Source organism: Myiozetetes cayanensis, unplaced genomic scaffold (assembly GCF_022539395.1).
Source record: "Myiozetetes cayanensis isolate MyiCay16 unplaced genomic scaffold, myiCay2020 scf3, whole genome shotgun sequence".
NCBI classification, from domain to species: Eukaryota; Metazoa; Chordata; class Aves; order Passeriformes; family Tyrannidae; genus Myiozetetes; species Myiozetetes cayanensis.
The window spans coordinates 61,481,046-62,483,712 of NW_026087521.1; the positions used below are offsets into that span (position 1 = coordinate 61,481,046).

Genomic DNA, 1,002,667 nt, shown 5'->3' on the forward strand with positions numbered 1-1,002,667 from the left:
CCTCAGAGCTCTTTCCCAGCCCAACTGACTCTGCCCCGGACGGCAGGCGGATAACGCACCGCCTCCATCCCCCTGCCCCGGTGCGCCTGCGCGGCCGCGGCGGCTCCATCTCCCTGCCCTGCCATCCCGTCCCTCCCTCGCAGGCCCGGGCCGGGCTCCCCGCGCGTCCTTCCGGCCCCGGGCGCGCAGCCGCGGCGGCGCCTCCCGCATTGGCGGCGGCGGCCTCGTGCGATGGTGACGCCGTAGGGCCGGGGAGGCGGCGGCCGGGCCGGGCGGGCGGCGGCGGCAGCGGCGGCCGCGGGACGGGGGCGGCGGCAGCAGCTCCGCCGGCCGTGGGCAGGTGAGGGCGAGCGCCGGGGCAGCCGCGGACCTCTCTCCGCGCCTCGGGGGCTGCGCGGGCCCGGCCCGACCGCCCCGGGGAGGAGCCCGGGGGTCGCCGGCGGGGCGAGCACCCGCTCGGGGGCGGCGGGGGAACCCCGCGGTGTGCGGGGAGCGGCGCGGGATCCCGGCCGTGCCCGGCGGGGCGGGGGGGCCGCGGGAGGGCGGCGGCGGCGCTGCCCTGGCCCGGCCGTGCCCGGGCCCTGCGGGCGGGCGTGCGGGGCGGGAGGAGCGGAGCCCGCGGGCGGGGACGGGAGTTCGCTCGGGGCGCGGGGGGGAAAGCTCGGGAATCGCCGTCTGGAGGAGGCTTTGGGCCGGGGGAGCGCTGGTAAGTGGGTCAAGAGCACCGTAAGTGTGTCTTGTTTATAGCCTTCCGTGCACTTGTTGCTCGCCAGGGCAGGGAGGTTTGCTGCCGCTGCTGCTGCTCCTGAAATCTTTCTACAGAGACAATAAAAATAATAACGCCTCTGCTTGTGCAATATGGGAGCCTTATTGTACAAGCAGAGCAGTCTCTGGGTGTTTTCAAGTGAATGTGTGTAAAAACACTGAAACTGCCAACGGTAGATAATGGAAATATTCTGTACCACAATTTGGATATTCTCAAGTTGTTTGGACAACCACAATTTGGATATTTTCAAGTGGCAGCTGCATAAACTTTTAAAAAAGTTGGGTTTTATTTTCTTAATTTTTTTTTCCTGGGAGAATCAGACGTTCATCTCTTGTTTGCTTAGGATGAACAACAAAGACGTTTAAACATATGGTAATCGCCCAGAAGACAAAGAAGATATGACAGCTGTTGTTCTTACTGGGCTTTTGCAGCAGTGTTTCTTTTTGTGTCTGTTTTAGCCTTACAAGTCAATTGATTTCGCGCCTTTAGTAGTTGTGTGGGCATTTGTTTTGAGAAAACCGTTAACATTAAATTATAACTTTTTTTGACGTACAGACTTTGTCACCCTGTGTATGTAAGCTGTCATGCACCTGTTACATAGCAAAAAAGCTTTTAGATATTACTCCTTGTTTAAGGACACTTTCTGTTCTTTGTGCAGCATTGGAGTTTGTCAGGTGGTTGAATTGTCTGGGGTATCACAACTGTGTAGGGTATTTTTTAAAATGGACCAGATTTTACTAAACTGACCAGGCCCTCTGGGCAAACCCTTCTTGGTATAATCTGGTTTTCAAGACTTGAGGTCTTTAAAGTGTAATTTAAACTCCTGCTGTAGTCAGTGCCGGGCAGTATTAAATTTCTGGTTCCATCCTGACTGTGGTCTTCACAGATCTGTTCTGGAAGCCACTGAAGAGCTGTGCAGTGCACAGCCCTCTTTCTCAGCACTGTGGTAAAAATCCTCTGCTTTCAGAGGCCTTTTTGGTAGTACTTCAGTGCTGAGGTGCTTGGTTTCTGCAGAACCCTAGCGAGACTGCTACAAATTCGGTGGCAGGCTGCTGTAACAGAGGAAAATATGTTTGTGATCGACAGAAGTAGGTTGTTGTGTCACGAAATTATGGGTGCAGCATGGTCATAAAAACCAACCTGTTTTCCTTGTTGTCTTTGGCTATGAGCTAATATTATTTATATGAGAAAGGAACTGATTGTGTTTTGAGTTTGTTTTTCCTTTTCCCGTAGGGGTACAAGCCAACTCCAGTTCTGAAGATTTTGTGCTGTGGTTCTTGCATTATTATGTGTAAACTTCATCTGTCCCGTGGCACTTAATCCTGTATGAAGACTATGAGTGTGTGTTAGTAGGCAACGTTAAAGAAGTTCATTGTTGTGTGGGAAGTGCAATATTAGTTGATAAAATACGGAAGCGATTCCTTGCCTGAGCTTACAGATAAATATGGCTGTGAATAAGGTTGTTGGCAGCTTTGCAATGAAAGCCATGGAGAATAGCTGGTAATGTGAAAAACTGAATCAGAGTTAGTGATGGAGGAGTTAAAAGCTGCATCCTAGCTCAGTCCAAGTTTTCCAAATGATGCTTTCTGAGTGTAAATCAGGTATGAAAACGTAATCTGGTGTGAAGGGCAAGAGTGTATTTTTGGCACACTTCTTAAGCAAAAGCTTTCATGGTGAAAACTCCTTCAGCAGATTCTCATGTATTATTATGTATATTCTCAAACATAAATACAAAATGTGATGGGTATATGAGCTTAAATGGTATCAGGTCTTCAAGAGAGCCAGACACAAACAAAGGTATTTCCCTTATCCCCACAACCCCAGTCTTTGCACCGATGGAGTTGTGTCCGTGCTGTTGGACTGGTGACATTACTACTAGTTTGCAGAGGTGGCTAGTGAGAGGTGGTTTTGGCAACGTGGGTGAGATTCAGACTTGGAGCCTGACTGCTGGATACAGGATTAAAGGACTGGGGTTGGAAAAGCCTGTGCTTGCTCTAGGCAAGCGTTTCTGCTGATTTGTCAGGAAGGAAAATTAATGGGAATTGGCAGGGCATGTAATGCCAGTGATTTTAATGCTTGGCTCTCTGCTATCTCATGTCTTCAGTTGCATGTTCAAGGAGCTGTGTCAAGCATTCATGTACGAAAGATACTCAATATTAGGCACTAAAAATTTTGCAAGTTTTACAGGTTTCTGGTTGCATAACCATATTGTCCAAGACACTGTGCAAAGCAACAAGGCCCGCTTTCGTCAGTGGAGATGCTGTTTGTGCATGAGGAAAATCTCGATAAGGAAACTTCGGGAGGTCGTTGATGCCATCAGCAATTCAAATCCTTGAATAGAGGTAGTTCTGAAATGGAAATAGCAGTTTTGAGTATTTATGATTTGAAAGTGTCTGTGTCTGAGTCATTCAGTGAATTTTCTGACAGACGGTGTTGGTAGATTTGAAAAGACGTTGCACAAGATAATGGTAGTGATTATGGAAGAGTATTTGGGACAGTGTTTAGGGGGAAGACTATTAATTTAAACTATTGTTTTCTGATAGAGCTTGTTTTAAGTACTGTTTCCTTTGTATTGATATGTAAGATGTTGTATTTCAGCTGGTTGTGCTCAATGTGGTGACTGCCTGCCTCTGCTATTTAAAGCAATGTGTTTGTCAAGGCAAGTTCAGCAAAGAAGCTGGTTTTCAAAAATTCAGAATATGGAGACAAATAAGATACTAGTTCTGATTCTTCAGAAAACTGATTTCTGAAAACATTTTTTACTGTCATTTGTTTATTTGAATATGCTCCTACTACTGGAACCTTTTTACTTTTGAAGTAGGATGCTGCAGATCAGTATGTAAGCTAGTAAGAAACAGGAGGTGAGTTGTTTTCACTTAGTTCCTGTTGCAGAACTGTGAAGAGAACGACCTCCTGCCTTCTGTGTGGTGGAATGAGAGATTCAGACTTTTATCATGTAACTGTAAAACTGGACAGCAGTTTAACTTGCCCAGTGATTTTCTGGGAAGTTTGTCTCAATGGTTTGACATAAAAATATAATATTTATCTTAGTCCAGTTTGAAGGTGGACCTCAAGGTTTCCTTTTAGGACAGGGTGACATTGTTTCTGTTTACAGAGGACTGCTCACCACCCTGGGATTTGGTAGCTGGTGTGGTGATAAGCAGACAGCCTCTCAGGAAAGGAGGTGCCACAGCTTCTGCTGCTGCTTGATTTGAGAAGTAGCAGAGAGCTTGATGCGAGTTGGCAACACCAAGGTAGAGAGCAAATATTACGTGTTTAATTCCATTTTGCATTCTGACTTAACATGATTTTTAAATTATAACCTCTTTGGAATTTTCAGGACCTCATGGAAATATCTTTGTATTTCATTATTGTTGCACATAGCCATGATTACTCATGTGTTCTGGAGTTGCAGATCTCTGCTGCTCTGTTAATGGAGGAGAGGGTCTCTTTTTCTGACCAGGCAGGATTCTTTGGACTTCTGTGAACTGTATGTGTGACAGTGCATGTTTTGGGACTTCTCAGGGCTGCCTTGTGGTTAAATTGATCGCAGAAAGGTGTCTTCAAATGCATAGGCAGATATAAGGTTCCCAGGATACGTAATTGTCAATGTGGAAAAATCTGCTGCATGGTTCAGATGGATTTCAATAGCTGTGAAAATGCTGGGATGTGCCAGCTGCTGTAGCGCTCTGTGAACAGGACTAATTAAGCCCTTGTGAGAACAGAAAATAGTCAGGCACTATTTACAGGAAGAAAGTGTTGGAACAGGCAGAGCTGTAATCATTGGCTCTGAGGTACCTTTAGACAGCAGTAGGCAAGAAAGTAGACAATTGACTTGCAGAATGGGTTGAAAGTTAAGTCTGAATGCTTACAGTGGGTATTGCAGTGTTCTGCCAGCACATCTAAGCACATTGCACACATCTGTTGAGACCTGCTACAGGAAAGGCTACTTCCCTTTTTTGCCTTGTTTTATTCTCTCTGGCAGTATTTTATCTCAAAGCGATTAACGTTCATGTTTCTCATGTAATGCTGAAAATAGATATAGATGTCATAAATGTTGTCTGCATTTGAATAAGTCCTGTAAAAGTCTAGCTGTCTGCCAAAGTGAATGGTTGTTTTTCCACGTATATTTTAAGCTTTTTCTTATATCATCTGCATATATTCAAAGACGAGGTGCGACTAGGCTGCCTTACCTTAAGTACACCAAAGCCATTTCTCATATCTGTTTATCCAATTTTCCTCCTTCTCAACCAAATTAAATGCTCTTTTCCCCAGTGTGCATGGCTCCATCTGCTTAGAGGATTGCAGAGGCTGCCATTCCTTGTTTGAAGACAAGATCAGTTGTGCCGCTCTTGTTTAGGTCTAGAGGATGACATTTCGTATGCTACGGATTTCCTTAAGAGATCACTGGGAGTGTTAAGCCTTTCTACAGCTTGTAGGTAAGGGTCCTTTTAGTGGTGGGAACCTTTAGTGGGCTTTTCTCTGCTTTAATGACAGCATTCTGGCAAGGTTCCTGCTTTAGCTCCTTACTGATGGACGTGTTTGGCTTGTCAAGTTTGATTTCTCTCAAAATGCTGTCATAAGTGTGTTTTAGTAAACTGGGTGCTTATGGATATTTGAATAAATAGGCTGTTCTGGAGGGAACAAGCCATGGGCCTTCTTGCTGTATGAAACATTTTCTTTAGACTTTGTTGAAGGCACTTCAACATCTGTGCTCCTTTGATTTCTTGTGCAAACTACTTGGTGGGTGATACCAGGTTTTGGGAGCTATAACCATGATAAGGAATTCAAGATCACACTGACTGTACATTGTTTCTGAGTTTTTGTTAAATGCAGAACTTGTGATGAAAATGGAATAATTAAATTGAGGGTAGTAAAACTGCCTTCTGAGAGCAACCCTGGGTTCTTAGATTAAATCTGAATGGTAAAATTCCTTTAGCTGGTGGTAAAATTCCTTAAGTTAATCTTTAACTCCTGCTTGTACTAGACATATATGCATGTCTCCCAGTCTGCAGTGGGAGCTGTTTTAAAAAGCTGTGCAGTGCAAAGATAAGTGTAGCTGAGACTGACTGTGCTCTCGGTCCTGAGAGTACTGGCAAGCTTTAAGCTGCAGGGAAAGGGATTTTAGCATTTGGAAGAAGGAAGAGGATGGCTGGTAGGACTTGGGATGAAGAGCCACTGAACATGCATTTTGGCATCTCTCAGCTGACAGCTTAGGTGTGCTTTTGTTATGAAGAACCCTGCATGGCATTTCCTGGTGGGCTGCTCCTGGGATTTAGTGGTTGCCATTCCCTGGTGTAAACAGAAGGATTTACTTTTTCTGTTTTCTTTCCTAACGTTTTAATTTATATCTTGGTCTCCGTGACTGGTGGAATTTGTGGGCATGTATTACTTAGACAAATACCAGTGCTGTGGGGATAAGTTAGTGGTGATGGGATCTGGTACTTTTTGACGTTATGGGATGACACAACCAATTTGTACATGAAGAGCAGTGTGCTTTGCAAATTGTGTTAGTTTAAGCAATTATTTGTGTGTCTGTGTATTCCCTAGAATAGCATATGGCATTGCAAGGCTGGTAACAGCAATGTTCTGCTCTTCTCAGTATTAATCCTTTAGGCAAATAATTTTTTGTTTTAATGGAACGTGACCGTAGAAAAAAAAGCAAAAGCCTATTCATAATTTTTATTAAAGTATCTATGTGACAAAGTGCCAGCTACTGGCTTTCTGCCTGCTGTACCTTCAACAGGGAACAAAATGGGTTGTTTTCTGAGGTGAGTGTTCTGAGAGTTGAGAACAGCACAACAAAGTCAACAAAAGCTTTGCTTAGTGGTTTTCTGACCTTTACGTATTCCAAGCTAAAAGGAGGATGCTGAAAAAGGCTTGTGTCACGGTTATCTTAATGTCCATGGTTAAGTGCAACTGCTCTTTGACTTCCTGCTCTGTGACATTTTAATAATTGGCAACCATATGAATTCTGCAGCATTACAGAAATAGTTCAGTAATAGATGTGTGATAAAATTCCTGTTCTTTTTGTGAGCTTCGTTAATGCAGCAAAGGAAGTTGCTAGGTAGCTTAGACTTGATTTGTAAGATATTTCTCAAGGGGCAGTTTTCAAATACGTTTTTGGTATGGAAGATGATTACTGAATTTAAATAGAAATACTGTATTATTTAAATATAAATATATATACCTGATAATTATGAATTATTCATTTCACTCCTGTGAAGGATATAAAGAAATAGTTTTTGGTGGTGTGTTTATCTGTTCTCATTTTCGATCATCCCCCAGAAACACAGAATGTAATTTGATAAAGCCTCATTTTCTTTCAGTTAGGATTTTTCATGGGTGATCTGGCATTCTTATACCACCTAGGACTGTAAAGAAAGAAGATCAGTATTAAAGTGTTAAAACTTTCTAGGTTGCAAAAATCCAGTGTTTCATTCAGTAGGAAGGGACCTGTTGCTAAAATAACTGGAGATGTGTATAGGTTTTAGCTACTGTGTCTGTAAAACTCTTTAATTTGGCCTTAAACCCATGCTCTGGAATTCAGAAGTGGGATGTTGCCTCTGTTCTGCCTTGAGGGAAAACTCAGTTCCAAGTTAAGCTAATCCTTGATAGAAGCAAGAGAAGCTTGACCAAGTTTCACTTGCATAAATGTTTCTGTCGAGAACATCAAACTGGCGCGTGATGCTGTTGGAAATGCCAGTTGTGTCAACTGATTTGGAAGGGCTCCAGTAATGGGGTCAGTGTTGGGAAAGGGAGATGGTACCGAAAAATCTCGAAGGCTCGGATGAGGTCAGGGTGGATGTAACAGTACAGCTCTGCATGGCTGTGAGTAACCAGGGGCTGCTTTGGGTTTGGAACAGCAGAGTTTTAAGATGTTGTTGGGAAGGTGGTACAAGATGTTCTCAGATAGACGTTAGATTTTCGTTCCTCGTGTAAGCCCCTTTCCAGCTGACTTTTTCTGTGTCGGTTAACCGGATCAAACAGCCCCTTGTTACACATCACAGTAAAGTCATTGTGAGAAACAAAGCCTCATTACAGAACCCATGACTGTTTTCCTCTGAAAACTCATGTCTTGGCTCTGTTTCAATAGTTCATTATTATGTAAGTGCCTGGGGGCTTATCTGCCTGCAAGACTCACGAGTGTTTTCTGTAGGCTAAGGTCATCCTTGAAAAGGTTCAGTTCCACATTCCTGTTCTTTTAGCAGTAAGCATGATGTGTCCAGTAGTTCTTGGTACCACCACCTGAAATCTTACTACATTTTGAGAGAATTCATCCTGTGTAGACATTAAAAGTCTGTTGAAACTTGGTGCTTCCTTCTTGGAGATCCTGTTTTGAGGTAACAGATAATTTGAATGCTTCCTCATTTCAAGCCGAAGGGACTTGTGAATTGGGCAGTAATCGAAGTAATGTCTTTGTAATAAATGAACAGTTTATAAGCATATTATTTGTTACAACATTCAAAGTCACAGGTAATAGTGGTGGTATTTGGGGTTGACCAAAGCATAGTTGCATAATTCCTGTCATAGAATGACATTTAGTCACACTAATGATGGAGCAGTTGAGAATTACTGGCACTTAAAATTAATTACCAGGCAAACATAAAAAGGAAAGGTGGAGGATGTGCTCATTACTGCTGCTTCCATTGGAGACTGCTGCTTCAGGGGATGTGACAGAGGTAATAGAGCTGTACCAGCATATTCTGCTGATGCTGATCCAGTTGCTAAGCAAAAATGCCGGATGCGTTTGTTAGAACTGCTTCTCTCCAGTGATTGTCCAACTGCCTTTATTCGTCTTTGAACTTTTGATTGGGTTGTACTGAAAATCCTGGATCATCTGGTAAGTTGTCTAGGGAATTGGTTATATTAGGAAGCAAGTGGTCTGTTAGTGAAAACCAGTTCTGCTTTGTGTTGGAAATGTTGAATAAGGAAGCCATACAACTGGAAGATTTTAAACTGTTGGGAATAACACTTAGTGTAGAAGTATTAGCAGCACTTATTGCACGTAATGTAGTATGTGTAGTGTTTGAGCCAGATTTTCTGCCTTGTGTACTACTTGCAGTATGGATTAAGTAGGTTGTATAACGTACAAGCCTTCCCTCCTCCACTGGAGTGCAGTGAATGCCGGTTTGAAGCTGTCATGCTAGTGCTGTGTGCTTTACAACTTCAGTGACACAGGATCCCAAGATAAACTCAGCCTTCATTTAGTGAAATTTTTAGGCTTTAACAGCATGCTGTGAAGTGAGGCAGAGAAAATGGCAATGGATTACAGGAAAAGTCTTCTGCATTCCTTGCTGTTTTCATGCTGTAAAATTTATGTCTTAGAGGATCTGTCCCAAGCTCTGATTTCTAACTCCCATGTGGACCAAAAGCAACATTTTATGTGGCTTGACAAAGGTCCCTTTTCACTAACTTTAAGTGACCTGAGGCAGATTAACATGCAGATTAATGTATTTGACAGTAATAAGTCAGCTTTAACAAGTACTGAGGCAGAGATTTGTTTGGCAGAGGGTTTGGATAAGATACGGTATCTGGAGTTACACTGAACATTTATAGAGGATGATATCTGAGACGGTTGAAAAATTTCCTGCTTTTTGTTAGGTTTTGTACTGATGCATCTTTATGCAATTTAGCTGTAACTGTGTGGAGTTTTATTTAAGTCAAGGGTGTTATCTTGGTGAGCCAGCCTATAAAAATGGAAGGATTCTAGTTTAAATGGAATGCATGCATTTTGTCATCCACTGTAAATGTTTACAAGCTGCTGTATAGGACACATACTCTAAGGAGTTTTGTTCCCTCTCTGCATAAATTTATTATCTAATTTCAAGTTTACTTGGAGGAACAGCTTTCATGTTGATTACACATCTTTCTTTTAGGAATCTTGGCTTGTAACCTTCCTAAGCTTGAATACAAACATCAAGAACCAGTGATAAATTTGAGATGAGAAAATTGCTCTGTGCTTCCTCATAGGTAGCACAGCTGTTTATCAGAGAGCAGTTACAAATTACTGGTAGGAATACTTGGTGGTTTTTTGGGAATATTATTTTGGTGGTTAAGATAACTGCTGTGTGTTACTCCACGGGGAAGGTACAAGATCTGTTTGTTTAATTCTTCTGTTGTGTTTCTCAGGACTGAGGCTTACAAGAAATTTGTACGTTTGTGAAATGACGTGACAGTGTGACCAGCTTGGCTTCCAAGTTGGAGTTCATAGTTCAGGTGAGGGCTGGTTATGTGCAGGAGAATATAAACCAGTCAGAGACAGGGCTTAAGTCATTCTTTTCCCCTTCAGGAGGGAAACTGTAGCAGTGCATCAAGTAGTTGGTAGGATTGGTTTTTTGAAAAATTTTTTATGTGGGTTTTTTTTTCAGGTTTGTGAGTTTGGGTTTTTTTGTGTATGGGGTTTGTTTGTTTGTTTGTTTAGGTTTTCTCCCCATTTTTAAAAAAAAATCTTTACTCTTATTGTTCCAATGTTCATCAGTGAAAATCAGTGACATCAAACTGCTGTATGACAGTTTAAACACCATCCATGAAAGAAGTTAAAAATCACAGTAAATAGTAAACAGATTTTATCTAATCTGTACGTAAGAACAAAATTTTGGGCACAGAGTGTCTTGATTTCCTTGAGTCTCTGGAAAAAGGCAAGTTAATTCCACTGAAACTTGAAATTCCAGAATAGCTATAACATAAACCAGTCAAACTAGAAATCCCTTTGGCTCAGGATTATGCCTTTATTGTGGAGTTGCTGCTTAAGCTTCTGCCCCCCACCCCGAGGCTCTTTGACGACCCTCTTGTGTGTGATGCACTGTGTGATATCTGCCCAGTGTGCCTCCAAGCCCTGCTGCAGAAACAGCTCATGTTCCTGTGCTCCACTTGCTCACTTTTCTTGCCCCTGTGTCTCACCCATGCACAGTGATAAGACCTACCTGAAGCAGAGGGACCAAGAAGCTCTGGGTTGCTTGTGCCCAGGAGATTCTGTGTGTCACTGGTGCTGAGTTGGTGGGTAGTGAGAGTTGTGCTATGGGCCTGTTCGTGGCAGGGTTCACTTGAGGTGTCCCCCTTGCTGCAGGATGAAATCCTGACGTGCATACGCCAAGTGTGCCAGGTTGCAACATCTTTTACCGAGGCTTTGACTCTGCTTTGTCCCTGACCTTTCTATTTATACCCTTTGAGTCTGAAGCCTGTCCAAGTTGCAGGACCACCTACCAGTCTCAGGCAAGCTGACCATTCAGGGGAGAAGGAGGAAACTTGGCAGCCATAGGGTTTTTCTGTCCCCTTGTCCTCTTACATAAATCGCTGGCCGGAGCATCTCAGGGTAGTGCCTACTGGCTTCTGGGACGCCTTTGGGAGTTACTGGTGTTGTTAGGGTGCTTTGCCTGGTGTCCCTGGGATACTTTGGTTCAACCCTCATCCTTGCTTCTGTGCAGTTTTTAGTTTTCTGCCTCGAAATAATTTGACTTCCTTCCTGTTTGGGTTTGTTTTTATTCATTAGGCTCCTCGCTGTCCTTCCTCAGAGAGAACTCTAAGGATTTTAGTAAGGATGTCCATTCCCTAAGGAAGAAAATACTTTCTGAGCATAAATGTGCAAGCAGTATGTGCTAGATGTACATTTATTTAGGGGCTTCTAGAGCTAGAGGTGGCTTCATGTACTTAACATGATTTGATGGATTTATCCTGTGCATTTTTCCACTTTCCCAGTGAATCCTCATCCCGTAGCAAGAAGTTCCAAGGTTTACTTTTTTGCTCTGTCAAAACCAAGCCCTTTTCATGTTTGAGTTTGCCATCTGCTAATTCTGTGACCTTACCTTGGTGGATGGGCAGTGTTGTTGGTATCTTCACTTTCTCTTCTTGTTTTGGGTGGTGCTGCTGTTGTAGATGTTAAGATGAGGAGACCTTGTGCTGTGTTGAAATCTTAACTGCAATTTTGAGTGATTGACTCAGGTTTTATGTAAAACTTTCTTTGCTATCACAAAGGAAACCCTCTCTCAAATAATTTAGTAGATGTGTGAAATGGGATATAAGGCTTCTGAACTCTTACAGATTAACTAGCACATGATAAAAATAGATACCAGATTTTATATTTCATAAATTCAGGGCTTGTTCACTTCTTACTTGTTTCCTTAGCTACAGTTGCTTGCTTATCTACCCAGACCAGGACTTGCCTGGTTATCTGGGCAAGTTGGTTGTCCTTCAAGGTTTTACTTCTGCTTTTTCTTACATACTAAATTCACAACACTGATTATTGATTTTTGTTAGGACTTAAAACCTACCATTGTCTGCTTTTTTTCCCCAAAATCATGTCTGCCACTACTGTGCTTTCAATACTGGAAGAACCTTTCATACTTTTCCTAATAATGTACCTGGGGCTTTTACAAGTGGATAAGGCAGTGCTTATGCTTTGTTTAGATCTGACCCTCTGTCTGGAGTTCTCAGCTGGATTTCCAAGTACCTCTTTGGCATACAAATTAGTGGTTGGCTTCTACATGTAGCACTCTGTCTCTGCTGAGAAGCTTGGCCTGCGTTTTCTGTCTGTGCGCATCAGATGAATCTGAAGAGCTGTGTTCCATCTCGGTCACAGCCAGGTATACAATAGTTTGTGTTTGCATCAAAATTACATTACATAGCTTATTTTTCTTACAGAATGAGAACAAACTTATACTAGAATGAGATCCTTTACTTGCTAATTCCATTGACAGTAAATACTGTGTCAGCAAACTACAAGCAGAAGATCCTTTCCAGAATAGTTTGCCAGAGTAGTTTTACACGTATTAATGCCCCTTACAGATGCAGTTGTGTTACGGTAAGAGTACTTTCAGTGAGTATTTGAGAACTAGGACAAATAACTATTCAGTAGTTTGCTGACCCAGTTCTTGCTTTCTGCTCCTGTTCCTCCTGTCTGGGCCGTTGTCCAGGAAATCAACCGAAATTTCTACCGTTCCTACTCTTAAGATCGTGAACGCTTATCAGCTTGGCCATGTTTCCTTCCTGTTCTCAGGGTTTCTTAAAGAAATCGAGTCTCTTTTGTGATGTCTAGAGCTTCCTTCTGCAAAACAGAACATGCAGACAGTGACTGCTTAGCTCCCTGTTTGTGTTTAGGTGCTGTTATAGGATTGTATAAAGGTGTGTGAAAGGCCCTTTGGTACAAAACAACACTGACCGGGTCACCCCAGCACAGAGTCCTCTCTCAGGGGAAAGAATGTTGCTGGTTCAGGCAGCCCATTTAGTTGCTTTTCTTGGGGCTGTTTCACAGCTTGTTATTATATTGTAATTTTCCTGAAATACTTTAAAGACAATAATGCTCTTCAGAGAACATTATTGCAGAATAGGAGAAGGAACGGAAGGCTCCATCCATGTTGTTACATTTTTGTTTATGGGCAAAGAGGAAGCACCCTTTGTACATGTGTCTGTTTATGAAAGTCATGTGTGAGTAAGTAAAGCCAAGAATTTATTGTTAGTATAATAGAAATCTTGAGTCTGACTCAATTTTTCTTTAATAGTTAAGTCTAGACGAATGATTCTTAAGAGGAGTGTTGCACTGAGAGTACTTACGTACAGGAAAATGCTGCCAAACACAGCTAAAGTTGTAACACACAAACTTTTTGGTTCCTGTGCCTTCTGGTGGGGTAACTTTCACCCTTCCATCACTGCTTTGGGTCTTCAAGTCAGCAGCTTTGGACTGCTGGAGAGGATAACGGGACATAGTCAGCCTTGGGAGTTGTTTGTTTGGAGGAGTGTGATGTTGATTTTGCCCGTTTCTTCTTCCTCCCTCTGGGATCCACTTGAGTTTTCTTTTTATGTTTGCTAATATACTTTTACTCCTCTTACCTGTCTTCATTGGTCTAAAGCTCCAGGTTGTGCCTGTGTTTACTATATATGGTACCCTTATGTATGTTAGTTAATATTTCTTTGTTGCCCCTAAAATCAGATTTGTCCAGCTCCAGGTCCGCATCTTTTTTAACTGTCCATTAGTAAGCTCTTTAGCCGTGGGGTTTCCTGGTGGCAAGGCTGTGCCACCATCTCTTATTCCATGCCTGTATTCCTCTGTACTGTATCTCTGCTTCTCAGGACCTCTGTCATACTAGGCCTGTATTTCTCAACATCACTGTAAATTCTTCTTTCTGTGGAGAATAAGTGCAGGTTACATCACACCAAGGTAAACAAAAGTAAATGGCATCTGGTCAATTAGGAAAGCTGCTGTCACAGCTAAACTAACGAAAAGTCCAGACAGAGCAAGCCTGATAAAGCTCAGTCTTTGGCCTCGTGACTCGATGTGGAGTGTATGGCCTCCTGCTGGTCCTGTAGTGCTGCCTTTACCGGGCTACATGGTTATGGATTTCCCCTTGTTCAGTGTCCCCAAATCCCTGCATATCACTTACAAGTCCCAGAAGGGTGTTGCAGTCTCTTTTATGACTCCAGGTTCCTGAGCAGGAGTAAATGATCCTGGAGACATCCCGTCTTTTCTGTCTTATCTTGCCTTGTGGTGACCTGTGTAGGTCAGTGGGTAGCCAGGAGTACTTTATTGTCTTTTTTATACGTTGTTGTTTGGTGTAAGTGCTTCACATAATACTGTGTTTTCTGTTGTGACTTTTATAATTATAGTAAATGCTGTATTCTGTCCATGATAAAGGCAACCTGGATGTCTAACTCCACCTTTTTATGTGAAATTATGGTTTTATTCCTGTTTTGTAATAAGACATTTTTATAAGTGCAAACACCATGTCTGTTTCCCTTGAGGAATATTTTTTCCTTAATCCACTGTTGTCACTATCTTATGGTGTGAGTTATCTGCTGTAAATAGTTTGACATAAAAAAAAATAATCTTTATTTTCCTTTAACGGTGCTGATTGTCATTAATCCAATGTTACAGTACTTAACTGGCAGTGTAGCTCTCTTATCAAAGGGTGGATTGCAATTACATGCTCAAAAGTAGGGACAGGATTTTTTTTTCACTGAAAGTATATAGAAGTTAAGTGCTCCTCGTTACCACTGCCCAAATAACAGCATTTTGGTTTTTTAAACAATTCAGTGTGTGTTTGGGGAGCTTTTCTGGTTTTGGTGTTGTTTTTTTTTTCTTGTTGTTGGAAGAGACACGGATCACACACATACACACCTCCCCCCCATATGGCTATCTGAATGCATCAGTTAGGGGTAGTAAGTCATGCAAAACATCTAACATGTATATTCACAAAATACTTGCTGATGGCTTGTAAATTAGCATGAACCGAGTTTATGGTTTTAAACTGCTTCAAACCTGTAGGTGTGTTTTGAATTTAAGCTGCATCCCTGGTTAAAGGGCTTGTATGTGTACTGATAATAGTTTTGGTTCTTGAAATGTTAGCATTATTCTCATAAATAGACTGTGAGTCTTTTGCCATCTCCCCTTAGTTATGGGACAGTAGAAAGTAACTTCACATTTCTACTTTTGAACTGCATCAGTGATGTTTTATGATACCGGTGTCTGATGCTAGGTCTTGTTTCAGAATTTGAGATGATTTCAAACAATGTTACCAGGAAACATGCATATATGAGAGTGGCACTACATGGTAAAGGAGACTAAAAGTTCACCTTCTCTTAACTCTCAACAATATTTATCTTTTAAACTCCAAATTATTCTCTGGCTATTGGATTAAGGAAGTTAAGTAATTCATGAGTAGCTTTACCTGGTTTTATTTAGAACTTCAGCCATTTGACTAAATTTACTTCTGACTTACATAAATTAGATGCAATCTAGTTGTGGTGGATCTGCCTCTCTTGCTTGAGTTTTGGTGGGTAAAAAAGAATCTGAAAGATGATGCACCATTTTTTTGATCTTAGACTGATACAATTCTATGGATGTAGCCGTTGGTTATCTCTACAACGTTATCGTGGCATTTTTGCTACAGAAAAATAGCAAATTTTTAGTTGCCTGACTTGTGGCAAAGCAGCGTTGTGGCTTTTGAGGAGAGGAATATATACTGTTTTCAACTGAAGAAATGTCATTGCTGAGGGTAAGTTAAATAATAACTTTGCTTTGTTCTTATTTTTTACAAATATGGGAATGCAAACATTTTGTAGACCAAACCTGTCAGCCACAAAGTAAAACACTGATGAGCAAGCTCACAACCTCACGAATAAAATTCACCAAGATTATCAGTAAAACTAGAGAGCAGGTGTCCGAAAACTGGGAGGAGTGACAGCTTTTTGCAGCCAGGCCTCTGAGATCCTCTCTGCTCTATTAAAACTGGTAATCTTGGTAAGGTGCTTGGTTTGCCGTGCCATGGTGTGTACATATATAACAATTAAAGGCCAGGCCCAACAGATAATTGTCAGTTTTTAGCAGGTTAGGAAAATATTGCCTATAAAATATGCAGAGTTAAAATTTTGGGGGTGGGGTGCTGCCCTTTGTCACGTCCTCCACGTCCACGGCACTTCTCCGATAGCTCATTGGGTTTGCGTGTTTGATAGCATTTGCGTCTTCCGTGGGAAATCATAATCTTATTCTCCTCCCTGGGTTAATGTTTCTCCAGACTGTCACCTGGAGTGGGCTGTGACAAACATCAGAGTGCCTCTGGGTGGAGGGGCAGCCGTGAGAAGTGGGGCTCTTTGCTACCCAAGCAGGGGAGAGTGGGCTGCCCCCTCTTGGCACCAGCCAGCCCTTAAATCCGCACACTGACAGCATCTTAAGTGTCCGAGCAGGCCAGGAAGAAGCGCTGCAGGCAACTGTCTGAATGATTTGCTGCTTGTAGTTTGCAGCCTGAGACGTGTGTATTTGTCTTTTGGTTTTAAAAGCTCAGTGGTAGTGTTTGTTTTTGTAAGGTTGCTCCAGGCCTTGGAGCAATTTCTTGAGTTCGGTTCAGTTTTTACTGGATTTAGATGTGGCCTTCATGGGAGGAGAGTGTTGTACCTGCCAGGGTAGAGGAATGTTTGCTCTTTGGATCGCTCTCTCGGTGCCCTTCACATTCCCATGCAAAGATCTTCTGTGTAGGGGAGCTAAATGAATGTAACCTCAGTTTAGTGGTCTAGCTCTGGATTTCAGTGCCTGCGCCAAATACTTTGGTTTCTTCATCTTCACGCAGCGTTTTGTGAACTGGATGTCCTTGAGGCAGTAACTAAAAGGATGTATTCTAAATTTTCACTTACGAGGAAGGTAATGTTTAGTTTCAGTCTTTCACTTTTAGACAGTCTGCGATCCAGAGTGTTACTAACAAAAAAGAACTGCATCTTTCTGTTGTTGGCAACCGTGAAGTAAGCTGGTGTGAGTAGCATGCCATAGAAATAAAATCATGAAAGGGCAAAAGATGGAATGTTCCTCACTTGAAGAAACTGAGCCATTTAATGAAAAATTTAAGCAAAACCAAGTTTTCCAGGTCTGGTCCGTGGATATCTGTGGAATGTGATGTGAAAAGCATTTGAACTTCTGTTTTTAAGTTTTGTATTGCTTTTGTGACAGTTCTCTTGGTTTTGGTTTATTAAAGACTAAAACTAATAATCTAGAGCGGGTTATGCAGTCTGTAACAACCGGACATTGTGCACTGGGGATGGGCCAACCTCTGACATAACACTTAACGCAGTTACAAAACTGGGGTCCAATTTGCGGTACAAATTGGACAAATGTTGTAACAATGTAATGGGATCCTCTGAAATGGAAGCATTTTGCTAATGTAGGCAGGCTGCCGGCTTGTTCCCTTTCTTTGGACCCAACTGCATCAGAATGTGCTTGATTGTTTGCCTCTGCAGCCTGCTGTGAAATAGCTTAGGCTGAAGCGTCCAGTGACAGTTTACAAGTTACAAAGACAGCTTTTTGGCCACTGACCCTCTGCGGGAGCCTAAGCTTTGTTTTGTAGATGCCTCTTTATCTAGGGAAATTACATCGAGAAAAGAGGTGCTGGATTACTTCCTCATTGTTCCTCATTGTTAAAGATGACCTCCAAAGAATTTTTACAGCCTGATTCATACATTTCCTTCAGCGTGCATTGAGAAAACAAGGTATTCTGTGAGGTTTTCCTCCTCCCCCCTTTCATACATACCCTTGCTTGCTTTGTTTTTGACTGCAGTTTTAGAGAATATTTGGAATGTTAACTGTGGATGTTTAACTCCTTAATTGGAAAACACAGCTCAACTGTTGTAAGACTCTAAGTTAAAAAAAAAGATATCCCTTATTTCAAGTTATACTCTTGAATCTTTCAATATTAATGTTTTGTTAACTTTTTATCTGTGGTCTGCTGATATAGGACAATTCACAAATTACTTAAAATGCGTGGATTTCTTATCTGCTTTGCTTTGCTGTGTGTGTAATGAAAAAAGCAACCAACAAGTATATCCCCTATACAGGTAACAGGTGACCATGGATCAGCCGGGCCACATGTAATGGGTGACACTCAACATCAAATTTAACTCGTGTAACACAGGAGTGTAGGTAACACCCTTCCTCCTTCCCTTAACACACACCCTGTGCACCTGCATTGTGCTGGTGTGCACCTGATTTCCCGTGTATGGATCAGGGGGGTCAAAAAAACCCCATCTCCCCCGAGAAAACCCCACAATACCCAACACCTTGCCAGCAGATCACTGCTGATGAACTCAGCTGAGCATCAGTGCTGGTGGTGGGGACTGAGGGAACCAGATGGGTGATAAGATGATGCCGTTGTCACCTGAGAATAAGTCAAGCTTTTGTGTGATGTTACTGAATGCTTTTGGTGTTACTATACCATTTGTGAGGGACTACTTGTGACAGAACCTGCCTACCAGAAGACAGGAGTAGAAATACAATGTGCCAAGAAAGCTACATTTAATTTAGTATACCTTACTGATCAAGATAACCAGAATCCACTGTTTCATAGGCACAGCATTCCCCATCACCCTATATAAGCTGTGTTCTTATCACAAGTGATTTGCCCCACCCTATATAAGATGTGTTCTTGTCACAAACAATTTGTAGACTGAGAGAATGTCTCTTACAAGATTTTTCAGGCACTCAAGCCCTTCATTAAGCCTTAATGAATGTTGAGAGAAATGTATACCCTGAAATGTTCATGATGGCCCTTTGTTGTTTTGATAACAGATTAGGGAGAATGGGCTAATCTTATGAAGAATCATCCAGTGTTTACATTGCTTATGCTACTTTAATGGATGCTTTGGAAGAGGATTGGCAAGGAAGGAGCATGCAGTGAGTGCCATTGCCTACCTGTTCAGAAAAGTTTCCCTCAGAAAGGCAGTTGAGAGGGGAGTGTAGAGGGATGCAATTTTCATTCTTCCTCCAAATACCAGCTACAGACAGAATGAAATACCTTTCAAGGGGTCATTCTTGTGCTACTTATAGAAAAGAGCACCCTGACAAGAGTTGAATACTGGAGAGATTGCTTTGCTTAGGGGTAGTGGGAGGTGGTCTGACCATCCGGGACTGTGTTTTATCCTAAAAAGGGAGTAACAGATCTTTTAGATGTGATTACACGCTGTTGGTGTGCTTTCTTTGGTTTGCTACCATGTGACATCATTTAGCTTAGACTGTAAAACAGTCCTTGTGCCAGGTGAATCCTGGGAGGTTGGGAGGGCTGTAATGCTTATCCTGGGGAATATCTTGCAAAGAATAATAGCATTATCCGTGGTGCTTAAGTTCATGTAACTACTCTTTCCTTGTCATCTAGAGGAGTGAAGCAGTGTCCTAAATATGCTGCAGTTGTGGATGTTGACTCCTGTGACATTGCACAGTTGCAGTGAACTGCTGAGATAGTTTTGCCTTCTGATTCTGGTTTTGGAAAGGTGGCAGGTATCTGTGTCCAGCCTCAAACTGGCCCTGACTGTCCTCGCTGTGGGGCTGAACTGGGATGGGGGGAGCAGCTGAGGCTGCTGTGGGGGATGTGGTGGCATGGCAGCAGCATATCGAGTCGAATAAGGGAGTGCCTCATTTTGTGTTTGTGGGCTGTGTTTAGAACTCTGGTTGTATTAAACTGGTAAGTCCTTTCTAAAAGCTGACTTAGCATTTAGAAGTTTGCTACATTTAAAAAAAAAAAGCCCCAAACACAACAAACCAAGTTCTGTAGATGCTTCTCTCAGCTTATTTTAAGCACATCAGGAACTCACTGATTCATCTAGATGCTGATATTATGCTTATTACGTATGCAGTCATTAAGTAGATTTTAAATGGTACATGGCAACTTCCTCTTTAAATGGCAACTAATTTTAATGAAACATTTAGTTTGCATGCTACCAAAAAAAGTTAAAAGGACTTCATATATGAGATTTGTAATCTCAGTGAAACACAAAATAGTATTTTCCAAGACCTTAAGTGTTCTGTGGCTTTCCATTTTCTAGTTTTGTTTTCATGAACTACAGTCTTAGAGAGAGCGGGGCAATAAGGCTCTTTACAATGTTTCAGCCGTCAAAGTCTGTCTAGGTGCTACTGACCATACTTTTTAGTTTGCTTACCTTTGCATGCTGTTTTAGGGCAAGCATATGTAGCACTAAGAGGATCCTTCATAAATGAGAACGTGGAAACGTTGTAGTGCATTGAACAATTCCACTGTCATTTCGAGAAACAGCAGCTTCTATTTCTGCAGAGCTCTTAAGTTCATCTCTACTGCTGAATGCAAGTCTGACTCTCTGGAGGTGAAAGGCATCTTTTATTTTTAACCTTAGCGATTGCTTGGCAGCAAGTGCTAGCGAAGTAAATCTTCGAGGCCTGATTTAAAAGTCTCTTGGCATTCTTGTGTCTTCTTGTGTTAGGAGAACCTTTCGCAACCATCATGGCCAAATGCGGTTAAGCCTGCTGTGTGGTTGTTACTGCGTCCCAGGGCATTGCTCCCACAATGTTATAGAGGTGATGTAAGGACAGGCTGTTAGGCAATATAGTTGGTAATGCAGCACGAAGTGGCAACTTTATTGCTTAAAGCTGGTAGAAAGAAGAACTAGTAAAACTTGCCGGTTCAACGTCTAATGCAAATTGCACAATCCGTGAAGCTAACCAGGGCTGTTCCAACTACCTACCTCTGAAATGTCATATGGAATATCAAGGGGTGTGTAACTGTTGTTTATGAGCAGCTGCTCTGCTTGCCTGCATTTTTTTTTTGGTTTTTGCTACAGCTTCAAATTGGTACAGGGGACCTGCTGTGGTCTAACCCCAGCTGACAACTAAGCTCCACACAGCCACTCACTCACTCTGCCCCAGTGGGATGGGGGAGAGAATCAGAGGAGTAAAAGAGAACCTGTGGGTTGATTCAAAGACAGTTTAATAAGTAAAGCAAAAGCTGTGGATACAAGCAAAGCCAACCAAGTAATTTGCTCACCACTTCCCATGGGCAGGCAGGTGTTCAGCCATCCCCAGGAAAGCAGGGCTGCCATCACACATAACGGATATTTGGGAAGAAAATGAGCTCTGCCCCAGCCAAATCAGCACAGTACTATACTGAGGTTAGCCTCCTATAGGTTGCCTTTTAAATTAAAAAGCCCATAAGTATCGTTTCAAACTGTAGTTGTTGTTGCATATTCCTTTCTTTTTTAGATCAGTTTTGCCAAATGGCAGTGTGATTATGTCTTCATGTTTTGTGCATAAAAATAGAATTGTGATTTGGCTGCTTGAAATATGACAAAAACAATCAAGATTTCAGCAGTTCTGTGGCTTTCTAAATATTTCTCCTTGCTCTTAAAATCTCACCCAACTTCTTCATCAAGCTTCCTGTGTAATGCTGCTAAACCTCATCTTAATTCTCCTGTGACTCTTGTGTTTACCAAGTAAACAGCTGTGGCCATTTTAGATGTTCCTTCTCAGATGGAGGTTGCTGACCCTGTAGTGAAGGTGGCAGGAAGGTGGGCACACCATCTGCTCTGCTGTCGTGTTGTCAGCGTACCATCTTGGGTGATTAAAGCTGTGTGCCATACTGAACTCGGACAACTTGAGGTATCATTTAGCTCTGCAGAGTCTGTTACCTGCTCATTAGCAGCTCTGTTCTCTGAGGATTGCCAGGCAGCTGAGGGGATATAATATTGCAAAATGCTGCAGCAAAATTAACTGTAGCCCATTTGTCACAGCGAGAATTATCTTGCAGTGATCGTATGTAAATGAAATTAGTTCCTGTAAGGATGGAATACGCTGTTTATTGGCTCTTTGGAGGTGACATTTTATTATAAGACTGCCAATATCAATTCCCCATCTTATATTTTTAATTTTCTCTCCTACATTGTGACAAATTTCAGCATCTTTATTGGGCACTAAAATTCCAATTTAATTATGCATCCTGGCAAGTTAAAACTTGTTAGATGGATTATCCTAATGTTATGTGTTAGTCACATCTGAGTACTTAGATGCTACAGTAATAAGAATGACACCGAGTGATTAGTGCAAAACGAATAGATTCTCATTCAGGGTGATTCTGAAGCCTCAGCTGAGGCTTCATTCTGATAATTCGCTCTGATTCTTTCTGGCACTCAGATTGCAAAGTTCTCTGGATATTGTGCCTCCCAAGGCTACCAGTGTCCAGCAGGCATCTCTTGGCTGACTACTGAAGAGATATACAGTGATGTACAAGACAAAGGGGTGACCAATAATACCCTTGGATGAGAGCTCAGAATAACTGTTGTCATTAATTTTCTGCAAATACAATCACATCTTGTAACGTTTTGAGATAAATTTACCCTGAATCCTTTTTGAGGTGTTGTAAGCCTGAAATACAATGACTTTTCTGAGTAGAAATCTTGGGTTATGGTTTTCTGGAGGAATTGCCTGGGTCTGATTGCTCTGATGGAATGAACGGCGTTCAAATCTGTCTGCTCTAATTCCTTACACAAGGAGAGGTACAAGCCTATTGCCAGCAGTGATTGTGAGCATGTTAATTTAGGCAAGGGAAGCTTAATTACTCTGTGTACTACTGCCCTCCTTGCTGTCTGTCTAAAATTAGTTGCTGCATGAGCTCTGCTTGCTTGCTATTACCTGAGCAGCTGTACCAGTACTTAACGACCTACTTTTGGTGAATCCTAGCCCAGATGATTGAGCTTGACTATGAGCTTCATACCTGCAAAAAGCTGATAATTACAGAGTACTTGTGATAAGTAGTTTATTTCTAAGTAGTCTTAACGGCCCGGTGTTTGCAGCTTCGTAAAAATAAAAATAATTTCTAAAAAGTACACATTTTTAAAAGAAGTTCTATGAAGCTCAATTTCTGTCATCTTTCAAAGTTGTGTTTAACTTATGTTAGGGTATGAAAGTGGCCTCAAGATGAGAATTCGTTATCCAGTGGTGTAGAAATCTGTGTAATTGGTCCTGTGGGAGCTTTGGCACACAGAAGAGCAGTTGTGGTGGCTGTCTGGGAGCTTTTAAGCATGCTCTTCTTCCGGCCAACTTTTACACCCTTCTTTTTAACTTCAGTTGACTTACATAAACTGTTTGTCTTTCAGAGCCAGCACGTAATCAGCCAAACTGAACCAAGAGGAGGGAGAATATTTGAGAAGGCTCCCAGCATCTCATGAATGAGCTAACGGAACTCGATAATGCTGGTTCTCCAGAGCCAGGTCTACGGCTCAGAAGAGGACACATGTCTGACCCTGCAACAACACAGGCAGCCTTTGAGGAGGACAGCTCTCAGCAGAGGCTTCTTTTAGAGGAGCCACCTCTGTCTTCTGATCAGGAAAATGTAAGTTTTATATGATTACCTGCTAGGTTTGCTGGGAGAAGGGAGCTGTGGCATAAGTGCTTCTTAACTCTCAGAAAGGTGGACCGTGAGCCTACAGCCTTTTAATGCCTGCTAAATAATTGTAATAATACCAGGAAGATTCCAGAAATCCTCAGTTCAATGTATGGGAGCTTGAGTGACGAGACTGGGCATAACTAATTTTACCAGCTTTTAAATTTTTATCCCATCCTCAAAGAAATGGGATTTGTACTGATTTGTTCTCTGCTGAGATGCTGCTAATATGAAAAGATTTTTGTTCTGTAACTTTCAGTTAATTGCAAGTGAAAGGGAAAGATATATTGACTTTGGCTGAATGTAGTCAGAACCTTGACTAATTGCTGTAATTTTGGAGATTAGGATTGAAAAATCTGTTTGCAAGCATTGTTGATGGAAGAATGGCCATACTGGATTAGGCCAAACATCCACAGTGTACAATATCCTGTCTCTGGACAGTAACCAGGAACAGACTCATAAGGAAGAGTACAAGGGTGGGGAAGCATGTCGTGTTACTTCCCTAGGACACTCTCCCACTCTTTAGCAGTTGGTGGCTCACAGATTTTCTGAGCCAGTGTCAGTGTCTTTTAAATTTTTGGTGCAGGAGCCTCTGTAAATTTGAGCAGCCACAGCATCCTGAGGAAAGACGTTCCACAGCTTAATTAGGTGTTACACGAAGGTAGTGTCCAAGCACTGGACTAAAGTACCTTCTGGTTAGAGACTTCCAGAACGGTAATTAATGCTTCCCCCAGGATATGTTCAGATGGATATCAGCACACTTAAGTGGAAGAGGCATTCATCTTAGGCTCCCTATTAAATTTATCATGGATTAATGACTTTACTGTATCAGCTCAGTCACAGCAACTGTGTGGTTTTAGCCAGCAGCAAAAACATGCCGGTGCTACTTAGTGTGTGTTGGGCTGTGGCTGTAATTGCATTTGCCACAAATTCTGGGTATGTGCATGGAGCACTGTCATGGATCAGCTGACATGAGAACTGGTATGAGCTCGTCTTAACTTGATGAGTTTGAGCTCTTACAGAATTTAGTTTCAAGTGTTCTTGTAATGAGAAGTCAGAACAGATATTCATGGCCAGTAAGCCAAGCCACTCTAAGTTGTACACTTCTCTAGGATGTTTTCAGTATATCACGATAGCAGGAAATACCCAGAGTCTTTTTCCATTCTGTGGAAGGTTGTGAATCATTTGTATGAGGTGCAAAGTCCTGGCCAATATTTGAATTCCATAATGTTAAAAAAAGAGGAGTTAAATTGTTCAGTCATTTTCACGTATTTTGAACACATTGTGTTTGGGATCATCCGTTTTGAGGGATGTTTTCATTCTCATCCCTGACTTTCCTGGCTGAGTAATGTGAGTGACCTGCTGCCTGTAGGTGGAATAACCCAAAGTAAAAGCCCATAATTGATTATGGTCTTAAATTCTTTCTGTACATTTGTTTAGCCAAACAGAAATTACCTGAATGAGTTGAAGTGCTTAATTTTAAAATTTTGGAAATAAAATAGTTTGAGAATTTTCATTCTCTCTTTCAGGCATTCTTAGTATATGCTATGTTTGGTTGTTTATTTGTTTGCTTTAAAGTGTATGACAGAAGTATGTGTTTCTTTTGTTTTGGTTCACTACAAGTACTTAGCTTTCTTGTGTTGGGTATCTTTTCTTTTTCCTGGTCTTCTGAAATGCTGTCACAGAAAGTTGTTGCCATTTGGACCTTGCTGTTCTGTCTTAATCTGCATCACTTTCTCTGCCTTGTATGGCTTCCTGCTTTTTTGACTTCTTTTCAGCCTCTCATTCCTGTCCTCTGTGATTTCTTCTTTTTTAATAGTGCGATGTATTTAAATTATTTTTCATCATGAGAGGCTGAATAATTGATGCTTCTGATGGATCATCCCAAAACGCTCTGCTGTCAAAAGTACCAATATTATCTTGCCAAATGGCCTTTATTATGGGATATTCTGCAGTGTTCTAAATAATCTGGAAAAAACATTACACTCTACATCTTCCTCTGTCTTGTGTAAGCCTCAGCACAGCTGTTACTCAAATGTCAGCTGGGATTCACTCTTCTGCTCCACTGTCTGTTCTGGCTGTGTGCAACTGCCTCAGAAGAGATGACTTCTTAGTTCAAAAGCATGATTCTCCTCTGCTTTTGAGGAGGTTCATGTTTAGATAACAGTAATATAAGGTTATTGTTCTTGGCTAGATGGCAGTAGTACTCAGCCACTCAAGCTAAACATAGCCTTATAAAAGGAGTCAAGTGGTGCCCACTGCATTAGTGTTCCAGGGGCTAAATGCGACCACAGAGGCAGCTGATGGTAACAGTCCCAGTGTTGGATAAGGGAAGTGGATGAGAGCTATACAGAGTCTTGATGGAAGAACCACCATCATCATTTAATGTGCTTTTAAGTGCTCCTACTTAGGAAAAGCTAGTATCATAATACAGATGTATTCTAACAGATACAACACTTCCCAAAAATGTACTGGGCTAAGACTTGAGGTATGAGTGTAAAAAATGTGTGTATTTCTATCCTGTGATAATATTGCATTGTTTACTTTTACTGTCACCTCTTATTACTCATATCACTGCAGCTCCTTTATTTATCTAAATAATCTTCCCCAAATTCTCCTATACAAGATTCCTTTGCCTACTTTCTGCTCCACTTGTAGGAGTAAGCAGTCTGAGCTCTTAAGAGGCAGTAGTTGAATTTGATGAATTATTTTAATAGTCTTTTCAAGGGAGGTGGAAGCATGCCATTATGTTCAGAATTATTTTCCATCTTCCTCACAGCTTGCATTGTATACTGTGTATTTCTCATTTTGATGGGCCGGTATTGTTCCTCATTAGTAATAAAGCATTTTTTTGTGCAAGAAAATAGGAATGATATTAAGAAATAAAATTTACTCCTGAAAGGGTTTTTTTTGTTTGTTTTTGAGGCCTTTGACCCTGGCACCAGTAACGTACCTGGGAGGTTGCATAGCTGTGAACTAAAACTTACATTAAGGATCCTACTTTCTGTAAATAGTGGCATTCACTGAATTCATATAGTAAAGATTTACTAGCCATATTGAACATGCTTATTCAAAATAATAATAAAACAGCTACATCCTTCTGCCAGTGCTGTTAATCTGCCAGTTTTACAGTGATTCTTATGAGAAGATAAAATTAATATCCTTTTACTCTCAAACCTCTCAGTCGGTATTTTATCCCGTAATTCTCAACCCTCTCCTAGAGTGCATGTGTGTACATAGATTGTCCCCTCTTCCAAGTACCTGTTCCAAAGAACATCTTACTATTTTGTTTAAACATGCAGCTAAAGTAGTGGCAGGTGAGTGCTGAACCTTCTGTGACTTGGAGAAACGGTGACCATTTATCTGCATGTTAAGCATTTGGTGGTGAGAAAAGGATCAGACAAGCTGCATAATTCTTCTTGTTCTTTCAGCAGCTTGAACTTTTTTCCCCTTTTCTGGTTTGCGTGTGCTGTGTATGTGCTGATGAGGTGTTTTTCAGCAGGTGCTTTCTCATGTAGCATGCTGGATTGCCTTGCCTTTGGGACAGCATCCTTTCTCCTGACCTGGAGTTTCTGTGTTTTAACTGCCTTTGTAATTCCAGCAGTGATAGTTCCTGAAGAAATCTCTCTTTCTGTGGCTTTGTTAAGCTGACACAATCGAATGCATGTGACTTCTCACAATGTGATGAATGGGCTCTTTATGCAGCCCTGAAACCCTGTGCTTGACTCTTTCCTTTTGTACTTTAACTTGTCAGTGACAGGAGGTAAACAAAAGAACCATTTTTTTTTTTGTTACCTTTATTTCAATCGTCGGCTTTTCCTGTGCTTAGATGATGATTCCTTTCATCTTTAATGCAGTTTTGCTTTCATGAGTAGTGCAGTTGTCCTGTGTGGCACCAAAATGTGCCCATAAAGTGGAGGCCTATTGCTTTAAAGTGCTCGAAAACCTACAGCAGGGGTTTGGGAGGAGGTCTGTGCAGTGCTCAAGTCGTCTGAATGGGCAGGAGAAATTTGGGTAAATACTTGCCTGGATTGCTTCTCAGGGAGCATGGGCTATGACTTCGAGTGGAACTTAGCTGACCTCTGACAGATTTCATGATATCTCCGTGTACCTGCAGGAGTCTTTCCAGAGTGTAAATACCAAAGTGACTTGAAGGAGGAAGGCAGAAGGATGTAACAATTTCAGGTACAAACCAGAATTTTTAGAGTAATTGAAGGTGAGCAAATGACTTGAGGCTTTTAGCTTGAATCACAGAACTTAAAGCCTTTTCTGCTACAGAAGTGTGTATGTATTCTCTGAAAAAGCAGACTACAGAAATGCTTTTGGTATTGACAGAAAGGTGCAAGTAAGTAGATGAAATTGTCAGACTCTCTTTATGGTGCATTCCATCTGAGTGAAAGATTGAGGTGTTAAGTCTTGAAGGTCAAAGGCAGAAATTTCAGTCTTTCTGAAGCTGGTATTTTTAAATTCTGATTGCCTGAAGTTTTATCCTTTATAGATCTACTTCCAAGTTTCTTGCTCTGTTTGAAACCATTTAGCTTTATTCTCAGTCTGGCATTTTACTATTGGTACTTTGGAATTATGATTAAAAACTTGGCATCTGCTTCTTTTTTTCCTCCTTCTTGCATGGCATTGCAGGTTTTGTTAATAGAGTCTGTCTTCTGAGAGTGAATGGGAGAGGCCTGGAAAAACAAAGTTTGAGGTCTCAGCAAAACATGTTTGCTTTTGTTTTAAAGCAGATTATGTTCAAAATTTGTAGTTCTGTAGATCTCTTTACCACATCTTCTTTTCCTCCATTTTTTGCAACTCTTGGGAAGGTGTGTTATTTCTTTAAAAGCATGTGAGATGACATTATACTTCAAATCAAAAGATCTTAACACCTGAATTTATCGTTCTCTTGCTGTTCTAAGCACTGGAAGTAATGTGTATTTTACTCAGACTGCCAGTCACTGAAGTAAGTGCTTGAATCTAGTAAATATGCCTTTTTTTTTTTTTTTTTGTACAGCAAAGCATTTTTGGATGCACAGAGCAGAATATCTCCGAGTATTCCCACTCAAACAGTACAAAGACACGTGATAGGGAGATAGTTTCCAGTCTCCAGAGGCTTGAGTTGGTCAGATGCTCATGCATCCTTCACTGACAGTTGATGTGCCTGGGTTATTAACAGACTTTAAGAGCTTGAAAGTCTGCAGAAAAGACAAAAAGTGGTGACCTAATCAACCGTGAGTAGGCAGTGCCCAGAAGGCTGGTAATGTGTGCGAATCGGCCGTGTCTCTCTCTCTCTCTCTCTGCTCTGTCTCCCAGAAAACTCTCATTGAATTAACAAGAAGCTTGTCATAGGTTATGGCTTGTTGAGTTGCAGCTGGGTTCAACTGTCTCCTATTAGTGTGGAGTTTCAGCTCTTTGGGAGGGGAAGTGTTGGTACTCGAGGGTTTGCTGCCTGCCAGCAGGTTTTGTAACCGTGGCCTGCTGTGCTGTGTTTTGAAACTGGGAGAGGGAGGGAGTAGTTTTGTTTATCGTTCACTGGCGCAACTGTTTCCCTGGACAAGGGTTAGATTCCATGGGCTTTGCCTTTGTTCTCGTGGAGATCATATCTGTCTGGTTTGGGCAGCAGTGGAGGAACGTGTTGGCCTTTCACAGTGATATAAGAGGAAACACTGTTGTACTGGTGGGTTAACTTGCATCTTCCTCCAGCTGCTTTGGATTGATCGACTCTGCTCTGATGTTAAGTTCAGCATACTCTTCCAGTCTCTCTCTGTTTATTTTTTTAACAGAGCGTTTATTTTTCCATAAGCCCAGCATGGTTGTTTTGTTTTCCTGCTGTCAGGATTAACAATGGCAGAGGAGCAGCAAAAGGCACATGAGACTCTTCTGCAGTAGAAGCGATTTCTACAGGCTCTCCCCCAAAGGGTGCTGATGAGCACATGTGGGCATTGAGGCCTGTGGCCCTTGTCAAATACTGGGCATTGACAGAAAATCAGTAGTTGCTACTGCTCAGAGATTCAACAGAGCCTTTTCATCTGAAGATATTTAACAAGGGAACGAGTTCTAATAAGGGTGTATTAGCAAGGCTGCTGAAGCCAAAATGTGACTTTGTCCTAGGACTATTTGCTACATGAGTTTTGAATGTTAGTGCTTGTTTTTAATGAGTGCCAGCGAGCAGCCACCCATGACCGGTTGTATAAAGCTGTTTCCAAGTGCTATGTTAAATGGACTGTATCTTTTATAAGAAGGTGACCTACAAAGGAAAAATACTAAACTCCAGGAACCTCCCAGTACTTAACATTTTGACCAGCAGGCTGAAAGGGTTTTTGGCACAATGCTAATGAAAGACTTTTTTTGGTCCAGTGACAGCAAACCCAGCTTTGCACACCCTGCTTAGAGGGTGAATATAGTTAGCCTTTTTGGAAACTGTGGCGTGGCTGTGTTTACAAAAGCCTGTCAGAATGTGAATTCTAAAGGACAATGCTGTTATTTTAGAATGTATGCAGAAAGTTTGGGGAAGTCAGGGAAAGTTCTTTATGGTGATGTTCATTTCCAGTGAAGTTCTTCCAATCCAAAGAACATAAGGTGATGAAATTCTGAGAATTGTGCAACAGGCTTTCGGGAGAAGTGGTGTGGCACGGCAGCACCTATCGCTGCTTTCCCCTTACGAAAGGCTGGTTAATAAAGGTCAGTTGACAGAATGGGCACAGAGGAATTGCTGAAAAAAAAGCAATCCGGGGAGCTGAAAAGGATGATGCAGGACTGTGATTAGAAAAATAACATTTTTATATTATAGCCTTGAATGTATCTTGGCCATTATGCTGAATGCTCTCGAGTTACTGAATCTGGCACGCTGCCCCGAGGAACATTAAATGACTTGAATGTCATGTTAAACACTATTAATCATTCATCTGATGAGATCAAGATAAACAAGAGCAAAAACTCCGAGTCACGTCTAGACTTTGTGACTTCAGTTTAATGTGGGGGATAACAGTGGTATTGTAAATGCAGCAACATATGTTTTCTAACTTGCATTTTAAGAAGAGAATGGTGTATAAGTACCGTGCCGTATAATATCCCATGACTCAGTGTTAGTCAAGACATTTGGATTCTCTAAGCTATCTTGCCTGTGTTACAGTGATGTAACCGTAATGTGTTCCTACCAAGGCAGAGAGTTTTGTCAGGACACATGTAAAGAAGAGAGTGGGGGAGTGATGTCAGCAGCTGAAGGAAGCAGCAAGAATATTAGAACAAATTCAGACTGCATCACTCTTTGGGAAGTCCTCTGATGGTTGGTTTAGGCCACTGGTGACATCTTGATGGTGAATTGGCATCACAAACAATTGAACTTTGAGACATGGGAGTTCATTAACTCCAGAGCTTAATACTACATAGGTATGTGCATGGTCAGTTAGGCTCTTGGTAACTGAGTAATGATTGTCTGAAAAGGAACTCTAAACCAGAAGACTTCTGCCCTTTCTGGGGTTTAGGAGAGTTTCATTACAGTTAGCAGTTGTCCTGGTTTTGACTGGGGTAGAGTTAATTTTCTTCCTGGTAGCTGCTACAGTGCTGTGTTTTGGGTGTAGTATGAGAATAACATTGATAATACACTGATATTTTAGTGGTTGCTAAGTAGTGCTTACCCTAAGTCAAGGACTTTTCAATGTCCCCTGCTCTGCCAGTGAGGAGAGGCACAAGAAGCTGGCAGGGAGCATGGCCAGGACAGCTGACCTGAACTGTCCAAAGGGATATTACATACCACAGAAAGTCATGCCCAGTATATAAACTGGGTGGAGTTGGCTGGGAGCTGCTGATCAGTGCTGGGGGACGGGCTGGGCATCAGTCAGAGGGCAGTGAGCAATTGCATTGTGCAACACTTAACTGTCTTGGGGTTTATTCCTCTCTCTCTCCTTTTTATTGTTATCATTAGAGTAACATTTTTTTCAACTGTTAAACTGCTGTTATCTCAACCCACGGGTTTTACCTTTTTTCTGATTCTTCTTCTGATCGCAGTGTGGAGGCAGGCAGAGTGACCAAGCGTCTCTCTGGTACTTTGTTGCCATCTGAGGTTATACTGTGACACGGTGTTACTGTTTAATGTGTGCACTTCTTCAAATACCGTGCGTGCGACCCAGGAAAACTGTGGAATTTCAGAGAGAGCAGTCCTGAAAGCTGCAAGAAGTTTTGAGAATACAGCAGTCTGTTGAAGTGATCATCAGTTTAACTTTCCTTAATCCATGCCTAGCTGGGTTCTTTGGCTCCCTGGTAACTTATGAATGCTACTAAGAGGAGGGCTGTAGATCGTTTGACATCCAGCTGACGTGTGTTGAAGACAAACTTGGCCTTGCATGTGTTCTGCAGAACATGTTCTGTAGTGGGTCTCAGTAAAATGGGAGCTGATGCTCCCTTTGTTTCTGTTGCACATGCTTGAGCTCCTGAAATCCCCTGGTTATCTGCACCAGCTTCATTATCTAGTAACAGGGTCACCTAGCAAAAAAAGTGGGTAATTTCTGCTGGATTAGTATTGGATCAGCTAATCAACCCAGGGATCAGAGTGGTGCCAGTGTCGGTGTAAAGGAAGATGGGGGTGAGGGAGAAAAGGACCACTTTTGACGGAGTAAACTTCTTAGGTAGCTTCATTCAGATTTGATTTATGTTTGTTTGCACACTCTAATGAACACAGAAAGATGACACTTTCTGAAGTGATGAACCAGAACTTACTTGTCCTGTGTGCAAACAGCATTCATATGCAAACTCTGAAATTTTCTAGAAATCTTTAAACTGACATCAAGAAACTACAGACCTCAAGAAAATAAACTTTTACTGCTTGAAGTTCAGAGAACACAACTTTGGAGAAAGTGAGAAAAGTGTTTCTGGACTCTTATTCTGCAGTTGTGACTTGACTTCTGACAGGCTTTTCCATAGTAAGGACGTTATTAAACAGTGTGTCTGTTAACAGATTTGAGAGTGATAGTATAGAAACTGTTAATCTATGTGAGAAGGATAAGCTGTTGTAGTAGACAAGTATAATGCATTTACTAGAGCAGGTTTTACTGCACTTTTCTCTGTAACAGGATCTTTGGCTATGTGATCTGACATTTTTGGACTGTATTCAGGCAACAAATTCTTGTACTAAATGTAAACTTTTTTTTACCTTCTGTGCCATTACTGTAAAAGAGAGAGATCTTGTTCCTAATCTTATTTAATGATAGGCACTGTGCAGTTGAGCTCTTGGATTTCTTGCTCTTGTTTGCTCTGGGTGCTCTAAGGCTTGGTTTTGGTATCAAACCTTTTTGATCCCTACCAAAATATGCTCTGAAATTCTTGTTTAGATGATGTGTTGCCCAGTTCTCTGTACAAAGTGAACATAATTGTCTGATTTCTCCCTCTTTCTTTTACATCCTTGTCTATCACGGTTATCACAAAAACAGTAAAACTTCACAAAATAAAGTGGATATGGATAAACCAGTAAAGCTGTTTTCTTCTGGCCACTTTCACTTGTCCTTCAGATTTGGTTTATTCTCTGGTACCGTTACTCAACTCAGGCTGTGTTTATATGCCTGTTTTATAATTTGCATCTCATTAGGTATATCTGTACTGGTTTTTAGTAGCTTTAACACTGTGAATTTGCAAAGAGAGTAGGATTAAAACTGGAATGATTGCTTGGCATTTCCATAGAATTAGGAGTCCAGACCCATTGGAGCATAAGTATCCAGAATTATGGATACTGTCCTTGATTTCTGATTTGTGTGAACAACTGATTGTCCGCCTTGCTGCATTTGTGCCGCTGAAAAATGACAGCTGATGATTGCAACAACTTTGCTTGTTAACAAAGAAATGAGGAGTTTTATTTAAAGGTACTCTAAAATGCCTTGAAGACTTCACAGAATTATTTAGTCAAAATTTGAGACACTTTTAAAAGAAAATGAGTAACTTAGATGACATAAAAGAACATCTGAAACATTAGCCAAGTGAAAATCCTTTTGGCCTGTGTTCTAGATACTACAAAGTCAAAAGTTATTCTTGAAAGCACTTAATTCAGGATATACCACTCCTCCTTAAAAATGGAGTATCAGAGTTTTTTCCTGGGCTCTCATTTCTTGCATGGTCTTAAGCAAGTGATATTATTTACCCAGTATGTTTCTCATTTTAAAATGTGATTCTGCAGGCAGGACTTAGGAATAGTTGAAAACAAGTCCTAAAGCACATGCTTGCTTACGTTGTTATGATCTGGAATTATTGCTGAATTTCTGGCATGGTCAGCCAAAGAGGAGAGAATGTGGGAATGCTAAGATATGAAGGAACGTGTCTCAGAAGAAATTTTACAATATGCCTTCTGAACAGAAGAGTGGTGTTCTTTTCTTTCAGTCACCATCTGAAGAACTGAAGGTCAGTAGACTCCTTCAGTTTTCCAGATGAAAGCTGGTGTTGGTGTTGCCCTCCACTGTAGATTCCTGGCTTTCAAGAAGCACAATTCATTGTTCTTTCCAATGAGATGTTACGGGAAGGAGTCGAGAGAGCACGGACGTTCCAGAATGGACCTCGTTTTGTCCCCTTAGTGTGGAAAGGACTAAGAAGCTGAGCTTTAGTTTTTTTCCCCTGAATGCTAATTTTGCAGTTTAATGGCAGGAAGGAGATAGTAAAATCAATTCCATTTTCTGGCAGTCATCTGGACTGTGTATATGATACGAATTCCTTTTATCACTAGAAGAAGCTCAGTAATGATTTGTTTGTAGGCACATTGCCAAAATGCAAAGATTTTGGACTAGTTCATAAATAGCTGTGCTCTTCAAGCTTTACAGTCTGTTCAAATTTAAACCTTCCCATCATTCTAGAAATGGGAGTATGTGCAGAGGGGGAAATGAACATTTTTTGGCTTTGAATCACTGTGCAGACTGCAATGAATACAGGCTTTGATTCCATAAGGGACCTTTTTTCCCTTCGGTCCACCAAGTTTTGTAAATTGAGGATTACTAACTTGTTCACCCCATTTGAGCTGGTTATTGTGTGGTGCTGGGGGAAGGAATTCTAGGGTAGCTAAAAGGCATTGGAACTTAAACTCCAGCCTTACCTTTCCATAAGGCATACTCTTGGAAATGGAAGGTTTCTTCAGTTTCTGAGACTGTGCAGACTATCATGAGCATCTTATGCAGACCTCCATGGCAGGGGACTTGGACTAGTTGATCTTTAAAGCTCCCTTCCAACCCAAACCATTCTGTGTTTCTGTGACCTTGAGTTAATTATTTATAATATTGAAAACTGCGAATCCTAACCAGAGAGCTCCATTAGTAGAAAAAAACCAGTAAAATTAACAGTGTGGTAAATAATGTGAGTGAATATTGTTGAGTCAGAATGAAACTGAATTTGTTTTTTATCCCTATGCCCAACAGAGATTGTGCCTGTTTTAGTAGGATATTAAACCTGTTTGCATCTTGATGTTGCCTGATGCCTTTCTCGATAGAACTAATCTAGGCAGAGTGTATTTAATGCTGTCTTAAACTGCTGTAGAATCTGGTTAGAGCTGATCAATATTTATATCAATCATTACTATGAAATACAAAATACTGCTCAGAGGGGCTGTTCACTGGAAGGATAAATGAAGGTGAATAGGCAGTATGAGGGACATGGTTTGTCCCCAAAGATTTGTTTAGTCAATTAAGTTTTCCTAGTGTGGACAAATGTAAGGTCATATGTAAAATGCAAGGGATGTATATATACTCTGTATTACCAGAAATTGCACTCTGGATAAGCAGAACTGGGTCAAGACCTATTTGATGGTGGGACCTCTTTGAAAGATGGAGCTTTGGTGGCTACTGCAAGCCTTGGGTACAAAAGCAGATATTAGCATGTCATTTCTCTCTCAGAAAAACGAGAAATATTGAAGACTCTACCCAGCTCACTGTAAGCTGGAAGAAGTCTCCTTTTATTTATTAAAAACCTAAAATTTTAAGCAGCTTATTCAGTTAACTTGTTGACGGAAGCAGTTAATAAGGCTTTACTCTAAGGAGAGAGCTGTAAAGTGGGGCAAATGCACAGCCACATCTGAACTCTGAGTCAGAGTTCGGGACATTAACCTGGGCATTCATTACTGCTACTGCTTTGTAGGTAAGGTATGAGGGGTTATACACCACATTCTCAGTCACTTCGGATGGCATTATGGATAGAGAATCTTGAGTTTAAAGTTGTTAACCTTGATAGAAGGGAAAAAGAGTGTTTTGGGAAATATGGAGGAAGCCAGTCTTCGTATGGATTGTGGAGCTTTCTGGGTCATGAGGTGAGTGGCAGCTTTCTGCATTAAGTCTGAAGGGTACAAAAAGCTCATTCTCTTCCAGCTTTCTCAAATTTGTTTACCTTGGAAGCTGAAGTGTTGAATGGAGTCTCTGATGGGCCGTGAGCATTGTAGTAAGCAAACAGGAATGTTGGACTTCTGTGGCCCCCCTGCTTTTTTCCTAAATGGGAAGCTAGAGTGTATCATAATATGTAGATGATGTGATAAGTCACCATAGGGTAGAAAACTACCAAACCTCATTTCTATAAATTTATTAGTGATCTGTACCAGCTTGATGTCCCCTCTCAGCAGATTCTTGTAGCTTTTCTTTTCATAATTTTCTTGGTACACCTTGGGGATATGGGTATTTCTCTTTATCTGAATTTTGTTTAAAACTCTGCTGTCTGTTACCGCTTTTCTTTGTTAACTTGCCTTTGTCTAACTGGCAGAAGTTTCATGCTAGTTTCTGAAATACCTTGAAAATCAAACAAATGAGTGATTGTCTATTACTGGATTATGAGCTGAACAGAAATGTCACTTAAACAGAATAGATCTTCAGATTTGGACTGAAAGTTGAGGTGAAACATTTATAACAAGGTAAATGGATTCCTCTCCTTGACTTACCTTTTATTACCCTAAAATGCCAGATATGTTATAGAGGCATTAACACCGACATAGTGTTATTGAAACATAAAATGGGGAGTAATCCTTCCCTAGAGATGGGTAGGCTGCAAGCCCCAGACTCCATATCTGGGCTTTAATGAAGCGTAACTTGCAGAGGAACACTGCCTGCTTCCAAACCTGGTGAGAACATACGCAGAATGGGTCAGGCATGTGAGTCGTTCTCAGATACCTCAGAATGTAATAATTTTTTTGCTTGTCCTTTTGAATTCCCCTCCTCAGTGCTGTACAAGGAAAGACTTCTTTATTTGCCAAAGACCTCAAATCATAGTTTTGTACGGAAAACAACATCACCTTTCTCTGTTCATCTTTCTACAAAGCATTTTATCTTGTTTTTTTTTTTTTTTCTCCCCCCAGTGTTCTGAGGATTGCAAACACAATGATGAGTCACCTCAAGAAGACGAAGGGTTTATGGGTATGTCACCTCTTCTACAAGCCCACCATGCTATGGAGAGAATGGAAGAATTTGTGTGTAAGGTAAGGGCATGTGGAAACTGCTGAACTAGTTTCCTGTTTTAGGAAGCTCCAGGGGCAGCAGGCTATACTTGCAGCATCTGTGCTGCTGATGTGAGGAAGAGGAGGTTCACACCATCCCTTGAATGAGCATCCCGTGTTCTAACTAGCAATACTACGGTGTCTCAGGATCTCAGTCTGTCATATATGATTAAATTGTAAAGCATGGAACAGCAGGGATTACAAATGAAACTCTAAAGCTGATCATGCAACTCAGGTGTGTCTCTTGAAAAACACCTGTGAGTGCAAAGCAGAATAAAAGCCTTCTAGTTCAAGGCACTTTAATTTGCAAGGTCATTTTGTCCAGGTTTCGACAGACTTGCAAATATTTTGCTTTTCCAGCACCATTTGCATCCATTGTGGAATAAGCTTTGTCCCTGACTTGCAAACAATGCTATATTAAAACCATATCCAAGTAAATCCATTGTAGGTTTTGTAATTGTTGACCTTGGCTCAATTTTTGACACTTTTGAGAGCCATGGGGCTGTATCAGTCTCTGACCCTCCTTCCTTGCTGAAAGGAATGCTGCCTCTTTATACACTGGTTCCTACTGGTTTTATGCACTATTTTTGATGTTTTTACAGAGGAACTGTAGTTACGCAGTGGTTTTTTGTGTGTGGGTTTTGTTGTTTTTTTGTTTGGTTGGTGTTTTTTTCACTGTGCATCTCTTGCTCTTTTAAAATGTTTTGCAGAGTGGATTGTGTAAAATGAATTCCCTCCTTCTGTTTCTACCTCAATTCAAATTTTTGGTTCATGAAGTAAACCAGTTATTTTCTTGTTAATTGTATTTAAGAACCCAGTCTTTAACTGGGTTGGTTATTCTGAATGGCTTTGTTTTGCTTCCATGCATGAGTGTGGAGAATTGATTTAAAAACTCTGGGCTCTTGTTGTTGAAACTGAAATAAGAATGTAGCCTTTTAAACTCAGTGTTTCAGGAATCTTCAGCCCTGCTCCTGTAATTCTAGCCAGCCGGCAAATCCAAGGAACACTGCAGAAACAACCCCGGTACATAAAGCAGTTCCCTGATCCCCCTCTGCTTGGCAGTGCTGCTTCTGACGCCCAACTGAAGACTCCCTGTGTCTTGTGTTACCAAAGCAGTGCTAAGGACATCTGTGCACGCTTATTTCATGTGGAACCAGCTGCAGGATTAGCTGCGTGCACATACACTCCCTCCCCATTTAAAGAAGAAATCTGATGGAATTGAGTCACCAACCTGTTGCCTTAACTGATCCGTTACCATTTCTTTTTTTCCCAGCCTTGAATAAGGGGTTGGACACTTGTTGCTGGGCTCTTGCCCCTTCATGCTTTCTGTCCCCTGTTAGTGCTGATGATGGGTAGCTTTTTTTGCTGGACTGCCCCAAATGCTAGCAGATATGTAGTCAGGTTGGCTTGTGGTGGAGGAACAGGCTTATTTATTTCTCTGAAAGAAGTAGGTGTAGGTCTCTTCAGTTGAATGGAAAAGATGACCTGTAAAACAAGAAAACCTGGAAATTAAATGCTTTCCCTTCATTAGCAGTAAGAAAAGCCCAATAGCCTCCCTGTTCGATGAAATGCTCAAGTATTTCTGTCTCTGGTGGTGCAGCTTAGCTTCATAATGATAGTTTTGAATAGGGAACAGTGACTAAACCACTATATTTCAAGTGTAAACCTTTTCCCCGGTGATGTCCCATCAACTCTTTTCTGTACTCACAGAGTAACACTTTTACTAATACGGGTTTTCTTTGGCCATACATTGATGGCACTCGATTCGCTGCTTTTAACCAAAATCTTTTAACTCCTAGGTATGGGAGGGCCGATGGAGGGTCATTCCCCACGATGTTCTGCCTGACTGGCTGAAGGACAATGACTACCTGTTGCATGGACACAGACCACCCATGCCTTCCTTCCGGGCTTGTTTCAAGAGTATCTTCAGAATACATACAGAGACTGGTAACATCTGGACACATCTTCTAGGTATTGGCACCTTGCTCTAATCTAATGCCAGTTGGTTTCATTGCTCTCAAAGAGGGCAAGATAGAAAGGGGTATGGCATTGATCAGCATTATTGTTCCACTAGTGACCTGTTAAATTAGCAGGCTGGTATCCCTCTCCTAATTTTATCCCACCGGAGTTGGATGGGACTTCCTTAATCGTGGCATATAATACAAACAAATGCATTAAAAATTGCCTAATTTTTGATAAATTACTGGTAGATACTTCTCTTCCAAGTGTGTAGGTGTTAACTGAGATCACATTTCTTACCACGAGAACACGCTTATGTTGCAGCTTCTGTGACCAGTTTCAACTTGTGAGGAGCCTTGAAGGGGAAGGGTTTCTTTGAACTTTGCCCTTCTCCTTCTGCATTTTGCAACAGATATTTTATTGTTGTAGTTGTCAGGCATCTTGCTAAACAACTGAAAATAAAATACAGGGTCTGTCCAAGTCTGAGACAGAGCTGTGGTTGGAATGTGTAACTGAAGTAGGGCAGCACTCAACTCTGCATGTGCTGCTGGCTGTCAGGAGCTCCTGTGTTTAGGAGTCCCACACACTACAATCATGCTTTTAAAGAAAAGCTTTCAGTATGCATGAGCTTGACACCTCTCTGCCTTGCTGTTTTTCAGGATGTGTGTTCTTCCTCTGTCTGGGAATCTTCTACATGTTCCGGCCAAACATGTCCTTTGTAGCACCTGTGCAGGAGAAAGTGGTGGTTGGATTGTTCTTCTTGGGAGCCATACTCTGCCTCTCCTTCTCATGGCTCTTCCACACAGTTTATTGCCACTCAGAAGGTGTTTCCCGGCTCTTCTCCAAGTAAGTGCCTAAAGAGCAGGGTAGGCCAAATAGGAAACAGGTGGGAAAACAGGGCTGGGATTTGTGCCTGGAGCCCCAGTGTGGGAGTTGTTCATTTCATGACTGCATGTACTTTGGAACAGAGTTGAGCAGAGATTTAATGCAGCTTCTTCTAATTATAGTTTGTTTCAGCATGAGTTTTTGTGCTGTCATTTTAGTCTTAAAACTCCATCATTTTCTGCTGTTTGGCAGACATGTGCTTGCATCTTGCTGCTTTAAGTAATATACCTTGAGCTTAGTTGCAGGACTTGGAATTTTTTAATGTGAGTGTCACTTCTTATCATTTCAAGTATTCTGACTAACTTTAAATCTTAAACTTATGTAAGACAGTTCCACAATGCATATCAAGATGTCTTGGTCTTTTGGTTTTACTTCACGTTCTTTTTTGGCTGGCTGCTAAATATCTCATATTTCTTAAGATTACTCAAGCTAGACTCTGTAATCTGCAAGACCACCTTTAAAGTAACCCAGCTATTTAAGTCCCCTACTGGAACATTAACTCCATCAACTTCTGTAGGCGTGTTTTGTCGGGGTGGGGTAAAAAGCAGTGGCTGTGGATTTCCTTTTTCACGCTGGTGTGTAGGAAAACAGAGTGGTTGAAAAATTGCAGCACTTTTCCACTGCGCTCACTTAAGCTGATGCATAACTAACTGATGCTCGTCAGACACTGAAGGGTTTGCACTGGCTGTGCTCTCACAACATACTGTGTGCCCCACATTTAGGGGGCTCTTGTGCTGCTTTTTACCTCATCTGAAAGTCAAATTTGAGTTTTCCTCAAAAAGCTTTGGTCTAAAGGTTGCTGAAGGTATTGCTGGTGACTGGCCAAAAATGGCCTTACTGGCTGTCTGCCAAGGGAGTCCATTACCAGAGGAGGGCACTGGTGGAAGAGTTGCCATCAGGAAGTAAGCTGCAACAGCAAGAGTAATTTAGTTTTGCAGTGAGAAGCAGACAGTTGGTCTACTAAAGGAGGGCGTGTGGGTGAGAGGATTTCCAAAGGTTTGCATTTCTTATGAAACTGGTTTTTGTTTCCTTCTAGGCTGGATTATTCTGGCATTGCACTTCTCATAATGGGCAGCTTTGTACCATGGCTGTACTACTCCTTCTACTGCAACCCTCAGCCTTGTTTCATCTACTTGATTGTGATCTGTGTCCTGGGCATCGCAGCCATAATTGTCTCACAATGGGACATGTTTGCCACCCCTGAATACCGGGGTGTAAGGGCAGGTAAGACCTCAACTTAACTGTTTGGCTACTCGACTGCCTTTCCTCCTTTGTACTTGCCACTTGGAAAAACCATCTTGGGAAGACTTAAGAGAGCTTAATTTTATAGAGACCTAATATTCTTGGATCGGGAGCCTGATGGGTTTGCTCTCAGCATATATTTTATAGCCAGCTGGATGCACAGACAAGGGCTAGTGCAAGTCCTGGAAGTGCATTCCTGAAATGGACAGTAACACATGCAGTAGGAAAGGTAGTGCAAAGCATTTCTAGCTGTATCTAGCAGCTTTGCTCCCAAAAAACGACTGACTGCTTGGTGTGTGTATGTGTACTTCCACTGTTTGTCTTGGTTTGGTAACACAAGGCTCAGACACCAGCAAATCATTGGATGACTGAACTAATCTGAATGATTTGCCTAGATAAAATACATAGTCGAGATAAAACCTATTTTTACTCTTTGTCAGAAGAACAAAACCAGATTTGGTTTCACATTCTGAGGTAGGAAAAAAGAGAAAGCTTAGGGGGCAGCTGTGGAATGTGCACACAGATGGGTTGAATAGTAATATTTCTTGTTTCTTAACTTGCACATGCTGTCTACAGTAAATCTAGATTTCCTGGACAAGTTACTGGTGTACCTTCAGAGAGTTCAGCTTTCCAAACTTAAAATCTCTGTATGGGTCATGAATATCTCCCCCATGCCCACTTTTTTAAAAAAAGTTTTCTGTACTTGCTGCTCAAATCTAAACAAACAAACCATGTTTCTCTTACGTGGCAGATCAGATGAGCGCAGCTGCCCCTTTTCTGTTTCCTAGGACCGCTGGTGCAGTGTATGATAAACAACCTCTTTGTTGTTTCTCCTTGTCTTGCTCTTGAGCGGGGATGGTGAAGTGAGGCACAGTCTGCGTGGTCTCAGTTCCCCCTGCAGGCCAAGAGCAGTAACTGGCCTCACGTACACTGAAGCTGGCAGGAGCAATCAGTAAATGAAGTATTTTGGCTATCTGCTGGAACATATAGCCGAGTACCTTCTGGTATATGAAGGAAGTCTGGGCATTCTTTAGCTTCCTTCCCAATAAATCTCTTCTGGGCACCTCCAGCTTCAAGGGCTGTCACCTTTCTGCTGCTTTGGCAAATACTGAGTTTTCCTTCCATAGGTTTTTGTGTTTTCGTTGTGTCCCTTTACCTCCACTGTGCTCAAACCTGACTCTCCCGCATTTTCTTTACCTCCCAGGAGTATTTCTAGGTCTGGGTCTTAGTGGGGTAATTCCCACTCTGCACTTTGTCATCTCTGAGGGGCTCCTGAAAGCAGCCACAATGGGGCAGATAGGCTGGCTGGCACTCATGGCATGCCTGTACATCACTGGTGCTGCACTATATGCTGCCCGCATCCCGGAGAGATTCTTCCCTGGCAAGTGTGACATCTGGGTGAGTCTACACAATGGCTGGGTGAGGAGACCAATGTGAAAGCTGGTTCCCCTTGAGGCTGAAGGATGTTGTGTCAGTCTTTTCTTATTGCAAGTATCAAACTGCTGCACCAGAAGCACTAGGTCTTCAGCGGCCAAATAACCGCGGGCTCTCCAAGCCTGGCTTTCCTGGTGCCTCTCTTCATGAGTTGTCACAACCTGGCTGATCTGAGGTAACTGCTGGTGTGCAGATTCACTCCAGCACATGTACTAGGCAGCTTTAACAGATGGCCAAGCAACTCTGTGAACTTGTGTGTGTGTGTGTGTGTGTGTGTGTGTTGAGGATCTTACAAACACACATCTTTATCTTGCTTCTGGGCAGAATAGTACATGGTTATTTTGCTGATGTTCAGTGTGTTCTCTGGGATCTTCACACCAGGACTGGCTCCTCATCTTGTGCAGCCAGTGAAAATGCTGGATAGATATGGTGGTCTTTGAAGGGATCTCTGGCCTAGGTGAAGCGAAAGTGGAGTGAGCAAGAGGATGGGTGGGGGAGACTTGGTATGAGGGAAAGAATAATGAAGACTGCAGGAGAAATATGTGGGAAAGATGTTAAGAAAGAAACTGAGTGAAGCAAGAGTAGAGATGAGGGGGAGGTAGACCTTTGGAAGACCACTGTACTTCCACTAGCATAGTTAAGGCCCCAAAGGGCTAGCAGTGAGAATGAGGCTTGAGTTGTTTGAGTGGCTTTTGCACAGCACCAGTTTGCTTGGTGTGTTTAAATGGGCAAAGAAAGCATTGCTGCTCTAGGCTCCAAAAGCACTGGTGTACCACCAGCTCTTTTCCAAGCTTTCCATGAAACCTGCAAACACACATTTGTAGAAATATTTCAAGAGCATAATCCATATTGGTATGGCTTCCCTCAAACAAGGGCGTGCTTTGTCATGTAGCTCCCTCATGGTTTTCATCCTACTGTACTCTAATCAATAACATCCTGGGCATTGATTCAGAACATTTAGTTGTTTCTAGGTTTTAATATAATACCATTTTTTTCTGTCCTGTTTTGCTGTAGTAGAATCAATGAATCAGCAGTGTATCTTGTGAAGGGACTAATTTTAAAAGTGTCCTGCTTAAGCCTTTTGCCTAAGGCTCTGAACTCCTCCTTGTCCCTTCACAAAGACGAGTTGCAGCACTTATGTACTATATTTGTTTATTGACCAGCTGGTTAAGATGACTCTGAAGGGAAGGGGGGGTGTTTGGGGGTTTTGTGTGTGGAGAATTCGATTATTTGGCTAATGACAGGAGAGGGATGGGCTTTAACACACAACCTGGAGAACTCTGCAGCTCGTGGTGTGAGGCCCTGCTCCCTGTCACTGCGTCCTGCAGCGGAACGCGTGGCCTTTCGGGAGGCAGGGGTGGCGCTGGGGCCCGGAGTGCCCCGGCTGAACAGGAGTGTTTTCTTTCCCGCAGTTCCACTCCCATCAGCTGTTCCACGTCTTTGTAGTGGCTGGCGCCTTTGTGCACTTCCACGGAGTCTCGAACCTCCAGGAGTTCCGTTTCACGGTGGGAGGAGGCTGCACAGAGGAGGATGGGATGCAGTAGAACCAGCCTTCAGCCCGAGGCCGTAACCAAAACAGCCGCCGGCGCGGCGAAGCGTACAGGCTAGCAAAAGGAATACCTAAGAAGAATCCACGTTTCAGCTGATGAGGCATGGAGCTTCATGGGGATTCTGACTAACCAAGATAAAATTCTATACCTCAAGCAATGGAATAAATCAATTTGAAGACCAGGAAATTCTGAAACCCTAATTTATTCTTGGGATCTACAGATTGAGCTACAGAGGACCCTTTCCAAATCGGCTTCTGTTCAATGCCATATTTATTTGTAGAATTGGGGAGGGATAGCTTAGCAGTTTCTGTTTTTTTTAAAAAAAAAAGAAAAAAAAAATCAAGGTTAAATTTATATCCTCTTGGAGGGTTCGGGCGTTGATTTTAGATGCTCTTTTGGGAGAAAAACAAATTGTAAATAAGATTTCTAACTTTCTGTTTAAATAAAATTTATATAAATGTTTTAAACAATGGGTGGGGGGAAAAGGGTTTTTGTAAAGAATGCAACATGCAAGTACCACACACTGTTTCAATTTTGCACAAAACAAACGACTGCAGGAGGACCAGGTAAAATTCCCAGGAGTGAAGCACGTTGGCCTGGCAGATTTTCCTGGTGGCCAGCATGCCCTGGGCAATGTGGGGTCCTGGCCAGCACTTGGAGTAGGCTCAGTAGATGTACACAAGGGTTGTGAGGGCTGGATCAGTCACGTTGTCATCCAGGTCACAGTGTGAGCAAAGGCGTTTACTCAAGTAACTTGAAGGTACATCCCAAGTGTGTGGGACAGCTGCCTCCCAAGCCTGTGTGGCGTGTGTAGTTGTGGATTGTGGATGATGGATCTTACCCTTAGTTGTTTTGGTTCTCATCGCGTGAATCGGAGCATGGTGGGATAGCTGCACATGAAATGGCAAACAGTCCAACTCCATCAGTGCCTGCCTATACCCAAAGGCCCCCGTTGAGAAGATGGTTGCCATTTGCTTTGTTTGGTCTGAAGAAAGGATGGTAATAGGCTTGTCAGAAGATAGTTGAGCATGTGAGGGGAAACAGAGGTGAGGTTAAGATGGACTGGAAGGAGGAAGCTGTGTGCTCCAGGACTTGGAGTTAACAGTTACTGCAGACCTCAAGCACATTACCTTCTCGTGTGTCAGGCTCCATATGCCAAGGGAGTTTGCAGATTTTTCTTTTTAAGAGGAGTAAATCCACAACCAGCCCAGTGCAGTTCTTTTTTTTTTTTTGTCCTTAGTAAGGTCTGCTTCCCATCTGTGCTTTAGCAATGGGACTAATGGGACTGCTGGTATTTCTAAACCTAAAACTGAGAGTTCAGCTGGATTGCTGTGGAGCAGACACACCTCCTATATAAGGGGAGGCCTGTACCCTTCTCTTATGTAATTGATGTAGCTTGATCTTTGGAGCCCAGTCAGAAGCCAGACTGAAGGAGAGTCTTTGGAGTCGTAAGATGAAACTTGAACGTTTTGTTTGTTATGGCACAGGTATTGCTTGGAGTCTTTAGCTGGAAATTCAGAGCAATTACCTCTCTCACAGATGAGTTAAACAGCTCATAACATGCTGTATTTCACCAGGAAGGAAGGTAAGGGGTGGTTGGTTGGTGTGGGTTTTCTTTTGTTGTTGGGGTTTGGTTTTGTGGGTTTTTTTTTTTTTTTGACTCCTGCAAGTTTCAGTTTTCATCCTTCAAGAGAAAGATACGGATTGCAAAGCTCTTCCCACACCGTGGATGCCACGGAGTGTGTTTTGGGGAGTTGCTGAGTCAGATGGAAGCAGAATGCCTTCCTAAAGTTGACTGGATATTAAGCTTCTCCCCTTGAACGGAGTAAAGCCTCTGAGAGCAAGGTCAGCTGCAGAAAGAGGTGCTGCAGCAGAGCCTACAAGTTTAGAGGGACATGATCTCAGTAGGATCATGACACTGGATGGCTGTAGGGCTGGAAGTGGTTTGTCACAGGTCTGTGTGGTACTTATATGAAGTAAAGAGCAGTATTAACTTTGGATGTAAGGGCTAAATGGCACTGGCATCCCGGACAAAGATGTGGAGTTGCCTGGAGGAGGTGTGCTGGTGTCTGAGAAAAGCATGGTACATATCAGAATCAGAGCTGTCTGTAAGGTGCTTTGGGATACCTCTGAACAGTACCAGCAGAAGCGACAGTCTCCATCCTGGATCATCCCACGTTCACTCCTTGAAGGGTGATTGTAACCTGGTCCTACACAGCACAGAACTATTACAAAAACACAGTACTCCACCTGCTATTCTTAACCCAGTCAGTCTCTCCGTTCAAGAAGTTTGTGTGTTCCAATAAAAACAACCTAGCTGTGCACTTTTCTGTAGCTTTTGCTGAGAACTCTTCCCAGGTTGGCACCTGAATGCCTTACTCTCAGCAGTCAGAGGCTTGCTTGCTCTGTGTGCAGGTTATTGCCATAGAATAGTTAGGACCTACAGCTTCTTTCCTTCCCCATTAAATAGTGGCCTTGTTCAGTATATTTCTTTTTAAAAATTGCTTACTGTTGGAAGCAATGAAGCACATTCTGGGGTTTTGATGGCTGGGGACTCTGGTGATGGTTCCATATAAGATGGGATCTTACTACTTGCTGTATTCTTAACTTCTGCTAATAAAAGAACCAAATGAATTACTGTCTAGTTTGGGTCTTTCTGTGCTCTGTGTGTGAGGGACGGTGTTAGGTGTGTCTGGTGCTACCACTGCGTGAAGTTGCTTGTCATAAGAATTCCCCTGACGTACATTTATTCCAGACTGGCAGAGAATGATAAGCCTGGGACAGTCTGCTCAGTTTTCACCTCTGCCATATTTTAAAAGTAATGTGAGGAACAAAGTGGGATTGGTGGATTGGTGTTACTGCTAAGTTTGGTCTTTAATTTTGGAGAGCTCTGCTAAACCTGTGCTGTAGAGGGAGGGCATAAAGCAGCAGTGTGGTCTTGGGGCTGGCTATCCTCAGTCAGGACTCTCCAAGCCTTCAAAGCTGGGCTAGCTATAATTAATTTCAAAAATTCCTTTTTTTTTTTTTTTTTTGAGACACAAATTTTTAGTGCCTCAGTTTTCCAGTTCCTGGTCTTGCAGATTTTGCAGCAGACTGTCCCCTTCCTCATTCCAAGGTTTAAAAGGGCTTTCGGTTACCACTGTGGCTTGGGTGCCACACGACAGCAGGCTGGCCAGGTTGGCTGGCCAGAGAATGGGTGAAGTGTGTTCAAAGGAGCAGAAACTGAGATTTATGGGCAGCACTGGAAAGCCAAAGGTGAAGAAGCACTGGGAGATGAGCATTTGCAAGGAGAAAAATGAGCAAGAGGGACCAAGGGTGCAAAGAAGAAGAGCTGGGGGGGGGGAAGAGGATGAGTGCTGGAGACCCTGCTTGTTGTGGGAAAATTTTAGGTGAGTTGAGATTGAGAAGAAACATTCAGGAGGCCTGGATTTAAATTCTTTGTGTAAAGGAAGCCTCCTATCCTGCACCCCTGTAAAGGATTGACTATCTTCCTGGTATGCAGGTTTTAAGGACTGGCAGGAGTGGGAGGGAGTGGGTTTTGGCTGGGAAGGGACTGACCAGAACAGCCCTGTGCCAGACTGCCTTCTGCTCTGTCATCGCTGTTCCTCAGCTGTCAGCAAACATCTGGGAACTGCCTGGGCAAGATACGCCTAATCCTCCTCTTGTGTTGGCTCACACCAAGTCTGGGCATCCACAGCTGAGCTGTGGGCTTTGTGTTTGGCAGTGACGTTGTGAGAGAGACAGCCCTTGTAAATGACCTCGACAGCTTGAAGTCTCAGGATGGAGTATTATTGGTTTATTTATTTTTTTTAATGAAAAACAAATTCAAGGAATGGTGGAGAATGTCGGCATCACATTTCACACAAATGTCACTAGAAGTAGCTTCCACATTAGAATATGAGTTAGGCTTATTCTGTTTTCTGAAAGCAGAGGGATACTTAAAAGTCTTCTGGGCAGGCTAAAATTGTGTGTCCTGCCTCCTCTGTGTAGTTGGGGTCATGCTCTGCCCTCTCCCAAGAATCACTTGCTTCATTCGTTGCCAGGTGTCCTGAGTGTGGATTAAAGCGCTGCAATCAAGGTGAGTGTCTAAGGCCATTGCCTGACTTTTTAAGGAGCTGGAAGTAAATGAAGCATATCATCAGGATGGAGGAGCTGAATTCAGTTTAGTTGAAGCTATTTGAGGCTTCCCTGCAAAATTGAGGGGTTTTTCCCTTTTTTTTCACCCTTGCCTCCTGTGTGGCATCAAAGCAACTTATTTGAACTAAACCCTCCTGCTGCTCAGTGCTTCTATATCTGTGTGGGTTGCCCAAGCTGAAATTCTCCAGCCTGATTTCCAGGGGTGCTGAGCAGTGATGTGGTTTCAGTGAAGTTTCTTAAAAAGATCAGCTCCTTGGAGAGGATGTGTGTTAATTCCTAGGTGTGTATTGCCCTGGAAGAGGAAATACTGGCCTGGAGCTCACAGCAGCATCGAACGTGTCCCACCTGATCATCTTCAACTATTTTAACAATGAGCAAAGTCGGAAAAATGCTGGAGGAAACTGCCAAACGTCATGTGAGCAGTTGGTGCAAGTGGATTGCAGTGTAACCAGTTCCTTGTTCACTGCTGGGAAGGTAAGTTCCTTGGGGAGGGATGGTGGGATGCGAGCCCCGTGTGTGTGCAGGGGGATGGTTTTCCAGCTTGGTCGTATCGTAGAATCACAGAATGGCTTGGAAGGGACCTTAAAGATCATCTGGTTCCAACCCCCCTGCCATAAGCAAGGACACTTTCTACCAGACTGGGCTGCTCAGAGCCCCATCCAGCCTGGGCTTGAACACTTTCAGGGATGGGGCATCCACAGCTTCTTTGGGCAACCTGTGCCAGTGTCTCACCACGCTCATAGTAAAGAAATTTTCTGGTATTTCCAGGAGCTTCACCTTCACCTTTTCTCTAGGAAAATTCTCGTTTAAACAACTGAGGTATTCTGTTTCTGAGCTGGGAGATGCACTGGAGATTCACCATGATTCTGTTCTGTTAGCAGCCTCATCTCTGTAGTGGTACAACAGGGCACGGAGACACTTCACAGTTGGCGTAAAATCTGAACCAGTCTAGTTGTAAATGAGATGGGAAAATCATTGGCCTGGCTGGGTTCCCAGAGCAATGGTTGTGTTTCCCTTTACAGAGGCAAATGACACCCCAGCCACTTCCAGTAGCTGTCCTTGCTTTCACCTCCAACCGTGCCGAACCTGTGCCTGTGGTTTGGGGTTTTTTGGAGTGGCTGGAGCCAAGCTCCCCCGGGCTGCAGGAGCTGTTCCCTGGCTGTGGGGCCAGCAGGCAGCCAGAGCTGCTCACTGTGGCACAGGCAGACTGGGAATGTGGGGTGGCATCTGCTGCTGGGACAGGAAGCCATCCCCCCTGGGAGGGAGCAGCTGCTGCCACCACCTCCTTGCCGGCTCCTGGCCGTGGTGGCCAGCCTGGGGCTCTGCCCTGGCTCTGGCTCAGCTCCCCATCCCGCTGTCTGCAGGGGCAGCCAGGCTGGGATTGCTGCCTTTGCCAGGGAGCCTCCTGCCAGCTTTTAAAGCAATACTGTGTCCCTCAGGGCCGGGCAGGAGGGGGTGACAGCATGCTCTGGCCTTGCTGCCAGGGGCTAAAGAAAGTCACTGCTGGCTGAAACTCAGACGAGCAAGAGCAGCCTGGGGCTTTGGCCGGTGTGTGACTTACACTGTCAGCACACCCACTGTCTCTGGTGTGGGGGCTTCCCCAGCAGCTCCCTGTCCCTTTCCCTGCCGCCTGTGAGAGGCCAATCCTTGGTGCAGCGGTGGCCTCCAGGAAGGCTGGCAGCCCCTCACTGCTATCCCTGCAGTTTGAGGAGGGCTGAGGAAGCACCCGTGCACATCCTTGTGCAATGCAGGCGCTGCTCCTCGTAGTGCTGGTGGGAAGGACAGCAGCAGCTGCCTGGCCCTGGAGGAGCCAAACAGGTCTAAAGACAGGGCTTGGTGCCCAGCCCTTGCTTGCTGCCAGCAGGGGCCTGCCTGGGGAAAGGCAGGATGCCAGAGCTCCCAAAATTTGAGGCAGCAGCAGAAAGCAAAGCAGGAAGGGCTGATGAAATTTCCTGCAGGGCCTGGGAGGTATTTACTGAAGAAACGTGCTTGGTGGCGTTCGAGTGGGGCCATTACCTTTGGCATCACGCGCTGACGAGGAGCCGCGTGGCTGCGGCTGAGGTCACGGGAGGCAACGACAGAGAGGTTTGGCTGAGCCACAGAAGGTGTAAAGGCTCCTGTCAGGGGTAGGCAGAGGTGGTGTAGGGGAACCTGGAGCTGTGGCAGGGGCCTGGGAAACAGGGGAGCTCCCCAGTGCCAAAGGGGGACAGGAGCAGCCACCCCCCTCAGCGAGGGCCCGGCTGGTGATGGAGTCATTCAGCACACGAGAATTTGATGCTTCTTCCTCACTTAGCACAAAAGTGCTGTGTCAGCTGCCCTCAGCCCCCTCCCCTACAAGCAGAGGCCTGGGAGAGCCCAGGGTTTCTGTTCTGATGGTGCCATTGGGCTTTATCAGCTGAAAAAGCATCCTGGAAAATACTCTGTGGGGCCCAAGTTCGAGGTGTGCATAAAACCAAGCGAGGCTGTAGTACTGGTCCTTCACTGTGGCAGAGATGGGCAACCTTAACCCACTTGGAGCATGCAGCTCCTCACTAGGACTGCTGCTGTCCCCATCCTGGGATGTGCCAGGCTCTTGCCAAGTATAAACCAACTCAGGCCAGCCTGCTTTTGTGCCCGATCTCAGCTGCAAACAGCTGCTGTAAATCCAGGGCTGATTTTCCTACTATTTTGTAGGATGAAGTCATCCCTGTCTGGCCACACTTGAAGGTCTAGTCATGAGTCTGCTGTGTCCCAAGGCATGAGTCAAGGGAGGGCACGTGTACTCAACACTGTGCAAGGTGTGTGTCCCTGCCTGCGGCTCGGACGCCCTCATTGCCCACCACAGCGTTTGGGGGAGATCCAGGCTTACCTCAGCCTGCACTGGGGTGTTTCTGAAGCCTGCAAGGAGTGCAAGGAAGAGAATTCAGGCCCCTTCCCAGCTCCCTGTCCCCTGCCTGTGAGGAAATTGGCTGCAGATTTAAGGCTTGTGAAGCCCCCGATTGGTGTGGCAGCCAGATGTGGCCGGGTGGGTCTGATGGACACCCCTGGCTGCAGAGCACCACTTGTGAGCTTTCTCCCCTCGAGTCCTGCCCTGACAGAATAAACCCCGATGCCTGCAGTCTGTGTGCTTACAGGGATGGGCAGGGTCTTGCAGGAGGGACAGCTGTGACTTACAGTGCTGTACCAGGCTGGCAGTATGAGCTGCTCAGCTGGAAGTAAGAGATGGCTCCTCTCACAGCTGCTCAGCTGCTGGTCAGATCCTCCAGCCTCAGCTCGCTGTTTGCTTTTGCTGACCTATTTTCAACTGCTGTGCCCAGCACATGGCTGAAGAAGTTGGGAGCTAGGGCAGCTGCTCTTCCTGGGGATTTTTCTCTCGCTGTAGGGCCATGAGTCACTATCTTTGTCAGAGCATGAAATGGAGTTTGCTTAGCCCCATGTTGGAGACCAGAAATGGGTAGGTTTGCTTATGGTCTGCTTTGCTGCCAAAAAAAAAACAACCCAAAAACAACACAGAAAACAAACCACACACCCACCCACCCCCCACCCCCAAAAAAAAAAGCAAGCTGTTTGCCTTCCAAGGCTCAAACCATACCCAGGTGCAGCTCATCCCACTGTGGATCAGCAGCACTGTGGGAAGGGCTCTGTTTGCCTCCTAATAAACAGCTAAGTTTATTATAAATAAACAGCTTTATTATAATAAACAGCTAAGTCATGTAGAGAAGCAGGAGCCACTTTCCTCTGGAGACATGCCTGACCTTCAGCTGCCATCCCCTTTGACCCTGTGAGGGCTGGAGGAGGCTGCACGGGCAGGTGGGTTGTGATCTGTGGGACGGGGGTCGCACAGGCTGCCAGGCCCATCTGAACTGGCCAGCCATGCCCACAGCCTGGCTCCTGCTGCTTGAGGGTGCCCTGGGAGGCACCAGCAGCTTTGGGAACAGCGCCTTTTCCTTTAGCCACGTGCGCCCCAGCGCTGGCACAGGGGAAGACGTCCGTCCTGCTGCCCACTGCGGTGTGCCATCAGGGTGAGTGACCCCACAGCCTGGTCCCTGGTGTGTGCTTGAGTTGTAAGTCAGGGCAAACCTTTGCTCTTACTTCTCTGTTTAAGAAATAATCCAGTTCTCACCCCTGTCCCATTCCCTCCATTTACAACCTGTGCACAAACTTGCTGAGCCAACTAAACCAGGTGTACTTCCCATCTTCGCTCTCTCGGTGCAGGTATCTTTACAGGACTCATGTTTATTTTGGATTGATGCACCTGAAATCAAGCATGGTTCATATGCAGCAGGGCTGTGTGTGTTTATGCATCCTGTTTAAGCTGAGTGGATATGGGACTGCTAATCCTTTCTGACAGGAAGGTCATCCTTGAGAGTGGTGCCCTGACAGGGCAGGCACGCGGAGCTGGGGGAACTGTGCCAGCCGGCAGGGGATGCCCCGAGCCAGGGGCTCCTCCATCTGTGAACAGCTCCTGGTTCCTCGGCCTTGACAGCAGCCCCTTTTCCCTCCGTGCTGCCTTCATCTTCCTTGGCTGCTTCTGGCTCTGATAAGGTCACTGCATCTGAAGCCTGGAGACCATCTCCATCTCCAGTGTTACTTCCAGTACCGCAGTCGTTCCTCTCTTTGCCGTAACACCGCCTGTAGCAAGGCAAAGCCCCCACAGCAGGACCTCTAAGGTCCTGAAAGGTCCCAGCAGGACCCGGCTGTGACTGATACTGTCTCCTTAGTGTCAGGTGAGATGGGTGGCAAAGAGGGACACAGCATCCATACTGTCCCTAGCGCACCTGGGGTGTATTTGTGGGCTCCTGCTTGTGCAGGGAAGGGAACGGACGCGGTGTGAGGATGAAACCCTTTCCCATAAAACAGCTGCATGAGTCCAGCCCCGGTGGTGGTGGCTGTGGGAGTGGGTAGCGTGGTGGGCTTGGAGAGGAGCCCCACAGCTCCCCATGGCAGGCACATGTGCAGGACAGCGCTGTGGGCAGTGCTGCTCATCAGGCAGCGAGAGAGGAGCGTGTGGGCCCTTGTCCTGAAGGAGGAGGAAGCTTTCTGTGACGAGCCACACGGTGCTCTGGGGACCTGCAGTGGTGCAGGAGGCTCCCAAAGGGGCCCACCTGGCAGAGGAGGCCAGGGCAAAGCTCTGCTCTGCTGGTCTACCAGCCTGCTCCCCTGGGGCCACCACGCTTTACCCATGGGTGCTGGGGTGGCCACAGATGGGGACGGTGCAGAGCTCAAGGAGAGACCCTGTTTTCATCTGTAGCCATAGTCTGTGGCATCCCCACCCCTGGCACATTCTCTGCCAGTGCTGGGACACCCTCCTCACCTCAGAGGTGACAGAGGGCTGTGGGTGCAGCCAGTGGGTTCACACTGTGCTGCATGGCCAGAGGGTCTTATTCCCATAGCTCCAGTAAAAGAAAGCAGCACAGTGACCAGGAGCACTCCTTGGCATCCCTGTGAGTTGCTGGCATGACCCTGATGGCCAGACCACTGCAGCTGAGTCCTTTCACCCACAGCCTGTCCCTGCAGGTTTCTGGGGTGCAGTGTAGGGCTGCAATCACCACCAAACATGCTGAAGCTGTAGTATCTATTTAGAATATGCCACATATTTGTTTTTAATGAGATGATATGGAGCAGTTCATACAAAAAAAAAAAAAAAAGAAACATGGGTGCTCCCCACCCGTTTGTCCATAAAGCTCTGTAAGAAATGGCCCATGCCCAGTAGCCAGGAATGCCAGGCTCAGGGCAGGGAACAACCAAGGGCAGCTGCAATGAGTGCTGCTCCAAGGGGAAAAGTGCCCATTCCGTAGCTGCTTCTGCAGTGAAGATAGCAGGTAGCAGGAATCATACCTTCTCTTTTGGTGGGTCATACAGAACCCCTTCCCAGAGGTAAGTCCACATCTAGACAAGAATCCGGATGCTGTCCTAGCAGTTTTAGGAGGGTTCTCCTTGGCAGAGCTGGCATAGCTGCAGCTAACTAGTCGAGCTGTGCTACCTCCCATTGTCCAGCTGCATGTTAAGTTGGTGCAGTTCAGGTCAGGCGCCGTGTCCCACCCCTGGGAACACAGCTGAGGACCACCCCCAAGACCAGGAGATGCTGCCTCCCTGCTGGGAACCACTAAGGGCCCTGTTCTGGCAGGGCTGTGCCTGGGCTGCTCCAGACCCGCGTGCTCAAAATCCTGGTGGCTCCCACTGAGGGACAGGCAGACGATGTCCGCTGCCCCTCCTGCTCTCCTGAGACCAGATCCAGCCCTTCTGGGCCCTCTGCCCCCTGTACCCCGAGTGGCTCCGTGGGAGTCAGGTGAAATGTCGGCCGTGCTGATGAGCTCGGCCTTCCCGCTGGCTGGGAAGAGCGCTCGGGAGGTGCCGTGCCGGGATCTGATCCCGCTGGTTCTCCCACAGCCCTTTTGCTCGCAGGTTTTCAAGGAGGGAGCAGCTTCCACCGCGGGCACCGTGCTGGACCTTGTGGTGAAGGACAGGCCAGGGAGTCGCAGCGGGTGTCCCAGAGGGGTTGTATCCCCCATCTCCTGCGCTCCCAGCGCTCTGGCCGGCGGCAGCTCCGTCCCCCGGGTCTGTGCCGCGTAGGGCGCGTCGCGGGCAGGGTCACCGCAGGAGCAGCACCAGCGGCAGGAGCAGCAGCGGCGGCGAGACGGAGATCTCGGCAGCGCCGCCGCAGTCCTGGGCGTTTTCCTGCGAGATGGGAGGGAAGGGGTCAGCCCCACTCACTGCCAGGGCGGCTGCTGGTGGAGGGAAAGGATCCCACCCCTTACCTTTGGAAAAGGGAGCAATGCCTGTGGCCAAAAGGAAAAGGGCAAAGGAAGGGACCGGTTTGATGCCTGTTGGTCACAGCAGCCACCTGCGAGCTAGGAAGCCACTTGCCTCCTTGGCTCCTAGTGGTGCCTCCTTGGGAGCTTGCTCCCGACCCTCTGGTATCTGAGCTCAAGCCCTTCCCAGGTGCTATCAATGTGTGAGGGTCCTCCTGCTCGGAAGCCCCTTGGGGATTCCCATGGCTGTGTCTGGGTCCAGCCAGCAGGACGGGCACGCGACACACCCGATGCGAGGGCGCAGGAGGAGACATTTGTGCACGGGTAACAGGCATGCCCACGGTGAAATTCAGCTGTGTGCCCTCCCTCCCCCCCACGCCACCCCAGGGTACCTCAGGGTGGAACGCGTGGCAGCTGTCCGGCCGCCGTCGCAGCTTCTGGGACCGCATCCGCTCACACTTCACTGAAGCGTTATGTGCGAGCCTGTTAAGGACAACAACGGCAGCAGCAGGCAGGGAAAAAGGGGTTGAACACAGCACAGAGACCACAGGGCCCAGATGCAAGTTTGTACAGGTGTAACTGCACGACCTCAGAGACAGAGCAGGGAGGACAAGGGAAGGGCAGGTCACCCTGCATGGGCTGGAGGTTTCTCCGAGCTGTCCCACAGGTCGGATTGTGCCCTCCAACCCCACGGCAACTGCACCAGAAGCACATTTTCCACCCTAGCAAATATGAAGATGAAGGGGCCTGTGGAGCTGTGCATCCCTGCTGGGTGTGGAAGGATATATTTGACCTCTTTCGCGTCCATTGGGACGGGTGGGAAGATGCTGCAATCACAGACAGCATCCGTGACGAGGAGCAGGAGGTTACTGCTGACGATCTGCTGTGCCACAAACATCCTGCAAGAGAAGAGCAGGTGAGAGAAAACACATCCCTCCAGCCAGAACACCAGAGCATCACTGCCTGAACCACAGCAAAGAAAACAGAGATCATCGGAAACAGTATGTCAGTCAGTGGAATGCAGGAGAGACCCAGGGAACAGACGTATGCAGCGGGGAAGTGGCACTCAGAAAACTCTGAACTGGCTCAAATTTACAACTCCATGCTAGGCACAAGAGCCAAAATCAAACCCAAAACCCAACCAACTAACCAAACCCAACACAGGATGGGGCAGCACGTCACAGTGGATGACACTGAGAAAGCCTGGTTTCATCTGGAGGTACGTCAGTGCCCATTTAACATACATTTACGTGTATGCTTATACAGTGCAAGGATGTCTGTACTATGTGGTCCTGCAAGGAGCAGTGCTTTGCTAAATTTCATGTTGCTGGAGAGAGAAACAGAGGATCCCAGCAGCACTGTACACTACATCAGTGCGATTGGACTGACCGACCAGTGTTTGAAAATCGTGCGACTTCGCTTTGCAGCCACAATTTCACCTGCCCCTTCCCCTCCCTGTCGCACAAGCAGACAGTGGCGTGTGGTGACGAGCACAGGCACGTGCCTGTGGTGGTGTCTCTGGATGCACACGCTGGCCCGAGGACGTGCACGTGAGGGCTGACCGGGCAGGCTGTGCAGGGATTGAGCGGGCAGGGCAGGATGAGGGCAGGACTTTCTGCAGGAGTGCTGTGCGTGTGAGGGTGCGTGGGCAGCTCGGATGTGCCTCTGTGCTCACGAGGCCGCTCGTGCCCGTGACTGAGGGTCTGTGCACTGGCACGAGCGCATCAGTCACAGCGGGTGCGTGTCCAAGCACGCGGGTGCCGGTGCCACCGCAAGGCGCTGCACGTCTGGGCACCTCAGCAACCCGCCCGATGGCATTCACCAGCACAGAGGCTGCAGCCACCCAAGGCAAGGCTGAGCTGCCCACGCTTGCCATCCCCCACTGCCCGCTGGCAGGATGAGGTGCTGCCGGGCACCGGTGGCTGTGCAGCCGTGGCAGGGAGCTGGCAAGCTGTCCCAGAGCTGCTGGGCTGGGGATGTCGGGCTCAGTGTGCCTGCACTGGTGGCTCTGTGCGCTCCCAGTCCTGCTGAACACCTCTCAGCAAAGAGGAGGGCTTCGGGATTACAAATACAGGTTTGTGAGGATGCGCTCACTGCACTGTCCAACCCTCTCTCCCTGGTTATTCACCACCTTGCCTTGCTGCCCTCTGGCCTCCAGGGATCTCTGTGTTCCCTTTCAGAGGTATTGAAGGTTGCACGCTGCAGCTGACCATTTCATTAGTGGCTTTTTGACTAATGACTGCTTTGGGAGCTTTGACCAGCAGGCTTTAACAAATTCACTAACCAGGACAGAGGTGTTCCACGCACTAACTTTTTGCCCAGGATGGAGCACCCAGCCCACCCTCACTCCACCAGGAACTACCTGGGCTTGTGGAACGTGATCAGGAAAGCCTGCATGCCTGAGCTAATGCTTCACAGAGCCTGTGACAGGGGGTGTGTGTGTCTCCCCCAAACACAGGAGATTCACCTGGGATCCAGAGACTGCAACTACACCTGTAATTATAAAGGAGCTGAGCAGGATGCAGCACCTGCTGCTATGACGCTGGTGAGGCGCTGCCTCCAGCAAGGAAGGGTCAGTGCCAGGCTGTGTTGGTGCAGAGATCTGTGCAGAAGGAGCTTAACAGGCCAGTTTAGGGCAGAGAGCTCCTCTGGATCTGCCCAGAGCTTAATGCCCCTACACAATACCTTGTTGTCACCAAATCTGCAATCTCTTCTGAAACAATGTTTGGCAAAGCCTGGTTTTCCTACAGTCATGCTGACTAGCACAGGCAGTTTTCCTAACCTTTAAGTCTTTCCTGCAGTTGATCCAAGACTGAAGTCAGACTAGGTAGGCACTTTTTTTTTTTGGATGCCTCATGTTAGGAAAAGCTGTGGAAATTCATCTTTCTGTCACCTTTCCACACGTGATTGCTGATGGCACTATGGAGCCACTGAAAACAACCTTTTTCCACTAAGGTTTTTCTATCTAACTTTGTGCTGTTCATTCCCTTAAAATGAAACTGGAAAATACAAAAGTGGACCCTTGTTTTCGTTTCTTTCAGTTTAACGCTTCTTTTTTTCCCCCCATTCCTGCTTTTTGTTTTTTGTTTCTGTAGGAAAACAGAAAAGGGGTAAAAGGAAAAAAAAAAAGAAAAGGAAAGCCAAAAGCAGTGCAAAAAGGAAAATTTTCTAAGAAAACCTTTGCCAGAAGCATGAGAAAACAGAAAAAGTTCCTTTCTGAAACTTGTGGAATGGAAAGATTTTTTTTTTTTTTAATGCTCTTTTCTTCAGCTACCTCTGCTTATTAACAGATGGTTTTAAATTCTCTTCTCTTTTATCAAGAACCAGTAACTTGGTCTCTTCACCTCCTCCCTGTCCAGCACAGCTGTTTAGCTCTGCTCTGCAGCCAGAGCTGGAGGTTATCGTGGTGGCCGTGCCATGGCCAAACAGCAGGTGACTCTTCTCAGGTTGCTGTCATCACCAACGGGCCCTATGACAAGGCCGGTGTCCCATCCCCGTGGGGGACCCCCCCAGATGAAAGGGAAGCTGCAGTTCTTACTTTTGGCAGTCTCCACACTCAATCAGCCCGTTGGTCTCCTTGATGGCCGGCTCGTACACGAAAACGGGGTACTCCGTGTCACAGGGCTGCAGCGTGTCGTGCTTCTTGTGCTTGTGAGCTGCCAGGGCAAGGAGACAAGGTGAGACGTGAAGGGCAGGGGGTCACGCAGGAGCTGCCTGCACTGAGATGGAAACATTTCAAACTGGTGACACAGCTTGGAGGAGCAGCCCTGCGTGCCTGCTTACCCCCTCAAGAGTGGCCGACCGAGAGCAGGTGCCTACCAGAGAATAATGGGAAGGAGACGCTGCATAAAGCAGCCAGCAAGTGATCCCTGCTCCCACTAGGTGGTGTGGGAAAACCAGCCTATGTGAGAAATGCACACAATATTGCCACTTGGCCTTCCCTTAGCAAGCCCAGACCCTGCTGTGCCCAAGCCACAGCTGTGGGGCTGCAGTGGCCACAGCAGCCCAGGGACCCCTGCCTGGTAGGAAGGGTCATTTGAGCACTGGTCCCCTTCTGTTCAGAGGAGCAGCGGGGTCCGACTAAACCAGCAGCATTAATGAAGTCCCTCCTGCCTAACTCAGCCCTGGTTCACTTTTTTAAACACTGAAACCTGTGACTGGGCTGGTCCTCAGTGCCTGTGCCAAGTGATCTGTCCCTGCAGGAACCCGGCATGTCCACGGTGGGATTCATCAACTCCTGATCCCTCCTGAGCCCTCTGACGCTTCAGAGCGAGCCCACAGCAGGAAATGTGAGGGGTTGAATGTGTCTTTCTAAGAAGAAACCACCGCCAGCAAACAGATCTGGCCTGAGACCACAGGAAAGCAGATGACGGCTCTCAAGGACCAGCAGAGACCCAGCTCACACACAGCAGTGGCTCCTGGAGGGAGCCATCCACCACAGAGGCAGGGAGCAGCTGCTCCATCACTCATCAGTCACACTCTGTGGGACTTCCAAACTAATTTGGGGATGGAGGGGGGGGAGCTGGACCGCCTTATTAAGCCTCCCTCGAGAAGCAAGAGCATTCTTTCTAGGAGTTCAGCAAAATCTGTCTTGCCTGAAACTACCGCCTTGGGGCCTTCTGGCAATTATTTTCTGCAGTTGGAGGTAGCAAAGCCAGCTCCTGCCTCTGTGAGGCACAGGGGAATGCTGCCGATGGAAACGCCGAGCTTTGTTGCTAGGGCAGAGGTGGTTGCAGCTCAGCCAACAGCGAGTTATGAGAAATGGTTTCTACATCAGCTTTGGGTCTGAGCACGAAGCCTCACTTCGCAGCCCCCCCTCCCGCACAGCAGCCACGGGCAGCCCTGCCGGGGGGCCGGGTGGGGACCAGCAGGGAGGAGGGGAGGGCACCCGGTTTCTGATGGGGAGGGCGCCCGGTTTACCCCGTGCAGCAGAAGCGCTGGAGATTTACAGAAAAATGCAGCATCACGGGTTTTAATCAGCAAATGTATGTTAAGAAGGCACCAAGAGGGCACCACGATTCCGACGGGTAATTTGCATCACTGTAGAACCCTCACTGAGAGCAATGGTCTCCTCTCCCCCGCGACGCTGCCCGAGCACGCAGAAAGCAGCAGGCACCACCCGGTGGAGCTTGCCGTCTAAACAATGTGGATTAAATGGGAAGGAGAAAAAATGGATGATTTTCTCTGATTTTTCTTTCAGGAACTCCAGCCCAATTTCCCCTCTAATGCCTTTCCCGGGTGAATATAATGGGTACTCAAACCCTTCCCTGCAGTACTGAGTCCTTGGTAGGGTTTTTTTTTTGTGCTTTTCTTCTGAACTCTCAAAAAACAGCACTCAGGAGGCAGCCCCCTAAAATCCTCCCAGACTGTGGGGCCCACCTGTCGGTATCATGGTTAGGTTAATTTTGCACAGATGCAAAAGCACAAAGAGCATGATTTCAGCATGGTGCCTTGTTTTGTATTCACCTTGGATTTACACTGAATTAATCAACTGAACTCATCATTTCAGGGGCTGCCATCAGCCAGGAGCTGCCTGGCTGTGCTCTGCCACCCATTTGCCATCCCTCTGTGTGAACCCCACACTGCAGAAGCACAGAAAAGCCTCTCCCATTTTTTGTTAATGGAGAATGCCTCTGTCACAAGGACAAACAGCCCTGAGGAGATTTGGGATGAGCAGAAGAAGACCCTGTTTCCGAGGTGAATTTCAAAGGCTTAGACATTTCTGATGGAACATGCAAAATATCCCCGTCTGTGTTGCAAGGAGAGAAGCTGCAAATGCTTTCTAGCTCAGACCACCTCCAGGACTGGTAACTATTCTGGCCAGTAAAGTCCCTAAACTAAGACCAACGGAGTGTGAGGAACAGAGTGGGAAACCTTTCTTTCAGCCCTAATTCACTGTTGTTGAGGCTGGGAAAGCAGCTCAAACCCTGAAACAGGTGGCCAGGCCAGTCTGGACCAGGAACAGACCTTCTCAAGGACATGCCTGTGGCAAGACTACACACACTGGTCTTTCAGCCACGAGTCCTGTTGTGTTACCCCTGGATTTGCATCACCGTCACTGCAGCACAGCTGTTGGCAATGGACTGTGCCATTCTCGCTCAGAAGAGTTGCTGTGATGACCACAAAGGTGACCTGGTGAAGGTGGGGCAAACTGCTTGCAAGAATTTAGCATACTGCTCATGTCAGGAGCGGCAAAGGGTCCTGACATAAAAGGGATTTCACCCAGGACCTCATTTTTCCCCTGTCCCTGGTAAAGAAGAATGACATCCCTCTCTAGCTCCCGCTTCCTGTTATAATATCATCAAAGCAGATGGAGCTACAGTAACATCAAATACAGTGGTGTCAAGGACGGGGTGCAGGGAGGGGGTGAAAGAGACCATTTCCTCTTGGAAAACACAGAATGGAAGTTGATCTCAGGCCTCCCAGCCGCAACCAGCAATGAATGAGGGCTGTCATGCTGGTCTTGGTGAGCTTGGAGAATGGCCTTGGGCCTCAAGGGGGATTAAAGAGACTGCATGTCCATACCTGGACAGCACTGTTTGCTGGCCTGACCTGCACACATGGGCAAGAGCTCTGGACACAGGACTAGAGAGGCAACACTTGGTTGGTAATTCTGGGTCGAACTATGCCATGGTGGTGCTCACAGGAGCAGTGTGTGCACTGGGAAGTGCACCAGGTTTGGTTCCTTCAGGTCCCCTTTTGCCATGGGCATTATGGGCTACGTGAGTCTCAGAAGGGGCATTTCTGGTTGAGTCTTTCATGACCCTCTGCAATTTGAGTTGCTCTGGGTTAACTTCAATGTTACAATACACCAAGCTGTATTTTTAAACTCTGCTAAATATTCACAAGTGCCCGGCACAGATAATTCTTACTCGGATTTTTTCGGCACAAGCTGAACGAAAAGAAACCACTTTAAAATCTCCTAACTTCTGCACAGAGACAAGACCTGTGACAGAGATTATGCTTAAGCCTACTGCCACTTAATTCTCTCGGAAGCAATGCAGTTGCAGCAGTATTGAGAAGTTCAGAGAAGCCCAGTAGCATGTCCATCATCAGCAAAACGCCTGGGCTGAGCCTCTCAGCGCACATGCTGGACATCAAAATGTTATCAGCGCCCTGAGAGCCTGGTGGTCAGGGATTAGTAAACAGCCAGAGGAGCTGATAACATACTGCAAACTTTATAGCAAAGAGTGAGTTAATTCCAGGCTGTCGTTGCTACCATCTGCACTTCCAGAAAGACTTTGTCAGACATTTGGCAACCAATCCTTCTGAGCAGCAAAGGCAGCTGCCATGCCTTGTTATGAACTATGGAGCCCAGATTGTGAACTCTTTCCCACCAGCATAAATCATGCACCCGAGTCAGTGGATTTACCCTGGGACACGAGACAAAATCTGACACTTAGTTACCAATAAAAAACAGAGAATTTGATCAATTATCTTGTAAAATATCCTCTGTGTACATTACCATGCAGTAAAAAAAAGGGAAACTTTTATGATCTACAGAATTCTAGAAATAGTCCTTTCTAGGCTGCATGCCTTGGCTGGAAGTATTTTTGGCCTAATTAAGAGCTTTCAAACCTGGTGATGTTCATAAAAGCAGAAGCTCTTACAAACACAGAAAGAAATTAAGATGCTGAGAGCAGTGAAAAATCTACGGCAGCAAACATGTCTTCTCACCCCCTCTGAAAAGCAGATTTGTATGATGAGTGCAGTCTGAATATATCACACCCATATTCCAACAGCAAGACTCACCTTCACAAGAAACAAGAGAACTTACTTGGGAAGCAGCAATAGGCTCAGTGCTGCAGAACCAGAGGTACAGAGTCAGGCAAAGGTAAGCATTAGATCCCTGATCATTAATTCCCCTGCACATAACCCAGAAAAAATGTGTGCTCAATTTCTCTCTCACAAAATGTCTCCTTCGCTTCATATTTTTTGCATACACCAGCCTTGGCACGCAGTCAAGAAAATGTTAACATCTCTGGCAAAAATCTACAGCCCCTTCTTAACAACATGTGCAATCCATTTCTTCCAGCCCTGATAGTATTCTTCCACCCTGCTACTCCCCCACACACATGGACACTCATTTTTTTATCTGTGGGCACCCTCTCCTTCTCTTCCTCTTTTTCATACAGTGAGATGCATTCCAACTGTCTCTGTTTCTCTATCTCTGTCTCACACATACGTCTTGCTGGGCAGAGAGCAAATCAGCAAATACAAGCTAGATATGGAAGCAGGGAGATACAAACGCAGCCACAGTCTGGACTCCGTCTTGGAGGAATTTCTCACTCGCCTGTAGGAGCAGATTTATGAGCTAGAGCATATACTTATCAGTTGAACTGCTTGAAAGCAGTTTTGCATTATCCTGGAGCTGGGCTGGGATTTATCAGAAGGAGCTAAGCCATGGGGTGTGGAAAAGACGACTTAAGTTGCTTCTTAATAACTGAAGTCTATGAGACTCGTATAGTTTTTCCTGCAAGAAGGCGTGGGTTGGTCTTTCGTTTTGGGATAAAAACTGAAAAGAACAGGCCTGCTGGGAACCAAGGTGAAGGACATGCCATGGTACACAGGCTGTGGGCTCAGCTATGCCATAGCAATGAGTGATGATGTTGTCTGTGACTGTAGTCCCCGAGGAGGCTTGTGTGTTCCTTCTTTTATCAACTTCTCAGTGACAGACCTTCAATCACCAGCTCAGCCAGCTAAACGAGCAGCAGCTTCTCTTGCTTCTTTGCAGAGCAGGGAAGTAGAGCCAGGCACTGCCTCGTCCCTGTCACACCTTTCTGCAAGTTCCCCACTGTCCAAATGGTGGAAAAAAGTCTTTCCTAGCCTGGAATTTCTAGTTAGTTATCTTTTTTTTATGTTGTTGTTAAGTGGTTCTACTTACAATGATGGAAGACAGCCTTGGCTGGAGAAGTCCCGTGACACACAGACACAAAATGATGATGGAGCCACATGACAGTTCCACATGATGGCAGCGCAGTGAAGACATGGATTCACACACAGCAGTCATGGAGATGATGTGGGAAGGAGATGAAGAAAGCACAAAATGAAGTGGTGATGAGCAGGGCAGCAGTGAGAACCCCCTCCCTTTTCCCTCACATCTCCTCAAGCAAAGACTAAATCAAACTGCAGCCGCCGAGCACCCACAGCAGCTCAGTGCAGGAACACCAGGTCAGTCTGTCCTCCAGAAAGAGCAGTCTCTCCTGTCCTGGCATGAGCACTGCACTTGCTCATCTGAGTCCTTCTCACTGATTTCTGCATGGGGCTCCCCCTGTTATCCTGGCAGCAGCAGCCAGGGCCACTTGGAGGATAGCTGCAGCTTCTACTAACATCTCTTTGGAGGAGGTGAGTGGGATCTAAACAGTACCCAGACATAGGCCTTGTTTTCTGAGAAGAAGGGAATTTTGCTTTCTAAAAATGAGTGTTTCCCCATTACACCAGGACAGTTCATTGCAGAAGACTCATCCCCACAGTTAGCATAGAAGGTACCACTCTCTCCACTAAAATAGTGATCAATAATTAGTGAGAATGCAACAACAACCCTTACAGGGCTGCACAGAGCACACCTCACCTTTTCCCTGGAGTCTCCTCAGGGCCATTAACATGCCCCATGCCTGCAGGGCCAGGGATGGGACCATGGAGAGTCCCAGGATGTTTCCAGCAGGCAGCACTACTGCTGCAGGACAGATCACTGGATTTCAAACCAGACATACCCCCCTGCTGCACAGTACCATGTCCCATCGTCTTCTCTCTTCCAGAGTAGCTCCAGTGGGTAAGTGAAGACCCTCAACGTGTTATTGAACTGTAAGGTTTGTGTCTAGCTTCCTGGAACCCCTGCTAGGCTCTGGAGAGCCTCCTGCTCCAGCCCTGCTCTGTCCTGTCCTGTCGGAGACTGGAAGGGAGTCTTTCCAGCTGAAGTGCTTTGCAGTGGATGGCCTCTCTCACCCCATTGCACACAGGGTAGGGGTCCTCAGAGAGAAGCACCTCCCACCTCCTCAGTAAGTCACCCTGAGGAAAGCAAGCTCTGAGCAGCACACACCTCACCCTGACCGCTCTGGTGCCGTGGCAGCCTGAAATGGGGGTGGAAACGGGGGAAGATGTAGTGGTGGTGGGATCTGGAAGCTGGAGGACAGTGTCCGTGGAGGAAGAGGTGTGGGGCACATGGCGGGCTCCTCGCACAAGGCCAGGCTTCCCCATACAGTTTCTTCTGTCACCCGTGGCTGTAACACTCACGTGCTATGGGGTGGCTGGACTCTTGTGTACTCACCATCTGCCAAGTTGTTTGAGTGCCAGAAGCTACTCATGTTAAACTCCAAAAGGAAGCTGTCAAAAGAGCAAGAACAGAGGATGCTTTTTCAGCAGCCTGAAAGGATGCAGGTGTCAGGGAGATGGCCCTGTCGCCCGGCGAGTATCAGTTCTAAAATGTTTACTGCAAATTTGCTGGCAGTGGAAGTCTGATTTTTTTTTAAAGTTTTTTTTTTTTCCTTTCCATATGATAGAGTGTAACTCTGTATTGTGGGATCTCTACTGTGGAATATGGGAATGGGTTTTTTCCTGAAGTATATACAGAGTGAGGGGCTCGCCAGTGAAGGAAGGAATGAGTACAGCAACTCCTGAGGCTGGGAGGGGATTCAGTCACTGTGGGCCCCACCTGAGGAGCAGGCATGGATGGCCATCAGAAGCCCATACTCTGGCTACTTGGAGGTAACTACATGCCACTTTGAATTATTCTGCACCAATAGGCTCAAGCCCTCTGAGCTGGATCTTTTCCCCATCTCCCCTTCTGCACACCCAGCAAGCGGAGCAGTGGCACTTTCATCCTAATTTGAGCTTGAACTCTGATTCACCCCAGGAGTTTGAGGGGAACCCAAATCTAGAGGAGAGCCTCCCCTCTCTTCTCCCTTGCCTGTCACTCAGACCTGACCTCCCTAGTTTGCTTCCTTCAGCCTTCTCCCCCTGAAAGGCAGGTTTGCATTCGCTCATCACGGGCAAAGGAGACAGGCAAGAGGACTCAGCATCAAGGATCTGCACAGGGCCCCAGGAGACCCAAGTCCTATTTCTGACTCAGGCACTTTGTACTGAGTGACTTCAGGTAAATCCCAGACCCACTTTGGGCCTCTGCCTCTCAAAATGGGAATAGTAATAGCTTTCTGTCTCCCAGGAGCAAGGCTGAGCTGAATGTCAGGAGAAGGCTGACAGCAATGCCCTACGCAGGAGCCTCCTCTTGCAGCTTTCTCAGCTCTTGCCCCCGTTGCTCTGAGCCTCCCAAACACCCCCATCTTTTGGTACTCACATGAGGAAATCACTTATCAGCCATTTCACTGCAGCTAGAAAGGCATAAATTGGCTGGAGAACAAAAGAAGAAATGAGAAATACCATAAGGACCTGGTCAGAGAATTTATAATTGTTATGCAGGACCCCACATTTCAGACCAGTTCCCTCCATTGATCAGAGCTCTTGAAGACAGGCTGGAAATTCAAGGTCTGGGCATCACTGGAATTTGTTCAAAATGTTTTGATGTAAAAAGCCAGCAGAGCTGCCTTGCTACCAATAATATCTTCTCACCCCCTCCCCATCAGGGTCAGGGAGTTTATCACAAATGCATGAAGGACTTTGAAGATGTAATTGCTTGATGATTTGTCTCCAGTATGGATGACCTTCAGAGCTCAGAGCAGGAGAGAAACACAGCTAAATGGGACACCACCAGTTTAGGATGCTTTTATGTTCTGATAGCAAGTGGTGTTTCTGGGACAAGCCCAGGATTTAGTATTATCTTCCATTGATTGATTATGCTTAACTGTGCTTTCATCCAGCTTTTCCTCAAGATGGCATGACTTCTATCATCTTCCTGCTTTTCAGCTACAAATTGGAAATCCAGCATTATCCCAGGGACAATTCATCTGCAGAGGATCCTGCTGCTTCTTTTCTTCATGGTAACCATGTCTAATTTTCATCTCTCTCATAATCATGCCCGTGTCCTCAAACCCAAAACAGATGCAGTAGTCATAGGACACAAGACAATGTTCCATTATGCTAACTGACTTATCTTCAGCCAAAATAAGTCAGCAAATAGTAAAATGTAGAGATTATTGGGAATTTGACTGATTCTTATGTGTGTATATGAAAAACACACTTTTCCTGATTTTTTCCTTTTCAAGGGTTTTGCTAAGAGGGGAAGATGAGAGATGAAGGCTGAACGCTCACCTTTATATTCTTTTCCCAGTTCACCTTGTTTTTGACAGCTCATATTTTGTGACAGTAATCAGAACTGGAGGATATGCTCAAGCAAATATTTTCACTACAATCACAATATTTTATCTAGCTTAAGTACAGCCACTCCAAAACAGACTTGTTGTTAAAAATGTAACATGTTGTTAAAAGAGTTAAAATCTCTGCTTAGGGTTGTGTCAACTAGTTTGAAGTGGCCTAAGTGTTGAGTAATTACTTTGTTCTGCCTGTTTGAGGCCAGGTTGGGAAAGTAGAGTGGGATTAGATTCTTGGTTTGTATCAGCCTAAAGAGAGGTTGCATTTGGGCACTGGTAAAACTCCTCCCTCTGTCAGTTTGTTCCCTGGGCTATCACCACTCCCTCTGTTGCTCCAACTCCACTCGTACTTCCCCAAATGACTGTCAGTTTTCTCTCAGATGTTCCCCGACAGAGCAACTCTCCTTTTTGAGCTGCTGAGCAAAACCATGCCCTGTAAAAGGATTCTTGTTCATTTCAGCTGCTAGCTGGTTCCTTGGCTTTAAGGGGAAGCCTGCCATGGTTTAGTTCATGTCCTCTCCCCGATCCTTCCAATTTTCAGTAAGATCCTATATGCCAATAGAAATCCACATTGGAAACCACAGCCAGAGGCCACCACTGCCTCAGAAACCATTCCCACCACTTGAAAGTAAACGTCTTTTGGGGAATGTGCTGCCCCAAGGTGCTGGAGGTGCCCTGGGAGAAAGCCCAGCCCAGGGAGGGCTGCACGCTGACGGATACGTACGCTGAGCAGGGGCCGGGCGCCGCTGTGGTGGTGGTAGGGTACCTTGCACATTGCCTGGTAATCATACATGGTCACCCTGCAATCAAAACAAAACAAGCCAGCAGTCAAAAGCAAGCAATGCAACTGCCTATGGGACAGACACGTCAGCTTTTTCTAAAAAATTTCATGTGTGAAATATTTCCTGTATGAACTAAAGCGGTGACCTGCTTACACGTGTCTTTGCTGTTGGGCCAGGGCTGGATCTTGCAGAGCAAGAAATACAGGCTCTGGATTAATGCAACTGGGTCAGAAGGAAATATGTCCCTAATTTCAGAGGGTGAGTAAAGCAGGCTGTGAAGCAGAGGAATTATGATTGTAACTACCTCAGGGTCCCCTGATTCCTGTTTTCAAGCCACTGAAACTGAACTCTCCTTTGACATCAGCTGGGGGAGCGGACTGAGATGAACAGAGGTATTTTTAAGATAGAGAGAATGTGGTCAGCCAGCTGCAATGCTGCATCTTGGGGGGCTCTCAGACAATCCTTCTGTGGAAAGGCTTTTCCGAGTGGCAGGAGGAACTGAAGCACTTTTGTACCCAAAATGGCAAGAAACGTTTCCCCTAACATCTTGCCCTGGAAAAGACAGAGAGAAGCAGCTACTTCCTGGCCACATGGAGATTGGAAGTTACTGTGTCTCTCTGTGTTTTGCAGCAGGTGGAAGAGCAGGAGATGAGGAGAAACAGTGTGTGTGGTGATGATGGCTGAGCCAGTCGGGGGAGGGGGCAGGTAGCTAAAGGAGCTCTTGTTTCTAAATAAGAGAGTCACATGCATCATCAGCATGTGCATTTTCCCCTGCCCAAGTGCTTCTCGGAGGCACCAGTATGCTCTGACCCACACACCAGCGAAGAACGAGAAGTACAGCGCAGAGATCCCCCACTTACCGCCTGAACATGCCCATGTTTAGCAGCTGGGTCATTACTGAGCCATCCACTGCACCAAAAAATTTTCCAGTCTGCAAGTACAAAAAAGGAAAAAACAGAATAAACTGACAACAGTAAATTTTCCAAGTGCTCAAAGGCTCCAGCCGATCTAGTCTGTCTGGAGGCCTACTATGCACAACGAGTGTTTTATAAGGAGGTAACGCTGAGCTTTGTCCTTTGGCTGCCTGGAAAGCTTGAGGGAGGACTTCCCCCATCGCCAGCTGGGCATCCTGCACCATTCCTACCACGCTTGGAAATGATTTAGCCCACATAAGTCCCTGCAGCTTGTGACAGAAAAAGGCAGACTCACAAGCTGCAGAGACCCAGGCATGTTGAGTCACCGGAGGCCTGGGCTCTCCTGTGGTTTTTTGGGAATCCATGTTCTCTGGATCTGAATGCCTGAGTCTTCCATTTGAGCTGCTCTGCTAGCCCAGACCACCTCTCTGCTAGCCCATGGCTTTGGAAACTTTGCTCTCCTGCTGCCCTGGGTGAACTGCCCCACCACGTATAAGTGCGATGTACAGATTTCTTTAGGGAGCAAACACAATTTTCCAATGCACTGCTGTGCAAGCTCTGAGACTGAAGTAACCCAAACAACCCAACATGAAGCCATCCATCCCTTTAGCTTACACACTATGCACTGGCAAAGCCAAAGCTGTTGCACAGGCTCCACCCTAGTAGAAGTTGCATCTGGCAGGGCAACAACCCACCCATCCCACTTGCATGCCTGGACTAAAAGACAAGCTTATGGTCTTCTGGTCACACCTTGGAGTCAATAACCTCAAATAAAGACCCAATCCCAAATCTGGGAACTGCTGCTTTAAAGGTTTCTTCAAACACACAGCAATACTAGCTTTCCTGATTACTAAACCGTGACAAATCTATTGCAAAAATGCTTCAAATCTGTCGAGTCCACCGCTTTGTTTGCAGGCAAGTAAATAAAATATTCATAAATAATAAAAACGCAGATATGAGCCGTCCTCTGTCTATTTTCCTGGCTCAGGGATCCTGACACAGTAAATAGCTCCCATGTGTTATGGAAGCATTCACGCAGTCTGGGGGGGATGTTTTGCTTTCCCACTGATAGGCTAGCAGTCATTTAGCATGTATTAGCAGATGACAGATGACTTCATTTATTTGAGTGGGACATTTTATTTAAAAAAACCTGAAGCCTTAGGCAGATTTACCTAAGATCACATGGCAATCATCTAAAAGTAGTGTTACATGGTTATGAGCTTCTTCCCAACAGGCTTTAGAAGTCATTTCACTGTATAAATCAATACGTAACATCAACTCCGAGCATTTAGGCTGTAATTGTCTCAGACATAGTAAAAGGTGCCTGAGCAAGCACTAACTTTTTTCACTGTCCCTGCTCTTTCAATCTGATTAGGGTGGTGAAGATGCCAGCTGCTTCCATTTAATACCAGTCCGCAGAACCAGCAGGAGCTGGAGTGGTGGGATTTAACACAGTGCAAGCTGCAGACAGTCAATGGCTCCTGTCCTGTCAAGAGATGCTGATGTCTGACCAAATTTCTCCACCTAGGATGTCATTCCTACAGGTAAAAGAATGAGGAGCTACCAGTGTAAATGAGAGTATAGCCTAGGCAGTGTGTTCAGAAAAGCATCAGCAAACTGGCCTTTAACATGAAACCAGACATTCAAAGCTTGGTATTGTTTTAGGTACCCTGTGCAGGGAGTGACACAGAAAAGCATCACTTGGTAGAAACCAAAGTGGTCCTGTACTGGAGAAACATTTTGCAAAAGCAGCTCTCATTACAACCTGCTTCCTCCAGCGACTGCTGCTCTCCTAGGCATCCCTCTGCTGTGCTTCTCCTAAGTCCCATCCCTGGGCAAGATTCCACAGGCCCTTGCAATGTCAGAGGTTCACAGCACAAAGCTGTGACATCCGGCATGACACACGCTGTATCTCATCCCCCTGCACCCAAGTGACACATGCTGTGTCACATCCTGCTGCAGCTGAGTGTACAAGCACACATGCAGGCTATGCACAGGAAAGAGATGCAACCCCGAGCACACATATGGCTCAAAAGCTACATCACTGCTCACAGGCATACACACACCCCCCCTTTGGCTGGCCTGTTGAGCAATTTACACTTTTTGTACACTCAAAAGCTGCAGACAAACAGGGTCTGCCAAATAAGCCAGGCTTTGGGAAAGCAGGCAGCCTCTCTGTTGCATGGCTCAAATGGCCCTTGCTTCTCCACAAGCTCTGCCCAGCCCTGGTGGGACCTTGGCCTTCTGGCTGCCCCCTGCCCCCTGTCCCTGGAGTCCCACCTGGGCAGAGCTTGCAGACAGACATACCCTGCAAAATGCCTCAGGGAGATGGCAGCAGTCCTAGAAAAGAGGTTTAGTGAGTGAGGGAACATCTGGATGCAGCAGGCGGAGGGAGCTCAAGACCTGTGATCCACAGCTGTGCCTACGACTGGCAAGGGAAGGCAGCTAAAAACTCCGGGGTGGTTGTGGGGCCACGGCTGCAAACACTGGCCGAAACACAGAACAGAGCAGCCCTCCCTGCAGCACAGCCTGAGCCTGCCACCCACCTTCCTTCCCTCCCCTGCTCTAGATCACCTTGCCCTCTCCCTCACTCACTCCCTTCTCCTGACTCTGGGTTTTAACTCTTCGCTTCCTCTGAGCCAGATGGTGAGATATTAGCTCAAATTAAGAGATTAATTACCCACTCTTCTCCAAGTAATCCTGCCAACCCCCCATTCCAATCCCCTGTCCCAAAGGGCAGAGGGGAGTAGGGCCTGAGCCATGCTGTCCTCTCCCCCTTCCTGAGGGAACTCATTCAGATAATCACAGAATATGCTGAGTTGGAAGAGACCCACAAGTGGTCACTCAAGAAGGAGGTGCGGTGGGCAGTGGGCAGCTCTGTGCAGGCAGTGGGCTGAATGCAACATAAAACACCACAGTCCCAAAGGAGCAAGCAGAGAGATGGAACAAAACCTCTCAGAGCCCACAGAAAGGGTCTCCAGCACCAGCTCCTGGCTCGGGGGCTGTAAGGACACAGGCACTTTGGCACCTTTCTGCTATTGTTACCTTCCACTCTGCCCTGGGATGTAGGCATTTGGATATGAAAGCTCCTCAGCTGTCTTCCTGGGGAAAGCAGGGATGTGCCTGGGTCCCTGCTGGTGCTGGAGCTGCCGCAGCCCGCATGGCCCAGCAGGGTAGATGGTTCACCTGTGCACCCTCATTCCTTGGGCATTCCCTGAGCTCACTCTCACCCCATCCAGAGGGGCAGCACAGTGTGCAGGCGGCTGCCCTTCTCCACGCTGCTGGGCTGAAACCCTGACCCAGGCAGCTGAGCCACTTTTGCTGGTGAGACCAGCAGTGAACTAGCTGACTTCTCCAGAATGGCAAAATACCCACAAAAATCCAGGTATGGGATTTTTTTTTTTTTTCACATTATGTTAAAGGATGCACTGAGGAAAGAGTGTAGGATGGGGCAGGGAAGGCCACACTGCAGCAAATGATCCCATGAAGAAAAATCCAGGTCACATAGCTATGAAAACCAGAGTATTGATTTAATGCAGCTGCTGTCTTGAATTCCCTGTAGGACTTAATGGTGTGGACACTCATGGTGCCACCAGGAGATAAAAACAGCAACTGGAACAAGATAAAGAAATCAGAAGAAAAGTAGTGGTGAACCCTCTGAGGTCAGTGGAGGTAACAGCTGGAGGAGGACAGCCCTGGTGCCTGCCAAAATGCCTGATCTTGGAGTCACTTCGATAATGTTTATAATTTACCCAAATCCACTATAATGCTATGTCTCTGCTACTCAGATTTTTCAGAGATGACCTTTGGGAAAACCCATTTTCCATAAGATGTAGGAAAAAATACAGAGACAGAACCCAGGAGGATGGTGTTGAGGACAAACGAGAGACATAGTAGCTAAAGGGTATAGTTGTCTCCACTGATGGACACATCATGAGACTCAGTAAAGCACCTTTGAAAATGCCATGGGAGTCATAAGAGGAACCATCAATTCCTTAAGACTATCAGCCCATCCCAGACATGGAGTAGGGTAGGAAGCCAATACAACATTACAGCACTTCCCTCCCTTATTTTTCTAGTTTTCTTTGCTTTGGTGTGTTTGGTGTTTTTTGTTTGTTTGTTTGTTTTTGTTGTTTTGTTTTGGTTTTTTGTGGCACACCACAGAATCGAAAGGGCCGTTTTACTGGACTATTCAGTGTACTGGGTAGGTCACTTTCCTACAGAAGAGAGATTGGTTGTTCCTTGCAATATGCCCCCTGGATATCTGCCCGTATCACCCCCTGCTGCCACTGCTGCCGATTAGTTTTGCTCTGTGAGTCTCACCAGTTCCCTCCTGGCCTCCCTGAGCTCCCTGTGCCCTGCCTGTGGGATGCACCATCTCACCTTTTCCTTTTGCCAGCCTATTCTGAATATGCTAAACAACACAAGTCTAGATGGGAAACCATGGGACTCAAATAACTGATGTTTTCTGTCTAAATATCCATCTAAAAATTCCCCTTCTTTCTTTTCTGTCCCATCTACTTTGAGATCAATGCTGCTACTTCACGCTTCACTCTTTCACCAGAACTTTTTCAACAGCCTCTTGTAAGGGAGGACTCTCTTCGAGGCTGAACAGAACTGAAATGCAGTAGGTCACTCAGCCTCACTCAGCCTCCCTTATATTTTGATTTTCTCACTTTCAAAAAATATAGGTTGTAAGTGTTCTTCCTTATAGAAGCTGTGGTGCTTGTCCCAGTCACATCTGTTGGGAGTTTTGTTACCTTAGTTTCCATTTCAACCTGTTTGTCACATCCTGAAGAAAATAACTTCTGGGCTTGGATCTACTGCCCCTTGGAAATACCCAAACTGTATTTGTTAACTCCAGTACAATGGCAATTTTAATGAAAATCCACACTTCTGACAGTAACAAACCTGCTTCATTTCCCATTTTTTCTATAAGACCACTCTTACTACAGACTTATTGCTTTGCAGTTTATGAGACTGTTCTAACATATCACTTTCTGACATCCAGAACTATGGGGCTTTATTATTTTGAAGGAAATAGCTGTGTGGTGAATTTATCAGAGAACAGAAAAGTATAACTAAGCCACGTAGTGGCTGGTAGTGTTGACTTTACCCAGGCTGCACAGGATGTCACATCACAAACTGCACCCCTTCAGCTCCCTAGAAATGGTTGTGGAAACACACACCTTATTTTCATTACAATTCTGAGCCTTTTTCCACACTCCTTTCACCTCTGTGAGTCCAGCAAATTTTCCAGTTTTTTAGGTGTGTTCTGGTTTCCAACTTGTCTAAAAGCTTTCATCTTAATTTTTGCCTTTAGCATTTTGCTCCTACCGTTCCCTCAGTTTCCTTCCTGAAGACCACCTGCTTTGACTTCAGAAGCGCTCAAATGCACTGCTCCCTTCCCCTTCCCCTTCCCCCTCCCTTTCCCCTTCCCCTTCCCCTTTCCCTTTCCCCCTCCCCTTCCCTTTTCCCCTTCCCCTTTCCCTTTCCCTTCCCCTGGCATACCTGCCCTCTGGGACTGTCTCAGATCATCTTTCAGTAGCATTTGTGCCAAGGGAAAGGAGTCTAATTTCCTCACTTCTGATAAAGAGGTATTTTGACTAGTTCCTTCCTTATCACTGCTAACTCCTTCCTCACCTAGGATGTGCTGTCACTCTGCTGGGAGGCTTCCCCCTCACTGCACAGTTGAATTTAATTACACCACAGCCACCCTCATTACACAATTGAACTGCACTTGCTTTAACCAGCTCTGGTGGGTTATTCAGGAACAAGCAAACCCCACCCTCCTCCTCCCCTTATGTTCTCTTACCTCTTCAGGTATTTTGGAAACAAGTATGAAGCCATTGTTATCAAGGAGGAAGCAATTCAGAATCTGCAGAGATGAAAGAGAATCAATATTAAAGATGGCTTTTATTGTGTTTGTACGTACGTGCTCAGGATGGGGCGGTGTGGGATTGTGATGATGGCAACAGCCTCGGCATTTCTGTGCCAGCCCCACAGCTCAGCTACCACGGGTTTTACACAATTGACTTTTCCCTCTCTGCCTCCATTTTGAGGTATTTAGTTCATGAGCTGACAGAGAGTGTCTCTTGCCAGAGCTGCATGCAGGCCTAGCAGGCTGTGAGACACACTTAAGACAAGGCATCCTTCAGGAAGAGACAGGATGTTTGGAGAGCTCTTCTCTTTAATAACATGGTATCTAATGCCTTCCATCTTTAGGTTTCAGAATTTTTTAACCACTCATGAAATAACCCTCTCCTCATCACCCAGTATCAGTGCTGATCTTATTTTTATTTTGCAGAGCAGGAAACAGTGGCACAGAGTTTAGATGAAAACCCTTAGGTTTTGCAGAGAAAAACTAGGGTGCAGAGGAAATCCTACATGAACATTCAACAAGAAATCTCTGGTGATCCCACTCTTCAGTACAGGAGCTCCTGTCTCAAATATTCCTCGGAACAAGGTTGAAGAAGTGGCTTAAACACAAAGAGAGGTGTCCAGCACACATCATTAGAGTGGCATGATAATCACTCTTTCCTGTTCATCATCAGGATGTTCATCATCATGCTCAACATCATCTGGGATGCCAGGGAGACAGAGCAGACAGACTTTCCTTAGAGTCACTGGCTGGAACCCCCATGCCCCTGTCTTGGCCCAGCTGGCATCTCACAGCTGATGGGAAGACCCAAACTGCAAACTTTTCTCATTAGCATGAGGTCCTCCCCCAGCTGTGCAATCTCTTGCGAGGAAACAACAGGAAATACCTTCCTTTTGGGGAGACAGAGATCTCCATAGAGCAGGTAAGTCAATCCCACCCATCACAGATACAGAGAAGGAAACTGGGCAACTTACATCATCCTGACAGCTGAGTGGACAGGCACCATCAAAGGCACTGCACTGGAAAGGAAAAGCAGAGCATTAACTGTGGTGTTTAGGAAACTTTTCTGTCTGATCATGCAGGAGCCACTCTGGCATTCATGCTCCTGCTACCAGAGACTTTCACCATTGGGACTGAAGCCCCTTTGCAGCTCCAGTGACCCAGTGGGTTGCCACTTGACTCCCTACACACCCCACTCTCACATGACAAGTTTTCCCTACTGGTTTGACTGCAGGTTTGCCATTGGAGAGTCTCAGACCTCCAGAACCTTAAAACAATTTATTCATGGTGCAGAAACACAGAAACAGCTTGAGATGGTGCCTCTGAGGAGGGACCCTGAATGAATTAAACCCTGGTCTTTTATAGCCTCACAGTCGATTTGTGTGATAGTCTGGAATCGTCCTGGTAGGACAGTGGCTCCTGCTGTGCCTCTGGGTGGCTGGACACCTGGCTGGCCCACAGGACCCTGTGCCCTTTGCTGTGCAAAGGGTCAGTGCCAGTTCAAGGCCCCTTGTCTTGGGCTCCCACCACCCAGAGCTCAACCTGCAGCTGCCCCCCGAGCTACCTGCACTGAATGTATCCCTCAGCACACGGCATGATCTCATCTTACGGCCTCCCCTTTGGGACTGCCAAGATAAAAGGTCTCCATAATGGCATCCCATAAAGCTCTGCAATTCAGCTGGTATTTCCTAGATAAGCTCTACAGCAGGCACAGGCACCATTTCCCAAGTTGGCCACTTGGTAGCTCTTTGTATTCTCCACCTCCCCGAGCAACATCCCCTTTGCTGAGGGCTCTGATCCTGCACCTGCCCCCCTGACATGCTTCCAGCAGTACCTATGCACTCCAAGCAGAGGTGCCACTTGTCAAGAAAGGGTAAAAGTGAAGGTTACCGTGCACCAGTGAGAAACCTGAATGCATTTCAGCATCTGTTAGTATCCAGACTAAGCGTATTTTAGATCAGGATTCTTCTTAGGCAGGGATTTTTTTGTTGTTGTTGCTGTTGGTTTCTTTAATCTCCAGACAGCTAATGATAAAATAGGATGTGAATGGTGCTCATGTAGCCCAAGGCACCATCCATTTGTTTCATTTAGGATTTTTGCGTACTGGACCTGACATGTGTTTCACAACACTGATCCGGGTGGGAACATGAGGGGTTAAGTGGTGAGTAACAAAGCCCTTCAGGTGCTTATTGATTTCATAATTGTTTGGAGTTGGCCGTGGCTGCATGTGTCTGTCTCTTCATATTATTTTTTAATTCCATTCTCTCCAGCAGCAGAGGGAAGAAAGCTGACATGGTGTTGCCATTTCTGTACATGGGGTCCCCTTCCTGCCAGAGGATTTCTGGGGTCAGGGAAGGACACTGGCATAGCACATAGCCTGTTTTCTCTCAGCCAGCTACCCTTTATTTTCTCAAAACCCTTAGACATAAACTCCAACCCCCTTCCTGGATGATTCTCAGTAACAAGAGGAGCATTTGCCATTTCAGACCACAACAAGACCATAACTTTCAGTTAGAATTTGTTTCTCCTCTTGAGCTTTGCAGAACAAACCCAGTAGTTTCAGTTTGCTGTCCTTCTGCTTAACTTCAGAGGAGGCTGGGAGAGGCCTGAGTTTGCCTCAAGCCCCACGGCTTTGCGATTTCACATGTTCACACTCTGAATCCAGCTGGCTTTTTGAGTCTCTAGGGATGCTGGTTTAAGAACGTTCCTTTATCCACAGTTGCAAGCACCATCTCACCCCTGCCTCACCACAAAACAGCGTGTGGTTGTTTTGTTTCCCTGGATGTATTCCTAGAGGTGGCCCTGAACTTCACCCTGGTGGTTTCCTTCCTTTGGTCAGCAGAGAAATGTGGCCACAACAAACCACTATAATGGCCTTGGGGGATAACAAATACAGAGATCAGAGTTCAGAAATCAGAACAGAAACCCAGGTGAACCAGAGTGGTTTCCCACAAGCAGGGCCTGTGTCTCGCAGCATCTTCCTCAGCAGCGTGAGGACCAAGTCTCACTGCCGCTGCTCTGCCAGACCTGGAAAAGTTCCAGCAGTGCCCAGTGCTGGGCTGGCCATACAGCAGCAGCACCACAGTGAGGACCCTGGTCTGAGAGCACTGGCAGCTTGCAGAGTCTCTGAGGTAGGGGCAGAACTGAACCTGTGTTCCCTGGTTGCTCTGAGACCACATCTGCTGCGTCGGGCACAGCTCCCTCCTCAGAGACCAGAGTACCTCACAGCATCCTCCTGCTGCTGGTCAGGTCTCTGTGACCCAGAGCACTTTCAGCTTTGCCAAAGACACTTAATTACTGTGAAGACAAACACAGCCTCTGACAGGTCTGGACCATCTCCAGTGACTACAGACAGGGGACAGTGCCTATAATACGCTGGCACACAAACGACACAATTACGAAGCCAAGCTGCGGCGAGGCCACGCCAGGATGCCTCCCTGTCCCCAGCTTTTGTCTACTTACATCACTGTCATTGGGCTGGGAGACGGGAGGCACAGTGTGGACACCCAGAGAGGCACAGCATGCAGTGAAGCAGGAGAGGGAGAGAGAGAGAAAACAAAATCTCTTAGTCATTCCTCTGTCAAACGGCGGTCACGTCCTGGGAAAGCACACACACGCTCTTTTCATACCAGCACCTACCAGGGCCACAGCCTGCAGGCACGTGGCACACAGGCCTCCTTTAGCTTCTTTAATAAGGCTTCTCAGTTTCACTTAACGACCATGAGGGCTGGTTTCTGTGAGAACTCTCTGGGTATGGCCCTCAGGAGACTTTTTTAAAATGATGCTCTCTGTTGCTGCTTCAGGATGCTCTCATATGCTTTGCAGGAGTCTTTTTAACTCAGGTTAGATTTACGTGATCTGCCCTGCTGTGAGGGTGCTCCTGCCCCCACAGCCAGCTCTGGGATTTTTTGTTCCCCACGTGTTCTCACTCCCAGTGAGCAGCTTCCCGCCCTTCCATCTTCTCTGTCATCCCTATGTGATGACAGTTCCCTCCCCTGACAGCAAAGAGCCGCTTCTCCTCTGTGCTGCTTTAGTCCTGTCAAAATCACCCCTCCAGTAGACCTCCCTGAAAGAAAAGCCTGGGCAGAAAGCCCCTGGGTGGTAAGGGAAAGGTGTTTCACTTTTCCTGCTTCTCAGACTGGGGGGGAGATGTTTTAATCACTCCACTCTCACAGTCCAGCAAGAGTGTCCAAAATTAGGACAGCACCAAAAGCCTATCCTTGAGGCACATAATTTTTATTTTGGCAAGCTGGTATTGTATTGTTATCATTATCAAGATGATAAGAGGAGGCAGTAGACTTTTTTTTCCTGCATGCCCAAAACTGCAGATTTCCATGAGGTTTCTGAAAGGCTGAATGAGCACAAACATATTTCCACAATTAAATGTGTCATATGCAGCAGACCTAATGCCAGGCCAGGATGCTGACACTGTCAACATGGCATTTGCAGAGCAGACTCACGGCTCACAAGGCATTAGTGCCGTCAAAGGATTACAGAAATGTGTGACTTCAAACTAATCTACTTCATAAATCATTTAATATGAATTTTGCAAAAGCCCTCATCAAAATGCCGTCGTATGTGATGTAACATAGTATCGACCTTGCTGACAAAGAGCATTAAATTGTCTCTCTGCACGACTGCTGACGCTCCTACCTGTTGCATGGCCATCCAAAACTTGCGTTGGAGCAACTCCAGCTTAATTTGCACACCCACTGCTGTGGGAAACAAAAAAGAGGGGAGGATGAAGAGAGGAATGTGCAAGAGAGGAGAGACAAGTACAAGCTAGAAAAAGAGGAGTAAACATTTGCCCAAGGTGATGGCATGGAAATCACAATTGCAACCTGCTTCCAAGTGTGAAAGATAAGCATCAGGGTATCAGCACTGAGTCAGACTGCCAAGTGAGAGTCAGAGGTTTAACAAGGGCGAAGAAAAGGGGACGCTGACTGTACTGAGGTACTGAGACCTCCCTCACACTAAGCACTATGAAGCTACAAGCAAATTAACAAAAAATAAAAATTCCTCCCAAGACCCCCAACCAGGATACCATGAACTTTCCTCTTTGCCTTTTTCAGATTTGCCTGGCCAGAATGGATGTTTGTGATCACCCTGGCCCCGAGTCCTGCACCACGCAGCATCAATCAGAAATAAAGTAGGCCAGTGTGAGGAAGCGATTAATTTGAAAACCCACCTGTCTCGAGGGGGAATCACAGAGATTTAGATTGCTCCTAAGCCACTACAAATGCACAGAATTATGAATGCCACTTGACAGAAGGTGTGATTAGGAATAGCGATTTGTTACCCGGTCCCAGCCTAGCGCACGGTGGGCTAAGCAGAACTCCGTGTGTGTGTGTGTGTGTGTGTGTCTCTTAATGAAGTGTGTCCTAATTTCTTGGCTTAATTTCTCTTCTATTCCCAGCATCATGTTCCTGAAGTAAGGCAGGAGAAGGAACGGTGCAGGGTCTCCATAGCAGAGCAACCCAGCTGTCCCCGGATAGGTTGCCTACAAGCACATGTAACAACCAGCGCAGCCGTGCGCAGCCTGGCACGGTGATGGGGAACAACTGGGCTGTGTGTCAGCTAGTTGAATCCTAGAGCTCTGGAGGAATTACAGCCTCGAGCAGGACCTCGAAATAGAATATAAAGTGCAAGTGAGGGAGAAAAAGAAACACGGGGAGGGAGATTCTGAGCCTTTTTTCACAACCGCCAATATCAGGCGCTTGAAGTGATGCCGTTTCTACAGATTTCCTCTGAATTAGAAAGAGCTTCAAAGGGGGGAACAGATCCCTTAAATCTGAATCATGCCGTGTGGGTGCTTTTAAACTAACAGTATGAACTGATGCTCTAATTCAGACGGGTATGAATTAAAGCTGGAGTATGCAATGGTGTATTTTCTTGACGCATGTAGAGAGACCCCGGCACCTGGCATCAGCTCTACCTTTTATACCAGTGTCCTTGTCACATTCCCACTGCTGGTACATCTTACAAAATCCCACGTATCAGAGGCGCACTTCTTAACCTGCCCCTGCCTGCTGCAAACTGAATCTGACTGCCTGTACGTGGGGGAAAGAAATGATTTTGTAGAGCTGCATTGCCCTGAGCCTCACAGAGCACAAACCAGACAAGACAAACAGTGCAAACAAAGGAGGAAGGACAGGTCTGAGTCGAGTCTGGGCGAAGATTCCTCACCTTCAGTGAGGCTACCGCAGGCATGGTTTGGCTTGGTGCCCCTGCTGACAAATCAGCAGTCCATGACAGAAGGGAAACGGTGCTGTTGCTGCTGAGTCCAACGAGGCCCACGCACCCGATTTGGGATGTAGCTTTAAATAAATTCATTGCCATCCTTCCAAACCATCTCAGGAAAGAGCCGTTCCCCTTATCACAGCAGATCACATCAATGGGGCTGAGCACTACCCAGGACACAGAGTTTTTATGAGACCTGAAGAGGAGTGAGTTACCTACATAACTAACCTTGCAATGCAGAGATTTACTCAGCGGCTCGTGTTTTTTGCCAGTGGGAACATTTAGTCTCAAATTGTTCTTCAGAGGGATTTTAGCCCCTGGCTGTGAATCCTTATTTCTGCCCAGGAGGCATGAGTAGCACAAACCAAACCTGGGCAGAGTTGCCTGAAACATGAGGAAGAAGAAGACCTGGGGGTTTGCACGGGTGGCCAGTGGCAGGGACAGCCCTCTTAATTCCTCTTTGCACATTGCAGGGAACCATACTGGGGGGATTGCTTCACATTCCTGCCTGGCAGCACCACTCCTTGCCAGCTGGCACAGATTGACAGCTGCTGGCAAGAACCATGAGAAACTTTCACACATTCAGGTGACCTGAGGAAGACACAGGAACTGAGGAGAAACAGGCCACAACCACCGCCCCTCCCGTGCTAGTAACAAATATTTGCCTGGGCATCTTCACGCTGTTGGTGAAGCCAAGGAGAAAGGAGGAAAGCAGCACTTCAGTCTGAGGTAAGGATGATGCTACAGTTCAGCTGAGAGAGAGAAAACTGAAATAAACCCTTCTGAGCCTGTTCCACAGCATTACTGATTGTTAATGAGCCTTTTTGCTCTGGTGGCAAAAGTAAGCTGCATCAGCGGGAATATCTGAGGTCCATGAAATGATGAGTGGCCGCTGCAGAGTCTTCAGAGAGACCATGGCTAATAGTTTTATTCCTAGTAATGTGCAAGTAACCTGTGCAACTGTAACATCCCAGCAGTGAAATAAAACACAAGGACAAGCACTGCTGAACACCTTGCACAAGCAGACATTGCTTCACTGTGTTGTGCACTACTTCCCACCCTGCCTGCAAACCCATGGCTGCAGTGGGCTCTCTCTGGAGTTGTGCATGGAGACAAGAGAAGAGCCTTCCCCTCCACCTGTTCATCCCTCCATTGAGCATGCCTGCTTCATTAGCTCATCCTCTGCTTGCCTCTCTCTCTATCTGCATTCTCTGGCTTCTCTCTTTGATTTATCCATATGTTGTTCTCATAAGGAGCTTTCCCCAAGATTTAATTCTTGGGCCTGCTGCACAACAAAAAGGCATAACAAAGAGTGGCAAGATTACATCCTGCAGAGTGCTTATCAAGATTTACCTTGCCATTCACAACCTGTTTTCATGGTACACAGTCCAATGGTTAAATAAAACCTGTGATTCAAATAGAAGAAGGTACCAGAGCAGCCATGCCCATACTTGTCTGTTTGCATTTCCCTGTTTCTGAAATATTCCCATTTTCCCTCTCGAGCCAGCAGCTCGAAATCTGACTTTGAGTCCTCTAAAAATTTTACTTAAAAAATAACTTCCAGGCAAATGAAAATGAACAAAAGGCTCAAACCAGCCTGTTTATGACACTGGACATGATAGAAGAGGCAGTTCAGGTAGATCAGCAAAAGAGTCATTTCTGCAAATGTGAGCTACCAAGGTCCTCAGCAAGCTGGAGGGAGGCAAGAGAGGGATCTGATTTTGTAGGAGCCCATGGGAGAGCACAGAGGGAATCCTGATATAGGCAGTGGGCTGGATTCAGCTGTTTACTGCACCCCTGTACCATCAGGCTATGTCAGGGAGGGCAGGGGATGCCTCTGTCACTGCGTGGATATACCCACACCCAACACTTGCACTGGACATACAGCTGAGCACAGTCTCCCTGCTGCACACAAAATTCAGGGGAACGAATAGATGCAAACACTTCCCTCTTTTGCCCATTCCCCTTGTTCCAACTATCCCCTACTAGCACTCCTCAAGTTATCCCTGAATCCCCAAGAAAACAGACACAGGGTTGTGCTGCACCCCAGCAGCTTCTGGGGACACCCGGTGTGGCCGGACAGGATGTGGCCAGCCCACCGTGGGCACCTCTCAGTTAAGTTTCTCTGTTGGACACACTGCCATCCCCCCATCATCTCTGGAGCACTGGTGGAAAGGGGGTGCCCTTCTCCCAGGCCCCCTGGTTTCTCCTCTGCTGTCTCCCCTTCACTGCCGCTGCTCGCCTCACTCCTGTACAAAAGCCAGGGCTCGTCCCTTCTCATCCTCATGCCTTTCTCTCCGGGTTTATTGTCATCAGACATAGCAGGCAGGGGGAGAGACGGAGAGAGAGGGGGAGGTATTCAGCTCGGTGCCTTCTCTTGTAACCTGTGCCTGACCAATCTGCCTCCCGGGGGGCTGTGGGGAGCTCCTCCCGCCCTGGCATCTCCTCACCCCTCCTCGAGCCCCTCGGCTCCTGGCACCCGGAGAGGGATGGCAGCAAGGGCGGGAGGAGGGGGAGAGAGGGACTGACAGCAACTGCCCTTTCTCCAGGATGGGTTGAGAGCAACGAAAACCTCCCGAGCTCCTTCCTCTGGGTGTTTTGGAGCAGATCCTGCCTGCCTGGCGGGGTGACTCCTCTGCACTGTCTGTGCGCGTTCCTGTGCGTGTGCTGCTGCCATCGCAGATGTACCCCCAGCTGTCACTTCACCGCGCACAGTCGCTCCCTCTCCCGCCTCTCTCTCTCTCATTCTCTCTCCCCCTGTTTATTATTTACGGAGGATTACAGTCCCTTTCCCACGCTGTCACCTCGCCGTGCGGCTCCTCTGCCCTCCACGCGGGGTGAGCGACTGGCTAGGGGGGGTTCCTGCCGGCGAGGGTCCACCGAGATCCCGGCTGGCAACAGAGGGACTTTCTGCCGTTTTTGTTTTGGGATTGTACCGGGTTCGCTGGAAGAGCTGCTATTCCTCCCAGGAGGGTCCATTCCAGCCTGAGAGAGGTAAGTAAAGACACCTCTCTTTTGCGTTTTTCCCCCCAACCCCAGCCAAGCGAGATCAGCGGAGCTGCCCCCCAGGAACCCGCTTCCCCGGGGAGCTGAGTGTCAGCAGGGGCAGCGCTGTCTGCCAGACAGCACAGTGCACAAGTCTCGGCTGTGCGAGACTGACGGGCAGCGATCTTCCCGACAAAGCGGAACGGCAAACCTGCTGCAGAGGTGGCTGGGGCTGGTGCCAGTCCAGTTCCCGTGCTGGCTGCGGGGAGCAACTTCTCACGGCTGCGAATGGCACCACCACCTTCTCCTGGACCACGGGCAGCTCAGGTGCAGTTCTGAGGCTACGGGCTTGGTGCTGTGGTCACCAGGTGCCGGGCAGCTCCCAGGGAGCCCCGGCTTTTGTCCCCTCCTCGGGGCTGTGAAAGGGATCAGCATGAGAGGCGGCACTTGCCTGGCCCATGATGACTTTGCTGGCTATCATTTTGGACTCAGCTGTCTAAGTAAGAACAACCTAAAATGGAGAAGTGAGGACCAAAATTGCATAGGTTCAGCACTCAGTACACAGCTTTAGGATGGCAGGATGTGTGTGTGTGTGTGTATGTGTCGGTGTGTGGGTGTGTGTGCTCATGGACATGACCACAGGACATGAAGTGAAGGATGCCAAATCACAAGTAGAGCCAAAAATAAGTCCCAAGTTGCTTTCAGCATCTCTGCAGGCTGAGCCTGCAATTTCTGAACTTTTGGGAGGAAGGCACAGCACTGAGGGGGGTGGGTGAAACACAGCACAGAGAAGCTTCACAGCCTTTTCCAGCCCTGACTGGGAGGAGAGGGCAAGAACGAGGTCCCAAATGAGCTGATGTGAAGCTCGCTATGGATAGAGGTATACATATAAGCATTAGGGGGTGTGTATGGTGTGTGTGTGCACATATACACACGCACAGACACGTGCACACACACAGCCCACACAGGGCATTCTGCCCCCTCCTTCTCCCTCTGCCCGACCAGTTTATTGCTGTCCCTGCACCTCATGCTAATTAAGAGAGACGTGTAGAACTGGAGCTTTCCAGATTTGGGGAGAGAGGAATTTTTAAGCTGTTGCTCCAACCAGGTCATGCCTGAGCTGGGCCCCAGGCCCACCATGTGGACTGCCAGGTAGCCTGAATGTGCCACATCCAGCACACCCCTGATGGGAATGGCAGCGAGCAGGGCACAGCACTGCTCTGCTGCTGGTGCCTGACCTGCCACTCAAGCATGGAGAGAGAAATTAAGATCTCATTTGGGAAAGGACTGGAGAAGCAGCTGTCACAGAGCTTAAAGAAGGAAACCCTTAAAAGACAGGGGAACCCTCAAAGGCACAAAAGCACTTGTCCCAAAGCAGGGGACGTTTCTAGAAGTGAGAGAGCCTTTCCAGATTTGCAGACCATTTTTATTGTGAGCTTTGTCGCTCAGGTCTGTTTGGGGGTGGGAGGGGGTGGATCTTCCTCTAACTGCTGTGGGCAAACAACATTTGCAAGGGAATTATTCCACATGAGCGAAAGGCTTGCGGGAGTTGTCTCCCTGTCAGACATCAGTGCTGCCTCTGTTAGTGCATCTTGCCCACTTGGAGGAATTATGGTAAATCCTGAGCAAAGGGGCTGTTTGCAAAGAGAAAGGGGGGGAAGCCTTCTTACATAATTTTTTTACCAGATCATAGCTTTACCCTTGCCTCCAGCAAAGTGAATGCCACATGCTAGCAAGGTGCACTCCTAGCTTGGATATCTTCATGAGTTACTCCAGCTTCCTGCCCTTCCTCTGGCTTTTTTATAAGCCCGATGCAGAAAGGATTTTCTAGGCTGTTCAGAACTGCAGAAGCATGATGAAGGCATGGAAGAGCTGGGATGGCCAGCAGCAGCACAGGGCCATGAGGATAGCTGTAGAGGAGCATTCAGGGAGCAGCAGAGGCTGGAACAGAATGGGGACAGCCTCAAGCCTGTGGGAGGGCATTTCTGGGCAGTTCTTTGGTGAGTCTTCAGCACTTGCCTGTTGCTGATTCAAAAGACAGACCAGGCAGTCTCCTGCACTTGCCATGTTTGGTTACAAGCAGCTGCTCACACCGCTTGACATCTGTCCCAGTCCTGGGTGGCTCAAGTCATAAATCAATCCATACTGGGATGCTCCTGCCAGTTGGGTAATGTTTCAGTGAGCTGAAACACACTGACACACACTCCAGTTCTCAGTGGAAAAGGAGCTGGAGTGGGAGTTCTGGGATGTTCCTTCCGCAGCGTGGAAATACCTTGTAACACGAACCTTATTCCTGCTGTGGCTTTACCAAAACGCTGCCTCCCAAAAAAGCTTTGTGTGACTGAGGATATAATAACAGCAAGAAGATGTGCATTTTTTTCTATAAACCAGTTCAATTCCAGACTCAAGAGATGTAAGGAAAAGTTGTTTTGCCTTTGAGGGGTGGGATTATGTGAAATATATTATTCACATTGCAAAAAAAAAAGCAGTTGAAAGTTGGAAAATGTCAGCGTTGGGGGCAGCCTGCCATCTGCACTGGGTTGCAGTCCTGACTGGTAGGATGACATGCTGTATTTTCATGAGCTGATCATTCAGGGTACTGGCTACATGGTGTTCAAGGAGCGAAGCAGGGGTCTGTTATTTTTTTCTGGTACCGCAAAGTGTGCGCCTGTTTTATTTGTTTACTGCCTGCCATCCAAGCCCTGGAGGCAATACATCATTATTCATTGTCTTGTGGTGTTCTGAAGATGTTAGCTGCTACAGTTGCCTTGTAGCTGATGATAGAGAATTTATGCTCCTCACGAGGCAAGAGAGAGTGGGTATTTTCCCTGCTTTTGAAGGGAAAAGAGACTTCTGCTTTAGCTACACAGGGAAGAAGCAGCAGGTGCAGGGCCGGAGCTTGGGGCCTCTTAGCTCTCAGTGCCATTGAGTCCTTGAGACCAGTTTCCTGGCTAAGCTGCCAGCATTTTGAAAAACAGCTGTGAGTGTTCAGCAGCTCTGTAAAATGGCCCCTTAGGGTCTTGTGTTGGGCACCCGCAAAATTAGGAATGTACGGACTGCGGCCTCCTGCCAAAACTGTGGTTTAATATTCAATTCCTACCATATAAAAATAGCCTTATTTATTACAGCATCCTCACTGTTAGCTTGAGTATCATGTGTCCTTTGCACTGAGTATGGGATGGGGTACTGTGAAAAAAAAGAAATAGTACTTAGTTGGGTAAGCAAAGGAAGTTCTGTGATGCAAGTGCAAGTGGCTGAATGAAGGCTGGGCAGGTATTATCTCACACTTAAGTGCTTGGCTTTGCAAGCCAAATAGCATATTTTATCACATGACAATTTTTTCCTAAAGTAAAATGTTTTCAATGGGAAAACAAGAGACTTTCTGTTATTTATGCACTGCAATGCCCCAAACCCATCACTGGAAGGACTGAGACTTAAAATTTACAGCAGGGCCATACAAGTCAGAACCTCCTGACTAACTGCAAGCAAAGGCTGTTACTTTGAATTCAGGCCCTGCTACCACAATCCTCCTCACTTCAAGGAGGCTGGGAAGACTCCTTCCCCATGAACCATGCTCTCATACAAGGAATAAAAAAGTAGGACCACATCCTGAGTCTGGAGAAGAGCTGTTAGAGGCGACTTAACTTGGCACTCATCACTTGGGCTCTCTTTCCACTCCTGGTGAGGCTCTCTATTGCCACTGCTGCCCAAAGCAGGGCATGGTGCTGCTGTGATTTTGCTGTGAGGCACCTGTGTTGGGGCAGAGGGGATGAGGGTGGGCCCTGCTCTTTCCACACCACTGGCATCTAGTAATTTTGATGGGATGTGATCTTTGCCATAACCCTATCTCTTCTGTGGCTGCAAACCCTCCAGAAAACTAAAGTCACATCAGATTTGAAGACCTTCCTCAGCCTCAGCAAGCCCTGCAGCATGAGGCTGTGATCTGTGTGCTAACCCAGATGCATCCAAAGATCCTGGCGGGAACTCTGGATTGGAAGAGCTGTCACCACATCTTGCTGAGCTATGGGCAGTGTTCCCAGCTTGTAAAGAGCGTAACTATGTCCCAGAGAACTGCAGGCACCCCTGGAGCTGCAGGCAGCAGCTTAGCTCCCATGCAGTTTGTGTGGACTTTGCAGGGTTGCCCCTCTTGGGCGCTCTGGGAAGGCGATGGGGCAGCAGAAGAGCTGCAGGTTCTTTCGAGCAGGCAGCACCAACAGCCTCATGCCACAGTGGCAACCAAGCGAGACAGATCTATGCAACTCACTAAGGCAGAAAGAGGCCTCCTTCAGAGCCAGCACAAATGCATCGTGTGTGAGCAGTGGGAGTCGGCCTTTCCTCGGCAGGTTTGCCAGGAGCCGTGTGCGTGCCAGGTCACCGATCCCCTCGCGATAAGAGCTGAGAGGATTTTTACTGCTGGCATCCTGTGCTCTGGCCCAGCAACGTGCACACATGGATGGACGATCCCTGGCCCTGTGAACACACACAGGACACAGGCTTGTGACGCGGTGAGGAAGTTCTTCCCTTGTTGGACTGTGTTTTCTGCCTCCTCTCTCTCCTCCTGCCCCAGCTGCCGGAGTGGCAAGACACTGCCCTTGCAGTGACCACCCTGGTGGTCTCATTCTGGGAGCCTGGAAGCCAGGGAAGCACAGCTGAGGTGGTGAGTGATGGAGAGGAGGAGGGACTCCCTCACTCAGCAGCCTGGGTGGCAGCAGTTCTCCACCATGCTGGCATCTCCACAAGAAGGAAGAGTAACAAAAGTCAAGCACTAGGAAGGCCAGAGAGCTGGAAGTTCTGGTGTATTTCAGAATACAGGCTATGGAAAAAGGCAAAGGCAGTTTTTGGGCTAATGCAGACATGAATGATGGCAAACACGCCAGTGTGGGGGCATTTTGGGTGCAAGAGATCACCCAGGCTTGCAGAATCTCACCTCATTTTAGGAATGAGAAGCCACAAGGAGAAAGACTTATGACTGAAGAGCCTTGGTCCCCATAAGATATAACAGGGGTTTCTTGGTGTTGATTTGGAAGCCCCTGGATTTGACAGTCTGGCCATATTGTTCAGGTTAGACTTCTGGCCTAGCACTCCAGGGACAGAACTGTGAACTGAGAGCTTGTATTGATTAAAAACCTTATATTTTCCTATCTTGCTGCTAAATTGATGCACCTGTATCTACTACTCTGTGCATGTAAATGAATCTTTTATCTCAGACAGGCTGGCACCTTCCCTCTTAAAGATCTGCTGCATCCTTTGACTCTAGTAAGAGACCCAGGGAAGGTACTGGGTCGTGTCAAAAGTTCTGAGCCCTCAGAGAATCCTTGATAAATGTGGGCCTATATCTACCTTCCTTCTTGAACACCACCCAAATACAAACAAGAAAGAGAATACTTTGGGATTCAGAGTACCATTCAACTAAGAAGTGCAGAAAATATCTGTGTGTGCAGTGGTAAGGGGATTGAGGACCAAAGAACCAGGATTTTCCCACCAGGCTGTCTTCTCTGCTTGGAACCTTTTCCTGGATTGTACCACCCACCCACACCCCCAGGGTAGGCTTGCCAGGAAGGGGGGAGCAGCATTTCAAATGCCAGTGAGCTGGAGGATGCTCGTGGGGTGTAAAGGAGGAACTGGGAGCAGAGGTGCCTCCCTCAGACCTGCCAGGTCAGGAGCAGCTGCAGCCCTTCTGCCAAGGGACTGAGCGAAAGGATTAAGGGCCTGAGCTACCACTGTCCATGGGATTAACCCCTGCAGGAAATTAAAGTTGCAGAGAAGGCTCTTCACAGCTGAGAGAAAGAGAAAAACTGGGATCTGGATTAGAACTGGCAGGGCTGGTGACAAGCCACCACCCACAGCCAACTGTTCCCGGCTGGATCAGAAAATGTTATCTCAACCTTCATGTAGAACCCCCCTCCACATCTCGGTTACCAATTTTTGCCAACAGTGTGAGAAGAGCAAAAACATCACTCTGTGGAAAGAAAAAGAGGAGGAACCTGGGTAGTCAACTCACGTGTCCCTCCTCTGAGCCCCTCTCCCACTCCCTCACCCGCTTGCCTCCTCAGCTGCCTCTGTTTTGCATGGAGGAAACATGCACGTGGTCTGTCGCGTTCAATAATACTTGGAGAAGATGCTGGCACACACAGGGCTGGATTTCTTCCTGTCAACTGCCCCCTCAGCTCTCCTCCTGCTGCTGCTCTGGGCCTCCTCCATATGCTGCACTCGCACTGTGCTGGGACTTTCCTGTCACTCCTGTGTTGGATATCCCAGTCTCCGCACCTGCTTCCACAGCTTCCCAAGGAATTCCACATCTCCACAGCAATCTGGGTCTTTCCCAGCAGTGCTACCCTCCCTGGCTCCCCTTCAGATGCTCTGTACTTTCTCAGAGGGTTTGCCGAGGCCTTTACGTCCTTGGTATTTCCAGCCCCTCCAGCATCTCCCAGTCTAATTATTGTGCATTGGTCAGGGAGGTTTGGGATACAAATAATGTTAACTGGTATAGGTACAGAAAGAGGAATCAAGAAAACTGTCTTCTCTCCTGCTTTTGCCACAGGCCTGACAGGAAACTCTGGAAAAATCTGGCCAAAACTCCTTTATTCTGTGTAATTTTAGTAAGCCCTACAAGTACTCTCTGCAGGACAGGAGAGTATTTACAAGCCCAAGTGCAAGTGCAGGGAACTAATGTGGGCTCATGATGAAGTATCAAAAGCAAGGCAGCTGAATTTTCACCCAGCCAAACTCAACAGCCATTTTTACTGTATCATAGTTTGCCCCTTCATAATAAGGGGATAAAGTTGATCTTTCTTGGAGAGCCTTGGGGAGGAAATGTTTTTTCCCATTTGCATTTCAGAGGTGCCTATACACTGCCAATCCAAAAATCAGAAGCTTTTTGACCTCTTCACATCACAGAGAAAAGGGTGTGGTTTTTATTCACACCAAGTCAGGAATGTGGCAGAGTCCCTTGCAATACCAAGTGGTCTTTGCACGCTTTCTGCTTCCTTTACAGCTTTCTGTACAAGGTGCTTTGCTTAGCTGTGATTGATCACTGCAAGTCAGAGGGCACCATTTCTTCAGCAGCTGGGTTTTTCGTGCGAATTTAAAATGTGCTTTCCATTGATTGTGACAGCACAACACTAACGAATCCTGAACACATGTGTTAATAAATCAGCAAGTGCTGCAAATGAAGCCCTCAGCTATTTAGCTTAGAAGCTCACTGGGGCAGTGACACACACTGGATGCTTCCACAGTGCTGCTGAGCTTTGCTGCCACCTCTGTGTGCTTTTGCAGTCCCAACAGATGACAAATGAAGAGCTGCCACCGCGATGATGTGACCTCTGGTGATCGATAATTTGCATGACTAACTTAGGTCTCTCGGGGGTCCAAGAATGGGCATCATCTCCATGCCATCTAAACCCACTTGGGGTGTATTAATCAGGCCACACAGCTGACATCTCTTCCTGCTGCCTGTGACTCTTGCCCCCCAAGGGCTGATAAAGGAACAGCCATAGAACATGCTTTAGTCACTGGGTGCTGGGGTGCCACTGTCCCCCTCCATTATGGGGTGATACTAATAAAACATGAATCCTAAAAGCAACAAGGAAAGGGGAAGAGAGGATGATAATCTCCTTAAAGCGTCCTCCATGCCCTCCCTTACTCTGCTGTTTTTCTGATGAAGGCTAAAGCAATTCAGCATCAGAAAGGGGAAAGGGACTTTGCTATCAAGGAGATTGTGGGGGAGGGATGAACGTCTGTGTATACTTTCTGATAATTTATTGCTGGCATCTGTTGCAGCCTCTGCTACCTACCCTTCTGCAATATAGGTCACCCACATGCCCTGCCAATGCTCATAAGCCAGGCTGTTAACGGAGTCTGATCCCTGAGCCATGATCCAAGGGTTAGTGCAAAGGACTAGGAGAGATAATCAGAGACAGAAGTTGCTGGGCTCTGTTTCTCACAATGTCTCATCCTAGTGACACAGTCACCTGTCTCTCTAGCCTCAGTGTTGCTGTCTGGAAAATGGAATACCTTTATCCACCTGCCCAGAGCAGAGGCACTACTGGCTGTTATCTCAGCCTTACTTCTGGGGGTCATTAAATACAAAATAACACCACCTAGAGCTATGGTAAGAGCCATTCATAGAGCAGAGGGAAAGTTTTGGATAGAAGGTGCCACAGAATTAGGAAGTGTTATGAAACCACTATGTGGATGCAGTTTATTGAAACCCTCCCCACTCTCACAGCATGATCCGTTGGGACCCTACCCACAAAAGCTAAGGCTTTGGAGCGATACTGCAAACATTACTGGTGTCTGGGTAGAGAGAAGCAAAGCACAGGGGTAGTGCCTGCTGTAGCTTTTATGCCGTGGCAAGTGCTGCAAAATCATTACAATCTCCTCTGCATCCCACCACCCCCTCCCCCCCCAAGCAGTAAAGTTCCCTGTTCAATCTAATTAGGGGAATCCTCATTAGAGAGTCCTCTAGAGTCTGACAGCAGGCCAAATGTCCAAGTGGCACTTCAACTCAGTGTATTTTTGGCCACTGGAGCCCATGGGCCAGAAACGGATGACTTCATTTTGTTGCTTTGAGCTGAAACTAAAAAAGTTGTCTTTTACTGTCCTATATGAAAAAGTAAGAAGAAAAGGGCATCACCAGCCCCACAGGCTACTCTGTTAATTTCTCCAGAATCTGGAAAAGACATGTAACTCCAAGTACACGGAAGAAAGCTCTGGACACTGTGTCCCAGGGATCACAGGGCATTCAGTTGACATGTTGCTCTAGGGAGAAGGAACCATCTCGTAAGCCCAGGAGAAAGACTAATGCCTGGTTTGTGGAGCCCTTGGGTGATTTGGGTGACTTCAGAGCACTCAGAGCTCCAGCAGTGCTAATCAGCCTTGAGCCCCCAAACCCAAGCAATGCCAGGCGTGTTTGGAACAGCACGGTGCCTCTTGTCTTGAGCTGGGGGCACACAGGGGGCACTCCTGGGTCTGGCAGAGTGCTCACTGCTGCAAAAATCCCTGGCTGTTTGGCTGAAAGCAGCCAGACAGATCTGGTGCTGCTGTGGAGAGGCTTGAGGTGTGGGCAGGTGCTAGTTGCCCCAGGATTGGGCATTCCCAGTGCTGCACTGGCAGTGAGTGCAGTTGGCCTGGTGCTCTGCAGAGCAGAAGGCATCTCCTGGGCCACAGCAAAACAGCTAATAAAGTCAGAACTCAAGATAAGTCAGAGAAAACCTTTTAAAAAGAAACTCTCAAAAATCCTCTCTGCTTTCTTGCTGTCTCCTGACTGTGGAATATTAATCACTAAGGGTATAATGTGCTTATGGGCAGTCAACGCGTGGGAGAAACTGGGTTTTCTTCCGGATCCTTGGAATTAAAATTTCTCCATAAACATTCTACTTCAAGGTACAAATGCAGAAGCTCATTGTCCTCTGCCCTTCAGCAGCCAAGAATCTCCACCTGTTCCAAATCTACTGCTCTGCCACCTGAGCATATGGTGTGCTTGGGGAAGCAGGCAGTTTTGTGGAAGGCATGGAGGTTGATAAATGTGGGTTACAGAAGAGTCCCCGGCACATGTGCAAGCCCAAGTCCGCGCACATGTTTGTAAATGTAAGCTAGACTGGTGACTGTATGTGCATTTGTACATGAAGGCAGTCACTCTGAAGTCTTGGAAACACGTGTATGAGTGCACACAGGGTGGCTGCTATCTACGGGGTGGGAGTGTTGCGTGTATGTGACACGCTTTTAAAATAATCTTGGGTTTATCAAGGCCCCTCCGTCTTTGTGCATGTTGCAGTGCAGGAGACAGCATTAAAGCCTGAACAGGTGTTAATCACTATGCACTGTAATAAATTCTAAACATAGGGAAAGGGCTTATTTATACACGGCTGCTCCTCCCACCCTGCACTCTCTGCTGGAGCCCTGGTGCTGCCTGAGAGAAAGAGGCGCCCGTGAGGTACCAGAAACCGGTGCAAGAGCTGGACTTGCCCTGCCAGAGCAGAAGGATCTAGGGGTAGAAACCCTGACCCTGTCACCATCCCCATGCCTGGGTGTGCCAGTCCTGCCCTCAGCCCCCCACTGTCACCTGGGGATGGTGCAGATGAATTGCACAGAGCAGCGAGAGGTGTGGGAGAGACACCAGCCCACGGCCTGAGAGGGGGCTTGAGCTGAGGGGAGATCACAGAGGGAAACTGAGTCACAAAGCACCCAAGGAAGCTGGTTTTGTTTTGCTTTTTTTTAAAAAAAAAAAAAGCTTAGCCCCCCAATTGGAACTGAGCCAGCTGATACAGATGGGGTGTTACAAAACAGAGCCAAAAAGCAAGAGCACAAGGAACAGAGCTATCTATAACCCTGACAAAAGTTAGATGGAGTGAAGGTGGGGAAGAGGGAAAGACAGAGCGTGGCAGGCGGCTGCCCCTGATGCTGAGAGCAAGGACGTGATCATTTGGCAACAGGATTTGGAGCTGATCGACTCGCGCTATCCAGCAGGCAGATAAGGCTCTGTGGCTGTCAGCTTAACTCTGCCGTTTATTGCAGTGCTGTAGGGAGTTAAATAGAGCACACGGAGAGCCTGCTGCTGGGGAATGAAAGTCAAGGAGGGAAAGGGAAGGAAGAGGCTGTAATTGGGCAGTGTCCGGGGAATCGGGTGGAAGTGGCTGCAGGCAGAAACCCCTCCAGGTAAGTGCTTGTGGCTTTTCATCCTCCTTTTCAACACAGACAGGCGAGGAAAGGAGACTTCAGGGGTGGCATTTAGGATGGAGACATTTATATGGGGGAAGCTGAAAGTCTCCTCGGTCAGGTCGAGTGCAAGCATCAAATGGGGACAGCTATTTGTTGCAGCTTCTCCTTCAGTGGGGGCTGCAGGGAAAGGGCTCCAGCTCAGTTTGGGGAGTGGGGGGCTGCAGCGGGTGAAGGTCGAATCAGTTTCGGTACCGTGAGAGGTATTAATCCATTTGGTGCATTGACATTTAGGTAAGTGATCTAAAGAGCCTTGCAAATGTACTAGTCCAGGCACTCAACCTGCTCATCATTCTCATCAAGATGCTAATTTAAATATTTTTCTGGTGGTTTACATTCCCATATAAAATAAATCAGTCATGGGAGCCTGGGGGAGGGTAGGGAGCTGGCACGTGTGTGGGGAGAGCATCCTGGTGGGAGTGCAGTGCCCAGCTAAAATAACGGCCGTGGATGTTGTCAGAGCCCCTCAGAGGGGATGGAGCAGGGTTTATTTCTGTACTCTGGTTGAAATGCGTCCATCTGACTGCTGCTGCGACTGTGGGTGGCACAGAGTCAGGGAGTACGCAGGGAGACAGAAGGGTTCGTGGTGTTTTCCTTTTTCCTGCCTCCTTATATCCAGAAGGGAAGCAGGAGCGAAGTTGAAACCTGTTGTCAGTCACTTATTGTCAGGGGATAGTTTATGGTCTTTGGGTTTCTAATTAGACTGAGGATTTTTCCTTCTTCTAATTAAGATGCAACTCCCCTCTTCTCAACACTCCCACTCCGTCTCCCCCGCCCCAGGTCCTTCCTTCTCCTCCGAGGCTCCCTTGCTCTTCAGCTCCTGCAGTTGCTGCAGTGGGAAATCCCTGAGCTGAAGCTGTGCTGCTCTAGCCACCACATCCATTTTACCTTAAAACAGACAGGAAGTGCTGGTAGGGAATACGGGGAGGGGGTGGAGAGGGGAGGGGGGGTGAGGTGGGAGGGAGAAAAGCAGCTTGGCAGCCGCTGGTGCCCAGATAGATCTCCGTGAGCCTGAGCCGTGCGTCAGGGAGAGGATGCACAGGTGGTACCAGGCAGCGTGGAGGCGACAGGAATGAGCTGGAGTCTGCTGCCCTGGCAGGGTCACCTTAGCAATTCATCAGGCTAACCTTGAGCATGAGGCTAATGTAGCCACCATGGCAGGCTATTCAAGCACGAACTTCTCTCTCTGGCACTTAGGTGAATCAGGCCTTAGTTCTGCACTGTGAGGTTCAAAATGAATTAACACTGAGCCCTTCAACATGCTGTGCCTCCTGAAACATCCTCCATTTCTCCTCCAAAACAAAGATGATGCCTCAAAGGCAAAACACTAGCTGGGGAGGGGAAAGGACAACACTGAGCCCAGCCCCACGCTCTGCACCCAGGGAACTGAATCTCATCTGCTCTGCTCTGCTTTCTCACTCCAGGACCTGGCAGGCAGGCTACAAGGTCATTCCTTCTCCTTTTGGGGCTGTGTGCCAGGCTGGCTGTTGGATGTGAAGACAAGCTGGAGAAGACAACGATGCTGCCTACAACTGCTGGCCACCGGTGGAGGAGCAGGTTCCTCATGAGGTGGCAAGAGGCTTGTCGTAAGTAATGCCTACTCAGGTACTCAGCACGATATTCCTGTTTGTCAAGGGAGTGGGAAGAAAATAGGTCACATCAGGGTTAAGAATAGGGGAGAGGGACAGCTAAGAATGGAGATGTTTGAACTAATTCCTGATTCTTTTAGAGGCCAGGCTAGCTGGGAGGGAGAGAGATTCTAAAGCTGAATATGGGCTTAAAGTGGGACAGTGAGTGATGATTGCTTCTGAATTCCAGTGGGCCTGGCAGGTGAGAAACAGCATGACAGATACCATCACACAAAGATCCACCCCGAGCGTTTCTCAAATCAGTATCCTGTAAGCTGCAGGATCCTCTATATGGTAGGGCTTTATACATAGGCTGCTGAACAAGGCTCACAGCAGAACTCAAACCAGATTTTAGTAGGGAATGCAGGATGTGAAGGCAGAATTCTCCTACTGGGCACTGCCACATGTAGTGAAAATCAAGGAGTAAGTAAAGAAGATCTCTTTCAAATTAAATTGTAAGCATTCAGCCTGTGCATATTCCCAGTGGACTGGGGCATCTGCTACAGTACCTTTGAGCAGAGAGCAGAGACTGCTAAGGTGATGTGGCCTTCTGGGGATGTACCTGGATCTCAGAGAAGTACCTGAGGACCACAGCAAAGGAAAGGGAACACTTGGAGTGTGTCCATCACTACCGCATGCCCAGGCACCAAGTAGGTCTGTGGTTTTCCTTGTTCCAGTCCTCCTGATCAAATTTGGGGCTGCCTATGTAAGAAGCTGGAGGAATTATTTCCTTCTCCGGAAAACAGGCATCTTTGTAATCCATCCTCACAGACTAGACTGCTTTCTAAATTATTTATAATGAATGCTATTGAGTCTTGACTTAATCTGATATACCTGCATCAGCTTTCTGCCACCTACTAGAGTCACCAAACACCCCACAAAGTAACTTCATATTCCCCTAACACGAAAACACATAATACTCATCCTTCCGTAGGGCTGGAAGACATCTCCAAGTTCTGCCTATGGCTTCCCTGTCTCTCTTTCCCATGGAGCTGCATCCTAACCAGTGTGATCAATTCCTTGGTCTCAGCTCACATCCCAGTGTGATGCACTTCTTGCAAGGAGACGAAAACGACATCAGGCTTTCTCCTCTCTGTATGATTTTAGTAAAATATTTCCAAAAGCATACAGCAATGTATGGGTAACAACAAGACATTTTTGGCATATCCCATACATGGCTGCAGAAACTTGGCATAACTCCATTTCCTGAACATAACCACAGCCAGCTGCCTGAGACTTTGTTCCTACCAGCCGCTGCCAGCACACATACTGGTGGAACCCCACAGCCACCCAGTCGGCGCCGGAGGCGGGCAGGCATTTTGAGAGATAAGCCCTGAGCCGAATGCCACCTGTATAGCATTACACACGGCCTGCTCTTGCCTTTCTTGGTGTACAAAGCAGCTAAGTGTTATCTCATCATCACAGCTGTCAATCTATTATTAATACCGTGCTTTTGTTAAGTATCCAGGAAAAAGACGGGGTCACTTGAGTGACTCATGGCTCTCTCCCTTCCCCATTCTAGCTCCCATTCTTTTAGTTCTCTTCTTACAACAAGGCTGTGATGTGTTCTGAACAGAATTAAATATCAGCCAGCCAGTCAGTCCCTGTGCTGCAAGTCCAGAGGCTACAATCTTCTTTCATGGCAACCTCTGCTGTGGACCCCCAACCTCTGCTGTGGACCTCAACCCAACCCTGGTGCTCAGGGTAAAGGTCTGTCTTGTATTTCACCACAAGGATCCATGATTATCACTAAAAGGTCACACATATTGGCATGGCCTGGGCTGATGTACACCTGAGATCTCAACGGTAGGATAGTAAAAAATTCTTGAAAAGTTGCGAAAGATGGATAAAATAAGAGAGAGCTGGGACACTCTCTCTGAAGGCTTATCCCTTGGTCCTTGATAAGGCCATATAGCTTAGGATCCAAAATGGGTACTTCTCCTTAGGCTACCAGTCCAGAAATCTGCCAGTTCGCACAAGGATCTCTGGGAACACAAAAAACCCCTACGCAGGATGACAGGGTTTGAGTATGAAGGCACCTGGCTGACAGAAGCCAAGTCGATATAAAAACTGGGCTGTGGATCAGACTGAGCTCTAGAGATGGCACAGGGGAAGAGAGGAAGAGCATGGCTGACTTCAGAACTGTTCCAGGGAGACTTACTCCACAGCTTGTGTCTCCACTGGCTCCCTCTCTTGAGGCAGTCCTTTCACAATTTCTTTAGGGTTAAGAAGCAAAAACCTGCATGTTGTTTCTTTGAAAAAAAAGCAGGACAAAGGAAACTGATTTCCAGCTTAGGAAAGATTGGTTAGACAATAAATGTATCCGCTTTAGCCACCATTCACCCCTAAAAGGACTCTATAGACCCCTAAGTGACTGCCTTCTCTTCAGGAAAGTGAGAAAGGGAGAGGACAGGTCATGACATAGAGACAAACCTACTTCAGTTTTAGTCAAATGCTCAAACTTGTCACCTTAAAAACTGCGAGGGAGCTGAATTTGCTTCCCACATTGAAGAATTGTGGAATTCATTGTGCGATCTCAATTCCATGAAAGGAATTAAGTGAACGATGCAAATGTTTTACACTGTCTGCTTAAACATAACTCCCACTCCTCTAATGACAGGAGCACAAAGCTCGCTTTCCCGTTGCTATTTGTCACCGAAATGGGAGTCTTGGAAGCCACTGGCACCCAGGGAGGGTTGTAACAAGTGTCCTGATTCCACTAAGAGGATCTGAACCCATGTTCAGATTCCATGGATCACTATGGAATGGTGATCCAGAGCAGCTCTAATAAAAAAAAAAAAATAAATGCAGATTTCTGGAGTGTCTGACCTTAACTTTGAGACACTGCAGGAGAAAGGGTGCACATGCTAACCCTTTTCCTTACACCCCTTTCTTCAGTTACCAACCTGGAATTTTTTTCCTCATTCCATTGCTGCAGGCAATTTCAGTCAGAGGACAATTGCTGTAGGATTATGAAACTGTTTTGAGAGCAGTGGCAAGTTCCAGGCGCCCAGTCCAGGGACTTCTTCTTAGTTTTGAACAGCTTTCTTGGTCATCCCTTTGTAATGTAATCTAATTCATTAAAAGTGGACACAAGGCCCACACGACACACTATGAATATGGTAAAGCAAATGATACCCTGATGTAGAGGCTAACTTAGGACCTGAGCCTGATCTATCACAAATCTTAGAATTCAAGCTGCAGGAGAGCAAATGAGAGGTAGCTTGTTTTGTTTTCCTTTTTTTTTTAAAGAGCTTTTCAATAACATGTCTATTCCTGAAAAAAAAGAGCTTCTTAAATATAAACTAGTCCCTCCTCTCTCTACCCTGACTGTTTAGAAAGAGTTGTCCTTTATCAGAGGTGACACCTCCCACTGCTCTCTGCTCCATTCTCCTCTGACAGGTACCTGTGCTCCAGTATCTGTCAGCAAAGTCCTCTGGGATGCACTGTTCTAACTTCTTCATGAAACTGGAAGGATATTTACTTGCTCATAAAAAAGAAAGGTTAAGGGGAAAGTCACGCTGTGAGGGTGCAGGCCAGCAGTAAAGGGACATAGCTGTGAGGAAATTCATTACACTGTGGGGCACTGCAGCGAGGGGTCCTGCTGTGAGGGTTGTACTGTGGTCATAGCTGTGCTCAAGGCAGCGATGGGTGAGGGTGGGAAAGCCCTGCTCTAATACATGCACTTTTTTCCCTGCTTTTCACCCACCAGTGCTTGGCTGTTGGCTCTCGCTATGTGCTGCTGAGTCCTTCTTTGCTTGTCCTTCCTCCTGCAAGTGTAACAGTGGCAACCTGGAAGTGGACTGTAGTGGCTTGGGCCTCTCTTCCATTCCCTCAGACATCCCCACAAACACCAGGACCTTCCTCTTTCTCAACAACAAACTCAGCATCCTGCCAGGAGCAGTGTTTTCCAACCTCTCCGCTCTACAGAGGCTGGATCTATCCAACAACTTCTTGGACCAGCTCCCTCAGAACATCTTCAGTGACCTGGGGAACCTCACGGAGCTCCAGCTGAGGAACAACAGCATTCGGGCCTTGGACAAGGACCTGTTACAGCACACGGCCCTGCTGCGTCAGCTGGACCTCTCCATCAACGGCCTGGCCCAGATCCCCTCGGGAATCTTTGACGACCTGCCTGCTCTCCGCTCCCTGTCTCTCAGGTCCAACCGCCTGCAGAGCCTGGACAGGGTGACCTTCGAACCGCTAACCAGCCTGCAGCTACTCCAAGTTGGGGATAACCCCTGGGAATGTGACTGCAACCTCCGAGACTTCAAGCACTGGATGGAGTGGTTCTCCTACCGAGGTAGGTGCTCGCGCCGCGGGAGTGGAAGTGCAGAAGTGCTGCTCTTCCACGGAAGGGCAAACAAAGGCAGGGGAGAAACACGAGCAGATACATCTGTCAGCTCAGGCTGACCTGAATGACACGTCTTAACCAGAGAGCATGAGGACCATACTACAGTTTGGTGCCACTGCACGTTTGTACGACAACACTGCCAGGCTGGGGAGTCCTCTGCAGCCCCAGATCTCCTATTTCCTTGTTTTGTTTCTATTCTGAACAATTACACACACCCCCTTTTTTTTTTCTTTTTTGTTTTAACATTGGGAGAAGAAAGAACTTTCCCCAAGCAACATCAAAATTTTAGGATTATGAGTTCACCTCACCCTCTCTGCCTAAAGAGAAGAAATGCTTTTCACACTTGAAAATAATCATCCCGTTCTCTTTCTTAAGCCAAGGGAACTAGAAGTCAGATTTGGCTGTAAAGCATCAGGTTTTCTGCCAACAAAAGGACCATAGGCAAATGTGCCACTTAGGAAAAACACTCCAACTAATACTGGCAAAGCCAAACTTAAAGCTCAAATTTACAAGCCAGGCCCCAAGTCAGGCTAGCTATAAAATCATCGTTTTAAAGCAAGCAGTTTTTGACAAGTTTGTATTTCCAGCTTTTCCTTGAAACACAGAAGGCTGGAAAGGTACATATCACTTATGGGGAATGCTGATGGGATGACATATTTTTAGGAGCTGCAACTCAAAGAAAGATGGCACATTTTACAGGAATGACGATTGAAGGCCTGACCTTCTGTTACTGGAGCCAGTGAGTAGGAAAGGGTCTCAAATCATGCGGATAGCAACAGTCAGCTGTCACATCCCTGCTGATCACAGCCATGCTGCAAGAAGATTATCTCTGCCTATGGCTACACTGCAGTCTGAAATATGCGTTTGTGTGAGCAGAATCAAACAAGCGCACAAGTGCCACTGTCCTCTTTTTCTCATCTTTGGTTTGTTTTCTTTCTTCACTCCCATATCACACGATATGTCGATGGAAAGCACACAGAGGTAACTTTGCTTTTTTCCTCCCCCTCCAAAGAAATTGCCCAAACTCACTCAGGCATGTGTTTCATCATCTGTCATTATTTTCGCAGAGATGGATTTGTTGTTAGGAAGATGGGACCCTGTATCTGTTGTTATTTTGAGAAGATACAGCCTGGTCCTGTCTTTTTGCTTTTATTTCTCCTTTTATAAAATGGTTCTACTGACACTTACATAACTCACTAAACAATACAGGGCTGACTTAATAAGTGTTTTCAGAGGGCTTTCGCATCTTGGCCTGAAAGATGTCTATGCACACATGAGCACCATGAGCTCTAGTGTGGAACTCAGCCTAGGCAGAATCGTATCAGCCAGCTGACACGGTTGAAACTTCCGCAGGGAAAATACTTAGCAGATGTGAACGGGGGCCCATGAACTCACCCCACCTCAGGATCTATCTCTGCTGTCACTGTCACAGGATGAAGCTGTGATTCACTCCTGTTATCTCTATTGGAACAGGTGGGAAAATTGACCAGCTGGCATGTACCCTGCCCAAGGAGCTGAAAGGGAAGGATATGCGAATGGTACCCATGGAGATGTTTAACTACTGCTCCCAGTTGGATGATGAGAACAGCTCTACAGTGCTGGACAATACTGGCCCACCCTGCACTAAAGGAAGCCCAGCTCCTTCCAAATCTAAATCAGGCCCAGAAACAGAAGTGGAGCCCAGTGTGGGATGCCCTCAGAAACAGCGATACAGGCCCGTGAGCGTGCGCCGGGCCATTGGCACTGTGATCATTGCGGGGGTGGTTTGCGGCATCGTTTGCATCATGATGGTGGTGGCAGCTGCTTATGGCTGCATCTATGCCTCCCTCATGGCCAAGTACCACCGGGAGCTGAAGAAGAGGCAGCCGCTCATGGGTGACACGGAAGGTGAACATGAAGAACAAAAACAAATCTCCTCTGTGGCGTGAAACTCTTCTAGGAAGGAAGGGACAGCGATGAAAAAAAGGTACCTGAGAGCAGTCAAGCATGGGGTCCTCCCAAAATACATCTTCCCAGACAGAGAGACAGACTGTGCTATTGCTCCACTCACCCAAGTAGTGCAACATGCTTTTGGGGGGTCAGGGCACCTGGCTCAATTTCTTTTCCTCTGCCCCAGGCCCATTTTGTGCCCTTTCACCCTTGGGGCCTCCCAGACAAAATAAAGTAGAGTCAGACCTCGAGTGCTTGCTGTGCCTCATGCCCTCGCACAGAGCTTCCCTCACATGCCTGCTGCAAAGGCAGCTGGCACATTCTGGGAACCTGTGTTGTTCTCTCAGCTTCGGTCCTGAGTCGTCCTGTATCCTGTCAAGAATTCTCTGCAAACCGAGGGCAGCTCTGGGAAAGCTTATGTGGGAAGCAGGACACCAGAAGTGTCCATGCCTCACTGTTAGGGTCACTGCTGTTGTGTGACAGTAAGTTGCTGTCTACCTACAAGCCAGTGCTCCTTACATCAGAAGGGAGGGAAGGTCCCCAGGGTAGGACAACAGTCAGTGGGAGAGTTCCCTTCTCATTTTTAAAGGTGGCAAGATAACCTGTATCACTTTAACACACTGCCAGGAGCACAGCGTCCCTCTTTTCGCTCCTGGCCAAGTCCAAATCCGTGAGCTGACACACACGTCATCTCCTACAGGTGCACAGACACGGAGTCACCCTCCTGTACACACACACACTGACTCATTCTGATCCCAGCACGCACACACAGCCAGCCCCACTTCCAGACATCCAGGCACCCTACCTGCAGATGCAGAGCCACACATGCCCATGCTGATCTGCCCTCTGTGTGTGTTGAACACATTCAGCCACTTTACCTTACCATGATCACGGCAGTGCATATCGCCTTCTGCTTCACACAAAATACATGCACACCGCCACTGAGGAGCTAACAGAAACATCCCAGCCCTAGTGCAGAGCCAGTGGAAGCTGGCAGGACACGACAGAGAGAGGCAAAGTTATTGAGATTACAGCATGAGTCTGTGGGAATAAGTACACAGCATGAAAAAAAATAAGGTGTATTCTTCTTATCTGTTTTATGTTTTCTCTGATAAACGGAGAGGGTAAGGATACAAAGCCTCCATTTAGAAATGTTTGGCTGGCAGAGTAGAACTGGGTCATCAGGAAAGACTAGAGGAGGAGGTGGCTTACCAGCCTCAGCAGTGTAAGCCACGCTGAGTAGTGTGAGCCTGGGGAAAAGTGTCAGGGGGAGAAGTCACACAACTGGCGTGGCTGGCAGAGGGGCCAGCACGGTGTGTGGAGCAGGGTGATGCAGCTGAGGTGACTGAAAAGAGTGGGCGCAATTCTGGGGGGTTAGACCACCGCGTGGCAGGCATGAGGAGAGCCCAGGAAGGGTCTGGCATGGAAGGCAGCACAGCCCACAGACACTCCTTTTCACCATCACTGGTGTGTTTGACACCATCCAGAGCTGCACACGAGCGTGCCCACACACACAACTGCGCACACTGCCACTGTCACGTAGGGTGACTTCCCCCAGCCAGACTTTAAAGCCCTCAGACTGCAGTGCCTCCTATTAGTCTTTGCTCATTCTGACCTGACAGGGGGGAAAAAAAAAAAAAAGCGAGAGGGGAAAAAAATGAAAGGAACTCGACATAAGGACTCATTTTGTATCACTGGAAGTGGGATAAAATGCTGTCTCCAGGGGAGAGCGCACATTGCCATGGTAACCTGCTCTAACCCGTCACAGTGGGTATTCCTGGGCGAGGAAGATGACACCGGAGGTCGTGCATCCACAGTGCCTGTGGATGGTGTGATCCCTACCATCAGGAAACAAGCTGGCAGCCAGCCCAGCTTTGCAGGGTGTTTCGCTGGCAACCTGTGTTCAGAGCCCAGCATGCACTGCAGGTGGACCCTGCCAGGGCACATCACCTCTTCCACCTGCTCCATCTGAATCCCGATGCCTTCGGACATCTCACAGCCCTCCTGCTTGCTGTGACCAGATCCCTGTGGAAGCAGCGCACGCTGGCTCCTCACGCCCTTCTGTCCCCAGACAGGTGGTTGTACTGACCCAGGGGCACACAACATCTTTAATCAAAGCCTGGAGTGGCAAAATCCCTCCTGGTCTGCCCAGGGTGACCAGAGGCAAGGAGACAGGATGCTCTGGACTGTTTAAGCACGACTTCCCTTCGACACAGAGATGCATGGGACGGGGGAGGATATTCTTCAGGAAGCAGAAGACAAGGCTGCCACAGAGGAACAACTGGGAGAAGCAGTCCACCCACAAGTGTGCACACACTGCTCCCAGCACACTGCTTGTGAGGAAGAGAAAGAGGAGGAGGGCTGGCAAGACGTGAGAAGGAAGGACTCTCACCCCACACACTGTATAGCCACTCCAACCATCCCATCTGCAACATCTCCCAAGTGTAGCCCGTTCTAAAGGGCAGAACTGGTGCACTGCAGACTCCATATGCGTGTCACTGCTGCTCCACATTCCCAGCAAGCCAGGACTAGACTCTGCCTGCTGGATCCAAACCTCTCCCCAACCTCCCTCTCAGGGGAACTTCTCCCTTTTCCATACTGGACTCCGCAATCATACTTGAAATGGGACTTGAGTCAGAGTGGTATATTTATAGATCTATATTTTACTTGCATCAAATAATGGTGAAATATTGCACAAAACAAATGGGATCTATATATGTGTGTGTGTGTATGTGCGTGTGTGAGTGAGCAAGAGAGTGAGAGATTGTTTTTAAGGGAATAGACTAGAGGTAAAATGAATGGGAGAAAGGCAGGGCACACTGCAGGGGCTGAGGGGGTGAAATCCTCCTTTCCCTGTACCTTCTCTGTGACTTCCTCCAGCCCTGACCAATTTTTCATTGTTGCTAATAATATTTTCTATATCTTGTGTTGTGGGGCCGATGATGACCTTGCCCATCCTTTCCTTTTTCGTTTTAATTTATACAGCAGAAAGTCTGGATTTATCTCAACCCTAGACAAGGGACTGCTATGTTTAGAAACCCACCCAGGAAAGGAGAGAACTGAGTGTTGCTGAGAAATATGAAGGCTGGCTGCTATTGGGAGTCCCACTGGAAAGCAAATACTGTGCTTGGAAGGACAAGGACCTCTCACATGCAGAGCAGAGCAACTGGGTTCACTGGGAAATGCCCTCTTCATGCCACTGTTTGCAAACAGGCTCTCCCTCCCTTCCCTAGCACACCTGGAGAAGAGGCTGCCCCAGTGTGACTGAGCTGCTGCACTGTCCACAGGCACACTAGGGAACGTGGTATCTAGCGTGGTCCAAAACAAAGCTCTCCCGTGGGATGTTGGATACAGAACGAGATCCAGCGCTCCTCATGCGCTCAGCCAATGGGTTCCTTTGGTGTGTGGAGAAAGGGGCTCCTGTTATCCCTGCAGGCATGGCTAGACACAGGGAAACCTCCCGAATGCAGCCTCTGATGCAGGCAGGTGCCTGCACTCAGGAAATGGTTTTCTGGGGCAGGCAGGTCCAACACATGCCAGGGCGATCTAGGGGCCAGCAGGGCCACCAGAAACACCCCTTCTGCTCCCCCCTGACTCCCCTTCCCCACACACCCACCTGTGGCACAGGCACGTTTCTTGCAGGGAACAGATGGCACTTGTAATTCCTTTTTCTTTTTTGTTACCGTTTGAGGGAGAGCGACAAGATTTTCTAAAATGATTGAATGGAGGTTTCTTTGGCACGAGACAGAAAATTTTTAAAGGTATATTATATTTCTGGCTTGTTGTTACAGAATAATAATAAAGAATGTATTTTCCTATGCTCCTCCTTGTTTAAATGAGATCTCTGATAATAAAATTCCCTCTCTCCTTGGCCCCTGCAAAGGCAAACACCAGAGGGGTACAGCCAGCCACACGAGGAAGCCCCTCAATTCCCACCCATGTATGCTGGTTTGTGCACATCGTTGGAACTTGGAATGAACATGCACACACACACACACAGGGTATAGCAGTGTAAGGCAGGGTGAGGCTCTAGGACCAGGCTCACAGTCAAGGTGAGACCCTAAATCTAGAAACACACACACACACACACACACACAGAGCGCTCCGGGGACACAGCCAGACAAGGGTGATTGTGTAACAAGGATAAGATACTGTGGCAATCAGCTCATTACATAAAAGTAGAAAGGGCCAAATTAATCCCTAGTGTAAGAACGCAGAAGCCAATGGAGTTATATTCAGGTCACATTTGATTCCAAAAGCTTTTTTTTTTTTTTTTTTAATTAGAACATAATGTAACAAATAGTGAGCTATGGCTTCCTACATCTCCAGATTCCTGACCCTCTTGAGCAAGGTTATTTTGAAACGGATGGAAATTGCAGTCTAATCCTATTGCACCCCAAGTACACAAGCTGTCACCCCTAGAGCTAAAAGAGTCTCTCCACCAGCTGTTCACTGGCTTGGTCTATCACACACAGCTAAGAAGTTTAAATTCCCCACTTTGCCACTTTCAGTGCTAAGCGTACACAGTTCATCACATTCTCATCCTGCGAGAAAAAGCTCATCCTGACGCAAGTGGAACCACAAAAGATGTTAAGCCCCACCACAAGCAAACCCTTGTGCCACCATACTCACACTGCTATACTCAAGTCACCCTGTCAGTCTCAGGCTGATCTTCAGAGAGAAACTGGGAACAGAATCCAGATACTCTTAATCTGATAGGAGCTGAAGCATCTCTGCTGCTAAAAAGGTATGTGCTGCAGGAGAATCACCATTATTGTTTAATGGTATGGTGTCTATGACACATAGTTTAGTCTAATTTTGCCATGTAGGTAGAGGAGTGCACACAGATACTACTAAGCAGTTCATATGATACCAGAAACACAGAGCAGAAAAAAAGCAAAGCCAACACACTCATCTGATGACTCCAGGCTTTTTCAGTTCATGAACTATCTGGGAGCAGGCTGTAATTTTCTGCAATTTGATTATTATAATTTGATTATTATTTTATATTGGCAAATGTATTTGTCCTGCTTATGTATCTACTCATGCACACATATAACACCATATATAACCATGTAATTAAGTATATATAACATATAAAATTTATAAAATAGAATTCCCCTTCAGTATCTTGTTCATCAGCAGCCTGCTGTGCTGGCTTGAGGAGCGTTTGCCGGCTCTGATTGGAAGCACAGGTCAGAGGGTCAGCTTCTATCCTCTGATCAGGTAAGCGCAAATCCTAGCATGGGATTTCTGAGGACCAAAAAGCCCTCCCTCCAAGAACAGTACAAACAAAAAGAATAAGCATTCCCCAATGAGGACGGTTACAGAACGAAGTGCAAGTAAATAAAGATTTCCCGCATCATTTCGGAGATCTCTTCCCATCTATAGGAGCCCTGCAAATCTGGGGACAAGGCAGCACACCCACAGCTTTTCTCCCTGTAGAGGATGGTGTGGGGGGAAAAGCAACCAACAGGGGCCAGATCTCTCCTTGCCACGGTGATGCTGTGCTGCAGCCAGGCAGAGGCCACGTGCAGGGCACCTGGAGCCAAGGAGAAAGCCAAGCTAAGAATAACTCTGCCTTGCACGGAGTTGCTGGGCCAGGACAACAACGTGCCGCTCTTTGCTCGGGGCTCCAAGCAGAGATTTGCCCCTTCGCATTTGCCTTTTCTGCGTCCTAACTCGGGAATAAACTTGTTTGTTACAACAGCCGTGGAAAATCAAGTCGCAAAGGGTGCCGAAGGAGCGAGGAATGCAGGTATTTCATCTGAGGCAGCACACACAGACCGTACCCTGCAATATTCAACCAGCTCTGCATAAAGCTCAGGGGAAATATGCAGAGAAACAACAATGCTTTGCATTTCTATAGTGCTTGCCTTTGGCAGCTCTCTGGGAGCTTGCAAACATTAATGAATTCACAGAGGCAGAGATTCAGAGAATACAAAGGCCAGAAGGGACTTTAGATCATCCAGTCTGACCTTCTGCGTATTGCACGCTACTTGGAAATTGTGTGGAAAAGAACCACAAACACTATTTGAGGGTGGCAGAAAATGCCTTCCTGTGAAAGGCTTAAAAAGCTCAATCTGTTTAGCTTATGAAACAGAAATTAAAGAAGTTATCCCGTAAAGAGACCAACAGTGAGTGTTTATATGAAGCTAACTTGAATATTCCAGAAAGGCATCTACCTTTGATTTAAAAAACATTCAAGAAAGGGAAAAATCCCGTTTCTCTTCATACTTTACTACAGTAACTATTCATGCTCACTGTTAGCATTCATGCTTACTAACTAATTTGAATTTATTTGGTTTCCCATCACAGTTTTTGTTATGCTTCTCTCCCCTAGATTAAAAAAATAAACCTTCAGTAACCAGCACCTCTCCCCATGAGGGCACTTTGTATTCTAAATCCAATCATCTCTCACTCTTCTTTTAGGTAAAATAAGCAGATTGAGTTCACTGAGTCTTTTGCCTGTAAAGCATTTCCTCACCTCTGGAACAACACTGTAGCCTATTGTCACAGTGTTTCCAGTTTTTCCTCCTCCTTTTAGAAGTATTCTCCTTGTCCATGAATATCTGTGCTCTTTATTGTAGATACTACATGATTTTGCCATAAAATAATAAATATTACCTTTCCCTACTCCTCCCAACCACTATCTGACAGCACACTCACTAGGCTGTGTGAACATTGTTCCTACTTTAAAGATGGAGTCATATGGAAATACTAGGGCAAACCCCTAACTAGTAATTTTGAGGAAGCCAGATTATGGGTAGCTGGTTCTGATCCCACTCATAGCCACCTTTATAATAGTATAAATTCACTGCATTTTATACAAGAGCCTCCAGATTTATGCAAATCTTAGCAAGAAAAAATCTAGCCCTTTATTTAAGAGGATGGTCCCCTTCTAGCATTCTCCACTTTTTTCATCCACTCAGGGCCTCATATGGTTATTTTTCACATCTCTCCCACTGGACATACATGTTTTTGATTCCCCAGTTATTCTTTCTCTCTCCCCCTTGTTTTCATCCTCTTGTGACTGATCATTCCTTTTCAGTGAGTGCCTCTGACCAGCTGCTTTTCAGATTCTCCCTTCTCTGCTCTGCTCAACTGTCACTTCTCAGCTGCCACAAAACACACCAGCCCCCACATCCCCATCTGCTTTTCAAGGGCTTGTTATCATAAGCAGGGGTTTCTCTACTCACAATTCTCTAATATTTGCAATACCTAAACCAGTCAAGAGAAATCACCACACTGCCACAGGCTGAGAGAAGGGTTTAGATCAGCCCTGCGTTCTGGCCTTCCAGGTGCTGTGCTGGGGCTTTCAGCTGCATTAACAAACATATTTTTATTCAGTCATGACTAAAAGCAGGGAGTGTGTGAACTACATAGTAAGAAGGCCCGGCCTTGTGCCCGAAGGGAATGCTGCCCTCAGGGAGTTCCCTGAGTGACCATCCTGCACCTTGTCTGTTGCTGATTATTGTACTGCGGCATGGTGAGACCAGGGACCTCAGCTGTTCCCCGGTGATGGAGAAGGGATGGTAGACTAACAGGGTCTCAGCAATTTCTATGTCAAGGCACCATCTCCTTCTTACAGACTTCTCAAGCTCCAGCTTAAACCCATTTGTCTTTTTACCTCATATTCTGGGTAAAGATGCATTACCCTAACAGGTAGAAACCCTCTTCTAATTTTCCACCCTAAAGATTTCCATTGTCAATCTGTACTACACTATCATCATACAACCATGTGCTTTAGTTTTAATGTTTCCTCCAAGATGCATTTATTACAGCAGTCCTATCCACTGTGGTTTGGTTGCATGTGGTTAAACAAGCTGGGTGCTCCCAGATTCTTCTCACAAAGTCAGACTTCCCTTTCCTCTCATCATCTTTTCATCCTGTCTGTTGCTGTGTTAGCCTGTATTCCTTTGACCAAAGCTGTAATGCAAACTAGAGGAGAGGTCTCACACAGTTTTGGGTAGGAGTGCCAATGCATTCACCCACGGAGAGAACCTCCCTAACTATTTTCTAGAACAGCATTTGCTTTGTCCACAACTGCATCACACTTCTCACTCTCCATCACGCCACCACACCATCCCAGGATTTTTTTCCTGAGTTTTCTCAGGATATGTTTACCTAATGAGTCTACCCAGCTGCCTTTCAGCAGGAAATCTCAGGACACATCTTGGCAGATGACGAAAAGGTTCCCTGAATTTTATGTGGACAGCAGGGAGCAATACAGCTTAGACGGAGAATCCTCACTGAGTCTTGGCAAAATTGGCCTAACAGTTCCCAGAAGACACGAACTGCCTCTAGTCCTGCTTGCTGTGCTCTCTGCCAGATCTCACAGAGTTCCCAGCTTACAGAAGATTTCTATTATTAGTTGACAAGCATATGACCTTGTCTGTCGCACTACTGAAATTCATTCTCTTTCTGGTACTCCTGCCAAGGTCAAATAAGGCTTTCTCTATGATATCCTGGTCCTTCCCTGCACTAGCAATGCCTTCTCGTGCTGAATTATCAGGGTACTTCCTCACTATCTATAGCTATAGGGTCTCAGGTTAATATTAGCAAAGGCTAATCCCATGGGCGAGCACAAGGGAGTGTAACAAGTAACCTTTTGCTAGACTTTGATAGGTGATCTTGCTGCTGCTGTCTTCCCAGATTAATTTCTCCCTCCCTGCCCCTCACAACTCCTCTGCCTTTCTTATCTTCTCCAGTTCAACTAATTGTTTCTTACGTGGCACTGTATCAAGTGCTTTACTAAAATACAGAGATGAGGCCTTTGAAATGTCTTTTGCCTTCCACGAAAACAATCATCTGAAAGAAAGCTATTGGGTTAGTCTGGTGTGATCCAGCACTGATAACCTCATATTGCCTGACTCCCTTTTCTCCTAACTGCTTGGTAATAATTATAATTTCCTTCAAGATCTCCTCTAGAAGTGCTACAAACATTACAGAGGTCCCACTTAAAGGCCTGACAAACTTATTTCTCGTCCTTCCTTAATCCTAACTGCTGAATGTTCACTTTTCCAGGCTGCATGGAGTCACCACTGTGGGCAGAGTTGAAAAAAGCCCTCTGCTATAAGCCTGTGTTTCCACGTGCCAGCGCTCCCAGGGCCAGAGAGCACCCAGGCCCAGCACTGTGAGTGCACTAAGCAGCTTGAGTTGCTTATCCATGGCAGTCAGCTTGTTACTTTACCCAAGGACGACACTTCTGTCTTTATCAATAACTTGGGCACAGAGTTCTCTTTGGTTTTGGCTCAATTTATAGACTCCTTGATCTCAACTGCACTCTTATTGCCCAGATGTGGCCCTACTTCTTCTTATTTTTTTTTCTTTTCAAATAGCTGAGGGATCTCCAGCTTTTTGTTTTAACCTGCCCTGCAAGGTCTAACTTAGTTTGATTTGTGAGCAATCCTCGCTTTATCCCTACATTTCCTGACCCCTAAAAGGTAAGGCAAGGCAAGACAATCTTCTTTGCTGTCTGTTCTTTTTCCATTCCACACAGGCTCTCTGCAGAGCCAGCTTAAGCAGCCTAAGCAGTTGCCTGTGGTGGCAGACAGATGGAGGGCAAGAGAATTGGGCTCTTTACAGAAATGGGGGCTTCACACTGTACCCAAAAGCTCAACTGCTCCCTCCCCACACTCCAGACTTAGCACTGCTGCCTGTGAAAGCAGTGCTGAGTTGCCAGCAGCAGAACACCCTCCACACACTCTGGGCAGCAGTGTAGTCCACACCTTGCCTATCTCCCGCACACAGAACTTCTCTTCCCTGCCTCCACACTGCCTTGGGAAAGCCTGGAACTCCCCAAGGCTTCCAGGCAAGGGTTCTCCCATATGTAGAAGCAGGATGCCTCCCTTCCACTCCTCTCACATCCTCTGCACCTCAGCATCCAACACTGGGCCCATGCACACTGCAAACCACCTTCTCTTCAGCCCCTCCACAGCTCCCAGTGGGCAGTGGAGAGTTACTGATAGTCCTCACACAGCATGAGGACAGGGAGAAAGGGAATGGCTGTCAGTACAGCCTCGGCATGGTACAGCCAGGGAGAGCACAGGGCAAGAGCACTAGGGAGGAACACGAAATATTTCTGGGACTCTTCATGTGATAAAGCTCTAAGCAAATGGTTTGGGCTTCACAGCTGACCCTGCTTTGAGCAGGAAGTTGGCTAGAGACCTTCAGAAGTCTGACCAGAATTATCCTGTGATCCTACAAGTGGGGTTTCTGCATCCCAGTGAGGGAAAGGAGGAGAAGAAAAAGGTCTTGTGAGGGGAAAGAGATGGCAGTTAGAGTCCTGTTCTATGGGCTTATGATGGGGAGATGTGTGCCTGAGGCGATAGGTAGGGCAGAAGAAGAAGAATTCAGGTTGAGTTTGGTGGTGAAAAGAATGTATCTTAGGAGTAGACTGGAGCTGTACTCAGGTCTGCTAAGTTTCTGTGGTTCTCACCCTGCAAAACTTGTCTGCTTGTGCCTTGGCTGAACTTCAGCTAAACCATCTTACCAGACATTTCCTATAACCTCCTCTGCTGTGATATTTGCCACCTTCATCCTTATATCTACAGACAGCTTATGTTCATATTTATGATCACATATGCTTGTGTGATCCTTTCCAGCATCTTCTCACGTGACTTTGCTCCTCTGCTGAACTGCAGGTCCTAATGCAGCTCATGACACCGATTATAGCTCCGCTAAGGCTGCAGTCCTTGCACGGACAACTCTGCCTTACTCCATGGACTTCAGATGCACAGACATGGGGTGTTGGGGATGGGAGCAAGGTAATGTACTGTCCTTGAATTCACACAGGGATTTAGGTTTGGACCCTGCTTGGTCAGAGGTGTCAGTGCCACTTGCTCGACATTGGGATCTCCACACAGCTCCAAATGGAAGGTCCTGGACCGTTTGTGCCCCTCGCACTTTGTCAGTCCCCCTAAATACTCAGTTTATGCTGACAGACCCTGCACAGTGGGTAAAATTCCACGTCCACAGGGATTAATCATGTCCATACCCATGTGCACACGCAGAAAACACGTGGGAGCACATAGCCCCACCACAGACAGGAATAAGTGCAAATCTCTCCATGGGTATAAATATCTGTGCACATCCCTAATCAGACATTCAGACAGGTATCCCAGCCACACACCGCAGAGAAACTGTTTATGTATATAAATATACACAAATCCCCTCACACATTGTGCATCTACACTTACTCCACTTGCAATGGGCTCCCCTGGGGCCACGAGGCCCTGGGCAGAGATACAGGTCCCTGCTGATGCTGGTTATGTAGGAGTTAACGGGAGAGAGGCTGAGAAGGAAATTAAAAGCAAAAAAAGTTGAAAGCCCAGCACATGATTCTTCTCCTATCACATCTGTGAATCCTGGAGCGCAAGAGTAATTGTCTGCAATGAGTCAGACCAAAAGGCACAAGGAAATGGTTGCTATGGCAACCCATGCACTGCTCTAATTCGGCTCAGAATTAAAATGATATCAAATAATTTGCAAGCAAAGGGAACATGGCAAAGGCACCGGGTGCCAATCCAAAAAATCCAGCTATATGCAAGTCTCTCCTGAGCCGGTGTCAAGGGCTCTTTTCCCTTCAAGAGTGACAACCATGGCAATCAGAGGAGCTGTAGAGGCAGTGGTGATGGATAACCTTAGGCTAGAAGATTCCTGCTACACACAGGCAAGAACAGGGTCCTGGGCTGGAGCTCCAGCCAGGAACAGGCTGCAGGACTGAGGATGTTCTGGAGAGAGGCCTCACCAGATCCCACAAGAGAAATCCCCCAATCTGTTTTGGTGTCCCACTGAGAAAATTCTCAGAAAGGGCTGGTGAGGGCAGGGCCTGGACATGGGCACCCACCCACAGTGAGGGCATTTGCTCTGTGCTGGGTGAAGCATGGGCTGAGGAACGGGGGGATCAGTCACTTAGTGCTCTTTTCCCAGGAAGTGGTACACAAAGTGTGCAAACTCTGGCACTCCAGTAGAGACTAGAAGGAAATATTTATTCTACAGAATTGGCTATTGTCTTCACTTGTTCCCCAGACAAGGACTCCTCCCAAGGCAATAGGCAATGTCTGCACACACAGGGAGGAGGCATCATTCCTGTACTAAAGATCTTACAGCCTGTGCAGACAGCAGATACACCATGGAAGAAATGGAAACTGCTAAGGTCCAGCCAGGGTGAACAGAACACTATGGAAGATGTCTCACATGCCTACTTTTAGCATTCTTTTGAGGATAAAATCAACTTATTTTCCCCTCTTGTTGCCAGCTACTGTCTACGCATGGAGACATCTATTTGGAGTTCTGTAGGCAGATGCTTGCTCTTTCTGCCTGTTTATTGTCGTGGCTGGAGGATAATCAGCTCTGAACAGGGAACCATGTGGCTCCAGCACCTACACCAAACCTTGGTGAAAGGCAAAGTTCGTAAAATAATGCAACCACCTCCCTTTTGTCTGGCTCATAGATCAGCTTGTGTCTGCCCCAGAAACACCCCAAGAAGCAGCCTGTATGCTTACAGGCCTCTCCCCCAGGGCTCAGTACAGAAGCAGAACTCAGTGGACAGTAGGCAGATGGGTAGATGAAGGGTGTAATGAACACTGGGTTTGGCACTCCAGTGCCACCATGTAATGTGGATACCATGGCCCATGAACTACCTGCTCTACCCTCCAAATGTGCCCCAGACAGGTGTCCTGAGAGGTGGAGAAGGCAGGGCTGCTGTTAGCACTAAAATCATCGGCACTTCTGCCTTGCAGTGCCCCAATGCTTCCTATGACTCAGTGCCAGGGCACGGCCCGTTCAGATGTCTCTCATTCTGTCAGATCAAATGGATGAGGGAGAAACTGCTTGTGCTTCGGGGATTGCCAGAAGGGGCTGACATCAGACGGAAACCAAACATAGCAGGTGATAGGGCTGAAAACGAGTGGAGTCTTCCTTCTTTTTATCCATCCTACCACTGGATTCTGGGGGGACCGTGATTTCCATAAAGGCACCTGGTGATGCATCAAGAGCTGACAGAGGTCTCTGCCCAGGGACAACTTTGGCACAACCTTCAGCATCAAAAGAGGGACAGCATTCCTTCCGAATACTGCAGCACACACTCAAGAGATCGGCCGCCCTCAAGTTTTGTATGGGTAACTTTCTGCTTGTTTCTGAACCAGACTGGGGAAATAACATTAATTCTCTAGCTTAGATGCAGCTATTCCAATGTAAAATATGCTTATGCTATTATAGCTCATTTCCATGCCTTTTAGCAGCTTCTATGGAAGCAACTACCACTTTCCAGAGAGAAGGTTGAAATGTTTTATCCATCCAGGCAACAAAACTGTAGGAATATAGAATTGTGTGTAGATGAGTTTGAAAAGATGCCACAGCAACAGAACTGCTGAAAAAGCCACCTGCAGCTCCTGTCCCTGCTTGCTGGTAACAGACAGCAGGTAGCCAAAACTGGAGACCAAGGAAGAGACATCACGCTGGCCAGGAATCACTTTTCAAATGAAGAGCTTCCGTCAGAATGATAGAGGCTGAATTTTAACCACTGGTAAAATGGCAAAATAACTTCCCATTATCTACTTTTCAGACTGATTGTTTTCAAATACCTCTGAAAAAAAAACCCTAAGTTTTTCTTTTTTTTTTTTTTTTTTTTAATCTGTTCCTGCTGTGAGTACAGAGCTCTTCCAAAAATACTGGTCTTAATAACTCAGTGTCCCAAAACTCTCTCTTTAGAATAGAGACAATATTTCTCCTCTCTGGCCCTTGTCTGAGCCTGCCTAGAGCTCTCTCCAAATACATCTGTATATACTGCTGGTGTCAGGGGATAACGATTTCACCATGCTCCAATCACTGCTGGTAAGAAAATTAACCTTCAATATAAACAGAGGAGCTGAGTGTGGTATAAAACAAACCTGCATCTCCCAAGTGCCCATTTGGATTGTTTTTATTGGGCACCACGGAGCCTTTGCATGCCCCACCATCCGTTTCCCACCCCTGAAACATGACAACCATGGCCAGGAACCTAATGGAAAGAAACCCCTACCTGCCCCTGCCGGGACTGGCAGCCAGCTGACAGCCATGGAAGTTGAACAGCAAGAAGGTCAGGCAATGAAAGAGACGTCAGACACAGCCCAGAGTGACAGCTGAACTCCTGTGCAGATTCCAGCAGTTTCACTGGGGCTTTAAATCACTAAAAGCTTCTGTCAGCAACTCCATGTGATTTCTGCCTTGCACCCCGAGGACTAGAAAGCCCCAGGCTACTGACTCACGGGAGGGAGCAGATGACAGTGCTATCTGGGGCAGGACATGGCTTGGGGAGGGTGCCATCACCATGCCTTATTTCTCATTTCCAACAAAGTTAGTGTGCGTGAAAGGTTCTGGACTGACATCCCAGTAGAATAGCTGCCTTCTCGTTAATTATAGTTAATCATCCAGGAATTACTTAATGTTTGCATAATGCTTTGAAGTGGCAAAGCACAACATAGCAGGTAGATATTATTAGTTCCAAGAAACAGGTATAGTAAAGCTGGGGGGGTTTCACTGTGTGGTTTCCCACCCAAGAGGTCACACCAGCTCAGCTCACACAAGTGGACTCTGCCTTGGCTCCATACTTTGGACCCTCTGTGCACCCACCTTGTGCCCCAGGATTGGCCCACGGGGGAAGGAGAGGGATGAGTGAAAAGGGGAGAGGCAGGGTAAGGAAGGGCAGAGGACACTGCTTTTCTCTTATGAATTTGGCCACCTCCCCACCTGTCCATGTGTGGAGCAGCATCTGTAATGGCAAGAGGAGCAGCTTGGACTCCCTTCAAACACATTCTGGGATCTCCCACTGAGCTAAACCAGACTGAAATGGGAGGAAGGAGGCCCTTGTATTCCCCTCTCCATCCCTTCTCTCAGCCCTCTAGACCGGCTACTCTCTAATCCCATCTGACTGCTCCCTCACTCCCTGACAGCACCCAGGCCTGTGTCATCTTCCTGGAGATATGATTTTACCAGTTTGCCTTACTCTGCCTTGGCTAGGGACTGACATTCATCTGCCAGAAGAAAAGGGGCCCAACACTCCATCACTGATGTTCTCCCCACGGGGACACTGAGGGTGCTCCCTCCCCATGGGCATGGCTGTAAATCCTGGAGCTTAATTTTTCACTGCATGCATAGTGAACATTTCAAAGCGCTTACAAATCCCCTCAAGCACCGTCAAGTCAAACAAGTGACAGTAATGATCACTGGCAGAATGACAGGCCAGTTCATACCACTTGTTCTTTTATAGGGGCACTTAAAAAGTCTCTGTTGTTCCCCTTCTATAGAACTGTGACTGCATTTATTCAGAAACCACAAGTCTACCCAGATATTTGGCTTTCTCTGAACCAGTTCTGGGTACCAAACTTCTGCTAGTATCATAACCCTAAATGAATACAGCATCAATCCCATATTCTGAGGGCTGATGCCATCAGAATAACAATAATAATAACAACAATCTGCATTCCATTCTGTTCTGATTGCCTCTTGTTGTGTCTCCCCTTCCTTTACCTCTCTGCTGTACTCAGGATGGTATTGTAGCACAGCCCAGCATCATTTGAACTGGAGACTCTGCTGTGGGATGAAGTCCCCAGAATCAGGATCTAGGCACTCAGAATATTAATGTGAGGGGAGATGAAGTGAGACCTACATCCTTACTCTCAAAGCTGACATTCTCAAGAAAAAATAGTATTTCAATAAGTAGTGTGACACAATTATTGTCCTTTTTTTTTTTTAATGACTACTAGCATGAAAGGTTCAGATGATGAGCCTAGTCACTTTGCTGGAAACAAAGCAAAGGATACAGCACCTTTTTGCTCTCTGAACCCCCCAAACATGGTGTAAAATGACAGATGGCCATACCTCAGCAAACACTGGCACTCCTGCTGAAGTCAATAGGGGGATGAAGGACTTTGGACCTTTTGGGAGAAAGTAATTGTCTGGATGCTGCCATTGAGCCCACACCGTGGATGAAAGATGGGTAGTTTTCATCAAAGCATAAGAAACCAGGAATGAAGAACATCCACCATGTGTGAGAACAGAAGATGCTTGTGGTCAGGTCACCTAACGGGCCCACTAGTGACAGGGACCATGGTACCTTTAAGGGATGAAAACAACTGAAAATTCATTTGTGTGTCTCAACTTCTGTGTTTGCCAGTGAGAACACTGGTTTGTTCTGTATCGTTTCCACAAATGACAGATTTTTTACCTTATTGTTGTTGTTCTAACAGTATCTGTTTCCCTATCCTCTGCTGGTTTTTCCACCCTCTGCGAAGGATCCTGCCCCTTCACAGCATGTCCACACAGACAGTCAATTCAGTATTCCGCATAACTGAGTGGGTGGAAATCTCCACAGGGGTTGTGAAAAGCGCTGCTGACAGAAGAGAAATGGTTCTGTCAGGGGCAGATCCTCCTGCCACTTGTTCTTGCTCCAGCGCTTCCACCACGAAGTTTCCTTCCCTGTATCTATATCTATGCTGGGTGCCAGATGAACTGCCTTTGTGCCTCTGCTCTAACTCGCAGGTCAGGAAAGGGAAGGAAAAAGACCATGAAAAACACATGTTTGTTTTTTTTTTAAATATTTTTTGTCCTCCTTAATTACTGTTTAGAAAAATGCTCCAGTGCTGCACAAGGACCCTTGGTACAGTTTCAGTGCTCTTTCTTTCTCTGCTGGGTACAACTAGTATCATGTTTGGGAGCAGTTTCTATGATCCAAGCACCTATTAACGGGAACTTTGCTGAAACCATCTCTATTTTACAGGAGTCTCTGGACAGACTTCATAACAATTTTCTGGGTTTGGGCTTAACATGCTGGTTTATTAGTGAAAAGTGCTATTTCATAACACCCCTCCTTCACCTTATAAGTACTTTCTTAATGCCCAGGTAATATTTAAAGAGTACCACTCTCAGCTAGAACTTACTGGAAGCCTGGAAATTAGGGAAAACTTCATCAGATGACAATAAATTCCCACAGTTTTACTGACTAGTAGTATGGAAGATCATTCCCTGCATACTACCCAGCCTAGGCAAAAGCAGTATCAGCCCCTGTGATCCAAAGGTACCTGCAGTAAGGCCTTCTCTCTACTGGATGCTTCTACAGCAAAGTTGTTGTTTGGTATCCATTCTGTCTGTCATTCCTTCCACCATGCAAGGCTCCACTAACACTAACCATTCTTTCACAAGAAGCTTTGCACTACAATGTATTTCTTATGATAATTACTCCGTTACCTGTTCCATCAACCTCTTCCCTTGGTCAACACATCCAGGTTCTAAAAAAATTTGGGATAAGAGCTACATCTTCTCTTACCCCAATACTCCTATGCCGAGCGTTTAAGTTGGGTATGACATCAGTGTTACTGATTTATGTTGATTTTTTTTGTTAAATGGGTGCTCTATTTCACTTCTGAGTTTACTGTACTTCCATAAAGGCTGAAGCAACTAATACAGAAAATGGTAAATCTTCAAAAGCTTTGGGGTTCTGCTGGAAATAACATGCTGTACAGAATTTTCCAAAAGTAGATGCAGAGTCCAGTGAAGGTCTGCCAAGTGGAGTTTAAGGCTCAGATACAACAATAAGTTTGGCAATCTGTAGGTCTGGAGATCTAGCAACACACCTGTTCCACCAGCAAAACTTTGTTTTTCAGTTGAGATAACAGTGGAGATGCATGAACATAATGCTTTTCCAAAACCAAAATGTCTCCTGCAAAGAGTTTTATGGACTTCTCAACCTCCTCATGCTCCAGAGAAGGAGTCTCAATCCACAAATTCCAGCAATGGAAATGACAACAGGAAGCTTCCCTTCAATCAGCCAGTTCCCCCTTCAGAAGCCTGTCAGCCATTCAGTACCTGCTCTATTATTCTCTCTGTTGAGCCTAGTTTTCAACATCACAATCTATTGTGGCTCCCATCACTTCCCTTGAATGACAAGCTAACAGCTCTCAGCTCCCACACTCCATATAAAAAAGCAGCCGTTTCATTCAAGATAAAAAGAGGCACCAGAATGTCCTACCTGCAGCAATCCCCATCTTCCCATCCACAGACACAGACACAGCCGTGCTCACGGTCACCACTTTCGGTAGGTCACCTCCCTCTGTCAAGACACAAATACAGCAGGCTTGGTTAGCTCACCACCAGAGAGGAGTGAAATGCAGCAGGAGCAGCTGGCTCACACATTTTCTCATCCAGGACAGTTTGTACCCAAGCCTCAACTCTAAAACATCCCAGAGTTTCGAGGACTGCATCTTTCAAGACACATAATCTAACGTAATGGGCTATGAGTAGATTTTTTTTTTTTTATTTTGGTCTTATAGGTGATGCCTCATGATAAAAGTAGCATCCTCAGCATAAAAGAAGTGTACAACGCCAGGCTGGACGGGGCTTTGAGCAACCTGGTCTAGTGGAAGGTGTCCCTGCAGGGGACAAACCACCTGGCAGGGTGGGTGGAACTAGATGATCTTCAAGGTCCCGTTCAGCCTCAAACGTTCCATGATTCTAAGATAAAATGTAAAGGACTGGTCTCCTTGATTTTGGACATGTAGAGCCTCTCTTAGGCCAGAAAGATGTTCTGCTTAATGCACCAATCTAAACTCTGTAGACAGAGGAGCAGCAGGACAGGTAATTCTGACAACACTTACACAGTAAAGGCTGGGCTCATGTCTGGCTCAGTTACCCAAGCCAGGCCAGCACTGCAAACTGCAGAGCAGACAAAGCACTCCCAGGTACTTCCAGGGTGCATTCCATTTTGGAAACCAGGTCCTCTGGGACTTTAAACTCTGTTATGCCCCAGGGTCTCCCGATTATCTCTGAGCTGCTGTTTTAAGCATCCTGTAAGTCCTGTGTCACATCTGCCAGCCCTGTGCAGATCTCTCAGCTCCCACAGGGCATTTAAAATAACATGGCTGGATAGGCTTAAGCAACTGAACCCCACCTCCTCTCCCTGTGTTAGTGCAGTTGTTTCAGTCTGCAATTGTCCATGTGGTAGATTCCACTTCTGTATTTTTTTAAAAAATTGTTAGATTAGCTTCAGCTGGGGCACCTCTCCTGTAACTGCCAGAGGACAGTTTAAAGGTCAGGATGATCGATCTAGTCTGTAACTGAGTCCCTCCTTGCAGGCTGCATGGAAATCTCCTGCTCAGACAGATGCATCAGGGATTCTTTCTTTGCCAACAGCTCCAGCATTTGTTACTGATTTCCATTTCTGCTTTCATCATTCTAGGTGGTACCCAGTGTGTCCAGAGCACAATTCAGTGTCTACCACAGTTTAGCCTGGAGGCTCTCACTGTTTTTCGATTTTTGGACTAAAGCCACATTAACCTGCTCAAGGGTGTCAGAAATAGTAAAACCCTTGTGAAACACTACCCAGCCAACTTATGCTCACATGCCTTGGGCATGATCCTGCCTTTATGGTGAATCTCAAATGTCTTGTTCTTCCTCAGATGGGACAAAGAAGCAAAATACATCTAGTGTCTCCAGAAAAAAAATCTCATCCAACACATGAGAGAACTGGGCTGCAAGAACAGTTCTACTTGACATGCAGAGGGTTCCCTGATGTCTTTTTGTCTCTGGGACTTTTGCACACTAGAAGGAGGTGCCCTAGATAAAGCATTCTGATGACCTGCAGTCATTCCCTGCTGGTTTCCTTCCCAGCAGGGAGCTCTTGGGGCTTTTCCTTCTTATATGATTAGAAGTCCATCTGCCATGAAAACCCCTTGTCACTGGGCAGTGAATCGTGGAAAACATGAAAAGAGGACTTCAGCATCTAATAGAATTTAATAAGAAACTGGGTGGCCTATTTTGGCTAAAAGGTGGAGCAGCCCTGCTTCATTAGATGTCAAGGAAGGGCCTGGACTTTGCTTTCCAGTGAACTCCTGTGGCTCAGAAGCACTGAGTATTATTTCCTGGCTCTTTCCAGGCATATTGTGTGACCTCATGGATCACAGTCCCTCTAAACACAGCTGCTCATCCCTAAAGAGACTACTAATCTCCCTTACAGTTTAGGGCACAAGGTCTTCAGGGTCATGTACTACTTCTTACAGTGTGCCTGCAGGGTTTCCAGGTGAATGGGGTTCTGGACTTGACTGAAGCTTCTGACCAACAGCCATGTAAACCAAAATCCAGTGGCAGCTACATGTCTTCTGTCTTTATACATAACTACCCGTGACTTCTAAGAAAGCCTCAGCAAACCACAAGCCCAGTGTTAAGCCAGGAGTGGCTGCTGTGGGTAATGGCTGCCCTAGGAAGTCCCATGGGGTGTCACTGCCTGGTTTTCTAACCCATATTCCAAAGAGCAAACGCTGTGGCATGCAGGGGAGTAAAAGGTCCCTCCTGCCTTTCCTCTCCCTCTCTTCACACTTGACTTTTAAGTGATATTTAAGTGTGCTGGGTAGAAGAGAGAGGTTTTTGTGAGAGGTTTCAAGTATTTTTTCATTCCACCTCTCTCGCTTTACATCCTGGTTCATCTCTTGCCTTCAAGCCTGGTTTTCTTCACTTTGCTACTTGCTTTCCCACCCACCAGCCTCCCACCACTGCGCCACAAAAAGCTTTAACAGCTAAAGTGCCAAGCTCCATGACAGAGATGGAGAGCTAGGGGCCAGGGAGGAGCACAGAGGGGATTTCTGCCTTCTGTGTAGGAGTCTCACATGAATATTTTGTTTTGTTTGTTTGTTTTTAGGCTCTTCTGCTCTCTTCCAGCCTTTCAGGAGGTCCTGGCTGGCCCTGCATACTCACAGGAACCAACACCCTAAGCAACAGACACTGAAAAGCTACTCCTTGCTTTCCTCTAGTGTTTGAACTTCTTTACTGAGCAAGAGATGCCATATTCTAGTAGGAAGGATGCAGGGCACCAACGCTATGGAAAAGCCTTCCCCCTCACCCCTTTCCTCTGCCATCTTCCATAACAAACCCATCCATTCCTGTCACGAAAAATGGTGATGTTAAAAATGACACCCTCTAAACTTAGACTTCCTGACTGAGTGCTGATGGTCCCTCATCTGTGCCAGCTGCTACTGTCATCCCGCATGACTGATGTTCCCTTCCCAGCCTGGCCACACCTATGTGTCTCATTCCTTCTGCAGTACCTCTCCTGTTCCCTTCTCATGTTTCACGTGTTCTCCAGCCCCACACGTACCTTGTGTTTTCCCAGCTCCCACCTCGCTAAATCTTTCCATCTCCCCCAAGCCCTGCGTTTCCACGCATCCTTCACCTCCTCTGTAACCCTGCATTACACAGCCCTGGCTGCCTTCCCCACAACTCGTAGCTTTGTCCTTCTGCTCTGACCATTATCTCGGCCACGACCTCTGTGCCTCTACACTGGGGTGATGGTAACACTCAGAGATGGGGTCTCAGCAATTCCCACCGGGAGGGAAGCAGCAACAAAGGCATAGGGATGGGCGTGGTTCGGGATGCGAGACGTGAAAAGGTTTCTCTTTCTCTCTCTGCTCCGCTCTGCGTTCAGGCTGGGGTTACCTGAATCGTCTTCCGAGACAATGCTGTAGATGAAGCTCCCGGGGGGGTGCTCGGCCGCCCGGCGGTACCACAGAGGGAAGTGGTCCATAGTGAAGATACTCTCCTTGTCCTTCTGTGTCAGGAATTTCCTGCCGGGAGAGAACCCAGGGCAGCCGCTGTTCACGGGGGTGCAGGGAGCGGGACCCCTGGGGCCGGGGCAGGGCCGGGCCCTCCCTGGCCGTGAGGGGCCGCTCCCGGCCCGGGGCCGCCGCCAGGTGCCGCTGTTGGCCCGGTCGAGCCCCGGGCGGGCGGTGCCGCCGCGGATTCCCGGGACCTGCGGCTGGGAGCCCGGGAAGGAAGGGCGGGGTGGGGAGGCGTCCCCCTGCCCCACCGGGGCGGGTTATCCCAGGGGGAGCGGGGGCAGGGCCGGGAGTGCCGCAGGTGGAGCGCGGCAGGTGGGAGCGGGCGGGAAAAGGGAGCCCAGGCGGCGCTGGAGCGTGGCCATTAGTTACTGCAGGGGAACGGGGAGCAGCTGAGGAAAGGGGGATTAGGCAGTCTCCTAACAAAAACCACCCCAAGCGTAAGGTCGTGCCACTGTAGCCAAATCCCGATCTCCTCAGGAGCCCCTCTCCCAGAGCGGAGACCTCATAACAACCTTCCGGCGTCTGAAGGGGACCACAGATTCTCCCTCATTAGGAGCTGCACTGATAGGACAAGGAGTAATGGGTACAAGTTAAACGACGGGAAATTTAGGTTGGGCATTAGGAAGAAATTTTTCACTGCGAAGGTGGTGAGACACTGGAACAAGTTGCCCAGGGAGGTTGTGGATATCCTGATTTAGGTGGTGTTCAAAGCCAGGCTGGATGGAGCTCTGAGCAGCCTGGTCTAGTGGGAGGTGTCCCTGCCCATGGCAGGGAGGATGGGACTAGTTGGTCTTTAAGGTCCATTCCAACCCCTAACGTTCTATGATTCCAAGTGATGCAGGGACTGAAGTGCTTGAGCAAAGGAGTGCTCCTAAAGGCAGCAGGATGTATCCTGGGGGTATGACGAGACAAACAGTGAGTGCTCAGGAGAGACCTCGTGAAAATCAGGTCATTGGTTTCCCTGGAGGTCCCTAAAGCTTGGCTGGCAAATCCCTTTGTTTTCAGGCTCTTGTTTTGCTGTATATTTTGACGTCATGATAATTACTCATTTATATGGTTCCTTCCTTTCAGGGGATTCCAGAAGCGCCTCCTGTGTGATGTGCAGGGCTTTGTCTCAGCAGTGTGGTGACTGTGGCTGTTTGAAAGCATTGAAAGCTGCTCCTGATGAGCAGTGGGGGATAGGGAATCATCCTATTAGCCTCCTGCAGCACACGGCATTTTCTCCCTTGTTGCCAGTGACTGATTACTCTGAATTGTTCAGACTGCCTCAAAAACATGAGAAGTGTCACCTTTCAGGCACAGCAGAGCTTGAATGTAGGACTTATGTTTGGGGAACTTGGGGACAGTGAAACAGCTGCCAAGAAGTTAATGACCACAATGAACATGGTCCCCTTCTGTTCCATCTGCTGGTGTGCCTCTGTGACCTGTCCTTTCTTACAGCAGCATGCACCAGCCTGCATATTCAAAATGCAACAGAACACAAACTATACCCTTTCCATGTCAAAACCCTCCACTGAACACATGCTTTTGCCTTGAGGGAGAGGACAAGGGAACGAATTGTACGTGACAGATGTCAGTCACATCACTTAATGCCTCACTGGAAGGCACTGGGATGCTGCTGGGATGTGGGCAATGTAGGAGGCAGGACAGAATAAATCTGGAAGAGGAACTGAGATAGAAAGATCAAATATAGCCAAGCTGGAATGTCGCCGGGGCACTGGAGTGCAGAGAGCCTTTGCACTGCAGAATGGTCCTGAGGATATGTAGTAACTGTGGACATTTTCTGCACTGGCTGACTGAAGTCAGGGAACGATTGACGGTTTCCATTTAAATGACTGCACTTCGGGACACTGTTTTAAGAAAAACTCAGAAGGACCAGAGGAAGACAAAGGCCCCCTATCCTGACTCTCTGAAATCATCACCAATTCCGTCAAGGTGTTGCTTCTTTCCATTCTGTTTCTGTTTCCCTAAATACATTTCTAAGGCTGGTGGTGATTTCATGCTGCCCCTTCAGAGACACTGAGAGAAACCCCTTGATCAATTTAGGGATTTACCTGTTGGAAATTTTCTCAGAGCCCACATAGAGGGCACTCCTCATGAGTCCAGCCCGAGTGCCCAGAAATGCCATCTCAACACCTGCCTCAGTGTCCCTGTGGAACAGAAACACACAAGCAGAAGCAAACAGCTCTCAAAAGAACAGCCATGTCCTTTCCTCGGGGTGGGAGCCTTTCAAACTAGGAGCCACACCTGAAGACAGGGTTAATTTGTAATATAACCCATTTACAACAGGAGTGACAGTGGTTCCTCCCTGCTAATGGCAACAGGTTGTTGCTGGCTAACAATTGGCAGGCTTAAGACTTGTACTTAGATTCCCAGCTTTGAAGTTTGCTCATTTCATTCTCTTTTAAGTAGATCACAAGCTCCTCTCCCCGTGCTAACCCTGCTCCAGGCTACCCTCGTAAGGCTGAAGTGAAGGAGAGGAACTGCAGAGGGAGAATGGCTGGATCAGGGATGCAGAGGATGGGCAGCAGAGCAGAATGTCTCTGAAGAGAGTGTTTTGGTGTAGCTGTTTAAGGGTGTGCTAATAATTGGGTGGGTATCCTAACCCTAATCCTAATGATTGTCACTGGCTCCACCTCTGTTAGTGGTAGGGATATCAGTAACTGACACAGGAGCTCTGTGACCATATATCTGTGTAGGTAACATATTGTCTGCTGAAAGAAGATCTGTGTGACATGATACAAGATACTACAAGCAACAGGTGCGTCACTGGAAATAACAAAGTAGAAAGTTGTTTAGTGAAGCCAGCCTGTCCACTACCTTCCTGAGGCTCAGTCTGAAGGCATCACCCATAGAGACAAGACCAAACTACCTTTTCTTCACTAAAAAAAAATCCCTCACAAAAATAAAGGCTGTCCCAAGGAGGTCCAGCCTACTGGAGTTCACTCCTGAGACACACTTTCTGGGTTATTTCTAAAGCTGCTGAGCTATTTCTATCAGCTTTTTGAGCTATTTCTGAAGTATTTTGTATGCTGTGCAAGGCTCTGTGACTGTTTCAGGAACTGCCTAAGCCCATATACTCTGAAAATGCCTCTTCAGTGCTGTTTTATCCATATTTATTCCCATACACTTACAGGGACATATTGAGGGCTAATGTAGTCCAGTAGGCCTCCATGGGTGCAGTGACCACTGCATCAAACAGCACTTCCTGGACCAACTCCTCATCACCTGAGAAGGAAGGAGAACAAAAATCAGAAGAAAAAGACATGTTCCCATCAGGGTGTTTTAGAGAATCCCTTGGTAAGGAACATCTATCTGGCCAGGACAATGGAGCAATGTGGCACAAAAGGAGACCTCCCATCACAGGGCAGAGAAGAGGACCTACCTCCCTGGATGGTGGAGAGCACAGGAAGAGATGTTACTGCCAAAATCACAGAATCAATTAGGTTGGAAAAGACCTCTGAGGCCATCGAGTCCTACCTGTGACAGATCACCACTTTGTCACATGGCACCGAGTGCCATGTCCAGTCTTTCCTAAACACCTCCAAGGATGGTGACTCTACCACATCCCTGGGCAGCCTATTCCAGTTTCTAATCATCATTTCTGTGAAGAATTTCTTCCTAATGTCCAAAGTCATCAGACCAGTTCCCCTGCAAACTTGGTAGAAGGGTGGTGCCCAAAGAAGTGTAGGCAAGTGAGAGGCTTTCAAATGAGTTATTCATTAGACCTTCACTCAACCATCTCCTTTAATGAACAGGCCACTGCCTCAAATCACTACTTTGACTTTTCTTCTGGGTATCCCATAGAGAGGATACCAGCCACCACATTCCACTTAAGAAGCTTCCTGCAAAATCACTAGTGACTTCTTTATGGCCTCTACTCTGTCCCTGTGCTCACTGGCTTCTCTGTTAGCTCTGCTTCCTTCCTGTAAGCCTCACAAAACTCTGTCCTGTCCTGATTTCCACTAGATGCTCAAGCCAGTCCAGGCCACCAGTCTAATCCACTTTGGAACTAAGAAGTGATTAGCAAAGTTCAAAGTATCATCACGTGCTAAATGACTTATTCCCAAACCCCATTTCCTTGACCTGCTTCATTATTGTATTGCCCTGCTTGCATCAATCTCCTGTGAGAATATGATGACCATCATATTGCAGAAATGCCCCTTTCAGTGCTGTCCTAGATGGAAACAGCCCCACCATTTCAGTGTTTCTGGGTTGATGTTCCAGTCTCCCTTAATGTTTTATCTCAAGTTCACCTGACTTTCTTTGTCACAGCTCTCAGGATCCTTCTCTCCATCCTTGCTGTAATTCAGACCTCAAAATCAGAGCTCACCACGAGATCTTTCTCTCTCCAGGCCCCATATGTCTAAGATGTCTTCAAACCTTATCTGTTTTTCTTGCACAGCACTTCCAAGTCTGCATGTTTCTCACAGTCAGCTCTCCTGAAACTTTCCTCCTCCCTGGCCTCTTCAGCTGATACATCTCCTCTTTCCAGCCTGCTCTGAGGAGAGCCAGGTGGAGGTCTGCTCACATAGTGCAAAGAGAGGCAAAATTACTGGATTACATTCGATTTTAGTTTTAGGAGATTCCCATTCTTGTGCCAGAGGTTTGTGCCTCTCAGGTGCAGCACTACATGCAAAAGCTTGTACTTTGCACAACTGAGGGGGCTGAAGGACATCCTAAAGCTAAATTGCTGTAAGGAGTTCCCATGCACAGCTGCCCACCTCTGCCCCCTGACAGAGATCTCACTGTGGTGGTGCTGTACCAGCTGCCCATGTGGCTTCGTGTTGCCTGGAGAACCTGTTGCCTGGTGCAATGGATGAGCAGCAGGGGGAGCAGCAAAGATAATCACTCTGTGACAGTTTTTTACTCCTAGATCAGTTACCTATTGTGTTTGGAAAGCAAAGTTGGTAATCCCTGTTCTGAATCTCCCTAGATGGCACTGTGAACCCTTGGAGGATGACGACTGGGACCATGGGAAGCTGAGTAGTCTCTAGTTTTCCTGGCTCCTCCTGCCATCGCCCCGTCTAGCCCAACTGGTCAATCTGGGTTTGCAGCCCCTACCAAGCTCCTTTCAAGCCTTTCACCCTTCAGTATTTCCTATGCTGAGACCTCCAATAAGGCTGAGTTACATCTCAGCTTTGAAATGGAAAAAAAAGTCCTCTGATGGAATCAAGGGAGTGGATCCTCAGTTTGTTTCCACTTGTGAATTATTCTGGGCTTGAGTTCAGTCCTGCCTGTGTGAACAGGTGCCAAAAGAGCTCAGTCTGACACCAATCAGTTTGTCATAGCCCCCTCTCCCCTGTGATGGGTACAGGAAAACCCCAGCAGGGCCCTTTCAGTGCCTGGGACTCACATTCCAGGTCAGCGTCCTCTCCAGTGAGGAAACGGATCACAGCCTCCAGCTGGCTGAGCTTTCGGTGGTCTGGATCGATGTCGGTGATGCAGTAAATCCTGGTGGGAAGGGAGGAAGAAGCAAGAGCAAAGAGAAACCACAGTTAACCAAATGCTCCTGGAAGATAATAACTGCAAAAACAATTCAGCAAGAAACCTGACATCTGCAAAGATTTGCTGCATGGTGTGCCCACTCAAAATCTAACAGTGTGGCTGTAAGTCAAACCCTACCAGTAAACCAAACACCAATTAACCTGACTGCTGAGCTTGGTAGGGCTGCTGTGATGCTCTTCAGCATAAGCTCACAATGCAACCCAGCTGCCCCAAATCCTTCCAGCAGTTATCTGTATTACATGTTGTGTAAGATGTGTACATGTGTCTTTGTAGACCGTAACAATGTGATGGAGAGACCCGAGAAGCAGAGGGTCTTGTGTAACGTGAGTAAGACCAGACTAGGAGCAGAAAAAATGAGAGACAGAGAAACAAAATGTGAGATGAGGAATGATCTTGCAGTATGATGTGGTGACAAGAAAATCTGTCCCATGGGGACACCACTGCAGGAGCCTCTGGGCACGGTTTGGGGAGAAGCAGAAGAATGTGTTACAAATGCTCTGCATTATAAAAGAAACCAGTCTTCTAATCCTGCTTCCAATTTTGACCGCTCCGTTGTCAGGAGAGGAAGGGGTTATAAGAGAGAATTACAACTCACAAAGGGGCTGAAAGGAGTGATTTATGAGAGAAGTCTAAGAGAAATTAATATGTAAAGTGTGTAAGCTGACACCCCAAGTCAGGAGTAGAAGAAGGAGAAGTCACTGCTTGTGTCTCAAATGCGCTGCCTGTGAAACTTAGCAGTGTAATGAGAGGTGAGAAGAGGTGCAGGGCTTCTTGAATATAGTTATTTTGGCTTTGATACAGGCTGGGTTCATGTGACTGAGTGTAACTGAATGTTGGGTTCATGAAAACCCCAAACCTCACAGCAATAAATGGAAAGTGCCATGCTTCACCCTGTTTCATATCCAAACCAAGCAAAACTGTAAATTCTGCTTGCTATTGAAACAGGGGTCATAAATCACCTTCATGTTCACTAGAAATTAGGTCTAGGCTCAGTTCAGAAGAATGCCAACCAAAAATAAGCTAGGATTTAAAAAAGCATTTCAATCACTCACCAAGCTTGCAACAAAATTTCCTGACGGGTCTGACATACTGTAGGTTTTGTAAGACAATTCTGAGCAACACGAGGGGAAAAAAATAAGTCTGAGCACAGAAGACTGAGGATAAATCTCAGATGTTTGTTGGCACAGTGATGTGCCAGGTCTTGGTGGGATCTCCCAAAGGAAGAGATGGAAATGCATTTCCTGGAGACCATCATGTCTTTTCAGGTACAGCCCCTGAAGAGCACTGCTTTTTCTCTAGGCCACAGAGGGTGGTGAATGCAAGCCACGTTGCTGGGAAGTTTGCCCAAATATCATGACAAAGTCCTGTGTCACTGACAGGATCTCCTCCACTTACCATTCATTCGCTAAAGACAAGTCTGGCTGGAGCAGATCATGCAAACCTGAAAGCAGATAACACGTGTATTCAGTTAGGTACCAGACAGATACAGGCTGTGGAGGAGAAAAGTGGGGAAGTTCAGAGTAGCTGCCTTGTCCCTTGGGACAGCATGGCCCCTTCAGATTAACCTACCTTCTTCCACTGAAGTGTTCCCCAGCAGAATGTACTCCCCGTGGCCCCTGGACAGCACAACACCCAGGCTGGAGGCAGAAGGGAAAACAGAGGACTTGTCAGCAAGGAAAGGTGTCATTCCTAAACATGACGCTGCACTCCCTGCAGTAACAACCCTTAAAGACATTAACTCCCTCCACAGCTATTAAAGAAAAGAACATCATCAAAAGAGGATTAAGTGAGATCCGATTTCAGCACAAGAGGCAAAAGAACCTGTCTGTAGAGCTATGAGGCATTTCTGGTGATAATTTTTTAGCCAACATTGCAGATTCAGGTCAATGATAACACTACTCAAATCTGTGCCAGTTTCAAACCATTTCAGCTGGGGAAAGAAAAACCAACCCACAAGCAATCACACACACAGGCTTTGCTTGATTGGTTATTTGATGTTTTATAATTTTCAGTTTATAATAATGTTGGGTTTTTTTAAAGCCATACACCAGAACATAAACCATATTCAGTGGAATGGAAAACTGAAGATGTCTTATTTCTCTGAAACGAAATATGATTCACCCAAGGCATAGCTTTTGTATTCTGAACTTCAGATAAATCATAATATTCCTTTTGAGTTGACCCCAAACAATATTTTAATGGCTATAGGAAGAAAGAAGTCAGTTATTCACACTGCTCTGCTCATGAGTTGTAGCCAGTTTGGTGAAGAAAAGGGACCAATCTGCTGTCCATGATCATACTTCTGATACACTGTGTTGGTGTCACATAGTCCTTGCTCACCTGAAGGGTGTGCCACTGATGTCCGTGAAGAAATAATCATTGGTGAGGAAAAGAACTCGTTTCTGGAATAAGAGCAGGAATAAGAAAAGTGAGAGACCATCTGACAGACCAAGAGCATGGTGGTGGTGGGGACCAAGGATATGTGTCCCCAAGGCTAAGCAGAAGCAGTCGATCATTACCAACACTTCACACCCTGCTAGGGCTGGCTGGAAGCAGGGATGAATGTGCAGTATTCAGCATATCCAGCTCTTTCAGGATCCAGGCAGCCACTCTGTCTTTCCAACTAGGGCTTCAGTTAAACCTTTCTTTGCTCTGGAGCTCCTGCACCGGTTGCAGGAAGGGGTGGGGGGAAGCTGCCCTCCCTCTCACACCCTCCAAGCCAACATGCTGGGGCCCTACTGCTCTTTTGCCATACACAGCAACCTTGACAGCTTTGCACATCATCATCATCATCATCTCCAGCAGGAGGGGGGCTCAGTGGGGCACGTAGAAAGATGGCAAACATACCCACTGTGTGTGTGGGCAGCTGGGGCCAAGTCTCCCCACTCCTGTGGGAAATACTAATATTCCTGACCTTTGCTTTCATGCCAAACTGGGACAAGACATTAGCATATTCCAATTTTGTTAAAAAACATCAGTAAAAAAAAAATTTACGTTTTAAATTTGGAAAAAAAAATGCTGATTCAAATCCAAGCCGTTTTGATTCACATGCAAATATTTTTTTCAGACTGACATTTCAGATTATTGAAAGCTGCTTCAGAACTTCATCTGTTTGCCAGACTGGCCTTTTCCTGTAGGAAAGTGTTGATTTCAGTGGAACTCTTTTCCAAAGGAGAAAAGTTTTTGGAAAGTTTCTATCCAAGCCTTATGCCAGTATATGAACCCTAATATGTTTAAAATCCTAGACCCAGTCTGAAAACGAGGTGAGAGGATGTGTGTGGGAGACAGGGGAGTGAACACAGAAAACTCAGTGTTCCCCAGGGAGAGTTGTGCCTGCTCTAAGCTGCTGAAGCCGTGCAGCAGTGGAAGTGGAGCGAGGCACAAAGGATAAGCCAGCTCCAGCTCCACAGCGAGCACCGACTTTGTGCTTATTGGGCTGATGGAGATGGGGGATATTTTTAGGTGAAGAGGTGGCAGGTGGCTCAACCCCTTCCCTCCTCTCTCTCTCTCTCTCATCATGTATGACAGCTCTATACTGCTGAGCAATGGGGTCTTTGTGTCAAGATCACACGGAATCATTTAGGTTGGAAAAGATCTCTAAGATGACCGAATCAAACCTTTGACCAATCACTACCTTGTCAACTAGCCCAGAGTACTAAGTGCCATATCCAGTTGTTTGTTGAACCTCTCCAGGGATGGTTGGTCACTCCAGCACCTCCCTGGGCAGTTCATTTCAATGTTTAATAACTCTTTCAGTGAAGTGATTCCTCCTGATGTGCAAGATCTTCCAAAGTGCTGTGATACCCCTGAAGAACATGACATGGTGATGTTTTGAGGTAGAAGAGGTATTAATCCTCCCTTTTCTTGCCTGTCTGATCTGATGGTGGAGGCAGGGAGGCATGGAGAAGAAGATCTGGCCACTATTCTGATACCCTTTCCTTTAGCCAGGCTTGTCCTGCTCATCCTTTGTTCCCCTGACCTGCCCCTCTTCTGCACATGCAGCCACTCAGCACTTGCAGCTTGAGGGAGGGAGGGCAAACCTCTTTTTGGGCAAGAGGAGAGAGGAGGTGGCCAGCCTGCTCCAAGACAGCTGGAGGTATCACCACTTATCCATGGAATGGAAGAGAAGCAGAGGCACCCTTGAGCCAGGCAGGGCTGAGGATGGTCAGACAGGACTTTGCTACAGAGTGGGGATCAAGGGAGAAGAGAAGAGCATGGGCATGTTGGCACCATGCCAGGATAGCTGACTACCATCCCCTGCAGTCTGGGAACATGTGTGTTTCCAGTTTTGGTGTTGTCACTGTATTAGGTATCCAGTCCTGGCTATTGCCACTGCCAGTGGTTTGCCACAGCTCCTACCCATGTCCCCGCTCTTTAGCTTTCACAGTCACAAGTCTTTTGTACTCCAGCTGCAAGCAAAGGCATTTTTGCCACTTGATCTCTCTAAAAACTGCCTCTTGTATTTGTTCCTTATTTTCCCCTCTCTGTCTCACTCTGCTCTCAATACCTTCCTGAGATCAACCTGGGAAATCGATGTTTACGTGGTTGACAGAATAAACTCTATCCCTTCATTCAGGCCTTCTCTCTGCAGTCTGACTGCCTCCTTCTCTTTGTTTCAAGGCTCTGTCATCACTTTCTTTGTTTCAATGCTGATCTGCTTCATCAGCTAGCAGGGGAAAAGTGGGAGTTGCTAAATTTCATTTCTGGTTCTCACTGTGTGTATTCTGATAATAATAAAACTGTCACATACTTCAGTTTCCTGTTGTGCTTCATAAGGCTTCCAGTGTTGCAGAATGAAACAGGTAATTCCTCTCTACCAAGGCTACTTTTTGTTATCTTTTTTTCTTTTTTTTTCCTCTGGGTAGAGGAGCAGAAAGATGTCTCTAAAATATTGAACTAAAAAGATATCACTGGATGACTCAGAAGTGTTGTTGATGCTGCACAGAGACAAAGAGGTTAAGCTAGCAAAATAAGCAATCTTGGCTTACAAATAATAGATTTTGCTTGAAAACCTTGATTGCTTTTCTGACAGAATAACTAAGGTAGAGGAATGAAGGAAATAAAGGACATGCAATGTATGTGGGTCTATATAAAGCACTTGAAACAGCTTCTCATGAAATTTTATTCTAAGGAATCTGTTAAAGTGGGCTTAAAAAAGATACGAAGTGAGAACCAGCTGCAGCATTGTAAACAAAAAGAAACAGTAAACAACAGGCTATCAAGGGAAAAAGATCTAATGAGAGGAACAGACAGACTCTGCCTTAGCAGCCCTTATGTACAGGGATCTGCAAGACAAAATAAAACAACATTTCTCTGCATACTGAATAAAAGTCTCAACAGACCTTAAAATTAGAAAGGCTGGATGAAGAGGAGGAGTGGGTTTCTTGTGGAAAAATGGCAACTGGAAAAAAATAGCTAAGAAACACAGAAGTGAAGGCGGCAATTCCAGCGGAGCTGTGGGAGGGAGGAAAAATTGAAGGGACAGGAGAAAGGAGATTTGGGGCTCCCTGTTCAGAAATATTTCATTGCAGAGAATATATGCTCTCTAAAGAGCAACAGGGAAACAGAACTCTAATTCAGCAAAGCCCTGGTACTTGTGCACCAGAAATTATAAAAGACACGAAGAGAGCAAACACAATGGCTGAATTGCTTGGACTGAAAAGTGTGCAAATATTTCAAATGTAGATGTTGGTAATGCCTGGGAGAAGAAAGGCCAAGCCATTGACACGAACCTGAGAGTTGCAAACTCCAAGAATAGAGAAAATGTAGTGACCAGATCTTGCAGTACAACCATTGAAAGGAAACAGAGGGGTGTCTTCATTAGGAAGTGGCACTATTTTCAGCAGTGGCTGCGAGCAGTTTGTTGGAATTGGTGCTGACTGTGGCTTAGCATGAGAGCAGTTCAGCCAGCCACTGAAAAAAATACTCTCTGTAAAGGATGGAAAATTTTCCTGAAATATGGAAGACTTCTGGGCAGTGTAACTTGCAGGACTCTGGAATACTTCCTAACAGGAAATGATGAAAGCCAAAATCTTTAAGAGAGTTAAATAAACCTGAATGAAAAAGTACCAGTGAACATAAATGTACAAGATAATCTTGCACTGATTCCAAGGGAAGATGTATAACCCTACCCTAGAACTGGTAGGGAATGTTCAGAAGTCTACATTTCGCTAGGATTTTTCATAAAACATCTGCAAATATTTGCATAGAAATTTAATCCTGGCCCTGGATAAAGGAAATCACATTCTGACAAAGTGAGGGACAAAGTTTTCATGAGTGGTTTTGGGTAGGGAAAGGGAGTGGCAAAATAGTCTCCAAACTTCTTTCTGTCTAGCTCAGATCAGCATCATCTTCCCCATTCTAAACTCTTGATACTCTCCTCTCACAGCCCCATAAACAGTGAACAACATGCTTTTTGGCTTTGCCTGGAAAAAGTAGGGAGCTGAGAGGTGTTTCCAATACTTTTCTAAGAGCAGAATATTGGTAGGTGTAAGGAGCACTTCTAATGATGCTTTTCTAGATGTCTTTAGCACACGAGTTATGTATGTGGTGAAACAATAAAATCTTCACACTCAGAAATACTGAGCATTAGCACCACATCCTTTGTGGTTCTTCAGCATCCACTTCCCATCTGCTCTCTCGTGTGACCTGAACAGAAGGATAATTTCTTACCCCTTTGTCCACAGGGACCTTCACATCCATAGAGAGGTAGCCTGTTTCCCCATTGATCATGGCAGTTCTCAGCTGCAGAAGTGAACAAGTTTGGTATTAGTGTCTCCAGGCAGGGCAGGAATTAATAGACTCACTTGTCATTAACATACAGTGGCTGGCAGAAAGAGTGACTGTAGCTTCCCTCTCCTTCCCAGCTCTTTCTTGCTTCCTTTAAACTGAAAACCTGTTCTCGGTGGTCAGAATCCTTGTTCAGTCAGGCTGATAAGTGACAAAGGGTAGTAATGGTTTATGCTGAAAGCCTGTTGATATGTCTTTTTAGCACAAAGAAAGGGTCTGGAATCTATGAAATTGCCAGTCTGAGTTTCAGACTTCCCCGTTTGGCAGCCAGAAAGTCATTAGCACAGTGCTTTGAGAGCCTGGAAGAGGAGACAACTGAGAAACTCACTAACTCCCCCGGACTGAATCCAAAGCTCTTTGACATTTTTAAAACTGATTTATAAATTATAGGCTGTATTCAGCACCACTTCTGAGGTGCAGCAAAGCAGCTGTTTAGCGCAGCAAGGCAAGACTGTATGTCAGCAGGGTAGGCAGTGAGAAGACCACTTTATTCAATCCAGGTTCCAAAATTTAATTTTCACGGTGACTCCCAGCCTCTTGCAAGAAAGAGCCAGGAAATTTTTCCACAAGTGCAGAGGCTTTGACTTCAGGCCCAGCCTGCCAGAGCATATCAGTCTATTGCTTCAGCCTGGATAGAAAAAATAGGTGGGAAGTAACTTATTCATTCACACAAATTGTTTCCTTACTTCCAGAGACAGGCCTCCATTCAGGTGCTAGCCAGTCTCGACTGCATTTGCTTTACAAGGCCACGGCTTTGTTTACTATGTCTGTTTGATGTGGGTTATTTACAGACCTAGAATATAAAGCTCATGTTTCCCAAGGCCCCCATCTTGGAAATGAAAACACTGACTGGTACTATTACTCCTTTTTGGCTAAGAGTTGTTTGACCTCCTGCCAGAGCCACGGCATACTCTCTGTTCTGGTCTGACAGCCTGCAGCATTTGCTGTGGGTTCTGGATTTAGAATCATTGAATATCCTAGGTTGGAAGGGACCCACGAGGATCATCAAGTCCAACTCCTAGCCATGCACAACACAGCCCCAGTAATCACATTTTGTGTCCTAGAGTGTTGTCCAAAAACTTCTTGAACTCTGTCAGGCTTGGTGCTGTGACACTTCCCTGTTCCAGTGCCCAACAACCCTGTGGGTAAGGAACCTTTTCCCAATATCCAACCTAAACCTCCCCTGACTCAGCTTCATGCTGTTCCCTCTCACTGTCACTGCTCACCAGAGAGAAGAGATCAGTGCCTGTCCCTCTGCCTTCCCTCATGAGGAAGCTGTGGACTGCTGTGAAGTCTCCCCTCAGTCTCCTCATCTCCAGGCTGAACAAACCAAGTCACCTCAACCATCCCTTATATGTCTTCTGCTCTAGACTCTCGACCCTTTCCCTTTTCCCCCTCACACTGTGAATATCCCTGTGTTGCTTCACAAGCAAGCCCAAACCCTTGCTGCTGCCTGGCTGCAGATAGTACCATTGTGCATCACTTGGTATTTTCCAGACAATCCATCTTCCCTCCACTGGATTTCCTTTTAGCAGCTGGCTGTATTACACATCATTAGCACTTGGGCATATTTTTCCAGTCTGAATTTGCTGCTTATCAGTGTTGCTGAGATTGTACTGCAACTGATGTTGAGTCTGTCATTGATCTAATACCATAGCTGCAAATCTGAGTGTTGAAATGTTGGCAGCTTTCTGCTGCAGTGGGTGTATCTTGAGAGTCTCTAGACTTGCTGAAGTCACACTGCAGATATAGTTCACGTCATTGAATGTCTCTGTACCCTCAGTGACTGCAACCTTTCTTTCTTCTGGAAGGTGCAGCAGAGAAACACAAAGTGGCTTTATTATTCATGCCTGTTTCATGACTTTTTCCCCTCCGTGGTTAGTTTTATTCTGATTGCCTATGGACAAAAGCCTTACACTTTGCATCGTAGTTGCATTCAGGTATCAGTGTTATTTGGTCAGACAGGAACCTGCTAGCCAAATAAATAGGAGAGCAAAGCAAAGCTCTCTCATTTCCCGGATTATTATTTCTTTTTTTAATAGCAAACTAGGTAAAGAGCAACAGCTCTAAAAGTGGTTCCAGTGAGAGAAAAACTACAGTGGGAGCAGAGCTCCTATAAGTTATCAGTGGACCTACACAAAGCCATTGGCAACCAGCATCTTGGTGGTGCCACTACATGTAAAGCCTCTTATTTTGTCTTGCTTTCCATGTTTCACACCCACTTCTGCTGTGTTTTCTTTCTGAATTTTCCACTCTTCCCCTTCCCAAGTTCCTTTGGTGTACCCATTGCCCTAGTGGCAGTGGCTACTTTGATCCTGTTGCTGGTCAGTTTGTTTGTCCTACCTGTTTAAGTGGATATCTATAGCATCAGATCCGTTTATCTCAGCAGTTTCCCCTGTAATCCAGAAGCATCTGTCTCACAGCTAATTCTGTCTTACTCCAAATTCAGTTCTTATCTTAGTAACTTAAGTATCTCTTTTCTCCTACTTCTTCTGAGTAAAATAAAACCAGCCACGGAGGAACCTCACTACCTTCTCATTTTATCTAGGTTCCTAGTTATACAAAGCAGCACTATGCAGCTATTAAGATGCATGCTCTTTCTTGTCTATCATTTTTTAATAATTTTTGTCAAAAGACAGTAGAAAAGGTATTTTCTAATCTTTTCCCTCTGGTCAGCTATTATTTTCTGTGCCTCTACACCTGTGAAATAATGTGATTTCTGAAAATTTGTTTTTCCTAAGTGCCTAAGTCCCTTATCCTCTTTGTCTGGTATTGATAGTAACTCCAAGCTCTAGACTCTTTTTGAGTGAACTTTCTTCCTTGCTGCAGATCTCATTAGTTGAGTGGTTTCAGCTGTATCTCACATCCTGCATGTATGGGTAACATCACAGGACAATGCCAGACTCCTAAAGCTACCTTGGGTTTGTATTAAGGCAGCATTTGGGCCATGTATGCTCAGACTGGCTCCATGGAGCACCCTCCAAAGCACTTCCTTCCTTGTGCCAGCACTTTCCCTCTTTGTTGCTGGTGAAGGTAAACTCCTACTGGGATGGAAGCCAAGCACTTTGCAGAGTAGTTTCATCTCTTGTCCTCTTTTAGAACACCAGCCTCTCTTACTCAGAGCCAGTTCAGGCACAGAAAAACACAGGAATGCCCACTGCTCCCCCACACCTTCCATACAGGCAAACAAAGTAAAAGAAAGAAGGAACTACAAACAAGGCTAAATTCACTTTCTGATACTCACTATTTCCTCCCGGTCTTCCCATTCCACTTCTGAGAGATCTACGCTGTTGTAGTTTGGCTTAGGCTTCAGTTTCTTTCCTTCTTTGTACTGGTGTTTATTGGAGGGGAAAAAAAAGAAAAAGAAAGAAAAAGAAAGGAAAATAGCCAATAAGTGGCTAGATAACTTTCTAAACTAACCCTTTAAGAATTGGTTGAAGAACAAGGGTGTCTCATTTATTCTCTGACTAGGAAGGCAGCCTTTGTGCAAGTGCCTTCTTGGTCCTATGTCATGTATTTCTTTACACAGGCAGTGAGGGGCTAGGAGAATTCAAATGGGAGAGGTTGATCCTGGAAGAAGGGAGAAACACAGGTAAACTTGCAGGTAAAGGCTATGGCCTCCTTCTTCTAAACAGATCAGTACAACACACTTGCCTCCAGAAAACCATTTTTTTCCCTGCAGCTCAGAGTATAAACCCATTAACATTATAATACCAGCAGGAGATCTTTCCTGACAGGAGTTAGGTTTTGACCCCACTGAGGGTAGACTTTTCACCTAGAGCTAACTGATGAAAGAGAGCTATTTCATTGTCATCTTCCAAGTGAGGGAAAAGGCGTGAAGCAGACTGAGAGAGGCCAAGTTAAGGTGGAAGGATAAAGCATTGCCCCTGCCTAGCTTTGCCTTGGCCTGTCCCTGGAAACACAGTGCACCCCTTCTCTTCCCTGTGCCAGTGGTCTCCCTGTGCAGAGCTGCCTTTTTGCAGACAGCTGCTGTGTGGCCCTTTCTCTTGCCGGTGACCACGCTACCCCTCAGAGCTGTGTGCAGGTGGATTTGTGCCAACCGGCACGTGTAGGAAATGTAAAATCACTGCGTGCCTGGCTCTCTGACTAACGAGGCCAGCTGTGTGTCTGCAAACAGATGGGTGGCCTGGAGCTCCCCATGGCACCATGAGGGAATAGCGCTGTCCTTATGTCCACTCCCTCGAGTCCCAGAAGGTGTTTGCAATCCACTGGTCTCTGACTTACCGTGTTACTAATATTGGTGGTACACACCCTGCTAGGCTCAGAATCCTAAAATGTCCAAATCCTCTGGGTAGTTATTACTGGGGTGCTACTCATGCTGAATCTCCCCGTAGGAGATATGCCTGAGCAAGGGGACCTGTTTCTGCAGCCTAGCAGTGAAACCTTGCATGGGCACAGATACATGTGCACCCACAGTGCAGCAAGGGCACACAAATACAGCCCTCACATGCAGTCCTACAGAGAACAGGGAGGCAGGGTACCCTGTGCTTCATACCCATGTGTATACAGATATATGTCTATATATATGTCTATTTATTTTCTCTGGCCCTCTTGCTCCTGGGTGCCTTTATATCAGAGCCTGGTAGCCTTCACAGCTCAAAAAAAACCACCCCAAATTGGAAGGACCCCTGAAAGTCACTGTTTTCAAGTCAGCAAAGGTTCTCAGATTCGCAGCTATACGTACCAAAGGACGGAGGTCTGGGTGGGAAAGGATGTAGCCGTTGTTGGTGTTCAGAAAGGCGTATCCATGGACACCCAGCTGAAGAAAGAGGCATTAGAATGATTAGTGCTTTAGCTAGAAACAGTGCTGTGTAATGGGTCCCACTAATACTCTGGCACCACTGATAGTCAGAAATATTTTCCTTTTATAGGTACTGACCAGCAGAAAAAAGGGTCCATCCCAAACCATTTATCTCCAGATCTCTGACTGCTCTGTCCAGGCAGACTCACTGTGCTTGGATGCACAAAAGGATGGACAGGTAGTTGGTTTTGTGTACACATCCAGAGAGAGATGCCCTCCTACAGTCTGACTGTCCTTGTGGACAATCACCACCCAGAGGCAGACTGAGCTCTCCACAGCAGGCACAGCAGAGCCACTCATAAAAAGGGCAGCGATGGGGAATGTTGTAAATGTTGTAAACCGCACAGAAACTGCAGTGACAGGTCTGTGTGCCCATCACTACGTGTGCAGAGCAGTGAATGAACAAGTGAGTATGAAGCTCACGGACGGCTTCCCTGGAAACCCGGTCGGCCTTGAGAGGAGCTCTGCATTATGTTTCAGTGTTGGCAGGACCAGACCTAGCCTAGGCCAATTGTACAAGCCTGTAGTCTTAAAATGCTTTTTAAGGAATAGCATAATCTAACAAGAGCAGGCACTGTCTGACCTGATCTGCAAGAGATTTCCGAGAGAGCAATTACTCAGCTCAAGCCCATATATAATACAAATTCCAGCTAAAAGTCTGCAGATAGCCTGTGCTTGCCAAAACAAGAGGTGTCTCAAGGAAAACAAGAACGGCTAAGGTTTCTATCTTCAAAAAAATGTTGCAACTTTATTTTCCTAGAGAGACAATCCTGGAGGGATAACAGTAGGAAAGTGAGGAGGTAAGTCATTTACAATCCGTCTGTGCATTCAGGGAATGAATTCTGTATTTCACACATCCCAGATCAAAACTTTGGACTGTCTCTGTGTGAAGCAGTTTTTTGTAAAGCACACTTGGCTCAGCTCAGCGTGGCAAGAATGAAACCAAGACACTGGATCAGCAAACTTCTTTTTTGCCTGTTAAAGCTGAAACTTCCCAGCCAAGTAAGCATGATCATTAATACACAAGCTCTTGAGGGCTGGAACTCTGGAACTGGTCCTTTTGCAACCCATATTCCAGGGAATTCAAGTTGAGAGTCCTAGGTTTCTAAACTGCCTTGGAGTTGGAAGAGCTTCTGGGAAGATGTGTCCTGCCTTTGATGTAAAGAAATCCAAATAATTTTCCCTCCTTCCCTGGCACTGCTTGGAGGAAAGAACTGTGTCCCTTCTTGGGCCAGAAGAAAGATTATTGTGACACCTGGCCTTTGAGTGACATGGAGAGAGGAAGATGAAAAAGTATCAATCTTACACGAAAAATAAATGTATAAAAATTGAAACTCCTAGACAAGGTTCCCCCAGGCCCAAATCATCCAGCTTTTGCATGCTGAATGCACGCACCCTGACACTCCTAGTTCCAGGATTGCCTGAAGGATCATTTCCTGCAGCTTCATGTTAATAGTCTGCTGTGTATCCATGTCTGGGAGCGCCACAGAAATTCATAGCTTCTGACAGCACTTTCAGTCCTGTGAGCCTTCAGCAATCAGGTTTTGGGCAACTGCCTAACTGGTAGTAGCTGTCTGATAGTTATTTAAGAGAAACTGAAAACTTGAAATGATGGCTCAAATTTCCTCGTTTCGTGGTGGTCCTTGGATGGGTTTGTTGTCTCCTGGTGTGCAGCCTGACTGAGCAAAGGGTCACTGCACGGAATTGACAGCAGAAACCAAACTAAACAGTGCATCTCTGGAGGGATTTTCTGTGGATGAACATGAGGGGTTTTTTAGATGCACTGAATATAGAGCTAATGGAAAGCTTTTTGACAAACAAGTCTGGGAAGCATATACTCTACCTAGGTGCAGCAAAAGTCAGTGAGAGCCAACTTTCTGTGCACTGTCCTGCCAAAAAATCTTCATGCTGATCTGGAGAAAGAAACCTCTTTAGGCATGACAGAAGAGTTGGCTCTCCACAATCCATTCAGCCCTCACTTTTTCTCCAAAGAATATTGACAGTGAAACCAATACATTTTTTGCCAGCTGGCAATGGCAACTCTTGTCCACTGGGAACTGGATATAAAACTTTAATTCCTCTAAGATAGGCTGTCATTTCCAAGGGCTCTAGGTTGGTGACCATCAAAACGCAAAACTTCCAAAACATTTTGCCAGTCTACTGGATCATCCAGTTCTTGTGTTCCTGATGCAGCCCAAGAGCTTCTAGTAGTGAATTTCACTGGTGCTATACAGAAACCACACATCACCACATCCAGAATCTCTTCCCTTATGCTCATAGTTTTCCTTACAGGCACAGAAATGATTTTTCAGTCATGCCCATGAGAGAATGATTAACAACTTTTCTGTGCAAAAGAACAAATTGCATTGTCTGAGTCTTACCTTATACCGTGGAGCAAGTTTTAACAACTCCCTCAGTGGTACATCAGAGCCCACCACACCCAGAAGAATGCCATGAGATCGCTGTAAACCAAAGGAGAATCCATTTTCAGAAGCAAGACCTGGGTAGTTTTCTACCTGAAAGCACATTGTCTTCCTACTAGTCTCTCACGTAGCCTCTCTATGCTTGTGTGAGTGTCTTTATTTAAAACCAATTAACATACTTCAAAAAGTCTAAAGAAGTTGTTCCAGGGTTTATGGAGAGGAGTATTTCTACACAATACTAGTCAGTACTATTTACTAGGGTTCAGAAGCATCATAAAATCACTGAAAACAAGTTTTGAGGGCAAACCCCTGCATTCAGTATGTATAAATAGCAATAAGGTCAAGACAGTCACGCAACAGAACATAGATTGGTTGATAACTTGGGTCAACTAAACCAAATACCGAATATAAAATAGGAAAAAGAAATTCCCCCTCCACGATATGGGAAACTGGTTGTTTAATTAGCATTATTAATGGAGCATGATGGAAGAATGACACACAGACTCCCACTGCACCACCGTGCCAATACAGTCTAAGGCCAGCCTCAGGTGGAGAAGGCAGACAGTTGTTTGTAAGACCTGCATGAAGAGTTTATCCCTCATACAGCAAAGGAAAGATACTGTCCACCATTTTAAAAGGATGCTGAGAAACAAGAAATTGTACAGAAAAGAGTGTCCAATGGGTTTTGAATCCCGGAGGAAATGCCCTTATCATAGACATTTAAATAATTCAGCCTTTTTATCTTATCAAGATAGGCAGGTTTGACTTTATGGCAGTGTAGGAAATGCTTCCCAGGAGAACATGCCAAAGGGTACAGGCTTTTTGATCTAGCAGAGGAAGCCATTATGACAGGAAAGTGAGACCAGACAAATTGAAAGCAGAATTTAGACACCGGTTTTTAGTGGAGAGTGAGAAACCACAATGGAGAGCTTGCTACTGGATGCTTTTCTTCAACGCCGTTTTTGCCAAAACCGGGTTATTAGGCTCGTCAAGGACTGTCTGTGTGAAATGTAAAGGTCTGCAGTAAAAGAGTCAGACTAGACAAGGTAATGATTTTTTCCAGCCTGAAATTTTAGGGTCAATGAACTAGGCACATTTTGAAAATGGAAGGGATAAAACAAAGATAAATGTCATATTTAAGAGGTATTTTGAAGAAATAGCATTCAGAGGACGTGATAGGCTATCATTTTGGCAGATAAATTATCAGCCATCCATCCTGCCAGAGGTCTGTCGCACTTTCCAGTGGCTGGAATGTTCTTTCAGAGCCCTATTGGCTTTAATACCCTGCAAAGGTCCACTGCATCCTGTCACCTCTGCTGGCTGGGAGGACGGCAAAGCCCACCTTGCACTCACCGTCTCATTCTTCTTGCTGAAGACTGGCATAGCCACCGTCGTCATGAGCAACAGACTTTGAGCCTGAGATGCAAAGAGCTGCCACAGAATAACGGAATGTGTGTTAGCAAGTGCAGTAACATTCCCAAATGGAAGGCACTGGAATTCCCGAGGACCCCAGATGCTGATTACAATTAGCCACCTCCTTGCCTCCCACACTCCTCGACAAGCCAGATGGCAGCACTTTTAAATACTCTGTATCCAAGAGGATGGTGGGGTGGATGCTTGCTCGTGTGAGGTGATGAGGATGGGATTAAAGCCAGTGAAATATGTTGAAGCAGGAGAAATTGAGGAGTTGTTTTAATGAAGAGACAGGAACCTGTAGAAGTGGTGGCACAGTTTATACCCACCACGTGTTAGGAGTGCAGACATGAGCACTTATGCAACAAGTGTAAAAACCACCAACACAAGGAGCACAGAATGGAGCAAAGCAGCACAAATGTGAGCAAAACCACAAACAAGGTATTGTCTATATTGCAAACATATGAATACCACAGATGAAAAACACCACAGGCAAATATTTAACAGGCACAAGTACACACAAAGCCTACTTATATATACTTGTTACTCAACCATCTAAGTGTAGGAAAAACAGAGACAAAATCATGATCCAAACAGATACAAAGGAGCGAGCTATCTCTATGAGGGATACAGGACACGCACATGTAACGGGGTAAGAGATGCTCCCAGTGCTCTAAAAACACACATGAAAGGAGGTAAACAGGTAAGACACATGCAAATGAGTCTCCCAAACATGCCAAGCTTTCAAAAGAATCGAAGTCATTGTTGGCAGTAGCACCCCCCCCCCCTTTTCTCTCTCATTTGGTCAAATAAGTAGCAAGGCAAGAAACGACCTCCTGTTCTTCATTACAATACATGCTGGGGGCCATAAAGGAGCCAGTCAATAATCTGTACAGTCACTTGATGGGGATTTGTGCCTGATATCTTGAGGTACTATTCCAGATGATTTTTTGTGGAAACTTCCCATTCACAGCAACACTCGCACTAACACATGGCAAGTAAACTTCCCTGGCACTTACTGGACATATGGAAAAAGGTGAACTAAGCTACTGCACAACACAGACACCCCTACCTACTCTGAGCCAGCAGCACAGCACAGCTCCCCAGTACATCCAGCATTTCCTCTCCTCTTCTTGCCAGTGCAAGAGGACTCTTTCAGTGCTGTGGCCACCACCCTCCCCAAGATGTACAGGCCAGCTGTGGCTGTGAACGCCGGCACTGACACACCAACTGGCACAAGGGAAACAGCACGCTCACAAAACACGGGGGTGCAGTTACCTCCTCAGACTGTGGCAGCTAGTGAGAGACATGGATGAACACATAAATGAATGCATGAATGGAGGAATGAATCAAAGATGGGAGAGGCTGGGACAGAGGAAGGGAACAGCAAGCCAAGACACAAGGCAAGAAAAGAGATGCAGCAACAAATGTGCAGCAAACAAATCCCTGTGGCTGCCCTGGGAAGTGTGACCCCATACACCAGTGCCAGAGGTGACAAGCCCACTGATAACATAAACTTTCTGGGTAATTAGTAGCATTTCTGGAGGTTTTGCCTAGTACATTCAACTACCATGTCCCAGCTCTCACTTGGCAGCAAAGACATCTCCATTTCACTCTCCCAGAGCTGGTGTGCCATGGCTGCAGCCTCAGTGGTCAGACACAGAACAAAAGTGGGGAGTGGTCCCTTCCTACAAGAGTCTCCCAATTACAACATTTATACACCATGATGGCACAAGCCTGGCAACCGTGGAGATATTTCTTGGGGTTCCTGTGGTCTTGACTCTGAGCACAGCATTGAGCACCACCATGTGTGACTTGGATTCCTGCTACAAACCCAAATACACAACCCTAGTTTTATTCAAGCTCAAAGAGCTCATGTTTCTCACCGTAGATCTTAAACCTGAAAACTGTGTGTGTTCCCCAGGGCTGCTGGGGAACGCCCTAAAGCTGCTGTTGTCCAGACTGGAGCCTGCAACTACAGTCCCACATCGGGGTTGTGTACAGAAACATTCTCAATGTTTCATAGAATCATAGAATAGATTGGGTTGGAAAAGACCTCCAAGATCATCAAGTCCAACCCCTGATCCAACTCTAATTACTATATCATGGCACTAAGGGCCATGTCCAATCTCTTTTTAAAAACTTCCAGGGATGGTGAATCCACCACCTCTCTGGGCAGGACGTTCCAATGCCTGATCACCCTCTCTGTAAAGAATTTCTTCCTAACATCTAACCTAAACTTCCCCTGGCAGAGCTTGAGCCCATGTCCCCTTGTCCTGTTGTTGGTTGCCTGGGAGAAGAGACCAACCCCCACCTGGCTATAACTTCCCTTCAGGTAGTTGAAGAGAGTGATGAGGTCACCTCTAAGCCTTCTCTTCTCTAGACTAAACAATCCCAGCTCCCTCAGCCTCTCCTCATAGGACTTGTGCTCAAGTCCCTTCACCAGCCTGGTTGCTCTTCTCTGGACCCGCTCCAGCACCTCAATATCCTTCCTGAATATTCTAGAATATTCTTCTCATCCTCAGACAGAATAAACAGTCCTGAAACCTCAGGTTTGTTTCTGGAAGAGGGAAAGCTGACTTCTGGTCATCTCTAGCTGTCCAGAAGGCAGGCACTTCTCTGGGGTGAAGAATCCAATACAGGGAAAAAAACTATCTCCCACATAGAGGGCACAGAGAGCCACAGAAGAAAAACTGTGGCTTTCCCTTTCAGCAGTGTAAAAAGGGGTGGAGATGGAGACTGAGGAACATCTGTTTGGTGATGTGCAAGGGAAGGTGGAAGGTTCCTTCATCTACTCCTTTGTCCTTCCCTTCACTCCTCTGAATTTCAAAGCTGCCTTAGGAACACCATGTGATGACAGCACCTGCTCGTGGTGCAAGACAGGGCAGGCCTAAGGCAAAGCAAGGGGCGTTGGGAGTGCTGGTTGTCTGGTCCTTTGAGATGTGTCCTTGGCTCTCAGGGCTGGGCACAGGACCATGGTGGTGACAGGTCTTGCTAGTGCAAGGAACAAAAGAGAAAACCTGCTTCCCCAGAGGAAATCTATATCCTTGAGAGGCAGGCAGTGTGCAGTTTAGCTCCTGGTCTGGAGGAAATCAGTCTCTGTGACCCATACCCTGAGCCATGGCTAATCTTTCCTGTGAATAATTCTTTAGAAGGTAACCTGCTTTCACAGAAGCACTACTTAGGTGACGTTGTGCCTGTGTGATTAGTCCTGGGCACTTGGGTCACTGCAGACTCAGATCTGAGTCTGCATAGACACCTCAGCTCCAGCAGCGAGTAGAAAAGAAATATTGCCTGTATCAGCAGAGCCAGGGACCAGTAATTTCTATCCACCAGCCAGCTCCCGGTATTACATAAATTTCAGGGCTTTATTTAGATTCTGATACACATAAGATATTTAGATGGGAAGCAGGGGTAAGTTATATGGCTAACATACTAGCCGTGTGCCTAAGACCTGTGCCAGCTTGGCCCACAGGCCCTGCTGTTTGCTGAGCAAAGGCTCGTGCTGCGGGTCCTTACCGCGCTGTCCATGTAGGCCTCGGTCCAAATGATGTCGTGGTCGTGGTTGATGACCATGGGGCGGCTGAGCACGTGCAGGTACTCCATCACGTTCTCCTGGACGTCTGCCAGCGTGGAGATCTGAGTGTAGTAGCCTTTGTGGAGAAACAGAGGCTTGAGTCACTCTGCTAACGCATCTTCTGTATTTTTACAGAAGTGTGGGTGCAAAAAGAACTAGAAAACTAGATGATGTCAAACACTCCATCTACCTTTTTACAAAAGCCTTGGCATGCCTTGTATTCATAAGCTTCTGTGGGCACACGTTTCTGCCGAAATCTAGTTTTGAAGCATGGACTCTGTTCTCTCAGAATACTGAAGCAATGCTCAAGACTTGAGTCTTGACATAACCAGATTTATGCAAAGCAAATAAACAACATTGCTTTGGGTCCTGGGCAAAACCTTCCACTACTGAGGCTGCCTTTGGTTCTGAAGGCCAAACATATGCAAACAAAGTGTTTCACCAGCCTACCTGCTTACCCTACACTATTTTATATTAAGATCAAACTCCCACCTTCCCTTCCAGATTTTTTTCCAGCACTCTTCAGTCTGCCTAGCTTTACATCCAAGGATGGTGACTACTTCCATCTACCCCTTGGAAGCAAAAGATAAAAGTGCAAGTAACCAATTTCCAAGGCTTTGTCCCCACAGATGGACCTATAACAGTCGAATGCTACAACAAGGAGTATAGGGGAAGAATGTTTGCAAGTTTTCAGAAGGTCCTCAACACCAGCTGCTTAACTGGTTGGAGGTGCTAACACAGTGTAATGTCATGAGGCCTCTTGTCCTGCTTCTCACCACATGGATTGGTCATACTTGGTATAGGATGGAATACATCAGATAGATGGAAAACTTTCCTATCACTAGGAAAACACTGTCACATGAAAGGGCTCGTGTTCTGATAAGCTTTGTGATGTGGAAACAGGCTTAGTGTGCTTGAAAACAAGGACCATAAGAGCTATACAATGTGTTGAAACAGAAGAACCAAAATCACAGAGCCCTCTGCAGAGCTCAAGTGTGGTAAGTAAGAATCCAAGTGCAAAGAGCATATTTTTGTTATCTGGTTATTCAGAAGAACCCCTTCTGACATTTTAGGATGAACCAACAAGCACCACAAATTCCCTGTCACTAATCTCATCGCTGGAAATACAATCTGAAATCCAGGGTTTTGTTTCATTTAACAAAACCTAAAAATGCTACGCATAATTCAAAGTGCTAATAGATGAACGTTTGAGCCTTGAAAATCCCCAGCTCACAGACACTCTGCAGGTCAGCAACTCATCTGTCAATGATTTTCAGTAGAAATGCCTCCATGTATTTCATAGACTGCTCAGACTGAAACACAGCTGATGTACCCAGCCCCCAACTTCAGTCTTCCCTTCCTTTTCCTGTTTAAGCAGGACACTGATGTAACAAGCACCGCTGTCTCCAGGCACACTGAGGCCATGTCAAGCCCAAACATGGAAAACTTGTCCCCCCTCTTTCCTCCTTTAGCTTTGCAAACTCTGATAGAGCTAATTTGACTTTTTAACTGGCCTCAAGTGCATAGAGGTGACTCACCTACTCTGAATGGATTTTCCTATTCATGTCATTTAATGCCAGTTAGAGAGAATATTGGCTTTGGGGTGGGATTAATAAAGCTATTCTCGTGCCTCATGAAAACCACTGACACACAAAGAATTTGGCCAGGATGTAGGGGTTAACCCACAGACCTTGTGAAAAATGCTGTAAAATCTTTAAAGAGGTGATGTTTGTTTTACATCTCAGCCAAAAGATGTCGGGCTCTCTGACAGAGCTGTAGACAGATTGTCCAAAAAAAGCCAGCAACTGGGGCACAATAAGCACAGGGACTTAGGTGGACTACAGCCAGCACAAATCTCGGTCAGAGTGTCCCTTGGCACCGTGACAGGAAAGTGCTGTGGCTCAGCATGGAGGGCTGCTGTTAGCTGGACACAGGCACACTTCGTGTGGACTGGCAGGGTCTGCTTTTTCCTTAGGTTGTCTTCCAGGCAAGGGCTCGTGGGCCCCAGCTGCAGTGGGTGAGCCTTAGCGGGGTGCAGGGCCCCGTGGCTGCACAGCCCACGTGTGATGTGCGTGATGGGGATTGGGAAACCATTCCCGTGCAGCACCTTTGTTGTTGCAGGCGATCCATTTCACCTGGGGCGCAAAAGTGACCTCCCTTCCGATGAGGTAAGTGAAAACCCGGACCTGGGAACAGGAACACAAAGACAGAAGATTTAGGCTGCAATGTGCTACCAAATCCAAATGGCTGAGGTTTGGCATCCTGTTGCACGCTGGTGTGAGTGCCTGTCTGTGGTGCAAAGCAATAGCTCTGCTTTCACACAGAGACAGGAGCCTCTTGCACCATTTGTTTTGCATTTTGTGGGCTGGAACTCAATTTCCGATTACAACAAGCCCAGAAAGCCAAGTAGCACCCAGCATCATCTGAATAACAAGGCAGAAGTGCAAATTCTGTTTGATTTTATGATAGCAGCTCTGCCAGGCACTCAGCAACCACATGCAGAGAGGTTTATAGCTCAGAGGAATCCTTTACCCAAGGGAACAGCTGGCTGCATGAATCATTTAGAGAAAGCTTTACCATTTCTCTTATGTTTGACCACCAACAAAAGAGCCAATCCTGAAATAAACTGCTTTAACAGCCCCTTGCTCTGGTCTCTCAGTAGGCTTCTCTCTCCCTTTGTGCACTGCTGCTAGCTGGGATGATGTAAACAAATAAATCAGGAGGGTTTAGGATAAGACATGGTCTATTCCCTTTCACAGTCAGATCTGCTAGTACAAGCCTGTAGTCACAGACCTCAGAGTAAACAGGGCTGGAGGGCACCTGGAGAGCTTTTCTGGGCCATTCCCTGCCCAACATTAGAACTGGTAATAGCCAAACCTTTCCCAAACAGGACCAGTTATAAACAGTCCTACACGGGATTAAAACTATTTTCAAAAAGGTGTTTGGTTTTGGTTGTTTTTTTTTTTTTTTTTTTTTTTAAATTTTGAAGTATTCAGCTCAGTCTTTATAATGTTATCAGGAGAACATTTTAATTGTCCACACCTTTAGAAAATGAAGTGTACGAGAAAAAAACCCTTAACTGACCGACAGACATGCATTTGTAATCCTACCACCTTGAAGATCTCCACCCAGCTGGCTGCTTTGCTTTGTGTTTACAGCCAGGTGCTCACAGGTATACAGCTATTGGAGGATCTGAAAGATCAGCTCTGCCTGATATCCTGGCTCGTGGTCTTCTATTCCCACCATAGCAGGATAGCACCTTTCCTCTCCCTTTGTGCTTATCACTTCCCAGACAAACCTTCCGATCCGGCCAGTTGTATTTTTCGAACACGGATTCGTAATCCTCCACTGCTCCGTCGGTGATCAGCATGATGGCTTGGTTACACAAGCCTCCTTGACCAGCATCTCTGAACTGCAAACAGAGAGGAAGAGCATTAGTTATCTCACCACGGGCTTTGTCTGTGTAATTGCACTCTATTTATTCACGGTGGGCCAGATCCTGACTTTCTCTTGCAAACCTCACACTCAGACACTGCTTAAACGAGGGCTGTGTTGCACGCTGCATGTAATTTTTTGATTTATACAGCCCTGCCTAGCACGTGTAGACATGGGAGGCTTTACAGAAGTAAAATAATGAGGAGAAAATAAGTGTTGTGGAGGAAGGGTGCGATTCCCTGCTGCTTCACATCTTGCAGAGTCACATTCGTTTATGCAAAACAACTATAGATTGACCATAAACACTGCAATTCTGATTTGACAGCAGTAACTGTCACTTTTTACATCAGAAAATGTGAGAGGAGCAGGAAATCAAACTCCTTATTTCAGAGTAAATACATCAATCTGCCAAAGAACAGCAGAGAAAGGCAGGAGCACACGAAAAAAAGGAGGCTACTGCCACCAGAGCTGAGAAAGGTTATGGATGGGCCAGACAGAGAGTCCACACACTGCAGTGACAGATGACCTGTTATCTGTGCATAAGTGATATTTAAGGCAGAGCAGAAGGGGGGACTCTGGTGCAAACGCTGATGTGCTCCCAGGGGCACCTGGAGAGGTGTTGAGCAGATGTGCTCTAGCAGGCAAGCCCTTCCTCCTTTTCAGCCAAGAAAAAGCAGCCATGGATCACTGCTTATCTCCTGCTTCTGCATGCAGAGCCCTTTGCCTCTCATGCCCTCATGTACCCAGCTCTAGAGAGCCCAGTGCCTTATGCAGCACCAACACAGTTATTAACAGCCACCAGTGGAGGTAGTGGAGGGCATCCAAGGTATAAAAGCAAGCAGCCACTTTTCTGAGGCTCCCAGCTCGGTGTCAGTATGTGCTTCTCCTTGTTCTGCATCTCACCACTTCTATGCTCTGAGCAAGGAAGAGTCTAATCAACAGAGGAAGATACAGAAACTGATGCAGAGTAAAAAAAATATGGAAAGAGGGAGAGATGACAACTCTGCACAAGAGATTAATGAGAGGCAATGGCACGAGATGGAGAGTGTACAGGAGACTAACTGAAGGGTGAGTAAGGTTATATCAAGCAGCAGCAATTTGAAATTGGAGAGGATAGTTATATCTTATAAATGAGGAAAAAGGTATCCAAGTGGCAAGATTAATAGCGTAAAATGAAAGCAAGCACTGGATGGGAAAACAAGAACACAGAGTGCACACTGGGACTTCTTAGATGTTCTAGGGTTCAATTCACAACTCTCCTCTGTTTTGGTAATGCTGTGTTATAACAGACGAATGTTTTTATGGACACAAATGGTTCCACTGCAGATCAACATCATGTCCTTCAAGCCAACTCAGAGCTCACGTGCATCCTGCTCAACAGGGAGACTCGGGGCAAGGGCTGAGGGTGGGCAACAGGGACAAGCACAGGATGCTCTGAGGTGAAAACTAAAGGAGAAGAGGAGGTGACAGCTACATGGGATTCTGCTGCAGACCATAAGGTACAAAAAAGACAAAGAGTCTCAAGTGAGCTATTTCTAGGACAGAGATCAACTGCATGCAGATTAGCAGAGAGAACAGACAGTTGTGAGTGTCCACTAGGGAGGCATGGGGCTTCGATGGTGCAGGAGATGGTGCCAGAAGGAGGCTCAGATCACAGATATACAAACCTTATAGTTACAAAAGCAGCTTATTCCAAAATGTTGCAATCTGCAACATGTTTGTTTAGATTATTATTAAATTAACGCTTAATTAAGGTCACCCACCATTTCATCAAACTACTTAAGACATCTCTTCATGAAGCTTACTTCAGATTTCATAATACTGAGATACTGAGAAATTAGATGCTGCATCAGAACCAGCAATCTCCTAATTACAGGAGTAGATGATATTTTCAACAGGGAAAATGAGATCATCAGTGTCATAGAAATAGAGATTAAAAAGACAGATTTAGAAAACAAATGAACAAGGAGGTAATCCTTGGGTTTTATGTCCTTTTGTGACTGGTTGCAGCTGTAGCAAATGATCTGACAGCATTCACATCAAGCTCTCAGCATAATTCCCTGCTCTGACTGAAGTTTCAGGAGCATGAAAGAAGAGGAGATGAGGAATAATATGTCCACAGAATAGATGTCTAAAGAAATGTGGGCTAGAGCTGGGTCAGTGAACAAGGCACAGAGCTACATGTTCTCCTACAGAACTTTGGTCACGTTGCCAGGGCTAACAGGCATGATCTAATTAATTCAGGGTCACAGTCTCTTGTACTCCCTTGTTTGCTCATTGCCATTTACTTTGCAGCAAAAACCTGGCACAGAGTTACTACTGAAGCAATAGAAACCATCACCATTGCTCAGAGATGTGCAGGCACACGTGCTGATTGTGTACACATCTGGCCAGAGGACTGAGCAGCCCCTCCTCATCTCCTCCTGCCCTATTCTTATGCAGGCCTGCCTCCAGAACTACTGAAAATTCAAACGTGGTGGAAAGTGTCTCATGGGTAGAAAAGTAGCAGTAGAGAAGGAAGCAGCCAGTGCAGAAGAAATAAGAAATGATAAGAACTGGTAAATAGGAAATCCTGAGCTTTGCTTGTCTTGAAAAATGCGCTGTAAAATCCAGGCCCAAAAATGCGACTGGAATCAAGAAAAGATTTATAAATGCTCAGAGAAGAAGCAAAAGAGGGAGCAGAAAGAATATGTTGCCAGCTGTTAAAAAACAGAGGGAAATGGTTGGACAGAGATGCTTTATAGCCTCCATACTTGATCATCAAAAGGACAATATTGTAATGGCTGGGCACCCACTGAAGTGATAAGAAACAAGGGAAAGAATGAAAGAATTACAGGCAAGGTCACAAAGTGGTAGAGTTAGAGAGAAGGCTAATTGAAAGCATTTGAATAATCTGTGCTTAGCATGAAGGGAAGGAATTTCAGAGGGTGTAGCTGAACTACTTGCCTCATGAGCTGAGACCTGACTGGGACTGTATGAGATCCCAAAGGACTAAGAGAGAATCAACAGAAAATGTATTGCAAGAAGGGAGGAAACTAGGTGGGTAAGTTGTCCTTAAGCATTTAGCACATTGCTAAAAAAGTTAACGACACAGTTGTGAGTGCACAAATGAGATGCTTCCTCACACAAGTGGAGCATAAGAGGCCACAAACCTTTGATAGCTCACATCAGCAGATAGGCTCGTTCTTTTTATAGGACCAGTTTACTCAAGTTACTCAGAATTTTATGCCTCACTGAAATCCAGTTTGTTACCAGTTTCATAGTGTTTTTTCACCTATAGCCATTCTGGAAGACCTACTCAGTTAACTTCAATATTTATGTGATTTCTGTGGTCGACAGTGAGTAAAGGCATGATTGAAACAGCTTGGTGTAAAGAGAAGACAACATTCTAAGGTGACCTTGGAAAGCTGAACTTGGCATTTCTTGTCCTCCATAGAATGGGTAAAGCGTTAGCTTTCAAAATACTTACTTATTCTGAGTGGATTCTGAGAAAGGAGGACACATAAATGTCACAGATTTTCATAGAATCATTAGAATACCAGGGTTGGAAGGGGTCCCTCAAGGGTCATCTGGCCTATCTAATCTTACAAGATTAATCATATAACAAATATATGAATATATTGATATGTCTCTCTTAGGATTGGAGGGGGGGTGTTTGCATATGTGTATGTGTACACACATATGTACCTTGGAAAGGGCAGTCAGGGGCTCAAATACCAAACAAGAGGGTGGATACTGCCTGGAGAGGGATAATGCAGAGACAGATCAGCTGGATGGGAGTTAACAATGTGACAGCGTCTGAAAAAAAACGTAGCTGTTGCCTTACGTTGTGTTAAGAGGACTACGGTGTGTAAAACAGGGAAGGCAATTATTCTGCTCTGCTTAGCACTTGATAGCTCTCAGCTGCAGCACTCACACATTGTTGGGAGCGTGGCGTTTCAGGGAAGACAGCCTGGAAGCAGCCACGAGCAGAGCAGCAGCCAGAACAAAGGGGTACAGATCCTGCAGGAAAAGGGTGAGAGAACAAGACGTGCCAAGCTTGTTGAAGCAGAGGAGAAGATAACAGGGAGATAGATTATTGATAAATAAGAAAAGAGCTCAAAAGATAGCACTTGACTCCTGAGAATTTCTGAAGCACTTCATAAACGTGTGCTTAAGACCATCATTTCCCTGGGATGCATATTTTGTTGAAACCACTTGGCGTGTGGCTAAATTGAAATAGAAAGTATAAGTGGTTTATTGAGCGTGGCAGAGAGGGGCAGGGGAGGCTCTGGATAACTGTTCTCCTGAAACCATTCTGCAAATTGCGTCATGGATTAAAATATGCCCTGTCTACCCCAGAACATAATGGAAGAAAACAAAGATGTGAGAGACTCGTGCTCTTCTTCAACCCCTCTCTGCTACTCATACCTCATCGAGTAGGTCTCTGCTGGGCTATTAATTCTATGAGCAATTGGGCTGAGGAAAATTACCAGGGAAATTTTGCAGTCACTTTCATTACAGATATTATTACTGGTTGTCTATTGTAATCAGCAAAGCCTGTTTCATCAGTGTGATGTAGCAATTTTCATTTTCATTCTCTTGCGTATGCTCCTGTGAACAATAACAGGACAGTCTGTGAGGAACAGCTACAATTACAAGCTGAGAATGTCAATTTTGCCTGATGAGGAGGGGGTGGTCAATTCCACCAAAGTTCCCTTTTCTCCTGCCTGCATGACCGCAGCACCACAGACTTCTTTCAAGACACACTGATGAGAAACCTTTCCCTCTGCTATTACCGATACGGATTTAAGAACCTCTAAGAGAAGATTTCAGAGAGCCCTTAAGCCACATGAGCACTTGGCAGGTGGGACCCTTTTGCCTTAAGCTGTGGTACTTGCAGACCCTGGGGTCCTCCAGCTGGTGATATCAAGGCACTCTCTAGATGAGCCCTCACCAGGGAAGCTGCAGTGAGGGGAAGGCTGCGGCAGGACCACGGGCAGGTTTCTATGCTTGCATGCCTGTGACATGCAGCCTCTGGTGCTGCTGTGTGTGCAGAGACACCATGTCTGCCTCTTCTGAAGAAGAGCAGGCAGAAATCCTGGGCTGAAGATACAGGAGGTCCTGCAGGACTCCTGCTGCACGTCCAGCTGCCCCACAGCTGGCTGGGAACAAGGCTGATGGCTTCACTGACCGTGGGCTGAGGTCCCATTGCACCGAGGAGCACAGTCATGGTCCATGCTACAGTGAAAGACACACCGCAAGAAAAAGCTGCACTCAGTGTTACTGAGGAAGGAGAGATGGGTGGAAGAGAGGTTTAGCCCTGTTTCACACCTTCCTTTGGCAGCAAAGATACTGTTTCTGAACTACTGTTTTATGGACCACTGGGTGCTGCACTGTCCAAGAGCCACCTCAGAGCTGTTTTAAGTTCATTAGACAAGGGAGAATCAACAAGGATCAAGATGCGTGATGCCTGCTTAAACTGTTGACTGCATTTTTAATGCTAAATAGAAACAAAATAGTTTCTTATCTATTACTGCAGTGAAGTCACGTTAGTCCCCTGGGCTGCATGGACATCACTCTGGAGGTAGTTTTGGTCCAGCTATGTCAGCAGAGGGCATTTTTTTCTCTCTCAGCTGTTTCACCACATACCTTCCATTTCCCATGGGCATGCCTGTCTTAAACTATGCAGTGCTTTATAAAGGTTCTGCCTCCTGTAGGCTTGAGGATTGCCTAGTCCAGTGGATGAGCCATGCCTGCCAGAAAGGAGGTGTGAGCTCTCCTCGTTAGTTATTAGTGAACCAGAACAGTTTTGGTGTCTGTGCCTGGAATGACCTGCTGCTGCCTCATCTGGGGCAAGCAGGCTTTCTTTAGCACTGTGCTTTGTGATTCTCCACTGAGACCTTCGTAGCTGTGCTGCTTGAGAATGCCTGCAATTGTACTGCACTGGGCGTCTTTAACCTGTTGTCACTGTACGTACCAGTGCTACGTTAGACTTAAGAAAATCATTTTTCCTCTGGTACAGAAATTGTGTAAGGATTCTGATTTACACAGTGCAGCCCAGTATAGGCTCTGGATCTTTGGTTTTAAATATTAATTTTAAAATAATTTTAAAAGTCTGTGGGGTTTTGTTTGTAACTTGCAAGAATACACGTAGGCAATCTAGCAGGCATCTGGACCACGTAATTGTTCTAGTTTCACATCATTACTGCTTCCCTGGTCATCTCAGTAATTATCTTGCTCCAAAGATGTTGAACTCCTCAAAGTGCTGCCAGTCTATTACTGCCATGCCAAGTCTACATCACGCTCTTCTCAGGCTGTCATTAAAACCACTGTGCTTCTAATACCAGTGACAAGTCAGGTCAGCTCCCACCCTCCCTGGATTCAATTCTGATCATGCTGGCACTGGCATAAATTAGGAATAGCATTACCATGGCCAAACAAACCTACACTTTCAGCTTTTAAAATAAGTGAGAGTGGAGAATCTTTCCCAGGGTGTCAGTACCTCTGGCCCACCTTTAACACATACATCATCATTATGGCCACTAACATTGTATGTATATGTATTTTTGTCAGCACCAAAGGCATTGGTTTCTTTAGGCCAACCCCACTATAGACAGTGCCATGAGGAGAGGGGGGGATTCAGCTGGTTCTTGGTCCCTTTTTTTTGTAACCATTCCTTAAGATACAGAGTTAAGTTGCGTGTTTATCTCTAGGCTACTGAAGTCCCTATTGTTCACATAAGGCAATGAATCATTTATGATCCTTATCACAGGGTATAATCAGAGTGATTAATTCTCCTGGACCTGTGGTTTCTTCCCCAAGCACTGATACTCAGCAAAGTGACATTGAAATAAATCTGAAGCCTGAGAATAGTCTTTCATGTCTTCACCATCATCTACTTCTCACTAATAACCTTACTTACAACCAGAATTGTTGCCCTCAGTCGATCAGTTATATTTTACTGCCACCATCTGTAAAGGTTCTTGGTCAAAGCACAGTTGTGGAGCTCATTAAGAAAAGACTCACAGAGCCACGGCCTGGCTGGCTCCTCATCCCTCCTGGGCAGGGACTGGTGGCCACAGACATCACGAACAAACCAATCCCCCACCAGAGCTGGGTCACCCCCCACACTGCTTGTCACAAATTTGGGGTCCATGAGATCAGCTCACACCACATCCCCCTGCAGCACAGTGCAGTGAGGGACGTGCTGAGTCACCAGTTGTAGAGGGGAACGTGGCAATGGGCAGGGACTCTTGTGCCCAACACAAGCATTAACAGTGACTCTTACCTCCCTCAGAATTTTGAAGGACTCTGTCAAAGCCTTGCTCACAGTCCCCACTCCTTTTGCCTGCAGTTCTTCCACCAGTTGCTTGAAATGCTGGCAAGAAGAGAGTAAAAAAGCCAGGAATGAGTTGTAGACAGGGTGTGCCCTTTGACCAGGGGAGGAAAAGGGTAACCTAGACAAGTCTGTGCCATTGGGCTCCTGCTCCTTCACTACTGCTGGCAGGGCAGGGCAGGGCAGGGCAGGGCAGCACTGGGACTGAGGGAGGTGGGAAAGCCAAATGGCCACCCCATTGGTGGCACAATCAGGTTGCACCTCTGCCCATGCAGCTACAGCAGGACTGCATTTCTCAGTCCCTGCGCTGTGAACCACTGACAGCCCATGATGGATCATGCCAGGGACAAACCCACTGGAAATCTGACTTTCTCTTGTCCATTCCTTCAGGTAAAGAACATCCTGTGCATGCAAAACAACGTGATGGGGGAGGGGGGGAGAAAGAAACCATTTGAATGCTTGTCTACTACTTAAGAGGCATTGTTGTAAATTAAAACTGCAGAGTGCTCTCTGCAGGATAGTGTTTGTTCAAAAAGCTTGGGGATCCTTTAGGAAACACTGTAGGAGACATCACCCTCTATAGTCATGTTCTGTGACCCAGGACTATGCCAGGAAAGAAATCTGGAGAGAAATCTAGTGGCTGAAAACATGGAGGGATGTGCTACTTCTCTGGTATTAATACAGAGAGAAAAAAAAAATTAAAAAAGCCAGTATGAAGAGATGAAGAGCTAAAAGTACCAGTCAGCCTAGAGGGTGGTGGAGCAGCTGGATGCAGGCTGATCACCTTAGGGGTGCAGAGGCTTCCTGGATCAGAGCAGCAAAATCCCTCACCAGGGAAAGCTTGCTGGCAAGCATCCATCCTGATGAAGGATCAGACCAGGCTGAGAACACATTCACCAGGAAAGGGCTGGTTGTTCTCCCTTCTGGAGGCTGAAGATGTGGGGTTTCAAAGTTGGTTTGCCCTCTGCACACTGTTTTTCCATGGCATCCTGGACCAGGTCTGCTTGTGGTCTGACAGTGGTGACCCAGGAAAGCTGGTTACTGCTCTTTAGTTATCCAGCTGACCCTGTGTTAGTTACTTCATGTAAGCAAAGATGAACCACAGAGCCAGCACACACCACTGCTTGTTCTGAAATGCAACCCACATGCTGCTGTGAGATGCAGGTTGTTCCCTGTCCCTGGAGTTTCATATCTCAGCATCTTGACCCCATGTAATTCTTACATTAAGAGAGCTGCCTGAATTACACTGATGGGAGCCTGGTACTCACCTCTCTGTTATCTCTGTCTGCTTGGACCAGGATACCCTTAAAACAGGGTTCAATAAAATGAACGTAATCGTTGTACTGCAAAGAGAAAATGGAAAGAAAGGGATTGTAATGGGAGAAAATTCACAGAATGGGTTCATGTCCTCAGTGGATGTTCAGAGAGCAGTATGGAACGTTATGCTATTTTATACCTATTTCCCTTAAAATTTGTTTCCAGTGATAATGACAGATTATAATTTTGATAAATCTTCTATTTGTTTAAATAATGCATTAATTATGGTGTTTTGCTGAGTTCTATCTGAGCATATCTACATAGCTTTTTCCCCGCTCACACTGTAGAGTTTTTATCCACACTCTGTTAGCTCGTGCCCCTGGCCTTGCTTCTAGCACTGTCTGCACATAGTTCTGACTTCTGCAGGCTTTGTGAGTCCCCAGTCGCCAGCTGAACTTTGCGAGTGGTTTCGTAACCTGAAGTTTGATGCCTCTGGGTACACAGCTGAGCAATAACATACCCAGTAACCACACCTCCACAAAACTGGGATAATTAGTGGGGTGTATGCTTCGAGCCTGGCATGCTTTACCTCAGATGTGTCAACCTTTTCCTACAAGGTTCAGAAGAGCATAATTCATGAGAGGCTCAGCTGATCAGCAGGAGCTCAGGTCAGGCTATAATGTGTCTGAGCCAGTAGGTTCTTGGTGTGAGTGCAGTAAAGGAATACATATATATATATTACATGGTCTTTCTGGGATTGTTTTTAAAGAACAGATGATATTTCAAACTCCTTAATGATTCCCCTCCACTTTTCTGCCAACACTGTTCACTCTTCCATCTGTCCAGCCATATAAAGACAGAGCTGTTGCCATTGGAGTTTCTAATTATCTAACATAAGAAGCTATCAACAAAAAGTAGACTTTATATCTCAGTTTCTGTGCCCTGGCAAGCTTTCATAGAAAGGAGCCTGGGGAAGGAGATGATGCTTGAATTAGCTTGAAAAATTGGAAGGTGAGCAGCCTTTAACCTGGCACCAGTCTTGGCACATGTCATGGAAAAGTTTTGCTCTGTGGTCAGTGGTGCCGGTTCTCTGTGGGTAACCAGCCCATCCTTATCCTGGTCAGGCCTTAAAAAGGAAGAAAATAACATTGAGGCAACCTGACCAAACTCCATGCAGGCCCGTGCAGATTGACTCTGATGAATTGTACTGGCAGCCTCGCAGGGTGCTGGTGCACAAAAAGGCATATGGTGGTAATTTTCTATCCCAGAAACATTATCCTGAGGATTATACTGCTACTGGACCCAAACACAGCATTATGCTAAACTAGGTGAATGTATTAGCTCGGGTTCCTGCTAGCTTAGGTTTCTCTCCACAGCCCCTTGTTATCTGTTACAGTCACACCCTCAAATAAGCAAAAAGATGCAGCTGACATCCTCTGCAGAGGAGAGGTGAAACGACTTGGCAGCCACCCTGCTGACCACACAAAGCTGACTCCCCAAGGGTAATTTGTGTTAATCTCCCATCCAGCATATCTCCTGTAGCTACATCACCGGAATGCCTGCAGTTTGCTAAGGGGAAGGAGGAGTTGGCACGAGGCACAAGGAAGGCAGCTCGGTACTGGGATTGAGACAGACATACTGCGATGATGTTGACAAAGTCATTTTCTCCCAGAGTATCTAAAATGGTGACGATGGCGTGTTTGGCAATGGTCAGCTTCAGGCCCTTCATGCTCCCACTGACGTCCACAATGATGACAATGTCCTTGGGAGAGGTGGCCGCTTGGATGTACCTGTATAAAACGAAGAATACAAGGAAGCAGGGTGAGCACCCAGGAAGGAGGAATGCTGGACACAGTGCTGTCACACAGTGCTACCCACAGCATAACATGCACCACGAGCACAGATATCCAGCAGGATCAGGCTGATCAGAACAGAGCTCCCTTCCTCTTCCGCTGGCCCCAGCGCCTCACTTCCTGCATTGGGAAGTGCTGGGCCTGCTCCAGACACATGTCCAAGAGTGACAATTGCTAAAGCCTTCTTTACCCACGCTGAGTAGACCAGAGTTAATATGCCACATTTCCGGAGTCTAAGTGTCCCTGCCTCCAAGTTGCAAAATTATAAGGAGAATGGGACAGAGGAAGGATACCCCGGTGATTTCCTTGTAGATGCCATATGGAAAGCTGTTGCTGGCAGGTGGTAGGGCTTCCCAACCTTTATGTACCCCTATCTCTCACAAAAGCAGGACAGGACAGTAACTGTTTCTCAGCAGCTCACCAAGGTGTCACCTTGGAAAAGAGAGAGAAAGGGAGGCTGAAAGGTGCTTCGGCCAAGTCTCTCCAAAACTTACCAGCCACGGTTTCTGCAGTCAAAGGAGATGACTCCATTCTCGTCTGGTAACCACTTTATCCCTGAAGAGAGCAGCAAAAGGGGCAATCAACACACACAGACAGGCATCTGCTCCCTGCTCCCCAGGCACCCACACTGCTGCTCTTCACTGCCGAGACCCGGCAGCCCCATGGGGGCACACAAGCCTGGCCAGCAACAGCAGCACCCGTTCTGCAGAAATCCAAGCAGAGCTGCATGGTCTTTGGCAGTTCTCAGCATACTGTTTATTAAGTTTCTGTTAAAAAATGTACCTAGGCTCAGTCTGTTCAAATTTGGGGAGCAATTGAACTTTTTGCCAATTTGATGTAGTTCTCAACAACATATTTTTCTTCCCATGGGGGGTTGAGAGCATAAAAAGGCAGCAGCGGTGACAAGGACGTGTCCCAGATTCCCCGCTGAAGGCTCTGTTCCCAGTCATCCCTGCTTTCCCCTTCCCCAGCACGTGACAGGTCACAGAACAAGGGCACGCAGCCATCTGATGAAGCAGCCACCAGGCCAAGCTACAGCTGCAGAGTTATCTCATGGGTTCCTCTGAGCATGGGACCTCCCTCTCGTGCCATGACCTTATGTGCCACTCACAGCTGGTGAGTGGATAACAAGTCAGGCTGGCCAGCTGCATCTGCCACGTGTGTCCTCAGAGGCAGAGAGAGGCTCTGGACACCACTAAAAACCACAGAGGGCATGAAGCAGGGAGCCCTGCCATGGTGGCAGGGGGGAGGGGGAGAGGGTGTCTGCCATGGTGTTTTGGGAGTTTTTTGGAGGACAGCCTGCCCGAGGCACACCCCTGCCATCAGACTCCTCTGGGGTTGCAAGGGCAACATCCCTGAGGGGCTGGTTCACATGGGAAAAAGGGGTTTATGCCTGCTGGACACTGTTCCTTCGGCCTGAGCAGCCCGTGCCCGTTGCTCACTGCACCCTGCCCTTGGTGAACCTGTGATGCTCCCAGCCTTGCCAGGTTGGACTCTTCCATAGCACGGACCCCTCCTGCAAAACTGTTGTGTTGCACTGAAAGACAAAAGCCAGTCTGCTCTTTTACCTGGGTAGAGCCTGAAGAACCCAGTGGAGCTGCCGAAGTACTGCCAGGTCAGCGTGGGATCCCTTTCAAAGTTGTCCACAAAAATAGGATTCAGGGCTTCTGACATGTAAACTCCATTAAGGATGGCAGGGTCTGTGGGGAGGGAAGAATAAAAATGGGGAAAAAAAGCATGTAAAAGAAGGGAGGACACGGACCACCCCGATGGAGGAGAAGGATGGGAACAGAGGCAGCTCCAGGAGGAATGCAGCCTTATCCAAAGCTTTCACATTGGGCAGGGCATTGGATCCATCATTCAAAATAAATCCTGGAGGTCAGGTCACCACTGGCCCCTGCAGGTGATCTCAGCATGGTCGTACTCTGTTGATCCCATTTCTCTTTCCAGCCTTGTCTGCCCTCAAGCACTACATCTGGTTGGAAGAGAGCTCTGAGAGACCCAGGAAAACCATCACTGTGCCAAGCACAGCTGGCACACCATGCAGCTGATACCTGAGAGGGGATCTGTGGCTGTTGAAAAGCAACTGCCTGATGCACCACTAACAGCCCTTCTGCAAGCTGTGTTGAAATTTATGCTAGGTGTAACTGCCTTAGACAGAGGAGTCCTAGGATTTACCCAGTTTGTCTCTTTTGTCTTTTCTTCTTTGCCTGCCCTTTCTCTCACAAAGCCTGGGCTGTCCTACCTCACCCCCCATTTCATCAGAATCGATAGGATGTTGCAGATTCCAAGAACTCCTAAGAGGCCATGTATATTTGGTGTTTGTGCTGACTCATTGTCTGGGGAGAACAAAGAGCAGCAGCAGCAGAAACAGGGAATCCTGAGAAACTGCTCACTCTATTAATGTTGAAAGGGGTGGGGATTTGACTTGACTTTACTGATCACTTTACTGAAGGCAGTTTGGGTCAAAATAAGGGAAAAAATGAACTGTGACTCCCCAGTGATGAGGTCAAAGTAAGTCCCACAGGACTGGAGAGCCAGAAGAGCTGTGGAGAGCCAGCCTTGCTGCTGTTTGCAAAAGAGGGAGTGAGTACTTCTGGACACTGCTCCTTGGAGGATTCCCAGACATGGAAGCAGCCCTCCACCTCCTGCTCATCCCCCAGCCATAGCCAGAGGAGCTGGTCAAGCTGTGCAGGCAGGAAATCAGCCAGCTGGGCAATGCCTCTCTGCTGTCTCTGCCAGTGGCCATTTGACCACCTCTCTCTGTCCTCTGCTGTGGACAGCAGCCTACACGGAGCAGCTCTGCTGCATCTACCCACAGCCAGCTCCCCTGGTGGCTCTATTGTGAGCAAGATTTTAGTGTCTGGGGCTGTTGGACCAGATGGAACTAATTTAACATCCTGGGAAAAATAGAACTCCCTCTATTGTCTCTCTAAATAACACAGCAGTTGTGAGCAGTCACCAGCGCCTGCCCCGTCTGGCCCTGAAGACTTTAAATGAGCTCCATCAGTGAGAGAAGCAATGGCGCCTTTTTTTTTTTTTTCCTGTCAAAAACATACACAAGGGGAAGAGCTGACAGGGAGGCAAGGAAGGAGCCAGTAGAGGCAGCTTTGAATGTTGGCCAAAATGAGCAGTAAACTTAAGGCAGTTGCAAGTGGTATCTCAGCCTGCAGCCGTGGCTGCGTGCTGACCAGCCTGGAGGTGAACTTGTTTCTGGGGTGCAGCTGGAGTGGTGCCTCCCTGGGCTCCTGCAGCTGCCAAGGTGCCAAAGGATTGCTGAGAACACAAAATAGCCCAGAAGAGTCATGTAAGGGTAGCAGTTGTGAATTACCCCCATGGATATGCTCACTGAGAATTAAGAGTGTCCTTGTCAAGTGTTAATGCCTCCTGATGCAAAGGTACTTGGAGTCTCAGTTCTCAGCTGAAATCAATGAGATCCTTGATGTCTAAAAGACCTTGATAGATCCAACCCTTCCTACAGAGCACCAACTGCCAATGAAGTCACATCACAGCATCTTTTTTTGAGTAGATGAACTGTAGGAGAATATACTGCCTGCCTAAGATGGAGGACTGTCCATCATAAGAGGTCTTCCAAGAGCAGATTATACCTGTCACAGTGACAGAGTACAGCACAGACATGACTGTGCCTTGGGACAGTACTTTTCCAGCCCTGGTTTCTTTTCTGTAGTTGTTTTTTTTCTATTCCCATCCTTGTTTCCAGTATTATTACTGACAATTTCCACAGCAACCTACTATAGTGGTGAGGAAGTAGAGGCCATTACCTTTGTTGTAGACATTGGTGGGGAGCTGGATATCACTGTATGTTGTGTTCACCAGCAGGTTATTGAAATGCTCATTTGGCTCCAAAATGAATTCATCTCCAAGCTCCACGTAATTGTCATTTTCATCCTTCTCATTAATCAGGAGAGAGTTGTAGTAATCAAACTGTTGATGAAGACAGTGGAAAAGAGAAAGGTGAAGAGAGAATAAGACAGGCTATTCCCAGTATGGCTGAAGAAAAAACACTCTTTAAAACATAAAGAAGGGACATATGGGGAACTGGGGCTTCAAACAGGATCAAGATGAGCAACAAACAAGCTACTACCAAGTGAAAATTGCACAGCTGCCAAATCGATGACTGCTGGCCAATTTCTTATTGTCAATAAGAAATGACTGAAAGCACGGCCATAGCCCAGAGCAGAAGGGCTACTGAAGAGCAGAGGGACACAGTGGCAGACTCTTGTGGTCCCTCAGAGGTGATTTAAGTGATTAGCTGGAGAGGTGGAGTGTCTCACTGGGCCTGGCCCCCAGGTTTAATACAAGGCATGTCAGTGCCGACCTTACTTGCCCTGTCCCTACAGCTGTCATTTACTAGCGTTAACTCCTGGTGTACATCCAGCCAGGATTATCCCCTCGTTCTGTCACTCCAAGTGGCAGGAACTCATCAAGAGCAAAGGATCAAGCAGAAGGTGCTCAAAGACAACGCAGTTTCCCCCCTGTGAAGGTCACTGGGGATTTATTACCTACAGTCACTTCAGTATATTTAGGACATTCTTCGTCCTTGGATAACCTGTTCTTAAGATGTTTTTGGTGATTTTATCTGAGCCAGAGGTTATTTAAGGATTTATGTTCAAGTGCTATCAGTATTCAGAGGGTGCAAATACCAAATCCTATACCTCAACTCACCCGTGACCCTTACTGGGAATGCAGGTGACCCAACTACCATTACTAGTGTGATTCTTAAAAAAAAAAAAAAGGTAAGAGAGATAAAATTAGTACCTAGCTTGATCCTAGCTTGATTTCAACAAGTGTTTTCATTCTCAGCTTTTCCCAGCACTGAGATATCTGCTTGCAGGGGTAGCCTGCACTTCTGCTAGTATGTCCGTGCTTATGCTATGGACAGAGGACTTCCTTGAACAGAATTTTCACTCCAGTTCCCCTCACCAGCAGTAATCCCATAGCTTGGCCACAACTAACAGTTATTAACAGAAAGCCAATTATCCAAATTGCTTGGACAGCACCAAACTTTCACCCAACGGAAGTCCTGACAAGTGGGTGTCTGTCTGGTGGAGAAAAGGTGGTGGGAGCTGTTGAGAAAGATGGTGAGAAGCTCAGTTCATTTGGATTAACAGTTTGCTGTGGGTATTTGTAACAGCATCCTCCTCATTGCTCATTCACACTCAATTTTTAGCTCATTTTCCAGTCAAGTAACCCCCCAAGTGCCAGCTAATCTGCACTAGCACACCACATAACGACAGTGTTGGTCTGCAGTAGAAGTTATGCCAATAATATCACACAACCTAGAGTCTTCCCAAATCCTTCCCCTCCCAAAGTCAAAGGACCAACCTGCTTGGTGTTACTGGATTTGGGATATGCCAGGGGAGTCTCTTACAGTAGTCTCTACACAAGCTGAGTGTCCTGAAGTCAAGGAGATTCCCAACCTGTCCAGGAACCTGAGGTGGCTGGGTTCCTGGCTAGGCCTGTCTTTTGGCTGGTCTCTCTGAGGGTGTGTGTCACTTTTTGTCACTGACCGGGATGAACTTACCTCCAGGGAGGAGTTGTACTCATGGTTCAGATCTGCATCTTCTGCTGCTTCCACCAACCTCTAAAGCAAGCACACAGAAAGAAAGATGAGTGGGTGCTCTGGCAAGCCCCCCAGAAGCTCTTCCAGCTGTATCAGCCATTCACACAGTTAATGAAAAGACATGACTGCCTCCTTCACCACACAGGATCACGGAGCTATAAACTTCCCTCTTTCCCTCCTTTTCTGCTGACCTATCGTTCTGTGGTGCAACTTTACAGCTTGGAAAGTATATTTGCAGCTATTTATTGCCAGGTATATTGACACCTATTTACTGCAGAGTCCCTGCTAAGCAATTTTAGATATCACAGGACATATACAAACAGAAACAGGTCAATTTGGAGAAACAATAGACAGAAATTTCATTCCATTTTCCGTGAGCCCTTCCAAAAAGCCATGGGAAAGGCTTTTCGGGCCCAGCTTGATGTCAGTATCTCATCAAAGGAAAAGGCCTTGTGGGAGTCTCAGTCTGGTATTGTTACTGAGACAAAGACCACGACTTGATTTCATAAAGGGCTCAGTGATGCTGTGGCCATTTATAAGCTCTTACCATTTATGGAAGGCAGTAAAATCAGCCAGTGTTCTCCAGTATGATGCTTCAGGGCACTAATTCTCAATTGGTACAGACTGGGAAGGAATCCAACTAAACATGTACATGTTTTCAGGGTTGCACAATCAGCAACAGTCTCAGCGAAACTACGTTTTGCTCCTTCACAAAGGATAAGGCAATCCAAACGCTGGAAAAGTCTGGCTAAGAATTTCACATTATGGGCCAAAGCTCTGGGTTTAAATATGCCCACATTTCACTTTGAGACTCAAATGATGTGTTTCTGGATGACTTTTCCACATTAGACGCCTTTAACAGTCAAGGCTCTGTGACTCCAGAAATATGCTTTTCATAGAAGGTAAATACACAGGAATATGATAAATCCTTAGATGCAGGAAGTAAGAGGGGCCATAACGATTACCTGCTCTGATCTCCCACACAGCAACAGCTCAAGACCTCTTGCCACCTCCTCCACACTTCCCCATGTACACAGCTAGAAATCCAAGCACCTTCCTTGCAGCTCATGTTCAGGGGGTGAAGAAATTTCCCTTGAGCCACACGCACAGCTGAAACAAGCTACCAGTCTTCAGTGGCCAGAATGCATTATGCAAGGATGAACTTTATTTTCACTTGTGAGAGGATTTTTTTCCCCCCCTCTTGTCTCCTTAAAGGGTGTTCATTCCCTCATATTTATTCTTAGACTTTTTTTAATCTTATTTCCTACTTTGGGCTGAGGGAGAAGCCAGCATTCCCTTGTCTGAACGCCCACATCCTCCCACCAGTGTCTGCTTAAAGCTCAGAGTGAGCAGCCAGCCGCACCAGCAGGAATTTGGTTGGGCAAAGTCCTCACACAACCTCTGCGCCCACACACTCCTGGGACAGGCAGGAGAGCTGTGCCTGCTGCTCTGGGGCTGACAGGAGAGGACTCCCTTCCTGGAGCCCCAGAGGTCCTACCTCGACAGCTTCGACCTTCCTGCGGAGCATGCTTTCCATCTGCTCCGAGAACTTCTTCACCAGCTCCAAGCCATCCACCTCCTTGATCTTCAGAGTTGGCTCCACATCTTTGTACTTCTACCCAAGGGAAAAAAGGAAATCCTGTTGAGTAGGAGGCTCGTAAGGAGCGAGGTGAATCTTTTATTGCTGGCTGGGTATTGTCTCTGATGAAGAAAGAGGTATTGAAGGAACCGCTCTGATTTATCGCCTTCTCCCGTCTTTGCCTTTCCTCCTTTTTCACCCCATAATTTGGGTGTGAAGCATTTTGACGAAGTAAAAGCAACTGAACCAATTGTGAGCTTGTGGCTGTTGAAAACAGCAGTGTACCCGAAGTTACTCGTGCCTACAAACTGGAGAGAGAGAAGCAGAAGGACAACTTTTTAAAAAAACCTAAACCACTCATTGTGATTACACCCGTAACAGCATTAGACAAGTCACATGCCTGAAGTTTACTTAAGACAGAGGGAAGGGCAAGGGAATAGAGCTATAAACTGTCATTAGCATCTCCTCCTATGGCACATGTGCTCTGGGACAGTAGTGGGAGGGATGTCATGCTAGTAGTTCATGTGCTGTCCTCCCACAGTGTCATCATATCTGTAAGGTAACTTGCCAGGTCTCCAACAAGAAGGGCCTGCTCAGTGCTTAGGTGGGAGACTGCCAAGGAGAGCTAATATAGACAGTTATGATGCTAATTATCAGGCACCCAGGAGCATGCTTTAGGCCAAGAGCACCACAGAGGCATTTCTCAGAAACTAGGAATTAGAAGCATGGCTACTTAGTGCTGTCTCCACTGGGAGAGATGCTGTAATGAAGAGGATCTGGATCTGACAGCTTTAGAGATAACTAATTTCTTCTGACCAGGTTTCATATAATCTAGGCATTAAGAAACCCGAGAGCACTCCCAAATTGTGTAACTAATCTGCCTCCTTAAATCTGCCCTTTCAGCACTGGATACAATGGCCTTTATTTCTGCGTTTCAAAAAATCCCACTGCTAACAGAGATAGCCAGAGAGAAAGAGTAAAAAACACCTGCCAAAGGACACGGTATGATTAACCTATTCAGAAGAGACAGAGCCTTATCTCCTCAGCAATATGGAAACACGAAGGCAATCCCCTGGTCTCTCATCATCATTTTTTTCTGCACTGTACTCAAAGCCCCTTCGTGTTGTGCTAGCACCATAGCAGCAACCTCAGCCAGGGCTGGACTTCTCCTGCTGGGGAAAAAAAAACCAAAAAGAGGTGGTGAAAAGAGTAAGGAGATGGCAGGGGCTTTGGTAACACTTCTGAATTAGAAGAAAGTGGCAGAGAAAGGACTTTGCATGTCTTTAGGGCGAGCGAACCTTTTGTTCAAGCAGCTCCTTGAGGGTCCTGTCCGGGAGGGCAGCTGAGCACAGGCAGAGTAAGGAACGCCCCGAGGATGGGGCAGGCTGAGGAGGTCAGACAGAAATAGCAGCAGCATCCAGCCCGCAGCAGGCATGGCAGGGAGGCAGCTCGCTCTGCCTGGCGTGATTAACGGCAAGGGTTTTACTGGATTAAAAACGCCAGGCCTCGCATCCCCTCCGCTACGGCTGCGTAGCTGGGACAGGCAGGCAGGCAATGGGGGGGAGGAGGAGGTGGGGTTGAGCAGCAAGGTTAGTGTAACCGTGCTGCAGCAAGAGGGATGTGCAGCGACAACCCCCCGGCTGAGGTCCCTGGCTGCTGAGGAGACCCGAGCACAGCCCAGCTGGTGTCTGTCCCATTTAGCTCCATGTCATGGTTTCGTCGGGAGAGAAGTGATCTCTGCCAGGCCAGGCTTTAATCAGGCCCTCCTCGGGGGGAGGAGGGTAATCTCTCCTGGGAAAGCTAACAAAGAGGGGGAGGGAAACAACATCAGCACGGGCAGGCACGCGCTTCACAAAGTGACCCGCCACCGGTTGCCTCGGGTCACATCTTCACTTAAAAACCAGGTCTTTTCACCTCTCAATTATTTTTTGATGTGCTTTTCACACATTGACAAGCAGATGTTCATAGGGTAAAAGTAATAACGGGAATCACGAGCAGCCTGCTAACGCCGTACATGCCTCAGGCCCAAGATCTAGCCAAAGCTGGGAAAAAAAAAAAACAACAAAAAAAACACAAAAAAAACCAACCAACCAAACAAACAAAAAAAAAACCCAACCAAAAACTAAACCAAACTGCCCAAAAAAACTTTCTTCAAGTTTTAGTTCACTGAAAGAATACATAAGGTTTGAGCTCAGATCCTCTTTGAGCTTTTTTCCTACAAACGAACCAGCAAACCACTTTGTGCCTGTATTTCTGCCACTGAAATCTCCTGCTGTTAATGGCTATCGACTCCAAGAGTTTCTAATGGTGGGCAACGGAGTAGTACTTGTGATTTCAATACTGTTACCAGACACCATGGTTGAAAGAGTCAAAGCAGGTGCTTGTAGCTGGCCAAGATGTTCCTGTACAACCTGCATTGAGAGTTCAGTTAATCAGATCATTATAATTTACAGAAGGGGTATCAGGCTTGGAAGAACCGGCTGGAAGGATCTGATGTTGAAAAGAGGCCAAAAAGTTAGCTCAGATCTAGCAGAAAATCTTTTCTTATTCAGCTAGTACTTAGCACTCCTTTAAAACAGCAGGAGCAATTCATTAAGATTCGCCTTCTGCAGTGGTGGGGGTGGTAATTTAAAAGTGGAATATCCAGAATTCAGTATCCTAAGTTTTATCTGTGAACAGAGATATGTCACCAAATATATTTTCTTGCTCCCACCTCCACGAAATTTAGCCTATTGAAGTACACAGTGCTGCATTACTCACTGCTAGTGGAACTATATTAAGAGTGTGAAAGACATTCCTTTCATCTTCACCCAGGAAAACGTCTTGACTGAACTTCTTGGAGTTTGTCTGTTCTTTGCCACGCAGTTTTTTGTTGAACTTTCTAGTAATTGCAGGGCTGGAGTCAACCCCTGCTGTCCTTTCTCAACTCTTTCTGCTGGGCAAGGCAATCAGCACCTTGGCTACAGAAGGAAGCAGGAGATAATTCTCAGAAACACCTGTAGTGCATTGTTAACACAGTAGAAGAAAATTTAAGTTTGGGGTCTGCTGAAGCTGATGGTGTTTCTGACCCTCAAAGACAAGCCCTGAGTCACCTCCTGGCGTGGCTGCCATTGGTGGTCCTGGGCCTGTGGTCACTGCTTGGCCAACTGCAGCAGCAAGGCTGTGGCAAACACCTAATAAGCCACAGGTTCAAATTTTCTGTTCCTCTGCTCTGGGAGATGCTGCTGCCCTCCCCCTCCTCACCATTTCACATTGATTCTTTATTCCAGCTGTGTTGCCCTCAGCTGTCCCAGGCCACAGCCAACACTAACACAATCCAGTCTCTCTGAGCCAGGTTTAAGTGTGCACAATGGGCAAGAGAATACGAGACAATGAATGCTTCAGCCAACAAGCCAAAGCCACTCTGGCTTTTGCTGCCTCTGTGAGATTTAATTTGATATCCTGCCTGCTTGGGACTGCCATCCATCCAAGGGCTTTCTTAAAGATCTCTGATCCAGGGTAAAAGCCTGTCCCTGTGGATTCAAGGGATGTCTACTGGTTCACTAAGTCTCTGGGAATGATAAATCCTGGTGAGAAGGCAACCATTTGGGTTTGCAACATGATATTAAGGTTGTTCTGGAGGAAGCAAACAAAAAACCCAAAGAAAACCAAGCTAACTCAAAGCCAAGAAAGAAAGTTTATGCTCAATGTTAAAGACAAAGTTTACATGCAAACATTCAGTAACTGAGAAATTATGGCTCTCAAAGCAACAATAAGCTAGTTATGTCAAGGCTGTTAGGCACAAGGGAGACATGAAGCAAAACACAAAATGTGCTGTTATCTCTCAGTTTGTGTCTCCTCAAAGGCAAAATGCCCACTGACTCAGACAAACACTGAGAAAAGAATTGCCTGGACCTCTGCACTGCACTCCCCACCCTTCTGCTGGTCTTTACAAAGAGAAGTATTTCAAGTGGAAAAGAGCCCAAAGAAGGGAAAAGTGCCTGGGTAGCAGGCAAATCCACGTGTTTGATCTTCAGACTTGGGTGTATTTGGCTCCCCAGGCCTAACTCATCCTCAGTCTGTGCCAATGTGATGTTATTTAGGGTCTGCCACTGTGCATGAAAATGTTGCCTAACAGTAAAAGACACATCTACATCCACTTGAAGGTTTTGGAAGTGCAGAGGGAGCCCTCCAGAATGGTCCCTTCTTTAAGATGAGGATTTGGGAGAAGGTGCCTGATTTACTGCTTACTAGAGAAATGGAGGCTTAGAGAAGGACTGAAGAAGTGGGTGCAGGTTCTCCTCTATTTCCTTACCACAGGGAAATAAGAGAGCTCAAGAAGTGGGGCTTGAGAGTTGAAAGGTAGATCTGAGCTGTTTAAACTGCTTAAGTTAAGTTAGGGCAGGAAAGGACACAACATGCATTTAGGAGATGATTTTGTTGGAGTGTTTACAGAACAAGGCTGGATCCAGCTTATCTGTACCCCCTGCTGGAAGTGACATTTTCCCTCTCAGTCACAGATAACACTGTCCTGCACAAAGCACAAGCAGTCTGTGCTGTACCCAGGCCCTGACACATCAAAAGCAAACTGAACACCTTCCCCTCTCCAAGATGAAAACTGTGTGTACGGAGCAGGCAAGTGCTATTATTTTTTATAAGGCTGTCAGACCATCAGGAAAATATATCTCTGCCTTAATTCCTCTTGACATGAGTATTAGATTGGATTTGGGTACATTCAGGCTTCTTTTTTTCATCAGAAATTAGTTTTCTTTGCTTCTGGTGAATTACGTCAAGAGCTGATAAGAGTTGTGAATTCTTGTTCAAGATGAGTCTAATTTTTAGTGGTACTATACTAGCATCTACAGGTCTCATATCACCCCTATCCCAAAGGGATCAAGATCCCAAGAGATAAAACTGACAGCGTGGACAGGGGTAGATAAAGCAATCGGGTGCAATATATCCAGAGTGCCAGCACAGCACAGCTGCCTTGACACTCACCTCAGTGCCACATCTGCCATCCTTGTCATCCACTGCTATCTTTCACAAAGCTGTATTTTCAAGTTAACTCTGGTTCTTCTCAGTCCCAGTGATTTTTGGACATCAAGGAACATGAACTCCCTTAATGTGTCAGTATAAACAGCCACAGAAGCAGTGCAAGTTGCCTGTGTTGATCTGTACAGCATCAGCCAGATACCTGACTATCAAATAACCCCAACCTGTATCTCCTTCCCACTGAAGCTCCAGTACCCACCAGAGATGCCTCAGCATGTCACTATTCCCTGGGGACCCCATGGATCAATAGGCAATGTGGAAGCATCATCAAAGCTGCTAAAAGGCAAACTTTTGGCTGCATCAGTGCCCCGCTGCAGCTGCCTCGTGGTTAGTGCGTGAAGTGCACCTATATCAGTGCTGATAGTTTTTAATTGCATTGTGACCCTTTCCTCCCAAGAAGAACTGATGATCACCACAGAGCTTTGTGATGAATGCTGAAGGCTTTCTTGGTCAAAGCCCAGCAAAGGTGATGCTGCAGGACATGCTCCCTTGCTCAAGACAAAAAGCAGCACTCAGGGGACAGGGAAACAGGGCTCAGCAGCAAGGCAAGGAAAATGATATCCACATCCCCTCTTTTACATTGGGATATAGGTGTTATTACTAATATGGGAACAGAAATCAGACACCTAGAAGGCCCAAGAGGCAACTCATTACTTGTCTTGAAGAATCATAGAAAGAGTAAAGAAAAAGAACTGAAGTAGAGAAGTGACTGTATTCCTGAGGCCCCCTCCATTCACTTGGGAGGTGCTCATTCACACAGAGATCACCGAGCCTGAAAGAGTTCACCAATGACTTAACAAAACTTCTCTACAGCTGCAACTGAGACTATTTGCTTAAAGCCCATGGAGCTACACCCTTTAATGCTGGTAGAGAGTTTAGTGCAACAGAGCCTGTTTGGTGATGAAGCCAAGCAGAGCTCTGTAACTCTGGAAGATCACGGCTTCCCAGGGCTCCTGCCTCAAGGACCCTGTCCAAAGCGGAGTTTCAAGGGCAAAAATTCAAAGGATTGATGAACAACTGGATGAATAGTGATGAGGAAGCAGCAAGAAAGAAGTGCCAGCTGAAGATCTGCAGGAGGGGATGATGGGTTGACAAGAAGAAGGTGAGTGATGAGTAGCAGAGGGGCTGATTTAGACTTGGGAAAGGAGAAGTGAAGGCACGGTATGTGAGGGCATGAAATGATCATCAGAGGGGAAACACGGGGAGAAAGAAACTGTTAGAAATTTAGAAGGTATTAATAAAAAATGGGACAACTTAGGTGTGGTTTGGCAATGGCTGATGAAACAGGAAAGGCATTAAACAGATCCCCCTCTCCAGTACACGGAGAATGGGCACAGAGCATCACTCTGTGCTTATGGATAGATTTGAAAGATAGCTGGAGGTGTCTTTTTCTTTCTTCCACACCAGGGGGAAACCCTGGAGGGCTACACAGGGAGATGATGTGAAACAAAGGGAACCCTCGCACATTTTGCCTACCTTCTGCAACAGGAGAGAGCCTGAATACTTAGTCACGATGGAGTACAGCTCCCCACCAAAGGCATCTGCCCAGGACTTCACCCTACAAAGACAAAAAGGAAAGGAGAATCAATGTTAATAAATCAAAGTCCGCACAATTGCTCGCTTCTTCAGACAGAGAAAACTCCATCTTCCCACATATAAGCCCTGCTGTATTTCTCTAAGCTACTATAACAACAATGACAGTGTTTTTTCCCCAGACTGCTAGCCAGACAAGCAGTGAGGCAGGAGACAAGCACTGCTCTTGGACATTCTGTCCAGGACATTGGTCAGCAAAGGGAAACATTGAGTTCTGCTGGTCTTGGTCACTATGTTTGGAGTTGAAATTTTCTCACCTAACTTTAGAGGTACAATTTTCACCTTAGGTATCTTCTGATTTCCTTCTATCGCTAGCAAAGTGAAATAAATAGCTTTCTGCAGACACCTATTTGTCTTCACTGACAGGGCCTGGGGAGATGGGCTAGACACCTAATGTCAGGACTGCTCAAGAGAAATAAGTGTCAGACCTGGAAGAAGTTGTCAAGATTCACCCCTTGGATTAAGTTCCTGCAGCGATGCAGGCCAGAGACTAATAAGGTAGATGAATTCACTGCTCTCAGTGCAGATACTACTGCTTGATAATGCCACAGTAGGTTATGCACCTCATCATTGTAAAGCACTACTCACATTCGTGCCATCCTATAAATAATTGACGATAGCAATAGCACATGGAGAACATACGGATGCTGAAGAGCAGCCTGAACACCGAGCCATCCAAATCAAAATAGATGGCTCTCATAATTGACAGAGCACTTCATCAGAAATCTGTTACCCGATCCACATTAGGCAGTTCCACCTACGTGCAGTTCCTTCAACAAGGATTCACTTCAGAGAGATGTCTCTAATGTAGTAAGTGGCCTTCTCCACTTCCCCGAACACACTGCTTGTGTATGGTGTGCAGAGTCTCACCTATGGCTTCCAGCAGATTTCTTTGAGTCCCAAGCAGGCTTTAACCTCAGGGCCTGATCTCCCAGTGCATTGCAGCACCTCTGCAGTGAGGCCAGTGGTAGAATAATCACAACAGCCAACTTTAGATTAGAATAGCCTGTTTAAACCCCCCTCTTACGAATAGGGACGAGGCAGCTACAAGCAATGATTGGGAACAGACACAGGGCTTCAGCTCTGATCTGCACCTCTCTCCACTGCCTATAAAAAAAGCATGAGGGAGTGGGTGCCTTTTTAAATCACTCCTTAATTGGCAATGAGGCATTCATGTTTAACCACTGAGTGTGAACTAGCACCAGCTGAAGTAATTTTGGGTTTTTTTGCATTGTGCTCTGCATCTTATTTTGAGAGCCAGAGCTTTTATCTCATCATGTCATCCTCAGACAAAAAAGAATACAAGTATTTTCTGGGAGACCAGGATTTATTGGGCCATATCAGAGTTATTTTAGCAAGCCTAGAATAAAAGAGGAAACCAGAAAGAGGGATCCCATGGGATGCTTTCTTGTTTGTTGTAGTAGTGACTAACACATTCCCTTAGATATGAGGATCTCTGGATCAAGCTAACTTGATGCCCGTCTGCTGCTGCTGGCTGTATAACTTTTATGTATGAGATGTTTTATGCTGATAGTAACTAATATTCTCCAGTCTCCTCACCTTTTACTGCAGAGAGAACATAAACATGGAGCTTGGGGTAGTAATTTTAGCAGGGATGTTTATTTTTACCCCACCTGCCTTACAAAAAAAGGTGCACTTGATCCTGGTCTTTCTTTTTAGTGTCACATCTGTGGCCATGTGTGTGCCCCTACTCTCCTTCCAACCCTCATCATTTTTCAACCCAGCAGGGTGGAAGAGTCTGTGATGGTAATTTCTGATTAGTGGGTGCAGTTGAGCATCTTGAAAGTTCTTGAAGCTTCCAGTAACAGTAGAACTCAAATAAAAAGGTTGAGGTTTGTATAATTTTGGGATTTCTGCGTGTGTGTTCTGTGTGTTGAGTGGACCCTTACCCTGGGAGGGCTCTCCCACCCCTTCTGAGCCACTCCAGCTCAGGGGCTGATATTTCTGCTGGTCTTGAAGCAGAAATAGGAGGTGCAAAGGCAGGGGGACCAAAGAGAGGGCCACAGACTGGCAGCACTGGAGGGTTCATTAGAAAGTTAGGGGGCACAGAGGAATTAGAGGCACAAAGGTCCAGAATCCCTGTGTTACAGGTCTGAAGACTGGGTAATTAAAAATATCTGGTGGCATTTCATGGAAGTTGAAAAGGAGGGAAGTGGAGAGGCAGAAATACACTGGCATTTACATATTTAAAAGACAATTATTTGCCAGGGAAGTGAGCAACCTTAGAGTACTGGGAAATTAAAGGCAGCCTGCTGAACTTAAATATGTTTCCTTAATTTTTTCATAAACAACTGAGAGAAAAGGTCAGTCTAAAATTCATCAAGTTGCACAGAGATTTCATCTGAGGCTGCTGGCTCCATCAGATGTATAAAGGCAATAGGGGCAGCTTAAAGAGGCCATAGCAGGTTGGTCTTTACCTCTCCCACCAGCATTCCCGAATGTTTCCAGCAGCTCAAGAAGAAGCCAGCCCCAAATGCTCACAGCTGCAAGCACTCCTGCCCCTGCTGTGGCCGCCTGACAAGCAGAGCTGTGTCCAGGAGGACAGAGGAGGTGGTTTCTGTGCTGAACTTGCAATGCACCCCAGAAGCACTGCTAGCAGCTGAGCAGATTTTTGCACTGCTGGAGTTAAAGCTGAGCGAGCTTTGCAAAGATGGGAACGAGTCGGCGGCGAGCCAAGCGCGATGCAGCAAAGCCAGACACGACTTGGGGAGCAGCACAGGCCGACTCAGCCCTGTGTCACTTAACTGTGATGGAACCCAGCTGGTCTTTAAAAGACTCTGGTTTTCTGTCCCCAAAATGTCCCTGTGTAACCTATGGAACAGGTCCATTTTCTGCTGATTTACTCCCTTTGGAGCTCTGGCCAACGTGTTTCTCTACTGAAATTTCATTTGAAAAGGGTGACTTCTGTGTTTTAGTTAAATTCATGAGTGGATTTGAAACACCAGGGATTAATTCAGCTGTTGGTCTGGTTTTAGTACCAGGGGAGAAAAGCTCTTTTTCTATTGTTTGTTCTTCATTCTTGTACATGAATTAAGTTCCAAATTGTGCAAAGTGACGTAAATCTTTTTCTCAGTAGTAAAGGGCTATCACATTATAACTAAACACATCAGAAAAGGATTTGGTCAGAGATTGCCTGCATGTAATCCCTGCACTTGTATTCAGTGGCAAAAACAGCAGAACAGACAGGCTGGCTTCTTAATGCCACAGGTTTCAGTGCCAAAAGGTATTTCCAAGCAGTATTTATCCTGGGCATGGAAGGTCAATTTGCATGGTTTGCAGTTATCAGAAGTTGGATTTTATTCTGTGTAGCCACTGTGTCCTTTTTGTGAAACCCAAATCAGAAGCACTTTGCTGAGGAAGGGCTTGATAGTGCAGCCAAGTATAAAATTGGTAGCAAAGTATCCTGAGACCCTCTTGGGCATCAGCGCAGCTCTTGGTAATTCCATGGGCTGTATTGGTGGGCACATCTGTAAGGGCTTTATTGGCAATTTTTGAATACAAAACATTTTCCTAAAATCAGGAAAGGGCTTGAGCTGACTTGCTGATTTATTGGACATATCTCCTTCTGAAACTGGATGGCAGACCAGCCCACTGTCCTGCACCGATGGAGCTACTGCAACACCCAAGAAGCTGCCCCACAACAACTTTTACCCATCGCAGTGCTGACATTTTCAATCCTTAAAGGATTTAGCTTGTCTAAATCAGCTTAACAAGGTGAAGTTTTTATAAACGGGGGTTGCTGAGAGCTGTTAGGCTCCTGGGGGGCTGCCAGCATTGCTGGCAGGGAGAGACCATGCCGGAGGAGCCGCTTGTCACACCAACACATGCGCAGGCGTGGGTGCCCTGCAAACCCACATCCAAAAAGGTGCATCAAAGTTCCCTGCATGTGCACCAGCACCTGGACCCAAATGCAGTTCATGCATAAAACACAGCTGTGTATGCTTTGTATTGCAGCTCAGCTTTTCATTCCTTTGCTCCAGAGCTCTGGGGAGGGCTGCTACGCCCTTTGTAGTGAGGAGGAGCAGGAACAAGTAAGAAGTGTCACAGCCTCATTCCTCTATTCAGCCTCCTCTCACTAACATCCCCTGACATCCACACACATGAGTAAATATGTGTGCACGAGGGCCCTTTTAAGCCATCATTGTTCTAGATCAGTGCAAGGGATCAGAGCTTTGGAACTGCAAACCTTGCCCTGCACGATCTGGATCTCATGCGTAAGGAAGAGACGTGTCTTTGCTCAAACACCCTGTGTGTATCCTCCCACAGCCAGATCCTGGCCAGTGCTGTCCATCCCTGGGGTGTTCCTGCCATGCTGAAAACCAGCAGTGTCTACTGAAACCGCTCTGCTCAACTGGGGAGCTGCTGAATTGGGGCCATTTGCACCCTCCTCCAGGGTTGGATCTCCACAAGTTGCAGCAGCAACAGCAGTGGGGTTTTACAAACGCATCTTTAAACTGGTTTTGCCTTCTGCCGCCTAGTGCATTAAGCAGAGCCTTAATAGATGTCAAAGTGCTTAACTAAAGCAGTTGAATATCACTGCTATGCGTGATGAGTGTAGAAAAGAGGCATTGCGTCCTGCGCTAGACCTGGGGAACTGAATTTGTGGCTCCCGTGACTGCGTCCTCGGCCATGAGCCATCCCTACCCTCGTAAGGAAACGCCGCCCCTTGGAACAGCGTGCCCCTCCAGAGGAACCCGCACCCACAGAGCCTGCCGCTGCCAGCGAGACACTGCCACCCGCCTGCCATGCCCACGGCATTGCCCGCTCCACGCCAGGGACACCCCACGCCAGAGAGAGAGGAGCACTTACGTCTCCAGCGGGATCTTCGTCTGGGCCCTGGCAGGGGGCAGGAAGCAGAAGAGGCAGAGCATCATCCACGGGACGGCCCAGGGCCCCATCCTCCGCGCACCGACCATCAGCAGGGGGACCGGCCGGCGGGGTGCGGGGGCTCCCCGCCCTTGCTGCTGCCCTGGGGGGGCTCCCGGGCGGCCCCCGCCATCCTGCCGGGCTGGGGGCCCTGCTGCTGCGGGGCCGAGCCCCGGGGAGACCCCGGCTGCCTCTGCCCCGGGAACGTCGCTCCTGCTGCCGGGCGCCGTCGGGGGTCTCCAGCGCAGGGCAGGCAACCAAAAACCCGCCGGCACCTCTGGTGGCTGGGCAGCCACAGGTGCGGGGCGGCTCCGTGCCCCGAGGTGCAGCCGCGCCAGGAGGGAGCTCTGCGCCGGGAGCCGCAGTGGCTGCGTAATCCCCTGCCAGCCCCTTAATCCCCTCGCCAAGCAGCAGCAGCCACAGATTTAGGGAAGTGGAGTGGGATAAAATCACCCGGGATTACTCTGATTCCTGAAGACGGGTCTTGGCTTCTCCAGCCGGAGGTCAGGCCGTGCCTGCTTTAAAGGGGTCTCATGCACATCCCAAACACCTCTGCCTGAGCTTTGATCTCTGTCTGACACTGCAGGATGCTGACAGGTCCCTCCGGCAGGTTGCCCCAGCACTGCCTCCTCCCCAGTGGGTGCCTGGAATTGGCACTGAGAGTGTGGGGGCGATGGTGGGGTCCTGCAGCTACCAGCAGGTTCATGCCAGCCACTGCTTGGTGCTGAGGTTTGCACAGGATGGGTGAGGCCAGGCAGAGCTGGTGCTTTGGCAGCATCCACTGCAGGTCCAAGGCAATTGCCAAGGAAATCGCTCTCCAAGCTGGGAGTGGGAATCTCACACTGGCGAGGGGAGAGGAGGGAAAGTGAGCAGTGGGAAGCAAAAGCGGCGTAAAAGAAAGGACTCTGCCAGTTTTGACTGATCACCTCCTAATGTGAATGATTATTTATTAATAGTCAGACCTTTCCGTTTGGGCAACACTCAATTGAGATTGCCATCCCCTCGTCTGTATCTGGAGACCAATGAATCAAAGGAGCCCAGTGGCTGAATTTGATGAATAGCAGGAAGTAGCAAACTGCATGCTCGGATGAGGGACACACTATCAAAGCTCATTATCATCACGAGAAGTATGAATTATAAATAACTACAGACATGGCAGCAGAAAGATTATAAATTACTGCAGCAACCTGTTGAGCTGCTTTACTCTATTGCTGCGAATTAAGCCATTTATTAAGAGTATCTTCCAATCATCATTTGCACCTTTACAAATGGCTTATTTAATATAAAATGCAAAGCCATGCTATATAGTTAGGTTTCTCATGAGGATGTGGAGGGAGAAGCTGACCAACAAAGCACTGAAATCAAATTAAGGCACGTACTGTAGATGTGCCATCGAGTGCAGCACTGGGGCCTCTTCTGATTTAACCCCAGCTGGCAACTAAGCCTCACACAGCTGCTTGTTCACACCACCCCTGTGGGATGGGGGAGAGAATCAGAAGAGTGAGAGAGAAAACTCGAGGGTTGAGATAAAGACAGTTTGGTAGGTAAAGCAAAACCTGCACACACAAGCAAAGCAGAAAAAATGGGCGGTCATTGGGCAGGCAGGGTTCAGCCACCTCCAGCACAGCAGGCCTCCACCATGTGTAACATCGGTTTGGGAAGACAAATGCCATCACTCTGAATGTCTTCCCCTTCCTGCTTCTTCCTCCAGCTCAGTATCCTCAGCAGGGTGCCACACAGTGTGGAACGTCCCTCTGGTCAGCTGGGGTCTGTGATCCCGGCTGTGTCCCATCCCCACCAGCATCTTGTGCACCCCCAGCCCACTCGCTGGTGGGGTGCTGTGAGAGGCAGAAAAGGCCTTGACTCAGCAGTAACCAAAACATCCTTATGTTATCAACACTATTTCCAGCACAAATCCAAAACTCAGCCCCATAACAGCTATTATAAGGAAAATTAACTCTATCCCAGCTAAAACCAGCACAGATGCACTTTAAATGGGATAGTAGAAGTGACAAAGGAAATACAGTGAAGGGAATAAAACCACAAGACATGAAATAGAGGTTAAATTGTATGACAAAGAGCTGAAAGCCTGTGGTGAGCACTTAAGTAGTTACAGGAATAACCCATCTCAGGTTAGGATGGTTTCATCATTTATTACAATCTTTACCCCAGACTGAGCGTCTTGAAAGCTACAATCTTCTTCAGGCAGAAGCTGTGGGCCTGAAGGGCAGAAATTTCCAGATGATGTTCTTAAGTCTGTGCAAAAGGTTACGTGGGAAGGTTGAAATGGTTGTTTCAGACCTTAAAATTTACCAAAAAAATCGATTTCTACACACATGAACACTCTGGAGACGGTGTCTTCAGCATACCATATGAGTGCATGGCAATTGCCACAGTCAGCCTACGAAGACCAGATCTGGGTCTTAGTAATGAATTTCTCAAATTGCCAAAATTTTCTATGAGGGCTCTTGCCCCAAAAAGGAGTACATGCAGACCTGCACAGTCTCAGGGGGAATCTGTAGGTGAGGGCAGTGCAGGGAAATGTATTTCCTCTCAGAAATTGCAGATAATGTGCCCCCATGGGAACAGAGAGAGCTGATTACCCTTACCCTGAGTCCAGCCTCACGCTGGGGGCCATAGGCTGGGCTTGTTCTTCCTCTGCAGCCTGAAGAGAGGAGAAGATTGCTCTTAGAGGCGCTAGGAATGCTGACAATCAAGGTTCCATTCGTCTGTGTTTACCAGGATTAAAAATGAGGGGTAGCATCCAGGCTGGCAGGCTTCCCTGTCTGGATACTTCAGGGAAGAGATGATAGAAATTCATGTTCTGGGGGGGGGGGAAAAAAAAAAAAAAAAAAAAAAGAAAAAAATCTAAAATGAGATCTGAAAGCAGGAGCATCAACATTTTAGATTGCATTTTCTTTCCACTTTTCAGGGAGCTGTATAAATATAAATATAAATAGTTATTGTGAGTGATTTTTGCAGGATCTGTTCACTAACCCTCCCAGCCACTGTGTGCTATTTGCAGCTGGGACCCAGTTTAATCCAGATGGGTTCTGGCAAGAGCCCTTGTCTGAGTGTGTTTGGGAACCCCTGGAACATTGGTAGAAAGGGCAGTGAGACACAGGAACAAGCTGAACTGGGAGAACTAAATCCCTTTATTTGGATTTATCTCATTTACTGGATATATCTCACTTAACCCCTTAATGATCTAAAATTGCAAGGAAGTAAGATTTGAAGATTAAATGAAAATAGCACTGAAAACTGAAAACCCCAGGTGCCTGGAGGGCCCTTAATGGGATTACTGTGCATCCAGTTACTTCTGCAGAGCTCAGCCACCACAGTGTGTAAGCACAGTTGGAGCACGGGAAGGAGATAAACAACGGCAGGATCTGACTGGGGAAAAAGAGAATTAATCCTGTGAGAAAGAATGAAAGCAAATACATAACAAGGAGTGGGAATTTAAGGCTGCAAGAGATATGAGGTGAGCAAGCACAGCAATTTAGAGCTACATTTGCAAAACCACGAGGCAATAAAAAGAAATGCCATTGTGATTTTGTGCTGTATTCACAGACAGAATGAAAATTTACCAGCTCTATTTATTTCTGGTTTGACTAGAACCCGAGTTCAGTTTGGATTATCATGTTATGAGAAGATACTGGCAAATGTTAAGACTAGCAAAAGAACAAATAACATCAAAACACTGGTTAAGAAGCGCAGTCTTACAGTGGGATAAATACAAGGAGAACAGGGCAAAAAGAAGAAAGGGGAATCTACTCTGAGTGTCTTGGAATCACAGAGCAGAATCATAGAATAATTAAGGTTGGAAAAGACCTTCAAGATCATCAGTCCATCCATTAACCTACACTGCCAGGTCAACCACTAAACCACATCCCTAAGCACCACACCGACATGTCTTTTAAATACCTCTGAGAAAGCTGATTAGAAAGATGCCAGGCACGGCACAACCTCTCGAGGCAACCTCTCTCCATGCACTACTGGTCAATAAGCCACATTTTGTAGCAGCCAAGTGTCTCTTTGTTAGAAAGACCTCTGGAACAGGGGATATGGCAACAACCTTGAACACAGCGAAGAGAAGATCACGCAGCTTCATGGAGGTGAAGAGCAGATGGGGCAGTGTCTCAGCTCCTCAGGCACCAAGCCCAACTTTCGTTGCCAGGAGGTTTATTGGACTGATACTGGTCAACAGAGATTCTTCTTCCCTGTGGCATCCATAGTACTACTCTCGCAGATGGCCCATGCAGTGAGGCAGGGCTGTTCCCTCCTATTTTCTGGGTAATCCCAGGCAGTGTCTCACGGCTCACACAGAGCAAACATCAGGGTCCTTATGGCACCATAGATATCAGGAAGGAGGATAAGTTGGGGGAAGATGGGGAAGGTTGGGGGAAGATGGGGAAGAGGTTGCAAGAGGTTGCAAGAGATCAGCAGTGATTTGTTTTTCCTCATGGAGACACTGCGCTCTTGCTGTGTGCCTGCCACCACTGCACACCTCGAGGCAAGCCTTTGCTCCATTGTGATCCTGAACTTAAAACATCTGGGACATAATCACTTAAGAAGAATAATTTGCTTTGATTCTGAATAACTTAAAGCAAGGCATGATGGGAATAAACCATGCGGTCTTGTTCTCAGCAGATGCATTTATCTGAGATCATAATCTTGTGCCTCTTGTTATCTCTTGACAGAACTCCTTAGATGAGTATCTGGGTGCAAAAGCTCCTTTCTGTCCTGGTGAAACATTCTGCATAGGAAACTGCTCTGTCACCAGTGTTTGAGCTTGTGTCCTGTTGAGGAGATATGAGGACAATGTCTCTGGCTTGTCTGAGTAGGTTTAACTGTTCCCCTGTGTGGTTTGGAAAGCACATGTGTGGTGTTTTGCCAATACCAGAGAATCCAAAGCTCCCCATCTCAGCAGCTGCCAGGAGGAGGGGGCCCTTGCCAGAAGCAGTGATGGAAAAGCACTTTTAGTCATGGCTTTACTGGCTGGGCATGCAAACCTCTTCTGATCAGGTTTCAGAGCCGTGGAGAGTCAGCACTCACAAACTGAGTTTGCAGAGGTGTGGATTCAATAGCTGAGTGGGGATGGGGAAGGAGGTGCTTCTGTACCAGTGCTGGCACTGCAGGCAGGACCCAGGCTGGGGGCTGGGGAGGTGTCCCTGCAACTGAGCACCGTCCTCCCACCCTGTTTGGTCACATCAGGGCCTGAACAACCCCAGGTGGCCTCTGAGAAGCTGCAATGAGGCAGGGATGTGCTGTCTGGTCGAGGACTCTGCTGGCAGCGTGACTGGCAGCACCTGAGATCTGGGACATTTGGAATGGTGAGACCTGATAGACCTTCATCACTGGGTGGTGCTGGGTGAGCACAGCCTCTCTGAGTGCCCCTTCCTCACTGCTGCCCAGGTGGGAAAATACCTCCCTCACTCACAGGTGTGTCTGGGGTTAAATTAGCTGCTCTTAACACCTTCCAGGTGCAGGGGAAATGTTTGGTACAGTTGCAGCTGTGCATGGGAGGGTTCTTCTGCCATTGGAGGCGGGGCTGATGAGTGCCGGTGGTCACAAGGAGACCCCGATATGACTGCACAAAGAAGGCACACAAAAGCCTATTTACCGTGGGAGTGCACCAAATACCTGCACACCTGCTAACTCACTAGAATTTCTGTAGGGCAGTACAGTCACCCTTAGTGTAACACAGGGGTGTTAAACAGGGGAATATACAGGTACCCTGAGTGGCAAGTAGGCAAGTATTACACCACTGACTCACTTCAGGCTGCCTCGGAGGCAGTAAATAATGCATGAATGTCTGGCCTGCAGAGCATCACGAGGCATCAGCAGGATGACTGGGACCACAGGCATCCTCCTAGACCCCACATTCCACCCGTGTGCTCAGTAAATATCTGCCTGCAGACCCATTCATCTGTGAGCCACGTGCTCTCCCTGTAGTTTACAGAAGCAGCCACATAGGTGTCATGTTAATTAATGCCTTCGGCTGGTTACTTTGCCTTCTTTCCTTTTTATTTTTTTTTCCACAGCTTCGCTCTAAATTTAGACTTGTTTAAATACTCCAAGATGAAATTAGTCTTTTTTTTTTTTTTTTTCAATTTGTTTTTGCTAGCAGCATTTTAAACCCTCGTCAGACACAGTGTTCTGAGCAGCAGGAAATTGAGGGCACAGAGGGAGACACCAAGGGAGAGCAGAATGCACTGGAAACAAAGAGCACTGAAGCACCTTTCCACTGCCTCTGAATCCAAAGCAAGAAAAAGAAGAATCTATTGAAAATAAAAAAAAGGAAAAGCAAAAGTAGGTAAAAGCAGATGCTCTGTTTGTGGAGAACTGTAAGCAAAATGCAGCTTTCCTGGGTGATGCCACAAAAGCACCCAGAGTGAAAATCATCCTTTATCTCTCCACTACCAAAGGGTTAAACTTTTTTTTTTTTCATTTCAAGTTCACCTGAAGGAACTCGGTTGAGAGGAAGGGAAACCCCACTTTGAAAGAGATTAAAGCCTTTTGTGATAAACTGGCTACACTAAAACAGCTTTTTCGCAGGAGGAGGGCTTGCTTTGGGGGGAGTCCCAGGAACTGTGGTGCATCAAGTGACTAAATAAGTTATACCACTTATTCTGTTAGTCTCTAGGCTGCAAAGACCCTTGACTCAGTGCACATCTAGCAACACCATCTATGTTGCCAAATCCTTCGTATTAAAAGTGTGACGCAATGATCCCATTCAGGGAACACCCTACAGATACCTCCTTCTCTCTGCTCACCGTGTAAGGATTCAGGGGTTTGCAGGGTTATCAGGACACAAATATTTGGGCCAAATTAGCGTTTCTCCAGCCTAGCTGGGCTGGAAGGAAGGAGGGTCCCTCCTCCCGTGTGTTCTCCTGTCAGGGTCAGCAGGTGTGGGGACGCAGAGATGATTTACCTGCCGTTGTGGTTTGATGTTACTGCCTCACCCATTTGCTGATAAGGATTTATTAGGTAATGGCTGTAGGGTATTTTGGAAATACAGGGTGTTGTCTAATTCTCTGAGCTCTTACAGAAGGAGACAGCACAACCTCCCAAGACAAATGACCCTCTTCTCACTTGGCAAGTGATCTACGGGGGGGGGAAAAAACAACAAACCCATCCACTTCCCTCCCTTCCCCTGATTTATTTGTCAATTTGCATGGGGTTGGACTGAGCCCACAGGGTGGTTTTATCTGTTCCTTGGCAATAGGGGTGGATCAGGGAGCCAGTGGAGCTGGGCTGCAGCATTCTGCAGACCTCTCTGTAGTGATCCAGGCGTTAAACATCTGCCTGTCAGGAGAAATGGCATCAATACAGATGAGCTGACTTTCCCCAGCGAAGTGTCTGTGGGCCACGGGCTCTGCGTCTGTGGGTTTGCGTGGCACGTACAGCAGTTGTGCCTGATCCCTGGGGAGGCTGCTGCACGCTACCAGAGCATAAATAAAGGGCAATGTCTAGGCAGAAAGGCTTTTTTTTTTTTTTTTTTTTTTTTTTTTTTTTTTTTTTTAACCTTTCAAAGGTGTCCTGGCAATTTTAATTGTTCTGTTGCTGATACTGAGTGTTCAGGCAAGAGCTATTGTAGAAATGCATATTGGAATTTCTGGAATATTCAGAACTCAATTAAAAATCTTAAAAGTCTTTTTTTCCCTTTCCTTTTGATTTCACAGAAGGGAGCAGCTTGGCCAAAATACTAGGTCAGAAATTATAGCGTTTCATGCTTTTCTCCTTCGAAAACAGGACTACTTTTTTTCCCCACAAAAATCAGAGGCGATCAGTTTCAGTGTGATTAAAGATAAAAGCTGGGCTTTGGATACATTTTACAACATATTGATGTAGGTGTAGATAAAAACAGTCCATTCTTTCATGAATATTAATGAAAACATGTTTTGTGACTTTAGGCAACCATCAATTGTTATTAAAAAAACCTGACAGTTTTGAAGAAGAGGTGGGGGAAGGCTCCGCAAGGCTTTCCACGTCCAATTAACACCATTTTGCAGCAGCTTGTGTTTTGCTCAAAAATTACTCTGTACCGAGTGTGAAAGGTGCTTCCCTGACCTCCAGCGGCTCCGCGGGCTGGCGGGGGATGGCGTTCACCCGTCCAGGCACAGCGGCACAGGCACTGTCTCCTTTTGAACTCTTTTAACCTCTGGTTACAATTCAAGTCACTTCCCGTCACCCTAAATTGCCTCCGAGTCCGTAATTAGCTCCGTCACCTGCCAACTTCCATAACACACACTCATTCTTCCTCCCTTCAACATCTGACAGCATCTCGCTCGGCGAGCAGCTTTCAAACAGATTTCCCCTCCACCCCAGGGGTTTTTGCGCTGTGAGCCTGCCCTGGGAGGATGAAGATACAAATCATGTCGGGCCCAGGAGGATCATTAAATGCCTTCTTTGATTTCCTTCAAGGAGCACAAATGAGCTGAGGAAGCAAACCAGTGCTTAATTTCTTGCCGGCATTTTTTGTTTATGTTTTTTAACCCCCATCGGCACGGGATGATAGAGCCAGTGGACTCCCCGTGGTGGGTGAGGTCTCTCCAGGTTACAGCCATCTCCTCCCAACAGGGGTGCTGGCTAAGGAGAACATCAATCCCCACCCCAGGAGTCTCTCGAGGGTTTAACTTGGTCTGGGCACATATGTTTTGAGAGCAAATCATCTCTCTCTTACCGCTGGAAAGTGTAACATTGTGCAAAGCATGTGTCTGAAAAAATCAGTTTCTAGCAGTGCCGCTTCTTCTGCTTCCTCCTGCCGTTGTCAGCATCTGGGCAGCACGTGGGACAGGCAGTGGAGAGACAGGGAGAGCTCGGCAAACCTTTTGGTTGGGATGGGGACAGAGCAGCCTGCAGCACGCTTGAGATAAAACTAAGAACTGCGTTCACCGTTCGTGACAAAGAGTGGAATTCAGGGTTACCAGAGGTATAGATAAATAAATCTTTAATAAATATAAAATTTTCATAAAATAAATAAATATTTATAAACTTTTGATTGTAAGCAAGAAAATTTATATTCCAAGTTGTGATGTCTGCCTAAAATCGTCAGCCATTTGCTAAAGCAGCGCTCCAGCTCCTGCCTTCTGATTAGTGCAGCGCCAAGGCTGAAGTTAACATCTTTCTGAGCCAGAGGCTCCTGAAGTTTCAGGCAGAAGCCAAACAGTTGTGCCCTGAGGGATTCCTTCACAGGAAATCTGATGTGCATAAAGTAGGCAGAGCGGCGCTGAAAGCTCATTAGTGATGGCTGCTTGCTGCAGCTCTGACCTTAGCTTAATTCGTTCAAGTGATGCTGGAGTTAATTGGCACTCTCGGTTTGGAGTGATTCCCTTCTACAACTGCAGTGTAAACCTGGACCTACTCTGCTCCCCAGGCCTAGAATTCCCCGAGAAAGAAAAAGCATTACCTGGCTCTTCCCGTGCTCTACTGTACAGTGTCACGCTTCGATAGCCACTGAGCTATTTTCTGGCTGTGTGGGGGCCAAAGTGCCACAGCAGGCAGCAGTGAGGTGGGTGTTGCAGCTTGCATGTTTGGAATCCTGGTGGAGTGCTCCTGAACGTTTACAACAGCCATTGTCTCAAGACACTCAATGCCTTCTTCCATTTTCCGTGCATGTTGCAAGAATTGAAGGTCACACCCGAGAGACCATGAGATGGGTGGAGTCAGCAAAGCTGCTCCAGCGATGCCAACCTTGGAGCTGGTTGGAAAGGGCAGTGTCCCTGTGGTTGCTCTTGCAGGGCACGTGAGAGCTGCACCCAGCTGGGAGGGAGAGGGACAGCAGCCTCTGCCAGCATGGGGAATCCACCGTGCTGGTGGTGGTGTGACTCAGGAGAGCCCTGGGCAGATGTAGGTGACATTTCCATTGCAGGCCAGGTCAGGGCTCCCAGCTGAGCAGCCACTCGGTGGCTGTGGCTTGGCAGCAGTGGCTCACTGTGATGGGACCTGCCCTTTAGGCATTGGTGGTGTACACAGTCTAGATTTAGTCAGACAGGTCACACTCAGGCTTCCCCCTGCACTTTCCAGCTATGTAAGACTCTACCAGCCTCTGAGTGTCACCCACCCGCATGGAGCCCAGCGCTGGAGGGAAACCATGACCAAACACAGCAGCTGGGTTTTACAGCATGTTGTTATGCAGCCCTAAAGTTATCCCTTCTCTGTTGCCCAGGCACAGGGTCAGCCTCCTCTCCCAGGATACTCCACCTGCTCCCCTTACTCAGTGTGTACCTCCACTTTGCAAGCTCCAGCTCATTTAGGAGGTGAATTCCTGAGACTGGCTGTGGTTCTCTGGGGTTGCTCGGGAAGTACACAAGGCCAGAGACACAGCATTCCTCACCCCACCTGATGTAGACTAACCGTGCCTGGGATTTCGTTAAGTCCTTTGCTGGGGCACCTTCAGACCGTGCTGTGGCTGTTCTTACAGCCCTCAGTTACTGGTCAGCCTTGTCCCATCTTTTAAAGTGCCATAAGCTTCTACTTGTCTTCTGCAGGTTTTCCAGAGCTCTATTGATATTTTTTCCTAATATCTGCTTCCGCATCCACCAAGAGCTGTTCTTTCCTCACCTACCCAGGCAGAACCAGCAACTGGAAAGGTTACATAACTTCCAAAGCCTTCCCTCCAAGGATGGTCTCTAGCAGCAAAGGGCAGGCTGGTGTTCTTTCTCATCTCACTGACCTGAACATCTGCTGAGGGTGATTGGGAAAGAGGGGAGCTCACTGCTTTCACAGTCCTCCAAAAATGCAGGGGAGGCTCCAGCAGGCTTTCAAATTCTACACACTGCTGCTCATACTTGGGCTAAAAGATTAAAAAGAAATAAGCTAACACAGCTAGTATGGAATAAGATGGAAGCAGAGTGTAACTTGAACTCTTAGCACTGATTGCTTAGGAAGGCAAAGAAATCTGACAGGCTAGAATAGCCACGGAGCCCTTTTCCTGCATTTTGGCAGAGAGGACACAGATTAGCTGGATTTAGTACGCTGCTGCACATGTTAACCAAGTAGAAAATTGTTATTAGCTCTAGAAAATTGCAAGTTGGGCATATGGCAGTTCAGGGCCAAGAAGGTGTAGAAACAAATGCAGATAATACGCTTGAGAGCACACAGCGAGCTCAGTCCCTGAACAGGGGCTTTGTGCAGACAAGTGAGGAGATCCTGTGTTCAGGAGTCAGGAGGATGTTTTTGGCATTGCTGGGCAATGCTGTGCTGGGCCCCGAGATTTCTCTGGTGCATGAAGACTGGGGTGGCAAAGGGCAAGGACAGAAACAGATCTCAATTGCTCAACAGTCCACCCTATTCTGGCAAACTCATGTTTGTAGGGGAGTAGCTAATGCATGGGAAGTTTTTCCTTCTCCTCTCCCACTGAAAATGGATCTTTTGTTAATTCCAATCTTTTCTGAAATGACAGTAGCAATTGCTCACCTCTGGACAGGCCATCAAAAAATCTTTAAGACTGCCTTTAGGCTGCTGCAGTCATCTGGCAAGAGAAAGACGTTTCTGAGGAGGAAGCACAACAGCATCTCTGTCAGCAGCACATCTCAATTCACATCAGAGACTCTGAGCTGAGGGAAGAGCAGAGCTTAATGGGAGAGGAAGGATAATGGGAAACTTGCACCAACTGGCCTCTTTAGTGTCAGCTTTATTGCACAGCTGGAGAGAGTACACTTTGTAGCAACAGTAATTTATTTTTTGATCAATACAGGAATTGCATATGAAAGTACTCTCGCTCTTCTGATCATTCCTGCTGGCTTTGTTCATTTGCCTGGCCTGCAACAGGCACGGGGCACACCAGGCTGCCAAGTGCCAGCCACTGGGATGCTGCAGAGGACAGGAGAGGGGAAGAAACTCCTGCTGGGGGATGTAGCACCTGCAAAGGTAAAAAATTCCGCATTTGCCAGGACTAGTTTTTGGTTGCTAGGCTGCTGCTGTTGCCTCTATCTGCTCCTTGCTTTTTCCAGTTTTCACTGCCTACACAACATGCTGATTTCTGATGAAGTGCTACCTCTGGGTAACAGAGCAGTTTGGGGCTGGACTGAGGGATCTCTCAGTCGGCTGCAAACAAAAATGAAGCAATGGGGAAAGGAGCGAAGCCCCAGTGAGGCGCGACTGAGCATCGGTCTCTGCCTGTGCCTCTTGACTTCTTCTGTGACCTCTATAAATCCATTATCAAACCATTCTTCATGTCCATTTTAAATGGAGATAGTATTTCCTTCTCTCTCCTTTGCATGGGTAAGGTGTATAAAAGGCACTTGTAGATACTTTGTATCTAACTAGCTGTTTGTGTAAATGCACTTTTAGAGCAATGTTGAAGACACAGAAAATATATATACAAAATAGAAATCCTTTAAAATCATGTATGAGTTCTCATCCAAAAATGTTTTAGTGGATTATGAAATCACTTCTTCCAAAAACAGAGCATATCACTTTGGGTTAAATACCGGCCAGAGTGTTCATATCCCTCTGTTCTGCACCTGAACCATCCCATGTTCCCCACCCCACCATCTGCCTGCTCAGACCCGCCCCCACAGCACCAGTGTAATTAAGCAGATTGTTACGGTGTGAGAAGACGAATCCCTGACGTTTTCTGTCACCCCCAAAGCTGATATTTTATTTCTGAGATCTTCCCGTTCCATAAGGTGGTTTCTTCAAGGTGTGCACAGCAGCACTTGCAGAGTGCTCTGCTTTGCACAGCCAGGGCTGTTTCGCCGGCCTGCCCATGTCTGAGACACGAGTGCTTGTTGTCTTCATCTCTGGGCATCCGACTGTTCAATGCACTTGACACTGGATTTAGCAGCCCCCTGCAGTGAGGGATTAGCTTAGTGTTCTGAATTTTAATGCTCTCTAAATTTCTGCTTTTATACGAGGAAGTGAAAGTTTCCTGAACAATATAATGTTTCATTTGTGCTTTTCAATCTTCCCCGCTTCCTCTTCCAATTTTCACGCCTTCGCTTCTGCCCCTTAAAATGAAAATTCCCAGCTTTTGCTTCTCTTTTGAATTACTCACTATCCTCTCAAAGACCTTACTGGATTTTCTTGAGAGCATAGCCATCATTTCCTCACACCTCTCAGTCAAAGGAGTTAGCTGGAGACTCTTCAACTTCTTCATGCTTCTACCCATTCCTTCTACCCGTCCTTTGATGAAGCTCTTGTGGTCCTGCTTACACTGTTAAGACATTCCTAAGTCGTGGCACACTTTTGTTGGGATGTGATCCACCAGAAAGTATCCTCTGGTGATGGCTTGTGCTTGCTCTTGGGGGAGACAAATGTTACATCTCCTCGCTGCTGCTTTGCAGGAGCTGGAGGTGGTGATTATAGGAATTAGGGTGGGGGTAAGAAGGGAGGACACAGACTGCTTGGAAGCACTAGATTTTGGCCTTTAGGGACACAAACAGGAGAAGGGAAAAGTGTATCACAAGACGGTGGGACGGCAGAGACAAGCAGTTGATCCTGCTTGCAAACATATCTCCAAAAAAAGATGGGAATTACACCTCTGCTGCCAAACTTCAAGCATTAAGCGTGCAACTCTTGAACAGTGTTATGATACTACAGCTTGATGGCTCCTCTAATTCAAACTCTTGGCCTTAGCTGACTGCATCCACGGGAGAAGCCAGGAGAGGAGAGGCAGGACTTCCGTGATAAGAATCCAAGAGGGGAGCCTCAGGCATTAAAAATCCTCTCCTTAGATGAATGTGAAAGGCAGGCACTTTTACTAAGTGGTAGGTCTGGGGCTACTGCTCTAAGCAGAAAGAAGGCAGCTGTTAGTGAGCCAGACTGCTAAGCAGCAGTAAAAATGAAGGAAAACAGAGCTTTTGTTCCCAGCCTGAGTAGCCCTGCTCTGGGAGGGCTGCCAAGAGCCTGCACGCTCCTTTCCTCTCTCCCCCTCAACGCTGTATTTACAGGCAAGTGCTGAAGCAAAACCCACAGGTGTGTCGGTTTCTGAAGTGACATATTAATAATATCTCTCTCCATTTCGGTGTGTTTCAGAGGCAGATTTCAAGTACTGGGGAAGAGATCCGGCACGGGTGGCTGTACCTGCAGACACAGGGTGTAACAGATGTGCTGCAGCACCTCAAGGCAGCACAGCACCCAGCCCATGGAGCAGGGTGGCAGCGCTGGGGCAAGAAATGCGTTAATATTTATGAAGGACCTAAGGATGGGATTAGCATCCCTCTGTGGTAGCAGCTGTAGGGCTGCCATCATCTCCCAGAGTTCCCTCACGGCGTGAAAGCAGGATATTCTCTTGCTGATAGTAAGATGTCATCCTTTCTATTTCCTGACTTTTGTTTAGTCACCACACGCCAGAGGGATTTTCCTTCTGCCTTTAGTGGCTGGTGGTGTTTGTGCAGACACATTGTTCTGAACTCAGAGCTTACTTTGCTTTTTGTGGAATTTGGATACAAATATAATAAGAAGGGCTTTTAATTAATTTATGCTCCAAATGGTTTAATTTTTTTTTTTTTAATTACATGTATGACTGAAGCTGCTGCTCTCAAAAAATGTGCAGTGAGTTCCTGTTGTGTACACCAGATGTTTATTCTAAATTCATTCTTTGGAAGTTTTTATGTTGTTGCTCACCTATTAAAAGGGAGAAGCATGGAGATTGCTTGCAACTCAGATTCTTTCCGTAACAGCTATAACCTAAAGGCATTTCTATATTGAACACACTTTCTCCAAAAGCTGTTCTTTAAAATGACCTAAAAATCTCGTTTTTTCCTCTCCCCTTTATTTGCCCAGTGCTTACTTCCTGCTTGTTTCAGTAGTTTTTTCAGCTATCCATACAAAAGCATTCTGGTTCCTGCATTTCACATTCACTTCCATGCTGGGCAGATTTATATTTGAACAGCCTGTCCTGGTTTGATGGTATAACCTCCATTAAATTAAAACAAATAAATAAATAAAAAAAGAAGGGAATATTCATCCCAACATCTGCTGTATTCCAGGGAAAGGTAGGGTCTGGCTGTCATGCCAGTACTGGTCAGTAGAAGATGGTGGTGGGGGGGAAGGCTAACTTTAGCCCAGACACTGTAATCTCCCAGGCTAAATTAGGTTTGCACTGAGACTTGCCCTCAAAAGGATCCCGTCTTTCTGCTGGGTCTGGGGTGACATCAGGCTCATGATCCGCAGTTACCCTTTGTGAGGGTACCCGCAAACATTCCCAAGGATTTCCACAGCCAGCCAAGGCAGGGGACACAACAAAGTCATCTGTGGTAAAAAGCTCATCTGTGTTAAAACCAACCTTGGCAGGGAGGAAGTCTTCACCTGGACTGATTCTGCTGCAACATGGAGTCATCTTAAAATAAAAAGGGAGAGAAAAATTAACGAAAAAGGCAGGAAAGACTAGTGTGGGAGCAGGGATGAGCAGCCAGGAGTGGGTGGCTGGGATGGGCCACAAACTTTGCTTCTTCAGTGTCTTGACGGAGCCCCGTTTTCCACTTGCTGCTTCTATATATGCCAAGCTCCCTCCTCCTGTATTCCCAACTCAGCTGTGCACAGATTTATATCTAAAGGCCAGAAGATGCTTGTTAGAGAAGTTCACAGCAGTTTGGAAAAGGCAAGGACTTGGAAGAGTCTGTTAAAAGTTATCAGAATTAGCAGTAAAGTTTACTCTAGGTTGACTGAGGATTAATTTTTTAGTACATTATTCATCTCCAGGCCTGAAATTTTGCCTTTTTCTAGGTGTCAGGGATCCCCCTGGGTAAAGCTGCCTTCGTAACATTTTTGAACATTAGAACCTCAAATACTTACTGAAAAATATATTTTAATTTTGCCTTTTCCTCAGCAAAGATCTCCAAGTTTGCTAAAATATTGAACTATGATTTTAATGTGTCCTAAAGGGACTAAGATATCTCCAATACCCTCCACTTTTACGACTGAAATTCAAAGCTCAACATGTTCTAAATAGGCTGTCAGAGGAGATGAAGCATCCTGCCTGTTCAGCTGCATCCTGCTCCTGGAAAATTTTATTTTGCTGTACCATTTTAATTATTCCCATTGCAGCTACAAGAAGGAGTAAACAGAGGAGCAACAGAGAGCTAATGAATAAAAATCATATTGAGGATTTGAATTTTCTGTGAGAAAATACTTGGATTCCTTCAGTGAATGTTATGGATTTCCATGATAAACACTGACAGAAATTATGGTTCAGTATTTTCACCGAATTTCTACTCCTTGATTTCTCACTCTAGTTTAATAGGTGTGGAATTTTCTGAGGAAGTGGACAGTGGTTAAGTGGAACAACACTGGAAAGTAATATCAATTCAAGGCTGAATCAGGGATTAATGCAGAAAAGCTCTGCTGCAACTTCTGGAATTCTTGCTAAGCCACAATTTACAAGTTACTTAATTCTATTGGAAATAAATTAAAAAACAACCAACCCAAAGCAAGCAGTATATTAAGAAATACACAGACACTAAAAATATTGCATATGCATTCTGTGGAATCATTTAAAGCAGTTAATGTGCTCCTTATACATTTTCCGATTTTCTGCTTGTTACCTTTTTTTTCCTCATTCAGGTAAAAAACCAGGCCCAAAGTAAGGCAGTCTTAACTGCTGCAGCCTTTTCTTCTCAAAAGGCCTTGGTATCTTGAGAGCTCCAACAGTGTCTTAAAAAAATAAAATAAATAAAAACAAAAATAAAATAAATACTGAAGAGACAGTACCAGCTGATACAAACCTGCTAAAAACCCACAATACCAAAATGCATAGATTAAGTTTTTAGTATTAATTAAGAATCCTCCAGGTTTCCACAGTACTGGAAGGCTCTGACTATATTTCTGGAAAAAGCCTTTTCCTGAGACAGATACTTCAGTTTGTAGTAGAAAGAAGAGAGAAAGGGGCACAGCTCAGTTTTACACTCCAAGCTCAGTCTCCAGTTCCCAAATGGACCTGAAGAAGCAGATCCTGCCATCTGAGATGGAAGCCTAAACATGAAGTTTGTCTTTATTTCTCAACAGAATTCTCTCACTACTGTTCCTCTTCTGTCCCTTGTCATAAGATTCTGAGTTTCTCTCTGAGTTTGTTCTATTCTCTTACTGCTGTTGTTCTTGGTAAGCAAGACAGTGAGCTAAAACTGCACTTCCTTTCTTTAGCAACTACTTTCTGTCCTTCATTCCACAAAAGGCAAGTTTATGCTTCCTGAACAATCCCAGAAATCCCTTACAGCATAATAACAGTGAGAGCAATCCAACTCTGCCAGGGTGTGGATGTAACCAGAAGAGAGGGCAGTGAAAAGAAACCCTCAATTAGCTCAATCCTTGTCTGCTTTAAGATAAGCTTCAGCTTGTCAAGTGTAATGCCAATACTACCTTTGTCATAAGCATCAAGAGTTAACAGATGGTTTAAAAAACAGGCCTTTAATTTTTGTAAATTGCTCTGAAAAGCATCAAATAAAGAGGTTTCTTAAATTTCTACTTGCCTTTTTGTAAATAAAAATGTTTCCCCCATGACTAGAAAACCTATCACAAACACAGCTTGAGATGCTTAAGGATTATTTTTACCCACCCATTACAGAAGTTCTGTATGTCAAATGAGGTATCAACTATGTGCCCTCATCATCTTTAAACTGCACTCTCAGATAATCCAACATCACAGACATCAATTACGCAACTGTTTGAATCATGACAACTGCACTAATTGAAACCTGCAGCCAAATTTACACGAGGAACTTTCACAGATGAGGCTACTGAGTTGTGCCTACCTCAATGCCCACAGTAAAGAGGATTGTGGAATCATTCATGGCTTGCAGTTTGGGTTCTCTGCGCCCACAAATGAAATGCCTCCTCAGCAACAACTGCGTGTTCCTAAAGTGTAGTAAACTGGCAGCAGATGCTAGTGAAAATATACAGAAAAATTCTTTCAATCATTTATTCTAACTGATTTAAGACCTCATGCGTCTTCTGACAAGGGTAAAAACCTTTTAAAGTCGTACAAACAAGTGACCCAACAATCCAAAATACATAGCCCATGGTACAATAAAATGAAATCAGCACACAGTAGGGATTATCCATTTTATTTTCTTAAGAAATGGATCAATGAAATCACTGTGCTCCAGGAACACACTAAAAAAAATTTTAATAGGACTTTTACGCCAGGTAGCCTTCACCTTAACAAATTTTCACATTGCTTATAATAATGCAGATTGGACCTGGAATAACAGAAACATGAATCCAGTGCAACCCCAGAGCTATGTGATAGCAAGTACATTCACAAAACAACCGCCCCCCCCCCCCCGTAATTCTTCAAAACAACTGCAGAATCCCATTTCTACGTCTAGCTAAAAATATTCTTGTCAAAATAGAAAAAGATTTTTCTACAAAAATGTTGGGGGAAGTCATGACACTTCATCTAAATTGCTTTGCAGACAACTAAGTACGATGATCAATCTTCCCGAGACTTTCCGTTCCATGATTTCACCCGGAATTTCACCCGTTCCTAAAAATAGTCCAACATTGCCACCATGTGGTCAGGGATGGGCACGTTCACCGGGACGGCTGCACAGGACGGCTCAGGGAAAATTTATCCACGACAAACACCCAGTCAACAAATGACCACACTGCAAGTAAAAAACAAAGGGAAACTGGATCCCGAGAACTGAGTCCTTACGCAGGGAAACCAGTTCTAAGTGTGGACCAAGATAAGAAAAATAATTTAAGATACTCTGTGATTAAGTCTTCAGTATCGTGACGCTCCCCTCGCTAAAGGCACAATCCGTTTCCGCTCGCTTTTTTCCCCTCAGTACAGCATGTCTTTGCCAACAAGCAAAATCCATGTGTAAGCAACATGCCTCAGACCATCCGTTTCTTCAAACACAAACATTACTTGAAAATTTCGAAATCTTTCTTCCTGGAGTTCAGGAAGCAATGGAAATTGAATTAAAAATAAAAAAACCCCATCTTTCACATAGGCTTTTTCATCGCCGCCTTTCTCACACTGAAGAGATATGCTTCATAAATAATATTTAAGAAGTTGTCATCATTCTGAAAAAAAACCAAAACAGGGAGTTGTTAGCGGGATAGGCACTTGGAGTAAAGAGATTAGAAGGTTATTTATTCCATTTTATGGACCAGATACTTTTCAGCCTTACTCTGTTTTAAAAAGCCAGCAATAGGAAGGCCATTTCCTTTATGTAAAAATATGTATTATTTTCAAGCAGCCTTACAATAAGTGGGCGTGACTGTACCTCAGCAAGTAGTAACGAGTACACAGAAAGCAGGTTTTCCAGACTCATGATGGATTTATTCTTGCACGATAACCCAGTGACACTGCAACCCTGTAATTCCCTCTCTTTATCACCACTGACCTAGGGATGTCCTTAAACTGTGTCCTCCCTCACGTCAGTCATAATTCCACGCACGTCTAAAGGAACAGTGAAACCCCCTAGGTCTTGATCCTCTACTAAATCCTACCTGGGCAAATCCCTGCATCTTGTTTAGCTCTTTTGGGCTTAACACTCCTAACAGATGCTGCTCCTTTTGCTCTGAGGCTTAACTTTTTCCTTCTGAAGAACAATTTGCAAGAATGAGTCAGCCCACATTAAGAAAGAATGTTTTAAGTAGCTCACATAAACATATGAAGATAATTACAATCAAGATAATATTTATGGAAAATCAGGAGCATCCAAGACTGTAGTTTTATATAATGGAAAATGACAGGTAACAAATTGGCAGTAAATAATTTCCAGGTAACTCAGTTATCCTAACTATCTCCAAGGAAAGCAGGGTTAAATACATATTTTACAAGTACAGAGTTACAGAGGGTAAAACCCAATTTTCCTTTACTAGTTTCCTTTTTAACTTTATATATACTACCCAGATATTCAAAGTATGTAAAGACAGAATAATGAGTTGTTGGGTTTTTTTTTTAATCCCCAAATAAAAATACAAGGAAAAATGAGAAAAGCCCTTAATTTGTTAAAGATACTATTTTCTTCCTGGATTTATAATATAAATAGCATTTTAAGTAACTTCAACATCCCAATAAGGACTTTTAATTTTGTTCCAAAGCCAGACAGGCACATAGTTTTGGACTACTAAGTGGACTCTTAAACTTGTGCCTCTGTGTCTTGTGTTTTACAGCCAGGTCTTTACTTATGTAATCTCTCCTCAACTTCTACTCTTGAGATATTCATCACATGGCAAGTTAAGGAAAAACATATTCATAATTATGCATCATCCCAGAGCAGTAAGCAAGCATCCCATAATGCTGTTAATGCTTTGTCACAATTAAACCTGAAAAACTGCAGCAAGAGGAATTTTATTCAGTGTAATTCTCTAGTTCAAATGCTGAGCTGAACTAGTATATATTCATGTTATCTAACCCACAGTTTAAAGTCGCTCACACTCATCCCGCAATTTTAATTTCCCGTCTGAATTCCTCTTACTGCTTGCATGCATCTCTGAAATATTTGGCAGCTGGGATAATCACCCATTATTTATCCTTAGCTAAAAATATAATAGATTTCTCTCTGGCTCATAGGCTGACCTTACAAAGCTTTCAGTCATTTTGTTCTTTTCCATCAAAATTATTATCTCTCCTGAACCCCAAATCAGACGCATTAATCAAAATGCAGTTGAAGCACCACAGTGCAAGAAGAAGCTCTCACACCCCCAGCCTATGTCACGGTGCCCTGTTAGGATGCCAGGCATCCACAGGGAGCACAGCTTCCAACATATATGTTCATTATTCATTCAGCCTCTAGACAGACACGAGTGGTTACGGGGTGCTTATACCAAAACGGGATTTTAAGCGAAGGGGGAGAATCTGCGGCGCTTTACCTGGATCAGGTGTAGAAGGGTTTCCTGCAGCTGCATCTTCGTCATGGAGGTGCTGTTGGCCACGGCTGGCTCCGGGGTTTGCAGGGGCAGGAGAAGGTTGGCTGAGCCGGCAGCAGGGTCTTGGCTGGCCGCTGCCAACCGCCCACTGTCACTGGCTTTTGGTGCAGCAGGTGTGGACTGAGTGAACACCATCGGGGACATCAGCAGGGTAGGAGTCACAGTGGCAGGAATGCGTTGAGGTGAGATTACCTGTCCATGGAGAAATAAAGGCATCAATTGAACCTATCCACTTAACTGTATGGGAATGGAGACGACGAAAACTGCGGAGAGGTTGGCAACAGGCACAGAGACTGCTGGACATCGACACAGTGATGCAAAACTCCAGCTCGGGACCACCTATATGGTCTATTTCCAGATGAAAAGGCCTTCCATCCAACTGGAGATTGCAGCAGTGGATTCAAGTGTGATTAAATCTATCTGATAGGCATATGATCTTAGGACAAGAGCATTTTATACAGAAATCAGAGCACTAGTAAATATCAGTACTTAGAGAATGAAGCTGTAAACTTCTACACAGGGACAGTAAGTCAGTAAGTTTAATCTTTGATAATATACTTACATGCAAATATTACTACTAAAGACTCATCTTTGTACCTAATACTAGAAAGTATTTTCCAATTAAAATTTGCATGTTACTTTATAAATCTATATATGCATCTATTTTATCTTCTCATTTTACTTAAGGAGAATGGAAAAACCCCAGAGATTAAGTGATTTATCTAAGTGTTGTAGTGAGCTGGTGGCACTGTCAGAAACAGAAGTCCTAACCAACACAGAATTGACAAAATCAAAATGACCCTCAAAGAGAACGAAAGCCTTGATGCTGCAGCAGTTCTGCAAGTTCACTCAGTATCCTAACCATTGCAACTTGCAAAGATATGTGTCAAATAATTTTTAATTTCAAATTTTGCAATGCATCTTGGAACTGTACAACAGTTATAGCAAATACTATCAGATATAACACATAACAGAAAGTTAATTCCCTCACTTTGCAGATATTAGACCTCTCTCCAGGTAATTCTAGTAATAAATCTTAATCCTAAATAGTCATCTTCTTGATATTCATGTATCCAACCTTCTGTTCGAAGAACAAAAAATATAAACTAATTGATAGGAGCTCACCAAAGCTCCTTCTTTTTGGACTGGAGCATGAATTATTGCTATTATATAAAGTTGAAAAGCTACTGAATCACTTCACTCTGTGTCCTAGGTTACATTTCAGTTTTGAAGAAAAATTAAAATTAAGAAAATAAAACTGAGGCTGCTCCCCTAGGTATGCAAGCCCACATAATTTAATATTAAAGAACATTTCTATTTTTGTTGCTGGTCTTACTCCTAGCTATGATCATTCTACCCAAGACATTCCTGAACTATGTTAGTGAGACCAAAACACAAAAAGAAATGGAAAGAAATGAGGAGGACAGTTCTCATGCTGTTTTACAGAAAATTTAAGGAAGCAGACAAGACCAGGGGTTAGGAAAGCCTCATGGATATCAGAGAGCATGCAGTATGCACCTAATGTAAAAACCTCTCCTGCTTTTTCAATATTTACCCAGGTAGGTAAATATTGTTTCTGGTTTTTAAATAGAGAGTACTACTTCAAAACTCTTGACCTGCAGCTTTTTTCCAACCCCATGTCATGTAATCATAACAGTCATCATCAGCCCTGAGTTACAATGTCGCTGTAGGTTTGCTCCAAACAGTCAGGTGGTGCTTATGTTTGCTCACCTCTGCTTGAAAATCAACACTGAATTTAGAAGAAAACCAGTGCGAGTCCAAAGTGACATCTCCCTGTGGAGTGAGATCTTTGGACCGGCCACAGATGTTCTCCTCTAAGTGAGAGGATTCTTCTCCTGCCTCTGGAAGACCGACTGTCCCCAGACACTTATCATAATTTCTGCTCTACTCATCCATGCTGCTGAAGTAACTTCTCTTTAATTTACCTCCAGCAAAATTGGCAGGGTTTGCTTAAACAGGATGACTCTTCCTAATGTGATTTAAAGAATGGATATACAAACCGCTCTGCAAGGGCAGAAACCTCCTGCAAAGGGAAGGTTGGGAGCAGCTGGAGGAGATAAACTGTCCCACTGGCATGGTTGAATCTACCACAGACTATGCCAGACCCAGATACGCATCCCTCAGAATCAAAAGACGTTTTTCTCTGGAGTCCAAGGCAAATAAACAAAACCTGAGACAAACTGCGCTCTTAGTCACATGCAGTTTCTCCTGTCAAACACGTACACGTGTTGTGGTTCAAAAGACATGTGGAGAATTATGTCTTCTCAGCACAGAAACGCCTTTGGTAGGACTTGCCAAGCATATGGAAACTATATGGAATGAGCAATATTGCCATCTACTGGTGACACAGCCAACATCTACAGGTTAGTGCAGCACTTCAAACATTTGGGTCAGAAGAATAGAAAATAAACATCTCTTTTTTTCGGTGCATGGCATTTGTGTCTGTACACAATACTGAAAAGTATTTTTTGCTAAGAGTTCATGCCCAAAACTTCCCTCATATAACAAACTTTTACATAAACCACATGGGTTGTTATTTGGCTTTTGTTTTTTGATAGAAAGGCAAATTTTCATTTCAGATTCAGTTCAGATCACCTTGAGTCACTGGGACAAATGACACCCACCAGAAAACGGGATGCTGATCTTGGCATTAATAGTGCAATTCCTATAACACCATAGTTTTGTAGAAAGCACTGAAAATGCTCTGTAGGGACATTAACAGCCTTTGGACCAATCCTACAGCTTTGAGTCACAAGTCCTAACAGCCCTTCCAAAATTCTGTTGATCAACTTCTTTCCCACAGAACCTAACCTGAGTTGCTTGTTCACCCAGCCTCTACTAAATTATCTCCAGCTTTATCAGGTCAACACTTCAATCTCTGAGTCACTAATAACAGAGTAGGAGTCTACTGTCAGCTGTGCAGCAGTGAAGAAAGAACAATGAGAAGGGTGCACAACAATTGTTGCAGTATATAGGAATCCTCCTCCGAAGCCCAAGTGCTCCCTGAGATCTCAGTCTGATATTCTGCGTGGCTGCTGGCAGAGAGATGACATGGTAGCTGGCAAATTCACACACCACCACGAGCTCTGGAATGCACTGGATCTCCTGGAATGCAAACTGGCACCTCTGTTGCTCCTGCATGAGCAGAATCCCACGAGCACCAAGTGCTCCTCTGGAACATCGGAACATCAGCACCCAATGGGTGCTGTGAGCATCAAACAGCTTTTAGTGGCACTACTTAAAACTGAGAATATCCAATGTAAGAATGGCTCAAGAACTTTAAACGCAGTGAATTAAAATAAAGCTGGTTACAATGCCAACATGGCTTGGTCTTTCAAGTTTAATTTAGAATATTTTAATTGATGTTTAGCAACAGCATCTTAAATTAATTTTTGAAACAAGCTGTTTGCATTCCTCCTGTGCATTTTCAGTCTCTTGCTGGAACTGCAGTCAGGAGAACGGAGAGGCAATGGTGTGATGCTCACATCAAGGATACAAAATACCATGCACATACTCAGAAGATGTAACACTATGTACAAAATACACTCTTGACTGAAAAATGCTCCAGGAAATGAGAAAAATGAGCTGCAAGAGAAGTGGCCTTCTGCAGAAAAGATAAATTTGTGTCTGGGTTCTTGTAAGCACTTTTAAAACCATAATTCTGATTAACATAAACACTTAAGCACGCATGTATCTATAATCAGGATAACACATGCCTAACACTAAACATATCCTTAAAAGCCCACTGCAGATTAATGCTTTTTTATTGTATCTTAAGCACACGTTACTCACTGTCTGCATAAGGAATACTTCACAGAATAGGGTTGGCTCCAGACCAGACTGAATGCTTCCAAGTATTATTCTTCAGCTTTTGCTTTTTCCTTCTTCTTTTTTTTTTTTTTTTCTTCTTTTATTTTTTTTGGTAACTGGCCTCTTCCTTTCCATGTGGGAGATCACAGTTCTTATACCATATGGAGATGCAGCAGAAGCCAATTTAAACTTGGACTTGTAATGTGTCAATTGTGGAAAAGACTATTGCTTTCATTTTCTTAGTGCTGCTGATGGATTTAGGGTGTTCCTTTAATACGATTTTTCCAACAACAGACACTGTCCAGATACCTCTCTATTACAATTTGCTCTTTCTGTATGCTGAAGTGTAGTAGAAGAGGCAATACCAAAAGGCAAATAATTAGAGAGAACAAACCTTTTGCAGCATTTGTTGTCAGAATCTGCTTTGATCAATTTTGCATGAGCATGTGCAGATGTATTTGTGCCAATTCAATTTCACTCCCGTGTCTACTCTGCAGGCATGGCAGCACTTAAAGCCTCTGGTCTACTGCAAGGATGATATTATAAAAAAGATTAACGTTGGTTTTAGAAGTTGTTTTTTGTTTCCAGGTTTTTTTTTCAAAAGGAGGCATATTTCATGTGGCTAATTCATGGCTTCCAGAGGAACACAGGCTCACTCACTCCTTCATTTTTAGCCTCCCTGCTTTTGCTTTTTTTGGCAATCGGCTTCATGTGAAAGAGGCCATTCCTTCCAGACTGCAGAGCTTTAGGTGTCCTAAACAACAATTAGTCATGCTTTCATTATCATTTTAGTCTATGCATTAAATCTCAAAAGCAGTACTAAATGTGTAGGAAGAGCTGCATCCAATAGTGTTTCGATAGCAGCTGGGGCTGTGTCAGCCTGTGAAGCCACTCCTAGACAGTCTCAATCTCCTTGGTCTGCTCACAGCCATGAAAAAGGAGATTGAGAGCCTCACTTGCTTCCTTTTTTTTAAGGTAAACTTGCAGCAATAATCACAGTGGATGAGACTTGGTCCAGAGAAGATTCTTCTTTTCTCACAAGCTCGTGTTCCATCCAAACTCAAGCAGTAAAATTGTTGTAATTGCATTATGTCAGACCTCAGTAATTGCCTTTCCATACTGCAACTAATGCTGGCATCGTTTTTTTTCATATATCCACAAATAAAGTCATTACCCGTAGCAGCCTCTATAGGGATTTTTAATTTGAAAAAATATATCAGCATATTTCCTTTTTTCTTATTTATGCATACTGACTCATCATGTATAGCCTGGTAGCTGCCTCATTTCACTTTTCCCTTCAAAGCAGGAATGTCTTAGGTCCTTATGCTATCAGTACATGTACCAGTGAATCAGGCACTTTCTTACATTCAAAGCATGCAAGTTCAGTTCCCTGTGAAAACTGGTAAATTTTTGTGACTCTGGATCCTCTTTTTATTCTTTAGCTCTCCACTGGAAAGTCAGAGTTACCATCTGTAAGCAACTGATTCTAAATAATTTTAATGACTAATCCCCAAAAAACTCTTTCACACAAATTCAAAACCATGCTGCATTAATTAAGAGAACAAAAATAATGATGCTTATTTGCTGTATCAAATTCATCTTCCTCTGACCACCCTTATGGAATTAGAAAACTTGACCTGTCACAGACTTAATGACAGATGTGGCCCTTGTATTGTTAAATGATTGTTTCAGCCTCTTCACATACAGAACAACTTTCTAGCACAGGGTGGATTCTTGGAGCATTCTGTAGTCTTTCATTCAGGTTTTGATAGAAATAGAAAAACAGAATAAAATAGAAATAGAACAATGGAATAAGTTGCAATAGAAAAGCAGTTTCTGAACTTTACACTGAAAAGGGGGACGCTTTTTCAGTTGGGTAAGTAACTTCCAGACTCAAAGACAAGTCATACTCCGGTACAACACAAGTCTAGTGGAAAGTCAGCCCACAATAAAGGAAGCTGAAAAGGGCTTAGCTGCATCCCTAAACAGGACAGGTAAAGACATTCTAGTGTAGAAGATCCTTTAGAAAATGCAGTTGTTAAAGACGGTAGTTGTCCAGGATGGGTCATTTTGTAATTGTGCGTGCTGCTCTTCTGAAGACCAGAAAAAAGTACTCTTGAGAGAGATGCAGTCTCTTGACATCTCCTGAATTTTTTTAAGAAACCAATCTGACTTTTAGGATCAAAATCACCAGAATTAAGAGGATTTGCTTTTTTCATGGCATTCAGGTACAAGGCCTTTTTTCAAAATAAAAAATAGCAAATAAAATATAGCTAATGAATAGCTAGAAGTAACAGGTGTGGTACAAGATAACTAATTCACCAGTATACAAACACTTCAGAAAGCTTCTGTTAGAAAACAAAGGACCTTTTAAGCATCCTTAGCAACTGGAATACAGAAGAATGCATATCTACACAGAGAAAGCTATAACTAATTTTGTAGAAAAAAATTATCAAACCCAAAATATTACACTCATTAACCAGCAATGACACAACAACCTGAGACTAAATATGGGAACTGAAAAGTAGGTGACTTTTCAAAGGGCCTCTGGAAAAACCCAACACTGCAGTATTTTTTGGTCATCACTGATGTGCAAGAGACGTGGCCCTCAGTATTTACAATACCACATCTTGGTAAATCACAACTTATCTGATGTTGTTAAAGTACCACCTGCAAAATGAATGATGTGCGACATGTAATAAGACAGTAACAAGAATATGCTGGCCAAAAGGAGGCAAAGACTAACATAATAAATCATCAAGCTTAAAAGATTACTAGAATTTTGTTTATTTATTTATAATTTTTAAAGTTCCACATTTACCTGAAAGAGCGCACTCTGTTTTTCTGTACCCGGTGCCTTTTCTATCCAGGAATCCAGGGGTTTCAGGGTGTTTGTACTCTGAGTAACAACAGGAAACTTAGCTGCCAACGTTGGTCTGCTAGATACGTGCAACTGTTGCTCTTGTTGCACTATCTGGAGTTTTTTCAGCAACTCTTGAGGTGAAATCACCCCGGAATTGGCTGCTTGATTGCCAGAGAGAGAAAGTGGCTGTCTGGGAAGTTTGGATTGTTCTTTACCAAGTGTCTGAGCCTCCAAAGTCTGGCCCGGTAAGGACCCGTTGAAATACACCAAAGGTGGCTGGCTCATGTTATTCACTGCTGCTGCTGGTGCTCCCACAGCAGCAGGAGTCCTGCTGAACACGGAAGCCGTCGAGTTCACAGGTCCTGTCGCACTGGGGTCCATTTTCGTCACTGACCCTGACTGACTCTGCAACTTCTGCAGCAAGCTCTGAGTGCCAGCAGCGTCCTGAACCACGTGAGATGTCGCAATGCCGTGAGAAGTCACAGGCTGGAAGAGTCCTGTGAAGGTCTCACCCACGGGGTGGATATTGCCGTTTTCACAGAGCCGGTTCTCAGGGAACTCGGCGAGGGGGTGAAGGTCTGTCCCACGCACCATCAGCTTCTGGATGGCGGGGCAGAGCTGCTTCTCCGCAGAGGGCGACTGCCTGCTGGGCTCCTCGTAGGACAGCGAACGGACCACACCCTGCCTAACAGGAAGGTTCTCTTGGTGCTGCTTGTTAAGTGGTTCTGAGACATCTTGCTTTCCAAACAGTGCTGTCAAAGACAAGTGCTGTGGTTCGGGGTCCGCATTCTGTGAGGGGACAAAGGAAAAGGGTAAATGTAGTTCCCTCACATGTAAGTTGCATTAAGTGGTGACAATATTTTAGCCAGCAGTATTCAAGGAAAAGCTGAGAAAACTCCTATGCTCTTTTTTCCCCAAGAGGATTTTTAATAGTTTTGTCACATAGAGAGGGCAAGAAGACTGTTGCCAAGCTGCTAATGTGGGAGAAAAATCACTGAATCTGAGATATAGCAGTGGCTTTGCTTTAAATATCATGAGAGAGCATCTTCTCTTTCAGCCATCAGTGCAACATTAGTAAGAGACAGAAATCTGCCCGTGTATGAAGTAGGGCTGCTTCTTGTGCATCTGCTGGTCACAGCTGAATTCAGTTTTTAGGATTTTGCAGCGTGATTTGGCTTGAAGATACATTAAGAGAGACTTTTCTTTATTTAGATTAAATTATTTCACCTAAAGAAAAAAAAATAAACACAAAAGCTGCGATCCAGCAAGTGACTAGATAAGCTTGTGATCAAAGCATCTAAAATTTGAAAGACTAGTATTTCTTGGTTGCATCAGGACAGTATGTCTGTGATTCACATGCTTCCACATTGTGTGGTGGGGGTTCAGGAGCTTTTATAACACAGATAAGTTGTGCATTAAAATCACTCCTTATAGTGGTTCCATCTCAGATTCCTGCACTGACCTTCCCACCCAAATAAATATTCCTACAGGGTCACTTGATTACAGCAGCACTAGTCAGAAAACACCCAGCACATTTTACCTTGCTCTGCTGAGACAGTCGCTGCTGCTGATTTTCACTGGGCTTCACTGGAATCGGTTTGATTAGGTTGGGGTTGTTATAGATTGCAGAGGAACTGGTTATTTGTTTTGGCTCCGAGCAGGTCTTACACTGCAATAGAAGACAAGTATCTTTTAGCAGGTGTGACAATATCTTTTCCCCATAGTTCACAACTGTAGCAAAATACAGACATAAACAGGTATTCAAGAACCAAAAATACTAATTGCAGCACTGATTATGAAGTATAATGCTGCTGGAAGAACTATAACAACTGCAACCTCATTTTCTAAAACCATGAGGCATATGAAAAATGAACACTTGATTCCAAGATTTCCCCAGTATGAGACTTCCCCCTAATTTAAATCTCAGTACTTTTTTTGATCTTCTGCTTTTCCCGCACTTAACAGAACATAAAATGATTTTTAAAAGCACTTTAGGAACCAGGCAACAGACATGCTTTTCCTGCATCAATAGGCAGCTAGAAGTAGTTTAGATACATAAAGGATAAATGTGCCCATAAAGAACATTTAAAATGCTTTTTTTCAAAAAGCAGAATTCTAGCTCAAACTTTTTTACATAAATCTTCAGTTTGTGGGAACTTGGAGGATGCATTCACTGGCACAGAAAATTAAAGATTTAATCAATTTGTAGAATCAGGATGTTTTCTTTTTAAATATGGCAATATCAATAACAAGATTTATAAAAAGATGGGCAGAGACAAATAGCTGAAAGTGATCAGGGACATGGAGTGACTGTCATATGAAGAGAAAAAGGCATGATTTAATTCAGAAAAAAACCCACAGAAAATGTTGCATGAAAGAGATAGAAAAGGAAAAGGTGAATAAGATGCTCCTATTTACATTGTAAAATATAAGAATATAGTCAATGAAACTAAAAAAATCGTTTATACAAGGAATGCTACTGTCAGTAGAAAAGAAAACAGTATATTGGAAGTCATTGTCACTTGATACAATTGAAACCAAAAAACTGGAAAGATTTTGAAAATAATTATCTAACAAAAAGTTAGTTCTATCCAACAATAATATTCATAGTTAATGATCTGAGTTTGATGGGCTCTAAATTTTACACTGCAGGACAAATGGCTGGGTGAGGAATGATCAATTGTGGTTTCTCATTCTTTCCTCCAAAAAGCCCAGTCTTGTGTGTTACTGGGACCAGAATTCTGGCCTGGGCAGACTGTGTGGACTCACAGTAGAGTCACTGCTGTGTGACTATGAAAATGGCCAGTGTCCTTTCCAGAACTTTCCGAGACAAACTCCTTAGGCTAGGTGAGAAAATAACCCCCACTCTCAAATATACAAAACGGATCATTTAGTTGATTTCTGACACCTACTGAAGCAATAAACAAAGACATGCTGGTGCCAGGGCTGCTCAGTAAAGCAGAACCTGAGTTCTCCTGGGGACTTGAGTGGCTCTTGGAGGTCCTGAATGCTTTCTCTGCAACATTTGTCCTCAGGAATCCCGGGGCCCTGAGGCTGGTGAGAAAATCTGGAGTGACAAAGCCTCACTTGGTGGAGGAGGATCAGGATAGGCAGCAGGAAGCCCCCATTTGATCTATACTAAAACAAGTGAAGATGATTTTGTTTTTCAGATTGGACAGATCCTATATGATTCTACATAGACCAAAACTGCACCTCAGCAAGATTAAATAGCTTTTTTCTTCCAAACTGTTCTCTTTCTAATGGAGCTGCTTTTTTCTTCAACATACCTCCTTCTTACTGCTATTTTTCAGCATAACCCATATAAGCTTTTTCTTTAACACAGTGGATAACATACTCTTGAATATTTCACAATGAGTTCTGCAGAACTTAAATAATGTCCTTATTTCCTCAGGGTATTTTAATAGGCTGAATTCTTCAGAAACCATAAGTACCTTGGATTCCACTGTCATACTCTGCATGATCACAGAACTAAGCATATAAAAATGAGGCGAGAAGCAGCAGAGTTTAACAGAGTTATCACTACATGAGCATTTTTCAGACCAAAATCCTCAGCAAAATGAACATCAGGATACACAAAGGCCTGTAGGGAATGACACTGACCTGACTTGGTATCATTGCTGTGATTTAATAACATGACTACTAGGCTGGTATCAAACAGAGAGTAGCACATTGAAGAGAAAAAAAAAGCCTGTGATGATTTCAAAAGGATCTGTGACTATTGGAGCTCAGAATATAAGGCCATTTTGGCCGATGGGGAGCACAGCCTTGCTGATGAGTAAGTTAGGAGCACCAGCATGACATTTTAAGCAACTGTCAGGTAGACAGGTAAAGAAGATACCAGATGTCATCAACAACAAACAGAAAAAAAAGCAGCATGAAAGAAATGTCACCATGCTCTTTAGTGATAGAACCAGAAGAGCTACAACATTTGCCTTTGTCTTGTTCAGAACTATGCTCCTACAAAAGATGCATAAGAAATCAAAAGATTCCAAGATCAAGTCAAAGAAAGGCTCGGCAACATTGGAACAAAACACATGGTGAATGTGAATCAAACCGAGCAAGAACATCACTGAGGATCTTTTGGTGAGTTTGGTATAGGCAGAGACATTTGAGAAAAACAACTGCTCAGTGCTGTGAGATTTCATAGTCTACCTGCATAATGTGAAGCTCAAGCTGAACAGGACACTGCCAAAGGAAACAGATGATGGATAAGCACAGAACCTCAGTGCTGCAGTTCTCCTGGAGCAAACACCATGTCACATCCCCATCTTATGCTCTGTAGTGAAAACCTGCCTTTGAAACACGAGCTACAAAGAACTGTCAAGAACAAGGAGGAGATGCTAGAAGTACTGATACAAGGAAAGAACATCAGCCACAGCCTGATGGAACTTAGAAGAGCTTTGCAGATTGACGTCTGTGCTGAAAGAAATGAGGTGGGCTTTGAAGTCAGAGCTTGAGGCCATGGAAAGGCCATGGAAAGTGAGGATTTCTACCTACCTGATGTAGTGCAGCCACAAAATGACATGAACAAAACAGTAACATGAAGGTGTACAAGGTGCTCAGCAGAAGAGAGTAAAAGAGGATAAGAACTGTCTCACAGAAGAACAGTAGCAGCAAGGTTTTCCAGTCAAAGCCCTGCTTAAGTGAGACATATGGAACCACTTTAGACTGTTTAAGCACAGTAATGTCAACTTTGCATCATCCAGGCTGCCTATGGCAGTGCTCTCAGGAAAGCTAGACCTTCTGGATCCTACCATCAAGTCTCTCACCCAGTCAACAAACCAAAAGCTAAGACACCTGAAAACTTTGAAACTACACTTCTGTTTGATCAGAGCAGAACCAGTGGAACATTTTGCTTAAAAACAGTGAAGGTGCAGGCAAAGAACAGAAACACAAGTCCAGAGGTCATGCTTACACACTGCCAGAAATTATGTTCTCATCAAACGGTTGTGTGTCTTTAGCAATGAAGAAAGAAGGTTCAGTTCTATCGGACACATCAAGCAGAAAAAAGACGCCCACCTAATCTGACCTTTACTGGATCAAAGGCGGTGTGGTAAGTGGGTAGATGCTGGAGAAGATCTGTGCAGCACAGAGCTAACACCTGAGCTTGTCCTGCACTACAAGGCACAATGGTTTAAGGAGAAACACATTTCCTCTTGCTTCGTTCTGTACCCTCAGAGCTCTTCAAGTGTTTATCTCCCTGGCTATCATTATGAGGCCAGCCAACAGCACTTTTTCTTACCAGAGGTCAAGAGAAGGCAAGTGCATAAGAAACACATTTTCCAAAAAATAATTCACTGGTTTAGCATCTTAAAGCTCCATTAAAGAAGAAAGAAAAAAAGAAGGGGCGCTATGTATTTTATTTTGCACGGAACCTCTAAACGTGTAACTTAATTTGGGAACAAGACACACCCTTCAAAATCAGTTACACCACTAAAAATTGAGCAAATCTCATTAAAAGTTTTGAAAATTGGTGGTTTTATTCTACAGCTTCCAATACTTTAAAACACTCTCTTCACTGAAACAACACAGAATTCAAAAAGGAGCACAACGTATTTCATAACTGGTTTTATCACATCAGCATTTTAATTCATAATACATACACTGGCAAGAAAGCAGATGTCATAAAGCAGCCAAAAAGCACAACTACTCCAAAACATATTGACATTAAATACAAAAATGGTTGTCATTGCTTTTACCTATCACACTCTTTTGAAATTTATATTGCTAACAATACAAGAAATCCCACATATCCTGCTCTTAAGAGGTAAGACCCTCCTAGTACTCATGCTCCAGATGAAGTTATCATGTTATTTTTTATTTCCTTGGCAATCCCTTAAAAGCAGACAAATTAAAAGATGAAGTAAGAAGCAAGTTTTCAAAAGATCTTATCTGCAAAGGGAAAAGTCCTAAAAGCTATTATTTAAACAACAGAATTTCCTCTTCTTTGTCTTGATTTTCTGTGTGCTAATGTAGAAATGGAAGGTAACTTCTTTTAGATTTATTACCTCTTTTTCATAGAATCTGAAGACAGTTTAAAATTTTTCCAGTTTTCCATTTACAGTACTTTAAGATTATTTAATAGAAACCTCTTCAACATTTGGTAACATCTCAGATCCCATTCTCTAATGCCAAGACTAGATACTGACTCAGTATTAAAACACTGAAAATATACCCGGTTTTGGAAGTGTTTGTCCACCATAATACTTCAAAAAAAAAGAAAATACAAAGGTCTCAAGCTTCAAAAGAAACTATACCACAACAAAAAGGGCTACATTTCACCATAACTCAAACAGTTAGCTATTATCTTTCTGAGGATGTTATTAGTAGCTACATTTCAGAAAAAAATAAACACAAGGAATTTAAAGAGAGAAAAAGAGAGAGAGATATATTTCTAGACTCAGAACACTTATGAGCTTTATTACTGCATGACAGCACATAAGCAGTACAGGAAATAGCAGCAGGAACCTGCAGGCTCTGTAACAATTTGCAGCTTATATATGAATAGTTAAAATTATTAGATTTTTATTCCCCAAAGTAAAACGTTTTTGATTGCTCAATAATAGAGAACATTATTAGTCCATTAGTTACTTCTTTATTTAGAAGCCTCAGAAGACCAAAGAAGCACATGGGCTGAAACCATACTACATTTCAACCTTTTCATTTCCTTCCATTAGAGCTTGAAAGTAGCTAACAACCACAATTAAAAGCAGTAACTTCACTGTCAAAGGCCTCCTCTGAGCGAAGTCATTTGTACAGACCACAGAAACTATCACCAGGTGAACACTTCACCCAGCAAAAGGGCACAAGGTGCTACTCAATAAGCACAGGAGCTCTGAGGATAAAAATGAAAGGCATTTTATGCTTGTTCTTACCCTCTACCGTTCAACAAATAATCAATCATATACATGTTCTCCTTCCAGAAGTTTTTATTGACGGCATTTATTTCTTTTTAAACCTCCAGAAAATTCTGTCAGAACTTTTCTACCAGCCGCTCCACAGAGTGAAGAGAGCCCGCTGTCCAAAAGCAGTTTCACTTTTGAGCAAAACTATTCATTATCGTAAAGCAGGAGCAGGTTGGCATCACAGCACTGCCACAAAGAAATGTCCTCTTTTTGCAACCAGCGAGTCTCACCTTGGTATACTCATCTTTGGCCTTGGTAAGCATCCGTAAGATATCCACTTCTTTGTTATTAGCAGAGTTCACGAGCATTGGGGACACTCCCGTTCCCATGCCCTGCTGTGCTTTGAATTGTTCCTGCTGAGTTAGGCTGGAAGTTGGAGGGGAGAGGAGAATACACAAGACAAAAACACAGATAAAATACAAAAAGTTTAACCACAACTACTGTACAATGCTTAATTGAAACTCAAATATTTTTGGTTTCCCCCCATCTACATTAAAGCGTGTATTAAAAAGATCTCTATTAACAGATCTATATAAACCCATAATTTGACATGAGATTAATTTGCTCCAATCTTGAATACACTAGACCATAGAATAAAATTTCTGTAACTGAGTCACAATTTCTATATCCAGAAGGAGCAGGGAATTTATAGTGTTATTCAGTTCTGGTGGTGGTGGGGGATGGCAAACACACACAAATCAGGCATTAACTACTAGCAAATGACCAATTTCCTGCCCCAGCTGTTTTATTATTATTGTAGAATGCTGAGAATTAAAACACACAGCCAATTGGCTGAGCAACAGGGTATTTTCTATCTATATGAAATACTGCTATTATAAACCACTACACGTGGTTTACATTTGCATGAATCCTCTGAAAACTGGGTTTTATTGTAGTAAATTACCAGTTTGAGAGCACCTAATCACCACCAACTGAAACTTGAGCTAGTTAACTAAAATGAGCTGTCAAAAACCTGGGTTTCCTAGGGTTCATTGCTTATTTCTGTAAATTCATCCCCATCAATTATTTCTTGGGTCACAACTGACTCATTTTAGAGCTGCAGGATATACAGCAAAACCAACAAACCCCACTAAACAAACCCTCACCACTGTCACAGTCTGTGTTTCACAATGTTTTGCCACTGCAAAATGAAAAGCAGCAGGTAGTACTTTAAAAAAGGATATGTAGAGGAAACATGACTACCTTCCCATCCAGTATTTTATCACAGATCCTATCAGGAACACAGTGGTAGAAGAGTTAGAGCACTTTTCTATGAATTGAGACTGTGAGGATGAGCCTTGTGGGGGCTTGTACTGCAGGGCACATTAATGGGCTTTTGGGCACTCAGCAACTGTTAAGGCTGAGACAGATGAGCTGAAAAGGAGAGTTCCACAGGTCTTTGCATCGTGCTTTGTTAGCACCTAACGCTGTCAGCTTGACTGTACCCACTTCCTACGGCTTTTCCTGGGATGATAAAGACGTGGCTCTACCTCATCCCTCCTCCTGCCCCTTGCAAGATTTGTGATGCAGTGATATGTCCAGGCCTATATACCATGGACAACTGGAATATCCCATCACTGCCTGTTCCTACCTGGCCCCTTTACTACATCCTCCACATTATAGCTCTGAAAAATTTAGACTTCATAAGCTGATAAAATCTGTGAGACTTCAGCTCCTTCCTCCTCCAAGCAAACATGTAATCCTGCAGAACTTAGTCATAAGAAAAGGGTCATTGCAAACAAACCCATAATGAGGCCACCCTGAGGGTAGAGCAGAAGAATGAGCCCTGTCCATCCTGGACACATGAAGAAAGAATTGGGAGTGGAAAAAACTATCCATGACATTCTTATATTAAAATCCATCTGAGAATACAGTTCTGTGTGATCTCCAACTTGACTGCAAAATTAAAGCTTGTGTGATATGTATAAAATAATAACATCTCTATGTACATGAAAGTAAGAAATTCAAAGATAATTGAAGTCTTGCTTTATATTCCAAAAACAAACATACATATCACTAAGAAATGAAGAAGCAGGAATTCAGTCAGGATGTACAAACAGGACAAAACCCACAGAAGTTGCATTAATATAATAATGCCTTCATGATAGCCTGCTCTTACCTTGATTGAAGAGAAAAGGTAACAGTAACATTGAAAAACAAAATCTCCCCAAACTGAAAAATATATTAAAACCCCAAAGAATACAATTCTTCAAAACAGATCTCTGAGTCATCAGGAAATAAATCATATCAACTGTTACATCAGATGTAGCTGGAAAGCTGCACTACAAATTAGGAAAAACTTATTTCTGATTATACAAAATGCAGGCTTGACAATTGCAACAAAGTTTATAAATACAGGTTTAAAGCAGAAAGCCATGATCATCCTAGAAATATAATGTGCATGTATGTACAGAAATACATACATAAAAAAGCACATAAAAAAGTCTTGTTTACCCATCACTTACTTTTTCATGAGCTCTGCAATTCTTTGGCATTCTTCCTTATCATAAAACCAAATCCCATATATGGACACTGTAAATGCACATCAAACACAAACTATGAGAATCTCCTCAGACAGCAATTCTACCTGGTAGATATTTAAAAGTGACCTGTAAAGGAATTTTAAAATTTATTTCTGTCTTAAGTTTTCCCCATCTATAAACACAAAAAGACACCTGAGATCCTACAAAAAAATCAGAAAAGATCAAAGACACATCTCTAAGCATGTAAATTACAAGCTCTTAAATATTCAATAGAGGCAAGGGTATTTGATCCTTTTCTTCAGAACACTAAACCAGTGGGTTTTTTTTCCTTAAAATCTTTTCTCTGTCATTTTTTTCAGTTGCCATATCACATCCATTAGACTCCAGTGACTGGCATACTGCAGGGAATGTTGCATGCATACATAAGTAGGAAAATCTGTTTAACTTTCAACAGTGTTCAGGTCTATCTTATATAGCATCAAAGTGGTTGAAGTAGTAGGAACATACCTCTGCCTCCCTGTAGATTTCCTATAATGCTGCCCATTATTTTCACCACAAAAGAAGTAATTATCTGCAGCCAACCCCAAGATTCGAATTCTATGCATAAGTTTAGATCTTCTGCAGCAACAACAGATTTGAATTTACTAGCAGTTCAAGATTTTCAAACACACACACTGCTAATGAAACCATCATGATGATAAGAACCATAATGGGACTGTAGTTAGTGCAGGTTCCATAACATCCTGAACAGGGGGCTTGTTTCCACTCACAGCCATGTGATAGAGCTCTAGTAAGATAGCCTGGGAATAAATCTACAACACTGTCTCAAAACAATCTGTCCACATTCATCAGGGTAACTGTCCTGGTTTTAACCTCAGGCATCTGCTGTGAGAAGAGGAAGGCAGAGGCACAAAGGCTTAACACAGATCTTCCCATCTCTATCACCACAACCTTGTGCACCACCCATGTTCATGGTATCAAACAGGTAGGTGCTGTGTTTCCTCTCCCTCCTACCCTACTGCAGGCAAGAGTTTTCCCTTAACCTTACTAAGAAATGGCAGTTCTTAACATGTCTTCAAACATAGTAGGGGCTAGATTTGATTTGAAAATGAGTTTCATTGGAAATGGATTGAGTACCTGCTTAAAAACAATTGCAACATGACCCTGATGATGTAATATTTCCTTAGATGAGCAGAATCCAAAAGCAATAACTCCTTCAATTCCACAGAGCCAAACCTATGGCATATGAAGTGCACGTTGGCTTTGTTAGTGTTTGGAAAGAAAACAAATGCACAGCTGCTTGTAAGACCCAAGTGTAACACTTTTCTCCATCCCCCCTCAAATTTTCAGCTGGGTATTGTCTTCTATAGAACTAAAAACGGTTCAAACTGTTTGATGCAGCACATTGGTGAGAAGTCTAAACTATCCCTCAAACCAGCAGACACCCTGTAGACAGACAAAAATTGACTTTTAAAAAAAGTTGTAGTATCCTTTTTATGATCATTGAAAAGTGTGATGATTTCTGTTATTCAAGTAACATAATACGTGCCAGTAGTTCTAACAATGTGCAACATAAGAGCTGAACTGCACAAATAATCTCAGGTTTTTTAACATAAATATTAAAATATGCATGAAAATATACATTAATATTCTAGCACATTCCAGTAGGCATCCAATAATAAATTGTGAATCTGTAGAAGAGTGTGTGAACTCACCAGGTTCCAAAACACCAACCACTTATGCAAAACTACACACATTCTTCTGATGAAACACATTTGAAAACTTGTTGTCCAAATCACAAGCATCCCTATATTCTTCAGTGCAACAACACAGCAGGCAGACTGAGAGCCCCAGACAAATCAAATTTGTTTCAATCAAGATTGCTCTTATAAAAATAATCTCCTGTGCCAAAGAGTAATGATGAAATTTTGGCCATCTGCTCCATCTTCCCAAATTCTTTTATGTCTGCCACAGCTGGTGGCACCATCAATATGAAACACAGGTTGAGCAGCTTCACCTTTCAGCCAACTGATCAAACATGTCATAGACTATTTATGAATATCTAATAAATCTGAATGCTGACAGTCCCTTGGAAATGCTGCAGTGCTTCTGGCCATTAAAAGTTGAAAGACTGGAATCAACAGCTAGTTGATTCCAGCCTAGTTTACTAGTTTACCTCAACTCAGTGACAAACACAAGTAAACTGTCTGATACCCAGTAAACAGATCATTTCAGATTTTACAGAACTACAACCAATATTTTGAAATAGAATTCCAACAGACACAAACCCATTTCGGATCACAGAATAAGGACACTGAGTCTGTCCCACTAAACCAAACCACCACCCTTAACTCCAGCTTTAAGTCAGGATACTGCAGAATCAGAGACCTTCAGCCTAGATGTGAGCTGAGCTTCATACCCACTCACAGTTACTTTCTCACCTCAGTTAAATGGTACTTTCAACTCAGATTAGGAAGTGCGGCTGAAAGTGAGCTAAGAGCAAAGCCCAGCAACCTCTGAGCTTACAGCTCACCCAGTTGGGAGTCACATCTTTCAGAAATGGACAGATCTGCTCTTCCTCCTTCCACACGTCTCCCATCTGCCCAGAACAGATGAACGCTTCGGAAATACCCTGGGAAATAATCACTCAGCTGCTCCATTTGTGGCACCACAACATACTCGGAGCTCTTTCATGCGTGCAAGAATGAGGCACCGGTGAGAAGGCAGTAACTTGTGGGAATCTGGGATACCTGGAGTAAGCCTGGTGTAAAATTCCCACTACAGTACTATACTCTGCTATAGTCTGCATTTAAGGGAGAAAAAAGTGTAAATAGTAGTAGCAAAAATGCGCATTAATGGCCTCCATCTTGATTAATGATGAACACAAAATGGCAAAAAAGAGTTCTTATGTGCGTCACAACACAGAAAACCCCACGACCAGAAAAAGAACCCAAGATGATTATAAACTGCAACTGTCAACCTGGCACACTTGTACACACACAGTAACAATTTCACTGCAAGCTTTCTACCATCCTGAAAACACTGCATGTCTTATCAGGATTACATCTAAACAGATTACTTTTATCGGCCTTCCCTCTCTATCAGACTGCTTGACAAAACTGAATTCCTGATCTAAGTCTCATCTGTAGAGTGGTAATTGCAATAAAATGTTCCCACTAAAAATAAATCATGAAACAGCAGAGGAAAAAGCAAATTTTTCTACTGCTACATAGAAGAGGAAATATTAAGTCACTTTTAGGCCCAGCTTCAACTAGAAAGTTACCCAAGAAGAGATTACTGTAAAAAACAGGACAAAAAAAAATGAAAGTCAATTGATGACATTAAAGGACAAAGAAAGCACCAAAATTACGATGTTCTTAACAAGATTACACAAAACTAGAAGGATATAATTCAGCTATCAAACCAAGAAGATCCAATTAATATTGAATGGGAAGCTAAATAAATGACTGAAATAATCTCATTGAAATTATTAAATATTAAGGGATATCAGCCTTTAGAATTTTCAGAATTTGAAAAAGGTAGGCCACTCATCAATCAAAACTGAAGAATTTTAACAAAATCTGTGACGCTCCTTTAATAGCTCAGAGGTTGAATTTCAGGAAGTACACTATTTAAGTTTTAAATCACGACTTCAGAGCCAATTCTACAGCTTCCGCCTTACAATTTCCATTTTTTGGCTACGGATTTCTCCTGTCCTCACAAACACTACAGCACTTGATACTATTTATAAGCAGAAGCTGACAGCTGCTATCTACCAGAATTATAGATAACAATTTCTAACCTCTCAATATTTGAAACATTTATTTAGTTATTATGATAACGCAGAATTTCCTATCAACTTCAATCATTAAGTATTAACTTTAAGTATTCCATTAAAAAGGACGGTATTCCCTAGGATTATCTGTTTTACTCTTTATTTTTCCAGCTATTAGTTTTTTGTCTTCTGTTGGTTAGACATTTCCATTACCAAAGATTTTCCTTTCGACGTACCTGGAACACAGGATTTTTAAGTTATTGCTGCACAAACAGCATAAAGTATTTAAAATTGGTAAAAATTAATACAGAAATAACTACTGTCTAGAGACTCCCCTATACCTTGTTGATATTAAAAATAAATAATTAAAGTTACTTTTAAACTTTCCTATTTTATATCATGCTTCTTAAGGTACTTTATTCCCTATGCATGGTCTAGACTCTTGCACCTGAATATGTAAATCCTCACCTGGCTATATTAAAAATGAGTTTCTGTACACACATCTTACATGGTAGCCAGACACCATCATGTTGGTCGTCTTTTCTCTTTGCTGTCCACCATTCCTGTAATATTTGACTCTTCAGCAAACTATCAATGCTTGCTTATCTTCTCCTAGTACTTTTTAATATACTGCAGTCCCCAACTTGCAGTACCTACTGAAAAAGGAACCCAAGTGAGTTTTATCCACAACAACAATTTTTAATCTACAAGTTCTTCACTTAAAACATGAACTAAAGCATGCCACGTTAATTTTGTGCTCCTCTACTCCCATGTAAGTGTGTTCCTTCTGTCCATGATGTTTACAGTCCCAATACAAGCATACAATGTTCCATCTCCTTTGCTCAGGCTCAAGGGGTGCAGGAGACTTGCCTGTTGAAGCTCTACCTCCTGCTCTGCAGCACAGTGCAAGAGAGGACTGCAAAAAGGGAAAGAAAATACAAAAAACCTGCAGCTGAGGCAGCTGCACATTGTCCTGGAAAGCTGAATTCTATCTCTGACGCTGCCCCAGAGATGTTGTGCAATGACACACAAGCTGTGAAACGTCGTCGTAAGTGGCTGCACTGACCGTGTGTGCCTCATTTCCCAGCGTTTGATTTGAGACCCTAGACCTCTGGGTAAGACTGGAGGGCATGACCTGCAAAAACACCAGCCACTTACAAGCACAGTCAAATCCAAGGCTGTAAGAAGTGGTTTTGACTGTATGAATAATAAATATACTGGGAAAATTTGGGTTGAATAATGGAAGTTGGGCACCCATTATTTAATTGGTCTCTGTAATTTTAACTCCTCTGCCCTTGGGTCCCAATTTGTAAAATGGGGAGAAAAATATTTCTAACCTGAACAAGGTAAAACAGTTCAGTTTGTTCACAAGTTATCAGCTGTTATAGTGATTATTCTTGCAGAAAACAACAAGAAAAAAGCAATTAATAATTCTGTCCCTAGCGCAGAACTTCAGTGGCATGTAACAAAGCAGGAGACCCACATATCAATTACGAGAAAAAAGCCAGAACACTGAGTAGCCACTCTTCATGTGAACACCATTCCGACTGTTTGATAACTGAAACCAAGTCCTTATTGCAAACGAAAATGATCACGTGACATAAAACTCCATAAACAGAGAGATTGCACAAGCAACCTTCATTTTGGTATTTCCTAGTTTAAGAGTCAGCGTTCTTCTAGCTCTTAAGAGCTTTTAAGTTCTTTCAAACACAACAATTTGTTTAGGTATTTAAAACCAAAACACTTGGAAAAAAATTAAGTTTTATCCTATTATACCACATTGATAGTAATGTGGCTCATCAACAGGACCAGAATTTTTAGATGTCTTGCTTCTCTACATCATGCAAAGCTGCACAATACAACATATATACTAAAAATGTATTTGCTTCTAAATAATGGAAATTCAGCCTAGATATATCCTGTTATTTCAGGAAGTTTTTAAAGGGGAACCAAAATTTTATGACTTCTCAGGCACAAAAATGTCAATAAACTTGAGCAAGGGAAGAGTTTTTCAAGTAACAAAAATGTGTACTTTGATATGAGCTTAACCTAAATTCCTAAAAAGCTCTGAAAAGACCCAATCTGTTAAAACATCAGTCACTTGTTCTTTCATTTAAAGGTTGATAAAACTCCTAATCCACTCACTTGAGGAACTGCTAATAAAGAGAGGGAAAAGGATCACTTGGGATTTCCATTATTTCAAATGTTTAAAATATTAAATTCAAATGAGCAAGGGAAAAAAACCCCACACCAAAACAACCAAATCAGTTAAAGGAAAAAGAATCCTACTGAGATACACGTCAATGCAAAGCAATGATCAGACATGGAGAGCGAAAATATGCAACAACAAAACGCCCAAGAAAATGAGAAAGCCCCTCAAAACCCCTTCCCCCAAAAGCAAATGGTTTGAGAGTGGGCAATGATTGGCAACACTACTGAAGTCAAGAATAAGTTCCTCACCACCATCTGTTTAATTGTGCCTGGAACTATGCCTTAAAAATCAACATAAGAAACAATTTGTGTCAATAGAATGGACCCTGAAATGTCTTGCCATCTTCCACAAGTCACAAAAAGTTGGGTGACTAATCTGCAGACTTCCAGAGAGAGACAGTAAATATTTCTGATTTCACGAGGCAAAAAAAGAGACAACACAGAGATGGTGAATTGTTTACTAAATAATGTCTGTGGCTCTACTGTGACAGCTTGACTTAAGGCAGATTTTTAATCAAAATTTATCAGAAAGTCTTTATGGTAAAAAAAAAATCAAGTCTGTAGCAGAGAAACAAAATTAGCTCACTGGAACGCCCCCTAAAATAGCCTCAAAGCAAAAGTTCTGTTAGTACTGTAGGAAAATTTTAAGTCCGTTGATCCATATATTTCCATAAAGCTCAGCAGATGTAAGAGTCCATCAGCAGGTTCTTTAGTTTTTTTGGAAAAGAGCCCAAATGCAAACTGTATTTGCAAGATTTCCTGTAAAAATGCATTCTGTTGATGCTACGAGAAATTTTTAGTCATGACACAGGAACAGCATCTATGTTATGATCCATCTGGCCTAGTGCATTTATTTTTTTCCCCACACCACTGGTTTTCCAGTCACCCCTCCTGCCATTGCATCATCAGTTCCAAATAATTTTTAAATCACGATGGTGCGTGACACTGAAATTAAGGCAGGAAGTCCGTAGATGCCAGGCTATCAACTTCTTAAACAATAAGTTGTTCTTAATAAATCTTTTATTGTTCTTATTTATAAGCTGCTCTTAAGTAACAAGTGGTTCTCATTATTATTTCACAATAGACTTCCGAAATGTCCCCATCAAACCGGAGCTGCAGCTCCTCTGCCTTTTGTAATGGAAGAGACTAAAGAGTCCCACTCAAGGAGTGTAAAAGCTAAGTGAAGAGGCATTAAGATAAACAAATGGTGGGTGAAAGTCCTGTTCTAGTTTTGATATAGAAAAATGAGACACAGACCTTGACTTCAGAAAGGCAAGTAAGTCTGCAGGAAAGCTAAAAGCTGCATCCAAATATTCCGAGACAACAAAAGCAACCTTCCTGTGACATAAAAACCATCAGAGAGAGGCTTAGTGGAAAGAAATCCACAGCTCCTCAACATCTGAAACTAGTACCTTTATTAGCTCCATTTTCTCTGCTAACTTTCTAAAGCAAACAACAAAACATCTTCAATACACTGAAATGAAGCCAGGTCCTGGTCTACAGGAATCATCTCAGCAAAAAATGCCTCGCACAAATCTAGGCTAAATATAGGTCCATATTTTGTACCAGTAGAAAAGCTTACACTAACATCAGACTATCACAAGTAGAAGTGTTTAAGCTAGAAACACACTCTTTTCTTGATTCTGTGCGTCTCACATCGTACCTAGAAGCGAAAAGCAACGAGAACCTTCCCGGAGACAAAAAAAGATTGCTTTCATTTGGAAGAATGGGAAGGAGAGCTGCCTTCGGCATCTCAATTTCCAGCCTCCTTATTTCCATCCTGCCTTCCCCTGTGTTAAGAAAAGCAGCAGCTTGCATATGTTTCTTGTGGAGTATCTGGACTTCCAGACCCGCGGGGATAAAGCCTCGTCTACTGTGTGTGCCACACACAGTTGGTAGAGGACTCCTCAGGATCTGAACATCACGGTTTTCATGTATAACTCAGTCCAATCTAAGGATACGTTCCCAATTATTTTTAAAGTGCATCTCTGAGGTACCTGCCAAAGGTCAAAGTACACCTCTAATTCCAGAGCTATAGCCGAGTTCAAGGTCAAGGTATCTTCCAAGCTCTGACAATGCCATTTTTCCAGTATATAGAAGAGAGGGGAAAAGAAGACTATTTTAACCTCAAATAGGTGTTCAATAGCATGTAATTTTTTCCTGAAACCTGAGTTTTTACTGTAATCAGTCTGATGAGCTGTCACTCCGAATGGTTTAACTCCCACAAAATAATGAACAACTTCAAAAAGAGCTTCATGAGGAAAATAAGCAACTTCAGCTATAGATGTTTCTAATTTTGACTGTTGTGATCTCATCTCTTATTTCTTCACTGCATACCTTCAGATCCTAAGTAATGGAAATACACTTGCAGATCCGGACTAAGTTCTTAGCCTGTAACAATAGGAGTCTAAGTTACTTGTATATACTTGTTATAACAAGAAACACCTAAGAAACACCTTAAGATTAAGGGAATTTTAAAACCCCCACTTCTGTATTTTTCTATTTGCATACTCTGTACACATCATTTCGGAGGCAGGCAATTTGTTCACTTTTTCCTACACCATCTCTATTCTGAAACGGTTACAAAAAGAATAAAAAAAAAAAAAATCCACACAGAAATAGGCAAAAGTAAAGTCAACTACTCCTCCTGAGATTTTAAACGTTTACTTCCTATTTACAGCATATCTTACATATTTCGTTTTACTGCTTTGCCACAGCCTGTTAACATGTTCTATTCAACACATTAAAGAGTTCTCCACTACTCTGTAGCCATCCCTTCTCTTGCAGGCAGCTGTTACACTGCCTTCAGCAACATCTGCTTGTCTGTAGAGCTGCAGTTGGAAATTTTTAAGCACGTACAGTTTTGAGTGATAACACAATTTCACAGGCCCAGAAAGACTTTCCCTCGTTCTCACATAATGACAGGCAAACAGTAACAGGTTTGCTCCACTTGTGGGTAGGTTCACACTGTGTTCAGAAGATAAATTTCAGTAGATGACTGCACCTCTGAACCCTTTATCATTCATATGTGGCCACTGCATTTTTACACGCTTGAAAGCTGAATGATCGTTAAAGTATGAATAGAAATGTTTCATCTCTATTTTTCTTATGGAATTGCAATTTAGTAATTTCTTTCACAAAGATACAAATACCACCTCCTTGAACTACCTTGTTGCTTTCTTCTTCTGATTACTGTAGTTATTTTATAATGTACCTGTATATCTTTTAAAATTGTATTTTAACTATTGAAGTTAGTGTTCATTTTACTGATTTTTCTGCATTCTGGCACCCAAGACATTCTATGTGGGCATATGTACAAAGGGAGAAAGAGACTGTACCCCTGAGATCAAGTTTACCACCGAGAAAAGGAAATGTTTACTGCTGAAATTGCATTATTTTAGACCTCTCAACCAACAGGAACCTCCCCCAAATTTATCAAATTAATTTTACATTAGCAGCTAGACATTTCACAATAGTAGCACTGGGAGGTATCCTGCAACTTTGAATCCATGAACATACACTAGACATATAGTTGAATTTAGACAAAAAATTGGAATTTTGCCCTGGATTATTTTTACTACAGCAATTGTATTATTTTCATACAGGAAGTAAAAATGCATATTTCATTTTTCTTCAGAAGTCAGCAGTATTTTATTAGCTCATGTATAATCCTTTAGGAATAAAATATATCTTCTGCTTCCTCAGTCTTTCCCCTCCTTCAGCTTTTAACTCTCAGTGCAAATTTGAACATCTACTTTGTTTTCTGATAAAGAGTGTTAGAGAAATATTCATGTGAGATAAACCAGAATAAAAAAAAAGAGATAACAATAAAAAGAAAGCAGTAAAGCCCTGCAGGAAGGCATATGATACCTTACATAAAAATCCAATGTTATTTCTCTCCTTTTTCTAATTATTATGAAATGTCATGAACTTCATAATTGAGAGATGCTACACATTCCCATGTAGAGAATGTAACACTGCATGTTATTAAGCAAATAATACTAAAATTTTACAGAAATGCAGTTTATTTGGCAGAGATAAAAGAATTGGTGGAGTTCATCAAACTGAAAGTCCATATCCTGCCTAAGACAAGGACCAACACCAGATGATTCAGAGGAAGAATCTTCCTTGTCCCTTTATTGTTGACTTCTGACCTGAAGCACGTGTCTTACATCTCTTACCTTTTTTTTTTTCTCCTGGCTACAGAATCTCTGGTTGGTTTTATTCACATAAATAATATCTCTGCTATGCAAAAGGATTACTGAAACAGGCCCCAAAAGACCTCGGCGTACGTACATCCAAAACAATGAATCTAGCAGGTAAACCCCACTGGGGCATTCAATGATTGATTTTAAGCAACGCTTTATGACATGAAAATTTTATATTTTATTAAAGCAAGCTCTGTGCAGCAAAACCAACAACTGGGCTGCAGCCACAACCATGAAAGCAGAGCAGGCAGCAGGCATCAAGCCCAACGCTGTTACTAGTTTGTAAGGCAGTTAAGTCAAAAAAGCAACACTGCATTTGCAGCCTGAGTGGAATTCCACTGGAGCACTTGCACCGTGTTTCTGTATATAACACATTCCTTGTCCTTTAAAGGGTATGCTATCTTACACTTGGGAAGGCTTTCTTTCCTTTTTCCTCCTGTAATTGAAAAGTATTGTTTACTGCCGATTTAAGGCTTGTTTTGACGAAGGGAGCGCTGATGAGGCACTCAAGAGCTCGTATTAAATCAATGTTAGACAGAAGTGAGCAGCTTGTATATGCGCTGTGGGATACACTCGCTCTCATATTTATCTCCCATGTTTTGAGAGAAGGTTACAAATATTTTTATATATATACACACACATTTAAAAGAGCGCGAGGGAGCAAGCTCGCATTCCAAGAGAAGTTTTCTGGCTATGTCAGGAGTGGAGTCCACCCTCTGCTAGACAAACCTATTTTTTTCAAGCACAAGAGGATACTATCAGAGAAGCCCGTGCTGATATACAGAAACCAGAGATCGTCATGGCTCGGTGAGGTGATGAGCTGACGGGTGGATGGCGCCCATTATCTCTACTTCTCAATCCAAGTTTTCCTGAAGAACGACAGGGGGAGGAGAAGACTCCAACAAAGCATAAGGCACAGAGGACAAGGAAAGGATTAGGAGTGAAGAGCAAGAAAAGGAAGGATAAGGCAAGAGATACTGTGGAGGTTTCAAAGAGCTAGAAGATAGTTTCTAGATTAAAAGATCCAGTTGTGAGTAAATTAAAGCAGCATTCAAGTCTTAACTTCTGTACAAGGCTGTTACGTAAAATAATTCTGAAGCAAGAAAAAGTTGACCAAAAGGAATGTGCCTCTTCTATCTATAGAAAAATACACTTAAGTTCAGCTGTTTCAGCACTCCTTGGAATTTTAAAATGTTTCAAGCCTTGGTTCGGCAAGCGTATCACCCGCTACCCAGCCACCAGCCCGGGGAGCCTGACACGAAGTACAAGGGGAAGCTGGTGCATGAAACTCAGCTCAACTGCTTCTACATCAAACCTGGAGGTAAGACAACACTATCCAGTTGTGTGCACAGGAATTGTACTGTTTTCTACCTGCTGTGACGAGTATTGCCTTCCTATTTGAACAGAGCAATCTGTATAATGCAGGAAGTTACACTAATAACTTGAGAGTAATATTTGGTGATAAGGTACTGTCGAGTCCTGAATGTGCGTTCATGCTACCACAGGATTTAGATAATTCTGGTAATTCTCGAACCTGTGGAGTTAAGTAGGTGAATGGCTTCTCTTAGTCATATATTGCATTTTGAGCATCTAACGAACATTGCTTTCCAACTCCCACTGTGACATGATGAAAAAAAACAAAGGAATGCAAGTAAAAGGAAAAAGAAGGAAAAAGGGTTTTGCTTTTTTTCTTGGGCAAAGAGGTTAAGAAGTTTAAAAGATACAAAAGCTGGAAATACTAAATACGTGTGTGCGCATGTGAAGGGATTAAGCCGAAAGGGCAGGTTACGCAAGAGATTTCTGAAAAGCAACTTGCTCTGTAATATTCTCATTTGCAGAAGAAATATGGAGGCAGTCGGGTACATGTTTCCCCTGATCTTCAAACACCCACCATTTCATGCTATACAAGGAGGTGTGTGTGAAGTCGAGGGTATACAGGTAGTCACATGAAAATAACCCCTCTGAAAAAAAATAATTATCTGTTCCAACTTGAACCCTCGAGCATATGCCTATCTTATCTTGCAAAGATGTCCGGAATTCCCAGCACTGGCAGTGCACTCTCAACAGTGAACCTCCAGACAAGCCAATATCTTGCTTATATGCTGACATCCATAAATGGGAAACAAAGGCTGTGTCTAGCAGATACCCACAGTATTACTCTCCTTCCATTCTATACAGGAACTCATCCACAACAGCAGGGTGCTTGACACTTGCTTTTAATTCTATTCCATGTAACTTCTCCTACCAATTTGTATGCCCAGGTAGATATATAGTTCCACCCTACACAAAATAATTACCAGTCACTAAAAAAAAAAAAAAACTACATAGCTTTGTTATCTTAGCTCCTTAGCCTGTTTCTTCTCACTTGGCATATAGTTATTCTGACTTTCACACTGGACTCCAGCGTCACACAGGACTGAATTTTAGGATTTACTTTAGGATTACTGCTCTTCTTTTCCTTACACTGAGTTTTGACCACCTTCAAGGCACAACAGAAACTCATCATTAGAGCAAAAAGATGGCTGCAGTCATCACAGTTACAGCTGCAAAAAGGCACTTCCCCAAATCAAACCACCCTAAATTGCTTGCTTAGCTCAGCCAAAGGCTTTCACACCACGTAACAAATGCTCAGGGCAGGAAGGGTGAGGAAGAAACAACTAAAACATCCTTTTAAGAAGGTCTGAATAGAAATATCTGTGCTGATTTGGGTGGAGTGACGAGGGACATGAGTGTTACACATCCAAACTTATGTCTTAAACTTAAAAGTGGCCTTCAAAACTGCTATCTACAAATCCCCCTGAAAAACATAAATATGATTTAGTTTGAAGGAAAACAAATAAGGCAGCACTGGTAAAACTAAATGTAGAAATACTTACTAGTACAAACAATTTTTCTTCAAAAAAAACAAACGAAAAGGGATACTGTAGTTCTCCCTCTTCTTTTTTTTTTTTTCATTGGAACCCTAAAAACCTAAATCACAGAACATTTACTCTCCACAATAATCGGGAAAAAACCCCAACACCCTGAAGTAGAATTAACCAATACCTGCTAATCCTAGAATCACAATAATAATTTAGTTTGATTGGGACCCCTGCAGGTCAATTTATTCCAGGGCTGGCTTCAGTAAGAGAGAGATTTAGGAAAAGAAAAAATTATGATCAGCTACAAGTTTCCACTGAAAATGATATCCCATGGCACTTTTTCAGTCAATTTATTTTTAATTAATTTGCATTTATGCATACTTCTTTAAAAGAAATTTTCCTGTCCCTCTCACTACATTAAAAATCCACTTCTTCCACAGATTTGAGCTGAGTTTGGTTACAAAACCAGGTGTCTCAGTTTTTGTACTCTGGAACAGGCAAGCCAAATAACCACTAGATATCAAAATCACAATTCCTGATCTTAAAACTCACCTGCCTTGAGCCAGAACTGCTGCACATCCATCCATACCCGACTGCAAAATACTATTAAGTAACAGCATCAAGCTGCAATAATACTTTTATATCTCAGCAGGCAGGCATTCAAGATTTTCAAGGATCCTTGAAAATTAAAATGAGGCAGAAAGCACAAGGATCTAATATATAAATGTACATATTTTATGATTTTAGTTATAAAAATGTAAATTGGTATCTATACCACTTCCAAGGGGCAGTTTTTTATTTTTCTTGACATTCTGAAGCAATTTTTACCATTTTCTAAGCACATTAAAATCACCAGTTAGTTGAAATACAGACCACAAAGGGAGGAACTATATGGAAAACAAAGTAGGAAATTAGTAATGCCTTTAAATATGCTTTTGTGAACTAGCCTATGAACACATAATTTCTGAGTGTAGGTAGAAGGAAGTCAATTAACTGAGTACTAGAGAGCATCCCACATGAAAAAACATAAATCATCACTATGCACTTGATAAGTTGAGGCAGGAAGAAACCTGCTTGCTTCTCTCAAGAAAATTTGCACTTGACAAACTATACAGCAGTTAAGTTGCACACAAACTGTAAAACATGTTTCAGGAAAAAAAAAGCAGCAAATAACATGACAAAAGCTCATGCTGCAACTTTCACTTTCTGGGGTTAAATTAACTCGTACTAAAACATGATTTTCAGTATGTATATTTTCTTTAGAAACTTAAAGGGAAGTGATACCTATGCTTGTTGGGTATGTGTTAGCATTCCAACACTCTCAGCAAAAGTGAGATTTCACTTTAAGGTCAGGAACACTCAGGGAAGATAATCGTGACCTCTGCTGTTGTTCTGTCTTGCTGGATACATGATGAATTTTTATAATGCTGATCAAAGGAGAGAAATTGGAATGGAGAGAAGGAGGAGAGGTTTGTTTATATCTCTGAGACAAAAAATGTCTCCATGGACAGAACCTCAGGTAAACCACAAGCATTTGTATTCTGAACAAATGGCAGTAGTCAATGCAGGCGGACTTCTTAAAAAAAACCTTTCCCCAAATCTGTTCAGCAAAAAAACAGGCTGAGAAGAACACACCCCTAAAGAGGGCCAGGCCCTTCTGCCAAAATTACTTTGAATTTCTATAGTTTTAGCTTGCACTTTTGTTCCAAATTGACAAACGTTTTTCATAGAGTTTTAAACTACAGAAATATTCTCAACAAAATATGCAGGTTGTAGTGGGCCAGAATAATGATTCTGCAATCAAACCTAACCTCAAAAAAATTGTTTTAAGTTATTCAGCTGTGACAAAAACACTGCATTTTGCTTAATGATGCAGCAACAGAAAGCCATGTCATATTTCTGAATTAGCAGACCGCTGAATTTAGAGAAAAATAATACAAATTGAATGAAGTTAAAAACACTTAAAGGTATTTGTTTCAAAATTCTGAAAAACAAATGAGCATTTGGGGAATAATCAACTGAGTACACGTTGCAATTTACTGCTTTCATCAGGTTGGGTTTTTTGTTATTGGACCAGATACCGTATGTTGGCAGGCAGGAGGCTGATAAATAAGGCTCTCCATTCTAAACTGAACCAAAACCCAAACAAACTCCACTACATCATAAAAACAAAGCCTGGAATATCTATTTTGCCAGTCTCAATGGAAACAATTGAGCATATAGTAGTAGTTTACTGGTCAATATGCAGAAGGCTGAATCTAAATACATACACAAATAAATTTCACCACCAGGTGCTGGTTTCATTCTCTATTTAAAACACATATCAGAAGAAACAAGAGATCTGAAACACCATGTTACAGAATATATAACATAATGTAGACTAGAAACATATTTCAGGGTAAACAAGACACTGTAATACCCAAAAGATTGTTTTTCATGATGTATTAATTTTTACATATCACTCAGATTCTCTTACTGTTGTCTCCTACTTTTCCTTCAGAAGTAAACTTCTAACAGCCTTCAAACTAAGAAATGCTACTTGCAGGGTCACTGGGTTGTCAGAAATGCCTACAGAGGCAGGACATTTGTTATCCATTTAGTACTTTTTACCAGGATGTATCTACTTAGAAGGGTGAACTGAAATGAGCCCAAATCAGTCTCAGAAGAAGATGAGTTGTTCTATTTAAGAGGGCTCTTGGATGCTGCAATTTAGAATTTAAGAATGAAATATAATCATTTGAGAAGAATATGCACCATTATCTTTTCCTAAACATTTTACAATCACTTGCCCCCAGGCATGTATTTGGAAAAATTTTCATACAAAATAATTATAATCTACATGGGAAGGGAAAAAAAACCAAAAACACACAAACCCAAAACCAAACCACAAACAAAAAACCCACAAAACTTCTTTGGACAGCTGGCAAACTTCCCTCTCCCTTCCATTCCATCTACTAGACATCTTTGCAGTCTAGAAATCTGGGCAAATAAGACAAAATTTTCAGGGTTCTGACAGACATATGGTGGCAGGTTAAACTGGACAACTGACACAAGTATGAGCTTATGTATAACTCACCTGTGCCCAGGCAGGTTTGACAAAAACAGGCATGTCTGGTCTGCTTTTGCACCACTTACTGAACCTCTGCTAAGGCTCAAATTCAGTAGACACATCTGACTAGAAAGGTTTCATTCTGCTTCAAGCCCAGGAGATGAGCTGATCTAAGGCCTTGCTACAAATGGCCTTGGAAATGAAAAGTAACTGCTATGCCAATAGGTACAGAAACTTGTTGGAAAGTATTTGTCAGTCTGCCACACAATTTCTCTCTCCGCTCCTCGTAGCAGAAAAGCACCCAATTAACCTGTATCAGATCATTGTCACAATTAGCGCACTATTTTAAGGTAGGATCTTGTGTTCTTCTCTGGCAGCTGAAATGCTCAAGGTGAAGCTAAGTCAGATATACAGCTTAATATTGATCAAATTCTCTGTGTCCTGTAAGCATGAGAAACTATTCAGCCATGAAAAGACAAATCAGTCAATTGAGGAAATAATTCACTGACCCAGCACAAAGGCATAAGCACCTGGTACAGTACACAGTGAAGAACAGCTGTAATTATGATACAGCTGATCACTGCTAAAGAGAGAAAATTAAGTTCATTTACTCTGTAATTTACCACTATGTATTTCTTCTGAACTATCTCATATTATTTGGCACCAAGGCTTAAGCAACAGGCTCTAAACATTGGTTTTCACAATAAATATCACCAAAACCCAGTGAAAAAGGTAGTAATTATGTAGTTAAGATTATTCAAATATAGAACCCAGGAAATTTTTTTAAATCCCTTAGAATTGTTAGATGATCTAAACAAAAACAGAACTCCTGTCTTGTTCTCATAAAGAAAGCATCTAAAATTGCAGTTAACTACATAAGTTTAAAGCTCACATTGAAAATTCCCTATTTGATACATAAACCTTCTGTTCCTTGGTGGACAAAGATTTCTGCTGACATTAAAAACTGTAATTTGATCTTCTCTCCTGGCTTTGAAATTAGTAACACCAGCTCCAGCCTAACAGATTTCCCAAACTAAACTTTCCTGTAAAATAGTGGAGCAGTGCAAACATTAACTGGTATGGATCCCAAATCCAGCCTGAAAAGTCCTGGGATTAGACTGTGTCTCCAACACAGTGTTTAGACAGTATTTCAATTTAAGATGACCAGGACCACATGGAACAACAGAAGAAATATGAAAAAAACAATAAAGTAAGATGAAATATTCCTTTTCTTAATTTAAGTATTCCTAAAACTTATCTTTACTGTGTATAATTTTGGAAAAAAAAAAAAAAAATCTTTCTGTTGCAATCATATATCGGGTGGAAAGCCAGCTTGACAAAATGACAGCTATTACAAATGTTGGCTCACTTGTCCAGCACACAAGTACCACCTTTTGCTGCCAAGAGGTTTTATTTTAGGCTGTGTGGTACAACCAGCCATAGATATTCAGCTGCACTAAAATGAAGTTGGTTTCAACAAATACTCGGAATACTGGGAGAAGCAAAACACTGGGCAGGACTTCTTTGTATCTGCAAATGCTTGCTTTTGTATTTTCCTGATATTTATGTTATATAAAAGTCCTGTTATATAGGAAAGCCACGGTACCACTTAGAAAAACAAGGGAAACTGTTGGTTTTGTCAGATCTAAAAGAAGACATGTATGAAAAATAGCATAAGAAGTCACCAAGTCAAACAAAAGGTTAGAAAAAGATAACTTGTTTCCAGATACTGTTAAGTATTTCTGCCAAACTGTCCACTGTCTTGCCAAGTAAACAGCTATTACTGAGTACTCCTTGTTAGTATGTGGAAGCAGGAGATAAAAATAATATTACAACATCAGGGCTTAAAACCCACAGGTTTTAGGGGCTGGGGCTCTCCTAATTTCTTTTTTCATGATAGCACTCCAGGGACCGATGCAGTACAGAGTGCTATGAAGTCAAAAAACTGTCGGATCTCACGGCTCAGAGGTTCTAAACTCAAAGAAAGGTGGTTTTACTTTCATGTTGCCACTGGTACATTGTCAGTGTAGCTGCTGGGGGTCCACCTCAGCCAGCAGCTCATCCCTATGCAGCTGCCTGCCCCCTCCCCTCAGTGGGATGGGGCAGACAATGAGAAGGGCAAAAGTAAGAAAACAGGTTAGTACTTAAAATATTTGAGATCTTGCAAATCGAAAAGACAATCTCTCAGGAAAAACAGCTTATACTCTCCAAACCCCACAGTTTTCCTCCTAATAAAAAAATTAACAAATCACAGTTTATAGGTAGTAATCAGACTTACTTCGTGTCAGCATGGAGTTACGAAAACTTCCAATTATTCTTTATACCAATTGTCTCAACAAAAATGAAAATTAATAGACCAGGTTTCAAAGTGTAGGTACTAGTACATACACACATAAACTCCTAATGGAATTTCAAAATGAGATTAAAGAAGATTACACTTACATAAGAAAGACCCTTCAAAACCAGATGGAATAAATAGGTCTCATGGTACTTAAAATCCTAATGTCCTAGGTTAGCCTGGATATGTCTGCATTTCTTTTCAGTTTCTTTGTGAATTCCAATATTTTGTCAACCTAGAAAATACTCTCAAATGTAGCAGTTTCATTTAGGCTATTTAAAATGTTATTTCTCTGTTGTTTCTACCACATAGTGCATGTGAACAACAGGATTCCCTCCTGATATACTTTCCAACTCTAAATTAGTTTATGAAGTGAAAAGGTCAAGCAGACGATCAAATTGGGCTGCTTTTGCCTTTACTTCATCCAAAGAGAACACTTGTGCATCACAGTTCACAATAAAACATTTTTGCAATCTGCTTTTATGCATCAAGGACAAAGCACAGAGGATACCACAGCTCCACTTCCAAGCACAGACACGAACTGTTTATTTACAACTGCTCATTCTCATGTAATTGCACATTGTAACACTCTGCATGCATATCTGCATGCACAAGTAAGCTTTCTCATGTCTTCCACTTATTTCTGACTTTGCCTGACACTTGCTAATTCTAGTATAAAGATAATCATGCGAGATAAACACGGAGCCCAAAGTAATAACTTTGTCTTACATCAGGGTTTAAATTAGACTCAACATGATGCTGTCAAGAGTTAACGCCTAACAGTTGAGAGGCAAACTGCCTTCCAACTTGCTCCAAGGACAGCACTTTGGAGCTGGAGCAGAAAACAGGGTTTGAATTGGCTGCATTTGCCTATTTTTATGCAGAGAGCCAAGACTACAAATATCACTCCAAAACTTCCCAACACTGGCTAAGGGTACATTCAGAAAACACACTCTCTGCCTCTCTCAGCCCATCACATACAAACCACAATAAACATTTACTCTTTGCCAGTCAAATGAAGAGATTGCTATTAAGCACATGCTAATAATTTCTTTAGTAAAGCGGCATTTTAGGAAGCACTGAGCAATTCTTCTCTTTCAGCACACCAAAAAAGGAAAATACATTCCTTTAATTTCACCTGTTAACCAGCTAATTTCAGCCCCTGAGAGCTGCAGTCTAAGCACTTGGACTGCCTTAACCAAGAACAGACTCTGAAGAGAAGCTGACTCCAGTATTCAACCCCACACATACTTACATCTGGCATTTCTGTACAGTAGAAAGGGGTCCTGGAGCTGGAAATCGAGGTCTTTAGTAATAGGCTCTGTTCGATTTTCCATGCTCAGTCTGTTCATAATTGTGAAGCCATGCCTTGGAGAAGCCGACCTGAAAGTTAACAAACAGAAATCCCATCAAGTGGAGGAAAAAAAGAAATCACTAGAATTTCTTTGCTGTGTAGTTCTCCAAATTTATTAATCTTTTATTATTATTTCTAAGAGGTACCATAAAAACCTGATTTTGTTGCCAAGGAAATAGCAATTGGTTCTGGCAGTATTTTTGTGTAATCCTTTTAATTATGGCAAAAGTCTACATTATGTATGAGAAATAAACAGACTATGACCAACACTTTATCCAACACCACCATCTACCCTATAGTTTCTTCCTGGAGTAGAAAGCAGCAATTAAAACAAGTCAATCATGGGCCAGTGCAAGCATACTTCTCAATCCTCAGGTTAACAATTGCAGACAGTAACAGTCATCCCAAAGAGGATTTTCTATACCATCGAAAGCATAAGAACAAAAGAGAGGGTGCTGGGAAACTGGGACAGGTTGCCCAGAGCGGTTGTGGATGCCCCATTGCTGGAAGTGTTCAAGGCCAGGCTGGACAGGGCTTTGAGGAACCTGATGTAGTGGAAGGTGTCCCTGCCCATGGCTGCAGGGGTTAGACCAGATCATCTTTAAAGGTTCCTTCCAACCTAAACCATTCCATGATTCTATAATTCTAAATCATTATGCACATTCATGGGCGTTACACTTCAAGTCATTTAGATAAATGTGAGCTGTTAAATCCATCATGATCCTGACAGGAGATACTACTTCCAAACTAAGTATGACAGTAAAGGAAAGGTTATGGATAAACATTTGGGAAAAGTGCCATCTCTGGTAGTTGCTGGTGTGTGGATTTCTCTATGAAATCCAAAGCACAGGAAGCTGCATTATAGCATCAGAGTCAACAGAAAAATAAACAAAAGTGGAATCCTTGACAAGAATCCTTAATTTGCAGCAGTCAGGGCTTCACTTCAAACAAACAAACAGTTCACTTCCACTGGTGTTAACCCAGCTGGAAGTCTGACTTTTTGACTGTTCCTCAGAATTCACCAAGATGGGATGGGTAGTAAATAAGTCATCTCAAGTGAAACGGTCACATCACTTTACATTGTGACTAAAGAGAAACAACCAAGGCAACACCACCAGTGGTCTCCAGCCTATGATCTACTGGCAATGTCTTTTCCACAGAACTTTATAACTCTGTTCAAAGCAACAGCAAATCAAAGCTAAAACTGATCATGTATGATGTTACCCAGGGTTCACAACCTGTTCCATTCTGTTGCCTGTAGGGAAGCCAGGCATCAACCTGTGCTCTAAATGGAAGTTTCCTCAGGCAACAAAAAGAACAGAGAAAGATCACAGATGTGAGGAGTACCAGGTTACATGTTGTCAGTTCTTGAGCTTTAAAATCAACCTACCAGGAAATACTGCTGCTGTTTTGCAGCACACAACTAGCCACATCCACCTACTGCTTGCACAACAAAGAGCTGGTTCTTTCCTCTCACGGTGGTAATTAGAACAGCACCTTATCTCCACTCACCTGAAAGCAGCTTAGAAAAATTACCATTGCCCATTTCCACGGCTGGTACAAAAGATCTCTACAGACTGAAACCAGCATTCCCACTTCACGAAAAGCTCACAGGCTCCTGGGCCACTCTGTCACTTCACACACACCTCTCGCCTTCTCAAAACAATCTCTTGCTTTCTCAGCTCTCCTACCAGTTCCCCTTCGACATAAAAGCTGAAGAAGAAACTTTCTGCTTTGGTGTTAAACCCCAGCTGCTACTGCAAGGTCTGCTGACTGTGTTATTTTCCAACTTTAACAACAGTCACAGGGAAATGCTGGAGCACTAACATGGAGACTCCAACTCTGAAAAGCCACAATCAGAGGTGCTGCTAAAAGCAAGCATTAAAACCAGCCAAAATGCTGGATGAAATATGCATAAAAAATGAACAATCAGACACAAGTAGTATGAAAGTACCCTAAGTAGGAAAACAATACTTCCTAAGTTGTACCATTCCCTTACTTTAAAGAATATCGTTATTTATTTCACTATTAGCTTTTTGTTCAGACACTTTTTAGACTGCTGCATCCCAATTAAACCAACACAAAAGATTTCTGCAGTTTACCCATACTGAGATTTAAATCACATTTGGAAGTCTTAGCAAAAGAAAGGTGATTCCTCCTTCCCAGTGTTTTCTTCCCTGCATTTGCTTCTACCAGTTTCGGTTTCTTTTCACCCTTGAACAAGGGGGAACATTTACTTCATTAATTTAATAATTTACTTAATTCACACCCCATCCCAGCTAGCTTTTCCGTATCCACAGGTTATGGGAACATCCTGCAGACGTTAAAAGGCAGTGTCCTCACCTTGTGTAAACAAACAGCGTTCCCTCCACATCAGTCTTCTCCTGAAGAAAAGGAAAATTCAGGAAGTTGAAATCAGGGCAGTGTTTTGCTCACTGTCAGCAAACCCCCCTTTATCTCTGCTTACCAGGACCATCAGTTTCACTTCTCTCATCCAAGCCACGAACAAATAAACCCAACTTCATCAGCTGGTGGTGAGAGGCTGGAGCCAGCACAGGTCACCACGCAGCTGACCCAAGTTTTATGATAAGATATGGAAAGGCTAAATGCACGACACCACGAGGCTAAACGGGATTAACTCTTCACTACACCCCAGGGCAGTGCACAGCACAGTCAGGGAAAGGATTTTCCAAAGGGCACCTGCCCTCAGGGACAACATTTGGGACAGGTGCAGGAAAAATAACACAAAAGGGAGATTGTGCAGATTCTTCAAACACAGGCTCTAAGCCCCACCACTGCAGCAAAGCAAGAACCAGCTGGAAAGAGCTTGAATGTTAGATTACCAAATGTTTACCAGAGTTAATTAAGGTTTTAAATCTTACAACATTCTTTTTAGCACGGTTAACTCCTACACTCACTCTTTTGTACTTGTTTGGGTTCCATTATAGGTGTTTGAAGGGCACAGGAGCACCTGAGGCAGGTGTGTTCCAGGGTTAAACCACAGTCTCCCACGGCTATAGATTAAACTCTGCCAGGCTTGGTGCTGTGACCACTGCCCTGGGGAGCCTGTTCCAGCGCCCAGACACCCTCTGGGTGTCTTTTTTCATCCAACCTAAACCTCCCCTGACACAGCTTCAGGCCATTCTCTTGAGTCCCATCACTGGTCACCCCAGAGAAGAGATCAGTGCCTGCCCCTCCTCTTCCCCTCACAAGGAAGTTGTAGACCACAGTGAGGTCTCCCCTCAGTCTCCTCTTCTCCAGGCTGAGCACACCAAGTTCCCACAGCCACTCCTCATATGGCTTCCCCTTGAGGCCCTCCACCATCTGCGTTGTTCTCCTTTGGGCACTGGTTAAACCCCAGTCTCCCGCAGCAGCCCTGGGTTAAATTCTGGTCTTCCATGGCCCTGCATTAAAGCCCCGCCTTCCATGAACCTGGTTAACACCCAATCTCCCACGGCCACAGGTTAAACACCAGCCCTGGGTTCAACCCCAGCCTCCACAGCCCCGTGTTAATCCACAGTCCTCCATGGCCTTGGTTAAACACCCAGTCTCCCGTGTCCCTGGGTTCAACCCCCTCCTCCACTGCCCTGCCCCAGGGGACACAGCTCCCACAGCGCTGCAGCCTCCCGAAGCCCGCTCCCGGGGCAGCACGGTGCTAACTCCCGGCCGTGTGAGGCGCACCCCTCCCTCCCTCGCTCCCACCCTCACACCTCGCCGGTGCGGGGCGGGGCCCTGGGGGCGGGGCTCTGGCGGCGGGGGCGTGTCGCGGCCGTCCCCCGCCCCGGTGCCCGGTGCGGCGGGGCCGTGTGCCTCGCCGGGCGCACGTACCCACTGGCTGGCGCGGTGTCCGAAGGTGTAGAGCGCCACCTGGCTGGCCACGTCCACGATGCCGCTGATGTAGGGGTCGTGCTGCCGCAGCGCCGCCAGGCTGATGTCCAGCCCCCGGCCCAGCGCCGCCGCCATCTTGCGCCCCGCGCACAGGCGCGAGCAATCCACCGCCGAGCGGCCGCACCGCCGGCGCCGCCACCGCCACCACCAGCGGGGTGACGGCCCCGCCGCGGAGTGCAAGGCGCCGCAATCGAGCGCCGAGCGCCGCCGGCTCGGGATTGCGGCCGGTGTGTGGGGGTGGGGGCACACGGGCTGTGCCGGTGGGAAGGCAGCGGATCACGGGATCACGGGATCGCGGTCACGGCATAGTCAGGGGTGCGAGAGGCCTTGGAGATCGCCCAAGTCCAACCCGCCTGCGGAGGCGGGGTCACCAAGAGCAGGTGGCGCGGGGGCGCGCCCGCCTGGGTTTGGAGCGTCTCCAGACCCCGCGCCCTGTGCCAGGCTCTGCCGCCCGCCGCCAAAGGGAGCTCTTCCACACGCTGAGCTCGAAATGTCCCGATTTAGTTTGCGGCTTTGCTCCTCGTCCTGCCGCTGGGCACCCCAGAAAAGGGCCTGGCACCGTCCCCTGGGCGCCCGCCCCACCTGGGAGAGATTTGTGTGCGTTTATGAGGTCCCCTCTCAGCCTTCCCTTCTCGGGACTGAACAGGCCCAGCTCCCGCAGCCCCTTCTCAGAAGAGAGAGGAGTCCCACGAGCCTGCCCAGCTGGAGCAGGGGCAGGGAACGCCCCAGCGGGCGGGCTCAGGAGGGCAGGGAGCGGCACGCCCGGATGGAGCTGGAGCCGGGCGGGCTCAGCCGGGCACATGCACGGGAGTGTGGCTGTCCCTGTGTGTCTGCCTGTGCTGCTGCATCCAGGTCGGGGCTCATCAGCACAGGAGAGACAAGGAGCTGCTGGAGAGGGTCCAACAGAGGCCACGGAGATGATGAGGGGTCTGGGGCATCTCTCTAATGAGAAGGGACTGCTCATGAGAGCTGGGCATGTTTAGTGCAGAGAAAGGATGACAGAAGGGATCTCATCAATGCGTATAAAGGTCTCAAACGTGGGTGCCAAGGGGATGGTGCCGGACCCCTTTCAGTGGTGCCCGGTGACAGGATGGGGCATAATGGACATAAACACAAGAAGTTTCACCTGAGCAGGAGGAAGAACTTCACACTGAGGTTGCCAGAGCCCTGGCACAGGTTGCCTGGGGAGGGCGTGGAGTCTCCCTGTCTGGAACCATTCCAAATCCACGTGGATGCGTTCCTGTGTCACCTGCTTTCAGTGGCTCTGCCTTGGCAGGGGGTTGGACTGGATGACTTCCGAGGTCCCTTCAACACTAATAATTCTGTGATTCTTTATGGACACTCTGTGTGCCTGCGGAGAGAGGGACGTGTGGGACTGAGCAAAGCCAGCAGGTGTGTCTGTAACCACAGGAATCTGTCAGGATGTGTGTGCTTCCCATGGGCTCAGTGCACCAGCACAGTGCAGGCTCAGCACTCGGGACAAGGAGAGAAGTCGGTTCGTATCACTGAGCTCACGCAGTCTGTGTTTGCTGGCACACACAGGCTCCTACATCGAACTGAAGGGAACAGAATCGTAAACTAAATCATATACAGCCCTCCTGTAGATATATATATATATGTGTGTGTATGTATATACACTCATACATGTGACAAGCAGCTGAAACCTAAACAAGCATACTACGATATGGAGAGATACAAACCACAAGCAACAGATGGACAAGACCCAGCATTCAGTTACCACATTTTCCTGTCAGACACACATATTTATTATTAATCTATTGATACCAACAGTTTACAGCAAATACTCAAGCTTTATGAGGCGTGCAAATAAACTCAGCACATACTTATACTGAAAAGATTTGCTTAACCATCCAGCCTGAATCCCCAACGAGAGCAAATTATTTTTACTTCATCACCTCAGACTGACGTAGCAGTTTTGGAAGGAGTCACCGCCTTCTTTATCCAGAAGCAGTAGGGCGATATATTTACTCCCAAGGAATGGGATACCCTGGAATAACTCAAGGCAAAGGTAATGGATGCTGTCTTAATAGTTTACAATGTTCCTGCCACGACATTTTTAGAAGGGGAGTGTCTGGACAGAGGGGATCAGGACTGCCATTTTGTTTTCTTCCCTCCTTTTCACTCTAGGCCAGATGGAGCCTGTGGGGCAGAGCGAGCAGTAGCATCTGTTCTGAGAGCAAATGGGCAAGCCCAGCTGAAAAGGCTTCCATAGTGTAAAGTGGGGATAGGAGCACACTGAGAGACAGCAAGCTGGGAATTCGTGGTATTAAATGTAGGGACAGTGAGTCTCTTGAGGGGAGCCAGAAGTGGGCATGTTGTCAAAAAGGACAGAAATAAAGATGGGGTTTGGGACTTAGGAGAGAATGTGTAGGTTTTATTTTATCACAGGCAGCCACTAAAAATTGCATCACTGAGAATAAGGACCTGCAACTTGCTCTGCAAGCATATAGTGAAAGAGGAAATGTCTGAACACACTCTTAATTATAATCCATCTCATTCTTGATTCCTCCTTTTCTAAGGATGTTTCAGTTGGGGCTGTGATGAAACATCACTTTAGAGTTTAGAATTTTGTAAGTGGTTTTTGTTATATTCTTGGTAGGAAAAGGCTCTAAGTGGTCCCCCTGAAAGGCTCTGGCTGACTTATAGACCCTGTAATATCAAAGAAGATATATGGACTCATAGTGGACCAGGAGAACTACTGTCCTTGGTCTGGAAATGACCAGAGTAGAAAGGCAAAAAAGTAATGTGTAGGAAAGATAAGTCATGTTACTCAAATAGCTAACAGATGCACAATAATTTCTTTTTGCTGATTAGATAGTTCTCAATTCACAGTTTCCAGGCACCCCTAATCACATTCCTCCTCATGTGCTGGGGTTTCTCATTACCACCAACTTCAGTTCTTTGGCAATTCTCCTGCTTACACAAAATCCCAACTTGTCACCAAGGCTTAGAAGTGTGAAACTCTTGAAGTCTCACTCCTGGAGTTCCCCTTTCCAGATGCTTTTGCTTCCTCCATAAATTATACAAAAAAAGGTGTCCTTCCTTTTCCTTTTTCTTTTCTTTTTCTGTTTCCTTTTCTGTTTCCTTTTCCTTTCTTTTTCTTCTTCTTTTTCCTTACCTTTTTCTTTTTCCATTCTCTTTTTTTTTTTTTCCTCTTTCAGTGATGGTGTGGTGCATATTGCAAAAAGTCCCATAATGAAGAGTGTGCTATAGAAATTACATTTCAAAGGCTATTTATTTGAATTAAGAAAGTTACTCACAACCGTTATCGGGTAGGAGAAAGCAGTATTTAGAGGATATATTGCAGCCCTGTTCCATCTGAAAAAAAAAAAATGTTTAAAGCAGAAATAAGGCGCCTTTCAGTTGTCACAACTTACTTTGTTTCTGTTGTTGCTTCTTTTTTCAGACCAAGCAGTAAGCAATAATTAAAGCCTCGCACATTTGATGTGTTAGAGGGACTGACTGGCTCAGGGTTATCTCCTGTGCCCTTCTCTTGCCATAGGAAGGCTGTAGAGTGTCCTGTTTCCTTGAGGTCCGTGGAGGAAAATTCAGCTGTGAGGTTAAATGTCTTGAAGTAGGCACGTCAAAAATGTTGCCTCTCTGTTTTCAGTGCCCTGTTTGCAGATGCATTTTTAGCACTACTTTCGTCCCAGACCGCTGTGCTCCTTCCTAGCACAGCTGGACAGACAGTTCCTTCACCCTGTCTTTTGAGTCAGCAAACCTGTCAAGGCCTTTTTTATATTTTCTGCTGCACTGTGAGGTGGTTTCAGCTGGTTCCAGCTGTTTTCCTGTATAAAGTGGGACGTAATTGCTCCTTCCATTTAGCCTGAAGTAAATATACTTAATAAAGCCATTAGTTCTGCCCTGCTTTATGGGATCACTTGATAGGAGACTAAAACTTTTCCAATGAAACAAGATGCTATTAAGAAGAGAAACGTTGTGAATTCTCACTGCATCTGAAAACCTGGGGATTTTTAGCAAAAATGTCACATCTTAAAAAGATTGATTCTTTAAACTGTGGTTATTTGCTTATAGTCAGTAATCCAGTAGTCCCTAATAACTATAAATTGACTTTGAATGGTTTTGCTGTAATTCTGTTTGTGAAACAAAGTAATTTTATGGCTTTCAAAATGTCATAATTTCATGAAGTATATTATTAGAATGTCACTTTTTTGTCTTCTACCTACCTGGATACTATTATGTTAAAAAAAACACAAAACCCAAACAAACCAAAAAACAAACCTATGCTTTTGACATGGTATGAAATGCGTTTTGTCTAGGTAATATTCAGAGTGATTTAAGGCAAAATCCTCACAGCAAGACATTCTGAAGGTCTCCTTTAATAACACAGGTTGGGATGGTTAGGCCAAACCTTTTCAGGGTTTGAACAACAAGGGTCGGTCAAGCAGTTATTTAACCTTCAGATTCAAGCATCTGTGTTGCTTGTACAGATTGAGCAAATTGCTGGCACTGAGGGTGTGATTTTACAGGGGTGTATTTGGTGGCACTGCTGGGGACGTGCAGCCTGTGTCCCAGGCATTCAGTGCTGCCACTCTGCCACCTCGGCACTGCACTGGCACAGCTGTGTACGTGGCCTCAGTGTGAACCAGGCAGATGGGGGAAATGAACTGTGGGGGAAACAAGTGTTGGTGCTACCCATGAGATCACAGCCTCCCCTGGCTGCCTGCCTGCCTGTTCCCATTCACTCCCTTCTCTGGGCAGCACTTCTTTTAATGAACAGCAGGAATCACTTGAGCCGGGGGAGTGCTGAACACCTCATTTGCTTCACTTTGTCTTCCCCAGCCCATTTGGAGCTGTTATTGCATGGTAGGTGCCTTTTCCTTTTTATTTCTTCCCAAAGGCTGCCATAATTTTAGTCTCACTCTGACTGGCTGCCCCTGCTAGGGGAGCAGCATTAATAAGGTCCTCTTACTCCATCCAGGGCCACTTCAATACCTTTGTGTGAGGCTTTCCAGCATGGGGGCTTCCTGGGAACAACAAGTGGCTCTTGTGGAGCCAGGATGATCTCACAAGGCTTGATTAGCCATGCTGTACATATTTCAGCTCTGCAGCGTGGTAGCTCTCACCATTTGGGAACCAGTGCCCTGTGGTTGGTGCTGCACCCCTTCCCAGGCACATTTGAAATACGTGGTGTTTTCAGCCCATGGTTGTTGGAGGCTCTCATTAGTTAGCACTGCAGCACTTTCCTCATGCTCAAAAGTCAAAATTCTGTTGCACTCTTGGGCTACTTCTTAGATCCAGTCCTAATGGTTAGGAAAATGATAGTCTTTTTTTTTAGTAATTTATTACTTGCTAAAGGTGCCTTAATGAATATTGGGTCAGACTATTATAGTTTCATCTGCTGCTGTTACTGAAATACTCTCTCTCTGCAGTTTGATTCCAGTTCAAAACAACCTTCCCCCTGCCCCCAAATAAACCCCAGTGAATTAAGTTGTTAGCAGGCACATGTGTGTCTGTAATGTTGCTCCCTGGGGAAGTTTATGAGATTGTTTTGAGATTTTCTGCAAATATTAGTCCACACAGGAGCAGGATTGTGTTCTTTGGCATTGTTGGGTTCGAAATTCTGGTATTATAGGTACTGTTTACAAAATAATTAGCTGTAATTTACCATGATTTTCAGTTGCATTTTTCCTGTGTGCAAGAGGCTGGGCTTTTACCAAAGGACTTCTTTTTTCTCTTGACTTAAATTTTCCTAAGTCATTCTGATAATAAGTAACTCTATATGTTTTATTTTGCTGTACATTTATTTGCAAGGTATTGAGCTTCACCTTTTTTATAGGCCCAGCTTCTGCCAGCTTGAGGAGAGCAAAAGGCAAGTTCTCTGCTATCATTAGTAGAGCTACGGTTTTTTCTTTCTAACTTCCTGTATAGATATTATTCTTGTGGAGCGATGAATTCTTTGTGATTTAACTTCAGTCACTTTTCTGAGGGCATAATCTGAGATGAAAAAATAAACTTAACACCAGTAAAAGACTTATTGCAGGAGGAGGAAGGGAGAAGCTGTACCAATATAATTGCAGTATTATTCAGGGAAAAAAAAATCTTCTTTGTGTACCTTTAATCAATATTAGATTTTCAAAGTTTTAAGTGACTATATGGTTTCAGTGTCTTACCTTTCAGTAGAGCAGAAATGAGAAAATGATAAACCTGAAAAAAATCTTTGTGGAATACCTGTGGAATATTTTTCCCAGGTATTTAATGTAGCAGAATCCACTGACTTCAGTAACATTTATCATAAGGTTTACCTGTGCAATTTCCTTTGCATCCACCCCCATACTACTTTAGTAACAGTTTAAAAATTAACACTGGATTTAATTATGAGAAGGCAACTATTTTGGGCCAGGATTTGATTTTTTTTTTTCAGTAATTTTTTTACCACAATTGTAGGTGCTTAAGTTCAATAAAATATTATTTATAGCCCTTACCTTCTTGCTATCCTGATAAACTGGCAGAAAGTGTTTTGATCCATCAGTTTCGTTCTTTGTACAGTTGATTGGCTAGAAAAGCCACTAAAATACTGAAGAGGATTAGGCATTCCTGCTATTTCCCATAGGTTAATAAGGTATAATAACAATCATATCTTACCTAAGATAAATCCTTTCCAACCACGTCTTTCTGATAATCACCATTTAATCTGGCAGAATCAAACACCTGTAGCTCTACAAGAGCTATTTTCCTACTAGTTACAGGGAAGATGGCCCCATTTAATGAATTCCTAATATGGAAAGTTTCATTAGATAATTACATTAAATCAGGAGCTCGTTTTTACACCTCACTTGGCATAGCAGCTCTTGCCATGTGAAGGAAATGGAGTCAGCACAAGAGATCTGACCCCGTTGCTGCTGCAAAAGGAGCTGATGCTGCTGGGGGAGTGTTTGGGCTGAGCCCCGTCAGGAGGCTGGGATGGGGTGGAATGGGATGCACCGGGAGCTGTGCCTGTGGTACCAAAGTATCCTTTTATAAAAATGAGTTCTGAATGTTCAAATCAGCTTTTGGTTAAGTGAAGTAAGGGAAAGGTCTGAATAGCTGTTATACCTGCTACAGCGTTAATGTATGAAGAGTATTTGAATTATTGCCTTCTCAGCTGACAGAAGTATCATCTTGGTGGTTGTTGTCTTGTTTGTTTGGTCTTTTGTTTGTTTGTTTTAAATGAAGAATGTCGGTGCTTGTTAAAGACCAATACAGCATTTCACAGCCTTAGGCTTAAGTGAATGAATTTGGAGTGTTGTAACAATGCTGGATTCTAGAGAGCAGATAAATGCTGATATAAGGAAGGATCCTTAAAGTTAAAACAATCAAGCAATTAAAGTGGGGTCTCTGTCTCAAATATTTCCCCGATCCTTTTGTATTTTTAAAGGCTGCCCATGAATATTGCCCTGGGGAAATCCTTGTGATGCTAATGGCTATTTCAGATCTGCTCCTGCAGGTGGGCAAAACGTCCAAAGGTTCTCACAAATGTATTATAATTTATTATAGTTAAAGTTAGGCTTCAAAGCTACTGTGTCTTTTAATGTGAGATCACCTAACTTATTATAGCATGATCTTGACATTTTGTTATAACGTGTTGGGTGACCATTTTTATTGGTTACAGGCTTTATTTGATTAGCAAATAATACTGAGAGAGTGTTTTAAAGTAAACTTCCTTTCAAACTGAAAATTGACTTTTTTCTTTATTATCTCTATGCTTTAGATGCAATTACTTGCTTCTTCCCGGAGCTTAGAACTGTTTCATTTTGATTTTTTTCTTTATTTTGGTCATTATTTTTGTTGCTGTAAGGTTTGTGGGGATGGGAAGAAAGCCCTGGGTAGAAAAAGGAGCTCAGATTTGTGTAACTGTATCAGAAGATGGAACTTGATAACAGTTGAAGTGTTGCCCTTGGAAACAATGAATGCAGTCTATCCCTGGTTTTCAGGAGGGATGGATTTGGGCAAAGGCACCTTCCAGCAGGCAACCAACAGAAGATATGAGCACTTTGAATGAGATTTTGAAGTGGAAACTAAAGGTATTAGCACCACAAACCTCCAGTGAATATGTGAGTCTGGGTTTATTACACTTGTGTGAATTTGTTTCCCTGGGTGAGTTCTGAGAGCTGTGAAGGCATTTGGCTGGCCCTCTCTTACAATCTGATTTTGTCATTTTCTGGTGAAGCTGTGCTGTGTCTTCTGTCAGATTACATTTACAGGCATATTACCTCGCCTGACTGAAACGGGAACCACATGGATTTTTCAAAGAAAAGCTTCCATAAGCAGTAAGAGGACAAGGTTCCCCCTCCCCATTATTTTTCCTCCTGGTTTGCCCAAATCTGTTAATTTTATTATCATCCTAAATTACTCTTAGAATCATCAGATGAACTTGCCTTGTGATCTGCAGTGAAATTGCTGTGTCACTGGAGCACCAGTAAACCTAACAAGACTGTGTAAATCTAAACCAGGTTCAGGGCATTTTTCTTAGGTGCTTCTGTTATTTACTTTTGAATTACTACTCAAATTTTACATGGCTTCTGAGGGAGTTCTGTTATTAAAATATCAGGTAATACAGTATTTCACAGTGCCTTCAGAATCACAGCAGGGTTCAGATTCTGGGGGTTGTGTTTTCCAACATGGTTATAAAGGAGAGGCAAGGATTGGAAGAGAATCAGTGAGAGTTTTGTGTTTTTGTTGGTACCATACATAAGCATACAGACTGGGGAAGCAGGATGCACAAATCACAGCTGATGTGATAAGAGGACAGAAGAACCCGGAAAGATGGGAGGGAGGACAGGAGGCAGAGCTGAGGTGGAGCAAAGCTTGCTGTGGTGGAGTGGAGGGCAGGGTTAGCACGGGGGCAAAACTGAAGGAGGTTTGCAGACAGAATGAAACACCTACCTGCTAGGAGTAAATGCAATGAAAAGGCCAGAATTGTTTAGATCTCAGGGCTGGAAAATTTGGGTAGATTTTATAACTTGGGGTTTTGGTGGGAAGGATATGCTGAGCACAAGGATGGGTAAACAGTGTGCTGTCGTGGCTGGAAACTGCCCTTCTGCCATGCCCATTTTTTAGGTCACTTTAATTGCTGGCTGGGACATGACCTAGTTGGAAGTGGTTGCTGTTATGGCAGGGAACGTATGGAGAGTCCTCACGCAGCACTGAGCAATTAGGAACCAGATACAGCATCACATACATTTTCTGTCCCTTTGTCTCAGAGTGGTTTCTGAGGGATTCAAAACAACAGGCATTTTCTCTCGAGGAAGAAAGGGACATAAACTTAACAGCCGTGGGACAAGTTGATTGACCATCAAAAGAAATATTGTAATGATTGAGGAAGAATTTATGAAACAATAAAGCCTGCTACAAGCACCTCTGTTTTCCCTACTACTTGGCAACAGTTGCCACAAGATCCAGAAGCCCTCTGTGCAGTTCCAAGAAAGATGATACAGTCTAGCATTTTCAAATGTCTAGATATCATTAACTCCAGCTGATAAGTGGCAGTTGCATTTTATCCTAAAAGTCACGCTTTTCCTAAAAGTATGTCAATAGAGACTGCAGTTTGAAATGTGGTTTAAGAAATAGAGGGAGGAAAAGGCGTGAGGTGCTATTTTTAACATTCTGTCTTGGATATTGCTGTTTGCAAAAATTATATAAACCAAGCTGTTTTGTCTGAGCTTTAGGTCCTGCCTGTATGTGTGTTTGTATACAAAAAAGCCACAGGCCCAAAAGGGGGGAGCGGCTCATTTTACTTACCACTAAAGATTTCAAGCAATGAAATCATGTAAAGCTTTCCTGAAGTTTGATTTCCTCTAGCATTTGGTTATCTGCATTAACCCCATCAGCAATGAGTCCATTTTCATTCAGTGTAGGTCACTAGGATGGCTTGACTTATGGGTTTTTCCTTTCAGATGGCAAATCCATCTTGCTGTACCTAGGAGAGAATGAAAACCACACGAGTTTTGTAGTTTTATTGATTTTTGAGGTGTCCTACAGTACTGTGGAAAATGATCATTGTTCTGTGAATGAGAATACTGTACTTAAACTGCTACACTAACAGGAAAAAAAAAAGTGTCCCAAATTTGCCTTTTCTGTAGATGTGCCTCTGAACAGATTTTTGATTTAAACTATAGTGGTAGCAATAGGAATGGAGATTCCACAGCATTTTTGGGCAACCTGTTCCAGTGTTTTGTCCTCCTCATAATGAAAATTATTTTCCTTGTGTCTAATTGAAATTTCCTCCTTTAGTACTTGTCTGCTGCCTTATCCTTTCACTCTGTGCCTCTGATAAGAGGCAGACACCAACTGCAAGAGGGCATGGTCTCAAGCTCTGCAAGGGGAGGTTTAGGTTGAATATGAGGAAGAAATTCTTTACACAGAGGGTGATCAGGCATTGGAATGGGCTGCCCAGGGAGGTGGTGGATTCTCCATCCCTGGAGGTATTGAAGGAGAGACTGGATGTGGCACTGAGTACCATGGTCCAGTGTTGTGGTGTCTTGTACTGAGTAGCCCAAAATTAGATGAGGCATTCCAGATGTGGTCCCACAGAACGCATTCCCTGTAACCTGCTGACAACATGGTTGCTAATTAGATCTGGGATGTGATTGGCCTTCCTCAGTCAGGACGTGCTGCTTGCTCATGTTCAGCTTTTTGTCTGCCAGGACACCTGATTCTTTTCTGCAGAGCCACTTCCCAGCCTCTACTGATGCGTGGGATTATTCCGCTCCAGGTGCAGGATTTTGCATTTGTGATCTGTGCTAGTCCAGGGAAATTTTAATCCTTGTGGATCTAGTCTATATCTCTGAAATTTGACTGCAAAACAGCATAGGAGACTGTCAAAGGCCTTGCTAAAGTCAAGTGACACCCACTACTCTCCCCTTGTCCACAGAGCCAATCATCTCACCACAGGAAGTAGTCAGGTTGGTGTGGCATTGTTTGCCTTTGGTAATTCTGATCTGGCTATTCCTTTTTATCCTTTGTGTGCTTGAATATGGTGTCTGAAATTACTTACTCCATGATCTTTCCAGAAGCTGAAGTTAGATTGACTGCCCTACAGTTCCCTGGATCCTCCTCTTTGCAGATGGATGTGATGTTTGTCTTACCAATCATCAAAAATTTCCCCAGTAGTCATGACCTTTTAAAAATAGGAGAGTGACCTTGTAGTGACACTGCCCACCTCTCTCTACACCTTCAGATACAGATCATGTAATTCCAGGAATCTGTATCCAACTTGTTTAAGTGCTCCAATCCCACACACTCATGCTGGGCTTGGAGACTTCAAAAGCCTAAAGACAAACCTTACTAGGAACTAAAAAACAAAATAAAACCAACCCCCTCCACCCCTCCCCACAAAAAACCTCAACAAAACCAACAAGCAAAGAAAGATGTAACATAAAATGATCATTAAGTATCTCAGCCTTATCCATGTCTTTTGTCACTGCTTTCCTTGCCAGACTGAGCTGTGGGTCCACTTTCTTCTCAGCCTTCCCTCTGCTGCCAGTGTGCTTAAAGAAGCCCTTCTTTTCTTTTATCTCTGACTTTTTTCAACTACCTCTGAGTTTTGGCTTTCCATCTCTGTGGTCTTGGGCCAGGTCTGTGTATTTTTCCTGGGTACCCTGCTGCTCCTTCCATCCTCTGTGTACTTCCTTTTTCCCCCTTGAGCTGAGATGGGAGTTCCCTGTTCATCCATGTTTTCTGCCGTGCTTGCTTCACTCCTGCCTCTCAGAGCGACCTGTTCCTGTGCACTGTAAAGGGGATACACAAGGACCAATCACATGTACTGGGTCACTTTGCCCTTCTGAAGGGCAGTCTTCTGTGGGACCCCCCACAGCATATTCCTAAACAAACTGAAATATAGTCTGAATTCCAAAGCTGTAATTCCAGTATTTCTCTTGCTCACTTCTTCAAGGATGTTGAACTGCAGAATGTTGTGTTTGCTGCATTCTAGGCTGCCCTCAACCTTCACATTGCCCAGCTCTTCCTCCTTTTCTGTGAACACCAGGTTGAATGCCTCTCCTAGTGATCTTGTTGATAATCTGCACCAAGAAATTGTCATCAACATCTTTACATGATTATTCATGAGAAGGATTTGAGTTCATGAAATGTCTGTTTCAAAGTTACAGACTAAAGAAGTTTGAGTAAGTTTCCCAAACTACTGGGTAATTATCCAAACAGAACCATTTCAAGTCCTTCCGCTCCTTGTGTTAATAGGAGCCACAGTATTCCCATGCTGACTATGAGAGGAAAAATCAATATCAGCAAATGTGCATTCATATTGATTTATCTTCCCTTTTGGTTTTCTAATTTAGTAAAGGTTACTAATGCAACATTACATAAAGATTCTCAGGAGACTAAAAAGGCTCATAAGAGCAGGTATTGCTGTTTGTTCTGGGCAAGTGAAGTGACTTCACAGTTCATAGTCACCTGTTGAGTTGCCCAGCAGAGGAAGGCCAGTGTGGACTTTTGAGCCATGTGTCAGAGGGTGTTATTCCAGGGAAAGGGACTAAAAGTAGCCATTAAGGTGGCTTTATGGAATGCAGGCCCAGCATGCTGTTACAGTGTACATATTAGAGAGGAGAGATCTGAGGAACCAAATAGTAAGAATTTTGTTTTCCCCATCGTATTGCAAGAAATGTTGTACGTGCATTTGACTGTTTTGCTGTGGGTGTCTGTTCAGAGCAGTCAGTAATCCTGGTCAGACTAGGTTAGAAAAGGGTTTTTCAGGTCATGTGCAAGTCCTTGTGTAAACATTTGGTTTTTAATATATTATTTCGTGTGTTGTATGAGGAAAAAGGAATGCATTATGAAAATTATCAGTCTTGTTTCAGTTACTTATTCTAAACAAAGTGAAGAGAAGCAAATGAGGGGAGGAAATACTTCTTATTATTTGAAAAATGAAGGTTATGGCTGTCCAGAACACCAGAAAGTTGTCTTATAGGAAAATGAGTCATCTATACACAGACATGTGGAATCCTTAGAGATGAAATTAGGATATGATATAGTGCAAGGTATTGAGTGTTTGAACTGATAGAAACCTTCAGAAACAAGACTTTTTAATTTCTTCCATAGTGTACACTTAGCAGAGCTGTATCCATCTTGTAACACTATCTCAAGATATTCACCTTGTAATAAAAAAATATATATACTCCTTGTTATGTTACGAACGTGGAAGTGCAACAGGTTATAAAATGGGACCAGCGTTATCTGTGCTCTTACTGTACATCATCTATTGACACAGATTCACGATTGGAAGTATTCCACATAGTTGGGGTTTTTATGCCTCCCCTTTTCGAGGATAGGACATTCATGAGGACACTGTCAAAAAGTAGGACATTTCCTTATCCTACTGAAGGACAAGGAAAACAGCAGATTACTGAAAAATAAGACTGAATAATTAGGTCATTGAAGGTCCAGGCTCATGGAGGCTTTTAGTGTCCCAGAAGAACAGTCGACAATCTGCAGCTGAAAAATCACATTTTGAGGATGATTGTAAAAGTTGAGTTCTCTCTTCCAAGGCCCAAATTCCTAATTTTTTTCAAATTCTATTGAATTTGCCCATCAAGGCATTCTAGTAGAGCAGTAAATGTAAGAACAGCCTTTGTCCCTTTCTAATTAGTGGAAGATTAATTTTCATGAGACACCTTCACTGGACCATCCACAAGCTCTTGCTTATGAAGGAGAATTACATCTTGATTAGGAGTATCAGATGATAAGGTGGCTATCTCCAAATAGCCATGACATCATAGTTTGGAAACAACTGTGTTCACTGCTCTTTCCCAGTTGTTCATCAGCAAAGACTGAAAATCCTGATGGGGAGTTAGTTACAGTAATAGTTGTTTGGTACACTACAAAGAGGTGCTTTTTTCCTAGAGGAAAAGGTTCTGTTGTAAATACAACCTTTTTACTCAGTCCTTTGATTCCAAGGGTAGAGAGGATAAATCAATAGCACAGAAGTAAGGTATTCCAGTGGTTCTGTCAGAAAGTACTACTTGAACATGATGTCAATATTATAACTCCATGGAAACAGAGTTATGAGGTTACTCAGGGCTTAAATCTTATATCGTCTGCACAGTGTTTTGGAAACAATTTTCTTGCTCTGTATCTGCTGAAATACACTTGTTACTGCACAATTTATTCAAGCAGCTGAAACATTTCTATTCAGAGACCTTATTTTACCATTTGAAAAACAGGGTAACATATACCCCGTGTAGGTGCTTGTCTTCTCATGGCATGAGCCCTGGGGAGAAAACAGGGGCTACACCTGCAGAAGGTGTGGAAGCTCCTTTGTCTGAGCAGGAGAGTGTAGAGATCCAGTAGAGATCCAGGTGTTACATTCTAGTATAGCTTCTGAGGTCAGTGGCTTTTGTGTTCTGGGGTGTTTTTCCCCCTATAGCTTGTTCTTTTTCCATCCTGAACATATGGAAGCCACAATTCTTTGATGGAACTTTAACTTGACAAGATTCAAGTCATGTACATGACAGAAGGCCTTGAAATCTGGGCAGTGTTGCTTGTCAGCTTGCGAGTCCTGGCTCTGAAGCATTTATTCCCCATTTTCATGGGGAATTTCTACTGTGTGAACTTTTGCATGTTGTAAGATGAAGCAATTCTTACCCTTGTCTTAAAAATTACTTGTTTTTTTTTCTTCTTGAAACCTGCAGAAGAAATTCAACCTGCATCCTGAGACATTTCAATCTGAATAGTTAAAACTTTGCTATCACGAATGGAAAAGAATGTCTTGTAGTAGTGTTGCCTTATACTTGCATTGTGTAAAGGAGGGTTATTTTTAAATGAAAATCAAATTGCAGGATACTATGTAGTAACACTATAGTTCATGTGAACTAATATGGATTTTCAGTTTTTTCATTACAAGACCTCAAAAAATTTCACAAATATTATCTCAGTAAGATTCAGAAATACTATATTCATCTTGTTTTTAAACAAAAATATGGTGGGAAAGGCTTCAGTTGGTCAGTATGAGTGAAGAGGCAAGATGCATTTGAGGTTAGAAATGAAATAATTATCAGGTCCTTCCTGTTAAACTTTGAAACTGCAAATTTAGGGAAAATTTAGTAGTTCCATTTTTGTTTAGGATGGCTGCATTATTCACTGAAGTGACTCTTTAACTTCAGTAAGTTTTGAATTAGATCTCTTATTGTTGCTTGCATATACAAGTCATAAAATCTTGCTTAGTGGCAAGAATTTATATATATAAAAATATAATTATATATTTTATATATATTTTTTTTTACCCTTCATGTTCCTTTGTAGGTAATGCCTGGGCATGTCCTGCCCAGCTCCCTGGTCAGCGAATCAACAAGTTTTTCACATCTTCACCCCATCATTTTGGCCTGCCTAGTGCAAGCCCACAATCACCTGTGGTATCTTGTTTTCTAGAAAAAATGCTTGTCAGGACAAAGACTACCTTGGAAACAATTCCAGATAGTTTCTAACAGAGGACTCTCTCCGTGCCCTTCCTTGAAATAGAGTCTATTGACTACAAGTTAAAGGGACACTGTCAAGCAAAAATTTGCGTGGGGAAAATTTTTAATGCATTTTAACCTTAGGCCTGCATATTTTAGAAATATTTTTAAAAAATCAATAGTTATTGTTTATATTTTGCTTAGGCTTCTTATTACAGTGATCAGTGTCATTCTTCATTTGCAATCATTGTCATCTTCTGATGCACTGGTCAGTAGTTCATCTCGTGTAGCTTGGTGAAGTTATTAACCTCCTTACTCTCAAGGATTTGCCCATATCAATGAAATACCTCTGAAGATATCTAATATATCATCTGTCTGGACAGTTTTCTGCTGGTGAAAAAAATAATGAGGTTTTGTTTCAAAAAATATTTCCAGTATTTAGAAAGTTTGCCAGTAGAAATATTGACAGTATTGTTTGTCAGTGATGCAGTTTCCCTCATTGAGATGTCAGAGAATTATTAGGGTCTGCAGTAACACTATTTTTCCCCAGTAATCCTCAGGCTTCTTCAGAGGATTTTAGGATGTATGTTACTTTCCTGAAAAATGTATTTTCTGATCCCTAGTTTTCCAATCTGAGGAATGGAGGTTTACCTGCATCTAGCTTTCCTCTATCACTGTTTATCCAAATATCTGGGTGATCCTAGTGAAAATATATGAAACAGATAAGTCAAAGCTCAGTCTGAGAGAGAGATGAAGTGATGGATGGAAAAAGTAATACAAGGAAATCACGATACACACTGCATCCCATCCTGAGGAAATCTACCTGAAGAGTAAGTGTTTGCAGCCTTGTGTTCTCCCAACTTGTTCCAAAAATCCATAAAATTGACTGCAAACCAAATCTTCCTGAGGTTAGATGTCTTCATATGACTCTTGGGCTTTGTCATAGTGCATGCCATGACCAGATTCCATTCTTTTGTCTTGCTGGCACTGTCTGTCCCTGGGAAATGTGGTGACCAGAACCTTTAGGGAGAGGAACACAGAGGAGAGAGAAAGGACTATTTGCTTCATGGTGTTACAAGAGGCTGAAACTGCTGGGGCGAGGAGGGGGATACCTAGCCAGTGATACAACTAGAAATCAGCAAGGAGATCTCAAGTGTTTCTTTCCTTTTCTGCAAGTCTCAATAATAAATTACTCAGCACTTAGAGATCTACTCCTCCCACCCTCCACCGGGAGCACACAAGCTTCCACAGTGCCTCACAGATGGAGGGGGGGAAATGGGAAGATGTCAGTGCAAACATCCTTACTGCTGTGTAGTGGCTGGGAAGTAAAGGGTGGAGGACATGACAGTTTGGGCTAAGGCAAGATATGTCTTGAAACCAGCGTGGAAGAAGAAATTGTCTTTCTGGAACTCTAAATCTGATCAGAAACTAGAAAGCTAAGTAGGGATAAGAATGAAAAACTACAAAGTATGCCGAAGATACAATACCTTAAATAGTGACAGATAGTGAAGAAGCAAAATATGTTGGGTTGTGGGGTTTTTTTTGTGTTTGTTTTTTGTTTGTTTGGTTGGTTTTTGTTGTTTTTGTTGGGTTTTTGTTTGTTGTTGTTTTGTTTTTGTTTTTGCTTTTCTTCTTTTAGTTGGTTTTGGGGGGGCTGAGAAGGGACAACTGGTACATCTTTTATTCAGAGGTAGTACAGTCTAAGATATACTCTAGCTTATCCTTTGGAACTGAGTAAGAGAAAGTATCTGTAACAAAAAGGGTCTTGAGTGTTTCAGAAGTCATTGATCTTTCTCTGAGTATTCAATAGTCATTGTCACTTGGCTATTAAGGATGACAACACTCTTTTCCTCAATGTTTTGGTAGTATGAGAGTAAATTCAGGAGCACCTTCTTTATGCACCACTTGTAGTAAATTCCACACACTGGCCTCTCCCAGGCTGACATTTTACTCCCTGAGTTCATGATTGCAGAGCAGGTTTCCCCCCACCTTACAACACGTGGGTCAGGTCACTGGGTGAGTGTGTTTTCTGTTCAGAGCTGAAGGTGGTTGATGTAGAGAGGGGAGTGCTGTGTGCTGTGTCAGGTGTTCTGGGATACAGCTGCAGGTAAGGGGTACCCTCAGTTCCCTCCTGGGATCATTTCCTACATTCAGAAGAAACAGAGTGGTGGAAAACATCTTCATTCCCACCCTGCTGCGTGTGTGTTTTCTGGAAGGAGAGGATAATTCAATTGGTGATGTGCATTGTAGTTTTTTGGGTCCAGTTCTGCCAAATGTGTAGACCATAAGAGGCCAAATGCAGCGTTTTACTTTTGTCTACAAAGAGCTTAATTTGGCTCTGGCATTAGTTCTAATTGCTTAAAGTCACAAAGCAACTTTTTGGTTTTTTTTCTTTCCTTTAACCCTATACAAAAGAGGACGCTGCTAGTGTTGCAAAATAATTGAGTCAGAGCCTCTTGCAATCAAAAGATGATTAGCTTCTTGTGTTGGTGTGTGTGCTCTGATGTGAACCAATCTATTATGTCTGTTTTGTGTTCCTAGGGATGCACTGGTTTTTATGTGGAACTTGCAAAAGCAGACGCAGTTCACTGATGTTTATTGGTGACCTTGTCTTGCCCTCTGAATTATGGACAGTCTGCTTTGAACATGGGGAAATGCTACTAGCAGTCATTATGTGGATGTTAGGGGTTTTTTTTTGTGTACTTGTTTAACCACTCCAAGGCCCTGCTGCAGTTTTAGATGTAAAAAAAAAAGGAGAAACTGAATTATGGGTGTTTAAAGCTGAAATATTTATAGAAGCAGTTTTTTATTTAAAAATAGCATTTGTGCCTGAGAAGATCAGATGTACCACTTCAGTATGAAAAACAAAACCAGATTTTAGTTGATATTATTAATAGAAAATGCATGAAATTTGATAATGTAATTTAACTGAAAATATTTTCTTCTAGTCTAGGTTTTGTAGTGGCTTTTGTGTTACTAAATATTATAAAGAAAACAATTCTTTAAAATTCTGATTTTTTTTATATAGAATACAGAGGCAGATAGTTGACTTACCATTTATTAAAGAAGAGAATATACCAAGTGTCAGAAGATGTGCCTTAGAAATGAGACCTTGCAAATTAAAACAGAGGCAAAGGACATTATAAAAGTAATTTTGCTTACTATGGGAAGATGGAATCCCCATCTATCACCAACAGAGTGCAATAAACTATGATGAAAATATGTTCTAGAAATAAATTAAAATTAAGAACCTGGATTATTTAGGATCAAAAGTTACCTTAATTGCCTGTGAGGGAAGCTTATGTGGACTTTCAAAATCCATCCTCATTAAAAATGAAAAGCAACAGTATGTGAAATCATGAAGTCATTATTGATTTGCAGTCACTATTTAGGTTGATTAACATTTTACCTGAATGAATTTTAGGTATTTCAGGATGTGGCCCCATTGATTTTAAGGTGGTGGCTCCAGTACCAAAAGTGTATCCAAATTTGGGTCATTCGCAAATGCTTCCTTATTTGAGAAACACTACATTGATGGGATTGAAAGAGTAAAAAAGTATCCTGATTTTGTTTTCCAAAGCTCAGGCAAAGGATGTAATATACTGGTTTTCAGCTCAAGGAAAGGAATTCTTGCACATTCTTTATAAAATATTCAATTGTGATAGGGAGTAGAAGAAGTTACCGTTGTGAGCTACTGCTTTGACTCTTCCAATACTATCTTAGAGCACACTTTGGGGGAAAGAGAAGTGCCCTCAGAGCAATGATCCATGGCTCTAAATAAAAATTTGAATGCATTTTGAAGAGGGTTATTCCCAATATTGTGATAACTCCCTTAAATAAAAACCCGAAGAAAAAAGTCCGCCTCAAACTTTGGGTACCAACCAGAGAAACCGAAGCCTGTCCGAATGAAGAGAAATTCCTGCTTCCCGTTTCCTCAGAATGACAATTCTCCTTGGCTTTGCAGCCTTCCCCCCAAACCAGCGTGAAGCAGCCGCTCTTGATTAGTCAAGAGAAGGCAGCGTGCAACCATTAATATTAACTCCATCACATCACACCATCTGGCTCCACCAGCTTGGAAATTATGGCCTGTATTCCTTAGTCACGGCTGACGGGAAATGGAAAATTAATTGGGAGCACAGCTGTGATTTACCTTTTACCCCTTACTCTTGACCCCCGTAGCCCACCATCCATTTCACTGTTGAAAGGCCCAATAATTCTAACTGTGTTGGTTGGTCTATTAAAAAGAGAATATTTGATATATACTAGAGAGCTAAGTGTATAAAGGAGGACAAAAAGTAGATGGAAGCTGGTATAGAGCTCAAGTTGTCTTTTTAAAAAAACACAAACTCTTTTTAAACTACAGAGCTTAAAGGGAAGTTTGAAGGAATATACTCTTCTGTGAGGGGTCATTTAACATTTATTCTCAGAGATATTTATGGACAGAGAGGGAAATGTTGGCCTGTAAGAATACAGTTGGGCAGCCACCTACTCACCTTTTTATTTCCTAACACAGAATTGACCAAATACCCTTGATTTATTGGAAAATACATTTGATCTTACCTCCACAAGTAGCCTTTGCTACAAACAAAATTTCCAAGAAATCTGCAGTTCAGTCAGGTTGAATCCAGGCACGAAGACCAAGATCTTATTTGTTGTCTTCATAGATATTCTAAAAATTGGTTGGTCCCTGCTTTGCAATGCTTTGAAGAGTTATAAATGCTGTGTAAGCATGATGATTTGGTTCTTAACTCCAGTGTAGCCCAGCTTTTGATTGTCCTACTTACCATATTACCAGGATTTGAGCTCCTGCAAAATCAGTCGTAGTTACTAATTGAATGAGACTTCAAGAAGAATTCAGGGTGACACCAGATGCAGTAAAGCTAGTGAGCAGATTGCATTCTTCTCCTGGAATAAGTCTTGAGCTAACAAAGCTGTGTGTTTTCTGTTTCAATGTGTTGCCTCATGTGCGACCTTTCTGAAATGTAACATGGGGCAACAATTTATGGTCACTACATGTATCACTGAAACTTTTCACAAAGTTTAGAGGACCAAGTGAATTTCCCCTTTTTTTTTTTTTTTTTTTTTTTTTTGGTGATGATATTCTGACCAAGCTCTTACAATAGCTAAATCATTTCACATGGCATTTTTCAGTTCCAGTTCCAAGGTGCGGTGTGGTGTTAATTCAAAACGAAGCTTTAACTCAAATGTCACTTCTATCTTTGTGACTAGTAAAATTATTTTTGCACAGTTTTTGTGTGCTCTGAGGTTTTTGGGATGCAAGGCACTCTGAATATCATCAGTGACTATATTTGATGCCGCTGCAGACTATGGGAGCTTCATCTCCAGGGCTGAGAAACTTAAAACATGGAGAGTCACGAGGATGTTCTTAACTAGTGCCAGAGCATCAGCTCGAGCTGATTGCTCCTTTGTGTCACTCTTAGGGCAAAAGTGTGATTCATCACTTCCATTTTGCTGAATACTGAAGTGCAGATGCATCTTCATGGGTTAGATTTTATTTCCATTGAAGATTAAATGGCATCCTGATCTCGTTTGTAATAATGTAAATTGGGAGTAATTTGGTAAAACTGATAGACATGCATCAGTATCATTCTTGTGTGAGATCTCAGATGCGACAGCTTCTCTGGAAAGAGGATTGGCCTCAGGAAATACACATATTTAGTTCCCTTGGGAATTATGTGGATTTCCCTTGAACTGGAGAGCATCTGTGGATTCTGGTTGTTATTCACTGGTAGAATATTTGTAAAATAAATTAAGACATTTAGGCCCTGTGTTCTTCCTGTGTGAAAGTTCAGGCATGATGTAGCTTTCGATGAATGATTGGACGTGACCACCGGCTCACTTCCATTTTGACAATAATACCATCTGCCATTCTCTCATAGTGTGCTTGTTCCTCTATCTTTGTAACCCTCTGGATGACTACATTGTTTTGATATGCTAGGCCAGTTGAGCTGCAGAAATCTAGTTTAAAAATAGCTGTATGATTTTTAAATGATTTTTAAAACCTGGAGGAGCACAGAGGAAAAAATTGTTTATATATGGTTATAGATCTATTTCTGCAGTTCTATTTCTGGTAAACAAGCTATCTGATACACTAGAGTAGCACAGAAAGGAGGACTTATGTAAGTATAGATATGGAGTCATTTTGGGCTGTGGTCAGGATGATCTTACAGGCATCTCTTTGGGTCACTAGGCCAAGCAGGGTTTGTTTTGGTTCTTTTGGGGTTTGTTGTTCTTTTCTTCCTTCATTTTTATTCTCTTCTTTTTTTTTTTTTCCTTCCTTTTTTATTTCCCTCTCTAACCCTTCTTCTGTCAACATATTTTATTTTGAGAACAGAATTTCCTCTCTAGTTTCTTCCTTCTTCAATTAATTGATGTCTTTCACTGCTAGACATCCTTTGGGCTGCGAAACAGCAGTGCAGTAATGTACAGCTAAATACAGATATTCAAAGTGTGAAATCTGTCAGTCCATCCCCTGGGCACCAGTCTATGCCTGTTCATGTTAGAACAACAGTCACATGCCTTATTAAATCAGGTACTCTTTGTGCAGCCCATGTACTGTGGATTTTCTCTGCTCTGTAGTGCATAAGCATCACTGTTGTGCCTGTGCTGATAAGAATTCCTTCCCCAGGCTGCAGTGGAAAGCAGCAGCCCCTGTTGTGCGTGGCAGCAACTGCCCTAAACACTACAGATTTGAATGGAAGAGGAATGGAATCAGGGGGATGTAATAGTATTATTTAAATACTCATTTTTTTTGCATTCTCAAACTCCACCAACCTGGAACTTTCAGACTACATTTTTCCTTTGGGAGTGACAGGCGGCACTGACCAGCAGAAAGCTCAGAAAGTTGATACCTCCATTTTCCTGTCTTCCTCCAAAGTTCAAGCTGTGTTTCTTCAGGAGATGGCAGCAGATGACACAGTAATTGTAAAAGTCAGAGACTGTCCTATGAGACTGAAGAGGGAAAACTGCCCAACAGTTACTCAGTTAAATAACAGAACGATCAATCCTTTTGCATTACGATGATACAGATGGAACTGAGTAAGATTTTTGAGCCTTTTGTGCTCCTTTGACAGAAGAGAAGTACCCTTGAGACTAAAGGGAGATGCTCCAGTGCCGGACAGCTCGCAGGGTGAAAAGAAGTTTTCTTGACATCAGATTGGATCATCCTGTGTTTTAGTTTATGACCAAGGCCACTTGTGCTCCTTGTAAATAGCCTGGCTTTGTTTTGCTCTGAAAGTCTAAAAGAAGAAACTAAGGAACTAAGAGACTCCTTTGGGGATTTAGTTGCTAATGAGACTAGTCTGAAATGTTCCTCTTGTTTCACCTAACCTTCTCCTGCAGTCAGAAAACTCAAACAGTCTTGTGGAAACATGGGAAATGAGATATAGTGAACACCTGAAAAGGCAGTCAGAGAATAAAGTGGGAAGTGTGGCCATCTTCTGTTTTCTTTGCAGTTTATAACTTGTGCAACATTGGGTCAGACATTTATTCTGGTTTTTGCAACTTGGAAGATTACTTGTTATTATGTTTTATCAGCTTATTGGTTTAATGTCGAAATTCTATATCAGGATCAGGGCCTGAGTTCTTTACAACTTGTGTTCTTTTTCTGATTTAAGAAAACAATGCAAAAAGGTGATGAGGACAGGAAAGAAGGATAATGGCAAGGAGTGAAAGGATGCAATTGCATGTGCTTGCTATAGGTGTAATTGGCAGGAGCTTTCCATTCTCCTCTGATTTCTTTTTTTCTTAGTAAAAGTGATTAGTTTTTCTTCCCATAGTGGAAAAGGAGAAGTCAAATAAAGACTGAAAAATTCAATGGTGCTCTAAAAGAGGGTGAGTTCTGAAGAACAGCTCAAGCAGACTTAGCCAGTGATGTAACCTATTCTGAAACCTATCTATTTTCCCCTCAGTGTAAAATTACTACTATTTTAAGTTCAAGCAGAAGGTGGTCCTTCTCTATTTCTCTCTTACTGTCACCCTGAATCAAAGAGGATGTTAAACCTGATCTGGACATCTTATTTCCTGTGATGCATTTCTTTCAGATAAAGCTGTCTTTTTTTTCTTCTTTCCTTCTTTCTAGTTTTTTCCCCTTCTGGTGTGTGTTAGGAGCTTAGCTTGGTCATTCGTGATCTCATGGAGTTCTGGAGAGGCAACTCTTATAAACTACTGTACACATCAATGGCATTATAAAATAATGAACTCTTAACCACTTATTTTAAAGAAATATAAATAATTCATTCAGAACATGTGGAACTAGTGAGTAAAGATTTTAAAGTTGTTTACTTGTTTCATTTTGCTTATGTGCATGTTTAAGCAAAGACGGAGGAATTGAAAGTGGAGACATAAATAAACTGTTCTAATTGCATGCTGGAGGGGTAGTTTAAATAACAGCATAACATTTTTCTCAGCTTCTAAAGCTTCAGATTTTTTTGAGAAACTGCAAACATGATGAACATTTCTTACACTATGTTGAATCAAAACCTACCTTACTGTGTTATCTCCTAAATCAAACAGTGGTCTCAGCTTTGCTGCCTGTCACTTCACCTATTTTACTGCTTCTGTTCCACCAAGGTTTCACTGCAGCTAAGGAAGCTTTGGAGGGCACATGTTCAGGAAACCACCCATTACATATTGCCACAAGTGTTTGGAATATTCTGCAGCAGCCTTGGAATTCCCAGTGACAGCCACACAAGCATTTTTAGATTAAAGCTATCTGAATAACTGTTGTGTGCAGGCCCAAATCCATGCAACTGGAGCAGATTTCATCTATACAGTGTTCAGGAACCTTTCCACCATGCCTTTAATATCTCTCCAGCAAAACACACTTCCAAACACTTTGTTTCACACTTCCAGAACTTCTGTAACACTTTATTGAAGTTCTGCTAAAGGAGCTTTTGGGTGTCCTCAGAGAAGGATTAGTCAAGATGGAACCATGATGAAAAATACAGTTTTAAAGTTGATGATATAACCAATTCAGTTAGGGTTTGTGTAGCATTTGCTTGTGGTGTTTTGATGATGGTTTTTTTTTGGAAATAAAGAGAGCTATTTTGAGCATTCTGTTGGAAGTAATTTTGTTTTAGAGGGCAGTTTGCAAGGAATTGAACACAATGGTTAGGTGGTACTGAGGTAACTGGTCTGACTATGGTATCTAACCACACAGTTCTGGAAACTGGGGTTGAAATCAAACATTGCTACATGTGGAAATTGTTTCTAACTTAGTGCCCGTTTGAACTGACCACAAAATCATTGTTCAGCTAAACACAATTAACCAGTCATTTTAACAGGAGGTAGTGGGAGAACTTCAAGTTCTAGAACAGACTTTGAGATTACACAAAATGAAGTTGCTAGAGTTGAAATCAGCAGGCTGAAATCAGAGGCTGATTGCTGGATGAGTTGTGTTTTTCTTCATTTTGGAGAGAAATAATGGTGAAAAAAGCCAGAGGAACACCACAAATATTGCATTATAACCAGATACTCTTACTAAGCAGTTTAGTCCTTCAGTACAGAAAGAGCCATAGTTGAAAATGAAGTGTTGACGTTGTATGTCAGGCCAATATCACGGGACCTGACTATTCTAACGAGTTATTCTAATCATCTTCCTCACGGCTGATACGTAAGATGATGTATTTTTAGACCATTTTATCTCATTAGTGATTATTGTAAATCCTCCAAAATCTGTCAGAACTCCAAGTCGCTGGCTTCCGTGAGTTTGTCAATAATTTTCTATGTTGACAAAGCAGATTTAAGAGTTCTGAGATTTTAAATTCCAAAAGACAAGGAGGGACCTCGGCCTTACAGCCCACTCCAGCATCAATTTGTTTTTCTTTTTTGAACTCGGTTTATGAATTTTATACTTTGAATTGGTTGTACTAGCTAAACATGTTTTTCTGCATTGCCTTCTTATTTTGACTTTGTGTAGTTTTCATTGTTTGGTAATTGGATCCAAAGTGAGGTTTCCAAATGTCAACATTATGTAATTCTTCTAGTCACTGTAAAGTCTTCCTCAACAACTTGCAAAAATTTACTCCTTGAAGAATCCATCCCTTCCAAAAAAGTCTTTGTGCTTGCCCTAAACATGTGGTTCTTAGTTATGAACAACATACATATTATGTATTCCTGAGTGTTTTGTAGAACTACGTTAGAAGATTAGAATGGTAATAAGTTCTTAATTTTTGTTGTGTAAGCAGTGGCAAGTATCTAAGATACCCTTAACAATTTGCATGATGATTTTCACCAAAGGGCTGGCTGGTTGGATTAAAATTTCATTTTTCATTGTACATCTCCTTGTAGACATTATTAGGTCATATCTTTTGTTTAATTGATGATTTTAGTCTATTATTTACAGTAACAATATTGCTTTTTTTGTCTCTATTTTTTTTCCTTAAGTTGGCAGTAGCTGTTGACAAAGGCTGAATCTGAATCTCTTTGGATCAGTATATAACCAGTCTAGATAGGCTCAATTATTTCTTCTCTAAAATAGAAACAGTGCAACATTTCTTGTTAAGTTCTGGTCTTTCCCTTAAACTTTTATGGCAGAGTCACCAACTGACCTTTTTCCTGCTTGAGGAGCAGAGAATACTCCTGTATTGAAATTCTGCAAAGGTGTTGAACCTTCCTTCCTCAGTGCTCTAATTGGCACCGTGGCGAGGTGTCCACGATGGTGATGGCACAGTGAAAACTGCCAGCAGTTCTCTTCAAGTCTGAGAAGCATAAGCAAGTCTGTGTTTTTATGTTTTACTTGGGACAAATGTGTCTTCTGTTGTTTCTGTGTGTTCAAGCGTTTGTTTCCTGCCATATTTCAAAATTGTGCACAGGTTCATGCGTAGTGACCAAACACCAGTCACCTATTTACAAGGATAAGTGGTGGAAAATCAAAACCTACTTAAAGGCTATCAATTTAGTCTACTTCCTTCTCTTCTGTTTCTAATGACCATTTATTCTACTTGCTAGCTACTTTCTTACTGACACCTTAAATGTTATTAGTTATGTCATTCTTTCCTTCCCCCCCTTAGATTTAATATTTTCTGTGGTTTACCAATACTAGACCTTCCTATGCTTCAGTGAGCCATACAACTATCTTGATAAATCTTATAATTTTCCTTCTGACTTTTTGTAGTTGCTTCTCAACCTTTAAATGTAAATATAAAAGCTAATGGTGGAAATTTCAAAGCCAAGTAACCACTCCTATTAATTTGAATGTGAAAGATACGACTAAGTTTTCTATGTCAACTCTGAAAATCAATCTTTTTCACGGTATAAAATTTCCAAAGTTCCTGTGCTTATGTCACTATTCAAGATTTTGAGAAAAGAAATCAACTTTCCTTTTCCCTTCCATCCCAGATTTTATTTATCTTGAGAAAGTCTTCTGTGTTCTGGTTAGTTGATAGTTTTGAAGGGTCTGCAGTTTCCTGACCACACTTTGAATACCTTTACATAGGACTATCAATTGCTTTCATTTCAATTAAAATTAAGCAACAAAGACAAGTCAAATAAAGAATATTTTTATAAATCCATACTCCTAGATGTGAACAGGTATTTTTCCCATTAACAATTAGGAATTTCAATTGTAGAGGATAACACTCATGGTATTAGATGATATGTAGAATCAAAAACTGTAAACAGAGAAGTCCTGAAATATGAGAAAAAAATTGCTATCTTCAATATTTCAGTTTAACAAGTAACACTGCAGCCATGCAACACCAGCAAATTTTTCTATTTCTATTATATTGTGTATGGACCAAATTCACAGTCTTGTCAGAAATGACAGAAGTTGTTAAAGAGTATTATGTTATTCATGCACAGTGACTCTTTTAGTGTACCCAGGACTGATCAGGCCATTGCTTTAGGCTGGAATGCTCTGAAGAAAACAGACACTAGACAGAAGCCAGAATTACTGACGTGTTAGCCTTTTAAAAAAAAGGAGGGTCAGACTTTGTGTAAAGATTGCACTGTGTTTAGATCCCATTTATTTAAATCAATGGAAAAAAAAGGATTCCATAGTTTTCAGTGTAAGAAAATGTTGATTCTTATGGGAAGCCTTCTCTGTTTCTTGGTGGAAGTGCAAAATCTGAAATACATGGGGAATAAAGGTACCTTTCAGCAAAGTAATAAAGATCTCTGGCATGGTTTCTCTGAGCTGGCCCTGGAAGGAATTGCTTTTGTATTGTGAGCATTAGTACTATTTCTGGGATAAAATACATTTTTTTCCCCTGCTTTTGAATAATTTACCTTTTTATTTTATAGTGAAAAGCATTACTGCCAAAATAGTGTGAACATAATCTACTGCAATTAGATAGATAGATAACCTATGCAGTAGGCCCAGTGAAAACCCTGCATCATTTAAAAAGTACTAAGAGTGCTTAAAAGAGCCTTACAAATAATTTCATAAGTTATAAAAATAGTTCAGTGCGGGGTTATTGCGCGCTCCTGTCTGTTTCCATTCCATTGCTTTCCAGCCCCATCGTTAAATACAGCATGACAGTAACTCTTGGAATCAAGGAGACATTCTCCTGCACAGCCTATTTCTGTTCTGAAGATGGATGCAGGCTCTGATACTGGATTTTGAAGAAGCTGTTGTGCCCAGTATACTCTACATAAGGCTGGGTAAGAGGGAAGGACCACTGTATTGTACAGGGAACAAAACATTCTTGACACGCAGAATGGGCTGTTGCGTGTTCACATCACGCACTCTACAAATCATCTTGGACGCTTTATAACTTTAAATAGCTGTTTTTCAGAAATCTCTGACTTGGTGCTTCATATGGCCCTTACTACTATTGTTCTCAGAGCAACTGGAGAACAATTTTTTTTCCTCATAGCATTATGTGGGAGAGAAAACCGGGATCTCCACCTTAGAGCTGGCCTAAGGCTGAGTGTACACTGGATCATGTGTCTCATCTATAGTTATCTGCTTAGAGGAAGGCTACAAGCACAGATTCAGCCCTTGTGTCTGATCCACCTTACCTCTAAATCTGCTGGGTGCTCTATCAGGCAGCGACTAAGAACTTTCTAGATTGGTTTTGTACTGAAATAATAATTCTTTCACAAGGTTTTTTAAAGATCTTCTCCCACTTGTAGATTCCTCTTTGGGATGCGTGTGTGGGGATTGAACTCTGAGGAAGGCTAAGTGTGTCCCCCCTTCAGAAGGCCTTAAAGCTTTTCAGAGCTTCAGTCCTTCAAAAAATTAGAAAGCCTTCTCATTGGTTTAGGCTGTACAGTTTGCCTTTAGAGTCCTGGCCCAGAATGTATCCCATCGGAGAGCTCAGGATTCAGAGGCCATACAGGGGAGGGCTCTTGTCCTCTCTGAAGTCTCCAAGCTATGGCTCTGAAATCTCAAAGAAAATCCCTTCTGTACTATTATGAAAAATGGAAAGAAAGTGTAGAAACAAACTTTAGGCCATTTTATTTTCCTAGTTTCTGTGAAGGGTAACAACTCAAGTTGTTTTCTGATGGAAATAATACTAAATGTGCACTTCAGTAATCACATTTTCAATGAAAAAAATCTTACAAGCACTTTTACTTCAAATGCCCTCTCTTTGCCCAAACTGTTTTCATGGATTACATCTTCTTTGTGTACTTGGGCAGTACAAATGCTTTAGGGGAAGGTGTGATGCTCACTCTTATGTCACCAGATTCTCTTTAATTGGCAGGATCTTTCCATCTTAATCCTACAATCAGTTTCTATCCACTTCTCTGTACAGAAAATTATTTGCATCAGAATCGCTGAGTAAGGAAACCTCAAGTTATAGTAGAATTTTATTTATGCTGAAGAAATTAATGCCAGCTAATATTCTTGTTTCTTGTTCTATTTTTCTTCTGTATTTGATTTTTGGTAATTGGCCCAACTTGTGTCCTACTGTGGGAGCTTGGCAGAGGGAGAGGGATAAGGAACGGAGAAAAAGATTTGTAGGTGGCAGGGACAGCTTGTGTATGTGGCTGCATGCATATGTGAGCTGGCAGAAAGCAAGGCTATGTGGATTTTAACTGTTTAACTAATACTGTACGTAAATCTTTAGCTAGCTGGGAATGTGACCCAAGAAAGGCAAAAGAAATATTTACAGGTGCTCCGCCGGTATTTGATTTCTGTACAGGAGTGATCAGCATGCACTTAATTACTTCCCCAGAGACCATGTCCATGCAAGGGTGAATCATGCAACTCTCAGTTGACTCATGGGTTGAAAAAAATGGAGTTAGCACAATCCAAAATGGCAAGGATTTGTGGTCGCAAGGAGAAAAATAATATATACATTTACACAGCAAATGTAGGCAGTGAAGGATTTTCTGTTCAGTACTTCTTATCATGGTGGAGTGAAGACTTGGTTTTTTTTAAGAAAAAGGCAACTTGAGTAGAAAATGAAAGCCAATATATTGCCATTCCACCTCTAGCTCTGATCTTGCTTGATCTGGTAAGTTAAATGGGGTAAGTGCATGTGACATTATTAGAGGAAAAACTAGGCAATAGAGGACAGTATTTTAATTGCTCAGAGGAACTCTTCCTCCTGAGTCAGAAATAAAGCTGCGCCTCTACATGCTGTCAATGGCAATATGGTGTTGGTTAATTACCCTTTGAATAGCGTCTAATGCAGAAGTTGTGATGATCAGTCGTTATTAGAAACCAAAATGACCTTTATTTAGGACAAGTGCTTTGGCTGCATCCAGTTTTCGGTAAGTGCTTTACATCTATTCCAGGTTTTTTTGTCTGTAGTTCCAAGTGGATGTGTTGTTTTCTTGTTTCTTTGCCTCAATCTGTTAGGTAGTGGTGTTTTCTATTATATTTTGGGTTCCAGCTGAGAGACAGCTCATTTAAAGTGGTGGGGAGGAAGCCTCGAAAAGAGATGGATATTTGATACATGCCACTGAAATCCATTTGTAGAGAAGGCACTAAGTTTGTTCGAAAGTAATTCCTTTATAGGGGTATTACCAATTCTAAATACTCTTTTTTTCTAGTTGAAATGGAAAACCACTTGAAAGGAAAGAACCACTGTGTTTTAAGTTCCACAAATAGTATTGCATGCATGTGATGTTAAATGGATACTTGGTTATCATGAGAATCTACAGCCAAGGCTTTGCGTGTAGGACTCGGTATTCCGGACATTCACCTCCGTGTACGTCAGAGTGGATTAGTTCTTCAGGTTGTGGCAGCTTCTGCAGTGGTTCCTGAGGGGTGTTTCAGAACTCTGCATCTCTTGTTTAACATGGCAGCTCGGAGAGTCCAGATAGGTTTAACATGTACTGCATTCAGCTTGCATTTTGTTTTAAAGGAGTCATTTTTGCTCTCAGCGGAGGCTTCAATTGTAGAGGGCCAAATGATGGGCATAATTAAGGCAAGTGGTGGGATACCAGCGGAGCACTTTGGTGTTTCCACCAAGGATTTTGCAAATCCTGGCTTGATTAATCTGTTTAAACATCTGTGCATCCTCTCGCCTGTGCAACTTATCCCCGGGTATCTCTGCCCCTTCTGCTGCCTGCCTACCGTGCCTGTGTGTCTGCCTGCTCGTAGCGGATCAAACACAGCCGCAGCCCGCTCTGCCGCCTCGCTCGGCGCTCGCACACGATGCGAACGGTTCTGTCCTCCTTGAAATGCAGCTCACACTCGCATTCCGTAGTGGAACCGCAGGGCAGAGCCCACAGTATTGAGAAACCGGATCGAAGCGGGGCGGGCGGACGGCGGCGCCGGGAGCCGCGGGCGGGCGGCGGGCGCTGCGCCGGGGCCGTGCCGCTGTCCGGCCGTGCCGCCCCTGCCCCCGGGCCGCCGCCCCCGGCCCGGCCCCGCTCCCCTCGCCTGTCCCCCCACTTCTCCGCTCCAGGCAGCCGGCTCCAGCTCGCCTCCTTGACGTCATGTCTGTAGCGAGGCTTCAGCAGGCGCAGTGGAGGCAGGCAGCGTGTTAAACTTTCAGATCAAGTCCGGCGGCTCCCAACGCCGTGCGCGGGGGGCTGCGTGCAGCCGCCGCAGCTGGAACATCTGGAAGCGTTCAGTGTGTCTGTCTGTCGGCGAGAGGGAGAGAGCGGGGAGCGAGCGCGCTGAGGGAGGGGAGGGAGTAAGGGGCTGGGACTGTGCTCTCTTCCTCTGCAGAAACAGCTCCCTGCCAACACAACGCGCTCAGAATGGCTTTGAAGAGGAGGAGCAGCAGCGTTTGAACATCTCTCGTTTTTTCTTTTTTTTTTTTTTTTTTTGCCTTCCTCCTTTTCTTACTCTTGTAGTTGGTGGATTTTAAAAAGACATTTAGCCCTCAGAGGTTTGTCCTGGATGCTTTTGCTTTTTTTCCTTTCCCCCCCCTCTCTCTTGTTTCCCCCCTTCCTGTTCTTTTTTATGGTTTAACAGCCAGAGGTGCTGTGCTAAATTCTTGGAAGGGGCCCGGATGTACTGAGGATGCATTGCAATTTCACTAAAGGAGGCAGTAGTGGAAAGGATCAGTTTTTGGTGTTTGATGCAATAATGGGAATCAGGTAATAATAAAAGGGGAAATTCTGCAGCTCCATTCTTCCTTGAATTTTACCAAGCCGATTTTCGGAGGGATTAATCTGGACTCGTTTTAAATGGTCAATGAAAACAAGAGGATGTACATTCCAGAAGAAAACCATCAAGGTAAGCCTGAGATTTACCTCCGAGGACCTAGCAACCATTGCCTACCCTGCCCTTTGTCCGTTATCTCTCGGCTCGGTTCAGCCGCCGCTGCCACAGCCAGCGGCAGGCGGAGGGGCCGGGGCACAGGACAGCCTTTGACACCGGGTTCCATTCGGAGCACACAGCTCCACTCGGCCGGGCATGCTGCCGAGAGACCACCCCAGCCCCTCGGGGAACGGGTGTTAGGAAGCCCCGGGAAAAGAAAAGTTGCTTTAAGTCGCCGTCGTCGCCTTCTTAGGCGGAGGGGCGAGGAGGGGCGCCCGGCGAAGGGGCTGCGCGCTGGGGCCGGGGGCTGAGGGGAGCCGCGGAGCAACCCACTCCTCCGTCTCAGAGGAAGATTAACTCGCAGTGGGGCCAGAATTAAGGGATCTTTCCCAATTAACGTCGTCCCGGTCCTCCAAACCCCCGTCTGGGTACGGCTTCGTAAGACACCGGGAGAGGAGCCCTTCCCTTCTCTTACGCTATTTCTAATCTCTCACACGAAAGGGGAGGGGAAGGGAGAATTATCTGTTTACACACATATACACCATACACGCACCCATACTGAGAGAACGAGGGGCACCGGGGGTACCTGTATTAAAATTAAAGTTGGTTTTTACTTGGGGCACTGATTTCTCGCGGAGCTCCTCTCAGGATCGCCCGCATCATGGATACCAACCCGTGCTGCTGCTCCTCGGCATTAGCAAACGTCCCCCGCTATTCCCTGTAGTAAAACTTTGTTTGTCCAAACTCCAGAAGCCTTCCCCCGCCCCCTCTCCCCACCCGCCCAACCCCGATCTGCCTTTCCTGAAGTTATTTTTATCCTATTACCTGCATGGTGTCACCCCCTCCTCTCCCTTCCCTCCAGCCCTGGCTGCACACACACGTCGGTGTTGCAGAGCAGACAGAGCCATTTCCTCCCCTCGGCGAGAGAGGAGCAGCGCTCCGCCGGGAGCGGGTGCCGGGCTGCTTCTCCCTCCCCAGCAGAACCCCCCAGGGCGGCCAACTTCTTCCTCATCTCCCCCTTTGCCCCCGGCCCTGCCCTCAGGGCAGCCCCTCCCTCGGCCGGCGACAACTCGCCTGGCTGCGAACGAGCCCCCGCCCGCTGCGATCGAACACCTGCTCGGGGTGCGGGGGTGCCCCGGTGAGCCCCCCAGTCGGCCCTACCCCCGAATCCCTCGCAGGGGCGGCCGAGGGTGCAGCTGGGGAGGGGCGTCAGCGCTATGGCAGCCCTCAGTGGTGGAGGGGCAGTGGGTTTCGGAGATAACACCACCCTCCTTCCGATTAAATACAGATTAAAAAGAATAAAACCACCCAGCACCCCCACCCCTAGCCACTCTATCGAAATGAGATGGGAGGGGAAAGGAAGCAGCCCCTGATCCAGAGTGCTCCTTCTAAGTGGGAGCGAGTCCGCAGCACATGCATTCAGCAGGCGTAATTGGGCTGTTCTTCCTGGTCCAGAGCTGATAAAGTGGATGAAGAGCTCAGCCTCCATAGCAATATGCCAACGCTATGGCAACCTAAATCCAGCTCCCTCCTTATCAGCTGCAGTGATTATATAATTGGAGGAACAGTTTTGCATCTGTCTCTTGATGCGGATTGTCATTACTCCCAGGTGAAAGAACAACTTCTAAAGCAAACAGAAAATCAGCCAGGTGGAAGAGAGTTCTGTTCCCTGGTAGTGCTCAGGCTGCCATTTATTTACAATCTATTTTTATTTTGTGCAAACAGCACCTGAAAGGTTAAATTGATCAGTAGTCAAGAAAACCTGGTGGTGAGGAGACAGGAGCAAACCAATCACAACGTGGAATGGAGCCACTAAAGCAACCACAGATTCCCAGTTGCAAGGTAGTGGTAGAAAGGGAGTGGAAGATGAAGCTAGGTCTGTGATCCTTGTCTACTCCTTGCTTCTAAGAGAGAAGACTGATTTGAATAAGTCGTGCATCTTTCTCAGTTGCTAGCAGCGAGGTAAATGTTCTGGGTACTAGTGATGCAAGACCAATTTTGATGTCTGTTCCTGAAATGTGAGTGACATGATTAGGCCTCTGCCAGCAGTTGCTCTCTGCACAGGTCTGATCTCGGTCAGCCCTTTGTCAGCCTGCCTGAACAGCCCTTACACTCAGGTATCTGGGCAGTAGGGGAGCTGGTGTAATAGGGCTCACTTAAAATAAATAAATAAATAAAGCAGAGAGAGGTCATTAGTTACACTGTGAGGGCTGTGGGGAAGAGAAATTGCATTTTAAAGTGCTTTGTTGACTTCTTAACTGCTAATTTGGGTAGGTCTGTCATACGCTTGTCTTATGCTTTTGAACGTGACTTTGTACCCTGAAAATCTTTGACCCCAAACTAAGAATTTCCTAATTTTTTTTGATGTTAAAACATAAGCCTACTGTGTTTTCATTGCAGTCTCCTACTGCACAAAGGGGGAGTAAGTAGTATTATTTGTTGATGCTGAGACACTTTCCAATCTTCATTTTTTGCCACACAATGGAGTGTATTTTTTATAACTATTAATTATTCATTAATACCATAGAGCACGTGTCTGTCTAGAAAATGATGAAAACCCACCTGATAAGCACCAGCAAAAGCTTTCAAAAGTAGCTACATCACATCTAATGCACACGTGGGACCGGATGGAATCCTAGATGGGGCAGCTTTAATGAGCTTGCCTCACAATACTTTGAAAACTTGCTCTCTTAACATAAAATGGAAAATCAGTTGGCAAACCCACGTGTTGCAGCTCTCCCCGGGGAGGGACCGCAACGAGCCGTCCTGGCCCCTAGGTGCCCGCTCTGGATCTCCAGCGTGGCTCAAACACCTCGTGAGGTTTCGCTGCTGGCCCTGCTGGCGTCCGGTGGGATCTGTCCTGGGCAGATTTGGTGATCAGGCAGGAAATGAAAGCAAGGCAGCAGTTTTTGCTGTGTTTTCCAGCTCCGGGGATTAGGTGGGGAGGGGAAGCGGGGGGTCCCGGGCTGCCTCTCCCGGAAGGTGGCACTGCAGGGCCGCGGAGCCCCGGCGGCGCTCGCAGGGGCTCGGCAGGAGACACTTCCCGGGATGCTCATCCAGGCCCTGCTCTTCAGGAGGAAAGGCCAGATGTAGCACTGAGAGATAAGCGTCTATCCCGGAATAAAATTCATTAGGATTGAAGAGCCCCTGTTAGGTCATTTATTCCGTGTAGTAATGATTCTCTGAGTGAAAAGCCATTTCTGACACCATGTCTGAACTACCCTTCCTTCAATTTCAGATAATGCCTTTGGGCTTTGTCCTTCTTGCATATTTTGAACAGATTTCTACCTGCTGCTTGTAGAAAAGAACCCCCTCAGGTATTTGTCAACCATAATTAGGTCTTCTTGCAACCTCCTTTCCAAACCTGCACATACCCTGTTCTTGAAATCTTCCCCTGTAAGACACTCCTTTCATAGTCCTTGTATCTTCTGTATCTGTTAAATTAAGAACTAATTAGTATACCCTTTATTTCTCAGAAGCCTATTGATAGCGAGAGGGTCAAGTCACAAGCGTAGTCCCTAATGCATTTTCTGACCTGAAGTGAGGGTCAAACCCACAAATATTCCCCTAACTTTGCAGGTATTAATAGAGATGATTGTGTACACTTCACAGCTGATTTCAGTGGAAGGATTGAAATCTGTCTCATGCTGTGCTACAAGACAAAACCATTGGCTATAAGCACTAGAATTTATTGGATGTTTGCTTTAATTTTCTGCTCTATTTTCAGAATGCCAATTTTATTTCCTGTTATTTTTTGGGGAAATGCTTTTATGTGTAGGAGAAACCATGCTCTTTCTGTGGCGACAAAGTGATCAGATTAGCAAACCGAGTTGTCATGTTTGGCTATTTGTTCTTGTTCTCTTGTTTTGCTGTCAGAGTAGGCATTAGGGCATAAAGAATACCTCTAAATGGTCTGAAACAGCTTATCTTCAAGATTTTTGTAGAAAAAAGTCTGAATCACCGTTTAAAAACGCAGCACTTTAATTCCATCCCCCCACTCTATTTAACAACAAACACTTGTATTTATGAAATATTATCTTCTGCCTCAAAGTACTTGGAACTTTCAGTAGCTGTAAAGTGTTTAATGCAATATAATATGAAATAGCAGTGTAATATAAAAATATTTAAATAATGTGAAGTAACAGTACTTAAACATTCTGCATAATACAGTGCACTGCATTTACTTGTGAAAGGTGACAGCAGAGTCTTCAGAAAAGCATTTAAGTGCTTTCAAGCATTTCCTATCCTTAAAAGGAGTATTTAAGGATCCTGGAATTTAAAGCACATGCTTCTGAAAGATTGTCTTTGAAATTATCTTCAGTCACAGAAACCAGTCTTGGTTAGGTCATCATCAGAGTTCCTGTTGATTGGTTCTACCTGACGTTTGCTCTGCTGCCACACACACTTACCTGGTGTGCTCTCTGCAACCAAGGCACCTTTACCAACCCACTCTCACTTGCAGCTCTGCTCTGCAATCCAGTCTGTTTTGGGGGTCACATCCGAGTAATTCACTGCAGCAGATGTGACACGCTGTTGCCATGTGGAACTAATTTATCCTACCAAGATATTTGCTTTGAATTATTTGTCCTCATCTTTTTGTTTCCTCAAAACACTTCAGGGAACATGTTGTATAACTGCGGTGTTACTGGGTATGCTTAGTTTTGGCTTACTTTCTTTCAGTTTTTTGGAAAATGATTCCATATCCATGCTTAAATAGGATTTATCTGACTGGCAATCACTCTTAAATGTACTTTTTGGGTGTGTGCATGCGTGAATTGACATTTGTGGCAATTTGACTCGCTTTGAAGTGTCTTGTTTAACCCTTTCTGGGAAATGATTAAAGGAACGGAGTAATTCAAATTCAGGAACAGCAAATACAAGATCTCTTCTGAGCAAGTGTGTTCTCTAAATTTATTGACTATCAACCAACATAACAGATGTGACTGCTTGCAGTAAAAGTCTCTCTTAAATTATTGAACACAACAAATCAGATCAACACCAAACAAAGCTTTTTCCAGTGGCAGATATATGCTCTACAAAACATAATGTTATTAAATAGTTCAATTGCCTATCTTTTTTTTTTTTTTTTAAGACTGGAGACAAACCCAATATATTTTTGTTAATCGTTTATCTGAAACACTGATTTTATTTAGATAGTGGGGATGATATGAATTTGAGAGCAAGTGTATTCATCAAAATGTTTATTGCTGAATTTCAGCATCATCAATTTTAAGAAGAGAAAACAATATTAAGGGTTCAGACATTGGTTGCCACTGAATGCTTTTCTTTTTGGTAGTTAAATTAGCATTTCTTCTTGTAATTTTACCAGTGGAAGTTAAATTCTCTAAAATGGCAATTTTTGTTTGTTTTATTGGAGTAAAAGCATCACTGTGCATTTAAGCTACTTGAAGACTTCTTTTTTTTCCTCAGCCGCCTTTTTTTTTTTTAAATGAGATTGGAAGTCACAGTCAGACTTCTGGGCAGAGAGCAGAGTGATGGGCTTGTGGTGCTTCTGCCAGAGAGCAGGTGTGGGTTTAGGTGGCAGAGTTGCCCTGCTGGGAGCTCTGATAACCAGTGGTGAGGTTCTGTGATCACAAATGGACCTGTTGCTCTTGCAAGGTTGTTGTTGAATACAGCAGGCTCTACTTGCTAGTGCACATAAATCTTTTTCTGAAAGAGCCCTTCAAAGTTTCTCTCAGCTTCTATGGGTGGGACATAACCATAAAAGTGGTATAAGCTTCTTTGAGAGCTTGAGATGGTTGCAGGGTAGGTCTCTTCCAGCTGGAAGTGTCACAGGTATCTCTGTACTGTGAATAGAGATTTCCAGAACAAAAGGCCTTGCTGAGTTTCTCCCAGAAACCTAAACAGAACATTAGAGATTTGTTTGGATAGGTGGATTTGACAGTCCATGAAGGGAGTGTGTGTGGGGAGGAAGGGGAAAAGATTAAAACATATGTTTTAGAAGGTGACAGAAGATTTGATGGAGCCACATTTTGTCTTTATTTGGTCGGATTGGCAGTTGTCCAGATATCAGGGCTGAGTTATTGTGATCCACAGCTGAGAGATTATTAGCACAGTTCATCCTCAAGAGATTAAATTGAGGAGAACCCACTGATGATGGCTTTGAAGGTGGTCTGCTCTGTATGTCACCTTCCAAGGCATCTTTCCCAAAAAGTGGTAGAAATCTGCGAGAGGTTCACTTTAACGTTCCAATCCACGTTAACATGTCAGGTTGATAGATGAATCCTGCTGTAATTTATAACCATTTAGCTGAATCTAGTTTCTTTCTGTTGGGATGTGTATATACCCACACACGAAATCACTGTGGAAGTGATAATTATAGGGCTTGAATCCTAACAGGATTGGGATCCCAACTTTGATTTAGGTTCCTTTTTTCTTTCAGCCTAAAAAATATCGAAATAACTGTTAATGGATATTCCCTGGGATGTTAAAAACTTATCTAGGAATGCTAAGACTATGTATCTGTAGAGGACTTCTGTGATTTTCCTGGTTCTTTGGTATGTGCCTGTGTCTTTTTCGGTCCCAGATATGAAATTCTAAATCTCAATGGCTGTCCCAGCAGTCAAAATATTCAGAATCTGTGAAAAAACACCAGCAAGTTGAATGTCCTTCAACAGCTGGGAGGAGTTAGCTGAGTACCAGTTAAAGCCCTGTCTGTGGAGATTAAAAAAAAGGATTATTTAACCTGGCAGCTGTAAAGAAATAAAAGAAATCCACAAGATTCATCAACTGTGCACCAACAAACTTAGCACATTTAGGAGGGAGGGAAAATTTGCTTCTCTGATAAAAGACAAAATGTGAAAATAAATTAATTTTTAAGGGTGACTAAAAATTTAATGGTTTTCAAACCAGAGCCAGTAAAAATCTGGCTAATTCCACAGGAACTCTGCGTTTTGCACATAAATCTTGAGTTAATTGTTTTAAGGAAAACATTGTTTGAGATCCATCTAACCTTAAAGGACATTGTTATATGTTTAAAATATGCTTCTCTAAATGGTATTGTTATTTATCTAAAATTTTTCAGGTCTTCAGCCCACTGTGTGTATGGTTGCCTTTGGGTATTTTGGAAAAAACAATTAAATATGACTGAACATGACATTATAATTACAAAGTAAATATGCTTTAATTGAGTAATTAACTCAACATTTCTTCCTAAAGGCATTGTAGGAACGAATTCATGTTACTGATCAGATTTCAGATTCTTTATTCCAAAGGAGAAAATAAAAGGCTTCCATTCTCCAGTATGGATGGTTAGATGTAAGACTTCTTAAGAGTCATTAGTTTTTAAATGTAATATTTATTATTTAAAATTTAATATGTATTATTGATACATCAGATATTTTTCCAATATGAAGTAGTCTCCTTACCTATACAAAAAGAGTACTCGTGTCTCTTTGTCTGCAGGTCAGTTCAGCTCTGTTAGGCACCAGCTATACCCTGCTTCATGGATTATTGGCAAAAAGAATAATTCTGAAATCGAGGCCTGTCTGATATAGCTGTTCGTAGTAGAGCTCCTGGGTTTTAGCTACAGAAACACTACAATGAACTGTGTGAGAAGCAAATGTAATCCAGGTGAATTCAGGAATTAAAGCTGATGTTTGTTGAAGAAAAAGGGAGAACGAATTGTTGCACTCAAGTACACTTAGTGGTGGGTTCATGTTGGACCTTAAGTCTGACGCAGATTGACAAATACCAGGAAGTTGAAGGTGAAGACTGATCTGTAATGCCAAACTTTGCTGGTTTTTTCTATCTTGTAGCTTCCGTATAGTTCCCAAAAGGATGTTTTCCATGCAGGTCCTATATGTAAATATTAGGAATTTGGATTTAGTTAACTACAAAGGGGTCTGATTTCTTTGGGATGAATTTAACATATTGACAGGAAAGTCAATTGACGGCAGAGTCAGCAAATGAAGTCAGATAAGCCCAAGGGCCATTAAGAAAACAGAGGAAATCCATAGTATTCATTACTCTCTGGAGTAGTGAACAAATAGACTTCTGTGTAAGGAGGAAAGCTTCACCTGTGCACTGAAATTCCCATATGATGCTTAAATTGCCTATTACTGCTATTATAAATTGTATATTGCCTGTTATTATTGCCTATTATAAATTGTATAGATGCATAGAGTGTTTGCAAGTGTAATTTAAATTCGAATTGGTGTCTTTAGAGAGAAGTAAAATGCATTTATGGGGTGAAAATTGAAAGTGATCAGGTTTAATTGTGGGTTTAATGGAACTTCAGTATGACTGTATTCAGGAGCAGCATCTAGGTGCGGTTTACATGCAATTTTTGCATCATTTTCACCTGTGTGAAAATTTTAAAGGAAAAATCTGAGATTTGCAGGCACTGGGTTTGGTGCAGGCAGTGTCAGAGTTGAATTCCTAAATCAGTGAATGGCTTGAGTGCTAGAACTCCAATATCTTGTCTGACAGATTCTCGCTGGCTTTGGCTCAACTGCACAAATTCTGGGAGCGTGAAGTGTTTGTTAGCTGGTGTTTGGGATGGGGTGGTCCTGCACGGAGCAGGACGTGCTGCTGAGTTCTCGAAAACATTTCTCTGCAGTTCTGTTTGAGAGTTGTTTGCTATTTCTTTAATGTGACGGAGCTTATTGCTTAAATCAAAAACAGGGGAACTCATGAGGGAATATGTTGAAAAAACAAATTCTTAATTTTGCTTTTGGCCTTGCATTATGACCGAGAGAGTTAATAGTTTAATTTCAGTTTTGGATTTGAAAACAAATGCAATTGCACAGCGGTGACTGGAATGGAGTATCCCTTGTCATTTCAGTCATTATGGCTAAAGTCAGAAATAAAAGCAGAGAATGAAAGATTAGGATGAACTTGGCTTCAAGGCTTTTATCTGCTTTAAGGCAAAGGGTGTCAAGAAAGATCATAAGAGATGAAAAATTGTGTCCCGATTCACACGCAGTGATAAAAGCTGTTATGCATGCCAGGAAATCAGTCAAAAATAACTAGAGGGACTTGCTCCTGGCAGTTCTTAAAAACAACTGAAGTGTTTTAAAATAAAATTTTTGAAAAAACCCAACCAGCTATCAAACTTAAGAAAAATTGAGCATGGTGCTTTACAGGTGCCTGGCAGCATCTCCTGGAGAGTGTTGTAGCACGTGGTCAGATGTGAGGTGCTTAAAAAAGGATCACATCTTAAGATATGAATAATTCAACAAAACACTGCAGGAAGTTTTTAATGCTGATAATGCAACTTCTGTTACTTTCTATGAAACATTATGCTTAGACGTCTTCTTAAGTGCTTTTAATTTGCAATGCGATTTACGGGGCTTTTAGAGTGTTTCTGTCAATAGATACGCATTTGACTGGAACAGACATCCTGCCGTTTGAAAGCAAAGCTTGCATTTAAATAAGTACATATGGGTCAGCAGTTCTTTATCTCTTTTTCCAGCACTTAGCATTCTTATTGAGAACGTTGCTGTTATCTTGCTTTGCCTTGATTTTGCTCTTATTTCACCAGAACACTTTTTTTTTTTGCTTTTCTTTTGGGGCATGCATTTTTGAGATCTTGTCTGCTGTGCTTTAAGGTGGTCTCTCATGAAGAAGGTTAGTGCACAGAATACAGAGCTAGGTCTGACTGGATGTTGCTAAGGATGTTGGCATGCATGCTGTAGGGCCAGAGGATTCATTATGTATGAGAAATATGGATGGGGAAGTCCTGCGTGGAGCCAAATCTACAAATATCAGAGGGAAGGAAATTTATTCTTGTAGCACATATCAGTGGTGTTTGATACTTCAAAAGGAATTTGATGTAAGCTCATCCAGATGGCTTAATATATTGGTGAATTTTATTACTCGTTTCCCTGTCAGTGTTGAAATATTATTTTAAAACACTATTTAAAGATAGAATTACTGCAGAAGATGGAAAGCCCCACTTGTCATCTTAGGATTTAAACCTCCAGTTCATGTAGATAGTTGTTCTAATAACAGCAATAGAAAACCTGATTCTGCAGCTACTGAACAGAGATCTGACAGATTGTCAAGGGTTGTTTGGAAGATTAATGTAAAGACTGGAGTATGGACATTTAGAGGATCAGACTGTATTTTAATTTATTTTTGTGTTAGGATGTAGACTTCCAGAAAATCTGTCATACCTCCATAAAGGCTAAATTTCTTCCCTTTAGGAAGATTGGGAAAAAATTAAATTGTTTTCTCTGTAGTTATTTGCTTTTCTTCTTATATATTTACGTGGTCATGATCCCTGTAGTACAAATATCTTCTAGTGTTAAAAACTCTATTGCTCTTCACAACGTGCCAGGTCAATAGTCTTGGAAAATTAATTTGCTCTTTCTTCATCAACTGTGTTGTGTGTGCCTATGTGAAGATATTACTCTAGGAGGTACAGGCAAAGAATTTAATATAGCATTTAATTTTAGTAAGACCCATGTTATGAAATGGTGTGTAGTTACTGGTCTCATCAAGCCTGTAGCAGACACAGCAATACCAGGAGGTTCAATCCGTGTGCCTGAGTGCAGATCAAGGGGAGCAACCCCTGCCCTGGTCCTCCTGAGTGCACAAGTCCTTCCTGACGTCACAAGCAGGTTTGAACCTTGTGCTACAATCAGAACAACAGGTTTTTGTTTGTCCTGGTCCAGCTGTGGTGATTGAGGGCAGGGCTCCCAGCGGGTACCCCATATAATAATGTCCCATGATTTGCATTATCCCTTTTCAGTTCCTCTGGCTCCCCTTTTGTCTGCCTTTGGGCCTCCCTTCTCTCTCAGTCTTCTCCAGAACAGACAACCCTCCCCTAGTTACTTTTTCCCTGTTGTCCCAGCTCTTCTACATCCATATCCAAATCTGGTGTTTCTGATATTGGTCCTCAGCAACCCTGGCCTTATTTGGCACTACTGACAGAGCTACCTGGGCGTTATTTGCCTTCTGATACTGCCCAACAGTGCTGCAGTGCTTCTTTCAACTAACTATGAAGTTCATTCTTCTCTGACTCAGCTCCCTCATAAGGGTGTGGGGATCTGGCCATTCCTCCCAGTGCCACCTGTAACTCTTGTCAGCCTCTCTCCTTGTTATCACATCTGGTAATTTCCCATGTCGTATCCAGTAGTTTTCCATGTCCTGTTCAGTTACCCAGGCCAGGGCTGAGTCATCTGCCTGCAGCCCTAATGCCAATTGTTCTTAGTAGTCTTAACTTCGGTAATGAGTGCTGTATATTAATAAGTAAAGAGGATTCTCTTCTTTGTAAGGGCAGTCTTTCCCTGGTGGTCATCAGTTTTAGAGCTGGGGGATGTAATGGTCATGGAAGGAGGCCAGTATCTTGGGTAACTGGAAACAAGTGATCAGACAGGATTATGGGCAGTCAATGCAGAGGTTTTGGTATGAATTTTGAACCAGATAGGTTATGATCAGGATGCGTGTGGTTTCACTCCTGGATGTGAATTGCAGAGATAACTCTTCACTTGAATGTAGACATTGCCATGATCAAATGGGAAATGGATAGAAAAGGGAACTCTTGCCTGGACTCTATCTGGGGACTGCGTGTGGTGGTACGTGGTGTGCACGCAGTGTACTTGGTGCTAATGGATAAGAGGAGTTAGACCTCTCTCTTCCTCCCAGCTCTACACATACCTATCAGTAGGCACCCTCAGGGCTCGAAGAGCAACCTAGAAACACAGACATGGCTGTTTTTTATCTGCCACCTTCCCAGTGCCTGTACCATGAGGCATTTTTATTTTTGTTTTCAAATAGCTGGAAAAAATTGTCTTACTCTCAGGAACCATTAGAATGCCTCAGAGATGTCTGCAGTTGCACTGTGCCTACACAGTTGTGAATATATATAGGCAGAAGTATAATTTGCTTAGTGGACCGGAATGAATAAGTGACTGTGATTGGAAGGATCTGGCTGTGTTATGAAAGATTTGGAAAGAAACAGAGTAGTATGAAATAAGAGAGAAGTGGTCTATGTTTTCAGATTGTCATTCTTCATATAGTAAAACTAATCATTTGGCATAGATTTCATTTTACCTCACTGTAGGTGTTTAAATTATCTAGTTGGAGCTAATTATTTAGAGTTGGTGTGTAGTCAGTGGAGAGGAAGGCAGCTGTGGCCACAGAACATTACAGATATCTAAAAGTAGTGGTGCAGGCTGCTTATTTTGGAGCTACTTAACTCTGCCTTGACTATATGGCTAAAGCTTTGATGAATAACTTAGACTAAATGTCAGATTTGGGATTGCTAGAACTAATGGAATGAATTCCACCTTATGCCTTGTGTGTTGATTTCTAATTTTGGTTGGCAACAACAGAAGCATAGGGTCAAGAAAGCAGTTATATGCCTTATATTAGGTTTTAGTGAGTCACCTGTCTCTCAGGTGACCTGTGTGAATGCAAATGCATTAAAGATGTGCCTCCTGCCTGAATGCATGCTGTTAAATAAAAGAAATGGGCAAAGAAAAGCATGATAAGAAAAACAGTAACTTGGGAAATGGAAATGCATGGAATCTGTTTGTTGAGGAATATCCCCGTCTCTGTCTTGGGTCAGAATAATTAATTTTTCCAAAGACTATGTTTAGGAGTGGGAAATTTTGTGAATGCAAAACAGGTAGCTTTAGGATGGAGATGGGATTTTCCAGGCAGTGTCAGAGAGGGATGACAAGTGTGCCAGAAGACACAGCATCAGAGGAACTGTGCTGTCATCAGTTCAGCCTTCTCGTCCTAGCTAGCGAGTGTGGGTAGCTGAGCTGACTGGAAAGCTTAATAGTTAGGTAATAGGAATGTAGAGAGGATTCTCTGCAGTAATTCTTTGGTTTATGTGTGTTGTTCTTTTGGGTGAACAAATCATAGAATCAGCCGAGTTGGAAAGGATCTCTGAGATCATCAAGTCCAACCCTTGATCCACTACCACCACAGTTACCAGACCATGGCACTCAGTGCCACATCCAGTGTCTTCTTGAATACCTCCACAGACAGAGAATCTACCACCTCCCTGGGCAGCCCATTCCAATGCCTGATTACCCTCTCTGTAAAGAATTTCTTCCTAATATCCAACCTAAACCTCCCCTGACAGAGCTTAAGACCATGCCCTCTCATCTTCCTGACAGCTGCCTGGGAGAAGAGACCAACCCCCACCTGGATACAACCACCATGCCTGATTTTGATCATGTCATTTTTGAGTCATTGCAAACTTATACACTAGCAGAATCTCAAAGAGAAGATGGTGCCTGAGGTGCAAAATTAATGTGGTCCTGTTAGCTTGGCAACTTTGTTCAACTTTGGACATGTTGGCAGATGGATGAGCTTCTGCCTGCCAGAGCCTGGAGTAGCAGGCAGAGTGTGCTGGGTCTGTGATTTCAACCAGAGGGAGAGCCCTTGTCCCTCCAGGGTGCAGGCAGAGGAGGAATACAGTGGTACTCTATTCTAGTGACATCAGAAGAAAAGGTTAGCTTGTCTTGGCAGGGCAAGTTTTTATCACCATAAATAAAGGGGGACACACACATACACTTTCTTTATATCCTTATAGTACTGTATTATCTCAAAGAACACGTACCTTTTCAAAATTTCTTCCTCCCACTGCCACAAGCAGGGATACAAAGTCTTTATGTATCATCCCGATATCTCTTCAGAACCTCTATTCCCAGAATTTGCAGCCTTGACTCTCTCACGCTGCCCTTTGCATGAGCTCCACAGTGACCAAACACCTGCTGTGCCCTGGGAGAAAGGCTGGGCTGTGACAGCTGGGGCATGGGAAGCACCTATTACAGCTTCCTGAAGAGCACCAGCGAGTGATTTTGCTCACAGAAATTGCCATCTGCGGTGGGGCAGATCAGCTCAAAGCAACGCCTGCCCTACTCATGAGGCGCTGGTGAAATAATTGAACTTTGTGGGCTCAATTTTGAAAGCTGAATTTCGAAAATAGGAAGTGAGGGGATTTTTGGAAAATGAAATAACAACCTTTGAATGTAGTGTTTCCCATTGGTGGCTTGCAGTTTAATCTCTCTGTAGAAATCAAACATATGCTTTGCCTCTGTGGAAAGCTATTCTGTGATTTTTGCATAGGGTTGTCTGTGATGTTTTCTGTCATCGTTTCACCATTTGCTTTTGAATGCTCATTTACTGCCTGTGCCTGGTAATGATACAATGACTCAAAACTTGAGACAAGAGAATGTTTCAGGAAATGTATAGATTTAAGTGGGAGTAGTTTACTTAAAAAATGTAACTGTTTTTGTAATGCCACTCGTCTGATCAAGCCATTGTGCTACAAGTAACTTGAAATACGGATAATAATGGGGACCCCTGGTCAACATGTGAAAATGTTCCATTTATTCCACTGCAAGCTTCAAAAATATGTTGCAAAAAATACCTTTTTACAGGGACGTTTCTGACTGATGTGTTTTAAATATCATCCTGATAGCTTTGTGTTACCTACTGTCCTTGGGCTGTCCGTGGATAACAGATTTTTGAGGACATCTGCCGAGCTGAAGAATCTCTCACAGCAGTTTCTGAATCCTCCTGTTTGATCACCAGAAGGGACATTAGAAAATTACACAGGCCTGACCTGGGGAGACAAAGTGGAAGTGGCCCCTGACACTTCACAGTGAGGTTTCTCTGGTTAGGCCTCCTCAAAGTCACCAGTGTATACTTATTAGATATCTGAGTTTGCTGAGTTACAGCTACCAAATATTGAGTATAATAAGGGTTATTCCAGTAAGTTAAAAGGGTCATGGGGTGTCAAAAACCTTTCATGTGCTCATGCTGATGAATTCCCATTAATTTTTTTAAAATTCTCTTTACAGAAGACTAAATGATTCAGATATTTTTTAGTCTTTCTCTGAAGATATTATCCTACTCTACATTTTCTTATGCCTCATTTTCTCAGTTCTTTAAACCATTTCATTATTCTTTTCGAGATGTGGATTCTAGAACTGGGGCCTGTGGTGATGTGTTCCATAATAATGCTCTGTACAGCCCCGTTCCCTGGACTCTGAGTTTCCAGCTGGGTGTCAGCCTAGTCAGGGCCACGTTATCTCTCTGTTGGTTCACTCTAACCATTAGAGGCAACAAGTGGCTGTCAGGACAAAGCAGCTCAGTCATGAAAGAGGAGTTAAACCTATGTGCAAGCTCTGCCTCCAAACAGGGAGGGCACAGAACTGATGGCAAACTCCAGCAGTAATGAGAGATGCTTAATCCTTGTTAATAGGCTGCATGTTTTAGGGTTTTCTGTGATGCTTTTGTTGGTTGGTTGGTTGGTTTGGGGTGTTGTTTGGGTGTTTTTGTTGTGTGTGTGTTTTTGTTTGTTTGTTTATTGCTGTTGTTTTCTAATGAACAGTAGAAACTTAATATCTCTTGGCCAGTATTCCTGTGCTGTCAGAGTAAATGGATTATAGAAAATGCCTCACTTCTTTTGTGATGCTGATCCTGCAAAGTGCACAGCACTTCCCAAGAAAGCAACAAGAAAGCCTCGGCTGTCACCATCTTTGGTGTGATGTGAAAACTCTGAAGGCAGAGCTGGAGCAGCAGCTGGAGCACTAACTCAGTGGCAGTTCTAAAATAGTGTCTGTTGAGTTCTAAGCAAGCGCTCTACAAACCTGGCATGGATCTGCTCATGCCACCTTTGCTCTGCCATGTGTAAATTCGGTAATGATCAATGAATCTGCTTTTACATAAGCAGGAGTCTTTATTTTTAGAAAGAATCTATAAAGACTGTCTCAAACATTTGTCTGCATCTGCTGTAGAAAAGGTCACAGAGAAGCTGCTTAACAATGTTTGTATAGTCAACCAGTGACATAAGAACTATTTTGGGGTTACATGTTATAGTGTTCAGCCTGGGATGTAAACTAGACCCTGATTTTCCTCATAGAGGTGCTTACAAAGATGCTCTTGCAAATTTTCCCCCCTTTTATTAGCTTCTCCCCCCGCCCCCTTTTTCTGCAGTTGCAATCTTCTGATTTAGTGCCTTATTTAGCTTGGAAATGCTCTTAACTGGCAGAGCAAGCCAAGAGTGCTTGTCTTTGCATCTGCATATTACACGTGCTTAATATTTAGACATGGAACATCCAGCAAGAAGATACCAGTAAATAAATACATGTTAGAGAAAAGTCTGCATGTTGGAGATAGAATGTATTATCTTAGGCACCAAAAAACACACTAAAATTATTTTTCTCTATGCAAAGTGCTATAAAAATCTGACTGCACATCTGTTAGTGCTTTGATACCTCTAGATCACAAAGGTCTAGTTTGAGTAAATCAGTGGGGTTTTTTGTATTTTTTTTTCTTTTAATTGTCTTTTAATATCACCCTGAAATTGACCCAAGCTGCTGTTTTCCTTTGTTGTACAGCATGGTTTACATTCATGTGGTTAGTCATTTTCTGTGGTTTTGTTTAAAGGGGGGCTTCACAAGGGCTTCCTTTTCCTTGCTTTGCAGAGCATTTTGTATATGGAGCATTTCTGTGAGATTTTGTGGATGAAAGGAAATAGAATGGAAGAAGCTTTTATTCTTCCCTCAAATTTTGCCATTGTTTTGCATGATCTCTTTCTAGCACCTTAATGATGCCGAGTTACAAAGAACCCTCCTGTTTGAATACTTTGATTTTGTATAAAATTATTCAAAAATAAGAATATTAATTAGATGATTGAAACTGGGAGAAACACCAAACTTTTCTATTTGCACTTACTTAATTCTTAGTATTTGATATAACTCTTTGTATAGTTCATTCCAAAAGTTTCCTCTTCATTTGCTTTTTCTGATGTTTTGTTGGTCTTACTCTAAGCAGCAGGGGAAGAAAAAAAAACATATTTTAAAAATAGAAAACCATGTTTTTTAGAACACTAAGATTAATAGCTGAAATCAAAGTCAGTTTTGACACTTGAAACATCTTATAATACCTTCTCCTTTGAAACTGCTTGCATTTCAAGAAGGGGCTGCATCTTTAATTTATTAGGGTATTGCAGGCATAATCTAAAATTAGATAAATGCAGTTTAAAATAAATTTCTGCCTTTATGAAAAGCAACAAATAGGTCTTTAGGCGACCGTTTTGCGTGGGTGCTAATGACACAATTTACAGATGTCTGGTTTTCACCGAGTATAATGCATCTCTGAAAATTAGAGAGATTGTATATTTATAGATAGATATATTGATAGATAGATAGATATATTCTTCTAATTTGTATGCCCAGTACCTGAATGAATCTTTGGTTTGGGTGCCCGTTGTGGTCAGTTGTTACACATGGACTCAGAGCCAGCACTAATGGTGCAAAGGATGACACTGAATAGCCAAAGAGCTTGATGAAATGTGACCCCTTTGAATGAGAGGCTAAAAAGGAGGAGGATGTGGACCAGATGGCCTTCAGAGATCCCTTTTAACCCAAGTTATTGTGTCATAACGCGGATTAATGGCTTCCTGACGTGGGTATCATCACTGGCAGGGAAGGCTGGCAGGGAGTACTTAGGGCTTGTATGGGAAGTTTGGAAATACACCCTCCTTTTGCACGCTCACTAAGCTCTTTCCAGCAAACTCTGCCTGCTGTCTGTGTCTGTGCAGCTGAACACTGACTCCATAAACAGAGAGAGGAAGCAAAAAGCGTCAACCTGTTAGAATTTGCAGTGCCTATTATTTATCAGGCCTGATCTCCACAGATCTGGATGCTAAAGTTTGATTTCTTTCTTTTGTGTGTGTGTCTGTCTATTGGAATTTTCATTGTCTATAACTCAGATACAGACCTATATAGAGATCCCTTTGTGCTTTTTAGTCATCATCTGATGTAACCGAGAACAGATTGCTATTTTTGGATTGAGAATACTATGAGTTGTGGAAGAATTGTGATTGATTTTTCTAGGATGAGGAATATTGAAATTGTAGGCTTTGAATTATTTACCTATCATACGCTTGTACACATTTTCCAAACTGTCACATGTTTTGGGCCAAAAGCAGCTACAGAACTGGGCTAAAAGCAGGTGCAGAGTTACTTTCCACCTTGTGCACAAACATGTGTGCGTGCCTGTGCTCCTCACAAATAAATGGGAGTCATCTCATTTAATCCACTTAAACTTCTTGTGCAATTAAACTTATGTTTTAGATTACTTCTGTACAGTGTGAAGAGAGATTGGCACTTTGAGCAGCTGGTTTCACTCATATTTCAGACATCTGCCTTAAGGATGGAAGAAACCATCCTCTGCACTGACTGTAGAGAGGGTTTAGGCAAGATCCCCTTTTTTTAAGTGTTTCAGGTAGGGTGAGGCAAATCACATGAAGAGGTTTCTGTCTTCATTTTTATCCCACTCTGAATTCTCAGGCAAGGAATCTGGAGACCATCTAATACAGTGAAGATTATTTTTAAAGCGTAAGAGCTTAATTTCTGCAAAGAAGTTATATTTAGATTACTCACTATGTGAAAAGTAATCATTCACCAATAAGAAAATGGTGAGCAGTCAAGATGACCAGTCTGTCAGAAGGATCCAACTTATTGAGTTGCAGTTTATCTCCAGAGGAATTTTACCGAAGTCAAGGAAATTTTACCAAAGTTGAGCTTGATCCCAGGATCTGTAATGGTGGTAACAGTAACTTAGACAAAGGATGGAAAAAAATATGTTTAAACAAGAAAGCTGTCTCTTGGTGTTTCCATTTGAGGGTCAATGCCTGGAGTTTGCCCAAGAAATGTGATGCTCCTTCAAGAAACTTGCCCAAGACATATTTGCATGTTGCTGCAAAGGTTTTGTGCTGACAGGTACCCTAAATATTAGATACCCTACTTTTAAAAGGTGCATTGATGCACTATATGAGATGTGCATCTATAACTACCTCAAGTGAGGAACTTTGCTTTTTAGTTTCTATGCCATTTGTGCTTTGTGCTCTGCTGGAGATTGCATTATCCCAGCAGAACTATGGTGTTATGTAAAAACCCTTGCTAGCCATTCCTTCAAACACATGGCTAATTGGGTTCTCTCATGCTTATTTGAGACAAATACTAATACTCTTATTGGTAAAAATGGTCTTTATGTCCCTAGTCCTGTGTTGCTATTTTTGAGTTGTATGAATGTTTCAGTGAGCTGTGGTTGAAGGCAAGTGTTCCCTGGCCTGACTTCTGAGAGCTTAATCTAAGTGCCACCAGAAAACCAAAAAAGGATTCTGTGTGAGTTTTCATGTTTTCTTGTAGCTTGAAAGCCACAAAAGAAAAAAAAATCCAAATGTTTTGAAGGAAATCGCCCTCCAAGCACCTCTTCACCCGGAGAAATTTATCTCGTAATAGAATTTGTAATTCAGCTGAGTTGTAATACAGACTTCTCTGGCTCCAACTTTTCACATTATACACTTGCCTCAGGGCTTATAATTTAGCAGGCTTCATGCTTTTGCACTTCTTCCTCCTCTCTCTAAAAAAAAAAAATAAAGGAGACCTCACTTCCCAGTCTAGTTCTCTTGAATCCATAGTTACAGAAGAGAAAAATCCGAAAGTAGATTTTTGTGACTGCTGAGACTTTTCAAACTTTGGGCTTTCTAGATTCTTCTGGGTAAGGTGTGACAAGATGGCTCTGGTGAAGGAGGCAGAACAGACTTTACTTATATTGTTTCAAACTGGAAAGTGAAAACTTTAAAAGAAGAAACACTCAAGTGATGAAATCTTAGATGAGAACTTCTAATCACCTGCTAATTAGAATGGGGAGAGGCAGGGATTCTATCTTTTTCTGTTAATGTACACTGAACTGTAAAAACCCAAATTCATCAGTAAATAGGAATAGAATTTGCTTTTACTACAAGTACAGGGTTGTGTCATTTACTAAAAAAATTAAAACCAATGCAGCACAAACAGTGCCCCCTCTCCCAGCACTCCCCCAACAAAAAAAGGAAAAGCCCCAAAGCAAAAAAACACACCCCACCTCAAACACGACCGGTTTTCATTGAAAACCACAGCATTTGTAAATAGAAAAGTAAGGGAAATCTTGAAAATTTCTTATCATGGTGCACATAGAGGAATATCTTGTTAGGAAGCAGTGAGTTTGCAACATACTCTGAAATAAAGTATATTTGCCTGGAGAGAATTATGTACGTGGTGATGTTAAGGGAAGAGTTGTCCCATGGTTTATTCCAGTGTTGATAGTGATTTATTACTGCTTGTATTCTTGCTGGGCCTTATTCATGAGCCATCCCTTGTGCTAGATGTTCTACCAGTGTAGAATCTCTTTCTGAGAAAATTCAAAATCTAAATAGCGTTGGCAAAGTTACAATAATTTACCATGCAGTGTCATTAGTTAATTTTCAAGCGTAAATATTTAACTTGGAGGCATTCAATACTGGAAGTGAGAGGAGCTTGTGCACTTGGGTTCTTCATTGAAATGGACTTTTTTTCCCTATATTGCTAGAAGTTCATTGTTTCTTCTGTTAATAGCATGAAGGAAAAAAACCACCCCACCTCTGTTCTGGTTGCAAAGCGTGCAAAGCATAGTTCTTCAATAATCTTTTTGGGGTTTTTTGTTTAGATTTTTAAAACTGTTTAGTCTCAACTACGGCAAACAAACCATCTGAAATCATGTATCTTCTCCGTGCGTGTGTGTGTGTTCTGAAACCCCAAAACAATTTACAGGAAAAATTCTTTAACTCTCTTATCTGGGCTAACAACTACACACTGAATTTCAGTCTGATGTGATGTTTAAAAGTGTATGTCTCTATTATAAATTTTGTTATGGAAAAAGGCATAGTTCAGGTTTCAATCCAGCTTTCATTATAATTCTTATCTCTAATTACAAATTGCCTTCAGAAAAACACTTGTTTTGGGGAAAAAAAACCCCTAGTGTTACTGTAGCAGTTAGCTGTCAGAAATAACATCTTGTCAACTTTTTTACAAAGGGCTAATAAAGAAAAAATATCCAAATCATGTTTTAAAGCTTGAGGGATTTACATGTGTGCAGCCTTGCATTCACTAGGGGAAACTTCCAGGCATGTCAACTGAAAATTTAATGAAGGTTTCTGGAAAAAAAACCCTACTGTCTGATACAACTAAATGTGTTTGTTTCGTGTCAAGATTTTAAACTCTGTGTATGGCTCGTTGCTGTTGTCTTGAAATGCTGAAAGGCTCTTAAACTTTTAATATTTGCAGAGTGATGTTTTAAAAGCAAAGAAAGAGAGCTCCAAGCTGATTTTAGCTGAAGGTCCTCACCTCCTCCCCACCGTGGAGAGAGGAGCATGCACATAAAGTCTTATGAGGTGCTGATGTTGCTGTGATAATGTAAAGGTTTGAGTGAAGCAGGGTTTACTAAGATAGGTCTCTTTTGATACATCAACTGATGAATAAACATATAATCTTTCTGTACAAAGGCCTTTCTTCATGCCAAACTTGCTCTAAACCAGCAAAAGAAACTACTACTCGCTATAAATCTTGCCTCGAGTGTGTGATTCCAGATAAATGTTTTTCTGGCCTGGTCTAAAAGACTTAAGAGTGTGGGAGGTACATCCTGAATTTTTCTTGCTGCCAGAAAACACTGCTTCTGCTTATTCCCTGTGAGCATGGTGATAGATATTCCCTTTCTGTTTTTTGAAATAAAATATAAATACATATATATCTAGAAATAGATATTAAACCCAGATATATAATATGTGTGTATATAAAATACGTATGTATGCACACTTGAGGGCTGTTACCATACTTTCCTCCCCCTCACATCCTCAGGAACAGCGCTCTGAGTTCTGTCACTCCCATTTCTGTGGCTTTGCCTCATGGTTCGTGTTTTCTAGGCCTTTGTCTGGTCTCCTTGCTCGCTTTGGGCAGCCTCAACTGAGCTGTGTCTGTGTCAGAGTGTGGAACCCAAAACTGCCCCCTGTATTTCAGCTGAAGCCCTGCCCATGCTGAGCTGAAGAGAAGGATTCCTTGTCATGTTGGATGGATTTTATCCCTGTTTATGTACTACACTGTGGTGGCTACATTTTGATGGGAAGAAGGCAGTGTGACAATATCAACCTCTGCTCTGTTGCAGATCCATAATAAAGCTCCAAGGCTTTTCTGGAAATAATTTGGGCAGATGATTCATTTTGCTTAAATACTTTGCATTTGTCCCTGCTGAACTTCACTCTATTTTAAAGACTTTTGCTTCAATTGATGAAGTTCATTTTAAATTCAAATCCCGTCCTTCAGTGTATTTGCTTTACCTCCCAGCTTCACAGTTACCTGCTTGTTTAGTAACACTGTTCACTGTTTAATCATCCAGATCATTAATTGAACAGAATCAAAACACTGAACAGAATCAGATCCAGGGCAGGCACTTGGGTACCTCTGTGTGACACATCCTCCAGTTTAGGCTGTGTACCAGTGCTAACTGCTCTCAGGCATCCACTGCTTTTGTACTCACATTACAGCAATTTATTCTTGCTCATGCATCCCTCACACCTAGCATTCTATGGAGTTATCACACAAGACCTCATAAAACTATGAGTAAAGTCAGGAGACATGGACCCTACTGCTTCCATCTCTTGCCTGTGAATTCTGTTACTCGTTCTGGAAGAAAACAGTTTTCTTTGACACAATGTATTCATGAAGGATGATTTATGTTGCTTGCTCTTTTTCTACCTGTCCTCCAGGTGTTTGGAGACACTTGTTTATTTTACTTATTGCAGATTTCCTTTTCTTTTGAAGCTGAAGTTAAGCTGGATTTAATGACTCCCTTCCACTTTTTAAACTCCATTCACCCTTTCTCAGTCCTCTGAGATCTCTCCTGTCTTCATTCCAATCTTACAGTTGGAAATGATACCTGTTTTGGTTTGGGGATTATTTGTGTTAGTCTCCAGCTCTTGATGGATTTTCTTTTGTAAAATTGATGCAAAAAGGTCATGTAACACTTAATCCTTCTTGCAATCATCTGTCAAATGCTCTCCTTTTTCCATTGGTTAATGGATCAATGTTTTCCACATTCTTCCTCTTATTAACAGATGATCTCATACACTGACTCTTTTTTTTTTTTTTTTTTTTTTTTTGTGTTATTCTTCATGCTTCTCCTTTGGACACCTCTCACTTCAATATTTTATAACTGTTTTCCTGAGTGCTGGAATAGGTCTCACACATGATCTTAGTAGTGGGACCAGTTTCCTGCTTTCTGTTTGCTTTCTTTCCGAATTCAATCAAGACATTGTGATTTAATCAGTCTTATATTCTACTGTACCCATCTTTCCTCTGCTTTGGGGAAAAATACAGCTGTGCAGCACAGTTTCAAGGTTTGCATTTTTAGGATTCTGATGTTTTTAAAAGTGAAGGAAAAAAAGAATGGTGACACCCCACATTAGGATAGGTCTATTTTCATGTAAGGAATTAACTGAACACAAATTCCTGTACAATAAACATGTGGCTAACCAGATGAAGTCAAAAAAGCTCATAAGTTGTGATTCCAACTTGCCACATTTTGTATCAAATGGTCACTGCTTAGCTGGGGTTTTCTAATGATGCTTTTGACATAGTTAATAGGTCACTTGACAGAGATGCAAATGCCACCTATAAAGTTATTAATGGTCATCACTGTATATTTTAATAGTGATTTTGGTGATTTAGTTGTAATCTTACAATGTCAGATGCTTTGAGCAGCGTGGTTCATTTCCTGCTGTATAGCAACCTTACCTGTTACTTCTGTGACTTAACTCTGATTTTTGACACCTGTGCTTCTGTTGTTTCTGCATCTGTTTTAGTTCTGCAAATTCTCATTTTTGCAAAAATGAAAGTCTCTCCCAAAGACTCCGTAATCAAATTTGTTCACTTATACGGCCCTTTCTGTTTGATTATTCTTCAAATGCCTAAACTCTTGATCCATAGCACAAAAGTACTTGGGAGAGAAGAATTCTGTGCACCAGCTGGACAGAATCAACAGTACAAATTCTTACTAAAGGGTGGTGGGGATTAGCAGGGTGATGATGCTGTGGATCACAGTGCTTAGTGAGTTATTGCATTTGGGTGGGGGCTGAATCTCCATTTCCTTGTTCTGGTCAACTTCTAACTTAATAACAACGTAAACAAATATGATTCAAGTGATTAAGGTAGCGTGAAACTCTATTTGTAGTGGGGAAATTTAGTGAAGTACTTTAACTGCTACACTGCAAAAAGAAAACAGAAAATCCAGTAATTGCAGCTCTCAGGTTACAGCCAGGTTTTGTGGTGGGGGAGAAATGAATGCCATAGGTGAAATTTCAGTGTGGTGCCTCACGAGTTCAATATGTACTGTTCTCCTTACTTCCTAAGAAGTAAGCACCCAGCATTTAGATTGTAGGGTAGAATTTCATTCTCTCTGAAATTCTGGCTATGCTATCCTTGAAAATATTTTGCTCAATTCTTGAATATACTTGCCATGAAGCTGTGTGAGCTTCACTCTTGAATTCAAGCTATTTCCATAAACTGCCTCTGAAAAAGCCATTTGTCACTGCCATTAGTCATTTGGTACAGATATTGTCTGCAGCCTCTGAGCTTCATAAAACGGACAGATCCTTATCAGTAATCAATATTTGTAATATTTGTTAATATAAATCTGTCATTACTGACTCATCGTTTGAAATGAATTTGAGACGAAGCACTTTATTATGGGACTGGTGATTGTGGTAGAAGCAAAACCTATAAAACTACCAAAAGTGTGGGATCCTTAACTTTGCTGGCACATCAAAATCAAAATGCATGGACTTGAATCCTCATGTGGAACATAACTAAAAAGCAATAATAATGAAGACTCTTGACACATTCCCAAATTGCATAAAGGTCTTCATTAAGATGCAGCAGCTGTTTATTTTCAGGGCCACATGGTCTAGTCAGCATGATAAGAACACAGTGGAGAGGGATCAGCAAGATTGCCTTTAGTGGAAAACACACACATCTTTCTTATCCACTCTAATGGGTCAGTAAAGAAGAGTTGGAGAATAATTAGAGTAATTTTCCATTTATTTTTTTTCATTTCCAGCATACCTTAGGCTAGGGAGGTCAAATAGATGCTAAAGAGAAAAACTGCATCTGGAACTAGTCTGAAAATAAATATGTATCCCATGAGTAGTGCTGTGTGCAATTTGCTTAGCCTTAAAAACTAAGTTTGTCTGCCAGTTGATTGCCTGCTTCATCGAGGAAATCTGCTTAGCCTGTATGATTCTGAAAGCTCCTTTTCTTCAGTTTCAAAATCTGAGGGATGTGAATTAACTATTTCCCATTCCTTGTTTCTTTCAGCTTTCCCTTTCACATATCGGAGTCATATTACTCACCAGCTTCCTTCTGGCTGGTTTGCAACTAGGAGATTTTTCAGTGAGCAGAGACAAGCTCTGGATTTTCCTGCTATGTAATGAAACTCTAACAGCCTTGAAATCTTATTGGCAATGCCTGACATAAAATAACACCTGACTCTATCATGTCCTTCCTTGCAATTCAATGAGATGAATTTAAAAATCTTATATGCTTTCTAGGTAGAGGTATATCCTGTTGCACTCCGTGTGTCAATGGAATTGTATTTATTCTACCTGCTTTAATTCATTAGTAGTGCAGTCAGTGCTCTGATACCTTGGCACTGCACATCCAGCTATGAAATCTTGGGCAATTATTTCTGTTCAAGACCAGCTTGCCAATTCCCTGGTTTTGAACGTCTTTCAGCTGATATTGTAAATGAAACACCGTGTCAAGTGGTCTTCTGTTTGCTTTGTCTGTAGCCTGTAAGGAGCCCGGCTGACCTATTTAGTGACACCGTATTTCTACATTAATCTAAAGTGGAACATGGTCAGTAGTAGACTTTGAGCTTGCTTTGAAATAGAATCATAGAATCATAGAATCATAGAATAGATTGGGTTGGAAAAGACCTCCAAGATCATCAAGTCCAACCCCTGATCCAACTCTAATTACTATATGTGGCACTAAGGGCCATGTCAATCTCTTTTAAGAAAACTGGGATGGTGTTGAATCCACCACCTCTGGGCAGGCAGTTCAATGCCTGATCACCCTCTCTGTAAAGAATTTCTTCCTAACATCTAACCTAAACTTCCCCTGGCAGAGCTTGAGCCCATGTCCCCTTGTCCTGTTGTTGGTTGCCTGGGAGAAGAGACCAACCCCCACCTGGCTGTGCTTCCCTTCAGGTAGTTGAAGAGAGTGATGAGGTCACCTCTAAGCCTTCTCTTCTCTAGACTAAACAATCCCAGCTCCCTCAGCCTCTCCTCATAGGACTTGTGCTCAAGTCCCTTCACCATCCTGGTTGCTCTTCTCTGGACCCGCTCCTTTTGCAATATCCTTCCTGAACTGAGGGCCCAAAGAGCCAGACACAATACTCCAAGGTGTGGCCTCCTAAGCATGGAGTACAGGGGAAGGATCACTTCCCTGCTCCTGCTGGCCACACTGTTCCTGATCCAGGCCAGGATCCATTGGCCTTCTTGGCCACCTGGGCACACTGCTGGCTCATGTTCAGCTTCCTGTCAATCAGCACCCCCAGGTCCCTTTCCACCTGGCTGCTCTGGCTCTGTCCCAGCCTGTAGCGCTGCAGAGAGGGTGTTGTGGCCAAAGTGCAGGACCCGGCACTTGGCCTTGTTGAACTTCATCCCATTGGAGTCAGCCCATCTCTCCAGTCTATCCAGGTGATCTGACTCCTTTATGGGTTTCTCCTGTCTGCCTCTTACACAAGCACTTTTTGTGAAGCAGAGCCTGCTGCTCAGATATAGGGCCAAACACAGTCCGTGGAGGGTGCAGTGTTTTGAAACCGAGCTCTGGGTTTGTAGCCTGGTGAAGAACACAATCTGTCGACTCCTTGGGCTCCCTTTAACCTGTATCTCAACATATGGGCCACAGCCAAATGTTCACAACAAATAAAAGGAGGCTCTTCAGTATTATATAGGGCATACCTAAACATGGTGGTGTTCTTAATCACAGTTTGCTGCTGAGACTTTGTGTAGATTCTATGTTGCTATTTCATAACATGTAACTTTACATCTTCTGTAAAATGTCCGTAGTAAAAGTCCTTTAATCCTTCTCAGGTTCTTACAGAACTCAACTCAAGCTCCAAGGAGTAAGGGAATCTATTTTGAAGTTTCAAAATTCGCTGTGTTTGAAGTGACTGAATTCTTAATTTGAGTCACTGAAAAAGCCTCCTTGAAGAGGCACAGGTGACTTAATTGTCTTTACTGAAACAATGGAACAATTACACCAGCCTGAAAGGGTGACTTTCATTTTTTGTACTGCTGAGACCTTCTAAATATCAGGCACATGTCACCTGATGAGTATGTTCTATAATTATGATTGGACAAAAGAGTATACTGCCTCACTCTTAATTAAAAGATCAGCAACAGTTGGGACTGCTAGGTCTTAGCATTCCTGTTAACATATTTTTAAGCAAGTGTTACTCTATTGATTCAGTATTTTGTCTGTCTTAAAATCAGTTTATCAGGATAAGGATAAATAAATGTTGGTTGGCCTAAACTATCTGCAAGACTTGCCTTTGTGTTCCAGTTTCTGCTTCAGTGCACCTTCTGGTCAGGCTGTACTTGGGCTTATACGCTGTGCATTTTGCAGAGGGAATCAAGCTTATTGTTAAAATTTCACTTTATCTTGAGATAATCTTGAAAGCATAAGGATTTTTATGGTAGGAGTTGAGAGTCTCATTTGGGTGCTTTGTCATGCACTAAATAGCATAGTAGTGCCTGTCTGTGTGTTAAGGTGACAAGACCTGTCCTCACCAAGTGGGAGCTTTCAAACAGTCCTACTTGTAAAATGTGTGGCTACAAAAGCGAATGGATAGTTTGTTTTCTGTGAATCCTGGAGGTTGTGTTCATTGGAGGCACTTCTAACAGCTCAGTATCCATTGGTCTTGGAGAGAGTCTCTTGCAAGATGAAGGATTGCATAGTATGATTACTTTAAAATGAAGGGTTTGAAATGAAGGAACAAGCTGATAGTAAGTGGATATCCTACATTAATCTTATCCCTTGATTTTACTGATACTGAAGGTTTTTAACAACACCAATTATGTCTCCTGCCGTTTAGAAAACGCCTTCACAAATTTCTGTCTGTTTTATTTGATTTTCACTTCTTTCCCCCCCCCCAGGTTCCAACTATGGGAGTCCCCGCCCGGCTCATGCCAACATGAACGCCAATGCAGCTGCAGGGCTTGCCCCAGAGCACATCCCAACTCCGGGGGCAGCTCTGTCCTGGCAAGCTGCGATCGATGCCGCCAGGCAAGCCAAGCTGATGGGTAGCGCTGGCAACGCGACGATATCCACCGCCAGCTCCACGCAGAGGAAACGGCAGCAGTACGGGAAGCAGAAAAAACAGGGTACCACCACAGCCACGCGTCCTCCCCGCGCACTGCTGTGTTTGACACTGAAAAATCCCATCCGGAGGGCCTGTATCAGCATCGTCGAATGGAAATATCCTTTCTGCTGTTCTCGCTCAGAAAACTGCAAATCGTTTGGTGCCCGTCAGGTGCCGTTCGGAAGCGTGGGGAAATCAATACCTTAAGCTGAAAGGCACTGCTGGGAGCTCAAAGTACATGAATAGTTTTTGATGTCTTAACTGAGATCATTTATGCTGGGGGAGGGGGAAGGCGGGGAGATTAGAGCTGAAGCCTTAACTACACCTGCGTGTTAGAAACCACTAGAAGTTTAAATGATGAAAGGTTAGGGGTTCAATTCTGCTCTTTTAAAAACACGCGGCCCAGACTGAAATGGATGGGAGATATTCAAAGTATCTGAGGCCAGAATTGAAAACTGAGTCTATGGGATTGACAGCAGCTCCTGGCTTTCCTTTCTGGGACTTTGGTGGTTTTTTGGGGTTTGTTTTTGTTTGGGTTTTTGTTTGTTTGGTTGGTTGGTTTTTTGTTTGTTTGTTTTTTAATTTTTCTTGGTTGGTTTGGTCTGGTTTTTTTGGTGTTTTTTTGGGGGCTTGTGGCTTTGTTTTGTTTGTTTGTGCTTTTTTTTGTGGGGAGGTTGAGGTGGGTTTCTTTGGTTTTGTATGTTTTTTGTGGGGTTTTGTTTGTTTTTGTTTCATGTTTTTTGGTTGGTTGGTTGGTGGTTTTTTTGGTTTGGTTTTTTTTTTTTTTTTTGGTGGTTGCTTTCTCACAGGTGCCACCAGTCAACAACTCTGATACTTTGAATTTCATACTTTTTTTGATGGTCATGTGACATCACACTCTACAGTATGGAGAAAAGAATGGGGCAAAAGGAGGAGGTAAAAGCCCCCCAAAATTTATGCAGTGAGATCCTGAAACAGGGCGAAGGACTGTTAATTTTATTGGAATTCCACTTAAACGAGTAAGGCTCAGTAATGTATGGAAAGGGATAATGCTTATCTAGAAGAAGGGAAAAAGAAACACGTAACAGTAATCCTGCAGCATGTACAAATGCAGTGCAGAGCCATATCTAGTTGTCTGAACATGAGACAGACAGTGTCACAGACAACAGACAACCACTGACACAGAACTGCAGAACTTAAGGATCAGTGCTGCTCCCCTGGAAAGCCACTGACAGTTTGGCCAAAGCTCGAAGTGCAAGGAGCGAAGCCTTTTTAGTCACCCAAGGCTGATCAGTGCAAGCTGGAATTTGAGTATTTGGTGGGAAAAGCAATCCAAAATAAAATGTATCTCCCTTTCATCCCCGAAGAGAAAACAATACTAACCCTAATCACAAGCTAATGGGGTGCTTCAGTAAATACAAAAGAAAATGCATGTTTTTAGGGATAGATAAGCAAGTCAAGGGAAGGTAGTACAGAACTTGGCAGTAGTTAGTATGATAAAAAATGAATTAAGGCATTTTAAGACAATATGATAATATTATTCCTTTGGGTGTCTGGTGGGATGTTAGAAAGGTAAAAACAGAAAATGGGTATATTAAATATTGCTGACATAGACATATTTTTCAGATTAAGAACTTGTTAAAAATGCCCTGTCAATTCTTAAATGTCCTTAAACTACCTGCCTACCTACTCCTTTCTTCTTCAGGTGCTAATTTTTAATCCCCTGATTAAGTTTGCTGCTTTTTATTGCTTCTGACATAGCTCTGATACTTTAAGCATAAGATGATTGTTGGTGACTAACAGGATGAAGCTGAGTATTGGTTTCCTTGCCAGCACCCCGTAACCACAGGTCTTTAGACAGAGCACAGAGTGACATTCGATAGAGGAACAAGATCAGCAATGAGTGATGGGAATGAGATGTTGTAAACCAGGATACAGCACTGCTGAGATCAAGAGAGGACCAAACAATGCAATTCAATCGGTCCAAAGATGCTGAAGCTTGCATTTTTTGGTTTTGTTTGGTTTTGGCTGAGTTGATGGAAGTATTTTTTTCCCCCCACCAGAACCTCTCATTGCACGTCTAGTGTTTATAAACATGAAACACTTCAATGACAAGTAGCAATATCAAAGGATTGTGATAAGGTTTAATTTTATTCTGTATTCTGACTTTTCCTAATTGCTGAAAACTACTGAGGAAAGCTTAGCTTAATTTGCTGAACCACTGAAGTTTAAGCGTAATAGATATTAAACAAATATCAAATGGTACTTCAGCGGTGTTTCTTACCCAAATGTTATAGTGTTAAGAGCCTGAAGGTGCAATTGCATTTATGAAAAAGTAAAACGAATTAATTGCCTTATTTTGCAAAGGTTTAGCTGTGTATTTAATTTTCTGCTTTGTCTGCACTGTATTTGTAGGTGATATATAATTTTATTTTTACAGTGCAATAAAAAGAAGTAAAAGAAAATATGCGTGAATAGTGGTAAGTTAATAGACAATAATCCAACTAAAACAAACAACAAAAAAAATCTAGGAAATAAAACAATTAAGACCACCAATATTATATAAACAGCCTGAGGTATATCCCTGAGAAATCTCACTGATTTCACATGTAATCTACCTACCCCGTTCTGCTCTTGTTCCTCCACATTATCATATATCTCCTACTATTAACAGGCTTAAGCACAGGAGCCTGGTGAGATTGGAGTTGAGTCTTCCTTTTGTGAAATGTAGGATATATTTGAGTATAAACAGCAGTCAGGTGCCTGGAATTTGTGTTTATCTTGCAGTTCAGCTGCACATTAAAAGATCTCCATTTTTTTTCCTACTGAAACCTGCTGAGAACAGAACTCTGCTGACCAAAATCACCCATGCTGTGCTGACATTTGGCAGCACTGCAGAGCCAGTCCCATGGGAGATAAATTCATGCTCAAACGCTGTCTGTGGCACAGGTTATGCTTGGCATTCTCCCTGTCCTATCCTGCTCTTCATTCTCCTCCAGAGTACTGGTGAGTTATCCCAGAGCAAAATTCCAGGATATTCTTGCAGGCAACTAAATGTAGACAGACTGTAAATCTGGTCTATGGCCTGAGCTGGGGGGACACTTCACAGCAACTGAGATCAGGGAGTCCACTGAAGCAGATGAAGTACAGTGCCAGCAAACAAGGCAGTAGAAAAATACCCTTGGATTCCAATGGACAGGCAAAGAACATTGAGGTCACACAGGATTTCTTTGTTGAACATTCCAAATGTTTGGATCCCTCTCCCCCACCCCCAACAAAGTTGGTGCAAGGTTGAAATGCCCACGAATTGTTGCCAGTTTCTCTGTCATAAGGAACTCTTGGCTTCCTGGTGCCCCTAATACACTGTGCAGGCACATTTGTGTTCCCTGTGATGTCAAATGAAATGCGAATAAGAGAAAAAGAAACAATCCCTCAAATAATTTTTAGGCGAAACAAGTGTACCTGGCAGTGCAAGCACATTTTGGGCAAAGCCATTTTCTTGCCTTACCAAAATTTTTCATCTTTTAAGCATCTAGCAATGTATGCACGTATTCCTTGGGCCCTTACATTTAACTTTGAGGTGTGAGAGAGAAACCGAGAACGGGGGAAAAGAAATACAGCAACAAAACGAAATCAAAACAAAACCAAAAAAACCACTTCAAACCAAAATGTTTGCTAAAATTATTTGAGTATTTGTAAATGCAGGTGGAAAAAGACCAAGAGGAACTAATCCCAAGAGAAACAAAGGCAGTCCTTCTAGAGCAGGTTTCTGTTAATAAAAATAGTATAGCCACACTAGAAGGAAAATCAGGAAAATGCAATCTAAATAAATTAAAGAAGAAAAAAAACCTTTAAGAAATCTGTGTTTACTCTGGCACGCGACTGGCCTGCACTGCTTTTGACATATTAGGAAGATTCTTGGCTGGAAGTTCCTAAAAGCACTTAAAAAGGCATATGCTTCTTTTCAGAATATAAGGGGCTTGGAATGCTTTCTTTAAACAGAATTCTTATAAATTTTGTTTTTATTTTATTTGTGTGTGTACATTTTGGAACAATTTCCTTAACTCCATTCCTCAGACCATTTGAAATAATTATTTTACTGACTATTTTTGCCAATTGTGTGGCCTTAGCTATCTATATCCCCTTTCCAGAAGATGATTCCAATGCCACCAATTCCAATCTGGTAAGTCCTCGATGGTGTTTGGTCTTGCTGTTTTGAAAGTCCTTTTGAAAAGTGATCTTAGAGACTGTTGAAGCTGGGGAACATAAATATATCCACCAACTATGAGAACATAATACAAATTGGGTTGAACTGCTGTGTCTTGTTTGGTCACATCAGCACCTGTTACAGTCGAGCTTGGATTTAGAAAAAAATGTTCCAAAACCTGTGCAGATTCTGCATGTGGTGTTTAGGTTAACAAATCTCTGCGTGCTGCAGAAGTGCTTGGTAACTTTTAAACTGCAGGTGTTTGTGGAAGAGATCCTTTAATCAGGGATTATATGGTGGGTTTTGTCTTAAATTGTGCTGTTGTGAAATCAATACTGTCCTCCTTTAGGTGATACCCAGGAGCACAGCTTGATGACTGATTTCTGGGAAGTGCAGGAATGCTTGCATTTATTTGGTTGAACAGGGCTTGTGCTTTTTTGGGTTTTTTTAATTCTTCTCTCCTATTGGGGCAATATAGCTTTTCTTCTGTCACCACTGATGCCAGTGGTGGTACTTAGGGATAGAACTATCCATATAAAAAGGCAAGAGTGTTTACTTTTGGCTTAGCATGAAGCCATAGCCAAGAATTTTGTCCAGTAAGAGCACAACACAAAACAGCTCTGGAACGCTGTTCACTGAATTAGCAGAAAACATTATTTTTCCTCTCAAGTATGTGAACAAATCTGCTATTTGTCTGGTTGAATCAGGATGAGAACTTACTCCCAGAGTTCTGGGAGCTGGGATGCTATTTCCTGATTAAAATTTATTGAGGCTTAAGAAATTTTGGAGCAATAGTGGAGGAAAACAAAAGCCATACTTCTAAAGTAGCGACAACTGGGATGGCTGACAGACGTTGTAATTCAGAAGATTCATGCTGTTCTTGGAAGTCAGTAATTTCATTAAATATCTCTTGAAGTTTAATAAAACACATTACAAACCTCATGAATTGCTGAAACAGTACTTCTTTGTTAAAGAAAAAGGAGGGGGGAGTAAAAAGTTTGCAGTGGAGTGCATTTGCACTGTAACTCCTTGAAGAAGTGTAAAAATAGGAGCAGGAGGTGATAAATGATTGTTAACTAATCTCTATATTCACATTATATGCGAGTTGGTATTTTTTTTCTTTGGCTGCTCCTTGTTAGCATGACTTAGTGTTTAACAATAGCAAATTGTGGTGTGTATGTTTAAAAAACTTCAGTATGGCTCCTCTCAAAAATTACTATCTTTTATTTAATAAAAAGCAGATCCAAACGATCCTTTGGTGAGAAAGGCAGTATGTTCATTGCATGTTCTGACTTTCGGGGCTAAAAGAGGAAAATGAAGCAGATTTGAAGGTCAGAGGACTCACAATTTGTCTTGAGCTTTGTTGGGTGTGGGTATTTGCCTTAATTGAGTGAGGAGACTGCTGGCTAATACTAGACTGGAAGTATGTTGATAGCTGAATGAGATATATTGAAACTGTTCTACTATCAAGAAATATGTGCCCCTTGCTATTCTGCATCTGTTTTCCAAGGCATCTCTTGAATCATTTGGTCATTCTATCAAAACACTCATGTTGTTTGTGAGTAGGATTTAAAAAAAACTCAGCCAAGCAAGAAGTATCGTCTCAGGAAAGTTTGGAAATGTTGTAGCCTTGAGGATGAGGAGGCGTTGTTAATTTATCTAAATAGCTGTTTCACAGAATAAGGGGAGAACAAAGTTAAATGAGGAGTCTGCTTGAGTCCACTTTTTGTTCTTTGTGTTTTAATGGAAAAAAAAAAAATTAAAAATGCAAAATGAGATGCTAATGTATCCCATGAGGGGCTTGTACTGGTGCAGCCAAGACTCTCTTCTACACTAGAGATCAAACCCTTGAGCTCTGACTGCTCAGTAGGCTTTGGTCCTGTCATCTTTTGTTAGTCTGTGTTTGTGGTCGTTGGGTTTTGTGTGCTTTGTGGGTTTGTTGTAGTTGTTTTCTCAGTGATGTACATGTCTCTTGGCATGCACATACTGCTGTAGAGAAAGTCACGTGCTGCACTTCGTGGGTAAAGTCCTGAGCAATAGGGAGGGAGAGCGGAGGCAAAAGGGTGAGATAAGGGTGGACAAACTGTTAGCTGTGTTTTGGAATGGGGTGAAAGAACAGATGAAACTTGGAGTTAAAGGGAAGCTATTCCATAAGGCAGGAACTGTACAAGAGTGGGCCTTACTGTCAGAGAGCCAAACTGTACATGGGAGAGACAAGAAAGAAGCTGGGCTTAATAATATGTTCGTGTAAAAGTCCATGTACTCGCTCCATCTTTTCAATCTTTTTCTACCTGTGAGCATGTATTTCACTATCAAATTTATTTTGTACCTATGAAGTCCTAGAGCTCCAAAGGCCTTAATCTGATACAGGCAATGAGTCTGTGTGCAATGTGTGCACAGAGGTGTGTACTGAGCAGAAGTGTGATTGGATGTGTGCAGAATCCTTGTAGCTGCCCAGAAGAAATCTTCCCTGTGTAAGAACTCTTGATTCACTTCCATTTTGTAATTTAGTCTTGTTTAGGGTTAAAGCTACCACAGAAACTCCCTCATCCCTGGTTTCCTGAGCCATCCGTAACTTCTTGATTCACAAGAAACTTTCTACAGAAAACATGTTGGGCAGTAGCTGTTTTACAAGGTCTGAAAGTGAGAGAACAACAGTTCTCCAATAAGCTGCCACATTTCCCTTAGGGACTGAATATTCCTTCCCTAAGGTTTCCTTATAACTTTTCAAACGAGGTTTTCCTTGGTGACTGAAGTAATTCAGTCAGTTGTTTTTAACAAGCTAATGGAGTAGAGGGTGGTGAGGGAAGAGAAAGGAATTCTAGATTGTGTGAGTGGCTTCTTTCGTTCTCTCTCTAAAAGTAAAAATGAGACCTACACAATGTTTTGATGAATAATTTCTCTGTATGAATTTCCTACCTGTGACCAGCCATTGGTCAAAGAGGGCACACATAATGTTGTCTGCCTTCCATGGAAGTCTTGGAGGCTCATTTACCTGTACAAAACCATGTCTCCATTTTAATAAGCCTTATCTTTATCTGCAAGATGTATTTGATGTGATGCCACAGTGATGAGCATTGGAACTAATGCTCACTAGTCCAGTTTTTCACTAGTCCAGTAAAGAATTCCTTCCCTTTTGCAGGAATTGTGAATAGCTGTTATGTATTACGTAGTATTACGAGTTTAGGCCAAATACCAGATCGATGTTCTGACAGTTTCTCTGCAATCCATTTTCCTATAATAATAATTCCTGTGAATCCTCAAGCCATTTTTATCAAGTCTAGAGATGGTAACTTGGACTGTGAAGCACTTTCATTTTCTAAATGCCCATTTATGCTAAACCCCAAATTTCACATTTTTATGCTCCCTGCAGTGTCTTTGTCACTGGCTTTAAGAAAAATGCCAGAACAATATGATATACTCAGTAATAAATGCTTGAAATAGGCTTCAGCAGTTTTTATATGTTACTTCTGCAGTGTGTTCCTGGAAAAGCATTAAACTTGCACAAATGGAGGGGAGTCATATTAGTTGCAAATTTTTTTGGTGTTAATGAAATTGCTGAGACTTCATTTAAATTTACTTGTGAAGTCAAATTCTGTGCAAAGAGCCATTGTGTATTAATGCAGTCAGGAAGACTGGAGCTAATTTGAGAGGAGTTGAAGTTACCCTGCACCAGAGGCTGCAACTGATATGGAGGCTTTCTGCCTTTGTCCATGCAATTATGTATTGGAACAGAGATAACAGAACAAAACTATAGACTGCCTAAGATAGGAAGCTGAGAGGAAAATGCTTCTGTCACTTTATTGGCAACTGCAAATGGCACAAGCCTGGCCAGTGTCACAGCGTGGTGATAACATAATGAGGTTAAGACCAAGGCTTGCCACACGTTCCAGGGAAGGCAGCTCAGCTGGTTGTTTGTGCTTTGAATAAAGAGCAGGAGGATATTCCTAGTGTTGTTTTGATAGCTCTGCTTTCCCTTTCTTGTCCTTTTTACAGGAAGGAAATCCTGTTGTACACTAGTTAAATTAAAAAAAAAAAGGTCTCTTGTGTTTATATGCGAGCTTATAATGGGATGTCACCTTCAGACTAATTTGTTAAACCTGAAATAGGACCCTGTGAAAGGAAAGATGGGATTTCTGCTTGCTTGTTAGTGCTCTTGCCAGGTTGTGTCTGCCTATGCAAAGGGGCCTTGCCTTTCAGGAAGGTATGGCTGCTTTATTAACTGGTGATTATGGTACCATCCACTTGAGCTGGTGATTCATGTGTTCAAAAAGAAGGAAGTGCTTTTAGGTTTTTTTTTTTCCTTTTTCATTTTCAGCAGGCTGACACAGTACATGTGGATGTGACTATCTATTACTTTTCCAGATTTTGGCATAAGAAAATTAAACATTTTTTGTGTCCAGAATTCTGGAGTCACCAGATTGAACAGTCTCTCAATTTTTCTTGTGCAAAGTCAGAAACTGTTAGAGAGCAAAGTGTGGGTGAGAGGGTCAGGAAAAGAAAGGGTGGCTTTTCTGCGTAAGGATGAGGAAGAATACTGCACAAAGGCTTTTGGTTCTGTGGTGTCATTGCCATCGTGCTCCTGTGTGACAGTAAGTGAATAATGAGAGATGCTAACACCAGGGGTGAGGTGCGGGGGGGGATAGAGTGCATACCAAGCTAATAAGCTCTGATAGGTTTATTACCTTGGGCCTCGTGCCAGCACTGCTACAGCTTGGGGGAGGTTACAGAACTTGAAAAGTGAGGAATAAGTGACAGAAGCTGGAAGAGAGATGCTGAGGAGTTTGGAAAGGGACGGGAGTCAGGATGAGGAGAAGAAAGGAGATTTTGCCAAAAAATCCTTCAGGACTTCTTCCAGAAAGATTGTGAATCACTGTGTGATTGTAAGGAAGACAAATATGATGGAATTTAGGCTCAGCATTTCCTGAAGTTCTCAGAAGTCCTGCCTCTTGCAGGGAGAGGCTGATACTCAACATCTCTAGATGTAGTGAAACACAGGGTGGACAAATAAGCTTTGGGTTTGAGAGCAAGACATTCAAGCTGGTCTGCTGGTCCTGGTGTTGGTAAACTGTGTGGCCTTGGATAAATTGCTGTCTCAAGCTTCCCATCACACAGACCATTAGAAGAAATGTTTGTAGAAAGACTGTCAAGGAAAGAATAAAATCTGTGACAATCAATTCCAAAACAGTGATGACTAACTGGAGAAATAAAGGTAAAAAGTAGCATTTTTTTTTTCCTAATATAGTGATATAATTTCCTAGGCTTTAAGAAGATGCAACTGGTAAAGTGAAGATTGACATCATTATTACTAGCAGGACCAAAACTACTGGGTTCCCTGAGTCCTGATCAAATCCCAGCCTTCTGCTTCTCTTTATACCAGTGGCCCCAGTGTCTTCAACCAGTCTGTGCTTCTTTTTGTTTGCTACTTCTACGTCTGCTCTGAGATCTTTCATGTCTGTGTCCCTGTTTTTTGTTGCCTTTTAGATTCATTATCTTTGCGTTGCCAAGTAATTTTCCTCCTTCCAGTACAGCTTCTACCAGACCTGTCCCTTTTGCTTTTTCTTTTTCCTTCTAATTTCAGTCTTCCTTCCACAGTGGTTTCATGTTTCCCACCTGTTTCCTCATTTGATCTCAGTGCTGTGTTCACTTAGCTACAGCTTCCTGACCACTTCTCTTGTTAATTCTACTCTTAAATTCTTTTCTGATCCTGAACCTGGTCTCTGTAATCAAGTAATTAATCCCACTGAACATTCTAGGCTTTGTCTTTCTTATTTCCTTGCTCCATTCTCAACACATTGATTTCTTAGTCTGAGCCTGTCCCTGGTTTGGCCTTAACCCTTTTGCTTTTGAGGTCAGTGTCCTTCCCAACGATGTCTGGATGCCAGCAGTAGAAATAACAAGAGGGCAGCCTCAGCTCAAAGCTCAGTTGCTTTATTCCAGCTTGATTCAGAGCAGATGAGAACAGTTATTGCCTAGGTCCTTGAATGCCTCTGTAGCCCTTGCTCATCTCCGTGGATGTGAGTCACATTCTGGTCTGCAGAAGGTGTAAGATCATAGAATCAGAGAATGGTTTGGGCTGGAATGGATCTTAAAGATCGTCTCGTTCCAACCCCTCTGCCATGGGCAGGGACAACTTCCACTAGACCAGGTTGCTCAAAGCCCCATCCAACCTAGCCTTGAGCAATTCCAGGGATGGGGCAGCCAGCACTTCTCTAGGCAACCTGGTCCAGTGTCTCACCACCCTCATAGTAAGGAATTTCTTCCTAATATCTAATCTAAACCCATTCTCTGTCAGTTGGAAGCCATTCCCCCTTGTCCTATCACTACAATTCCTGATGAAGAATCCCTCTCTGGGTGTCTATGAAGTCTCCTTTCAACCTTCTCTTCTTTAGGCTGAACAGCCCCAATTTTCTCAGCCTGTATTCATAGGGAAGTGCTTGATTAGTATTTGTAGTGGCAGTTTGGGCTTTAAGTCTCAGCAGGTCTCTGAGGAGCCTGTGCAGGTGGAGGTTTTCAAAAGCTGGTTTGGCCACACTTAAGTGGATGGGCAAGGCAAAATTGCAGCCCCAAACACAAAAGCCTTTATTGTGGTGGTCCACATCAACTTGTTGCAAAGAATATGTTCACTACAGAAAATAGTTGTCGAGATCTTTTTATTAAACTGGGATAAATCAATGGATATTATTAAACTGTTTTTTTCACACCATGCACAAATATTCAAAGAAAGCAGAATGGAAAACTCATATGAGCTGGTAAAATCACAATTAAAACCAACTGAAAACAGTGTCTTAATAATTGAAGTGTTGGGTAGCTTTAACAGAAGTAGTACTAGAGATTCACCTCCATTAATATCTTCCATATTAAAACGTAGCATGGTGCTTCAGTGAATGAGTGAGATATTGAAAAGTGGCATAATAGGCTTTCAAAATTAAATAATGAATTATATCTAATGCTGTAATGAAATCCAGTACATTTACATTAGGCAGTATATAACATAATAAAGAAAGAGGATTAGGAGACCGAGGGGGAAAAGTAGGTTTCAGATATGATTTAAAAGAGAAATATGTGCTTTTGAGGCAAAATTCAACTATTCAAGAAGGGCTGAGCTGGTTTAGAGGAGGTACAGAGGAAAGACCTTTGTATAAACAGCTCTAAGATTGGTAAAAAAAGTGGATACTTGTATTCCTTACAGTAGGACCTTAAGTGTAAGTTTTGTGTAAGTAGGACTTTAGAAATAGTGACTTGAAATTTGCAGGTTGTATGCTTCTGTGTAAATGATTTTGAAATTTTAATTATATATTCTGGTTCTGATTGATGGCAAGTTTATTGGTTTAATCCAAACATTAAGCCATTTATCCCATTTCTTTAGACAGCTCTGATTACCATTTTCCCTTTCATTATGTACAGGCTTTCTAAATCTTTGACTTAACAAGTGTGTTAGATTTTTTTTTTTTATTAGGTGGCAATTATTCTTGTTTATCAATCCTCAAGTTCACTGTAGGATTTGTGTGCGTGTGTGTTTTGTTTGGATTTTTGTTACTACTTGTTTCACCTGTTCAGGAAGGAGAAAAAAATGTGGGAGTATTTAAGTACCATTGTTTTCACTGTAGTCTAATTCCTGCCACTACAAAAGTTAGAGAGTCTTTCAAAAGCAGTGGATATTTCCAAAATGGCAGGTACTTCTTGTATTCTCCTTTTGAAAGGAGTATCCTTATCGTTCTGTTAATCTGTGGGATGTCAGACTTCTGTTCATGAGTTCTTCAGAATCCTTTTAATGACATGAGAAAATAAGCATCTAGAAAATCTAGAAATACAATGGAACACATGTGACCTTTAGATTCCTTTCTGTACAGTTTGTATTATACTACATTCTTGGGCTTTTAGTCAGGCAAACTTCCCATTGACTCCACTGGAGTTTACTTGACTGTTACCCAAATCCAACCACTAATTTAGTGCATGCCATTGAAAAACAATTGTTGGGACACTGGGCTTTGCTGACATCTACAAAATCATTGACTCTAAAGGCAATGCTCCATGTACTTGTGCAAACTAGAAAAAAAAACCCCAACAACTTTTCACAGTTCCCTTAGAAATAGAAGAATGGATGTGCTGCTTGCCAAGGGACAGAATTGCCGAAAGGGAAGAATATGTTTTGTGTGTTCGTCAGAGTTTTGACGGGCTATTCCTCTCGAGGACAATTCCTATTTTCCCCCATGTTTTCTGACTCCTAAAGCAGGAGGGTCTGTGTGTCGTAGCAGCTCTTCAGTCCTCCTGGCTGAATGACAGTCTGTACTTCCAAGCAAGCTAAGACCATGCATGAATCTGACCCTTGGAATTTTGATTGAGTTTGTCTTTTCTCTTTTCTTCTTGTGTGATAACCATGAAGAGCCTTTACTTAGCAAAGATATTTCTTAGTTAAGAATATGATGTTGGAAGCTGACCAGTTAGGGAAAGACTTCCAGTAAGCAGCAGGAAATTAATGTCTCTTCAGTATGTTGCATTTCTGGTAGATGCTGGGAAGTTGGCATAGTAGATTATCTCCTTAAGACATCCTCAGCTAGTTCTGTTTCAGCTAGGCCTAGGCAAGGGAGCTGGATCATTTTTGGACAACAGAGTTTTTCTAACTTTCTGCTGTAACCTTAATAACTTGTGATGATCTGTGGGACACTAGGGAATGCATATTTCGCTCCACTGAGACATTTTAATGGTGTACAGCTTTAGAGTTTTATACATGTGTGATGTAAATTAATGTCACAGTGAGCTTATCCACGGAGACTGCTTTAGGCTTGGATGCTGAACAGCTGGCCAAAGGAGCACACCTGCTCTTTGAAAGCTGTTACCCTCCTGGGATTGCTGCTGTACAGTTCCTTTAGAGTCTCTCTAGCAGTGGTGTCAACACTTTAGCCCCATGCACTAAATTTGGCAATGGCACGAGCAAGATGCCCAGCTCCCACAGCATGAGCTTTCCAGAATGGAAATGGCATGTATGGATGTGTTGGCAAGCATGCAACTGTTTTTCAGGCTGTCCTGATAAATTTGCACTGATGGAGAGTTTGGGGTTTTGGAATTCATCCTCTTCTGCTGGTTTGCCATTGTCTGTTGCTTGTAAAATTTATATTTAGGTAGCTTATATTAGAAACTGAAGTGAACATCCTTTGCATATGATTATCTTCATCTGGTATGTTGAAATGTTTTTCTAGTTAACAATAAATGTGCTTAATCTTTTACTATTACTCTTTGATCTGAAGCATAATGAATGCTTTTCATGTGGACATTTTTAAATGTTTTAGTTCTATTACATCCCCTCAAATATAAAACCTCACGCAGAAGCGGAACTTGCATGTAATTTTATTATTATTATTTTTATCCATTGAAAACCACGTACAGTTCTCTTATCCTTGTGTGGCCTTATTGTCTGAGTCACTTTAACACAAGAATCCCTGTTTAGATGAGATTATGCAGCCAAACATGTGGTCACAAAAGATTTTTAAAGATCTAGTTGCATAATTGTTTCACAATCTAAACTTGTATTTAAAAACAAACAAACAGAAAGCTTCTCCTCATTATGGTCGCCAAGATAATGTCTGAATCTGAACAAAAGGCACATCAATGCCCTTCAGGAGTAGTTGGCTGAGATGAAAGACTGCGAGTTGAAATAACATGGAAGAGAATGCACAGCTCCTATAGCTGCAAACGCTAAATTGTAACAACGAGCAAAGGAAGATCTGGAACACACGTGAGATCGGTATCGCTGTGGTGACAGGTACTGGGGCATTGAACTGTTAAGGGTTGTTCTTCTGTGCAAGGAAATCTGCTGCTTCTACTCCTTAAAATCACTGCCATCCTTGCAACAAAGGGAAGGAAATAGATTTCCACTTCTTATTAAATGCCTCAGGTGCCTCCTGAGTCCAAGAAGCTCACTGAGCATTTGCTTGTGTAAATACTGGATAATCATGTGCAACTATAGGAACTGGAGCGGTGCTGTATTTTCATCTGGAGTTTTCTATAAAATCCAGTGCTGTATGTCAAAGTAGGGAGTTAAAAGTTGGCATCTGCAGGTAGATGTCTGGGCTCAATGTGCAACAGTGGCATACATCTTGTATTGCATTGATTTCTACCAGCAAGAATCAGATAAATCTACTTTTAACAAACAACTTGTATCCTAAATTTATAAGTCAATAACCATGCTATATTCTTCCCTTACTCAATCTCAACCGAGTCTTAGCTGTGAATCAAGTCACTGGCTATTTTACAGCTCCTATCTTTATTTAACATTTTCATTGTGTCCCACCTCTCATTTGACGATTATACAATTTTTATCCATCTCAGGGGTGTGTGTGATGTTTTCCTCCTGACACAAATAAATTCTTGTTTATAGCAGTTAATACTCCAGCATTACCCATTACTTACTCAAATTAAATGTTTAATACATTTTACAACACGCTTAAAAATTACATTTCAGTTTTCTCTTCTTGGGTTTGTTTTTTTCCCCAGTATTGCCTATAAATATTAATGTCTAGATCTACTTTGTGTCCACTTTTCATTGTTCCTATGATAAAACCAGCACTGCTGCTGCTTTGTTTTCCTTTTGACACATCAGGCTGCTGGATGCAAGTCTTTGACAGCTCATAGGGGAAAAAGGAAGAAGCAGATGAAGCGAAGTTGAATGTTTTAGCCTTTCAGAGGCCATGAATATGAGAATGTGCTTGACTATTTCTGATCTGTTCTGTACTCATATCTTATGGAGTGAAAGAAAAAGAGAAGGAAAATATATATGCTGAAGTGTATTTGTAACTTTCAGAAGGTCGAATTCTGCTAAGTTTTGAACCTGTACTTAGCAGTCGTTGTACAGAGGATTTGACTGTATGAGGGACATGGCATTTTAAAGGTGTAAAGAGCAGGAGCTAATCTAGGGAAAATGCAATGTGGTATTTGAGAGGAGTGACTGCTGATACAACCTTGGAAGTACTTCTGATAAATAGCAGTTGAAATAAATTCAGTCCTGGCTGACAGTTCCTTTTGGAAATGTTTACCTTTGCTTTCACATTTCAGTATGTATTGAAAAAGGAGACCACAGAGATGTTGATCCCCCTTCCAGAGGAAGAGAGATCACAGCTTGTATTCAAGCTGCTGCTTGTGTGTTTCTCTGCTCTGTTCACCTTGGCTACTTCAAGTCATTTTCCACAGTAGACAGGTAACATTGTTGGGCTCTGGTGTGAATCTGAAGGAATATGTTTAAAACAGTCAGAGTTTTCTGTGGTTCATTCCCTCCTTTCACCATGCAGACCTGAACTGACATGGCTCCCAGCTTGTGTGGCCACTGTGCTTATTAATAAAACACAAAGAAATGTTTCATTGAAGATGATAACTTATTAAAAGAGACTTTTTTCCTTTTCTGAATAGAATAATAATTTCCCATGCAGGATTTTTGAATCAGTGGTTCTTCTTTTTTTTTAATGCCTCTATTGAACTAATACATTGAAGCAGAGCTTCTGAAGAGCGTGACTCCACCTTTGCTAGGATCCCCTTCTGAGATCTTTATGTGGGCCAGGGTTATGGATCTTTCTGGGCAGTGCTCTTGGAATAGTGGCAGAGCAGGTGAGGCCTTTCACTGTCCTCCCATGGGTGACTGTTTGAGCTTTGATCAGGAGAGTGTTAAAAATTGCCTCTAATCAATGCGTGTGCATACATGGACAGAGGGCTGAGCGCAGCTGAACACAGCGATAACCACAGTGCTCTGTGTGCCTCTGGCTACAGAAACTGATGTGCCTTCACTGTTCCAGCCCAGAAGGCAAAACTGGGCTCTGCAGAGCCTTTGACCTTTTGAAAGCATGAAAATCCATAGGGAGCTGAAAATTATTCCTTTTTCATTGAACTGCTTAAAATAAAGTGGCCTATGACCTCTTGAAAGTATGTCTGACCCTGTGGGACTAGGGAGAGACCAAGCGAACTAGACCATAACAGGACCCAGAGGTGAACACAGACTTGAAGTTTTAGGCAAATTCCATGGATCAGACTATATTGTGAAGTGGGAGGTGATGATTTCAAGCACCTGGTCTTGCCTTCCACTGGTCATATAAATTAATGCAATAACTTCTCTATCAAGAAAAGGGAAGATGTGTATAGCATATTTGTAAGGACAAGCTCACTTCTAATTTAAAGCTACTTAAGAATAATGTCATCTGAAAGGACCATAATTTTTTCTGTTTTGACTATTTCCTGCCTGATACTCTTTTTTTTTTTTTTCTTTTTCTTTTTAAAGGATGGCCATTGGAGCTAGATGAAGTTTTCAATATTGCCCTCTCTAGCACAGCATCAAAGTTAATAGCTCACTGGGCATCCTTTGCAATCTTATTAACCATGTTATCCAAAGATTTGCCCTGATGCTTGTGTTCAGCTGACCTTGGATGTGACCTGAAAACCACCCTGAATAACTGTTATTCTCCAGTATGTTCTGACAGTCTGATAAGTTTGACATGCGTTCCCTGATCCCAGACATGCACCTTTGTTTCTGACTATGCTGAAACACATTGTTCGATAGTTTCCAATTCTCTGATAAATACCCTTAAGCCTGCACTGCTTTAGCAAAATTGGAAACATGCAGGTTGATCTCAGTCGGTAAGTGAGTCTTACTTGAGCAGCTTGCAAACAGCATGTTATGTTTCTTCTGCTGTTTGGCTACTCCTGTCATGTCTCTCCATCTTCTCTCCATTGTACCTGCTAGAGCCCTGTGTTATATACAAGTAATTATGTAGTTACTCTGTTCTGCTATCAGTAAATACATTTTAATTGGACCGGAGAGCAAGAGAGACTGATTGTGAGCTTTGACTCTGTTGTATTTACTTGCCATGTTAAAACCTGATGTTTTAGACACCCTGGTCTAAATCAGAAAAGCAAGAACTGAAAGCTCGCAAGCAAATCCAGATCTTGCTTCCTAAGACACAGATAAGAACATACACTCCCTCATCATACACAAGTGAATAAAGGGGTGATGATTGTGAAGCAAACACTGAGGGGAAAGTGGCTCATAGAATAATGCACAGAAAAAACACTGAATCAGTTTTAAAAGCCCTCGTTATGCCTGGCCAGCAAGGATTGTACAACAATTTGTTCAGACGTTTAATGCCAGAAAAAGAAAATGTTCCTGCTTCAGGATATTTGCCATTTTCTTTACAATAGCAAAATACTGTATACAGCCCTAAATGTTTTGGAATCTAATCTCATCATATCCATCAAATGACCATGCTTGAGGTATTTATTGATGAGACTGGATAAATCCTAGCTGAAGAGAACACCACTTGTCATGGAGTGAGTAAAATCCTGGGCATGATGCCAGACTCTCAGGGACAGTTTTGCCTTGATGGCATATAGGGATTTTTAGTTGCCTTTGTTTCCATCACTGAATGCCAGAACAGGGAGAAAAAAGGCAGGAGGAAAGCAAAAGTATTCCATGTATTCTAACATGGATGTTACTTAAAAATTAAAATCTACTCATTACATCATTGTTTTCTGTTAAAAAAAAAAATAGACTCCTACCTTCATTTTAGATGATAGTCTATGCTAAACATGAATCAGATACGATACTCCCTCTCAACCTAAATTAATTTTCTTTATGCTGAAATACTCATAATCCTGTGACAGCAGAAGGTAGTTTACAATAAATAATCTTACACTGGACTGCTGATAAATAGGCTGAGTTCTCGGTAGATTTCTTGCTGCTAGGTGATGTTTTGTTTCAGTGGGCAAAAATTCATTTTCCAGTGAATCATAGAGAAGACTATACACTTTAAAGATGGAAAATGACCAACACATAAGCAGCCTTTTATGACTTTCAGTAAAACCTTTTGTTTTGATAGCTTATTAAAATGAATTTTTCCACTTGGGAGCTGATTGACTGGCTTGTGCAAGGAGCAATGCTTTCCACCTATTCCCTATAGCCTCACAGGAAAATATCATTCCCGGACAAAAGTTGAGTCAGGAGACAGAAATGACTCATTCTTTGTACCATTCCCCTCTGACATTACTTCATGAACAATCAAGAGGTTTAGTCTGAAGTATTACTGTTGTATAAGAATGCAGAGAGTTTACATTAACTCGGGAGGAGAATGGAACAAGGATTTGGAAGTAAGGTCCCTTGAGGGTTGATAATTGACAAAGTGCATCATGCTGAGGAAATCCCCTAAGCTGAAAATAATTGAAGACTGGGAGAGGTACAAGCCTGTCCTGTCATTGGTCTTTCTTTGGCACAGTACTGAGTTGGATGAACTCCTTTTTTTGGAGGGGTGGAGGAACCGGAAGACCAGAACTTTGGGATTCAAAACCCAGGAAGATTCCAAGACTTTGCTCTGTGGTTTTGTGGCCAACCTTCTGCTGGCCACACAGGGGAAGGAAAGAAAAGGAAACAACGTACTTTGAATATATGTCTTCAAAAGTCAGTAGTGTTTGACTTCTTGTAGGGCCGTAGAATGGGTTGGGTTGGAAGGGACCTTAAAAATCATCCACTTTCAACTTCCCTGCCATGAACTGGAGCATCTCCTACTAGACCAGGTTGCTCACAGCCGTATCCAGCTTGGCCTTTTAGTAAATTTGGTTTTACAAACATAATTGTAGCATAAGAACATAATTGTAAGTGAAGCTGAAGATTTGTGGTTTGTTATTATAATCAAATCTGAGGAAAGAGGAAGGTTCCAGGTTGTCAGCTGAGATGCTCATCCTCAAACAGTAATGCAGGACCCACAAAACTCAGGTAGACATCTGCAAATGCACTTTTGTCCCAAATTGCTGATTTTGTTGGTAATAATGTTTGGCTTCATATGTATTGTGGACTTAGATCTGAATTAATTTGGGAAACGAAATCTGAGTGTGACTGATAAAACTATTCACAGGGAATTTTCTACTTTCACTTTCTTTCACGTGGGAGAATTCTTCTCAAGAACATCACTTTAATTCCCTCTTACTGTTTTTTATTTAGGCTGGTCTTCAAAGTCTGGTAAACCAAAACCACCAGTGATTCCTGCCACATGGTAATGCTGTTCATACATATATTAACTTGGCATTTCTAACAGCAAAACTAAATTCTGTGCTTTCCTGAATCTTTCAGGATGCTGTCATGCATTGACCAAAGTACTGAAGGTAAAAATGGTCTTCCTTATAAATAAAGAAGTATTTATTTGGAGAATTCAGTAATTGTGAAAGAGTATTCAGCAAAAATTCGTCACCTCAGGGTTGTACGGAGAATTAGAAGAGAGAAATTAAGCTGAGATGGTAATCTCAGATGAAAATTAAGGGGGAGGGAGGCAGATAATTTCATGGTGTTGGTTTGTTCATTTATGATTTATCCCTCTATTCAAAACATGAGGTTTTAAATCTAATTTTGTTTTCACATTGCAGTTAAGCAAGAGAAGTTGGAAATCTGTGAAGTGACACTACAAATAGCGCATTAGAGTCTTGGCAGTGTAGGGTTACAGAGAAGCTGACAATTCAGCATCAGACTTGTGACAGTTTTTGCTATATTCATGGTGTCCTTCAGTAGCTTTTATTTCAAGGAGGTTTCAGTGGAGAGTCACATACAAGGACTATGAAGGAGATGGCAGGACCCAAGACATTTCAGCCTCTCTCCGAGGAAAACAGACCTAGCAGCATGGTCTAGATACTGTCCCTATTTTCATCAATTCCCTAGCCACTTTGAGTCCAGATATAAGTGTCCTAGATATCTGAAAAAATGGATCTCTCTGAGGCCTCAGAAACCTTGCTGGAACAGAATCCTATTAGTCTTTCCAATAAAGTTCCTGACCGGGGAACTTTCTTAGAAGACAGCTTACAGGAGGAGGCTGTGCTTACTCCTCACACACAGTATCAACAAGTGTCAGCTCCAATCACAAGGGGTATTCTACCCTATTTTAGCAGGGTATCTACTTCTCTTTTAGTCTTCTCCCTTTCTATGTATGGGAAGCACAGCAGCAGTTTGATATTTTTCCAAGGTGGTTTAGGCAGTTTACCAGCTGTGGAAAGACCATACTGGACCGCATTCAAGCCTGGATGTGTGAGAATTTTGAGGTGACTGCATTCACTCTGTGTATTAGTAATGAAAGGGAATTTCCCTGGGCTCAGGAACTAGCCTGGGATGAGCTCTGTGGCATCTAGGTCAGTCTCTAGTGTTGTCTGAATTGAAGGTCTGGATGCTGACTCTTTATGTTGGAAAATATCCTGCTGGTTTTGCATTAGTTTTTGGCATTTCTCAGATTCTCTAGGAAGACAGTTCAGCAAAATTATTCTGAAAGCCAATAAAAATAAGCTGAAAATGGTTTGGTTTTTATTTTTTTTTTTAGAACACTAATATATCACCAGGATGCCATTAGAATCCAGACACTGATGCATTTGCAAATCAGGATACTTTTCTTTGTACACAGGCTTCTGTAAAATTTTGCTGTTAAATTTATCTTTTGTTGATAAGGTTTCTTTTATGGACTGCTAGTGGTTGCTACTGATTTCCTGAAGATGTTAAAATAATCTAGTGCAACTTGGAATTGCAGTTCTGAATTTCTAAGGACAGGCAAGCAAAACTGCTGTGTTACATAATCTGTGGGTGGATGGATCTACTTGACTTGTAATTGGCCCTTGTGCTCTCTGTATCAGCAGATGTGATTAGCACAGGCCACTCTCTGGATCGCTGAACTTCTCGGAATCTCAGATTTTTTCCTTTTTTTTTTTTTTTTTTTAAATGGTCTAGAAGAAGCCTGACCAGAACCTTTCTTGTTATATCATTCCTCTTTTCACAGCTTTTCTAAGAATAGAACTGCCATGGAAAAGTAATCATCCAGTCACAACTAATAAGGAAAGTAGTGATATGCCAGTTGTTTCAGTGCATTTGCTGTCACTTCCTGCATTTACATTAGGTGCCTGCATTTAGGACAGGCATCAGTTCCCATTTGACACTTACTCCTTAAACTGAACAATTTTAACAATGTCATGAGAAGGTCACAGAGCCCGCATAAGTATCATCTGTGAGGGGTTATAGTATTTCGCACTTGTAAATTATAAGTGTACGTATCATGACAATGCCTTTGTCATTTTAGTAATAGTTAATATAGTGTTTCTATGAAAAGCAGTTCAGTTCTATTAGGAAACTAATTATACACTTTTGAAAAGGCTCTGATGGTACATAGGACAAAGGAGTTATAAAATGGTTATAAAAATCCTTGAGTTGAAACTTTCCGGTAAGTGACTCAAGCTTATAGTCCTAATTCAACCAACACAAATAAATCCAGTAAAAATATGCATGACCTAAATTATGGGAATAACACTGTAGGCTCTGAGAAGACTCTCTGTGTATTATCACTGATAGTCACTTTTTAAAAGATTAATTTAAAACTGGAAAAGAAAATGTTTTTGTTCCTCTCCACATTGAATTGTCTTTAGAAAAAAAATAGTCATTAGCAATAAAATTAGTGCTTGTTTCTTGAAATAATTTGGTTGGGAAAAGAAGGAAGCTGTGTTTAGTAATATTGTTCTGAATTTTTTTAAAGCAGCATCGAACTATATCAAATAACATGAGCAAGGTAATATGTAAATATGGATTTTTGAATTGTTAGCAATTGTGAGTTGGTTTATTGTTTTTACATTATGTTGGTGCTCTCAGAGGTGCTGCGTTCCTTCATCACTGACACAAAGGTTTGTGGTGCAGTTGGCCAAATGTTAGTTCTGCCCATAGATTAGTGCTCGGTGTGTTTGGGAGGGTGGAGGGGAGTTTGTGGCCGTCAGTGCTCAGGTGACAGCAGTGCAGGTAGCAATCTGCTTCTGACAGGGGGGTCAGGATTCAAGGAGTAGGTTGAATTTCAATGGGCTGGAGCTGATTCTAGAAGCAATTTGTGTATCCTGCTGAAAATGTCTTCCATACAGATTTAGGTGAAGCTTGTCATCTTGGGTTTGCTATCCTGAGTGAGCGCAGCCACACAGCGAAGCAACACTTGAGCAGCACAGAACATTTGCATTTCGCAGCGTGGAGCAGTGCAGAGATTGATCTGTGCCATCTCTGCCATTAGACTGCAGCAGAATTCTTTAAAGAATCAGAGCTGCTAGGAGCCTTAGAGGTAGGCCAGACCCCATTGTGCTAAGCATTATAGAGATTAAAAGATGATTCCTGCCCCAAATCTTTCAGCACAGTGCTTGGAAGAAGCAATCCTGTGTAACTCAAAGAGTTTTCTCCAGGTGCTTGGTTATTTTTCACAAATGTGAACAGAGAATACGTCTATCAATACAACCTGTTATCTGAGTGAGTTTATCTGAATATCAAGAGCTGTCTTGAAGCCAGAGACATGTATAATAGCAAGTGGCATCTATCATAGGGAATTACTGCTTTACATGTCTATTTTTAAGAATGTCTGAGTTTACAGAGCATTTTCAATTTCTTAAGCTGTGCAAATTTACCAAAACAGAAGGAGGGGGTTTAGGATTACTCTATCATATCACTATATTTGACAGAGTAAAATTTAAATTTTTATTTTTAAGGTATGTTTTCTGACATGGTACAATTGGAAGAAGAAGTATCTGTTGTCTCTTGCATGTCTAGAAGTACAATAAAGTACCACTGCCTCAAAATATATGGGAATATAAGGATGTCACTGAAATTTTTTTGTGCTTTATAAAATTAGCTCTGAATTATGATAGCTATGTTTTCACCTGTATCTAATGAATGTAAGATAAAAAATGAATTAGAGTAGTACAAAGCAAGTTTAAAGCAACATAAACCAAACAAAAATTAAAAACCTATATACTGGGATTTTGCCTTGGCTTCATGGACTCTTTCACTGGAATAAATGTCATGAGTCTACTGTGTTACATTGCTGGCAAATGTTCATAACCTGTGTGTCTAGACCCATACTGGCTCACTGAAGGGAAGAATATTGCCACTATAATTACCCAGTCCACTTTCTGTACAATTTTGGGCTTAGATTTTTTTATTCAGGTTCTCCTTGTGCCCAAACCTCCTTAGTTTTTGTGATTTAATGTTTGAGAACTGTCACAGCTTAAAGTGATCAAGCACCAGGAATCATGGGTATAGCCACAGTATTTTGAAATTAACTTTTGAGTGACTGGTTTGAGACTGTGGCCAAGCGGTTACGTTTTTCAATTTGCCAAAAGTTTCCAATCTTATGGTGTGGGAATTAAAAGTAAACCAGGAAGGTGGATTAGGTTGAGAGAAGGAACAATAGGCATTAGGACTCTATTCTCTCATTACCTTCAGATACTTTACAGCTGGATAACAATTCCAGATTGAATGAAGCTCAGTTTTTTAAGAACTGTGGGTTATGATGATCAAATCAAATAATGTAATAATTCAACTTCAGTCATTGTAATGAGTCACTGTCCCAAAGACTTTTTGTTCTGACACAGCAGTGGATTAAGACAGACTCTTCCACAAGTGATTTGGAAGAGCTGTGCAGCTGGCAGAGAAGAGGTGTGAGCATGTCTATCTCCTTGACAGGCCTGACACTCTTCCAGCTACATTAGGTAAAATTAACTGATTGACTGGGGGCAGCTTCTGGTTTGTGCCAGGATAAGGAAGAAGACCTTGAACACGATTTACCTTCACTTTTCTTTTTCATAAACTTTTAGTGTGTAATTGCACTGAGGACAAGCATACTTGCCAGCAACACAAGTGTTTTTGTTTTCTTCACATGTAACTGTGTGGAGAAATTTGTGAAATGCTTATGAAGATGCTAAACTGTAGGACTTCGGATAAAACACTGTGGTAGCTGGTCTTCAATGCAGGGAAGTGATGGTTATCATAGTGTCATCATGCCACATACTTTAACAGCAGAGGTTTGCCTGTGGGAATCAGTGAAGTTCCTTGCATCTCTATGCTTTCCACATGTTCACAAATTTCTAATCTCATTCAAGAGTATGATGGAGTCTTTCTGCTTTCCTATGAAATTTGAGAACCTGGCCACTACCCGAAACAGGTTATCAGACTAGATCAATTAATTGGCTGTACTGGATATTAAATCAGTTCTTAGGATAAGTTCATTATTCTCTTCTCTGATTTCTTATGAATCGGGGTGGTGAAACTTTGATCCTGTGATTGTGTTTGAAATTCAGTAGGCTGAATGTTGTTACCGTTGGTCTGGAATGTCAAAATTTGTATTCTTGATAAACTCTTGGCTGTACATTGGTATTAGGAAGGAAGAACATAGCTTATATGTCAGTATAGGAGCTACAGAATAGAATTCTATAGTAGCAATAGAAATAAGAAGAATATAGCTATTATTGCACCATGTGAGGTGCAATCTAAGAGGGATTTTGAACTTTGGGATGGGAACAAGGAGACTTTAAAAATGAGTGTGCAGTAGTGCTGTAGCGAGCTCTAGAGTGCTTCAGGAGTCCATTGCCAGACTGCACAAGAGGTTGGCTTCCTTCTGCCCTGTCCTTCCTTGGGCAGGGGACTGTAGTGGTGCCTGAACAGATGAGCAGAAGAGGAAAAGTCATTATAAAGCACAACCTCATCTGAGAGGGAAATGTCTAAAAGACATTTTCTTCTTTTGTGTTTCTTTTAAAATCTTACTGTTACTCTGAGCGATGTCATTTCTTGCGGCAATGAATTCCAGTATCGATATAAAAGCTTTTATTTACCTAGTCAGGCTTTTCTGCCTCACCTATCAAATTTGCTAGCTGTACCATGGAAAAGAAAAGAAAATACGTCAAAGCAACTTTGAAAAACATGCTTTCTTAAAAAAAAAAACAAACCCAAAACCAAACAAACCAAACCAGTGGAATTTAGTAGTCTTTATTCTTCATTCTGGTAGAAGCAGCATGGTCAGCACTTCTGAAAATTAAACCACTGCTTTAGATGCTGAAGTAGAGGTGCAGAATGGTGACTTCATGGAGTTGCTTTGCAAACTCTTGCCTTTGGTTGCAAATATAAGGAATACAAGTAATGATAGCAGAAACAGGGGCACATCGTGCCAGACTCTAAATAATGCAAAGTTCTGTGTGACAATAGATTAAAATCAATTTAAATATAATTTAAAATGTATTATTTTCCATAAGTATGTGATTTCTATAAGTATGTGATTTTGGAGCACATAAAGGAAGAGGGGCAACTTAAAATTTTGTTATAGGGGCCAATGGAGGCAAATAGGCACAATTTAGGAATATGGAATCCAAGGAATGCTTCCTGTGTGCTAAAACTGCTACTGTTAGGATCATTACATACTCAAAAAAACTGGTTGAAGAGTTGGAGACAGTAGATTGATAAGTATTTCTTATAATGATGGTATTTTTTACCATTTTCTAATGGCAGAAATTCACAGACCAGCTCTCCCTGCAGCACACCAGGAGTTTTAAGCTTAATACCCAGCTATTAAGCGTGGGAACTCTGATTTATTAGCAGAGGTATTGAAAGTTAGCTGGAAAAACAAGAGAGAACTTAAACTGTAAAATTCTCCCAGAGAAGGCCGTTTACATGTGTATTGCTACAGGAGTAAATTGAATAACAAAATAAAAGTACAAAGTTTGACACAATAAATCATAGAAGAGAACTAATTCATTAGAGCCTAAAAAACTTTTAAAAAATGGAAATTCTGTCCAAACACCATTAGTAGATTGGAGCACAAGTTATGACACAACCTCAAGATAATATTTATTAACAGATGGTAAGATAAATACAAATAATAAAATGCTCTAAAGATGTGATGTAGGATAACTGATTATTTAAACATGACACTTCTGCTTCTAGTAGCAGATGACCTAGAGAATTTTTTATTGCAGAAATTATTGTGGAAATTGCTCATTAAAAACATTTTTTAATAGGGAAATTTAGTACAGCCTCAAATAAAGATAAAACTTTTGAAACAGTTATATTTCTTCCACATATTTGTAGTTTGATGTAGTTTGATCTTCTCCTTGACTGGCTCAGGGTTATTAGGAGTTTTTTGGATTGGGGTGGTAGCAGTTTGCTGAGTTTTAAATACTCCTCTTTAAGTACCTATAGTAATAATCAGAATATAGAGGGAAAATGAAAGCACCAGGATCAAACTATTCTCACAGAAGCAATTTGAACATATGGACAAACACTGAGAAGTTTGTATCTATGTTTGAAAATCTGGGATGATTTAAGAAATTATTTCCAGTCTCTAGATCTAAAGCATGAAGAGAAATCACAGAGAAGGGTGAGGAAACATAATGTATCCCAAAAAATAATCCCCAAACTGTGCAGACTCTGAAATTGAATCTAATTAATGACAGAATTGTTTAAAGACCTGAAGTCTGCTTTGAGCCCAGGGGCTGTCTTTGAGTGGGAGGTTAGATCAGATTACCTCCTAGATTATTCCATCCTAGATTATTCTACAATTCTTTTGACCCTCTCTGGTCTGTTTTACAGTAAGGACAGAGGTACATTTTACCCTGGACTTGTGCCAGATGTACTCAAAAGGATTGCAGCTCCCCTGGAGATGCCTCTCTGTGTGGTACACCTTGCCACACAGAAGGGTCCCTTTCAGGGAACACGCTGCCTGGCAGGTATGACTGGCAAGGATGAGGTTAGAGTTTGGATTCTCATCCTGATTTATGTTCAGGAGCAGTCTTGAATGCTATTTAATCTTCCTTTATTTGGAAATTGAGTACAATGAGTTGTGTTTGTAACTGTCACTGTGTTCCTTTACCTGGGTATTGTATCTGATTTTGAAGAGCTAGCCAAGATGAAATTATTTTCCTTTTTCAGTCATCTGGGCAAGATTATTTAAACCAGGCCTTGGTTTTTAATGACACTCTATGTTCATTAAGACAATATCTAAATCTGCTTGAAACTTGGCCAGTAGTAGTCCTCTCTGCATTGCTTGGTGCCTAGCAACCATCATCAGGGCCAGTATTTTCATCCACTTTCCCTTTGAAGTGTTTTCTAGTTTCTTCTAGCTGGGGTATGAAATAAAAACAGCCTGAGAGACACTTACCTCTGCATGTAATGGCAATAGCTGATTTTATGTACTTCAGGGCAAGCTTCCTGTGGTAGGAAGCCCTCCAAATCATTCTTTATTATTCTAATATTATGATTTGGAATCCTTGAATTTAATCTCTTGGAAACCTTTCCTGTGCATGTGGTGGGAAGATGCAAGAATTTGTGTGCTCTGTATCACTTAGAAAAAATCTCAGGTCATCTGTGGGGAGGAAAAGAAATTAAAAACAGTACAAAAGGATCATTTTCCCAAAGTTGTTCTTCATATGTGTTATCAAGAAGAAATAGTCTTGAATGCTTTCTAAATAAGCAGACAGCCTGCAGATGCAAACAGTTTTTCATCTCTGTGCTGCTCAGACCATAATCCTATTTTCTCAATATTAATAACTGCAGCGGCTTTAGGGGAAAATCTGCTCTTGCAGCAGATGTTAAACCAAAACTGCAGAGCCTGGGCCTTCTGTGCAAACTGCTTCCTTTCTTTGCCAGGTTGCAATTGGAAGGTGTGTTGTTCCTGTATCACTCCTTTTTTTTTTCCTCTCTAAGGAGGGCTGTTGTGCCTGCATTGCTTGAACGGTATCAGGAGACTCGTAAATGTATTTGCAAGTGCCATTTGCCTGTTGCATAAGGCTGCTTTTCCCCATCCTGGCTTAGCATGATTACTTCTCTTGGCAGTAAAGTAGAGGAAGGAAATAACGATGTTGCTTTCTTTTAAATCAGAAGGCTTTAAAATGGACCGTATAGATTTCGAGCAGTAGCGTTTGGTTTCTTTGGGTGTAACAGCTCAGCTGGAGCTTGCAGTTCATGCTGGTTCTGCAGAGGCAGCTCAGGCCATGATGCAGAACTCGCAATTGACTTGGACAATAGCAGTGCTTGCTCTAATGAAAACACAATTAAAACCAGGCAGGAGCCTCAGGACTCCTACTATAAGTTATTTAATTACAGCTCATGGAGGGCCAGTGAGATGAGATCATTTCTGCCCATATGAGACTCTTATGGTGATGAGTTATTTTGTGAAGATGAAACTGTTTACAATAAAAAATCTCAAACAATCACCAGTTTTTGGAGCTAGAACCTCAGGCTGTGTAAACTGGTGTAACCACACAGATTTCAATGAGACTAGGTTATGACTATTTAAAAACAGGACTTTCATGTCAAAACCAAACTTAACTGTGGTGAGGGTGGGGACCAACCAACAGCTATAAGCTCCTCTTCCCTGGGCATTTCCTTATTTTACTACTTACCTGCTTTCTTTCCACCTATATAGTCTTGTTTCTTCTTTAACAGTCATACCAAGGAAAGAAATCTATTTGTGCAGTTACAGTACATTTTGGGAGACTGCCCTCAGGCACTGGTTGATGTAGCACAAATATAAACTAAGGACGTATTACTTTAGTCACATGAGTATCCTGTTTAAGTGAGAAAAGATCTTTCGCAAGTATTCTTACAGATGGTGACTGAATTTTGCCTAATGGAGGTTTGAGGTTTCTTATTTGGTTACCTCACTTGGCTGAAACACTGTACTCCAAATTGGGGTCCAGGATTTATTTTGAGCAAAAGTAATGCTTACGGCTGTGAAATTAAATGTTATGAGTTAAAGTCGGGCTGTCTGACCCAATGAGATATACATGTGTGTTACCTCTTACTGAGCCAATGGTTGTTCTGTTTCTAGGCATAGATACTGCAATGCCAGTGTGTATTGGTAATTCATTTGGGACTTACCTGGAATATGTCTGAGCAGCAGTAAAATGTTACGATATTAAGCTTATGCATATGGCAGTAAAAGGTCATGTGGGACATCTGCTGGGTTTTTTTTCCTTTGGAGTACCAGTCCTGTTTCAGAAGCATCTTCATAGATTAAAAAATGTTGCTATGTATTGCAAATTATAAAACATAGGTAGTGATGTTCCTTAACTTGCTTGCAAACCTTAGTTTTGGGGTGGCCTACTGTCCTGGATTTGGCTGTAGGAGAGAAAGAATTAAATAATAGAGGCATTGATTATTCCTTTTTTTCTAGTTCCGTAGTCTGTGGGATCCTCAGTGCATGAGGATAAAGGAGATCAGGAATATGATCATCAGAGTGTTCTTGTTAAAAAGTGGGCAAGGAAGGTGCCCAAGATGGTGTTATCATATTTACCATTATATTGCTCAGGTGTGTGTGAGGAGATTTACACTTGGGTCAGCCAGATTCCTGTGGCATCCCATTTACACAGATATGGAGGAAATGAGGCAGCGGGTGAAATTCTTTTGACAGAAACCTCATTTTTAAGACAGAAAAACCAGCAATTATGTCCTTTACTTCAGATCCAGGCTGGATCCGACATATTGGCTGCACGAACGTCAAACTGGAACAAGTGCATGTGTCATAATAGTCACTTTTTATAACAATGAGCATTACCAGTTTCTGCAAGAGAAACTTTTTAGTTTCAGGGTGGAATTAATAGTTAAGTCAGAAAACACACAACCTGAAACAGCCACTGACAGCAGCAGTGTCCGGGGCCCTTGCTTGATGGAGTGATTCAGATTCAGGGCTTCAAACAGCTCAGTAAGGTAAAGAGGTGGCTTCTCTACCAAGCAAATGCCCCAACCATCAGGTTACAGAATCATTCCTGGCTCTCTTCCTGTCAGAGATATTCTTGGTAAGCGTAATTTGATACAGTGTGGGACAGCTGAGGGGGACTGAATCCATGTGCACAGTTAGGGCAATCACTGGCGATGTACAAAAGAGGTTCAGGCATGGTCTGAAATGGCTCAATTGTTTTTACATGATGAGGTATCTCCAACAGGAAACTTTGAGAGGCAATAATCCTGTAATCTATTTGCTAAGACATTATTTTAAAAGGAATTAAGATTCACCTTCTTAAATAAGCAGAGTAAAGATCTGCGTTGGGATTTCCCAGACCTGAGACAAATGCTGTTGTTAATGCCAATTATGCAGTGGGTGAGGGCTCCATTTTTATTTCTAGACTCCAGAATATCCTTATCTGTAAGAAAAATTAGTTGCCAGCTCTTGCACTAGGAAACCAGGGACTTGTTTCATGCTTAGGTGCAGGTTTCTGGGTCTAGATGGGCTATAACACGGTGCCTCAGTGTTAAAGTTAATGGGTGGTTCCACCTATTTTATCCACCTGTGTTTTATCTGTATATTCTTCTGCTGCTGTTTCATTATGATCCTCTGTGGACAAAGGATGCCCACCTTTGCACCAAAGTACTTGTAGATTACTTCTCTTTGCAGTTCCCCTTATAAATGATCAGAAAGAATGATGAAAGCCAGTAATAAAGCAATACCATTTGTGTTATTAAACTGCCTTTGTTGTTTCGCGATGCCTCAAGAGCAACAGGAAAGAATTTGGAAAAAGGCCCGTATATGTTTCACCGGGATGTTTCAATTACTTTAACCCTTATTCAATGAACTTTACTAACCTAAGTGCTTAAAAGCCTTATAAATTGTCACAGGAATTGTGAGCAGCCTTTTTGAACCCAAAGCAGGCTAATAAGAACCACTGATTTAAAGGAACCCAATAACTTTGGCTCAAATTAGTAATGAGACAAGAGAACATTTTACTTGCTTCAATAGCTTGTGTGAAATGAATTGGTGGCCCCAGTCCAGCTTCTAGTAAATGTTTCACTGCTACAGTAATAGTCTCTCTATAAATCATCAGCAGTGCCCACATCAGAAAAGTCACCACTAGTATTTGACCATAATTGGCTGAGTGAACATGTTCATGCAGGATCGTCCTCAATGCCTTTCAAAGGAGTTCTGCTTTGCTAAATGTTAAAAAGCGGTGGCAAGGAATATGGAGGGGGGAGAGAGTGTTTGATGTTGCTGCAGATGTTCTTTGGGTAAAACACCTGGATTTCTAATTCTGTGAAAGTTTCCTTTTCGTCCAAACTAAAATTCAATAAAAATGAAGTGGAGGAATGTAAAGCAAGTATTGAACTACCCACTCCTGTCTTTCTTTTGTTCTAACGACTGATGTTTCAATTATTCTTATGCTGCTGCTTTTTCAGTGGCGTGGACAATAGTGTCAGTAGTAATTCTATTTTTAGGTGTTCACAGAAAATGTGTTCTGCAATTCTTTGCTTTGTTCTAACACTCACTGGTGTTTTCTTTACCTTTAATACAGTAAACCTGTTGTCTACTCTGAGATTTGTTCTGAGTTGGCTGCTATTTTAAGTTTTCCTTATGAGACGTGCTGTCTTGCCTGCTGTCCTGTTGTTTGCCCTGGGGAATCTCCACAATATGTGTCCCTTAATGGCAACTAGTAAGATATGCTTGGCCAAGCTGCCAGTTTGTCAGCTAAAAAGCCTTCTTCAGGGTCTGAAAAATCTGAAACCTGTGCAACAACGTGGGTATAATATCCACAGGACCGTGTTATTAGAGCACATAGGACACCCATTACAAATAGGTGAATCAGTTTGGATAAAATTAGAACTGGCTCTGTTCTCTACCAAGTCCTTGAACTAAACCTAGATCAGATTACTCTTGAAGTAACTGTCAAGTCTCTCACATATTTTTAATTGGAATCACTCATTCAGGACTCTGATATTTCCATTTTATTAGAGTTAATCCACTTTTGTTCACTTTCATGAACTTTGCACTTCCTTGTTCTAGTGCAAGGCCCACATCGTGGAAGGGCAGCTATTCCAGCCAGATCAGGCTTGGGAGAAACCAGAAATTTCCCCATGGAAAAATAATATTGAACCAACCAAATACAGCAAAGCAAGAAACACAAATTCCCACATCTGATCTTGCCAGACTTCCTTCTATGTCAGAAGACTGAAGAGGTTTGGGAAAGGTTTGGGAAGTCAGCTGTTTAGTGTGCTTAACAGAACCTCAGGTCTCCAATGGTTTGACTGTCACTGCTCAGAATTAAAAAGGTTTTCCTTGATGGAGAGTACGATGCATATCTAGCAGCCAGTCACTTTTATAGTGTGCTCCAGACACAGCAGTATGCCATTAGCATTGGCAGACTGTTCTCTTAAAGGTCAGATGAAGTCAGAGAGGCGTATTCCTCGGTGATAATAAAACAAAGCCAGAGCTGACGCTTCAATAGCGCCAAGGAAAACGCGGTCTCCTTTTGTGTGCACGCATGCACATGCACCTGAATCGGAAAGCAACTCTCTGCATTCTTTTACAACACCACAATGACTTCATAAACAGTAGGTTCCACAGAGAAACATAATATTGGCTCTTGAAATGGGAATTTTGTTTAGTTTTCTTGAAACACTAATTAATAAGCATTGATGAGTTACATGCTGTGGCTAGGGAACTGTGGCCCATGCTGATTGCATTTGTATGATATTTTTGGCTTATGGCAAATTAACATTAAAAAAATCATTGGAGATATCTGAAGGTTAATTCATTAGGAAGGATAAAATCATGGTATTTTTTGTTTTGCCACATGCTATTTTATTTCCATATGCTATTCAAGGTAATTAATGAGTAAGGCTTTGGAGCGGCGTGACAGACAATGCTGAGAATGTTACTTTGATTAGGTTGTTTCGGTATTTACTCTACAAACATATTTAGTTTAATTGGGGCAGTCAGGTAAAAATCAGAACAAGCAGAAATAAAAGAATGGCCCAAAGGCACTGCCTTCACAGCAAATACTTTGTTGGATTTTGAATGGATGTTTTCTTTTACTCAGCACTACTGATGATGAAGTCCTAACTGGAGTAAACCATAGCAATCCAACTCAGTCACATCTGCTGGGTTGTACTACCTAGCATACAGACTCACAGTTTGGTTATGAGTTAAAAACAGTGGGAACCTCCTGCAACGTAAAAAAAATGAAGCCTAGGAGGGGCACAGAACCGGACATGAATTGCACACCCACTGTACAGTGGAGCAGATGTAATCACTTGGTGCTTCTCACACTGGAGGTAGGTCAGCAGTTGTGTGCCCAATGACTAAACCAAGGAAAAAAAGAAAAACAATCAAGTCCAGAGTAAAGTTAATAGTTAATATTACCTGCATTATTATGATTGTAGGATCATAGGATTTTTTAGATTGCAAAAGACCTTTAAGATCATAGAGTCCAACTGGGAAGAAATTTTTCCTAATACTCAGTGTAAACCTCCCCTGCTGCAACTTGAGCTTATTTCCTCTTGTCCTGTTGCTTGTCACCTGGGAGAAGAGGCCAAACCCCCACCTGGCTACAACCTCCTTTCAGGGAGTTGTAGAGAGTGATAAGGTCCCCTTGAGCCTCCTTTTCTCCAGGCTAAACAACCCCAACTCCCTCAGCTGCTCTTCACAGGACTTGTACTTCAGACCCTTCACCAGCTTCATTGCCCTTCTCTGGGCTTTCTCCAGAACCTTGGGGGCCCAAAACTGAGCACAAGATTTGAGGTGTGACCTCACCAGTGCCCAGTACAGGAGGACTATGAGGACCTCGGTCCTGCTGGCCACACTACTGCTGACACAAGCCAGGATGCCATTGGCCTTCTTGGTCACCTGGGCACACGCTGGCTTGTGTTCAGCTGCTGGTGGCCAGCACTCCCAGATCCTTTTCTGCCAAGGAGCTGCCCAGCCACTCTGCCCCAAGTCCGTAGCACTGCGTGGGGTTGTTATGACCAAAGTGCAGGATCCAAAACTTGGCCTTGTTGGAGAGCTGTTCTTCCTTCCCATCTCCATCTAACATACTGACAGATAATTCGCTTCAGAAAGCTGCTTCCTAATGAGGCTAATCTTGGGAAACTAATGGAGTTTCTAGAACATCAATGATGAAATATATAATCTGTAGGAAAAAACAATCACGTCATGTTCATTGGTCATTTTCAAAATCAAAAATAAACCATCTTATTACATATAACAAGACCTTCAACACTAAAAAGAAAATAAAAATTCTAGCAAAGCTGAAGAGAGCATAAATCCTATGAATATGTATCATTCTTACCTCTTGTTGCAGGTGTCTCTTATCTCACATTCTTGCTTGTGAATTTCTCAGCTAGTTTCACACTCATGATCCTCTGACTTCTGCACCTACATATGTCCCATTTGAACCACAACGTGGAGATGACTGTTCTGCTCCCAGATCTGGTACAGATGCTGTTGGCTCAATGAGAGACAGAACATAGAAGCTCCTCTTTGGGCAAAATTCCATCAGGGTCCTTCCCCCTTCAGAACTCTGACCTGTGGGAGAGGATGGATGCTCACAGAAAATGTTAGAGGGGGCTGGAAATATGTGCAGGCCTGGATGATGACTGGCCAGGGGGAGGTGGTCACACAATGTAAGATGCGCTTCAAAAACGGACTGGGCAAAAGAACAGCAGGTGGAACTCAGTGAAGAATCATCACAGAAGTGTGATAACTTCAGCCTGTACTCATGAGAGTTGTAAGATGCTTCTGTCCTTAATCTGAAAAGGCTGACCTTGAAGATAGAGTCACAGGATAAATTGGGTTACTGGGGACTTCTCAGGGTCATCTGGTCTGAGCCACCACTCAAACAGAGTAACCTCTTTGATGATAGATTGAACTTATTGCTCAGTGCCACGTCCAAGTGAGCTTTGATCATCTTTAAGGATGGAGATTCCACAGCCTGTCCGTTTGACCACAGTTGTGATGAAGTGTTTTTATTAATATCCTATGGAAATGCTGTGGTAGGGTTTTCTATATATATATAAACTCTGGTTTGAGTTACATCCTGTGATCACAGAAAGCAGATATATTTATGTAGTTGGAAACTGTTTGCAATTTATTTTAATAATTCGGAATACTTCAATACTAATTTCTTTTCATTCCATTCTATTTTTTTTTTTTTTTATGGCAAACTATATTTACAAAAGTAGAGGAAATACTTCCATTCTAAATAATTTTGAGGCATGTAACATTAGGGGAAAAAACAAATGAGGTGTCTGAACTCTTAGGAACTAGACAGCTTTTTCTTTCATACTTAGTCTTCAGTGTTTGTGTGTTTCTTTGGAGTACCGAAATGGAAGGTATTATTTCTTAAAGAAAAGATTGATTCTTTTTCATTAGCATGAGTTTTTTATGAACATATAAGGTCATGTGATTCTAAAATTGCGCTAAAAAGCTGAACAAAATCCAAAACACTTAGATGTATTATTTTTATGCTAATATATACCTGTGAAAATCACACTGTTCTCTGCAGCCGCAAAGCCTATATAGAGAGGAAATTATTATCTAAATATCTTTTCAATGTGCCAGCAATGAAGTATCTGTATGTTTAACTCTGTTACGTAGGCAGTGAAGGACTAGGAATCAAATTTCAGTTTTTATTTTAGATTATACCTGTTTAATAGGTTTTATACCACGTTTTAGAGGAATATGTCATTTTCAGTTGCAAACGTATAGAGGTAAAAAAACTGCTAGAAACATTTCTCTTTTTCTGGGGGCTTTGGTTGTCCAATATTTCATGGTGTCTGCTGTTTTCTCTGGTGTAAATACCCTTACATATATACAGATATTTCTTCTGTGGTTTTGCTTTCTTCAGTGAGACTCTTCTAACCAAACAGCTGCCTTTCCACCTCTTGCACCAGCTCCTTGATTTGCCCTTTGCTCACCTGTACTACTGCTTAAGCTGACTTAATTTTCCTAAAATGTGCCCGCACACTCTGCCCTTCCTTTAGGGAACTCAACATTTACCTCTTTGTTACTTTATTTCAGTTCAGAGCCACCGTTGTCCTTGGCTGGTGTCCGTGCCCAGAACATGCTGGACTCCTCCCTTCCATAACCCTTCCCAGTAACAGCACTTTTCCTTTTATCAAAATGGAACTGATGTGAGCTGCTTGTTGTCTGAGTAATCCCAAAAGGGAGAATGTTATGATGCTGAGTACCATTGCTTTAGGGATGAAGATGGAACAAAGAGTGTGAAATGGAATATCTGAGATGATGGCATTTTAGTCGTGTGAGGAAAAGCTATTTCATAGTTAGGAACCGGCTCATAATCTTCAGCATAAATACATTCACAGCTTGAATATTCCTGGATCTTCCATCATTTCTGTCAGTTTCTTAAATCTCATTAGAGGCGGGTAAAGATGTGTCCTGGAAATTCAGGGAGCATGTATGTCTCATCTAGATCTGATGAAATAGCAAGCATAATTAGAATGCTTTAACATGTTTGTAGTTGCCAGTAGATCATTAATCAAAGATTTGGCAGGAGTCTGTAGTAGATTTGGATGTGTGAAAGAGACCCAGCAAAGTCTTTTTTAGTGTTTTTGTCTTTTGTGAATTCTTTTTTTTTTTTTATCTTTCTTAGGGGTCTGACATTTAGTTAGGGAGCAGTCCTATTTCCATGGTAAAACACACACAAAATGTGGTGTATCAAAACATTTCCAAGATGGATGTATCAATTAATCCTTTCTTCCTGTCAAATTTGAATATAATTGATAGGTTAGAGCTCTACAGGCCTTGGAGATCTGTTTCACCTGCAAGTTGCTCATTATATGCACAACTCTTTTTATGTGATGTGTTTTTCAAATCAGGTGGGTTTTTTTCATGAAATACCTCTTGCCTTTAAGTGGAATTGGTAGGTCTGTTATGAGTTGTGACTTAAGCATACTTTTGTAGCAGGAATTCTGTTTCCTTTGCACTTGATAGTGCATAAAATACCTTGGCTTGCATATAATGGTCAACCACATGTGGGGCAGGAGTTGGTGACTGGCTGCAGGACTGTGCTTTGGTGATATGGAAACTAAAAGTGAGCTGCTGCTACTCTAAGGGGTAAAGCAACAAGCTTTTCCTTTCGGGAGGATTATGATCAGCAAATGTTCCTTGCTAAGATGTACATACAGATATTCATATCAATAGAGGTACACAGAGCTGGTCAGAACACTAGATTTCTACAGCTAATTTTGATTAAATGATATACAAAATTCATGATTTGACTTTGTTCTTCAAATTAGCATGCGACCAGATGAGAGTTTTGTGTGTTTTGTTGGTTTTTTTTCTTCTTTTTTTTTTTCCCCATGATGGACATTCACTAAAAACCAGCATGTTTTATTAAATATATACTTTATCATTATTTTATTTGGAAAAATATACTAATAATGTGCTTATGAAATTTGATGGTCATCTAAGTTATGTGTAATTATTATTACCGAAGATCTGATACATGAGAACAACCTGATGATTAGACTGAAGTAGCAAAAATCACAAGAAGTAGTAAAAATCAACTTCTTGAAGAGGAGGTGTTGCCCTCAAATTTTCAAGAAACAAGTATTACAGAGAAAAATACTGTGTTTAAAGGATAATTTAGTGATTTTTAACATTACTGGGGAAACAGTTTATCATACTGCTAAGCCTCATTTTAAATTTGGACTTGATTTTATACAGAAAAAAGTAGACTTCCTTCTTCCATTCCTTACTACAACCCCAACCAACCACTGCATATTTTGAAGCAGAGTAGGTAAAAACTCACGGGCGTGAACAGCAATGTCTTCTATCCAGAACTGTGGGATTTGCAGTGCCTGTAAATACTAGAGAGCCTCAGCTGTAAAATGGTGCCTGTGTGAGCAAAGCACAGCACCCTCCTGGAGTTTATCAGATCGGTCATTCAGTCCCTGATTGATCAATACCGGCTTCTGTAAGAAAAAGCCCTGTGCTGAATCATGGATGAATTCTGCTGTGTGTTTCCCACCATCTCTCTGAAATAACCAGTGTAGCTCCAGACAGACTCAGGGGCAGAATTTTCCTGAGATGTTCACGCTCTGCTGTTGTGCAAGGTCCTGGCTAAAAGTTTTGGTACCAAGGGGATGGTGGAGGTTGAGCATCTTGGTGAAGTAAAAGGAGCTCAGGTGTGTGAGTACTTAGGAATGTTCTGCTCTTATGTACCAATAGTGACCAATTTACACTATTTTAACTGTCCTAGTTAAACTGATGTCCACTTTTCCCTTTAGAGCAGCAGAAAGACTAATAGTGCAACATCACACACTTGGAGTGTCCCATCTCAAATATTGTAGACAGCACAGCTGCTTTGGTTTTATACCCTAATAGAGTCCAAAATCCATTGCATCTGTGACTTGATCTAGGGTTTGCTGGTTTCCTAGGGGTTGGAATAAATTGAATATTGGTCACAACTGAAGTAAACTCATCACCTAATAGATGCTGTAGATTTACACATTTCCACAAAACTGACTTGAATCTGTTCTCCGGTATCTCCTTCCTTGCGAGCAGTGAAAGCATCCCTGAGGTCCTAATACCTGAAGGTCACTTTGAAATTTTATTAGGCTTTCTTGGTCCTCCTCATTTTGGGAACAAGTATGGCCAGCATTAAAGGAGCACCGAAGGAAATGTAAACTTAGCAAAGTGCTGATAAATGCTTGCTTTTTGGACTCTGTTTTTTCACAAGGGTCTGCAAATCCCTTAAAAGCAATTGCATAACAACTGTGAATAGGGCTCCTTTTTCATCTAAATGTTTCCATCTGAAAATGAGTTCACCGAAAAGAAAGGTTTTGTAGGAATCCAGTGCTTTTGATGAAACTTAATTCAGAAGGGGTTCTGAAATCTTGGATGGGATTCCTGGCTAGAAGCCCTTCTAGCATGGCCAGTGTTCTGGTGGATGAAATGCTGATTTGGGACACAGGAAACAGGGGTTTGGATTCTCTTCTGTTTCCTACTGGCAGTCTGGGACTAGGCTTCAGTTGGAATGGTTCAACTGCTGGAAAAGTATGCCTTTGTTCATTGCAGTGAGCAGGTAAACTTAGTTATCCTCGTCCCACAGGAGACTCTTAAATGCTGAGGACTACGTTTTTCTGTCCCTGTTATTACTTATTCATAAAAAATAGGACTATTACATCAGGAGGCAATGGAAAGGAACAGCTGTGGCTTAGTCTTCAGCTGAGTTTAGACTATCTAGGATTAAAAGCTTTGTTGTCCTGGGTAAGGGTTTTAATGACCACATCATATGTGGTCATCGTAGACCTCATCTTGGTGTTACAGCTGGAGAATGCGACAAGGTTGGAGAGCAGAACTTGCCAGAAAACAGTTATGTACCTGAAATAACAGAAATTAAAACATGGAATGCTGTGACAGCTGCTGTTAAAATAACACATTTTTCAGAAACCACATAGCTGTTTAAAATCAGGTATTTACCACAAAAAATAAATCTCTGATATGATAAAATTTGGAGAGTATTTTCATCAGCTGCAGTTCATCTCTTTTGTGCTTGATGTACGTTCAACAGAAATTTAAGAATGAGGTTGTTGATTGTTTTGCAAGGAAGGGCATGAAATATTATGACCTTCTTGTGTGGTTTCCTTCAAGACTGAGGGGCACAGTATTCAATCAAAGGGGTCAGTACTGCGTGTTCAGTCTGTTGAAATTGGAGGCAGTTATTTGGGAGAGGGAGCATTGGATTTAATTTTAACACACTGCAGAAAGTTTTGGTAGAAAACTAGCAGCATTCTTGAGTGTGTTTTTATTAATTTTATACTGAATTATTTATCAAAGTGTTTACAGGCAACAACGAATAGTAACAAATTACATCATTACATTCAGGATGGAAAAATTCCATCAAAGCACTTGCAGCACCATTTCAGTCGTTTTAAAAGCTTCCTCTCCACCACTCCTTTATGAACTTCCTTAATAACTAGAATAAAGTATCTTTCAGGCAAGTTTGTCCTACATGTTCTTTGTTAGCTTTGTTCTATAAAGAAGGTAAAATTCACACCCTATTATGAAGGACGAGTGAAGGGCCACACCTTGTGTTTTCCAGTGTTGAAAAGAAGCAAATAGAAGATTTTTGGTATAGAATAGAAAGAGGAGAAAAGAGGAGAGAGAGACTGAATAGGGCAATAGAAACCAGAATCATAGAATCATGAAATAGTTTAGGTTGGAAAAGACCTGTAAGATAAATGAGTCCAACCATTAACCCATCACGGACAAGCACACCACTAAACCATGTCCCCAAGTGTCACATCTACATGTCTTTTAAATACCTCCAGGGGTGAGGACTCAAACGCTGTCGAGGGCAGCCTGTTCCAGTGCTTGGCAACCCTTTGGGGGAAGAAATTTTTCCTAATATCCAATCTAAACCTCTTGTGGCACAACTTGAGGCCATTTACTCTCATCCTGTGACTTTTTACTTGGGTGAAGAAACCAACTCCCAGCCTCAACTACAACCTCCTTTCAGATCATTCCAGAGAGCAGGAAGGTCTCCCCTCAGCCTCCTTTTCTCCAGGCTTAACAACCTGGAGTGTGAATGACAACACCCATTTGTGTGTGTGACACAGTGTGTGACCTTGTGCAAAACAACTTCCAATTTTTCCTAACTCAGCCCTAGCTGATTTGGTCAAGGAAAAAAATGTAATATAACAAGACAAGTTATACTGAGGTTGTATTAGTTATACTAATCTGAGTTTTGTGACAAAAGAAAGAATAACACCACGAGTGACGCCTCTTTGAACTGTACTTTTTGCATGGGTTCTTCAAGAAAAAAGTGTAAGTGATAGCACTGCCTGTCAGTCTTCTGCTAATAAGTTGTGAGTTTGTTGGCAAATTTTAATCAAAATTAGCATGTAGACAGACATCTCAGAGGTGTTAAGTTCCTAAAACAATTATTAAAAAGTGTGGTTAATTAAAGGAGAGAAACCCTGCTAATGGCCCTACTGAGAGAATGGCAGGGAAAACTCAACCATTATCCACTGAGTTTGGCAAGAGCCTGTCAGGCAAACAGCACAAGTGTACAAGTCAAGGGACCAGCCCGTGAGCAGACACATCCCATCAGCAAAGAGCGTGAGAAAATTATGCTTTGCCTTGCCCAAATGAGGAAAGTCAATGAGGTTTGGAGACAAAGCGGAATTTTGCTGCCAGGAGATGGGGTAGAGGAACACTGAGAACCGTGTGGAGTACAAATGCAAATATGGGGAGGAGCAGAAGGTCTTTCCCAGGTGGCTGTTACTTCTGGTGTCTGGGGAAACCTGGAGGGTTAAATGGAAGCACAACGGGAAACACCAGGTGGGTTGAGCTTCTTGCCATGGAAGTAGAGAAGGCAGAAGACACCTGATGTAATAATAATGGCCAGTCTTCGCGAGCGAAGATCCGGGGAAGGTCTTTACACCTTCCAGCCTGCGCATTGGATTTTTTTTTTTAGGTGAGACACAGTGTGCGCGGAACTGAGCCCACCCTTTAATCCTAAGGTTCATCTGCCGGGGCCAAGCGAGCTTGGACGGTACACCTGATGTAAATCTGTTGGAACCCTGATTTTATTAGTTCTCCAACCAAAGGAGCCATTTGTTCCCTTTTATTTGGGGTGAGTGTGTGTTCACTGTTCTTCCTTTAGGTAGAGCTGAATCCAGTAGAGGTTTACTGCTTGCATCTCTGCATAAGGTTTCTCACCCCAAAGATACATTTGGATTGTAAAAGTTTAATTTTAAATACTGTACGTATTTGAAGACTCCATTATTGAGAAAGAAGATAATTGTTAGGTTTAATTTGACTCTGTCTTGCTTGTCACATTCAAATTTTCTTTGAAAATTGTAAATTAGAGATTTGTGCTATGTCAGAGACCTTTCAAAAGAATCAGAAATATCCATATTCAAGAACCTCATGTTCTTTGGATGCTGATCAACATCTCTGTTTTTCCTTTGTGTCTCTTATTAGTTGAAGTAAAAGGATGTGGCATGCTACCTTTCTTTTTTTTTAGCCATTGGGGCTGTGTTTGGAAGTCAATGCTTAATTTATCATTTCATCTTTGTTTATTCCTTGCTTAAAGTCATAACTAAACCTAATTAAATCTTTCCTCTTCTCCACAAGAAGCAAGGTGTTTCAGTTTTGATGGCAATTACACAAAATCTTGGATAGAATTTCAGCAAAACAGGTATGAATTTGTGCATACACGAGGCATGGGACGTAAGTGATCGAGCCCTTCATCTCATCAAAAAACAAAAGAGATCAAAGCTTCAAATGATTTCAGTACATACATTTGTTATTTTCCTGCCAGCCTTACCCATATTCCATATGCATAAGCTTGTTGTTTGAGTTGGTTTCAATGAAGTGGTCTAGAAAATTTTAAACTAATATACTGCAGAAAACATAGAGCACTTCGTGATCTTAGCCTTTCAAAATGGTTTTTGAAATGCCTTCTTTGCTACCTGAATTGCTTTGAGGAAAAAAAAAAACCAACAACATTGGACTATTGTCGGTGTTGGGAAGAAATTAGGCTGAAGCCACAGGGTGGAGAGGCAGGAATGAGACTGACTGGAGGCTTGTGGGTCTCCTGGCCTCTCTTATGTAGTAATTCTCAGGTAAGCTGTGCAAAACTACTGCAGTGGATCACAGGATGATTTCTAGATCTTTCTAGATCTGCTTTTGAGAGCTTCCTGGGAGATGGGAGGTGGTGATCAGTTCTCCTGTGTATCTCTGAGGGAAAGGCACCCTTCCAGGTGGCATGTGAAATGATTGACACAAATCCAAAGGTACCTGCTGGAGCTCTGCATGTTCATTATGCCCACTTTTCTGCTTTCATAACTGACTCAGACCTCAAAACTTGAAAGACTCCTGAAATTGCAGTTCTTCTCAAATTGTGACTTTGTTTAAAAAGAAAAAAGATGTGATAGGTTGTCATGTTTCTTTCTGTATAACTTCAGATCAAATATATTTAGATTACAGATATTTTTGCTGTCAGCCTTGCAGACTTAGCAAAGAAAGACAAGCCTGATTCTTTCCTACTTTGTGCATCATCACCAGTAATATTCTGCAGCATAGATTTGACTCTCAATTAAACTTATACAAGCCCATGGTTTTACAGGTGCCATAAACTCCCAGATCTGGCTCTTCAATGGAAACCTATAAATTGATATATACACCAAAAATGAGCCTGACTGACTTTGATCAACACATTTCTTCCTCACTGGATAGAAAGAAGAAAAGACATTTAAAGCAGTACCAAAGACAATTAGTTGTAAAGAAGTTGTGTAGCTAGTGTTCACGTTGATAGAAGTGTTTTTATGGGTTGCTTTGTAGAGGAGAAACCATAAAGAGGTTTGTGATTCTTTCAAATTTATATGAGTCAGTTATAAGGTTTTAGTGGAAATAGGATGCAACTCAATGATTTTAGGGAGAATTTTACTCAAAGCTTTAGGTTTAATTAGAGTTAAACTGGCAAAAAAAAAAATGTTTGCATTAAAATGTGTCCTTGATCATTTTAGATGTGTACTTTTGAGTCAGAAATTAGCTTCAACTGAGCAAAGCCATGGAAGAGTCTAGTGAAGGAAAAGGATAAATACGTCCTCATGCAAAAATATTCCAGAATACTGTTTTTTTCCCTGCTATATTCTATATCATTTCCTGCTGTATTCTAAATCAATTCTGTGCATACATTTTAAAGAGATCTGGCCTTCTAGTAAGTGCATGCTCCTTCCCCTCTAACTGAGAGTGTAAGTGCTGACCACATTACTTAGTTATGCAAAACAGAGAAAACAATGCAGAAGGCAATTCCAACACATTTAGAAGAAAAAAAATACTTCCCCAGAAGATACCTCTTTTACTTTACTTTATAACACACTGTTACAGTGATATATACTTTTACCTTTGCATTTTAAGTGAAGTTTTCTCCAACTGAACAGTAGTCCAGCAGAATTAGAGAGATGAGATCAGTGCATGTGTGTTCTTGCTACACAAGAATGAGATCTATGTTCTTTTTGACTACAGGTCTCATCAGCAGTTTTTCCACGCCCCGTGTTCAATCTCTAAATTTTGGATTAATAGAGAGGTTTGTTGTGTCTCGAGTGCTTCCTGGTGTGAGACTCCAACCAGATGAATTTCCCAGCTCCTCTTGTTTGTTATCTGAAAGCAAAGCTTTTCTTTCTGTGTCGCAGGGAAATGGGTAAATCTTATGGGAGCTTTTTCATTGTGTTTTGTCAGGTAGCTGTTGTTCTAACTGTAAAATATCATGTAGATATGAAAGAAAAAAAAAGAGAATAAGTCTAAAATGCTTCTGGAGGCTATAATGAGAGATATACACAGAATTGTTTGAATTTAAATGGCATATTAATGCCAATATTCCAGAGGTAAATTAATAATCACTTTTTCTTGAGTGTATTCAATTTAGCTCACGCTCCTGGGCTGCAGCTCTATTCCCCAGAAGACTCATGTGAATGTGTGACAATTATTTGTGTATAAAAGACCAGATTTTCTCCTCCGTGGGAAATTTCAAAATTCAAGCAGAGAATAATTTTTGAATTAAGATTCAAGATACAGCAATCACCTTAATGATATAGAAACATTTTGATTAATTTCATTTCCACTTTTGTATTGTACTGTCTCACCAAGTATAATATATATATTATTTTTACATGTACAATTACAAATAATAGTTTGGTATGAGAAAGACTACATTAATTGCTGTGTTCAATTTCTGGTGAGGAAAGCTTTGACAATGCTCTGTCAAAAATTTAGTTGATGTCAACATGCTGCAAAAAACCTGCAGTTTTGTTAGTCATTTTTATACAAGAGAGAACTTCTGTGCCATTGTGAGTTGGTTTTTTTTTGGTTTGGTTTTTCGGTGGTTTTTTTTTTTTTTAAGATTTTAGAAGATACCAAAAGAAAAACTTACTATGGGTAAGAGAAACGCAGCAAGAATGAAAGAAGGGTGACAGGAGACCACTTGATGATGGCTGTCCCCTTATTTGCCCTTAGAACTGTGCATGGCAAAACCAGAAATAAGAGCTCAGCTCTTCCTGCTGGCTCCCAAGCCCCTCCCAGCTGCCTCTGTGATGCCTCGAGTGAGGGAATTGTGCTCCAGCATTGGGGCTTTGCTCTGTGTGCCTAAGGCAGCGCTCAGGACTCCATGTGGGGGCTGCTGTGGGATTTGCCATGGAAGCCTCACCTGGGAAGCACTTTTTTTTTCCTGATTAGTTAAGCTCTCTGGAGACAAAGGGAGTCTCGTGCATGGCACAGAGAGCAGAATGTCTTTATAAAGTCATGCCACCCTGTTCTCTCCTGCAGGGGAGCTGCTGACAGGCACCTCCATATATGCAAGAACTTGGCTTAAGCTAAGGAGTCTCTAATTATACTTTAGAAACAAAGCTAGAGAAACTCAGAGAGTTCAAAATAACTCCTTTGAACTTGAGAGAACATTGGATCTCTGGAAACCATCCCTGGGGTGGCTGTTTGTGTTTCCCAAGGGGATGGAACAAGAGGGAAAAATCAAGTCCGGTTTCTTCAGTATTCGAGTTTGTGGCTTCCTTAAAGGTTATCACCATATTTGCAATTCCTTTGTGTTTTTATGGTTGCTGAGCCCACCCCAGACAAAAATCTGATTCTAGGCTGAAATCAGGAGAGTTAAGACACAGTTATATTAAGTGTTCTGTGTGCCTGGCTGTGTTTGTATAAATTGATCTTATCTGACACTCAGCAAGTCAAAATGTATAAAATTCAGTGATGGATGCCAGAACAAAGGGAAGAGGATAAGAATGATTCTTCTAACTTGAAGAGGCATTTTAAGTCCTTTCTTAAAACAAACAGTCACTAGTAAGAAATCCAGCTCTCATTGTTTTAGCTTCCTTTGTATTGTTCATGTTCATCTTTGGAAGTAATTTTCCACTCAAATTTGGCCTTTTATTTGGTGCCTTTGTAGGATGTCTAAAAATATATTTTTAGAATATTCTCAGTAAAATCCACTGCCTCTTTATGTCACTGTTTCAAAGGCCCTTGTGCACAGGGATGTTATTCCACTGCCTCAAATCCACTAGGCTACTATTAAGTGTTTAATTTGACAATTTTTGCTTGCCATTGATTCCTAATATACATGGGAGAATATATATTATTTAATTGAAAAAATGGGGAAATGAGATAATCATGATGCTCATAGTGCAATTGTGTGTGTGTGTGTCTTTCTAAACTCAGGGTCACATACAGCATAGAATTCAGGAGGGAAATGTTGTCTAGGCTGGGTGCTTGAGATAGAAGAGGACTGAATATTTTGATCAGATTTTACTGCTACTGAAACATACAGATTTTGCAACATCCAAGAGGCTTTTTTGTTGCCAAGTTACTCATTTCAAGCAATAATGTTCAAAAACTACCAAATGTTTCATTTTAACATCTTAAGCATTGAAAGTTTATCCTATTTTAATATGAAGTTACTTTCCATTTCATAATTCCTTTTTGGTTGACGTCATTACATTTTGTTTTCAATTTATAGAAAGAGAAGAGGAAGAGAACAATGTTTCCTAATAGAAAGAAATAATGGTTTGGGGTTTGTGATATTTTTCAGATTTTCCTTACTTGAAATAAAGCAAAAACAAAGTAAAATTCCTTGTTTAGTTAACCCAAAGAAATTGTTTATTTTGTACATTGAAATAGATTCAGACTCACTATTTCATTCATTGTCTAAATTTTCCTGTCAAAGGAGTCAGCTGGACAAGCAGTTTGGCCCAACCCTCCTGTATTTCTGCCATGGGCTTATCCCTTGAAACCTCCAAGGAGTGATTGTGAGGAATCCAGTAGCACAATCCCATGCAGATCTTGGAGTCAATAACTGTAAAACATGAGTGGTAACAGTCAGACTTGATTTTTGATATTTTAATTTACGGGGACTCTTACAACTTTCTCCCTTCTAAAATACTTGCTCCTAGGAAGAAAGGAGTTGCAGATCTATCTTTCCATTTGTCCTGGTGTGACCTGTGGTTAGATATGGGGTTTTTTCTTGGCCAAGTATCCACGTAGTGACCAGGAAGAAGCAGAGAAGGCCACCTTTTGTCTTCTTAGTAACTTCTGTTGAAAAATTGTTCACTGCAACAGCCTTTCCTTGTTTGTTTGGTGATGAGCCTTTGCAACATTTGCTTTCATTAACCCTGTTGCAGTGAGATGTGCCATGTCTTGTATTCCCATCATGTCTTCAGTCTGAGAATACCAAAGCCCTTCATGTTGCATAATATTGTAAGTTGCATTTGCTCTTATTTTATAGGGTCCATAGGCAAACAGAATATTTAGGGATGGAAATGAAATCCATTTTTTCCCCATCCCTTAGCCACAGGACAATTCCTACACTGATGATGTAAACCAGCAGAGCAGGCATGCTTTGTGACTCTGCTGATGCAGAGATTTAGAAAGGATTTAGTCTTTTATCTGTCAGTTTCTTTGAATATTCAGAACAGTTTATCTCCTTCCGTGCTTTTTAGTTGCATGTTTTCACTGATTTGGGAATATCTTCCCACCGTCATGTTTCGGTTGGTTTTGTTGCTTAGAAAAATGTGCTAATTTTAAAAGGTGATCAAAGCCTGCGGAATGGAAACACCCCGTAAGTGCCGAGATCTTGAGGGAGTTTTATTTATTTATTATTTTGCCTGTTACATATGAACATCTAGGGGGAAAAAAAAAAAAAAAGAAAGAAAGAAAGAAAGAAAAAACCCCAACCAAAACCCGACACCTTTATTTTTAGGCCTTGCTAATTCTCAGTCTTCTCTTAGTTGCGGGCTACCTGGCAACAGCCGATTGCCATGACAACGGAGCTGCCGAGCCGGGCTCAGCCTGGCGCTGCTGTCTGGGTCGGTCTGAGAGATCCAGACCTCTTACGGCCACTGAAGGGCACGGACCCGCGGGCTGCCGGCTCAATTGACACACTGCCGTGTCGCCAGGGGCCTCCTGCGTGCTCTAGAGCTGGAAAGAGAGAGAAGGAAGGGACTTGTTGCCTGGGGTTCAGGTTTTTGTTGGGAAATAGAGAGCTAGCCCTGTCAAATTCATGTCTTTTGGGTCACTATCCAGACTCCTGATGCTGTCGTTATCTCTGTTCAGTTCACAGCTGCAGTTGCATTGATACCTGTTTGTGTTCCTTACTCTGCTTACTGACAAAGCTCTTCCTTTAACCCTTTAATGAATTTTTCTCTCAGCCAGGGCCACCCAGCCCATGATGCCAGAACAGCTCCTGCTTACATTCAAATGGTTCATGCCTGGCATTGCATGCTCTGTAAAGTGGTAGTTTGGTCACTGATGCTGCAGTTTTACCTGGGATTTTAGTTTTGAGGTTGTAGGTCAGTGTAGAATTTTGAGGAGAAACTAGCACAGGAGGAGAAAGCTATTTGTCCTTTTGTAAATTAATGCAATTCATAATCTTAGTTCAGGTGTTAAATATTTTTTTATTATTGTTTGTGTTTATTCCACTGATCACTCAAAACATAAAATTTAGCATTTTCTGTTTTCTGGGACCTTGTCATGAAAGTTTGGTAGAGAAAGTTGTTGGATGTCTCTCCCCTGGATGTCAGGACACATTGCTGACTTTGCTAACAGCTTTGGACTGCTGTAATTTCCTTGTCTTGGTTTTAACTCAGTGGAATATGACTCAGGCCTGACTGCTCTTATTCAAAGGGTGGATGCAAACTAGAAGTGATTGACACTTTTGCATTAGAAAATGTTTTTATTGAAATTGTTCTCCTGCAGGTGAGCAACTGGTGGCACAGCTGACTTTCACCGCTAAGTTTTTACTTTTATAACAAGTCCATGTGACTTGATTGGGATGCACTCACTGCATCCCAAGGGAGCCAGGGGAGCTGCCTCTGTCATTGTGAGACCACTTTTGATTTATTTTTTAATTAGTTTTAACAGAAAACATCGGTGTGTTATCAACATTATTCTCATACAGAATCCAAAACAGAACACTATACCAGCTACTAAGAGAAAATGAACCTTATCCCAGCCAAAATGAGAACAAAGGTGGGGCAGTAGGGGGTTTCCTGCAGACTGGAACATGCTGTAATTTTTTCCTCTGTAGTGTGAAAATGAAGTGATGTACTAATCATATCAATAGAAGAAAAAGTAAATTCAAGGATACCCTCAAACTGGTAATCAGAAGCTGAATTTCTCTTGGTTTCCAAAAAATCTGAACTTTTCAAACGTGGTGTGCCAAAACTAAATCAATATTATCTACAGAAAAGCAGACTTTCTTTTTTCCTGGAATGTGTCATCATTACCGCATTTCATTTTTCTCACAGAAGTTTCTGTGTGGACCAAAAGGCTACTCTAAGCCATCCTCATTTGAACATGCTACCTGCTGGTTTGCCATTCTTTTTGGGTTGATGTCAGTGCAACCAAATTGATCGATAACCAGCATGTCACGAAGGTCTTTGCTGTTGTCACTGCCCTTTTGAATGTGTGAGGCAGCTGTGAACAAGATTCCTGAGTGCAAAGGAAGCAGCCTGTGCCGTGTGTGCTGCTGGTCAAACACAGCAGGTACCGAGGGGCACAGTGCAGAGCCAGCACTAGTGCAGATCTGGGACATCAGGCACCCTCCAAAAACATTTTCAAGGACAAATTCCTCCCTGGGCCTGCTTTCAGAACTCAGTGTCTGAGTCTGAGGGAGTCAGGATCAAAGGGAATCTTCGCCTTGTACTTACAAAGGGATTGGTACCAGCGTCTCTTGGGTCCTGCTGAGTTTCCACCAGCATATTCAAATATTCCCCATCTTACCTAGGGAAGAAGCATGTCATTTGATATACTCTACTGGGCAGGCACATCACTGATGCTTGCCTTGGAATTTCTCATTTGTAATCTGGATTTGTAGGTTTGGGATTTTTATATATTTATTTATTTATTTATTGTTTGCATTTTAATGTCTAAGATTTTCTAAATGTTACTATATATATTAAGGTTTTTTGATTATTTGAGGGGTTTGATAATGAGGAAGTGAAATGTTTTCTTTCTTACCCAGCAATACTCAAATATACACCATTAAGCCCCAGATATGCTTCCTGTCATGTCATTTTGAGGGCCTGCAGTTGCCCATAAAGGCACTTATTGATATGCTCATTTCCCTTATCTGTCAGAGGAATAGAATACTCTGTGACTGGTCTGGTATTTTAGTAGCTGTCATCTCATATCTCTGTTAGCAGTAGTAAAATACCAAGTGCTAATGCTTTCAGTTTCTGACTGAAATTCCTGTGTTAGAGAAGTAATGAATCTGTAGGATATGTGTCTTGATTTAGATGATGTTCAGGGGAATTAGAATGTGCATGTATATCTATTACAAGGAATGATGAGATCTAATATTTGTACCATTTAGTTTGCCTTCTACACCATTCATCATTCATGGGTAAAGTGCTGTATCGTGTTGCATGTAAAATATGTTGATTACATGCATCTTCAAAGCAGCTGCACTTGGTAATTTGGATTGAGTTTTAAAAAAATTGCTGTAAAGCTACAGACAAAATTCTGATTGCTACTTGCTGATTGAGGGTATTATGTTTATCATCAGCGGGAATTATACCAGTTTCTTGGTCTTGGTGGACTCTGCATTGTTGAACCCTGTGGATTAAATGCTTTTCTTAATCAAGATAGTGACCTACTTAAGGGAGATTGTTTTTTAAATAAAATTTGTGAAAGCACAGAGTTATTGTAAATTCCTCAGCTATGTGAGAGAACAATCACTATAATCTCATTCCATCAGTAACTGATCTTTACTCTGAGTCTGGATTTCACCCGTAGATTGCCGAGGTTCTCATGTAAAGATTGGTGGAAGTCATGATAAATAGGAATTTTAAAAGAATTTAATTAGTACAAAAGACTTAAAAGGGTTCAATGAAATATTTATAAAGAGATTCTTCTTCCTTTTGATCCAAAATTTACATTACAATTTGGAGCTTCTGGGTGGCATTTGAAACCTCTGGTAATATTTTGCGGTTTGTCAATCTTGTTCAGGCCTCTGGAAATGTTAAGTGTACCTTGTGTTAAAGAATTATTTTATTCAAGACCTCCAAGATTCTCATTTTAACACTTTAAAGCCGAGGTTACGATTTTTGGTTCCTCTACTTCAGTTTCAGGGCTTCAGAAGTCAGCCTAGGCTCTCAACACAAGGCTTGGGAACCTTGTGAGTCTTTTTGTTGTCTGTAGAAGTTGTGACTGGAAGCCTTAGACAAACTTTATAGTGAAAAAGAAAAGTCTCTTTTATTATTAAGAGTGAGGGAGCTTTTGGAAAGAATACATAAACAAAAGAGAAACCCCTAATCACTCAAATGCTCTTCCAGGATAAGGAGCTGGCAGTGCTGGGCTGCACTGTGTTCATAGGGATAAGATAGAAGATGACTGACACCTTTGGAAGATAGGGAGGAAAGGATAAGTTACTGTAAGCTTTGCAAGGGAAAATTCCTGTAAAATGGAGATTATTCATACAGCCATCATTATTTTAGACCATAACTCTGTTTTGTGGAGAGACTTTACGAGTGTTCATGTGTTGGTTTCCCCACCACCACCCCAGATATAATTACCCTGCTAACACAGTAAACACTTCTTTCTCTCAGTAATATAATCTGTCCAACAGTAGCTGTCCAGCAGTATGGAAGATACTTTAGAATACATCCAAGCTATGACTCCTTTTGCAATTGTTGCAGGTGGTTGCTTGTAGTTCACCATTCCTTTGGAATAAAAGCCTTAAAAATTTGTTTAAAAAATACAACTGTTACAAATAGGACTACTGTTGAGGGGAAGGACTGTGTTGTCCTGGGAGGCTTCTAGAAATGTATTCAGAATTGTAATTGCAGCCAAGCCCCAGTTTGTTCTCTCTTGGCACCTCAGTTCTTCAAACTGGATGCTCAAAAGTAGGAAATGCTGCTTCTCTCTCCTTTCTGTGGGTCTGGCAGCACATTTCTGTTAGGAGTTCCCCCTGCAAGTCACAGGCAGCTTCCTACCAGTTCTTTCTGAACTCTACTTTGCCCTGTTCTGCCTCCCCTTACCCTGAAGCCTCTTGCCATAGCTGGGGTATAAATACACCTTGCAAATATACAGCTCTTCAGCCCTGTGGGGAGCACTCAGGAGAGGACAAGGGTATGGGGAAGTTTGGGCAGAAACAGAACCCGAGGTGCATTCCAGCAGCAGCTTTGAGGAGTGTACTGATAGTTTTCTTTAATTTTCCATCAATTGCCTTTAAGCAACAAAAGCAGAAAACAAGGATATATTGGGATTGATCTTTTTTTGTTCCTAATCCATTAAAGTCGCTGTGTGTGTAACTTGCCTGAAGAGAGAGCCAGTGGGATGATTCACAGTGCTAAAAAGAGGAATAAATACTGAAATTCTTTAGGAGAATACATCTCTGCAACTCTTCATTGTAAATTACAATTACGGAGGAGAGCCTGAATCCTTTTATTTTTAACCGTGAAGGGTTGACAGTGTGTTATGTAACTTCAAAATATTGCCCTCACACTTTCCCTGAACATCTTGCTTAAAATCCAGGAACAAAAGCATTTAAAAAAAGAAGTGCTTTGTGTTGTGTGCTCTGTAAGCATCATCAGCCTGGGCTGAATATGCAGTGCTGTATGCTGTTGCTATCACAGATGCATCTCTGCAATCAAAAATTTCCCCTTTCACAAGATGAAAAGATATTTTCTTAATGTTCATTACAGTGTATTAAGACATTAGTGCTCAGATCCTTTCAGTGCATTAGAGAGAGCATTGTCATTCTATTTTCTCATCAGATGAAATAATCGTTTATCTGAAATTGCATTACCTTCAGAGAAAACAGGGAAGAATATGGGCTCAAGCTTTGACAATCAAGGCTTACTTTAGATAATGGAGTTAACCACTTGAAGGAGCAGAGTGAGACGTCTGAGCCATCGCCACACAGCAAACCAGCAGGAGATGGGCGGTGCTTGGAGTAGTTCTGCAACACTGCACGTCTATTTTAAGACAAAACCTAAAGCAAAGGTCAGCCTACTTGTGATAAACTTTCAAGCTGGCTTTGCATTAATAGGTGAGGGAGACGAGAAGCTGTTAAGGAAAAATAAGAACGTTGTATTTTCATGACTGTTTTTATGTTTTGGAGCCACAGATTTTTGTGGCACTCTACAGCCAAATAAAGCCACAGGTCCTGGCACTGAGGAATTAAGACTACAGTGAAATGTTACACAAAGGGATGACAGTATTCACAGGGAGATTAGAAGAAAATGTTTTCACAGGTGGGAAATGTCTTGAAATGTGTTTATTACACACATTTCGATGTCTATCTAGTAAAATGTCAAAGCAAAGCTATGCTTAGTACTTAGTAAGATCTTACTAAGATCTTAGCTGGTATCCCAGAATGAGGTTTGAGCTGAAGGTCACTGAGGGAAAGATACTTGAAAAATTTAGAGCCATCAGATGTCTGAAGGTGGAAAGATGAAAGACAGGAAGAAAACTGCAAGCAATGGGAAGGCATGGTGGGAAAAAAACCAAAAAAATGACAAACGATTATTCTGCTAATCACCAGCAAGTAAAACTCAGACTAATTGTGGTTGCCATCCCAACCTAAGGAAGTAGATCTGTCTCTTGATGCCTAGAGCAAGGATAATCAAAGACCCCCTTCGCTCCCAACCCCTGTAAAAAAGTGTCTATTTTCTCTCCTGCTTGCCTGTGATCCAAGGAACAGTCCATCCCCAGGTAGTGGAAGTGACTGAGCAGTCGGTGGAGGGAAGTAAAGAGAGGGAGGCAGCGATGACCTGGGTTCAAGCAATCAACTGAGGGGGCATTTAGACCATTTAGGCTCTGTGCAAATGAGCCAATTAGGCAAGGTGGGAGATTTTTGCAGGAACAGCCTGCTCTGCTAATCAAACCACACAAATTTTAGAGCACACTGGATTAGGGAAAGTCTCTATTTCAGACAACTTGTAATGGGGCTCTTCTGTGTGTTCTGTGGAGGTAGATGTGCAGAATTTGGTTGGAGATTTTCAGCTGAGCCTTATGTGACCTTTAGGACTAAAATGATCTTGCCACTTTTCCCTGGGAAACAGAAGGACAGAGAATATTTTCCAAGAAATTTTTACCTGTTGTGCAGAAACTGAAATAAACTCTGTTCATAGAAAAGAAAATCTTTCTGCAGAGGTCTGCTCTGTCATGGAAAGACTGTTTCCTGTTTGATAACTGAGGTGTTGAATGTCTTAAAAAGAGACTTCATGATGATGTGTAGTTTGCTTTTTTTCAAAATTTTTTTAAATCCAAATGCATGAAGATCTAAAATTGAATTCAAGGCATTTCCGAATGACTTCTAGAGTACTTGAACTGGATAAGAAATAGTGTGGGATTATCAATTGGCAGAATTTTATGTACCACTGAATTGTTAATGTTTGTCATCTGTGTAGCAGTACCTCCATATTGAAGTGGAGATGGGGAATGGAGTAATGATTGGATATTGCAAATAAAACTCTGAATTTAAGTGGACTATGAAAGGCTTTGGGGACTGGCTGTCAGATGTAGTTTAGTCAAAATAAAGACATTCATCAGCTTTAAGGGGCTCTCGTGAAGATATGTGATTTTTCAGACAGGAGTGCTGAACTGAAAATAAAAACATTGTTATGGATGTGCTTTTTCCAAATGCATTTTGATCTGAGGAATCTGTTAATCTTGATTTTTTTGTTTTGTTTTGTTTTAATCAACCTGTCTAGAAATGGTCCTGAAGATCTCAGGAATCTTAGAAAAAATCACATCCTTTGCTCCTCTGATAAGTTTAATTTTTTAGTAAATAATTTTAGCCATTTTAAAACCTATCTAAATAAGTGTAACATGAAAAATTACGGCTGGAATGCATATCATGTGCTGCTGAGGGGTGTATTTCTTAACTAAGAATAATTACAGTCTACCAAATCTTTTTTATTGCATTATAACAAAGATCATATCCAAGGACAGTCAATCGCTTCCTCCTCCACACGCATAGGAAAATGCTCCTTTCCTGGCTCCATCCCGAATTCCTTAATCAGTTTTCACTTGGTCATTATTTAAACAGACACTTTACTAACTCCACATTGACTGAAGGAAAAATGAATGAAAATGTGGGAACTCGTCCCTCGAGGCTTTTTCATGGTAATTTAATACAATGAAAGTATATTTTGGGATTAGGAGAGAATTCCATTGGAAGAGATGATGTGTTTTTGAAGTGAAGAAAATACAGTTAGCTGCCACTGAGTCATTCTCAATGACAATTTGCATAATAATAAATAGTTTACACTTCTATAGGTCCACTGAGCCAATAATCATGAGATGCTTTATGAAAAAGGCCACATATTATTATCCTGACTCTGCAGATAAGAAATTGATTTAAATACTATTTGAAGTGCAGGTGGAAGGTCTCAAATGAAGCAGGCATATCCAAGTTCACAAATAAACTTACTTTTTATACAGTGAGACCATCCTGCCAATTCTTGTGACACTTCTTTTTAGCACACAAACTTCAGCAGATTGCAGTGAGATTTTTCTAAACTGACAACCATTTGGGCTTTATGGGTGGCTGGCCTTAATTAAGCAAATTTGCAATCCTTGCACAAACTGGGATTTAGGTCTAGTTGGTAATTATATCTTTTCATTGATGACAGGGCAGTCATCGATGCTTTTGGATGACTGAACTGATTCACACTTGCCTCTTTGCTTGACCTCTGTATGTGAGCTGGTTTTTTTTTTTTTTCCCTGTCCTTTATTATCCTGAGAACTTTTAGGTTTACTTAGGAATTTTTCAATGCATCTTTTACGAGTTTCATATCTTCACGCACAATTTAATTTAGTTAAATATTTCAGTCACTAATTTCCACACAAGAAAAATCACACAAATCATGCTTAAGAATAGCTGAATCTGTCAGCAAAGATAAATTCTTGCTGTACACTTCTAGTACCCTTCTAACTAATTGGACAGAACTGGATTTGAATTGACATTTTCAGATTCAAGTTCATGGTTCAGTATTAAAGGCAGGTCCTCTAACTACCCGAGCCAGCAAAAATAAGGAGTCAAAATTTAAGTATAAACTCCACAATATTCCTTATTTGCAATCCATGGGAATGCACGAGAGCCAATTAGCCTTCCCACTATTAGCATCCTTCAGCTCCACTGTTGTTTCAGCTGAAAACACATTATAAATCTTGGGTTTACATTCTCCATTCTCGTTCTGTTGGTAGTTACTTACTGTAGCTGTTTTATTGCCCTCAGTTCTCTCACATTTGTCTTCCTTGTCCATTTAACATCATAATGTCTCTGAGACAGGCACTGCCCCAGCTGATGTTGAAACAGAATCTTTGAAGGGAAATGTGATCTTTGAAGTGATGGGAATTGAACGTCCATAAACACTCTCAGTAGTAAAAAGATAAAGCTTCAGGGAATATAATAATTCCTGCATCTTAGCTGATACGGAAAAACATTATGCAGACTAAAATTTTTGCAAAACCTACTCAGGAAAGTACTTAAGCATTTGTTTCATTCTCTTTGTAGGACTGCTGCACAGGTCTAAAGTTAATAATTTTCTTAAGCACTCCTCAGTATCCAGAGCTGGAATTATATTCTGTTGCTGCGTGATTATTTTTTCAAACAAAACCTGCATTAAAATGCAAGTTTTCATTACTATTATTCGTTGTTATTTGGCAAACTGCATGGAAGAGTCACTGGAGAAATAAAAGCCAAAAGGACAGGTAAAATGGCATAATCGGCAAACACCGAGAGAGCCCCACTGAGACTAAATCTCATTAACGTTGTTGCAGACCTGGACTGGGTAATCTCTTTCCTGATTTCCATTTGCACAGAGAGACAGTTGTCACGTGCATTAGTAGCAGAGAAGAATCCCAACCATGCAGTTTAAGGATTTTCTTTATTAACCTTTGTGAAGGTCTATTTATGCTCCCTATTGTTCACTTGTACCCAGCAAAGTCACAACGAGGAAATCCCTTCTTAAAAAACAACAAACTTCGAGCAAGAATCCCTCTACAGCACTGTGGAGGCTTTTGAAGCTGTGCACAAACTTTGTTCTGAAGCCAAACTGAGCTGCGTTTGACCAACACACCAGTAATGGCTCTTCACTATTATCTGCATTGTGAAAATTAATTGTATTTCCTGTAGACAGGCTGCAGGATCCAACACCTTGATGGGACCAGGGCTGGCTAATCTGGGTTAGCTGATCTGATGGATGGCATAATTTACAATGATGTCATAGTGATTGGTTAGAAGATTTACCATCCATCTGAATTGTGCCTTGTAAACAAGGAGCTGGTGGTTTGAAACGTTAAAATAGATCGGCATGTAAAATATAAATGACACATCTGGATATCAACTGGATATCCAGTTTATCACACAGATTTAAATTCTGTATATGCATGAATGTAAAATATAAAGTATGTATGAGAGAACCTCCTAGACTTGTAAATACAAATCACTTTGTCATTAGAAAAGCATTGGAAGTCTGCATTCAATTCAGAGAGCAACCTGATCTCACATCAGATTAGGTTATTCTTAGTGAATTGGTAGCATCTGGGATTAGGCATTCTTTTTCATTTGTGGAAAACTAAAAAGGAACACTCGTTCATCATCAGAGAGGATGGCTTCTGTGGAGCTGTATTATTATATAAACCTACCAGAAATTAATTCACAAAGGATGCCTGCAGAATACTGCCACAGGAAACGAGGACCAAGGAGACTTTCTGCATGGTTCTGTCGAGTTAGGGGTGCCAGGAATCAAAACAACACGCATATCTGCTTGTTTTCGTGGGTACCAACAGAGAAGCCACTGAACAGACCCTTAGATTTTAACATGATCTCTCCCAGCTTTTATTTATCTGTTGTTCTCCAGTCCACAGGTACTGTGTTGAATTCGCTGCTATGGTAACTTCGGATCCAAAGGCAGCAGAAATGTTTCTGTTTTCAAGATTTCCTTTTGTCATTACCATTCTCTCCATACTTTCACCAAAGTCATGTTCTAGAATTACATTTACAAACGAGTAAAAATAAACTAATATTGTGGGGGGGTTTTGGGTGAGAATCAACGAGGCCAAGAAACAGCTGGATAAATGAGTCCAGACTGAGGAAGGTGAGTTACAGAAATGCTCATTGTGTATCTCCAGTGATCTGACATTGTGACATTAGTGGACAACAGTTCGAGCAGGATCCTTTCAAAGGTTTCCAGTGAAAAGATGACACCCACAATCATGTTTGCAGATCACAAGGATGTCAGTAGGGCACAAGTATGGCACAAGTACCAAATGGCAGCTTACGGGATTGTTTGGGACCGACCTTTATTAACACACTAAGTTCAAAAGCAACTATGTTAGCATCTGCTTGCTTGGCTCCCTTTCCTAGGACAATAAGTAAGCACAGTTCACAGATTCCTTTGCACAATAATTTCAATTTCAATAAAAAAACCCAACCAACTTCTTTAGGAGGAGAAGTAAATTCCATCTCTCTGCTCTATTCATCCACAAGTAAACTCATTAAATATATATATATATATATATATAAAATGACTCCCTGAAAGCTGATAAAAATGAGGCATGAAATAAAACAAAATTATAAAAAAACACTTTCCCTAAACAATTGTATTTTAGGGGAGAACTGATCAAGAGGAATAAACCTCGCAATGTATTTATTACTTGATAATTTAAAAATAGAGACTGATAAATTTAAACCTGCAATTTCCAGTCCTGTATGCTCAAATTAGCATGAAATTGAATTGTCTTTTTCCTGCCTCTATTTAGTCTGTGTTCTCTACAACAAAATTCTCTCAGTCAGAACTAACCCCTGTCTCATAATGTTTTCCTTGCTGTTGTACAAGTCCCACCCCACTTCACTGAGGTGGAATTTGCTCTAGTTCTCATCTGGTACCAGAATGATTGTTGGAGGAAATAAGCCATTTTTATTTTGGCTTTTTTTTTTTTAATAAACTTTCTATGACGTATCTGTAAGTTTCAGATCAAGACAACTTCATTTATCTTTCTACAAATCTTTATGGATATTATTTGATCTACACTTCAGAAGCAATTAGTAGGAATAGGCAGAAAGACTGTCTCCTGTCCTATGAGATGTTTTAGCATTTAAAATATTGACTCATTCTGCAGATGGACAACTCTTTCAAAGAAGAGAAAGATGCTCCTGCTAGAGCAGTAGGACAGGCACTCATTTTCCATGTTAAGGTCTTAACAAAGTTTTAAACCTCCCTCTCCAGTTAGAATCTAGTGAGTTATTTTTTGCTCATCTAGATTTCTCTTACTACCAAAGCGAGCTTGGTTGAGACATTCTCTTTTTTTTCTGTACCCATCTTTGCTGATACAGACATAGATGTTCATTTGGAGTTTTCACTTCAATTTGTCAACATCTCTCTGGAAAAAAACAATAAATACTTCATGGAAGTATCTTTAGCTGTCTTTTAGAGATACTGTGGCTGAAACATCTCTCTAGTGATTGGCTTTGGACTTTTGACAGGACTCTTTGTCTCTCAGAAGCTGCAGTTTTCTCTGTGTCATGGAGACCATAACGCCTCCCTCATACAGAAATTGTGAGGGTGAAGGAATTTATCTTCATGACTTGCTAAAGCTAAATGCTGCCTAAGAATGAGAGTCCTGACCTTGAAATCGGATGTAGTACTGTATAAGCAAAACTTTTCATGGAGCAAATGTGCCAACCCTCTATTTATCACTTACCCAGCTGTTTCGCTAAATTGCAGCTCCTTTAAAATTACTCTCTAATTCATCAATAATTCAGCACTGAATTCTTATGCAGAAAACACTAGATGCCATTTTGAAATAGCTCCACTAGCAAATGATAAGCTGTTCAGAGGGGAGAGTGGGAATCCCGCTGGGGTGCCGTGCCTCTGTTACTGCGGGAAATTCAGTTAACACCAGGGAAAGCTCCGACACAACAGGGCCCAGGAGATTGTTTCACAACAGACCTTTGGTAGACACACAACAGAATGACGGGAAGGGAGGGGGAAGCCTGTGGGGTAAATATATCGATGTGATCTTCTTGCAGCTTTGCAGGCTCATCTGGGTATTTAAAGCCCCCACAAGAAAAGCAGATCAATGCGTAAAGCGGCGTATTGCGCATGAGCGCGGGGCTGGCATCCCGCCACGCTCCGCCAACGCTGCAATTAGTCAGTGTGTGCTAAACAGATGTGTGTGTGGCATCCCTGTGGATGGAGGCGAGGATTAACCCTTTGGGGATGGCTGGCACAGCACAGGGCCCGAGCACTGTCTGCTGAGCGCACCTGCTCACCCTGCCAAGTGCCGTGCAGGGGTGGTTGCAGCAGGATGTTTAGTTTTTCATAGTTTTGCTACCCCAGAGTCATTTCAGCGGGACTTGGAAGACTTGTCCTCTCTCCTGCTCACTTTTTCTGTGAGTGTTTCACTGTGTGACAGAGCATTTGCCATGGTGTACCTAGACAGAGGCATGGATGTGCTAGATGGGTGCGTTAATGCTGTAATAGCAATGGGTGAGACCTTGCATGTTAAATCACGGCCAGATGAAATGGGTTATATCATTGCAAATGAATTCACCTGTACGGTAACTCATCTGCCTTCTTTTTTGGTTTGCACTGAAGTTCTGATGGGCTTTTAAGCTTAAATATACTTTTGAAAAACCTCCCAATGTTTTTTGCTCTAATGGAAAGATATTTGTGAGATTATGAGAGGACTTTGGTCAAAGCAAACGGACTTTGCTGTCCGTTTGTAGCTCCAGCCTTTTGTATGACAGAAGATGAAGGAACCTTCTCACAAAACAATTTTTGTGCGAAATACCTGAACCTTGGAACCCAATCACTTGCCTGCCACACTGCAAAATCAGCCCCAAGGTGGAAGCTGCACCACCTGTGGCTTGTACAGGTCTGGGTGCTCACATACAAAATTTGTGGTCTGTCGGAAGACAAAGTTGTCTTTTTTCCAGTTGTGGTTGTGCTCACTTTTCTACTCAGTCCTGGCGACACTGGTGTTCTGTCAGGCATGTCTTTCCCCAAGCCCTCCTCTCAAGTCACAGAATTTTTAAAATTTGTCTACCTCCTTTCGTTTTAGATTTCCCAGGGGATTTGCTTATTGTTCCCCTCCTTGAAGAGAACAGCCCTTAGAGTCCCTGGATTGGGTAACAGTTGCACTTCCTTTTGAGGGACCACCTCCTAGCTCTGAAATGAGCTGCTCTGTGCAGGTGCTATTTAGCTCTTGATGGGAAAAACTCACCTTTGCCTCAGTCTTGGGACCATACCAATGTTAACTGTGGTTATTTAGATAAGGTAATGCCTAAGAACAACAGCACCATCCTGCTTAGACTACCATTTTGATGCCAGCAGAATCAGAATAGTGCTCTTATATAAAAAGTACTCTCCATTTCTTATTTTATTCTGTTTGTTTAAACAAGGAATCACTCATTTAGACATTAAAATTCAGTAATCCTAAATAAATAATGTAGTATTAAAATGCAAACAGATTAAAAACAAAGGCAGCATCCTACTATGCCTCTCTCTCCTACACATTCACATGCTCAGAAGGGAGGCTGGGAAAGACTCTGCATTAATAAACATAAGACCAGAAGTAATCATTAAATAAATATCATTTAAAAAAATCCCTTTGGTATTTAAAAAATGCTGAAGGCTTTTGTTTAATAAAAAATGGCTAGGAATATAAAATGAAATGGGCGCTTTAGAGTAGTGAGTTCCACTATCAAGAAATAATTCATGATAAAGTACAAAGACCCACTACTTCAACAGGCAGCAGTAGAATCCCTGGAAAAGGAATGGTAACAAGTCAATAAAGAGGTTTCTATGTCATAAAGGGTCTTTCCAGTTGGGGTTTTAAAACTTCCCAAGATCACCTTCAAGGCAAACCACCACTGTGAGCAGCCCGAGAAAAGCAGTCAGGGCAGACTAAATCTTTGTGGAACAGAAAAGCAGATGGACTAATCCACCCTGAGCAAGCTGCGAGCCTGGGAGCTGCTCTGCACACACAGACTCGCAGCACCTGCAGCCACGGAGCGACCAAGGCACGTGGCGCTGACGTGACGTTGTCACGCAATAAGTGAAGGCACCACCTAGGCAAACTATGCAGCAGGAAATCACTTTCAATCATTTATTCACAGCTCTTTCCGGGGACGATCAAAATTGATGTCGGGATTCAGCTCACTTGCTTTCAGCTTCTGTGAAGTGTTGGACCACAAAAGAGGGAGGCAGGGTGGGAAGTTGTGAATTTAGTTCCAAACTGATGTGCTGGCCTGGTATGTTCAAATCATCAGTGGCTTTAAAGAAAATAATACCTGTTTTTACATGTACTGAAGATTGCAGAGTGGGAAGTATTTTCCAAATGCACACAACATGAAGACTCCTGGGAGTTATAAGACTCAGACTCTTATTTAATCTAAATAGCCGACGGATCAATCTGAGCAATGACGTATATAACAGCAGCTTGTGCAAAAGAAGTAGAGCTAGCTTTAAATCTTTTATGGCAAAAGCTCTTTAATCACAGCAGCATGGAGTTCAGCACAAGCTACCTGCCTGAGTGTTTCCTGAGTTTCTCATGGAGTCTCTACAGCTGGTTTGGCATCTTGGGATTCCCCAGCAGAATGGGATCTCCCCTATTCCCAATTGTTCTCTACAGCAAAACCAAAGTATCAAAGTTTGTATCATTCGTTTCTCCTCCTTTGCCAGATCAGTTAGAATATTTCTCAGTGACTGTGAGCTCATTTGTAGTGGAAATTCAAAGTTCTTCCAAATGAATGTGTTGGTGGTATTCCTGGCATCATATAGGCAATAATACTTGATAATGAAGAGCATTTTTGCTCATAGATGGTTTGAATCCAGAACAGTCATTTTTTTTATAGACCTTTTACATTTAATTGACTTTTATCCTACCTACGAAATGGAAATGCATTAAAGAGCATCTCCATTTCACTTATAAGACTAATAGCCTATTTTCTATTCTATGTCTTTTGAGAATTCTTAATTGTCTTGCCTGATTAGATATTGGGAGTGTAAACAGTTATATAAGATTATAGAGCTCTTTTTTAATACAAGTTATACTGTAAACAACTGGACACTAGGTTGCTGCAGCACTGTTTCCTATTTTTCCTTTCTTTCCCAGTTTTTACTTTTGTAATTCCTGTTTCTTGCTCAGTTCTGCATAATTTCTTAAAAGTTAATATATTAAAACATCTAACAGTTTCTAACACTTGCAAATTATGTGGTTCCCAGAGTTTTTAATGCATCTGTAGAATATCAAGACACTCTAAAGGGGTATCACAGTTTTTAATGGAGAAAACTTAGTGTTTTGTAGCCTCTGGAAGCATCACAATCCATAGTTTTCCTGGTTTTTGTCTTTTGGCTTCCTCAAAAAATTCCCCTAGCAAGTTCATCCTGCTATACTTTGCAAAAGATCTGACTGACCTGAACTGTTCTGCAAGTGGAGGAACATCTGTTTTGTCCTCCAGAGCAGAACCAGGTAAAAGCAGAACTATCCCAAGGTAGTGTTTATTGAAATGCAGATTTCATAGTATTTGATCTGTTTGGATGTGTGTGTAACATTTGGCAAACACAGGGCTTTCTTTGCCTTAAGTATGACAGTGGCTCTCATTTCTATCTGATCCTCATTATGTAACTGGTTGGAATCATCATATTACATCAAACCTCACACATATTCCTTATCAAATGGAAGGCTCATATTTACAGTCTTAACCTCTGCTCATTTAGAGGGACTACTCAGTCCCTCCTGTTTATCCCAGTGCATAGATCATCCAAGCTTTGGAGCTGTAGAAACGTTCCTCAAGTAGAAGATCAGATAACATTTGGACAGCCACATGATACCACTTTTCTCCCAAGGACATGCTCAGCTGTAGGAAGGAACAAATTAGCTCAAATAAGCCTTAAATTGGACTTGATGGGCCATAGAGAGAGAACTTTGTCCCAGGGTACTTCAGGGTTGTTGCTGCTGCTTTATAACATATGCTGAAGCGTGCACTTTGGTCAGAGTTCCCCTTCTCTCGTGCTCCTCTTCCCTCCTGTGCATGGCAGCTGATTTCCACAGCAGTTGTTAGGGCGTGAGCAGGGGACACTCCGTGCCCCGTGACGGAGGGGCCGGTGCAGTGTGCAAAGCACGTGCTGGGTATCACACTGTGTATCACACTCCTTCCCTTCCACCCTCTCCCTGAAGCTGTAAGAGTTGGACCATATTTCCACACAGTTAATGACACGCTCTAAATACAGCAGGCCCTGCTTGTAGCAGGGATAAGATCTCCTTCTGATTTCTCTTTTTGGCTGAAGGAGCAGTTTTAATGTTAGCAAGTGGCTGCTCCTGTGATGTTTTCAGTCTGTTGCTAATTTGAAGTACCTGCTCCTGTCAGTGGCCGAGGGCCTGTTGTGTCACGGGTAGCGTGCTTGGCTTCCACTGATTTCAGGAGAAGCTGAGGATAATCAGTACCCTGCAGGACAGGCTGTGAGTGAATGCTCCAGGCAACGGGAGCACAGAATCCCAGTGCTAATGAAAGCAGTAGGTGACTGTCTGTGAAATACAGTTTTTCCTATTGAGTTTGTCTTAAGAGATTAAGAAAGGTTTTGCTTGAATTAGGTGTTTATAACAAAAAAAAAAAAAAGGAAGAAAAAAGAGAAGAAACAGGAGAGAAGATTATCCATATTCCAGGTTTCTGTTCTTAATCTGCAATACTTGGGGCTCCTCAAAGGAAATGTCTCTGGAGGTCTTAGACAAGACACAGTGGAAAGAATATTTTTCTGTTGGCTAATAGCACAATTATTTTGACTGAATTAATAAAAAAAAAATTCCCCCCAAACTCAGCTTGAGGCAGGATGAGAAACTTCTGGCAAGACAGTTACATGTCAGTAATAAGCAGTGGAAAATAATACATTTTAAAAATATGAAATATTTAACAGCCTTAAACGAGACGTTGCTGACAAGGTTGTTTTGCCACCTCTGGTGGCTTGTTCGTCCAGTAGTAGAGAGCAAGTGGGGACACAGCAGAATGATGCAAATCTAACACTGAAGAGAACATTTTTTAGGAAGGATCTAGAGGGTTAAATAGAGCTAATGACAGGAAATTATAACAGGGTAATTTTAGACCTGAGGGGAATAGATTATGGAACACAGAAATGGTGGGAACCCTATTGTTGACACATTTAAATATAGACTGGACAAAATGTTAATAAATGTACAATAGGGAACAATTTGACATTGTGCTCAAGGAGATGGAAAGGATGCAGTACTGACTCTTTTAAAAAGGATTACCGGGTTGTGAACTTTATTTCACTTTAAACATGTTTATATTTAACATAAATACAACAGAATTTCTTTTATTTATTAAGGGAAGTTTTACTCTGTTTTTTCCCCTATTTAAATGGCTCACTTCTGTATTCAACTCCCTGTTCTGGTTGTCTTGTAGGGGCTTAGGGCTCTCTGCTGACTTGCCCTTAGTGAGTGCATAGATAGTAGTGTTTTTCTTTTTGAACCTCAAAGGCACTAACTAGTCTTAGAAAATCACTCCACAAGTAGCTCCAGAGAAGGGGTCTGTGTTCAAATATGATCCTCTGAATCTGAAAACCCACTGAAACCATGGAAGGGAGGAATATTTATGTGGAGCAGCCATCAGGAGCTGTTAGATATTGGTCTTGGTATTTTCTGTGCCTCCTGTCAGGACCCCACAGTCATGAATCACCAAGACTAAACTGCTGAAAACAATCAGCACTATCAAAAAGGTCAGTTCTAATTTACAGGCAAGACACAGTACAGGAGTGGTGGAGTTGTCAGCTAAGGAAAAGATACAGTCAAATGAATCCCTTCTTTATGTGATTGAGTTGTGCTAATTTAGTTTATCTTTTCAAACCCAAGCAAATTTTCAGAAAATGGTGTTTGCTTTAGTATAACATGTTGAAAGGTAATTAATGGTCCTTGATGTAGAAGCTGTAGGTCAAGTGTAAGGACTGAGTGTAGATTAGTGAACATTAAAGCAACGAGGATACCTTATAATGCTGTGAACCTCTCACTTTTGGATTTCACCTGTGATCTGTATTGTTACTCACTCAACAAGGGCTGCATCCTTCGGAGTATCCTTGTCATTTTAAAGTTCACCAGAATTCTGCTGCCTTTCTGGAAATATATGGCTTGGCTTTGGAGCTGGACGAGTTTATGAGAGAACTGGTAAATTGTGGATGATACTTGAGAACTTTATGGCAAATCCAAGAAGAATTACCTTTCTGTGATATTGTATGTTTTGAGATTCACAGTCACAGTGCTTGGGAGGAAAATGTGTGCTCCTGTTCATATATATTGTTCAGTATCTCTAAATTATATATAGCAAAACCTTATTTTATGCATCTCCTCTCTTTTTTAAATGGTAGAAAACCTCCTTGAAATTCTTATCAGGGGTTTGATAGTGTGATATTAACCCAAGAAGCAAAATAAAGATAATACAATGCTGAACTTATTTTGAAGAGATCAAGCACTGACATAGTTCAGTATTATAGTTTCACTAATGGACAATCCCCTGGAAGCAGATATGTGGAAGCGTTCCTTCCATTTCTCATGATCATACTTTTTCATGAGAGGATATTAGATGAGATCCTGTGATTAAGAAATAATGGTATTGAAGAGTTTTTCCTTCTTTTAAACTGACTTGAGCGTTAAGTTGCTCATCCTAAAAGAAAAGCAGTGAATATTTAGCTTTTCTCCCTTCTTGGGAAGTGAGCATCCCATGCCTCAGTTCTGAAGCGGAAGGAACATTTCTTGTGTTGGAGGGACTTTGGATCTAGAAACATTTAATCCGTGGCCTCTGAAAGAGTAAAGTTCTCTGTTATGTCTGTTTGAGGCAGTGGCTCTTCCAGGTGTGTTTTCCTCCTGGGACACTTCAGCACTGAGAGCTGAAAGAGGCTCTGCCTCACCAATATCTTAACGTCATGCCAACATGGTGTGGTTGATGCATTGAAGGGATTGATGCAGCTATCAAAGCTTTATTTATTATTTTTTGGGGGGAGGGAGCGTTTATGGGGATTTCTGCCTTGGCAAATGTGGATGGAGAGGGTATAGGGCAGGCAGTTTAACCTGCTCTTCAGCAAGTCTGAGGGAGCTGAAGGTGAACCTGTGAGCCTGTACTGCAGTGGTTTAGGTTCTTTGTACATTTGTGATGGGTGAGTGCTGGTAGTTAGGAAGGTCAGGAAAGTGGGGACATCCTGAGTTCACAGGACATTGTAGCAAACTGGGCAAGACTGAATAGAAGGCTGTTTGTTGCTAAACAGTGATTTCTGTAGCAGGAACAGAAGCAAGTTGAGGAAAGAGTAGGCAAGAATAAATGGGTTTTGTATTCTTTACAATAATTCTAAAAACATGTGAGAGCAACTATGCGGCAGCCAGTTCTTTGTGTCACCTCCAGTTCACCTGCCCTAGAAATGTTTTTATTAAATGACCTAGATATATTAATAATGTCAATTAAAAGTAAAGAAGGGGGAGCATAACTTTATGTGTGAATTCCTTAGCTGGCAGGGCAAGAGGGACAAACAAACCTACAGCCGATAGTCACTTTTGGTTTCCCTTTTGATAGCATAATTGCCATTTGTACAATCTTGTTTGAAAGAACTTCTGCTGCTCTTGAGAGCCTGGTGATAACAGGCTTTTTGTGGCACAGCTGTTTGTTGCATTCATGTTTGCATGCTGGTTGACGCGCAGTTGAAGGAGGCAACCTGAGTCTGTCAGAGCAAAACCACCGTATCTCCCTCTCGTTTGCGTTCCACATGCCATGTTTCAATTTTCCATCGTTAAATAATAACTTGTAGCTATGTAGAGCCTTTTTTTGTTAGGGATCTCAGAGAGCTTCATGAATATTGCATGAATGAATGGAGCCTCGCAACATCACGCCTGTGAAGTACAACTAGGTAGGAGTCATTATCTCTGTTTTATGCAGGAGCAGGATAGGACACTAAAGCATAGGCAGATTAGGCTCTGAATTTCATCCCCAGGTTGTGAAAGCGTTGTCTCATGGCAAAGCAGTCAACTGTTGAATGTGTATGTTTGCAAAAGGCTGACATATGTATATGCAGGCAACTTGAGTGCAGCTTCAAACTAAAACCTTTTATCTTCAAGGTCACGTAAGGAGTTTAATCAGAGCGAGGAAGAGAACCGATGCCTTTAGTCTCCCTGTTCTGTGTTTTAAACCTAAAGCTATTCATTCTCCTTGAAAGACTTACATTAACAGGGAAGTTGGTATACCCCAGTGAGGACTAATCCTCCTCAAAACTTCATGTGGGCTTCTCTGATTTGTTATCTGTGTTTGCTAAATGGTTTTTTCCCCCTCATGTTGTCTTTTTAGTTGGATTGTTCCCCACTGAGTTGAAAATAAATGTCAAACAATATGACTTAAAGAAAAAAAATCCTTGTGTTCCTGAACTGTCTGCTTTCCCCAGGAAATACTAGCCAATTAATAAAGCAGAATGAGGGACTTTGCCTAGGGAGCCATCATGAAATAAGGAGTGTGTATAAATACATGCACAAAGAGACACATACAAACCCATTAAAAGAACATTTCATTTGGACAGGATCTACTTATCAGCGTGGAAATTTATGAGGCTCTGTAGAGCATGGGCAAACATAAATCATGTGGAGGATGCTATTTTGAAAGGCTAATAAAATTTTCCTTGTATATATATTTTTGCTACTACAGAAGGAATCATCATGAAGACCATGAAGCTGTTACTGGTTAAGTCTCTGCTGCAGAAATTCTGAAACAGATGTTTTCCCCCCAAACACTTAGGAGGATGTTATGATTCATTTTTATACTACCATTTCTATACTAGAAGAAATTTCCCTTTGTCATACAGCTTGAGTATCTCCCTCAGACCACCTTCAGTAACAGCTGTAACTTTGTCTGTGGAGATCTGCTCTAATTTCCAATTACACTTATTATTAAGATACTTCCTTATAGCTAATGAGATTTCTGGCTGAGATTCAAACCCAAATTTTATGCCTTGACTTTTGCACGAGCTGCCTGTGTTGTTTCTAAGTGATCTGTGCACATCACATGCAATGTACGTTCATCTTCAGGTTACCAATCCTTGTCTCAATCTTCTCCACCCAAAGGCTAGTCAGAACTCTAAGATGGAGTTATCACAGCCATGCCAGGTGGGAAAAAAGTCTTCTCAGTAGTAAGACTCACTATTACAAATGCCAGACTGTTAAAAGGAATATCTCACTTTCTGAAATCTTGGGGATTACTCGTGGCAGAAGCAATAAAAATCTTCTTTAAAGTGATTTGTGAATTATTAAATAAATTTCTTTCAAACTGCTTTATTACTCATAGGAATTGTATCAATCAACAGTGAGAGCTAAATTACTAGATCAGTCAGAAAATATTGTTGCAGCTGAAGAATCAATGCTAATTGAATCATTAAGGCATTATTACATGAAACACAAATACCTCAGGATGAGAACTCTTTGCTCTGCTTGATCTATAGTCTACCAAAAAGACATAATGCCGACAATTGTAATGCTTGATTGTTCTCCTAAGCATCATATTTTCTCAATACAGTACTTTTCTCTATTGGTGTCCTTTTGCTTATAAGTCTCCTACTAATAAATTAGAAAAAACAAAACAAAACAAAACACAAAAAAGCTGAGCTTGGTTTAATGCAATGCAAATACATTTTCTCTGCAGTTCAAAGGCCAGACTTGCTTCAGCCAGACTCCCACCGACTGCCATATAAAATTCAGAGCCGGGAGCATTTTTAGCCTGACCTATTTTTGCGTTTTTGAAGAGCCTTGTCATTACTATGGTGGTTGAAGCAAGGTTGGATCTGCTGGAAACTGTTTACAATCTCTAGTAAGGCTGATATCGATTAAGGGAACTCAGTGCCTTGGCTCTCCTCTCCTTGCGTGTTTTGCACTGCTTCACTTTTCCCTGACGGCCAGAAAGGTCGGCTTTCAATGCAGGCCATGAAGGCTGGGGGTGCTGTCATTACCCTTGGATTTATCAGGCTCTGGTTACACAGGATGAACAAGGATGATGTGTGAGCCCTCTAACACGTAAACAACGACAGTCAGTTTGCTGGACTTTGCTGCTGTGAGATCGAACGAACGTTTCTCCGTCTTCTGGCTCCTGGAATGTCACTTTCTCAGGGCTGAGCTGTAGTGACAGACCAACAGCCCGTGGATTGCTTACGTATACGGGGGTGAGAAAGTGAGTTTATGGGAGTGTTGGTGCGTGTGTGTTGCAGTGGTGATGAGGATAGAGTTTAGGTGGGTAGATGGAGCCCTGCTGGGGTAGATGGGAATAAGAGCATCTATGTGAGAAAGTGTGTGAATATGTAGGTTAGAGTAGGTTTTTGTTTTGATCTTCCTACTCCCTCTTTTTCTTTTTTTTCCCCATGAAACAAACAACTTTGGGTTTAACATAGGTGCTTGCACTCCTAGCAGGATTTTGATATATGGGGTAGGCTTTTTTCCTGTCTTCTTCCAATAGTCAAACCTGCATATTGCCTGTCAGAGAAACACAGCCTCTTGATTTCTCATTCTTGTAGATCAGGAACATCATTTTGGTGTATAAGTTAATTTCTTTTGCAAATTGACACCTTCCACTCCCATCAAAGAGTTTTTCAGTAGTGCTTTTATATGTAAGTATAGTCATCACCTATGTCTTTATATGTAGTGGTTTTGCATGTTTTTATATAGTGATCAGCTAAAGAGCTGAATGGAGCTGGAAAATAATAAGCCAAGGAACCACAGAACCCACAATATATTCTTATATTCTAAAGTTCGTTGGCTACATTAAGAAGATTAATGAATAAAAGAGCTTGGTGCCAGCAAAGGCCTGGAGTGCACCTTTTGAATTGCTGTTAATGTAATTTAATGGGTAGAACAATACAGCTGTATCACTTCTTTTCTGGTTGTTGGGGTTTTTTTCCTATTAAAGTAAACACTTTGTTTTGTACTCATGCCAATGGCTCTGCCACAACCTTTCCAGGCAGTTTGCCTGCCAATCCAGTGGATCAGCTGGGAAGTTTATGAAGCACTTTTTTCTTTCTCAGTCCTTTCCACATTTCTCCTCCTCATCAGTGCCCCAAGCAAGTGGTCGCCAAGTTCTGTAATCACAGGACTGCAGATGCTCCTCATCCCAGGCTGGTGTGCAGTATGGAGCAAGGTGCAGTGGAGAGGCAGCAAAACATCATGCAACCCTTTTCACTCACATCAAAATATATCCAAAGATTTTTTAATCTTCTCTCCCCTCCACCCCCTTCCTTCACTCAGTTCCCAGGCCTGGAGAATCCAAGGCAGTGCAGTGTGATAGACACACATCCACATCTCACCCAAGGAATTTCTTGTCCTGACCCAACTGTTTGCAGAAGTTGGGTTCTTCTGTTTGGCAAACAAACAAATCCATGTGAAGTTCCCTCTGTAGCGAAGTAGAGCAATTGTTTTAAAGTACCCACAGTTACAGAATAATTTTAGAGGAGATATTTCTGGCATATCAGACAGTCAAGAAATAATTCCCTAGGCAGAAATTTAGCTGGGATATGAGGCTAAAAAATGCGCTCTGAATATACGGGGCTTTTTAAGAGAGACAGAGATCTGATACAAAGATTCTGCTACTGAAAAGCGGTCCCTAATTACAACCACAAAATGTTTCAAATGTAGCCGGATTGTAGAACTAATTCACTAACAATCCTTGCAGTACTTCTTTTATTTTTATTTTGGATGGTGTCCATTTGGAAATGGCCTATTCCCACCTCCTTGAGCCTGGGGTACTACTAAATAGAACAGTGAAAAGAATATGATTCAATCAAAAGATTCACAGCCATTTGGTGGATTTAACAGTGATTTATTAGCTCATCTGTCTTGTGCATTTCTTTTTTTGTCTTTGCAGTAAAGACCTGCCAACATTTTCTTCAGACCCCCAAAGTTTACTTCATGGGCCCTGTGGCTAATCCTACTGGCGTTATTGAGATTTATTCCATATTTTCAGTAGGAACAGGATTTGATCTATAAAGAGTGGACAAAATGTTTAAAAGGAAAAGGAAGAATTCTAAGATCTCTTTCAAGTTAGTTACAGGTGAAAAGCTCTAACATACATAAAAGTGAGGCCAAGGATAAAGTAGAAAGAAGGTTTTGCTGCTGAATACTGAAGAGTCTAAAAATACCAAGAACAATATCTAAAGATAAGGATGAAGAAATCAACACCATCTTTTCCATCATCTGTAGTTGTGACAAATCTCAGATCCCAAATTCCTTTTACAAGTATCATTCAAGACCTTCCTGGCTCTAAAGCTTATTAATTTCCCTTAACAAAATAAGTTTATTTCCCAGTTGATTTTAAGAGGTTTTATTCCCTCCTGCAGTGCTCCATGTTTGAGTATCAGGTCTCAGAAATATTTCCCCTGTTTGTACATGAAAAAGGGAAAGAAGAGTGAGATGTGCTTACTAAGAAAAATGAAGTTAAGTCCTGTTTTCGAGCTGCACCTTCAGAATGTCACTCCATGCTCATATTTCAAATGTGACACTTGGGCCACATTGTTAACATCATTCTTGTGGGGGCTGCTGGGGAGATTCAGTCCTCACACTCAGGTAAAGTTAGAGATGGTCTTGCCTCCTAATGAAGTCTAGCTCTGTGAACTTAATGCTCTTCCCTTCTCTTTGCTGCCAAGCTTCTGTTCACAAGATGCATCCTCTGCTCGTTCCTGCCTTTATAGGTGTACAGTCCACGAGAATTGGGTTTGACATGGATCTGGATGGTAGCCAACAGAAGATATATGAATCTAAGGAATGTTCAGGACAGAAACATGTATTTCTCTATTTCTCTTTTTATCCTGCTTTCCTGATTTTTCATTCCTTCCCTTGGTTCTCCTCCAAAAATAAATCTGGACACTTCCTCAGTTTCTGAAGTGCTTTGATATTAAAGGCTTCTTCCAGCAAGTAAAGTTAGCTCCCTATAGTAAATCCTAAAGAAATGCTCAAAGAAAACAGATGATTAATTTTTTCAGTGTTGGAGTCTCAGAACCTCTTAGACTGCAAACAGATCATCTAGGCCATGCAAATCAAATCTCCCATGAATTCAAACCTAGTTTCTAGGTAGTCTGAAAATAGTTGTCGAATTTGCTCATCATTTTCATTTGGCTGGGCAGCTTCTGGTCAGCAATTCCATAAGACCTTGGATATTGTCCTTCCCTGCAGAATTTTCCCCTGGTGTTAAAAAAGCTGTTGACTGGGATCAGTGGCAGCAACAGACTTTCTGCTCAGTCTGGTGCCAGTAATTGGCTGTGCTGGGATCTTGTACGATGAAGTTGTACAGAGTGAGATCTGTCTGGAAAGTGCCCTTTGGACCAGCAGTGTGGCATTTATTGAGGATGGTTTGAGAGGAATTTTTTAAACGGATTGTGAATGAAAAATAACTTTACTGAACTAGGCCTGATGTGAAATATTCAGATCAACTTCACCACTATGGAGAGGCAGTAGGAAGCATTGACTCTCCATTTGTTTTCCATGACTGTCCCGTTCTGTGTCCTGTAACCTGTGAGTTATCTGTGCAGCTTTTGTGCCTTCCTAGATGCAGCTGTATTATGGCAGTGGAAGATCACAGTCCAGTTCCTCTGTGTTCTGCACTCTATTTCCCAGGCTTTGGAAGTCAAAGGGAAAAAAGCATCACCTACATCTTCCTAGGAGCAGTGGTGCTCCTGACAATATGCAGTCCTTCTCCTCCAGAGATGCCTGGAGCAGCTCAGGATAAGGAAAAAAGGAGAACAGGCTGATGGCAGATAATGTGACATAAGAAAAGCAGTTCAGGTTAATTTATTCAGACCAATGGTTGCAAAAGCAACCTGTGTGTGAACTGTGTGCTGGGTGCCCTCCCTCCTGCTGCTTCTGGCCCTTGCCTAAGGGCTCAAGTTAGTCAGAACCTCCTCTGCTCTCCATCCTTCAGGCCCAGCCCTCTGTGTGTGTGTTTGTGGGCTTTCTCTCTCCACTCCTGCTTCTTCCATCCTTCTCCCCAGCTGGATGATGCTGTGCTGTACTCTCGATGTGCCTGACTCTTGGTGGCAATCTTGGTGGGGAGGGCAGCAGCTCCCTGGCTGCTCTGGCTTGACCCTGTTAGCTGTGATTTGCCAGGGCTCACACGCTATGTGACGTGTGTGACATGCAGCAGGCTGCAATTATTTTCTTCCCTTCTGCTTGCTGCAGCACAGACCCCTGGCTGGCTGGATGCTGGCCAGGGCAGTTCTCTGCCTGCTGGTGGCTTCCTTGTTTAAATACTGTTCTCAGTAGAAGAGCAGTTTGGTGACAGAGAATCTGTCCCAAAGCATTTACTGTGAGTTTTCCAAATCAGTTCTCTTAATACTCTCTGTGAATTGATTAGCTTTTGCTTTTTTTACAGGATGGTGTGACAGTGCATCATATTGATGTTGGGACATTGAGATGCTTCATTATGCAGAGCTGCATTTGCTGTCTCTGTTGCTGAGTGAATATGTGGCTGGATGTCGGTCACAGTCCTCAAATCCTCCAATAGTTTTTGCTTTGCTTGAGCACGGATCCTGTGACAGCATTAATTAAAACTTAGAGGTTCCAATAATTTAGGTACAGATTCTGCCGTCAGCTATCTGTGTACTTTTCACAAACAAGTAAGAGCTCTGTATTTATTTTAGTTTCATCTATCCTCGTCTTCCTTTGATTTTTCAGAAAGGCAATTGCTATTGAAATTCAGTGCAAAAATAAGGAACAGAAAAATATAGAAACCTTCTTTAAAATTCAGCTCTGGAGAAGGCCCTGAGTTTTCCCCTTCTCAGATTTTACTGGGGTATCCCTTACTCACAGAGGCTCAGCTCCCACAATCCTGTCTCAAGAAAAATTCAGATTTAGACTTCATCACTCCTGAGCTATTTTGAAATCCAAAAGCACCTAAAATGGCTTAGGCAGAGTCTCCATTTTGGGATAATCATCCACGCATTTTGCATTCCTCCTCAGATTGTTTATGCTGAACATTCTCCTAATCTCACTGCTGTAGTGCTATTTTCTTTGTAAGAAACAATAAATCAAGCTCGTGGTGGTTTCTCCTCTGCCACCCACCTTTAGTCCAAGGCCTGTGCAGAGGGAGCAGACCCAGCCTCAGTGATGGTGCAGGAATGCCTGGAATCTCTCTGATGTGTTTCCAGGGAACATTTCCCCATGGCACAGCCGATGAGCAAGAAAACTTTCTGTTACCTCGTAGCAAAGCCCTTCCTGCACTCAGGCCCCTCAGTGCATTCAGCTTCCAGCTGCAAGTGCGGGGTTGTGTCCTTGGTACCACGGGCTCTGACAGGTGACAGATGCTGCCAGTTGGCATCCTGCACGGGGAATAGATCATTATGGAAAGGTGGTGGCACTACCTGATGAATGAGAGTTCTTTTCTTCTCCTGGCACTGGTTCTGTTACCTGCATGGAGGTTTTACTCTGTCCAGGGAGAGTTACCAGTGATGCTCGGGCTGTGCCTTTGATCTCGGAACGTTCCTGAGAGCGGAGTGTGAGGTGAAGAGGAAGGGCAGATGACACTTCTGGAAGTCAGAAAGCAGTGCTGTGTTACACCCAGAGAGGGAGAAAGCACTAACTGATGCTGGAATGTTTGCTTGGAGGTACTTCTGTGCAAAGTCAAATATTTGAGACACTCAGATGATGGAAAATTCAAATGATATAATTAGAAGAAAATCTAGGACCAGGCCTTAAGTAAAGTTTAAAAGTGTGGTGAAAATTAGGCTTCTACATCTTCTATCATCCCAGGTGGGGAGCTACTGAGATCAGTGCTTTTTAAAACCACACTGCCTTTCTAAATATTTAAATATGAGTCAGAAGCTTATTTTCGGAAACCTGGTTATGGAAACACATAGCAGAGTAATACAAATATTTTTTTCTTAGTCCTCCTTTTAATGAAGATGGCACTGCTTTGCACTTCTTCAAATTATCTATGGTGTCTAACAGTTGGACTTCAAAACAGACTTCCTCAACTACTTCACTGTCTTTAATACTAAGAGCTGTATCACATCCTTATTAAGCAAAATAATATTATTCCTTCTGTTTTAAGAGTAAGGAGCAGAATGATTAAATTAATTGGTCAAATCTACTGAGAAAGTTGGTGGTAATGCTTCATACAGAAGGAATCTTAGCTATCAATTTTATTTTTTTCAAGTTTTTGGCCATTTCTGCCTTTAGAATATTTTAAATGGTAGGTTGTGTTTGGTTTGGTTTTTGTTTGTTTGTTTTGCGTGGTTTTTTTTGACAGACTATAATTTGTTTTATTTTGAAACACTACAAGTGAAATTGTTTTATTCCTTTGGTTCAAATTGAAATTCTAATTGCATACAAGTATAAAAACCAGGACTATTTAGGGGTTTTCTCCTTTTCCTTGTTGGCTACCAAACACTCTTTTTGACTAAGAAACAGAGAAAATGAAAGGAAGTAGAAAATTAAGGTTAAGGATTTTGTGGAAGGGATGCTCTGTTACATACTCCCCAGACTTGGATATTGAGAAAAATCTAGGGGAAAATTTTAAAGCTGCAAAAATTAATTACTTTCTCTTATCCACTTTGCATTCTTCTGATGATGAAAGAAAGTTTGAAACTTCCTTCTGGGTTTTCCTTCTTCTCTTATATTAAAGTTTCTGTTCCTTACAGAGAAGTTAACTGATAAAAGATAATGAAAAGACATTTCAATTTCTTCTTTCCAAAAGTGAGAAATATAATTATAATTATAAAGAAAATGTTTTCTAAAAACAATCACACTGACTAAAATCAAAGTTTCAACTAATATCCAAATAATGTATTTTTTAAAAAATCAATTTTTTTTTCTTTTAGCTGAAGTCTGAGGCTTCTGTCTAAATCAAGCCAGGAAATTTCATTTTGAAGTTATAATTTTTGTTTCAGAGAAATAAAATTTTCCTAAGCATTGCCCTTCTGTCAATCTTTTGGACAATATTAAGTGGATATATTGTCGTGCCTCAGCTTTGGTGGATAAATGTTCACTCAGTGAAAGGGTGATGTACAAAAATCTTTCATTTGAAATCTTTAATTTAGCTCCATAAATTCAGGAGAGTGGTGTCATATCCATGGATTTTTGTAATGGATCTTTGAAATCACACAGTTTTCAAGGGAGTGAGGGACCAGAGAGTTCTGCAGAGGGAATTAATCAGGAGTCTTTACACTATGTTCACAAACAGGTCTCTGCTGAACTTGTGAGCTGTAGTAGGGGGTTTTCCAAATCTAAGCTCACCAGAGGAAAGAGTAAATGACATAAATTATTGAAATATGGGCCAATAGCAACCCAAAACAGTCTACATTAAAACTACTGGAAAATATACTTGTCTTCATGCTGAGTTTGGTAAACATTTTCAATTTTATGAAATTCAAAATAATTGAAGTCTAGATATTTAATTCTCCTCGAAACAGACTGTATTTATTTAGATACATAAAATGATAGGAAAGATGTCACCCAACTTGAAATAAGCTTCCAGCTTTTAATTTTGCTGGGGGGGAAAAGGAAGAAGTTGTTCCACATCAAGCTAAAAAAAAACATTTTCAGCTATACCTAAGCCAAAAAAGCATTTCTTTCTTAAGCAAGCATTTCTTTAGCTCTGAGGAGAAGTTTGCTTTCTATCTACCAGAAAAATATCTGAATTAGGATACAAGATCCAGAGAGTAACCTCACTGCCTCCTGATATCTCCCTTTTCCGATCTTGCTGTGAGTTCCTCCCTTGTGTTACTTACCTGTGCTTTCTGCTTTCCTATGGAACCCTGCACAGTTATGGGTATAACCAGAGGGCAGCTGCTGGCAGGGGACCTGAGGGCATTAAACAAAGTTTTTCACCACATCACTCCCCCAGCTTCATTCTGTGTTTCCCCTTGTGGTCAGTCAGAACTTGGTGGTGAAGGCTGAGGACGTCTCGCAGCAAAAGCAGCTGCTGCTCCAGCAGCACAAAGTGTGTGAGTTAAATGAGACGCTGCCTCATGTCAATGGGACTGAAAGGGCCATTGCACACCCGTAAAAAATCTGGGTTCTGTTCAATAGAAAGCGATGGTGTAACACAGGCATTAAGAGCCAGTTAAAAGATAATGTCATTATAAGCAATATTCTTGTTGGATGCTTAACACAGCTCTGTGACTCTGTCTTTTCCTCTTATGTTATGTCAAAAAACTGATCATTCTGCTGCCAAAGGATGAAGGGCTCTGGAATTTAGTCCATTTTATCTTATATCCCAAGTGCCAGCTCCTGGCTGCCACCTCTTCTGTGATATTTGGCGTTCTGCATCTATGGACTGTTTCAGAACCAAAAACATGCCCCTCTCAGGAAGTGATAAAATAGTTCCTTGGGCTGGGTAGTCTTTGTGCTTTCCCAGCTTTGAGGGTTTGATTTTACACACATGTAACAACAAGGTTCAGTAAGAATTTATTCAAATGCTTCCACTGAAGCAGTGGAATACACAGCTTTATACCTGGCCATGCCTTTATACAGATATCTGAGCAGGAACTCATCTCCTCCCAGTTGCTAAAAACAAAACTTGATGGGAGGATATAACATATGTTTCCTTGTTGTAAATTTTGTTTCAATTTTGGCCGTCTTAATTTACATCTTCATTGGAAAAGGTTTCTGGAGGCTTGCATGGAGCTTCCAGATGGGAGAAAGGGGAATCCATGTATTGGGGTTCCATCTCTGCCTTATGATATTAGAAAAGTTCACTTATATTTAAACATGAGGTAGAAATGATGTGGAGAGAGCATGAACAATGCCTTGTGTAAACATCACAGACTCTATAGCTGGTTTTGTTTTTCCAAACCATGAAAGTTTCTAAGAAATTTCAAGCACATTTTTAGTTCAGTAAGGACATCCCACTATTTCTCTTAGGAGAAAGGCAAATGTTTGATCAAGAAACAGAAAGATAGGAAGGGATATGGAGCCCTTTCCAGAGTCCAGAAATAAACGTTCCTGTTCACTCTGCTCTCAAAAGGTATGTGCTCACACAAACTAACAAGCACTCCTTTGGGAGAGTTAGAACATGAGGCCATTTTTGTGGCAAGCTGATATTTGTTGGCCCAGCTTCTGCTTTGGCACCTGTTTGACCTGGCAATTTAAGCTCCTTTCTGAAAAACAGGGTTTGTCTGTCAACTGTGTTGAAAATTGGAATCTCAGTGGGGATTTGTGATCCCAGCAACTTGTAAACAGCCTTTGTCCTTCCACATACGTTCCTCCTAACCCCTGCAGAAGTTAAAATGTACAGGAGCCTCCTAAGCTGTGACTTGTGCCATTTCACTGACTTTTCTTCTACCACCACAAGTGATGACAGGAGCAGTGAAATGAAAGCTGTAACAAGCTGCTGCTTTGGCATAATGGCCTGGATGTACTTTATCCATAGTTAGTATGCACCTGCTGCACTCCCAGACAAACACCCCAAGCAGGGACTAGAATAAAAAATATGCCCAATACATGTCTGAAACCAACACAGATTATCTTTGACATTTATAGGATGCTTACTACACTTTATGTGTGTTCCCCACATCTGGAATGTGCAGTCTGTTGGTCGTACTGCTTTGCATCTCATCTTTCTTTGATATTAAAATAGAAAAAGTCTCCCTGAAGTGCTGGGAAAGGGAAAGAAGAGGAGGCTTAATGGTTATTAGATGAACAAGTAATGAATTAATTCAATGCCAGGGATCTGTTTCTCTTACCTCCTTTACATTTAATTTTCAGTTACTTGGTAAGAATTAGGAGCAAGAACTCTGGGAGGGTATGGTTGGATTTGCCACCTTGAATCAAGCTGTTGGTTCCTCAAACCTAATACCTTTACCTGGGAATGATGATCATTTGCAGAGTCAGAGGATCATAAAAAAACAAAAACCAAGAAAGCCACCAACATCCAAGGCATGCAGTGATATTTCTAGGGTGAGGAATGAGACTCCCATTCCCACAGAAGGATATTTGGGACACCAATGCACTTTCACTGTATCAAATGTTGTTGATAAAATTGTCCAACTCAGATTGTCCTTTGGCCTCCCCGTGTGATGAAGTTTTTAAGTTTAGTATAGAAAGAGTAAGAGAAAGTACAGGTAATTTCAGAAATTCAGTTTCTTTTAAATTTACTGAATTTTAGTTTTAAAATGGTGTTAGGAGTTGTATAGTTCTTTCTAATTTTTCTCATGTCTGCAGTAAGTAATACCTGTCTTTGCATCCGCTGCTCCAAAATACAGTAAATTGTATTATAGATCTGGATCAGTTTGGATCAAAACTGTGGATTTGGATTAGTAAGTTTTCTTCCTTGTAATCTTGCATACTTTGTTCCATGCTGCTCTTTTCAGGGCCCTTTCTGACTGCACTTCTGAATGGATTTGCCTGCCTTAAATTCTTTTTAAATCTCTGTATTTCACTTCATGAGTATAATTTAGGCAGGTAGATTTTTTTAACTTCTAGAGCATCTTAAGCTCTTGGTGCATTTGATGTAGACCAGACAACTCAGAATAAGAGAACCTCATCCGGAACCAAAGCATAACATATTCTTTTACACTTTGGTACTCCCCTATTTCACCTCTCTTTCCTCCTCCTTGGAAGGTCCTGTTACAGTGTTTAGTGTAAATTTCCATGTAGTGTTTCTGTAATAAAGGCTTTCAAGCTGTTATATTTCCCATGTTGTCCTTTGCTTAGTGATTTGGTTGTGCCCCATAAAGAGAAGGACTCAGATGTGTTACATTGAGCGTAGACTTGATTATGGCAAAACTGCCAACCTGAGAAGAAGTTAAGCCCTTTCTGAACACATTTTTTTGCCAGGCTTTTGCAGGTTATTTGATGAGTCAAACAGAAGTGGAATTGTGACTTATAGAGTCTCCTCAGCCAATGTTCACAGCCAACCTAGGGCCTGTGCATCACACCTGCCCCACTTAAAACACTCCTGTTGGAGCTAAAGAAGTGCAAAGGCTCAAGCTTTATGCTGGGCTTTCACACACAGAATTCATGTCCTCACCCCACTCAAGAAGAAACTTGCATTAACACCTCCAGTAGCCTCTTTAATGACATTACTACGTGTGAGTTAATTTTAAACGATTTTTTAAATGGTCTAATTTTCTGTGGAAGTGTTTGAGTCTATGAAGGGATGTGTTAAGCACTGTATCAACTGAATTACATTTTCCCCATCCTGCAGAATCACTGCCAATCTTTGGAGAGTATAAAAATACCATTTACATAAGCTTTTGTCCATTCATAAAATCTGATAGCAGGAGTCTTGACTAGCATACAAATAAATATAAAAATAAGTTAATATACAAATAAAGAGCCAACTTGACCTCATTTTTTTAACAAGTGCAAGTTCACCTTGTCACTGCAGTTACTTCATATAAGAAATAATGGAATATCTCTGAGGGTAAAAAGGCTTTTTCAAACAAGAATATTTTTGATAGATATTTTTTTTGTAGAGACATTTCTTTTAAAATATTTTGGCAGCTAGTAATTCCCATGACCACAAATCACTTCCAAGACTAAGCCAAATAATTTAGCTCTTACATACCACAGTGTCCTTAGCCCATTAGGGTTGAATGCCCTTAGCAAATATTATGGCTTTGTTGGGCTGGAAAAGAACAAGTTGGAAAACCAGCAGGACTGAAAACTGCTGGATCTCAGACTGGGAAAATAATATTCCCATTATCATATTCAGGGGATTATAGCAGTTGGATAGACTTTCAGGTCACAGAAGTATCTCTTTGCTGATCATAAAATGATTCAGGACATATATTTGTAAAATTTTGTGTGCATCTGCTCAGATAGTACTTTTTCAGATGAAAAAATACCACCAAAAAAAAGCTTGAGTTCACTGTCTACACTGTGACAGACAAACTAAGTGAGCCAGACTTTAAAATTAAGTGATGGGCCCCAGGTTTTCCATGTGATGTGAATAAATCCATGCAGTCCTCCCATTGCTCAGGCCTAGTCCCTCTCTCCATAGTTCTATGCCTTTCTCTGTTCCTTAACCAATCTGAAGTTATTCCCATTATTTAAGTATTTATTTATTACAGGGCTGTTTATTTATTTGTAATTATCTCATTACAGCCAAAAAGAAAGGTGGCTTCACCTTAGCATTTTGGTACTGAGAAGTAGCGTGGTTTTGAAATGAATCCTCTGACTGTCCCCACTTGCCACCTCTTGGTCCATTTCTCTTGTGTGGTTCTGGTTCACATTAAGTAAATTCTTCTCAGAACAACTGCAACCAAAAGCTCTGGTCTGCCTTCGTATCCAGAGGATTTGAAGTCCTAAAGGGAGCACAGGGGTCTGAACCAAGGATCAATCTGCTGGAGCACTTTACATCACATGCACATAGTGGGGATGTTCTGATCCAGGAAAACAGGTTAAATTTCATCTGAAGTAACAGCAGAACTTCATATGGGAGAGATGTAGGGGCCTGAGCATCAGCTGCTCTGATCTACTGATTCTCTTCCGTTGTGTTAGAAGATTTCTTGTGTAGACATAGTCAAAGAAACCAGTTTTGGAACCAGTGGCTTTCCAGTGTTGTCATAAAACTATCACCATCTTTCTGCTTTCTGCCTCAAACTGATGGGACATTGTGTTGTGTTCTAGAGCTGCACTTGAAAACAAGGAAAGTGCCAGGGAATCAAAAAGGGAAATATTGTCACAGGACAATAGACTGCCACGCTTCCAGCTCTGCAGGTAAAGAACAGATCTGAGCTGCCACTGTGAAACAGAACTGAATCACACATAAAACACTAACATGCCTTCCTAGTGGGAGTGCTTGTAGTGCTAACAGGTAATTGCTGGCACTCCTGCTCTGGAAGGTCATTCAGGATTGAAACACAGATGCTCCCATCTTGTCCTTGGTTGTAAGTACAGTTACAGCATGAAGAAAAGGCAGCCTGGTTTACTGGGAGCCTGCTGCTCCTGAGCCTGCAAAAGGAAATTCGGGATGATATGTTTCTGAGCGTTCTGCTACTATGAAAAGAAGATTAAAGGATAAGTGGCTTATACTGTTACATTGACTTGAGCCTACAAAACAAAATGGCAGACTTTTTTTTTTCCGTGGCACTTTTGATGTGCCTTGTGTATCAGTAGTGTATCAGTAGTGTATCAGTAGTGTATATCTTCCACCTGAGCACTAGAGTCTTAAAGGAATAGGCAGGAAAATGTATTTTGCTCTGTAGGGAGGAATGCAGTCCAGTGCAAGAAGAGTGAGAAACACAGAAATTGGTATTCTAATTAACTTGCTCCGTGACTTCAGGTAAGTCATACTTTCCAGAGTTTTCAAACGAAAGTGCCCGAAATTAGGTCATTTCAATATTGAAGCTTGGCTGGCCAAATGAAAGAAATGAAGAAGGGTCAGGGCCCTGAACACAGATGGAACGTTTTTCTGGTTGGCAGCTTCAGTCACGGGGAATCCACTCTAGTGGGGAGAATTTGCTGCTTTCAGAAAAATCAGTGGTTGTTTGCTGTTGTCTGCTAAGGGAGGCCTTTTGAATCAGCTGCTTGAAAATCCTATTACAAATGTGCAGCCAGCTTCCTATGCAAGAGAAATGTGAAGAAAATACTAACTTTGTAAAGCATGTTGGGAACACTTCTAGTTCAGTTTTGTCACCTAAAATGAGTAGGGTTCTCATTGGCCAGAGAGGGGAGGCACATGTAATTGCCCCAAATCACTGCTGATTTACAACACAGGTAAGGGGCAGCCGTGCACAAACAACCTGGAAATGACATTGCTAAAAAGCACTTTTTTGATGTGCAACATCAGCTTCCTCTTGCTGGGATACAGGCATGTAATTTCTCTTTATGCCTGCCCAGTTCTGCTCTGCTGGAATCCACTTATAAATCCCTTGCTGTTTCACTTGCAGAGCTAAGGTAGATTCTGTCTGCTAAACTGCATACGTGGACTCTTGAGGTCTCATTCTTTGAAATCCAAGCATGCTTTTATTCCCCTCCCAAAGAACTGACTATACCTTTCCTGTCTTCACTTCTCTCACGAGGAACATAAACATGGATTTAGTCTTAAAAAGCACACAAATTCTATTCTTTCCCCCATTGTTACTGACAAACTCAATGCTGAGTGAGTTTGGTGAGACTTGACCTAAAGCTTCCAGCAAAATTCTTATGGAAGCTACAGCTTTGTGTGTCTGTGGCCAAGAATGCTGCAACAAAGTGGAAAGTGGCCCTTCCAGACCGTGTTCATGTAATACAGTGAACTGCAACATTCTTTCTTCGTGGGCCTTGTGACCCTTTTTTTCTTGCTGTCGTGATGAGTCCTTGGCCAAAGTGCTGCAGGCTAGTGAGAAGTTGAATCTCTAGGGTAAGGTCAGCACAGAATTTAATGCTCATGCACTGTCAAAATACTGGCAGTTACAAAATGCTCCAGCCAGTAACTTGTTGGAGAGCAAGCAGTGAGCAAAATTACTTCAATATGTGGAAGAAATTTAGATGCCCTGAGGGAATACTAATTCAGAGAGATAGTAATAGGGATTACTACTTGATTTATAATGTGTCTTGAAAGAAATCAACAAGACCAGACCTGCTGCCTGCATGTGCACTTAGCCAGTCACAATTCAGAAAGGAGGACAATAATTGTCCATCCTGCCTTCATGCTACCTTTTCCTCCTCCTCCTCTTACCTCCTCTGCTCAAAGTACAGGTGGATTCTTTTCTGTCTCTTAGTAAACAACTTGTCTGTGATTTCATCTGCCCCTCCTGTTTCCACCCTGTACCTTTCTTTGCTTTACCTGAAAACTGAGTTAATAATTTGCAGCTGCTGCCCCAGGTGCCGCCTCCTCCCATCCGATAACGCCTATAACTCACTTCTGTCTACCTTCTTCTTTCCCTGTTCTGTAGTAACTGCCTTCATTAAGGTCTAGGAAAGTTTCTCTGTAGACAAACAAATCTTCTGTCCTCTTTGCTACCCTGAACCCTTTTGCTTGGGTGTATCATTCACAAATGAGTTTTCCTCTGCTCTCTTTTGCATTTCCTTCTTTGCATCTTCCAGTTACTGTGGAGTTTCTTCTGGCCCACTTAACCTCCAATTTGGAAAAGGAAATTGCACTTTGGCATGTCAGCCTGGAAATACTGCTGACCCCTCATTTAACTTCAGCTGTCTGACATGCTGTGTGCTCTTCTGCTTTGCAATGTTTCTTCTGCCACATTTTATGGAAAAGAGTCAAAAGATGGAAGGATAATCTGTGAGTCACTTGTGCAGTGATGACTTGCAGATTTTCTTCCTTCCATCCTAATTTTTTTCTATCCTGCCAATCCAATTTCTTCTTTAAAATGGTGAGAATTCATTTGAAAAGAACACTGAATGCCTCAGCTCTTATTGCAAAGTATTTTTAAAATATTATCAATACTTAGAGAAAAATTTCTCCACTTTCATCTGCAGAGTGTATCTAAAGGATTTTTTTCTTTTTGTCAGAAGACATAATCTTATCACAGAGATTTTTAGAGCCCTATTCATGACAGCTCAGACAGGGAGATTATATACCCTTTGAGCTCTGGTTCTCCTATTAGAAGCCAACTTTTTGCTTATGTGCTTCTGGTTTTTGTGTCCCACCCTGCACCTCCTTCCCTCTGGGTTGTTTAAACTAGGTTGGACCATGGAGATGCCGTAATCTGATGATTTAGGGCACTGAAAAATATTAGTTATTTGGGACCTGGGATGTCCTGTTGTGTGAGTGGGTGGTTGAGTGGGGAGGTATAATTTAGTACTGCCCTGGACACTTTTGTTTTGAAATGACTAAGTATTCTGGAAGTCATCTGAAGTTTCTGACTGGGGTGTACAGTTGCCTTGTTGTGTGTATGTAACTATCAGTGACTGCTTAAGTGGAGAAGAGGAACTCAAAAGAGAAATGAGAGAGAATATTATATAGTTTTATTTTAATGTATTTGCTGATAGCATTTCTTTGAATCTATCCTTTGTTTTGATTTATTTTTATCTGCCCATGAATTAGTTATTGCCATGTGCTCTATAAGTAGAATTTGTGTCACTCTTCAACACTCATCATTGGACTATGAGACTTAACAGCATTTTCAGTCTTTCCTCTTTGACATTTTCAGGATAAATATGTTTTTGCAATGGTTTGGGTTATTATGTAGTCAAAGCTGCTGTCAGAGAGAGCTACCCAGACAGCTTATCCATGGTTTGTGACATGTCATCACTGCAGGCCTGTGACCTTCACCCAGCTCTCTGACTGTGTCTCACATTCTGATTCCAGCTTCCATTCCTCAGTCCCGTGGTTCCAGATACGTGTGCTGCCTCTTCCAGATGTGAACTGCAAAAGCCTTTTCTGTTCCTTTTCCAGTTTCTCCCATAGCCTGCCCAATGTGTGTCACTTCTGACCTCTGCAATAGCCTTGCCATTTGAATCACGTTGTCACTCCTGTCGAGTCCTGCCAAACCTGATAACAGTCTGCAGTCATCAAGAGTGCATTCCAAACCACACTTCCCTTGCAGAGCAAGGGAACCTGGATTCGGGGGCATCTCTAAAACATGGAGTTTGTAAAATTAATAAATGCAGACTAAGACGATTCCATCCCAGTCCCTTTCTCTTGCAGATGTTCTGCATGCAGGGTCTCAGTAAAAAAAAACTCACTCTTTTGGTCTCATGACGTTTAAGCAGAACAACAAATACAACTCCTTTTAATCCTAGCAAATGTTTTCAAACATTGAGAGAAAGCTGCATGCTTATTCTAGTTTCATGGCATGGTATAATGGTTTCATGCTACACAGCTTCTGGGTTTTCTTAAAGAATGCAGGAACAGTTCTATGAACCTACAAATAATTGAAAACCAAGATTTAAAATATGGTTAAGGTCAAACAATTAATGCAGTTAATGAAATAAAGTGGATTATTTGCAGATAATCTCAGAATTTAACATGTAAAGGATCCTCTTTTTAAGAAGGTTAAAAAAAATGGGAAATATCTTAGAAATATGGTTTCAGAGTTTAAAATTGTTAGATGACTGATTAATTGACATTTTATCATTCTACCAGAAAGTACTGGAGCTTTCACAGCTCATAGAGCATAAATCTGAAAGGCTGCATAAGGCTTCAACATTTCTTTAAGAAAGCAAGCTATGAATAATAAAGGACACTTTCAGCCTCCTATTTTGATTTATTTCTGAAATGTAATACATTTCATGAAATTCCACAATACATATTGCAGTTGGAGTGAGTTACTTTTTTATTTTATTTTATTTTTATAGGCTAGGAGTATTAGTCACTATCATAAAAATGAAATGTGTAACTTCTAACTAAAGAAGCTTAGCATGTTTATGTGGCTAGCAACATGTGTTTTCATGGAAAAAGTTGCTGAAAGCTGACCCCATAGTGGGAAAATCGCTAATCTCCAAACAGAATCCTAAACAACTTAATACAAACATTTCACTCCGTGTGTTTTTAAGGTCATCTCGCACGTTCTGAGACAGTATTTCATTGCACATGGGAAATGTGAATGGGTTTGTGCCTTCAAAACGTTGTTGTTTTGTTTCACAAGAAATCTTTTCATCCCTGCACTGATCTAATTATTGTAAAAGTCTCTTCCAGCCTTACAACACTGAGTGAAATTCTAGCTTTGGTTTGAATTGGTGACACAGCTACTGAGTTCAGCACAGCCATGGCTTCTTCACCTGAATCCATTATCTTTATGTACCTTAACGATTCTAAAACCAATAATGATCTCTTATGTTTCAAAGATGTGATGGCTCAATTTATCATCTTTAAATATCTGAACAGTCTCAGATCAAGTAGATGTGATGTATTATTCTTACTACTTAAGTGCACATCTTACAAATATATCTCCTCTTCTTTTGTATAAACCTAAATGAGTGTGATGATAAATTCTCCTCGCAGCCATGGTGAGCCTTCACTTATCCCATCTTCCCAGAACATTCTCCTTGAGAAACTGGCTGTTCATGTCTTACACAGGAGGCTCTTTACTGGGTAAAAACCTGGCTGCATGGCTTTGCCTATGGTGGTGAATGGAGTTAAATCCCCCTGGTGTCCTGTCACACGTGGTGTTTGTTCCCCAGGGCTCAGTTTTGGGTCTAGTCCTGTTTAGTATCTTTTTGATGATCTGGATGAGAGGATCGAGTGCACCCTCACCAGGTTGGGTGGGGGTGTTGATCTGATGGGTCTAGGAAGGCTCTGCAGAGAGATCTGGACAGGCTGGATCAACGAGATGAGGCCAATTGTGTGAGGTACAACAAGGTGAAGTGCCAGGTGGTGCCCTCGGGTCACAACAACCCGAGGGAGTGCTACAGGCTGGAGGCTGGAAAGCTGCCCAGCAGAGAAGGAGCTGGGGGTGCTGGTCAACACTGGCTGAACATGAGCCATCAGTGTGCCCAGCTGGCCAATGGCATTCTGGCTTTTATCAGAAACATGTGGCCAGCAGGATCAGGGCATGGATTGTCCCCCTGTACTCAGCACTGGTGAGGCCACACCTCGAATCCTGTGTTCAGGTTTGGGTCCCTCACAACAAGAAAGGCATTGAAGTGTGAAGCTTTGTCCAGAGAAGGACAACAGAGCTGGTGAAGGGTCTGGAGCACAGGTCTGATGAGCAGTGGCTGAGGGAGCTGGGGTTGTTTAGCCTGGAGTAAAGGAGGCTCAGGGGAGACCTTAATTGATCTCTACAACTCCCTGAAAGGAGATTATAGCCTAGGCTGGGCTTGCCTGTTTTCCCAAGTTATAAGCGAGAGGACAAGTGGGTAGGACAAGTGGAAATGGGCTTTGGTAGCAGCAAGGAAGGTTTAGTTTGGATATTAGGAAAGAAATTCTTCACCAAAAGGGTTATCAAGCCCTGGAACAGGCTGTCCAGGAGAGTGGTTGAGTCACTGTGTCTGGAGATATTTAAAAGACCTGTAGATGTGGCTTTTAGGGACATGGTTTAGTGGTGGGCTTGGCAGTGCTGGGGTAGCAGTTGGACTTGATGATCTTAAAGATCTTTTCTTACCTAAACAATTTATGATTCTCTTTCATTTCTGTGAGCTGATTCTTTATAAAGAAACTTATTCAGTGATGTTATGAAGTGCCTTGCTTTGTGAATCTGAATTCAGGTGACAACTCTGGATGTTACTGTACTGGTACTGTGCTGTACTGTACTGGTAATAAAAATTAACAATACTACATTTTACCAAATGTTTATTTAGTTCTGTACTAACAATATTTAACACTCAGGTTATATCACTGACATGTTTCTATGAAATAAGCAGAAAAACATTAAAAATATTATAAGTTCTACAGCATAAATAGAGAAATTGAGTCAGAGAAATAAAAATATGTGGCTAGCAAGGGAATGGGACTTGATGATGGAGCTACATTCTCAAATCCTCTTCCTGCTTCCAGGCTTATGCTGATTTCCCTGGGCAGGCTGCGCTAGGAACTGCACCACTGGGCTCTTCCTTTGAAATGAAAGCACTCAGTTTATAAAGTAATACAGAACTGGTTTGATGGTCTGCATCTGGACATTAAGCTAATCAGATTTATCAGCATTCAGGTTACAGTGAGTCTGGAGTGTGCTTTTGGCTTATCACCTCTCTCGGTAGTTGAGGCTTTAGGTTTCTCACACTTTATTGTATTCGAAAAGAGCTGTTTATGTGAAGCCCCAAATGGACTTATTTTCCAGTGCTTCTCCTTTGTCTCATATTAACATTTAATTAGCAAAGAGATCCTATTACCTCAGCACTAAAAGTGAGAATAGCTAAGGCACCTGCTCAAAATAAAATTAGATGCACAGTCAACCTTTAATCTGGTCATAATGCTGTTACCTAAATATTGTTCTAACTCCTATCATAAACCATGATTTGATTGATTTTGAAATGTTTATACCCAGAGTGTCTGGCACAACTTGTTTTTGTGAGTACACTGAAGTCAGAATGTCTGAACTAAAGAGACAACTACTCCCAACAAGCTTTATTTGGGGTTTTCTTCGGTTCAAGTGGTTGGGCTGTAATGTCCTTTCTTCAGAATGGGAACTGAGCTGGAATCCAAGTTGAACTTAAACCAAGAAAAACAATTCTCTGAGCATACTTTAATCACCCATAAATGTTCTCATGGCTCTGACGACCATCTTTCAGAGAAATCTGTTTCTGAAGGAATAGCAGGCTTTTCCCCTATGACACTAGAAATTGTGGGTGCATAACTAAAAGGCAGATTTAACCCAGAAATACATAGGAGAGTGTATTTTTTGTTCAGTTTTTGTTTTGGGGCGAGAGGCTTGAAGCCAAATATTAGATGGAAGTTTTCACAGTGGGATACGTAAGGAATGGCAAATCAAAGGGCTCCTGGGATGTCTGTCCTTCTGCAGCTTTAAGGAGAGCTCGGCTATTTATTACAACTCTTACCACAGCAGTTAAAAAGGCTTTTGGTAACATGCCCTCTGCAAAATCTCTCGACTGTTTTTTCCACTTAGTTTTTGTTGCTAAGTTCTGTTTCTATACGTGACATCTTCCTGGTTTGTTTTGTACTATGATGATGTCTCAGCAGCAATATTTCATCACAGACAGTTGTTTTAATACTCGTGGATTAATATAGCAATGGGCATCTCACACATCCCCTGTATTTTAAATTTGGTTCTCAAATCATAGTTTGAGAACGTGTATTCAGGTTGCTGGGATGTTATGTGATAAGGCATACCTCTGAAACTTTCTGACAGCATATACAATATGCTTGATCCAGCTTGGAAAATTGAGATATATAACTAAAATTTTGATTCTGCTTGCCCTTACAGCTTCCAATTCAGAATCTCTATTTGTTAGAGAGAATCACACAAGTGATTTGTTTTTGTAGTTTAGGAGCAGGATATCTCTTGAGAGGATTAGGTTTTGCAACAGTTTCAAGCAGTTTGCAAATGAAAGAGGATTTCTTTGGTTTCCGTTATTATTATTTACAACATTTTCTAGAAACAAGACTCAAACAAAAAACTTGTCTTTTGAAAAACTTACATTTTCCTTCAAAAATAAAAATGTTACCAGTGTTTTCTTTTTATTGGAAAATAAAGCAAGCAAAGTATTTGATTTTGACTCTGCTTAATCCGAAACAAAGTTTTTCATGGTGTTGGACTGAATAGGAACATATTCTTTTTGCTGTTAATTTTCTGAGCAGATTTAATGCCTCACAAGAGAAGCAGTTGAGGTACCTGCTTCCCCTCTCCTCCTGCAGGGATTAGCCTTGGTCTGCAACAGACTCACAGCCTGTTTTCTGGTTGCACACTGAGCATCCATCACAGGAGATGTAATCCCTAGAGCATGGCACATGTGACTTGACATGAAACAGCAGAAACACATCTAAGAAGCGATATCACAGGCTGCAAGAGTTCACAGTAATATTAAACCAAACTTAAAGAGTTTTCTTTCCAGTGGGTGGTGTCAAATGGTTCAAAAATTCCAAATAATTTTTGACATCTTCAAACAATTGCTGGAAATATTCAGTTATTAAAGCCTTAACCTCCAGCATGTTTTATGTGCTGCAGTGCCTGAGAGGTGGTTCTTGTTTGTCATTCTGAGTGGACAGGTATGAAAAAATAAATGCAAGAGGAACCACGTTTACTGGTATGAATTCTTGCAACACAGACTACAGCACCTATTAGAAGACTGTAAATATAATTCAAATTCCTTTGACCACTGTGCCTTGGCAGGTAGGTGCAATTTCTGAAGCACACAGTTGCTGTTATTTTATTGATTTTTGTGGGTAGTTCAATGAGTAGCTACTCTTGGGGCTTTTTTCTTCCCTCAGATGTTTGCCAATATTATTTGTATTGTATATCAAGGGTTTATATTATTGTATATTAAGGGTTGGACTTGGTGATCTCGGAGGTCTTTTCCAACCCGGTTGATTCTATGGTTCCATGATTAAATAAGTTGTTCCATTTATACAACTCTTCAGCTCTGTTTCTGGGATACACCTAAAGCTTTTCCACTAAAAAACAAAAGCTGATGGGAAGTGCTAATTCACTCCCTACAACTACCTGAAAGTGTAGTGAAGTGGGGCTTGGACTCCTCTCCCAGCAACTGGCATTAGGACAAGAAGACATGGCCTCAAGCTGTGCCAGGGGAGGTTCAGGCTGGACATCAGGAGGAATTTCTTCATTGAAAGGGTTGTGAATCATTGGAATGGACTGCCTAGGGAGGTGGTGGAGTCACCATCCCTGGAGGTGTTCAAGAAAGGACTGGACATTGTCCTTAGTGCCAGGGTCTAGTTGACGAGGCAGTGATCAGTCAAAGGTTGGACTTGATGATCTCAGAGGTCTTTTCCAACCTAATTAATTCTGTCATTCTGTAACTCCTGAGAATACATTTTCCTCTGAGTTTTAAAAGTTGCTTATTAGTTTTGGCCCAAAATTAAAAGTGCTGACCAACACCAGAAATGCATTCAAGATTTGCTTTAGGGGTGAACCCACTTGATATCCAGGGGGAAAACATTGAGCACGGCTTGCCATGCACTTGCCTGCCATGTGCATTAGCAGTTCTGGAAAGCTCACTGTTCATGTCTCAAGTAACTCCACATTTTCCAACTATTGTTGTCCTGCCATAGCACCACTGGTGTTACTCATAAAATATGTCCTGTGGTCCTCTCTAAAAAAGCCAAATTTGCCTGCTGCATGGACAGATGGGATTACTAGGCAGCCTTCTTTGGACACAAGGAGACAGATTTAAGGAGAATATGCGACAGCTTCCAGCTGATCCCCACACCAGCCAGCTCAGGTGCAGATATGAACAACCTTCATGTGAAAACATCAATGGGTGCAAATAGAATGGATCCCTCTCTAAAGCATATAAACCATTTAAAATTATTATTGCATCCCACACTATTCCTGGTTATATATTTGTCAGATTCCCCTATATTTCTTTTGTTTTGTATGGATTTCACTACTGCTTTAAATTTGTCCTGTTTGGTTTGCTGTCCTGATTCCTGCTAGCACAAAGTATGTTCTGTACATTTGTTTTTTACTGCTTTAGTGCAATGTGGGCAGTGATTCTGTGCATATAATTCTAATTTTCCAGTTCTCTTGGATGAGCTGTTGTTGAACAGTTTTCACCATCATAGTGACCTAATTCCACCCTCAGTGAACTAGACTATTTGCAAAACTAGAATTTGGGAACCAGGGCTGTATTCTTTTCCAAATAGGTTATCTAGAAAACAAGAACTTTCTCTGCCTCCCTAAATACTTAAGAAAAGTGGGACCAACTGAGAACCTCTTCAATGCACAGACAAGAAACTCTTTTGGTGCTTGTATATGTTATGTGAAGATCAGATTTAATTTAGGTATTTGGAATGACAACATCATCCTTCAGGATAGTTTAGAAACAGTGTCCTCTTTGGTATCGCAGCTTTCCAAATGTTCAAGTTGAGCAGGAACACCTGAGAGTGGATGCCAGCTTTTCAGTCACTTTGTGCAAACAAAGTTATTAGCTCTCTTGTTGAGTGAGACAATTGAAATGCCCGCTAAAGCAAACAAAGCAGACAGCAAGGTGGAGATTTTTCAAGTTATCTGAAACATTTGGAGTCCCAGAACAGGTGGCTTTGAAAAACCCATCTTGAAAGTTGTCAGGAAAAAAAGAAAAAAAAAAAAGGAGGGGGGAAGAAAAGGAAAAATAATTAAAATAATTGTGTGATAATCTGAGTAGATCTAGTCCTTCAGGCTTCAATTGTGTGTCCCTGAACATCTTTTCCGTTCAGATCAGTGCTGCAGCAGGACATTTGGCACTGGAGGTGAGGTAGGATCTGGGGAGTCTCCTTCTGTCCCCTCCTGCTGTGAGGCCTCTTCTGGCTCATCCTCTCCCTCCTGGTTGTGTTTCCCAGCTCAGACCTGAGCTGTTGCCTTGCAGGAGCTCCCTCGCTGTTCTATTACTAATTTGTGTGCGGAGCCCTAATTACAATTTACCCAAATGTTTTTCCATTTTCTATCTATCATGTTCTGAGTCTATAAAAGAGTGGGTGAGAAGACTTGTCAGTAAGTCACACCTCTTCCATTTTCTGAGCTGTATTTTTAGTTGACTGACTCAGATGGACGTTTGCTGTCAGAATATCAAAAAAGCCTTACCCAGCATGTGTATCTCCATCCGTGATCAGTCATTTTGAATTCAGGACTTGAGTTCATGAGGGGATGTATTTGTATCTTCAGCTTACCGATTTATTTCATCTTACATGTTGTTTCAGTGTCCTGAAGGTTGAGGGTAGATTTCATGAAGGTGTGAATGTGACAGGTTGCAATCCTACCAGTTGCTTTTTCCAGTAGTTCCAGTAGTGAGCATTTGCAGTCTGTGGCCCGATGGCTTTTGATACATAATCTGAAATTTAGCTCTAATTATATTGCATGTACTGATGAGTCTGTCATCCCTCCAATGACAGTGAACTTTTTCATTGACTGGGTGGTTTATCTAGAAGGGTAAAAGAACTTGGAGATGCAACAGGATATGGAAGAGATTCGTTGCTGCTCTTATTTAATTACTCTCATCATTCCTCCATGTCTAGCACTTTTTATACTGCTACTTGGTTTCCATTTGTAGTATTGTGTTGTGTTCTTTGTCAGTGATCTATGTTATTGACAAACATCTGTAAATTGTTTTCTGAAGTAATAATATTTTTCTCTTCATCTTTTGCTTGCCTGCTTACATGTACCCACAGTCACCATGCATTCATACACACACCTGCATACAGCAGACACACCTTCGTGAGCATACACAAGATTCCTTTTGTGGAAGATGAAACTGCTAGAAAGTCTTCCTTATCCTTTATATGTCAATCATTCTACATAAGGGGCTACCATCTTTTCCCAAGATGTATTCCAAAGAGCTGCTTCAGGTAGAAAGCCCAGCTCTGAACACCCTGGAGCTGCAAAAACTCTGTTTCTGATCTGAAAACTCGCAGCTCACGTGGTCTTCAGCACAGAGGCTCAGGGTAAGGCTCTGGTGTGAGGAATTGCTGCTTCCCAAAGTGTATGTCAGTCTTAATTTAAGTCACTTCCATTATGGTCAGAGTGCTTTAAATGTAAACATCCCCAACAGGAAACAATTAATTCCTCATTGATCTTTTCTGGCAGCTTTCTTCCTCCCTCCTGTGGAGTGGAGTAATGCACCTTTGGGTTTGCCTGCCATATAGCTGGCTACTTAAAAACCAGTATTGACATTACCGAGGCTTTATGGAGCCTGTCCACCATGGAGAGTTACGGCCTGAGTGTTTTATGTCTCCCCAGTGGTTGTCACAAAGAGGAACAAAACACTGATTGAGAGATTGCAGGGACAGACCTGACCTCAGCTGTCCCAGAGAAGGTAACAGGAACTGTGTAATATCACTGTACTGGCTTTATTTAATCTAGTCTTTTCATGACCTCTTATGGGAGCCTGTGAAATTCTCCTTTTTTTTTTCCCGTCTTTGCTACCGAAGCTGTGGTAAATTTTTGCCCAACTCCGTGCTCTCTCCTCCATGTATACTTTTTCTGGTGTTCCTATGTGTAAAGAAATGCCTGTTAGTAAAGCCTTTGAGGTTATATTTGTTTCACAAGGTTTCTACAAGCACATCATCACTAGCTTTGATGTCCAGTAAAGTACAAAAGTGCAAGTCCACTTGCTGTTCTCCACGGCACAATATGGAAAGTAGCAAAAGAACTGAAAATCAGAGGGAAGAAACTTCTGTCTTCATTTCTCTCCTCCTAGAAATCACGGAAGATCACTGGGGTGACCTTCAGAGGGGTGTGTTCCCTGCTGAACCTTAGCGGTTGCTAATTTGCAAAGAACACAGGCGTTTGTGCTAATTTGGCCAGCACAGGTTGCTCTCCTTAAGCAAATCACCTCTGAGAGGGTGCTCCTCTGAGAGGCTCCCGCGAGGCTGGGGCGGGGGAACCCAGACTATTGTGCTGAGAATCAGAGGGCTGCCCAGGTGCTCTTCATTCCCATTAGAGGTGTGAAAGGGCCCGTCCTCCCTGGGGCAGTGTGGGGCTTAAGGGCTGGGTTCCATTTCTTCACCAGGCTGAGCTTTCTCCTCTTCAGACAGACAGCAGATGTGTTGAGCAGCAGCTCCCAGCTCTCCCTCTCTCCTGTGCCTGAGCACCCATGTGAGTACAGTGTCTGACTGGTAACCCCTGAGCTGGGGTGTTTTCTTCTACTTTTATTTCTGCTATTGGGATTGCTGATGCTCTGCCTGTGAGGAGCCTTTGGTTGTTCTCTCATGTACGTGCTTCTGGTGTATATATAGTTTATGGAAAGCCTATATTTTTTCCTGTGTTATGTTCCATTTACAAGTGTTCCTTTGCATAGGCTGCAGAGTGAATGCTGACAGCACAGCTGCTTGTATGCAATGAATGGGTGGGGGAGAGGATCCTGTACATACTAATGAACACAAGGCTTGATTTGCTGCTATCTAGTGGCTCTCCCAGCCTTTAAATATCGAGAGATATTTAGTATAGTTGGTTGGAAGAATGTTGACTGTCAAAAGGAAGTACTAATAGCTATATCTGACCTTAAAATTATACTATAAACTGGAGGGCAGTGTATGTAGTATAGCCAATTTTAATTAAACTCTGTTCAAAAGCCATGTAGCTCGTTAAAATGATGGGATGCCAAATTGTCGACTTGCCAGTCAAGCTAAAAGGGTTTCTGTCTACCAAAGCGGGCCCATCTGAAAAATAGGGTTTATTGAAATTCGGCACCTTTGAATAATTATATACCAAATGTGGCTGCCCTGTGAAGAAACATCACAATGATGGAGCTGTGCCTGGCAGACAGAAGCTTCCTGAGTAATAAAAAGGCTGTGAGACAAGTACAGCCAGTGCATGCCGAGGCCAAGGGGGTGATACATGGTAGGCTGGCTGCAGAAACATCACTTTGTGGATCTTTGCTGATAAAAAGAAATCTTGTCAGCCTGTAAACTTTGTGACTGGGCCATTTGAGACCGTGGCTACCTAGTGTGTCTCAGTAAGTCACTTGCATGACTGTATGTGTGCTCTAGATTTAAGGTAATGCCATGTGAGTGTCTCTAGTAGATGCATTTTAATTGTGGTATGAAAGTGCAGGTTAAATTCATTACCAGTTACTGTGAGTTTCCTGATTGGGCTCTATGCAAAATACTATTAAAATTGTTTTACAGAGAAGTCTAAGGAATTCAGAATTCTTAATTCCTGAGTTTAATTAACCCATAAGTAACTGAAAACATTCTTTTTGTCTTGCCCTTCCAAGTTCAAGGTTATTCATAAGGTCCTTGTTAACAGAGGTATCCAGAATTCTAAATATTTTTACATTTTTTATCTTTACCACACAACCCTGAAGAAGAATAATACTGTCTACCCTAACAATCTCAAGAAGAATGGGCTAGGGAATAGTGTTGTTACCAGTAACTCGGAAGTAAAGTGCAAGAGCAAAATGCCCACTTTACTTTGGTGACAACTTTTGCTGTTGATGTTTTGTGTGAAGGACATTCTCAGCCTTGGATGATGCTACTGTTTTACAGACAGCAGAGAAAGCAAATGAGCAGAGGTGCACAGGAAGGCTCTGGTGTAGTAGACAGATGTGTACGTTGTCCCTGATTCCTGACTAGCACTACAACTGCTGGATCTCTTTTACGAGCCTGTTTTCAGGGCTCTGGTTTGATAGGTGCTGCTGGGACAGTTGCAGACTATGAAGAACCACAGCCCACTCAGCATAAGTGAGGTAGAGCCATCACAGCTGTGCAAAGAATGTATGGAACAAACTGGGAGCAGCATATGCTGAGCTTACCTTGGCAGGTGTCAGGTCCGTTGTCCTACTACTTGAGACAAGTAGTGGTGGAAAATTTTTTCTATTAAAAAAAAAATTTAATGTGCCCTTATCTTTCCAGTTCCAAAGAACATTATTTGGAACATTTAAGGAAACTGCTTTAGTTTGGTAACTTTGCAGCATTTTCACCAGCACACAACTGGATCGCATAATGTTGTGGGGTCACACTTCCTGTATTTACAGGCTAAGTCAGATTCTTGTATGAGCAATGATCCTCCTGTGAACTATTCATGGCTATAAGGAAAGCAGTTCCTTTGCTTCCCAAGGTGCTGGAGTATTGTTACCATTTCCCAGAAGGACCCAGAAGTTAACATGTAGGTACATAAGAGCTGGAGTGAGTGTAGCAGAGATCAAGACTGTTTTTCTAGAATAGTGTATTTGAGATCACAGTGTGCTGCAAACTTGAAGAAATGCTGAACAAAAATAATGTTTATGATGTTGGGGCCATGGAGAGGTTGAGTATTGCAGGGCTTTTGTTTTCTTTGAAGATAATGGACAAATAAAAGCAAAACTCTGGTTCAGTGATCATTTGTGAACTCCACCCAAGAGATACTCTTGTGCTTTTCTTGCCTTTGGTTATATATTTCTGCCACACCTCTTGTGCTGCTCTGTGGTGACTCAGATCAGGGTGAAGGCTAAACCTGCAGGAGAGCCATGACTGGTTTTTAGCAGAGCTGGTCCCTGATGAAGTGAGTGGGAAAAGTCAAGGTTGAGGGGCTGAGTGAGCAGGATATCAGCATTAAGCCTCATGAATAATAGCTTAAAAGCTACAGCATTCTACCTGTTTATGGTCATGAACTGGGCTGCTTTTGTAAGGTTGGGGGTGTCAACCACTCCATCTTCAGGAAATGCATTTCTCTCTACTAAATCGTTCTTTTGGCTGGATCCGATAAGGTTCACACATTGTCTTCAAGTGTTGTTACATGTACTCTTTCTCCCTGAATTCCTGTGGGGAGGGCTTCAGCAATGGGTCAAATACTGATTTTTGTCTTTTTTTTTTTTTTTTTCTTAATCTCTTCCCTGTTTCTCAGTATGTGTTGTGAGGCTCAGGTTGATTCAAGGATACTCAGAAGCAGTTGAATCTAAAACACTGTAGGAAGCCAGAGTGCTCTTAAAAAATGCAAGAAACCTTAGTAATACAACTTTTCCTAATTTGCCCCCAGAAAAATTATGGTTTCTTTCCCTTTTTAAGCAAAAATTTAATAGCAGATTGCTGCAATGAGGTTTTTTTAAAAGCAAAGAAGTCTTAAGTAATAAAAATATGCCTAAGGACACTTACTATTACCGTAAGAAATATTACCATAAGTAACTAACACTATAAATGACATTTGTAGAATAAATTATCAAAGTACTTTGTGTGATGCATTGTGCTTGCTTTTGTGTTATTCATTTACTTAGTACCTAAAAAAATTCAGGAATGCTCTACGTTTTATAATGAAAATCTGGGAAATTACAATTTAGCGTATAAATTTAGAGATTGAAGGCTGTATTTTAGTCACACAGAGAAGAGAAACAGCTTCGCTGACTTCTGTTAAGTTGTACTTGGTGTCAAACTGATGTTGAAAAAAGTGATGAAAACAAGCAAAAATTTGAAGAATTCTGCTTTATGTATGGTTAATAATGACTAGGTGAAAAAGAAAAAATACACTTTTATGGATAGGTGAAAAAAAAACCTCACTTTTTTTACTTCCTCTAAATTGTGGTGTTTTGTTTTTTTTTTTTAATTCTAGAATATTGCATATGCATTGTAGGCTGCATTTTTTTTAGATTAAATGCATTCTTGAAATTTAATGACAAGCTGAAATCTTCTATTCTGAACACTAATATTATGACATCATCAATTTTTTTTTCATATTATTATTCTTTCAACCCTCAAGGTGTTGTGGTTTGGGGTTGATTGATTGTTTAAATCCAACCATTCGCAGAGTATTTTCCCACAAACTAGTTCTTCCTCTGTCCTCTGTTACCTCTAATTGTTTTACTCCTCTTATTTCATGCAAACCAGAGTCAGTTTTTCCACTTATGGCACACAGTTGATGGGAGGATGTACCTTAGTCTTGGCCTGTTACCTGAATAAATGTGTACCTTTCATTTCTTGGAGGAAAGATGGATATAATGCGAAGACATCTAAAAATAAGTGATTTGGATACCAGCTTTTGTGTTTGATGCATTCCTCGAGGAGCCAGCTCTTGTTTCGACCACTTGCCACAATTGGAAGATTAGGAAAAAAAATCCAGTGCTTTGAAAGAGAAAATACGATACCAGTTTAGCATGCTAGAGATGAAATTTTATAAGAGTATCGAGTTCCCTTTTGCTTTAAGGAACAATGGGCTAATAAAATAGCAGCAGAAACTCATAGTCAGTCAGTGCTATGCAGCCACACACAAGCTGGTGTTGTCAGATGCATTTTTGGTGAAAACCTTGGAGAAGTTTTTGAATCAAAGGAGCGCGACCATTTCAAGGGAAAGCAACAATTCTAAACCACTAAAATATAAGTGTAGTTTAGAAGCCTGCTATTGATGGTATATCAGGCCTGGTTCTGCTTAGTGGGTTTTATTTTGATTTCTTTTTCTTCTTTCTTTTTTTTTTTTTTAAAAGAAATATTTACATCAGCTATTTAGATAACTGGAGAACTTGCTAGCACCACCTATCGGATGAGAAGGTCTCTTTAAATAGTAGTTCCTGTTAATTTTGGTACAAAAAAAAATCAGTGTATTCATTTGAAGCTGAAAGATCTCCAAACAGTCAGCTTTCAACAGAGCATTTTGTTTCGACTGTCTTTCAATAAATACAGTAATTTAATAATTAGTTGTGAGCGCTGAGAAATGTAAGGGTTTCATTGCTGCAGCATGAGGGCTTTCCTATGCTGGGAGTATATGTAAAGCTGCTGATTGTTGGGAAAATCCTCACTCTGAGCACGCTAATACTAGAGCTGTCACTCTGAGGAGGGGAGGAAGTACTTGGAGCTTGAGGCATCCATTATTTTTGCCGAAAATTGCTTTTTGTTAAACCATTAGTACCTGTCTACTCATGAATAAAAGGTATTTGGGGTGAAAAAAAAAAACCAAACAAACCCAACAAAACAAAACCCTCCTGCCTGAGCTGATTTCTTTGACAAACCCTTACGCTGAGTTAAAGCTTGAGCTCTGCAGTAACTATATTTAAATTAGAGCTATGCTTTTCACTTCTTTTTTAAAATAGATTATTTATCCTTCCATATACATGAACACAAGTGACTCGACAGGCATAAAGAATAGTTATTTATTTCCACTCCTACTCTCTTGTTTCTTCCCTATTAACATCATCTCCTTGGTAACACATCCCATGAATTGTGTCTGATGTGCCAGCTACTGCAGTTTGTTTAGTGTCTTTCTACTTACATGTACTTAAATTTTATCTGTGAGGTCCCACCCTAAATGGTAGATTTCTTTTTTCTTTTTTTTATTTTTCCCCTCTCCTCTTTTTTTCCTGAGTGTTTTGGAGTTTTTTTGTCTTCATTGATCCCAGTTGTAACATGACCCCAGCCTCTGAAATTAATGACACTGAATTTAATTGAGCCAGAATTCCTCAATTTTTCTCTTTCAATCCTATCTTAATATCTGCAGATGCATCTTTTTAGTGTATTAAATAATACCTCACCCAAGCATATGTTTATACACAAACTTCACAGAAAAGACTGACTTCTTTTCTTCTTTGCATTACTTTTCTGCAAGACCCTAAGGACTTTTGTTTAAAATATTTGATAAAGTGTAACCAGAACCCATCTGAGATCAAAACATCATCACTTTTAATACCAATTATAGCTGATAAGTTTTCTCCTCTGGAAGGGGCTGAGCAGACATATTATTTATATATAGTTTTTGGAATACTGTGGAGGTCTGTTATGTGTCTATAATGTGTACATTCTGTATAGGGGTCCTCATACCTGCTGAAAAACTGGTGAGCCGTTTGGGATGGGATATTAATCTGTGTGAAATTCTACATTGACTTTAATACAGGTTGCTTGAACTTGTTAGTGTCGGTGGCAAAGAGGGAACCCCCTTAACTTCCATGGCCGAATCAAATTAAATTGCATCCTGGAGATCTTTTGCTTTCATCTATTACAATGTTATTTAATGGCTTCCCAAAGAAATACAGGGACCTGGAAATTACATCCAGGTCCTGAAAAACTGTCCATTTGAAACTGGCTCTCTTCCCTGTGAAAAATGTCAGCTTCATTGATTCATAATTTTGTAGCAATAAGAAACAGTACATTGGCTAGTTAAAAAGTGACTTAGCTCTGCTAAAAATCCCTTCCTTTATAGTAATGAACGTAGGCAGAGAATTATTCCCAGTTCTGTGAAGCAGGAGCTCTGGCTCCTGTGGCAGATTCCTCCTTTAGTGCACCCTGTCCAGGGCTGTAAAGCAGAGATCTTGGAAACAGCTTTGGATGGCCCTGCAACACAGCCCAGCTGAGCTCTCAAAATTACTGGTTGCTAGCAGGAGTGTTATCTTTAATTTATGTTTTATAACAGAAAATTGTGATAGTAATGGAAGTAATCTTTTGTAAAAGACATAAATATGAATAGTCACGAAATGAAACTCTACCCAGCGCAGGCTTAAGAAACACAAAGTGTCAAAAGCCCTCAGCGGTGAGCAGGAGATGTTGCAGAGGGCAATTTCTGCAATTTAACGCGGAGATAATCCCGGTGAGATAACAGAGTATTGGCTGGGTTAGGGGAAAGAAAGCTTGGCGTGAATAACCTGCTAATGGGACTTGTGTGTCCCAGGTGCTAAAGGCAGCTTAACAACCTGCAGCTGTGCTTGTGTGGCTGTGGCTCTGTGCGGGCACATCCACAGACCTGCGTGTCCTGGTGACAGCGAAGGCATCGCAAATACAAAGGAATAGTCAAAACCATTTGTTTTGTTTTGGTCAGGAAGAGTAGATTGTGTTGAGCTACTCCATTTGTCTCACCTGATTTATTCATTGGTGATAAAACTGACACTTCTTCTGGATGCTTCCCATACAGACAACTGCAGTAGTTTCTTGGCAAATAGATGAAGAAATGGCTCTAATGTTAAGAGGTTGGGAGTACTGATGTCAGTCTCAGGTGCTCCATATGTAGAAGTAAAGATGTGCTTAAAGGCATGCTTTTGACAAATTGAAGACCTATACATTGATTTGCTTTGTCATTGTCAACACTTTCTATGCCAGGTGGTGATAAGACCCTTTATTCCAGTAACTTGTGTACCTGTGGACACTTTTCACCAAGTAATCCTTATGTCCCTAATGAAATAGCCACTTGCTTTTGAGTTAGTAGAAATGTTTCCTCAAAGTGTGGATTCTCCAGTATGGAAATATAATATTCAATTATCTTCATCCTTCTTGATTGATGTGGTGGTCTATGTGCGTGGGAACTAAAGAAAGTGGAAAGAGCATGAGGCACAAAGAGAAGAAACAATTTCTAAGGGTTTTAGTCGTTGTTTGGCCACAAAGCTTAAAGAATATTAATAAACTATTCTGAGGACAGGTATTTAAGAAAGCTAGAAAGACACAAAACTGCACCCCTAAGTAGCCAGGGAGCCCAGTATGTTTGATGCAGCAAAGCTGGGAATGGAATTGTCAGGTTCTTTTGCTTTTGGAAGATTTTTGAGATGTATAAACCAGGTCCATGCAACTTGGCCACTTTGAACTTTGAGAAAAGAGCCCAAGTATTTAATATTTTGAGTAGGATGCCCAAAAGTATGTGCCAATGCTTCCCAGGATTGACTTGTGAATGACAGTGATCTCACAACTAGGAAAGAAATGAGAATGAGACGTGTTACTTGCTGGGAGAAAAAAATGTTGATAATGTAATGTAGCCAACTTGAAATTTGATTGTATTTCCGAATTCTCTGAACTTGCTTGTTTCCCCTTGGTTGACATGTCTAAGTTCTTAATGTCAGTTAAACACAAAGGAGGAGGAATGCAAGAAGGGGAAATTACCCCCAGTGCTGTCAGCGCTGAGAACTGCGCTATTGACAGGGAGCATTTACGAGCCCTGTTTAAAGGTTGTTTGCTTTATCAGCCACCTCGGCTGTGTTATAAAAGAGATACAGTAATCTTTCACACGAGCTAAACCTGACAAATATAAAGCCTTCGACGGAAACAGGCACTGTGATTAGGTTACACATTCGTAGCAGGATTTTGTTATTATGATATCACCTATTTCAAGAGCATAAAGACTGCCCAGACGGCAGACTCAGATTCCAGGCTTTGCTGCCTCTCCCCTGCCAGGGCAGGAAGGGGGTGTGCAGAGCAAACCCTGAGGAGCTGGGGTTTGGCTAAGGAGGAGCACTGATGTAATGTGCTACTTCAGTACACCTTCTGGGTACGAGAGAAATCTGACCTCACAGCTCTGTAGGAGCCCTTATCGTGGGTTTTTTCCTCTTTCTTTTTTTTTTTTTTTTTTGTTTTGTTTGTTTGTTTTTATATTTTTTTTTCCTCCTAAGAATAACTTGCCCTCAAATTTCAGGAGACCCTTTGTGTGCAACATACGGTTTTGGCTTTTATGATAACTTGCAAGCAAAGGTATGAATTTGGCCTTCTGACTTCAAGTGGGCAAAAAACTTACTGAGCTGTGACTTGAGAATTTTGCTTTATGCCAGGCTTAATCTACACCTGAGTACAACCATCCCAGCTGAGCTGTTGGATGTTATCACTGAGACCATAAGTTTGACCTGTCATGATTTTGTCCATGTCCAGTAGAAAATGTCCTATGGATTTGGGTGTCATGACTCAGACAAACAGAGTTATGTCTCTACCTGAAGGATTTAACCTGCAAGCACATCTAAATTTGGCAAGCTGTGTGTTATCCATGTGGATTTTGCCTATGTTTTTATATATCCTTGGACAGTGAAAAAGCCTGAGAGAGCTTACAGGGATACCATAAGAGTATAGTTTGCATGAGTGGCAAGTGAAAGGGCTCATCCAGGTGTCAAGGAGGATTTGAAGAACATTAATGGGAATGAAGAAATTGGGTCAGACAATCTGCAGCCCAGGCAACAAGGACAAGACATTTTGCTGCCTTCCAGCTTCAGGACCTATTCTGAAGGCAGTGCTTTTAGAAACAGGGATTTAATCCAGGCAATGTAGTTACTGTTCTTCCTCAGGAGTCCCATCAGCGTGAATGTACAAACCTGTTTCCCTGACAGAAATTGCACTCATACTGTGCAAGAAAACACTGAACAAAGGGTGACAATGGAAGCTACATAGGAACCTGTTTACAAGACTACTTAAGGGACAATTTGGGTCAAGGCCAAAATTGCATTTGAAAAAAGTATATAAAATAAATAATAGTGTAAAGCTGGTGTAATCCAAAATATTTACATTTTTCATTTTTGATTTTAAGATCTTTCTGGCCATGTATAGTAAAGCATTCCTAACTCCTGTTCTGCTCCATTCTCTGTTTAAGGGAATTCCCCTGTTACATGGCTATGGTTGAATGGAATAAATTGTCCAAGCTGACATCCTTAGTGGACTAAAATAATTGCTTTTTGTAAATATTTTAAATACAAGCAGAAAGGGTCCTTTGTTTTACAAATTGTCCCCAGATTAACATCAGCACACGTCAAATCAATGCCCAAAACATTTAGAAATTGTCATGAGTGCTTAAGGTATGTCATGAAGGCAGGCAAAGCAGAGCCATGGGGGGATACTGCATTGTGAGAAATGAAGGCAAAAATCAGTCCTCTTCAGCTGAATAAGAAAATGCATAAGAACTTGATTCCAAATTTTTCACTTGGGGTAACAAAATAAAATATTACACTGTTCACCTCTCAGTGCGTTGACTGCAGTTGCCTTAGTGACTTAGAGCTTTCTTAGGTTCAAGTCAGTGCTCTTCCCTTTGGACCTCCTGAGCTGCTGCAGATCTGAATGAATCTCCAGCCATCAGCGATGCCTCCGAGCTGTTCGCAGGGACAGGAGCTGTGTGCACACATGTACATGCCAATCACATTCTAACTCAGGAAAGAAATTTCTCTGTTTGATTTTGAGTAGTTACAGCTGTGTGATGTGTTCACTTCTGGCCGTAAAGTGCTTAGCAGCACTTGTTCCTCGTGGTGGTTTTGTGTGTCAGGACCTCTCTTCTGAGTGCACACCTTTGCTGAGAAGGTTCCTGTGCCTGGACCTCTTTTAGCAGGGAACCTCACGGTTCCCCTCTGCCCAGACTGAGCACAGAACAGCTGTTGTTGCTCCATTTCCCAGGTTTACCACCCTTCTATTCCCAGTGTTCATAATATGATTCTAAATCGCAGACATTTATGAAGAAAATTGAAGTATAATGTAAGAGGAAGATGTTTTTAATAAATTAAGGTATTCCTACACCTTGAACTTTCTTAACCTTCTTAAAACCTCTTTACCCATAGGAAGGGCACATGTTCCAAGGATTCTCATGAAATGTCTGTGGACACTGGCCTGGAAATTGCTTTCTGCCAGATTGTTTTGTTTCTTCTTCCTGTTCCTTTTGGTAGCTGAACAGTAGATGGGTTAGCTCCTCACAGGGTTAACCCATGGCCACCAGGCTTTGTGGTGTCTCTGGTATTTTTGGAGATGATGTTAATGAGATTGTTGACTTCCTACCTACTGATGTGCAGCTCAGTCTGTCTTGAACCTCTTGTACCTACAGGTGAACCTCCTTTACTTTAGTTTGGGTGACATATTTCAAGGAACAAGGCTGTGATTTCTGGAAGCATGTCTTACTATTATTTTATTATTTTAAAACTTTTGAAGCAAAAGCTGGTGTTTACTCTGCTGTAAGTGCTGCAAGAAATTAGAAAATTTTCTTTCTCCTCTTTCAAAAACTGGTAACTCTTCTGTCTAGGCATTACATCACACCAATTTGTAACCAATACAATTACTGTTTTCTAGGGGCACATAAATCCCTCATATTATGTTTTTTTCACTTTTGGGTACACTGCAGATCAATTCTGTATGAACAGTACTTATCTGAAAGTATAAAAGATCTTCTGAGAATATCTATAAATCCTCCTCTTCCCAGCATTGCTGGTGGGGCTAGAAATAGAAACTGAGATGATGGGGAGTGTGGTCTACTAATGTATTTGTCACTTTGAGAGTAGTCTGCTTTTATGAGCTCTAGGTGAGCTGATTCTTAAAGCTGTTTGGAGATTGCAGTAATTTTTTTGCTTTCTTAGGTCTGTTACTCTTTCTTAATTTTCTCAAGAAATACAATAATAAGAGAATAAGTAGAAGATTATATATAATCTCTTCCTCCAAGTGCAAAATGCCTCCTTGGGGAGCTTATTTAGCTTAATTGTGGTATATTTTGGTAGGACTTTCTGATTTGTGGTGGTGGGTTTTGTTTGGTGGTTGTTTTTTTTAAAGTAAATGGAAATAATTCCATTGGATTTGAGTGACACTACCTTACGGTTCTGCCTAAATCCTTAGAGACTGGTGTTTTCTGGACTGTTAAGAAGAAAAAAACAAAAGCTACAAGAAGTAGCTTTCACAAGAAATATTGTGAATTTGCTCACTTAAGTTTTTTAGACCTATTTTTGGTTGTTTGAACATGTTGTCTCTTACATAAGGTTCATTCAGAATATATAAACTATTCGGTAAATATTCCCAAATGTGAAAAATCACATCTTCACCCATTTTGTTTCTGTCTTTCACATTCAGAAGCAGGCCATGGGAGCAGTTCAGAGATATCTCTGTAATTGCTGCATGAAGTTCTAGCACGGATGCACAAGCACACAATGTATATTAATAATATTGCAGGGAAGTTAGGACTGGGACAAGAAGAGACCAATACTATTTGATATATGTGTGTGTATTTAAATAAGCTCTGTGTCTCGACAAATACATGTGATATTTATCTTTTTTTGGTCGTGTCTGCTACACTGCAGGGCTGTGGCTGTGAGGATGTGATTTGCAACACAGCAATTTGATCACAGTTACTCCAGAGTGCATTTAACCAAGGATATGCATCTGATTTGCTTTTGGTGGCTGTGCTGGAGTTCAAACTTGGCTGCACAGAGCAAAGCTGACTTTTAGCCAACTGCCCAGAGAGGCAGAGGTTGCACTTGAGCCCAACCTTATGTTCCTGAGTTTCTCTGCCAGTAGAGGGAAAAACAGAATCTGATTCAAACCTGTTGAGGAACTCTGGTCTCAAGTGCAAGGCTGAGCTCTCTGGTACCATAAGATAACCGCGTTGTCTTCCTATTGTTACAAGGTGTTGAGGCTGCACTTGACTCTGTACAAGTGTAGCTCAGGCCCCCTATGTGGGCCAAGTTATGGCTTCCAAAAAACAGCCTGTCAGGGGAGGTGATTGTCCCTCTCTCTGCTGCGCTGGTGTGACCTCACTTTGAATATTCTGTGAACTTTTTTCCCCTGACCACTGAAAACTACTGAACACTTGAGAAGAGATATTGGGTTTTATTCAGTTTGCTACTACTTAGCTCCTACTAATTTTGGTATAACTGCAGTGTGATTATGCATCACGTTGAAAGCCAAGACTCCAAGAGGACCAGGGGAGCTAATCTGAAGAGGTATGGTGTTGGGACAACAGGTTTCACTCTGTCCTTTAGTGGCATTTTATGTCTGAACCCTGCAGTGTGTAGTAGGATTAGCCTGGTCTACTTAGGTTAAAGAAATATCTTCTCCTATACTTTATTCTCTTTAAACTCCTACATAGAAATAATAATATATTGATATATCTGCCTCCTGTTTATGGAGAAAATTCTCAGCAACTCTTTGGTGACAACCCCAAGGAAGGATAAAATGGATGCTCTGACACCCATTCCTGCAGTTTGATCACTAAATTCCACTGATCTAGGCCACTACATAACAGTTGCTGCTGTCTCCAGTAAGGAAAAGGAGAGGAGATCTCAGATTCTGTACTACTTGTCTCATGTCCTGCTTCTTCCATGCAAAATTAAGAGCCAGGCTGACATAAGTGTTTCCAAGCACACACAGAATAAATAATAGGGAAGTGGAGGTGTTGGAGAGGTTTAAAACAAAGCAATGAAGTCTTTTCAGCCTTGCCAAGTTAAATAATTTTAAATACTTTTCCTTTCAAGAAACAGAGTTCAAGACCAGCATTGCAAATAAGCAAACATCTTCTGAATATTAATCCCTGTTCCCATTCCTCTGCACCTATGACAGGGAGGGCTGCTGCTGCACTCTGAAAGTGGTTGCAACTCAGGCATAAATCCTGTTCTTTACATCTGTGTATTTTCCTGACCTGATTCTGCAGGTATTGCAGAGTGTGGAAGAACCCAAAACTTAATTCCTCTTTCCTAAGGGAAGTAGCTTTACCAAACAGCAAATGACCTTGGATAGGTCCACAGTATCTCCCAGATGTTACCAGTGGTGGCCAGTGGGACTGTATTGCTCCCAAGCATTCCCACACCCTAACTGTTCTTGGGGCTGGATATACCCAACTTGAAGGTGATTTCCAATGTGATCACTATGGGAAACATGCAGGATTTAATTAGTGTCTCCCCCCTCCCCTTCCCCCTGCCTGTAAGCCTGCAATTAATTGTTGACATTAATACTAAGCGAGGTCAATCAGCTGTTACAAGAGCAAACACAGCTGAGTGACTTTGTTCCTTTACCTGCAAGGGGGAGGGAAATCACTGATCTGCTGTTGCAGGTCTTAAAAAGAACCTTATTCTTTCCTTGTTGCCACAGTAATTTTGGCTGTTACACACTGGGGATGGAGCGCTGCATGAGGGAAGCTGAGCTGCCAAGGTGCTTCATTTCTATTATGAAATCAACACATGTTCAGTCTGTGGGCTGATATGATCTGAGATTACTTAATGGGATCACAACCAGCAAAAAGCACTAAAGCTAATTCTACTTTATCAGAGAGAGGGCTCACATTAGAGATGAATGAACCTGGCTATGGACCTGCACAGTCCCAACAAGCAGCGTGTTGCACACAGGAGGTAAAATACAGGTTTTCCACAGGAAAGAAGCAGTGCAAATCTTCCAGAGGGAAAAAAAAATTATTACAAATCTTAAGGTGCAGGATAAAATAGCATCTAGTGAAAACAAATGTTGACAAAAACCAAGGCTTAGTGCTAATTACCAAACATCAGCCTGCTTCTGAAAGTCTGCATGAGGAAGCATAGGCTGCTGTGTGACTCATAATATGCATCAGATGAAGCAAATTCCAAACCCATTTTGCTGGTTCCTGGAGATGGATGACAACTGTGGCAACAGCAGTTTGAGAGCCACACCCTGGGTGAAGGAGGTGCTCCAGACAGCAGCCACTTCCCGGGGAAGGTGCTGTGCCTGGAGCTGGCAGCAGCTGTGGTTTGGGATAAGGCTGCAGAGGATGCTGCCTCTCCTCTGTGGGGTGAGCTGTTGGGCGACTCCTCGAGCAGGGAAGGAGGAAGCAACAATTTCTTTTTGGAATTCAAAATGGCATTTCACTTCATAGGTACGAGCTACCCAACCAAAAAATTTCAGGTGAATTTGATGTTAACCTTTGTTCACCTGAATTGCTGCGAATTCCTTCCGAGTGTTCCTATTCAGATGGTGCATGTCCCTGTTCTCTTCCTGGCTTCCTGGAAGCTTCTCTTCCATTTCTTGGGGCTTTTTCTGTTGTGATACCCTTTTTTATTCCAAGTACAACTTTGAGTTTCAACTTGACATTAATGACTAAACAAAAAATATTGGCATTTTAAATTCTCTGGTACTTCGTGTTCTACAAAATATGCATGATGTTTTGGCTTTTTGACTGAGTTTTGGCACACTACTTTGATAAAAAATAACCAGTGCTGAAATATCAAGTGACGTACTGAACTTGCCATTTCTGACTAGTTCTAGGCCTTGTTTACACTATTCCAGCCTTAGTGTACTCAGTCTGTTCTGCAGCATCACAAACCCATATTTCATACCAATCAGGACTTCAGGATGTCAATAATAATTTATATATATATTCCTACCTATCCTACCAAAACAGAAGGGGACATGAATTGCCCAACCAGTAGTAAGCAGATAGTAGCACATAGCTAGTGCTGATAGTAATGCTGTGACAGCACCCTCAGGACAGTATCAGTGGTGTGCCCACGTGAGTGACTTATACCCCGTGATCTCTTTAATCAGAAAAGAACATTTCATAATTGCATCTGTTCAATCAGCTCTATCTACGTCATCTCTCACAGCTCTCAAACCAAACTGCTGTTGCTTTATTTTTCCTTTTGGTCCCCTCCCTCCCTCCCCCACCCCCGACAGCAATTGCATCACATTTTCTCCTAATCTCTGTGACTGTCACTTTATGTGACTTTATGTTACTTCCATGCTGGAGTCATACGTTTTCCTGAATATATTTTATTGAATATATTGTCAAATATTTCAGCTAAGGTCACCACCCTCTGCTCTAATGGTCACCACTTTTTTTTTTTTTTTTTTTTTGAGGAATAAGAGTTCTGCCCAGATGGTGTGGGATTTTTTTTACTAGTACAGTGTCTACCCTCCTAATTTTAGCAGCAAAATACCATTGAGACACAGCTGCACATGCAGTAAAATGAGAAATACACATTGCATTCTCAGTTTCTAATACATTTCTTTATATGCTGTCAGTTTGACTGCAGCATGGTTGGAAAATTGAGATCCTCTCCTGTGGTCTTCGTGCCATTTTATGAGCTTTAATTAAAATGTAACTTTTCCTGAAAATCCAAACTGCCTTTCGATGCCAGTTCACAACTCAGTTGACCTAACTCTAATGTAACAAGAGACCAGTTTAAAACAAACAGGTAATTAAACAAGGTAATACCTTTGAAAGGTTTTATTCCTGGTATTCTAGAAAATTAGTCTTGAACAGAATAGTCATCCAGTAAGCTAAGAGGGGAAAATTCAACTGTTCCACTGATCCACTTCAGGTTTTATGGAATGATTTGTGAAATCTCCATCTTTTAGCAACATTATCTAAACAGAGAGCAGAGTCAAGCCGTGATGCCTCTCTGATCCAGTGTATCCATTTGTATTTCCTTGGTCAACTCTTTTTGTGTAGGATTCATCAGTCTGTGTCTAAAATGAGATTCATCTGCTTCAAGAGAGATGTCTCAGAGTTGGTTGAATCTTAGCTTAGAACTGTTTCTTATTTAAAACCAACTTAAAAAAAAAAATAAAAGAAAAATCTCTGTGACTAGTTCAGATACAGACCTGTAATACAGATGAATCCTCTCTCTTCTCTACCAAAATGCTGGGAGTCTTGTGATGCATTTCACATAATCTCTTGTGACAAAAATGGAAGAATAGTTTCTCCTGGAATAAAATAGCTATGATCATCTATGCTAGCAGGTCTGATTGCTGGTTGAAAACACTTCCATCCAACTTATTAAATTTTACTTGAAGGAGACAGGGAATAGCCATTTGAGCAGAATGTTATCTGAGCACTTCAACACCTCTCTGCCTGCCTGAGTGTGCTGCTGCTGTTGCCATGTCTGCTGCAGCTTGCAGGGAGGGCAGATTCCACGAGGGGAAATGGCATCTCCCAGGGTCAGCCAGCATTCCTCGTGTCCCCAGCACTGGCAGAAGCAGCAGAGCTCTGCAGTGTTGTGGGAAGGGATATGTTTGGCAATTCCTTGTGCTTGACACAGGTGGGAAAAGGCCTGGGAAGGGTGGATTAGATGCCATGGGGAGAAATTGTGGATGGAGCAGGGGTGACTAGGAGTCAAGGAAGGGTCCTTAGACCTGCCCTTCTGTGGCTGGAAGACCCTACACTGCATTGCAAGTGACAGGCACGTGGTGGTCACTGCCTCCTCTATGTAAAAGAAACACACTCGTGTGAACTGCTTGTGTAGAAAAGGCGTGGTTGGACAATTGCAACAAAGTCAGGCATGAGTTTATATTTCCACTAAGTGAAACACCATGAGTATTGACAGATTCCTACAGGTTTCTTCTGCCCATTTCTGAGCTGAGTCAGGCTCGTGTTTGGAAAAGCAGGGCTGCTTCCATGCAAATGACCTTTGTTTAGTGACTCAGTTCACAACTGTATGAATTGCTCCAACAATTGGACCACTTGAGGAAATTATCCTCTTCAGCTGCTGCTCCAAGGACAAAAGCTTTCTTCCTCATTTAAACATTGTTTTCCTTAAGCTGATCATAGATTCATTTAGTAGTTTATATACTGTAGTTTCTTAAAACACACTTTTGGTTTGGCTTTTTTAGTTATTCAGGGGTTTTAGAAATAGTTAAGGGGTATTATTTTGCTATGGGAAGATATGAAGCTATAAAGTGTTTTTTTTTCTGGGGGATGAAACAACAAAAATGAAATTGTGAGGAACGTAGCCATGAACAGTATTTCAGTTATGTGCCAAGACTAAAATCCAGCCAACACAGCAAAGAATAACAGAAGAATTCTCAAGAAAATAAGACCTTTTTCTTGCACTGCATTTATTGCAGCTACTTGCATAGATTTTTCTCTTGTTACAGGATGGAGATTATAGATCTGACTTAAACATTATTTTACCTCCAACTCTCTTTATCTTTTTGTAAGACCTCTATTTTATAACAAAGCAGAGAACTTGCTGAAGTACAGGCAGAATCATAGCAAAACAAGACCATACAGACCCGGTCATGAATGATAATAGTCTCTCGAAAGAAAATGATGACTTTCAGGTCTTGAATGTTAGCAACCTAGTTCCACTTTGAGTGAAGTCAGTTTGTGGGGTTCTTCCCCCTGAATTCTGTGCAAGAGGAACCAGGTTCCAGGTCAGTGACAGTCTGAAGATTGAGATAAAAGAGGGAGGGCTTTTCCTTGGTGTGACTTCCTGAGGGTTTTCTTTGCTTATCTCACAGTATTGTGGGGGCTTGGGCAAAACTCAGCACTGTGTGCTGCCCAGCATAGTGTCACACGTATTTTTAAAATATGCATCACAGAATTGTCCTATGTCACCTGATGGTAATGTGACAGCATAAGCCATTATTGTGGTTTGGGTTTGGTGGTGTTATTTTCCCAAGTGCAAGTTAATTTTTCTAAAATAATAGTACACAAGCTAATAGACATTCTAATAGCATAGCTTGAAATTAATTTTTGACTAAAAGTGATGGCTCTTTCAGGAGATTGGGAACAAATCTAAGTTTTTAACTTAGGAAATTCATGGCTTTTTCTAATGGTTAGAAGATTAAGTCTTTAAAGTTGAATTAGTTTTAATTAGTTACAATATAAAGTTGTTTCTTTCCTAAGTAGCTTTGTTATCCATATAATTAGCATATACTGTATCATGTACAGGTAATATCTGTAACATCACTGTCATGCTGATTACAAGCAGTAAAACTACTAATCCTTTCAGTAACTTCTCTTTGCCTCCTGCAAGTGAGCAACGGAGGTTGTGCGTGGGTATAATCAAAAAGTTTGGGAATCAAAACGTGTCTTGGACTAGCGAGCTGAAAAGGCGTTATTTCAGTTTAAAAATAGCATTATTTAAAAGCATATTCGCCCTTGTTCTTTGAAGTCAGTAAATACTGAAACTTGTAACCCTATCCTTTCTAAGAAATAGGATATGAGGAAGATGCTTGCATGCCATTTCAATGCAGCCAGCTGTCTGGGGTGTGGATGGATATGAACACTCCACAACAGCACAAAGCCACGTTACCCAAGAGTTTGGGATGGGAACTAAGGCTGGAACTGCAGCAAGGATTTCAAAAGGCACCTTATAATCAACTGAGTGTGGCTGTGCTGCCACATACAGAAAATATTGTCACATCCTACGTTGCCAATGCTAACTATGTTCTTTGAAGGGCTTCCATTAAGCAGCTGACCTAATACGACTTTTTTTTCAGCTCCTAAGACCTGATGGCACAGCAGTGCCAGGTGGGAAGGCTGTAGGCTGTCAGTGGTATGCTGAGATAATGAAGTCCCTGTGTGTCAGCTTTGCAATGAAAATCTTTTGCAGTAGGACGATGCAGGAGATGTGACAGTTGCCAGGGCCTGTGCACACATCAGAGGGGGCAGCAGATAAGGAGCCCTTGGTCAGTAAACAGTGCCCTTGTTCCCACTGAGACTGTTCTGCTTGTAGCCTTCGTAATTTGGTATTGTTATTTTTGCAATTCGTACCCACACAATCAAAAGTAGTCTCTTTTAATGCTGTAGAACATAATTATAGGCCTGACAGGCTCTGACAAGTTGGTTGAGACATTTATTCTTGCAGCCAGCAGATGCTTAAATGATTTTGTATTGGAAAATGCTGTCTGTGAAATGTTCTGTCTTAGTCTCTGTTACTAAACCCAGATTCATAATGAAGTCTAGCATCAAATATTTATGTAAAATGACTTTAATCTGTAAATAGTTATATCTATAAGAGATAAAAACAGCTGAGAAAATTAGTCAGGGGAGTTTCAGAAGTTTGTGTTGCGAATTAGTGATGCGTTTCTTTTCTGGTCTCTTAAAGTTGCTACCCAGCTGGCACTTAACAGAGAAAGAAGTCCACAGTATCCATTGCTACATGAATGATGTTCATGTTCTAATGTATTAATAGCACTGTAACCTATCCCTCTCGGGGTCGCTATTATTAAAATCCTCTCACAAGAGCCATTTGGAAGAGCAGAAGGCTTTATATAATAACCATGGATCAGTCATAAATAAAACGCTTTCCCACAGAGTCGTTCCAAAATCAGATGGGTTCTCACCAAGAAAAGCCAAAATTGTATAGACTGACTTCTACCTCTACAGTCCTCTCTCCCTCCTAGTTTAAGTGTGTTTAAGGAAGCAAGCCCTCATTTGCCATGAACCAGCTTCAAGCACTTGGAAAGCCACAAGGAAGAGAGGGATGTCTTCAGCTATTTGAGCTCTTACTCAGACGTTTTGACAGTGACTGAGTTTCTTTTAATGAGTTGAGTCATTATTTGGAAGCCTCAGTAGCTGGTGGTTCATCTGCAGTCTGAAAGTGACTGTAGCCTGATCCTATGGAATTGCACATTCCCTGAGTATTTTAAGAACAACAAATCTCCTTGGGTCCACTCCTTCTAGCTTACACACTGATGAAGGGCACTATGGAGGCTCTGCTTATCCCTGCCATGAGGGAGGCATAAATCTCAACCCACTGACTCTGCGTACAACTTTGTTTTTTGTAAGGTTTCTAAAAGTAATCCCTTTCTAGCCACTAATCTGACCTAGTTACTATAAACTGATTTCACTAGGATGAAAGGGCCTATCTTTCCTCTGGGTCTACTGCAGTGGGACTCACACATACTACTTAATGGTTTTTATACTCTCATCTGTGACTATGTAATTTGGAGACCAGCCATTGAAGTGTTTGTATAGTCTATGTAACTGTCATATCTGTATATATATCAAAAATATTTAAAAACTAATGGTCTTGGTCAGTTTCTCTCCAGTTGGGAGAAAGGAGCTGCCTGTTTCAGTCACGGGGTTTTGTTGTTATTTGCTCGTTTGTTTTTGCTTGTGGGTGGGTAGAAAAGCTCAACAGAAAAAGAAGTACCAAATTTTGTTCTGAAACTAATGAAGGTACAGTCAGTTATTTCTCTTGTAAGTGCAATCTTACAAGATAGGCTTTGCTGCTCTGAAAGATGTGATATCATTAGCTGGTGTTTAGCTGTGTTGGTGAGAAGTAGGTGTTGTAGGACGGCTTGGAAAAGGGAAAAGGGTTGTTCTACATTGTCAAAAATAATCCCAAGAAAACTGTTTTTTCTGAACAGGGACCTTCCCCTCTGTATCTAGCAGACTATTGCAAAGGAAGGTGAGTAGTGCAGGGAAGTGCTTGTCTCATTTGTGTTTCCAACTGCATAAATCTCCAAGGTAAGCACGGCACTGTCTACAGATACTTAGGTGACATTCTCCTCTCCTGCCTTGTTTCTTCATAGACGTGCACACAATTGTGCTTTCTTGATACAGTGGCTATTTGGGTGATGTCTTAAGGAACGCAGATGAGACCAAATAAACCACAGAAAATCTAAGGACAAATGTCTCTGAGAGGAGAGAGAAAAAAGCTGCTTCTTACCGCTGTTACTCAGCCTTGTGTAGGTTGTTCGGCTGTAGGTAGATACTGTGCCTCCACATGCTGTTTTCATAGAAGCGCTGAGAAAGCTGAGGGATGGTGCTGTTTACATGTGATGGAAAGGAGACTTGGAGCTGTGGGTTGGCTCACAGACTGCCAGCACGACGGTGTTTGTTATCTTGCTGGCTCTCCCAGCAGCTTCGTACAGACAGCGGGTAATGTGGAGGAAAGGTCTGACTCTTGAGGACTCTGGAAGCAAAAGAGCAGCTTCCCAGACTGCTCCTGTTCCAGTGAAGCAAAACTATTGTTATTGATCATTGCTCATTCTCTCCAGCAAAGGTCATGGAGTAAGTGTGACATGTAGTGCTTTGATTTCTTTATTGAAGCCTTGGAAGGATTAAAGCTGCCAGGCTCTCCTCAGCTGATGACTGCAATAGAAGGAAGCCCAAACCTTTCCTCCAGAACAAAAACTGTTTTGATTTTTGGGTCCTCCATTTTGCACTTGTTATTCATAGCTTTATTGCTATGTCTGTTGGATATCTTGGGGTTCTTACATCTCTATAGGCACCTATGAATTAGCTCATAAAGAATATATTTGGGGGGGCAGGCATCTACCTTTAGCATCTATGAAGTTCACTGGCAAGAACAGTACTAGACAATTCAAGAAGGAATTTTAAAATTATGGTCATGTTTGCCTATAAAATGGATTCCCACCATTAATTCCAATATGCAGGTGCTCTTCACCCTCATGCACAGTACACCGACCTCCCAGGAGAATGTTTACTTACCATGCAGCTCCTTATTTCAGAAACTAAAAGATAATGATGTGGTCATTTCAGAATGTGTGTGCTGTATGAAAATTATTCTAGAGTCTGACAGCAGTTATCCTGAACTCTTGCTCAGGGCTATTGCTATGTTTCCATCTCTGATGGGAGCTGCAGCTAAACCTTTTAATGTGATAAGAGACATTAGGAATATGAAAAGGCTCCAGGGGTATTTAAAGTATTGGAAGGTCTGATTCTATAGGTCTGTAATTACATATTTAGTCTGCTTCATTACTCTAAATTGAAGGTGTGGTAAGCAAACCAACAGCCACTTTACATAGAAGTCAGGAGAAGGCTTGCCCTCTTAGCTGAGCAAGTGGCTACGTTGTACAGAACAACAAGCTGGAAAAATACTATTTTTTCCACCTTCTGGGAAAAAAAAAATAGAAGGAATTGAGGAGAGAGAAAAAGAGGGGCAGGGAGCAAGAATGGGAAAAGGAGGAGAAGAATATATACATCTTGCCAAAGTTCATGTTAAGATTCCGTAATGGAATTCAGCAAGTGAGGAAATGTAGAAATTTCCAATTATAACAACAAACTCCCTGCACAGCACAGACTATGTATGAACTTGCATCTCCCACTAGCTTACCAGTTATCCAAAACAAGACATGAAGGTCAAATTACCTTAACATGGTTAATGTCAGTATTTCCTAGAAAAAGAATGTTTAATTTTGAAACGATTTTTGTGTTTAATTTCACAAAGGCAAATGCAGGAGAGCTAAAGGCAGAAAATAATTTAAAAGATTTGCAGTGGTAGTCCTGGGAAGTCGCACAATCATTATTTTGGCAACTCTGTAGCTTGTATGTGTGTGCCTACTGTAGATACAAGAACACGACCAACCCAGAGCTGTGTGAGTTACCATTTAATTTGCCTTGCAGTGAGAGAAATGTATTGGAGGTTGTCGTGGTTTAAGCCCAGCCATCAGCTAAGCACCACGCAGCCAATTGCTCATTTCCCCCCTCCCCAGCCAGTGGGATGGGGAAGAAAATCTGAAAAAAGGTAAAAACCGTGGGCTAAGAACAGTTTAATAATTGAAATAAAGTAAAATATTATTATAATAATAGGGGGAGAGAGAGAGAGAGAGAAGTGATGCAAAATGCAATTCCTCACCACCCACTGACCGATGCCCAGCCTGTTCCCCAGCAGTGATTGGTGGCTCCTGACCAACTCCCCCCAGTTTATATATGGAGCATGATCTGTGGTATGGAATATCCCTTTGGCCAGTTCAGGTCAGCTGCCCTGGCCATGCTCACTCCCAGCCTCCTGTGCCTTTCCTCACTGACAGAGCAGGGGATGCTGAAAAGTCCTTGATTTAGGGTGAGCACTACTAATCAACAACTGAAACATCAGCGTGTTGTCAACATTATTCTCAACCTAAATCCGAAACGCAGCTACTAAGAAGAAAATGAGCTCTATCCTGGCTGAAACCAGGATAGGGGTTAATGCACCTAGAAACCTGTTTGGTTTTTGCTGCCTTTTCAGGATTAGGTCATCCTAGGCTGTGCTTGCTCAGTGCTCCTGGAGGACGTAGCTGCATTGTGGTGTAGGTTGGGAACTGCTCTGGTTCCCAGTGTAAGCTCACAGCATGAGTAAATTATATCCCTGACGGCTGGGGCCCCAAATGGACGTTCTGGCACCCAGGAATCATTAGGCAAAGGCAAGATGCATCTTTGACAAAAAAAAAAAAAGGTAAGAAAGATGATATCAGGAAATCAGCACAGAGCTATATAGCCCATTATGCTATTTTCAAGAGAGTCGATGCAATCTTTGGATGTCCAAGCAGGAGAACAGGCAGCAGAAGAAAGGCAGACCCCTTCAATCTTACTGAGCATTGGTGAGACCTCAGATGAACCACTGGGGCTAGTCCTGGGTAGTACATGTTAAGAGAGGTGTGTATGGGCTGCAGAGACTGCAGAGGAAGAACGATCAAAGAATGTTTAGTCTAGAGACAGCAAGACCAGACTAGATATTTGGAAAGAAATTTTAACAATAAGGATGGCTAAGCTTTGAAATACGTTGCCAAGGAAGGCTGTGGAGTCTTATTCATTGGAAGTTTTCCAAAAGACTAAGCAAACATCTGTTAAAAATGATGTAAGTATATTTGATTCTCCCTTGGAACATGGAGAAGGAGTAAATTATGCTTAAAGGAATGAAGTAAACTGATGATTTTCAAACTCTGGGTCATGCTACTCTTGAAATCAAAGAGTCTTAAAGTGTTAGCAGTGGCTATATCTAATAGCATTTGACCTTGAAGTTTCTGGCCCCCATTCATATAATTGTTGCAAGAAGATATATAACCCAAAAGGGAGTTGTGCTTTTCAGAAGATGAAAATAATTGTAATAAATAGCTTCTGAGGGTTCTTCCTGGCCTTCTGGCTCTGATCCCACAATACTACTGCTAGAGCAATGCAAAGCAAAGTGGGCAGATCTGAAATTCAGATTTCAATTTGGGTTAATCTCTTCTAGGACTTATTTTAATGGATCAAAATATAATGGCCATCGCTGTCAAAATGTAAGCTAAATGGCCACTGGTGTTTAAAGCTGTAGTAATTTTTTTTTATAGCTGCTCAAAATGTTTCTGCAGACAGGCATACAAAAATACTCTATTTTTCTCCTGTAATTTAGAAAATGACCATAAATACTAGCTCTGTCCTGTGCACAAAGAATAATTATAAAATGTTCTACCCTACAGACATTTTGTTAAAGAGAGCATTAGTGTAAGACACAGCATGGCAAAACACAGGAAGTTTTGAAAGTTTACCATGAACAAATCTCCCTTTTACTAATAAAGGAAGGCTGCTAATTCTGAAACTCAGACACAAATGAAAACATCTGTAGAAGTTCATGAGTGAACCATGAGCTGGTTAGTTTATTTAGAGGGACAATGCCTGAGTGAGAATCACTGCCCATACCTTAGGAAATGACCATGTATATATATAGTTTACACTTGGGTTTTAGTGTAATGGATCATCTCTATTACTGGCTTTTGATAGATGTACAACAAAAGAGATATACCTTTCTGTGTAAAAAAACCAAACCAACCAAAAACCCCAAAACAACAACAACAAGCCCCAAACAAAAACAAACCAAAAAAATCCAGCAAAAAAATCCCAACAAAAACCAAACCAAGCAAAAAAACTCCAAAAAGCACACCCATAGAAATAAAAAGGAAAATTAAGAAATTATACAGTATAATAAAAGCATAGAATAATTTAAATTGGAGGGTTCCTCTGTAGGTCATCCTGCCCAACTGTGTGTTCAAAGCAGTGTTGCCTTCAACATTAGATCAGCTTGTGCAGAGGCCTCTTTAATTTGGACTTTAATTCTATCCAAGGATGGAGATTCCACAGCCTCTCTAAGTGCCTTTTCTTGCCATAACTTGTGTTTGTTGCCTCTTGCCCTTTTGCTGTGCAGTTTTGAGCAGAGTCTGGTCCACTATCCATCCTGCTGTTAGGTAGCTGCAGTTGAAGGCAGTAACTCGATCTCCCCCACACCATCCCCCCCACTTCAACTTTCTCCAGGCTGAGCAAAAAGTTCTCTCTGCCTCACCTCGTAGATCTTCTGCTCCAGCCCCTTATCTTGGTATGGCAGTATCTTATTCTATCTTGGTTGGGGAGCTGATGTAGCCTCACATGTGCTGAATAGGGGGAAATAAGCACTTTCTTCTAATAGTGGGCATCATTCCTGTTTGGTGGATCACTTTGGTGTTAGTGAGGTGATTAATACTGCTAGTTAAACATCTGCTGTGCTTTGTTGTGTGTGACAAGGTTTCTAATTCTGTCAAGTTTCCAAGATAACTGAGCAGCAGTTGTGGTTCCTCGTAAAGAGTTGTTTGGTTTTAGCACCAACCATCATTTTACCACAGCGAAAACGTCGATGTTGAGAATCTACCTGTGCTCTGGTCTCATGTACAACTCGTGTTTTACATAGGGTGCATGGCTGCAGCTTCTGGTGTAGCCAGAGATTTGGAGTTTCAGAGGATGTACTGATAAGCACCTTAAAAAATAAAAAATGACCCCTCCAACAGTGCAGGAGTTGTTTTCTCAATTTGAGTTCATAGAGACATTCTTGAATATAGGTCTTGCTATCCTTCTTTTGGCTATTAAGATCAAAAAACTGTATCTAGTTTAATGCACAAATAACAGATTTGTGGTTTTTTCAGCACTTGAGGTGTTTGGCTCCACCACTGTTATTTAGGCCTGTATATTATGTTTTCAAATGAGATTTAAAGTTATGTTTTGCCTTTCCCACCCTCCACTGCTTTCTTTTCTCTGTTTAAGAAGTCTCTTGATTTGAACTTTTTTTTTTTTCTTCTCCTAATCCTATCCTTGGATTGCTGTGGTCTCATCTTAAGTGCATTAGTTGAACATTGCTATAGTCAATATAATGAATCATTGTTTTCTTTATATGTATATACATAATGTACATATGTATACATATATATATGCATAAATAATACATATGTATTATATACACAAAATATCACCAGGAAACCAGGAGAGGTTTTGTATAGAGGTATGGATGAAATTTTCCTCTCTAGAGGAAAAAAACCCTCTCTAAAAAAAGCTGATGTGGATAAAATGCTTTAATATTTTGGATTTTTTCCCTTTCTCTGCCTACCTATCCTAAGGTATTTTTGCTTAGCATCTAATCAAAATATTTAAATAAACTCAGACTTTAGCAATTCCTATTTTGGACTCATCCTAGGCAGGGAAAGAAAAACATTTAGTTCTAGTTGAATGAAAATTTAAGAACAAGTTCTCTGTTTTATTGCAGTTTTTGCCACTCTTCTGTTACATCCATGACTGGGAAACAGAACAGAACATTGCTTTGCAGTCTGGCTGGGCTTGCTCTCTTTGTGCATTGGGATGTGCACAGGGAAATCCAATAATTAATTGCAGCTGGGACTTTGCCCAAGATAATTATGGGTCAAAGTTTCATGATAGATGTGCTGACAAGGAGTTGGAGCAGGTGTAGAAGCTACGCAGGGCTTGTCCCCAGTGGAGGTACTCGTTGAAGTGTGACACGCTGCTGCTGCTGCTTGGATCAGTGCTGTCTTAAATGCAAGATCCACGTGGGTTTTTTTCTCTGATGCAGAAAAGAGCTAATGAAGTGAAATGGCAAAAAAAATGACTATCACTGCAATGCTATAAAACTGTGGTTCCAGTGAAGAGAGCAGGAGATGTTTTGAGGGTCTTGGGACACAGGAAAGTCTTAACCATTGAATGTGGGAGTTCTGGTGTACGACTAGGAGGTGGTTGCATTTTATATAAAGCCTACTTACAGCTAACCAAACAGGAACCTCTCTAGCTGCATTTGATTCTTTTCAAGAAGATATTCATAATTTCATAGATACATATTTGAATCTTTATTGCTAGGAGTGTGCTTGGCATAATTGTGTCTGGTTTGATTCTGTTGCAAAGAGGTTCTCTGGAAAATCTGCTCAACGGTCTGATTCTGTCATTACTTGGATTTGTTCTCTAATGCAGTGATAAATACAGTGAAGACTTCAGAATGAAGTGACTTTCTTAAAGTTGCCTGAAAGATTAAAATATACATGAAAAGTCTATGCTGAAGTATGCTTAGTACTACTGCTCTACATGAGTGTTTCCCACTGAAGGTATGCTTTTGAGAGGATGAAGTGTGCAATAATGCAAACTGTCTCGGCATAAATCACAAAGAAATTGTCATTATTGGCCTAATAAGTCTGTCACTTGCTAAGATTGCCAGGAAGGATTGTTACATCAATAACGGTGTGGTGAGAACTGAAGTGAGACCCAGAATTCAGCTTGTTTGTTTATAGTAACACCTCTTTAGACAAATCCTTCCTAACGGGTTAAATCTCTTTGATACGTGATCCAGATGTAGATGATGATAGGAAGTAGCTCAAGTTTCTTCTTCCAAACCCAGTCGCAGTCATGTTGGCAGAATGATGTTTCCATGTTTCCCACGATCATTGCTGCTTCCAGAATTCAGTTTGTTTTCTGTGAATGACCAAACAAGAATTTTCTGTGGATCTCTGCACTCATTTCTTTCATCTCATACTATTTGACCAACGTGAAATTGATAAATTTGACACTACATAGTAATTTCTACAAGTGCCTCTTCTTGTTTTCTTGGTTGTAACTTCAGAGTCTTCGCAGAAGACAAAAACTGGAGGGAAAGGAGGGGAAGGGGGGGGGAAATAAATAAATAAATACTTCAAGGTCATTTGGATACGGTGCCCCCTGGAAGTTTCAAAACCTGAGAGTGTGCTCTCAAGTGTTAACAAGGACTGTGCCAGAATAAGCAAGCTTTAATTCCTGCATTTAATTCCTTGAGTGTCTGAAAAAAAAATTGTGGGTTAATTCAGAAGGGTTATAATTTCAACCTAAATTCCCTCTAAAGATGATGGAAAGCTGATGTTCTAATCAACCACGAATGCTCTTTATAAATGTGACATTCTTGCCTAGGGTAGACCAACCCTTTAAGAACAAGCACCTCGTTTTTGTTACTGGTGGCATAAACACAATGGCTTCTGCCATTGCCAGAGGTTCCATGTCCACATAGCTGTCTACTTACATCTCTTAAGAGCCAGTTCAATGGTGCATTGAATAGAGGCAATTTCAGTCTGTTAGTCAATCTGATAATGTTTGGCAGCCACACAGAGTTTGCGGCACTCTTTTACAAAGCACTGTTACCTAGACTTGACAGGAGTTAAGTAGTCAAAGACTGGACTACTTGAGTTGTAGAACTGTTTTCTGGCATTGAATCACCTTAATCCCTGCCAATCTCATTTCATTTTTCAGAATTCTATGGATTTTTTTTCTACCTTGTCTTCAATATTTCTTTTCCAGCCTGCTGGCTCTGCGTGACTGTGTTGTTTATCTCTCTAGTCTAGCCTCTTTTTAAAATATTACTCCAGGGTACCAAAATAAATGGGTTGCCAGATAAAGCATTATTTCTAATTACAGCCAAAAAGTACTCCTTGAAAAAATGTGGAAGAACTATTTTAAAAAGAAGGTTGCCCAGTCGAGGCAGTTGGGAGCTCAAGTTCAAGTACTTAGGTAGGGTAAGAAAAAGTTTAAAAATGTTTCAAGAATGTTTTTGTTTCAGGTTTTTTTTGTTGTTGTGTTTGGGTTGTTGCTGGTTTTCATTTGTTTGTTTTAGAGGTTGCATCTTAAAATGCAGAACTTGATTAAAGCACCACTGTCTGTTGAATTCTGACAATTTATAAAATCTCTTTTTCAAGCCTAAAATTTTGTTTTCTAAGACTGGCTGTTTGACAGGATCTTTGGGAAGTTCTTATACTCAGTGGTTGGGGAGGTTAGAGAATTACTAACTTCAAAGAAAAATGAGGTTGAACGCTCAGGTACTGCTTGGCATTGATAATTGTAGTTTCTGAGTAACCCATGTGGGCCATTTTACAAGACAGGATCATGGACCCAGCGTCAACGATATTGAAGTTGCTGTGCAAGAAAATGTGCTGATGCAGGAGATCAAAAGTTTTTAAGCTTTAGGAGTTCCTGCTGATCACATTCCCCAGTTCTCTGTTTGATCAGAATCCTTTCATCGCATCCGTTCAGAAGGCATTTGCAGTTTCAGTCCTCTGAAATTCTACCATTCAGGTAGACCACATATTTACTTGATTTAAATGAATGTAATTGAAGCACTTATAAAAATTCATCATGCTGATGGACAAGTTAACTGTTAGCCTCAGCATCAATGCCAGGTTCAGAATAAAAGGCAATATGAATAGTCTCTGTGCCTTTCATGATGGGTTTTCCTGGAAATTTTGTAGGACTGCATTACAGATTATGGTGTTTAGTTCTCTCTTACACTTTATATCACAACAATCACACTGCTTTGAAAAGTTAGAAGCAAGATTGGCAAAATTTTTTAGACACATCATATATTTTTCAGTGTATCTTTATGAAACGTGTCCTGGTTAATTCAGGAACGGGTGACTTGCTAACACAAAAGAAAATCAAGGGAAAACAAAAGCAACCAAAAGCTGCTTCCAATATGTTTGAGCTCTGGAATGTGCATTCTGGGAGCTGTAAAAAGTGCTGAGGTTTAGGTACCGTGGTGAGCTGTGACTCCATTATTGTGATGTTTGGGAATTCCCTCTTACACATTATCCTGTTACTTCCAGGTATGCAAGTCAGTAAGATACTTTTTCTTGAGGTCTCTTCTGATGATGTTTGGAAACAACTGTAGAGGTAGTTCCAGGCCTGGTTTTCCGACAAAATTAATGCCATACAAGTGAAGAAATGCAATGCAAACACTTTGGTTCGTGTTTCCCTGATTGCATGTATTCAGAGGAAATGTGTTTATTTCTGCCTGTGTTCAATTCCAGGGTCTACAGCTCCTATTTTTAGCAGCCATGCACTATTGTTAATCTGAGATTTTTGACTATCCTGTGAGTCAGAAGGTCTGACTGCCCAGAGATACGTGAGTCAGACAGGCAGGAATAGCCTGTTCTTCCTCAAGACACCAGGAGACATGGATTTAAAAAGGAGGTTTCATACTTAGTGAACAATACAAATGGAGACCTTATATATTAATAGAAATCCTTTTACCCTTCACATTGGATCCGTTTTCCCAGGATCTCTTGTCCCAAAATTAGTTACTTGTCCCAAAATGTAGTTACCTACTACACAATCTATTTGTACGTGAAAAGGAATAGCTTGTCACCCTTTATATTCTGTTCATATCCCCTGTCTATTGGTTAGTTAATGTATTTCTAGGACAGGCAATCTCCTCACTGTGACATAGCTATTCCCACAGTAGCAGGCAGAATATGTAAAAAGCTTAGAGTAGGGGTGTGGGTCAGGGAGTAGAATTTCATAATCATTTAAATTTATCTTCTGAAATTGTCTCTCTGTGAAGGGCAAATTTCATTGAAACAGCAAAGGCACGTATGTGGTCCTGAAGTTTCTTTCTGCAGTGTATTTTTGTTTTTATTTCTGAATGCTGATACCTTTCTGACTCTGTTCATGACAGTGGAAAACTGTTGGTAGCCATAGGGCTACACGCAACATGTAATCGAGGTTTGTAACAGTGGATTGTAAAAGGATGAATGTTACAAATTGATGTTCAGCCCCAATCTCTGCAGAATTTCCCTGAGGAAGGCACAAATGTCCAGCTAGCTATAAAATTTCATAGATTCTGAACTGGGGATCAAGTAAATGCAAGATAGAAATCCACGCTGGAATGTGTCGTAATGGAATCACAGCGCTCTGGCAGCTCAGGAGTTCAGGAATGAAACAGGGATATTTTTACTCAAAGGTCATCGGTGTAAAAGCTAAATTATGGAACACTAAAATGCCTGGTGGTAGTCAGAGGGACAGACATTGGTGATCTGGGGTTTAATAAGAATAGATGGGTGCACAAACAGCACCAGCTGGCTGCCTTTTGGTCAATTTTAGCAGAAGGCCATAAAATGAAGATTAAAGTTACCCACTCTTTAGGTGAAGAAAACATATGAATCTCCAGGAATCCAGAAATCATTTTTCAGAATGAGTTAGTAAGTGATGCAAATAAAATGCTTTTTTAAAAGTGTATATTTAGAAAGAAGTTCTAAAGACTTCCATGGGCTTGTAAGTTGAGTGAGGTCTTAGTATGCTGAGAGCGCCCTTCAGGTTTGCTCAAGGCAAAGGAGTCTCATGAACTGATTTGGACAGGTAACTGATGGAGCTTTTCAGAGATAGAAGCCTGTAAATGAAGCAGAACTGAATTAAATATACAGTGAAATAATTTCAGTTATTTTTAAAAAAGAAAAGCAATTGGTTTTTTATTTAGCCTTTAGTTTGATGTCTGTAATATTTGCATTATCTGTTAAGCTCTCCTAAGACTTGAAGTGGTGCGTGGTTTTGAACCAAATGTCTTCCACCTGACCAGGAGATTGGAGTAGAATAGAATAGCTCAGTTGGAAGGGACCTACAATAATTATCTAATCCAACTGTCTGACCATGAGGTAAAGCCTATCACTAACAAGAAAACCTGCCTGAACCACCTGCATTCCTGGAGCTGTCTGTTCTTAATGTGTCTTCATGAGCCACTTCTCTTTCTACCACGTGGTCACTTGGGTGTTATTTCCAACAGCATTGTCAACTCTACACTTGACAATGCAGAAACATCCAGACTGAAAGGCTGCCTGAATAAGGACATTGTCTTGTAAACAGTAAGGAGTACATAATTTTTTTTTTTTTTCATTGCTGGAGGCATCAAGATGTATGACAAAATTCATCCAAGTTCAGTATTTTCCCACACAACAATAGGGAACACGCATCCAAACGTCACTGGATATGGCTCATCTGAATTTCAATTGTCTCTTCTCCCTCAACAAAAGTTCTAGAAAGCATTGCCTTTGTCAAGGAGACTAATCAGAGCCAGCATTTTCACCAAGATGTTGCTGAGCGTTGATTCAAACAGGAGAATCTGAACAGTGGTTACTGGTGGATGTCTGTCTTCTTCCCAAAACCAGGACTTTCTTGCATTGTCACACGTGCATGTTTTGGCACGTACTTGTTTCATGAAAAGTGCCTTTAAAAACGATAGTTGCTTGAGTCTTTGAGCCAAAGGATGCCAATTTTTGGCGACTGATCAACATGTGATATGTAGAGATTAACGATAGGAAATTAACTTTGCATAATTGCTCATTTCTTCAAGTGAGCGGTCAACTAATCTGTCATCTCACCACCAATGTGCCATCTGATTCTACGTGGCAGTGAAATGAAACTGATAAATGTTAAATGTTCCCCATGGCTTTTACACTAAGGCCAGTCCATGTTTTACTTGACTTTTAATTATCTGGACAATGGCAAAATTATTGCATTCATGTGACTTCCCGGCTGAGGTTCTCCTTTTGGTCTGTCATCCAGTCTCAAGCCAAAGCTTACTCAAATCACAGCAATGCCCATGTCAAAGCCAGGCTTAAGCAAAACCAATCAGTAGGAAAATTTTCAGTGGCAGGAAAAGTATAAGAAATACCATTTGAAAGCTCTTTTGTGGAATCTAGATTTAATTCTCAGTAGCTCGTTTCTACCCCTAAACTCTATCCATCCATAAGTTCATTAAATAAAACTGATAACTTTCTTAGTTGAGAAATTTCATTCATGAAAACATTAAAACCCCCTAATTTTGGATATAGAGCTAAAATTAATTTCAAATGTGATAATTTCAGGTGAAAGCAGAAATAATAGATTAATCTACTGTGATCTGGGAAAGGAAACAAGTTAGTTGATATTAGGTGGCAGTATCATTTTGAATAGAATTATCATGCAGATCAGCAAAAAGAACCCAGCAATCCATAGATTTGAAGTATACAATATTTACACTTTCTTTGATGGTTAAGTAATCTGTGTGGGGCACAATTCACATTCCATTTGTGAAGTAAATTGTCTGCAATAATTCTGTGCAGCACCACAGAGCTGCAAAATCAGTCAGATTGGTATCACTGTGTTTTTCAATAAATGGCTGATTCCAAGCTATGATGCTTTATATTTAGGGGTAAAAATTACTTTGTTAACAGTTAAATAAATAAATGTTTTGCACCTTTTCAAAAGCATAGGATGCTCCTGTCAGCAGTGAAGTAGCAACAGTGGGTTCAGAACTGTGGGACTTTGGAAGAACTGTAAGAAAACTGGGGATTGGAGGTGCAAGGGTGCTGGTTTATATCCCTGCACAGATTTTAATAAGCATGATATGGCAAAGCAAAACATGTTAGAGGGACACCATCTAAAAGGCCAGAATATCTTGCAGGTTGTGATTAGACTGTTCAGAGAGAAAAGTTTATGGAAATGAGAAATCACTAGCCTGCACTGCACATGGGTTTAAGGCAATGACACGGTGCCTTTGTTTTCACAGGGAGAATACAATCCCCCAGGATGCACCCACACACATCCCAACACATACACACAGCAGGAAAAAAGACCAAACAAACAAAAAAGGACATAGAGGAGAGGTGAAAAAGAGAATGAACATGTTCAGGCTATGCCTGGAAAAATGAAAAATAAAGGCACAGACTCCAACTCAAGAAATGGAGGGGCGACCCCTGGTTAGGGCTCACTCCTCTTCCCCTGAGACCCCATTAGTTGGATCCCTTGGAGCGTCAGGCCTCGTGCACAGGCACTGCCTGCTGTTTCAGTAGGAGGCAGCCTCAATTCATTCCACCTGGACAAAACTATTGTACGTCCAAAAGGAGAAATTTGAACAGTGATAATAACAGGAACCAACATATCTGCTAAAGAAAAGATGACCTAATAGAATATTTTCAAATACTAGACAAGCAGAGGATTCCTTGCTATTAAATATTATCGCTTACATCGCTTCTCTCTGTCCATCAAGTGTTACTTTGTGACAATCTGTAGCTCAGAGATAATTGTTAAGTTTTATTCAAATTACATTACTAACCCTGTAACTCATACTATGCATAATCTTAGCTATCTAAAATGAGTCTGTGGGAGGGATGGTTTTCAATTTAAGCCGACATTTTTAGCGTTTTTTCCCCCCTCTGTTGTGTAACAATTAGCAGTAAGTCCTAACACACGTATCAGTGAATTGTGATAATAAAAATTATTGCTAAAGAATTTTGTACTTCTTGAATATGCTGTGCTACTCTTCTTTAGAGATCGTTAAGTAATCTGATTTGGCAAAAGCATCTTCTGGAAGTTTCATTGTCGCTTGACTGATGTCAATTTAGTCTTTAACTACAAAAGTGTCTCCTTTCCATAGTTTTATTATGCTGTGTAATTCCTTTTCAATTCTAAAAGAAATGAAAGATTTTTAGAATTTACAATTTTGACCATTAATACTGTTTTCTTTACTGGAGCTGCAGTCTGTTACATGAGAAAAGAAACTCTTGCTAAATTTCTCTCACTATCTGCTTGCCAAAGTTATAGTCCCCAGCTGGAGTTGCTCCAGATTTTCACTAATATAGTTAGAATTAGAGCAAATTGCAAATGTTGCAAGATGGAAAAAAGATCTTCAAACTTTAAACCTGGAATATAATTTTTTAATTTTTGTTTACAACGGTGAAGATTACAAACACCCCTAACAAAACCAGCAGACTCAGCACTAGTGAAAAGTCAATGCAAATGAAACTAGGATCAGGTGGAATGGACAATGATCTTTTCCTGTCAGATTCAAAATCTTGATTCAGGCTTAATTTATAAGTGGGCGAAGAGCCAAAAAGATCTTCTTCATGAATATGCAGGCATTGGTTGTGGGTTGAGGAAAGTAGAGGCTTTGTTGTCAACTGGCAGCAGCACCTTGACCATGGATGGCAGTTGTCAATCTATTTTATGGATTTTCCCAAACGGGACAATTTATATTGCGAAGGACAATGGGTATCAATCAGTACAATTATTATTCAGTTGGTAATCTAGACAGAATGAAAGGGAAGTAAGAAGAGAGATGAAAAAAAAGGCACATTCTCCATTCATATTCAGCCCTCACAGAGGGGGAGTAAACAACCAACAAATATATCAGTAGTATGTCTGATGAAAGAAGCAGGATGAAAGCTTTGGACTGACTCTTGTTACTGAGGTTGGCTCTACCACTGATGTTGTGAAAATCAGAGCTGGGATTGTCCCCTGTTTTCTTCCATTTCCATTGTACAAAGGTAAATTATAATAACACCGTTTTAAAAGTGAAATTTTATTGTAAACCTTCATAAATCTCAGCATGAAACAGTGTCCGGAGCATAAAAGTAATTTCACAGCAAACCCTCTTGGGTAATTTGATAAGGTGCTCTGATTCAAAAAGAGTAAGATCCCTCTGCATTGATTCCTAGCTGAGCTTGAACAAAAATTTCAGCAAAAGAGGAAGCCTGGGAAAGAACTCATATGGGATCTACTTATCTACCATTCTTTTTTTTTTTCTTTTTAGAATCCACTTGAGTGGTCTGACTTGCACACATTGTTCATAAATCCTGATAGCCACATGGTCTACATTTATAGAAGGATTGGTACCATATGGAGAAGATATAAAATGTGTGTTAAATGCATAGTCTCATATGATATTTTGTAATAAAAAATGTAAAGCTTTTCCAGGTATGGAAGGAGAAGTACTACCCAAAATTCTCAAAATATCACGTCTTATGCTCCCATTAGCAACTGGATGCCACTTTGATTGCAGTCTTTTATTTGGATGTTTTCAGACAAACTCATTTTGAAGCAAAAATTAGTAAGAATTCTAAGATTCCACATAGTTTTCCTTCCTTTTTTCCTTACCAATAAAAATAATTTTATCTAATGTCTGATTTTGATTCATATTTTTGGCTTGGCTGCCATATCTGAAATTTGTGAGGTGTTTATTGTAGGCCTTTGAAATTAATTTGGTGTCCCAAAAAGTTTCTGATTGTAGTGAGGATAAGCATGATTAAAAGAGCTCCTAAAGAGGCAAATAATATTTTTTTTCAACAGATAAGCTACATACAGATCTCTTGAAGTCAACACTGTTAGTTGTCTAAAAATTTGATTTAAAGATGTAAATTTAAAATTGTGTTACAACTGGGAAAGCCTAGTTGCCAGTTATATAATTAATCCACTAGATCATGCTGCCACTTAGCTCTGCTATTAAGAAATGTGTGTCTATGTAGCCTCTCTGAAATGGGGCCTCCTGATGAGATAATGTATTAGGGAACAATGATGGGTTGTTATGTAATGAAACCAAACTCCCTATAATCTAGGGCTGTGCTGGTTAAACATGAAAAAAAAAACGCTGTTCAGTCTATTCTTTTGAGAGGTATTATTCTGTGCTTAGTCCCTCCTTTAAAAAACACTTATAAAAGAGCGTTCCAGGATCCCTTTTCCGAGGTCAAAAGCCTTACAGCATCTTGTTGTGAAAAACTAGGTGTAAGGAAGAGCAGGCAAAAAGAAGATAAAAGATTGAATTGCAGAGAAAACAGAGACCAGAGTTTGCAAACAAGCAGGTTATCTGCAGATGCAGATTCGTGTGCCTAATGAGATTGTCTGAAGTGCAGAAGCAGGTTAGGGCCTGGGAGGTGGATGCCTGAGTGGGTTAGTTGTGTCTGAAAAATCTCACTTGGCTCTATTAGCCCTTTCAGTATTCTCAATAGCTTTGAAAATTTGGCTAAGGGAGCTGCAAATCTGTTTTCTCTGTTCTAGAAACCTGGCAAGTCCTTCGTGCCCTGGGTGTTGGGGAAGTTCCAGTGATTTCCAAGGGGCAGATTTAGTTCCCTGTCCTCTCGGTTTATAGGCAGTGTGTTCCAGACAGCGTGGGCTGTTACAATAGCCAAGAATTCCTCTTTCTCTTGCGTGGTTTTATAGTATCTGCTCAATGTGGTAAACTTCTTTGTGAGGTATTTATGCTGCCATATGAACCAATCTGCAAGCCCAACAAAATAAGGTGTGTTCTTTGTTCGGGAATGCTCAGCAAGTGTGATACATATTTGTGTTTGCTTTCACTTGATCTGCGCCTCAGCAGTTCACAGGGGGTCTAAAACCTGGACCTTCCCAAGCTGTTCTTGCCTTGGCTCCCACTCAATCTGGGCAGCAAAGGCAATCTAATTCCTTTGTTTGGCTTCTCTGGTTCTGAGGTTGCTACCTGACATAAATTAGTTCTTCTTCCTGTTTTTGTGTATTATGGATTAAGTTCTGTCTTCCATTCTTAGCAGAGATTTCTGGTTGTCTGTATGTTCTTATAACTGAATGAGACCATCTGATTTTTACTTTTTTGTCTTTATTCTGCTTGTTAATAAGGCTAAGGCACTGCAGGCTCCTGGTCTGGGATATTCCTTTATAAAAGGGAATTACATGGACGACACGAGCGCTTAATCATTCAAAATAAAAACCACTAAATAGCGAATGAAAACTGGAAGATAACACAAAATCACTTTTTCTTGGCCTTTCCATGAGTTTGCAAGCCAGCAAAATGAATGTAGTAACTGCAGAAGGCCCAGTGATAAGCGAGGCTTCAAACCTCCCTTGCTGTTCCATCGTGTCCGTTTCTCTAATGCCGAGTCTGCGCTTCCCAATCAAATGTAGCTGATCAAAGGAGACAGAAAGTAATCCATAGCTCACCCTGCTTTATACAGGATTTTCTAGCTGATTGGATTCACAGTAAAAAGGACTAGAGAAAGAAAAAGAACCCGTTTAGCAATTCTTTTAAAAAACATTTTTATGGTAGGGTGGAGATTATCGAGGCAGTAACTCTATAGAGTTCAAATGGAAAACAAAACAAAACAAAAAAACCACCAAACACAGACCAAGGCACTTGATTCGTGAGGGCTGAATGTAATTATAAAAATTCTGATCAATTCTAGTCCTGAGATGGTAATTGCATTACCATAGATACAGAGGCCTGAAGCAAGAAGGTAACAAGAAGAATATATCTGTTCTTTTAGCCTATTTTTTTAAAGCAAAACATGTGGCTTAAATAGGTCTTTGGTTGTTTATAATTAAATTTTCCTGAACAATGCAGGAGTTGGCCATTTCTTAGTTGTCTGGGGCATCTGTTTTCACGTACTTCAAATACAATAAAGATTTTTGTTGTGCGTTGACTTGTTGTTGGATTTTTTTTTTTTTTCCTTTTTGGATTTCCTGTACAACAAAAGTAGGAATGGATGTGAACTTATAATTGGTTATGCCTTTTGGGTACAGACAGCTGGAATAAAAACTGTTTGAACTCAGTTTTGCCCTTAGTTATTCTTAGATAATCTTATGGAGCTTAAATTCTACAAATGTAGAGACAAAACTGTTCTTAATCGTTCTGTGTGGAGCAGCTGTGTCCTCCAAGGAAACACTACTTTAGCAATCCTTAGTCAAAATAACCTGGGTTCAGTATTTTCTTTCAATCTGTCTTGCAGTAAAGCTTTGTCTCTGCTGGTTTTTTTACAGAGTTAGCGTCAAAATATTTGATTTGCATGTTTTTCCACCCCTCTTATGGAACTTGAATTTTTATGAACACTACAGTAAATTGTGAGTTGCTTTGGTAACTTGAAAAACACTCGAAGTCAGGCCACTGGACCATTAACCATTCAAGGAGCTAAAAGCTCTTAAACTTCTGTTACACATGAACTCATTCTGGCTTGGTGTCACAGGCTCTTTGGGTTTTTTCCCCTGCTGTTTTTCATAAAATTCTGGTGCTTTGAAACAAAGACTGGTCATTCTTCTCCCAGTAAAAAAATTTGATATCAAGATGTTTATCTTTGTTTCGCCAGTGAAATAGAGCTTTTGTCTATGACAACAAAATTTGTTGTCATTTTTACAATTAACTTTGAGCTTCTGATGTTAAATCTCTGTGGGGATTAAACCATACCATTTTATTTAAAGCATTTCAGCAGTATTGCAGCCTGCTTTTTATCCTTCTGTAAAAGGTTGTAGTGTGTGTAATCTTTTTACTTATCTTTTGATTCACAAAGTATATGTTCTGAATGAATCAGATTTGTGAGCATTTGAGAAAAATGTCCAGTAGGAGCAGGATGCCACCACAGAGGTTTGGGGGTTTGTTTGGTTTTCTAAAAATGGTACTATTTAGTACAATAACAGTGAATAATGTCTTCAAAAGTACTCTCAAGTTTTAAATTACTCTACCTTGAGAGTTTTTTTTTTTAAATTTATCTCCTTTCAAACTTGTGCCATTATCTGGTCTGTTGCTTCAAAAGGTAAATTTTAGACTCTCAAGAAAGAATTCTTTACTTTGTTCACAATAGTGACAAACTGCAAAGATTTGGGGTGTACCTGCAACACTTCACTCTACACAGCCTGACTAACCTGTAGAACTGTGCAGATTACATTATCTGTGTTTCATATATTTCTTCTTCACACTTCTGACTTTTCCATGTAAAATGTTGTTATTTTTGGACAAAGAATCCTGTAAAGTGTTTTAGGGGAATTATGTTTTGGGTTTTTATTAAAGCTGTACACCACTTTTCAAAGAGAGGTTACATTCAGATAAACTCGGCAGCAGTTTCAGAAGAAATAAATGAAGAGTGCAGAGACCAAACTAGATGAGCAAGTATATTTAATAGTGGGCTAGTTAATGCAAGGAATTAAATATTGCTTATATAAAATCTTTGAGGCCTTACGTGCAGTAAGTTCCTCTTTCACTGTGAGTTCATAAAAGGATTGTCTTTAGAAAGACAGTAATGGAGTAATTGCTTGTTTCCAGCAGAACTAGAACAAAAAATTGATCTAGAAGGTTTTTATGTCAGAAACTTTCTTAGGAGAAGGTGATTGGGCCTGGCATGGTAGGTCTTCTCTCTTTTCTTTGCTTCTGTCCCTGTTCCTTTTATTCCCCTGTTCATTGCACCAGCTTTCATTTGAAATTTCTCTTCATAATACACAATTCCCCCAGGAACACAGACATCAATACTTCTGTCTAAGAGACTGATCTATCAGGGTTAGAGACTTTTCCCCATCACTCAAGTATTTTTCTGAACTGATAGTTGTCCCCTCATATTTTGCATAATGTTTTAGTTGATCTTGAAGATCCATGAGCACTGCTACAGTTTTGATAAGCCATGGGAAAATATGGCCATGTTTTATGTTTCTTTGAATCCTATTTTGCTTGTGTGATGTTTCAATTATAGTCCAGTGAGTGAAGTTTAGTCTGTGAGTGGTGTAATGAGTTTGGTTACCGTTATATTCGCTTTTGTGTCTGGGTGTACTGAGCTGTAGAGGTATTTTTCTGGCTAGTTCTCTTTTTTCTCATAATCAGATATTGTAGTGCATTGCATGCAGCAGTGATTCTTTCTCTTGATTCACTGCTAAAAGACATTATTTCACTACACTAATGATTGATTGTGACAATTTTCCCCATCTTTTCCCCAAATCAGTGAAATCTCTGCTGGCACACAGAAAATGATGCAATTTTGCTTTGTTTTGCTGTATTAAAAAAATAGCACTTCAGAGTTTTGAGATATCAGGTCAGAATATGACTAAGGTGGTGTGTGCAGCTTAAAGGATTAGAAGAGTCCCGCCACGAAAGGTGTGTAGGATATATAAGCTGGGTTAGGTAAAATAGCAGCCAACTGCAGTTAGTCCTCCCACAAACCTCAGCTGGAGCTCTTTTTGTAATTCAGAAGTGTTCAGCCACTTTTTTGCCTTAATTTTTCATATTTTTCATATCTCTGTGCTTTGTGCAGAAGCATCAAGAAACTGCAATAAAGACTCTTCTGCAGACTCAAGGGATTATGACAAGTATCAGATATTGCAAATGCCTATCTGAACCTTCAAGATATTTGTGGTTTACCCATGACTAATTTCTGCCTGGCTCTGGAGAGAGCAGCTCAGGATGACAATTTTGCCACGGTAATGTACCTGAAGGTACATTTTTTTTCACCAGTGAGGCCTTTGAGAAAGTTCTTTTTCCAGGATCTCAGTTTGCAAAGCATTCCTTTGATTTTTCTACCACAATATACAGGCAGGGGAAAAAAAACCTCTAACCCACAACCTCTGTCATTTCTTTTCTTTTAGCTGATGCTGCTCATCTGCTTGCTCAAAGTGATGTTAGGGATTGCTAATGCATAACACAGGGTCTGCCAGTTGCCCTTTTGCTGTTGATACAGGCCTTTAAATGCATTTAGTGTAAACAGATAAAATGTCAGGGTTACTGAAAAGAAAAGAGCAGTGAAGTCAGTTCATTTGATGAAACACTACAAGTGAAATTCTGTCCTTAGCTCCTTAGCCACACCTGACTGAGCTCCAAGTCTGTCCAGTAGGATTTTGGGTGTAAATGGTGGCAGATCTTACCTGGATGTACTGTATTGAAAAGCCAATGGTAGTAGCATTAGAGAGACCATAATTATAGCCTTCTGCAAGTGGCTGTGTGCTCAGAATCTCCAGGGAGCACACTTCCCAGTAACAACTTGGGAAATCACCTCTTTCCAAGGAGGCAGGAGTGTTTTGACAGTAGCATTTTTTCATGGTATTTTGAGGATTAGTATGGACATGTAGAAACTTGCAAGTAGCATAAATGTGGGGTTCCTGGCTGACCAAAAACTAGCTGGGAAAGTTTTGAGATTTGCTTCAGATGAGAACAAAAGTGCACATCACTTCTTTTGGTTCTGACCTATGCCAAAATGATAACTCTTGAAATTTAAAGTTTTGTCCTCAAAGTGAGCACTGTTCTCATCCAGCTTCCTTACAGACTGCATTGCATTTAGTCAGGAGAGGAGGAAATGGAGCTGTGAATTTTTTTAATTGTTATTAATCTTGTTTGTAATTTCTCTTACATCTGGGAAGCTTCCACTTGTAGAATATTCATAGTAGACAAAGACCTCGTTGGCAATTCCCCACATGGTCACAGCAATTTAGGATGCAGGATATTTTCAGAAGAGTATGTTTGACTTTACAGTATGATAAAGAGGAATGGGTAGCTATTTTCAGGGACAGGCATGTTTCATCTATCTTCGTCCGTTATTTAATTCTGAATCTCGAGAAATATAATCTGTGGTACAAAGTAAGACTTGGTTTTTGTAGGTTCATTAGTGAAGCACAGATCCGTCCTCCCAGCCAATATTTCAATCTCTACTTCAGCCTGACATGCGCTTAAATCTCTTATTAATCATCTGGTTTAAGACAAACTTTATCTGGCACCCCAGGCAGATAAAAGCAAAGCCACCCAGAATGAGAATTTACTTTCCTTATAGAACTGAGGATGTAGTTATGCATAACAGAGGATAACCACTCAAAGTTGTCCCTGGAGTAGCAGTGTACAAATCGTTGAGATAAGACGACGTTTAAGCGTATTTAGGCACTGTGGTTAAATCCTATGTTTAGACCACTTGTCTCTGCAATGTGGAACCTCTTTGAAAAATCTGTTCAAGCACCAAATGCCTATTCTGTGGTTTTACTTTCAGTGAAGTGTTTAGAAAAGCTTTTCCAAATAAATTGTGCCACAAATATAAGGCAGAACAAAATATGTGCTGGAGATGTCAGCTTTTTCTGCTGATTCTCCTTTATAAGTCACCTCTGTAACATGCTGGGATTTTTCCTCTTTTGTTCTTGCTTCTCCTCAACTAGCTGGCTGGTTTGGCATCTTATACTTGTGAATATTTTTAGCATCTCTTGAAAAACTCAAAGATGGATTCCTGCTGCTGATCAGCCAGTGCTGTGTTCTCTAGTACTTGCCATCAAAATATGTTCTGCTTTCTCAACACTCTTTACTCACCTATTTTTTTTTATTCAATGTCCATAATATTTATCTCTTAGCAAGTATTCCCTCTTTGGAGAAGGAGATGTATGGATTCTGGCTGGTACTCCGCGTTTCTTTTGCCCAGACTCTTTTGAGTTGCAGAGTAAATACCTGTCAAAAACTCTGAGGAGTGTATTTCCATGGTGATTGCAACGTGTTTACTGTAGTTTCTGCCTTCTATTCTGTGTAAGTTGTCCCTTTTTCTCTTTGCCTGGCTTTTTGTGATACTGCAGGAAGGTGCCATGTGCCTTACAGGAATCCTGTCAAAATAACATTTCTTTGTATTTAATGCAATGGGATTTTTAAAAATTATTATTATTGCAGAATAACTAAAACCAGGAGAGGAATTGTCTTCTGAACAAAGACTGTACAGTTGGTTTTTTTGGTTTTTTTTTTAGACCTAACCAGTACCTCTCCTGATGGAGTAGCTGCCTTATATAGAAAGCTGAGTTTGCTCACTTTGAACTCAGAGAAAATGTTCTTAGTTATTACCGGCTGTTTATTAACAATGGCAGGTTTCATATCAAAACTTTCAGAATCATTATCCTTCTGCCTGACCTCTCTCAGGACACTTGCTGGGAGCTTGGAGTGCTGGGCAACACTTACTGCTGTGCTCCAGGGACGTTTCTTGCTGAAGCTTTTGCTAAGGTGAAAATGAGTTTGAAGCAAAGGCAAACAAGAAAAAGGCAAACCTCAAAGTGAGGCAAGACTGGCTTCACTTCTCCCTACCTGGAGTGCTGTGAGACTGCTCCTGCACCCACCCAGTTCTCAGTCCACAGCACTAATGACCAGGTATCCATTTACAACTGGGTCAAACGAGGACAGCCCTTTACACAATTTCAGTAGGAGAGCTCTGCCACCTACATCCCAGAGATGAAAAACGCGTTCTTTATTTCTTTATAACTCTTCTCACTTTCAAGGGCCAGATTTCCGACCCCCAAAATACACGAATTGGGTTTGAACCAAATTTCTGAATTGGCAGACTTTTCTGGGAAGCACTCTGGGAAGCACCATGGGAACGTGGCTGTTGATGTGAGCTCTCTGCTCCTCAGCTTGTGGAGATGATGCCACATACAAAGCAAGGAGCTCGGGCAGGTATTCCCCAGGTGTTACTCAGCCTTTTCAGCATTAATGTGGAGAGTGTATTATTTTAGATTTATTACTTTTCCTGTGCCTCTCCACTTTTACTGTTTCCTAGTCATGTGGGAAAGACTAAACCCTGTTATATTCCTTGCTTGCTAACCTGATGCAACAGCACCTCCACACTGCACGTTTGTCATCAGAGGATGGAGCAGTACCTTGGAAACTCGTGGTTTATCAGTGGCATTCTCGTGTGCAGAGTGCTCTGGGTACCAAGTTTCACAGTAAGGAGCGTGTTTGTGGTGCATGTGCTCAAAATAGAGAAAAAGAAGAAAAAGAAAGGAAGAATTGAAATGCCTACTGATGATACCTGGGAACTTTCAGTCCACTGATATCCCAGGATACTGTGAAGGGGGAGAATCATGGCTCACTGAAGTAGGGAAATGGAGGCACAGAGAAGTCACACTGTGACTTTAGTCTCAGGGTTGGCTAAGAACTTTCACTGACCTGGCTCTGCATGTGGCTGGTGCTTGCTTGTACCATGTCCAGCTGCCATCACAGCTTTATGATGTTTATCTCAAATGTTTTAATGAAACTTTATTTATTCTCCTCTAGAAGCCTGTTTCTTGTCCATTCAAAACTTCCAGTGATGTCAGAGACTCAGACATGCAAGGAGTACAGCATGGAAGGGAAGTTGGTTTAGAGCTACTTAACCCTTTCCTCCTAATTCAGTATAAATATATAAAAATGGAATTTCTTATGTGAAAAGATAAAGCTCTTTTGATTTTCAGAAACAATCAGAGCTCAGTAATATCCCTAAGGCTTTGTTTTCTTCTATTTGACTAAGAAACAGGATACTAACTAATATATCTTCCATTTTGAGAGTACCTTTCTTTAAACAGCAACTGATTTAACTGAACTCTCAGTTAATTGGTTTAAAAATATGAAACCGCTCAACTAGGGTGTGCAGTCAGCTTTTCATAGCACATCCTGGAGTCAGTTACCATGGCACTAGGAAAGATTTTTGGTCTCCATGGCAACCTCAGGTCGGCTTGTCGCACCTTTTATCTTATGCAGACTGAAAGCAGCAGCGTGTGGTATCTGGAGTTAATATGTTGAGGAGTAGGCAGATATATTACCAGAGAGGTGTTGGGTTTTTTGGGTTGAGGGTTTTTCCCCCACACACCCCTGCTTTAAACTCAGTAGTTTCTTAATTATTGTTAATTAGGCTAATGGCAGGAACTGGCAGTAAGGGGCGAGTGGAAGCGGCACTACCTGATGGGTACGGGGATAGGCAGGGTACTCCTGGGGGCTTTGCAGCAGGTGAAATCTCCCCCTTTCCCTCCTGCAGACCTGGAAAGCTGTGGCTCTGTGTACTTTTTGAGACACCTTTGTAACTGATTGTCCTGGGTGATCCTTGCCCAACCCTGCAATGGGATGGGTTTGTGCCTTTGGTCCCCTGCATGCAGCGTGTTTAGTCAGGTGGCTTTCACAGAACAGTTTGGGTTGGAAGGGACCTGCCATGTGCAGGGACACCTTCAACTTGTCCAGGTTGCCCAAAGCCCCATCAAACCTGGCCTTGAACACTTCCAAGAGTGGGAGTTTGGCTAAATGCTGGCTCTGGCCAGGGTTAATGCATGGCCTGGGCCCTGCTGTAGGCCCCCCTGGTGACGAGCTGTGTCTCCAGACTGTCAGTCCCTCCTCTCACTGGTGGCATCAGCTCTTGCTGTGTCTGTCGTACGGTGCCCTCAGGGTGCACACAGCAAGAGGAGCAGGCCAGCCCAGCTCAGGAAAGGTTGGGGTGGCTTTCAAGAATGAAGCAGGACAGAGAGTAGCCACCAACTGGGGCACTGGGAAATGATTCTTCAAGTACACAGTTTCAGAAATCACTCATCATGTAAATGTTGGACAGCTTGGCGAGGTTCTGGTCTGTCTGTGCAGGGTGTGGTGGATACTCAAGTGTTTTGGTTATTTTTGCTCATATTTGGTTATCCCTATGCAGGCTATATCTGTAGATGGAATTATGCCATTAGAACTGCCCCTCTGCAGCTGTGACATCTGGAGCTGGAGGGAGAAGCTACCTCCTTGCTCTTCTAATGCTGAAGGACTGCGTGGCAAAGCAGAGTGCAGGAACATGCAGTGTCAGCAAAACAGACCTCCCTCACTCTCCCTGCCTTCACCCACACTTTGCAAGCACTGCTGTGTCTCTCTGCTAGCTTGCCACGTTCAGGGGGCTGCAGTTACAGGAGATAGGGTCAGGTTGGAGGCCCCACTAAAGATCACCTCTGCTTGTGCACTGGTCTTATGAAAGTGCAGTGGTGGTGTTCAGGCCCTGTTGCTGGAAATCACCGAGGAGTTCCTGGAGCTGCCAAAAAAAAAAAAAAAAAAAAGGGACGTGTAGCTCTGGCAACCTGGTGCTCAGAGCTGCTTGAAATAGTCTTTCATATTCACTACTTGTTTACCTTGAAATTGTAATGGCTGAGAGAGCAGGCTGGTGAGGAAGACCGCAATGGAAGCAGGAATTAAGGCACGATTGCACTATTTTCTAACCCCAGAACAGATTGAAAACCTTTTATGTTGGTATTTTCAGGGATTTTGTGTGTTCTCAGGGCCAAGTGGCACACAAAGGTAGTTGTTTAGCAGTGGGTGTGTATCGTGTGAGGTGAAGCCTCTCTAGTTACGCTGTTGGCTAAAAATAACCAATGCACAAGCCATGTTAATAGTGCTTTCTGAATGTTTTGTCTACCAGGAGCCTCCTTCTTAATATTCCAATGCAGATCTTTCCAAATGCCTCTTTTGAAAGCTGAAAATACTATAAACAGCAGAAGCAAATAAGTTTTGCTTTCAGTGGTGAGCAGACTGTCCTCACATGGAATTGGGAACCCTGAAAATCTTCAGTAGCTGATAGACAAATGAGCATTACAGTACATTTAAAATGCCCCTGTATTTTTCACACATGTTATCTGGCATTCACTCTGATGCCTGTATTGGATTTGCATGGCAAGGTTGTGGTAGCACAGGGGATACAGGGGTATCTGCCAAAAGCTTCCCTGAGTCTGACAGAGCCAATACCAGTCCAGTTCCAAGACTAACCCACTGCTGGCCAAAGCTGAACCTGTCAGCAACAATGGTAGCACCTCTGGGATGAGAGATTTAAGAAGGGGGAAAGAAGTTTCTGGGTAACAGCAATTGTAGCTGGAGAAAGGAGTGAGCATGTGTGAGAGGAACGATTCTGCAGACAGCAAGGTCAGGGAAGAAGGAGGGGGAGGAGGTGGTCCAGGTGCTAGGGCAGAAGTCCCCCTGCAGCCCATAGTGAGGCAGCTGTGCCCCTGCAGCCCATGGAGGTCCACGGTGGAGCAGAGATCCACCCACAGCCCATCAGGGACCCCACACCAAAGCAGGTGGATGCCCAGAGGAGGCTGTGACCCAGCAGAAAGCTCCCATGCCAGAGCAGGCTTCTTGCAGAGCCTGTGATGCTGTGAAGGGAGGAGCCCGTGCTGGAGCAGGTTTGCTGTCAGGACTTGTGACCCTACCAGGGACCCACTGGAGCAGCCTGTTCCTGAAGGATGGGACCCATGTTGGAGTAGTTTGTGAAGACCTGCAGTCCTTGGGAAGGGCTCACATTGGAGAGAAGTTCATGGAGCACTGTTCTCCATGGGAGGGACTCCATGCTGGAGCAGAGGAAGAGAGTGAGAAATCTTACCCCTGAGGAGGAAGGAACAGTAGAAACCACTGACTTCAACTCCCATTCCCCATCCCCCTGCATTGCTGGTGGAGAGGAGGTAGAGAAAATCAGGAGTGATGCTAAGCCTGGAAAAAGGGAGGGGGACAGGGGGCAAGGTGTTTTTAAGATCTGGTTTTATTTCTCATTATCCTATTCTAATTTGATTGCTAGTAAATTAAACTAATTTCCCCAAGTCGAGTCTGTTTTGCCCGTGACGGTAATTGAATGATCTCTCCCTGTCCTTATCTCGACCCATGAGCCTTTTGTTATATTTTCTCTCCCCTGTCTAAGCAGGTGATGGAAAAACCCTCAGGAGGCCCATAGATTTATTCAGGAGGATTTTGTTAAACCTCATTTGGGTTATAGAGTTTTCTGCTTCCTTAATGTGGAAAGGAAAAACTTCCCCCCCGCCCCCCCCCCCAAAAATCAAATCTTTTCTCAATTTTGTTTCTAGTTCACGATGAACAGAATGAAAATCAGGGCATATCTAATATTTTCAGGCCTCAGAATAGATTTATATTTCATGTGGATACAGGCTGTGGTTGAGTCTTATCATCTGTTCTTAACCTAATGATGAGGCCAAGGAGCAAAGTTTGCATCCAGTTTTAGAGGAGGAAAGTATGTGTTGCAATGAAGACTATATTTGTGATGGTGTTAGGCTTTCTGGCTAAATTTAGGAAGTCTGTTTTAAGATTCTGAAATGAAATTTTTGTATAAAGAATTGATAGATGAATCCGTATGCTTTTAAATATATGGATTTCATTCGGAAAATTGACAGCCAGAATTGAAAGCACTTAGCTGTGACACAAAATTACTCTGCTAAATATCAGGGAGAGAAGAGAGAAGAATTAGCAAAGACAGGAACCAGATGTAAGAGCATATTTTAGATTGATCCCAGCATTAGAAGGGAGTGCTTCCTTTCTCACCTGTGCACTGGGCATTCTGCACTGCAGTCAAGCAGCTTTCCTGCAGCTCTCCCAGCAGGCAGCTGCCCTGACAGCATCACAGTCCTGCTGCCTTGAGAAGGCAGAGCTGGCAGGATAAAGTTCTTGTTTACATTTCAAATGTTGCTCTGCCCTATACTCTGAAAGGCACAAATAGATGCATGTTGAATTTGTAAAAATCCAACAGCTTCTCCAGTTGGTCCCGGCATTGGAAGCTTCTTTGTTTATTTTCCCGTGGAGCTTGTGTTTGAGAGAAACCTGTGACTGCTGTAAGGGGCAATTACTTGCTTTTCCTGTGGTGGTTTTCAGTGCTTAAAACAAAGCTTAACAAGTGCATAACATCCCTGTACAGTGTTTTCAGGAATCGCTCTGTAGCGACAGAGGGAAGGAACGAGCAAAGGCAGAGCATGCTCTGCCTTCTGCCTGACTTGAGATAAATGACAGTAATCACATAGACAGTAATCTGGCCTTTTCTGCTCTGCCCACCTGCTGCTGCTGTTGTCATGCTCTGCACTCTGCTGCCATCCTCCGTGACAGCGGCGCCTCCAGCTTGGCACTGCTGGGAATAATTAGGGGTGGCACAGCCCTGCAGCTGCTGTGGTGGCAACGGGGGTGAAGGCAGAGAGGGGGCAAAGAGCTGGGCTGGAGCAAACATAGCAGCGAAACAGCTGAGCTGTCAGTCCTGTGAGCAGGGAGTGTTTTAGCTCTAGCATGAGCTAAGGGCAGGAAAGGGAAATTTTTCATCTGTGGAATGAGTGCCTGGAGAGCAGCCCCCCAGAAAGAGAACTGGGGGTCCTGGTCAGTGGCACACGGAATTTGAGCCAGAAGTTTGCCCTGGCTGCCAAGAGGGCCAACTGTGTCCTGGGGGGCATCAGGCAAAGCATCTCCAGCTGCTGAGGGAGGGGATTGCCCCACTCTGCTCTGCACTGGTGTGGCCTCCCCTTGAGTCCTGTGTGCAGTTTTGGGAGCCACAATATAAGAAAGACATGAACGTAGTAGAAAGTGTCCAAAGGAGAGCAATGAAGGTGGTCCCAGGTCTAGAGAGGAAGCCTTATGAGGAGCAGCTGAGGTCACTTGGTCTGTCAGTCTGGAGAAGAGGAGACTGAGGGGAGCTGCTCTGCAGCTTCCTCACAAAGGACAGTGGCAGGGCAGGCACTGATCTCTTCTCCCTGGTGATCAGTGATAGGCTGGATATTAGGACAAGGGTCTTAACCCAGAGGGTGGTTGGGCACTGGAATAGACTCAGCACCAAGCCCCAGGGAAGGATTTGGACAATACTCTTGGACATCTGATGTGATTCTTGGGGCTGAGCTGTGCAGGGACAGGAACTGGACTTGATGATCCTTGTGGGTCTCTCCCATATCAGGACATTCAATGATTTTGTCAAGCCTGACTGTTACAGGGGAGAGGAGGGGGCGTCATGAGGAGTCCAGCCATAGTCTAAAGTGTAGATTGCCAGAATATAGCTCAGAGGGCAGGCCTTGGCACCTTAAATACACTCATGATCCTAGCCCTTCATAGGGCAGCTCAGGGCTTCAGTGGAACTGTCCAGGGCAGAAATCCTCCAGTGGACAAGAGGCTGTTTGAAAGGGCAGGCACTGCCTGGCTTTCAACACAGAAAGAGCACCTCTCAAACACTTGAGCACATCCCAGCTGTAACTAACAAAGAGTCGAAAGTTTGTGTGTAGCATTTTTTTCTAAATAACTGTTAATGGTGAAATTAAGAATACAAACCCTAATTGATGTAGCTAATTGAAAAGGTGATGTGGATATGGAAAATAGGTAGGTGATGAACAAGCTGGTGAAGAGATCAGGGTAAAGAGTAGCAAGTTGTAGCACATGGAGGTCATCTCAATCTCTGAGTTCCCAGATTGAATATTGTTGTGGTGTTGGGGCTAAACAGTGATCTTTAACCATACAGGGATCAGGGGATGAGGCAGAACCTGTGTCTAGAGATTTTAGGTGTTCCTATTAATGGAAGGTACCAGCACTCATGCCAGGCTGCAGCATGTGAGGTCCTTATTTTATCATTATTTTAGGTGGACTTTCTATAGTTCAACATAAATACAGTTTTAAGAAATACAAATATATAGGCTTGTTCTGAGGACATACTAACCTACGTTGGTTTTGTGTGTATATATTTGCATATATTTATATGTATTTTTATATATATACACAAGGACACATATTTAGCATAGAATTTTATCCTGCCATGACAGTGTCTAATCATTTTGGGCTGATTGACTGAAGCACACATAACACAAAAGATTAATTTTCCACTGTAGATAAGCTGGAATTGATACTGAAATGAAATGCGAAAAAATAGGGATAGTTACACTTTTCTGTATCTTTATTTAAAGTTGTTGTTTGGAGACTTCTGACATAGAAGATGCTCAGAATCTCTCACCAGTGCCAGTGCCTTTGGTAGGGCTCTGTGGATGGTGTTTCTGAGTCCCCTTCCTTTGGACTTTCTTTAATCAGTCCTTACATGGTATCTAGAAATGAGCACCCAGAGCTGAAGCCTTTCAGTTGTTCAACAGAACGAAAAGAAAATTTGTCATGTTGACTTTTCTTATACATATCAGTATTTCAATATCAGCTGCAATTATTGTGTGTATATTGTGAAGTAATATCTAAAATAGTGTTTCTACCAGTTGGTACCTTTTTTCATCTAAGTCTAGTTTTCTACGTTTATGGCACACATTTAGGAGCACGTTGCATACACTACTGAAGTTGAGTTGTGCAACATCTATTGTCTTTGTTCCCTCTCCTGTTACCGGGTCCTAAAAAGAAATTAGATGGGTGAGAGATGATTTTTTTTCACAACCAATTCTTGCTGGATGTTAGTAATTACCTTCCATAGAGTTACAAACATCTGATCATTTGTTCCAGAAATTGAAGTTAAACTGACTGTTTCTAGTTCACTTAATGCTCTTTTCGTGTCTTTTAAGAAATAAAAAACTAGAGAAAGGTAAATGTGATGTCTGATGTCCCAGTCTGGATGAGTTATCAAAATAACTGCTAAAAGCTGTAGATTTCATCAGCCAAAGCCTTAGGTTTAGTCTGGAATGGCGCTCATTAGGTCTGGGCAATTTGAAAACAATTGAATTTAACTAATACTTGTTAATGGGGGAGTTTTTTCCTATTCAAAGACTTAGCTGTTGCTCTTCTGTGACTGGAATTAGATATGATATCCATCTGATGAAAGCTTGTCTTTTGTGATGATGAACACACACAAAAAGCAGTAACAACTTGACCTTTTCGACCTTTTACATCAACGACTTTCACTCTTGAGCCTCCCTTTATTGCTAATGTCTTTACTGAATGATTTCTTGATGTTTCTTGCTGGTTACATCCTACTTTGTACCCTGGACACTCTTAGCGGGTAACACTCTGTAATTTAATCTAATTTTGTTGAGCTTTTGTACTTTTGTGTGGTAATCTGGCCTGGTTTTCACTGCTGCTTTGCTTCGTTTTCATGCTTCAGGTCAGTGAACAGCTCACAGTCTAGTCAAGGTTACCGTGTCACTTATCTTTTCTCCACAGCAAAACAGCTGGCACATAAGGCTGTGAGAATTATTTCATTAAAGAGCTTTCATCTCTCTTTAATGCCTTTTTTCCTTAGACCATTCTCTGGGGGTCTTTACTGACAATCCTCTGGGATTACGGAAGTGTACTCCCTTGAGATCTATTCATTTGACTTTCCTGTTGTGCTGCCTTTCCTCCTCAGTGGCTAAGACTGGAAAAAGGAAGAACTCTGAATATTTTATCTTTCCCCTGTAAGTAATGCCACCAGATTTTTTCCCTGTTGTCCCAGATCTTACACACATGAGGGTGTTCGTTCACATCACCTGCCTTTTTCAGATGCTAAATCCAGAGGTTATTCTCTGGGCTCTTGGAATAGCTGATGGAAAGTCATGGGATGTGCATGTGTGTTGATGGGTTAGCAGAGCACGATTCACAGGCCACCTCAGCTCTTGCTTGAGTAACAGTTTAGCGGGGCCTTTCTCTTTTCCAGGGGATGTAAAGGGAGACTGAACACCTAATTTAGGCTTTTCAGTTTGGTGCTCAGAATTAGGTACTTTTTCAGGTGACGCCTTTCTTCGTGTTCCCTCCCCAAACCTATTTCAGCCTTACTGCAGTGTCTCTTTAAGACAGAAATGGAGGACCTGAAGTGAAGAAATGTGACCCGAGAAGTCACTGTGCGCTGTACAATTTTCTGCATTCTGACTGATAAATTATTGTGTCTTCAGTGTGCTTTGGCATGCAGTGCAATTTGTCCATGGAGCAGTGATGATAGGTTGTCCTGAGCTAATAATTAGGACCCCTTTGTTTAGATTCCTCAGCCTTTTAGGGAAGTCTTAAAAAAGAGTTCTTATCTCTTTGTCAGTTTTTGTTCACATTTTATCATAAATGGAGCAAGATTTTAGCCTTGGGAGTTTTACTGTGATCATGTTAAGAGGCAATTTAAGAAAAATAATCAGCACGTTTGCAGTGACAGATTGTCTCTGTGCATCACCAGAGAACATGGTTAATTGAATGTTGCAAAATCCTTTGGAAAGGAAGGCTGCCTTTCTTGTCAGATGTCTGAGACCTTTGTGCCACTCTGACTTTGGCCTTGAGTTCTTTCAGCCTTTTATCAATAAGCTTACGATTTCACACTGTGTTTGTCCCCTATACCTACTCGTCTTCCTTCCACCTTGCAGTCAGGGTGCCACCCAGAACAGGATTCCACCACAGCTTGTTACCCTGTCTCCCACTCTCCACCTTCTACAACAGTTCCTCGCTGTACGAGCTGAAAGCTTTCTTTCAAATTAAAAATTGACTGTCAGGGTCACAGGGGCAGTGCAATTAACTTGCAGAAAAATACTGAAGAGAATTAACTTAGCTCTGCAGCCTTAAAAACTGCATTATTAGCTACTTAAGTTTGATTATTGGCACCTTAAACTTTCAATGGGTAGTTTCTGGTTCTTGAGGGACCAAGGCTGCTTTCTCATGACAGAGGGACTACTGATAGAGCAGGAATTGTTCCATGCCTGTCCAATGGCAAAATTAGAGGTTGAAGGTGTGTTGTCTCCTCTTGAATGCTTGCAATAATGGAAAGCTTTCCCTTTCTCGGTATGATCTGCACCTCAGCTGTACCATCTTTCACTGCAAAATGTGAGGCTCCCTTATTGGTGTTATAATTCAACCTAAGAGCGCTCATATTTTGTTTTCTTGACTCCGTTTAATGGTAGAGATGTTTTAACTTCACAATTCCTTTATTCTTGCTTTGTGGGTTTGCTTTGTTACGTTAGTCCAACTTCATGACTGTATTTCAAGATCAGTTTTAAGCAATCAAATTAATATAGAGGCAACCCAATGTCTCACCTGCCTAGTACCTCTAAAGAGGTTTTGCAGCTGATTTCAATGAAAGTACCCTCTCAGTTTATTGGGAGAGGCCAATTAACAACATCTTTCTTTTTCCCAAATATCTTTTTTTGTTTTCCCTTTGTCAACAAGGTATAGCCCGCTGAGACTGATGACTCCAGCTCTGTGACACACTTACAGCATGTACTGTTCTACGAGCAATGCTACGGAGCTAGTCATTAATATTTCCATGAAAATGATATTTTTAAGAGCAAGTGGATTCATCAAAACTGAACCAGTTCACGTCACAAGTTAGTTTTGATTAATTTTTAGGATGAAAATTTTTGGGGAAGTGGAAATTTTCCAAATTCGAAATACATCTGTTTTGACCTTTTTTAGATTTAAAAATAGTGCTTTTTCATTTCAAGATGACCTTTCCTTTAGAAAGCTAAGCTAATTATCATTAAAAACTTTTCAAAAATAAGAAGTTTAGTACTTAATCTTTTAAGGAACCTGAATGAATTTTTTTCCTTAGTGCCTCTGGGACAGAAAATTACATTTCTGCACAGCCACAGATGTTGCCTACCACTCACCAGAATGGAAGCTAGAGGTCTGAATTGAAGCAGAATACATGTTTTAGTGGGTTTTCATAGGAAGAAGCATCCAGTCTTTTTCTATTCAATTACATCATCTGGAAAAAAAGAACAAGTCACTACACAACAGGGTAACTACTGTAGCCTTTTTATAGTTGTAGATCAGCCACCTGTTAACACAGGTAGCAACTTCTTCAGAAACAATCCTAACCCTTGAATCAGGAATTCTGCTTGCCATAACTGCAGCACACACATTCAAGAACCTTTTTACTCTTTGCCCCCTCTTTCTCATGAGCCTTTCATGTGTGTTTTGTGAGTGCTTACCAGGCTCTGGAAGGATGTGCTGTTGTATTAACATTTTGAAAAATTCCTAGGGGAGATCCAAAAGAAGGTCTTATATTTTGCAAAGTTAGTAAGTATCAGAAAGATGTGCAAGTGTTTATTGCAGAGAGAGCTTTTCTAAATGAACTCAGCTATCTTACAGCAAATACCACAGCTATTTTTGTTACCCTCTCCAAAGTCATATACTCCTCAAGTAACATCTGCCAGAGTGAAGTCTGACTTGAGCTTCCCAAAGCACTGTGTCTAGAAGATATGAAACTTCTTCAGTCAATCAAACCACAGTTATTCAAGTCTTGTCCTACCAGGGTATTTGATACCTACATTTTGTTTAAGGTCTCACATTAACCCTTGGTACGGTGTCCTCATCTGAAGGCTTAGCAGGCTGCTGTGTTTTGATCCCACCACCCAGAGCCTCCTTTTCCTGATGCAGAGCTGACTCTGTAAGTCCCACAATACTTAGCAGGTAGAAGTTCACTGTGTGTACTTGTCCTCATTGTAATGTGCAATTCATTTGCCTCCTCTCTTCAGAATCAGAGCTGACGATTTATCCCCTACCTTCAGCCCAGGTATTTTATGCCTCATGCTTATTTATGCCCTTTCCTGTAGATCTACTTTTGATACATGTGGTAATTCGTAAGGGGCTTTTTGAGTGGCACATAACAACAGAAGTGCAGGGGTTCTCTTAATATGTGTGGATTCTTCACTGTACTCATCTGGTCTCTTTCTGCCCTAACTATCCAGACTCCCCCTTTCTCAGCAGGTTTCTTGGCTCCATGAGACCTCTGAGCAATGACATCAGTTCCACGTCTGCTCAGGAGCCTTTGAGTCTTTTTGTTTCTTGCATAACTCTCAATCTCCATGGCATTTAAGATAAAGGCCCAGTTTCTGACCTCTTTATCTCCTTGTGTGTATGTTCACCACTATTCACGTTCCAGCATTCTGCACCCACTTTGGGGGAAGCTTCTTTTGGCCACCCCATCAAGAATTGCATCAAGGTTTAATGAGTGCCCATTTTCCTTGGCCCAGGATGTACACAACAGTATAGAATGGTCCTGTGTGCTGAAGCATTCCATAGTTCACAAATTAGAGTTTTAATAAACTATACATGGATAGATTCCTTAAATGTCTACTAGGTTTTAAGCCTGAAGCCAAGATTGCTAATTAACAGGTAAAGCTCCAAATCTGCATTTTGGAGGACCTTGGGAGTAGGATGGAGAGATGGGGGTGCAGAGGAGTGACCATAAAGGTTGAGAACTGGCAAAAAAAAAAAAAAAAGGATGGGCAAGGGAAGGAAGGGGAGAAAGCAACTGCTGTGAAGTTTCCTTTTAATAGCATAATTAGAACTCATGGCTATAGCTTTCAGCTTCGTGTTCCCTCACCTATGCCAGGTAAGTCTGATACATGGAGTTTAGTCTACATTTTCCTGTCAGCTGTCATACATTTGCACTGATCTCATGAAATTAAGACAAAATCACAGTATCAATGTCAGGTAACAATGGGACACGCCAGGCTCCTAAGTCACTGTTTACTCTATTGCACTTTTTCCATGTGGATGATATGGAGGTTCATACTGTCCCACCACCCACTCTTCATTTTACAGCACAGTGCCCTCGCTGACAACCTTGACATACTTGTTATATAAGAAAGCTGAAGTCACTGAGGTACACTGTCTTTTTCCTGTCTAATCCCTGCCAGTTGCTCCATTTAGATCTCCCTGCAACTTCATATGAGATGCTACGTACGCTGAGGATCTTTGTGATGGGGCAGGCACAACAGCGGATAAGGCTCCGTGAGTTTATAATGTTGAAGGAACTATGGAAGTGGTTGTGGCACTGAATAGGTGAAGACAGAGTAAGAGGAAGGCCAAGGGGAAATACGTTTAAAGAAGGGGCATGAAATAATCCAGTAGAAGTAAACTCCATTTTATTGGGGAAGATACTCGTTCTGAAGTCATGTGGCAGATGACTTAGGAAAATAGGTAGAGGAGAACCTGCTACAGTTATACACCTAAGTCACAACAGCATGTCCATCAACAGTGCTACCAGTGGCAGATTCCTGCATTACTGAGGGGAATCACACCATTTAGCACGTCCAAAAATCATGTCATCACAACGTTCTTGTTTCCAAGAGACATAAGGTTATTTCAGTGGCAAGATTCTGGTACTGAAAAAATCAAGTCCTAGGTTTGCAGTTAGTTAGCTTTGTCTTCGAGGCTAAGACATCTAGCTTCCCTTAGCCTATGTTTAACCATCCAAAAATGAGAATAATTCTTGCTCATCTTCCAGGCTGCTGAAATGTTTAATTAATTAGTCTTTCAAAACTGTTTTGGGCGATGCAGATATGAGGCACAGTAAAGTGCTGCTATTATTTCTTAACACTACATACACCTTCCTTCTATTTTATTAGTAACTGTAAAAAACCCACTTTTGCTGCAAGCTACTGAAGCCACAAGGTGTTTTACTCTGTCATCCTATACTAACCTTCCAACCAGAAAAAAGAACTGAGCCAGACACTGAAACGTTTACAGACACTTTTTGGTAATTGCCGCAGTTAATAGAAACTCCAGTTGCTTTAAGAGAACTTTCAGTTTATGGCTGTGTTTGAATTTAACGTGCCATGAAACCATTCTGACGTGCACAGAGCCTGAAGCTTTTGCTGCTCAAACCTTTCTCCATGAAGCTGAGAATCTTAATGAGAAAAGAAGGCCCCAAGCTAAGGATCTCACAACAGGCTGTTGCTGTAAACAGAGCAGAAAATGCCCCCCAAGGTGAGAAATCCTCTTTAAAAGATTACTCTGCTGTGGAGGTGGAGGAATGCCAGACCTTCCTCTAGTGACCAGATCATTTGGAGCCAGGCAGGTGTTTTGGCAGCCACTATGTGATGAAGAAGGAAAACTCCACAGCACTTGGGAATATTTCTGCAGCAGTGCTCTGGCTGCTACAAGAGTGCCAAAGTAAAACTCCTTCACTGTTGGAGCTTCCCTTTCTGGACAATTTGTTTGATGTCCCCCACCCACCAAGCCCTTTTTCCCTCCAAAGTAAACGCTGACCCAAAGGTTATTGGATGAACTACTTAACAACATTTTGCAGAAGCGAGCCAGACCAGAATTAACTATGGCATAGTTCTGATCTCAGGGAACATTAAGGTCCAGACTCCATTTCAGCAGGCATGTCATGAGAGCCAACTCAAACAGGGCAACGTGGGCAGCAGCACAGCGCTGTCCCTCCTCTGTCTGCTGGGCAGGCAGGTGAATCCTGCCACTTGCATCAAATTCAGAGCAACGGAGTTGCACTCAGTCAAAGTCTATTTCTGGTATTTGGGTTATTTACAAAGAGAGATTCAGTGCAATGCAGCAAATTTAGCCTGAATTCTTGGTTTGTTGAGCTCTTTCACAAAGCTGGCTCTGGTCTGTGTAGGCCATTTTTAGAGGGATGGCTGCCTCCAACCAGGTATGTTGATGTCACAAGCTACCTGTCTCAGCAATGCCCACTCCACTTTTTCCAGAGGGATTAATGTGAGCTTTTCAGACAGAGTGAGGAGGAAGAGGGTTAGATGCAAAAGGGTAGTTTACAGTAACCTCTATTGCTCTGCACAATGTTATCTTGAGATAGATCTATACAATAATTTTGTGGAATTAAAAATTCATATATAGTTAGAACGTGTTGTTTCTCAAGGCAGGAGCAAAAAACATGGACTGTGTGCAGATCTGGTTAGTGCTAATTGAATGAGGGTGCAGAACTGCTAACTTCCCCCAGGTGCTTGCTGCTTTACATCAGAAACATTGCAGATGATTCTGGTTTTGCTAAATGAAAAGGTTTAACAAAATATACACAAACTTTATATATGAAGATATATATGCAATTATGCAGAGAAATATATAATTTAAAATGTACTAAATGCATATGAAAGATCTGGAGAGAGATAATTATTTCATATTTGTGTTGATGTTGTTGCCAAAAGTGAACGAACGCAGTAAATTAAACAATGCTCTCTGATCATTGTTGTAATCAAATTGAGTGTAAATATTTTGGCAGAGGTTCTGATTTCTGTCAACAATTATTAGTCAAAAATATATTTGCTCTTTGACTGAAAAGCAATTTTCATGTATGTCACCAAATTTAGCTACTTTAGGGCATGTTGTCAGTGTTAGGTGTGTTTATGCATTACATCAGCTGCAGAACTCCCAGTTTTCTTAAATAATTAAATGTCAATTATTTAACAGTTGCTTGAATCTTTGTACCTACCCTACCTGGTTGTTCAACATGGAAATGGCCTTCTTGTTCTGTAATCTTTTTCATTTTATGCCATGTGGTGGTAGATTTGGGAGAAGAGAGAGGCATATGTAATTGTGTCTGTCTGGAAAAGGGTTTTCAGTCTATTCTGATCTCTTATTTTGGTGTTTATTTGTCCCATATACTCATGTGTTGTTTGCTTTGAATACAGATGGAGCAACTAACAGAAAAACTGTGAACTGACATTTTGGCAGATAAAAAATAAAATTATTAATGGTAACCTGCAGCCAGAAATTGGCCATTTAGCTGGGGCCTTGGTCTCCCATTTGACCATGCTGCCTGCTCCAGAGCTGAGAACTTTCTCAGATAGGCCTTGTCTTTTTTTCAGTATTTACATTATTTAATTCTGCTGACCCACAATTTCCAATCTCCTCTTCCCTCCTCCTTCCCTGGGTCTCTCAGTTGCTTGGCAGAACAGAAAAGCTCATCAAAGACATTTGAATTCTCTTTGTGGCTTACTGCAAATGGAAAACAATGTCCTCTCAAAATAAAGAGTTTTCAGATATTTTTGACAAATGTGTTGTAAAAATAATTTCAAATCCCTTTACTTATGCAGCTTTTTTCTTGTCCACAAGGAAAGTTTTTAGAGTTACACAGTCAGTATTACCAGAGGCTGTGGAGTCATTAGTAACATCTTGGTCTTTCTGAGGAGGGACGAATAAATTCACTAAATGACATTTTCCATTAGTTGGGTGGAAGATTAGTTTTAGAAATTGTTTTTTTCAGCCTTTTTCTCATAAAGGGATAAGGGGGTTTGGGAGATGGTAGCTTTGAATACCTAAGAAGAGAGTCATGAATCACCTTGTCATTGCTCCTGAGCAGGGCAGTTTGGGAGGTTCAGGCACATTATTTGCCTATCGGAAATGATCTTTTCTTGTCAAGACTGTTCAGGTAGCAGGGCTTTCTCCTGGATTTAGTGACAGTGAGTGACAAAATTTGCCATAAATTCCATGTAATCTAGAGGGTCCTTTTAGCTTCATGATGAGGTCTGATAGAAGTAGGAATTCCGTTGGAGGATCTTTGAGTTCATATGCACTACAGTTTCAGAGACTAGACTGGGGAGTGGTCTGTCAAGAAACCTTAAATTGAGCAACATGACAACCAAAACAGAATGAAAATGCCCTTTTTTTGTTCAACAATATAAGTTTCTTAACAGATGTAGCAGAGAAGTACCAGAATTGAAACTGTAAAGTCACAGCGGTCTTTACAGGCAGAGCATTTCTATTTTGCCAGGTTTTGTAACATGAACAAAATGTGAGCGTAGGATATCTCAAAGAGAAAATAAACCAAACACTTTGACTATCCATCACTTATCAGTGGAACTGGAAGGTTGTTGCTGGTTTGGAATACCGTATGGAGAAATCACTGAGCTCTAAAAACCCACTGCCTTTGTTAGCAAAAAACACGTAGCAGATGCCATGTTGTTTGTTATTGGTGACACCTTTCGAAAGCAGAGAATAGCAAACAGATTTTCTCTGTACTAGCGGCATTCACAATCAGTCTCTTGCAAGGCTTATGACAGCAAAGTGCGTATTTCACACATGTGAGAAGAGAAGGGAGTGTTCTTTCTGTGCCGTCACCGCTGCCTCACTGAGAAGTGCAGGCAAGCGCAGGGTGGAGTCTGCAGCGTAAGTGGAAATGGAGGAGAGCACGTGAGCCTGGGCTGTGTGAAGGAGGTAGTCAAATAACTGTAAGACACCTGCAGGAAAGGGGACATCTGGTTCAAAGCTGTGACAGAATGAAGCGGAAGAGGATAAACAGCTGGGGGGATAAGGTGCTGGGCTGAAAAGTACACAGGGGAAAATAGAAATGTTGAGGCATCCTCAGTTATTTCTGTGACTTTCTGTGAGCTTCACTACTTGTGTGAGACTTATTTTCCAGTGTATCCTGAAAGGGCTGAGCAGTGAGGGTTTGGTTTGACTGAGCTTAGCCTGTTCTCTGGGCCCTGAAACACAGCTAGCTCCCTGTGACATGTGGCATCACACGGCAGCATCATCACTGCCAACCTGAATTAAAAAATACATGGTGTGATGTCAGGCTTGAGTTTGATGTCCTGACTTAGTTGAAAGGAAGTAAATTTAATATGCCAAAGCAAGATACTTTCTGTGCAACGTGCAATTCAACCTGTCTTGCAGTGGCAAATAGGTTAGTAAGAGAAGAATTGGACTTGGTTTTGGATAAAAGTAGTGATTAATGTGGTTTGGATAAGATTATAAGTCTCAGCTCCTTGTGCTTTAAGGAACTTTCAGTTCTTATCAGAAAGAAATTGTGTGTGCATGCAGCTGGTTTACTTAACCAAGATCTTCAAGACTTTGTGGAGGTCAAGTATTTAGATTTAAGTTTTCTATAGCTCTTTTATTGCTTTTGCATATGGAGTAGCTGACCTTGTTGCTGGAGGGTTTCTGTCTGTATCCATTTAACTGGTATTCTTGGGAAAGAAAAACTGAAAGCAAAATTTGGGAATGATCACTGAAGCCAAGTCTCCTGATCCTGCAGTCAAACCACAGAATAATCCCTTTTATAGACTAATCAAACCCCACCTTTTTAGTGCTCTCTTATTTGAGAGGCTGTTTTGGAACCTCAATTCTTTTCTGGTTAGAAATCTTTTTCTAATTCCTGTTTGAAACACAGGCATGCACTGGTTTTTGAAGTGCCGTGTCCTTTTGGTTAAATAGGTCTTCTTCCTCCATGACTTGTGTATAAACAGCAATTACGTCCCCCATGGTATAATGCTATTACTGGCTAGCCTCAAGGGAAGAGATTACACACCAAACCCACCCTGGCATTAGTGGGAATGCACTCCCTTACAAGAGAAAATAATGGTTTTTGGAACTGCGCGTTAAAGAATTTGAAGCGGTAGAACTTTGAGTTGTTGATAAAGCCCATGTTTATTCCGTTCCTCTAATCAGAAGTGATGAGTCACTCTGCTGTGCAAACCCGGGCCTGGGGCCTGTCAGCAGCTTCAAGGAGAGAATCGTTTCTCCAGAAATAACAACACCTCTGTAGCGCTGCTCGTCTTGGCGAATCCAAAAGCCGTTCGTGAAAGGATCTTTAAACTAGAGAGGAAGATTGCGTGTCTGCTCCTGGAGTGAAGGCCTTGTCGCCCTGGTGTGATGCAGCAGTTTCTTAACACCACAGTTTTATTACCAGCGTGAGAACAGATGAAGTGAGGATCAAATTCAGTTAAGTCTGCAGAGCAGCTTTGGATGTGTTGGGTACTGGGACAGCTGGGGGTCCCTGCTCCGGCACTGAGGCCTGGAAGGTTTTTTTCCTTCCTTCTATGCCATCATTTTAGTCTGTTATAACTTCACTGCTCCCTCAGCCTTGTCTATCATGTCTGTCGTTCCTGGTGGAGTGGGAAAAAGCCCATGGTGGTGCTGGTCTGCTTTCCTTTCCTTTTGATTAATTTAGGCTTTTTGATTAAATGGCAGCTTTCATCACATTCAGCAGTCACTTTCTGACAAGGCAATTTATAGATGCATTGGCATTATATGATTAGGATGAGTGCAGTAAATAACAAATGAGAGTGATTTATTTTGTTATTTAAACAGATCCTCCTCCAGATTCAAAGTTCATGCTGTTTTCTTATACAGAAATATATTTTATTTGTTTGCTGAGTAATCTAATACTTGGTGTACCTTTCAAGGATAACTGCTGCTATGCAACACTGAACACAAAAGACAAGACATGCAATATCACTGTGAAATTTAGCCTGTACTTCTGCAAAACTTGAGCTAACCGGATATAAAGAAGGAAAAGTTAGAGTTCAAACAGCCCTTTTGGTGTTTCCATCTCATGCCAAATCAGCTGATAATTAGATGTCATGTTCTGGTTAATCAACAGCAGTTAATCTCCAGATACCAGTGTAACTATCTCAAACTCGACAGTTTACAGCCTCTCACAGGGTGTCTGAACCCAACTGTGCAGAGACAGACAAGTGCTAGTGACTGACACAGCTGCTGGAATTGGTTAAATGTTTCCTGGAAGTATTTCACTTCTCAAAAAGTAATTTCAAAGCAAACTTGAAATGCTTAAAAGATGTTTGTTAAATTAGACAAAACAAATAAAACACAGGAAGAACAGAGGCAGAACGTTCTACCATTTTCTTTCCAGATTTTTGGAGCAGAATATTTTGATTCTTCCTTACGAAATGTTTATTTTGCTTCCAACAGCTATATTGATGTTATAAAACAAAAGGACAGAATTGGAATGAAAGCTTTTAATTGCTGTGAAGGGGAAAAAAATTTTGTTTCATTTTTGTGGGGGTAGATTCAAGGGTTATGGAGTTCCTTGCTTCTCTTGAGGATGTGGTTAACTGTTACAGACTAGTATGTCTGTGGGAGTCACAGGTCACACCAGCACGAGCTGCAGTGTAGTCATGTACAGTCCCATGGGAACAAGCTGGGGGACGACTGAGTGAGGAAATTTCTGGGGTCACATGACTCTAGAGTCACAAAATCATATTTGGATACCTCCTCTGGAGGGGCAGTAACACGAAGCACACAGACTCTGGAGTGGTACATTTTGGTAAATATATTTTCAATCAAACCCTGAGAAGGCAGGACAAAAGAGTCACTTTGGTAGTAGGTGTTGTAGCTGCAGTAACAGTGTGATCAGTGAATTATCACGTCCTGGTGCCTGATAACAGGCTGGTTGCAGCTCTTGATACTTTCTAGAAGCTTCTACTGCACTCTCCAACTAACAGCCCAGAACAAATAATAGGATTTAGAAGCTTATGAAGTTGTCAAGATTGAAGGCAAAACAATCTCACCAAGTTTGCTGCCTTCTCTTGGAATATTTTGAGCAGACCCTGCCCCTGTCCTCCTTGAAACAACTCCCTCAACTCTGTGATTTCTTTGCACTCTGGTACTAGTTTTGCTTTTCCACAGGTGAATGTTGGAGCAGTGTGTAGTTCTCACCTGCTAGTTGCTTGTAAAAAACAAATCTTGGGTCTTCTCTTGCCTCATGAGAGACACTGGAGGAGTGTAATTTCTGCTCTCATTTTGGTTTCACATGTCATACTAATTGCCTATGTTTTGAAAAAGGCTGTTTGGTCTATTTGTTGGTTTATTTGTCTCAGGCCTTTAAGCCTGAGATAAACAAGCAGGTTTCCCTATTTAATTTGATAAATGGCTGTAAATTTGAACAGGGGTTCAAACAAAAATAAAAGATTAATGGAAGACTACTACCAATAAAAAATAAAAAACAAATAATAAAAAAAAGGAAGGTTTTTTGAGTTTGACTTTTTTAAGGCTATGGTAATAGAACACTGAAATATCATGAAAGGATTGGCTAAGACATCCCATTCAGATGACTGTACACGTTTGTCTGCAGATGTCTGCGAAGGTCATCCAAGCTGTCATGCATAGGTCCAGGGTTCTGCAATTCCAGTGTATTTACACTGATTCATGAATTAGGTTAATTTCTCTGTGAAATTCCTTGAGATCCCTGCTAATGATCAATTCTTTCTTAAAAGCATTCTTTTCCTCCTAGGTAGTCTTGTATCAGCTGGGCCTCTCACAGGCTGAGTAACGTGATGTTTTAGCCCTTGTTTTTTTATACTTCTGCTGTTCAGTCTTGTTAATAATCTGTTCTCAATTTACAGCTATAGAACTGGGCAGCAGAATTTATCTTCCTGTTACAGGGAAGTGCACGGTGCAGCCTGGAATTAGTTAAATGGATATGTGTGACTTCTGTTGATTGAGAAACAGAACTTTGTGTGCAGTGGGGTGGGAAGTCATGGCATGGAAGGTTACAGTTCAGTGTGGGACTTAGCTTTGATTCATTGAAGGTGAAGGCAGGGACAAAAATCTGCAAAGTTAAAAAGTCTTCTGTTAAAGAAGAAGTGGAACTGATGGATTAATAACCTAATCTACAGATTTCAAGATTTAGTAATGCTGTTAAAGATGAAATACCATAGATGTTAGTAGATGGCTTTCCCAGAGTTTAAATACAGAGGATGGTGCTGAAACTTGTCCCTTTTTTTTGGTACCCGATATTTTGTATGCAGACCTTTTAATCATAAACCATAAATTCCTGCCCAAAGCTTCCTGAAAGACTTGGTGATTTCTAGGGAAAGATCCATGTAGATGCTTCCCCATGGTGCACAGGGAAGGGACAAGCCTGCCTGCTGCCAGGAGCCAGCGATGCCCTGCAGTGTTCTCGCAGCTTCTCACTCAGCAGCTCGGCCAGATAATCCTCCCTCCCCACTGAGCTGAAGCTGTACCAGGGCCAGAGCTCTGGCTGTGGCTGGAGCTCAGCATGGCTGGGTGTCTCCAGGAGTGCTTTTTCCCCTAGCACACCCTTCACTAAAGAACTCTGTGTGCTCCGAGGTGCTTTGCAGACCTGATACACTGACCCACAGCACAGCCACGGTGGCCAAAAGCCATGGGAGCCCTCTGGTTTTTCCTGGTGGGCTGCAGACCTCTCTAAGAGCTGGCATAGCCCCTCCTGCTTGGAAATGCTTACCCCTGTAGGTTAAGCATATGTTTATTCAAATTCCCAGGAAGCTGTGAGTTGAAGGATGCATTTTTGTCCTGGTTTCTGTCTGCCTGTCTTCAGGTTTTTGCTTCTAATGCTGCTGCTGCTCTTGCTGTGTGGTGGTTAGAGACTCTCAGCTGCTGGGACATCCGTGCCTGAGAGGAGAGTGTGGGTGTATTGATGGAAGTACCAGGAGGTATTATACATGCTAAATCTCAAGAGGCTGGAATTAAAACATTTTTGTTGCCACATGAGAGCAAATGAGTTGAAATGGGTGTGCTGCTTACAGAGCCCACGTAAGGATTTCTTATTAACCTTTTTCATATTACTTGTTCCAGTATGCCTTTTTCCTTTGTGAAGAGAAAAAATTAGATACAGCTGTAAATATTAGGTTTACAGGGGGCACAAATCAAAATCAAATTTGCAGGTTTAAAGGTGTGAACTTGTGCAGTTTTGGATCCACTGTGAACTGTCTTTTCCCCTTAAAATATAACCGCTCCCCAGATTTAGATGAGGCAGGACATAAAATAAGGACATATGTAAATCTGGACCTTTCGATCCAAGTTCATTTCTGCTTTTGGCAATGACTTGTTATAAGTCAGAGTTTCGGGTAGTTGCCAAAACTGTGCAAAATGTCAGTGGATGAACAGGCTTGCAGAGCAATGCACGAGTGCATTCAAGTGTATATTTGCACGTGAAGAGGCTGTACCTGTCTCTCCAGATACTGGGTAGGTGCAAATAAGTGACAATTTCTGCACACATGAACTGAGAGCATTCACAGATAGTGCAAAAGCTGGATTTTCTGGGGGCTGGTAGGAAATGTGATCTTTGGATACCTCGTTAAGGCAGCATCATAAGTTGAGTTTACATCTTCTATCTCTCTGAGACCTTAGTAAAAATTTACTTACTCCACTTTTCTGGATCTTTTTGCTTCTGCTTTGGATGTTGTGTTGAAAATCTTTTTCTCTGTTATCCTCTGTATTAATTATCTTTGAGTGTCCGCCACAATTAAGTGGCCTCTACACCTTCCCAGCTCCAGAGGAGAAGTGAGTCCCAGAGCAGGAGTGTGCAGGCAAAAACAGAGCAAAGTTTACCTTGGCTGCTCGATGAGAGGGCTGATCCAAGAGCAGAATCCAGTTCTAACTCTTGGTTTCAGCCCCTTCATCAGTGATAAATAATCCCATGCACCTCATTTTCCCTACCACTGACCAGTTTTAAAATACACTGTTACTTAAGAAGAGGGCCTGGGTTCTTGGGGCGCTGCTCTCCATCTGTAGCCCTGTTGCAAACTTCCCAGGGTAGGTTGCAACTGCGATCCTAATGGAGAAACTGAAGGGATTCAAGTTATGTTGTGACTTTACCATTGCTACCTTCTCTTGGCACAGTTTTAATGCACATCAAGTTTCTTAGATGTAAGAATTGACTGGTCCCCAGTACATGCCAGCAGCAGTTTCTCCAAACTCATTAGGAATAACTGGTCCCTGTTCCGTTGGTGCTTTGTACTGTGTTTTGAAGAGGAACAGCGCTGGGCAGTATTTACGTCTAAAAGGAAAAGGATTAAAAGTCGTGTTGTGTGGGTTCTACACCGTCCCTACAGAAGATAGGATCTTTTGATTTGTAAGTGGAGAAACGTGTGGTTTTTCTGCCATAACAGCCAGTTCTGAAAATGTGATCTCAGAGCCGAGCTGGGTTGCTCCTGGTTGAAGTTGAATGTATTGTTCTGAGGAACAATGAGATTTTGATTAACAGTTTTATTGATACTGCTTAAGATACGGAGGAATGTAGTTCCTTTTCAGGATGCAATCAAATGTCCTTCTCTCTTGTATTTTAACTAAACTTAGACCCATCTGTTGGGGTTTTTTCTATTATTATTACTACTATTATTATTATTTTTACTGCATTTCACTTGTAGGCAGCTGTTTTTCACAGTACTTTGCTAGTCCAGCTAGTCTGAGGTATGGAGTGAGCCTCTCTGCAACCAAACTGCTGTTACTGAAGACCTGATCACCTACAGCTTTGTTAAAGTCGAATGAGATTGTTAAATGCTTAGGGACCTTGTAATTGGGTCAGGAATTTTTCTACTTTCTACCTGAGGTGGTAGGTAGAGTTGAACAAGTTTCTCTGTTGTGGTCCTTAATTAGGCAGGTTTCCTACAGTGGCTAGAAGTAGTCTATGCACCAAAGCCTCAGGACCTGGGGCTCGGTTTTAGGACAGAGCTGCAGGTTGCAGATTCCTGCCCTATACAAGGAGCTGCTTGCCTTCCCCCTGTCATAGGAACAGCACGTTTCCACAAGAGAAAATGCTTTTCTCTGTTGTGGGACCTGCTCTGCAGCCATCACCTGGCCTTTTATATTGGTGCAAAAGGAGGTAATCTGTAATTTGGGTAGCCAGCAGCATTCAATCACAGCTGAACTGTGTTTTTGAGAGTTATGCTGCATAAGCTGCTGTGCAATTTCATAGGAAACTGAGTGGAAAATATGCCGGGGGGAGGTTGTATTTTTTTTTTCTTTTTTTTTTATACTTCTAGGTCAGTTTGGCTCTGTGCCTTGGCACTCTTAAACGCAGCACCTAGCAGTTTATCACCCATCAGGAAATGAGCAGGTGCCACTTTAGTTGATACACATATCCAGGGAGAGCTCTGACATGGTTTCCTACCGAAATAACGTTCAAGGCTGATGTCAGTTGGGCTGGTGTGATATGTAGGAATAAACGTTGTCCAAGAGCTGTGCAAGAACACTGGCTTAGAATGGGGAGAACCGTTCCGTTCTTACTCTCCTTGTGACCGTAGGGTGGAGTCTGAACCCATGTCATGTGTGGTAGATTAATTTTTTCTTCTTGTCAGAGCTATTTCAAATGAGGGGTACTTTGAGTGAGTAGCTGTAAGTCCAGAGGGAATATGTAGGTCCCTAGATACCTTATTTCTTGTACCTTCCACAGATATGTTGGGGTTTTCATACTGGTTTGTACAAGGTCAGCAGTTTTACAGAAAGCCAATAAGCCATGTCTTGCCACAGACATATTTCTTGGCTTCTGTGCAGTCAAAATTTAAACTTTATGCCCACATGGATTTTTAAACTGTTACATGCATATGTAGTGATTTAAAAAGGTCTCCCACAGAGTGTTTGATGTTTGTATTATTGTTTTGTTTATATTACTAGTAGTAGCTGACTAAAGATATATCAGTGTCTTCCAGGGAGGCTTGTCCTTTCTGCACATATGTGTTTGTGCATGCATAACAATATACTTTTGTCTTATTTTATATAAGTCCTTATGTTTCTGAATCTTCACACCCAACCTTGGTTTAAAAGCATTGAAAATGAACTTCTACTATAATTTTTCAAACTTTGAATATAGGCATGAAAAAATACTCCTGATGGAGTATTTTAAAGTGCTTTAAAAATTGTGGATTTTTTTTCCTGGTAGTGCAAAAACCCCAATCAACTTTGCTAATCCCAAGAAAATCCAGATTCAGTCACTAAATCAGTGACTGTAACTTCAGCTCCAATATGCTGCATGCAATTTGTTTCAGCAAGAGGTTGTTTTGCAGATGGAAATGATTAGCAATAAAATGTATTGCAATAATGGAGCGTGTTAAGGTTACATAAGTTCAAAAATACACAGTAAAAACAGACTGTCATTTGCCTTCTCATAGAGCTGACCCAATTAAAAATGCTCACTGTGCTGCATCACATGAGCAGCCCTTCTCTCATTTCTCTCCACTTGTCTCCTTTTCTTCATTTCTGCATTCTTTTTCCTCTCCTTGCTTGATCTGTCCGTTCTTCCCAATTAATGTTTGCATGTCCCATCTTATCCCCTGCTCTTCTGTCTCCACAGGAAATTCTGTGTTCCTTCTCTGTGGGTTCTCTGAGAAGGGATGTTGCAGAAAAGACAAATGCCTGGTATGATTCACCCCAAAGTGCAGCCCATGCTGACTAAGGGAGCGGTGTTGCTGTACAGAGCTGTGAATGTATGTGGTGACAGGCATGAAGGCTGCCCTTTGTGTTTCCTCTAGGAACGTCCAGGCACCAAATGAATCAGTGCAGAGGGCAGGCTCATTTAGTGATAAATCATCCCCCCCAAGACACAGGAAAAGAACCTTTCTCCCACAGCAGGAAAGAGGCAGGTGGGAATGCTAGAACTAAGGGCAATCTCCTTTGCCTGGCAGTGCTAGTAGCAGCTGTTCCCTTATCCTTCTGTTTAGGATGGCTGCCGGGGACAAGAGTGTACATGTGCCACAGACAGTTTGTTGCATTACAGTGAGCCTGAAAAAGCCATTTTGAATTGGCTTGCATTAGTGAAGGGCATAAAAGTCTGCGTGAAGCTGCTCAATGAAGTTTGCTGTTAACAGGGAGGATCAGTCCACTGAGGAGGGGGAAGTTGTAAGAAATTGCATTTAGATTGCCTTCCCCCGGCTTGCTTCATCAAGTGTGATTTTCTGAGTACCCTCTGTCTTGTTAACGATGTGCGGTAACAACTGCACAGAAGAAAAATAAAAGCTCATTCAGGGAAGCACAAGTAGGGTAAACACCAGAGCTTCTGCATGGAATGGAAAGAGGTGTCCACCATCTTTTCCTGTGAATTCTGGAAGGCAAAGGATTAGATGAAGCTACCAAGTGATGGGGCAGGTTATGAGAACGTGGCTCCTAACGAGTCCTAGGATTCATCTGTGGGGCTCCTTTGTGCAGGGTGCTGTGGGTATCAAGGAGTTCACAGAGGTTCAAGAAGAGGCCTGGCTTATTCTCAGAACAGAAAGCCACCCAAGTGTTTAGGTACAAAGATACTACTTGTGGCTTCAAACATCTCTCAGTTAAGACTGTAGTGCTCCATGAAGTGCTCTGCAGAAGTGCCACTGGGAAACTCGCCTTTGTCCTGGACTCTCAGCTGGGAAGCTGCTGTTGGCCCCCATGAGAGCCAAGATAAGGGGCTAGGCAGATCACTCATGATTGCTGTATTTCTATGCTGTGTTTTCTTTCCTAAGCTGTCCTTATTGCTCTCAAGTATTAGTGGTATTATAAACAATATGAACCTATATTTAAATGTGGTGGTTGCTCTTGATTCGAGCTGATGTTTTTATAGTATACCCAATCTCTTCTGGCAGGTGATTGATTCAAGTAAGTCTCTCTTCTTGTTTTCAGTAACTCATCAGTCTGACCCACCCTTTGATGGGTTGTCCACCTTTTTACAGTAGTGGCTACAAATTTTCACACAGTTCAGGTTTTTTTGCCTAACAAGATTGTTGGGGAATGAAAAGATTTGACTCTGCCACTGCTCTACATGATCCTGGTTCTCTCCTTTGCTCACTGGGTGTCTGACTGTCCTCCACATTCAGCTGCCTAAGCTTGGGCATGTGCCATTTTAGGTATGCAGAGTATCCTGCCTGGCCTCCAGGAGAGCTTGGCTCTCCATTACGGTCCATGTCAGATCTGCCAGCCCAACAGAGCTGCCTCAGAAAATTTTCCAAACTTTTTTCAAGATGTCTAAATTCAGAAAACTGGTTTCAGTTCTATCCTTAAAGCACCTGTTTTCTTTAGCAATTTTTAGTACACCTGCATTGACTGTATGCTTTGAATTCTTTATTTCCTTCCTTCCTTAATGTCCTTCACTGTCCTTTTATACTTTTCTATCTCTTCCTTGTTTTTTCCTTCATTCTCCTCTTTTTATGAATTCATCTTCTCACTTTCTATCAATGTCTCCTCCTCTTCAAGCCGTCCCACTTCTCCAACTCTGTTAATGTGGTTGCTCTTCATTTTCCATCAAAAAGGTATTTTGGAGTATGGGAGGCACCTTCAATTTGCATGTGGATTGTATAGCGAGCTCTGTGTGCATGTGTGTGGCTAGAAACTGTTGACTGACACCTCCCAAAGAGCTAAATTATAGAACAAAAGAAAATCACTTCAATTTTAACCAATGACTTGGCCTTCCCACATGCCCACTAGCTAAGCTGCAATTGGGATAATTCATTAATGAAATCATCCTCCAATAATAGCTGTTTCTATTGAATCAGCTGCATCTCTGTACCTCTTCCTTCTGTCTGCCTTTTGTTTAGCGTGTGACTCAAATGCTTGAGTGCTGGGGCTCCTCTGGGTGCTTCGATAGCCAGGCGTGTAGGCTCTGTTATGTGTTTGGTGGCTGTGTCAAATCTCAGCTCTACCACAGGTGAGGTCAGGGCAGCCTGGTCTTTGAGCAGGCAGGAGCCCAACACTTCCCAAGAGGCATCCCCAGTAGCCACCCCTTCCTTTCTCCCCTGCCTCCTCCGGCCGGGAACCACAACAGCGAAGCGATTCCAACTCCACATCACCAAGGAACGGGTTAAAATGCTGTTGAACTGAGAGAGTGAGCGTGTGTGTAATGCCTCCCCAGCCACCCACGGCCTGAGCCCCAAAGGGAAAGTCTTAGATCTCCTTATATGGGGATCTTCTTTTCAGAAGAAAGTGGTCAGAATTTGGACGGTGTCTGTGTTCAGTCTCAGCGTGTGCTCAGCGCTGTCGCCTCCTGTGTTACGGTGCCACGGAGCTCAGTGCAGACCTTCTCCAAGGTGGGAGGGAAGCCGTGGGGGTCAGGACAGCTCAAACACTGCTGCTTTTAGTAGTACAGTGCAGTTACAAAGAAACCTGGCAGGTATATTCTTTAATTTTGCAGATTTTTTTACAGATTTTTTTTTTGATTTTAGACCGGTAGATGACTTCCCTGTTTGAATATTGTGGTATTATAGATTTACTGCTCCAGCACTCCTGTCCAAAATTATGCTTATATTCTTCTCTGATTTTTTTTTTTCCCCTCTTACTACTTTCCAGGAATGGGCACATGTGTGCATAAGAATGCCCACATGTACATTCAGCCCAGTAAAGCTGGCCCGCACATGAGCTCAAGTATCTCAATGTGCAGGGGCTTGGGATGATTATTTACATTTCCTTTTATGGGGATCTTTGCAAGTGTAGTTTTATGGTGATTCATTTTTTGGCCAAGGCTTGGCCTTGAGTCTTTTTCAGATTTTTCATTAAAAAGCCTGTTGCCTTTAGTGATACTTTGCATTTCTCCCCTCGTGCCTGCCTTGAGCTGTGCAGTGCTGCGTGTTGTTGGTGGGGAGGAGAGAAGGAAAAGCAAGCTGGGACATGGGGGTGGCTGGTGAGTGCAATTAGGACTGTGGGTTAAAGACCTGCCTGGTCATTTCCCAGGGTCTCTCCACAGAGTGACAGAGACAGCAGCTTCCATCTTCCCTGCCTGTCAGTCACGGCCCCCAGCTTCTTGTTTAGTTTCAGTGCTCAGACCACAGCCACCCCCACCTACTTCTTATGAGCATGCCTGGGGTGGCCCTGGGGTGATCCTGGCAGGCAGCCGCAAGCTGAACTGGAATTTGGCTGTCCCGGTCAGGTCTGCACTGAAGGGACGTTCCTGGGGCTGCCTCTTTGCAGCATGTTCCTCTGGCTGTGGGTTTTCAGCAGGCTCACCTCAGAGTAGCTGCATGGAATAAAAGCAGTGATGTCTCTCCTGCACACTCAGCGTGGCAGCTGCCTGGCCCCGTGGCACTGTAAAGAATATATAGGATTGCCCGTGCTATGGAGGGGAAACTGAGGATGAGCTCAAGATAAGAAAGAATCAAAAAGGAGTTGGCAAGGTGTGTGGCACAACCAGCCCTGGGCTCTGGTGTGTTAGTGACTCCAGCAGCTCAGATGCTTCTTTTTCTGTTTGTTTGATGCAACAGATGTAAACAGTGCTGCTCCCTCTGCTCCCCATCCTTTCAGCTTCCCTGTAAGTGCTAAACTGAAGGAAATTACAGGTTTTGCAGAGACCAGAAAACCTTCAAGCTCAAGTCTAGAGCTGCTTTCCCTGGGAGACCTCACTTCTCAAAGCACAAGAGAGCACTGTGAGGGTGGGCTCTGCGCAAAGTTCAGCTAGCAGCTGGTTCATCCACACGTTCCCCTGTAATCTTAGTCTCAGGACAGCCAGGGAGCTGTGTCTGCCCATGAGATGGCAGAGTGTTCCCATCCCTCAGGTGTGAAGGAGAGGCACTGCCCCCACGCTGGTGTTTTGACTGGAGAAGCCATCATGGAAAGCCTCATCCCATGGCAGTGCACACACCACACTGAGAGCCTGCTGTCAAGTGGTCGCTGTGCCAGGTATCCTGTACAAGCAGAGCACCATTTTGCTGTCAGACATGCAGTCACTACATTTTATTTCCTAGGTGAGACTACAATTGGATCCTGTCTACCCTTACCTATGTTTCTTTAGGATCCTGCAGTAATTTCCTGCTACCTTAAGCTGCCATAGCTTCAGTGGTACTGGCACAGCATCACATTTACCTTGAGACTTAAACACTGCATGGGAGCTGCAGGCAGCTACGAAGTGATCCAGTGGGGTCCAGCTGCTGCCCTTCAGTTCCAGCAGTGAGCAGTGACTTCCAGCTGATGCTTTCCATTTCCATTGGTGATGCAATTGCTTCATCCCTTTAGAAGTACTTGAATTAATTTCTGAGGGATTGGACTCTTCTCATCAACCTGTCTGTGACCCCTGACAGTACTAATACTGCAAAACCAGACTTGATTAATCATTAGGCTTTTAAAGGAGATTTTGAAGCCTAGCTGCCTGGATTATCTGCAGCCATTGCCAACACTGACAGGACAACCTGTGGTAGAAAGGGGCATGGTTGGTGCTCAGCTATACAAGCAAGCATGTTATTTCTCCTCTATGAGACTAAAGTTCGGGAAGTGCTTTTTAGCTGCACTGAGTCTGGTTTTAGTAGTACAAAGCAGCAATTATCTCATTTAAGGTAAGAAAGATCTCTCTTCAGTTCTCCAACAGGTATAAAAATCACCCAAATATTTTCAATACCTGAATGAGAACATGATTTGGAGATTGAAACTTAGTCATGTGTAACAGGTGCAATTCTTTTACTTTTGACTATTCATTTCAGGCTATTCATTTGAAAGATCCTTGTGGGTCTCTTCCAACTCAGAATATTCTGTGATTCTGTGAAAGCTGCTGTTAGTAGTTTTAATATAAAAATGTTTTCTTTTCAGTTGTCACATTCCATTAATACAGCTAAATGTGCCCATTCCACCATGTGACTGGTTTGAGCTGAACATCTCTTTCATTTTCTATGGTTGCTGATGGTTTTTTTGGCGCCTCTTAGGTTAGCTTAGGTTGACCTACAGTATGTTTTTTTTAGAGGGAATGAGCTTTTAGTCATGATATAAGCAGGTACATGTCCCATTGGTTTAAGAAGGGAATCCTGAGTGCCCATCTTAAGATACCCCTGGAATCAGTTCTTGGCTTCACCATTGTCTGGTTCTGGGCTCTGAAAACTATAATTTCTTGAGTGTGTTTTTGTACCTGATTCCTTGCCATTTATATCCTTCAGATATGAAACAGATATAACTGCTGAGTTCTCCTTCTTCTTTGTCTCTTTGCCAAGATCTGCGTATTTAGCTTTTTCTTAGTCTTTCCTTTTAAATCGCTTACACTGAGTTTAGATGCAGTGATGTCAAGCATTATTCAATAAGTAATGTATAATACTTTTGTAATTTGTAGGACCTCTTGAGCAAGAGAAGACAAATTAGCTTTCACCGTCTTTGTGAGCTAGAAATTCTCATTCCAGTGTTTTGTTTCAAAATAGATATTCAGAGAAGTCACAGTAAGGAAAAAACTTACTAAATCATGAAACTTCTCTGGCTCCCAGTATGGAATATTCTCCATACAGGCCACTTTCAATTATTTGTCCAAAATCCTTCTAAATACCCAAAGCAATGGATCTTCTAAACTTTCTGTTGGAAGACTGCTTGATACCACACAAGAACTACTTGTAAAGACAAATTGATGTTTCAATGCAAGTTTTTCTTCTCCTAATTTAATGTTGTTACTCATAGGTTTACTACTTCTTGCACAACTCAAAATTCCTCTCCTTTCTTAGTGTTTAAACCCTTCAAGTATTTGTCATTTCTTCTTGTATCCTTTTTTTTCATTGTCTCGGAGCCAAGGTCTGCTTATTTCATTTTCTTAGTGTCTCCTTTTAAATCAGCCCCCGGATGTTCTTGTTTCTCCTCTGCTACTGCTTTAGCTCCATTTTTGTTTAAGCTAATGAGCTGTCTCAAAATGAATGAAGTATCCCTGAGTGTTCTAGAAAGAAGGACGGAATCTCCCTATTCTCTGATGTGCTGGCCCCAAATGCAAAACCATTTTAATGCATGGGATTGTGAGAAGGTCAAAAGATCCCTGAACCGATGTGGGAATTCCCAAATACCCTATTTATTACAGGATTTCCCACATAAATAAAATACCTTGTGTAATATGGGACTGGACATAACTTTTTCTCGGTTTCTGGGGAAGCAAACACCTGCAGCTTGCAAAGGCTCCTAATGTACCTGTGCAAATAAATTGTGCACGTAGAGCAAATCTGGTGGGTTGAATGTAGTGTGGAGGCTCAAGTGGACTCTGTCACATGCTGTGTGAACATAGTCAGACTTGCTGTCGTCATGTTCCTGTCTGGAGCTGTAGAGGTGTTTAATCACAGTTCTGCCATAGGCCACCAAAATCCTTAAGACAGCCCTACCTTATCCTCAGCTGTGCTGGGGTTGCTCTGCACATCTTGAGCCCTGAAGCTATTTTTCAAGGTTGTTAGAGGGACAGTGACATTCTTGCAAGGTGTGTGGAAAACCTGGCAGTGACATTTTTGCTTTACTGTTGTAATCCCCAGATACGATCCCTGCACCCAATGTGTGCCAGTGGGCAAAACCTCTGTACGGAGCTCATTTCAGTCTCATGGCTTTCCAGTTGTCATTGCAGCCTTTGAAGCTACCTTTTTTCTAGCTTTATGATTTCTGATCAAACATGTTTAACCATTTTTTAAAGTTTATAAACATGTTATTATTTGTTAATGGTCCCTTATTTTTTCCCGGAGCAATGAAGACGTTAGGCAAAAAGTGGACTAACGTACGTCCAGAGAATATTCCAGTAAGCTAAGTGTGCAAACTTGATGGAGTGCCAAAAAAAGAGATTTTGTTTACTGTCGTTGTCTACTTTGGCTTTGGTTGATTTTGTTCCCATCAAGATCCAAATGAATTAATTCTGTGAGTAATATTTCCCGAGATGCTCTGTCAAGCACTTGTACTTCATATATATCATGTATACTATGTTCCCCACAGCCACTAATTTTACAATTTGTAAAAGAGAAGGTTTTTCTGGCAGCCCTTATTCTTTAGAAACTAGTGCAACCGTAAAATTTGTTCTATTATTCTGTAGATTAGAGCTGACTGACTATGGTCTGCAAACCCTAGTTTTGTGTTTCATGCGGTCTGCAAAGAATTGTGTGGGCACAAAGTGCAGTCTTTCCCTTGGACACTAAATCTCATTACAGGCACTTAGAGTACATTAAACACATTTCTTAATACTAGTCATGTGTATAAGCTACTCTTCCATTTGCTACAGGACTGTGGTTGCAAATAAAAGGGAAAATATATATATAATAGCATGAAGAAAGGTTGTTGTGTCTTAATTAGTTTGCATTAAACTGTTGACCTCCCTCCAGAACAGAATATGTGCTCTGGTAAGAAAACTCAGCATCTCTTTGGCCTTTGAAGATGTACACAGGGAGCTATGAAGGACTTTTCCACACCTTTTATACCCACTTCTTTTCGCTGGGAATCATTACAGTTCCAGTCCTCTTTATGCACAGAGAAACTTCTCCATCTGTGTGTTGCCAGCCTTACATATTCTTTCTTGGGTACTAGAGAGTAGAGAACGCTGTAGCATAGACCACTCTACTGGCCTCCTGCTGGCTGGTCTGGAGATACCTCCCTCCCTGAACTCTCCTTGCAGCATTTCTCCTGGTGTTCCCTGGTGAGATGCCGTCCTTGTCCTTTTGATTGTTGCTTCCTCTTTTATTTGGGACTTCCTGTTTAGACCTGTTCCAGTTTGTTGCCAAACAGAACAAACCAGAGTGGTAATTAGTGCAGCTGCACAGCTTGTGCTTTATAGGTGTGCAGGTGCATTGCAGACTCAAAGGGTTTCTTGCATTTGTGTGTTTTCCTGCCCTGTTGAACAACCTGTGTCTTGTCTCATGCATATCTTGACAGTTCTGTGATGTTTTTCCCTTCTTGCCATGGGAATCTTCCTGCACCCTTTCTTCCTAAGTCTGGAGTTTTGCACCCCTGGTTTCCCTCAGAGGCCAGGTTGTTATATCTCTGTGCCAGAGCTCCGGGGATTCCTCCCTTCCATGAGGGGCCCACAGCTCATTTTTTACCTGTCTCATTTCCTCCTTTCTTCAGCATGGAGAGGATCTTTTATCCTTCCAAATATTTACTTGTCCCGTACCATCTTCCTCTTTCCTTTTTTATCATAGTGACGAGAGTGAAGGTTTGCAGAGAGTCAGTGTTATGACCCCTAGCTTTCTGCATTTCTACGTTTTGAATATGTTCAAACCTTTGTCATGTTGACCAAAAAAGAAGTTGCTTTTTGAATTCACACATAGCAGAACACAAATATACTTTATTTTCTTTCCTCCTCCAGTATTCATATTTACAGCAAATATTTTATTCCATCTTACCCAAGTGGAAGAGGGGGTTCTTTGCAAGGTCTCTCTCCTGCAAATGAATAAAATAAGATTTGTTTTACTTTATAATCCCTCATTTTCTTCATTAAATATTGTCACAAGAACTGTCAGTGAAACTCCCTGTTAAACTTAGTTCTTTAAATCTCTGTTTAGGACAAATATCAGTAAATTATCAACCTAGGAAAACTATTGTAAAATAAATTAGATAAGCAAAAAAAAATCTTACACAATGATGATAAATTTTGGAACAAAGATAAAAATATTTCTTACCATATACTTCTCTTCTACTACTACCAGTACTGAACAAATTCTTTCACAAGTGAAGGCAGATAAGATAGCCACATAAAGATATTCTTTATGTGGCTCTGACCCAGTTAGCTGTCCTCAACCGAGGAACCAGAATGCCTTTGTCTTATTTTTTGCCAGCCTGTGTTTTCCTGAGTAAATTTTTCACCTGCTGGTATCGCTAATTTTATATTATTGCTTCTATTACTGCAATCCTAAGAGATTTATCTAGTGCACATTAGTGTCCTCTCCTGTTGAACTTTTAACCCCTGCTGAATTCCCACTGATGGAAGGAGCCCATGCTTTCCTGGGTTGCATTTGACTAGCAGCTGCCCTGTTCCATGATAGAAATTGTCCTTGTCTGCTGTTTCTGTACTGGCAACCGAGTTTTTCTAGTTATTTGATTATACACCATTTTCCCACTCTTCCCAAGTTTCGCTGTTTCATGCACGTATTTCACTGAGCTGTGACTTGCAAGGAGTCAATAAAGTAGGAAGATATTGAATAGCTCTTCCAGCTGCCTAAAGCCACAGAGAAGGATATTATAAGATTGGGGTGTGATATTGTGGGGAGGACAGAAAGAGGGAGCAAAAAAGAAGCAGACCAATAGGGTGTCTCAAAGCTGTAGTTGAAAAGGACCTTGATTTTGCTTATGTGCTACCTCATAATGTATTTGTGCCCCTGTTACTATCATGTCAGTCAGGATTTGGGGAAGAGCAGATAACTGATGCTTTCCAAAGTGCACCTAACTCTGATCAAGCAGCTGCCTGGTCTCTGCTATCTAAAGGCCAATCTGGAACCTTCCAGTGTCAGGCACGGACGAGTTGTCTCAGATGAATCACGAAGGAGAAGGTCACACACTGTCTTTGGATAAGGCAAATGGGAGTTAAACAACTTGGCTCGTGAGATGTCCTAGATTTGTTTGAACAGTCCTGAGAAAATTCCCTCTGTTAACAAGATTGGCTGCATTCACCCAGCCACCTTGGGACAGCGAAAGGAGAACAGCGTGCCAGCGTGTTCTGCCAGTGCAGCTGTTGGGGTCTGGTATCTCTTGTTGTGAGTCCTGGCTTGGAGCTTTCCCAGGATTAAATTGCTGGCACTCGCTGCATTAGCAATGAGCCAGAGGAAGGTCCAGGTTGTCTCTGCCTTGTGCTGCTTTGTTTAGATCACCTGAGCTCCCCCACTTCAGGCTGTACCTTTTTGGTCTAAAGTTAGAGATTTTGCATTTTGCTGTCCTTGCACTCGGGTTGTTTTGTCCTTCCTCCTGCTGACGTAGGTGAAGGTCACAGATGAGCATGCCATTCTCCACGTGGGTCACTTTATGTCATCAGGAACTGTGATGATAAGACAGGTTATTAGGAATAATCTTCCTGTCTGTCAGCTGCCTATTAAGAAAATGTTAGTGTGAGTGTTTGTGATTTTAGAGAGAACAGACATGTACTTGTAACCAGGCCACCTGGGGAACTGAGCTTATCATCTCTAACTGCACCAGAGAGTCAGTCCAGAGACTCCAGATCCTCCAACATGGTTTTTGCCAGTGAGTGCCACCAAAGCACCTCCTGAAGTTGCTGAGGCAGTTAATGTGGATGCCTACTTGCACAGAAGGCATTTGAGAAAATGCAGCCACAGAGCAGGAGCCCATCAGTTTCCAGCCTCCCTGGCAGTCCTTAGGTTAAGAAAGACTTCACATGTGGGACTCCACAGAGTCTCTTCTTTTAAGCTTGAAAAACCACAAGCAGTGTTTCAGCTGAAAACAAAGTAAGCCTTAACCCCAAGGCAAAACCAATTTTTCAGAGTTGTGTGCAAGATGCCTCAGCTGATTATGGGAAACTGCACCCCTTTGACAAATGCACCAAGTTCTGTGTCACTGCAAGTAGTCCCCCTTTAGTGTGCAAATGGCACATAATGATCTTCTCTGGTTCATTTTTACCCCTCATCTGGAAGCCATAATGACTTTAAATCCAGCTTCTTACTTGCTTTGATGACTGAGTGTGCAGAACTTGGAGAGGCTAAAGACAAACCAAATAACTGAGCTCTGCCCCTTTTTAATCTCCTTCCAATCCAGCAGCAGCAGCCTCCAAATCACAATGGTTAGCTGGATGACTTTCTCCAATCTCAGAATGTTAAGATTCAAAACTAAATGGATTTAATATAAATTTATGACTGACAGCTGCACCTTTTATGGTCTGACTATCTTTTGTCCTTTTCGAACAAGCTGTGAGGTGCATGTACCTGAGATAGATTAAAATGTTGAAATGTTTCTATTGCCCACATCAGAAAATGTAATTTGTCTTCTCCAGACCCTGCAGTCTTTGAAGAGCAGGCTTCAGAAAGAACAGGTCAATGCACTTATCTATAAACTACAGTTTTCATCTGTAGATAAAAAAACGTGTGCATTAACAGAAACTTGTACGTATAACAGGCTTCATCTGCAGCTTCAGGTATTTTCCACTTAGAACAACCCAAAATAACAAGTTCTTAGCATGCATTAGTAAAGAGAATCGCTTTCTAGGGTAACCACCATTCCGGACTGCACAAGAAACCTTGATCCCAAGAACTTTTGGGAATGAGAGGTGCACTGGGCAGAATCCCAGTCCTCAGGGCATTGCTTAATGCACATCTGTTCTTGTGTTCACTCCAGTTATAAACAAACAGTGAAGTCCAAGTGTGCTTTGCAGTCTTTGGGTCTAAATGTATCTCCTGGCTGCTTCTGAACACTATACCTGAAGGCAGGCTGTCTTTCCCTGGGATGGAAATCCAGGCTCAGGAGCAAGAGGGGACAGAAGGCTGAGGCATGCTGCACAGTGCATCACAATTCTGTTATAGCCCAGTGCTGAAGCCTTCTGTGTTGGATCCAGGCTGCTCTTCCATCCTGCCTTGATTGCAGCCCTGTGGCTGGAGGGTGCTCAGCTTTCTCCAGCTGCAGCAACAAAACCACTTGTGTTTGTTTGGGTCTTGCTTATCCTGTTGCTGATTTCATCCTGACACCAGCTGATGAACCTTGAGCCAAGAAGCAATCCTGCAGCGCTGCTGCTCGGGCAGACCAGAGATCCCTGGAGTGCCGTGCTCTCCCTGTGGAGAGCTGGGCTGTGGCTCCGAGCAGCCCGGGGTCAGCTGCACCGTTTGCTGGAACCTGCCGGGCTGGTGGGTCGTGGGCTGGCCCACGTGGTTTGTGGTGCTCTGTGGGTTGCAGCTGGCCTGTCTGGACACTAGTTTGGGGATTTTAGTACCTCCAACATAATGTCCATTTCTGCTCTAGGTTTATTCTGTGGGAAAGCATGCTGTGTTAGTAAGGGAATGGTGACTTCTCATGAGACATCACAGAACCATATCTCTAATGCTATTGCAGCGTGTGATTGTGTAATTTGAATCAAGGTGACTTTATTTGAGCCTAATTCACTTCTCTGCCTCATTTTTATTTTGCATACTCTGGGGATGTTTCTGTCCTCCCTTTCCCGCCCTGGTTTAAAACATCTCTGATCCTATTTTGGTAGACTTCTCTTTGCTCTTAAGCCCTGAATAAAAAAAGTGTTGATTTCTTAGTGCAGGAAAAAGCAACACTTCTGAAGCATATTCCCAAAAGACTAAAAAGATAACTCCTGGGGTTTGGAAGCTCATTTGGAGAAAGGAGATGGAGTCAAAACTAGCAGTATTTGACAAATAAAATGATGACCGAAGTATAAGGAAACATTCTAACTGTGAGGTTGCCTGGCTTGTAGAAGAGGCTTGGAAATCAAAGTGGAAGCTCTGTCTGTATAATATAAGCATAAAAAAAGTAGACTGGACATTGTAGGGGAGAATGTGCTATAGAGCTCAGCCCTGTTTCTTCATCTGCAACTGTTAAAATTTTTCTGACTTTCCTGTCTCCGCTATTAGTGGCTTTGCTTCTGCCAAGATAGGAAGTGCATGACTCTTTGTGGTATTAACCATCAAATGAGAAAAATGGGATTCCTTCAAGGCTAGAGGTGAAAAAATGAGAAAATCTCTTTTTTTTCTCTGTTCATCTCTGATGACATTCCACTTCCCCTTGCTCCCTCATTCTTCCCTACTCTTTGTCAACAATGGGAACAGAAATCTAAGTTTTATATATAGAATTTGTGGGGCCTCTGTGCTTGACAACACATTCTCCTGTGGTTTTGAGGCTGGAAAACAATGGTTATGGGGCATTGTGGATTTTATATTTTTTTTGTCCTTGGCTGCTAGTTAATATCTGCAAGAAATCAAATTTAAGTGAAATCTACAAATTTTGGTCATAATGAGTGTAAAACCTGGGCTGAACCATGAGGGACACTGTGACTGTATTGATTAGACACAATAAGGAATTTTCCTAATGAAGGTGGGGCTTTTAAAATTTTATGTCTTGAAACATAAGATTCTCTTGGCTCTCAATCTATACATCTATTGCTGAGAGACAACTTACAACACTTGGTCCGAAGTGAGTTTGTTTTTTTTTTTAAACACACAGGCGGTATTATTGACTTGAACTGCAACGAGCCTGCAAACCTAAAAGGCTCTGCAGAGGTGTCATTTTTTCGATTCCAAGGAATCTGAAATTTTGGAGGGTTTTGCCCCAGCTGTACTCTTGCAGCAGTCCTTTGTGGCTGGGCAGTCTGACCGACCCCTCAGTGAACAGAACTCCAGATTATTTGACTTAGCGTGTGTGTTTCGTGCACTTTAGCAGCTGTCCCAGCGCCGTAGATCTTGATGATATATGACCTCAAGATGTTTGATAAAGTATTAGCCTTCAGTAATAATTAGTCAGCTCAGATGTTCGTACAGCTGAGGGAAGGCCAGTTATTGATAATTAGATTATGAAAATTTATATAAACTGCATTTTAAAAGTGTTTAGGCAATAAAATGTTCATATAACCGAGACATTAATTAACCATGAGATGCTGAAATGGACTCTGCTCTCAATTTGTAACTCCACTCAGGTTTTTAAAAAAAAAAATCATCCTTGTGAGAAAGTGGTGTGAGGACATGGAATCTTGAGCCTCATACACCTAAGTTCACTGCACATATGTCATTAATAAACTGTGAAGCTGTGAATGGCAGTGATATGAATACCTGAAAGCAGCTTTCTTGTCTCGTGATGCCAAGGCACTTGAAATTCACTGGAATGCTCTGCTAATAGCCTCAAGGTTAAGGCAGGAGGAAGCTGATGGCCAGTTATATTTAGCCCAGGTCCTTGACTCCAGGGCTCACTCCTCTGCTGGTGCAGCTGGACCCATCTGTAATGACCTTCAGTTCACATTGCAAGATGGATTTAATTTTGGGGATCTTTGGAAAGGGGAACTGGATATGGATGAATTCTGGGGGTCTATGATGGATGTTGCTTACAGGCTTAGTCTAATCTGCATATCCTGCTAAATCCCACAATTTTTACCTTGAGTTTCAGGGTAGTTGATGATTTTGTGGTAGCCCAGTCTTCTGCAGTTACCTTTCTTTCAGCTTTGCTTTGGAAGATATTATAATTCTAGCCAGTATAGTTTTTGTAGTAAAGTTTCAAAATGTATAGTAAAGCCTCAGAAACTATAAATCAAAGAAAGAAATCTATAAGCTCAGTTTTGCTGTTCTTAATAGGACCTTTTAAGGCAAAATCAGGATTTGTGTATTTATGAGCTGTTAGTTATAGTATGTACTAGTTTGAAATAGATTCAGAGTTCTTAGAAAAAATACATTTGAAAAGAGCAGTATACAAGAAAGTGCAAAATGGAGCGTGGAAGAGCTGATTTATGATCTCCCCTAAAATTACTTGAAAAGGAACAAAATCCGGGACGTGATACAAGATGGGTTTGTTTGTTTATCTTGAAAGAATTTATCTTTCTTATCCATTAACGAAGCTGGAAGCAGTGCTGCTGAAAACTGTAGGAGCTGCGCCGTTTTCTCACCCTTGGGAATAGAAGTTGGCCTTTGGGAGGGAACTGAACTGTAGATATCCTACAGGCATCTCTCCTTTCTAGGCGCTGTTGCATAAAATAGTCTGGCAGGAACGTGTTGTTTCTTTCACCCTGAGTCAATGCACTCCATGTTTTGCTCCTTGTTTTGCACTATCAAAGACTAAATACTTCTGTCTTCTCTGCTGACCATGCAACTGGCAAGTGGAGGTCTTAAAACCACGCTCAGTTAAGCCAGAATGTCTGAGTAATGTATGTTTCTTGAATTGAGAAAAGGGGTAAAATGAGGAGGACGAAGTCTTCATACTGCATTGTTTCTGCATCGTTCATCTCATTCCATGCTAGCTCCCATTGGAAGGGAAGGATGAGTGCCACAAGTAGGACCTGATCCTGGGAAACTTCGAGCAGCATTTGAAGGTACCTCGTGACCAGGCTCATGTTTTTCTTTAGACCCGCTTCTTAGCCTGCGCATTCTAAAAAATATCTTACTGGGATTACATAAATCTCATGGGTTGCCGTCCATGGCAGAGCAGAACTGCAGCAGATGCACTCCAGCCTCCTTCTCTCCTGAACATGCTGAAGGGAGAGAGACTCCGAGCCTGTGTCTTCACTGCTCCTGCTCATTCCTTCCACTCAGACCTGCTGCTGTTTTCTGGCAACCTGTCTTGTTTGTTGGTGTCAAGAGAATCAAGCAGAGCTTTCCTGAGCACAGAGCTTCTCTTGGCCTCACAAGATGGATGCAGACTTTCAAACACAGCTGCTGAATACAGATCACAGGGACCAGCAGCAAGCCAGTTAGATGCTTCCCTTTGCCTACACCCTTGAAGGGGAAGGAGGGAGTTGGAAGCTGTTTGTGTTGGCTTTGATGGCAGGCAGGTGACTCGAGTGTTGTGCAAAGCCCTCAAAATGCAGCGAGTCTTTCTGTCTGTAACTAGTGTCCCTTTCTCAACTGCTCTTTCTGTGTCCTAATAAGCACGTCCAGATCAGTTCTACTGATAATCCACCAGAAGCCCAAAGCCTACAGTCATGGAAATTTACTTCCCCTTTCAGTGTACCAAGATATAAGCAAATAATTATGTTTTTAATATTTGGTACTACCAGCCAGAAAAATAATACTCATAAATTTCCCAGTACCAAAATCAAATGCAACCCACTTAATTACTAGCAAGTAAACAATGGTTCTTCCTCCTTAAAATACCCAAACACGTTCATAATTAGCTAATTAAACTACCATATAAATGATTATTCAATATAAAAGAGCGATCGAGAGGCGGGCAGAGGGGGAAAAGCAGTGAAATCATTACCCGCAGACACATTTCTTTCTCCAAGGAAGCTACTGAATCGTTACAGGAGAGATGATGAGTGGAAAATAATAAGAACAGCAGCAATAATTAACTTGACAGCAATAATTAACTTGACAATATCTGCAGTTTGAAGCCAACCAGCGTGTTTGTTTTGCTGAGAGAAGGCCACGTGTGAGAAGATGTTCACCCCTTCCTCAGCACTTCCGCAGTGCGTGTTGAAGGCGGTGTTGGTGGAACAGGGACTGGTGGGAGTTTCTGAGTTGTGCCCCCAAAAGCATCACCTCACTGCTTATGATGTGGGTAAATCACACAGATCTGAGTTTTCATTGTTGAATGCCCAGTTTTAAGCAACAAATTCCACGTCTGTGCAGAGCTTTTGAGTGGGCCTGAGGAATGGCAGAAGAGCTGCTCCCAAAACTAACCTTTCAGTGCTGTTTTCTGCTGTAGACACAGTAGTTGTCGTAATTCAGTGCTGCTGTGGGCTGAGTGGCCCATGTAAACCATTGCTGTGCCTGATGAGCCTTCACTCATCGGTAGCCTGGGCCAGAATTTCATATTCAATTTCATAGAGACAAAATTGTTTGTTCAGGTACTCTTTACACACCTAAAGAACAAGTGTTTTGATTTAAGGAGCTCCACTGGCTTCAAATTGTTATAGAATCATAGAATGGTTTGGGTTGGAGGGGCCTTAGAGATCACCTAGTTCCAACCCCCTGCCATGGGCAGGGACCCCTTCCACTAGATCAGCTTTATTTAGAGCCCCATCCAGCTTGGTCTTGAACACTTCCAGGGGTGGGGCACCCACAGCTTCTCTAGACAGCCTGGTCCAATGACTCACCACCCTCACAACAAAGAATTTCTTCAGATATCTAATCTAAACCTACCTTGTTTCAGTTTAAAGCCATTCCCTCTTGTCCTACCACTACAGGCCTGTGTCAAAAGTTCCTCTCCAGCTGTTTTAGACCCATGTTATGTAGGCTGAACTTATCTTTGATATGGCTTTGGAAATATAAGAGACATTCCTTAATTTCTGCATCTTTTCCAGTGTTTCCACCACCCTTGTACCTGAACATTGTCTTTCAGCTTCAAGGCAGTAGAGTTTCTCACCTCTTTCCCTGCAGGGATTAATTTGAGGGGATTTCAGTGCCTTGCCTCCATAACCCACCCCATGTGGCAAATGAACTACATAGATATTCTGGTTATTGAATTTTGGGGGGGTTTGTTTGTTTGTGGTTTTAGGTTGTTTGGGTATTTTGGTGTTGAATAACAGTCAGAAAGCAATAGGACTAAAAAGACCATTTGTTAACCAGGGATAGAAAGAAAAAGTTGGAAATACCGTTCAACAGGATGAAAAATGAAGTTGCCTACTGAGTTATGGAGACAAATATCCTTTAGTAATTGTATGAGTCAGATTAATTCTTTTCCAATGTTGTAAATCAGTATGCTTAGATCTTTTTCCTTTAGTGTATTGGCAGAGGGCATAGATCTGCTTGTTGCCTTTCCTCCCTTAAATCTAAACAATTTTATAAGGCTCTTTTGTGTTTTTGTATTGGAGATGCTGCTGGTTTTATGACCACTTGTGACCTACTGAAATGGTAACGTTTCTGAGCAAGCATTGCAGAGATGAGGTACGAGTTTTGTGCCCTTCAGATTCTGTTTTCTGAGAGAACTGTGTGAAGTGTTTGGGCCCTGATAACTCGAATTGTGCAGTAAATTGAAGTGATATCTTAATCGCTCTGTGTTTTAGCTGTTTTTGCCATGTTAGTGAGGTGTTTGTAGTGTTTGAAGGGGAACTGTGCATTTTGGTTTAGAGACCACTCAACAAGAAAAATGCTTGGTGGCAAAGGGTAGAAAAAGAGAAAAAAACCAAGAAATAAAGCCTAGGGTTAGGGATTAGACATGAGGGATCCCTGCAGAATTGATCAGTCTTGCCCAGAGCACCCACCAAGAAGCAGCTTCTGGGCAGACAGGTGAACAACTGGGTTGAAGACTAAGTGGACCAATTTTGGACTGCTACTGGAAATTAGGCATGAAGGGGAATTGAAAAGAATAAGATGCATATCTGCCACAAACACAGTTAATTGTAAAAATTGGTGTACAAAGCTCTTTGCTTACTTAGAAAACGCAACTCTCTCTTTTTCCCTGAAAGACAGTGAGAGCTGCTGAATAGCTCAGAAGATGTTGGTTAAGTGCTTTGATACAGAGAGAGAAGATAGAACTTGGATGGGTGGCTTTTGAAATACTGGCTCTTGCTCACTCTTGGGCCCTTTGCAGGACTAGTAGTAGCATGGGGAAATGTGACTGCAGGATTTTGGAGTTTTCTGGGAATTGCTAGGGAGTCATTTTGTCCATAACACAGATTAGAAGTTTGGCAGCTCTTGCCTCAAAAGGTGTGGACCAACAGCTGGGAACAGTGTGCTGTCAATATACCCTCTGTTCAAAAGCCCTGATGAACCACAGTGTAACGGCATCCCACCATTTCTCTCTACGTCAGGAGAAGGGAACTAGAAATGAGTCATGAGGCACCAAGGGTCCCTGCATGCTCTTAAGGAAGAGACTCAGGCCACTTTTTTTCCCCCAAGCTGGATCTGGCTTTGTACCTTATGCTTTCCTGGTGCTGTCTTGTTTGGACAGTGTGCTTCGTTGCCAGCTTCTGATGACTCCCAAGGAACATCTTTTTTCTTGTAATTTCCCATTAAACATCATTACTATAGGGTGCTTGCAGTGTTTCAACAGGAACCTGGGAACTCTTGACAGAGTGTGATAGAAGTAAAAAAAAAAAAAAGAAAACCTAGTATCTAAATACAGGTGATAAAGTGGGATGAAAATGGCAGAAGTCACAGGTAGGAGGACAAGACACAAAAGCCATCAAGTGTGAGGAAGAAAAACAAAGAAGGATCGAAGTAACAAGCAATTATTTTGTAAAGTGGTTTCCAAGTTAGGCTCTGTTTCTGTGACTGCTCTTGCTGCAGTCTTCCATCTTGTCTTGTATCCACATCAGGGGGCTCTGGAGGTGGCAAACCATCTCCTTAAAATAGGCATCTGTCCTCTGTGCACTGCAGAATGCCATCGTCCTCTCTCATGCAAAGCTGCCTGGACTCAGCCCCTGCCTTCAGGCCTTTCAAAACCACGTTCAGCTGTCAAGTGCTTCCAGGAGAAGTTAGCCAAACAGCTTTTTTCTTTTTCTTTTGCATAGTCCTAACTTTCCTTAAGTATTCTGTGTTCAAATGTCCCTGCTTATATTGAGGAAATCTTATTTCTGTTCTCCCATCTTGTCTATGTAGCTTTGTCATTCGTGGATAAGTTTCACAGCTAGGTAATCTTTTTTAGATATTGTTTTTATCCATGAAAAAGGTACTCACTCTTTAGAGTGGAACCCTCAGGCTAAAATTGTGTTTTCATCAACATTCATGCCCCACCACTGAGCACAGATCATCTGCTTCACCTTGAGACAGCTTGGCTTGTTTCTGTTTGCTCTTTTGAAAGCTGTCTGATGTGCTGACTGAGAGATAAATGCTGTAATGAAGAGGGGGAAAGGAGAAAAAAATTATTTTTTGGATGTAGGATGTCCTTTTCCTTTTCTTAAGTGACTGGAGGCAGATGTCAACACTTCAAAATAGGCAGCAAAAGTCATTATTTGGTGCACAGATGGCTTTCATCATATCCTAGAGGAGTTTTAGGGGCATTTTACAGAGCTAGGTATTTTTGAGGAAAATTTGAGATGAGGTAAGTTTGGCTGCTTTTAGGGTAAAACTAGACATGCACCACAATAAAAGGAGATTACCCTGATCTTAACTTGGTATAACTGAGAGAAGACCTACAATTGCCCCAACAGAAAAAATGGAATAGGAATTCTTTCTTCCTATGCCCTGGGAGTGTGTTTCTCATTGTGCTTTGGTTTATATTTTCTTTCTTCCTCTTTGTTTGCCTGTATCATTTTTTGTTTATCATTCTCTGTCCATTCTAGCTTTAACATCCCAAATTAACATAGCACAACGTAAATATCATGCACAACTCTTACCTAGTAAACAAGTGTACATGTTAAATATTAGAACATGATTAAGCAACTCTGAACACATCCTGTGTCCTAGATCCTGCATGACTCATATGTCATGGCAGTTAACAACCAATCAGCTATAATTGAGTAAAGCAGGAAAAAAGGATAATACCAAGAAAGAGGGGGCTTGGGTTTTCTTTGTTCGTTTGTTTTGGTTTCGTTTGGTTTTCTTTTTAAAATAGTACAGGGACTCTTTTCCACCAATAAGAGAAAGTAGATTTTTGTGTTGCCTTCATTTAAAGATCTGGGAATGCTCTGTGTTCCTTGCAGGCAACTTGGGAGTATACAGAGGGATTAAGCAACTCTCCACAGGAATGCAGGCATGCTGAGCAGAGATACAGCTTTTAAATGAGGCGAAGTCACTAAAGAGCTCAGGGTACAGAGTAAAGAAAGGCTCACCAGTAAAAAAAGGTGCAGAACACGGGAATTTCTCTAATCGAGGTAGGTTGTATTTGTCTAGCAGAAATTAGACCAAACAGAGAGAGTGACACTTCTAATTCACAGGGGAAAAAATGTTGTGATGTTAATATCACATCATATTAAATTGTTCTGAAAGGAAAGTTTCCGAAGGAGACTTGGGATTTTGGCTTACAAAGCAATATAGATGACGTGGTACATTTTCAGGTCTTGCTCGGGGGTGGCAAAACTCAGAGGCTGGATATAAGAGAAAAATGTATCCATTAAAATACTTCAGTGCTCATAGGCTTGTGTATATGGCAGCACTTTCTTTTTTTCCCTTCCTACAAAAGCTGAATTTCAAAGAGTGACAACCAGAAACAGATCGTACCTGTTACTCTTGGGATCTTTTTTTCCTAAACACCAACCAGCCTACTCTTAAACAGTTGAGAATAACTGCTAAAACTGCAGTATTCCTTTCAGAAACTACTGCCTGGTAAAACACAGACCCATAAATATTATTTTAGAAGGCTGTAAGGCTGCCCTTAGGAGAGTGCAAAGTAGGAGCCCTGGTGAAGGGAGGGACACTGTGGGCCCAGCTGGGGCTGGAACAACACCACATCCCTATTCCTGGGCCACCCCCAGTCTTTCTGGTGCATCTACCACTGGTTTTTAGAGGCCCTGATCTCCCTCCTTTTGAAGGTCTTCCTTGCTCACACTGCAATGCTCTGGAGCACCAGCCTTACCAAAAGCACACCAGTGAACATTTGTAAGGCGATTTTGTTAGGGAAGAACGCTTACTGTCAACAGAAAGCCAATATTATCTCCTTTTATTTATTACCTGCTCAGAATTTGATCTCAAATCTGCATTTTCAACAATCTACCCACAGCATGAATTCTTCTGATTGCCTTGAAGGAGGATTGTCATGACAGTGAGCTCTAAGGTGCCTATTTAACAAGGGGGACCTTGTTGTGCATTCAGTAGGTCCATATCTTTTTATATAATTGGTTTTTGTTCTGCTTTTTTAAGAGCAGAGGCCTGCTGCATTCCTTTGTCACAGTCCTGAAGAGTGCATCCTCTTGGACACCTTTTTAGTTGAACTGAATCACAGTTTTACAAGGGATGTTTTGGTTCTGCAGAGAAAGAAAAGAAAAAATCACAGCAACAGGTAGGAGGAGGAGCAGGTTAATGCACATTAGTTTATGGAAGTGAACCAAAAAGTATCCTTCTTGGATAATGAAGTTCCTTTGGCATCTCACAAACTTTGTGTGGTATGGACACCATATCTATGGTGTGGAATGGCAAAGTATCCCCCCAAGATTTGCGCCATCCCACTCCTGATTTTGTCATAAGGTGGTAACCAGGTAGGTCCGATTTCCAAGCTTGTCTCTCAGTTTTGAACGGCTTGTGTTTTGGAGATGGAGATCCTGACACCTGCGCTTCCAGCTGAGCCCCTGGAGAAGAAAAGTGGAGTGCAAACTAAAGCAACAAATAAACAGACAAAAGGTTAGAAAGATGGCAGAAACATGAGGCAGGAGGTGGAGCGTAAGCAACAAAGAGGGACAGAGAGAGCAACATCTCAGTTTTCATCCACCAGGAATTAATCAAAGATTTCTAAACATTTAGACAAGGTCTTTTCATGCTTGTCAGAGGTTTGCCTGCCGTAAATTGCTATTAGCCTGTTAGCTGGTTAAATCAGTCAAGTCACTGTGCCAAGCTCCTATCCCTAGAGGCATCATCACTCCAATTAGTCAACAAACCACTTGGTGTCTCTGAAAAAAAACCAACACACAGGCTGTCATTGTCCTAAAATGGGTACTTAAAATCTGGAAGACCTCAAACCTTCAAATACCTTTATCCTATGTATTTCTCAATTTTCCCAGTTGTGAAATGGAAGCAGTTTCTCTTTTGCCCCTGGGGCATGATTTATATTATAATTCATTCATTACTGGCTGTGAAGTCTATTGCAATCTTTGGATGAAGGAGACTGTATTTATTCAAGCTAGTAGTGCTGCTTTGAAGACTTCTCTGATCTATGGAAATCAGTAGGTTCAGTGGCCTAAGCCAAATTCGCAGCAAATGCTGACTCTTTCTCTGTTGCCTGTAACAAGGAAACTCCAGCGTTGCTCCAGAGACATAAGGAGTTCAGCAAACCACTAATCCCCACATTTCTCTAAGTCCAGGATTAATTACAAATATGTTCAGCCAAGCTCATAGATTTCTGCTGCAGGGGCTCTGCGGACCTAAAGCAAAAGAGATCAAAAGAAGACTAAACATTCACAAGGTCGTGTTCCCAAATGCCCTTCAGCAGAAGATCCACCGAGGAAGAGAAACTTCTGCTCTAAATATCACCAGCCTAGATGAGAATCTGTCAGAATGACAGTGCTTGAGACTCTTCTCAGAGAGGGGAAAATCCCTCCTCTTAACTTGGACTCTACAACATAAGCTTAGAAAAGACTGAAACTGCACTGCAAGAACAGAAAAACTTACTCCATTCCAGTGTGATTGCAGTGACATTTCTAAACAGAGCAGCCCTGGGGAAAAGCCTGAATTCTGTTTCCCCCAAGAGAGCTATTGAGCTCCTTTTTCAAATGATGACATATGGAGGCATTCCTTGAAATCCCAAATGACTAGTAGATTTCTTGCCTAGATCTGCCTTAGCTGCATGGATGTCAAAAACATTTTGAAAGGCTATTCACTCATGAATAGAAAAGGACTTGTCTCCTGGTGGCTTTCTGTTCCAAACCAATAGACAGCTGCCTCCCTGATGAGACAAATCTGGCTGGATTTTGAGGCCACGGGCATCTATTAGAGCCTCAGGAATACAAAAGCTATGGCTAGAAGATACCCTAGTAGGCCGTTTAGTCCTTCTAATCCACAGGAGGATTTAACCTCTAGTGATTTAAGGACTGTAACTTCCCTTCCAGTGCGCTCTGTCTCAGCTCTTTCACCAATGCTGGCATTCCAAGGAAAGGTTTCCTTAATGTCCATCCTGAACCTTCTTTGTGCCAGTATAAAGCCATTGCTTGCTGCCATATCCAAAGTGAACACAGGCAGGCAGGTTATTCACAGCCTCTCTGCAGCAGTCTAGAGCCTTGTCATTTTTCTGCACTTCAGAAGATCCTCGTTGCTCTCTCTTGATCCATCTCCGTTCTGCCCATGTATTCCTTCATTCACAGAATTTCAGCAAAACTTTCACCCCCGCTGCGTTCAGCAGAAGGAATTTTTCTTGCGTCTTGTGGTTCGTACGTTTGTTTACACATCCCAGCATGTTGTTTGCCTTTTTGTGTTTTGCAATAGCATGACATTGAGTCATATTCAGTCTGTGATTGACTCTAACCCCTGCAGCCTTTTCTGAAGATCTAAAGCACTGAGATGATGAGACAAACTTATCCCTGGCAATCTCATCCTTTCAGTCAGCTCCAGAAGCCTTGTGGGATCATTCAGCCCTACTAGATTCACATCTGGCAAGCTATACAAGAGATTTCACTGTCATTTTCTTTTTCTGTGTAACAGCCCAGCTAAACATGATATAGTACAGTGAATCTAACAGCCCTGCTTCTTGGTAATTGAACTTTTCATGAAGGGAACAATTGCAGAAAGGAAGCTAATTAAAATTAAAGAATTTCTCCTGATTATTTTATGGCATTTGCCATAGGCCAGTGGTTTCATAGTCCTCCTTGCTAATTTTTTTCATCTCCCTGTGAAAACAAATTGTGTTTGAAATCAAGCAGAGTGCGACAGCATAGGAGAGTGAGGCAGAGGACATGCAAGTGTCAAACAAGGTTGGAATGTAAGATTTGGAGAGTAGCTTGTGGAGTCACACTTGGGAGCTTGAGACAAGTCCTTATGATGTGCTATACCATGAATATTTTTCTACATTTTTATGAATCCTGATGGATCCTACAAGGAAGGAATTGTTATGTGAGGAAAAAAATACTTTGGAAAATTTTGGTTTAGACTGATTGGCTAATATGGGAAGCCTACAACAAAACACAAAAGTGTCTGCAAAAATTTAATCATCATCTCCTTTCCCATTCATAAAATATTCTGTGAGCAAATTTTAGGTTGCTGTGTTTGTTTTTGCAGTCTGTCAAAGGATCAGGATAAACTATGGACTGAGCAATGCTTATTACCTGCAAAACTTGTTCTCCTTCCATCTGTGTGTTACTAAAGGCACCAAAGACAGTCAAAACAGAATGAAGGAGCAACATCAAAATTAATTTTTACTGTTTCTGTATTTGTTCTTTTAACACCCTTTTTGCTGTTCCATAAATAATAACAGCTTATTTCACTTAATGATGGTTTTTAATCATTTCCACCATTGAACTCAAACATTAGCACAGCACTGCCGTAGCACAGTTTGTAGACAAGTAAAAGAAAACACTAAAATCCCCCAACTCTGTGCAATTTGATTTAGCGTAACTATAGAATATTTTTGGTATGACTAGGCCAAAGCTTACTGTACTTGATTTTTAGTCAGTTCTTGCTCACACAGTCCTTCTAGGAGTTGGTGAAAATTATGTCCAAATAAGGACTTCATTTCAGATCTATTCCATGAGAAATTTCATAATGTTTTGTGAAATTTTTATTCTTAACCTTTTTTCTTTTCGAGTCTAAGCTTATTATACTATGTTTTTTAAAAGCTTTGCCTGCAATTCCATTCATTTAAGGTATTACTATATGCAGTATTAAACATGTATTTCGATTTGGTGGCTTTGAATTTAATGTGGCATTCTTCAGTTAGACACGGTAATCACTGCATGTTTGACTGGGAGATAATATGATACAAGAATAATTGTCCTGAAATGGCATCCAGGAGTTCATCCAGCTCCTGCCACTTCTGCACTGGCAGCAAAGAGCCCAACTTTACTATGCGTGACCTAAAATGCACAGAAAGCAGAGTAGGGGAATGGAGGGGTAAAAAGCCAGATAATGTCACACAGTGATGCTGTGAAGCTTGTGAGGCCATGAGGAATATGCACTGAGCACAAGAAAACACTTGCACCCCATCAAAGTTCAAGTACAGGCATCGGGTGTCTTTCATTTCTGTGGTGTGAGCTGGGTCCTGGCCAGCAGCAAGGCCAAAGCAATGGGGTTTAGTGTGTTACAGATCAGTCAGAACAACTAGCCAGGATGGGAATCTTGGAAGACATCCATTACAGGAGCCTATAACATTAATAGCATTAAAAATAATTTTCAGACAGATCAATACGAATCCTGTCTGCTCCGAGCCTGAGGGTGATTGAAGAGAAAGGGAGCCTTGGGAACAGAGCGAGCGAAAACACGGTGTGTAACATCTTATTTTCATCAAGTGAACACAAAATCTTTGAAATCCAAGTCCGTTTGGCAGAATGCTTGGCAGCCCTGAGCAGTGGTGTGTGTGGCATAGAGGGAATCTGGCGGAGTTCTTAGAGATTGTTTCACCAGGGGTGACCCCCCCAAGTGTTGGGCGTCATAAGGACTTGACTGTAACTGATGAAAGGGAATTCTGGTTGTGGGTGGGATTTAGATCTCTGGTTTTATTTTTTTTTTTTTCAGACAGGCCAGCTGAAATCTGATTTTCCCTTTAGAAATTTCCCTCTGATTTTCCCTTTAGAGATCCCGCGGCCTTTTAATATTTGCAGGAGATAGAGCCATCCCTGAAGCCAGGGAATACGGGGAGACTATGGCCTTTTTGTAAACTGGCCAGAAGATAATCAAGCTGAGTTTAATTAAAGGGCATTATAGGATACTAATAACATTCCTGACCTCTCACTGTCCACACTTTAATATTGTTCTAAGTTTTTATTTTAAGTTTATCTACATGAGAATAAATACTGTCTTAAGGGTTTCTCATAGTAAAAGAAAACGCAGGTACATTGTATCCTCTCCTCTCCTCTGGCATGAAAATTAGTAGCTCACTATAGTTCTTTATAGACTTTTCAATTGCAAAAAGTGTCATGGGTGCAATCTTCATTTCTTATTAACGTCTGAACTTAATTAGAAATCCTTCCTGCTTGTTTTTAATGAAGTAAATGCATTAGCCTGTATTAACCCATTTTGGAGCTGTTTCTCTTTTTTTCGATTTTCCTTCCTGCTGGTTTGCCACTCAGGCTGGCGGAAGTCTGGGGATTGTCTGTGAAACTCCAGTATTTCAAAACTTGCTTTTATTTAATATTACAATGAAATGGTTGTAGTATTCTATACAGGATAGCCTCCCTTTATAGCGTCTGTAAAGGGAAATTCTCAGAAAGCTTCAGTGCAGAAATAACAGAGCCTTATGTCTAAACATTTTTATTGAACAAAAATGTTTTTAACATTCCCACATCCATGTGTCTGGCTTGCTTGAAGCAAATCCAAATATTTTGTTATGCTGTGACCTTGCATTAGTCTGCACCCACCCAAGCACTTCGCTGCACCCTGTGGGGTTGATCCTGTGTCCCGCATGCTGAGGTTACACCAACTTGACACTTGGACCCAGCCTAAGTGGATGGAAGCTGGTGGCATCTAGGAAGTTTATTAGTCTGCCCCTTTACCCCCACAAGACACACACGTAAGGAGGTGAAGTGCACGCCTGTCTTACAAGAAATGGAAATGCCTGCTCTGGTTTGACTGGGGGAGGCCAGGCACGATTCCAAACTGCACTTTCCAGCTCCTTGTCCCTGAGTCTGTTTCCACATCAGCAGCTGCTATAGTGAGGGTCAGTAGAGCGGCTCTTGGGCGTCAACCAAGGGACAGAAGAACTGGCAAAGATTTGGGGGCTTTTTTGGTTTGCCTAAATTAGCAAAACCTGCTAAAAACTGAAGCGCTTCTTTCAGTTCTACTTGCCCAGAAAAAGTCTTTCTACGCTGCAGAGCTGCAGCCCTGGGAGCTTTATCTGTTTAAAATGAAGTCAGTTTCTATTCTCTGGGTACTGCACAGGTCACAGTCATGTTTTTAATTACCAATTAGCCTTCCATTAAGGAAATAAAATGAGTTTTATGTGCTGGTTGTCAAAGGTCCTTATAGCTGCCTCATTTCACGTGTCCTGTCTGCTCAAGCAGCAAGCAAATGAACAGAAACTTACTCAGGGGTAGTAAACAAAACCTGAAAACCTTTGTCCCGCAAAAGGAAAGATGGAGCCTGAGATGGAGAAGCTGCAAGGACTTTTCATTTTTCATTCCCTTCAGTTGTGTTTTTCCTGTCTGCCATGAGCACTGTGAACAGAATGTTAAATATGCCCTTAAGCTACTCACAGAAAGAAAAGGTCATACACACATGCACACTCCATCTCTTTCTCCCTTTCTGTCTCTCTTTCATACCTGTGTCTTGTATGTTTGTATGAATGTGTACAGAGAGACCCCACCCCTAGAACACTGAACTGTGGGACCAATTTTTTTGCTAAGAAATTTCAAGAGGGAGAGGTTATAAATAGTCATAAATTCAATTTATTTATAAAGCATTCCCTGTCAGGCGTCACTGCACAAACAATTATAAAAGAATTGTAGTAGATTAAAAACATAAATTAGAGCATCATAAAATGCACAAGAGTGATCGGATTCAAATGCATTTGACAGAGATGTTTTAAGAGTGGGATTTGATGAGCTCTTCTGGGTGGTCAGTCAGAGAAAAGCCTCTCTGCCCAGTGCTCTCTTAAAACAGAGATTCGTGGCCAGATTTCTGCAGGGCCTCGCTTGCTGCTCTCTAGTTCTTAGCTCCGAAGTCGGGAGTGATTCACAGAGGGCCTAAACAGTGCTGGATGTGGCCACAGTTTCTTGAGGAGCCCATGTTTGCTGCCATCCTGATCCCAGGCGAGCTGCCCGAATACTCTCTTTGGCTGCTTTTCTCATCTTTCCCCTGGTGGCCCTTCTCTCTTCTGAACACGTGCTCCATGTCAAGGGCGATGCTGTTCACTCTGTCAGCTCAATACACGGTCATGCCACCTTCAAAATCGGGTTCCCCTTGAAAGGCGGTTTAGGGTAAGTGTCTAGTTCTGTGATCTTATCTGAGAAGTTGTAAAGAAGAACAAATAGACAAATAAAAGTAGTAGCAAAATTCTCCCTGATTAAGACATTGTTTTATTTTAACCTGGTAAGCGCTATAATTACTCGAAACCTTGTAGGACCAGATGATTTCTAAAAAGTAAAAGAGAAACCAAAACCAACCCCCAAATTTCTGACAGAAAAGGTGCTTCATTAAATTAAGGGTATAGAATACAACTCTTCTGCACCCCGCTAATCCATGAGGGGATCGTAAAAAAGTCTTGGCACACAGAAAGTCTTGTTATGGGTGTATTTCTGAAGGAACTCACTATGCACATATTGAGGTCGGTTGGAAATTCAGTCCTTCATTTTGGGGCCCAATTTTTGATCATGTCTTAGAAAAGATGACCAAATACAACAATCAGTGTGTCTCAGTGTGCATGTCCATGTGACGATAGTCTGAGCTTACAAGGCAGACAAACTACAGTTGCCATAATGTTGACTCCAAGCAGTTAAAAATTTATCAGCTCCTGAAATTCTGTAATTGATTTGAAATTAATAAATCTCATGGGGGCAGGGTTACTTCTCTTTAGCAGTCAGATGCTTGAGATTCACCTTTGTTAAGCTTCATGCTACCACTAAGAATTTTAGAGACTAGTAGAAAAATAATGTGCTGAAAACATTGATTGTGCAATGATGGTCAGAATAAAGTGATATCATGATAAGAGCTCCAGACCTAAGACTTCAGAAACCAGCCCATAGATGGTGCAAACCAATAAAATCATCAGAACCCTTCTTGCTGAGGTCATGTAGATTGTTTCCAAAAGTAAATGTGCTCGGTATCCTGCTTGGATGACGCATTATCTACGATAAGACCTTTTAGAAACTGTCCTAATGAATCGGTACTTAATTAGCTATTTCTCTAGAATCTCTCCTAAAGTGGGATATATATTTACTGTTCTGTCTGCCAACAAAATACTCAATATTTAATACTAGCATGTTTTTAATATTAGTAATAATAATAACAAATAAGTAAAATGGAGCACTGAAATGTCATATGGCTGATAGACTTGTATATCTCATTGCATACATGATTGAGGTCAGACACCTGAACGTGGTCGAGTAGCCAATTTCTAACTTGTTTGAGTCATTTTGGGAGGTGAATGAGACATGATATGCCTTGTGATGATCTATTAGGTACAGCTGTCATACTGGGGCTGCTCTGATTTAAATGGATGCTTCTGGTATCCTGTCCTTAATCAGTGTTTGGTAGATGGACAATTGGTTGTGGTGTTTCTAATGGCTTTGTTAACCTTGGGAGAAGACGCTGGGCTGCCTCACTGCCTCTGAAACTGCATAAAGGGAACTAGTAAAAGCTTTCTTCTAGGGGGTGAATTTAATTCCTAAGCATGGTAACAACACAACACCTTGCCAGCTTTTAATTTCTATCCAGAGATCCTAAATGAGGCTCTCTCAGTCATAAACCGTATGCTGCCTTCTCTAATTTTACTTCCTCCTAGAATGGTAATCTCTTATTGGTCTGATCAGAATATAAAGTGACAGTTCATTTCAATTTAATCAGAGTAGGGGACAAACAAAAAAAAAAAACCAAACACCTAGACTACAATGTTTTTTGCCTCTTCAGAGCTGTTCGGGTTGGAATATTTTTACATGGCATGTTTGGATGGCCTCAGTTCTTGGTCAAGATAAACTGAGCCCAAAAGGAACACATTCTCTGAATTTAACTCATATATAGGCGGGATCCTATTGTTCTATTTCAATTAAAAAAAAAAAAAGAAGAGAAAAAAAAAGAAGAAAGAAAAAATCTTGAGCAACAACACTCAAGAGATTTCTGGTATTGCCAGCCAAAGACCATAAAGAAAATCTTATATGTGTTATGAGTTGTTAAAATTTGAACTCCAGTGCCAATTAGTTTGAGTGGATGCATAATCTTTTATAAGTATCCAGAAAGGCACATGCTTGACCATCTCTATTGTGGAGAATGAGGCATCCCACTGGGAAGCACTGATGTGCAATGGAAAGATCAAATCTGTTTGTTTATTCTGAGGACTAGAGGTGCATTTAGGCTGAGAAAATACGTGTATAGAGTCTCAGAAAAAATATAGGTTGTACAGGGACTTTTGTAGGTTGTCTAGTCTGAATTCCAACTCACAGCAGTGCTGTCTTCAAAATTAAATCAAACTCTACAGAAGTTTGTTCAGTATAAAGGCTTCAAAATAATATTCCTCATGTATTATCATCCAAATGTTATTGGCATCCTTTCTGAAATGTAGGATTCCCAATAATTACATTATTCTGTGTAGCTGGAGCTTGTTTCCCCACCTAATGTTAGCAAAAAATGTAGGTGAAATTGATGATAAATCAGAACAGCAGTGGCATTCATCATCTGTATTTTGGTTTGAGTGAATATGAACATCTGGCTCCCCGAAAAGCAAAGTGTTAGCACAAGGTAACCAGCACAGGGGATTGACCCCCATGGACCTCGGCTTTGCATTACAATTGGACTCTGAGACAGAACATTGTTCCACTAAACGCATAAATAAATTCAACTTGATCCTTGCCAAAGTGCTCTAAGGAAAATAAGGACTTCAGTCTGGATTCTGCAAGACAGCTCTGCATGAAGTATTCCTTGATCTGTCAAGAAACCCTTGAATACAGGGTGCCTGTATCAGGGCTGTAATCGTTCAAAACTATTTATGTCCTCTCTTCTATTCATTTCAGGGGAAGTTCTTTGAATACATCGTGGGCATGTCATGAATTATTATAAAGTACCAAAGGCTGGCTTGCACTATATTCCTGTTTTATAATTGCTTATTTCAGACTAGTGAGAATTCTGTCTTCGATTTATGCTTCTAGCGTTGGACCCCTTTAAAGCAGCTACGTGTGAGTGTATCTCCCATTCACCAGGTGTTAGTTCAAAGGTGGTGTTTCTGCAGTGCTTGGTGTGAGTTTAACTGTGCTCATTGGAAAGCCCAACACTGCCTTTGGCTGGAGTGCAGAGAAGGCAGTGCTGATCATATTTTGAAATCTAACCTTTCAGAAGCTCTTCTGACTTGTGTTTACCAACACGATGGGTTAATGTTTAGTCAGATGCTTGTCATCCACTTTCTTCTTTGGGCTTGTTTAATCCTTGTCAGGTAAAATCAGGTAGTGTTCTTTTGCTCAGTTTTTGGGATTATTCTTTTTGGGGAATATGTAGAAGAAGACATGCTGTGTTTTAGGACAAGGAGTGGCAGCAAATGGAGTTATGTTCATCAGTATGCCATATTATCCCTTTATCAAATAAATGGATATGTCCACTTGTTTCTGCAATGGCAGTAATTTTAAGGAGAAATAAAACCTAAAAAAATCCAAATGTTTTCTCTCCTTTAAGTTTTATTCCCTCATGTGCTTGTGTTTTTTTTCATGCATACTTAGCTGAAAATGTCTCCCGAGTAACTGAGCACATTCAGAAGTAACTCATTGTCAACAAATCTTCTTTACTGAATTGATCCTTCAAGTGCACACATGTGGGCCCTCCTCACTGAAGGTCAAAGCTATTAATGCTAACAGTAGTCTCCAGGTGAGCATATTCACACAGTGAGGATGTCCTTATCTCAGATGTGATCATGACCTGTAATTCAAAAAGCACAGAAGCTTTTTTGCATTAAGTCTCTCGGCCATCTTTCCCGGCACAGCAGTTCAGTCTCTTTACTGCCCATCAGAAAAGATTGTTTTCCCTACTAGGGAAAAGTCTGAGTGCTTCCCCTCTGATTTGTATCTTTCAGAGTGTGTTTATGTAAGTCATGCCAAAGCATCCTATATGACAGAGGCCCTTAAAATACTGCTGTTTTACTTGGACATCTGAGTATTTGCATTACTGAAGAAATGTATTTTCTTGTGTTTAAGGAAGCACTAGGGAATAATAATGCAGACTCTGATGTCTAAGGTCAAACAAGCAGCTTCATAAAGGTTCTAGTTGTGCAGGGCTTGGGGCTCATTATTTCAAACATATAAGCTGCAGTTTTTGAAACATGGTTTGTAACAAGCTGAGCAGAATGCAAGTACAGAGACAGTGAAATCTAAGAAAACCTCTAGTGACTGAATTTTGGATTGTAGACTCTTTAGACTGGTGTGTATGAGATGCGAGAACTTGACTGGGATTTGATTCTTGAGTAACTATTGCAAAGAAAAAATGTTATGACCTATCAGTGCTACTGGGTGGATGGAGTTTGGAGAGCTGGGATCAAGATACAGTGAATCACTCTGATGACCATTTCTCAGAAACAGCACTGGCCTACTCACTCTCTGACAGGAGAAAAGCCTTATGGCACCCTACGGTAATTTCCTTGGATTTCCTGTTTTCAGGCTCCTTTTATGAACCCGGGATGACATTAGCTACAGTTTAAAAATTATAAACAAAAGCAAACCTATGACTTCTTCGGAAGGCACAGGGGATTAGAGGGGTTTCATACTTAATGCAGTAATCCTCTCTTGGAAATGTATCTTAGAGCCTTAACGGTAAGTTGATGTTTGTTTCTTTGTTGAAAGTAAGATGATGTACAGCTTGTTTCTTGGCAGTGTTAGTGCTGGCTAATCTATCAACTAGGGTAGCTGATGCTTATTTCCTATATCTACAAAAAAACCCCCCAAACCAAAATCAAATAAACAGTGGTAGAGCCAGTTTCAGAACATGTGTGCTCCAGGGACTGGCTGGTTTTCTAAAACTTTTATCCTTCCTCTCCTTCCACTCATATTTTGCTTGTGTTTTTGTTTTTGTTTTTTTTCCTTTGGTTTTCAAAACATTTGCGTTACTATTGCCCAAGCAGGAAGCTCCTGCTTTGTAATCCTACAACCTGCAGTATGCTTCGTGTGCCTCGGCCACGTGAGCGTGGTTCCCATTTCTAAGACCCGAATAAAAAAATACTGTTCCTTCTTTCCTACAACCCCAAAGTAAGTTCCCTCTCTTTCAATGCTGTGGTTTGGATTTGTGTTTCAAGGGGCAATGCTGTTGCCATCTCCTCTCATAATGGTGGTGGGCAGCTCCCTCCCTGCCTGTCAGTAGGGAGCTCTCTCAAACAGAAACATCAATACTTCTCTAGTTTGGTTTCTTTCAAAATTGTACCAAATTGGCTTCTTGGAAGAGTTGGAATTATGGGTGCTTTGCAGTGGTATGTCCCTTGGGAGATGGAAACACTGAGTCCTGGTCTACCTAACCTGTGAGAGCAAAGCTTCAGATGAGCAGCCTGAAGTGCAGATGCCCATTTGGCAGAGGCAAATTTAATATTCTGTGCCTGCTGAGGGCAAGAGGTGGTCCTGTCATTTCCAAGCTGAGGCAGGGGATGGCTGAGTCATATCTGTGGGCTCACTGGGCAAGGTGGCATCAGAACTGGGACTGAAACCCACATTCCAGGGAACGCAATTATGCCATGTCGTTACCGAGTTATGCTCTGTTCATAAAGGCTCTTCAGTTTTATAGCATGAGGACAAAAGGGAACACAAATTAATTAGTAGGCTTTTCAAATTCTTCTTGAGTCTGAGCAGGAGTAGCTTTCTGAAATGATCTTGGAGCAGCTGCACTGTTTAATCTCAGCAGTATTTTTCCTTCAATTTTAGACTCTGAAATCATTAATTTAAGTGCAAAGGATCATAAAATCTCTCCTCTGCTCAACATTCTGTATCTTATGTTCATTTCAGAGGCTTTTATAGAATTTTATTTTTTATGGATCTTTCTACCTTAACCAAAGCATTGTAAGCAATTTATTCAAATAGCTTATAGTTATATATGTATATATTTATATATCTATGTCTAGATGTGTATATATGCATGTGTGTGTAATATTTTGGTATATTAGTACCTCAATAACATGGTTCAACAAGCAGCATTATTACAATAACAAAAGAGGTGCCAGTAGTCCCACAGGCATCTTTAGAGACAAAAAGGTATAAGGCTCCCAAACCCAGCCAAGTGGAACCTGTGATTTGTTGAAATACTGTCTGCTCTGTGCAGTATTAAATATTTTAAAAGTAGTAATTAAAAAGAAGAAGAAGAAAAAAAGTTGTTCCAGAATTTTCTCAAGTATTTGCTTTCATGGCTCTTTTGATTGCACTAGTTACAGGTATTTCAGGGAAATTCATGGAGTGGAAAGGCTCTCCTGGCCAGGCAGGCCTGCACAGAGCTGTGGCCATGGGAGCAGCACAAAGCCAGACAGAGCTGGCAGTAGCTTTTGTCCCTGGGCGCCCAGAGGTCAAGGACAGTGTTTGCTGTTAAATTGCTGGGCACGGGATCAGCTTTGGGCCTTCCTCTTCAACTGTTCTGCCCACCAGCTTCAAACTGGACCTGGAGTTGTTAAATGGGAGGGGTGGGCTCCTCGACATCCCGCTGTACTCGTCTCAGCTGTGGCCACTGAGAGGTTTTACAGGAAGGCTGTTTTTTAGGGCCTACGGCACTCCTGCATGAGCCTGTGTTTCTGTTTGCACAGTGGGATCCTGGAGGAACTTGAGTGCACAGGGCCACCTCATGCAACTGAAGAGTGGTTTTGCCCTTTTTGTGAGAGGGAAAGAGAGCTTGCCCCCACAACTTTGGAAAGCCCTTGGCTGAAACAGGGAGTGAGTGAGACTAATTAGTGCGTTGGGTTGCCTTAAGAGAAATCCTAAAAAATGTTCATTAGTCCCTAGTGAGGCCATGTCCATCCCAGGCACAGCGCTCCATACACCCATACCGAGTTCAGGGAAAGTTCTTCCCCCTCAGAGCCCATTTCCATCTTTTTCCAACCTCTACACAGGTTTTATTTTGTCCTGTCAGGGGTAGGGAATCACCCCTCAGGCAGAGCTACCGTGAGCTGTCTGTGGGGTTGTGTCAGGCCTTGAGCTGTGTCCATAGAGGCAGCACAAAGGTGCAGGGCAGTCAGAAACACCACACAGACGTACCCTCGTGCAGTCATTTTATAAATTTTACTTCTAGGGTTTAAGAGATTTCATGGGAGCAAGTCCTTCTTTATAAACGTGTGCGTAGAGATGGGTCACTGGGGTCTGTTTGGTTATGGTTTGTAGGTACTTGTAGGTACAAGTCAGGAGGTACTTGCTCGGTTATTAGCAGGAGTGGAAGGTGAAGGGCTGCCCTGTTAGTCCCTTCTAGGAGTGTGCAAGCCTATTAAGGAGCTTTTTCCTGAGGTCAAACCCATGGTGAGATTGCTGGTTGTTAGCACTTATGTGCCTATTCCCGGGCTAAATAAAATAGTACCTTCACTATTTGTAGAGGGAACATAGTAGATGCTAGTATTGTATGCTGTTGTTTCCATCTCTGAGTTCAAGGGAAGGGAAATCCTCAGTGTACAGCTGTGTCTCCATCTGGGACAACAATGGACAAATTCTGTGCTGTGGGCGTGTTCAGAAGCTTTACTACTAGATCAGATAACTGCAGAATGATACTTTTTCTTTTTTTGTGTGTTCCTTGTACTAAGCACCGGGGGATACTGCAGGCATTGTGAAAGCACCATCTGAGGGAAACCAGCAATATTGTAAAGCACAAACATAAGCCTGCTACTGTCAGATGGAATTTCTCAGTCATGTAAAATATCACATTAATGTAAACGTACAGATGAACTGGCAGTTGCTTTTTTTGATCTTCAGGTTTCTAGTGAGTTGTTAATTATCTGCAGCTGAGTGCAAAATATTCAAACGGGCAGCTGTCAAAAGGTGGAATGATTTTTTTTGTAATCCTGCACATTTTTTATTGCTGTATAATACGATAGTGTCATACACGTGTTCAGCTGGACAGAGGAACAGGGTAGATAAAATTTGGAGCTGAAAAGAAAAACAGTGACCTGTCTGACTGTCTTACTGGGTGTTTTTCAAGAAATGACAGGAATTCCTGGGATGTTTTAATTTGTATTTATCTCAGATTTTGTTTTTTCAGTGTGAACTTTTAATAACTTTGTAGTTTAACCTCGCAGGGACCTAGTCTCCTTTTGCTGTTATCTGGTTTTCATGTACTTATCTCCCACGCAGCACTTCTGTAGTGATTACCTAATGCTGCAGTTTCCCTCCCACTTGTGTGGAGGTCCCTTCCATTTCTGCAACACTGCTACCCTTATTCCACACCGGGGATAAAAGCCCCAGGGATGAGAGATGGTGAGCCTCTGTACTGCTCCAAAAGCCTGATTGCTTGTCCTGAATCAGGCTGTACTGCAACTGGAAGTGACTTTGTTTGGATATGCTTAATTGCAGCCTGCCTTTCACAGGGACATGTACATTTCTAACAGTATGACTAAACGCCTCTAGTATTAGTCAGCCTGATCTGTAAATCACTTACCACCAATATTCAGCCTACTTATTCCCCAGCAACAGAAAAGGGAATCCCAAAGAAGGCTCAGTCTGACACATGCATTAGTCTCAGGTGGGCTCCTCTTATTTTTTCCCCCACCTCTCTCCCCAGTACTGCATCCAGGAATGTTTCCTCTCCAGAGGCAGAAAAGGACTGGATGCAGTTCATTCTGCTGGCTGGCAATCTTTGGCTGTGTATGCTGTAGAGAGCTGAGTGCTTGGACACTGCCCTCCTGCTTTGCCCAAGCCTGTACAGGGGTCAGTCCCTGCCAAGGCAAGGGCAGCAAGTTTCAGAGTCTAACCAAAATTTACTGCCCCTGTCCTGTCAGACTGACTGCAGACTATGCAAGAGTGAGGAGCAAAGCTCTCTGGCAAGCCAGCCACGTGTGATAGGTGCACCCCAGTGGCGAGTCAATGAGTGGGGTGGGCTACAACAAAAGAAAACATCCTTATCCGTGGTTTGTCACTCACACTAACCATTATCTCTCTTGTTCTCTTATCTTCCCCAGGAACGAGTGGAATATCTCTTTCTCATAATTTTTACAGTGGAAGCATTTTTAAAAGTAATAGCATACGGACTTCTCTTTCACCCCAACGCTTACCTCCGCAATGGCTGGAATTTACTAGATTTTATAATTGTGGTAGTAGGGTGAGTACCAACAGTTTGTTTTTGAAGGCACTGTACACGTGGGGATGCTGGCAATCTTTGGGAGCTTAAGGATGGGGGAATCTCAGTACATTATGTATGAGTGATGTTAGAGGTTGCTGTCCATCATGTTCCTCCTACAACCACCATTTAAATGACATAGAAATTAAACTGCTCTTTGGGAACAGGGATAAAAAGAGGAAGCAGTGCAAGCTGTTGGACAAAGTCAAATGCCTGAGTATGCTTAAGTGCAAGAAAATCCCTTTGTTTTTAAATCTGTGTGAATATTAAAAATAATATCTAGGTAATCCTTTAATTAAGATTAGGAGATGGGTGACAGATAAATTCTGCCATCTTGTGAACTTTTACTGGTGTTTCTCATTCTGAAAGATGGATGAAAAATTTAAACCCCAGGTTTTCCTTCAAATTAAAACAAGTTCCTCAGCTCAATTGCCCTGTTCAGCTGGTGATTTCAACACTTTTTTGACCCTTTTAACATTTTAACCTTTTTAAAGAATAATTTTACTGTTGTAGATCAAATTGCTACTTTGAGCTTCAACCTTTCTAATCCTGTTATTCCTCTCCGTGTTTTTCAAGCCTTGAATAAAAGCAAGGTAATACACCTTCTGCTTTCTCTACCTAAGGGTAAGAGATAAGCAGGGGATTTCAATTGTGGTTGTTGGAGGGATGAGGTGAAGGATAAACTACCTCTGAAGACAAAGAGAACAAGTATTTCTTTGCCTGAGTAATTTGTCCCATCCTCCCACCACTCCATTGTTAAAGAGTTTCATCGCCCACAAAACCTTGTAGTCTTTTCACCTCCTTTCCAGAGAAACTCTGCATCAAATCCTAGGGAAAATGTCAAAAAAGGGACACTCCTAGTCATCAAAACCCCCTCATAATTTCTTCCCCAAATCATCTACCTTCCTGACCATTTTTGTGGTGGCCCAAAAATATTTCATCAGCAAACTGCTGTGTGCTACCCAAACCCTCCCACTTTCTATCATCACGGGGAAAAGTGGGTGGAAGGAGAATTCCCAGTGAGGGGGAGGGAGAACAGGCTGAAACCTATTCTTAGTCCCAAGACCTCTCTGCCTCCACGTGGACATAATGCTTCTCCTTATGGCAATGTCCATTGTCTTTCTCCTTTGTTCCTGCTCGCAGACAGAGGATCTGATAACATATTAGTAATTGAAAACTGGAAAATCCTCAACCCCTCCCCTGGTATTGATGTCCAGTTCCATAGTTGGTTCTGCCTTTGAATGCCCTCAGATATCCCACCTGCTTGGAAATTGCTGCTTCAGTTGAAGAAAGATTGGAGAAAAAAAAAGAGTCCTGTGAATGTCATTATTCCATTTTCATTTTTATGAGAAAGAGACATTTTAAAGAAAGGACACATTAGCTCCTCTTCTTCCACTGGAATGTGAGAGAGCAGGGCTCCAGAAATCACAGAGCAGCATTATATCTAGTTTAAGTACAGTCCTTTTCAATTTTCCTACTAGGGCAGTTAATCAGCAAGACGATATTCAGGCTGAAATTAATTCTGTTGCCGGTGACAGAAGCTGCAGCTCTCAGCTCTTCTATCTGCTTCTGCCTCCAGCAGCTCTCAGTTCCCCACTAGATGGGGAACAAAAAAATGTAACTGGGGAGGGATTACACGAGTATAATAAACATGGCCAAGACCCCAAGGTCTCTGTTAAATAGTAAGAATCTCAAGTGACAGATTCCACTTCAAGGCCAGATGGGTTCCTTTGATGTTTATCTGTTTAAACTCACTCGTACAGTACCACAGCCTAGGCTGGTGAGCTGCTTTTCCTCTCCACAACCCCTCTGCAAAATCTACGTGCTGATACCATCTGTTCCTGCTCTGCCCTCTCTTCTTTTCCTAGGGGCTGTCTGAAGTCCCTCAATGACATTATGTTTAAACTTCAGTGTATTTGAATATTTTGCCAGGGAGGAAGCCCCACGGAAAATGTTTAAAATAAATTTTAACGAGAGAGGAGGAAGAGGGCAAGTGCTGATAACAGCATTTCTTTGTGGTGCTTTTTTTTCTGCCTATTGATGGAGCTATTGGAGAAAGCTGAGTGGTTTGTACACAGCTGCAGCACTGGGCAGAGGGATTTATTTGGTATGTGGGGCAAAGAATGGTGGGGGACCAATACTGGAAGCATCAAGTCCCAGAACTGTAGTAATTGCCATTTGTGCTTGCTCTGCCTTAGGAATCATCTCGTTTTTCAAGGATGACTGTCCCTGCTACAAAACGTAGAAAGGCTAGGTGGGAAGTACTTCTTCAAGTACTGTTGGAAATTAAAGGAGAAAAAAAAAGGCAGGTTTTAGATCTTATAAATCCCCCTATGCACTGTTTACCACACGTAACTTAAAGAGATAATACTGCACAACAAGCTTCCTTTACCTTAAACAAATCAGTAAAATAAGAGGAAAATGGACACGTGCAGGACCAGGTAAAATTTTAGAGGGGAGTCACAGTTCCTGTAAAAAAGGTTATAACAATGTGCCTGTATACTGTCCCCTGCCTTCTGAAGATAAGTCCTTTGGTATCCAGAGGGATTGTAGAGTCAGTGGTTCTTACAAGGCCACAGGAATACACAACGGCAGCAGAGGGGAGCACTGAACACAACTGCTACATTTTTTGGTGAAAGGATGCACTTTAGACCTGCAGGCTTGTAACTGCTTATCATTCTTGAAGTGTGGGAGATCTGCATATTCATCAATTATGTCTTTTAAGGCTTGATTCTAGCTTATCTTTAAATAGCCTATGACCTTGCTATAGCAGCACTGTTAAATGCTGCTTTGAAGAAAAACGTCTGTGTGAGGATATCAATCAAGGCTCTACTGACATTATTAGCTAAGAGTAGAGACCACCCCCCTAAGCTGCCTAATGAGGCACAACCCCCACAAACACTAATGGTTAGTCAAATTGTCTCCTGCTTCCTTTATTTTTGCTGTTCCTCCTTTGGAAAACATTAAAACTTTCAGATTTCACAGTGATGTCCTTTAATATTAGGCAGTTGGAGGAAATTTCTCTTGAGGGAAGACCAACTTGACAACGCTGCGATAGAAAAATATCTGTCTTTCCTGGCAGTGCTGTGGTTTGTCTGCCAGGCACAGTCATTCTCCAGGGACCTGTAGCTTCTGCCAGAAAAAGAGGTGGTGTAATTTGAAAGACAATCTTACTTGGGAAGGGAAGCAGTGAAGGTGTATTTGGGGAGGATCTGAAATCAGAGCAGACTGGAAAATGGTCTTTCTGAAGACCTGTGTGAAGTTTCTAAAGGGCAGATCCAAACCCCTTCACACTCACAAATCACAGGTGAACTGTAAAACACTGTGGGAAAAAAAAATTCTTTGTATTTTACTATTTTTTTGCACCTGAGAGGATTCTTTCAGCTTTGTTTTTCTGCTGATTTTTGGCCTTAGAAATACCAAGCCCTCTGTTTCCTTTTTATATTCTGGAGGCCCTTGACAAGCTCTTTTTTTTTTTTTTTTTTTTAATGCTGTAAAACTCATGGTGCACTCCCCACAGAGGAAGAGATGAAGAGCAGGTTACAGCCTTATCATGCTGCTGTTGGGGTCATCTAGCAAAGTGAAGACCTTTTTGATATTTCAAATGTCAAAATAGAAACAGCAAAATATAAGAAAGAAAAACAGTGAAGCTGGTTTCATACTTCACAAGTAAATGGAAAAAAAAAAGTGTTGATAGAAATTTGTTTTTCTGTGTTACAGTTCATGTCTGTCAGATGAATTTAGTTAAGGTGCAGTTATGTCACAAGTGAAATTCAGAAATCAAGGTACTGTCAATTGTGCTTCATCAGTAGAAAGTACCATATCCAAATGAAAATGGGGCATGAATTTAGGCTGGCAGAAAGTAGTTAGGTGGAAGGAAATAAGGCTGATTTCTTTATTCTTTTTTTTAATTATTATTACTATTATCTACTTTTCATGGTGAGATTTTCCGTGGCCACAAGAGATTAACCCTGTTGCATTTTTGTGCCATCCACACTTTGATTTTTCTGTCAGCAAAGTGTTTCCCCACACTTATGCTTGGAACATACATTTGAGCTAACTAACCTCCTGAGAACAGAAGGAAAGAAGTGCACCTTGCTCCACACACCTACTGGAAGCTTTTCCCAAAGGTTTCCATCAAAGAGCAGAATTTCCCATGTAAATATAGGATAGAAGGGCTCTGGCCTCCTAATTTGTATCAGTAGCCTGACATCCACCCAGCTGTTTTAGTGTCAGAAAACAATTAGCTGAAAACCTGAGAGCATTAGGTAGTTGTAGCCTCTGAACTGTAGATGTCGGCTAGTGCCCCGAGTGAAGGAGGTGGCGAGGACAATGGAGCAGAACTTGAAGAGTGGGGTAGACATCCAGTAGGCCACACTGAACACTTGACCCCAATACAAAAGCCAAAGAGAGTGAAATAAATGAGAGAAATAAAAAGTTGCAGTGCACTGGTAAAAAGCAGGGGAGATATTAATTATGGAGTAAACGCGTTTAAGCAGGATTAGAAATTCAAGTTTAAATGCAGGGTTTTTAATGAGGAGCAGCAGGAATTACTGCAAGTTATTCCTGAAGCATAGTAGGCAGATGACTGTGGGTATCTCAAAACGTCATGCTTAGCACATCAAAACAAATAGGGAGCTCTGCACTTTGGGAAGGCAGGTTCTAGCTCTGGAGGAGTGAGCTGTCCTACTGGTTGTGTTTCTGCTCTTCCTGAACTAATTTAGGACATGTACAGCTTGCTCAGGGTGCAGAATTCTGGAGCAGTCTGTGGTTTGCTCACTGCATGGGTGGTAGTAGAAACAGCCTCAGTGCCCGATGCCAAGAACTGCTCTTTGGTAAAACAGGGAGCCAGTGAAAATGGGGACCAGGAGAATGGGACCTCAGTTTTGCACAATTCCTGACTCAGAGTTCCTTGAGATTTCTAGTCTTGGAGCTGAAAAACAGCATAAGAAGCCTTTTTGCAGTAAATTCTTTTTCCTCCAGAGGATCCCAGGAGACTGGGACTGTTGTATAGATATGTCACTCATCATCTAGTATGGGAATTCTGTTGACTAGGAAGATAGAAAGGTTTGAATATGAAACGGAGCACATTGCTAGAGCTTAATCACTAGCTTACTGAAAATACATTAGGCCAAATTTGACCTACAGCGTTTCTATTATGGAGACCAGCAGAAAATTGCAGCTGTGTAATTTGTGTACACAGCTCAAGAAATACATACATTCCGATAATACACGTTCTTTGCATCAGCCCTTGTTTATCTCTCTCTGTGATATCTGTAGTCAATGCAGTATTTCTCATAGGCTCTGTTTTTGTCTTCTCTGCATCCTGCTTCTCAGTCTGCAACACCTACAAACTCAGCATCCAACCTCCCCACACACAGTTTTTCCCACGCTTGTTACCTAGTTGATAAATCTTTCTGCGGTGCTTGAAGTTGAGGCTTTGAATAGATCCAGTTAGGAGTTCCTCAGTCACCGTTGACAAGTTTTATAAGACTCTTAAGATGAAATTTAAAAAAAAAAAAACAACCAGAACCCTGCTTAAGAAACGAATTTCGCGTTTGCACTGCTCTAATCCACTTGTTTTTTGTTGGATTTAGAGCTGGGGAAATGTTGACTTAGATGCTTCAGTAAATGAATCCTCCTTTTCCTATGCAGGCCAAGCTCCTTATGTTTGTGGCCCTATCTGTAAGATTTAACACAGGCTGCAGGTGTTGGAGCTCCTTGTTAAGCAATTGTCCAGCTCAGTCTCTGCTTGATGAGGTTTGGGAGCTCTCTGTGGAATATGCCAGTCGGGTCCTAGGGATGAGATCCTGACAGAGGCACTGCAGGCTGAAGTCTAAGGAGAAACTAGCCAGTGCTGAATCCAGGCCACTCGAAACAGGCTGTTCCTGGCATCCCAGGCAGTTTCTGTAGGGTTGTCTGTGGAACCTCCATGGCAACTTAGGGGCCAAGGGTGCTCTGCCACTCCCAGGCAAGCATTTTCTGCAGAGTGCCAAGCATCCATTTATACTGGAACAGCTTTTAACCTCTTCTGAATTTGGCTGGGTCCAAGCTGGTGGTTTCAAGGCTGAAAGCAATATCATTAGCAAATTCATGAGGAGTCTGTCCTCCCCCAAAGGTACTAATGTTTTACCAGAAAAATGGCAGCTGCTTCCTGAAAGCTAATTTCTTAAATCAAGTTCTTATTAACAGATAGATTGAGCCTTCAGCTTTTTCACAGAACAACATTGTCTTTTCTGCCTTGCTTGCTAGCATAATAAAACATTCCAATAATAACTCCTACAGTTTTGCACTTTGCCTAGCAAGTACATCAGGGGATTTGCAAATGGATACTCAAGCACACAAGGTGAAGACACTCCCTTACCTAAAAATTTGCACCTTGAAGGATCCCTGAGTTTCACACCAAGTTCTACCTGCAGTGACCTCAGTGAATCTTAATTCCTTGTAAAATGGGTGACAGATAATTAATAATTGGATTGATTATGGGTGATGATTTTTCTTCCCCAGGGTGGATTGTTTGTTAACAAAGATAGCAAAGTATTGGTAGCCTATAGCCGGCTGCAAGGAGCCATTAGGCTGAAGGAGGAGCATGTCATGTTTATGTCTGCTCCAGAAACAAGTGTTTTGGAAATGGTATAGACATCACCAATAGGCTGTTGCATATGGGAAGAGTCTGTCTCTCCTCTACCATATGTGAATGTCGACTGAGATGTGTGACACTCTTCGCAGGTCTGTGAGATAGTTTGGGTGATATGATGATGATGATCTCTGTTCCTGTTTAGCCCAAGCCTTGCTGTCTGCCTACAGATTGTTTCCTCTTTCTTTTTGCAGGCTTTTTAGTGCAATTTTAGAACAAGCAACCAAAGCAGATGGGGGGAATTCAATAGGAGGAAAAGGTGCCGGATTCGATGTTAAAGCACTGCGGGCTTTCCGAGTATTACGTCCATTACGGCTAGTGTCTGGAGTTCCCAGTAAGTAACAACATTGTTTTTCTTTTGTCTGTGGTGTGGCATGGGCAGGAGTCATTTGTGTGACAATTTTGGAGACGGTGAGTGAAGCAGATTATTTTTGATGTGTGTGGGAAGCCTTTTTTCTAAATTAATGCATTTGTGATAAACGTGGTATTAATCAAAGGATGACCAAACCAGAGCTGAAGGGGGATGGAAGTCTCATGGTATGTCAATCTGATTGTGCAGTCTCTGTAAACAGAGAAAGGAGAAGATCCAAGATTCTGTGTGATTTCAAGCAAAAGATCCTTTAAATAATTGTGAAGTCATAGTGCACTGTTGGTATTATAAATTCTTGACCTTGATGGAAATGCTGTATGGTCATGTGTGTTGATTTTGGAGGGAGAGGAACATTTTCATTGAAACTGCATTTTCTTCTTTGCATGTGGTGTTCAAATCAAGAGCAGTGGGAACAGTTTGGAAGCAACAGGACTTAGGGCAGTGACACAGTCATGTTTTCTGTTAGTCTTATTTGCTTAAATTATTTGTAATGCCTCTGAGGAAGTCCTCAAGTAGCCTTTGGTAGTCTGTCATCCATTTTCAACAAATTACATCATCCAATTACGACAAAGGTATGAGTAAGTAAGTCTGGTAATTCTATTGTGGAGGTGGAATATGGACATGTCAACGTGGGAGGATTATATCCTTTGGCTTGAGAGTTTGGTATAGGTGGGACCTGTTTGCCTTCTGGAGAAAGGGTTAGTTCAAAACTGCCACTGTTTCCTTTTTATAGTAAAGAGAGATGTGGTTAGTAGCAAAGGAGTTAATCTTCAGAATAGCTGTAAGAGAGCCCATTGTTTATTTTTATTTGAGGAACTCACTAGTTTGATAAGTTAAAGTACTTCTAACCTTAGTCATTCAAAAAACTTGAGCCGAGTTACCATAAATTGTGAGATCAGCTTGAAAGTCATGATTTATTTGCTAGGAGCAGAAGTGCGAGGTTCTTGTTCTTTGACTCATTTTCTGACCCACTAGGTTATATTAGAATCATGGTTGCAGGCTTTTCCCCACAGCCATAAAGGGTAGAAACTTTTTTAATGAAAGCTGATAGTCTCTGTGGGAGGAGCTGAAGCCCTGATAAAAGCAGAAAATACTGAGGCAATTGACAGCGCTGCTGTTTGGTCTCAGGAAAAGCTGTGCTTGCTAGTCTGTCTGTAAGGCCTCAGCTTGTCCTCAGCTTGGGGTTACTTTGGGCATCAGTGGGTGAGTAGAAAACCAGAAAAGTAAATGTTGTCTGTTAGGCAACTGAGAACCTTCCCCTCTCACACAGAGCTAACATCCATTCGTGACACCTCTGTTAGGCATTATTGCAGTGCTTGTTTCATTCAGGCAGTCGTGTACCATGCACTACCTGCAGTCCATGCAGAACACAGCTCTGCTTTGGGCCACATTTGTCTCATGAAGCCTGTTCTGTCTGCGGTCTTCAGTCTGTACTGGAACCCCCCTAACCCCTGGCTGTAAATTAAGGTTTTGTTCTTTCCTAGTCCTTCTCTGATTTAAGCCTTTTAGTGTTTTCTAGTTGTGTGCCCACTGTCTGGTAAGGGAAAGGTACTCAAATTTAAACATCCATGAAGAGGATTGTTTTGGGTGAGATGCTATTGATGCTGAGACAGGTTCTGAGAGTTGTCCTGACATAGGCTGAGCTTAACTGTGCTTGTAGTTCTTGCTTTTTGGAGAACAACGTGTGTTCCTCAAGACACAGGGAAGTTTCATTACTCCTGCTCAAATCTCTTGGCTAGGGCTCTTGGAGAACTAGAGGAAGCTGAGCGAATTAAATCTGACACATATTCATATCCATATACGATCTTGATGCCAGTGTAGATTATGTAATAATTCATTTGTGGATTTTTTATTAAGACAAGTATTTAATTTGTACCAGAACAGAGCCAGGGAACCTCATGCAGGCTAACAAATATTTGATCTAGACAACAAAATGCTAGTGCAGTGTGAAGCAGGTGAGCCACCAACCTGACCTGACAGACATCCTCTATTAGTCCTTATGGTCCTGACTAGGGACATATTAATTGGAAATGGCTTGTTTGGGGCTGGTGTGGCTTTAAAAAACCTACTGAGGTCTGTAGGTAATACAGCCTCAATCTTCACTGGGCATTTTTTAATTGTACAAATGCCTGTTGATTAGCCTAGAATAGATGTTATCGCATCCATATGTATTAGAGCGTAACTTTTCTCATGGGGCCTTTTAGATAAGATTGCCTAAGTTAACCATAAATAGCACATTACCGGATTATGCTCTTACATAAGTTTAGTGCAGAGGTTTAGAAGTCAAATCTCTGGGTCTTGTCCAAGTTTTGCCCCTGAGGCATCTTAAATACCGGTGGGGTGAGTTACCAATATTGCACTTGCAGTGTTTTGTCATCCATAAAGAAATACTTTTTGCTTCCTTCCCCTTCCAAAACGCAGTACACTTTTCCCCTGTGAAGAAACAACCTGCACTGCAATTTCTTCTCACTTAGCAGACTCTCTAAGTGTATGGAAGCAGCATCTCATTAGTAAGAGGGGATCCTCTGGGTCATTGGCAGCTGCCTTCTCCATGGAAATTCCAACATCTGCTGCTTGGCTTGAGGTCCAGCTCTAACTACCACTGCTCGGAAAAAAAGTCTGTAAAGCCCAACGATTCTTATAAACCAGATTTGTGAAACACATGGTGAATTTTTGCATGCAAATCTTAAATTCTTCAGGATTGGTGTTGGGAAATAGGTCGTCTGAAGTGGAGTGACTGGCTTGTAGCATGGAATAATTTTTTCTGAGTCACAAGGAGTTTGTGTAGATTTTTTTCCTCTCTGGCTCAGTCCACAGGAGCTAATGTAATTTAAGAGGGACATCTTTTGTATTCAGGTTCGTTTGTTTAAAAACCTGTCCCAGAATATGGAGAGTTTCCACATAAGTATGATTTGAAGGGGAAAAACATATTAATTGCCCTCTGAAGTAAATCACTGATGCCTGCATTTTGCAGATCAAAAGACTGAAGCAAAAGTTCAAGGTTTAACACTTCCAGAAGTGGCTTGTAATTCTTTGTGTCTCATCTACCAGTGCTGGACACCCAGGTCAACACAACTGTCTGAAAGCTTCAGAGCTCAGAATCCCTTTTTGTTCAAGTCCCATGCATTTTTATTTCCTGGGACTCGACTGTCTCTTGCCAGTAAATGTTTCAACCAAGGAATCAGGGACTGTCCAGTGCAGTAAGTGGTTCATCTGCAAGCAAAGCTGGTTCACCCACGAGCAGACAAGCAAAGGTACCTTTGACAATCTTTGTTAGGCTTGGATGGTCTGAGGCCCCAGATTATTTCAGTCCCTCCTAAAATCAAAAGGGGTTTGGGGTTATGAATTCAACAAAGCCTGAAGACTACATCTGGATAACTGCTGTGGGCACATCAATATTTCATAATCTCTAAGAGAACAGATGATGCTTTTATGCTTTGTGGTTATATGGATGTTCACAAGACCACTTTGTCATAAGGAAGAAGATGGACATTTTGTTTAAAAGATTAGACAGACATTTTTTTACCCATGTCACAAAAAGCAATTGTAGCATCATGGGATAAGCCTTCAAAGGCACTGAATTGAATGTATTTGGGTACAACTTCAAAAAACAGTGTAAAGTATTTACACGTTTCCAAGCAGTGCCATAGGGGTTGATCAGGTTTGGTTTTGGGGTTTTGTGTGGGTTTGATTTATTTTTTTAAGTAGTTTGAGTTCTTTTCAGGGAAACTTTATTTTTTTTTGAGTGAGAAGTACAGGTTTTTTTGTGACTATGTGAAGTGCATGGCAGAGCAGTAGATTAGATACTTTCCACAGCTCTCACCCCATGCTAGCAGTTGCTTTGGGAAAAAAAAAAAAAATTTTAAGAGCTAATTAAGCAAACTACTTTTCTCCCTCCCCCCCCCCCAACTATTTTTAAAGTTATACTGCTTCTGGAAAAGTGGTCCACACTCAGTCTGTTTAGCCTGGCATTAACGTGTCAACTAATGGTGATTATTTTCAAAAGCACATGGATGATTTAGGTTTCACAGTGGTGGGGTACTTTTGAAAATTAGACACAAGCACTTTATGTCACAGATAGATTTCACTGTTCAGCTATTCTGTCACTGTCATACTAGCACAGGTCTTGTAGTGCATTCTTTACTTCAGTTGCTGAAATCACTTTACTGCTGGTGTACCAAAGCAGTCTCCTCATAAGAAAAACTTCCCACGTGCATTAGAACACATATCTTAATATGTGTCATTAAGATCAATGTATTGGTTTAACAAAGGCGAGAGAAGGAAAAAAATTCCCTTGATGGGCAAAAGTAGACAAGTGCAAAATCAGCATGTCTACCAAAACTTAATCACTTTAGTGTCTTGGAAACTGTCACCCCATATCTCCTTTGGCAGGAGCGTAGAGCATTATAAAGCTGTCTAGGGACAGAATCAAGTCAACACTTTTGTGCTGAAAGTTTTCTGATGATTACTTCTTTCTCTCAATTTTATGTTATTGCATATTCTAAAACTTGTTTTAAACATTTTGTGCTTGAGGAGAGCAAAAAAGAAGCATCCAATTCGGCAATGAAGAAGCATGATCCAATTAAAAATGAAAATCGCTCCTGAATATTGGAAAGGGCAATCAGTTACTCCTACGCATGCTAACTCACGCCCTTTTAACTTATTTAATTCCATTTCTATCACCTTTATTCATGCTGCTCAATTATACCACCTCACACATTCTGTTCAACCTCTTTATGTTGTACTTTGTCTTAATGTAACTACATCGTTGCCACTGGTTATTGTCTGTCTGATATTTGCCAGAAATAATTGCTTCTAGACAATTTGGAAGCCATATAATTTGAGTGGATGTTGTGCTCCATATTTGTATTTTCAATGAGCTCCTCTGCTGACAACACAGATTTATGTGGGCAGAAGACCATGTTATGCTTACCAAAGCTAGAGAGGAAACTTGACCGTTCCACTAGAACAAAATCTTGCCATCGTTTTCCTTTCATTTTTTGAAGCAAAAAAAGAGCTAAGCCTGTGATGTGTTCAAGCTTCACTGGAGTCTTGTAGCAGGAGAGTTACTCAAAGGCAGTGTAGCACCAGTACTTACATGGTCTACAGGAGATGCAACAATTCCGTGACTGGGAAAGAAAGGGTATAAGCAAAAGAACCTCACCCAAACCCTCCTCCCTGCAATGAAATGTCTTTCTGTTAGTGAAACAACAGCTTGTGTCTGGCTGAGTACATTTTTTTTTTAGTTAAAATTAAATAAGACCAGAATTTTCCTGTGTGAATGCCTAAAGCTGACTGCCTTTACATGTATTTAAATAATTAATTAGAGTGACTAATTTTTCGGAATGGTGCTTCTGTTGAAGTTCATGATTACTCTGAGTTCATGAGAAAATTGGGCACCTTCAGACAAGGTGAATGAAAAATTTAGACATTTTTAGACTTTCGTCTGTCTCATTACAATTAGTTCTCATTTGCCCTGAAATGCTCTTATCTATTAAAATTTATAATTCTTTTCTCAGTCCCATCAGAGTTCTTTACCCCATATTCTTTGCAGTGTTCTCTCGTTACCACAGTCGTCTTCCATCCTTACCCCAAACTCTCTGGCATTAATCAGATTGTTTCTTTGAACTTTGCAATAGGGAGTGAAGTATCCTGCCTTAACTGCAATGCCCTGATAGATCTGAACCATTCAGGACCACACATATGATACCACATTCACCACTTACAGCAATGAAGATGAGAGGAAAAAAAAAACCCTGAAGGCTCTATGGGCAGAGTAATGCATGAGGAAGGTGTTGCCCCTTTGAGAGATGCTGGATTGGCAAAGTCATCCAGTTGTGTTTGGTGTTAATTTGCCATATTATTTCGTGTAGATGAAGCAAGGAAATCCCAGGGGTGATAGGACTGGATTTATTTCTGTCTAGTTTTATTCTGTGTGGGACACTGCCTAAGTACATTTTGCATATTGAATTGAGGTCAGGTTTTTTATGGAAAAGTAAGAGCAAAAGGCTTTAAAAAGCTTACAAGATGTTTAGGCTGCAGTCTGCATTTTCCGATGATGACTGTTCTTAACACTAAGACTGGCAATATTTTTTCCTCCCCTTTTTTAAGGAATGTGATCTAATCTAATAATTTGAAATCATAGGGGAATTCTGTCTGTATGGTTTCATAATTCAGAGATACCATTCACTGAAAGAAAAATTCTGAGGGACTTCTACAGCAAAATACAGAGTAACTTACAGAGTTTAGGACAGTAGGGACATGTCAGACTCACCATGGTAATCCTCCTAATGTAAAACTAAGCAACTCCTCTATATCATCCTTGATTCCAGGACTCTGACTCTCCTCTTGAATGATTTATGAAAATGGGGGGTTGATGCTCACTGCCCATCAGAAGACCTCTTGGTGCTGTGAGCTAGAAACTGGTACTATACCAAAGACTTAATCTTTCACCAGAGCTGATTTGGAGGTAGAGTCCTTAACCAGGGGGGAACAGATATAACATTTTCTCTCCTGTGTAATCCTTCTAAACCTGAATTATTTCAGAAACCAAATTGAACTCGGGTGTGATTGAAACATCCTCAGAACCTCTCCACCTGGTGTGTGCAGAAGGCTAGGCCAGTAAAGAAGGATCAAGCACATGCAGAGGGCCAACAAGTTCCTGCTGCAGGCACTCTGCCCCTGGAGCCTTACGTTCTGCCTGTACTGTGTAAAGAAGGGAGATTGAAATGGTGATTTTTAACTACCCTCAAGTGTTCTTTCCCAGAGAACTTGGGTGTGCCAAACCACCTTACTGGAGCGTGAGGATGGGACCCAGAGCAACTCTAGATGTTGTGGGCTTTCTCTGTGTCTCAGTATGCAGTGGTGGCATTTGCCTTATTCTGTCCCCAACACTTGACTGTCTGGCCTGTGGTTGCCCTTCTGCTTGGCTTTCTCAGCCACTGTGACAGCGCAGCTCAGCCTATTGCAATGATTCCATTTTGCAGCTGGTGAAATAAAATGATTCCAATGCAATTACCTGGTTTGCATTTGGGATATTTGGATGTTTGGGTTTTTTTGTTTCCCAGTCAAACTTTTCAACTGTAATTTCTCATTGTTTTCTGCATTGTGCAAGAAAATAACAACACCTCATATAGCTAAGGAAATAATGTAATTGAGGTAATAAACACAGAGAATTCAACAAATCCAAAATGACATCTCCTTTGAGAACCGTGTCTTTTTGGAATATGGCAAAGAAATGTGAGCCACCGACTGTTTTTATATGTTGTATAGCACATGCTGAGTCTTAAGTTTTAAGGAAATGATAACTGGCAGTCAAGAAGTCAATTTTCTTTTGCAATGTGTATGTTTCTAGCACAGTAGGATTGACAGTCATGTGTTTTGCACAGGGTTTGCATTTATTCACTGTCACTGGTGGAGCAAGGGGCTAAAATTTCCCCTCATGATGGATGTGAGGTTATGGTGGTCACTGCACACCAGGGGAAAATCCTGGCTTGCCTTTAAAGTGAGGAGATGGGAGAAGTGGCCTTCCCAAGTGTGGAAGGTTTGTGTGTAGGAACAGGAGAACACAGTAAGCTGGAGGAGACAATATAGTTGGCAGTTTGCTGCCACCAGACCTATGAGGATAAAGGTACTTGACAATAGGGGGAATTGTTGCAAATACCTTTAGGCAAAATTTGGTTTCCAGATTTCGGTTCTGCCTTAAACTCCATTGTTGTTACGTTCAATAATGTTGGGTTTTACCAAGTCCAGTTGCTTTCTTTTCTCTTGAGCTCTAGAAGCTGTAGGAAACGTGCTCTCAGGCAGATTTCTGATGCTCTCCTTCATTCTTGAACAAGACTTCTTAACCGTCTGCACCATCTCTCCAGCACATACAGCATGTGAGGACAAGTTGCACCACCTTTCCCATGTCCTTGCTTAGCTGTTCTTAATCTCAAGTGGCCAATTTGTTTTGCTTTCATTACAAATGGGAAGGGAGTGGATTAAAAAAGATAGAACAGCCTGAACCAAATGTCCTCATTAAGTTTGTTTCTTCATAGTTGACTTAAAACTCTACACATGCTTGCAAGTCCTTTATTTGCTTGGGTCACCATTACTCAAGGGAGTAACTTGATTCCAGCATAGCATCTCCCGTAGGTACAGATCATTCCTGTGAGTAGGGATTACAGAATCAGGACCTAAAACCCTGCTCCTTGAGAGGTGCAACCTACAGAATGATGTCATTTATGGCAGAAGAAGTTAACTTGATGCAGCCAAAAGAGGTTTATCTTAGTAAAGAAGATTACTCACAGAGGCACATTGGTGCCGTAATAAAAATTTCGCTCATATTTAAGGAACGCCAATGAAAACAGGGAAATATTTATTTGATCTTGTCTATGTAGCTCTTTTAAAAATAACACTAGCTACAAATGCATCCAATAACAGCGTCAGCCTTTATCCTATCAATTACTGTGCATGCTGGCATGATTATTCAGCATGTCTTCACAACCAAAAAATCATATAAAATAATATAATATAAAATACCATAATGTGGGACCACATCAGGGCATAGACAGTCCCTTCCAAATAAAGAGAACAAAGCCCATCCTGACATCAAAGAGCAGACATGGAGATAATAAAAAAAATTATAGCTTGGCTTAGTAAGAGATTTTTCAGAGATGGTCTGGATGGATCTGACTTTCTTTCTAGCTCCCTTTTTCATTCTTCAAGTAATGCCCAGAGTTCTCATTCAGAGAACTGGGTGTAGGACATGGCTCTGAGGGAGAGAGGCCCTGCCATCAACATCGCTTGTCCTAAAGCATCTGAAAATCAAGGAATGCCATCCGCTGTCTCCTAAGAATAATTTGTGTTGTTGTGTAGATATGCTTTTGTCTGGACCATAAAGGAGCAGAAGCATCCATGCAGATTGTAGCTAACTGGTATCAGCAGGAGTGTGTTGGGTTCCCTGTTGCTCACTTACAATTGCTGGCTGTTGCTGTCACCATGATTGGCAAGGGGAGATATTGCTGTTCTAGATCAAAATAGTAAGAGTGTGATCTACTTTGGGTTTTTTTCTTACATTCTCTCCCAGATGACATCTCTACTGCGTCTGATGTCATCCCAAGCTTGCACCAAATGCGTTCTTTGACTCCAACAGGCTGAACTTTGTATTGCTTGTTAATTTAAGATCTTGTAAGCAACGACTTCAGGTCCTTTGTTCATTTTCTCCAAAGTGCCCGTATTAATGTGTTGCTGACCTGCTGGGACTTTCTAACCTTCTCCTTCCATCCTCTCTCAAAGATGTGGCTAACACACACTGGGTAGCAGTTGTCTCAGAAGTGGGACACAAGAGAGTTCACAGGTTTTGCTCAGGACATCAGGTGATACATGGATGTTCCATGACTCTGGCATTATTTGAATTACTTCCATTTGTCCTGCCCATCCAAAAGCATTATTAGATACCTGTGGTCATTTTTTGTGATTTTCACAAAGAATTGTGAAAGCACAGAGCAGTGAACCAGTCAGATAGTTCTTTCAACCAGTGAATGCCTTTTAAGTCTAGAAATAAATTATTTTGTTTCAGTGATTGGCTGAATTTGTAATAATATGGCATCTTGTATAAGCACTATAGTAAGAAAAAAACCCAAAAGAACACTGAATTGAGAGGAAGCAAATATGAGGAAATAATATTTTAAAATTTCAGTGGCTACATAAATCTATTGGAGACCTTCCCTTTTCTCTTTAACGTAGAATTCTCCAAAATCAGCTACTGCCTTCTGAGTTACATCTGCTTGGTATTACTGTGCTAGTTGAGAACATGGGGAGATTGGCTGCTATGAAAAACCAATAAACTTTTCTCTTCTTAAGATGTTCACTGGTGGAACAAATAATTTGCTACTCTGATCATGGAGAAGTACGGACCAAAGACAGATGATGGCCCACGTAACCTGCCCAGTTAAAATTTTATCCAAGTTTTCTTTCTGCCAGGGAAAAGGAAGGGAGATCAGACATCTTTCATAATCTCCCTTTTTTTCCAGAAGCAAATCCAATTCCTGTTTAACACATGTAACAGTAACCTATCCCACATGTGCTTTGCCCTCTGTTTCAACTATTTTTTTCTGAGTTGTCTGAGTAGCTATGCCTCTTATTTTTTCAGTTTTAGATTATCATCTGCTGGCTTGCCCTACCACATCAATCACAATTCAGAAAACATCTGCTAACCCTCTGCAAAGAATCTTTTTTCAATTTCAGTAATGCTAAAGCTGCTCAACAGTTTTATATCAAAAACGTTTTTGACAGAATGGAGTTCACGGGATAAAAGAAATAGAAGAAATTATAAAAATTCTATTTTTGTCACTTTTTTCAATAGGATATACTAAATTTTGTTTTCTTAGGAGTGGGAAGAGCTATGGAAATTCAGTTCCTTTACTGGATTACAAAACCTCCTTTCTTCTCTAAACTTTCTTTAAGCATCTCATCTTTCAAGCAGATACCGTTCTTGCAGAGGACTCCCCTTTTTGAAGGCAGTAGTACATGCCTGGTGTGAGAACTGGGACATAGCAAATGCTGTATATCTTAGGAGTTGGGGGTATTTATTTTCTGTTACTGTTAACACACTAAACCAGCAGCCTGGCTGAGATTTCTGTCTAGTTTTGCATTGGCTGTTGGGTTTGGTGATTTTGTTTTTCTGCAATAAGTGTTTTTTTTATTGCTGTTCACACATTTCTGCAACTGGCGTTTTCTCACAGGCTGTTGCTGTACATTGGTTTTTATATGTATGGGAAGTTACCAAAAGATGAGGTGCCTTTTAATCAGGGTTGATGTCTTGGTCAGAGACCCAACCAGTGTGTCCATGCATCCATATGCACAAGCTTTCCAAAGCCTGGTTTCAAACCTAACAGTTCTGTTGTTTATCCTAAGCACTGCCAAATGAAAGACTTTACAGTTCAGTCTCACCCATGCCCTTGCAAGATCAGTGAAAATTTAAACTCTAGCTGTAACTCACCTTTTGCTTTTCACATTCCAGGCTGAGATCATGATTTCATTTTCCTTTTACTTGGAGAGGGCCAAGTTCCTCTCAGATTTATATTTGTAGATTTCTGTTATCTGTTAAGAACTTAATTTAGCTCTTCAGATTGCAGCAGGGAGGCCTTATGATTCCCTCTAGACAGCTTATTATATGTAAAAGGAAATTAAAAATAAATACATGTTTAGTTTCAGTGCATTCTAGCAATACATACACCATCTGTAGAGAAATCTTTGAATTGTTCAAGTTGTAAAGAAAGTTACGAAGAAAGTAAATATCAATAAAGCACCATTCTTTCTTCTGACAAATACATATTTGTGAGAACTGCAAGCATTAATTTTTCTGTCCAAATGTACTGGAGCTACCTAGTGAGCTGAAGGAGGTTTTACTTATTATGTCAGAAAGCATTTTTTCCTCTAAAGCATTTTACTATCTGATGCGTGCAGGGTTTAAAAAGATCAAAACCAACAGTCTTACTGGTATGGAAAAGAAAGCAAGCTGGAGTTTTAAGCATTCTGAGATGGAACTGACTAACCACTGACTTGATAAGTGCCTAAATCCATTCTCTGTTCTTAAAACTAAGAGTCAGAGTTGTTCAGATTTGTCTGGCCATGTCTTTTCAAGGATTTTGACATCATACCATGCATTTTTTATTAACAGCATTTTCAGTAGTTTACAAAGAGAAAGCAAAAAAACCCCGAAGCATACATCAAGACAGTAACACAACACTGATCACACACTATGTGTGTGATCAGTGTTGTGTTACTGTCTTGATGTATGCTTGCATAAGTTCTTTTGGTACCTGATTGGGTTGCTTTCTATTTTTAGGTTCTCAAAATACTCCAAAAAATGTCGTGCTGTGTCTCTCCGGAGCTCAGTCCCATCTCTGCCCATTAAGCATTGTCCCAAGTCAAGAGGTAGAATGAGTTTTCTCCTCCAGAGCTTTATTGCCTGTGTTTGTCATGTACAATGCTGCTCCTCTACACAGGTAGCCCTAGCTAAGGAGAAAGTTTTAGGATTTATCCAGTTCTATCCAATTATGCTGTTATTCTTCTACCACGAGAAGTTAAAACTCAGTGTAGCTCACAGTATGCCAATTATTATACGTTGGAGCATTTAACCTGCGAGAAGATCGATTTCTGCAGTCAATATATTTTTCTCCATGTCTAGAAGACTATAATATCATCATCCTGGGATGCACTTTTATATCTGCAGCATCCCTCTGAACATTTTTCACCTTTTAAGCTTTCATCTTTTCTAAACCTGTTCACAGGTGGTGAGTTTGAAAGAGCATCTGGAGAAGGACCTCAAACAATTAAAATACTCTATTATTTATAATGCAGAAAGGAGAGTAACGTCCTTGTACCTCAGGAATTATGACAATAAGCAGTAAAAAATTTTGAAAACTTTACAAAGGCACTTGCAACCCAACAGTTATTAGTCCTCCACTCAAACAATTGAGACCCAAGTGCTTTGAGCCCATTTCTCTTACTGTGATGCCTTAGCACTTACAGGTGTCCATGGTTCCTTGTTTTGAAAATTATATCCTTAGGACATAGTAATGTATGTAGTCATTTCTCAGAGCTGCGTACAAACAGCATTTGGCATCCTGAAACAAAGCTTATCTCAATTCAGAGGTTATTTAACTATCAGTTTTAGGGCGTTTTTTATGTTTACTTGACCAGACAAAAGACAGTACTTCATGTTTACACATTCCTATGCAAGTTCTCTGATTGAATCCAGGGGCACAGGACTAGACCAAAATTTTCTCCCGTACTGGAGCTTGAAAACTTCAAAAAGCTGTTGAAAAACATGCTTGAGCATGAAGAAATTAAAAAAGTGGTAATATGATGGGTCATTTCACTGAGAACTGGTGCAGTCTTCAGGCCAAATTGTCTTTAGGTTCGCATAGCTCTGTAGGAAGAAGGGTGAAGAAAAGTTCTTCCTATTTCTGATCCTTCACAGTGATTAAGCATAGATAAAACCTTTACAATCGGCCCAAGAACAGTTTTCTCAGTTCATGACCATCCTGTCAGCAGAAAAGCAAAGCTGTTTCCTGGGGAAGGGTGACAGCTGGTCCTTCCTGGCCTAGAATCTGCCAGGGCTCCTGCACACCTTTACCTGCCTTACCTTCAACCAATCTTTAGAAGTCCCTCTCTGGCAGTAAGTACTTGACATCATCCTCCCTGCTCTCTGCATTAGACCATTTTACAACATAATGTGGTCTTTGTTCAAAACAGCCTCAAAGTTAAATTACCTTTGTGGTTTTGCTCAAAATAGCCTCATGCTCCTTCTTTATAGCTGCATGGGAGAGACACTTTTCCTTTCTTTTTACATTGAATGCCTAAAGATCTTGTCTGGACCTCACCTTCAGCTGAACTGAGCTAAGATCAACCAACTGGTTAGAAGATAAAGTTGAGCTTTTAGGAGCTATCTAATGTGTTGGATCTGAAAAGATGAGTGAGGTCATTTAATCATTATGCAAATTCATAAGAAAGTGAACGCTTATGTACTTTGAACAAAAAGCTGTTAAAAAAAGGAGGAGAGAGAGATGCTTGTATGAGTGGGAGGAGAGGCCTGTTCCAGCAGAGAGTCAAAATGCTTAAACCAGTGTGTACATTTATCCAACCACCTTCCTCAGGCAGCCGAGAGCTGGGGCTGTGTGGCCACCGCGCTCAGGGCAAGGTATTGTTTGACTGTCTAAGTTAGGTCACTCTGACAAGCAGAGGACACTTAAGATGAATTGCTTCCCAAGTGAAAAGGATCCAGAAGGAAGAGCTGGGTTTTGTTGTGGCTTTTGTTTTTGTTCTGCTGTTCCTTTCTCGCCTCAAAGGATGAGGCAAGGGTGGTATTGCAAGACTTGGCAAACACAGAGCAATTGTGTTCACATGCACATCCCCATTTGTATGAGTCTCCTTTGGTGTGTGTATTTCGGTTTGGGAAGTCAATGAAGACATGGTTTGAAAATGCAGGAGTGAGAACATCGTGAGCAGATGCCAAAACTTTCCTTTTTCTATTCATTCCAGCACATGGGTTTGAATTGAATGTTTGTGTATTTTTATGTGGCATTACCTGCTCCAAAATAGTTACCATTCAGCTTAAAAAGATGTCTTTCCTCTTTCTTTTCACTTTAACTAGTTTTCTGTCCTGTGTCGTGCCTTTCCTTCCTATTCCAAGAGCTTCCCTATTATTCTTGAAATAGAAATGACATCTGCAGCCCCAAGAATGCTGCACTACACCCACAGAATTTGCTTTATCTAGCAATCTGCTACTAATATTTTGAGACTCCAGCAAGACAGAAAGAGACTACCTTCCTAAATTGTTATTGTACAGCTGTCCTTAGCTGAACTGTGTCATATGAGTTCCTTTTGTAACACTGGGGAAGAAAGTCCTCCATATTTTCCCTCACAAATCATTGCAGATGTATTTATCTAAGATACCTTGCCATGACTGTGGACCTTTTTGTGCTAAAACCGCCTGACGTTTTCCAGGTTTGCTTTAAAATTGGTATAAAACCTTTCGTATTTATGAATATTTAATACTCTTCAATTTTCTTAGCTGATGTCTACATTTATTAAATTATAAACATCCACTTTGGGGAATATTACTGGTTATATTGCTTGTGCTTTGGAAATAGAGATAACTGTAGTGGCAGTCTCTCAGTGCATCGTCAGAAATAACTGTGATTTGTGGGTAAGCCTCGCTCCTGGCTGGGAATGGTGCATAAACTCTGTCACTGAAGAGTGGTTCCCAGAAGTGATCTGACTCAGGCACTGTGCTGAGTCACAAATCCTCCCCTGCTTCCTCCCTGCTTGCAGAAAGTAGTAGTTTTCTTCTGAACTATATTAGCAGAAAAATAATTACCTCCCACACCCCTGGCACTGGCTTAAGTATGAAAATGTGTCTTTGTGTGTGTATCAGGAGGCAGAGGAGGGATGGATGGGCTTGAAGGTCCTCTCTTTTCCCTTTTATTCCCGCTCATTTTCAAGGGGTCATTTGTATGAGACTGTCCTTGCTCACTCTTCTGATTCAGGCACCCTCACAGGGTAGTCAAAATACAGCCCATGGAAAAGTAGACTTGGGATACACTTTCTCTAGAGACCTGGACTACTAAGATGATGAGAACAGGAAGCTGCCCTGTCTAGCATACCAAATCAGATCCAAAACTAAAGACACATAAAAATGTGAGTTAGAGCTGTGCTTGGAAAGGCCCAAATGTGAGTTCTGAGGCCAGCCTACCATTAGTTTCCTTGGTTATGTTCCACAATGCAACAATGCCAAGTGCATTTTAGCAGCTGGGTCTGGTGCACTTTATTTTTTTTCTCTCGTGCCATCTTGCCGAGCGTTGGTTGAAATCCAAAATCGCTTGTAAGTACACAACGGGGTGTGCAGGTAATCCCATTGCTTTAGGTGCAAACACTTACATGCTTAGAGATAAAGCACATTCTTCAATAACTGCCTGAATCGATGAGACAGCAACCAGCCCCTCTCATCACTGTCTTCCTGAGAGAAAAGTACAGCATCATATAATAGCTCTAAAACACCTGCAGCATCCCAACAGTGTATTTCCCATAGCTCTGAGAGAGATCGGTGTTACTTGGTATAAGCTTTTTTCCTTCTTTCTTCCTTAGTCTCCCTGCACCGCAGTTGTATCCTAAACCTTTGGGTTGACGCAGTCCTCTAGAGGCTAAAAAGGGCTTGAGCTGGTATAAAAAGCAATGTTTTTCCCATGTAATAAATATTTAAAATGTTTTATCAGTGTAAATAAATGCTAAATTCTGTAAGCCCAGGGAACGGCATTAGCGTGTTTTGCTTGCTGAAACATTTATGGAATCAGTGTCAGCCAACAGAATTCAGCCAAGAGGGTTTTTTTAAAGGTAAACTGCAGTGCTTTTAAAATAAATACTACAAGTTGTTTAAGATCTTCAATTATTAACAAAAGAAAAGCGTGGGCTTAAAAACTGCAAACAATCCCTTTCCTAGCACTTTCCCTAACCCCTGTGCAGTTATCTCTGTGTCCAGCCTGGAGTGAGCTCCTCAAGGCAGATGCTGGACCTTCACAGATGTCTGGAAAGTGTCTAGCACACGGAGAGAGCTTCCACAAATGAGTAACTACATTTAGAATCCCAAATATTCGAAAACCAAATATTTTTATATTTACTTGTCAGGACTTAATGTCAAGACCCCATGTTGATGGTCGGCCTAGGATGGCATTGCCAGCCCCTGTAAAGCAACACTGTAAAAATTTGGCTCTGCTGTGAGTAGGCAGCTACTGGCATCATCACCTCCTTGGAATCCAGAGACCAGCTTTGCAGTCTGATCAGGTCACCACTCTGATTTAATCATGATTATAAGTTGCACAGCCCATTTCTAGGAGTGCAAGCCTTACCTCCACAAGTGAGAAAAAAATGCCAAAGATGTGCAATGGTGTGAACACCCGTGTTGGGTGCTGCCTACGTGTTGCACTGTGCAAAGATTAAGGGCATGCATGAGTTGGGTCAGAGAAATCATTCTTTTATAAGCTGAACTGTCTTTTCTTTCTCTGCACAGGGAAAGAGCGGGTAAAAGTGTCCAGAATTCTCACAGTTCTTTAGAAAATAATTTTATAACTGCCTCTAAGGGGATGATTTGCCTCCATTTACTCTGATCAGAAATGCATCTGATCATCCCCAGACACTGATCTGCACCTCTCAGGTTTCAGGACATACATTTGATATGTTTTGAGGCATGTGAATTTTTTTTAATAAAAAAGTTTCTCTGTTCCACCTACCCATGGCTCTTCCCCAGTCCTTTAATCCTTTTCTGACTGGGCATTCTGACTTCTCTTGGCAGGGTTCCTCATACCATTCCTTGCAACAGCTATTCATGGTGCAAGTGGCTGCCTAAGTGAGAATAAAGCAATTTTACAGGCAGTAGCTGTATTGCAGCAGTAAGCTTGACAACAGTGCAGGGAGCCTGGTGATGTGCATGTATCTCTTACCCTTCCACAAGTAGCATCCATTACATCTTCTGAGGACATTTCCCAAGTTGCTGCATAGTTAGTATTTTTTTTTTTTTTAACTTTTCTCTCTGAATACTTTATTGGTAATGTATTTAAGCTTGCTAATTACTGGAATCATCAAGATTTAAAAACAGGCTGGCTGCCCTAATGGGGCACTGCACAGCACACACATCAATTCATGCTAGCAGTATTCAGAACCTCATCTCCTCTTCAAAGCTAGTTTATTATCCTCAAGAAGATTTTCTCTAATTAAGCTGGCTGAAGGTCCTGTACATCTTCTGGTGGTACATGTTCCCCTTGACTGCCTAAACACCTTGTCACCTCATGTTTATGGTGCAAGCCTTTGATTTCACAAGTACTGCTTTGTTAACACAAAGGGCATTGATTTGTGCAGATATTATCTTCTCTGGACAGCTGTAGTAGCAGAAGCACTTTTATGAAGTGAGTGATAATGAAGCTGTATTTAAAATGAGAGAGCTTTTTTGTTCCTCTTTTTGTCTGTTCTGGGTACCCTCTCAAGAGTACTGGGTATGTCCTATGATGCATAATAAATCAATTAATAATAATAATAATAATTAAGGATAAATTACATAAGACCTGGTATTAGAACTCTTAACCTCGTAATCTTGGCTACATAGTGGATTAACAAGGCTCCACTAAAATCACTAAAAAGGGAGGCCTTTATTGGCTTTTGTGGAGATGTATTTGAAGCTACAAACATTTCAACCTGCAAAGTTTTGGCGTGGGTTTTTTTGGGGGTTTGTAGCCATCTGTAGTCTTTTAACTTTCTTGTATTGTTGACATTTTTTGGAAGTAGGTGGGACATTGTTTTAATTTTCTGGTGAAGGTGACACTCCTGACTGATGTAAAGAATCAGAGTGATGTTGATGCCGACTGCAATTCATTTTCTGTATGTATTTAGAATTAGTAGACTGAACAATGTGAACATCTAGAGGAAAAGCTTGACTGCCTCACGTAAGCACAACAGTTTCTTTTTTCTCCAGAGGCACTGGTTACCCAGAAGAGTAGCCAGAGGCAACTGAGCAAGCAGAGTGGCCCACTCTTATACAGGATGCTTTGATCCTGTCAGTAATGTACTTCACGTAAGGATTTCTTTGTGAAAGCCGGAATGTTTCATGCTGAACATCTCTCCCTTTGGATAGCAGCATGAACCATTAACATATATCTGAACCAGCTGGAGAAACCTGAAAACATGTTCTGACTAGAGGGATGTTAGCACCCAGCTTTTGTTTTCCAGCAGGCAGTGAGTTGATCTTGCCTGCTGGGCAGCTGAAACCACCTTTGATTGTTTCTGCAATGTTCCTTCAAGGCTGTGGAGCAAACACGGTCTCAGCCATAGCTGTGAATTGACAAGTGGGTTGCCTACAAGTGAAAGTGCTTGTCAAGAGATGTGTCATCCTTATAAGAAAGTATTTAAATTAGCTGGTTTTTTTTTAATAAGTAAAAAAAAAAAAAAAGAATTGAAAATCTCAGATGATAGATTTTCAAAGTTAATAGTTACCACAAACTCTCTTGGCAGATGTATAACAGACATTTACGGCTCATGAATCACATTTTTCAAAAATCACAGCTAATATCAACTTCTCTGAGGAGATGACAGCATTTGCAGGAGACATTAATGACTTCTGGCTCTCAGTCATTGCAAAATCATGAGCTTGTAATTGTTCTGGTGTGGCTATTTGTAGACTATAGAGTTCTAGAGGTCTCTCAGTACTTCCAGCATCAATAACTTGCCAGTGACAGCAGTTGCCATCATTGCTACCAGTGATAACAACTTTAAGACATTTGTAAATGCAAATCCTTACTAAAGGCTTATGAGGCTGGCTTTATTATTCTGGTTTTACAAAAATAAGGAGAAGGAGACAGAGAGAGGCCCATGAATCTGCAGCTTGAGTCAAGTGCATCTGAAGGTACAGCTGCTTAGTGGTTTAGAAATCTTGGCAACAAGTCACCTTCCCATTCTGGAAATGTTTGACTTCCTCATGATTAGGACTTTCAACAGTTTCATGCCTCAACAACAGTCATGTAATAATATTTTATTCATACCTCTTTCTGGACAACCTCTGTTATAAAGTGATCCCGAAATCTTGGAGCAAACCCAACACTGCTGGTTCTGACTCTCCCTCTCTTGAGAGCGAAGTAAGGTGAGGGGGATGTGAAGCAGGGGGAGATCCTAAGAAGTCTGGGAGCTCTCACTAAGTGTGGGTTTGGTGGTCCTTCAGCATCTCAGGCTCTGCCTGGCACTTTCTTTACCTCTGCAAGAACCCAGAATAAAAGTAGGGATGTGACTTCAGTTTGCCATCTCTCCCAATGCTCTGGAGTGCAATTCTGTGGCACCCCAGCATTTGCTGTGTGTCTCATGGTTCTTGCCCCACTTCAGTTCTGGTTGTTCTTTGTTTTCCCTGGGCTTTAACTCTCCCCAGTACTGTGTGTGGAACACCTTAAGCATGTTTTTCATGAATAGGCAAAACAGCTAATATATTCCCTCCCCAGGGAGGGGGTATTTTGGTAACAGGTAAGTTAATAGATGTTTTACTTTAGTCTGTGATCTAGGCTAAAATGGTAAATTTGTGAAATGTGGGGGAACTTCTGGAGGGAGTTGATTTGTGAATGCACATCTTTACATCATCAAGGTAATGAGTTCAGATGAGGGGGGATGAAATAAAACTGACATACTACTGTGCAATTTATAGCCTCTCTAAATTTTGTTCTCTTGCTGATAAGTGCTTCCTTCTGTTCTCTCTGCAGGTCTCCAGGTGGTTTTAAATTCCATTATCAAGGCCATGGTCCCTTTGTTGCATATTGCCCTGCTAGTGCTGTTTGTCATTATTATCTATGCCATCATTGGACTGGAGTTATTCATGGGGAAGATGCATAAGACCTGCTACCACGTGCAAGGGGGACTGATAGGTAAGGGGAACATCTACACACATACAAAGATTTTCGGAGGGAGGCACAGGAGATGGGTGGCAATTGCTCACTGCCTGTGTACATGTTTGGGGTTTCACAGGGGTGGCTCCTCTGTTCTGCTTCTCAGATATGAACGACCTGAGGTGCAGAGAGACTGCAATGGTGACAGTTTAGCTTGCTCATCTTGAACACTCAGCCTTTGGCCTGTCTGTAAAGGCTCTGTGCAAAGCTATTGATTCCTGCTAAACAGTCATGGAGTTTTTAATGTGGACCTTTGGCACAACAAGCCCACCTGAGTCCTTTAACAAATCTCCCAGAGGCTCAAATAACACTAAAATAGTGATAATTTCATCGTTAGCAGACAGAGCTGTACACGACACGGCATCATGGAAATTAACAACTCATGTATTTTATTGTAAATCTCATACACAAATGCATCTTTGTTTTAAACCAGTATCATTGGAAAGAAATACATGATTTAGGGCTGTACCTTTTTTTTTTTTTAATCACAGACTGTGGCTGTGGTTAAAAATGCAGCTAGAAAGAAAACAAAACTATATTAATGGGAAGAAACTTTTTGCATCAAATCCATCATGAAAGAACTTTCAAATTATTTACAGAAAGAAATATTCCCATTTCAAAGTATTTCAATTGCATTGTCACTCACTCATCTAACCATCTGCTCTTTTTCATTTGATTTATTGAACTTGAACAGCATTGATTTCTCATGTGGTGGTGGGTGCTAATGCCTAGGACCTAGAGCAGCTCATAACTAAGAAAATATTTTACAGCAGGAACTTGTTTCAGAAGTTCTGTATTTTCTGCTTTTATAATGTTGGCAGATTTTCTGGAAATGATGCTAGAACTATAATGAATTGTCACTGTGGTTTACATCTTTAAAGTGTGCATATCTTTCTCCATTTTGTCTGGAAATATTTACATTAAGGCATCTAATTCTAAAATTACTGTTTCTGGCATTCTTTAATGATCAAAATATGATCATAACTTTTCGAAAATGAATTGTTTCCCATATAAGATGTGAAAAAAACAGAATTACCTGCTCCCCAACACATTCTTACCTGCATCTGTTAAAATTGTATCCCTAAGATCTGAAATCCATATATTTTTAAAAGAATATTGCAGAAGTTTTTGTGCTTATAGAAATGTTTTCCATGGTATTTTCACATACCAAAGCATTTAGTTTGGCTTGTTGTATGGGTTCCCAGATCTCTGAAAACACCAGAATAAGAGATCAATAATCAAGTAACTGTCTTATAGAGTTTGTGAGTGCCACTGGGCTACTGATGAAATGCCACACAGCTTCTAAACTCCAGAAGAGCAGAGCTCCAGATGATCTCTGCTCTAATTCTGCAGTGGCCCAGTGCCACATCACCTTGTCTCCAGAGTACTGAAGCCTGTGTGATGCAGGGGCTCAGCCTCCTTCAACAGAATGGCCCTCAGTGCTGCACTTCCCTTCCAAGGTTAACCCAGATGAACACGCTGCCATTATTGGTCGTAACAGCAGCCTAATGAAACATAATTGACTTGGTCTAATGTTCCCTCTCATGTTGAAAGGTGTGACTTCTTCCTTATAGGAGGGTATACTTTGAAAGAAAAGTCCATCCCTGCTTTGACTACAAAATTTGACAGCTTGTTTTCTTGTTGTTTTGTTTTGTTTTGTTTTTTTTACAAAAAGAAAGTGAAGCACAACAGTGACCTTGTGTATTCCTGAGAAATCTGTCAAACTCACTGCAAAATGTAGTTGTTAAAATCAGATATCCTTCATGGTGTGTCAAACAGCAATTAGTTCTCTTCATCTCCTTTTCTCCCCCCCCTTTCTCCCCTTTAAGATACGCCCGCAGAGGACGACCCATCTCCCTGTGCCCCCCAGTCGGCGCACGGGCGGCAGTGTCAGAACGGCACGGAGTGCAAGGCAGGCTGGGAGGGACCTAAACATGGCATCACCAACTTTGACAACTTTGCTTTTGCCATGCTGACAGTGTTTCAGTGCATCACGATGGAGGGCTGGACAGATGTGCTCTACTGGGTACGTATCCGAAAATGATAAGCTGCAAGTCCTGCTCGTGTGCTTACGGCTATGTGGAAACTTGGGGGCTTTGGCTTTCTTGCTTGCTCTGTACAGTGAAGGCATGGTTGCTAGCATGGAGCTTTAATTAACTCAGCGTATTATTAGGTAAAATGGGAGGGCTTATCTGGTGCAATTAAATCAAATTTAAATGCTGACTTTCCATTGATATTCTAATTTTGAAAGAGGTAAATGGCTTATTGATTTGAAGATCTGCAGTGTACCCTTGTTGAGCAGAAAGTCACGTAAAGACCCTCTCTGCAGGAGTGAAATATCTCATACATCTCCAGATTACTGATGTAGAAGTATCTGTGACAGATAACCATGTGCTCTACCTGTGGCATTTATGTTACAAGGCACTACACTGATCAGCTTGTAGGTTTTATAAGAAAGGCCTCAGAAATTCCAGCACTACTTATGATTATGATTTTTACCACAGAAGAATTTATTCTACTGCTAGTAACTCTGATACTGGAATCAATCATGGTTGCATGTTTAGCCAAAACATGATATTATCTTTAGTCTAAATGAAGTCTCATCTTGTCCTGTACCTTAATTCTGGGCATCTCAGTAGCTTTAGTTTGTACCTTTTAATTCCTAATATACTGGGAAATTCATTACAGTACAATTATACTATAGGAGTTAAAATCATATTTAGCCTTCACTAGTAAACCATATATAAACATGTTTCTGGAATCAGATCTTGCCATCAGCTTTTGCAGCAACAATTTATGGTCCAGGAATGTAATTCTCACACAGCACAGCCCCATCTGTAAAAGGTTAATCCAGGCTTTCACTAACTTGGAAGACTAGGACATCATGAGATGTGGTTCTCCAGGATGTGCTACAATGCATGATGCAATTTAACTCAAGAAGACCCAAAGCACACAAAAGTGTATTCTGGACTGGGGCAGCTTGCACTGTTAATCAGCATCAGCTTCGCTCTTAAACATGACCCTGAAGCTGTCTTCTACCCAGCAGTGATTTAGAGTTTACAAGATTTCCCTTTGAAGATTTAGCTTATCTGCAGTAGATGGTCTCTGTGTGGAACAGCTAGAAGTTGTCTCTTTGTCCTCAAGAGTTTAGATTAGAACTGTGACCCTAGCTTCCTTCTAATGCCTGAGATAAAGGCCAGAGATCAAACCACAAGGGGAGTCTGGGTCTCAGAGCACAAATATTGCCTTTACTTGAAAAGAGGGTATGTAATAATAAAATGGTGAAGAAGAGCAGAAGTCAGAAAAGGAACAGAGTGAAACTGCTGCACAGCTCAGCTATGGCTATATATAATATACCTGTCTTTTTATCACACCTAACTCACATTTCTCCAGCCCTTGTGTGATTGAGAGGATCTATAGGTAGTATAAGGAAAATTGGAGAGAGCCAAAGATATCAGAAATAAACATAAAAGTAGTTTTGGCTGTGTATACCATTTAGAATTGTGAAACCTGTCCACAAGCTATCATCAGTTTCCCCAAAGACACGTGCTGTGAAAGACCCTTCCAATTCCCACCCTTGTGGGCCCATTTGTCATTTTCATGGCTGGATATGAATCATGCAGAACTCAGTTATCAGTTATCTAATAACAGGAGCCAAAAGCATTCACTTCACTGCCAAATGATTTTCTACTATGACTATGCTGACACTCTGACTTTTAGGGTGTCCCTGCAGCAACCTGGGTTTTAGATGTTGCCTTTTGTTTGGTATTCAGGCAGCTTTTTTAACTGATTTCCTGAGCTGTTCTTTTTTTATTTAGAGACACTATGGTGAAATTAGACCTGAACTTAATACAGATTGATGTTCATTATTTTTAGGGGCATCCATATAGTCAGCCTCTTAGATTATGGCTTTGGTAGAATGCTTACTTTGGAAACAAAAGAAATATTTGTTATCATCAGTTTCCAGCTATTCCTGGCGAGGACTACAAAAGATAAGAGTTAGCACTGCAGAAAGAAATTTCAGTAATTGAAGAGGAGGAAATTTAGGTTACAAAATAAAAAAAAAAATTACCTACCTTTAAGGACTTGAAATACAAAGTTTGAGTAAACACCTGAGCTGGCAGACATACTCAGTTACGGTGCTGTAAGCAATCCTAAGAGCACTGTTGGCCCACAGGACTTTTTCCTCTTTGTGCTGTGTTGAAGAAGCAGATAGAAGTCAACTCTGATCAGTGTTTGCCATCTGCTAAAGGAGGTATCTGAGATGGGATGTGTATTTCCTTCTGCAGAGGGGTCTGTGCTGCTCTGGGGACAGGTATTTGGGCACTTACTACAGGGCACACCTACGAGAAGGACTGTCCCTTTAATATTTATGTGTAGAAACTGTCTCTAGACATTCACACTGTGATTTCATGTAATTTCAAACCACATCTATTGTGATTTGAAACCTCTGTAGTCCATGACTTCTGGATAGCAAAGCATAGAGAAGATGAGACATTTCACTTCCTGAAAGTGTCAGAAGAATTTTAGTGAGGTAGGATATAAATATCTGTCTTAAACTTAGTGTGAGCCACTGTTTCCTCAGTGCAGTCTGACTCATACATAACTCTCCTCCCTGGCCTTTGCTTTTTTAGCCAAGGAAGAGTGGACTTGTCACAGATAACCCATTGGGGGCTGCATCTCCACAGGAATGCAGAGATAGGAGGCTCTTCTCAGGTAGATAACTCTGAAAGATCTGGATCCACAGTGAGGTCATGGAAATTAAAATTTGCTTTATAAGACAATAAATCTGCACAGTTAATTAAATTAGAAATCCAGACTTAAAGGTCCTTTCTCTCCAAATAGATCCTGACATATGTTGTCCATTTCACACTGAAAGTACAGATTAAAGAACAGTATAAGAAAATTTTGTCTGCAAGTCAGTTTTGCAGATTTTCAGAGGTCATTCATTAAACTTAATGATGTAAGCTAATGGATTAATATTTAAAAGTGCTGAGCATTCAAAGTTCAAGCAGACTTTCAAGTTCTTAGATCCTCTGCAATTCAGGGTAGATAACTAGGTTTGAATCTGGGGTCCTGCTGGGTTCAATGGCAAAATTCTTGTGAGTTTCAAAAGGTCAGGATCTCACTTTTTTTTTTTGGCAAAATCTTGATCGTGCTGTGGAGGTTTTCCACACACAGTTATAATACAACATGAGGACTCACAGATGCCTACTCAGGGCCTTGGTATCTGTTGAGATAGTCTTTCAAAGACATATGTGTGGATCTAGGGAGTTTTCTTTGCTCCCTTCTTAAATCTGAAAATATGTGCCTGACCTAAAATTCAGCAGAACGACAGATAAAGCCCTGGGCTGAATCACTTGGCTGGAAGTGTTTCAGCAATGGAGCAATACCCTTGCTTTGAACTTTTCTATAAGTGCTTTTTAATTATAACAACTTCTTTCCTGAAAAGTAATTTTTGAAGGATACCTAGGTGTCTGCATTCCTCTCAGTGGGAATGGAGGGAGCTTAGAACAGTTTAGCACGTTGCCCTGAATAATACAGTGGTCATTTCATGAAACCTATGTCTGTAGTGTGCCACACTTTGCAAGGTTAAACCTGCATGTTTGAAAGTTAGAAAGCTGTATGACCTCCCACAAGCCCTGGACTCCTAATCCACTTAATAACTCTTCAAATTTTTATCTTCAGTCTCCTGCTCCTTTGTTCATGCTTCCCTGTGTAGGCTTTTCACCTGTACAGTGCAGCCTGTCTCCTCTTCCATGGAGTAGTACTGTTTCTCAGCTTGTCATCCACATCTTCACAAAAAGACTATCAGAGATAGGAAAGCAATAAGCTTTTATTCCCTGGAAGGACTTGACATCACTTTCCAATCTCCTCCCTGACTTAGCAGATAAGACTTGTGAGCAGATTGTTTTCTTTTGAAATGTGAAAGAAAAATGCTAGGGAAAACAGTTTGACACTGCTATCATGGAAGGTAGGATAATAAAGTAAAAGGAGCCAAATTTTTAATGTGAAATAACTATATTGGACAGGATGAAAATCCGTGCTAAACAATTTTGTTGACTCTTCACTGAAGAACTGATCTTTGTTGAAGGGAGTGTTAAGTGTTTGTAGAAACACATCTCCTATACTGCCTCAGTCTTACCAGGTTTACTTATGTCCCAGTAAAAATGCCAGGTGGCTTTGTCTCGTGTGCAGACAGTTCATAGAATCGTTGCAGTAGACAGGCACCTCTTATGATATGCCACGTTATAATTTTTCATATGCATTGTTGAAGGATTGAGGTTATTACTCTCAAAACTCTCCTTAATGTATGATCAGCCAGCATTAGCAGCTTACTTGGTGCAGGCACCAAGGCCCATTTCTGAAGACCCCTCAGTCTTGAAACTTCCTGCAGCAGATGCAAATCCAAATGTTACAAATTAAGTCATTTAGTATTTTGTGATCAGTCTCTGCTGCAGTCCCTTATTTCGCATTCCCTTGTTGACTAAGGAGGAAAATTAATCCCTGTGCAGTTTATAACTTCCTGTTTAGATGTTTTTAGGCATTTGTTGTCTTCCCTTAATCTTTTTCTAATCTGAGCAGATTCAGTTCTTTCAACCTTCCCTAATGGGGCTTCTTTTAAATTATTTTTAATCAGTTTGTTACTGTCCTTCAGGGGAAGTTTCACTTCTGAATTAAACACAATTTGGACAGTGCCCTGCCTTAGAAAGTTTTCATCTTTGTGTGAAATGTGCTCTCTGCAACTGGAGCCAGGGCATGACACTGCATGCAAACCTGCCCACTGCAGCCTGAGTTTTACATGCCTGGTCTCTCCACTCCCCTGCATCTAAGCAGCCGTACCTGTAAATGAAAACAGAGCACAGAGAAATTGCAAAACGCAACCGTATGTTGTTGCACTGGGCAGTTCCTACTGCTGGGTAGTGGAGAACCTGGTCCCGAGTTTTTCTGCTTGCCCATTACATCTTGATCTCTAGGATTGAGTAATTTGACTTGATCTGCTTGAAGATTTTTAATAATGAGCAGCCTTGAGCCTGCCATAATTTTAAAATATTGGCTTTGACCCATTTCATTTGGACAACATTTCAGAATACTTGGTCGTGTCTCTGAAAATAACATGCAGTGCCTCCAGGAACAGTTTACCTCAAGGCTCTAACTGTAAACTAAAGACTGTGGTATTATTATAGGTGGACTAAGGCCAGGTCTGGATGAGATCCAGGGCACTAACCTGTCCCTGGAACAGATGCCCAGACTGGTGCATAATAAGTTGACTCACTCAAATTTAACTGAAAAAAAATCCTTGTTAGGTTTCTCCAGACCCTAGGGAAGAAAATATGTGTTAGTAGTCTAAAGCAGTGCAGTGGAGTCATTGCACTGTAGTGACAGACTCAGTGGACAGCACAGAGCAGCATATATAGATGCAGTGGGTTAAACAGGCTGTCCCAGAAGATCCCTCCATCTCTGAATCTGTGAAATCGTACTTTCAAGAGTCACTAAATCAGCTTGAAACAGGGGCTTACAGTCACCCTTACAATTCCCATCATGAAATCGAAATGGAACAAATTGAACAACAGATGTAATTTACTTTGCTGACAGCACTGACAGATCTTGTGAGCTTTTCTCACCCCTCCTCCCCCAGCCCGCTGCAGCCAATGAGGAAGATGTGAGAAATACAGAGATATTGCCACAAAGTGGAAGACATTAAAGGCAGAGCTGCAACCCCCAATTTTCGCCAGCTGTGTTTTTCCTTCTAACCCTTTATTCTTGCAGCACTTAGGCTTGAATTAGTAAGGCTTTCCACAAAAGAGAATGATCTGATTCTAAGAATATATCTGTCTACATGTTTCCATGGTGTTTATTCCCCACCCACCCCCGCCCCTCCAAGAAAATGCTGGGCTTTTATTGTGGGGGTTGAGGTTTTTTAATCATCTTTTTGGCAGGGGTTTGCATGGATGTGAAAAATTTGCAAAGAATAAGCACGCAAGTCTGAGCAGCCCATCACTGTGACTGCAGAGGTTATTTCATCTCCATCGGCTGTGACAGTGGTGGGCAGGGGGAGAGGGCCCATAGTTCAGAGCTCTGAAGGGGCCACAGCATTAATGCACTGAAAAAAAAAGCAGTTTCCACACATAGTTTGCATAAATGCTGACCTAAATCTGTTTTCCTTTCCCTCATGGACAACTGCACATGCAACTGCCATGGTTGCCTGTCCCCACTGCCTTGGAAGTGAGTGAGAGCAGTGACTTCCTCATTGGCACCTGCCACAAAAAAACTGCTGTTGAACATTTGTTCAATGCACCTATTGTGTGAAATGAAGGTTTCAAGAGCCCTTCAGAACTCTACTTTGGACTTCTCTACCCCCTTCCTCTGTATGGGAAGAAACTCTCCGTTAAAAATAAGGTTTTTAAGGCATTTGTTATGGGGAGATATTAACAGAGACCCTGTGCCCAGTGCTCCTGCGTGGGAAGGACCTCTTTAATAGCCCTGTCTTTCTGTTGCCCTTTCTCTATTCCTTCTTCTTTTGTTCTTCTTTAGACTGTTTCCTAATTGCTGCTGTCTAATTACCACAGAGACCATTTCATCTTTAATCTTTTATCCCAGAGCTATAAAATTAGGAGTTAAGCTACTGGGACACTTCTATATGACTTGGGATTTTGAGTGCCTCTGTTTGTGGATGCACTGCTTGGGTCCTACTACCAGTTTTGTCAAGAAGTGTTGATTGTTTCCTTCTGAAAAAATAGTCCTCAGAGTTGTTAGATTTGGACCCATATTCACCAGACTAATTCACAAATAATGGAGTTTTGTTCATTATCTAGATCCTGGGAAAGAAAAAGACAATGGAATGTGTACAAAGTCAGGACAGAAGTTGTGTCTCTAGACTTAACTATTTATAAAATTCTTGTTTGTTTTGAGTTTAACTTGTTTCAATGTCTTGTTTGCAAGGCAAAGGGCAACGCAACTGAACCATCATCAATCTTGCTATGAATAATAAGTCTTTCCTGCTTGCAAAGAGAATTGTCCATTAATATTGGCTTTATTCATTCATTTCAGTGGGATTTCTGCCTGAGCAGTATTTGAGGGTTCAGTATGATGAGTGGTCATACCATCATAAGTGCAGATTTTGTCTGCACCCCAGGCCTCCTCTAGAACTGTCTCCTTCTAACTGCAATCCTCTGAACTGCACCCAGGGTGGAGACCTGAAAACAATACTGGGCTCATCTCCCTAAAGATACAAAATAACCAGAAGTAGAAAATGAAGGCTTTAGGACTCAAGCAGAGGAAATCAGAGGAACCAGTCTTTCTACTGAGAAGAACCTGTGGGTTCTGGTGGATGAGAGGCTGGCCAGGACTTGGCAACGTGCTGCTTGCAGCCCAGAAAGCTGCACCCAAAGCAGTGGGGGCAGCAGGCCAAGGGAGGGGATTCTGCCCCTCTGTTTTGCTCTCATGAGACCCCCACCTGCAGTTCTGCCTCCAGCTCTGGGCTCCTGAGCACAGGAAGGACATGGACCTGTTGGAGTGAGTTCAGAGGAAGGGCCATGAAGATGATGAGAGGGCTCTCATCATCATCTCACCTCTCCCATGAGGAAAGGCCAAGAGAGTTGGGGTTGTTCAGCCTGGAGAAAAAAAGGCTCCAGGGAGATCTTGCAGCACCTTCCAGTATGTACCTAAAGGGAGCCTGCAAGAAAGCTGGAGAGGGACTTTTTACAAGGGCATGTAGGGACAGGACAAAGGGTAATGGATTAAAACTGGAAGAGGGCAGATTAGATATAGAATTAGATTAGATAAAAGGAAGAAGATTTTTACAAGGAGGGTAATTAAACAATGAAACAGTTTGCCCAGAGAGGTGGTAGATGCTCCATCCCTGGAAACATTCAAGATCGGGTTGGATGGGGCTCTGAGCAACCTGATGTGGTTGAAGATTTCACTTCTTAGCTCAGGGGGGTTGGACTAGATGGCCTTTAAAGGTCCCTTCAAACCCAAACTATTCTATTAGCATTTATTAGAAAACATCCACTCAGTGGATTTTTAAATCATGTCTGGGAGAAATCTGTCAGGACACTGTGCTGATCTTGCTTACCTGGTGTTACTAGTAAGACTGATAGGAAAAAGAGAAGGGGCAGTCTTGTCTGTCAGTAATGCAGTTGCATCCCATTCAGGCTCTTTGATAGTAATTCCTCCAGCAAACCGTTAGTGATTGTACAATATCTGTGAGTGGCGAGTATGCCTATCGGGTAAAGGTTTATTAGCTGTGTGCTATGAGGTCTAGATATTGCACTTCTTCTTTTGAGAATTTTGGGTGTGATTTCACAACTGGAAGATGGATTCATCATCTGAAATGCAGAAAGGAGTTCTAGGAATGTCGTAGATTGGGAACTGGCTACAAAGTAATCTGGGATATACTGATCAAGTTCAAAAAAAGAATTGACTGTCATGCCTCCACTTACTAAAGAAGGTAGTGATTATCTACAGCTTACAGTACTGTTTTTCATTATCTTTATTTTTAAGGACTTAATTTACTATGTAAATCGATGAACAGTATGTGCTTGTGTATTTCTGTGCATGCAGCAATCAGCACTGTTCGGGTATACTTGTGGTAGAATTTGCTATCAGTCTACCCTTAGATAAATAGAAGCAGTTATAAAACAGCAACACAGTAAAACAGGCAGAAAACCCTTTCTGGATAATCAGCCATGCAAATGTAAATACAAAATAAGCAGAGACAGGAAGGGGTAGCCCAGACTTCTAAGATTAAAAGAAACTTTTAGATTTGGAAACCCACCATTGTAGGGGCTATTTTTATGCTTGAAATGAGCATTCCATTCTTTTGGAGTGAATTTCCAAAGACTTTAAAGGATGAAAATTTTTTTAAAATAATTGAGTAGCAGTAAGAGATGGAATTGCTGCAGTAGCTATAGTGAAAGAATTATCAGCCCTGTGGCTAAATAGCCTTTGGGTTCTTGGATGACTTTTTCAAAGCCCAACCTTTTCCTTTTAAAGGGAAAAAAAAAAAAGCTGTGCACACTTAAGTGGGAATGCAGCAACTCATGTAAAGCTCTGTGACTTTTGCCTCTGGAGGCCTGAATTTAAATCCTGATGAAGTCACACAAGTCCAAACAATTTATGGAGGTCACTACATGGCATTTCTGGAAATTGCAAATTCACTTAACAAGCTAACCCAATCATGTAATCAATCACATGAGAGAATGGAGGGCCTTAATGGCTCCTCTTACCTGTACAGAGACCTGCAGATGGATCTGCGACACGAACCTCCTCTGAGTAGATCTATTGCTCAGGAACTAAGAAGAGTAGTGTAATAAGAAGGCAGAGCTAATATCACTATTGATGTTGGCCGTTGAGTATGGAAGAGGTAGGGAAAATGGTCTGTCAGACATGCATATCAACAAGCAAAATGGATCAAGAGTGAGGTCTTGGCTTACCAGATTCCAGGAGGTGTTTGTGAGAAGTCCTGAAGACCTGCTCAGTCTCATTCTTGTCTTTAAGAGCTCAACCTGGGTCAGGGTATGGCATCCTCTTTTCCTGGTGGTCCATCTGACCCAGTCAGCCTCAGTGCAGACAGAGCCACCACTGGCATAAGCACAGCTAACTTGTGAGGGAACAGTTTAGAGGGAGTTGTTTCTGGCAGTTTCAGCACACTCTAGTACGTGAGTTGCTTTATCATTTCAGTATTTCACTTTTGGCTAACACGTTCCGTGCTAAACTGAATTGAGGTAAATGTAATTTTTTTCTCTTTCACGTATTAAGCCTGGAGAAAGAGGGTGAGGTGGAAAAGCGGGAGTCTTATTGGAGCTCAGAATTTGTCTTTGATGTAAGGAATTCTTGCTGTGTAACTAATGTTTTCAGTGGGAGTTCAGAATCCCTGTGTTGCCAAACATGCTGCAGAGGTACGTAGTCCCCTCCAGTTTTCACAGAAAAACAGAAAAGTCCCACAAGAAAGCCCAAAGAGCACAGGTGGGATTGGAAGGGGTGTAAATGGTAGCTTCCTGATTATTTTTGGTTTTCCTCCCCTAGTATGGTTGACTACAGGAATTTCCCAGTGGTAGTTGTACTAATAAAATTTAATATGCTGAGATTTTGTCAGCAGAACCCGCTTTTCGGACAGCTGATTTGCCATGGTAATCCATGTCCCTTTGGAACACTACCAGTGCTAATAAATGTTGTAACTCTGTGAAAACAAAAGCCAGTAACACTGCTGGGTTTTTTTTAAGGCAAGAGAGAACCTAACTTTATTTTATTTCTGTTTTGAAAAGTATGAAGTTAAATGCCAGTGGCCTTTGCCATCTATCCAAATTGTTCAGTAAACTTGTGAGAAGGCCCCTTGAAATTACAGATTTAGTTAGAACACTAGTAAACATCCCCACTATTTCCCCTCTAGTGGAAAACATGGTGGTGCTAAGTTGACAGTTGGACTTGATGATCTTTAGAGGTCTTTTTCGACCTTTAGGATTCTATGATTCTCTACCTCTCCAGCAAGCACAAACTACTGTGGGATCAGTAAGCATTTTCAACAGAAATAGATTGCAGGGGAAGAGTTCAGCTCAATCACTGTGTGCCACAGACATTTTGACCTGCTGGTATTTGAATGCAAGTTTTAATTCTCTTTCCACTCTCAGACAGAGACCTTATATTTCCTCAGTCTGATAAAGAACAGCTGACTGTAAAAAAAAACACCTATGTGCATCCAAACTGAAAACAGCTGAAATATGAGTATGGAACTTTACAAATGAATGAAATAATGTTGTGGAACCCAGTGATTATATACTGGGTGCTAAAAACACAGTGGGAAGATTCAGTGACAGCATACAGTATCTGGGGCTAGAGAGCTGAAAGTTGGATCTTTTTCTATGTGTCTCAGACTTTACACGGTCTCTCCCAGCCAGTAAAGTGGAGTCTCCTTGAAAAGATGGGGCCACTATTTAATGAGTGACAAAAATGTGACTCTGTGCTGCTAAAAAGAAATAAGCTTGGTAAATTCTGTGGGTGGCAATGCCCTGCCTGCAAACTGTGTGCAACAAAAAGCAAATAGAGTTTGCTTCATGTAACAGCAAAATGGCATTCCTGTATCATTTAAAGGCGCTCACATGAGCTGTTTTACGTGTTTTCTCTTTGCCATCAAGCAGCTGACAGGGTTTAAAAGGCAGTGCTTCTACATCTCTGCTCTAGCCTTGCTCTTGCACAGGTTGCAGCAGCCTGTTAGGGCTCTCCTGCCTTTACACAGTCTCCCCAGGAAACTCAAGCCAGTCAAAGGGCATCTTTTGTAGGAATGTTTTCTCTCACGGCTCTTGAGATTGAACCCAGCGCTGCTTTCACTTGTCTTCTCTGTGGTGTGGTGTGGGGAGCTTGGTCAGTTCTGGAGGCTTCACCCTCTTGCCAGGGAGATCCGGCAGCATAACTATGATCTATAGCTATACCAAAAGCTTTTAATTAATAAACCAGGAATTACAGTTCACCTGGATCAGAGCAGGTGTATTGGGGTGAGGGCATCTACAGCAGATTCAACATAATCTTTATTAGCAGGGGTGAAGAGGCAACCTCTGAAGACTCCCATCTTCTCAGATCTGTCTGCCCCCTTCCCCTTCTCTCCTGTGGAGTCATCTTCCATTGCTGCAATTTGTTTGATTCTTTCTCAAGGGTTCTCTGTTGCAGATTAATCTTGATGTTTCTGTTGTCCTCACTGAGGCAGTCCTTTCTCGGTTAATGGCTCCATTTGGCTCCTGCAGAGAGTTCTGTACAAATTGCCGATATTGCTGCCTCAGTGTGGAATTTTAATTTGCTCTTTCCATCACTACAGAGCATACAGAACAACTGGGGAACCAAGCTACACATAGGAGTTCTGTTATTCTTCCTACTGCCCCCGTATGATGAATCTTGCCTACATTATTTGTTTTTATCCTACAGTGACTGTATAGCACAATAAACTTGTCTGGAGCAGTCTCTGACCTGGTTCATGATCCCGGTGCTCTTGGCTTCACCCATCTCTATCTTGCCTTTCTTAAGAAGACACTGAAAAGAAGGTTATAGATTTCTCTGTGTACCTAGAGAATGCACATACAAAATTGGTAAAATTCCATAATTGAGGTAACACAATTAGAGTAGAAACTTAAAAATAAGAGCTTGGAAAAAAACCACTGAGCTTAAAATTTCCTTTTTCCTTCAGTACTTCAAAATAAAAGAAATCTGATTGTCAAAACAAATCATTTTTAACAGGAGTAACTGATGAAGTGCTGCTCGTTCCTTTGACTGTCAGTTCAGACTGCAGTTGGGTTGAACTCTCTGGTCTCTCCTTTGCATCCATCTGATAGTGCCACCTACAAAATGTGGACAATTTTGGAACAGTCATAAAGAATGACTTTGGCTTAGAATCCCTGTAAGACTATTAGGGTGTTGATGCTTATAAAGAAGTTCTACCCAGAGTAAGAGCAAAGGCATCTGGAGTCCTTTTCTTCTATTTTAAGCCATTCAGAACCAATTTTTAAGTCCATAGAAATAAGTCTAGCTTATTTTAGGTTTTGTAGCTTTGCTTATTAGAAATTTTGGAGGTTTTGTATTTTTATTTCTCCCATCTCTTTCCTCAGCTTTGAGTCAGCTCTGAGACCTTAAATTCCCACTCCTTATCACCTGTCTTAATGACTCAGGAGGTCTGAAAGAATATTGCAGGTCAACAAGAGGATAATACTTTTTACTGTGCACTAGAATTCATAGAAAGAAAAGTTTTAATGTTTTCTTCAATTTTTTAGTCGCTATGTACATTAAATTTATACTTTTTTGCAGGGAATTTCAGAAAATGAGTTCCTTATGCATTTCTTCCAGTCCTGTGCCCCAGCTTATTCAAGCAAAGCACTTATGCATATCAGTTCATTTCCACTGGTAACAATAATATTGACCATTGGCTTCAGAGGAATTATTCATATGCCTTAAATTATGCTTATACATGAGTGCTGGATTAAAAACCAACCAGGCAAAGACAACTAATTAGATTTTAAATAATGAAGGATCTGCAAGTTGGAATCTGCATCCTTAGTGTAATAATACACTGTCTAAATCCAGCTTTAAGGATATGTGCTGAGTAATAGGAAATATGATCTTTTTCTTGCTCCCTTTGTGAATGCTGAATTCAAGTTCTATGTGTATACTTACTTGAGGTGTATGTGGAGAGCAACCAGGAATTTATCAAGTAAAAGAATGGTTTTCTTCATGTCTTTATTGACATGATATGCAGCAACCTCATACCATTCAGGCTCTAAACAAATCAGCAGATTCAGGGTATTCAGGATTTTAATGCTAAAGAAACAATCCCATGGTTTGCCCCATAGGTTGGATAAAGTGCTTATCAAGCCTAACATACACAGGAAATCAGTTTTAGTACTGTGTCCCTCCTTACTGTACCTTTAGTTCCATGTAAGCTCATTGAAATCTTCCTGGGGCTTCTTTTGAGAATTTGTAGTTTTGTGAAAAAGATAGAAATTGTGAATAATAATTCCCTTGTTAAAAACGATGTTGGATGTAGAGGAGTTTCCAATAAATTTAAAAATGCCTAGTTAATATATTTAGCACAAGTATTACATGGGAGAAAAAAAGTATTATGACGTAAGCAGGTGTACTGTTTAGAGATCAGAGAAAAACACAATGTGCAGGAATCATTACCAGAGCTAAAAAACTAAATTTTTGCATATTTAGGGGTTGGTGTCACAGTTGTATTACCTACCTATAAGTTGTTTAAGAGCATGACTGCTAAAGAGTTGTCAGATGTCTTAGATCTCTAGGGACAAGCTGAGGGAAAGACTGGAGTCACATCTTCTCATTACAAGTCCTCTGCCTGCTATGACTCCTACCAAGAGCTTTCCAAGCAAAGACTCAAAGTACTACAGAACCAAGGGCTCTTAAGCTCAAAGAATCTTTGCATTGAGAAGTTAATCAGAAAAGAATGTCTCATTGAACAAAATAGTTTCCTTGTTGTTTGCAGAGCAGCCTCAAAAAACTGCTGTTCCCAGTTACAGTTGTTAGTTGGGTGTTCTTAGGAACTGCCAGCAACATCCTTTATCTCACATGGGATGAATACTTTGCTCCTCAGCGATTTCTGCTGATGTGTCGTGCCTAGCATGGAGAGAGGGAGATCTTTCAAAGTTTTGCTTCTTCACTGGACAAATGTATACAGATACAAGCTTAGTTACTTCTGAAGTAATAATGGATAATTAATACATGGGTTTATGAGATCTTTTTTTTGTTCCCTGACTGTATGAATGCAAAGCATTTGAGTCAGTGAAGTTTCAGAAACAAAGCAAAGCTTTAACTGTCATGAAGGCAGTGAGAAGATACAATGGAAGCCAAAGAAACTGTGTGAGAGTAGAAATACTGTAGGCCACAAAACCCTTGCCTGAGATGTAGGATCTACCTACATCTATAAAGTAGACATTTTTTTCTTTAATATTGTCAACTCAGCCATAGCTGTGAAGGGTAAAGTTCAGTCCTCTGTTGGTTTTTGGTTGGTTTTCTGCTCAAGTTCTGATTAAAAGGTGTAGGAGAAAACAATTTTCCTTTGCAGTGCACAAAAGTACATAATCCTATAAAAAGTGTTTCTAGCGTTGCTCTAGCAGACTTTAAAGTTGTAGCTCTACGAGCATATGTGTGAATGAAGTGCATTCACCCAAATATTCATGGGAGGAGAAGAAAAGAGAGGGTGAAAAAGGAAAATTTATGTTTTAATGCAAACCTTTTTACTTTGTAATTGATCAGTGATAAATATCTAAATCTCACACTGGTATCTGCATGACCCTTTATGGATCATGTGAGCTTTGCCTGCCAGTAGCCTACCACATGATCTTTGATCTAAGGTGAGGAAATCACTTCTGTGCATCCTTAAAATGCTTAAGTACTGTTCCTGAAAAAGGTGCTTTTTGAACTAAAGACTTCAAGCAGGAGAATACATTCAGTGACAATTGTTACCTCTTTTCTCAGCTGTCTCCTGCTCCTAATTTCTTAAATTTTAGATAGTTAGCCATCCTTTGTTTCAACCAGAGATCTTGCTACTGGCCAAGATCATTACTTTTGGCTAGATCATTTCCTGAGGCAGTGAATTCCACAGGTAGGCTACATAAAACAGCACTTCTACACAAAATTTCCAAAGTTACTGCCCTTTAATTTTGTGGAATACTCTGGTTCTCTTGATGAATGTTACTCTGTGAAAGGTTATACACTTCATTGCAGAACACTACCCTTCATTATAAAATACTTGTAGCACTTGTGTTTGAAAAAGGTTATCATAACACCCTACAGTCGTTAGAAATCAATTAGCAATTTATTCAAGAAAAAGAAGCCTGACCCAGGTATCTTAACAAACTCACTTTCTGTTAAGCTGCAGCTCTCCAGTGCTGTGCACTGAACAAGACATGGAATTTTTTCTTCAGCTTGCTATTTTCTGGTGACAGCTGCCCTTCTATGATGGATTGCACTTTTCCTGTAACTCCACCTTATTTTTAAAAGACATTTGCCACAAAGTGTCAGGGTGTGAGTGTGTGTCTTGTAAAGTCAACAGAATGGAATGAATTGTGTCTGCCCCTCCCATTAAGTGACTGAAAGCCCTCCACTGTGTGCTTGGTCATGCTCAGCCACTATGTTAATAGGTAATATGCCTGTAGCATTGTCTTTGAACTATGATGCCTGTGTACGGAATGAGATACTTGCAAAATGTGCCAGACTATTATCCCTGGGAAAGAAAAAAAAATCACTAAACAAGTAATGCATGCACATCTCTTGTGGCCTTACCAGTGTGTCTTCACCCATGTCTTCTGAAGAACCAGAAGACATAGGCACAAAGGTCTATTTATAGAGATAAATAGATTTTTATTCCTTGGCCCCTCCTGAAACTACTGGTAGTCATTGTGATCAGCAAACTACAGAATTAAAAATCCTCCTGTTATTTCTAAGCGATTGCCTGTACCACTGGGAGAAAAACCTTTGTTGAAATGCCATAGGCACGATAGCAATTAAGGATGCCTGGTGAAAGAAGAGCTCTTCTGCAGTACACAAGGTCCAACAGACCTCAAATATGCTCAAATATCCCGTATTTTCATCATGATGCTGAGTGGTTTCTTTGACAGTGCCCAGTGAAGCAAGGTAGTATTCCACTTTGCAGATTGGAAATCTGAAGCATAGTGAGCCAAATGATGCCCCCACAGCGCTGGAGAGGGTATGCAGCAAGTCATGAGAAGGAATCTTTATCTCTTTATCCCTGAGATCTCTGAGAGATGATGCACTAATGTGCTCTGAAATGTGCCAACTTCCTCACTGTTGAGAGTAGTGACATGTGAGTGTTGAGATGTGAGCTATGAAAGGTCAGGCAGTTTGACTCAGAAAGCAGAATTATTTCTATAAATGACAATCTGCAGATTCTCACTGATCCTGTGCTTCCAGCTGACGTAAAAATTGTTCAATACATGCTTAAGTTGGCATCAGGTTGCAATCACATTGACTACTGGAGCTGGAATATTATCATTCAGACCTATACTGGCTGGTAGTCTACGTTCAGAACTGTGAATTTAGAAGATGATCCACCTTTTCTGTTGAGATTCATAGGGTTGGTAGTAAATACTCAGGGAGAAGTGGTGCACTCAGTGACCAGAAAACTGAACTGTGTATCAGTAGTTGTCCATCCTGGAGAGGTAACCTATAACTGAACCATTTCCTCTTCACTGTAGGCAGCAGTGCAAAATCTGTTTTGCACACCTCATTTTCTGCCCTCAGTAGTGTGCAAATGGTAACACTCCTGGTCTTGCTGTGACCCTTTGCATCTTCTCCACTTTAACAGCGTAATGAGGAGAAATTGGCTCTGCCACCTAAGTTAGGCCTGCAGTGAAAGGCTACAGCTGTGACCAGCAGGACATATGTGTATGCAAACATGCATGATGAATAGCTGCAGATCTGCAGAATGATTGTAAGCTTCCAGGAAACAGCTTTACTGGAACACAAGTGCAAGGCTCTTCCTGAACAATGCTCCCATGCAGTTATCACTGAGGACTGTCCATCGTGGACTTCTAGGATACTTCCATTTTGGAGGAAGCATTTTCAGATATTTGGAAGAATAAAATCTTAGCCAGGAATTTAAATATTGATACTTAGCTGTTGCTGTTTTAAGTAAGTCTATTTATTACTTTTCTTTCTGTCCCCCCAACTTTCACTTTTGCCAAACAACCTATTTCTCTGCATTTCTCCTGCAGATGTTTTTCAGGAGCAAGTAGCAAGTTCACAGTGTACTGTTTCCTTATTACAGGGAGGTTTTAACACAATTTACCAAACACCTAATGTTATATCAATATATAACATATATTCCTGTCACCTGCAGGTCAGTCCCACGATGTATGGAATAGTCTTGCTTGCTACTAAAGAAAATGAGAGGTGAAAGCACCAAACATAAGCAAGTCCAGCAACAGAGAGATGAACTCAGCTGTTTGCCAAATACTGATGGTTTCTCTATGCTTGAGAAGCTATTGCTGTCTCTGCCCCTCAGCTTCTCTGTTACGTTATATCACTGTGCAGTAAAAAGGAGATGAAAAGCTGACTTCCGAAATTTTCAGTCTGAGAAGTCCCAAATGCTCTGCTGTACCAGAATGCAGGTCTGTTTTTCAGGGCTAATTTGTGCTGATGCAGGTTGGTACCATCGTTATGCAATGGTGCGGGCATTGGGAATAGCCAGAGTACACTATATTCCAGTTATAGACTTTACCAGGCCATGGTGGAAGCTTCTTGCCATCTGGAAATCTCTTCATTCCAGGGAAGCTTTGTACTTCTCTGAGTACCCTGACATGCACCTGAACTCTATACGTGGCACCCTGGCCTTTGCTGCTTAGGATTCACTTGTACCACAGCTTTGAGAAGTTCTGCTTTTCCAGCTGACTTTCCCAGATGACAAAAAAAAAGCCCCCAAAGTGTTGATAGATAAATACCATACAGCTCAGGCTTTTTTTATCGCCATCTATCATAATTAGAGGGATGTCAAGTCATCAGTGTGCCCACGGTGGTAAATTCTTATGGCAGTTTTTGAAAGTCATCCATACTCATTGTTTGTGCGGATCGTTTTATATAGATAGTGACGTTCTTTGTAGAAGAGAGAGGCTGTTAAGTCTCATTCCTTTACTTAATTCCAGCTTGGGCAGTTACATTTTGCCTGCCTGATTTCCCCACTGGGATCTCAGGTGAATGTTTCCTTCCATCTTTATACAGCACGATGTTTTGTTCTCGTTAAAGCACTGATGTGTAGTATACACCAGAGGTGTCTGCTTTTTGGTCATGTGGGATGAAATGTGGCTCGCAAACATAACGAATAATTGGTATGATTTATAAACTAACTGAAAAATTCTACAAAACTACAAAAGACAAGCTGTTTAATACAGTTAGGGGATGTTAGAGGTTCAGGTACTCTCTTCTGACCACCAAATGTATTCATCCTGTGAGGAAGGAGCTGGTGAACTGTTTTCACAGAGGGAGATTTTGAGCTTATTTTTTAATGAGTCTACTTCAGTTCAGTCACAGCTGAAGGAGCCTTGAGATGGAGTTCTGGATCGGCCCATTGACTGTGGACTATTGCCAGACAAGGACTTTAGTGACTCTGCTTTGGAAGAAAAATGGATAATGGACTTCCATCCACAAAGAACTGATTATATTAGTGTTCTCTCTCCTGCCTTGCCTTAGTGAAGGTTTGAAATTCATTTTCTGAGTTGTTACAAATCTTGAGTCAGATCCCCTCTCCTGAAGTGTGTCTCAGTGCCCATGTATGGAAGAATATTTTTTTTGTGATCCCAGCAAACGTTTAGGTTGCAAAGGAAAAAGCATTTTCCTGGAAAGAAAAAGACAACATACAAAAAAATTTTCAAAAGAGTGGAAAACAAAGGAACGTAGGTTGCTTTACGCCTTTAGGTACTTTCAAGTTTGCAATTTATGTTCATAAATCAATTTAGTGCTCCTGAAAATGTTAACCACCATCTGTTTCTTTAATGATGCTACGTCTGGCTCCAAAGATAAGTGTTTATGAACAGTAAAGAAGAGACTCTGGTTTTTTTGATACCATCATGAAAGTGAGATTCTATTAAGGTATCCAGCAACTTTCCAAAATTTTCAACTTGGAAGGAGACTTCAAGATAGAATAGTGTTTATGTATTATATGCTTTAAGAATATATGCAAGATCTTATTATGTGCTGGGGTTAAACCACACATAATACCGGTTCTGGTGCTAAAACAATAGTCTGCCTGCTTTGTTTGCAGATGCCTGTAGTAGTGTGAGATCATTTAGTTTACAGTCTCAAATTCTCTTGCTATTCAGTTGCGTAGGAATCGCATTTTCATAAGTGATTCATCCTTCAAGCAGAGAAAGGAAGTTCGTGAGGAAACTTTAGAAAACACTTGACCACACTGGGCCTTGAAACAACTTTCCTCGAATGTACAAAGCCACTGCCCTCACTGTGGTAAACTGGGAAAATTACCCGAGCATTGCCAGGGACAGGTCAGTATTTGGCCACAGTTCCCACGTGCTCCTCTCTGAGGTACCTGTACTTGTGCTACACGTGGGGAGTGAGCGTGATCTGGCAACACACTGTGGCAACGCTTAGCAAAAAGGAGCAACATTTTCACTGGCAGCAGAGGGTCGTGTGTGTGTGTAGGGAGTAGAAGTCTAGAGGTCATGAGGTGGACCTGTCGTGGTACTGTAAGTAAACTCTAAAAAGTAACAGTCCACAACTTTGAGCATCTAAAGAAGTGCCAGTAGGCACGTGGTTATATCTTAGCCTGTATTAATCAATGACTGTAAGAAAACAGATCAAAAGAACAGTCAAAGGAGCGGTCACATAAGAAAGAACAGACAGAAACACTTGCTATGATTATGTGTAAACCAACCACAGGCTCTGTTTACAAACCTTTCCATCTGTTCCTTTGCCTAATCATTTCTGCTTTCCCTCTCTGTCTTCTAACTTTCCTTCGTCTTTCCAGATGCAGGACGCTATGGGCTATGAGTTACCATGGGTGTATTTTGTCAGTCTGGTCATCTTTGGATCCTTTTTCGTTCTAAATCTGGTTCTTGGTGTGTTGAGCGGGTAAGCTGACAGTTTTGGTGTCCTTTTTCCAATGCTACAGGGCAAGACTCCATAATAAGGGTTCTTCCCTGTCACCAGGATACTTTCAGAGGGATTAAAAATCTGAATTCAAGGAAGCTTCACATCAGCTCTGAAATACTTTGACAAAATGTTCAAGTATTGTAAATAACAATACAGGTAACAAAAGCGGTGTTATTCTCTGACAAAGAAATTCAACCTCAGGGCATTCAAAATCACTATTGTCAACCTGTCCTAAATTTTCAGAAAACTGGCTATTGAAAAATATTACTGCTGGTGACTTGGGATCTCTTTGGCTGGAGCCTTGCAGTGCTCAGAATCTGAGCTTGTCTCACTAATTATCATTCCACTCTTCCAGGTCAATGATGCCATAGGAAGGGACTGGCCCTGGATCTATTTTGTTACACTAATCATCATAGGGTCATTTTTTGTACTTAACTTGGTTCTCGGTGTACTTAGCGGGTAAGCAGTACCAGGAAAATGTTTTATTATTGTTTATTTTTTAAAATTTGTATTTCTATTCCTACTCTCTGGTTTCCAAAACAACAGTCAGTGGCGGGTTGATCTCAAGAACCTTAAGAGAAGGCCTATGCTATTGCTGTGCCAATAGCAAAATATGGCATTCCTAATATCATAGAGCGAGTCTTTTGAGTAAATCCAAGGCATATAAGACAATTCTTTGCCTGTAACAAGTTCCTCTGCCTGTACTCTGTGGGAAGAGGACAGCACTATGTTCTCCTGTGGGCAAAGCAATCCATTGGCCATAGAAGAAGGGGATTGTAGTAAAATTTCTGGAAGAGTCAATAGGATTGAAGGAAGAATGAGAGCACGAGACAAATCCCTCCACATGTGTAGGATGAGACTCCTGCCAAATTATGTCTTCTCACAGGAGAAATTTTCACATTGCTGAATGTAAGTAACACACAGCCTAACAGGAGACTATTTTCCCTGGAGAGAGTCTTGGGCACGTTTCCTCTTCAGTAAGCCCATCTTCTCTATTGTGCAGATTACGAGCCTGGCATGGTGCAGAGAGAAAAGATCATTTCCCTCTGACCTTTCCTAAAGATGAACAGAGAAGCAAGAGAGGTCCTTCTAGTGTTTAAGCATTCTTAAGACGTGCAGACATTTTTCTGTATTTCAGTTCTGCAGTATAACCCTCACTGCAAAACATCATTTTAGGAGCTCTGATTAAAAACAATGGGTATTGTCCCCAGTAGTGAAAAACTTTACTGTCCTGGGGAGCCACATAATTAGAGGAATCAAGCCAGCAAACATTCCTGGCAAGATTCTAAAAAAAAAAAGATCTCCTAGGATTAGGCTTCTGATTCCATATTTGGGCATGACTGGGTGATTACAGCCATTCTTTGTATGTGGATAAATATGGCATGAGGACTCCAATGCATCCTCTTTTGCTTTGTTTCTAACTTATTACCTCCTTTGATGAGCTCTAAATGAATCTGCTCAGGGCCTGTACCTGTTGCCTGAGTGGGCAGCCCTGAAGTCTTGTGGTCATAAGAGAGGGAAAATTATCTCTGAGCAGGAGAGAGGACTTGATGCCTCACAGAAATACTGTCCTCAGTACTTGGGCCAACAACATAGAAAGGCCAGTAGAGGGACCAGAGAAAAAGATCCACCACTGGCCATCTGGCAAAGAGACCGGTAACAGAAGTTCAGCAGGAGGTATTATTACAATCTTCATTACTCCACTGGAGGAGATGTGCTGCTAAGACAGCTGCTGCAAAAAGAAGGGTTTCCAAGCAGTAATGGGAGTGGGGGGAAAAATCCCCAGTAATGAAGTGTCAGGCAATAGTCTGTGTTTGGATATCTGGAGAGTGATACTCGGGGTACAATTCTAAACCATATGCTCCTCCTTTCTCCAGGTGGGTACTCTGACCAGCAGGTAAGGATATCAGCAGTAGTGGAGGATGATGACCAGCTGACAGAGGGGAAGTGATCTGGTCTATAAGAGGTGCCCTCAAGGACCATATAGGACAGTTGTTAAAGATTATATGGTCTCTGACTGGATAAACAGTGCCGGTGAGCCCAGCCATGAGGAGTGCATACTGTTGAAGCACTGCTGATTCAATTTACCTATACTTGGATTTTTATCTCTATATAATTAAAAATTGAATTTCCTCTCCCTTTCATTGTCAACTCAAGAAAGTGTTTTGGGGCCTAAATCTTCTGCCTCCTGACATAACACAGGTAGAACACCACAGCTTAGTGGAAAGAGATGGAAACAGTCTGTAGAGGGAACTGAAATCGAAGATGAAGTTCACCTTGTTTAAGCTGTGAGTCACTCTTTCTGGCTGTCTTCACAGTGTTATGACAGCTGCACTGTTTCTGCAGAAATTTCCCCAACTGGAGAAAAGTAAAAAGAAACTTAAGAATTTGCAACCATGAAAAAACACAGAAATTATGGAAGAAATGTTCCAAATTTTCTTTGGGCTAAATAAGCAGTTCTAAATTCTGCTGAGTTACAAAGTGTCTTCACTTTGCAAATTCAGCTTTTTTTTTTTTTTTTACCTAGAGTGTTGCTATTAGCCTGATCTATGTAGATGATCCACCTGTCTGTCCTATGTAGATACAAAGCAGCATTCCTGGTTATCTTTGAATATCCATTCTGGGCATCTCTGATTTCTTCCCATTTATCTATTTCAGGAGCTTGAGCAAGCATGTTGTGTAGGTAGACTTTGTCAATGACAGATTAGCTTAGGGGTTTTTTTAATCACTTCTGAATACATAAGTGTAATTAATTGTACTCACAAAGACATCTTGATTGCACCTGCAAAATCAAATGCTGAGTTCTGCTCTGCCTAAAGAGCTCATCTGTAATTTGTTTTTCCTCAGGTACGTCAACCATTCATGGTCCTTCTGGTGAATTTACTAGTCTCATGCTAAGCTGAATAGCGTGTCAGAGTATTTATAGAGAGAGTTGTAATCTCTTCCTGTCTTGACTGAGCACAATATAAAATTCATGTATTCCAAAGGAAATATCCCATCAGCAGATCACACAGAAGACTTCCTCAAGCCCAGGCAAAACAATTCCACATCACTGCTGTGAGCAGTGATTAGAATTTGCTTGAGATCAGGGATGTTCACATCTGTGTTACCTGTTTCAGTTAATTAGTGAGGAAAAAAAATTGGCAGTGTGGGGTCAACCTTCAGACATGCATGCTGAGGCACCTAGATTCACATTCCCTTTATATTTTACCTAACAGTGAACCAAATCCCAGGACACAGGCCAAACAAGCAGTTGCCTAAAGCAAATGGAGGGCAAGGAGAAACAGCCATTTTTTCCACTTTGAGAGGATCCTGCAAAACCCAGTTGGCTGCTTGTGGTGATTTTACTGCCAAGAAAGAGATTGGAGTGAATGGGAGGCTGGTTATGGTTGTAACTCCTCCCTGAGAAGTTTTTGTCACCTTTCAGGATTTTTTTTTTCTAGTCTTCTGTCCCCTCTTCCAACTCTTCCCATTCCTTGGTGTACTTCTTAGGGTGGATGAGATTTGAAGGCTTGTGCTCCACTTTTAGTAGTAAGCAAGAGCTTTGAAGTGCTAGCATTCTGCTGTTTTTTCTTACTGTCCATTTCCTCTACATGTGAGAAGTCATCTTGAGATCAGATATAGGCAAGAATTACCTATATTCCATCACCAGGGTGGGAAAGAAAAGTTTTCTTCTGATACAGCACAGGATGCAGAGCTGGGTGTTTATATTTATGGATTTTGATCCACTGTAACCTCACAGACAGAAAACATCTCTCCAGAATACTCTGCTATTTTGTATTCCCATTGGCAGACAAAACTTATAATTTTCTGGAAAAAGGAAAGTGAAGGAAACGGAATTCTTGTGAAAACAACCAGAGCTCACCAACTCTTATACTGATGTTCTGGGGCTCACTGAAAATGGACAGATTGCTTGACAGTTCTGCAAACCTTTGTTAACCTTACCCTGACACGATAGTGCAGTCTTTTTTTGACAAGACCACCTCCAGACTCAAGATGGCATTTCCGTCAGAAAGCTTATTTGGTCCTTGGCCTCCCTGCTGAAAATGCAAACAATGACCCTTTTTTGTGAGCTGTGATGGTGTCAGAAGAAATGTGCCCACCTGCCTGCAACAGGCACCGGACTGAGTTCACAGGCTCATTTCCCATGGGATGGTAAATGATCATTCACAGCAATTCTTGATGGTGAACTACATCTGCCCAAGTACAGGCTCACGTTCCACGTGGGAGGTGGTTTGAATTGCAGTTGCAATTTCCTGAACCACCTGTTCCCAGTGGTCTAATGTTAGTGGAGCATAGAAATGAAGACAATTTAAATAGGTTGTCTTCTTTGGAGAGTCGTCTGAGATGTGGAGTACCATACACTGCACAAAGGAAGGAGACAGGCAATTGCAGATTGTTTAGACCAGGCAATCGCTGTGTTTCCCACTGTGCTGTAAAACTCTAGTTAAAATTCACTCCTCTGCTGATGGTTACCGTAAAGACATCCTGTTAAAATTTCGCACTGCTTTAGTCTCCCCACAGCCCCATTGAGGGGGACAGTAAGTGTGGACTGAAAGGACCCGAGCAGACATGCAGCTTAGAGACACTGGACATAAATTATCCACTTCAGTGCACAGTAGGAATTTCACTTCTGAAACCTGGGCTGTTTAGTAATTTTTGCCACTTTGGTTTCTAAAGCAGCCCCTTTCAGTTTATATCCATACAAATATAAATAGTTCTCACCTGGAGTTCAGGGCTCAGTCTGTTTAAAAATTGGACCCATTTGTTTTAGATTCTAAAATAACAGTTTTGGAGCTAACAATTGAAATTTGTTTTATCAAACAGGCTTAATAATACATAGATTTATTAAGTGATTTTTTTTTTCATATTTAATTCATTAATTTGGATGAGGCACTTATCAGACCCAGTGGAAAGGTGTTACTGAAGCAGAAAATATAAATACTATTGATTGATTTTTTGAAAATTCTTTGTACAGTTTTTATTATTATTATTGGGGATTATTTGTTTTACATTGTAAATAGCAAAATATCACTCCCAGTATGACAAAATTTCCGTTTTTTCATTTTTTCCATGCCTTGAGGCTGACTTTGGAGCCAGGGTTGACTGTGATCTCCCTTCAGCGTTTCCCTTACTCTTTTCCACCTTCATCATCACAGCCCCAGGGGAGAGGCTAAATCCTCAGCAGTGTGACAGAGGCACATGCTTTGTCAGATACTTTGGCTTGAAATTAAGGGACCATCCTACTTTGATTCTGCTGCAGTGCTGGTTTTTGCGCAGCTCATATGATTGAAAGCCTGATCCAAAACCTGTTGAAGTCCACAGAAATCTTTGAGTGAGTTTTGGACCAGACAGGAGGAAAGTACTTCACCACCACTGTTAGAAACCAACCTCCATCTCAGCTACCTAAGGAGCAGTCACATGGCATTCACTCACATTTAGGGTAGGATTTTCATAATCCTAATATTATACCATCAAAATTAGTGTTAGGTTTCCTATTTATTTTTGCAGGAGCAAAAATAAAGCAGATCCCAGGTGGAGTAGGATTTTTTTTTTTTAAATCCACTCCTTGTTGACATTCATCAGCAACAGTAATGGAGAATGAATTGGAGAGAATGGCTTTACTGTTACAGAGTGGACTGTATTATCTGCTGTGTGTGTGTTATGTAGCAATCTGCTACATTAATGCTTAGGTACTCTTGGTCCAGCAATTTTCACAATCATTAAGCTTACTTTTTGAAATACAAGTGCTAAAACCTGGTTTAGAACCACATGAGAGTCTGTAAATAGAGATAGGTCAGCGTTTCCCGAAAAAAAATATTGCTGTATAGGTGTCTCTGAAAGAGGGGAAGACAGAACCACAGCCAAAAAGAAGGCAAAGCGCTCAGAATCATAACTAAGCAACATGAAATTCTTGTTCCTAAGCCCTCTGTTTTCAGTCTATATTCCCAATAGGGTTCTTTCATAAAACTGTCATCAAATGTCTACTCTTTTCACTTTCTGGCAGAATCCATTAGATTTTTTCTACCCATAATTTATTGTGTTTGTTCACACAACTTGTATTTGAAAAATATATTTTGTGTCAGATAACAGGCTTGAATACTGAAAGTCTGCAGTAAAACATTGAGGTCCGAGTTTTTAAATATATTTTCCTGCACTGTGGGTGAAATTGACCATAATTAAATGTGTACAAAATTGTGAGTACCATTAATTACACTTAACCCAATTTAGTTGTGATTACACATGTAATTTTAAAGACAGATTGAAACCTGGCTAAAAATTAAAGCCACCATCTCACTCTCCAGATGTCAGATTATTGTCAAACAGTTCATCATTAACCATTATTCATATAGATATTTATGGATAACTGTTAGAGAATATCAAGTGGTAAAGAATGTTAGAAAGTGTATGGCACTGTACAGAAAATTGCACAGAAATGTTACCTATGTGTTTTATTTGAATAGTCAGTCAAACGTTGAGAATTAAAGGATTAAAACCAGGTATTAATCTTTTCCTAAGTATGTGGACACTCCAGCTGTTTTACATGTGTATCTAGAAGGGATGGTCCATTCATGTGTCTGTCTTGAAAGAGTAGAGAAAGCTGGGTGTGCTACACAGGCTGAGGAGACTTTCTAGTGGAAATCAATCTAACCCATTGTTTTTCCATGTCTTCCTTCCCTCCACCCATGTCCCCTCCCTCCCTCCCTCTTGCTAGGGAGTTTTCCAAAGAAAGAGAGAAGGCTAAGGCTCGAGGTGATTTCCAGAAGTTACGGGAAAAACAACAGCTAGAGGAGGATCTGAAGGGATACTTGGACTGGATAACTCAAGCGGAAGATATTGATCCAGAAAATGAAGATGAAGGCATGGATGAGGAGAAGCCTCGAAACAGTAAGCAACTTTCTTCTCTCTCTTTCTCTCCTCTCTCTCTCTGTGCTTTTAGCAAGAGAGCCTGTGCCCACCTGCTGTAGTGCTGAGATGGCTTAAAAGGAAGAACAAGTTCTTCCTGAGACATGCACTGTGCTTATACATGATTCCAGTTTAATGCCCGTAGGAAACTGTGGGAAGCAGAAATATGTGTGCAATAACTGAGATTCTGCAGATCCTTGGTGTTTTGCCTGTGATATTGACATAAGGTCCTGACGTTAAACAGAAAAATGGGTCAATGCTTGCTCTTAAATTTCGCTACTGAGAAATGTTTTAAAATATACTTGTGTTTCCCATTCCTGTATTTAATTGCAGTTCAATGCTACAGGCTGTTTACAAATGGTTGGTACTTAGAAAGCAAAGGTTTCTGAGGCAAAATAGTGCTACAGTGTGGGAGAAGGGCCTAATCAACCCTGTTGTACATTAAGTGGGCCATCTGTATCTCTACTGAAATCAGTGGATTTGTGTTTGCTTTTTCCAGGCTGGATTTAAGCTCTCAGACATTTCTTGTTAGGGTGTTATCCTTCTGTTCTGGAGTTGACAAGATGTTTGTATGAGGTGAAAATTCACCAACAATCTCTTCTTATTAGAAATCCTGAAGAAGGGAGGGCTTGAAGAAAGCAGTGCTTTCTTCATTGAATTACCTTTATTGAATCTTCTCCTTCCACCTTCTCTTTTACCAGTACAGGCTCCATAACACTTCAGAAACAATTAGCAGTTATCATCGCTGGTTGTGCACTTGGGAAATGTCAGGCTTGGAACCTTTACACAGTGAATGGACTCTGGCTCTGCTCTTAGCTTTCATTGCAGGAATGTGCATTTTCTTAGTTTGATTTTGGTAGGGAAGACATGAAACACTTCCCTGGAGATCATCCTTCCTACCAAACTACCAAAATCCATAGGATGATCCAATCAAAAACATATATTCTAGTAATAGGAAGATTGGACATGGGAAAGCTGTGCCTTTCTTGCTTTAACAAGATTTAATCAGACGTTAATGATCTTTTGGGGAATGAGCGCTATTGTTGCCAGAATACTTAAATTCTTTCAGGGGGGGGAAAAAAAAAAGTGAGGTCATTAATATCAGGTTATACCCATGATACTTAGGTATCTGGACTTGAAGGAGTCACTGTGATAACTTGCTCAGACTGTCCCCAAATCAGGCTATTTTGATTGTTATGCTGCTGTCTTCATAGGTCATACAGCTTACTTTCACAATTTAAACTCAGCAATCATTCAGAAATGAATTTATTATTCATAGCCAAAAATTTGCTGCTCTGTGGCATACAATACATGGATATGTCAGATGTAGATTCATTGCACGTGCTGTTGAGTGCAGTCAATCCATATTTGAGCTTACAAGCTCCTTTTATGGGTGGTGATATTAAGAACTGGAAAATAGTGCATCTCCAGCTTGCTTTCAGTTCTTCCTGTTCAGTTTAATAAGGTGAGGCTTGTAAGGCATGATTTATAAAAATTAGTCCCCTTTCATCTTACAAGCTGTCTAGAATCTTTCATGGTTGGCTATTAATTATTGAATTACCTATTATTAGCAAACTAACTTGTTACCCATTTCTTTTCCAAACTACTACTGAGTGCAAAGTCTACAATGCCGTTGGTTCCAAGTGTCAGGTCTAAGGGCAGTGGTTGTTGACAAGACCCTTGTACACAGCACATTCTCTGTGACATTGTGGCTTTTGGTTACATTATCCAGTTTTGTTACATGCAGACCAGGCTTGGAAAAAAACACCTGCAGTCTGCAGCGCCTAGCACTAAGCAGTAGAATTACACCTTTGTACAGGAGAAGGCTGTGGACTGATTTTGGCCATGTTCTGGGGACAGTGGTCATGCTAACAAAAGTTTCAGCAGGAGAGAATGGCAGAGACCAAGCAAACAGGTCACTGTGAAATTTATTTGCCTATTCCTCTGATATATGTTTAGAGCAGGCACTGTTCTTAGTGCCTGTGGCCTGCATCTTTGAACACCAAATCAATCCTCCTTCTAGCCTTGGTGTACTATCCAGTGCTGTAACTTGGCCTCCCCACCACAGGCTCTTCTGACTGTGTAACTACTGTGTGTCTCTGAACCATCTCAACCCACTCAGGTTCTGCAGACCAGTTTACTAACCAGCTCTGACAAGGCCTGTCTGCTGTCCTGAAGCTGAGTCACATTGCAGCTGTACTGCTCTTGGGGCTTGATAGATCTGCTAGAAATTGGGTTGAAAGAACACTGAGTCAGAAAAACTGAGAAATAGAGACTCTTTCCCTAATGGCTTCAGCTTAAGATAATACCACAGAAAAGGTACTGTGAGTAAGTGACAGGGTGTTTTGTTTGGGGTGGGTTTTCCTGGTGTGTTAGCTACTGTGTTGAATGTTTTGGCATTCATGCCAGCAGTCAATCACCAGTAGGGTTAATCTGAGGGAGAAACATGGTATTAATTCTCTTCCAAAAACCATCTACAAAATGAGCTCCAACTGTAAGGGACAGATGGCACAGTTGTAAATTCCCTCAGGAATCCCTTTGGCTTGAGTGCTCCCAAGACATTTGAATCCCACCTACTAGCAGTCCAAGATTGCATCACCAAGATTCCAATCTCTTCCTTGTCTTTTTGTGTTTATCTCAGTTGCCTCATATGCACCTTCAGTGTGCTTTTCGTTCAAGTGCTCTCCAAAGCTCACTGCTTTCCATCTCTCCTACAACGTCCTGAACTCCACAGATGAGTGTTTCTGCCCCTTCCAGCACACTTCATTCAGTGATTAATTAATGTTGGCTTTAAAGGTATCAGCCCTGAGACTTTTCAGATAAGAATTCACTGAAATGCACAGGGCAGTTCAGGCCTCCTTAAGCTGCTGTCTTAGCTCAGTAAACTTCAGAGGTGGCCTTTGCATCAGTTCTATTGTTCTGATGCTCAGGAGATGTGCTCCTGCCTGAACTCTGACAGTGACTCACACGGTTACTTTGAAGAAGTCACATCAGTTTCTGCTTCTTTGGTTTTCCCCTGGAGGTTGTTTGGAGGCTTGTGGGGAGTTAATGAAGAATGTCAGAATAGCTCCGAAGTTTAATTAAAATATACTTATTAAACCAGCGTCTCAGCTAACCTAAGCTCTGAGATTCAGCAGTTTACACCATCTGGGCCCTGACCCAGGTAGTCTACCTAAACTGAAGCTTTCCAAACACAGAGAACATATGTTTCCAGTCTCTTCTCTGTCCTTGGCAGCTGCAGAGGCAGGTTTTGCTGTCTTCTTACTTCGTAGAGAGTGCTGCCTGCTTGTCAGCATGGGAACTGCCTCCTGTAAAACAGAGAACACAAGGTGGAAGGGAAGAGAAATTTGCTTGCCTCCCTTTTAGGTTTGACTGCCTATGACAGTCCTTAGGGCATCACTGACTTATCTTTTTTATATTCTGCTGCTTTCCTGAACCTGTCAAACCTTACCCTAAGTCTCATTCAGTGTTTACACTCCTAATGAAATGATCAAGTCCAAGGACTACAACAGTGAGAACCTTAGTGAGAAAAAGGGTAAGAAAGGAAAACAACTGCAGCCAGAGTTGGACAATCTGTGCATCCTTTAGCAGTTGCTCTCCATAGCAGAGGTCTTGGCATTCTGCTAAGGTAGTTTTTTTACCAGTCATCACTCACACGGATTGAGAGACATTCACAGAACAGGCTGCATTAATTCTCTGTGTTTTGGGGAAGTACCATGTGTAAGGCAGTTTTTTCATGTTGTTTGCAAACATGATTTTGCCATTATGACAGATGTGAGGTGGGAAATGTGAAAAGGCTTCTGGGGGCTGTTTGTGTTGATGATTTTCATCTGTGCTCTTTCCCTGACGGGCCTTCTACATGGGAAGAAAACATTAATTTGACAGAGGGGAGAAACACATGTCATGGCACAAAGCAGCTACTGAATTTCAAAATTACATGATACCAAAGAGAACCATCTCTCCTGTTGCCACAGTTACTGTGAATTTGGCCTGGTTTTTTTTCCCCCTTCCTAAGAGTGGTCTGGAATGCATCTGTCTTGCTGTGGGCAGAATCAGGAAACCTCAATCCAACCCAGATTCTCCTCCTATTGAAATTAATTGGCAAAGCTCCCACTGACTCCAGTGGGGTCACGAGAAAGCTGTGAATGGGCAGGGAGAAGTAATTTGATGTTTCTGACTGCTCAGATTTTATCCTCCCTCTGTTACCTTCTATTTCAGTTTTATTTGGTGCTACTATCTGTGTGAGTATGACCTAATTAATGTCCCTAAAAGTCTAGTGCCCTGTAAAAGTAACAGAGCCCACTGCTTGGCCTGGCATCTGACAACAAAGGCGTCCTGTGATTCAAAACAATTCATTCTTCTACTTAGTCATATCCAAGGTAGAAAGTGTATATTCAAGAGCTCATTTGCAAGTAGCTTACCCTACTAAAATTTAAAGTCCAATCATATTCCAAGGCCCTATGGTAGTGGAACTGACTTCTGTAGATAATCAGGTTTTCAGGTAACACGGTAGAAAAAAAACCAGTACAAATCAGAGCATTGCCTATCAAATCATATAACAATACTTCAGGTAGTATGTTAAAAAATTAAAGGTATGGGAAGGAAGTTGACTGCACATATATGTAGTTTTATGCCTCAGTTAAAGTCAGAATAGTGCAAAATTGAAGAAAAAAAGTACAGAAATGCAGGTTCTAAAATGTATTTTTGAAAAACAACCTGTTTAAAAAGAAAGTCTTCAGTCTTCACCTCCTGAGCATTTTTTGTAGTACCTTAATGACCTTTGGAAATGTTTGTTAACATCTGAGTTCACTGCCTCTAAGAAATCAACAGCAGCTGAATTTTTTGGTGGACCACAGATTTTGTCTCACTCCTACAACCAGTGTTACTTGTGAACATCATCATAACTAGGCAGTAGAGTGCATTTAATCACAGGTTTTTGAGAGTATTCCCCAGAAGAAAATGATTTTGAGAAAGGGAAGAAGTTTTCAGCAGCAAAAGCAATATTTTAGAAGAAATTGGTACCTCTTGGACAATTAGAACTTTTGGAAAATGTATGTCTTTCATAGAAGCACTTAGTGCTTCTGCACATGGGGCCATAAATGAGAACAGAAGACCTGGTGGTTCAAACAGGAAAAGGGAAGAATTTTAGAACTCTAGAAATAGAAACCTCAGCAATTTTAACCCAAACAGGGTTTTATTCCCAGGGGATCCAACAGTAGTTTGACTCTATTACATAACAGGGATAAAAGCATGACCACCTTTCTCTACAAGTCCAGGCATTTTCGGATTTATCTATCCAATTTCTTTTGACTTGACTTCCTTTTGCAATGTCAACTTGCACACCACAAGGACACCCCGTTGATTTCAGGGAGGTTTTACACCAAACACATACCACTGACTAATGAAATCTGTCACTAAATCCTGTGCAACCCTTTGGAAAAGTTAGAGAGTTGAAGCTGTTGGATAGAGAGAGCTTTGTGTACAGATCTAATGATGATACCAAATATAAAAGAACACCAACTTTTCCATTTGTACATTTAATAATTTCAGCTTACTCAGTGGCCTCCAAATCATGTGCTTAGTGTACTGAGAAGGAAGTAGCTTATTACTTTCAGCCTGGAAAAAAAAAATATCATGGTGCTGTGGGATAATGTCTAAGGTAGGAAGTACATAACAGGATTTTCCAGGACTTGGTTACAGGCTAAAATTTCAGAGTGGCCTAAAAAACTCTTGGTACATTTTCTGTGATGAAATTTAATAGGGAAGTTCACAGCTAGGGAATTAACATGGAAGATGTAAGGGGAGAAATCAGAGAGTGTATATTTACAAGATATCTATTTTGAATCCATTCTTGACCATCACTACCTTAAAATTCATGTCTTCTTGCTATACAAGCAAAAAGATGGTGTTCTGAGCTGATTTCTGTTTAACAGAACACATTTGAACTTGTCTATTGACAGCAAGTTAGTTCACCCTGTATTATTCTAGTTTCATCCACAGAATCTGTCCCAATGTATTTCACATACACATGGAAGGAGATGGGCAGCCACCTCTTGACAGGCAGGTACAGCTGCATTTTAGAGGATTTCTGCCTATTGTCATAAGAACAATTTAAAAAAAATCCCACAGGGTGCTTGCATGGGATTTAAGATCATCTAAGCAAAAGCTCTAAGAGGCATGGGCTGGAAAATCAAACCTTTATCAGTTTAGTTCCTCCACTACCAGCTGGTAGTTTGAGAATGGCATCACACAACCTGTTTGCATTTTGCTTTCCATGGGTAAATACAGGGAAATCAATGCCAGCATTGTAAAATTATTTATTATCTGCCAGCACCTCATCTAAAGAGGAAGAAAGCACAATCTCTTCTACTTTTATCATTGTCCACTGACGTGGAAAATAATCATCTGGTAACCAAGAAGAGACTAGCTACAGTGCCAACAATTTGAAGGCATTTCACAAGGGCACTTAGTAGGTATTTCATAAGGAGTTTAGCAGCTGGGATAGATTTATTCTCTTTCACCTGGAAACAGAGGGACAAAAGAAGTGCTTTTTGGTGTTCACTGCACCACTCAGTTCCTTCTAGGAAAAAAAAAACCTCCATGTGCTCAGCTGCAGAAGTTCCAAAACATGGCTTTGTTGGACAGGAGTGAAAATAACTCCCGTGTGTGCTCTGTAGAAAACAGTCCCAGTGGCATTTTTCTACTTTGTCATCTTTTGAAGTAGCTCATATGCTGCTCTTAATATAAATACTACAGTTTGTGGACACTTATTAAAGGTCCTTTGTAAATTATAAGTCAACTTTGTTTTTGTTGTGTGATTCTTCGTAGAGAAGCTCAGGTTGCAAAATGCAGCATGGGTTTGTGCTACAGATGTCGAGCTCGAGTCTATAATTAGCATGCTGCCTAGAAAAAGCTTCTGGGACATCAGTTCTCACATTAGGCTGAATCACTCCTGCAGTCCTTAGGCAAAAATCATACTGGAATTCCTGGGGATTTTGCCTGGGTAAGGACTTGGGCCCCAATCTGTTTTGTCCGAGGTCAGTAACAAAACATGCAAATGTCAGCACTTGAAAATGTTGCCCAGTGTGAGGTCTTGATGCGCCAGAGGCTTCTCAGTGCTCACACATGACTTCAGTATTGTGTAACTGTCAACCACCAAAGGCAAAGGGTGAGATATCTGGGATCTGAAATTGCTTGCAGGACCGAGTAGTCCAGTACTGTTTGCCCAGTGCGTAATTCCACTGGCTAAAGTGCAGTTGTATCTGGCATGACTTTGACCCACTGTCATTGCAAGCATGTTGCTCCCACAACTGTACTGAAGGAAATGTGGGATCAGACCCAGATGAACTTTTATATCCTAAAAAGAAGAAGAAACGTGTATCAGAAAAGAATAAGAAAGCATTTGTGAGGCGCTATTGTGACCCTGCAGATAGCTTTGGTTAGCAGAGCACAGAGGGCAATGATCTTCAGTAATGTAGGTGAGAGGCAGTGAAGCTGCCATTTCCAAGAGTCATTTTCATTATGTAACTTTCTGTGCAGCTGAAGTAACAAAAGGAAGATCATTTAGTGTGATTCTGCTTCTACCTTTGCCCCATGTTGCGTCAATGTCAACAAAACTATGATGCCAACATTTGACTTTTTCCTACTGGGATAAAACCAGAATTTAAAGTAGACTTCCCTCCTGACTCTCTTCACTTGATGCTTCCTTTTTTTTGTTGTGAGTGAAAAATCAAGGAAGCAGTATGGCTTTATCCCTGAATGTTTTGTCTTTCTTCCTGTTTCCAAGAGGAAATACTTAGGAGAAAAAAATTAGTCTTCTCAACAAAGTGAAATTTAAAACTTTGGGGTTTAAATTACGATTTAAAATGCTTCAGCTGCAGCACTGATTCTTGAAATATGTATGTGGGTTAATATTTGGAGAGGAGTGAAATCTTGTTCTGAACTCTTTTGTCTAATTAAAAAAAAAAAAGGCACAGGAAGGCTAAACAATGTTGTCAGGGTGACTGCCCTTGTCAGTGCCAGTGACACAGTCTCTCACACCATTCTTTGCCCTCTAGACCAGAATTTTAACCTTGGAGTGTATCAGACAAGGCATTTACAGGTTTTCAACTATTTTCCTTCTCTGGGAATTCACCATAATCATGTTAATCATTTTAATAAATACAGTTTTCTTGTTCCCCTGAATGCATGGATGGTTCACTCCATGTAAGTTAATCAACAGGTCTGGTTTTTATTAGTAATATAATTTAATAACCCAGCTTTTATCAAATAGCAGCTTTTAGGTTCATTGTTCTGTAGATTTCACAACTTCCCAGCTTTTCTTTCTCTCCTTCTGGCTGAGAGGAATCTCTGATCATGAAACAAAAAGCAAGCAACCCTTTGAAAACCTTCTTTCCCTTCCTTCTCTGCTGAGGGTGGGTAAATCCCATCTAACCAGACAAGATGTAGAAGCAGTTTAGTTCAAGCCTGAATTTTCTGTTCAAGCACAGTATGGAGAAAACAATGTTTCCTTTGTTTGAACAGAGAGCAAAAGAAGATGCTGGTAATTCAGGAAGCCTCGGGACAAAAGCTGTGGCCAATGTTAGAAGCTATAATTCAGCAGTAATTTGTTCCAGTATAGCATCAGAAGGCCTGATATCATTTGGTGGAGGAGGAAAAGCATTTCTAAGAATTAGAGGAGAGTAACTCTTGTGCTTCAGTAAGGTGAGCTAAATTCAGGCATGTGGCTGGCTCCAGCAGCCAGCTTCTTGAGTGAGTGCTGGTGAATAGTGACAGCTCTGAGATAATTAACTGACCTTAAGGGGGTCACTGTAATGAGCACCAAATCTCTGTGCCACTTTTGCACGGAAGAAGGGATGCCAGTGTGTTGAGACCAGACTCCAAAATTGTGCTGATTTCTGCCCAGAGGCTCAGTTTTATTTCTTGCTGCCTTGCAGGCATCAAAAGTTACAGGATTTAGATAAGCTTCTAGGCTGCTGTAGTTCACAGCTGGGGAAAAAAAAATCTCTGCCTATAAGATCCTCTCTGACTGAAAAAAAAAGTTTTGTGGTGATCTAAACGGGCTCTTGATCTCTTGCAGCTGAGGCTCTGGCTTGTGTTGTTCAACTTTCAGGTTTTTCCATCTTCATCCTTCCCCAGTTCTTGTACTCTGGAGCACAAACAATATTACACTGAGAATTGCTGGAGCAGTGATGTGTGACCAGCCACAGCACATAGAGGCTGACATTAATGTGGAGAGGGCATTAAGTTTATCTACTATAAAAGCTATTTCTCTAGCAAAGACTGTCTGATGAGATAACACCTCTGTTTTGCCTACTGGAAGTGAGACTTAGGTTGATGTAGAAATCCTCTTGTAATACTAATATGGTACATAGAAATATCGTTGAAAGTAAGGCTTTAGGGGGAATCTGTTGTTTATATAGCTGGGGAAGGCTAACTTTGTGCAAATAAATTAATCTCTGTCTTCCCTTTTGGCAAGTACTTCTTGAAGCTGTCAAGATTAATCCACTGACGTTGTGATTACACTTCTCAAGAGAGGACACTAGTCTGTGAGAAGATTGCCTTTACCATACCTTCTGATGAATTGTTTTATTTCCCATGGTTAGAGAGGCATAGAAAGCATTCAGTACCAGGATCTCCACAGAAAATTTTTGGAAGAAATGCCACAACCCCCTAAGCTAAGTATTCACAGAGCAAGATCATTTTTTATTTTATTTTTTAAGGAGATGGCTATAGTGTTCTCTTAAATCTTTATAAGGAGAGTTGTAAAGTGGTTTTAAAAACTATGGAGTATTGAAAAGTTCCTGCTGAAGCCAGTGAGAATGATCTGTGATCAATATTTGAGAATTAGTTCTCATTGCAGATGTAGCCTCCAGAGTGTCTTGGCTGAGAAGAAAGGATTGGTGAGCAGGAATGACAGCAGCTGAAACCCTGAGCGTTTTTTGATGCGGTACAAAGAACTGCCAGGAGAGAGGCTGTGGTGTTCAGGAACAGTAGCTGAGGGACATAAAGCATGTGTTCAGAGTTAGAAACAACTGCTGGGGATGAGAACTAGTTGTATTACAGTAAGACCGGCCAAGATCAAAGCCACAGTGTGTCTGGCACTGTATATACAGAAATTAAAAGTATGTCTATGTACTTCCTGTTTACAGAAAACCAAAGCTAGTAAATATGGAGTTCAGCTGCCTAAAGATATTAATCTAATGCCAATATAGACATTTCATGGTATCCAAGACCTTCATTGTGAACTGACAAATGAAGTATAGCAGCTGAGGCTTGTACTCTTGCAGTGTGACAGTTGGAAGGGAAATATCCCAGGTGGAATGTCAAAAACGCCATCCAGTGCCTCAGAAGAGGCAACTGAGTGTGGTTAGTCCAAATGCACGTAGGAAAAGTTTTGTACAAATAGAACCTTCAATACAGATCCCATAAGCTGAATGTCTTAAAAGTGCTCTTGGCAGGTAGAGGAATGTGATGGAACAGACTGTAACAGAAATTGTTCTGTTACAAACATTTTTTTCCCCTTTGGTCTAAGTGTGTATTCATCATGACCTATCTCTCTCTTTGTCTTTCCTTATGTATTTTAAATTATAACTTGAAGATTCATGTGCAGGAAGGTAAATACGAGGGCCCAGACCTTGCATTCCTCAGCCCAGGCTGAGTTCTGTTAGGAAAGGACTCAAAGCAGAAGTCTCTAAGAGGCCAGAAAAGGCTAAGGGAGTCAGAAGGTGCATTAGCAGAGCTCTCCCTGGGAAACACTCACATCCTCCACCTTGCCTGCCCCTGGCTGCAAGGTAGCTTGACTATCTTAATTCATAAGCAAGCACATAAGAAGGCAAAGGTAACAGTATTTTGTTTTAAATGCAGGGACCCTGCTGCTGTGAAGGCAGCACAGCGGAGCAGCGCAGTGAGCTGGAGCTGGCAGGAGGCTGGAGGTTCTGTGATGTTCCTGTGGCAAATGTCCCTGGAGACAGGGAGTGTGGGCAACATTACACTGCTGATAGTATATAGGTAACCAAACTGGTTGGTAGCGCTGGTGCAGCTGAGGAGAAAGGACAGCATGTGGATGGCATCCAGCGTTTTGGGAAGCCTGGGCAGTTTGCAGGAGGGACCCTGGTGCAGGCACGGCTCTGAGGGAGCAGCAGTCACACCCTCACTCTGCTCCTGCTCACTTCTACTTATTGGATGAGAAACTTCTCATCCACTCGGATAGTCTGCTAATAGGATAAAAACTCCGGTTGTATTCGCTCCTGGGAAGAAAAGCAGGTCTCTGCATCCCAGTTATCTCATAAACAACAGCCTGGAGAGGTGGCGGGGGAAGGAAAACGTTTCCAACTGGGGAACTGAACTGAAAATAGCTGCGGCACTGAGTCTGCCTGCTGGTTACAGCAGCTCTTCAGTTAGCAGGATTGTAGAGATAAGTCAGCAGATTAGAGAACTGGCCTTTCAGCCCTTGAGGACTAAATTCAAATTCAGCTTTAGGGCCCACTGGTGTTCACAGGACTTGTCACACCCTCATTTCCGCTTACGAAGTTCACAAACCACAGCAGGATGCATCTCCTTTCTCACTTGAGGAAGGGCTGCAGTCAGACAAGTCCCTCTAAGTGCAAACTATAAAGGTCCTGTAGTGGACCCGAGGACAGGTAACACAGGGGTACCTTCAGATCAGGGTGAGGATTTTACCAACTACGTTAAAATCCGTAGGCTGAAGTAGCAGAAGGGTTAAGCATCAGAACAAGGATGCTGTGGCAGAGCTGTGTGGATCTTCACAGATGTGCAGATCAAAACATAAGTGTATTATGTAGCTGTTTGAAGAACCACGAGCAGAATAACACGGCTATGCCAGGTCACGAATGACTTGTTTTAACACAGCTGTGTGAGGGAAGCTTGCATAACACCTGCCCACACTAAGCTTAGCTCAAGCTGTTGTTATCAGTCCCTCACTCTCCTGCATGCTAGAAGTATTTGCAAACTAGGAATCTATTCTTTCAAGGCCACTATAAAATGCCTGAGTCTTTGGCTCGAGGTGATTGACCCATTCTCAGTGCCCTACTCAAGAGGTATAAAAGCTTTAATTACAGGTTTGACAAGCTGATTTTAAGGGCAAGACTCTTTAGCTTCAATTCTTTGCTTTTCTGCTGGCTGCACAGTAGCACACAGCCTGCCCAGCTAGCATGTCTCATGCTTCTGACTCATATGATATTGTGATAATAGTGTCTAGTATCAGACTAGTCATTATGTTAGCAAAAGTGTCTGGAAGAACACCACATGCAGGAGCAGCACACAAAATCCCAAGCATTTTATTTACTAGGCACAGAAGAAATGTAGCAGACTAGGGTTTCAAAACAGAGTTTTATGCACATTTTGGAAGAGGAGAGGTGAGTCGCATTTCAGATCATGAAGTTGAATAGAATCTGTTCAGTGTGATCCACAAGCACAACTACGGGGGTCCAGTGCTTTCACAGAGTCCATTCATCAGTGAACTGAGTTGCTTGATTGTTTGCCATCAAGGAAGGCATCATCCAGAAGCCTTCACACACCTCACATGAATACTGCTGTTAGAAAACGTCTGCACCTGCTGAGAATTCACCTTGGTCAGGCACTGCCTGTGCAATGGGACTGTTCCTACGGACAGGGCCCCACTGCTGTCTTTTCTTCATAATATTAATGCTTAAATATTTTAAGCACTACTTCTAAATTAAGTCTTCCCAGATGCAGGAAGCATACACTACTCTTCCAGCTTGCAGAGTGGTATTTCTGATGAAAATTCTCAGTGACTTGTTCTTTCCTACAGTCCCTTCACCTATGGCTGAGCCTGTACCCTGCCTATCCTTTGGAATAATACAGCCCAGTTTCTCCCTCTTTTTTTGGGTTTTTTTTTTTTTTTTTTGGTTTTTTTTTTTTTTGTGCTACCAACAAGGGCCAGCCTTGAGGAGCATTGTTTCCTTCTTCTATACCACATATAGTCCTCAGAGATATGTACCTTCTCATTGGCACAATTCCTGCCAAAGTTCCCTGGTTGCAGGATTGTACAAGCTCCTTCTGGGAAAAATGTCCATTGTGAGCCACCAGGACATGACTCCCCACCCACTGCACCATCCAAACAGCTCCTACTGTCCTGACCTATCCTCTTACGTTCTCTAGCTCGCAAATTGTAGGCCACTCACAGAGTTTTCAGGCATCACCCACCTTGAAATGGCTTTGGGCAGGCAGGAATGTCATAAAACAGCCAGGGCTGCACCTCAGTCTCTTTGAAGCTTAGCAGTCTAGGTGTAAAGCAGAGACCTAGACTCCCTGGAGAGTTTCTGATGACCTAAGCAGATCAAGTTGGGAAGGAGCTTCTGCAATTTTTTTTTTCTTCTCCTGGGCTCTGCAGGGAAGGTGGATTCACAGGGCTGTGAACTGAAAGAACAAAGATGCTGTTGCTGAAGTAGAGATTCTCATCAAAGCTGCTGCCTCATCACCCAGGTGTAAATTTGTCTGGGTGGGCAGATACAGAAGTTCCCCCATGCACAGGAATTGCAGAGAGCACAGGGGCTGCTTCAAAACCACATTTGTCTTTAAAACCTATGTCCTGGCTATTTTCATTAATAACAATGCCAGTGGGAAATATTAATAACCTCATGATTGTCAGAGACCAAAAAAAATCAACCAAAGTAGGGTGATTTTTTCTTTTAGTTGTTGATTTTGCTGTCTTGAGGGTGCTTTGTTTGTGGTTAGTTATTTTGTTCAGGATCAATGTTTGTATCACTTCCCAGCACATTATCTGCAGTGTTTGCAGCTCTCATACCCCCATTTCTGAGGCTCCTGCCAGACCAGCCTGCAGTAATGGAATCCTTCTGGTTTTTAAGTGAGTCGCTCCTGCTTTTTGTGCCCATATATCATTTTGTGGGGTAGTTTCAGGCACATTTGATGGCACTGCTGCTTGTCCTGAGTTCCTCTGATAAAAATCATAAAGAATGAGGGTGAAAACTTGTAGAACCATTAAGACTGTGCTGTTGTGATTTGTTTGCTATCACAAAGCACTGTTGGAAGAGTCAGAGATCCTCAGTTGTTTTGCCTTTCTTTCATTAAGTTCGTCCATCCTTGAATTGCTTCAGAATTCCGTGAGGAACCATAGGGTTTGCTAAAAAATATTATGCTGACACCAGAAATTTACACTATAAACCACGTCCCAGCAAGTAAATGCCTTGCACTTTGGCACCTCAGTTGTTGCTCCTCGCAAGGCAAACAATGCAAGTCATTTATCACCCATGAAAACCAGTTTAGGATGTCGTAGGAGGCTCCAGATTCAGGAGAGAGACATCTTTCAAGACCTGTTCTGGTAGCACCTCTGTTGCTCTGCGACCCAGCCCATCTGTCCTTCTTCAGCCACAGGGATTATGAGAGTTGCTTCCATTGCACTTGCAGGAGATACTCTGTGGTGAATGAACTCCTGTCACAGACTAAGATGTTTGCTCAGCAGTACAAGCAGCTACCCAGGGAGGCTGCTCCTCTTGCCCTTTTCAGCAGAGTTAAACTCCCTTCTGTGAAGTCTTCTTTTGGGTGAGTCCCACATCCTGTGCTCACGAGATATTTTGAGATACCACAGGTTATGTTTGTCCTTCAGGCAGGGAAATGCAAGGAGGATTTTAAGTCCTTCCTTTCGAATACAGAACAGAACACGTGTGAGGCTGGCAAAGGCTGTCTCTTGGCAGGGCCAGGAACCTGACTGTGCCCATTACGTGGTCCTCTGTGCAATGTGCATTCCACTCTCTGGCTGAAAGGAACAAATATTTGTGGAACACAGCATATTACTGTCAATATCGCTATAAAAAGAAGGGAAATGGCAGCTGTTCAAAGTAGCTGACGAGTTTGTTACACTAAAATAAGTCCCAGGAAGATTAATTAGTAGCAAGGTATATGCATTCATAGGTGTGCAGTAGTCTGCATGTGGTAATGACAGATCTATTAATCACAGGGCCTGCACAATTAATACATTTTACTCTCTCTCCTATTCCTCTTTGTGTATGGTATAAATCTACATAGCCCACATCCCCTCAACATCATATGACATCTATGGATATATGTTGACACTTTGGACGAAGAGAAGGACAAGTAAACCCAAGTCTTTTTATATAAAAGACATACTTTGCAATTTCTGTTGTAAAGTATATAATTTATCTATGAACGAAGTTTGAAGATGGGATACTCCCTCTCAGTGTTGGCAATGTTCCTACTTTGTACTTCTCCATTCAGCAAGGCCATGCTGCACTGCATCAGTCCCTTGTGGTGCAAGTCCAGTGCCCAGCCTGGTTTTAGTGTGATAGCAGGTCTGGTTACTACATGAGTAGTAAGCTGCAGTGCCTCTGCTGCTCGTTCACTGGTGAAAAGATCTTTTTTACCAAAAGCCTTTTCCTGTTTGACTGAAGTGGATACAGCTGGCAATCACTTCATGGCTCTTTATTACTGTCCTGGGTTCTCTGGCTGACCTTGAGTGAAAGTGTGAATCACGCTCACACATCTCTTACAATCACAGTCATTTGTATGTAATCAAAGATTAGGTTATGCAAAGTGTATATATCACATGCATTTAATGTAATATTATAGATATATTGTATATAGTGTATAATACTGTCTGTTGTGAGTATCGGCCTCTGAGCCCTTGGCAAGTATTTTCCAACTATTTTCACAATTTTTCTGGATTTTTTTTTTTTTTATTGTGCTAGGTTTATTGATGCATTCCATCTAACTTTGGGAGATATGTAATTTCCAAGATCCTACATATAGTTCAAGTTTCCTTTCCTCTTCTCCTGTAAAAGCTTTTCTTTCAGAGAACTCCTTTTCAAAGAAGAAAACACAAAAGAATACCCCAGTCATACCTAGTAAATTTTCCTGACAAAATCAGGACATCTAGAGAAAACTAATCTCTTACCTCTGCAGTTTCCCTTTTGCATGCTGCTTGCATTAAGAGCATACTCACTGATTGTTCCCAAGGCACTGTATGCATGTAGCAGAATGAAAGCTGTATCTTATTTAAATTAACAAGATGAATGAGTCCAGCATTTCCAAAACAGGCAGTGACAAGAGGAAAGCTAGGCAATATTCATGTATTAATTAAAATGAGATCTCTCCACCAAAAAAAAAAAATATGAGTCAATTGGTATTCTGACAGCTGCCCATAGACTCATTCATGAAATGATGGGCATGAAAAGCACCACGGGAAGCAGGGTTTCTACCAGAGACAAAGTCATTCACTCTATGCACATTCTGTTAAAGGAAGCAGCCTGGATATTGCAATTTATTCTTGTTGTGCTTGATGGGAAAAGAAATCTTAAATCCCAGCTGGAGAATTTACAGGACTACTTTGCACTTTAGATTTGCTTTATAGTTCTGCAGAGTCCCGCTTGGGAGACATTAACATCAGTAATAACTATAGTACTTAGCACTTATTGTGATGTGTTTCATCTGCAGATCTCGGAGAGATTTGCAAGGTGAGTGCAGAATTACAATCCCCCTGTTAGAGAAACTGAACAGATATGTAGAAAGGCTTGGTCATGTGGCCAAGGTGACACAATAAGGTGAAATGGTGGTGAAGTGACTTCAGGTCCTTCTGATCTCAAATGCCAGTGTGGGCAAAAGGAGTTATTTGCACTCATATTATGCAAAGTAATTCAATACCAGTAGAAATTAGATGTGAAGTCACGCAAGGTGAAGAGCCTCTGATATATCCAGTTCTAAAATTAATGCCCTGCAAAGACGTGTAGTAAGACGTCCCATTGCAAGCTGTGAAAAGTTTATGTTTTGTCTGTGTTTCTGGAACTGGGCACCCTTTGCCCAGGCGTGATCTTCTCTGGCTCATAAATTATTAAAGCGAGGTAAAGCAGTAAGTGCGGCGGCATTATATAATCCACGGAAATAAATCTGAATATTAGAATTACTTCCACTGCCAAGATGACAAACATTTCATAAATGCAAGATGCAACAGTGGTAATGATGTTTCTGAACCGGGAAGCAAATATTATTCTCCCAGTGTGCAAGAGAAAAATTGTCTCAGGACTGCACAGAGGGTTGTTTGGTTGGGCCAGCTTTCTGTTTCAGCGGTTGGCTGTCTTTTGGCAACCGGCCATCTAATAATTCATTGCATGCCCATGGGGCATTTCATTGGAGGAGGGACATATGTTAGTGCAAGGGTAGAGCTGGTATCAATGCTTGATGCCAGTGACATGGAACAGAGGCTCTCAAGGGCTCTTGCACATCTGTCTGCCTAGTCAGTCACAGATTGCAGGCTCTGCCCTTGTTTCTGTCTGTCTGTTGGGTTTCAGAGCTAGAAGCAACATAACATGAAGCATTTTTCAGATTTATTTCTAGGGAAGCTGCTACATAGCTTTTGTTGTTGCTTTAACTGCTGCAGGAATGCTGTGTAAGTAATGTGAGACTGGAGGTTAGGTAGTCCAGGAGAAAAAGTCTACCTTCAGTCATGAGCCACACTGTGGCAAGATGTAAGAAGTGCAAAGGCTTCAGAAGGCACTGTAGAGAGAATATTAAGCCTACTGGTCCTTATGGTTTGCACTGTTCAAACCATGCAATACTTGTATGCCTTTAAGAAGCTGTTTCAATTCCATTGAAAAAAATTGCTATGCTATGCTACCTAGAGAATATGTAGCTAATGGGAGATTTCACCAGCCAGAGTGGGTTATGGATGTGATGATAAATCTAAAAAAAAAAAAAAAAGAGATTTCCTGGTAAGCAAAGCTACCATGATTTGCCTGAGGAACAGGTACACTAGCTGCTCAGAGAAGTTATGGATACACCATCACTGGAAGTGTTCAAGGTCAGGTTGGGTGGGGCTTTGAACAACCTGATCTAGTGACATTTGTTCCTTCCCATGGCATGAGGAGTGGACTAAATGATTATTGGAGGTTCCTTCCAACCCAAACCATTCATGATTCTGTGAAAAATATGTAATACAATCTATGGGACCTGTCCCTATGTTGTTAGTGGTTCACTGTGCTGGTTTGGTTGAAGTGAGCTGCCCACTCTGTGCCCATTGCCCTGTTAGCTGGACTGCTGCTCCTGGTGCAGTCAGGCAGAGGCAGGCTGTCTGATGGAAATGCCTTCTCACCCCTTCAGCAACCTGCTGTCACTTAGGATGGATAGATGTGGGGACAGAGTTCTCTACTGTCAGCAAGTCCCCTGTATAAAATATTGGTACTTAGTAGATTGACCAAATACCTTAGGGGATTAGGGGGGCAGTTGAATGCCTTGTCCATGCTGCATTTTGGATACTGAAGCACCTTCAGTGCAAATTATACAGTAGATGGAAGATTAATTGGTTTGCTTGAAGGCTGGGAAGTGGGGAGGTGTGGTCCCTCTACAGCTGGCAGAGCCAAGACCCCTGGGGATCTCTGATTTTGTTACAAGCAGTGGATATTTTGAAGTTGACGGGGAACTACGCCTGTGAGACTGCATAGGTCATTGAACACACATGCCATAGGATGCAAGGAACCTGGATTTCCATTGCTAAGTCACTTTGTGTCCACCTGGGAGGAAATCTGCCTTGGTCTCTTTTTTGCCTTTGTCTCAGCTCCCAAAATTACAGGGAGGAAGTGGCCATTGAGATGGCATAGTCTGTATACCATGGTCTAAATACAACTCTGGTTTGGATTTGAGCCCACCATTTGGAAACAACATCTCTTCTTGATTAAAACATTCCTGTGGTGGATTTACCACCAGCATTCTTGGTACATGGTTCCAGTAATTAATTACCCGTACTGCAAAAAATTTCTGTCTTGTTTCTAGACTGGAGCCAGGGTGTATGCACAAAGTCTGGATTCTCTGAGAACTGAGTCAGATAAGAAAGCCATCTGGGCAGTATTTGGTCTACTTCCTCTCATATTCAGCCCCAGTTTATACACAACTCTTCTCCAGCATCTTCCGTTTTCAGGTTTAGTTAACTGGCCTGAATGAACCTCACAGCACCTGCACACCTGATTATCCCCTGCTGTTGAAGGTGTTTTGAGGTGCCAGGTGAAACAAGTGATTGTGCTGCTGAGAGCATTCTGCATTGAGGAAGGTAGTCCTAATCTCCTGTCTGTTCTGACCTTTATCTTCCTCTAATACTTCATACCCTCTTAATACTTCTTATTGTCCTTAACATTTTCCAACAGTCCAGTGTATTGAATGCTTGTGAGCTGGTGCCTGCACACAGATCCATGGGATCTCTTCAGCCCATGTACCACTGCACCTGCATCTCTCACTGTAATTGAGAGATTTTTTTGAGTCTGACTTTCCATAGCAGTAACATCAAGGAAGTGTGAACTACAATCTAAGATGTCTCTCTGTGTGCACCTTTGATCTGTGTGGGCTGAGGCCCTCTGTGCATCAACATTAAGTAGTGCCATGAAAAGCCAAGCAACAGGATGACATCAGGGGGCAAATGCCATATGTAAACTCAAATGGAACTCATGAGTTGTAGTCCAGGGGTATCCTGGTTTTGGTAAGGCAGTGTGTATCTGAGTGCTCAATGAATGTTGCTGTCTCTGGAGATGAGGAGAAACGTGCTCACCCCTCCAACTTGCCTTTAGCAGTGCTGACAGTTTTGGAAGAGTCTCTAGATATTGGAGCAGTTTAGGAAGGAAGCCAATGAGCCTCATTCAAATATAAGTTATTTCAGACTATGACCCAAAGGGTCAGAGGATAACCTGGGGACACTGCCATTGCCTTAGTCTCACCAATTTCAATAGGTCAGACAGTCAAACAAAGAGAGTTTGCCATTGACATCACTGAAAAAATAATCTGACCCATAACCTTATATTCATCAACTTCATTTTCTAAGAAGCCAGACATAAAAAAGAGAATAGATCGAGTAAGAGTTATCCTCTGAGGATCTGTTAGTGATATTTCATACCTCTGTATACCTTTGTTTTACATTTTGTACTTTTAATTCACATGATGAAGTTTTCAGACAGAAGTGGATATCATGTGTAAGCTGAGTTCCTTGTCTTTTTCTTTTGCCTGTCACTGGCTGCATGTTCTCTATTGATGTCTTGTTCCTGGTACTTGACACTGACCATCTTGTCTGTGAAAGGAAGCACTCCAGCTGGTTTGCCTGATGAGAAGAAAGGAAAGTTTGCTTGGTTTAGTCACTCTACAGAAACCCATGGTAATGTTGCACTGCACTCTGTGTCCACCCTGTGTATATCTGTGTGTATGTGTGTCTGTATAGCTCAGTGCAGACTGGCATGTAATACAGCTTTGTCTTCTTCTGCATGTGTGTGCCTTGTTTTTTCTGTTGTTTATGCAATGTCCTCTTCATGCACTCAAGATAACAAGCTGCTCTGCAAATCAGTCTCTTGCTAATGTCTTCAAAATTGTTTTCCATTTGCAAATAAGCTCAAATATGTCTTGAAAGCGCTTTACCTCATCTTCAAAAATGACTTGCAAAATATCAGTGTTTGGGTTTTTTTTTTCCTGCAGGGCTTAGTCTGGACAAAAATTTTAATTATGAATGTTGTTTTTCTTCTTATAGCTTACTTGACTGTTTCATGTACATCAGAATATTAATTCAGTTTATCCTTAATTTATCTTTCCAAATAAACAAGATTATTAAAACATCTGTCTTCATAAAGGAACAGGCACCATTAGAGTACAATATTTCATAATTCTATCAAGTGTGCTAGAGGGTCAATTGTTTCATATTGTCCTAAGAACACAACATAAGAACTTTAGATTTCCCAGACTTGTGTTTTAGGTATGTGAATTTCTGTGATGGGATGAAGGAAAGATAGTTCATTTTGAGGGATATTTCTCCCATAATGCTTTCAAAGCGAGAACCCAAGAATACTTTTGGAAGAACCTGCTGATATCTTTCTAGCCCCTGAAGGATGACCTACCTGGTCCCATGGCCCTCTGAGCACCTGCCCGATTGAAAGACAGAACCCATTTCTTTTACGTTGCCTACTTTTGTACCGACAGCCCACAGGCAGATGTATTCTTAGTATTGAGTTACATATTCTCACAGGCTATTAGAAGTGTCTCCACCAGGTAGTACTGCATGCTCTCAAGTCTCATCTGATGTATATACCCAATTGCTAATACAGGTCATGTTCTGAAGTTCTACCAGGTTTCTGGGAGATCTGTTTAACACCACCATCACTCGGTCTCAAGTATAATTTTTTCAGTTGTTTTGTGTATTTGAAAAGAGGGGAGGAGGGAAGAGAACACATATTAAATCCTATCCATTTTCCTAACTTATGTTGAATTATTATATATTAAGGAGTTAGTAGAGCTCATATAGGAGCCATGAACATCTGGTGAAATGAAAACGGTGTGGGTTTTCTTTTCTTCTTCTTTTTTTTTCTTTTTTTTTTTTTTTTAATGATCTGTAGAAACAAATCAAACGTTGAGATTTGATAACAGATAGAAAATGTGACAGGTTCTTGAATCCAGATGAGATAGGTTCCCACCTAAGGTTGCTTTCAGTTGATGTTTGTTCCATGATACCTCTGTAAAAGCCTAGGAAATTCTGTCCAGTTCTTCGATGGCGACTGCCAATGTAAAATCTCCACCAATGTCTATATTCATTGGCTCCTTTGTTGGTAATATCTGAGTGGGTCAGACAGTCTGAATTTCTCTTTTATACCTATAGATCCAGTTTCTAATTGTAAGGTTGAAACACATGTATGTGACAGATACACAGTATACACAATACATCAGTATTTGTGGTATTTGCTATCAGGCTAACAGAAGCTGTTTATCTGCACACATGCCAATCCTGGTACCTTTTATTTGTATTCAGTCATTGCACAAAAGATTAGGAAGGGCAGTGAGGTGGTTGGGCTGCTGCAGGTAAAGAGGCTCCTTTTTAAAGTGTTCTGTTGAATCAAACAGAAGCTTCTTCTTGGGTTCATCTGCTTTTCAATCGTTCTCAATCATAAAATTTCCAGGAACTGACTCTGAAACAAAGAGAGCAGCTGCTTCTTCCCTTTCCTTTAGCATCTGAGCAACCTGTGTACATTCCTGAAGTCTGCCTGCCCAGCCTGGTCTGTACAGGGAGGCACAAGACTTGCTCAGCAAATTGCTTAATCCTCAAGAGCTGCAGCTGAGGGTCTTTTCATTAAGCCAGTTCCTTCGCTCATGTGGCTCACTAAGAGATGTGCCAGGTTCTAATGGCCAACCCTCTCTTTTTCTTCCCTTTGACTCTTACAGTGAGCATGCCCACCAGTGAGACCGAGTCCGTGAACACAGACAACGTCCCTGGAGCGGACATGGAAGGCGAGAACTGCGGCGCGAGGCTGGCGTGAGTACACACACAGACATCTGCATCAGGGCTGGGGCTGGGCTCAGGGGATAAAGCCAGGGCAAATGTCAGCCTCTTTAAGAGGAAGAAACCCCCACTGTGGGTGAAAGGAGAGGCTGCAGAAGGTCTATTGATCAGGTTCTTATCTTAATTGCAGTGTAAACTCTCTCTGGACATTAGTGAGGAGACGCTGAGTTTACATGGATTTAAATAAAGCACAGAATGCCCAGGATAAGCAGATCTGGTTTTGCATAATAGCTAAAAGAGAAACTGATGGATAACAGTGTTCTTATTTTAAAATTCCTCTTAGGTGGTAGATAGTCAAAACCAGTGTGTGTAGACCAAAGAGTGGAAATGACTGGTCCATTTCCATTTTCTAACAATCCTTGTATGCTTTGCGTTGTCTTGTAATAGAAATACATTGATGAGAACTCCCATCTGACAGACTGCATTACACCCTTCAGATGCTGCACAGAACACTGTAGTGACAAAGAAATATATCAGTTAGGAGGGATTAATGCCTCCTCCTTGAAATTGCACTACTGTAGTTAAAGAAGGTGCTCAAGAATGAGTGAGATGGAGGTTATGAAATACCATATTAAGTGGTGTATTTTTTAACATCACAGAGAGGAAGAGTAGTTAAGAGGAGTCCTTTATTCCCTTTTGTATGACTGAACAAGAATGGACTTTATGCTTTGAGGGCAATATGTTAGTCCCTCCAAATTTCCTAGAAAAAGGAGTTAAGCATACCTCTGCTATAGCTTGGACCATGCTGGAGTACTTTGAGGCTCTGTCCTGTCCTTGGGCCTACCTTGAGCTCTTTGGTGATGCTCAAATGCTCATCATAAGTGAATAAGAAATGCTCTATTGTGTCATACCTGTTGACCAGTTGACCCAGTGTTCAGGTTCTGACAGGAGGGCAAGCACTTGAGCCTGGGTATTTCCTGCTTTCCAGTCTCCTTTTGCTGCTCCCAAACTCATGCTTATTGAATTAGAGATATTAGCAGGCACACTGCTTTTTGCCTCTATGGACCTGTCCATGGATTTACCTAAGGCTCACTGCCTTCACAATCTTCTGTGGCAACACATTTCAGATTTTCACCACCTGCTGTGTAGACAAGAACTTTCTTCTATCTGTTTTAAGATGATCTATTACTGCTTTCAGTCAATGTCCTCTCCCTGTAATATTGTGATATTTGGTGATCAACTGTTCCACATTCAGCTTATCTGTCACTTCCATAACCTTGTAAACCTTGATTGTATCTCCCACACATACCCTTGGCCCTCTCCTCTACAAACTGAAGAGGAGATCTTATCGACATTAAAAGATGTGATACATGGAATGTGTTGTAAATTCAATCTGCTTTCCTTGAAGAGTCAGCCAGAAACTTACAAACCCCAGGAGAAATTATTTGTGATAGCTTTCCTTCACCTGTCTGCTGTTGTGAACCTGCTGAGTCTTTTAGTTTAGATTATGAACACTTTTCTGAAGGAGCCTGCCTAGATCTACTCACAGCACTAAGGCAGTTTTAGCTCTTTCTTTGGCAACCCAGCAAGTTTCTTGTGCTCTTGGTGCATTACAGGAAGAATCAGGTGGATGTGTGATCACTTCTTCCAGCTGGATTCAGTTTGAAGAACCATCTCTATTCTGCAGCTGTGGTTCACAGAATCACGGAATGGATCAGGCTGGAAGGGACCACAGTGGGTCATCTGGTCCAGCCTCCTGCTCAAGCAGGGCCATCCTGGAACACATGGCACAGGATTGTGTCCAGACAGCTCCTGAATATCTTGAAGATCTTGAAAAATGATTGTTAGCAGCCTCGCTATGTCCATCATGGGTGCATTCCATCAGGGCCCATGGACTTTTTGGATGTCAGGTTTGCCTAGCTGTTCTCTGACCCAATCCTTCTTGGCCAAGGAAAATTCTTCCTTCCAACATTTCTTTACCTTGGTCTCCTGGGTCAGAGATTCCTGAGGGCTGACTTTGTCAGTAAAAACCAGTGAAAAGAAGGCTGTCAGTAATTCTGCCTTCTTTGTACCATCAGACCCCCTCTCCATTTAGTAAGAGGCCCACATTATCCTTAGTTTTCCTTCTGTTATTGATGTATTTGAAGAAGCCTTTCTTCTTGTCCTTGACATTCTTTGCCAGATTTAATTTTAGGTGGTCCTTGGCCTTCCTGGTCTCATTTCTGCTTACTCTGACAACCTCTCTATATTCATTCCAAGTGGCCTGACCCTGCTTCCATCTCCTGTTTGTTTCCTGCTTCAGTAATGACAAGAGTTCCTTGTTCATTCACAGAGGTCTCATGCCCCCTTTGCCTGATTTCTTGCTCATCAGGATGCATTGTTCTTGAGCCTGGAGGAAATCATCCTTGAATATCAACCCACTCTTCTAACACCTCCCTCCCTGGAGGAACTCTTACCACGGGATTCTTCTTAGAAGATCCCTAAAGAGGCCAAAATCAGCTCTCCTGAACTCCATGGTTACACTTTTGCTTGCTGCCCTGCTTCCTCCTTGCCCAAAACTGAACTCAGCAAGCTCTTGGTCACTGCAGCCAAGGCTGCCCCCAACCTTCACAGTTCCAACAAGGCCTTCCCTGTTTGGTAGTGTTAGGTCAGGCAGCACACCATTCCTTGTGGGATCCTCCACTACCTGTGTCAGACAAGTTGTCATCAGTGCTTTCCAGGAACCTCCTGGACTGTTTGTGCTTTGCTGCGTTGCTTTTCCAGCATCTGTCAAGGTAGTCAAAGTCCTTCGTGGTGAGGGGACTCAGTGCCAGAAACAATGGCAACAGTTTTTATAAGGTTTCATATATTTTTAATATTACAGCTTACATTCATTTGTTCTTGCATTCAATGTTCTTAATCCCAGCAGACTCTAAAGCACTTTATGAGCTTTAAATGCAGAGATTGTTTTCACAGCGTTAGAGTTCAGCCACCTTCAGGGTAAAATGTGACAGGTGTTTAAAAAAACCAGGCACAAGTGTATGAGGAGATGTTTGGGGGATAGCTTGTTCTGCACTGAAACTGCATGGCGAATTTTGGCAAGCAGAACATAATTATCCTAGCTGGAATGTGGCCAGGAGAGCCAAAGTTAAACCCAACTCTAAATGTAATCATGACTTAGAATGGAGTTTACTTAAAATAGCCCAGCGTGCTCACAGGAGAATGGCAGTCCTCAGATTTGGCATTAGGAGCAGGGATGGCTAAGTCCAACAGGTTTTAGGGAAGAAGGCACAGGAAAATTACAGGAAAACTGAGCTTAATTTCTTCTTCTTGTGTTGCAAATGTCAAAGCAGGACCTTAAGTTTCACCAGACCAGGACAAGTAATATTCAGAGAGATAAACAGTTTCCTTGTCACTCTTCACTTCGTTTGAAAATGGATGATGTATAGTAGGAGAGTTGAAGTCTGTTATTGAGAAGGATTTTTTTACTCCTTACCCAAGGACAGTTGGGATCCTCAAGGCCTCGCTCAGATTGCTTTTCATCTCTAGGAGATGGATAGGCTCCTTCATGCATGAAAATGAAGGGCTGTATCATTGTATATGAAATTCCAGGGTGAGATACAAATTTTGCCAATACTTCCTGCTTTTGTAAAATGTTTGTTTCAAGCTTTGTGAAGCTGCAAATTCCTTAGTTCTGGGTAAATTCAGATCTGCCTTTGATGCTGAGGTTTGGCATCCTTTCTGGTTTCTTTTGTTACTGCGTCTCACACTTAGGCAGAGAGAAACCAGCTTTCCTGGCTTTTTCCTGGTATTAAGTACTCTTCTCACTGACCTCTCTTTTAAACACCTCATAGGCCAATATTCCTGCTGTAATATATAGAATTTAAGCAAGAATTTATCTGAATGAGTGTTTTCTTTATTGGAACCTGACTAAGAATCAGAATTTGGCCCAGTGTTCAAGAATAGTGAAAATTCGTGTGGGAAGTCAGTTCAACTTTTCAAAAAAGTTCCTCACCAAGTACTAGAGATGTTGAATAAGCATTAATAATTATACCCATGCCATCCTGATTTACTCTAGTTGAAGATTAGGCCAGCACTTTTGAGCAGTCATCAGCCCTCTGTTTTTACAGTTGAAATGTAACCAAGTTTTTTGTTTGATTGTTGAGTTTCATGTATTGCACGTGAGTCTTGGTTTTTACCAGCTTTCTAAAATCACCCAGTGGCCATAAGTCCCGATTGCTTTGCTAATAAAACACATTTTCCCAGAGGGCAGAGGCTGCACTGGGCAAACTGCAGCCAGACACGACTGAAACAAGGTGGGGATTTCAAGTCAAAGGCAATATATTTATTTATTTAGTGACATCAAGCTGCCTAGGGCGTTTGACCACCCCAGCACCACCACCACAGTTACAGGTTGAGCTTGCCATCCAAGTGCACTCACGATAAAAGGAAAAACAAATGCTCAGGAGACTGAAGGAAAAACTTTTTCATTGAAGATAACTTAGAATTACTGGCTGTTCTTTCTGTTCTTTTAAAAATCTGTAGAGCTTTGAAAAACTGTGCCTGTGAATGACAGAAAGATCTGCTTGAGAAGCCAGGCTCAAACGTGCCTTTTGGAAAAGGAGATCTTCCCTGACAGCCTTTCTCAGCTCCACAGAGACATATGCTATGTGAGATCAGGAGAGTACCTCTCAAACACAAGCTATCTCCTGCTGATGAATTGTCTCAAAGAAGCTTTTATTTCTCTAGTATCCATACTATAGAAATTGCCTCCATCAGCTGTGCTGTCTGGAGCAGTGCCAGTATTCAAACCAGCAGAAGGAGTTTCAGGAGGAATCTAACATCTAATCTCTCTTTGCTTGTTGTGTAAATCCAATTTTTCAGAACTTAAACAAAACAAACAAACAACAAAAAAACAACTTCATTCATATTCATTCCTGGTGTAATTCTGCTGGCAACAGCAGTGCTGTGACACAGAGCAGTTCCCTTCCTAAGGGTATAGTATAAACTTCATCAGGCGTTGGAATCTGAAAATGGTTTTGTAGGGTTCCACAGGACACTAAAAAGCATCCCACAACTTTCACAGTATATTATCCCTGTCATGGTATTGCCTTGTATTGCTCTGACATTTGCCCTGAGGTAGGAACACAACAGCTTTTATCCTCAAGGACAACACTTGGAAGTGGAACTTATTCCTGACGTGTCACAGCTTTAATAACCTGTTGCCTCGGGGTACAAAGAAACACGTTTCCTCTGCAGCAGGCATCAGTGGGATAAACCCAGAGCTAGGAGCACTGGGTTTCTGTTTACAGGATATCCTTCTAGCCAGGGCTTCCCAATAGCCAGTAATTTCCCTGAGCCTCTGTGGTTACTGCTGTGCAGGACTTTTAGATTCCTGAGGACAGGCTATTGCTCATAATCAGGAGTAATCTGTTCTGTGCAGGGTGTCAGCACATATAATCTTCCAATACAAGCAGGATGTTAATTTTCTAATACAGCCATACAGATCTGGAGTGCCACAATAGAGCTTGCTTTTATACATATGTATTAGATTAAAAAAAAAGACCTTTGTGAAAACTAATGTTCCATAGAGCTTCAATAGAAAAGTGAAGCACTTGAGCTCAAAGGGAAAGAGGGCTTAAAATTATCTGCTTTCACTGAAACAATAAGCCACTTGGCACTTTCACCTTGGCCAGGATTTCCATACATTTGGGGGACAGTTCAATTGCTTTTCCACCAAATGTAGTTCAAACAATGTAAAAGGATAAACCAAAATGAGCAACCTACACTGGCTTTCCAACTGAAAACAGTGTGTCCTGAAAATATTTTGAGCAATGGAAGCTTTCCCTGGCAGCTGAATGGTCAGGGATTTTTCCCTTTGTGCATTTCTGGCTGGGAAAATAATTCCTGTGCAGTTCTTGCCATCGTCTGCATAGGGGCCAGTGGTAAAGGCAGAAGAATCTGTTTGCTTGCAGGTTTACTGTAGTTGCTGCTTGTTTTCTCTCAATGAGAAGATAGACTCCTTGTGATGTGATGGGGACTTTGGTCCCATCACATCCGGAGCAGTGGTAAGAAAAGTCTGCCAAAAACTCTGGAACCACTACTGGCTTCAGCGGGAATACACACAGGATCAGCCCTTATGTGTCAGTCTCAGCTACTGCTCTCCAATTCATTATGAGCAAGGTGCTTTTAATATTCACAGTGAGCTCTAGGTCTGTATCTAAAGGACAGTAGCATGCCCTTGTGGAAGAGGAGTTATCTTCCTCCTTCGGACTCTGTGTCAGGACTTGCCTGTGACTTGCCCCAGGGAGAGCAACATTATTTAAGGAACACTGAAGTGCTAGCCTATTTTCCCAGCCTGTAAGAAAGCCTGTTGAATAGCAAACCAGCTCAGTTTTAAGCTAGACAGATCCAATTTTCTTAAGGATGTTCTGTAGATTCTTACTTCTGCTGGCCAGTGACCACCTCTTCAAACCAGCAGGCCAACAACTGCCTCTTTAAACCATCAGGGCTCCCATCAGGTCAGCATTCTTCATCCAGTGCTTCTGCAAGGAGGGCCAGAGTGTTTAAAAAAAAAAAAAAAAGACATCTCTGTGAGTTCTCTGCTGAAGTCTAGTGATTGCCTCAGCAGCAGGAGCTCAGCCCACATCAGAATGCAAGTTCTTCAGGGTCGGTCATCTGTTCTGTTTTGCTGGAAGCTTTTAATCAATGGTCAGAAATGAGAAATGGTCATTGCAAGTTCCTGTACAGCTCCCCAGTGTTAATTGTACAGGGGCAGGATGGAGGCCCATTGCTTTTTTTGTGAATTGCAGAAACTCAGCTGAGGGCAGAACTCAACCCTAACATTTTATTAGGCTGCAGACTGCATGCATGCACCTTACATTCCTGATTATGTTGTATCACTGTATGCTTTTACCCCAGTAATATATGAAAAAAGGACCTTAGGGTGGACATCTTCTCTTCAGAGATGCCAGCATCCTGTCTAGAAGCGAAGAAATGTCATCAGCAGGAATAGAGAGAGGGAAACATTGTGCTGGTTGACCAGTAACTGCATGAATGCACCATATTGCACCAAAACAAAACCAGTGTCACACCAGGACTGTGTTCTTACAGTTCTAAAATCTGTAAGATTTGCACAGTGAAGCTCTTTGAATGTTCCCCAAAGTTGAGTATAGCCCAGAGGCACAGTAAAGTCCATTTCTGTGTTACTGCTTTTCTGTGAGCTTTTGCTAGTGAATCCTCATGAAGGTAGTTGCCTTTAAGTGGAATGATATGATGTAAAAGTAGCTGTGACCAGCATGTCAGATAATTTTATGGTCATGTTTAGTAACGCCCACACCCAGAAAAAAAGGTGTAACGTGGCCCTTTTGTCATGCTTGGTGACCTACGAGATTTTTCAAGAATTGTTTGTTGTGTGTACAATTACACAGTCCTCAATCCCTGTTATACCAAAGTGTCACATCCTTCACAAGTGCCTGCTCTGGTGTCCACACAGTAGAGATCTGATCTCTGTGTTTGTCTTTCTAAAAGACAATCTGAGTTATGTGACTCCACACTCAGTAGTGATTTGAAGTGATTTTCATATAGGCTACTATACCATGATTTTAAACAATAGTTTCTCAAGACATTCCATAGCTTGGCACAATGGAGACACTCTCTTTCTCCCAATGACATAAAGCTCACAGAATACCAGGAATGCAAGAGATCCGTGTTTAAACTCAGCAGAAAATCTGGTCCACCCTAAACTCCTGCCAAGTGCCAGTTTGGAGTGTCACAAAGAAGCTGTGGCAAGGCCCCATATTGAGGCTATTTGACAGCCCCTAGTGATGACATAAAAGCTTTTTTTTATAGGACATTGGTATCCATGGTTCTGATAAACAATCTTGATCATAACAGTCATTTGAAAGACGTGTTTCAGATTCGTGCATAATGTTTTCGGGATCAGTTATTATACAGTTTGTTTCCAAAATTCCACTTCTCTCTCGGATTCTACCTCTAAATATAAATCTAATCCTCCTTCCTTGTCCTATTCTATATATACAGCACACCCACATGTGATAAAGCCTTCTGCCATAGCAGCAAAGAAAGGTGGAGGGGGGGGAACGAAGGCTGTAGCTAACCTGTGGGAGCACTGAATGCACTTGGCTGCTGCTCATAATGCTCCAAAGATATAATTATCACATGCATGATGAGTACTACACCTGCTGCATCTCTTTTGCTTAAGTAAATGATTCCTTAAAACACCACAGAGCTGCCTCACTTGGAAACTATTAACCAGAGAGGTCACCAGAGGACTTCACACTCCCTTGTCCTTCCCCTTCCACCAGGCAGGTTTACTAATGCATCTCTCTCTTTCTCTCTCTCTCTTCCCACCCACTCCAAACTTTTCCTATCAAAATCCTCACCACCTCCTTTCTGGTGCCCACCTTTCTCCTTCATTGTGATTTTTTTTCATCTTTTCATTTCCCCTATCTTTGTCTGAGCCTTCTTTCCTGTTGCCTGTAAATCTGATCCATTACAGTTTGTAGGTAGTGCTCATCAAGCCAGAGTTCTCAGTGAGAAGTGGGATAGCTTTAAGGATGTGCTTTGTAGGTGCTTCACTTGGCATCTGTCATAAAGCTTGCTTTGTCTGTGCAGCATAATTTAGCATTCTGTTCCACCAGTGCGTTATTTCTTCTCTATCAAGAGCCCTGTGTGTGTCTGTAACCACACTGCTGCCTAGTATGTGGCCTAGACAGGCTGCCTGTGACACAGCAGGAATGATGTATTCGGTGCAAAGGCTTCTTGTTTGTTGTTTGTGTCTTGGACCATCTGCTGGTGAAATTTTCCTGTCACTGAAACCTCTTCCACATAAGGAACCTGACCCATCGCTGATTACTTGTCAGTAACTGATGTCCTCAAGCAGGGACTGACCATTTTTAAGTCAGCTGCAGGAAGTTAGATGCTTCGAGAATCACATTGTCCCATTGTCTACTAACAGTGAATCCAATTTTAAGGCACTACAGTAAGACCTTTGCTGACTGTTGTCAACAATGAATCACTTTCCCATCATAGATGGAACCTTAAGAAATGCTTCAACGCAGCAGAAATGTCTTGTTCGTAGTCGCTCCCCATATTCTCATTTCTTCTGATATGGGTAGTGGATCTTGCAGCTTCCTAAATCACCTCTGACTCATGTCTTTGTATTCACTCACATTTATTTCTTTCTGTGCATCATTGTGGACGTACCAAAAGACAACCAAAGAGTTCAAAGGCCTTGCAGGACATGTGTCAAGCAGAGCAAGGTTGTGGTTAGAGTATTGGGGTCTATTTCTAGCTTTGCCTGTGACTTCTCATAAAAGGTTAATGAGATTATTTAGATGAATAAACCTAAATGCATGAAATTATATATTTGAACAGATGGAAACGTGGCCAAATTTTCAGGAGTGCTTAATTCTGAAAATTTAATTGTTAGCAACAGAATCTTTTTTACAGACCTGTTTGAATGCAAAGCAATTTACATGGATAACAAAGACAAATAAGAGTTGATATCTAAGTCTGAAAATATCCATCAAGCACTGTTTTTCCTTCAACTGCTGAAAAAAAAAAAGGCATTATTTTCTCTGTTATTATGGTTTCATAATGTGCTTATATATCCTGAAGTGATAGGTGATGTGTGAAAGCTGTCTGTATCAAGTCATACATATTTTAATATATTAAAAAAATAGTGACTAAAAAAAGAAGGAAAAAAAAAAAGGGTGATACTTGAGAAATAATTTGTTAGCAGCAGTAGAGTGCCCCTAGCATTAGGCCAGCCTTTTATTCAAGAGAAAAGCTAGTTCACTGATATCTATAGATGGTAGAATCCCATCATGGCACAACTCTTGCTTCGTGACTCCTACCACAAAAATCAAAATTTCTGGATCAGGGAATTCTCCATATCCAGTGCCTACACTGACTTACAGCAGACTCAAGAGGAAAACAGCATAGATTAAAAAATTAATTCAGCTTAACTTTGTTTCTTTCCGTTGCTATTTTCACAAAAGCCTGGGAGGTATGAGACAGCTTCAGAGACTTTAATGGCAATTCTTGTCTTTCAGGCACCGGATCTCCAAATCAAAATTTAGGTAAGTAAAAGTGATTTTTGCTTTTCCTCCTTTCTGCTGGATTTGTTCCTTACTTTGTGAAGTGGTTTACTCCAGCATCTCTAGAGTGCAGTATTGATTCTAGGAGATACTGCCAAACATGTTAGATTTAGTCAAAAATCAAGATTGTTTTTCTTAGTTTTATACTGAAATAAGGCACAGGGACTACTGACATTATTCCTCTCAGAAGTGCCTATCTGATTGCTACCTACATATCTCGAACCATAAAACATAATATCAGAAGTAAAGTTCAACCACATAATTATTCTGCATCCATCAACTTCAACCCTGTCAGCTCAAGGCTCTCTTTCTTACACTTTGTTGCACTACTCTGCTTTGCTTGATTGTAAATATTTCAACTGATGAGGTTTGCATTTTATTTGTGAAGTTCTCCCTTTCACCCTGGGACATGGGGAGTTTTTCTGGTTGTGTTTGTTTTTCTGTTGACTTTACAGCTTTTGAAAAATCGAAGCAGTCCCAAGGGGTTTGCATTGGAAAGGCTGACTGAACTCATGGAACTTGGTTGCTAAAGTCCATTTCTACCTTTTTGGTTGGAGGTTAGCTGCCTCCATAAATTCAAAGTCAGTTTTATAAAAAGCTAAAATAAACTTAAAAAACCCCTAAAACAAAATTAATTTTTAATATAACTGTAATGAGTAACTGTGTCCTTCAGCTACCTAAATAACAAACAGTAATAAAAATTTAGGGATGCACATATGTGGACATCCTGCCTTTATGCATCCCTGTGTAAAGAGTGTAGGTGTGAGCACAGGAAACCACCGTACATCTTCATGCATGCACATCTGTGCACAAGTACGCACCAAAGTGTGTGGGATTCCTAAGGGTTTAATGACATCATTGATGTCTAAGTGTTGTGCCTATTTTGGAAGGTGGGAAGATCTTTTCTATTCCCAAGTCTACTGCAAAACACACAACCCTTTCTGAATGTTTGTGATAGCTAGTCTGGGTGCCTTTATAAATTGCACAGGTAAAACACTCCAAATTTGATTACCTGTTAAAATGCTGTTGCAACATTCTCATTGACATAGTGTTCATGGTGCCTGGCTTTAGTTCATTAGAGATGCTGAATCCTGACCTCAAGCAGGGCCATAGTTTATTGCTGAAAATAATACACAAGAGAAGAACAGACAAGAAAAGTTCTTTCTCTCTGTAATGTTGTGTATGTGTATGTCCCTTCAGAGACACACTCACACATATGTATATATTATCTATATAAAACTATTAGATTTATTATACAGTGGCAAGTGTTGCCTGGAAACTGGTTGCTATGCAAGTTAAATTCTGAGGAGTAGGAGGTGTGTAATTAGCTTTAAATATCTTCTGTGGTTAGTAATTACCCTCAGAAATCAGTGACACAAGGGGATGTGTTCATGGAAGGCAAACCTTAAAAAGTCTGTTGATTAGCAAATGGTACCCTTAATTCCAGGCATCAAGGTGAGATGCTGAGGTCCCCTAAGTTTTGGGGTTTTGTTGTGAATTAGGCCTTGTTCTGGGTTTACTCCTGAATATTGCTGAATGTTGGAAATGCTACATGGATTTTATTTGACCTCACCTCTCCAAAGACTTAATCCAAAGATTCATGTGGCATAGTGGGTATCTTTTCATTGATTATCCTGAGGCTGGGCAAGCTCCCATCGCAGGCTACAAGCATCAAATACAAGGAGAATAATTATTTTTGTGGGAACTACTCAGTTCACCACAAAAACCCCTCCGGATATCTGCAGTGGTTGTCTTAATCAGATTAAGGTATTGCTTGAAGATGTTGCAGATTGGTTTAGGACTAATTTTATTCCTGTAGATAAAGGAAGGATGATCGCAACTGTCGACTCAGATGAGAATGAGAGAATGTTTCTCAGGGTGAACTTTAAAGTTATTCTCTACTGCTCTTGAACGATAAATCAAGACTAGAGTCTCTCTTGGCAGAGAGTTGCAATAACCTATGGATCCCTATCTGAAAAGAACTTTTCCTTTTTCAATCTTTCAAGTCGCTACTGGCGCCGATGGAATCGATTCTGCAGAAGGAAGTGCCGTGCCGCTGTCAAGTCCAATGTTTTCTATTGGTTGGTGATCTTCCTTGTGTTCCTCAACACCCTCACCATTGCCTCTGAACACTACAACCAGCCAGACTGGCTCACGGAGGTCCAAGGTGAGGAGAAGCTGATGGATCTGTTTATTATGATCAGTGTCAAAAAAAGGGAGCTGGGAGAGGAGCTGGTGCATGAAAGCACATGATGTAAAAGGAGCACATGCAGGTCTGAACAGTCCTCTGACTGTGGAGAATCTTAAATAGCACAATAAACATCCCTGCCTACAATGGGAGAAGTCTTAGGGAAAATGTAAGTGCCTTGTTTCCAGCCAAAGCGGTGTTTCCTTGAGTGTAAGTGAAACCAGGAACTGATGCTAAATATATATTTGCAACTGGATTTCCAATTAATGGATAGCTACCGAGAGCCACGCGTTCTCCAAGGTTTTCCCTGAAATGGCATTTATGATAATTTCTAATTATTAGGGAGGTGATGAAGAGTGATTTGTAAAGTTCTCCTGTCTGCAGAACGGTTGAATTCTCTCTGGAGGTGAGAGCAGCTGAAAGGCTTAATTAAGCAACAGTAGGTAGCACAGCAGCTCTTCTGTTCCCACTCTCCCCTGCAGATGACAAATGTGATGGGAGGTTGTGCACAGGAGGGCACGTCCCTGCCGCTGGAGGTTGTGTGGTTGTGTAATACAATGCAGCTGGATGTGCAATACATAAGAATTGCTGTAACCATCCTGGTGAAGCACTTCTGTGAATGAGATGCCCACGCTTTTGAAGTTCATTCTTTGAACCAAGCTTATATGAAGTTAACTTTTAAGGCTGATCCCCAAAGAGGTTTCTTAAGAAGCAAGGGCTGATGCTTAATCGTGGTGATCTTTTGACTAAGTTTCCTTAATCTGTTCCTTTTTGTTTTTCATGAGACACTGCCAATAAGGTGCTGCTAGCTCTTTTCACGGCAGAGATGCTGCTGAAGATGTACAGCCTTGGTCTCCAGGCCTATTTTGTGTCCCTCTTCAACCGCTTTGACTGTTTCATTGTGTGCGGAGGAATCCTGGAAACGATCCTGGTTGAGACAAAGATCATGTCACCGCTGGGCATTTCGGTTTTGAGATGTGTCCGACTCCTAAGAATATTTAAAATCACAAGGTACTCTATTGCTTCTTTGGGACTGGAGGAGGGCTACTGCTCAGTGCACAACATAGATAGGTACAAGTCACTCACGTCCCTGGTGTTTTTCACTTTTTCTACCACTAATTGTGTAGTGAGAGTGTAGGTTGACAGTCCTCATCTTCTGCTTTCCTGTAACGGGATGGGGAGGACTGTATAGACTGGATATCCCTGATGTGAGTGATTAGGATTGGTGAGGAGTCTGGCATAGGGAGCTGGAGACACTTGCTACCGTGCAAATTATTAAACTGAAACCTGGAATGGCAATGCGAGCTGAGATTGGGCTCTTATGGTTCCCTGCAAAAGACAAAGCAAAACTAAACCAGCAGATAGCCTTGTGACCTTCTCTGATGCTTTCTGGAGACACAGAGGAGCCTGAAAGACTGCCTTGAGCTAAAACAACATTAGACTGAGGAGCCCATGCCAACTTCAGTAGACTCAACAGTGGCCTGAGTGGGAGATTGTGTCAACACCAGCAGCTATAGGCGAAGGATGTTGCCAGCTATTCCCCTTCAAAGGAGTCCATCATGAAGCAGCAGCTTTATGAACAAACCAGACTTTTCCCAGATTCCAGTATCCCCTCTTGTTCCTTTTCACTCTTTCTCCTCTCCCTCTGCATAAAGGTGCATTTAATACATGTATATTAAACAGGCTCTGCTTCCTTGAGTTCAGGTGCCTCCAAAAACACCAGGTTGGTTTGGCAGGGCTTTTTCAGCTTGAGAAGAGGTTGTAGGAGAGATCAGCTCTAAACTTAACCAGATGGGAGCTCTTGGAACAAATTTTACCCAAATGCTTACCCCCAGTGGCACAAGGTCTGCCTTTTCCCATGTGGGCACCAGTCAGCACCTTATAAAAAGCTTGTCTGAGGTGGTGAAAGAGTGTGTTTTCTGCATGCTCAGCTATGAAAATGTCCCTAAAATTGCTGTAACACACCCCTTCAAAGGAAACTTCTGACAAATATGAGATAAAAACACACAGCACGTGAGGAAAACAAAGCCCAAACTGGAAGACAGTCAAGATGTCAGAGCTGAGAGGCAGAAAAAAACACCCGACTTGGACTTGTTCACCATAAAAGATTTGCCCTTAAAGTTTCTGAGCCTCAGCTCTCTGGCAGGATGGATGGTTTTCAGGGTCAGATGGTGGAGACAGAAAATCAGTTTAACAGTCTCAGAGAGAGAGGCCAAAGCAAGCCTACAACTATTAGAATAGGGGGAAAAAAAGTGGTCTGTTTAGACTCGTGATTATAGAAGAGGGGAAAACGTTCCAGCTAACAAGAGTTTCCAGCCAGAAAGGCATCTTTGCTCTTTCAGAAATAGTGGGGATCTCTGGTCTGCTGACTGTTTTTCCTGGATCTTTGGGTCTGAAAGCTATCATCACCAAGTCCCAGGCCTGGTTTCTGAGGAAACCAGGAGTTGTTTCAGGCATTGGGTAATCAGGTACACCCGGGGCAACATACCAATAGCTATAAAAGCATAAGCTTCAACATAGCATCCTGGAGAGGTCATTGTTTTTTCAAGACATTTCTCCACTCCTACACAAAATATATAAGCTAGCTAAGAGAATTCTCTAATAGAAAGGCAAACACTGAGAGAATAGCAATAATACTTTGAAAAGCTTGAGCTGTTGAAGTACTCAAATATTCCTAAAGCTTCTGGAAGAGATATAATGATGGAAGCAACCAGCAGTGGGACTACTTATATTTGCCTTCATTCTGCAGCACAATTAGAATACAATTTTTCATGGAAACAAATGTTACCTGGAATATGTCTCCTGCAATTTGTGCATGGGTCTATGTGGAAAACACAGAGATGAGGAACAACTCATACTGCATAATGTATTAATCAGATTTTGCCCTCTTTCCTGTTCCTGAAATGTTGGCAAGTAGGTTGCAGTAGTTTCAAATTTATCTGTTTTGTAATTATTCATAATTTTTTTCATGATTTCTTCCCTCCGTGGGTGAAGTCCACCCTCATGTGGAAATCCCTAACACAAGCCTCCAAAGCAGTATTTTAGGCCCACTCATGTCTTAATGAAGAAGAGAATATTCTGGCCCTAAAGCAAAACTTCTACCTTAATGTTCTCCGGTAAATGACCAATTTTTCCATCATTCACTCAGCTCTAAATACAACGATTTATTGATGACATTATCAATACTGGTGCAATACACCACCTGAGTGCAAAGATAATACAGAAAGATACAATATTAGAAAACTGGGAGGGTAGGAGGGGTGATAGTGTAGTGTTTTATGTCAAATATATATTCACCAGCAGTGACAGGGGGACATACAGTTAATCAAAGGCATTAAAAAAGCACAAAACAGGAAAATTACTCTGGTAAGAATATATCGATAGGTTGCCTATTCTTTATATATTTGGAGGGATTTTCCATGATAAACACTGAGCACAAACAAATTCTGCATGGATCAAGATGATACAATTCTAGGAGAAACACAAATATAGCTCCCTAATACAATAGAAACAAATAAAGACACCATCAGATGAACAATGTATCATTTTAGAAACCACATTTAGTATTTTGAGAACAAACATTTCTTCCAAAATTATAAATACATTAGACAAGCAGACAATATAATCTGTTTGGTTTATTCTCCCTAATTTTTAAAGGGCTGTGCAGAACATCTCCCTCTTTGCTATGAGAAGACAAATTATTTTCTTATTATAAATAGTCCTTTACTGCGTTATAAATCCCTACATATAGTCCTTTATATTAAAAAAATAAATCATATAACTTGCAACAGCATACAGAAAGTTGATGGTTTATACCTAATCCTGCCACCAGATATACACTGTTAACTGTAGGGAGGAGAGACAGGGTGCCTTTTTTTTGTACCTGCTTTCAAAGTAGTTTTATATTGCATGAACAGTGTGGGAAACTTTCCTACTATGAGACTGCCAGCTGTTGCTGCTGCTTTAAGCTCTGCATCTGTGATTGCCAGTATCATTAGGACATTGTGGAAGGCAATGGAGAGAGAGGAGAGGGAAGAGAATAGAAAACCACGTTAAGTTCTAATCCATTTCTGCGATTGATTTTTGTGTGAGGTGTTGAGCAAGCCATTTAATTCCTCTGCATCCTTCCCCCACTTTGAAACAGAGATCATAATCACATCCTGCTCACTGGTGTTTTGCCCCATTCACTGGCATCCTCAAGGGTCTGAGCTCTGCAAGTGGGGGCTGTTAAAAACCACGTTCATTTCCCTGAAAGTTTGAGGCAGCAGCAGTGCTCTCTGTCATATTTCCCATTATACACTGCCTGGTCCAAAACTTCCCATTCTGTTCAGCAGTGCTGCGTTTTTCCTTTGCAGTGAGTTATTAACCAGGGAGAATTAAGTATTGAGAGACTTTTCTTTGTCTGGGCTTCAGCCATTGCTGACTTAAAAACCTTGTGTTTCATTGAGTAATCCCAGATCTCATTTTGAGAGAGTGTTCATGTTAATTCTGCAACCACCTAATGTCAGCTAATGTCACAGATGGTAACCTCAGGTCAGACTCCTAGGTCAGGGTTCTAGGACCCTGAGATAAGGCAATTGTTATTTTCACATCTTAGTCAAGTCAAGCCTTCCTTATCCTCTCCTTTTTCTTTTTTCTTTTTCTTTTTTCTTTCTCTCTTCCCCCCCCCCCCCCCCAGCTGGTTTATTTACTTTTCTAATGGTGCTGTATTTCTAGCTAGCACTCAGTACACAGACAAAACAGCACTAATCTTATCACCAGGCCATCTCAGTTAATTACTTTAAGTTTGATAGTCACATAAGAATCTGAATCTCAGGTATTGAGCAATTTTTAAGAAATGGAGAGCTGATAGAAGTCTGCACAGTTGTTTGCTGAGATTACAAGGCATTTAAGCTTAAAGTGAGTCACTGGGACTGATCAGATGTGTAACAGCTTTCCTGCATGCTCCTTAGGGGCACTGCTAGAAGGGCCTAGAAAATGTCTGTCCTGGCTGACATTGGAGGGCTTGGAGAAATATTCTGGAGCCCATCAACTTCTGCTTTAAGGATGCTGAATTCATTCGACTTCCATCAGAAATGAATTTTTCCCTTTTCCCATGTCACTTTCCCTTCTTTCTAAAGTGTGATAGTATGTGAGCTGTAAGCATAAATGCAAACACAGGGAGCTGTTACACTGCACATTGCGTGCAGATATTTGGTGGCACTGAGCCCAAGAGCTTCCATGCCCTTACCTTTGCTCTGTAGTTTTTCATTGCTCATCTCTTTAATTGCAGTTAAACTTTAAAGCACTCTAGTTTTCTCTGAAGTGCTGAAGCTGGGCTGGAGGGAAAACATCACAGTTCTCTTTGAAGCTCAGTCCTTGGAGATGAACCAGTTGCTAAATTTCAGAGGACACGGCAGTGTCCCTCTGCAGATCAGATTGCTAACCTTCAGAAAGTGATTGCGCTGCTCAGGCAGTCCTGTCTTCCATGGGGCAAGAAAAGTACTCTTTTTACACTGTCACTTTAAAAATATTAATTTAACTGGGATTTTAAGAACTCTTGTCTCTAATAGGCATATTACCTTCAGAAAAAAATTGCGTGTTGAAGGATCAGGCTTCCTCAAAAGAGCCAGAGCACTGGACATGTCTGCCATCCTTCTTACATGGAACTCTTTCTTCAAGGTCAATATGGTTAGAAATGCAGAGTCTTCTCAGTAAAGAAATGTTCAGTGTTATGGGAGAAGGGACTGGAGGACACTGGCCATGGTGGAATCTCAAAAGCATGGTGGTAGGCGAGGTAGAAGGAAGACACAGAGATCACAGGCAAGCATTGCTGGCTTGCTGACCTGTGAAAGCTGTTGAAGCTTGCTAGTAATGTGCAGTGAAATGAGGCGATTTGAACATGACAGCTAATCTTCAGCCCAGTCTGAAAGCTCTGCCAGACTAAAAACATAAAAGAGAAGAGGCCATGACCAGCTAAGCAGTAGAATAGGAGTGGTTGAGCAGATGCAAGTCCGAAGTGGAAATCGCGTCATGGGCAAAAAATTTAGAAATTTTTTCTAAAGCCTCTGTCCAACCCATGACTCCCTTGCAGGCTGGCAAAGAATGCAAGCAAACTTACATGCTGCAGCAATCATGCTGCTGGCATCTCTTTGAACCCTGAAGTGGAACCAGAAGGGCAAGAAGATCCTTTCTCTGCATCATACATGGCTCTGAACTGAGCACAAGCCTGATACACTGGGGAGAACAGTTCTTAGCCATCCTGTCTCTTGAATGAAGTGCTTTCAAAATGTTCTGCAGCCTATTTGAGGAAGGATAGTAGGTTTGATACCCAAAGAAAAGCAGTGAGTGGTGTGCCCTTCCAAAGGGATGTAGATCTGGAGTCTCTTTTAGGGTCCACGTAAAATTAATGTCTTTCTCATTCCTCTCAGTCCCAGAAAGCTCAGCAACTTCTCTCCGTGAGTGAGCCCAAGCATATACTCACACACACCAGATTTTGGGCAAATTTGTATTTGCATCCAAAGAGTTGCTTCCCCATCTGTTCTTGTTGGTTATTGCAGGCCGTTCTCTGGAGTGAGGTATTCTGGCTGCCATAACATCTGCGAGTGTTGTAATGAGGTTGGTTAGAATGTAACTCACTGAAGCAGCAAGAACTAATCACTGTGTATTGATATAAGATGTGCAGAGCCTGAGATGGAGAGTGCTGTAATAATCTTCTGGGTGTGTATGTGGAGTGGGGGGTGGAGGGAATTGGGTACGTACACGTGTGGTAGTAAAATTACTCATTAGCTGCAGTAGGTCTCATTATCTTAGGGAAGCACATCAATGATTCACTGCTTAACAGGGTGTTTGGAAATGCCTGCTTATATGCAGAAGGCAGCCTGAACCAATATCCTGTACAGTCCATGAGCACCTGTCTCAGATTGAGGGAATTTTAACCGCTTCTATTTTCTCTCCCAGATATTGGAACTCCCTGAGTAACCTTGTGGCTTCCCTCCTGAACTCAGTTCGCTCCATTGCCTCTCTCTTGCTGCTTCTCTTCCTCTTCATTATCATCTTCTCACTCCTGGGGATGCAGCTCTTTGGGGGCAAGTTTAACTTTGATGAGATGCAGACCAGGAGGAGTACATTTGACAACTTCCCGCAGTCCCTCCTCACAGTGTTTCAGGTAAGGGCACGAGTGGTCCCAGTGGGGCCAACGCTCTGTGTTTATGTGGGGTGAGACCCTTCCCCTGCAGCCTGACAGTCCCCAAGACTGGACAGCACACCAACAGCTCCAGGAGCAAGGTGCCAAACTGTGCTGCCAGCACAGGGTATCCCCTCCCAAAGTGGGGAAGCAAAGATAAAACCTCTGTGTGTTCCAAGGCCACCACGTCTTCTTAACAGGGTAGGACAAGAGAAGAGCCACTGTCATGTCCCAGGGCAGCAAGCCAAAGCCCAACCCTGCCACTGTCCTGCCCCCTCCACCATACTGGGGAACAAAAATCTGCTCACAGCACCACAGAAGTAGTGAAATGGCCCTTAAACCAACTGCAGTTTTGGGGGTGATCCACCAAGAGCATCGGGATTGTGATTTCATTCACATGCAAAATGAAGGGAAGTGGCAAGGGAATGCTGTGCTGAGGGCAGCGCTACAGGTTGTGCAGCCTGTCTGAAACAACAGACACGTGGGAGGGAAATGCCTGGAAAAAGTGGGAAGACTTGGACAGAGTTGTGTGGGAGAGCTGTTTGCCTTCAGCATCATCTTCAAGGGGACATCTGTTTGGGTTTTTTCACACTTTGAGCACAGGCCTTCTTTGCATTTTCCTTGTTTTGTGGTTTGTTGTTTGTTTTTTTTCATTAATTTTCTAGATGGACACAGCCAGAATCTCCAACCATCCTGGGGGAGGGGGTGCTCTTTAGGACAATAGATATCTTTGTGTTAATGGGGTTTTCAAATTCTCTGTGTGGTCTAACACTGTATCCCTTATTGGTGGGAATGTGTCATTTAGATCCTGACTGGGGAGGACTGGAATTCGGTGATGTATGATGGGATCATGGCTTATGGCGGCCCCTCTTTTCCAGGAATGTTGGTCTGTATTTACTTCATCATCCTCTTCATCTGTGGAAACTGTATCCTTTGATGCTACTCCTTTCTGCAGGAGGGGGTGAATTTAAAGCCACCATTTACTTTGTCATGTCAGAAAATAACCAGTTTCATATCTCACATTTTTACCTTTTCTCTAGGTCTGAATTTTGGCTTTACACTGCCTAAAGCTAAACAAGTTTGTTTAATTTTAGCCAGTGCTAAGGCATAGAGGCAGTTGTAAGAGCCAGCTACATGCCAGCTCCACATGCTAGCTTTTATTTCATATTTTCACGTTTAGTGTTTTTATTTTTCATTCCCCTTAATTCTCTCATAGGTTTTCTTTCCTAACTTCTCCAGAAACTAATCTATGCCTGTTCCTACTGTACTTACTGCATATTTTTTGCTTTAGTTGCTTTTTTAGCAATATATTCCATGTGCTTTCATCCAAGCCTTATGTGGAATAAAAATATGTATAACCTACAGTATGCTATATACAAATGCTGTAATAGGAGTAACATATGTTTGACATAATTGATTTAGGTGAGATCATACATTAATTTATGTATAAACTAACAGGACCCATATTCCATTTCAGTTGCTGCAATCTGTGTGTTCTTCAAGCAGAAAATCCTGTGCTCTGTTATCTTCCAGCCTCTGCTGGTCTTAAGTAACTTTAGTTCTCTCTGGCTTCAAGGTGAGCTGAGGGCACTGTGCATATCCCAGGAGGTACAAAGCACATTGCATGATTAGGCTCTGAGTGTCTTTTCACAGCAATTTGCATATAACATGGAGCTGTGGTTCTGTTCCATATCTCAGTTTGCTCCAAATTTGTCCATGTTTAGTTTCTGCTTCCCTAATAAATGGCCCTCCTGTGTCAGAGGTGACATTTCCTTTTATACTGATGCTTCTATAAAGCCACCTTGTGGACTCAGCCCAACTCTTCTGGCCTTTGCTCATAATTCAGATCTCTCAAACCCTGTTATTTGACATTTCAGTTGACCTGCATGCCCTCACTTCAAAGTGAGATGGTGCAATTCCACTTATCTGAAGGTCAAGGTAGGCAATCTGCCTGACAGCTTAAAAAAAAAAAAAAAAGCTACAGTTTGGATCTCCTTGTGAAAATGTGAGCCAAGTCTACATGCTGGCTGACTTTGGAGCCGTTAGACCTTGGAGCCCAGGGAGGAGGGTGTCTGTGTTTCCAAGCTGAGCCTTGAACCGGGGTTTGCTTAAAAGTTATCATGGTGTAATAAGACCTAAGCTCAAGAAATTTATAGAACAGGCTTATGTTCAGATTTGTAACACAAGACCTGAACGCTGACTGGTAACACAAGAAAACAGTTGTAATTCCTTGCCCTTGAGCTACATGGGCACGACTAGACCATGCATGGACTCTCTGCTAGGAGATGGCAGAGTTATCAGCTCAACTCTTCACTGTCCAGACTAAACTAACCTCAGAAATGCTCATCAGAGTGTTATGATTGCTGTCCATAAAATCCACTCATGTGACCTAAACTGTCAAAGATGCAAAGCATTTAGTACTCCCCTTCTCTTCTGTGGGATTTGTTGCACAAAGTGATACTCTTTTGGGAAGTTGGAAACTAAAATATAAGCCTGGACTTAGATGCTTTATATCAGTCATTCTGTTGTGAAATTTTGGAAACCCACAGTGTGTTCACTATGTGGATGGAAGGTGTAGGTTTGTGCATGCTGGATATGCACATCCTGAGCAGTTGTGTGAAATGGAAGTTTGGAAAATCCAAGGCACATGATGACAGGTTGCTAAAAACTTTCAATTAAGAAACCCTTGGTATAATCTTTTCTTGCAGTTTTCAAAGCCAGTTTTCTTTAAGTAGCACACAAACAGATATCCTGCTGAATGTATTTTTGGCCATTGCTGTGGACAACCTTGCTGATGCTGAGAGTTTAACATCTGCACAGAAAGAGGAGGAAGAGGAAAAAGAAAGGAAAAAGCTAGCAAGGTAAATCCATTTGCATGCAGCTATCTGCACTCATATGCCTGTACTCCTGTGAGTGTAATTACACATGATACATATGCATAGGTATATGATGCATATATACATACATGTGAGTATAAGTAATATGTATGTTTATCTTGTCTGTGTGTAGGTAGGTTATATATATGTGGTTAATGTAATTATATATGGAATTATGGATACATAAATTTTTATGCAAAGGAATTCAAACTGTGAGACAAGGACAGTGCCATGAGCTGGGAGTCCCCACAGCTGCAGTGATGTGAGCTGGGGAAGGGAAGTCTGGGTGACTGATGAGCTTTCAGAGCATCAGCAGAGAATGAGTGTGAAATGGTGTCAATGTTACAATCCCATTTGAATTTCCCTATTATCTTCCAATTGCTTTGGGCCACAAAGCGTATTTTCAGGCTGTCATTCCCACAAAAAGATTCAACAGCTTCCTTTTCTTTTGATGCCACATGCTGCTCTTCTCTTGCCAGTTCTTTTAGTGTTTCCACAGACACTTAAGAGGCACAAGCTGGATGTAGAGCTTCTCTGTCATTCCCAGCTGCCAGCAGCAAGGAAGCCTCTCCTTACTGGTTATTTCCATTCACTGTCTTCCAGGCTGCTTGGAGGGGATCTCTTGTGCAGACCTTTCTGCTTCATCCTGCATGCTACTCAGCAGATTTCCCTCCCTCTGGGAGTGCAGTGAGGGGCAAGACCTTTGTAGGCAACCGAGGGGAAGATATGGGATGAAAATGGTCCATGCCCTTGTCACTGGGGGAACAAAGAGATCTCTGCTGACAGACCTGGAATATGCACGTGCACAAACACACGGCACGTACTTCCCTCGCATGCACACACACACACAAACACACACACACAGAAACACAAACATGTGCTGTTGAGAAAGCTACAAAATAAAGGACACTATTCAGAATTAGAGCAGAGTCTCTGCCTTGGCCTGCAGATGAGGACAAGGGGGAGCCACCGGTAAGCTGGGCTCGGAATGGAGATGCCAGCTGATTGTTCTCATGGTGTGTGCTGTATTACATGAAGTCCCTAAAAGGGAAAGCTTTTCACCTTTGTAACTCTTTGCTTTTTATCTTGTGAAATTGTTAGAACTGCTAGTCCTGAAAAGAAACAGGAGATGGAAAAAACAGCTGTGGAGGAAGAGACAAAGGAGGAGAAAATTGAGCTGAAATCGATCACTGCTGATGGAGAATCCCCACCTGCTACCAAGGTAAGGTCTGCTGCCAGCCAGGCACTCTCTGTGCAGTGATGGCATGAGCAGCTTGGGTTTCTGAGGGAATGAAAACTGTCTGCCTTGTCTGATAAAGGCTTTGATGCTTCTCCTTTCTATTTCTGTCAGATCAATGTGGATGACTATCAGCCCAATGAAAACGAAGAAAAGAGCCCATATCCTACAACAGAAGCACCAGGTATCCGTCTTCTTCCTCTTATCCCTGATTTGACAAAGAGAAGCTCCAGTTGCCAATGCACATAAAGCCAAATTGTGGTAGCAGGCGTGCTGAACATGTAATGCTTTCATTACAGAGTGATGTGCTTGCCTGTGTTTGCACAGGTGTGGACTTGGTCCTTTGCAGAACCTGTGCTGATTGGTCATCTTTCATTTGGTTCTCTGTAAAGCTCTTTATTGGGAAAGGTGGAGCTTTGCAGAGAACCAAATCAAATCATGTAAAAATCTTTGCATTTGAAAATGTACATATGACTTTGTTTTGAGGGTGTTTTTCAGTACTCAATGGTCAGGGAGACTCACAACAGATAGTCATAAAAGGGACAACGTTGAATGCCTTTTTGTGCTGTTTTCTAGTCAAAAAGGACAGTGTGACTTATTTTAATAACTCTAAAGGCATAAGATCTCAGCATAGAATGGGAGGAATCAAACTATAGCATTAGTTAGGCTGATTTTCAAGTCAGTTGGGCCTAATTAACATCATTCTCACATACCTGAAAGATTGGTTGAAGAAATCTCAGAACTTTGAGCAGTTTTTCATCAAGAGATCCTGAATGAGGGGTGGGGTTGGAGCTAGTCAGTTCATCTTCCGTTCTTGGAAAAGTGCTTGAAAAAATGATTAAGCAAACTATACGACTGCAAGATAAGGAGATGACAGATTTGCCAAGAGCAAACCACATTAAACCACCCTGATTTTCTTCTAGAAGGGGCTGAAAATACTTGTGCTCAGGAGAAAAGAAGTAGGTGTCATGTTCTTTTACTTTGCTAAGGCTTCTGGCCAAGTCTTACAGCGTTCTCATAAGCTGGCTAGAAAATTATGGTCTAGATGATTGTGAGAGAAATTGATCCCACCCTTTATGTATAGGGTATTGACAGCCCAAGTGAGTTTCTACAACCCAAAAGCCTGTCTAGAGTTCAGTTCAGTTCATTGTTAATGACCTGAATGATGGAAGAGGCAATATGCTTATTACATTTGTAGATGACATGAAGCTAGGAAGGACACGAAGCATGCTGGAGGGCAGCATTAGAATTCAAAGAGCTCCTGAGGTCCTGGATAAATGGTCTAAATAAAATTGAAAGTGCCAGGCTCTACACGTAGACAGGAATAAACAATTCACAAATAAAGGATCTGAGGTCACAGCTAGTTAGGTAACAGTCCTTGAGAAGAGAATCTGAATCTCATGATCACAAGCTCAACAGGTGCCAGCAACAGTTTGCTGTCTTTCAAAAGGCATGCAAGTAGTGAGATTTATAAACAGAGGAAACAAGACCTGTCTATGCAGTTATGGGCTTCTTTTAAGTGGTCAGGAAAAGCTAACCAGAGCAAAGCAATTGTTCTATTGTGTTCTCTGCTGGAATATCATATCTCATTTTGGATGCTCGGCTTGGGAGAAGTGGGGCTGAATTGGAAAAATTATAGAAGAGTGATGAAAACAATGCTAGTAGGAGGCAAGAACTAAGACTGAATGAACTGCGATAACCTGAGTTAGGAAAGGCAGGAGAAACACCTTCAAATGTATAAAAAACCTGCTACAGGTAGGAGGGGAATTATCTCCATTATCAAATAATACATTCAAGATCCACACCAGAGAGAATTTTCTAATGGTGAGGCTAGAAAAGATCACAGAGCTGGTTGTGAAATTCCAGCATCGCTGAATGCTGTTAGAAGCAGGTCAGAAAAATGTCTTCCAGAAAAAGCTTAGATATAATAATTAATTGATCCTGGCCTGGCAGAGGCATGAACCAGAAGGCCTTTTGTGGTCCTTTCCTGCTCTGCTCTTACGTGTTTCTATGATTATGTAACAGGCTATAATAGGTTATGAAACACATTCTCTTCTATTCCATGATTCCTAATAAATAAATGTCTGATAATAGGTTGATGTGATAGGGTAAAAAATAACACAATAGTTCATTTTAAGTAGATGGACAAGGGTTTCAGACAAGCAAAATGGAAAACTGTTCATTGCATTTTACTCTCAATACAAAAAGTCCCCACGTTTGCTATGCTTGTATTCTTCCATATTTATAGCCAATTTATCAGGAATAGAATGTGGTTCCAACGCTGTGCAACACTGTTTTAACATTGCCTGGGCCAGATGCCTCTGGCTTTAATCTTCCCATCGCCTCTGTAGGCACAGGCACTTACTGGACACACATCCCCAGTTGCTAAGGGGGTTGTAGGAATCTTTAGTTGGGAGGACAAATTAAAACAGCTTGATACAGTTCTGTTTCAGTTTCTCAGCTGGGTTGGATTTGCAGGCCATTACATTTTTCTCAAGTGAAGCAACAGCCATTTGTATCGATTTTAAGTCTACTGATAATAGAATTGGAGTTTAGTTGCCTTCTGTGGATAGCTTAGAAATAGTCTAGCATATGAAACATATGATAAAAACTGCATCTACATTTTTTGTCATTCAGCCATGCATAGAATTACAGTGTGGAAAAATAAGTGAAAACACTTTTAACTCCTGCCTTGGGGTGCCAATCCCTGGTTTAATATACTTTTGAACACAACCTAAAATTTGGATGGATGATCAGGTTTTCTCCTGTTTCCTGTCAGAAATGCAAAGGGACACTGTCTTGGTTATTTGCCACTGTATGATGCCATTTCTAAATAGGCCTGTTCCCTGAATTGTTTGTCAATTCTTTGTGAAGAGTGAAACTATTCTTTAACAGCTCACAAAATTACCTGACCACTTCTTTCAGACTTCATGGAAGGCAACCATAAGGCTCAGATGGCAGTAAACTTTTTAAATCCCTCTTTAGGTTGGATTTACCATAGTCATCTGTTCCAGTCTGCTGTATAAAGCTCAGAAACACCAGGATACTCTCAGAGCTGATATGACACATCACCTCTGCCTAGTGTAGTTGCTTCTGCAGAAGAAGGCTTCAAGGCTTTCCCCGGCACTAGCAAGCAAGAATTTCCCAATCCCCACATGTATTCTTGTCCGGTTCCCTTGTGGCCATTCGACCAGTCCAGAATCCTTCTGCTGATTGCTGATCAGTCCAGCTGTGGTACAGGAGATGCTGTGCAGCCATATACAGCCCATCTGGGAACACACCTTTTCCTGCCCACTTGCACATGGATCCATTTTCAGCTGTGCTTTAAGTGAAACATCCTGTTGTTTTCTTAGAGGCAGTCAGCTGGTTCTACCTATTTTCTGTTGATGATTTAAACTGTTAGTGCCTGTGACCCTTTCATGGCTGTGCACCATTCCATCCTCTGAAAACATCCTTCGCCCTAATCCAGTGTTCAGAAACAATTTGAAATGGTCACCTCATTTTATTTTTTTTTTCTTTATTCTTTCAACCTACCTTGTTTGGGCTCTAATTTGTTTCCGCTTCTCAAGCAGCTTTCTCAATAACCTCCTCTGTCTCTATTTGCTACACAGTGTTGCTCACAGGCCCCAGAGTACCCTGTGTGCTTGCAGCTCCTCAGATCACCTAGCCCCTTTTCTTGGAAGGACAGACTAGTTCTTCCAGAGATTTGTGTACACTAGAAGAATTATTATGATGATATGTTTATTATGGGAAGACAGGGAGCTAGTCTTGCAGTCTAGTACAGAAATAGACAAAGAATTCGGGATGTCAAATGAAGGTAAAAGCTTGGGGATGATTCATGGGAGCTTGAAGCAAAGCAGTGTCCTTATACGAGAGTTCTGGTCTTTGTATATAGTAAAAAAAAAAATATCCCCGTTGTCAAATTTCTCACTAATGCTGCATTGTAGCCTGTTTGTGCTTGTCTTCACAGCCAAAGAACATTTGCTTCTACAAATGTGAGCAGCTGTGCTGGTTCTATATGCAGGTAGATACGTTAGAACTGACCTGAGGTTGTTCTCATGTTCTTCTTTGCGAACTGGGGCCTCGCTGTTTCCTTTCTTTGGTGCCCTAGACTCTACTCAAAGTGAAAGATATTCAGAACATTATTCTTTATCTATGGCTGAGGAATTGAATGTGTTTTTCAGTCTGAAGGGATGTGGTTGCCAGAATCATTAATATATTCCTTGCTGTATGGCAGAAAGGAGAAACAGAGAGGAGCAATGTTCTTTCTGGTCTTCGTGGGGCTGATCCATTTGCTGAGGGTCCATTTTCCTGAGGCGTTGTTCCATACCCATTTAAAAGTGTATTTTAAGCATTCCTCTGAGTAAAAGAAGTAGAATGATCTAATAGTGAAGGTGCAGAAGAGGGACTCAGAATACTAGTCTCTTTAAGCAAGAATCTCAAATATCCCACATGGGCAGTGGTTTTCTGGCCTGTTGAAGAAGAAAAAGAATTTTCTTACATCACTCATTGTCAGTCTGCTCTGAAATCTGTAGGTAAAAGGTACAAGTGCAAAGTATGGAATATTATGTAAATATAAGCATTAACATTAACACCTGTTTTAAAAGTACTATGTAAAAAAGTACTTGTAAAAGAATGTTTCTTTAACTAATAAAGCCTGTATAAAGAGTATTACAAAGTACATTACACATTAATTGAGCTGTTAAAAAATAGACTAACTGAAAAAGTACAAACTCTGTGTACCAGCTCAAACATTTATGCAAAGATCTATCAAGTGAATTTGAGCTGAACTCTTGGTACTGTAAGTGTAAAGAAAGAATCCTATTTGCATGTAATAATGGCATGCATTCAAAAAGGGCACTTTTCTCCTGTCTCTGTTATCTAGATTAGGATCTGTGCTGATTCATCTGTTCTTTCTGATGTGTCCTGTAACCAGATCAAGTACCTCACCCTGAAGGAACAGTCTCTTCCTGGAATTTATCTCCCTTTATGAACTCGGGCTGAACCTTTTAACTAGAGTTTCCTCCTTTGCATTGCCTGGCAGATGAACCAGTTTCATCTAACCTGTCGGACTCCTTTCTTAAAGTATTTTTTTCTGTCTGGCTGATTAAGCAAGAGGATTGGGATCTTTTCAAATAGCAAAATCCCATCATGTTGTTTACAAAACAACATCTGACTTCAGCAGGTAGAAGGAATCCTCAAAGGTGGAAGCTTCTCTTTCACATAACCCTTAGACCACCTCTCTGCATTTTTTATCCTGAGGTTGCTCATTTTTCAGCATGGGGCCTGGAGATCTGCTCCATAGGCATCAGGTTCGAGACTCTCAGCAGTCTCAGCCTCTTTTCCACCTTTTTAATCTTCCCCCCACTAAATTATGAAAGAGGACAATTTTAAGACCTTGTGATCGGTGTCAGTCAGTGTGCCCATGCTCAGTGTTTGCTCTGGGATGCAGTCATCCAGACACGATCCCAGATGTGGCAGTGGCTCCATGGAGATCCTCACAAATAGGAGAAAAACAGATCTTGATAAACTGGAGGAACGACCTGAAGAAAAAAAGATGCAGTTCAATAAGGATGAGATCCAAGTGCCACTCTTGGGAATAGTCAGCGGCAGAAATGCAGAGGGGGAGTGACAGGCTAGACAGTTGTTCTGTGATAAATAATCTGTACTTTGTGCATATCAGAAACTGATGGCAAATTAATGCCAGAGTGTAATGAAAAGTGCCCATGAAGGACATTTAAGCAGGAAGATAATATAAGACATATTAAGTAATACAACTCTCCTGCACCACTAAAACTTCAGCTGCAGGTTAATCCTTCACATAATCTGGAAGACAGTAGCAGGAGTGATCAGAAACCTGGGGAACACAGCACCTCAGGAAAGACTGTTGCTGTTTTGCTCTAGGAATAAGATATTCTCACAGAGGCATGTTAACTGTCCTTGAGTATGTAAAAGCCTTCTGCAAGAGGAAGGCAATTTGCAATTTTCTGTGTCGGTGGAAAATAAAATAGCAGATACTGGATTTAGACCATAGCAAGAAAGGTACAAGTGAGTCACTAGAAGCTTTTTTTTTTTTTTTTTCAGAAGGGACAGTGAAGTATCTAAGGAGAGTGTGAGAATATTGTGGGTTTACCAGCATTAATGGTTTTACAGAGAGACTGACTGTCAAGAGACTAGATCAATGTTTGCCAGGGCAAGCACTGGGCAACAAATGCTGCCTTGGGGGAAGGAAGTGGACAAGGAACCTCACGTTTTAGCATCCTATTTCAATGGTTCTTAGCTTTTAGCTCTAGTTATGACAGAGACAGATGCCCCAGCACTGCAGAATGGGTTATATTTTGCATTAAAAACCAAAAATGCTTCTTGCAGCAGAGGAAGATGAGGAAGAACCTGAGATGCCTGTCGGCCCTCGGCCTCGCCCAATGTCTGAGCTGCACCTCAAGGAAAAGGCTGTGCCCATGCCTGATGCCAGTGCTTTTTTCATCTTCAGTCCTAGCAACAGGTATTTAAGAGACTGCTTAGTTGGAAAAAGTAGGAAAAGAGCAAGGTACCCCTTTCATGTTGGGCCCAAAATGTTATGAGGTGCAGAGCTCCCATCCAGCAGTTCATACCAGAGACCTCCTTTGACTCCTCTCTCATTTAAAGACCCTGGCATGAAATCCTCATGAAAGTACAACTGTAGGGATCCCCCTGACAATATTCAATTGGAGCTCATGGCACCTGCAAAGCTGACTGAAGACACAAATCGTGAAAGCTTCAGAAATAAGGGACTTGGAGGCAAGTCAGTAATTGGAATTCCCCTTCATATTCAGGTCCAAATTGCAAGAGGGCCATTATGCAATCAATCAAGTGTGAGGTAGGAGCTTCCTGTCCTAAGGGCTGCTCAAAATCCACTCCCAGTACACAGTTCATGTGTCTCTGCTCATTGCTGCACATCAAGAATGAGCATAAAACTAAAAATGGGAGGAGAAGGAGGAGGAGGAGAGTCCATAGCTCTCCTGAGAGAGAGGAGTCTGCAGAGAACAATTCTTCTCTCACACTTCTCCCATGGGCTCCTGCAATGCAGCTTCACGTTGTGCCACCTGTCTTTCCAAAATAGGTGTGCAAGCCTAGTACTGTGAATGGAGGGTTGTTATGACACAGGGGAATTTGTCTTTCCAAGGGTATGGAAATGAGCTCACTGCCCACTGGGCTGTGCAGTATTGTGTATCCCCATATCTCTCTTGAGGGCTCGGCCTCCAAACACAGCCCCAGAGCAAGGCAGGGCTGTGAAAGCACTGTTGAATTCAGAGCCAGTTTTTCCACAACAGAGCTTGTGCCACTCCTCCCTGGGTATGTGTAACAGGGAGGGACTGAGGATGATTGGGACTCGTGGACTCTAATGCCAGCTTTGCCACCCACCCACTGTCATTTGTAGAAGAAGTAAATTAACCTCTGCAATCATCTGTAAAATTACTATAATAGGGACTGGGAGACTTAACAGCCAAGAGTAGAACTAAATAGATTAATGAAGTGCCTCTAGAATTATGCACAGGGCTGTTATGAGGTTTAACTCCTCATGTCCTGATACCAACGTATGGAAAGTGCTGTAATGGTCTCCAATAAGCAAACTGCCATTTGATGGGAGACTGCTCCTTCTTTACCTGCTAGTTTCCCACTAAGAGCACCAGGTCTGCATGGCATGATGTCCTCTCAGAAGCCATTTGTAAGTGCCAGCCTGCCCTATATCCATTTGGCCAGGCCTGTACGCTGTTAGCAAGGTAGATCCCCCATAGCTCCTGTTAGGTGACACTCCAGCCCCAGCTCAGAAAGACACTGGCACCCCCGAGCCTGTTTCTGCTGCTTTCCTCCCAGCTGAATGAGGAATGGTTCTGTGAATGAAAGCGAGGGGTGTAATTTTGGGTTGGCAGGTTTCAGACCACATGGAAATCACAAAAGGCTCTGTCAGGAGGGAGTGACTGTTCTCCATTCAAACGCACCGAGCGTGAGTCCTGCATGATGTGGAGAGCCAAGGCTGCCCAGCACCCAGCACAGCTGCCTGGGCCCATCATTCTCCCTGCTGCTGGGGCAGAGGGAAGGTGCTCTGCAGAGCAGTCCTCTAGGGCCAGTCCTGCTGGCAAAAGAGGAGGGGGGGGAAATGTTTCCCAAGTCTTGCAATTCTTTGAGAGATAAAGTTGTGCCTCTCCTCTCTCTTGCAGGTTTCGTGTCCACTGCCATCGAATCGTTAACGATAACATTTTCACCAACCTGATCCTATTTTTCATCTTGCTCAGCAGCATCTCCCTGGCAGCTGAGGACCCTGTCCGACACCTCTCCTTTAGGAACCAAGTATGCTTCATGTCCTCCTTCCCTCGCTGGGTATTAAAAGTGTGGTGTAAGCAGATCATGAGTTGAAGCTTGAAGCATGAAGGAAAGTCAGAAAAGACTGCATCAGAGGCTTTGGGAGTGCCTGTCTGCTGTGATTTGTGCCTGTTGTAGGCTGTGTGTGAAATCATTGGGCTTTGCAGGGAACATGAGTCAGTGCAGAATTTGGCCTCTAGTTCATTTCAAAGCCGTGTGTAGGGGAAGGAAGAAGAGGAGGCTGAAGCAAAATTATTGTTCCCTGGGATTAAGGCGTTATAAATGAGCTGTAAAAACATTGATTGAGATACAGATAATTCTAATTTGGGGGATTTTCAGATTCCCTTTGGAACATTTACTCTGCTGCCACATGCTGTCTTTTGAACTAAAAAGCCTAATTTTCACTTTATTCACACTGGTTTAAATCAGGAGTGACATTCTTTAGTTTGATACAGTCACTCTGGGGGAAATTGATGTCATCAAGGTTAGAATTAGAGTATTTGAACACAAGCTGCAAAGCTGTTCTTAAAGTTGAGATAATCCTCAAAAATTATGCTGCGCTCCTCTCCTTACCAGTCTGGGGGGAGAAGAGGGAGGCATTCACCACAGAGGTACATTCTCACCTTCCTTCCTGACCATCCTTATTAGCCTTTTGAAATGTTCAGTGCTCCTTTAACTTTGCCAGTGGTTGTTTCCATTAATCTGGGGTCGTGGCAGAAATCAGAAGAGTCAGCAGACATATGAGAGACTTCAGATCCCTTCTGTCTGCAGTGGCATTTTGGTGAAGAGTTCACCAGGTTTGAAGAGTTTGCTAGGCTTAAAGAGTGGGACGATTTTTTGTGGTTTAGTAATAAAACCTTAATTTAAAACTCCCCAAAATATCCTGGCCTGAGCATGCATTTAAGCACATATGTGCATGCAGAGAAGGTGTTAATGGGCGTTTATTCCCAAGCTTATCTCAGAGTAGCTTTGCATTTTGTCCTGAAGGATGGGGCTAAATAATACAGCCAAACCTGTGCCACCAAGGACCCACTTGTGCACAGATGAGTGTGCCCACCATGTAGGGATAACTGGATGTCAGTATGAATTAGTGCTGCAGCATCTCAGCTGGCAGATGGGCTTCTGACATGCCACAGAAACTGTTGCAGAATCTGTAGCAGAGAGATTTAAATGAGAAGGAAAAAAAAATAAAAAAAAGTCAAAGCTTGTTGTCCTGGATTAAAGAGCAGAAGGTTTGGGGCGAAGAGTTGTTTTGTGTATTTGAAGCTACTGATGTTGCATGAAAATCTGTGTTTAATTTTTGCAGGTACAGATGTTTAAAGTGTATCATACAAGGGGACACTGACAAGATGTTTGGGTTGCAAACGTGCTCTGCCTTTACACTTTGACAGTAGAACAGTAAGACTGTGTGCTGCTCTGTGCCCACACAGAGGACTGGGAGGAAAAAAAAAGAAAGCAAGCTGAAAAACAAGGCACCTGCCTCTGCCTTTGCTCTGAGACTTGTGCAAACAAGGGCTGCTGTTAGCACAAACTGTCCCAGAGCAAGGAGACAGGAACAGAGAGCTCAGCAAAGGCTAGTGAAGAGGCTTGGACACTGCTTCTGTCCCGGGGCAGGCTAGTGGCTGTGTCCTTCTGGTGTCACACAGGGCTCAAGCAGCAAGTTTTTGGAAGTGCCCCCCCAATCTGATCAAACAGCCTTTAAAGCCCAAGCAAGTCCTAAGGTTGTGTGCTCCCAATACTCTCCTGTTTGCACCTTGGCAAAGTGCTTATTCATTTTAATGTATTCTAGAGTAAATTCCTATTTAAATAATAATAAATATGCCAGCTGATAAATGGTACTGCCTGCATAGGTGGAGCAGTGATCATTTTCATTAGGCATGACTTCATCTATCAGGGACATCTTTACCAGCTGCAGCTTTGGGGCCAGGCTCACCACTGTGTTCTAGCTCCTTTCCAGTGCTCTGGTGATGTAAAGCAGCAGCAGGTACAGCTTAATCATCCACTTCAATCAAGTTTACAGCTGCTTTATATTGGTGGAGCCATGCAAGGCAGCCTGTGAATACCCATGAACCTGGCCCATTGATTATGAAATTATTCCATTGATATAATAACCAAATGTCAGGACCTACAGAGCAGCAATGCAAGAGGATATTACCAGTGATAATGTATGTAAATTAATACAGGGCGCAGTTAAGATCTATCCCCCTTGAAGTGGCCCTTTTTTAATTCTCTAAGTTGCAAAAATTTATAGAGCCCATGATGGCCTTGAGAAGAATTTGGGATTAAAAATTGCACAGTGACCTAAAGAATTTTAAGTTACACCATAGCAGTAACAGATACATCCTGCATTTGACATGCAGCGTCTGCAGATCAACCCAGATTTGGATTATGCTTAAGTACTGCAATGTGAAATAACCCTGTAGTTTGCAGTAGCTGCCCCACTGCCCAGGCCATACCAAGCTGTAAAATCTGAGCGAGGGTGTGGGCTCTGAGATACAATAAACACCTGTGGGATGGGAGAAGGCAGTTTCCTGTTTTATGTTTATTAGTGTATTAGCAGTAAAGGTTTACATTTCACAAATTACAAGTTTTCTACAGCTTCCATATATTGGCCTTCTGATTTATAAGTTGATTATGGTAAAAGAGCACTAATACCATGGGCACACAAAGCTTTGATATTCAGCATCTGTAGTGTAGATAGCACTAAAGTGGCTTGGAATATTGAAATACGTTGGAAACAAAGAGAGTTCAATTCTGGTCCCATTAGTCAGTGAGAAAGTACCCATTTGCTGCTTTGGGTTGTCAATTGATTGGCAGTGAAAGACATTTCTGTCCCTGATGCTGCTACTTTGAAAGCCCCTTTACGCTTCCAAACTTGCTGTGGCCTTCTGTGACACTCTAGGGCCACTCTCTGTGGTCTGTAATACGTGCCATGGGTATCTCCATCACCAGGTCTAGGTTCCTGGGAATGAAGAGTGTTTCAGCTTGCTTGCTATGCAGGATGCCAAGGGAAAGATGCAAGATCTAAGCTGGGCACCTTTAGCACATGACCAAATTATGGTTGCAGTGCAAGTGCTGGGATTCTGTTCAACTGGCAGAGTCATTGTGGTTCATCCTAATCCAGGGAAATTCAGGATAGAGAAAAAAATAGCTAGATTATGAATTTGTGGTTTGCTTTTCTTCCTTTGAGAGACCACAGGACAAGCCTGCATGGAAGTTAATAAGAAGAAATCTCATATTTTCTACTGAGAGGCCAGGCTCTCTTTGTATTCTCAGTTTGGGAGCCTATTTGGGAAAACCCTTCAAAGTCATTTATTAGATTTAAAAAAAAAAAAAAAAAAATCCTACAACAACCAAAAAGCTATTTTGCCTCAATAGCGTTCATGGGATTGTAACTCAGAATAAGATTTAATGTAATGTGTAATGTGCTTCTTGTCCTCTGTGCCAGGACCTTCACTGCATTCACCAGGACATCATTACAAAGCCATTCCCTACAGAGTCCTCCTCATTCCCTTGTGCACAGACGTGTGTATTTGATTTTGAACTGTGATTTCCCATGCAAGTGATTAGTCACTGATCTACCCTCCCCGCTCCTATCCCCTTTTGTTTTTACAGATTCTCTTTTATTTTGATATAGTTTTTACTGTCATTTTCACCATTGAAATTGCTCTAAAGGTAAAGTGCCCATCTTCTCTACCATTACTTGTTCACAAGCTTACTAGTTTTCTGCCACTATCTGTTGCTAACACACACGCCTGTTTGTTCCTGGGTCACGCTCAGTACCACTAACCCAATTGTGCTTATTTTTCAGATCCTAGGCAATGCAGACTATGTCTTCACTAGTATCTTTACATTAGAAATTATTCTTAAGGTAACCAATCTGAGCAATACACTTGTTTTCTTCTTTCCTCCCTGCTTTGCTTTTCTTTCTTTCCTTCTTTTTCTTTTTTTCTTTCCTTCCTTCCTTTTCTTTCTTTCTTTCTCTTTCTTTCTTTCTTTTTCTTTCTTTTTCTTTCTTTCTTTCTTTTCTCTCTTTCTTTCTTTCTTTTCTCTATTTCTTTCTTTCTTTTCTTTCTCTCTTTCTTTCTCTATTTCTTTTTCTCTTTTTTTTTCTTTCTTTCTTGCTTGCTTTTTTCTCTCTTTCTCTCTTTCCTTCTCTTTCACTCTTTCTTTCACTCATTGTTTTGGCCTTTTTTTTACCCCCATTATTATCTCTACACAAAGGGTTGTTTTTTCTTTTGATTTTAACATTTTGGTAGTTGCTTAAAAGGTTTTCTCTGAAATTTTGATATTCAAGCTCATAATTTAGGGCCTATACCAAAAGAGTGCTTTGTAAGGGAATCGCAATGAAAGGATGCAATGTTGGGAAAAGTCAGAAAGTACCAAAAAAAAGGCCATCCCCTCATAAATTTCTCGCTCTACCTTGGCCAGTCTTTGCAAACAGGATTTGTCTGCTCTGCAAGAAATTCTGAGTACATTCACCTCCTCTTACACACGCTACAAAGAGAAGGTCTCTGTTCTGCACAAGTCATGAGGCTGGGCCAGGGGGTGGCTGATGACTTCTGTAACCTTACAGTTTGCACAGCCAAGCAGGAGACAGGGAGCACAATGCAAAAACTCACTTGTTAGGTGTAGAGAGAAAACTGAGAGTTCAAACCACTGAAATACCAAGGACAACTGCAAATAAAAATTGCTGCATTGAAACCTGGCTTCCCATTTCCCAGGAACGTGCTCTGTACCGAGGGGAGTGTGCAGGAGAATGGTTTAGCTTGGAAGAAAATAAAAATAGGCTGCCTTGTTCTTAACTCTAATTTTCCCAAATTGGTAGACTAATAATTTAAATAACAGTAATTGAGCAAAGTTCTGGCTTTCTAAATGCTACGTTCACTTGGCAGCCGGGTTTTTTTCTCAGCAAGCTAGTTCTGAGTGCTGGCAGGCAGTACCTTAGAGTTGCTCAAATTTTGCAGCTCAAGACCCTAATAACAGTATCTATATTGAAGGCTGGCAAGCAGGGTGGCCCCTGCATATTTTTGTAGAGAAACGTGCTTTCTGATATGACTTCAAATTGCCAAAGCCATCATGTCCTCCAAAGAAATGTGCATATTATGCCTGTGTGCAGTTTGCATCTGTGTTTACGCAATAAATCTGAGCGTGCGCTCATCACATGGCTGATCAAAAAAGGCCTGTCAAAAAAGGAAAATACCTCAACAGCAACATTTAAAAACAAAACCATAATTCAAGGCACCTATTTGAACTCAGAATTACTGATTCTGCTCAGACTGAAGGAAACGGTAACACTCCTAATGACTTCAGTGGAAGCAGAACCTAACCCAACCCACTGCCCTATTGCTCTGTTTCCATGAGAGGAGTGTACTGCATAGTACCCAAGCCTTTCCCCTGCCCTCCTGTTAACTTCAGTGGATTTTTGACACCACCACTGGATATGCTCTGGGTTCAAGTGGAAGAGGAATGCGAGGCCTATAAGTTCAAGTCACAAATTCTCAGTGTGTATTTCTCTGTTGCCCTGGGCACAGTGTTTTGCACAGCAGCAAAGTTAGTGTGAATGGTTAGAAACAAAAGAGTAAATGGCCATAGGATGTTCAAGGCAGTAGAGAAACAAGTTTCATCTGCCCTCATGTTGCTGATGACACCTGCAAGCCTCATGCTGCCGTGGTGGAGTCTGGTGAATCTTAGCAAGGTGACTGTCAAGCTTTTTTAGCTGGCATCCTAAAAGGTTGTAGCTTGTTTCATGCCCCAGATGGGGGGCAAATATAGATTATACGCTCTCTGAGAGTTTCTTCTGAGATAACAAGATCTCTCAACGGGCTTGAGAGAACCACAGTTTATAAAGAACTTAAACTCAGCAGAACTTCCCTCCTGATTTCAATGGTGTCTTTCTTTCAAGATTGCCATACAAAATCTAATCAGTAAAGGGCATCTTTACCACCTTTGTTATGGCAAAAACCCCTTCTCCCTTCCCCAGTTGAATGTGTTTATAAGTATAAATTCTAAGCCAAGACCAGAGTTTATACTTCCTCCCCTTCTAAGTTCTGTCTGACTGATAAGTCAGTTCCCTGATGTCATGGATGTTTGGTGAAAAAAATAATCTGACATACCATGTGCCCTTCCACCCTGCTCTGAATAAAGTTTTCACAGGTAGTCACCAGCCAGTATTCCATCCTGAGCTACTAGTGGGAGCCAAAAACTCCAGTTTGAATTTCTAGTTCGCACTTCTCAGCTGGGAGTCTGGCTAGAGCTCATCACTGAGGAACAGTCTCATGGTGTCTGCTTCGGGTTACTTTAGTCACCTAACTTAGGTGAGATTCAGAGGACCAGACTAGGACACCTGTGTTCTTAACTGAGGTGATGGAGGGACACTAGCAGCTGTGGGGATGGGTTTTCCTCAAAGCAGCTCCATTAAATCACTCACTGAGTCTAAGGTAGGTGAACAAATCCCCCCATCCCCTCACCTTCTTTGACTGTGCCAGACTCATTTAGTCACTTTCTGTAACAGAGCTCAGTCAAAAGTTTTCTGTTTACGCTGTCACTCAAGCCAGTTCTGGAGCTGTGATATCCTCCTCAAATCCAGCAGGTATTCAATATCCCTTCCTACCTGGACGAGGCAGAGTGTCCTTTGCAAAATATATAAAAATTTTCCCTTCCTCTGCTGGGTGATGTTCATAATTATTACCTCCACAAAGAAACCACTCTGTCTGAAGGAATATTGCCCTGGGCTTTGTGAGGAAAACTAAGGGGAAAATGCAACAGCATTTAGAATAAAAGTGGATGAAGATGGACAGGAAAAGGGATATGGGACTGAGCTGAACAGAAGGAGCAAACTGAAGAGAGCAGTGATTCCTTCCTCCTGTTGCTTTAGTTCAGTCTAAAGCATCAAATCACTGAGGGATTCTGGTTTTCCTTTATGGAGGGAAGGGAGATCAACTGTCCCCTGCAGCTGGTCTAAGCATTAAAAAACATTATAAAAGAGCCCATTTTATTTTATATTTTTTATTCAGTTTAGCTAAAGAGGCCTTCATGTAATACAAGCATCATACTCACAAGTGTCCTCTGTCATCAAAGGGAAAAGCCTATGATTGCAAAGAGTAGTTTTTGAAAAGAGTCATTCTGCTGCTTTGCTGATTCTAAATTTCATGTAGTCAGTGCACTCAAAGTGCATATTTTCATTGCTAAGCTTTCTCTGGCTGGATCTTTCATAGTTATCTTACTGTCTTCTTCACTCTCTTTTCTTTCAATGGGGACTCAACTTCTGCTTTGGGGCCTGGGGGTAAATTGTCTGCTATGTTAGAAATACTGCACCCACCTCCCACCCCTCCCCAGCTATATACTCTGAGCACAGCCAGGCGGGTTTGGTTTCTGAGCAGATGCTAATGGCCAAGTGTGTTTGTGTCTCCGTGTGCCTTCCTGCAGATGACTGCGTACGGGGCTTTCCTCCATAAGGGCTCCTTCTGCAGAAACTATTTCAACATCCTAGACCTGCTGGTGGTCAGCGTTTCTCTCATCTCCTTTGGGATCCAGTGAGTGAGCTATTTCCAACTGACTATTTCTGTGAGGGTTGTAGGGTTGGGTTGGGAGGGACAGCTCAGGCTCGTTGTCGTATCTGGGCAAGATTTTTCTCATGAGCCTGTTGAGGTATTCATAAGGGTTTTTTCTCAGATGATTCAAGAGCATTAAAATTCATCCTTAAAAGGGGAGGTAAAAATTGGGAAATGTTACACTGGTGACCTGGAGGGGGAGGATCTTCCAGAAAGAGCAAATGAGAACAAAAAACTTGGTGTATTGGGAATCATGACATTTAGCTTTGTTCCAAGATCTCTGATTCACTGTATTGGTGACAGGACAGTTTAGTGACTTGCTGTTCCCTCCTAGACCTCTCATAACCTCTTTGGAAAATGGGGTGATACTGTTTTGCTACTTTCTGAGCTGTTGTGAGTCTTGGTCAGTGGAAGACCATCAAGTACTTGAAGTACTTGAAATCTTCAAGTACTTGAAGATTTTTGTGAGAATCTTCAGAGTGGTGGTGGTGGCTGTTCTGTCACTCTGTTTTCTTTTGTTCATCTGTTAATTTGCCTCCTAAGTTGACAGATTTATTTGACTGTGTGGAATAGGGAGTTTGCTAATTAGTTTCACATCTGATAAGAAACAAGCTCCCAGTTTTTACCATCACAGGTTAGCAGCTCAGACATGTTCCAGTGCCAAGTCAGGCAGAAGAATTTGTAAGGTCCATTGGGCTTTCAGTCAAGGCCTTAAGAATGGCATAGTGCTCATTTTGACCTGCTGTTTCTTTCTTGCAGACCTAACTAGACTCTTACTATTTTAAAATAAAAACTGTTCTCTAAATCAGTAGGAGGACTTGATGTCATACAGCAAGAAGATTCTCAGTCAGGGTTTTAGTCTTGGAAGGTGCAGAGAGCTCTGATGCAGTAGATAGTTGTGTTCAGTACTTAAAATTAAGCACATAAGTCACCCTAATCAATTCAGTGGGAGGGGTGCAGAGGCCAAACACATTGCAGGATCAAACCTCCACTGGACAGTGTACCTTTACTGCCGGAATCTCCTGGGTTTTTCACTCTTATGTGAAAACTTCAGTAGAGTGCTTCTTTGAGCCTTATCTGAAAATACCTTGTAATGACTACATCTTGGCACAATTTCTATATCATAGATATCTAGAGAGTCATTTTGCCCTGCTTAAAAATATGCCCTGCCCATGTTCCATTTCCCCCTCATTAATACAGCAGAGATGGTGGAAATGAGGAGAATACATATTGCTGAGTCTGCCCATGTACAAGAAGCAAGGCCTATGAAGATGATAACATCAGAAACTGGTTTCCTTTCCCCTAAAGTGCCATAGCAAAGAGTTGACTAAATATCCTAAGCAGTCTGAGGCTATGCAGGATTTCAAAGATCTGCCCTCACAGCACACACACCCCCACACACACCTCATATTGATGTATCCCTCAAACCTTCCAATGCTTTCTTCCAGATCCAGTGCCATTAATGTGGTGAAGATCCTGCGTGTTCTGCGAGTCCTTAGGCCACTGAGGGCCATCAACAGAGCCAAAGGACTTAAGGTTAGATGAGTCCCAGTGCATTCTATAAACTATATATTCGGGTTATTTCAAGCTACAAGGACTTTTGCAATGGTTCAAGTAGTGTTTCAGCAGAATCACAGTATGGCTGAGGTTGGAAGGGATCTCTGGAGGTTGTCTTGTCCAAAACCACTTCTCAAGCAGGGCCACTGAGAGCAGATTGTGCAGGACCATTCCTAGATGGCTTTTGAGTTATCTCCAAGGAGAGGGACACCACAGCCTCTCTGGGCAACCTGTTCTGATGCTCAGTCCCCCTCACAGTAAAAGGGTTTCTCAATGTTCAGATAAACCTTCCCTGTTTCAGTTTGTGCCCATTGTCTTTTCAGTGGGCATGACTAAAAAGAGCCTGGCTCTGCCTTCTCTGCATCCTGCCTTCAGGTATTTGTGTGCAGTGAACAGATTCCCCTGAGCCTTCTCTAAGCTGAACAGTCCCAGCTATCTCAGCCTTTTCTCCCAGGAGAGATGTTCCAATCCCTTAGTCATCTTTGTGGCCCTTTGCTGGACTTTCTCCAGTATGTCCATGGCTCTCTTGTACTGAGGAGCCCAGAACTGGACCCTGCACAACAGGTGTCGTCTCACCAGTGCTGAGTAAAGGGGAGGAATCAACTTCAACTTGCTAAAAGTTCTTTGCCTAATGAAGCCCAGGGTACCATTTGTCATCTTTGCCGTGAGGGCTCATGATCACCTTTACATTCACCAGGATCATCAGGTCCTTTTCTGATGAGCTGCTTTCCAGCTGGGTTCCCCCATCACCACTGAGCTTAAATGATGTAATTTTCTAACGTTACAGATGGGCTTACAGCCCTAAACATAATCTTGCTGTATTATATAACCTCCTTCCTCTGGACTGGTGGGTGCCCAACTGTGTAAGTTGGTGCAGCAGGAAGTTTCAGAGAGCTGAGCTCTGGTTTTCCTATCCCTTTCTGCCTCCTTCTAAAAGTACAGCAAGGAATGTAACAAGTTGGTCCCCTTTCCTGAGACATTACTTAATGGGTATTGATTAAATAAATACATTTTTATTTGTATTTTTAGTCTTGGGTTTCTCCCTTAGCCAGAACAGTTCAGAACAGTCCTGCAAAGTTACTTTTGTTCCTATCTTCCACTTGCAGCACGTGGTCCAGTGTGTGTTTGTCGCCATCCGAACCATCGGAAACATCGTGATTGTCACCACCTTGCTGCAGTTCATGTTTGCCTGCATTGGAGTTCAGTTGTTCAAGGTAAAACCATTGGACCCATTCATTCATCCATTACATTGAACTGCATTAAGGGGGAGGAGGTGGGGGGAGGAAAGTAACATGAAGAAGCCTGAGGAAGGGCAAATGGTGTCTTCTGTGTGAAAGGCAAAACGTTTAGGGTACTGTCAGTCCTACCTGGGCTTCTGCTAGCAGCAGTTCTCCAAAACTGAACCAGGTATATGCAAAACTCTTTCCTGTCATCTTTTCATAAGAAATCATCAGTAACCTTCTCCTTCCCTAAGCAGCTTGTGGCATGGCATGGTGCCTGGGAGGCGAAGGGGGCTGTTCTAAAGGATTGGTACTCACTGGCTCTCTGCCTCCCACCTTGCAGAGGAGGAGGCACGCCAGATCATCATGGGAGGTTATTCATTCCCTTCTTTATGTCTGCTTGTATTTCTTTGCCCTTCACCACCCTCCTGACGGCAAGTGTTCTGCAGCACTCAGTGACCACGCTCCTCAGGACATAAAAGTACTGTGCAAGCAGATGAAAGGCTGTGCTCTGAACTACCCAGATGCAGGAAACTCTCAATGCAGTTTTCCTCAAATCCACCTGCAAATGAGCATGTAAACATATTCGCAGTTGGTTAACCAAGTAGTAAATGTCAATGCCTTGCTACGTGATCTGCCCTAACCCTTGCACTGTCAGGAAAGGAAGCTTCAATCCTCTTTCTTCCTTTTCAAGGGCAAGCTGTACAGCTGCACTGATAGCTCCAAGCAGACAGAAGCAGAATGCAGGTGGGTCTGACCTTCTCCAATTAGTCCCCTTCACTGGCCACCCGCTCTCAGTGCCTCGTGCTGGAGGTGCAGTTCTGCCCTGTTGTCTCTCTGCTCTCCACCCACAGAGGGTACTACATCACCTACAAGGATGGGGAGGTCAGCCAGCCCATGATACAGCCCCGGAGCTGGGAGAACAGCAAGTTTGACTTCGACAACGTCTTGACTGCCATGATGGCCCTCTTCACTGTCTCAACCTTTGAGGGCTGGCCAGAGTGAGTGCTTCTTGGACCAGTGCAACACTAGCAATGTCCTCATTCATTTCAGAAGGAGTAAATTCAAATGCAGAGCGTAGTCTTTCCCATTCTGAGTGTTAAAATAAGTCTAAAGCATTAAATGTAGAAATAATAGCAGCAGTCATTGTAGTCATTATGTACTTGGTAAATTCCTCAGGGGCTGCAGGAATTTCTGTGCTTATAAACATCACAGAGCACTGTCTCTAGCTCTTAAAAGATGATTGCCAGTTGTAGCAGTGATACGAGCATTTGTTACAATTATTATGTATACAAATGGATATAAAATGCCTGTCAGGCACTTACCAGTGTTGCAGGTTTCCCGCTGGATGTCAGCAGGGCAACGTGAAATACAGCAGTCTGCAGTATTGGCAGACATGGGGTGTCTTACAGGCTGTGCTGTCTGTGCCACAGGAGCTGAGGACTCCCACAGAGTCACCTGGTCAGGGTGATGTGGGCATGCAAGTGCATCAGGGAGCTGACCCTGACCTGTGTCGCCAGGTGATGCCAAGAGCAGTGTTAACAAATGTTAACTCCTGAAATCCCCTTTTCTCAAAAAGCTTAGTTCCCTTCAACTCAGACTCTCCTGTCTTTTGTTAGCTGAAGGGCATGATTTTGTTCTAAATTGTAATTGTTCAGCTGTGAAAACATTTCACCCCTGAAGATGTCCAAATGTGTAAAGTTAATAAGAGCCACGTCTTCTCTTTTGCAAGTGTTTGCACACAGATCAGTGCCAGTCTGCACATCTGTGAGTGAATTGATACAAGCAGAAGAAAATCACAAAGTTAAACTTTATGACCTATAAGGCCTCAAGGCAGTTGCAGATTTTCTCTGCATTTGGCTCTGTTTGCTTTCAGGTTGCTGTATAGGTCCATTGATTCCCACATGGAAGATGTGGGACCCATCTATAATCACAGGGTTGAGATCTCCATCTTCTTTATTATCTACATCATCATCATTGCTTTCTTCATGATGAACATCTTCGTTGGTTTCGTCATCGTCACATTTCAGGAACAAGGAGAACAAGAGTACAAGAACTGTGAGCTGGACAAAAACCAGGTAATTTACAACACCTTGCTGTCACTAAAGTTAGAATAGGCACTGAGAATAAGTGTTTAATAGATAAATACCTACAGACAGGAACATGTGAAGCTTGCCAACAAGATAAAACAATAAGTTGGCTTTGCTGACACCTTTCAGGAGTCAGGTAGAAAAAAATCTTGCTCTAAGATTAGTTCAAAGGACAGCAGCTACTTTAAAATATTTGCTGTACCATTTGTTTCACTGAGATTAGATGAGCATGACACCATTGTCTGGCCAAAGTAAATGACCAAAGTAATTGCATATGGAACTCTTTGACAGGTAGAATATGCACATTCAATTATGACCTAAAAGTACCAAGCATTTTCATTTCTTTAAAAAACTTGAAACTTACTGTATCCTTATTATATTTGGAGGTAGTTGACCACTCTGATATTTTGGTTTTGAGTTTTAAATTTACCCTGCCTCTTTCACAGCGCCAGTGTGTAGAATATGCCCTGAAAGCCCGGCCCCTGCGGAGATACATCCCTAAAAACCAGTACCAGTACAAAGTCTGGTATGTGGTCAACTCCACCTATTTTGAATACCTGATGTTCGTTCTGATCCTGCTGAACACCATCTGCCTGGCCATGCAAGTAAGTAAGCAAGCAGAAAACCTTAAGGTGATCAATTAGGAGACTTTGTTGGGGAAAACATAAAAATGGCTAAGGTTGAGACCTACTTCCACCCTCATGCCATGTGTTGAGGGAGAGGAACAAGGACATGACAAAAAAATGTGATACTCTGTTCATTCCGATGATGTTTCACTAAAATGAGGGATCTACCTCTCATCCTCCCTGCTGCTAATATGTGACACTCTCAACAACTCTGTTTTACCTTTTTAAAAAGAAATGAGAGAAAACAAAAACAAAACCAAAAAAACAACAGTTACATCACAGACCATATCAGTGGCCACTGTAATAATAAATGACTTCTCAGTTCTGATTTGTGTTATATGAAATACAACAACAAGCCCAGAACTGCCACTCCCTGAGACCTGAATTTTAAATTTGGGCCTTTTCTGTGTTAAAAAGTAGAGAGCAAACATTTTGGCAAACAAGGCAATCAAGGAAACTGGAGAGAGAGGATAGGAAGGGCCTAGTATCTCCTTTATTCTCAGTTAAGGACCATAGAAACTGCCTAGAAAGAACCTGAAGAGGCCACATTGTCTATCCCACCACTTAAAGGCAGAATCTGCTCCACCTGAAGCCTTTCTTGATAGGTGCTTGCCTAACTTGCTTCACTACTGATGCTGGACTGCCTTAGTTCCAAGCTGCTATGCTTGTATTCATTTTCCTTACTGTGCAGAGGTCTTCTGAACATTGAATGTGAATCCACCAAAGAAACATTTGCAGCTGGATCTACAAGAACAGCACATAGAGGCATATGTAGGTGGAACAGCAGTAGAGGAAGGAGTCAAACCCTTTACTAAGTAGCCAGCTTATAAAAAAGAAGTCTTACATTCCTTTCAGTCAGGAAATGGACCCTTATACACACAAACTGTTTTGTACATTTCCCCAAGTTTGTACTTTGCTGGCTTGTTCCTTCCAGTCTGTGTCTGCCCAAGGCCTCGCTTACATCCCTTTCATTTTCAGTCTCAGACTGCACCTTTTAAGCCTTTCTCTACACTCTCAGTTTGCTGGGCCACTCGAGACGTGGTCTCTTCTACACTCCTTCTGCTTAAGAGCTGGTCTGTGTGTCACTCTCCTCCCTAAAACCCATCCTTCCTCCTCACCCAGTCAGGCTTTGAACTCTCTTCCTTGGTCCTTGGCCCAAACAGTCCAGATCATCACTCTTCAACCAGTCCTTCTCTCCCCCTCCCTTCACAGGCTCACAGCTGAGTTACTCCTGCCATGAATCATCTTTCCATTCTCTCTCTTCCCCTTCCATCTCATTCTCTGCTACACTTTTTTTTACTTCACTAGTTGTCCTTTCCTGTGAGTTCAATCCCCAGTGCATTCCTACACCAACTTTCCTTTTGACTGCGTTTTCCACTGGCTCAATCCCAATCTGCCCACCCTCAAAACCAGTCTCCCCTCAAAACCAGCGTGTTTCCTATCTCTCATTAACAGCCAAAATCTATATTCACAGGCAATTTTCACTGTATTATTTCCTCTCACTGTCTCCTACCCAATCTCACCAGACTTTCCTGCTTTTTCCTCATCTGGTCTGGCTCTTTTCCATGCCCATTGAAAAGTTCTTCTCTGTTCTTTTGCCTAAGGTCCAAAAAAAGGAGTGAGGCAACAAGAGCACAAGAAAGTGCTCTGCTCTCAGCTGAAGTCTCCCCCGCCCTGTTCACTCTGAAGTTGTGAAACACTCTCAGTTTCTGTGACAGTGGTGCAGGCTCAGGGCAGGTAGAGTTAGAAGATGAGAGATGTTTGCCAGCTCACAGGCAGGACACCATCCCTGGAGATTCTAGGAGTTCTGTATCCATCTTGAGAAAAGTACAGTTTCTCAAAGGTTTATACTGGGGCAAAATTTGAGTTAAACATCATAACAGACAGCAAACAAAAGGCACATGCCAATAAAATTCCTAATTTCTAAACAGAGTCCTGCAAGTACTAGAGTCCTTCAAGAAAAATGACACAAGAAATTCTGAAAATACCTCAACATTATATTTTCCCCTGGCCTTGCTTTCAGCTGCAGTTGAATTGTTTTAAACTGAAAATGCTTTGACTAAATTACCTTGAGCCAATACAGAATATGAAAATCCGTCCCATCTGGTTAATGTCTAATTAAAGTTAAGCAACTACAAGTGGGGTCTTGTAACATGAATTAGAAGATGACCTTAGAATAAGGCAGTGCAACCAGTCTCAAGTCTAGTGATCTGGAAATAGGGATTTCAAGAGTGAGGTGGCAACATTTGCAGAAGACGCTACGTGAATTAATCAATAGAAGATAGAGAGTAACTTCATAAGATCATAATAAAGTTAAGTGAACGGGCAGCATGATTGCAAATTTAATTCAGAGTTGACAAATGCAAGATAATGCATATTGGAAAGATATGATTTGAGCTGCTCATGTACTTTGCAGAATCCTGAATTAAGTGTAATTACTTGGGGAATGACTCGGTATCATTATGAACAGCTCAGTGAAACCCCTGTTTGCTGTGCAGTCGCAATCAGACAGAAAAGGGATCTTAATGTTACGGAAGGTTGAGATAACAAACACAATTCAAGATTGTCTTGTACCATTATGCAAATTTATAGTGAACCCTCAAGGGGAATGATAAGTGTGATTGTGGTAGCCACCACTCAAAAAGGTGTTTTTAAGAAAGAGGAGATCCAGAGCCAGGTGGCAAAAATGGCTAGAGGCATGGAAATGCTTATGTGTGAAAGGAGATGGGGATTCTTAATTGAAAAGCTTTGATGTGCTGGGGTCCTCTTTAGAGAACCTTGGCATAAAGGGAGATCAGGAGGGGTCCTGTGTGTTCCTACCCAGCTGGTATGTCTGATCCTCACGCTGCTGCTGGGGTGCTATTTTTCAGCACTACGGTCAGAGCTGCATGTTCAAGGAAGCCATGAACATCCTCAACATGCTCTTCACTGGCCTCTTCACTGTTGAGATGGTCCTGAAATTAATCGCCTTCAAACCCAAGGTAGGTGCTCTGGGCGTAGGTTTTCCTGGCCTCTGTGTGTGTGTGCATGTGTGCGGGGCAGCTCTGAGGAGAAGGAGGAGGTGAAACTTTCTGATCTATTACCCCACCAATAACTGAGCTGGACAGTTGCTCTCTGGATTGGAGTCTCACTTATATTTAATAACTTTTTCACTGGAGAGTAGACACACGTTTTAAAAAAAAAAAAAAAAATTAAAAAAGGCCACACCTGCAAATAGAGAAGGTTCCTAGTTCTCTGTTTTCATTGAGTTATAGTAGTAATGCTGTGTTAAGGCTATAATATGTTTTCCATTCTGAATGTTATTCTAATGCTCTCTCTCTGACTCTCCTTAAATAATTTATAAATAGCATCTCATGATTAGTCTTCTGACCCAAGTGAAGTTAATCAAGCATGACTCATTTTGAGTTTTGAGCTTTGGAAAAAAATGTTTCTTCTGGGAGGGCTACATCTCACTGATGGTTTGGATTGCTTCAGTTTTGCATTCAAGACTTCATTGATCATATTCAGTACCCCAGCAGGTCCTGTCTGAAGGTATTGCCCTGTGCATTGGGCCATGATATTATGCTAGCGTAGCTGCACCATGGGGTGTGATTATAACCTACAAGCTCTTCCAACTAAGTTCTCACAGCTGCTGCAGGACAAGGACAAAGATCCTGACCTCACATAATCGCACAAGACTTTCTTTTTTGGGGTTTAAACTCAGTGGTGTGTCACAAGGAGGCGAATCCAGATACCTAAGTACAGCTCCCTCGTGCCATTTCATATGTTCAATGATTCTTTGACATGTGGAGTTGTGTCTTGAGGGAGACCTTGATACATTGTGTGGGTAGTAAATGGTGTCTGAAACATCAGTTATGACATTGGTAAAGATGAGAACATTTATGTCTGGCAGTTGTGCTTGTCCTTCATGTTAAATATTTAGGGGATCACTGAAGTTGGCTCCTCCCAGATCTAATCTAACATCTTCCTCATCCTCAGCTCAGAAACTTTACTCTCCATTTCTACTGAATTTGGTCTTATTTTTCATTTTTAACTCTGCATTGACTTTACTCTCACCCAGCCTCTTTCTCTTTCTTCCACACTTTCTAGGACTTCTTCTTGGAATAGTCAAAATTTTATTTTTTATCTGAGCCCAATACCACTCTCCTGTCTCAGCTGTAGTTCTCTTGAAAATTAGGAGCATCTTGTGCAGTCCTATTGAAGACTGATTTTGTTTTGTGAGATCTCAAACACTGTCTTAGGAATTTTAGAAGTATCATTATCTGTTTCAGCAGGAATTGTAGTTTTCAGGAGGGTTCTACCTTTCAATCTTGAGGTTTCACCATGTCTATTAGCAAGAAATTCTCTGGCACTGTAGGAAAATTTTATCTGCACACCATATACCCAGAAGTGTGTCTCACAGGCTTTGTAATGTTCTTCTGATTTCATGGTTCTACTTTAGAGGAGATTCTTAACTTTCAGAAAGATGAGATTCTCAGGAGAATTTTGGGTTTAAACATTTAGGGGGAAAGTTCAACCAAGTCAAACATTGAGCTCTCTACATATAAAAGGATGGCTACCTGACGTGATTGCCTCTAACACTAAGGAGTTGGCATTGATGATATTGGAGGTCCTTTCAACTTCCTGTGCCTCACCTTCCTGTGTTCAATCTCCTTTTCAAGTTTTTCTGCACAGTAAAGTATAAAAAAAATCACCCTGAGGGTAAACATGTAACCTCTGGATGGCAAAACTGTCTAAGGGATTTCCTAAATAGGGATTCCTAGATTGTGGAATCTCTATAATTTGAGATTTTAAAATGAAGTTAGGGAGGAACCTTTCATTCAAAACTGTTTAGGAATGTATGATCTGCCTTGAGAGAGGCAACTGGAACAGAACATCTGACAAGGTCCCTCTCAGACCAATTTTCCATTATTCTGTAATTTCCAAACTAAATCCTCAGCCTACTGCAATATTGAGAATATAGAAGAAGTTTTCCTTGTGACCAGAATAGCAGAGTCTTCATGAAGTCCTCTCAGCTACGACCCAGAAACTAATCTAGAGTTCAGTCCCTCCCATCCTGAAGGAATAGCCAGAGAAAAGAAACAAATGTTTCAAGTCCTGGTCTGGCCTGTATGCCAAAGATAGTGCTAACTCTTATACCACTATTGTAATTAAATACCTTAATATAAATTAGCAGAAGTTTAAAAATGGAACCAAAGGATTTACAGGAAAGAAAAATAGGAATGAACTTGTGAAAGCAACTAATGCGGCAAAAAGACTTGCCTCCAGCAGTATATTCACACTGGATGATATTGAGTACCAGTTCAGTGACTCAGGTTTGGAAACTCCAGATTCCTTGTTCAACTTGCCATTGTCTGTTCAGTACAAGGATTTGGCCTGCAGCCTTCATTCCCTGCTCCATATTGACTCAACTTGCTCTCCACAGAAGGCAACCCCCTCTCCCAGATGACCACTTGGACTGATGTGCACCAACACTGGGGCAACAATCTGCTTTTCTTCAGGCTGCACATTGGGATTGAAGCTGGAGTTGTCTAGAGTATGTTCTGAACTAGGAGCCCCCTAGCATGGAGAAAGTAGCTACCTCAATCTTCTGCTTGGCCAGACCTCGTTGTCACCCAAGGTACAAAAAACAACCTGCATTTGCAGATGGAGGCTGTCCCTAGGAACAGCAACTGGAAAAGTCCAAAAGGATTTTCATTGTCACTGGGTGAACATCAGTAAAGCACAGCCATCACCCTCTCTCCTCTAACCAACCAAGTCCCCTCAACAAAGAAGTGAGATGCTGAGTGATATTAGTGTTTCCCAGATGGGAAGTGGCAAGATTAAATGCTCATCAGATCCCTGCTGGAGACAGATTCGTCTGTCATTTCCTGAGCAACAAAACACAAACCAGCCTTTGTTTAAGCTGCTTTGTCTCATTTTGAATATGTGCCCAAACATCACTCTTTTCTATCTGAAGACTACCCTAAAATAAAAGAGCTGTGAGATTTATGACTGACAGCAAGAAAGCAAGAAACTTGGTTAACTGAAGGTGTTGTGTTCTAGTGACAAGCCCCAGGAGAATGTGGCAGAACAGAACTGAGCACAGGACTGAAGCTGGCAACATTCAGTCTGTTATCTGCATTTTTTTTTGGGTGCTTATCCCCGCAGTGGGTGCTGCAGCCAACCTTCAACCACAGCAAGCAAAGTGGGATCTGACTTGTGGCTCTGAAGCAGCCGCCACAGAGCTCTCCATTGCACAGTCACTTCCTAAAGGCACCTTGGAAGGAACGGTCTGCAGCAGCAACAGAGAATAAGGTTTTCTCCACCTGCACAAGGTGGAACAAGCTGCTGTTTATTCATACCTTTACCAGGGAGAACTGGAAAGGAAACTAGGACAGATCCCTGAGGTACTCAGCTCTGCTATCACACCACCTTCTTACCGTCACCGCAGGGATGTGCCCATGCAGAACAGCTTTGGGGGAAGCCTAATAAGCAGAGTTCCTGCTGCAACCCATGGTGTGGCCTTCACTATTGTAGACTCATAGATTTATTTGGGTTGGAAACGACCTTCAAGATCGTCGAGTCCAACTGTTAACCTGCCGCTGCCAAGTTCCACTAAATACAATGCACTCCAGTGCTACCTCTGTATTACATGCATAGCCACAGAAAAGATGGCACGTCGTCTCTGACTGAATGGATTTTTTTTTTACTGTATTTTTTATTTCTTCACTGTTTCTGTGAGGAGAGATGTCCTTATTTGCTACTCTTGATAGTAAAGGTGAGAAAAAAAAGCAAACGCAGTCATCTGCACAGATAATAAGCAGGATCACATACGTGCCTGCAGGGATAATCCAGCCCTACAACTAGTTCTTGTGGTAAGAGCAAGGCTTTACTTATTGAAAGGCCAGCTGTAGGAATAAGGAGCCAAGTCCAAGTCAGGGCTTGTCTCCTAACACTTACAGAAAATATGTGAAGGGGTAGAAAGACAAGGGCTTTCCTAACTAAACATGCTGTTACTGTTGAGAGCAGTTGCTCTAGTCAGCAAGTCACTTTTATAGTTGCCCTTTTCACTGGCCATGCTCTGTGAGCAGTGTTTTGGTTTGCTCAGTTTCCAGAGAGGCTGTAGAGAAGAGAGGTGCTGCAGCAGCTGCTGCTGGGGTATAGATAGTGCATGCCAGGCAGACACAAGGCCAGCTTCTTGAAAGCCCCTGTGTTTCTGTGTGACACTTCTTCTGGCGGTGAGGATCAGTTACCCCATTTTTTTTTGTGGGATTAAGAGCTGTGTAAGACAGCTCATCCATGTCTGGGTGCAGTGTTGTCAGGAGGGTGTGCTAACAGTGAGCAAGAAAGATTTGGGATGATTAGGGCTGCTAATAAAGAAAACATCCACTACATGCCCTGCATCTCCTTACAGAGTATTAATATGCTGCTTGAAGCAAAACTCCCAAATGGACCTCAGTGTTTGTCTTGGCTGATGCTCATAAACTGATTCAAGACTACTTACTTCAAAGAGACAGACAAGCTAAAAGTAACGCTGTTGAGCCAAGGCCTTTTGCTGCTTTGTTTTTCTAATTTTATGTATTCTCCAGCCAGTCTGGTGAGCTATTTTCCAATTCCTGCATGGAGAAATCTGCTGCTGCTGCTTCGTGCTTTTTCCAGAGAAAACTACTAAAGGGAATGAGGTGCTGTGCTGCCTGGGGTGCTCACATCTACCACTGTCCTGCCTTCTTAAAGAAGAAATCCCCACAAGCACCAGTCCATGAAGGGCCAGCTGCTCTACAAAACCTGCCTGGGGTTTATCTTTTCAAGTCAAAGACAGCAACTTAAAATTCCTATTCATATGAAGCTGTGCCATCTGTCAATGTACATGCAAATGTGAGGATGGATATTCCTCCAGGAATTTCAGATCTTTCCAGCTCCCTGGAATGGGCTGTTTTACTGATGAACCACATACACTTCTTCTTTCAGGAAACATTTCTTCTGCCCCCTTATTAGCTAGGGCAGGACCACTAATCCAAGAGCTATGAATTTTCTACTGCTGTCCCTGTCATCTCGAACTGGGGAAGACATGTCTGTGGAACTACTGCCATGCTTAAAGTAACCCACACGTTCATATATTTTGTCAAATCCGTGTCTGCGTGTGGAAAGGGAATCTTGGGGATTTCCTCCGTGGAATTATGACTATCAGAAAGACTACAGATCACAAGTCTATTCCATTTAGCAGACACTGTCAGCACCTTTCTTCCCTGGGTGTTTATGGATGTTACTTGTAAAGCAGCCTGTAACAACGCCATCTGTCCTGCCTCAGATAGTTAGCTCATTCCCTCATTTATCACTGCTACTTTACTCTGAATTCTTGCCATTCTTAAATGTCATTTTTGTGTAGCAGAGTTCAGACTTAGTGCACTGTTTAAAACAAGTTTTGCATTCAGCCCAAGGCGTATAATCCCATGTGATCCGAGGAAGAGCTATGACCCTCTGAGTAGTGGAAGTCATAAGTGCCACCCATGGTTATTTCTTAGTCTCCATTTACTGATGGATCTACGTGTCCTCAGTGTCTCTTTCTCCCCTGCTGCATTTGCCCTTCTTTATTCCTCTTTAAGCTCCTCTCAGTCAGCATTTATCATGCATTTGATGTACAGATATCTCTTCTCAAACCTGCAAAATGACTCATCTGTTTTTGTTCTCTTTTTACCACTACATTTCTTGTACATTTATGCCTATAAACAGATCTTTGAGCAGTCTCTCCTCAAGTCACACTGACTGCTTCATACCACTTGCATTCTTCCTTCTCACCAAAACAATAATCTGTTATTACTTGATGGGGATAGAGGCTTCAGCATTTTCACAAACTGAAATTCAAATCCATGCTATCCCCTTGCACCACAGAAACATCATTGGTTCATTTTGGAAATCTAATATTTTTCGTATTTCTTCATTCTAGTACCTTTAGAAATACCAGTATAGCTTAGGATGCTGCTCTGGCATCGCTCATCTCAGTGTTTTATTCCTCCAGTTTATGCAGAGAAAGCAAAGACATTCTGCAGTGATAATAAATGTCAGGAAAGCTGGTTACGACTGAGTGGTCTTTTGCTCAGTGCCAAAACCCACTTCAGCTGCATCCAACAGAACATAGGAATCATATTTAGTTCAAAATCACATGCTCTGGGCTGAAGTGTGGTGGTATAAATTAATAGTTTAGGTTGTGTAAGTGTATACGTGAGCCCACGGTGCAGGCAGCTGCCTCCCTCTCATGGAGTTTGGCCACACAATGCTGTGTGGACAAATATGATGGTTGTCAAGTGGCTCTTACTTTGCAGATTTTTCTTCGCTGGTTTTGGCAGGTTCTTTAGCCTGGTAGTCACCTAATTGTTTCCTCTCCTCAGCTTTTTTGTTTTGGAGGGGCTGCATCTGAATGGGCAGTGTTTGATGACTGAGTCATCTACCCAGTTGCAATAGGAAGGAGAGTCTCCAACCACCATGCTGGCTTGGGGTGGAAAAAGTCTTTTAAAAGGCAAAAGAAGCAGTGAGAAAACTGATATATTTCAAGATCTTTGGGTGGGTAATAATATACATCCTTCAACAATGAAGAAGCTTGAGTTCTGCTTGACTTGGGTAAAAAGTAGTGAGCACGGAGAGAAGTAGTAATGGGTCAGGTAAGAGAGTATGTGAACTGAAGAAAGTGAAAGAAGTAAACAGGAAGGAACAGGTATGGGAGAAAAAGAGAGAAAAAACAAACCTGTGGAGGAGGAAAAGCCATACAAAGACAATGGAGAGTGGGAATGAATAGAATATCCTTAAAGGCAGAAAGGAAAAAAAAAAACAAATTAAGACCTTGAAAGAGGAAAGTATTAATAAAATGGAGGAAGAAATGATTGGACAAAAAATGATGCAAGGAAAAGAAAAACAGAAACAGGGCTGAAAGGGAAAGTAAACATGGGAAAGGATTTTTAGAAAATTAAAAACTGAATTAAAACCCATAGCTTTTAAGCTAATGAACATCTTCTTGTGCTTCTGCATTTTATAGAAGTTCCCTGGCAGACATCCCAGGTCTCCATGTTCAAACACATTAGTACCTCAGCCACAAAGCCTCCCTGTGTACTGTCTCATCAGAATAATTTGCAATAAAAGTTAAGTACAATATGTTTCTCTACTTCTGTGGGTTAATCTCAGCTCCCTTGCAAAATGCATCAGCATCTTACCCCAGAAAGGCTTTCCTTTCTCACCCCAAATTTTGTTCTGGATGAAGTCTGGATATCTTCTGTGTTTCTCTGGATCTTCTATACAACCAGTATCCCAGCTGGAATTAATCTCAGCTGCTCCAGCAAGCCCAGCAGCAGCCATAGGACCAGAAATCCCTGAGATCTTTGTAGTGCCCAATCAGACACTGCATTGCATGAGTGCAGTCAGTCTAAGGCTCTCAAGAAATTGCTGAATCAGCCTCGGGGGTTTAGGAAATAAAGTGAAAAAAAAGAGGGGAAAAAAAATCTTAACCCTTCATTAATCACTCCTCTGCTTTTTGTTTACTGTGATTACCTGTCTGTGAGGAGTTTCATGCGTTTTGTGTAGCATACATATCATGTGGAGACTTGACCATGTTGGTCTTTCATGTCCACAGGTCTGGGAGGAAGAATGAGCCTCTCTTCAAACCCTTTCTGAAAAATTAAATACTAAAAGTACTGTATGTCAGAGCAGCACGTTGGGGTGATTTTGGTGTGAAGAAATACTTGGAATAATTATTTTGGACCTGGATGACCAGGTCATCCCTGTCCTTTATACACACCAGTGGGTTGGCACAGATGGGTCGCCACAGTCAGCAGGTAGACTTGCTCCTGGATGCTGCTTGCCTGACAGAATTCCCATCTGCCCATACACCCAGGAAAAGGAAGGAAAAGAGAGGCTAAGAAAGCAACTGAGCCTCTTGTAGCACAGTCTGTGTCACAGCACTCTCAGAGCAGCTCAGCTTTGAGGCTTTCTCACAGAATATGGAGGGACACCCCACTAGCCAAGGGTCAAACAGCTGGTTTTGTTATTCCAGGCATTAAATAGAAACTACTCAGGAATCTGTGCTGCCAACACGTTTCAAGGTAGTGGCATTTAAAGAAAGAGGAACCGCATCCCGGTGTTTCAGAGTGCTGGCCCATCAAGTAGAGCTTCTAACAACAAATCTTTCAGTTAATACAGAAAAAGAAAATTTGCAATAGGATGCTCAGGGTTGGGGTTGATTAAGCAACAGTTACCACAAATAAGGAGCTACCAAGCAGATAATTACCTTCTCTATCATGTGAAAGCACTGGGAATCCTCTTTCATGGCTTCTAGATTTCACTGAGCTCCTCACCAGTTCCTGAGTGTGCGTGGGAGGGGAAATCTGGTCATTCCAAACACTTTAAAGGAGAAGAAAGTAGTGCCAGACTAAAGTTTTTCTATTGTGCATATGCTTATATTCTGAGATGGCATAGGCGTGACTCCACCTAAGCAAGTCACACAGTGTGAAAAACACTTAGTAGGTGAATGTGACACAAGAAACAAGGCGGATGATGAGAAATGAAACTTTCACCGTAAATCCTAGCTCATACCTCTACTTGAATCTGGGTCAGGAAGCATCAAAGTCTTCCTTGTCAGCACTGCTTGGCATCCTGCATGAAGTATACTAGTCTCTTTCCCATTTTGTTGTGGAAAATGTATCTGGCAGAGAGGCATGAGCAGAGTGGATCTCGTTTGGTTTCTTTGTCGGTGCCCCCAAGAAAGAGGCCAAGAATGAAATGAGTATACAGAACAAACTTCCTTCTTCATGCAAAAAACCTTGTCATTTCATGTGGAAGCAGAAACAATTGGTGAGGGGACAGAAAGGCTTTTTGATCTGCTGCTTCCCATGCTACCTTTGTGGTTTAAATGCAGGATCTTCTCTTTCTTGGAGGACGAGGCCAGCAATTTTCTGCAGACAAACAGATCCTCGAATTACTATAGAGAATGTGTGAAATATCTAACACTGATCAGCCAGAGCTGTGCAATCCTCCAGCTTTCTGGAGGATCAATGGAGAATTCAGTAGGCAGAAAAGATTGTTAGAGGAGCTGTGTAAGAGCTTCAATGATAGAGGACCTTTTCCTTCACAGCAAACGTACCCAGAGAATTTGCATATTACTGCAACATTATGACAGATGAATTTTCAGTCTGGCACTTGGGGGTTTAATGTCATTATAAATGATCCAAAATAATTATATGACTGCACAATGCAACAGTGTGGGAAGCACTGTATTAGCTGTTACACTTAATTATTTAATACGGAAAATTATTCGCACAGTCTTGAAAGCCCAGTGGGATGGTGAACCGGGGTCTCATTCACAACAGCATCGGCAGCGTCAGCAACAGCATGTAAAAGGGAACAGTTCCAGGGAAAAGTGACTTGCTCTCACTCTCAGACAAAAAAAAAAATCCCAACCCTCTATCACTTTGTGTGAGGTTGTTTCGAAGGGTCAAAAGTTCTCACAGATGTGAATCTTCTCCTCAGAGTGGAATGGTACCAGAATACGGACTGTGAGACAGTGCCTATTAAGAACTGTTCATCATGTTAGAACGTGACATTTCCGTGACAAATGGTCACCTGACTGAGGTCTTAGAGAGTTGATTTCTCTTCTCTATCATGCCTTGGAGACTTTATGTTTTTGTAGACCTTGGAGATGTTAGTTTTCTAGATTTCTGCTTCCGCAAGAGTAAAATGAGAGTAACCATCCTCATTTGGAAAGTTATGATTGATGGGTAAAATAAAAAAATAATAAGCATTATTTTATTAACCACTGCAATCCATATAAAATTAAGCCTTTTATGAAAATGGAGATAGCTTACCAAAAAAAAAAAAAAAAAAAAAGAAAATGCAAAAACATATTGCTCATGCCTACTACCCTATTTTTTGAACATTCTGTCCTTCTGCCAGTCAGTATCCACTGTACCTGCAGCAAACCTTGTCAGAGCAGACCACAGCCTTTTCCCATGCTGAATATGGACACAGGGAAGCTATTCCAACTCCTGTCCCATATTCGGAATGCTTCTTCACCCATTGCTTGCCACTGTCTCATCTTGCCACAACATTAAGTGACTGTTCCCTCTGAAAATGTCTCACTTCTGTTCTTATAGGTTGAGTTTTACTTCTTTTGAATCATTCTTGCCTAGGCTGGGATGTCAGTCCAAATTTAGAAGACAGAGTATCTTAAGCAGCCAAGCCCATCCTTTAGCTCTTTTCACAGGACCGTTTCACATTGCTGTTTTGGTTTATTGCCTTCAAGAGTTATTTGTTGGCTCTCATCAAGACATGCTTTTTCTAGACCTTCCAAAGTCTTTGGAAAAGAAAGCATTTGCAGCTTCTTCAAAATGGAATTTGACAGCAAAATTCTCCTGGAATGCATTCTGCGATAAACGATCTGTTCAGACACAGCAAGCCATCACATTCACTTCAGTCTTTCTGGTAAAACTGGTGCTGCTTTTGTTTCTCTTTGCTGAGAACATGTCTGGTTTCTGACTGAAGGGCAGTAGTTGTTAAATGATAGCAATGTGCTTACTGTCCGTGAGGAAAAGGGACCAGTCCCTCAAAGGGTATTGCTGAGCCACAGTACACCTGTAGGAAGGTCGAGAATGCTTATCTTATCTTCTAAGTAGACAGCAAAATTTATAAGAGAGCTTCCTGTTATTCTGCCTCCATTTTCATGCATTTATATCAGAGAGGCCTTAGGCATTATTGTTCTGAGGCATTACTCACCCTTCCTTCAAATGCAGCTAAAAGCAATCCAGGCCAAAAAATTACATCAGGATCAACTAGTTGAATCATCCAGCTTCAGCATGTTTTACTGTTATAATTTCCTCAGGCTTTCTCAGCATGTTGCCTTGGGCCATAACGCCTCACTTGAAGCCTTCCCCCATGGCTGAGAGCTTGTGTACCACCAGCCACTGCACAGTAAATGAAATACAGAGAGATGTAAGATAACTGTGCCACCAACTGCCACCACCTTCGGTACCTAAAGGGGGCCTACAAGGAGACTGGAGAGGGTATTTTTACAAGTTCATGTAGAATTAGGACGAGGGGGAATGGCTTTAGAGTGAAAGAGGGTAGGGTTAGATGAGGTATTAGGAAGAAATTCTTTATAATGGGGGTGGTGAGTCACTAGCACAGGTTGCCCAGAGAAGTTGTGGATGCCCCAACTCTGGAAGTGATCAGGGTCAGGCAGGATGAGGCTTTGAGCAGCCTGATCTTGTGGGAGGTATCCCTGCCCATGGCAGGGGGATTGGAACTAGGTGATCTCTGAGGTCCCTTCCAATCCAAACCATTCTATGAGTCTATGTAGATGAGCATGGAGGGACTCATGGGACCATCTAGAAAATACAATTCTGGTGAAATGAACTGGGTTGCAAGGTCTGGAAATGAAAATCTCAATTCACAGATCAGAATTGATATGGTCTTTTCTTGGCATGACCCCTCCCCGCCCCCCAGCATTGTCAATTATCAGCAGGTGTGGAGACCATAGAAAAGGGTCTGTTGTGACACAAGAGATTCTATAGTTCCAGCCTCCATAAATGTTTAAGTTTGTCAAATGGTGGCTTGGGGACCTTGGTTCAAGCAGAGGGGTTTTCTCCTGTGATGGAGATATTTGTTCACCAGAAGCAGAGGTGAGACCCACAGTTTTCTTTAGGACCTACAGGATCTCAAACAATAATCAAAACGTGTCCACTTCAAGGTGGTCAGTAACAAGATAGCTCAGTTTTCTCCCAGTGACCTAGAAATAACCATTTGAGATCTTTTTCCAGATTACAGAGCCATTCAGGTCCTCCAACTCCATTCTTTCTGTATTCAGGATATCCAAGCAGGCCCTCAGACCTCCAGGGATACCTGTTTGCTTTCACCAATGTCCTCAGTGTGAGAGAGAGCATAAAACACAATGAGGGAGGATAAAGGAAAATATCAGTGTTTTTGAGCATCTACTTTGGTCTACAAGTTGGTTTTGTTTTCTTCTGGAATAAGCAGAGAGCTACAAAGTTTCTTCAGAACTGACCAGAATTTTGGAATAGTCTGGAGAAATGAAAATCTCTTCTTCTCTTTTCCTACCTACAGAAAGATTTGACAGAGTACAGGGGGGCCTTGTTTAATTCCCTGCAGCAGTGACTCATTACAGTGACTGGTAGGTGAATAGCAGGGACTCTGTGCCTCAGAATTAATCCATCAGTGGATGAGAGCTGATAGATAGTATGCAAATAGATGCTGTTTTCCTGCAGCCTGTCAGGAGCTCCAAGCAGCTGCATCCTCCACTTTATTCCTTCTCTATTAGATTCTGCTAATCTCCCTGATTGCTGTTATGGCTAAATGGTATTTTAGCATAACAGAATTTGCATCTGACACACATCTCTGTTAGGTGTCAGGAGCTATTGAAGCTTTGTAAGATTGTTTTGCATGTTAGGATACATGCAAATCCCTCAAATCTGCTGTGAGAAGTTGTGCCAAGAGTCATGGTAGTGTGTAAATGTCACTTGATTCTGTACTGTTTTGCGATGAAACTGCCTCTTTTGCAAAAATACTTTCAAGGAAAGCCTGTTTAAGTGAAGTCTGAGAACTGACTCTCACAGCTTCAAATAGCCTGCAGCATTTTCAGATACAAATTCAAGTACTAACCAACCATCAACGCAAACTAGCTGTTCATCTCATTTTACAAATCGCCGGCAAAGTCCGCTTTGGTGCCCTTTGCAATCAGCAGGAAAACTTTGCTATGAAATCACACTGAATACTGGGGTATCAGCCCCTTCCTCTCCTTCCTATAAACCTTTTCCATCTGATTAAGACTGATGCTTCTTTTTGTTGTTTCAGTGTGCAGGATTATTTCAGATAAGTGGTAGCAAGGTTCTCCTGTAGGTTGCTTTCCTTTTAGGCTGCACAGTTTTCTTTATGTCTTCGTTTCTCCTCCTCAGTGCTTCACTTCTGTATCACAAATACATGCATGCATGCATGTCTCTCCCTTTTTTCCTATAGCATTGCAACATCACCTTCCTACATTCAGATCCCACCCAGTGAACAGCCTTGACCTTGCTGTGCCCTTCATCTTTAGAGACTTTTCTCTCAGAGGGTTTTGTTAAATTTTGGCAGCCACCTCATAAGAGACAGAAACGAAAACCTGGGACTGAGCAGATAAATAACTACACATCAATTAACACACAAGTGACCCTGCAGATCCCACAGGCTGGATGCTCAAAACCAACTGATCCCATGACTCAACAGCATGCACAGCACTTCTGCTACCACATTCTCCAATTATTGGCCCCAGGTGACTCTGAGCTTCAGATAGACTCCAGTGGGCAATTTTCCCTGCTATTGTTGAAGCTTCTTAGATACCACATTTAGGATCTCATATTCACAAAAAATAACAGAAGTGGGGTCCAGAGATTTCAATGCCTCCGTAAGTACCAAAATAAACCCTAGCTTCTTTTGATAGCTAACCTTAGCAACTAGGAGACCTAAAAATGATTGGCATACTCATTCTGAAATGTTACGATGTCTGCTCCTCTTGCACAAATGAGATTCCATTCCAGTCAGCTACTGCATATTTGTGCTCAGTCTTTCATTAATTTATTGATCATATGGTGATACACTATCATTTGCTACCTTTGGGGGGAAAAAAATGGGGAAAAAATGTGCTCTTCTGGTGGGGCTATTTCATGCTTTCTGAATATTCAGTCCAATCCTCCTGGTCTCTCTCTGTCCTCTTTTCTCCCCAAAAGCTTCATGGATCTCCAAAGACATCCCACAAGAGAGGGTGACTACCACTCACCAGTAAACCCCTGAGGATGCCATTATGTGGCATGCAATTATACAGCTAAATCAGGGTCAAGCATCTCCCTTTAAGGGTAAAATATGGTATTACACTCTAAATTCCTGTACTGCAAAAACAAACAGTGCCATCAATTCATTTCCAGTCAGACCTCCACCCTCTTGGGAAAAGTACACAGAACTTTCTGGTGGGAAAAATATTTTGGAAATACAACCTCTTTATTAGAGTGAAAGCTCTTCCTTCATTCAGCTTGTCTTTCATTAGCCACCCTGGTACACTCCAGTGAGGAATGTGGCTTGAAGAGGTCCTTTAAGGTCACAGGAGGCAAGTCCCAAAGGGGTGTAGTTCCCTCCCCATAGGTACAGATAACTCCTGACAAGATTATGAGGTCTGATCCAAAGCTGAGTAACCACACAACCATTCATAGGTAATTGTCTCTGAGGAGGGTGGGTGGATTTTCAAGGAAGGATCCCATTACCTTTCCACACAAATGAAGCATCTGTGTTCTCTGTTTCTTTGAGCTCTCTTACTGTAAATAATATCTTCCTGTTTTTCACCCTTCTGTTTGAAACACAGAGGGAGCAGGTGAGGAGGAAAGGAAGGTTTTAAAATTCATGTGTTTCCTTAATTCAGCACTGGTATATTGGATGTGGGGTTGAGTAAAACTGCATTCATATCTATGGTTCCTCTCTGGAAGGCTCCTACAGGAGGAAAAGCTCTCTGAGTTCACCTTACAGCCATGATAATGCTCTTTCTGGGATTCCAGAGCAGCCCAGCCCGTGTCTTTCAAGCAAGGAACTGGCTGATGAGACTCAGCAGAGCATCCCAGGAGAAAGAGCTTCCTATGTAAATCTGGAGCAACACTACTGAAGTTAGCAGAGTGACTCCAGATACACGGTGGTGTCACAGAGGTCCAAAGCAGCTATTTTTTGATGACAATGAAAAAGGGACCTTTTCTTTCCGGGCCTGAATCTCTCCTGAGATGTGCCAGCTCTGTCAGTGCAGTGCAATTGCATCCAGTGAGGTTGTATTACTACAACTGGGAGCAATATTTAATTTACTGGCTTTGGTGGTCATCTGAGGACAGGATTTGATGCTGCTTGTCACCTGGGTTTTGTATCAACAGCAAATGCTGTTTTTACCAGCAGCAATGACTATTGGGCTCTACGAAAGAAGCTGCTCAGTAAAAAGAAATTGTGAATTTGGTTACATCAAAAACATTCTTTGCAGTATGATGCCAATCATAGCAAAAATAACCACAGACTTAAAAATCATTAAAAGTTATCATTTTCATGGGCAAAACCTAAACAACATATTTTGGATTTTAATATTTGCAGCTGCCCAAAACCAAACTCTGGGGGTTTTTTTGAGTTGTTTAGACTACTGTTGAAATCCTTAATAATTCCTAAACTATGCATTTGAGAGGAAATAAAAGAGAACCATGCTATTGAACGCATGTGAGCAGTGCCATTGCCTTCAGCAGGACCATGCACATGGACAGGGGCAGAAGGATTGGGTCTGTTGTCTTCTACTCTGTTCTTTGATCCTGCAAGTTTGCTGTTTGCCAAGGTCACATCAGGCTGCAAAGGCACTTTTTGTAACTCTGTACGATCTGTGTCTGTCCTCTATTTATTCCAAATGCGTTTGCCTCTACAATTTAATCTGCTGTTCTCTCCCTCCCCTTCCTCTTGGTGAAGTCTAATTACAGTTTTATTCCAGGTCCTTCTGGTTGCTAATGGTGCTGGACATCACCGCTGAATTCATCCTAATATTTGTTGTGTATTTTCTAGGCTGGACACTGAATAATAATATTCTCTGAATTTGCTTTTGCTCCTGTTTCCTTCCTCCCTGTTGTAGCTAATTGTGTAGTAATGTGTAGCCCTAGGATGATTGCTCTTCCCAGTGTAGATCTGCTAAGAGTTGCCTGTTTCAGGCTGCAGAATGAAGGAGTTTTATTCTGGTTTTGAGGAGAAGTTTTCCAAGTCCACTCTACCAGCTCCCTTCACTGGTGTGGAACCAGCCAGGCAGTGGCTTTTTTTTTTTCCTTGCCCCAGGTGTAATGCTGTTCATAACTTTGAGTCTCAAAGGGTCCTGGAGACAGTGTTTCAGCACTTAGAAAGACATTTTTTGCCAGTGCCTGCTCCATGTAGATGGTTGAACCCACAGTAATTTGAGGTTCCCAAGCCTGACTTTGTACAGTGACAGTGATGAGATAATTTTTTTTTTCTTTCTTTTTTAATTTTTTTTTTCTTTTCTCCCTTTTGCTTTCTGCAACACTGCCTGGGAACACAGACTCACACTTTACCCATGACCTGACTCTTTGACTAAGAATAGCAGTCACAGTGCAGCTCGGGTTCAGTCTCACTGGAGACATGCTGCAGCTGGGAAACAGGGAGGTCACATCAGCCCATGCTCACAAAACCAAACACAAATCCAAAGGAGTATGGAGGATTTTGTGTGTTTGCCTCCTTTAAAGACTGCAGAACAAGGGGAAGAGACTGGCACAGGTGTTCAGTGAGCGAAGATAAATTTTCTTTGCTCATGACACTGACTTGTACGGGAAGTTTACATACAGAAGTTCAACTTCTGGGCTGAACAGAACCTTTTTCAAAAGAGTCCTGTATCCTTACAGCCTATTCAGCCAAAAATTATGCAGGATGAGGATAGTAAGCAGTGCTGATTAGCATCTCCTGAGCTCTGCTTAGGACAGTGGGATGTTTGAGATAGCCCCTGGAGTGATCTGCTGTGGCTTGTCCTGGGCAGCCAATGTGACAGTGCTGCTGGAGCTCTATCTTTAACATGAGGGACCAACAGGTCTCGCTCTGAGCACATGCTAAAGCCAGCTTTGCTCCCATTCTTAGCCCTTCCTGCTGGGATGTGCCAGGCTACATTCACACCTTCAGTCTGTGGTGTAGATGTGCTTTCAGAGTAACAGAAATACCAGTCCTGCTCTGTATTCTTAAGACAAGAGCTAAAGCATTAGTAATAGAAAATGTTAGGCCAATGATTGTCATAATACTCATTGTGGTGAGATTTAAATAGCACATTCCCAGCTCAGCCGTGCCCTCTCCTCTGCCGTGACGCAGCAGCCAGCTGTTCCCTGCGGGCAGAGCATTGCATCTGGAACGTGCACTGGTGGATTGATACTCACACTGGCATAAGGAGATCCATTTTTTGAGAGAACCGTATGACACCATTCCTGTGCTCTCCCCCAACTGAATCTAAGTCAAGCGGGGAAGGGTGCTGTGTTGCTAGGAACTGAGGTGTCTGGAGGAGCTGGTCCTGCCAGCCCGGCTCCTGGGAGCAGCCCTGCTCAAAATGACCTCTGTGACTTCCCTTCAGCCCCTGTCTCAGAGTCAGAGGGGAGGGGTGACTGCCCTGGCATCACGTTAGCTGGATGGGGGCTGCTCACTCAAATCAGGGAACCCAGGCCTGGGCTACAGCTTGAGACACCACGAGTAGACTTGAGAGGAAAACCCCTCGAGGTCTCAGGGCAGTAATTCTAATGGTAATTTTGAACTGTTTTTGTCTGTCTAACATTCCTTTTTAATCCCCATCCTGCCTGCCCCTTCCTTATGTAGGGTTACTTTAGTGATCCTTGGAATGTTTTTGACTTCCTCATCGTAATTGGCAGCATTATAGACGTCATTCTCAGTGAAACTAATGTGAGTATTACTCTACCCTCCCCAGGATACCACCACCTCCTCCTCCTCTGCCGTTCCTTCTCTCTTTCTCTCTTTTTTTCTCTCTCTTTTTGTTTTCTGTTTTTTTTTCCCTCTAGTCATGCTTTTATTGAACTTGCCGTCGTCCTTCTCCTTCTCCCAGGGAAAAAAAAAGGAGGGGGGGAAATGCCTCCTTCTTTTTCACTTGTCATAGCTCACCCCAAGGCTGTGACTGGTGAAAGCGCACAGAGTTTGGGGTGTGTGTGCTTTTTTTCCCTCCAAAAGGTAGACATGTTTGAGTGTAACTTTCTGACTAACCAGGCTTTTGTTGATACCCTCCATCATGTGAAATGTTACAGAGGTTTGAGCAACCAATACTGTAGAGTGGTAAGAGACTATTTAATATGCCCACGTAACCTCTTTCTTTTCTTATTTTTTTCCTCTTCTCTCCCTCTTTCATGCTTTTGTTTTGTTTCATTTTGTTTTTTATTTTTTTATTTTATTTTATTTTACTTTTTACTTTTTTTCCCCTCTTTTCTCCCTTTCCCTCTTTCTCTCCCTCCTCTCTCTCTCTCTCTCTCTCATTCTTTCTTCTTCCTTCCTTCCTTCCTTTCTTTCTCTCTCTCTCTCTTTCTCTCCTTGGCTTCTCTGCCACATGCAGCACTATTTCTGTGATGCATGGAATACATTTGACGCCTTGATTGTTGTGGGTAGCATTGTTGATATAGCAATCACCGAGGTGAACGTAAGTAGCTGGCGTCTGTCCATGATCGTGCCTGCTCTAACATTCATTTGCCTTTCCCGGGTTCTTTTTATTTTGTTCTGTTTTTTTTTCCCCCTCCCCCTTTCTCCTTTCTTTTGAGTTTATTTTCAGAACTTTTCGTTTAGTTTTGAAGCTCTTTTTTTTTTTTTTTTTAATTATTTATTTTGTTTTCTTTTTATTTGGTTTGGTTCTGTTTTAATTTTTGGAACGACTTAAAGGACTTTTTTGACTGTTGCATCATTTTCTTCCCTTCATAATCCGCCTGGCATGAATTAAACTGTATAGCAGGAAAAGTGATGGGGAATGTGGAGTGTAAGTGCAAAAGCTATTTGTGCCATGGGAAGCTGCTAGAATAGTCCCAGGCCAGCACTTTGGTCTACCCAGTGTTATGCTTTGCTTCCCATGGCAGCTCAGTACTCTCCACCCCACAAAGAGATAAAGGTCATTTCTTTCGAGGTGGAACTGCGGGAACCAAACCAGGAATACTCCCTGTGCCTCCTCACTCGGGCTTCCACCAAAAGAAATAAAGGCCCAATCGCCTCTGTTTAGAGGAACCTGCTCCTGATGTTCAGCTTCTAATTTGATTTAAAAAAAAAAAAAAAAAAAAAGGTAGATAAAATAAAACCAAAGCAGAAATACCAGAGAAAAACAAAGCGCCAGAGTTCCAACCCATTTTTTTGGGAGTTTGCAACCTGATTTGCTCCATCTCTCAAATTCCACCGGCACAATTGACACTGATTGGCCCCGCTGGTGCCCATCTCAGCAGACAGGTGAAGGATTGAGTGAGCCGTGGAGACTGAAATAAGCATCTGGTGTTCAAGACATAGATCACATCGGCCAAATTTTTTCCTCTGTCTATTTTCTTGGAGGTGGATGGATACGGAATTATAGGATAAATAGACAAAGGACAGGCAGGAAACGTAGAGATTCCCAAAAGAAAGACTATGATGGGTTTATGAGCACGGACAAAAATTACACTCAAAAATCGAGCTTATAAATGCCAGGCAGATAGAAATATTGAAAGAAAATTGCTGCAAAAATGCTAGAGGAGAGCAAATTAGTCATGAATTTTCAAAATTATGTGGCTGTTGAATAAATATTCCAGCTCGGAATTGTTGTGTACTGTAGAGGTAATCCATTGCAAGCAGAAAACTGACAGCATAGTTTTCACTCAGTGCTGTGTTTAGAGAAAATATGTAGGCAACACTTTGAAAAAATAAAAATGCACTACTTGGAACTTTCCAAATAAAATATTTTCATATCTTGGTTCTAGTTTAATTTTTTTTCAAATTCTTTTTTTTTTCTTCTTTTGTTTTTCTTTAATTCTGAAGCAGGGACACTTATTCAAGCTATAACACTTTGATTTAAGATAAATGAAATTTTTTTTTTGAAACTAGTTTATTTTCCTTGTTTTTTGAGAGAATGGAAAATAGTTTCTAACTGAAAAGGAACTTTTATTTCATATCTCTTAAATGTCCTGCTTTCTGGACACAAAAAGTTGCTTGCAACATTTCCCACAGAATGTTGTAAACTCTTTTGGTTACCCTTTTACTAGATAGATGTTAGGATTAGGCTGACTTTGTAGAGAAAAGTTACAATGACTGGCTGGTTGAAGTTGTTAATTTTTAAGAAATTAAAGCCTTCAGATTGTGGAAAAGTTCAGTTCTCATCCATAGAGACAGAACTGCACATGGTAATGGAGGAAATAAGTACAGTTAACTGGAGATGAATCCTACTAAACATCAACAAGACTTCCCTGACTGATATATTTGAATCCATACAAAAGTCTTACAAGCAGAAAGAAAGGAAAGCCTTGTGTTTTGATAAATAAATGGAGGTCTACAGAGCAGAAATCCAGGGAAAATCCATTTATCCTTTTGAAATTATTCACAATAATTCCTTATAAATTAAAGGACTTTTTACTTCATGGGCTAGGACACTCTGATATGCCTCTCATTAAACTTCCGTGGTGTGAGAGAAGGACAGTCACCAGGCCTCCTCTTGTGGGTGGAGAGACACAACCCTCCTCAGACCCACTGATACCTTCCCTTACATGTCTGTGACAGGGGAAATTGATTGCTCTTTGGAGGTGCCCATCCAGTGGCTGGTGAGTGTCTAGATTTGTTAGGTTTGTCTAGACACCCAGCTCTCAGACACTGAATTTGAGCAGTATAAATCACATTCATTCCCAGCATCTTGTCGAGACGGTCGTGCTGCTCCTGATCTGATTTTCAGTCTCCAGGGCTGTCCATCCTGGTGTGCTTAATTACCACTGACAAGGCTCCCTCCCTTTTCCATTCCCTGTCTAAATTCAAGTTTATCTCGGCCAAGGCCTAGAATCCAGTTTTTGGTTAGGGAAGTCAATGAAAAATGAGGACGTGCATCTGTCCGACCAACCATCTCCTGTCTTAGTTGAGGAGGCAGCAGGGGTGGCCCTGACTCTTTTACTAAGGGCTATGAAGAGCATTGTGTGATGGTTCCCTCTGTTTCCTCTAAAGAATCCTTTCCTTCTATACAGTTTTACAGATCTCTGCACACGTCTTTTTGTTACCTGGCATGTTTAAATCTTCTCTTTTTATCTAGGCAAGTCCTTTGCTACTAGTTTCTAATGTTTGTTACTAAAAACTTGCACAATCTTTTGATGCACTGATAAATAAGCAGCAGCTATGGATGGAGTTTGTTCTGAAATGTTCTGAAATCCCTTTGCACTTATAACCCTTATTGAATAAGAGAATGTTTTGTATGTTGGTTTGTCCTGTCAGATTCCCTTCCTGCTAGCAGCACTTGGTATGTTACATCTGTAGAAAATGGGCTCTGGAAGTAGCAGCCCATCTTGGACGGACGGGTGTCATCTTCCCAAGCAGTGTGAGGCAGTTTATCAGACACACTTCTCCCATCTCCTCAGGAGCTTGTTGCTTTCTTGCTGTTTGTGGGTTTGAGCAAACCCTGCCGTGTGTTTCCGTACACTGTCTTGTCTTGTTCCAAGAGACCTGGAGTCCGAAAAGGAAAGAAAGGATAAACCCTAAAATGCCAATCAGCTCCACTAATAGGAGATGTTTAGACTGGTCAGATGCGGGTAAAATGATTCTGCCCAGCTCCTTAGGAGCTGAAGAGTCTTTGTGGTAGGGTTTTGGGAGGTGCTGCTCTTGGAGAGAAGGGATAGTTTCTGTTGTGGTCAGTTAGGGAAGATGGAGACTCCTGGTACGGGTCACAGACACATAAACCTGAACTCTCTATGAAGTTCATCTGACATTTGCGTTCAGGGGAAGCAAACCCAGCAGGTGTTGAGCTGCCACAGCTGTAGTTTTGGTGGGTGGGAGGGAAACACTGATTGTCAGCCTCCACAGTGTGTGTGTAGGTATCAGCTTGCTTTTATTTGTGCAGTTCCCCATGATCTGTTTTTGGTGGTTTGTTTTTCTGTTGTGTTTTGTTTTTTTTTTCATTTTGACCTTTATTTTTGTTTCTTGAAAAGCAGTTTCCCAGACCAAAACCTTCGTTAAGATACGTGTGAGTGTGCATGGGTGGGTCTTTGTCTGTGCACCCCATTGGCTGTACTGTGTTCCTGAGTGGGTTTGGATGCCTGTGTATGGGCTGTAGATCCATGGGTGAGTGTACAGGCACAAATCCATGTGTGGGGGAAAGAGAGCGTGTATGTAAGCATACGTATTTCATATGTATTTGTGTTGGGAAGGGTTGCGGATGGAGACACGTGCGTTGTTGTGTGTGTAACTGAGAAATAAGAACATGTTTTCTGAGCTGATGTGACCGTCTTCCTGTGCGAGTTTGACCTCCTTACAGATGGGTGTTTGTACCTGAGAGTTTTCTGAATGCAGGCAGGCTCATCTGCGTGCCTGTGGGTGAATGAACACTTGCACGTGAAGCTCAGCATATTTTCGTTAGCATGGCTGTGCGTTCAGAAGCAGTGAGAAGGCCTTGTGAGGTGGCCCACAGTGCTTGTGAGGTAGGCTCCCAGGTTGCCTCAGCATTTCTGAGTTTAGCAAGTTTTCACTTAAAACACCTTCATGGTCTGGAGATATGTCAAGTGATAAGTCAGACTGCATCATGTTGGGCACACTTGCTCACTGCCACTTAGGAACCCCAGCCAGCGCCCCAGACACATGGAGAGGCATCTCGTACAGCTGAGTAAATGCCAAGGGCACAGAGCAGCTTAAAATCTGGTGGGTTTAAAAACTTCAAAGGGGCACAATTTCTGCCAAATTCACTTTTGAATTGCCTGACTCTGAAGCCGCATTTTCAGAGCTTTGCTCTCAGTGACTGTTGAACAATTAACTTCTTAGCCACAAAATAAGAATTTTTTTTTTTTTCAAAATGTTCTGGAAATATTCAACATTTCTATTTTGGGGCACTCTTAAGCCATTTCTTAAGTGAGTAAAGAGGGAGAGGAGGCGACTTTTTAATCTTTTTCTAAAAAAAAGAACTTCCAAGGCAGAGACCACATCTGCCATGTGTCAACTCTCTTTAAAACCAAGAATTTATTTTGGGGAGTAAGATGAAAGATGATGTAATATATGGGGCCTGGGATGTAGGGCCTGTGGGTTGTATTCCTTGGACTTTGATTACATCCCTGTACCTCAGTCTTCCCATCAGTGAATTGCAGATTGTTATTGCTGCTTATGTTAAGAAAGTATAGTCATTAGAGTTTAAAAAACACTTTAAGCTCCTTTGAAGAAAACGTTAAGGTGGTCAAAATTATAGCTATCTATTATAATAGGAAATAAATGCTATAGGAGTTGAATAAAAGCCAGCAAATTTGGAATATATCATCCCAGAAGCAGCCCTGGGCACTGGCTTGCATTTCCTTGCTTTCCACATCAGCAGGCACAGCCTGGAGATGAGCACTGTAAAGCTGACTGACAGCCTGCTGTCCCCTCCTCCAGGCAAAGAAAGGGGCTCATTACTGTTTGTTGTTCTGTATCAAAGGAGAAAAGCAAGTTTGATTTGTACTCTGTGCTACAGGGCCCACTGAAGTGACAAAAGCAAAACAGTCAGGCCCTGAGCCACCGGGAAAGCTGTAAATGGAACCTCCTCCCTCTTGGCCAGAGAGAAAAGCTGACACTTTTTTGGTGCACAGGGTTCTTCTTCCTTCGTCCTTTCTTCTGCCACTGTCAGACCAAAGATCTGTGTGGCTGAGTCTTCGTTTGCCATCAAAGTGATGCCCACAGCAGTGCCCACTGTGCTGGATGAGTCCCTGTGTCCCTGTGGCCAGCAGAGGGGTTGCCCACGGAGCTGCAGCTCATGGCCCGCAGATGTGTGAGAGAGAGTTACAGAGGCATGTTCAGGTGGGAGCATGTGTGTCTCCAGGGCATCAGCAGAGGCACCAGTGACAGTGGGGATGTGGTGGTGTGTTTGATTCTGTCTGTCTGTCTCAAAAGGATGTCGAGGAGGAGGAGGGTTTTTGCCTGCCTGTGAACCTGCCTCTGAGGATTTCTGCTGGTGCCCCGAGCGTGTGTGCGTGTGTGGGTACCTCTGTGTCCATCAGCTGTGTCTGGGAGTGCATGAGGATGACTGAGCAAACCACCTGGACTGCTGTCCATCCTACCTTTTCCACTCAGTGGCCATACTTGCATGTCTGAGTGTGCCTGTGAACACTGCAGGAGGTACAGAGGAGGAGGAGTTACCTGTGACAGGTACACAATGCAATACAGCAGATGTGATGAGCCAGGGGTTGTGAATGGTTATGAGATAAGAGCTTTTAGGAACAGGGTGACCTGTGGGCTGTTGTGAAATAATGGACTGTTTCCCTACCTAAGACTCCTTCCTGTTGCAGCAGCACACATTTTGCTAAGAGTGAACATTGTGAGTGGTTTGAGGGTTGATGGAAATGGTGGGGTTTTTAATGGGAGAGGTGACAGGAGGAGAGTGCAATGCTGTGTGTGGTCTGATCCGTGGTAGCATCTGGGAGACAGGACCTGGGTACTTCAGGAAGTAGCACCCCTATGAAGAAGGTTAGAAAAACCCAAACCACACCTTGCTGTATTAATTCCCCTAAAAAACGTCTGTCAGATCTGTTGTGCCCAAGCCTGCTAAGTAGTGGTTTGGCATTTGTCTGTCAGGTGAGCTGAGTACTTTATATCTTGTGCTTCTGAAAAGGTTTCCAAGTTCTGGTAGGAAGTCAGCAGAGGGTTGCAGCTTGATTGATTCCTGAGTATGGATACAGTAAGGCCAGTTAGATACCAAAGCATTCAGCTCTCAAGACTAAGAGACCTGTGCAGTGATTTCATATTTAGTCTGTTTTATTTCTGAACTAAACCAGCTCAGGCTTAAACCAGGCGCATAGGGCCTTTTTTTACAGTCATCTTGCTTTTGGTGTCTAGAGGCTTCATATGATTTGCCATGGGCTCCTGCTCCCATTCTTTGGAATATCTGACAGCCTATACTTAAGCCTCCCTCTCACCTTCTCCTGCACTTCTCCCTTTTAACCCACACCCTGCCTTTCTTCCTTTTCTCCCTTGCTTTCCTCTCCCTCGTCTCCAGCCACACTAAACCTCACGAGTTCGTTTTCACCCTCAATCAATGTGTCTGAAGGCAGAGAACCAGTGGCTGAAGTCCTGCAGTCCTTATTCAGGCAGAGCTGCCCGCCCTGGGCGTTCCGCCTGCGCAAGGACTGGAGCGGCCGGGCCCTGCGACGCGGCCCTGTACACACACACCCCCCCGCAATGGGAGCAAGGATCGGTGGAAGGACGACATACATCCAGCCTGCACCTCAGTTGGGACTGGCATTCATATCTGTCGCTGTGTCTGTCTGTCTTTCTCTGCCTGTCTGGTTCTCTCCGCTTCCACGCCCTTTGCTGCTCAGATTTTGGCCACCAGCTGCCACTGGACACAAATCTTTGCAATTCCTAGAACTTGCAAGTTCGTTTGCCCAAACCTTCCGGAAGAGGCAGAAAACATCTCCCTCCCTCTCCTCTCTCTCTTTCTCAAATGCCACCTGGGTAGCAGGGGCCTCCAAATTACGTAGCAAAGGGCTGGAGAAGCACAGTGGCTTCTTTTGACATCTTGTGTTGTCATACCCTTACTGCTGCCACCCCAGAAGTTGTACGTAGTCCTGAGCTATCCCTGTGTGCGTGTATTTGTATGTATATATGACCTGTTTTCTTTTTGGAACAACTACTGATAAAATTGATGGGGAGGGGAGGGAGGATTTAGTTTGCTTTTTTTCTTCTTTTTTTTTCTTCTTTTTTTCCAATATCTGGTGGTGTTTTTATCACTAGAATAATTCAGGTAATGAACCACGGTGGCCCCAGCTTCTGTGTGTAGGAAGCCACGTTGAAGCATGGTTGTGAGCTGTAGCAGGGGCAAATCCTAGTGCTTTGTTCTGCCTTTGATGAACATCAGAAGAGCTGCCCTAAACAACTCCTAATCCAGATTATGCTTAGATTGATTTGAATTTGATCACCTCCCATGCTTATTCAACAACTCCAGTGCACATTTTTCACCCTGTGTTGGTGAGAAAGAAGTATGGCATGACTATCTGACCACAACCATGTTTGAACAGGGTTATTTTGGTTTTATTTATGTATGTATTTGTCATGAAGATGGGGCCTCTTTTCCTTTTTTTTTTTTTTTTCTCTTTTGTCTCTAAAATGTTGGTACTCTCAGTGCATTTCCAGAGTTCACAATGTGATTTGCCCATTCAAAGAGGTGATTTTTGGTAACTGCACAACTTTTTCTGTAAGAAAATCTGTATGAAATATGGACAATCAGAAAAAAAGTATGTATTTTTTTCCAGAAAAGGAGATAGTAAATGCAAATGACACCTTCCTAGGTTTACCTGAGTATTTGAGCTGTTACTAGCAATATTAACACCCTAAGAAGGAGGCAGGTAGTTCCCACTTTAAAAGACTCTTCATACTACCCAGTTTTGAGGAAATACCTCAGTACTGTGATTTCCACAAAACTACTTGTTAGACTTGGCTCCTGACATTGTTCCAGGTGCACGGAATAATCAGAACGTATTTTAATGCAGGGGAGACTTAAGAGTAGCATAAAAATAAATTTGCCTTGCTGGGAAAATTTAACCATTCACATTTTAATTAATTAAAATACAAGAAACAGAAGATAAAGAATCAAGGAGAACAAATTCTTAAAAGCTAAGTGTGAAAGCAGCAAAAAGAAGGTTAGGTAGTCCTACAGCTGTAAGACTTGATGCACAAACCTGTCTGGAGTCCTTCTGAATGAAAATGTTTAGAGTTCTCTCTAAAAGGGGGGGCCGCAGTGCCTTTGACTGCACTGCGGAGTGAATTGTGCTTTTAATTACTGCAGACTTTCATGTACCCAAAACCTTGGTGGGTTTCAAGGCCTTTAGAGAAGTCCTGTTTTCTTATTTGACCCAAAATTATTGTTACAATAACAATAATAGCTAGTAGTAGAAACACAAAGAACTACAGACCTTGTCCTGAGTTGGTTCAACAGTGAAATAAGTGTGTGAAGTGTACATTTCAGTAGAAACAGCTCTCTAAAAAGCCTACATCCAGATTTTCTCGCCAGTATTTAATTTTACTTGTCATTTTTTCTATCACATCTAGCACACTTCGAAGAAAAAAAACACTACAATATTCTGGCATCAACATTTGTGATATATTACAGCTATATTTCAGCTATATTTCATTTTCCTTTTAATTCCAACGTGTTTTTCCACAAAGCTAGTTAAAACACTCGAATTAAAAAACATTAGAGCTACCCCCAGCTAGTTATATTTTTCCATTGGCTTGCTAGCCAGGATAAATCATTCCTTTTGCCTAGCAAAAGTTTCTTTTAACTTTCCCTGAACTCTAATGGAGATTGTATCTCTATATGAACCACAGAAAAATCTCTGACTCTGATTCTTTAGATGGTCTCTGAATGTATTAATGTTAATTAATGATTGCTCCCTAAGCACCCTAAGTTAGGTGGTCAGAAAGGTGCTCGGTTGAGTTCAAAATTCATCTAGTTCTATCATCTCAGGCAATTCTTCAAAGCGGTGAAAGATGACTTTCGGCATTTAATTCTCCTTTTTCTAAGACCTACCTTGCCGAGAATGCCCAAGGAATTTTCCAGCATTGCTGTTCTCCAAATGCAGATTACAATCATAGAGAGAGCACAATCCCCTATATTTTGCTCATTCAGTTTTGCTGCAAAAGCTTCTGTTCTTCATGCAATGTTGGTTCTACAAGACCTCATTGCAGGCACCATCTTGTGCTCTTATTACACATATTCAGAGAAATGTGGTTCCCGACCGCACTGCCAGTTGCAATGGAAAAAGCAATGAAGTGATGGAATAAGGGAAGACACACAGAAGTATTTTACTTGTTTTCCTCTCCAGCTTGCTCTTCTCCCCCATCTTCTTCTCTCCAGTGACTTTCTCCAAATTTTGCTGAACTCTTGGGCAGCAGAGGTCATGTTTCCCATTCCCAGGAGCACTAGGGGTAGTTTTCAGCGAGACAGTAATAAGTTCCCATCTACCTAGTGTATCAGTGATGTTTTTTCTGTCTGTCTTCAGCCAAGACACCATCAGTCCAGGGGAAGGGCTGTTCCCCCTCGAGAGGCCTTTTGTGCCAGGCACTTGGCAGCAGGTCAGCATGGTGATGGGCACTAGCCTGCAAACCCAAATGCACAGGCTTCATGTTAAATACAGACCTGATTGTGGGGGTTTTGCTGGGAGGCAAGAGAATGTGGCCATCCAGGCAGATTTGTAATCAAAGGTAAACCCATATAAACTAATTTTACCCTTTCTAATATAGTCAATACAGCACCCTCATTAGGTCCTGTTCTGCTCCCCCTACACTTGTAGGCACCAGCCAGGCAAACATAAGAGCGTTGGTGGTTTTTTTATTTCTTGCCAGACATCTGTTTTTAAAATGACTGTGCTCTTACCTTTCCTCAATGGTCTGTTCTTACTGGAGACTGTCTGGCACAACATGCCAACAAAATGACTTTTGCTTCATATATCTTCCTAGACATCTGCTAAATGGGGCCCATTCCCTGCTGCATCCAGATGACCGAGCTGTAGGGACTGGATTGCTGCTTATGGTCAGCTGATTGATGGCCAAAAAATGTGACTGGCTCTAATTGCTGTTGCAGAGTAATGGGACATCCCAGCTGGTCACATCCCAGTTGTTCTCTCAAAATTCACTTTTAAGCTCAGAGAACACAGTCAGCAGTGGTGCCTGCTGAGCCTCGTCTGAGTGACTGGGAGAAAATCTCCTTCACCCAAAGCCAGATTAAGTGACATCTTTTCATAAGCTGAACAGACATGAAGGCAAAGATGCCTCAGCTGTAAAGAAATACTAGTTAATAGAAAGACATTAAAATAAATTGGTATTTAGAGATAGGGAATTTGAGGCTCAACTGTTTGACCAGACTTGAGCATAGTAAATCACACAGTTGAGCCTTACATATCATCTAAACTATCCCTACATTTTTTTTAACCAAAAAATTCATCAAATCAATGATAATTTATTCTTGGAAAGAACAAGCAGAACAAAAAAATGTTGCTCAGTAGCTTTGTAAGATCTATCCACATTCTCCGTTTGACCACCTCTAATGTTTTCCTGATAGCGCCTGTGATTGGCATTTCAAATCCCTGAATGGCTCATAGGCTTTATTGTATCCCATATTAACATCCAGAAATCCAATACAAGTCTGTAGGGTGTTTTGTTTTTTTTTTTTTCTAGGAAATGTTCTGCATCAATATTAAATAACTTTCTAATTCAAAAGGCAATGAAAAGACACAGTCTGGGAATTAAATACTAACTGCTACAAATGTCAAATGGCCCATAACAAATTCTCTCTTTGGGCTGCTGGTATCTCTGTATATCCTCCTCCGAGCAAAGACTGATTGTACAGAATTGACAGGGGCTGCTAGTTCACCTCTCTCTCCAGTGTCTTGCAACCCACAGTCCTGGTGCTTCTGAACGAAGGCAGATTGGGCTTTCACCTGTTTTTAACATCATGTGCAGTCTCTTTAAGCACCCTCATCAAAGCACAAGATGGCTCTTCCATCTTCACATTGTCCTAGAGCCTCTGGGCTTGCCAAAGGATGGGCCCTGGCAACGCTGCCCGCAGAATCTTTGAGCTGGTAGGTTACCGGCTTTTCTTCCTGGAAAAAATGCTCCTGGTCCAGTCTCCATCTGGCTCCACTGGTCCCCAGAAGAGTTACACTGAGGAGTGGGTATTTTGCTGCAGACCACAGGCCTCCTTCTGACCTTAACATCACCATTAAAATTCCCCATCAGCTACATAGGAGTTGCAAAGATGCTACTGAAGTTTCCTTCTGGATCAGTGCACTCCTGACAACCACGTCACAGTAAACCCCCCTCATACTGAGCCTCCAGGAGACCTCTTCACAGATGGAGCCCTAAAAATCCAAAGGTTTCCAGCCTCCTTTAAGGCTGCCCAGAAAAGCCCCAGTAACATCAACATGCAGAGAGCACCAAGTTTCGCTCTGTTCATCTTTTTTTCCTTCTTCCTTATGCTTTTCCCATACCATGGAATCCTGTAAGTTAAATCAGAAGTAATTAACAAGTGGCTGTAGAGGTACTCAAATGTTCAGTGCACTGAAGACAAGCACAGCCAGGGCAGAAGAAGGAGATGCCTCTGTGAGTTTGTTTAATTTCTCAAATCGCCAGTGTTCAGAGAAGATGAAGCCAGTAGATCATCCTCTCAGTACCAATGGAGTATTGCAAGGTGTTGGAGGCAAAGAAAGCTCCTGCCTATCTGTGGCTCAGGATGTTCATCTTAGAGAAGATCTCTGCTGCCATTATCATTTCCAAGGCAGGCTGTGGGATGTTACAAGAAATGGAAAAATCAATGCCTTATACAGTGCACAACATCGTGTCTTAAAAGTAATTAAGACTGGTATGAATGCTTTGAACAGCCTTTTTCTTCTTTTTTATTTCAAGATCAAAATCAGTGGCGTCGTCTGAGCACACAGGATCCTTAGCAGGCCAAGTATGTCAGAGAACACCTCTCTGTTTGCAGCCTTCCAGAGCATCTGTGCTTTCACAGCACTACTACAGATAAGAAGTTAAGATGATGTATTTTTTCAGTGTTTGGAGTGGGAGAACCTGGATATGAAAATAACTGCTATTTAGAGTGAGTCAAAACCAGATAAAGGCTGTGCTCCTTTGGGAAAACCAGTCCCACAGATTTCCCTCCCAGACAATGAGGAAAAAAAAAAAGAGAATAATGATCAATATAATATGGAACAAAAATCCTTCTAAAGAGGTAGAGGAAAAGAAGACTGCCCTTTTCAGCAGAGTGATAAATACACTGCTGGGTTTGATGCTTAAAAGCCATGTTAACTTTGCCACAGGAAAGGCAGTGAGGCACACTGGACTGCTTAGGGACAGCAATGAGGACACCGTTGGCATGGATGGTAATAAATCTGAAGAAGGCTGGGGAGATGTGAGAACTCTAAATCCTCGCACTTGCACTCTCTCCATCTTGCTCAGTGGTGTGTTCTGTTCCCAGGGTTGTCCTCCTCAGTCTGCTCTGAGCTGGGACAACCTGATCATCTCCTCTGGCAGCCACTGCCCTGTGAATCAAGAATTGGTCAAGTGAAAAGGCAAGTTTAAAGGAAAAAAGTCCACTCTGTCACACATGGCTTCTGGCAGAGGTGTTCAGATCAGCAAAACGTCTCCTCAGCTGTTACTCAAATGGAAAATCCTCAAAGTCACTCTACCTGTAAAGCAAAAGTAAGAGGTCCTGCACGCAAGTAGCCTTTCAACATTTATTTTTGTGGTTCAATTTCTCTTCAGTGTCTTCCCATCCAGATGTTCTAGGGCTTTTTTTGGCTACCTGTCCCACAAAACACGAATAATGAAATGCAGGTAAGATGCACATGCCTCTCTGAGTCAGATCAGTGCTTGTACCTGAAGATGAGCGCTGCATCTCTCACAGTGTTTAGTATCTACTTCTTTCTCAGGAGTCCCCCAGGCTTGATAACCATAAGACTTGATTACCCAGGGCTAATGAGAAGGATTATTAAAACATCCTGAAAATTAAGAATAATTTGCATAGATATACTTTACCAATTGTTCTGCTTTTCTGCAAGTCATGGGAAAAAATAGAGCTTTCAGCTGTGTGAAAAAGTGGCTCTTTCATTACTTGTCCAGTAATTGTCAATCTAGGGTAATCTGCATAACCAAATTAAAGCAATTGACTTCCCTTGTATTTACCTTAAGCACTTGGAACCATAAAGATTACCGTCTGACAATTTCATGGATATATATATATATATGAAATTAATTAATAAGCTATTCAAATTGATAGGATTTGCATATTTGAAGCTAATTAGAAAAGCAAGCTCCAGAATTTCAAAATCTTAGAATACATAGGAAATGAAGAGAAAAAAACTGATAGCTGCAGGACTCATTTGCCTAAAAAGTTACCTTGACCTTATTAACTGTATTCCAAATAGGCTTTTGTTGCATATGGATATGCAAATATTTCCCCTGAGGTCTCAGATCATGTGGAATCAGTGAAGTATAAATGCATATATATTGCATTTGTATGAGCTGACACGTGATGTCTGTTGGCCCACATGAGTTCGTGGAGGCAGAAATGTAATGGCAAACTTCATTGCAGATGTCACATTTCTCCTGATTCCCCTTATTGCATCAAATAAAATTTTAATTCCCTGCTGCAAGAGATTTTAGCCTCCTCTGCAGAGCTGGGTATCACATGTTACGTTGCTCTGGGACAAAGCTCAGGGCTTTTGCCAGGGAAATCAACAAGGTGTTCACCACTTGCCCCAGTAAAGGCAGCATCAGACAGCTCAAATCCCTATTTTCCTGTAAGATTGTGCCCTTTTCTAATAGGCATTAAATGATCCAAAAAGCCTCTAGTGCTTCACCCAGATTAGAGCTATAGGTAGGCTTGATTTTTTCATTTCTGAAAGTCCCTTGTAACATTTTTTTTCTGTTTGAAAATAAAAATTTAAAGTTGAAACACTTCCAGTAAAAGATCATTTCCACAGAAATAATTGAGGAGAATCAAAACATATCCTTACGGAAATTAAAAGCAGTTTAATATATAACTAAGATTTTTTTCTTAGTTATATATGATTTCTACAGGAAATTAAAACAAACTAAAATGTGTGAGAACAAAATGTGAGATTTCAATCTTACATTTCTGAAATGCCTTTTTCAAAATTGACATGTTTTTACAGAACATTTCACTTTCATCAGCAGCATTCTTCTAACAGAAAATATTTTGTAGGGAAAAAAAAATCAAAAGAATTCTGGCTAGTTTTATTCACAATATTCCTAGAACTTCTCAAAGAGCTGCCCACTTAATGGAAGAATGCACAATTTGAGAAGCTTTTCTGGCTTTTTTTTTTTTTTTCCTGTTAATAATTTGGTTTCACTGTAAGGTTGTGGGAATTGAGAATTATGCCATCTGCAATCCAGTAGTATTCCCTGTCAGAGAAATACCAGATACATTTCTGCCTGGTTTTATAATAACTTCACAGACTGTGGTGGCTGGTGGGTTATCTCTGGGGTTCTTGTGATTAAAACCACAGACAGCAGCAGCAGACAGATGGCTCTGGAAGGGGCTGTGGTAACTCCCCAGTGCGAGGGCAGGCTAATACCTGCCAGCAGCCAGGTTGATTTGAAACCCTGACTTTCTCCAGCTCTCCACAAAGACTTGTGTTACTCAGCCTCCTGAGGTCACTTCAGATTTTTGACACTACAAACACAAGAGGAAATCTTGTGTCTTCTTTTATCGTGTCTCCATGGCAATGATAAATTATAAATCTGTTTTTCTGCCATACTCTGGTAAATTCTTGCTCTTCTTGAAACTCAGGTGCTGGCAATCCCATCTCAGTGTGAACTACATGTGAAAGAAAAAAAACTCCGGAACAGTAGCATTGTTTGCTTGCCATTGCCCTATTTGTGCTTTTAATTCCCCTCCAAATCTTATCTGTGTTTGTATGATGAGTTCATTTCCCCAGAATGTCCCTTTCCACCCTTCGTTTTGGGTCCAAGCAGGTCACAGAGGCAGTGTGGCTAAAGTAGGCAGGGCTCTTGGAGAAGACCTCGACATACAAAGAATGTGAGCTGGAAAAGACTGATATCCTATAACTGCAAGAGAACTGCACAGCCCTGCAGTCTGCTCAGGTGAACTCTACAGTGTGGATTCTCAAGGGCATCCCTCCTGCAGTGAGTAGAAAAAGGCAAGAAGTGAACATCTATCACCCCCTCTTTCTCATGGGACAGACCAATGGACAGTCTTCAGGTGTAACTTTTCATTCTCCAAACATCAACAGCAATCATGGAAACATCTTAGCAGGCATCCATCGTCAGCCAACTGCTGTGAGTGGTCTCCTAAGACCTGCATCCCCAAGCCATATTTTCCTCAGTGGAGAAATACCATTATAGATTGTTTATCACAAAAGGCAGCATGAGCATCTGACCATTTGTTTCATTGAAAAATATGAATTTACTCTGTCATATCCTGGTGCCAACATCTCAAACACAGATTTCCTCTCATCTCTTCTAACCTTGGGCTATCAGACAAGACTAGAAGGCTGCAGTTGTGTCACTGAGACAACTCATTCACTGAGACAACTCTGACTAGCAAAGCAATAATAACACTTTGCATTCAGCTACAGAAATGCTCCCCACATCGAGCCAGGCTGAAGTTTTCCATGACATAAATGAGATTCCTCCCTGTGAATGAAATTAAACGAAGTTTTACTCTTCAAACAGGGAAAATCAATTTGAACTTCCTAGCAAAGACTGGATCCTCCAAGGGAGCTGAACTCATCCTCAGTCTTCAGTGCGTTCTGTGGTGTAAAAAAATTACTACCATCAGCAGTGGTGGAAATGGGAATGCTGCCTGCCTCTCCTGTCATCTTGGTGGCAATCAAGCTTCTACAGCTACTGAAACTTACCCAGCAGTCAAGGAGCCTCCCTGGATATATTGATTAAACGTATGCTGCACAGACCTGATGAACCTCCCCTTCAGGCATTTCTGGGTGCTGCTTCTCTGCACAGCCATTACAGCTGTCAGCAAAGCAGCCAAAACCCCCAGGGAACTCAAACCTCTCAACATGGTCCTCCATCTCCAGTGTTCCACAGGGATGAGGTAGGATTAACATATCTCTTCTCAAGAATTTTCTACTTAAACTTTCATTTGAATCTGTTTGTTAACACATCTTACTGTTTTCTTCCAAATCTTTATCCAGGAGGTTTTCTAAGCCATGGGTATTTCACAGGGCTTTGATACTATCAGGACTATACAAAGTGTTCAGTCTTTTTGTTTCCATCTTTACAGCTCTGAAAAGCCACATCATCCCTTCTCTGAACTTCAGCACGGATTGCATAACAGCACAAATATCATACAATATTGACTGTTACATATTGCCCTTGAAAGACAGAGACTGGTTCTCCTGGAGTGCAAATTTTATCCTCTCCTGGCTTCCAAAGCACAACCTGTTACAAAACTAATTCCTTGACTTGATGGCAGTATCAGACACCAAGTTTAACATGTGGGACAGTATGGAAGTCCAACAGGACTTGGGAGGGTTATGATCTTCGTAAATAGCCACCAGTAAACCTTACTCCCACCTACCCAGGCAGAGCATGATGAATAGGAACACAAGTTACCTTCTGCTGTGCTCTCTTGAGATTTTAAGTATCTCTCCATTGAATAAACCTGTCTTCTTTCCCAGACACTTCCTTCCCTGGGATCCTGACTTCATACTGGGCATAAGCTGTGCCTTTCTCGTGTGTGCCTGTAGGGGCTTTAAGGAAGCTCACAGGTTTGCAGCAGGTCAAGCAGTGTATCTGTTTAAAATTCCCTGTTCTGGTACACACCGAGCATAGTTAAAATGAGATACATGCAGGAAGCAGCATCCTGAGGAGCTTTTCAGACACCCTTCAGAGATCACTCAGTCTTTATCCTACTGAATCTTTACTTGGACTTCTAGAACATGCTCTTCTCTTTCTTGACCTCTTCTGCTCCTTAGCATCTCTATTACCTTTTTAAACATAGTGACATCAAAAGGAATAAAAAAATATTACCCAAACAGTTTCAGTGCAGTCATCCTCTTGAGAGTCTTTACACCGACATATCCTGCCTCAGATATTTCTCTCCCCACTCTTGGGCTGCAGGTTCCCTTCTACATCACTATAAATACAGCCCTGGACTTGTTTGTGATTTATACTTCAGATCCCTTTTCCATATGATGGAAGCTGCACAGAACATCATCTCTGGCTGATGTTCTGACTGTTTTGGACCTTTCTCATTCTGTATGTGCATCCTACTTGTGTCCCAAATGACAAGAGCAGGGGTAGAAGGCTGGAAGTTCCTTTGCAGGTTAGGCCACACGTAGGAGAAGAGACTGCACGTCTCTTCTTTAATTAAGCACTACAGCCAAGGGTGCTTTCTCTTAGGTGGTTCTTCTCCAAAAGCTCTTTGAATGACATTAAACGGAAGAGGATTTGTTCTTCTACGTTATTCTGAGATTTGTAGAAATGAAATCCTGTCCACTTCACGTGGGCAAGAGACACTGGCTTTAATTCCAAGTACCTGTCACCATGCCTCCATCCCTGGGAACTTATGTGACTACTGCATTCTCAGGTGTCAGTTGCCTGTCCTTGTCCTAAAATTGGCATACCCACATCACTTGCAAGGTTGAAGATTTCTCAGGAAATCTGGCAGTAGCTCTTTTGGCTTTTTAGTTAGGAACGGCCACACTTGAAAGTTCCACTAATGGGTTCTCACATATCTGTGCTTGAGTCCATGTAGTGAGTTTTTGGCAAAGGTGGAAAATGGTAGGACTTAGTTCCTTTCTGATACCTTTGTGGATATCAGAAAATGTATTCATGTATCAGAAAATGTATTCAGCCCTTGGCTGTTGGTTGATTTCCCCCTCATAAGCTCACGCACTATGCACAAGCATTTCAGGAACCTCAGCCCACAGTGCCACAGTTCGTACAAATACCACCAGCCAGCATTAGCAGAAACTTCCCCATGCTGCTTTTGAGCCTCTACCACAGGCAGTGATATAATTTGCTCTGTATTTGACCCAACTCAAAACGCAGGCCAGGGAGTAAGAGAGGAATAAGTCAACTTCTGCTTCCCTTTCTTAGCAGTGCCAAAGTTACTCAGAAACTTCGGGTTTACCACATGATGCCAGTGCCTCCAAATTGAGCAACCCATATCAACCTTATAAAGTCATATCCTCTTATACATATTTTTTTTACTCACTATTGCTATTGTCTGCACTTTGTGATGCAATACTCACAAATATCAAAGTGACAATTAAGGCGTGATATTCTACAGTAACTCAAAAGGCTTGTTCAGCCTGTCAGTCACAGATGCACCAACACTGCCAGCCAGGAAGGATGGAGAATCCTGAAAGGTGCTGGAAATTTTTAGGCTTCCTTCCGTTATTTTGAAGGGCCTTTGTGCCTTCTAAGAGGAATGTAGGAACTAGCAGATTAAGGTTCCTTCCACTATTAGAAAAGATGACTTGCAAAACTAGAAAGAGGAAGGGGGATGGGACAGAGAAAGTCTTTGCTGGAAAGATGTTTGCCTAGCAACACAAAATCAAAATCTATGCCTGACCTGTAAGAAATGTCTCTATGGGCACTGCTCCTTTCTTTGGTATTCAAGCCAACTTTTGCTTGTATGTGATTTCAAAACACAAGAGCTAACAGGTGAAAGAGGAGAATAAAAGCAATGAAAGCTGTCATTACCAAACCAATGAGTTAACCCAAAAGGCTATTACATGATTAGGTGTGCCTTGGGTTTTTAATTGTTCCTTTTTGCCTATATCACCAAATAGACTGTGCAGCTAAACCACAATGTTATTTAGGTAAAACAGTGCCAGTTGGTTACTGCAGCATCCTTGGAGAGCAGGAGCATGCTGCAGGAGTCCTGCATGGCACTGGAGGGGAATTCTGCCATTGGCAGAAGAAGAAATACATCAGTTTCCACTTTGCTAATGTAGTCATGGAAAGCGATGACAGACAGGTTTGGCATATGGGGCATATGGTAGAGTTAGGCCTGAAGGATTATGTTACTACTGAACTGAAGGATTCCTGATAAAGATGGGTTTATTTAATTTTCAATTTGCTTCTTACTCCTAAGGATATTTGCAGGCTTGGGTGTATTTTAGAATTGCTCTCAGTATTGGAAATGGCCCCAGAGGTTAATCAAGGAATGTCAGGCAGAGTGTTTGCAACAACTAGACTCTTCCAGGCATGACTGGGGCTCAGCTCAGCTCAGCCTGGCCTCCAAGAACACAGCTTTGCTGTGAGGTGAATGAAGGTACAGCAAGCTAATTAGCTATACCAACCCACTTTCCACAGCTGGTGGTGGGTGTTTCAGGGTTGCCAAGAGCCAGTTAGACTCTCCCAACCCATTGTCTCACCCAGAACTACGTGCAAGGGAAGGGGGATATATAAATAGGAAAGTGTTGCTTTAGCACTGGGATGTTATGGGTTTACAAATCAGATGGATGCACTAGAAGCTGGCTGGTCCCTGCACAGACGTGGCCTGGATCTGAGTTGGAGAGCTAAATCAGCCCCTGTATTGAACTTGATAGCAGTGATTAAAGAAACATTTTAACAATATCGGTACCTCCACTGCCTGGATGCCAGGATATCCAGCACTCAGGAGATCCTGGGTGTGATTCACATGTGGTGGTAGTGGATAGAGCTCACATCAAATTTGATGGCAGTTGTACCTACCTCTGCCATGGCCAGCGTTGATCCTGGGCATCCTAGGGAATAAGCCCAGCCTCTTGTGCATTTCTTTCAAATTCCCTTTTGCCCTCTTCTGCCATTTTGTTGCTCCTGTGTTAGCCAAGACCTAGTTTACTAGGGCTCTTGATTGGAGACTTATTACAGCTTATTTCTGTCTGCCTTTCTTTAAAGCCAGCTGAACATACCCAATGCTCTTCCTCTATGGTAAGACCGAAAATACAGACCACCCTCCCAGCTTCTGTGACACTCTTTCTAACACACTCCTTTTTTCTCTTCTTCGTGATCACAAGTTCTCTCTCCAAGCCCAGCCTAGTTATTTGTGCATGAAGCTGCCATGTCGTGTATTGCTGTGAGTCTGGTGTTCACATGAGCTGTGAATATGCTGCACATGTGTATTTCTTGTGCATCCTGAGCTTCCCTTTGGTCAAGTTAACTGTCGTTCTGCCTTCTAATGAACCACCAAGAGAGAACCAGACCTGGTAAGATTTCTTGTTAGCCACAAAGTGTGCCTCTACCCACGTGACACTGAAGGAGTTTGCAGTGTGACTTCATGTCCAGCCCTCTGGACAAGAAGGGAATTGGGACTCTGAAGGTCCTCTTCAGTGAGGTGATTCACTTTAACACTTGAGTTTGTACTTTGCACAAAAAAGAGTAAGTCATGCACACAAAACTCCTCTGCCTTGGTGTGCAAGGCAGTTCCCACACCACCCCAACAGAGTTGCAGTAAATCCAGTCTCTTGATTGCCACTTTGCAGAACCTCACCCCTCTGGCAAGGATGTGCCTTCAAAAAGATGGATGAAAGCTAGGAGAAAGCAAGCAAGGCTACTCATGCACCAGCTAATCTGTAGCCATCTAGTCTTAAAATTACTGTAATCTTCTGAGGCATCACTGAGCTTTTGGCTAAGTGGTTTGATGCCAGTAAGTTGCAGATTTGCATTGGGGAGGAATTTGTTCTGTTTTATCTGCTGCTTAGATTTTGCCTGCTCCAGAGTCCTAGGGACAGGAATCATTTTCTGGCTACAGCAGCTGTCTCCACTCAGCAGGGAAAGACATAACAATGCTAAAACCTCAGTCCACACCCATGTCCCAACTTGCTACCACCCAAAGGGCCAAGATGACAAGAGGAGTAGCAGGTAGAATAAGAAAACACTTTTTGGTCACAGCCACAGCAGTATTGCTGGCCACACAACTTTCAAATTTGGACTTCAGCTCTCTTTTAAGTAGTATTGGAGTTTGGCTCCTCAGAGGAAGTGAAAGGGAGGCCATAGGACTTCTGTAGGGTTGGGACAGGTGTGTGACATTAGAGTTAGCCCTCAGGAACCATAGTGCTGAGAGTATGGGATGCCATGAGTTTTGATTTCTTGGAGGCCACATTCCTTCCTTCACCTCAGAGCAAGTCCCTCTGAATCACTGACGCTCACAGTTTGTTGTCCAAGTAATAAAATGAGAACGATGTGAGATGTAGGGGTCACTCAGGCTTATCCTTGACACAGCCTGTTCCCTTAATCTTCTTCACCTGCTTACTCCATAGGCAGTGAGCTTCAGCCTTTGCTACAGACTGGAGGAAGCTATCCAAACTGTCCACTGGTGATAGATAGACCACAGACAGACAGACAAACTGCAGCTGGGGTGCAATCCTGAACTGTTGTACGTGGTGCTGAGCTCTTTGTACAAGCAGGATTCACACATCCAGCACACAGCTCCGGCCCCTGCGTGCCCCCGTGGCTGCTCCGCAGGAGCTGGGACGTGAACAGAGCTGAGCACCAATCTGCTCATCCCGGGTAGAAACAGGAGCACACAGAGCACACAGGTACACATCTGCATCGGGACAGTCCCAGAAACATCCATCTGGGCTGTTCCTGGGACTTGGGTTTTATCAGGAGCAGACAGGCAAGCAGCTGCTGTTTTCACTGCCCAGTGACAGGAAATCCAAAGGGTCTGTTCTCTCTTGGTTTACACAGTGGTGAGTAGTTAACAGCAGGGGTGATCTGCACTGTTTCTTCCTCCTAAATGTTGCTCTTTTGGTAGCGTTTAGACTCAAACTGCAGTCTTTGTGGCCTGGGTGGGGACAGAGACGGGGGTTTCCATGCACTTTGCTCCACAGCAGGTCAAGTGGCAGGGTGACAGTGTTATCTCCCCCCTGTGACGGGAGGTCACATTCCCACAGTGCTGCTACCGGAAACCACCAGTTCCACAGGCTTCACACAGGATTTTAGAGGGTTAAGAAACTGGGAAACATGGCATTTGCTGTGCCCTTGAGCTAGACAGCAGGTCCTCTGCCAAGGCCAGGTGAGCCTGCTGCTGCAGCAGCCCTCAGATGGATGTTGCCTTCACACATGTGAAGGCTGAGGGACGTCAGAGATGGTTACAGCCCCAGGGGAAAACGCTTAGGGACAAAGCAGATGCTGTGAGAAAAAAAAAAAAAACAGGCCAGAAGAAGGACTATTTTAAAATACTGCACGCTTGAACAGTAGCGGTGAAGCCAAAATTAAATGTTTTTAGAAAAGCAAAAGTCAGTGCGCAGACTGTGGGAAATACAAAGGGGTCATGAGAAATGCAGAAGGCCCGAGCACAGAGCAGTGGGAGCGAGAGATCCCGGCCCAGCCCCCAGAAGCATGGCCAGAGCAGTGTAGGGGCAGCCAGGCTGACAGTGGTGCCAGTGACTCCAGCAGCTGGGCAGGGGTCAGCACACACTGTGCCCCTGTGGGGTTTTGTGCCCCAGACCTGCTACTGTTTCCCAGCAGAGCAAGCAGCACATGGCTGGTGCCCTATACCAGATTCACCAGAACTGCTGGCTGAGGCACTCACTGGGGTAAAACACCCGAGACAGGTCAAAAGAGAAGGTGTCCTTCTCCTCCAGTGCAATGTCAAAGGGGATTTGCATCTTCCCAGTGTAAGGAGGAGATGCAGCAGAGGGGTTTACAGCATAATGTATCCCTAAACCCCAAAAGCCCAGGCAACCTGAAGGGAGAGGCTCATGGCCTTGAGAGTCCCTGTAGAGTAGCTTCACCACCATGGGAGACAGGGCAGGCTTGACCACTTCAGCCCATCCCTGGGGTGCTGGGACACTGGAAGCCCAGGGAGCAGTACCAGGACAAGGAACAGTGCAGTGAACTCTCGACGTAGCATCCTCTGTGGCCCAGGGCCCCCCGTTCCTCTCGTGCTGTTGTAACTCCTGCCTCTGTGCCAATGGCTTCCAGAACGCAGAGGAAAACTCTCGCATCTCAATCACCTTCTTCCGACTCTTCCGCGTGATGCGTCTCGTGAAGCTCCTGAGCCGAGGGGAGGGCATCCGGACTCTGCTTTGGACCTTCATCAAATCCTTCCAGGTACTCCTCCACTTATCTCTAAGTAAGACCTAACTCCTTTTTATTTCCCCTTGGTGGCCTCTCGTGGAGGGGTTTCACCCAGATGCCTGAGCTCAAAGGCAGAGCTGGGCACACCAGGGACACGTGGCACAAATGAGAGTCGAGCAAATGTGACTCACAGGGAGTGACTGCCTGTGTACAGGTTTCATCTTTAAAGCCTGAGTAATTGCTTGAGACCTTCCTGAACAGCCCTGATAGTTCAGTTCAACTCAATTGCTGCCTGTCTGTAACCCTTCAATCTCCTCTTTTTTTTTTTTTTTTCCCTATTTCAGCTGTATTTTATATGTGTTGCTTTAACTGAAATACACAGCTATGGGGAAGGCCTGGGTCTCCATTAAGTTTCCTTTAAGCCTTGTTTTGAGAATTTCCAGTGAGTATTAGAGGTGTGAGGCCTCCATACTTTCATCCAGGAAAAGTTCACCTTTTTGGCCCCACACGTTGCCAACTTATTAAATTGCTGCTGCTTTTGCCTCTAGAGACAGGTTGCATTTCAGTGGTAGATAAAGTACCAGAGTAGAAAGGGGAAGGTGAAGAAGACCAGATCGGATAAGAATCATCACCTTTGGGGAAAAATAAACACCCCAGCTATTTGCTAGAAAAACCTAGCCACATATAGTAAAATGATAGAGATAAGTATAGCATATTCCTGCATTTTAAAAGTACTTGACCTGGTTTTATTGGACAAGCACAACCTGGATGTTAGCTGGGGCATAACCAAAGGAAGTGTCAGGGAATGACAGCACAGGAATACAAATGGTGGTCTAAACATGAGAAAAGATGCAGAACACACCACTGGACAAAAGCATGAAAGAGTAACTTGCACAACACACAAGTCTTGAAACAGCAACTACATGTCCTTCACACGGAGCCTTTAAATGGCTGATAGCTTTTGTGTTGGCTCTAATGGAAAAGGAGCAGATCCACACTTTTAAAACTTAAACCTCACCAGCAGCAACACAAGCTGGGACCAAAGCCTGCAGTGCTGTGGATCATTGCAACTTCTGTCAGCAGAATTAGCACATGTGTACACTGGGGATCAGCCTGGTCTTTTTCCAGTGCAGCTCTCCATGGTCTCGGTAGCCAGATCACCAGGCTTACGCAAAGGGCTCTCATTTTGCACACTCCTTGACTGCCAGAGGATCTAATATTGCACAGCATTCTTCTGGCACATCCGTACCACAAGTGACTTTTTCCATTGCTTACATGGTTGCTAACTTCCAGGTTGTTATTTGAGCAGCTCCAGTGGGAACCATTTTGTCTGCGTGCTTAGGAATGAAATTCCCTTGGCACAGCTCAGCTATCCTTGATGCAGGGGACAGAGTCACACTTTCCAGTTCCTGCTTCTCCTCCCCTTGCCCCTGTGCTCCTCCAGCCTCTTTAGCAATGGCTCAATCTTACCCTGAGCTCAGCTTGCCATGGCTTTTGGCTGAAGAGGATGAGATAGATGGGAAAAGGAGTGCCTGGTACTTCTCTCCAGTGACCTTCAGACCTCTTAGATTCTAAGAGTCACTTTTGGGCAGGGCTGTAGGGTGGTGGGAGAAAGTACGAAGGGAGGGATCTTCCACAGCAGGGGAGATAAAAAAGAAAAAAAAAGATCACTTCAAGCATCTTTTCCCTTGAAAGCCTTTAGCCATTTATAACATGGTATTCCAAGCTCTTTCTCTTGCAACTACTGGGAGGCTCCTTTGGTAGCTAAGAATAACCTCTGTGCCGCTCTGAATTCAGCCCCTCCCACTGTCAGAGTGTGGGATCCCTGCAGACTTTGGCACAAGCTCCTCTCTGTGTCCCCACATGCTTCCAGGAAGTGTCTCTGCTCACACAGGGCAGACTAATAAGCAAGGAACTTGTGCTGGAGTTAGATCCCATCGTAACTACCACGTGCCCTGGGCATGGCACAAAGCGCTGACGTACAAGCTGGGGCACTGGCGAGAGGAGTGTGTGGTGGGAAAATGCTCAGCGGGCTTTCCGTCTGCAGAGACAGCAGCAGAGATCAGGCTGGTGAGTGGGAGGAGGAGGAAGTGAGAGGGGTGCTGAGGGCACGGCAAGGCCATGGGAATCACAAGGACAAAGTGGTAAAGCCAGGGAAGGACAGAGTAAGAGAGAGCCCGAGGAGTAGAATATGGGAGATGGGGAGCTGAAGGAGCCGTGGGGAATAAGGGGCAGAGATAAGTAGGAAGGTGCATTAGTGGCAAGGAGTGGGCTGAGCAGAAGAACATGAAAAGGAAGGGGAGGGCCAGACAACCAGGACAGAAGATATTTTCCCACCCCCATTTAGAAGACAGAAGAACTGTTATGGTTTTGCACCTCAGACCCTGTCTGGACACTGTCTCAGGAGCTCTTAGGTTTTGAGGATATAAAGTCCCAAGTAGATCATCACAAAAGGTTAAAAGCCCAGTTCTGAGCTGGTGTCTCTCCAGTGACATTGTGAGGTAACCATACAGATTTGTCTGACCCCAAAAAACACAGAGGAATCTGCCCCAAACCTCAAGATGACGATTACAGGCATTGTCTAAAGGTTTTATTTTTTTTCTGTTTTAATGTTCAGATCTCTTTGAGATGATTTATGCTGACCGTAGTCAAATCTCCATGGTGGGCAGTGAAAACTTTTCTGAGACTCTTCTTATGGGATTTAGCTGTGTTGAATTTAGGATCACAGAAGGATTCGGGTTGGAAGGGACCTTAAAGGTCATCTAGTTCCAACGCCCCTGCCATGGACAGGGGCACCTTCCACTAGACCAGGTTGCTCAAAGTCCCATCCAGTCTGGCCTTGATCACAATCACAAAGTGTGTATCCACAGCTTCTCTGGGCAACCTGTTCATGTCTTGCCACCCACACAATATAGAATTTCTTCCTAAATTTTAATCTAAACTTCTTTTAGTTTAAAATCATCATCCCTTGTCCCTATGCCCTTGAAAAAATTCCTCTATTGCTTTATGTAGGCCCCCTTTAGGTACTGGAAGGTGCTCTAAGGACCCTTCTCTTCTCCAGGCTGAACAAACCCAACTCTCTCAGCCTTTCTCCGTAGGAGAGGTGCTCCAGCCCTCTGGTAATGTTGTAGTCTTGTTATATTCCATGAAATTGAGTGGTCAAAGTCCAGATCAGGGACTGTGCTCACATATTCAGGATGAACATGTTCACCCATTGCCTCTGAAGGAAAGTCTGGAAATCCCTGGTCTGAGCACTCTATATTTCAAAAGCAGCAGAGTAGAAAATTCTTCCTCAAACGCCTGAGCTTGTGAGGTCCCGAGCTGTGCCCTTGATTCATGTTAGTGGAGGAGGAAACCGGTAGCACTCAGCACTTTGCTGATTGTACTGGTGTCTTCCTTAGGCAGTAGCTCTGCATATCAGGGCTCTGCATTTCCTCTTCAGCAGCTGATCACAGACACTTAGTGCGTTGCAGACACCGTCAGGGACACCTAGCTCGGAACAGGGAAGACGTTGATGCTGCCTTAGGTACTTAGGATGGTACCAGCCATTGTAGCAAAAGGTACATTTTGGATTTCAGCAGCTGTTGCGTTTTTTTATTTCACCAGACTGGATCCAGGAAAAAAAAAAAAAAATCACATTGCTGTTAGTGCCAGAATAATGCTGGTAATGAGAGCTCTCTCCTCCTGGTAAGCAGCTGTAGACACCGGTTTTGCCCTCGCTTTCCTCGCTCCGTCAAGGTCAGGGCTGACGCGCAGGCAGCGCAGCTCCACCACCACGAGTGGGAGCAGAGCGGAGCCTGCCTGAGCTGGGTGGTGGCGGGGAGGGCAACAAAGTGTGGGCTTGCAGAGGCATCTAGTGGCCGCCTGCCCAAATTACAGACTCCAGGTTTGGGGCCAGCCTCCTCCCGGTTTCCCAAAGCCAGGAACATGAACTGGGCTCGAGGGAGACACAGTGCTCTCTTTCTTTCTTTCTTTCTTTCATTTCTAGGCTCTCCCCTACGTGGCTCTTTTAATAGTGATGTTGTTCTTCATCTACGCTGTGATTGGGATGCAGGTAAGATGCTTGAAAGAGTTCAGCTGTGTCTGTCTTCTCCTGTTAGACCTTGGGTGCTGACTTATAGAGTAACTAGATCAATGTGTGGTTGTAAGGGCTTACAAGAATGTTTTCACCCAGTGAAGTAAAATGGCAGCTAGCCTTGGCTAGAAAACATCATCTGCCTATGCTCTTCCAATGGGAGCACAGAACACTCCAGGAAAAAAAAAAAACAACAACAAAACAACCAAACAAAAATATTGACCCATTTAATGGCAGAACACAATATGCAAACAGTAAAAGGACTGGGCCTGCTTTTCCACACTCTCAAAGGAATACTCATAAATGAGATTTACTGCCTTGCTTGTTGGTTCAAAATAGTTTTTTCAGTGGGTTTATGGCCATGCTGCACTGAAAAAAAAAACCAGGTTTTCTCTCCCATCACTTTCACACTGGTGTAACTTCCACTGAGTTGTAAAAAACAGCTTTTGATCTACATCCTTGAAGGTAAATATGGGATCAGACCCAACGTACCAACATTGTGCCAGTTCTTCAGGAAGCTGCATCAATACAACATCCTATTCAATCTGCAAAATGAACCTGGAACCATCCTGAGCATTCACCTGTGCAAGGAATGATGTTGCATATAGACCACTGAAGAAAGCACGTGATATAGGTACAGTCTGTGACAGTCCCAGCCTCATCTGTTGTGCTGCTTTTCAAGCTAAACTTTGTTTTCCACTTCAGTGTTAATCAAAGTTCTCAGACAAGTCAGCCATCTGGGACCAGAGACCACAGTATAGAAAGGCATGGCATAATTGCTTCCAGAGGTCTTCAAACATGACAGGCTTTTTGGTTTCACAATGCCAGCAGAATTTGTAATGAAATTCATCTGACCTCTGTGACCTTTTTTGAATTCGTTTCCTGTTATTATAATCACATGTTTTCAGGAACTCCATCTACCCTGCCCCACTTTGAAAAATAAAACTAATTTTTTCTTGAATTATCACAGGTTATCTCAATGGCCCCAGGAATTAGAGCTGCCATTTAGTCTACTAGGCTCATACTGCCACTTTTGCCTTTAATACCTAACTGGCTGAAATGATCAAGATCTTACAGAATTACCTGTGCTATACAGAAAATCACTTCAGAGTATTAAGCTAGTGTTACATTGCTATACAAAGCATTAAAAGTGGCTTCAAGCACCCACACAGACAGGGTTTGCAATGATCAGGGCACTGCCAGGGCTAAATACTTTATTCTGTAATTCTATTGCTTTTTCTGTCAGCTAGTTCTAAGTTATCCATTTAAGCCTTGGCTTGAATTCAAGCCTCTGTTTAAATCATCTCAGCAGCCTGAAGATCATGCATCTGTCTTTCACATTGATCTGGTTTACTAGATCCCTTCCTGCCCTCCTGCCTTCCAATGAGAAAACCAGCTTTTCTCATTTTCCGTCTTTGCTTAGAGCCCACAGACCTGTTATCATCACTTTTTGTCCAAGTGGCATCTCAGACATTCTGTGTGCTGCTCTCTTGAACCTGCTGACACGTGGAGTTCCCTCACACACAGGAACACACAGGAAAGAAAATCATTCCTCACTCCATTAAGCAGCTACCATGCAAGACTAGACGTACAAGATCTGATGAAAATATCAGAATTTGCCATATAAAGGAGACCTACCACTTTATCTGAGCTGCTGCCATGACTTGGAGCGTAACAACATTCAAGCCTCACTACCTAATGTGCTCAAGTGGAAAATCCAAGTTGATGCTGATGGATGAAGCCACTCATATGATGTCCCAAGAGGCACAGATTGGAAGGGCTGTAAGAGAGGGACCACTACCTATAGCTCCTCCTCAGTACCTAATGCAAAGCACTCATAGCAGCTGCCACCAGTACCTCATGTGGGAGGGAAGCTGCAGGTTTGAAAGGAAGATCAGATTTCCAGCATGGGAAGCTCCCTTGCCTATGTTTGCCTGAAATGAAAAATATGGGTTGTCTCGGCTCAAACTGCCTCTGGGCATTAACCTGTCCTCCTGCTCCCCTTCAGTGCAGCTGGGGGCAGTTAGGGCTGGGAAAGGCCCACGCATCCATGAGGAACCCCTGAGGGAACCTGCCATGTGCAGACCCTCCCTGCCCTTGTCCCCGCACTTCTCTCCGCATCATTGTTTCTCTCGGGGTGCTAATTATCGGTGACATTTCCTTGAAAAGAAGCTCCATGTTCTCCCAGAGCTGCTCTGTTCCTGCTGCTTGTTTTGGCTGTGAGATTACAGCTCTCAGTCCTTGACATCTCTGCCACGTTGCTATCGATGGGGAATAAATAGTCCCGACTATGCTGTGCAGAGACCTTTCTGCCAGGCGAGGTTTGTTAAGCTCTCGGTCCCACTGCCCAAAAACTTAGACAAAGCTGTCTAAGATTTTTTTTTCAAAGAAACCTGAAAACTCTCCCGCACTGAGGACTTCACATCTGAGGACAGGCCACTAAAAAGGTTTGCTGATGGTTGCAGACTCCGTGCCGTGACTGGATGAACTAGTTGGTGCGGCAAAAGTTGGTTGGGCATGGGGGGAAGCTGAAAGTCATCCTTGTCTGGGTAAATCTAGTCACCATCTTCATGCTGCTGCACTCTGGGAGGTCCCCTGAAACACCTGCTGGTGACAAGCATGACTGTCAGAAGGGCAGGCATTCGAGCAGTCTCCAGATCGAAGGCAATGTACTTTACATTGTTTTGGGAAGATCCAAGGCACCCCACAGAGTTGGAAGCTCAAGGCTTTGCAGCTGCTGGTCTTTTGCTATCGTTTCCTCCCGGTGAAGACAGATAAGCAATGAAGGAAGCAGCCTTTCTTCTGTGTTATTGATTTCTTTCAGCTGGGACTCCCCATATGAATGCCTGTTAAAATAAGGTCCTATATTGTGTATTCACAGTGTATGAGTAAGGAAGGATGTCTTGTTTTAACATAAGATGCCTCTTGTTACAAAATTAGTGCTTTTCTGGTAATAAAGCACAAGCCAGGGAAGCAACAACAAATATGAAAGGCACATGGAAACATTCTTTTAATAGAAGAGCAGATTCCATTAAATATCAGAATAAGAGTGAGGCCAAGAGCTACAGGTGAAAAGAGCTGTGGGGGTTTTGCAGGGCTAATCTGAAAAGGCTTCTGCTTTCTGCCAGGTGTTTGGTAAAATTGCGCTGAATGATACCACAGAAATCAACCGCAACAACAACTTCCAGACCTTCCCCCAGGCAGTGCTGCTGCTTTTCAGGTGGGTGTATGACAGCTCTGGATTGTGTCAGTCTGGGAGCACGATTCCCCTGCTCTCAGGCACAGCTTATCTCCTTCTACTGTGTCATGCTCACGAGGGGCATAGAATCATGTTGTCCTTTAGCAGGGAAACCCGGGGGTTATGTCAGATGGAATGGCCAGTCTCAAGCCTTGTAGCCCACCAGCTGACACTGGCCAACACTTAGTGCTGGAGAGGGAGGCAGGTGCTCCTACTTGGAAGGAAAATAGCCAGTTTTCAGTGCTCTCAAATGTTGATATGCATCTAAAACTCCTTTCATTCAAATCTAGACAGTGTGACTTGTAGCAGGGAGAGGGACATGATGGACTCATGCTTAGGCATTGCCATGCCCAGCTCAGCTTAGCACATCATCCTACTCCAGCTGAGGCCAGCTGGACTGTGGCCAGGTGTTGAAGGGGTGGGAAGTTCAACACACTTAATTTTGAAGGACTTCTTGCATGCAATCTATAGGAGATGCAATCCATATTGAGATGTGTCACACACATCTCAGTGACTGTCTGGTTGGAACATGAGAGCCCTATACCCACATTAGGCCAAAGCCAGTCAGGAATGAAGACTGATCATGGCAACAAATCCAAACAGAGGAGCAGGGTATGCCAGTGAGCCAAAGCCCAGCCATCAGCCTAACTTCCTCCTAATTGACCTCAGTGGCAAAATTCCCATTAATGTTCATAGGAGCAGGAGCAGGTTGCTAATTTGCCAGTCCCTCTCACATCAAAGGTCAGTGATGTCTTCTCTTGCCCTTTGCCATGCCCAGGTGTGCAACTGGTGAGGCCTGGCAGGAAATCATGCTGGCGTGTCTCCCGGACAAGAAGTGCGACCCGGAGTCGGAGCCGGCCAACTCCACCGAAGCCGATCACTCCTGTGGCAGCAGCTTCGCCGTCTTCTATTTCATCAGCTTCTACATGCTCTGTGCCTTCCTGGTGAGTCCACCCCAGCAAACAAAACCTTCCCTCTGACAGGCTGAGCCTCTGCTTTCCCAGACATCAGCACTGCGCAGGAGAAGAATGATCTCAAATAGAGGAAATCTCCCCATGAGGTCTTTCCCAGCAGCACCCTTTCGGTGACAACACCCCTTCCTGCCTCCCACCAGCTCTGGGAGATGCTCTGCTCCCATCCCAATCCTTTGTGCACAGCAAAGGAGTGTTCTTCCCCCCCTCCCCCTCAATGAGAAAACCAAATTAGCGTGTTGTGGGCTGTGCTGAGGCTAGCAACGCCTCAGCCACACTTCCCACCTTCCCTCCTACCTTCCTTCTGGATGCTGAGCAGCTCTTCTCCTCCCCTGCCAGCAGCAATGACTGTGAGAATACACATATCCCACTTGCATCTGCTCCGTGTTGGCAGTGCAGCGTTGCTCAGAGCGACAGCACATGCTCTGCAGCTGGCACCAGTGCCCAAAACTCTCCCAGTGAACAGCAGCAACATTTGGAAAGTTTTGGTCTTGGGCCAGAAGAAGGGACTTTCATCTCAGCCCCACTGCCTATGAAAGATAAGTCCCAGCTTCTCCCACCCCATTATGCCAGGCTAATAAGAGCCAGGTTAATAAAAAGCCACCACAGCACGTGAAAGCATTTGGCAAACTTGTGCCTCATCCATTTAGTAGGGAAGGGAAAAGCATAACCATCTGAGAATATTCCACCTCTGGGCTCTTCCCATTTAAACTGGGGGCCTGGCATGGGGGAACAGAGAACCTACCCCCCATAGCTCCTAGTTTTATGAGTCCAAATCAAGACCTTAAATGGAGAACTCAGTAAAATCTACTGTTACTTGCCTCTTCCATCGCGTCATCTCTGTCCTTGTTTGCAGATCATCAATCTTTTTGTAGCTGTTATAATGGATAACTTCGATTACCTGACACGGGACTGGTCCATTTTAGGACCACACCACCTGGATGAGTTTAAAAGGATCTGGGCAGAGTATGACCCTGAAGCTAAGTAAGTAACCCAGCCTGGATATCAGAGCTCCTCGGGAGAGCAGGCCCATTATTTTCTGTTCTCTAAACCCAGTGCAGTAAGTGCCATGTTCCTCCTGCAGGAACACTTTTTTTTTTTTTCTTTTTTTTTGCAAAACTCCTAAAATAGGCATCTCCACAAGGTACTGCTGGTTAATCTGTAAGCCTGAAGTACAAGGATACTCACAAAAATCTCAGCATTTAGGCTGCACTGTTACTTGGCGGGACATTGCTTCACTTTCAGCTGTGGGGAGATACAGACTTCTTAGGGAGGGACAACAGGAGACTCAGAAAAGGAGATTAGAGTGTTGGTTTATTGTTGCATGTGTTTTGGGATATTGACTCTTCTGCTTGACTTTGTACTCACAGCAGAGCTGCTGTGCTGAGATCTCCATGTGTCGTATAGGCCCATCACAACCTGCACATTCACATGGCTGCATTACATTGTCTGCAGGGTTACTCACATCAGCAGACTTGCAGGGATTTTAAAGTTACACTGGAACAACTCACATGAGGGCTTAACTGACATTCAGTATTATATGCTCTGTTTGGCACATGCTTAGGCTTAAAGTGTATTTAGATCCCTGTGGCATTACAGTACAGTTGACAATTTTAATTGCAAAACCCCCTTCATAATGCAGAAACTGTGGAAAGAGATTTTGGTGTAAACTAAAAGCAGATCTCTTTAGGAGACATAGTGTCAAGTTTAATTTGGGCTCAGGTTCTGCCATGTGTGAGGCTGTGTTACATTATGAGAGTGATATGTGAATTTAAATACTTCTTCCCATCCACGGTGACTTCCCAGGGGGACTTTTAATATGGATGGGGAATAAGCCCAGAATTCTAATAAATACACTGTTTGTTAACAAAACAGGTGCTACTATTTGTGCTTGCTTGGAGGCAAAACTGCAGTGGCTGAAGCCATACAATAGATAGCCACTTAGTTCAGATGACGTTCTGTTCATCCCTATCTATAAATGGGAAGCTCTTTTATTCCTCTTCTCCATCAGTATCCCATGCCCCACTGCTGGCTCTGGTAGCTTTCCTCCCTCCATGAGAGAATTCTTCTTTTGAGATGCCATTTACAGAACTTAAGAGAAACCCAACTGCTACTGTGAAGGAAGTTCAGCACTTTGTTTTGTGCTGGCTCCAGAGACAGCCTAAAGCATAAACAAGTATCAAAAGGCCTGGGGCTATTTATGTGGGTCAAAAGTGGGTAAAGCAAAAGGAAGAAAAAAGACTCTTTGCACCACTGTGCCTCCTATAGCCCTAAGTAAGTAAATAAGCAGATACTTATTTTTAGCAGGTCAGTGGTGGTGGGACAACCCCAAATTGTCAGTTCATGCACTAAGAAACTACAACAGTCAAACACTGAGATCAATGCTTGCAAGTACTGGCTTGTGTACGACTGACAGACGAGTTTTCTGTACTAGTAGAAGTTATATGAGTGCTGGGCAAATCCTGAGGAATGAAACAAATGCAAGAGGCCTGGAATAATGCTTTAATCTCTGCCTGGGCTACAGGGAGCAGCAGCGTGGGGCTGGAGAGATCTCAGTGACACCTCCAGCTGCATCTGCACTCTGCAGGTGGATCAGCAGCTCACCCCGTGGTCGGGATGCAATGCTCACTGTGCCTTCTTCTTTAGGGGACGGATCAAACACCTGGATGTGGTGACGCTGCTCCGGCGGATTCAGCCCCCCCTGGGCTTCGGGAAGCTCTGCCCTCACCGGGTCGCTTGCAAAGTAAGGCACCCTGCGGTTCACGGCGGCTAAATCATAGATTAATCACACCATCACAGAACGGTTTGGGTTGAAAGGCACCTGAAAGATCATCGAATTCCAACCTGCGTGCTGTGGGCAGGGACACCTTCCACCAGGCCAGGTTGCTCTACACTAACTAGCCTGCTGTGGCATTTTCCAGCTGGCCCTGCCACACCGACCGGACACCTTCCAGCTCACTGCCTGCCAGGCACAGCTGCAACAGCACGTCTGAACCACCCCCTGGCTGTCCTGCACCACTCAGCAGCTCCTCTGGGCTGCAGTCACCCAGGGCTGGAGGGTCACTGGCAGGCAGGTTGTCCACTAGCCAGGGGCATCAGTGCACTGCCAGCCCTCTCTGGAGAGTGCATCCATGCCAACTACAGCTCTCATGTACCAAGAGCCACACACCTGCTTAAACACACGTCCTGAGACAGATTGGGACACAGAGAAATAACACGGAAAGTAAAAAATATCTCTAAAAGGTTTTCTTTGGACTAAGCAGTGCACCATAAACCTGGTGTTTTCTCTCATTCATTCCTGCTCAAATAACTGACAAATAATAAACAGCAAGGTGAGCATGGAGTTAAAATACACAAAGGGCAAGGACAAATTTTCTGTGAAAATCTCTCACTCATTTCTTTGGTTGTGAGACTTTGGCTATAAAAAAGGACTCTCTCTCGTGAATAATTACGTGTTTATAACCTCTGTGCTTTCTTCACTTGAAGTTCTTTGTTCATCTCCTTGCAAGTCCCAGAGTTTGTATGTGACACTTGTAGTTGTCTTTTTATATAAGTCTCAGAGAAAAATACAAACCCTGAGGCCTGTACAAAGAAATATGTGACTCCTGTGGCCTACTGCTGATCCCTTTCAGTCTGCCAGCTAGCTATTCCTTGCTGCCTCAGTCGGGTTCAGACCCCAAAGGCTACGATTGCGGTGGTAGTGAAGGGGGATGACACTCTTTCTTTCAGTTTGGTTCTGAACCAGACCTGTTGCATGAAAGTTGCAGAAGGCAGAGCTCAAAGAAAATCAGGTCCTGAAAGCATAAGAGTTCAAGCCAAGTCTCTGGTATCTCTTACCTCTTGGGACAGAAGATCTGGTGACTCTGTGACATCTGTCTCAGACACATGTTGTTGGTCTTACTGAAGTTCACCCTGCAGCAGCAAAGTACTCATTACTCACTTCTCTGTCCTATATGACTTTACAGAATTACTGCAGGCAGACACAGCCTTGTTTTACAAGGGAGATGGGGAATAGTTGGATAAAGCAGACCAGCTTTTAGATTCAGCTAATCCCCTTTCTTCAAGCCTGTCACCTAAATGAAAGATTCTGTCTCTTTGTGTATATGCATTTGACCAGGTACAGCTTTAATGAAGGTGAGTTTGCAAGTGCCTCATAAGGTGTGAAGAAAGCGGTTCACTCCTGATAGGAAAAAAAGTCAAAAGTTTTGAAAAAAATCACTGTCCACGTAAGACATTGTCAGCAAGTCCCCACTCACCACTGGGAAAAACAAAGATGAGAAGGTGATAGCCAAAACTGAAGAAAACCGAGTAGTAATGAAAAAGAGACCCCAGGGCAAACACACCATGATTGGGGCCATCAGTGGAATCATAGAATGTTTGAATATCCTGAGTTGGAAGGGAGCCACAAGGATCATCAAAGTCTGACTCTTGTCCCTGCATAGGACAACCCCAAGAACCTCACCACGTGCCTGGAGAGCATTGTCCAAATGCTTCTTGAACTCTGTCAGGCCTGGTGCTATGGCCACCTCCCTGGTGGAATCCAGTGCCCAACCACCCTCTGGGGGAAGAACCTTTTTCTTATATCCAACCTAAGCCTACCCTGACACAACTTCAGGCCATTCCCTGGGGTCCTGTCACTGGTCACCACAGAGAGGAGGTGAGGGCCTGCCCCTCCACTTCGCCTGGTGAGGAAGCTGTAGACTGCAATGAGGTCTCTCCTCTCAGTCTCCTCCAGTCTGAACAGACCAAGTGCCTTCAGCCACTCCTCACACGGCTTTCCCTCTAGACCCTTCACCATCTTCATTGCTCTCCTTTGGACCCTCTTTAATGGCTTTATACCTTTCCTATATTGTGGTGCCCAAAACTGCACACAGTTGGTGGATATGAAAAGTACTTTTATCATTGTCTAACTAAATCCATAGGAGTGGCAGGTCTGGAGGGTGTCATGAGGACATAAGTAAGAGTGTACTTCAGTTCATGTGCTGGCAGTATGATTGTTTTCTTTCTTCTCTTTATTCCACAGCGCCTTGTCTCCATGAACATGCCACTGAACAGTGATGGGACTGTCATGTTCAATGCCACTCTCTTTGCTTTGGTCAGAACAGCACTGAGGATCAAGACAGAAGGTAAGAAGCCTGCTGACTGCAAGGGTACTGAGGGGTGTTCCCACCAAAGTGTGCTGAGCTGGAATAAACCAGTAAGGATACCTTGTGCAAAACGGTCCAAATTACTCACGTGCAGCACATGGGACAAAAAGCAACGTAAAGAGGTTTGGAGGAGTAGTATCTTCTAGGAAAGCACAGTGTTTCCCGTTACCTAGGAAGCTGGTGCTTCCCATGGTATCATCTCATATTATTGCTCTCATTCTTCACAACGGTCTGAAGGTTCAAAGTTTTAGATCAGTGTCTGCTCAAACAGCCACCAGGGGAAGGAAGAAGGGCAAAGCAGGCCTCCTCCTTTGTACACTGTCTGCAGAGCCGGGCTGCTTTTCAACTGTTGCCACCACTGATCTTCCAGCCTAAGGGAGGCAAAAGAGCTTGGACTCAGGGGTCTCATCTCACTAAAACTCCTCCTGTGCTTCCATTAGTTAACATTAAATTGTAGGAACAGTGGTGTTGTAAAGACAGATGAGAAGCAAAGGGACTGTGAATAGCTTTGCATATACAGCAGGTATAGTTGAGGAAAGCAGACAAGATTTTGAGCTCAGCTTGTTGTCTTTGTTGCACTCGGGACCAGCATCTTTCATTACAGCAGGTACAGAGTCAATACTTGGTTTCAAGTATTAATGAGATGCTTTAGAAGAGTGTGTAGGTCTGTGATTCACACCTCTGCCTCAGTAATGGCTGCATTACATCTCAGGTATGGGAAAGCAGAGACCAGCAGAACCCTAGCTTACTGTGCCAGGATTATACACAGCTGAGACAAAAAAACAGTGATAAAATTAAAAAACTGTATTAAGGCTTTGAATACTGTGCTAAACAGAATTTGACTGTAGCAAAAGAGGCTCTCCTGAAGAAAAGCCACCTGCAACCCCTGTAAGATATCTCAGGTCTAACAAAACAGACACCCAAAAAGGGCTTGGTTTTCTTGCCTGAGCCTCAGACTCTTGGAGTCGTTGCCAGTGAACTCCTGGTAAACCCCCTAAAGCCTCATCTGCTTTCTTTCTTGCCTTGGCAGGATCTTTTGAGTGGTTAGGGCAGGAGTTTGGAATTTGCCCTCCTAACTCAGATTTCTGCCTTTGATACTGTCCCTCTGTTGCATCCTCTGCAAGCTACTCGGTGTCCCTCTCTTCACTGCATCCTGTTAAGAGAGCTACTGCCCCATGCAGCACACTGAGGAGCCTTAATGCTGGGGAGCAATAAGAAAAACTGCAGGAGCAGCACCTTTAGGAGGACAAGATACTAGCTTTGTACACCTAGAGAGGGAACAGACCTTCAATTATAAGGCATTTGAATGTACATGAATCAAGAAATAAAATTAAAGGTGACTCATTTGGAAGAAAACAGATATATAGAAGGAAAGGATATAAACCAAATCTACTTCACTCACTCTCATGGGAGTAATGTGGCTTAATTAACGTCTCATTTAACTCAGAGCCCCCTGGAGGAACACGTAAAGTCTAAGTTCAGACAGTGTCATACAAGGCTTGTTATAACCTCTGCTGTTCTTCAGAGAATGAACATCCTGGGGCAATCCTCTGAGTCAAACTGCAAGCCTTGAACTTGCCTCCAGAGCACTGTGCACACCCTCCAAGGCACACTCTTGGTATGATGTGCAGGAGCTTGGTATCTGCTGGGAGGCAGGAATTGCAGTAGGTAGTTCTTGAGAAGTGCTGCAAGCAGCCACAGGTCTTCAGATTGCCAGCTGCATCTTTACCACCAGTTATTTGTGTTCCCCAAGCTGTAGTTTCCCATTAATTGACCTCTATTCTCATTATATTTGACCTTCACTGGATCTCAATTAAAAAAGTGTTAGATGCAATTGTTGCTTTTTTGGGATGAGGTAGCACCATGGATCTGTTGTTTCTGGCTGTTGCCCACTATCAGTCAGTAACTGTCACCTTCCTACCCAGGGATGACTATGCATGTTTAGGAAGAAGAGCTCTTGCTGTGAGGGGGCTGCAGCAACAGTCAGAGCATCTCTTGGCCCAAAACTTTCCACTACTGAAAAAGCCCTGATATTTTCCTCCTGAGATTCCTCCATGCCAGACATGAAATTGCTCCTCTGCAGGGTCTGCTTAGTTCCTGTCTCTGATGATTTTCACCCTGCAGGTAACCTGGAGCAAGCCAACGAAGAGCTGAGAGCAATAATTAAGAAAATCTGGAAGCGCACCAGCATGAAGCTGCTGGACCAGGTGGTGCCTCCCGCAGGTGGTGAGTGCAGGATCTCGTCCCAGTCTCTGAATCTCTCTGCCTTTTTCTCCCACTTGTCATGTCCTACTGCACCTGGTGATCATCAGGTGGAATATGGGGGGACAGGCTTTCTTCTACAAGCTGTCAACTGTATTTCATCAGGCTAAAATCTTTTCTGCCTATGCTACCATGAATATCACGTTCTTATTGCTGAGAAATCAGGGAAAGAAGAAAATGTGCATCAATAGGAGTTAGTGCATGGGCATCTAGTGAGGCCTTTACTGACCTTCCAGGTGGTTCCATGGGCTATAGCACAAAACAGCACTCGGCAGTCAGTCAACAGAAGCAGCCAGGTCCTGAACCTTGCTCGGCCTGCCCTGAAGTCAGTGGACCGTGTTTTATAAAATTCCCAGTGGGTTTGGAGAAGGGAGGAGAGTTACCTGGAGAAAAACATTTTGGCTGACTGATAGTTTTTATTGAGTGAGAATACAGCAATGGCTGCATTTCAGGGTAGATAGAGGTGATAGTTTCTGTTCGCTCACACCCGTGTGCAGCACAAGCAGACAGAATTTCAGTGCAGAGAAGGGCCGGGTCAGGTTGAGGATGAACGATCAGTCAGCTGCTGTTGGTGACCCCAGACTCTGAGCATGTATTACCCCATGCTGTCACAAGACAGCAGCATGCTTTGACCTAGAGTGGGAGGCTGCTGCTATAACGAGATCCTTTGTGGTTAGCCAATACCAGAGACTGCAGAGGTTGGATGAACTTCCCTGTAAAAAACGTACATCCAGACGTGCGTAGCTATAGGGGTTCTCTGCCAGCAGAGACGCAAATGCCACATGCACCTCTCCTGCTGACTACTCAGAGCAAGCTCTGGTTGTGGAGCAGTCCCTTCCTTCAGCTCTGTATCCTGGTGCCATAGAAAGCAGACACACGCTGTGGTGCCCAGTGTTCCTGCTGTGGATCCCGAGGCTCACGGTAGCACACGCACCGTTAAAATCAGTCTCTCGTTTGATTCACTTTTTAACTCACCTTTGCAGACGACGAGGTGACCGTCGGGAAGTTCTACGCCACTTTCCTGATTCAGGAGTATTTCCGGAAGTTCAAGAAACGTAAAGAGCAGGGGCTGGTGGGAAAGCCCTCCCAGCGCAACGCACTCTCCTTACAGGTGACAAGCGGGCACAGAACGGACAGGGGTGGTACACTAGAGGCAGGTGACCCCATTTCCCTCTTGACCATTCTGGGGGCTGCATTGGGCTGTCCCTACTGGAAAGGAGTTTGTAGACCCCTTGAATTATCACGCCACTCCTTTTGGGTAAATATGTATGTGCCATGGGCCCACATCCCTTAGCTCTGGAAATGGGAGGCACATGTGAGCTATAACCACAGGTTATCAGTCTGCTGGGAATACTGGAAATTTGGGATCCTTTCAGAGAACTGATATGAAGTGTCCTACAGACGTTTGCTTTTTCCCATGTATGTTCTACCCTTTCTGAGGGTAGCCACTGTAACAGAGTCAGGGAGAGCATGTTGCCAGGAGGCAAAATCAGTTAAAAAGCAAAAAGCACACCTGGATGCCAAGGCCATCTCATGGATAGGGCATCAGGCTCAAAGAACTGGGATCTGTTCACTTCTCTGCTCCATGTTAACTAGATGGACTGCCAGGCTGTGTGAAAGAACGAGAAAGCCCCACTGACTGTACCAGCAGCACCATTTATGTCTCTTGAGGGTAAAGTGAGCAAGAAGGGTGACTCTGGAGTTTCAGCAAGTTAAAAAGTGCTGTGATGTGGGGACAAAGACAGAATGAATATACCCACAGATTACTGCCCTGGATGGACTCCTTGGAACAGATTCCAGTCAGTGAGGAGTTTGAGGACTGTCCAGGTCCAGATGCCAGAAGTTTAGCTACTAAATCCATATTTAAGCTGCTAATTAAAAAGAAGAGATTTTCAGAGGTGCCATAGTACATGATTCAGCTGGAACTGTGACTGCTCAAGGGCTTCTAGTTGTGGAGTTGAAAGCACACAGACCTGCTTAGTCAAGCCTGTGGATTTATGCCTGTGCCCTGTTGTGATGAAGCCAGGGGACTAGCAACAAACATTCCTGGCTCATATTGCTAAGAGTTTCTCCCTCTCTAAGCTGGAGATGAAAGAACAGAATTTGTTGGTGTTTTTCTAGGAGCTGGGGATGTTGTGTTAAGTAAAAGGGCTTCACAGAGCGTAGGAAGAAATGGCAATGCAGTTATTTCTCCCATATCCACTCGGAGATATGAAGCTCTATAGTTTGCTGTTTTGCAGGCTGGTCTGCGCACACTCCACGACATCGGGCCAGAGATCCGGCGAGCAATTTCTGGAGACCTGACAGCTGAAGAAGAGTTAGATAAGGCCATGAAAGAAGCTGTCTCTGCTGCCTCTGAAGATGATATCTTCCGGGTAGGTGCTGAACAAGTTTGTGAGTTGAGACTATACCAGTAGCTGAGCTCAGAGTGCTACGTTCTCTTTTACGCGTTCTGCATTTCAGCTGGATCCTCCTCCTTGTTTTGTAGGTCCTACTAGAAAACAGCATAGTGAACCTAGGAGGCCAGGTCCTGAGATGTTTGCACAGTTTTACCCCAATTTCTTCTCTCTTTGTCTCAAAGGAAACTCCTCAGTGGAAGTTCCCCTCACAAAATCTAAATTAAAGAACAGCTCCATTAAACCATCTCAGTCTGCAGAGCAGCAGCCAGGCACACCTAAGTGTTTTGTCCACTCTTTTCTGTGGCACAAGTAGCATCCTTCCAAAAAGTACACCAGAACCCAACAGAGCTCCTATAGAAGGAGAAAATTTTCTGATCAAGTTACCTAGATCTTTTCTTTCTTATTTCATTCCTATTTCTTGTAATTGTCTCCTCTGGTAATTTTTCCTCTCTTTTGGTGTTTTCCTCCTTTCCTTACAAAAGATGCTGCCAGTTCTTTACTCGCCATCTAAACATACATAACTGGCTCCCTAAATATTTCATCATTTCTTCCTCCGTGTGATTAATAGTTTCTGGTGCTCTTCTCAAATTCCCTCTCATGTCTAAATGTTCCTTTGCAACTGCACTAGGAAAACTAGACAGCAGTTACATGGTTCTTGCATCCTTACCCAGTCCTGCGCTTCCAGGACTGGTGGGAGGTGTAGAGACACCTTTGCCTCACCTATACACTTGGCCAGTCCTCTGAAATATCATAGAAAGCTAAAATATTCACAGCCTGTGGGTACCTAATCTCTGTGACAGAGAAATCCACACACTACCTTCTGGAAGAGAGAACACCAGTGCCATGAACACTTCGGTTCTCGCTTTTTTTTTTCTCTAGAACAGGCTAAGCAGGAAACACCAGGGCCCTCGCACAACTTCTCACTCACAAAGGGAAAATCATTTCTGTTTTTCTGACAGAGAGCTGGAGGCTTGTTTGGAAACCATGTCAGCTATTACCAAAGTGATGGCAGGAGCGCATTTCCCCAGACATTTACCACTCAGCGACCTCTACACATCAATAAGTCTGGCAACAACCACGGAGATACCGAGTCTCCATCTCACGAGAAGCTGGTGGACTCCACCTTCACTCCCAGCAGCTACTCATCTTCAGGCTCCAATGCCAACATCAACAATGCCAACAACACTGCCCTGTGCCGCTTCCCCAGCCCACCCACCTACCCCAGCACTGTCAGCACAGTGGAAGGCCATGGGACCCCCTTGTCACCCACGATATGTGTGCAGGAGGCTCCTTGGAAACTACCATCCAAAAGGTAAGTTTCACATCAGAGTAAGTCAAGGGACTTGGCTTCATAGGAATGTACATGAGAACACCAGAGCACTGCTGCCTAGCTGAAGTCACTCCCAGACATTGCCCAGCCTGCAGCCTGGATTGAGCCTTCTGGTTCTCCACTTGTGCCAAAGCCCACGGTGCAACAGATGTGCATCAGTCGAGCACTGCAAGGCAGCAGCACTCTTACTGGTCAACTCACTTGATTTCTTTGGGCTTTATCATGAAGAAACCTCTCTAAGAACCCAAAGGAGCCTTATTTATCCCTCCTTCACCACAGGGAGGGATTTTGTCAACTGATAACTGAAGGAGACTGCAGTTCATTTCTTAATCACCCAGTAGGAAGCTCTGTGGAAGTCAGTGGTTTTTCATTCAGTGGGTCACATCCCTGCAGAATCACCAAAGCATTCTGGGGGGAGGGAGGCAAGGTTTTCAGAAATGCAGTACTGTGCAACACGAAGAAAACCCCCTTCTCTGGACAGTTCTCAGGCTCTCTACACACAGATGACTAGTACTAAAGAAGTATAATTTTTATCAGTGGGGGATTTCAGAAACAGCAGGAATTTTTTTTTCAGTTCAGAGAGTGGGCAGTGTGAAAAGGTGGACAATGCTGCCCCTGGAAAGGATGGAATAGAACAATAAAAGACAGAGGAAATTCAGTGCATGCAGAATTGCCCAAGTAAAGAGTCCCAGGGTTTTTCTATTTCGTGCCTTCCCGAGGGAGGCCACAGGAGCTGCACAACACGTGTTACCATGTGCCCTCCTCCTTTGCTGACTTGTGCTGATGTGACACTGCTAACGTGGTGTTCTTTTCTCTCCTTGCTTCCTTGGGCACCCTCCCTGAATTAGGACACATTACTACGAAACACTGGGACGGTATGTGCTCTCCATAACATCTAACGCTGTCCGGGTGTTAGACTCATTGCTCATCCTATGCCAAAGTCCAAATTCCCATTAATGCTGAATACAGGCTCTTCTTTTTGGTGTCAGTAGGGCTGAAAGAGAGGCAACGGTAGGCATGACAGCTCCAGAAAATGCTCCTAACGCAGGGCAGGTAGTGATTCATGGGCAGTTTCTAGCTGTTTTCTGGATTTGGAGTTTTTTTTAGAGTTTCAAGCTGGGCTCACACATCTATGCACTCTCTGATCACAGCATAGTGAAGTGCACTCTGGCATGTTCATACAAAAAATTCTGTATGGTTTTGGCTAAACACAGACTGTTGAGCAGGAGGAGATGCCATGTACTGATTTTTTCCCTTCTGCACCTTAGCAGTTTTACTTGTCTCCCATTTAAGGAGGAAGGTCACTCCAGCACAGTCCCACAGACTCTCTAAGCCTACAGGCTCCCTTATACCATGCATGCACACGTTTTTTCCAATACTTTTTGCTAAAACCAGATGACAAAATAATGTTTCCTCTCTGGACCCTGAAAGATGAAAAAAAAAACCTACCACACTGCTCTTTTCTGCAATTGCTAGAAATAAACTGAGATTGTTTCCAATACCCCCATGTTTGGTACCTCAAAAATTCGAGCTACCTTCAGAGTTGAGTTTACTCCTCAGAAAACACAAAGTCCAAATGAAGTGAAATGTGAGTGCCCAAATGTGAAGCAGAGGGACAGAGAGGAGGCAAGCAGGGAATTAAGGGCTGTTACACCTGAAGTTCTGAACAGATCCTACTGAATTTAGTAGAAGCACTCTGCAGTTAGTGATGAGAAAAAAGGCACCAAAGGTGGAAAAGACAGCGGGGAACGAGAGTGTGAACAGGAGGCAGAGGGCAGAGATGGTGCAGAGTAAGGGATTTGGGAGGCAGAGACCAGACATCACAGAGCTGAGAGGGTTACTGTGAGTGTCTAGGAGGCTTCTCTGAAATCCATAATCACGGCTTTTGTAACAAGAGCCCACCTCAGATTTTGCTTTGAATTCAGTGAGGTGTATCTTTGTAAATGTGGTCAGTGTGATGTGCACACTAATAGAGTTCGTGTAGTCACAGATTACAATAATACTTTTACAGTATTGTTCAGCATTGATTTAAGAAACTCATCCTCTGACAGAGGACACTGACAAAGGTTGCTGCTTTGTATTTGTGAACTCTGTGGCTCTGTTCAGTCATTGATTTTTCTATGATGGCTCTTCAGCATTATAATAAACTGAGACAGATGGAGCCTGTCATTCTCGTCTTTGTAACAGGTTGTCTTTACCATCTCCATATCTTGACTTGTCTTTTTTGCTCATTAGCTCCAGTTCCAGAGACAGCCAGCTGGCAATTGTTTGCCAAGAGGAAGTGTCTCAGGATGAGACTTATGATGAAAATTTGAATGAAGACATTGAGTACTGTAGCGAACCAAGTCTGCTCTCTACCGAAATGTGAGCTTTGCAGCTTTAGTCAAGGTGTTTGGGTGGTTCTTTGATTAAGGGGGAGAGGTGGGAAGAGGTGACCTTTTTCAATTTATGGGATAAGGTCAGAACTGGCAGTTCAGCCCTAGAAGTAACATTGAAAATAGTATCTTTCACCTAGGATTTTCTTTCTCTGAATGAGACATCTGGATCTGCAGGGCCTTCCTCCACATTCCATTCTACCACCTGATGTTCCCAAATCTCATTTTTAGAGGGGTTCTCTGTCTCATGGTTGTTACTGCTCCTGGACCAGTTATAGCTTGAAGCTAGCTCACTATTGCATCCTTCTGCTAGCATGATCTTCCTGGCTTCCTTGCTGGAAGAGGGGTTATTCTGTCCAATATCAGCTGCTTCTCTAAGTCCCTCTGTTCTCCTTTCCAGGCTTGCATACCAAGATGATGAAAACAGACAACTCACTCCACCAGAAAACAGCAAAGGAGAGGACACACGGCACTCTCCGAAGAAAGGGTTTCTGTGCTCCTCAGCACTAGGTAACCTCCCAGCAGGACACGGGGGCTGTGCTCTCCTCTGCCTTGGTGGAGTTCTCACATCTCGCTGGGGGAATCCCAGCCTGTGTGGGCACAGGGGTTGCTGTTTGCTGCCTTTGGCTTGTTAGAGCAGGAATCCCCCGGCGAGCAGATGATCCCGATCACGCACGTGACTCTGCTGACTTTATGCTCTCCGTCAGTAGATGAACCTGTGGCTGTTTGGACAGTCCATGTGATCTGTTTGACAAAGCCTGCCTGTGAATTAGAGGGGTTTATGTGAGTACTGTGGGCTCTCCAAACAGTCACCAGGGAGTCACTGAATGGGTTAGCCTTGAATATACAGAGTTCTGGTCTGTGTGTATTCAGCAAGGTGAGGTTGTCTCTGTTGTTTGCTACCAGGAACACAGTGAATTTCAGATTAATCTAACAAAACACAAATTTATTACCTGCTCTGATTGTACCTGGAGATTTTCAAGGGCTTGAGCCTGTAGACTACACAGTCAGGTGAAATCCATGAACCACAAGATTTTCTGAAAGTATTAAGACAAATGTAAGAGTCTGTGAGAAAATATTTTTCAGCCTTTTTCCTGAAGAACAAGAACATTGCTGGGAGAAACCAAAAAGAATCATGTATATAAAATATATTCCATAAAATAACAGTGACAGACTAGGCAGTGTAATGGTTAAAGTGAGGCTACTGAGTCTTCACTCAAACCCTTCAAGATGCTTGTACAATTGAGTGTTCTAAAAGCATTTATTTTATTTCAAATCTTAAAATATTAGGCAACAACAGTTCCTGTCTGTAAGGCAGTCAGTCCTTGATACAGTGCTTCATTAATGACATCCTAGTGAATATTTACACAGTAATGTCAAACTGATTTTACTTCTTTTTTTTTTTTTTTTTGTAGAAAGAGAAAATGCTTTTAACCTGCATTGTAACATTCATTCTCTGGGTTATAATGCAGCCCCTCCCAACCAATGTCCTCTCCAACCTCTGAGAGGACTTTTTCTCAACAAATCAAAATTATAGATACATACTAATTTCAGAATTCTAATTTTCTTTCATTCTTTAGAAAAATGTCAACAGGACCAAGAAGCCCCCAAAATATTTCAATGTGCCATGCAGTGTGTCATGCATTAAATCTTTAATATTGGATTTATTTGCTGTTTTCCAGAAATAAAGCCCTTGCGCTTTTTCATAAACATACTTTGCAGTACTTTTAAATTCTTAATAGGGAGAAGAATTTCTCTTATTTAGAGAAATAAAGTTTAATTTTATGGCAAGTAAATAATGCAACTGTTTCCACAGTTTCTCCTAAAATCTTTTTTCTCTTCCCCTCTTTCCAAACTTTGAAAATGCTTTATGTCTAAGTCACCTTCCATTCACCAGTAAATTCATCATTGATTAATTCACTTCCACTTGACCTTGCTATAGACACAGTCTCATAAACCGTGGTGTGTCTGGCAGCTAAGGGACACGGATCACATGCAAGCAGGAGGCCAATGTCACCTGAGCAGCCTGACATCCCCTTCTGCATGTTGTGGACAGCCAGGCATAGCTGGGCCTCAGCTGCCACCATCAGTCCTGACAGGGGCTTTGTCTGAACCAGAGAGGTCTGAGAACTCTTCCACTGTTCAAGAGGGAAGTGTTTTTTGAAAGAGGAAAAATAAAAATCATTGTTTCAAATTTTATCTTAAGGTAGTGTTGGTTGGTTCACGATACCTCGCTGATTTTTGCAAATACATGTGCTCTGGAAAGGTGTCGAGGGAAAATGGACAGAGCTGAAAATGAGGGTGCCTTTGCTGTATCTCCAATGGGACTGCACTAAGGGAAATGGAAAACAGATTACCTGTAGTGTGTTATGAGTGATGGACACAGTTGTGTGTGATTGCTCTTTCAGGTCGAAGGGCATCTTTTCACTTAGAGTGTTTGAAAAGACAGAAGAACCAGGGCGTGGACGTCTCGCAGAAGACAGTTCTGCCTTTGCATCTGGTACATCATCAGGTAAACTGAAACCCTACTCTCTGCAGTGCCTCCCCAGTGCCTCCCAAACAACTTTTTAAAAGCCAGCTGGGGTAGTTTCTAGACACACATCAAGGGTCCAATTTTTAGAAATCAGATTTGCCATCATGCTCATTCCTGCTTTCAGGATTTTTATCGTTCCCAGAAGAATGCTACAGGAATATGTCCTTTGCAGTCAGCAGAGTTATCATTTTCTGATGTCAGTAAAAGAATAAAATAAAATACCAGCTAAAAGATAAAAATAACTACCCAAATTGCATGCTGCAGTGCAATTACACTGGCTTTGATGGTAGTGTGCATATGAACAGAATGCACGGAGTCTACTTTCATATTAATTAAAGGTAACCAGTAAATGTAATTATTCATTTTAAACCATAATCTGATTACATGTCATTAATCAGCTTCTCAAGCCCTTTGTAACTGTGTTCAGCAGCCTATCAAATGTATGCTTAGGCACGTACCTAGATGATTAGCCAGCTGTCATACTCCAAAGCAGATTTGTGTCTTTTATTTTGATGATGCCACTTTTTGTCACCGTAGAAGGAACAGGTGCAGATGGTAGTGCCAGCCTTGCAAGGGTGGGGTCCTGCTCCATGCATTTCCCCGGGGCAGGGCAGAATGGCCTTGTCACCTCCTCTGCTGCCACAGGGGTACAAAATGCTACACAGCAGGGCTGGGAGAAGCGACAAGTCAGAGCAGAGGAGCGAGAGGGGAGCATGTTTGAGGCTCCCTGGCTTTTCTCACCTCCACTCCCAGAGAGTTATCCTTCAGTACTCAAGTTCCAGAAAGCCGTAGTCTGCAGAGACTTACAGCTGTGGCAGGGACAACCAGAACATGGCTTGGAGCAGGGAGGAGTGGGCAGGAAACAGCTTCTCACACTCAACACAGCAGTAACAGCCCTCCTGAGAATTCCTGCCCGCCCATGGCAGGCCAGGCAGAGGGAACACGTGCCTCCCACCCTCTCAGCCCGCCCAGCTGGCAGAATCAGCTCCCTCCAACCCATACAGATAGGATGGAGCTATTTCATCCCTCCTCGTCCCGCCACAAAAACCTAGAGGGAAGAGGCTCTGTCCACCCAAGTGTCACTTAGCCAGACTGAAGGGCTACCCTGCAGTGGGCATCTGGCCTTCAGCTGACAACACTGAAGACCTGGCAGTTTAAGGGATGTGCTGAGGCCATCACAGCCTGCAGGGCATGACTTATACTGAGGGATTTTTAAGGGCTTTCTTCTTCATTGAAATCTGATAGAAGCCTGACATCTAATTCCTGGGAAAATCTTGGTGAACTCTGTAGGTGACTTATAATTAATTCTTTTGTTCATCTGTCACTGAAGTCATCAGCACAGCATAGTTATCAGTTCCCAAGGATTTCAGTGGCAGATGGGCTGAGCTTCACTTAACATTAGATAGCTTAAAGTTAGCTCTCTAGTTTAAATTGGTCATTTCAGGCCCACTGTAGTCAACAGCAGGAAGGAGCATCTCCAAAGGGCGGGTTTAAGTCTTGTTTAAGTCATAGAGAGCATTTTCAGAGAGAGCATTTTCAGGCAGGGATTGAAAAGACAGGAGGCTTGCCAGTGTCTCTCTACACAGTTAGCTTAGACTACACATGGAGCCTTCAGATAGCTGAAGCTGGGTGAGACTAACCCCAGCCTGAACAAAGGGATTTTCTGCAACACAATCCACATACTCTTGTATTTTCTGTCCGTTTATTCTATTGCTCATACTGGGCTGCAGTGAGCTCTGTGAGATGATCTTACAGCTCTGACAGTATTGCTTATAGAACAAGGAGGCAGTCACCATGAATAAGGCATCAGATCAGCCCTGTGCAACATGGGGCTTCTTGAGAAATTTGTTATAAAAGGAGGCTGGATGACTCAGAGGTGGTGTAAATGATTACAGGAAGGACTTGGATGGCTGACAGTATAATCATCAGATATTGATCCTCCCACCAACAGCAGATGCCTTAAAATCCAGTGGTGGATTTAAAGTTATTGCCAACTGCAGACATATGTAAAATTCACATCTGGTATCTGTTCAGGTTCCTCAGTAGACACTTAGAGAAAACACAGCAACTGGCAATAGAAGCTCACGGTATATGTGGGGGCAGTGGTGGGAAAATGAATTGCTGTATCACCCCCTGGAGAAGAGGTGGTTTTTGGCAAGGCTGTGGGGAGCAGGGCTGCATCCCTCCTGTCAATGCCATGGCTCCAAGGCCACAGAACTGCAGCTGTGAAAGTTTTCAGTCTGGTGCTTGGCACTAATACAGGGCACACCATTTAAAGGAAAACGAGTTTGCAGCAAACATCCAAACCCATCAAGGAGCTGGTGGCTGTTTTCACAAGCCTCGAGACTCTCTCCAGGCCTTTCTCGGGGGTTTCTCCAGAACCAACTCCTTCCAGCCCTGCTGCCAAGTGCAAGCTCTCACTCATCTTGCTCCTCCTCTGTCCGCAGGCATTAGCGGTGGCCGGCCTGAGTCCCCTGCTCCAGCGAAGCCATTCCCCCACCACGTTCTCCCGGCTGTGTGCTACGCCCCCCGCCACCCCCTGCAACCGTGGCTGGCCGCAGCAGACCATCCCGACCCTGCGCCTCGACGGGGCGGAGTCCACTGAGAAGCTCAACAGCAGCTTCCCGTCGGTGCACTGCGGCTCCCGGTTCCCCGACAGCACCGGCTGCAGCAGCCCCAGGAGAGCCAGGCCGGTGTCCCTCACCGTCCCCAGCCCGAGCGCCGGGAGCAGCAGGCAGTTCCACGGCAGCGCCAGCAGCCTGGTGGAAGCGGTAAGACCGCAGAGTCACACAGGGCACTGTTGTCAAGGCCGACTAGAAACAGGGCCCGTGGAAGGGCAGGGCAACACATACGTTGCTGCCCGCGATGCCAAGAGTAGGAGAGCCCATCTCCAAGCGGCCTAAATGGGAGATGGACCTCTGGGGAAAACACAGCAGCGAAGAGGGTTGTGTTAGAGGCGTGACAGGGTTGACGGCGCAGAGTACTAACGTGTGTCTTTGTTTCTGGTTCCCTGCCTGCTTTTGAAGGTCTTGATCTCGGAAGGACTGATGCAGTTTGCTCAAGATCCAAAGTTCATTGAGGTCACAACCCAGGAGCTCGCAGACGCCTGCGACATGACGATAGAAGAGATGGAAAATGCAGCAGACAACATTCTCAATGGTAACAGCAAGCAGAGCCCCAATGGCAACCTCTTGCCTTTTGCTAACTGCAGGGACCCAGGGCAGGACAGTGCAGGAGAGGAAGAGGAAGAGGTGCAGAACCCGGATTGTAGAATAAGTCAGGAGGAGCTCAAGGACAGCAGGATTTATATCAGCAGCCTGTAGTTGCCAGGGCTGGAAGCGATGCTGGTTTTTTATTTGTTTCAATGTTCCTAATGGGTTTGTTTCAGAAGTGCCTCACTGTTCTCGTGACCTGGAGTAACCGGAACAGCGTTCTTCATTCATTTCTGTTGGGACGAGTCGCAGAGTTGGGTGGTGTAAGAAAGCTTTTCAGGAGCGGATATAACCCCAGCACGTGTCCATGAAGGAAGAGTGAGGAGGAGGAGGAAGAAGAGGAGGAGAGCCAGCTCCCTCTTTTTTTCAGTCCCTGCACAAGGAACGACAACTGCCTCCGGAGCACGAAGGGGAACCTCAGCTTCCTGTGGATGGCCCTAGCCAAAAGGACCCTGCGCCAAACGGGTGTCTTTCGACTTTGCTTGTAAAAATCATTTTGCACATATTCTGTATGAGCCTCACCGTCTCCATAAAGCCAAGGCCCTTTGATTCGGAAGGAGAGGAAGACTTCTGCTGTGGATTCCCACGCCACGAGGGGGAGGAGGAAGCAGGAGAAGCGCAGGGGTGCCCGAGGGGCAAGCAGCGGAGCTGCCCAGCCCCGCCGAGACTCCCAGGCAGCGGTCCCTGCCAACCAATCCGAGTGCAGGCAGCCACTCCTGCCGACCAATCAGAGCTCGGGCAGTCACCTGCCAGCCAATCCGAGCTCAGGCAGCCTCCTGCCGGCCAATCAGAGCTCAGACAGCCAGCTATGCCAGCCAATGGGAGCACTGGCTCTGCGGTGGGGCAGAGCCAACCCGCCCCGCCCGTGTTGAGGTGGTGGTGGGCTCGTGTAGATCTCTTCTTGTTTTGCAGTTTGATATTTCCTTGAAAGCATGTTGCAGTTTTTATTTTGACTTTTTTTTTTTTTTTTTTTTTTTTCCTTTTTTTTTTTTTTTTTGAGGGAGGAGGGAGTGTTTACAGCGTTTTGTAATCACCTACCTTTTTTGGTTTGGTTTATTTTCACCTTTGCAAATGTTAAATTGGTTTGATCATGTTGTATTATTTAAACTGGGGGGGGGGGCGATTTCTCCATTGAAATTTGGTAGAAGTATAACGATAATAGACGAGTTTTACCAACCATTATGTACACCAAGAATTTGTAATTTTATTTACTAGTAACTGAAACCATTTTTTGTTGTTGTTTTATAATTTAAAGATAGTAGGCAATGCACTTGATATAGTCTTGCACATTTGAGTGATTGATTTGGGTTCTTTTTAGTGCTAAGTATATCTGTGAGTGTGGGAGCAATACGGGGTGAGTGTGCGTGCGCGCGCGCGTGTGTGTGTAAGTGCATGCAGCTCTCCACATCCTGGTTTGAGCTGCAGGAGTTCTGTATCTGGGGCCATTTGAATGCAAAAGCGAACCACTGTCTCTGCTTTGGAAAAGGGAATCAGTAACTTTGCATTTTCTGTTCCACAAGATATGCAAAAACAATGCAATAATATTAATTTTGAAAATAAAATTGTAAGTTGTGTTGGCATTAAAACTGTATAGAAAAAAAAAATTGCGGGGGTGGGGGGAAACTAAAAAGAAAAAAACCCCAGAAGGCGTTACGCTTCGATATATTCCGTGTGATGTTTTATTGCATTGACAATGTTTCTGTTGAAGAAACCGTTATACTTGAATTCAGGTCAGTTTCAGTATTTTTCAAATATTTTTTTAAAATGAATTGCAATTGTGCCAAGCAAAGATAATGAATCGAATTAAGTTTGTTTAAAAAAAAAAAGAAAAAAAAGAATCACTTCTTGTATATTTTGCTGCATGTCAAGTGAATCATTTCGTATTTGGAATGTGCCAAGCTTTACCTTTGAACTTTTAAGTGCTTTTCTACGTGTGGTTGGGGAAAGGGGTACTGTTTTTTTTTTTTTTCCTTTTTTAATTTGTACAATGAACAAAGTGTACCTGGTGTAAGTAACTATTCTGCAATCCACTGACAGGTTGAACGTTACTGATTTTGCATATCTTGTGTTCATTTTCCTTCTTCCTCACTCCCTTTTAACATGCACGATGACTTTATTGGTAGAGAATCTTTCTTCCCTAGACTGGGACATTTTATTCAGGCTTCATTTTCTTTTGGTTTTGCACAGTTTCTCTAAAGGTCTCGTCCCACTCAAGGGTGGCAAGACCCCCAAGCTCATTTGGCAGATCCATCCTACACATTCAGCTGGCACCAGCAATTCAAGGAGCGAGGGAAAAAAATCTGCTTTCAAAATTATTTAATTAGATAGCTGACCCTGCTCAGTTATAGCAGTGTGCTGGGATAAGAAATGCAAGAATCAGAATAATTAGCAAAGTACAGTTATCTAACTCTGGCCTGGACTGAAAGCAGAGGGTAAGTAAGTGAGGGAGGGAGCTCTGTTGCAGTTTGGTCAAGATGCAGATGCTGAGTGACTTTTGGGTGTTCCTATGCATAGCATAGTCTCAGTCCTTTTCCCAGACTTTAGTGGATGGGTCAGATTCTAAGCCACAAAACATCTGACAGCATAGCTTGTCCCAGCCAGATTTCCTGACTAGTGCATATGAAACTGTCTTTTGTCACATTGATACTCAGCCCTAACCCATGAGAGAGGCTGAAAAAAACAGGCATGTATTGTTAGATTTTATGCAACTGATTTTTGTCCAGGCTATTGCTGTTTTTCCTCCCTTCTCAAGATGGTTCACAAATTTGCAGATCAGTGCTGAGTTGGGTGGTGTGATCTGACTCAGATCTAAACTTCCATTCAAATCTTGAGCTTCTGCAGATGTCCCAGAACACCACTTATTGCATACTTTGATTGCATTGTTTTTGTAATGCTCTTGTTTTTCTTCTTGATTCTCTGGGGCATAAAGGAGAAATAGCAAAGGGTGGTTTTGACAGTACATTTTTTGAACCAGCCAGTATCAGCTCAAGATACCTTCACAAAAACCCCAAGTACGTTTAAACTAGAGAAATACAAATCCATTTGTACAACCGTCTGTCATCAAAGTCATAATTCAAGACTTCTCTGGAGAAAGTATCCAGCTGATGTCAGTCAGTCTCACCCTTTCCATCCCTTGTGCCTGTATCAAGATGGGCACACAAGTGTGTCTCCCTTTGAGGTTGCTGCTGCTAGTGCTGATATGCTCCAAAGGTACTTGAAAGGAAAGAATGCTGTGCCTGGCAATGTAAGGGCTCCCTGTCTCATTTTCTTCCACTAGAAAGTCCATCTGACTCTCCCAGGGGGAGACAGAAGGTCTTCTCCAGTCCTGACAAAAAGAACACTTAATCTAAATTAGTGGTGACAAAGGGCATTTTGGATGTTTGGCAATCCGTGTCATCCCTGAGGACTTCTTGATGGGAAGGAAAATGGCAGAAATTATTATGCCCCACACACATTCCTGGTGAAAGCTGCGACTTCCTCGGGGGTCAGAGCCTACAATGTCCTGGGGAAACTCTGCTCTGTCCTAGGTCCTGCAGAGTGGAAAATGTATGGCTAGCAGAGAATGCACATGACTTTTGCAGTTTCAGGGGCAGATACTCAATTTAGCAATTGCTGGTGCCAGCTGTGCAAATTTCTCTTTCTGGGGAGGGCGGCATTTTTATTTATTTGTTTTTCATTTGAGGTACTTCCAATGTGCACATTGTGACAGGCCTGAGCAGAGAGCTACTGCCTCCTTCAAGTGAGGCAGAGTCTGGGGGACAGTGGGAAGGAGGAGGCAGGTTTAGTTCCTGGAGTGTTTCCCTGTGTATGGGAGTGGATGGTGGGTATGTACAATCACTGTGCTGTGGATGGAAGCTTTGAGGGAACTGATGGCTGAGGAGTGGCATGGAAGGAAAGGAAAGAACGGGGAAAAGAAAACAATCTGCTGTTTGCCTGAGCCTCTCTGACTTGCAAGAGTACACTGCAGACTAAAGACATTTCTTCTAAAACAACAAACCTCTTCCCTGTATCACTCCTGCTCATTAGTCCAGACACTACTGGGCCAGCCACACCGGGTGCATTTCTTTTTTTTTCTTCCTTATTTCTGTGTGGCTGACTTGATGGGAAAGAAAGCGGAACTCATGATCCAGAGCTGGAGTTTCGATATCCACAAACCTTTTGTGCATCATCTGCCTCTTCAGCTGGACATGTGGACGATGATGGTGTAGATGCTGCTGCTACTGCAGGGGTCCCGCCTGGTTTATTACCCTGCCCACCACACCCCAGCACGGAGGGACAGCCAGAGAGGCGCCATGTACAGAATCGCATCTATTTCTGCTTTGTTTTCTGACTCAGAACCCTGCCCCGATGACTACGACAACAACGACAACAACAACAACAACAAAGAAAGGGCAAATGCATTTTTTACATTTCTTGATAATTTCCAAAGCAATGTATCATTGCTTTCTTTAGACTGACGCCAATATAACAGTTGTATGGGTCTCAGCCAGGCTCCTGTGTCTTTTCTGCCTGATAGTTTCAGATTGCTGTATGGAATGTATGCGCGTTTGCACACAGACACGATCACACGGGGTGGCGGCACCACGGGCCCGTGGGGTTGCTCACCTGTGTCACAGATGAAGTTGGAGGCCTTGCTTCGTACGTGTAGATGAGAAACCCCGACCCACTGGTCCAGTGAGCTGAAGTGAAGCAGCCCTGCTGGAACAGAACTGAGTATCCTAAGATATATGCATGGTCCTGTTGTGACTGTCCCCATGGCAGGGGCAGGGTGGGGGAGAGGAACACTGAATGGGGAATTTGGAGCACAACAAAGTGGATATAAATGAAGTAGAATCCAGTTGGGGGTTTCTGGTAGCGGTGAGATTTTATCAGTTCTCATAATGAAAACTGTAGTGCATATAAAGAAAACATTCCAGGCCATCAGAAGCCCCAGTTCCCATCTTGCTAACATGAGGCTGGAGAGCACTAGAGGCCACAGAGGTTGTATTGATGCAAAGAATGTGGAAAACAGAACTGGGCCCTGAAAAATTTAATTATATTTTCCCCCCATTTATTTTCTTCTTGAAAGAAGTCTAAGAAATATAATTCTCAGTAGCTGCACAGGGTTTCTTTTTTTCTTCTTCTAAATGCTGCAAAGTTTTTAAAGTTTTATTTTGGGTGAGCAAGCCCAGGGATCCAGAAGGTTTCCAGAGGGATCTCATGTCTGTGGAGCTTTTAATCCCTCTTCCTGCTTTGTTTCTGGACAGCTGAAACCACTATGGCCTTGCTGCTAGAGCACCCTGAGGTGGGGTGGGTGAGGGCAGAAGCACAACAAGAGACTCGCCCTGGACTGAAAACAGATTGGGCTCCAATTGCTCTCAGAGAAGTCAGTAGCATCACACTGGAATGGAAATAAAAACAAACAAACAAACAAACAAAACCAAAAAATAACAAACAAAAAAACCCCCACAAACCTCTTCTGATACAAACTTTAGTGTTCTAGTTAAATCCTCCATTCTTCCTCTGCCCCTTATGGGGAGCTTAGCTGTAAGCACTTGAGCATAAAAACCAGGCCTTCTTTAGGGGCATAGGGCTTGACTCAGTTGTCTAAATGTGGGAGTCTCCTGTCACCTGAGATACCCTACAGTACCCTGCTGGGTCTGCAGCAGCTCATTCAGAAAGGCACAACTCTGCCCCAGGCAGGGCTGGTGTCACAGCCATCAGCCCCAGTAGATTGCAGAGACCTCAGGTGGCCAGAGACAATTAGGCAACTTAATCAAGTCCCTTTCTAAAGGGCTAACTGAGAGGAGCAGCACCTGTGACTGACGTAATGAGGGAATCTTCATTAGCATTACCAAGGGCTTAGTTAGGCAGGATCAGGAGCTTGTCTGCACACTCCCATGCTGTTGTTTTTCTACCCCAAGTCAGGCACACAGCCTCCACTCTGCTGAAGTTAGGCCAGGTTTAGCAGCCCAGTAGAGCAGGGGCAAGCCCAGGCGAGAGCAGGCATCACCTCCACCCAACAACGACTTTTCCTGCCAGCGTTCAAGCAGCCCCTTTCCAAAGCTTTATCCTATTCAAGACAGACCCACAGACACCATTTGCTAGCCTCTTAATTTGGATGAAGAAATACCTGTGTTTTTCTGTTAGCTCTTTCCCAAACAGGCTTTTAGTATTTTAAGCATCCTGAGTCAGTCTGCTCCCATCTCAAGCACCTAGGTAGACTGGCAGCCAATACTATCTAAATATCATCAACTTTATGATTGCTCATAGAAATGATTGTTTCAAGCTTATTTAGTCTTGACAGTTTGAATGTGGGAAGATTTTGGAGGAGGAGGAGTGAGGTTGTAAATATCTCTTTGACAAACATTGCTGCATCACACACAAAAAAATAAAAGGGGGAGATACTTATAAAACTGCCTTAAAAATCAATTCTGAATGATGGCATCTCCCTCCAAACAATTGCCACTTGACAGAGCAAGGGATGAGTCACTTTGGGTGAATTCTGGCAAGAAGCAGTTGGAATCTAGTCCAGTTTCAGGAGTGAAAGTGTAATTTAGGAGCTGATCTCTCACTCAGTCTGAATTCACATCAGCACCGATGACTGAGCACTGCAGGATCAAACCAGTTTAAGGTCTGGGGATGCTGTATCTGGCCTGCACCTTCGTGGTTTGGGTGTGGCCCAGCAAGGTACCGGTGTTTCCCAGTGACTTCAGGGAAGATGGGGTTCCTCAGCACCTCTTAAGTTCAGGCCCTGGAGCACCATTTCCTGCTCTGATCATCAGCTATAAATGTTGATAAATATAAGTGTTTTGCCTTCATTTGAATTGCCCAGAGCTGTAAAATGACCTCTCTCAAGTATAAATCAGCCCAGATATAAACCTCCTCTCCTGCTCTTCCCTACACTCCTTGCCCACCTTCCCAGCCCTCCCTTGCACCTCCACCCAAGCCCTTCCCTGTCTCAATTCTTTACCTCCTTCCACAATTTTATATCTAGTTTTCATGAACCCACAGAAATGCTTTTGTAAATAATGCTGTACAGTTTGTAATCGTCATGTAAGCCTGTCATCAGTGCCAGAGTCCGTCTTGCCCTCTCGCACGTTTTAAAATCAACAGAGGAAAGTTAGAGTGAGTGGCCCACCAGTGAGCTATAGGGTCATCTCTGTGTGGGACAAATGTATATTCCTGTAAGATTGCATTTTTATCTAAGGAATGATGTTATTTTAAAATTGCTAATAAATTTCTAAACAATGTCCAGATTTGTTTAATATCGTAAATGTTATCAAAACTCCTTTTGACGTTGCTCCCTTCTCCCAGCAGTGGCTGAAAAATAAGACAGGTTCCTGCAGCCCTTTGTTTCCCATCGGCAGCCCTGCTGCCAATCACGGGCTCCCACCTGTATTTAAGGGGCTGCAGAACAGTCTTGACAGTCACAGCCTGCCTTGATAAACAGTAACTTAGGAAATCCAACCCCTCTCTCTGCTGTTGTCACCACAGAAATCCTGCTGTGTCATGATGTCCAACGTGTGACTCATGCGTAATCACACACTTAACGTTTTCTCCACTGGGTTCCTTTTTTACCAAGCACATGCAACTAAAAAAACGAATGCCCGCAGCTTAAATACGGTGTAATCAGTATATACATAAGCCATGAAGCTAATGGGATGATAACAAGTAACATACCACGCATTTACTTTTCGATTGAACAAACGTGTTCTACCACGGTTATCAAGCAATTACGCCGCAGTGCCAGCTGAGCACTGCCTTTCTGTCACAGCACTGTAAATCACAGTGTACTCAGCCCAAGTACAGCATTTTAAGATTGAGTAAAATAATGCCTAAAGAAAAAAATAATGGGTTTTTTTTGTTGTTTTTTTCAGTTATGTGTATATATATATTATTTTTCCCCCGACTCACACACAACTGTAAGAACTGCAGGCTTTGCTGCTACTATTAATTAGTGGTGGCACAAAATGCTAAAACTCAGGAGTCGATGAAAACCTGTGGATGTCATCAGTGCTGGGTGTTGGAATGGCAGAACGATCACCAACAGAAATCTCGTTATCTGCAGGCTCAGACTGGCCATCAGTCAGACATTTGCCAACGCAAAACCATACGAAAGTGCTGCGGCTGGTGGTCAAAGCCCAGCATACGGTTCAGCTTTGCTAAGAAACACCCTGAGCTGGAAACTCGGCGGAGCTCCCTGGGGCTGGGCTACGGCTCTGTGTGACACCATGAGGTGAAAACCGTGGCAAAGCGGCTCGTGGGCGTGTTGCAGTGTGAAGAACAGCGCGAAACCTCGAGTGAAACCTGTAAGGCAGCTGAAAAGGGGGGAGAATCAGGAACGAGTAGCAGGTTTCACAGCCCCGTGCGAAGTGGTCGCATTTAGAACAGCCCCTCAACAGGAAAAGCAAAGCACACACCTATACTGCGTTTTATTCAGCAGCTGCACACTGCTGCTGGTGTCAGCTTTCAATGCTCACGGCATCTACCTGAAGCCAGAGGCGCGCACCGGGAGTTTCACCTCAGAGTGAGGAAGAACTTCTTGAGGGGGCAGCGCCCTGGCACAGGCTGCCCTGGCACAGGCTGCCCTGGCAGGGTGCGGAGTCTCCCTGTCCGGAGACATTCCCAACCCTCCCGGACGCGGTCCTGTGTCACCTGCTCCGGGTGACCCTGCCTTGGCAGGGGGGGGTTGGACTGGGTGATCTCCGGCCCTGACGAGTCTGCGACGATCCCGCAGACCTCGGGACCCCTCGCGAACGCGAAGCCAAACCTCCCGGGCAGAACCAGGTTTGGCTGCCTTGGGGGAAGCGATGTGCCTGGAGGGGCGGAGCCGCTCGGGACTCGCCCAGCCCGGCCCGGCCCATCCCGAACACCCGGCCCCACATGGCGGGCGGGGCTGGGGCCCCGCGGTCCCGCCTCAGCACCGCCCCGGCCCCTCCTCAGGTGCGGCCGGCGCCGCCCCGCGCAGGTCGGGGCCCGGAAGGCCCGGGGCAGCGGCGGCGGCGGGAGGCGATGGCGGGCGCGGGGTCGCGGCGGCTCCCGCTGGGGCCGCTGCTCCTGCTGCTGCCGCCCCTCCTGGTGCTGCCCCCCGGCGCGGCCCTGCGGCTGCTGCTGGACGCCGCGCCGCCCTTCACCTGCTCCCAGCCGGTAAGCGCGGGCAGCGCCCGGGAGCGCCGCGGCCCGGGCGGGGGCGACGAGCCGGGAAGTTGGGATGGGGGAAGCGGCGGCCGGCGCGGTGCCGCTGTGCCCGGGAGCGCCGGAGCGGAGCGGAGCCTGGGAGCGGGGCAGCATTCCAAGCCCCGCAGGATCCGCCTGGCCCTGCGATGGCCGCCGGGAAGCGCCGGTCACTGACATCTCCGGGGGGGCCGGGACGGGCTAAAGGCGCCCGGAGTCACTTGGGCAGGATGTGAGTCTTTGCTAATCGCTGGCGTTGCTTCACGTCCTAAAACGTTTTAAAGCTGTTCCTTGCAGCTGAGGGTTGGTTTTTTTGTTGTTTTTTTTTTTTTTTTCTTTTAGGAGAAAGCAGGGAATCTCTTGTGGAAGCAGTAAGGAAACAAACATTACATGTGCTTGAGAGTTTTGAACGGGCAGGTTTTGGTTGCGTTTTTTTTCTCGCTGTTGAACCCAGGCAGAGAGGAGATGCAGATTTGGGGTCCGTATTAAAAGTGAACTAACCAACTTGAGCTAACTTGGGCACCCCAGAGTATGAACTCTGAGCTGGTCGCTCTCTCTCCTGGTTTTGGGGGTTGATTTGGATTTGTTTTGTCAGTGGTCATTGTTGGGTTTTTTCTGCCTAAGATACATGTAAAGAGTGGGTAGAATGAGGGAGGGAGCTGCTTTTGCTTTTTATTTCTGACAACGATAGCGGTTCGTGCATAAGCAGGAAAAAGGGCAGTTCTCTTCTAACCTAGACGGGTTTATATGTCATGGTGCACTTTCAGCAGTCTAGCGAAGGCAGCTGGTCAGGTGCAGCTATAAACATATGTAAAACAAAATCTGTCCTTTTGGGAGGAGAGCCTCTGTAATCTTTTCCTGTACATGTTTCCTGTTTTTTTGTCTAGTCTAACTTTCTGACTCCTTTCCTAATGTTTGACTCTATCCGTTCCTCTCTTTTACGTGACCTCCAGTCTGCTGCCTTCACTCCTATGTAAAAAGACCCCAAGAAAACAGACCTCTTCTGCAATTTTACTTTAGGCTGGGCATTGTGGAGTTATGAAATCCTAAATCTTGGAAAAGTGGAAAGAGGACATTACAATATTGCTTAGGCATCCTGCATAACCACGATATCCCAAACGTTAGTCACGTGGAGATTGAGAGAAATTATTAGAGAGTTTCTGTGAGTCCTTGAATGCTTGGGCTTTGCCTGACTGTGTCTTGCTGTCTTGTACCTCCTTTCTTAAGGAAATGCAAACCACAGTAACTTGTTGAGGGCTTCACCAATGCATCCCCAGCTTTCACTGAGGAGCTGTTTTGCCCCACGCTCTGGATGTGCTCACAGATCACTGAATGTGCAAGGCTGCTACTTTGGCCTTTTCTATCAAAAAGCAAGTTTCTGAAATGCAGATGCACTTATGAAAAAGGCATTGCCTTAAACCTACGAGGAGCCTCTTTAGAAGCAGTTATGAAGCTGCTGGCACAAACAGGAAAAACTACCATCAGCTGAAGTTTTGACAGTTGAAAACAGTTTCCCCTTCCCTTTCTGCTGGTTTCACTGTGCGGAGCGTGATTCAGTAACCCTCCCAACGTGTGACTGTGGTGTGGTTCAAAAGAGAAGCTGTTGCTGAGCACAGTGGGGGAAACACACTTCCTTTTTCTAATCCACCCACTGCCATTGCTGAGTTTTGCAGCAGGTCAGGGTGAGCAACAGCAGCTTTTTCAGCGGAACTCTCATGCGGCAGAGGCCGCTTGGGAGATGAAGTGGCGGAGGGAAAGTGTCACTTCAGTGTCGGTGGGCACCTGTAAATTGTGAAAGTAGAACTAAATGCTTGTTAACAGCTCATCTCACTAAAATGCCAACAAATGCATTTAATGGGCGTTATTCACCACCGCTCCATCAAACCTGCTCAGCTGTAGGGCCGAATAGCATAGCTGGAAATCCAGTTCCTTCCTATTATTTGAATATGTCATCTGCAGAGGTTTCTTTTCCTGTGTGCAGGGGAAGAACATCCCACAGCTTAAATACCCATCTGGTTGTTCATCAAGTGTTAAGTCACTGTGTTCAGTCATTGGGCTGTAGCTGTTTCGAGACATGGCATGCCTTGGTGTCCTGGAGGAATGCAGTGTTTGTAACCCTGCCATCTTTGAGGGGCTGCATGGTTGGGTCTCTGAAATCTGTCTTACCAGCTTGGTGGATATTCACTAAAAGTCTCTGGAGAAGAACTGACGTAACATCTATCATGAAGACGAGCAATAGTGGTTCGTGTGAAGAAGGCTCTACAAATGTGTTCGTTTTGCCTTTGCTATTGACTGGCTTCTCTCATTCCCCTCTGTGGCATCTTTTTGCTGTGTAGAATGTTGACATAAACTGTGGTCCACTTTGTGCTGCTTTCGAATTTGGATTTGATTTTGCTGAGAATTTATGTGAGGATGAGAGGAAAACGTAGAAACTATAGAGAAAAAATGCTTTAAAAAATCAAAACAATTTTGTAAAAGATGGTTGTTTCCTACCAGCCTTAAGCAAATTGCCCTTCAGCAGTTATATTCCTATAGTGTGATCATGTCCAATTGGTCTTTATTTCTTTTTACTGAGGAATAAGGAAAGAGAAACTGCAATAAACTTCAAATCATCCAAGCCTCAGTAGATACATAGAATGGCTCATTGGCAAGAGGAGGATTTCAGAAAGCTGGAGACCTTCCCATTCAGCAGCTACTCTTTAAAGGAAAACTGGACACTTGCCCAGCTCAACAGTGGTTTCTTGATAGTTACCACAGCATCCTGCTGGGAAATCTTGGCCTCGTGTTACTTTAATTGAATTGCTGTGGGATGATGCTGTTAATCAGTTTCTCTCTCTTTTTTTTTTTTTCCCAAATTCTTCTGATTCTCTGGGGCATATGGTCTGTTTGGTTTTGGTTGTTTTTTTTTTTTAATGTCAAGAGCAAAACAAAAATCATTTTAAAAAGAGTGAAGGAAACAGTTGCTTATCTTTCTGTGAAAATATGGCAAGTAAACGTGAAGACTTGACTGTGCCTGGCTTCTTCTGCTGATCGTAGTTTCAGCATCACCTCACAATCATCTGCTTCTCATATTGATGACCTCCCCTGTGTGTAGCCTTGCTTTTGGGGTCTGAAAGGCAATAGGAAGCTGATGAGAACATTTCAGTTAGAGCCCCTTCTGTACTAATGTGCAGAGCACGTTGCCTGGCTGTGAGCTCCATCTTCAGCTTTTCTGCAGAGCTCTGAAGTTTTGTTCCTTCCCCTCCTGTTTGTCTGCTTGTCTGTTGAACGCAGACTGACACATCTCTGTTCTGTCAATGCTTCTTACATGCTTCTAGCTCTGTGTGGGCAACCAGGAACAATCACTGCTGTAATTTTATTTCTACTGTATCATCTAAATATGTGCTTTTTCAGTGTAGTGGTTTAAGCCCAGCTGGCAATTAAGCACCATGCAGCTACTCGCTCACTCCCCCAGCAGGATGGGGGAGAGAACTGGAAGGGTAAAAGTGAGACAAAAAGTGTGTGTTTGGGATAAAAACAGCTAAGTCTTTATTATTAAGTCTTATTAAAAGTAAAGCAAAAGCTGTGCACACAAGCAGAGAAAAACAAGGAATTCGTTCACCACTTCCAATGGGTGGGCAGGTGTTCAGTCACCTCCAGGACAGCAGGGCTGCATCATGCTTAATAATGACTTTGGAAGACAAATACCAGCACTCCAAACATTCCTCCCCCCTTTCTCCTTCCCCCAGCTTTATACTCTAAGCATGTTGCCAGATGGTGTGGAATATCCCTTTGGCCAGTTGGGGTCATCTGTTCCAGCTGTGTCATTCCCTTAGTTTATGGGCCAGCCCTGCAAAGTCTCCACAAAATGTCCATTGAGTTCATTTAGTCCGTGACGTTGGGCTCCATCTGTGATGGTGGTCACTCAGGACAAGAGAGGTGGTGTGTTGGAGGACTAACCGGGCACCAGCTCCAGCCAGTCAGGTCACTGCTGCATTTGCACTGTTTCCTGTAAGGCTTGTCCTCCTGAGGTTCAGGTGGTTCCTTTTACAGTAATTCCTATAATATGTGATTCTAATAACGAGTTGGAACACTTTAAAGGTATTTCCATTACAGTCTCCACTTCTGGTGCTTTTGGGCCATCTTATATGGTTTAACACTGCGATGAACTCCTCCCCTTGTTCCCAGCCTGGCTGCAGTACGGGATTCCTGCTATAGCTCTACCAGGGGCTACCAGGGGCTGCCAGGGGGCTACCAGGGGCTGCCTGCTTCACCATGGTCTTCACCACAGGATGCCAGAGGGATCTTGTACTCTCCCTGCTCCAGCGTGGGATCCCACCCATGGGAGACAGTTCTCTGTGAAGTTCTCTGACATGAGTCCTTCACAAACTGCTCCAGCATGCATCCCTTCCACAGGGTGCAGTCCTTCAGGAACTGGCTGCTCCAGCGTGGGTGCCCCACAGGGTCACAAGTCCTGCCAGTAAACCTGTTCCAGCATGGGCTCGTCTCTCCATGGTCCACAGGTCCTGCCAGGAGCCTGCTCTAGCACGGGGTCCCTCCATGGGCTGCAGGTGGATCTCTGCTCCACCATGGACTCATCCACAAGTCACAGTCCTTTTGACTCTGGTTCACACTGGAGTTCTGGCCTGTCCAGCACAGCAGTGATGCCCTGACTGTTTGCCAGTGCAGACACTTTGCCACTGCTGTTATCAGAGTGTTCTCAGGCACAGCAGAGTGAGGGATGATGAGCAGCACTGCAAAGCAGGGAGAGCAAAAATTGGCCACTAATGAGCCTTAGGCTTCTATTTACAGTCAGGAGAGCGAGCCCCATGGCAGGCACAGAAGCCTGCCAGTTAACAGCTGAACAGCAATAACAGCTATAAATTTGTTCTAGCACATTCCAGTCGAATCTGTTATCTCAAACCCTCTGAGCCGCCTGTTGGGTGCCAAAAAGGACTGTTGTGGTTTAACTGCAGCCAGTAACTAAGCACCCCACATCTGCTTACTCACTTCCCTACCAGCGGGATGGGGGAGAGAATAGGAAGGGTAAAAGTGAGAAAAATTGTGGTTAGAGACGGTTTAATAAGTGAAGCAAAAGCCATGCGCACAAGCAAAGGCTTATTTTGCTGCAAAACCAACTTTTTTCTTTCATTGCTTCCTGGCTTTTGGATGTCATTCTCTGGAGTTACACTTTTTGGTAAAAAAGTGCACCCTCAGCTTCAGCCCAGTCTGGTTTACCTGGGTAGGATACAAGAAGGACATGAGGATTTTCATTGTCATTCTTTTCCAGGTATCCTTTGGAATCATTATACCTCTGCCTGCATTGTGGCTTTATCTTCACTTATCTTTCTTACTTATGCCTATTTTGAGGACTTCCTGATTGGATGAATTGTTCTTCTGGATATTTTCAGCTGTTGTGTCATCCCTGTAGTGCTTTGGGGACTGGGAAGGGAGTGGACCATCAAGTGAGTTGGTGCAGGCTGCCGTGTGGTGGGAGAATCCTTCCCCTCTTCTTGTGTTAAACCTGATAAACTCTTGACTAAGTGATGGCACCTTAAAACACTTCAATATAGTCAGCTACAGGTAAAACAAGTTACTGGCACAGCAGGTAAACAGTCTAGTGTAGGGTAGGGAAAACACATGTAGGTGGACCTTGAAAATCCTGAGTGGGTTTGGGGAATGGTGACACACCAGGAAAACCACTGTTGTTTTTATCCCATAGAAACCCAGTGTTATAAGGGTAAGAGAGGTCTTCGTTGTCAAGTTTCAGTTCTGAATCCTCATCAGCAGACTGATGGCTCCTCATTAAGCTCTTGGTTTTTTAATGAATGTCAGAAAGGGCACAGCCTCATCAACACTGGGAATATCATTGTGAACACTTCACCTGGGACGATAGACCTGGAGGAAGAGAGAATCCAATTATGTGCTGTGCTGATTCAATATTCATATTGATCATAAAAAAAGAGGAAATGCATAATTTTCTCGTTTAACCATGTCTTATCTACCAAGAAGTAGAAACACCAGCACTGCTGCTGTTCAGATTAATAATGCCTTAGAATTTATATAAGGGCTTTATCATGATGCAGTTGACAATAATTACGGATAATTGCAATAGAAAAAGGACAAAATGGCTGAATATTAAGTGATAGGTGTTAACAGAAGTCATTAAATTACAAAAAAAAAAAACAAACAAAAAAAAACAAACCTTGGTTAGTAGCCAGTTCTTATTGTTACCTGTTGGGGGTTCATCCCAGCTCAGCCCCACACAGCCTCTCACTCTTTCTCCTCAGTGGAAAGAACCATACTAGCTGCTCTGAAGAAAATCAATTCTGTCTCAGGTAAGAACCCCTGCCCCTTTTTACACAAAGGGCATTGTCAGGCTAAATAGTTTGCCTAAAAAAGTTCAGTAAAGTGTTTGAAGTGTTAAGAGTAATTTTTTTTTTTTTTTTCATAATTTTATCGACGTTTTCATACTGGCACTTATAATTTTTATTTCTCTCTTTTTTAAATGATTGTAGGTTAGCTATTTTTGGTTCGGTTTAATCAGCATTCACTTCCTTGCTATCTAGGTTTTTCCCCTTATCAAAGGATATAGGTTGCAGGTGCTATGCAGGAATGTCCTTCAGTGGCGTGGGGGGAGGGAAACCTGATCTGGGAGGTACAAAGTTTCAATAATATTTCTGTTATCTATAGTTGTACCCAGTTTTTCTTAAGTCCAACAGGATCTAAATAGTCAGTGAAGGATTTATCCATACATTTGTCTGCAATAATTGGATGCAGTATAATTGGAAAAGTACAGTTCAGACTAAATTGGTATTTATATTGACATTAAGTTCAGATTTGTTTTGTTCTCAGTTATGTTAGAGCAACTCTGCCCCAACAGGGCATGGCTGCACAGCTTTTGGGGCTGCTTATACCAGGATCCCATCTAGCATCCTATGGGACTGTCCATCTTCAGGGGTTTCCAGAGTTAGTGCCACAACCTGGCAGTGAGGCTGGGAACCCAACACTGAGTTGAAAACTTCAAGAAGATCCAGAGCTAAGATAAGGGGGAAGGCAGACAGTTTCTGCAGGTAAGCTGCAAACACCTGAGGGCATGGGAAGAAAGGAAGGGAACAGAGTGGGAGGAGAGCAAGGAAAAGTTAAGTGTGTCACTGTTTATCCCCCTTCCCTCATTTATAAAAGAAACTTTGATTAAGAGTGAAGAGCAGTCAGAAATTTGTTCTGACTGTGGGATGTTGCCTTAGTCCTAACTTAGTGCACCAAAGATGATTTCATTTTGAAAAGTAGCCCGTAGCTAGCTGGCTGGTAGGAAAACAATTCTTCACCAAAGTTCAGTTCTCAGGCAAAGCGTTATATAGATTTGTGTATGCTTAAAAGTTCAGGGTGGCCCATAAGGCAGATTCCATCCTTTGGACTGAATTGAGATGTTTCTCTAAACAATGATAGAGTTGGTTAATATTACACAATTTGGGTGTTGCACTGAACCTCTTTCAATATACCTGTCTCTTTGAGTGCATTTGTGGTACAGCTCACTGGAGTGTGGGTGTGTTTCTTGTGCAGGGTACCTGAAGGCTGCATTTGTACCTCTGTGTTGTTTTGACTTGTGTAACAAAAGCCTGGAAGAGATTTTCAGGTTTTATTTTTTATATAAGCATGATGAGCTTAATGCCAAATTGTCCTGCTTTTGCTCGAGGTTTGCATGCACACAGATATATTGGCTGAAATGTGAGCATTAATCTTGAAGTGTTTTTCCACAGTCAGTAGAACTCTGCTCAGCATTGAAATCAGTTGCTCAGCACAGCTTGTGTGGTGCTTGATTTCATCAACAGCTTATACTTTTTGTTTCCTTCAAAAAATAGATAGCTTTTTCATTGGCTTGATGTTTTGCCTTCACTAGGACCACTTTAAAGGCAGGATGTGTTTCTCTCCTGTTCCAAGCAGACAAAAGCCAGCACAGCTATGAAAAAGCAGCACCCACCTTCCTCCTCAGAGCTGGCTGTTTGTTCCCAGCCTCTCCTGTAACAGCAGGAGCAGAAGGGCAGAAGTCTGGTTTGCAGATTCTGGGCCTTCCTTCCCTTGAGTGGCTTCCAGGCTGTAGCCAGGTGCCTGCGTGGTGCCAGCTCTGGGCAGGCTGCAGTGCTGGCAGGTGAGTGAAGGCAGGTTTAGGGCTGTGCCTCTGGCAGTGATGCTGTCAAATGCCAGCTTGGTGTCTGAAGCTTTAGCTTTTTGTGCCACCCTGGCAGGCATGTTCACTGCTGAAAAGGCACACTTGGCTTTTTCAGGCAGCCACCCCTGAAGTTTAAGTACAACCTTGGAAGCTAAGCCTCAAATGCATTTGGAGTTAACAAGTTTCAGAGAGGTTAAAAACCTGACTGCCCTGCCTCCTCCACAGGAGTGATTTATATGATGGCAACAGTGGGACAGTAATTTCCACCTTTATATGTCAAGGCATAGGAAATGAGTGGGGAGGAAACGTTGTTCTCATCTTGATTTACTGTGTCAGTGAAAGCTTCGGGCTTCCTTATCTCTAGGATTTTGCACCCTGGTGACCATGGGGTCTTCCAGGATAAACAAAACATAACTGGGGGAAACCAGGTAGAGCCCACATAACTTCGGTTGCTTCTTTATGATCAGGACATCTTTATTCTCAATAAGAAAGAGTCTAATTCTGATTTTTTGGTTTTTCCCCTTGATGGGTTGTTTTTTCAATTATATTGCTAGAAAATAAAATAACCATAAGTGTCAAGCCTAGATGCAGAGAGCTCCTGCTTCCAGGCGGATTGGCTTAGACCTTGCAAGTGTTAGGAGCAGGATCTCACTTATGGGTAGCAGTAACTTAAAGCAATGGCATTTACAAAACCCACCCACCTACTTCCAGCAGCCTTTCACATCACATTAGCTTCTGTTTTCACAGGCCTGGATTTTTTCTGATGAACCACTTTGTGCAGTGTTTCCATGATGGTTAATTCTTCCAGTTCGTGTGCGTCACTGAACTCACTGAATTGGTCTTTTCCTGCCCTTCTCCTGCCACCAAGCAAGAGGCAAATTACTGTCAATCCGGTTTCTATTCTGAGAGTAACATTCTTGTTTCTTTCTCCCCACAGGATTTAAACTGTCTCGTAAGAAATAGTAAGTATTTTTTTTTTCTTCATTGCTGTTTTCTCATCGGATCATGCTTTTCTGTTTTCTTTTTTTATTATTTTCTTTGTTTAACTGGGTTCATACAGCCTGTGTTTCCTGCTGGAATCACAGAGTTATAAAGTGAAGCACTGCTGTCATGCCTTGCTTCCAGTTTGATCCATTATAAGCTCTGCCTAGAAGAGGAATGGAAAGTTATGTCTTTTTTGGGATAGAGTTTGTGGAGGTGGGCAGTGGCATGGGTGGAACACAACCTAACTTATGTAGTTTCTATCTAAAGCTGGGATCATCGGGTTTTAAAGGAATGGGAATTTTAATACAAGTTTGCCAGTAAATGTTCATTACAAGTCATTCTGTCTATGATAGTACTTGATCAAAAATTAATATATGAACTAGAATTAAAAAAGAGGCATAGAGGTGTGCAGCTGAGAGCAATTAATGTAAATTATTGGGTGTAAGGAGTCAAGTCTTAGCAATGGCATGCATCTGAAGCACTTTGATGTAATTATGGGTAATATTATTAAAAAAGGGAGAATGTTCTGTAGTTGTCCACTTGGTACACAGAGGCAGCTGGACAGTGGTGCAGAACTCCTTGGCCTTTCCTTGCAGTCCTTGTTCTAAGCAGGTTCATTCCTGCCTCAGTGCCCAACCCTGTATTGGACTGGCACAAGTATTTTTGTAGCCAGTAGTACTTCTTGTAGTATTATTGCTTGGCTTGCCAGGTCAGTAGAGATGACTGTGCTGAAAATACCCAGGTTTTAAACTTTTTTTTGGCAGGAGAGGGATTGGGTGGGATCAAATTGGATCATATTTCTCACTGGCAGACAGCCATTGGAATACAGCTTGGCAACAGGGCTAAGCCAAACTGCAGCTCCACCATTAAAATGCTGCCTTATTTGAATATTTGGTTTAAATTCTGCCTTATGGCTCTTGTTATGTTTTTCTGCTCTAAGGGAAATATTTTTTTTTTAGTACCTAGCACACTCTTTTCTGAAAGGTACTTTATTCTTGTCAGGCTTTTTATAGATATTTTTTGGTAGAATGAGCATGTGAGGATTGTCTAATTACTTCCTAAGTATAAAACCATGCTGTTACATGAAGGGATGGTGCTCACTGTTCCCATCACTAACCCAGCAAAATAGACTGAAAGTGTACTTTGGGGGCCCTGATTGTGCTATTTTTAACATGCTCTCATAAGTCAAATGTCTTACAAAAGTCTGAGTAGATCATGTCCGTCTAATGCCTGTCATACCTGATTTCACTTTCTGAGGAGATGACAGCACCAGTTTTCCCTAACACTGTGTTGACTAGTGCAGTTTACTTTTCTGTCCAGAGAGCTCATTAATTTAGGTAAGGCATAACATTGTTGGAAGCTCAATTCAGATGTATATTCAAATTTGAGGTAAAGCAGGTTTTAGACACAAAGTAATTAACTGTTGGAAGAATCTCCCTGTGTATCTGACAGATTTCTGATGATTGGAAGGCTGGTAATTAGGACTAACGTGGGTTCATTTCAGCAGCAAGGAGATACTGAGCAAACTTCCTTGACCTGTTTAGCCTGAACACATTGATTGAGGTAATTACTAATGGATTTTCAGGAAAAGAGGAAGTATAAGCTCCTAGAACGAGTTCAGAATATTACAGGCAACTTATAAAGTAATTAATTCTATGCCAAAACCTGCCTTCTTGAACTGGGGAGCAGTCTGTCACCCAGTTTTCCTTCAGAATAACCCTGACTCAAAGGCAGAGCATAAGTGCAATTAAGCAGAGCTTCCTCAGGCCCCCTCTAAAAGGTGATTTTCATTTGCTGGACAGGTACCTGCATGGAGTCAAGCTGGCTGAAGATTCCGGATTGGACTCCTTCTGCTCCAAGCAGTCTTCATGTCTCTTCTCATGTTTTCCATCAGGTGGATGGAAAACTGCTCCCTGTGCTTCACATAGAATGGAAAGTGGCCACTGATGGTAAGTGGTGGTTGTTTAGTTTGAGCATGAAGCAGAGGAAATAGGTGTGGTCTAGTAAGGAGAATTAAGACTTCAAGTCTTTCACTGTCATGAAAGCAGACCTTTGAAATTTGGGAGTTTGGCTGCTTAATTTTGTTGGTTTGGAGGTTATAATCTCATCCTTGTAACTTAGGTTTCCTATATGAGCGTGTGTCTTCATAAAGGAATTATTGTCCCATTGCTGGAGCATAAGTTAGTACTAGTAAGTCGAGTTTTCTCACTCTCCCAAGTGTCTTTGTTTGTTTGTAAATGATACTTCCCTTGCATGCTCTTGTCCGAAGTTTTGCACTGATTTAAGATGGAATGAAATACATTAATTTCTTCCTTCTGCAGGGCCTGTGTCTGAGGGATATATAGAGTTGTGGTCTGTAGCTCTAGTAGTGTAGAAGCAGGTGGGACTCAGGTAACCCAAACCATTCTGTTCAGCTGTGGTTATAAACTTTCTCATTGGGACTGTGTGTACCAAAACAAAAGCATATTTGCTTTGGTGCCCAAACTGCACGAAGCAACTTTGAGGGGCATAGCTAAACACCACACTGAATCTATGGAACTGCCAGGGAGTGTGGAAGAATGCAGTTGCCTTCTCCTTTGCTCCTTCATCTGCCAAGATGTAGCTCTTGCCACGCAGGACAACCTTTCAGCTCAGAGTGCTGTCAGTCAACCCTGCACACTCACTTTTTGTGGCCAGTTATCTTTGTGTTGGGATCCCCAGCGCTTCAAGGGAGTAAGACTGTGACAAGTCTAGGCACAGTGGTGATCTCTGGGGGGGTTACCACCTCTGCACGTGCAGATGGCAGGAAAAGACAGGCATGTCTCTGTGTCCCTGTGCCTGCAGCCAGCATCCGCTATCTGGAAGGGGCAGAGCTCGCCGTGCTGCAGGTGAGCAACAACCAACAGATCTGTGCCCAGTTCGACTTCCAGAACAGTTTACCTCTTCAAGTCCGTCCGGATGGAGGCCGGGTGAGTGCAAAGGGCTTTAAACTACTTCTTCTAGTCCATGGCTTTGTTTTTGCTTTCACTGTCTTACAGCAAGGTTATTGATGAAAAAGGGCAGCCTGGTCAGAAGAGCTGGTGAAACAGTCAAGATATTGGACTTGAGATCTGGTTTCCATCCCTCGGGTTTTAAAATTATTGCTCTTGGTTGGTGCCTACCACAACCAAGTTCTGGATGTTGCTTAGTTGTAGAAGTTTTTGGATTTTGCTCAAGAGCCATGACATTTTATAGCTTTTTTACCTCAACCCTTCCTTTTATTTCCACTTCTTTCCTGTACTCTCTTGCTGTGGAGGAAAGTGCCAACCTTGGGGGTAGTCCTTCAGGTTACACTCCATCTGGGAAACTCATCAGAAAAATGCTGAGCATCCACAGCTCCCTTTATAAACAATAAGGAATCTGGAGTTTGTTCCTTACCAAACAGATTTTGGCCGTAGTTAGGTTATCATCTGGAGCTGGTGCCTCTTCCAGAATTTGCACAGCATTGCTGATGTGGAGAACAGTATAGACTTAGGATAATATGTATGGAATGGCCAGGTACAGAACTGCATATGTGTAAGTGCAATTCTAAATGCTTAGCAGTTGCACAGCACTGCAAGATTCATACTAGACTAAAATTTTAGTCCTGAAACTGTGTATTTTAACCTAATCTCATTTCAGTTTACAATGTAATTTAGTGGAAACCACACAGTTTTTTGGCATAAAACTGTTGCATCAGTTCAAAGATATAAACTCATTCCAAACAGAAGAATTGGGATAGACCAAGGGACTGGTACATTTAATACACTTAAGTTTCTTTATTTTACAGTGAAGCTGGAGTAAATGGGTTATATGGGATGAGGAACACAGTGGAACAGGGCCAAGTCACCTGTTAATTTCAGGGCTTTTAAAGAACATAATTCTCTTTTTAAGTCTGTGTGGATGTGTTTTGTTTTCAGTGGAATTTCACTTTTGACCGTTTTGAAGTGGAACCTGGCCAGACTTACCAAGTGACTGTCTACCACCTGCCCAAACTGGGTGTAAATGGAGACTACAACTGCAAGTCCACGTCTCTGACAGTGCCTGGTAAGAGATGCTCTAGTTCAATTAGGCCTTGAGCTTAGGACTGTGGAGGTTTGCAGACCCTGTGGGTTGGGTGTTTTTCCAGTCCAGTTCCAGTGAACCTTGAGTAAGTTTGGCAACAGTTTTAAAAAAACCTGTTGTCCTTTTTGAACATAGCTGTTCAGAAAATCCCTGGTGCTGGCCTTATCCCCAGTACCCTTGTGGTAAATATCCAAAATGTTTGTACCGTTTGTGCTACAAATCACCATCCTTATTTCTGGGATCCTGTGTCCAGAAGTTTGTCAAGTCTCTGCTTGGAATAAGGTGTGTGTGGAGAGACTATTCCATGAAGGACAGACCCTTTGATTCCAGTTGACTGTGGTTTCTGCATGGAAGACACTGCTATAAAAATTGTTACATGCTTTCTGGAAAGCTGGACAAAGCCTTTGACTTGGGCTGCTGATTTCTGAGAAAATACATTTGTAGCTTGTCCAGAATTCTGCTACAACTGTGGCTAAAGAGAAATTCATAGTTAAACCTGAAAAGGAATATAGGTGCCCCTCTGAGGGGCTAATTGAATGTAAGTTACACCTCCTAAATTTTGTTGCGGAAGTGTTCATCAGTTGAGCAAGCACAAAGAGATTTCACCTGCATAAATGGAGGGCTGTGGAGGAATCTTTCCTGCTCTCTGCAGAATATTGCTGCTACTTTAATTTAAAAGCTTTCAAAGTTTGCCCCTCTGCTAGTGGAAACTGGAAGTACAGGCCAGAATGTCAAAATTGGAAGGAGTAAACTTTGGCTTCTAGTATTAAATCTTAGACATGTGAAGTTCCATTTCAAAGGCAGAGTTAGGCATAATTTACCAAGAAACTTGGTAGTGCTGAGTGCCTGACCCTTTCTTGTGCATATGAAAATTTTCCTGTTGTTAAATGAATTTTTGTGGTTTTCCTTAGGGATGCTGAGCATCTGCAGTGCCCTCTGGCTGCACTGGCTAGTTTTTAAGTATTTGGCAACTGATTCCCTAATTTTTTTCCTTAACTTCTTATAATTGTCGACCTGACTTTGTAGTTATAAAATGGCAAAGTATGGAGAGTGTCAGTCAATGTGAGCTGGAAAAGGAGAGGGAGCACTTGATTCTCAGCCCTCTTATCCTTTGTTATACCTGGTTGCACTAAGAACTTCCTGGCTTTTATCCTCCGCTCTTCTTCAGAAACCTAGTGCATTCTTACACATGAATTACAGGAGCACTGTAAATCTTCCATCTTTGAAAGTTGGACATGTAGGATATGCAATGTTTTATTTCAACTGTCTAAGCAGGGAATTGTTCCTTGTCCTTTGTCCAAACCCTGGAGGAGAGGCATAGTTTAGGCCGAGACTTGTAAATCCCACAATGTAAAGTTGAATGTGTAATTCTGGATTTAACCCTGAAGATATTCCCAAAGAGCATGGACAATCTGCTAAATGAAGCAAATTGTGAATGTGGAAGAGTGCTTTGGAATCAAGAAAAATTCCAGCCTCCTATTTTTCCTGGGTCAGAATGCTTAAGGAGGAATGTATTGCTGTGGTGAAATCACAAGGTGTGGAGATCAGTATGAAGTTTTAATTCCACTATTATGACCCTTTCTGCACAAGTCTTATATTAGCAAGTGTTCTCAGATATTACTGTACTAACAAGTATGGTATGTTTTCAGTCATTTCTTATTCATTATCTCTGTTCTGAAAAGAAAAAGAAAAACCACACCATTACATCAGTGCGGGAGGCTATGTTTTATATACTGGAAACCAATACTATTCTTCTACAGAATTTTACTGCTGCTTTGCAACAAAGGTGTCCCCTCATTAAGGAGAGCTTGATTAGGTATCTGGCTTCTGATAAGAAAATGTGATTTTTTGCTAAATGGAAGTACAATGTTTCTGACTGCTCGCTTATGGTCTTTCTTGCAGACTGCAGCGACTCTCTGATGAAAAAAACCATCCCATGTATAAAGACAGGTAAAAATTTGAGTCTTGTAGGCATGGATGCTATGCTAAAATATTTCTGCCAGTTGAGAAAAGCAGGAGTATCTTCCCTACTTCCAGGCAGCTCGTGGGAACCCAGGATCCAGGGTAAAAGTCTCGATGATACAACTCTGCTTGTGAGCTTCAACCCATGGATGGAGCCAGCCCGATACCAAATTCATGTGGCCAGTTACCTGCATGAGAAGAAGTGCAAAATGATCACACATGATTTCACTGAGGTAATTCCCATCCCAAATTATACCTTCTGTGGTGATCTAGACAAGTGGTTGCTAAACCAGGACTGGGAGCTGTGATGGTAGGAGATGTAGCAACGTTCGAACAACAGTTTTCAAGGAATTGTTTACACAAATTTTTAGTTGCCTTTGGAAAGAGGAATTTTATGTCAGCAATTTGGTGGATAAAAGATCAAAAAAAAGAGGTTCTACAATTCATGGAGCAGTTTATAAACATCTGCAAAGTCAAATTTAATATTTGACTGGGGTTTACCTTTTGCAAGCCAATACCTGGGGAGACTAAATAAATCAACCAAAACTGAGGTGTGAAGTTTCAATAAATCATTGAAGTACTTTATCAAATATGATCACGGGAGGGCGTTAGTTAATTTTTTTAGATAAAGAACGAGTTTTTTAGTAACAGATGTTTCATTCAAGCTGAGAATCAATTTCCGTAGGTCTCACAGTCTGTGTTGCTGAGAAGCTCGAAGTGTCCAGAGTGTCTTCTGACACGAGAAATGTTTCCCTTCAGGCATCTGAGGGAGAAGAAATGCTGCATATTTGGTACCAGTCCCCACCCCCTCCCTGGGTGGAGGGCAGATATGATGGCATTCAGTTTGTTTAATCTTTCCATTCCTTAACACTTAAAACCCTTTGTACTGCATGCACTGGTGTGCATTAAGTTATTCCTGACAGGGGTTGTACACCTGTACGTGGATTTCCCTGGTAGAGGGGAATGTTCCTCATTCCGGAGTATTTGCTAATCACTGTAAAGAATATATTTAGATTGTCATGACATTGACTGTGTACAGCAGGTAACAAGGGCAACTTAATTTGTCTGTTCTAGTGTCAGAAGCAGCAGTGTTGACAGCTGCTTTTAATTAAACAAGGAAGCTTGTTAATGTTTGCACATTACATAACTGAAGACGTTTGATTGTTTAGAAACCATAAGTTTAACTCATTTGAAGATATACAATGTACATCCCTAGTTGTTTCCTGTTACCTGTGCAATCTTAACCTGCTGTCTTAATTGTGTTACCATGTCTGTCTCACAGGGCACCCACAGTGATGGTGGCCAGATCCCTTACTCGTTTTGTTCTCTGTGGACTTCTTGTTGCAAAGAAGGAAAATAGGAGCTTTTTGCTTCTTTGGACCATTCCATGTTCTCACATCAGCTTCTTTTCTTTTTTCCTACTTTCATTCAATTTTTTTCCTTCCCTTACAACTGATTTCTGCAGGGTGGTCTACAAGAACAAGTGAATGTCACAATCAAAATAGAGAAGAACATAAAAGCTTGCTGCAGCTACAAAATACAGGTAGGATATCGTGCCTGTGTCCTTTCTTCACAAACAAGGCAATGAACAACCTTAAGAATGTTACAGGGGTTTTGTATAGTATTTTGTTCTGAGATTGACTAATCTCTACCTCTATTAAGGAAGTAGTGATTATGGCTGAAAGAACAGGTTTTTTTATATAGATGGTCTCTGTAGTCTGTGGCTTTTCCTTAGTATAGGGCTGCCAAGTCAGAGACTGTGGAGTGGGAATGGCAAGTGTGCAGCCTCAGGAGCTCCCAGCCTTCTTAATGCCTAGTGTCAGAATTCTTGAGCAGTCTTGTTTGCTGAAGGGACATGGGAGTTATGAAATACAGGAAATGTTGAGGCAGGGGGAAAGTAAAGCAGGGAACAAAATTGCTTTTAAGAATAACTTCTGTTTTCTGAATTTATTTCAACTGCAGATTCAGCCATTCTTTGTGAACTGTGGCACAGACTGTCTGAGGCACTCTGCTTTCATCCCATGCCCACCAGCTCCAAGTGAGAACCACTTTTCTGTAATCTAGACTCACACTGGTTTACAGATGAGAGCTGAATTTTTAATGTAATTCTTGTCTTTTGCAGGTACAGGCCCATCAGGTAAGAAGTTCTTCCAATACCCTGAATTTTTTTTTGCTGCTCTTGATCCTCCCTGGGGATGGCCCAGTGAAATGTCCCTGTTGAAAATTTTATATTGTTTGAAGGTAGGTAAGTGCTTGTTTGACATAAGCAACCAGAATTACTGGGCTGCAAGTTGAACTTTTTCAGAATTATGTGGCTGTGTTGTGTAAGTGATCATAGTTGTGACAGATCATAGCGAAACCTGGAGCTAACAATGTGAGTGTTAGTTATAGTTAGAGTAGACAAAGCTGTGGCTTAAATATTACTTAAAAAATAATAGTTAGAGTAGACAGGTCATGGTATGTGAAATGTAGCAAAAATATTGTATCATGGACTATAGAACCCACCCAAGCCCCCACTGAAACCAACCTCAGAGGACGTGAAGATGAGCACGTGGCAACCACTTGGTAACAAAACACCAAACCAGTGAAGGCCGAGGAGACCCCAGACCCTAATCGTGCTGTTGGTCCAGACTGTTGTGTGAGGGATGGGGACTTTAGGTCATCAGGTATAATTGCCCAGGGATTTCTTTGTTGGGTGTCCCTCTTTTGAGGCACTGAGCTCAAACTACCAGATACCATAACTGAGCTGTGCCAGTAGATCTGTCTGATGGAGATGAGAACCTAGTGTCAAAAATTTCTCTAACAGTCCTCATGTAACACCAAGTTCAGAATTAATTGTGCTAAGAATTACTTCACCATGATTTAATGAGGCAAGTATTTGTATGCAGTGTGAACCTTAAAGAGCAATTTTTTTTAGATACACTTCACTTGCATAGAATTCTTTGAGAAGCAGTTTTGACAAGAAGAGTCTTAATATAAAATACTTTCTGTCACTTTGCTCAGTGTTAAAAAATTTGCATAATATAAAGCAGCTTTTGGAGAGAATAGCTTGCATATATTCATTTTTATGAATGTCAAGATAACTCGTGCATAATGATTTGACATCTTTTTTTTTTTTGGCTGCAACACCTGTAAGGAACCGGTTTGCCCGAGATTGTAAAAGAAAAAAAACACCTGTAGACTGAAAAAATACATGACCCAAAATGGTGAATTTTTTTTTTTTTTTTTTAAGATAGATTACATGAACAGGCAGGACATGGGCGGCATGCCTGTCAAAGCTGGGTAAACACTGCTATTTAGAGGAAGGTTGCTGATCTGTGTTCTCAGTGTGCTGCACATATGGTTCTTTGTGTGGAGCAAGTTGGTGGTGAAGAGCAGCATCATGAAAGCAGGAATTCATTTTGAGAAGTGACTGTACATTGTAAGAGGGAAGTGCTGGCATCTGCCCATGGTTTTGGGCACAACCAGGGTCCTCCTCCCCTGGCCCCCTCTGCTCAAGAAACTTCTGCTCTTTGGTGAAGCTCTGTTTGCGTAAGGCAATGTCTGAGGAGTGTTTTTGTACTGCAGGTGATATGTTTATATGGCTCTACTGGTGTGTCACTGGGATCTGTGTGTTACTGGTGGGATCAGTCATAGCAGGTGTGGTGTGTATGACTAAAAAACGAGCAGGTAAGACTCATACCAGCTAGGAGGAAAAAAATTCAATGCTAAAGCTCTATTTTTCCTACTTCTGTTGCTGTTTTGTTCCTTGCTGTTCTGATGGCTTACTGCTGAGATAATGCCTGTGTAAACCCCTTCTTCTATTTTGCATCATAGCACTTGTAACGTCCTAATACCCTCCACTAGATAAGTAAAGTCTTCCAAGGGTTATGCTGTCTGGTACTCCATGTTCTTCATGCACAAGTTCATAGCACTTCAGAGCTCACGAAGGGAAAAGGAACTTTGTAGTTCAGGCCCCATGCTTCAGAAATCTTTTCCATTTGTTTCTCTCCTGCGTTGCATCAGCATTTTCCAGAGCAGAAGCTTCCTGTCTGTCCACACTGTAGCCTTTCCCCTGATTCTGAAAGTCTCTACAAAATTCATTTCTGTACTATTTTGACCTTAAATTATGTTTTTCAATTGAAGTGGAAGGGAAAAAAACAGGACACAGAGGTTGCCATGAAGCAAGCTGGAAAATTTGGTACTTAAGGGCTAATTCCTAGGTTTTTTGTGAGGAAGTTACCACAGAGGAGCTGTGTAACTCACAGCTTAAATTTTTCATCTGAGAGGAATAATTGGTAATCTTTTGGAAAATTTCAAAACACATCAGACTTACAGTTAAGATGTAGCTGGGGACATTTTGGTCACCTCTTCAGAGAAGCCTCTTAAGGAAAAGCCATGTCTAAAAATGTCCCTTTTCCTTAAAGAGTGGTGGCAGAACAACAATTGGGTGTTCTGTACTTCTTGAGACTGAATGGATCTGGGGGGAGATAAAGTTCATTTTGAGTGCATTCTGTCTTCTCTCAAAGGAAAAATATAGCAAGGTACATAGCAAAGTATTTGTTCAGTATATTTTTTTCTCTATTAGGCTTTTTCCTCCCTATGGTTTTATCTCCCTGCACAGTTCAGGATTATTTATTTAACTTAATCTATGGAAGGTGTTGTGATTTTAAGCACTTAATCTTATTTCATGTGTTCAGAACTGACTGTGACTTTCTCTCTCTTCCAGGACGCCGACGAGGGAAATCCAACCACAACGATTTGCAAACTGGTAAGATGTCCCTCCTGTTTTATCAAGCTAGTGCTGTGTATTCTGGAAGTCTCACACAATTCTCACACAGAAGGGGTTTTCAAAGGGTCTGCTATTCTATAGGTGTTTCTGAAAACCAACAGGTAGTCTTAGGATCTTTGCTGATCTAGGCCATGGCAATAGGAAATTGGTTTGGGCTGGGTGCACTCAGCTTTCCACCAGAGAATGTAGCTACATCTGCAAACCTCTTGAAGCTGGTGTATTATTTTTGTGTGGTGAAATTCAGTGACTCATCTGGGCATTATTATAAGTCACAGCTCTCCTGTCTGTACTTTTGTATTAAATTTATGCAATGAGATGTTGTTCACATGCATTACCAAAATAGCATTAAAGCTGGTAGTCACTAGAACCTTTTGTTAATGTCTATGCTGATTACTGCTGACTTGCCCCATTACAAATTTGGGAATGTGGCTGGAATTAATATTTTTCTGTCTTTCATCAGCACCATATACCGACCTCTCCCTGCCGCCCTTGAAGCCCCGGAAGGTCTGGGTTGTGTACTCTGCTGACCACCTGCTGTACGTGGACGTGGTGCTGAAGTTTGCTGAGTTTCTGATGACGGTCTGTGGCACTGCCGTAGCCTTAGACCTGCTAGAAGATCATCAGATCTCGGAGTTAGGGCCGCTGCCCTGGCTTACTCGGCAGAAGAAAGAAATGGAAGACCTGTCTTCAAAGATCATCATCTTGTGTTCTCGGGGCACCCAGGCCAAATGGCAGGCCATGCTTGGGAGTGAGCCTGTGTGTCTCAAGCAAGATCAGCAGAAGCCGATGGGAGACCTGTTCACCCCAGCCTTGAATTTGATCCTGCCAGATTTCAAGAAGCCAGCCTGCTTTGGGATGTACATAGTCTGCTACTTTGAGGGAATAAGTAGTGAGAAAGATATACCTGATCTGTTCAATGTCACATCCAGGTACCAGCTGATGGACAAGTTTGAGGATATTTATTTTCGGATTCAGGATTTGGAGAAGTTTGAACCTGGGAGGATCCATCGAATCCAGGAAATCACGGCTGAAAATTATGTTGATACCCCCAGTGGGAGGAAGTTGAAAGAGGCCATACAGAAGTTCAAGAACTGGCAGACTGAGCACCCAGACTGGTTTGAGAGGGAAACCATCTGCTTGGATAATGATGAAGAGTTGCATTCCCTAAACAGAGAGAGCCAGGTAGATTCACTGCTGAGTGAATCAAGCGGGATTGTGAAACACCAGCTGCACCTACGTGAGCCTGACCCCAACTGCTGTTATGTCATCAACCTCCACATGCATGAAGGTGAAAACACAGGCTGTAAACTGCAGCCTCAGCTTAATCCCTGTGGGGATCCAGCTTCTCAGACTATGGTCCTTCCTGTGGATGAGGCTCCTCTAGTTCAGGTAGTGGAGCCAGTCTCTCCTGTGGAAGATAGAAATATACTTAGTCATCATGTGCTGAGTAATGAGGACTGTATGGAAGGAGTTCCTCTTCTGGAGACAAGCTTTCCAATGAGGAATAACATCATCCTCCATGATGACAGTGACGTTTCAGCAGTCGCTGACCACAGTCCTGCAAACCTCTCAGGTGAACTGAGGGACCAGCTGAATGGATTTATGTACCCTCTTTACCAACAGAGTGTCATTCCTTCAGAGCCGTATCTCTGCCAGGAGGAGGCTGACGGGCAGCACCAGTTGGTCTTCGATGACCAGTGCAAGGACCAAAGGCAGTCAGTGCAGTCGGACCAGGGCTACATCTCTAGATGTTCTCCTCTGCCTCCTGATGACCTTGTAGAGGAGGAGGAGGAGGAGGAGGAAGAGGAGGAGGAGGATCAGGAAAAACAGGTGGTCTTCCATGAACTCTCTCCAGAGGTCTTGGACAGTCTAAGGAGCCTCCAGAAGCAGCTGTTTTTCCAGGACATTCAGAGGAGCTCTAACTGGAGCTATCCAGCTGAGGTGGTGGACACTGGCCAGTCTCTGGAGGACTGTTAGGTTCTGTCTGGGACCTGCTCCATTTGAAATACGGGGATGGAAGGTGGTCCCGTGCAGAATACTGAAACTGCATTTCCAACACCATCCTTGTCCTTGCGTTGTAAATGACTTAGCAGTGGGATCTGCCTGCCTGCTGCTGGGATGCTGGGTTGCCCAGCAGTCTGGTGATGTTGCTTCCAGTCTCTGTGGAGAGAAGCAAAGAATATTGGCCACCTCTGTGAAAGAGCAGGCAGTAGCTCTGTTCCTTGGGGAAAGGCATTACGTTGAATCCTCACTGATGGATGGCAGAAAAATTACTGTGGCTCATCCACTCCTGCCTTCAAAATGCCCTCCAGCTGTACTGATTCTATTGCACTGGATAAAAGTCATGGCCAGGGTTTGGAAAATAGATTTAGGTAGCATGGGAAAATGTACATTGCCATTTCCATGCACATTTTAAATGTTTTGTTGTAAATACTGTGTTCAAGATGTGTGCCTTACATCTCAGCTGGGTTAGTGCTGTCTCTACCTGGTTGATACATGTGCCTGAAGACTTTCATTTTCCTACTTATCCATTAATCTGCAGCTGCATTTCCATGGTCATTCAGAAATCAAGTGGAGTAACTGAGCAGTAAGTGGGATAAACTTTTGAATTGTGAGTCTTCATAACTCTCCCTGCCTTCCTCCTGGGAGGTATGGGCTTGAAAACTAGCAATAGTAGGAAGGGGGAAAAGGGAGATAATGGACCAAAAAATGGAATTTGGAGTTGTTGCACAATTTTAAGAAAAATCTGGGTCTAAATAGAGAATCACTGAATCAGGAATCTGATGTATCCTCCAACACAGTGCTGCAGTGCTGTTTGCTTTTGGGTATCTTGACACCAGGGAGATGTGAACAGAAGATGTAGAGAGTGACACACAATTAAAGAAATGACTGTTCTGGAGGAGAAAAAAGTGCAGCTTCAGCAGATGCTGTTTTAGAGCAGAGGTTATATCTGAGTTAGGGGAGGTTGAGTGAAAATGACTGTAACATGTACTTGTGTGGGTATAAACTCAAACACAGTAGTTCAGGTTAATCCTAGTGAAATACTGAATAGACCAAGGGGTTCATCCTCCAGGAGCTGGGATGGTAACTGTCAATTCCAGTGGTTTTTAAAAATTAGGCTGGATGCACTAGAAAAATTATTCCCTGTGAGTGATGGCCTGTTGGCCCTTGTAGCACTGGCTGGGTAGCAGACTAGCTGAGGTTGGCATTTGCCCTGTTTCTTATCACTGTTTCTGCAGCCCGCTGGATAACAGCCTGTGAGATGTAAATACAGCCAGGTCTTTCTCCTGTGCCTTCAGACGAGCTTGTCGTCTTCCTGTCCTTCAAAGTTTACTCGTCAAAAAATCTTAGGACAATTTTATTTCAGCTTTTTAAAAGTCTGATGTATCAGAGAATAATCTGGGTTTTTTGACTTGCAATGAATATTTTATGATGTATGTTTTATAATTTTGTAAATTGTGGGAGTTTTTCTTAAATTAAAAACCAATAATACCTTTGGAATATATTTACTTAAAGAGTTTTGTGTCCTCCATTCTGCCTAACTCCTTATGTTAGTATGTGTTATAGAAATCTGAGGCAAAGCTGAGCCAGAACTGAACTGGCTCCCAAATGGCAAAATGTTCCTGCAAAGCATGGCAGCTGTACTGAGTCGAGCTGGATACAACTGAGGGCCCTCACCTGTGGGAAGGGCACATCCCTTCAAGAGGAGTGTTAAAGGAACTGTTAGTAATTCCTGGGCAGGACTGCTCCATGAGGCAGGACTGCTACGACAGCTGCTTTCTCTGCAGCCAGATAACAAAGGGACAGTCCCTGCAGAGATCCAGACTTGAGACTGGGAGCCTTCCTGTGTGTGCAGGATCTAACCCAGCAGGAGCTCAGCAAGAGGCAGCTGTGATCTCAATGCTTCTCCAGTGAGAACCCATTTCCCAGATTATGTGAGTAATTGCCATCTTGATGATCCCACTTCTACAAGTTTCTTTTATCTTACAGCAATTAACATGTAAATCTGATTTTTTTTTTCCCATGAGTCTTTTTCAAGTGGTATGAATTCCTATAAATCACTTAAATAGGAAGCTCAGAAGTGTCATCTGGATTTTCTTGCCTTAGTCATTCCCTTCTCAAATAACTCCCTTGGTGTTACAGCTTTTAGAATATGCTTTCACTTACAAAAAGTTTGTTTCAAGGGAAAATCCAGATGCTATTTTAGCAATCCAATACAAGGAAAACAAGTAACTTTAATATATCTGCTTGTCCCTGAATACAAAATTGAATGGCCCAGCAAGATTCAAAGGAGAGGAAAAAAAAAAAAAATCAAAATCAGTCACAAGTTTCTAACTTTATTTTAACAATCTTGCTTTTTAAAAAATACAAGTTCTAATTAATGCCAGGGGGATGCCAAGTGTCCATCGGCCACAGGCCTTATCTCTCACTTCAGTTTCCCCTCCTGGGAGCAGTCAACTCCTTTGTCAGGATAGCAGACAAAGAGCAATAAAATTCTAAATAACTGAGTAGTGTTACAAGGCTTGTGACAGAATCCCAAGGGACCTGTGTCTCAGTATGGCACAATTTTGTTTAGCAAAGTGTTACTGACCTGGACCAGTAATTCAGTGTTGGGAGAATGTGCAGGAGGTGTGCAAGGTGCATCAAGAGAGGTATTGCTTGCACTTGAATAGTACCACTGTCTCTCTCTTCTGCAAACGGAACAGTTATGTGGCAGAAGGGTTTAAATGGAAGAGTAAGCTCAATTACCAGAGAGAAAGAAATTCAAAAGGTGGAGCAGGCTTATAAAGAAGACACTGAAGAGCTTTGAATGGTTTTCTGTAGGAAGTAATTGCAGTAGCAGCAGAGGTGCCCTTTTAGTTGTGAGGAGGCTTCTGTGTAGCCAACTACTACAAGAGCTTTATACTCTCCAAACAGCACATCTAATACCAGACTAGAAACCATGGCACCACAAAGAACAACCTTTTCTACCAAGGAATTCTATACAACAGAAACATCATTTATAGGGTCGTCTGTCCCAGGCAACCTTTTCATCCATGGACAAATTTGAACTGCGATTTCACTGCCAATGGTTTAAGTATGCCATGGCTGGATAAATTTCAAATATGCCATTTTTCTCCATAATGTCCTAACTGGAAAAAGGCACTCACTGTTGAAACAGCAACTTCATGTGCTATGAAGGGGTACTGAAGTCAGACTTGTTAATAATTCTGCTGTGATTCTTCTATTGTCTCAACTATGTTCACACTTCAGTGTATTAGGGGTTAGCACTTCGGTGCTATCGTGAAGTTGGCCATAGGAGCAGCAAAACATAGTTGGTGAATAGCTTTTTTCCTTCACCTTGTGTTTGGCAATGTTGGTTGTTTTGGGATTTATTTTTTATTTCTTTAGCTGTTCGACTGAAACATGGAGTAGTCCTAGGTTCAGGTATCACCTCAGTCTCTCTTGAGTAATTATTTCTGAGATTTTACTGTCTACTTAATGCTGAAAAAGGAAGGTGCAAGGAAACAAATATCTGTACAAGCGTAATACACCTGCAATCACACCTCCTTTGGCCAGGAACTTTGCATCCCCTCGACACATTTCACATCACACAGGAAAAGTTCACAGTACCAAGTTTTACAATCACAGTCACTCACAGCACCAAGATTGTCCAGACAAGAAGAAGTTACCGAAGAGAAAGGCCACTGGCCAAAATTCACACAATTGCCCATGTAAGGGCTCAGGTAATAAAGCACTGGTGGGAAAATTAAGCCTAGCTTTTGCCAGCTCTCCATTGGGCGTGAGGAGAGCAGCAAGTCCCCCATCCAAGCTGCACTTCTGAACAGAACAGCACTATTGACCCATCTTTTCCAGGGGCTTTTCTAGCCCCTCAAAACCCACCAGCCACTGAGAGCTGGGCAAGAAGAGCCCCAGGGCATCCCTGCTTCTGCCTCTGGGAGCTGGAAGTTCTCAGACTGTAAACATTTTGTTGTAGCAGTCCACTGGAGCAGGCAGTTGATCCCACTCTGTGAAAAGGAAGGTGGGACAGAGGCTCAGTCCCACTGAAGCCCAAGCCCTGAAGGAGAGAATGAATGTGTGTGCGGAAGAAGTCTGGGCTGTGCCTGCAGTCCTGCTCTGGGTAGCAGTTGGTTGTGCTTTATTTCTCCTTCCCATCAGGACAGCTTGAAAAAAAAAATTTGGGACAGGAAACTGTCGTTTTTCATAATTATTGCAGCCTTGCCCAGATAACAAAACATAAGCCTGGGAGGGGCAAAGTCCTTCCTCGGAACGTGGCCTCTGTGCTCCTGCTCCCATGGGGCTGGTTTCAGGAGCAGCTGCAGCCAGGCAGAAGAGCAGGCCTTAACCCCACCCAACATTCATGGAGCTTAAAACCAAAGAAAACTGTGTTTCTATGAGAGGTTACTAACATTTAGCCTTTTCCCCTGCCTACCCTAAACCACATGCACAAGGAGGACAGGATGCCGATACGTGGGCTTCCACCAAAGCTCGAGGAACCCCTCTGCCTCGAGGGCTCCTGCAGCACTTTGCTTTCTGTGCTGAAAAGTGAGGTTCTCTGAGCATGGGGCCCACGCAGAGCAGCGCCAACATCCTCTGCTTTGCTGTTTGAGAGGGAGCAGCTTGCAGGCTTAACCCTGTCTCTGCTCTCTCAAGCAGGCAGGGAGGGGGGCCAGAGGAAATCTTTCCAGCCTTTCTGGCTGTGTAAAGGAAGACCCTATGCTTTGTGTAAAAAGAAAACCAATGCTGATCCCATAAACATGCATATTAACAGAGAAATGAGAGCCCCAGCACCTGGGGATGCAAGCAGTAGGCTGCTGTAAACCCTGTTCTCACCAGAAATAAATGTCTCGGTGGTTATGAAATGGGGCCTAAGCCCCGCTTCATGTCCATGCTGGATTCGTGTTTCTTCAGCATGTAAAGTCAATGTAAGATGCAAAAGGTTGAAGCACAGAGGTAGACATTTTTGGCTAGGAGAAGGTGGCTCATGGGCTTGAAGCGACCAGTTGGCCAGCGTGCTTCCAGAGGTTCCCCAGCTGGGATGCAAAGGCCTAGGAAATGGAGGCAGCAGCTTTGCAAGACCTAGGGAAACCAAAGCGTGCTTCCTTCTGTCCTTCCTCCATCCCAGAGAAACGTCTCTGCTGGTCAGGCCCCTCTTGCATCTCATTGTGGGCAGCAGGAGTTCTCAAAAGAGAGGACAAAATGCACTGGTCCCTGTTGTTTAGGAGGAAAAGGAAAAACTGTACTTTTATGGTCACAATGCAACACAATGTCCTGGCAGGGAACGGGAGGGGAAGAGTGGGACCCTCCAGACAGGGGAGAGACAGAAGCACTCGAAGAAGTCCTGTCGTGAAGGGCAGGTGTGTTTTCCGGGGACAAGTGTCATCTGTAGGCTCCTGCAGGTAGTCGGGTTTGTGCGGAGCTTCCGCTGCTGGATTCGTCCATGACAAAGGGAGGAGGGGAGTGGGAGTCTGGCAGGGAAGCCCACGTCCCCTTCCCCTGCTCGGCCACGGAGGTGGGAACCTGAGCAGAAAGGCAGAGAGACTCTGCCGGGAGCGGACCCAGAGGCGGCGGGAGCCCCTCTGGGGGCGGCGGCCAGGAGGGCTCAGCCCTGGGCGGTGACCGCCAAGGCGTTCACGTACCCGTGGGGTCCCACGTCCACGTCGGAGAGCCCGTGGGCCAGCGGGGCTGCGGCGGGGGCGGCGGCGGCGGGGCCGTACTTGGCGGGCGGCGGGGCGGCGGCGGGGCGGAGGAGGCAGCAGGTCTCCAGCGCCTCCAGCCCGCGGCAGGTCAGGAAGAAGAGGTTCTTCAGCATGAAGAGGGAGAGCGGCTGCTGGTAGCGCAGGAGCAGGAGGCAGCGGAGCGCCAGGAGCGGCGCGTCCAGCAGCCCGGCGGGCAGCAGGAGGTGCAGGGCGAGGCGGGCGGCCCCGGGCGGGCGGGCGGCGCTGAGCTCGTAGAGCCACAGCACGGGCGAGGCCAGGCAGAGGAAGTAGACGGCGATGAGCAGGTAGCGCAGCGGGGCGGGCAGCGGCGCCGGCCGCCCGGGCTGCAGCACCAGCTCCAGCAGGGAGAAGCTGTCGAGCAGGTCGAGGCAGGTGGCGAGGAAGGCGGCGGCGGCGCGGTGCTGCGGCGGCGGCTGCGGCGGCAGGAGCAGCTGCCCGGCGCCCTCGGTGCCGATGGCCCGCAGCAGGCAGTACAGCAGCGGCGCGGACAGCGCCAGGGTGATGCGGAAGCCGGTGGTGCCCAGCGGCAGGCGCAGCTCGATCAGCTCCAGGATAGAGGTGCCCAGGATCAGCGCCGCCTTGGGCGTGAAGGCGATGGAGTAGATGAGCCAGGCGAGGTGCGCGTAGGCGAAGTCGCCGCCGCGGGGGGGGACCCCGGCCCCTCGGCCCCCGGCCCCGCGGCCGCCGGGGGGTCCGTGCAGCAGCAGCGGGTGCGGCGGCGGCGGCCCGGGGGGCGGCGGGGGCCGCTCCCGGCGGCGCGCCCGGCTGTTGCGGCAGAAGAAGATGCCCCAGCCGGCCGCCAGCACCAGGTCGGTGGCGATCCAGCTGCACCAGTACAGGTCGGTGACGGCGATCAGGTAGAGGTCCAGCAGCGCGCCCTGCCCCAGCAGCAGCACCAGGGACAGCGCCTGGAAGCCCCAGCGCCGCCCGCCCCCTGCCCCGCCGGGCCCCAGCAGTGACCCCGCCGCCGCCCCGCCGCCCCCGCCCCGCCGCCCGCCGCCGCCGCCCCGTACAGCTCCGCCGCCGTCATGCTGCGGCCCGGGCTCCCGCCGCCGCCGCCGCCGCCGCCGCTGCTGCTGCTGCTGCTGGGGAGCGGCGAGGCGGCGGCGGGCAGCGGGTGGCGGGCGGCGGCACCAGGGGCTTGCTGATGCTGATGCTGTCCTCCTCCTCCTCCTCCTCTTCCTCCTCCTCTTCCTCGGTGCTGCTGCGGGGGCTGCGGGGGCGGGGGGCCCGCGCCGAGCCCGAGCTGGACCCCGAGCCCCGCCGGCTGCCGCCGCTGCTGGAGCCCCGGGAAGAGGGGCTGCCGATCGGCGGCGTGCGGCGGCAGCGGCGGCGGTGGCGGCGGCGGCGGCGGCTGGAAGGAGCCCGAGGAGGAGGAGACCGAGCGCTGGTTGGAGGCAGCGCGGTGCATGGTCCTCCCCGGCCCCCGAGCCGGCGCGCCGGGCCCGACGGCCGCGCCGCGGCCCCGGCCCGCCCCGGCCCGCCCCCGCGCCCCGCGCCGCCGCACCGGGCCCGGCAGCGGCAGCGGCAGCGGTGCCGAGAGCCCGAGCGGCGGCAGCCGGGGGAGCCTGGGGCGGCGCCGCGCTGCAGCAGCAGCAGCTGCCGGAGCCGGGGCGGGCGGAGGGGGTGGGCTGGGGATGGGGATGGGGATGGGGCCGGGGAGCGGCTGCGCGGCCGGGGAGGGGAGGAGGGGGGCGAGCAGGGGAGGGGGAGGAAGGCGCCCCTGCCCTTGTCCCCGGGGCTGCCATAGAGCCACATCTCGGGGAGCGTGGCCCCGCTGCCTCCTGCCCCGCAGAACCCCCGTGGATGGAGCTGGCCGGGCTTGGGCGAGTCGCCCATGGACATGCCACAGCATCCAGGCAGCCACTCCATAAATGCTCCTCTTCCATAAAATCGGGATTATTTCCTCTCTCCTGGTCTTTCTAGGCTGACCAAGACAAAGGCCAGTTGGCCTGGTACAGAGCCTACAGTGAAGCACTTGCAGCTCCTCATCTGTGCTGCTGGACACTCATCTGCCCCTGCCTTCAGTCTGTTGTAAGTATTTGTTCATCAGAGGAAGCATCTTTGACCTCACCAGTTTCCTGGGTTGAGCCAATCCACATGCTGAGGTCCCTGCCCATCTTGCCATGACGGCTTTAAGTTGATGTGAATAGCCCTAAAGTTCCTACTTCTGCTGATAGCACCAATTGGGACCTTTATTGACTCACAAATAATGGCCTTGAATTGAGCTTGGCTGGCTGGATCTCCCCACCACCAGCGCCAATGACTTGGTACATCATGTTTCAAAGTGGCTTGACACTCAGCATGACTAGTCCCTCATTCCTACCTGTGCCTGCCAGTGATGAGCCAGGTGTTACCTGTCAATGATGTGATGCCCATCAAATAAACTGTACCCCCAACTGTTTGTATTAGCTACACTTTGTGATAAAGATCCAGAATAACTTGATTTTTGAACATGTTGCTAAATCAACACATGGAGCTGAGCAAAACACAGATGCTTAGTACTGGGAAAGGGCATCCAGGACAGCAGTGACAATCATCTAAGACATGTTGGTGCAGGCTCCCTGAGGAGCTCTACTCCAGTCACCGTCCCTGGATTTCTGCTCTTGACAACAAGGAGAAATCAGTCTGGGGTACTAGGAGAATTCATGCTTAAATTTGAAACAAAGAAATAATTGAGAAAGGGAGGGAGAGAACTTGAGCTGTGTTGACACAAAGATTTCTTTAGACACACAGCAATGGTCAGGAGGAAAAGCAGAGTAAGAAGAAGAGTCACAGCAAAAGCATTGCTGCCAATGGAGCTTTGAGCAAGGGGGCACAGACAAATCAGTTTTATAAAAGCATGGTCAAAACAGAGAGAAAAGGAGAAGGTAACTGGAGGCTGTGCAAGCTTTAACATAGTTACTTGGGCAGCACAGTACTGAAACAGTACCACCTCTAAACTGAGGTAGCAACACCCAGGTGTTCCCACAGTCTCCCACACTGTTTGCTATCCTGCTTCTTTGTCCAGGCTGCTGCATCCCTGCTGCCGTAACCTGCATGGCTGGGTTGCAGTCAGGATGGGGGACATCTATTTTCTGCTACACTCACATTATGTTTTCTATGCTTGGATACACTTGCCAAGGATCAGCCTTGCATCAGCGCTACTCCTGTCATTGCCTTCCTCTAACTCACCTTGTCATCGTGCCTCACATCAGAGGACACTGAACATGCATGTGCTCTCTTCCTAAGGGCTTTCTCACTAACTCCACGTTTCCATTAGCAAATAAAAGTAGTTCATTCTAAGGTCAGTAATTACAGCATATCATAAAGACCATGAGCATCCAAAAGAACAGTCTAGCCTGGAGGGTGGTGAATGGGCTGGTGCATCCAAGCCTGGTGCCAGGATTCACCCCAGGGCAGAACAGGCAGGACACCTACACAGATGCTCATGGAAGGGCCCAGGATGCAGCAGGCAGTACCAGGAGCTCTGTAACTCCGAGAAGCACCACTGGCATTTGCAAGTTTAAGATCAAGTGAGTCCAAGGAGTGCTGTTGCCCTTTATTTTCCCAGCAGGTGACTGAGTGGCAGCCTGAGGCCAAGGACCTCTCACAGCAGGCTCCCAACAGCACTGTATTTAGTCCGGGCACCTTGTGGGTCTCTGCCAAGGTCCTCGGCCCAGGCATCACACCTCTGGTACTCCCTTTGCCACACAGAGCCACAGGGCTGCCCTTCCCCAGGGGCTGCTCCCCATGATTCACATCCCACGTCAGATGCCTGGGAGGCGCTGCCATGTTGCTGCCTCCACGGTGACACAGGTGACACTAGTCCCTCTGCATTGTGGCGGCCCACAGCAACCCATCGCGGGAAAATGGCAAGATTTTGTGTGATGGAAGCAAGACAGCACCGCCCTCAGCCGAGCAGCTTAGTCTGAGCTCATTCCAGATGCAAAAAGACAGTGAACAGTGAGCTCCCCCCACTTCTTTTCCAGACACGCTCACGTTGTACTGGCTTTGCTCTCCAGCCTCTCAGGGTGTGTGGACTGTGTCAGGATGAAAGCACTGCACCTGGGCTCTGCTGCCGAGCACTGTGTGTTTTGCTGGCAAGGCTTTGTCTCTTTGACAGACTTCGCTGCCAAAGACAAATCCCTGACCAAACAATTGCTTGGACTGCAATTCTTGTACAACCCCGCTAACACTTCCCTTAGGGCTCCACGGATGGTCTCTGTTTTCTGGGCAGCAGGAGGCTCGAGGCCAGGCCAAGGAGGATGATTGCTGCCTGTGTCACTCTTTCATGTTTGAGCAGGGCCCAGTGCTCCTTGACAGATGTCCGGAGTTGCCCAGTTCAGGATGGTTCAGAGTGGCAGGGGCGTTGTGAACAACACCAACTGTGCCTCCCGATTTGGTTTCCACCAAAAGGCTGTGTTAGATGGCAGTGAAAGTGTGTCTGGTCCAGGTTAGAGGGCATAACCACTTTCTTATGTTCTGGATCCTGGCCTTTATCTAAAGTGGGTGCATTCACCTGACACTTCTCAGGGTATGCCAGTACTTGTGCCACTGGCACGATTCATGTGTGGTCAGTCCTGAGAATTAACTAGACTGGTATTGCTCCTACCACGTTTACCTGTTCCACTGGAAGAAGAGTTTTCCATTGCTATGAGAGGACGTGGAGTGAAAACCAAGCATCCCTCTGGGCTGCTCAGTGCAACAGCCCTCACGCTGGGAGGGCTGGTCCTGCCCTACCTGGGCAGCAGACGGTGACAGCTCTGCCTCGTTGGCTCTCATCCGCTGGGTTTCCTGGGCAATGCTATTCCCTGTGTGCCACAGGCTGGGCGTGCTCAACTTAGCCTGGCCCTGGCAGCCTGCCAAAGACACTCACATCTCCTCTGCTTTCGGTGGAGAAGCTTTGTTTCACAAAGGCTGTCTGGTGTCTGTCCCACCTGCCTGGCTAAGTGCAATTGGGTGGCGATCCCTGGGCTTTGGGAGGGATGGGCTCTTACCCACAGCTGGGCTGCTGATCTGGGGAAATGGGCTCTGACCTGGCAAGCAGGTGGTGTGGTGAGCCCAGCCCAGGGGAGCCGGGGTGGAGCTCTGTGCTAAGTGAAAGGGCACCTCCTGCACTCCAGGATCACAGTCCTGCTGGGCTGAGGCTGAGCAGGACAAGAGGAGGCTTTTGGAAACAGCTCTCCAGAGCCCAAAGGAGACCTGTTGGGGCTGTGAAGGTCCCTGTGTCCAAGGTGGGCAGGTGGGAACAGGGACCTGCAGCTATGGGCAGCTCTGAGCAGGGATGAGGGAGCACCAGGATGCAGGGTGGGAGCTCAAGGGCTTCCTTGGGCTGACCACAGGCTCCAGCACTGCAAAACCAACCCAAACAAACAGGTGAGAATAAGAAAAGAGCTTGTATGTGGGAAAGGAAGCAGAAACTGAGCCTGTGCCTTAAAATGGGAGTGAGGGGAGAAATTTCTTCTACTCGAGAAGGCACTGAAGAGCTTTTTGTAGCACACTGTAGGATGAGATGTGACAAGTTGATGCTTCCCATGTGATCTGGTTATTTAATGCAATGTGCAGTCCTTGGAAGTGTTAGTGCTTAACTATTACTGTTAAAACATTAAAAAGCTAAGCTATAAATAGCTTCTTCTCTTCAGCAGCTCCCAAGCTATGTTTCTGGGTTCTTTATGTATTGATGTGTATGCACAGTGATGTGTGTTTATACATATATTTAAAGGTAAGCAGCAGACAACAGAGTTTTATGAAATAGTCATACTGAAATGCTACCATTTCTAGTTTACACTACTAGTGGAAACAAGTAGTGTGCCCTCATATATACTCCTGCTGGGGAAAGGCAAAACTTTCTTGAGGACCGAACTTGGGAGGAAACAAAATAATGACTCAAGTTCTTGGGGGAACGGAAAGAAAAAAAGAAAAAAAAAAAAAAAAAAAAAAAAAAAAAAAAAAAGAGGCAGATATATGCCTGAAAGAAAGACCAGAAACTAAATACCTAATTATACCCTGCAGTAAGCTGTCAGAAACTGGCAGCAGTGGGAGGGAAGGAGGCAAAGCTGATCTCAGTGAGTTTGAGCATAATCTGCTCTTACCATACTTAAAATGCCTTTTGTGTGGGAATGGAAGGTTCTGGGATTCTCTGACACATGCTTTGTCCTGCACTTATCTAATCCATTCAAACGGTCAGGGCTGAAGTTACAGACAAGTGTAAAAGAGTCTCACCTGGCCAGCACCAAAATTCAGCAATTGCCTCAGCTTCTGAATGCAGTCTTTGTAACTAAACTGCTGATCCAGTATTACAGTTCAGGGAACACAGATACTCTTCAAAAGGATATACAAGTGTAACAGGCTATTGCTTGTAATTACATTTTGGTTCAAAGAGTTTTCGATGCCAGCATAAAACATCAAGACATTTCTTCCCATGCTTGTAGCAGGGTAGGGGTTTGGAGAGTGGATCTGGGGTTTGATCCTGTTATTTTGTACCTCCTCAGTCTTAGCATACAGTGTGTATTGAACTGACCCTGAGGAGAAAGTTCTTAGCAGTTGAACTGAGTGAGAGGGAAAAGTGGGTTTGTTATGGTGAGCTAAGAGACAAGTGTTTTCTTGCTGGAAGTTTGGTTCCTGGAGAACGTGTAGCTGCCTTGCTGATGTGGGGTTTTAAACTGTTGCAGACTGCATCTGTAAAGGTCCTGAAGTGCATACTTTTCATCAAATTGACTGTGACAGTAAAAAACATATAAAGACTTGTGCTTTTACAATTGGGGTTAGGAATATTCAGTAATGGAAGGGTTTGGGCAGGCCCCCAAAGGCAACACAGTTACCAGGGCGAGCAGGTAACTGGGTAGCTTGTGTTCAAGCCCCACCAGTACCCAGACACTAAGCAGTTTCCAGAGGCTGCCCTGTTAGGCACTTCTCCCAGCATTCAGCTGGGAACAAACTCCAATTTAAATAGAGATCTCAATCCTTTTGCTCAAGTTGGTTTCTTCTTCAGTGTTTCACAGTGCTGGTGTTTAACTGTGCACCTTAAATTGGTTAAGGATTTCTGTGGGACTCTACCTTCCAGCTACAGCCGCCTCCAAGGGGCACCTTAACCCCAAGGCTGCCCTTTTGCTTGGACAACAGTGGAATCAGTAGTGATTAAAAGCATTCATCTGAGAGGATCTGCTTAACTAAATCTTGATATGACCTATCTTGGGTGTGTGCTCCATCTACCAGAGTACTTCGTAAAAGGAGGATGCTGGTCAACACTTTTTATTATTACAGGTCAGGGCCAGAGGTCACTTCTCCAGGATGTAGAATATAATTCTATTCCTCTCCCTGATAAGAACGGGAATCCTTGCCCAGTCCGTCCAAAACCGCTTTACTCATCATTGCTTTCAACACCAAGATCTCAGGACTCTGCATCACGCTTGCTTTGCTGTCCAACGTGCCTCCTGTGAGCTGTGAACTCTGTAGATGGAAAACTTTCTGATGGAATATGCTGTAAGAACAATGCAAGTGAATTGGCTATTTATAGATCATTAAAAATTACTGTTTCAACCTGGAATCTTTAATTTTCCATTTGCTGAAGTCTTTTGGCTTTAATCTGAAAGTTTGCCAGTTAATACACGTCTCCCTAATTCCTCACCTCTTTTAAAAGGTGCCAAAGCACGGCTCCTGTCAAACAAGTTGGGTTTCTTTTAAGATCACAAAGGATTTAACATTGAGTCAAGTAAGCTTCCAGTGATAAGGATGGCTTTCCCTAAATCCTTAGGCTTGTTGTTCATCTGCAATAGCAGATTAGGTTGGTGGCATCAAGCTTGTGGCTTCCCCACACAGTAGACTTAATCATTACAAACAACTGCTTAGGTCAGGTCACAACTAAATGCCTACCCTGAAAGTATCTCACATATAGGTGGCATCCCAAAATTCATCTTGACTGTGAACAGTCAGAACATAGCTTGTGATGTGTCCTTTCCCCACCTCTACAAAGTAAGTTGCACTCATCTCACCTGACTGTGGCAGATGTAGAGTTCACAGGAAATTATGGTTTGGCTCAGTCAAAAGAATTGCTGGAGAGGTGTCTTTCAGGGTAGTCCCCTCAAGAAAATCTGGTAACAGCTTGATGAACAGACAAAAAAACCCCAGCATTTGCCCCAATAATCTTCTGGGGCAAAGATGTGAAAGAGACCAGGATAATAATCATTAAATGTACACACAGCAAGTTAAAATGTATTTCAAAGAAAACATCTTTTATTATTTTATATATGTGCTAGATCAAAGTAGCAACTCTGGAACTGCATTGAAATTAACAGGAAATCTAAAATAATCACAGCTTCTGATTTCTCTGAATGATATGTAATCACTCTGCTACAGTGCACAGGACACAATCTGAAACATTAGCCATTTATTAAAGGGACAAAGACATGGCAGGATTAAGAGTGGAAGAAAGGGGACAGTAGTGTTACATGACTCCCTGAATGCCATGTTAGTAGTTGCACGTCTCCTGTGGAATAAAGGAATTGACTTCTCTGGCCACAGTGTTATTGCATGACATATAAGCTCTCTATTTCAGATCCAAAACAAGGTCTGTCCCTTGGTTCCCTCCTGCTGTTCTCAGATGTATACTCCCTTTAGGCTTGACTTATAGCTGTTCATCTTTGGAAGATGGAGTTATGATCAGGCCTTCACCCTGTCTGTTGCATAGGGCAGTGCACCACATAAATATTAAGGTATTGGATCAGAAGTGAAGTCCCCTCTCCAGCCTGGTCCCATAATCTGCACAGAAGTGCAGATTGATCGCTCCAAATAGAGAAATACGGCCTCAGAAATACCACTTATGAGCAACACATGAGACAAAGGAAGAGTTTTGTTCCTGCCACACTCAAAGCTGATTCCAGGAAGCTGCAGTTCCAAGGAAGAAAGGATTTCACTGAATTCTAGCAGTAACAGATGTCCATAAATGAACTGCAGGTAAGCTGAATGCCTGCGCAGCACTCTAGCACAAAACTCGTGGAACAGAAGAGACCTGGCCAACACTTTCATTAATAGAGACCTTCCAGAATCAAGTCGGTGTCTAACAGCAGCTGGAGAAGCCAGATTTCTTACTCCATCCACTGGGTCCATGCAATTCCTAGGCAGGGACTTGGACAAAGTGCACTGTTTCAAGGAGCTGAGAAAAGGAAGGGGGGAAAGGTCTTCGTGTTGCTCAGACCAAGGGTTTGGCTAATTAGTGCACAGAGCAACAAGCAAAGTCTTTTATGAAACCTTACTTGGTAAAAACTGGGGAAAGGGTACGAGATTCTTCTAGATTCCCTCTCCTCCCTTCTGTCCAATTTCAACTCGCAAGCAAAGCATTTCTTAAATTCCTTATCACTGAAGTTCCTCCTACGCGTTTTTAAGGCTCCCAGAAGACTGTTTCAACACTAACATGGTGAAAAAAAAACAAATCCAGAGCTAAAAGCAGATTTGGAATCTGAAGCAGATTCACATCAGTCAGCTCACCTCCACTGCTGTTCCAAAGATGGAGATGCCTGGCTCACTCTCTGTGCAAATGCAAACCCCTTCCTATCTTGAAAGAGGTGCTACCTCCCTCCTCTTGCTACCTACCTCACTTCTGGCTGGGGTGTGCCATGCATGCTGATAGGAAATTACTGCTTGGGATTTCTCACCCCTGAGGGAAGGCTGGTTCAGCAGCACCTGGTCTTTGAGTAACCAGCACCACAGTTTTTACAAGTAACGAGACAGAGCTCTGCCAAAGGCTGCTGCGCACACAGGTGGACAGACCTCAGTATTTCTGCAGGTAAGTTCCTGCCACGCCCCAGGTGTGGCTCACATTTACTGCCAGCAACCAGCCCAATGAGGTCTATGAAATCATGGCCTAGAGGACCATTCCCAACTAATCCTATGAAAGTGACCACCCAAGTCAGCTAATACTGCAAGCAAAGGGAGCATTCCTGTTTCTGCACTGGATGGCACCTCTGAAAAGCAAGGCTGAGGGACACTGCAGCTAGTTTATGAATAAATGTGTTTTGGACCTCCAGTTCCAGGCCTTGCACTCCAGGCCTACAGCACAACTGTGGCTGTGGAGATGCAATGAAAGAAAAGGACCTTCCCTATGCTGTATGTGAAGCCCTTCCCTGTGCTTACTCTGGATACTGGAGACAAGCCCTTGTCTTGTGCAACTGGATGAAATGGTAATTTTTCTCTCCAGTGAAAGGGAAAGGATTCTAATCTGTGTTTTTCACATTACAGCTGCTTTTAGAAGTAGTCAAGTGATTCTTGTCCTGGTGAGACAAAGGAGGACAACCCCAAGCAGTGCTAAGAGAGGAAGAAACTTCCCACTATGGATTTCACATGAGGAAAATTCATGCAAAGAGAGATTTTTCTGCTCCTATTCATAAAGTAAGGGATAGAGAAAGAAGCCACAGAGAAGGACTTCTTCTCCTGGGTCACTGACAGAGCATCCAGTCCCCTTCGGGATGCAGAGTCTGGCACAACAAAAGAACAGAGCCTGCACTGCAGTGACCTTCTTGGAATATACATAACTATTGAGAGGACAGAGAGCTGCTGAAGCAGAACTTCAGTGCACATGGATGCTGAGACTTGAATTAAGAACTCAAACTTCTGTGCAGAACATTTTGTTTGTACCCTGTGTATGGAGCTGCCTGGTAAAGCAGGAGGGAGGGAAGAAGAGGCAGAGCACATCTATTTCTGATCTTTCAGTGTTGGGTGAGATGAGTAGAACTAGGAACACCAACTCAGTTGTGTTGGCTCCAAGGCTTTTCACCATATGCACAGACTGATACGTGCTTCTAAAATCACAATGCTCCTCTAGAATTAAGGACTGGGCCAATCTTTCACATGAGTTTCTCATGCAATCCTTGCTCATCTTCTTTGTAATGTCTACAGAGACGCAAGTCTTCATCTTTCTCTGGACAGCCTGAGCTAGGAGAACAGAGACAATAGAAGATGGATGTTGTTAGAGACATGGACATGTTCCTGGGCACGCAAGTCCCAGCTGCTAATTCATGTTAGGGGGACTCTACCTGCATGTTAAAGAGGAGGGAACAGAGGTCAGAGTGTATGGGGTATCCCTGAGCTGCGAATCACATGAGAGGAAGAAAAGAAGGGAAATACAGAGAGACATTTGTATTCTTAAAGATGAAGGCTGGGGATTTGGGACTCTGGTACCAGCCTGGCTTGATCTTCTCTTTAAATCCTTGCATGTAAGGAAGCAGCAAAGGTGGACTGTGACTCTTTCTGTTTAACCTTTGTTCCAAATAAGGGCTCCTCATAGAAGCTGTGCCAGCTGGAGCAGGTGGATGTTCATTGCAACAGTTGGGATCAGCGTGGGTGCCAAAAGAGCCTCTTGCTGCAACACTGCGTCCTGGGCAAAGACAACTTTGGAAATTCAGACTCTGTGGTAGTTCCCTCTGCTCCTGAGAGCAGGCTGCCGGCTCCCTAGTGGGATGTGAAAAGGTAGGAGTGTTCACAGAATGCTAAATAGGCAGAAGGGAACAATACAACTTTCACCTCAGCCCTGCAGCAAGTTGCTCTGGCTACTGCAGCTTCCTTTGAGGGGCCTTGCCTCTCCGTAGCTGCCAGAGGACTGCAAAACAGGACTTTGTTTCAGACTGACAGTGATGCAGTGGCAAATCCCCGAGCAAACAGAATTTGTTAAAGTCCATAGGCACTTATTCTTTACAAGGAGAGTGTTAAGACTTAAAGCCTTCTCTTGGCACGGTGCCACCACAGCACAGCTTCTGGTGTGCTCGTGTCACAGGCTGGGCAAACAGCACATTGTAGGAATGGTACACCGGCTGACAGTGGCTCCTTGTGTGGGAAGAGCTTCATCCTCAAACACATCGAGAGGAGGAGGGTGGGCTTGCCTGATCTCCGCACACAAAGGGTGAAAAAGAAAGAACTCTGATAGCTGAACAAAACTGGGGTTGCTGGGACAAGCCTTCTCCCTATACCCTGTTTCCATTACGGCTCAATTATCGATGGCAGCAATGTACCATCACGGTCGAAAGCCTGTGGGCAGCTGTCAGGATTGCAGATGAGTTATCAATAAAAGTAAGGGGCTTTTAAGTGCTTTAGTTTTCTTTCATGTTGTCTAGATTAGATCACTCCAGGTCTCTCCCCATTCTTCCCCCCTTCCCTTTCCAGTACATGAAATCCCTTACAGCAGGTCTTTAGGCACACCTGTCTCAGCCCCTAGCTCCAGTTCTCTTTCTTGAAAGCAAGTTGCACAGCATCATTCACATCCTGCACTATGTAAGACGCCTCCACCAGGCTGGGATCAAAGCAGAAGTCCCGATGTCCATGGAACACCTCCTTGGTCGTGCACTGCTCTGTTTTACTGGGAACACCGTTGTCGTGGCGGTACACCCCAGTGCAGACCAGGATCGAATCGCAGCTCTCCACTGAACTGTTGCAGTCCTTCCTCAGCTCAAGGTAATCCTCCGTTTGGGGACCGGCTGCCTGGGGGTTCCTCTTCACCCCAGCCTGGACCTGGTTCTGCTGAGCTGACTTGAGGTAGTTGTTGTAGAGGTTTGCCCCATAGACGTCAGACATAGGGTTATCCCTGGATAAGATCACAGTGTGAAACAGGAATGAGAAACCAGCCCGTGCATCTGGTTCTGGCAGACTGGGATTAAGAAAGCACTGAAGGAGGAAGGGGTGTGAGATAGTCACTAACAACAAGAGGAGCACCCAGACTGGGCTAGTGAATCCGCCTCCCAGTGTGTCCTGTTCAGGCCACATGCTTTACAAACATCTTCCAAACATCTCAAAAGCACCCACATCAGTTTCAGCCACTACTGTGTTGTATTCCTTACGTTCCCGAAATGTTTGGCCTAACCAGGCCAATGGTGCTACATCTGAGTCTCTTGTCTTCAATCACCACTCTATACACAGTCTGCATCCTACAGCAAACAGCTTTCCTAGGCTGACAGGGCCCTTCCTAATATTGAAAGTGTAGGATGCAAAAAGCTAGCAATCCTCTGTTCCAGGACGTGAGGCTCCAGAGACACCACGGGGATTTTGGCATTAATTATAGAAATATCCAGTTAAAACAAACAAACAAACAAACAAACAAACAAAAAACCACAAACCCCAAGACACTAAAGAGAAGTCAGTGTGCAACTCCCTAAGGGAAGCAGCAGGAAAAAGAGTCTCTTACCCAACTGCATAGAGGCGTCGGATGGGAGCCTTCCAGCCCTGTTTCTCTGCCTGCTGTTTGATCAAGTACTCGGCGTAGCGGTAGGTGACTGTGCTGGGTTTGCCAATCAGTGCCTCGTACTTCAGTTCCCTGCCTGTCACCTTCTTGTAGATGTTCTCCAAGCAGAGGAGGAAAGTGCCATGGCCAAACCTGCTCCAGAAAGGAGGTCATCAGTGTCCCCAGTCACGTCCCTGAAGTAGCAAGCACTCCTTGGTGAGGAGAACCATCGGCTGTAGCCAGGTTAGTGCCTCGTTTGGATGTGGTGTCTACCCACACACACACACCTCCACAGGCAGTGGTCTGGCTTTTGCTTCTTGAAAGCTTGAGACTTTGTTTCTCATGCAGCTTTCATGCCTCTGCTGCTAATTACACCATACAATCAAACACTAAAATACGCAGTAGGAAAAGATCACCTGCAGGAGAGTTATATGAAATTGGTTAAAACAAGTAACACACATGTTTTTTACCTGGGCATCTTGGCTTCAGCCATCCACAGGAGATCCATGTTGCAGGCAAGGACAGGCAGATGGGGGTATGGTGCGTCCTGTGGCTCTGCCCCAGGGTTCCCGTTGCTCAAGAGTACATCAGTAATAAGTTGCAGGCTTGTCTCCCACCTCACTGGCTCACCAAACAGAATCACCCCTGGAAGATTTCAAAGAGATGTTCAGAAACTCACAGCATCCAAGTATAGGACCCACTACCAAAAGCCACCCACTAACAAAAACACTCCTCTGCTGGGATGCCCTGGTGAGTACAGCCACCGCTGGCACACGGCTGGTGCCAGGGCTCCAGTCTGTGTATCACTGCATCGTGTGCACCACTAGTCCCAGATACTGGAGCATGGCACAGAGAAAAACTGGCTTGGCTTTTACCCAGATTGTACTTCACACTGCATGAGAGCAGCGAGGCTGCCTCCTGACTGTATCCTCTGAGTATGCTGCCCCTGGATACCAACGAGCCAACAGCACGTCATCAGCTCCCCTCCCAGCTGGCCTGCCTTGCTGTTAGTTCTGCTGGCTGCTCACATCTAAACAGAGGCCGCTGCTTACCTTCTATAGTGGGGAAGCCAGTGGTTGGAGGAGGCTGCCAGAAGAAAACAGAAGGCTGGGTTAGTAATGCAGAACCCAGTGCCATCTCCAAAACAAAACTAAAAATGCTTCCTTTGAACCTGCCAAAGTAGTTCTGTAAAAAGGCAGGGCAAGGCCACCTGGAATCCTGAAGAAAGATTTCCCTCACCTCCTCCTCCCCCCATCCCAGACAGGATTTCTGGGATGCAGACCTTGCACTCCTGTCTCAGAGCTGGAGATGTCAACCAAACCACCTTACCGCTCAGTGCAAGGAACAGCAATGGAAGACGGGCACGACAGGAGAAACGCGAGGGGAAAGTCATTGCCCTTCCTGCAGGAGCCAAGGCTGTAAAGAGCAGAGAGATGCTGGCTGCTCAGCACCAGTCCCAGGCTCTCACTATGGGGAGTCACTGGCAGACAGCTGCTCTGTGCCTTTGCAGCCTCTCTGCCCCGTCCATACAGCCCCACTACACCAGACCACCCCTTCCACTGACGCTTCAGGAAATTACCAGTTCTTTTGGCCTCCGGCTCTTATCCACCATGTCCAACAGGGGATATGCCTTCCTCAGGGCCTCTATGGTGACCACGTGCTTGAACCCCAGGCTATTTCAGACCATCAAGGAATGTTGTGGAGACTATTGGGTTTTTTTTTTTTTAAGTTACTTGCAAAAGCATCTGTAGGATTAAGGAATACGAGTCCTAGTAACAGATCATAACCTCATGGCTTTCAGTCACACTGTGCTTCAACCTACTGATAGCCCTAAAGGTTACAACTAAGAAAAACAGACTGGGGTGATTCATCAGCAGTCCCTGGAACTGGGCAAAGAGCAGAGGTCCCCACTCCAAAACAGAATAGATGTGCTTTGGGAGACCTTTATGCCAGGGTTCTGATATTGGTGCAGCACTGGGGGAAGGGGAGGCTTCTTGGCTAGAAGCAGAATCCCTGAAGCCTTGGTCAGCTCAGCTGGTGCACGGAAAATGGTCTGCACTGATAAAACTACATAAAGGATGAGTTGCATTTACTTGCAGAACACCCTGCCCTTGGCTCATCTATGGGCCTCAGGGAAACACAGAAAAGGGCTGTGCTTTTGTAACAAATGAAGTTAAATGTTGAGCACAGTGTGCCCCTGTGAGTAGAGGCTGAGATGCTGTCCACACTGCAGGCAGTTCTTACCTCTTTGCAGACATGTCTGCCCTGCTGTCCCCACACCTCAGCCAGGCAATATGCATGTGGGATTGTCATTTAGACCACTTCCCTGTACTGGGATGCTCTAACTCTAATGATATTTCATCGAATCATAGAATGGTTTGGGTTGGAAAGGACTTTAAAGATCAACTAGTTCCAATGCCCCTGCCATGGGCAGGGACACCTTCCACTAGACCAGGCTGCCCAAAGCCCCATCATATTTGAGTTCCTTTAATTGCTGTCAGTTGGGGGTGAGCTCTAATGGGCTTTGCCATGAAAGAACGGGAGGAGCACAATTTTATCTCAAAAGTGAGATGGGCCCTAAGCTGACGGAGTCCTCACGGTGACATCCCACCAACAGGAACAGCAACCACAGGAGAGGTAATCAGAGTGAGTTAATCAGCATGACAACCTAAACACTGAATAAGGGCAGCCAGGAGGTGACCAAGGTGGAGTTATTGCTTCCCCCTGAGCTGCTCCACGAGGATGCTTCCCCATAAGGCCAATGACCTTTCTGTCTCCTCGTAGTTCTCCAAGCTGAGCGAGTGCCAGGGGCAGCGGCAGGGCAGGAGCAGCAGCCTTTAGCTGGGAAGCTGCAGCAGGATGCGCAGACCACCATGAGGCACACGGAGCAAAGGATACTTGTGGGCAATCTCCTCCACGGGCCCCTGCCCGGCCACCAGCATGCACTTCTGGTGGAACCGGCTGAAGAGCTGCAGGGGGCTGTGGGACAGGATCACCTGCTCCGGAGACACCTGCGGGAGGGCGGAGAGGATGGCTGGGAACCGCAGGTAAGATTTCGGCCCCCTCCTCCCTGCGGTCGGGTCGCATCTCTGCCTCCCCGAGGCGAAGCCAGGCACTCGGGGCGATTCCCTCCCGGGGCAGCCGCGCGGGACGCGCTCCCTCCTCCCGGCGCTCCGCTCCAAGGCCGGGAGCGCTCCCCCAGCCCCGTCACCTTTACCTGCATCCCCAGCGCCCGGGACAGCTCTCGGGCCTTCTCCGAGCGCAGGCAGTTCCCGGCGTTCGTCAGGAAGACGACGGGCACCCGGAGCCTCCCGCTGCCGTCCGCCAGCCTCTGGAAGGCGCGCCGGGCGGCGGGCACGGGCTGGCTGCCCCGCACCAGCACCCCGTCCACGTCGAACAGGAACCCGAAGGCCGGCGGCTGCAAGGCGAGCGGAGCGGACGGTCACACCGGGGAGCCCCCCCCTTGCGCCGTCCCCCTTCCCGGCCCCTCGCCCCCGGCGCCGCTCACGCACCCGGGCGGCGGCGCAGACCTCGCGGGCGGGCGGCCCTGCGGCGCGGAGCAGCGCCCGGCCGGCCCGCAGGAACCCGCGCAGCGCCATCCCGGCCGCTGCCGCCGCGGGCACCTCCCGCACTACAGCTCCCAGAGAGACGCGCGGCCCGAGGGGAGGGACCGGGGCGGGGGCAGGAAGGGCGGGCACCGCGGGCCGGGGGCTGGTGAGGGCAGCACCGGTGCTGGAGGGGCGCGACCCTGCAGAGGTGTAGGGTTCGAGTGGGGTACAGGCAGCCCAGCCACGGGAGAGGCGTGCAAAATCACCAGCGGAGAGGGATTTGGGCGGGAGGGAGCAAAAGGCTTAGATCCCTACAGAGCAATGACACCGGTTTTATCTCAGCCCTTCACAAAAGCAAAGAACAGGAGTCTCTCGGTCTGTGAGCGAAATCGCTCCGGGGCTGTACAGCCCGGTGCCCGTGGTTGCACAGACATCTCCCCAGGCATAGTCTGGTTTCAGTCTAAGGTGGCTACAGCTTGTCCTGCCCGCAATGTGCGTGCCAAAGGGCTGCACTGCGACCTGTTGTCTCTTCCAGCTGACCAGGGGAGTGATTGTCCACCTGTACTCAGCACTGGTGAGGCCACACTTTGAGTGCTGTGTCCAGTTCTGGGCCCATCAAAATCAGGAAAGACACTGATGTGCTGGAGCGTGTCCAGAGAAGGGCAATGAAGCTGCTGAAGGGTCCAGAGGGTGAGTCCTATGAGGAGCAGCTGAGGGAGCTGAGGGAAGTTGACCCGAAGAGGAGGCTCAGGGGAGACTTTAGTGCTCTCTACAACTACCTGAAAGGTTGTAGCAAGGTAGGGTCGGCCTCTTCTCCCAGGCAACTGGCAATAGGATAAGAGGACATGGCCTCAAGCTGTGCCAGGGAAAAATAGGTTGGATATCGGGGAGAATTTCTTCACTGAAAGGGTGGTCAGGCATTGGAATGGACTGCTCAGGGAGGTAGTGGAATCACCCTCCCTGGAGGTGTTCAAGACGTGACTGGACGTGGCACTTAGTGCTGTGGTCTAGTTGACAAGGTCAGAGGTTGGACTTTGTCTTGGAGGTGTGATTCTGTGAGTTGGTGCCCTGCCTTTGCTCAGTCTTTTTAAACCCAAGCCTTGTGGTCCTTTTCCTACAGATCATAAAGTTTTCTAAAACACTGGTCACCGTTTATGCTCTCCAATGGACTGCCTCCCTCTTTCCTGTGCCAGGGGAAAGAAACCTTGACGCTGACTTCAGCTGAAGCCCTTCCAAACCTGGGGAAAGTGAAAGGTTCACTTCACATCCATGGAGATGAAACAATGTTTGTTTGCTTTCTGGCTGGGCTTAAGATCTCCTGACTCCCTCGATAGGGCAGGTTTAACGTGTATGACTTTAGGCATCAATTACGCAAACAATGTAATTGTTTGTCTTTACGCTTCCATTGCCGTGAACACCAACCTTAATTTGTTTTTGACCCATTTTAACACCCAGAGACCTTTCTGCAGAGCTATTAAAGCACTGGCAACTCAGCATTATACATTTATATGGATGGTTATTCCTCCTTAAGTGCCTTTGCCTTAACTGAATTACCTATCATTTATTTTATGTAATTTCCTCAACTTGCCAGGATGACTTTTATTTCTCACAAGTGTTTGCAGCTTCTCCTGCTCTGGCAAAATTCATGCTGGCCTTGGAGTATGCCTTCTCACCTATGTAGAAACCAGAGACCCACATCCTGCACCTCCCTTGGCTGCCAATGAAAAATAAAGTCAGAGAGAGGGGCAAAGACTTTCTGAAATTAATGACAAACACAAGAGCCTTGTCTCGAGTGTTTCTCAGCTATCCACCAAGGCAGCCTCTCCTGGCAGAGTGAAAATGTGATCGATTTGCTGTGATTTCTGCTTAGGGTATTGGCTAATGTGAGTTTATGGCCTTTTAACGATACAACCACTTGCAAGTTAGATGGGTTGTTTCGATTCCTGGTCTCAGTGCCTCTGAGACCGAAGGGCATTGCAGGGGTCTGTCGGTCCCTGCTTTGTAAGTGTAAGGATACTTTTGTCCTTTTTTCCCCTGATCCCGAGACTTGCGAAACAGCCGCGAGAGACATCCAGCCAGTTCCCTACGCAGAGAGGATGTCATTGCAAAAAAACCAAAACAAAATAAAACCAAAAAACCAAACCAAACAAACCAAAACAAACCCCCCCCCCCCCCTCCACACAAAAACAACCGGTCTAGTCTATTTACAGATCCTGGAGTCCGGGGTTTTTTGGGCGGTGGTTTTATCGTCCCCACTCCGTGCGGGTTTTTATCCCGCTGTGCCGGCTCTTCCCGCGGATCCCTGCGGGAGGCGCTCCTGCTCCACGGCGCGGGCGGGCCCGCAGCGCTCACCTGCGGGAACCCCCCGCACCCCGCCAAGGCTCGGGGGGCTCCTGGCAGGGTAAGGGGTGCGGCTGCGGGATGTGGGGTCAGGCTGGGGGGCCGAGAGTGTTGTTCCGATCCCAAGCGGACCGTGGGGGTACCCGCCGTCGAGGAGGTGCCCCCGAGGTGTGCGTGTGTGTGCCCCGGCGGGCTGGCAGAGCTGCCCGTGTTTATTTTTCCAAGGAAGGCCGCCCAGCAGGCTGAAGTGCTTATTTTTAAACCAACGCGGAGGGAGTCTGCCAGCGGCCGGGCACAGGCTGAGCCTGGCAGGGACCGACAGCGGCACTGCTGCCAAGCCCCGCGCTCTGCTTGGGCTGCTGAGCCCCTCCCGGCACCGCGGGCAGACTTGAGCCCCATCATCCCTGTGCTAAATGCCCGGTTGTGTAATTTGCCTTTCCAGAGCTGAGACTTTTCTCTGTGCCTCTACTAGGAGCTCCCCATTCTGCGTGCTCTACATGGATGGACCTCGTGATTTCTTCTGCGGGCACATCTGGCAACAGCCATATCCCCAAATGCCCCTAGGGATCGCCTGTCTGCCCTTCTCACACCGGCCCACAGGAGACTCCCTCTTCTTCCCCTCTCTACACGGTGCTTAGATGTTTCCCCCGCCCCTTTCGTAGCTGACTATAAAGACAAGCAAAACAGGCAGTTGCCCACAGCCTTCTCCCGTGGGTCCCTGTGTAAACTTTGCAGCTCTGTTTTCTCTGGACTCACAGCCCTGTCATCACCCCCCTCCCTCCTCCTGACCTTCTAACATCCCCCTCGAAAGTAGATGCACCTTCCATCTCTCTTTTTACCGCAGAGGCTCTAATGGCCTGAACCGACCCTCCCCCCACGGTTTATCTCTTCTCTCTCCCTGCTGCAGCCTGCTCACGAAATGATGGACAAGCTAAAGGTTGAGAAAATACAGTAAAATGCCTTTCTTATCCTGTAATGACCAAGGGGGGAGGACACAGCCTGATAAAAATGACAAGCCAGAAGAATTGAGAGCCAGACCCTTCACCTGCCTGTCCCTCAGTGCACAGAAAACACTTGATAGTCCTGCTGTGATTGCAACTGCTGCAGGCCCAGGAAGAAAGGAATTAAGTACTGAGCCAATTAGACCTATAAGTTTCTGTCCAAAGAAATGTCTTTCTGCTACCTGTGAAGAGGCTAATTCAGAGACTAATACAGGAAGAAAACCTGAAGCAGGCTGAGCATTTTGGAGCTGGTGGAAAAAGCCTATGTTTTTATGGCCAGAGGGCTTTGCTTAGCATGTGGAATCTGTGTAGTCCCACTGCGGTGATGGGGGCTCACAAGACATAGAGATCCAGCTGCTCACTTGGGCCTATCTCTACTTCCAACCACATACTTTATTCCTCTGTTTTTATTGGCATGATTTTTGACAGCAACTACTAGTGCTGGATCAGCCATTTCCTGGCAGTGATTGACCAGGAGGCGAACATTTCATTCTCTGAATTGCCCCAAAGGCAGTCTAAGATGCTCTGCTAGGCCCTGTGTGCTGCAAACAAAGCTCCATCCACCTCCCATTTAAACAAATTGAACCTGAAGAGGCCACAGGGAGAGACAGATGGGGGAGATAACAGGCATAAGGCTTGATGTATTCCTGTGGCTGCTTGAAGTAACCCTCACAGAAACTCCCATGGATTTTCTACTCTCCTTCCTTGCTCCTGAGTCTGGATGGAGATAGAAGGGGAGCTCTTTTCGCCTCTTTATGTCTGCCCTACTCAGCCTCCCATCACCTTGTGTCTTTCTCCACGTCTTTCATCCCAGGTATTCAAGTTCTCTGGCTACTCCTTTCTTCCCATGCCCACCACCAGCACCTGGGGCAAAGAGCCTCGGGTTGTTGTACCATGTAGTTACCTGGTGCTCCACAGAGGCACTTGCCAGGTTCAAAAAGAATAGGGTGATCACACAGCATTTACTCTTTTCCTTGTTTTCTGCCATGAAAATCCCACTAAAAGGAGGGTAAATGGCCTTCAGCAGCTCCTCTACTTCCCTGTGCTGTAACCACCATAGAGATGGTACTAAACTGTAATGGGAGGAGAGGTAGCACAAGGAAATGGTGTCTGTCAGATGGTGTCCGTATGAAGACATGGCCCTGAGCTGGATGCAGCTGCGAAGACATTTCAGACTCCCTGATAACTCTACACCAGGCTGAGTGATGTGAAAAATCCCCCTCCACTGCACATTCCAGATTAAAACCTCACATCAAATCCAGGCATCCCCTGTTCTTTTTAATGGAGGGGGCGGGGGTGGGAGTGAAGGAAGGAAAAATAACCCTCACATTTAAAAATTGGTTTAAAAATTTAATTATAGACTGTGTTCTGAAAGAAACAGGCAAAAAAAGCATTGTATATGATGTATTTGCCAACAAATGTGAGCAGGGAGCCAAGGCACTGAGGGTAAGGGAATAGACTGGCAGCAAAACCCTTGAAAGAGGGCCCTGCAGCCAAATTTACCCAAAGCTTTGAGGCCAAATAGATGGATCTTTCATAACTGCTGTGGCCCAGCCTAAATCCCTCCTTTTTTTTGGCACGCCTGGAGTTAGTGAGATGAGGATGCAATTTGGGTTTCTCGGTTTGTACCTTTCTCAGAACTAAGGCCACTCCAAGGAAGTGTTGATCCCCAGCAGTAAAGCAGGCTGGCCCTCCTTCTCTCACACTTGCTTAGGCCCTGTCTAAGCAAGCCTGTCTACTGCCAGAGGACTCTTGGGAAGCCCCAGGCACCACACATGGCAATGCCCTGTTCAAGGAGGGATCCAAGGAAGGCCACACCACTGGAGTCAGGCCCCTCTGTGTGGTTCAGGTGCACATTTAAACATACATACATGACCAGGACAGAAAAGCTTCTTCTCTCTGCCCAAAGCTGAGATGGATCCCTTCAGCAGAAGTGGAGTCACTAGGCTAGTCACAAATGCAGACATAGTCCTGTAGAGTTGTTTCACCTTTCTGAGGGCTTCATCTGAAAGTCATCTCAGACCTGTACTGTCCTATGATTTCTGTGGAAACCTGATTCTGCTGTAATCCTGAACAGCATCACTTACTGCTGGCTCCAGACACTTGACCTCATCATGTCATGGCTGCAAAGTAGGTAAATGGCCAAACACACAACAGGCTTCTCTTAGGAAGGCAAAAACAAACTGGACACTACAGGTAAACTGATTCCAGCAGGCATTCAGCAAATTAGGATCTATCCCTGCAACTATTGCAGGTAATGAGGAGGGAGGAGGACTAGAGGTAACCAGAGAGCAGTTTGAGCCCTCAAGAGATCACATGCAGGAAGAGCTGAAAGCTTTCTCCTGTAATAGAAAAGGAAGGGATGCCTGTCAACCTGTCTTGAGGAACTCACCTCCTCACACAATGGCTCTGTAATGACAAGCTTCACCTTGGCAGCAAAGAGGCTTATTTAAGGGAGAATCAACTCGTGGCAAATAAGGATCTTTGTCCATCCACATATAGCAACGCTGAAAGATCAGGTTGCTCAGAGGCTTTGGGTCATTGGTTAGCAGCCAGTGCACTTGCTTGCAGCAGTTCTCCTCAGCAGCATTACAAATAAGGTGTTTCCCAAGTCAGCATTTATAACCTGGCCATGACCAAAGCCTACCTTGGGGACTTTGAGCTCTGCATGCAACACCCATGGAGGAGGAGGGAAAGGGGCTCTGCCCTGGCTCCTCCTCCTCCAGTATAAAGCTCCTCCCAGGACCAAATCTGCATCAAGGCCCAGGAAAGGTCCGCCTGCCAGAAAGCATCTGCTGGTGCTCTGAGGAAGGTTGTGGGGGAATGTGGGCAGAGAAAGCTGGAGTAGAGGCAGCTGTGGCTGAAAAGGGCTGGTGATGTGAGGCACTTAATTTCCCCCACACACACACCTCCCAGTTATCAAGGGCTGTGACTGGGTTGTCACTTTCTGCTTCCTTTGGTTTGTGTTGCTGGCTTCTGCAATGCACCACACCTGTGGTTTGTTGTGGTTTTATTTTTTTCTGTGATGGGGCTTGTAGTGTGTTTGTTGTTTGGTTTTTTAACTCTGATATAACTAGAGATGAAGTTGCAGCCTGTGAAATATGAGCAATTTAACACGGCGTGCAGGGGCTGTGCAGCTTGATCCACTTCTGTAGTAAGTGTATTTGCCTCCTGCTAAGGTGTTTCAACCAAGGTCAGTGGAAATAAGCACTATAGCCAGGCAGCTTGAGACAATTAGCAGAAAGCCTAAAGAGAGCCAATTTGCCCAAGCTGGTCAGATCAGGAAACAACAGTCCTTGCAAGACTGTGGCTCAGAGGAGGGACATGTCTTTCAACAGGAATTTTTGTCAATTCTCCCTTGGCTGATGCAAACCAGCATAACTGTACTGAAGTCAGAGAGAGATGCTGTTTGATCCTGGCTGCGTGTTTAGGGTACTTGTGTTGAACGATTTTGCTACATTTATCTAGCATCTTGATTAAGATTTTTTTTTTTTAAGTCTCTTTGCAACTAGTTCTCCTCCTGATACTTTTGGTAATGCTAAGAAAGGGAATTCCCTTGTCCAAAGACTATTTATTGTGTAGGTTTTTTTGGCCAGAGAGATGGAAATAACAGAGGTCCAAATGAGCACTGTGGATATCCACGGTGTGAGAGCAGTTCTCCACCAAGGTGAAAATCTGCCTGACAGGCTGGTTAAGGACACATTTGCACTCTGAGTTAGGCAACAAAGGCTAGTAGTGGAACCCCCTAAAGTCACAAGGTGTTTCCTATAAATGCAGAGGCCTGTGTTAACGTGGCCTTGTATGGAGGGACAGTTTTAATTAAGCTGGATCTGGGAAGCCAGGATGTTTTTTCCTCAGATGAAACGTGTTTTGCCTTCCTTTTGACCAGGAGACAGGAAAAGATTTTGCAGTAAAAAAAGCTATTGGCAACTCAGACACTTCTTTTTGGCTTTATGATCACTGTGCAACCAGGCTTAAATGTTCTGGGAGCAAGTTCCATCAGCTTGTTTCCAAGCCATGGTAGAGCCTGAAATAGCAGACATCAGACCTATGACTGGTTCTTCGACCTAGCAGTGCTATTTTGGCAGCAGGCCCAGGGTTAAACATAACAAGAGTCATTTTCAGTCTTTGCTCTCCTGAAGGTCAGTGGCCCAAATGGTTGGATGTTTGTCTTAGCTGTTTCCGGACAAGGTCTGCATTTTGTAATGATAAGGTGAAATTCAGAGATCCTCATGTTGGCAATCTCCTGCTGACCCTAATTGGAAAGCATATTTTTCCTGAATAAGGATGTCAGGATTTGGTCATTGGCAATTTTTGACTGTTTTGACTATTCTGAGTGGGGTGGTCTTCTGTGGTTGCTGTAAGGGCTCACTGCTCCCTTTTACCTCCAGTCCATGACTTTCCCAGAACAGCTCAGCTCGTTCTCAGTTTTAAGCCTGTTAAGCCTGGCTTACCAGACTCACCCATTGCCAGGTAAGACTTGGAGGTTCACTCATCTGCTCAGGTCACATGGAAGAAGCAGTCTCCCTCTTAGCAATCACTCTGGCTTGCCAAATGCCTTCTGAGATGAGTCTTGTCCTTTCTAAAGCTCCCTTAAAAAGCTGTCAGAGAGGTCAGCCACAAATTGGTCCCATTTTTTCTGCCAGACCTCTTTGGCCTTGGCTTTCTCAGCCGATGCCATGGCACTGTATCTGTGAGGAGGAGGAAAGTGAGTATCAGACAGGAGACAAGCGGGCAGCTGTTTCAAGATCAGCACCAAAATGAAAAGGCAGGAAATAGCAACAGATTAACCCTTGCAGGACATGCCTGCACTGCTCAGAGTGACACGGTGTAAAGAGCCTGGATCTCCTGCCAGCTGGGCTCACGCTGGGACGAGACACAGCCACATCAGCAGCCACCGAGTCCTGCACCATGGGGACAAACAGCTCAGTCTGCATGAGCTGGAGACTCACTGGGCAGCAACCAGTGACTAGTACAGAAGAGACAGCACTGCTGCTGCTTTCAGATGTGCCCTGGGCTTGGTCCAAATTGGTAGGAAATCAGAGTATTTGTTTCTCCCTGGCCATGCAGGGACTTGGGATTGCCTTGAGGACTGGCACAGGGTTTGCCAAACAGGCAAGAGCTGAGGAATGTGCACAAAGACCCTGGGCAACATATCCAAACTATTCTGGGACGTTCAGAGCTGCCCAGATAAATAGAAAAAGTTGTTAAACACCCTCAAACTAAATGCTGGTAGATTATTTTCCCATGTTTCCCAGGTGAGCCACGGCAAATGCTGCATCAAATTTTGGCAGAAATAGACAAGTGATATAAAGACATAAGATTTCTCCCATACCCAGAACCAGGTGCTGGAGGCAAGTTCACAAAGGATGGAAAAGGAAGAATAAACTGAAACACAGAGTTACAGAAAGGAAGGACACAGGCAGAGGAGCCTCTGGGGTCCCTGTGTCCTGCCTTTGGAGAAGACACATAGCAGAGATTTTGGATTAATGGAAGCCCAGTTCATGTGGCAGAGGAGACTCTGGGGTGAAAGCCTAAATACAGTGGGTTTCTGGGGAGCAAGCTGATAGTATCCTTATGATTACTATGGCTAGATGAGAGAGGTGAGTAACTTACTTTATGGAGTTGAGTGCAAGTTGTTTTAAGGTCCTCAGGTCGGCATTCATCCCTCCGATGGCCATGAACACCTCGTAGAAGTCATAGGAGACTCCCTTTGCTCCAAAGACAGGGGGATCATCGGGGCTGATCACAATGGGGTGCCCTTCAGCCATGAGGTCAGCTGCGGGGTGACTCCGCAGGTCAGCTACCAGCAGCAGGACCTCGGTGGGAAGGGTGGAGACAACACTGGTTATTGTTGTAGCCGAGTTTGGATACCTGCCACAGCTGCCTGTGTCAGCAGGGAGTCACCAGGGAGGGACAGCCTCCAGAGGGCTGTTCAGAGTGTGTTCAGCTCCGAACGGCTGCGGGAGGAACCAGGTGCTGGGTTTCCTAAATGAATGGCCTAAGTCAAGGCCAGTGGGGTGAATAACTTCTGCTTGTGTATAATGATTTGACTGTGAGCATTTCATGAACAGTCCTTTGGTTACGTGCTCGCCATGGTGCTTAGCTCAGGGCATCTGGAGCTGGTATGAGGGTTCTCTCCCTTAAGGCTCACACCAGTACGTCTCTACCGCAGAGCATCTTTTCTGCTGCACCCAGGGGACAATGGGCACCACGTTAATGTGCTACAGAAAAGCTCCCACTGCTTATGAATTCTACCAAACCAAGAGACTTCCAGTTACAATCCCTGCTTCTCAGCCTCTGGTCCTCCTGGCTTTGAAGTATTTTCCATTACTCTCTTTAGATACCTCCCTGGCTCTCTGGGCCTCATCTCCACTAGGGAGGACTGCCTGCCCAAGTTCCTCTGGGTAGGAATGTAAATGATTCCTTTTACTGACTGGTATTACAAGCCTTATATAAATTCACAGTGTGTGTCTATGTAGCAGTGCAATGTGGTGCAAAAGAAACAGCCAGACTGTGTGCACCAAAACTCGTAGCTGCCCCCCAACTCCCTGCTGTTCCTCACTGCTTTGGTGAACCCCATTCCAGTGCCCCATCCCTAAGAGCTAAGCTTTTAACAACATACCTGGTTGGAGATGGGACAGACTTCTACAGGAATATCCCTCTTCAGAGACAAACTTTTGGCTACTGGGTGTTTAATGAGAGCGAGTCCGTGGCCAATCCTGCTGGTGTTCAGGAGCAGTGCATCCAGCACATTATTGTCTACAGAGGTGCCCTGCCAGTCTGAGCAGAGACAGGTAAGGGTGAGTCACTGCAGTGCTGTGAGGAAGTATGTCTTCTCAAACTGCTAGGTGATTTTGTAAATAGATGCCCCAGTTGCAAGGTAAGAGGGTTTCCACTTGCATTTTCAGTGAAACAGGGATTTAATTCTGCCCAGGATATTGCTCAGCACAGAGATATCCACTCAGTTCACCTGGCTTTAGGTGTCCACAGTGTTTCTCTTACAGCTAAGCTAATCACGCTGGTCTCCATTCATTGTCAATGGAGAGAAGTAATAACTTGTGGGGAGTGGCCTGTACAGTAGGGTGAGATGTTCTATGTACTGTGCCTTAGAAGAGCTTGTTGCTGCCAGTGGCTACAAAATCAGCCCAGGGTAACTAGTTCAGAAGCAGACACCTTCTCTGGAGATGTCAACAAGCAATACACATAATGCACAAGTTAGACACAAATGCCATGCACGTTTAGGATAAATCCCACCCATACTGACTGAATAATATAAGGCCAGTAGTAGTACATTGGCCCAGCAATGAAGGGTACATGGGTTACTTTGATGAGCGTATTCAGTTAAGACTCAAGCCTGGCTCAGATATTCCTTCACCTTAGAATGTAAAACAATGGCTCAGGAATTCTGCTGCCACTGTGAATGGGAGGTGAGTGCCACTCCAAGAAGGAAATGGCTACCAGCAATAACTCTTACAGCATGACTCCATGTCAAAGACACTAAGCAACATGACACCTGCAGTCAAAAGCAGGGAGTAGGTAAGGGAGTGGTCCTGTAGGAATGCTACAGGAACAGGCTGATATGGGGAGAAACATGAGGAAAACCAGTTATGTACACATGTATACACACACATCACCTTGATACATCCAGGCTTGCTGTTTCTGTGCTTTGCAAGACTTCAGTCTTGCCTCTGCAAGCAATAACAGGCCTTGAGTACTCTTGCTTACCAGTCTCGCCAGCATGGAAAAAGTACGGCAAGCTGACCCCCATGGAATACGGGATAGTCAGGGCATCCTTCAGGTCCCATAAAGAATGACCTTCATCCTCATCACCAACCTAGAGGAAAAACAGAAAGGTATTTTTGAACACACTTGGGAAGATGGTGGGAATAACAGCTATATATCGCTGATGTGCCAGCTGTACTGAAATCGCAGTGCTGTGGGGTTGGGAGCTGATTCTTTCAGGGGATTTTGTCAATTACCCTGAACAAAACCCTTAGCTGGAGGATTTGCAATCCATTAACACTGATTTCAGTACAGCAGCAGAGGTTCTGCCTCTGGTGTGCAACGTATGTCATATTATACATGTAGTTATATCACAGGGGGTTAATGTGAAGCCACAGAAGAAACACGGTTACCAGGTCGAAGCCTGCCAGGGTGTCTGGGAATTGGGCTCTGAGCGCCATGGCAGTGACGATGGCTTCTTTAATCTGGGAAACATTCAGCATCCTAAAGAGCAAGAGAGAGAAAGCAGTGCAGAGGCTCACTCCCATGGGCCTGCCTTCTTTGGGTTTGACTTGCGAAATGGGGCCCCCAGGGGTATTTCCAAAATGCAAGTTGCTCCCGAATCTGACAACTAGCTTCAGGTCTCCAGAGTAACAGCAGCAGAAAATTGATATTATGAAAGGAAGCCCCTGAATGACCAGGAAATGCCTGGCTAGACCCTGCTGTCACTTGAGTTGAGGCATGCCTGTCTGACTCACTGGCTTTCACATCCACCAAGCAGGGAACACAACAGCGTGGAGAGAAAATGTTTAATTTTCTTTTCCTCTCAACTGTTTTGCTGGGAAGTGAGACACTAACTGCATTTCAAGAGAGTTTTAAATTTGGGTTTGTTCCAGCCCTATCAGACTTCAACATCTCAGCTCATTTCGCAGACACGCTGTGTCCATACCCACGCTGTTCAAAGACAAGCCGGCTCTGAGCTGGAAACGGCACCGTGCCGAACCGGAGCGAGTCAATGCTGCTGAGAGGTCTGCTCTGTTTGCTCAGGATCACCTCACATGACTTCATGGCATCTGGCTGACTTGGAGAGCAGCCTCGTGCCCGCCCGCGAGCAGCAGCACGAACATACCGTACAAAGGCTGCCGGGAGAGCAGCGCTTGCGGGGTCCCACGGGGGCCTTCGCAACACCAGGTGCCCATACTCGGGCACTGCTGTCACTGCTCCGGTTCCTGCAGAGACCGGGAGTGCGTCCAGGCTCGGGAAAAGCCTTGGACACGCACACAGGCAGCCCTTCCCTTGCTCATTCCCGCACCCAGGGCTCACAGACTCCCGTCCTCTGGCGCGCACCACGAGCTAACCCCGCTCGCTTCGCACGTACACAGACTTATATAGACGATTTCTCACCCTCAGCCTTTCACACATGCCAGGGAATGCCTGGGGAGTCAACACCCCAGGTCTGACAACGCACGTGGACATTGCTAACCAACTGTGGCACTTCAGCACTGCTTCTCCTGGCCTGGCCCCCTCTCTCCCAGCACAGCCAGCCACGCAGGGCCGCTCTTAGCCCTGCACAGCCTCTACCTACCTGTGTGCTGTAAATATAACCTTGGCTCCAACAAAGTCAGGGTGCTCCTTCACAAACTGCCTGGTCACTTCCCGATAGGTTGCCACAGACCATGATTTATTGTGCTGGGTGCCATCCAGTTCGTACACCTGCGGGATGAAAAGCACATCACAAGCAGTAGTTAGAAGAGGTGTTTTACTGGAAGGTGGGAGTAATGAACTGAAGAAAACCTTGGAAGAAACAACGTGTTACGGTCCTGGGAGCAGGGCAGGAAAAAAAAAACCACAGTTAAATCTGTGCAGAATATTATCTTCTTGAAGCCTTTACCAGCTGGCAAAAACCAAGGAATGGTTTTCCTCCCTCCTATGTGATACAAGAAACAAGTTTCTCTGTGTTCAGACACGGCAAGCGAGTGCCCTTGAGTACCCAGAGGAGACCATGACCTCTTACTCCCGTCTGTATCAAATGCTGGAGTGTTTTGTCCAGCCGTCTGGCGGCTCACACACTCTGTGCCCTGCGGTGGCAGTCTGTCAGCCAAGGCAGCCCCCAAGGCACGCGAGGGCCGAGTTCCATAAGCTACCAGCTGGGCTGGGCTTCTGCTCCCCTTTGCCAGAGGTTCACTCCATGACCTTGAGAGGGTCGTTTAGTCTTCCCATGCTTTCTCTGGCTGTGAATTGGGAAGAATAATCCTTTTGGCATGCTCTGTTTCATCAAATTACTCTGGGGATTCCTCGCTGCCAAGGCTGCACTCAGGGCTTTTGCCCTGATTTCATCAGGGGTGTAGACCCTGAATGCCCCCAGTGATACTAACCCACAAAAGTCCTGCCTGGAGTTGCTCATTCGACAGTGGCTGAATCCATCTGCTTTCTTCTCATCTTTCTCACCATTTTTTTTCTCCTTCACCCTTCTGCTCCACCCCTAAACTGCTTCCCTCCACCTTCTCACTTCTGCCCGGTGCTGCCCCTTGCAGTGATGAGCCTCACTAAGCCCCCGTGCTGTGCTGACCCCCTTGCAGGCACCAGCAGCCGTGGGGCAGCTGCAGATGCTCCGAGGGGACTCTTCCCCAGCTGCAGCCCATGGGAATGTGAGACTTTACACAGCTGAATCTGCAAACACAGCTGGGCTTGGGGGGCTTTTCCACAATGTTTGCTGTTTCGCACTTAATCCCAGCGTTCATTTACTTTACTTCAGGGGCCACTTCTGGCAGGCTGTGCTGCAAGGAGAGGTTTTGCAGTGTCAGTGCTGCTGTCCAAGCCTTGTAGAGGATCTCCAGACACAGGAGCTTCTTGTTATTCCTGTCACACCCTGCTCACCTTGACTTAAACGGCAAAGTGTTTCCCTTCCCTCTCATCCCACCTTCAGCCTGGTTGTCCCTTCCCTGCCGGTGCTGCCCTCCAGCCCAGGGTGGTTGCAGCTCCTGGCATCGCTCACTGTGGTACCTGGGCTGCAGGCAGCCTGCCTGTACCTCACAGCACACCGAGCTGCTGAGTGTGAGCAAGCCCTGGGGCTCTGGAGGCTCCCACATCGGCAGCCAGCATTAGGAGCTGGATGGGAAGCAAATCTTCCCTGCCAAGCCTCCCTTCAAAAGACTTTACAACCATGTCTAAGGGCTGATGGTAAAGGCAGGGTATTTTCCAGTCAGGCCCACGCAGATTCTCTTGGCCCAGAAACATGTGTGACCTGGGGGGATGCCAGTGCTCGCGCTGTCTCACAGCACAGGAATTTTGACATTGCTGTTATTTTCTCTTTTGAGGTACCCCGAAGACAGATGGTGACTGAGTTCAGAGCAACTGCCTTATGACAACCCTCAGCAAAGTAAGATGCATGTAAACTTTGTGGTGTTCTCCCCCTCCTTTTTTTTTTTCAATTTTTTTTTTGCCTTTTCAAAACACCCTTCTCACCTCAGACACGATCAAGTGGCAGCCTGAAGCCCTGACACCGAGCTCTGTCTTGCTACAGGGCCAGCCCAAGCCTCAACAGGCAGGGTCAGCAGCCCCCGTCCCCAGCTGTTGGAACAAAGCCAGATCAGCCTCCGAATTTGTCACAGCACCTGCCTGTCTGCTGGTGGGGGTGGCTGAGGAGGCCTGCCCAGCAGCAGAGGTGGTTGCCAGGGCACAGACATTCATCTGCAGCTGGCTGGAGCCCCCTGGGCACTGCATGCAAGGGCAGGGATTTAAGGAAGATGCTGGCAGGCATATTCAGGAGTTGAGCCACCAGAAGGACATCAGCATGGCTATTGAATCCACTGGATGCCGTGGCACCAGCAGCAAGCTGATGCCTGCATTCCCATGCACAACCCACCGCCACCTCCTGGTCCTTCAGATGCTGCTGGATGAACCTTGTGCAGCAGCTTCATTCCTGTTGTAATGGACTGTTGAGAACATGGAGGTAGGTGGTGTAGTGAGGAGCAGCAGCCCTGATTTGTTTGCTTTGGTAAGGCATTTTTCCCTCTGACAGAACTCCCAACCCCATGCTACCCCTCTTGGAGCTGGAGTGTCGAAACTTTCACTGGGAAAGTTGGAAGTGTTACACAGCCAAGGAATAGTGGTGTGGTCTGCTGGTGTTTGGGAAGGCATTAAGGCAGAGTGGGTGTGTAGGACAATCTGACCAGCCCTGTGTGACACACAGGGAGAAAGGCCTAAGCCATTACCAGCAGATTTTAGCGTTGGGGCATTGAAAGGAGCAGTTCGTGCTTCAAATACATAGCCAGAATTTTAGGTTGTCTGCAAACTCTACAAGACAGTGCTTTGCCAATTGACTGAGCCTATTCAGAGAAATCATTCTGACATAAGCTGAGGATTTAAAATAACATAACTATCCCAGAATGAGTCTCTATGCAAGACAGGAAATTTTTCCAGAATAGGTGCCATAGAACAGGTGATTCTGGTGCAGACAAAGCTGAGATACATCTTCCCAATGAGCAAGATTTTGATACAGCTCCCAGTCAGATTGTACAATGCAGTTTTGTGCTGATGCCACAGTAGGTATCTCCCTCAGCCATTAAGAACAAAGCATCTCTCACTTTCAAGCCCTTGCCTATGCAAATCTCCAACAAAGACCTTTGAATATGATCAAGGTTTTCCAGCATCCTTAGAAGGGCAGGTGTGCAAACATCCAAAAACTAAATTCAAGATAGGGCTTGAAAAAAGTTATGGAGAACTAAGGATTTAAAAGAATACTAGAGAAGCCAAAAAATACGTACTGCAGGCAGGATAGCTCTTATCTCGACATACTGCACGTTATCTTCATAGAGCTCCAGCAGCCCCTGGTAGAAATAGGCCTTGAACACAGGTGCATAGCAGATAAGTCCAGAGGCAATGAGAAAGATTTCTTCAAATCTTTGCCAAATGAAAGCCTGAGAAGGGTAGGCCAGCTCAGGGGCATCTGTCACCAGGGTCAGGTTTCTCAGCAAGCTGTAGAGAAGGGAAAAGAGAAAGCGATGAGGAGAACACACAGGACAACTGGCTTTCAGCATGCAAAAAGCCACCAGCTGGCAGCTGAGTGTTGGGTACAGGAGGAAATAGACTCCTCCAGGATCAATAGGTGTGACTTTTGTTGTCAGAGACCAAGCTTTGTGCACATGACACTCTCCCACTCTCATGCTCTGGGGAGCAGCAGGGCAGCGGCTGTGCTGAAGGAGGCACTGTGTTCCTTGGGCAGGACCAAGAGAAGGTGCAAAGCCCTTCCTGTCACAATAGGGGCCCAAAATCTAACTCAGAGCCTGTTGGCACTGCAGTACGACAGGTGTAACAGAAGTCATACCAGAGATGTTGAGCTATCAGCAGGGTAAGTCTGGGTGTTCAAAACCTGCCCCTCCCTTTTTCAAGGGCAAAATCTTGAGAAGTAATAGAGTTACAAAAGCAAGTATGGTGCTTTTATATCACAAGAATTGCACCCTGCTTCCCAGGGATATCCTTAATCCAAAAGTAGGCAAGTACATTACTCCTGCAGACAATATATTCCCCCAAGCACCTTCAGCACATGTAAAATGGTATGACACTTGGTCCTCTGTTCAGCACCTAAAGGCAGACTGAGTCTCCAGGAGATGCCACGTATTGTGCCACCACCAACATGCTTATTGAGCCCATAAGTTGTCCTGGTACCTTCATATTATCAAAATAGGCCATCTAAAAAAATCAGGGGGAAAACGACTGTGCATCACAAATCATTTTCCCCCACCAGTGGACCAACCCTGACACCTTGCCTGCCTGCCTTGCTGATACCTTCTTCAGGGAAACAGCTGATAAGAAGGTCCTGGTTTTTCCTTAGTGGGATGGAAACTCCCACTGTTTCCTCCATAAACTCAGCTGGCATATAAGCTTCTTTCAGAAATCCAGAGAGACGGTGGGCAGTGTTATCAAGCAGGGTTTAAGGGAGCCAGTAATTGCAAGATTATCTAATTGTGGGTGACAGCTTGCATTTAGGACAGAGGGAGCATCTGTGCCACAGCACCATCCTCTGACGAGCTGATAGCCTTCATCCCACCTGAGGCCTTGCCCCTGGCAACAGCTGATGCTCACCTGAAGAGGAGTTCATAATAAATTTCTCAGGCCAGTGGGCAAAATCTAAATGGCAGTATAGGGGTGATTAGCTTCATTCCTGGGTGGAAAAATGGAAGCCATTGCAGCAAACTGTAGAGCTGTTTGCTTGCAGGCAGGATGGGCTCACCAGTCAGGCCAGGTCTGGAGCTCATCTCGTGTCAGGGGCTAAGCAGGTTCAGACAGAAATACCTTCAGCCATGCTTCAGCTTTCATCCCAGTATATTGTTTCACCTCAATAATAGCTACTGATCTTTAATAATGTTCTGTGTTTGATGTCTTGGCCTCTGTCCTCGTGCGGTGTTCTGCTCTGTCATATGGGAAGTGTGGGTTTGATTTGTGGTCTTATTATCTTCATCCAGGATGCTTCTGTATTAGCGCCACCCCCCACTACAGATGTAAAATGTGATCTGGTCCAAACTCATAAACTAAGACATCCTGGACAGAGATATGCCTTTGCAGTTCCTCCATCCTGCCCATAAAACAGAGCCCATTCCCCTAGGATTTGCCTGCTGTTTCACTCTCTGAGGATGCTCTTCCAGGGGCTGCAGTTTCATTTCTTCCTCACTCTGTTAATTTCTTTGCCAGGAACAATTTTAGAAGCAAAACTGTTCATAAAGAGACAGCTTGTACTCTGTTAAGGATGAGATTTTAAACGCCCAACAGTCAGGAAAATTCAGAGTTAAGGTTTCCACAGCAACTTCAGCTCTGCCTTCCCATGCATTACAATAGGGGCTTTGGTGCCATTATCACGGGACACTGGGCAACCCCAGCTACTGTTCAGTAATCCATGCAAGCAGAGGAGACCGAGCTGGACCATGGAAGGGGCGGGCAGCGGGGAGCACGCAGCAGTGTCACCCTAGAAACCAGGAATGCAGGAGCCAGGAGCATCTTGGAGGCGCTGATCCAGCTGCTGGAGCTCCTCGGTGGAGGCCAATCACTGGCAGAAAGGGTGTGCTGCCACTCATCAGGGAGGGGAGAGGAGGTTTCGTGTGGGAAGAGTTGGGGAAAAGAGACTTTTCCACTTCCCTCCTGGCTGAAGGGCAGCTCCCCTCCAGCTCCGCACGCCAGCGGAGAGCACCTGCCCGGAGCCGAGAGCCGAGTGGGGCTGTTCCCACCAGCCCTGCAAGCACTGAGGGAAAAACCTCCCCGTGGATCAAAAGGCCGTGCAAGCCCGTTCTCGCCACTCCGTGCAGCTCCTGACAGAAATACCTTAGACAGATAAGGATGGGTGGTTAGTCGGGCTCCCACCACTTTCTCCCCTTGTCCTGTGAGAACTCGGCTCCTCCAGCAATGAGAGGGCTCAGGGCTCCGCTCCCTGCCTTTAAATCTAGCTGTACAAACTTGTGGTTGTTTACTTAGCCTGTGCTCTTGGGCTAGAAACAGCAATAAATCCCCACACCACCCTGCTCCTAAAGGCACATAAATCAGATTCTACTTTTCTTTATAATCCCCTTCCCTTTGAGACTGATTATTGATCCCTACAACTGTTGAAGATTTATTGCATAATAGTGATCCATCCCTGATAACTAGATAATCTCCTAAGGGTTCAGGGGCTTTTGCCAACAGTAGCTCATGCAGATGAAGCAAAGCTTCATAAATACATCTTTTCCTGCTTTTCTGGAATGGGCCTTTGCCCGTGATCAGGTGCAGACTACAAATAGCCTTCCATGTCATGTCATATGTGCACCGAACAATGCTATTGCAATGCATATGCCCAAAGGGGTACAGCTAAAATGACCAGCTATGGATTATTTTTTTTTCAGCTGTGGGTTTGCTTTCTCTTTTCCTGTTTTTTCCACCCAGTTTTCCTTTCTTGTGCTATATAATGCAAGAATCGAACGGTTTTGTTGCCTGGTTTTTGAAGGGATCTTTTTTCCTTCTTCTTTTTCTGTTCTCGATGGGTAATTATGCCCCTCTCCTCACTGTAGTATCTAAATGTCTTCCAGTGGTGCATTAAATAGTGTGACTAACATCTGTCACATGTGGTTCGTTCGCTTTCTCTTGCTCTCTCATCCCCTCTTCTCCTCCCCAAGGGGAGACTTGTAGAGGGAGTGGAGCGCTTTGTTTCTGTAGTGGATTTTTATTCTCTCTTCCCCCCCCACCCCCCCATAATGCACACACTGCCCTATTTTTCTGTGAGATAAGGCAGTCAGAGGACATGGAGGGGAAGGTGATGGTGGTCTGGGCAGCCGCTGGCGCCCAGGGGAGTTGTCCCCGCAGCCTCAGCCGCGGTGTCGGCTCCCTCACAGATGACTTCATCCTGGTGATGGAGAGCTCCGCTGGGCCGGCGGAGCTGCGCTGCCGGGCACGGCCTTAATCCTCGGGCTGCCGGCGGGGGGTGTGCGGTGGTATTTTACAGATAGCTGGAATGTCAGTGCTGTTTCCCTAAATATCTAGGGGCATGCTCTTTCTTTAGAGATGGTAGCCATTATGCTGCATCTTGAGGGGAAAAAAAAAAAAAGGCATTCTCCTGTATCGCAAATGACCGAGGAGAAAATAAGTGAGGATTGTTTTTTTTTCTTTTGAGTCTCAAAGCAAAATTCCCTCCCTTTCACTGTCTCCTGGCCCATGGTCTCCTGACTCTCCTAATAGCATCCTTTTGGAAGCTTACCAGTAACACAATGCTCCAGGGTCTTGGCCCATGAGACGTGTGTTTTGAATAGGAATGATTAGAGCTTCTTTTGAGGGAAACAAGCAAAAACACTTCCTTCCAAAACACACACACACACGTATATGTCCCTAAAAACACAAACAGCAAGAATGTAATGCAGATACCTCTTTCTCCCACTCCTTCCAGGTCAGGACTGCTGTAAGGTGAAAGAGGTGCAGCTACTCAAAAACATTTCCATTGTTCCCTTCACATTTACTGATCCACTCTGTCTTGCACGAGAGCCCTTCCCTGCTGCCATATTCCCTTGACACTTCCTTGAAACCACCCAACTATCCATCCGTTCTTTCCTCTGACATCTGCTTTCTCTCAGCTTGTCAGTGCTCAAGGGCAAAGAGGAGTGCAGGAAAGAGGTAGCCTGGGATGCACATGTTCAAGAGACTGGGAGAGTTTCCAGAAACTGAGAAGCAGAACAGATTGGGGCCTATTCCTGGCTAGAGACCTATTTCCAGACGGCCAAAAACATTCCTAACCCCTAGACTAGTACCCAGGGATTAGATGAAAATAGGAGGGGAAGAGCCTCAATGTGGCTGTTGTCCGTGTGTTTGCACATTATGCGCAATGACTCCTCTGTGATTTTGTGGTGATGAGCACGGAAGGGCAAGAAATGAAGGACAACCTGCTCAAATGAATTAGCAAGCACCCAGGATGCAAGAGATCCAAATTTGTACTTCCTCTGGCACGCGTTTGCTGAGGAAAATCACTTCATTGGTCTCTGCCTCAGTTTCTCCTCCACATTTGGGGAGACCCTTTCAGCAGGATCTGTCTCGTGTCCCTGTGCAGTGCCTGACACACTGAAGTCCTGCTCTGACTTGTGACTGCTAGACAGATAACTAAAACAAAAGAAGAGCAATGTGGTAATACTGCCTCTGAAAACAAGCCATGTTTCCAAACAGGACCAGAGGTAACCAAATAATGCACAGCTCCGGTCTCCTAGGTGTATAGGATGCCTTGGCCTCAAGCCTCAACCAGACAGGGACGTCACACTGTGGAAATACAGCTGAAAACAAATACAACCAAGGGTTGCTCCTGAGACAGTTCTAAATACCCAGTGCAATTGCTTGGGCTTTAAGGAAGTGAAGCTGTTTCAAAATCCAATCTCTTGCACATTATTTATGGGTCTCCTGGTGGGGTTGAAGAGAGCTGGTGCTGTCATCTTTCCCTCCTCATCATTCCCTGTAGAAATGGAAGGGAGCTAATGGGGAACCAGTTTTCTCTTTGGAAGACATAGGTAAGTGACTTCTCACTAGATCTTATTTTGTCCATCAGGGCAGTTGAGCCTCAGGATATAAAAGGTCAAGAGTCTGAGGTCTGGCATTACTTTGTCCTTCCCTTCTGTACCTCTGTAAGAGAGTGAGGGTGGGTGACAGTCTGGAGAGTCAGATCCCTCTGCCCTGCCCCTTGCTGTTGTTGGGAAGGGAAGGCAATATCATGCCAGAGGTCTGGCAGCTCCTCAGTTTCCCAACCTGACCTCCTTTCCAGATCTGTAGGACACAAAGTCCGGACAACTTCCATGCGGAGGGGATACCAGCTCCCTAAGAGTTAAAATGTCTCTGTATAAGAGCACAAAACCTCCCTAAAGAGGGAGGCACTACAGTCAACCATACCAAGTTTCACTTAGGAAATGCTGTAATTAGGGTCATCTGTGTCACCTTAACCCATCCTCTCCTTGTGTGTTGGCATGGCGATACTCTTTTATCACATGACATCCCATACTATTTTTTCCTAGAGGACCCCAGCCCCGGGAGTGCCATGGACAGCAGTGTCCTCTGAATGGATGTCTACTCAATATTTTCCTTTGTCCTCATCGCTCAGTGTCTGACTTCATGCATTATTTAGTGTGCTCTCTCCAGCCCCCACCCCACTCCACGCAGAAGTGCATGCTTCCTCCTGGCCTTTTAGGCAGGGCTTTGTCCAGGGATCAATGGCCCCTGGATGGGCAGATATGATTCAGCCAGAGGGGGAGCCAGGCTATTCCCAGCCACCTGTAAGTGATTAGATGGTAGGTGGCTGCTGAGCAGCCAACTAATGCCTGGTGTACTGATAATAGGCTGCCAGCAGTTAACATAGGAGATGCCTGCAGGGGGGGAAGCTTTTACAAGAGGGTGAGTGATGCTCTGGGGAACCATCTGAGGTGTGAGCTCCTGGACAGCTACAGGAGGCCTTGCCTGTAAGGGGAGAAGCTCTGTTAGCAGGAGGACATTGAGGAGGGAAGAGTGCTACCAGGCAGAGCTCCTGAGTGGGGTTTGTTGGCTCAGGCAGTGCCCAGGCTGAGACAGACCCCTTGTCTGAGGGCGGGATGGTGAGTCACAGCTCCTGCTGCCTGAGTGAGGGTCCTACTGGGAATGAGTGCCTCGTGCTTCAGGGTGGTAGGTGCCACTGGTATTTCAAAGACAGCCCTCAGAAAACAAGGTTGGTGTGTGGAGGGGGAGGTTGGGTTGGGTTGCTAGAGCAGTAATTAACATAAGTCATTTGCCCAACTTCTTTCTCCAAATCAAGGCAGCGACTTTACCAATGCCTTTTCTGCCGCTGGGGAGAGCCTGTTCATCAGCTACCTGGCTTTCCTCATCCAGTAGTTGGGTACCTCACCGGATGAGGCACCATGCAGCCCTGTCCCATGCTGGGAGCATATCCAGCCTGGGTGCTGAGGAGGGGTGGGGGCAGGTCACACAAATCTACTTAAACCACTGTCCTCAGCGTGTCTCTGCAAATGACCAGAGTGAGTGTGCACAGAAAACTTCAGTTTTTATGGTATCTAACCGTGGTGCGCTTAGTGCTGTAGCCTTCAAGCTCTTAAATCACTATTAGCATTTTCTATGTGAATAGTCCTAAATGGAGTTCCCCACTTCCAGAGCAGCAAGCAAACAGCACAGCTGGACCAAAATAATCCTGCTGGCTACGCAATGCTGTCGTGGAGTACCAGCAGGTTTGCAACCCCTCTCCACTCACCTGCTGTCAAACTCTGTCATGTTGTGCAGCTCTTTCCGGTAAGTCTCCAACAAAACCCACTGGGAGCACTGGGCTGGCAGTGGGTGAGGAGGATGCGGCTTGGAAAAGCGAAATCGGACGGTGCCCGTGCGGGTGAAGCAGATGTAGCAGTCGGGGAGGTAGGAGGCATTGTACACCAGCCAGTCCACACTCAGCATGGTGTAGTCGTGCAGGTGTAAGACAGCACCTGGTGGGAGGACAAGTACATCCTAATAATGAGTCAAGGCAGCTGAGAAGAAGGAGCTGAGGTTTAATGTGATGATAGTTTGAGTTTGCCCATCCAGGGGCATCTGGAAAAGCTTCTAGATGGCTGTGAGTGACCTCTCCCAGCAAAGACTGCGCGGCTGCTCTGCCTCCCCCGGGCTAGGGGATGTGGCCCCCTCCACATCAAACACTGGGCAGGCAGAGCGTGACAGCTCCCTGGGAGCACAGGGAGGGGGGAAATCAATAGGGAGCTCTGCTTCTCCACTGGGATGGAAAATGCTCTGAGTTATTAAAGGTCTTTCAGACAGACTTTGCTGTGAGCTGGCTCAGGCCCCACTGATTTAAAGAGGAACTCACACAGTAGGCAGCAGTTTACAAGGCATGCTAGCTGTCTGGAACACCTGAAGCAAAGCTCTGTATCGAAGCTGTTTGAATCCCAGCTTCAATTTTTGCAGCCAGTCTGTGGCTCTTCTTTCAGCTCTCTGAAACTCTGGCATACACCAAAATCCCAGACCATGATACACTGGGGAATTGCACTCAGATGTAGAAGCATAATCTACTTCTATGCCTCACCAAAAACATACTCACTTATATTGTACATCTGCTGCTGGCCAACACAAAGGGCCTCTGGGGTGCTCTGTTATTGTGCAGTATGTTGGCAACTGCCAGTCTTCCTGGCACAGGAAGCATTCTCTGTATGCTCACCTTCCTCATCGCTTCATTGGGCTAAAATCTCTCCTTCTACAGAGACTCCTTATGCCACTGGTGCTTGAACTAAACTTCACCTTTGTAAAGGGAAGATACTGTGAGAGCTGAAGTCTTAGATATGCATTTTATTAGTCTAGGGGAGACCTCATGGTCAGAATAGCTTTGATGGCCTTAGGGGTAAAGAGAGAAAACATGAATAGCAAGAACAAGACAGAAGACTGGTATGTATTTGACATTAGACAAAGTTCAAGACTAAAATTTATAGTGGACTAATCTGACACAGACTTTAATGTGTATAACCTCCCAGTGCAGGCAGAGGGACTGCCTGTTAAGATGCTGAGGAACTGTGGTTGCTGCTCTCAGCAGAGCCAGTGTGACAGGCTGGCCATGCTGCAAGCTGTCTAGATCTGACCCTCCTCACGCTGGCAGTGTCACCTTCTTTCCTATGTGAGCAGCAGCAGAATTGACAATAGTGCTTGAAACAACAGGAACTCCCAGGGGCTCTTATCAAGACTAGATCCTACTCAAGCAGCTACAAGGATGTGATCTCGGCCCTAAAACCTGACAGCTCTTGCAAAGATTCCAAGAAGCCATTTTAACATCTCCTGGGCTGAAAAGTGTTAACTATTTGTTTTGATTCCAACCTGGTATCAATCTTCACCACTGAGTGAAGAGGTGAGGGTACTTTTAAATTCTTTAGTGTTTACATTTCCGACATAGTAATCATTTATGGTAATAAATTAGGATGCTGCAAGACAGGGATCTGCATCCCACAGCAGAAACTGTGAGGGAGAAGTAGGGAAGGTTGCTTAAGGCCCCATCCAACCTGGCCTTGAACGCTTCTGGGGATGGGGCATTCACAACTCTCTAGGCGAGCTGTTCCAGTGCCTCACTACGCTCTGAGGGAAAGACTTTTTTTCTAACATCTAATTTAAATCTCTCCTCTTTTAGTTTAATACTGTTCCCCCTTGTCCTCTCACTATCTGCCCATGTAAAAAGTTGCTCTCTCTCTTTTATAAGCCTACTTTAAGTGCTGGAAATACTCAGGCTTTGACTTGCATCCAACAAGCAAAGAAACTTGCAGTGCTGGAGGTAGCCCCTTCGTCCTCTAGTGCCCCTGACTTTCCAGTAGATGTCCAGGTCTGTTACAGAACCGCCCTCAGAAAGTCTTTTTGGGAGATACAGCACTTTTGGCTAAGCTGTGGAATAAGTGGAGGTTGGTAGCACGTCTGTGAACTGTGTTTGTGGGAAAAAGAAAGGCCCTGGCTGGAACATGCTGAGCAAATGTGGCTGTTATGTCTTGTTGTCTGTGCTTTCCCTGCCCTTTCTCCACTCTTGAAAGGCTGAAGGATCCATATTGTAAGCTAACCCAAATGCCACAATTGCTGGAAATGTGTATTCATCCAATCCATCCCCCTCTTCCTCTTTCCCCCTGCCCCATCCCCAAGCTCAGAGGTCAGGCTTTTCCTGGAACCCAGGGAGCACGACTTAACAGCTCTCCTAAGATTCCCTCACACACCTCGTGCTTTGCCCCAGCTCAGCCACAGAAAGCACAAGGTGAGACAAGGATGGGTAAGGTGAGCAGTCCTTAGGCCAAGCCTACCTTTAGGCATGCGCTTTAAGATGCTGAACACCGTGCTCTGATCAATGAGGCTTTTGGCCCGGAAGAAGTGCATGCTTGGAGGAAACTGTCCCGTGGTTATGGCTGTTGCAACTTCCTTCTTCTTGAGGTTTACGAGCTTCGTACTGAGCTGCTCTTCCTGCCTACTCAGCACCAAATTGCCCCCTGTCTGTCGGGCTCTCTCCTCCTGCATTAGGGAGTCCCGGTCCTTCCAGAGCGGGGTGGTAAGGCAGAGAGGAGCCAAACTGAGGAGGAGGTATGCCAGCCTTATGCCTTGTCCAGCTGAGGGCTTCATCTTAGAGCTGCACCTAGGCAGTGGGGGGGGGGGAGAGATTGAAGCGTTAGCAGAGGTGAGAAGTGACATCTGAGCAATGAGCCCTTGGGATACGAAGTTGTTACACAACTTCTGCAGGATGGGCCAACTGGATGCTCAGTGCTGAGGAAAGCACCTGGTACCACTGTCCCCTGTATTTAGGACTGTGAATTAGCACACTGTCCATGATGCTGATTGCACACGGCAAGACTGTGGGGAGGGGGAAGAGCAGACATTGAACCTTGGATCAGACTGGCAGCACATCACACAGACCTGCAATATGGCAAAGGTCTATCCCTGGAATGGGGGATTCATGGGGTCAGGACTCTGCTTGCAAGCTGGGATAGAGCCCTGTCTGAATAAGGGGTGCTGGTGACAAGGTCCTGGCTGTGCTGATCCCAGTATGGGAAGCAGGGACCATAGGATTTGAGGTGCTTTTGGCTTTGGCTTGAGCTAATCAAATCCTGCTTCCCTAGTCAAGAAAAGACCTTGTTGCACCCTTTCAGTATAATGTAACTCTCAGAGGGGTTAATTTATAGGCAGAAACCCCCATAGCTTCCTCTGCAGTGATAGAGGTGTGTCTCTTCTTTGCAATCCCAGAAGAAAGAGGATGGAAGTTAGACCATGGGAGTACTAAGAGATCACAGGAGACAGGCACATGTGAAGTCTGAGAGCTCTGCCCTTCCCCAAAAAAGCACAACTGCAACATAATCCTTCAACACCAGGCTTTAGTGGCCTTCCACACCAGCCTCTCCAGAGCAACACAGGCTGGAGAAGGGCTCAGCATTTTGAAATGGTCCCCTGTGGATTACACAGAAAGTCCCTGCTTGTGCACGTGTTTTCTGCTTCCAGCCTCTCCTCCACCTGTGGGCCCACAAGGATGCCTTTGGCCCCCGTAGTGGATCCCACGAGATGAAGGCGTGCTGGGGGAGCAATCAGCTGGGAACAGAGCCGGGGCGCGGCCGGGGGAGGCGGATGCATCCTCGCATCAGGCCTGGCTCTGAACTTAGAAAGAGAAACATCCTAAAAAAAGGTGTTATTGTATCCCTAGTGAGACTGACTCACTTACTGTTAACTCGCCTCCTCCTCGCCTCCGGCGCTCATCCAGCTGCCGCCCGAGAGAGCAGGGAGCAGTTCTCTCTCCAGCGAGCCGGCACTGTCCCGGCAAAGTTAAGGAGGCAGGATCGGTGCCGGCGCTCACAGTTCCTCTTCCTGTGCTGCCGCCCCGGCTCGCTCGGCTTTTATTTATCCCCGGCCTTGCTGCCTCATGAATATATAAAGAGGAGGAGGAGGAGGAGGCAGGGGAGGCGATGAGAAAGAGGGACGCGGGTGCCCGGGCCGCCGGCTGAAGGGAGCCCTGCTCAGACCGTCCCAGGAATACACATAACTTCGGCTATCTAATCCGATACAGAGCACAGTGCGTTTAATGCCAGCAAAAACACTGCAAATTCTGCTTACTAATGTTTTTTTTTTTTATGCGAAAAAGCAGCAATATGCACAATTAGTTTTAAACGATTTTGCCCGGTCTTTGCCAGCTGTGCGGATCAGGCAGATGTCCATCCAGCCGGCTGCCCCGGGACTGCATCGGGCACGCAGGACTAAGCTTGAGCCTGGAGAGTAAGTCAGGTGGAGAGAGGACAGTCTGATTTAAAGAAAAAAAAAAAAAAGTCACAGCATATATAGTAATTTCAGCGTTTTATTTTGAGCAGTTAAATGGACTGAGTTTTAAACTTATTTAAAGCAGATGTTACATAAACAGCTTCCAGTGGAGAACAAAGTCCATTTGGTTTAATTTAATCAAAATTTTAACGATTTTAAATTTTAATAAAAAAATAGAGAAAGATCTTGTAAGCCAAAAGCTATTGAAAACAACCCACAGCAGCCGCAAAGATCGTTTTTGAGGCAGAGAAAGTGGAATCTGGTCAATAATATGTTACATTTTGTTATCTAGCAATGCTGCAACAGACTGAAAGCAGAGTGGAGAGCCCACTCTGAATAACCCAGCTGGACACCTGCCAGCTTTTCATCCTCTCCTGAGTGCCTTTACTCTTTGCTGTCATCAGGATGGATCCCAGGATCCATGCAGGGGTAAACCAAGGATCTGCAATCCTCTCCAAGCCCTGGCCAGGGCAGCATGGCCAGAGAGTGCCCTCTTGCCTGCTCCTCAGCAGGATGAGGTATTTCTCGGGTCTGTAGATGATCCTGCTCCTAAAGGGAGATCAGAGATGTGGAAAAATGACCCAGATATGCTCAGCAACAACTATTAGTTGAGGAAAGCAACCCAAGGATGGGAGGTATGAGGAGGGAAGTGCGTGGAGTGAAAAGGGATGGTTCAGCAAGGACAGGCATTCTGCCTGCAAATAACTTCAAGGGAGCAATTTCAGTGAAGAAAGGGAATTGCTCTAATTATCTCGTAGTAGTAAAGCCTGGCATTAGTTCCACAAAACCAAATTCAGGCTAAGCAGTTAGAAAACTCTCTCTGCAGTGTGCAGTCAGGCACTAGAGACAGGTTCCCGGTGTGGAGCATTGAGGGGGGTTAAAATGCTGTGTGAAGGATCTCAAACAGCTTACAGCCTGGCAGGGGTCTTGGAAATGCCTGGCAGAGGGCCTCTGAGATCTGCAGCAACTGGTTCATCCTGTCAAATCGAGTTTGAAAAACAAAACCGAAGTCCAATGCTAAAACACTTTTTAAATGGGACTTTTTCACGTAAGCAGTCGCAGGCATTGCCAGGAGAGTGCTGTACAGATGTTGTGAGGGTTGTGCTAGGAAATAAGAAGGTGTTTGAGATGCTTTACTCCCTATTAAAACGTAGTACATGCTCTGAAAATAGAATTCATGGTGAAATAAGACCGCAGCTGCTTTTAGGCAGGATCCGCTTGGACATGAAAGGTGGAAGGAGGGAGAACAGGACAACCCAAGCCAGGGTATGGATGCCACCAGCCAGGAGCCTGTGGGAGGACCTGGGTTCCTCTGGTGCCTGCAGGCACTCACAGCCCTGGTTTCAGACCTCTCTGGGAATGGAGTCATGGTACAGGAAGACTTGCCCTGTATAAAGGCCTAACAAGGAATGTTATTGGTGAATTCTTGCTGAGAAGCGGGTAGCCCGTCTGGAGGTTGTGCAATAGTCCTGTGTGTCTCTCCACAAGACTGTGATTGCAGTTCCTGTCCAGTCTTAGCTGGTTCCTGAAATAATCTGGAACTCCCTGGCTCTGGTCCCACTTGCTGTTTAGCCAGGGCTGATAGGGGCACCAATCATGCTCTCTCTTTCATCAAGTAGCCCAGCTATTCCCTGGTTTTCTGGGTGGTTTCTAGCCTATGCTGACCTCCCAGCTGCTGCAGCTGTACCTGGCCGTGTTCCAAAGCCCAGCTTAAAGCTGCCATGGGTGTGTCTGTGCAAACTGCAGGCATACCCGTTCTTTAGGCCCAGCTGCAGGTCAGATGCATGGGAAGCTTGAAATAGCTGGTGGCCAGCACTTAGTGCTCTTAGTGAATTCCCCTTGGTTCAGTTTCAGTTCTGCATGCAGACCAGTTTCTTTCAAACCTTTCAAGCTTCTAGGAGCTGACAGATACAGTCAACTCCAGCATGTTTTCCCACCTCTCCTTCCTGCATCTTTCCTGCTGCAGCCCCAGCTGGGTGCCTGCTCCCACCGTTCAGTCCCTTGCAGCAGTGGTGCAAAGGGAAGTATGAGCAGCTGTGGGGAACTGCAGGAAGGGGGAAGGACCACAGAGGCAGCAGCAGCATTGGGCTTGTGGATTTGTGTTTTTCACTTCATCTTTCAGCTCAGCATCTCTCACAGTGCTTTACAGCATCCTGCAAAGTCCACCTTTCTTCTGCAGCCTCTGCCTGGAGGGTCACCTTGCTGCGTGCTGCTGCAGATCCCAGCCCCAGATTAAAGCCTGGCAGTGTGTGTAGGTGATAGCAAAAGATGCAGCGATAACAAATCCAGCAGAGGCTGGACCTGGGGGTGATGCAGACCTGGCTGTGCTTCCTGTGTGGGCAGCCCATCTTGCGTAAGCCAAATCCAAACCAAGGAGCATTTCTGAGAGTACAGAGAGGGGCAGGATATCTTTTAGCTTCCTCGCCTCTCTGGACATGCTGAAGTCTAAGATGTGCCTAGGAAATATCACTGAGAGGCTGGGAAGAGAAGGCTGGAGCTGGGAAACACGTTCCCAGCTCACCAGTTAGTTATTCTATCCGTGCCAGCTGCCTCATTTGTGAAATGGGACCAATTCCCTGCCCAGCTTCAGTGGTTATTTGCTGCATCTGCCAGCGAAATAGCTGTGGTCCCATGGACAGTGGCTGGATGGCTGCTGTTTGAAAGCAAGTCTGCAAAAGGGACATAGTCTAGTTTGGAGAGGAAAACCATGAGGTAGGACAAGGGGCTGGAATACAGCCATAGGGGAGCAGGTGCACAGGTGAATGAGGGCCAGCTGTGGAGAGTCTCTACCTCTCTGCTGGGCCTGGGCGAGACCACAGTGTCAGTCCCAGCTCTGAAGCAGTCCCATTCCCTGGTTTAATGCCTGCAAAATGCTTAGAACACGTAAAAGTGCTAACTGCTATAAATTATTATTGTTAAGAATAGCCTGTCCTGGGATGCTTGGGACGATTAAAACCTCCCCACTGGACTGCTAAATAACCCCTGCTTTTGTCTAACTGGGCACAGGTTGGTGTTTTTATTTCTTTCCGCCCCACTTTGTGCCCAGCCAGGCAAAAATATGGGCCACTTCCCAGCCCAGCAGGGACATCAGTGGGAGCCCTGCAGCAGAGAGAATGCTGGTCTGCCCTGGGTCTTGCTGGCAGCATTGCTCCTCAGTCTACAGCCAAGCTCTGCTCACCCTCAAGGTGCTCCATCTCCCTTCCTAAACCCTCCCTCCCCTTAGCTGCACAACCATGTCTCTGTGCATCTGTGCTTCCACTCCTCAGCTACAGCCATAGCTATCCAGTGATTTAAAATGAGTAAGACACTTGAGATGCTACAAGAACAGGAGCTGCTGATGGAGAGAGCCAGGGAAAGAGCTAAACACCACAGTTAATGATGAATCATTCCGGGAGCGGAGTCATTGATTTGTAATCATTGCCTGACTCCCAAATATAATAGCCATGAATTCCTCTGACCAGCAACCGAGACGAGGTGATTGGACTATTCCCAGCACACCTGCAGAAATTCAAATCTTGCTCACAAGAACGGACTCAGAGCTTTGGGAGCCAAGCAACTCCAAGCTCCAACAAGAGGAGGACTGCAGCCAGCACACACCCCAAGCTGTTGCTGCTCTGCTGAGCTTAGCATGCAAATAAATAAGTGAAACTGCACCATTTCCTCCAAAATCCTCCACCCGTGTGCATCCCAATTCCCTGCTGCTGTTATCACACACTGGAGGTCTGGGAAGGGGAAGTACAAAACAAAGTGAGCTTGTGTGTATGAGCACCCTGTTGCTCTGGGAGCAAACAGCAGGCTGCCAAGGGCTCCCAGGGCAGGAGCTGAGAGCCTTGGGTATTTGGGAAAGAGGCTCAGCACCACCCAGGACAGGTCCCAAGCTGTCACCAAGGTTTCTATGCAAAGTTTCCCAGAGACTATTAGCGGAGCCTCAAGTTTATTATCTGTATTCTTGTACTCTCCCTCTCCTACCTACAGAAGCAAATATGAGAGCAAACTAGGCAACTGAAATATCCTGAATTATTAGCAAGAGTACTTGACTCACTCTCCCTAGGGGATGACTTTGGGGAAGAAAGAAGCCCAGTGCCACTGCGGGAAGTGTTTTCTTGCTTTTTGCATTACTCACATCAGGTTTCCTGCCTCACCCATGGTGCCTATCCATCAGCAGGCTGTGGTGACTCCCAGGGTTCGGTGCGGTTTGAGGGGGGTGTTAGCCTTAGTATAAAAAGATGGGCAAAATTCCTTTTCCTAAAAGCTATATTCCACCCAAACATCCTTTCCACTCTCAGCCTCCTATTCCACCCACATGACTTTCCTAACCAGAACCTAAAACCAACCACATCTCTGCCTTGATCCTCCCACCTCTGACCCCAGAGTCTGTCACACGTTGACACAGAGGATCTGAGTTCATCCATGGTCACTCTGCAGCTGTGAGATTCCCTGTGACCTCTGCCAGCACATCCTGTGTCTCCATGTCAACCACCTCCTCATCTCACTGGCTCTCCATTTCTCACGTTGCTCCACCATCACAAAGACTTCAAGCCCAATCAGCAAGAAGTACAAGGCCCTGCAGCTGCAAAGCACCGCGTTTCTCTCTCTCACCCTGGGCTCTCATGGAAGTTCCACCAGAAGACACGTATGCTGCACTGCATCCCAGAGCTGTGGCTCCATCTTATACTCTGAGTCTCCAGAAGTGCTTTGGAAGAGAGCATAGCAAAGGCTGGGACCACATTGGCAGCTACACCCAACCTTCAGCTGCTCAAAAGTCACCCCACTCTGTACGGTTTCTTCTCCATTTGTATGCGAGGCAAGCAAGTCAGTATTTGGAACGGGTTTATAATACAAAGTTAACGGTAGTGAGGAGCATTTGAGTTAAAACCTGACTGCCCAAAAGTGCCTGTCTTGTAGCCAAGCTTCATCCTGCCTAGGCAAACCTCCACACTTTATTAAAAGCCTTGAGATGTCAAAACAACGCTTCTACATCATTCCCTTTACAGGTACCTCCGTACACCATGCCACAAATGCAGCCGCTGGCTTCAAGCCAGTCAGCACTGGTAGCACTGGCAGCAAAACATCATTCCCCCAAGCACTACCCAGCTCCTTAGGCAAGGCTGGGCTCTGCTGGGATTTATATTGCTATCAGCTGTAGCAACACCTGAGCAGCAGAGCTCACAGCAAGGTGAAGAGTGCTCATCACAACACCAGCCTCCTGCCCAGGGCACACACTCAGCAGCAGAGCTCAGCCACTTGGGATCGTTACAGACAAACCTCAGGGCATTTCTGGCATGCCTAGACTTGTTCATCCTGTTCTTGAGAGGCATTTCAGCCCAGCCCATAACACTGTGCCTCTTGTCCCCTGGCACCTCCCAGCCTTATCCTGCAGGTACAGTCTCACCTTCAGCTGAATCACTGATTGCCCCAAGAGGTGCTCTTTCACCAAAGCACTGCAGCACTCCCTGCATCACCACAGCAAGCAGCAATGCCCTCAGTGCACCCACCCCAACCTGGCTGACCAGAAAGGCATGAAACACGTAGTTCAGTGCCACTTTTGCAAGACCTTCAGCAAAAAGCTGCAGTGTGATCACTGAACTCACAAAATGAGGCACAGACAGAGGCTTCAAGGAGGCTTGTAAGGTTTTCGAGCCCAACAGCCCATGTCTGTTGGTATTCACAAGAATGCAACCAGTTCTCAGCCCAGCTTGGGAACAGATAGCTCAAGACCACCTTCTTTCAACCACTTGGTGAGAAAGCCTTGGCTCTTGAACCTCACTGAGAATGGCCCTGGGTGTGCTGTCATGGGCTTCACTGTACAGCCATCAGCTGTGGGTGGAAGCACAGCTGCTGGAACCATCCCTTCCAGCTCACCCCTGGGATCCCAATCCACACCTAGCAAAGCCCTGTCCAGAGTGACATGTCAGGAGCCCTGGGGTGCCGTTATCACCATCTGCCTAAAACTCACCTTTCCCATGGCCCTCCGCAGTTTGAGAAACAGCCCTCACGGCTGCAGCACACAGGAAGATCTTGGCATGTGGCACATACGTGCAGGAATGCTGCTGCCCATCCCTGCTTTGCATCATAATATGTGAGAGCTTCTTCCTTTATGCTCTGCCCGATCGATATGTCCTCTGCAGGCAGTTTCCCGCTGTGGTTTCTCTCTGCTGGTGACAGCCAAGGCAAAATCCCAAGGCACATCAGGGATACAGGCATCAGTCAGCATGTCAGCCGGGAGGAAGCCTTGAGGGCTGGCTGCTCCATGGAGGAAGGTGAGCAGAGGGTGACAGAAGGCAGGCATGGGGCAGTGACGACATTGGCAGAGGCACAGCCCCACGGTACCTAACCAAGAGGAACAGTGCAGGTCTGGTGATGGGAATCGGGTTCAGCCGACAGTCCAGTGATTGCCAGGCAAGTCCATGGTGACGAGACAGATCCAAGGTCAACTCAGGGACTGAAGTCCACGGGCCAAGGTCCACATAAACAGGGTACATGGCACAAGCATGGCTGCAACACAGCTGCAAGGTAGCCCAGCTGGGGAGCAAGAGCCTCAGCTAGTGAACAGCAGGACAGGCCCTCACCGGGGCCTTTTAGCAGAGCTTTTTTGAAGAGCTCTCTTCAACATCAGACACTTGTGTGATTATCTCAGTCAGCCCTGAGCCCAGGGAGCCAAACCCCCAGGGGATGTACTCAGTGTCCTGACACTAGACACCATGCTGTGCGAGCCTTCTGAAGGCAGGTGTAGACGCAAGAGATGACTTTAATCTGCTGCCAATCTCCAGGCTGAAGCACCACAGCTCCTCAAATGCCTATGGTAACTGCAGTGGGCATTTTAAAGTAAAAGTTCCTTACCAGACACCCCTATGCTTTCTGCAGCAGTGAATTTCTCTACTCTTATAATTGATCTTGATCACATGGAAAGCAATGTGGGAAGTTGTTGTTAGAAAAGGGGGTGGATAGGGAAATGGTAAATTGCATAAAAATAGCCTTTTTAGCAAAATTTTGAAACAGTGCTGGGGACAGAAATCAGTGCAGTGCATAGGAGGGAATCCTGCCTCGGGGGTAATATGTGCATGCACAGACCTTCTTAAGCTAAAACAATATTCGTGTTTTCACTCTGGAGAGGGAGAACTATCAGCCAAACTGAACTTCTGACTCCAGAAATTCTGATAGTTTCTGTTTATTCATCCTGTTTTGAGTTGGACCTGAACCAGATAGTGTCTGCATCTCTCTTGAGTGTTCAGAACCCACCTCTGGGCGATGACAGGAAAGATCAGGAGAAGAGTGGGCTAGCATCCACCAGCATCCTTTCTGGACCGAGACTACAGTGTGTCAAGGTACAACAGTGTGCTGGGTTCACACATTTTAGTTTAAACTCTGCTTCCAGCTTCTCTCCAGTAGGGCCCTCCTGCAGTACAAGAAATCAGGCTTTATAGAAGACACAGAGGGCTGTGCCACAGGCACTGAGACACAGCCAGGCCGCAGCTTGTTGGAAGGGAAGACCTCCATCAGCATGAAGAAAGAAGATCCAACAACTGCACATTAGTCTGTGGGCATCTTAATGTCTCTGAAACTGCTGGCCCACCTCCTCCTGCCACTGTCTCAGTCCAGCATGCCTCACCCATCACCACACTGATGTAAAGCTGTAATTGCCAGCGTGGGGATGGGGGCCTGGGGGAATTCTCTGAGGCAGTCAGGCTCTCCAGCAGCCTGTCAGCTCCCAGGTCCACAATGGAAATTAATCACTGAAGCTCAAAGAAGCGCACCTTAAAAAAAAAAACAACAAACCCCACTGACTATGCTGAGGAGGCAGGGCATGTCCAGCCTGTTGAAATGACATGGTAATTAAAACTTAATGAAAAGTGTCATTTATCGATGAGTTGTATTAACCTTGTCTGAAACCATTTGGACAAATTAAAACTCCTCTTGGTCTTTTCCTGCCGTGTTAAAAGCAGCAAGTCACGAAACAAATCAATGACGCCAGCCACATTGGCTCTTTGTTTGGGGCAGAAGAAAGCTTTGCTTTTGGAAAGCTTCAGCTGGCATGGCTTCAGCCAGCAAGACGCTGCCTCCTGGCCTCTGCCAGGGCCCCTGCTGGCGAGCCCCAAAAGAGATTGCCAGGGTACTTACATGGGCACATAAAGAATGCTCCCAAAAGCGCTGCCGGGGACCAGCTGTCCCACTCCGGGGGACACTTCCAGGTTATTTGCATGAGCAGATATAAATGTATGCCCCAGAGAGCGCTGCCAAGGCCCCTGCTGGCACGCAGCAGCGGCTGCTGCTGGGGTACTGGCCCCAGCACAAAGCAGCACGGGCCTTGGGGTGAGGCTGTCACAGACCCCCGTGCGTGCACATCTCACCCCTGCGAGGGTGTTTCACAGCACAGCCCCTCGCGGGTTCATGAGGGCCCTGCATCCCAGCTGGATCACTCTCTGCTGCCTCTGTGCCGGCCACAGACCTGTAAAGCAGAAAGACTGCCAGACCTTGAGCTCTTTCCTTCCCTCGCCCAGCTGCGTCCGTCTCTCTGCAGCCCCACGACAGCTGAGCAGCTCAGCACTGTGCCACCTGCTCCCCACCTCCAACACATAGCCTTCCAAATCCCATGCACAACCACCCCAGGGACACTCAGTGCTTTGCCTCTTTGGCTGCACCCTCCTTCCTCGGGGCTCCGGAGCCCACAGAGGCCATGGGCCAGTCAAGGGGAGTGCAGTGGCCACGAAACAAGTGGACACCTTGGGAAGAAATTAAACATACCTGGCTTAGGAAGGGAGGACAAGCCAGCCCTGTGCGTGCCTCCTCCCCACACATCCAGGTAAGGTGAGCAGCAGTGGGCAGGAGAAAGCACAGGGGACAAACGTGGTGTCTCAGTCTTCCATTGGGGGTTCTCACACTTAGGCACACTCTGCTCACTACGGCTTCTGCTAAGAGCTACCCCTAAACACACACTCACACGTGCTGTCAGGTTTGCTTAGGCTGTGACCCTGATGCTTCCCCCTGTGGCCCTGGCAGTGGTCAGGGGGCTGCTCTTCTCCCCCTTCGCTCATCTGCTGTGCTCGGCAGCCACTGACTTGCCACAGGCCATGGCATGTGTGAACAGCACTCAGCGTGTGGATATGGTGGTTGAGCTCCAGTTGTTCTCATACAATCAGGCAGACACACCAGGCTGGTCCCTTTTTGAGTGCTGTTAAATCCTTGGTCTCCACTACTGCAGCCAGTGACACAGGGAATTGTGTCCCTGGGCCAGCAGCCCTTAAGCGACTGCAGTTGGTACATCCACATTGCTGCAACTTGCAGGGATGTTTAAACAGGTAAAACACTTTTAGAGAGAAAAGATTTAGGAACTTTCCCTTTGGAAATGCAAATACTGCAGCACCGCCAGTGAAATCAACCTCCAGGAGAAATAAATCTAATAAGAAGAAAGTTTGCTTGTTTGCTTCCCCACCTGAGCAGGTATTTCAGCTGTGGCACTCGCTCCTCCAAGACATTTGTATAAGGCAAAGGATCTTTTGCACTTTTTCATAAGTGCCTAACACAAACCCTTCCTAGAGTGAGGACTCTGTGGACACCTCTAACCTTGCATTTCCCTCAGGACTGGTCAGCATTACAGTGGGCATATTCAGTGCTCGGCAGTTTAAGTAGAAGTAAGAAAACTGGTTTTGTGTTTGATCAAACTAACTCTTCCTCTCTTCTAACTCTTTGTTTTTGCCAGAGATCAGCATCATGGGCATGGAACACAAAAACCTCCAGTAGGCAGGAGCAGGAGAACATCCCTACTGATGAAACATTTCCCAAACTCCACAGGCAAAGGCTGAATTTAGCTTTGGTAAGTAGGACTTACATCACTAGAAGTTCTTGTTACTTTTATTATAGCTTTTTAAATTGCCTTTAATAATGTTTGAGACCAGCTAAACTCTTTTCTGAATCCTGCTAAGACCCCTGGGCTCCATCACACATGGCAGAAGCAAGTTCCACAGGTAAGATGTGAAGAGTGTGAAAAGATACTGCCTTCAATTGTCCTGATACGATTTCTAATGTAATAGAATATCTCTGGTTTTCACACAATGAAACACAGAGATGAGTTCCCAGTGAATCTTTTTGAGCTGCTCATTCTATTATGGAGTTTTATCAAGCTGCAAACACAAAGAAGGGAAAAAAAGACTTTGACTCAACTCTGTCTGGGGAGGAAAATGCCTTTGTTTTTCCTGTGGGGTTCTGCTTCCCATTTGCATTCAGAATTACAAGTACTCTGTCTAGTGTCAAAAGTAATTTCTTAGTACTCTTCCCTTTCCTGCAGCTTGGGTTTATCCAGTCTTATTGCAATAGCAAAGCCAGTGTAGGAGATTTAATATAAAGTGCTTGCAAGCAAAATCTGCCGTGTTGATAAGGGTATACGAAGAGGGAAACTCCACTAAAGCCTCAGGCCTCCTCTTTAGTTTTCAGGGTTGCAAAACATGAACAAAAAAAAATCCCTTTTTATTAAATTGGGCAAACATGATCCAGAGCAACTGAGAGACAGATGTGGAACCCCATGATGCCAGGGCTACAGACTCGCTTTTCAAGCTAAAACAATACTTTAAAATGAACAATTCATTACTCAGATCTGTGAAAACCAAATGAAGCTCAGCCTTTCCTAACCTTGACATTTTCCAGACTCTTGGCCAAATCCACGGGTAGGACACTTCATGTAGAATAGAGGAAATAAGGCAAGAACTGTTTATTCTGCTGGAAGTCATGTTTTAAAATATAATAGGATAAAAGCTTTATTTTATTTGAAGTACTGGAAAGACCAAAGGAAACAAATTCACATCTTCATTTTATACTGAACTTACTCTGTAGAAAGGCATTGTCTTTGAAGGTAGTTGAACTTCCTGCTTTCTCCCATATTTGAGATGGGTTTTTTTCAAACAGTAGTTTCAAGGAATTTTGTTTCACTTATTCACTTACTATTTCATAAATGTTAAAGCCTTTCATTTATCTCTGAAATTCTTTGACAAAGTTGTCTGGCTGTAAAGAGCATCAGAGTTTGCTTCTGAAAAAGGTGTGTGGTTGTCTTGTCTGTGTCACTGCAGTAAACGAGCCAAAGAATTGAACTGTGGCCTCGGTCAGTGCTGTGTCTTCTCTTGAGTGCAAGGCTTCTCCATTAAAGATCTTGTTTTATTCTTCTAACATGATTTGTTAGCTTTCTGAAAGGAGACCTCAGGATGTCACTCGACCTTGCATGAGGAAGGAAACCTGAAGTGCAGGCTGTTCTCGCATTCTAAACTTACAGCAAACCTTTGCAGAGGGTTCAGTATTGCTGCTAAATAAATGTAGAACCACTGTACCATGCATGGAAAATAGGGAAAGCATAGCTATGTGTGAGTGTTCCTGGCTTCATGAAAAAGACATTCACTTAATGATATCTTGCACATACGTAGAACAAAACAACAACCTACATAATTTAAATAATTTCAATTCAAAGGAGTATAAAATCCCATTCTTCCCTCCCCACCTTTCTTAGAATGTGGGGACAAAATGCCATCTGCCCTTTTTGGTATGGGGTGGGAGTTTAAGATGGTAGATTCAGGTTTGTCGGTGTGCAAACAAGTCAGGTATGGTTAGCAGATGATACTACATTTTTATAGATATTTGAAAGAGTTTGTCACTTATAGGTCTGAATATAACTATTCCTATAATCTGTTGATACAAAATGAATTTGTACTCAGTCAAAAATTTAGAAGTCAAAGCAGCTATCATCAGTATTAAACTTCTTGGTTTACAGTAGACTTTGGTGTCTAAAAATAGTGTGCTGGAGAGGGAATAGAAAATGCAGCAGCCAAACATTTTTGTTTTGATCTGCTGCACTGGTTGATAAATCCACAATTTTGAGTCGTAGGGTAAGGGAAGAAGGGGAGACCTTCAGGAAAGCAGAGATGTGAGGGGAACAGGAGGCAGAAGATGGACTTCGTTAAAGGTGCTGCCTTGTTCTCTTGATAGCAGGTTAAAGATCTGTTGAGGGGACTGCGGTGCTGGGAACGCCTGAGGTGCCATAACTTCTGGGGCTGCAGGGTGTGCCAGCCCTGCTGGAAGTGCCCAAGCTGCAGGGAAGGGCTACTCCTGCCTGGGCATCTGACACAAGTTCACTGGGCCTGAAAAGAGAGACAGGAGCTATTGCCAGGGGTCACCTTCATTCTTGCCCCCAGGAGCATCCCAGTCTGTGGGGTCAGGGTTGGTCCCTGCCTTTGATGCAGGAGGGTTCAGGATGGACAAAGGACAGAAGCAGCCAGAGCATCAGGAAAGACTGAGAGTGATGCAGTGGGAGCTGCAGTTTTGGCTGTGCCATGTTCCTTATGGCAGATGGTTGCTAAGGACTCTGGGGGTGCTGGTGCTGACTTAGGTCTCCTGGGATGGAATGTAGAGGATCCTGGTGTCCCACTCTGCCCCCAGCAGCCTGCCTGATGCCTCATGGGATGGAAAAGGGTTCAGAGGGCTAGGGTGTCCCTTGCCCCTCCAGGTGGCTGTTGGGTGCTGTGGTTGGCAATGCCTTGGGCTGGAAGCTTTGGTCAGTTCCCAGAGCAGGGCTGTTGCTGGCAGTGAGACTTGCTGGAATGAGTCCCACACCCTGAGGGCTGTGCAAGATGATTAGAGGGACAGAACACCTCTCCTATGAGGAATTGGGATCATTCAGCCTAGAGAAGAGAAAGTCTCTGGGGAGACTTCATCGTGGCCTTTTAGTACTTAAAGGGGAGTTATAAGAAAGATGGGACATATTTTTTAGTAGGGCCAGTTGTGATAGGGCAAGTGATACTGGTTTTAAACTAAGAGAGGCTAGATTTGGACTAGATATAAGGAAGAAATCTTTTATGATGAGGGTGATGTAACGCTGGAATAGGCTGTGCACAGAAGATTGCCATGGATGCCCCATCCCTGGAAACATTTAAGGTCAGGTTGGATGGGGCTCATGGCAGTCTGATGTAGTTGAAGACATATCTCCCTTCTCATTGCAGGGCAGTTGGAACTAGATGACCTTTAAAGGTCCCTTCCAATCCAAACCATTCTGTGATTCTGTGACACAGCCATGCACATCCGCACGCCCCCTTCAGAGGGCTAGCTGGTCTGACAGAGAACGCCTTTCAGATGTGACTTACCTTCTCTGAATGACAGCACAGAGTCCCAGAGTATGAGGCACTGTTCCTCTTTATTTCTAGTGACTAAAACTGGCAATGGTAAAGGCTTTATGGCTCTGAGTATTCTGGTGTAGTCCCCAAAAACACAAAACCAGAGAAGGAGCGAGTGAAAGCAAAGCGCAACAATTAGTAAGTTCATTCACCAGAAGGCCATTTGCATGTGCTATTGCCAGTTGCTGCTCCACTTAGCCATTACAAGCTATTTTGGCAAGCAGGGTGTGCTCACTGGTGTGGCCTAACTCTGCCCTCCTTGCTGTGTGTTTTGTCCCCATCCTCCCCCAGTTCTGTGTATTACGTGACAGCCTGCCAAACAGCGTTACTGCATTAGCCACTTCTCAAACGATTGCTTCCCCACTGGGCAGGGTCTCTTCAGAGCGAGAGGACAGAGACCGCCAGCCTCTCAGCTCCAAAGAGATTTTTCCCCTCTCCAGTCAGTGGTATTCCCTGAGCCCTGCTGATGAAAGACACAGATGTGTCTGCAGAGGAGCAGCTCTCAGTGTCTGCCTCATTCCCCAGAGCCCTCTTCAGCCAGTTTGATGTCTAAGTGGAAGGGAAGAAAATAAGCTGACAGTGGGGTTACCACCCAGATGATTTTCTGAATTGATTAGCTGCTTTTTCATAGGTCTCGCAGCCATACAAACAGCCACCTCGTTGGATCTCACAAGCTAAGTAATGACCTCGGCTAGGAGAGCTCCAGAGAAAGACCAGCCATAATGATGTGCTGCTTCCCTATGAAAGAAACAAAGGAAAAGCCAGGGGAAAACAACATGAAGGGAACTAAATAACAGCTAGATAGAGGCAAGGAAAATGCAGCTTGCAAGAGTGAGACGAAAAATAAGCACCTTTCAGCAGCAGCTGCAATTTGTGTGTAAAGGGCTGGGCAGGCAAGGAAAAGAGAGCTCAAACCACAACTTTTCGAGGTCAAGCCTGTGAGCACAGGGCAGGCTCATCAGCAGCTGACGGCCTTCTTTGGGTGTGTTATGTTAGAGGTGATGCAATAAAATCCAGACCCCTTCAAGCTGTCATGTGCTGGCCAGCTCGCTGCCACATGTGGGATGGCAAGGAGCAGCCTTAGCGGCTCTGGCCATGACCTCCCTGACAAGCATTGCCCCTTAACCTGGGCTTCTGCACCCCAAATCTTCCCAAACAGGCAGCTTTCAGCTCAAGTGGACATTGTCCATGCCACAGACCTCCCCACCAGTGACTGCCCCCTGCTCCTAGCCTCTCCCCTGCTGCCCTAGTGTGGGAGTGGCAGGCAGCAGCACTGGCTGTCAGTGCACACTGTCTGTCTGTCTGCCTGGGGTCTTGCACCCCGGTGGCAAAACTTCTGGAATGTGTAAACAGGAAGGGCCAGGACAGGACTGCTGAGCCCAGCAGCCATATTAAGGCTTGCTCAGTTTTTCCCACCGTTTCTGAAAGGGAAAGCTCTCCATCAGCAACCTTGGGCAGCCACACTCATGGGGAAACGGCATCACAGGCAGGGAGGGTGGGTGAAGCCCTCTCTGACTGCACTGCTGAGCACTTTGGAGTCCACAAGTGTCCCACACAAAGCCTGAGCTTCACATGCCTCTGAGCAGTGAGTGCCACTGGGGCACGCTCTGCTGGACTCCACAGAGATAGTGGGCAACTTGAGATGGGTGAGTTGTGGAAGTGGGGAGGCCTAGGCTGGGCTTCGAAGGACTATGCTCATTTAGATCAGATACTGAAAATCTATCTTTGAAGGGAAACAAATGGTCCAGCCTTCCTTATCTGTTGCTCCCGCCTCCTCCTACCCCAGAATAATGCAGATTAGAAGAGGGCGGGTGAGAAGGGTGTTGTGGAGCCTCATCTCCTTGCTCTTTTCCATCTGTGCTGTGCTATCCTGCCAGAGGTTTTTATTTAAAAAAAAAAAAAAAAAAGCTGGAAATAAAATCTACACACTGTATATTCCCTCTGTAAGTGCCCCAGCCCAGAACTGCAGCCTGCTGCTCTCAGTGCCTCTAATTAGCTAAGCAAGGCAAGCACTCATCAGCCCCACCTGGGTCACTCTGCAATTGGGAAAGGGAGCATTAACCCCCACATGGCTCCAAAATAAATAGGTGAGAGGCAGATTTGTTCCCTATGGCTGCCTGTCCTGGCAGCAGGGCTCTGGAACAGAGTGCCTTCGAGTGGTGGTGCTGGGAGGGATGTCAGTGCAAGGAGGTTGGATGTACTGACAGTGCTCCTCTGCAGAGGCCAATCTCTCCCAGGGAGGTGCAGATTTGGAGGGGAACTTTGGGAGGGCCAAATGTTTGTTAAAGCACCACAAAGCACAGCACTGCAATTTTAGCTGCTCTTGTGCTGTGAGTGTTTTGCAGGTAGTGTCTCCCAGGGATAGAGGGGATATCTCTGCGTGTGGGATAGAAGGAGACGCTGGTATTATGGGTATGACTGCAATGACAGAGTTTGTTTTGACACTGATCTGCTTTTTAATAGCCATAACTTCAAAGACCTAAGCAAAGCCAGCTGCCACCTTAATTAAAAAAATTAGATGTGTTTTTTGCTAAAATTACAACATAAGGGAAAAGTGAACACCAAAACTATTCCCTTGTGCTATCATACAACTATTTCTCTCCTTCTAAGTCAAGGATTTTCTGCAGATCCTGTATTTTTTTTTCAGCTGTGGTTGTGCATCTGGCCCTAGTCTAGAGCTCAGGGTGACAAGTACAACACATACACATGGGATGAATCAATCACTGTCTGAGGCTGGCTGTAGCCTTTAAGTAAAGACACTTACAAGCTGGATTCACCCAAAGTGGGCAGGTGGAGTAAGTGTTAGAATAGAAATAAGTGTGTGGCTCCTTGTTCAGTGAAGTTCATTATTATTTTTAGGAAATTGGTGCTAAACTGTAGAAGGCATCGCTCTGGGAAAGGACAAGAGAGGAATAGGAGCATCTGTTCTGCCTGCAGACAGGAGATGTTGAAGATCTCTGAGTGGCGGTAAGTGCTGAAAAGAAAATATGCCTCTGTCCTTCTCTCTCTGTTACAAAGAAACAGCATGGGGCACAGCAGCTGCAGCAGGAAAGGAATGGGGAGTGCTTAAAATACTTCTTGACTCCGACTGAATCTTGGGGCTGCAGGAAAGTCCTGCCTTCCTGTGTGTACCCCACCCCACAGGTTGAATGAAATTTTGGGGCAGGGAAGACCAGCGGTTGAGCCCAGCATGAAAGACCTCTTTTGGGATTGGGAATTATATTAAGTACACCAAAAATATGCTATTCTGCCTCTTCTTCATCCTTTGCAATCAGGGCAGCAGTTAGGGAAACCCCCTGAGTTTCCCAAGGCAGGCCACACAAATGATAGTACAGCAAGGGAGCAGTGACCACAAGTCACTGCCTGGCCACTGCTCACAGGCTTTTTTTTTCTGAGAATCATTTCTCAAGAGGCGTTGATCACAAGTATGGAGATATCAGGAATAGACGTAAGAGGCTGACAGCCATCAGCCTAAGGTACCTAGTGGCCTTCTGGGTATAGCCAGCAGGAAAACCATTCCTCCCCAAGCCCTGCCCTCTCTCATGCCACTTCAGGTGAAGGGCCAAACAGCTGGCCCAAGATGCTGGAAAGCTCCTCACTCAGCAGCTTTGAGATTTCCATGCAGTTCCCTAAGCAGCAAGGTTTAAAAAGGATTAAACTACACGGGCTTTGTGCGTGCATAGCCAGGTACGTGCTCATGCACACGCAGGCCTCCTCACGTTATTAACACCGTAGGAATGTCTTGCCCACCCTGACCACACAGGCTGTCAAGGTAGCAATAAAGCCTAAGCATGGCTGTGAGTGATATGGAGTCTGTAACTCACAGTCAAGCAGATCTTGTAGTGAACAGTGACATATTTGGCACTTCGTTACAGCACTTGCTGCCTCCCTCCATGGTCTTCCACCTATAGCTTTAAGGGCATTTAACAGACTGCATAAAATTGCATACAGCTACAACTATATATTAACATCTTCATTTCACAGACAAGGATCTTGAGGCGTAGTGATCACTACTAGCAACAGTGAAGAAAAAAAATAAAGGGTTACTATTTATGCTAGCTCTTTCCCTCCTGTATCTTTTTCTCAGCTGGATCAAAGGAATTAGTTTGGCTGGTTTCTCTTTTATTTCAAGTTTTCTTTCTGTTTCTTAATCTTCCTCAGCATGGTCTTCAAAGTTGGGGTTGGAAAGACTGCAGGGGAATTTTGGTTGTCAGTTTGGTTTATATTTAATATCGCTGTTGTAATGGTATCCGAATGTTTTGCTAAAGGAATATTTGCTTGGTTTTGCTTTCAACTTGATTCCTGTGATGCTACTTCAGACAAATGGTAACCATCTCTTATTGAAAAGAAAAATCAGTTGAGAAAAGCCATGCCTTGGTAAGATGAAGGTAGAGTTGTGATGGGTATTTAGAGTCTCTAATTTACGTTAGAAAGAGAGGAGAGGAGAAGAAAAGCAAAAGTACTGAAGCCTCTCTAAGCAAAAAGATGCTCCAGGAAATGGTGGCCTTGTGGGGCCCCCTTTGGAGAGGACAGAACCAGAACCAATAATCATTTAGGACTCATCCTAGAGGTCCTGGGCCACCTGGTACTTGTGGCCCAAGGGCTGGCAGTAGAGCACAAGCCACAGTCAGATGTTATCTGCCAGTGGACCAGCTGATGGACCTGGTGAGGTGGTGAGCTGGGAAGAAGGCTCACTCCTGCAGCATGCAGTGGCTGCTTAGAAGCTTAGATAAGAGAACACCCAAAAACTCATATATCATTTTCCCAAACCAAAAAAGCTTGTTGCATAGGTCCCACAAGAAAATCTCAAGTGTTTGCAATGAGCAGTGCTTTATCCTCCACTGTTTTTGTTCCTGTTTCCAACAGAGGCAGCAAAGCAGACTGTTGTTTTTGCTTGTGCCCTTGGGCCATCAAAGATGGTGACCAGGACCCAGGCAGATCAGAGTCACTCTGGCAAGGACAGACACACCCACACCAGCTTGCCAGCTAAGTGCTAACAGGAGTGTAGATACTTGTTGCTGATAAACCAAATTCATACTCGAGTGGGCTGGTCCAGCTTGTGCTGCTGCCTCTTCTCTGCTGCTCTACATATGCTGGTTTGGAGACATGCTGCCTGTCCCACTTCACTCTGAATACACACAAATGTTTGGCAGGAGGTGCCTGAGTGGGGTATGGCTCAATATGTGCATTCAAAAAATTCCTGCCCAGCTCCTGCCTCTTCACAACCCCCAGATCAAAGAGCAGGACATGAAGTATGGCTGGCAGCTAGGCAGTGCTTCTTGACAGATGATACCCTGCAAAAAGAAAGGTAGCTTTTGCTTCTCTGCTTTTCATAGGGTCTCACCCAGAGAAGCAGCAGGATGGCCCTGGTCTTGTGGTGTGTGAATTTTATGTCATAAACCTCTCATACAAGGTAGGTGGGAGAGCACTTCTCTACCACATCTCCCTCATGCTGGTGAGATTTTCTCAAGTGCCCAAGCAGTGTGTTTGCGAAAGAGCAGGTGTTGGAAGCCAAGTGGGCCAGGACAAGGTGATCCACCTCATCTATTCATGTCAGGACACCAGAGCTGCGTGCTGCCACTTTTCCTGTGAGGGCTTGTAGCATCCATCTTGTCTCTGGAGACTTTCCCCTATCCTCTCTGACCACTGATCAAAAGTACAAAACATGTTCCATCTAGAACCATCTCTGCAGTATGTACTAACAAGCCATTTTTCCTCCTCCCAGCAGTCCAGCTGCCTTTAGCATAGACTGTCCACAGCAGGGCACATTTCACCAGGGAGAGGGAAGATTAATTTTTCTTCTGGAAGGAGCTGTCTGGAATTGCTTTAAGAGCAGCAAAATGCAACTGCTCAGCTTACAGTGCACCCAGAGCACGTGTGCCCAAACACTACCAGGGGATTTTTAACCACCAGGACTGGCTAGAACCTATATGCAATATTACATCTTAAAACATAGTATTTCTCGAAACTCCATCTCTTTCCCTCTCCAAACACACACCTGTCCCCCCCTTTCCCCCCCACCAACACTGTGCTGCGCTTGGTTCAGCAGTGACCCAGAGGGAATTTTACTGGCACTGGATGTGCTTGCTATGCTCTCCTGGGTCTCCCATGGAGGCCTCCCATCCCTTACAGAGTCTGTCGACCTTACAAGAGCTTGCACAAACTATTCCTCCCCCCCATGGAGTCCATGTAAGGTAGCACACTTCATGTCCCCAGTGGGAACAGCCCTCGCTGGGTGTTCCTGGTGACAGGAGGTGGTAGGAGGATTTGCTATTTGCCTGATGTGCTGGCTCTCTGATTTAAGTTCCTTAACCCCCTCAGGCTCAGCTGTGACTCACTACTGGTATTTGATCATATTTTCAGAGCAGGATTAATTATGCTTTATTGCTTGTTCACATAATGGACCAGTATCATTTAGGCTGGAAAAGGCCTTTAAGATCATCAGTTGCCATTACCCAGCACTGCCAAGCCCACTACTGAATCATGTCCCTAGTGCCACATCTACATGTCTTTTAAATACCTCCACTGTTGCTGGCACAATCACTTCCCTGAGCAGTCTTTTCCAGTGCTTGACAACCCTTTGGGTGAAGAAATCTTTCCTAATATCCAATTTAAACCTCTCATGGCACAACTTGAGGCCATTTCCTCTTGTCCTATGACTTGTTACCTGGAAAAAGAGACCAACACTTGCTTTCAGGTAGTTTTTGAGAGTGATTAGGTCCCCAGTGAGTGTCCTTATCTCCAGGCTAAGCAACCCGAGCTCCCTCAGCCACTCCTCCTAAGGCCCATTCTTTGGAGGAGGAGGAAGGAGATGTGCCCCATAATTTAGTGACCATTCATTCTAAATGAGAAGGTTAATAGCTTGACCACTTCATATTTTAACCCCAAGCCTTTTCCCTCTCTAATTGTAAAGCATAATGGGTTTTATTTCCATACAGCAGTTCCCTGTGGGTCTTTGTCTAGATGTATAAATCAAAGCTTTCCTGCCACGTTTTGGGGCCTGGGGACAGATTCTGCTTTCACCCAGAGCATAAAGTGGGGTCATCCCCACAGCTGCCAGCAAAGTTACCCCCTTTTGTCTGCATATTGCTGGGAGTGGTCCCTGGGAATGGCAAGGCAAAGATGGCCACTCAGATAACTGGCAGGATGGTTGGGTGCCGAGTGCTTTTGCAAATGATACTGTTGATCTGGGTGATTAACTTCAAGTGGTTGGACTTTTTGATGCCACGATGTAGCAGGGCAGAGAGCATCTCGGGGGCTGGGGCAGACAGGCTGAGCTGCTGGCATACCTCCCTTGCTTCTCAGCAGGAAAATGAGGCTTAGATGTGGGGATGAACCAGGAAGGCTGGTTATGGGAATCCCAAAACTCAAAAGCTATTAAGTGCAGAAGAAAGAATAAATCAGCTGGCCCTCCTCCCTGCCAATGCAGGCCTTTCTCCATTACATACCTTCTTGTATTTTCATCAGGTTACACATTTAAAACAACTCAGGTGCCTCCACAGGAGCAACCATTCTACCACAGACAGGTGATTTGCAGCAGGATCTCATCTTCAGCTCAGGGGAAAGCAGAGGTACATTGGCAAGAGCTGTTTGGGAAGCTGGGAACAGAAGCCTAGAGGTTCTTCTGGGCAAGACTGTGATCCATTTATCAAATCTCTGCTCAGGAGCCTACGGCATCCCTCCTGCCTAACTTTAAGGAGTGCTAGCAGGTTTTATTGACATCCTATCAGCATGGGAACACCTGAAGCTGAGCCTCAAGTGTTTACTGAAAAGTGGTAAAAGAGAACCAGCTGAAAGAGTCAGTGGATGACAGTGCCACTAACGGCACAAGCAGATCTTTTCTTTTTACTTCTACACTGCTGGTTTCAGCTGGCCTAGTGACCAAGAGAGGTGATGAGCTGCTGTCATTGCGTGGCCTGTTTTAAATACATCACGTGGCCTAAGTCCACACCTCTGAAAACCTCTGAACAGTGGGGTTGCCATGGAGGACATAAGGGCTCTATCTGCCAGGCAGGGTTCCTTTCCAGCAGACAGTTTTTTCAGGAGTAAGGAGACCACTGCCATGCAAATCGTGTCCAGCAAGCAATCTTTTGGACAGCTTTAGAACACTGGTTTTCATGGTGGTTGGAGATAACACCTTGCACAAGCACCTGCAAAACCATACCAGCATCCCAAGCCCCCTGGTCCTGCTACCAGGTCTGTTGTAATAGCCACCAAGGTCAAGGCTGTGCTCCTGTGGAGCTTTCCCTTAATTGGTGTCAGGAAAGACTGAGTATCTGAAAACTCCCTAGTTACAAGCAGGACTGTTCTAGGAAAGGTTTGGAGATGACTAACCAGAGTAGTCACTAGCCCTTTTTCTTTGAGGCTGGGCACCTAAAATCCCTTCACACTATGAATCTGACAGCCATTCCCTATTTTGATCTGCCTACAATCATTTTTCTCTGAGTGACTTCACAGGTTTTGAAAGTCTTCCATGGACCTTGTTCTCACTGATACCTGCCTGGATTATTTATGCCAGAGGAAGAGATCCTAGCTGTTTTTCTTGCACTGAAACAAACCTTGTGTCTGAACAGTTTAAATTGTATTTGTCCTGAGTGAATTTAATTATACATACTAAATAAGGTAAACCAATAAAAATTCAGTTTAACTGTTTCAAGAACAGCTACATTAGGAATCTGGAAATAAATCAGTTTTGTTACATGTCAGGGGGACTTTTCTACAAGTAGGGCAGACCTCGTACCAAAGCCAATACCAGGAATGTCAACTCTCCTGCCTTTGGTATTTACAGAGAAACTGGATTAAGTCGCTCCACCTCATCTATAATAATAATAATGTTTAGCATGTAAGTAGCATTTTACAATTTCAAAGCAATAAACATGGAGATACCATGGTAATGAGAACTGACAAGGCACTAGCATTAACTAATTAAGCCTCACAACTTCCCTGAGGTATCTAAATACGACCGCTCTCATTTTATAGATGAGGAAAAAATACATGAATTGATTTGCTCAAAGGCACAAAGCAATTCAGTGAAAGAGCTGGAACCACGACCCAGTCCGGCTAATGTTTGGATGGCTGCTCAGCCCTCCATGAGGCTCTGCCTAATTTCTAGAGCCCTGCATCAGTGTAACCTCGTATCTCATTTCTTAGCAAGATTTAGAAATAAATTACTTTTAATTTCTGCTGACTGCTATGGAAGGAGTGGGATTTGAATATCTCCCTAGCCAAATGTAGCAGCAATAAGTGGAGGTATCGGTGAGGTTGGAAATGGATGCTGGTGAGGTCACAACAAGTTAGCGCTGGGGAGTTGGACTCACCGCAGAAGTAGCACAGCAGGAAAAGCAACTAACAGGTGGGTGTCAAATGAAGTGCTGGGAAGGTCTGCCTTAGCCTAAACCACCACAGGTTTTGCCTTTCCAACCCCCCCACAGCTGAGGGAATTGGTATGCACACAGCCATCCCATTTTTTAATTTGGATGGGCTTAGTGGTTTACATCAACCCTGAATCTGGCCCAGAAACCTCTGTTGGGAGCACAGCTTTGGCACCAGTGCTGAACAGGAACCGTCTTGCTCGGTGCAATAGGTACTCAGCACTTCTCGGAGTGTGTGAGATCAGTGGCTTTAGATGAGAAATCAAGCTTTCCCTTATGTCTTTAGGTCCAGCCTACAGAAGGCTGGTTACAACAAAGAAAATTTCAGCTGCACTGCCAGCTCTGCTTTGATACCCCTAATCCCCATCTAAGAAAGTGTTGAACAGAGAAGTGAATCACTATGGCTTGTAAGCAAAATGGTCTTTTAATTCCCCTGAAGGAATATAGTTTTTCTCTCCTGGAGTGAGTGATGAGGAGCTCCTCTCTGCATGGAGCACTGCCCTGCTGTGGAGCATCCTCTGCATTTCATTCTGGGGCTGCTCTCTTTGCCTGTGAGTGCCTTGCCTCCCCAGCACGCTGCACCTGAGCCGAATAAGCTTAGGCTGGGTTGGTGAATCCCAATGGGTCTCTCCCTGGGTGTTTGGAGGCAGCCTACAGGAACCAGTACCAGAGCACATGGTACAAGTATCAGCACCATTGCTAACCACTGGTCTGGAAACAATTAAAGTATCTCTTTGTTTATGCCATAGCACTGCTGCTTATGGAATAGCTGTGGGCAGCAGAAGTAGAGACAACAGACCTGGAGAGACATAAAAGCGCCGGTGTTTGTGTGTCTCTCTGCTCTTCTTCCCACCAAGGTTTCTAGGGCAGATCACCAGTTCCCCATCTTGTTTTGTGGCCGTTCAAGCCAGTTCCTGTCTGACTTGTCTCTCTGCCAGATGTACAGACCAGTGCTCAACAGCAGCTGTGAGCATGGCTGGCCACAAACAAACTCAAACGCGGTGGGCCCCTCTCAGTGCTACTCTTTGGGGAAGACATGGAAAGATCCAGATTCCCTGGCTTCAAATCCATTGCCACAAATTACTGTTCGCCTGTTGATTGCTCTCTAGGGGACAAAACATCAAGTTACAACCTGTGGTTTTCAGCCCCGATGGATTAGGGGCAGAAAATCTGTTGAGACCTAAGGCTTAGATCTGTTGGTTTGATATGTAGTTCAGTAAAGCACACAGGAGAGGAGATATGATGGAAGGTGCTTTGCCACATCAGTGCCAGCCAAATTCCCAGTAGGTAGATGCTTTCTGACTAAGACAGTGAACGCAAGCTAGAAAGGCACGATGTTGCTGATTTTCTGCCTAAACCAATGGTGATGTGTGTAACTGCTTTTATGCTTCACAGAAAGTATAATGTGAAAATGCTTCTGCTTTCCAATGATTTGCTCAGCTGCAAATAGAGTTGTGAAGTAAATATCTGGGTTGTTACAAAGAGCATCAATCAGTTTTTCAGATGCCAGGCCAGGTTCTTGGGAGTGACTGCTTTCACTTTATCTTGTACATTGAGCAAATTAAATGTGTACATCCAGGAGACAAAACAAATACTGCGTGGCACTTTTGCAATTGCACATTCCAAGGCATAGCAGCTGGGTCTGCACATGAAGAGTTGGAGAATTATGACCAAGCAACAGGCTCTTCAGCAGATGAGCCTCAAGCAGGCTGCAGAAATCACGGAAAGCCTTCTGCTAACTCAAAGCTAAAGAGAAGTGTTTGTGTCTTAGCTAAATCTGAAACCCTGCTTGTGTGAGCTGAAATTTAAATGTAGCTGGACCGATATCATATATCCAACTTCAGCAACAGACCTGTGCAAGCTGGTTCACTGCATCACAGTGGCAAAAAAAAAAAAAAAAAGTGGGAACTCCAGTTTTCTCTTGTTCTCCTTTTTCCAATTCCTGATTCCTGCGCTTTCTCGCACTGCTCAGGAAGACTATGGGCTCTCTCGTGGCCCCACTGAGCAGCTGCCTGTGCCCTCCATTCGCTTTCTGCCTTAACAGTTGACTCTCCTTTTCATTGACTCCCTCATCTTTCCTCTTGATAACTTAAATTTTCACCTTATTAGGCTGCTTAGATCCCATATTTTCTACCTTCCTCATCTCATCTTCTTATTGACCTCATCATCCCACTTGCCAGCAGAGCCTCCTGTTTGACCTTGCCTTCACTGGGCATTTCTTCATCTTTCTGCATTCAGCTTCTTCCTTCATGACTTTACTATCCCTCTCAGCTGCTCACAGCTCTTTCTCTCTATTCCTCACAGCATTCCCGCTCCTTCTACTCCGCAAGTGTTTGTGACTAGAAACTTTTCATTACTCCCTGCTAATTAGAAAGGAGATGTATTTACTTCCCACCTCTCACAGTATTTACCAGTTTCTCTCATCTCCTGCTTCCCTTGTGTCTCTCTTATCCTACACAGTCTCTTGACTACACCAATGTCCTCCATTTCAGATCTATTTTGTTGTCCTTCAACCACTCCTGTTGGCTTTCATGCCTCTTATTTCAGCCTCTTGTGTGCCACTGCTTTCCCTACCTGTAAAATCATAACTAGTGGCTCAAAATAAAGAACTATCAAAATGCAACATGACTGTCTTCTCTCAACTCTCCTGTTTTAGTTACAGCAAAGTTTCTCACCTGCTGCCACACCTCTTCTGGCTGCCTCCATGACACCAGTCCCACCGCTACCCAGAAAAATCTGTGCCCCCATTTTCACTGTATGTGCCTCAGTTTCCTTGATTTGTTGTCTGATTCGGAAAAGCAGATCAAGGGATTAAAGCCAGACCTCCAACGCTAAGTACTCAACTCCAATCTTTGCTCTGCTCAGGAAGGCTTTTCAACTGTGATGTGTAAACCACAAAATCTCTCTGCTCAGGAGGCCTTGAACAGGGAACAAGGAACTTGAGGATGGATCAAAATATGAAGAATCCTAGAAGGTAGAAGGGGGCTGGCATGAAAGTAGGAGGCTAAATCACACCTGTCTTCTGTTTCATAACTCAGAGAGCAAAAAGAAGCAAAGGCAGTGAAATTTGCTGGTGCTAGATTATTGAGGGAAGTCAACACAAAAAGGGGAGCAATGAAATTCAGACATGCTACAACAGGGAGATGAAGCAATTCACACAGAGAAATGCAAAGGTTCTGGTTTGGGGAAATGTTGGGTTTAATCTATTCTTAAATCATTTCCCCTGAATTAGGAAAACTTAAACCTCCCAAAGCCCTGTCCTTCTGAGAATGTGCTGCCAGTGAGAACAGAATCCAAGGTTTATTCAAGAGCACTTCTGCAAGTGCTTTTGAGTCCTCACAAGGGAAGATTGTGGGTCTCCTGTACCTAGTTTATAGAAACCTAGTCAGTCAGGCTTTAGTTTAAAGCCATGATGTGGAAATACAAGGAAGTTAAGAAATTTTTTAAAAAAGATCCTTATTAATGATAATATCAATTCAGCTGGTGAGGAACTGAGGAACTGACCTGTATCTGTCAGTAATCCATCCTCTTTCTGACATGGCCTACAAGAATCTAATATTACATTTAAGCTTTAAATCAGGCACAGGTGGCAGGTCTCTCTGGAGAAAGTGGAAAGCATTCCTCTTTTCCTTCTTTTCCTAGGTGAAATGATTTGTCATACAGGAATGGAGACATGTAGTCCCTGCATCTCTACAACCATTTTATTTGCATTTGGCATTTTGAATTTGGCTTCTTTTTTTCTCAAGAAAATGAGCTCAGAAATCTGGCTCTACATGGTAGAAGGACTCAATCCTCAGCCAGTTTGGGAAGAAAGGAAGAGAAAAAGCCCAAAAAGTAAGGGAGGAGTGTAAGTATGGAGGGCAATGAGCAGCCAGGTTTGGTAATTGAACTGACAAATCAGTGGTAGGGGAAGTATTACCAGCAGCCTAGAAAAAAAGATGATCCAAATGAAGAATATAGCACACTGGGAAAGGACACTGGTCAGAGCAGGCTTTGGTTTTGTTAATTGTAAGCAGGAAATTCATAACCAAAGGTGGATTGGAAGGAAAGAAGCAGATGGATCAAAGAAGAGGAAATGCCATATTGTAGCCACCAAGTCTTTGCCTACTGTTGAACAGCAGTGGGAGAGCACAGATTTTTGTGCTTGAGCAATAAATCTACAGAAGTGATTTCAGACCAGTGTAAGAATCTAAAGCAAAGTGAAGCAACCTTACGTGATTGTGAGCAGCCTCAGCATCCTTGCATAAAAAGAACAATATAAAACACACTCCAACAGAAATAATGGGGACGATAGAGGGAGCCAAATTAATTCAAAAAAACGTTAGGTAAAATTGGTACCCTAGCTCCTCCGACAAAAAGAGAGATTAGGAGTCTTCACTAAAGTCCACAAAATTCTTAGTGGGATAGAGAGTGGAACTACTACAAAGCTATTTGACCTGGTGTCAAGAACAAGCAAAGATGCGTCAGTTAAGATAAGCCACAGCTGGACGTTACAGGAATTCAGGGAGGAATGTCAGCATAGAGCAAGACAGAAATGCAACATAAACTCCTCTTACATGGCCAGAGGACAAAAAGTTTGCTCCATGGAAGAAGCGGGCATTAGGTAATATTGTAGAGTTCTGTAACTGCCCCAAAGGAAACTGTCTGAGGATTTGTCACCCTGAGATTTCTCAGGCAGAACTGTTGGTATTTTATAGTGATCCTGTATGTTGACAGAGTGCTGTGAGTTAGCTTGCCCTCTCCCCTCAGCAGTCACCCTGCTGGAGCTGGTTCAATCCAGTGCCAGAAGACACAATACACAAGAGATCAGATACTGCCTTGCTCAAGATCAAGTCTTGCAGTCACTGTGCCTTGAAACACAGTCAGGGTTTTAGCATAACATATTGGTCTTCTGCAAGCAGTAAATTAACTAAGTCAAAAGGTTTCGGGGAAAACAGAAGCAAAGACTGTGCTTAGAAAGTTAACTAATAAATTACTTTAAAAATAGTGAACATTTTGGCAAAAACCTTGGTGGGGAAGGTCTAGGAAATCTGTGCTCTGTGTGCGAAATTTACAGCAAAGGAAAGCAAGGTCTGTGTCTGAAGAATGATACAGGGGGCCTGGTGCTACCTCTTATATCTTATCCTTTTTGCCACTGCATTTCTCAAGCGACCCTCACAGCCCTCTGTAGAGCACAGCAGTTGCCATACCAGATCAGCTCAGTAGCCATCCTAATCCAGCCTTCTCACTTCAACAGTTGCTACTCTCTGGTACTTCAAAGAAAGGTGCAAGAAACCCCGTAGTGGACAATTATAGAATAACCTGCCCACAAGGGAAGTTTCTCTCTAATCCCCCGCCATCAGTTAGTGGTTATGTTGTGCCTTGAAGCCTGACAGTTTATATCCCTTCTAAAATTTATTTATATCCTGCCTAATGTGACCATGAATGTTCTTGGGATCCATATAAATGTCTAATCCTTTTCTGAATCCTGCTAATCTCCTGGCCTCAATGAATCCTCGTGGTAACAAATGCCATGTGTTAATTACACATGGCACAAATATTTCCTTGCACCATTTTAAATTTGCTTCCTTCCAATTTCACCGGGTATCCCTTGATCCCGCAAAATTAAAAAGGGCAATGAAATTAGAGCTTGCTCATTCTTGCCGAGCCACACTGCTGTCTCTTGATTTGTTTCTTCTCCAAACTAGCTGTTCCCACCCTCAGCAAGTTTTCCCTGGTCGGGTTGTTAGGCTGTGGCCTATGGCACAGCAAAACCCTACGGCTGCACATTCACACAAGTGGCAACCCTGCACCCTTGGCTGGTTGGAGATGGCACTGGAAACGGTGTGGAAGTGTGACGTGTGAAGGGGAGAGGCTAAAAATGAGAGTGTTAACTGAATGAAGGAAAGGAAGCGCTAAAGAAGTGGGAACGGTATAAAAATGATGAGGGAGGGAGGTCAGTCCTAAACTGTGTCTAAACACCAGTTTTACAGTGCTTTCACTGGAGGTAGGACCCTAAGCTGAGGCGGCTGTGAACAGTGATCCTTTGTATCTGTTTCGAAGCTGGGCTGTGGCAGCAAACTGAGGGGTTGTGAGGTGACGCAGCGACAGCCTGCAAGGTCAGCGCTGCTTGGTGTTTTCGCTCAAGCGCCACGAGGGACGTACCACACCAAGGTAATTAAAACCTATCTGCTGCTGAATACGTCTCCATAGCACAGTCCCAAAGAGGGCAGCGCAGCTCCCCTCGTTTCGGTCCCAGGACAAACGGCGGCCGGGGCGTGGGGGCTGAGGCACCACCGGAGCGCCTCAGGGCGGAGGCGCGTGCCCGGCTCCGCGTGGCGGCCGCGTGCGGGGCGCGAGAAGCGCCGCCTGGGCGGCAGAACAAGGCGAGAGGAGAAACCCTGCTTCGCTGCAGCGGGACCCGGCCCCGGCAGCTCCGCGGCACTCCCGGTGACCAGCCGAGGGACCGGGATAGGGACAGGGAACGGCGGAGGCGCCGCGTGCGAGCCCACATCGACCGCCCCTCCGGAGCTGGCCCCGCCCTCGGTGGGCGTGGCCGGGCGGGAGCCGGGGGCCTGTTGTTGTGGTGGACGCGGGGCCCCGCCCCCTCCTCGTGCAGGGCCGCGCGCCGCCCCGCGCGCCCCGCCCACGAGCCTTTCGTCCCCTCCCCGCGCCCCGCCCCGCCGAGCCGGCCGCGCCCCGCCCACCGGCCCGGCCCGCCTCCCCATTGGCTCTCCGCCAACAGCCCCGCCCACCCCGCGCTCGGGACCCCGCCCCTCCCCTCGCGCCCCCGGCCCTCCCCCTCCCCCTCCTCGCGCCCATCTGTTCCCGGCCGCTCCTCCGCGGGGCGCGGGGGGCAGGAGGAGACGATGGTGATGATGATGGTGACGGGCCCGCGCGGCGGTGGCGGCCGCCCGCGGTAGGGGGACAGCGGCGGCGGCAGAGGCGGCGGCAGCAGCAGCGCCCCCGCCGGCCCTGAGCCGCCCCGTGCGCGGGCGGCAGCGAGGGGGCAGCGCGGGGCCGCCGGGGGGCGGCCGCTGAGCGGCGTGTGGCGCCGGGGGGCGGGCGGAGCCGCAGCGCCGAGCGGCGGCGGCGGCACCACCACACGCAGCCGCCCGCGGAGTGAGGGGAGGCAGCGACCGAGCGGGCTGGACGGCGGCCGCGGGAGATGTGCCCGGAGGAGGACGGCGGCTGCGGCGGCGGCGGCGGCGGCAACGTAGCCGGCACCGGCGGCCCCGAGGCGGCGGCGGTGGCTCTGGACGAGCTCCGCTCCTGGTGGGAAGTCCCGGCCATCGCGCACTTTTGCTCGCTCTTCCGCACCGCCTTCCGCCTGCCCGACTTCGAGATCGAGGTGAGAGCCCCCCGTAGGCGCCGCTCCCCGTCCCGCCGTGTCCGCGCCCCCGTCCCCGCCCGGCGGGTCCCGCACGCCGCTCCGCGGTCCCGGCCGTGCGGCGGGGGGCGCTCCCGTGGCCCCGGCGAGCCGCTGGGTCCCGGCGCGGTGCAGCGCGGGGGGCTCCGCTCCGCTCACGGCGGACCCGGCAACTTCCCCGTCGCTCCCGGGCGCGCCCGCAAACTTTCGGCGCGGCCGTCCCGGGGCAGGAGCCCCCCGGGTGCGGGGCCCTCGGGGCGCACGGCGCGGGCGGCCGCGGGCGGAGCGGGGCCGGGCCGCATTGTTCGGCCGGGCCGGTGTCCGCACACAAAGGTGGCGAGGGGATGGAGCCGACCACGGTTCCCCCGTGCCCAAAATGGTGGCGGCGAGGGGCGGGCTCGGTCCGGTGACCCCCCACCTCCCCCGGGGGTACCAGCGGCTGTTGTTGGGGGGATTCTCCAGCCCCGCTCCGCCCGTGCCCGAGTCGGCCCCTTTTGTTGGGGGGGGGATTGGTCCCCACCTGGTCGGTGCCGGCGCGGGGTGGGAGGCTCGGAGGGTCGCCCTGAGCCTTTCTCCCGCATCCCGGCGAGGCCGGAGGGCTCCGCGGGGCTCCGCTCATTGTGCGGCTCCGCGGAGCCTCCGGGGGAAGCGGCGGTGCCTTCACCACCGCCCCTGTCCCCCACGAAGGGAACGCGCTCGGCTTTCGTACCCTTCTTACCCGTTTTCCTCCGTAACTTTCCTGTGTGGGTCGGGGTTGTTTTATTATTCATTTTATTTTAATTCTTATTTTCGTATGCGCGCTGTTAGCGTCCCGTAAATATTTTGTGCGCTGGCTACAAATGTTACAAGCAAAGTGTGTCCTGGTAGGAAATCTTTTGTGCTTGCTGTGAAAAGCTATTCTTGCCAGCGCGTTGGCAATAAACCGGGTGAATAACGTGGTGGCGTGTGTTTTTTAAAGACAGTAATTGCCCAGTGAATGCGAATTCCAAAGATGCTTAAAAGTTCCACGGGATGCGCGAAGCCCTAAAGAGCAAAACTCCTCGAGCAGGATGTGAATTTCTGAAGAGGGGGAATCCCTTATGCTGTACGAAATCTTGAAAGGGGATAAGGTCTCTCAATGATGCAACTTCTTGCGAAAGGGAACTCCCCTCCCCCTCCTATTGATGCCAAACCATTAAAGGGGGAGGCTCTCCGGGCCCAGCAGCGCAAAGTCTTGAAGGAACCTGAATTTACAATGATAAAAGGGCCAAGGCACTAGCCTTTCACCTTTGGAGGCAATTAGCATCTGGCTTGCTTCACAAATGAAGTAAATGTGGGCTCCCCTTTGGTTCCCGGAGCACGCTTAGGCTGGGTGAGTTAACATCATCACTCGGAACAAATTAACTTGCTTTTTTTGGGGGGATGCCCGGGAGGAGGAGGAGGAGGAGTGCGGGCGGGTTGGTGCCGGGGGTGTTGCAGAGCAGAAGCAGCACACAGAAAACGTCGCCAAAAAAACTCCGTGCGCGTGGATGGCCTGCAGCGCTTGGCAGAAACGGGTTTTAAAGAATGGCGTTTGTCCGAGGGACGGTGGAAATTGCGGTTAAGATCGGGATGCTGCGAGAGGACGGATGCGGCTGTCAGAACTCCGCGTCTTCAGGCACGTGGAGTATAAATCTTCTTCCCCGGCACGGTGTGAGCAGCTCAGAACAAGCAGTTTCAAAAGTTGCTGTTCCTTGAAGCTCACCATCTTGTTACGTCTTGCCTGGTGCAGTTGTTCCAGTCTCATCACTGGTTTCAGGGATATCTGGGAATGGATTTGCACAAAGAGCTTGCTCAGACCGTTCACGGTATGAAACCAATGGCCAGCGATGGGACTTATGCTTTTTTTCTAAGAGTACTTCTCTGTGTGATCTTTTTTTTTTTTTTTTTTTTGGCTGCATAAAGAAGGCTTCTCCCACGGCTTTGGACCTAATAATGCCAGTGCCCCTTCTGGCTGTCTCACTGCTGCATCTGAGATGTGCTTTGAGTTTCAGGAGTGTCTGAATAAAATGGAGGTGGTTGTTTTTCTAGGGGCTTGGGGAGACTCGAGGCACATATTTTGGGGAAATAAAACACTAGCCAGCCATAAAAAATTGAAACTGTGCTCATCTGCAAATGATATTTTCTTGATATAGCTTTGGTTATTGTAGGGAGGTGTGCTTGTGGCTGAACACCAGCAGTTTGAGAAGTGAGTGCGTCTTACCTCAAAAGTTACTGCCCCTCATGGGTAACCCAGGGGTGACTTCCCCAGTTCATTTGGATGCAGAGTAAAACAGGTGCTTTAAGTGAATCTGTGTATGTAGAAGGAGAAATTGAGATCTTGGGCTCAGTGTTTCAGCTGGAGGATGGTTATGCTCAAACTCCTCGAGCTTCACAGCTGAAGTTTGTCCAACTCTGCCCAGTATCTCTGAGGAATGGCCTCACTGTGGATGCAGCTGGCTCTTCTTGGAGGATATTCTCTTCTTCCTAGGAGGTCTGAGCTCCTCTGAACTTAAATCCTGGTTGGTGGCTTTTTTTTCCATTTTTCTGATACTAGTGCATCTCCAGTGGGGAGTTTGATGCTAAACTCTTACAACATCATTATAAAAAGCAAAAGTTTTAAATAAATCTTAATTCTGATTGAAAAAAATATACCCTGGTCTCACCCTCCCTTTGATGTCAGCAGGCAGGTGAGGTTAAGGTTACACTGCTACAGTCTCTCTAGTCCCCAAACCAGACAAAACCTGGTCTTCCCATATGTTTGTGTTCTAATATAGTGTACTGTTGTTTTGATTGTTTGTTTGTTTGTTTGTTTAAACGTGTAGCTATTTTTTTTCTCCTTTCCCCACATCCCCCGTACTTTTTCTTTTCTTCTGGTAGGTCTGTCCATAGCTAGCTGGAAGGCTCTGCAATGATAGGCCATCTGGACCCGTCCCTGCCATGCTGAGCAGATTTGCTGATGGTATTTGAGAAGTTTGGAGTCTTTAGTAGTACAGGGAGGCATTATGGAGCGCTTTTTTTTTTTTTTTCCTCCCTCCCTCCCTTTCCAAATGCAAACCCTTCACCCTCTACTTATGGGCACAGAAGAAAGTGAAGCTTCCAGATGCCGGGCTGCTGTCCACAGCTGGATGGCAGAAACCTGGGAAGCAGATGTTTTGTTTTTCTTTTCTCTGGATGGACCAGTGTGTAGCCAGAGACTACGGGGAAGGGGTGTCCAAAAAGAAAGCAGCACATCCATCAGGCCGGACCCTGGGCATTGTTCGGGAGGGGGTGGGCACAGCTGGCTCTGGCAGATGCAGGCGCTCAGGGCTCCTCTTTTCAGATTTCTGCTGCAGCATCACCCGGCGATGGGCTCAGGAGGGGTTCAGCTACCGCCAGCAGGTCAAAAGTTCAGTGGGACAGGAGCGGGTGCTTCGGGAAGTGTTCAGCTTCATGCCGTGTTTTTACATGGGTCTTAGGATGGCAGAGAGCACTTCTGCCTTCTGGGGTGGAATTTTTTTTTTTTCCTCCTCCCCCTTTAAATGGCTGCCTTGTCAGCCATCTGCTGTACAGAACTTTCATGCCACTTCAGAAGTGGGGTTTTAGTTGTGTTGGCTTGGTTGCTGCGGTGCATTTCTTGGTGGCTTGTAAAATCACATAATCACAGAATGGGTAAGGTTGCAAGGGACCACGGCAAGGTCATCTGATCCAACCTCCCTGGGTCAAAAAAATTCTGTATCAAATGCATTTGTTCTTATCTATACTCTAAGAGCACTCCAGGTGGAGAAGGTGAGGCTGTGTGGGGCATGTAATTTTTTTTGGTAGTCATTGCCTTGATGGACAGAAAGGATGCTTTCCACAGTCAGGTTAGTGCGGGTGATGATAGGGAATGATTTGTTTCACTTTTCAAGACCGGACTGTAATGCGGGACACCTCTCATGACAAAGTGTCTCCTGGCCACGTGCCCTCCCCTCTGCAACTGAAATATCCTCCTGACAGCTGTAGGGATTGTTTGTATCAAAAATATTAGGAGAATATTTAACGTTTTCAACTGTATTTCAGCACAACTTAAAAACACTGGACAGGAGCCAGTGTGGCGTGGCCACCCAGCTCTTTGGCATGTGCTCTCAGGAGCTGTGAACTCAAACATTTAGGAACTTCTGTCTGGGTAGGTCGAGGGGAGGTGACTTTCCAGAACGTGCTTGAAAATAGTCAAAACATTGTTGTTAACTTAGTTTATTTGGAAAAGGGGGAAAAGCCACATTACACAGGGAAAACATAAATCTTTTCCTGTGGTTTTTAAAAGCGCCTTTGGGCAAATTGCCTCTGCTGTTAACTTCACTATGGCTTTAAGATGCTTTTCTTTTCCTCTTGCCCCTTCCTAGCACTTCGGGCTCTGGCTCTGCCTTTAGGTACATTCCTCCCACCCACAGGCAGGGCACTGCTGCTCTTGCCCACCTTTTTCCTCCTGTAGTGCGGTATCTGCCATGTCGGTTCTTGAACAGGCTCTTTCTGTCAGGAGTATTATGTGGCTGCTCCCTCGGGTCTCCCAGGAGGAGGAAGAGTGGGGAGAGGGAGAGGTGGAGAAGGAGAGAGCAAAGAACAGGGCTGCTTCTATCTCTTGAAACCAGATACAGCTTTAAAAGAAAAAAATAATGTGTTAAACAGAGCGTTAGAATTTTAATACTTTGAAAAAATGTTTCCTAGTGAGGACAGGATAGCCAAATATGCTTTGACCTCCACTGTACTGTCATTTTAGGTCCTGGTGAAAATTGTCTGTGGATCCCCTTGCTCTGCCCTTTGGGTGTGTCCTATGTGATCCTTAACACCAAAATGGCACAACCTTCCTGTTCTGTCAGTGGTTTCTGTGGGGTTAATTGCACAGACAGTGTGGTACAGTACCCAAGTGCCAAGCCTTCACCCCCTATAGCTATTTGGGTCTGGTGCTGCATTATTATTTGCATTACAGTAGCATATATAATGTCTATTGGTGCCTCATCGTGTTCTGTGATAGTTGAGATGGCCAGGTAGTTTCTGATCAGAGGAATTTAGAATCTAATTAAGATCAATGCGACAAGTAGGTGGTGCAAGCTGATGAAAATGTTAGTGAATTCGTGTAGGTCAGCTCTGCTCCTTGAAGGTAATTCTGAGTTGTTTAAATGCTTTTTCAGTAGAATAGTTTAAGCGTTGGGATGTCCAACCCTCTTGCCATTTGCCTGTTCATGGTAGTCAACATTAAAATGGAAGGGTGTGGGCAGTGATTGTCTGAAACAACAGTGAACAATAGATCTGCTCAAAACTTCACTCTCATGTGATGCACCTTGCTTTAGGAAAAACAAATTGTCTGAGGAAACAGTAATTGGCAGCGCAGGAAGAGGTGCTGTGCACAGAGTAGACAGGGTTGGAAAAAATTAATGAAATTCAAACATACTGAAAATAAAGTGTTGGTCCTGTTGTGTGGAGAGACCTGTTTATGGACCACACTGTGAATTTAAGTTATATGCCACAGTCGCTCTGTAATGGCTCTGCTTCCCCTGGGCAGCATCAGCTTCATCAGAGTAGAGGCTGTGAGCTGGGTGTTTGTTGTTTGAAAATCAAGTTTTAAAAAGAATGAAATCAGGGGTTAACACTGTTTTTATTGTTCTTTCTACCTGTCCCATCGACTGTTTGGTTTAGTTGCTTTAATGCCCCATCCCTCTCTCCATATTCCAGCTGCAGTTCTTACTTTCCTGGTCTTCACTTTTCCTGCCTTAGTTATTCTGTTCATAATAGAATCATTAACACTCTACATGTCAGCGTTGGGCTCTAGAGTGCATTGAGATTAATGGAGGGGTGAGGCAGAGAGATACTTCTCAGAGCTGTTGTTTCAAGTGGTCTGCAAATTGGGAAGCATTGTATCAGTTTCCATTTCAAATGCAATTCACATCTTTCCCAACTGTAGATCTTAAACTTTTGAACAAGTGTTTACATTTTATATAATGATACTCTAGTGTAATTGGATAGAAAGGGAGGGGGGGAGGAAAAGGTAGTTCAGGAGGCTGATATGTGAGTTAAAATGTTATCTTAAGCCTATGAAAAGAAACAAGAAGTGACTGCACGAAGCCGGGGGGTGTCTGAACAATGGATAAAGAAGGTTATTTTGACAGCAACATTTTGAATGGATCTGAGTTAGGTGACAGGGGAGTTGGGGAAAGACTGTAGCGGCCCAAGGCAGAAGAGATAGAGGAACACGATAAGAATTTTCAGGGATTTGGATGGAGCACATGGGGGTTGATGTTACAGATTTTGTGATGTTAGTATAGGCAGTTCTTCTGCTAGCACAGCTGACACTGAAATTCATGCCTGGTGTTAGCTGAAGGGTTTGTACGCCCATAAGTTTAACCGTTTAAGCTGAATGTATTTAGAAACCGATTTAAGATAATCATGTGCAAGTCTTTCCCCACTAGAAAAGAAAATGTTTTGTGTAGGAGCTTAAATATGACTTCACAGTTTGCTTTGTTTAAGAAGACCCGAGTACCACAAACCTGTGCCAATTCCGTCAGACGATTTAAACTTCTGCATAGCGCATCTTAATTAGGACTCAGAAGTTTGTTACTTTTGGAATTTGCTGTAACCAAACTAGCTAGAAGTAACACCTTTAAAGTGTTGCAGCTTTATGTGTAGACCTGCTTAACTGCGGGTCTTTCTCTCCCGCGCATAATGCCGGCAGAGCTGTGCCATTCTGCCCCTGGCATCTGTTAAGTGCCTGCATGAAGGGTGAAGAATTAACTTTTGTAATGGCAATCGATGCTTTCATGGACTTCTTTCAGGCAAAAATCTCCTCAAGAAAAGGGCTATGGGTAGAAATGACAACAGCCAAGGAGTTAAAATTCCCGAATTAAAAGTTTATCGTGTAAACCTTATCATAGATAGGTATGATTTTTTTTTTTTTAATTTTTTCCCCCCTCCTCGTTACCAGAAGCAACAGCATCTGCTGTGGTGGTGGGAACAATGCAGCCTAGTGATTCCTCCTTCCTTACAGTAGAGAATCCTGTTAAACACACAAGGCTGTGCCTCAGAGTGTATCCTTTCAGCAGGCTTGTTCCTTTTAATGGGTGCCCATTCCTGGGGTCTCCATTGTTTCACCAACAATAGCACTAGGGGCAGCTGATTTGGTTGACAGAAAATGCGTTAATTTAACAGATCTATTCCCTTTAGCCGGTCTCCTTCCTATTGTGCCCCAGTTCTCCCCCAGTTCCTGGGGAGGAGGGCCTCGAGAGCAGGGTCTGTTAGGTGGAAGGCTCCTGCAATTAGGAGGGGTTTGCAGCCTTTTGTGCGAGGAACAGAAAACAGCTGATGGGGAAAAGTGGTACTAGTGCAGTTTGCTTACTGCCAGAGCACTCGTTTTTCTGCTTTTTGGGGGGGGCTTTATAGACTGCCTTTACAAGAGGTGGGGGAATAACTCGACACTATGTGCTGATGGCAGTCAAGGTCTTTGCTCAGAGGTGGTCTTGCGGCCCAATGTGGCAACTCCTTTCAGAGCTGGCTCAACTTCTTGCCGAACTCTTTATATCCTGTAAATGCTTAGCTAAAGCACAAGCTTTCCACTAAAAAAGTAAAGCTGCTGGTCTTATCCAGGGTAGGACTGCTGAGGGCTGGCTGGAGAAGGCAGTATGTAAAGTTAATACTAAATTATTTGAAACATGAGGGGCATAATGGTCCTCAGGGACCCCTGCTCCTGGCCAGTCCACCAGTTTTGGGACTGGTGTGATTTAAACGGCGCAAACTCTTCACCCTAGATGCAATTACACTGGTTCAGGTCCTCCCTATATTAACATACTTTCATTCAGCAGTGGAGGGGGGGGTCTTGGTTTTTATATCAGTGTGGTCAAGCTGGCATGTTGAGCCTGGTGGGAAGGAGGGCACATGCGCTGCTGAGGGGGCAGTGAAACCCAAAGCTTTACTTTTGGGGGCTGCCAGCTGCCAGAAGCATCTTGGCTGCCAGAAAGAACATCTCGCTCCCTTTCAAGCCCTCGCCTCAGCCAGGCTTCTGACTCTGTGGTTTGCCCCTTCCCTGGCACCATCCCAGCTGCTCGCTGGGTCCTGGCAGGGCTTTTGCGGGGATTGTAGTTCCGTGGTGGGAGCGGGACCTCCTGCTCTGGGTGGCTGCAAAGCTGCCGGGTCAGTCCGCTGGGGCTCTTGAAACTCTAGCCTTAGTTTAGTTCTGGTTGCTGGGGCTGGTGATGTAAAAGGAGCTCTGGAGGGTCTTTTTCCTCCTCATTGGTAAAGCCATTAAATCTCTGGCTCTTTCTCCCCAGCTAAGCCTGCTGTAAAGGGGCTGGAGCTTTGTATGGCTGAAGGGTTGGAAGGCAGAGCTAGTATTCTGCTTTCTGGTGAGCCCTGTATGTAGGGAGTTGTGTGGCAGCAAAAATACTTATATATCCCTAACACAAGGCAAAGAGGGTTGTGGTTGGAGGCTTTTTTTTTTTTTTGCCTGGCTTGGTCTTTTTTATTTGTTTTAGGAGGTAAAGGGTGAGAGTTCACTTAAAGATCTTGACTCTTAATAGAGCTTGTCATTGTTGCTAATATAAAAAAAATGATGAGCATGGGAGAGAAGTCAAAGGCTCCCTCTTCTGGTGTGCTAGGAAGGTTTAAATGCTGAAAAATAAGCAAGGAAAAAGACCCCTTCCATGCTTTCCTGAGTTATTTTGAGACCTCACTTAGGCCTAACCCTTACTGGCCCACTACACAAGTTTCGTCATGTCCCCTGAATGAGTAGCAATAAGGGGTCTCTGTGAAAATGAAATGCATTTTCAAATGCAAACTGCGTTGTACTTGCAAGTAGAAGTGGTTTCAGAAGGGTTCCCAATCTGAACTTGGAAGATGGCAGCCTTGCCCATCCTCACATCTGGCATTTCTCAGTGCTTCTCTTTGCTTCTCCTCTTTTCTGCATCCTCCTCTCGCAAAGATCGTGTGGTGTCCATGCAGCTCCCAGGGCCACATGTGTGCACCGGCATGTAAACATGTTTGGGATGATTGCAGGGGCCAAGTATGCTGAGCACACTCTCTAAGAAAGCGTGTCCAAGGCTCCAGCTCTCCTGTTGCTTTAGGTTGAGTCACTCCAGAATTCAAAACTTATTAGTGGCTGGTTGATGGAGAAATGCACACAAGGAGTTTGTTGTTGGGATTTTTAGATGGATTTTCTAAAAATCATTTTATAAAGTGCAGTACCTCTGAAATTAATAGGATTTCATGGCATTAGAGAAGGGTTTTTTTTTTTCTTTCATATTTTCTTACTTTTCACTGGAGAGTTTGACATCACGTGGCCGTTTTCCCTGTGTTGTTAGTGTGGGCTCATGAGCAGTGTCTGTTGGAAACCGAGGACATCAATTCTCAAGCCTCCTTCCCATGGCAGCTCCTGCCACCGTCACGGATGGCAGTAAAACTGCTCACCCGGATTAAAAACCGCAACACTTCTTTTCCTTTAAAGTGAGCTATGTCTAACCAGAAGCAGTTCCCCCAAGCCTGCTCCCTCCACAGCCCCACAGAAGGGTTGTGCCGGCATGACTGAAGCAGTGGCACAGGAATGGAAACAGGCAGCGGGGAGGGGAAGGGCTTTTTATAGCTGACACTTCTGGTGAAAGAAGCGCTTATCGCAGCGCAGCCCTGGGTAGCAGGTGGAGTGAGCCTGCACAGGTAACAAGAGGTCATGTAGCCATGAGGGCACCTGGGCAAGAACCTCTCTAAAATGGTTTTGGGCTATATCAAGCCTTGCTATATTTATTTTCTCTTTTGTTTTGGTTTGGTTTTTTTTAAGTTAACATTCTGGTTAGAAAAAGTTTAAACTGAAATTGGGTGGTGAGCCTGTAAATTGTTCCTTTCAAAGTCCGTCTTGAACACGTAGTTGTAATCATTTAAACTTCACTGTAGCTGAAAGTCTTGCACAGAAGCAAAATAGCACAAAACTCTTTTCTTAGAAATTCAGGCTTTTCTTTAAGAGCAAAACAAACCAAAGAGCGTCTTCTCCAGAAGGGTTTCTCTGAGGCTCTGGTCACTCAGCAGTGCAGATATCTATCCATCAGGATTTGTTTGCCTGTGCTGAAGAGGCTGGAGCAGCTTGCCTTGTCGGACAGGGCAGCCATGTAGAATAAACAGGGAATAGCAGTCTCGGTTTCCTTTCTTTCAGCCCGATACAAGGTGCCGAGGCACTGAAGACTATTTTGCCCTTAAGATAATTGTGTGTTGGAGAGGATCAAAGGGCTTGAGGGGGTTTTTTGGTTGAAAAGGGATTTTCTCCATGGACAGCTGCAGTAGTGCATTAGTAGTGCAATGGATTATCTTTCCATGATCTGTAGGATCTCAACCAGCTATCGAGGGGCCCCACCGAAGGCTGCTGCTTGGGGGAGGCAGAGTGAAAGTCTCCTGTAACAGGGAGACCTGTAGTGCCTGGGAGCTCGGAGCACTCGACTCCCCCTGCCCCAGCAGGGAGGGTGGTGCTGGATATTCTTAGACTGCAGATAGTGCTGGGAGCATGGGGAAAGGGAGCCCAGCTCTCGGTTATGACTAACTGCAGCTGATGCCCTGCATCCACCCTGCTCTCCGATGGAAGTGCTTATTAAGGAATGTGAGAAGCGAGCTGATTCCAGCTGCTGTGGCATCCCATAAAGGGCAGTGTGTAATTTGGGAGGGTGTTGGAGTCCCTCGGTGGAACAAACTGCTCCCTGTAGTAAACATCTGACCTGCCCAATGCCCGGACTTTCTCATTTTGGGAAGTTTTGGATGATGGGTGATCTGCAAATAGCTGTGGCATTGAGAGGATGTCCCTTCAGATGCCTGGATATGTATCTGTATCCTTGCTCTGTGCTTCTCGGTGGGGAGGAGGTGATGCATCTGGCCTGACTGTAGCAAGGGTGGCAAGAGGGGATGGGACAGGGCTTGGTGCTATCTAAGGTGGAGATCAGGTCATGCTGTGCCTCCCTGACACGGTTTCAGGGCCGGAGGATGAGGGGGCTGGAATGTGCAGGGCGGCAGAGCTGTCAAGGAATGCAGGTCCCCAGGTGGCCACTTCAGTCGCTTGTGCTTAAGTTGGGCTCAAATTGCATCTGCGTGCTGGTTAATGAGTGTTGGGGCAGCTCTGCCCTGGCAGGTTCTCCTGTGTGCAGGTCCTCAGGTAGCAGGATGCCAGAAAGAGGGGCTACAGTAGTATCTCAGGAGGCAATAAACTCAGCTCCTCAGCGTTTTTAGAATTTTCTGCTAACATTAATCATGGAAGTTTTATCGCTTTTGGGCTGGTTTTATTTTTGTGACTAGTGAAGCACAAGCTGGGATGAACCCAGCTTTGGATTTCAGGGCTGAGTTTTTTTCAGGACAGGCAGTTGGAAAGACTTGGAGTTTTTTTGTAAGCAGGACTGGTTTCAGAATTAAAGGATGAACATAGACTGCCATATGATGTTTTGTTGTTTTTCCTTGGAGTAGCAACTCCAGTTTATAATCATTGCCTAGTCCATAGCCAGTTGGCAGGAAGGCTGCTGTGAAGGGATTGATTATTAGTGGATGCTTCATTGTGCTGTCCAAGCCCGACTTTCTTGATCTAACCAGCTTCCTTGATTTGGAATGGCTGTAGTCAGCAGAGAGAAGAGAGGGAGATGTGTCTTCCCTCTCAGCAGTGCTGTTTTGTGTTCGTGGGATACAATCAGGAAAAAAAGGGTCAACAGAAAGTGTCAGTACTTGAGTGTTCTCATAGAAAGCCAGCTGGCTGGCTGGGCACTGCTCGCAATTTTTCTGTTTCCTCTTGTGATTCTCTCAGTATTTGTTTTCAGAGTGGTGACTTAAACAAGACTTGTGCTGTTTGGTGTTGAGCATCCTGGAGGCTCTGCTCTTTTTCTGCGAAATGCACCAGTAGAGTGGAAACATCATCAGGAAGGAGATCTAGCACTCAGAAATGTGAAGACACACTGGCAGCGGTGGCAATTGGAGCTGAGTTAGCATTTAAACTGGAAGTGAGGGCACACAGAAGTACAGATGCAGCAGCACAGGCTGGAGCTTGGACAGCAACATCAGCCAGGCACCTCGGATAGATACTGGGATGGTTTGGTTGTGCTGAACCACATCCTGCTGCAGCTCCTCTGATAAACCCAGGCTGGCTAATTAAAAGTTACTATGTGTGCAGCTGTGCAAAAAGCAGCCGTGGTGTAGAGGAGTAGCTGGTGCTGCTGTTGGAGAAAGGGAGTTTGAGCTGGGTCTGAGCAGGAGCAGTTGTGCAAGTAAGGGGCCAGTGTGGGAGGTGGTGTGTCAGTTTTAGGCTGGGCTGCACATCCTGGCTTCTCTGCCTTGCTGGGCTGACGCTGAACAGTAGCAGTTGGAAGGGGACAGCTGAGGTTAATACTTAAAAGGCAGAGGGGTGGGAGACTCCATGCCAGGTCTTGGAAGTATGATCTTAACCCTCTGCTTGTCCCCTCCTTTCCTCCCCCACTCCCAAAGCCCCTCTTGGGCCGTGTGGAAGTGTCCCAGTTCTTGCAGCTGTGTTAATTGTAATGGGTCATTTAGTCCTGAAATCCCTGTTTAAAAGGGGCAAGTCCTTGCCTCGTGTGACAGCTGCTGCCTTGCACTTTTCCCCAGGCTGGAAATAACTGCATATGACACAGGAGCAGAGCGTGGCATGGGGGAGGGAGGAGGGTTTCTGGCTTCCTCTTAGTGCTATAATGGCTTTGCTGTGTGACTCTTCTCCCATGTGGACCATAGCAGAGCCATGCCCCACATATTTAGCAGATCTCTCAGTTGGCAGTGCCCAGGCAATGCGCTAATGGCCTGGTGCTCTCCAGACTCTGGTCGATTTGAGTCTTGCTGTGCATCTGGGAGGGACCAGAGAAGGGACACGAGGTGGTGGTGACACAGGACGCTTACCTGGAGCATCAGGGAGCCTCTCTGGAACCAATGTGCCTGCCCATCTGGAAGGGGGAGCCTCACTGTTCTGTGCAGAGGCAGAGACGAGGAGAGGGAAGGTGGGAAGATTTCTGCTCCCTGCTCCCATCCCCTCTTCAAAATCCAAAGCTTTGAGCCCATGGAAACCTGGCCAGCTTTTCCTTCTAGCTGAAGGGCTGTCTCCTGATTGGAATGACAGCTTTGAACTGGAAGACATTATTTCATTAGCGTGCTAATCAGATACAGAGATTACCTGATTGGCTACTTAATAATTAAATGAAGTTGCCTGTAATTCTTTGAGCACACACAGAACTAATTAAATTAACCCTTCACTGCCCTGCATGCCTGGGATGCACTTGTGTGAAATGGAGAGGGCAACTTCCCCAATGTGGGGACTGTGAGCAGAAGGGTGTGGTGGTCATGAAGTAGCCAGTGCTGGACTGCCAGAGTGGTCTGATCAAGAGCCTTATCTCGAGAGGAGATGACACACTATTGTACCCTTTCAGTTTAGTTGGCATTTGGCACACCTGGTGTGTGTTCAGTGTGTCTGGCAATGCTCTATCAACAAATCTTATCTCCAAAAGGCTTAGAGAATGCACTTGGCTTATGGAAGTTGCTACCAAGGCACGTGCTGTTAACCAGCCTGTGGTTTAGTATCACCTGGTGGAACGCTGAGTTTTAGTGAAGAAAGGTGTGCTTGACACTTCCTGAGGAGAAACAGTCAAGTGGAGACCAGAAGATGTTCTCCTGTCTTTTTGAAGCGTTATTCTTCCCCGTCCCCGCTGGCACACAGCCCCAGACAAGCCAGGTTATTTCCATGCATTTGGCAGGATTCCCCTACTTAAAACTTCTTGTTGACCGCCTATTTCTCTCTGCTGCTGCAGTGTCTGCTCCAGGAGTTGCATTTTGCACATGCTCACTGGGGTGTATTTCCTATAGTTTGAGGAGGACACAAAAGTCATATCAGTGTCATAACTTCTATTATAGATTGGAAAAAATGTAAAGAGTCATAAGCATGAAAGTTTCCTTGCATTTTCCAGCCACAGTGTTCTGTCCAAGCTTTCAGCTTCTGTAATGCTAGAGGTGTGGAAGTTTGAAATTTATAGCGAAAGGCTGATTTTTATACTGTGTGAGAATATTGTTACCATGTTGAAGACACTCCGTTTGATCATTTCATTGCTAGGGTGAAGAGTCAGCATCTGTAATTTTTCTGTATCCATTTTTAGTACTAAGCACTGGGTTGAGGCAACAGGAAAGCTACCTTATAATAATCCAACTCTCTTCCCTTGCTGCTGCCACCATCTCCTTCTAGACTTTGCCCATACATGTTAAAATGAAACTGTCAAATTAAGCACATTTCACTGTCATCCAAAGCTAAACTTGGCAGAGAAGAGCCCTTGGACCTTCTGGCCCAAGTTAACCACGGTTGGCTTCAGCTACCCCAGTAAGGAATTGCTGTGTTGTGCAGAACAGCTTTCCCCTTACCCCTGGCCCGCGTTTCTGAATCTGTCCTCTTTTCCCCTGAAGATTGGTTGTAGCAGCAGTGCCCTTGGAGTCAGCAGAGGGATAAATATCTTGAGCCACTTCTTTGTCTTTAAAATCTGGCTTCCACATGACAGGCAGCCCGAAATGCCTTCAAAAACAGGTCAGGAGACTGAAGAAAACAGGGAGGATGGGAAACAAAAGGGCAGCTTTCAGGGTAATTAGATGGTTTCAGTGCTCCCTCTGGCAGGGAGCATTCGCTGGTGAGACATGACCCCCTGTGCTGACTCTCTACGGATGTGGCTATGCTGACAGGGTTTGAAGGAAGAAGAGCAGAGACAAGAGTCAGTGAGCCTTGGATCGCGTGTCCCTATTGGTCTCTCCAAGATTTAGCATCTCCACTTCCAAGGGAAGCCATCAGACCTGCTCTCCCACAAGCTGACCTTTGTTGTCCTTCCTACACACCCCCAAGCCGTCCTGCGGCAGACCCAGTGGGAGGTCTCTTGCTCCTGTTTTGTGAAGGTGCTTGCTCCTATTTTGTGAGCCAGTGGGCAGGCACAGGTCTTAAAAGTGTGGGTTTGGGGAAGGCAGGGGAAGTGTGTACAGCACACGCGAGGTCAAGCTGGAGCCCAGCTGCAGAGGCCAGTTAGGTTTTAGTATTATTAATATTTGATGGTGTCCTGTTGTAAAAGGACAATAAGTAAAGCCAGCAGGTCTGTGTCAGGACTCTTGCTGCAGTAAAAATTCGGAGATTTCTGAAACAAAGGATATTCCAGTGTGTGGTGGAAGTGGCCATTTAAATGCATCTGACCGTAAAGATGCTGCCTGCCAGCAATTTTGATATCGGAGCTTGTGGGACTCACTCCTGTGGGTAAAATCAGGCTCTGTCAGACAGAACCTGAATGCTGGACATTGGGTTTGGAGATGGAGTTCAGGGAGGCTTTTTACCTCTTGTGTCTTCCTCTTTGTTTTTGTTTATGGGTTTACAAAGTCAGATTAGCATTTGAATGTTGGAGGTGAAAGCCCTTGGGCTGTGGCGGAAGGTGGCCTGGTTTAGCCGGTTTGGGATTACTGCTCCTTTCCCAGCAGCCATCCTTCCTTCCCTTCCCAGCTCTGGCTGCAGCTATCCCTCCAGCGAGTCTGAAGGTAGATGGGCAGTGTCACAGGGAAGGGTAATTAGCCTTCTTTTCAAGCAAGGATAATTTTTTTATTGTTTTCAATGGTAGCACAAGTTCTGGGGCAATAAAAAAAACCAACCCCAAACACCTCTCAGTCCAGAAGCTGTCCACTTTTCCTGGTTGTAGCTGCTGATCTATGGGTGTCACCTGTCAACAGGCTTGGCTTTTCTTTAGTCGTGGGAATCTCACATCTGCAGTTCTATTACTTTTAATAAAACAGTGTATCAAAGAAAAGAGAAGCCCACGCCCCTTTCCTCTCCCTGTCAGGCATAACTCTGTATTCAGTGACAGCACTGTAAATATAGGGCAAGTTCAGTGGGTTCAAGTCAATATACTCCAGACTTAGGTTGCAACTGCACAAAGCAGTGTCTCATCTGAAACCAGAGTTTTCTCTTTGGGCTGTTCTGTGTTTGTTCACTGGACCTGCCTGCTGCTCCGTGAAGTAACCAATCCATATTCTGAACATGGAGTGCTATAGGAACAGGCTTACGTGCTCCTACAATGCAAGACTCTTGTATGCAGTTGAGCTTGCAAACTCACCTTCACACAAGAAGCTTAAAGAGGAGGTAACTTAAACATAAGAACTTATTTGTGTTTATTGCGTCTTTATTCTGAAGAAAAGGTGATGATTTACTTTTATATATTCCCTCAGTTTGTTTAAATCGCTAAAAAATGTTTTTTCACCCCCTGTTCAAAGAGGGCACTGTATTCTTTGTTGGAAGACTAAAAAAATCTTTTCAGCTTGTAACTATTAACAAAAACTGTTTTGAGTTTGAGTAAAAAATATTTCTATAGATTAGTTTTATCTTCTCGGCTGTCTCAAGTCAAGTTCTGATTTTTTTGTTATTCTAATATAATATTTTATAACTGCTAGTACTTTGTGCTGCTGCTCTCATGCTAGGACACTGTGCACACCTTCATTCCTCCCTCCCCTCCACATTACTGTTTGTCTGCTGTCTGGGAGAGGAGTCGTTCAGGGTGCCAATATGTTAAGCTGTTGAGAGAATGGGGAGAGATGAGATGAAGGTATTGTTATGCTGGAAGGTGTTAATTGGTGCTATCAACCACTTGTTTGATTTCTAGACAATTACAACAGTCCTTGAAGTTGTGTCTGAGCCAAACAAATGGCAGGGGCTCTGCAAGTTCCCCATCTTCTCTTTTTTTGAGTGCTTATTTCCCCACTGCCACTCACAAAAATTAGCAGGGCTATCTATACACACTTGAGCCGGGAGGATGTGCCTGGATCTTGAGGAGTTAGCTGGGTGTACTGCCAAACAAAAGTTATCACATTGCATGGGAGCCCTGGCCTAGCCTGGTTTGGCAGGGCCAGGGTGTGGGGAGGAGATGCTGAACTGTGTGGGGATATTTCTGGGTTATAGTAGAGGAACTAATGTACTTGGGTGACCCTTTTCTTCTGTGATGTTTCCTGTTTAAGAGGCAGATGCTTGATATTATCTAGGGCAGAGTCTTCTTGTAGGACCAATACCCTGATGCCAAATAGAACTTCTTATTTGTAGTCTGGGATTGCTGCCCAGAGAAAGGGCAAGTGAAAGTCTCCATTCCTACCCCTGTAGGAGGGACAAGTCTCTGATCTGTGGCACCAAAAGAGTGGGTTACTCCTCTGCAACCAAAGAGAAGGAATCCTCTCCCCTGCTGCCCTTTCTCCTATAGCTGGGAAGTAAGGAACCACCCTCATTTCCCTGATTTATTTTTCTACTTTTTCTTTCTGGATGCAATAAGAATTGGGGTGGGGAGTAGCACCTGCTGCAGCTTGGAGACAGGGTACATTAATACCTCTTCCTTCCATCAAAAGGTCCAAGGAACGTTGAACATTACTCAGCCATACCTTTGTGTGGACCTCTTAGTATTCATATAGACATACGAATCCAGCCCCAAATGCTTGTTCATCACATTCCTTGGGTTCATGCTGGGCAGAGTATTGCCACACTGCTGTCCTACCCCGTGTCATGGGTTTGCCTGCTGCTTTTCCTGAATGTCCATGCTGTGCACCTGGTTTTGTGCTATGGCTTTCGAGGAAACCAGAGTGAGAGAAGGCACCTGAACAGAGAGAAGTGTTGCCAAATGGAGACTGAGACCTTGAAGGTGTAAATGACATGTGGAGACCATTATGAGAGGAAAGTCAGTCAAGACTTGATTTCAGAAAAGAGTGATAAGGAAACCCCAATACAGAATTACAAAAAATATGTAGTTAGAATGAACCTCTGTTAAGTCTCTAGTCCAACCTCTTGCTTGAATTCAGGCTGTTACCAACAGTAGGTCAGGTTAGTCATGGTCTGAAAAATGCATAATAGTTTTTCTCTGTTCTTTTCCCTTTTCACATCCCCCCACAAAATGGAGCAGAATTGTCAGAAGAGTTGTTTTAGGAAAATATTTAACAATGCATGGTCTAGAACTGTTTGCTGAAGTGAAGCTTGGGCTGGAAACTGTCAGATCTTTTTTTCATTCTGTAAGGGAATAGCTTGAGGGATGATGGTTGCTTGTGCACTCATACCTTCCTTCAGGAGTCCTTATGCAGGCACTCCAAATGGGACCTGTGTGTAAGCACCACACAAAATAGCAGCTGTTGCCTTGACAGAAATGCCTTAGGCCAGGCAGGAAGATTATTATTTGTTTTATTATTGAGAACAGATTGCCAAGAGTTCTGACCTTTAGTCTTTTAATACAGTGCTTGTTTGATCCACTCCCACATGCCCAAAATCTGTGTGACTCTCTGGTCCCTGCATCCCTATAAACATATTCTCAGGTGTATCAGTGCATCTCTTTGTGGGGCTAAACTGAAGCAGGTCAGACAGCTGATATGGACAGTGGATTTAAAAAAATACAAAACACCTCAACTCCCATTCCCTCCAGTTATTTTTTGCCTGGATTAGTTTTATGGGCTGGCTCACAGGGTGGCCTGGCAAATAGTTGTGCCAACCATACTGTGGTATTGAGTTGGAATAAGTGGTGAGGATGAGCAAAGGGGCAAGAATAATCTAGTGTTCAAAGTGGACTTTCATGTCAGACTGATCATGCAGGGGTTTATCGCTGCCAGTGGAAAGAAATTGAACTTTGAGAGATGAGAGGAGTCTATTTTAGAATGACATGAATTACTCTGAAGGTGTTTCCCTCTCTTCTCCATGAATGATGAAGAGGAACTGAGTGCACCAGCTCAGACATGATATCAGACTTAAACCTCACTTTGTGACTCTTATGTTTTAATAATGAAAAAATTTGGCATGCCTGATTATTGTTCACAGTGCTTCACCTTCAGTGCTGTTATAAGTATAGAAAATGTGACAAACTAGAAACAGAATCCCAAACTTCCTAACAGGGCAGTTGTGAGCAATAGCAATACCATGAAAATCCAGCCTCTCACCATCGTGTGCCTGGTTGAAGAGATAACTATTAGCTGTGGGGAAAAAGCACTTTTAACTGCTGCCCATTACCTTACCTTTGGGTAAGGCTACCCACGAAATGGGGATGGTCCTGCACACTTTTCAGAGTTTCTGCCTGCAGTGATGGCTTCAAAGATCAATATTGTCTGCTTGCCTGCTAATGGAATTTGTACTTGAGCTCAGGTGGTAGCAGTGGTAGAGAAGGTGGCTGCTTCAAACCACTGCTGTGTCACAACAGTGAGGGGTTTATGGTACATTACTGTTGGGGGGGGTGTTGAAACTGATGCTAAATGATTAAAAATTCGATGACTTGACAGGAAACTGTAGACTTAGAGTCATCCCTGCAGCCTTTAATTCAGCACCTTGTACCTGTAGATTGGTTTTAATTACAGGGTCATATGCTTTTCCCATGGGATTGCTCTGTAGAACAGATGGTGCTGAGGGTATAAACCAAGGCTGTGCACTGAATGAAGCTGTTGGCTGTGTGGTTTTCACCTTGTATGCTAAAAAAGTTTGAAGGTGGGCAGGATATGAGAGGTGAAGACTATATTGGGAAAAGAAAGGATGTCTGTTGGTTATGTGAGGGTGTAGTACCATATCTATCTAGCCAGTGGCAAAGGCAGATGTGAGGTCCATGGCTCTCCCCTCTTCTGCCCTAAGAGATCACAGCTCCTTTTCATCCACCAGTTCAACTTTGTGGGGCTGTGCTTATGAAGGGAAGAGGTGGAATGATCCAGGTTTCAGAAGCTAAGTTTTAGAGGGTTTGTGTTGTTTCTTGTTGGTTGGGTTTTTTTTTTAGCTAAAATTGTTTTGGCTGTCTGGCTTACAATAGAACCCTGAGATGAGTGGAAGAGGAGTAGGAATAGAGAAATAACAATGGGTTTTGCCAACAGGAACATACTGATGTCAAGTTGCATGTTCAGTCTCAGCACTCATCTTTGTTGCAGAGACTTACAGCTTCCGGGTGAGTTGCTTAGGCCTCATTTATCACAAGTAACCTTCATTTACCTGGCTGGGTGGCAGCGCTCTCTTCCAAAGCAGCTCAGGACATGTGCCTCTCCTCAGCTGTGGCAACACAATCATTCAAAGCTATTGGGAGCTGGGAAAGAGCATGCTGAAGCCAAGGGAGACTGGCATGAGGTCATAGATGACATCACAGACAGGCCCCACAAATTACTGCGTTGGCCAAAGCACAGAAAGCAAAGACTCCTTCACCCATCATTTGTGCTCCAGAGCTCTGGCTTGGGCCCTGGATCTTTCCATGTGTCTTCATTCCCAGCAGCTGGACATCCAGATGATCTAGATAAGGGTGTGTTTTTCATTTGCTATATTAGGCAGCTGAGGAACAGCCGTGGGTGCCGGCCAGTACAGAGCCAAAACAGGGAGGTGTGTTAAAAATGGCAAGGTTGAGTTTATGCTCAGTGCTGCTTTGTGGCATTTCTGGTTCAGCCTGAAGCTATCTTGACTGTGTTGCTGAACTTCAGTCTTAGAAAGTGCTGAAATGGAAGTTGGTAATGGTGCTGCAGGGAAGAGCCAGCCTCTGCCACAAGTGCCCTCGGTGGCTTTGGTCAAGGCACCTTGCTCTCTGTTGCTTTCCCTGCCTCTGGGGTGTGTTGCTACCTACCCACCTTCTCGCAGCCCTGGGAAAAATAACAGTTAACTCTCTGTTGTGTTTTAAATGCTGCCATAAAAATGCCAAGGACGAGGCTTGTGGGGTTGTTTTTGGGGATGGGGGGAACAATCTCAAATCGAGGCGCAGCCACCAGACGCTTAAATGGAGTGGTGAGTTTTGCTAGTGTTGGTCAATTTTTTCCCCACCAATTTCTCATTTGTCAAGTCAGATTAAAAATCATTAAGTTGTAAATAGGTTGAGAAAAGAGTTAATGCTTATTGGATTGAGATGCTACGTGGAGGCCACCACAGAAAAAAGTCTGTGAAGCGATTAATAGCTTATTTGGTGGCCAGGCTTGGAAGCGCTGTAGCAAATTAGACATAGGGATTCATAAAAAATAAGAAGGAGAAAAATCAATATTGAACAGCTGTCTTTACTTCCTAGTCTCACACTCTCTTGTACTGAATGAAGTGTAATGGAGATGTATGTGATTACTCATTTTATAACCGTTATAAAGGGTTTGAATAATGGGACAGATCTCGGGTTGGTTTTACAGTCCTAAATGTGGCATTTCTCCTTCGCGTGCTGTCACCTGCACCGTTGTGGAAAGTCAGCCATCTGCACGGATTATATGAAAGAAATAGCTACATGTGAGGCTGTGCAGTGTTGTAAAATCCAAAATACACCAGTTAACAATGACTGAAGAGTGAAGTAAGGGTTTGGGTGTCCTCCTTTGGGTGAGGACAGGAGGGAACAGAGGGAAAAATGAGCTTTAAGGCTACTGGAATTGAAGGAAATGAGAATGGAGGGAATTGCTTGGATCAGCAATATGCAGAGTGCCATACTGGTTGTTGGTTTGAAGTGTTCTGGTATCAGATGGCTTTCTGACTGTGTGATTACTAGGAGACTCAAAACTGTAGGATGTGCAGCTCTGACTCAGAAGAGAGATGATCTGATAGACATCTGTAAGACCTAACTTTTTCATTTTTAATAATGTAACTATTGTAGTCCCAACAGATCCGTGGTTGCAAAAATGCAAATTTCTGTATGTCTGATGAGGTTGCCTGTATGGAGTGGATGTTGTCAACAAGCTGGCTGGTGCTGCTGCTGCTCCAGTCTCTTCGGGGATAATAGAATCTGGGAACAATTAAGAGGCAGAGTAATCAGTTCCTGGGGGCAGGAGCGTACCCTCTTGCTTTTCAGCATTCCCTTGGCTGACTCATGAACTCTGTTGATTGACTTGGGAAGCAAATGAATCCAGCTCTCCTCCACAAGGAAGAGTTATGGAGGCAAGGTGGTGAGAGGAATACATCAGATCTCAGGCAGCTCCTGCCCTCTGTACTGTGAAATGTGTGGAATTTACAATGGCTACTTAGCTGCTAAGCAAGTAGGATTTTTTTTTTCCCTTAAGCTCTGTCCATCCTTTAAACTAAGAAATACAACCAGCTATAGCTGGGAAATGCTCACGCATAAGCACAGAGGACAGTCTTGGCAGCTTGTTGGAAAACAAACTGTAACTAACCGTAGTTGTCTAAAAATGTATCCAGCCTTGCAAGCACTTTGTATGGGCTTTGGTGAATGAAGGAAGTGGTGTGTTTGGACTCACATGTCGTTGGGCTGTCCCCTGTTATTCAGCTGCTCCCAAGAAGGTAGCTAAGAACTTTGCTTTGGGGTGCAGATAGACATCCCTACTTTAATGCACTTTGTATTTCCACGTTTCCTTCCACCCAGGAATCCTAAGGGTGCTAGTGGCTGGTTAATGAGTGCAGGCAGGCAGGATCCCCAGAGCCAGGCAGCGTCCTGGTCTCACAGGTGAGGCACAGTGTGCTGCAGAGGGGTGAGGTGACGTGCCACAAGCTTGCTGCACGAGTGTGGGCAGTCTGAAATACAGACCAGATCATCTGTCCTCCAGTCCTACATGTGGGAAACACAAGGGCCCTTAAAGCATGAGAGTGTTCAAGACATTTCTTTTTTCTTTAGTGTTACTTAGTTCTTTTGCCAAACAGCCTCTTCTTTTTTTCCTTTTATTTTAAATACTCCGTTTTGATGGCAGTATGCTCTAGGTAGTTACTCATCTTCCAGGCACATGGAGCAGGGATAAAAGCTTGCAATACACCAAAGTGCTTCCAAGGAAGAGATGGGCTGCATGAGCAGGACTTACTCCTAACCAAATTTGGTTTATAGTATCTTACATTCAAGGATTAGAAAAAGGCCAGTGGTAAAAAACAAACCAAAACCAACAAACAAACCAACTCCCAGAGGCTGAGTGTGCTGGTGACAGGAGAAACTGCTGAGGGAGGGAGAAGAGACCAGCACATGGAAAATAAGCTCCTGCTCCCTCAAAAACATGCATGCAGAATGATAGCAGGGTGGGTGTGGGGGCGTGTAAGCAAGTAACATCCCAGAAGCTGGAAGAATAAAATGAAAAGGCAGCAGGATCAGCCCGCAGATGAAAGGCAGCCCCTTTAACATTTGCTCCCGGACTCCGGCAACTCTCAGCAGTTGGCTGGAGACTAAGCTGGACGGTCCTGTGGAGCTCCAACAAAGGGACGAAACAAACCCCCGTCCCCCGGGGCCCCCCTCCCCGACAACGCGTGAAACAACTTGATAAATGATTGCTCTGTCAGGGGACGAGGGGATGGAGACGTCTGGGAGCACAGGGGGAATGTATCTAATTCAGGCATGAGGGGAGCTCGGGGTGGGAGAGGGGAGAAGGCCGAGGGGCGGTGGGATGGGGCTATGAGGGTCCCCTGCCTTGGCAGAAAAATTAATAAGTGTGGGGAAGTGGGAAGGGGTGAGTGGCTCTCTGGAGAGGTTTCTGGGGAGCAGGCTGTCAGGACTTGGGGGGCTTGGGTGAGCCCCCCCCCCCCAGCTGTGCTCTGCCTCCAGCCCCCATGATCATATTACCTCATTTACAGGGGGTGGCAGGAAATACAAACCTCCCCCCGCCACTCCCAGCCCAGTCCAGTCCGGGCTGCTGATAGCATTGAATGCTGCAGAAACAGGAGCCCATGCCCTGGCTCTATTCAAGGGAACATTAATTACCCTAAAACAAAAACAAGAGGAGTTCACAGCTGGGGCCCAACACTTCAAATTCCCCCTCCCTTCATCCCTCCCTCCCTCCTTCCCTGCTGCTCCTCCAGCGTATGTGCACGCCAGCTATTTATACAGTCTCCCCTCCTAAATGGCTGATACTGGGCCCAGAGCACCCTTGGTACCCAGCGCTCTGCCAGTGGGGTTTGCAGGGACGGTGCAGGCATCTTGCAGGCAGAGATGATCCAAGGGCTGGATCCGTGCTGTGAGGGAAGCAGCATGCCACCACCAACAACCAAAAAAAGGCTGTGGAGTTCGTGAAAAGCCCTGGCAGCTGGAATAACGAGTGGTCCTGCACAGTCTGGAGGGCTGCTGACAGAAACCCGGACTTGGGCAGCTTATCTTGGCGAAGATGGGAGGGAGCACTGGGGAAACTTGAGCGAGTCCTGCTGGAAGAAAATAGGAATTTGGTGGTGGTGTATTTTTCTTCCTCCCCCTGTGGGAAAGGAGCAGAGAACTTAATTTAGAGCCCTCTCGAGCTGCTGGTTAATAGACGCTTGATCCAGGAGGCAGCTGCTGCCACTACTTACAAGGTGACCCAGAGCCCTGTTCCAGCGTGTCCCAGGCCACTATGTCATGAGCACCAGTTGCCAGGAATAGAGAGTGCAGCAACGTGTATAAATAAATAAAATGGGTTTGAGTGCACTTCTGTGTTTGGCTGATGAAGAGGAAGGACCTGGCTCCAGGAGAACCAAATGCTGAGTTTTGTTGTTGTATTGGTTGCTGTCACCTGTCGAAAAAAAAGTTGGCCCCAAGCCTCATTCTTGGGGCGCATCAGCGATAAATACTAACAAAAATAGGTAAAACGGGAGGAGGAGTGCTCTGAAACATGTGGAGGGCAGCGCTTGCCAGCTGTCAGCTTCAAGAATGTCTTCACAGGAGAATTTGATCTCCCCTGGATATTGCCCTTCCCCTTCTCCTCTGTGCCCCTACCCCAAGGTCTGTGATGAGCTTAGCAAGTGCTTTGGCATGGGGTAAGGTGGCTTGCCTGTGGTAGAATCGTTGCATTCCTTTTGGGTGCTAACCCTCTGACTGTGCACTAAACAGTAGAACATCTGAGTGCTCAAAGCCTTCTAGGACCTCCCTGAATTCATCTTGTGTCTCCAGAAAATTAACAAATCACCCCACAGTTTTGTCAGAAAGGAATTTTGGAACAGCTACAGTTATGGTGAGAGCTATGAGAGGTGCCTTCCAGGCAGTGCTGGTGTGAGCAGTCTCTGCAAGACCACTTGCACTCATTTTGGGTTAAGTGAAACGATGTTCAGCTCCGTTAAGCAGACCTATTTATAATGTAGAGTGGCCTGGTTCAAGCACTGCTGGAGATTAGGAGGACAGGAGATAGGGAATTAGTCAACCCTGTTAATGCTTTACCTAGCAGTGAGGAGGAACTGTGGATGGCTGTGCCTGCTCTTCTCTTGGTCATGCAAAGGCCCGCAATGTTTTGGTTTGTTACAGGTATAGCTGTCAGCCCTGGTAACTCCCTTGGACTTCAGTTTTGGAAAGCAGCAGGCACAGTTTGCTAAAGTTGCCCTCTGGTATTAAAAACCAACACAGAGAAAGAGTCTTTGGGCTATTCGGTTTGGATTATCAAGAAAGGAGTTGAGACTAGAAAGAGGTTTCATAGAATATTACCTCTATACTCTTTCTGTATTTCAGTCTACTCCCTGTGGACCTGAAACAGTGGGAATAAATAGCCACTAAACCCACAAAAAATAATAGTACAAAAAAGGCAAAGAATGATGCTCTTTGTGATTATTTGCACAGGGTCGCAGCACTTAAAGTTACTAAAGTGTAACACAGGATGCTCTTTAGAATGCAAGACTCTTTCTCAAAGTCTAGCAGGGAACAAATCCTGTCTTGTAACAGTGTGTTTTTGCAAATGCATACAACAGTCAGGAATGTAGACAACCCATTTGTTTTCAACTTACTGCAAGTTCCCAAATCATTTAGGACCATCATCCACCATCATCATGTAGCACTCCACCTTTTTCACCAGCAGCCTTGTCTAGTAGTCTGGGCAGTAACTTACGCAGAAGACCAGGGAGGGCAAATAAATTCAGTGGTTTCTTTTAAAGCCCCTGCAAAACATTACCAGAGCTGGTAGTTTTACATAGTGATGGTTGGTGGTTTTGGGGGAGTTTTTTTGGTGTTTTCATTTTTTTAAGGAAGTAATTTCCTTCACAAAAGGGAAGTATTTTTTCATGCAAGACATAATTAAACTGGAATTCATTGCCACAGGATGTTGTGGATGCCAAAAGTCGAGATAGGTTCAAAAAGCAATTAAACAAATTCATGGAAGCGAAGTTCATCCAGGGCAATTAAGCACAAAGATACAATCTCTGGCACAGGAAGTCTTAAGCCACAGCTTGCTGGAAGCTGGTGGGGGGGAACCTTACGCTGTGCTTGCGCCATTCTTACGCACCCGCCAAGGATTTGCTGCTATTCGCTGTCTGGGGCAGGATATTGGGCTCCATGGGCCTTGGGCCCAGCCCGGTCTGGTGGATATATTCATCTGCAGTGCTTTAGCCAAGATGTGAGGAATCCCAGTTTTGCTAAGGAAATGCTAACAGCATGTAGAGATGTGTGTGATCCTTTGGAGTCCCTTTTCTGTGTCTCTCTTTTTTTTTTTTTTTTTTTTTCCAAGCAGAAAGCAAAATCAAGACCAGGTCTTCTGGTGGCACAGAGAGCTGGGCTCGCAAGGGAGGGAGGGGGGCAGTGGGCAAGGAAATGAAACCAGGCTGCTCAACCACTGTCCTGCTGGCACATGACGTGGTCCGCAGAGCTCACGGTGTGGTGTTCATGGATGAGCTCCAGACACTTCATGTGCTTCCAGAAAATTTGTCTGTGAGTTCTGTCTTCCAGTAACCTGCCCTCATCAGCCAACTGCTTTCTCTAGTATGCCCAAAACACAGTGTCTTTGAAAATGGACTCAAAATGTGACTGCATGCTGATTAATAGCATGTAAATACACAGAGAAATTCTTCAGATGGAAGATAACTTGACTTTTAGCCTTTTCTTTAGTTTTATGCTTCCTGAAGTTCCCTTTCAAATATTTAAGTGAAGCATATTCAGATATTTAAGTGAAGCACTGTTAATATGTTGTATTAAGTGCTGTCATTCAAGGGTGGTAACACATGATTATAACTTAGTTATTAGAAAACACCTGATTTATCTCAATTGTGCCTCTTAATTTATGCTGGGAACTGTAAAAGCAATAATCAAAACTGCTCAGGTCCTCCCTCCCTACCCTGGGCAAGCTTGTAGCTAAAGTGCTCTGTAAGAGGATATATATCAGGGTACCACAGGAAGCAGAAATAGTTTCTGTCTCAAATTCACTGACAGTTCAGAGAAAGAAATAGGCAGTGTATGAATTCATTGATTTAAAAATACTAACGAAGTACTACTCAAAAGTACAAGAGCCTAGAGAGTGATTAAAAGTATGAATAAAGAAATTCACACTATCACATCTGGACATAAATAATCTAACCCAGAGCTAGTTGGTGGGAACACACTGAATGTGAGAACAAGTGTGTCTTGTGACTTTTAGCCAAAGTCATTATTTCATATTTTACTTGAACCTTCAGTTCTTGAAGATATTTTGAGAACATGATCCAAGTATATTCCTAGTTAGGAGAACCAAATTGCACCAAATTTATTATCCTTTTAAAAAAACTATGAATCTAATGGGTTATGTTTGTTGGGGGCTGGACACCATGTTTTGTTGTTTTAGAGAATAAAGCAGACCACTAGATCAAGAAAGGTTGCAAGAGTGTGATGTTTTCTTCTTAAATGTTGCCCCTGCCCTTTTGTTTCTGAATGGCTTAATAGGAGAAAGATTTTAAAAATTGCGGGGAAGTTACAGAGTATCAATCAGAATAACAGTGTGAGAACAATCCTGCTGTAAAGAAAGATTGAAAGCTCCAAATATACTGGATGCTTACCTGTATCTATAGGACAGAGACCTGTATCTATAGCACGAGAGCAAGGAAATTGGATGATTGAAATAATAGGAGAAAGGAGAAGAGAAATGATTCTAAGGAAGGGTTACTAGGCAGGAATAGGAAGCTCTGCTTTTGAAACACTTGCACTAGACAAATACATTGTGTCTGGCAGGGAATATCCTCCAATTGGTCCGGGTTTGGGAATAGAATTTCATATGCCTTTTTGTGTCTCTGAATTTTATCCTCCATAAAGTGGATTGAAAAGCAGGGGATGATTAGTATCATGAATCAGTCATGGGTTCATCTCAGTAACCAATATTGGGATTATGTGACAAATTAGGAGAGTGGGGACACTTCAGGTGTCTACTCTGGCACGTTTGGGCTAAGTATTGAATAAGTGACTCAGGATTTACTGGAAAGTATAAAAAGTAATTAGATGGCAAATATACAGTGATTTTGCTGTGCAAATCAGTGGCTCTGGAGATTAGCCAGCTGAGGTCCTTGGGCAGCTTTTGATGGAGATGTTTTCCCTCACCAATAGGGAGAAAAGGTTGACATCTCATTAAATGCTGTTGTTTTTCTCCAGTGGTGGATGGCCATCAGGTTGGTAATCTCTCTCACACCCTTCTCTTTGCCTACAGTGTCATGATGTGGGCCATGTTATGTGACCTCCAGGGCAGATGTGCAGCCCTTCTCCCCTGTAGCATTGCAACAATGCCCACTCCAAGTTTTGTCTGTGAACGTTGCAGTTCAGCTATTCTACTCTTAAATTCTCACTCTAATCTGAACAGATAGGAAGGTCTTGGGAAGACTTGCAAATAAAAGTCTAATTAGTTTAGATGGAAGAGCTGGTGATAGTAACTGTAGAGTAGATATTGCCTCCTGCTACTTTTCAGAGAAAACAGAATGTTATAAAGTTGAAAAGCTCTGTTTCTCAGCAGTTTTTTTTTTCTGCTATTCCTGTGGTGACTTAAAGCATCTTTTCCTTGAATGCAACTCACACAATGAGGTTAAAATCGTGTCTTCCTTGTTTCCTTCCTCTTTCATTTTGAGCTACTTTAACGTACAAACCAGACGCCTTTTCACACTTAACCCTCTGAACAGGTTCTGGATGAGGCCACTGGCCCAGCTTCTTCTCGTTTCTTGTCTCAAGTCATGCCTAATATTAGATGCCTTGAAAGAAAGAGTAAAATCCTGCAAAGACAAGCGGGAAGACTGCAGAATTCTCTTGACTCCAATTGCTGACACTGTTGATGTTTTGTGGTTTTTAATCTTATTAGGATTATTACTTAATAAATACCTTACAGAGAAGAGTTCTGTGGGTTGGTTTTGTCAGTATGGGTGCAGCAGTATTTTCTTTCATCACTTCTAAATCTATTGTCTTTTATTTAGTTGGACAACTCTTTGCTCCTGTCTTATTCTGAGAAAAAGAGGGTGGGAATGGAGAATAAGTGCATCCAGATGGCTTTCTCTGCCTGTTTTATGTTATGATATGCTTGGATTGTTTCACCTCTTACTTACTGCCCCTTGAACATAGCCCAGAAATTTGAAAATCATTAGAGTTCCTATTCAGCAGGCTTTTTAATGGACTGTAGGCCTTTCAAAGTCATGCTAACAAGGGTTCAATGAGTCTGAGTTTTGTAATGTGTGTATTTTGTAACTGAGTTCTTAGATGAGCATCTTTCTGGAGCTGTAAATTTATGTTAGTTCTTTCTGGACTTTTAAGTTTCTGATGATTTGTTTTGTTACAAAGGCAAACGGGTTGAACACAATGTTCGAGACAGAAATTGTATTTTTCATGTTATTCTTTATCTCCCTCTAATACAAAGCTCCACATCTGGTTTGTGGTTTTGACTATGACTGGAAACTAAGCAGATGTTTTCTGTGCGCTGTCCAGGAGGGCACTTAGATCTTTCTCTGAGTGGTTACAATTAATATGGAACCCATCCATGTCTACAGTTAGTTCAAACTCTCCTCGCCAATTTACATATCCTTGCACTTGTGTGCACTCACGTTTACTTGCTGTAACTTGAGTGGGTCCTTCAAATTTGGTTCTTGCTGGCTTTAACTAACCTATAGAGCAATATCATCAACAATTTTTTTCCCCTGTTTCACATTGTATATACCCCTTTCCAGATCATTTAATATATTAAATGTTGATCATAGTATCCACCCCTGGGACTTCCCCCATTAACCTTCCTGAAAACTGGCCATTTATCCATGCTGTTCGTTTTCTCTAAATTAGCTTTAATCTATTGACAGATGTTTACCTCTCACCCCATGACTAGTTTCCCTAATAGGCTGTGGTGATTAATATTACCAAAGGCTGTTTGAAAATTCAAATTAATTACAACCACCAATTTTTCTTTAACCACTGTCTTGACGCTCCTTATCGAAAATACGGAGCTGCCCGTTTTTCTTATGGAAATACCATGCTAATCTGGGCCTGCTGCATGGCATTAATCTAACTTTCATAACTACCCAGTTGAGCCATTTTACCAGGCACTAAACTAAGGTTTACAAGTGTCTGTAATCCCCAAGTTCACCGTTGCTTTTTATACACGAACCTGCCATATCACCTGCCCTGCAGCTTTGCCACTTCCTATTTAATTTTAATGATCAAGCTGCCAGCAAAACGCGGAATACGCTGCTCAGCTCTTAGTGCTGTTTGAAACTCGGGCGGGTGCTACCTGGGCCAGTTTGTTTCCAATTTAAATTAATTTTATGTGACTCCAGGCATCAGTGGCAGGCTGCCCTGGGTTTTTACAGCGCCTGCTCTTGAACTGCTCGTTACCGGCACCCGTCAAGGGCCCCTGCAGGGTTCTGCTCTCTGCAGCTCCGATGCCCTCCTATGCTCCTGTTTGGCGTAGCCAGCACAGCCTCTCCTTCTGGAGACAGGCTTTGAGAAGGTCCTCCAGCTGTCTTGACAGCACCTTACCCTCAGACTTCTGGGTAGCTTAACCAGGTTTGTTAAAATTGGAATTTTTAGCTTTTCAATTCAAACAAGCAATAGAACATCATTTAAATATGGTTTTAATACTTTATGCCTTTTATGTTAGTTTAAGTTGGATTATCTCTGGATCTTGCTACGATCTGGAGGTTTACAGCCAAATTCAGTCTTTACATTCAAGTCAGTCTTTTTCTTCTGTACATGTTTGAGCAATTTATGGCTTTAACGTACATCTGCATGAATTTGTTTTAATGTTCTAAGTTACAAAATCATAATTGTTTCTTCCTGTTTACAGACTAAACGATTTGCTTAGGACCTGTGTTAAAATGCTTTTGGTTTAAAAATTGATTAAAAAACTGCACTAAAACTTTTTTAATTGTTTTGATGATGAAGTTTAGTATTGAATTGTGTTAAATGAGGTGCTTTGCACCTAAAACTGCAGTTAACCGATTGTCCCAGTTGGTTTCTGATCTCTGGGTTCTCTCTGGCTCTATGAAGCCAACATCTCAGCATCTCATATACAGGCTTTTATTCAAAAATTGACACAAGAAAGTAAGTTTTTGGCTGGCAGCTCAGTGCTCCCTGAGCACTAGTGTTTGTGCTCAAGTTGTAGGTAGGTGCTTGGCAGCGGATGTGTCCTCCTGTGTGCTGCATCGCCACGAGGGACTGCGAGATGGACAGAGAAAGGCTGATCCACCTGCAAAATAACCAGGCAAAGGAAACACAGCTGGATGGTCAGTTTTAGGATTAAAACACCTAAAACCTCCTCGTAGCCCAGTCATTGGTCATGCCCAGGGTTGTAAGCGAGCGGAAAGGGGGATACGGGTGGGTGAGATGGGCACCATCCTGGCAGTGTTGCTATAAAGTTACCCATGAAATTTCATCCAGAATGAAGGGAGTAAACAGAAACGAAGCGCGTACTCTTCGTCGCTCGCAGATGGGCTCCACACATGTCAAGGCTCAATTTATCCTATCAGGAAGGTCTATTCTGGGCTCTTCTGTGTTTTCTGCCAGTTCAGTCTGGGAGTCGTTTTACACCTCTTGGCAAATATTTGGTTTGGGTGTTTTTAAGTATAATTTAAGTGATTGATTAAAAGTCAGAGGAAGTTTCAGTGCTCTTACTGGTTAGAGTCATTTCAAATTTACCATTAGATAAGTTTTAAAGGTATTTCTGTATCTTAAGTATTAAGTATTAAGAATAACAATAACAATTAAGTATTAAGAATATAGCTTCAGTGGATCCAAACAGCCTGTACTGCTGTTCATCTAGACGTTGTGCTGGTATTCCAAGTCAGAGCCTGTGTGTATCTCCTGTAGTGATACAGTTAATATTCAAATGATTTAAGGTTTCTGTTCCTGATAGCAGAGAGGGAAAAAAATCAGGAGAAAGCATTAAAAATGTTAGGCTAAGCATTGTTTCTTTATTTCTGAGTACTCAAGTGCATCCTGGATGTAGACTCAGATATTGCAGTACTTGGTGCATTGTAGCAAATTATCTTGTTCATCTCCCTGCCCTGTAGTGTCATGCTGATTCCTTCCTATAGTTTGCAGCATTGTTCTTCAGAGGCACTGCAAACTTTTCAGCTCCTTAAGGCGCACTTCCTGCACCTTAATATTTTGACTGGCTTTGAAACCTCTTCCCTTCACACCTTGCTGGGTTTAATTTCCCTGAGCTGACTTCCTGCGATGGAATTCCTTCCCCTGTCCCTGCCGCTGTGGTTACATCCCACGCTGCGTCTGGTCCCAGCAGCCCGTGAAACGTGGTCCTTGGCATGCGAGCGCTCGGCGTTTGCTATCCTAACCGTGCTTCTTCAGACACCACAGTGCATCTCAGATGGTTAAGGAATTCAGCCTCACAGCTTTCCTGCGCATTAAGAAAATATTTTCTCAGTGTTATGGAGCAACAAAGTGAAATGCCCAACATCGTGAAGGAAGTCTGTGGTGCAGCTGGGAAATGAACTCTGATCTCCCCATGTCTGTCCAGTACCTTAATTACGTGATCATCTCCACTGCCTCATCTCAAATTCATCTCTTGAAGTTGAACCGAGCGTGTCAAACTGCGTTTTTCATCTCTTTTCTCTTGACTCTGTTTATAGCTTGAGGCATTGGAGGAGAGCAGAGTTTTTACAAGTTGGGAGTTTTCTTCAATACTGTTCTTTTATCCCCTTCTTTTTGCCTCCCTTCTTACATCCCAAGTCGTGTGAAATCAAGTCTCTATTCCCTTCTACATCTGAAGTGCAGTTTTCTGTATTCATGCACATACTTGCCATCAAAACTTTCATCTCTCTCCTCCGTTTAAATGCTGTGACAAGATTTTATTTTTTTTTTTTAGGACCCTCTCACACTTTCGCTCCTCTATGACATTCAGCTCTTGGCTACCAGTGTTTTCTGCATTTGCCATCTAAATAACGTTCTTCCCTGTTTGAATTTTACTATTCCATGCCTGATTCAGCATGCAATACAAAACCCTTTTCTGCCTTGTACACAGAAATGGACATACAGGGTTAGATCAAAGGTCCACTTAGCCCAGCATCCTGTCTCTTGTTGTAGAGCGGATACCCAGGGAAGAGCGTCAGTTTGGGGCAGTCAAGCAATGATACTTCCCTAGACTGTGCTACCAGCCTCTGGCTCATTTGCAGCTCAGAAACTTCGTTTTGTATTTTACAGCTGTTGACAATTTTTTTTTTCTTCCCACTTCTGTTAATTTGCCTTTCTTCTGTGAACCCATGTCATCTTGTGACATCCATAATATTCCAAGAGATATGGCCAAGAGACAGGCAGAATTATTTTGTTCAACAAGGAAGTGTGTCCTTTCTGTTTGTTTTGGTGGTTTTTTTATCTATTCTGATAATTTCATTTGATTTCTGTTCATTCTTTTTTTCAGAAAGGATCACAAGCACTTCTTCATTTTCCATGCCTTTTCTGGTTTCGTAGTCTTTTATTGCTTTGCATAATTGTTTTCTCTGCAGAAGCTGTTTCATGCATTTTATCACTGTTGTCCTACTCCAGCTTTTCAGCTCTTCTGTGTCTTCTTTTTCCCCAGATGTGAGGTCCAGAACAGCATGTAGTGTTCAAGGTGTAGGTTCACCCTACATTCATGTGAAGTATAATGATGTTTTATGTTCAGGGTTCTGCACGCTGCTGCCCAAGCTGCATCTCTGCTGAACATTTCCCTTGCACTTTTGCTTATGATCTGGACCCTGACAGTTACTCTTGCTTCACCCAAATTTTCTTTTTCCTCTTTCTTCTGCCTTTTTATGCTTCTGCTGTATCTGAAAAGGCTTTCCTCCACCAGTGCTCCTACCCACCTTGATCTCTAAATTTCTGCTGAAGAGTCGTACTACAAAGCCCTTCAAAAGCATCTGCTCTTTTTTCCCCCTTATCTAGTGTACCAGCACTGTCAGGCAACTTTCTATTATGCTGGAAATAAAAAATGCCTCAAAGATGTGTGCCAAGCTCACAGAATGTAAATCCACATATGTATATCCAATCCACTCTTCTTTTTTTCTTCTTTTTTCTTCTTTCCTCTTCACCATCTGTCTTCTAATCTGGTTTCTGTGGGCATTAAGGTATAATTTTACACCAGTCTGGTTAATTCCAAGTTTAGTTCTAGTTTGTACTGTTCAAAAGTGTCTCATGCTAATAGAGTTTAATCTGCTTGCACCGTGCACACCATCGCAAGGAAAGCAGCTCTGATTTTAAGAAGCAGTCCAGGAACGTCTGGGGCCTCCTCTGTTCCTGTCTGGGAGCTTTTGGATAGAAATCACTCAGATTATCTGTGTAACTTCTGCCTAATAAGCCTGATGTTCCTTCTCTGTGTTGGACCACTGATGTGCAGATGTGCAGCCTGTTTGTCTTCCAGACATGTTGGATTGTACACAGACGGGCTCTGTGATCAGGGAGCACGCACGTGTGAGGTTGGAGGCACACCAAGAGCATCATGTTTGTTGCTTATGCTGTACACTGGGTCAGCACGTAAGCATTTGTCCAGAGTTGTCCTGGGTTGGTGGTCCTGGCTGAATCTGTAAGAGAGGGATCTGCCATCAGGTGCCTTCCTGTGCAATTCCTGGTACTGCCACGAGCTTTAACTGCTACCAAGGTATTATGGGGGTGCTTTGTTTTTACAGCAGTATAACCTGGTTTTGGTATATCACCACTACAGATTAATTACCCTGATTCCCTCTCTCTCCCCTTTCAGTTTAGAACCTCTTGGAGAAAAGGGTTGTTATGAGCTCTGAGCAGTTGAAAAGTTGGGCATTGTGTTCAGTTGCTCCCATATGGGCTTTGGACTCGTGATCTGAGATGGGATATACTTCATTCTGCGGATGCAGTGATGAAGGATCAGTGTCCTCCTTCACCCAGTCCTCCACAACCACAGAGTTTACTGCAGAGCGGTGTGGAAGGTCAACAGCATTTCAGATCCCCCAGCTGTGGAGGTGCTGAGGATGACTCTGTCCTTAAGGTTGCAGCATTACATTTACATGTAGAGATGTGATTCAGAGAAAAGCCCAAATCTCTCTTTCTCTAATGTGTTGCTCCACACCTCGTAACAGTAGGTTGGCATAAATCTGTTAGCTGAGCATTAACTTCAATTAAACTAAATTAGAAATGGATTAATGCTGCAATGGTCAGAGGTCTAGCCTGAGAGTTGTTGTGCTCAATGTTAGTGCTCTGCACTTGGCATCCTGTGTGATCTTGGACAGTCACTTAGCTTATCTGTGAGAAGCCCACATACATGGCTGTTGTGAGGTTAAATGCCATAAACATGCATCAAGTCCTCTTCTGTGTATGTTACTGGGCTTATACTGGGTTTGAAGATAAAATTAGCAAAGCGAGTCCCTCTTTGTCCACCCTTTCTGTGTCCCAAACGATCCCCATGGTGGAAAAAGCCCGCACTTAGAAGTTACAAATTTTACAAATATACTCGCGCAGGCTGTGCCTGAATAAATGTTGTCACACTTAAGTGATTAGCTGCTGAGTCTAATGTTGATGATGATATTGGCAGTGTGATCTGCTTCTGTAGTGAGTGTGGCTCAGAGCCATTCTGATGTTAAGAAAGGCACAGAAACAATCAGTAACCCCCGCTGCCAGGCAAAGGAAGGATGAGGGCTGGGGCAGACAAAAGCTTAATCTTTCTCTTTCTCTCTGTTTTTCTAAGAGTTTGAGCTAATCGCTGATAACCAACACTAAAACATCTGAATCATAAATCTGTTCAGCTGCTGTGTGACTCACAACAAACAGAGTATGAACTGTTTGTGCCTTAGTTATTCCCTTCCCTGCTGAGCTGTGCCTTGAGTTATCTCACATGTAACCCCTTTGCAGGTTTAAAGCAAAATTCCCGTAACACATTTTACATTTAAGTCATTGGAGCACTCTTTCCGTGGTAGATCTCTTTCAGGATAACTTTAAGCAGAATATGAAACCACGGCAAGCGAGGAAGTCAAAGACCAAGGATGCAGCCTGTGCACTCATCCTTCTCCCTTCTCCCCCACTCACCACCCCAGGAGCCAGGACTCCTGCTTCCCACTATTGTGAGAATTAATCCTCTAGTGCTCCTTGCTGCTTTACCTTCCACATAGCCAATAAGCACAGAGAGACTGAAAGATTGGATCTGTGTCCAAAGGAATGAATAGCAGTGGATCAAACTGCTGTAGCTCTTTTGCGAGTGCCATTAGGAAAATATAATCATTTGCTTTTAATTTGAAAAATAGTTAAGATATCTCAGTTTATACAAAAGTGGGTCTGAGCCCTTTTAGATTTTTTTTTTTCCTTCTCAGATCAATGGACAGCTAGGGAGGAGAGGGGAAGGAAATTCCCAGCTTTGGACCCCAGCTGGAAATCAATACAGAGGTGGTCCTGAATGCTGTTCCCTGATTGCTGGCTGTGGATGTGCTCCTGTGTTGACTGAGGCTGCCCACAATAAAGGCATAGGTGGACTTTCTCAACACTAGAATTTATTTTGGAGGAAAAGGAAGTTACATGACTTTGTTGTGGTTGGATAACTGTCTTCTGTGCAAGAAAACCTGGAATGACCAAATTTTGTAGGCTGCACAGAGAAGGATGTTATTTTTTTTTGTTTGTTTGCTTTTTCTTCTTCTGTTTTGACTGGGTAGAAATGGTGTGGAGGTTATTGAGTTCAGACGACTTCCTGAGATTTCTGCTTGCTGGAAAGGGAAGTTTGGGAAACAGCCTTTGGAGTTCCTCTTGCTGAAGCTTTATTAGCAAGGCTGAGTTGCAGGAAATGTACCAGCCAGCACCACAGTGGGACTGAGTTCTCTGGGAATGACCAGGTCAGAGTCATCCCTGCTCATGGGCAAGTGGGCTTTTTGAACAGTAGCAGCATGTGGATGCATCTATTAATATGCAGGGGTGTGCAGATAACAGCTGTGCTCAGCCTTGAAAGATGTGAGCCTTTGAAATGTTGCAGTGCATAGCACTAGTAAGGCTCTCCATGCTCTCTTTTAAGGAGGTTTGGAAATCACGGGGTTGTTCTATACTCAAACGTTTGGTACTCATTTTATTTAAAAATTTGAAGGACACTACTATATGGAAACAAACATATGGAGGGTATGTAGCTGTGACAGTTTGGGAGGAATGGTAGGTACCTTTTGAGAGGAGACTGTATGCCAGTATTGGTTTTCACAGTGGAGATGCTTGGGATGAATTTGTCCTTGGAAGGAAAGTAGTGATCCTCATACCCAGTGCTGAATTTTTTTCTGTCATCTCACACTTTTGGTGCTTTTCTGTATTTTACCTTTGAAATACTTGATTTTTCTTTTAATTGTTGTTATCTTATTTTTAACCTTCATGCAATGAAATCAGATCCTGCAGAGGAAAGCTGTTCATTGAGAGGTGCCTAGCTAGCAGCATGGCTTTTCCTAAACCTGGATTTTTCTTTATTCCTCAGTTTTGCTCCTTTTGGGCTCCTCCTTTGGACAGAAATGCCAGACAGGATGAGTGAGACATTTCCTTCACTGCTGAAAAAAATATATTCAGTAACGTTGTAATTCAGGATTCTTGCCTGTATGAGGTGCCCGGTGCAGGTGTCCTTGCCTGGTATCTGTGGGACCTTCTGTTTGGAGAGGCTTGAGCGAGCCTGCATACGGAATGGCCAGCCATCACCTTCTGCTTGGAGGGGTCTGTGAAGAGTTAAGCTGCTTCTTGGTGTCTTAGAAATATTAAGCCTCATGGGAGATTTAGGTATTTGTCTCTATGTTGTGCATATTGAGAAAGAACAGAGAATAGTCAAGTGGGTTGCCTGAAGTCACCCAGCCTGTCAGAGCTGGGAATAGGTTTCCTGGCTCCCAGTACTGTACTTTAAACCACAAGATTAGTCTTTTTTGAAAAGGATAATCTCTATGTTCAAAGAAGGCTTTATAAAGCTCCCATTAACCCCGGTGCCGTACCTAGTGAGGAATCTAATTTATGTTCTGGCAAATGAAAGCAGTTTCGAAGACCTTAGTGCTGCAGGTCACTGTCAGACCTTCAAGGTTCGTTGCCACCAGTTTAATTTTTCTCCTGCTTGGATTTGACTCTGTTGTTTCTGAGAAAGGAGGAGCAAAACTGTGCTCCAGATGAAAGATTTCCAGAGACATCCAGTTGTGGAGAACAAGGTCCATGCAAGGGTTTGTTTTCTTTTTGCTATGCTTAGTTAATGTACAGAATGTCTAATGTTCCCATTTCTTCCTTGAAAGAAAGAGACCTTCTGGCAAAGCTCTTTTTTTTTTTTTTTTTTTCTTTTGCATTTTATCACTTAGTCAAGATCTGAAGATCTGAATTCCAGTAGCCAGTAACTGGAAATGTCCTTTCAAACTAAAATGTTGAACTTTAGAGTTTACCCCTGAGTCCTCGAGCTACCTTATCTGAATGGCAAAGGAAATTTTTTTCCAGTTTTCTTCTGTTATCAAAGTAAAACACAGCATCTGAAAGTTAGAGAAGCAGCAGTACATTAACCTCAGCCTTGCTTTTACTCAAAGATTGCAAGTGTTTTACAGGGTTGGCTAAAAATTATCTAACTTTTGAGTGGGGGAGGAGGGAGAGACGGACAGAGATTTAGCTCTCATCACTGAATGCATGAAGTGAGAATAAAAGCCAGGGCTTTCCTGATCCCATGCTCTGCTAATAACACTTTTACAAGCTGGTTATATAATTATCTGTTACCATGAGCTTTTCCCCCCCACTTCAGGCAGATCAGCTATTTCATCCAACCAAAGCATTTTGTGCGGATCTTTGGATAATCCAGTGTCATCAGTTCTGCACTGAATTGCAGAAACAAAACTGACTATTATGGTTTACAAGATGTAACAGACTTTGTTTTGTTGTTGTTGTTGTTTTTAAAATATAATGAAACAAGTCTGTGTTTTTTTTTTTTTTTTTTTTCTTTTTTTTTTTTATTCTGAATAGCAGGAAAGAATTTAGGAGAAAAAGGTACTCCAACTATGTCTGTGGAATAAGTGTTACAGCAGTAGACCTGGTTTCCTCTATGTCTGGGCAATAGTTTACTGCCCTTCTCTCAAATTACGATGCTCTTTATAATATGTGTTTTAAGAGTGCAGTTATCATTAACATTTATAAACATCATAATGATAATTTGCCATTTCTGGCAGATATAACTGTTATTGTGTAAACAGTCCAGTGTTTGTAGCAATCTGCAAATTTATTGACTATAAAGACAACATTAAATTAAGCTAGAAAAGAATTCCTGTATGGGCACGTGTTTTGAAGACGATTTTAATCCTGTGCTCTGGAAGGAGAGCCACAAGCACTCCCGTCACCTTTTTTATGGAGCAGCCTTGCCAGATGTGGAGTAAAACGTGGAGCGTCTGTCTCCTAAGCACGCAAAGGGCTCCGTGTGGTTTCCCTTGGCAAACACACATGCGAGCCAAGCTCCTTCCAGATGGGAGTGGAGGTGGTAGTTCATGGCCACCTTGGGCTGAGGGGTGAATGCTGAATTATTTGTAGTGTGTCATGCAAGGCAGCTCCTGAGATTTTACGCTTTACTCAGCCTCAGAACCCCTGGGACTGCCAGCTTTTGGCTTTGTTATTTTGAGCAGATCCATCTCCCCTCTGCCTTTCACCAGCTGCGGGGAAGGGACTGGGAATTCCCATGGGGCTCCAGGCTTCTCCCAGCCTCAAGAGCAGTTGCCTGGGTCACCAGGCAACCCTGTTGGTTCCTGTTTGGGTTTTCACTAGGGCAGGTCCGCGTGTTCCACAGGACATCCAAACAAGTGCCAGAGGGGAAGGTGGGCTTGGCAGCAGTCGCTGGAGTAGAGGCTCTGAGCCCTGACCAGGCTTTGCAAGCTGGGGTGGCGGGGGCAGGAGGGCGCTTTCCCACTTCCAGTGAAGTACAGATTTTTTTCAACAGGGCTGAAGATAGAGTGCGAGTAGCAAGAGATAACTTCTTGTATTTATTTTGACATAGGATCCCGCAGTGACATGCATTAGGAAGCCAGGTCTGTGTAAGGAGCTCTGACTCGCATTACAACATTGGATTGGCTTTAAACACCATTTCCTATTTCAAGCCTATCCCTTAGTGCATATATATCTCATTAACGTGGTAGCATCTGTGTTCCTTGTAATAATAAAAAAATTGTATAAAAGCCATTAATTTTTCTGTCAAAGTATGTCTGGACTGTATAAGCTTGGAATAAGTTCAGAAAGTCTGATAAACAAGGGGATGATTTTGGCTATCCAGAGTAGTGTAGACACTTATCTAGAAGTACAAAAAAGACCTTTTAGCTGTAGTTCTACAAACTCTTACATTGTGGAAGAGATACGTGTTTTTTAGACTTATTCTTAGGTTTGAGACCAAGCCTGTTGCAAACAGGCAGCTCACGCATCCAAGTGGCTGACTGACTGCTTCATCAGGGTTGATACCAGTAGGCAGCTGTTTCATACTTTTTCATATCTTTCTTTGCTAAATTAGTAGAAAAAAGGTGCTGGAACGTGGATTTCACCGTGACCCTGCAGTGGAATTCACCCACCGTCCGTATTGGCCATGCACAGTAGTAGAAACACGAGGGGTACCTGTGTGTGGCTGCAGGCTCCCTTGGTGGCTTTCCTTTTGTCTGACCCGGAGTGAAGAGGAAGAGTTTTCAGTGCTGACAGCACTTTAAGGCCGATCTCCCTGCTGAGCCGCCAGCCAGGGCTTGTTTGTGGTGGGTACGCTGTGGGCTGCACTCCACACCCTGTGCAGCATCCGAGGGGAGGCAGAAGAATAGCTAGCTGTGCAGATCAGATTAAAGGGAAAAAGCAAGGCTTTGCAACCTTTTTCTATCTTGATGTATTTTACCGTTTCATCCTGCTTTTTCAGGTAGGGGCGAGCAGGGACCTTTCTTCCTCCATTCAGAAGCCAGGTCATTTATTTTTTTGTTTGAGGGGCAGAAGGGATGTGAGGGAATCACCTGACTCCTTAAGAAATGATCTAGACTTTCTGTTTATTTTGAGGTTCATGAAAATAAGTTATTTCATGGCTTGCTTATCAACTGGCAGCTAATAATATCCTGGAGCAATGGGGAGGGGGCGATGTAAATGCCAGAGGAGCACCACTCATTTCTGTTACAGAAGTTTTGTGGGGAGAGTGCAAACCAGCTGCACAGCTTGATGGCATGGTGCCTCAGGAGTGCATGATGGCAGGGAGTAAATCCTCCATGAGTTTTGGCCAATGCATGAACTAGAAAAGTGGAGGTTGGCTCAGCTAGACCTGTCGGCTGTATCAAAAGCAGTAAAAAAATCCCTTTAAAAAATTATTTCCCCAGTAAGTTCTGAAATGTTTGCAGAAACTTTAGCCAAGCAATCCATTCCAGATTTTGGCACTCATCCTTTCCCTTCCCTGTGCTCATGCTGAGCAGATGAGCGTAATGGCCAGACCTAAAATGAAGAGCATCTACAGTCTGATCTCATCCTCCCTCGCTGCCTTTGGCTGGAGAGGAGGAGGAGCTTTGAAATCGGATTATTACTTCGAGCCTCTTGGCTTTGGAGCTACAGACTGTTCCCCACGTTGCCAATGGGCTTAAAAGCTTAGCAGAACTCCCACTAGGTACCCAGGAAGCCTCTTACTGCAGGAGATGGTGACACGGCAGGATCAGCTGTTCTTTATTTATCGTGCAGCTGAATTGTCTGGGGAGGGACCATCGCGAACCCGCTGGTGTTGTTTCCAGAAACAACATCAAAAACAGGTAGAGCTGAGCTGATGCTGTTTCCCAACCAACATGAATGTGTTCACCCAAGATGTTATGTAAAACAACTGAAAAAAAAAAACCTGCTGGTAGTACTTAGCCATAAACAGGAATGCTAAATCCAGCATATGTGGAGAGAGAGAGAGAGTTTGGGGTTGCTTTGGTTTGGTTTTACTGGCAAGGTACTGCTGGAGTGGGACTGTGACAGCTTAATCATATGTCATCTATACCATACTGTGGGTTACATTCAGAATGGTGCCGACCTCTAGCTGTCTGTTCACCCCTTTCCTTACCCCGTCTTCCCAGAAAAAAAAAACACAAAAGAAACCTAAAACAGCACAATCTACAAGTACTTTGACGATCTGAATCCATCTAATACTCCATACAAGCGCAGCTACTGGCAGAGGTCCTTTTTAGGAGATAATAAATGATACCTTTCTGAGGGTGAGGCAAACAGGATGCAATTCAAACAGACTGTGTTTCCTCTCACACGGTTGTGTTTGGAGGTTATTTTCAGCTAGAGGAGTTGAACTTGTGGCTTGGGCAGTAGTGGTCAGCCACTTGGTGTGATGGGGGGTGGGATTGGTTGGGGTTTTTTTTAAGGGCACGACCCCAGTACTTTTTCAGTAAAGGCACAGACCACTGATTAGAAATTTAAGCACATTGGTGTTAGGCTTGCTTTTCTTAATTGCCCTTCACAGGCCTCTTGGAAGTCTTCCACGGGGTCTGGAAGAGGTCTGCAAACCACTGGCTGGAGACCATCGGTTCTGCTGAGCCTGAAATTTCATGTAAAGCCGTGTCAGTGCCCAGTGCGACACTTGCCCCTCCGCCAGCGTAACTGGCTTACGGTAAATGGTGTAGATTATCTGCTCTGAAGGAAGAGGGGATTATATTGAAAGGGAGAAATGATCCTTTGGAGGGAAATAGCACGATCTCCAAATGCTTTGGCTGCTAATAAAACTGCTGAAAAAGAAAGATGATTGCAGTGGCATCAAGTGTCAAGCCTTATGGCTGCTCTCTCAGCCTCACCACTGAGTGAAGCATGCCCCTGGTGAGGATGCTGTGTTAGTTTCTCCATTTGTAAAATTGCTCTGCATGTGGGTGTGTGCCTCCCCTTCCTTCACAGGTGCTACAGGGCTATACTGAAATGTTCTTTAAATGCTTTGATGCTCTGGGATGAAAGCTGCTCTAGAGGCATAAAGAACTAATATCTAACTCTTAAACAGAAATTAATCAATTATTACTTCAGAGCTTCAGACACACCTCGTCCATCTGACCCTGTCCCCCGTATTTTGCCAGGGGAAGAAGTGGAATGAGTAGCAGTTTTACATCTTTAAAATGCTGACAATGCATAAAAATCATAACGTAGTTCCTGTCACAAGTCACTTGCACTGCAGGCAAGGTGAGCTGGGAGGAGAGGAAAGCATTATTAGCACTGGTACATGGCTATGGGGCATGAGGGAACTGGATTGATCAGTCTGAAATCTCTTTTCAGTACAGTTTAACCGCCCAGCGTGAGCTCCTCGTATTTGTTTGTATTACACAGCAGTGAAAAATTCCAGTTGGAGAGCAAGCAGCTGCATGCTGTGCAAATAGGAGAGGGTCCCTATCCCGGGGGAGAGATCAGGCAGCAGGTTGATGTGGGTAGAAAACAAGAAGCTGTTCTGGAGAGTAGATAGAGAGCACAGTGGTCTCAGAGTTTTAAGCATCCCGATAGAGGCTGAAGGAGGACAAAATCTGAGTATGCCTGTAAACCAAGCCTGGAAAATTCTATCCTGACCAAAATGCCCATCGGCATTGCAAAGAGTTTGCATTTTCAAGCCTACTTAGACTGAACCAATGTTTGCTGCATCCCCTTTGGAAGCTGAAGGGAGCTGCTGGAGGAGAGGATGGCTGATGTTACCCATTGCGCTGCTGGCACCAGCAGGGAGCACGTGGGATTTGTTCTTTGCAAACAGCCGTAATGTGGAGGCAATACGACAAATTCTCCCTGGCTTTCTCTTTATAACCAATCTGCCTCATACAAAGCTGCCATCTCACACCTCTGCTCAGCCCTGGGGTAACATTATGCTCCTGTTTACAACGTGCTTGAAGTAGCCTTCAAAGTCTGCTCTCAGAAAGTTTGGGGAGGTAGAGATCTCAGAAGGCACTGACACTCATTAAGGGGGAACCTGAAGAAATACAAAAAGGCAGTACCTTTGCTGCTCCTGTTTTGTCCCCCTCCCCAAATGATAATCCCCTTCTGACAGGATAGCTTTTCTCCCTCCTCATGTGTTTGCTCTTCATCCCTTGCCCTCACACACACCAGACTGGAGGCTCAGAGAACAGCTGGGACTGCTGCAGTGACGAGTGCCACTGAACCTCTTCGCCTCACACCCCAAACCTATTGTAGAAGGCCAGCCTGGCTCCCCCTGAGCTCTTGGTCCCCAGAGAATGAGGTGAAGATGATGATGTTTCTTTAAAGACAGCTGCTGACTCGCTCCCCACTGCTACGTTCAGCAACCACTTTCCTTGCAGTGGAAAGGCAGAGTGAAGAAGTTGGAAGTCCTTTTAGCTCAGGAAACCATAAAGCCTTGGAGCATCATAGAGAAAGAGGGCAGTGTGCAGGCTCCTGCAGGACTGTGGGGAAGATGAGAGAGGTCCATCCAGCTGCCGACTTGGATAACAGGTAGTGTTTCCATCTAGCTGCTTAAAATTAAGGTAACATGGCTGGAAGACTCCATCAGGACCAGGAGTCATAACTTCTTTCTGACTTTATGGCAGCCAGCTAAACCCACTGCTGTTTGTGCTCATAGGGTACTCTAGCCCCAGGAACAGCCCTAATGCCCTTCTGGCTTATCATGCAGAGCACAGCACTCTCAGTAGGTTTCGTATTTTGAAAACTATTTGCGTATGATGGCAGGAATCCCAAGCAGGAAGAACGTGGCACTGGGCTGCAGGCAGCGTGCTGGCTGCTGGGTGGGGGCTTGCTTTTGTCAGGCTTGCTGAGTAGATCCTAGGGGCTGAGCACATTGACAGACCAACAAACTGAGCTGTGGGGACTGGCAGAGGAACTGGCTTGTGGTGTGGCTGGATCCCATCCCCTCAGCTCCAGGTCCATGTCCAGCGGGACATTGCTGTTCATTGCAACGGCCTTGGGATGCTGCTCTGGGTGAACTGGTGGCTGGGTGTGTTCTGTGGCCAAAAGGAGGTTGCTACACTTTCCTCTTTGGTATGTTGTGGGAGGAGCAGTGGTCCCTTCCCAAGTCTCTGCATCCCCCTGGGACAGCTGGCTCCTTGGTGGGGAGGGCAGCAGGAGCTCCTAGCCAGGGACATGGAGCACGCACATCGCCTTCACACTGACAGGGATAAATGGCGCTTTTCAGAAGCATTTCAGATCTGCAATTGACTTCTTGTCTTCCTGCCCAGTCCCAGTGCTCTTTGGCATGGGTTTGCCAAACTTTTGCCCAGGTACTTGTTGTCACTAATTATCTGTGAGGGGAAAAGAACATTCCGACTGGACTCAGCGACTGTGCTGAAATTTCAGCACGCGGGCTGGGGTTGGCTCGGCACATCCCGCTGGTTGCTCTCCGTGATCTCCTAAAGCCTCTGCAAAAGCCCGTTGAGTCACTTGGGAGCATTGCAATGGAAAGCTGATAACAGCAGCGGTATGGAAATAGAGCTGAAGGGATTGGGGTTTTTAAACTGATGGCTAACTTGGACAAGGCTTAGCTGTGCTTAGACTGGTTATGTCCATCAGATTCGGTTATGGATGATTCAGCTCCAGCACAGAGGAAGCCTTTTAATTGCAGTCCTGTACCTCAGCACACAGACTGCTCACACTGAGGAGGAGCTTGTCTTCTGAAATGAAGGCCCCAAACTTTGTGAGGCTGTCCCCTGAGCAGACAGCTTGCCAGGAGCTGGAAGCTGTACGGCTGCTTTCCATAGTTCAAAAAGCCAGTGTGTGCAGCAGCCCTCCACCCCCAGTCACCTCTGCACTGGACTGGTGATAGTGGTGTCACTATTCTGGACTCATTTGTGGACTTTTATCCAGAAAGTTGACTGTCCTTCCTCTCAAAAATCTGGGCAGATACAAAAAAGGCATATACTTCGTAGGGTGTGGGGATTGGGTCACCACAAGTCCCAAAGCCACAGCACTTGTGTGCTGTCAAGGGCACGACTGAAGTAGCGATTGCCACAAAATGCAGGTGATGTTGGAGTTGAGTCCATGCTCACAGCAGCTCTGGGGGAGCAGCATTTGTTTCAGACCCCCAGCTGGTGGGGTTAACCATACCTGCAGGGTGCCTGGTGTGGGGCAGGCAGCAGGCACAGGGCAACAGGCCCTTCTGTTCCAGCCCACCCCTGCCAGCTATTTTCCCAGGGAGTGGGGAGGGATGGGTTGGTGCCCTCTCACCCCTCCTGGCTAACCCTGCACTGGGCCAGTGCTCCTCCTGGGAGAGGTGGTCACCCTTGCTCCCACCCTTGCTCTGGTGGCTGCCTCTTCCCCACAGTCCTTGCCTGACTCAGGGGGGATTTAGTACCGGGCTGGGGGGAGGGAAAGACGTTAAACAGGCTTTTCCCTAATGAGGTGTGACGCCAGCTGGAGAGGGGGAGAATCCTGCTTTTCTCCTGTCTGTTGCTCTCTCCAGCTAAAGGAGGAGGAGATGTGTGTCCCCCCCCTTCCTCTGCTGATTTGCTGCCTCTTCTGTTTCCTTTCTGTGCTGTCCCCAAAGCGTTTTGGCAAGGTTCAGATTTCTGTGCTCACAGCTCAGTGCTCAAAGAGAAAAGGAGAAAAACAAAAGGATTGGAGGCGTGGGGAGGATGGTGGTGGGGAGGAAGCCCAGCCGTTCGCCCTGGCCAGGCTGGAGGAGTGTGGGGATGGGTGACTGGGGCAGGGTTTGCCCTTAGGACCGGGAGTGGGGGATTGGTGACTGCTTTCTCCTGAGAGTACCTGGCATCACTTTGGCCTGCTCAGATGTGCCACTCAAGGACCCATCTGGTTTGCTTGCTGTCCCTTCTTGGAGAGGAGGGCTGGAAGAACAAAGTTTATTCCTCCCTTTGCAAAATGTGGGCTGAAGAGTTAGTTGGAAACCTAAGGGGATCTTAACTCTTCGTTTGTTGCATCACATCTTCCTGGTGTCCCTGTCATTCCCACAGCATCCTAGGTGTGTGTGGGAAGTCCAGGATTAGGTGTTGGGGACAGTGGGATAGAAAATTGTGACATTCAGTTAAACAGCAGCAAATGGACCCAGCCTTGGGAAATTAAAGTTCCTCTCACTGCTTTTACCCTGTCTCAGGCAGTGATAGAAAAAATGTAGGCAGGAACACTACAGGACAATGTCAGTATCTTTTTTTCCAAGGCCAATAATCATGGTTATACTTAGACTCTACCTTTACCATAAGCTGCTGGCACTGGCTGTTCCTGTTGGTAGGGACCAGAGGACCACCCATGGCACTGAGGAGCGCAGTGCAAGTGTCTTTCCACAGAGGTGCTGACCACCCTCACACCTGCTAAGAATGGACCCTCATTACCTGCCATGCTGTGTGTGTGCTGATTAATCCTGGCTTGTGCCAGAGCTCTGTAACCCAGCATGGCACCAGGACTGCACCCAGCCCCTGTTGGTCTGTGTGCCCAGTGCCCCTGTCAGCCAGCAGCTGTGAGATCTGTCAGCAGCTATGTTGGGTCCCCAAATTGGTGCTGTACCTGCCATGAACACAAGGACAAAGAGCACCCATCTGGGAGAAAGTAGGCAGCAAGAGAGGGGGGAAACTACCCAGCCAGGTGTTTTACTCCCTGCCCAGGAGACTGCACCTTGCCCAGTGCCCCAGGAATGTTCCCTGGCTCCTGGGATGACCCGCCAACTCCAAAAATGTAAAGGTCACTCCCGGGCCTGGAAAACAATGGCTACAGATAGGGGCTATCTGAGCTAGCTGTGGCCACTGCTTAAGGAGTGTTACTCAAACAGCAGGCTGAAAAGGTTCATGGGAAGCAGTTTAAATATTCCTTCATACAAAAGGCTGTCACATCCTAGCAGAGGCAGACTGCTGACTGACAGCTTTAATGCACAAGTGTAATGTGGATGAGGGAGAGGCTGAACCGGGCAGGGAGCACATCCTGGATGCTTAATTTCCCCTGCCCTTTATTCTCGGTTCTAATGTGTCATTTTTCCCAAGCTGCAAGTTTACTGTGGTACCGTGGTAACACACCTGGGATGTTTTAGCATATCACATACTTTAAGTCCTCCATCCTCCCCCCTCCCCCGGATATATTTATAGAAGGCAGGTGTCCACTAAAGTATTTTACAAATACAATAAGTCAACACCTCTAAAATACTAACCACTTACCAAGTGGTAAGTAGGGCCAAGAGCTGGACTCGATTCTTGTGTATCCCTTCCAGCTTGGGATATTCTATGATTCTAAGTGAATTCACTCAGTAATTACTATTTATATAGTGTGATTACTATTTATGCAACAGTAATATCACTCCCTCCAAGGGATGGCAAGCAGCAACTGCATTTTTTGTATTAACTTGTCATTAAGCATCTAGGGGCCAGAACAGACATTCCTGGGACTTTCCTGTCCCTGTGGCAGGGATGCTGTGTCAGGCTTTGGCTGCCCACTGCACTTTCCTTGTCTCGGGTTTCCACATATAATAGCTGTGTTTAGTCCATTCTTCCCAGGGCAGGTGTCAGGCTTCCACTCGTGAAGCACTTCGGGTCTTGCACAAGAGGTAAATAAGGGCAGTGTTGATAATGAAAATATGCCATTAATACATTGTCAATAAAAAACTACAAGCGGCGTTTAATCTGCAATCTGTTATCAATAATTTTATTACCGCAGTTACTGCAGTCTAATAAAAAAGCACTTTCTCTTCTTTATTGGGTAAGTGCCAAAACGTTTATCCTTTATTCTCTGGCCATTAACCTTTATTCCGTAGCCATTAGCTTAGCCATTTGTGTAACAGTCTGTTGAGTAACATTCAAGTAGAAATTTGTATTCAATCTATTATTTACTCTGAAACCCAAAGAGAATAGCTTCTTATGCCTATGTTGTTTATCCATATTAAATCTTGTTAAGTGCTGTATGCTACTGATGATAAGTCTTACAGAAAGTGGATTTTACTTACTGTGAATGATTTTCTGGCATACAAGTAAAACTGTAATTAATCCAGTAATATTTTGAAAACAAAGCTTGAAATTGCTAGATGGAAAAGAAGAAGATATTTCTTACAACATGTGTAAAATTCATAATAACTAAATTGCAGAACTTTATCCTTTTTGTGAATCAGTTTCTGCATTGCATCAGATGTGAACTCCATCGTTCTGAAATAAGCCATGATACTCTTCATCAAGAACTGAGGTTTTGGGTCATGGGGTCTGACATCCCTCCATCCTTTCTTTCTCTCTTACTATGAAAAAAAGCAACCCAAAGAGAAATTTGCTAAAGAATCCAAATGCTTGCTTTTATTTGAGCGATTTGCTTGCTCGTTTTCAGCCATTTCTGGCAATCCATCTGTAACTGCTGCTTCTCTGTGTAAGTGGCTTTTAGGGCCATGCTTTCTGAGCACACCTTTTAAATGAACTCACCAGTATCACTGAGTGGAAGCAAACCAGGAGAATGAAACTGTTGATTCCTGCCCATCAGCTGAACATGGGAGAAATCATGGCTTTCTTATTAGGCTGTAGTATCTCAGACTCACTGAACCCTGTTTTTCTGCATCCAGACAAAAGCATTAGTCTTCTGGCTGGAGAGTGACATTCAGTAAAAGCGTTTCAAGGTCTTCCCATAAACTCTTGCAATGAAGAGGTAGTAGAAGCAGTATTTTTAATGATGGGGCAGGTTGGCTTACTTAGTGTGTACTCTGCTGCTGTACACGTATGTGGGGCTGCTCGGGTCTTTCTGGTCCTGAGGAGCTCGCAGTAAATTTTAAGGAATTAGTTTGATGTTTGGTTTGTTTTTTTTTTTCCTCTCTACTCTCTGCTCTATAGGAACTGGAAGCTGCTCTTCACAGGGATGACGTGGAGTTTATCAGCGACCTGATCGCCTGCCTTCTTCAAGGTTGTTACCAGCGCAGAGACATCACGTGAGTAACCCCCTCTATGGCTTAAGCACTTTGCAAGGGGAGCTAATTAACACAGTCTCGGGGATGTTTCACGGCTTTAGAGTGATGACATGGCAGTGATCAGCAGCCACCAGCAATCAGGCCAGATGCTTCACCGAGTGGAAGGGAATTCCAGCTCTCTTGGGTTGAGTTGTAGGCTTTTAATTGTACAGACCCGTTAAGCAAACTTCTTTGTTCCGATGCCATGCAACTGTGTTTGATGCTCTGTGGTAGCATCAGTGCCTACAGTGAACACCCACATCTGCTGTTGTTACACTCTGCACTGTGCTTGGTCAAATTAGTGATATCACACTGAATCTTTAAATCACCACATATATTTTCGACATTTATACGTACTGCATAGCATAAAACTCCTGCTCTGCAGCCACCTCACTTGCATGGAAGATCCCATTGCTTTACATAGGGACAGTTATGATTATTTTCTTAGAAATAAGAGGCTCATTGGAATTGCTTCAGTTGCAGGATGTTGGAAAGTGATTTGACACATTCTCTTGTAGTTTTGACATCCGGAGACACTTTGTTAGCGTCCACTAAAGTAGCCTCCCAAACTGAGGCATCTGTAGAACATCATTCTTTAGGGAATCACCACTCACACAGCAAAATGTGCTCCCAGTGATAGCAAAGGCTTGTTGCAGTGTGTTTTGTTTGTTCTTCTGTGAATCATGTAGTAACAAGGCATAATTGTGGAGATGAAGACAGTTTGGCAACACACGCACTTGCTTGGAAGCAATCCTGCTCCCTAAGATCCCGCTGTTGTGGGGAGGTTTAGGGTGGTGCATAGGCACAACCATAGATGCTTGCATTGAAAACTCTCTATTTCTAATTAGCTTATAATGTTCAACAAAAATAATATAGTTAAGTGGCAAGTGTATATATATATAAACAAAATTCTCTTGCGTTGCTGTGTTCACATTCAGCATCAGTGAATACGAGGACCTGAACCAGGTGTCTGTATTGCATTTATTGTCTCTGAATTAGACTGGTATGAAGATTGATTGTAAAGGGACTGCAGTCATTTATACATTCATCAAAATAGCCATAGAGTGATATAATCCAGCCTAAAAACTGTCAGAAAGTAGTGCCTTAAGTGTTTCTGCCCACCTTAACCACCTCACCCTTGTGAGCAGCGGAAGATTTGTCCTTTATGAAATTCATAAATTCCACATTGTGAGATTCTCTAAAAATCTCCAGGTTTAAGAGTGTCCACTTAGCAATCGCACTGTGTAATTACCTCCCCTTTCACAACTGTTTTAACTCACAGAATTCAGGGATGAATCATGGGTGACTTGCTGTGCATTGGCGAGTTGTCTGTCTGTCTGTCTGTCTGTCTGGGGAAGGTTACACATGTACATGGCGGCTCAACAATGTTTGCTCAGCATTTCCCAGGTTGTGCCTGTGTAAATGCAGCTTTGGTTTACTCTGAGATGCAAAATCTGCAAGGAGACAATGCCTTCTCAGAAGGAAGAGCTATGGCTTTGTGCAGCCTGGTCAGGGTGCACAAGCAGCATGGGCAGGTACCTGTGTTGGTGTTGTTGTGTGTCTGTCCCTGTACCAGAGGTGCCCAAGGAAACGGAGGAGTGTGAAGCCACATAGTGAAGTTGTGAGAACTCACACCTCACCCAAACAGTTGTGCTAAGGAAAGCGTGAGGTGCCCGAAGGAGAAACCAGCTGCAGCCTTTCTGCAGCACCTCCTGCAGGAGGGAACTACCTCGTGGGCAGGGGCATAAAGAGAAAAGAGCACGACTGGAGTAGTGTGGTGAAAATCACTGAAGGAGGATATCAGGAAAACTGCCTGGAGCCACTGGGATGTTACAGAGGTGAACTCTGAAGCACCGCAGAGGAAGCCAGTGGGGGACGCTACCTGGAAACAGAGGGAAAGGTGCTGTATGCAGAGGCAAGTCATGAAGGAAGAAGCATTAAGATGTGGTGTAAATATTCAAATCTGTAGATAAATGAGAATAAAAATGATGGCTTGGATATGCTTCTCAGAAACAAACCTGACACACTGTTTCACATCTACAAACCAAATGCAGGATATTTATCCAAAAGCCTGAAATTCTCCTTGTTCCTTTTCACTTTTATTTCCAACACCTTTAACCCCAGCTCAAGAGACACAGGCCTTGTCTGAGGCACGGCTTCCCTACTGCACCCTGTTTGTCCCCAGTTAGTGGTGAGGAGTTTAGCCTCTAATTGATTTTTGAGTGCTCAGTGGACAAGATAGCAGAATTTGTGTGGAGTTTAGAGTTGACTTGTCACGGTGGGCCAGGGCTCCATACTTTTCTGTTGCAGACAGGAGGTATCTGGCTTGTGTGGGAAAAATCAGCAGTTTCACAGATCATCACGGTGGCATTACTGCAGCATCCCTCCAGTCATTTGTGCCCCCCATCCTCCTGCCGAGGCTGTGAGCTGTTAATATCCAGGCTGTAAAATTCACTCCCTGTTGCACCTCAGAGAGAAAGGCAGGAGCTTGTTCTCATCCTTGTTCTTGGGCTGGAGCACTGGGGCTCAAGCACAGGATGCTTCATACGACCTCACATAAAACACGCTTTACCTACCTCTCCAAGGAGTTTTGAGGTTTAATTAGTTTTGTATCGTGTCTTATATCTTTGATGGCCAAAATGTTATCTGCCTATGCTTTCTCACAGTCTGTCTGGGAGCAGCTTGTAGTTCTTGTCACATCTGTTTTGATGGCGTGCAGAACTTGTGGCAGAGCTGGGCTGCCTGGCTTTAATCATGCATCATAGAGGGGTATAAAACTGTCACATACCTTTGCTAATTATAATGTGCTCTCAAGTGATTTTGGAAGTGACTGAGAGCCCTTCTAATGCACAGTTTAACATGCTGTAGTTTGATTTGCTTTTCATTCTTTGAAAAAAAAAGAGATTAATACTTTTGTAGGGTTCTATGTTCCTTGCTTTTGAAGTAGAGCAGCTTTGCCTTGGTTTTGATATTCTTTATGATGGCCTTTTAAAAAAAAAAAAATCACATACATGAGTGATTTTTACACACTACTTTTTACCTTGTTTGATGCTAAGGAGTGTTGAATGTCTGGTAACGTAAGACTTTCTTTGAGTTATGGATATCCGTGTTTAACTACTGAGACTACTTAATGGGATGCTATGTGATCTTCTCCAAACTCTTATTTATCATAACCTATCATAGCTGTTAGGAACACTCCATTGACCTGGTTCTTGCTGTGTTAAGTACTGTAGAAACACAGAAAAAAAAACCCAGTTACCTGCATTTCTGGCTTCTGGCATCTTTAACAGTGACCCTGTAGCTGTCCTTGCCTGGCACTGGGTGCTTGGAGCACCTGGCCAGGACAGTTTCCCCATTGCTCAACTCTTTTCACTCTGAGCCAAAATACTTCTGTGTCATGATCTGCACCTTTTGTTGTTTTATAAATGCCCTTCATAGTTTCCACATACCATCTGTACCATCTAACTACTCACGATGCAATAGGCATCCTTCTGTGCTGTAGGCATGGTTTGGTTTGATGCCTCTGAGATTGCCCCTACCTTTCTCCTGCTTCTAGCTTTTTCACACGGGTCTTAAAATCTCTGTGTTTTCTTTTAGTTGTATCAAAATGCAAATACCTGGAAAGAAGAGAGGGAGAAAACTCTGATTAGATTTTGGGAGTTATAAAACAATAAATAGAAATTAAGCAGTTTGAAAAAGTTCTGGTGCTTGCTTCAGGTTCTCTCTGATATAAATTGGGTAGCTGCGTACTCCCTAGGGGCTGCTGCTTTAATTCCAGCAGGAAATGCGATTTGATGACTTGTATGAAGACAGGAAGATCAGAGCTTCAGCTAACGGCAGCAGCCGCAGCAGGAGCCTTCTGCAGCTGTTTTTAAGTAAGAAGTGATGGTGTGACATGGATGTGTACACTCAACTAAAATATTCTAGAAAAGCTCCCGCTGTTCAGCATTTCTTTGGGTTAAGCTCATTCTTTACTGCTCTGTTATTGCGCTTTTGCCATTTTTCTAATATGGTGGCATAAAAAGTTTCAAAGATTTTTATCAAATTTCTCATTGGGATGTATTTTGTAGGTTGCTATTGTACCTCAAAAAACATCTTAGTTGCTTTTTCTAATAACATTTTTTATTTTTTCAGCATGGACAAAGGTCAGAAAGTGAGGAGGAATCAAAACAATATCTCTGGAATTTTTTTTTTATGTCCCTTGAGATTCTTTTATTTTTTTTACAGCTCAGGAGGTTGGCCATCACAGCAGCTGAAAACTCTGTAATTGACTTCTGTGGTAGAACAGACAGCATTTGCTTCCTTAGGAACTTCAGTTATTGCTTTTCTTGTTATTTGTTTCCTAATGCATTGGAATTTTTTTCTTCCCAAGTGGATCATCAGTTTTACACCCCACTTTAAGCTCTTTTGGGATCTGTAAACTAGCCCTGGAGTCTTTGGCTTGTAGTTTGCACCTGGTTTATTCTGATATTGATAATAAGATGATATTCTTTAACTCCCCTTCCCTACAATTGTCTTAATTATTTCTTTCATATCCTTAGTGGTGGCATTGAGAAATACTCCCAGTATGGCTTCTAAAGAGCTGTATTTCCTACTTGTTGAATTGCCAATCAAGAGTACTACCTCTACTCTGCTTATTTTCCAATGCTTGTTCTGTAATCACTTATTTGAGCTTTCATCAGAAAGAAATAGAAATTATCTGAAGTCATCTAACCCACTGAGGCACATGCCCTTTTCTGAGGTCTGTGTTTAATAGCTCTGGGTATTTTGCTTCTTCCTTCTGCTTTGTCACTTTTTCTGTTCCTTGTCCTTTATTCTGAGTGGACTTTGCCTTTACAGGGTACTCTGGAGGTTACCCCAGCTCTCATGTTTCGGTAAAAGGGACCTCAATAAAACACTTAACATGTTGAAATCACCCTCTGCATGTGACTACATGAGCTGTGTCCTTCAAGAACTGCTATATGTCGGTCTGGTGTAGGGGATGAAGTGGCAGGTCAACAGGAATAGCCAGCAAACCAGTGCCAGGTTTTCAGGCTCATGGGTACTGTGGTGAACTGAGCTGTGGGACTAGCTAAGCCAATTCACTAAGACAATCTGAATGAATTCAGCACTTCAGTCCATGCCATAAGATGTGGGGCAGGCACTGAACTCAGTCACAGCAGACCTGGTGCCCCTCGCATTTGGAAGAAGTTTTAACAGCCGTGTCTTGCAGTTGTGCCACTGACCTTGATTATAACAACTGCTCCAATGGCCCAGCCACAAAGCACCTCACTAACTCAGAATCATATTCATGAATGCCAAGTTGAATATCAACAAGATCACCATTATTTACAGTCTGACTTTTAACAGGTGCTGCCTTGCATACATCACGGATATTGGTGGATGGCCTCTGGAATCAACTCAGTATCATCAGCACAGGAGACACCATTAGGGGGCAAGGGAGATGAAGTGGCTACATTGCTCATCTTAAATCTAATTTTAATATTTATTATAATAATAGCCAAGCCATGCAAGGTGAGCCTTTTAAAGGGTAAAAAGTGAAAATGAGGCAGCTGGCAGGTGTTGCGAAAGGAAGGATGAGATTACAGCAGTAAAATAACACGGTCATTCAGAGATTAATGAGAAGCACAGTGGAATAAAATTACAGAGTTCAAGTATAACTAAAGCTAAGTAAATGTCTTTGATTCTCAGATGGATAAAATGAATCCTTAAAGAAGAGTTTGAAGAAAAGTTGGTAGCATGTTCTGGAAGTGCTATTCCATAGATGCGGTGGAGAATAAGGACTGAAAATGGTGGAAGAAAAATAGGAAAAGCTGTTATTGTCAGGGCAGATGGATGAGAGACAAACAGATTGGATTGCTGGGGAGAGGGAGTTATGCAAAACATTGACAAGGAGGAATAGGTGGCTAAACTTCAAAGAACAGTCAGCGAAGGGTCTTGGAGAGACTGCAGTGATGTCATCGTGCCAATGTCAGAGCGTGAAATATGAAAGGGACAGCTGTATTTATGAGTTCTTGATGTTGCAAAGCAAGTACTCTGGAGAGAAAGAAGAAAGCAATCATGAAAGAAGAAACTGAGAATGCAAGTGAAAATATCTTCTTCTTTCAAGGGAGAAGACAAAGGATTATGGAGAGAGGGGAATGGGATGTGGAAATTCTCCAGATGTGAAACCTTTGCCCTCACTCTTGAGACTTGCATTTCAAGACAGTGATGCTCCAAAACACTGCAGGATTTTTGCTCCAGCACAGTTGGTTTTGCACACCACTTCCCTGCACCCCAGCCAAGTTCAGAAACCAGTCTTTAGTCCAAGGGTTAATCTTGGAGAAGTTCTGAAGTTTGTTTTTTTGGAACCTTTTAGCCTCAGTGAGCTCAGTGAACAGCTGGGATGGCTGCTGACCAGCTGCTAGGCCACTACAATAATTTGGTGTGTCATGTCAACCTCTGTTCTAAGTCACCTGTGCTTTTACTTTTTCTCCCATTTCACCATCCATCCTTCCTCAGTTTCTTTCTGGCTCAAACAGTGTAGTGGTTTAAACTTTAGAGAAAAGAAGATGAAAGACTTGTTCTGAAACAAATCCCAAAAGGGACTTCTTTAGGACCGATTTATCTATAAAAACTTGGTTTCATCCAAGGTCTCCAGAAACTTGTAATATGTGGGGCTGGTTCTAAGTAATGAATTTGCTAAGCTTATTTGCTTCAAGGCAACCCCACACTGGGTATTTTGTGCCTCACAAGGGGCTCTTTCCTCTGACATTAAGTGTATTTTTCTATGAGCAGCAAGGCACATAAGGGCTTGTTTCATATGGATTTGTGCTATAATACACCATGTGTCCTATTTCCCCATCATCATCAAGACAATAACTCCAGCTTCTTCCCCACAGTGCTCATCATCGCTGTAATACCCTAAGGTCCTCTCTACAGCCCCTAAACAATCAGAAGTGCTTATGCCACAGCAATACTGTTGTCTTTCCTTGTGGCTATGAATTGGGAGCATGCTTTCTGTTGATGGGCACTAGGAATGAACAATGCAGCATTAAGCTGGCTTCACTTGTTCTTCAAGGATCCAGGAATGAATAGTAAGTAATGATCCTCTTCCAGTCTGAATGCTGAGCACTGGTAAGCCCCATTCCTATTTGCTCTTTCAGAATATGGGAGATGTATTTGGGTCTTTTGTAAGTTAATCAGCTCCAACTCCCAAGGGTTGATCTGCTTCTCTTCAGGAGAGTCACCCTCAAATAACAGCAGTAGAAAAGAAAGAAGCATGTGGATTAAAACAGGCAAGCTACAAATCAAAGCCTGTTTAGATGCAGGTGAAGGTAATTGATGGATGAAATGAAATGACATGAAATACCATCACAGAGAAACCAAAGCCCTTGCTGTTCAATCACAAGGTGAAAGCTGGGCTCTAGATGCATTCCTTTATTCATCCAGAAGACTTGTGTTCATCCCTCCTGTGCAGTAGAGACTGCTATGGCTTGATCTTCATTTCATCACATCCAGAGTAGCTTCTTGCTGGGCATACACTGTGTGGTTGGTTGTCAAGGTCACACAGAATAGGACACTAAACTATTAAGAGTCAAAGTGGGCACGTGAAGCAGTGTGTGGCAAGAGTAGGGAGTGCAATTCTCACATTTCATTTGTCTGTGCCATCATCATCCCTCCCTGCACGTCTTTTCCAGGTCAGATCAGTAACCCAACATGCACGAACCAAAGACTCCCTTAGCAGAACCCTTCAGAGCAACACCCAGCTGTCTGCATCTTGCCAGGCTTTTCACCCCTCACCAGTGTCACCCAAATCCCTCCCCTTGGGAAGGACAGAGTTGGCTTCCCCCAAGGTACTTGTTCTCTCCTGAGCACTCGGATCTTTCTCCCTCCCTTTTTATTGTATCAAACAACCTGTAACTCGTTTTCGGGTTAGTTAATAAATAGTTCTAACACTGTTTCTTTTTTGTTTTCCTTTTTGATCCTTCAAGAGATTGCCTTTTGTTATTCAAAGCCGAAGGTACTTGACACAGAAGCAATGCAGAAGCCCCCGGGCTTCAAACGCTGTCCTGGCTGTGGGATCGTTATGCCTATAAGCGATTCCCATCCTCAGTGTGATAAGCCTCCGGGAAGAAATTGGCAGGGAAGAATGCAGCACTCTGAATTCCTGAGGGGTGCTGGGAGGCATCCATCCATGTGGGGACTGGAGGAGATTCACTTACTGATCAGGGATCAGCATTTCATGCGCCAAGGGACCCTCCTGCCTTTGTCTGTCTGACTTTCTTTACAAGGCTGACAAAAATCTGGCCTCCTGTCTTATCTGTTGGGGAGAAAGGTACCTTCCTTTGTTAAGTTGTGCTCAGAAGTATCCAGTCAGAAGGTTTTATTTTCAGGCCCAGGAATTGCTTCTTGAGCTCTAAAACTGACCCTCAGAACTGGTGTGCCTTGGATTTACTGCTCTGAGGAGAACCTAGATTCTTTGCTTTTCTGTTGCATCCAAAACATGACATAATTTACTGACACCATTAAATCTGTCGATATCATCAAGCTTGATGACGTGCCTGTGAAATCTCCAGTTTGGCATCCGTATTGCTTAATCTTCTCTTGGTGATTTTATGCTTCACCAGAGGACCAGCTGTGCCCCACAGGTCAGTGCATGCTTCCCACAGCTGGCTGTCCTGCTCTGCACCAGTACCAGCAGATTCAGTACCGATCATCAGGACATCTCATCACCATTATCTCCCCATCCTTTAGTACAAGTGTATCTCCAGTGCCTTCAGTACTCAACCCGGTGTTGGCTCTGAGACTCAGGACCTCTCTTCTGCCTCCTACCAGTCTGCCTTTGTCACTGGTCTCTTGTTACTCATTTTCTGATTTTGAACAGGACAGAATATTCTGCACTTCAGGATCTCAGGGGATTCTTGCCTCTTGATGTGAACATACTCTCAGGGAAAAATTCATGTTCCCAGTATAGCTGCAGGGATAGATCTCCTTGGATGGGGAAGTGTTGGGCTCCAGCTCTCCTCAGCTCTCTGACTCTATTCACTGGCATGCCAGGGAATTCATTGCTTAATGAAAGCCATTTTCCCTGGCCCTTCCCCAGACAAGATCAATGTCATCACATGGCGAGATATGACCTACACTTAGATATCTCCCTTTTATCTTCTTGCAGAATCACATGCCAGCTTGACAGCAACATTTTTTAGGTGTGATGGCAGGCATTTTCATTTTTATTATTAATTTATCATAGGTGATGGGGTGAGAACGTCTTTCCCTGGTGCTTTCCACCTCAGACTTAATATGTGATGGCATCAGCACTGGTACCATTTGCTGTGCCTCCATTTCTGGGTAAAGCTTCAGTAACTGATATTGCCTCTCTCTTGGGCTCCCTTGGCTCAACAGATTGATTCCTCAAGGCAGGAAAAGAGTGGCTGTCCCTTTTGGGAACATGCAGCTTGTCCCTTCTATGACTGATGGATTACTCAGTGCAACCCCCAATAAACAAGCAGAAACCTCTTAGTGCTTGAGGGACACTCAGGTCTTCTTCCCATTCAGACAGGCAGGATATCTGACAGACTCTTACCAGGAGTTTTCTGGAGGTTCCTGTGTATTTCCAGATGCTCAGTATTCTACAGTTTCAGCCATATCTCACTGAACCGAGGTCTCTATTTTTAAGTAAGAAGAGAAGAAGTAGCTGCAGTATCATGTGCTTCCCTCTGTGCTGGAGCTGTGGTGCAAGTTTCAATGAGATGGAAGGTAGGAAAATGCATGTTAGTGGCTGATTATAGAGTCGGTTTCCTCTTGGAGTCTCAACCTGCTCTTGCTGATCTTACGGTCTGTGCATCACACTGAATGCAGCTGCTTTGTTCTTGCACCCTTTGACTGATGGCTTCAAGGTAATATCTTAAAGGTAAAATTGAACCAACTGAAGTACAGAGTATCTGATGGGGTAGCACCTTTGGCATGAACATGGTCACCCTGAGTCAAAATCAACAATGCCCGTAGAAAATAGCACAATCACTCTCTAACTTAGTGTATTGATGTAGATGTAAATAAGGGGAAAGATAATTTTTAAAACTCTCAGATTATCTCTTATTTGTATTCCTTCAAGGTGAATAATCCTTTCTGTTCATCTATGCCTATATTAATTCATGTTTTCACAAATATACATAACAATACTGTTGGCTCAATGTAGTGATGTTTCAGAATCTTTCAGCAGAATGATTTTCCCCCCTTTTTAATCCAGTTATCCAACTCATTGATTTGTCATTACCAGTTTTCACTCAAATTGCAGCATCAGTAGTGGGGGAGGGAGTTCCTGCTTCTCCGTCCATACCACTGCCCTAACCCCCTTGCACGCATTGAGAGCACAAGTCTTCCCTTCATGGAGATTGTGCAGAGACTCACTGAGTCTGAAGGAAGGGTTGAGCCAGCATTGAAAGACAAATAGGCAGTCATTATGTTTTAAGTTTTATTTTAATCCCATTAATATTCTCTGAATCTCTCTGGGCAGTGTGTGCACTCTCCTGCTTATCCCCTTTGCCCCCAGGACTTTCTCTTCCTTTGGTACCATATGCCTTCAGCTGTTGTTTGGGATATTTCTGACTGCTCTGGTTTCATAGCTGCTCATATTCATATTTCTTCCCATAATCAAACGAAAAAAAACCACACAAGCAGCCCTTGCTCCTACCTACGAATCAAATGCAGGCCCCTGCACCCAGCATGCATCTAGTTAACCATATGTGTCTTCCTCATCCTCCCAGAACTGCATAATCCACCAGGCTTGGCAAATCCAAACCCTCTTTTCTCCAACGCTTTACATCTTCACACCAATTGCTTTCTTTCTCTGGCTCACTTGGCCAAATAGGCTGCCGGTCTCTTGGGATGGGGAGATGGATGCCGGGCATCTGCTCACTTCTTCCTGCTATTGTGGTGGGGAGTGTGAGGGGGAGCAACGGTGAGGCAGATAAGGGCAGTGAGGAGCAGTTGGGCATAGGTAAAAGAAGGGCCATCAGTGCCTTCAGGCTGTGTTTCCTTCACCCAAAATTAATTTCACCTTCTCACACGGAAGAAGAAGCAACAACGTGCCTCTTCGTTGCCTCCCCGTACTTTGAGGTTTCAGAGGCAGGACCAGAACAGTTGTGGCCACTCCTGCTGATTCGGGGATGATGATGATGAAAATAGAGCAGCCCTGGCTCACAGAAGGGTGCTTGGAGCCTCCTACAAGCAGGAATATGACAGGACAGTTCAAAGTAACAGGTATGTGTGATTTCTCCTGCCGGTGCTGCCTTTCTCTCACACAGCCCAATTAACAGGGGTCACAGAGCACTGATTAGTTGCCTTGGCATTTTGTGAACATAAAGCAGTGAAAAATCCAGGGTAAATGGGGGAAAGGAGATCAAATAGACACTTATCTCAGCTCTCCTGCCTGTCACCGGCATTTGCCAGCCCAAGGAAAGCGCCTTTCTAGAAGAGACCAAGGCGGGACAATGCTGTATCTGTGCCGGTATCTCTGCTGCTTTTCTGCCTTTTCTCAGCAAAATAACAAACAAATCACCCCCAGCAGCTGTGTCATTCGTAGGGTTGTTGCTAGATAAGAGCCAAACCACTGGAGATGTGTGGACCAAAGGCAGCTGGGGAAGATCAGAGTGTGCCCTTTTGCCACGCTGGTGTCTGAGATGAGTTCAGTTCCTACGGCTGGCGTCTCCCCTAGGAGGGGTGGACTTGCTGCCTCCTGTCCTTTGTGTGAGGGAAAAGGGGTGAAAGGCAGCACATATCAGCTGAGGAGAGATTAAAGGACATCTCCAACTAGTTCAAGAGTTGCTGAGTGTGGCCTAGTAGTGCTGAGCCCAAACTGAAAAGTTCCTTGGTTGCTCAGTTTTATGGGTGTGGCTGGGGTGAGAAGTCTGAACAAGCAGACCTGGAACCTTCCTGAAGTGCAGGCAGCTGCAGTGACCTTATGCCTTCCTCTTCTTCCTTTTCTTCCTTCATACTCCCCTTTTTTTGGGGTAACAAAGCAATGCTCCTACATCAGCTGTCATACCCAGGTTAAGTGACTGCACTTGCTTCTGTCAAGCCAGCACATGCTCCTGTGGTGTGATCCCTTATTAGACTAGACAACCCACATCAGCTCTCCATTCTCTCTGCCTCCCCAGAGACACTGCCTTGCTCCATAGCTGTTCCTATTCTGCTTCTCTGTGGGATACAGCATATCTGCCAGCTCCCCTTCCAGCTTCCCCAGTTTTTATTGTGTGGGAGATCACTCAAGGTAAGATGGAGGAAGACAAGGAGTAGGAATGTTCTTAGCCATGGGGTTTCTTAGCTGATTTTTTTCTCTCTCCTAAACACAAACACGTAAGGAGTTCAGCTGGGAAGGCAGTGGATTCTACAGCATCCAACCATGCAAATTAGATTTCCTTAGCAAGGTTGAGCAGCCCTATTGCTGGAGAACTTCCTGTCCTAACTTTATGTTATCATATTGGAGGAAACATCCAGAACCCTGTTGTCTTCTCTAAATATTTCTTCAGCATATTCTTGGGGTGGTCTGGACTCAGGGCCACATTTGAGTTCTAGAAGCAAGTTATGGGATGGACTAGAGAGAGGCAGGCAAGAGGAATTGCTGGGGTGCTGAAATTACTCTACTGGCCTTTACTTTTGTGGAAACCTTTGGGTGCCTCTTTCATGACTGTGGAAACCTCTGATCGCTCATGTTTCAGACTGCCAAATCCAGGAGTTAGACTGGACTATTTTAGGGAAGAGCTACCTCTGCTTAATGTTCGCTAACCAGCTAATATTTTGTCCTTATGTTTTGAAATAAAACCATGGTTCTAATGTAGAAAGACTGTCTTTCTGTGTTCAGCAGTGGTGAAGACAAATGTCCTTGTGTGTAGGGCTCAGTGCAGTCGACCCGCTCAATTCTTCGGGTGTCTTTCTCTTTCCCTTCACTGCCAGTGCTCCTGATGGCCCCACAGGTAAGCCACAGAATTACTGAGGCTTCAGCAAGGTCAAGAAACTAGTTCAGGCTTGCAGTGGAAGCCAAAAGGCAAGCCTGTACATGTCTTGTGACGGCCTTGTACTCCAGCAGTCTCTGCTGTCTTCACGACTCTGGGAGGAGAAACTTCACTCTGGAGCTTTGACCAATGTAATTGGAATTTTATTTCCACCACCACCACTTTGTGGTCTCATTCGGGGTCCAGTAATGTCAGCTGTCCTGCTTTTGTTCACAACCACTAGTAGGCCAGCAGGTTTTCTCTAGGCATGTTTCAAAAAAGGCATTGGAAGGCAGGATGTGCCCAGGTGTTTGTTTCCTCCATCACAGGGACTCTGCCAGGGTTGGACCTTGCTGAGGTCTGTCACAAGCGTGGTGCACCCAGGAGTTACTGCCTCCCTCTAGGCTGTTTCTGGCTGGAATTTTTGAAGTCTGTCCACCTCAGCAGTACTAGTGGCACTGCTCGTTTAATTGGACACGGAATGCAGCTGTTAAAGTTTAAGGTCACGGTTCCTGGATCTCCAGGTTCTCTGTCATTTTGCTCTGCCACAGTAAAGTGTTTTGTGCAGAGACCCTTCAGGGTGCTTGCTGCCAGTTTGGCCACCCTGATGACAAGTTGGCCCATGGTCTGAGGAGGACATAGTCTCTTCTGGCTTGCACGCCTTCTGAGCAGGCTGCATACGGAGGGCTTGGAAGGATACCTACCCAACCCTTTTCCTCCCCAAGAATGATGGGGTAGCATTTTTTTCCCCTGCATCATACTTGACTTAGTTTCTCAGTATGGTAAATTGCTTGAAGGTGAAGTACCAGCTGGTCCATAAAGCCTCCTCCCCCACCTCAGATAAGAAAGCTCATTAATACAGTAAAAAAAAGAAAGTCTCCATTGTTACATGAGAGCTCAAGGTCAGGCTGGTAGTAGTAACTCATATTGCTTCTAAGGTCAGCCTAAGCTTTCTCTTTCTGACAAGCCACGATAGATTGATCATGAGGGTCCTTACATTATTTTTTTTCTTCTGAAATAGGCTTTGCTTCTCCTGACCCTGTTAATGATGTTTGACTGAGGTCATCCCAGCAAACCCTGAATCCTTCCCATTACCTTCCAGAGGGCTTGCCTTTGTGCCAAGGCATTGTATGCTTGTTAAGAATTAAGCTTTCCTGATCTCTGCTGTAGCAAAGAAGCTGTCTTCATTGGAGAGGCGAGAAATATCTTGAATGCCATCTGTCAGTTAATGCTCTCATTAACACCTGAGTGACTCTCAACACCAAGCTGATGTCTTTTTGCCAATTCAGAACTTAAAAGGTGCCAGCCCATAAGGTGAAATATCTTCAGTCCATAAAATTAATTCCATGATAAAACGTCTGTTCTGATAAGACCTTGATTTTTGAGGTTGTTTTTTCTTTTAACTAGAGAGATCACAGAAGCAAAGCCAGTTCTCTTGTGTGCTGTGAATTAGATGCCCAAGAAGTCCTTTCTCATTTAGTACTAAGAACTCCTAAAAGCAATGCTTGTGCTGCGTGGCTGGGGGCATCTGAGTCTTTTTCAGCTTTTTAAAGCGTTTACCAGACACAAGTATCACCGCTATTATTTTTCTTCCTGGCTAACAGTCTAATAAGAACTGCAAGAGTAGTTATATTCCTGTTCAAATGGTCCTTCAGGGAAAGGCTGAGCTCTCCCAGTCTTGTTTTCCATGTTCCTCCGACATACAGCTCTTGGGTAGGAGGTGGAAGAGGTCTATTGTTGTTCCTGCTCTCCGTCATCCCTTGGTTTTGTCAGGGTTCTTGGTTTTAATCTGAAGAACAATATACTGTCTGGGATTAGATGCAGGTCAGGCTTGCCATTTTCCCAGCAGTTTCAGCTCAAGAGTGTTCCAGTATTTACTCTTCCGTTGCATTTTGTAAATTAAATGAAACAAGAGACCTAAAACACTGTCAACATGATAGATATTCTAGCTAGTGGTCCAGGCAATTATTTGGCATCTGAACTTTCAGGAGGCTTATTTTTGTGTGCCAGCAGTAGCTGAGCATCACTGTGAGATTTTTGTCTCCAATATTTCCAACTCCTTACCCTAATGTTTCTCTTAATCTAATATTTGCTCCCACAAGTTTGGGGGTTTGGGGGTGGGGGCTTGTGTTTAGGGTGTTTTTTAAGGGATGTGTGTAGGGGGAGGGCTTGTAACAAAATTGGCAGCAATAGACCAGATAGGGCAGTGTGCTGTAGCAGTAATTCCACTCTCAGGCTATGGCATCCTGCCTGCAGGAAGTGCAAATTGACGCAGGGACTCTCTTACTGAATCAGTGTTTGGTTTTGCTTTTGTTTGTTTGGCTTGATTTTGTTTACAGTTTTCCAGCCAAGACTTGATTTACTTTGGAGTCTTTAAAACTAAGAGCGCAAGTGGCTCTGCTTCCTTTGGGCATGAGGATAAAAAAAATAAGCACGTGTGTGCGTGTGTGTACACATAATTCCAGCCCTGAGGGTGCTGGGTTTGCTCAGAAGGAATTTCACGTTGGGTTTGCCCTACAGGGTGCCTGGGGGGGCTGGGGTCTCTGGGTGCAGCTGTTGCCTCCCAAGCGTGCGCATCAGAAGCTCCGACCAAATTTTTCCGTACCTCCCATCAACTCTGAAATTTTCACCCTCTCTTCCTGAGGTCTCCAAAGGAGCCCCTCCGGGAAGCCGGGCACGCTGGCCAAGCTTGTTTTTGTGACAGCAGAGCATGACCCCACGCGTTAAAAGCCCAGGAGGTGGGAAGGGTGCCTCTCCAGCGAGCAGGGGAAGCCACTGGGATCGCCAGGCGGGGGGAGGAGTCCTCAGCTCCCCTCTCCTGGAGCACAGAGAAACCTCCCTCTTTGGGAGGCAGCCGGGCAGCAGATGGCCGGGCTGCGGCGCTGAGCTGTCAGGGGGTGGTGTATCATTTCTCTGGCTGTTCTGGACGCTGATACCCATGTTGGAGAGCAGCCCCTCCTTCAACTTGCTCCATCTTCTTTATGCCCTGATTTTTTTGCAGCTGCTGCTAAAGATCACAGGCAACTTGAGCTGCAGCCTTGCTGGTGCTCTTGTGGATTGTCTGACTCTGTTCCTCCCCTTTGACATGGATGTGCTCGGTCATGTCCTTCCCTGTGCCCCAGATTTCGTTTTGTGTATGCAGAGATCTGCAACATGCAATTAAAACTTTCAACCACAGTTGCAGTTCAGCTTTGACCTCCTTTCTAATCTTTGCAAAGAAAGGTGGGGACCTCTAGCAGCAACCCTTTGGTTTTTAGAACACAGCCAGGGATGAGATTAAGAATTGCATTGGGCTCAGGAAAAATCATCTGCATCTGTGTGGGATGTATCACACAGATATGCAGCTACTGTTCCAGCACTGCCCCACTACAGCTATCCAAACTGATTTGCACATCAGGGGGCAACTGCATAGTAAGAGATGTTTTGACAAGTGAGGGAAATTTTGTCTCAGTTTTCTGGAACACTAATAGATGCTAGTGAAGTTGAGATGGAAGAAAAGGGTTGGGAGGATGAAGTTTTACAATTGCAGAGTACTCTGAGGTACCTCTTCTGATCTCTTACAGTTGATTTCTGTAATACTTTTCCTTGGCTTAATGAGCTGTATGGAAGATGGTTATGCTGTATGTGAGGAAGTGGTTGACATGTGGTGACAGTCATGCCTGTGGTTTCACACTTCTTTGTAAATTGTTTCTAGAACTCCCAGTTTACTTTCAGAAGAGAGTTGGTTTTCATTTGGATATGTGCCCTGATATAGAATGTGTTCATGTACCAGTTCAGCCTCCTTGGGAATGCTTCAATTTATAGAGGAAGGACATTGCTGACCTAACACTGCCTCCATTGGTTGAGCATTTCTGCAAGTCTCAGTGATGCTGAGAACCTCTGGAGAAGAGAAACATCTGTCTCAATTATCTCCTTCCAGCCCTTTTCCCACCTACAAAAGGGTTTTCAGAGGTTCTCAGTTGCAGCAGTGACTCTGTAGGACTTGGCATACCTGCAAGTGTATCACTGTCCTATTAGTGAACTTGAAAAAAGGGTATTTAACAGACTGTATCCCGGTCATTCCATTCCTGGACACCTCTCTGGTTCCTGGTTTTGAATTTTAATTCTGAACAGTTGGCCCTGAGCATTTCTGCTCAGAAAACCCAAGGGCAGAGTTCTCACAGATTGCTGTGCTCCCTGCAGGTTTTCTTCTCCAAACTGAAGGGGCTGTTTGAGAAACTTTTTCAAAGGGAAATACATCAGAGACAGGCTGAGTGAAACTAACTGAAGGTGTGGCAGACAGGCTGAAGACGAGCACCCTGCATTTGTCTGGAGGAAAGAGGTCGATTCCCATTAAGGGGGAAAATATAAATTGGGCAAGATTGAGAGTGATTGGGAATGCCTTGAGACATCTGTTTCCCATCTCTGGTTCTCATTTCTATCCTTATTCAAAGCGACAAATGCACAGTAGCTGTCTTTGAAAATTGATGGGGGTAGGAACTCAAAAGTGCTCTTAAGAACAGAGCTTGTAATGCATTGAACACTGGGTGGATGGCGGAAATTTCTAGTGTTAGCCACTTATGTGAAAGTCAAACTCAAACTAAATTGGTTAAGTCAACAGAGCCAGTCCCCAGGGGGAAAGAGAGCTACATAGGCAAAGATTTCAGATGATCCTCTGGAATTGAGGGGCTTCCTGGATCAGCTTCCTTTGAGGGCAGCCAAAATGATAGAGCAAGATGAGTGAACTCATGCAAGCAGCAAAAGCATCTGTCTGATCACCTTTTTGCCATGCCTTTCCCCCTTTTTTCTAGGGAGGAAAAAAAATTAACCAGAAAAAAATTGGAGCAGATAAGACCCTGTTATTTTGTGGCTTCTTCCTGTCCAGTCTTTGTCACTCACTAGTCATTCAGGATCCTAGGGAAACTGTTTTGCAGACAATTTTGTTGGAAATAGCCAGAACCTCTGTATCAGACTTGATGAAATAATCTTCTGCCTTGACCTCTGACAGAGTGGAAGAACTAAACTTGGGGGGCTGAAAATGGAATTTTCTCTGAGAGCTTACAGTCATTTCCCTTCTGCAACTGACTAAGCATCCAAATAGAGTTGTTGCCTTCCTGCTTCCAGGAAAAGATATTCTCATCACTCTATTCTGAAAGCTTGTCAAAGCTGTCTTTTTTCCCTTTTTTTTGGGTTTTTTTTTTAATCTAATGGCTTTGGTAAATATCTAACATTCAAGATGTGTGATCAAATAGCACTCTTAAAGAAGTCTATAAAGGGAATCTGTTATTGCACTCTTTGCCAAGCTGAAGTGCTTGCTGGAAATTGGGTCTTGAGTTAAATGAGGAAGACACTGGGGATGCACAGCTACTCCTGGTAGGTGTATTCTGCATCAAATACTTCACTTTAAAAAAGGATATTTGCTGTCTTTTTTACCCTAAAATTATTACTTGAGGCAGCACATACATCATTTCATAAAATGTCAGATGTCAGTTCTCCCTTTTTGACTGAACTTTGTCAACACAGGGGGCTGTTTCAAGCTGCATTTTTTTGACTGCTGATATTAGTGGGAGTGAAACAAAGGTACTTGGAAATACTGATGCTTTACTTGTGTCATGCAGAAAAGAGCAAACTCCAGGTTGCAGAAGGCACTAGATCCGTGTACATTCAATCTGCTGTTAAATACAACCAGAGGGCTGGTGACAGTCATCGGGTGAGAGGACGTATCCCGGGAAGGTCAGCTTGCTTTTGACGTCAGAAGGAAGCAGGCTGGCGAGGAGTGATCTGCAGGGTGGTAGCACCGACTTCTCTCTACTCAAGGAGGAAGGGAAATGCTGCCAGGTGGACATGGCTTGAGGCATCTGTTCCTTCGTTCCTGCAGTCACTGTCCAGTCATGGTCCTTGCAAAGAAGTCCAGTTTTTACCAAATGTGTGAAGACCTCTGTCTAATAGCTGACTTCTTGTTGACTTTTAACCATCTTTCTTCAGTTGGATCACACTCTTCTATCTCTTTGTTTAAAAATAATGGCTTTTGTAGAAGTTAGCGGTTTCTCGGGGAAATGCAATTCTGTGGCGCTGGCGCGGTTCCATTAATCATATAGAGGAATCTGCTTGTGCCAAAAACCTATCAAGTTGAGCTGCCTTTTTGAGAGCTGGTGGGAATGTGTACCCAGTGGTGTTCTTGCTGGCATATGGACTTCCCGTGTGTGCAAGAATGGCTGGGGCATGGGGGGGTCCCCCTTTGCTGTGCTCAGGGTGCACAGCTCGAGCAGGCTGAGCGAGCCTGGCAAGTCTCAGGACTCAAAGTGATACGGACAGATCTTCAGAAAGTTTAATATTTAGGGACACATGGCCTCACCTTGTTCCCTGCCCTGAAATTTTCAGCATTCAGATTAAAGGCTTACGTCTCATTAAAATATGGACAGGAGTTCTTTTAGCCGTAAGCTCCATCAACAGTCAGATGGGGACATTTACCCTCAATGACAGACAAGGGTAAGAAATGTCTGCTTCCTTGAGTTATATGGTGAACTGCTGGGAGTGAAAGTGGGACTTCATGTGGCCCAGCTGGAAGATGACAAAGATCAATTTAGTAGTAATGTTTATGAAGAGCTTGAATGTTCGGCTTGATCATCTGGGAGACTACAGAGGGTACAGCCCTCTGGGCTGAGCCCTGTTTGGGAGGTATACTCATGCTGGGGATGATCCTCATCGTGTGTCAGGGTCCAAGCCGTGTGTGTTAATTGGGCTGTGCTCCACAGGCACTGATGGAGGCAGGAACAGGTAGAAAGTGGCAGCACCTTTGGGGATGAAGGGAGAGATGAGTAGGGGATACAACAGGAGTATGGGAAGCATAAATCAGCAAAGTGGGGAGGAGGTGATGAGCTCTGGAAAGTTTCAGGGCACTGAATCAGGGTGTGGGAAACTACTTTAGAGGCAGAGAGGGGTGGAGCAGGGCTTGGCAGTGACAGATGTGAGGGGCAAATGAAAAACTGAATAAGAGGGTTTAGGCATCAAATGGGGAGAGGTGGAAGGGGATCAGACCAATAAGCTTTGTTGCATCCTGTTTTAGCAAAGGGTGGATGTTGGTGCTAGCACAAGGCACTGCCCATTGGGGTAGAAAGGGCATGAGGCCTAACTGCCATGATATTTAGGTGTCATTCTTTCAGTTTAGAAGGAAACAACAGAAATGCAGAGTCCTGTAAGCTGTCTGTGTACAATGTGAAATCCCATGGTGTCGCTGTGAGGTTGCTGTGTTTTGGGAATATGGGTTACAGAGCTGCACCAAGCCATAGCTGTTGTGAGGCATCGTTTTCCTACAGGTGCTGTCTCTGTGTTGGGTTTGAGTTGCTTGGTGCACCAGGTGTTTCTGGCATGCCAAACTACAGTAAGTGTTTACAGTAAGCGGGACTTTTTTCCCTTGGTTAGATCCCAGACGTTTCACAGCTACCTGGAGGACATCATCAACTACCGCTGGGAGCTTGAGGAGGGGAAACCCAACCCCTTGCGGGAATCCACCTTCCAGGAGCTGCCCCTGCGCACCCGGGTGGAGATCCTGCACCGCCTCTGCGACTACCGCCTCGATGCAGATGACGTCTTCGACCTCCTCAAGGTGCTTTGGGCAGCAGGGATGGGGGGAAACAGTGTGGCCATAGGAGCTGGGCCAGATCCATGAATTTTCCTGGGAAGAGAGGAGTAGATGCTTTTCAGTGTATTTTAAGCCAGGTAACTGGTGGTGACACAGTGGGTTGGCAGTTCTCCATCTCCTCCTCTGCCTTGCAGAGGACCCAAGGCAAGTGCCCCAAGGATTGGGCCCTTGTCCTCTGCGGATGTATTCATAACATGGGAGTCACTAAGCAAATTGGCTTTGCTGGCTACTCTTCCTGAGAAGAGTGAATTTGGAGATGCTCCAATGGCAGGGCTGTGAGAGCTGATACTGCCTTGCTGAGGGATGGTGTGAGATGAAAGGATGGGGCTGAAGTATACTGGGGGAGCTGGGGGGAGGGTAGAGGCAGGGAGGGGGGGAGGGAGCTTCTCAGGGCTGTGCGTGACTGTCGCCAGCACTAATTAGACCTTCCCTGTCAGGAGCACCAGAGATGAAATGTTAAAACGAGAGAGGCCATTCAAATTAGAGATGCCAATCTAAATCCCTCCCTGGACAGAGAGCGAACAGTCGCCTTCCCCCTGGAGTAATATTTTCCCAGCTCGGCCGGGAGGAGCAGCTGTACTGCTGCTGTGGCATGGTGGGAGGGAAGGAGGGAGGGAGGGAGGTGTTTGCGGAGGAGTGTCATCATGTTTTGTGTGACAATGTGGCCGCTTTTCAACTTGTCACCGTCTGGCGGGGGGCTCCCGGTGGGCGCAGGGCCTGGACGCCGACAGCCTCCGCGTGGAGCCGCTGGGCGAGGACAGCAGCGGGGCCCTGTACTGGTACTTCTATGGCACACGGATGTACAAGGAGGACCCGGTGCAGGGGAAAACCAACGGAGAGCTGGCTCCAGACAGGTAACAACCCTCACACATGGCCCCCCACCATGTCTGGGTGCAGGGGGCGAGGGGGGCACAGCCAGCCCGGCTGGAGGGGGCTCCGCCTGACTGCTGTTGTGCCGGGGGGGGTCCTGGGAGAGGCCGGGGCAGTGCGGGGCGAGTCTGGAGTTGCCAAGCAGACAGCGGAGCTGCCCCGCGCCGTGCATTGTGTCAGAGCCAGCCTGCAGCCTTTGTGGCACCAGGAGAGCCTGCTGTGGGAACGATGCTGCCTGCCCCACTGCATTCCTGCCTGTCTGCCCCGCACCGTACCATGCCGTGCCGGCGGCTCCCAGAGCAGGCTCCCAGCCAGTGGGAATCCCTCCTCTCCCCTCCTCGTCCTGTTGCTGCTCTGATTTAATCCCTCCTTTGGTTGAGTTCCTAGCAGCTGTTCTGATTTCTGTGCCCTCCCATCCTGCCAGTCTAAGTTCCCTTGCTCAGCAGATATTTCATGGTGGTTTTGCCATTTTTCAGGGGATGTGGGGAGCAGACAAACACCCCAAATGTTCCTGGGAAAACAGGCAAGAGACGAGGGCGACCTCCAAAGCGGAAAAAACTACTAGAGGAAAATTTGCTGAGGTATGGAAGCGTTCTTCCTGCAACAGACTCAAAATACGTATGTTCCCAGAGGGAAATATAATGTAGTTCTGGGGTTCCCCCAATAAGTATGTATTATACCATGCAACCATAATTTCAATGCATCTCTGAAGCAAAGCAAGCTCAGACTTGGTGGATGCTTTGATCACTCTCCAAAGCAAATTCTGACCGAGCTGGAAGTTCGGTGAAACACGGGGCATCACTCTTCCAACCACCTCACTTCAAATGTAGTTCCACCATGAAGTGCTAGAGGATTTGCTCCTGATAAAGAACATTTTCACTGTGTAGCACTTGAGGCCAAAAATCACAGCCACTTGAGTCAGTATAGATTTCAGGATGCTTACACAAGAACTGAAATACTGTACTTGCCAAACTTCAGCCTACACCCTTCACTTTTAAAAACTTTATGAAGCTATGATAAATATATATGTGAAAACATATCAAGCGTGTGTTCTGCAGGGTGGTTTTTTCATGGTTTTGCTGTGCATTGAATAATTGCTGTGTCCCCCATTCTTCTTCTTAGAAGCAGATGCATTTCAGTGGTGTGAAGTAATGTATTTATTGTATCACTTCTTCTCTTTGTTTTTTTGGTAGGGAGAAGGCAGAAGAGAACTTGCTAATCCATGAGACTCAGATAAGAAATGGTAAAGAGATTTTGTGGCATCAGGGTTGATACCATCAGCTAACATTGTTCTTAAATTATCAAAGCCCAGAGAGATGTCTGTAACAACCCAGCCTTTCTCAGGAAAGGGAGAGTCTTTCTGCTGGTGGTTGGAGCCAAGTTGGGAAGGAGGGGTTTGCAGGGATTACAGGCTGCCTTGCAGCTGGGAGCCTGGGCACCTGTAGGCTCCCTATCTAATCGTGGATGATTTTGGGAGGAAGAAACCTAACCTACTGGGATGCACTAGACCTTGAGGGCTCACCTACAAAAATGGGTTTTGAATCATCCTCACTCTTCCAGGGATGAGGTAAACACATGGCCCTGTTGGTAGCGGGTGTGTTTTTTAGGGCTGGGAAGAGAGTGGGTCAGTGATGCCAAGAGAGAGAAGGAAGAACCTTTTTGATCCTCCTCACTTCTCCTTCCTGGTAGCTACTGGGTGGCTGAGCACAGTAAATGACATCTTGGGGGTACCCACCTAAGGGTTAATGAGGTAAGCAGAAAGAATGACTTGGCAACATGAATGTGAGTTCAAGGGAGCTGGGACTCATTTGTCATACATGTGTATCCACTGGCTTCCACAAAACCCAGGGACTCAGCCTGCCTGTTCCCTCACAATAAAAGGCAAGGGTGGCATTGTCTTTCCCATGCCTCCTTCCCTTTGCCCTTTGTCTTCAGATTTCCTGGCGGCTGTTCCAGAGCTGGGAGGCAGAGCCAGAGCGGTGCGCATGAGGCTGAGGCGCTGGGGGTTTTATCAGATCATTGTCCTCCAGCAAATTGTGTCACTTCAGCTGCAGAGTAATCTTCTGGTGGCACAAAGCAGTGCCTTAGTCCTGTTTGCTATTGAAATGAGTTGTAGGCAGCTGGCAAGGGCATAGGAAACAAGGGTACAGGGTTTGGGGGCAGCGTGCAGGTAAGCTCCCCCCTGCAGGTGGGCAGATGGCTGGTCCTTTGCCATCTTCCTCACCAGTGCCCAGTGCATTCACTTGAGCTGAAGCTGAGGGTGGGCTCAAGTCCAGGCTGGCCTGCGACTCGGAGCATGTGCTCACTCTGTGCCACTGCCACGGCATCCAGGCTTCTGACAGAGGGCAGGTGGCTGGGGGGAGGCTGCAGCTTTCTGGTCTTCCTAGGGCAACCTGACAGCTTGCATGCCAGAGGCACTTGCAGCTCAGACCCATAAAGGGCCCAGAGTCAGGTTCAGAGAGAAAGGGGCTCTGGATTTTTACTTCTTTACATTTTTCGTTGTTAATTTGCCTGAAAATGTGGTGAGAAGGTGCATGACATCTGCCAGTGGCAGTGGTGGCCGTTGCTTTCTTTCCAGGAGCCAGTGGTTAGCTCTAGAAAAGTCTAGAGGGAGCTGAGAACTCCCCAGCCTGAAGGTTTTTGATTCAAGACTTATCCCCCCCCAGTCTCCCAAGCGAAAAAAAAAAAAGGGCCACAACCTTTTTTGCTTAGAGAGCATCCTGGGGCAAAAGCGTACAAGTTGCAACCCATGAGGCTTCTCTGCTCTGTGTAAACATTTGCGGAGCAGGAACCACATTCCCCCTCTCCAGGTGGGTGTTCCAACCACCATGCAAGAGAGCCCTTCCTTTACAGTTAATATTCAAATGTTTCACACAAGGTGGAACAGCTCAGAGTGTCTTGGTAGTTGGGACACGCTCAGAGCAGTGGGTGATCTGCTTCAATCCCACTCTGGATCAAGCAGGGATGGGATGTGAACTTTTGGAACTTCCCCTTCATCTGGCAGCCTGATGAACCCTGTCCTTCGCTTCCTCTTCTGTTCTTTCAAGTGCCTGTGAACAAAATGTTTCATTTGGGGAGAATAGGAGGATTTTTTCCACTGCAGAAAAGGTTTGCAGTGCTTAAAAAAAAAAAAAAAAAAAGGCTTATTTCAAATTACAGTATTTTTTGATGGTTTTATTCTACTGCCAGACTAAATCAGACATTTGTATTTCCCCTTGTCCTGCTCTGACTGACAGCCTCCATTACAAGAAACAAATTAAATCCTTTTCTCTGGGCCATCATAGCTGGAATGTAGGCTTGCTACAGGGATGTTGTACTACCCATGTGTTGCCATGTGCCACCATTATTTCTTCACCTGTGTGTTTCCTCTGTGTCTTGGCATCACTTTCAGTGTCACTAAGAGAGGGAGCAGTGCTTCTGGTGGATGAGGAGAGCTTTGGGTCTATAGCAAAGAGCACATTTTCCATAACAGTGGCCATTAACAGTGTCTTTTACTCTTCCTGAGCCCTGAGGAGAGAAGAGAAGGGATCAAGAAGAGCTGTTAGTCATAACTGCTGTGGAGATAACATCCTTTCATGTTTTTGAAGGGTCCCAAGGGCCTGGCCGTGGAACATGGTGGCTGCTGTGCCAGACGGAAGAGGAGTGGAGGCAGGTCACAGAGAGCTTCAGAGAGAGGACTTCCCTTAGAGAGCGGCAGCTCTACAAACTCTTGAGTGAAGACTTCCTGCCGGAGATCTGCAACATGATTGCACAGAAGGTGAGGAGACATGACATCCTGTTTACCTCTCTTTGACTGCTTCCAAGAGCATGGACGTTTGCTGAGTGAAGGAGAGCTGAATCCAAGCAACCCGTCACCCCTTTCTGCTTCTCCCCACCTCCAGCCTCCAAGTGTCATGGATGTGGGGGCTGTGCAGCCTGGGGGGGGGGAGGAAAGACTCCTCCCCCATGCTGTGGCAGGGCTAGAGTTGATGCTCGAGGATCTGGTTCGTGGTTGCATGGCAGCGTTGGCAGGATGGCTGAAGGGGTTACTGTCTTCAGCCATGGTCTGTGTCCCTTTTCTCCTTGCAGGGAATTCTCTGTGCTTTTGAACTGCTGCGATTTACAGCCTAGCTTTTCTATGCAAACTGCCTGTGATTCCACTTTTACTGACCTTTCTCAGCTGGCTCTGCTGGAGGGGCACTGGCTGCTTTAGCTGTTCTAGTTAAGGCTGCTTGAGCTGGTTATGTCAGAGCCCTGAAACTCCGAAGAGTGTTGTCCGTCAACTGAATGTTTTCAGGTGGGACAGATTTGGAAAGGGATCCTTCGGCTAGATGGCTTTGTAAAATGGGCTCTGCAGCCAGCGTGATGTTGTTGGATTGAGTTCAGTTTGCTTGTTTGCTACCCTTGTAAAGCTAATAGGGATTTCATGGTCACTTCTAGCCCCCAGAGTTTCTCCTGCCAGTGTCACCGATGTGCCCTAATTTCCTCCACTCTCTTTTTCCTTCCCTCAATTCTCAACCCTGTTTCAGGAGAAGCGTCTGCAGCGGACAGAGTTTTCTCCCAGGTGGATGTCTGACCATCAGCCCATCAAACCAATCAAGCAGGAGGTGAGGGGGGGTGCGAGGGGGAGGACGAAGGAGGGAGGCGAGAGCAGATGCCTCCTGGGGGAAAAAATAAACCGCAGCATCGCTATTCAGTGGGAAGGAGTCGCTTGAAAGTGCTTGTGCTGAAAGAGAGATGGGTGGTAATGCCTGTCAAAGGCAGGCTGACACTCGGGGTTTCTATGGCGAGCAGGGAGGTGCTGCCCTCTGGATCGCAGAGGTAACCGGCCTCGCTGCAGTCTCCGGTGCAGCTGCATATGGAAATCTGCGCTCAGTCTGGGGAATTCCACTTCAATGAAAGTGCTGGCACATTCGAGGCAGTTCAAAGAAAAGTTGAAGAAGGATGAGAGGGCTAGAAGAACCGGCTTACAAAGGGAAATGACAGAAATTCAGCCAAGGGGAAAACGTGAGGCTGCAAACACATGAGGGTGTAGATAGTGCTGAGAGAGAGAAGAATGACTGATGCGGCATGTGGAGCTGAGCTAGGAGGGGGTCAGCTGGAAATGGAAGTCACAATTTAGGCAGCTTAAAGAAATGCTTATCAAACTGCAGCTATGTTGTCTGAAATGGCTCCTTCTGTGCCTCTTCACCCTCATCTCCTCCACACCATCAGTGTAACAGCACTTCTGCGGCCGCTCCTTGTGGGTCTGTGCAGTGAACCAGACCCAGGAAAATGACTGGAGTTAAATATAACCTTTTTCTTTAGTCAGGGTTATTTTTAACATAGATCAGTTTTCCAATCCAGTTCACCACACAGCCCCTAACAGTCATGCTGGCACAGCCAGGGATGTGGTGCCATGGAGATGGGGGGTCTTTGAACTGGCAACTGCTACCCAAAGCAATCGGTCAGACAACTCAGGATTAGCTCTGGAGGAAAAGATTGTCTTGATTCTATCAGGTTGTGGCATAATCTCTCACTGTAGATGTAATCAAAACGTAGTTACCTGGTGTTTTGTCAGAGCCTGGGAAATTGAGCTGCAGGGAATATTCCACATGAGCCATAGTCAGGGTCTCCCACAAAACAAAGGAGAAAGTACAGTTCCCTGCAATAAATTTACTTCCTTGGAACAGATAAATGAAAGGAAGGAAGAACTTCTCATCATGCTGCAGATAAAAGCCTGCTGGGAGGAAAATAAGACCCTAGTGATGGTCAGTTTGGGGCCAGAATTGCTCTCTGCAAAGCCCACCGTGCAGGAAGCACAGGGACACGTGTTTGTTCACAGGCAGCAGAAATCCCAGAGGAGGAGGGGAGTGGGAAACACATGGAGCCTGAATGATGCTAATCAGTACCGCAGGTGCTCCAGGTCTGCTGTGGCAGAGGGCTGTTAATTGCTGCCTGTGGGCCAGTGAAACGTTTCCAGTGAGCGGGGGGCCCTCCTGGCTTCCTGGGGCGCAGGGAGCCAGGCAGTGTGAGGGTGGTGATGCTCACAGTGCTCCCCAGCAGGATGTGGCAGTCATCCCTGCCACTGGGGAGCCAAGGAAGGTGCGAGCATGTCTGATGTGTTGTTTGTCAACTGAGGGTGGGCAGCAGGCTCGCCTGGGGGAGAAAACCTCGGCCGAGTGCAGGTGACCCCTTCCTCCTGGCTGCCGCTTCAGTCCGAGATGTAACTGCTCCATGGGCTCCTGATCCTGCAGGGGATTTCTCAACAGGTGGTTCAGATTAGCTCCTCATTAAGAGCCGCCTGAGCAGCACCCTCATTAGGATCACGCTGCGGAAACCTGAGCGGGAAAGGGTTGGCGGATGAGGGGCCGGGGTGTCCAGGGCACCCGCGCCTCCTGGCCTTCTGCCCCTGAAGTCTGATACCAACTGCCTGGAGAGCAAAGCAGAAGGCAGGAGTTTGGCCCTTTCAGGTCGCAGGGCCAGGGGAAGGCAGCGATGTTGTGTCCTGGAGTGCTCTCTGCCGGAGGGAAGGAGGCGGTGATGCCGTGGTAGCAGTGGTTTGTATCCTCCAAGTGGGGGAGGAAGCTGGAGAAACGTCCTTTTGCCACCTCTGTGGTCAGGAAGGAAGTTTAACTTGCGTTTGGTTCTTGTTTTTATCATTCCAATAAGCGTCGGCTTCCACCACATCTCGTAGGAGTTACTGGATTGTGTTTGCATATTTTTTTAACCCTGAGTTGAGCACACTCATCCCCAAGGGGCTTAAGGGGTACACCAGGCAGAGGGTCCCTCTGAAAATCAGCTTGTTTCTGTGTCTGAAGTGTCTCAAGAGCCCGTGCCAGCATTGCTGCTGCCCTGCAAGCACTGCAGGGAGCAAGTGCCATTGTGAGTGTCTGCTGCAGCCCTTGGGGCTCACTGCACTTGTGGTTTCTGCTTTTCCCTTTTCTTCTTCTGCTTACTAGATCTGGTTGGATTACACCCTTTCTTTGCTTAAATTTGTCCCCTTGCTTTGTCGATGCTGTATTCGTGGTGTGTTGACCTGGAACATGCTATGGATTCGATGGCGTTACAGTGTAGGGTGCTGAATGCACCCTGCAGGCTTGGAAAGGTCCTGGTGGTGAGCACTGCAGCTTGGATGTTGTGTTCATGTCTTCATAGGACATGAATGGTGGAAGTTGTATGAATCCAGGGAAAGGGAAGGTCTCACCTGTGTACCAACAATCAAAGAAATTAGTGTGTTATGCCAGGCTGGCTTAGATCTACTGATTGGAGAGTTTAAAGGCTGATGGTCACATCCTCAATAAAATATCTTGGTGTACCAACTCCTGATGGCTGATTCCTGCTGACCTCTTCTAATTGCTGCAGAGTCTGACTTTTTTGGTTCTTACTGCTGCTTGGAGATTGATCAAGAAAGTTGGGGATAAACTGTTTGATGATGATCGGGATGAGGCCTGAAGAGAAATTGTTTACAGCTCATGAGTAGAAAATCGGATGGTAGAGCATTTGAGAAAGGGACATGAAAAGAATTAAAAGCAGAACTGTAGAACTCAGTTCTGTAGGTTCTTGACCCCTTGTGCTTGGCATAGCACTTTCAGTCCTGAGCATCCTGGTGTTTGGATATTGATCGGGGAGAAAAGGCCTGAGAGACAACTGGAGCTGTAAGGATTGCTTTATAAGGGAACATTTAACCTAACTGCAGAAATGTCGGAGTTTTGCGTAAGTGTCTGAGAAAGCCCATAAAGGCTGGAATGTGAATGAACTTTAGGCTGAATGTGAGCAGAATCTGGCTTATCTAAGGCACATGGGCTCACAGAATGATTTTCCTAGGAAAGGCATATAAGAGGAAACTGCTAACATTTGGTAAATATCTAAAGGAAAAGAAGATAGGCAGAGTTCCCTCATGGGGAGATGATGCTATAGGATTCACCTAAAAACATCAGGTGTTTTTGCTGCCCCGTCTGTCTTTAAATGCATAATATGGTCCTAATTTTGTTAAGAGTCCCATCACCCTGTCTTAGACACTTCTCTCTGACTGTTGGTGGTTGAAGTATAATTCTCTTAAAATATTTTTGCTGCTGGAAGCAGGGAGATAATTCATGATGCTCGTCCACAGGGAGTTGGAGTGGGACTTTGTAGGGCAGCACAGGGCTGTGTAGGGGAAGGGGAGGCAGAGGGGGAATGAATGTACAGTGAAACCAGACAGCATTTCTAGGTGTTTATCAAAACAGCCCCAGGTTCCACTCCTCGGCAATGAAACAAGGGCAAAACAGTAATCGGGGCCAGAATTTTTTTTTTCTGGGGATTAATAATGGACCTGGAGAAGTTGATGGTCTGAGCAGCAGCCAGCGGACCCCAGCTGATTGCTAATCCTCAGGAAATGCCTTCTGCCTAAGTGGTGGTTGCTGGTTATTCCCTGAAAATGAAGTTGGAGCAAACTGTGTGTACACTGTTCTTTTCCAGCTGATATTCCCTGCTGACAAGGCACATGTATCTTGGTCTTGCAGAAATCAGAGGGGTGGAAGTGATTGGTAGATGGCTGATTCATTTGTCTTATCATTAAATTAAGCTAATAAAGATAATTCCACACTTCCATGTACATACCTTGCACTTTATTGGAGAAATAGGAGCAGGCGATCCCTGGTCGGGAAGCCTGCAGTCTGAAGTAGGATCAAACACAGCCTTGGAGCCTGCTGGCAGTGGGGAACTGAGGAAGTGGGGCAATAAAGAGCCAGGCATCCTGGAGTGAGAAAACTGGTTTTGGGACCCAGCAGGAAAACTGTCCAAATAAACAAACAAGAGCTAGTTCAGGGGAGATTAGCACACAGAAATTTTGAACAGGAAAGGAGAACATTCCAAGCGATACCTCAGTGCAAGGCTATACCAGTCTCTTTTCCTACTGAAGTACTCTGTGCTTTATAGCAGAGCCAGGTTTGGCAACATAGTTCTTTCTGCTCACACTTCCCACTTGGAGCTCTGCTAGCTGGAAGAGGTAGAGGTGTTCTGTGGGGCTGTCAACAGCCTGAATCCTTTGCCCAGAAGGGAAGGGAAATACACACGGTGCGTCCCTGACAGAATGGCAGCTTGTCTAACCCATCGCTTCTCCTTCCATTGTCCTTGTATCAGTAGGATTTCATTGCTTGACAAATAACTTTCCTTTACATGTTGCTTTTCATCTAGGTATTCATGCATACAAATCCATTTTTCCCCCTTTTTTTTTCCTCCCAGCCATTCATTGTCGGTTTGCTTTAATGTTTGCTCAAAGTAATCCTTCCTCCGCTCAGACTTGAATAAGCCAATGCATTACAGTTTTTGGTGCCCTGTTCTGTCACAGGTAAACCCGAATGTGCTGAGTTCTGTGGAGAAGCAGAGGCGCAGGGAGGAAGAGGAGGAACGCCAGATCCTCATAGCAGTGCAGAAGAGGGAGCAGGAACAGCTGCTAAAGGAGGAGAGGAAGAGAGAAATGGAGGAGAAGGTCAAAGCAGTAGAAGGTAACATGCAACCAGTGTGAAGCAGAAGTTTTCAAAGCCAAGATTGAAATCTTGAATTAAGATCTGCCATTTGCATCCCTCCCCTGCCAGACCTGCTAATGGGAATATCTTTTCTTTCACTTACCTCTGATAAGTTGGTCTGACTGTGGCTTGTTTTCCTTTGCCTATCTCCCTTGGTGTTGGTGGCTGTTCTCTAGTACACCCTTTGACTGTGTTGTCTTCCTCACATCATACTTACTTTCTCCCTTGCCTCAGCTATGCTTTTTTTCCTGCTATTCATGTTGTTTCTCAGTTCTCTTCTATCTCCCCAGTTGCCTCCTTATGGATTTCCCTGTGTGCAGGATTAGCTGGATTTGCTCTTACTGAATAACATTTGGTTCTTTTGGCCCAGTCCATGATGAAAGTAGAATTCCCTTTGAGGGAGAAAGGGAAGGGGACAACATGGAATAGCAACAGTAGCATTTCGCTCCTGGCCTTAGCAACTGGAGAACTAAAGATGAAGGGACCAGGCTACCAGAGCACCAGAGGTGGTTATGAATTAAATGCTGAGTTAAACTGTTCTACAAGATGCATTTAATATATTTAATACATCAGCTCAAGGCACAGACAGCAGGCATTCAGCTGTGCCGTGTGGGCATGGGTGTCAGAGCAGGCTCATTTCTGACCACCTTCTCTCTGTCAACCTCCCTTATGAGCGTTCCTTGAGCTGCTGCTTCTGCCACAGCGACTGGCTGGGCTGTTGCAGTTCTAGGGAAAGGCTGAGCATCTTCAGAAAGCTGTGGTGGTAATGTGTGGCAGTATCAGTATCCTGAGTCCTTAAAGGGATAGAGAGTCAGAAAAGGAAAAAAAGATTAGGTTCATGCAAACCCTGTGAACTTTCCAAGATGAAACAGTCTGCCACCAGATGTTTGGTAGCAGGCCAGATGTTATCTAAGAATAGGGTTTTTTACCTGCTTACCTTTCTAACCTTTAGAAAATCCAATTACTTCCTCAGCCTTTATGTATTCCTGGTTGCCAGTCCTAGCTAATCCAGTGCTTTAAACTGAGACTCATCCAGCTTCCATATCTGCTGTAGATATCTGTTTCACCTTGGCAAATTGCATATTCTCTGTGCTTTAATTCTTCATCTGTATAGACAAAATTAATCTTGAGGTTCCAGAAGAGCTGCAAAGATAAATGTTCCTGTAAAACGGTTTTGTTTGGGGATAAGCCACTTCCTTTTCTGGGTGAGTGCAATCACTACATCATCTGATTCAAAGACACCAGAGCCACTAAAAGAAATTGGCATGGGACTGGGCAGTAAAATGTTTTAAGCCAATTTTAGCATACATTCATAGCTTTTCTTGGCAGAGAGGCTTTTATTTTGGTTTAAACCCATCCCTAGTCCTAGGTCTTATGTAGAGGAAGGATGTGAAATACAACGTGAAATGTCTACTCTCTGATGAACTTTATCAGCCCTTCACCTTTGTCTCAGTTTTGGACTGTATGCCTGTTTTTTAGATCACATTCCCGTTTCCAGTCTGAGATTTCACTTCCCCCCACTCCAGTGAACACCCCAGGTTGCAAGTTTCCTGCTGGGCCCATCTGTGCTCTCCTGAATTTATGAGTTAAGGCAGCTTTCTAGATTTCTACCACAACAGCAGGTTAGAGTTTTCCCAGTTCTCGTTCCAGATGCTGCTTCATCATAATCTCTCACACACATATGACTTTCTAGCTGGTTGAGGCACTTTTTAGGGCACTGTTTAGATTTTAAAGCTGCTGGGTAGGACTCGACCCAGGCCAACAGTGTGAGAATGAGCTCTGCCTGTGATGTGTAACGTGCTGTGCTAATCACTCGCTGTGGTAGAGGTTCCTGCCATTAACCCTGACTGAGCGCAAGTCTGGTACCAGGGTAGTGCTCCTCAATTCCTGTCAGTTTATTGGAGTCTCATCTTTGGCAGGCCTTGGTGGATCTCTAAAATCTACAGATCTACATCACCTTACCTCTTGGCTGCTGCTTCCATGAGGTTTTCCTTTTGCTGCCCAAATCATCACTTCATGTTTTCCTCAGCTCTCTCACTTAGGCATCCATTACAATGACATCTGAGTGATGTTAATTTTAGGAAAGAAGCATGAAGTACTGAACTGTGCTTGGACAGACTCAGATAATCTCTGTTACCTGCAATTGGATGCTGGACTTCTCATCCTCAAATGTTGTAATAGATGCTGTTGCGTTGTGTAGGACACCTTAGAACCAAGTCCTATGCTCCCAACTTCAGTGCTGCCCAGAGTCTTCTAACAGGAAATTCAGGCTTTCTGTTAGTGATGTTTGACATATCTGACCATGGATGTCCCTGTAAATAACCACCTTGTAGCTATTCTTACATTTTTTGTGCCCTCAGTGCCCATGCCAAATTTGTTTTGACTGACAGAGTAAGACATTAAATTAATATTTTTCCACCAGAGCTGGTACTTCTTGACTCTTTGGCATTTTCCAAAGATGAAGCCTCTGATAGAGGGTGTTAGCCAAGTCTCTGCCATCTTTCTTTCTCTCTGGGTGTTCCCTGATGTGGCCTGTTTTCAGGAGCTCTGCTCCTGTGACATCTCCTGGAACACTGCTTTCACAGAATTCTGCTCCTACATGAGGTTGGTCTAACCGCAGGTGTTTTGCAAGTCAAATGAATTCAGATTTTCTATAAGAGAAAGGAAATGAGGTTCATAAGAGCCCATAAACTTTCTATTATGAAGCAATCTGTTAGCCAGCTGTCTGGTTGCAAACCACAGGTTATATTACTAGAATTGCTTCTTCCTGTCTCTCACCTCTTTAAATGAAAGCTGTCCCAGTGGCCCTCCTGTGTGGCAGCTTGCTTGCTCTGGCTGCTGGCCATGAAGACCTACCTGAGCAACCTTCCCAAAACTAGCCTTCTTGGTCATGGAGGATATTAATGTCCCCAGTTACTCATTGCCACTCAACTGGTAGAACTTCACCCTTCCCTCTGCACTGCTCTTGTCTCATTCAGTGCAAAACCAGATGCCTTGAGTTTACCTGCCTGAGCTGAAGCACCTAAAGGAAGGTAACAACAAGCCAGCCCTTTCCATAGTGCTGATCTATGCCTAGATCTGCTTGAACTTCTCTCTCTGTACCACACCACTTCAGGAAGCTGCCTACAGGAGCATCTGTGTCACAGCAGTGCTTCAAAACCGGTGATGGTAAACCAAGGGAGGGTGAAGAGGTGTGTTGATGGTGCACTGTGTTCTCACCTCACCTGCTCCTGTGCTGTCTGCTGTGCTGTTTTTGCCAAAAGGGCAAGACCATCTCACTGGAGTTCTTGAGAGCTGCAGGACCTGCCTTCTTTTTCCCTGAAAGAAGTTGACAAGTAGTGCTGAATGTTTTTTCACCTCTTCCTACTGCAGAACGGGCCAGGAGGAGGAAACTTCGTGAGGAGCGGGCCTGGCTGCTGGCACAGGGAAAGGAGCTCCCTCCTGAGCTGTCCCACCTGGATCCCAGTTCCCCTTCCAGGGAAGAGCGAAGGACCAAGGATATGTGAGTACACAACTGGGCACTGCAGCATGTGAGTCCATTGAAGTAGCGAGTATGGCAGGGAGAGGAGTGTGATCATTCACAGGAGTGAGGAGGGAGAAGTGAGGTTAGAGAACAGTGAGGTGGGAAACATCTGAATTTGGTCCACATGAGAGGAGTGTTTGTGATGAGGCCTATTTGCCAGCCTTATGACACTGTGGATGGGTGGAAGGGAAGATGAAGCACAACAGCATGTCCTCAGTCTGCATATTCACTGTGGTGCTTCCCATTGCAGCTTTGAACTGGACGATGAGTTCACAGCCATGTACAAAGGTTAGTCCTACCCCAGCTTTCCCCTTTGCATGACTTGCTCAAAGTGAAATCCTCCCCTGTGTGTGTGTAACCATACACCTTTCTCTTGCTAATGCCAGTTCTAGATGTGGTGAAGGCTCACAAGGACTCTTGGCCCTTCTTGGAGCCCGTTGATGAATCCTATGCTCCCAACTATTACCAGATCATTAAGGTATGGAAAGTGGTCCAGCCATCTTGACTGATGCACTCTGTTGACCAGGAGGCAGTTTTTTGGAGTTTTTTTGATGTTTTGTGGGCTATATTACTCTCACCTCTCAAACTGCATATCTCCAGTAGTTTCTTCTAGGCTTACAAGTAATGGAAACCAAAGATGAGAGGCTTCCTCTCTGGAGGGCATCCTCTGCTGCCCCATCCCCTCTCTGAGGACGCTATAGCTCCAACTTTGTAAGCCTCACTATGCTTGCTGTCACTGAAGGGAGGTTTGGTTGTATTTCAGGCCCCCATGGATATCTCCAGCATGGAGAAAAAGTTGAATGGAGGTCAGTACTGCACCAAGGAAGAATTTGTGGGTGATATGAAGACCATGTTCAGGAACTGTCTTAAGTACAACGGTGAAGGCAGTGGTAAGAGCAGTAAGATAATAAATCTGCCTATTTTCAGTGCTCAGTCAAAGCAAGCAGTGGTCTCTTTCTTCTCACCAGTACTTGATTTGTGCTTCTTCTCTTTCAGGATATTTTTGGGAGACCAGATGAAAGAGTAGAAGCTCCTGAGTAATAAGGCCTGGGGTTTTAGTGAGGCTTTTAGCACAATTTGGCCATGCTGAAAAGGGCATGGGATACTGAGGACTGCCGTGTTGGTAGATGGTGACAGCAGAACATACAAAGAGAAGAAAGTCTATTTCTTTCTGAGCTCATTCCTTTGTGTGCTTGTGTATGCCTGTGTGTCCCTTTTTCTCATAATAACTAACACAGACTCTGAAAAGCATTGGAGTGTGGTTAGCTCCCAGTGTTTGAGTACTACAGCAGAGTGAGGAGTGAACCAGGTTTGTAGTCCTTTGGATGGAAAATGTTGGTTTTAGGTTCCTGATCTATTGAATGAACAACATGAGTCTGCAAATGGGAAATCCTGGGTTTAATTGCCATGCCAATTAAAAATTAAAACTCTACATGTTACTTAGGTAAGAAATCAGTCCCGTATGGTGAGTCATCACTGCAGACTGTGTCTCACCAGCAACACCTTGAAAGGGCTAACAGTTAGGAACTAATCAGCTTGTTGCTGTTGGCTGCAAGTAAAAGCATACCTGCACTGCCACTGGGAGAGCTCTGTCCTCCAAGGAACTTCGAGGTTAGTTTAGTGGAAACAACTGGAAAGTCATTTGCTTCAAGGCCTTGTCATTAACACCTCTCACATGTCTTTTCCTTCCTACCCACTCAACGAAAAGTAGAAGCCCATCACAGCAGGACTGTCTTGTGGAAATGATGCACTGGGGACACTGGTGTTGGCAGTAGCTCTTATGTCTGGGCCAGCAAGTGCTTTAGAAACTGTACATGAATAAATGCGTTTGCTGATTTTCCTCTGTCTTGTAGCCTACAGCAGAGATTCGAATGAGTCCAAGAAAAGCCTCTGAATGTAATCAAATAGCCTAGCTGGAATTTCACATTTCTTCTCCCAGCACTCTGCTGGCTAACTGTGCAGGTCATACATCTCTGAAAGCAGAGGTGGTGCTCCTCTAATGTAATTCTTGGCACTGCTCTGGAACAGAGTTAATGCTGACTCCGCAGGCCCTGCCGCCAGTGGTACTTTGTCACGCCTATGTGCCTGTCCTCTGGTGGGGTTACTGAACAGATCTGATGCTGTGTTGCTTATGGAAGTTTAGTTACCAAAGCAAACTAGTTAGAAACAAAAGTCTTCTTCAGAGAAACTTGAAGGAGGGGAGATGATTCATCTGATGTTGCGTAGTTGTTTCTCTCTGTAAGGCTTCGTCTCTGATGTTGCTGTTGGGTTTTTTGATTGCAGAATATACCAAGATGGCTTACAACTTAGAGAGGTGTTTCCACCGAGCAATGATGAAGCACTTCCCTGGGGAAGATGGAGACACAGATGAAGAGTTTTGGATCAGAGAAGATGGGAGACGAGAGAAGAGGAGCCGGCGGACTGGCCGCTCCAGCACGGGCAGTGTTTGGACTCGATCGCGAGACCCAGATGGGCCAGGCAAGAGACAGCAACGCCTGGAAAATGGAGGAAAACCTCCACCATATCGAGCTACTTCCAGGGCTCCTGCTTCTTCCTCCTCTTCCTCTTCCTCCTCCTTCTCCTCGTCCTCTGTAGAGGACCCAAGTGGCAACCCAATGCAGACTACTCGGGAGGTGGGCCCTTCCAACGGGCGAGGCTTCCCCCGCTCCCTGCAGTACGGCGGCATGCCCAGCCCTGTGCCACACCCCGGCCAGATGGTAAGGACCAGCTTCCACTGTTCTGTGCCCATCAGACCTGTGGAGGGGGGGGAGGGAGGTAAAGGGGAATGAAACTTTCTACTGTGAAATCCCTACTGCCTGGCAGGAACCTTTTCCCAGACATGAAGGGTCAGGGCTATGGTTTCTCCAAGTGAAGCTTTCCAGCACTTAGGTTTAAACTGGTACAATTTCAGTCTTTGCCACATTAGCTGGGAACAATATCCTAATGTTTCCCATGACCAGCATGTCCCTATGCACTGGCCCTGGTTCCCCCATTTCTCTTCTCTCCTTGGAAAGTTACCCCATTGTGCATGGAAAGCTGTCACGTTTCCTCTCTTAATCTCCAGTTTATGAAGCTGAAACAAGCTGGTCTTCTTTTGTCTCAATTGTTTGCAGATGCCTGGTAACTTTGTGCCATCTGTGTACTACTGCATTTCGTGCCTTGAGTATTTATAAAAGCAGTAAACTAAATCAAACAAAGGCCACCCTGGACTGCAGCAGTGACCTATCTCTAGCCCAACATTTCTTCTCTGAATGCCACCTGTTCTGCCTCCCGTCTGAGCTGTTCCTCACCCATCCTTCACTGTCTTTTCTGTTTTAACCACTGATGTCTTTTGGTGTGGTGCATCAGCTGCTCCTCTGAGATCCAGGCTATCCCTTGTCCTTTTAGCTAGAGATCAAACAAAATTTTTAGAGTGATTCTTACGATGCAGATAGTGGGAGGCAGTAGGAGAGCTGGAGGCATCGAGTATTTTGAAGGAAATCCAGCACATTCCTCCATTATCTTCCTGCTTCCATAGTCTTGTGGACTTGGAGCAAACCACTGCCCTCTCCAGTCTTCTTGCTTGCTCCCAAGTACTTGGGTGGCAAGAGAGTGCATTGCAACCTAAAAGCAGAGGTGAGTGACTGGGGTGTGAGAGAGCAGCTTTGGCAAGGAAGCTGTGTCACCTCATAGAAGAGAGTCTACAGGTTTTCCATGGTATCTCCAAAAAAGTCCATAGGATCATCTGTGTGGTCATTCGTGTGGTACCTCCAGCCTTGACTTCCCCCAGCCTGTACTACTTCTGCTGCTTCTCTGCACTTCACACATTGTTTTGTTTCTCCTCCCTGCACCCCTTCTTGTCCCCCAGAGACCAGCCGTGCCGGGAACGTTTGGTCCCTTGCGCGGGTCGGATCCCACGAAGCTGTACGGCTCTCCGCGAGTGCCTGAGCCCCATCCCGGAGACCCGGTCCAGCAGCACCAGCACTTTGCCATGCAGGTAAGGAACGCTGCAGCACCCCAGGACCCACAGGTGTGATGGCTCTCGCTGAGACCCACCTCGTCTCTCTCTCTCTCTCTCCCTCCCTCCCTCCTCCGCAGCCGGCCGTGGGACTGAGCGAGCACCGCGGGCACCGGCTGCCCACTCCGGAGAAGCAGGCGTGCGCAGGACCCACCCACGTCTCCGGCCTCAGCCCCCGGCCAGGTGCGCTGCAGCTGGGAAGGGTCAGCGGCCCCCCGCCCGACGCCGTCTACCAGCCGGCCCAGTTCCAGCAGGGCTTCCTCCCACCCAGGCACAACGGGCCCCCGGTGAGGCCGCCGGAGGGCTCGGAGGTCCCCCCGGGGCACATGTACCGGCCCTACAAGTACCTGAACCGCGCACACCCAGCCCTGTGGAACGGCAGCCACGGCCCCGCCGGCCAGGCTGCCATGGGGCCGGAGGAGAAGGCGCCCATGGGGCCGGGGCCCTCGCTCCAGCCCCGTGCCCTGGGTCATATGATGGACCCGCGGGCCATGAGGCCGCCGCTGCCTCCCAGCCAGTGGACAGAGCAATCGAATTTCCTACCTCACGGGGTGCCTCCCTCAGGGTATATCCGACCGCCTGGGAAAGCCGCCGGCCAGAGGATGCCACAGCCTCCAGCCGCTCTGTTTGGGGCACCACCTCAGGTTCAGAGAGGGTGCCAGGGCGGGGACTCCATGATGGACAGCCCGGAGATGATCGCCATGCAGCAGCTCTCCTCCCGCGTGTGCCCGCCGGGAGTGCCTTACCACCCTCGCCAGCCACCCCCGCCGCACCTCCCCGGACCCTTCCCCCAGCTGGCCCACGCTGCCTCCGCCGCCGGCATGCAGCCCCCAAAACCTGTCGTGGGAAACGGGAGCTCGCAAGATCCGAGCGGGCAGACCGTGGAGATGGAGAGCAACCAAGGTAACCCCTTGAGTGCCCACTGGTATTGTGGACCTTCCCTGCCTGCACCTCCCAGAAAATAATTTAAATTTTGATTAAACACTTGGGAGGGACACAGCTTTTACATGTCCTTTTTTTTTTTTTTTTTTAAATGTAAATTGGAATATGTTTTCTAATCCAGCCATCACTTAGATTTTTCTGGGCTGTTTTGTTTCACTCTAGCCTGCCAGAAGTACCCTCTGTCCCAGCTATACCTGCAAGTTACCAGTTTGCCATGGGGTGCAAATGCAGAGCATAGGCTGTGATGCTTCTAGAGCTCACTTGGAGTTAATATAAAAATGGGATCTGCAGAGAGTTAAGTAAGGAAAGGAGATGTTATGTGAAATAGCTTCAATATATGAGGAGTATATATTAACATATACTCCTTTGAGTGTACATCAGTATGGCTTCTCCTCTAAAACGCACATCTGCCTTGTGAGCTCTGAGATCTTCACACAACAGGACTGCCCGAAAGCCCCTGAGCAGCTATATCAGTTCAGGTGGGATGGCAGTGTGTCATGTGTGCCCTCACAAGTTCCCTTCTGGTTGAATTTCATCTGTTCTGTCTGGTAAACTACAGATTAAAAAAGAAAAAAAAACCAACCTTAAAAATAAAACCTAAAATAGAGATCAAAAAACCTCAGAGATCAAAAAAATTTTTTTGCATTAATTCTAGCTGGTAAACTAGAGATCAAAACCCTTGTATCTTTTATCAATCCCTCGTGTGCCTTGTACTAAGAGGAAACTCTTTCCTTGTGTGGCATTGCTTAAAAGTTATCATCATAATTTAACTTGCTGGATATAGAACAGAGACCAGGGAGGGACGTTGAGTGATTGCAGGACAGAGTATTCTCATCTTCAAACCACAGTTGGTTCAAATATGGCTACAATCAGCTCTGCAGCGTCTCGGTGTGTGGTGGTGCTGCTGCCCATGCTGTGGGCAAATAGGGTTTGTGGAGGGTAGGTTTAAATTTGATATTAGGGAGAAGTTCTTTACTGTGAGGGTGATGAGGTACTGGCACAGGTTGCCCAGAGGAGTTGTGGATGCCCCAGCCCTGGAAGTGTTCAAGGCCAGGCTGGATGGGACTTTGAGCAACTTGGTCTATTGGGAGGTGTCCCTGCCCATGGCAGAGGGGTTGGAACTAAATGGTCTATAAGGTCCCTTCCAACCCAAACCATTTTATGATTCTGTGACCAGAAGGGGCAAGGCAGCATGAAATCAAAGTGCTGCTACTCTGACTCCTTATCTTGCTGTCATGTAGACCCCACTGTGGTATTTGCCGACTCTGCCTCTCCTTTAGGCAGCCTCTGCACCCCTGTGTGTCAGACCAAACACGTGTGCTGTGTTACTCCAGTGGAGGTGTGACTTAGCATTGGCTTGCAAACTGCAGAGTGTCTGTGTCATGAGGGTTCAGCCCACGTGTGCCATCTTTCCAAGAGTGGTGCAACCTCATGAGTAGTTTTCAAAAGAGCTCTTTCAAAAGAAGCAGCAGCTACTAAGGGTCACCCAAATTTGAAAAAAAAAATGCACTTCAGAATTGCTAAAGATCTCTGAAGGGAAAACTGTGTTAGGGATGTGGGAGGAAGGCTACAGCCCCAGAAAAGAGCAGTTGTCCTGATGCCATGCTCCAGCAGCCCTGTAGAGAGGTTTGTGTGGGTGACAGGACATTGTAGGCTTTGGAGTACTGACTATGGAAGGACCTAGCATGGCTTTAGAAAGTCAGTCCTTTTTCTCTTTCATTTGCATAAAAGGGGAATGCTTTCTCCGTCCACATGTTAGAGACTTGTTTGGCAGAGATGCCCAGCAACTTTGGGTCAGCAATCAAAGAGGTTTGGTAGACCTGGTTAACTTGGCAGGAAGTACTCTTTGGCATGTGTGCTTTGGGTGAGCATGAGCAGGCATGTGTGTGTGATAGGCAGAGAGGGACAATTTCCAAAATTAGACCAATGTGTGACTTCCTTCCCTCTCTTTCAGTGGAGACACCAGCAGGCATGGACGACAAGGCTCAGTGCATCAACATTCCTGACGGGGCCTACGCCAAACTCCTACCTCATCCCAAGCCCCCGCTGCCCATGGAGTGCACCAGGCGCGCCTTGCCCCCGGATGGGGAGGCGGATGGCTCTGGTGCGAAGGGCGAGCTGAAGGCAGGGCCGGGCAAAGGCGCGTGGTCGGCAGAGAGCGGCTACGCCAGTGACCCAGGCTGCGTGAGGGATCTGGTGCCCGCCTCCGAAAGAGGGGGTCCTCTTCCTCAGAATGGGGCAGCAGCCGAGGGGTCGGCAGCCGGCACCGAGGGGAAGGGGCTGGCTGCCAACCTGCTGGAGAAGCCCCTCTGTGGTGGGGGCAAGGCTCTGCCCGAAGCAGCCGTGCCTTGCATGGGGCAGGGCACCGGCCTTCCTGGTGTGGATGCCGGCTCCATGGGGGCCACCCCCAACCAGTATCACCCTCTGTACGTGCCCGGCCTGGAATACCCGAATTCGGCTGGGCGGTACCACATCAACCCAGGCCTGCAGGGTTTCGGCCCGGTGATGGGGGGGAAGCCACCTCCTCCTGCCTCCCACCCCCAGCATTTTTCCCCACGGGGTTTCCAGCCGAGCAGCGCCCACCCGGGCGTCTTCCCACGGTACCGGCCGCCCCAGGGAATGCCATATCCTTACCAGCCGCAGCCTCAACCTTCCTACCACCACTACCAGCGACCTCCCTACTACGCCTGTCCACAGGGATACTCGGACTGGCAGAGGCCTCTCCACCCCCAGGCCAGCCCCAGCGGGCATCCCAGCGCCCACCCGCCCCTGGCCAGAGCCCCGTTCCCAGAGCGGGGCTCCGCCGGCGGCCTGCAGGGCTGCGAGGCACTGAGCGCCGCCCTGGCCTCTCCCAACCGCATGGACGTAGCAAGTGCCAAAGAGGTTTCTCCAAGCGACGGGCAGGATCTGGGGCCTGAAGATGAGAAGTCCGAGGAGTCCCAGGAAAGACCGGAGAGTCCCAAAGAGTTTCTTGATTTGGACAACCACAATGCAGCCACGAAGAGGCAAAGCTCGGTGGCAGTGGGGGAATTCCTCTACGGAGCCCCCCCACCCCACCTGGGTGCGGGGATGGGATTTGGCCCATCGGCTTTCCCTCCCCATGGGGTGATGCTACAGACTGGCTCTCCTTATGGATCCCGGCATCCTGCCAGTCACTTCCAGCCCAGGACGTATGGATCGCCCATGAACGCCCACCTGTCTCACCATCCAGCCTCCAGCCAGGCCAATGGCCTCTCTCAGGAGGGCCCCCTGTACCGCTGCCGAGAGGAGAACATGGGTCACTTTCAGGCCTTGCTGATGGAGCAGAGAGGCAGTGGAGGTGGCATGGGGGGGCCACCCCAGGACTTGTATAGACCCTCGGGGTAAGACCATGTTTTCTGCCAGAAGGCAAGGTGGGCGGGGGTGATGCCTGTGTGACAATCACTGTTGGATATCCTTGAAAGGATGTGGCTTGAAGTCAGAGGAGATGGCAAATGAAGTTGAGAGGCTAACAGGTGGCTCAGACCCTTGGAGTAAGAGCTCTCCTAAGATGGAGAGAGAGTCTCAATGCCTCTCCTGAAAACAATCATGGAGAGGCTGTTAGCCTGCCCCATCCATCCCCACACCAGTACTTTGTTTGATCTAACAGTGTTTTGTAAATGTGTAATTCAGGGTTGTGCATCTCTTAGTCAAATGTACTCTTGCCATTTTCTTAGCAAGTGTTTTATTTCATGTTGCTCATAGTGGGGCAGAGTAGCTGACTAAATTGGAAGTTGGCCTTTTGTTATGGACTCCTTTAATGCTGCCTTCTTTTTCCCCTCCTCTTGATTTGCTCCTCCTATGTCAAATTTCCCTCACAGAAAGTTGCTTCTCACTGAGACTGTGCATATCACATCTTATTCCCAAGTGGAAAATTCTGCTACTCCAAAAATTGCCTGTTCAGTTTTTACTGTTCAATTGTTACTGGTTTGTCATCGTCACAGCATGACAGTCCTTCCTTCTTCTAGTATTCAGGGAACTTGGTTTACAGCTAAGCCTTTGGGAGGAGTGGCATGGATTAAGGGTTGTGTTTTGGGGGAAGCCAGACAGAGGAATACACAAGACTGCATGCTTGTATGCTAAGGTTGTACATATGCATTCATTCAATGAAGTAGTTTGAACGAAGAGTAGGGATTTGCTCCTGATATTCATGTGCTAAAATTCTCTCCATTCAACCTGACTCCAGAATGCAAATGCATCAGGCTCAAGTTCCCTTCCCGAAGATGCCTACAGCAACCATGTCCCGGGAAGATTTGACATCACAAAAACCATCAGCGCTGCCTCTGGATCAAGTAAGGACTGCTAGAGAGAGCAGAGCTGAAATGCAAGTCTGCCTCTTCCCACTGGTTAAAGGAATGAAGTGTTTGATTAGAGTGGGAAGAACTGGAGGAAGCTGGGAAATTACCTACTGCTGTGCAAAGGAGTTGGGAATGTCTCTAAAGTCTTAGCTGACTGCAAAACATAATCTAGGCAGATTGATAGTGCTACCTTTGAATCGTTGCATGCAATCGTGAGGTCACTCCTTTCTAAAGCTGCCGGTTAAAGCTTCCACTCCTTGTTCTTCCTCTTCCAGAGCTAGTCCAAGGAAGGAAGGACCTCATGAAGACGAAAGCCACACATGATTTGGACACCGAGGAGGAGGGACAGGCCTTCCTCCCACCCTCCCCTCGCCCCAGCAGCATGTAGCTTCCTGGGTCTGTGGAACATGGTGCCGCGACGGCTTTTGTGTTGGAAACCCGGGGCGGTGCTGGGCCCCAGCCAGCCCAGCAGCTGGCTCAACACCACAGGGCAAGCACCGCAAACTAGTGGCTTTCTGTGACCGGAGACTGCATCTCATTCAGGGTTTGGGGGAATTTTTGGGTGGGGAGGGCGGGGGTGGGGGAGGAAACTTTCATTGACTGCTAAACTCAGGTATATTTTTCAGGGTGGAAGAGGACGATGATGAAATTTTACTTGTAGTATTAACGTGTGTGTTTTGGAGCTGGATCCAGTTTACAGAATTTAACCTGTTGCCTTTCTAAATAAATTTCTGTTGTTGGTGAATGTATTGTACATAATGGGGGAGGGGGTGGGCCCAGCTTGTAGTGGGCTTAGCACTGGAGGAATCGTTAACTGTTTACAATCATATCACACTGAAATCTTTCAGGATAGGGTGAGGGTTTGGAGGGGAACAGGGAGAGGCGAGGGAATGTGTGATGGATGACTTGCTGTCCTCCTTCCTGTCCTCTGCAACCAAGACATGACCCAACAGTTGGTTGACTTAATAGCGTGAATTGCTCAGGAGTATAACATGTCCTCCGCTTTCTCCTGCTTTCTTCCTCCTTCCCTTCTCACCCCCGTCTCCACCCCTCCGGATCCAGGGCCTGAGTGCACTTCCAGCTCCTGTCATCATGGGGGAACAAGGAAACCAGGACCAGGAACTGACACCAGGGCAGGACACTCATGGCATTGTCCCTTCTGCTAGTACAGGACCCTTCTCCCTGCCTTTTTCTGATAGGAGAAATGCGTGCTCTAGGAAACAGAAAATGACATAACTGGTTATCCTAAGACTTACTTTGGTGAGACTGGGGCAGCTGTGGATGCAGCAGCACCCATCCACTAGAACAAACTTAGTGCAAATCTGTACTGCCCTGCTGCTTGAGGAGAGGAGCCAAGTCCCCACCTCGTTTCTCTGACTCTGGGCTATATTCACTTCTTAGCAGCAGCAAAGCAGAAAGTACCACAGGTTTCCTGACCACTCTTGCTTGCTGAGGAGGAGGAGCAAGAGGCTGCCTTGAGAGAATGGTAGGATTACTGCAGTGTGAGCCATTTGTTGGCCTGTGGAGTTGGATTTGGCATTCACAGGTGAATCAGAGAGCACTGGTTCAAAGTCAGGTGTTAAGGTGGCATAGCTCAGGGTCTGAGGGCACAAGAGGGCTGCGTGCTCGAGTTGAGGTGGTTTTTTTGTCTTCACTGATGACGCAGCAGCAGTTCCTACAGGACTAGTGGCAGCTTCCCTGTGCACGGTCCGCAGGGGCCCTTCTCACCAGTACTGTACTGGAGAACCTCTGAGTGCCAGCATCTTGAGAGCCACTGGTGTCCAAGTGAGTTCAGCAGGAATCCCACCTGCATTTATTCACATCTTAAAGCTAACAGGCACACACAGTTGGTTATGCTTGGGGGAGCTGGGGAGTTGTTACTCTACAAGGCTGGGCAGCAAGACTTGGTGGAACCATAACCTGAGTGGGCAGGCAGCTGGTTGCACTGGGATGGGGAGAGTGGTGCAGTTTACAGGAGGATGTGCCAGTGTGTCAGAGTATGCTAGCAAGATCACAAGTGGCAGCAGAAGGAGGACAGAGCAGCTTGCCCTTCAGTCTGTGGTACCAGCATGGGGAGGGACTTTGTCTCCAGGTTTCTGGAGAATTTTTCTGGCTGCTTTCTTGTTTTGGATGGTGCCATCACCTGAATCTTTAGCTGGATTTAACATCTGTGACTGCACCACCTTTGTCCCACTGTGTAGATCTGCCATGTGCTGGCAAAGCTGTTCGAACAAATGGCAGGCAGCATCTGACTGAGTCATTACTCCTAAGTTTTTGGAAGCACACAAAGCCTAAAGATGAGAAATACCCTTTCCTGAAATAGTTAGAACATGGAATGACTGCCATGTTAGTGCCCTCTTACTAATGAGCCTCACTGCTTGGTTTGCTGCAGTACTTTTGCCTCTGGTGAGCTGTGCAGGGCTAAGGCATTTTCCAAGCCTAACAGGAGTTAAAATTCATCTTACAGCTGCAGTTCTTACCCACTGCTGCAGCCAGCCTGTGAACTGTAGCTGCTGGCTCCTTGGGCCAGGGAGTTGCCTGGGACAGCTGGCTCCTCTGTGAAGGAAGATGTCAGGTGATGTGAATTACTTAATATCTGTCTATAGATGCCATTACATTAGGAAAAGGAAGGTGATTTTTTGGTGTGTTTTTTTCTGTGTTCGTCTGTCAGGGAGCAGTGGTCACTGGTGGATTGATGTAAACTGGAATAGATGATCCTGAAGGTTGTCCTTCGACTGAGAAGTGGGTGACTGCTCTGCCCAGCCAATAACATTATGCTATGGCTCTTCTGAATTTGTCTCAGGTCTGAGGCTTTGCTGCTGGCTCTTCAGCTGGTAGTTGGTTTTCAGAGGTGCCCCAGCTACACCAAAAGGCAGCTCTTGGTCCTTCACTGAAAGGAGATACTGAAGCAGTAGGAGGTATTTATGAAAAACTGTGCAAGTAGAACTGCTCTTCAAGTCAATAAACCTGGGACAAACAAGAACACAGTTGCTTCTCCTTGTAAAGTAATCTTGAGTTCACTGTAGATTTAAATACAGAGGAATGGTAAAATATAACTTGTAGCAAAGTATTCAAAACTCTGGAAACGTGAATGTAGATCCTACAAACAATCCCTGCCATACTTCAGCCTGTGTTCTCTGTATCACAGCCACCCAAATATTTGAAGTGCCTTTCATTCAGCTCATTGTGAACGTTGTGGAGCAGGAGGTTTTTAGAAGCTATAAGAAGTCCCCAAGCAAGCTGAAGCACACTTTAGCTGGAACTGGCACTGAAAACATGGTTCTAGTGGTCACGGTGTCTGGATGAGTACCGAGCTCAGGCCAAAACAGGGGATGAACAGGGAAGGCAAGGATTGCTTGTGGTCTGCCTGGAGAGCACAGTGGAGTGTTAGACACTGATAGGTACCCTGAGGAACCTGAGTGGATTGTGCAACAGAGAGATATTTTCCTCACCTGACACAATGCAAGTCTGGGCGAAGGATTTGTCTTGCAGGTGGTAGACAAAACAGAGTAGTGAAGCTGTCTCCTCCTGGGAGGGTTTCTAGGTAAATGGCTTTTGATGTAGTCAGTAATTCTTACTAAAGAGGCTAACAAGCTGCTGTTGCTGGGACAGATGGTTTCTATTAAAAAAGTACTAATATAGCATAGGGGGAACAATGGCTGGGCTACAGGGACAGGGCTATCCTGAGGACAGGACATGCTGAGATGGAGAGCTGCTTGTGGAACCTCAGCTCAGAGTCTCCAGACTTTCAAATGCTTTCTTCCTAAGTGGGGTTTTGGGGTTTTTCCTGTTATGATATCTAGGGAATGCCTCAAAACCAGAGCTCTATTTCTCTAGGCACAATCAGCAAATCACAGAAAACTGGCACCCCTCAGAGGACACAGGGCTCTGAAGAAGGTGGTGGGATGGAACACCAGTGGATATGTATGAAGAGGAGCAGATAATCTGAATTTTATAGTTTATGGTTTCCCAACCCATACTGCACAGGGCTGCTTTGTAGATATTGAGAAAGAGACAGGTTTGTGGGATTTAGAAGGGAGTAACGTGGCAGCTCTTTATGTACAGAGTGGTGTTTTTTGCCATGGGTTGGCAAGCAGTGCAGGAGAAGCGCAGCTGCATTTTAAAATAACCTGGCTTTTGAGTGCCATACTTGTGTCACTGTCTTAAATAATATTCTAACACAATACAGAGAAATTCTAGTCACTGGTTGGAAGCCCTCTGTCTCACCCTCCCAGCATTGTTGTAGTACAATATATTACCAGTTGGTCCTTTCTCAGAAAGCATCCTGAGCTGGTGGCTTTGCAAAGTTTCCTGGAGCTATAACTTTTCCCATACAGAGGATGTATTTTGCTATAATTATGGATTTGATGTTAAACAAGACTATATAATACACAGAACAAAAATGGTGTTGGCCATGCTCAAGCATGACAGAAATTTCCAATATTCTCAGAAGAGCTTTGTACTCTGGCTTTTTAGCATCTTGCTCTCCCCACCACCTCCTCCTTTGTAAGTGGTGTGTGGTGTTCCCAAACTCCCGAGATGTCAAGTTGCTTTTGCAAAGGCCACTGTATAAACTGCCCCAGGGACTCTGAAGCTTTGGACATCTTAAGTAGGACAGGCCCAGGCAATTCAACTAAAAGGGCAGTCACTGAGGCTTCACAGTGACTTTGGGCTGTGTTTAGCAGAAGTTTGCAGTCTGTGAATTCCATGGTGTAACCCACCAAACCACTCAGTAGCAATCCAAGGCACCAGCCTGCAATGAGGAGGACGAAAGGGGAAAGTAAATTTGAGGCTTCAAGGCCCAACTGGTTGGATTAGTGACTTTAAAGTACATGGAGACACATTTCTTGGAAGAGCTTCTGATTCTTTCTTGTCTGCCAAATGCCTTTCCCATGCAGACTCTCCGAAGTAAATCGCCTGTGTATATTTTTGTAAGTGTGGTTTCTCGGGGTCTTGGAGAGCTATCAGCTTCTTGATGTCTTATCTGAAAGCTAGTCACAGAGGCTGTCTTTCATTCTGCTGACTGAGGCAGCTCTCCTGAAGCTTCTCACCCCAACACTTCTCCATTTAAAATGAAAGTATAATTAGAAAACAACCTCCCTTTATTTCCTCCACTGATCTCTGTCAGGCTTATGTGCATCTCTGTGATCAGCCAGGGCTGCTTCTTTGTTCTTGATGGCTTTGTTCTGCTTTCTTTTTCCAAGAAGACTGTGATGCTGTATGAACTGTGGAATTTCAGAGAAGGTGCTGAACTGAGTGACAAGGAAGTGTCATCCCAAGGGGTGGCTTGGAGAAGAACAACAGGGGAATTTGTGACGGTGTAGTCGCTCCTGGTTCCCCTCGCTGCGGAACAACCACAGAACGGGGCCTGCACTTCATCAGGACAGCACCTTAAAAAGTTTTGACTGCGGTGCATTGGTGGCAGAGGAGTTTGCTCTTGCAGAATTCCTGTTTTGCCTCGAGTCGGGTGCTGGGTATTGGAGAGCAGGTGTGTGGGAGCCGTATCCTTTCTGCAGGGCCGAGATTGAGATAGCAGGCTGTGAAAGTAGGGTTGCAGCTGCAGGCCATGTGACAGGCTTTAAGAGCGTGTGCTTATTGTAACCGAGAAAGCATCTCAAACGTTGACCTTCCAGCCTTTCCCCATCTGTACCTGTTTAACATACAGATGGGGGTGAGCACGCTGGGGCTTGGCAGGACCCCTGCCGCCCATGCGGAAGGAAAGCGCTTTTAACCGGCTCATAATGAACTGCGCGCTCTGGTTTCCACTCTCTGCCCGCTGCCCACCTCCCGCTCTGAAAAAGAGCTGGGGAGGGACCCATTTCCAGCTGTCTCCCAGTAGGAGCTCCTGGGGATGACAAGAGCAAGGCTCAGTCCACCCCTAGGCAAGGAGATTGAGGACAGAGGTTTTATTTGAAACTGGATGGTAACATCCAACATCCAAGCGTACCTTTGAAGCGGAGGTTGTAGCGAGCTGTGTGGTGCCGTTCCCTTTTTGGTGACTGTCCTGCCTCGGCTCACATGCAGGATTTGAGAGATCATGGAGCGTTTTGTAGATTTAACACTGCTGGTCTTGCCTTGACTGAGGGCCCTTTTCCTTCATTTGCAGCACTGGCCTAGATTCCTTTTGGCAAAGGTCTTCCTCTTTTTGAAGCATGGATATCAAAGTAAACAGTGCATGCAGGAGAGAGCAAGGGCTATGTCCACCAGCAGAAGAGGGGACGAAGGATTAATTAGGGCTGAGGCTTAATTGGGATTTTCACTGACTCTAGCAAGCCCCTCTGTCCTTTGCCCCTTTAATTTGGAAATACTTGGCTAACTTAGCAGAAGGGCAGTAAGTGGAATATCTTCTAAATAACGGTGGAACTGACTCTGTGTGGGTAAAATTCCCTTGTTGTGAACAAAGTTAGACCAGACAGTCATAAAGAACTCCTTTGGGCATCAAATGATTAGGAGGCACGCAGACACCTGGTGCCCTCAAACACTGTGGAGCATGACAGAGGAGCGATCTCCCTTTCTGAAGCCAGCCAAGCAGCTACAGGAGCTCAGGCCTCAACATCTAGTCTGAAAAGTCCTCTGATCCCCTTTTGTGTCATATGCCAACACTTCCCCTCTCCTTGCTTCCTAGCTTTCAAGTTTCTTTCCCTCTGCTTGCTTCGCTGCAGTCGGTTGCTGTCAAGTGCAGAGATGAAAGCTCACTGCCCACGCGAGCACAAGGGCAGAGGGTTGAACTTGCCAGCTGTCTCCACTGCACAGGCACACAGACAGCAGGTGGGGAGAACACATTTACTCTCCTCATGCAATTAAGGTGTCCTCAGTGGCTCACGAGTGTTCTCTCGTGTGCCCCTGGGGTTTGCCACCCTGGCACAGCAAGGTCTGTCCCTCTGCCAGGACAAGGATTTGCTCTTGGTCCCTGTGCAGGATCCCAACACGTGGTCCTGGCGTGTCTACTTACAAGGGCAGTTAGATTAAAAATATATACTCTGTACAACTGTGAAAACTCTTGTCTCTCTTCCATGATGTATCAATGAACACTGCTGCCTGATCTTTTTCCGAGCAATAATAACGTGCAGCAGTGCAACCTTGATGTTCCCATGCTGTTTCACGGAGTGGATGGCAATGGAGCACGCTGCTGGGCTTCACAGTTTCAGTGGGAAGCAAGGTGCTTTCTGTGGCCCTGCATTTTATCTGTGCCACATTCCTGCTTTCCCAGAGACTGGTGGGTTGATTGAGGTAGCCCTGAGAGAGCTGGTTGCTGCTTCTGTGTTTGGGAAGGCAGAAAGAGGAGGAAGGAGCAAGTTGGTAAAGTTGAGCCTCATCCACAAAGCAGAGCACATGTAAGAGGGGTTGCCTGTTGCTGCCACTGAGCAAGGGGTGGGTGGACCACTGATTTAATGCCTCTAGGGGAGGAGAGTGACCCACTGCTGCTTCACTTGGCATTGATGGGAGAGGCAGGAGAGCCAATGCCACTACGTTCATTCATTTTTCTGAAGTTGGGTAACGTTGGGGTTTGGGTTTGTGTTTTTTTGTTTTTTATTTTTTTGTATTATTGTAAGTTTGTAAAGAATGTAATCTGTCTGTCGGGGGCACAAGGAGAAAACGGGGGCCTTTCTTTTTTTGGGTGAGGCTGTTCTTATGTTGCTGTTTTTTTGTTGTTGGGCAGGGAGGGGTCTAAGAGGCCATGGGGCAAAAGCCTGGCCCTTGTCAACTGCTTGCAACTGTCCCAGGGCGACGGGAGGGTGAGCTGATGCTGCAGCAGAGACCTCCCACACCAAGCTGTGAAAACGACCTCTGCCTGTGTCCCTCGGTGGGGGAACCTGACCTGCGTGGGGCTCTGCACTGGCACGCCTTGCTGGGGGTGGGATGTAACTCTCAAGGACTGGTCTTGTTTGTGTTTGACTCAAGTAGAAGCTGGGCTGGGCAGCTGCCTGTGCTGTTTATGGAAGGCTGGATTTGATAGCCTGAGTTTCTCAGTGCAAGGAGTTCATGCTGGAGCTGCTCGCCCCAGCACTTCTTCCCCCAGCAGCAGCTCAGGTGCTGCACCTCTCCATCACCTGCTGCCCAGGAGCCCTGGTTCTCACCCCTGCCTCCCTCCCCATCCCGTAGAGCACAGTGTCAGGGATCCTCTTCTCTCTCCTGCTGCTGCAAAGTTGTGTGAACTTTCCTGGTCAATACTGGAAAGGGGAATGCTATTTATTTTTATATTGTGTATATTTTGTCTTGGTCTGCTGATTACCTTTGTTCCCCAAGAGCGACAGTTACCTCAATAGTTAGTTTAATACTGTGTGTTGGGTAATTTTTTTAAAGAACTTTTTTAAAATCTTGATCCTTGGAGGTCTGTAGATTTTATTTCCATATAAATTGGTTATTTTGTATAAAGTACGTTCTTAAAATAGCAATCACCCTCGCTGTATGTGTGTTTTCTTGTCTCCTGGATGGTCTCCCTCTTCCTTTGTAAGGGGAAGCGGATGGGGGTGGGAAGGTAACACAGAGGGCTTTTTTCAGAGAGACAAAGCCCTGGACTGCAGTGAGACACAGTTGTGCCACCTGAAATCCATTTACAAGAGAGCACCTGGAGAGCTAATTGGGATCATTTCCCGTTCTGAAGCACAGCTGTCTGCCTGTGAACAACCCAGTTGTGGAAATGCGATGGTGTCACTGCTTTCCCTCCAGAGTCCCTGGTGGGCTGTGGGTTTTCCTGCAGCCCAGGTGTGCTGGAAAGCCTGCCTCTCTCCCCAAAACACCACGTGGCTTTGGGGTGCAGGTAGTCTGTTCCCCTGCACTTGTGTGAAGCCTCTGTGCTTTGAAAGCACTGCCTTGCCCTTGAGTAAAGCCCATGGAGTGATGCTGCTGTGAAGGAGGAACTGGTGTAGCCTGTGGGGTTCCCATTTGTGCTGCTTTAATGCTGAGCAGCACAGGCTCAGCAATGATGACCCTGCTGGGGCTGCTGGAGGAATGGGAAGCCTTTTGAGCTCATGCACGGTGGTCCAAATCCATACTGGACCCAAAAAGGTCACTTGCCATTTGCTGTTGATTAAAATCTCCCATGTGAGATGGGGCAGGGGCTGCAGCCCTCCCGGCACAGAGGTGTTTAAAGGCAACCTGGCTCCCTCTCACAGGGCTTTCAGCATCAAACCCAGGAACTGGCCTGTACTGTCTTCATGCTGGAAGGTGCCAGCTGTAGGTGCATGGAGGCAGCTTGCACTTGGCCCTTGCTCAGCTGGTCCCTGGATAAATAACTAGCTCAGCTCTGCTGATTCAGCAGCTTTGCATCAGGACAGAACCAAAGCAATGATATTTAAAAGCTGGTACCAGCAAAAGAGGGCAAGGGGGGGGGGTTGGGGATGAGCAGCAGAAGGTTGGGGGTACAAAGGCTCCCGGGTGCACACTGCAGGCCCCTTCCCTTTCCTCTCCAGCTCCCTCTGTCTCCTCCAGGGCTGGTAACAGACACATCTCCTGCCAAAACAGCTTTGCAGCTGCAGCCTGCTCACTCCACTGGCTCCATGTGCCCCTCCTGCCGGAGCCTCGCTGCGGAAGGGGCTGCTCCCGGGCCCAGCGAGCTCTGCCTCTGCAAAGTGATGCTCACAAAATGTTTGCCCCTGACACAGGAACCCACGCTTGCTGATCAAACCAGGGGCCTCATCCTGTCCTCACAGCTCCTCTTTGTGTGCCCTCAGCAGCAGAGTTCATCCCCTGGGGCTGTCTGCATTTTCCGAAGATGAGTGAGCTGGTGAGAGCTCAGACTCCAGGCAGGCTTTGCTAAAGTTGATGGATGATGCATCTTTGGGGGGTACCTGGTGGTGGGGGAAGAACCAGAGTGCCTTTGCACCCATCAATGGTTTGTTGTTTTCTAGTTCCCCAGACTAAATCCTCGGGGCATCCCTGCCCCTGGGGCATCACCTCCATGGCTGGGCCTGAGAGTGACTTATCCTTCCACATACTTGCATGTTTTATGCAAGAAGTAGCCAGGAGCAAGAACAAGTGTAAGCACATTCCCATCCTGGGCACTGGGAGGAGCCTGAGATGTGATGACATCTTGGGTGTGCCAAGATGGGGGGTCAGAGTTGCCCCTGCTGCCCAGGGCAGGCAGATGAAGCCAAACATCCCCGCTGGGCACTTCCCAGCACGGCTGCAGTTCCGGGCCCTGCAAAGGCTGTCCAAGGAACTTGGCTCCTGGTTCCTGGGGAGGATGAAGGGCTGCTCTCTGTCACGTAACCCCCTTCCCCCTCTCCCCTCTGCAGGAGCCAGAGTTCGGGGTGAGGAGAGCAAGCTGTCCAATTTAGGAAGGAGAGGAATTTGGTCGCCCGATCAGTCCCAGGAAGTGTTTGGGTCAGAGGGGATTGGCACGGGAAGATTTTTAATCCTGGGGCTAAGCCGGCACTGAGTGGAGTCAGCACTAATTGGAACCAGTCCTGGGGAAGGTGGTGGCTTTTAGAGCTGCCTTGCAGTCCAGGCAAAGACAAAGCTTATCTGTGCTGTAGGAAATGCCACATCCTAACTTTGACGAGATGCTATCATGAGTGCAAGAGGCAGTGTCAAACTAAGCCACGAGTCCCTCAGCCTTTTTTACCTTTCTTTCTGCTTTCCGCTGTCCACAATTTCCTTGCCTCCATGGTTTGGCAAAGCTACCCCTTGCACAGAGTGAGCTTTCCTGAGCTCTCACACTGAGGCTTTAAACTCTTGACTTTCCCTCTAGCCTCCTTCTCCCAGAGAGCTGGGATGCTTCCCAAACCCGGATTTTTGGTGCAGCCATTTCAAAGCAGCTCACTACTTCATGTAGGCTTGGCTTGGGGTTGGATTGGATGAACCAGTTTCAACAGGGACCTGTTTAGTGCCCAGTTTGGATATAAATGGAAATAAATGGCAGCCCCTCAACCCCATTATGGGGCAGCCCCTGGGGCTGCTCAGACTCCAGGCAGGCTTTGCTAAAGCTGATGGATGATGCATCTTTGGGGGATACTTAGTGGTGGGGGAAGAACCAGAGTGCCTTTGCACCCATCATGTTTTCTTTTTTTTTTTTTCTTTTTTTTTTTTTTTGAAAGGACCTTATATATTTCCCTGAAAACAAAGAATCTTGCAGGTAAAGTTCCCATCTTGAATTTTCCTATCCCACACACACGGGATACACTACCTCGCACAGAAAGGCGGGACTGAGGCATTTGGGGTAGCTCAGGAAGACTCAGTTTTGGGCTAAAACAATTTCTACTCACCGAAATGTTTGCTTGTAAGTATTAGGAAAAATATATGCACTCATAAATTCGAAATTCTGATTTTTGTCCCACACTGAGATGTAAAATGCAACCTCTCCAAGCAGTCTGGGGTCGTTGGAGGGGTGGGACCCTGCTGTATCTCCTCCAGCCCTCAAAGCTAACGCGGTTTTTGTTTGGTGGAGAAGTCATGGGCACAGGAAGGCAAAGCAAAGCCGTTTGCCTGGTGGGGCAGCTCCCATCACATCCCTGCCAGCTGGGAACAGACCCCAGCCCTGGCTCCCAGCCACAAGCTGGGTCTGAGGTGCAGCGTTGGTGCCTGTGCATTTATACACACACATAATGAATGTTTGGGTCTCCCAGGCGCCAACAGAAAAATGTCCTGGGCCATAACAAGAGCCCCAAAGGCTGGTCCCCAGATGGGAATGCCCAAGGGCCCCATATTTGCCCAGCAGCAAAGAGACAGAGCGGCTTTTGTGGAGGAAGGGGAGGAGGTGGCAAGGGACAGGGGCAGGGGCTCGCCATGGGCCCAGAGCAGCGTTTCAGGGCTGCCCCCTCCTCCCTCTGTCGGCTCCCGGAGGCCACATGTTCCCCGGCCACTTTTTAAAATTCCTTTCCCAAAGAGGCTGCCAGGGTGGAGAGATCATAAAAAGTTCACCCCCTTGTCACGAGTGCACCCGCTCTTCCGGGGCCGGTGGGCAAAAGTTGTTTGCAATTTCCTCGGGCCGTGACCTTTGTTTTGACCGTGATGGAGGAAGATTGCAATCCATCAAAGCCCCCCCTGGCCCACGCCGAGGATGGGGGAGAGGGCTGCCTTTGGCTGCTGGAGGAGGGGGTGCCTTTACGAGGGACAGGGGGCACAAGGACACCGCTCTGCCCCTCGGGTTTGGCCAAGAGGCAGGGGGGTTGCCAGCTGGCTCAGCTGGGAGTTCAAACTTCCTGACGTGGGATTCAGAGAGGGAAACTTCGCCGTGTGTGCCACACCGTACGCTCCTGCCAGAGAGATTTTAAAGAGTTTGCTTTCATTTTTTTTTTTCCCAGGAGTGATACTGGATTGTGATTTGCTGCATCAGCAAAGTGGGGAAGGACGTCTTGCAAGGGCTTGTGCCCAGAGCCAGCCCTGCAGACTGGCCAGCTGCTTTGGTGCCGTTCTCCTAGCAGGAGCTTGGACAAAATGGGAGATGCCAGCGGATTTACAGCCTGCAAAGCCTCGGCAGCTAATGATCCCTGGCCTTTCCAGGCTGCCTGAGTTTTTGGAAGATCCCACAGCACTAAGTTTTGTTAGGAAAATCAGTGGCAAACTACAGCTATCCCCTGGGAAATGGCTGGCACCTGCCTCTCTCCTGGAGTTCCCAGGGGGAGCAATTCATCCCAGGAGCACTTGCTCCCCTGCACCCCGGTGTCCCCTTTGAAGACATACCTGCATCTGAGACGAATCTGCCCTGAGGAAATGCAGCCTGTGCATACCGGTCTGCTCTGCTTCCCTTGGCTGCATGCCCGTCTCCCCTCCCTCTGATCTCCACTTCCCTAGGGAAATGCATCCTACCACACTTCCCTGCTGTTAAATACAGATTCCCTTGGGAAGTTGCTCTGTCAGGAATCCCCCTTGATCGAACTCTTAGGTTCTGGGGTCTGAAGGCAGGGTTTTAAAGTTCCACCTGTCCCCTCAAGTAACACCAAGCATGGCCTTGCAACACCCAAGCCTTCCTTTCTAGCCCAACTACTTGCATGGGAACCAGGGTAATTTTTTTCCTGGGAAGCAGCTGTGTGCTCATTTCCAGGCACAGCAGACCATGATATGGAGAAATGTGCTGCTTGTTTCCTTGTTCAATGAGGATCTGTTGAGCTCAGGGAAAAGGAGAGAAGGGAAAGACCTTTTACACCTCAAACTGAAAACCCTATGCTGCAGGAGGGACTCAGAGGCACACGGGTCCCCCAGAAACTCTGTAAAGACAAACCAGACCCCTTTGTAGGCACCATCCTCTGCCCCCAGGTCAGTCACTGTTACACTTGGTAGCCTGTGTGCCTGAATGCCCACACCACTTCCCTGCAGTTCTCTTCTCCCCCTCTAATTTTCCCATCTGTATTTGGCTACCACCAAACCCAAACCTCTCCCTGTCTCTGTCTGTGCACACTTGGCAGTGCTGGGGGCTCAGCATCTTTAACATCCCACCACGTTGTGCAGGGACCTTGTACCCTGGGTGTTGACCCCAGGCCTGCTGGCATTTAGCATCTGTCACTGCTGGAACACTAAACACAGCCCTCCTTGTCACCCTGCCCAGTGTCCCGTGCCTGCTCCAGGGGGCATGTCACGCTGCCTGGGCTCAGAGTGCCCGTTTTCAGGCCTTATTGGAATTAAAGCCTCAAAGGTTGCTCTCCTTTCCCAAGGCCCTGCCTTAGCTGGTCTCCCTCCAGCTCAGGCAGTGTCCATGGAGTGGCCACAGCTCCCACCTGGCTCAGAGTGGTTTGGGGGTTGAGCCCTGGGGCACTGGGGGTGTGGGAACAGCAAAGATCCAGGATCGGATACCGCCTGGCTCCACCAGCGCTGCCTTCTCTCCAGGGCTGGGGCCGCCTGACTGCTTTGAAGGAGAGGGCCCACAGAGCATGGGAAACAGGGAGCATCTTGCTTTGGGTTTTCATCCCCCTCTCCCAGCCCTGCATGTCTCTGGGCCTGCCCCATAGGCAGATGTGGGGTGGATGCCCACGTACCAGATGTTCTGGGAGATCAAAGTTGCCGCTCGCTGCATCCTCCGCTCACGTGTGCGCACACACCCCCCTGCGTCTCCCAGAGGACTGGTAATGTATGCTCTCTATCTTCTGTCCAAGATATTTTCCTTCCTTTCCTTTGTTTGCTTTCCAAACCTCCTCTCTCGTCTTTGGCACTCCCTGCAGCCCGGGATGCGCCAGCAGGGAAAGGCACCCTTTGCTCCCACTCACCACATCCAGCGGCAGGGGGGGTGAGCCTGGGGTGCCTCGCAGGTTTTCCACCCTGCTTCCCTGCTCTGGGGTTTGCTGCTTCTTGGGGTGGGAGGCAAAGGGATCTGTCACCCAGGGGGTCCTTTGCAGTACCCCTACACCTCCCACCCCGCACGGCTGAGAGGTGCTGAGGGGTGTTACAGCTCCACGTGATGACCAGGAGACCCTCTGGAGATGCCCACCTTTGCCCCCTGCACGTTTCTGCAGCCCTCTCATCCCCTCATAGTCCTGCAGGGGTTTCCAGCCTCTGGGGAAGCCCTGAGATCTCCCCATGGGTACACTGGGGACTGAGTGCGATACAACACCTCTAGTACAGAGGTTACTACACTGACCAGCATGGAAAGCCTTTTGGGTACATCAGGTGTCTCCAAAGTGGGGTGCATGCAGAATGAAACACCACTGGGGTGCAGGAAGAAAACCCAATTTGTACTGTTAGTAACTAAAGTAATATTTATTTCATATTTATATAATCCTAATTTTACTTTTTCTATGCTTTATAATATAAAGTCAGTACAGTAGTACCTGCATACAATTTACAAGTAAACATGGAAAGCTCCAAGGGTTTGTCTCTCTCCTCATTTCCATCAGTGTTCCCTAATGAGGGGCCAGGCAGTGGATGGGGACCCCCAAAGCACATGCAAACCTCCCTCATGGGTGCTGCAGGTGGGGAATTCCCATTTGGGGTTGCATAGAGGCGGGAAACGTGCTTTCCCCATCTTCCCACTGTGTCTCCACCTGAACTGGCAGGTAATTCATAAGTTAAGCAGGCTCTAGCCCAGCTCTTCTTGCAGAAAAGTCGTGGGCTTTATTTTTTCCACCTGTATTTCAGAGAAACACTGCGTCCACAGCACACTGCGCAGCACAGCCACCTCCAGCCCGGAGGATGGATCAGGTTGGTCTCCTGCCAGCTGCCAGGCTGGAAAAGCACATGCTGACCTAGAGTTATAGCTGCTGGGGGTGGGCACAGAGAGGTGAGTGCCCTCACATGCCTCTTCCCACCCTGCTTCAGGTGAAAGCAAAGCAGGAGCAGAGCTGTGGCACAGCCAGAGACCTTCCAGCCGCTGTCGAGCGTAGCTGGTGCTCGGTGGAAAAGGGAGACACAAGATGCAAAAGGGACAGTTCGTCCAGAGAGGTGAAACCGTTTGGATGCAGGGAGATGTGGCAGCGATATACTAAACAGGGAACAGGAAAAAAAAAGCCAGATGGTTGCTCCAATTTACTTTACAGCTCCAGACGACTTCACAAGAGGTCACCTGGCGGAACTGAGAGGCAAATGCTTCGGCTTGGATGAAAGCAGACAGCTCGTGCCTGCCAGCGAAACGAGGCTGAGGAACACCCTGCTGCAGAATGGCATGGGCATAGCTGGAGTAACAACATTTGCAAGGGTTCTTAATAGGTTAGCACCTTTAACCTTCACTGCAGCAGTAGTCAGTGTTGTGCTGGGATTAAAATTGCAAATGCCAGGGTTTTAGAGCATGAGTGATGAACTGCCCATGCTCTTAGCCAAGAATGGTTCCCCCATTGAAGTTCCTCCCCAGTACGGAAGCGCTTCCTCTGTGTAGTTTATTGCCACAGGTGGGATGTGGATGTCCTTGGTGTTAGCAATTCTTGTGCTCCTAAAGTCCAGTGACTCTGCAGTGCTATCCCACCAGTGGTGGTGTGGATACCTGGCAAGTCAACCAGGCAGCAGGTGAAAGGAGCCTCCCAATTCCTGCTGTCCCAGCCCTGGCTAGTGATGCTACCATCTTCCTTCAAAGTGTTTGGAGCTGAGAGTAGAAGGGTGGAACAACTGGCTGTCCTTAAACTGCTTTACATCACGTGCATGTGGGAAAAATAGTGATTATTTTTTTTACCTCAGTAAAAGTGGCCTTTGCTGGGAGAAAGGTGCTACAGTGGCACTGCAGGCAAATGGTCCCAAGGGAGCCAGGTAGAAACTGTGCACATGTGGATGAAAGGAGAGTTTTGCAAAAGATCCCTCGAAGTACCAGAAGTACTTCAATGTGTGCCTCTCTCCCTTATTTGTGTTCGGTTCATTTCACCAGCTGGGCCAAGCCAAGACAGTTGTTCCCTTCTCTCCACTGCCAGCTGGATGTCAAGATGCTGCCTCTGTTTTTGGTACCCATTTTCCCCACCCATGTGGCAGCCCCAAGGTTTGCAGTTGGTGCTGGGTTGGGGATGTGCAATCACCTGGCATTCAGGCAGTGGATAAGTGGGCCAGGGGCTGCCTGGAAAAAGGAACTGACTTCCTACAAACCCTCTTGGACACTGGAAGGGAAAGGGCCTTCAGAAAAGCTGGGAGGGACCACCCTTGATAGTTTCACTCTGCAGTCTCTCCCAACAGATCAGCCTTGCACTACCCAAAATAACACGGCAGCCTTGATTTCCACAGCTTTTGACTTCCATCATGTAACAAGGGCTGGGAACTGCCATTTTTTGGCACACTGTCAATAGGATTCTTAACCGGAGAATGCTCCCATACAGATGTTTGTCTTGCTTTCTCTAAAGCAAAGCCAAAGAAGTGGTATGGGATGCTCTGAACGAGATGCCTAGGAAGACAGATTTGGGGTTTCCCAGCCAGCTCTACTTTGGCTGAGAGCAGCAGAAACTTCCCAGCCCTGGAAGGGCCTTCTTGTCATGGCCTGTTCCCTGAAAACATGTTTGAGAGGCAGGATGAGGGCCCCCCCCTGCCTCTCTGAGCTGCCTGTATCAAACAGCAAACCCAGCCAAATCACACTGCAGTCTGTCTGGGCTCTTGCTCAGGGCTAAACACCTTTTGCCAAGTTGCTTTACTGCAGTCTCAAGCCTTTGCTCCCCAGAATAGCAGCTCAGAGTTCACTTACCCAAAGAAACTTTTTTGCTTTGAGTTTTCCCCTGGGGGTCGTTCACTTCTTATTTCCAAGTTTTTCTGTTCCTCCTTCACTGCTATTTCTTTGGAAGTAAATAAATGGGTAATTTTCTCTTAACCTCCCCAACTACTTCACGCTCCTGTTGGTCTCTGGAGGTGGCCCCAGCCCTGCTGTTGGTCTGTGTAAGGTATGAGCCAACACTCTTCTATTCTCCAAGAGATGCATATTCTGCTTGCTCACATCAGCAGGGCATGGAACAAGCAAGGTGCCCTCCTCCTGCCAGCCTGCCTCCGGCTGCAGGCTGGGACCTGGGGCCTCCCTGGACTCTGAGCACCCCAAGGCCTGGAGCTGGGCTTTCCTGGCAGGCTCCACCCAAAGCCTGGATTTTCACTGCTAGTTTTAACAAGGCTTGTGGAAAACATGGCTGTGCTTTTCTCCAAGGCTGGAGGAAGAGAGCTGGGCACCTGAACAGCCTCCCTGCAGCACCCTGGCCCTGTCAGCAGCAGTGCTTGGTGGGCAGCACTCACCTCCTGACAGCCAGCTCGGAGCGTCCCTTCAGGAGTTCTCTCTCTTTCCACTGTCACTGGCTGAATAAAGGCACTGAGGCCTCAGTTCTCGGGACTTTCTGGTTGTTTTCTTCCAGTCTTTCTCTCACCTTGACACTTGGGTGCACCTCCAGGGATCATTCATCCAGCACGTGTCTCTCTGATTAACGTTAATTCCTCTCGGGGTGAAAACTCCGTGCTAAAAGCAGGGCTGTGACTCAGATGTGCAGTAACATTTGAAGTCCTCTGCTGATCACTTAGTGTCAAGTCCGCTCCTAAATTTTCCACTGCCAGCTCTGCAGAGCAAGCACAACGTTATCCACTTCCCTAACTCCTTTTCCAGCACTAGTTCTTGCACTCTCTGTTAATCTGCAGTGCTTGCCTCTCCCATCACAATTTCATTCTTTTACCTGAACCCTGATTTAATGCCTCCTTTGTTCCCTGTATTTGTCCAGTTCCTCAACGTGCTGATCCGGCTTACGGCTTGTTTACTAAACCCAGCTGGAATATTGTGCATGCTTATACAAAGATGAATAAAGATCAATATCCTCATTGATTTGCTCCTGGTCACCAGGTACATCAGTGAGGAAAAAAAATCACATATCCTACCTCGTTTGCTTCATTCAGCAGTACAGTTCAGCTCATGGAACTGTGCTGCAACAAGGCTCCAGCAGGAACTCCGAAATCCACCTGAAATGCTGCTTTTGTCTCACATTTTGCCTGTAAAAATCTGTGTACAAACACTGAAGAGAAGCCTGGATGAAGACATAGCAGGGTTGCTAACTACACTAGGTACACCTGGAGGGGATATTCCATTTTTCTCTGCATCTCTAAGGTAACAAAACTTGGCAACAGCCCCCATTACCTGGAATCAAGGAGAAGGATGTTCCAGGTAATGCAGACAGTTTTTTGCAATCAAATTATCTCATGTGGTTGTCCCAAGATTAAAATCAACCCATGTGTCCTTGTAACACACTTGCAGGGAACTTGCAGTGAGGAACCACAGTCAGACACTTAAGTAGTTACTGTTTTGCTTTTCAAAAGTACACAAGGAATGGATTTTTGAAGGTCTTGCCACCTTCAAGAAAGAAACAAACCAAAGAATCTCCTTTTGTCACAGCCAAGCATCTTCATGTTACTGATAGCAGAGAACATCTTCATAACTTCTCAAAGAATAGTTTTTTTTAGTGAATAAAACCTACCTGAAGATATTGTTGCAGTATGTCCCACCACTGTGGAGTGATGTACAACAAAGCAACCTGTTTCTTCTGTGCCCCAGCCTTCAGCTTATTGTGCCCGTGACTTTACCTGTCATGCATTGACACCATGGCCAGTAGATCATCTTTCCAAGGCAAACAGCAGCACTAGGACAACATAAAAGCTACACTTTTGAATGATGATGGCCAAATCTAGGCTGTTCACTTCCTTGGAGATAATCTTACCATCTGTTTGAAGTCTTTTCATGGAGCACTGGAGCAAATATTCATAGTGTACATCACCCACCAAAGACCAGTAACCTCCTCGTCTCACCCCTCAGTTTTTATTTCCAGACACCGCACTCCCTCTCAACATTTAATTTCTGTTCCTAAGCCCTGGTTGCAGAGAAAATAAGGACACAAGTTTAAGTTCAACTGCTTTTTCAAAGCACTGGCAGATAGCCTACTGATGAGCCATCTCCAGACAGGAAACAAATCTGCTTCAAAAAGTACTCTTTGAACCAAGAAACAACACAGTTAAGCACGAATATGTGAGGATTTTCCTTTCCTGCAGATGTGTCACAAAACTGGAGCCCAAAGCTTAGTCAGGAAGCTGGATCACTGACTATTGCAAAGATTAAAGGTGTAACAGTTATCCAAAATCTAGAAAGGGTGGGACTTTTAATCCACATACACTTATTGCCCAGTCACAGAAACATGTCTTAAAAAGCAAAGCACTAAAGGAATAAATACCACAAACCATCTATGTGGGAAAACAAGAACTGGCACCTAAATGCAACACCAAGGAGCAGCAGAACAAAAAACCCCACCCAACCTTGCTAAAGAATCTCATTTTCTAAGAGTAAGTTTAAAGCATTTCTTCTAGACACGGATTAAGTTTGGATTCAGGATTTTCTTAGCAGTCAGTCTCCATTTGAGAGAAATGAGGCAGTAAAAGGCTCATCTAGCATTTAGAGCCCACTTCACACGAGGGCACACAACTCAGCTTGAGAAGAAAGGGCTCAGTTAAAAAAACACCCCATAAAGAAAGCAGTGTTGCTGCAGCCTTCAAGTATTCTTCAAGGCACAGTGTAAAACTCCTACTGTTCCTGATTCACTGCAACAGTTAGAGAAGATGATTTCAAAACACACTCAAGTAGTAATTCATCAGCTTCTTATTCCCACAAAAGAAGTTTCAGAATTGAGCACTAGGCAGAGAGTCAAGCGTTCTGCCAGAGGCTTGTCATGTGGAAGGTCACCTCTAGAATTTTTCTGTCCTGCACCATAAAACATGGAGACAATACTGGTCACCACAGCAGAAGGAAAGGAGAAGCAAATAGTAAAACTTAACAGATTTGGTAATAGTTATTAGAGTAACTATTTAGAGTAGTTACTCTATAGTTACTCTAACAATAGAGAGAACACTTGCAACACAGTCAGCTGCTGTTCCTCAAGTCCTGAAACTTAATTGCTGCAGGGTTATGGTTTGGATCTCCTGCACAGCAGCAACAAACCTGTGACTGGAAAGGGACTGCACCTGTTCTACCTAAGCAGCACAGTTGTGTTACTGTAGTTCCCTCTTGAGAAGGAAGACTGAGGGAGCAAAACTACCGACCCATTTTTCAGGGAGAATGAGGCTCATCCTGGAGTCCTGTTCAAAAGCCTTGCCTACCATCCAAGGCTATTCCAGCAAATAGCTCGACACCACTCCATGCACTTGAGTTCTGGCTCCACAGAACTGTTAATACACACAGCTCAAGCAGTAAGTCCTTATACAAACAATCCCACTCTTCAGAGGTCGCTGCCAACGCCCCAGAGAGAAGCGACAGGGAACTCCATATACACACAACACACACACGCATTTTTATTTTAATAAATAGAGTTTTACAGGCTCAGGCTTTTTATTTGAAATCACATATACAGAACAAGAAATGCCTGACCAAGTAACATGAATTAAACTACTAACCTTGGGAAGGAATACATGCCCTCTGTAACACTGAAGACCTCAACTGAAAAGGGATTTGTTAGCAGCAAATAAAAGCGAATTTGCCAGCATAGTGATTTACTTCACAGATCAGACAACTTGAAAGAGATGTGGCCAAAGCAAAGAAAAGTGACCCTAAATGGACCACTCGTCTTTATAGTGTCACAACAGTGTAAGGAAAGCCAAGAGCCCAAATGCCTCCATTTCCTAGTGCCACTTCTGGATGAATATGTATGTCTTCACATCCTTTGAGCAATACATTCTAACCACAAGTAGAGAGGCTAAGCACAGCAGGTATGCAAAATTATTCCATTGAAGAACAGATATTGGATGACACAGTAATGTTATATTTCAAGATTTCAAATTAGCAGATGCTTTTGCATCCCCTTCAGTATGGCAGTGGAACAGATCCCACCTTCTCTCATAGAGGTTTAGTCCAAAAACTTCCTGTTGGCATTAGCACCAAAGAGAGCCACTCTGATTTCTGGCATCATCTGTGGAGAAAGAGCACATCAGTTCCATGCAATGGGCAATACAATCCCTGCATGTTCCTCCTGCAGGCACTGTGGGATAGCTAAGCTAGGCTTCAAAATTAACAACTCAGTTCATCTGAGCTTTCTGAAGCCTTTATCTGATCACACATTGCCTGCTTCTCTCCAGACTGGAAGGACTGCCTGTACTGCAGCACAAGAAAGAGATGCCAGAGCCAGTTTGGTGTGGGTTTTTTTTTTTGGTACTATGATTTAATAGGTCTCAGCCAAAGTTTCTAGCCTCAAGCTTGCTTCAGGAATTCAAGTTAGCCTCAGCATCTCAGCATCTTGACTGCAGTGTGTGGTCATACCAAGTCTTTCAGTATCATAATTTATAGTGTTTTATGCTCAAGCTTAATTCAAAAGGGATCATTCTGGGGAAAGCCACGTTTGTTGCAGACAAGCACAAACAACAGGTAATTTAATTCTTTCTATTAAAACGTAACTTCTTGTCATGCACATTGAAATCTGATCCTGTGCATTATTGTGACATGCTGGAAACAGGAGGATTTAATTACAAGACCAAACTAGTTATTTACTTTGTTCACCTTGGTGGTTAGAGAAACTCACCTGCTGGGCTACAAGGTCCAGTCGACTTTCCAGGGTATTGGAAACCTTAATTTTACCATCACTGTTGTAGATTTCAACACCTCCAGCACTGAAAAGGGACAAAAAATTAAAATCTGTGAACTCCACGGGTCAGAGTCAGAATGTGGCAGAGATACTATCATAAATCAGTGTTTATAGGCAAGTCAGATACACAGATAATATTTTTATTTCTAAAAACCCAAACTTTTTGATCATGTCTTAATAGGAATCAGCACAAAGTGATGCAGTGAAGCAGCAGTGCAAAGCATCTTTGGAGTTATCAGAGCCCACAGACACGTGCAAGGGTCCTCATCAACACAATCTAAATCTAAGCAGAGCTATGAAATTCGTCACTTCACAGCAGCTTCAGCCTCTGTGTTGTTCAGACAGCTATCAGATTTTGGAAAGTGAGGAAGAATGATAAAAAAATGTTTGCTGGTCCATACACAAAGATCACTATCAGAATATAGAGCTTTGTGCTGTGTTCTTTAGAGCCTTTGCAGACAGAAGAGACACAAACCCCACCAAGTGATTATCCTGCAGCACCTCACGACTCAACTTGCTTCATCTTGAGACAGAAAGCAACATCCATATCCTCTCTCTTTAAAAGACCAGTAGTTAAGTTTCTATGTGCAGTTATCCTCCACTTCAGTACTGTGTGATCAGGTTGGAGGTTGCACAAAACTTTTACTGACATTTTTGACTGAGACAGTGCTTGTCTGGAGGGAAGTGCAGACTCTGTGCCTGATTAACACAAAGAAGTGCCAAATTCCACGAGAACAGCAGCAGACACTGCGAGGATGTTCCATACTTAATTTTCTGAGAGCGTTCTAGTACAAGCTGTGTCTTGAAAAGTTGCATTATGTTAGTGCTGTGTATAAAACACTCCCATTTTCCTTACATGTCTTCTGGCAGGAAGTTGTCTTGGTCAATGTGAACATCCACATCCCTTTTTATGGCATTTTTGTAGACAGGAATGCTCTTCTGTACCGCACTCTGGATACAAGATAAACCTCCAGTTAGTACTGACAAATGCTATTGCACCACTCAGGTTTGACCTCTCAATCATTTGTAGTAATAAAATGAAGGGCATTGAGGCCTTTTTTTTTTTTTTTTTTTTTTTAATTAAGCAAATGCATTTCAGTTTGGCTTTTGAGCCAAACCCAATTATTATTCTTAACACTGCAGCAATGCATAAAGTTTCCAATGTAACATCCAAGCAGGCAAATGATCCTCCCCAACTTCAGAAGCACACTTGTTCTCTTGCACTGCATCTACAACAGAAGTGCAACAAGCAAAGCTTGTTTTCATGTCACACAGAGGGGATCTGAGCAGCAAATATTTGCAGTCAGGTCTAGGCCTTTGTGAGCAGGGCACTGTCAGGCCATTCCAGGTGTCTTACCTTAACCATGGGGAGATCCGGCTTCCTGCACCGAACAATTAACCTGGGCTCAAGCAGCTGGTAGAATCCCTGCACGGAACAACCATTTCAGTATCACAGAGTCAACGTTTTAACTGTCTTAGAATTACTGAACCCCAAGAAAGGAACGAGGCTGATCAATTGGATACCCAGATCCTGACAACATTAGCCTCTTTTATTTAGTTCTTCACTCGCAAGTTCACCTCACGCAGACGTTCCGAGAGCACGGCACCAACACCTGGGAAAGGGCCCAAATATGGATGATGGGTTTGGAACTCAAGTGCAACTAAACATGGAATTGTAGGATTGTGTTGGCCAGTTAATGTTCATGTATACACAAGGAGCACTGCTGTCTAAGTAGCCTGAGGATGCAGCCAAGCTCTTGAAGACATGCAGTAGTTTCAGATGCCTGTTCTAATAACTCCTGTCTTGCAGTTCCTGGGGTAATAGCTGAGACTAGAATAGATTAAAATAAGTTTAGTTCCAGTTTGAAGGGACCTACAACAATCATCCAGTCCAGCTGTGAGTACAGATCTCTCACTGGATCAAATATAACGAGCCAAGACAAACGTGGCCAGTTCACAAGAGCAGGACTGGTTTGTTTGATGTACAGCAAGACCAGACCTGAGTGTGGCAAGGAAACACCACTGAATTGGAGGCACAAGCTGGTAGGAGACACTGTTGAGAAAACTCAGCTATCCAACTGTGACAGGAGAGCTCGTGGGTGGCTGCTGGGAGTTCACAGAAACAGGACCAATCCATACCGGGGGGCAGCACCAGTGCCAACAGGACTGACCCGGACAATGCCTGTTGGATTTTTGGCAGTTGATTTCTGGGGCTTGAGGACGTTCTTCTAGGTAAGCAAAGCTTTGATTTCTGCTTCATATGCCTGCGACAGGCACATGCCATACTACAGTAAATTTGTCAAAGCCAGGGCTTATTAAGTCTCAAATGCCCAAAGTATTTTAGAAGCGGATAACTACTGACTTCTGGGTTTGGAGAAACAGCCTTTGTCAAAGGTGCATTTGATCCAACTAATTACTACAGGAGCTTAATGTGTGCATCCTAAAATGTGCATATTACAGGGTATGTGTGCACATCTGCAGTTATTCCTACAATGGAACTGCTGCCTGGCATACCAGGTTCTACTCCTCAAAGTAAGCTGCAACCTCTTCTGTTCAGAGTCCAAGCCTGAAACACATTGAACTGATGTTTAAAACTCAAAGATGCCCCAGCAACATTTGATCTAGACTCCAATACAACTGTAACTTCCAGTGGGTTATTTCTGACAAAAGAAACTTAGGGGGATAGGGCAGCAATGATCTGTGTTGTACAATTCAAATATTTACCTGTAGAACTAGTCCATCCAGCAGTGCCTGGTACCTGGCAGTATCCTTCACCACTTTGGCAAGTCTCTGCTTGGCCTCATTCAGCAAATCCTACATTCAGAAGAAATCAGATCAGCAGAGCCCATCTGTTTGGCATTTGGTTTCGTGCCTACCAACTTTCTGTACTTCTATTATAGCTATCACACCCTGCCAACACGTAAATGTACACTCCAGCTGGTGTTCATCCAAGCTAGACCTTCATCTCTCTGCATGGCACACTATCCTCTCCAAACACTTCCCTTCTTCCTGCCCTGATCTGAACTCACTAGAATCTGACAATAACTCCTTTCTCATGAAAAAGGGAGAACTCAGTAGTAAAAGGACAGTACCTGCAGCATTAGTTCAGACAAACTAAATATGTTGTAAATAAATGTTTCACGTAAACTAATAAAGTTGTCCAAACAAATTTTTCAGCTTTATGGTCAAACAAAGAAATGTAACCTATCTTTCTATCAAATAATATTCAGGTTAGGTATTTTTTTAATTGTAAGCAAGTGAAGTCTAGATTTGAAAGAAAGAGCTCATTTTTAATTTGAAGAAGTTGGTCTTGATTATCTTTATTTGACAAATCAGTATTGGACGGGATTGAATTTTTAAGAAATTTGAGTCAACTCAAACACAGCTCCTAGAACTGAACCATCATAATTACTTCAGATAAAGAAACTATGATTTGGTATAAACCCTTCCCTACTGTCCTGCCTTGTGGCATTTAGAAGAAGAGTGCAGGGTAACGCAATCAGGATGAGGATATAACACTATCACAATTTAATGTCACGGTCAAACCTAGTTACACTGTCCTCCCTAGAGCAACACAGATTTCTGGAACTGCTCATCTCTCTTCATGAAAGAAGCCAAAGATCTGATAAGAGAAGAAAGAGTGAGCAGCATGTGATTTTAAATGTCTTAAAATGAGGAAGAGTGTTTAGAATTACTCAGAAGCATGAGGTTGAGTCAGCAGATAAATGAGGAAGAGATTACCCAGCAGAGACTATCACAATAGAGTTAGATCTTTAGCCACCCACCTTCCTCCTCTCTGTGAAGACAATCTAAAGTTTGAAACTCATTTTAAAGAGTCAATAAACTGGTGATTTTCTTCTGCTAACTCCCCCTTTTTCAAGGCAGAATCAACTTGAATGTTATCCTTTATCCATTAGCTTTTATTTTTGACTTCCACAGATCTCTCAGTTTTTCCAGCAGCTCAACAGCCCCACCTAGCAGAGCATGGAACACACGAACTGTCTCTAAGACAGGCGTGAGAATGCTGCTCAATGAGCAGAATGAGAACACACTGCATGTGGTACAAGACAAACACAGTAAGCCCGACCTAAGCCTGCTCTGGTAAAAGATCACTCACCCTGTAGGACAAGACACAGACTGGTCACCTACTACAAGAAACAAAGCTTTTCACGTAATATGGGCCACTGAAGGAGACAGAAAAGCCCAGTTCATGGTGTTTTAAGCCTCCTTGCTTACACCACACTAGCTTTTACACAGAAATGTTGCTTCGGGCAAAGAGAACCTCAAACTTCTACCAACCACGCAAGAGAACTTTCCTGCTCTTTAAAGAAACAAGCTGTTGTGCCAGTGACAGATACAACAGTGCCTGCAATGCTCCTGGGAACAGGAACAACTGCATTTTCCTAAAGGAGCACGTAATAGAAACAGTGAAAATAAGCTAAAGTAGATTAGTAGATCTGGACCAGCTTGGAAAGCCACTTTTGTACGTTGAAGCAAACGTCACTCACTCCCAAACCCTATTTTTCTTTAGAGAATGGTTACATTTCCTAACACATGGTAGGAACAGAGCCTCTGTGTATTTACTAGAGAGATACTCACTGCAATAAGGTCATCCCTTGCCTTGAGGACCTTCAGTCTTGCTTGATTCATCAGGTTGGACATCTGACTGCAAGTTGAATGATAAACTTGAACCAATCCATCAGACTTTGACAGAATAACTGCAACATTTAACTGTATACTTTAAAGGTAACAATCCTACAACATTTAATAATGAAGCCTGTTCACCTCTTTGAATCTGTTTCTGACCTTGCACAAATGATTAAAATGCAGAACTCTGTCCCTGAGTAAAGACCCACCAAACTAAACCTGACATCATTGTTTGTCCCAGGGTAACAGACCAGGGCAGATTTCCAGAAATTAAGTACATAAAGAAACACGAAGGATCCTTTCATCACACTTAGTAAAAGTTAGACTATTGTAGCTCAGCTTTGATAGTTTCTCCCCCAAAAAAAGACCAGAAACTCATAATTAGAATTAAATACAACATCAGTTTGCCTGTTTGCCAGGGAAAGAGAATTTTGTATAAAATTAGCAATAAAATATGAGCTCAGGCTTTGAAGACAGCCATCTAACCTAGGCAACTTACATTTTCTTTTGCTGTTCTATTTGCTTCTCCTTCTTTTCATAATACTCCATGATTTTCAGCCTCTGCGTCTGAACAAGGCGACCCTTCTCAATGTTGAATTCTTCTTCTGCCTATGGTAAAAATTAAATAACTGAGGTGGAAATTGATTCCATGGGCTGAAGAAAACAGAACCAAAATGTAACAGCCATGCTTTCAGAGCACATTCACAGACAAGTCAGGATGATACAATTTATGGTTCCACATAAAATCAAACATTTCAACCAGTCCTCAAGTCAGAGTGAGGACAGGATGTGCTCTGCTGAACTAGAACCTTGCTCACCAAGATAATGCTTATTTTATTAATTGACTGAGGCATGTTTCCTTGCAGCATGCATTCCTCAGGCACAAAAGTACCAAACTTATATATTACATACTGTTATACAAAACTCATTTTAGCTTCAGCTCTGATCTGTTTTCACAGATTTGGTCTCTTTTCTGGCTACAAAAGATTCTACCCAACCCTCAGTGTCCACAAACGCCATTACTTTAAATAATTCTTACCCAGGGAGAGTGACAGTATAGCTGTGACTTTTGTGTAAAGCCTAGCCAGGTAGCATGTGAAAACACATGGAAAACTTCCCTATTTACACCTGAGAATCCAATCTCAACCTTCGACTTCTGCTTGCAGATCCTCAGGAATAGCTGCTTTAGTGCTGATTAAATATTTGTGTAGATCTAAACGTTTAAGGGAGATTAAATATTACTATTAATGCATATGCTGAGTCCAATACCAACAAGGTGTTTCTGTAGGGGTAAAATGCAGACTGTTAGGGCTGTAAGGCACCATTAATCTTTCTTTAGTAAACACCTACACCCTGTCACCAGATTAATATTAAACTTGGTCTCTTGTGGCTTAACCTAAGTGAAGAATTCTTGCAAGTAATTCAGCACATGCCTTAAATATTAATTGATGGTTTAGTTCCCCATCTAAATCACTACTGGTACCCCATCTAAATCCTACTAAATCACATCTAGAATTAAGACTGCAGCTGTCTACACAGTTTTAGGTACAGTTATGAGCCTGGTTACAAACAAACTTTCACCAACATAATTCCACCAGTTCAGCTGTCCTCTTTTACCATTTTGGAACATGTATGAGTTCTTCTGCAATATTATAAATAGTTATAATAAAACAACACTACAATTGTAATGACAAACCCCAGCAGAATTAATAGTTATGAAGAGAATTCCCTCAACCCTCAGTGGTATCAATTTATGTACAGGAGGTGGGGAAAGTGTTTCACTTAATCCAATCCAGTTCACATTATCACTCAGATCTCCTGATGGCTTAGAAAAAGGAGTGAACTTCCACATGGATAATTTTTTTGTCTGAGAACCACTAAGAAAACTTAGACCAAACAACAGCTCCAACTTGTTTTCATCTGTCAAAAGCTAAGAAACGTTAACTTCATTTGGTACACCTTTTTTGCTACGTAATAACTAACCATGACATCAGCTGTAGCTTACAAGGGTGTTCTAGGCCTGCCCTGACTGCAGCTATTCAAAACGGGATGCCAGATGCAGGTTTCCTTTCGCACTTACTGACAGTGAACTTCCACTTTTACCTTTGCATCTATTTCTTCAGCCTTTTCGTTGGCTTCCTGCTCAATGAAAGCCATCATATGCTTGATCTGTAACGAGAGAGAGAGGAAAGAAAATGTTTTGTGTAGGAAAGCACTTTGACTAGAGGAGGTAGGTATATATATTCCTCATTTGTACAGCAGGCCCCTCCATATCCATTTACTAATTCATATAATGTTGTCTGCAAACAAAAGAGTCAGTTCACCTTAGCACTCACTACAAGAAAATTATTTTCCCCAATAATTCTACGTAATGGTGTTTCACTGGCTATCATCAGAAGAATGTTCTTCAGATATGCAACCATACAAAAAACCCCAACCCAAAAGTAAATATGTATAAATGTGAGGCTGGGTATTTTCATTCTTCACTAATGAGACCAACCTTTTAGCCTCCAGGTTTGGTTAAAAAAAAAAAAAAATCAAAAATCCTCACACAGCAAAATTCGTGTGTTTGTTATGACATTTATGTGAAACAGAGAAGACTAACACAGATGGCATCTGAATGAATCTGGGCCTCCCACACTCAGTGACCAGTGAAGCGAAGCAAAGGGCTACTGACCACTCTGGTCAGACCTGTACAACCAGAAGTTCCTTCAAACACCTGAGAAATCCTTCCTGGAAAAAAAAATGTAATAAATTCTGTAAAGATCTACGGGGTCATTAAAAAATGCTGCTACAAAGAATGACTTTACAAAGTAGTTGCACGTCAGCTGGGAGGAGCTGGGGAAGGAGACAGAGGCAGCAGTGCTAGTTGATCCAGACCACATCAAGTATATCACATGCTGCTTCAGAGCCTGGTGTGCACCAACATATTCCACTCGGAGGAACATCTCTGAAGCCACCTCAAAACACTACAGAGCACAGGTCTGGCATCTTAAAGACAAGGAAAGCAATCACACTGAGCTCTTCTTATCTATCATATGGCTTTCTGTGACCAGGCCTAAGGTTAGGATCCCGCTGTGGGGCAAACGACAAACTGCAGCTGGGAAGGGGAACATCCATTTCCAGGGCCAGGTGGAGCAGACCACAAAATCCTACCAGCTTTTTGCTTGCAACTTAGTGCCGAGACACATTTTGCAGTCTGAGTAAACTCACACGAGAGATTCTACTTACAGAATCTCATGTTAAAATTAAATATTTTAAAGAGATTAGGAAGGTGCCAAGTTGAGCACTGAGCCAACGTGCAGAACAGCACTATGCCCACGGAGAGGAGAAAACAGAAGTGAACCAACAAGTGGAAGATTTTAAACACGAGCAGTGGAAGAAGTGAACACTAACATCCACATCCTCAAATCAAACCAGCAATTTTTCTTCTAAATTCAGTTTGCAACACTTTCAAGTGTGTGTCTACCTACAGCATCATTTTTCTACCCTGCACTTCAGAAAGGACAAGAGAGGCACATGAAGTGAGGAAATCATTTTGCTGAATAGCCTACTGTTGAAGGAGACTGAGAACTTTTGTACAACAGCAGCAACCCTCACATTACTGAGCCACTTCCTCCAGTGTGGTTTGGTTCCTGAATTTTGGAAAAGTACTTCTAACAATTCTCTACACAAAAGAAAAGGAACAAGATGGAAGTAAGCTAATATGGAACTCACTTCCCCTAGTCTGGTAAGACTGAACAGTGTTACTTCCTTCAAATGCTGCTGTACTGAAATCCCTTTTTGCTTTTTATAGACACAAAAAGAGGTCCACAGTGAGACTTTCACATCTATAAATGGGATCAGTTTTAATAACACTAACAAAAAATGTATTTTGAAATGAGAGGTTAATTTTAAAGTATTATTTCCTACAGAAAGGGAGGGCTTGCCTATCAGTAGTATTGTGATTATCCTTTCTATTGGAAGTCCTAGGTGTTAGACTGGCTGTAGCTAGAAGTAACTAGATGGAACAATCTACTAAACACCTTTGACAGAGCAGAGCGAACAAATACATCAATGGAAAAAATCCTTAATTAGAGATGATTTTCAAAGTGAAAATTATTGAAAGCACCATGGTGAGTAGGTAAGAGAGCCAGTTGGCAAGTTCTTGCCAGAGTTATACACATCCAGGACTGCCATATCATCAGCACTCTCCTTTGCAGTTAACAGGATCATCCAAGGCTCGGGGGTGTAGAGCACTGACAGGAAAGCTGCAGATGTGAAATGCTATTAGAATGTCATGTTTAGCACATCACCAGAGCCTGAACTAACCTTTGAAGTTCAGGTCCATTATGGCTGAGATCAAGACCACCCCCAAATCCAGATTTATTCTTATTGTCTTCACGGAAGATGCAGGAAAAAACAAACAAGCTTTGTGGATAAAATGTAATGTTACAGCTCTCCTTTTGGAGAAAGGCAACCCACTGATTTTACTTTCAACGCGATGCTTCCTTGCCAAGAGTCTATGTTTACTGAATGAGAAAGTGAGACACGAAGTACTTGTGATGCAAAGGACAAAGGGAACTTGCCTGATCTGCTCATCACCTGCAGGAAGCTCCCCAGCCCAGCGCTGACCAGATCCGTGCAGCCTTTAGCACGGCACACCATTTCCAGCCCAGCTGAGAGCAGCTTTCTTTAGGCAGGGGCAGTGTTTACTGTCAACAGGGACAGGCTGTCCTGCCCCGGGAGGAGGTGTCTGCAGTCAGACTTACTGCAGGGCTGTAAGTTTCCACTGCAAGCCAAGGCCAGGCTGCACCACTCTGCTTAGATGTGAAAACGGCATCCCAGCACACCAAACATCCCACCCAAAGGTAAGGCACAGCCAAGTGGATAGATTACAGCTGTAACCAAAAAAGGGATGGAGAGCCCTTAGAGACCCATAAAATCATGGCTGGAAGAGACTTGTAAGATCGCTCAGCCCAACCACGAACCCAGGACTACCCCTGTAACCCCTAAACCATTAAACTGTATCACCCAGATGCCTCTTGAGCACCTCCAGGGATAGTGACTCCACCACTTCCCTGGGCAACCTATTCCAGTGCCTGACCACCCTAAGAGCAAACATTTTTTTCTTCTAATATCCAGTCTGAATCTCCCCTGTCTCATCTTAAGGCCATTTCCTCTTGACCTCTCACTGCAGAAGAGACCGGCCCCGGCCTCTAAGCATCAACCGCATCCAAAAACGCGGTACTTGTCTCGGGCCGTGTATTTATACGCCTTGAAGTGCAGTCAAACCCTGCACTCAGCAAACCCCCCGCCCGCGAACCCGCCTTATAACCCGGCACAAAACGTCACCGAAACGCTTCACGGAAAACCCCACTTCGTTCGGAGACTTGCCCCTCCCTTCCCCCTTTCCCGGGGGAGCGCCCGGCTCCCCTCCAGCAGCGCAGGGGACGCGATTTCACCCCCCTCTCGCCCCACAGGCCGAGCCGGCCGCCGGGGCCGCCCCTGCCCGCGCTCCCCGCGGATGAGGGCCTACCTGCTTCTGCACGTCGGCATCGCTGAGCGCCATGGCGGCGGTGTGTGCGGCGGCGGTGTGTGTGGCGGTGACAGTAGCGGTGACAGCAGCGGTGACAGTGACAGTGGCGGTGACGGTGACAATGCCCGAGGCCGCTCCCAGCGCCGCCGGTGCCCGCAGCGCAATCACAGCCGGGTCGGGTCAGGCGGCCCGCGAGCCCCGCCCACCTCCCCTCCCGCGGGCCAATAGCGAGCCGCGCGGCGCGTGACGTCACGCCTGGCACCGCCCCCTGGGGACCCTCCGTGAGGGCGGTTGTGGGCATTGGTGGGATCCGCTCTCCGGCTTCTCTTCTCTGGACTAAATAAGAGTTATATGCGTTTATGAGACTCCCTCTCAGCCTTCCTCCAGACTAAGCATGCCCAACTCCCGCAGTCTCTCCTCTCTTATAAGAGAGATGCTCCAGACCCCTCCTCATCTCCGTGGCCGCCCCCGGACCCTCTCCAGCAGCTCCTTGTCACGTAGTGACTGAGAAGCCCAGAGCCGGACACAGGGCATTCTGTGATTTCACGGAATAAAAGCGAAAGGATGCAGGGAATAGGTGGACAAGGGGAGGGGAAGGAGGGCCTTGCAGCAGCGGGGAAGCTGGGGGCCACCGGCTGTCAGGCGGAGTGGCCATGGGGGAAGTCTGGTGGTGGCCCCTCGGGGTGGTTGTGCTGCTGTGATTAACCAGCATTTCATTATAGTAAACGCGGTGGGGATCCCAGGCGTTATTTATTTATTTATTTGTTCTTTATTTATTTATTATTACCTTCTGTGATGTGGTAACTCTTCAGAATTCTTCTGTTGCTGCTGCCATTCTTTTCTTCCTGGCAAAATTAAAGGCGATCCTCGTAACCTGTAATAGTGTTTGTTTATTCTGGTTGGCAGGAAGCTTCTGTTTCCGTTCTGCAGGTACATGCACTGGGAAAAATAGAACCCCTCCTCCCGAATCAAGTGTCATACTCGGCATTTGTCAGATCCGTGCTTCTTCCCGATTTATTCCTATTTCCCTAATTTTTACCGCGCTTCTTTTCTACGTGAAAAAACCCCAAGATGATAAAACTACGGTAACTTCGATTTTTTTTTTTTTCATACGGCAATTATAGTGCGGGAAAATCAACCTGTACTTTGGGGCCTTGAGAATACTTCGTACTACTTCGGGCACCATCTAAATGATATTATAATACGTGTGAACCACGTTCAGACTCGGTTTGTTTTCCTTGTGGCTCCCCTATCCGTGCGGAGGGGGGGGGCGAAGGAGGGGGTGTCTAGGGGGTTGAGCCGCCCACATGGTGGGGGGCCGCGGAAGTTGAAGTGCCAGGAGATCGTTTTGCTCCGAACCCGCGGGTAAAGGGTGGAGGGATCGGCAGGAATCTCCCACATCCACCCTTTTTCCCGGTGTCCATAGGATTCCAAGCGCCGCCCGCTCCCCCCTCCCCCCGGCAGTCACGTGACGGGGGCGGGGCCCTGCCGTGACGCGGCGCGAGCCGTGACGCGCGGCACGCGCCGCGACGCGCCCCGCGCGCGCTCCTCCTCCCTCCGTACCCCCCCCGCCCCCTCCATCATGGCGGCGGCGGCGGCAAATTAGGGCAGAGCCCGCGCGCACCGGCCGAGCGCGCGCGCGCGCCCCCCCCCTTCCCCACCTCACCCCACACCACACACCACACACACCACACACCGCCCCCGGCGGGAGCGACCTCCGCCGCGCCTCCTCCTGCTCCTCCCCGCGGCGCCCGCAGGTGAGGAACGGGGGGTGTGGGAGCAGGCGGGCTCGCTGCCTATTTGTTTATTTATTTACATTTATTTATTTATTTACGTTTATTTATTTATGTATTTGGGGGTCGGGGGAGCGGCGGGCACCGGCGACACTGCGCGCGCCCCCGCCCCATGAGGGGCTGAGGGGAGGGGAGCGGTTGGGGGGCGGTTGGAGCCGGGCGCGCGCACGGACCTCCCCACCCCCCCAGCCGCGGGGGGCGCGCGCCGGTGGCGGAGGCGCCCCCTGGCGAGCGGCGCCGCTCCCGCCCCCGATCCCACCGGGAACACCCCCGATCCCACCGGGAACACCGCCGGGCACGGCGGGAGCCCCCGCGGAGACCCCCGCTCCCCGCCGGCAGCTCCGGGGCGGAGGAGCAGAGCCGGCGGCTCCCCTGCCGCAGGCGCCGCGGGCTGCGCGTCCCGCACGGCCCCGCCGGTGACTCATCGCGGCTCCGAGCCCTCCCACCCGCCCGCCCGGGTATAAATATCTCATTCATCGCCGTAGTAACTGAGGGGCTCACGCTGCTCTGGCGCTGCTGAAAACTTGGAGCCGAGTTTTTGCTGGGCTCTCAAATCCAAGTAGGCACGTTCAGGCAGAAAGTGAATGGAAGGTTGTTAGTGGAAGCTGGGTTTGTCGCGGTTTAATGTTGAGGTGAAGCGGTTTGAAGCTGGATAGGATCGAGGACCTCTGTAGTGGGTAACTCACACAGTGTTTTATTTCTCTTCCTAGAAGAGAAGTTACACCGTTTGCCTAGAATACTCTAATTATATTTCCCAGTAAGGTCGACTGCAACCACTGCCCAGATAAACGACCATAGTATTTTCCAGGATTTCTATCCATTAAGTGCCACCAGAGGATCAGCAGTGGATGCAATATCGATTCATTTCCAGTAGGAACTGACATGTTTGAACTCAGCAGTTCTCAGTTTATTAAAAACAATCTCTTAGTCACGCTCTCATATACTGTTGGAAAAGTACTCTGAAGAATTTTTATCTCCCAATTTGATCACGATCAAGTGTCTTGGATAGTCCTGCCTGTTAGGTGAAGTGTGTTCAGAGGCAAACTGCTGCATGGTTGAACTAGTCCACACATGCAGGTCTCATCCAAAATCCCTACACGAGCCTTCTGGTAAGGTTGCAGAGCGCTTGCATATTTTCCATCTTGTTGATACGGGGTGTGGTTTTTCGACTCCTTGAATTTCGGTCGGTTCGGGTAAAGAGCATGGTGTAAACCTGAGGCTGTAGATGCATCTGAACTTACAGGGGTTGCCTGTTGCAGAGACTGCTATCAGGAGGATGATCCAAACCATGAGCATACCGGTGTAAAGCCGCCCTGAAAATGATTTGAACTCCGTTTTGTTGCCTCTCTAAATTGCCTGTCCATGCTTGAGTGAATGCTTCTGGCTGAGGCCATTCACGCTCTGAAATAGTTCAGCAGCACAGGAGGTGTTCTGCCAGAGCTGTCTGGGGTGATTTGGTTTGTAGCCGGTAAGTGAAGCCTGGTGACCTGGGCTGCAGGTGGGAAATGTATCCAGCTCCAGACTGACTCCGTGTTCCAGTGGAAGCGAAGGGCTGTGGTGCTGCTGTTTGTAACAAGAAGGTCGTCTGTGACAGCATTGCTGTTTCTGAAATGCACAGTGACATTGATCACCTACTATTTTGTTTATAAGCATGCAGTGAAATACTTTGTGAGGCTGCAGAAGGGCAAGTCTCAGACCAGCAGCAGCCAAGTAGATGCACGACAGATCCGTGGCACTGCTTAACTCTTCCGATGGGCAGTGTTGTCGTGCATTTTGGGGGTTGAATGATGCACAGTGAAAGCTCGATGCACGGTGGCCTTTTGCAGATATTTCAGGGACTGAAACACAGCAGAGCCTCATCACTGGGGGATTATATTCGCTGTATTCATTGGTAGCCTTGCTTTGCCCGTTATCCAATGTATAACTCTTCTGTGGATTAGGACGTGACAGATTGCATGAAGAAATGTCAGTCTGGCTGGAACTCCTGTTCTCAGGTCGGTTGAGCAGCTCAGCCCACATGGAACAAGTGACAGCAGGGCTGGAGGAGTAACAAGCTCAGTAAGCTTCAACAGGTATAGCCTTCTGTTCCCCCAAGGCTGCAGGAACTGAGAAAGGTGAATTTTTTTGTAAGGAGCAATTGGTAATAATTTTGATCAGGGCAATATTGTTGCAGTGAACCTGTTAAATCAGAAGTAACCCTCTAGCTCTTGCTCTGAGACTTATGGAGTCTGTATAATACTTTATTTCCTCTGCTCTGTTGCATCTCCTGTACAAGCTTATTATCTTAAAGTGTGTCTGGACTCTCTTCCATTTTGCTCCTTTAGTGGAAAGCTCTCCTTCCTCTGATCTGATCTCTCAAGCTGTGTGTCCTTTTTCAATCCCACTCATTCCTGTAAAATGGCCTTTTCTGAGATATTTACAGTATCTGAGTCAATATTTCTGTATTTCTTTTTGCAAACAAAACCAGGAACTCAAAATTCAAAATGAGTGATTCAATTGCTGTGCTGTGGGCTTGTCTCAGGGGAGAACCAGGGATGCTGGAGTGCTTTTCCACTTAACAGCATTCTTTTGTGTGAAGCTGAAGATTTCTCCCATTCAAGTTCCTAAGTCTCCCTTCTCATCTCAGTATAAAACTACCTCTCTAAATATATTGACTAAAGGGATTATTTTTTCATCCAAAGCTGGTTTTTGTCATTCTTTTCCCAGGGAAACCTTAGCCACTATTTAAATACACTGTGGTCTGATTCTCTCTCTCTCTCTTCCCTGCTTTTTTTTCCCTCCTCCCTCCAGAGGTGCTGAGCTAAGCAAGCTGAACTTTTTGTGAAGTAGGCCTCCCTGTTGCACATGGATCACTGTGCTGCTCTGGAATCTCCTGCTTGTTTTCATCAACTTTTTTTCTGTCATTTTCTGCGCTGATACGGAATTATATATTGAAAAATAGTCTTTGTTGTACATCCAAATTTGTTCTTTGATCCGCAACGTAGTTTCTGGATGTCTCTGGACCATCTGTCAGGCTGATTCTTTCAGGAGAGATCAGTTCAGGTTGTCTGGAAGGGCTGCCATGCGCTCTGTAGGCACTGCGGGAAGCACACTGATTCCAGGGCTGTGGATCCCTGCGGAACAGACCAGAACTGAAACGTGCTGGGGAGCTTTGGCTTTTTGGTGGATGGCATCTTTCCCACCTGGTGATGTGAACATGTGATGTGGTGATTGTGCACGGGGATCTGATCTGAAGAGCAGATCTGTTGTTAAAGGATCCCAAAGTCCTCAGAGCACTTATTTTTTTTCCCCGAATCTCCTTGTTTTATGAAAGTCTCCGTTTATGGAAGCTGCTGAAGGATAACTGTGCATTTTGCAAAAGCTGTGGTTTATATCTGCTGTGATTCTTACCTTTCTGAAGCAGGATATGGTGCCCATAGAGCATTCTGGGATGGAAGGGACAACATAAATGTAGGATTACTGCTCCAAGGAGAAAGGGATAAGGGTTGACTTAAAGTTTCAACATTGTTTCCTTCATAAATGAAAAATTACTTTGGTTCAAGCTGCAGCAAAGACACAACTGAAGCTTTCTGGTAAAAGCTTTCAGGCATTTTCAAAGGCATGGTGCAAGAGGCAGGGCTGCCATAGTACAGTCTTCATGAAAGAGTCCTTTTCTGTTTTCAATACTGAATGAGTTTCAGAAACTAGAGTTTCCAAAGATTAAAGAAAGAACACTTAGCCAATTTTACACCAACTCTTTTCTTTTTGCAGCTTTTAGTTTGATGGGTAAATTTTTCTTTGCCAAGCTACCTACTCACACAGCAACCATGCCACAGCACAGTTTTAGTTCTGTTTATCCTCAGTAACCACTGTACAATTGCTGGTAATCCAAATTCCTCTTCGGGGAGGAGGGATTAGAAGTTAGCCCAGACATCTTGAATAGCTAGACAGGCCAGTGCTTTTCTTTTACTTGCTCAGTTTATTACTATTGTTTTTAATCTCTAGGCATCATCTGCAGATTGTGCTTTGGGTTTGGAACCTGGTTCTCCCTCTTAGTCTCAAGGCATTTCCAGTGTAATCGAGGACTCTCTTGAGATGGTCCGAGTTCTGTTCCCTGTATGTAGTGTTTTGCTCATTCTGACTGCTTTCAACTTTAAACTTGATTCAAATTTTTCTTCCTAAATGCAACTGCAGGCTCACGCTGTTTAAATTGTTTGGCTCTCTCAGTGTCTCTTTGGTATGAAATTTTTTGCGTGTCTTTCATTTGGACTTTCATTCTGATGGCCAAGAATGGGCCACTACTTGTTTGGGAATGACTCTTTGAAGTCATGGAGAACTTAATTTTGAGAGTTTATCATAAAACACTAAAAATTACTCTTTGATTCATCAAGTTGATAGAATGTTGGAAGTAGTTATCCATACTTCACTTAATAAAAAGAGCTAAAACATGTTGATTAATCTGAAACATCCTTTCAACCTGTTGCTTGGCTCTTTTCTCCATTTCATCCTGTTTTCTGAGGTTTTATTTTTTTACCTTGTCCTTTCTGACTGTTTTTAATTTCTTTCCACTGTAGTGTTTCCTGCTTTCTTATTTGGATGTTTGAAAAAAGCAACAAAAAAGGAGAGTAAACCAGGAGGTTCTTTGGCCAGATGTTGCTGTTAGGTGTGGCTTTCTGGTTTATACTTACTAATGTTTGGGTGAGAAATCCAGGACACACAACCATCTGTTCTCCCAGTCCCTACAATAATGTGGAATTTTCTCTCTTGACCATATGTTTTCTGTTGCTGTTGGAGCAGTGAAATGAATTCAAGGCAATTGTGGTCACTTTTTCTGCATTACGACTTTTAAGCATCATAACAGTGAACCTGAGAAAGCAGAGAACTGGGGAAATATTCATGGGAGGCTTAGGGGAAGAGAGATTCCTCACAACCTGCCTTTTTACCTCACACTGTAGTTAAGTAGCTCTTCAGAATCTGCCGAGGCCTCTTTGTGTGGTTGAGGCGCTGGGAGGAGGATGTGTGGGGAGGGACTGTTCCATTTGCTTTCAGGTGAGAGTTGTGTGCCAGGCAGGAGGGACAAGTGCCACTGCCGGCAGGGAGCTGGGCTGGGGCGCACTTGGGTTTGCTCTGCATGGTTCTTATTAAAATAAGAATGCATAGGATATCAGGGCAAAAACCTGGACACTGCTTCCGGATTGTTACATAATTCCTGGTTATGTATGAGTTCATGAACCTGTTGCAAGCCTTACAACCAACCAAAGAAAACCCTTTGCTCTTCCCTCACAGTCTCCCTGGGCTCCCCGGAGTGCTCCCGCCGTGCCCCACGAGGACACTGCCGCCTGCCCGCCAACCCGATGGCGTCCGCTACTGCCGTGCCTGTAGGATTCCACTATGAAACCAAGTACGTAGTGCTCAGCTACCTGGGGCTCTTGGCACAGGAGAAGCCACAGGAGCATCCTCCTCCTCCTCCTCCAGCTCAAGGTAACATTTGCATTTTCATCTGTGCCATTTACACGGGCAGCTCTGCTTGCAGTTAGCTCTCGGGCTGTCGGCGGAGCGTGAGCCTGATGTTTGGTGGGATGCAGCCCTCATTTTATTCCCTGAAAACGGAATAAATTTCAGTTGAAAGACAAGAGATGTTGATGGAAACAGAACTGTTTGTATGTAGATGACTGGCTTAGTCTGAGCTGCCTCAGGGCCGACTGGTGTTTATGAAGCAAGTAAGTGGTTTTAGCAGCTGCCTTCAGGCCAGGAGGGGTGGATATATATTGTCTTCATTGAATTGGAGCCCATGCTTGCTTCTTTGGGGACACAGAGGTAGGCAGGGGCGAGGTGGTGTTTACCAGCTGAGTGGTGGCTTGAGCAATGTCCTGTGCTAAATAGTTTTGCCCTATTACATTGAGGCTTCTGTTGTTGTCAGTCAGGCATGGCCTATCCTGCACCTATTTATTTATTTATTTACTTATAAGAAGTCAAGGACTGCATGGAGTCAGGTGGCTCTTCCAGAAGAGGTTTACACATTTAACCAAAAGAGGATAAATAAATAAATCGCAGGCAAAATAAAAGAAGTTTGGTAGATTGTGTTTCACATAAACCTGGGGAGTAAAGCTTTTCTCTATTTTGTGGTGTCAAGCACTTAAACAATGTTGTTTGTCAAGATTGCTTGGGTGACTTGCCAGTTCTTAATGATGTTTCACTTATTAGTAGTTCCTGTGATTCAGAACTTATTCTGATTAAAGAAGAATTGAAAATACCCAAACCACACAAAGACAGTCTTTAAAATATTTCTTTTTGAACAAGCACTTAAGAATGGCTGCTGTGTCATTTACTGAACTTAACTGTCATGAAATGAGAAATTCCTGGAAAGAAAAGATTGCATCAAAGTTATGACAGAAATGATTTTCAGTTTGGCACTAAAGCCTGTGACATATGCTGGTTATATGATATATAATTCATAAAATTAATTTTAGTATATTTAAGATATGTCTGCTACTTGCCCTTTGATCTGTGGTCCATGAAAGGAGAGGCACCTTAGTGCCAGGATGCTGTTCCATAAAACCCCTTGTTGAAAAATGTGCTTATTTCAGCAGTAACGTCTCGTTCTGAATATCCCACCCAGTTATAACTGGGCTGTAACTGGAAATGTATTGAGTACATGTAAAGGTTCAGTGTGTAGGAGTCTGCTTTGTTCTTATAAATGCAAGATTCAGAAAGGAAACTGTTAGTCTTAAAGCTTTTTAAAAGCAATTTGGCTGTAGTTGAAATATTTGCAAGCTGAGGGGAAACCCTTCAAACTGATTCTCGTTACTGAAACCTCTAAGCTTCTCATTTGAATTGAAGAGCAATATTAAAGCTTTTGAAAGAGGAAGCTGCAAATGCTTAAATAAAAATTTTGTACTCAGGTAAGAGGACTTTAAAGCTCCTGAGTGCAGATAACTGTTGAGTCTACATTTCAGATATTGTTTAGATATGTTAGCTTGTGTGACAGCAGGCTGCAGCTGGATTTGCTAATAAAATACTCTCAATCAGTGATACTGTTCTTTCATCCCTGTTGCTTTAAACCTTCCCTTTTAAACAGGAAGTCTTCCTGCGTTTTCCCACCTCATTCCCAATGCCAGACAGCACCCACAAAGTCTCCTCTCCTGGTCATCTTTCACTGTAATTTGATCTCTCTTTCAGTGTTCTTACTGCTTTCTGATCAACGCCTCTGCATAAAATAATTTCCTCTTACTTTTAACTTACCATCTTGTTTCTCACTCTGGTTTGTAAAGCCTTGGATGGACTTCAGGCTGTGTTGAACCAAGTCAGGATTTGTTTCATTCTTTCCTAACTCACTTTTCCTGGTGCTTTTTTGCTTTCCGTGACCCGACAGCTTTCATTTGTCTGACACCTACTCTTTAAAAATCCTTTCTCCTACTTCTTCTCTCCTTGCTTGTAAACAAAGAGTGTTTCGCTGCACTTTTGGGGTATGTGTGGCAGCAGCCCTGTGGTTATTTAGAAGTGCTGTATCCACCTTCTCTGACTGCTGAGCAGTTTGTACACAGTCTGTATCTCCTTGTTGTCTGGCACGTGGCTGATGCCTCCTTGCTGTACTCTGCTCCGTGTGCTCTGTGTCCTCCCCTAGGAGGGCAGTAATACCCATAATGGATATTTCCTGCCCTGCTAATGCACTGCTGGGACACAGGTGGGTGTTACAGCCTGGTCTGAGAACCTGGTAAGAGCAAGAGAGATGTGAGAGCCGGTAAATGAAAATGGACAGTTGTCTAAAATCCCGTCATGAGGAGGAAGCTTCTGGGTTTTGGTAACGAAGACACAGGAGGGTGATAACAGCTTGACATTGCATCGTGCTTGCCAGTGTGTTTTTCAAGCACCATCATCAGTCTGATTCCAAGTCCCTCCCATTGTTGATTTCTGTGGCACTTCAAAACACTGCTTAGTTGTCTTTCTACTCTGCATGGTTGAATTGTGAACTGAGAGGATTTCAGTAAAAAGCACCTGTTGCTTAATCTTACTTTGCTTTAATTTGGTTCCCGTGCTGTCAGACCTGTCATGGGAAAAAATGAAGCAGTGATTTGAGTTATGGCCTGTTTCCTTTTCAGGTGCAGAACACTTCTCTATTTTATGTTTCAATGAGGCATTGACTCTGGTTTATGGTACTTTCCTTTGTATATTCTTTTTAAATCCAAATGAGCCCTTACTCTTGCTGCTTTCTGAACCATGTTACAATATGATAGGAGTGTCCAGAAAGACTAGTTTTACTTTGCCCTCATAGTTTTAACCTCTTTGGTCTCCCTCAGTGTGGGAGAGTGAGGGACTCCTCTAGAGGGCAGTTCAATGCAGGATCCTAATTACAGCCTCCTTGTGTCACCTGCTGCAGGATCTTCTGCCTTTCCATTGCGTGGGTACAGAACATGGGAAATAAGGAAATAATCCACACTTACTTTTAAGGTGTTGTTAGTATTTCTCTACTGCTCTTGAGTCTCCTTATACAGCAGTTTCCCAGATTTCAGCAAAGTTTCAACAGTCCAGTTAAATCAAAGATGTATCTGATGGGCCAAAAAACCCAACCAAAAAATCAGTCAGTAGGAGCTGGAGGTTTACCTCTGCCAGAACTCATAGGAGAGATTAAATGCTTTTGCCCCTTCCCCTTCCTTTCCTCCTCCCATCACCTGCCACAAACCTCTGTCTTCCTGCATTTCTTGCTAAAGAGTTCTTTTTCTGATGTATGGCTTTTTGTTTCAAAAACTCAGATAAGATTAAATCTTTAAGTTACTTGGTAGGTTTCAAGCTAAGACTTCTAATTCTTTTGCAGATATGATATGTTTTGCAAGACTGATGGTTTTCAGAGGGTTTTTATTTAGTGAATAGAAAATTCAGACAAATTACACAGAAAATTACCTCCTGTGTTTCCCTTTGGATCTCTTGGTTGGTCTTGATTTTGTTGCAAAAAAGATGACCTCAATTACCAGCAGTGAAATCACTTTCAGGTTCAAGAGAATAAGGCCAATCTAAGTCAACACCTGATCAGTACTTCCAAATTTTTATTTAGATCTCTTCAGTGCAGGGACTGAAGAGAGAGCTATCTGTGGTATTCCAGATTCTTGAAGAAAAGATGGTTTTACTGGACAACCCAAACTTTTAACATTACAGCTCTATAGTTCTCTTCAGTGGATTTCAGTGCCTCCAGAGGAAAATCCAGCAAATTTAACTGGAAAATGTTTGAGATATTTTTTTTTTATTAGTTTTGGCAGAATAGTGATTCTGCATAATAGCCTCTTCAGTTTATTTAAAACAAAGTCCATTAGCAGTAAATTCTGTTACTTTTTGGTAGGTTTTCAGATAGATGGATAGTACCAGTTGCTCAAATGAATTGATAAAACACACAGAATAAGATGTCACCTGTGTAAGTTCATGTGGTTTGAGGCAAGAAGTGAGCACATACATTTAAAATGTGTGGAAGCTCTCAGTTGTCTGCTCATTAGATTGTGGGGAGATGCTTTAGTATTTTTTCAGAACTCTTTGTCATACCTGTAACTACTGGTTCATACACAGAAAAGAAATATCAAGTATTGGAAAACATTATGGAAGCTTCCGTCTGCTGAAGTTGTTTGTACTGCTTGGTTTTTAAGTGAGTCAAAGTACTTTGTTTTTGTGATTCAGTGAATTTGTATTATAAATACTTCTTTGTGTTTCATCAAGGAGGGACTTTTAGTGTATTCCTCTTTTTTTAATGTACTTTCCCATGTTTTGACACCATCCCAAGAGCCTGTGGCTGTAACAGAGGTTGTGAAGGACAGTAGTTTTTCTGTGTTTTTCTTGACAGAATGAGAAATCTTGATTAATCCCTTAACACACAGAGCATCTGGAAGATTGATAATCAGTGCCTTGACTGCGTGGTGACATAGATTAGTCAAGAGGTGAACAAGGTTTTGACAGTTTTTCAGTTTCCCTGAGGTGCCTGCTATCCACAGTACTTCAATCCAATTATTATGTTCTTTTAACCATTTATTATCTGTTTTGGAATCACTGTATGAAGTGCTGTAAACCCCCTGCTAGTTGGCAATGTCTTGTCTCTTTCTGGTTCTTAATATTTTAGACTTTTTTAGTTTTTTTTAAGCTGAGCCCTTTCATTAAAGGATCAATATGTTTGTAAAGAGATCTCCCCTTGTAGTTGCTGCTGTCCCTTGTTAGCTGCAGTATTTGCCACAAGCACTGTAGACTCAGATGTGCAGACTCTCCAGCTCTGATGAATGACTTCCCATCCCTCCTCCTCCTGGGATCAAACCTGGGGAACGGGTTCGTCTTGCATTGTTACCAAACTTCTGGAATGGCCTCACCAGTGGAGTTTTACTGAAGTATTACATTTGTTTAGTAGTCTGATGGGCAGCAATGCGGTGCTTGATGGACTTCTAAAACACAGTTTCCTCTACTTTTCGTGTTACCTCCAAATACCTGAAAGCCAAAATCTTAACAAGAACATAGTTTTGCAAAAGGGAATATTTATTACATAAAGTAGAATGCACTAAGCTGGTTGTGTGAGACCGTGTAACAGAGGTTTGTTGAGCCTCTGGGTTGGGAAGAAGCCTTGAAGGGTTGGTTTATCAAAAACTCGCAAGAGGCAAAGCCATTTCTTGAGCACAGGAAAGCACTGGGTGTTTGTGGCTCTTACAAGCCGCAGAGTGTGACCATTTGCATCATTAAATGATGAACATACGTTCTCATCTACTACAAACTGTTCTTACTGTTTTATTCTACCTGTTTGCAAACAGACTTGTAAGTTGTCTGAAGGAGAAAAAGATACCCTCACTTAGGACCTTGGCTGTTGGAACGTGCTGCTCTCCGACACTCTGTGCAATTTTTGTTGGTACAGGAGCTGTGGAAAGCTGAAGTCCATTCATAATCGAGGGAATAAACAGTGCAAAGTCACTGGTGTGGGAGGGGTAGGGTTTTGATGTTTTGGCATGACTGAACAGTCAGGTGCTCTCGGAATCAGCAGCTGCTGCAAAGCTGTGGGTGTTACGAGATGGAAACCATTGACTGCAGCGCTGATTATCTAAACAGCTCTTTTGTACCCTGGCAGCAATGGAATTTCTCTTCCTTCCACTTTCCGGATGACTTCTTATCCAGTATGACAGCTTGTCATGTGCGATCACCATCACATCGGTCCCGTGAGAACGGCGCTCTCCTGAACACCCTCGTCCCTTCCACGCACAGGGGCAGGCGCAGGTTCAAGGAGGAGTTTGCACTTGCACCTACTTGTTGCACTTGACTCAAAGAGGCGACTGGAAGGGACTGACAAGGCATTAACCAAAAGGAGGAACAGTTTGCTGCTCTCGCAGGAATTTATGGTTCAGAGTGGCAAAGAGAGACCTGCTTGGGAAGGGATTTAAGAAGCTAAATAAAGTTATTCTGCACATGTGTGGTTAAGTAAAATGGAATTAAACTGACTGTGCTTTGTTCTTTTGGACTGGTCACATAAATAAAAACATTGTGCACTGACTTAAGCACATATAGGTTTAGAAAGGTTTTGTCTCACAGATATCTGTGAGCATTAACACACATTCAGTGGCTTGTGTGTTAACTGCTTTTGGGGTTTTCACATGCTCTGGTGCGAAAATTAGTGATATTATGTGTCCAAATTATGATTTAGTGTCTTCAAAACAGGAATGAAGAAAGAATGTGCCAGGAAGCCACACTGACTGTTACAGGACTTACCTGAAGATTTGGATATGAAAGCTGTAGCAGTTGGTGTAGGTGCAGAAAGGGTGATTGTCAGGGATTGAACATGAAGAACGTTATCAGCCAGGAGGTCGTATTTAAATCAGGGGTGTGAGACAACATCAAGTCCCCAAAAAAAGAATTCTGAGGAACATTCAGAAGTAAGAGAGCTAAGAAAGTGTGTTTTGGGTAACCCAGTCACTGATACTGCTAAAAGTAACAGAGTGCAGGGCTAATGAGGACTGATAACTGACCCAAAACTTAGGGAAGGAAATGGCTGGAAGGGGAGTTACTAAGCAAAGGAAAGTTTTGTTGACAATTTTATTTGTTTATTCATTTATTTCAGGAGTAAGTAGATACAAAATTCACTTTGATATTCCTTTAGATATAACAGAGACCCATTTTATCTCTTAACTAGGACATTTTAAGGAATAAAATGAAGAAGAAGGAAATGTCAGTGATGGGCTGTTTGGTTCAGTGAAGTTTGGTGAAAATAAGAGAGCAGTTAATGGAACAGTTCTTGTATGTGCCTTAAAAATGGGATTTGAAGAGGTGCTTGAAAGCTGATGGAAGAAATAAAGATGAGCAAACCCAAAGAAAATGCAGCGAAATAGCAAGAGCTCTGTCCCAGACATCTGATCTTTGCATTAGTACCCATCCCATAAAAGATACTTGAGTAGTTACCTTGCCATTACACCTTATGTTGAAAAGGCTGGCATTCAGCAGGCAGTTGCTTAAAGATTCAAATGTCTTAAATACCTTGGATTGTTTGGAGACAGTTTTGTGTGTCTGTTCTGGTTCAGCATAATGATTAAGATGGTTGAGGTGGCTGAAACAACTTTTTGTGACCAAATATCCAGAGTCAGCACGTGGGATATATATTCATGATCCCAAACCACGGCATGTGTACTTCTGGGGATAGGCAGCCATTTCAAATTCCTAAATTTCTCGATCAGGAGAGGAGAATTGACAAATAGCTGACAATTGTGGGGTCCTTTGCCCTTAGTCTTACTTGTGAACCCAGTCTCCAATTATTTCGTTGTGGCCTGTAGATCCTCATGACCAGGGAAATGATGCACAGTTCACAGATTTCAGGACTGTTCATTGATGTCACTGCGTATTTGCTCTGAGTATTTTGGTAGATTTTGCAGGCATCAACATAAATTTTTGATTTTGCTAATAAAAATCAAGCTTTTGCCAGCCTGCTTTGTTTCGGTGTAGTTTGATGATGAGTGTATTCGGTTTAATGGCAGCTTGTTTGTGTGCCTTGGTTTGGTTTTGGTCTTAAATTTAAGATAAGCTGGTTTTCAAAGCTGTTATATATTCTGTTTGTAACTTTATAATTCTATTTTTTGGTTTTAATATTTAAAGCACCTGTTCTGTCTTGAATAGGCCTGGAAGTTTATGTGTTTCTGGGTTCATGTAATAAGTCCCCTTATGGAATCATACTTGTCACTGTGTCACTTGTCACACTGAAACAGAACTGTCACCCTGAATTCCTTAATATTTAATATTTCAATATCATGTTCCATTTTGAAATGTTGAATTGAAACATTTGAATGATTTCTCTGGTTTCTTCTAGGGGCTCAACAACAGCTTATGGCCCAACATGCTTTGGAGAAAGAGGCTTTAGAGAAGATTAAAGTAGAAATCGAGGAGGAGCTAAAACGTCTCGATGAAGAAATCTTGGAAGGTGCTCTTCAGGTTTTCCCGTTTCAATCCGTAATCTCTATGCACTGTAATGGTGGTTAATTTGTAACAGGTACTCCAGTTAAAGAGATTTTTGAATGCATTGAGTCTCTTTACCCTCCTCCCCCCACAAGATTTCTACACGTTGTCACGTGAAGTAAAATACTTAAACGCCACCATTTGGAGTGGTGGAGCCCGGCCAAAGCAAACAACTGGATGACATTTGATAGGCTACTATAAATAATGAAAAGTAAATAGCCCTTATGCTGCTGCAGCTGATGGCAGAAGTCCTCAGCAGCCAATATCCCAAGGAGTGTGGACTTAAGCCATCAGATTTCGTAAACATCAGGCTTATTTATTGTGACATGCTTTGATGTGTAGATGTGGCTTTTATAGGATTCGCTGCGAGGGATGATTTGAAAACAGTCTTTGCTTTGCATGTGTATGGCAAATTGGAAATCTGAGGTAGAAAGACTCTCAGTTCATTCAAAGAGAGCTTTCTTAGAAGTTTTAAACGGAGAAGAAAAAGGTTATATGAACAAAATAATATTTTAAAAAATGATACTCTAGTACTGCTGCAGAGATGTCCGTGCATGGGCAAATTCTAGCACAGAAAAGAGGCTCCCTTGCTGCTCCATCAGGGTTGGCATCAGCTTAAAATTGAGAAGAGCTGCACATTCAGCAAAGTTACTGGCTGGGATGCAGTTGTGAAATAAGAGCTGGAGGGGAAATGTAGCTCAAAGCCATCTCTGGCTTGTAAGTACCATTTTCAGAACGTATTTGGATGTTGTTTTACTGCAATTTGTTCATAACATGCTTTGACTACAGAGCTGTGATTTCTTCATCCCTCCTGTAAACTGTGTTAACTGTTGGGATAAGAAACCCGAGACTGTTGATGGTCTTTTAGGAATCTATTTTATTTTGTATACTTTTCTCTCTCAGCGTTTACCACTACAGGATTTGACTGCCACACTTCCCCAGTGTTCAGCCCTGCCAATCCAGAGAGCTCAATAGAAGACTGCCTGGCTCATCTGGGAGAGAAAGTGTCCCAGGAGTTGAAGGAACACCTGCACAAAGCGCTACAGACCTTGCTTAGCAAGTGAGTTTCCATTTGCTTTTCCAAAGGGAAGGTGTTTCCTTTTGCAGTGTGACTGCTGTTGAAATGCTGAAGAGGGAACTGCATCTTGTCTTGCATTTATTTTTCTATGTTCCTTTATCTGGCTGGGGTTTTTTGGTGTTGTAAGGTGCAAATACTTTGTGGTTTTTGGCCTTTGCAATAATATAAGTTCTAAAAATCTTTCTAATCTTATTTCATTGAACTTCTGAGGCTGATTCAGGCAGTTTGAGTTGCTGGTAAAACTGGCAGCTGCCACTGCCATTGCCAATTAGTTTAATGAATCTGGGCTGCAGCCAGATTAACTTCTTTTACCTTATAGTTAAGAGTGGAGCTGAGGGTTGGTTTGTAGTCCGGCTCCTGATGAGTGGGAGAGTTTGCCTGAAAGGATGGTGGTTAAAAGCTTTGTGACCACCCCTCAGCACACATCTGGAGCAGATGTGGGCCCCTGTGCTAACGTTGGTGCCTTCAGAGCTGTGCTGCCAGTTTAAGCCGGTTGTTTAAATAGCACATTGTAACTTGGCATGCTAGTATCTTGATTAATGTCTTTTGAAAACGGGTAATATTGTTGTGGTTGCTTGGTTTTCTTTTATAAATCACCAGCCTGAATTTAAGGGATCCACATGAACTACTTGAGGCTTTTCTGAGTGACCTCCAAAATGTGTGTGTAGAGAGCTGGAGTTGGAAGGTGCTGCTTTAGGGATGGTTACATAAATGCAGTTGTGAAGGCAACATTAGCAAGCAGCTCTCTGAGCCTGCGTTTTGTGGATTGGTTAAAATAATGTGGCTCAAAAGAGGCTGAGAATCTCCAGTGCTACTTCTTGTAAGAGTTTGTGTAGCTGTTGGAACAGCTACAGTTGTGAACTGTTGAAACAAAAAGGTATTGGAAGCCTAGAAATCAGCACCTAGTGTAAACTTTGTTGCATGGGCCTTAAGTCTTCTATGGATACATTGGAGAGGCATCTCATGCCCTCATGAAGGTAATGAAGATATAAATTTGGAATTCATTCCACCTGCACAAACACCCTTTTACTGTGAGGGTGACTGAGCACTGGCACAGGTTGCCCAGAGGGATTGTGGAGTCTCCATACTTGGAGATACTCAAAAGCTGTCCTGGGCAGTGTGTATTAGGAGACCCTGACAGAGCAAGGAGGTTGGACAGGATGTTCTCCAGAGGTCTCTTCCCACTTCAGCCATTCTGTGATTCCTTAATTAGCCCATATATTCCTTAACTAGCTCCCTAATTGACAATTAGGGGTTGACGTTTTATGACCAATATAATTTAAAACTGACTGTAGGATGGGGCTTTGGGCAGCCTGACGTAGTAAAAGATATCCCTGCCACTGATCTTTAGAGGTCCCTTCCAACCCAAACCTTCTTGTGATTCTGTGACCCCGATCTGAAGTTCACACCAAAGGTGCCATTTAACATCTGACCAGACAGGTGAAGATGGTTGTCTCTTTTTCCATGAGTCATCCAAGGGAGAAGTGGACTCTGTCTTAAGTGGCAAAAGATAGGCCAGTGTGTTCCTCTAGAAATGGCAGCAGCTAATCTGCCTTTACAAGCCAGGCATTAGTCCCACGTGGCCTTAAAAACTCTTACTTACTGTCTTCTGAAGAGCTGAGGTTCTGAAAAATACCTCACTAACACACTGGAAAACCAGACTGCCAATAAGTTGGAAAATTAGCAGGAAGTCATGCAGCCCATCCTTTTTCTGTGTCCAAAATGTTACACTGAAATAACAATATTTTAAGTGTTCTAAAGGTTATAGATAGTTGGCTGACTGACTGACACTGAGGGGTCATAAGTGGTGCACTCTAGGTTGATTCTCTTTGGAAAGTTCCTGAAAGGAGGTCTTTGAAAATTAAGTAGTTCTGGCCTGTTGGTAGCCTAATGTTCTAGGCTTCTTATGTTTTCTATGGGAAAATGTTTGCATTCTAAGTAATTCTTTTTTATTTATGTAGGTACAGACATACATATAAAGTCTGAAATGCCCATGAAACTATGTGGCCTTTTTCTAAGGCAAAGTAGAGCTGCTATTTAATCTCCTGAGAATATCCTTCCTGCAGCTGTTCTTGCTCTTCTCATCCCACTGATTGATCTGGATTTGTGTTGTAAAGAACTAACATACCAAGGAAGTTAAGAGAATGCACTTAAAATGAAAAACCCAAATTATGTTTTCCCCACTGTGCTTTAACTCTGTTCTTTTACCCATGTTTGCTACACTAGTGCTGTTTGATGCAATACATATTTCTTTTGCTTATATTTCCTGCTCTCTCACAGTCATATAAACAAGTGTTAGGGTTCAGCAGGCTGTTAGATCATGACAGATTCAATAAGGAATTTTCTTGTCCAATGCCAGTTAAAAACTTACTTCCCTTAAACCAAAGTCTAAACCTGCCTTTTGTAATGATCTGGCTCAGGACAGCTGCTTTTGAAGCAGTGCATCATCACTTGTCAGAAAGCCTTTATTGTTACTGACTCTCTGTCAGATGCTGTATGATCTTGGAGGAAAGAATATGGAAGAGTGGGATTTCATTATCCCGATTCAGCGAAGTAGAGAGGTGATAAATCTAGAATAGAGGAATCTACTGAAATATGAAGGGGTTTTTTATGATCAAAAGTGCTGTTTCTTGCAAATAAAGGCTCTAACTCTAATATAATGTTAATGCAGCCAAGCAGTCTGTGTTTGTTCATAGCCCATCTTGTTTATAAAATTTGTACTCTGCATTGGCCTCTAGCTCACATATGAATTTCTTAGTGGATTTTTCTATCTTTAAAGTCTTAGATTATAAAAAAATTATATGCAAGAGCTTAGAAATTTTGTAGCATATCAGAGAGCCTACTTATCTTATATCTTTTAAGTTGTAGATTATCAAATTGTTACGAAATTCACTTAACCAGTTAAATGACATTGTGTAACTGGGAGAAGGCGATGCCTTCCTGACCCTGGCTGATGCTGGTGTTTTATGTACTGAAGCATGCCACCAGTTAGGTCTGGAAAATTGTTTGCTATGATGCATGTGAAAATGTTTTTGTTCTCTGGCAACTGAGAATTTTATTTTTTATTCTTGTTCTTTTGTTTCCTTTTATAACTTTCAGTGTTGGTTTAACTTCTGCAGGCCGGTGACATATCAAGAATATCGAGAGCGCACACAAGAGGCAGCCGCTCATGCCAGTGGGTGGAACAAGGTACCAGATAAATGACTTTAACTTGGATATGTCCCATGTCTATTTGATGTCCATAATGGTTTTAAGAGGTACAGCTGTGCTTCACAGAGGGCCAAGAATAGAAAGACCCCACTGGGTTTTAGTGTGAAATAAATTGCACTCTCAGAACGTGCACATACTGAGTAGTTTTGAGATAAAGTCAGAAGTTATAGAACATAAGTATTAGGTCAACCTTCCTCTATTATAGTAAACAGAAAAGTTAGAGATGTTACTTAACTTTATTTTTTAACAACCATTAAACATTTTCAGATTCCCAAGAGATGTTTATTTCCGTAGCCATTTTGTAGTGAAATCTGATACAGATGTTTTTGTAATACTTCTCTACGGTTCTTCTGTTCCCCTGTCAGGTTTAAAATGCATGTAAAAAAAGAGTGCTGAACAGGGTGAAAATAAAAATGAACAGTATCTTCATGGTACTGAAATTGTTCAGAAAATGTAATCATAGTGTGCCTACCTGGGTTCCAGAGTAGCTGTCTCAAATGATTCAAAACTCCCTTTTAAAGCAATATGCAAATCTGTAAATGAACTGAACCTTCTCTTTAAAACAAAATGCAAATCTGTAAATGAACTATCTTTATAATACTTTTAATGTAGAATGAGTAGAATTGCTCTTCACAGATTCATCTTTCATTAAGCATTCAAATTCATCTCCTTAATCATTCTCTGATGGGTTCAGTGGGTGTCAGAAAAAAAATGAAATGAAATAACTATTTGCAAATTTAATCACAATTTGAGCGTTAAAATTTAGACTTAAATTTAAAATAGAACAAGAAATCTTTTCTCCCTCTGTATATTTTTTTTTCCAGAAATACTTTTCCTTGACTAGATTTCCCTGCTTACTTCAGAAACTAACCAAGGGTGTGGGCACTTGTAAAGCGGTTTGTTTAAACATTGCATGACAAGTTACTGCCCATGGCTCCAGCAATTATAATTGCTTTATGTGCGTGCTCTTTCAATTTGTCATCTTGTGATTCACAGCATTTTAGTTTAAACAACCATGAAATCTGATTATCAAGAAGGTGGCTTAAGCTTGCACATTTTACTTTTCAGTTGGTGAAAACTAAAAGCCAGCATAAAACCAGTCATTGTGGCTCAGCTGGCAAGGGAGGGGGTGGATGGGGCTCGTCAACGTCCTGGTGCCTCTCGGTCTGCCTTTGGAACCCACCTCTTGAAGATACAACCGTGGGGAGACGGATTGGCTGTTTTGGGGGATTTATGATTCAGCCTCCGTTGCTGCTGCGCTCGTGCAGTCCCTGGGGGTGTTGGATTTTGGTCCCCATCACCTTGTGGTTGCCATCAGCTTTGCTTGCCTGTAACATTTGTTGCTACAAATCTTATAGTCCAGAAGCAAACCAGAATGGAAATTTTGTAGATTATCACAGCATCTGTTTGTATTGTTTTTGTGGTAGCTTGATGCTTCAGGAATGCCCAGCAGTTCCTTTAATAATACTTGTTTTGAGGAGGTGGAATACATTTGTGTTGCTTTCATTTCCTTCTAAATTCCTTTATCATCTTAATCAGAATTGTATTTTGTAACAGAAGAGATCTAGATATCTTTCCTCCCATCTCAGCCCAGCTTAACTTTCACTGTAAAGAAGCTGTTAAAAAAATAATTTTAAGAAGCAGCAAGCAGCTATAAATAGAGATAGTGTTAGGTCTAATTAGCAGGCACATAGCAGCAAAATGAGGCTGTGCTGGCCTCAAGTTTGTGAAAATCTGGAGGATGTATGTTTGGGAGAACTGGAGCTTCCTCCCTTTTATGACTGAATAATAAGAAAACACAACTAGCTGGCCTGGCAGAACTACACAGAGTAACAAAGCACTCCTTGTATCCTACGTTTCTTGGGTGAAGCAGAAACTGAAGATGCACAGGAGCTGTGGCAGTAGCTGATGGTTTGAAATTGGGGAGGTGTCATGTTTAGTCATACCAGCTTCCAAAGAATATTCATCATCCAAGTGTGAGCAGAAGGAGGACACTTGGAAAATATGGCTGTTATTTTTTCTCCCTTTAAAAATACAGATATTTTCCAAAGTGCAATGGTATGTTTGAACTCCTGGATGGATTTGGTTAATTGACTGGCACGTGGGATGTAAAGGGATGGTTGCGGTTACTAAAACAGGAATACCCATCTGAATGAGGAAATATTGCAGGGTGAGCTAACACATAAGATGATCAGTTCTTCCACTGACATCCCACAGAAGCAAAGTTTATCCACAGACATTAGAAGTGCTGGTTCTCAGAAAAATAAATCAGGAAAATAATTTTTTCCATGTATTTCTCAGAAATTATGGTGTGAAAATAATAGGCATGATGTTGGATTCTGTAAAGAAAAAGTCTTCACCTTCTATTTGAAGTAAAGCTCTCATTAAAATAAAACAAAACCAAAGCCACCTAAAACAGGGCAAATTATATTTCTGTAATAAATATAATTTTAAAAATTGAAGTACTCCACTGCTGAGTTTTTACACTTTTTGCTTAAAACTGAATATTATATACATGCTTCAAAATGCATAATCCCATTATTGTGCATCATATGGAAGGATAACAAATAGTGTTATGGAGAACCAGTGGAACTGGTGAATAGGTTAGCAGTCATCTCAGTGCCCCATTCTTGCTATTAACAGGGCCAAAGAATAATACAACAAAAATGTAAGAAATGATGAAGAATGAGGTGAATTTCATGTTGAAATAGTCAGAAGGCACACAGAGCTGCAATCATTTTGGATACAGCTGCTTGAAAGCTTCTGAACTTTCTTTGTAGTAATTTTTTTGTCATACATTTGAATTTGTAACACTGAACTACGGGATTGGAATGGTACCGTTGACACAAATCTTCCATTTACACAATCTTCTGATAGTAAAGTGGGTTTTTTTAATGATTCCCTAGAAGTTTTCTCCTGCCAACTCTTTTCTGTGTGTGCTTTTCTCCAGTCATAATATAAATAGCCCTCAGCATTCCTTCCCAGGCATCCTGGTGGAGGGAATTGCAGTTGCTTTGAACTGCAAAGGCTGTATTTTTACTTTGGTCTAGTTAGAGCTCATCACCATTCTCACAGCTACTCTTACGTACAGAAAGCTGTTGTTAACCTCTATGGAAGTGCTGTGAAGGTAATTTCTTTCATGAATTTTAGGGACAGCAAACCTGCTCCAGTTCCTCCTGGTCTCAAAGGTAGAAGTGGCAGTGATTTCACAGGGAAGGGAAAACCAGGTGGTGTTTGTTGGTCTGTGTGGGACTGGTATTAGAGTTTGAGTTTGGTCCCTCAGTCCTGAGGGCTTACTGAATTTGGGAGGAATGGATGGAATGGAGGCACTGAAGTTGGCAGAGGAAGAAGGCAAGTCATGTTCAGTATGCCAGCGTTTGAGCTCCCTTCGTCTCCCAAGCAGCCTCTTTTTGCCTTTGTTTCTCTTGCCTTCAGCTTGACTGTAAATGTCAAATATTTTGAGATCTCAGTGTTCATGCTCTTGCAGAGTTATGTGGGTGTGCCCAAAGCCTCTGAAAGATGCCTACCCTTGACAGCATGCTTTTTTTTTGGATCCAAAAAGATTGAAGTTTCTTCTGACATCTCACCTTGACTGGCTCCTTATGTTTGTGCACTGTGAGCTTGCACCTCTTCTGCCTCTGAGTTGAGATCAACTGCAAGAAACTCAAAAAACCCCAGACTTTTAAAAATCAGACACCATCTCACTTTTAAAATTCAAGCAATATGACATTCCTAGTGAAGTGTTGACAGTTACCGGTGTTAACTGTTCATCACAGAACAGTTCTGTAACCTGTCTGCCGTAGTATTGGACTCTCACATTTGTTAGATCGGCTGGAACATCTTAAATTTATCAGGTAACAGGCATTTTTTATGTCCTGTCTGGTTTCAGGAGTGCACCTCAGTGAGACACCATCATGGATTTAGTACAGATCTCAAACCCAGCCTACTTTTCTTGCCTATTGGTCTTCCTCCAGCTTTGCATCCTAAGGTGTGATTTCAGGGATAGTAACAGTAACGCAGGATATTTCCAGCAAAGAAAGTCAAGCTGAAGGGGGAAGAGACTGGAAAAGGAAGGAGGCATTAGGAGGTCAGTATGAGCAGTAGGAAAGCCTGCATCTCCCTCGTGCAGCTGGGGAACAGCATTCCTGTCTGCACAGTGAATGGATGTGCAGTGCAGTTGTCACAAACGAGGGGTGGTAAAACTGACAAATATTTTTCTCTCACATCATAAAAGTGCTTTTTCAGATTCTCGTGACTTCAGTTCATGCCAGTTTCCTGACCTTGGCGAAGTGCTGCGTAGAAACTTTGCCCAGAGGGCCACTTGGGTGCTCTAGGAGAATAAGTTTAGAGTTTAAAAGTTCAGCTGCTTGTTGTTTAGGCAAACAGAAACATAATTTCAGAAGGAGGTGGCTAGAACTGTATGATATGAAGGAGGTGGGTTCACAGAGTCTTTCATCTTCCGGAGCAATTTGGGTTGAGGCTGAGCATTCAATTAAAGACAAAAGGTTTCTAAAGAGGAATGGGAGTGGGAAATGAGGGAGCAAAATCTGTGTGTTAAATTTGTCATAGTTTGACATGGAGAGGGTTTATGTCATTCTAAACATGTCTGTGATGTTTTGCTGCTGGGAGGAGGTGTTTGTTTCTGTCCCGTCCGAAGGTCAAGTGTGAACTTCTAAAGAGAAGTGCAGAGTATCTATTCAAGAACGTGCATGAGTTTGCTGCTTAAATACAATTTGGATGCATATCCCTTCAAGCTGTGTTGCATCTTTCCATTTCTGGAGTAGAAAGTTCTGAACCTCTTCTGCTTCTCTACCTGAATTCTGTCTTGGGAAAAAAATGGGGCTTAAGGCAGCACTGCAGTCCTGTCCTGTGAAATTCTCTAGTTAAGCTGTGTTATTTTGCATATCAAATTGAGTGCTTCTTTTTTAGTGCCTTGTACTGCGTGTTTGCCTTGTGTCTTCACAGAAATAAAGTGTATTGAAAAGTCAGAAATGAAGTCCCTGGTGTCTTTGGACTCAGACCTTTTCATCTGACCATGTGAATTCTGTTCTAGCTACACAGTAGCATTGATGATGCTTTCTGTATTTATTCACAATTCTTGTTTTTTGAAGGTCTTGGTGCCCCTGGTTCTGTTACAACAGTTTCTGATGGAGTTAACCAGACGGGGCCAGGAACCACTGAGTGCCCTTGTGAACTTCGGGGTGACATATCTAGAAGACTATTCTGCAGACTATATCATTCAACAGGGAGGATGGGTAAGAAGACCACGTTTCATTTTCATACTTTGTTCAGTGCTTATTTCTGAGTGTGATACCAGTCTGACCAGGAGTGAAAGCTAAGAGGGGTTGCAGATGCAAGAGGGAATGACTCAGGAAAAGCAAAAAAATAGGAGGAGGTCAGGAACAGAAAGGGATCTTGGGCAGTCATCTATGTCAATTCTCTGCCCCAAGGCAGAACTGACTTTTACCCATTCATTTCTGATGTTGACATTAAAGACCTGTGTGATTGGACTCCACAATTTCCCGGGCAATCTGTTCCAGTTCTTTGCATGCCTGGTTTTCTGGATTGCTGTTGCAATTGAAGAGGTCCTTAGGTGGCAGATAACAATTAGGTTTCATACACTGTGTGTTAAGGTGCTAATTTGTTGCTAATTTGCATGGTGAGCTTTTGATTGTATGTGCTTTCCTGTGAGTATGCATGCAGCATTGCATGTGGAAGCAAACACCCCTAGCAAGAGATACCGTACCCGAGAGGCTCATCTTTTTAATAGAATCCCCTGGTGACTGCTGGCCATGGTATATGTTTTCTTTTCTCCTCTTAAATTTCAGAGGGGTTTTTTAGCAGATAAGTAATTGGAGAGCACTTCATACAGAAACGTCAGTAGGTACTAATTTATTTCTATAATAAGTGTTAAAATACCTCATGCATATCAGACTTTATAGCTGTGTCGGAACATGCGTAGAATGAGCAATCAGGATTTCTTTGTGCTTTGTTTTTCCTTGTACAAATCTTTAATTCATGGTAACCAATGTTCCTGAGTCATGGCATGCTGAGAAGGTTTCATTTAAAAATACATCAGAGAGACAGCTCACAGCCCAGGAGCTGGGTCTTGAAGGCTGAGCCTTAGATTACTGGGTTTGGGAAGGGTGCCAGATTTGAATGGAATTAATCTGGGATTTGTGAAATGGCTCCAGCAAGTTGATTTATTCTAAAAAGAAAAGCTGTTCAGGAAAACCCAGTGATATAAAAAGCACTAGTAGGAAAAATCTCATTCAGAAGCTTCTCACTTTTCAAGAGTGTACCTGAGGTTTTTTTGAAGGGTAGTTCTTTCCAGAACTTCTGTACATCTGCACCTTCTTTATCTGGTCCGTTCCTGGCAGTGGTGGATAATAGTTTTCAAGGCCTTTGGGAGGGATTGTTTGTCTTTAATGGACAGAAGCACTAACAGCACTCAGCCAAATGACCTCAGGTTGCTTGATAAATGCACTCACTCTTCAAAGTATTTTCATCCCAGGGCAGGTCCTCACTTGCAGCTTTAGGACAGATCAATGTTGGTGCTGTTTTGCTTTCCGGCCTCGTTTTTTAACCCCAGAAAGGGCTGTGGTCTGTTCTCCAGCCCCTTTTAGAGGCCTGCTGTAAACACACTTAATACAGTGCAAAGCCTCTGAAAACAAGCAGCTTTCCAGCACGGCCTCCAGGGGAGGGGGCTGTGCTTTGTGTTTGTGTGACTGTGCATGTGTGTGCAGAGCCGGGCTGCGAGCCCGTCTGTGTCCGGCCAGCCAGGCATGAAATCACACTGACACGAGCGGTGCAGCAAACAAGCCAGAGCTATTTTTGAAACAGCACAAGAGGCCAGGAAAGAGACAAGGTGATGAAAATCCTTTCCAGATGAATTAGTGTAGCTGCACTAACCTTTTGTGAGTTGCTCTGGGCATAGGGTTGGGGACCCACTGGGCACGTGACTTTTATGTGGAGGAAGGGGAATACGTGGTTTTACTGTATTTCCCCCTCTCTCCCCCCTCAGTAAGCAAAATGTTCATTTTTACCAAGCTGCATGATTCTCAGTTTGTCCCGAGCCTGCAGGATGGTGGTTGGGGATGGCAGTGCTGGGAGCAGGGTGTGGGGCTGGGGTGGGAGAGGTTGTGTTTCTGAGAAGGGCCGGGAAGAGCCGCCTGGCTGTTTTCACTGCCATGGAAGTGTTTGCATTTTTTAAGATAAACATCTGCCACGGGGGCTCTGTGTGCCGGATCAAGTTGTCAGTAATAATCTGCTAGAGCCATAAGGGCAGCGTAGAAACCTGGGAGTCTCCAGTGACTCATGTTGCTGTGACAGTAAGAGGGGCAGTTTTTGTGTTATTTTGGAGCGGGTGAAGATAGGTCTCTCCTGCAGCTGCTAAGAGCTTTTAAAACTGAGAAGATGCCAGAATAGCCTCTCTGTTTTTTTGTGGGCCAGGAGCAGAGGAGAATTTCACAGGAATCAGCTTTTCAGGGGCAGACCTGAAAAACTGTGGTGTCTCTGGTGTGGTCTCTTCCCTTGGCACCACATAATTTGGGATCTTCCTCAATTTTTGGATTGAAGTCAACCTTTTCCAGGAGGGAAGTAGCCAGTCAAAGGTAAGGGGTCATCTGAGCCCTTCCTGTGCCCCACTGTGGGTCTGGGGAGTCAGAATTTTACAGAGCTGTGTCAGGCACTTGCTGCATCCTGTGCAGGCACGGTGCGGCTGGAAGAGCTCCCAGGGTTCTGCACGTGGGCAAGGCTTGAAGGTTCCTCTGTGAGCTCAGGAGATTTGTTGGTCCGGGATAGCATCTTACTGAGGATGGTGGACAGTTAACTAGAAACAAAATTGCTGACTCAAGGGTGTTAAGATTTATAAATTGGATGGCTGTGCAGCAGATTTCAAGAAGTCAACGTGGCTTGTAGGGAATGGGAAATTTGAGATACGCGAGGATGAGAAGCTGCATTTTGATTTTTTTTCATGCTGGTCCTGCAGAGATACAGTGATGAGATGATGTGTTGAAGCAATGAGTGTTCCCCTCCCATTCTCCCTTCAGGCACTAAAATTGTGATTCAGCTAACTGTTGGTGGCAGGATGGGACTGGGATGTAATGGTGGGTTGATTGGTGAGGGAATGGCTGGTATATTTTTGTATTCAAGTGCATATGGTATTTCAGTACTGTGATTCTGGCCATTGTGTATGCTGTTCCCCTTCCCTTGGCTCTCTTCTACCACTTTAGGGTGAAAGTCTTCCAAGTAGGAATGTCTGCAGTCACTGCAGACTGTGTTTGGTGCAGCTGGCAACATAAACATGAATGAAGGGATGAAAGGACCACCTCATCTAGTTTACAATCTCTTAGATTTGCAGGTAGATGGAAATGGATTTTGAAGGACTGTAGGAAAGCAAGGAAATCTTGCTTTCTTCTGGACAGCCTCCCTGTTTCACTAATTGTTGTGACAGATTTGGCTGCAGCTCTTGCATTTACCCTGCTTGACTCCTAAGTTTTAGTATGATCTCTCTCTTGCAGCAAAAAGTGTGCTGGGCATTCCAGGTTCTCTAAATAGGGGACACATTCCTTCGTCCTGACTAATGAGTCAAATGGTCATTCTAAGATCTCCTTCCTTTATCATCTTGAACCATTGCAAAGCAGTACCCAGCCTGCTTTACAAGTAGCTTCGTTCTTCTCTTTCCCAAAAGCAATATTAGGGCTCAACAAACTGATATGCGTTGTACATACTTTCCCCTCCCTTTTTCTGCTCTCCCCTCCCTTTTTCTGCTCTCCCCTCCCTTTTTCTCCTCTCCCCTCCCTTTTTCTCCTCTCCCCTCCCTTTTTCTCCTCTCCCCTCCCTTTTTCTCCTCTCCCCTCCCTTTTCTCCTCTCCTCTCCCTCTCCCTTTTTGCTCTGTCTGACTTCTCCAGGGCTGAATGCTGCTGCATCAGAAGCAATTCTTGGTCTCCTGGAACAGTGCACAGTAAGGCCAGTCAGTTGGTAAGGATTTTTTTCCTCTTCCTTTTCCACCCTTACTCCCCCAAAATTAATTTCTTCTCAAGTTCTACAGATCCTGTTTTTCACGGTTAGACTTCATATATGTAGAAATAGCCTGGGAACGTCTATAAGGAGGAAAAAGTGTAAGACTGCTTGGAAACTAGCTGCCTTTTTTTTCTCTCAGACTCACATTCCTGTTACAAGCCCATCTGCTTTTCCCTTGTTTGAAGAGGTGAAATAAGCACATGCAATCGGTGTTTATCGGGGTGCAGTTAATAACCCTTCTTCTCTCAGTACCAGCCTGGAACTTGTATTTGTGAAGCTGAAATTGTCTCTGCCTTCCCAGGGTTCTTGTCTCATGATGTTCAGACCTGGATTTGCCTTTAACTAGTTCACTGCCCATGCTGAAGAGAATAAAAGTAAATTTGCTTGTAATGTGCACAGTGTTTACAGTTTCCTATCGCAGCCTTAGAGGAGCTGTTCTCTCTGTGTTCCCAGTGTTTTGTCTTGGGCTTTGCAGTGAGTTTAAACATTTTTTTTGCTGCTGGTGCTTGAATAATGTGCATATTAGAGTCTGTTAAACAATCTGGGGGAGAAAGAGATGCTTGTCTTCCCATGGAAGGAGGCAGTCAGTTTGTGCTACCAGAGATGAAAATCTCCTGCAGCAGTCCAGGTGTCTGCCCTGGGAATGACAATGCAGAAATAGAGAGACGTGCTCCACTGGAGGAGAGAGAAGTAAGTTTAATGTGGGAGAGATGCAAGAAAGGGCACTCTAATTAGAGAAGTCCTAGAAAGGAGTTTTCCTTTCAAAATATTTATAATTTCCACTCGTGTCCTGGTACACTGCAGTGTAGTGTCCACTTTTATTTCTATGTAACTTCTTTGGTACAGTAATAGATTTTTTAAGCATTGTGGCTGAAGAAGGAAATTAAATAGGAAAGGAGCAACTAGATCTGCTTTCTCTTTTTCCCTCCAACAACTTCAAATCTGACTGTCTGAAGAAGTGTTCTATAAATAACTGAATTTACCTCAATTTATACAGATAAGACCAAAACCTTAAAGGATGTTGGTTTGGTGCTGACTCTCTGCAGGTTATAGAGGTTATGTTGGAGGGCAGGGATGGAATAGGATCATTTCTGCAGGCTGTTCTAGCCAAAGCATTCCTTGAAGGGAAGAATGAAAGCAGCGGCTGCAATACAGCAGTGCTTTGATCTGGTTCACTCAACCTTTTTTTCCTTGTTTTTCCTTAATAAAAAGTGCTGTCCTATTTGTGGACTATCTGTAAGAACTCTGCTCTCTTTGTCTTGGCTCCACCTATCTCAATGGTTTCAGAGCAATGGACAGAAAGGCACAGCAAGTGCCTGAGGGCTTTTTCTTACTTCTTTATATTTCAAAATGCATTGTTCTGGATCTGAGTGTTGTCAGCAGCTCCTTTATAATCCGTTTCTCTGAAGGATTAGCAGGGTAGTGCTGTCAGGTCTGACTTCCAGGAGGGTCTGAAGAGGCACAGTGTGCTGGGGCTGTGGATGCAGACATGGAGCAGATGGAACTGCAGCCTGGACGAACAAGGGTGGGAGCGGAGCTTCCGGACCCCGGCAGCCATTCCTGGGCACAGCCTTTGCCCACTCATCCCTTGGCACCAGCACACGACTGCTCCTCTGCCACAGCTAGAAATCCTACAGAAGAGTGTTCCCAGCTCTGGGGAAGTTTGTTGTTGTGGGAAGTTTGCTTATTTCCCCAGAGAGAGATGTCTTAGGATCCCTGGACACAGGCCAGTTCATCAGTCCATGCCTCTTGTTTTTCAGACAGTAGATTTTAAGCACAAATGCACTTGATGGGTTCCTAGTGCTCGTTGCTGTGACACTGCTGGTGTGAGGAGAGTGACCATAGAGTCGTAGAATATTCTGAGTTGGAAGGGACCCACAAGGATCATCGAGTCCAAGTCCTGGCCCTGAATCACACCATGTGCCTGAGAACATTGTCCAAATGGTTCTTGAGCTTCATTTCCCTGTGTGATAAGTTATTGTTACAAGATAGTCAGACCCTCGCCTAAGAAACTTCTAGCTGAGTTGAGTGGTTTGAATTTTTTATCGTAGCCAGAATTGCTCTCCAGGAACTGTTCTGCCGGTATTTCCTCCTGCACCTCAAGATGCTCTTTTTGTCAGGGATTTTATGTGGGTCTGTTTAGTTTGGTGTTGAAGGGTTGAAGCCCAGGGAGCGTGTTTATTTTTTCCCCTGGTGGCACTTCGACCTGTACATGGAATTTTTGCCTGTGCTGGACAAAATCAGGATCTGGGGTGTGCATGTGGCTTGCTGGGCTGTGTAGTTTTTGGGTGGGCTTTTCTGTGTCTTCAGAAATGAGTTTTGTGTGAGTTGCCTGTCCACATAATTCCTTGTTTATATTTTAAGAACAGAACCAGAGAGACCAATTGAGCTTTTAAGAACACTTAAAACCAAACCTTAGAAGCGGCTTCCACAGCAGTTGGACACAGCTGGTTTGCATTTTCTTGGCCTTTGGTGTTTACAGGGCAGGGCATTTAAAGTTTTCTTTAGGATTCAGTAAATGCTCTGTTGGACACGTTGATGGGTATCTCTTTCTGTTCACTATCTAATAATATCTCCATTATAGATGCAGTGTGTGCTACTACTCCTACTGTTTTCATAGAGAAAGAAAGTTGCTTTTGTCTTTGAGGCATGCAGAATTTTGAATATTGCTTTGCACCAGAAGCAGCTTTACGTAAATCAGGCTGAAATTACTATTTTGCTAAATAAGGATTTTTTTCTTATGTGTAGTTGAAGATTTTGCTGTTTAGCAAATATAACTACTATAGTTAATAAGTCAGTTTGTTTATACACCCTTAACAACCTATTAGAATACTATGAGAAATAATATTAGTCATCATAAGAGTCAATTTCCAAGTCATGGTTTGGGGTTTTTTTGTTATGTTTGCTGTCTTTAAGTCGTAATTGAAACTTGACAGGTGTTTTTAAGTAGCAATTCTGTACTGTATGTCACAGACATTGGAATGGGCTGCCCAGGGAGATGTGGATTCACAGCCTCTGGAGGTTTTTAAGATGAAACTGGATGTGGCACTTAGTATTGGATCAAGGGTTGGACTTGATGATCTTGGAGGTCTTTTCCAACCTGGTCAATTCTGTGACTGGTGGTGTTCTCGATCCACGGCTGAGAGTGATCTTCAGCGAAGTTCAGGTTCCTGGCACTGGCAGGACTACAGCTAAATCCAGACTGATGGATTCTGCTTGTTGGGGGAGCTTTCAGATGGTTTTTTTTGTTATCTTGTTACCAGTTTAGAGTTGTCCAGTGTAGCTCACCCTGTAGCTACAGCCTCTTCTGAGGGCGAGTCTGCCACGTTTGTTCAAGGGCTGTCACTTGTCCAAGCACTTTCTGCAAGTCAGACCCCACAGGCTGAGGGCAGTGATTGACTGCAGTAGCTCTGTTCTTTAGGTCTGCAGATGCCATCTCAACAGAGCTAAGTTGATCTTTTCCTCAGGCCTGCCTCATGGGCTGTGAACCATTCTGGTTATGTTCTAACCAAGAAGGGAAATGCGCAGTTCTTCTTCTCCTCCTCAGAACTTGTGCCCACTCTTGCCTCAAGTGGCAGTGGCTGGGATCGGGAGTGGCGGGATGCTCTCGTGAGGGGCTTACCCACACTTCTCTGCTACACCTGACGTGGTTCTCTAAGTGTGCTGGATGAGTTTGCAAGTCTCTCGTGGCAAATTTGGAAAAGAGCAACTGTGATCTTTCTGTTTGGAAGCAGTACACTGGCTGTTTACAATAAACAAAGCAGATAAAGAAATGTGTACATACATTCTTACTTACTATTAAATCTAAAGTGTAGTGCTTATATAAGGCCTCAGGTTATTAAAAATCCTTCCACATGTTACATCCTGTCCTGAAATAATCTGCCTGTTGGGGCTTTGCTTCTGGGTCACATCTGTAGATGAATCAAGAGAATTGTCCTGAATGTCATTCAGTTTTTATTGCAGTTGCTTTAAAAGGAAAAAAAAAAAAAAAAAAACACCAGGAAGTGCAAACCTCAACTGAACTGGCACAAAATCCTGGCTTTATCCGCTTGACTTTATGTATTAAATCTTAATTCAGCTCAAGAAATATTAATCACGCATCCTAAATAATGCCTATTACTGTCTGGCTTTTCAATTAAAGCTTCGCAAGCTTTTAACGAAAAAGTGGTGGAATTACCCACTGACCGTCTGGGAGTTCAGCTCTCCCCCAGGTTTGTCAACCGTGGCTTCAGGCTTGGAATGCTGAGTCCCCGAGGCACTGACACGGAAGTTAAATTGTCTGTAAAGACAGAAAGGACTCAGCCAGGCTGCATAAGGCTCTGATTTATAGGGAGCCAGCGACTGATAACTCTTTTGAGGTCAGCGCAGCCTGCGTGAGAAGAGGAACAATAACACTCTTGAGCCCCTTTGGCCCTCCTCCCTTCTGCTGAAGGCAGGATGTGTGTGTAGTGTTGGTACATGTGTTAATGAAGTATTTGAAATGTTGAGGATTGCCCATGTTTCTTGTGGTACCCTCCCTTCATTTCCTTATGCTCTCCAAAGCAGTTTATCCTGCGTGTTACCCTCGGGATATGCTCAGATTTACTTGTGTTTTGTTCGAAGTGTGTCTCCAGTGAAAGTGCTCCGGCAAAGCACATTTTTAAAATGCCTGCATTTTTAGGGGGAATAACCAGAATAACTAATGCCCAATCCTTGTACGTCAGCGTTGCCTTCCCATCTGTTTGTCAGCCTGGTGAGGATCTGGCATCGTGTCATACTGAGCAAAGATATTTTCTGGGGCTGGGGGCTACTGGTGGTACTTTATACTACGTGTTCTTTTTATCATGGGCAAATTGTCTGTGGGTTCCCTTTGATTTTCCTCATGAGAGGGAAGGGAAGAATGAAGAGTGGTGGATCAGGAAGAGAGCAGAAGCAGAGGCTAAAGGAATAAGTACGTATTAAGAAGCATCAGGATGGCTTAAATTTCACGGCAGTCTCTGTACCCGACTGTCCCCGTTGGCTACACGTGGCTCCATCCTGCCCTCCGTGGGCTGCTGAGTCACGGCTCAGAGCCACTGGGCTTTCTCCATGTACAGGGTGCGACTGCAGGGGAATTCAGGCTGTCTCAGTATGGCCCTGGGTGGTGCTTTATTTAGTTTATTATGGAAGTTTGCTGCAATCACCGGGGCTCACAAACCTGCAGCAGCACAGGGTGGTTTTGGAATAGTTTTGTATGTGCCTCATGTCGAGCGGGTCACAGCAGCGTGGACACACTCCTGGGGCAGTGCCAAGAGCAGAGCTGTTATCAGGGCTGTGTGTCCCTGTTCTTTTTGCTAATGTCAGATCACAGCTGTGGCCTAGTGTGCTGTGATGTGCTGTGGGGGGGAAATCATTCTGCTTTGTGGAAGGGTAGAGCTCAGCAGGTAGGAGGGGAGTACAGAGGCTCATGAGATTGCAGGTTTCACCCCTTTTGTTGTTTAATTGCCACTCTTAAGAGTCTGTGTCACTTGTGGAAATAAAAAATCTGTTATAATTGGAGGTGTCTGGTAGTGGCTTATATTGCAGTGAGAGAATTTCCTACTTAATCAACATGCAGAGCAAATCCTGATGGTCAAAGGAGTGAGTGTACAATCTCAGAGTGAGCAGCAGGCTGCCTCTCCATCGTCAGCACAGGGTGGTGTGAGCTGACCACAGTGACTGCCTGCCTGCTGCGCTGCTCTGCAGTGTGTGCTGGAGCGGGACAGGTCAGTGCTGCCGTGGAGTCCTGTCCTCCCACGCTGCACAGCAGCCCTGGCCCACACGGCTCAGGGCTCCTTGGGATCCAGTGACCTCTGCCTTTGCTTCAGTGTCTTGCCTCTTCTTTTCCCCTGCCCTTACTTTGCAATGCTGGTTGCTTCCCCCTGGGTGTAGAACTCCATTTTGTTTTAATGGCCTGAGCTGCATTTAAAAAGAATTAGTTGTTCTAACGAAACATGACTTTCAAGAGGGTACCAGAGTCCTGAATCCTCAGTCACTGCTCAGAGCAGAACTTGCTTTGGGTTTATTGGCGTGTGGGTGGTGTCTGAGCATTTTCACAAAGGTAATGCTTTATTAGTTTTTATTTCATTCTGAATTAAGACTTTGTGGACATCCTTAAGTGGTTAACGAACAGCTTAATCACTTTTAACTGTTCCCCCGAGGAACTCTGTGCTTCATTTCTCTTTAGAGTTTCTGAACATGTTACGAAGCTGGATGATGCTTCCCACATCCAACCAATTTAAAGGCATTTATGAAGAAAAATTCCTTCTCACAAATTCCCAAATGCACTGGTTTTAGGAAAGGTTTAAAAAAGAGGGACAGCTGCTTGGAGTGCTTTAGAACTATTGCGTGTGGAAGGGAGCAGAAAGAAAGAGAATGAATGGAATTTTTTTCTTCATGTTCTGATGGACTGTGCAGGAAAGCCTGATAATTGAACAAGGAATTTGCACAGAAGGGCCTCCCAGCACCACAGTGCTTTAGAGAGTGTTCAAATATTTTTGTTATGAGCAAGAAAGTTATTGAATCTCTGTTAATAGTTTCATAGACTTCTGTTATATGGCATAGCAAACTTTGGAGTTCCTCTCTGGCCCATCTCTTTGTCCTGGTTTCAGCTGGAATAGTTGATTTTCTTCTTGGTAGCTACTACAGAGTTGGGTTTTAGATTTAGGATGAGAGTAATGTTGATAACATGCTGACATTTTGGCTGTGTAGCACTTACCCCAAGCCCTTTTCAGTCTCTCATGCTCTGTTAGCAAGAAGAGGCACAAGAGGCTGGGAGGGAGCGTGGCCAGGACAGCTGACCCAAACTGGTAATATCAAAGGGATATTCCATGCCATAGAATGTCACACTCCATATGTGAGCTGGGGGGGTTTGCTGGGAGCCGCCGATCACTGCTGGGGAATGAGCGAAATACAAGCAAGCAAACTCTGTCAGCATCTCTGGATGTCTGTGCTTGGTTGTTTGCTTCAACTTAAGTTGTGTAGCCAAAGTCTTGAAAAGTTAATTGTAAGAATAGCTAAAATTGTTTGCAGTAAAATACTGGAATTACTGTATATTCCAGCTTGTTGGTACGAAGTAGAAATGCAGGCTTCAGATAGCACTGGAAATGGGATAAAATTAATGTTAAGAGGAACACTGTTAGATGAAAATAGACAAGCAGTAGAGAGCGCAGCTGTATTCAGCTGGGCACATGTCCTTGTGTTTGCTTGCTTTGTTTTGTTGCAGTTTGGTTTCAGATTTGAGTATCTTTGGTTAATAATGCCCATGTGGTGTGTTGTGATGATGTACTCGGCGATGCAGAAACGTCAGGGAAAGGAGGAGCTCCCAGCAAAGCTCATCTAAGAGGTTCCATTCTCTGGAAATGCCAGCTGGACCAGCTGGGTCCTGTAAGCTACTGAAATGTAGGTCAGGCAGCTGCAGAGCCTTCTCATCTTTCTTCCAGCTCAAGTTTCCAGGTGTCCTGTTCCTTCCTGTGCAGGGGAGGTAAAGCTGAAGCCGTGGCTCATGTGTTGTGTCCTCCTTTTTGTTTGTAGGGGACAGTCTTTACGTTGGAATCTGAAGAGGAAGAGTACCCCGGGCTCATCGCAGAGGACAGTAATGACATCTACATCCTGACCAGTGACAACTCAGGCCAGGTGAGCCCCCCGGAGTCCCCCACGGTGACCACGTCGTGGCAGTCGGAGAGCCTGCCCGTCTCCCTGTCGGCGAGTCAGAGCTGGCACACGGAGAGCCTGCCAGTCTCCCTGGGACCCGAGTCCTGGCAGCAAGTGGCTATGGATCCCGAAGAAGTCAAAAGCCTGGACAGCAACGGAGGGGGCGAAGAGAGGAGTGAGAACAACTCTTCCAACTCCGACATTGTTCACGTGGAGAAGGAAGAGATACCGGAGGGGATTGAGGAAGCAGGGGTGGCAGCTGGCGCTGCAGAGACCACGCAGGCGGCGTTTCCAGAAACCTCTGGTTCTCTACAGGAAGCTGAAGTTGCTGCTGTTGAAAAAGCACATCCCTCTGCACTTCTGCGTGCAAAACAGGAGGAAAAGGGAAAAGCGGCCGAAGAGCTTGTTGAACCTGAAATCCCCGTACTAAGTAAACCTGTCCCAAAGTTAGCCCCGTCAGAAGAAAAGGCTGTACCAGAACCTGAGAAAATACTGCTTCCAGGGGAAAAAAAAGGGGGAAAAGAGGGCCATTTGGAAGAAGCGGAAGAGAAATCCTCGGCTGCCGAGGAGAAGCCTATCCTATTGCCGGAAGGGAAATCAATACTGCTGTACGGCGGGGCTGCCGCCGTGGCTATATTGGCTGTAGCGGTCGGAGTAGCGCTGGCGCTTAGGAAAAAGTAACAGAGCTCTCTTGAGGAGGAGGAGGAGGGGGGAGAGACAAGAGAGCACCATCCAGTTTTTTGTAGTTGTGTTACCTAAAGGTTGAGCTGCCTGCTGTTTAATTGGACATTCGAGTAACTTAATGGTGACGGGGTGAGGTTGTTCAATAAGCCTCCAGCTACGGACAATCATGTTTTTAGTAGAATTGGGGCGGGGACTGGTTTTTCGTGATTAAAGTACTGGGGTATTTTTAAAAAAACAAACAAAAAAAAAATTCTGCAAATTAAAGAACTTAAGTGCAGGTGCTGAAGAAAGGGGTGCTCATACTCTAGGAACTGGAACAGAGAATCCCCAGGGGAAGGGGAGAGCCAGCTGCTGCCAACCCCTGGAGTTTTTGGCTTCTCAGACTGACCGCTATTGCAGCTGTGCTGTCTTGTCACTTCCCGTCGCGCCCCAGAGCCCTTCCTAACAAACATTAGCCAACCTGAGTCCTGTAGCGAGAGGCTGGTCTCCCTTTTGTCTCGGCTTCCTCTCAGGTACAGCACTGCTCCTCATAACCTTCCAGGTTCCTCCTAAGCCCCGGTGGGACAGTGCTTTTTTTTACCTCTTGGCTCACACTGGTTTTGGCCCCTAACGTTTACTGGAGCCCCATCCTGTGAAGATGCTGCCTCTCTATTGCTGTATTATCTCTGAGCATCCTGGTGTTCCTGGGGTAGAGGTGCTGCCCAGGAGGGTGGGAGGGACACTGCTGGTTTGAGAACCCATTTGCTTTCCTCCTGCCCGGCCCACTTACTGCGACCCCTCAGTTACCAGAGGTGCAAAATTCATGCTGGACACGGTGCCGCTTGGATCAGTGCTCTCCTCTCCGGGGTACGGTCAGCGGTAAACGCTCTGCTGTCCTGTGTCACGCTGCAGTCTGCATTGTCTTTCCCAAGTTAAGCACAGAGTGTATTTAGTCCTAACTTGGTCTTGCCTGTGACAGAATCCCAGATATATAAAGCAATGGATTCTAGTGAGCAAAAGAGCATTAAACATCTCCTCTATCTGCTTGTTCCTGAGCTGACCCGGAGCGCCAGTCAGCGTGATTTCTTTTGCGGCAATGAATCTGTAATCAGCTAAACTTACAGGTTCACAAATGCTGAGAAAAGTTACTTGGGCAAAAAGGAAACCCCTTTTCCTGCAGCCACAACACTTCGGGTGTGTGCAGAGAGAAACGTTCTAAGTATTGCCATGCTCGTTAGTCAGATCCAGCTACAAGCATTCCTCTTTCAGCATGTTTGTGTGTCTGCCCATGTCCACTGCAGCTCTGTGGGCAAGACCTTGGGCTTTCCAGGCAGAACTGTGGATGCATCTCCTAGGGTTGGTGTTGGCACTGTGGCTTAGATCAGCTGGAGGGAGGTGAAAGGGAACTCGCGATTGATAATGTAGAAACCGAAACATGAGCTTACGGGAATCTTACTCTTCACAAAGCACAAAGACAAGGTACTTTTATTTCTAAATTACCTTATCTAGGGTACATCTCCTGATGAGCCTGTTTCTTGAGGGATCTCAGAATGAAGAGATTTTAGCATATTCTCTATTTTAGGATATTCTTGCTGCATTTTCCTATCCCAGGATGCTGGAAAGTTAGTCAGATCGTGTCAGATTCTGAGAAATTATTTTTGTTTAAGCTTTTGTGAGAATGGATTTTCTAGAAAACTTACTGGATTTTGTGTGTGTGAAGTTGATTAAGAGGAAGGGTTGTTGTGTATGTGCTGCCACTGTGGACTGAACTCGGGAGCTGGGGAGTTCCAGACTTTACCGCTGATCACTGATGGCTCTTTTTCCGTATACAAAACTTAGTAGTTTGGCCTTAACAGAAAAAACCAAAACCCTTTATCATACTGCAAAGTGGAACTGACTTTTTCTGCCATTTCCTGGTAGTCTCATTGCTGTGCTTTCCTGCCTGGTCAGCTGGGATGGGGCTGCCCCTCTCCTGCTGCTTTGCTGATGGCTTTGGGTTCTTCTCCGGGAACGTTCTCTGTGGGAAAAGGGCTGTTCTGAACCTGACCTACATCCTCTCCTACTGAAGATGCTGAGCTTACATCTGGGACGTCCCCAGCTGTCACCACACAGTGGGTTACTCTAAAGCAGAGATGGATTCTGTGGACAATGGATAATTTGTGGATCAAGGGGGTGCAGACAGGGCTGGTTTTACTTTAACTCTTCTCTGGATGTGGTTGTTTCAGTGTTAGTGTGGGAGATCAGTAGAGGACAGACAAGAATAAATCCGGGCTGGCTAGGGAAGAAGTCCCTAACTTGTTGGCACAAGGAGCCCAGCAGGGCATTAAATAGAAAGCATCTTCTTCCACACAGCAGTGAGAAGGTGGCAGCAGGAGTGAGGAAAATAAGTGACCATGTTAAGCATTTTCACAGTCAGACAAAAGTCTTGAGTATCTGGTGTCTTGCTACATTTAATGGAGCATCAGCTGCACCATATGTTTTTGCTTGGTCCTTCCTCTGGAATATTCTTCTCCTCTAAGGGTCTTTCAGATTTGACAAGTCAGCAAGAATTTGTACCCTCTTCTCCCCCACCCCACTGCCCACATGTTCAGAACATTTATTGTGAGTCTCTTTCCTCTGGGAACACTCCATTAGTTGAAAAGGTCAGTTGTGGGCTTGAATTCTACTGAATTTGGAGTCCTGTGGTCAGAGCTGGGACAGGCCCTGTGAAGTCACCAAAGGGCAGGTAAGGTCAGATGGCAGTGTTCCTGCAGCCCTGAGGGGCAGGCTGCTCTGCCAGAGGTGTGAATTAGAAAATGGAAGGGCTTTTTCCCCCCATCTTCAAGTGTATTACAGTAATCCTACGCTGCAGGGTCTAACTATCCCGAAAGGTGGGATGCAGCCTCTCTGTAGTGGATCTCTTGTAGCTGGCAGAGGGAAAGGCAGTAGCTCTGTACTTGCAAAAGGGCAACTCACGTTGCGTATCCCCTTCCCAAAAGTGCCTCAATATCTGTCCTCGAGTGGCCTGCACCTTAACAAAATATCTACCTTAGACCCATTCTGTCTTCACTCAGCACACCCTCAAGCTGAGATGCTAAAACAGCAGAAGACGAGATCTACAGAGAAGCGGTAAATAGTTAATGAACTGCAGTGGGCAGCACGCTCAGTAAGGAGCTGTCAAGGAATAGGCTTTCAAGATAAGGTGCAACTTAAATTTCAGCTGTGGTTAATTCTAAGCTGTGCTCAGTTGGGCGCTGTGGCTGGGAGATGGGCAAGGGCTTTCTTCAGTTGGCACTGCAGGAACAAGAGGCTGGGAGCAAAGACCAAACCCTAGAGTCCCACTGTTACCCAAAGTGCAGACACAGAACCACGTCCCTGCCTGCTGTAGCTGCTGTGTGTGGGGTGCAGCCTGGTGGATTCCTGCCTCCCTTCACCTTCACAAAATCCAGCTGTGGGGCAGCGTGACAGTACTGAGCTGCTCAGCTGGCCAAAACAGGAATATTACTGGGCACAGACAGAGAGGCAGCTTGAACACTTAAAGTTTTGGTTTTCTCTGGGCTGGGGGGGTGCTGAGAGGGGTTCTCAGGGTGGTAATTGGGCTGCTGAAAACTACAGAAGATAACTTAATCTAAGATGCTAGGGCTGGCCCAGCCAAACAATCTGGAGCCAAGAAAGCAGCACTTCTGCAGCCTTCTGTCCATTAAGATGTGAATCTTGGAGCAGCTGCTGTTCTAGGTACTCACCAGTTCAGGAGCTTTTCTGGCACAGGGCTGGATGGTCTCTGTTCAGTATTGCACCTGCTTTTGGACACCAGTTTAGATTCTGGCTGGAGGTGAAGTGCCTGTTGTGGTGGTGGTTGCAGTTGGTTGTTTCTTTCCTAACATGCCTTCTGGGGAGAGCAAGTCAGTACTAAGGAATCCATCCTTGCTGTTTGTGAGGGCTTGATTTTTCATCCTGTCTGAAAGCTGTGCTCAGGCATCTGCAGCTCAAGGGCCAGGTGAAAGCTGCAGTGCTGAGTGCTCTTACCCAGGACAAGTTCTGCTGCCAGAATCCCGCTTCCTTCCTTTTCACACAGCGCTGATCACAGCCAGCCTGACGCACTGGACTGAATTTTTAAAACTAATCAATGCTTTCTAAGGGTCACAAATGAAAAATTTAATTAGTGCTAAACAAGCAAGCTTTTAAACTTTGGTCTTTTTTCATTTTAATCACTGTAGTAGATAAAATAATCTGAACTTATAAACCTTCCCTGCATTTAATTTCAGCTACAGTGGTATGGCAGTACTAGGAAGATCCACCTAGGAAGGTAGATCTTGCCATTTTGGCAAAAAAAAATCTAGAAGTGCTTCTGGCAGCATCGTGTCTCACTCCCTAAGCCAGAGCAAGCTCCTGCTTACAGAATTTGAGAGTGTAATTATGAGGTTCCTTTGCTGTGAAATGGGAGGGCGTGGGGTGGAGAGGTGAACACAGTCCAGTCTGCAATGCCTGAGGGGCTTCAGAATGCCCAGGGCTTCAGAAGAATGTTTTATCCCAGGCTCTGTTTGTGTCTGCTCAGGTTGGAGCACCATAGGAGGAAGTGCTTCCCAGTGAAACACAGAGAGGTCCTGTACCTGGTGAAGGCAGAAGCTGTGCATGACTTTAATTTGGCTTGGTCAGCTTAATTTCAGCCCTAAGGAGGTTACAAGAACAGCACTGCTTCCACTCCATGTGTGTACCTGTGTGTTAAAGTGCAAGCTCTGTATTGCCATAACAAAACAGGGGAGTGAGGGGGTATTTATAAAATTTAAGCCACCGCTACTTGACTCCAGCAGAGTGAGCTCTCAGGCCCAGAGGAGCAGGGAACTCAGCTTGTGTCTGACAGAGTGAAGGCTCCTGCCCAGTCCTTGTCTGGGGCATGGCACCATCTCAGAGGGGTGTAAAGTCCAGGGGAACCACAACGCAGCATCGCTCAGATCCACCTCCTTAAGTTAAATAATGAAATTTTATCACTTTTTTTCCTACTTAGAGCTGACCCTCTCTTGGTCTCTTGGGTAGGTGATTTGCTTCCTCCGAGCCAGAGGTCTGTGGTCATGCTGTAGAAGTGGGGGAGCTCCTGTTGGCTTCCAGTGGAAGCTGCCTTTGATCTCCCTGCAGTATCTGCAGGGGAGGGAAGGAACACTATCGACGTGGACAGAACAAGCTGCAGAGGATGCATCTCTTACTGCTATACCTTTAGGGGGTCTGTCCCCATTTTTAACTTGCAGTATAAGCAGTATAAGCAGCTTATACTTGCAGTATAAGCTTTTATTCAAACTCAGACCAAAAGAATGCCACTTGATTTGTTAAGTAGCAAAGACTAATGGGACTTGATTTGTTAAGTAGCAAAGACTAATGGGACTGACTAAAGCTGCATGTTAGGGGATATCTTCTACTAGGCTTCTGCTGGGTGTAAGCAAATAGTGACAGACTTGCAGGGATTTCAGATTCTGTTCTCAAGAGGCCTGCCTGGGGGAAGAGACCCTGACTGGTCCTCAAGTCACCCATTATCCCAGGAACTTGTCATACTGTTCCTTCTAATATGCAAGTGCAGCCCTCTTGGGGAAAACTGTCTAAAGCTTCTTGTGCCATTTGGTTAATAAAAGTGTTTCCACCTTTAAAAGGAAGTTCTTTCCAGCTTCATTGTTCTGTAGTCAGTTGAAGTGAAGGGGTATGTACATTTTCTCCCTCTGCTAACGGGACACTGCTGTAAGACCATGCCCCCAGGTTGCACTTTAATAAATGGTACAGTTTTCAAGAAAAATGTGTAGACTATTCTGTGCTTTCCCCCCCCCTCCCTGTTTTAGTGCAGGACCAAAAGAAAAGATGCTTTTACTTACATAAAATTTGCTTGTGCAAGGCACAAGGACAGGACCAGGGTGTCTCTACTGCTGCCAGCTGCATCGTCAGCCTTGGTAAATTAGGGGAAGGACATGAGTACTTGAACAAAAAATTGACAACACCAAAAAAATCCAGGTGGAAACTGAAATTCTTATGAGCCATAGTGCCACAAGAAGTGATATTTTTATTTAAGAAAGCCCACAAAATATTTACAAACTTTCAAAACTCGTGAGGTGGCTGGATCACAGGTGATGCAATTTGCCACCTCGTGTGATTATGTGTCAAACAACCTGAGTCCAAGTTTGTTGAACCTGAGATGTGATTATTAGATACCACTTTTTCTCAAGTATATCCAGGTTGCATTCCCAAAAAAACTTGCCCTGTGCCTACCCCTGCCTTTTTCTTTACAGTTTCAACGTCAGTTTTATTTTTCAAGCCAACACAGGTGGATGGTGATTGACACTGAAGTATCTTTACCTGGCCAAACACCCATCCATCCTTCAGGGCTCTGTTTTCTCTTGCTGCCCCATCAAGATAGGCCTGATTTCCACCCACCCCCCTTGTGGTCTGTACCCATTTCACAGCCTGAGGCCTTCCTGGGAACAACACTCAGCATGGCTCAGCTGCAAGAGCAGGGCGGGAAAGTGAATAACTAAAGCAAAATGCTACAGCTGATTAAAAAAAGCACAGAGTGCAGGCCCTGTCCTCACTGGGCCTCTGGAGATACAAGACAGGGTCTGCACAAACTCTGCTACTGCTAAAAAAACCAAAAAGCCCTCCCCAAAAAAACCAGAAAAAATATTGTAAAATGAGAGAAGGCAAGCAGTTCTCCCTACAGGTACTGGCAGAGCTGGCAGGCAGCTCACACTACCATTGCTGCTGTGCTAGTCTACAAAAGCCTATCTATGGAGCTCTGCCATCCCTTTCACAGCTGTGGGAGATACTGAGACACTTCCACAGTATCTCAGAAGTTAAAAAGCAAATAAAGTGTTCTTTAAACACCAAGAAAAGTCTTCCAGAATCCCATTTCTCCACGTGGAGGGCAGGAGAGCTCACTCACCCATCTGGAGGGAGAGAAACAGAACGGGCATTAACAGCAGCGGAGCCCCTCCCGCGGCAAGCCCTGAGCCCACCCACCCGCAGCTCCCGGGGACCTCCGCACGTCCCCCGTGTCGCGAACCGCGCCCCGACACTGCCACCTGCCGAGCTCGGCTGCCATCACCCTCCTTCCCCGGGGGAACTGCGGCACAGCCCCCCGCGCCCAGCCCCAGCCCGCTCCCGGTGCCACCCCCTGGGCTGGGCGGATAACCAGCCCTCCGACTGCCCTTGCTGCTCCGCGCTCGGAGCCTGCTGGGGCAGCAGGAAGGGCCTGTCCCACACGAGTGACCCGCTTCTGGGATAACTCAGCGCCCTGGAGCCAGTGAAGGGGAAGGGCAGTGCCAAGTGACATTGCACAGTGACACTGTGCCCTGCTGCCTGGCAGGGAACAGGGTGCTGAGTCCTGGGGCACAGGGTGAGCCCAGCCCCTCTGCAGGTGGCTGCCAAGGCTGCCTGTAGCACGGCAGTGGACAGAGGTGTCCCACAGACCTGCAGCTCCCCCCAGCTGCACCACCACTGTGTCACAGAGTGGCAGGATCACAGCCCCGACCACTCAAACTCATTCTCAGGTACCACCATGTCTCAGTACATGTGTGTTCTCTCCCCTTCCCGGACAGGTGAAGCTCTGGCCTCTACCCTGCCTTGTCCATGAGCTGCACAGAATCCACCTATGCTGAAGCTCCAACGGTAAATAAGAACAGATCTGACCATTTCTCATTGTTGCTCTGCTAGGGTTGTTTCTCAGGGGCAATTCCTTTCCCCTTCCAGTTCTGCCAAGCTCTGGGGAGCCAAGGAAGTCAAGAGCGGAGAGCTCAGGATCAAGACATTAAGATATGCAGCCATCAGAGCTCAGGTTGGGCTGATTAACCCAAGCCCTACAGGCACAGCTCCCTGAAGAGACTGCAGGGAGGAGAGGAGCAGTCACAGCTCTCTGTTCCCTGGCTGCTGTGAGAGGGGGGCAAGCAGAAGCTGTGACACCCCCTCAAGCACACTGATCTTTGGAGACTGACATTCCCTTCTGGCCCAACTTCCAGAGCACTACAGGGAACCCAGCAGCCCACAGGCAGTTCAGAGCTGGGCCACCCCTCTGGGAAGAACCCAGGCCAGCCAGGAGGGCAGCAGAGAGACCGGCTGTGCTTGCACTGAGCAGTTTGACAGCACTCACCATTTCGACAACGTAGTCGTGGAACTGCTGGTTGATGAAGTTCACAGAGGTGGTGAAGACACGGTGTAGAAGGGAGGGCACCGTATTCACAATTTTCTTAGCCAAGACCATTGCTAGCACCAACATGAACTTCTCCTGTTCCATGTCTGAGGGGATGGCTTGTGCAAGCTCTCTCACCACCCGAGACATGTGCCGCATTATCTCCTGTATGGAAGGAGGAGAGGGATCTCAGTGCAACAGCTGGGGGAGAAAGGGGTCTCAGCACAGCCTGCCAGGACTGCTGGTAACTGATGTGCTTGTTTCAACATCCCCAGGATGTCCCTCCCCTTCCTCCCAGGCAGGGCAGCCTGCCTGCTACACACCTGAATGACAGTAAGGATCGCTATCTCTGAGCTCAGCTGCTCACCCAAGACAAAATGAAAGGGAGACAACACACCACCACTGGAAAATTTAGACAGCACCTTACACGCTTAGGATGCAACAGCTCCCTCCTCCCCAGGGTTTGCACTGAGCCTGCCAAGTCCTGAAGTGGTAAAGGAATTCTGGGGCTCCCAGGAAAGGAGCGTAGGTCTGGGGTACAAGCTTAGGTAGGGACTGGAAAAAGGCAGAGGAAGTTTCACAGAAAAGCCTTCACATAAGGAAGTGCTAGTGAAGGTGTCCAAGCCTTGCTCCCAAGGTCACTGGAAGATCAGTTTTTCCAAGACAGAACAATATGCACACACTAAGCTATATTACTAATGTGAAAAAGCAAGGTCAGAAATGGGGTTTATATCTCAGTCTTATCAAAGACTAAAAGGTTAGACAATAAACTTGAAGATCTGAAACTTAACTGGGTGGAGAACAAGGCAGCGAGAGTGGGGAATGGTCAGACTTTGCTGGAATCTAGCTGTGTAGTGATAAACCCTAGTAGAAAAACCCCCCACCACAAAAAAAAACCAACCGAACAAAAGGATTGGTTAAAGTCATTAAATCCTGCCTTTTTGGCAAGAAGGTGGGCCCTCAATTCTACGACCATTATCTTGTTCAGTAACAAGCACGAGTCAAGCTTCTGGCACTAACCTACTCCACTTTTACCCACGTGACGATCAGCAGACACACAGGACTTGGCACCAAAGTCCAAAGATCTTAAGGACAAATACTAAGCCTTAACCAGACAGTTAATTTTCAAAGGTAAGTCACTGGGCCAACAGAACAAGGACAAAATGCCTCTGAAAATCAGTCCTTTTCCACAACTACCCACAACTGTAATTACACCATCTGCAAAAAGGAGATGAGCCCAAGGAAGCAAATTTACACAGTTAACTTCTGCCACAGGCTACAGAATCCCCTCTAACAAATCCCCAAAGGTAAGTGTTTGGGTTGAATTTAAAGATGGCAAGAATTAAATCAGCAAAATAGCCAAGATATAGAAGTCGCAACCTTGCTGTTTTTCAGAGTCACAGCAGGAAGGATGCACAACATTCAAAAGGGGAACTGCTAGCCAGGTTGCTTTTCACTCACCTCTCTAGAGAGACTCTCATTCAGAAAGTACTGCACTAGATCATTTACTGCGTTTGCTTGGACATCTTTGTCAAGCTCGTCTCCAATCTTAGCGAGCTGAGCAGCAATGATCCGGATAACATCTTCATTTACCGGAGCGTCAGACTCTGCCAACACAGAGCAGGATTTAGTTCACAGGCCACAGCCAGACCAGGTTCAGTGCAGGTAAGCTGACCCACAGCATGTCACTCATCCCCATTAGCAAACACCTTCTCATAGAGTATTCATGACAGCTCTAAACACAACTTCTTTAGTGAATCCAAGTTGCTTAACAGAGACAGTGCACAAACAGATCTTTTATCTGTGGTTTAGGTAAAGTGTGCAGCCCAAAAAATCACTACAGGGGATGTTAGAACATCTCCAGCCAAAATCTGAACAGGACAGCTACAGCCAACAAACATCCTGCCCTGAGAGGGGAATTGAGAAACTGTCTTTCCCAACCTAAATGACTGTAGGATTTATTGAAGTGACTTTGTTGTCATGACTTGTCTCTTAAGCACCATCTAAAATACAGCATCTCATAGAACAGTTTGAGTTGGATGGAACCTTGAAAGGCCATCTAGTCCCAACTCCCTGAAATGAGCAGGGACAGAAACCTTTTGAGTGAGGAAGAGTTTCCACCAGAGTGGTGGAGCGGAAAGGGATTCACCCAGTACCAGAACACAACTTGTTCCAAGATCCTAGCCCAGTACTGATACTGCCTAAGGAGCAGCACGAGGCCCAGCTTAGCTGCTTTAATATCACACTCCTTGAGGGCAGCTCTCATGAGAACCAGCTTTGTGCCCTTGTCTCATGTGCTGCAGGCAAAAGCCCACGGTTATGGGTGCTCTAGAAATCCATGGGCAGAGAAAGTCTGTCTTATCCCAAGTGTTAAACTCCCAAGCAACGGCCACATTGTGAAGTTTCTCAATGGAGAAAACTTTACTCCTGTGAAACAGTCAACAGCAAAAAACAGGAAAGGGAGAGAAAGAAAAACACCCTGTTCAGACTGACATTTGGGATGGAGGAAAGCACACTCACCTAGCTCACCGTTCTGGTAGTGGCCGCTCCGATTGCCGTCGCACTGGAGCTCAAACTCATCGTCAAAGACTCCTGATTGGGACTGAGAGATCCCCCCGGCCGGAGGGTCCTTCCAAAACAACAGGCCTTGGGCTTTTCAGGGACCACAGCTGGTCTTTGAACCTGCAGTCAGAGGATGACTCCAGGAAGGTGTACAGCAGTGCATGCTCCATCTGGAGAGATCCATTGATTGTAAATGCAAGGAAATCACTGTTACACCCGTGTCCCACTCAAAAGCTCTACACACACACAGTGTTTTCCAACCCTGAACACGTCTCTGTGGTCTCCTTTGGGCATCCTGAGTAGCAGGATGAGTAGCTGGGGGGTCCACAAGACTTCAGCAAATGCATGCTAACTCCTGGGTATGTGAATGACAGATGGCTCTGCTCTTACAAACTGCTGGTGGAAGAGCCAGCTCACCTTCTCCTCACACTCCCAGCTGTGGCAGTGACAGCAACCCTGATCAGAGCTCCTCCTTTGAAACACACGTGTGTTCAGCAAAAACCATCCACTTTCCCCACTCAGACGTCTCTGTTTGGAAGGATTTTCCCCCTGTATTTGGGAACTGGGCATTCTACTTCCTGTGCATAAAGAAGCCAGCAGCTCCCCCCTTCAATGTAATCAGAGCAGAGCAGTAACAAGGTGGGAAACAGAGATAGCAGACAGCATAAGCCTGCAAAAAACCCCAAGGTTCACATTTCTTCTCCCCCTTCAAAGGAACCTCAACCAGCTCCATAATAAACCTGTTCAGCTCCTCGTGCAGAGCCAAGCAGCTGCTCACAAGTATGCAGACTGTCTGCCTGTGAGAAAATACTTAGGCCTAGTTTCATCTAGGGAGAAGAAAAATGGCTAACGAAGGATGGCTTGCTATGCCAACTGCACAAGGTGATCAGTGTGCAACCAGGAGGAACTTGATAACTGATAGCGAGTTTCGGGGAGTGGAACCTCGCAAGGCCATCTGCATAACTACACCATCAGTAATAGCATACGGGACCCACAGTGCCTGGGCAGCAGTAGCACAACTGGGAAAAATGCATAGAGAGTAATTAAGGATGGGTTGTTTACTTGGGAAGAGACCGGGGAAAAGGAGGAACAAAGTCAACAAAAAGCAGAGTTCAGAAATGGAAACAAATGGAAATTACGGTGTATGATCAAAGTGAACAGAAGGCACATCTTCCATGATCTGAGCACAATGCTTACAGGCAGTAGTGAAGTTCACCTGGTGATGGAAGCTCTCTGGGACACCACTGGAAGTCCCTTCAACAACCCACAGGACTAGTCCTCGGCTTTACCTCAGATAAACTTTCTATCGCATTACATTTGAAAGGCTTGTGCGAGGGCAGAGCAGAGGGTTAGAATTGTATCCTAACACAAGCTGGGGTGGGGCAGGATGACTGGCATTTCAGTAACAGTTCAATTTGTTAATCAGATTTCAGTGTGAAAAATAGCACCTTCATAATTGTGTTTAACATCACACAAAACTATGCAATAAACTGATCACAGTGCTGTGCCTATTAATTTGATTTATTAGTTTTAGCAGTTTGTAGCTCTATCAATAAACATTGCAGTCTCTTAAATAGCTACATCTCCAGCCTGCAGTTTCAACGGGGAGGGCCACAGAGAGATAACAAGGAAGCAGCTTGCAAACTACAGGCTTGTTCCATCCACTCCTCTGTGTTCAGGGCAGTGTCAGAGCCCCTGCAGGAACTCTGGGAAACTTGAGAAGGACCTGAGCCAACACTCGTGCACAAGGGAACCACCGGTCACTGTGAGCAGCTCACTTCAAACATGTTTGACTCTAACCTGTTCCATGATGGATTCAGAGACAGAACAGCTCTTGTCACCTTCTGCTTCAGACCAGAACTCCTTGTCCTACAAAAGAGTAAGAACAGTGTGGAAAAAAAAAAAAAGTTTAATAAATCCACATCTTTCAGCAGTGCTCATGCATCTGGCCATGTCTCACAGAAAATGACCTTTTTAGTGATGCATATCCATATTTTTGGAGATAGGCATGAAAAAGGGCTGAGAAATCCACAACTGCCTCAGTGAGAAGGGTATGTGAATGTGAATAGCATGAATGAAACTCCTTCCTGGCACAGACACTGGAGTGACATAACCTACCAGTGGGGCTTTAAAGCCAAGGTGGAGTTGGGGGGCAGAGGGACAACCCTCCACAGAGCCAGAGGCTGGAATGGAGAGCAGTGTTACCAGAGAGGAATTTGAGCCCCTGCTGAGAGCAGGTGAGAGCACTCTGCGTGCACAGCAGCACAGTCTGCAGTGAAACACCCAGCTGACACCACTGCACACCTGCAGCACCTCAGGTCAGCCTCCCCCTGCCCTCTGCCAGAGATACATGGGATACTCAGGCTCACTTCAGTACTTCCCACCTAATGCCAAAAGTGGGGAGAAAGCACTAAGGAGCCCAGGCAGATGGCCTGCTAACCTGGGCTCGTGATGAATGATCCCCTTCCACAGTAACAACTCCTCATAATTGTGTTTCAAATAACTAAGTGTGCTGGTGGAGAAGAGGGAGGAAGTGAAAGCAGAAATTAATTCAAACTCTGAAGCAAACCACAGTAATATTTCAAGAGACTATGAACTGCCCAACTTTTTAAAGGCTCTTAAAAGTCCAAGGGCAAAACACAATCTCAAATACATGTAAAACACACAACAGCCCACAGGTTCCCTCTTCATCATGAGCCCTTCTTTTCAAAGAGTTGTTATGTCAGACTCATGGCTAAAACACAGGCTTAAGCCTTTGTTGCTTTGTATTTCCCTCTGTTCCATTCAAATCTCCATTGCTGCTACTCACCTCTACCCTACAGAGTGCTGGCTGGGGAGAGTGCAGTCCCCTCTGTCCTCTTCTCTGGGACCTGACAGAGTTCTGAAACAGGTCAGAAGTGACCCTTCTCCTGGTCTTGACTTTGCTGGAGGAGAGACAGATGTTAATTCAGGTTTGAGAACTTGAAAGAGAAGCCTGGGATGAAGAGGAAAGTGGGGATTTAGCACTAAGTCTGTGGCAGGACTTTGGCTTTGTGCAGACCCCTCGGGAGGTGTCCACACCAGCAGAATTTCTGTAGGGTAGGTAAAGCCTCAGCTTGCACATAGTCTGGTTTTACAGATAACATTTATTTTCAATTTGAAGTAATCCAGACCAAAACCAAGGTGTTTGTGTTACAACTGGCAAACAGTGGATATCCTCTGCTATTAACTCCTGTCTGAGTTAAACACCACTTTCTGAAGCATCATGGCTTAGACCACAGGAAACTTGAAGTAGTACCAAGCCTCCTCTACCACATGCCATTTGCCTGGGAAACCACATTCCTCACAGCAGCCTCCTGGGGCTCTATCAGTGCCGCCTTCCCCACCCAGCCCTTGCCTGTGCCAAAAGCTTGGTGTGGCACCACAGCAGGGCTCCCCAGCCGGTCAGACAAACCCCTGCTGGATAATTTGGGCTGGGAGCAGCCAGCTGACCTTGTAACAGAAGTACAAACTGAACAGACCTGCCCGTCTTTCACGGTGCAAGAAGCTGCACCACCCTCTGCTCACACCACACTCCATCGTGGAGGGGCAAATGTTCTCCCAGGTTTCTGGCAGCAGTGATGCAACACAAGCCCCTCCAGCTGACAGCTGCACACAAGTGGCCAGATTGACTAGCACCAATGAGATTCTTTACTCACCAAAGCCCTACAGCCAAAGCTCTTCCCCCCAAACCCAGCCCAACTGTGCTGGGATGACCTACTTTTTCTCATCGCTGAGAATTCCTGGAAATTGCTGGAGGGAGAGCTGAGCATTGACAGATGGTGATAAATAGACTAAATAAAATATCATCCTATAGAGGGACCAATGTAATCTTTTCTTACAGCAAGAGGATGGAATAGAAATTGAAGTCAAGATACTTCCTTGGGGGGTTTGCCACCTAATATCTTTCCAAGGCAAGCTCAGAATGTGGCTTTAAACCCCAGATCCACTACATTTTTTGTCACACTATTTCATACTGTCAGGAAACTCATTTGATTCAGTCTGAACACTCATGGTAAGAGACCACCAAAAAGAGACACACCATTGTCTTTTCCCACTCCCTGCTTTAGAAGAAGAGGCACAGACCACTCCAGTCTGGGAAGGAAAAGCAGCACACTGCTCCCTTCCCAGAGCACAAAATGCAAGTCAAACAAAGCAACCCAGGTTTATTTCTGGGCGTGCCCAGGGAACAGCAGCTTGGCACGAACCTCTGCACCATCCACACCAGCTTACTTTACTGATTAGAGGCTGCAAGAGGAGATCAAGCCCGGGCATGTTCCACACATCAGTTCCTGGAAGCGTGCAGGAAAGGTGCCTGTCTGCCTCTACAGACTCAAATACTGTGTTCTGAAAGCACTTAAGATTTTCAGAAAGAGGCAGATCCTCACATGCTGGTTACAGCAAAAAAGTCCTCCCTTGGTGCTGCACAGGTAGAGCACCTTGACAAGATCTTAGTGCAGGGAGAAGAGACTTTCAATGTGTGAGGTTCTTCCCTCCCCTCAGGGATCATCTCAGCTCTGGGCAAAGTCCCCAGAAATAGAGACTGTAGGAAAAAAGTCACCCATCATAGTTGCAAACTGGAGTTTTGTCCTCTCCTGCACACGAGCAGAGGTAAAACAAAAAAAGAACAATGAAAAATTCCAGCACACTCCAAAGTACTTATATGGCAAAAATTGAGACAAGGAAGCTTGAATATGATAATTTCATGAACTGAATTTCCTAAATCAAAGACTGACCACCCAGGCAGTCAAAGCCCCTGAAGGGTTCCTGCCCTCAGCTAACAAAGTTCTGCTTGGGTGGCCAGAGAGGAGGAAAAAGGATTTCTCCCACACCACAAAATGCCTTCCTGTTACTACAATCCAGGGACAATTATTTTTTATTTTAGTTAACTAGTAATTCCACAAACCTCAAGTTTTACATAATTACTCTGAATCAATGCAAAGGGCTTGGATAGTCACAAAGTTCCTCCTGAGAAGTCAAATTCCTTAACGGAATTTCAAAAAAACCAAACCCCATAGACCCCTAAAGAGCAAACCCCAAACAGTCAAATGCAGTCATGCTGATGCCACCTGAAGATTTTAATCATTAAGACTTTGGAACCCTGGTAGTTTTAGATTCAATCTAAGACCATTTCTGGTGGATTTCGTTATACTGGTAAAGGTATAAGGTTTCCTTATACTGGGTAAAAGGAATCTTTAGTTGAAGAATGAGAAAAGATGAATAAAGGCTACAAACCCCATCTGCATTCACATTCAGAATAAAATTAGATCATTTGCTAAGGCTGCTTTAGGGCTGCTGAAAGCCTGGAATGAATTTTTACAAAATTTAATTGAAATACCAATTAATTTTAATACATTATTCATTTTCACACTTTCAATTCACTCATTAGACAAATGAGCTTTATGTGTTAGCAGCTGCCTCTGAGAAACCACTAGATGCCTTGAATAGATTCAACAGATAAGATTACAACCAGTTTTTTGGACCAGTTCTTTATCTCTTACTTAGAAAACAAATGAAGGAGGTACTTTAAACACAATTTTAGGACCCCTAGATCAGTTCTGCAGAGTCAGTGTAGGGATGTTCATTCCAATTCGACACTGCATTGGGATGCAGGACAAATTAAACATAATTACAGTCAGAGAAGCACAGCCACCAGCCACTTGTCAGCACAGAAGGACAGACCTCCTTCCACCCACACACAAGCCAGTTTTCACAAGTGAATCCTGTGGATGCTTCCCACAAATCAAGTCTCCAAGGCTTCCCCCAAGGCAATCACAACTCTTTAGATGGGGTTGAGTACACCCTGAGTACACACTGCCCTCCAACAACACAGGTCATTTGGGTGTGATGTCCCATCTTCTGTTTCTCCCTCTCATCCCCAAATTAACCTTACATCATCCTTAAATCTCACAATGAACTCACCAGAGCAACTGTTCCCATCTGCAGCCCACCACTGAGGGGTGGCAACAGCAGGCAGGACCAGAAGCCCCTGACTCCGGGCTTTAGGGAGAGACAGGACTGCAACTTTGCAGGGTGGAGGAAAGGGAGAGGCAGGACTGCAAGACAATTTCCTCTCTTCCACACCTGCATCTTCTCCTCCATCATGCAGTGAGGGGTAAGCCAAGGGAAAAGCCTTGTGTGCTGTCTAGCACTTCTCCCACATCAGCCCTTGCTGATGGTGCCACGCCACCTCCGGCCATCGCTGCGCTGGGCAGAGACCACCCTCGGTGCTCCCTGCAATGGAAGCAGCACAGCCGCAAAGCAGGCAAAGTGTCACCTGCACCAAACCCAGCGTGGGGTTCTGCTGCTCTCCGGCACCGCAGGCTGTGTCAGCAGCAGCTTCCTGCTGGCTGCGAGGATCGGCCGGGAGCAGGAGGGGGGGACACTCAACAGCTCCCAGGGCTGTCCCAGAATCCCTACAGCAACACTGCTAAGCCACCCCGCAAATCAGGTTTCATCTCTGCTCCACACTTCTGCTACACCTTCAAGACAGCTCAGAGAAGAATTCACCTCACAAATAATGTCTCTGCTTACCGTCACTTCCCCTCAGACCCTTCGCCTCTCCTCACAGCTCAGCCTGGGAGTTACTGTTCTCAGCTGTATCAGACACTGTCTCGTTATGAAAACATGCTCCTTCCAGCAGGAAAGCCACACGCCTGTAGGACTGACTCCTTTAACAACTTGTCTGGATTCCCAGACACCTCCCTTACCAACACCTGGACAGTCACACTATCAAAGGCCTAATTGTGTGAGTTGTCAAGATACTTATCTTTGTGTCTCGCATTTGAGTTAGGAGCGAATTAAAGTCTTTGAAGCAGAAACTGCAATAAACCATCAGTCACTGAGGAGTCAAAAACTTCCATGCTGTGTACTGCTTTCCCTGCCTGGCAGCTGAAAGATAAGAACTGTGGTTTTAGCACTCAGGATGACATCATTATTAGAAGAAATGGAACAGTGCCTGTTTGTCCCTTCCTGGACCCGGTGGTTCTTACCTGTCTTGCAGGCAAACATTTCATTGTTGAGCTACAGAGCAAGGTGTCATTTTACAGGCAGGGAAACTGAGTACTTGATATGTCCTGACATTTTAAACCCACGCACCAAGCCACAACCACTCAATCTCACTGTCTTCATGAAAACTTGCCACAGGCACAGCTACTTTACTTAACCAGTCATTACTGGAAAATAAGGAAGAGAAACAGCATCACAGACACATGAAGTTCCTTATTTGAGGATATTCTAAGCTGTGCCACTGGTGTCCGTAGCACTAAAGTCCCCAAAGGAATCCCTATCACCCTGCAATGCTCTATTTCCAGCACATAAACCCACCAAGAACTAAACAGCCCAACTACGAGATAACCAGAGCTTTTCCTCTTATTTCCCTAGCTATGGAAGAAGCCTGACTACTCCCACAGCTGCTGCACACACACTTCAGACCTTGCAAAGAGAGAGAGAGAGAGAGAGACAGAACTGACAGCAAAAGGGAAGATACCTTTTTGGTGTGCAAAACAGCGCTGAGATGAATAAATAGGGTGTTGTGATAACCACAGAAAACCTGTTCCTGTCACTACTTACCCTGCAGGATATGCCAGCCTGTAACAGTGTTTGCCTCATCTGAGACCCACTGCATTCCTAAAGCTGAATTTGCTTTAGGCTTTGGAAAGAGAAGCAGGGTGGTGGGGGCACACAGGTTGCAATGTATTAGCCAGGTGAAGGATGGGCAGAACAGGATCCTCTGGATATCTATGGATGCACATAGACATGCTGCTGTGAAGGCAAAGGGATGGTTTGGTACCACCTGGTAGCACCAGAGCTATTGGCTTGGAGAGTCCCAGGACTTCCTCCACCATAGGGAACACTGTTTCCAAACTAGAGGTATTTTCTGTCCATTTGCCTCTGAGGGAGGATACAACATCAACAGCTCATTTTGGAGGCGGCAAAACCGACAAGCCATGAGCAGAATACTTGGAGATGCCAGGAGCTCAGTGGGCCAGAGCAGGACAGACCTCATCCCTCAGTCACTTGCGATTTATTTGCTAGGCTCTCAAGAAAGACACCCTGTTTGTCAGGAATCATAAGACTACTTGAAATCCGACCAGGACAACCTCTCCCTGCTACTCTCAAGCACTACTGCCGCTTACACGAGCCTTTCAGCTCTTGTTTCTATTCATTTCAGCTTCAAATTATCCTCCTTTAAGATGCAAATAATGCTATTACAAATCACTCCAGCAAGGGAAAACAAAACCCACCACCAACACAAAGCAGTTTACTCCTAACGCCTTTGATGTAAAAATACACTGAAACATGCTGAATACACTTTCTGCTCCCAACAGCTTCAGTGCTTATTTATCTTCCAGTATTGAGTGGCACTGAAACGCTAAATGGAACATAAAGACACGACACCAATAGATGCTTGTCTGACTACTTCCTTAGCTGGGGCATTTTTATCTTTGCTTCTTTATGCTGTTTAAGTGTAGAGCCAACATCTCAGCCTGGACACTAAGTACTCTATTTTGATTTAGAAATACCTTGCACACTTTTTCAGAAAACTAAATTCGAGATGACAGTAAAAAGAAGGTGTCAGTTGGGACTTTTTGTTACAGATTTATTTCGGTTTCTGAAGGTCTACTGCCATTTCATGAATTGCAGAAATGTTCTAGTTATCTGGGCAGTACCTTGACTTCTCAGGAAGAAAAACATCCAACTGCCTCATCAACCACTATTTTCGTTTAGCACAAAATGCTCTGTTGCTCAGCCCCTGGGCAGCACATGAATGAATAAGAAGGAACAGTGCCATTTCACTAATTCTCTTTTAAAAAAGAGAAGGAAAAAAAAAAAAGGTAGGCAGGAACTTCTGATCGCTGTGGTTTCTGTATCAGATCAGTGACAAGGGCTGCAGTACAACACTGTTTATTCTTAAGAAGGCAGCCTACAGGCACAGCTGGGCTTAAACTGAGTCAGCAGGAAGCTTGCAGCTCAAACTGCCCCAAAGCCTGGAGCTGGGATTTTAATTCAGCTAACTAGAGCCAAACCCAAACGGAATTTGCACATCTCCATGTTTTGGGCATGGCTATGACTAAGAGGAAAAGGCAAGATTTGCATCTTGACTATCACAGTGCAGGTGGTTTTTTTTTTGATCTGTGGCTGAGCTGAATTTTTCCCTTTTGGTGTTGAGCAAAAGTAACTCCAGCCAGGTGAGCCCACCCTGCGTTTCACCTCCTTGTTAAGGTTGAGAAAATACTTCTACATTTCCTCAGGACCTGGAAGGAGGAAGCAGAGCAAACTCTGACAAAAAGGCACTCTCACACTCAAGACTGGTGGTGGTCGTTACAGGGTTGGCTTCGTCTTCAAAAGTGTAACTGTGCCAGCCCAGCAGCTGCAACAGCAACAGGAGATATCGAAGCAGTTCTTAACTGTTTGTCTCTTGGAAATGACTGGAAAAGAGAAAGGACTGAGGAATCACAGTGCCAGTCTTTTGACACTACAAAGGAAGGACAAACAGACTGAGAGCAGGGAGCTCCTCAGTAACGTTGGTAAGTGGTGAGCATCGAGGACAAACTGCAGCCAGCACAGGTGATGTGCAAGTGACAGCGTCCATTCAGGGAAATGCAAGCCTTGCCTGTGGATTGGGAAGATGCCCCTGCTGGGCCATGGGCACTGGACCCTTGCACTCTGGCACTCTTTTACAGTTGAGCACTGGCAAAGTGATCAGTTCCTGCAGCAGAGACAGTCTCTCATCACTTGGCAAGAGTGCCTCTGACAGATGCAGGTGCTCCTTGGACAGGCTCTGCCAGCCGAAAGACCTCAGAAAGTGGGACTGGATACAGTAACTGCCATGCCACCTAGAGGACAAATGAATCCTCCTTATTTTAGTTTAACACATGTACTACTGCTATGTGCCAGCATGAGCACAGATTAGTCAGTAAATCAGAAATGCCACTTCATATTGCACCTCTGATGCATTTCACAGCTGACACCAACAGCAAAGAGGAATGTAAATCTGTCTTTCCTTTGCCTGACTGGCAAGTTAGATAAGCAAACTAAGAACATCAAAAGAAATAAATAAATCAAGAAGACAGCTGTATGGGCATAGGTGGCCACTAACGGTAGCATTCTCTCTGCCCTTGGTTACCTTCAGGTCATATGACCAGACAAGAAGTCCTTTTCCAGACGCGTAAGTACCGGGAATATCTGCACTGCTTTCTGAAACAAACAGCAGCTATAAAGATGCTTCAATGTGAAGTTTAAATACTGGATCAGAGAGCAGCACTTGGTAAGCTCCCTGCTCAGTTCAAACAAGGATGCTGCTGCAACAGCCAGGAGGGCACTCATGGAGCCACTAAACAACAGCTCAGTGCACTGGACAACTTACTTTTGAGGGCAATTTTTCTCACTGGTACTCCCTGGAATTATTTTAGTGTAGTCTGTTTGTTCACCTAATCAGACTCTCAACATTCACTACAAAAAAACCCTCCAAATAAACGACTTAAAGTATTTATGGAAGACGGGATACAAAGGCAAATCTTCACAGCTGCATGCTTGTGTGCTCTGAAAGCATACACAACCCTGTCTCAGTATTTGACAGCTTTTCCAAAACATGAAAATGAATTTTAAATTGGCTCCCTTCCTCCTAAACATCAAGCATATCACAGATATAAACATCTCTTACGTTCCTCACTTTTATGAAAAAACCACATACCAGCACAAACAGCCAGAGAGACAATCCCCAGAAGGGAAGCCTGACACTGGTCCTTTGATTCCACTCTCCCGCTGTGCTGCGCTGCAACCTCCCACTCCGCCACCATAATTAAATTGATCAAATCAGTAATAAAAAAAACCAAAAACAAACAAACAAAAAAAGCCACAAAAAAATGACAAAAAAAAAATCATCTCTTATGACAGGAGCCCGGACACCCTCAAGAACCTTTAAGAGGAAGTTGTGCATCAAACCAGGCAGCCATAAATGATGGTAACTCAAACTGGCATTCATAACCCTGACCAAAGCCTTTTTGACAGCAGCGCCTCAAACACTCTGAGCATAAAAGAAAGCATTACCTCTTTTAAACACCTTTAACAAAAATACACAGCTAAGGAAATACCCCCTTTCAAAGAAACACTGCAGGAGCCATTTGGAAACTACCAGCAGAATTGCAGAGCAGTTGCCTCCAGGAGCACACATTTCCTAGTGCCAGATAAACAGGAGATGCCTCAGCATGCTGCTTCTTCCACTCAACAGCTACAGCTGCAGGTCTAAAAACACAGTGAAAAAGTGTCTTTTTTTTTTTTTTTCTAGGAGAAAATACATGACTGTGCATGAAGTGGCACAAAACCATTTCACTTTCAGTTCTAACTTGGGAGAAAACACAGGTTGATGTTGAAACACAGGAAGAGAAGACAAAACCGAAACACAGCAAGTAGCTGATCTAAGTGGATTCGTTTCGTGTGGCTGTCAATCTAAAGATGTTACAGTAATTACACCGAACTAACCAGAAGTTACACTGAGCAAGGAACGAATTTTCTCCTTTAACGGAGAGAAGAAAACAGCCCAGTATGGAGAGACCTGGGCATTGCCCATTCCATGAACAGCAGCAAGAGCATACTAACAACTGGCCAAAGGTCGCAGCGTTTTATCAGGAAATACAGCAGGTTTGCAGACACTTAAAAATTCAACATCGGTGTGTGCCATGATTGCACACGCAGTCCAGCTCCCCTGCTCGTACTTCAGTGAGGCTGAATAAAAGCTCTGAAATTTTAAAGGAAAGTGGTCAGCAAAACACTGGAGTAGGAGGAGTTTAAAGCCACAATGACACTGTCCTCCCTTGCGAGAAAGGGCAGCATTCCGAGGATGCATTAAGGTGTACAGGCCTTTCCTCAGGTTTGTCAGCAAGGACAGTCCAATCAAAGCCTGTCACGGCCAGGAAGCACCTCCATGCAGTGCCACAGTGGTGCAAAGAGACAGAGAAACCAGCAGACTGGGTCAAGAACAGAAGCCACTTAGTGCCCAAGGCAGTGCTAACAATGCTCCCAGCCATGGGGCTACTGGAGGGGAGGGGACTGAAGGATTCTTGGAGCAGCTGTTGCCAAGAAGGGTGTGAAAGAGACAACACACCCCTGTGCTCTGCACTGAGCAATTCCTTCAAAAAGCACGGAGGAGGCAATCCGTGCCACCACATCCAGGTGCAAGGAGGTGCCTAATGCACACCACTGGCAGCCAGAGTCCTGCTCACTTCCCGGGATAGACGGGATAACAGCAGGGTGTCAGGACATGGTTCACTACAGACGTCTGGTACAAATCAAGGCAATCACAGAAGCTTAATGGATTGCTTTCAAAACCTAAAGAATGAAATTGGACACTGCATGACTCAACGTGTCTTTTTACCTTTCACCCCTCCTTTTCCTGTACCCTTCTTATCTACTCTGGGTCAGAAAAATCAGACTTGTAAAATCTCTGGGGAAGGGACCATCTATGCACAATCTGTAATCCCTACTAATGAGTTTTAATTAAAGATGAACTCAGCCCCCTGCAACCTCCTCCAATCCCAAAACAAGCCATCCAAAACTAACAGGGGCTCAGTTTTCAAGAGTTTTGCACCTTTGGCCATGAGTTTCACTCACTAATTAGAAATATCTGCACATGCTTTACAGAGCGCACAGATATGGAGATAATTCCAGCCCCCAAAACTCCGTAATCTGCCATGGACAAAAAGCCACAGCATGCCAAGAAAACACAGAGGAAGGCTTTTTGAAAAAAAAAACAACAAAAAAAAAAAAAAAAAAAAAAGCCACCAACCAACCAACAAAAAACCCACCCAAACCAAGAATTGATAGTAAATTCTGCTCTTTCACTAGTCAAGGAACTGGTGATTGGTGAAAATGAAACCTGCTCATCTGCAGGCAATTCCTTTCAGCAGAGAAACCGCAGACCAGGCTGGCTCCCTACCCCACTCCTACTTGGTAGTTCGTCCCCAGAGGCCAAGGGAGCTGCTTTATCAAGGAGCCAACACCTAGTAGCTGCTCCCCCAGCAGCCCTTGCATCAGGCATATGAACCTGGTATTAGAGACAGTCCCTTCTCTTCCTTTTGAAGAGGCATAGGGCAAGCAATGAGTTCCAAGCACAAGGCTGCTCCAGGAAGGTCTCCAGAGCTGACAGTCACTAGATTTATGTGTCTCCCTGCTTCCAGTCTAAACACTTCCATTCTATTACAGGAAAAAAAAAAATCTGTTTGATCTGTCAGCTCCTCAGGCTACTGCTGAATGTGGATGACTCCTGTCATCCTGTTACACAGGAAACACAACATATACGGAAACAACATGGGCATAACATGACCCCAGCTGAGAGTGCTCAGTGAACACACACACACACCCCAACCTTTCCTAATTATATATCACAGCTCTTACTGTTTTGGGAGCTAACACAAATAAAGAGCCACACTGAGCACCTTTACAAGGCCCTCACGTTATCCAGAGGTGTAGCATCCCGGTGCTGGGTACAGACATGCCCAATTCCCAGGAGCAGAGAGTCCAGGTTTGCACAGGCAGCCCTGGTGGAGTGTTGCACATTGTTCTGCTGCAGCGAGAAACTGAGCTGAACTCACAGTTTCAGCTGGCCTAATCTGATTTTGAGAAACTGGGAGGGCAGGAACCCAACAAAACCACCTAACCAAGAATCAGTCATATTTTCTCTTCATAAATTCAGCAAATGTCACCCAGTGCAAACAAGAAGGCGCTGCCAAATCAGAAGGGGGGATTTTCACACCCACCTTTCTTGATGCAGGGCAGCCTATCCACAAGGTCTGCAATCACCTGTTACACTTTGCACATGCACAACAGAAATGCTTTATAATGACAGACAAGAGACCTAGAAGGGAAGACAGGAAAGTGGGTTGCAGAAATCCAAGCAAATTCTAGCACAGTGTTAGAATGTCATTTTTTATACAGTGCATTCCCCCAGTGTTTTTGTGAAACACTACAGGCACAGAGGAGATCACAAGCAATAGGTGTTGCAAAGCTTTATCCTAAAGAAGACCCTGAACAGCACTAAACTTATGTAAAGAAGTTGCAAAGGAGTGGAAAATAAAACCAAACCACACAGAAAACCCCCTTCTTTTAAAATAACACCTTCTCAGATGTTATACTTCCACAGGCAGGTGAAAACAGTTTCATTCTGATTCGTGACAAAAAGTTATAAACACACCACCAACCAATCTTCCCCACAAGTGGACTTTTGCAAAAAGTCCTTTATGAAGAAACCAAACCAAAACAAAAACCTTAAAAATTATTTTCTGTTGGGGAACCACTTTGTTCCCTCCTCCACCAAACATTTTAACGGTTATGAAAAGATAACAGGTCTCCCACAAGAAAGATTTTGGCCCAGATACCCCAAGAAACACCAAGAAAAGTTCACAACTTCTGAAATAAGCATGGACTTTCTGAATTAAGACTTCGGTGATTTAAATAACTCTGAGGTCCTGTAATTTTATTTTTTTTTAAAGCTACAAAATATTGTGCTTTAAAAGAAGACAAGAAGCCCCCCAAACCCATCAGTTCGAGAGGCACTGCCACCCCAAGTTACAGACCATCACCAGACCACGTGCACTACAGAAACACCCCCCTAAAGAAGGGGTGCCGCTCACTCAGTTCCTTCCCGCTTCGCACATCGCCCAGCCTCCAGCTCCAGCTTGGATCGAACATGTCCTTGGGCCACGGGAACGTGAGCGCTCCTCACGCGAAACAAAGGGACAGCCCAGGGCGCTCACCACCTCAGCCGGACACCTACAGCACCGGGGAAGGCACCGGGAGCGCAGAAAAGCACACACTCAGCTGACTCACCCGTATCAATCACCAGCTTTTCCTACAAGTTTTAACGCTATTATTAGAAATCCTTTCTCGCCTCGCTTTCTCGCCGTAGCTGCCACTCCCACATCCCTCTTGCTGGAAGGCTGAGGCAGGCGCGGGTCCCTCCGGAGTTGCCGCTACAGGATTAACTCCTTCCTCTTCCCTGCCCAGCAAACACCCCTCCAGTGCGAAAACTCTCACCAGGGACTGAGGGCGATGTGTTGGACTTTACCACGTAGTCCAAAGGCAAGAGGGAGCTTTTTTATGGTTTATGAGATAGCCCCTTTTCCGGGAGGGAGGACAGAAGCGGGGAAGAGGGGGGCAGAGAGCGGCTGGATCCCGGCGGGGGAAGCACAGAGGGGCCGGTGGCGACGGCAGAGCCGAGGGTCGCTGCCAGCACGGGCGGAGGGACGGGTGGGACAGCGCCACGGCCATCGGAGACAGAGCGGGAAACGCGGCAAAGCGAGAAACCACCGCGCCGATAAAGCGCCAGGCCGGGCTCGGCGGGCACGAAGGCAAAGGGAGAAGGGCAGAGGAGTTCAGGGAGAACGGGGGGACCAGAAGGAGTTCCCAGCATCCATAAGGGAAAGCAGAAGGCGCGCACGCCCCCTCTCCCCCCCCCCGCGGGGTCCCTTCACCCCGCAGGCCGGGGGGCTGCGAGGAGCGCCCGCCCCGGCGCGGATGCCCCGCGGTCCGACAGGCGGCGGGCCCGGCCCCAGCCCCGACACCGCCGGCGGCCCTGACCTCTCGGAGGGGCGATGCTGGTGTCCCGCAGCCGGGCAGGCGCGGGCGGTACTCACCGGGAGCGGGGCTGGAGCGCTCGGCAGCGGCGGTGAAGGCGCCTCTCCCGGTATTTGAGAGGCTCCGCTCCGGCCCCGCCCCGCGGGCCCCGCCAACGGCCGCGCGCGCCTGGGCCGTGAGGGCGCCGCGCCGGGAGCGCTGCGGGCCCGCCCCGAGCCCCGCGGGCCGCCCGAGCGGGGAATCCCCGGCACGGCACAATTCCCCAGCACGGCACAATTCCCCAACACGGCACAATTCCCCAACACAGCACAATTCCCCGGCACGGGATCCGCTCCGGGCGGGAGCAGGCAGCGTAGCTGCGGAGTTCTGACGGATCCCCACCTCGTGCTGCTGCTTGGGCGAAGCCTCCTGGTCTGTGCCCCATCTGTAGCCACTTCCCTTCCTTACAAATGGGATTTCAGTTTTCGTTTAATGTCGTTTTATGGGCTTAATGTCACAGAATCGATTAGGCTGGAAAAGACCTCTGAGGTCATCGAGTCCCACCCGTGACCGACCACCACCGTGTCAGCCAGACCATGCCACTGAATGCCAGTCTTTCCTAAACATCTCCTGGGATGGTGGCTCCACCACCTCCTTGGGCAGCCCATTCCAATGTCTAATCACCCCTTCTGTGAGAAAACCTCTTCCTAATGTCCAACCTAAACCTCCCCTGGTGCATCTAAAGACTATGATGTGCTCTCGTTCAGTCACTGGTTGCTTGGGAGAAGAGGCCGCCCCCCATCTGGCTACAACCTCCTTCCAGGTTTAGTAATATAGTCCTGTTTAACTAATATCGTCCTACTTAAACTAATTGGTATTTAATACAGCCTTACGCTTTAACACAGTTCTGCTTAAAGCAATACTTACCTGATATTCAGTGCAGGTTTCCCCCCGTCACGCTTTTCTTCCCAACACGCACAGTCACAGTGCCACGCTCAGCCTTGGGATCGCCCCACAGGTCATGCCAAGGGTGTTTTACCAGGGATGGGCTGATCTTTAGAGTGCTTTCTAAAGTTCCTGAGACTCCACAAAATGGACCAAACCCACTCTGATTCGGGTTTGAGTCGTATTGGTCAATCCATCAGGTGGCTTCCTGCTGGGCATGATGTAGGGGGGAGGAAAAAGTGACATCTGCCAACTTTTGTAAGGTCCAAGGAACTGAAGAAAAGTTTCTGTTTCTTCAAACTTTTCAGCTTGGTCTCAGAAAGTCAACACTGCTAGGCCCAAGTAGGCAAGACATACTCTCTCCCTTGTGCCCAAAGTATATTTTTTCTCTTGAGATAAGTGGTTTTTATATTTTTTGATTCTGGTATCTGAGTAATACAGATTATACATTTGTATAGGATATGTTAATAATAAACAAGAGATGTTATCTTTTGCTTACAGAAACTCACGTGACTTCTGTTCCTGAGACATGCAGAAAAGCCCCACACACTCTGCAGGTTTGGAAATACTAGTTTATCCACTTTCCTGCTATCCACAGGCATTTACACCATTCCCAAGGTGCCAAGGGAAAACGTTACTTTTTCTGAAGCTTGGTTAGGGCAAGATTAGTTTTTTTTTTTTTCTTTTCTTTCCTTATTTTAAGTGCTGTGTAAAAGGATGCAGGTTAAGGAGGGAGGCAAGTCTAAATACCTATAAAATGAGGCAGGAGACCCCCTCCCTTCCTCTGGCTCTCCAGGAGGATGGTGCCAGCAGAGATGCAGCCCACAAGTCACCACTGTTACTTTTCACACATTACCACCTGTATGATCCTTTTCCCTGGTAATTGCCCTGTTGATGATGATGTTTAGGATTTAAATGTGGAAGATACACTCAGGCTGTGCTTGAATTCTTAGAGATGTGTGGCCAAGTAGCAGCATCCTTACAGGATTAGGTTTGCATTCTCTTAAAAATGCAACTGCTAATGTAGGCAGCAATTGCTAATTGCTGTCACAGCACTCATGGTGAGGAATTTTCAAAAATGTAAAACGTGAAGGAAGCTGGAGTGGTGGGGTTTTTTTAGGCATGACTTCCTCTTAGTTATTTTTCCTGACAAGTTACCTTCATTGTCTTTATCCAGGTTGAGTAAAGGCAGGAGGGCTGTAAACGATAATATATATCTGCTGCTGCCAGAAAGGGGCTCTGCACATTACTCAGTGAGCCCACTGACATCCTTCCTGTGCTCCTCACAGCCAGGGCACACTTTCCCTCCCACCCCGGTAACTTCCGTGCTGTTCCTCACCTCCTCCCAAAGAGCTGGGGAATGACGTCAGGAAGGTGAGGCAGCTTCGAGGGCAGAGACACCACCTGTGGAAAAGGCCAGAGGCTCCTGAAGGCGACTTTCGTTATCAATGAAAAAGGAAAGCAGCAGCTGCCACCACGCTGGGCTCCTGGGGCGGGGTTTATTTGTTGGAGGGCCTTTTCCTGGTGTTATTTCTTAGACACACGTGGCTGATCCGTGCAGGACGTGCAATCCTGCTCGTCTCGGAGGGCTGGCCCAAGCAAGCAATAGAGGAAATCGTCCCTAAGAGACCAGTTGGTCCATTCATAGTTTATAAAATAGCAGAACCTCTGGGTCCCTAATTGAGACTGGGGACTAACAGGCTTACAGTGTAATTAAATAGCCATGATGAAGTGTCACAACACTTACCTCCTAAGCTATGGATGGGAGCTGACCTCCTGTGTCCCAGAGCCCATACGTTTATTTTTCTTTTGGCATCAAGGGAGAAATCCTTGTGGACTGGCCTTTTGACACCAGAGAGTTTGAGTTAGCCCCACCCTCCCTGGCTTTCTCCCACTACTATTTTTTCTCCCACTACTGTTTGAAAGCAAGAGACCAAAAGGACAGGAAGAACTGCAGGGTTTGAAAGGTTCTCAAAGAACTGCCACCCTACTGAGCTGCACAAATGAACAAGTGAGCTGTGCACCTGCAGCACAGCCTGCTAACCCGGCCTCCTGGCAAGGGGAAATCCGAAGCCCATCACCCCTCCTGCTGCCCTAATAGGTCTGCTTTAATCACACCACCTTAGGAACACCAGGGTTCATCCTTTGTTTTGAGAGTGGTTGAGTGGGCAGGAAAATAAAACTCATTGTTTGGGATTTCCCTGGCTGGGATTTCCCCACAGCATCCTGTGTGAAATTTCTGCTTGTTAAAAAAAAAAAAAAGGCACAAAGTTTTTTCTCTCAAGTCTCCTCACTGACAGCAATGCTGCTGGCTGGATGTCACTATGCCAGGCTTCAAGCTACTGATGTTTATTGGACCCAGCACCCACCACTGAGGCTGAACAGCTGCCCTTTTCAAACAGGAGATACCCAGATACCTTTTCTGGACTCTTGAGCTGGTGAGGTTGAAATCCTGAATCCTTCCAGTCTGATCAAGGGGCACAGCTCTGGAGCTGCACCTTGCTTAGCTCATATGGCAGAGCTGGCACAGTGCAGATGAGACAGGAACATGGAATGGTGGAGACTTAAAGCAACAAAGTCAGCACAGAGGCATTCATGTAATTCTCTCCTTGTTTTACACCAGCATCAGATGTTCAGGCTGGTTCTGCAGGCTGAGGAAGTGAGCTACACCTACAGAAATTAAATCCCAGTTTCTACAATTCAATTTATATTACCTTC

General features: G+C 44.0%; 13 protein-coding genes across 38 annotated transcripts; 6 read left to right on the top strand and 7 right to left on the bottom strand.

Moving 5' to 3' along the window:
* Window positions 1-212: 212 nt before the first annotated feature.
* Window positions 213-46,551, top strand: ADIPOR2 (adiponectin receptor 2). Of its 5 annotated transcripts, none has more exons than XM_050325569.1 (8): window positions 213-340; window positions 23,132-23,367; window positions 36,710-36,829; window positions 38,647-38,818; window positions 39,466-39,652; window positions 40,728-40,915; window positions 42,138-42,331; window positions 43,780-46,551. In XM_050325569.1, the coding sequence occupies exons 2-8, from the start codon at window positions 23,200-23,202 to the stop codon at window positions 43,909-43,911; spliced, it is 1,161 nt and encodes a 386-aa protein (XP_050181526.1). In that variant the 5' UTR covers window positions 213-340; window positions 23,132-23,199; the 3' UTR covers window positions 43,912-46,551. The 5 variants fall into 5 exon arrangements, with proteins under 5 accessions (XP_050181526.1, XP_050181529.1, XP_050181528.1 ...); XM_050325572.1 differs by lacking the exon at window positions 213-340 and adding an exon at window positions 686-706; XM_050325571.1 differs by lacking the exon at window positions 213-340 and adding an exon at window positions 5,083-5,205.
* An 8,073-nt stretch (window positions 46,552-54,624) lies between these two features.
* CACNA2D4 (calcium voltage-gated channel auxiliary subunit alpha2delta 4) lies at window positions 54,625-169,605 on the bottom strand. The gene is made up of 37 exons (XM_050325557.1): window positions 169,542-169,605; window positions 168,005-168,064; window positions 166,242-166,404; window positions 164,028-164,159; window positions 162,954-163,014; window positions 162,246-162,396; window positions 160,618-160,692; window positions 159,302-159,391; window positions 151,895-152,008; window positions 150,704-150,782; window positions 148,539-148,672; window positions 144,960-145,037; window positions 143,565-143,645; window positions 141,067-141,141; window positions 139,606-139,692; window positions 136,245-136,316; window positions 131,913-131,974; window positions 131,142-131,209; window positions 130,968-131,013; window positions 129,421-129,518; window positions 127,199-127,292; window positions 126,119-126,214; window positions 123,943-124,070; window positions 120,488-120,568; window positions 79,279-79,340; window positions 78,088-78,102; window positions 75,600-75,644; window positions 74,560-74,622; window positions 68,691-68,761; window positions 67,773-67,848; window positions 66,079-66,131; window positions 65,053-65,108; window positions 63,670-63,690; window positions 58,324-58,441; window positions 55,572-55,684; window positions 55,178-55,260; window positions 54,625-54,711 (listed from the first exon to the last, which is right to left on the bottom strand). The coding sequence occupies exons 1-37, from the start codon at window positions 169,578-169,580 to the stop codon at window positions 54,625-54,627; spliced, it is 3,027 nt and encodes a 1,008-aa protein (XP_050181514.1). The 5' UTR covers window positions 169,581-169,605.
* LRTM2 (leucine rich repeats and transmembrane domains 2) lies at window positions 83,318-106,295 on the top strand. Of its 3 annotated transcripts, XM_050325574.1 has the most exons (5): window positions 83,318-83,859; window positions 94,366-94,506; window positions 95,991-96,152; window positions 99,907-100,497; window positions 102,022-106,295. In XM_050325574.1, the coding sequence occupies exons 3-5, from the start codon at window positions 96,086-96,088 to the stop codon at window positions 102,474-102,476; spliced, it is 1,113 nt and encodes a 370-aa protein (XP_050181531.1). In that variant the 5' UTR covers window positions 83,318-83,859; window positions 94,366-94,506; window positions 95,991-96,085; the 3' UTR covers window positions 102,477-106,295. The 3 variants fall into 3 exon arrangements, with proteins under 3 accessions (XP_050181531.1, XP_050181530.1, XP_050181532.1); XM_050325573.1 differs by lacking the exon at window positions 94,366-94,506 and having other exon boundaries at window positions 83,319-83,859; XM_050325575.1 differs by lacking the exons at window positions 83,318-83,859; window positions 94,366-94,506 and adding an exon at window positions 94,645-95,477.
* A 29,745-nt stretch (window positions 169,606-199,350) lies between the features above and the next one.
* DCP1B (decapping mRNA 1B) lies at window positions 199,351-241,826 on the bottom strand. Of its 2 annotated transcripts, none has more exons than XM_050325563.1 (9): window positions 241,690-241,826; window positions 240,205-240,245; window positions 237,763-237,890; window positions 218,048-218,114; window positions 215,813-215,948; window positions 210,197-210,325; window positions 208,615-209,445; window positions 201,906-202,154; window positions 199,351-200,108 (listed from the first exon to the last, which is right to left on the bottom strand). In XM_050325563.1, the coding sequence occupies exons 1-9, from the start codon at window positions 241,822-241,824 to the stop codon at window positions 200,028-200,030; spliced, it is 1,797 nt and encodes a 598-aa protein (XP_050181520.1). In that variant the 5' UTR covers window positions 241,825-241,826; the 3' UTR covers window positions 199,351-200,027. The 2 variants fall into 2 exon arrangements, with proteins under 2 accessions (XP_050181520.1, XP_050181521.1); XM_050325564.1 differs by lacking the exon at window positions 241,690-241,826 and adding an exon at window positions 240,329-240,785.
* Window positions 241,827-273,222: 31,396 nt separating this feature from the next.
* Window positions 273,223-706,817, top strand: CACNA1C (calcium voltage-gated channel subunit alpha1 C). Of its 14 annotated transcripts, XM_050325534.1 has the most exons (51): window positions 273,224-273,780; window positions 301,814-302,135; window positions 306,076-306,181; window positions 504,466-504,605; window positions 511,455-511,594; window positions 531,406-531,567; window positions 533,418-533,614; window positions 553,583-553,686; window positions 560,423-560,595; window positions 580,682-580,756; window positions 582,802-582,892; window positions 592,918-592,944; window positions 594,969-595,129; window positions 595,936-596,161; window positions 602,090-602,297; window positions 603,121-603,241; window positions 605,062-605,176; window positions 606,293-606,413; window positions 606,543-606,612; window positions 612,798-612,930; window positions 614,627-614,756; window positions 618,580-618,639; window positions 622,197-622,303; window positions 623,770-623,857; window positions 624,985-625,092; window positions 625,793-625,845; window positions 625,953-626,099; window positions 626,975-627,176; window positions 627,635-627,793; window positions 630,685-630,795; window positions 648,182-648,265; window positions 648,924-649,007; window positions 668,918-668,950; window positions 671,948-672,076; window positions 676,032-676,097; window positions 679,247-679,338; window positions 680,135-680,300; window positions 681,184-681,311; window positions 682,974-683,070; window positions 685,351-685,453; window positions 687,599-687,700; window positions 688,720-688,847; window positions 689,962-690,111; window positions 691,095-691,447; window positions 692,314-692,340; window positions 693,701-693,829; window positions 694,241-694,350; window positions 696,249-696,352; window positions 698,821-699,144; window positions 699,400-699,532; window positions 699,762-706,817. In XM_050325534.1, the coding sequence occupies exons 1-51, from the start codon at window positions 273,732-273,734 to the stop codon at window positions 699,791-699,793; spliced, it is 6,480 nt and encodes a 2,159-aa protein (XP_050181491.1). In that variant the 5' UTR covers window positions 273,224-273,731; the 3' UTR covers window positions 699,794-706,817. The 14 variants fall into 14 exon arrangements, with proteins under 14 accessions (XP_050181490.1, XP_050181491.1, XP_050181481.1 ...); XM_050325524.1 differs by having other exon boundaries at window positions 699,400-706,817; XM_050325526.1 differs by having other exon boundaries at window positions 689,977-690,111; window positions 699,400-706,817.
* Window positions 706,818-708,574: 1,757 nt separating this feature from the next.
* On the top strand, window positions 708,575-732,178 carry IL17RA (interleukin 17 receptor A). 2 transcript variants are annotated; one of them, XM_050325558.1, is made up of 13 exons: window positions 708,575-708,714; window positions 717,828-717,852; window positions 719,677-719,823; window positions 720,698-720,822; window positions 721,792-721,918; window positions 723,839-723,886; window positions 723,974-724,131; window positions 725,364-725,441; window positions 725,861-725,936; window positions 726,021-726,035; window positions 727,466-727,567; window positions 728,607-728,648; window positions 729,130-732,178. In XM_050325558.1, the coding sequence occupies exons 1-13, from the start codon at window positions 708,580-708,582 to the stop codon at window positions 730,644-730,646; spliced, it is 2,595 nt and encodes an 864-aa protein (XP_050181515.1). In that variant the 5' UTR covers window positions 708,575-708,579; the 3' UTR covers window positions 730,647-732,178. The 2 variants fall into 2 exon arrangements, with proteins under 2 accessions (XP_050181515.1, XP_050181517.1); XM_050325560.1 differs by lacking the exon at window positions 708,575-708,714 and adding an exon at window positions 713,966-714,010.
* Window positions 732,179-732,986: 808 nt separating this feature from the next.
* Window positions 732,987-737,801, bottom strand: TMEM121B (transmembrane protein 121B). Its single transcript, XM_050324846.1, is given in 5 exon segments — window positions 732,987-736,355; window positions 736,358-736,425; window positions 736,427-737,364; window positions 737,525-737,681; window positions 737,683-737,801. Coding segments are annotated over 5 exon segments (1,365 nt in total). The 3' UTR covers window positions 732,987-736,272.
* A 6,783-nt stretch (window positions 737,802-744,584) lies between these two features.
* Window positions 744,585-753,172, bottom strand: HDHD5 (haloacid dehalogenase like hydrolase domain containing 5). Its single transcript, XM_050325565.1, has 8 exons — window positions 753,086-753,172; window positions 752,791-752,991; window positions 752,472-752,584; window positions 751,153-751,246; window positions 750,626-750,659; window positions 750,044-750,218; window positions 749,538-749,726; window positions 744,585-748,940 (listed from the first exon to the last, which is right to left on the bottom strand). The coding sequence occupies exons 1-8, from the start codon at window positions 753,170-753,172 to the stop codon at window positions 748,571-748,573; spliced, it is 1,263 nt and encodes a 420-aa protein (XP_050181522.1). The 3' UTR covers window positions 744,585-748,570.
* Window positions 753,173-757,858: 4,686 nt separating this feature from the next.
* On the bottom strand, window positions 757,859-786,728 carry ADA2 (adenosine deaminase 2). 2 transcript variants are annotated; one of them, XM_050325561.1, is made up of 10 exons: window positions 786,410-786,728; window positions 778,464-778,789; window positions 775,910-776,135; window positions 768,954-769,164; window positions 765,773-765,900; window positions 764,601-764,691; window positions 764,191-764,299; window positions 763,088-763,245; window positions 762,079-762,281; window positions 757,859-761,153 (listed from the first exon to the last, which is right to left on the bottom strand). In XM_050325561.1, exons 1-10 carry the CDS (start codon window positions 786,655-786,657, stop codon window positions 761,045-761,047), a joined length of 1,809 nt encoding a protein of 602 aa, XP_050181518.1. In that variant the 5' UTR covers window positions 786,658-786,728; the 3' UTR covers window positions 757,859-761,044. The 2 variants fall into 2 exon arrangements, with proteins under 2 accessions (XP_050181518.1, XP_050181519.1); XM_050325562.1 differs by lacking the exon at window positions 786,410-786,728 and having other exon boundaries at window positions 778,380-778,464.
* Window positions 786,729-810,021: 23,293 nt separating this feature from the next.
* LOC126645278 (chromatin remodeling regulator CECR2) lies at window positions 810,022-912,197 on the top strand. 3 transcript variants are annotated; one of them, XR_007630108.1, is made up of 21 exons: window positions 810,022-810,299; window positions 859,993-860,087; window positions 880,478-880,661; window positions 881,412-881,551; window positions 882,044-882,148; window positions 882,761-882,810; window positions 885,155-885,324; window positions 886,076-886,153; window positions 890,857-891,013; window positions 894,407-894,536; window positions 894,808-894,845; window positions 894,944-895,035; window positions 895,321-895,447; window positions 896,841-897,274; window positions 898,405-898,533; window positions 898,635-899,457; window positions 901,451-902,858; window positions 903,701-903,806; window positions 904,088-905,597; window positions 906,280-906,387; window positions 906,484-912,197. XR_007630108.1 is itself a non-coding variant. In XM_050325540.1 (19 exons), exons 1-19 carry the CDS (start codon window positions 810,117-810,119, stop codon window positions 904,091-904,093), a joined length of 4,455 nt encoding a protein of 1,484 aa, XP_050181497.1. In that variant the 5' UTR covers window positions 810,022-810,116; the 3' UTR covers window positions 904,094-912,197. The 3 variants fall into 3 exon arrangements, 2 of the variants coding, with proteins under 2 accessions (XP_050181497.1, XP_050181498.1); XM_050325540.1 differs by having other exon boundaries at window positions 904,088-912,197; XM_050325541.1 differs by lacking the exons at window positions 810,022-810,299; window positions 859,993-860,087; window positions 886,076-886,153 and having other exon boundaries at window positions 880,535-880,661; window positions 904,088-912,197.
* A 12,230-nt stretch (window positions 912,198-924,427) lies between these two features.
* On the bottom strand, window positions 924,428-936,027 carry ATP6V1E1 (ATPase H+ transporting V1 subunit E1). Its single transcript, XM_050324766.1, has 9 exons — window positions 935,892-936,027; window positions 932,477-932,542; window positions 930,873-930,982; window positions 930,326-930,392; window positions 928,451-928,540; window positions 927,084-927,152; window positions 926,583-926,677; window positions 925,664-925,751; window positions 924,428-925,057 (listed from the first exon to the last, which is right to left on the bottom strand). Exons 1-9 carry the CDS (start codon window positions 935,922-935,924, stop codon window positions 924,995-924,997), a joined length of 681 nt encoding a protein of 226 aa, XP_050180723.1. The 5' UTR covers window positions 935,925-936,027; the 3' UTR covers window positions 924,428-924,994.
* Window positions 936,028-937,463: 1,436 nt separating this feature from the next.
* BCL2L13 (BCL2 like 13) lies at window positions 937,464-978,493 on the top strand. 2 transcript variants are annotated; one of them, XM_050323909.1, is made up of 7 exons: window positions 937,469-937,648; window positions 942,950-943,144; window positions 950,964-951,074; window positions 952,013-952,169; window positions 955,307-955,376; window positions 960,509-960,652; window positions 971,953-978,493. In XM_050323909.1, the coding sequence occupies exons 2-7, from the start codon at window positions 943,018-943,020 to the stop codon at window positions 972,751-972,753; spliced, it is 1,410 nt and encodes a 469-aa protein (XP_050179866.1). In that variant the 5' UTR covers window positions 937,469-937,648; window positions 942,950-943,017; the 3' UTR covers window positions 972,754-978,493. The 2 variants fall into 2 exon arrangements, 1 of the variants encoding a protein (XP_050179866.1); XR_007629938.1 differs by lacking the exon at window positions 971,953-978,493 and having other exon boundaries at window positions 937,464-937,648; window positions 955,287-955,376; window positions 960,509-960,585.
* Window positions 978,494-978,718: 225 nt separating this feature from the next.
* Window positions 978,719-999,142, bottom strand: BID (BH3 interacting domain death agonist). The gene is given in 8 exon segments (XM_050323910.1): window positions 978,719-979,634; window positions 980,834-981,037; window positions 982,334-982,479; window positions 983,393-983,493; window positions 983,495-983,604; window positions 985,235-985,303; window positions 986,244-986,358; window positions 999,085-999,142. Coding segments are annotated over 6 exon segments (582 nt in total). The 5' UTR covers window positions 985,244-985,303; window positions 986,244-986,358; window positions 999,085-999,142; the 3' UTR covers window positions 978,719-979,622.
* Between the last annotated feature and the right edge of the window lie 3,525 nt (window positions 999,143-1,002,667).

Excerpts from the sequence above, each read along its gene's own strand:
- ADIPOR2 (XM_050325569.1), top strand. The coding sequence starts at position 23,200 with ATGAATGAGCTAACGGAACTCGATAATGCTGGTTCTCCAGAGCCAGGT. Across the intron at positions 23,368-36,709 it reads TGTCTTCTGATCAGGAAAAT|TGTTCTGAGGATTGCAAACA; the intron begins GTAAGTTTTATA and ends TTCTCCCCCCAG. Across the intron at positions 42,332-43,779 it reads CTGGCAAGTGTGACATCTGG|TTCCACTCCCATCAGCTGTT; the intron begins GTGAGTCTACAC and ends TCTTTCCCGCAG.
- LRTM2 (XM_050325574.1), top strand. The coding sequence starts at position 96,086 with ATGCTGCCTACAACTGCTGGCCACCGGTGGAGGAGCAGGTTCCTCATG. Across the intron at positions 96,153-99,906 it reads GAGGTGGCAAGAGGCTTGTC|TGCTTGGCTGTTGGCTCTCG; the intron begins GTAAGTAATGCC and ends TTCACCCACCAG. Across the intron at positions 100,498-102,021 it reads GGAGTGGTTCTCCTACCGAG|GTGGGAAAATTGACCAGCTG; the intron begins GTAGGTGCTCGC and ends CTATTGGAACAG.
- CACNA2D4 (XM_050325557.1), bottom strand. The coding sequence starts at position 169,580 with ATGGAAAGCATGCTCCGCAGGAAGGTCGAAGCTGTCGAG. Across the intron at positions 166,405-168,004 it reads AGTACAACTCCTCCCTGGAG|TTTGATTACTACAACTCTCT; the intron begins GTAAGTTCATCC and ends CTTCATCAACAG. Across the intron at positions 152,009-159,301 it reads CCTTCAAAATTCTGAGGGAG|TTCAGAGATGCTGGTCAAGG; the intron begins GTAAGAGTCACT and ends CTCTGTTTGCAG.
- DCP1B (XM_050325563.1), bottom strand. The coding sequence starts at position 241,824 with ATGGCGGCGGCGCTGGGCCGGGGGCTGGACATCAGCCTGGCGGCGCTG. Across the intron at positions 215,949-218,047 it reads ATTGCAGAGCTCATGAAAAA|CCTAACTCAGCAGGAACAAT; the intron begins GTAAGTGATGGG and ends TCCAACTTCCAG. Across the intron at positions 200,109-201,905 it reads CCCTTCTACACCTGATCCAG|AATGATGACAACTTCTTAAA; the intron begins GTAAAGCGCCGC and ends GTTTTTTTTCAG.
- CACNA1C (XM_050325524.1), top strand. The coding sequence starts at position 273,732 with ATGGTCAATGAAAACAAGAGGATGTACATTCCAGAAGAAAACCATCAA. Across the intron at positions 602,298-603,120 it reads CCCTCCTCACAGTGTTTCAG|ATCCTGACTGGGGAGGACTG; the intron begins GTAAGGGCACGA and ends TGTGTCATTTAG. Across the intron at positions 672,077-676,031 it reads CCTTCATCAAATCCTTCCAG|GCTCTCCCCTACGTGGCTCT; the intron begins GTACTCCTCCAC and ends TTTCATTTCTAG.
- IL17RA (XM_050325558.1), top strand. The coding sequence starts at position 708,580 with ATGGCGGGCGCGGGGTCGCGGCGGCTCCCGCTGGGGCCGCTGCTCCTG. Across the intron at positions 717,853-719,676 it reads AAACTGTCTCGTAAGAAATA|GTACCTGCATGGAGTCAAGC; the intron begins GTAAGTATTTTT and ends TTTGCTGGACAG. Across the intron at positions 724,132-725,363 it reads TCACACATGATTTCACTGAG|GGTGGTCTACAAGAACAAGT; the intron begins GTAATTCCCATC and ends TGATTTCTGCAG.
- HDHD5 (XM_050325565.1), bottom strand. The coding sequence starts at position 753,172 with ATGGCGCTGCGCGGGTTCCTGCGGGCCGGCCGGGCGCTGCTCCGCGCC. Across the intron at positions 752,585-752,790 it reads CCCGGGCGCTGGGGATGCAG|GTGTCTCCGGAGCAGGTGAT; the intron begins GTAAAGGTGACG and ends GCCCTCCCGCAG. Across the intron at positions 748,941-749,537 it reads CGACGCCTCTATGCAGTTGG|GGATAACCCTATGTCTGACG; the intron begins GTAAGAGACTCT and ends GATCTTATCCAG.
- ADA2 (XM_050325561.1), bottom strand. The coding sequence starts at position 786,657 with ATGCCTGTATCCCTGATGTGCCTTGGGATTTTGCCTTGGCTGTCACCA. Across the intron at positions 764,300-764,600 it reads CCCTGGCAGGCTTCGACCTG|GTTGGTGATGAGGATGAAGG; the intron begins GTAACCGTGTTT and ends TTTTTCCTCTAG. Across the intron at positions 761,154-762,078 it reads CTTGCACTCAACTCCATAAA|ATACAGTGCCATGGCATCGG; the intron begins GTAAGTTACTCA and ends TCCTCCTCACAG.
- LOC126645278 (XM_050325540.1), top strand. The coding sequence starts at position 810,117 with ATGTGCCCGGAGGAGGACGGCGGCTGCGGCGGCGGCGGCGGCGGCAAC. Across the intron at positions 885,325-886,075 it reads GCAACATGATTGCACAGAAG|GAGAAGCGTCTGCAGCGGAC; the intron begins GTGAGGAGACAT and ends ACCCTGTTTCAG. Across the intron at positions 886,154-890,856 it reads TCAAACCAATCAAGCAGGAG|GTAAACCCGAATGTGCTGAG; the intron begins GTGAGGGGGGGT and ends GTTCTGTCACAG.
- ATP6V1E1 (XM_050324766.1), bottom strand. The coding sequence starts at position 935,924 with ATGGCGCTCAGCGATGCCGACGTGCAGAAGCAG. Across the intron at positions 930,393-930,872 it reads ATAGAACAGCAAAAGAAAAT|TCAGATGTCCAACCTGATGA; the intron begins GTAAGTTGCCTA and ends TTCAACTTGCAG. Across the intron at positions 925,058-925,663 it reads TGGACCTTGTAGCCCAGCAG|ATGATGCCAGAAATCAGAGT; the intron begins GTGAGTTTCTCT and ends CTTTCTCCACAG.
- BCL2L13 (XM_050323909.1), top strand. The coding sequence starts at position 943,018 with ATGGCGTCCGCTACTGCCGTGCCTGTAGGATTCCACTATGAAACCAAG. Across the intron at positions 951,075-952,012 it reads CGATGAAGAAATCTTGGAAG|CGTTTACCACTACAGGATTT; the intron begins GTGCTCTTCAGG and ends TTTCTCTCTCAG. Across the intron at positions 960,653-971,952 it reads TCATTCAACAGGGAGGATGG|GGGACAGTCTTTACGTTGGA; the intron begins GTAAGAAGACCA and ends TTTTGTTTGTAG.